Source organism: Chamaea fasciata, unplaced genomic scaffold (genome assembly GCF_029207755.1).
Source record: "Chamaea fasciata isolate MVZ Bird 193981 ecotype frontalis unplaced genomic scaffold, bChaFas1.0.hap1 SCAF_1, whole genome shotgun sequence".
In the NCBI taxonomy this organism is placed as follows: domain Eukaryota; kingdom Metazoa; phylum Chordata; class Aves; order Passeriformes; family Sylviidae; genus Chamaea; species Chamaea fasciata.
Window position 1 is genome coordinate 143690629 of NW_027094086.1, and position 1153433 is coordinate 144844061.

At 38.9% G+C, this 1153433-nt stretch overlaps 7 protein-coding genes across 15 annotated transcripts; 4 read left to right on the top strand and 3 right to left on the bottom strand.

The window, feature by feature from the left end:
* Positions 1-2615: 2615 nt before the first annotated feature.
* On the top strand, positions 2616-60579 carry VIPR2 (vasoactive intestinal peptide receptor 2). 2 transcript variants are annotated; one of them, XR_010723468.1, is made up of 14 exons: positions 2616-2833; positions 5695-5797; positions 17297-17404; positions 21095-21192; positions 29914-30011; positions 32971-33112; positions 35857-36007; positions 36807-36867; positions 39197-39266; positions 41840-41931; positions 44578-44707; positions 44795-44836; positions 46478-50313; positions 58326-60579. XR_010723468.1 is itself a non-coding variant. In XM_066200655.1 (13 exons), exons 1-13 carry the CDS (start codon positions 2783-2785, stop codon positions 46646-46648), a joined length of 1317 nt encoding a protein of 438 aa, XP_066056752.1. In that variant the 5' UTR covers positions 2616-2782; the 3' UTR covers positions 46649-52073. The 2 variants fall into 2 exon arrangements, 1 of the variants encoding a protein (XP_066056752.1); XM_066200655.1 differs by lacking the exon at positions 58326-60579 and having other exon boundaries at positions 46478-52073.
* A 34855-nt stretch (positions 60580-95434) lies between these two features.
* Positions 95435-121767, bottom strand: DYNC2I1 (dynein 2 intermediate chain 1). The gene is given in 25 exon segments (XM_066200673.1): positions 95435-95993; positions 96562-96785; positions 97144-97275; positions 97538-97634; positions 97888-97948; positions 99173-99224; positions 100197-100258; positions 101330-101443; positions 102622-102784; positions 103347-103519; positions 104406-104532; positions 104858-104952; positions 105335-105446; positions 106010-106139; positions 108290-108392; positions 109965-110160; positions 111329-111406; positions 112922-112979; positions 114759-114817; positions 116118-116444; positions 117062-117114; positions 117631-118051; positions 118880-118933; positions 121484-121656; positions 121659-121767. Coding segments are annotated over 25 exon segments (3330 nt in total). The 5' UTR covers positions 121753-121767; the 3' UTR covers positions 95435-95821.
* A 7277-nt stretch (positions 121768-129044) lies between these two features.
* ESYT2 (extended synaptotagmin 2) lies at positions 129045-210690 on the top strand. Its single transcript, XM_066200686.1, is given in 24 exon segments — positions 129045-129306; positions 129309-129709; positions 160232-160273; positions 160857-160991; positions 162765-162841; positions 168552-168624; positions 169452-169541; positions 180709-180764; positions 185522-185642; positions 186267-186443; positions 186881-186963; positions 188189-188237; positions 188919-189008; positions 189543-189638; positions 197061-197123; positions 199063-199137; positions 199797-199883; positions 200616-200765; positions 201766-202154; positions 204276-204374; positions 204907-205038; positions 206387-206492; positions 207383-207432; positions 207542-210690. Coding segments are annotated over 24 exon segments (2949 nt in total). The 3' UTR covers positions 207588-210690.
* A 9089-nt stretch (positions 210691-219779) lies between these two features.
* Positions 219780-265862, top strand: NCAPG2 (non-SMC condensin II complex subunit G2). 3 transcript variants are annotated; one of them, XM_066200700.1, is made up of 28 exons: positions 219780-220007; positions 220693-220787; positions 223899-224090; positions 225067-225181; positions 225649-225806; positions 226506-226640; positions 231670-231764; positions 233343-233412; positions 234074-234160; positions 236306-236401; positions 240671-240796; positions 241651-241830; positions 242845-242997; positions 244724-244946; positions 246172-246293; positions 246757-246930; positions 249185-249255; positions 249532-249685; positions 249852-250025; positions 250518-250628; positions 250743-250886; positions 251652-251751; positions 252034-252218; positions 253041-253184; positions 255030-255133; positions 258131-258228; positions 258447-258549; positions 262466-265862. In XM_066200700.1, exons 2-28 carry the CDS (start codon positions 220698-220700, stop codon positions 262515-262517), a joined length of 3456 nt encoding a protein of 1151 aa, XP_066056797.1. In that variant the 5' UTR covers positions 219780-220007; positions 220693-220697; the 3' UTR covers positions 262518-265862. The 3 variants fall into 3 exon arrangements, with proteins under 3 accessions (XP_066056797.1, XP_066056805.1, XP_066056812.1); XM_066200708.1 differs by having other exon boundaries at positions 220696-220787; XM_066200715.1 differs by lacking the exon at positions 242845-242997.
* Positions 265863-278678: 12816 nt separating this feature from the next.
* Positions 278679-913510, top strand: PTPRN2 (protein tyrosine phosphatase receptor type N2). The gene is made up of 23 exons (XM_066200727.1): positions 278679-278905; positions 344183-344233; positions 438328-438441; positions 500507-500624; positions 505397-505559; positions 518306-518774; positions 525065-525319; positions 526697-526737; positions 528275-528648; positions 547757-547843; positions 563469-563548; positions 677462-677526; positions 807289-807501; positions 827972-828166; positions 851075-851222; positions 858734-858807; positions 866979-867056; positions 878900-879019; positions 880177-880343; positions 885995-886048; positions 888048-888112; positions 904109-904182; positions 908815-913510. The coding sequence occupies exons 1-23, from the start codon at positions 278764-278766 to the stop codon at positions 908884-908886; spliced, it is 3219 nt and encodes a 1072-aa protein (XP_066056824.1). The 5' UTR covers positions 278679-278763; the 3' UTR covers positions 908887-913510.
* Positions 913511-996184: 82674 nt separating this feature from the next.
* On the bottom strand, positions 996185-1061693 carry DNAJB6 (DnaJ heat shock protein family (Hsp40) member B6). 6 transcript variants are annotated; one of them, XR_010723477.1, is made up of 11 exons: positions 1061619-1061693; positions 1052771-1052879; positions 1051946-1052055; positions 1049228-1049287; positions 1048759-1048869; positions 1037508-1037642; positions 1036603-1036747; positions 1035071-1035141; positions 1013369-1013578; positions 1000787-1001058; positions 996185-996385 (listed from the first exon to the last, which is right to left on the bottom strand). XR_010723477.1 is itself a non-coding variant. In XM_066200768.1 (11 exons), the coding sequence occupies exons 2-11, from the start codon at positions 1052833-1052835 to the stop codon at positions 1001014-1001016; spliced, it is 978 nt and encodes a 325-aa protein (XP_066056865.1). In that variant the 5' UTR covers positions 1052836-1052879; positions 1061619-1061693; the 3' UTR covers positions 996403-1001013. The 6 variants fall into 6 exon arrangements, 5 of the variants coding, with proteins under 5 accessions (XP_066056865.1, XP_066056845.1, XP_066056857.1 ...); XM_066200768.1 differs by lacking the exon at positions 996185-996385 and adding an exon at positions 1001862-1001887 and having other exon boundaries at positions 996403-1001058; XM_066200774.1 differs by lacking the exons at positions 996185-996385; positions 1000787-1001058 and adding exons at positions 1005542-1005631; positions 1011914-1011953.
* A 10617-nt stretch (positions 1061694-1072310) lies between these two features.
* On the bottom strand, positions 1072311-1141985 carry UBE3C (ubiquitin protein ligase E3C). The gene is made up of 23 exons (XM_066200786.1): positions 1141639-1141985; positions 1131027-1131080; positions 1128237-1128311; positions 1127450-1127596; positions 1126667-1126782; positions 1125048-1125205; positions 1122871-1123024; positions 1121867-1122087; positions 1121439-1121593; positions 1119432-1119619; positions 1112261-1112347; positions 1111481-1111638; positions 1110696-1110928; positions 1107154-1107258; positions 1106256-1106343; positions 1102835-1102932; positions 1099513-1099645; positions 1098493-1098740; positions 1085842-1086054; positions 1078446-1078634; positions 1078282-1078348; positions 1077289-1077419; positions 1072311-1074177 (listed from the first exon to the last, which is right to left on the bottom strand). The coding sequence occupies exons 1-23, from the start codon at positions 1141702-1141704 to the stop codon at positions 1074007-1074009; spliced, it is 3255 nt and encodes a 1084-aa protein (XP_066056883.1). The 5' UTR covers positions 1141705-1141985; the 3' UTR covers positions 1072311-1074006.
* Between the last annotated feature and the right edge of the window lie 11448 nt (positions 1141986-1153433).

Sequence of the window (1153433 nt, forward strand, 5' to 3'; positions counted from 1 at the left end):
TACCTTGGCACTGCCTGCCACTGTGTCCATCGCCTGGCAACTTTCTATTTCCACTTTTACTGCCCTCTGAGGAACACTCAGGCTCTGCTGATCCAAAATAATATTTATTTCAGTCAAAATGCATTTACTTCCCTACCACCTCTATTGTGATGAGTTTCTGTCCATGTTTGGACTCCATTCTCTTTGTGTGTTTGCAGTCCTGTGCCTCATGGATATCTCCCATAAATTTTTCCTTTTAATTTGACAACCCCTTTTTTGAAATGTTATCAAATCAACTCTGTCTAAATTTATGTGACTCCTTTGTTTTTTCATAAACCTATCTGTTCTTTGCTGATTGAGAGTATCAGTCTCATTTGTATTTAGCTCTATATATCAACAGCTGTTCTAGCTTCATTCTTGTTCTTTTTCTCCCTTCTACATCCGCTGTAACAGAGCACTGAACTGTGATATGTTTAAGTGAAAAGAACTTGAACCATGATTTCTGGACTTCATCCATCAAGAATTTGTTTTCTTCTTAGAAAAAAAAAGCACCTAGCTATATGTAAACAAAAATATTAGTATTTGATTCATCTCCTTCACCTGCTGTCTCTTTTATGTCAGAGTCACTGGGAACAGCAACAGAGGAAAGGGTTGAGAAATAACTGATGATATTTCTTTCGACCTAAAAATGCTGATTCATTGAAAACAAAAAAAAAAAGCACGAAAATCTGACTGTGTACAATCTTCTGATAGAACAGATGCAAGTTTCAAAACTTTGCTAGTTCTACGATATGGGGACTACTAATACTTGAGATATTAGTTTCTGTCATTCCACAGAAGGAATAATGATGACAGTTCCCAAGACTGTTTCTACACAGAACGTTAACAGTAATTTGTTAATTGGTTTCCCAGGCTACTCAGCTTCAACAGCCTAATGAACCATTTGCACGAAGAATTTAAACACTGGGGTCTGGTGTCTGGCAACTCTTGTGTCCTCAGCTGCTGGGGCAGCCGAGATAGGGGACAGCCTGCCTGGTGGCTCCTCTGCCCAGGGACTGCTCTGGGGTTTATTGCGGATGAACCTGATGAGCCTTGGCATGTACTAATTCCACTCATGAGAACGACTGCTCTCTTAGCGGGAAGAAAAGGGCAAGAAAGGACTTCTAAAGAGAGAAGACAGGAAGGGTTTTCCAAAGCCTTGCAGTAATGATGAAACGTCAGAATCTTGTGAATGATAAAAGAAATGGGTTTGAGATTGTTATTTTGAAAACGTGGATAGCTCTCAAGAAGTTTTGAGGAGCACATCCAGACTGCCTGTGTCTCAACCAAGAGCCTGAGGAGGAATCCTGGAATCAGAGGGGTTGCACTGTGCAATTCTCCGTTTTTTTTTAATTCCGGAGTTTTGACCTGAGAGCTTGCCTGGGAATCTCAGAGCTAACGGCATAACTAGTCTCCTCTGCAAGCCAGCTGTGTCAGGAGTAGGTGCAATCTGACTTTTCAGTTCACCTCTCATATACAGATCAAAGTCAATCCAAAGAGGTACTCCTTTCTGCTACAATGACAATAATTTCTTTACCTGACAATATGCCATCCTACAAGTTTTTCCTTCTACATTAATGTTTCCCTCTGCTCTCAGCACGCAGGTTATAATTTTATTAGTTTTTAGTATTTCTTTTCATATCAAAGATGTTATAATCAGGTATTTCTTCTTAATATATGAAAAAAAATTCAAATGCAATAAAAAATTAAAATTCTCTTTAGCTTTTCTCATAGAAGTGCCCTTGCTTTGCTTGTAGCAGGTTATTTTGGGGGGCTAATTAGGAGAGTTTTATGCTGCCTCCCCAGTTCCTTATAATACATAGTACTTACATTACAACACACATTAAGTCAGTGGAAAGGCAACTCTAATATATTCCCATTCTCAGCTAAAAGCCAATATATAAACGCTTCTTTTTCTATAACATAAGGAATGTGCTAACATGTCACTTAACTGCGTACTTTCTATGCCTTGTGAGGCAAAGCCCAGATCCATGCCTGATGTAAAATGCCAGGCAATAACTTGGAGTTGCCTTAAGCTCTTGGTTGTTCTTTACTGAGACCGCGAAAAAAACCCAGTCGTGGGGAAGAAAGATATAGTAATACAGCTGTTGCTTTGCAAAGTGGTAAGACTGACGCTGCCAGGGATCTCTTCACTCACCCCTCAACGTTTTTCGTGCGTGCCTGGCTTGAGGGGATTTCTCCGGCCAAAAGCACCCCAGTGCGGGCACCGATGCGCTGCCGGGACGGGCACCCAGGCTCCCTGGGCGTGTATCATGGGAAGACGGGGATCTCCGGCACCTGGGAGCGGGCAGCGAGGGGTAAGAGGCATCCAGTGCCCGGCAGCAGCCCGGGGGTGGCGGGGGGCTCCTGCGGGGCGCAGCGATGGGCGGGGGGCGTCCCGGCTCAGGGCAGCGGCTCGCACCTCTTGTGGGGGGAGCGCCGGCGGCAGCGAGAGGGGGGAGGAGAAAACGAAGGAGAGGAGAGGGGCTGGGGAGACACGGGCGGGCGGGCAAGAGCCGGGGGCTAGAGGAGGAGCTCCGCGCAGAGCGGCGGCGGGCACGGCCGCGGTCGGGCCGGGAGCCGAGGCGCCGGAGCGGGGCAGGTGCGGGAGGTCCCACCGCCGCTGCCCGCGGGGCGGGGGAGCCGGCAGCGGCCCCGGGCCCTATGGTGCCGGGCGGGACCCGGAGCCCGCTCCCCGCCTTCGAACGGGGCCCGCGGAGCGCCGCGGGGCAGCGCAGCCCGGCGGGCCCGGCACTCGGCGGGCATGAGGACCCTGCCGATCCTCCTGCTCTCGCTCTGCTGGAGCCTGGGGCCGGTAAGTGTCCGGCGCGCAGCCCGCCCGAGGGAACGCTCGCTCCACTCCAGACCGCGGGCGGGGTGACCCCGCGGCTCTTCCCTGAGGAGCCTGTGCGGAGCCCCCCGGGCTGTTCCGCAGCTCCGCGGGGCGGGGGCGCGGCAGGTGCGGGGCTCGGGCCCCGCCGCACACGCTCCGGGACAGCGCTGCCTCCCGCCGCCGCCCCCCGGCTGTCCCCGGGCGGGGAAGGCGAGGGGAGCGGGCTCGCGTCCGCCGCCGGGACCCCCGGGCGCTCCCTGCCGCGTGCCCGGGCGCTCCGCAGCGCCGGGACGGCTCCGCTCCTGCTCCGCTCCGCCGGGCACGGTCCCATCCCTGCGGAGCCGCCGCTTCATCCCCGCAGGTTTCCCCGTAGCCGGTGGACGCCGCTGGTTTGCGAAGAGTTTTCACGGAGCGCTACCCGGGGCGGTCCACAGACCACTGGCCGTCATCGTGGAGGGAAAAGCCCTACATCCACAACTGCTCTGTAATATGTACAATGGGATTGCGATGTACAAAGTCTTCAGAATATTGAAGTCTTCTTCAGGGCGTCTGCTTTTATTGCCTTTATATTTTCAAGCGTTTCTTAAGTAGTTTGTAAAAGCCAGTTACATTGATGGAAGTATGATACACAAAAACAATTTTTTAAAAGTCTTTTAAATTTTTTGTTAATGTATAACACCAAAAGTCAGGAAACCATACTGAAGGTGAGTGTAAGCTGCTTGTCAGAGGAAGTGTTTATCCATCAAACTGCGGGTCTAGATGCTTTAGAAATTATTAAGCTGCTTATAACGCAGAGAGGCTCCTAAGCTAGATTTCCAGCTCAGTGTGCACCTTTACATGCGACTCTGTATTCATTGGTGACAAAGGATAACCTATCGTTGGTTAAAAAGGGAAAGATGGATGAGCACAAGTCCAAAAAAGTGGTGAGTGCCCTCAAAATCTTGATGTGTTTCGGGAGGTGGTCAGTGCCATGTAGTCTGGAACCCTTAATCTCTTCAGCTTTGTGAAGTACATGTGAATGAACTGGACTATTAGAACAAAGTATAACACAGTTTAGCATGTAGCCCAGGTGTGAAAAGTAATATGCTGCCTTTGGGTAGTAACAGGTGTATGTTTTCAAATTAACCTTTACTATTAATCACTGGTATTTCAGAGGTATCAGAAAGATAAGTTGTTTATTCAGCAGGTTTCTTAATTGCAGTAGCTAATTTGACTTATCCTTCATTTAGTTAACATTTTTATTTACTGAACCTTCCTTTCCAAGACCCAGTAATTGTAATTCTTCTTGATGAGTAGGAAATCCACTGTCAGTTACTGAATGTTTCCACTTGGAAATGAAAAATAGCCAAAAATAGGTTTTATGAAAGGAAAGTGCTATTAAAAACATTATGTATACATGGGACTTTTATTTTACATGGCTGCTATCTGCAAAAAAGATTATACATACCAAAATGTAGGTATTTTCAGTATAATGCTGAAGTTTAAATTATAAGCTCTAGAAATCCTAATTTGTGTTAAACACGTGTCTTTGAAAGGAAAAGAATTCTGCACTCAAAACGTCTAATTTCAATACTCAACATAGAGAAAAGGCATGAAAAAGGAAGTCAGGTTTTGATGTTGTAGATGGTGAAATGAGACATTTGGAGAAGAGACAGGTTTTTGTGAGTTTTCATAACAGCCCCTGCTGTTATGGCTCTTGCGCTGTATTTTTAAAAGCTGTGCAAGTGGTTTGTTCACAAAGAGACTGCAGCATCACCAGGTTCTCAGTCCTAACTCTGGACCTGAGGTTCTGGACCCAGAATCACAACTTAATTAATTATTATATTTTAAAAAAAAAATTTGCTGTGTCATTCATCAGTGATCATTACCAGATTCTGTTATTAAGTGTCTCCTGAAAGTTGGGAAAGAAAAGACAGAAACTTGGAGAGAGACCACTTTTTTCTTGGTAATTACAAGTCTGAGGTGTGAGGATAACTGAAGTACTGCATATTGCCATTTTATTATTTAAGGTGTGATTTCATTTGAGCTGATCAAACTGTCCCATCAGCTCCACTGACGTTTCCAGCTTTTCCATTTGCCACCTCCTGCAGTAATTCCTCCTGTCTGTCTCTTATGGACTCCATGTGTTTCTCTGGGAGGCTCTGACTGCCTCTCTGAATTCAGCTGACCCCAGTACAACTTTCCAGGATATCGTTTCTCTCCCTAGTACTGTTGCATTCCTGTCTCTTCCCATGGACATAACATGCATAAACTTTTCTGAAAACCAAAGAACTGAGGGCAGGGCTTTGAACCGGTAGAGGTATTAATGCTTTAATTTTTAAGAAGTGGGGTTTTCTTCCTGTGTAGCATTTGCTTGAATCAAATAATCATGCACTGGGGCCTTCAGAAGATAAAATATACATGGTGGAAAAGGGAAGAAGAGCAGAATTAACCAAGTCAAACAGAATGAAGTTTGATCAATTTTCATGTTCTGTGATTTGTATTAAACTTTCAGCTCCCTAACTTACTACAAAAGGGGAAAAAAGCAAATGTATCATTCTCCTGTTTCAGTTACAGTTCAGTGTTTTTCTGGAGAAACAGATCTGATGGCACAATATTGAGGAATGCACTAGAAAGCTAAATGAATGCTACAGGAAGAAGCCAGTAGATAATTTCAACATTTTGTTCTGAAAAGTCCATGTGTGAGAAGCTAAAATGGACATGGAGTGTGAAAAATGCCGAGCACACGCTTGGGTGAAACCTGTGCCAGTTAAAGTTGTGGCTTTCGTTATTGGTAGTTGCATTCTTCGTGAGGCATTTTAATTCTAGTTTCAAGACTTAACCTGTTTGTTAATTTGGCACAGGTGAGCGGTGTCCATCCAGAATGCAGATTTCAGCTGGAGATTCACAAGGAGGAAACCAGGTGCATGGAACTTCTAAAGAATGCGAAGCCAGTGGACTACAAAGGTAAGGAAACTGTAATGTAGAGATTAACTGGAGTATTGAAGATTTTCTCTCTTTCCCTTCGTTACTGTTGTGATTGCAGTTTCCATAGTTGTCTGAACTGTGCTTGGGATTTTATGGTTTTCAGAATTTATGCAGTTTTGCATTAAATATACTGCTGCAGCAAGCATGTGAGAGGTGTGCAGGTGCTAAGAATGCCCTGGCTGGGACACCAGCTGGGAGCAAACACGTTCTCATGTGCTGAGATGTTGTTGTAGTATTTTCTGACTGGCAGAGCAGCTGCAGGCTGGTAATGACAAGACCAGCAGAAAAGCAAGTCTGAGGGAAAGCTGAAAGCCTTGGATCCAAGCATCTCTCCCTCCCTAGCTATGGTTGAGAGTAAAGTACCAGTGGCAGGAAGGATCTCTGGGTTTCCCAAGCGGACAAAGTTTCAGACTGAAGATCAGATTTACACCTAGAGGACCATGAAGTCCCTTTTCCCTTTCAAAGGGAAAAGTGGACAGTTGTGTTGCACCCAAAACCCAAACTCTCTCTGTCACTGTATTGTTTTCATTTTCTTTCTGCACAAACAGATAAATATACAGCTAGTGCTACTGCAAAGTGTAATTTAATGGAAGTAAGAAGAATAGTAGATGTAGGGATTTTTGTTAGGTTTTTGGGTTTGAGGTTTGGTTGGTTTGGGGATTTTTTGGTTTGGTTTTGTTTTTTTGGGTTTGTTTTTTTGTTTGTTTGGTGGATTGGTTTTTGTTTTTTAGATTTTATGAGATTTCCTTCCTACATTTTCATGTGAGGAGAAAAGAAGTTTATGAAAAAATGACATTTTTCTTGGAAATTGAAGCTTCTGGTAAAAGCCATTTGTTCAGCAAGTAGAATAAAAAGGTGGCAGATAAATTCAGATTGTCAATATGTGGTTTATTTGGGCTTTTTGTGTTCATTTCGTTTTAACTGCACTCTGAAGATGATTATGGGACCTCAGAGACCTGCCATCTGCAGTGCTCTTTGAACATAAACATGAGTCTCAACTTATGATGCTTTTTCCACCTCTCCTCAATTTAAATGTATCTCTATCAGTGCATATTCTAATATTAATTTGTATAAAATAAAAAAAATCGAAGGTTCATCAACGGTTTGTATTTTATTATAATTTGTCCATTTTATTAATCAAGATCAGTAATTTAAAAAATGCAAAATCTTACTGGAATAATTAATCTAGAGTTATGGCTTTTATTTATATATGAGAGGTGAAGAGAGATGGCTGTTACATAAATAATACTAGTGCGAAGCCAGATGGAGAAATAATTAGTAGCCCAGCTTAATGAATTAAATCATGAACCAATAAATTCACTGTTAGCTGTTACATGGCTTTGAAAGTCAAGCTTTCCTCAAGATATACTTTTGTGATCCAGATGCTGGACTGCTCCAAGGGTATCTTTATGATGCACACCAGTTTTATTCTGGGCTCCCTAGGGGAAGAAAGAAGTTTGCTGTCAGTATTTTATCCCCAGCCTCTTTTCACTGGAAGAGTGGTGCCTCCTGAAGGCAAACGGCTGTGAAAGAAAACTCATGTCATGGAAGGACACGGGATGTCTGATGGTGTTGATTCCACCCTGCAGTGGCAAAACAGCAGTGAAAGGATTTAGACATTTTATTGAATGTCCATCTGAAACTAATGAAATATTCCATTTTGTTGGAGACTGGAATAAATCCCCTGTGGTGATGAAAACTGGATGTTTAATATTACAGGAGAATTTGTTCTATGCTTCCTGTTACAGATACCCTCACCAAGACCCTCCAGAGAGTAGCCTATGTTAAATATATGCATTTACATTTACAAAACATTAAATAGACATTCTCTGTATGTCCTTATTTTCCCAGTAAGCTCTCTGTAATCATACAAAGAAGTAAGGACTATTTTGAACAGTAATACTCTGATTGCTGACAAAGAAGAATTACTAATGAAATTGGCAAGCTGGAGCTAGTTAGTCCAAGTTGTAGCTTCGTAGCTTCACGTGTAACTTGTAGTTCATTTAAAACATAACTCTTTACAATAAATTCCCAAATGCTATTCCACTTTCTCCTGAATGGGAAAGATGGTCATAAAGCCTTTGCCATTCTTCTCCAGCTTTAGTATGTGCTACCTGACTTCAAAAGCTGTTAATGAAATCTTTTGAAGGTCCTGTCTTGAATTTGGAAATAAGGGTTCCCCAAGATTTTCCACGGAAGGCTTGGACCTCCATTATCAAAATCAGTGGGAACATTTTCATTATTTATTGGGCACCTGGGAAACCTTTGCACCTCTATGTAACATGCTCCAGAATTTGGCTAACATGCACAGCTTCTGAATTTTGAAGGATCAAAATTATATGGGACAAGTGGTTTCGTCTTTGAACTAGATGGCAATTATGTATTGAATATCTTATCTAATCTTCTCAACTCCCAGTTAGGGAGATAAAACGGAAACATTTACAGGCTATTGGGGTTTCTTGGACATGATAAAATTGTCTTACTCCTGAGATGCCACAAGACATGGGCTGAAGAATTTTGCTGAGTAATTTTTGCATTGCACCTAAAATCACTGACTGTGAAGTCTATGAAGCACTTGTTTACTTCATGGCTTAATAAAGCAGTAGCATGTTTTGCAAACAAAACACTGCATAAAGACGCTGTAAGCATCCTTTGAACAATGCTAAGGATATGCTAAAACAAAAGGACCCAGTTGGTCTAAATTCTGCTCATTTGCCACTGTCAAACTGTGAGGCACCCAAACCTCTTGCTTTGCACCCTTTGGGGGATTTTCAGGCATTAGCAAATACTTTTCCATTAGTGGACAATATGACACTCCATTTAGGGAAGAAGTTGCTCTCCAAAGACCTGTGGCAGTGCTTTCCTCTCTGTCGTGCTCTTTAGAGCATCTGGTTGTTTATTTTATGAAGACTGTGTTAGCTTCCATCCACATTTGTTGTCTTCTTTCCTCCTATAATTTGGGCCCTGGGGTATGGACGCACCTTAGCTGGAAGCCTAGGAGAGGTTCTTCTATCTTTGTGCACATTTCTTCATTTTTGAAGGGCAGATGAATTGCATTCTAACTAGCTCATAATAACTACAGATTTTGAGGTCTGTATGGAAAGAAAAAATCGTTTTTATCAGCTACCCATGGCTTGTCTTCTTACAAAAATATAGAAAGCTCCCAAGAAAAGCAATTGAACATACATAAAAATTGTCCTTCTGCAAATTTCTGCCTTTATTCAGTATTTAGATTTTTTTGTTATAAAGTAACTGGCTCATTTCTCTTCACCTTCAAGTGCAAAATAAAATCTTATTGTAAACAATGTTAAAACTCAGGAGATTTTTTAAACAGGTTTCTACAACTAAACGTTCTAAAAAAGATTTCATTATGACAGTAATGAAGTTAAGGGATTTTTGATTCATCTTGGACTGAGTGGCTGCACAGTTAAATGTGTCTTTTCGGATTTTGATTTCCAAAATACATTTTTGTGAGACCCATATGTCAGACAACATTTTTAATTTTAGATACAGCATTTTAACTTTGAGGAAGGGATGTAGATGAAAAGAAAAATGGCTTTGGAAAGAATTTCATAAACCTCTCAAAGAGAAGCTTCATAATGCAGCTTGTAATAGGAAATTAAAAGAGACAAGACACCAAAATGATGCTCTTAGGTTTTGGTAAGTTTAAAGCAAGAGGGACCAATATTGCTGTGCAATCCAGTCTCCTAAATTGCACCATCAATAGAATTTTCCTCAGTGATTCGAGCACTGAGCTCATGATCTTGTGGATGGAACAGAGCTGTTCAGAGCAGTGGGATGAACATTCAAATGTTGGACTTGTGGCAAGTTGTCTAGAAGGTAAATTTATCTGACTAGCTTACCTGTTAAAGTTGTTTTTCCAGGAAGAAAGGTGCATATTTTGCATTTACCCACACCCTCATCATGCCTTTGTGTACAATACACACACCTCTCTCTATAACTACGCCAACGTGATCACTCTGTCCCCCATGTTAGTAAATAGAAGACTGACACAAAGCCAGATGAGGCCTTTCTTTTGCTGCATAAAGGAATCTCCTCAAAGTTCCCCCTTTCTTAATGCTCCCTGTCTCGTTGAGGTCTTGCATCAGGTTTTGTTTAGTTTTGAAGCTATTTTCTCTGTAAAATGAGTCAGTAGCCCAGACTGCAGTCCTGCTGACAGTCCTCTGAGGTAGCATTCAAAGTAAAATTAAATGAGGTGGTGGGGTCATGGAACTTACTTCATGCACCACCAGCAACTCTTGGAAGAACAACTTTTAGCTTTCTTGAATCTCTGTGCTGCTGCTTTTCCAGCTGTAGTACAGATATGTTGCTGCTTTTTAGTTCACACTTTCTTGTTTTGGTTTGGTTTTTTGTTGTTTTTTTAATGAGGGAAGCCAAAGGGGCTGCTTTGGATATTTTTATGTTTTGGCTTTCACTGATTGAAGTGCAATCATTAATGACACCACATAAAACTGACCCTTATGGTATTGGCAGTGTCTGGGCTTTGTGGAAGCTGTACTTAAACATTTGAGGGCAGAAGAGAGTTCCATCTTTTAAGGAGGCTGGATGAGAAAGGTGAGAAAGAGATTTGAATGAAAGGAGTTGCCTGCTGAAAACTAAGTGTAAATAAAATGGTGAAGACCAAGAAAACACCCTGATCATCCTCATTCAAAAATCTCACATAATAAAGTTTACGAAGAGTGACAATAACAAACCCTTTTGGAAACAATAGGAGCACCAGGTGTCCACAATGATTTTGGAGACATGAAATTTCTTCTCTACCCAAAATATAAATAAAACGTTAGCAGTAGACATTAATATATGGCATTTGTAGCCCCGAAGAAGAAAAATTCACAGCCATAAGTGTATTTATTGTGTTTTCCAGAAGATTCTGAAGGAAATTCTGCCCAGCATAGTCTTGCACTTCTGTCTTGATAAAGACCTCTGTGGCCGTGGCAGTCTATTCTCCATGGCATCCAAAGTTGAAATACCACAAGGAAGATTTTTGAGTATCAAAACATTGAAAAAACTTCAGCTAATAGAAAAAATAGCACATGGGTTAGACATAATACATACTAGCAGAAATACATGGTCCTACTTCTTAATAGAGACTTTTAATATTTTGTGGTGGGGTTTATATGAACAGGAGATTGATTTTAATGGTCATTTTCAAGAATGTACAGCCTGTCAGAATTGGGGCAACATAAAGATGAAGTCACCTCTTACAGCTTTGTCTATGTGTACATGGATACATTTGCGTAAGAATAGAAAATAGTGTTCTTAAGGTAAGATTAACATGCTGGGGTTTTTTGAGCTATCATACAAAAATAAATGCTCTTGTCTCCAAAGGACATTTTGAGTAATCGGAAAGCAGGTTTTATCTGGAAAACTTGGGGGAAAACTCGTTTTCTTTTTGAGAGGGTTTTTTTTTTTCAAAGTTTTAGCTGGCAACTTCCATATTTCCCCACAGAACCTTAAAAATATGTAAATTACATTAAGTGTAAAACTTAGATTTTTTTATTCTCTAAAGGGAAACTGTTCTTCAAAAGGGAAAGAAGACATTTCTTCTGAATTGCTTAAGTTTGCGAAAATACAGAAATCCCTTAGAAATCTCGGAAACAGTATTTTTTGCCATTTCTGGTAATAGAACTAGGAACCTATGAACTGCAAATATTTTAGGCTAATACGCGATAAACTCTATTGGTTTCATCATTCTGTTTAAACTAGTTAAATCTGACGTATACTGTAGAATTTCAAATTTCTCTTTGCCGTCTATGAGTAGTGTTTGTTGACTGGAAATGAAAAGCATTTCTTCAGTGTTTCTGAGTAATTGGGGCTGCGTCTTGACCACCTTGTAGCCAGTGGGGCTGGGCACGCTGGGGGTGGGCAGCTCCACACAGAGGGGCTTGGAGTGGGCAGGGTCTGGCAGGGTCCTTCCCCCCAAGTCAAGGCAGCTCCAGGGCAGGGCAGCTGTCACCTCCCGGGGACAGGGACATCATCCTGCGGGGGTGAGTCAGGGCTCAGCCCGGCACAGGGCGCCAGGGTTGGGCAGAGCCCTGGGATGATGCTGGGCAGAGCCACAGCGCAGGGCAGGGGAGAGGCAGGCACGGGCTCTGAGGAGGATGAAGGCAGGTGCAGCCCCAGGGCCAGCACAGCCTGTTTGTGCTCTCAGGACCCTGACAAAAGCAGGTGGGCAATACCCTCAGCGAGGCAGCGTGGAGCAACAGCCTTTTTTGGGACTGTCTCATTCCTGCTCCCTCTCTAAGCAGTTCTGTTTTGCTCCCAGTTTGCTAGCTTGCTACTTGTGCAGCACCCGCTTTCCATTTCTTTCTATCATTTGTGTGAAAATGCAGAAGGAATGTCAGGCCATATATGTTCATAATTCCCATGCGACCCGAGTTCCCTGCTGTGGCACACAGACCTGCACTCTAGAAATCATTGCCCATAAGACGTGATATAGCTCCTGCTCTGCCAAGTTAAATACAAAAATCAAAACATTGAAAAATAAACCCTAGGCTAGCTGTCGACTTTCTGACTCATTTTCAAAGCACTCTGTTGTTTTTTCATGTTTTATGCACTCCTAGGCAGTTTTTAAAAAATGCTAAACCTCTCTTGGAAGTGACAATTTTTAAATCCAAATACAAAGTGCCACCTAGTGGTTATATATTTATAAAATGTGTCTATAAACAAAATTTTCCAGCACAAGGCTCAGTGTTTCACGTTTTTATAAATGAAGAAGCACACGTAGGTAAGTGAAGTGTTGCTTAAGGACTGGATCTCAAAAAGCAGGATGATGAACGGGGTGGCGGGACTTATGTAGGCTGAAGAAAATGGGAAACTAAATGTAGTTTACAGTCTGTTACGTTTCCTTTTACTATGAAATATCTGCAAATGCATGACAAGCATTAAAGACCAAACATTCAAATAAAGTAAGTGATCTCATTGAAACAAGCTAACAATAGCATCTGCAGTATCCTCTGGAGGAACAGGAGAGGGGATCAGTAGAAGAGACTTTTGGGCAGTCGCTGAGCAAAGGTTTTCAGGGAAGTTTGATTGTTTCCTTGGATATACTGTGAATGACCATCACCCCGCTGGTGGGGCAAATGCAGAGATTGAAAAGGGATCGTTCTAGACACTACAGAATCAGGGATGAAGAACCTTTTTTCTTTCTGCCTTTGCTAGTTTTATTAACAGTTGTTAATGGCTTAACCCCAGAGATCAACCCAGCCAGGCACAGTTGCTTACTGCCCCACCAGCAGGATCAGGGAGAGAATTGGGAAGGTAAAAGCTGGAAAACTCCTGCGTGGAGATAAGGACATTTTAATAGGGAAAGCAAAAACCCACTGTTCAGCACAAATCCAAAACACAGCCCCATATCAGCAACTCTGAAGAAAATTAACTCCGTCCTGGTACCCTGCCAGAACCAGCCCAATAGTTAAAGAGAAGGTAAAGAATATAGCAGTAGATGTGCAGAAAAATTTGAGGAGCTAACACAGATCTAAGCTGGTCTGACTTTTTATGTGTACATATCAAAGTGAAAGGACAAATGCACTCAATGCTTGAGAAGTTATTGAAGTACAATGCAAACATAGAGGCTAAATTCAATAATGTACATTAAAAAAATATGTACACTAAAATACATCTGGGTACTTCCAATATTTTAAAAATATTCTAAATAAAAATTACAGAGATTTTAAAAAATTAACATTGCAGCAATTGTTTAAGGCAAAATTTTGCCTTAAAAGTGAGCTATAAAAAGAAATAGAAAGCTAGCATTAGGAAGTATAATTTTACTGGTAAAATTGTTACCAGAACTAAATTATAAAACTTTATTTAAACCTAAAAACATGAATATATTTTATCTTGATTAATATCCTCCAGAGCAGTAGGAAGCAGGCCTATATATGTGGGAGATGGGTAAAATTTCCAGAAAATGAGACTTCAGATAATGATCTTATAAGTGCTGCACTGATGGATGACCGTTCAGAAATCCTAACACTGAATGAAATAATGGCTGGACAAAGAGTTGTAGAGAGTGAGGAGAAGACTAAATTTGATCAAGTTAGATATTCTATGCAGAGAAACAGAAACATTTAACGTAGCATTTACCACACCTTCACTTCCCAACAGTGTGGTATTTAAAGCACCATAGACTGCTTTATAGTCGCTGGAAAGAAACAGGCAATCGTTGGGAGCAATTAACCTGGCCTAATTTCATGTGTTTTAGGATGAAGTCAAGTTAATTGCATCCCACCTCTGCATAAGGTTATGTTTTCCTAAGAGAAAAAGAAGAAATATGAATGCAATATTGTTAAAAAGTAGTAAATGGAAGAAGGAGGCAATGAGGAAGGGTGTGGTTTGAAAGCCCAGAAGGTGCGCTGTTGTTTAACAGTTGTAATTCTAGCAGTAATTACACCAGTAATGCTGTTTCAGCATTCAGACTGGTCCAGTTTTCAGATGCCCACTGGAGTCATTCAGTGACTATAAATACCTCCAGGATATTTTGGCAGTTTTCTCACATGTCCTGTACCATTATCAATAAGCCTGTAGATATACATAAATTGAAGCCTAATATTCTTGGAGTTCTGGTGGCAGCCACTTCAGCTTCACTCACATGATTTGTGATGCATTTGAATGTAATCTACATGTAGAACATGTCTTTGGTGTTACTTCATCCATTTGATTTAAGGAATCCGAAACAGTATCACTCTTTCCTGGGCCATATATGCCTGTCAAGTCCTAAAATACCGGGGAAAAATAAAGGAAAAAGCATTTTCCCCAGAAACGTTAGTGACGTGTGATATTTTGAACATCAAAAACTTGTATATCAAATTCCTTTGAGCAAACTTTGAGATTTGATACAAATTGTATTGCTTAATTTTGGTAGGAATAGGACTTGAACCTCAATTTTTTTCTATATAGTATTCCATGCAATTGAGGCTTGAATAAGATTTTTTGAAGTCTTTTCTGTGGAAGACATAGCAATGGAGCTCTGAAAGCCATGCTGTCCAGGTGCTTGCTTGGCAAAACCTTAGTCCAGTCAATATACAGCAGCATAGGAAAAATTTATAAAGGCCTCTGAGCTGTTTGCAGATTACTGTAACAAACCCACCATTTTACAGAGTAGATTAAACAAAAAGGAAAATTTGAAAAAGTCATCAGCTTCCATGGGTGTTCATGAACAGTTTCATGACTCATCTCAGCTCTCACTGTTAGTGGAAATGGTGTTGAAATAAAACTGTCTGAGGTCTTACAAGATGATAATTACTCTTGTGTACTCCAGGGCTTGTTTATGCTGGCTCAGGCAGTCCATCAATCAAAGCCAAAAGAGTTTCATTTTGTTACTGTAGTTCTGAGTGCTGACAGATGACGGCAATAGTTTCTTTGTCTTTCTGATTACTTGTATGTTGTGTTGTTGATGTTGTTTTTGGCTTAAAATCAACTGGGGAGGAAGCATGACCTGAACTAGTTCAGGTAAACATTCTTTCACTTTGTGTAAGCCCTGGTCCTGCATCATAGAGATTTGGACTTGATTTTGACTCAGAACTGCAGCTCAGGAAGCACCTAAGCATGTTGAAATTCCATTTCAAAGCCTATGAAGGTGACCTGCTCAGTGTAAACCTGTGAAATTGTGTACAGATGGCCAAGCCACCATCAGAGATCTCTCAGGGATACTGTTGGTAATGCCAGAAGAGGCTGGTGCAGCATACAGGGCAGTGGAAGATAAGGCATTACATTATCTACAGAGAGAGAGAAACTTTCTGAAGTGTTCCCTTTAGTAATCCCTTATTTTTGGCATCATCTTTCTGAATATAGAACAGATGCTGCATTTAGAACTGTACAATCCTAAGAAGAGTGAAGAAAGACCCAATCCCCACAAGCAAGTGAATCCTCTGGAGAGTTGCACTTCCTTGGGAAACTGTATAAAGAGGAGTCTGTGGAATTGGTGATCAAATGCAGAATTTCCCCCATAATCCTCCTCTCATCTTTGTTTTATCGTCTCCAGACCTGTTCTTGGTATCACACAGAGGCTCCCTCACAGCTATCACACTTGGATGGGTGTTTCCAAAGGAAAGCGAGGCCCATGGGACACTGCCACTGGCTTTTCTTTGTGCTGCAGCTAGGACATGGCCCTGGGACAAATCCAGCTGCTGGTCCTGTAACACATTCTTTGGTTCCCTAGTTTAAGTGTGCTTTGAAAGTAACTTAAACTTTGAAAGCAGGATGCTGCATATTTTACGTCAACACAAGCTGTCCAAGTTTAATTGCACTAAAAAGTTTTTTATACAAATATAGAACTTCTAAATATTCCTTTTCGAGTTTCATTTAACTCATGTGGCTTGATTTTGGGCATGACCTCACTAGTACAGAATAAATTAATAATGAATTGTTAATACTATAAATATTCTAAAGAATAATATGGCTGTGAGCAGTTCCCAATCCAAGTTTTATGTTCTCTACTGAAAGGAACAAACTGTCCCTTTTATGATAATAATCTTATGGAGATAACACCAGTGGGATAATAGTTTGATTTCTGTCTTTACCATTAACTACAAATTTAAAATTTTAATTGCCTTATCTGAAGACATAAATGCCTAGAATTTTTGCCTGATTTCTTTTTTGTTAAGGATCTTGAACTGAGATAACACGAGTAACATTTCCTCACTTCTTTGTCCTCACAAAGCTTGTGTTGACAAACTTTCATAGCTCTTTGCTTAGCTTAGAAGGTATGCATTATAAACAGACAACTTTAAACAGGGCATGATTGAGCCAAGTGCCTATAGCAGCTACAAGAATATTTACAGTCATTCACAAGATACAGCCTTTGAGCCACCTTAGTATGGATATCAGCATGGGCAAAGCTGTAGCAAGTTACTCTTTACTTGTAACAAGCATTTACTGCCACTACAAAATATATCTGTGAAATAATTTGTAGGCCTCCTACCCTTCCTGAAACCAATATATAGAAGCAATTTTGTTCAAATGTCTGTTATTTAGTTTGAGAGACTATTCTGTAAGTCCATGCCTATTGTTCCAAACTCCAATCATAATGCATCCCTATCATATGCGATGCTGAGTCCAATGACCTACTTAGGTATTTCTTTGTGATGTTCAATCTGCTTGGCAGAAAACTCCATTTTAACTGTGATTAGAAAAATCTCGAAATTTTGCAATTCTTAATAATTGAAATATATCAATGCTCAGGAGTTATTTTTTTAATTTTTTAAATATTTCTTACTTTTTCTTAGCCTCCTCACATCACAATCACGTTGTTTTAATGAGACATTTTGCAAACAATGTATTAACTGACCTAAAAATTGGCTGGTTAGCAGCCTTGAGCAGGTTTTCATAGAAAATATCATCTTTGCAGCTTTTTGAAGGAATCTAATATTTTTTGAGTCACTTGTCCAAAGCTTTCAGCAGGTCTTTATAAGGTAAACCCAGCTTTCAAGTCTGTTAATGCAGGTTTTGTTTCAGGATGTGTTGGAGTTTGGGATAACATCACCTGCTGGCGTCCTGCGAAGATTGGAGAGACTGTCACTGTCCCTTGTCCAAAAGTATTTAGCCTTTTTTCTGGCAAACCAGGTATTTTATTTTAAGGTGTATTTTTACTGGCTTCTCTCTGGTATTGTGTAACATGATGTGCTAAAAATGGTTTATTTGGGGGTTTAATTTTCTTCATGGATTAAAAATTCTTGTCAGAGCTGTTCAGGACACGCCATGAAAAGACCAAATTATTTGTGTTCTGTTAGAGTTAGATACTAAATATATTTCCTGACACAGTGACACTCACCAAAGCTGCCAACATTGCTTGCTCTTTTTTGTCCTATTTTGTTAATTATTAAGACAGCTGAGCCTGACTGACATCTCTAACAGTTGCCAGCAGGTCACATGTAGCTTGTTCCTTCTGTGCCTCAGGAGGGGGAGCTCTGCCTTGCCATCATGAGAATAAAGAGCCCACATTAACAGATAATACTTAAAAATTACTGCTATTGCAATTTAAGGCAGTTATTATGAAACCTTTTATTCTATTTTTTAATGGAAATTGAAAAGAGCTCATCAGTGTCTTAGACTGCTGAAACAATTAACTGGTTTAAGTCTACCGTCTTCTGCACCATCTTGTCAATATATCATATTTTGCCCTGTGGCATTTAAGTGGGGTTTTGAAAATAGGTGATGCACACAGAGTATTTCACATGTATCTTGAAATGCTGCAGGAAAAATCTTATCCCCATTGCTCAGGTGGGAATCCATTGTCATGAAGAGCTGGTGGAAGATGAAAAACTTGCCACAGTTATGTAATTCCTCTTTTGGGAGGGGAGGGGAGGGAGGGGCTGGTGTCTCTGTGGAGAGCTTCAACAATATTACTTTTAACTTAGGGCTAATTTGGGGTATGACTAAATACCTTTAGACTCAAAACTGTTGAATAAGTCATGTTCCAGTAAAAAATAGATAACTAAAACAATCTACAGATGAGCAAAGATTTTTCATTCCTGGAACTGGTGAATCTTGGTTAGTTTATCATGGATAGTCTAAACAATTTGTAAAGGGGAAAGTATGTGTAATCATCGCTAAATGTTGTGAAATCTATAAAAGTTTTCAAATTACTCAAACAAAGATAATAAAGTATTGTCATGAGACAAGGCAAACTAATAAATATCAAAAATTCAAAATCTGAATTAAATCACGCTGCTTCTATTTGCCAAAAGCTAGAGCATGCACACTCTCTCTGGAGTTTATTTCACAAACTTTAGTTATATTAAAACAACATTTTAATTTTACTATAAAACAAGTGCAGTAAATATTTCAGTCTGAAACTTTCGCAGTACAGCCCTATCTCACTTCACCATGGTGCCAGCAAGACTGAGAGATTACTTCATTTTATACTTTGCTATAATTTTACCAGATCCAGCTTTTTTTTCCTAGCTACCGGTTTGCTTCCTGCTTGTGGAACTAACAAGGCTGATTTTTAGAGGTTCCTGTTCAATTACGAGTGGTTTTTAAACCTTGTCTTTCTATAATTTCAGAGAAGGAAGACAACAAACATTTTGCATGGCTGATTCAATTAAGAGCTAACTAAGCATCTTGGTACTTTCATAAGTTGATTATGCTCAGGAATATGGAATTTATTTAATTCTTATACAGCACATTACAAATTAACTTCAATCTTATAGCGGAAAATTATGAAAAAACCTTCAAACAAGAAATTTAACTCTTTTTATTTAGACAAATTCGTGAGATGTATATTTTAGCTTTTAGTGTTTGAGAGGAGTTAAAATTCTACAAGATGATCTAGACTACCTTATTTTATGCAAATATTCCAAACCATAAGTAGGCTTTTAAATACCATCAATTCCTTAAAGGATTTCCCAGTTTAAATCGTGAATTTAAAAAAGTAGTTGTCTTCTCATCTTTAGAACTTCTGGAGAGCTGGGTCTAAGTTTATTCTGTGGTGCTCTGTGTTACAGTTTAAGGTTTCCACATGATCAATTCTGTATTGAATATTAGTAACTTTTGATTAAAAGAATTTTTACTGTAAAAACAAATCATATTATCCCATAATGTTTTTCCTGTATTGTACAAGTTTGAGTCTCAGAAAGTTATTCCGTTAAGTTTTTATTCAAATGTATGTGTCAGGTTATAGGTTTTAAATAAGATTACCATCTGAAATACTTAATTGCATGAAAAGATGGTGTAGAAATAAACATTGCCTTCCATAGAACATTGCCCAGCTCTCTTTAGGTTAGTAGGTATTGCAGTATTTAAAGTAGAAAATACTTCAGCATCTTGAGTACATTGAGTTTTTTCTTGCAAAACTGGCTTTGACGCAATCTGTGGTTCTGTTAGCACATTCCCCTGCTCTGCCTAGTCAGAGAATCTTGATGTACTTTTAAAGTGAAGACTCTTCATAGTGTATAAATAGGTTACATTTTCTTTTAAAAATGTCATTTCTATGCCAAACAGCAAAAGTGGTCCCGTTGTTTGAGACTGTGGGTTTAGGTCAAGGCCCTTTTATTAGCTGGAAAGTTTTGGTTGTTGGCTGGTGAACCATTTATGGGATATTTACAACTTTCTACTGAACACTTTATACAAAGAAGAAATTCCAGTAACCAATCAACAAAGTAAAGATCACAAAAGCTTTAGTTTGGAGTGTATATAAACAAGTTTGGATACTCTTGACCAACACGGATCTATGACACATAAATTTATTTTTCTATGGTGAAAAATAGGCATCTTTTAACCAATTATAAGCCAGTGGTTAACTCCAAACCGTATTATTATATGGTTATTATAAAAGTATATTATTATAGATTTCAAGTATCATAGATGTAAAAATTACTCTATGAAAATGTGAGGGGAAGTTGGCTATGAATTAACATTGTAAGAGTAAATTATAATAAATGTGATGAGTTTTCTTTCATCTGACATCAGGCTTATCCCTTTTCCCCTCTTGAAGTTGCTCCCTATTGCATGAAAATTAATTCATTTTAATTAGATTAAGAAGTGGAATCATGGGTTGCCCCCGTCTCATCTGTGTGACTTTGTCTCTGGAAAGAGTCAATATTTTCTGTTAGTTCCAAACAGAAACTTTCGGAAATAATAAATGTTCAAATTCCTTTCCTTGCCATACTTCCACACGTCCTGTGCATTCCCTGTCTTACACTGTTTCAGTATTGGTTCAAAGAGTGAAATTCAGCATGCATCTTTATTCCTCATTCTTCAGCCTATGACATAATTTGGCCTTTAAACTTCATTGCCAAACTTACCAATATTTGCTGTAGCAGTAAGTCATCACCTCAATGTCTAAGAGCTTTTGTAACTCTTCAGTAGATCCCTTGGTACTGGCTGTTCAGAAAGCTTAAATAGGAGGTTAGAACAACTCTCACTGAAATGACTTTTCCTTCAAATTACTTTACCTACAAATAGCCCCTTTAAAGAGTGAAGTGTATGGCTCCCTTCTGAGTATTTTAGATAAAACAGCAGAACAGTTTGGGGTTTAGTAGATCTGTTACAGTGATAGCTGTTATACTGAAGGAAAAGTGTTGGGTTTACTTCTGTTTTTCTGCAGTGCAACGGCAACTCCAAGCAAGAGCAAAAGCCAAAGTAATATGAATGAAAAGCACACGAAAGGAAATGTCTGGGTTGAGTCCTAGGAAATAAAGGAAAAAGAGCTAGGTTGTGACCAGCTAATGACACACTTAGATTGTTTAGGGAGTCATTGATGAGGAGAGTTTTGAATCTTTGTGATTTAAACTCTCTAATTTTGCTTTACAGGAAACATTAGCAAAAATTGTACGAGTAATGGATGGTCGGATATATTTCCTGACATCTTAAGTACTTGTGGATATAATGACTACGAAGACGATTATAAGGTAGGAAAAATACTTCTTCTATTCATTGAGATGATGATGTTCAGCACAGCTATCAGATGTATTCTGCTTCTAAATAAATCCCATTTTACTCAGACTGAATAAAAATGAGATTTAATGAAAATCTGTAGTAATTTTTCATAGCATTGGTTACAATATGCTTGGATTGCAGTTGTCTGATGAGATAAAATCAGGACTATAGAACTCAGTAACTGTTTGAAACTCAGGGCTATAAACACTTGGTAGTTGCAGTAATGCATCTGTATATCTAATATTGCAGTGCTACTCAGCTGGTGCACCATATGTTTTGCATTGTGTTATTTCTAGAAGTTTTTTATTTCAAAAGAGTATTTTTAAAAAGTTTTCTCAAAACCTCACACTAATAACCTGTTAATAATCCATGCACCACTTGGTTGATGCTATATGTTAAAGTTATAAGTGAAATAGAATTGGTTCAGGTCGTTGGAGTTCTTTGCAGATTTATATTGGACTTGAAATTCTTCTAGCAGTTGTAAGCCATTCAGAAAGTTATTGAGGTATCCTAAATGCACAATGCATGGAAAACTGAATTTGTTCACTTTGCAGATCCTGTCTTTGTTGAGGGAAGGATTTTTACCATCATGCTTTATGTATTTTCTGTCTGTTTTCCTGCTGAGGCTAAGATCAAGAGGTTGTTTACAAGGATGAGCTCATAGTGTCAGTAAAACTCCTGTTACCCAAAACAGATAAAGTCCGCTCATGAACAAAGATACTTGGCCAGTTGGGTTTTTTCCTGGATTTTAAGTATGTGTGGAATAGCTGTAGCAGATGTGTTCTGTCTGGCTTGCAGAGATGTATTCCAGCTAAGGCAGGAAGGTTTTGGCATTTTTTCTGTATTTAAAAGCTCAACCATTCCTGTAGTTGAAAATACATAATAGAGAAAATTGAGAGAATATTTTGTTTTCCCAACTTTTCTGAAGACAAATTCTAAAACATCTGTGTCATCTGACAGCTTGGGAACACACATATATTACTGCTAAAACAGCCACTTTAAATGTTGCCACTCAACCCAGGAATTGCCATGTGGTGTGAAAACTGGTCAAAACATAAAAATTCAAATTAACAAAATACAATATTTCAAGTACTGTGAAACAGTTAGAAGATGAACTGGTACAATAGAAAAGCAGTTCCTGTTTGACATATTCATTAGTAATTTAAAGGAGGTGAATGAAAGGCAAATTGAATATACTTGCAGGAATTAACCTAGACAACTTGAAATAGGACATAGCAGCAACATTGCAGAAGTCTTGAAAAAAGTGTGAGGATGAAAGTCAAGAGAGGGATGTGGAAAGCAGGTACTGGAAAATTATTGGCAAACATTCAGTCAATATAATATCATACAGATAAGTCATAGAGACAATAGAAAAATGCAACTATCACGCAGCAGTGAGATTTCAGGAGGCATTTAAGGTTCTGCACCAGATACTTTTTTATACAAAAGATGATTTCTTGAATTCAAATCTTAGTGCTCACTAGTAGCCCCTCAAACCAAAATCTTTACTCACCATAAATCAGTATAGTTCTTGTTTTGTTTTGTTTAATCTAATATTTCAACTATGAGAGCTAAAAATAAAGTCCTAATATTTGGATACTGAGTATTCTGGGCATAAAAATGTCACAAAACATGCTCTGCAGTATGGGGTATGAAGTATATGAGGTTGTCCTCAAAGTTACATTAACTAATGTTTTAGGGAAGGTGGCAAAATAGCTTTCCTAGTGTAAGTCCTAAGTTTTAAGTTTTCTTTTTTTCTTTTTTTTTTCCTTTGAAGATGATGTTAGAGGTGTAGGTAGAAATTGACTTTGGTGCAAGTTTGGTGCCTGCATCTTCACTGCTGAATGAATTTCCATTATAGATTCAACTAAGTATTTGTTCCTGTGGGGTTTTGTTGGTTGTTTGGTTTTTTTTCTTTGTTTTGTTTTGGTTTTTTTGTCTTTTAAGATACAGACTTTTATCTTTAATGCAATGAGTACTTACTTCTATACATATTCTACATACTGTGTATATATATGCATATGCACAGCCACATATCTCTCTGCAGATATGCACTTATTTTGGGCAGCTTTGAGTATTCTAGAGAAGGTTTAAATGATATAGGTCCTTGAGCAAATACTGAATAATTTGTTAACAGGTATCAAACTTCTATGCTTAAAAATGCACTGAAATGAGGAAGCTTATTTAAAATAGCGTAAACATGTCACCTCTTATTTCCTTACTGAAAGATCTTGCATGCTTCCACAGTTTGTATTGATTTTATGTTCAAACTTAAATGTTCAATTTTTATTCCATGATAATGATATATTAGCAGGTTCTATTAAAAAGAAACAATTTGCTTAACATTTTGAAATTAACTGTAAGTGCCTGATACAAAACTCTTGGTTTATTCTATGTTAGATCTTGGTGTTCTTTACTGGTCTTGCTATTATTTATGGGGGACCAGTTTCATAAATATGACTGTCCTGGTTTCAGCTGGGATAGAGTTAATTTGCTTCCTAGTATCTGGTACAGGGCTGTGTTTTGATTTTAGTGTGAGAATAATGTTGGTAACACACTGGTGTTTTAGCTGTTGCTAAGCAGTGCTTACCCAAAGTCAAGGACTTTTCAGCTTCCCATACTCTGCCAGGGAGCAGGAGCAGAAGGATCTGGGAGTGAGCATGGCCAGGACAGCTGACCCCACCTGGCCAGAGGGATATTCCCCACCACAGAATGTCATGTCCAGTAAATGAACTGGGAGGATTTGGCTGGGAGCTGTCGTCTGCTGCTCAGGGACGGGCTGGGCATCAGTCAGAGGAGGCTGCTCCATTGAGTTGAGCATCACTTGTCTTCTTATCCAAACCCAGGTTTTATCTTCTTCCCAGTTCTCCTCCCCACCCCATGGCAGGGGGAGGAGGGAGGGAGGGGTTGTGTGGTGTTCCGTTGTCACTGGGGTTAAAGAATGACAATGATAATACCTGAACAAAATATTTGTATGTTGTTACAGCATCGAAGTGTAGATCTAAACGTTTATTACACACTTCCAGGCCTTGTCTGTAAGTAAACTAGTTACTGCTAACCTTCAAGTTTTAGGTTCATCTTAGGTATTCAGATAAGTATCTTTTTTTCCCTTTTATGTTTCTGTGGAGCTCATGGCAGTATGACATGCAAACAGCAAAAAAAAGCAAGCTTGATTTGACCATGCTAGAAACACACATCAAGGTGTGTTAACCAAACTCAAGCCTCACTGCAGTCTTTCCTTGACGTATTTTGACATCTTCTATCTAGACTGAACGAGCTGGAGATACTTCCTAGCTGTTGTCAGAAGGTATTAAACTCTGTGTCAGCATTATTAATATACAGCAAGATGTCTGGTGAATGTAAAGCACTGAAATGTGTCCACTTTATTTAAAATAATGACTGAATCAGTTAATACAGCTTTGTCTGATCTTAGCGTGAATATTAGCTCACACAAAAGCCCCACTATATACAAGTTACAGGCTGTGTGATTTGAATGTCTAGTGTCACACCAAGAGAAATTCATGGGGAGAAAGATCCTCAGGGCTGTTAAGTGTGGTGATACTGTTGCAGCTTGTGCCTTTAGCAGAAGTATCATCCATGGAAGAAGCATTCCCCATTTGCCCGGATTCCTGCAGTGTTCACATCACCCTGGATGTGCAGCAGAAACACCACTCCAGACAAGTGGAGTGGAGGCAGTGAGGGCAGAGCGACTCCAGCAGTGCCTTGGCTGTAGCTGCCTGTAGAAAACAGATGCATTGCTGCTGTCTGGGGAGTGGGTCAGTGCTCTGGAATAATGGAGGGCTTGTAGTGGGTCTAAATTGAATCCTTGCCTCTCACCAAAATCTGACACAAGGCACGCATCCACCAATGTGTTTTCTTGTGCCTGTAAATCATGCTGAATTTATTTATGTTATGCTGCACTTTTCATTAATATTTTTCCATGAGGTGTGATTAAGGGACCAGAGTTGTTAAAATAAGTGCAAAATCTTCCACTGACTAGAGTTGTTAAAATAAGCGCAAAATCTTCCACTGACTTCAAGTGAGGACTAGGGCTGAGCATTAGCTGATATTCTCTCTTGTAGAGGAAAGAGGGAATTTGCTTTAATTGCAGAATATTCAGTAAACTGCTAAATTCCAGTACACAATGACTGTTCACATTCACAGATACATCTGCTGACACATGTTTACACAGGAAAATGTGGAAGTTTGTGCATTTACAAAGTTGTCACCTCTCCCACTCTGATTAGGGAACTTTGAATAGGAAGACATTCTGAATGGCATAATTAAAATTAATGATGCCACTATTACTAAGAGATACTTATGGCAACGCTGATCTCATTTTTTTTTTCTTTTTTTGGGTGGTGTTTAGGCTCAAAGTGAATTGAAGGAAGAATGTGAGAAAAAGGATATTATTTATTACTTGTATAAAGCTTATTAAATACTTTGAGGAATACAAATTTTATTAAATGTCTTTTTAGTAAATTCTGTTCTTCTCTACATACATAATTTAAAAATGTGTAGAAGTGTCCTATATAAGAAATTTTCCACAACACGTAATCCATCTCTTTATCTCAGATATCTTTATATTTATTCTAGTATACTAGTACAAGATTTAAAAAATGGCTACTGCCTTGTTGAAGTTAATTTTGCAGAAGGAAAGAACTAGGGTTCCTTACTCCATTTCTATTTGCATTTGCTCATTCCAGTGTTTCAGAGGCACTGAACTAATTTGCTAGGCCCAGTTCTTATTTTACATTGTACAGTTAAGATTTTCTGATATGTTCCTTGAGTATGAATATTCAACTATTATGAAATATTCAAATATTAACAGATGGATCATGAAAATTTAAGATCACAAATTTTACAGTTGTAAGTAAATAGATGTGTAGAGAGGAAATTCTTACATGCAGTATTACAGGATTATATTTGCCCGCAGAATAAACAAAATGAAGAGTCAGTTGGGATGATAATGGTCATACATTCCTTAGAAATGATAAATTATATTTCTGAGTTAATTAATAAAAAGCTGAGGGATTTTCTTTTACATTATGATTTCTGGTCAACAGCAAAACTCCTTTGGACAAAGAGTCAAGCCCTTAATTTTCTGCAGTTTCCTCCTTCAGCACTGAGGTACCTTCTCACCCCTAGAGGTCCTTCCAAACCAAGGCTGAGGTGGAGAGATCTACGGGGTGACTGTCAGCTTTGCCGAGGAAGTGTCTCTACTCTTCTGTGCTATTTTGTAAATAAATAGAAGAATTCTGTCTCCTGAACTTAGTAAAAATAACATGAAACTAAATTTAAAGAAAACATTAACAAAACCAGGTGTCTTTTCTAACAAAACAAAACAAAAGTGTGCCTAAAAATAGATTTTACAAAAAATTTATTGAAGTTAAGACAAATTAGGCAAACTGGTATTAATCCAATTTCATTTTATGTGTGGGGCTTTGTGCCCTTTAAAAACCTAATCATATTAAGTAGCCATAAAAAAGAGGAAACATTTTAGGATTAGCTCTTTAGAAAACATTTATACTTCCTGCAGCCATTTCCATGATCTTTTTCTGAAAATCATAAGCCACTGATTATTTTCTGTGCCTAGCCATGTATTGACTTTGGTTTAGTGGTTGTAATTTTAATATTTTCCTCAGAGGTTTAAAAACAAATAGTTGGATTTCAGTTTTGGAATCAGCATTGCTTAAATAATCCTGTGAATATTTTGCAGAAGCCAGCTGTTCTTACTATGCTGCAAAACTACAGATTTTGTTAGACTTGCAGAAAAGTTTGTGTCATTTCAATTTCATAATGGCATTTCGATTTCACATGTACGGCTTGAATTAGTTTTTCCTTTGAAAAGAGCTGTAAAATCTGAAATGGTTATTGTATTTCTTCTGTTAAAATATGTTGAAAATATAATTTCTGAAATTCTATTTTGGTCAATCCATGCCTTTGTTGGAGTCATTTTATTCCTGCCAATCTTCCACATTTATATATTAGGTTTAGAGGTTAAAGTTAAATGTTACTTGAGACCTGGGTAATTATCATTCACACAGAGTAGTAAGAAATAAATAAAATATACCATTTTGTATAAAATACATTGGGTTTTTGTGCTGTCAGATTTGGCATTGCTTTGCCTGTTTCTTTTGCACTAATACAGTACAAAGAGTTTGTTTCTAAAGAGTACTAGCTAAAATCCAGATGAGTGACAAATACTTAATAGCTGTGACTAAGTCAAGATTAGTCTAATGAATTCCTGGGTTTCAATTGCCACAGCACAACGTGGAATTTAATTCTTTGTCTTTATGGAGTTTGTGTGTATATTTAACTGACATATGATTTGAGAACACCATTTACTAATTTTTTTGTTGTTGTTGAGTCACTAGGAGTTACAGAGGTCTTACAGGCAAATAAAGACACATCTGTTTCACGTTCACACAGGAAATGTAAGGAGCAGTGTGATTGCATCATCTTTGGTGCTGAGTCTGATAAAGTGCTTCATGCTAATAATCTAAAGCTTTTTAATCATCTAAATACTTTTAGGAAAGTCAAAACACATAAATTTGAATAATTGTAATTTTTGATGTAATGGATTTAAAATGGGTATTTACTTACCTTTGCAACAGTTAGAGGAGCAGGGTTAATTTTTGATCAGTAGAAAATTTTGTAGCATCTAAGATTTCTGTCCATTATAAAACTAAACCACTAAAATGTCTGAGAAAATGGGAAAGGTGTTCTTTTCTACCGTTTCAAGTGTAAAATACAGGATAATTATTATCACATGATAAAATAATTTCAGCTGTGTAACTATTTCCTATTTTCTCGTGCTTAGCTTGAACAAAATCACTGGTCATTATTAAGGTAATGTCCAAGCACTCTTGGCTGATTAACTTCAATTATGAAATACTTCCATGCAGCTAATTTCACATCCATCTGTTTGGCAAAGGAATGGCCAGCGGAGAGATTCAGTCCTGCTGATATCGGCAGCTGGAAAAGTACACAGGGTTCTTCTTTTGATTTTAGTCAGACTCTTTGTTGTAGGGGTCATGTGTGTGTACAAAATGCCAGAAACATTACTTGAAAGAGTGTGTTTTTTTCTGGCAGAAGACAACCTCTTGTGTTCTCCCTGGCGGGGCGAAGTGACAGAGTCACTTCATATGCAGCAGCCTGACAGTTTCTGTCAAGCTCAGAGTACATGGCCAGAGGATGAATTCAAGGCACTGTAACAGCAGTGTGGCTGGACAACTGATGCTTTGTTAGTGAGTTCATGCAGGGTTTCAACCTTTTTTTTCCTTCATTTAGGAATTCTGAAACCAGGTAGGTCCAATTTCAAGAGTCTCAGTCAGTGGAGTTTTCCTGAAATCAAATCTGGACAGAATTTTCAAAATGGTGTGGAATGATGAAAAATTAAACCAATCCAGCTTTCTTGTTGGGCATGTCTCAATCATCACAGTGCAGTTTGAACAGCTACTTTCTTTATACAAGATACAAAAGACTCTCTTATTCCACAATCTAATGGTCGAAATATATAACAACATAACAGTTGCTATGAATGCACTTAAGATCCATGGCAATGACTTCCCATATTTTTCCACTTCAACCATATCTACAACGGTGCAGTTGCAAGAGTCTTCATTTCATTTTGCCTTTTCCATATCTGTATAACATTTGCAAAGGGAATGTTCAGCTAATTTCATCATGAATTGGGATTATTAAAATAACCTACTTAGCCTTTTGAATGCTATAAAAATAAATACACCAAGTGAATTGAGATTTCTTTGGCTATGTTCATTTACTTAAAAGTGTTGCTCCCTTGTTACTTTTAACAAGCATCCTTTGGGAAGGCAAATGATAACCACATGCACTAAATATTGAAATGCTGTCTCTTACCTGTAGCATGTTGTATGTTGCTTTTAAAATCTTTAATTTCATAATGTAATAAAACTTTACTATTTTAATATTTTATCTAGCTTGATTGGAAAGTAATGTCAGTCTAATGACTGTTGTAGGCATAAATGGAGAAGTAGTTCAATTCTGAAAATATTTAGCCCTTTTTTCCTTGATGTTGTTATTCAGAATAGAGCTTAATGTAGTGCGTAGCGGGTAAGTTTATATGCAGTTAATTAGCAGACTGTGCATTTCAGCCTCCTTTTCCTCTGTTGAAAAGTTTCCTTTCCAAGTTTTAGCAAGTAACTTTACTAAAGAAAGGGTTGTTTGCGTCACCATTTATAGAGTATTTGAACATTTAGAATAGGAAATTAATGAGACTTAAACATGTCTTTAAAATCAAATTCATGTATAACTGCATTACAAAGTACACTAGAGCAGAAGGAGTGAGGGAAATTATCTCTTTTAGAGATAATCCGTTCTTTCAAACTGACTTGCTCTTACCAGTTTGTGTTCATGGAAATTGATGAATCAGATACTTTATTTGACCTCATTGACATAGTATAATCAACTGGAATGGTACCAGACTAAGTTTTGAGTTCCTGAGGCTGAATTTTCTACTGAAGTCAATTGTCTTGAAATGTTGCCTTGCAAACTGTGTTGGAATAGAGATACGATATTCTCATCATGTACTGTAGAGCAAAGAATGAAAGTCATGCTATAGCTTTCGAAGCTATTTAATGGAAAATTACATCGTTTCACAGACAATTTGACATATCAGTAAGGAGTTTGTGAATATATATTTTTCTGTGCAGGTCAACTTCTATGTGAGGGTGAAAGCAATTTATACCCTTGGACACAGCGTATCTCTGATTGCTCTTACAACAGGAAGTATAATTCTCTGCCTTTTCAGGTATGTGTTTCTCATGAGTAAATATTAACAATGAGAAGACATCTTTAACTGTTGTCTGATTGCTCAGCTATTTAGAAAATGCATTGAATTTACACTTTTCGCAGTTAGATAGCTGACAGTAATGTAATGCTGACTAGATTTTTGCTACCACTGATCATATTAGCAGTTTTCAAAGCATTTTACAAATTTACAGGCATTACAGTCCATGTAAGAAAGAACAGTAATTTAGGAGTGATTATATAAAGCATTTTCTATTTGGTTATTAACATGGACACCTTGAATTGCTCTTGAGACTTAGTTGGATGCTGGGCAAGAGTGCAGCCATATTTTGCAGAAGCTTCTGAGTGGTTTCCAGGGGTACTGTAATCAAAGGCAATCACTAATTTGTCCAGCTGGGGATGTAAATCACAGAATCACCAAATCACTGAATCACCAAGGTTGAAAGAGACCTTCAAGATCATCTACTCCCACCATCAACCCAGCACGGCCATAATCACCCCTAAACCATATCCCCAAGTGCTGCATCCTTGAACCTCTTGAATACTTCCAAAAACAGTTGATTCCACTATCTCCCTGGGCAACTCATTCCAATGCCTTACCACTCTTTCAATGAAAATTTTTGGTCTAGTATGTAATCTGAACCTCCCCTGATGCACCTGAAGGCCATTTCCTCTCATCCTTTTACTTGAATCATGGCAGAAGGGACCAACCCCCATCTTGCCTCACCCTCCTTCCAGGTGGTTGTAGAGAACAATGGAATCTCCCCTGACCCTTCTTCAGGCAAGACAGCCCCAGTTCCCTCAGCTGATCTGCACAACAGGTTTTCTAGACCCTTCACCATCTTCATGGCCCTTGTCTGGACACCCTCCAGCACCACAATATCCTTTTTGAAAGGAGGGGCCCAGAACTGAACATGGTGCTCGAGGTAAAAACCTCACCAGTTCCAAGCACAGTGGTAAAGTTGTGGATAATTCTGCTGGGTCTGCAATGTTTTTGTTAGGCGGTGTTAGGAAAGTCAGTACAGCCTGCTGCTTTTCCCTAATTTCTGTGACTTTTTAAGACTGAAGGCAATCTCCAACTAGTAAAATAACTTTATATTTTCCATTATGAACTTCACACAGCTTTTCTGCTCCACTTAGGACCAAGACAGCCCAGAAAATGCATCTCACAGTTTTGGTAGAAAGGAATTAAAAATATTATGTAGATGCATGTTGTTTGTCAGAGCCTCATTCCTCTCTTGAAATGTTCCTGTGACAAGTTCAGTAAGCCTTTCAGTCTGCCATCGATTTTTTTCAATATCTAAATATTCAGAGACCATTCAGAGCAGATACATAACCCATAATTATGTTTGGAATACCTTTTAAAGAAATTATTTGAGCCAGTCATAGTTATATTGTTTCTATTAGCAAATGCTCCAGGCTGATCCCAATACAGTTTCAAAACTGCTAAAACCTAAAACCACATTTAATACAGAGAATTACAGACATCTGAATGTCGCTCATCCCCAGAAGTCAGATGTAACAGGTCAAGCATTTAAGAGGTGCACTCAAAACTTTCAACTTCAATTTAAATATCCAGCTACAGATTTTTTTTTTCTAGTCTTCCAGTTGAGTCAGGGAGAAGACAGACTTTTTTCAGGAGGCTACATATGTTCTTCTAAGCCCTCCTTCAAGAAGAATCTTTCTCTGTTATTTGCAGTGAGTGTTAGGGCCTCCCAACATAGTGAGTTGAATCAGGAATTGACTTCTTGACCACTAACTCTGAAATACTGGTTTGATAGCCTTGAATATATCCAACATTTATTTTTTGAGCTACTGAATGGGATGAATAACTAATCATCTATATGAGTTATTCCAGAAAAATAGTTTCCTCATATTTTCAGCTTGCATGTGTCTCTGAATTTCACAGGAACATCTGATGCAGTCCAACATAATAGTGGTATTTCAGCAAAGGATGTGCATGGCCACAGCAATCACTGCTTTTTTGACAACTGTTTAAAATTCAGCCTGGTATTATGTCCTTTCCCAAATTCAGGGCTGGAAAGGCAGGTCTGTTCTTTATTTCCTTACACTCACTGTAACTATCCTTGCTTCAGTAGTTTCTGAATGGATCATATATGTTTGGTAAAAATCACAACTGGAAGAATACTTGGAAGTTGCCACTGCATACTGCCCTTAGACCTACTGCATATTTCACTGCTCATGCTTGCTAAAATGCCTTGGCTTTGGGTCTATTTCCAGATGCAGCTCAAGGTGCTGGTTGTGACCACAAAAACCTGTTAGCAGTTTGGTTTCTAGGGATTTTCTATTAAAAAAAATCTTTTAAATAGGAAAATCTTGAAGGGACTGTATTTTAAGGGAAAAGACCTCAACTTAAAGCTTACTTCCCCTGAGTACTCACTCACTTACTTGGAATATTTATTCTGTCATTTGTTTGTAAGGCTTTCACATGGCTGGCAGACTAAAGAAAAGAAGTTCTGCATTCCTTGGATAGGAAGGATAGGTGATCAGATGTTCTGAATGCATTTTTAATTGCTCCTGCATACACCGATATCATAGGATCAAAAGTCACGATACAAATACAGGAGTTAAATTAAAGAATGAAACCAGAAAATAATAGGTGAGAGCACATCTGAAATATATCCAAGATAATCAAAGCTGAATTTGCAAGAAAAACACTGGAATGAGTGCACACACAGAAGGATACAATAACTTACGTTTATTGTCAACTTATGTTAAAATGTGAGAGAAATACCACTGGGATCTTTTAGTCTGAGATACTGAACAGAAGTAAAAGATGAAAGAAAACAGCAAGGCAGCACTGACAAAATGACAGAATAGGAAAGGGTATGCTCTTACTCAAGGTTCATGCTGCTAAGATATGTCCACGGAGTCATAGAAGTCTGTTCAACAGTTTCTGCATCATAATCTAAAATTCCTGTTTTTAAATCTCTTTTTAGAAAACTTCATTGTACTCGGAACTACATCCATCTGAACCTGTTCCTCTCTTTCATTCTAAGAGCAATCTCTGTTTTAGTCAAGGATGATATTCTGTATTCCAGCTCCAACACAGCTCACTGTCCAGAGGATCAAACCTCATGGGTAATAGACCTCATTTGCTACCTGGTGTAACACTATTTTGTCACTGAATTTTCCTCCCTGATCCTTTTAAATATTTAGGAGTACCAAGACTTCAGCGTAGACTATTCCGAAGAGAATATAATGACTAGGAGAATGGTGTGTTAGACATATCCAGAAAAAGAAGGTTGCAGCACAAGTAGGAGACCTTAATATTGTTTGCATGTCCATGAAGGACAACTTGTCATCAGCCAAGACAAATCATAACCAGATACAGCCCAGAATAAATATGGCCACTGCATTAATCAACTGGGAGAGTTGAAGACAAACAGGAGTGCCATCAGCTGGGAGTGATTAAAGGCAGCTGCTCTGGAAGTGTTCCAGCAGTGTTATCAGGGGTCCAGGAATTGGACAGGTATCAGTGGAGGGAGGGAAATAACTCAGGAAATTAAATATTTGCAGGCATTGTCTTCATTAACTCCTCTGTACTTCTGGGCTATGACAGAAATGTTATCATCTGCATTTGTGGCAAGCTAATATGTTAACTGCATTATCATGTACAGCATTTAAAAAAATCTCAAGTTTTGCTGTTAAAAGATTGACCTCTATATGATATGCCCCATTCTCTGCTGTGTTTCAGTCGAAAATCCCTTCTAATTTTAATTAACTACAGTTTAAGCTTGTGAGAAAAAACAGAAGAAGATATTTTTGTCTTGATGAAGCCATATTGTCCCAAAACATGAAGTTCTTAGCAATGACTACCAAGATGTAGATACAGGAATGAATAATCTGGGATATTCCTAATGGTGAAAAATAGGAACTGAGTTAGTAGACAGCAGTTAGGCAAAGTAGATGATATTAACTGCGAAGATTGCCAGGGCTAATCAGAAGTTCTCAGGTCCTTGAAAGACTGTTCAGTGGACTCTCAAAATACTACTTAGTTTCTGCAATTTCATTTATTCTCCAGTTTTTCTTGGCTACAAAGCATTATATTTTCCTATTTAAATATGTCAGATTTTGTGGAGTGCTGGCCAATTTCTGTTGCATTGTATGTGGGATGATCTGGCACCAGCCTGACAAGGCTTGTATTGGCTTGGTGCTGCCTTTCACACGTAACAGCACGCGGGGTTTGCCCCTTTTTTCACATGTCTGTGATGTTCCACAGTTCTGCTGCACTCACAGAGGTCTAAAACACTCAGTTCATAAGGCTCTGTAAGCAGGTCCTGGCTCTGGATTACATGGAGAATTAATTTTGTCTGATTTTACTGATAGATACCTTCACTGTTCAGCATCTGCAAATACAACTCATACCGAATTACCTGCAGGAGGAAGGGAAAATACTTTGATGCAGGGTTCTGGTATGTAAACTGAGAATGTAATACAAGGGAATATTGGAATTTATAAAGGACTACAAAATTCTCACTGCTGATCTGATTGTAAGGAGTCCTAAGGATAAAAGCAAATTTCAACTTGCCTGAAAATTTCAACTTTTCACACTTTTTGAAATGCTTACTTTTATCCATCTTACATTTTCTGACCTACTGCTAATCTGCAGTGGATATCCCAAAGTCCAGAGGTAAGATCAGTCTTACCAGAGTTAGCTAGCTTTCGAGCTTTGCTTGTAGGCAGCTAAAATCAGGTGAAACGAATTCAGGCCTTTGGACTCTTCTTAGTTTTCTGTATATGCATGTACACAGGCATGAATGCTACTTGGGATGCACTGAGGTATCTGAGACATCACAGGGGGCTGATAAATACAAAGAAGTATCCCTGCGGAGGTCTGTGCCCTTTTGTCTTAGCAGCTGGTGACTGCATCTCATTTCTTAGTAAACATCTATGTTTAAAGAGAGGAATCAATCACTGAAAGTGAGTAAGTTACCTGCTTAGGTATCTGGTGTACTTGGAATTTTAACAGAAAAATGCAGGTATGAAGGGTATTTAAAATGGAGAAGTAAGTAAAGCGGACAGAAACTAGAGATTTTATTTGGTCCACTTTGTTTGGTCTGTTACATTCACTGTGTCATCACATTTCTCAGCACATTCTCAGTCCATATGAACATTTTCTTATTCAATTCTCACATCCCAGATTCCTGCTGGGAAGAACCAAAGTAGCAGCAGCCAGCACCGTGGAACATCAGCAGCACAGACATCTGAAAATTAATTCTGAAGAGCAGCACACAGACTATAAGTATCATTTTTTGATACATGTCTGTGTGTTTTGTTAACTAAGAAACTCTAATATATTTTCTGAAGGGAAAACATTGTTTTCAAAAGTCCAGCCAACTTTTCCTTCCAGTCCACTTAGTCATCGCATAAAGTTATATTTTCACTCAGTTTCACATTTAGCTTTGAAAAAAAAAATAGTTTCTTTGTTGATTTTTACTGTGTTAGGAAGTCACATGAGGTTTTAATACATTTATTAGACTCCTAGTAGATGATAATTTAATTTTATAGCCATTCATTAATAAACTATTTCAGAAGTGTGCATTTTTTTTATAACCACCACGTTTTTCTGTATTTATCCTATGAAGTTTTCAAAATTTCTGAGTGAATTTGCAATGAGAGCCATCTAAATAACTTTAATAATTCACTTTCTTTTCATATATACAGTAACATTTACAATGTCACAATTTTATTGATTGAAGATAAAAATTTCTACTGGACCTGGTCTGTTGATATTACAAAGACAGCTAAGATTTTTGGCTGAAATAATAAAACAATGTGCCATCTTTCCTGTGACAAATTTAATCCTTCTCCTCGTGTTTCAGGTGGGCTGCAAGGCAATTCTGGTGTTTTTCCAGTATGGTGTTATGGCAAACTTTTACTGGCTCTTGGTAGAAGGACTTTACCTCCACATCCTCCTTGTGCTAATATTCTCCCCCAACAGACACTTCACGATCTACCTGCTGATAGGATGGGGTAAGAACTTACACATCTTCCAGGAATGTTCTTTTTTCTGTGTGGGTGTGTTGGTCAGGTTCAGTATTTCATACCAAGGTATGAAATGTCTCTGTTGGTGACCCCTCAGACTCACAGGTTCCCCAGCTCAGCTCCAGCACAGGTTACAGCTGCTGTAGCTCGGGAAAGTGCAGGCACAAAACTGTTGGAGCATCACTGCTGCCTTGATCCCTGGAACAGCTTCCACCTGTGCCACCTGCATCACACCCAGGGATTGCTCTGATGCAAGGACTGCCACTGCAAAACATATGATTGAGGTGTCCTAATTTGTGAGGAAAATTAAAGTTTAGCTGCATGGCCATGAGCTATACTATGCAATTTTCCTTTTTGAAAAGCCCAATAATACTGTCCGTCTGGTTGTAAATAAATATATTCCTTTCATTTACAGAAAGTGCAGTGATATTTATATGGAACACTTTAATACTTTCAGTAATAGGTGGTCGTAAAACATTTGGGTATTGCTGGGAAATGGGAATAAACCAGCGTGTGGACAAGGTTCCTTATGAAATGATTTATACTTCTGTTTTATATTGCAGTCCTAGGAGGTGCATTGGGAATGCATAACTTGTATCTATTTCCCTGTAAGTCACTCTGACACCTTCCAAGAAACAGAAGAAAGGCTTTTATTTTATTTTTTTTTGTGTGTATTAGTAATTATGGCTGCATTTTTATGAGAAATAAACTTACTTTTTCTTTTTTTTTTTTTTTTTTGGACTTGCATTTTTGTGGTCATTCTCTCAAACTCTTTCGCATTTTTCAGGAATTCCTACGATATTCATTATTACGTGGACAGTGACTCGGATCATTCTAGAGGACACTGGGTGAGTGTGTGTGGGAGAGCAGCTTAACGTCTCCCCATGCTTGTACAGTCCTTGCCTTGGATGGTGTTCTCACACAAAGGTGGTTTGCTCCTCTGGAGGGGATGAGCACAGAAATTTTAGAGATGGCAACACAAGGACAGGTGTTTGGGAGCTCTTCAGCTGTGGTTTATGCTTTATGTTTATTTGAAAAACTCAGAGAGCAGGTTGTGAATATTGTTACTCCGTGGCACTGACATCTAGAGCCATCTGCTTGGGAAGCCAAAGTAATGTTTAAAACAGCAATGGGGTCCTTGGGTTCAGTGCTGCAACCTGTGCAGGAAGGCTCTGGGCATTCTAATTTGCTAACTAGCAGCTCAGAAGATTGAAGTGTAGATAACTTTGGGTACATATAAATTACATTCTCAAAAGTGAAGAGATGTAAGAGTATGTCAGATGCACATAAGCTAAAGCTAACTAGAGCTAAGCCTGGCTCCCGGCTCCTGGCTCCTGGCATGCGACGGGGAAGTGAGACAAGAATTTTGTAGGAAGATCTGACTTGATCCTGCCGCTCCCGAGGAATGGGAGAACATTCCTAACTAGTGGACAAACAGTTTGCACAGTCCTGTTTTGTCCGACTAACTATTATTTTTCAATTTATTCTGTAATTAAACTGAAAAGTCATGTCCTACATAATTTCAAGGCTTTCTTCGCAAGACCTCTAACATGTAAACCAAAGGCAAACTCCTTTCTCCTTTGTCATTATGATTACAGAGGAATTCTGAAAGGTAATTAATCTTTAATCTGAATAACCTTTCTGAGCACTTAGATATTTGGATCAAAAGTGCTGAGCCCAGGGTGAAAATTAAATATTCAATTTTTCAGACAGAGCTTCAGGTTCAGTCTCATTTTCACAAACAAGTTCCAGGCATCTATAACCTAACTATCTCACAAGAAACTGTAATTTCAATTACACCTGTCAGTTGCTTTAGATCTTCCTGCCACCCAGAGGTCCGCATTAAGTGCACTTCAGAGAAGTGTCCTTACACAAAGCAAAACTAAGCTTGGTTCCCACAAAGGTCAACATCCTGCATAATTTCTAATGGTACAGCCCAGTGTGCCTGATGTTTTAGCTGATTTCATAGAATCACAGCATGGATTGGGTTGGGAGGCACCTTGAAGACCAGTTGGCTCCAACCCTCCTTGCCATGGTCAGTGATGCCACACTCAAGTTACTCAGAACCCCATCCAGTTTGGCCATGAGCACTTCCAGGGATGGGGCATCCCCAGCTTCTCTGGGCAGCCTGTGCCAGGGTCTCCTTACCCTCAGAGTAATGCACTGGTGAGGCCACATCCTGACACCTGTCACCTGTGTCCAGTTCTGGGCCACTCACTACAGGAAAAACATTGAGGTGCAGGAGTGTGTCCAGAGAAGGGCAACGGAGCATGTGAAGGGTCTGGAGCACAAGTCTGGGGTTGTGTAACCTGGAGAAAAGGAGACTGAGGGGAGAGCTTATCACTGCCTACAGCTGCCTGCACAGAGGCTGTGGCCAGGTGGGGGTTGGTCTCTTCTCCCAGGCAACCAGTGACAGAGCAAGAGGAAATGGCCTCAAGCTGTGCCAGGGCAGGTTCAGTTTGGACATCGGGAAGAATTTCTTCACTGAAGGGTTTGTAAAGCATTGGAATGGGCTGCCCCAGAGGTGGTGGAGTCAGCTTTCCTGGAGGTGTTCAAGAAAAGACTGAATGTGGCACTCAGTGCCATGGTCTAATGGTGCTTGGTCAAAGGTTGGACTCGATCTCAGAGGTCTTTTCCAACCTAAATGATTCTACAACTTCATGAGTAAAGATTTTTTTTTCTAACATCTAAATCTCTCCTCTTTCATTTTCAAACCATACTCCCTTGTCCTATTGCTACATGCCCTGGCAAAACATCGTTTTCTCTCTTTTTTATAACCCCCCTTAAGTGCTGAAAGGTCACAATGATTTCTCCATGGAGCCTGGTATTCTCCAGGCTGAACCCCCCCGACTCTCTCAGCCTGTCTCTGTAGGAGAGGTACTTCAGCCCTGTGATCACCTTTGGGGTCCTTTCTGGACTTGCTCTAGCAGGTCCACGTCTTTCTTACACTGAGGACTCCACACCTGGACACAGTGCTCCTGGTGGGAAAATCAAGTATGTATATTAAAACAAAGGAAACAAAATTAATAGCAGGAAATGATTGAATGCCAAATTTTCGGCTAGAGCAGGCATTATTTTAGTATGCTTTGACTTGTTTATAAGAAATACTTCTCCTCATAGGTCTTGCTTGCCAGATGATATTAATGTCAACATGATTTTCCCTCTTTTTTTTTATAGTTGCTGGGATACAAATGAGCATGGTGGTCCCTGGTGGGTTATACGAATACCAATTTTAATTTCTATTATAGTAAGTAAAATTTGATGCATGAATTATAGATCTGTTCAGCATTGTGCAGTGCATGTAGTCATTATTCTTTACTGCTAGTTACAGATAGGCAAGAATTCTGTTTAGTTGAAAAGAAATTGTACTGCAGGAGAAATATTAAACAGATGCCAGGGCCATTAAAATTTGTTGCCTTCAAAATTTATCTGCCTCCTATTAAATGAGCAGTTGCTTTTATTTGTGTGTTGTTCTTTCTTTAACATCTCTCCTGTTCATGAGCCTGGAGGAAGGAAAAATCTAATTATACTTTTCAATGAATTGCAGATTTGATTTTGTGTGTAAATAGATAGTCCTGCAATTGAGAATCTGATAGTCATAAAAAAGTATGGCTGTGTATATCTTTCTTTAATTGGTAGCCTACTGAAATATATATTGAACATGAAGTATTTGCAAAATAATACCATTTGAGAATGTTTCACGGAGCTTTTCCTGTTTGGAACTCATTAGAATTACTGGAATAGTGTAATAATATTCCTGTTCACTGTAATGATTGTGTAATTAACTTTGGGCATAATATACTATGGTTATATGTCCATCTCTGAAAATAGTTGGAGAGCAAATTAATGTATTATAGATATACTTGCTTCATTTTTAAAATTGTAGACAGAAAATCTAGGGCATTATTAGATTACACAAGATTTCAGAAATTTGCATTATGCTTGGGCTTGCTTTATAATCTGTGCCTGCTGAAAATCATTTTGGGAGATATTCCCGTTATTGCCATCAGAGTGAATTCTGCAGTTTGAAGAGAAAGAAGAGTAGGCCATATGTGGGAAATTATATAAGGTAAGGCCTGAAAGATGCTTTATGTTATGAACAAATGAGCATGCAACAGAACTACAGCGTGACGGGAATATTTGGACCTCAAAGGAGCTGGAGAATGGGGAACAATCCAGAGTGAAGAAACTATGTTGGAAGATAAAAGCAAAACAAACCACCTGGTGTTTACAGGAGAGTCTGTTCCCTGAATGCTCAGTTTGAACAGCTATCTGAGCCTTCATGTGCCAGAAGGCAGTGCTCCTCCAAAGCAGTCCTAGACCTGGAAGTGGAAGTTATCCTAGGGCACACCGGCTGACCTGAGCTGCAGCTGGATCTTAGTGAAGACTGAGAAGAGAGTTGTGATTTAAACAAATGGAGGACTGGTCAGGCAGCAACGTTTGTTCTGTCCAACAGTATCGTGAGAGCAACTTCTGCACATTGGGAATGGCTTCATTTAATTTGGTGTGGCAGAACCCTCCCTGGCATTTCCTCCTGAGAATTTTGGCTTGAGAGAAGTCATTTGGCAGGCGTTCACACTTCTTGCTGTACACACTTCAGAGTTACTCAGTTGGATGTGACTGTTCCAAATCACAGAATCACTAGGTTGGAAGAGACCTTCAAGATCATCTTCCACCATGAAGACAGAGATTTACAGCAGTGAGACAGACTCTGCCTGGTTAGGTACCCCACCTCCTGATTTTGTGCTTTGGGATAGGGTTAGTTTAAAACAACAAAAATATCACTTTCACAGTGATATAAATTTTTCTCTAGATTAATTTATGCTATGATTGTGTGCATTAGATGCAGCTGTTTATGTCGCTGGAGCTGCAGTTTTTAGCACACATTGCTCTGAAGGTGTGGATTCCAGCTGTTCCCTTGTTTCAGGATGGATGTGCTGTAGTTACTGTGCAGTTTTCTAGGCCACACAAAAGAATCCAACACCAGAAAGGATGGTGACCAGAGGAAGCTGGAAGTCATAGGCTGAAGAAAAAATGGGAGTGAGACTTAGCATATACTGACTTTTATACTTCAGTTTGCTAGACTGATTATGTTCTGATCATAAGGATTTTTTATGCAAGTGCCCTCCTGTAAAGTAAAATATGAAATAAAATACAAAATAAAATAATGCTTCTGTTCTGTCTTAGAGGGCTGTCATGAGAATTAGGCTGCAGGGATTCAGATGGACTAGATGATCTCCAGAGGACCCTTTCAACCCCAGCTATTCTGTGATTTCTTCATTCATAATGTCAGCATCAATAGCCAAGACACTCAGATACTTGTGAGAGGCCCTTTTTGTGCTTGATTGGAGTAGGCAGATCAACTGTGCAGCAATCTTCTCTAACCCTAATTGAAACAGAAAATACTGAAAGTTGAGTTGAGGAGCAAGGGAGGGTCAAAACTGCCTCTGGGCTTCTGGTTGTGAATCCCTGTGACAATTTAGGGCAGTGCTTGATTGCAGAAAACCACATGCAGTGTCCCATCCTGCTGGGAAACCCGTCCTCAGCTGAAGTAGTGGAAGGAGGTTATTTCTGAAAGCTGCGGCTTTCAAAGATTTTGCCAGCCAGAGCAGCACTGGTGGGCATTCAGTGGTTGCTGGACATGGCAAAACTGGTGCTGCAGAACACAATGGGTTTGGCACTGCAGAGCTGAGGGGTTCTGGAGGGAGGTGCTCAATTCCCATGCTGACTTTACTCCATGTCTAACTTGATAAGCATTGCTTTGTGCTGCATATTGAGCAGAGAATTCAGAAATCACCATTGTATTTGTTTTCTTTTTAGGTGAATTTTATACTTTTCATTAGTATTATAAGAATCTTGCTGCAGAAGTTAAGATCTCCAGATGTCGGAGGAAATGACCAGTCACAGTACAAGTGAGTCATATTTTTAGATATTATAGACAGAACCAAAATAATCTCTTTAAGGTTTCATCTGCTGAAAACCAGTAACTGCTGTGTTAATACAATTACATTTAATTTAGAACTACTTTTAGATATATTTTAATAAATACAACTATGATGAAATGGGGATAAATATATTTTTATCAAACACTAAATTAAATAAAAATATTTAATTTCAGAAAGACCAACAAGCTATTCTTGAATCTGAGTTTAATCCATGAATGAATATGTTGATACAAAATACATAGAGAGTAATATCTTTCTTTCGATATATAAATGTTTCATTTTGACTTAGAAAAGTTTCAAAATCAAAATATTTCCTTCAGCCTCCTAAAAACATTAAATATATGGTTAGTGCTGTAAAGAAGTTACGTTGTTACCAAAAATTTTTAGATTATTTGTAAAGTTTTATATTGATTTAAAATACCATCTTTACTTTTCTAGAGGAAAACAATTGTTTCTGGCTTAGATTAACTTCATTTTTGTTCAGACTTTCTTTTTTTGTGCTTTGGTTTGAACATCAAATCCTAAAATGTCTCTTTGTTTCCAAAGCTCTAAAAACAAGGGTTGCTGGGACACAATTCAAATGCATTGCAAAAATAGGTTTTGTTCTTTATTCCCATATCTGTTATTGTTGTTTATTTTAAGAGGTCCTGGATATGTACTAATCTGCAATCAAGAGTCTGTTGTAGTAAGTCTTATTTTAAAGCCCAGACACAGACTCTGACAGCTCAGGGTGTCAATATCATACTTCAGTGACAAAACTGAACACGTACACTGAAAATCCAAAGCCATGTGAGTGACCTTTGAAAATGTGCTCCTGGAAAGGAAAGGATAACACCTTTCCTTCCTTTAAAAAATACTGAATTCCTGTTCTAAAAGCTGATAAAACATGGTATGCAGAAATAAAAAATATTAACGGCAAGAGAAGCAGGATCCTATGTGTTTTGCAGAAAACGTGACATGTTTGATGCAAAAAGTGAAAAAAAAAAAGTGAAAAATTTTGACAGAAAAGTCAGCACAACTGGACTGACAAGCACGTTTGTTTTGCAGAGCTACAAGGGTCTTGTTTTGTGTTTGGTGATTCAATTAGCTAAACACGTGGGAGAGCTTATTGAATCTCGATGAAATTGTGCAGTTGCCACATTATTATGTAGCACAGTGGCCAACTTATGGGCAGGAAATCTCCTCAGGTTTACTTCTTGTGATATAAAGTTTTCTTTGCTTCCATGTGGTATTTATTTACTTTTTGAAAATTAGGCTTCCCCTTAATTTCAGTCCCACCATTTTCCACAGTTTACTGTAGCACTTTATAATATTAAATATTCACATTAATAGCAACCTTGTACTTCATTATTCAGCCCTGTAAATTCTTTGTTTTTAGCATTTGATTGTCTGATTAAGGTTGCATTTCTGGTCTTTAGCCGATACCCATGGGAAAGTAGATTAACTTCCTCAAGAAACTGCATCTACAGAGCAAATTAAAAGATCTGAGAGGCTCATTTATAAAATTGCAAATGCATTTTCTAAAATGCAGAGAAGAATAAGGATGTTTTGTTTGTCCCTTTATTTTACTAAAATGTAAGTGCAGTATAGAAAAAGCAGCATCAACTAGACAAAAAATTACTAAGCCAAGCATGGAGTGAAAGTGAAATATGAATCTAAAATGAATACTACTCATGCAAGTCACCATTTTTCTTTCCTTCCTCTGAACCTGCTTGTAGCTGGTTCCATCCTTTTTGTTGTTCATTTTGCTTTTGTAGTGAATAAGGCTAGGTTCAAATAAAATCAGTTTTCCATTTCACTTGGGAAACCAGGAAATTTACTGCCAGTGTCATCTCCTCCAGTTGTAAATTAATTTCTTCTGCTAAGGAATCTCTATTTTTCCTGCTTCTGGTATCATCTTTAGATGTGAGGGGTTCACTATTCTTGAGAAGCTTTGCTGTCAGAAATTATTGTTTCCACATAAACAGATGCAGCCCTGGGACATTATGAACAAAGCAAAGCCATGAAGAATGACACTGAAAAAATAAAACTGGTTGAAATACCTTAACTTTTCTGTTAAAATACATGAATTCACAACAGCATCCTTTCATTGTTGAATCAAGTTATATTCATCAAGACATTGATGAATTATGGAACTCAACATTATAACTTCTTAAATTTTATCTGATACCAGACATCCAAAACTGTGCATGACTGGCCCTGTAGAATATATAAAACTCGTGTTATTAGAGTAAAATAAATGACAGATAAGGTAAAAGTGGCAATTTATCATTCCAGTAGTTTCACAAGCTGTTTGTCAGAGCAGTTCGGCTTAGAAGTTTTAAGTTCTCTTTCCTTAACTTCAGTAGTATCTTCTGCTAAATTGTGTTCTGTAATTGACAATGCTGAAAATTATTTAATGGCGTATGCTTAATACCCTCAGTAAAGCTATGAAGTTTTAGTATTTGGAGCTCATGAAAATCTCACAGTTGAGATGATCAGGATTACATTTCCTAGGTACTGCTTGCATACTCTGCATGTGCAATGTACAGACTAACCATACAGTTACACATTCATCTCAGTAAAACAAGAGCTCATCATTAAATTTCAGCCTTTTCTCTTTCCTTTACCCAGGAGACTTGCAAAATCCACGTTGTTGCTTATTCCATTATTTGGAGTTCACTACACTGTGTTTGCTCTATTTCCTGACCGCAGTTCCAACAATTATAAAATAATCTTTGAGTTGTGTTTGGGATCTTTTCAGGTAAATTTTAAGGTTTTTTATTCAAAAGAAGTTTTATTGACCTAGGTGAGTGCTGCCTACTAACTAAGGAATGTTGTCTCTTTCCAGGGCTTGATTGTTGCAGTCCTGTATTGTTTTTTGAACAGTGAAGTAAGTCTCACCTTTCCTACAGAGAATTTTAAACATTTTAGTAAATTTATAAGGTTATAAATATTTAGTAAATTTATAAGTTTATAAATTTATAAGGTTTTAGTAAATGTATAAGTGCCCCTATAATTCTGCTCTGATACACTAAACTGTTTTACAAGATATCTGCATTCCTATTAGTGCAATGTATTTGTGACAGTTTTTATACAAGAGGAGACATCAGTGCAGTTGGGTGAAGAGCTTTAAGAGCTGTTTAAAATTTAACTCCTTGCAAACTTGAGTTGCCAGTGTCTTCTGCTATTTAGCGTGATCTAATCTAGCTCTGTTAGAAGCAATGTGCAAGTGAGGTGCAACAAGCTTGAAAATTTTTCTGGAACTTGAAATACCATTTAGTAAGTATTTAGGGGTAATGTTCTGTCAGTATCTAAATCTCAGAACAGCAACAATTTCAGAAGTGCTCAGCATGTCAGAGCTTTCATAGTCTCAGCTGAGAAAGATGCAAGGAATTCCTTTTGATTTCAGCCACCATGCAGTGTCTGACAGAGGGAATCTGTCTGAAGACACCTGCCTGCACAGACAGTTAACATTCAGCTCTCCTGAGTGCTGTTCTGGTTTTTGATATACATGAGATGCCTGATTTGAGGCTAATCATTCGATTCTATGCCTTAAGTAATGAGATAAATAGCTCGATACCCCGAAACCTAATGTTGCAGCACAAGTGATACAAAATTGAATTTTGAAAGTGACCTTAGGGCATCTCTTCACAGACAGTGTCAGCAGTCTGCCTCAGTTACGTGCCCGTTGGTTGGATACTCTAGAGGGAAAGGATGCCATCCAGAGGGGCCATGGCAGGCTTTTGGAGAGGGGGGAGGGAACCTCAAGAGGTTCAACAGGGCCAAGGTCAAGGTCCTGCGCCTGGGTCTGTGCAGTGCTGACTGAGGGACAGAGGGCTTGAGAGCCATCCAACAGAGAAGGATGTGGGGGTGAAGAGTGGACCGTGAGCTGTCAGTGTGCACTTGTAGCCCAAAAACCCAACTCTATTCAGCATTAAAAGAAGCATGGCCAGCAGGCCAAGAGAGGTGAATTGTCACCAGTACAAGAAAGACATGGACGTGTTAAAGCAGGTCCAGAGGAGGCCACAAAAATTCTCAGACGGGTGGAACACCTCTCCTATGAAGACAGGCTGAGGGAGTAGGGATTGCTCAGCCTGGAAAGGAGAGGGATCTGGGGACACTTGACACTACCTTAGAGTATATAAAGAAGGGATCGTGAGGAAGATGGCAAAAAACTTCTTGGCAGGGCCTGTAGTGTCAGGACACTTTCAATCTGATATGTGGTAGGTTTAGGAAGGAAAAAAATCTTTTCTGTGGGGGTGGTGGAGACCCTGTAACAGGTTGCCCAGAGAAGTGTGGAAGCCCCATCCCAAGGCCAGGCTGGATGGGGCTCTGAGCAATCTGGTCTGGTGGAATTGTCCCTACCCACAGAAAGGGGTAGAACTACATAATCTTTAAAAGTCTGTACCAATCCAAACCATTCTGTAATTCTGTTCCTAGAGATCCCCACGTGACCGCCAATAGACGCGGAACAGTTCCTCACATAAAAGAAAATTTTCAGCTCTTATTGTGCATTTTCTTTTTAACGCAGGTGCAGGGGGAGCTGAAAAGGAAGTGGCGGAGTTTGTGCTGGAAGCAGACAGCAGGCAGAGATTACAGACTCCACAGCTCCATTTCCCGAAATGGATCAGAAAGTGTTTCCCAGCTCCACCGGAATTCCAGAGCTCACTCATTTATGCAGACAGAGACCACCATGATATAAATGAGCTAGATCCCCCTAAACATGAAAAACTGTGGGATATATCATTCATCATGCAGCTTGATGTGATATTTTATAACATGTACAGTTTAGTGCTTTGCTTTTCTACATATTGGTATTTGGGGAATTGGTTTGCACAGCCAAGCTGTTAATAACGGAGAAGCCTGCCACATGGATGCTTTCTGTTTTGTTCAAATGGTATTCATATTAATTCTGATGTTCTCTTGCAGCTTACTAGCCGTAACAATTCAAAAATTCATTTTCCATAAAGGTCCCTTTACCTTCTAAAATGGCTTCAAGATCCATGCAGGGTATCCTGCTCAGTGCAGACTTCTTTGGCACATGTAAGGGTTAAGATTGGAAGAAAGACAATTTCTTACACTTTATTTATACTAAGGAAACATTGCCTTAAGGATTAGGAAATTCTTTTCTAATTATGGAAAATAAAAATAATAAAAAAAATAAATCTAAGACCATAATTAACCGCACTGGGAGTTCAGCGTGCTAATCCAGGAAATCATGAACATGATTTACACAGAGGGGAAAAAGGTAGTACTTCTAGGCTAATGGTATAAATTTCAGAAATTACTTTCTACAGAGTTTGATTCCAATTCTGTTGTTACTTTCAAAAGTGCCTAGTTTAATGTTTGGGTGCAGAGTGTAGGGCCACCTTTACAGTCCATACAGAAAAAACTACTATATTACTTTTGAATGTCGTGGTTCTCAGTTGTTCTCTTCTGTTTAAAGTCACAGATTTGTGTTGATCTTTCATGAAGGAATTTTCTGAAGAGGTATGTTTTATTGCTAAAGCAGCCTCAGATAGGATAAACAGCCTTGGATAGCACATTACACATGGAAAATACCATTTTTTACAGTATTATCATTGAAATCTGTCTCTAGGAGCAACATATTTGACTGCAAACCACAAGGAATATTGCAGTGAAGTTACAACTCACATTTAATGAAAAATGTACATTCTTTTAGGTTTATTCAGTTCTATATCTATCTGAAATGATTTAAAATTTAGTCCTGACCATGACTTCAGAAAAAATAGACATAATCCCTAAAAATTACCATAAAAGGCATAAAGAAGGATTTTCAACAATGCCAAGACTCTTATTTAGCCATGTTTTAAAACAAAAGGCAGAGAACTGACAGACTTATAAAAATATACATAGCATTTCCACTCTTTAAAAGAAATAAACCCAGTGATGCTCTCTTCCCATGTCAGCGTTAACCATGTCCACCCTACATTACAAGTGGGAATAATATGTATTTGCATGAGTACCTCCATAAAAACCATTGCCCTTTCATACAAACCATTTCAGACAACAGATTTTATGGAGCCAGCAGAATCCAAGATTCCTACTCTTTCCAGGTAAAGGGAAAACCAGCAGCAAGGGCATCTCTTGGCAGGCATATTTGTACATCCTTGAAAATATTACCAGTACTGGGAATATTGTCAGCAGCTGTCAAAGTGTCGCTACAGTTCTTGGTCTGATTTAGTCCAGCTACTTATCAGTCAAACACAATTTGTTTTAATGGGATTGCCATGGAGTCACACAAAGTTCTGTCAGACCAAAGATAGAAAAGGCTCCATGGTTCCCATGACGACTGCAGAACGTGCTGAATGTTACATGACACCAGTAGGTATCATTTGAGTTAAACAACAATCATTCAAAGAATTGTCACTTAACAAAATTGAGTTTTAAGAAGCTATTGATCACTTCCAGATCATTCATAATGTTTTCTGCTTGGCAAAGTAACTATGAGATTCTGGATGGAAGTAGGCTGCCCAAGGACATTCCTATGGGGTCTAAAGAGGTGCCCCTACACATTATTTAAATGAAATATATTCCCAAAGACTTTCAAATGAGGAAACACTGCTAAACTTTAGCATGTTTCCTGGATCTCTGGAAAAACTTATCACAAGCTCTTAACTACAAATATATGAAGACCCACTGGAGCTTTGGGAGCTGCTTTTACACCTAAAACACATCTGTGCACATTAGGATTCCTTGTCTGCAGTGGCAGTGGGACTGCTCAGTTCCCTGAGATGTGACATGCAGGATGTTCTTTTTTTTCCCTTAATTTCCAGGGTAGAAAGGCACATGTGACAAGCATTCAAGTGTGCTCATCTTTTTGCTCAAATGAGGTTATGTGAGCGAGTTGACACACAGACAGAATTATAGCACAGAAATAGATGTTTCAGGCAGTCATTTCCATCAGTCTGTTCTGCATGATGCATCACCAATTATATGTGTTTATAACACATTTTGTCTTAGAGAAAGCTGTCTTTGTTCTAATTAGGTGAGCATGGAAAAAAAAATCTGCATTTTAATTATTTCTGGGTTATAAAAATGAAAAGCCTTAATAAGAAAATACATTTTATATTGCAACAAACCAGCATTGTTTCCTTTAACAAGGTGCGGATGCATTTGGCCTTGATTCTACCTTTCATGTAAGGTGAAATTCCACATGAGAAATTTGTGGTGGGAGACCATAGAGGTATCACTAAGTTTGTAAAGTACAATGTGGACATGCAAAGAATGGCACACAGGAGAGAGAAGTGCTGTATATTTATTTCTTTCAAACCATTGAAAAGTACAGTACTTTGGAGAACCTAATCTCTCTATTGATAATATAAATGCAGATAATCTAAACACCGTTCTGTGAGACTGCTTAACTGCATAATGCTTTGTGCAACCATTATCATGGCAGTAAAGACACAGAGGGCACTGCACTCACTTGTTTTTTCTCCCGGAAAATTTCTGATTTCGAAATAATTTTATGCAAAGTTACAGGATCAACCCTATTATCACCAGTTTGGCTTTCAGCTGCCTTTTTATGGACAGATACACATGATATAAAAAGGTCTGTAAAACATGCAGAACAAAGAACTTGGTCAATGTTTTTCATCTTTACAACACCCAGAACAAGACAGCTTCTCATTGCTTTGTCTTTCATTGCATTTTGCTGAGGAGTATGGGATTAAATGCTCTTGCTCTGTGCTGTGGTGACTCTAAAGAACAATGCAATGCAACATCACTTGGCCTTCTGTCATGGCTAATCCTAGTTCTCACTCAGTCCTAGCAGCATCAGGGGAGGAAGTTGAGGCTGCAAGACAAGTGTAACCTTTCCCTGCACCTCCCTTTCTTTATTCCTTTACTGCCTTTTTCCCTTTTGTTGCATCAGGGTCCAAACTGAGTTGTAAATTCTTCAAGGCAGGAAACCTGGGTTGTTTTGTCCATCCCCACTGAAAAGCACAGCTTGTACTTACTGAACAAGAGTGGTAATACAGTTCACTCCCAGTACCATGGTTAATTGTGCTTTACCTCCCCTGGAGGCACCATGAATTCTGAGTGATTTCTGTCAGCATTACCTGCTGCTGATGCCTGAGGAACGTAGTGACAGCTTGCTCTCCACTTACTAATCACAATTAAAAGTATATATATGGACAGTGACTTAAATTTTCCTCTGCAAAGTTGATTTCAGCTGGGTGCTCGATGAACTCAGGTGAAATTCATCTGCCCTGGTTTTGGTGTCTAAAAGCTGCATGTTTGTCACTGAGCTAAAGACACTTTTAAAGTGCCTTCCACAGTCATCATAGAGAAATAGGCACTAGTTGAAGATGACTCCTTCCATGTTCAGCTGGGCATCTGAGGCAGGTAAGCTGCTCTAGTTTCCTCTGTACTTACTATAAATTGAGCCTGGGGTAGCTGGCTAGTACTTAGATTCCTCACTCCATAGATAAAATCAGACACAATGTGTCCCTCCAAAAGAGATCATTAAGCTGTCTGGGTAATATTACACAGATATTCTTTTTTTAAACCAATTACCTTGGGTTGGCCAAACTCGTCCTCCAAGAAATGTGCAGTGTAATTCAAAAGGTCAGGCAGTGGAGGATCCTACAGTTCATTTGGTCAGGTGTCCCTGCCTTCCATGACAAAGCCAACAACCTTATGTCCCATTTTGATTTGCCTGGCCTCAACTTCCAACAAATGTTTGTTGTTTTGGGTTAGGTGTTTGGCTTTTTGCCTTTTGTAGGAGGGGCTATATGCTAAAAGAAAGTTTTACTTTACAGTACCCAAAATTTTCTTTATGTTGTACTGCAGGCAGCCAGCTGAGGAATACCCAATCTAAGCTTGTAATGAGACTGTACTGTAGCAGCAATAGATAATTGGTGGCAAATAGCATTACAAAAAACCTTCTATAGTCAAGCTGGAGCCATTCTACCCCAGTCTGTAGCATCTGCTTCACATCCTCATTCAACCTAGGTTTCCCTTTGCTTTTAACATGCCAAAGGGGAAAGCAAAAGGCATAGACCCTCAGCAAACCAGAGACCGTGTCTAGGGCAGATTGATGAAATAAGGCATTTCCAGGTGCATGTGTCACACAGTCCATGTGCAAAGACTAAGATGAATCATCTGCATCATTTGTCCTCTATTTTTCTAAAAATAATCTTCTGTTAACTGTGAATTTGCCCTGTTCAGCAAAGTGATTTGGGATGAAGTCCAAATTCAGTCTATACAGATTTTTTTCAGACATCCTTAAGGAAAAATCAAGCCCTAAATGTGTCTGACAAAAAGAAAGAACTAGCAAGTAACCTGCAGACAAAGCTGCTACATGTACAGGGGTCATTGCCTGAACAATTACTGTCTGTGCATAGTGATACAGGAAATACCTTTACCAATAGAAGTACCTTTGTGTTGCCATGAGTGCCTATATCAGCTGTGGGCTGTCAGTACTACCCTGACATGACCAAATACAGAAGTTAGGATGCAGTGCTATTCTGTTGCTGAAAAAAAAGTAAAATTAAAAAGCGTTCTAACATGTATGTTACAACAATACATCAGGATAACATTTAAAAGGAGCATTCTGTGATACGGTTTAACCACACTGTTGAATCTGGTTCTGCCCAATGATAGCAACTTGTAGTTAAATCTATGTCAGGAATCCATTGTCAGCTAAAAAAAGTGACTGAAATGTCCCAAACTCCTCTATTTCCCAAAGCACTGTAAAAAGTTTATGATTACCTGCAGCTTTTTTTGTCCTGGTATATTAGTATGAGTATTACTTCAAATCTATCCTTTGTCATCTTTGTTATACCTGTCAAGTATCGTAAAAATTAAAGATGATGTAAATGAATGTGATTATTTTTTACAAAGTGTACAGATTATGATGTTGTATAGATTAATGTGTGTAAATAGATTTCATACTGTAATTCACTATAGTTTTCTTCTGGTTTTGATCTTTTGTTTTTTTCTGGTTTCAGTTTTTAATGTCACAAACCTAACAGCCTCCTCTGAGATGTTTTATATAAAGCTGTGAACAAATAAGTGTTTACATCTTTATGCCATTACAGATAGTAATAGTCAATAGCACCATAATGGACTGAAGAGGAATCAGAGAATAAAAATTTTAAAAGTTTTGCACAAAAATTCTGTTATTTATGGTTTTTAAAAACTATGTACAATGATGCATTTTCTTACTGATTCAGTAGGTCAAGGCCATGCTGAAGGATGTGGCTACGTTAATATTTCAGTTTTTAATTCAGCAGCTGTTAGACACACATGTTAAAGAAAAACAGCCTCTAGCTTTACTGAGGAATATGTAGCTTTCTGTAACCTACATGTGCTTACAGGGGCATGAGAATGGCACACAGCTAGAGCAGAACCAAGTCACCCCATATGTTGTGTATGGCACCATCTCCATGGCCAGCAGCTATTTTTGATTTATCACAGCTTGCTCAAAACTTGATTGCCCAGTTATCTGTCAGAAGTACAGGTGTCTGTCAGGAGTACAGTATAATGCAGTGAGAACAAAGGAAAGCTGTGAAGTCTCTCCTGTAGAGGCAACACCATATATCATGGTTTGCTGTTGTTTTTTTTTTTCCCCTAAAAGATATATATTTATTTCTATACCTGTAATGGGAATGGGCACATGGAAGAGGCTGGCAGTGGTGTGTTGCTGATGGGGGCAGAGAGGAGAGAGTACATGTGAGGGAGAAGGTGGCATCATGTGGGGCAATCCCTGCCCTGGCAGTGACACCAAGCAGGCACAGAGGATGGAGCCTTTTTTGCTGTCATACACCAGAGAGTCCATCTCCTTCTGTGTGTCTCTGTGAATCACAGAAGCCACACCACCCAGAGGGCTCTTCTGAGCCTTTGGGAGACCTGAGCTCTCATCCTGCCCACCTTGTGTGAATTCTTGTAGGAGCTGTGTCTGCCTGGGCCCTTTGGCAGCCAACAGCACGTCTGCAAAGCACATCAGTGTCCTCTCCCACATGCATGCCCTCTCTCCCTCAGAGCTGAAGGGGCAGATCCACAACCAGATCACCCTGATGTCTGCAGTGAGCTGCTTTGGAGCTGATGAGCCTGAACATGCAGGACAGCCAGGGTGCAGATGAACAGGGACACTGGACTGGTTCCCATCAGTTCTGGCAGCAGCACCTGCAGGTTTCCATGGCAAATGCAGAAGTGGATCCCTTAAGAAAGTTCTGGGTAATTAGAGGAATGGCTATCCCCAGAATACAAGAAGTGTACTGTGGAGGGAAAGAATAAGGGAGTCTGCACTTCAGAAGGAGCTTAAAGAAGGAAACTCTTCTCTGACCACTCCTGCATGGTCACACTGGGCAGTATCAGCTGCAGCAATCTCAGCTCTACACTCAATACCCACTGGCCCACAGGCAGCTGTGAATATAGCACAAAATATATGTGAATATACACACTGCCTTTCCTCTGATTGCACCAAGGGGCTTCTAACTGGGACACTTGAAAAGGTAAAGATCAGTGGATGGGAGGGTGGAAGAGTCAGAAAGACCATTAGTCTTCCCTTCATCTCTGTAAGAGAGCTGAACCAAAAACTTCAGCAGACAGTTAGAGAAACAGTATTGCAAACTGTGTGTGCGTGTGTTTCAGTTTGCCATGGATTGTAGAAAGAGGTTACTTTTAGAGAACACCTTGTTTTCCCCCGGCACTGCATAAGCCAAATCCCCACTTATCTCCCAGTTCCAGTGCTATAACCAACACTGCTCCCAGTTCTGCTTGTACCAAGGCAGAGGTCAGCCCTTAGGTGGCAGAGTGTTGACACGGACCTTGAGGAGGAACAGGGAGCTCATGAGAGCCCATGCTCAGGAAAAGCAGCATCTCCCCCACAAAGGCCGAGTCTCTGTGTGGCCCCCCTGCAACACTGCCCTGTCTGTGGAGTTTGGGGGTGACTTTTCTAAAGCAGTCACTCTGGAGAGGTACAGGTCATTCCAGTTTGCAAATGGGTTCCCTGCACAATGTTTAAAAAAAGTCCTAAATAATCAAATTGTATGTGTCCAACTGAATAAAATAAAATGCTACCTATTAGTTAAGTTCTATTATTTACAATCAACTATATTTTAATATCCTTATCTTAACATAGACTGGGATGTATTATGAGCTGACTGACATGCAATTTAGGTTGAATTACTGTATCAAACCATTAAATAATAAGCATATGTTGCATTGAGCCATTAAATAACTATGTGTTGGATCAAAATAGTTACAGATTTTTCACACAGGACAAATAAATATTTTTCATGTCATATCCTAAAAATTACCCCAGGATATTCCATTAAATATGGATATTAGATTTGGAAGACAACAGAAATCGAAATTAAGAACTGCGATTTATGTTGAAATCCTTCTGGATTTCTCAGTTGGTGCCTTTGTAATTGAGACTGCTTCTCAACACAATCCCATCAAGCTGTGAAATTCTCTGTTCAAGGAAGGCTTTATTTAGTAATAGCCCTTGGCCGCTGCTTATCCCTGGTTTCCTGCTTATATTCTTCACCTGCTCTTAATTAGAGCCTTGGGCTTTGCCTGCCTGTCTCTGTAGGATATGAAAAAATACTGAGGGAAATAATGAGGGAATCAGTAAGCAAGTTTATAACATTATAATTAATAATGGATCCTGACTACAAGGGGACATTTTGTTATACAGAACTGCATTCACGCGGACCAATTTGAAAATTAAGACATAATCTGAGTAATACACAAAATTGTTCTATGGAGGATGTTGATGCCTTAGCCAGGTGATGAATTTGGACAATTTAATCATTTCTGCAGATTATAGCTTCTGTTATTCAGATAAATACCAAAATCATATGGCCTGTTTCAAAAACACTTAACTTGACCTTATTACTCAACAACAAAAACATGAAGAAAAACACTGTTTCCCTCAAATACACAACATCTTTAAAAAACCCTTTTCATTTTGCCTTTGAAGGCCATAACATCCTGTTCCTTGGATTAGGATAATAAATTCTCAATTTAGACACTCTAAAGTACCTTTTTGTCATGAAACATATGGAATTCATATTTTTAATAAGTAGGGCTTGTTTTTTTCAACTCTTTTAAAAGCCCGGTGTATACCTTGATCAAGGTAGAGCTCTGGTTGCTTGTCCTGATGCCCCAAACATGAGCTGAGAGCAGTTTGAAAGACACAAGCAATATTGGAGTTTTTTTGTCATTGAGGCCTAGTCCATTTCTGTCTAATTGGAAACACCTCAATTAAGGTTTCTATTTATAATTCCCCTTTTTGACTGAATGCAAAGATAAAAATCCAGCCCAAGCACTGCTCCTGTCCCTTGGACATTTCATGCCCTGCCCCAGAGGAGGCCCTGCCTGGTTCCTACGACGGGCTGCCGTGGGGAGTCCCATGTCCCCACACAGGGTCCAGCAAGTCTGCTGCTGTCCCTCAAACACAATTCCCCTCCCCTTGCTAGTCTGACAGGGTTTTGCCTTAGATATGTTGAGGTTGTCCCACTCTTTCAGCAGCTTACAGAATCTGAATCTTAATTTAAACCGTGAGATCCCTGATTTTATTGTCCCACTCCCATGATATCCAGTAGGAAGATACTTTACAGCCCTTTCTGGTTTCACTGCAATGAAAAATTGAATTTAAAGCAATGCTTTTAAACATAATAATGGATTTAAAGGATTAAAGTTGAGTTACAACTGTTCTTGGATGCACAAAAATCAGCCGCAGGTGTTTTTTATGGTTCTGGTACCTATGCAAATTTACATATAAGAATAAGTCAAATATTGACTGGCACAACATAAACTGAGGCCGGACGATAGAAAGTTATTTGCAATAAACAGAGGAGTGAGGTTTTGAAAGAGCTTCATGGCATCTCAGAAAAATCCCACTTTTAGATTCCTGTTTATATGGCTTAGGGCAGGGGATTAGACCTCGTGACCTGTGCACTTATACTTCCTACACTCCCATCAGATACGGGATCTTAACTGCATTAATAAGTCCAAAGTTTTGGAAGGAAACAGAAAAAGTTAGAAAAAAAATTATAAACTTATACAAATCAGAGAGTTTAGACAGATGAATTAGTCACAAAAATCATTAGGTTTTGATCTGTTGTCAACTGCCATTACAAAACTGGCTATTAATGCCATTTCAGTCACTTATTTCAGCTGTAGATTTAGTCTGGTGCTGCTCCATTGTGCCTGGATGAATGGAAACTGCTGTGACGTAGATACTTTGGAAGAAATGTGAGCACTATAAAGAGACTTTTAGTCTCAGTTCATCTTCTCCCTCTATTGTGCTCTGTATTCATCACAAGCCTAGAAAAGTTCTTCCAATTTCCTATTCATATAATGCTCCATGAATAGCACAACTGTACTGCTATATATGTTCTCCAAATGTCTGGGCTGAATAGTTTATTTCCTCTGAGTTGTAATTATTCATCTCAGCATTTGGAAATGTTTTCAAGTGGTTTTAACCTTCTTTATGCAATGTGTCATCGGGTTTCAAAAATAGTAGTTTCTTTGGACAATCTGGATACTGGAGTATTTGGCCGGTTTGTGGGGTGGAAAACAACTTCTGACCTTCGCAACTAACTTGTGGTTGACTGGTTTTCCACTGCTTTAGCACATTTGAAAAATTCACATTAATGCAAAATGGTAAATTAGAAGAAAAACATCAAGAAAAAGGAAGTTGTGAAATTGGGGAATAAACTGAGGTAAAAGCTAAGATCTAACTTTGAGAAAATACAGTTATGCTCTAGAACAATGGAAGTGGAAAGGGAGGGTTGGTTTGGGGAAGCTACATGTAGAACAAAGTGGGTGGGAAAATGGTGTGATAGGAAGAGAGGAGCTGTGCTGAAGTTCCCATTTGAGTCAATCACTACTTGAGGACCATTTTCATGAGGAACTGTGAATGATCATGCTAAATATTTTTCATTGTGTATGTGTGAAGCTAAACTAGAACCTAAATTTTCAGAAACATGTACTGCATGTTAAACCTTTCCAGTTTTGCTCCAGTTTGCAGCTAAGGTACACAGCCTGAAAAAATCAGATGTTCAGGTACAATTCACCTCTCAACTGGTAGTCTACATTCCTGTCCTTTTATGTAGAAATTTTACACATTTTAGATTACATGAAGACCATTTTTTGGCTCTGTGCATATGAAAAAATGAAAACTTTTCTGAGTAAATAAGATAATTTGAAAGCACTTATTTATCTTCCAAGACAGAAAAGGCAAAAGCCTTTCACACCACCAGACCAAGAAAACATTTTTACACCAATAAGCTAATAAGGTAGTACATTTTGGGGGCATTAAACATAAATAATGAATCTTGATCTCATTTCCAAACTGGAACACTCTGGCACTGTGTCAGCTGATGGATTATGCGTGCTGTGATTTCCACAGCCAAAGTCACTAATGAGAAAATAGTATTCTCTATACTTTCATATGTCTTGAATATTTATTGTATGATTCTCCCAAACCAAAACACAATAATTTTGGCTTTCACTCTTCCACTAGTGTCCAGTTTGTACCTATTTAATTGCAAATGCTTCATTAAAGCTCTAATCCCAGTAGCCAATGGGCTGCCAAATATCAAAGCATAGCTCAACACCAGCTAAGTAGGAAGCCAATTTTTGAGCTCGACTGATTAATTTGCCCTTCCATTTTCAACTTGAAAATAGTTAGTATTTGGTTTTGTTATTAATACAGCTTAAAGTTTGCCATCTGGCTTTGTAAAACCATGAATTTTGGACATGCTGAGTCAAATTCCTGCAAGACGACCTGTGACCTATCCCAGCCTTAACTATGTCCCTGCTATTCCTGACATATTTATTCAATCTGTACTTCATGTCCCTCAGCAACAGGCAATGAATGGATATCTGCTGCCATAAATTTTTATTGCTTCTAAACATTCAGATACTGTATTATTGTATCTGTTGGGGGTACAAGTGACAGATTGGTGCCAGCTAGGAATATGTGCCCATTTCCTACAAAAGAACCACATTTTCTCAGGCCCATTCAACTATGTGCACATCTCAAGCTTTAAGCATATACTTAAGTCCTGAAATATCATTTGAACTCAGGATGTTGATCTGGTGTTTTGCTGATCATAAACACAGTTTAGAGCAACTGTGCTTGCTCATCCCTGCTTATGCTTTATGGTTTCCATTGTTTAAATTATATATGATCTTGAGAATCCCTTATCAATAGTTACTCATCTTACAGCATGTTTGTAGCTCATGTTTTCCACTTCACCAAGGATACAGTTTCTTCTTTTGCAATATTGTGAATATTTTATGATGCTGTACATATTTCCCATTCATTTATATGGACATGTTTGCTGACATTGGTCTCTGGATACAATATTTATGGTCTCTGGATATATTTTCAGAATTTTTATGGCAGGAGGAAAACAAGATCACAGCTACATCTGAGACAAGACATGACACCCTTCAGGGGAAAAAACAGATTGGAACACTGAGCCAAGAGTGCAAGTGCCGGGGCAGGGAGCTGGAAGACCAAAGTGTGTCAACATGCAGCAGGAGTGAGCCTTGAGCATCCATCCTGCCACGGGCAGAGCCAAGGAGATACGACATGCCTCCCACAGAGGGGTCTGAAACCTTTTCCTATGTGATCCTGGTGTTGACATAAATTGACAGCCCACTAGAAAGCATAAGGGGAGAGTTTGGATCAGCTGCACCAGTGCTAAGTGAGCTCTTCTGAAGGTTTTGGCTGACTTTTTTCAGTGAGTGATTAAATCACCCTGATCTTGTCTGGGGCCATTGGACAGCAGTGCAGACAGCTCCAGGCTTGCAGTGTGACCTCCCAGCTGTGGGTTCCAGCAGGATCTCTGGCTTATACATCAGAAAGTCTCACTGCCATTGCTCAATTTTTCTGTTTATTCTTTCAGATATCGCCTTGCAAATGTTTGTTTTACTTTCATGGCAGTTATTTAAATCAAGATGGCTTTTATCATAGTTAATTACTAAGAACTTGAACTTAAGAGATACTTTGAATACTCCTACGAAGACTATGACTTTGTTACAGTGGAAGAAGAGATATTGAGTAAATTAAGAGCAGTCTCAGAGTTTGAGGATACAGAACCAGCCAAGATACAGACAGCCATTAGGCTCAATTTTGTTTCTTCTTTTCTTGGTGAATAATAACTTGAAGCAAGCTTCTAGCTGAATTTCAAATGACAGTAAACAAGTAAACACTTAGACAAGTCCATCTAGGTCCCAGTATCAGACATTGTAATGTAGATGAGGAATTCAAACAAGTGGAGAGAGAAGACCACTAGATTTTCCTCACAACCTTCAATGCAAACCTATTTGTAAAATAGTTTTAAGCTATGGATGGACAACAAGAACAGTAGTCTGTAGCACTGTTTCTACAGAATAGTATGAATGTCCTGAATGATATTTTCATTAATTCCTGCTTTTTTCTAAGCATTATTTTCCATATATAATATTTCTTTTGTCTCTTCCTGTGTCCTTCCACTACAGCAGCAATATTTTTTGTGATTTTTGACATGATGTTTTAGTACCAAATTAACAAACCCCAGAGATGATGCTTGGACACTAAAAAATAGTATGTAAATCACTGACACAAGACACTGAATTAGTGCAGAAGTTTCTGAGCAGTTAATGAGCACACTTGAGAATGGTTCAGTGTACTTAAAGTACTTAAAGATCTCCATTAAGTCACATAATCCAAATGCAATAATTGTTACTAAAGCCATGTCTTGGATGGAGGAAATTAAGAAAGCTTGGAATTTCTCAAGTCAGCAGTGATGGAAAGACACAGATTTGCTTACAGATAAAATTAGTGCTCCAGAAATAGTCAACTATATGGGCTTAAAAGTAAGGGCTTTCTATTTATCTCTACACTGTTCAGATCCTCATTGATTTACTTCAAATACCATTTTACTCTGAGAATCGTTCACCTGGGTTCTATGAGATGTCCCTACAACGAGATATAATTGGCGTAAAATAAAGACTGCAACTGGCTGTTACAAACTGAGTACAAACTGTGATTATATCTGCTAGTTTTCAAGAGGGTTTTTCTGTTTATTTATCCATTTGGAAACATTTCTGAAAGCATTGCTATATCATAGACAGTACAGCGTGCTATACTGGATCAAATCAATGACCACACATAGCAAAAGCTTCAGGAAAAACCTATCAACATTTTTACTGTACAACCTTTGCTTGGTCTCTTTCGAACCCAGAGTTCCTGACTCATACCCAGACACATGTGACACCCAGCTCCCTGTGCTACCTTTTAACTCTTCCCTAACACTCCTGAGACTGATTCTCTGTTTGCCAGTCCTACCCACTGTAGGCTGTCCTTTCTAAAGAGCAACTTTCTTTTCAGCTGTTTGTGGAACTGATCAGTGAATTTTCTAAGTTCTATACTTCCTTGCTGTATAATCCAGTAGTTGCATTAGTTTGAAGTCTCCAAATTAGGGTATTGCATTTCTTTACTAAATTCTGGACTGAAACATTTCCCTGTGCAGCTCCATGCTGCTTTCCTGCACACCAAGATACTTTCTTGCTATTGCTGAAGGCTGGAAGGTGCTCTTTGCCCTTCCCCAGCCCTTAGGATAGCAGTTCCCAGGCTGCTGATGAAATCAATCCCATGTACTGATGATTTTGTTCAGGATTTCCACTCCCAGAAGAATAAAAAGCTCCATCACACATCAAAGGCCTCAGATTCTACTGTTTCAGAAACCTTACACATTTGCAAGAACAAATAAAATCGCAAAATATCAATTGAATGTATTTAATTATAAAAATTTTCTTTGGCTCCTTCATCCCAATTTCAATGAAGGTGGAATTAACTTTGTGAAGTTAAGATGAAGTTTTAAGATTCCTGCCTTCTCTTGCTTTTTGCTCTCTATACAAAAAGGACAAAAGGCCAGAATTTTCATATGTTCATGCAAGCTAGAGCGCCTTGTTGTACCCATTTGTCTGTAACAAAACCTTGCTTGTTTGTTTCTTGCTGATATCTTATGATACTTATTATTCCAATAAGGAAAATTTTCTCTTTGAAAGTGTGTAGTAGTTCCTATTTTATACTTCATCTTTTTTTTTTTTTGCTTTCATATATCATGTCCTTTTGAAAATAGTTAGTAAAACCTTTTGTAGCATCACACAAAAAATTTTCAAAGCACATTTTTTGCCAGATTCAAAGCTGTTTTCTGCCTGTGAGGCTGTGAAAAGATCTAAAGATATCACAGGTGGTGAAGTTGAAACAAAGGTACTTAATTTGACTAATATCCCTTTCCCTAATACATGGTGTTTAGGATGCATTGCACTCATCTCCTATTCCATTCATGAATAAATCATGGGCATGTTGGCTGTGTCTGCGGGTTTCAGATCACAGTACTTATTTCTGAGGGTGACATCCAGAATTCAAATAATGTGGCATACCCCAGGTATGGCCAGCTCTGAGTGATTTTGTGGAAAGGCCAGCTCACTTCTGTGTGGATGGAGCTGGCAGGGACAATTGAACTGCTTTTGTTGGAAAGGAGCAAGAGAGATCAGGCAGTTAATTAAGCAATCAAAATGTTTGGTTAATGATCCTGCAGGGGCTGTCAATTCTCATTACATGTTAGATTAGTGTCACTGAAGTGGAGCTGAAAGCTGAGGGTTGGTTTCTCTCTCTCTCCTTAAAAGCAGGAAGGTGGTGCAGAGCAATCTTCACAAGATCCTGGGCCAGCAGGCAAGGAAAGGGAATGGCAGTGGTTTAGCACAGACAGGAGAGGTGCTGCTGATCAATCTCATCTTCTCCCTTTGCCTTGGCAAAGGCACCATTCTGTCTGTGATGTCTACCCCAAAAGAAAATCACCCTGCAAAATATGGATATTTTTATCTTAGAGCAGTTCTGTGCTCTGTTTCATCATGTTGCCCTGCAAATGGTTAATTTGTCACACTGAGAGTTGTTGACAAAGGAAAGGGGATGGAAAAAGGGGGCCAGAAGCTGCTTAAGCCAAAAAGAAAGACTTGTCACTGTGCCCATGTGTGGGGACAATATAAAGTCCTTCCTGTGGCCTTTCAGAGGAGCTGCAAGTTGAATCTCCATGGAATAGGATCAATTGGTAAAGCATGAATTAGGAAGAAGATTTAGTAGCTTCAAGAGAAAGGGCTGGAAAATGAATGATTAGGAGACAAACCAAAGAAAATTAATTTTACCAAGTGAGAGATAAGAATATACTAATATTTAATGGTAAAAATGTGCAGTGCATGAATAATTTAGAGTTCTACCAAGACAGAGAATAAGTTCCAGGTGTAGACACCCTGTTATGCACAGTGATGAAATAGAATTTATATCCATTTTTTTGTGGCTCTATGCTGTCTCAAACAAACATATCAGAGCACTTGAAAAATATCAGTTAATAAATTCTCCCGGTTTATTACCTTGATAGAACTAATCACATTTTTCCTAGGAGAAAACTGAGTACTTCTCATATGCTTGGATCATACAGGAAGTCTGTGGCAGTCCAGGATATAATCCAGATCTTCTGAATATCAGCCCTGTATTTAGCTATAAATTCAGCTTTCCTTAGACTTGAGTTTTTTTGAGTCATTTTTTTTTAATCCAAAAGAGCCTCCTTCTCCTGTCTCCTTCCCACCACTGAAAAAAACAAAACAAAAAAAACAAACTAAACAAACAAACAAAAAACCAACAACAACAGCAAAACCACCCTTAATTCAAAAGATTAATGGTATGGTATGGTATGGTATGGTATGGTATGGTATGGTATGGTATGGTATGGTATGGTATGGTATGGTATGGTATGGTATGGTATGGTATGGTATGAATTTTTGGAGCTATTGGTGAAAATTTCCATGGAGATGACCCCAAATCTACCAGCAGACTGGCTGGCTTGATACTGAAAAAGAAGAGATAATGCAGAAACTTCAAGAACCTTACAGATGTTTTTGAAAGTTTTAAACGATATGTTGCAGGGTTGCACGCAAATTGTACATGATGAGACATCATCTATTCCCTTTCTGGAGGACAAGGTCAAATCAGCCATTTGTCTACTGGTTTTCACCTGTTCATGAAATATGTGCTAGTTTACTAAAACTTTTGTTGACTGAGTTGGACTATTCTTGTGAAATCATTCTGGAGAAGAGAGATAGTCTATGTAACCTGCTTTTTTGAAAGATGAAAAATTTTACTCTCTATTCCTTCCTTACTTGCCATCAGTTCATCAGCGTGCTGGGCTCTCTCAAAGCTGACATTACTCAGAGCTTTGGAAGAAAAGTAAAAACATAACATTGCAACTCATCCTACAGTCCAGACTGCAGCCACCCCAGAACCCCTTCTAAATTGGGTTTCTTGATATTTCACTTCTATCTTAGTTTTTTAAAAAATATTATTTGGTTAGAATTATTTTCCACTGAATCTTGAATTTTTGTTGAAAAACCCCCCAAACAGTTTGTGTTTTATGACACTTTGTACAATTCAAATATCTAGGCAGGTACATCCCAAATCCTGGCTGATTTATCCTGCTCTTTTAGCACATTTTTAAGTTAAAGTTCCTAAGCACATCACTGCAGCAGCATAAAATGTCTCACTTGGAAACCCACGTTCTCTGAAATCGCTGCTCAAGTGTTTGAACAGTGCTGTCAGGCACATGGTTTGCCTCTTGGGGATGGTTCTGTGCAGGGCCAGGAGTTGGACTCAACGATCCTTGTGGGCCCTTTCACCTCAGCTGATTCTGTGATTCTGTGACCAGCTGCTGTCTGAGCTCATCAGGGTACCCTCACTCATCTCCCAGAACCTCCTTTGACTTTCTGGTCCCACTGCCTTTTCTCTGCTGATCACAGCTGGCCTTCCCAGTTGTGCTGGACTGGAACTGCAGTGCAGAGGCCTTGGCAAGCTGTCTGTGAAAGGGATGCATTCCAGCCTAAGGAAAGCAGGAGTTTATCATTAAAGGCTTCATAAATAATGATTTGCTCATAAAGAACAGAAATGGAAGCAGAATAGCTTGGAAACTCACGAACGTTTGAAATGGCAGGAGCCATGTTACCAGCATCTGAAATATATTTAAATTGCTGTAAATGTTGTGGATCAAGGATCACTAAATTGCATACTGGAAGAAAGCTAGTGATATAAAAAGTAAATGAAAAGAGCCAGAACTGAACATTAGTAATTTTCTTCATAAAAAGCAAGTTTCCATGACTCATCCATATACTATCAATTACATGTGTTTAGAGGCTGAATTTTAAGATTAAAATAGTCTACTAAATTTAACTGAGCCATTATCTTTATATTTTTGCAGAAATATTTTTCCCTGGCAATTGCAGAGAATAGCAAGGTGGTTGTGAGCTTGGGTTATGATAACATCCGCCCATAACCTGCATTTACTGATTATATAAATGTGTGGATGACATTGAGGATTTTTCCATTGTTCTAAATATTTGCTTGCCAAGGTGACACTGTTTAATTCCCATCTCCAAAGAGCTTTAGTTTTACAGATGCATCTTCAGACTTTTCATAGAGCTGTTATTTATGTTCAGTGTGAACTGAGCTTCCTAATGTCCTGCAGTGTGATGTTTCAAGGTGGTTGCAGCCACACTGGCACATGCAGGACATGATGATTTTCCCTCCCTCAGTCTTGGTTTGTGCTCACCTGTTTAAAACTTTGTGGAGAATAAGAACATAAATACCATATTGTATTGACCCAGAGATCAGCCCAGGTGATTAGTTGGCCTCTGGCAGGAACTTGTGGTGGGTGCAGGAGGAAAAGGAATGGGAAGAAAACTATGGGGAAATGTATTCTTTCCTGTGTCTGTTCTCTCAATTTCCAGCTTATTATAAGCCTGGAAGCATCTTGAGTCAAAGTTGCATCCAGTGTTAGTGCTCAGTGTTAGACTTGTCCCCCATTACCTGAACTGGACACAATTACATCTTTTTGACTGCCACAGCATCCTCAAAATCTGAGTACTCCAATTTTGCTATGCATTGTCAGAAAAGGGAATTATTTTTATTTTAACACCATAACTTAATAATCTAACTGTGTGTCCCTTAAGTTTTCTGTAATGGGAAGTCATGAACAACACTCCCCTTGTTGCCCCACTCATGACTTGGCTCCAGAGTGATGACTGCCTCTCTGCAGTCTTCTAAACCAGGTAGTGCATGGAAACTGTCCTGGCTTTGGCTAAGACTGAATTAATTCTCTTCATAGCAGTCTCTAGGGTGCTGTTTTGGATTTGTTACCAAAGAAGTGTTGATAACACAGGAATGTTTCAGCTGTTGCTGAGCAGCCCATACACAGCATCAGGGCCTTCTCCACTTCTCACGCTGCCTCACCTGCAAGGGCTGGGAGTGCACAACAGGTTGGGATGGGACACAGCCAGGACAGCTGACCCCAGCTGACCAAAGGGATGTCCCACACCACCTGATATCTTAGTAATAAAAGCTGAGGGGAGAAGGAGGAAGGTGGTACATTTGGAATAATTGTCTTGCCAAGTCACTGTTACGTGTGATGAACTTCTCTTTCTTGGGTATGGCTGAACACTTGCTGCCCATGGGAAGTGGGGAATGAATTCCTTGTTTTACTTTGCTTGTGTGTGTATGGCTTTTATTCTGTCTGTTGAACAGCCTTTATCTGAACCCATGATGTTTCTCCCTTTCACCCTTCTGTTTCTGCCCCTTTCCCACTGAGGGAGGTTCAGTGCCTGGGGCTGAGTCCTGTGTGGGGCTGAGCTGCCCCTTGGGGTCAATCCACATCAACTCTTTAATACATTCCAGTGCAGTAGATGCTCTGTCCCTCTGATCCTGCCCTTCTGCCCTCTTTGTATCATCTCTAGTTTTGCTGCATCTCCTACCCAGAGGGAACCAGAGCTGCACATAGTGATAAAGAAATGGCTCCACCATTGATTTCTGCCTTAGTTTTGATTTCTGTTTGTTAAGAAATACATACTAAGGGATCTTAATCGAAGATCCTTATTTAATATTCTCTTTGACTTTTGACAATTACTAAGCAGCAAGACAGCATTTTCACAAAATTGTCTTAAGGCGCTTTTCTGAGTAAACACATTTCCTATATTTGTGGCTAATTTTATACCAAATAGACCTACAGCTGGGGGTTTTACTGCTCATCTTTTGACAGGCATACCTTCCAGAACAAAACTGACTTAAAGCAAAATGAACCTCTGCAAAGAATGCATCAGGACTCTCTGAATGTTGTTCATAATGTGTTCAATTTCTTCTTTTCAGAACATGCTGCCTTGAAAGCTTTACAGCATAGAGGTCCTGTGAATTTACATGAAATATCAGAGAAAAAAATTACTGAACATGAATCTGCATCTTTCCGTCAGCAGAATACTCTTTTCTGTAACATTTGGTTTCTCTTTTCATTACATGACATAGCAGAAGAATTTTGAGTTGATTGAAAAGTAATTTATAATTAGTGGAAAACAGAATGCAAAAAAGTTGTGTATAATATTTATTTCTTTTCACATCCATCTTCCTATGAGCCTCTCATTTTTTTTTTTCTTATGTGGTTTTTCCCCTGTCTAAGGAAATACTGCAATTACAGTCAAGTAAAATCAACACAGCCCTTAATTAGAGTAATTTTGATTCCTAAGGAAATTAAAAAAAAACCCCACAACCCACAACCCACAACCTAAGGCAAAACAAAACCAATACCAACAAAACCAAAAAAAAAAAAAAAAAAAAAAACCAAAAAAAAAAAAAAAAACAAAAAAAAACAAAAAAAAAAAAAAAAACCAAAAAAAAAAAAAAAACCCAGACCAAACCCAATTACTGAAAACAGTTACTCCAGCTACAGAGTTTTGGTGTGGTTGTATTTGCAGAGCTTGTAACAGAAAGCCTTTTCTTTTAATAGAACTGGTTTTATTTAAATAAATAAAAACTGAAATTCTAATTCTCAAATACTAGCCATAACTCCTTTTCACTAGTCTTTTCACCATGATCAGAAATGTTTAAGAGACCATGAGAGGAATTTCAGTCAAAAGCAATTCATGCTTATTAGTTTATCAAGGATTATCAGAAGAGTTAAATCAAATTAATAAAAATATCTAATGAAGGACTTTTCTAGAGAGACACATGGTAAATGGTTGCTAAGTGTTTTAAACCCAACAGAAATCCCACTATTTTCTCTTTGCAAATACATAATTATTAATAATAATAAAAAGATATGGCAGTGCCTTTTATTTGGGAACATCTGAGAGCCTAAAGCAAGGCTTCCCAAGCTCAGTTTAACTGAGTGCCATTATCAGTTTGAGTGATACTGTGGCAAATGAGTGTCTGTGGTTGCTTACCCTCTACCCAGTCCCGAAGTCTCGAGCCACAGCTCCCTGTGAAGCCACTGATGTGGTGAGGAGGTACCTCTTTAATCACAGTTATTTTGACTAGCCTGTATCCATCTTGACAAGTCCTCCTGAAGTCTTCCTTAATCATGAAAACAGTGGGGTTTTCCAGTCTGTTTTTGTCTTCACTTTTACTTCAATACTACAGATTCTCTCCTTGCTATTTGGGTTTGGTTTTGGGTTTTTTTGGTTTTTTTTGTTCGGTTTTTTTTTTTCCTTATATCTAAGATTGGTTTGATGGTCTTTCCAACATGCACATCTCTAACTATTCTGATTTTGGCTTTCTCATAATTGCAGTTCAGGTACAGTTATGATACTTCATAATTTCAGAACTTGCAAGAAACCAATCAACCTTGCAATAATGGAAAGATCATTTTCTGCGGGAACATTGAGACAAAGGAATACAGACTTTAATATCCCCTCTTTCTATAATTGGCTTAAAAATTTACATTATTTTATTTGGGGACACTTCAGTCATTTGTTGCTGATGTTTAACTGGTTGTTGTATATTTTGCCATTGCACTTACAATGGTTCAACTCTTAAGAGATTTTGGTACCATACACTCAAGTGTATTTAAATACTCTGACACAAAAAAATTTATTTCTCCTTCTGTACTTTTGTGCTTTTGCAATAAATATTTCTTACAAAACCTTCATTTATGGAAATAATGGGCTACTTTTCTCTGTTTCCCAGTACAGGAAGCATGACATTCAGATCAATGTTTCTCAGAAGAAGTATACCACACTATTGCCATGGAAGTGTCCGGCATCAGGCTCATGTCAGTGAGAAATGTTTTTTATTTTTGATGAAGCAAGGTTGTGATTTTCCCACCTTCATCTTTCTAATGAAAATCCTCAAATCAACCTTAACTTTGTAGTTTTAATTAGTATCTTTTAGCTATCTGACTATCTAAGGTATTTCTGTCTTTTCTGCAGGGTTTAGCAGTCATTATTTGTGAAAAAAATCTTAATGCTATATTAATATCTCGAATAAAATATGGTGATCTGGATTTCCTCTGGCACTCTTAGTCTTTTTCATAGAATCATGGGATCATAGAATGTTGTGAGTTGGAGGGACCCACAAGGATCATCAAAGCCAACTCTGCCCTGCTCGGGACGATCCCCAAGAGTCACACCATGTTCCTGAGAGCATTGACCGAAGGCTTCTTGACCTCTGTCAGGCCTGGAGCTGTGACCACCTCCCTGGGCAGCCTGCTCCAGTGCCCAACCAGCCTCTGGGGGAAGAACCTTTTTCTAATATCCAACCTAAACCTCCCCTGACACAACTTCAGGCCATCCCTCGGGTCCTGTCACTGTCACCACAGAGCAGAGATCAGTGCCTGCCCCTCCTCTTCCCCCACAGGAAACTGTCACTGCACTGAGGGCTCCCCTCAGCCTCCTCTTCTCCAGCATGAACAGAGCAAGTGACCTCAGCCACTTCTTGTTTCTCCCCCAAGGCCCTCACCACCTCCACGTCCCTCTTTTGGACAATTTCCAATAGCTTTTCCTTCTTATATCGTGCTGCCCAAAACTGCACACAGTCCTTGAGGTTAGGCCACACCAGGGCAGAGAAAAGCAGGACCAGCCCCTCCTTGGACCAGCTAGGGATTTTGTGCCCATTCTACCCCCAGGGTTCGTTTGGTCCTTTCGGCCAATTTGTACCTAATTCGTAAATAAAGTCTTTCAATCTTCACTGATTGTTTCTATCTGCCAGTGCAGGCTCTGTTTGTAGGCAGAGGGTCAGCGCCCTGTGGTCTGGCTCTCAGAGCCATGACAGCCTGTTTTTTCTGGATTTAGTAAGGATTATTCTTGAACAATGCAGATAATAAATTTCCTTCCTAATATAATTTTTGTAGCCTTTTTCATTAAGAGCCCCTCACAGCAATCATGACCCATCCTCGGTTTCCCATTAATCATGTGTTATGCCATAGCAACAGCTCCCACAAGTGGGATTGCTTCGAGAAGGTTTCCATCAAAATGCAACCTGGACATGTTTTCAGCAGACATTTTTCTATAAATATTAGCACATGGTTACTCCAAAAGTAATCTATGAAATATCTCATCTGCTGAGTACATCAGTGGAGTAAGTCAAGACATAAATTTTCAAAGTAAATAAATCTGTTCAGATAAATCAAAGTCTGGCTGCTCTGACAGTTTTTAAACAAAACCGGTAATTGTGCAATGTCTTGTGGTCTGCAGTTGTGTTTGCTCTGTGCAATGTGTAGAGCAGGTAATTAAATTGCTTCTTGGACAGTGTCAAAATTTGCTCAATGAGTTTAAACCAAATCTTGGTTTTATAATCATTTCATATCTCAGCATTAAGGAGATTATTGTGAGATCAAGCACCAAGAGAAGAAAAAACATAATTGATTTTTCGAAATGATTTCATTTGCTGCCCAAAGAAAATGAGTAGAACATTTGTACTGTTAATCTCTCATTCAGTAGCTCATATGTAAACTAATGCATCCCACCAATGAAAAATGAATAAAAGACATCACTTTGTAGGGACACCAGGGAAAATCAATGAAGGATGGTAAAGATACTTGCGATATCAGCCGAATTGCTGCTAGTAACCAAAAAGATATTTAAGTTAATTTCATGGCACAATATCCATGGTTTAGTGTATTCAATGAGTTAGTATTGAATTAGTTCAAGTTATAAGGAAGTGCCTCAGAAGCCAAGCAGCACAAAATAATTATCATTATGTGCTGACAGGATAATCTCTTTTTTTCACAGACCTTGTCTGAGCAAGTCACTCATGTGCTTGCTTTGCTGGGAAGACACATTTGATTAAGAATCCCATGAACATGAAGCATGTGCCCAAGATACAGTATGACCAGTCATCACCTGATTTTTCAAGAGATTTCAATAGACTTTGGATCAAGTCCCAGACTGCAGTGGTCTACTTCCTTACAACAAACACTGTCTTAACTAGCAAGAACTTGAAAAGGCCCTGACATTTTATTTTATAAAAGCTACATAACTCAACAAGATAAAGAGAAGGAACACAACACTCCATATGTTTAGTTATTAGAGGTCCTGAAAATAATATTATATACTGTTAAAATGTTACCTTCTGTTGGTTTTATCTTCCAATTATTTGAGCTTGTGGTTTGGCACTCTAAGTAATACTCAAGAACAGGCTGAGGTGTTCATTGGGTGCAAATGTTCAGTGTACTTGTCTCTCCAGCTGGAATTTTTTCAAGCAAACTGAAAAAAATCTTATAATTCACACTTCTGCGTGTGTTAGAGCACAGATCGCTTATGCAAACAGTAAATTGCATCATTTACACGACTCAGTGGTGAAGGCTCTTGAAAACATCACCTAGATGGAGCCTAAAATGAAAAGTATCAGAGAGACTTACAGAATGGCATCAGTAATTTTTTGTTGTATTACTACCACAGCCAAATAACAGATGCAAGAACTGTTTCCTTTGTTATCCTTCATGTGAAATTTTCTGTGAACACAACATTGAATGGACACATGAAACAAATCAAGTCATTTCACACAGAGCAGTCATTTAAGTCTTCATTTATTTAATCTTATTGAGAAGTACAACCCATACCCTTCCAGTGCTGAATTAAATTGATCTCTTTTGCCTGTTTATCTTGCTGCTTTTATGTTTGAGCTTTCTGACATCAAAGAGATGGATGTCTCTAGGCAAGATATGCTGTTTGGTGTTCTGCAGCTAAATAGCTGTGACCTACAAATATGTCAGCACTAGCATAAGGATCACTGTACAAACAATAGCAGAAGTTAATTTCATCCAAATTTTGTTTAAAGAGTTATTTTTAAATGTTTGATATATGGGTGGTATAGGCTTGTATGTATGGTAAATTCTTCTTTAGTCAATGCTGGTCTTTTTTATGCACCCCATGAGGCTGTCAGCTCTTATTAACATCAACACTAAACCTTGGTATGTCTCAGTTTTGAAGTTTAACAGTTTATGGGGAAAACAAACCTTTGACATTTGCTTCTACAGAATAGACTATAACAAAATAAGATGGGCAGTAGACTTTAATATAATACAGCTATAGTCAGCATTGAATGCCTTTTGGCTAATATGCTAACAAGCACTCCATGGAGTCTCAGAACCCTGAGAGAGGGAAGATCCTTGTATCCATGGCAGCAATTCACAGTAACCAGTCTCTATTTCTCCTTTACTATCTATTGTGAGGAAACTGCATAAAATGATCTGCTCAGCAGGGAGGAAGGAAACTAGCATCCCATTTGCGGCTTTGTTAATAGGAAAGTGGAGTGATTAATCATTTAAGAACAAAATGTAATATATTTTGTGGGAACAGTGATTGTATCAGTAAGAACAAGACAAAGGGCACCCTACATGAGTAACAAACCCACGTTAAACAGTGTTGGGGATTATGGCATTTGAGATAAAAGTCAAGACTGAATTCCTAGTAGTTTTCAAAACTATTAGCATATTTCAAATTTCTAAGTGTCTTGAGGTACAAAAAACCTCTTCTACAATCTCTGCAATCAAACTCTTAAATATTTTTTGTAATATTTATTCCCTCATTAGAAAAGTTCTTTTACCTGCTAAGTCTCAATGTTCAAATATCCCAGCCTCCATCAAAAGAAATGTGACCTTTTGGGTCATGAGGGATGAAGCAGCCCTCCCATGGACACACGCTGAGAGAGTTGGGGTCGTTCAACCCAAAGAAGAGGCCTCCAGAGAGATCTTAAAACACCTTACAGTACCTGAGGGGCTGCTTGAGAGAACTGGAAAGGGACTTTTTACATGGGCATGGAAGCATAGGGCAAGAGGCAATAGTTTTAAATGGAAAGGGAGTACATTCAGATTAAATATTAGTAAGAAATTCTTCCGTGAGGGTTGTGAGGCCCTATCCCAGACTGGCCAGAGAAGCTGTGGCTGCCCCATCCCTGGAAGTGTTCAAGGCCGGGTTGGATGGGGCTTTGACAAGCTTGGTCTACTGGAAGATGTTTCTGGCAGGGGGGTTGAAATGAGGTGGTTTCCAAGGTGCCTTCCATCCCAACCCATTCTATGTTCAGTCCTAGAAGAGTATTTCAATAGCCCACTGTTAATGCATCTTTCAGGTTTCCTTTCATGAGTGGTTTCCATCAGGTGCTCTGTGTTTACTGCTACAAAGGCAGACCAAACACACAAAGCCAACAGGCACTCAGAGAAGAAGCAGATGATATGGCAAGATGGTAACTTTTAGATCAAGAACCCAGGTTGTTTAGTTCAGTACTTCAGGGTGGAATCATGTTGATAGGCCAATGCTCCCTTATCCTTTAAACTGAACTGGAGACTGGTATGTGATTGAAAAGCTGCTGAAAAAGTTCCTGAAAAGCTGCTTTCAAAAAACCATGTAAAGAGAAGGAGATGCTTCTTTTCTCATTCTCTGCAAGAGAATTTTCTCATTTTCTTTTGTAAGGCACAAATATAGAAATGGAGGTAATAAAATGGACACCAGTGTTGGAATGACAGGAATACTGTGACTCTGGGATTATGGCCTTTCTGCGCTCATGAGTACAGGAATCCCTGGACCTCTCTTTTTCTTCATGGAGTATTTTAGATCTTCAAATAAATTCTGAGTTTATAATATCCACAGATTAAATATTAGTAAGAAATTCTTCCCTGTGGGGGTGGTGAGGCCTTGTCCCAGGCTTGCCAGAAGACCTGTGACTGGCCTGTCCCTGGAAGTTTTCAAGGTCAGGTTAGATGGGGCTTCTTCTCTACAAAAAAAAAAAAAAAAAAAAAAATATATATATATATATATATATATATATAAAAAACAACAAAAAAAAAAAAAAAAAAAAAAAAAAAAAAAAAAAAAAAACCACCAAACCCAAAAAAAACCACCCACACCCAGCGGTTTCTTTTTTCCAGGCTGAACAATCCTAATTCTGAGTTTATAGTATCCAACCCCAAATCCATCCTCCAATTTTACACTGAGGAGCACCATGTCTTTGAGTACCAACATCTGAAGTTGGATTAGACAAGTCACAGGATTTAGACCAGGTACAAGTTTGGCGGGGATTCTTTCTTTCCTAGGAACCATTGGCTCTGGAGTCTCCAAAGCATGGAAAGACATCAGGGATATCTATTCACTATGCTGCTCTGGTGCATGCTTTAGAGATAAGTTTAAATTATAACAGCCTGGGAAATGCTTGTGTTATCTATCTGAAATGACAGAGTAGTATCAGTAAGTTAACAAAGGAACAGACATAGCTGTAATATTCTCTGGAAAAGCGCTTCAAAGAGAGAATTCCTGGAAGAAGATCATGAAGTCACAGGCGATAAATTCAACTAATATTTTTAAAATATGTTGAGTTTTGAAACTACTGAATAAAATATGCTCACAGAAAATCAAACACAAAGAAGACCTTTTGTTCTTGGCCTTAGGATTGTTTGGCAGTCCAAATGAAGTGTGGGGTGAGGGACACTCCCTCTGTACCAAGGGCAGGAGGTAAACATGTCGTTAGTGTAGGAATGGGATGTCCAGCTTCATGGCTAGGCCAGGAAACAAGAAGAAGATGAGGCAGTGAATAATTTGGTTTCTTTGCTAGGCTCATAGCATTTCTCACCAGTCCCGAGTAACTCATTATGCACCAGATCCTTTCGGAAGATGCAGATAGTCCTAAGGGTTTTCTGTTCAAAGCAAAAGCGCATTGGGTCTAGCTGAGAACTGAGACATCACTCTCTGCCCATGTGCAATTGCAGACTGAGACATGAAAGGTCCAAAAGGTGCTGCCCAGATAAAAAAGACTTGCTACAGATGAGAGGAGTGCTAAAACAGTTTTTTCTCAATTTTGTCTAAAAAACCCTATATTGGATTTATGGGACATAGGGGACTGGGGACATAAGTGTAAGATACTGGCCAGGGGAAATGCTTTTCATTGCAACCTCTTGTGGGGACCTTCTTCCTGGAGATCTTTTTATCTGCTGTTGACTCTGGGCTTGTTAAGAAGTGGTCAGCTTTCAAAATCACTGTTGTTTATTGGGTTGCTTGGGTTTTAACTCTAAAAAGCTTTATGGTTGTTAATGACCTGAAAATAAAACTTGAGTTTGGTCCCTACCAGGCAAATCACATCTCCTTGGTGTGAAGCTATGCTTTCTAAGCAACACTAAACTGCACCACTCCAATCCCTGCCACTTCTTTTTCCCACAACACCCAAGAGGTAACTCACATGCCCTGCCTGAATCAGGAATCCCACACTTAGCAAGGATGTTCTAGTGCATTCCCGTTAATGATGGGATAAAATCCCTTTTCAATTAAGCCCATGCAGATTTCTGTGTATTGAAAAAAGTATTAATATATAAAATATAATTTCCATAATCAGCTACAGAAATCTCAGTTTTTAAGCTGCTGATACAGAATGTTTTTCTACTTTCATTTATATACCTGGATATTGCATATTCAAAATCCACACTATACGCTACCTTAACAATGGAAAAAACACTGCCTACATGCAACAGACGGTTTCTTAATTATATTAGGTTTTGTTAGCAAAATATCTATTTAAGCAAATAGTTAAGCCATAATTTCTTCAAGATAAAAAAAAAAATTTGCATAATAGTCTCTACAGAGTAATGGAAATATTAATAAAATAAGGCAGCCTCTCTATTGGCAGAAAAAGAATTTACCATAACAATCAGTTGCAACTGAATGGAGGGCCACACAGGAGGTTCTGTCTTGGAAATAACTTTTACATGATAAACAGAATAAGTCAAGAAATCAGAAGAAAGAGAAACACTACATAGCTCACAATTCAAGAATATTTTCTGCAGGAATCAGTGATAAATGTTTCTTCAGAGTTATTTCTGTCTGCAGGAGGGAAAAATAACTAATGAAATACAAGCTGCTGCATAGAAAATTAATGAGTGAATTCATTGAGTAGAGAACATGACATATATAAAAATGAACCAGATACAGATAGATCAGCACTATGATATTTGCATTACTGTTTATATACAAGAAAAGAAAGAGAACTTCTCAGTGATATATGCACAAAACCTAAAAAAAAAAAAAATCACAGAAAGAGTATTAGAAAATCTGTTCTAGTTCTACAGACATCTGCCTTGCCATTTTTTTATCTTCATTTGACTGGGTTTTTCAAAAAGATCAGAGAATCAAGGAACCCCCAATCCTCTGTAAAAGACCTCAAGAAAATATCTAACTTGCAACTTCTATCCTCAAGGATCAGCTCAACCTATGCTATTAGTTCATCATTTTTGTGGAGTAAAGACTGAAGGAACTCTCATGATAAACAATTTCTGAAACATATAGCTTCACCTGTATTAAAAATCTTCCATTAACAGAAATTCATAGGATCACTGGGCAACATTCTTACCAGCCTATTTTTTTTTCTTTTGAAACATTCAATAACTTTCCAGTGAGTAGTCCCCTGATAAACTATTTTCTGCTCTAATGGATATAGCAGTTTACACTCAGAAGTGAATGTATGCCATTAAATTACTTTAGAGATCCAGTGTAAAGTTCATTTCTACTTCATTCTGAATTTTTTACAGAAATACCATGTGGCAACTGCAATGGAGTTGGAAAACCTTCCTTAAATCATGCCATATTATTATCCCATAATATTTCCCAGGACATTTTAGTTCTGCTCATTTTTAAAATCTCCACAGAAGAGGGGAAAATGGAAGAAATTATACCTTCTTAAATTTCTCACTGCTTAATTACTTTCACTGACATTTACATGGCAATACTTTTCATATATTTCAGTTTCCTCAGTGCAGGACTGTTTGAGAAAATCACTTAAATAATCATTAGATCATTATCCCTATTCAGAGAGAAAGCATTTAAAATGTCATCACACCACTTATCCCATAAATAAAGCACTCAAAAACTGAGTACAGTTTTATGAGGGCCAAGCAGTATTTTGGAGTTAGTAACTTTTATGACAACGAAATATAAAGGGGCAGCTCTGTTAGGGTCAGAGATAGGTTTGTGTTTTACGGGAATATGATCTGTATCACTGCCATAGCTTGACCATTCTCTAATTTAGACTAAACTAGTCAGTGCCTTCTTAATGACTGCTTTCTATTTCTTACACTTCACAGCTTGCTCTTGGCTGTAACATACATATCATACATCTCCCATGACGCCTGAAGGTGTGCTTCACTTCCTGGGCAGTTTTCCAGAGGACACAGTTCTGTAGCCAGGAGCCAAGGACAGACACATTTTGTCTTTTTGTTTGCTTCTCTTAGTTTTGAGGGTTTCCCTACAGAGACAGAGCTCAGCCAGTCAGGACAACCAACTCATCCACTGGCTTCTCCTGTGCCCTGAAGTCACTTCATGCCATTGCTGTCCCTTGCTCTTTATAATTGCATTTCACAGTAATTGTGAAGTCAGCAGGTTATGCAGTGAAAAATTGCTCCCTTGGGTAGCATTTACTATCATTTCAAGTAATATTAAGTACTAATTTCTACATTGTGAATGTCAAAGGGGACTGGGCTTTAGACCAGGTCTGGATACACATTTAACCAGTGGTGTATTTCTGTGGGAGAGGAAGAGGAGCAGAGCGTCTGGTCTGAGCGAATTTGACCATAATGTCGATAAAATGGTACAGTTTGGAAAGCATTAAAGATTTTTTTTTTCAGATAATGAGTTATCCTCAAATGTTTTGACTTTTGTTTCCCTTTCATCTTCCAAGGTGATAATTACTTGGGATGGCTGTCAGAAGTGCAGCAGTGATTGCTCTTAGATAGTGCTCCTTTCTCAGCAAAGTAGCTGCATCCATCCCCACAGCATACTCCACGTCATTGAGGATGAGGCTCAGTGAGAAATGACTGCTCTGCCTAGTAGAAAATCTTCCATTTCCTCTGTTATCTGTAGCCAAGGACTGTGTGTTCAGCCATGGACACACAGTGCAGGCCTGCAGGAAGGGGAAGATTCATCATTTATGCTGCAAGCCAGGACAGTGTCTCGCACACTTTAAAACAAGCACTTCCTATTTCATGACTTTGTCCAGTTCCACAGCTGGAGATGGCTTCTGTCCTAGTGCACACAAGCCTCCTGTACATATTTCAAAGTCTCAGCACTAGAGCAGAATTTCTATACTTAAATGGAATAAAAAAAAAAATCCTTCATACTATCATCCATCTCAAGCTAAATGTTTTTTTTCTCTTTCAGGCAGCTGCAGAGATTAATTGCTAGCACAGAAAAGGAAGGATATACCTCTTGGTCCAGGTACAAATGCTAATTATTGGAGAGATTCTGTTCTCATCTTCAACAGCAATCAGTCTTTGGGAGGACATAAGCACTTGATTGTCCTCGTTGCTCTGTTAGACCAGGTATCACTCCAGCCCCAGCTGTGGCATGTATAACCCTTCCTTGCCACCCAGTGAAGTTATTCAGGACATGAACCTGATCACTCAGTGGAAGACATGCAGGTATTAACATGCAGACCTGTTGCATTTCAGTCTGTCTTTGCAAGGCCACAAACCCTGAAAGATGCTGTCAGGACTTAAGGTAGAAAATAAATCAGGATTAAATGGTAGCCAGCATAACAGAAAAACTGGTCCTTTTTTTCCTCTGCAGGAGCCAAATGGCACCACCCAAACCGATGCCATGAAAGTGTCTTGCTGGATGGGAACAGTAAGAAAACAGAGAAAAAGGACAAATATTTTTTGAATTGTCTTTTAAATAGTAATATATTAAATAGTGCTGTATTACTGGCAGTGGGTGAATCAATGCCAGATTTGCTTTGCTCAGTGAGAATTGTGATGGAAATAGTTAATGGCATTTTGAAATAATTTTATTTTTAGTGCAAGTCATTCTGCATTTACATTCCCTTTAAACAGCTCAATTTATTTCACAGTGTTGTTGCTGTAGTACAGCAATTTGCCCTGGCCATTTCACTTAATATTCTAGAAAAATGAGAAGTGCTAGAGAAAAGAAATAACAAACCAAAAACTTTAAGAATCCTCAACCTCTCAAAAAATTTGTAAGATTTATCTTTATTCATTCTAGAATAAAGAAGTGTTGCAGCAACATGATAATATTTTTCATATACATGCAAGGATTATTAAAGAATAGGATAATCCAGATTTTTCCATTTTTGCTAATGTGAACCAAGATGAAATCAACTTCATTTGCAGTCAGAGGAATCTAGGAAGGCATGTGTGCTGTAGGAACTGATAAATCCTACAGCAGATCACCAAGGGAGATGAAAGAATCTCCAACATGTAAATATACCTATAAATTAAGCTTTATGTCTGGCATTATACACAATGTGTGCATGTCTTAGACATACACCTGCTAAAGGTGCTTTGATTTTAACAGATGCTGAATGGGACAATGAATCAGCAGGCCTTTACAAGGTCCTTTCCACAATTTATTTGAGTTTATAACAGAGAATCTCAAAACAGAATCTGGCCACTCTGCAGTTAGAAAGGTGCATAAATTGTAATAAATCTTCTAGAGGAGATTTCCAGCTTTCACTCTCTAACAGCATCAATGTCTACACAGCTGCTGAGTGACTGAGAAATCAGTTTGCCATGTTTATAAGCACCATAAAGGCATGCAAGTATTGTCTATGCTGAACCTCCAATAGCATTTACTCTAATCTAGCTACTCTAATTAGAGCTGATGGAAAGGTCACAAAGGATGAGTTGATTTTCCCAAGATGGAAAGGCTGACTCTTCTCATGGTTTCCCAGCCAACAACTGGGACAGCAATGGGCATATTATACGGTAGAAAACAACCCCTCAAGTAACACCCACTCTCTAAATTTTTCCGGGTTATCTCATAAAGTTCAAACCGAAACCCTGCCACCATTGAATTTGATGGGAACTTTTTCCATTAGCTTCAGCAGAATGAAGGTCTTCCTCTCCCATCAGGGTTGAGTAACTTCCAGAATGGAGGACGTTTAGCTGCAAACTGTCTGCAACAATTCCATCATTTTCGGCTGTGGGAACACAACCTTGCATTAAACTAAATGAATAATCTGACTCTCTGTAGTCTGTAAAAGATCTTCTGACTAGACATGACAGCTGTGAACTATTTTCACTGCTTGAGCTAAGGAATGCTGGGTTTGTGCACCATACCTTCAGGTCCTTGTTTGGAATCTAACCAAGCTGCCAATCTTTGTCAGCAGTGGCTCCATTTGGAATAACTTCAGAAAGTCAGTGAGAGCTAAAAGTCCCTGGAGATCCCTTACTGGCCCTTAATATGCTCATCAAAATGGCACAGCATTAATTATGGCACAACAGCCCTGTGCAGGTTTGTACCCTTCTCTCACCCCCTCTCGTTTCCAAGTTCCTGCAGCTCTCCACTGCAGAGTCACCAGTGTCAAATGGCCCAGCCTGGATCTCATCCACCCCACACACTGCAAACACTGAAGGAGTGACACAAGGTGCCACCCCTGCCACCACCACACCCTTGCCACCACCACACCCCTGTCAACACCACATCCCTGCCACAACCACACACCTGTCACCACCACACACCTGCCTTCCTTTCATATGTGAGCTGGTGACACAGCTCAAGACAAAGGCAGTTTCCATCACTGGATATGCATTTTTTTTGGTCAGTCTTCAATACAAAACATGCTGCCTGGAGCTAATTATGCCACTGGCCTTTAATTCTCTACCTGGCAGTCTTTTCAGGATTTTACCCACCGTTTTCCTTTCTCACCAATTCCAGATGTCCCAGAGTTTGCAAACAAGTGGGATTTCCAAAATGTGCAGCTTGGTCAAACTGGTTTTAAGACTAAAGATACACTGTGGTTTTTGCCTCACTGACCTTCTGACTCTCTTAAGCCCTCCTAAGGATCTGGCATCACAAGCCATTTATTTCCTTCAGTTGCACTCAGTCAGTCAGGAGTACCTACAAACTTTTCTTCATCCTCCCCAGCATGGTATAAAAAGGAATATTTGAAAAGCCTATTCTCTTCTTTAAGGCTCCTCAAGATGCTGTGAGGTACTCAAAAAATGAACGTTTTCTTTCAGCATTCTTGAGTATGTTTTACTGACTCCTTTTCACTTTTAAACCTTCTATTGTCTTTCCTTCATGCTTTTATGCTTTGTTTGAGCTCTTGACTTTTGCCTAAACTGGTTTGTCTGCATGCAGTGATGTAAACCTCAATTTTTCTAACTTTCCATTACTTACTGTTGTGTATTATTACATTCATAGCCACTGCATATAACTCTTGAATAACTCCACTATTATTACTACAGATAATTTAACTAGAGTTATATTGAAGGGTTTCCCATACGTTATTTATGAATTTCTGTTCTAATAATTTGAGGTACAGACTGTTTACAAGGTAGGAGATGCTATTTTTATAATTAGCTATAATAGATATGCAAAGGTCAGCTTGGCTAAATAGTGTCTTGATGATGGAAATTACTAAATAGAAATACATTAAATCAAACATAGCAAGTTAAGATAAAATTGTAAACAGCAGTTTGGCATATAAAAATAACCATCCAGGCCTGTAGAAGATACGTCAATAGTAGAAAAAATAAGATGAACAGAAACTGAGCCAAGATAGTAGGAAAATGTCGATGGTGTTTTTAAAATAGCTAAACAAAAAAGAATAGCGTAGAAAGGATTTTTCATTTTAGAAGTGGTTACTGCCCTTTTGAATTATAAAATACTGAAAAAAAAAATCCTAGAGAAAGATATTGCAGGACACATAGGAGTTATGAGGTCACCTGTTTCTTAATCAAAACCTGTGAATTTCAGAAAATATGCAAACTCATACAGTGAAATTTGAACTTGCCTTCCCATCTCTTTGCTGTGACAACAACTGAATCAGTAGGAGGAAAGGTTGTCGAATTTGGACACCCAACTGTTTCATATTTCTCTGCTTGATCTTCCTTCACTATCCTCTAGGATATTCTGGAACCATCAGAAACTGGGTTACTGCTGCTTTGCTCTGCATCCATCTCCACAGAGCTGCTAAGCCAACACTTGCCTTTTTCTTACCTTAACTGAAAAGTGAAATGAGTTCACTGATACCTGACTTGCCCCAGCACCTTTGGGACAGTCCCAAATTCAGTAATCAATCAACTCCAGAAGCCAAAATCTGCTTTGCTGCCTGCACATGTGATGTGACTTGTTCTGATGCAAGGACTGTCCACATCCTCAGCATTTACATCTTCTCATACTCATTTGACAAGAAGCAGATGCTTAGACTAATTTTTTATCTGAGCTCCTTCGCTTTGAACTCTCTGGCCCATCTGTGAGAGATGTACAGTATTGTTTCTCCTGGTAACACTCCACACAAACTGCCACCATGGCTACAAACAGTAAGATAAACAGAGAAAGCTTATCAGCAGACTTTAGCATGTGCAAAATTATACAGAGAAAGCTGGTCTGTTCTGTCATGGTGAGGCACAGCCTGTTTTGCACCAAGACTCTGCCCTCCTCACTGTCCATGCAAAGTATGAGCTGGTTCACATTCAGGCTCCTCTCTGAAAGACGTCAGATAGCTCCAGAAATGCAGTTGGAACTGGAGGTTGGATCATTCAGAGATTTCTGTTCTACAAGTAGGATGTGTGTGAGTGGTGGCCAATGTACAAGAGCAGCTATTCTCTCTTGAGCAGAGAAAAGGCCTAAAGCCAATTAGAAGAGACTCAGAGATCTGGTCAAGATTTGGTTCTTCAATTGAGACCAAGCAGTAATTCAGCCAGGCACTGCAGCTCATACTTGCTTTCAAGGGAATTCTGAAATTCACCCTTAACCAACAAAGCCTGAGTTCACCAAGGGTTTGCTGATCCTAACCTAAATTAATGTCAAAGGGACCTAACTTGCCTCTGAGGACTCAGAAGGAGCTCGAGAAAAATGTGTTCTCCCTTGCTTTTACCCAAACCAATTTTTGTGTACTCTAATCCACTGCACTTTCAAAAGACAATTGAAGGATTGTACAAAGCAATCCCTGCCAGGAACTGATGGTGGAAACAAACACTGATGTACAGACATTCAGGGTTCAGTTTATATTTCAACTTTCAACAATGATCAGTGATGTTACCCAGCACAACAAAACACACCTGAAATGATCTGTGTGCAAACTGTACAGAGAGCAGCCACACAGAACAAAGGCAGCTTAACTTCACTCTCTGAGTCTGCAGTGAGATCATCCTTAATAATTCATGTTGAGCTTGTCCCGTTTTTCTTTCTCATACCATATCACCAGTCTCCAAAGGTAGGTGATGGGATCTGGAACTTTGCTCCTGTGTTTGGGCTATTCTGTTCTGCCACAGGAGCACACAGCATCCAGGCCAGTTCCCTGCTCCTTGGAGTCTGTGGGCTGGAGGAAGACAATTTACGGAACTTCAAACACCAGCAAGAAGCAGAGGCACCATGCTGTCCTCTTAATAGCAAGTGTCAAAAGACATTTAAATGATACTTCATTACAGCTTGTACTGCAGGGTGGTGAAAAGCACTGAGCGGAAAACAAGTGGGCTGACCTGCGTGTGTTATTTTTGCAGAGGGAAGAATTTCAGCACTCAGCAGTGCATCATGCAGCAGCTCTGTGTGATAGGTGGGTGCAGCGCTATCATGGCCTAGAGGGGTGGTGATGACATGCAAAATAATTGCATTCATGACTTCAGGCTATCAGCAAGTGCTATTCCCAGAGAAAAGCAAAGGCCACACTCACTGGCAGCAAATCGTGTACGTGCTAGCAGGGGTCATTCACTCCACTTAACACCACTTCCCCAAAGGAAAAAACATTCCTGAGTTTCAATGGACCTGAATTAGGAGCCATGATTATCCTAGCTGACAAGGATTTGGGTGTGAGAAGTCAGATTAGCTGAGTTTAGCCACCACACTCTAAAAGTGAGCTCCTCTCCTGTGCTCACCTCCAGAGCTGCTTCCTCCTGAGCAGTCACCAGGTCACGTCCTGCCTCTCACGGTCCTCTGTCCCTCGGGCAGAAGTTTCAGAGAAGCAAATGAAATCACAATATCACTGATGGAAATCTCACATGATGCTGATGGAAATATCTGGAATTTACTTTATATTGTACCCATGCATTTCAGAGGTCTTTCCAACACTACTTACCATCACCTGTTTTGCTGTGTTTGTATGAAAACTGGGAAAAAAAGGTCCTTTCTCTAGTTTCTCCCTTTATATTGACGTTCACTTAATAAGACTCTTATCAGCTCAATTTCCAGCCTCTCTGAAGATGTTAATTAGCATTTTGTCAATTTAGGGACACATTCTCATTCTTCTTTGTATTATCTTGGCATTTTGGTTTCCATGAGGGCATTGAAAAATGAAACAAATGTAATTGTGCTGTTGTACACCACAACATAAAGACTCCGACTTCAGAAGGCTGAAAATAACTCCTTTATTCTTGGGGTGTGTCTCCCTAATAAACTATTCTACACAGACCAATTTGATTGGTGAAACAAAGACAAACCTCTTCAATCACATTGGTCAGACCAGAGGGACATCAAGAAGAAGTCCCTCCTAGGGAAAAAATGTAAACCAAGTTTACAGTTACAAAAACATGTCTCTTGTTTACAGAAAATTCCCTGGGAAAGGAATTTCAGAAAACCAGAACATCTCAGGTACGAACCAGGGCTACAATTTGTCATTAAAAAGTTACCCATACTTATTAGATTTTCACAGATGCAACATGGCCTCTAGAGGAGACACTCTGATTTCACCCATCTGAGCCAGAAGGCACGAGAACTTTGGATAGCCATCGTGGGGACATGATAGAACATTTTATCCTCCCTTAAAAGAGATGTTGAAGGATAGCTCCTTCCTTCCTTGCTTGACTTAATAGGATCAGCATTTATCTGCTGTAAAAGTTTTTTTTCTTTGTTCCACCTGACAGTGGATCTGCTCTAGGTGTATATTTCAGAATATTGTGGTTTATTTAAGATAATTACTGCTTTTGCAGGCATTTCCCCATCCTTATTTATAGTGATATCTTCAGGCACAGCCCATATAATAGGCACCAGTCTCTGAGATTTGGTTCACCTTGGCATGGAATGTTTCCCCTCTGGTTATGATGCTCAGAGGAAAGTCCTGTACCCCTCAGTCTTGGACACGTGAGTACAAAATGCTGGTGCAGGGATGATGTGTGTAAAGGACAGCAAATCTCAGAATTCTCCAAAGTGACACCAGAAATCAGTTACTGGGCTTTTTTTTTTTTTTTTTCCTTCATGTTTTAGCACTACCTGGCTTTGCAGAAGGCTGAGGGATGCAGGATTTCTCCCCACTAAGACAAGACATCACACAGCAACATTTGATGTGCAAAAGTAAGTTTAAATAAAAGCTTTGAAAGTGAAACATGAAGGGAAACCAGGAAGAGTGATTTGTGCAGGTCCAGTAGAAAACATTGTCAGGTGACTGTTGGCAACTTGACATGTCTGCACGCCTCTCACGAGCTAAGTATTGGTGGCACCTTTAAAATGGCACAAAATTCACTGAAATGCTTTTGAAATTCCTACCCCCGTTGACCTGCCCACCTCTTCTGCTTACCCATACTCAAGGAAAATGCTTTTTTCTGTCTCTCTCCAATTTATCACTTTTTTTTTTTTTTTCCCCCCAGTCTCAAGGTCATTAAATGAAAGACAGTTGTCTTAAATATTGAATGGCAAACATGTTCTGCTGGCTCTGTTGTCAGCGGCTGCTCCAGAGTTGTACTCAGTGCTCCTGCTAAAACTGCAAGAGATGGCAAAAATCCAAGCAAAGTCACTGCGGGAGGCACCACAGGGAGCTGGCATCCACCCATTCCCAGGGAATGGCTCCTCTGCCAGCAGGCATCATGCTGGTCCCTCCGCCCGCTTGAAACACCTCCATTCTGCAGCAAAATCACATAATAAACATTAATGCTTGCTGTCAACCAGCTTCCTTCCTCCTCAAGATCAACTTGCACAGTATTGAAAATATTTTGAGGTAATTTCATCAGAACAACACGTTTAATTACTTCAGACATTTTGGAGTGTGGGTTTCAGCACAATTAATTGCTTTACATTATTCCACTTATTCGTGACAATGACACAATTTTTGGTGATAAAAGGTTCTTAATCACAGTTTACTTGGTAGGCAAGTGCAAAGGAAGAGCAGCTGTCATCAGAAAAAAAAAAAAAAAAGCAGAACAAATCCTGCCTGTCTGTGATTGCAGATGAAGGAAGTCACATGTATGAAACCAGACCATGAAGTAGCCCCTCTTGACCTGCACGTGCGGCTTCTTCCCCCGTGCTCCACTTGCAGAGGCTAGAGGAAGAAAACGCCCATCAAGGAGAGTTTTCCTGCATGCAGCTCCTTCCCTGTGTGTTCTCTGATGGTTGAATCAGTGCTGACCCCAGGAGCTAAAGACAGTTGTGCTGTGAGAGCAGATAAGGGATCAAAGCATTTTTTAGCAGTGTTGAAGTTAAAGCAGGTTATGAGTACCAGGGTAAGGCAGGTCTAGTGCATCGAATAGATGTTGTCCATTTCTCTGCAGAGCTCTTCATCCTGACCCTGGGAACTGCTCCTCAACTCCCCCTGAGCTGCCTCCGTGGTCCCTTCTCTCCTGGCCCTCACTGGGCACAGACTCTGTCTTTCACACAACAGTAGCTGAGCCTGAGATACTGCCCTCAATCCATAGTGTGCACTTTTCCCACAACTCCAGGTTTCCCCATCCTGCATGCTAACAATTCATCTTTCCAGGAACCTTATTAGCTAGAACATAGAAGCACAAACCATTTTAATGAAGGATTGATGGTTAGACTTTCTTGACTCTTGATATATCAAGTAACAAATTGGATCCAAACAGACAGACATGTGCCAGTTTTGATTTTAGTTTAGTTAGTGCCTGTCAGGATGCAGGTGTTCCTAGTAAGTTTCATGTTCCTCCCAGTTGGATTTATTCCTTATGGTCTTTACTGGAACATTGACCTCCATCTGTTCACATCAGTATTCTTTGACTGCTTCAATTACCAGTAAGTGTCCATCTCCTGGTCAAGACTGTGCATTTGCTCTTTGATTATGGATTTTCCTGCTTCTTACAGGATAGAAAGCTGAAGTGATCACTTTAGCCCCATCAAAACTGACCAAGGAATATGAAATTAAATCCCTGTGACTGTCTCTTGTCCCTGAAAGTCCTGCAGGGATACAGAAGAAATGATGGCCATAGGATTGGGGTCAAGTTAGTACAACAGGTATTTCTATCCCCTCCTGGAAAGGGCACTGCACCCCCAAAACCTCATATCCTTTGCAGCAGCCCAGATATGCAGCCAAAGCTGCCATGGTCCTCCATCCAAAGATGTCTGCATGAGTAATGGAGTACCAGTGGGTTCTTCTATGCAAGTTGAGTGGAAAAAGTTCCAGGAGAGTTGCACTACTGATAAGCCATTGGATGGTGGCACTTTTACAGCTATTCCAATGCTTTTGATCCTTTATTAGCATTTTATAAATGGAAATAATGATAACTCGGAAAAACTCAGAGGTGGCAGGCAGGGCTTTTTTATCTGTGCTCTTTTATGGAACCAGCCCTTAATACTGAAGATATCTGTGTGCTATCCATAATGTTTTTACATCCTGAGGCTGCAGCACTGAACTGGCAACAGCCAGCATCCTAACACAGTAATATTTGGAAAATTCTGGATTTTCTGATGATGGAAAAGCAATGAATATCCATTATGAAATTCAGCAGCAGGCTGAAACATCAGCTTTTCATTGAGGTAAAAAGACCATAAATTTTGGATGTGCCATTTGCAAATCAGAATGGCAAATTCTGATTTACCTCACAAATGGTGCATCATCCAAATTCTCAGGAGCACTTATTATCTCTTTGGGCAACTTAATTTATCCATCTACTTACTTTCATTGATTTCAAAGTAAAGAGAAGTGAAATAAGCAAGATCCAAAATGGTGAGAGGATAGATTTTTGTCATTGCAGCTGTATGGAAGGAGAGGACAGATGATATCTTCGAGGGTTGTTGGCCTCAGACTGACTGTGAGGATGGTTGGAAGATGCTGTGGAAAGGCAACTGACAGGTTTGGGACCAGCCTGACAGGCAGGATGGTGGTACACAATGTGCTGCTGCAAGAGGGTGGACAAGGGAATGAAAGGTGAAATGAAGACAAAAGAAGGAGGCAAAACTATGAGTGTGAACAAAGAAAACTGCTGGCCAGATGAGAGAATAATAGAAGCCAGCATACTGACATGCTGAGGAAATAGACAAAAAACTGAATCCTGCCAAGCCCATAGGCCCTGATCTGTCAGTGCCCACCTTTTCTTGGCCTTTGCACTCCTGCAGAACTAGAGGAAGGTAGACTGGTAGAATTCTATGCTTACTTTCTACTTATTTGTAGGTATTTTATTCTTATTTTTCACAGGTGTGTACACCGTTATAAGCAGCACATTCATACTGCTCAAACACCTGCGCTTAATTATTTTCACAGGCTCACAACTGGGTGGTAGGGAAAATAGATTCAATCAGCAGGGATGACTGTGCTGCCCTGGATGAGTCTTTTGAAGCAGCTGTTTCCATGGTGTTTAAGCATTAAATACAGTGAGTGACATTCCTAAAGCTCCTTGCAAGGCAGCTGGGCAGTCACTGCAGTTAGCAGTTGAAAACATAAGAACTTTTATTCAGGTGATGGTCAGAAGTTTATCAGGCAGATGGAAGACTAGCAATTCCATGATATCCTTATGCACTGCAGTATTTTAGTTATCTATCAACACACATGTCACTGAACTCTAAAACTCTCTGTGGGCAACTTTTTATATTTGGATATATCCAAATATATTGTTGAAGCAACTTGGATAAAATATTTTCCCTTTCTTTCATTCCTGCTGTCCATGATCTTTTTCTGTTTTGCAAGCATTTTTTAACAAAATGTTAAGCAATGCTATTGCTACTATTGCAAATTGATAATTTTTTAGTGCTGTAATGCAAACAGGTTGTGAGACAATCCCTGTGCCTTTGACAACATTTTGAAGGCGTCACAGTGATTGTTAACTAGTCCATTAGGGATGTTCTGGTTTTTAAAATGTATTGATTTAAATTATGTATGTTAATGTACCTATCAACATTACAAATGTAGTTTGCAGCAAACAGCTTATAATATATGAATGATAAGCCATAAATAATAACTGCAGCTGTAAATTAAATTACCTGATTAAGCTGCAAAGATGCACTCTAATTTGGAAGAGAAAATTACTTTGCAGTGATTTCAGCAGCTGATAATTCTTTTAGAGTAGCAGGGTTTTATGAGCCATAGTCTTCCTAAAGTCAGACATCAAACTTTCTGATGGATTTTGCCCACTAACACGGTTGGTTAAGTATTGCTATGCCTTGGATGCAATGGATGCAGCAGACTGACAAAATAATGAGTGACAACTATTTCAGTAAAAATAGAAAAGTCCTTGAAATCAAATACATTAATTCTTTTCTGATAGAATGTGAATAACCTTGGGTTGAGTGTCAGCAAGAGCAAAGCCCCTAGAAGAGCCTTAATTTTGACAGACAGCAGAGACAGCATATAAAGGAGTTACAGGCACTTAGGAATTTTTTAATAGGCACAAATAAATAATGGTATTGTAAAAGCCCCAAAACCTTCAGCAGAATTTAGTATGAGGCTCTGAAATACAAGCTGAACAGAAATGCAATGCTTAACCTCTTCTCACATGTCTTACATTGCTGGTACAGTAGATTAGATTCTGGATGAGTTTCAATAGATAGAATAACTAAAAATAATTTACCAAACAAGGACTTCTGTACCCCAAAGCTGCTTCAATAATTTGCACGTATCTAAGTGGAAAGGGATGAAGTCGTGGGAAAGTACTGGAGAGCTTGTGCTCCAGGAGCAGCAAGCCTTTTCCATATATCCCAAGTGATGTCCTGAGCCTGCCTTAGAACCACAGAGCAAAACCTGGGACTGTTAAGGCACATGTCACTGCTCAAGGCTCACTTAGAGCTCAGGGCAGTGGCAGCACTGCCACTGCCATAAGGATCCACAACCATAAGGAGGTTTCTTCTCAAACCTTCTCAGCATAAGGACACCCTAGACACTTGTTGGGGCATGTAGACTCCTTGGGGATTGTTACACAGTGTAATAGTGGGGTTTGTAGTTTGTGGGCATCTCCTTTCAGGTCACCATTAGCACACCCAAGGCAAGGGCACACCAGCAGAGGTCCATCTGGGCTGGATGAGCAATCAGATTTCTCATTACAAAGTGACAACAAAAAGACAATGATAAATGAAATATAAAACCAATCGGACTTTAAGATTGGTGGGTACTTCCCGTTGTCTGGGTGCATTTTTTTTTTTAAATCCAGTATTTCTAAATGTCCCAGCTGTCTGGGGCTTGGGGTCCACCTCCTTCTTCTGAGGTCTTCCAGTAGATCTCAGCTCATACATTTGTTGCTCTGAAAGCAAATTTCTAGGTTTGGTTGAGGTTTTTCTCCCGTTTAAGAAATGCAAATGATGGGAGATGGTGTGATCATGCATCACAGGATGATGAAGGATTCAAATTGTTTCAAGTAAATGGGACTTGTTTGATCACTCAACCTGATATTACAAATCATTCAACAGCAAGATTTGTTTTTTTAATTATAGTTTGATTTCTCCTCTGCTAGGTCTGCTTGGACGGAGGTGTCTAAGACGTAGATACAGAGAAATATATATATATAATATATGTTTATATAATTCAATTAACATTTATATTTAAAACTTCCATTGATTGATATAATTAGCTCAAGGCTAATTTCAACACACATCTACTTTCCTTATCTAAACAAGTGTCTTTGGAGCTGATGCAATTTACTGGTATTCCCAGGCATGACTGTCACAGAAAAAACCTTTGTAGCTGAAAGTGAGACATTTAAGCTTAAATCATGTTCTAAATGCAACTAACTTCAACACAGAGGTGAACATTTGGAAAAGTTTCTCTGTCTATAAGAAAATCAGAATAGGCTTTTTAAAATCAGATAAATAGACAAAGATACTACAAGAAAAAACAATATTCCTACTTATTTCCTGGTTAAAATTTTCCTTTTCAGACATGACAAGATGTGGGACGTAGTTAGTGAACTGATCAGCCAGCAGGCTTAAAACAGAAGTATTTATTTACACAGTCTAATTATTTGGTGGAATATATTGCCCCAAAATATTTTGGAGACAAAATAAAATTAGTTTTTAAAAGCTATTGGATGAATCACCAGGAAAAAAAAAATTCTCCCTTTCTTTTAAGCACTGTGATCTGCTACCATCTGAGTCAGAAAATTCCTTTGCCACCAAAGAATTGCCTTCCAGATTTCCACAAGCTTGGAAGGCACACCATACTTGGGAAAAAAAAGTGTCATTGCATGCTCCTCTTGCTTTCCCTGTTACTCTGTTTTTTTCCTGCAGCATTTGCTGTTGTCTCCTGTGGGTGGGGTAAGATCAACCTGTTGTCTGAATATGGCTATTTTCATGTATGGATAGATTTTTCAGAAAGACCTTAAACTTCAGAGATCAGTAATGGCATTAAAGATATGAAGTTTTTTGGTTTTAAAGACATGGACACAGTGATATGAAGAAATGCAGTGAATTGTGAAATCCTTATCTTTGTAAAATATGAAAAGAATGCAAATCAGAACTTAAACAAATGCAAAATTCACTGAATGTCTTTGACGATTGTGGATAGGTAGTTTTCGATTGGACCCCGTGCAACACCCACATAATTAGTAATGAATTTGCTTAATGAATCGACCTTACAGAACTGCCAAAATGCTAAATATTGAGCAAGTAAAGCAAAAGCCTCAGGGAATTAAGGGAATCTATAGTAATGTACTGTCTAACCTATGTCCTGCATTCCACAGCACCAATGAAGGAATTTCCTTCTACTCAATGTGAATTTCATCATTTTGGGTGACTTAATCTTTAAATGAGGCCCTTTGACACTGTCTCATAACATGAAAAATAGCTGGATATCTAAAGTAACCTAAGTAATCGTTAATTTTCTAAGTGAAGGTTAGAAGGGCAGTTTCACTGCCCTTTCACATCCACTTTTTCCTTTATCCTGTTTTTCTGGTATTAATCAGCCTGTCCTTTGGCTCAACTGCATGGGCATTAAGAGTATCCTATCACCATTGCAAACAAATGGAGCAATCAAAAAAAAAAATCTTTTCCACCTACCTCATATAAGCTCTACGAGACAAAGACTTTTTGTGATCACTTATTTCAACAGTGCAATAGAACTTGACTCCTAAATGATTGACAAAATTTATTCTAGATGAGGAAAGTTGATTATTTTTTTCTCTTAATTCTTTGCCTTTAATATATGGCATTAGAAATCTGGAGATCTGAATGCAGTCAGGGTAATGCACAACTCCATGTAACTCACTGTAAGGGTTCACTGTTTGATATCTAGAAATTACAGCAAATGTCTGATTGTGGACTTAGGAATTGTTCTCTAAGCCTCTGGCGGAATTCTTCTATCTCCCTAAACAACACTTTTTTACCCAGCTCTCTTGTCTTTTCTCTCCCAAGAAGTACCAAGTAGATTAAAAATGTGGCTTTTAAAATATGCGCCTAATGAATTGCTGTGTTATGCCTCTCTTTTTTCTATTACAGAGAGAGAAAACAGTTGGAGTAGGAGGAAAGTTATGAAATCCCTGATGTGCAACAATTGTGGGGTGGATGAGTTGAATGGTTTTGCCTGGTCACAAGACAGACAACGTAAAACAGGAACAGCAGTGAAATTATCAGCTGGTGGGGCAGAGACCTCTTAAGAACACTGTAGCACTTCAAGCCCTGACTAAAAAGACTAATAATATAGTCTACCTGCTTTTTATTTACTGTATTGAACCTATTCAGCAACAACAGATTGTCTGACCTGTGCATGGGATTAGTTTCCAGTGGAGCTGTTATATTTCAGACTCCTGAAAGTAAAACCCACTTGACATCCGGGAGAAAAGGGCAGCAAATATATCACAAAATTTAATGAATCCAAGGGAAGAAGGGTTCAACTAAAGGTGAAAAATAATAATGTTTTAAATGTCAATGGGTAGTATAGGCTATTACTGTATTGCTTTACTCCTGCTTCTAATAGGGTATCATTGCAATTTTCAATTGGGTTGCATCAGTGTAAAACTGGGAAACAGGGCCCTGAGGCTGCTTTAATTTATAATAGGATATAAATTATTTGGAGCTGAAATTCCATCAGTTTACTGGCACTGTGTTAAAAAGTTTAAGCTACATCCACAAAAAATACAGATTTTTCTAACTATGTGCAAATGTTAGTGCTTTTGAGTCTGTATTGGACACTATGTCAGTAACCAATGTGAAGAAAAAAGCAGAGATTTCCTTGTGCTCAGAATCAAGCTCATCAATGCTATCAAACAATTTAACCTGTCTGCCTCTTTCCTCACAGCTGAGGAGGCTCAGAAAGACAGACAAACAAGCAATTATCTGTAAATAAAATATAACAGAAGCTAATAATGGAAATATGGATCATTAGCCATTTCCCTGTCCTGGTATCTTCACAACTTTTCCTGGTTTGCATTTCAGGACTGATGGCCACACTCTGGTTACATCCTAAGTAAATTCTACATGAGCCTATTCCAACAGTCTCTGCTATTTAATGACACTTCAGTATTTGCTTTAGTCCTGCCAACTTCTACACCTAGAACAGACCCAGATGGACCTTCCAACTCCTCAGAAAAAAGCTTCTATTTTTACAATTTAAATGTGTACTGGTAAAAATATTCCAAGTTGCAGAATATTCCCTTCTTTTGGAGGATAAAAAGCAACTGTATCCTTCAAAATTACTTAATTAAATGACAGCTATACTTAATAAAGGCAAAATTGCATTGGGTAGGATGGTCACCTTCAGTAAAACTAAAGAGCAATGTTCTGGGACTAAAGAAGAGTCATTCTATTTCTTTTCTCCCAAGCTCTGCTGCAAATATAGGCTGACAGGTTAATAGAAGCATTTCTTAACAGTTGTAAGAAATCAGCCGTCTGATTCAAGAATTCTGTTCCTTGGTTAACTTACTATTCAGCTACTGAAAACTTGATTTTCCCATCTGTGAGATGACAAAATTGAATGAAAGCCGTATTAATATTTATGCTCCAAATAGAAAAGGCTTTCAAAGCATGTTCATAAAGTGGAAAATAAAAGCAGAAGAAAACTTTCTGGCCTTTTGCAAATTTGAAATTTATCAAGATTTGTTGGTTTAAGAGCAATCATATTTTATAGAAGTTATAGAAGTTATTAATATAGGTGAACTTCTGTGTCATTTGAATGGTCTCTATTATGTGGATCAGTTAATTTCAACTACAGTTCATACTCTTATGAATATGTATTCCAAAACTGCTCACAGGTGGTAAAAATATGTTTACTGGGTCTGGTTGAATTGTTTTGTGACAGCAATGTTTATATCCTATGTAAAGATCATTCAACAGAAGGTGCATGCATATGAACTCATACCAGAGGTACCAGTAAAAATTGTATTGATACAAAAATGCGGTGAACTTTTTTTTCTGTTATAAGAGTCTCGTTTCCAATTAATCATGTTGTCTTCTTATGAATAAAACCCAGTATCTTATATAACTTGACAATCATTAGAAGTAGCTGATGGAAAATGTTTTGTTTGAAACAATTTCTTAAATCCTTATGCATGGAATTGCTTTCCTTGTACTGTGGCCTGCCAATACTTCCCACTTGGCTGATACACGCTCCAAAATGGTTGTATCAAAATGTCCAACTGCTAAGACTGCATGGCCTGCACTCTAATGATCTGCATTTACCCACTGAGAGCAGGCAAAAAAGGACAATTTTTTCCCCTCACATTCTCTTAACAGCAACTGTCAGCCCGGGATACTTTTATTATTACTGATATTCTTACATTAGTTTCCAGTTCAAGAGAGAAAAATCCTTTAGGCAAGAAGCATAGGCCAGTGCAGGAACTGACTCTCCAGGCAGCACAAGCATAAGATAATAAAATATTTGGACATTTGAATTCAAGCATACCTAACAACAGCTGCTCAAAAGCAGTGACAGGTACTTCTGTGCAAAGCCTGATACTGTTTTTTTTCCTTTTGGCATATTGAAAAAGCCCACCATGACTGCACACAGCACAAGGCAGAAAATCCCAACCCTTTGCTTACAGGTTCCATGGACAGGATTGGGTACAGTAGAGAAAATTCAGGATGGGAAGTCCTGAAAGTGATGAAATTATATTGGATTTCTTTCAGAAGATTGATCTGGGAGGAAGGAGTGGTGGAGTGTGTATCTCTCACTTTGGGATGGAATGAGTAAGAGATTTGGGGTTGATTTGTTTTTATGATGGGTGTCAGTAGAGATGATCTGATATCTTACTGGGAAAACTAACTGCCCTTTCTTTATCTGGATTACTAAAGTTTTTCTTATTTAACTTGTATATTATTGGCAGCAACGAAGACAAGAAGGGTCACTTGTGTTTATGGGTATTAAAAAAGAAGTCCATGGCTAATCAAGGAACTAAGATTTTCAAAAATGGTCTCTGAAATATTAATTTCTCCAGCAGTTCTCTGGGGTCTCTCGATTTGTGCAATGGACAATAACAGACTCACTGCCGAAGTGGTGGATGTTGTTTTCGTAAGGAACTCATTTTTTACTGCTGTGACTTGGCACCATCATGTGGCCACTTAGCGTTTTCTCAACTTTAGTAAAAAATCTACATAGAAAAATGTTTGCAATTAATAAATTTAAACACAGAAATATTTCAAACTATTTTAGAAGGAGAATGTACATACCTTAAATATATCTATCTGTTCACTAAACACTGTATACATTGCCAAATCTCGGCTTGTTTAATGAAGGTTTTACTCATGTTCTTTAAGCCAGGTTTTCTCGAGTTACAAAAGGCATTTTCAGTGCTTTATCTTGGTCCAACCCTTACCAGTAGTGTACAAAAATTAGTATCATATTATAGACAGCTGTCCTCTTCCTCACCAAAAGAGCTTTGGAAAATAAAACAGTATTTTCTGTTTTATGTGAGAAATCCCAACGGATTTAGAATTTCAGTAAATCTCCCAGGCATATTGTTCACCTAGTTCAATCCAAACAGGGAGTATCCATCTCAGAACCTGAGTTAGTCAGGTGTTCCTTTAGCATAGTTTCAGGGTGAAATTCAGAAATAAATATGTGTGATGCAATTTGTATTTTGAAATGTTTGCATACGGTCTGTAGGTAGACACAAGAAAGTTTTACCAAGCTTTAATGTTTAAGAGGCCCAGAGGTAGAAATCTCCTCACATTCACGTTGTACATAAACACAATTTCATGTTTGCCAAAGAACTGCTGTAATTTCTTTCTGAGTGAAATAAGGAGAAACAGTAGTGCAATTTACAGAAATACATTTTTGCTATTTTTTAAAAATATATGTACATCTAGAGTACTTTCAGTAATGAAACACAGCCATCATGTTTTTGAGTACAATAATGGTAAATTTGATTCTGCCATTTTTATGATAAAATATATTGTTTCAGGTGAAATATTGCATTGATATTCTTTAAAATATATACAATTTATATACAAATTGCATTATATTTTTTTAAATTGAAGTAAAAAATAAACTACATATTTTGCTATAAATTGTACAACCCTGTTTCTAAAAAGACTGCAATAAAATAGAATACAGTTTGTCAGATTCCTCAGGCTGAGGTAATGCCCACTTCTTCTTTACATACTGAATGTCAATCTGTCCAGATTCCTTGGCCAGCACGATGCCTAACAATCCATTTGCTTTTTCTGGCTCTCCCAGCAGAGCCATAGTTACAACTCTGAAATCAAAAGAACAGGGGAGTCTTTTTTAATTGAGGCAAAATAAATAGAAATTGGTGTTTCAAACATGTTTGTATCAGGTTACTTACAGTCAACTAAATTATTCTTCTTTTCTGCTCAAGTCCCAGCATGTTCTTTAGCTTTCCACCAGTTGCAACCATTTAATGTAAATCCAACACGCAATTCTTCCCCCATGCATTTCATCATCAATTTCTAATCATGGTTGTAAATTATTTCAAGCTTATAAAATGAACAATGTTTGATGGCATTTTCCAGTACAATGTAACAAATTTAAAAATGGTAACATTTTCTACAAAAACTAGCAGTGTGTTGTGACAGTTTACAAGGATACAAGGAAAACTTTTAGTTAGAGGGATATCCAGCAAGGCTAATTTCAGCCTAGGGAAGACAGTCAAAATTTAGCTCACTGTAGTTTAATTCCACACCTCCAGTAGTTTACAAAATAGAGTTAGAAAAGCAAATTCTAATCACCATTTAAAGTCAAGCAAAAAAAAAACCCAAAACCATGCAACAATATTAATGTTTTGTTAAAAAGAGAGCACTTACTTCTCTGATGGGATAGTCTGCTTTGCCACAGGCAGCAAATCATTCTCCAGAAGATCCCAAATGTAAACATTGGATGATGCATCCAGGGCAAAGAACACAGCAGGTCTGGTCAAAGCCCACTGCAAGGCAATAATTGGCTGGCCCTTTGTGCTGTCATTCCACTGCATGAGGGGATACTCTGATGTCATCTGGTGTAATCTAATACTTCCATCTGAACAGCCAACCTACACCACAGATAAAAAGAAAATACCTTCTGGAACAAAACAAACTGAGCAAGATGTAAAAAGTGGTGTTTAGGGACATGGCTTACAGGTGGACTTGGCAGTGATGGGTTAAGGGCTGGACTTGATGATCTTGGGGTCTTTTCCAACCTAAATGATCCTATTCATAGATATGATTTCCTTTCTATGGATTTTCTATCCATAGAAATCATATTCTATGATTTTTTTTGTCATCCTTCGTGGCAGATTTGAATTACTGAGGCAAATCAACTATCATCTAGTTAAATACATCAAATTAGGAATACTCCCTCAGCAAGTAATTAAAAAAAAATTTAATTTTTCTATTAAAACGTTTTCATACCAAAAACAGTGGCTTTCCAAAAGGGAAGAAATCAATTGCAGTGATGCTTATTGATCTCAGTCTGCTCTCCTGGGGCCTGAATAGTTTTGGAACAACTTTTAAATCATGTCTTGTACCATGGCCTACCAGACCCTACGAAAAATATAAAGAAAATTAATTAAACAGAACAAAATAAAAGTTGCATTATTGGTATTACAGGAAAAAAGTTAAATAATTAATGAGCTGATACTTTAAAAGATCCTTACTAGCTAAAAAATTTTAACAGCTAACAGATTTTAATAATATAGGCTCAAATTATAAATTTTATATACAGTCTATTGGTAAAATCCCAACTGAATGAGACAGCTTCCAAACCAGAAAACTAACAATGAGATGAATTCTAGAATGTACTCACAATGTTTGTTCCAACAATGAAGTGATTGGGATTAGAAGACAGAAATTTAATAGTCAGTGTCTGTGGCATCCTCTGGCTAATATCCTTTGGGAAAAGGCTGAGGAAAATGGCAAAGGTAAAAGATGACATTAACACAGGAAATTGTCCCCTAAAAAGCTGTGCAAGTACATACAGAAGCTCTTGATCTAAAATGTCTATGAATAGATCTAGGAAAAAATGTGTATTAAAAAAAACCCCACAAATTGAAAATAATGTTGAATATATCTTATGTAACAGCAAATTAATAAAGTACAGGAAAAATTAGTTTTGTAAAATAACATATGAAAAATTGAAATGCCCAGTTTTCTTACCTGTTATTCAATTCCATTGTAGAGCTATGTACTAACTTCACTTTCCCTCCAGGAACTAAACCTAAAATTATAAAAATTTATTATTTGAACTGATTTAAGCACTTTGCATTTTAAAAAGTGCAATCAATAAATTAAATTTTCAGGTAATAAGTAAAAGGATACTTCATAATTAGTTAACCCCAGATACAGCCTTTGACATGCAACAATCTTACACCATTTAGAACTATTTGCTTCAGAATTCAAATCTGAAGAGTTACAAACTTTGACAGAAATAGAAACATAGTTACACATTTCTTTTTCAGAACTCTTTAAGATCCAATTCTAGAAGTGGTCAAAATGCACATTTACCTTACTTGGATCTTTGACAATGAATTATAGTGATGAGATAGTGCAATAATGCATCCAGAAAGTTGGTCGATGTTACTTGTTAGCAGAGAACAACATAAATAATTCAAATCCTTCCAAGACAAGAATTTTTTGAGGAGGAAAAAAATTTTACGGCTGGTTGCAATAAAAATGTGTCAGCATATGACCACAGCTTTAAAATGTACCTCTCCACAGACATAATACCCAGCTTTAGCAGCTTAATATAGCCTGAGATTGCACATGAGCTTACAGAAACTGATCAAAAACTCTAGTTTGCTGGCATTACTTCATTGTTTATTTATGTATTTCAGATGTAAAAGGATTTTAGTCACAGCCTTTTCCAGTTAGGTAAGCATGTAAGTGTACATTTGTTTAAAGAACAAAGAATGTAATTTTCTCCATTTACATAACTCAAAAAGGGCTGAAGGGACGTGGTTCTTCAGTGCTTTCACCGAATTTTTTTTTCACACTAAATTAAGTATCTTACCTAAAAAAGTGCTTACCTAAAAAAGAACAACTCCCAAAATGGAGACACAGGTGACAACAAAAGCACTATAACAGGTTTGGTTAAAACTAAATTACAAAGATGAGGACCAAAGACATAGAATTGCACATTCATTGAAAAAAAGAAGCTGTTAACAACACAGAAAACTACTCTGACATTGTAAGAAATGTGGCTGTCTAGTGGCTATTACCAATACAGAATTAGCAGATGAGATTTAGATACCACTGAAAATGATTCTCATACCTAACCAATAACCCCAAACATCAGCTATGAACTACTCAGAATGATTCTTTTCCTCAGTAATTTTGCCTTCTGCTAAACTACTTCTTGGCATCACTGAGTCTTCCTCACTCTTTTAACTTCACAGTCTCAAAACTGGAGTATTTTATTCCACCGCTAATGTACAGTACTCACCTAAGTCAGTTTGTGAACCAGCCAGATCCACTTTTTGCAATTCAACAACTACCTGAAAAGTCAATATTTAACATTAATAAACAATCAATATTTACCAGACTTCTAAGTTTTTTAACAAGCTGTAACAGTAAGCAGTAACTCCAAAGGACTGTTTGGAGAGGCAGGTCTAACATTGCAATGATTACAGGTAGATTCTCTATTCCCTGTCAATGTCTGCAATTCTAAAAATAGCTTCACATGCCTGCTGGAGGTTCCCTGATGGAAAGCTACAATAAATTGCTAGTTGGCAGCTTGTTGGTCAGTCACAAAAAACCACATTACCTGTGCTTTCCTATACATGAATAAAATGAACTATACATGAAATAAAAAGGGTAGATCATTTGGTCTGAATCTGTTGCTACTAAAGTAACTAAAGTTAAGGCTTTAAGGAACTTAATTACTGACACAGAGGTGAAATGCTTTTATTCCTTATTATTCACAGGTACAGCAGCTGGGCCAAAGCTGCATCAGGTAAAAAACCACTGAAAACATGTGATAGAAGAGTTGTCAGGACAGTAATTAAGAGAAGTAGACCCGGTTCGTTCCCAACCATCATATTTTAGGCAAGGAAATCTTATCCTCTGATTTTCACTTTTTATCTCTTTAACATTAGTTTTATATAAAATAGGAATTTAATTTCTCCCCTACATTCAGTATCATCTCTGACACCACTGTGATTTTTAAAATAAAGTAGGTGGGTGAGAGATGACTGAGGACTATTAATTGACTACTGGAAATATGTGAACATGTTTTTATGAAGTAAAACAACTGATTGCCTTTTTTCATGAATTCATGTACCTGTTAATACCTTTGCCTCAAGATAACATTAGGGAGTCAGATCAAAACTTTTAAGGAAAATTCCAACGGATTGGTTAGTGTTGCTGTACTTTTTCAGGAAGGCAATTCTCATGAGAAATTCTGAATTTGAGTTTTTGTATTTGAAGTTTTTTATTACACGTTATACTCTCTTTTCATACATACTCACCCACATATTGAGGATTCCATTTTCATCCATTGAAGCTATCTGAAATGGAGGGCCTGACATTTCTACGGAAGGAATGACAACAATTTGTATTCACACACTGACCCTCCTCCTGAACAACAGCAAAGGGTTTGAAACATTTCCTACATTAATATGTCCTCTGAAATTTCAAGAATCTTCTCAGCTGCATAAAAAGGGAAAGCACCCTAATTCTACCAAAGGGGAAAAAAGGGCATGAAACTTTCTTTACTGACAGGGTGGTCAAATATTTGAGCAGGCTTCCTAGGGAGGTGGTCAATGCCCCAGTCCTGTCAGGGTCGAGGAGGCATTAGCACAATGCCCTGAACAAGTTTTAATTTGGTCAGCCCCAAATTATCAGGTAGTTGGGACTGGATGATCCTTGTAGGTCCCTTCCAGTTCCAACAGTCTGGTCTATATCTCTGTCTATTCCAGTAAGTGCAGCTTGTCCTACCAGAAAGGCAGATGATCTCAGTCTGCATCTTTTTTAAAATGTCTGGATTCTGTGTGGACTTTGGAAGGGAACATTAAGTGAAACAGATGGAATCTTGTAAAACCTGCAATACACAGCACATTTCTTCAAACCACTGTGGATTTCAAAGTACAAATCTGCAATGGAAGTGATAATATCTTCCCTAGCACACTGTCTGAGAATTTGAGGATTGAGGATTAGAGTTTCTTTGCAAAGGTTCATCATAAAAAGAACAGGCAAAAGGCACAGGAAAAACCACCAATTACAGCCACACATTTTAAGTGCTTTCAGATAAAAACAAGTTGCTCCACTGACTCAGGGATTTTTCTGGACATTAGAGAAGCACTAAGACTCTTCCAAAGGCAATTTTTGAGTGATAACTTGTTCTATCATGGAAATATGATAAAAACATACACTAGAAAACAGACACTATAATAAGCACACAACCACATCTGATGTGAAGCTACACTGAATGAACATTACATAAAAATCAGAGCAGAAAACAAATATGAATGTTGCATGCAATTATACTACAAACAACTGAAGAGGCAGACTGGGATTATAAACTGGATTTTGGCTATGATATATTTGTTTCACTAGATGCCTAAGGAAAGACTCAGATGTATCAGAAGAGCAGTTTACATACCCTCCTGATAAGGGAGGCTTGAGAGCCCGTAACTGTGGTCACTGTTGAGGGAGGTTGAGACAGGTTCCACTGCCAGTATAGGAGAGGTGTGGTTTACTGAGTTCAGAATGCCATCTGTAAATAAGGATGATGAAAGTTAAACCTAGTACCTTCCACAAAAAGCAACAACAAAATCTTAATCACTTTTCAGCTGGGAGAATGATTATTACAAAAAAAGAATGGTAAATAATGAACTTTGCACAAGTCTCAAATACAATACTGCAAACTGTTTGCTAAATTAACAAAATACATAGACAAATCAATGTTTCAATATTTCTATTCACTTCTGATTTTCCAAATGACTGATGCCCCATTTATGCCACTGTACCAGACATTTCATTAAAATCTGCCATTTCAGGGTTAGCATAGAAATAATTATTTCAAGCTCCATAAACAACAGGGATAGAAATAAATCACTGTTTACTATAAAGGAAGACAAAATCGAAGAAAAATTACTCTTAGTAGAAAATATCCTGAAAAATTCTGAAACTAAGTATTCACCACAAGGAAATATGTATTTACCCTTTAATAACATTTTAAGACAAATGTGTATTTAATTTCAATGTGTGTTCTTTGTCAGATACTCATGTCAGATTTCTCTGTGCACTGAACTTAATCTCATTTAAGACTGAAGGCATTAAAGCTTCCTAAGCAACCAGCATTAGAACTACATGAAACTGTACACATCCATTTGACTACCAGTGTGCAACACGAGACCAAGCATCATTGACCTCCTAAAAAAATTAAAAGTCTATCTATAACCAAACCCTATTTACTTTTACATGGCTGCTGCAATTAGAAACACCTGTGAAGAAAAGAAGATTTTTGTGAATGTGTGTAGTGGGGTGTTTTAGAAAAATAATAGTATCACAGCCAAAGTTAACTCAGAAAATCACAGCATGGTTTTGGACTGGAAAGGATATTAAAAATCATCTTGTTCCAACCCCAAGCCATGAGCAGGGACACCTTCTGCTGGACCAGAGCCCCATCCAGCCTGGCGTAAACACTTCCAGGGACGGAGCATCTACAACTTCTGTAGGCAACCTGTGCCAGTGGCTCACCATTCCCACAGGAAAAAATGTCTTCCTAATAACTAACCTAAACCTACACTTCTAATAACATCATTTACAAAACTATTGCTATATGTTGTTCTTCATTCTAGGATATCTTGCATGAACATTACAGAAACATCAAGACTGAGGTGTCAATTTCATTGTGCACAAAGTGACTGACCAGGACAAACAGACGCTCACCCGTGGAAAATGTGGGAACTCTAAATGTCCACTCAGTTTCAGTGATCATCATACAAGGGTGCATTCTTGAGTCCTCTCGAAGATCCCACACCAACAATGAACCATCTACTGTTCCAGCAAAAACTAATGTTGCTTTACTAGGACTAAAGCAGCAACACATCACCTGTAAAAAAGTGAAAATATGCAGGGTTGATATTATGATAAAGATCAATGATTTGATGAACCTGAAATAGGTTTGTGAGCAAGGAAACCCAGCAAATACAGATTACATGTGTTTATGACAGAAGGGAAATCTATTTTACAAGGGAAGTAGGATACAAGACCTTCAGTAGGCCTTCCCTTTTCAAAACAATCTGTGTGTAATCTGCATCTACCGTCACAAAGCTGAAAGAGGCAACTCAGCTGTATGGGAATGATGAGTAGAGAGAAGCCCTAACAACATCTGAACCAGATGTTTTACTTCCATTCACTCTTCAACCATGAAATAGAGTCAAAATTAAACAATCAAAACAATCAATAAAACACCATGCCCATCACTTCCAGTCTGGTCCCGGAGCACAGAATAGAACAAGGACAGTTTTCGTTCATGAGGCTCAAATATGTTTCTCAGAAGACAGAAGATGGCATATTTTGCAGCAAGACAACGAAAGACCCCAAGTAAAAATAAAATCTTTATTTAAAGTCTTGTAATTGATGGACAAATATACAATGTTATTAAAACATACCTCTGAATCACATATTAAAACTTTCTGAGGACTGGAGGGCTGCCAGATGTTCCAAACACATATAAGGCTCTTTCTGCTCAGCAAACCAACACCTGCCTTTTCAGGTAATCCATGAACAGAAAGTAATGTCTGCCTCTGAACTTGAGAGACACACAGGCAGGGTATTTTTCGGCCTAAACCATGAAAAAAAAAGCCAAGAAAGAAAAGCAATAAATGAAAGGCAAACTCACTGCAGATGAAAAAGCATATTCAGCTGCTATAGCAACAAACAAACTAAGATGTAATTGTGAAGAATATTTCTATTTACACTGTGTTGCTTTGGAAGATATACAATAAAAAAAGAAGGGACTAGAGAAGGAATTCAACATACTAGAAGTAGAAAGCAAAAAGGAAGAGAGTCAGGAAATTAATAGAATAATTATTCTTGGCATAAGCAAGCCAATCTGATCTGATGTCAGTATATATACTGAGAATAGTAAACTGAGTCTCAAACAGGAAACAGCACAGGCCAGGTTTTTTTGGCTTCATCTCATGTGTTCGTTTTAGATGATGTAGGGTTCTGTGTTATAATAGGCCTTCCTAACATAATTACAGATGCTCTATTTTTCACTTATCATCTGAACAGCTACTGTTTATATGGAGAAGATGTAATTGCTTTTCAAGTAATCATGGTACAGTGTCCCTGTTGAATAAGCTGCCTTTATTTGTAACTTTGGCCCTACTGTCAGCATAAAGAGCCCAAACAAATATTACACCCCTTGGGATGGCCCTTCAACAACCGGGACAAGAAATTACACACATCATGTTAATTGCTGGCTTTACTTCTGGTAGGAATAAGTGGAATGTATTTCTTGTAAGATGCTCTGATGTTCCTGATGTGAAACCAATCTGCACAAAAGTTCCAGCAAGATTAGTGCAATTAAAAGGAAAGTGGGATTTACATCATCTGTGTATCCTGATATGTGCTGTTTGCACAGTAATGACAAAGAACATGGAATTTTGCATAAGAAAGAAGAGATCACTCTATACACTAAAAGGTGTAGAATAAAGTTCCCTTACCATGGAGGAATGGCTGGTTAGTATTTAACTGGAAACAGCTATCACTAATAGACAGACTGGTTTGTCGAGATCTTAGTTTCCTGGGTTGTGCTGCAACTTGATCTTCCTCTAGCAAAACAGCAATCACCTTTCAAACATAATTACATTTATAGAAATAAAAGGGTCATCTTATCTTCCAGCTTTGCTATTTGTAGCTTTCTAAAGTTATGTGGACTAATTTCATAAAACTTTATCAACTGTCTTGTTAATTTTATAACTTTGTAAATACAGCTTTAGAGACATAAAAGTCGCACAGCTCTGATTCTATTCCTTTGCAGAGAGATTATTCTCTTTGAAAACAAGAATTATTTAAGTAATTTATTTAAATTAGTCAGAACAAGAACTGTAAGTGATCTATCACACTGTATACTTATGCACACAGCTTATAAGGGGTATTAAGGATATAAGTGTACCTGGCAAGCAGACCAGAGAAAATTTGCTAATCTTTGTGAATCAATTTTAGGTTTTGGAGATCCACTCACTGATGTATCCTGGCTGTTTATGGGACCTATGAAAAACAGAAAAACAAAAACTAAACTTGAGGCTTCAAAAGGGAATCAGTTAAGAAAAGTGTAAGGACAATTTAATTTTTAAGCAAGAGGAGAGTGGCAGGAATCAACTCATCTTCAGCAGAAATAACAACATTGAAGAACAAGATCTGCTGGAGACTCATTTTTGCTGCCAATAGAAACATCAAGCCAGAAGGAAAAACTATTTCTGCCACTTATTCGTCATACCTTCCACATGAGGATTCAGAGTGCCTATGTCAGCTTGCTATCAATGCAGCCTGCCACTCTATAGATTCTCACCAGTATTGGATACCAAACAGAAAGTTTACATGACATGTGAACTCATCCATGAGTGAATAATAAGATTAAAATGTTCTTCACCTCCAGATACAAGAGCACTTTCTCCTGGATGCTGTGTCCATTTCTCCACTGTCTCAACTTCTTCAGTCTGAATGTCTCTATCAAGATTGTCCTCATTACACTGAACATATGCCTAAAGTAGAAAGATAAAATTATCAATATATGGGGTGACACTGCTAAGAATGACAGCACATAACTGAGTAGAACTTAGTCATTTCAAAACTGAAACTTAAAGCTCAACCTCTTCTGTTTGTGAATTCAGATCTGAGCATACTGACACACTGCCACTATTTCCTGCATGCACATTTTACCACATTTCACACCAGTGCACAAAATAAATAATATTGCAAAAATACAGAACGTCTTCCATGATGTGTGAACACCAAACACAGCACATTTGAGGACACTGAGCAACAGACAGGCAAAAAGCCCTTTAGAAAATAGGGAAGGAAAATGAGAGAGTCCTCTTCTAATACAGAAAGGAAATCCTCTACTAATACAGAAATCTTTTGGTTTGTGTGGCCAAAAGTTTCAAGATTATTGCTTTATAGTAACTGAGGCTTAGAGATGAATATGATTAATTTATTACTTTATGTCCTGGTATCTTTAGAAACTTTATTTTTTAAGGAAAATTGTTTTCCAGAAGGAAAATCAGCCCTTTGAGGATTTAAATATTACCATGTACTTGTTACGCACCTGTTTAGTGTTCATTTTACCAAAATTCCTGATATACATGTCGTACTCATTGACAGGAGGCAAATCCAGTAATGAAAAACTAACTGAGAAATCCAGGTCAATCAGTGGGAGAAGTTCTGAACTTCGTTTTCTTCAGGATGAATTACAATAGAGAAACACAAAAATTGTTAAGACCAAATATTTGGTATTCCTAAAGAAAAACAACCTGATTTTGTATCTAACAATCCCTGAATCTATGGGAATTGAAGTTGTACTGAAACTAATTAGCAAATAAAAATGTATCAATAGAAATACAGAGACTATTGTTAAGAGTTTTCATTTAATGTTACATTGAGATAATGATCGTATTTGAAAATGCAATACTAATTGCAAATGGTTTATTACTAAAGCTAAACCGTCAAAAGCTCAGCAGATCCTCTTGCCTAAGTATTCTAAAGCTGTTCTGTGAGGTAACAGATTAATGTCTCTTTCTTCTATAGTTCAGAGAGTGGCTAATTCTCCTAAACTCATTTCATTAACTCACATCACTCATATGTGTATATGCTTTGCAAAGATCTGCTCTGATGTCCTAGCTTTGTTACACACATGCAGGAAAAGACTGACAGTCTTTGTCACAATTCACACAACTATTAATCTGCTTTAATGCCATAAAGCTGTTAAGATATTTCATTTTAAGAGTGAACTGCTTGAATTACACAAAGATGTCTGCTTATAAGTCAAATCCAGGCTCTTGCTGTAGTACAGTCTTTGACAATTAGACAATCTTTCTAGTCTCTCTCTCTTGCACTTGCAGGGTTTTTTTTAACATACTTAAAAGTGATACATAAATACAAACCAGATACAATTACCGATCTATAGCAATTCCATATCTAAACACTCTTGCAGATGCATATTCTAGTTACAGCTTCTTGCTGAGGCAAGATGGTATTTCAAAAAGGAAAAGACTAGAGCAACAAGAGCTAGAATTTCATCAGTATTTTAAAGTGAATTTTTCTTCATGCATAAGGACAATTTTCACATCTCCTTTTTGCTACTTGATGACATCTATTGCATATTCTTACCCACATTTTACTTTAACTTGTGCTTCCTAATGTATCATCTCTTCACAAACATGGGTATAGATTGCTGAGATCTAACTCAGACACACAAAAGTCACTTACTAGTAACAAATCTTAATGATGCATGCAGACAAATCCTTAAAATAAACTAATAAGTATTTATAATTTACAACTCCCAAGTGCCACAATTTATTTATGGGATGCTTTCAGTCTATTTACTGGTAGTAATGTATTATCACAGCATTAAATTCCACAACCCCTTCCTCTTCACATGAAAATGCTCATTATCTTCACAGGCTGTGTATGCTGTTAGAATGCACACAGAGTTATAAACATAGTCATAATCAGTCATGGCACATAATCAGCAGAGGCTGACAAACATTCCAGAAGGCAATTCTCCAGAGATGCCTTTGTGAGTTTCTTAAACTGTCTCTACAGTCTAGAGAGGAAACCTAGACAATGAACTTGTATAAAATTTGAGCATATAATTTTAGGCAATGTGAATTAAATAACTTAGACAATAAAATCTCCCTTATGTCAAAATTAGCCACTGACGTGCAGCCACGAAACAGTGGAATCTGGTATTAACAGTAACATTTAATAATCTTGCTTAATGCATCCAAACGCTGTAACCAGAAATTGGAGATATATACAGTGCTTCAGAAAAATCTGGAGCCCCTGGCAAGTTCCACAAAAAGCAGGCATCAAATTGTATCTTTAAAATACAGAGATGTCTCAGCTATCTCAAATCCAGATCAATTTTAGATCAGTAATAACATGTTTTTACAGCAATCGATGTTATCCCTGAAAGGGAATGTGCTACTTCAGCAACTATAAGCACCATATATTCTTGATTATTTCAAGAACTTCCAGCTCTGCAGAGACCTGATGGTAACTAAAAGGCTTGCTCTTCAGTACTTTAAGTCAGTATCTAATTAAATGACTGAAGCATTACACAAAGAAATTACAATCCTGGCAACATGTTCTGTAATAAAATGATGCACATAAACTGATATATAGATATATTTCTCTTATAAAATGGCATGTATATTGTAAATAATACACCTGTAAATTATATATACTTAATAACTAACTACTGGTAGTTAATAAAATATTTGATTCCGTAAGCCTCAAGTTTATAAAGTTCACATATTTCAAATACAATAAAAAAATGTGTCACACTGAGTTACCATTTTGTGTGGATTATTTAAAATACACTTACTTCTGCTTACTGGCCATACTTCGGCTGCTTTGTCTTTGGTTTGCCATTTGGAAATCCATGAATATTCCATAAAAAGAGCTTCTGACAGAAGAATCTTGCCTTTCTGTGATATTGTTAAACAGTGTTACAGTTCACACTTAAAAGTGCATGACAATGTTAAGCAGTAAGTCTAAAAAGCAGCAGATTTGTTACAACACAGCTACTAAAAGTTCCTGGTTCACATCACACAAAGTGCTCTATCACCATTTTCAGTACGAGTGTGACAGCAGTAATGGGCCAGCATATGGCCCTTACAATGGTTCTTTATCAATCTATTCAAAATGACTGACCATTTTAATTCTTACTTTAGAAGACTGATGCAGGAAGTGTCTCTTTCTATCTCCTGCTATCAGGAGGTGCCTTGTTCCTCTCGGAACAGTAGATCAATTCTAAAAATTGCATTGAAGTCACACAGACTTCACCACATGCACACTACATCTCTGAGTAAGAACTCAGGTAGAGGAGAACCTCATCAACACAGGCTTAACTAATGATGAATAAGGAAATCATTGAAAAATGTTCCTTGAAAAGCCACAGTTAACAGACCAACTACAACAACTGATGTCACCTCTATCTCAGTCCCTTTCCTGGCTAGGTTGTAGCTAATTGACCTTAAGATCCAACTTCCAGTCATGACTAATGGTGCTTCACTTCCCCAAGAATGACTGCCTTTTTAGGCAATACTTGTACAATGCTTTTAAGTTTATAAAAATAAGTGCCAGACTGATAAACCACCATTTTAAGCAAACAAAATCGAAAGTTCACAAAAAAAAGAATGCGTTGTGTAATTAAGAATAAACCAAGTGCTACAATTCTGAAATTTAAACATCTTTATCTATTCTGTACTGTTCATTAGAAAAATAATAATTGCATAAATCCTCTGCAAGAAGAAATTCACATCACAGTATGCTGGTTCTGGCTGCAACAACCATTAAGTGAAAATCTATTTACAGAATCAGAGACTCTTCTAGGCTGGAAAAGACCTTTAAGAGATACTGTAAAGACTTACAGAAATTCCATGCTATTCTTTCATTACTACTAACTTTGAACCAGACTAAAAGCTATTAAGTATTCTTTTACACAATGATTCTATGTGGTTGTTCACTTCAGTGCAGACTGCAATGGAGAGCAACTGTACTTTAATAAGCAGCTCTAGCACTCACAGGTGTCAGATCAACTGAATGCCAGGCATTTCAGAAAGAGCTTGCATTTAAAAGTGATAAAGTGCTATATATTTGAGTAGTATTGATATTTTTCTTGCCTTCCCTCCAAAACAGTTGCATCAACTTTGCTTAAAAGAAAAAGGTGAATTTAATGCCAGCGGAAGCCCCAGACTGCTCCAGCACTACTCAAGTTTTCAAAATCCAGACTCTCATATGCTCCTCTTGCCCAAAATAAGATGTATTAAATGTCAGTCTGTACTTTTTATATTTCACAATTTAAATGATTAGTAATGCCTATGAATCATTTAGTAATGTGGACGCTACAGTGCTTACCACAAATCTACATGATTCATCCAGAGGACCAGATTTTGGTCTTTTAGGCAGACTTTTAGAAAAAGTGGCCAGCTGACTTGTAAGTTGTATGTGTTACTCACACATTTAATAAAAAAAAAGGCTGCTATCTAGTCACATACCCATGACTGGTTCCTTTTTTTCATTTTCCAGTTTCTTTGGCAATGGAGTAAAAATTCTATCATTTTCTGCAGTAATTGCTCTTTGAATTTCTTCAATTTCTGATGTTCTGGAAAATGGAACCTCTCTTAGGTTTTCTTCTGCATCTCCTACTTCACCACTTTTGTCTTCATCATCTTCAAAATCATCTTCATAGTCCTTTGAAAGTAACAGAACTTCCAATACTTGGTTAACACAAACTACAGATGCATTTTCAAGATCTTTTACAGAAATTATCAAATGGTGTCAAAAATAAAAACCTCATACAGATGGCTATAAATCCTCTGATTGAACGGCATTCTAAAATAACTGATGGAAAAAAAATGGCATCTCTTGATTGTGCAGTAATTTTAATCAAGAGAAGATAATCTCAGTGTTGTTCTACAGTGCCCAAATTAGTCTTTTTATTTAGTATCTTAAAGCAGATACTATATGTTTAAGTGAATTATGTGTTCTTTAAAGAAATAAAATAACAGTGTTCAGTAGCATTAATGCTTCAGGGATGTATGAAGTTGTTTAGTTGACAAGTTTAATTCAAGCTGTCCTTTAATGGCAGGCTCACATTTACTAAACTGCCACACTCCCTGTCTATGCCTATGGGTCACCCTTTAATAAATTCCCTTCACTAAGACAATTCACGTCATGCTAAAATAATCACCAAACACATATGGACAAATCTTAAATGTGCTTATTTCTCTTCACTGAATGGTGAAGGGCTACTGCAGTGACCAGCTCAGCAGTGGAAATCATCACTCCTGACATGAGTGGAGATGAATTCTACTCTCACTGAACAAAGATGATTCCAGTTCAGCTCACAATGAAAGCACATCCCACACACTCTTGTACCTTCAGAATTTTAAAGTAGACAAAAGAGAGATAAAAATAAGGAATTCAATTAAATCAGTAAAGTGAATGCTGTGTGTCAATACCTTTTTCCTATGATACTTTTTTCAGTGATAAACAAACAGGCTTTTTTATTTTTTACCTGAAATTATTAGCTCTGATTATTTAAACAATTCAGCATTCTTCACAAAAAGTCATTTAAATAATTGAAATCCACAAAGGCAGAGAAAACATTTTGTGAACACTTCAACTAAAAAAACTAAAGTTGGTTCCCAACCTCTGATGAAAACTAACTAAATATATAGCAGAGAGTTTCTACATAACATTTTAATTACTCATTATCTACTGTTAGCCAAATTAAGGTCACTGTCACCAAAAAACTAACTAAAAACCATGCAACATCCTGTTTACTTCTGTGAACAAAATTATTCTCTATTTTGATACTGAAGAATTACTTCAGACACAGCTCTATACTTTTACTTACTTCAAAATCATCTTCATAATTTGATGAAAAATCCTCAAGTCCTGCATCTGGATTAGAAATGTGTGTATCTTTCATTTCCTAAATGAGAAAAATAAATGAAACCCTTAAATAATCTCACAAAAACCAGCCCCTCTTATCTGCCAAATCTTAGCATACAATAATAGATTAATAGTTGCTGTTCTCAGATATTTCTACATTTTCAAGCAAACATACAGCACATAATTTTTACAGATAAATAAAATTATATTATCAAGTGATAATTACTGAATTAAACTAATAGTACAGGAAGAAAAACAGAACTTGACCTTATCTTAGGAAGACCAACTGTTTTTCTACCAGTATTTTTACTAGAAAAACATAAAAACTGCTGTGTTGCGTACAGTATCATTGATGGTGCTAACAACAAAATAAGATTGCCCTGCCCTTTTGAGGACTAGACAAAATTACCCCTAAGTGATACTGGGGGACACAATCTGTTAATAAAATAGTGCAAATGTTGAAACCAGGAAAGCAGAGACATGGATATAACAAGAGAATAAGATAATTTTTATACTCAAATATATTTTGCTAACGTTGAATCCTCTACTTTATTTCCATGGAATAAGATTTATGGTATCCCTGCAATAACTTCAAATACATTTCCTTGCTCAAGATTATTAACTTGATTAAAAGAATGCCATTTATTTATGGTAACTTTCCTGGTTTCAACCTTTGCAGTGTTTTATTAACAGACTGAAACCTCCAGTATAACTAAGGTTGTGAGAAATTTCTCCAATTTCTTCTGCCTGCAAGGTTGCAGGTACTCAGCAGTAACTAATTCATATAATTTTAAAAAGAATCCTTTTTCCATTTAGTCAGAAACCTTTAGCAACACACTCAACAAAGGTGAGTCTTTATTAGCTCTTAGGCTACTTTGTAGTTTTTACTACCTATGATCATTTCAGAAAATGCCTACAGAGCTGTCAGCTTCATTCACAACACAGATGCATCTGGTACACATATGGTTTTTACACATTAAAAACCTCCACCTGTCAGTAGTTGTCTGAGTTCCTACTTAAAAGAATTTAAAGAGAAAATCTCTATGTTGTCAATACAAAGCAGGATTAGGAAGACATGCTGGAATACCTGGAAGGCTGTGGCATTTAGAGCAACAAATATACAAAAAAAAAATCAACACCACAAAATCCAAACCCCTGGAATTTAAGTCTCCCTGTTGAGTCAGGTCTTAAGTAGGAATTTTGCCCTCCTGGGCTGCCTCCTATTGCCAGTGAAGACAGAGAAGATAATGGAAAAGGAGACCAAACATAAGGGGACTGAACTGCCTATTTCTCTCCACAAACTACAAATGAAATTTGGGTCCTCAATACAGAAATTCACACTTAGAGATGAATCAATCAGTTGAAAGTACTCAAAACCTGTTAAAAATTTTTATGGTAGAGCTAGGCTGTATCCACACAGACTATCCCAAGTAACCCCAAGTCTATACAGCTTCAGACTTGTTGAAAATTCAGTTCTGTCTGCACCTGTCCATTTAAAAATATTAAAATAAATAATTTCAAAATATAAAAGTCATTTCCTCTTCCTTAGTTTTACCTCTTGTCTTGTGTCCATGTCCTCTTTTTCAATGAGTTTTCCTTTATCTTTTACAGTCCTATTCAAAAAGAGAACAATTTTATTGGTTAACTCGTAAGAAAGCAGTTCTGTTTCAGTTTTTTTTTCTGAGGATTTTGTTTGCTTTAGTAAAAAAAAAAAAAAAAAGGTTTTTTCCCTGAAAAGGAAAAAACAGTTGGAAATTTCCTGAAATACTTCTACAAGTATTTTTATAGATCTCTATGGATACAAAAGGATAATGAAACAACTAAGTGATCAACCAGCAAAGAATTCAGAAACTCTGTCCAAATTTAACAACTATAATTGCATCACAAGGCAAGAAAAAGTAGTGAGGAAAAAAAAATTCATAACCCCACACATTCACTACTTGTATTAATATCTGCAGCAAACCAGAGATCAAGATCGGGTTGGTGCAACATGCTCAAAAGTTATAAATCAAAGACTGATTTCAAACCTGTTTTTTTCATTCAGGAGTCTTATTTATGAGGACAACACAATCAGGGTCAGAGAGCAGAAGCAAATCAACAACAAGCTTTGCCCCTCAATAATTTATTTGATTATTTTATAAGTAGAGAGTAAGCAGAGAGTATCCGACTTCAAGAAGAGAATATTTTTACTTCTTATGTGAGTATTTGTATATACTGCTGTTGGGATTGACAAACAGGAAAAGGCAACAATAAAAATTAAAATTTTGCTGGTTCCTGTTATAAAAAACCTGAAGTGATTCAACATTACAGTGCTTGAAGCTGAAGCACTGTTTCATGACATCTCACTAAACCACACTGCCTTCCCTGCCATTCAGGAATGGCTAAACTCTTTTTTCCCAGCCATGCACAAACAATGACTCAGCCACAACCCCAGCAGCAACAGCTTCAAAACATTTTCTGAATATTCAGCACTGTTGACACAGCTGAGTGCTGCTGCCAGGTAGCATCCCAATGTGTGTACTCTGAAATATTTCAACAGGAACACACTTCCACAAACTCACTTCAGCCAAAGTGGTCTGTCCATGCTTAACATTAGTAATACTTCACTGCCAGCGTCCCCAGAAGCAAACAACCCAGACTTGGAATGAGCCAGGAAGCTAAAACTAGAGTTTAAGAGTAAACCTTAAACGAGGGTTTAAGAGTGAGAATTGCAACCAACAATGCACCCAGAGAATTAAACTTCAGAAAGCTGTGTAAGAATTTCACAAGGCTCAAGAATTAAAGAATTCAGAGTACTAGAATATACAGGAAACATCTCTAAGATTTGTATTTCCTAATAATAAAACTTAGAAATGTAATCCTGAAATTTAACTCATCCTACTGAGGGTATCTGGAACTTTTCCCTTCATATTTGACTGCAAACTTGCTATATATATAAATGTAGTGTTTCAGATGCCATCTAGGATAGGAACTGAGTATTGATACTCCAGTTAAACTAAACAACATAATAGAGTCCTATGCTGTTGATCATGAACCTTACATGTGTCCACATGACTACATGGCGAGTTTCCAGGTGGCAAAATACAGCATTTCTGTCTCCAAAACTAAGTGCCCAGATTAATATATATGTAGTTTACAAGGATTCAAAAATATCTCTTGCTACCCTGCTGAAGAAAAATAATAAAAGGAATACAAATAAATACAGTATTATCTGAATCATCTTAGACGCAACATACAGATTTCTTTTGTAATTGCTGTACTATTGGGCCTATGAAAAAAATTATATTATCCCCAGATACGTGAGATTAAGAATTTATGCTTATTGGTTTGGTGGTGACTCAATCTTAGTAGACACCATCTAGTACATAAGTATTTTAAATCTCTGAATTTACCTTACATGCTGATGGCTCATTTCTTCTTGAATCCTCTCCTCCTTTTTGTATTCACTGTGCTGTAAAAGAGTCAAATATTCATGAGTCCGAAATTCTGGGAGGGAATATATATGAATATATGAACCTGTATTAGTAGTACTCTCATCGAACTGTAAAAAAGGTTGCTAATTAATTGTTTCAATTAAAGACTATTTTTTATTTCAGTCATTGCTTGTAAGATGCTCTGAAAAGCTGGCAGGGACTAAGAGCTGACCTTGGAAGGCTGTGGCCAGCCTGCTCCAAAAAATGAGATTTTAACAGTATGTACAACAATTCACACAAACTGGACAGAGGGACAGAGAACAGTCTCAGGCACTTTTAATCCCCAGTAGAGGGACTTGAATCTTAAATTCTGTATTATGAAGGTTTGGTTAACTTTGAAAATGTATTCAATAGGTTGTTTAAGATAAAGGTCTTTGTCTCTATGCAGAAACAGAAAACAAAATGCAACTCTGGGACAGAAGCATCAGTGTGTGTGTACTCTGACAGATACCTGAGTAAATCTCCTAGGAAGTCAAACACTGTGCAAGCCCCGATACTTTTGTTGTCTGCTGCTGTCAGTCAGTTACAGGAATCACTCATGGAGGGCCCCTACACTGACAATTACTCATATTGTCTCTAGAAAATATATTTCTGAACTTCTATTTCCCAAGCTTGTACATCTTTACTCTTTAGACAGCAGAAGAAACTACCCTAGACTATCTCAACTGCTGTATGTCTCATAAAATTTATTTGATTTTAAGAGTTACAAATTACTAGAGATTCCTTCTCTCAGTTCTGTTGAATAAATACTTATAAAAATCAGTAAAAAAATGACAAATTATTGATGAAGTCTCTAAGATGTAAGATCATGCTCCATATTAGAAACATGAAAGATATTCTATGGCTTCAGAAGTAGAGGCAAACCCCACAAATATAAAGGGTCTATACTCACATGCCTGTGCTCCCTTCAGGAAAACATAAAAGTAGCTTCTATTAAAATCACACTTTCTGCTATAAAGGCAGCCAAAAACTTGAATGGACCTCAACCCTTAGGACATCTCCACCTTGAAGTGTTTGCAATAATTTCAAAAGTCATAGCAAAAAAAGAATTTTATGAAGATATTTCTAACATATAGGCCAATTTTTTTGTTTAATTTTTATGGAAGGAATAAATTCTGAATTAGCCTACTTAAATGCAGATGTAGTGTTTTCATCTATCACTTGAGCCTCAAATTTCAGACAACGTTGACTTAAAATCCTAGCATTTTTATCATTCCCCTATTGAAAATATGCTAATAATTAAAGTAAGTGATAAGGTAATGTTTTAACAAAACCTACCCTTAGATCATATTTCTTTCTTTCATTTTCTCTGCTTTTTACTCTCTCATTAGCTTCTGCTGCTGGCCCTTCTCTGTCTCCATGGGAAGATTTTTCTTTAGATCTCTTTGATTTATGTTTTTCTTTCTCTTCCTTTCCATGATGTTTATGACTTTTCTCTTTAGACAGCCTCTCTTTTTCTGTCCCAACAGAATGTTCTTTTTTTTCTCTGTGTTTTCTTTCTCTCTCTTTATCCAACTCTTGATGTTTCTCTAACTTGTGCGCACGTTCATCTTCTTCAACTTTGTAAGCTGAAACTTTCTCAATTTTCTTTCTTAAATCATTATCCTGCAAAGAGGAAAATAGTATTAAATGGTTAAAAAGTTCTCCAACACTGTTCTATCTTCACAAATCTATCCATATTTGGATTAAAATGATTGAATTGTATATACCTAATCTTTCTGTCACATGGATCTTCCAGCCAATTTTTTCTTTATTTCCTATGATATCAAGTTTCAAATTATGACCGCACTTCAGATTCTGGTGTTTCTTCTAGGACCCTGCACACTTTGCCATAGAAAATTCTTTGAATTACATGTTCTTCACACAAAAAAATAATTATTGTCTACTAGGTGGTCTAAAATAGGATGTACACTCATCGATTACCCTTGTAATGAAGGCATAAATAGAAGATGAAAACTTTTGATGTAGCTGTAAAAAAAATGAAGCATTGTTTGCTATGAAAATTTTATTTCATGTTTACTTAAAAAAAAAAAAGAACAAAATACGTCCTTAAAATCAGATAGCTGAGATATATTTTGTTTGTGTTTTGTACGCTTGTTTTGTACACCTTACTATCTATGCATCTCTTGGATTTCTTGGGAGTTACAGTCTCAGCCAGTTTCTTCATTATTCTACAATTTTATCTTATTCTGTTACAGAAACACTTCACTAACTTCCTTTACCTTCTGTGCTTTATGTCTTCTTTCTCGCTCTTCAGTTCTTGCTTTCTCCTCCTCTAGAAAACAGAAGTGTAAATTAGGGAACAGATTTTATAAAATTCAAACTCTGTACATAATTAACTCTAGCATGTAGAAAATAGAATTTTAGCAATGCGTTTTCTCTAATATAAGAGCTTTCTAAAAAGGAATTCTGTTGAAATTCCCTGTCCAAAGCTGGTTACCTCTTCTCTCCTAATGAATTCCTCCAGTCTTGTGTAATGGAAAGAGTAATGACACATGCTGCTGATTTCAGCAATCACCCTTCAAGTGAATGGATCACTCAGTAGAGAGTGTCTAGGCACTGACCAACAAAACATGACATCCATCCTCTCTTCAGAGAAAGGGCAAAAAGCATCCATTTTTTTTAAAGCATCAAAATAAAACTAGGTTACCAAAACATTCCATAAAATACACATGCCAATAGGTACTCACACCTGCCTGTTTTATCCTCTCTGCACAGATGGGTATGGTTTCAGTATTCCTATCTAAAGATGAAACATTTTCAAGTACAACACGAATCCAAAGTTACTTACCCAAATGATGCCTGATTTCTCTTCTTCTGTGATGTTCTGTATCTTTTCCTTCAAATGATTTCAGATAATTTTGTGGATCTATTTGCTTTATCTCATGTGTCTTGTGCTTTTTGTCTCGTTCTCTATCAGTCTCCCTGTCTTTGTGTTTTAGTACACTGTGTCTCTCCTCCAAACATGATTCTTGAACTTTATCTTTGTGTCTCTCTCGGTCTTCTCTCTGGTGTTCTTTTTCCCTTTCTCTCTCTCTCCTTTTATCCCTGTCCCTTTCACTGGATTTAAACCTCTCTCTCTCTCTTGTTCTCTCCTTGCTCTTCTCTCTGTCCCTATGCCTGTTAGGGTCTGTGTCTTGAACAGTCCTCTCTCTCCGGAGTTTCTTTTCTCTGTGTTTTTGGTCTTCATTTTTACTATCCGGTAGTAATGCCTGAAATAAAATAAAAGATCTATCATTATAATTCAGCAATCTATTTTGATAAGAGTACATTAATGTGAAAAAAAATTGCTGGGTTACGAAATGTGTATTTAATTTCCCAAACCATATTAAAATGCAGATACAGTTCTAGGTTTACTTTGTAAATACTAACATTATGTGTGTGCTTATGGAAAAAAAACTAATAAATGCAATAATAATAACACATATTGGAAAACAGCTTTTAAAAAATACAACACAAACCTAATATGAATATCAGTGATGTAACTGACTTCAGCCTGAATACCTATTTGATCAGTGGATAATGTAATTAACCAGTTTACAAACACAGGATAAACATGATAGGTGATGACAATAAATACAAGAGATAATACGCATTATAGGAAAGTGAATAATATATATAAAGCAGAGCTGTCACTTGGATTTGGGTGACCAGCAAATCAGACCCCACGGACTCCTGTGTGATTACTGTAATGATGCATTATCTCCATATACCTAACTTAGAAATTTGTAGGGTACTCTTCCATGACTCATGTAGCTAGAAAGAGCTGAGTGGGGGCAGCCTCTGGGTAACCCTGGACCGAAGGGATTCCAAAACAGTCAGTGGTGACAAGTAACTCAGCAGCAACACATTAAAACCCTGTATCATTTATATTCAGTGAGGCAGACTGAAAGTGTCTGGGGCACCAGGAAGTGTTAAAGAGCTACTGCAGATCCCACAAGGCAGAGTAGAACAAAGAGTCAACTCTTTATGTTCAGACCACCAATAAATTCTAGTGCTGTAAGGCAGCTCAACATCAAGACTAGCAGAAATAAATCAACCTTTAGATGTTTCCTAAGTTCTTCTGCTTTCCAAGTATCTTCTTTGGTTCTTTTCTAGAACAGAAAATGCAGAAAAGACTGAGTAACCAATTTGCAGAGAAGTAAATCATTTAACAATTAATCATATTTCTAAGGAAAGGATCAAGGTACACATGGCAAATACCACTGAAAGGATCACGCAAACAGTAATTTGATTTACCTCCAACATCTATTTACAGTAAATCTCAACTGACTGGACCTGGAAGAAGCCTGAAGCTCAGACCATATGTGTAAGTTGACTGCACATGAAATATTTGTATGTAGCACTGAAGGTAAAAAGCAAAAAGATAATGAACCTAATCAAAGTACACGATTGCTTCATCAGAGTGCTCCCTAGTAAAATAGGTTTTATTTCTTCTATCTGCATTTGCAGAGCTCCTGCTCTTGGTTGCTTGACTGCCATTAAAAAGACTAAATAAAAAAATCATATTGTTTGACAGCCCTAAGGGAAAGGAGGAATTTTAGTCTATTGAATATTTTAACCAGTTCATTGTAAGATGATGACCATATCCAAAGTGACATGATCAGGCTATCCTTATTCTCACATTTAGACTTGGCAAAAGCTACTGAAGATTAACAAAATAATCACTGACAAATATTGTAATGATGAGCTGCACTGGTGGAAGAAAATTATCATATGGTACCCATTTTCTTTTTGTTAATTCATTATATGGAGGCAGAATTTTAACAGTATATAATTTTTAAATTATTCTACATGAAAAGAATCTTGTCTTTTCAAACTTGGATTTTATAGAAGATTGCAGTGGACTGGTAAACCTCTGAAGTCAAGAAGTCCCAGAAAGGCATTATTTGTAACAAAGAGAAAGTGCCCTTTCAGTTCTATTTTCTTCTGATACTTAAACAAGGCAAAAACCCAAAGAATGCAGAAAGTCAGATGAGAAAGTAAAAACAAAGGTGATAATTTTCTTAAGTCAAGCTTCAACAAAGCCTAAGAAACTCAACAAAACTTGTGTGAATGTAACCTGGAAGGAAGGATATGCATGGGAAGAGAGCAGAATGCTGTATTATAGTCTCAAGCAGTAACCTATTTAAAACCACTTTTTAGTTTTAGACAATATTTAGGTATGTATCAGCAAAGAAAGCAAGAATGCTAATGATGTTAATAGCATAAAATCAGCTTAACCAACAGACAACATCAGGTAAGGCAGCTTCAGGTTTATTTCAAAGCTGAGGCAAAAAGCACACAGCAAATATTCACACGTGGCTCCCTGGCACACAATAATAAGCATCTGTCAGTTTTCTGGGGTCTGCAGTTTTCACCTCCCCATCACAACCAGAAACTGTTTCTTTTGGGTCTGATGATTTTCCCCTTAAATCTCTGCTTTTGCGGAAGTATAATAAACAGGGAAAAGGAAATATTTTATAAAGGGTTGAGACCTCTGTCCCACTGTAAGTAAATGTCCAGACAACAATTTTTCACACAAACTTTCAAAGGATTTATTGAACTGTCTCATCTATCTGCTTATTTAGAAGCAATTATATACTCATTTTAATCCAGATTAAGATTAGTTACTTAAATGACACTGGAGTTTATCTTAATTCATCCACCTGAGAGCATTCAGTTCACATGAAATGCCACAGATTTACTGAACTCATAAATTGCTATGAATGTTTTTGCCAGTTAAGAATCTGTCCTTTAATCTAAAGTCAGTGAAAAAAGAAACCTTGTTGCTTTAGATAAATTTTGAAAGAGATTAACAGAGGTTTTTTTCACTCACAACTAGAAAGATAAGAGGTTTTCAGAACATACTGTTTTTATCTAATTTAAGAACTCAATTAAATATGATTCTAAAGAACAAGAAACGGAAGAACAGTAAGACAAATTCTGTCTTTAATTTTTTTTAAACCAGAGAAAAGTACTTTATTATTTTGCATGTAGAAGTTTATCTTTCCTATTTCCAGCATGAGTTGCCAATTTGAGAGGCCTCAAATAGGTAAGAGCAGGAGCGACAGAAGCAGCAGAAGGAGGGCTCCTCACTCAGTGTGGCTCTTCCTGCCTCTGGCTCTTTGGCACTCACAGCGACACACCTGAAATATTTTAGATCAAAGCTTAACTTTTCCATCACAGCTCGCTACCTCACTGCTTTGGCACTTCTGCTTTCTCAAGTGAAGATGTCACACAGTAACTGATGTCAGCACGCGCATGTGGTTTTGTTTCCTTTATTCCGGAGCTCTACAAACGTTCAATAATTTAACACCTTAATGCAAAAGTTACGCGTGTTCCCGAAGAACTAAAGCCCGACAATTAGCAGTTACAGGAGCATCAATTATTAAACGCACTTTTATCTAGGACGTGAAACAACGAGTATTTCCGTAACCACCTATCCCCCTTCTGCAGGAGGATGTGCGCTTGGCACAACCTCACCCCTCTGCCAGGGGGATAAGGATTTCCTCGCCACGGCAGTTGCGGGGGGGATTCACCGCCGCGCCGACAACACAAGGCGGCCGGCCCCAGCAGGGCCGTGGGATGTCTCGGGGGCAGCAGACGAGCCCCCGGCGCTGCTCCCCCGCCCCTGCCCCGCTGGCCCGGCCGCCGCCCCTCACCTTGTCCCCCTCCATGGGGCCGGGAGGCCGCGTCCGCCGCCGCGGGCCGGGATCGGGCGCTGCGGGCCGGCCTGCCCCGGCAACCAGGGCCGGCAGCCGCTCGCCGAGCGATGGATGCGCCGGCGCCGCCTGCGGGGCGGCACGGCCGGGAAGGGTTTCCCGCCCCCCGGGATCAGCGTGGCCGGGGACAAGCGCCTGCAGCGGGGAGAGCAGTGCCAGCAGGTCACGGGGGTGATCGTGCTCCTCTCGCCAGCCCTGCTGAGGGACATCTGGGGTCTGTGTGCAGTTCTGGGCTCCTCAGAGCTCCTGGAGCATCCGTGGTCCAGCGGACGGCAGTGAAGGAGATGAAGGAACATCTCTCCTTTGAGAAAAGGCTGAGGGAGCTGGCTCTGTTCGGCCTCAAGAAGAGACAAGTGACAGGGGACCTCGTCAATGTGTATAGTTACCTATGGGAGGGTGCCAAGAGCATGGAGCAGGCTCTGCTTGGTGATGCTGAGCAACAGGACAAGAGGCAATGGGCAGAGACTGATGCACAGAAATTTCCACGTGAACATGAGGAAGAACTTCTTTACTGTGCAGGTCACCGTGCACTGGAACAGTTTGCCCAGAGAGGTTGTGGAATCTCCCTCTGGTGATATTCTGGAACAATCTGGACACAATCCTGTGCTGTGTGCTCTGGGATGACCATCCTTGAGCAGGGAGGTTGGACCGGGTGCCCACCGGTCATATTCTGATTTCAATAACTGTAGTACATCCATCACCTCTTTGCTGAAAAAAAAGAACAGTTAATGAACTGTGATAGAAAGACCAGATGATACACTGTGCTCCCTACCAGCCTGACCCATTCTGTGATTCTGAGTTGGTGCCCAGCTGGGTTTCCGCAGGTGAGAGCTCGAACCCTGCAAGCTGGGAACGGGGCACCCTCAAAGCCCTAAAGCACTGCTGTCCTCTGCAGCACTGACCTGTTCCAGGTGAAGTGCATCATGAAACCATCCCTCATCGTGGCTGACTCACTTTTAATAAAGTTGTGCACAATTACTGCAGGGCAAAAAAAAAACCCTGTAAAATGGTGCTATGCTTAATCTGCCACTTATCCAGATGCTGGGTAGAGGCAGGTATGAAGAACACTTGTATAAATAAATTAAAATGCTAATAATCTTCCCCCAGTGACAAGTACCTGAGCTGATTTCTGCAACAAAGCACAAGTGGCAGCTCACCAAACACACCTGGAATGAGCCCGATGGTTGCCTGCAGGGAAGGTGTGTGCTATTTCACAGCAAATATTTACAACCCATTAACACGTGCAATTTAAAAGACCAAGTGAAAATTCCTCTGGATTCTTTTAACTTTGTTCCCGATTTTCAGGGTGAAAAAAAAAAAAAAATTAATATGTGGGGGGGAAAAAGCAAAGGAAGAGGCATTTTTGCATTTGAGAAACATTCTTGCCATAGTTCAATGGGAGTTTGTGACTACCTTCAAAGAGATGAAATTTAACCCCTTATACCTGGCCTTAAATAGTCTGCTGACAAGTACATACAAACCTGTGATACCTTGCATCGTATTCATATTTCCAGAATAAATTAAGAAAGTTGTAAAAATTTTCACTTGTCCAAACTGTGAAATAGTTTCCTTTTTCATGTAGCAGAAAAGTAAATCAAACATGCAATTATGAGCAAAAACCCCTCATCTTGATATTTTCTTGGAAAAAAAGCAAAACACACAAACAAAACTCACATACACACACAAAAAAAACCCCAAAACACCACCACTCCCCCCCAAAAAAACCCCAACCCCCCCCCAAAAAAAAAAAAAACAACAAAAAAACCCAAGTGCCCAAACACGTCATTAAATGTAAGTATGACTTTTAAGGGCTAAATTACATCCACTAAATATAAACATCTATGGATACTAAAATATTTATAAGCCTTTTATGGATTATTTATCTGGTTTTGGCAGAACAATAATACTCTATGAGCACCTGGTTTGGAGAAACCCCCAATATCAACACAGGCTGGGGGGTGAAGGGATTGAGAGCAGCCCTGCTCAGAAGGACTTGGGGGTGCGGGTGGGTGAGAGGCTGGACATGAGCCAGCCATGGCACTCACAGCCCAGAAATCCAAATGTGTCCTGGGCTGCATCCAGAGCCCCGTCGGCTGGAATATTGCATCCAACTCTGGGGTGCCCAGAAGAAAAGAAGTCATGGACCTCTTGTAGTGGCCCAAAGGAAGGCACCAAGATGATCAGAGGGATGGAACGCCTCTCCTACAAGGAAAAGCTGAGAGAATTGGAATTGTTCAGCCTGGAGAACAGAAGGCTTTGGGGTAATTTAATTGTGGCCTTCCAGATGTCCATGCCCGAGTTGGAACTAGATGATCTTAAAGGTCCCTTCCAACCCAAACTTTCCTATAATTCTATTATTTTATATTTTCTTCCCCAAACAAATAACATTAGGCATAAAAGTGGTCTTAGATTTACTCAAAGATCTCTTTAGCCATAGTGGTGACAGTGTTATAAACACATGGAACTAGGCATCTGCTTCGGAAGGGATCTCTACAGAAATGCTGTCCTATGTATAGAGACTGAAGGACAAAACAACCTTTAGACTAAATTTATTTTTAACAACAATACAGCAAACACAAGTAACTAAATAGCAAATGTGACAGTGATACCAAAAACTGGATAGAAGAAGCAGCTTTTTTTCAAGTTCTGTTTCTCTTGTCTACCCTTTAGCACATGCAAAAAAAAAAAAAAATATCAGCTTTGGCTGCTAATAGCTTTTCCTCTTAGCCCTATGATAGTATACGAGTCAGGCATCTCTAAGACAAGAGGAAAAATACAGATGTGAGAAAACGCCACTAGAGGGTTTGGAAAGAGCTTTTCAAACCTTAAACCTAGGGCTCAAACCGAAATTTAACTGCTGCATGAGAATGCAAGAGCAGCACCTTTGGAATAACAATACTAAAATTTGTGCATGCTTAAATGTAGCAGCCATGTGTTAAAATAAACTACATGTGTCACCAATGTAGTGGAGAAAATGAATACACCAGTGGTTTGACTGCTTTTATAGAGTGAGTGTTAGACTCAAGTGTATACAGGCAATAAAATGGCACGTACCTGTTGTGTAAAGACAGCATAAAAGGATGCCCTAGATTTTCTTCCCAAGAAAAGTGTTGTAAACAAAGGGTTTGGTAGCCATGAGAATTTTACTACAGTTTTAGCATCTACAGGTTTTTCTCTTGTCTGGCTTGGTACATGTATCTCCTTCTCCACCTGCACTGTTATCTGAAAAAACAGAAAGATGTAATAGCACAGCTTTTTATATTCTGTAGTAATAAACTTTTTTTGTTTATTTGTTTTTATCTTCTGACTTTCCTCTAAGCCTGTGAACTAATATTGCATTTTTCTTCACCTCGGTGGGATGACACACCACAGTATTATATCAAAAAGTTACTGAAAATATTACCCTCAGAGAGACAACAGGACAACATGGCAACTTTCCACCAGGCTTAAAAATCATGACTCTTCTATTATTAAGAAAAACCCCCTTTTTTTCTTTTTCTTTTTTTTCTTCTTTTTTTTTCTTTTTTTTTTTTCTTTTTTAAAATTTTGTATGAAGAAAGGAACTTGTTAGAATTTAGGCTTTTAGGTTCCCCCTTCCTTTTTTTTTTTTTTAACCACTTTTTGCTGAGGCCTTTTGAAGATGAGAAAAAAATTTAAATATTTCTATCAGCAGACAAACACAAATAAACTTCCGCAAAGTGTCAAAATGCTTTTAGACATAAGTCCTCCAGATTCATAAATAGAAACAGCAAAAATGTGGATCTCTGAGGTAAAGTTTGTGTCTTTAGTTTTGAACTTGTAAGAATTCAACAAGGGGAAAAAAAGGAGACTATAATTATTCTGAAAACTTGTCAAGAAACACATTTTAGTGGAAACTATTTCTGTCTTCAGGAACAATAAATATTTGAGGATCTTGTCATGAGAGTACAATTTATGCATTCAGTGAAACTGAAGCCAGCCTGGGTGATAGCAGGGATCAGACATACATGGTTTTTCTCCAAACAACAGAAGCTCAGGTATGTTAGAGTCTTTTGACTATTCTTTGTGTTATATATTAGATAATTTGAAGCAGGCAAAAAATATTTGTGGTCTATACTAGATAATCTGGAGCAGATTGAGGCAGCTACATAAAATCAAACACAGAAGTAGAGAGTATTTCATCATGAGAATCTACTAGGATAAAATTTCATGTAAATTATATTTTCATTAATAATTCAGTTTTTTAAAGGATAAAGTTTCTCAGCAAAAATTCTCAGATTTCTATTCAATAAAGGTTTCTCTTCAATAGCTCAAAAGTCTAGAGGGAACCATTAGATTGCAATAATGCTGTTGGGTAAAATAAGGTGTAATACCATATATTGTCCTTCAGGGAAATAAACTGTTACTGAAAGTGGTCACGAAGTAACAATTAAAATTGCTTCCAAAACAGGTTTTCATGTGTGAAATCCAAAGAAGTCGGGGAAATTTAGGTTTTCTTTTTTACCACATAAACTGAGTTTTCCAATTTTTCTCATTGTCAAAAAAGATGTACAAACAAGATCTGGGAAGATTTAGGAAGTCATTCTGGAGAGTAGTGCTGGTATTTGCTGGGAAAAAAATCTTCATGGCAAACTGCTGGTGATGCGATGTAAAGGGAAACACAGGATGACAGTACCTTGCAATGAAAGCTATGACATTTGAAAGTGCAAAAAGGAGAAGCAAACACATATGGCTAAGAATGGGTATAAAAGAATGTTGCAAAAAAAAAAGATTAATTAAAATTCTAATAATGAAACAGGCCTAAAAAAGCCAGGACGTGAAAAGAATAAATGTTATTAAATGAAATAAATATAATCAGCTGTGTAGCTGATACAATTGATTATAGGATACTTAGGAGAAGCCAGAGCAACCTCTGGCCATAAGTGATTATCTTCAGGAGATCCTGATGCACAAAAGACTACGTTCTAAAATACTAAAATAAAGGATCAGGAAATATGTGAATGAACATTCCCAAGATTAGGATAAATAAATAACTAGTGTTTATCTAGAACATTTTATTAAAAAATTTATAATGGAGTAACTAACCCTAATTTATCCTCTAGCAGCAGCCTTTATATCTTGATTTTAACAAGACTCTTTTGTGTCTATTACAACAATGGCTACGCTAATTTCATACCACCCAGTTTCTTCATCAAAATATTGTGTGGGCCCAAGTCAGTTATCTACAAAAGTTCTTAGAAGTCAGCGGTAACCTCTTTATCAGAACTCCTTCTTGATGTTACAGATAAACGTTATCAAATTCATGCTACAAGATCTTACTTCTGGTTTCCTATTTGATTGGCACACAGTCACCCACTTTTAGTTCTGATTAATCAAACTTCCACATCGATTAATGATTAATGAATTACTCTGCACAGGATCAGCGCTAGGCTGCCTGGTCTACAATTATATTGCATTTCTCATCCTAAATGCTCCTACAAGATTAATTTTTATTTCCTGTTGTGTTTCTCCATTGTATTAAATTTGACTGTGTGGGGTACTCCTCTAAATCGTATATTCAGCTAATTTTCAAAATACACGTTGGACATACATGAGAGCAGAATAATATGTAGCTTATGGTAAAGTGTTACTTGCCAAATATCACATTATTCAATCACTTTTTTTCCTCTCATTTCGAATTTTCACTTTAATTTGTGGTACAGTTGTATTTTGACTCAGACACTGTGAGGCCGGATAGAGAAATAAAATGGACAATGGACTCCAAAGCTGAGAACAAAAGACTTGAAAAAATGAGAGACTATTAATAGTGTTGGTTGTAATGGAGGGAGCCAACATACAGTGTGGCCATTTGTACTTGGTGTTACTGAAACTCAGGAGTGAGTGCCATTAAAGTCACATTGTAAGCAGAGTAAGTTATTAGAAGAGGAATTCAAAAAATGCAAAAAATCACTCAGATTTACTGCAGTTAATTTCACTGGTGTCCAAAGGGGTCACAGATCATACTTGATACTCTCAGTTTAAGGTCACAAGCTTTCTTAGGGTCTTATGGTGCTCTTCAGTTCCTTCATGGTTACAGCCTGTAAGTGTTTTGAGTTCTCTAGAAGACCCAAAGTAAATTATAATTTCAAAACTTGGATTACCACCTAGTTGAAAATCACTGATTTTGTTACATCTTTTTGTATCATTTGGTTGTTCTGAATGTTCATCCTGAGTAATCTAAATACACAGACAGGGAACATACAGCGTCAGCGGTAAAGAGGCAGTGAAGAAGAGCAGGAGTCTATGGCCAGAAATTATTTTAGCTTAGAATGGTCAGTTGAGTCTGATGGCAGGCATGCAGGGATTTTGGAAAGATAAGAAAACATTCAGTTGTCAAAAAACGGATTATTTTTCCAATTCTGCTGTGCCACACTAAACAAACAAATTTTCCTTTGATGCCACTGCCTTTTTGACTTTCCCTTTCTCTGGATAATTCAGATGAGGTTACTTTCACTTCCTAAGAAAATGAAGCTTATACAGCTTTCCTATTTGTCCATTTTTGTGTGTTTTCATAACTTTTCAGCCTATTGGCTAAAAGTCATTCTCCTCTCTTCACTGCCTGCAAATATTGAGTCTCAAAGTCCTACACATTTTGTGAAAATTGGCATCTGAAGAGAGGAGAAAGGACCCTCATTCCCACTAAGTGAAAGGTTAGCTATTTAAAAATAAATTAAAAATTAAAAAAGAAAAAACAAAGTCCCAAAACAGCCCAACAAACAAATCAACCCTCTCCCATCCCGTCCCCCCCAACAACAAAATAAAGCAAACTCCTGTTAAATGCGGAGTTTAATCTCTGTGTACCAGCAAACCGATTAGGACACAGCTACGGACGAGCAACAGCTGCCTCTTACGAAACTGGTGGGTACACTAAAGTTATTTGAAAAGGTAAAGGAATGATAAGAGGGATGGTGCGGGGACCAGGTGTTAAAGGGACACAGGACACAAGCCTGTTATAAAATCAGCTTTTTCGGTTTAACAAATCCCAAGACAGCGGGTGCCACCCTCGGCACTCGTGTGTGTTAACAAGATGACACAGGAGGCAGCTTTATGTGAGGATTGTGTGAGCAAAGCTTCAGGAAACACCTGTTGTAACTAAGGCGCGGAGTGACCAGCGTCTGGTTCCTTTGAGACATTGACCAGTCTCTCCTTTAATGATATCCATCAACAGGGAACAAAGCGAGACACGAAGGCTGTTATCGAAGGGCGTAACAGGTAGAAACAGCCGCGTACGTGACTGAATAGATTGGGAGACGGTGTGGTTTGCCCATGAGGAAGTGCACACACGCCTTGGCACGCTCGTCCTGCTCCTGCCACCCACCAAGAGCCCCTCTACCGGCGCTGGCCCCAGAGCCGCGCTCCTCTTCCCGCATTCCCGGAGGCCGCGCAGCGACGGCCCCGAGGGCAGCCGGGCAGGGGCCCGGGCGGACGCGGCTCCCGGCGGCAGCGCGAACCCGCGCTTCCCGGGCAGGCCTGCGAGGGAGGGATGAGCGAGCGGCGGAGGGGAGGGCAGGAGGCTGCCCGGGGCGGGGGAGGAGGCGAGCAGAGGCGTTCGTGCGGCGGCCGGGCGCCAATAGCGGCGGCCGGGGCCGAGCCGCCTCCTCCCGGCGGCAGCGGCGCTCGGAGCTGGGCCGGCCGAGCCCGGAAGCGGCGGCGGGTGGTGCCGGAGCGCGGTGAGCGGGATGCGAGGAGGGGCAGCCGCCGCCGCCCTGCCCCCTGCCCGCTCTCAGCCAGCGCCCGAGGAGGAGGAGCAGCGGGAGGAGCGGCAGCAGCAGTAGGAGCCGCCGCTGCGGTAGCATGAGCGGGGCAGCCGCTAAGCAGCCCCCCGGCGCGGGGTCCGCCGCGGATCCCGCCGCGGAGAACGCGGCGGCTGCGGACCCTGCGCCGGAGTCGCCTCCACCGCTACTGAGCGTGGACGTGACGGGATTGGTGTCGCAGTTTGCGAGGAGCTTCGTGCTGATCTTCCCCGTGTATGTGCTGGGCTACCTGGGGCTGAGCTTCAGCTGGGTGCTCATCGCCCTGTGCGGGCTCTTCTGGATCCGCAGGCACCGCGGCGGCAAGAGCTCCCGCCTGGGCCGGGCGCTCGCCTTCCTGGAGGACGAGGAGGAGGCGGTGCGGCTCAGCGTCTCCTCCGCGGATCTGCCTGCGTGGGTGAGTGGCCAACACCCTTCGGCGCTGCCGCGAGCACCCGCGCCCGGCGGGCCGGGGCCTGTTACCTCCCCGGGACCTGCGTGACACCCAGCCCCGCCGCGGTCCCCCCCGCCCCGGCACGCCGGGCTGCGCCACAGGCCGGAGGCCGGAGCCCCAGAGCCGGCCTGCCGGGAGGGGTGAGGGCATTGCATCTCCCGCGCCCCACGGCTGCTTGTCCCGGCTCGCCAGCCTCTTCCGAGACGCTGCAGCGGCGGCAGCGGGTCCCTTCCCTCCCGTTCTCCCTTCGCCGGGGTGGCCTGTCCGTGTCCCCGCCGCCCGCTCCGCGGCGCTGACGGCGGTGACAGCCTGAGCCTGCCGTGGCCGCTGTTCCCCTCGCAGATACAAACTTTACTGCGGGGTTTGGGTTTCTTTGCCCTCAGGTGCCAGTGACGCGCACGGCTTGGTCCTAGCGCGGTCTTTCGGCGGAACGCGGATGTCGCGGCTTGGGCCGTCCCTTACAAAGTTGAGATGGGAGGGAAATAGAATCGCCTCTTTGGTGCGGTTAGGTCTTTCCAGCAGAGTGTTACCAAATGAGGTGTGAGCCAGGAGCGAGGTGATGTTTCTAAGTGGTTTCAGGGCTGTGACATGAGGACTAAGGTACAGGGGCTGTGGTGGCTTTATTTGTGCATTGATGTGGTGGGTTTTTCAAAAGGCTTTATCCGAATCTTCCGAATCTTCCGTTGAAAGTTTTAGGCTTTCTACTAGGTCTTCAGAACTAACGTTACTTACCTTTTTTTTTTTTTTTTAAATTTTTTTTAGCTTAAATCCAGCTTCAAAGTTGAATACTTTTGTTTGTAGTTTCTCCTTTGGAGGATTAATGATGTTTTTGATGCGGCTGCCAGCTGCCAGTGCGCATCCAAGGCCTCCCAGTGCCCCCGCGATGCGCTGTGCAGGGCTTGCTGCTCTCTTAGTGCCCGTACTCGAAGTCTGAGGGTTTCTGCCGAGTCTTTCCCTGCGATTCCTTTATTGACTGCTCTCTGCTCCTGACCTTTAGTCACCCACATCTCACGTAGGGACTCACTGCAGTGACTGTGCATCCCGCAGTATTGAGATGATAAGAGTCCAGGTAGCTGTTTTCGTGTGATCAGATTGCAATACCTGATGTGACCTGTTCTAGCTCTACTGAGGAAGTTATGGGAGAGAATAGAGTGGGTAGATGTGAGACTGGAGTCTCTTACTCCTCTTTCATCGTGTCTTTTGCCAAAGTTCTGGTGGAAGAGCATGATAAAAACGAGTACAGTGTACAGGAGATTCTACATCTTGAAGCAGAGATGTGAGTCTCAAATAATGGAGTTAATAGCTCTTACGTCACCTGTGGTTTTTCCTGTAATCACACGGCAACATAATGGAAATGTTCTGGTGATGCATTTAAAATGAATTAATTGAAGCTAGATTTGTAGTGAAGGCTTGTATATAGCAACAATCTGCTGGTAACTAAGCCATAGATATTCAAGCCTAGTGCTGTGTGTAAGTTTTATTTTAAGTCGCAGTTCGTTACCTTTGATAAAATGGCAATTAATTTCTGTGTGGAGTTGTCCAAATAACTAAAGATTTAGAAAGGGGCCTCCTGATTGAAGTCAGAAGCAAAAAAAAAATTTGAGTGCTGGCTACAAGCACCTGCATATATCCTATGGCATTGTGAGAAAGCAGCTGATCAGTATGCCGGGTTTCCCAGAAGTGTGACCTTCTCACACACCAGTTGGCAAATGGTGTAGATTTTTTATTTGCTGTAGATTTTTTTTTTTTTTTTTGTTATTTTTTTCCTCCCTCTTTATCCATGTTCATAAATTTTAAAGGTCTGGGTTCTTTTCTTTCTGCTGATGTATTTGCTATGTTCTGGAAGCATCCTTCTTTCAAATAAAAGTAGCTTCCAGAATAAATGTAATCTGAATGTAAAACTGAGGACCTGTGTAAATCAGAAGTGGTCTTCAGTGTCTGCTGTCATAGTCCTTAAGGTTTACGTGAGTCTTATGCTGCTTCTGTAATGCATTTTGAAAAACTGCTGTTGTTCTTTCTTCTGCATTATGCGTATTTTCCTGGGGATTTATGAATTTCAGTCATATTTGAAATAAGAGCTGCTGGATGGAACCTGACATCTCTAATAGGGATCAGCTTGAGCCATCTCAGTGCGAACTCTAAACTGTTGTATTTTCTGTTGGTTTCTGATTATGGAAGTAAATTTCAAATTGCATGAGTAGGACAATGCTGTGTTTTAAATATAGGAAACTTTGTACTCTTCTGGGACTGATACTAAGGTGTAATAAACCATTTTTCAACTAAAATTATGTGGTATCTCAAAGATTTATTTGCTCTGTGGTATCTTCCTGTGCACTTGATTGGAGAAGAGCTTTAGCTTTGTGAGGTATGATTCCCTTTCCCCACACACCTTGGTATTTTCTGTTGCTTTAGTGGTTGATATTAAGTACTCAGTAATGCTGCATTGAATTATTTATTTTTTTAAAAGTAATTATTTCAGGAGAATGTTTTTCTCCTGGCAATATGCTCAGTTGCAGTTTGAAGATGATACTGTTGTGCCACCACACTAGATAGAGTTTGCAATGTTAATTATTAGTTTCCTAAATTAGATTTACTTATTCTACATGAGCATGAGGTTATATATCAGGAATATTCTGTACTGTTCATGTAAAATGAACTAATTCAACAAGTTCTGTTACTTAAAATGTCAACACAGAATTAACAACAAATAAGTATGCGCTGAAAAATACTGCATTTACTGTTAAAAAAAAATCTGTACTCATAGACTTGCTAACATGTAGTTCTAGCTGTGCTGGGTGTTTGAAAGGTGTCATGGATTAGATGGGGTAGGAGGGAGCAGAGGTGGGTGCTTTTCCAAGTAATTTAGAACTAGGCAGCCGAACTTACAGTGAGAAAGAAGTGGAGACCAAAATTGTCTTTAAAAAAAGACATTTTAAAAAATGAAAAGGTCTTTAGAGAAAGACATTTCCCCTTTATCTGCAGCATTTTTATGCACCAGATGTATTTTATACTGGAATGAATGTAATGTAGACACAAACGTGTATAAGGAAAGTGGCAACTTAAGTGTCACTACACAGAGGAGCAAAAGTAGGAAACCAGGACTCTTAAGTTGTTATAGGCCAGGTATCATGTTACCTTTTATTTTAAAAATGATAATGGAATTTAATAATATAAGGAGTATAACAAATTTACTTTGTTCTTTCTCAGATCAGCGGAAAAAGTTATTCTAATTTTTTCATTTTAGCAGTGGTTCTTGTTGCTCAGTGCCACTTTCATAACATGCCAACATATTATATTCAACATGTTTTCAGATTAGTGAAACTTCGGCTCCTGTTTTCTTCAATATACAGATAAAAAGCCATGCTGAATTTTTTTTCCCCAGATAAAATGTAAATTTGGCCTGGTACCAGGAGCTGTATCTCTGTGCAGTCTGTCAGCAATCAGCAGGTGACCAAAATGGGAGCAAATCTTAGCATTTTTGAAGAATTGATTCTGAAAGCAGATTTAGACAATCTTTTTGTAATCTTATGTATGTATTATACAGAAACTGCAATACTGTATGTGATTGTAGTAAAAGTAGTGACATGCTAGAACGTTAATCACAAGTCTGCTGCGCTGTTTTGGGTTCTACACTCTTGCTCTAGTTTGGAGTGATTTTTATGTTTTTTTTTTTTTTTTTTTTTTTTTTTTTAAATTATTATTTTCTCATCTACTTAAGAAAGAGGAAAAAGCCTGCCTAAATCTAAATAGGTGTAATCACCTTTTTAATTAAACTTATTTGGAGTGCTATTGTAAAGAAATCTGGTAGGTCTTCTTTCTCATGGGAAGCTCTATGAAGTTTTTGCAGATTGTGAGTATTGTGGGTCACCACTGAAGTGCTGTACCACTGCTACACTTCGAGAAAGGAGATAATGTCCAATTCTATGATTAGAGCAACAAAGACTTTGTTTTTTTACTGGTATTGGAAAGGCAGAGCCAGCATTTGTGGAAGAAAAGTGGTTTGATATCTCTAACTGCAGAACACACCTGTGCTGAGTGACATTTGCAGAGAGGGTTAAGGTGGTTATGCTCTCATGTATTTGATTTGAAGATTTCTTGAGGACACAGAATCAAACTTGCTTACTAGATCTTAGATAAATGGTTCAGTGCAAGAATCTCCAAAGAATCCCTGCTGATGTACTCAGTAAAGCTGATAAATTGGTGGACTTCTGCAATACCGTGTGTGTTATTTGCTACAGAAGAAAAAGGTTTTCCTCTTCTTGTTACACCTTTAGTTACTGCTGTTACTGCTGCAGCTGTAGGAACTGTAGGAGGGTTTTTCTACAGCATATGAAATTTGAAGACACTGAGACATTGTGACACGTTGTTCTGATCCATTCGCCAAACTAGCTGAGCATGTTAGTTTAGATGGAATTTGCAAAGGAGTGATTTATAAGAGAAATGACTCCCATGTGAAGAAACTTAGTGTCAAGCAGCATCTGATCAGTTTGGGTGGTGAGTACGGCAGGTGGCCGCTGCTCCAGGCTGCCAGCCTGTGTCTGGAAAGGGTGAAGGGGTGTGAGTAAGAATAGAGTAGTAACGTGTGAGTACTTAACATCTGAACTCTGTGTCCTTCTTCTGCCTGAGTATTTTTCATTTTAAACTGTGTTCTGTTCTAGCTGATTCATAGTATATGAATATGCAAATATGTGTATTGTGGGTTGTGTGTGTTTTTGTGGTTGGGCTTTCTTCTTAAAAGGAGGAGTTTAATTTGGTTCAGTATAACTTCTTGAAATTGTGGTAACCTGAGTGACATCCAAAGAGTACTCCGTAGTTAGCAGAAATATTAATAATAGATTTGGGAATGGAGAGCCAAAAGGGAAAAAAAAAAAGAAATTGGACAATTGATTGTATCTTCCTGTTTCTCAGAGTTTTCAAGCTGAGTGTGTTGAAGCTATGCTGAGATGATGTCTGTCCCAAACCTCTTTCTCTCACCCAGTAATGTGGTGAGCCTCACTATATGATTGATATATAAAGATCCCTTTCCAAAATGTTTATGGTAGAAGCTCACATGTTGAGTTGATGTTTATGAACATGATATCAAACTACTAAAGAAAAACGTTAGCCTGAAAGTGTTGGTACACCTCTTGAACTCTTTGTAGGTCATACAGGCTTTCTAAATACATATGTCTAATACATTCTTTTTTCATCTAACAAATTATTATTTCATAAAAATGAATACTGAGTTTTGGGACTACTGTAAATATTCTTTAAATATGTTAGTCTGTTTGTCTGAATAACTAAGGGAGATGTGTACAGGTCTCTTTAGGGTTTTTTTGTTTGCTTGTTTGGTATTGTTTAATTTTGCATTTTGGTCTGCTAGTGTTGCTTCCATGTCTTAAGTGGCTGTGCATATAAGGACTGGCCCATATTTGAAAATGCAGGAATCAGAAAGATCTTGTCTGTAGAGATTGAGGTTTTGTGGAAGAAAAAGAAATCTAGGGTAACAGTCAACCTTTTCTGCCTCTTGTACAAGATTCTTCTCACTTTAAATTACAACTGCTTTTTGAGATTATTGGCATATCAAAGTGTGGTGGGATATGCAATCTGAGATTTTTTAATTTATTTTTAACATGAGAGCTTTCTGGGAAGTAAAGTTGAGTCAGGATTTTTGTCAAAACATTTTCAGTTCAGTTTATAGTAATGAAAGCCTGTTTTATACATTTGAAGTGTTCAAAACAATTCCTTGGCGTCCTGTTCTTTTTCTTTAAAATTAAAGAAGTGGTGGCATGTTGTTTCTAGTAAGATAAAGTTCTTGGACTTAAACTTCAATATAAACCAAATTATTTATCTCCCATTTATCAATTCATCACTAGTTCTCTAGTTGCTGAAATTGCCTTTGGCATGACTTCGTTTGACCTTTGCTGGCCATATATCCATATTGAATCTTTTTTTTTTAAAAAAAACCAAAACCAAAACACTTTCTTTCAAATAATATCAAGTTTCAAAAGAATGCTAATATCTAATATCCACTGTAGTGTCTGAAATGAGTTTGTCAGAGTCTTATAACGGTACATAAGGTTCTGAAAGCAAAAGTTAATGATTATGAATTAATCTGTAATTAGACTGATTTGGTATGTTCTGATATGTAGATAAAAGGAAATCTGTAAAAAATTATGATTCTTCTGGACGTACTACAGAAATAATAGATTTGGTATGAGACATTGCTAATTTAGATACAGAGTTGTTTGACCTGTGGTATCTTACCTTTGTCTTTGCTTTTCTTTACTCTTGGACAATATAAATTAAATCTGATGCCACCCTTTCCTAAGGAAGTGGAGAATGGACACCCTCCAGCAGCTTTGGAGCTTTCCTGTGGCCTGGCAGGGGCCACCTTCTAAGGGTTATGTACCAAACTTGAAAGGGCAGCAGAATTTAAAACGTGTAGGGCTGCTTTTGCACATTCAGGGTAAATACTGTACCACTTCAAAGAGGAAAATTTAATCCTTATCTTTGGTTGCTGTTTGTGAACACTTAATGAAAATAAAGGATATACAGAGTTGGTGTGTTCAACATAGAAATCAGATGTGAATAACACTGAGGAAACAGTGTTTTGATAAGAATAGGGGGAGAGTGCTTTTATTTGAAGCAACTGTTTGAAATTCAGTAAATTCTGAAGCTGAACTGTTTAGAGAAGTCTGAGACTATCAATTGTATAGTTTTTAGATCATATGGCACTTTGATTCTGGATAAGACTTTTTTTCAGTTGAATGAGGAGGGAGTTCTGTGAAGTTGAGAAAGAAAATGTTTGATAAGAACCAAGAGGGAGGAATTAAACCAAGAATTTGCTAAAAGTGTGTGAAATGGTGTGACCCAATTGCCAGATTTATGTGTTTGACAGACTTTGTAGTTATCCAAGATAGCATGAACTGATCCAGGACCCTTTTTTGGTTCCATCAGCCATGCACTAAATGCTTTTCGTGTTTTGCAGGGAAAAAAAAAAAGGATCTTCACTTTTGTTTCTTAGGCAGTCTAAACTATACTGAGGTGGCCTTGACCTCTCGAAGTTCTGTTGGGGCAGGTAGGAAAAGATGATAGTGTAATTAAAAATATTAGTTTCCTTTTTGAACATAACTAATTTGAATTTGTTGGGTTTCTTTTCTGGCATGTGCCACATTTTCTCTGTTTCTTAGCTGGCATAATTGATGCATTATCAGAACTGGAAAGAGAGGTTGTACAAACTTTCCTCATCAGCTAGGGACATATCTGGTAGTAGGCTTCTACTCCATTGACTGGAATTAGTGCAGATTTAAGTTGCTTTGTAAAGACCTCATTTCAAAAGCGAGGTTCAAGAATTAGGAATCATTTTCTGGCTTTAAGGGCCTGTGTTAAACCAGGACACTAGCCTTAGGAAGTCCCTTCCATTTACCTCAGCTTTTCAAGATACTTTTTGATCCCTTTTTCCTGTATAAAGGCCTTATAATTTCCATCCTAACGTCAGGGTTCAGGTAAGAAGCTGTGTCCCATGTCTTCTTGAATCCCATTAATAGTGTGCCTGGGAGAGGGGGGAAAAGAGTGTTTCTAAGCCTTCTTGCACATCATTTGTTCCCCATCCCCAACCTACTTCTAGTGTTTTATTCCCAACAGCTCCACCAAGCTTCACGTACCAGTCTTTCAGTCTTTGTTACATTGGTGGAGTTTTTATTTCCTTTCATTTTAAATGGCACAGGTTTTTTTGCTTGGTTGGTTGGCTTTGTTTTGTTCTCTCTATGTGCTTCCTGTGATACAGTTAAAAATTTGGGCAGCAGCGAGAATTTTAAAGCCTCTTTCTACTTGGTCCTTATTTAGGATAATTTAAATTTTATTTGTAGGCTCTGCTCTGCATTCCTGCATTCATGCTTGTGGCAGAGAGGATCAGGGGGGTTAGTAAAGGGACTGATTCTGCAGTTTCAAAATGAAGTAAATGTGCACTCCTGACATAAAGGGTGTTCTGCATCCAACTGCACTTTCCCGGTGCCATCTCGTGCCAACATTAGAATTTGCTTGGCCAACTAATTGTGAGTTTTCTGCCAAGTTGGGTGTTCAGCTGGATGAGTTTCATGAGTTTACTGTGAGACCACACAAGTGCCAGTGCCTTCAAGAGGGAGGTGGCGAAAGCCTGTGCTCAGGTTTAAAGTGAGATGGAGCAATGGCCTGCACAAAGAGGCTGTTCTTGGGAAAAGGGCGGCAAATAATGCTGCTGAGGTGTCTTTGTGGGGAAGCAAAGTTTGAGTGGGAGCTATTTATAATATCAATTTGCATATCTAACTTAGAACGTTTTAACAGATGTGTTAACATATCATCAAGCATGTTAACTCTCAGTATTTTGATTCAGTGTAAAAGTTGACCGTGTTTTTAGTGTGTGGTTGGATTGGATGAACTCCAGAAGTTTCTTACCTGAATTATTCTATCATTTTCCTTTTTGTCTTAAGCTGTCCTTTAAATTAGCTTTCAGTCTCCATTTATGGCTTACAAATGGTAAGAAATCTTCTCTGCATAGAATGCAAGTATTTGCTTAAATAGTAAGTGTACTAGCAAGAAAAACAAAAAGAGTATCTTTAGAGAGGTGTTTTGTTGGAGGTAGTAACACCTTTTAAATTATTTGGATGCTTGTCAGCTAAATAGATAGTATTAAAAGTTCTGTGCAGCAAACGTTAAAACACACTATTTTTCAAATGAAACTCCTGTTATATAAAAAACTGTTGTAAGACCAACGTTCCCTTATAGTGAGTCATTGCACAAAGTTTTGTCTGCTACACCCTGATGTGACTACAAAATTCTCCTGAAGTGCTGAAAATCTGAACCAGGACTAACGGTTTTCAGCTGAAGCTGTCTGGATTTATGTACCATGAAGTTGTTGCTATCCTAGAAACACGAAACTAGTTTTACTTGGCTGAAAATAACTGTCATATGACAGACAAGAATTGCATTGTCATTTGGCTGTCCTTATCGTATAGCAGCATGGGTCGAGTTTACATTAGTTCAGTTGCAGCATTTTTACTGAGAGATTTATATTTGCAATGTAAATTGCATAACTTTTGGCATCTGTTTATGTGAAAACTTCAGTTGAGTCTGGTACAGACTACACTATTGTTTTCATAACCTTTGTTTGCATTCCTTTGGTTAGATACTGGCTCAGTCAATTATCCAAGCAGACTTGAAATAGTTTCCTCTGAGAAAATTTTGAAAGATGCAACAGAGAATGTAAAATTAAATGTATTGACTATCCATTGTCTTGCATTCTGTTGTTGTCAGTCCTTGGCAGGAAGGTGGGAAGAAGGTGAATGTCTAAGAATGCAGTGTCTTCCTGTTTCAGTTTTAAAAGTAATCGCAGGATTTGCTGAAGCATAAAGGTAGCTGTAAAACCTTGATTGCTCTGATTTGAGTTAATTATGCAGTGTTATGATCCACAATTCTGCTCTTAAAGGTTGTAGGTGATTTTTTAAAAACAGCTTACTGAAAACAAATGAATTGTGTGGAGGAAAACTTTGCGGGGAGAACTGAAATGGAACTTCACAGCTCAGGGAACTCACAGTTTGCTTTATATTTAAGCATCATTACTGCTTCTTTGTACCGCGTGGTTCTTCGTGCCTTATTTCAGCTCTGCATAGCTTGATAGAGAAAAAAAACCCTGTGTCTGTGATTTCTCAGATGCCCTTCTTCACACAGCATACTCTGTAGACTAGTGAGTAAGTTTACAGCTTCATATCCAAAAGCTCTACAAGAACTCCTGTGGGGTTTTGTTTTGGTGGTTTTTTTTTTTTTTTTTTTTTTTTTTTTTTTTTTTTTTCCCCCTGTAGGGAAAAATATTAGAAGACATGCTCTGAGCTGTGAGTTTTTGTGCAGACTTATAGGGCAAACTCTCAGTACTTTTTGGTATTTAGCGTGTTTGAGCTCTTTGTATGTTTCAAGCTGACTGTTAATGTAATTAATGTAATGATACATCAAATGAGGAAATGTCTTCTCTTCATTTGTTAGTATTTCCTAATGCAGTAAGCTTGCTGGTCCAGAATTTTGAAGAAATTGTAGTTTGTTTTGAGGCAAGTCTTCCCTCCTCCCACAGGCTGTTGATTCATCTTGCTAATTGTTGAACTGGAATGCTAAATTCTCTCTTGTGTGTGGCTAGGAAGTTGCCTTAGTCTAGTAATAAATTTTATGATGCAGACTAAATTTATATCTTAAAATGTGGTGTTCCTCACTCAATGACTTTCTCCTAAAATACTTGAACTAGAAAAAGAACGCTTTTCCACCCACCCACCCTCTGCCAGTTAAATATCAAATGACAGCCAGGAAATGATAAGAGTGTTTCACGGGGGGGGGGGGGAACAGAAGACCAGTGTTCAGTCATCTGACTTGTATGTGTTAAAAGAATATTCAGTAGAGATTGATAGATCAGATTAAATCGTAGTAATTTCTTGTTTTCTGTTTGTTCATGCTAATCTTTATACTGGTTTATATTTTAGGGAAGATATTTGGGTTTTTGAAAGTGTTTGGATTTCTTTTTTGTCTTGGGGGTGTGCTAGGTATGAGTACAGTGTTGATGTGAATGTGCCTAAACTGTCCATGTTCATTTGATAAAATCATTTATTTCTGTCATGTTCATGTAAGTGTTTATAACAGGAATAAATTTTCTGCTACATTTGGCTGTGTATAGAGCTTTTTAGAAAGTTACATATAGTATATGCTTGTGTTGTTTTCAGGTCTTACATAGATGTCTAATAACAAAACATATTTGCCAGCAATTGTTTTTCAAGTCTTTTGTGTTGGAAAGTTTTGCAATTATAGGTGACATTTCTTTCCCTTGTGTCTTATCTTGGGTGTATTCAAGTGAATAACCAAAATTTTACCAATCTGTTAATTTTGTTACTTTTGATTTACCAAAAGGAAAGCCCCAATGAAGTTTTTCTTGTTAGTTCATTAAGGTAATCCATTACACACAGAACCATGGGTGACAGATCAGTAGATCTGATCTGGAGGTTGCTTAATTTACAAAGAAAGTTTTCATATAATAATGTGTACTTTAATATTGCTATTTTCTTTTTAAATGCTTTTAAATATTTTAGTGTTCAGTGATTTGCTTCCAGTGCACACAAGTTGTTACTGGTTTACCTGCTGCCTTTATGCTGAACTCTTTGGTTTTCTGGCACAGCCAGTGAGGAAGTGTGTTGTACTTACACCATGACAGTAAATCTGACAAAGTGCTTGAACCTCTGTTTGGTTTGGAGAGAGGGCCTGCACAGTGGTGTTCTGGATATGATGCAGGAGTAGCGCAAAATTGTAGGTGGCAGTTCTTGTTTGGGAATAAGTGTAGACAGGACCATTGAGGATTACTGGAAAATTTTAGATGATATTAAAACATTTACTGAGGGAAATGGGCAATAGGAACCGTTGTAGGGGTACTGGCAGACAGTCTGTTGGCTCTGGTGGGAAACACCCAAACTTTCATCTTCATTCATTTTGAGTGAGTTTGGTATTTGGGAAATAGAATATTTAGTAGGTATTTTGTAAAACTTTTTTTAGTGTAAGAAGTGGATATATTTATGCTTGAAGTGAACTCTGCTAAAGAAATGGAAGTGATTGCAGCTTTAAAGCATTTATCCTTGCCTGAAATAAGCTGGATTCACATCTCGGTCCTCGGGGAACAAGCTGATAAACTGTAGGTTCAATTTATTGGAGAGCTGTAGAATGTATCCACTTGCCAGAAAGAGAAGGTTAGTTCATCAGTGTTCCTAAAATTAATGGGTTTTAAGCTCTGACAAATCACTCTGGAATTTCCTTTGCTATTAAGTTCTGATTCTTGAGTCCCATATAACACATAAGATTCTAGTTTAGTTTTAACATGTTAGAACTTACAAGGTCATTTGCTTTCTTGCTGGAGACTTGCCGTGCTTGGGGAAATGGTTTTTCTTTTTGTCAGCCCCAGTTGTCTTGAGGGTTTTCATTTGTTCTAGTTTTCCTTTCCAGCAAAGTTACGAACTCCAGCTCTGCTTTCTGCTACTGTGGTTGTTTGCATTGTCAGCCACATGGAAATAACATTCCTGTCTTTCATGTTCCAGTGGAGAAGGCAATGTATATTGTGATCTCCCACTGAGGAAGTAAAATAGAAAAAAACTCTCGACTTGACTTGAAGCAATCCAGATGAGTTGATGACAAGGGATTTGAGATGTCTCCATTTTAAAAGAGAGTAACTATACGAACTTGTGACAATTTAAATAAATACATTTAAAACCTTTTCTCCCCCCAGCATAGTTTACAAGTTAATTTCAATTGTTGTGGTTTGACCCTGTCTGGATGCCAAATGCCCACCAAAGTTCTATCACTCCCCTCCTCAGCTGGATCGGGGAAAAAATGGAAGGGAAAAGTTTGAGGGTTCAAATAAGGACAGGGAGAGACATCACTCACCAGCTACCAACATGGGCAGAACAGACTCGAATTGGAGAAATCAACTGAGATTTTTGCCAATCAAATCAGAGCATGATAATGAAAAGTAAAACAAATACGATAAACACCTTCCCCCTAGCCCTCCCTCCTTCCTGAGCTTCACTTTGTTCCTGATTCACTGCATCCTCCTCCACGGACTGCAGAGGAATCTCAGCTCTGGCACCTGGAGCACCTCTTCCCCTCCTTCTTCACTGACCTTGGTGTCTGCAGAGTTGTTTCCCTCACATTCTCACGTTTCCCTAGACGGAATTACTTCTGTGCAATGATTTTTTTTTTCTTCTGAAGTAAATTATTCCAGAGGTGGTGCCATCGTTGCTGCTGGGCTCAGCCTTGTCGAGCTGTGAGTCTGTCTTGGAGCTGGCTGGCATTGGCTCTGTTGGGAGGGAAATAGGGAAATAACTCTATAGCAAAAGGTTCTGGCAATTTCCCACAGAACCCAACCCTGTGGCCCTAACCCTCTGTCTGCTCCCAAATCCTTGCCACACGCACCCAATACAAACTTAAACTGTTCAGTTAAAAGGGATGTCTTTAATGTATTTTTTTAAAAAATGAAAAGTTTGGCTGCTTAGCACTCATGTCCTAATGATTTCTGAAATACGTTGAGCAGTCAGGACTGTATCAGATAAGGCAAATCATATATGGCAACAAGGGCAGTGGACTTGACTTCAGCCCCTTGATGTTTAAAAGAAATCAAATACTTGGGGTTTTTTTCTTCTCAGAGCCTAGTTGTACATGGAAAAGACTTTATCAAATTCTTGAAAATACTTTTTTGAGCTGGGAAGATATAGTTGCAAATTAGCTGCTATTTATGCAGATCTCTGAAAATAACTGTGGTATTTTACTCAAGGGGGTTGATTTCATTTTAACTGTCATCACTGCATTCTTCTAACTCAAGTGATATCTTTTGCAAGACAGTTATTACATGTGATTAAAAGCTGAGTACAGATCTAAGACTGCTGAAAATATCTGGTAGCTGTACAGGGCTGGGATTCAGGCCTGGAACAGCACAATAAACAGTAAAACCTGTAAGAGAATCTGTTTCTAATTAGCACAAACAGTCGCATTTCCTGCAGCAAACTGAAATTTAGATGCCAGACTTGGGCACCTCATTCCGGAGATGTAAGTCTCTCCCTGGGACCTGCCTTTGGTAAATGGGAAGGGGTGAACAGAACTCTTTGCAGGAGGTCCCTTTTCTCTGTATAATAAGAACCTACAGTAACGAGGTCATAACTACGCTGCCACTTTTTACATGCTTAAATTTATCAAGGAGTAATTTGGGCCACAGCTGTTAGATTTTAATTAATACACATAGTAAATATTCCGTGGTAGAACTTCTAAAAAAATTACTAGCATCTGTTATAAAATCTGCTGAGAGTTTCAGCTGACAGTGACTTGGCTGCGTATATTATTCCCTGCATGGGCACAAAGATTAACCTCTCCAGGAGAAATTCAGCTTAAGGAAGGTTCTGCTTAGGAGCCGTCAAATAAATTGGAATTGCCAAGGGCAAGATTTCATGGAGCTAGATTTTAGACTGCTGACTCGCTGTTTGTTGGCAATTCAGGCAGTTGTCTTAGAATATACAGAATTTTCATTTACAGAGTTATTACTAACTTGGGGTTTAGGCACTAGGTGTTTGGTTTCTCCTGAGAACTAGAATCTGCTGAACTTAAATTTAAACATATAGGTGCAAGTTAGTTGGAGTTTATCTTTATGGTCAGTGTACGCATCTCCAGAGGACCGTATTTGTTTATAAGAAAATTTTCAAGATGTCAGGTAGATCTCTCCAAAGGCCTTTATTTCTCTTTTATCAATGATAAGGAGGTGTAGAGTGACTTTTTTATTTTTAGACATATAAAAGACAGAATTTTGAGAATTAGAGAAAAGTAATTAATCAGTTGTAATTGCCTACTGATTAGCAATATTTGAGTCTTTAAAACAGGAAATCTTTGAAAGTGCTGTGAAACTGGATGTAGGTAAAAAGGGGTTGCTGAGATGTAAAAAGGTTTTTTTGTCTTTCCTTTGTCATAAACTACAACCAAGATCTAGTGGGTATGATCTGATTATCCCAGTTCCAGCTATGGACTGTACAAATACACAAAGTGGGACAGTAGATGCAGGTTAAAATGCAGAAATGGTGAGGTTAAGTTTAAGTTATAAACTGCTCAGTCTTAAAAGGCTCTTACATGTATAATATTATGATTAATTGTAGGCAGTATCTCTACAAGGTGACACTGCCTACTGCTGTCATTAATTAAAATGGTATTGATTTATGATGGCTATTTTTGCTGCTAAATGGCAAAGTGAAAGAACAAAGTGTGTTTGTAATAGTTGAGCTAGGGGTAAAGAATATTCAAGAGATCACCAAATGCTTGGGTTATCTTCAACAGTGATGATAATCAGTAATAGGAGAGGTGACAGTTCTGTTTTGCATTTATAAGAGGGAAAATGTATCCAACTCCTCTTTATTCACTCTTTCTACCTCTGCATCCTGTCTATCAAACATCCAACAATTCTAATGCTGGAACATTTCTCCTCCAAGGCCAAGAAGATACTGAATCTTAATCACTCAGCTACCCATTGTTAATGTAAAGGGCTGGTTTCAGGTGTGGGTAAGACATCCTCATGCAGGTGGTGCTGAATGAGAGCAGTGGTTGTGCTTAGAACAAGGTTATGCCATTCAGGTCAGCACTGCACACTTGATTGCCATTCTAGAGGGGAACTGATGGTATTATTGAAAATCTTTGGTATAGACTCAAGATAGTAGTTTGTTCACAGTCTGTGCTTCCATTGAAGGGATGGTTTTGTAACTGCTTCTGTGAAAAATAGAGCATATTCTCTCAAAAAACACAGAAACTCCTCTCCAAACATATGCAAATAAAATAAGTTCACTTATATTAGAAGCAGAGAAATTGAAATGGAGTATCATTTAAGGCATATATGGCCAAATGTTAAACTTGGCAAAACATGGGAAAAGCAGAATCTTTAGTTTCCAGTATTGTTTCAAAAAGAGCTTCATTTAGAAAGAGGATTTACATTTTTTAGAATTTATGATCACTTACTTTGCTTGCTTTTTTAAGATGGAAAAAAACTTTTTAACAGAGTCTGAAGAGTGTTTTGATGCAGAGCATTTCAAGAAAGCTATTTCAAAAGACTGTATCCAGTCTTTTGAAACCAGGGATGGTTTGCAGTCATGACTTTGAGAGAAAGTGTCTCTGTCTGCAGAAAGCTGGAATCTTAGGAGGCGGTTTCTGGAAGCAGGGCCTGGAGGAATTTTGATAAGGTGTAGGGGAGCACTGCAAACTGACTGGACTTTTAATTTCTGTTCAGTGTTTTGTACTTACTACTGATGTCTTAAAAGATGTCAACATCTTGAAACCTCATCACTGTTTTTCTTTTATTTTCCCCAAAAGATGAAATGTTAGTTTTAAACTCCAGATTTCCTATATATTAGCAGTATTTCTTTTCCCTTGGCTTTGTTGACTTGTAAAAATTTGTGTGGTGGGACAAGTGACTGAACACATATTGCTGTGTACACAAATCAAAGGATCAACAGGACTGTCAAATATCCAGGTGTGTTTTGACTAAAATATTAGAATATGTAATACTGTGTTGTTGGAAAAAAGGTGCAGGCCAGCTTTGGGTGCTCATTTACTCATTGGCTGCAATTCCACTCGAGGGGCTTCATCTTCCATTTTGCTATGTGTGGACTTCAATATGTTGCAAACTGTGATGTGTCTGCCAGGCAGTGTCCATCTCTTTGTGGATGAACAGAAATCTACTGTGGATGGTGTATTTTGGTATTAGATTCACTTTCTGATGAAAATTGTAGTACAGTTCTAGAGAGGCACTGCAAGCCCAGGAGATTTGAAACTTGCTGGATGTTCCAGTGTGCACATGCTGTGTGTGCCAACCCAGTAACATAAGCACATGAATTTTCCTCAGAGGCTGCAGTTTCAGTAGCAGCCTGTTCTTCTGCAGGTTTGATTTAAGTACACTTACTCTGCTTTTTCTAAAATAGCTTCTTGGATAAGAGGTGCTAAGCTCAGTCATGGGATAGATACTCCAGCTGGAAGATAGGCTGTCCAAACGTGATTTGTGTGAATACAAGCATTAAAAGCTGTGAGTGCAAATATAAAATTTTTCTTACGTGTTTATATAATCTTTTCAATAAATAATGAAAATACTTCTTGTGTTTTAAAATAAAGTGATATTACTCGGTGGGGATTTTGTTGAACATTACCTTCTGTCATTTTTGTGGACTTTTTTCTCTAAAGTACCTTTTTTGTTAACATAGAGAGTCAAAATAGTAAGACTGATATTTAAGGATGAGGATAATAGTTAATTTAGCTGGGGAGGCAGTCTGGATTTTGATTCCACCTTGTAGCTCAGACATATGATGTAGCATTCCTAAGTTTAGAAACTTAATTTAGTAGAGAGTGCTTTCAGTGGCTTTCCTTAGCAACCCAGCCTACCAAAACACACCAGAGCTGCCCTTCCTGCTCTGTACTGAGGAACAGTAGCAGACTCCATGATTTTAAGGTGGAGTTCATAGACTAAAATAGAATAATGCGTCCTGCAGTTGTAGGGGATTGGAACTCAGTGGTCAGAGTATTTTCTGATTACATATTTTGTTGGTCTTGCATTTTCAGTAAGATCCTATATGAGGTTAAGGGCTGCACTGAAACTCTAGAGCATCATTTTTGTTTTAAGTAAACTTACCTGAAGAGTATTCATGAAATAGAATTGCCTGTGGGCTTTTTTTCTTGTGTTCTTTGGTAGGGGCTGAGCATGCCTCAAGATAGAAGGGGTGCTGGAGGATGCCAGCAGCTGCTGAGGGTTACAGCCATCCTTTGCAGAAGCTGAGAGGGCATTCAGGGAAGGATAACTCCACAGTACTGTTTTAGTTTTGATTTTTCCTTAGGCATCACTTCTGTTTGCTGTGTTGGCTGGACCTTTGATCTTGCTTAGTGCAGAAGTTGCTATGTTATGTGTTGCCAGTGAAATCTGTGACATACTTTGCATATCTTTTTCTAACAAATGACACTGATGTATATTTGGTGCTGTGTACACAGCCCATTGAGGGAGACGGAATTGTTCTGGAGAGAAGAGAGAACAAGTCTTATAAACCCTAAAAATTTTAGTGTCTACCTAATTATTAGAAATACTGAGTTTTGTATAAGTACCTGGTATAATGTGCTAGGGTGACTTTATGATGATTGTATCTGCTTTCTAGAGGGACCACTTTGGAAGTTTCCTTCCAAATTTGCCCTAAACCGGGACATACAAGAATTTGGCTAAATGCTTGAATGAAAGAACCAGAAGGAGTTACACATACAAGCTTGTCAGCCTAACCTGATGCTGTCAGGTTAACTGGGGCTTTCATCCCCACCATTTGTCACTGCATTAACTGAGACCTGATTTAAACATTTTGGCTTTTTTTTGCTTTCACTTTATTAGAATGCTCTGCTTTCTGTTACTTTGTCAGCAAAGTTTTATCATTTCAGAGAGGGCTAATCACTGATTATTTACAGGTTCCACAAAACTCCCAGACTGTTTGTCTGCATTCTTTATACTCTCTGGATTTTACGTAGTTAGTTTCTAGTGTTTCAGCTAGAAATGAGATTTTAAAACGCCTGTTATATCTTGCATGATTTCTGATTATATTTCAAAAGTGTTTTAATATTAAGAATAAGCTCTGGGTGGATAGTACTGGATGCAGTACAGTATGTACGAGTTAAACACCTTTGCTGATGTTGGGTCAGAGTCAGTCAAAACAGGCATTAAGTTTTAACTACTCAGTGTATTCTACAGACTTGTTTGACTTCTTAGGGTGCAGGTTAACCTAGCTTGAATTTTGATGTCGTGATGTTGCATTTTTTTGGATACCACCAAAGAAAATCCAAGATCTCCATTTTGCTCGTTTGTATTTTCAAATACAAATTTACAGTTTGCTCATTCCCAACCTGTGCAAAGTGAATGATACTTGTCATAGCTCACATAGATGTGTTTCAAATGTATTGTGAATTATAGTTTACATTAAAAAAGAATAGAAGGTTGGGCTTCAGTACATGGAGATGTTTCAGGCTAAAGACAGGGAAGAAGATTTAATCTGCCTGACAGAGAGGAGTCTTGCAGAAGGTGATCACTGCTTCTTAACATTTGTCTTTTCTGAAAGCTGATGCCCATTTTAGGCCTCACAGAACACCTGCATGGGTCCCTTAGAGAGATGAACTGTGTAATCTTGTGAGTGCTGAAGGAGCGAGCTCTCCGTGCTGCAGGAAGCTCAGTCTCACAGTCTCAGTGGAGGGGAGCTGACTGCGGGGTTAGGGCAGCGGGTCAGTGGAGTAACAGGCAAAGAAACCTTCAATGTTTTATTGTAGACACCAGCCAGAAGAGTGGCTGACAATTTGGTGCAGAGCCCAGCACTTCTTTTCACAGCTGTAGACCGTTCAAAGGATAGTAAGCTGTACTGTGACAGTGGTTGTATAAGCTGTTTTGAAAGCTAATGTTTAGCAGTCCAGAGAGAAAAATTTGTCTTCTGTTGACTGTCAAGAGAATAAGACACTCTGGCATGCAGTGGGGTGGGAACATGCCTGGATTCTCAAGGGAACTGAAAAGGAATTTGTTATAGAGACTTGAAACTACAAAAGAGGTCATGTTTTTGAAATGTGACAAATTAAAAATATTGTGCTAATGCTTTTATAATTTTATTTAAAAAAAAACAAAAGCTGGAATTTCAAGGTATTAAGACTTTGTTTATAGAAGGAGAAGAAGAAATTAAGTTACTCCTCGGAATTAAAGGGTAAAGTCAATAATGTCAAAAAAGGTAAAGTCAATAATGTCAAAAAAGAGTACTGTGCAAGATTTTTTAAGTGGTAAAATTTCCTGAGAGCTATGGTTCATCCTGTGCCTTTTAGCAGTTAAACATCTAAAATCTGGGTCTCTGCTTTCAGTAATTGCAGTGCTTGTGGGAATTTGGAGATGTGCTAATGCAGGCTGTCATTAAATGTTTCATTTTGTAAACCTTGGTTGCACTACTCTGTAACATGGTGTGAGAGCAAGACTTTGATCAGTATAAATCCAGTTTGTGATATTTTGCTTGTATAGAGTCTTATGCTACTGATTTTTATTTTCTTTTTTAACTGTGCTTGTCCTGGTCCTCAGTTGGACATCAGCATTTATAAAATACAATTGTTATTGCTATAAATGCCTGTAGAGGTGAGATTGGAAAAGGGCATCCTGTTGTCCTAAGAGTTAATGTTGAGTTCTGGTCTTCTGAATGAGTAAGTGGTATAGACAAAGATACTGTTGTAAATGTGGATAGTGAACAGTCAAAATGTTAAATCTAAATTCTTATGTTTCCTCACTTTAAGATGTGCTCAACAGGTGTGCTACATGTGCAAAATATCTCTTCCTGTGTCAGAGTATCAGTCTTCTCTCAGAGGTTCTGGATGTCAGTCCCTCAGAAGTGGAAACCATTAAAAGGTTCCTGCAACCTAATGGCCCCATATGCCTTCTACTTCTTTTTTTTTTAATTTATTTTTACTGTCCTGTCTCACTCCAAACTCAGCACTGAAAACTCGCCTTTGTCCTTTCTGAGATGGAAAGTGAAAAAAGAAATGTGAACATGGCAATCCAGGAAATTTACAAGATATTAAACTGCTGTGAAAATAAAGCAGTTTGCCTACAGAGCTGATGTCATCTCTATATTGGAGCCTGAGTTATGATATATATTACTGATATATGATTACTTGTAGATAATTCTGAAATTAGGCTGTACTAGAATATGAATCTGTGATAGTAGACTAAAAGCTTCAAACTTTCTGTTCAGAAAGAGGTAACAGCTGAGCCAGGCAACCCCATGTGGTTCCCTCTGGCATACCTCCTGTGTTTAGGGTTGATTCTGCACCCAGATTCTAGAGAACCATGCCAATATTATAATTCCACGTATTTGGAAGGGAACTATAACCTTTCCTGGTAGAGCATGGGATTTTTGTTTCATGTTTTTTGTCAGGTGATTAAGCCTGGATGCTTCCAGAAGTTAATGATGATCGGTTTTTAATTTCTAGGCTGAACCTCTTTCCTCCAGTTGGGGCTGCAGAGGCTGAGTGTCTGGCTAGAAGCAAGATTTCCCAGATCCCTTACTAGCAGACTACTGTTCTGTCATTCCTCCAGAGCAGCTGCTTATAATGCCTGTCCCTGAGGATTTTGTTAAAGCAAGCTGCTGCTAAGTAGGAGGTCTCTGGGTGACTTTCTATTGTGACATGCTTGCTCCATCTCTGCAAAAATAGCAGCACTTAGACAAATTTTATCTAGTTTTGTTGTTGGTGAGTTAGGTTACTGCAAAGTAATGCAGCTTTTGACAAGTCACACTGCCACTGTGAGTGAAGCATATTTAATGGATGTTGAAGTGAAAGATGTGCATGAAAAAATGAAGCAGCTGTGCTTTGAAATGGCTCAGCATCCTTCACTTCTGGATTGCAGGACTTGGTTCTGGGCTGCTTTTTCAGTCATATCAGAGCTCTGGAGCCTCTTTTTAGGCAGGGTTTATCTTTTGCAAATACAGCATTGTTTTGCCTTGCCAGAGACATTGTTTGCCATAGAAACTGGGGAGAATATCCAGGTGAGAATATTCTGGTGGTGTTGCGAGGCTGCATAAGGGTGTATTCTGAATCCTCAGCTGCCAAAACTATAAGCTGATCAGGCTTTTGCTGGGTTGCAAGCAAAAAATGGAGGATTGGTAATTTTCTAAATGCTGTTCCAATGAATTCTGCAATGAGTAAGAAAACGGAGGGACAACTTTCTTAATTACAGTTCTCTATATGTATGAAATATGTAATATATTTTTAAAAATAATCTTAACAAAGTAACATGTTTGTATTATTTGAATGAGAAATATAGATACATTTATGGTTACTGGTAAAATGTAAAAAAGGCATTTTATAGTTTGAATTAATGGTAGGGTTTAATTTTAGCACAGCAGAAAGGTTGGATATGGCATCCCTCCATGGAATTTGGGCTCTAGTGAGGTTCAAAGGGTGCGTGTATGAGCAGTGGTGGCTTTTGGCAGCATTTTAGGAAGGTCTGGTTTATGCTAATTTAGCCTGACTTTACAGGACACAGCCACTGTGCTGCTGGTTGGTTTCCTTGTCTCCCAGATATGGTACTTATGAATATATATTAGGAAATAATGTCCTTTGGGCCATACCAGGATGCTGAAATGTCCTGTGTATGTGAACTGCTGTTTATTCCAGGTTTGAACTGCTCAGAATGTTAGCCTTTTCTTTAGACCTTTGAGAAAGGGAAGAGGAACAAAGGTAACTGAAGGTTGCAAGGAAATTAAACTTTCCATACCTTATAAAGAATGTCAGTTTTATTACTTGAGGTGTATGAATTCTATTGTGGTTGCTTTCCTGTGTTAGCATTCAACCCTGGAGGTGTTGAAAAGCTGTTCGTTTCAATTTCTCCAAGCACCAGCTCGTTTTGTCTTTAATTGCTGTGTGTTTGAAGAAATTGCTTTTCACCCTAATGCTCACAGTGAAGCAGATAGCTCAGGATAGTGGGGAATACAGAGATCACCCTGGAAAACTCGTGCTGAACAGCTGTCTGGAATTTGTTGTGGCACCTCACAGGACTTGAACTGATAGAGGCAGCTCACGTGGGATAGCAGTTTGTACTGGTGGAATGTTTTGGGAACATTTGGTGGGGAACCAAGTACGTGTTTCTGAAGCCACTCTTGTCTTATAGGTGCAAATCTGACTCAAAGGGCATGTAATTGCTTCTTTCATAAAGGTTTATTTTGTTTTCCAGTGTGTTGTCCAAGCACTTAAATGGCTTATGTTCCAGTTTATAAATAAATACAGTCCTTAACCTTGCTTGGTATTACAGCTGTTTCTTTCATTTAAGTATGTTTCCACTTTTTCCAGTATTTCCATTTTGCTTTAAGGATTTGTCATGATCATAGAGTCATGGCAAAAGTTCTAGGGCCCTTCCCCGCCTGCTTTATCTCTGTATCTTACTCTGTGTGTGTGTACTCTCTGTGTGGAGGGGCGTAGTTTTATTTTTTTCCCTACCCCTAATTCTCTGATTTTTAAAAACATTGTTAGTTTGTTTGTTTATGGGCAATTATTGTCAAAACCTGTACTGCTTGTTTTGTAACAGTTTTAGATTAGTTGATACTGATTTATATGGATCTTTCTAACTTTTATTCTGTGAAGTATCCTATGGATATAAATAGTGTGTTTGACAGAACTTATTTTCCATATTCAGTTCTGCTGGACCTTCCAGATGTTTCTGTTGAAAAACATGGCACATGCAGCTGTAATGATTCTTCGGGAAACTGTTTCAAGAGTCTTGGCTTAATTCTCGTCCTGCAGACACACTTTGCATGTGTAGTCCTGAGCATGAACTCTGCTGTGTAAAGGCTAATCATTTTAATATATTTTAAACTGCAGACACAAAATCCATCCCAAGGCATGCTAAACAGAAGCTGACTCAGATTACCAGAAGTAATGGAAATAGCAGTTGATTGTTAGTTTAGTAACAAGGGCCTGCAGAAGTTTTAAGGCGCCCTCACTATTAGCATTTAACCTTTTCTTTCAGAAATCCTGAATCTTCCAGTTCTGCAACAGTAAATGTTTAGTGAGATTTTCTTGTTATTCAGAAGTGGAGAGAGCCAGGGTATTTCTGGTATTGATAGAAGTTAGGAAAATTGCTTGTTAACTCTGGAGGTGAATTATTGAAGTGACAGAGCCTGGCTGCTCTGCTTTCCCTCACAGTCCCCCTTCTTTAGCTCCTGTCAGAAAGGAGTGGCTGTCCCTTCAGTCTGTGTGTGAGGAGAAGCTTCTTCAGGTTGTGTCTGGGTCAGCTCCTTCATGGAAAGGAACAAATAGTTCACCTGCTGTTGCTCCTTGTTGCTTTGGAGAGTGAGAGGGGATTGCTGGCTGGAATATATGGGATTAAGCTCTTAGCCCTGCTCAGCTTGGTTTTACCTAAAATGTCCTTAGGCCAGCCTGCTTTACCAACTGGAAAACACTGGAGTGAATAGCTGTTAAATGGAGCTTGAATATCACTATATGACACAATTTATTCTATCCATGCTGGGCTGCTTCTTTTAGTAACTTTCTCTGGCCTTTTTGAATTACGAGTGCAGTGAGTTTAGACAAACTGTCAGCTATAACTCAAAGGATAATTTAATTTAATGTGTTTTGGTTTTTTGCCACACCACTGGCTTTAGGCTTAATGGTTAAATAACTGCTTATGCTGTACATTCAGAAGGTATTAGAGCACCTAATTTGGGCTTCTGTCCTAAATTTCCTTCTGGGGTGTGGTCTCCCTATCCACTGATTATGCATGAAGAGACTATGAAAACTTACTGTGGTACCCTTATATATTTTTACATTTAACCTAGACAAATGTACTTTTGATAGAAAGGAGGATTTTTATATGTAGCTTTAGCTTTCCAAAATAAGCAGAAGAGATATTTGTGAAGAAGAGATATATCTCTTCTAACAGAAGAGATATTTGTGAAATATGTGGTGATATTTGTGGAATAGCTGGAAAACGTCTTAAGAATACTTTGCTGCAGAGATATTTATGAAATATGTGGTGTTATTTGTGGAATAGCTGGAAAATGTCTTAAGAATACTTTGCTGCATTGTTCATCAAGAAACTTGATTATATTGTGTGACCTAAAAGTGACTGGTATAGTTTCTTTAAGATTAACATCTGGAGCAACCAATAATCAATGCAAATGGAAGGAACTAAGCATAGGTTAAGTAATGCTGATTCAGATAACTATCTGTTAAACATAGCTATGATAATACATTGTTTTTAATGTAGAATATTCAGAGTTGGAAGTGACTTATCAGGATTGTTGAGTCTAACTCCTGGCCCTATGCAGGACATCCCTAGAATCACACCAAATGTTTGAGAGCTTTGGAATTCTTAACTTTAGTCTTTGAAAGTAAAAAGGAAGTAACCCAAAATTTTGGGGGGTTTTGTTTGGGGCTTTTAATTTATTGCTGGGTTGGTGGTTTGGGTGGGTTTTTTGGGGTTTTTTTTGTTTTTTTTTTAAATCTAATCTGGTTTTATTGCTTCCATTTCTCATTTCTTCTGTTCCTGTAACATGCAATTCATGAGAGAGTGATTGGTTTGCAGCAAATTAAGTTTTTGGAAGTTTTCAGCTCTGGTCAATACCTGTAGTTTTGTACTTTCAGTGTAGGTGTTTGGTTTTTTGTTTGAGTTATGTAGATAATACTTAGGGCCTACGTGTTAATCATAATCATTAAATAAATGTTGAATTTAACAAGGGTTGTTTGATAAATATCTTCAAGGATGGAGAAAACTTTCAAAGAAAATTTTTAAAAGAAAAATACTTTACAGTGAGGGCATCAGTAAATAGTAACAGCTGTTATGCAGTTTATATTTTAAAGTAGATTATTAGTACCTGTGACTTGTGTTGAGAGCAATTCAACATTGCTTAGAGAAGGGTATTGTGATGTCTTTCCTTCTGAGTTTCTTGTCAATGCTTGCTTTTAGAGACATTTATGTAGAAACTTCCTTTATTGGAATGAAGAATTATATTTAAGACATTAATGTTAATATTTGCACTTTGAACCTCATTTCATGTTGTTTGCTGATTGCTATTTGACTTTTCAAAATTTCCCACCAATCTTTAGTCTGTGGCATTTGAGTGTAATAGTTACTGTTCTGTGTCTAGCCTTGTTTCCTTGGAAAGATGCAGATGATAGTCTGGCCAGAAAACTGAGTCAATTTAGCCAATATGAAGAGTGTATGTTGAGAGTTTGAAAAATAAAATAATTGTGGGTAAGAAACGTTTCTACTGTTATTGTAAGTGGTTTTCTTTTGTCCTTTTTTTCTTTTATTGTCTTCCAGGACGGAACAAGGAACTGCATTCCTTGGGCTCTTTCTGGTATTTTATTGATCATTACCAAAAATACAGTGTTCTGAATTGAGTTTTTGAAAGTGCAGGATCAGAAATAGAAAGTAAACATCAAAGTTGTTTAGAGCTGAGCACAAGCAATTTTATGAGAAAGCCAAATAGTGTCTTTTTAATGTGCAGAAACGCATATTTTGAGCACTTCCAAGTATTTTGCAAGGTAACATTTAATAATAGAACTTTCTGGAACATGTAATATTATTATGTTTTTGGTGTTGAACATGGTCGTTAGGGAATTTCTTGCAACAGTTCTCTCTTGTTATACTTTGCTTTGAATAATAAATTACTACACCAAGTGGTGGAAATGACACTGTACTTGCCAAGCCTGCATGAGCAATTGACTAACAGAAGCCAAGAGGAAAATGCTTTAAGTTGTTAACTGTCTTAGCTGAAATCTTGACTTCTGTCTCTTTCCGTCATGCTTGTCAATAGATTTTTATACAAGAATTAACAGATTTTGCACATCAGTTAGTCTGATTCTTGCTTCTAGCCATAAAAATGTTTGTGCAGTTGCTTCAGTGTTCTTGTGTCAGTCCTGAGTGATCCAGTGTACCAACTTCCATCCCTCAGGCTTTCTCCTGTTATCTCTGCATTAGATTGTATTTGAATTCAAAAACTCGTAAAGCAAAACATAATTTTGCCACTAGTATTGGGGTCTCCCTATAGCAGGCTAAAAATAAATGAGATTAGTAGATGGATAAATATTTTATTCTTTGTTGTCAGCCAACATGGGTTTGGTGCATTAAAGATTAAGGAAAGCCCATCTTTTGATTTAAGGTTGGCTTGACTTAAAATTTCAGTCTTGAAAATATAAGGTTCTCTGCTCTCTGTTTTGGGTGTCAGAATAGGCACCAAACTGAATTATATTAAAATTGGAGTGAGCAAGCAGAAAAGCAAGAATGGCAAAACGATGAGAAACAGCAATGGAAGATACTGTGTTATTTGTTGCCTATTATCACAGGCAACTGCAGGAGTAAACTAGGCTTGCATAATTGAGGAGCTGGCTTAGTGCCAACTCATGTAACTGTAGGAGCATGATAGGTGTGAAATGCTGAAGGACAGTTGTTAAATCTGTGGAAAAATTAAGTCGTGTCCTGTTAAGCAAGGTCTTACTATTAAGACTGTACAGTAAATAAAATCAAAAATTAATAAATTAGCATATATGGGTAGATTTGAGTATCTGTGGCCTCTTGTTTGTTTCCCAACCTATCCCAAGTGTTTCTGCATAATTTGGGACTGAACGTGAAGAGTGCTTGATAGGTGCAAGAGCGATGCTTCCTCTTTTCCTCATTCCACAGAGGTGTACTAGATGTCATCTGAGTGCATGGTGCAGGGAATGTGGCCTGTGCCTTCAGAAGTTTATACTCTGAGTCTGGGGGGTTGGATCACCCTTTGGAGGAAGGTGAATTTCATCTGGGTTGTGGGTTATATTTAGAGCGGGAAGCCTCTCTCAAGTCTAGTGTGTCTCTTCTGTTGAATGTCAACTGGATACTTGTACAGAAGACTAAAAATGAGTTGTGAACATGACAACTGTTATCTCTTGCATTACTCACAGACAGGTTTGCTTTTGGTATTTTCATGAATTTTGCATTCCTCATCTGTGTGTTTAATTTGTTGTTTCTATTTTATTTTGTTGCTGTTCGTTGCAATGGCTGTAGAATTGTAGAATTTAGGAAAAGATCTCTAACATCATCAAGTCCAACTATTAATCTGACACTGCCAGATCCACCACTAAAATATGTCCCTAAATGCCACAGCTGCAAGGTTTTTAAAATACATCCAGCACTGATGACTCTACCACTTCCTTCGGCAGCCTGTTCCAATGCTTAACAATTCTTTCTTTCCATGAAAAACTTTTTCTTGTATCCATTCTAAACCTCCCTGATGCAACTTGAGGCCATTTCCTCTTATCCTCTTTTTCACATGGGAGAATAGAGCAACTCTCATCTGGCTACAACCTCCTTTCAGGTAATTGTAGGATATAATAACATCTCCTCTGAGTTTCCTTTACTCCAGGGTAAACAGCCCCAGCTCCATCAAGTGCTCCAGCTAAGACTTGGGCTTCAGACCCTTTTCCTGCTCCACTGCCCTTCTCTGGACACTCTCCAACATGTCAATGTCTTTCTTGTATTGAGGGTCCCAAAACTGGCCTCAAGATTCCAGATGCAGCCTCACCAGTGCCCAGTACAGTGGGACAATCACTGCTCTGGTTCTGCTGGCCACACCATTTCTGATACTGGCCGGGATGTCTTTGGCTTTCTTGGCCACCTAGGCACACCTGGCTCATGTTCAGCTGCTGTTGACCAGCACCCCCAGGTCCTTTCCTGCAGGGCCACTTTACAGCCACTCTGTCCCCAGCCTGTAGCACTGCCTGGGGTTGTTGTGATACAAGTGCAGGGCCCAGCACTTGACCTTGTTGAACCTCATACCACTGGCCTTGGTCCATCAGTCCAGCCTGTCCAGATCCCTCTGCAGACTCTTCCTGCCCTCCAGCAGATCAACACTCCCACCCAACTTGGTGTCACCTTCAAACTGACTGAGGGTGCCGTTGATCCCTTCATACAGGTCTTTGATAATGATAGTAAACAGGAGCGTCCTCAGCACTGAGCCCTGTGGAACACACTTGTGACTGCCCAGAGTTACAAGCATGGATGTAACTCCATTCCCCACCACTCTCTAGGCCTGGCCATCCAGCCAGTTTTTTGCCCAGCTAATTGTACACCTGTCCAAACCATGAGCAGCCACTTTCTGCAGGAGAATGCTGTGGGAAAACGTGGCAAAAGCTTCACTAAAGTCTGGGTCAGCACATTGACAGCCTGTCCACTGAGTAGGTCACACTGTCATAACAGGAGATACAGCTCCATGACCTTTGCTGGCACCAAGGCCTGTAGTTCCCCAGGCCCTTGTGGATGGGGTCACATTTGCTGACTTCCAGTCACCTGAGACCTCCCCAGTTAGCCAGGAGCGCTGGTAAATGATGGGGAAGTGGCTCTGTGAGCACTTCTGCCAGCTGCCCCGGAACCCTTGGGTGGATCCTTCCAGCCACAGAAGCTTGTGCTTGTCTAAGTGGTGTAGCAGGTTGCTGACCATATCTTCTTGGATTATGTTGGTTCCCCTATGTGGAACAGCTCTGCAGCTCTCACCCTGTGAAACTGAACATCACTGATTGCTCTCCTAAGCAAATCAGAATGAAATGTTGATCCAGCATCATGCATAAGTCATTACTGAGAATTGGCACTTCTTCTGTTTGCAGATTCAGAGGGCAAATATTTTAGAGGAAAGATCAAAATGTTATTTATTAGTGTTGGGGTTAACAATGTTCATTCTTCCTGTTCCTTCGACTTTTTGACCATTAGGAGCAGCTTAAGAACCCTGCAAGACAAAAACTGAGTGTAAGCCCTGTTCAGCTCTAAGTTTATGTACTTACTTGTAACTGCTTGTGTTGCAAAAATAAAAACAAATTAAGTGTTTTTTGTTTTCAAAAAGTTGTCACCACCCCAACCCTCTAAGTACAGAGTTCTGACATTCTACCCACCATAATTTTCTGGGCAATTAATTCTAAATAAATAAGATAACATGGCTCCCAAATAGTTCAATCTGTTATTAATAATTCTGTTCTTTTAACTTATTTAGTAAAATAAACTACGTTGAATGTTTTTTCCTCACAGTCAAACAGATTACTGGACATTTTTGTACCACTTTTAATGCTTTTGAGAGATTTGTAATTTACTTGAAACAAGATGCTAAGAGCCTTTCTTGACAGTTGAAGACAGCAGCATTTGTAATTCTTTAACAATCTGTAGAAACATGAGGCTTACCTTTATTATTGACCTGGGATTATTGGAAAAGAAACAGACTGGAGAGATAACTGTGGCACTATTGATTATGCTGCTGGAGGGCAGCATAGCAAAAACTAAATAGCAAAAATTTGGGGGTTTAGATGAAATCAAGGACTGCTCTGAGGGTAGATTGAGGATATGAAGAATATACTAGTGCTGATTGTTAATGCAAGAAGTGAATAAAACCAGAAAAAAATAATTAATGTGGCTTGCTTTCAAACAGTTCTTGTTGAAATTACAGTTTAAAGAGTAGGTCTTTCACTGACTGTTAACATCTGGGATATGCATAGTAAAAATAACTGCTGTTGAAGGCAGTGGTACAGTCTGTTATGCTATGAAGAGATAAAGACTTTGCAATTTGGTAGAGACATTGCTTCACGAAAGTCACTATATGTAGGTCATGGTTTTTTAGTGTGTTCAAAGGCGCTTTGTGTTTGGGAAGTGTGATCTGCATCTTGTTCTACAGCCTGTGAGTTTCTAAAGAAATTGTTAGCTCTGCTTCTTCAGGGCTTTATTTTTGTTTAGTGGTGATGTTTGGTTATTTTGGGGTTTTTTTTTGTGTGTGTGCATGTGTTTGTAAAAGGTAAAGCTACTAACTGTGCTCTCCTATGTCTGGAGAGCTGTGTCTGTTCTTCCAGCATTTAACTGATGTTTTCCTGTTGCCATGGGCACTTTCTGCCCTTTGTATAAACTGTCACACTGTCTCTGACTGGTTTCTGCTATTGTTTAAGAAAAGAAATCATTAGAAATACCTTTCAAAGGGCTTTTTGCTGAACTTAAATCTATATTCCTGAGCTTCAACTTAACTGATTAAATATTTATAGCCATGATTTATTGACATTGAAAAAGACTGGGCATGAATGAAAGGGAGTAGAAGTGCAGTTGGGACCTCTGGCAGTCACGTGTTGTGTTAATATTGGGTGACACAAGCTGTGTTGGCTATGCTTGTTTTTTAGGTTGTCCATGGTGTATAGCAGTACTTTATTCCAGATGGTACTATTAGAAACAAGTCCAATCATATTTCATGTAGTTCAGAAATGAGTTTGTATTTTATTTTGCTTGCATTTTAATTCTCTTTAATGCCAAGAGTGTTAACTGCTCAATATGTTGTCCACTCACTAGGGAGATCCCTATACTTTCTGGTATTATAAATGACTGGACACAGTTAACTAAAAAGTGTTTTGTATTTGTATTAATTTTTGGTTTGTGTTTGTTTTGGTTTTTAGGTGCATTTTCCAGACACAGAGAGAGCAGAATGGCTCAACAAGGTAAGGAGAAGTATTGCTCCCAAATGGGAAGGGGCAGGAGGGAAAGCTGAGATTAAAATGAAAGGTGAAGCAAGAATCTGAGAACAGAGTAGTTTTAATTTTATATGATTATAGTCTTTGGTTGGTGATCCATTTAATCACAAGAAAGATTAAATTTAGTTTCATGGTCCTGAAATGATGAGTTTTATGAATGATTTTAAATGGCATTACAGTAATGACAGCTATAATTGTGTGGAAGTCATAGCAGCAGTAAACACAATCTTTAATTTTCTACTTGACTGGGATACTTTCCCAGTTACTGTAGGTTCCTGACCTACAATCTAAAAATAAATGAAATTTGCAGTTTGGATTTGTGTGTGATGATCTAAGATATAAATCTATGTAGCTTACTTTTTAAAAAATATCCTTCAATCAAAGAACATAGAAGAACATGGTTTAATTGGAAAATAGTAAGAAAAAAAAAAGCAGTATAGAATTTTCAAATAGGAAGTTCAGATGCAGTGAAGTTCTGATTTTTTTACATTTATAACTTACTCATGTATTTAAGAACTGTATTTCCATGTATATTTTTTTTTCTCTTTAGACTGTAAAACAGATGTGGCCTTTTATTTGTCAATTTATTGAGAAACTCTTCCGAGAAACCATAGAACCAGCAGTAAGAGGAGCAAACAACCACCTCAGTACCTTCAGTTTTACAAAGATTGATATTGGTCATCAGGTCAGTGTCTGGTGAAGTCTTTTAAGAGACCATGTTTCACATAACATTTTCGTGTAGCCTCTTCAAATCTACACAAAAATATTTCTCTGTGACACTTGGTTGTAAGCCTGTTTCTGATTTCAATTTTAACATCAAAATAAAAATATCTGAGTTTTTTTAGCAGAGGCTTTACTGCATTTCCTGGGATCTATGCTTTAGAAACTTGACTGAGAATTTGGAGACGACTCAGTGTAGTAATGCCTGGTCACATGAGGAGCTCACAGCAATGCGATTTTAATATTGTTCATGCAATGCTTTACATTAAGTGAGCAGCGACCTTTTTGCCTGATGATCCAAGTGCAGTTCTCTTGTAACAGATGCACTTCTAATCATGTTATGTGTGGAGTCAATGACAAGGCTGTTGGCTTGGCTTTTCAAGGGCTGCACACAACGCAGTATCAAGGGGCATACAGATGTTTGTCTTCTGTTCCAGCCCATGAAAGAAGGGGTCTTATCCCTGAAGGAAAGCCTGTTTGACCACTGCAAGCTGAGAATGATTCCCTCTGCTTGCAGCAAGTTCAGCACTACTTAATCTTCTCTGCATTAACCAGAACTTTGGTGCTTTGAGATGCAGTTTAACAGCTTTTGTTTGAAGTTGTCTTTTGTGTTTCTATTGCTTGTCGTAAGTGGAATTTCAAGTAAGGATTTAAAAATCAACACCCCCACACACCCTCAAATGTTAGGAAACCTGAAATTAATTTTCATGTGTGATGGAGGGGAATTGATTTCCTCTCTTTGTGACTCTTACTTCATGTAGGTTACAGTTCATTATGCTTTACTGCACTTTTTGTGTGTTGAGTTTATTGTTTTTTTTAAATTGTAAATCCTTTTACACAGGGCCTCTGTCCTGCCCTAGATATATTTGTATTACAGACTGTAGCATTCCTTTTATGCTATACTAATTTTAAGTAGTTTTCAGATTAGCTCTCAGTCCTCTGTATGGTTCTGCAGCTGGATTGAGTAACCTTGGACATGACAAACAGCTATTCTTACTTTATATTGCAGCCTTGATTGAGTTGTTTGAGCTGCACAGCCCCAACACAGCAGTGATATTTTGATTTTACAAAAATGATCAAAAAGGTGCAAATAGAAATGTGAAAATTTTTCAGGAAAAGAAAAACTCAAAAGTGAGGTTGTAAGTCATCCTCTCCTGCCTGCTGTTTGATGACTGTTTGAGGCCTGAGTGTGTGGTTGATACGTGTTACTTCTGTGTGAGGAAGGGAGAGAGGGGACAGTGTGAACACAATGATTTAGAGAGACAGCACAGAGTGGTTGACCCAACTTTTTATGGGAATTGCAGATTCTTTTCCATCTATTCCCACTAAATTCCACTTAAGGCAACTGTGTTTTTGTGAACTAAATTTGGCTTGTTGTAGTTACACGGAGAAGAATGCTTTAGGAGTGTTAGACATACAGCTCTACAGAGAAATCAGATGTTTATGCAGGGGGGAGGGAAAGCTTGATTATTAAATATTTTTTAAATCTTGAAGTTTAGTGATCTATACTCAGGGTAATTGCTGGAAGGATTGTGGTTAATTGGATCCCAGCAATGTAATTTTTACCCTTGAAATAAGAATTTGAACTACATCGATAGCCTTACTTCACACCTTTTAGTGTTTATAGTAGGTTCTTAATTTCAGGCATGAACATGCCTATATTCACCTTTATTTCAAAGTTAAGAGTTTAATATTCTTCTGTAGAAGAATCCAACTTTTTTCTGCTTCATTGTTCCAGCCTCTGAGGATAAATGGTGTAAAAGTGTACACTGAAAATGTGGACAAAAGGCAGATCATTTTGGATCTTCAAATCAGGTAAACTTTATTACTGTATTGCAATGGGGTCCATGCTTTATAATCTGCACATTGTTTGATTTGACAGTTATGTTGGCCTGAAATGAGAATTGCTTCATTATGCAAATGTAGTTAGTTCTAATTGTGTATGAATGGAGGAAGAAACTGCATGCTGTAAATAGCATTTATCTGAGGGAAATGAATTATCAACTGTGTGTTTTCATCATTGAAGTCATGTTTGTTAATAAAAAAAATACTTTCCAAAGATAAAGCACTATCTTTGACTTTTTTTCCTCAGTGTATTAGTACTTTGCCATTAAATGTAGTCTGAAGTCTTAAGATATAAGATTTTTTGGGTTCTTTGCTTTTCTCAGTTACTTAGATTCCTTTAAATAATATAGTATTAGAAAAAAAAAATGATAGCTACAGAAGAATTAGTGTTCACTTTACCAGAGTACATCTGTGTATTATAAAATGCCAGAATGACTGTGCTCCATTGCTTCAGGTATCTTTGCTATTTCATCATGACCCCTTTTATATAGGCTTCTCAGTAGGTCTACCCTACATTTATCCAAGTCATTCTCAACACAGTGTGCAGTTGCAGAGTTTCTTGAAAGTTCAGTCAGTGAACCCAGCAATGTTTTTATAACTGACCATCATAGGTCTGTGTTACCTTGGCTACTTTTGCCTGTTTGTGGGGTATGGAAAGGCCAAATTTGTCAGTCATTGATGGTCCAGCAAGGAGCAGCATTTGTGTTTCTCACTGCTTCCCTGGCAGCAGCCAGGAGGGTCATCAGGCATCTCAGCTTCAGAGGCACTTCCAAAATGTGAATGTGGTTATTCTTAAATTTGAATTATTTGTCTAAAGCTCAGCTATGCTGAAGCCTTTGATACTTTGGCAGAGCTGGGCAGGCCCCAGTGTGATAGGAGAAAAGGCTGCTGTCTCCTTCCCTGGGTTCCAGAGCAGGTGGGGGCTACATCTGTGAGCAGAGCCCATTCTTTACAGAATTGAATCACTTTATTCCTGTAGGAAAAACACAGCTGTCCAAATCAGGGATTGGTGGAGCTGGACAAAATACAGCAGGATTGACTCTTGAGAACTTATTTCACTGGATGAATGTGTTAGCCCCAATGTAGCAACTTCCTTCAGTTTTTCTCTTTGTTGCCACTTTGGACAGCAGCTGGGAGAGCAGCCTCGCCTCTTCAGAGATAAGCCCTCAGGAAAACAATCTTGTCTTACCAAACAGTCCATAGAAATTGTTTTTTGGGAAGTTGTTTCTCTTCCAAGACTGCTTCTTCCCTTTATGGCAGAACTATTCATAGGAAGACAGAGTAAATCTAGTATTTATTTATTTTTTTAAATTTCTGCTCATCCTCATGAAGTAGATAGAAGTAAAGAGGCCAGTAGATTTGTACAGAAATTTCAGGAATAATGTCCTGTTACAAAGACCTGAAGGAAATCTTTACCCATATGTCTCATTGTATTACCTTTCAGCCTCCTTAGAGAAGTGGTAGATTGCTGCAATAGAATCCAGTCTAAAAGGCTGAAATAAATTCCTTGAAGTGGTTTAAGTTAACAGTGACAGTGCTGGGTCAGCTGGATGTCTGTTGAGCCCAACAGCCTGTCCGTACTGCTGGTGGCACAGACTTCCAGGAAGAAAATGGAAACGAGAGCTCTGGAGTGACTATCACAGCTTCTAGGAATTAAGGCTTAGACAAAACCATCATCAAAGGAAGTCCTGTTTCATATTTAAGACTTGTCCTTGGCACCTCATTCAGAAAGGGCTCTTTTTCAAAGGCTTTTAGTATGCAAGTTTAAGACAGAGAGCCCCCCCCCCCCGGCCCCCTGTACCAGTTGTTACTGTTTGATGTTGTTGTTTGCTTTTTAATAGTTTGATTTATATATCCTCAGAGAGTCTTATCACTGGGATTGTCTTAGTCCTAACAGGAAGAATAAGTGTCCCTTGGTACATTTGGATACAGAGTTAAATACAGATACCCACCCTAAATTATGTCTTTATTGCATTTTTGCAAGATTATAAGGAGCAGTCTCACTGCTGGAGAGAAGTCCATCCTTTGGAGTATTTATTCCTGTAGATTTTAATGTCCGGTTAGGTAGTCGTAATTTTAATTTATTTCTAGGTTTAAAGTTAGGAGCTTTCTATAAACCCTTCATTCTCTAAATACAGTTGAGAGGGCCCTCTCAAACAATCTCTCTAAACATTCATAAGAATAGTTGTAGGAAGCCAAGCCCTGTGGGGTGTGTGGTGAGGGAAGGAAGGAAAGATTTTATTTATATTTTTTTCAGTTTGAAGTACATTAATTCTTTTAAGAATCCCCTTTTATCTTGTGGTTTCACTGTTGTGGCTTCTTTTAGCCCTTTCTGCTGTCAGTTGTATGTGGTGGGATGTGTACATTTGCTTTGGATCTTCCTTAGTGCATTTAAGTCATTTCAATGTGTCTCCAAAACTCTAGAGTTTTGAGTTTGGGGTGGTTTTTTGTCTGCTTTTAATTTTAATTGCAAAAGGAGTGTGTTTTGGTTTAGTTTCCATTGTTTCTGCAAGGATATTGAGCGCATTATGATCATTGCTGCAGAGTATTTTTTAGAACTCTTCGGAACAGGTTTTGTGCCTCACTCAGGATCCAAATAAGAACTTCACTCTAAGTACCTTGAATAGCTAATCCATAATGCACTCACTGGAGAATGTATTTAAAGGTTCGGTTTGAGGACCGTATTTGTGAAGGGAATGCTATACTTTTCTCTTACTGTGGAGTTTATGTTAAAGAAATATCAAAACTCATTACAGTTTAAAAGTCTAGTTCTTGTTGACAAATACAGGCAAGGGAAAAATTTCAACCAGTTGAGCAAATAAAGATAAAATCTAAATAAATTGTTAATAAAAAGTAATCTTATATTTGCTAAAGTGAATGTAGTAAATACTTGGGTAAAGGATATGGATCAACAGAAAACAAGATAAACTCAGTCAATTTAAACATGAACTGTAGCAAAGAAAGCAAAAAAAGATTGAGAAGTTGAAGAAGTAGTTGTTAATAGCCTGAGTTTTTTCAGCTTCTCATGACACAAAATAATTGAAAGAGTTTTAGGCTGCAGATTGAAACACATGGCAGATTTTTGCAAATGTGCAATACTTGAATGGGGAGACTCACTACGTTATAGTGGCAGAAGACAGATGTAAGAATAGGGCCTAAAGACTTTCTAAAAACAATTAAGATAGTCCAGTGTATAGAACCACATATCACTGTAATGTAGGAAATATTTTTGCCATAACCTTTTTACTTTTTCTTCTGGGTATATTCCATGGCCTACAACAACCACACCATGTTTCTCTTTTGATTCAGTACAGCTGCTGTTAATATTCTGACAAGAGTGTCCTCATTAACCTGTAATCTGTCTCGGTGTTCTGTACCTTAAAGGGATCATAAATATTTCTGGGATATTATGATCTGAATGTATAGAATTTGAGTACTAAATGAGCTTTCAAGTTGTATGGTATATTACAGTGGAATTGTGTAGGCATTGACTGTTAATGGACCCAGCCAAATATCTTAGGGGATAAAACCATATTTAGCTTTATTATAAAGTTAAATGTTGTTGACTTAGTCCCCTCAAATGCAGTTTGTTACTATTTTTATTTCAGTTTGTCATCATGTTGTTATGGATTTTCAAACAAGCATATTGCTTCCCAGCCTTCATAACACAAATAGTTCTGATGCTGCTGAGTGCTGAGATTGAGGTTTCAGTTGCAGGTTTTAATTGACCTTGCTTCTCTGTCTCATGTTGTTATGCAATTATATATATATATATATGTGGGAGTGTATTTATATATATCTCTACTATCTCTATATATAGTTAGATAGGTTAAAAATAGAAATTACTTAGCTTTAAATTGTGTATTAAAAGTTACATACCTATTTTTAAACTGTACAGTCACACTACATTCTTTCCAAGGAAAGCAACTGTCACCTTCCTTTGACATAGACCCCATCATGTTGTTGTCTTCCAGTTCCCCAAACTGGCCATTGAACAAAGAAGATTCTGCATAGTGTTATCTTTTGAATAGTCAAAAATAGATTCCAGTGATGGATGTTTACAGGAAAGCCTTGGTACTATTGTTTATTTCTCTTTAAGGGATTGATTAGATTTGCATTTGTTGAAATCCCAAAGACAGCACACAGAGCAGAGGAGGATATGGATGATTTGGATAATGGATATGTGGAATGCAGCAGCTCTCACCTTTTTTTTCTTTTGGTAGTGCTTTGTGGCCGTCAGGCTCAGGGGTGGGAACAGCAATCCTGCTGGTCTGCTCTTACTGTAAGAGTAATTTATTTTATAGTGACTTGAGCCTACAATGGCCAGTGAAAAGAGCAGTTCCATTTTGTTCACAATTCCCCGAACATTTTTGCAATAAGATTGTTTCATACTTCCAAACACAACTAACAGTGTTCCACTGTAAGGCCAGGTCCGAGGAACTGATGTGCAGAAAGCTGGGCTCTGCTGCAGAACCTGAAACAGGATGCCCTGAAGAGGAAACGATTTCCCGCTCCTTTCAGCAGTATCTGGCTCATCTCCAACCCACTTGGTTACTTCTTCCATTTTCTTTACCTGCATAGTCTGTTAAGAAAGCTCTTCAGATTTCATTTGTCCTTCTGTTACAGCCTCTGTCTTAGGCAGTGTCCTCATCAGTTCATCTCTCCCTACCTGGAGCATGGTGTTCAACCTATTGGGTTTTGCTTTTAGCTCTAATTCTCTAGAATCATTCACCAATTCTGTGCTAAATCAGAGTCTTAAGCTTGCATTCTGAATTCTTTGTTGAGTCTCAAAATTAGTTTGTTTTCAGAACCAATGTGTCTCACAGCAGTACCAGCTCTTGAGACAAAAAGGTTGCTCAGTTCTGCTGGTACGTGCTTGACCTGCATGAAACTTCAGGGAAAGCAGCTAAATGTTCAAGCCTGAGTTGTGTGTGAATAATACTGTAGCCTTGTAGCATGGACAAAACAGATGGGACTTCTTTTTACCAACTTTGACAAATCTGAAATACAGGGCAGCATCTGGAAAATTTCAATCGCTTGACCTTGCATCCCCAAAAATGGGATGCAAGAACTGTTCAGGGAAAAATTTGCATAGTTTTTAATATGTTCTCTAATTTGCTTCCTGCCTTCTCTCCCTTCAGAAAGGGCTCAACTGTGTTTGGCTTAAAACTTGCTTAGAAGATCATTCAGCTCTGCATGCCCTGCTTATTGAAATTCTAAATACGACTGGCTTTGCAAGTCTATGAATATTTCAGACAAGTTTCATTTTTAGCATAACCACCATCTCTGTCTAGTGCTTCTCATGATTATGTTAGATGAGAGTGGATTTGGGTACATTTACAATCAATGAGATCTGTGGAGAGCTTTCCTGAAATGGAGTATGAATTCTGTGTCCATTATTTCCCCAAAGTAGGGCCTCATGCTTGTTTCCTATTATGCATCCTTCTGGAGATGGTAGCAGACCTAGGTATTAATTTGAGTGAATTTGATGACAGTGACAATGTTTTGAAGGGGATGTTTTAGCAAACTGACATTGTTTTATGTTCTAATATTTCAGCGTGCATTTTTTGTGTGTACACTGAAACACAAAATATGTTGTCATGACAGTGCAAAACAGAACTAACAGTTTATTGCAATTGAGTCCATAAAAATGAAATGTATACTTTCTTTCTTGGTTTAGTTTTGTTGGAAACTGTGAAATTGATTTGGAGATCAAGAGATACTTCTGCAGAGCTGGTGTGAAAAGTATACAGGTGAAAATCAGCTTTTTTCTTTTGATTTTCATATCACTAAATCACTATTTTCTGATGAAATAATCTATCAGCAAACAACAGTAATCGTGTAGTTTTTTAGCTTACTATTTTTTCTCATTCGAATAGTACTGATACTGCATTAAAGTTTCAGTAAATGACTTTTAAAAAATCCTTTAAGTTGTAGAACAAATATACAACATTTACTATGGGAAAAGCTGGAGATAATTTCACATCAAGCCAATGGGATGTGTCATGTGTTCAAGTGATGTGTCAGTTTATAAAGGCACCACGGAGCTTAAAATTTTATTTCATGTAATATCTGTCACATAGAATTACTGGTTTAGATGCAATTACTATTAGAAGCCTTGCCTTCTTATATTGTTTCTGAGGATTCCTTAACTTTCTGATAACAGATCTCTGGCTAAGGAGCAGAATTTGCTCTTTTGCTTGTGTGTCTTGACACACCTATAAGCATTTACCTGCTCTTGCTCTGGTACCTGTGGATGCCACTGTGCTTCTTGTGTCACACTTGCTTACATGGAGCTGTAGAAATAATCTACTTCACACTTTTAAGAAATTACCACCAGCATGGCACTGCATGATAAATGTAATGAATTTTTTAAGCACAGCTGTTAAGTGCATGTATGAATGTTGTTGGGTTTGGATGACATATAAAGAAAGAATTTATATAAATATATATAAATAATCCGTAAACAAGGATTTAATGAATTAAAGGTGTGAGTGAGCATTTACAGCAAATAAATTTTATTTAAAACTTGAATCAATTTCAGTCAATTTCATTGTCTTTTTTTCTTCCCCTTTCACAGATCCATGGCACCATGAGGGTTATCCTGGAACCACTAATTGGAGACATGCCCCTAATTGGAGCATTATCTCTTTTTTTCCTTAGGAAACCAGTAAGCACTTTTATCTCCCTTTCGACTTTTTTTAGAGTGTTATTGACGGCAGTTAGAAAATGATGGAGCAAGAAAAAGAGTTTGGGAAATCACTGCTGTTTGGCTGAACTTTGATAGATAAGCACTGGAAAAATTTTATGAATGCTAGCAGGAACCAAGATGGCTAATAATTGCCTTGGAATTTGGAAGTGTGTTTTGTCAAAGCTGTCAAACTTTTCTTACAAGTCTTCTGAGTAAGGAAAGATCAGTAGATACCATCTAGACTGATTGTAAAAAACCTTTTGTTGCTGTTCTCATGGCATTCTGTAGGTAAGCATGATCTAACTTAAAATTTCACAAAATCTGTGCAAAATTGTTAAGAAAACTAGTGCTGGTGTTAGCGCAAATTAAAATTAGAATGGGAAATTACCCACCTACTGTGAGGTTGTTGTCCTAGATAGGAAGTGGGCAATTTCCATTGCATTTACCAGTGACCCAAGTGTGAGGGTGGATGCAGCACATGTGAGATGGAGTTGGAATTCAAAATGATCATGATGCTAGCAAAAGAGGAAAGCAGAGAGAAGGTCAGAGAATTCAGCTGGAAAATGTGTTAAGCCAAAGCGCATGTTTGGGCAGGAATAACAGTTAAACAAAGGTGAGATAACAAGGTCTTTCTGGTATGAAAATGATACCGCCAAACTGGAATGTGTAAACAAGAGGACAGCCCTCAAAGGCCTTCAGTTTTAGGCACGGCACTTCAACAGATCTTTTTTAATAAAAGCATAAAGGATAACGTAATACACATTGCACTTGGCTGGTGGAAAATTCTTTGATGTTGTGTATGTGTGTGTGAGGCAGTCTCAGCAATTCGAAGTTTGGTACTGCTTTTAATAAGTATCTGTAAGAGCTTAGCAGAAAATGTGAACAGCGTGGAAATTCTTACGCTCCACAGACTTCTTTAAAGAAATTAATTGTTTCCATCTCTTACTTGAAAGTATATTTTCCACTGCAAGCTTTCCTTGAATATGTGCTAATTAAACATTGAAACTTACTATGTCAAGGTTCAACAATTTCAGACTGGCAGGTCACAAATTACAAGTGTATGGGTTTAGGCACTTTGAAGCATCTCAAATTGGTCCTCTTGGTTTCATCAGCAGTCTGAAACTCTGAAAAAGTTTGAAAAGTTGATATAGGCTTGGGGGGTGAGAGTGAATTCTTCAACAGCTTTAGGAGGTATGTTGTTGCTTTCTTCAAAGAACCTACATTCTTGTGATACAGTTCCTTTGAAGAAATGTCCGATAATAAATTTTTGCAATCATGTTGAAAAGGTAGGTTTGGTTTTAGGTGTTAGTGTATGGCCTAGGAAAAAACTTCAGATACTTGAGTTATTTGTGTGGCTTGCTTCATCTGTCTAGAGAAACCATGTGTGCTTGGGTAGAAGGAATGGAGACATAAATCTTAGTAAAATATACAAGAATTTGGAAGTATTTTGTGCCCAGTTTAGTCAGTGTTTTTGTAAAAGTGATTTAGTTCATGCAAAACTGATAAAACATCGTTGCTCTTATTTGGAAAGAGTTGAGGAAGTACATTAGGATGAACCAAGTTTGGATTTCCACAGATTCTGAAGTGAGCCTGAACGTTAGGAGATGTCTGCCTAAATTTCACCTCATTTTTGATCTCTGGCTGAGCAGTGAGTGTAGGACAACTGTTAATCTTCATGTTTATCCTAACAAAGTAAGCATGGCCCTGAAAAGGATTGAATGCTGTCTTCTGCCGGTTTGCACTATGTAATTGTTAGCATACTCTCTGATATCGTTTTGCTGTTTAATTCTCTCGTAAACAATTTCCATACTCAGTACAGTCCCCAGCTCATTCCAGGGACCATCCAATAAACAAGTTAAATGCAAACATTCTGGTTTAGAGGAGCAGGGAGAAAAGCGTTGCCTTTTTTTTTTCCTTCAGGAATAATGTTTGTCCATTGTCTAGATGTGGTTTGGATTGTCTGTTTCAGTTCTGTTTTTGTACAGTCCTTCTGCAGGAGCCAGTCTGACACACACTGTGCTAGAGCCATGACCTGATCCAGTATGTCTGGATTGCTGCCCTGGGGTACCTCCTGCAGATGCTTCTGTTTGGTGCCTTGTAGGGGAGAGGAAGGAAAGCTGGCAGTGGTAGGGAGGGAGAGATCAGCAGCAGGAATCCTTAGAAGCAGTTCCTGGCTCTGCTCTGCTTGCCAGTGTCTTGCTCTGGAAGGAGGTATCCAAACCTTCCACTTCTGGTACTCCCAGAGCCTTCTGCAGTAGATTTTAACTCTGGTACCTGTGCCCACTCTTTTCTAAGTGTGGTGCATTTGCAAAGTGCTTAACTAGGACAACTAGCACCTGAGAGAAGAAACTGAAAACATAGCAAGTGAAACACTTCTCATTTGGGGTCAGTTTCTGAACTGGTCAGAGTTTCTGAACTTTGGGAAATACTTTGCCCATAGTAATTTTGTCTTTTGTCCTACCCCCTGACACTCTATTAGTGGGACAAAAAAAGGATGAGAAGTAGAGTGGAGTATCATCTTGGACTAAAAAGTCAAGCCGTCGCCGGAAGTATTCAGTTACAAAAATATTAGAAGTGTTTTTCACCCTCCTTTCATTTAAAAAGTAAAGTAGTGGTCAAGGTCCAAGCAAACCTAAGGGTGAATTGGTTCAAAAAATAACCTGAGATAGCCCATAACTTTGACAGTTATCCATGGCTGTTTGGCTTTTTCCAAGCAGGCTTCTCTCCCCACCACAGTGTGTTTTCTCAGTGTTTATTTTTCTAACTTGTGTAGAAAAATGTAAAATAATGCTTTTTATAGCAAGAACCAAATTCTGTTCTCTTACTAGAGAGCAAGTGGCTGGAGCCAAAGAAAGCTTTTTTAAAATGTTTTTGTTAGAAGAGAAGAGGAATTAGCTGGCAGCTAACGTTAGATTTTGTTCTCATATTTTCCAGTCTAAAGTAACTGGCAACAATTCCTCTTGCCCTGTATCATCTGTTTGCTGGATTTAATGACTATAAAAGGCAACATGGCCTATGAATTTACCACTCTCATATTTCTGAGTAATGCATTAAGTTCTTGATCTTTCAAGAGTTCTTACATCTTGTGCAACTTCCTATATACTGTATTTTGTTGTTATTATTGTGAAGTAGGTGCTAAAAAGTTTCATCAGCTTACAAAATAAGCCGGAATAGGTAGGACATTTCAAGGGAGGGAGATATATGCATTCTAATGTTTGAAGTAGTCTTTTAAATCTGAGTGTTAATGCTAGAGAAAAGGTAGCACTGGATTAACAGTCAGGATTTGTGAGGTTCTTTGCGTATTTCTCACTGTATTAAGGTTATGTGTATTTACCAGATAATTGATTCTCAAAGTTTTAGTTCTTGTTTTACTTTTAGCAGAAATCAGTGCATAGTTATTTTGATTTCTGGTTCAGTTATAGAAGTTTATGTGGCTAGTAGTTGTACTGTAAAAGGGTAATTTTCAAAAGCTTGTTCAGTGGCACACTCAGAATTGAGGGTGTGTCCTAACCCAACTGTTTTCTCTTAATAAAAGCCAAAACCCTCCCAATAAGACAAACACATAAAAATACTATTGTTCTAAAAAGAACAATGGCTTGAAAACAGGATATCTTCCAGGAAAAATGGGCAGCTCTTCCAAAGCTCTCATTTTCAGATTCACAGTTTTGCCTTCCACTTGCTGACTTGAGTACTACTCTCCTTCTACTCACTTTTCAGATTAGTTCTTTCCTGTAATTTTGATTAATTTTTATATAGATTTAATTTCATTTAATATTGTCTGCCTTTGGAAAACTGACTGGATTGAACTTTCAAAATTATAAGTCCTTATGAAAATTAGACTCAAAAAGGAGTGCCTGCAGCCATAATGAGTCCCAGTGAAATGGGCTGGAAATAAACAAAGTGGTTTTGTAGAATGTATAGAATGCCTCTAGAACATATGGGACTGTCAGGTTTGTGGAACACCTGGATAAATGCTGATGCACAGCTACTGTCAGAATAATATTTGTTAAGAATTAATCTTGTTGCTTAGGAAGTGAATGATTTACTTATAATTTGCTATAACTTACATTTTTTCCTCCGTGACTTTAGATTTTCGTAGCTTATGGGATGTTTTAAGGGCCGTAACAGTTGATTTTTCCACAGTACCTTATTCTTTTCTCCCTGTGCCCTCCCACACCAGTGCTGAAACTTCTGCTGCTGGAGGAAGCTGGCTAAGGGACGTGAGCTGGCAGGATATTAAACACCATAAGAAGTGCCCAGTACAAATGTGTTTTAGTTGCCTGAGCCAGCTCACTAAAGTCAGGAGAGTGTCAAGACTGGTGTGAGGGTGTGAGCCAAAATGCAGACTGGTAGAAGGGTAGGAAGGAGTAGAGAATGTGGAGAGAATTGGCTTGAATGAAGCTGTGAGTAGCTGACACTATGGAGAACAGCAGGTGCACTGGATTTGTGCAAAGTCAACTGTAATCCTTCTGGTCACTGGCCTGCTGTGTCTTCTACCCCCTCAAGTATACATCTTAGCTCAATAGCAATTGTCTCATTTAAATTTTCAGAGAGTTACAACTGAGAAACTTTTAAACACCATTTCTGTGCAGAGATATGCAATGTTTCCTATAGCAACCAGTGGGAAAACTACAGCACCTACTCTCTGTAGTATTGTTTGAAAGGTTGAGTTTATTATATATTTCCTGGGAGGTACACTGGATAATGTTACATGTTAGATTATTACAACAATGCCAGCACTTCAGTACTGTAGGTGGCGATGGGCTTTGCTCTACTAACAAACAAATTGTACCATGTCTCTGTATGGCCATTCATGAGGCCAGGGGGGGCATGTTAGTCCCCTCCTTGTAACACATTCCTGAGAAGAATCACACCTTATCCCATGGAATTGTATCCTCGTGGCCGGTAGTAGAGCCTAAGTTTTCCTACAAAAGTCTTACACTTCCATAACTTGTTTAGCAGGAAGTTGTTAATCAGCATTTTAAAATACTCTGTGGCTTCTCTTCTGAGATTTAGTATTGCTTATGGCAGCCAAATCAAGCCACAAGGTTGGCAGTGTTTAGAGGGCGCCTTTTGTATTCTGTGAGCTTTGTTTATGGCCCTGCGTGTTCTACATTCCAGTATGTATTTTTCACTTTGTAAAGGTTTCTAGGGTCTTGAGAGCACCCAATGTGTATGGAGATGCTCATTAGTTTTTAGCCTGCCTTTTTGTATTGGCTTGAGAGGCTTTTAAAATAATTTTTTTAATTCTATTTTTTCACCTCTTCCAATGTATGTGTTGCATTAGTTCTCAGTATGGAGCTTTGGTAAGATATGAATTTCTTGGTTTTCAGGGAGATAACAAAATTTGTTTTCACTTCTCTGAGCAGAGGAAGAACTGTAAGAGGTTTGAGTAACTAGACACACAGACTACTTCATTGGAAAGTGTAACTGGTGTCTGGAATCTTGCCTTTGTCCAGTGAGCTGGTTGGTAGATCTGCAAGGCACATCATCTTTCTCAGTTGCAGTGTTGTGGAAAGACACCATCGTTTCTGGCTTCTGGCAGAATTTCATTTAGTGACAAATCCTGCATGTAGTTTTTCCAGTGCCCTGTTAGCTCTGCTGCAGAGAACCAGCTGGCATTCCCAGAATTTAGCTAAACTAAGAGAATTATGCATTGCTTGAAGTCGTGAAAGGAAATGAAATTGTTAAGCTAATTTTTAAATACGGAAAGTTTTTAGATTTGGTGCGTCATAAAAGATTCATCAGCTGGCAGACCTTTGCTTGCTCCCTTGTTCTCCATAGGACTCTTCTGTTAGTTGTGATGGCATCATTGCTGTAACTTCTGTCAGAACCACATCTTAGGGGGTCCTCTTCTACTCCAGCAAGTCGTGATGGCATGGCAGTGGCCAAAATAGAGAATGAAAACCCCTTGTTGTTTTGCTGGACTGTGGCTGGGGGGCTCCCTCCTGCCTGTGAAGAAATACTTTGCCTCCTTTCTTCTCACTGCTGTGTGTGTCTCTGCTGTCAGTGTTATTTCTGTACTTCTGCAGGTATAAGGATTTTTTTGTGAGTTGCCTTCTGGAAAGTTCTTAAGTTGCTAGGAGTGTACCTACTGCTGGTTAGATTATGTTTGGAAACCAAGTGTGGACTTGAAACAACTTTATTGAAAGGAGTGTTGGGGTGATGGCAGGGGGAGACAGAACACTAAAAAAAAAACATGATAGAAGAAAACAAAAACCACATTTCTCCCTGATACCTGCAGACTAAGATTAGAGTGTGTGTGTCACTGCTGGGTGCTGCTGGTAGAACAGGAAACGAAGCTCTGTGGTGGGCAAACGGAACAAACTTAATCTGGAAAGAGAACTTACCTTCAAGTCCCCGACAGTAAAAGCTTAATTTTGCCAGGAGTTTGAAGGCTTGTATTCCTTCTAAAACATTTAATGGCGTAAGATTTATTTGCAAAGCTTTTCTAATAATCCTGTAAAGTTCTTAGCTGTAGTAATGGTTTTTAATTTCTGAGCTTCAGCTTCAAATGGAAGAGGATTTGTCTTTAACTTTTCTGAAATTGGTCTTTGTCTTTATTCCTGTACATTAAGTGGATGAAGAGAATTTCTGATATTATATGGGCTAATTGTATTTCTTGTCTAAATGACCACTTTTAGTAGCACAAATCTCGGGGTTTTTGTGTAATTGTTCTTCCACGCTTCATGCTGTAAGGACTGATGATGGAATGAATGGGTAGGCTTGTTTTTTAGCAAAGGTATTTAATAATCAAAATATTGACAGTGAGGTTGTACCATAGGCCCTGTTTGTGTTTCATATGCTGTGTTGCAACCTTTTGAAATGCTTTTTAGTCACATCAATGCAAAGTGTCTCTTCTCAGTGGCATCTCTTGGGTTGTTCTTGGTTTTCTTTTGGGCTGTGGCAGTTAATACAGAAACAACTGTGATAAACGTTTCAGTCCCGTACAGGAGATGTTTCTCAATGTTGAATTTCAACATGCATTGTGTTGCTCAATGCATTTATTCAGTGAAGTCTATTTAGGAGACAGCACAGGACTTGCTGTGTTAATTGCTGTATGCAATACACTAAACAAAAAATGAAAGCAAAAGGAAATGCAAATATTTTGTCATTTGCTATTTAATCTGAAAACATTATGTAAAAATGTTAAGCAGGTATGAACACCCCAGGATAGGGACCACTTTTGGAATGTATTTATGATGTCCATTTGCTTCTATTTTGCCTATGAATCAAGAAAAAATAAATAATAAACTAGGTTCTTTGTCTTAAAAACAGTATAAAATTACTTCTTCCAAAAGCTTGGTAGACTGCATAGATTCTTAAAGTGTCTCATAATGTACAGACAAAACTTGTGATTAGAACAAGAGAATTAGTCTGAATACTCAGATTGTGGTTAGTCTTATCAGCTCCTACCAAGCTACTTGTTTGCTATATTACTTGAACATCTGTGGGTTTGCATGATTGAGGAAGTAGTATCAAACTGAAATTATTTACACAAAGTTAGAATTTTCATCCTAGTTCAATTAGTTATTTCTTAACTTTTTTTTTCAGATTTAAGATGAGGAGATTTGAGAACATACACTAATAGTTTGCACAATTAATTTTCAAAGAAGAATGTACTGAAATTATCTTAGTTTTCCTGAATGTAAATGTTTTGTGCTCTAGCTCATAGTTTGTTTTTGTAGAACTTTACAACTAAAGCTTACATACCGATGTAAAAAAACCCATTTTATAACAAATTATTTTCAACAAGGTTTTTTTTTTTACATTTGGAAATTAAAATCCTCATAACTTTAAGTTGATAATCATGTAGAAAATAAAATTACAGCACCTCAAAAAAAAAATATTAAAAGACTGTTCCATATACAGTATGGGTTGTAGCTAAGAACTTACTCTCTTCCGAAAGGTATTACTGCCATTTAGCCTTGGTAGTATTCCATAAATACATGAGCATTAACCTTTTCTCACTAAAATAATCCTGCTAGTGTTCTATTAGAAAGTGGGCAAAACTAGTTGTAAATGAGGTACTTTAAAAAAGGCATTCAATACAAAGTGGTCCTGCAGCCAGTGATAGATTTGTGCTTTCACCTAAAGAAGGAATCAATCAATAAAATCAGCATTCTCTGTAGAACTGCTGAAGAGTTTTTTCACTCTAGATTCTTACGGTCTGCTTTCGTGCATAAGAAATGTATATGAGCAGGTAAATGGCTTAGTCTGAATTTAGTTTCCCTCACACAGCGTGGCTCTGTAGGGAGGGGACGTCTGGAACAGGAACTCTGACTTTCTAGAGAAACTACTGGGTCGATTTATTCCATGGTGGGGAAAGATGGAAATTTTCTGCCACAAAGAAGATGACTCCTACCCCATCTGCAAATTTGCAGCTGTGGAACAGATTTGGGGCCATTGTAGCAGAGGAGGGTCTGGGAGCATCCAAGCCAGCAGAGCCTGGACTGCACTGAAGCACCAGGAGAAAGGGGGAAGTGGTCACTACTGAGAGACTCCTGGCCCCATGTGCCATCCTGACCTGTTTTCTCATGAGATTTATGATTGCCTGGACCTCAGTTTCAGCATATTATCAACTGTTAAAGCTTATCTGACCTCAGACTATACCCACTTCTGCTCTTCTGTGTGGGGATCAACACCACCTCCAGAGGAACCTGGAAAGCATGAAATGTGACTCCAGCATGCCTCTGGAGTCAGTTCAGGGGCACAGGGGCTCAAGTGGTGATCTCGGTCCTGCTGGTAAGGGTGAAGAGAAAAGAAAGTGATTGGGAGTAGCCAGGAGGGAGTCATGAACAGGAAATCATGGTTAACCAAGCCAATAACCTTCTGTGATCAGAAGGCTGGCTTGGATGAGGGAAGAATGGATATGAACTAAGAACTATGGATACAGCTTAGCTTGTCTTCAGTAAAGCTTTTGACACTCTTCTGCAACATCCTCGTAGGTAAACTAAGTACAGAGCAGATAAATGGACAGCTTGGTTGAAAAGTGGCTAAACTCTTCAGGCTCAATGAGTTGTGGTCAGCAACATGAAGTTTAGCCGGAGGACAGTCAGTAGTGGCTTATCCTGGGGGAAATACTGGAACCGAACCAAATTCATGGCTGTCCTGGATGGTGGGGCAGAGTGTGCTCTCAGCAAGTTTGCTTGCTTAAAACTGGAAGGAGTGCTTGATACCCCTGATGGGTGTACTGCTATTTAGAGGAGCTTTGACAAGCTGGAGAAATGTGCCAGCAGGAATCTCATAAAGTTCAACAAACAGAAATGTAAAGTCTTGCGCCTAGAAAGCAGTAACCCTGTCTCTCAGGATGGGTTGGGGGCTGACTGGCTGGAAAGCAGCTTTGCTGAAGAAGATACAGGCTGTTCAGCTGGACAGAAAGAGGAAGAGAAGTCAGAAATGTGCTCTTGTGGCAAAGGAGGCCAACAGCATCCTGGGCTGCATTAGGAGAAGTGTTGCCAGCTGGCTGAGGGAGATTTTTCCTTTCTCCACAGCACTGGTGAGACACATCTGGAGTGCAGTGTGGGGCTCCCCAGTACAACAGAGACAGGGACGTGCTGGAATAAGTCCAGTGAAGGGGCACAAAAATAATGAAGGTATTGGGTATCTCTCATGACATCATGCCCCAGTCCCTTAATCATCTTCATGACTCCCAGGACAGTCTGAGCCCTGTTTGTAGCACAGGCACGGTGCTAGCTGCTGTAGCTTGTTGCTGTATGTCCCATGATATGTCTTGCCTTTTGTTCTGGAATATCTGGTTATTACATCTTACTTTTTTTCATTGAAAGGATAATGAATTTCTTTTTTCTGCTTAATTGTTTTTTACAGTTAGGCCTGGTAATATTGTTCATAGGTAATGTTGTTAAAATGTTTGCCACCATTGCAAAAGTATATTAAGTAACAGTGTTCCCTATATGAGTAAATCTGTTATGAGTTACCTTTACTGGAATTATTCACAAAGGAAACCACTAATTAAACTATTAATAGATATTAATATTTTACTTCTTTGTAAAAGAATGGCATGTGCTATTTTTAAAAAAGAAAGTGAAGGTAGGGTAATGATTCCTGTCTGTGAAAATATACAACATTGTTCTTGTAGAGATTTGTTGGTTTGTTTTAGCATTTAGCTGAAGCACCACAAATAGTTTCTTAGCTGAGGAATATCAAAATCCTTTTCTCGTGTACTTATACTTAGATTGGATGAGTTGGATTTGGAAACATGGTCGTAACTGGGTGGGTTTGGATTTGTTTGTTGCTTAAATATTTTGTTAACTTCTGTGAAGTTAATAGAAATCATTCAATGAAGAGAGAACTAAGGGAAGTCTGTTGGTTTTGTTAACTAGATTAGAATATTATAGGATCAAAAAGGATGTTTTAAATTAAGTTTTTAATGCCAGCAACCCTGAAACAGAATAAGTACCTTTATATGGCATAATATTCTGCAGAGATTTTCAGTGAAGAAAGTATGCATGATCTAGCAATTACTTATCCCTTTTAATTATTTCTGAGGATTTTTCTCACTTTGATACTTAATCCTTTTGATACCTTTCTTCTTTATCAGTGATAGAATGAGCTTGTGCCTTGAAAACAGCCTCTTAGGTTTGCAAGCTTTTACCGTGTCTCCCTGCCACCTTGTTAATCCCAATTCTTCATTCTTTCCGTTGGTTATGTCTTCTAGACCTCTTATTTTCCTGGTCTCGCTTGGGATTCTTTGTCAGTTTATTATAATTTGCGAATTCATGTTAATGACTGTTCATCTATATATAACAGGTGTATCGTGACTCCAGGAATATTTCTCCAGAAAATAGGACCATGTTTCATTATTCTATATGGGTTGTACAGAGTAGCTCCTGTATTTGTGTATATTGGGGGGTGTGTATTTATATGAATGGCGGAAGAGTGGATAAGAGAATGGTGAAACTTTTTATAACTTTTAAAAAATGTGTCTAAAAATTCTTAAGAATGGAAGAGGGTTGTTTCTTTGTTGTTTGTTTAAGAAAATCCTGGAAACTGGTTAATTCTCCACTGATCAGAATCTATAACAATTGTGTTTATTTCTTCAATGATATGGATTCTAACCTGCTTCTCTTTTTTTTTTTTCCCATCCTTTTCCCACCCCCTTCCCTCTTTTCTCTGTAATTCACAGCTTTTGGAAATTAACTGGACTGGACTGACCAATCTTCTGGATGTTCCAGGACTGAAGTGAGTAAACCAAAAGCAGTGTTTAATATATCTGCACCCCAGTAAAGCCCAGAAAATCTCAAGACCATCAGCTGAATAGTTTCTAGGTTAGATGACTGAGCAGTTCTCTTTTAATGTAGAATTATATGGAGTTGCTCAATTTGCAGAAGGTAGTGATTTCACCACAAGTCAAAGTTATGCCAAAAGTATATCCAGTAGGTCTTGTTAAATACTTGGAAAATATAATTTGTAATGTACTTCTTCTAGTGTTCTCAGCATTTCCAGATTTCCAGAATCTTATGAATTTCCTATCTGTCATCTCCTATGACTGCCAGTGGGTTCATGACATCTTGGTTCTTGACTTTGTATGGCAATCCATCTCTATTTGCTTGTGTAAAGGTAGTTAGAAATACCTTAAGACTATTAAAATTAACTAAAGTTTCTAATATCTTCAAGTGTTTACTTTTAAAGCTTTCAGTTTATTATGTGAAGATCAAGTGGAGTAGAAAAATATTGACCGTATATAGCTATAAAATAGCTTAGCTTACTCAGAGCTTTTCCTAATACCACATGATAAAATCCCAAATTAAAAAGCATTAATAGAGGTGCAAATCAGGCTGCTTTGAATCATTACAAACCTGATAAAGTTAAATCCGTGAATATATTAATATTTATCAGGTTTTACTAGTTACCCAGGGGCTTTTTAATACGGAGACAATGGCCAAGGAGATAATGGAGGATCTGATACACACTTGGATTTTGTGACTACCCATTTTATTAGATTCCTACTCTCAAGAGTTGGATGACTTCAGGATTATTTTTTATTGTTTCAAAACAGGAGTTTGAATTTAGGTATTAAATTAATCCCTTAGTAATCAATTGCATGATTGAAGTGAATTTTGCTTTCCTTAGACACGTGAAGCCATTGCATGGAATCCCAGCTGAACAGTTTGAAATTAGAACTTGCTTTAAGTAGGTTAATAGCTGCAAGAACTGCTTATGTTTCAAACCTGCTTAAGACTGTCTCTGAGGAAAGAGGTTTTCTTGTTGAGTGAGAGAAAATGGCTTCCAAAATACAGCTTCTGAGTAATAATTTACTCTTTTGATATAACATGACTAAATTTACATTTAGTACTTAACTTTACTAGGCTCCTGAGACTCACATCCTGCTACACATTTGCCTGACTGCAAACACAAAACCTCAGATGTAAACAAAGTCTCGCCAAATATCTCAAGTTTATGGTTTCCAGAGCAACCAAACTTGGCCACATATGCACAAACCAGTGCCATCTAGAGTGGTATAGTTTCTATAGTAACTGAGGTGACTCATGCTCTGCCTTGCCAAGAGGTTTCTTCAGTGCTGTATTTGTTTTTCTTATCTGTATAGATAAGTTGTGTATTTTGGTCTGACAACTTGACATATTGTAGTTGTTAGAAACAATGATGAACAAGAGATCGCTGCCACCACAGGTACCTTTTTAGTCCTATGGCTGTTGGCTGCACACTATTTGCTTATTTGTACTGTTTGCAAATGTCCTCTACTAATTGAATTTCAGCATTAACTGCTGGAAGCCTCCCTGTCAGCTGTTAACAATTTTTATTGCTTTTCCTATATGACTTCACAAGAAGAACACACAAGTGATTCATAATCCGTCATTAGTGTAGCTTGCGGAGAAGAGGAATTAAATTCTCCATGTGGGGAGGAGCCAGGCTGTGAGAATACTCAAGTGCTTTCAGGAGGGGATGTGGATGATGGGATGATGTTGGGGTTGCTTCAGATACAGTCAGGAATATGCTGTCTCTGCAGTATGAATAAAGACAGCACAGGAAAAATATAAAGCTGATAAAAACTGGTAAAAATTAAGTAGAGCTAAGTAGAGAGCAATACAAAAGAGTAAGCAACTAACAATTATTTTTCGGTAATGAAATTGAGCTTTTGAAGACAGTCTAATAAACTATATGAAACATTGCACACTTCTTTCATTTCTTTGAAGTGAAAAAATAATTGTACGCAGAACCATTGACTCTAAAGTTTTATGATCTTAGGAAGCTGTTTTTTAATGATGCATCAACATAAGGGTTTATATTAATGCACCTTTCTCTGTCGCTTGCAGTGTTTTCTCTCTGTTTTCCATAGATCAGACCACTTAATTTAGATAACAAAAAATGCAAAAGGTTGTAATTTTTGCCTTGTATTCATGAAGAATACTTTACATCGTAGAGCACCCCAGCTGGCTAATACTAGATGAGATTTCAACAGCTTGAAAGCATCATGTTGTTTTAGAATTCATTTAATTCATTAGTTGCATACAATCTTCAGTGTTCTTTTTCAGCTCCCTATATTTAAAGTTACGGTATTTGCTACCTTCTAGAGTCTAGTTTCTCTGTGTAAAACTTGGTGAATCTTCATTTATGCTGCCTCATTTTTCTCAGGCGTTTAAGTGAAATTCAAGGAATAATGTTGGGATAAAATTGTGAGACTTACCTTTGGAATCAGAGTTGGGATTTGGTTCTGGCATAAAGGATTGTGAGTCCTTCCAGTGCTTGAGTTGTGTTTTTCTCTTATTTAAGCAGATTTGCTACAGCTCCTTTTGAACATTAGTCAGTCTCTGAGCCTTATGCTAGTCTAGAGTAGGTCTGTTCATGCCTGTGATCACCTAAGGTCTGTGATCCTAAGGAAATAGTAGAGAAGAGCAGGGCAGCCTTTCTTTCAAGGCAGCTCTGGTGCCATTGCTTTCCTTGCACTGCTCCTTTGCTTTCTGCGACCTAGGTCGCTTGGTTTTCTCCATTAGTCATCTGTTCTTAAGGGACTGAGCATAAAGGCAGAGCTTTCTCTTCTTGCCATGTAGGGACACTAACAAAAGCAGGAACAAAAAAGCTTACCTGATCTCTATACTAGAGTTTTGTCGTTAGACTTGTATTTTGAAAAGTGTGATTATTGCTTCCGTAGTTACATCACCTCAGCTTGGGTTTGGTTTTTCTTTTCCTTTTAATTTTAAAACTGGTTGAGATGTTTATCTTAAATTTTTTTGTCAGCTCTTAACAAAATAAATAATTCTATTTTCTTGGCTCATTTCAGAGAGTTTAGAATCCATAAATTGAAGATTAGACGTCTGGCAAAATGAAACTTAAAAGTTTGTAAAGCAGTATGTTAAAATAATGGCTAAATGAAGCTACTCTTCAGATAACATGAATATCTTATATTTGTCTTAAAAGTTATTGAAACTGTGAATTTCTAGGGTTCACGTAGAAGGAAAATCTCTATAAGTGTGTTTGGATAAGCTTTGCATGAGGGGAGGGAAGAGTCCCTAGGGCGGATGTGCATTAGCTCACAGAAGCGGAGAGAAAACTCTTTTCCTTTGAGCAGTATCTTAACATTATCCACTGTTTTTTTCTTTCTAACCAGAGGCCTGCACAGACCCATCCATTGATTTAAATGTAGCCTTGATATCTTTCTGTTCCTGTTGTTCTGAGTACCATTAAAAAGTCAGCCATGTTCCATCATGCATTCTAGTTATCTGGATTTACAGTGGAAGTGGGCAGCCAAGAGGATGCAGGCTGTTCAGGTTGCAGATCTCTGGCATGAAAATCAGTGTGCATTGCTAGATTGTATTTAATGGGTTCATTCTGTTGCCCATCTCTAGCATAATGTTAATTGCTCACCACTGCATTTTCTTTCCAAATGAAACTGTAACACGGATCACATTTCACTGCAGCTTTGGTGTTTTTATATTCTAGCTCCTGAGTCAGAGTTGTTCCCAGCTTCACATTCAGTCTTAGAAAAACTTTACGAGGTGCTCACACTCAAGTGCTTCATCTAAAAAAATGTTCAAAGTAATCAAACATTATCTGCATCTTGACTTAGTCTTTACAAAGACTGTAAAAGACTTTTTACAGTCTTTATAAAAAGACTTTAAAAAGGGAATCATTGAGTGTATTTCAGAGGAGAAATTGCAGCTCCACCAGCTTTAGTGAGAATGCACCTCTGCAGTTCAGAGTATCTGAAATACAGTTGTAATTACCTCACTGAACCTTTGTCCATCCTCCTGAGACATCCTGGGTGCTTGTGTTCCGTGTTCTGCCTTTTTCCTCTGGAGGCAATGTGTGTAACCAGTGCTGTTGTTTTGACAATGATTTGTTGTCAGTTCAGACCTGAGCTGGGTGACCTTGTAGCTTAGGAAATCATTCTCTTCTCTGTGGAGGGGTGTGGAGTTGGGTTTTTATGTGATTCATTACCAGTGTGGTTGCACTGCCACTCCCTTTTCAGTGAACAAAACCTGTTTTGCTTCCCTAGGCTACATTTTACTCAGCCATGAGCTTGTGTTCTCTGTGTCTGTGGTTTAAGTGATGGTCCTCCCAGCTCAAGAGGACAGCTGTTTTCGTAACAATACAGGAATGGGTAGCCAAACTTCCAAGGACAGAGAAATGATTACTGAAATACAAAAGTAAATAAACAGTTAACATCTACTTGATTTTATGCGTTAGAGGCAAAAGAACTTATGCAATAGCCTTTTACCCAGGCTGGTTTTAAAAGGCAAGGGGGAGGGGGAAATTGGGCTGTGGCAGGGAAATGGGAACTTTATACTCATCCCTGCGGTTTCTGCTGTTCAGCTGTTCAGCGTCAGCTGCTTCCACCTGGTGGCCGTTTGGGCAAGAATCGTTTAAGTTTACAAACCAGATGTGTCTTCTGCTCCCCCAGAAATATTTTCTCCATTTAGGTTGTTAAGCAGAAAAAGGAATATTTTTTTGAAGTAACTGAGGATTCTTTTCTCCAACAGTGGCTTATCAGATACAATAATATTGGATATAATATCCAACTACTTGGTCCTTCCAAATAGAATTACAGTCCCCCTTGTCAGTGAGGTGCAGATCGCTCAGTTGCGGTTTCCTATACCAAAGGTAAGTAAGTTTCTGTTCACAGTAATCGTTGGGCATTTCATTTCTTCTGCAGTAACTGTTCAAAATAATCTGTGTGAATTTCAAAATACAGTTACTGCACTGGTACAAGGTGCTGTGAATTCAATCACTGATAATAACTCATTTAATTTATAAACAATTTCTGTGAAGTTGATGTTTCAAAAGAGCACCAAGAAAGATTTATTTATTTATTCTGTTTTGTTGGAATCTTAAACATCTTACTTTTACAGATTGCTACAACCTAGTTTAACTGTAGAGCTTAAAAATAAAGTAGCATGTTTTTTATATTATCATGGAAAATAACTATTAGCGTGCTTCACTAAACATTTGTTGCTGTTTTTTGTTACTCATTTCCAGAAACCTGATATTTCTTGATGTAACTGGAATGTTTCTGATGGTTGATGACAGTTTTTCTTTTCAGGAGTCTCTTGAGTGCTAGGTCTGTTAAGTGTGTGGCTCATCACTGACATCTTCTATTTACAGTATGTTCAAAATAAGTTTCATGTTAAGGAAATGACAATGGAAATTATAAAATATCTGTTGTGTAAATTGTGATGACGTGGAAGCTTTCAGATTACTAAACAAACTCATCTTTTCTTTTTTCAGGGTGTTCTAAGGATACACTTTATTGAAGCTCAGGACCTGGAGGGGAAAGATACTTACCTAAAAGGGCTTGTCAAAGGAAAGTCAGATCCTTATGGAATCATCCGTGTAGGCAACCAAATTTTCCAAAGCAAGGTCATCAAAGAAAATCTCAATCCAAAATGGAATGAAGTTTATGAGGTATAACCAACAAAAACACCTTGTTGTATGTTCTTCTGTACAGAAGAAACAAAAGAAGAAATATCCTCTTTCTTTTGTAAAAGAGGTTATTTTGGGGGTGGCCTTAAGCAGCTTCTTGATGTCTCCCTCTAGAAGCCCAAAGTTCTGTAGCAAAACAGAAATTCTCCCTTGATTTATAGCCTTTTTTTTTTTCGTCTATCTAGACTGAGCATCAGTAATTCTGAAAAACTAGTTTGGGCTTTTAGAGCAAACCCTGACATATTTTATCTGAAAAGCTCTTAAAATTGCTCTACTCATTAAATTGCAGTTTTTAAAATCATTTGCTTACTGATGTATTTTGTTATACAAAGGTACTGCAGCTCAGAGTTTCACTGTTATTATGCCATTTAACCAAGCTGGTCAGTTTTACTGATAATGCCCTCTCTCTGAACTTGCAGGCCTTAGTGTATGAACATCCAGGACAGGAGCTAGAGATTGAGCTCTTTGATGAAGACCCAGATAAAGATGACTTCCTGGGAAGGTAAATGTTATGGAGAATGTGTTTGTAGGTATTGGAAAGAGATGAAATATTGTAATTTTTTCTTCAATTATTATTTTTATTTTATTGCAGTTTTCTGCTATATAATTTTATTTATAAATCAATTATCTTGGTAGTAAGTAATTCCCTAACTACTTCATGTATTTAAATACATTTATATGAAAATGTTCTTGGGTGTGTATATGCACATCTGTATGTTTACATCTTTTTTGAAAAAAACAGGTAAGTTTGGTGGGTACCCAGAATTGTGCCCTAGCTTCTTTAATGAGCTAGCACTAAGTCTTAATCTTTTCTTCAGGCAAAGTTAATGTAGTTTTATAACTCTGTATCTTCATCTTCATAGCTTCTAAATGACTGTCTTGAGTTTATTTTCCTCTTAAGAGCTGATCTTAACTGTTTGATTAAAGAAAGCATTTTGCTGTAATGCTTTGGCAAACATGACTCACTCTTTGACTCCATGGGCCATAGGTGTTTTCCCATAAACATTTCAGAGTTTTAACCAGCTTCTTTCTCTGGTAATTTGTCACCTTTATTTCTTGCAGAGTTTTGGAACTTCCTATTGTTGCTTTCCATACAGAGTAGAGCTCCCTTAGCTTTTCAGCTCCTCTCCTGTCAGGAGCAACAGTACCTACTTCTCATGAAAATGAAGAAGTAGGTAGTACTAAGGCTTCCTTCTCTTTGCACTTCCCTAATTTTGCAAAGTGATGGTGGGAGGAAGTGACATAATGTGTACATCAGTAGTAATTAAATAAAAAGTCAGACAAATGTTCATGCAGTGGCATGCAGTTGTTTGCTCTGTTTAATTTTTTATCAGATTCATTCCCTGCTACATTTTTAGCTTGTGTGAACTAGAACTCTCCCAGACACTGCCAAAGCATGAATTTGGTCGTAGCAGATGTCCAGGTGCCGTTTGCAGTGGGTAGTTTGGATGTGCTCTGTTTTGGCTCATACACGTGTGAGTTATGTTGTGCCAGTTGCCCTCATAGCTACACTATGAGCTCTAGTGTAGGCATTTTCCTGGTATCCTGCACTCATCTTTGCTCAGCCATTTCAGTCCCTACTTCTTCTTTTCTTAGGTGCTAAAAGAACAGTATTTTGCTCTTTTGATCTCAGTGGATACTCGGCAAGCATTGGGTAGTGCTTGAGTTCTGTGCTAGATCTTTTGTTTCTTGGCTAAAATACTACTTCTTTTTCTCCGTTTTTCTAGTTTGATGATTGATTTAATTGAAGTTGAAAAGGAGCGTCTTCTAGATGAGGTAAACAAGTTCAGTAAGTTTTGGTTTAAACAGGCCCATGTGTTGTACAAGTAGTTGTTGCATTATTTTTTTCCTGGGAAAGTTTCGTTCCTGTATGTGCAAGAATAAGCTTAGTGCTGTAGAAATAGATGCCCTGATGATCAGTACAGTGGTTTAAGAGAAATCTAAACTGGTGAAATCTGAAAAATGATAACGTTCTTTATCGGTCTTAGGGTTTTAAGGTTACTCCTATGCAAATGAAAGAACCAGTAACTTAGATATTTAGTGAGAAGGTATATTTGCAAGAGCAGAGTAATTGCAGTTAATTGCTGGGCAGAGTAATTTTTGTCCTATATGTAAGAGAGATTTTATAGGAACATTGTGCAGAGTTAGATTTTATAGGAACATTGTGCAGGGTTTGTTTTCCCAGAACATTTTTACAGAACTTTAAGAATTTTCTTGGTATTTTAAAGGTGCTTTTATTGTATACCAAGATGTTTGTTGGGGTGGTTTTATCATTTTGCGTTGTAATATTTCATGTAAAATATGACACTTTAATGGATCAGATCTTTTCAGGTTATGTGGACTTCAGCTCTGAGAGATTCTTAGTAGACTTTAGTGCTTCCTAAATGTCCTGAAGAACCAATTGCAATCTTACATTTGTTTGCCAGATTATTTCACATTACTTCGCTTAATTTTCAGTGGTTTACTTTGGATGAAGTGTCCAAAGGAAAGTTGCACTTAAAACTGGAATGGCTCACATTGATGCCAACTGCTGACAATCTAGACAAGGTATTAAAGGAACACATTACTTTCATTCTAATCTTAATTGTTTTGTGGGGTTTTTTTTTGTTTAATTGTTAAGCATGTAACCAGTTCTCTAGCTGCTGTGAATTTGCAGAAACCTGTAACTTTATTCCAAGCTGTCTGTCTTTAGAAATCTCGAACTGGTGATAAACCAGTCACTGGTTTAAATGAGGTTTTCAAATGCTTTTGTGGTTCTCTCCTTTTCTCCTAATGTTACTGTTTGAGAATATCTGCTAACATCTTATTAATCTGGGAGATAAAGCTGGATATGATACTACAGTCTGTCCAATCTAAAAAAAAAAAAAAAAGTAGCAAACAGGATGCAAATTTCCATGCAAATGGTTTTGAAATGTTTGTATGAGTCTTGAAAACTTACTTTTTATGCTTCATGCTGTGAATTTGTGAATGTTTGCTTTCTGGGAGATGGTTTTTTGGTTTGGGTTTTTTTTTTTCCAGAAATGGGACATATTTGGTAATACTTGGTTTCCAGAAAGGCTTACAAGTGTGTTTTTGGTTTAGGTGCTAACAAGCATTAGAGCTGATAAAGACCAAGCTAATGATGGGCTTTCATCTGCATTGCTTATACTGTATTTGGACTCAGCAAGAAATCTGCCTGTAAGTTATGTTCTCATGGATACCCTTTTGTCACAGAGTTTCTTGGGTACTCCCAGCATGTCTTGCTTGGTAGTGTGACACACTGCTTTACTAACACACATTGTGCCATCTTCTCTATAATTCCTCTTCTTTCAAGAGTGTGATGTAAGGTCCACTTTTTTAGTAGCATAGCATCATAGCTACATATTTAATAAAACATTACTCTTTATTCAGTGTGGTTTTTCTTTAAAGAATGCTCCTTTCCTGGACTTGAAAGGCTGCATGTTATTATTACACAGCGTTTTCCAAAAATCGTTTGGGATTAGCATGAGGATTTTTAAAGAACTAACTGGGGAAAAAACCCACTTCCATGAGTTCAGGTAAAGTTGCTTGCTTTGGCTTAGGGTATTGCTGGAGATTTGAAAGTATTGAAGTCCTCATCATGAAATTAGTACTATGCAGTTGATGTTACAGTGCCAGAATACTTGTGTGAGATTTCTATCAGATTTTTTTGTGCAGTATGGTTTATTTGCTTGTGCAAAACATAGAAATAAATCAAGTTCTCTCAGTCTATGTATTTATCCTATGGGACTGTGAAATAACTTGTTTTGGAGTTTATTTCAGGTTAGTAAAGTACTGTTCCTGGTTGTAATTGACAGCAGTAATAAAGTTTACCCTACCATAAAGAGATAGGTGAAGCTTAACCGAGTTTTGCTGGTTTTCAGCATTGTTTTACATGGGAGGCTCTGGAAGTGATGACTAAAATATTAATCAGACAATACAGTTTTCAAGCTTTGGGGTTTTTTTGCATGCATTTTGCAGATTTGTCTGCAGAAATTTAAGTTAAATTAAGTTAAATCAGAGTGGTAACAAATGAAACCTTAGTTGCCCAAAGAATCCACATTACTGACTAGTGATTTCATGTCTGTTCCAGGGTGTATAGAGCAGAGTTTGGAAGTAGTATTTCTAGGCTGTTTTAAAAGCTAAAAAGACTCATTTGGGACAGATCCTCATGTCACCTTTTTAACCTCACTGCATATTGAATTCAGGCAAAATCTGTAACTCAGCAGAAAAAGATATAGAATTACTGCAGTACAGAGTAAGCAGTAGCAGAGCAGAATAGAATAGAATTATGGTGTGCTTAGCATGAGTTTCAGAGTACTGCAACAGACAGAAAAATTGTCTGCCATCTGTTTTGTGTATTAGATTCAATTGAACCAATTTATGTATTTTCTTGTTCAGCTACTGAATTTTACTGAAACAGGTACAGATTTAATATATTTGGTAAAATACACTAAAGTCTCTTATTTAAAAACATGGTGTAAAGTTCTCTCATATACCAGTTCCAGTCTTTTTCATACTGCTCTGATTCTCTGTTATGTTCTCCATCAAATACTCTGAGGCTTTGTCATAAACTAATTTTTTTGTTTTAAACAAACTTTCTCTAACATTTTCTCCCTCCTTTGGAAAGATTAGGTTGCAAGTCTCAAGTTCTACCTTATTTTGCAGACAGTATTTTAATTTCAGTGCATTTAATCAGTAGATCTCTAAACTCTAGGGCACAGAAAAAGGGAGTTCATTGCACAAAGATGACCAGTTAGGAAATTTGGGAGCAGCATCCCGAATTTCCTATTGCTGCATTTGATATTCTGTCTACAGTACAAGAATTGCCTGGGTGAGTTGAGAATGATGGTCATAGTGTGGGACCTGTTTAATCCTCTTACTTCTTTCTTCCTCTACCAGCCCAGAAAAGCAGTTGCAACAAATGACTCAATATTTAACTTCAAGGCATTTTCTTTCCAGTGTTGTAAAGAATAGAATGTAGTAATAGAAAGTAATGTGGAACAATTGAAAATTCCATGTACAAGTTTACTACAATAGAATAATATGATACTGTGTTAAATCAAATTTCCCAAAACCAGAGACCAAAAGGCTTCACAGTTGTGTCAAATAGAGGGGAAATACCATGGGAAGATGTTTTATGGAGGAGAACTGAAAAGGTTCCTGTACATTCTAGAAAGACAATGTTATGGAGCTTCTACATGAACTGCAGTTAGTTGTACTAAATAGACCTTTAGGATTCTAATAAGGAGCAACATTTACAAAACTAAACATGAGATTTGCTGGTTTCTCATGTTTTACTCAAATTCAGTGTTAGGGGTTGTGTAGAGCAATAGGAAATGAATCTCTTGAATTGCTTGTATTTACGGAGAAGAGAGAATTCAAAGAGAATGAAGGATTAAGATTACGCTGACCCTTATTAATCGTTTGAAGACTTTTGTGCACAACTTACGTTACAGTGAAATGTTTTCTACATAAGTAATTACTTTTTATTACCTTGAAAATTGCCTTAAGTGAATGCTTACCACTGGTATATTTTAAATCATGCCTTCAGCCTTGTTTTGTTCAAGTTAGTGTTGGGCTACCCCAGCACAGGCCTTTCTTTTGCACAGGTGCATCATAGTTGTGAGTTTCTGGCACACTGGGATGATTTATCTGGAAAAGAAATAGAAATGGTGTAGAAGGCTTTTCTCTAAGTTAGTAAACATTAGTTGGATCTGCCATATAAATCTGAACTACCAAGAGTGAGCTTGGAAAGTCAGTTAATATATTTGAATAATTAATTAAAAAATAAGATTCAAAAAACATTCCACCTTGCTGTGCTACAGAAAGTCATTTAATGGATGAAAACTATTTGTAATGACAAATATTTACTTTTTGTTTACCTACTGTTTTCTCTGGAATCCTTTGACTATTTTCCTTAACTTTTCTGTGTAGTAAAGCTGCTTATGCATTCATTCTGCCACAATCCCATCACTCTGCTTTCTCCTTCCATTTCCATCTTCCTAAGAGTATCTACGAGGGAAACTTTGGGTGTGGATACTTAAAAGAGAGGAGAGCATCGGGACTAGTCTTTTGTGAAAACACTACCTCACTCTATAGAGCACTATTTGTGAGTTCTCTGGTGTTGTTTGTATTGTACCTTTTCTCTGCCAGAGTGTGGATTAGTGCTACTAAAGCCACTCACTCTAGTGGAATGAGAGCATGCAATTTGTTTTCCTGCATGGTTTCAACAAGTGTGCATTGTTTTTGTGCTATTTTTATTGCATTTTAAAGGCTACTTAAATTTCATTGATCAGCATATCATTGGGTAAGTAATTAACCTTTTATGATAAAAACCCAAGAAAAGTTTATTGTGAAAGCTCTTTACATTTAACTTAAATTGCTGATTCATGGAGAAATAAAATGCATACTGTACTAGTACACTGTGTGCTGGTTAACTGTTGGCTTCTATTACAAAGAAATTTAAATAATAAATATTGCAACCAACATTCCTATAATTTCTTTAAAAGGTGACACACTCAATGTTTATAAGAACTTGGAACCTCTCCACCCTGGTTCAAGTTGCATTAAAAATGGGTGCAGTTCATTGTGCTTCCCAAACTATAAATTCCCTTGTAAATTCTATCTCACTCCATGATGCTCCTTGTTTTTCAAATACCCAAGCTCTTTTTCTTTTTTTCAAATTAGTCTGTAGTTGGGAGAATCCAGGCTAGGGTGAACTACCAAGTAGTATTTTTTGCTTGAATTTAATGTTACAAAAATTATTAGAAACTGATGAGCCTCTGAATATCTTATACTTAAATTTGGAAGTACAAACTTGGTATCTTCAAAATGACTGAGAATCGGTTCAGAATAAGAATTGTTTTGCCAGAGAGAGGTGAGTTTGTCTTTGGAGACCGTGCAGATATGTTTGTTACAGCATAATCCTTGATTTTAAAACACCTTTACAAAGCCCAGCAAAACCCTTTCTCTTAGTTTCTCTATAGAGGTTAAAGTATCTAAAAAGTTATAACCATTTAAAAATCTTGTTAAAAATTAATGAGTGAGAAAGGCAATTTGTAACCTATGGTTGTATAATCTTGGTGTTAAAATTGTTAAGAAGTTGCTGTTTCTTTTAGTTACACAAATACCAGATACATCCTTAAAGTAATTATTATTTTTAAAAAAGATCAAAATGCTGGATTAAGGGTGTAGCACCGATTTTTTTGTGGATCTTGGGATCTTTGCATTAGGACAGGTTGTCTATATAGAACAACATCTGTTTAGAAATTGGACAAAACTTTCCAAATCCCTGAATCGATTTGTGAGTCAGAGTGGAACAGCAACCATTCCAAGAAAGCCAGGTCTGGATTCCTTTCTGCAGCACTCTGAGCTGCCTGGCTCTGCAGTTTTCCTGGATGCTGATCTTGCTGCAAGCAAGAGGAGGAGGAGGGTTGTGGCTGGAGGCCAGGAGAGAGGAGAGGTCTGTAGTAAAAAGGATAAAAACAGCTTCAGCAGCCCTAGAACTGCACTTGTTCCCAGGGCATCCTTAACCACGGGCTGTTATACAAACATTCACACCTGCAAGCTCAGTCTCTAACTAGCATATAACACGAGTCACTGGGGAAGTGTTAGAAAGGGAGCTAACTTGTTGTGGGGAGAGGAAAATCCTGAGTGCTCTCTGTTGCTTTCTAGATAGTTTATTGACAGCTGTAAATCTAGATTTGTGACACCAAGACATTTACCCTTCTCAATCTGGTTTAGCTGAAGTTAAGGTGTAAGAATAGTGTTAGTTTTATTTCCAAAAGTAAAACTAGTTTTATGATAATCAATAGTTCATATCAATTTTGGTGTCTCTATAATATATAAATTATCCATATTTAAAATTAGCTCTTAGAAGTAGTGACTGTCTTCTGGTTATCAGGTGAGGATGCACTCACAGATACCCCAAGCAACACTTGGTGAATCTAAAGAAGTAATGAGTCATACACCAAAGCATATGGAATCAGGAGCTGGCTGAATAACAAACCGGTTTGTTACTTGTATAATTTATGGGTTTGTTATTAGGATTTACTGCAAATGTCACTGGCTGTTAGAGAATTCCACTGTGTCATTATCAGTACATTTCTTGGGTAACCCATCCTCTTTTCCTGTAACTGCAGAGACACTCAGAACCATACCAAGACTATTTTGTCACCCAAAGCAAGACCTTCCCTTTTTACATTGGACACCCACTTTTCTCCTCTGAGTCTCCTTCCCAGCCTTTCAGCCACCATCTTCATGGACATGCAGCTTCTTTCCTTGAAACCTGAAGCCTGGCTTAAACATTTGCCCCAGCTGATGTCCCTCTTGGCCTATCCTGCTATGATTCCAGAGGAATTGAGATATGTTCAATATCCAGGAGTCAGTGGTTGCCTGCCTTTATGTATGATCACATAGGTTTGGTTTTGACTTCTAAAATTTTTTGAAATAATTATATAGAAGGGGAAGGATTTGTATTGAATATGCAGGTGCAAATGGGAAGGAAAAAAAGTCCAGTAAGTTGAGTGGCAGTTTTAAGATTCAAAATTGTCTTGGTGAGATAGATGCCACCTGACAAAATCAGGTACTTCTCTGTAGAGGGCAGTCATTGCATCTTTATAAATGTGAGATGGAGATAGAAGGAAAGAGATTTGAAAAGATATCTTTCTATAGAAAGAGGTGTCGTGCTGTGTCATATTGTTATGAAAGAAAACACTGTACTCTCTGTAGAAAAGAGGAATACAGCCTGTGAGATGTATGGCCTAATCCTTCTGTTCCACTTAGTCATTGCCAAGGCCCTGATCTCAGTTGTAGCAATAGAAGGTCTGGAGCACAGCACTGATGATGATGAGACAGGAACCATGGCTAGCAGAGGAAGGGAGTTCAGCCTTAGGAAATAAATCGTGGAACCACAGAAAGCTTTGGGTTGGAAGGGACCTTAAAGATCATCTCCTTCCAACTCCTCTGCCATGGACAGGGATGCCCTGCACTAGATCAGGTTACTCAAAAGCCCCATTCAACCCGGCCTTGAACATTTCCAGGGATGGGGAATCCACAGCTGCTGCAAGCCGTGACACTTCTATCTTTGTCAAAAACCAGGGAACAGTGCTTCAGCACTGAAGCAAAGAACATACCTGTGGAGCATTTAAAGACTTCCTAATGGAAAACAGTTAAGCCTTAGTTTCAATGAGGGATAGTTAGTTTCAATTAGTTTCAGCTAGGGATAGTGTGCAGTCTCCATCTTTGAAGGTCTGTAAATACAATGCTAAGTTCTTAATGTATCAGATAAATAACTGTGGACAATTCCTTGATTTTAAGAAAGATAATGTTCAAGAAAAATACCCCACAAAAGCAGTCAAATCTTATTTCTGGTTCTCTCAAGTTTAAGAGTTGGACTTAATGTTTCTTGTGGGTTGCTTCCACCTCAAAATATTCTGTGATTTTGTGCTGGATATTGTATGTTCATTCTGAAACAGAAATTTTCAAGCAGGATGCCAGGAATCTTTGGAATATTTTAGCCAGCTGGAGTATATGACATCCTAAAAGAAACTGCAAAATAATATTTCTGCATAAAGGTTAAATCTCTTCAAATTTTAGTGACTTAGATTTTCAGTTCAGACAGGCATTTCTTTTGGCAAAGCATTAATATCCGTTCCTGTTCATAAACCAGAATATTTTAAAAGGCCACTATACACTTATTTTATTGCCACAATATATAGCTTCTAAAACAGAATTCTGCCATGAAACAAAAATGTGTCCCTGAAGAAAACACCAGCCATAACTAGTACACTAACTTGAAGTCTGTTTTACTTACAGATCTTATTTCCTGTAGTTATTTCTTATTAATGGAATGCAAATTTTCCTAGACATTATTGTGTCACTTAAAGAACAATATATTAATCTTAAAATAAAATTCTAAAATTACCATATTTAATGGAAAGCAGTCAGAGGTTTTGTTCTGCAAAGCCAGTTTCAATTCCTGGTTTTAGTCATGCTGTGTTTTAGGGTATTTGCATGTCTTCATTCAACTGAGTAAAGTAGCAGACTTTCATTCTAGTTAGCATGCAGTGTTGCATCATTTTTCTGAAGAGGCTTAAAGAACTGTGAGTTTTATAATGATATAAGTCCCTATCAATTAGATAGTGTAATTTCTTCCATAAAAGGACTCCTTTGCATAATTACTTATCCTCAGAGAAGCTTCTGAGTTGTGAAAATACACTCAACCAAATTCTAAAAAGTTTCATTCAGAAGGCAGTTCATAGGGCATGCGGCATTAAAAAACAGTATTTTGTGAATTACCTTTATTAGGATAAAAAAACATATCAGAGAAATAAAAGCAGACTGAAATTGGGTATATTAATTTTAAAGCAGAATTAAAATATCCAGAGGAGAAGAGGAAAAAAAAAATTGTCTTTTTTTTTTTGTTGTTGTGGTGGTCCTTCATTGTTTTGTTTGAAAGATGTTGGGTTTTTTTCTTTAAGTTGATTTTTTCCCCTGCTTTGTCCTATGTTGTCGTGTCATAATTAATTAACCTAGTGAAATTGCTTCATTGCATGTCTTATTAACCCTTCCTATGTTCATTCTCTCCTGACTTAAAAGAATAATCCATTAGAATTTAACCCTGATGGCTTGAAGAAGGCTGCTGTTCAGAAAGCCCTAAAGGTAACATTAATATAGTTGTCCATTTAAGGTCACAAAAGTAATTGGAAATGCACGAATGCCTGCAACACTCCGCTTCCAACACTGGATGGGATTTCTATTGCCAGATACATATTTAGTGTAATTCTATTCTACTTGAATTTGATTTCAAGAAGCCAATGTCAAGATATTGTTAAAATACTGTGGTCTGTGGTAATTTGAGCTCTAGATCAGATTAATGGAGTACAGGCTGCTTGAGAAGACTGGGGCAAAGTGCTGAGAACTAATTTGTAGTAGTAACTAAAGAATGAAGCTGACATGAAAGCTAAGACATCTTTTACATACTGAGTGATACCTTACCGCTCAACTCTGAATGATGGTTTGGAATAATCTTGTTCCTGCTAGATGTTTTTAGAAGGTTTTACATCTTTTTTGTGACTGCTAAAGGAATTTAGGCCAGCTTTTTGGGAGGCAAACTTGGAAAGGGCAAAGTCACATGCTCAACAGGAGAAACTTGAACACTTCATTGGGACAGACTTTATTGACTGTCAACAGTGAGTCTGTCAGTGCCTGGTGTTAGAGGTGCATTATATGTGCGTATGCACATTGCTACCTGCTTAAATTGAATTAAAACTATTCCTATTTACATATCAGCATAAGTGACAAGGTTTTTTTGTCAGCTCCTGTAGTTTCATAATTTTATGAACAAAGTTTCAAGGCACCATTTTGTGCACAAAGAAAAAATGAACATAATGTCACCTACCATTTTGAAACATCAGCAGCTGCAGTGTAATATGGCTTTCTTTCTGTTCTGTAAAGCTTTGTATTTGGTTTTATTTGAGAGCTAAATGTTTTTTTATTAGAAATCACAAAAAAAAGAAAGGCAGCATTCATCCAAGAAAGATGCGCTTTCTTAACAGCTTTATTTCTAAAGTATGGTTCTAAGCAGCATGCCACATTAAAGTTGAGAGTTATTAGTGGAAGTATGATGTCCAAAATGTAAGTTCAGATCAAAAAATATATCTAAGTCATGCACTTCCTTAATGTAAAAAAATATAAAAAATTTGGATGACTTGGTTGTAATTGTGACCTTACATGCATTAAGAAGATTTTAACTAATTCTTTGTTGTTATACCTGATTTTCCTACAGGGTAGAACTCAAAGTAACCATGTATCCTACATTTTCTAGGCTTTTTAAACTGCATTAACACCCACTTGAGACGATTAACTTTCATGTCTAAATTTTCTTTCTGCATTGAATTTTTGTTAGATTAAATTGAAATTCTTGAAAGAAACATATTGTTGGAATGTTCCTTTGCATATATAATTTGTTTCTAAACTGATGTTTGTTTTCACAGTTTGATGTAATGCTATACAGCTGGTGAGCAAGGCTCAGATATGGCAGATGGTTGATTCTCTATTAAAGAGTATTTGGTAAACTGTAGAAATATCCCTCACATACATTATGGTGCATATTCTTTCTCCCCAACCTGAAAAGTAGGGAACATCAGTGTTGGATACCACATCCAACGTAATAGTTCTACAGCACTGTATATAAATTTCCTGAGTTTGTGCTTTCTTCATATCTCCCATCTGCATGCAGTATTCATTTTGCAGTTTTAACTATGCTTCATTAGCTTTGGGGATTGTAATTCTCATTAAAAGATAAGAATTTGCATCTTACCAGTTTCATTTAAAGAAAATGGAAGTGAGTATAAAACTCCTGCTTATTAGTAGCATTTTGCTTCAGCATATTCAGGTAGTTGGATGCCTTCGTGTTGATGCGTTCACCAGCTACTCGCCAGTCTGCCATTCCAGCTGCCTGAACAAAATACTGAGAATAATAGAGAAGCATGTAGTAGAATGCATATGATTTGTATTTTTAAGATGCAAACATTAAGTTTCAGAGGGGAGAGGTTTTGCGTTATTCTGAAGGCAAAGTTTTTTGCTTTTTCTTTACCAGTCAGGAAAGAAAATAAACAGCAATCCCAACCCACTTGTTTTGCTGTCAGTTGGACACAAGGCCCAGGAAAGTAAGGTAAGTTCCTACTCTTTAGACTTGGCTCTGTCTTCACATATGTGGTTGGTCTGTGAACTTGGCATTTGGCTACCTAACCATGGGGCATATGCACAACACTGAGTTGCCACCAAAACTGAAACTGGCAACAAGCAGCCAAAGATTACAACCCATGACCTAAAACCACCTTATCAACTAAACCGTGACCCCAAGTGCCACATCCAGTCTTTTCTTAAACACCTCTAGGGACAGTGACTCCACCATCTTCCTGGGCAGCTCATTCCAGTGCCCAGTCACTATTTCTGTGAAGAATTTTTTTCTGATGTCTGGCCTAAACGTGCCCTGCCACAGTTTTAAGACTGTGTCCTTTTGTCCTGTCACTTGTTGCCTGGGAGAAGAGGCTGACCCACACCTGGCTACAGCCTTCTTTCAGGCAGCTTCCTGTCAGGGAGCTGTAGAGAGCAAAAAGATTTCCCCTGAGCCTCCTGGAGAGTAAACAACCCCAGCTCCCTCAGCTGTTCCTCGTCAGACTTGTTTTCTAGACCCTTCCTGAGCCTTTCTGCCCTTCTCTGCACACCCCAAATAAAACGCCAAAATGAAAAATGTGCTCATGTCTTCACATCATCTCTGTGAGACAGACTGTTTTATAATCTGTGTACTTCCTTTTTTCTCAACTTCAGATTAGATACAAGACCAATGAACCAGTATGGGAGGAAAACTTTACTTTCTTTGTACACAATCCCAAAAGACAAGATCTTGAAGTTGAGGTATGTGTCTCGCTCTCTTTTCGATACCTTTCTTTTCAAAAATGTTGCAGTAGTAACACTCACACATTTTCTGTTATGAAATGAGACTGAATATAATGTGAACACCATTAAAATTATCCTTAAAATGTTTTTTTTAAACCTGGAAAGGAAATACTTATTTCCATTTACTGCTAAAAGGAAGGAAGACTATAACCAGGCTCTCACATATAGTTAATGGTTGTCTTTTCTAATTAAAAACCAAAAGTAAATTTGGTGTACCGGTTTGGAACTAGGAATCTTTCCTCTCTCATAACAAGGGAAGTGTTCACTTTATCCAAATACTGTACCCCTTGCACTGCTGACATGTTCTTTACATAGTTCTAAGAGACTGAAGTGTAAATGAGAACTGTCTTAGTCACTCTTGATCTATTAGCTGTGAGAATTCATTTTCACACAGACAGTTTGGAAACCATGTAGTTATTTTGATCAAGGGTCTGGTAGATGTAGATGTGGTGGTTACTCTTCTGTCTTACTTTTGCTGTTGAACTTAAGGTTGAAGAAACGACACTTTGAGTATATCAGGTTTTACCTCCTTCAGTGTAAAGTAATCTTAAAATCAAGGAAACATGGTTTAAGAACAAACTACTGTCAATATTGTTTGTATTTTTTGTTTTTAAATAAAAATTTAATTTCCTTCTTTGAATTCTTATAAAGCAGATGACACAAGTCGACTTAATTTCTGTGTTCCTTCAGGTGAGGGATGAACAACACCAGTGTTCTTTGGGGAACTTCAAGCTGCCTCTAAGCCAGTTGCTAGAGAGTGAAGATTTAACTATGCATCAGCGGTTTCACCTGAGCAACTCTGGTCCCAACAGCACTATAAACATGAAGATTGCTCTCAGGGTACTCAAAACTTTTCCCATTGTAAATATCTGAAAGCATCTTTAGGGCTGTGGTGGCTCCTGGTCCGCCAGGTTTCAAGAAACCAGTACGTTTCCTTTGATGTCACCTGCCAAGTGTCCTTGGTTGTGCAGAGCTATCAGTACACAGAGACAGCCTCTAATTTAAATACAGTCCATTTGGAAACTGTACAATGCTCAAAATGAAACAATAGTCACATGCATTAATTAAAACCAAAGTCCCCTGTGGTTTAGGTTTGGAGATCATCTTTGGAATCTGAATTCCTTCAAATCTCTTTTGAACCCACTGGGCTACAGATCAGTGAAATAGCCTCTATCTAGAAATGGAACTGAGTTTCTGATGGTTTTGAAAAATAAAGTGTATAAGGAAAGGAAGTACCTGCCTAGTACTGGAAAAATTCAAACCAGCTTTCAAGCATATTGGAATTTTGAAAACAAAACTTGCATACCTGAAAGTTGGTTTGTCTTTTTGCCCACCTAAATGACTTGGTTTAATTGGTTATTATATCTCTTGGCAAACACTGTCAAACTTCTGTTGTTTGTCTTTAAAGCACTTTGTTGCTTATGTGTCATTTATAAATTAAAGCAACCTATAAAAGAGAAAGTAAGGAATATTAATGAGAAAAAATTGATATAGAAGAAAAAATTACAGAATATCCTCCCAGATGGCTAGAGCTGCAAAGTAAATAGCACTTACACCAGAAGAGCTTAGCATATGGGAAGGGAATAATGAGAATAATTCTTAATGAATGGAGAATTTCACATTGTTTTATAGTTACTGCAGTTGCCATGAAGAAGGTGGAGATGTGTTTTGTCATGCAAAGCATTTCATATTGTAGAGTTAGTAAACATGAATTGTTTTGGTTCTGCTTTGGTGTCTTAAAATTTGCAACTTGTGACCAATCAGACTCTTGTAGAAACAAATTTGTTCCTGTTTCTTATACTGCAAAATAGTAATATTACGTGTATTTTCCTGTATCTAGGTCCTTTCTCTTGAAAAGCAGGAAAGATCTCCAGATCATCAACACTCAGCCCAAGTAAAAAGGCCATCTGTTTCCAAAGATGGAAGAAAATCATCTTTTAAGCCTCAGGTTCCTGTCTCGCCAACATCTGATCCAAACAAGCCTGTTCCAGCCTCCCCAGTGACTGACAGTGATAAAAAGACTGACACAGCTGATAAAAGTCAGCCTGCCAACGCCAGCCCGCAGTGGCCAACAGATCTGAGCCGCAGCTCCTCCAGCCTCCCGGCCTCCAACGTGTCCTACTCCCCCAGCCACCTGTCGGTGAAGGAGCCCACGCCCAGCATCGCCTCCGACATCTCGCTGCCCATCGCCACGCAGGAGCTGCGCCAGCGCCTGCGGCAGCTCGAGAAGTACGGCCCTCGCTGCTCACTCCTGCAGCTCGTTCACACAGAATGGCATCAAACCTGCAGTGCTTAGTTCACGTTTCAGAAAGGCTTTTTACTGTTCAATCATTGGGATTTTCTGCTTCCTGGTATCTCAGACAGAAGCTGCAGTTAGAAGTTTCTTACCATTGTGATTGTCTGCAAGATAAAGTCCCACTTCTTCTCATAGCTGCACTTTGTAGTTTCATGGCAGTAGTTGCCTGTTTCACCACTGAATCCATTAGCATTAATTAAGTCAATTAGGCTGGAAATAGTCGGTCTTTTTAAATAACTCAGAGAGATATTTGACTATAAAGAATGTTAAATGTGTAGTCAGCTGCTATGCAGTCACTGAAGATTGCTGCAGCCATACTTTCCTAAATTCTTGATTTTTTTTTTACTTGCCTCAGTGGGCAGCTGTACTTAGCAAGTACGGACAGCTGAGCAAGCATCCTGCTCTGAATAGGAGACTGGAAACTATTCATTCTCTATTCATGACCTTCTCTGTGAATCTGAGTAGAAAGATTTTATTTTTTTATTTGCAAGGGATTGAACCAATTCATCTTTTTCTCTGTCAGAGTTCATAGAATGAACTGAGTCATAGAGGTTGGACAGAATCTCTGGTTGGTCATCCCTCTGCTCAAAGCAAATCCCTCTTCAAAGTTAGATCAGGTTTCCTGGGCCTTGTCCAAAAAACTTCTGGTTATCTCCAAGGATAGAGATGCTGTAAACCTGTTCAGCAACTCCAGTGCTTAACCACTCCACTGTTAAAACATTCTTCCTTATTTCTATTGAAATTTATCTTGCTGCAGCTTCACTATGGCCTCTTATTATTTTGCTGTGTACAGCCATGAGGAGTCTGACTTGGTCTTCTCTAAAATGTCTGTTTTAAGTAGTGGAAGGGCTGCAATTGAGTCTGCTGTTGGCTGTCTATTCAATTGGTACAAATACACCACCTTCTTATGTGCTCCAGACCACCATTTATCGTCATAGTCAAGTGGTAACTTGCCTTGACTCTGTCAGTCTCTCTCCTGGTCCAAAACTTGAGTTAGAGTTTGTTAATTTTGTTAAAGATTGAAATACTATCCCTCATGTAATGCACAAATATCATACTTCGTCATTTGGTAAGAGTGGTAAAGCTACAGGTAATGAGGTCCTTTATTGCAGACCACATTTTTTAGGTGCTCTGATTATTTTTAATTTTTAAAAAAAATTTAAATAAGAAAATACTGAAATTAAATCTTCATTGTTTTTTTTTAAAGTGAATGACTTGGGAATTTTAATGGAGCAATCACTTTGTTGTAGGTATTCACAATACAGGCACTCTTCTCCCTTGAAGATAAGATATCCTTCAGGTGGCTGAGAAATGTCAAATATGGTCCATACTGTCCTGTGTGATAAGGAAAATACTTGTAGTCAGTTCACACAAACTAAAGTGAGCATTTCATGGAGATGAGGGAACTGCGCACGTTGGCCATTCTGTAAAACACAAATTCTTAAGCATGGTGCTTGCTTTTTATTTAAACATGACCTGTAAGTGTAAATTTATTCTAATTTTATTGTCGTGATGCTACAAGCTATAGAAAAGTAAAATGGTTGTGTTTATACTGTGATTTCAGCTTTTATGACAGCAAGTGGATTTAAATTATCACTGTTTTAATCCCAAGAATATCTATATTTTTGTGATAAGGGAATTTAGAAAAGAATGAGCTGGTCCTCTAATTGGCTTGTGGCCTTAGGTGAGAGTGGCCCATGGCTGGGGTTTTCATTGCAGTCAGCATTATTATTCTTTCCAATTTCCTAGATGCTGCTTTGATATTTATTTTAGGACAGGCAAATTTTTTACTCATAATGATTTTTGAAGTACTAAGGAGCAGCTGACTGACAAGCATACCTAGCCTATTTTGGAGAGTAGAGTTGTTGGCCAAAGAACTGAACTACAAGAATCTGATGAGGATATGTTCACATGCTTACATGTGTTCTCTTGTTTCACATTGGTCTAGAGAAGTTAAATGGATAATACATGATTTCTGGGAAAACTGCTCAGTTAAGTCTTACTTCTAATGTGTATTTTAAAAACTAAGCATAATGTTCTGCATTTTCCTGCAGTGGAACAACTCTGGGGCAGTCTCCATTAGGACAGATTCAGCTAACAATTCGTCATAGTTCACAAAGAAACAAACTGATTGTGGTGGTGCATTCTTGCAGGTGAGCATAAAATACACAATGTCACATCTGGGCATATTTCTTAGTAAAGTTTGTCGTATCCTGACTTAAGTGGATTGGTTCATCTTCATTATTTTTAAAAAAACACATGCATAAATACAAAAATATACAGAGCTGTACTCAGAATCAGTAAAAACTTTGTGGAAGATTTTGCTGTGATTTTATGTTTGTCTATTATGCCTCTGTCAAATTTTAAATGAAAATGGCATTTAGATTTTTATCAGCAGTATGTGAAAGCTGTTTCTAAGACACTGAATTTTTTATGGAATGACCAAAACACGTGATTTTTAAAAAGCCACATCTAAACTTCAAATTGGAATTTAGGAAACACATTGCATTCCCACCTCCGCTCTCTGCTTACTGGTCATCTGGTCTTCTACAAGTCACTCCACATCATATTTTGTGCAGGGGAACTGCTTCATCTACTAAATTAAGTGATGGTAGTGTAGACAGTTATATTCAGCAATGTGTCATTGATTTTCTAAGTGCTTTTCCTTGTTTTTCACTTCCACAGAAATCTAATCGCGTTTTCTGAAGAGGGATCCGATCCCTACGTCCGAATGTATTTATTGCCAGATAAGAGACGATCAGGAAGAAGAAAAACACATGTATCAAAGAAGACATTAAACCCAGTGTTTGATCAAATGTAGGTTCTAAACTATGTGTAGTATTTTTGTATCATGTAATTACAAAGCTGTCAAATCAAGATTTCTGTGCTTACTGAAGGGTGAGCTGTTGAAGTTCCTGGTTGTCACCATTAGACTTGATCATAGCGTTCTCTTCTGCTGTAATAGCTCTTCTGTCCTTCTATTCCCTGTTACCACCACAGCCCTTTTTGCTGTTAGCAGCCACTTCTGTCTTTCCTGCCTTCCTGCACCAATTCCATGCCCCTTGTGCTGGTAGCTCAGCTGCAGGATTCGCTCTGCTGGCAGGTGGTGAGAACACGAATGCCTTTAGCTGGCCAGTGCTGCTGATCTCCCTTCCTGCCAGAAAGCTTGGCTGGCTGAGTGCCTGGCTGATGCTGCCAGCCAGCGCCTGTGCATGGTCACATTGCTCAGTCACTTGGTGGCACTTCTCAGCACCCAGGGAGTCAGGAAATTCTTTGTAGATTATATCCTGTCCCATATGTTGGAAGTCGTACCAGCTTGTGCAGTATTATATTGCATAAAAATCCTTATCCTTGCACTCATCTTTTTGATTGCAGTTTCCCTCACATGTCTGCCCCTTGCTCTCCCACCCATCAATTTTCAATAAAGACCTTTTTCTACAGATGGCAGATTAACTCAGGGAAAACACCATCTCAGTAGTCCCTTCTGTCCAGGGCAAATCTGTAAATCATTAGTTAGAGGCTCCAGCAGATTTTCTTGGTAGTGCAGCTCTCTCCTTTTCATTCCAGGTAATAGATTTATTTCATGTGCCTTTCCAAGGAAAATGTATTGCAAAGCAATAAAGCTGCTTAAGAACTGTAGTGACAAATAGATTTAGGTTGTGGCATAACCTTGTCCTGACTTTGTCGAAGTTTCATCTCTAGCAGAGACCTGTCTTTGATAGTTTTCTTTAGCCGGCCAGGAAAGAAAAGGAGCTCTGGTTATCAGTTCTCAAGGTTCAGTAAGACTGGCCAATCTTTCCCTTTTGGAAAATATTAATACTGAGCTGTCAGTACAGTAGAATTCCACATTCTCTTTTCTCTAGAATCAGTGCTTGACCTTTGCTTCCTTTTGTCTTGTTCATGTGTTTGTTTTGTTTTGTTTTAGCAATGGCCTCTAGAGGCCAAAGGTAACAGAAGTCTCAAACATTTGATGTTGATATTGATCAGTTTTCAAGAAAAATTTTAGGTAAAAAACTGGGATTTTTTTCTTCATTTGTCTTAGACTTCTTTTTTTAATTTGGGGAGGGAGATGGTTCGGTTTTGATTTGAGTGGCCGTTTAGCTGTAGGAACTGAACTTGCATCTCTGGTACAGAATTCCCTCTAAAGCATCTCTTTGCCTGTCAGGTTTGATTTTAGTGTTTCCCTGCCTGAAGTACAGAGAAGAACACTAGATGTAGCAGTGAAGAACAGTGGTGGATTCTTGTCCAAAGATAAAGGGCTGCTTGGCAAAGTAAGTTGACAATAAGCAAGTTCTGTTAATACAAAACAAAATTCCTCTTGACACACAAGTTGGTGTTGATTGAAGCACGTGATTCAGGTATGAAGCTTTCAGAAATTGCAGGTGCCGTAGCTGTCAGGTTTCAGTAGGGGAAGGAACAAACTGCAGAGCCAGACTTAGAAAGATGAGGCAGTAATCTCTTCTAGAGAGTGGTAAGTTCCCAGTAACAAAAGAAATGTGTGTGTCAGGCTGTGAGATAAAAAGGAAAGAAGCACTAGAAACTAGGCAGTATTTCAGAAAATGTTCAGACAAAACTGGAAAGACAAGCGAGTACTTAGGGAAACACACAAGTAATTAAATTCCCAGTTTGTAAAATCCATGAGGAAGAGCTGCTACTGGAGACATTCCCAATGCCAACACCAGCTGTTGTGTTTGTAACTTCAGTGTTCTACAGGCACACATGAAATCACCCGATTTGCTACACACGTGATTTGGAGCATGAAAAAGGAGTAGTAAATTCCTACACCCTTTCAGATTGCCATATTTGAGCTCTGTGAAGAGGATGAGAGATACAGAATCATGGTTAGTTGATGGTGAGCAGTGTCCGCAGTTTTCCTGTTCACCTGGAAGGCTGTTAGTAGGAACACATCTGCTGATTGCCACTGCCATGCTGTGATGTGCTCTGGGACTGTACACTGAAGGGTGTGGATTTTAAGGTCAAAACCAGCAACTTGAACCTTTAGGCAGATAGCAGAGAGCTGTGAATGACAAGGATATAAAATACATTATTTACCAATGGCGTTGCTTACATGGTAGTTTACAGGATTGTCTGATTTGATCTTTAATAGAAATAAAATGAAAGGCACACACAATGCATTGATTGATAATTTCACTTTCCACAGGTATTAATACCTCTGGCATCTGAAGAACTTGCTAAAGGCTGGACCCAGTGGTAAGTATAACATTTCCTTTATTAATAATAATACTGCTACATACTGAAAACTACTGTGTTAATAACATACTAAATGTTAAAAACAATCCTTTGCTTTTTTCTTTTTCAGGTATGATTTGACAGAAGATGGTACAAGGCCACATGGTGCAAGTTAGGCCCACGGACACCAGGAATTCCTCACGCATAATTTTGCCAACCTTTATATATTTTTAATGTGTTGTTTTCAGAGATGTACCAATATTATTTTTATAGCTTTACTGATTTAGTTCTTAGACACATCCCCAGTAATTTTATAACACTTGGTCATTTTATGTAGACATAGCCTTCCTCATTGTTAAACTTTGTATTTTATTTTGCTAAACAGTTCTATGTGTTACTGTAATGTGCAATAGTACAGTAAAGTAACCTTTTGTGTTTAAATTGATCTTTATGACAGCTGTACCTATTAGAAAGTGAAAAGAACATGTTCTGCTGTTTTCCTGCCTTGTTTTATATCTCACCAAGGTATACTGTACCATGTAAATATATACTATTTTTTTATAATTCTTTCATGCTGGTTTGAATTCAGAAGAAAAATTAGATAAAGGATACAGATATTTTCTTCTAAATGCATGTTTATTTCTTCAGATGAATCTCTTTTGTCTTTGCAGCACAATGGTCTTAATCATTTTGTGATAATCTGCAAAAAGAAACTGCAGAAAAACATTTTTACTTTATTGTGTTTCTGGCCCAATGGGGCTAGCTTAAAATGTATAAAACATTAACATTTTAATATTTATATATAAATGTATTATTGGGAAATCATGCTATAGAATATTATAAATAAAAATGAGAATTCTATAAATATTGTATAAATAGAGGATGAGGTCCACAAATCACAGTTTCTAAATCTGAGTTTTCATTTAATGGAGTAAACATAACAAACAGTTTTATTATACAGGTTCAGTTGGATTTTGTTATTTATTCCGGTACTCTGGAGTACTAGACGTGAACTTTTGAAGGTATGAGGACATGGATTTTTCTGTATTATAAAGAAGATCTCTAACCACTTTAAACTGTCCTTACCACCATGTTTCACTGATTTATAAGTAGACAAATCAGCTTGCAAGTTAAGTTCATATAGCAGGCATATGTACAAGACATATGTTATTTTTATTATACAGTACTGTGCTAAAATAGTATGTTATGTGATACCTTCTGTGATCCCCAAATGAACACCAGTAGGTAAGAAAGTGGGGAATTGAGATGAGACTGACTGTCTTTGACAGTTGCTTCCTTGCTACTTAGTATGTTTGGTGCATGAACAAAATGCACTTCACGGTCCACACAGGTTTCTGAGCAGTGCTGTCCTTTTCCTGAAGCATTGCCTGGACTGGGCAGCAGGGACACCATCAGCACAAACTGATCCAGGCAGGCAGGATCTGAAGGGAGAGTATCAGCCCCAACAGCTGAGCTCGTAACTCTCTTTTTATGAATTATGGGAAAATTTTTTTGTATTCAGAACTGATTTTTCTTTTTCTGGTAAGTTTTTTCAGACTGTTAGAAAAATGTGCATTAAGAATCCAAGAGAACAGCTTGGCTTTTGCAGAGCCAGTGTCCTCATCCTTGGAGAAGTATGCAATTAGACAAAGTATATTGTTTAGCTAAGAGTCTAGAATGATGTCTCAGCCAAGAAAGAATTTTAAAGCAGAATGATAAACTCCTGAAATTAGCTTTATTTTAAGACTACTGACAGAACCTTAACTCTAGATGTAGAATTTGCCTACATTACTAGATGTACCAAAGTGCCTACCATAGATGTAGCTTTTTGTCTTTTTCAAGTCTAAAACTTCAAGTTTGTCTAAATTCAATTTAACATGAACATTTGTTATGGATATGTGTGACCTGCACCATACACCTCTATAGAGTGATGGCCTTCTCATTGCCACGTTTTATACAAGACAATTTTATCAAACAATCTTACATTGTAAATTGTACTGTAACTGCTGTTACTGGGCTGGGCAATAGAGATTCTTTGTCAGAAAACATTTCCATTTGAAGGCTTCACTGTATATTGGAATGTATGAGTAGCTATATATTCACTCATCTATTAATATAAAATATGTTACGAAATACATATTTTCTTTGCTAATTCTCCATTAAGATGTTAAGAATGGAAAGACAGAGAATTGTTCTTAATGCAACGAAAATGCAGAAACCAAATGCTAATCTGAGTAAATGAGGTCTAGGAGTAGCAGTTCTACATAATTGTCTTTTGCCTTGGTTCAGTCTGACGTGAAAGGATTTTTGCTCTGCATCTTGGCCAGTGACTGCGCAGAGTTTAATCCAAAGCCAGCAAATAGGGTGTTGAACAGATTCAGTGTTTCAAGTCTTAAGTGAAGTCTGGGAACAGAAAACTGCACTTGAACAAATAAAAATGTCTGTCTTTTAAAGTTTCAAGGTGGAAAATAATAAATACTGTGCTCAGGCAAATGTGAAACGATAGCACAAAGTAATTGCATAAAAAATATAGAGCAGGTTTTCAAAATATCTCACTACCTAAAATTAGGAATCGGTTCTTAGAGATCCCATTTTCCATTTAGGAATCTGAAATGAAGAGATTGAACTGTCATTGCAATTCAGCAACTAGAATTCCCATAGTCTGTAATCAGTTCTGAATGCCAGATCTTCAGAAACATTCTCCTGAGTGAATTTGGATCAGACTGCGAGTGCCTAGATGAGATTGATTCTTTGGATAGTGGATGCAACTTTTGTATTACCAAATTCCAGTTGTTCCATTTATATGGAAGTAGGAAGGACAGTTTTGCCTCTGGGCAAAAATTGCACCTCATTATCAAGTCATTTACTCAATATCAACTGACAGCTTTTCATGTAGTTCTTGTTTATCCTGTGCCTTAAAATATGAACGTATGAAGATGTTTCAGAAATGGTTAAAAATAAGCTTTGTTACCTGTATGTACCAACACATGTTCTGTACTATTGAAACTGTTTTTAGAATTACTCTGCTTCACTGACAAGAAAACCAGCTTTCTTAACTATAGCAGTGGTATAACTCGAACTCAAATCAGCATGCATATCACTTGGAGGTGGACTAAAAGAGTTTTAATTTTCTGTCTTGAATCCTTTATCAGAGCTGCAGCAAATGGTGAGAGTTAAAATGAGAACAAAGGGTAATCAATTTTGTACAGATTGCCTTTTTTGCTCATGTAATTCTACATTATGATGCATGTATTTATTCAATAAATGGTTCGTATGGAACTTGGTGTGTTGCTTCCCTCTACACACACACACACACCCCCCTTCTCCTCTCTTGCATATCCCTGTTCTAACTGGTAATACAATGAAGTGAATTGTTTAAATAATCCTGTATCCAGACTCCTGTAACCTAGGCAGCCTTGCTGTAAGGTCTGTAGGCAGATTTTTGGGTCTTACACGAGAGAAAGTGGAGTGAGAAGTTCAGGATACTTCCTGGGGATTTCTATGCTTGTTGTTCTGGAACAGATTGACACATAAGAAATTAGTAGGTCCTTTGTTCAACCTGAGTGTCTAAATTTTTTTTCCTCTTAAATTGATCAATTGAACAAATTGTCATAATTCTAGCACTTAGTAATTAACTGTCATTAATTATGCTTTCAAAAGGACCTAGAACTGTATTTAATTGCCTTAGATTTAGAACTGGGAGATTTCTACCTGTGGCATTCTTTCCTATTATTTCATTTGCTTGGTAAGACAAATATTGATGGAAAATACAATGATGTACTGCATAAATAAGAAAAGGGGTGTTGTATCCTCTATTCTTTCCAGAAAAACTGCCGTAGAAATTATCCTCTTTGCACTAAACATTAATTTATATTTAGTTATAATTCTGTAATTAATTGTGATACCTCTTCTCATAAACAGCTACAGCTTGTCTTAACTCATAATATTCAGTCAGTTTTCATCAGCCATAAATAAAAGCTGCAAAACTTCATCAACCAGTCACTATTCCATTTAGAATGGGCTCCACGGGATAATCTTTAATGTTACTAACTACAAAATTATGTTCCATTTTGGTTTGGGTTTGTTTTTTTTTTTTTTCCCTTTGAGGAGATACATACGTCCCTTTTTTAGCAGAATAAAAACCATCTGCTAATCAATGGGAAGGCACCTAAAGCCAAGGAAAAACATGGCTGTCTCCACAGCTTCCTCATGGCATGGCAAGGTGGGCCTGGATTGCAACACTCCCTGGCAGTGCCAGCACTGATCAGGTGTCGGCATTTTTCTGACTTGGGTCAAGATCAAACCTTCCATTCCTGCAACGCAGGTGGTACCTGGATCAGCACTGCTTGTGTGTTCACAGGTCTTAGTAGAGAGCAGAAATAACTGTGCAAGACACTCCTGCAGATGGCTTTGGGATTAATTTGATGGGCTCACCCCAGCCTAGGATTCTTCTTTGTATTTGCTGTACGGTTTAAATTGGTTTGGGCTTTCAGTTCATCCAGTCTCCACGTAGGATCAGTTTTTGCCAATAAAGTTACCAATGTGGCTATTTTCTAGTATTTTTCTCAGCTAAGAGCTGAATACAAAATGTTTCCTATGAAGTACCTGTTTTAACCAATTTAATTGTTTTATGTTCTCCCCCAAACAAACTCTTGACTGTTGGATGGTACCTTTGGTAGAAAGAATCAAAACTTGCGGATTGTCCTGGACCCATTTGTGGTTGTAGCTGGCTGCTGAAGCAGTCAGATTATTTAATCCCAAATGGTAGTTTTGTATATTCTAAAGTGTCCAACTGTTGTGTGCTTTCCTACTGATTTCTAAGGCAGTCAGGCTCTCAACAGTATTCTCAGGCACCTTCTGAAATATGTTTTATGAGAAATGCAAAAATTCCGTTGTATTTCCTTCAGTGTTATGCAGTAAATTTAGCTGCCAGAGTAGATGGCAGCTCTGGGAGAAAAGTTCTCTAATCTATATTCATGTGATAGAGGTGGTACTCTCTGTTCTCACTGTGTGCAGGAATATTGCTTGCCAGTCATCTACAGTGGAATCCAATTTGAGCAGGCTCCTGCATCTCTGTTTCCTCAGACACCACCAAAGTGAAGCCAACCTGTTTTTCATGTTAATTTTTTAGTCCTCAGTAACTGTAGACTTTATAGCAAGGGAATTAAGGCCTAATAATGATCATTCTTCCCTCTAAGATCCATACAGAAACATGTCCAAGGACAGCCCAAAGCGAGGCAAGGTTCCAGCCTTTCACAGCCAGGCAGGGGAAGGGCTGGTTCCAGCCCGGGATGGTTTGTGGCCTGGAGACTGTGGGCCATTCCTGCAGGACTTGATAACCCAACCCTCTGAGCTGGGCACCAGGCACCTCAGCCTCTGTGCAAGAAGTGACAGAAGAAAGTTGTGATGTCCCTGCACCCAGCTGTGTCCTGTGAATTCATTCAGCTGTGTGGTAAGGATCTAATTGATGATCAATTTTATTTATGATTTATTTAAGCAAAGTAGCTCCTTTCTGCAGGATGTTGCAGTAGATGACCTGGTGAGGTCCCTTCCAACCTCAGTTCTGTGACTCTCAAGATTTTTAAACATTAAGGTAAGCTCAGTAAATGTGCTGGAGCCCTGTGCACTCCTGGCCTGTGCTGTCGGTCTTCCTGGGCATTCTTCTTCCTGAGCCCAAGCTCTCAGGGATGGGCATGTAGCTACTCCAGCTGGACAGAACAAGGAGTCACACAGCTGGCAGCTGCAAGCTTTGCTAAGTCAGGATGTAGAAATTTGATAGGAGTTAAAAATACATGAATCTGTGCACAGAACTTGAGCTGTAGATAATGCTAGCAAAATGGTAATTGTAGGTGGTGAATGAAGGTCAGCGATTTTACTTGATAACTGGAATAAGATCCCTAAACCCAGAAAGGGTGCATGCATTTAACAGACCTTGTTTGTGGCATGAAATTTCGAACAAGTTGTTTTGTTCTTTTATTCTAGTTGAATTTGCAAGCTATTGTGTTATTCTACAGATTTTCAGAGCCTGACAACTAGAGCTTACTAAGCATGTCACGATGATTAATAATTTATTACAGAATATTTTGCAAGACAGTTTCATGCAGACTTCCACGGGAGAAATACTTCAACTGATAGGCTGAAATCCCTGTATTTTGCATGATTGTTGCTATCTCTTGGGTTAAGTTGAAGTTGCTCTGTTGCAATGTTTTGCACCTACAATTTATAGGAAAGTTCGTCTAGTTTTGCACAAATCATGAAATTCTCTGAGCTCAAGTAACTCTTATAGCCACGGAATGGGTGCTCTGCTGTAACTTTCAGCTCAGAGTCCCACTGGATACATTTGATGAATTGACAACAGTATCCAAACAAAGGATTTAGATTGTCTCTAGACGTGTCATTTATCCAGGTGATGACAATGAAATAAAGAGTAAAAATGGGTTCATGGAAATGGATATTTATGACTCATGAATGGTATTGGTAGCAAGGCTGGTTCTTTGTTTTCTTTGGTAAAAGTTAATTTGCATGTAAAATAAGTTGTAATCAAAAGTTTAAAGTACTAAGATTAGCTTTCTGACAAGTTTCAATCTTAGTTTTAGGCAACTTTGTTCTATGCCATTTTTTTTATTCAATATGCTTTTTCAAGTTCAGATTATTTGAGACATAAAAAATGCTTCATTTCTAATTTATTTTGATAAAAACATTTTAGCTTTGCTTATCTTTTCACATTGAGACATTAAAGTTTTTCCATGTACAGCCAGTGCCCGGGGAATTCTGAAGGTACTGTTACATTCCACTAGATGGTAGTGCAGACCCTGTTCTCAGAATCCTTTTTTGCTGCCTGTGCACTTGGTTTCTTGTACGATAAGGAAGTGGTCTGGATCAGAGGCATGTTTGGGAGTGCAGCCTCAAGTCACCCTGTCTTAAAAGCAGTGAACAACAGCTTCGATCCTCACCATGCTCTGCTCTACCCTTTTCCTCTGAGGCACCAGAGATCCTAAAAGAACTGAGTTTCATAATGGAGGATTCAATTTGCCAAAATGGTTTTGTAGAGGTATTTAGTCATGAGGCACAGGAAAATTTAAAAAATGGTCCATGATGTGAGGAAACATGAAACTTCTGGAAGATGAAGGATTGCAGTTCACCAGAAATTCTGCATGCTTCTGTCAGCAATTCACCATAGGTGTTTCATGCCTTAGATACCAAATTAGATTTGATTCTAGAACTCCCTCGAGATGCTGACAGAACTTTAATGAGATTAAGTGCAAAACGTTGAAATTAATCAGAAGCAGGCAGAAATGAAATTACAGTTTAGGACATGGAAAACAGCCTTGACCAGCACATTTGAAACATCACTATGCTTTAAGTATTTATTGTTGATTCAAGCATGTGGCTAGAAACTCGGGATAGCTAACAATGAAATCCATCATGGAGCAGTACAGTAAACACAGGAGTAAATGGAAGACAGATAAAATTCTACTAGAAAAATAAGTTAAGAATCAATTTTCCTTTGTTTAAGGACATGATCAGAAAGTTTGCTAAAACACAGGTCTTGTGATGATAAAACTGTTTGATGCCCAGAACAGGAATAAATGATAAGTATGTCTAAACTTAGTGGATATGGAAGCCGTCACAGGTGCCTGGCTCCACATTTCTCCCCAGGCTCTCTACACTACTGTCAGTTTTGCATGAAGGCAGCAGGACATGCAGCCTGTAAAAAAACCCAGTGAGCTTTGGTCAGGCTCCTGGTCTGGATCAAGGACATGGGGAACACCCTTGCTGACAGAGCCAACACAGATATGAGAGACAAGTGAATGCTGGTATAATGTCCAAGCAATGTAAAGCAGTTTGTTGTGTGTATTTCCATATGTATAAACTAATATGGATGAGCAAATCATGTCCATTCTGATATTTGTACAGTATTTTCATGTTTTGTGCTAGACAGATGCAACAGAGATGGTGTCATATCTAAATGATGCATGTCTATCACAATGAAACCTCTAAGAACACTTGTAAAATTAATAATAACAGTGATTTTGTACCTTAGAGGCAATTTTTCTCTTAAAGGCTAAAATAGAATGAGAGCTGCAAGGAGACAGGACTCTTAAAAGAGCAGTAAATCTCTATCAGAATGTAATTTAATAGGGTTAAAGTAATACAGACATGGCATTTGTTATTGGAGTGTTTTATATCTGAAACAAATTAAATGACAAACTAGTATTATAAATCTACTCAATGATACATAGTATTCTGAAAGATAACAATGACTTTATACTAGAAAATGTTTGCTGTAGTTGTAATGAAAAATTACACTCCCTTTTTCTTTTTCTACAGTGGGATGGATTCAGCTATGCAAATACTGTTATTGTAATTTCTTTTTGTGAGCATCTTAGAACATTTCAGAAATCTTTCCATTTTCATGGTACTAATAGTGAAGAGAGAAAAACTACAATCAGTCACTTGTAACACTGCTCATAAGGAACAAGTGATAACAGTAAGGGCATAATAATACAGCAAATAATAATTACAGGACCATGGAACAATTTGGGGTGGAAGAGACCCTAAACATCATCTTGTTCCAACCACCCTGCCACAGGCAGGGACACCTTCCACTGTCCCAGGTTGCTCAAAGCCCCAACCAACCTGGCCTTGAACACTTCCAGGGATGGGGCATCCAGAGCTTCTCCGAACAACCTATGCCAGGGCCTCACCACCCTCGCAATAAATAATTTCTTCCCAGTATTTAATCTAAACCTGCCGTCTGTCAGTTTAAAGCCATTCCCCCTTGTCCTGTCTCTCCAGGCTCTCACAAAAATTCCCCCTCTTCGCTTGTAAACCCTTTAGGCACTGAAAGGTGCTCTGAAGTTTTCTCCAGAGCCTTCAGTTCTCTGTGCTGAACACTCCCAGCTCTCTCAGCCTGTCTCCGTGGGAGAGGTGCTCCAGCCTTCTTCATGCTATAATAATTAATTATTTTGTCATAAAGCATCATAACAAAGCAAAGAAGATGCAGTTGCTGTGTTTTCCCAGCTTAAACGGAGCTGGGTGTGGATCCCTGCAGACAGAGCCGGCAGTAGCGGGCAGCTCCCGCGGGGCGGCACTTCAGGACTTCGGTACCGTCGGCAGCGACTCCAGGGAGTGGCTCTCCCGAACAGCTTTTGCATTTTCCGTCTGCGCGTTTTATTTCCTTATTTTTGTGTGAGTTAACACAGATAATTTTTTTCTTCTGCAGTGATTTTTTTTTCCTACTTAATCTCTTAAACTCTAAAATTGATTCATGTTAATATTAATAATTTAAGGGAAATAAGCCTTTTCACGGTCTAATCACACCAGCATTGAGAAGTGACAGTTGCCTCTGAATAAAGGATGGCATGATTGGCAGGATTACCTTCAGGCAAGGGGAGATCTGGAGAACTGGAATAGTGTGAAACTTCATCTCTCTCCCATGCTGTTCGGATTATTTATCAAAGTATGTGAAGATCAAAAAAAAAAAAATCAAGGGAAATGCATGCATGTAAATTATTAACAGCCTGCCTCAGAGGACGAGCAGATTTTGTTCATACTGTATTAACTATAACAAATTTTATTACATATTCAAAGAAAAAGAAATAGGAGTTACAACTCCAACATGGTGGTAGATAAACGCGTGAAATAGTCTCATAAGAAACTATTATCTACAAAATAACGTTGTAAATATAACAAAACATTGTCAAGAAAGCGTCTGACGTTCAGGGAACTACTTGTTTATTTTTTATTTATATTGTTGACTCTTAGAGGTTGAAATGGAATGCTTGCTCCAGCCCAAACAACAATATTCTGGGGTGAGCCATCTGTAACCTATATCTCTCATGCAGGCCACCAACAAGAATAAAGACTGGCTCATGAAGCAGGAGCACAAAAGCAAATCTTTATTTGCTGTTGCTCAGCAACCATGTGCAAAAGGCCCATTTTTCATTTTTGCTGTAACTTGACAGGAAAATGATAATAAATATTAGATTATTATCACACGGTATAGATTATTTTGAACAGATGAACAGATATGTCAAAGAGAGGCATGTAATTTGGTACTCTTGAAAAGGAGAATATTAGAGGAACTGAAAATAGAGTTGTAGGTTTATTACTGGCTTTGCAGTTCATGCACAGTTCTTGAAAAAACCTAGAAAACATTATTCTGCCTCTCTGGTTTCTCTGTGATCCTTTAAAATGAATCACTTGGTGTTATTCAGCCTGTTGTTATCTGTGTCAACTTCTAGTTTCAATACTATGAAAAAAATCATTCTGTGGTTGCTATGCAACAGAAATTAAAAGCTAAAATATGTTTTAGTTTGTTTGCTAAATGGATACATGCCCAACTAAATAAACAGTAACCAGGTGACTACTGTAGCATCTAATTAAAAGATTAATCAAGGTATTAATGAAGTATTCAGTCTACATGTCATGATAAAAAAATCCATCAGTTTAGATCTAAAATGGCAAAGATTTTTAACATATGCAGATTTTTTTAAATACAGGCAAAGATTAGCACAACGTATAAATGTAAGGTGTTATACTTTTTTATTTGTTTTTACAATTCTACAGGTATGCTGATTGCTCATGCAACTTACTCCAAGCAAACTGTTTCACAGGCTCCTTGCACTTGGCTGAATACCCAACTTGGGAAATAAAGTCATGTACATAGGATCTGAAACAAGCTGGATTCTTATATCAAATACATGTGGCAGAAAATGTGAAAAAAATTAATTTTTAATATAAACTAAAACTGTGAAAGGCAGGGTTATTAAGGAAGATTCTATGTTAAAATTCAAACAGCAGAAGATATAAATGCTAGTTTTAAAGGAGTGAATTTCTACATTTAATACTGGAAAAAATCTGAATTACATCATGTTTTTTAAAATTACAATTCTGAAAAGTCCAACCAGATATGAGAACTTCTACACAAGTTATAGTTGGCTTTCTGTTTGTTTGCACAGTAAAGCAGGACATGCTGTACTGCTCCTACAGACTGAAACTAAATTACTTCAGTTCTGCACCTCTGTCTTCTGAACAGCCAAGACTGAGAAATGCTACCGAAAATGCCAAATGGAGAGATATAAAATAACCCTTAAGAAGACACTTTGACTGGCTTTGGTTTGCACAAGAGCTCAAACAAATGGAATGTGGAATATTACAGAATTCAAGATCTGACTATTCGCAATCACTGCAAAGAAGAAACAGAAGATATAATTTCCTGATACATTAAAAAAAAAAAAATCCTTAGTTACCAAACTCTGAATATCATCTGGCTTACATAGTTTCCTGTATATTTTGGCATATAGGCTTTGGACGAAGAGTGCAAAGTACTCACATTGTTCACCAGGACTGAGTAAAAGCCTAGCTGTCAGCAACAGCAACAACATTATTACTGGAGCAAAAAGCCACCAGTGAAATCAAATGCGTGGTGTTTTCGTAAAAGAAGTTATGCCCACGTTACCGGAGATCCATGGAAGAAGGAGTACTGTTTCTTAAGCATGAACATGAATTTAACTGAGCACGTCCTACCCCCATTTGCAAGCACTGACACTTTGCAGGTAGGTACAGGAAGGGAACACTGAGCGGGGCGCTGCGTTTGAACCATGGCAGCTCTGGGTAGCTGATGGGATGTTCCCCCGGGACAAGCCGTGTCTCCAGCCAGCCTGCGTTAGAAAGCAGCGGAGGAAGGAGCCTTTCAGCGCGGCCGAAGCTGCCGGGAGCAGCGCAGCCCCGCTGCCCGCGGGGCGCTGCGGCGCCGGGCAGGGGCTGGGGCACAAACCCGCGCCGAGGCTCCGCCTGGAGGAGGCTCGGGAGGGACCTGGCGGCTCTCTCCGGCTCCCTGAAAGGAGGGTGTAGCCAGCTGGGGGTCGGGCTCTTCCCCCAGGTAACAAGGGATAGGACGAGGGCGCAGAGCCTCGAGCTGCGCTAGGCGAGGTTCAGATCCATCATTAGGAGAAATTCTTCACGGAAAGGGTGATTGGAAAGGGAGGTGGTGGAGTCACGATCCCTGGAGGTGTTTAGGAAAGACTGGACGTGGCACTCAGTGCCATGGTCTAGTTGACCTGGTGATGTTCGGTCATAGGTTGGACCCGATCACCTCAGGAGCCTTTTCCAGCCTCGCTGACTCTGTGGTTCCCTGAGTTTTGAACGCGGTCCCGGCTCCCGGCCGGGCTTCCATGGCCGCCTCCTCCCACCCCGCCCTCAGCGGTACCCGGCGCGGGAAAGGGCGGGGGCGGTAGCCGAGCTCTCGCGAGATGGGACGAGAGTTCCGCGGCGCGCGCTCAACGTCGGACGCGGGAGGATTCGAAAAGTGGCGGTGAGGGAGGGGCGGGCGGGGGCTGGGGCTGTCCGCGGGTGTCCCGGGCCGTTCCCGGGTGTCCCGGACCGTTCCCGGGTGTCCCGGGCTGTCCCCACGTGTCCCCTCCGAGCGGATCTCCCGAGTGTCTCCTCCGGCGGTGCTGCTGTGCTCCGCGGGCTCTTCTCCGCGCGTGTCCGCCGGCTTCGTTCCGCTCTGCTCCGCTGAGGCGGCGTCGCGGTGTTGGAAGCGCATCCCGCGGATCCATGAGGGTTCGGCCGCTCTGAGGGAGCCCGAGGTAAGCGGCCCGTCCGGCCTCCGCTGTCTGCTCGGGGGGGGCTGGCGGGAGCCCCCGGGTGCCTCGGGACGGGGCCCAGGAGCGGCCCTCGCCGCGTCCTGTGATGTGGCTTCACACACACTAAATGCTGTGTAAGCCATTTTCCCAACTGGAAAAGCACGTCAGGAGACACCCTGGAAGGTGGGAATGGAATGTTTACGTGAATGATTAAGCTCTTGGTGGCCTTGCCTATTTCCCGTGGTTTCCACTTCCACAGTCGAGAAAAGAGACCATTTTTCTGCGCCTCTGTGATTCTGATGCAAATAAATACTGTTGTTGGGAACGATGACCAGCTTAAATAATGGGTGTGTGCTGGAGAATGCATTGTACTTTTTAAAAATCAAACTATCCATTAAAAATTTATTCTGCTTCAAGGCGTACTCAAAAAACAGAACAGCAAAGTAAGAAGAAAGCAAGCCCTGCAGCCTCGTGATGTTGGGAATCTAAATGCTGATTCAGATAACTGAAGTATGTCGGAGGGGAAAAGTACTTTTAACTGTGTAGCACATGTATAACTACTGTAATATATAACATAGATATATATATAAATGCTATGTATGTAACTGATACATGACTACAACTGAGGCCAAAACGATCTTGTTTTGATATACAGTACCTTCTCAAATGTTACATTTTGTTTATAAAGTAGGGATGACCAATTCCAGGATGAAACGTGAAGCATTTTTGCAAGTTGTGTCTAAAGAGTCAATTGAAGACTTCCTTCGCTACACTCACAATCCTGTAAGTGAGCCATTGTGTACATTTATCACTGCTGGAGTCGTAAGTCTGTTACAGGTGTGACAGACTTACAAAAATTTTGTGACAAAGGGACAGAAACTGTCTGGTACTTACAGATGCGGGAATAATTGCTGTAGAAAATGACTTCAAATGGCCCTTGAAGGAATATAGGCTGGAAAAGTTGTGGAGTCTGAAATATGAACATTTATAAACCAACTTATTTTTTGATATTTTGTTGTTGCACATACCATTTTTTAAAAATAAATTATTAGTACTGTGATAATGCTAAAAAAAACCCCAATTTGATGTTACTGAAGTATTAAATTTTTAAATTTCAACCTATGAAAGAGTTTATTGGTATATAATGAATATGAGTTAATGTGCAAATGTAGCAGAATTGCGTTTCACTGGTATTTTTTCATTCATTTGATAGTTTAGGCTCTCCACTTGTTCTTTGGTCCATGTTTAATTTTACTTGAATTGTTCTATCACTGAATTCTTTAGAGAAGGGGTAGATTACTCTCTCTAAATGAAGTGTGGGGAGAACAGGGAGGAACAACAAAACAAATTCCCTTGAAATCTGCTATTAAAAGCTCATTCTCACATTGTGTATATATTGCCTAATAATGAGAAATAATAATTTGCATTGAGGTGTTCTCCACTCAGCTTCAATTTCTCTGGTGTTAGGACACGCATGAGTTCTGCTAAACATCTTTTGCTTGCTGCCATAAATGATATTGTTAAGTTAGTTTCTTAAGCTTTCTAATGGGTATTTTCCTAGTAGTACCTGTACCAGGATCAGGTGGATCAGTTGATCTCTATGTACACAGAGGCATGAACTGATTTAATGTAGCAACTGTATTAAACCCACAGCCATGTTCTGTATAATAAACTTACAGAGTTTGTCTGCCAAACATCCTTGAATCCTTCCTCAAGAAATTTACTATTTATTTCATTTGTGTGCCTGTATGTAGTTATAGATGACAACTTTATTACCTGGTTGCCTCTGCTTAAATTCTCCTTCCCATTTCTCCCTAAATCTAAACACTTTAACAAAAAACTATTTGCTTTAGTTTTCTCTTGCAGTGTTTCCTTTTCAATTGATTTGGTTGTGTTGATTCTGCCATCTACATTCAGTAATTTATTTTAGTATCCCATGGACTATTTGGATTAAAAATGGTTGGGTTTTTTTTCATCCTTTTATTGTTCATCACCAAAGGAGTTTTCTTGCAACAGTTGAAAACTGTTGCCAATATCTCTGGAAGCTTTATGTCACCAGCTACAATAAGTATATTGATTAAAATTGTCTTCATGCCTCTGGAGCATAAGGGAAGACAAATATCCACATGACTTTTTGACTGTCCGAGAGTTATTTTAATTTCCTTTTGAAGCCTTCAGCAGTGGAGGATGTGTGACCATGTCTTACCTTAGTATGAGGTCTTCCTTTTTGATTTTCCCTTGAAAAATTCCTGACTGTTTTCTGGCAGAGGCTGTGGTTAAATAAATCATTATTAAAGCTTCACTACTTTCCTTAGTTTTTGTATTATATTTGCTACTTAGTTGGAGCTCTAGCCTTAGAATTTGCCTTTTAAACTCTCATGAAAGTTCTGGTTTTAGCATCACTGCTACTTTCAGTGTCTGTTTTCTACATACACCCCAACCTCCTTGATTTTTTTTCTTTTCCACACCCTCAATGTTTTGATTCATCTGTGTCTTTTAAAATTCCAGGGCTTTGCTAATTTTCCTTCAGGGTTTCTTGTGGGCTTTTCATTTTTTCCTTTGTAATATTTTAAAAATGTCATATTGTGGTGCTGTTCACTGAGATCTTCAACAGGTGCTGTTAATTGTTTCCACTAAATCCCATTCCAGTTCAAGAAAATATGTAACTTCTTAGACACAAAAATAGGAATCACAGATGTGATTATCATTCACTGTCATCTTTTCCCTTCATAGATTTTGGAATAATTCTATCTCATATCATCCCAAAGAAAAATCCAAAAGCTCTGGTCTTATTATGAATTCATTCTTTCTGTTCAAAATGGTACAATCTTAATATCCTGTCTTTTGGATTTGTTTTGAAGCACAGGGCTGCAGAACTCCCTGTGAGGCCTTTGGTTTATTGTATTTGTTTTCAGTTGTAGAATAGAATAGAAATTCTCTTATAAATATGTAACAGGGTCTTTCTTCTCATACCCTTCCGGGAACTTTCTAATACTTATTGCTGCTTCTTTCATTCTTTTCTGTTTTTACCTTCGACTTTTTCTTTTTGATGCCTTGCAGTGTATTGGCAAACTAAAAATACATTTATTTCAAGATCAAGGAGATTCTCCCGCTATCCTCTGAAGTGTTTTTGATCCAGTAGACCTTCACTTCGGTATTGCAAATTATATCTCAGAAATTATCTGTTCTCTCTCTTAGTTGTGCCTCGTTTTCCTTCTTATCTTCTCTCTGCATATTCCCTTTCCTAGCAGGTTGCCTACCCTTCTTTGATGCTCACAGACTCCTTGTGTCTCTGAGGTAAATTCTTCCAGCCAACTTCTTACTACGAAATAGTTCAGATCAGCCTCATGGTGCAGCCTCTGTTGGAGACTGATGGTGATTTCCCTGTCAGCAGGCTCAGGAGCTGAGTTTGATGTGGGGCCCTAAAACAGTGTAGTTGTGTGCAGAGCTCTGGTGTGTGCAGGTCATATCCCAAATGAGTGCTGTCCCTATGGCTCTACTGACTGCTACGTCTCCAGTCCTTGCCTAAGGGTTTTCTTTCAACAGCCATCATCAATTGATATTTAAGAGGGCAAAGATATAATCAGGGACTTAAATTCTGTGCAGTTTTGAGCTGCTTAGCTCAGAGTATAAAATTGTCTTCATTGCTATCAAGGGCTAAAGACTTTTGTCTTAAAGGCAGCACTTTTGCCTCATGATAGAGTTAACTAGGAGGAATTTCTTATGCTATTTTAAAAAAATATAACTTCTGGAAGATATTTTAGCTCCATAACTGCAGAGGAATGTAAATTAATCATTAATGTAAGAACCCACATTAAATGTAGAAAATACAGTGTTGAAGTACAAGCCACTGTGCTGATGTGGGATTGAGTGGTACCATCTGACTATTTATAGAAAAATACATTGGATCATTTTGACTTGGATGAGCTACTTCAAGAATTGCCAAGAAAGCAAAAAGAAGTGCTATGGCAGAGACTGACACAGCTGCTGACAGAGAGCTTGATGGAGAACCCTGTGGAAACATGGGACAGGTCTGGAGATGATAAAAATGATGATGACATGGAAGTTGAGACAGTTCCAGAAATGGTAAGAATCTTGTAAAATTAAAATATGATGACTGTTACATGTTTTTGGGAAATAAAATGGAATATTTCCACAACATCTGAAAACATGCAAGGGTTATCAAATAAGATCAGTTACAAATATCACCTTCCTGCCCATTATTTAGATGACTTAATTTATGCTTGGGTTAAGCTGAACTTATGATTGGTCTATACTGTAGAAGACTAGATCTGCTGATAATTTTTAATATGAAAGATGTGACTTAGTTTTCTCAGTAGAGTTGAATGGGCTTTTTCTCTGTCTCATTTCAGTAAACAAATGTTAATGTTGCAGATGTTAAGTTTAAGTTGCTAGCGTATAAGAAATTCACTACTTGATTTGTGATGTCATTTTATTTAATGAAGATCATGAAATCCAGATTTGACTGCCCCTTCCACAAATTTGGAATATATAGAATTTTCCTGACTCAGACCCTTATATACTGCTTCCTGTGCTGTAGTCTGTGTAGCCTTAAGAATACTGGGGGAAAAGGTTATTTAATTTTGGGGCAAGAAAAGAAATGCAGTGGGGAAATCATTAGAGGAACCCAGAGGCTTATAGAAAAATCAGTGATCCATTCGGAGGCCTGTAGAATCACACACCAGATGTACACATCTCTGAGTGACACCAGACCCTGCTGGTTAGGGGCTTTGCAGCTCTAGGATGGATGTGTGATTGAGTAGGTTTGTTGCAGGAACAGATACACATGTACAGTCACAAAGTTATCTGCCAGCTGGAGCTGAAAACCCTTTTCAAACTTTTTGAAAAGATGTAGTTTAAAAATCTGTTCTTCTGCCTCTTATCTGATAGGCTTTGGCTGCCAGCATGCTCATTCTTTAAAATGGAAGCATAATAACAATTCAGATTTGCTCTTTGTTGTTAAGGTTTATTTCTTGTTTGAGTTATTTTCTGAGTCCAAAACAAACTGCAGAAGTGTTTCCTCAGCATTGCTTTTTTTCAGAAACAAACCGTAGCAGTGATCCAAGGAGTGGCAGCTGTTGTTACTGCTTCCATACCTGCAGTGGATGACAATGTAAACTACAAAGCTCTTGTAGAATGTGTTTTTATACTAAATGGTGAGTACTTCTCTGCATGCAGCATTTTTCAGAGGCTGTTTGATCTGACTGAAATCCAGCTGGCCTGTGAAACAGAATTCACAGGAGAAAAGTTGGTACGGGCTTGAGTTCATATTTATGAGACAAAATTAAGGGAGTGTTTACTTAAAAATCAGCTGCACAATTTAGAAGTTGGAATGTAAATAGTTTTCTTTCTCCCAGCTGTTCACCCAGTGGAAGGTAACTTTGATTATCCTTTGACTTATATTACTTTAAATGGAAACTCAGTATTCCATTGTTACTGATTCAAAAACTTGGACCAAACCTTAGAGTTGCTTAAATCCTGCAGTGAACATAAGCCTTGAAGGTGTGTAAATGTGGCAGGAGCTGGCTGACACTGTGAGGTGAAGTTAGTGTGCTAGCAGCCTACTGTTTTACAGGAATGACTTGATTCATTGCAGTAAATAATTATTTCATTACTCTTGTAGGGATTCTTCCTGCATTACCTGCATCTGAAAACACCCTCCAGGATGCTATCCAACGTGTGTGTCAGATGTGGTGGGAGAAGGGACTGGAAGGGAAGGAGCAGCTGGGGAAGACTCTGTTTGTCATTCTGCTGAGAAAAAGCCTGAGTAAAGCTGCCACGGTATGCTGAGGCTGTATTCACTTTCAGGGTATTATTGAATAGTTCAAGGAAGATAATCCCTCCAATAAAACACTGCCTTCTCTAGAAAAAAAATTAAAGATTTTTGGCATCAGTTTCACAAGTGAACTGGATTTTGTTTTTTTTTTTTCTTTTTCATCTTTTCACTCTTTTGTCCAGTCCAATGACCAAGGTTTTTATTGCATTGACTCTTTTTGTCAAGTCAGATTTTAACTACTATGTTCAGCTAAGCTTAGAGACAGCTTTTGTGGGAAGCTTCGTCTTCTCTTTATCTTTCCACAAATAATTTTCCTTCCATTTTTCAAAATGTGTGTGTTACTTCGAGTATTGAAATACACATCTTTTGCACTAACCCAGTGGATGTATCCTTATTTCTTTCCTCTATTTTTCCTGTTTACTGTATGTATTGTATGAAGTTTAGAAGGTGGAATGATGTGGCTTTTACATATTTTGCATGGAATGGCAACTTTTTTCCTGAACTTTAACATGTCTTCATTTGTTGGAAGTCAGAATTTCTGCAGTTACGTGTATTTTTTCCCAGTAATGTGATGAAATGAGTGTTCATAATTTCACAATCTGTAGCAATACATTTCAGGTTCATTATTTAAAATCCTTTCAGTGCTGCTTTGCATTAAAGCCATGCCTGCTCCACTCTGATGTGGACTTCTTCTCTCCTGTCAGGGTGCAGATCTCGTTCGTGTTTGGAACCTACATCAGACATTACTTTGTTTTGATTATGAGTCTGATGAGAGTAATGAAGTCAAGGACTTGTTGCTTCAGTGTTTTTTGAGTGTAAAACACATTAAGAAAGAAGAGGTAAGCCAACTTTTATCTACTGTGGTTTTGTGCCAGTGAGGTTTGGTTGCTTTTAATAGTTCTGCAGTTTGTCTTTTTTTACCGTATAGTTGGTAGCAACATGAGACAAATCAGCTCTGACTCCAAGCTAGATATGGTTGATTCTCTGTTTTATTTGGAAAACTCGTTCTTATTCCAGACTAAAGTGTGAAAGTTGATGTCTAAATATTCAGTCCACTTCTTTTATCCTGAGGCAAGAAGAATCAAGTGCTTTGCTTCCAGTGCATTTCCCTCAATACTTGAAATCATTCCCTGGTGTAATTCTTTTCTTTTATAGCAGTTTTTCTTTTTTTGAAAGCAAGTAATTGTAGCAAAATAATTTTCCTTCTAAATTACTCCATCTAGAAGATTGTGTTGCCATACTTTGTTCTAAAAGTTGCATAAAAAGAGCCCAACTTTACAGAAAAATGAGAATGACTTAATTTAACTACATACATTTCTCTCAGTGCGGAGCTGCTGTTTTGTTGTTTTTAGATTGTGCCTGTGCACCAGAATAGTGGTGTCCAAGCCTTTTTTCTGATCAGGTGACCAGACCACCTGACTTTGTCTCTGAAGTTCTAACTCCTGCCTGCATGTGTAAAATAGATATATTCTTTTTCCTGTGGAATAAATGAACTTCTGTCATAAAATGAGCTCTGAGATTGCAGCATGATTGTGGCAGTATAAGGCTATGGCATTTTAAAAATGGAGATAGCAAAGAAGTTGGGTGAAGTGTTTGCTAGAGCAGGGTTTGGATACCTGCCATGAAGTTGGTGCTGTTTTTGTTACTTATGTATCATATTTTATGGTATCTTAGTTTTGACTAAAATTATGATGCACTAAGGTGATATAAGAAGTGGGAATGGAAAAAGAGAAAAATGTGGGTGGCAAGAGAAAAGACAAGTAAGACTTCATTGACAGAGTTTTCAATTAATTTTGGGTTCTTGGTGTATTTCATTTTAAGCCATTTTTTGCCATCTGGAAAAAGTGTGTACTTGTGTGTGTTTTTTGTCACAGTACATAAAATGCATTAGCTATATTTGATTCTGTATGGTTTTTTTCTTCTGTTATATTTGAATCCACTGTATTATTTTAATATTTCTTATTTATATAGGCATAGCAAATAATTGGTAATTATATATTTAAAATACAACTGCTATCTAGACTTCAGAAGCAAATACTTTTAGTTCTTTTTTCTTCCATGTCGTGTGAGACTTTTAATATAACTTACAAGTTACTACACAGCTTTTCTAAAGGAAGTTTTCACCTTGAATCTTTGAGTGAAACAGCTTTCAGTATAAAAGTTGTGGTTTTGCTGTGTTTTTTTTTTTTTTTAAATAATGGGAAAAAAGCAATGGTAATCAGACTTGGTAATGAGTATTTTTCCTGGCATATTAAAACTCATCCACTTTGCTCCACAAGAACTACAGATTTGGCTACGTGTTGCACATTTGCTTCTCTGCCCAAGATTTTTCTCTTTGCTGTCCCAGGGATTTCTGGTTCTATTCATTCTGTCATGTTTGCATTTTCATAGGCCTGTCTCTTTCTAGGTAGATACAGAGAGCACCTAACTGCACTCTCTGCTCTGTCATCTGATCATTAGTGGTTTAAATCCTTAATTCTGGATTCTTTGCTTTCTGGCTGGAAGGACTGACTGAAAGCAGCAGCTCCAGCTGTATCCTGAGGGCTCAGCCTTGGCCAGTGGTGGGTCTGCCTTGGAGCCTGCTGGCTTTGGCTGTATTCACACGGGGACAGCTTCTGGCAGCTTCTCACAGAAACCACCTCTGCAGGCCTCCACTACCAAAACCTTGCCATGCCAGCCCAATACACAAGTCACTTTACATCCTGTTCAGAATAAAAGGAGAACCATAACCCATTCTGGAAAGATCCCAGGACAGGGTTCAGTTAAATTAATTGTCTGAAATAAATTTAGACATCTGTGCAGGAGCATAATCAGTACAGGTCCTGGGAAGGATTTGATTGCTTATGTGAATGACCCCTTGCTACGTTAAATGACCTGAGTTGCCTCAGACATCCTAGTGGGGCTGGCATGTAAAACACTGTCATAGATCTCTGCCTTCTGGAAAACCATCTGGGCATGTGGAATTGCTCTGTGTTTAGGGTGTGCCACATTAACCCTAGTCAGCAGAGTCAACAGAAGTATTCAGCTCCATAAAATGGTAACTAAACTGCTGATCATGTGAATCACTCTTTAGACATTTCAGGCACTTAAACATCTAAATTCACACGTCTCTGTGAGCAGAAATCCAACTTCACTATATAAACTTCCAGTACTTATCCAGACTGGTAATCAACCTGGATTTTCCTAGCTCGGCAGACAGGAGGTTCAAAGTGTTCAGAGCATTTTCCTGTTGCTATGAAGCCATTGCACTTCAGTTGCAAGTCCTTCTGTTTGGGATTTGCGTGCTGTGGGACTTCAATTGCAGTGATAACACTCCTCATGTGTGTTCTCTAATTTCCCTTTCTGGCTCATTTCACTAATGATAGATTTCTTGTAGCAACAAGAAACCAACCAACACTCCCCCAGTATCTCTGCCGAACCTTTTTTTAGCATCCTGTATTGCTTCTAAAATGCTCGTAGTAATACCAAATATCAACATGATGTATGAACTGCTTTGAGATGAAACTGAGCTTCTGTGTAGCAGGCCTAATACTCCCTTTAATGCCTGCAGACTTGTCCTACAGTTCCTAAGAAAAGTAATCCTGGTTTTTACAGTACATATCCCAGAGTGCAGCACCATAGCAGTGTAAGCTGCTGTAACTCCTGGTTGCAATGATCCTGTGCTGCCATGGGCTAGCATTCCTCTTTTCCTTTCCACAGTGTAATGTTCAAGCAGCAATGTCATGGGTTGATTGAAGGAGGTAGCTGTTTTCTCCTAGTAAGATTATTTTTCAGACAGATTAACTGTCTGGAATGGTTCATCATATGCAAGAGTGAAGGAAGGGAAGGGTCAGGAATGCAGTGTATCAGTTCTAAATCAGATTAAACCGATAGAGAATTGCACATCTATATCTCATTGCAAGATCAGGGAGTTCAGTGTTTCTGCCTTCCCAGGCTGTGCTATTCAACACAGAGGAATGTTTCTGAGAGGCTTATTATTAGGCTGCATTAGTGGAGTGATCCTCTGAATTTTTATCTTTGTGATTTATGGAAACATTCTGGTTCAGATAGGGCTTCCAGTCAAACAGCTGCAGAGCATGTTACTGTGTTATAGAGGTGGGTCTGTTGTACTCTTTCCTTGCTAACCTTCTCTCTGTGCGTAGGACAAAATCAGGTGCTCTGTGTCCACAAGCACAGCAGTACAAGACACCCAACACTCTGATACTGCATGGATCCCAAAGATGACAAGTTCACAGTCTTATTCACCCATCACTGGGTTACTTCTCATGATAAATGAGAATGTTGATACCAAAAATTGTTTCAGATCCATTAATCACAAGCAGCAGATTAAGTTAGAGACATCATCATTTTCAGGAGCAGGCTCAATCTTTTGAAACCTAAGGCTAAAAAGAAGTGGTTGAAAGCCATCTTTTGGCTTTTTATTATCTGTCTTGATGCTGGGGCTGTAGAAGATGAGATGAGTTTGAGTTTGTCCTCATCCTTGCCTTGAGGAAAGAACTGTAGATCAAAACTCCCTTGACCTTTTGTTTTGTCAGGGATGTTGATGTGTCACATGCCAGGTGGGGCTCCTCTACGTTTATATTAGGCCACCAAAGTTGGAGATAGAGACAAGTCTCATTGACAGGAAGGATTCCATCAGACCTACCTGTAGACAAGAATCTTGGCATTGTATTTAGCCTTTAGGTCTTGATTTTATGAGCTTCTGAGTTACTTCACCCAAAGGCATTTCACCTAGCAATTGCACTACAGGGCAATTTCTGACTATGTGTTTCCATCTCCTGCCCCTACTCTGTGACATTCCAGCTCCAAGTGTGACTGGCATTCTATTTTCTGTGTTTGGTCTTAGGTGTGAACACAGCTCTTGGTCCAGCTCTCAATGGAAGTGCCTCTGAACCTCTGCTGTTTGTTCAGGGACCCTTTTGCACTTCTGCCAATGTGCCCTTTACTATTGTACTTCCTCTATTAATATTCCAAGGAATTAATATTCCAAATTTATTTTGGCTAGAAAACTGACATATACAAAGGACTCTTACAAATGGCTGACTTTCCCTTATGTGTGATCAAACATTTTCAAGTCTCACCTTCATCTGTAACCTAAGTCAGAGTGAGGCTGCCTGTACAGATACTGCAAAAGGCTCCAATTCCTTGGGCAAATCTTGCTGATTCTGGAAGAGTGTTGGCTTATTTCCTTCATCCACAGCCTTCACTGCCTTTTATTGCAAAATTCTATTGCTCATCAGATTTGTCATCATTGTTCCTGATTTGTTAAAGTGGAAGAAAACTAATTTGAGAAAAATAGTTTCTGTTTTCATGAATGAAAGCAGCTCCAGGAGGTTTACAATATTACCTTTCATGTGGCTAGAGGAAAGGAATTGTCCTTGCAGATCGGAACATTTGATTTCCTCAGTGACCCGGCTGTTCTCTGTGGCTTTGTTAAAAATGCTTCTGTGTCCAGTGCTGGTGGAGTTGTTGTGGTGTTTTATTTTGCCTTCATCATCATTCCAGTTACCCTGGGATGACACTGCCCTTGGCAGAGCTCAACCTTGAGGGTGCTGAGTGCACAGTCTGTTATCACTCTGGAATGCTGCTTGAAGGCACACCAAAACAGAAAGGACATTGAAAGAGTGGAGGCAGATATGTGATCCACAGATGTGTTCATTTGTTCTGTGTTTTTTCTACAGTATGACTAAAAGTAGTGCTTGAATTCTGTTTAATAATTAAGGATCTTAAATAGTTTTTTTTTTCCATTTTCCCTATTCATTTTAAAATTAAGTATGTAATTTCCTTTGCATTTACTGATTTTTGAGGTAGCTCTTAAATTGGATATTCTTCTGAGCTTTGTTTTTTCCTCTTTTCCCCTCCCCACAGGGAAGAAGACTCTTGAGTTTTTTGTTCAGCTGGAATGTTAACTTCATTAAAATGATACATGGAACTGTTAAAAACCAATTACAGTTGCTTCCAAGGTATGCACCCCAGTTAGAGTTCTTAATTAGTAAGAGCTTGACTAAAACCTTGTCACATTCTAAAAATACCTAGTGTATTGAAAAAATATTTCAGGATCCAGAAACCCACAACTCTTCTGAGGATAACTGCTATATTGTTTCAGCAGCTTCATTAAATAGTACCTCTGAAGTGTCTGGGTGTACAGTTATGGGAGTAGTAAATGTTTATTTGCCATTAGCTAAAGCAAATGACTTTGATAGAAATTGGAGTGCATTATTTGCAGTGCTTGTGTGAGGGTTGCAGGTCCATCTCTCCTGTTGTGGGGTGTTTCTGGTTTTTCCTATGAGCAATCTCTAATATAATTTGCTAGGTTTCTATATAAGAAATTCTAATGAGAAGTGACTTGCAGGATAAATCATAGCCTGAGAACTTGGCTGATGGATGAAAAAGATGGAGTTTCTTTCTTTGATCATTCAGTGAAATAATGCAGAAGTAATTGTATTAAAATCAGAAGCTTTCTAAATCTTTTAGGTAGAATAATGTATTCCTGTACATCTCTATAAATAATTTAAGGCATTCTTCATGACATAAATGGTGAAGTACCCCTGTGAATGTTTTGACTCTCCCACCATAAGAGATATTTCAAGTATCATGTAATAGTGCTTGGGTTCATTAATTAAGAGTTAACTTGGTAGTTAGGGGTGTAGACTTGAAAAAGAGAATTTCTTGTAAAAATCAGTTTGATGCACAGAATTAAGAACAATATTGGTTCTTATACAAAACTTCATGCTTCACCTTTTTGAATTGTACATAGTGTCTTGGTTTAGATAGACAGGTATCTGCCAGGGAAGATTGGAGTCTCCTTTGGAATGTAAGACCCCCCCTCCCCCTTTCAAAATAATTATACATTTGCAATTAAAAGGCTGTCAGGCAAAGATTTTGGGAATAGGTATAGCAGTTCTTTACTAGGGATATTAAAAACTATACAAATGTTGTAGTACAAAAGAATAAGAAAACAAACAATCAAGAAATCCTAGAAAACCCTGACACAGTCAGAAATTCAACCTGACACCTGTTGGTCAGGGTGTTGGAAACAGTCCAAAAGTAAGCCCTCCTGGAGTGGTAGATGTGGTTCTCTTGGAAGCAGGGTCCTGTGGAGCCAAGGGTCCAGAGATGAGTCCAGTGTTCCTTTGGGAGTCCCATGGGAACACTGAATGTCTGGTGACACTTGTGGCTCCTTTTATCTAGGTGGAAATGGTTTGGCTCCTCCTCCCTGGGTGGAGCATCTCACAATGGGATGATGTAATGTGTCGTGTCATTGGTGAGCTTTAATGGCCCATTAACAGAAGAGATCCCCATGGGGGTAGTGGAACAATGAACAGAGATAAGAAACAATGCCCCATCCGGTTTTAACAGTGCCTTTTTACCAGGGAAGGCAGTTACCCTCTCCCTTCTGGAGTTACTACAGATAAAGAAAATCTCCCCAACCGGGTTTCAACAGATGGAATAGAATAAACTCTTTTTTTGGTTACAAAACCCAAGACACATAGCTATAGTTAGTATGCTTTCTTGACAGTGTTTCCAATATGTTAATACAGGTCCTTGACGGAATACATTTCAGAAGTTTACTTCAGGGCCTGGAAGAAGGTGTCAGGAGACTTCATAGAGGTAACACCGTGCTTGAAATTTCATTTGGATAGTTTTGAACTTCACGGTGGGAAAGACTCGTGACTTTGTACCTCAGAGAGGTTCCTTTAACAAGCCTTAAAAAATTATTTCCCTAAGGAAGGGGCCTTGTCAAGGAGGAACTATATGTCATGCTTTGAATGTTTTCCCACTGAGATCAGCTTGGCTGCAGTTAAACACCTTTAATTCTGCTGTTCACACAAATATGCATTTACACAATGTTTTTCATAAACATACCCATTAGCTGAATTATTGAACCTTTTACTCAGTATATGCAAGTCTGTATAGTTGATAGCTCAAGTATTTATCTAGTTTTTGTGGATTTCTGTGGAAAAAATTAAAGGCATAATTACAGATCACAACAATGCTAGAGCAAAATTTCAGATACCAAAATATTCTTATTTACCCTTCTTTTAGCTCCTGACAATTGGATAAATTATATATTCTGAAATTTTTAAAATCAGTTGAGGCAGACTGAGGCCCCCAGCATGCAAAAATTTGGGCCAAGCAGAAGCCAAGTAAGAAATAATAGCAGACACTATTTTCTGTTGCTAGTTTAGGGAAAAATATAGTTGCTGCACAGCTACAGTCCTTATTACTGTTTTATTCTGTTAACAGGAGCATGTGTGTGTTTTTACTGTAGGTACTTGAATATAACTGCATTCAGGATTTCATGCATCATGGAATTCATCTTCCCAGAAGTTCTCCTGTTCATTCTAAAGTTAGAGAGGTAAGTTCCAGGAAAGCATTGCATGAACTAGTGACACCAAAATGAGATCAGTTGTTACAAAGTGGAAAATTTCCATTTCATACTAAAATACCATACCGTGTATGGCTGGAATGGAAATACTTTCCTTCACAGCAGCCTGTCTGGGGCTGTGTTTGGGGTGTGCTGGTGGCACAGCAATGCTCTGGCTGCTGCTGAGTGGTCTCAAGGCTTTCTCCTCCCCATGTTTTCCCTTGGGAATGGGCTGAAGTTGGGAGGTCACAGCTGAGGCAGAAGGATACTGCATGCCATACAAGCATCATTCCCTCAGCAAACTGAGGGGAAGTGGATTTTGGGGAGGCAGCCACTGCTGGAGCCTGGCTGAGTATTGGTTTGCTTGTGGCAGGTGGTGGGTGGTTGCATTTGCATCACCCCTTTGCGGTTTTTTTTTTTTTGTCCTCTTTGCTTCATTTGTTAGCCTGTCCTTATCTTGACCCATGAACTTGCTTTTCTCTTTCAAGTCTTTTTCTCCCCCACTGAGCAGGGAGTGTGTGAATGACTGTGGGTGTTTAGCTGGTGACTAGGGCCAACCCACCACAAATATTTTAAAAAATAGCATATTCTACTAAGCAATGTTAGAACAAATCTTAGGAGGAGCCTGCTTATAGTTCTGTACCAGATTTGTCTTTGCTGCTCAAAGCTAGAAATAGAAGGGGATTTTCCAGAGTGCCAGAAATAATTTTTGCTGTCTGTTGTCCAAGCTTTCTTTACCCATAGAATTGACCTTTCCATAGATGATCACAGGGAAAAAAAGTCACAACCTTCTTGAGGCAAACTTAGTAGATGGGTCTGAAATGAAACTTGGCTTTTTTCTTTTTATTTTATGTAGGGGATTTATATATGTTTATAGGGACAAGCTTTGATTCTAGTTGTCTCTGTGGCATTTAGTCACGAGCAGAACATTTGAAGCAGAAAGAGACATGCACAAGGCTTTTAAAGACATTTTGATTTGATCAATGCCCCTTTCCCTCCCATGCTTTCACCCAAAGCCTTTTACCCAGGCTCCAGAGTCTACACTGTGTGCAGTATACAGCTCAACATACCAGTGTACAATACTGTAGTGAGTTTTTTATTTGTTTTGGTTTGGATTTTTTGGGGTTGTTTTTTTAGGGGCTTTATTCTGCTTTGTTTTCTCATAGCTGTAGGATTTCCTTGTCCTGTGATTCCTGATCGATGGAACAGGCTTTTGACAGGTCATTTCATGTTTTTCAGACTCTGAGGCTTACGGTCTTGAAAGAGGACAGTGAATAAATATGTCTTTGGGCTGCAAGTGGAGCAGGTCTTGGAATAAATTTGAACTGATCACTAGAGGGTCAGCTTCTTTTCAAATTTCATGTATTCTGTTTTCCAAGATCTTCAGGGAGTTATCAGTGCTGTATTGATCAAGGCCAGAAATGTTCAGAGGATGATCTTGTCTCCCCTTCTGATTAATTACCAGGCCTAGAACACAGCTCAAACTGCTCTGTGGTTCAAATGGAGGAATTCTTCATATCGAGTTACATGATGTCCTTTCTCGTATTCTGCTCTGGTCTTCCACTTTCTCTTTCTTTTCTGCATAATTCAGATACAAAAATGACAGGATTTTTAGCTAATTAAGCACAGTTTTGAGTCCTGAACAGTGCTGTGCTGATACTAGCTTTTCATCAATGCATAAAGAATGTATTAGGTCTGTACATGTGTATTTGGATAACTCCACTTAACAGATAAGTTCCTTTGTTCTTAACAGACAAAAGGCTTATTTATCTGTAGTCCATAATTTCATGGTTTCAAAGTATTTCTGCCAATTACTTTAAAAATAATTTTTTTACAGTAACAAAAATGAGGTGTTGCTGTGAAATTCTCTAGCCACATTTTTTTCTTAGTTGTACATCTTTATATAAACTTATTGACTCCATAAATTTATAAAATAAAATATTTATTAGATTGTTTTAATTTTACTATTTTTGAGACCTCATAAGATAAAGGGCCAATTAATATGTTTAGTTTTATCATTTCCATGGTATGAAAACTCTGGTCTTACATAATTATGAAATGAGACAACCCCTTACCACTTTCCGAATGTAGAATGTTAAAATGGCTTTGGGGCCTGTTTTATTTGTTTTTTCTTAGATGCTGTGTTATTTTCATAAACAAAGTAAAGTTCGTCAAGGAGTTGAAGAAATGCTTTACAGATTGTATCAGCCCATCCTCTGGAGAGCACTGAAGGTAATTATCCTTTTCAGAAAATACAACTGTCTTTCTCCAGCTATTAAATTTTGGGCCCCTTCCACATCTTCTGGTTTTATTATTTGCTTTTAAAATGAAATGGCCACGAAAACCAAAATGAGTATTTAACATCACATCACAGATGTAGCTGAGTAACATTACAAGTTGTAATTCGGTGTAGTATGCACAATATTCTGATTTGTTAATGTAATTTACTTGTAAAATTCACTTTTATTTACAGTATCTAGAGTGCTTTTGAGGGTTGCAGTTGGTATTCTTATCTTCTCAATCTGAAAATTCTGTGTAATCTTGTATTATCTTTTTCCAAGATCTTTAGGGAGTTGTCAGTATTTCATTGATCAAAGCCAGAAACATTCAGAGGATGGTTTAGTTTCACCTGTTGATTAATTACCAGCCTTAAAATACAGCTCAATGAATTTATTAGAGTATTAATTTAGGAAAACTTTTATTCTAGTTGCATTGTATAGACAGACATTCATGGTATGGATGTGCTCTCAGAATGGGGTTTCTAACTGGTAGTTCTTTTATGGTGTGTGTATGTCCTTCTGTGGGTTGCATGCATGGACTAAAGGGGACCCACTTCAGTTTGTCTACCCTGTTACCCTCTGTGATTAAGAGGAGTCGAGCTTCTTTCTTTGGTGACAGCTTTTATTTTGTCTGAAGTTATGAAATCCCTGTTTGTGAGAGCATACACATTCAGCCAAGTTAATTTCTGTAAACATTGACAATTTCATTTACCTGTTGGTCATAAGCATCTTCTCTAGACATGAGAAAGGTATTTGAAATTGTCAAAGTTGGAAGTATTTACTATTAACTTCAAAAGTTGTTTAGAATGGGCTTAATGAGTTACAGGTAGGAGTTGAGAATTGTTTGGTTTCAACAGGGCTCTGTGGTAGAGGTGGGAATATGAACTGAGTCGTTGCTGGCTCAGTGGCTGGTTTGGTCTTACATTAAAGGATGCATCCCACCCTTTTAGAATTAAAATAAACAAGGAGCCTCCTGGGTGCACCATTTGTGCCCTAGTGCCAGAGACAGCTACAAAGCATGGCTTCCTTTATGTTCTATATTTCTGTCTCTGAAAAGAACAGGGGTTTTACGTGATTTTTGGTAAGTTAACAAAATACACTGTTCCATTCTTAAGGGAGTTTCTGCCTGTCAGTGGAGGGTCGTAGTCACTTTCCAAAGCCCAGGACTCAAATGTGAGACTAGACTGCTTTTTGGAGGAGGATTCTGTCATACCTAAGGAAATTTGCATACATTTATTTGGAGATATGTAACAGAAGGTGTGTCATATGGGAAAAAAGGTTAATGATTGACTTGCAGCAAGACAGCTGAAGAATTCCTGATTCCAGAAGTGATTGAAATTTTTAACAGCTGCTATTCATGATTTTCACATCACTAATGGTTCTATTACTAGAACAAATCATACAGTACTGCATGAAGTCTTTGGCATTTTGAATTGTTTTTGTGACTCAGAATCACCAGTCGTTTAAGATACAGAACTAAGAAGGGAAGCTTATAACTGTTCTTACTGTTACGGATTCTACTCCAAAGATTGAAATGTCAGTTTAATTTTAGATAACCAGTTTGATGCTCCTATTTTAGCCAAATCCCTAATTTCATATAGTGAAGAACAAATTCCGTTCTAGAACAGTGGTTATGAAACAGAAAGGACACACAGGGCCTCTTTACTCCTCCTCCTTGCAGAAAGCAAACATACTAGAGTTGTAAGAATACAATGTATTCCAGAACTGTTGATGCTGAACTACTTGATTTCATCTCTTAAATCTTTAAACTGAGAATGCACATTTGTAATGCAGTTCTCTGGTTTTTCTTCAACTGCTTGTTTTGCAAGTACTTAGATTGCACAAGCTTCTGTTGGGGCTTTTACCAACACATCTTTTATAAGCCTTTATGCAACTTTAGGTTTTTCTAATATAAGCCCCTATGTAACTTCTTCATCTTTTTTCATGTTCTTATTATGAAAAGCAAGTGTTATACAAGCATAAAAGAGATGTGCAGTGATTGATTGTTAGTATGAGAAGAAATATGGATATAAAAAATATGGATATTTAGTGTGAGGTAAGTAGTGATTAAGCTATTTCTTATCAAGCTGAAAAAGTCAAGAACCACTCCTCCAGGAATTCAAGCTGTTGAAGGAAGTGACTCCTTTAAAGTGCTTGGTTGTCTTTTTTATTTTTTTAACATCCCACTCATTTAAACTAACATGTCCTGAGGAAGCAGTGTTTTAAATAATTGGAAGTGAATTTCAGAACATGTAAGACCAGATAAAATTTAAAGGAAACCTATGAAGATTAACTGAAGAAAAAATTAAAATACTGTTTCAAAAGGTTCTGAAAGTTCCTCAGAATAGGACAAGCATAATGGTAAAGAAATATTAGTCATTTAAATAAGTGCTGGCTCTGGCATGGAGCAGTCTGTGGATTAAAACAGGCCATGAATTTAAAGTCTTAGGTTCTACCTCACTGAAGACATTGTATGTGCCTGAATATGCAAATACATTTGGCATAAATTCCAGTTAATTAAAGACAGGAATTTGACCTGTGGGTACTCAGTTCAGAATTAAAAGTGAGCTTGATGGAATTCAGTGTAATGCAATTTAAAAGTTTATGGAAATTAGCTTTCTGGAATGGCTGTGGTAGACAAGGTCTAGGTTATTGCACAAAACCACATTTGAATTAATTTTCACATGCAATGTTAGTGCAGAAGAGCTATTTCACCCTGAATTCACATATTATCTTATTATGTGTTAATTCTTAAATATAGACAAGTTCAGAGTTAAAGGATTTTCTACAAATTTTTAGGATAGAATTAAGAGTGATGACCTTTTCACCTTTAAACTGTTTGCATTATCCATAATAAATAAAGGATAACACAAGTCTCTAACTAAAGAATGTATGTATTTGCTTTATTTGCTTTGTAGTATTCCATTTAGAATTCCTAGTAATTTTCTTGACTTGAAGAATTTGAAATGTTATGGTTCTACTCCACCATATCAGGATTAGTCAAAAAGAGAAATCCAGAACAGATTGTAAATGAAGTAATTGTTACTCATTTCTTTTGTGTTTTTCTGGTTTCATTTGTCATTATTTTATTTAAGTCTAAGTATTACATGGTTATTGCCGTCTTTCTTTTCCCTGCCTTTGATCTCAATGTGCTTTATGACAAGGGAAGAAGAAAATGGGATGATTAGAATAGTCAAGAATTTCCCTGAACTGTTTCATCTTGCTGTTGAAATTAGGCCTACTTTGCCTGTTTTATTGAGAGATTTTGTTTTTTTTAATTGGACCAAAAATCTGGACAAAATTCTTCCTTCTCTCTTCTTTCCAAGCAAAGTCAGCAGAGGTTTTAATCATTGCACTGCTATCTTTGAAAAATAAAATGCAGTTTGGTGGTTAGATTTCAGCTTTCTCCTTGAGATGCCTTGAATTTCTTTATGGTTTTGTTGTCTGCTCTCTTTTTCTGTGCTTTAAGGTTCCACAGGATCAATTATATTTCACTGAATGTCTAAATATGCACCTTTTTCTTCTTCATTTTTTGCATTTGTGGCTCTACAACCAGTAAAATATATGGTGGAGTACACTGCAAATTGTTAAATATGGTAAAACGTTGTAATGCTTCCCACAGATTTTTGATGAGCTGCCTGGGGCTCAGAACACGGTCCTAATACTTATCTTACTGTTACGTTCTGTTCTTCAGAGATGCAGAACTGAATATGTTTTTGCTGGATAAGTTACTCTCCATGCTTTCTGGTACTTGGTTACTCAATATTATTTTCTTGAAGAAATAGGCTTGAGCTTTTCAATAAAATCACCCGTCTCTTGACAAGCAAGTTAATTAATCCAATCTGATTGAATTCAAGACTCTCCTGTCCTGAATAGGAGCTTTAGGGCCACCAAGAGAAATCCCAACTGCTTTTAATTTATTCAGTATTACAGAAAGCAGGAGGGCTCTGACTTATTCCTCTGGGTCACTGGAGCTGATAGGCTTTGAAAGCTGATTGTAACCATAACTCAGGTTTTACTGCATGGGCTGAAATGTGAGATAAAATATTCAAACTCATATGTGACTTTAAGTTCTTCCATCCATTTATAAATTCATCTCTTCCATCTACTTAATTAAAAACACTTGTTAAAATGTTTGGAGAACAGTATTTGACAGGATACACCTTTGAATATTAACAGTTCATCCTTATGAAAAAAAAAATCTTTTCCTCCTTTGTTACAGGCCAGAAACTCAGAAGTTCGAGCAAATGCAGCATTTTTGTTTGTTGATGTTTTTCCTCTTCGTGATCCCAGTTTTACTTCTGAAGAGATGGACAGTGAAATTCAGAAACAGTTTGAAGAACTTTTTGTAAGTTTTAATGAAACTTTTATCAAAGCTAACTCAAAAAAATTGTTGATGCAATTAAAATTTATGGAATTTCTAGATAATTGTAGGGAAATAGAGATCTGTGGTGCAGAAAATACAAAAGTAAATGAGTATTTTAAATTTCTGTAATATATGTTTTCTGCAGATGCTCTATACCACTTTAAACCCTAAAAAGGAAGTACTTCGGTTTTTTATTCATTAATCTGTGAATGGGAGATGCTTTTGAAAGATGAAATGCATGAGTAATGATCCTTGATCCTTACTTAACCTAGGATTGGGGGGATATTCACAGTTACTATGGAAGCACTCATTGGAAGTTCAGTACTGTATTAATAAATATTTCTGAAATGAAATATAATGGAGACCTAAAAATCTCTTTGCCAGTCCATATGGGTGAGAATTGGCATAGTATTTTCATTAAGAAAATTTTTGGGGATTCCTGAGTAAACATCAGATGATTGAATGAATTTCAAAGTTTTTATGTTGTTCCATAGGAACAGTCATCAGTGTAGACTCATATAAATTGAAGTCCAAATATTCTTAATTAAGTCACAAATGCAAGACTTGATTTATTAAAAAAAAAATAAATTCAAAAGTCCGATGAAAAAGGTTGGCCAGTAGTTATCTTAGTTTTGCTTCTGGTTTAAATTTCCGTGTTTTCTGCAAAATAAAATGCCTTGAGGGACTATTAATACTACAGTTCTTCTATTGTATGACAATTTTCATAGTGATTATAAGGTAGTGGAATGCATTTTGTTTATGATAGGCTCAGGTCAAACAGCAGTAGAGTCACAGTAATCCATATGCTCACAGTATTATTCTCCTGTTTGTTTTAGAGTCTCTTAGAGGATCCTCATCCAGTTGTCCGCTCTACAGGGATACTTGGAGTTACTCAGATCACATCCAAGTACTGGGAGATGATTCCTCCAACAATTCTTGCTGATCTTTTAAAGAAGATAACTGGAGAGCTGGCATGTGATGTAACATCTGCTGATGTTCGATGCTCTGTTTTTAAAGTAAATGTTTTTATCATGATTGTAGTTTTTCTATTCTACTTGATGTACAGGTTTCTAGTATAGGCCACTTTAAATCAAGGAAATTACTTGTTCTTCAAAATGTCTTGGGCAATAGAGTTCCTAATACATGGAGGTTTTGCCCATTTCATAAAAGCTACACGTTTGGAAAACACAAATGTCTTTTTGAATAGTAACTGATTGGCTTTCTGACCCTCTAAGGTTTTTCAATTCCAGTTGTACACACGCTGTTTGGACCAAATAATTTATTTTTTTAGCTATTGGAAATTATGCTTAGACTTGAAAATATATGTAGGCAAGTTCCAGGATGTTCTTACATCAGTGGCTTTAATGCATCCGAAGACATGCACAATTAGGATTTTGTACCCCACTTGGTGTGTGTGAGGTTTGGATGGATATAATTCCAGTTTATCTGGTGATGCCTTCCCCCGTGCATTGCTCACTGTGTTAGAAATAGTTCATCTACATCTTTCTGGCATGTGAGAAATAACTGATAGCTTGGTCAGAAAAATGAACTCCCAAAGCAGCATTTTCACTTGAAGATTTTGTGTCTGTGTCAGTTCAGCCTTAAATTGAAGCTGTCATCCTGTTAATCCTCACTTGTTCCACTATTGCTTCATGGGAGAGCTATCGTGGAAAAGCAGAAAGTGCTGATTTAAAAATGAATTGGAAAAGAGAAATACATTTTTAATTTGAAATCAGCATATTGTAGAGAGCTGGTGTGCTCTCAGGCAAAGGGCAAGGTCATGGTCTTAGTGTAGGTCTGAAGCTGATTAGCCTAAGTGAGTTCACTGAACGCGGTTCACTGTAAATTTGAAGTAATCAAAGCAGTTTTTACCTAAGAATACTGCAAGAAAAATAAGCATGCATAGTGTCTACCCCTATTTTATTTGACATGAGAAGTGTCATGGTCCTCTTCAACAATTTTTAGCTATAGATTTTTCAGCTCTACTTTCTGGATTTGTTTTTTTTTTATTTTATTTTATTTTATTTTAGTGCCTGCCAATAATTTTAGACAACAAACTAAGTCACCCACTCCTGGAACAGCTCCTGCCTGCAACCAAACACAGTCTTCATGACAATTCTGAGAAAGTGCGAGTGGCTTTTGTGGATATGCTGCTCAAAGTGAAGGCTACCAAGGCTGCTAAGGTAGGATAATGACACTTGATAAGTAATAAGGAGACAAAATCAAGGCATCTATTAAAAAAAAAAAAAAGTGCATTTTGAGACTGCTGCAGTGTTCCTAAAAAAAGAAAGAAAGAACCTGCTTTGCTCTGGTAATACTCTTAATATTTGTGGTATCCTGAGTGCTGTGTGGGCCCTTGTTCTCTCCAGGGATGGGCAGGGGAGAGCAGTGGGTCCCAGCCACACTTCCATCAGCTGCCCAACTCTTCTAAATGCCTAACACCTTAACCCAGTAGCTTTTTTGCTTTAGTTCTCCTATTTTTATAATGTCTGTTTCTATTTTGTGCGCACATCCTTCAGGAATTTGGTGTCTTTTTATTGCAAATTTTAATGTATTTTGTGTTCTGCTGTGGGCTCTTACTTAGGGTGATACTGTCCAGCCACAGGCATTATAGCATCTTTGAGCTCTTATTCCACTCTCTAATGTTAATAGTTTCTTAATTTCAATTTTATATTTTAATTTAACAAGGGTTTTGTCTCTTGCTAAGCCTAATAAAGATATAAAACTATTAGAAGGCATCCAGAGGAGTGCTCTGAAGTTGGTGAAGTGTGTAGAGGAGAAGCCAGACAGGGAGTGGCTGATGTCACTTGGTTTGTGAATTATTCTGAGTTTGTTGCCATTAAAGACAGAGAAAAAAGATAAATCTCAATGTCAGGGATTTTCTAGGGGAAGGAAAGATCAGGTTTTTTCTTCATAAAGAAAAAAAAATCTTAATGAGTGTTAGATGTTTTTCAATAACTTCCTATTGATTTAAAAACTGTAATGTGTATCTCTGGTAAGTCCTGGGATCACTTTAAACTTGCTTTTTATGGCAGTTCTAACAGGGACATCCCTAGTTCGAATTCACAGGGTAATTAGCTGCTGCAAATATTCTACTCAAGAGTAAAATAGGTTCCTTGGCATTGGAAAATACTTTGGTTTTTTGAGTTTGTTTTTTTGGGGTTTTTTTGTGTTTTGTTTTTTTTTGTTTGTTTGTTTTTTTTTTGTTGTTGTTGTTGTTGTGTTTTTTTTTTTTTTTTTCTTTTTGGGTTTAATTTGAAATTGTCCAGCATAATTAATTCAGAATCTTCTCACAAAAATTACAAATGTAGTGTTTATAGCTGGCATAACAGCTGTGCAGTCTTTTTGGATTTCATAGCCTATTTCATAACCTACATTATAAATAAACTAGAGCGCTGCTAAGAATGGGATACATTCAGTATTTAGTAATGTAGAATTTGGGATGGTTTTGGAAAGGGTGTTCATCCATACAGGTTTTTAAGGTTTACACAATACTTGTAAGTAGTTTGGTCCTACTTTGTCCTGTGAGGAGAATATGAAACATTGCACACAATGACAAATAATTTTATTTTATGGTGATATCCTTGTAGAGTAAATAGTTCTTCCCTGTATCTCTGGAATTGCATTAGTATTGCAGGTGTATGCAACTGGAATTGAACCACAGTTTTACCAGTGAGTCAGAGATACCAGGAGATTTAAAACATCAGCACAGCAAAATAACATTTTTGCTGCAGAATTTGACCTCCAGTACACATTGCTGTAAAAATAAAAAATGCTTGTATTTTTCAGGTTAATATTCCTTCTCTTTGTTTAGACTATTAACATGGAAATCCCTTAATGAAGGTGATGCTTTTTTCCTCCATTATTTTGATTTAACTCTTTTGACTATCTTTTTTTCACTTCACAAAGTTCTGGAATATCTGTCCCATGGAGCATCTCCTGTCTCGCCTTGAAGCCGACTCTCGGCCGGTGTCGCGGCGCATCGTGAACCTCCTGCTGAACTCCTTTCTCCCCAGCAGCCAGCCCGAGGCCGTGTGGTGTGAGCGCTGTGTCACTCTGATCCAGATGAATCCAGCAGCAGCCAGGAAGTTCTATCAATATGCTTATGAATTTACTGCCCCCACCAGTATAGGTAAAGTACAGAACATTGTGAGCTTTTGGAATTACTGATATCACACCATGGAAAGGCTTTTTTTCTCATTATTTCTGTAACAGTGGCATATTGTTGCTAGATTTTTTTGGTGGTTAGTATAATATTAGTTTGTAGGTTTTGAAGTTCTTGACACCAGCAATAAGCACAGCAGGCAAAGTCATCAACTTTTTCAACACTGAGGAGATCAAAGATTTTCATCTCTGCTCTTAGATGCTGCACTGTACACTCCAGCCCATGGTGGTACCTGGTCCTTCTGTTCCCCTTTCTCCTCAAATATACCTTAAAACTATCTCAGTTGATGCCCTTTCTCATGTAGAAATAGGGTAGCAAATACCCTGGTGCCTTAAGTGATTTGAGATCTTCATGTGAAAGATTATATAGAAACTGAAAAAATGTTTACGTCTGATAATCTGGTTGTCTGGGATTTGTGGATCAGTATTTTCAAGTTGCTCAGAGAAAATCATGAGAAGTCCTCCTTCAGACTGTTTCAGTGAAGAGGGCATGTACTGGCCAGAATGTCACTGCGTTTTGGAAAAGTCCTACTGAACCAAGTTAAATCAGGAAAATTTTGTTTCACAGGAGTTCTGATAAAACACAAGTAATCAGGTTGGAGTGACTTGGGTGAAATGCCCAAACCATTGCCTCTGAACTTATCATCCTGATTAGGTTATGAAATCACAATTATGAAATCAGCTTGTTGTACTTCCACCAGAGTGGGCATAACCCTTTCACTTTTTCTAGAGCTGAGCTCCTCGTTCAGGAGTGCAGTGGTTGGGCTATGACATCTTTTCCAAAGAAAGGGAATTGACATAGGAATGAACATTGACACATTGAATGTATTCTTGAATGTGGGTCGTTAGGTTAACAGCTATGCCAAATTAAATGTAGGAGTTGTGGGAGCTTCCTCTGATTCTGATTTGATAAAGTGGTGGTTGTTTGGGGGTTTTTTAGTATACTGTTTTAACAATAAAATTACAGAGCCTGATGACAATGTTGTCATTTCTTCTTCATACTTGTGGATATAAAATTTGTTCACATTTTTTCCATGTGAAAGGAAATTTCTCCGTTTTTTCCTAGCTGTTTCTTGTTCTGTTGCCTACTTTTTTGTACTGACTTTCCAGTGAATTATAATTAGAAGCATTTATTACCAACATTCTTAGCAAATACCAAATGTCTAATTTATTCTTACACACTTGAAATGTAGCTAAATTGATGCTCAGTATTCGGCGCTGCTTGAATGCCTGCATCCAAAAAGCAATGAAAGAGAGTCTTCATGATAGTGGGGACGATGATGATGAAGATGGAAGTCAAAGGGAGAACAGCAGTGTAAGAACATCCACTTTATGCTAAGTTCTGGTAACTTCTGTTCAGTGGTGCTTAATGTGAGACAGAATATGACAGAAAGTCTAAAGGAAAGCCCTTGGGCATCTCTGGAATTGGAAGGGGGGAACTGCCGTTATTGGATTTTCATGTCCTGCAGTAGCAGAAATTCGGTCAATAATAATAGAATAAGATAGAAGGAATATGAAGCGTGTTTTAAATTAATAGTTGCCTAATTCCAGTGCTGATTATTAATTGGTTCGGTTTTGTAGTTAAATTATTTTTAAAATTACCATTGCAAGGTAGGTGAAGTTAGAAAGATTAAGGCTGAATTGTGGAGTTCCTGTTCTAAAACAATCACAATGCCTTTGTAAAGGGACTAGAAGGATTTTCAGTGTCTTTTAAGCCTTACTTTAAATTTCTTTTTGAAAATACAATTGGTAATATCATCTAAGTGTTTTTATTTCAGGTGTTGGATAATGTGTTGTCAGTAAATGATGTAGCCAGCATGGCAAGTTTGCTGGAGATCACTGTAATACTCTGGAGAAGTATCCACAAAGCACTAGATCACAATGAAGATGCCAAAGATTATGCTATCAAGAAGTTTGCTTCTGTACTTCCTGAATATTTCAAAGTATTTCAGGTAAAAAAACCCTAGATTTTCCTGTATTTTCTCAGTATTTTGTTCAGGTGCTTTCATGTTTTATGTCTTTTCTCTATTTTTATGGCATTAAGTATTCTTTTTCATTGTTGCTGTAAACAGCAGCAAGTTTCTTGGAATCCCGCAAATGGGAAGAAACTGTTCTCCAGCTGCAGTGTCTGACTGATAAACCATTATCTAAATAGTCAGCTCAGAAATACTTATGCAATAAATTGCTCTCCTTGTAAGGTTTTTCTAGGGTTTTATTCTTTTGAATGTTTTAGAACTTTTGGGAATTAGTAAATATAAATGTGCCATTGCAGAATAATTACTTGGTGTACATTAGAATCCACATGTTTCTCTACCCACTGTCCCCCAGACTCTTCCACCGGCACCACTTCTTATGATTCAGCTGCAACTGAAGCAGCTGTGGCTTTTTTTTCACTGAATATGAGCTGGCAGGGTGCACTCACAGCCCAGAAAGACAAACATGTCCTGCTGACCTGCTGGAGTGAGTCCAAAGGAGGGCCACCCAAATGATGAGAGGGATGGAGCACCTCTCCTGAATGGAGAGGCTGAAAGAATAGGGATTGTTAAGCCTGGAAAAGAGAAGGCCTTGGGGTGACCTAATTGCAGCCCTCCAGTACCTGAAGGGAGCCTGCAAGAAGGACAGAGAGGAACTTTTTACAAGGGAGTGTAGTGACAGGACAAGGGAGAATGGATTCAAACTAGAAGAAAGTAGGTTTAGATTAAGTATTAGGAAGAAATTCTGTCTTGTGAGGCTGGTGAGACACTGGCACAGGTTGTCCAGAGAAGCTGTGGATGCCCCATCCCTGGAAGTGTTCAAGGCCAGGTTGGATGGGGCTTGGAACAACCTGGCTAAGTGGAGGGTGTCCTGTGGCAGGGTGGTTGGAACAAGATGGTCTCTAAGGTCCCTTCCAACCGAAACCATTCTGTGATTTTGAGGTTTCTGCTAGTTTGAACACTAATATCTGTTGATGCATTTATTTATTGCTTTGGTTTTGATATAGTCAGTTAATTAAAATCAGTCATTTTCCAATTGTCAGTCTCCTTGCTTTAATTGTTTTAGTGTTATTCTTGAAGAGGATGCTGTCCTGAGAGTGGCCAACAGTGGCTGCTGCTCCCAGAGTGAATTTGGAAGGATTACATACTGGATATGTTTTTCTTAGTTGATGACTTTAATGCTGAAGCACCCTGAAATATGGTGGCTGTTCCACTGCAACTTTGCTTTAGATAATCAGGGAGTGAAAAGCAGTTTTTCATTGCTACATATTATTCTGCAGCACAGACATACAAGTGCTCTCTACCCTGAAAGCATTTGGAAGTTGTCAAAGACATTCCAAATCTTTTTGGTAGGGAATGTAGCATCCTTTCTGAAAGGGTCTGGTGAACAGACAAGATATCCAGCTTTAGCAAGCAACCTCTTTGACTTTGATATTTTTATGGTGAGTAAGCAGCTTGGATCTAAAAGGACCTGTCATCAGAGGCCTAGTTCCTGAAAGGCTACAAACATACTGAAGCAGCCTGTCTTCTTCCTGAAAAAGCTACAAGTATATTTTAAGGGTTCTTGTAAAAATATGAGCTTTAAAAGGTTTTAGATCTTGGAATGGCTAAGTAAGTGATAATTTCTTTTGGCTGTTTCCATGAAGCTTGGACATAGAGATAAACCGTTTTTGAAGAGTTCTTAACATAGATTGGTTTCTATATAACCTGAGTGACATTATGTTGTGGCCTAGACCATGTATTATAACACATTGTGATGAATAATAGTGCATTAAACATTACCATTGTTTTATAAGAACCCTTTTCTTTAGAGTGTTTTAAATAAGTTTGTGATGTGAATGAATATTCATTTAAAGCACTGGTTACTTGAGATAGATGGTGGCATGGTTGTGCAATTAAACCTTATTCACTACTGGGAAAAAAAGTAAAGGAGAGCTGCTATTTCTTTTCCAACGAGTATTAATCTAATGGAGTCATGACTATTCATGGTGGCTATTCTGGCAGTTTGTCAGAAAGCTGAAGGATACAAAAATTGACCTCCAACAACAGTAATCAGACATTTCAGATTGCAAGCCACATATTGTTTTGAGCTTCTGTCAGCTCCATTTGTAGTGAAAACGGGAAATCTTTAATCTGAGAAAATGTAATCATACTTTTTCAGTACTCTCTTTAGTTTTGCCTGCATGTGTGTACCTTTACATTTGCGTCATACGGTGTAATTCTTTTATCCTAGGACGAGCGGTGCATGACTCCACTGATTATTCTGGCATCCTTTATGCCCCCTGCTGCTATTCCTACATTCAGGTACTGTTTGGAAATCCAAAATGCAAATGACAAGAAATTTCTTGATGGCTGTATTTGTTAATTTTTCACAATCTGATATATTAAATGCCCATTCTGTTAAATTAAGACACCAAAAAACTGTGATGAGTCAGTAAAATTTGTGATGTTCAAGTCTGTCTAAGTTGTTGGTGAATCCTTTGTTTGTATTATTTTTGTAAAGACTAATTTAGAAAACCAACTTTTTTCTGCACTTATGGGTGTAAAGGTAATGTATGTTTTTGTCTGTTTTCTTTTAAGCTGTGGTGTGGTTTCCAGACTCAGAAATATTGACAGTGGAGCTGACCAAAGCAAATATTCCATCCTGATTGACTGCCTGTGCCGCTGGGGCCAAGTGGGGCACATTATGGAATTAGCCTGTGATTGGCTGTGTGATCCACTCACCCCAACAAAGGTGTGCAGATACCTATGACAGGGAATACTGGAATTGCCAGACTGCTTTAAGGCATCATGCTTTTTTAAAATAGAATAAGTTATGCTATATTACTCTTGCTTTGAAATCAGTTCTAAAGTCAGACACTGACAGAGCTGTACTGGTTTTGTGCTTCCTTCCTATTCAGAATGCTAACACATCTAAGCGTCGAGTACGAATCCACGTAACACATGAATCAAAGCCAGACTTAGCAGTTGATTACATTGAGTATTTATTGACTCATCCTGTCAATCGTGATTGCCTCCTTTCTGTTCCTAAAAACAAACTGAAGAAGCTTTTGAAAATCCTCGGTGCTGCGAAGGTAGTTTTCTCCTTATCATAAATAGTGCTTATAAAATCAGTGCTTAACATCATATATTGCCTGAGTCAAACAAAAGGCCTGCAAGAACAAATAAATGAGGTTCATGATCCCCTCTTCCTTTGTAAAAAGATTTTCCTTTTGATTTGTACTTCCAACAAATACTCTAAACTGAAAGGATAGTAGTTCAGAATTGTTCATAGGTGGCAGATTCTAACCAGCTTCTCAGTTTTAGGTGTCCCAAAATTTTTTGTGATCTAGTGTTGAGTGTTTTTAAGGGACCTGACTTTTAGAACATGTGAATAAGGAAAATCAGTTATGGCATTGCAAAATAGAAGTAATTAAAGTATGCTTGTTGCTTTTTTGGGGTTGGTGCTTTGCTGTTTTTCTGAGTTTGGGGTGTTGTTTTTTTTTACCTTTTGTTTGAAGCTGTTGAGGAAAGAAACATTTGAAAGGGTTTTCTGAAAAATATAAATGTAAACCTTGATATTTCAGAGGATTCTTGGCTCAATTCTGAAAGGAACAGATTCTGGTGGCTGGAATCAAGCAACCAGCCTAAGAGCCTTCAGCCTGTTCTGCAGATTGAGTATTCATCTTCAGCACAAGGTATGAATATAGCTTTCCAAAATAAGCTGGAGTTACAGTTGACAGTATAAGGAAATTCTAGAACAACTGGAGAGACAATAGGTAAACTTCCCTGTGGTTTCTTTTTTTTTTCAGTTTTCTGAAGAAGGAGAAGATTACCTTTCACTTCTGAAGGAGACAGGTGCTTGGATAGAAAGTCAAGTTGTACCTTTTATACTAGCAAGTGATCAAGAGGATGGTATTTCAAAACACAGTGATGTTTCTGAACTAATTATCGAGGTTAGAGGATTCTTATAGTATAAATCAAGCTGCTTTCAATTTGAAAAGCTGTAGGTGTAGCAATTTGTATGCAGACAAACTTCACTGGCATTTGTGTCATCACTTACAGTGTCCCTTACCCTGATCTTGATTTGCCCTTCAAAGAAAGCATTTGATGATATAATGTGGGTGAGGTTTTAGCTAGTTCTGAATTGTTTTCTGTTGCATTCCTCTGACATTTAACCCAAGGTGGATTTTAGCACTGAGCTTTTGCCAGATTTTGGTGATAGGAAAGATTTGGCTAATTTTGGTCCTAGTCAGTGTCCTTGAAAAGGCCAGCTCACATATACACAGATTGATTAAAAGTTCTCACTCTGTCTATACTTCTGTCTTATCATCTGTTTAGTGCATAACAACTGTGTGTTTGCAGGGTAAAGCTCTTTTTGTCTGGCGGTTTTAATTTTGCTATTAAAGGCAGGTAGAGATGTCATATTTTGCCTCAGTAATTGCTAAGTATCAATGCCTTTAATCTGAGCCTGAGTAAAAAAGAGAGGATTTACTGCCCTTTGAGAAACCATTTACTGTTGGGAAAGGGCAATGGAAGCATTTGAAGGACGGGTTGGGATTTGTGCTTTTCAATAGGTGTGAACTGAGCGACTCCAGTTAGATACACCAGCTCTCAGGACACCTTGGCTAAGAGCTTGTGGTTTTATTATTTTTGAGTTTTACCAGATGGTTACTTTACAAAAAGTTTGGGTTTCCTATAATTTTGCACCTCTCTTCTAGGGCTACCTGACAGTGTGTAAAGATCTCATAATGGTGGGCCTGGGTAATCTCACATTTCAAACACACCTTTTAGAAATGGCTCTACTGATTATGCAAACAGGTAAACCCTATTTTGTACTTATAGCAACATCTGCATTTATACTTAGCTGACTTTTATTAGCAATTCAGTTAATCCCTAACTTTTGAGGGTTGGAGGGAACACTGGATTCATACTTAAAATATTAATTGGATTATATGAAAATTTCAGCTAAGGGTGATCAGAAACTAAATGTATTGTCCACACTTGTAAACTATTACTGTTTGTTGTATCTGAGTTTCATTCTATGCTTGTATCTGATGAATATTACAACTTTCATATTGTGAAATTTATCTCTTTCTCTAGAGAGAGGTGGCTTTTGTGCTCCATTGTTGCTGTGTGCTCTAAAAGAAATCATTGAAGCTTCTTTAAATCAGAATACTGAGACAGAGGAAGTGACAAATCTTTTCCACACTCTGCAGAATGTCTTTCAGAAGATTTTAGAATGTGTGGCATATAGACTTAAGAAAGAACAGGAAAAAGGGATTCAGGTATCATCTTACAGTTCAAATTGCTACATAATTGCTATTGTGTAGATGAATCCATATTTTTTCTGCAAAGGGGTATACTTGGACACTTTGAGGTTGTTACCACACTATTACCTACTCTTTGGGTAGACACATGATTATATTTTCAGTTAAATTTTCTAAGTTTTTTTGTTACCTTTTTTTTGTTTGTTTGTTTGTTTGTTTGTTTTGTTCATTTTGGTCTCATCATGACAGAAGAACCAGTAAATTGCAGAGCAAATGCATTCTGTTGCCAGTGATCCTGGACCGTGCTGATACTTCTAGGTTGTTAATCTTAACCTGCAATTAGATGAACTTCCTCAATCCAGAGCAAAGGATTTGTTTATATATATATATATATATATATATATATAATGATCTTGGAGGGAGAAGAAATTTTCTTTATTATTCATTTCTTTTAGCCTGAATGATACCAACTTCAAAATATATATGATGTTCTAAAATTCTTGAAAATCTCACATCTTCACAGAAAAGTTGACTCCTTGTATTTTAAAGTAGTTACTAAATAGTAGTGAAATGGGTGGATCACTGGGAAATTTGATGATCTACTTTTCCTACTTCTGAAAAGCATTCACTTTTTTTTTGTAAGAGCCACTGCTTTGTTCTTTTCTCTCAAATTTATGAGGTTGTTTTGTTGGGTTTTTTGTTGTTGTTGCTGATTCCGCCTCTGATCCCAAGTGACTAGAATACCTTAAAAGCTTTCCAGGTGTGGTCTGCACTTCACAGAGAGGCTTGCTGGTGTGTTTCAGTTATACTCAAAAAATGTGTTTTTCTTTTTGGTCTTAGTTGATTCACTCTATTCAGATGCCTCTTGGAGAATTCATCCATGCACTGCAGTGCTGGCATTCCTTGTTCCCAGCAGTTCACCAGGGTGTACTCTCCACTCTCTTGGCTGCAATAGTTGCAGAGATAAATTGTGTGCTACAGGAGGTAAAGTTAATCCTGATTTTCTTTTTTCTGTTTAACACTTTCTGCTTTTTAAATGTTATGTTGGAATGACAGAACTTTATTCAGAAAATTGATCTTTGTACTGCATTTTGTGTGTGTTGGCATGGAACAAACAGGAAATTTTATTAGCTGTAATTTCATATTAGAGTTCATCTCTCAGTTTTCTGACTACAGCCTGTGTAGGAACAGACTTGTCCTGATACCTATTTCAGTATCTGCCTTTGACAGGAGAACTTAGCAGTTCGGCAGTGTTGGAGACTAACAACACGGGTTCTGGAATACTCCCTCTGTGCTTTTGTACAGGGTCTGGCTGGGAAGGAGTCAGCTTTCCTCCCTGCAGTCCCTGTGCTGCTGTGGTTGGCATTGGTGGCCAAGACACTGTTGAGGACACAGCAGTTTGTTTTGGCTGTTGCTGAGCAGTGCTTGCAGAGTGTCAGTGTTTCCCTGGTTCCTTCACATTCACTCTAAAAAAAAGTAAGGCTGTGGCTGGGCAGGAGGCTGAGAGAGGGGGCACAGCTGAGGCCATGGACCCAAACTGATCAAAGGCTTGTGCCACACCAGACAATGTTGTGTTCAGCAATTAGAGCTCGGGGAAAGGAGGAGGAGAGGGGCTTGTTCTAAACCTACCTCACTTCATCTCACCCAGCATTAGGGAACTTTGGAAGTGAACCATTGATGTGTGACACATTCCTATTCCCTATTCTTGGAATGGTCCCATAGAGTTCTGTAGTCCTGTTTCAAAGCAGGCTGATGCCCTGCTTGGCACTGATCACTTGTGCATTCTCTGCTTCCATACAGAGACATGCCACGTGTTGCATCTCTTTTTTGGTTCCTTTGGATTCTGTGCAGAGGATTTCCAAATATCTGATCTGCATTGCTTTGGAAAGTAAAGAAAGAATCTCTAATACTGAAAAGAATGTAAACACAAAAGTTATTTCATGTTCTGAAAGTCCAAGGAGCCACAACTGTCCTTGAAGGAGAAGGGCAACATTCCAAGCCCATTTTTCTAAGGCAGGGAGTGTTAGGAGCAAAACGATTAGTAAGATTGAGAACTAAAAAGGAAGAGCAGGGGCTCTTTAGTAGAGGCTGTACTTTTGCTGTGGGTTCTGGATGTGTCAGAGCAAGAAACAGTTGCCAGAAAGTACCACAGAGCAGCTTCCAAGGTTCTGTTCCAGAAGACAGTGAAGGAGGACCAGCTGTTGCCTGCAGATATTGATCTGTCCGCTGAGAGGCTGTGAGGGGACAGGTGCTCTTTACAGATGATGCAGAGGAAACATTTCTGGGCTTGAATATACTGGAGAATCATACTCAGATTGAGCGTTCATTCCAGTCACTCATCTGAGCTGGGGTTTTCCCTGCCCCCAGGTTGTTGTAAATCAAAATTCAGTTCTAACTAAATATTTGTCATACTATTCAGAACTTTATATCAACAAGAGCAGGTATCCAGAAAATCACTGTCACTGAAGTTGCATTTAGAAATCATGGATGCACACTTCATCTTGGAGCCACAGAGTGGATTCATTTGTGTTTAATAGGCTGTGCCTTTATAAAAAGTGACCACCAGTGTAGTTAAATGAAACTTCTGGTGAAAGCAACTGCGGAGAATATTTGCCTTGGTACAAATACCGTTTCGTTTCAGCCTTTCTAATTTAAATTAGTTTTGTTTATTTGGACACAACACAGTTGGATTACAGCTATTCAAAGAACACTTGTGAATGTTCTAATTATTTAAGGATAGGTCCTGGTTAGTGTAATTACTGAAATGCAGTATTCTCCATACCTGTCTTTCTTGAGCTACAATGGTTGTTGACTTTTTTTCTTTTTCAGGCTTCCAGTGAAAAAGACCTGACTATGCCAAAGACTATTTCAGACCTTCCCCCTCTTTCAAGCAGTTTAATGGCTGTAATTTTGAAGTCAGTTAATGTTGTCAGGTAAATAGTTCTATATTAGTTTTTCTAAGGTTTTTACTAATATAGAACAGTTTATATGCTGTCAAAAAATTTTAATTTCTAAATATAAATAAATTTTGAAGAACCTAATTGCTTCCTAAATTTATCTGGATTATTTAATAATCCCTTTTTCTTGACATGTTGCCTGTAGGAATTGATTGCTGGGGTTTAGTCCATTTTTCTAACCAAGAGTGCTTCTTATTTACAAGACTGTTAATCATTATGAGTTTTTTAATCATACATCTTGGCTTGCTTCTTTCATAAGATACTTATAAAGCTGAGTCCCCTCAACACAGAGATATTAAGATGAGATAAAATATTTGCCAGAAATAGAATTAATCTTTTAGCTGAACATCTGCAACGAGGTGTCATGTACCTATGGCTGGATAAAAGTCACAACATTCAAAATAGAAAGTATCTGAGTGCTAAAAGCTTCCACAAGTGAGCTGATGTTATTTATTTTTAAAGACTTAAACTAGGTGGGAGGGGAAGGGTATTGCTGTACTTTGGGGGAGCCCTGAATATCTTCTAAAATTGTCACAACTGAATTAATTTCATTTTGCATGGTTTTTTCATATTCAATTTTGCTTAACATGACTGTACACGCTAGACTTGTTTTAAATTATACAGGGGCTTGGAAGTCTTATTTTTCTCCCTGACTTACCACAACTACTTCCTCTTCTAAACTTTTACATCTGACAGGCACTGAATATCCCTGTCTCTGCTGTCATGAGGTGGTTTTTTTTCTTCTCAATCCTTCTCTAATTCTAGTTGAACTTGCAAAACAAAAGACTCCAGAGACTCCAGCAAATCCAAGTCTTGCTCTTCCATGAGGCAGCAGCTCTCCATCAAGGTGTTCTCTTCTAGTGCTAGTGAAGCAATTATTTTACACAGCTCTTCTTGAAAGAGATGCAGAACATCAGTTAATTCTTCTGAAACTTTCTTGTAGTAATCAAGGTGAATCTTGTCCATTCTTGGTGGAGAAAACTGCAAGTTTGGGCCAAACTCCTTCTGAGTACTTGGGAAAAAATTATCTTCTAGTAGTTATCCTTTTGGGGCAAAGATTTGGAGATAATTTCCATCTGATTCTACTGGTGCCTCAGAACTGAGACTACTTTTAAGGCTCTTTTATAAATCTGTATTGATAGGCCATAATCAGAGTCCAGTAGTAAGTCATTCATATTTCAGAAATCTTTACGTCAGCATGGAGGCCATTGATATTACAAAATCTGACGTGAGCTTCTGCGCTGTGAGCTCACAGTCATCTTGCTCTGAGCTCTGCAGAATCTGTTTTATTTTCTGAAGTAACAAGTCAGTCTCTAGCACTGAATTTCAATCCCCAAAGCAGTGATAGTACTGGGAGGCTTGGCCATATCTGTCCAATTGTGTGAGTATCCTTCATTTTAGTAGGGAACTACCTGTATGGGAACCAATTACTCTACCTCTGAACCTTATATGTATTTTTAAATAGCTTATTGTTCTGTTCTGTTTTATCTTTGCCTGCAGGCTCATGTGACCCTTTTTCAGAGGGAGGTGGGGAAAGGCAGCTGCAGTGAGTCTTGTTACAGGTTAATGAAATTCCAGTGTTCCTTCATAGAGGTTAAGAATGTGCTTAGTGACCCAAACAATGATAACAACGAAGTCAGGACTCTGATCCCAGTTCTGTCCATTAGCAATTTAAGAGCAAGGTGAAATGGAATCAATGTCTGGTCACATTAGTCCACAGTGAGACAATGAAACTGATGCAATGCACGAGCAACTTCATAATGCTTATTTCTGAACCTAAAGATTTTTCATCTTTCTCAGCTCTTAGAAGCAATATTTGAATTTCTGCAGAACATTTTTACTGAATCGGTTCTTAACTGCATATTTCATTTTGATATCTTAGCACAATAAAAGCCTGAAGAACAATTGAAGTCAGAACTGGTGATGTATGATGTTCAGTTTTCATAACATATAATAATAGTGCTAAAGGTATTTTGAAATATTTTAGGGAAAGTTACTGTAACTGCTGCTCTCAGTTTCCCCTTTACTTTTTCACAGAGCATTTAGCTTTGTGCTCTGAGGAGTATCAGGATTACGGATCTCTTCCATCTCCTGTTTTATCCCTCTTGTTCTTTTATTTTTCTCTGATACTGAGAATTGCTTCTGAGTTAAATTTGGGTTTTTTTACCACAAACACTAATGACCAGTTACTGTTTCCATTCTGTGGTATTGACTTGTTCCCTACTGCAGTTTAGTTTGGTTGTTAGAGCCCATCTGTGACTCTCATTTCATTGCTCTTACCTTGACATATATCCCAAAACACCACTAGGGTTTGGTGGTAATACTTTCATCTCTTGCTAGGTGTGACAAAATCTCATAAGATACATATTGATTTAGTATTTTACAAGGAGCTGCTGTCATGGTTCTGTTATTCTGTCCATAGTTTCAGTAACTAAAATGTTTCTTGAAAGTGTTTCAGGACATTGTTTAGTTAAAAATTATCTTCATTGGGTTGTAATTAGAAATCCATCTATTTTAATATTTATGAGAAACATATTTAAGGTCAAAATGTTAATTAAGCATGAGTAGTTGCTAGCAAACCAGTGGAGTCATAGAATGTACTTTTTCAAACTTCAGTAGAATTTTGAGTTAGAAATTTCAGTACAAATTCTGTGAATTAAATTCCAGTAGAACCAGTAATTTTTGCATTGATTGACTTTCCTAAAATATACTACAAGCTCTTCACTTCTCTTAACAGCCACTTTCTTCTGTTTGCAGACTTTATTTTCTTCCCAAGCAATTTACCATGCTTTCATATTCTCAGTTCCAGAGGAAGCACAGAGTTTTTAGTTACCCACTCACACTGCTTTGTCCTTGTGTGGTATCTTTGAAGCTGTGGTGGCAGGGTAGCATTATTACAAACATATTCTGTTCAGTTCTATTTTGAAAGAAATATGGTTTATAACGTATTTTTTCTTTATTTTTTTTCTTTAGGTCAATTTTAAATGAATTAATGGAGCGCATTCTTTCTGAAAAAAGTGAAGGGATTTTTAGTCTAACAGCTACTGTCTGCATTGTGGTTATAATTAAAGGTCAGTTAAAACATTTTTGTCCTTTTTCCATCTTTCTTTTTATGTACTACATTGAAATACAGAGTAGTTAATCCAGGACAGTGAAAATCCAATTAAATATCTGATCTTCCATTAAGCAATCTTTTATGTTTAAAGTTATGCTATGATAATATGGAAGAGTGGGGCTGTTTTTTGATAAATTAATATTTTTGTCCAACATTTCAACTCATTTCAAATAGGTAAGCACAAAACTTCACTTCTAAAGGATATTGCACCTGCCATTCAAAGGAAACTGATAACATGCAAGGATGCTGCCACAGGAGAATCCAGCAGCACTGAAAGGTAGGTGTGCTGTGGGAAAGGAGCACTGAGCTCTCCTATCCCCTCTCTGCAATAATTGGCTCTGTTCTGTACTTACATAACACTGTTAGAGCATTCTGAGTGATTGACTGCAAGGTTTAAAATACTGGGAGGGGGGGAAAGTGGGAGGTATTGAGCCCAGCACAGTATTAAATTTCCTGCCCTTGTATCTGCTGTGATTGCAGTCTTTGCATATTTAGCTTTGGCCTTTTTTCATTTAATATGAATGTGTTATCACTTGATCCTGTATATTGCAGGATTCACCTCTGAAATCCAGGTCTGTTTGCAGCAGGGGTAGGACAAAGCAAATAGTCCAGTTACTATTTGTTATTGCTAGATTTTTCTCCCACACTTTGGCATTGGGCATATGAATCCAAACCTATGCAGGCAGTAAAAATTTAACTGACTATAACGATAACTTTGAGACCTTTCCACATGTGATTTTATTTTGCTTTTTGTTGGAGGGGATTTCAAGTGTCATATCTGGTGTATCTTTTGTGCAGAGTTTTTTGAAAGTGCTTGGCTGCATTGTATTTGCAATCTGTTATCTCAGACCTGTCTAGAGAGTCATGATGAATGGTTTAGCCTTTAGTGTCTCAAACTTGCTTAAGTCTTAAAATTTGTGAACATCTGATTTCTGCCTAGTTATTGAACTGCCCGTGGAATCCAGAAGGGTGCAAAGGAGACACTATAAGCACAAACACAGAATGTGAAGAAACCAGATTGAGGTTATGGACATTAATCCAAAATTACTGAGAAAGTTTGCAATGCACCACTCTGCATACCTAAACATGCAGAGGCTCTTGCAGTCTTTCAGTCTTCAAGCTAGTGATCCTTCCTATTCAGTCAAACAATGGATGTAGAGTAGACAGGCTTTTAAAAAAAAACAAAAAAAAACAAAACAAAAAAAAAAACAACCCAAAATAAAAAAAACCCAAAACAACCAAATCCCAAAAATTCCCAAACAAGCCGAAAAGCCCATTGTGTAGGAACCTCACTGTATAGGAGCTTCCTCTACTCAATGGTTCCTTGCACAGCTCTCCCAGCCTGAGCCACACTCTTCCTCAGTGTGCTTTTTGTGGATCCCTGGCCTGAGGCACGTTGTTCTCTGGCATTTTATTGCCTTGACATAGACATGGGTGGCTGAGCTGTGCCTCCATCCAGAGGATGGTGCTCTGGGATCTCTTCCACTACCTGGAAGAGGCCTGCAGGAAAGCTGGAGGGTTGCTTGGCTGTGAACAAAATGTCTTTTGGTCAGGACCTAGCCTAGAAACAAAATCAAACACAAATAAACAAAACCCCATTCTTTTTCCCATGAAATTATTTTATGATGGGTTGCCAAGTGTTCTACTAGAATATTTTTAACAATAATAATAATAATTATCTGCAAAAGAAGGAGAGTGGCAGGGTATCGTGTTTCAGTTTGCACTTCTAATCAAGACAGTAGAAAAAGCTGTGAAATTAAAGTGAATCTTAACATGATTAAATAAATAGGCACATTAAAGTGAGTAATTGCTGCTACTTGAGAGCACTACTGACTATAAATTTCAGTGAGAACACAGATAATTGCTTTATGAATCTATATGATCGTCTCTGCCCACTGAACTGGGACAAATCAACCTGCATGTTGGGGCAGATGAAGAGTATAAGATGCTACACAGTGTTTTAATTTTGTTATATATGAGTGGCTACATTTGTATAATACCAGCCCAAGAGACACTTGGAGATGAAATTCAAGGCTTAGGGATACAAATATGATAATGGGAAGATTTTTTTCTATGAATTGGAATTGTACTGTGACAAAACTCAGAAGCTATTAGACTGCATTGCAGAATTTGGAGGGGATTCATATTTGTACAGTAATGTTGGGGAATTTTTTCTCTCCAGAAGGGTAAAATAATTGATGCTGGAAAAAGTTTTGGAGGAAGTTCTGCAGTGATTAGGTTTTGCACAATGAATTAAAGTGTTTATCGTCTCACAGCTAAGACAGAATGTCAGACTAGGCTGGGCCTCTGGTGGCTTCTGATGTGCCATTTGTAGTGCTCTGCTGCTTGTATGCTAATGTACAGCTAAAATGTGATTATACATGGTCTAAAGCATACCCTATTGTTTGTAAACTATTTTATCATCCTACTTTGGCCTACCAAACACCAAGTTTTAGTTATGGTGTGCTCCAAGCTAGATCACTGGTCATAAATTTGAAGACAATCCTCTAACACACAGTACTGTGCTGCTGCTTGCTAAAATACATTACTGGGTTTTAACTCATTTTTAATAATATTACTATTTTTTGCTTCTGAATGCATTATCTCCTAATAACTCCTTGAGGGATTATTTTATTCAATACCCAGGTATACCAGGAAATGGTGACATTCTTTAATTTCCCAGGAGAACTGGTGTTCTGTGCTAGCATCTTAACTTCAGACTTAGGAATAATCTCTTACATATTAGCAATGAAAGAAAAAAGTAAAAAAGCTGTCTGGTATGGTAATTAAGGTGCTGCCCTTATACAAGGAATTGTTGCACTAATTCAGAAGCAAAACTTTTCACTGCAATTTACTTTTCCCTCTTCAGCTGAGTTAGTGGTTTCAGATGGTCCTGTGGGTCTGTAATTTAAAAATGCTGTTCAGTGCATTTAAAAATTCTGGACAACATACAGTATATTGAGAGAATTTCCTCAAGAGTAATGGCACACACATTAGTTTAGCTTATAAAATGCAAATATTTATGCCTAACAAAAAAATGCAGATAAAGCTGTCAATGCAGTCATTTGGAGGCTAGAGAAAAATGTCTCACATTCTGTAAAACCTAATGTGCTATAGGATAATAACTTTTACTTAATACTGTGTATTTACTTTATTTGTCATTTTGATATATGAGTATTAGAATTTAAATTTAGCTAATGGCTGTGCTCAAAGATAGTTCTTTAGTATTATGATTTAGGTAGCTCCCAAATTCTTAATTGCACTTTGATTGCATCTGTAAATTATGCCTCTTGCATTGTTTTGGTGTATAACTCTGGGTATGATTTCTCTGCCTCCCATCTTTAAGTTCCCTAGAAAGGTACTTGGTAAAACTGACTTCAGCTTGTTTGTTTGGGAGAAGCACAGTTATTTCAATTGATGGTTTTTGGCTAGTGCGCCAATGGTCCTACATTACAAATCCATTGGTTTTTTAGCCTTAAACTGTAACAAAATAAATTTCATACAAAGCTGCATCGTGGCTAAATCCACAGAACTTAACTAATTATCCTAATTCTGTAGTACCTTGTAACGCTACCTTATTTTGACATTGGAGTTTCATCCTGGCTTAAAGGCTGTGGCACCGTAGAGAGACTTGTGTAATTGGAGATTGGAGGCAGAGTGGGACTAAGAGGAGTGTGAGGGCAGCTGGAGGATGCAGCTTCTAACAAGGATAAGATAGAAAGCTCAGGCTTGGAAAAAAGTTGCCACGAGTGAAAAGAAAAATAATAAAGACTGAAGAGTGAGGGAGCTATGAAGAAAGGAAAAGAATGAAAAGTGGTCTTAGAATGAATTATCTGTAAAGGATTTCACTGTTTTGTTTCAACAAACGAGTAACAATGCTGTGCAGAAAACAAATGGGTTCTTTAACTAGATGATGAAATATTAGAAAATGTGCTTGAATTGACATGGTAATTTAAACTGGTTTGCTGTTGGTTATTCTAGAGACAGAAATGATCAGCAGAAAAATGGAAAAGTTGAAAGAAAAAGAATCCAGCTATTTCCAAAGTAATTTGTAAAGGCATTTTAATAAACTAATATGGACTAACTGGTCAGTGAAATCATGTGGCAGCTGTACTCTGAGAATCAAATAGTTGAGGATTGATTTGGCATTTAGCATTTCTAATTCTGTTACGCATTGTTTTATGGCATTTCAGATTCCTGTATGAATCATCTCTGAAAATTTTGGATGAGTTTTTGAATCCTTGACCACGCAGAAGCTTTTGTCATGAAAATTGAGGGAAGATGTATTGCTTTTTACAAAACTTATCTTGTAAACTTGTAAATTGTTTAAGATTGCTTTCTGTTATTCTGTACATTTAAAGCAAGCAAAATGTATAAAAGTTTGTATAGAAATTATGTAATAGTAAAGATTTTTCAACAGCTGCAAAGGGGTTATTCTGTATAAAAATGACTTTTTGGGGGGAGTGTAAAATCAGCATTTTTGTATCTTTGTTTTTGTAAAACAAATAATAATTGTATAACAGATATGTCCCACATAACCTCAGTCCCTGGGAGAACTAGAGCATGTTCCTAGAGGTTACAGAAATGAATCTTATTTTGATATATGTGAGGGTCAAAATGGTGATTGGGAATAGCCATCATGGCTTTACCAGGGGCAAGCTCTGCCTAACCAGCCTGATTTCCCTCCCTTTTATAGAAGAGAACACAGCATGTCCTGTTCCTTTTCTTGGCAAGGACTTACACAGTCTTATACAGTATCCTTACAGCCAGACTGGAGAGAGATGGGATGGATGGGTAGACTTGGAAGATGAATGGGAAACTGGCTGGACCATCAGAGTGGAAGAATAATCTGCGAAGGGGTGAGATTGGCAGCTCTGGTTGTGGCACTGCTGAGGGCAGGCCCAGCTGCCAGGGCTGGTTGGTGTCAGGGTGAGCAGCAGCCTTAGGCTGATGGCAGATGACAGCAGCTGGAGTTGTAGCTGACCCTGAGGGGCATCTCCTGATGTTCAGCAAAGACCTGGACCTGATGGACAAATCCTGCACCATCCACACAGGCACCTGCATGACGGTGGCTCCTTGCTGCCTGCAGAAGGATAAAGGAAAGACTTCCCCCAGAGATGAGTGGAGGAGATGAGGCTACAGAAACAACATGGAGCAAGAGAATGTTTTGTTGGACATGAAAAACAATCATTGTAAGAGTGAATTGGAACTGGAAGAGGTTGTTCAGAAAACCTATGCAATACCCATCCCTGGAGATGCGCAGAACTTGGCTGACAAGGAGGGCTCTGACCTTCCATGGTGTCACAGCTTTGGAGTCAGCCCTGCTGAGCTGGGGATTGGACCAGATTCTCCCCTGAGCTTGCTCATAACTTGAATATTCAGGTGATTGAGTACCCAGTGCACAGGGGAGATATGTCTTAGCTATTTAACAGACTTGAGTAATATATAAATTGTTTTATATTTAGGTATTTTTAAAAATTAGAGCTATTTTGATAAGTTAGTACTAACGATGCAGATAATGCAGGTTTCTAAGCTACTTACTTAATTATCATCATGCAACCAGATCTGTCCCAAGACTAACAGAATGCTGATTGCACGATGTTATTTTACCTTAATGGAGATACCTGTAACTGACCTGTCTGGGCTCATGGGATGGTTCACGCCCAGCCAGCATCCAGGCACCACCCAGCTGCTCCCTCATTGCCTCCACCCCTTTGGACATGGGGGCAGGACTGAAAGGGTACAAGTCAAAAAGAAACAGCTGAATCATTAAGAAAAAAAATAATAGTACTTTTTCAAATTGTGAGCAAAAGAGATAAAAAAAAAAGAGAGAGAAATTAAACCACCTAGCCAGTCCCTGGGCAGTGCCCTCCCCACAGCCTGCCCCCCAGTTTACTGATGAGCATGGTGCCATAAGGTGTGAGACATCCCTTTGGTCACTTGGGGTCCCCTGTCCCAACTGTGTCCCCTCCACCCTCCTGGTGCACTCCCGGCCTCCTTAGGGGTGCAGTGAGAAGCAGAGAGGCCATGATGCTGTGTAAACCCTGCTGAAACATCCCTGTATTATCAGAACTGTCTCCAGCACAAATCCAAAATACAGCCCTTCCTAGTGTGAAGGAATTTATCTCAGCCAGAACCACAGCTCCTGATGCTTTAGTTTTGTCTGGTTTAGGAGATTTAATGGGAATTTCCAGAAGACGATTCAACCACAGACCAAGATTGCATCCTCCAGCTTAGGCTTGGAGACATGAACAGGTAGCACTTGGTTATCTACAATTAAGTGAAGTGATTCTCAGGGTGGGCCTGTGCAAATAGCTATTGAGTCTCCCATGTTACTGAGTGGCACTGATGCTGAAGTTAACCAATTTGGCCAAATTAAGACAGGCTCTTCATTCTTGATTAAGATTTGTGCAAAGCTGTAATACCTCCCATCTGTTTAAACAAACATCTACTCTGCTGGTTTTCTTTCTGTGCTAAGAGACTGTAGGATTTTTTTTCAATATCTGCTGTCAGTGCGAACATCAGACCCATACTTGACCTGGTACATAAAACTTCCCTACTGGATAAAAGCTGTTTTAGCTGGAATGTTGATATTTAAAAGCAGTGCAGTTCTTAATAAACAACTGGCAGGCTTTGCAGCAGGATAAGACAGTGTGTGCATGGATTCCTGGGTTCCAGGTTTACCTCATCCAAACAGTGGCCTGACCACAGAAACTAATGCTGGCCCAGCAGGTAGCTGCAGATCTGCCAACTGTTTATCAGCATCTTTATAAAAACTGTGTTCTTTGGCCTTCATTTTTCTACATCTGTTAACAGGCAGGTGTTCCGGTAATGACCTTTTAAATCTTCTGATTAAACAAATTACTCCATGAATATGTAAATAAGTTTCTTTTTTCTGCTTCTCAGTCTCAGTATTTGCTCATATCATTAGATTAAAAAAGAATCCAAATTTACTGCCTTGTTTTTCCTCAGTGTATAATTTTGCTTTTTTCATTGAATTGATGGTATAGATGCAGTAGCCCTGTGCCAGAAGGAAATAAAGGTTGTTCCATCAACATCAAAATATGTGGATTTCCTTTGAAGAACTCAGAGGTGATACTGCTAGGAAGGGTAAAAAATTTAAAGATAAACCTTTGTCTTCCTGGTGGCTGGTTCTCAAGTGGTTCTTAAGAGGGTTGAAATAATTTTTTGTTAGTCCTGCAGCTGGTGAACATCTTTCAGCTCAATTTCTAGTCCGGCTCCACTAAACTGCTCTGTCATGAAAAAGCATTAGCTTTCTGCAACACAAATAATGGTGTTGGGATTCCTTGAGCCAAGGTCTATTAGGGCTTTCTTCTTAGGCCTTTGTGGCAAATTTCACAAGAATATCAGAGGAGTTCTCTGTTTCACTTTCTTTCTCATTGCAAACTTTAATCTTGCAAAAATTTAAATTTACATTTTCCTTCAGTTTGGAAGATACAAATAAATAGGACATTTCTTAAGCTGTTATCTCTTGTAAACCTGCAAAACAGATTTGTTTCATCTTATTAATCAAAAGTGCTGTTGGGGAAGAGGTGTTGTTCTTTGGGTATGTTTGAAAACTTCCTTAATCTTGAGGCCGACCCTTTTAGATCTGTTCAGCTTTTTGAAGAAGTTGAGCCTGACTTTGATTAATAAAATTGCTTGAAAAATGAGCAAGAAAACACATCTATAACACTCCTTTGGACAACTGGCAGGTGCTGGTGATGAAGATCTGCCTGCAGAAGAAACGTTCTGGTCACAGTTGTACCTGTGAGTGCCACGTCTGGAGCTCTTCCCTTTATGCATATGCATTCAGGATCCATGAGACTGAAGAAAGCAATAACTTAAAAGTACTTTCAGAAATCAATGTTGTTTGTAGGGACTTGGGCTCTTTTTGTAATGACAACGTTCATTTGCTTTGTTGTCTGGATGGGAAACAAAGCCCAGCATCTGCCACCTATCACAGCTTCAACTTGGGAGCTAAGGAGAAACCAGGAGAAATTCTCAAGCTTCTGCTTTAGCAAATAAATGTCTTCAGGTATGGATCCAAGCACACAAACCTTCAGAATAGCCAGGGAAGTTAAAAAATGCGCCTGTTGTTTACCCCATCATGAGAGCTGCAACTCACTTCATATTTAAACTCAAATGTGCTGCTGCTCTCGAGTGTTCTGAGGTCTTCTGACTTTCAGAAGGAAAGCAGACTAATTTTGACAAAATCTTTCACCTTACTTGAAAGATGCTTAGTGAAGGACAGTCCTGATAATGACTGTGATGTGAAACCATGACAGCAATGAACTTCCACATTCTTTGCTGATCTGCTCCAGTGCCTTGCAAACCAAGACCATTGCAAAGTCCAGCTGTGCCTATGCCAGGAGCCCCTGTTGTGGCAGCTGCTCATGTCCAGGAGAAGAGCATGGCTTAGTGCTGGCACCTTGACAAGCAGCTGGCCAAGGGCTCTGCAGCTTTCAGGAGCAGCTGCAGAGCTTTCCACAGGAGGCCAGCAGTTCTTCAGGTTCATTGAGCCCTTGCAAATCGGCACAGGTCTTGCCTCATCTGTTCTGGATACAAATTCTTGGTCCTGGGCTCTGTGTGGCTGCTTGTCTGAGCATGACCTGAGGCACGGCCCCAGGCTTCCAGCAGTGCTGTAGCTTTGGCTTTCATTTACTGGGCACTCACTGGGGGTTTTTCACTTGGTTAGGGTGTTCAGCATAGATGTGTTCTGGGTCTCCTCTAATCAGAGTCCTTTGTCTCTCTCCAGTTCCATACCATGCTTCTAGCAAAGTCGCAGAAATTACATGCTGTGGCACTGAGGAAATTTCATTCTCTGTTGTATCTGTCACCACTGTTTGAAAACAGTGTGGCAGTAGGAGTTCTGTTACTTTTATTTTGTTACTGCTGGTGACACTAGTAAGCAGAAGACCTTCCCAATATTTTTCTCTCTGTCATTCTTTTCAACCAGAGGACCACCTTTTTTTAGCAAAATAACTTGGTTCTCAATCACATGACTTGACAATTGTTTATATCATGGTGCTTAGATTACTTAAGACATCACTTTACTAGACTCTTCCTATGTAAAATTCTAGTATTTTGTTTTATACTCTCTTGTCCCAGTTTCAAATATATGTTCAAACTTCATTAGTTTATGCATATTTTTTGTGCTGTCATTAATGAAAATATTAAATTAGATGCTGTTCCAAAACATCATTAGTAATTACTTTTCAGCCTAATCTAGTTCCCTCTTCCGTTCAGTCAGTTCCTTACCCATCTTACTATTCCTACAATAAATCCTTGTCTTGGGTTAATACATTTTTATTATGCTGCAGTAGCAGATGCTCTGCTGTCAAGCCTTACATTTTAAGCAGGTACATTTTAGCAGCTCTTGCTGGAGAGGTACGTGAATCCTGTGTGACCCCATGCCCACATCAAAGGACATAGAGCCACCCCAGCCTCCTTCAGGGCTCATTGCAATGTGCAATGGCGTGTGCTTCCTGCCTTTTGGGGTAATTATTAAACACTTAGATAAACTGTTTGTGTTAGCTCAGCTCCCATCCGAATAAAGAATATTGATTTAGCTTTTTTTTTTTTCCCATTGTTTCCTACTGTTGACATCCTTATTACCCACTGCCTAAAATGGTACCTGAGCACAAGCTTCTTAGTGAGAAATTCAGGCTGCATGCACAGCCCTTTCTGAAATCTTGCCATGATTATTAAAAATAGGTGCTTGCAACTTTATTTTCTCAGAACAGCATCTAAAGTAAAAATACAGCATCTGTAAGAGCCTACAAATTCAATTAGACCAATCTAGGATGGTACTTGGAAACAAAGCAAAACAAAACAAAAAAACCAAAGTAAACTCTACTTCCTGCTCTAGTTATGGCTATTTAAGGACAATCCTTTGACTGGATAGGCTCCTTTTACTGATCACACTGCCAAAACCTGAGTCCTTTCTTACACCATCCTCTATGGTGGACACTACCAATACACAGGATAAAGAAAAGGCTTTTACTCTCAGTGTTTTCTCAGTTCTGCACAAAGAGAAGTTCTAAGGCTTGTTCTGTATTTAAAAGTGGTCCTTTATTAAAGAAGATTGTCGTTCCTGACAAAAATTGTTACCTTTCTCTTCTGTCCCCAGTTTCCCTCTCATGGGCTGCTCTCTTGGTCTGCAGGACGGTGGTTTTCATGGGTCTGTGCCCCCTTGATGTGTAAAACACTTGTTTGCCAGTGCCTGAGCTGGTCACTGGGCACAGGAGATGAGTTTGCCTTGTGTACAAGAGCTGCTAGGTAATGTGAAATGACCACTACAACCTATATTCAAACCCAAGGACAGTAGCAAAAATGTCTGAGATGGACACTGCATGGTGCACTCTGTGTCCCAAGAATCTGATTTTTAAATGAAAGAAGTTAAAGGTGGGTTTACCATATTCCAGATTAGATTTTTTTTCCTTTTGTAGGTGTCTCCTATTGTCAGAATTTTAAAAGTTAATGTTATGCTAGGGCTCAAAAAGGATATAAACCCAATCTATTTACAATGAAATTGAGAACTATTTGATGCAAGAAGAGATCAAGGGATCTGATTACAGCCTCCTGGTTCCCTGATTTGATCTACACTGGAATTGACAGCAAACTTTGACTCCTAAGCCATCCATCACAGGTCAGCCAGCCTCTGGGGGATTCTTATCTTCCCAGTTGAGATCACAGAGCCTTAAACTGCCTGAATAGCACATAGAGATCAGGGAACCTAGCCTGCAGTTTTTAATTTATTGGTGGATCATGATGCATTGATTGAATGCTTAAAAGCAAGCCGGTTTCAGTGTGATCTAATATTAGAAAGCACTCTGTGCTATCTGATGAGAGACTCTCCTGGGCAATTAGCACATCTGAACAGGTGTGATGCTTTTGACTCTGGAAATAAACTGACTTTGTGGAAAAAAACACATGGAAGCATTTTTTTGTGGTTAGTTGGTTGGTTGCAGGGTTTGTTGGTTTGTTTATCTGTTTTTTAATTATAGTGAGAGGGAAGCAAAGAATTTTTCATTCATAAACCTTTTTGTGAAGACCATATTTGACCTCTTGGTTCTCGAGCTTCCTGTTGCAGCTTCCTGTTTCAGCTTCCTGTTCCTTCTAGTTTAGGACAGCTCTTCTATCTCTAATTTTATTCATCTGCTAATAAAAGAAAATACCAGTTACAAGTTTATTTTTGTCTTGGTATTTTTTCTAATTGTATTTAATGTAATTCTTGCCAGTAGAATTTTGTGCCTTCAGCATTTTTTCACCATGATTTTCCTTTTTTCACTGGCATTCTAGGAGATGAAGTGATAGAATATTAAGTATCCATCACACCTTAGAGCAAGAACCTTGTTCATCTGTGTACCTCTTCGTCACACACAGTAGAAGCTGTTACACAGAGCAGAAAAGTTCATGGGAAATGCCCAGCCTAGGAGGGAGATTCCATTGAGAAGCAAAGCAGGTGTTTTTGTTTGGTTTTTGATACTCCATTGGAACACACTGGAGAACAACAGGGAGCAACAGGAAGGCTTTTGAAGTAGTGATTCAGAACAGAAAATCTGTTATTCAACTTTTAATACTTTTTCCGAAACCCATGATTGTTCTCCACATAATCTTGTACTTGCAGAGACATATAACGTAATTTCAGTGTAGTCCAGACAATGTTCATCTCCCCAGCTGTCATTACCATGAACTTTCCCTTTTTTTCCCTGATCACAGCATACCCTCAAAAAGTGACCTTCCTTTAAAAGAAACATATCATAGGCAATGGCCCAAGCAGTCTTGTACTCTGAGAAATCAGAATGCTTTCAGCAAGACTTTCTAATTTTTTAAACTGGAAATTATGTCCTTTATTTTTTATTCATTTTTGCCATTGAAAATAACCCATGTTAATAAGCATTGTTGTACAACTGCAGTGAAAAGGATCTGAGCTCAGTTGGTCCTGCGCCATTCTAAGTTGCTATCAAACATAATGGTCAATTCTACATTTCCTTTACAGTCTACCAGGAGGAAAATATCCTCAAGGGCACTCCAAGCTTATAGAAACACAGCAGATATAGCAAGTATTCTAAACTCTGGGCAACCACCAGATTTGCTTCTGTGTTTTGCAGTAAGCAGGACAACGTTTCCTGGATAGAACATGGGGGATGAAACCTCAAGCTGTGCCAGGTGAGGTTTAGATTGGATATTAGGATCAATTTCTTCACTGAAAGGGTACTCAAGCATTAGAATAGGCTGCTCAGAGAAGGGATAAAATCACCATTCTTGAAAGTGTCCAAAGATGTGTGGATATGTCACTTGGGGATATGGTTTTGTGGCAAACACAGGGTTGCTGGGTTAACAGTTGGATTCAATCTTGGAGGTCTTTTCCAACGTTAAAGACACTGATTCTTTGAAACACATAAAGACATGGTTTAAGAGTGTCATTGGAGCTGAAAAGTCAGGCACTCAAAAGTCAAGTGATGTCAAAATGAAGATGTGCACAGCTTTAATCTCTCCTGTGATTATGCGTCAAATGACACATCTTCAATCACATTAGGAGAAGTTACTCATTCCACGCAAACTGTTCCCTGTACCTGCTCTGTGGATCATGCAAACCCCGTGCCTTGATGACACAGCAAATGGTCAGTGCTTTTATCCCCTCGTGGTTCAGCACAGAGCTCCACACTGAGCATGCTGCCTGCTGTTCATACCCAGCTCCTGCAATGGCGTTACTATGGCACTACTCACTGCAGTCTCAGAATCTCACAGTGATTCATGTCTCTTTCCAGTTCCCTGTAGGTTTACTTATCACCATCTTAAAAATGCACAGTGACACTAAGGTAAAAAATTTCCATGGATTTTTTTCTCATGTTTGTCAGATTATAACAGTTGTTGCCTCACGGCACCCATCTCCAGCTGTGGGTGCTCAGCACTGGAACCAGGCTGCAGGTTCTGAGCCAGGTAGAGCAAGTGGGGGACACATAACCAGAGCCTCCCCAGCAGCTTCAAGCAACTACAGGCCAATTCTTTTAGAATGAGAAAGTGCAGTAATGTCATTCATCCTTTAATTGAGCACAAGAGGAGTGGGTATCCCAGGGGATTAGTTACTCGTTGTAAAATCCATTCACCAAGTATCAAGTCTTATAGATTAGCAAAGCTGGATGAAAATAGAATTTTTAAACTGTTTTTGAACTCTCTCCCATTAAAAGAACCTAATTAATTAAAAAAAATGTCTCCCTATTGACATTTCAAATCAATTTTGATCAATGGTAACCAAATCTAATTATTCATTGCACACCTAAGGGTTTCACGATGGTTTTGAAGAACAAGAACCTATTATCAGAAAACATTACAATTGTCTAATCCTTTCACCTGGATATCCCATTGTGGTGTGCTCAGACAGCAAGTTTTTAAGCTGTGCTGAGCCTTCTAAATGCCCATGAAAATCAGCAGAAATTCAGGTGGTTTTGTTTTGAAATCTGTCTCCAGTGACTACAAAACAGGCAAGTCACATTTCAGCCTGTGTTGAACTGAGGTGACAGTGGGTATTAGCAGGAAATACAGCCTTTCTCAGTCCGAAGAGACCAGCTCTGGAGCACCTCAGTTACCTGTGCTTGTTCTCACAGAGGCCACTCCTCTCCCAGGGAAGCTCAAATTCCCTTTTATAGCCTGACACGGGATATAAAGATGTCAGAATGGCCTTAGAGTTGGATTCATCAGTTACTGTAGCCCTGCCTTGAGACACAGGGGGTCTGTTCTTCACAGGTTCTGGACAGCCACACATTGTTACTTGCTTCACTCCTCCTTTGCCTTCTCTTCCAACATCTTCACACCAAACACAGCTTCAGCAACCTGTTTCCTGTAGGTATCACCATAAGTGGTATTTGAACAAGTCAGCTAGAATTTTAGATGAGTCTTAAACGAATTGGGTTCAATCCAGACCTGCAAATGCCTACATTAAGAGAAGCTGCTCTCTCCAGCATGCCTAACAAACCAGCAGGAGAGATTATGGAAATTTTCCTCACACATGCACACTGAAGTGGCTGGTCTGGTACCAAGGCTTCTTAGAGCCTTGGAAGTCAGCCCTGAGCACTCATATACAAAGATGTTTAGGTCTTCAGTTAATGTGAGTCACATCTCCTATTCTCACTGGTAATTTTCTCTAGCTGCATTTCATCTCTTAGGCCTTGAACATTCCACTTTAGGCTCCTTTCCAGAAACACATAAAAACCATTATCATTCTGCTACAGCACAGGGAATAAAAGACTGGCTCACATCTTAGCAGTCATAACTAAAATCAACCTACTTTTTTTTTTTTTTTTTTTTCCCTTTTTAAACTTCATCAGTTGTGCACTTGCATGGTTCTCTAGGATTTTTCCTTCTAGCTCTGTATTGAACTCCTGTTCCTCAGTGATGCTGAAATAGCTAGAGTAAAACTTTTACTGTGCACCACAGCAAAGACATTTTCTAATACGATTTTGTAAACAAGAAAAAAAGCTTTAAAATAGCTGAAGACAGCCAGACAACATCATTCTTAGATATAATAGAATTGCTATGATATTCATAAAGTTGATCATACCACTATCTTCCATTAAACACTCTGATATCTTCTAGACCCTGCAAATATTTATTTTCGTGCTAAACTGTATTCATTATGAATTCATTAAAATTTTTCTAAGGCTCTGCTAGTTTTATAGACATTAAATAAAAATACTGAAAATCAGTAATTTCTGTACCAAATGCTAAAATCCCTTCAAGTACTTTTAGTTGCACTATGAAATATTCAACAATTGAAAAAGAAAGACCACAATCACTGTTGGTATGACCTTGGACTATACATTTTCACAACAGTTAAAGACTTTTTCCCTTTAGGAACTTTGTATTCCTTTGTCCTAAAACTTTGTCCCTGAATTCAGAATACAACCAGCAAACTGAAATTCAAGTGAGTATTTGTACTGCTGTGGAGAGGGTGGAGAGATTGGTATGAATTTAGGTCTCAGTTGTCCAGGCTACTGTAGAGCTTCTCATGCTTTAAACATTCTTATTGTCTCAGGCTTTTTAGATACATTGTTTATAACTATTGCAGAATAAAGTCTTTCCTTCTTAATTGCTTTAAAATATTAACTATTTAAATTCTATATTTTTTAAAAAATTGTACATAAGTTATACATTTTCTCTTCTTGAAAGGATCAAATACACAAAGCTATATAACCACACCTGTACTTTTTCAATACACATGAGTAAAAGAAGCTACTGGTTAAGTACGTAGTACAAAATTTCTATGAAACTTTCTTGATAGTTTTTAATACCAAGGGCTATTACAGCCTCTGCAGTACAGTTGCAATATCCCCCTCACATAATTTGAATATAAATCTTGTGACTTTAAACTTTCCATCAACAATAGTAAATAAATGTAACTAAGATATGCCAGGATATGAACGTGTGAACAGTTCTGCAGTCACTGTCTGAGTGTCTCTGCAAGATCACCCTGAAGAGTGTCCAGTGCATGTCAGCTGCCAGGGCAGAGTTTGACTGCTCACACCAACCACCTGCAGAGTGGCAATTGGTGCTGCTCCTCTTGTAACCATGGCACTCCAGGATGTGGCTCTAGAGATGGGTTTTGTGGCCTCATTTTTAGCAGTCTTGTGAAAGAAGTCCTCAAATCACACAAGTGCTGGAGGCTCACTGCTGCTCAAGCAGCTCCTTCTGCCCTCAGAAAGGTGTGGTGAAGGTTACATGTGCATCAGAGCCTTCAAAATCTCCCTCGGTGTCTGTAGATACATCCACAGGCTTTGAATATTTTACCCACATCCTCTCAAGCTGGAAATAATAAAACAGTACAAATTCTGTCTTTCCTGGACACAGATATAGCACAAGCCTCTCTATCTCCTTCTCTCTTCTTTCACCCTTAACCCTCCAATTCATCTTAAAGCTCTGCCAAGATATCTAGGTTACTGAATCTGAGATAAACTGCCTGATAGGTATTGTTCCCTGTGGACTTTGGGCCCATTAGCAGGACAAATGATCAGCAATTAATGTGCTCAGAAGTCTTGATTTGGGAAGGGGGGACTGAAGGGGACAGGGGGATGAGAGGAAGAAAGAAAAGACGGTAATTTTAATGCTTCTTTTTTCTCTAAGGGCTTGTTTGTGCAGGTAGAATGTATTTAGCATAGCTGGAACTGACCTTTTGTTCAGGCTCTTCTTTATACTTGGATAAACTGACAAATAGCTCTGTGAGACTTATATGAAACATGCAGTTCTATCCAGTAAAAATGTACAATTTCTACAATCACACAGGTGTACCTATGCTTATAATTCCCATTTGTAATTAAGAAATAGACCTGCAAAGCGTTTCAAACATGACCTCAGTAACTAAGTACACAGTAAAACTCAGATGTTACCTTTGTGTTGTAAGTTCTAATTCTTAGCCTCTGACTATCCTGTATTATTTAAATTCTGTTTACAACATTTTATTCATATCGCAATTATTTACAAATTGATAAGTATTAAGAGGATTTTCCCTTTGTGTGTCTTTATGCCTAACTTATTCTCTGGCAATGTTCTACTTTAACTGAATCCTGTGTTTCCTTTTTACACCCAATCAATGTCTGGTTTGTGTAATTTTGGCACTTTCGGTTCTTACAACTCTAAAAATTTCTCAATTAACTCAATTCTCAGCCAATTCATTAACTACTCCTAATATTTCATTCTAAACAATAATAAATCAACAAAATAAATCCTATAATGATCTTCTTTCCTCTCCCATGCTAAACTACTACTTATGAGGCCTTTTCTAGCAGGGTCATTTGCTTTTAATATAATCGTGAATGGCCCAGTGAAATTGAGAGAGGCTGACCTAAATATCCAGAGGTTAGTTCATGTCTTTGAATCAACCAGAACAAAAATTTGAACCTTTACAATACCAGGCTACACAGGTGTCCTGGCTACTGGGCTAATTAACCATCCTGGGATGATTTCTGGCCCCTTCTGGATCATTTTTTCTAGCCCTTACTAGTGAATTTTTGATTAAAACATGTATATTTCTCATGAAAAGCCTTAGTCAGACAACACAGCATTTTCAAACAGAAAAGTGTTCCCTTGAAAAACTCCTGTTCAGCTGTGGTTGCCATGGATAAGGATGTAAATCTTTCACATGCATAAAATCATATAGATTATCCAGCTTTCCTTCTACTTTGCCTAGCATGTTTTTCACATCTAAATGGGCATCATAAAAAGACTTAGCTCCAGCAATTAAGGACATGCTAAACCTCAGTGTGTTATATACTGGGCTGAATTTTTCCATTCTGTAATTTCCAGTGTCATTCTTTCATGAAGCCTCACACTCACCTCACTCTCAGACACATTAGCAAGGGAGAGTTGATATTCCACCCTCTCAGCCACCATTCAATATCTTTAGAATCCCTTACCAAAAAGATTTAAATATGCCCTTACAGAAATAATTTGCTGATACTGTGTTTTCAAAACTATCAAATCCTACAGTTCTGTTTGAGCCCCACAACATCCCTGACTTCATGAATGGAGTAATTTCTTTAGTCTTTCTAGAAATTCCCACGAATGACTTGCACACTTTAGGATTTCTTTTTCCACAGTTCAGAAACTTATTGAAAACATGGTAACAAAAACCACAGTCAAAACAACCTCACAAGGTTGGTAGACCTAAACGTGGATGCTTAATTTATTATACAAACTATTGAAAACCTTGGCACTGATAATTGTCTTGATAAAATGCCTGTGAACCAGCAAGGAGGCTGCATGTGACATGTTATTTACACGGTGATACTGTTTTTCATCCAATTTGCACACAGACTCAAGCCTTGCAGTTTTTACACTTCATTAACAAAAATTCATTATACCTAGTACACATTACTTCAATCTGTCTGCTCCTGGGGCTTTAAGACAGATCTGTGTATCTTTGTTAGGTGAAGCCTACTACAAAACTGTAAAGTACAGGCAGGCAGGGAATGCCTTGCACTTCCCAGTCCTGAGAATCACTACTTGAGTTATCTCCAAATGGCTTATTCACCTACTGATTGACTCTTTACTCTTTCCTTAACACCTGACTCCTGTCTTTACTGAATTTGTATATTCAAGGATTTCTTCCTGTCCTCGATGAATGCCTTTTCTTGGCCTGATTTTTCACATTGCTTGAAATGCTGTTGAACAAATGTCATTATTTTGCTAATCCTCTGCACGGAGTGGCTATGAGAATTTGAATTTCCTTTTAAAATCTGCATAGTATTTGATCATAAATTCACAGGAAATATGCAAATCATTCCTTGCAGAGCTGCACTGATTCCCAGTAATATCACTGCTATTTTGTATTTTGACGTACAACTTGTTCTCTTGCTGTGCCTGCCATTTGCTGCTTTCTTACCTTCAGTTGTTTTGCAGTTCTCTGCTAATTCTGATGACCTTTTTCCTTGTTCCCACTACTAGCTTTTAAAGCCAGATGGTTTGCATAACCCATGAGAATATACTAATTTATGTTTCAGCACTTTCATTTCTCATCTTGTCCTTTCCACAGAATGCTTTTCCCTCCTTTTTTGTTTCTCCCCTTTTAGTGCTCAGATTTCTCTCAGTGTCGTCAAAATTGATCTTTTCTGAGGTAAAGGGACCTTTTGGCTTAGTGAAACCATTCTCCTGCAAGACATAAGCAGTCATGTAACAGACCTCAAGAGCAGAAATATACAAAAAAACCATCCAGTATCAATACATTTTTTTGAAATTTTCTGTTTTCTGAATCAAGTATTTTTTGAGTCTGAGTCACCAACCCTAACCACAAAAGAAAGGAGGTGACTTTGCACCAGTTCTAGAAGCAATGATTTTTTTTCCAGCACAGAGGTTCATGCTTTTCCCACAGGGCAAAACTGAGAGGTTAAGAGTTGTCTGCAGATGCCTGTAAGTGCTGTAAGTGCCCCTTGTTCTCCCCATGAGCTCCCATCCAGCCCCCCTGCCCCAAGTCTTGGAAATGAGCTAGGAGAAAGGTCTCTGCTCTTCCAGAGTTAGTCTGTCCTGTGGACTTTTGTTGTTTGCTTTTCTGCTCCATGCCAAAGCCACTTCATATACTACAATTTTTACTCTTTTTAAATACCTTGAGTGTGTCTCAGTCTGGTTAAAGCCAGAGATGAAGCATGTCAGGTATAGTTAGAGCTGTTTACCTGAAGTAAGAAGAAGGTTGTGGGAATCTGAAACTTCAGGGAGGAATAAGTAGGTGTTTAGGTGACAGAGGGGAGTGGGACCAGCATCACTTGGTGTGGCATGGAGCTGGCTGTCCTGGCCAAAACCACATCCCCCTGTATGAAGACATGGCACCTGTGCTGTGTCACCTTGGTGGCTGTGACAGCTGCGTTAAAGTCTGAGCCTTGCTACAGCGAATTTGTGAGTAAAGGAGAGCCTGTGAACCAGGAGGGATTCCGTGAGCTTGAGACTCCTCATCCCTCCTTGGCAGCCTGGACTGATGCTCTCACTTTGTGTGGAGTGATCTGGGGACAGGAGGGGGAGGATTAACATGTCACACATGTGGATGTCTCCCAGGCAAACTCACAGAGGTATTTACCTGAAGGCTCATTAAATCCTTTGGAATAGCCGCTAATTATCCGTGGAGAAAGCATTGGTACAGAAACAGCTGCTGAGGAGGCCACAGGGAGGATCTACTCAGCTGGCACATGTTTCAGGACAAAACTTTGATAGGGTGAACTGGTTTCACAGAATCCCAGAATTTTTAGGGTTGGAAGGGACGTCTGGAGATGAGCTTGTCCAACCTCCCTGCCAAAGCGGGGTCACCCGGAGCAGGTGACAAAGGAACATGTCCTGGAGGGTTTGAAATGTCTCCAGAGAGGGAGACTCCATGACCTCCGTGGGCAGCCTGTTCCAGTGCTCTGACACCCTCAGCGTAAGGAAGTTCTCCCTCTTGCCGAGGTGAAACTTCTTGAGTTTCATTTTATGGCCATTGCCCCTGTACGGCTCCATTGTTTCCCTGTGCAGGTGTGTGAAACAAGCACGTTAACTCCCTTCCCGTGCCCAGCCATCTTTACGGGGGCTGCCGGCGGAGGCAGGCGGGATCCCGGCCTCCGCCAGGGCCGGTGAGGGTCAGGGCGCAGGGGGAGCCCCGGCGCTGCCGCTGCCCGGCGGAGCCGCTGCCCGGGGGAGCCGCTGTCGCTGCCCGGGGGAGCCGCTGTCCCTGCCCGGCGGAGCCGCTGTCGCTGCCCGGGGGAGCCGCTGTCGCTGCCCGGCGGAGCCGCTGCCCCGCGGCCCCGGCGGGGCGGGCAGGGCGGAGCGGGCGGCGGGGAGCGCTCCCCCCTCCGGCTGCCGGGCGGGCCGGGGCGGGGCCGGGGGCGGGCGGCGCTGGTCGCTGTCCTGGGTGTTGAATCTGCTGCGGCTGCCGGAGCCGGGGAGCGGCCGCGGGAGGCACAGGGCGGGCGGGCGGCATGGAGTGAGGGCTGGCGGCGGCGGGCAGGGGAGCGGGGCATGCGATGGGCCAGGCATGATGGGCGCGCTCGGCTCCGTCCTCCCGCTGCTGCTGCTGCTGCTGCTGCTGCTGCCGCCGCCGCCGCTGCCGCAGGTGCTCGCCGCCGCCCCGCGCATCCAGCCGCCGTCCGCGGGGGCCGCCGCCGAGGCGCGGATCGGTGAGTGGGGCGAGGGGCGGGGGGCGCGGGGCTGCGGGGAGCGCTCCCCGCGCTGCTGCCCGCAGCTTCCCCGCGGGCAGCTCGGCAGGGCCCCGGCGGCCGCGCCCGCACGGCGGACGCCGAGGGGCCCGTCCGCCCGTCCCTCTCCGCCGGCCCCGGATAAGCGGCCCCGTCCGCCGGTCCCTCACCGCCGGCTCGGGATACGGAGCTCCGTCCTCCGGTCCCTCACCGCCGGCTCCGGATAAGCGGCCCCGTCCGCCGGTGCCTCAGCACCGCCTCCCGCTGCCTGTCGCCGTCCCCCGGTCTTTCACGACCCGCTCCCGGCCCCTCGCACCTCCTGCCCCCGGCCCTGCCCCAGCGGCGTGTCCCGTCTCGGGGGCTCCCCTGCGGGGCCGCTCTCACCCGCTGTCCCCGCATGCTGAAAACTTCCGCTCACGAGGCCCCCAAAACCGAGGTGCGCCAGTGGCGAGTCCCCGAAAATGCTTCCAGCCTCCGAATATTTAACCCTTCTCCCGGTTTGCTGGATTCAGCCCGCTGAAGCGCCTTTATGTTTGAAGGAGACAGGAAATCTCCGGGCCACAATCCCACAGATGCATCTGTGGTGGAGTCCTCCCTCTAACTCATGCTGCTGGAGGTGGAAGTCAGCACTGGCTCCGGGTTAAGGCTCTTTCAGAGCTGTCAGAAAATCCCCAGCGCTGCCCAGTGCGAACCATTAAGCAGCCGCTTTCTGTTGAGACGTTCTCGACCGACCCCATCTTCGTTTAGAAGGTCCCATCTGCATTAAACATCCCCACCTCCGAAGTGACCCACGCCTGAAAACAAACTCTGTGTGTTTCAAATCGATCCAATTCTCCTGTGACTCTCTCCCTGGCAGTCCTTTCCTTGCACTGAGACACTCAGCACTCTATGCTCACCTGAATTGTCTATTAATGTTAATATCTATTAACAGAGTCAATTTAATTTCACTTACACTCTCTTCTCAAAGCTGAATGTAAGTCAAGGAGGTCATCACTAAGAGAATTTTGTGCTTTTCCCCATTTTAATATCTACCTGGGGCGGTTTTGGGCGGTTTTGGAGATCAGAATGAAAGCTAAACAAACTAAATCTTAGAAATCTATTTCCAAGACAAAAAAAAATTAAATTCCTTTAAGAAACAAAGGAAGCCTTTCAGAGGAATATTGTTGAAGTTTTCCTCATGTACATTCTGTTTATTAAGAAGGAATTAAAATCAGCTGACCGTGTTTTTAATGAGGCTTCAGTCAAGTGGCAATAAAAATGAGCTATTATGCTTGCTGTAGTGAAGGTAGTGATGCAAGGTTTTAAGGAGAAATGGTTTGGACAGGATTTATCCATTCCTCCTCTCTCCTGGTTGCTATAGATATAGGCTGTTTTTCCTAATCTGCTGAAGAGAAAGCTTGCATAAAAATATTGCAAGTAATAGCTGTAATTTTTACCTTTAATAATGCAGCAGCCTGCACTGTGCTTTTGAAGTAGTCAGATTTTGACTCTCTCTCCCCAAACACAAACTGCAAATCAGTTTGGGTCACAGAGTATTTTTTTCATTTGTTGTAGCTGAAACATTAAAACAATGTGTGAGTGTTTGTTACTTCCCTCCAGCTTCCCTGTGCTCCTGCCTCGGCAAGGATGCCTGCCTGCTAAGGCTGTCCTTGCGTGGAAGGGTCTGGGGGAAGAGCAGCCTTGATTTTACACGGCGAATCCACTGGTCTGGGGGTATAATCTGGAGGCATTTCAAGGGCAGCAGAACAATCTGAACCTTCCTACTTCTTGCTGGGATAGGGACCTCACTGATACCTCAGGGCTCTCTGTGAAAGATGGGAAGAGATTGATTGTGTTTGACAAGATGCAGGAAAATGTTTGCATTGCTCGAAGTGAAGCAGTTTTAGCTGTCTCTTCCATTAGAGTTCCTTTATTTCTTTTATTGACCAGTGTCTCAGATCTCATTAATCTTGAGTTCAAACTATTTATTATTGTAGATTCTGTTCAATTTTGGAGTACAATTTTTAGACACAATCAGAAGACATTACTGTAATTGTACAAGGTATCCAAGTTTTGGAATTATTTGTTGTTATATGTGAAAGATACTAATTTGGTTTCTTCTTGTGCACAGTCCCATCTTCTTTAATTGAAAACTGAAGACAGATAGATGCATCATGAGACCTCTAGAATGTGTGCTGAAAACTGCCTTAAAAGCAAAGTAATTGTAGAAACATATTTTTATTGGGTCCCCCCCCCCCCCCCCCCCCCCTTATTTTAGGAACTCTTCCTGAAAGTTGTTTCAGAAGCAGAAGTTCATGACCTTTACCATTTCATGGGATGGATTAATCCAATTTCATTCCTTATGGTCAACTTTTGTCTGCACTTTCCACTATAGTGAGCATCTTTAAATGTTGACCTTTAATTTGCAACATAATTAAAACTTGTTTAAGAAATTCGGAGATTTAAAGTTGGAGTTAACTAAGATACAAGATTTCTACTTCTTCTTCTTCTGCCTCTATAATTCTTGAAACTTTGTAGATTGTTCCTGTGGGGAGGTGTTTTGTTAAGGTGGTAATTACCCACAGAAGCACATATTCTTCCATTTCTTGACATTTACCTTTCATCATTCATCATTCTGTGATGATTTATAGTAACATTTTAAATGTGAACAAATAAGGAAAACTACAGTCTTTTTCCTCTCTCATTTTCTTGCCTAGGTCTAGGCCAGGAGAGATATTCTTATCTTTTCCACAGGAAAAAATCAACAAAATACATAGTAGTATTCATTAGTCTTTAATGAAACACTGGGGTTGGGAGTTTAATATTCTAAAGAAATCTTTATTCATTTGTAAGACACAGTTCATTTAAGATTATGGAACTTCTTTTTAAGTGTTTTACAAAGTAATCATCTATGGAAAAATACATTCTGATCATGTTTGCTCAATTCCAAAGGTTTGGGTTATTCCATTCTTCTGTTGATGGTCATAACACTAAGCAGTACCTTCAGTAAAAAACTGCAGCTCCCAAATACTGAAATATTTTCATTGTACAGCTTTTAAAGTAGACTAATTGATTCAGAAAGTTGCAATGGTACTTTATTTTCATTTTAGGTAGGCTGGGTGAGATAGAGAACTCAATAACAAAGTGAGCTGTGAACATTCTTAATCATGTTCTTTCATTAGTACTAAAACAGCAATACTTTATAGCAGAAGTTGTCCTCATATGTTTCAGAAGAGAGTAAATGTGCTTGCTGCAGTGCCTTCACATTGACCTCTAATGTGTAAAATGATGCTTATAACCTTCAGCCAATATGATTTTGCAATATAATTTGATCTTTTGTGCTGTGTGCAAACCCATTTTTCAGTTTGCATTTTCCTCTTAAATGAGGACATTGATATGCTGTGGAGATTTCCCGAAACATTTGTTCCACACTCATTGTAAATTGGTTCCATACACTGTGCAAAAGTTCCTTCAGAGTTGTATTGAAGTAATCACAGGAAGAAATTTTGTCTGTCAAATGAGTGTGAGTTTAGTTTTTGACTTGCTAACAAAAAGACAAGTCACATTTCAGCTTATAAATATGAAATATACTCCTAAACCTTTAGCTGTGATTTTCTGACACATACAGTGAGCAAAGACAGCGTCTTACATTTCTCTAGGATTTAAATGTAATTGAGGATAGAAACTTTACTCAAAGGCTTAAAAAATGTCGCATGTTAAGTTTAGTACTTTCACAAAGTACTGTGTGCATATTTAACCACTGAAAAAATATTTTACAAGTGGGTTAGGAGTTCCAAGTGGCTAAAGTTGATCAGAATTAAGAAACTGCAAGAGCAGGGACTTCAGTTACTGTTGGTGAAAAGCATTTCTCCAGTATTGATTCTTAAATAGCAAGAGAGTGAAATAAAGAGTAGGACAGGTGAAAAAAATTCTTTATTTAGATTTTTTACATCTCATTCAATGTTTCAAATGCTATCCAAAAGAGGCAATGACAGAGAGCTTTTGTCGATGGTTGTTTCATGGGGAAAAGCAAATAAGTTTAGCTTGGGTTAGTTCTTGTTGGATGGATGTTACCTGAACAGAACTACCATAGCGGTTGTTCTTAGCCATCACTCTTAATGGCTTTGAAGATGCATGAGGACAGAAGTTTTGCTTCTTGCAGCAATTGAGTTGAAGCTCACTGAAGTCAATGTCAACCTTCCCATTGACTTCAGTAGCATTTGGATCAAAGTTCTGGTGAGAGGCTTGTAGCAGACTGGCTGAGAAAGTAGGAGAATTGGAGTGTTACCATCTGTTCAGTGCAAAAAAATTGCCTGACTTTCCAGTTGCATTAATTTATAACTTCTCATAGGCACTCTAGTTTTTTAATAACGCCTTTATTTGATGTAATTATTGATGGTGGAGTGTAATTTATGATATAATACTAGAAAATAAAAATAACAGCAAAATAATTTAATTAATACAAGGCTGTGTGCTCAGAATGTGAAGGTTTAAGTGTAGGGAAATGGATTCTTCCCTTCATCAAAATATTTTTGCGTATTTTACGTTATCAGTTACATTAAAAAGCAGCTTTAAGGTAGATTGATATTAAGCCATGTCTATCTGTCAGTTCCACAGAATTACAGGTAAGAACATGCATTAATATTATTTGTGTTGTGCCATGACTGTTCTACAACAGCTTTTTTTGCTATAACTTGTTTGTGTTCAAAGTTGCAAGTGGACGGGAAGTGAATTATTTCTTTATCAGTCAAAGGAAGCAGTTGCAGGGTGCTCTTAAGGTTGGTCATAGGATGGGATTTCTTGGGAGTTTTTCTGTGTTCTTGTTTGTCTTACTGACTAAGAGAAAACAGAGAAGCTTTTTGCAAGATAAGCTTGTCTCTGCGTCCTACCTGAGTGCACCCCAGCAGTTCTAAGCCTCAGCACGGCGCACCATCGCAGTGCCATGACGTCAGTCAGCCTGCTGAGAGGGAATTGCGTTCCTGCTGGTGGTTAGATCCCGGAACATTTGGGCAGTTCCTCTAAAACAGCCCAGGGCAGGTCGTGTTGACACACTGCTGATAGACAGGCAGTGGCCTGTGTACTTTGTGACTGTCAACAGTGTGGGTTCTAGACAGCACTGTGCTGAGACTGCCACGGACAGGAAGGTGCAGCTGCAGTCCCTCGGGGTGCTGAGCTCATTGAGAAGCAGGAGCTGAGGTCCCCTGTGGCAGTCAGATTTCCACTGCCTGGAAAGAGAGCATAAGAACATGAGCTCAGATGTAGGTGGTTGCCATCATTCATATGTATCCAAATCCATAAGAAGACTTGTGCAAGTCAAAAGGCAGTGTATATTCCAGCTGCCTGAGAATGATACATATTTTGGTCTCATCCCACTGACAGTGCAGCCGAAAATTTAGGTAAAATCTCTGCAGTTATTCATACAAAATCAATGTACCTACTGTCTTTCTAAAACCTGTGTTGTTGTTTGCAGGCAGATTTGGAAGGAAATTCAGTGACTGGAGGAAAGACTGATTTGGTTTTGGTCATAAATTGGACAGAGGATGGAAAGTCTCCAAGAGACAAAATTCACTGCTAGCTTCCGTCACAGGAGTGCTGAGCTGGATGTGTATTTGATTGGGTTCAGCATGGTCATTATTAATTAATCTAGGAAGGCAGTGAGCAATATTATTGTTGGTCAAACCATTTTATATTTGCAAATGAGGAGAAAGCAGGTGAAGAAGTAGATGAAGAAGGGAAGCAAGCAGAAGAGAAGCCAAGGAATAGAGAGAGGCATTTTGAAATGTGGATGTTTGAAGGATGGAATGAGAAATTAAATCTTTAGAATAGAAGATCAGAAATGGAGATTAGTGAGTTATATATGATCTGTAAAGATATAAATTTAAGATTAAATGGAGTTACTTTTTCTCTTGGAAGAAAAAGTCAATTGCAGCAGCAAACCTGAGATGTTCAGTTGATCAGTTTGAGGCATGAGAAAATGAAGGAAGGTGACTAAAAGGATAAGGGATTTGCAAAATAAAACTACTAACTCATTCTTTCAGGCCAAAACTGTGGAAAAAATAAATGGAGTCAAGAAATGCATATACACTATGAGAAACTGCTCTGGGAATAGAAAGGATTTATTTCTCTCAATGTAACAGTTGGGAATCATCTTACTAAATGTAATTAATTGAGCTAATCACTCTAGGCTCCTTTTTAACCTGTTTCTAGTATATGAATTTCAATTAATTCTACCCAACTGTACATATCTAACACAGGTCAGATAAATGTCTCCCTGAGTGCAGCTATTGCTTTCCACTTAGTATTATCTTAATACATTTCCCAGGCTAGGGCAAGTATCTGTAAATACCTACAATACCTGGTAGGTGCTGCACTTCAGCTCTTCAAAAACCAGGTTAAACTTGGGGAGAGCTAAACACATTTGGAGAGTGATTCATCTGTCTTTCCCCACTAGGGGAGACTAATGAAGTAGCTTAAACTGGAGTTAGGTTGCTTGAGGATCACCAGCTACATTTCTTCAAAAGCTTTCTGAGATCTATCGGTCTTGCCTAGTGAGCTGTTTAGGGAGGTTCTGTGAGTATCAAGCAGGTTTGTCACATGAGGAACTGAAGTGAGGTGGCTGATGGATATTTGAAATACTTGAAATAAATTTCTCTGAGAAAATCAACCTCTAGTAATTGCAAACAAGTGAAGGTGACCTCCAAATGAGACAGGGGAGAAATGGGCATAACAGAATGAGCAAGCAAAGGAAAAAAAACAGGTAAATGTGCAGGAGGTCTGCAGGCAAGACAGAGTAAAATGCAGGGGAGTCTGGTACTGGAGAACTGAAGGAAGGGGACCACGAAGATATGAGTTATGGACAGTCAAGTGAAAGCATGAAGGGAATGGATGTTAACGTGTACATATATTAATGAGCTTTCTTATGTGAGTTTTAGGGCCTTTATTTGTGAGGTGGTGGAAGGGTTCTAGATCTACCTCAGCCATTTGACAGAGTCAATACATTACTGCATTCCAAGTAAGAGTTTGCCATTCAGAACAGCTGTACTCATCCAACATTTAGGGAGTTTCTGAAAAGATTAGAGGAACTTAACTTTATAGATTTTATTCCTTTTGAGAAGGAATTTCTTGAGAATTAGCTTAGTAAATTACTGCATCTTACTGTAGTTTTTTTCCCCTGTAGTTTATTTCAGCAAATGGTACTTAAATACCAAACATAGTTTGTTGATACACAGTCTATCTGGACAGAGAGTTAGTGCTTACAATGCCTACCTATTTTGCTTCCAAGTAACACATTGATTAAACAAGCTGTTTTTACATGTATATGAGTAACTAGAAGTTTTATGGGAAGTACAGCTGGTTATAGTGGGTGTAAGGTCTCTTCTTTCAGTCATAGCTTAGCAGCATGTTACATAAGCTTGAAGTCGCAGCCAGCAAGCACAAGGTAATGTGCAGAGATAGATGTGCCTCCCAAAATGTCACAGACTTCCAGATGTCCTCAAAGAAGACAATGCAGCAGGGACCAATCACACACTAAGCATTGCAATGAACTTACCAAGTTCAACTAAGCTCAGGAAATATCCAGATACAAGTAGCCTCCTTTTTTTACTCCCTCTTCCCCAATTAATCTTTGACCTGTCAAGTTTGAACCTCAACATGTTCTACAGAGTACCTTATGAAAATCAGTCGTGGATGCTGAATGAGATGTTTTGAATTTCTGGTGTACAGAAATCTTCTGCTCACATTTTTCTGCAGGACATTATTACCTGTCTGTCTGTTGCTGCCCTAAAATGGGTAAAGATGTTATAGCCTCTTCTCTTACTATTCTGCTCTGCACCAAGAGCAGAAGTTGTCTTTTCTCTACAACTTTTTTAGTTGGTTGATACAATTCAGTTAAATTCAGAGCAGTTGTTTCAGGCAACAACTTTGCTTCACTTCATGCCTCATCTTCAGGCCTGAGGAAGAGTTTGTGTGTTAAGCAATTGTCTGTGTTTTTTTCAATGACTACCAGCCTGCAGCTTTGCAGTACAGAATGGCAGTAACAAAATTTTACACTATTCCTGACAGTGACTGTCGATCTTTCTTTTTTAAAGAGTATTGGTTTGGACGAAATATAAAAAAATGGACCTAAACCACAGCCTTGTTTACAAGGTTGTTATTAGTGCTGGTGTCAATGACGTGCAACAGGGAGATGCGTTTTGGGGGTAGGATTAGTTTATGCCACTATTTATCTTAAGGTCTCAAAGGCATGAAGTCTTGGCTTGTGTCTGTGTAAAAGATAGTGTCCTATTAATCTGGCCTCTCTTACAGGGTAGATTTACAAGTCAGACATTACATTGTGTTTGCACTTTAGTGCTGAATTAACAAAATAACATCAAAGGTTATAGGCCTTGATTAATGTGGATAAATCACCACCAAATAATGTGAATGTCTATTCTTTTTTTTTGAAGAATGTATGCATTGTTGTTTATTTCTCTTGGAAAAATGGTTTGTTATAATTTAAATTTGTAGTGTAGAATACTTTATATATAAAATACTTATGTTTCAGCTTTATTTGATATCTGATGTGGTACATGTCAACTATCAAATAGCTTCAGTGAGAAATATCGCAAATACCTCATGAAGTCTTCCTTCCTGTTCTAGATTTCAGCAAAACTCAGAAGTCTCAGTGTATAGTCAGTCAATGCCTTACTCAAACCAGCAAAACCTTCCACCAAGCCTCTTCTGAGACCTGGCCACACCTCCCAGCCCAACTTCTTAGCTAAACACTGGCTTTTGTCTCCATGACATCAATCTGTGGATTATGCAACTCCTTCCATTTGGTGGAGAAGGCTGTACTCACTGGTGACTATCCAAATGCTTACCTTAATGTCCTAAAGGAAGGAAACATACATCAAGAAGTATCTGTTTGGCTGTGTTTGTTTTGTTTTGCTCCTTTTTTTTTCTTTTTGCTCTTAAAAACTGGGGTCAGGTTCTGCAAATTTGTCTTGCCTCAATTTTAAAGTTAAAATATTCTTGTTAGTACTACCTACCTGGAAATTTATTTTAGTTAACTAGGTCAGCTCATAATTACAGTTTACCAACATATGTTCGATGCAGGGGATAAATTCCAAGGACAAAAAGCAGCTATAAAAATTGCATATTCAGAATAAATATGATAAGAATTAAAACTGAAATTTTGCAGGAAAACCCAAAGTTAACTGATGCTGTCTGGTGAATTTCCATCGTAAGAACTGCAGAAAAATAAAACAATCATGTTCTTTGGAAGCAATCACTCACACTTTCAGACAATATAAAATTTATAATGCTATAATCATGTGGCATTTGAAGAGCAGAATGGGAAGGTTGTTTTAGTACTACATGTCCTGGGTTTTCTGCTGCCCAACAAAGATCTAGGGATGAGGGTGGGTTATTTTCTGTCCATTTGCTTTTGTTTCTCTGAGTAACACCTGCTCTAATGAGTTTGTAATCTGAAAGTAAATAACTGAGCAGGGAGGAGGAAATGGACACAACACACAGGCTTGAGAATAAACAGCTGTCAAATGGCTGCTGTTTCAGAAAGTGGAACACACAGCTTTGATGGAGGATCTGATTCAGCTTCAGTGAAGGAACTGATCACACCCAATTGTCAAACTTTCCTAATTGAAGAATTACTTGGGAGAATTCTAGAAAAATATGTTATCCTCTTCAGATTATGGAACTATTTTCACAGTTTAGCAGGTAGGGAAGAGCTCTGAAAGGATCAGCTACCCACTATGCAGGTTGTAAAAGGAGCGGGGTTGTGCTTCTTTCTCTTAACTTGCAGTTTAAGGAAGCTGATGCCAGAGAGTCTTAATTAAATAGTAGTGCATTAAAAGGGGATGAGCTTCACCTAAGTCTGCATGAAACTGCCAGAATCTGAATTTATCTTACGTATGTTTGGCCACCTAACACTTGTCATTCAGTGTCTTTCTTTTCATCCATCTGGAATTAGAATAATATCAATTTCCTTTCAGATGAAAGTTCATCCCTGCACAAGGAGACTCTGCTCTCAAGAGAAGCATATAAGATAGAACCTTTAATGAGAATCTTTACCAGTTTTCTTGAATTTGTTTCTGTGTTTGGTGTAAATTAGAGGGGTTACAGGTTCAGTTCTTTTTGATGCCACTGGTATTAGTCCAGGGTACCTGGATTTAAGGGGATTTAAGACACCAAATATTTAAACAGGGCTCGCCTGATTTTATAGAATATTTTTAGCTCTATTTAAGACAAAGCATTACCAAATAAATATTTTAAAGTTTTCTTTCTAGTCAGTTTTCCATTGTGTCTGCTGCAGTCTGGAAGATAGACTTGGTTCAGGAGCTCCCATGTTTTCCTTCTATTTGACAAAGATGCTCTGCTTAATTCTTCTCAGCGTGGGGAATTCTTCTTGCCAGATGATGGGCTTTGGTGGTTTAATGGAGTTCCATTTTACAACCCTGATCCCCTAGAATGGGGTGTGAATGTTACCTTGTGTGGGAATATCACTCTGGGAAACAGAGGGCAGTGTTCTGCTGGCCACACCTGAGTCACTCCCCAAGTTTAGACAACGTTCATGTTCAAATGAAAAGCAAGTATTCTACTCTATGCAGAGTTCAGTAAAACAACTATTATGTAAAAGAATAGGTGCACAGAAAGATCACATGACCTTCCATAACCTGTAATCTTTACCAGAGTGTCGGAGTAAAGTAATTATCAGAATGCTTAATTACCTTTCCCAGAGACAGATTACTTTTGGTCAAGTCTCATCCCCCAAAATGCATACTAACTTTGTGTGAAGAACCTGCTTTTCTGCTGCAGTTTCTTTTGAGAGAAGGCTCATTCATACCTGGGATTTCTACCCACCTTCCAGCCCTTCAGCTCCTCTCAGCTGTGCTAACAGAACTCTGTTTGACCAGCTTCATCATTGCCATGAAACTTATGGAAAGCCCTCCCCAGTTGTACAGATGTCAACTAAACACCAGCTTGAGAAAAAACAAAACAAAACAACAAAACCAAAAAAAGAATCCCCCAAACCATTTACAGACTGCCAGTTCAACTCTTCCTGAACACACATTATTAAGCTGGGAGTCAGAGTACTCTAATATTAACTGTTATGTTGGAGTCAGTATGCAACAGCTCTTCTTCCTAGTCTTTGTAAATAAAAGTTGAACTGGCAGCTGTGTTGGAAAAAGATGAATTTCAGTAATTTCTTACCTCTTCTTCATTCCACAGTATTTTCCATTATATTTATTCATAATTCATTTTTAGTCACATTTCATTTGTGAATAATGTGTGTCAGGTATTATGATGATTTTTTTTCACTTCATAAATCAAAGGAGAGCTGTTTCTGTAATAGTTTATTACCTGAAAGCTGTGATTAAGTCTGTCTGTTTAATTTTGGTACTGATTGCCAATGCAAAGAGTTAAGCATGTCCCCAACTATAAGTAAATGCTGTTGTACTTAGTAAACGTGAGTGTTCACCCTTTATGCTTTCAGCATGGAAAAATATAGGTCACAGCAGTTTTGGTTATTCTTTGAATTTTTGTAGAATTCAGACCTTTATTTCACTCATTTAGTTGGTAATTGAGCACTTTGATGACATCAGAATTTTACACACTAGAAAAACTTGTAATTCAAACTTCATAGTGGTGTGACTTGCGTACACGTTCAAGGTTACTCAAAGAATTCATGGCATTTCCAAGTAAGATAGTTAGAACAGGGTTTCTAAAATGAGACTAGATAGAAATTCCTAAAATCGCCTTGAATCTGCTGTTTGGAGTGCCTTGTGCAATAAAAATACTTTGTCTTATTCACTTACTTTTTAAAATTTGATATGGCACAAATCTAGATGAGCTAGAGGGTTTGGTTTTCATTCTTCTCCAATGAGTAGGTGTCTGCTGACATCCAGGAAGGACTGTAAAACCTATGTTTGGGAAGATGCAAATGAACTGAATATTTCTCTGAAACCAGGTTGGTGCCAAAAATCCACTAACTGATGCTCTACAACTGCATGAAAACTGAAAGAGGTTATTCCTCCTTTTCCAGAGATGGTCCTCAGTATGAATATTGCCAATGCTTCCCCAAAAGAATGACTTAAGCTCTGGACCTTACCTTACAGACCAGTGAGATAATTGCATAGTTACAGAAAAAATAAATATAAATTCCTGTCAGAGTCCCCAGGTACCTCATGAATGAATTTTGTATTCACTCTGCAATTTCTCAGTTCATATGTTATCTGTGTGTAGTTATTCTCCATATGTGACAAATTAGAATTAGCTTTTTATTCTTGGTTTCATCTCAGGAGGTGAAAACTTATTTGTGCAAATATATCTTTTTGCAAATGTAAGCTTTTTTTTTTTAATGAAGATGATAAGTTGCTCTAGGATAAAAAAATTATTAGGGAATTTTCCTTAGAGACCATTGAGAATTCTCTCCCTACAAGAGAGACTACTGGGTGGCTAAGGGGAAAGAAAGTAGGACAGACCACAGCAAGTGAGAAGTCATTATGGAAATAGATAAAAATTTTAGTTCACCTTTTCTGTTCCATCCTTACCCATGCTTAATATGAACTGGATTCCTCTGAAGAGCTTGACTGTGCTTTTTAAGTTGACCTAGAACTCTCTTAAGACAGTGTTTAAATTTAAAGGGCTTGTTAGGAAGATGTTACTGTAGCATCAGAAAAAGTAATACTTCTCAGATTTGCAAAAAAAGCTTTAGTGTCCTTCTGGACTGTATCTTCCAGATTTCACAGTATGAATTTTTTTCAAAGTCACATATGGTATTTGTTGGATGAATTACCAAAAAATAGTCAAGTGATGCAAAGACAAAAAGGATGATTTCAGATGGTGATTTTTTTTTTAAAATAATCTTACCTACAGTAATATGTTGCCATTCCATTATATAAGGCTTTAAAATATTAATAAAGTGATGATTCCTGTTTTTTCATGGATCTGCTGAGGGACACTGTTGGTGGGTCAGCTCTCCAGGCTGGTATGAGGCCTGGCAGATGTGAGGATATTCCACAGTAATGGATGGCTGGCAGCTGGGAAGGTCACACCAATGTGAGTGTTATGATCTATGGCCCCATTTTTACGTTCTTTCCCTCAGCAAATGCTGCTGGTTTCTGTCAGAGAATGGTTTTGGTTTAATCTGAATTGATTCTTTGTATGGTCTGCCCCTTTTGACAAGAGCAAACTGAGTAAGTCCAAACAGCAGCCCGGAATAATGCTTGGGTTCCCTTACAGACTGATGGGGCCAGGAGACTGCAGTGCTGAGGGTATTCTGAAGGATGATAGAACAATTCTGATGTGGACAAAGATTCTAGGTGTAGGTATTCAAAAACTTTCCTTAGACGAAAAAGAAATAGATATATTCACAGTAATCGTGAACCAAAAATTATGCTAGTATTTGCTTATCAGGTCCTGAATAAGAAATTTTTCAAGAGAAACAAGATTCCATGGGGTTTTGCCACTGAGTGCTAAGCCAGTGCTAAGTGTGGGCAGAAAATACTGTAGTTAAATGTGTTTTCCAGAACTGTGTTCTGGCCAGAAGCTTCTGTATTAAAGTGCTCCCACTGGATCCCCGTAGCCATGGAAAGTATGTTACTAACTTTGGTGAGAGAAAAAGCCATGTATTTGCATTGTAGGTTGGATTTTAGTCCAGGTAAGGAAGTGTGAATGGTAAAATGTTACATCAAGGCAGAACACACGGAGTATTATGGTCTGCTGAGCTGGGTCATTCTACCCAGCTAAGCCAGGCCTCCCCTGCATCCTTCTGCCTCTGCTCTCAGACATTTTGGAGTTCTGCATTCACCAGTGTGTGAGAGCTGCTGAAAACATGGACTTTGGAGTAGGCAAGTGCAAGTGGGATTTCAAAGTGGCCTTCAGCTGATGTCTGTGCTCTAGGTGATAGGAAGGAACAGAACTAAGATTTGTTTTACTTCTTGGGTGTGAAATAATAGAAGTACATCTTTGTGCGTGACATCTGTGTGAGAGGGAAGATTAAATTGCAAGCGTGCTGAATTTTAAGAGAAAATAGCCCAACAGGGCACTCAGAAAACAGATAATTGAATAAAGTAGAAAGAGGTACAGTAACTGTGCTGATTTATCATGATCTTACATCAAAGTGGTGGATATTATAAGCACAGCTGAACCAATTTTTTTTCATTACCTTGGTTTACTTTCACAGGTGAACAAAGTCTTAAAAAATAAGTCTGGAGACAAACAAACCAAGGATCATAATATTAACAAAAAAACCCAGTTCAGATTCAAGATCTGTTACTATTTTGTAACCTCGAAGTCACAGAGTTTAAAGAAGCATAACTTCTGAAGGCTTCTATAAAGGAGGAAGGTTAAAGATTAAAAAAAAAAAATAGACTTCTTTGCTCCTTTTAATAGCATTTCTAGTTATTTGAATATGCAGTTCCTTGAATCTTCCAGCAATCAGAACAGGTTTGTCCTAAAAGAATCCTATAGGAATGTTTTCATCACTTTTTTAAAAATTAAAATAATGAAGGAAACATTTAACTCTTCCCCAAAAATTACTACAGTGTCAGAAAATGGCAGTTCTTCTAATCTCTGGCTGTTGTATATAGGTTCTTTGAGGAATGATTGTGAGTTTTTGCCTGAAGAGCAAGGGATCTCAAATTGCTCCCAAGTGCAGTGTGGCTGCATAGAGCTGCTGTATTTAACTTCTTGAGCCACTGGTTTTGTGTGGTCATTTGATTGAAACTCTTAAGTGTAGAACAGATACTAAAGTTATGTTTTATAAAATCCACCTGAACAAGGAAATACATTAGATTATGGAATGTTTTTGCCTGTATAGTTTTTGTGGTTTTTTTGATTTCATTCCTTAATTGCAGCAGAGAGTATTCCTTGAAGAGGTTTTAATTTTATCTGCTCAACATGTGGAATTTTTTCTTTATTGTAACATTTGTTTTTGCTCCATCTCAGGGCAAAAATAAAATAGTAAATTAAAATGTATTGATGGAATAAACCACTTAAAATATTATTTTTGCAGAAGGTAAAATATTGAAATATTTAAAAATCTGGGGTTTTTATGATAACACTGAACTTTTTCAGCCTGAGCTGCAAGGTTTTTCAGCCTGAGGGCAGAGTGATTTGCCAGCCCTCATCCTAGAAATTGTGTCCTCAGATCTTGTGCGCTCATGATGGGCAGGAGAACCCAATCTTGTCACTGGGCCAGGCTTCCCTGTTCACCTGATCCAGGAGGCCACACTCTGGAAGGAGCATTTGAAATACCCAAAAGTCACAAAATCAGAATAGAATCACAGAATAGTTGGGTTGATAGAGACCTTTTAAATGTCACTTGTCCCTGCAATGAGCAGGGACATTTTTAACCATATCAGGTTGCTCAAGGTCCCATCCAACTTCTTGCTTTTATCTCAAGTGCCACCGTTCATATCTGGCTCAGATGCATTGTAATGTTAAATAAACCTCAAATTAAATATTTTGATTCTATTATTTGTTTCATTAGAACTGTATTGTAGAACCTCCATTTTTTTGAAAACTACATTTTTCTTTCGAACATCTGTTGACAGTCCCCATCAACTTTAGTTTATATAAGGATTAGAAGGTTCAGAGAAGTCAGTTGGTTTTGTTAAAAATCCCAAACAAACACAAAATAAAGCAATCTTTTAGTTTTTCTTACACAAGAGCAGAATGTGAGTGAAATTTTAATGAAAATAGTTTTTTGTTTGTTTGTTTTGGTTTTTTTTCTTTTTTTTTTTAACTTCTGTTTCTTGATGTGTCTGCCACCTGGTCTGCTTTTTTTTTAATACCAGGAAAAGAAATCCTGTTTCTCAGCTGTCTTCAAAGAATATGTTGATTTCACTTAAAAAATGCATGTTTTTATGTGCTTTCAAAAGCTCCAGGTTTCACAAAATATCACAAAATATATAGATATCTGTCCTCTAGTGAGAATTACAGCAAAATGGGTTCTGCACAATTTTTCAATTATTTTCTAATCCCAGACAGACTGGAAGCTACACCTACTGACAAGCCTCATGGGGAATAGCAACACGTACCAAATTCCTTTTCAATTCTAGCAATTTAGTACTCTCTCAGAAATAAGACTGTGTCAGATTAGGTATTTAAAAATCTGATTTTTTCCCCCTCAAATTGCTTTTGATAAGAAATACTTCAACATTTTTTTTTTCTTTGAGAAAAGTTGCTGGATTGTTGGTTGTGTGGTGTGGGATTCATCTTACTTCAAATCTCTGCAGCTGAGTCAGTCACTGTGTCCCATTTATAGTCACTGAAGGGGAAGAGGTACTCATGGGACACATTTGATCTGACCTATTTTACGTGTCTGCATCAGGAGGAGATGAGTGGTACTCCAGGAACTTTTGGCAAACTGACTAAATTTCCTTCAACTGCAGAAGCAGCAAAGTGTGAGCAAAGGCTGTATTAGAGAAATGTAGGGGAGTATGAGCTCCCATCCAAACTTGCTGAAATATCTCCATGAACTTTTTTAAACTTCAGAACTGCATCTTAACTTCAAATGGGATAGTTTCCAAATCCTCTGTTTTAAGAGTACTTTGTAGTGCTAAAGTTTATAATCTTTAGTGGTGCCTTTGTTACACCTAAAATCATAGAATGTGGAAGGTAAATATATTCTCATGCAAAGCCTTTGAAACTAAGAGAACCACACGAAGTGGAACTCTGTGGAAGGACAGCACTATCTTCCTTCTCTTGAAGCCCATTTTGGCTCTGCAGTAATGTAGTATCTTATGATTTGGGACTAAATGATATTTTTGAGAAGTCATTTATTTTGACTTTTTAAAAAAGTAATCTTCTTGTTTGTAAATAAATTCTTAGTTTGAAATAAGCAATGAAAATATAATAAGCAATAAGCAACCACCAACTTTAAACTGAAAAGGTGCAGTTAAATTCCAGTTTGTTCCTAAGCTCAAAAAATTTTTGGCCATGGTATATTATCATGCAAATGTACCAGCACAGACACACTTGGCTGCAAATACAGTCATTCCTTCTTCTTCTACAGTATAACAAGTTTCATAATTGTTGATGATTATTTACTTTATCATGCTTTGCTCATGTTCAGCATAATTTTTTTTTTTGCCCCAGCACTAATTATTTGGATTACTGTAAAAAGTTCAGAGATACATTTTAGGGATTTTTCTTTCACCTGTGCTTATTAGAAAACAAACCTGTCTTTAATCTTATGTAGACTGCTTTGTATATAGAAACTCTCTAATTTTTAAAAATATCTATATAGTGCTCATTTATTTTATGTTGCCACCTAACATATTGAAAATTTTAAGTCTCTTTGAACAGATGCACTTCCAGCCTGAAGGAGTTGATAAATTAGGTAGGATGTGTAATTAATGCAAGGATTTAGAGGTTGCATAAATTAATAGTAGTGTAAAAATGGTTAACAATATGCTGGTTACATCAACTTATTTTGACAGTTAATTCTTTTCTGTAATGTAGTAAGAAGAAAAAAAATATTTAAGTCATTGAAGAAAGAGCAATATTGTAGTCACTGTGGGCTGAAAACCCACTTGCAGCAGGCCTGAGGGGCTGAAAAGTCCATGGATATGGGTAAGGAAGGATTGAGAACTGGTCACACACAGGGACATCTGTGCTGGCCCATGACAATCCTGAGGGGCTGAATTTTAAGATGAGCATTAATAAACAGAAGAGAAGCTGTAACCTGGTTCAGAAAGAGAGCTCCAAATATATTAACAGGAAGGCAACAGCAGATGAGAGTTGGAGGACTCCAGTCAACAAACTCAAGTTGTTTCACTGGAGAGGTGGGGGCGATGAGAGAAGGGAGAAATATGAGGAAGCAGATTGTGAAGGGCTTTGAATGTCAAGTGGCCATACAACAGGATTTGATTCCTGTTTCCTGCTATGTGACATTAGGCAAATCATGACATTTCTCTGGTTTTTATGAGTCAAAAATGTGGATAATACTTGCATACTAAGTAGCAAACTGTGGTGACAGCTCTGATCTTGGTGCAATGTAAATGAGATATTTAATTTACTAATTTTTAAAAATTCCTAAATGAACATGGTGATGTAAGAGCATTAGATTCACACTTTCCTTGAACTTACTTTTTGTAGTACTCATTAACATATTTTTCTGTAATCAAGATTTCTGCAGAGCTTGATTTCTGTATACAAAGCTTTTTATTTATGGAAAGCAAGTTTCTACAAGGTGATTTTCTTTCTAATCTGTAGCCATATTGAATAGCTAATGAGGAAATGTCCTTATCTTTGTACTTCATGATCCTTAGCTTTTTTTAAAAATACATCGGTAGGAGATTATACGGTGTCACTAACTGTTTAGTGTCCCCATTCATTACATAAGAGAAACATGCAATACCATTGCCAGCTGCAGAAGCAATCCCTGCATGTATTGATTTTATTTTCCAATTAAGAATTTGCCACGTAAGATATGCTCAGACTGGTACAGTTTATAAAAGCAAAATACAGTACTGCAGAGAAACTACAGTATCCAGGAGTAAACACTTGGTTTTGCACAGGCATTCCTTATCTTGAAGGTTAAAAAATACTGAGAATTGAATCTGTTTGAAGTTCAAGAATTGTTATATCCATTATGATCTCACACAATATTATCTCTAAGAATTCCTGTCTTCCATGTCCAGCTGGCTATAGTACCATGTCTCTTACGCTGGTCTCTTATGATGACCAAAGCTGGATTTTACATCTTTTCACTGCCTCTCATCTGGATTTCAGTAGGATAATACACTGTGGTTTAAAGTTAATGTTCTTTAATAAAGGTTGCTAATCCAGAAAAAGGCACTGGATGAATCCAGCAACACAGGCAGAGGTGAGTTGGATTCTGTTTTGAGCACTGGTTTCCTGCAGAATAAGCTCAAAGCCTACACCCTTGTTTGTAAGAATACCACTGGAACTGAATGGGCAAAACTGAGAGAAATTCAGGCAGAAAGAGAGCAATAGAGAGAAAACTTCAAAAAGTTACATATTAGTCATGTCATTTGTACATGTCAATGCACTGGAAAGCAGTTGGATATGACAGCAATCCAAAACCACATAATGACAAAAAGTTCTTTATAAAAATACCGTGGAGCTCATGTTTGAAGATGGTAATAATTTTATTGACATTTGAGAAAACTTATCTTTTCTGAAGTTAACATTTTATGCAAAATGATTGAGAGATCTGGAGAAAACCTATATCTGAATGAGTCAGTTTGTGGGTTGTTGAGTCAGTTGGTGGCTTAGATAAATTAAAATGAAAATAGTTTTTCTTTCTGTTGGTATTTGGATATTTCTCTCATCTGCAGTAAGTAAACAATTTGCTGCTAATATTACTTGTATTTTTATTGAAATTATACTTACTATTGATTATGACTGGGGAAGCAAAGTGCTTCCCACTGTAGGTTAAGACCAAGTTCGTGACCACCTAATGAATCTGAATATACGTAAGTTCATTGGACCTGACTAGATGTGTCCCAGGGTCCTGAGGGTGATGTAGTTGCCAAGCCACTCTCCATGATATTTAAAAAGTCATGGCAGTCAGGTGAAGTCCCAGGTGAATGGAAAAAGGGAAATGTTATACCCATGTTAAAAAGGGGTAGAAAGCAGGACCCTGGGAACTCTCAGCCTGGCCTGGGAAGATCATGGAACAGAACCTCCCAGCAGATGTGCTAAGGCACGTGGGTTACAAGGAGGTGATTTGGGATAACCAGCATGGCTTTGCCAAGAACAAGTCCTGCCTGACCAGTCTAGTGGCCTTCTATGATGGGCTGACTCCCTCAGTGGGCAAGGGAAGGGCTGCGGATGTCATTTATTTGGACTTACATAAAGCCTTTAACACAGTCCCTCACAACACCCTTCCCTCTAAATTGGACAGAAAAGGGTTTCTCTCTCCAGTGATGTGTGGACTGTCGAGGGAGTAGGGAGTTGGTTGGATGGTTGCATCCGGAGGGTAGTGGTCAGTGGTTGAGATCCTGATGGAGATCAGTAATAAGCGGTGCCCTCGGGGGTCTGTGCTGGGGCCAGTGTTATTTGATGTCTTCACCAATGACACTGGCAGTGAGACTGAATGCACCTCAGCACGTGTACAGATGGTACCAAGCTGAGTGGTGTGCTTGACTTCCCTGAGGGATTGGATCCATCCAGAGGGACCTGGACAAGCTCGAGAAGTGGCCCATGGGAAGTTCATGAGGTTTAATAAGATCAAGTGCAAGGTGCTGCACGTGGTTTGGGGCAACCCCTGTTATCAACATAGGCTGTGGGATGAGCAGATGGAGAGCAGCCCTGCTCAGAAGGACGTGGGGGTGCAGGTGGGTGAGAGGCTGGACATGAGCCAGCCATGGCACTCACAGCCCAGAAATCCAAATGTGTCCTGGGTTGCATCCAAAGCACCATGGGCAGCAGGGAAGGGAGGGGATTCTGTCCCTCTTCTCCACTCTGGTGAGACCCCACCTGCAGTGCTGCATCCAGCTTTGGGGTCCCCAAAATAAGAAGGGCATGGAACTGTTGGAGGGAGTCCAGAGAACCAGAAAGATCATCAGAGGGCTGGAACAGCTTTCCTATGAGGAAAGGCCGAGAAAGTTGGGAGTGTTCAGCTTTGGGGTGACTTTATAGCAGCCTTTCAGTATGATTTTGTGGTTTTATTATTAAAAAAAAGCAATTTTTAATTATACTAAATAATAAGGTCTAAGAAAATTTTACCCATCTTACCAGCGTACAAAAACAAAAATGCTTTTCAGCTAAAGTTAAAATTTCATTTGATTGCAAAATGTTGCTTTATTGAACGTATTTTGTAGTGGGTTGACTGTAGACGTTGGAATGGATTAGTATCAAATCAAGCCCAGAGTTCTCATGCTTTCATGTTCTGTTTCAACAGGGCTCACTGCTACTCAGTGAGCACTACTACTGCCCTTAGGTACTTACTGCATTACAGACACCTCAACACTGAATTCTTCTTCAGAGTTCTGGTTGCAATTTGCCACCAGCATTACAAAGCATCAGAGCTACCTCTGGATTCTTCTGCACTTGTCTGTTAAGTTCCCTCTGCAGTGTTTGAGGTCAAAGAATCCAAATCAGCCCAGCTGATTTTATGGTGACTGAGAAGGAGGTTACACAGAGAAAAATCTGACTAATCTGAATTTCAAATATAGCAATAATAGCTTTTGACCCCAAAGCACTGTATGAATTTTTATTCTTTTGATGGAAAAGGGATCGTTATTGGTTTTGGCCTGATATTTTGCTGCACTGCAGCTTTCTATGCCTTCTTCAGCTTTTTCTGCGGCGTTTCTCACTGAAGAAAGAGAATGAGAGAGTGAGTCCTGTGACTTCAGGTCAGTCCAGGATCATGCCCCAATGGGCACTGTATCGCTGGCTCATGTAGAGCTTTAGTCTTCTTACTCACTGCCAAACTCCACATCAAAGAAAAGAAAGGCAGCAGGTGTTCCCTAAATTGCATGGGGAAAAACGTATCTGAGCCTCTATCTGCTCACATTCTGCAACTGCTGCAGAGATTTTTAGGGAGAAAGAAGGGGCTGAAATACAGTCGTCTTTCAGAAATGAACAGAAAGTTTTTCAGCCAATACTTTGTGCTTTGATGATTTTTTTTTATGATTAGGCAATAAAATTTTCTTATTTTTAAAAATTACTCCTAATGACTCACCCCCTACTGTTGTCTTTAAGTTTCATACAAATGATGTGAAAAATAACTGGTAGTCAATACAATAATAGCAAAAAAAAAAGGCCACGACCACAGAAGTGTGAAAGGATTACCTGCCCTTGGCTTGTTTGAAATGGAATCTTATATGTAACAACAAAAGCATACCTAGAAAAAAATGAAGTGTGTTATTAAAAACATTTTCCTTGAAAATATAGATGTTGTAGAGACAAATGGAATGGAAGTCCTTAGGAGGTGTGGTCTGATTGACACTCAGCTCATGTTATGTTTTGCAAAAATAGATTACACCCTTTTCAGTAACACTAAACTTAAACTTTTCTTGTTGAAAGCAGGAGCAGTTGTGGCTTGGATAATAAAACTGAAGATATAAAATAATTTCATTGTATTTTGCTTTCATTTTATGGTGTAGAAATTTGTGTAACTTCAAATGTCAAAAAGGAGATAAATTGCTGGCTTTCACTGTGAAAAAATAATAGGATGATTTTCTTATGCCAAAAGATACAGCAGGTATCTGTTAAAAAGTAAGACAAGAAAAGCTATTTTTGAAGCAGCAGAGGTTTCTCTTATTCTATATTCTTGCACATATTTTTTCTACTTACTAAAATTTTTATGTCATAGCTGTTGAAGTAATGAAGCTACTGAAATATTTCTGTCCTTTAAAAATTATTAAGAGGTAAGAGTCATAGGTAGGAGGTGCTTCCAAATAGTGTGCTGTGCTAGCACATTGTCTTACAGAAAGTCATGTCCTTATAGACCCGGTCTTAATTTTTTTTGTATGGGCAGCTTCAGCTGGGCTGAGCTCATGGTGCAAAAGTGTCACAGCTGCTTTGCCAAATGACAGGAAACAAAAGAGAGCCAGAAAATGCTTGGGCAGTGAAGACAGCAAAGAGAGAATACACTCAATGTTCACTAAGGAGGGCTGTTGCTGGTATCTGTAACTGGAGCTGCAGAGAATGCTGCTGTGTGCCTGGTGACATAGAGGACAGCTCTTGGTGATGGCCCCATGTCACCCAAATACTGACCTACCTCTGCTACTCTTGGTCAGACAATTTGCTGGTTGTTTTCTGGGGGATGTTTTTTATCTCACCTAGTAAGACCAAATCTTTATTTTATAATATTTATTTTTGTATTTTTTTCTAGCAACATTTGTAATACCAATATTTAGGAATGATTGCATGCCTTTTAGAGGGTCTTATGTTTTGGAAACTATCACACATCTCAGAGTACTAGGTGCAACACAGGCTTATGAAGCCAGATTCACTGGCAATGTATGTTGATTCTGGATCTGAGAGTTATTTGAAAGAGTAAAGGATTTGCCTTGCTAGGAGTGAGATGATTTAGGAGTTGGGAGATTTCCCCTCAGAATCAAGGGGTAGTTTTACTAAAATTTGTGCTGTGATGTAGCACACTCTCACAGCTCACCAGATGAAGGCTAAAAACATCATGGAGGGCAGTTTGGTGTAGGAAAAGAGAGATAAGGTGAATTCTAAAAAAAATATGAATTATGGAAAACCTAAAATTTAAAGCACATATGTGTGGTTCTATCTATATAATTATAGACATTTGAAAACTTTCCATTGTCTATTGGTTTAGTTAACCTTATTGAATTAAATCCAAATTCTTACAAGATTTGCCCACCTACTTCCAGAATAGAATGACCCTTGTGGTGCAACTACTTGTGATGGAAAGCCTACGTTCTTGACAGAGGTGCCACTTATTTCTAGAGGAGACATTTCTCCTTCAGGTAGTCAAAATTTGAGTGACTTAACACCATTGAAAGTTATATCACTTTATTTAGAACATGACATCATTGGAGATACAAAGTAAGATGTGAGGGTGGGACATTGTTGGAGTAGAATCAATAAATTGGAGTTGTAAAATTGCTTTAGTTGAAGCATAGTAAAAGGTGGTGTGGCCAGAACAGCATAGGTTTTTGGGGAGTGAAATGTGACAAATTTATGTCATCCTGAAAAATGCAAACGTTTTACAAGTAAGAACAAAAAGAAATGAAGATCTGGATTATCAAGAGGCTTTAGACATAATTTCCAAAATAGTAAAGATGTTACAGGTAGTGCTTTCTGCTTCTCTCACCAGACTCTTCAGCTAATCTATTTCATTCTGAGGTTTAAAGATATTCAAAGCTGAGCTGGCCCTCTTGAATCTGTTCCTATAATCTGCATGAACCAACCAGGTGTTAACCAGTGGAACTGCTGGTTGTCAGTGGAAACTGGGGTGCAGTTCTTTTGTCTCAATGAGGCTGCAAGGACATTTTTTCTCAAAATCCTCACATTTTCTTGATAGACCTCACTGCTAAGGTGCAGCATAGCAGAGAACCCAAATCACGTTGTGATTTCTCCATCAGGACTGTTTGCAATGCTCTGAAATTACTGAACTAGAGCTGGTCCCATGGAGCTGAGATTGGCTTGAAGTAATATCTTTGGTGAATCAATCTTCAGTGAAGCGATTTTTTAGATCTAGTGTTTAAAAACAAGGTGAAGATTGTTGGTTTGTTTTTATTTTTTTTTATAATTTTTTTTTTTTACTTTTTAATTGAGGAATAAATCCATGCTTTTCATACAGGTAGTAATTCTGCCATGCAGCACTATGATGAGATTCTAGACGATGGCATAGGAGTACTACTCAGGTAAGACAGGAGCAGCTCATTTTTTCCAGGGAAGAGAACTACAAGCAGCTATCATTACTAGAAGCAGATATTTCCATTTTTTCACAGTAGTAGCAGTACCTATTTTTAATTGCTGATAGTTAACAACTCCATGGGAAATGGAAAAAACCTATAGCTAGTAATTACAGCCTCTTCTCACCCTTCAGCCCTGGAGGATTCTGTCCTCTGCTAACAATTATGAAATCTGGCACTCCTGGATCTACTTAGGTTAAACCTAAGTAGCTGTCAAGGAGGGGAGATATCATACCCAGGACAGGCTACCAAAGGAGGGCTGCATTTCCAAAAAGTTTGAGAATTGCTGCTTTATGCAGTCCTAGAGGCACAGATTGGAATGTGCTGTCAAATACAATTTTTCACAGACTATTGTTGAGTTTTATATAATGAGGAGAAACCTACCTGCAGAACAGGATGAAGAAGGAAAAGATTAGAAGAGACATTGAGCTGCACTGGCTGGTCTCTAAGACAGTAAGAAAAAATCTGAATGAGATTTTTATACTTAGATGAAAACTCTGTATCTAGTTATTTTACAGGTTGGAATAGTAAATGTCTCAAGCTTTGGTTTGGGTTTTTTTTTTTTTTTTACTCCCTTTTTATGATAAAGGGAGTAACTCAATAAAGGGTTGTTTTAGGTGGTCTTACAGAACAAATTCCACTTTCTGCAGATACATACAATTTTTTTTGTGAGCTGGTAATGTGGACATATCAATTTGAGTGTGATGTCCAAGACTAAGTAGATATATTTGGTTTATAATAGATATAATATAGAGCAAGAATTTAACTGTAATAAAGTGGTATATATGTTTTTTCCCCAATAAACAGAGCTCTTTTAGCTTCCAAGCAAGATTTTCCTACTTTTAGAAATCCACACTCATGCTTAGCTACAACGTTAATAGTGATTTACCATCCCTGGCTCCAACAGATGTCAATTTTCCAAGTGTAAGAAACTCAGAAGGAGACACATATGAAGGAGACAAATAGATGCACAGAGCCTGGCTGGAGCAGTTATATCAGGTTGACTGATTCATTAATGTACACTGAAAGAATTTAATATGTGGCAGTCTGAATCAGTGATTTGTAAGAGATGACAGATGTAGCCAGAAACACCTTACTGGCTGAGGACTGAACGTGGTGTTTCTGACTATCTGAAAGTGTTGTTAAAAATGTCAACAACAAGCTATGTTTTATTTCTGCTGCATATTTTTGTGTGTACTTGTCAATTGTTCTGATTTGTATAATATTGCAAGTGGCCATGTACAATGTGGTTTCCTCTTCCTTTCTACAGGAAATACACTCTTAATTCAAGTATTTCCTTTGATCTTGGAGTGAGGGACACAGATAAAATGTGGAAAGCCAGGACTGGCAGTTTGGACTATTTGTTCTCTTTTGCTTAAGGAAAGAAATCTTTAGATGGATTTTGATACAGCTTTACAGTGTTGATTTTTTCTTTTAAGAATAGCAAAAAAGTGCAAAATACAGCTTGTTGAGGTGTGAGACCTAATACAAAAGCAACGTGAGACAGACTTCTTTGCATAGAATTTAGATTCCCACTTGAAAGGCTGAAATACCCAGAAAGTCTCCTGTGATTTAGTTTTAACTAGTTGGCAGATGTTGAATGATCTCAGCAACTGTCTTTGTTGCTATGCCATAGTAAATATGTAGCAGACTGACTGTTTATAATCTCTGTAATACGGGATTTGTCAGTCCTCCTTTATTACCTGTAAAATGGATTAGGAGAACAGTAAGATTGGACTGGTTCTCTAAGGAATGGAAGAGAGTTAAATGTCCATCCTTATTGGGGATTTTAATGAAAAATATGTCTTTTATGATTATATTAAAAATAGCAAGACTACTGGCTCTGCTTCAGCCTTCTCTATTTCTCCTCATCCAGCTAGATCTTAGTACTCTCACAATACCCACCCTTTCTAAAATTACTGGGAAATTAGATTTATCTTTGGACAGAAAGTGCTGAGCATCTTACTAGAGCCAGTTTATGATTTAATGTCTGTTCTCAGTGATGCAGTAGTAATGAAGATGCAGATCTGGCTGGGCAGATAGAAAAGGTTTATTTTTCCACAGATGTAGGTTTTTCCGTCTCTTATCTTTACATGTTTTTTCATTTCAGGGTTTGTTAGGAAGTGAGTGGAAAAGATCAACATTGACATACGTGACGTGTCTGTGATTCCAGGCTGGAAACCATTTCTAACTCCTTTGCTGGGGAAGCACAGCACTATTCAGCTGAAAAAGCTCTTCAAATATGTCCACTCAAATATGATGCAGCAGTTGCATGAGAAAAGTGTGCATTTTAATGAATTGATTTTCAAACATCACATAGCAACTGGGAAAAAAACACACAGTTTGAAAGGAAAAAGAAAAGCTAAACTACAAAGAGCCATTAGGCTTGTCTGATCCTTTAAAATGTACATATTGTGTTGGACCTAAAGTGTATGCGAGTGAAAAAAATGAATGCAGTAAAAACAACCCAATAGACCAGTCTGGATAAATCACATAGCTAATTATAAAAGATACTCAAGATTCAGGGTTTAATTTAATCAGTGTGAATAAATCATCCCGTGGTTCTTCTTTGGAATCCAAAACAGTTTGTCTTTCTTACCCACTACTGTTAATATAAAAAATGCTGTTCACGAGTTAATTTGTACTAACTCATGAAGTTAATATATGGCTTAGTAAGAGAACAAAAGATAATAAAATCATTTATTAGAATTAATATAATCTATTTTGCTCTGGAAATAGAGAGTTCACAGTGAAACACCAGAGTAAAACCAGTGTTAAGACTGCCATACAAGTGAGGACACCCTGATGAACTTTTTTTCTGAAGAGATATTCACAGATCCATTTCCTCCAAGGTAGCAGCTAAATCCTACAGCTGGCCCATTGCTGCAGCAGTGTCTGGGAACACAGGGATGGCTGACAGCCATGGGAGGTAGAACGTAAAACTCGTTTATTTACTGAGGTATTAAGCAAACTTTGGCAATCACTGTTAATACTTTGGATGATATCCAAGGCAGAAGACAGGAGTCCTGTTGGCTCGGGAGTATAAGGAAGCTTTCTGGAAAATTGGAGCATTAATGAAAAGCTTATCTTACATACCAGGACTTCAGCAAAAGGCCAGAGCATCTGATAGAAGTACAGCAACCCTTCTCTGGGAGGTTCTTTTTTCCGAGAGGGTCTGACTTCTTCTGGAATAAGACAGCAGAGGACTGGCCCATGTCTGTATCTTTACGCTTTAAAATCAGGTGGAAGCTTTTAGGTATGTTAGCATGGCTGTATAAAAATCAATTACAAATACACCTAAAAGAGAAATATACCACAGACATATCCACAGTTTGGTCAACATTTTTCTTATAGTTCAAGGTAAATAGGATTTGAGGATAAGGCAGGTAAATGTTGTATCCGTAATGAAGTGTGAGTGGCTGGAGGTTTTGTCAGTAATTTTCCACTTAAAAAACAAAAAACAAACAACTGCAAAACTCATGTGAAAATCTTGGGAATCCCATACCTTTTCCAAACAGCCTGGAATGCTTAGAGACTTTGAGTAAAAGATGAGATTCACAGCTTTATATGCTGTAAAGTTGCACAAGTCATGGAGATGATTTGTGCAAAATGATTATGTGTGAATGCTGGATGGAAGGCAGCTCATAAACACAATTTTGTTGCTGCTTGTGTTGATGAATATTTCTCTGAAGTGCTTCTGCACCACAGGGAGATCATATTCTGCTGATCTAACTTATACATGGTTGAAGATGGGTAAAATGAGCCTCATCTCCCCAGTAAAACTGGACTGGTTTAGAGTTTCATTTGGTTTTTCCCAGCTGCCATAGAAAGCTATGGGATATATTTATATCCTATTTAAATTAGTTGCAATGCACTTCAGTGAACAAAGCTTTACAAAATCCCTTTACTTTACAGAGGTTCAAAATCAGTAAATGCTACATGGTAAATTCCAAGATCTTCACAGAAAATGTGCATGAGGATTATGCTGGTAGAAGCATGGAAATACCTTAACTGTGTGCCCAGAGGAATTTTCATCATATCCCTTTATTATTTTAAGAAGATTTTTGCTTGCTTTTTTCATGCTTTCATTCTGTTTTTTTGATTATACTACATCTGTCTTTCTGTTCAGGATTTTGGCACCACTATCAGGTACAGGTTTCTTGAAGGGATGAAGGAATCTATACCTGCTGGTAAATCCAGCCCCTTTCATGTCATACGCAGCCAGGCGTGCAGCTTCCTCATTCAGATAGGCTGCATTTGTTCCTGAATCTGAAAAGAATATGGTTCTCTTCTGTTGCTCTATTTCCATTAAAAGTTTAATTTACAGTGAAGGAAAAAGGAAGTTTTTACTTGCAGTTGATTATGTGGATATTGACTGTGATTTAATTTCTGTATTTTGAGATTTTAGAAGGTTAACTGGCAACTTTCTGCATATCATCCAGTTGGACTAGATGATTTTTGTTGGTTCCTACTAGCTGAAATACTCTATTCTGTTCTATTGTATTCTAAATGACTGCTGAGTGTGTATTTTGAGAATGTTATAATCAACGTTAAGTAAAGCAAGTTTTGTAAGGATCGATGAGGAAATCATGAGAGAGGGCAAGCCCAGATCACCAATAGTAAGAAGAGAAGTGTGAGGATAGAGGGAAAATAGAAAGATTGATAATAATCTACTAAAAATATTAAGATTATGTCAGTATTGGAAAACACAGGAAAATCTACAAGCATCTAAGAAGAGAAATGTTGATGTGTATTGTCAGATCTCATGAAAATTGATAAGAAATATTTTTGCCTATGTGTTGCCTCATGAAAAAAGTTTTTCTTGTTTTAGCAGTAATGTATTACTGACACATTTCCTTCAGATACATGAGATACCATCTATTCTAAGCTGGAAGGCACAGTAATTTATTTTCTTTGACTATACTTCGCTGTAGCCAAGGTACCTCCTCAGCAAAATATACTATTCCTAATCCACTGAAAATTAGTAAAATTTTCATATTAAAATAGCTGTGGAAGTCAAGCAGGTGTCAAATGAAGCACCTTTCTATGACTACAGTGAGAACAGGAGAGCAATGTGGCAGAAAGTGTTAATGGTAATTATCTGCTAATGATGAAATCCTGTGCAAAACCTGCAAGCCAGGGGAGTTATAGAACCACCAATACACATGAAAGGTCTCTTCTGTATCTCATTAAATGAAAAACCAGAAGTGAACTGAGAAACTCGTTGTCGACTATGCGGCAAAACACAGTGATCAGAGTCTGCACTAATAAACCAAATGTCTGACCCATTGTCTGACCCACAGTGACACACTATAGACAATTAAAACAGGATTTATTAACTTCTGTATTTCACAGAAACTGCCATTCTCATTTCTGAAAGTAGCCCAGATTGATCACTGCATTGTGGAACAAATCCAATATAAAATCAAACTCTGAATAATTTATGACAGTGCTTGTAAGCCTATATTAAAAAACTTCTCAATGCATAAGTTCTCCAAAGGCCACAAAAGAGTAATGAGTTTATATTTGTCTTCTTTCTGCAGTGTAGACAGATTCTTCAGTGTATAGTGAGAGAGTATTCATGACTTGAAATGGTAGAAATTACTTTTTTAAATAAAAAACTGCCAACCCCCCCTTTTTTTTTACAACGTTCTTATGATTTTTTTCCTGATTTTATCACAATCTTTGACTAAGACTGATGGCATTCCAGATGTTTTCCTATTGGCATATGTGGGTTGAAAAGGACTGTTTCAATGGAAACTTCACCAATATGTCCAACCCCCCCCCAATATAGGCAGAAGGCCCTGCTCCTCCCAATACATCTAGGATATTTAGATCTCTTTCTAGAATGGGAAGTCTAGCATTATAATAAGTTTCTATTTTTCTTACTGCCCAAAGACAAAAAGTACAATGAAAATAGGACATAATACTAATTATACTGGTCAGATTGGCAGTACTGTTCTGGTTCAGAATATATTTCACCATTTCTGTTGCCAGAAACATGCATTTACCATTATACTAATAAAATAAAATGCTGTGAAGTTGGCAGCCAGAGCCATGACTCTCTTCATGATTGTTACCATGTGATTTTCAGGTGAGGTCCATGGCTACTTATTTAAGACTTATTAAGAGGATTAATATTTTGCAAATAGGTTTTATAGTTTTCTTCACCCTTGGGGAAAAAATTACTTACTGTTTTGTTTTCCACTCTGGTTCCCCCCAGCCCCCAGCCATCCTGATGTCAGTACAATTCTCCCATATTAAAACATTTGAGAGGCTGATTCATCATTGTGGTGAGGCCACTAATTCTCATGATGAACGTTTCTCTGTGCTTTGCTGTAAATTATTGACAGAGTTAAGTAAATTTAGGAGTGCTGCCTACTACTGCCCGGCTGCATTCTGAACTCCAAAAGCAATGAGAACATTAACAGTAACCCTGTTCCACTCCCCCAGGGCTGCTTCTGCACATGAGTCCCTCAACATTTTGCTGCTGGTCTCTCAAAATTTCTCCCAGTTCCTTCTCCCCTTCTCGAACTCAGAAAACAATAAATATATGTCCTTCTTGGAGCTCAGAAAGGTGAGGAAGTCTGTTGGGTTTTATTGAGGGTTATCCTCCTTTTCCCTCCTTTGGCTTTTATTTAATTTGCAGAACGTAGAAGGTTTCAATATCAGAATATCAAGGCAGAAGAAGGGTAGAAAATGGAAAGAAGGTACTGCATCTTCTGTTACTTTTGCTCATCAAGAAAACCTGAAATTTGTCACCAGGTTTATTCATTGCGCTGAAAAGTAGATGAAAGCTTCAAATAACATCCCCTTTTAAAGCAATAATAATTCTGGTATTAAAGATTGGTTGTCTCTGATCATAAGACTAACTTTTCTTAAACTGGATCCCAACTGACTTCTGAAACTCAAACCCTTAAATTTCTCATGTCATTTGTCACCCTATTGATAAGTTTCGGGAGCTTGCTGTGCTGCACGCATGTATTTAATGTCTCTTTTATGGTAATACAGCTTATGAGCCAAAATGTAATATAGGCTTCTTAAATCCATTATTCAAAACTTATATTTCTGTCACTGCAGTAGATTTGTGGTGAGTAATTTCAGCATTTTGGAAAGTAGCCATCAGCTGAATGACTCAGAGCAAAGGGTTTTACACAAATGCAGATCATGACGGTATAAATTCTTTCATAAAAAGATTGAATCATTGACAGTAAATGTTCTTAATAAAGATGTATTCCAAGGGCCCAATTGAAACAGTCTTTTTTTTAATGCAACCTTTGTGTTGCAAAACAAAGAACTTGTTTTAAAGAAACTAAAATCACATGTTCTTTCTAATTTAGTCTCATGTTATGCATAAGTATCCTGCCTTCTCCATAATAAACTTATGAAGGAGCACAGTGTGTTCCTGGACTTGAAAGAACAGGGGAGACATTAGAGAACCATTGAGGCTTTCAGGTGGAGTAAACACTGAGGTGCTTGTACCTGATTCCCAACCACATCCTGGGCTGTCACCAGCACCGTGGGCAGTAGGTGAGGGAGGGGATTCTGCCCCTCTGCTCTGCTCTGCTCTGGTGAGACCCCACCTGGAACTTTGCATCCAGCTCTGGGGCCCCCAGCATAAGAGAGAGACATGGACCTGTTGGAGTCAGTCCAGATGAGGCCACAAAGGTGCTCAGAGGGCTGGAGCACCTCTGCTGTGAAGACAGGCTGAGAGGGTTGGGGCTGTTCAGCCTGGAGGATGCTCTGGGGTGACTTTATAGCACCTTGCAGTACCTGAAGGGGCTAAAAGGAGCTGGAGAGGGACTTTTTCAAGGGTATGGAGTGACAGGACAAGGGGGAATGGCGTCAAGATGAAGGAGGACAGGTTTAGATTAGATAGTAGGAGGAGATCCCTTACTGTGAGGGTGGTGGGCCCTGGCACAAATTTCCCAGAGAAGCTGTGGATGCTCCATCTCTGGAAGTTTTCAAAGTAAGATTGGATGGGGGTTTGAGCAACCTGGTCTAGTGGAAGGTGTCCCTGCCCATGGCAGGGGGATTGGAAGCAGATGATCTTTAAGGCCCCTTCCAACCCAAACCATTCTGTGATTGTATGATTCTGTGATCTGATATTTCATGTTTTAAATTAAAAAATTAGGTAAGAACAATAGCAGGGTGTGACAGTGAAATAGCTCTTGCAACAAAGTAAGTTGGTGAACATACAGTCTTTTGCATGGATATTAAAAGGAATAGAGGTTGATGAAATAGAATCAAAATGGTAAAAATATAAAAAAAAAAGAAAGAAAAAACCAAGAGACGGAAAAGTATCTATAACACTATTAAATAACTGAACAGTTCATAGCAAGACCAGGTCTTATAGTATACCTTCACATTTGAATTGTAAGGGTGTAGGTGTATACAAAGTAACTTTTAGTAGTTGTAAATACTGGTGACAACTGAAGAAAACTAGCCTTTCCTAGTTTATGCTTGTGTTCAACTATTTCTCTCCAGGGAGTCAATACCAGAAAGCAAGGAAGTGGTAGTAAAGATGGTATAGAAAGACTGGAAAGGCATGTCTGTGATTTAAGAATAGAAACTGTAACTTTGGAGAGGAAAGGCACTTAGGGACAGGCATGTGAAAGAAGGAAAGCACTAGAAAGTGCTAAAAAGGAAATTACTAGACTCGGGGGAGATGCCTATTAATAAAGGAGAGATTATAATCTCCATATTTCCTGAAGGATTACTAAAAGAGAAAAACCAAACCTTCTATCATCCATGCACGTTATCCAAATAAAGTATTTAAATCAAGATTAATGAAAGAAGCAAGAGCTTTTTGAATGTATTTATCTCTCACCGTGTAGAAGCCAAGTGCTATTTCAGCAGAAGTAAAAGTCTGAATGAAAAATGGCCCAGAAAGAATCTGCCAGGGAGCAGCAGAGGCAGTTTGCTCCCTGAAGGAAAGTGAGCAGGCAGCTGAGGGTGGGAACACAGCTGGCACAGGCAGGAGCCTCACGGACAAGGAGCCAGTCCCACCACACCTGAGCAAGGCAAGCAGGGCAGATTGATGACCCCACGCAGGTTTAGCTGAGAGTCTGGGCCACAGCAAGCCCGTGGGTGATGAAGAAGGCCTGAGATCAGGCTGAGATGTTAAATCTGAAGGTCTGGGTCAATAGAGGCCATGCCGAGGCACTGATATAGTGACAACAGAGCTGCAGTGCAGTTCACACCAGGGGACATGGTCTTAGCTTAATAACAGCTCCCAAGAGGTGGAGTGGGGAGTCCCCAGTTCCGGCTTTTGTGTCATAACAGCTGGAAGCAGTGAACTAGTCTCAAGCTGCTTCTAGGAGGGGAGAGAATTCAGAGACCTGAGGACATCACAGAAAAATGGTGGTTTGCATAAGGAAGAACTCACATATAAAAGATGATTTGGATATCTAGAAGAAGATTGAAAGAGGATAAAATCAGAATATAATAAGGCAACAGTTTAATTTTTTTAATATAGGGCAGGAAAGACAGATAACAGACCTGAGACAAGGAACACCTTTTCCCCAGAAAAGTTGCAGAAAAAAGAGGGGAAATGAAGGATGTGGGATAACACAGCATGTTGTTTAAGGAATGACTGGTGGTTTCAAAATGGGAGACCTGAAACCAGAGAATTAAGAAGGGGCTGAGAATAAGAATAGCACAGGAAAAGTGATATCTGGATAAGAAAAGAAAAAGCAGGAAAAATGTTGAGCTCCAGGTCCAAAGAATTTGGTCACTGTTAGGGCCACCTGTGCCAGATATGCATATAAATTGTTTGGCTAAGCAATTTGAGTTTAGGCAACAGAGTTTTCCAAACAAGGAACATGAAGTTAAGCACCTGATAGAAACAGGGTTCTTAAGAATGGAAATACACATCAGTAACTGGGGGCTGAGAAGACGCAGCACTCTAAACCATCATCTGGATTAGGCACATGTCTCAAAGTTGTGGTTAAAGTTCCGTGTTGAGGCTGCAAGCCTTCACCTTTCAACTCTGACACACTGTGATGGTGAATGAAACAGACATCTCTCAAAATATTTTTGTTAAGGGGTTTGTTAAAGCTATTTTATAGAACTCACCCAACACCTGGCAGAGAGAGCCCACCACACTGGAGAGACAACTAAGCAATTTTTGAGTAATTTTTCCATTTTCAGAGAATCTCATTACATCTTCAGGCTAAGAAATGACAGAGAAATCTACTTCCCCAGGGAAGAATGTAAATGCTTTATGAAAAAAAAAATAGTCTTCAGTGAAATGTACTCGTCAAGAAGTCTACTTTTCCTTACAATTCCAGGCAAAAAACCCCAACTGTTACTCAAACTGCATCATCCTCTAGGAACATGAGGTCGGGTCTTTGTTAATAAACTAATCCTGGACACAGTTTGTGCCTGAGAACAGATATAAGATCATCCAAACTCCTGAACTACGAGCATGGTCATTGTCCGTGGTGCGGTTTGGAGTGTTAAATAAGCCCTTTTGCAGACAATACCCAGGCAAAGACGGGGGATATATTATGGGCCAAGGATCCAGGGAGGTAGGAGGCAGCTGTTTTACTTTGGAGAAAAAGGAGATAGAGTGGCAGAAGTCAGCCAAATGCATGTGAACCATGCTTGATAATAAATACCAGGGTCAGAGAATTGTTGCTGGACCATTCCATTTATTTTTAGGAGCAATCTAAAAGGACAGGTAGCAGCATCCCAGAGTTATCTTGACATTTGAAGTAATGTATTGAGGAATCATAAGACTTGATGGCAAGATTGCAATGGTACAGGCATCAGCTTTGGTTGTGGTCAGGTGAATAGCTCTTTGATTTAAAACCTGTCCTTTAAACCTTACTTTGTGTCAGTGATTATCTGCTGTCTGTGTTGACTCAAAGCTGCAGAATGCGAAAGCTTACCAGAGCAAGATAAGAAGTTTCAAAAAGTTAAAAGCCCAGTTCCCAGGGACTTCTAATAAGACCTGAGAATCCCTTAGGTCTCTTAGAAAATCGTATCTGAAAATAAAAATGTATAAAGTGTAGGATTTATTGGTTCTGACCAAAAAAAAAAAAAAAAAAAAAAGAATAGAAGTGAGAAGCGGCAAGTTTTCAGACAAGCTGCAGGCTGGAATAACAGAAGAGAAGTGATATGAATTTTCTAACAAGTCTTGTCAGTTTCCCTGTCCTTATTAAGGAGAGCAGAACATCTGCAAATGGGGAAGACATGATGTTGAAAATGAGTCCTGAATCAATCAATTCAGCAAAGAACAATCTGTACACATGATTTTGGTTTTGGCGAATCATCAAGCAGCTATTAACTGGAAAGCTAAATGGGGTCAGCAATTCAAGCCTGGCTGGAAGATAATAAAATCATAAAAGCATCATAATATGAATTACTTAAATGTGAATAGGCAAGGCACATTTGAATTAAGTGTGGCTGGTTTCAGGTTCAGATTATGACACCCATGTTTAGATGTGTCCACGTAGGTGCCTGAAATGAATTAGTTACCTAAGCTCCCATTTTAGTCAATATGATCTGTCAAGGCCAGAGGCCTTTGCAGCTGTTCACATGTGGGGAGTTCCCTTAGAGTGAGCTGGATAGCTACTGGACTTTTTTGACTACTGTGTCTGCTGGTCACCCGTCACATCTGCTCCATTCTTTGGGAGAATATGTCTTTTTTGGTCAAATTCATCACAAGAAACTTCTGCAACATTTGCGTTTTAAGCAAGGGGTTTAGAATGATCTCTAGCATACCTTGGTTGCCCTCTTGGCTATTTCTTCTAATTAAAATATAAATCCCTTCACTACAAGATCTGTAGCCAGCTGATCATCTATACCCATATGCTGTATAGAAATAGAACTTGGAACTGAATATCCCATGGAACTCCTAAATCTATTTTTGGCTTGTATTTTCTTCAGTTTAACCTTGGTCCTATTTTTAACTGTGGAACATCAGTACTTACCAGTGAAGCTGATAAGAGCAGTTCTAGGCCACACTCAGGACCGACACAGCCCAAACAGTCTCTCTTGCATTTAGCATTTACCTGTAGCACCGATGGCCTACAGCATTTACCTAAAAGAGTACAAAATAGGGCAAGCACATATTCACTTTTCTCTAGTTTACTTTTCCAGCCTTCAGGAAGTTTCTGCTCAGAAAGTGCTAAATCAAAAATTACATCACATTCTTGCTTATTAATTTCTAGAATGTTATGAGTCCTTCTTTAAAAAACTGTTCTTGTGTGTTGACAGGATGGTGAACTTACTTCTTCATGTTTATGTTTTCCATGCTACTTAGGAATTTTTAATCCTTCTGTTCTACGCACTCCCTCCTCCAGCTGGAGAAAAAGCTGAATCCTTTCACTCTTTTTTCTGGATTTACTTATTTGAACCTAGCAGCATAAGTCTTAAGTTTTGTTCTCTAGTAATTATTCTAAAAGGAGAGGTGAATTTCTGTTCATCTACCCTCTATGTTGGCAAATACAATTTACATCCTAAATTTTGTTATTCTAATCTTAGTTTGCACTAATGTCAAATAAACTTCTTAATAAGAAACATGTTAATAAAACCAATTTTTCACAATAGTGGTAATTCTACCTTTTGGACTTCACTAATATTGAGAAATATTTTGTAATTCTACCTTTTTGGAGGAGAAGAATATTAAGGGTAACAAAGGTTTCCTAAATCAATAGGAATCAGATGTGATTCCCATGAAAACTCCTGCATTGAGGCTTCTTTATTATCTTGTTTATAATGTTTAAGTAAATCAGTTCTAAAATAAATAGTGCTGTGGGGCAGAGGACACGGATTAACTGCCTGAGTTTCGAGGGCAGTTTTACCCAAATCCAATTTCATAGGCATCAAGACAAGTGGAAAATTTAACCTCATTTCAACACTAGGAAGACTTTTTAAGACCATTTATACAAATTGAGCAGTCTATTTTTTTTTTTTTTACTGCATTATAGTAATAACAAAAGATCAGTTTTTCATGAGATTACACATGGATACTAATGGTACCTAAAGAGTGATGAATGGGACAGATTTAGAAAAAGTAAATTATAAATTAATGAGATGATGCTCTGCCCTGAATTAGTGTGGTTCTAAATCTCCAAATTTGCTGATAACTGCAAAAAGTACAAAGCAGTAGGTGTGTGCTATGTGAGTAGAATTATATTAATTGCTGTAGTTCGGAAAAGTCTGATACAGACGAAATGGTGGAGGTAAAAAAGGCTCTTATAATCTGTGAGGCTTTTGAACGGAAGTGAGTTGGAATATAGCTCTGGCAAAAGTTTGAACATAAGAATCCTGGAGTTCTAAGTGTAAAGAAATGCTGTCATCTTGAAGGGGAATTTTCTTTTGAAGATGATAATTTTTTGTCATACTTATGATTAGATCTATTCATATTAATAATAAATTTTAATTAATATTAAGTGAAACTCAATTATAATTTTATTTTTATACTTAAAATTGTACAAAAATCTAGAAATGTTTTAGACCAAAAATGTAAATTCTTTTTGATTACTTTACTAGGATATTTTACTTCTCTTTTCATGATGGTATGTTAGGTTTAATTCATGTTATTTTTTCTTTTTGGTTTTTTTTCCCCCTAAGTAGCTCATTTTTGCATATAGCCTGGAGCAGAGCTGCCAGCTTTGAAAACAGAGGTTTTAACTAAGATGATAGATACCAGTTGCTTCTGAAGTGAGGTCATCTGGGATTTCTCACCTCTCGTTTTGAGCTCTGGATGAAGCTCAGGATACCAGATGCTCTCAGTCCTCCTTACCTGTTCCATCCCAAAGGATTCAGTTTTCTGGTTTGCACTGTTCCCTTTCATCATCACAGGGCCTGAGTGACTTCTTTGATGTGCATTCTTCATAAAGTATGTTGGGATAGAATTTGGCCAATTATATTTTTTTCCACTGAGCTACAATAGTAACTCTGCATTAGAGCTTAAGGAATAAATGGCACTAATTACAAACTATTATAAATTTTGTATTCAGAAACTTTTTCTTAAAGTGGAGATACATCACAGTGACAAGTAAGAGCAGCTGAGATGTAGTAGCATGGAATAACTGATTACTTCTTGGCAGAAAGAGCAGTGATTTACTGGTGAGAAAATTTCCTTCTCTGTTCCTCTGACAATCACCAATAAATTACTGTGTCTTTCCCCTAACTTTAAATATTTACAAGCATCCCAGGAGAAAAATGTATTCTTCATTCTCTGAACATACTGTCTGTGTCTTGTGTCATCATTTACTGAAGTATTATGACACAGTGCTATTTAATATCTCTCAGAATCACAGCTTTTAGCCATCTCTTTCTTCGGTTTGGCTATATCTCGAATCAGTTGACATGTTTCTCATTCCTTTAAATTTGTGCCATGGATGTGTGATATTTAGTTGTTGAATTTAATGGAAATACAGGGATGAGTTAAACCACTGACCTCCTGCAAGAAGCAGCTCCCATTCATCTTGCATTTGGTTACTGAACAGCTTTTACAGCAAACTGCTCCAGACTAGTAGGTCAATCAGAGGGGACAAAAAGTAATTTCTTCTGTCTGCACCCTGGATTTTTGAGGTTTATAAATGTGCTAGTATTGCCACTCTCACTTGTTTACTTAGGTTTTTAGAATTGAAATAGTGTTTAATTTTGAAAGAAATAGTGGGACAATTTTAAAATTTGATTTAGCATTTTAGTAAAAACTAAGTCCTAGGCTGTAATTCATTCTGTCATTCCATTTCATTCAATGCTTGTCCCTCTAATCTTGAGTTCTTTTTATGTTACTGTAGTTATTCAGTCTAGATACTTTTCCCATTGCTCATACAATTTTTAGTTCTTGCATTTTAGAATGCCATTCAAATAATTCTTTCCATTGTAACCTACTTTTTCATGAAATAATTTTTAATCATAAATTTCAAACAGAAATGGGATAGAGACATGATATGTTAGGAATTTAGAAATTTCATTCTAATAAATACAGATGTAAAATGAGGTAACATCTTGGAATATTTAAACAGGATTGCAAATAATATAGAGTCAGTATTGCAAAAATTGGAAATATTATGAGATGCTTCCTAAGTCAAGATCAATTTTGTAATCTAATCTAAATTACGTTTTATGGATTCCTTCCTTAATTTTGAGCAGTGGAAGCTTATTGTTGGAAACTGATACTGTGTTATGTTATGTTATGTCATATTTCATTGGTGACAATGAAGTTTGATGGGTTGGCTGCACTAGTTATTGTCCTAGAGTTGTGGAATGGTTTGTATTGGAGGGGACTTTAAGGATCATGTAATTCAAACCCCCCTGCCATGGGGAGGAACATTTTTAACTTGTTCAGCTTGCTCAAAGCCCCATCCAGCCTGACCTTGAACACTTGTGGATACACCCCAGAGATGGGGCATCCACAGCTCCTTTGGGCAACCCGATCCTGTATCTCGCCACCCTCCCAGTACAGAATTTCTTTGTAATATCTAATCTAAACCTGCCAATTCAGTTTGAAACCATTCTCCCTTGTCTTGTCACTACCTGTCCTGTTTGTCCCAAAGCCTCCTTGGATAATTGTGATTTTCGCCTGTGTAGTGTAGCTTAAAAGATTTTTCTCTCTCTAAAAGTTCCCAATTGTGAAACTTTTGACAAATTACTGTTTGAAGGGTTTGCAGGGAGTGTTAGACAAACTTTTTGAAGAATCTGGAAGCCAGATTTGTCCTCAGTTATTTGAAACAGGAAAATTCATATAACTTTACAGAGTATACGTATGCTTCCTTTAACATGAAAGCTTGAATTCTTTATATGCAGTAGCAAACGACAAAACTACAGAGAGTAATGAAAATGTAAAGCATCAGGAAGGCACAGGGCTTTCAGTAGAGATGGTAATTTTCAAGGAATACAGCTGGGCTTCACAGAATTCAGATTTAGTTTGGCCACCACCTGCAGTCAGATACTTGGAATAATACGTCTGAGTACTCATCCTGTGGAATTCCAAGGTGTTGTAGAAAATGGACTACAGAACAAAATAGTGCAACACATAAGTATTAACAGTGTGGTTTCATGCACATTTTAAGGTAGCACAAATTTCCCTGAGACTGAAAAAGCTGCCTGATGGATCGGCCTTCTCCTGAGCTGGCAATCAGTTCTGCTCCTGTGCTGTCCTTGTGATGCCCTGTCCTCTGCAGGCTGGGAGAACTAAACCCAGCTCAAACTAACCAGAGGTGAAACAGGCAGGAATGAACAGTCAGGGCTGTGGTCATGCCACTCTATGACAGTATTAAATGCTCATGAAGTTGTTATTTTCCTGTGTTTTTTCCATCTCTCTGTCTCTGCAGATACTTATGTCTTCTTTCTTCCTGAGACAGACCTACAATATAAGCTCCTCAAGGCTACTCATCATCAAGGAGATGTTATATTCTCGTGTCACAGAAAGATTTGATCTAGAAAAGGTATTTTTTCTTAGAAAATGAAAGTAGCTGGAGCTGGTAAAGGGGCACGAATGACTCAATTAACTTGTCACGTGTCAGGAGTTTAGGAGATCATCGGATCTAGTCACAATTTCCACTGGCTCTGAACATTTTCAGCCAACAGTGTGTTTTAAAAATCCGTAATTATGGATTGTTACTGTCTCAAACTATTAGGATTATTTTATTTTGCCCTCTGTCCTTTTATCTCTTGTTGCCTCATTATTGTGGTTAGATTGCTCTGGTTTCTTCCACCTAGAAGGTTGTTTTCAGTTATTTGTTCAATGCTCTCAGGCACACAGTGTGATTTGTGGGGCTATCCTGTGCTGGGCTAGGAACTGGACTTCAGTGATCCTGGTGGGTCCCTTCCAACTCAGGGTATTTGAAGGCAGAATGAAGGGAACAATCCAGCATTCATTATCTCAGCCCACCGCCCACAGCTCTTTAAGAACACAGTCCTTGAGTGCAGAGCAGGGATGCAGGGAAAGTGGCCTGAGAAAGCCAAGAAAACAATTGTTAAAATGGCCTCCTAGTGAGAAACACGGAGTCAATGAACTTGGGCATCTCCTAAAAACATTTTTTGTGCTGCAAGTGGAGCCATATACTCCTGATGAATCATGCTGCATCTGTAGTATATCCACGTCCAAATGTGTCCCATCAATAGGGGATTCAAAGGGAATGACAAGTAAAAGCAAGGAGTAACAGTGTGATGGAATGTAAGTAACATTAGTGTCTCTTTTTTTTTCCCATCTTGCTACTTAAGAGGTCTGTGCTTTGATGTATAATACAAAAGGGCAGTAGTGGAGGGAAATGTGAAGGATGGGTGGGTGTTAGTGATGTGCAAAATAGCAAGCTTGCCTTTAAATGCCTTGCCAAGGACCTAGCTGTGAAACAAAGGCACTGCTGACAACTTGGAATCCCCTTAAGTGCGATGTCCCTTCTCTTTGAGCAATCTTAAAACTGAAATAGTGACAGGCTTTTAGTTATGTGCATCTGCCTCCTCATTATTGAAAGGAAGTTAGGAAAAATTATATTAATTGATATAAGGAAAAGCTGAAGAACTGCTTTCAACTGGAAAATGATGTTTCCATTTATAAATAATGAAGGTAATTTATTGACATTTAAAATAAAATAGATTAGGAAATAATGAGTATTTGTTGTGATTTCATTTTAGTCTTGTTGCAACATTTACCTGGTTAATGTCTTTGCAGATGATCTCTTGCATTTGCTGGCACGTGGCTTTCATTTTGCTTAAGTTAAATTCTTGTAGCTTATAGCTTCAGGTAGAAGCTGTTTTTAAGGAATGCATGCAATCATGTGCTACTTGATGTTTTTAAAATAAAAGTACAGAACTTCTCTGGTCCCCCAATTTGTGGAATAATTATTCCGATGTAGTTAGAAATCTAACTAAACTTTTAGACAGATGTTTTGTTTAGAAAGTGTTCTTTGCACTTTTATCTCCAATATGACATAACACAATGAAGCAGCCTAGTGTAACTGCACACCAGCCTTGCAATAACAATCCTTGAAAAAGGAAAGCCTAAAATTTGTTAAAGCACAACGAGGAGAAAGAAGGGACTCTTAAAAATGATTTCCCAGCTCAAGGTCAGCTTGAAGCAGTGCCAGGCTCTCAATTTTCTACTGCTCTTAGCAAAGGGTATAGTCCTGTAGGTTAAATGGTGAGGGTCTCTTTCAGCTGCTGATGCACAGGATCTGCAGCAGTTGCAGATATTTTGATTTATTTTCCTTAAAAAAAATAAAAGAGTAAAGAAAACACATCCCCCAAATATGAAAATATGGCTGCTTAGGGTTTTTTTTCTGCATGTGCCTACATAAACAAGATAACCTGAATTATTAAAAGTGTGAATTTAAAGAGGATTTTGTTGTGCCACATTTGTTAAACACCCACACTCTGTGTGGGCACTCAGAAGTAAAGTGATGTTCTTTGAGTTCAGCTTAACTGGTGACTTAGTCTTTTCTTCACAGTGTGGTTGATGTTGGCAGGGAGCTCTGGAGGTTCCCATCTCCAACCCAGGAGCTCAGGCAGGGCCTCCTCAAGCCCAGGATTGTATCCAGTTGGCTTTTGAGTCCCTTTGACAGGGGAGATGCCCCAATCTCTCTGGGCCACCGGTGCTGCTGTCCTTATGGTGAAAGTGTTTCCTGATGTTCAGAGGGAACCTCCTGTGTTTCAGTTTGTCCCCTTTGGTCCCATCACTGGGCACCACTGAGAAGAGTCTGGCTCCATCTTTGCACTCTCCTTTCAGATATTTATGCTTAAGATCTCTCCCAAGCCTTCTCCAGGCTTATCAGTCTCAGCTGTCTTGGTTTTCCTCACAGGAAATTCTGGAGATTCTCCAGTCCTTTAATCATCCTTGAGGCCGTTCCTTGGGCTCTGTCCCATATGTCCATGTGCAGGAGTCCAGGTGTGTCTCACCAGTGCTGAGCAGAGGGGAAGGACCTCTTGGATCTTGACCCCTTGGATCACCGGCAACACTCCTCAAATGTAGCTCAGGACGGCATTAGCCTCCGTTGTGATATGGACCAAGTCTCTTGTGGCAGCCTTTGGCACTTAAGGATGGAAAACATTTATTTTTAAATTGCTCCCTTTGACACATGCAGAAGGATAGTTTTTTAATTACATACTTTAAGACCATTTTCCTCACAGATCTGTCTCTCAGCATCTCTTCGGTGAGTAAGATTTTATTTAAGATTACATGGTCACATCTACCACTCTAGCTTTTAGAAGTTTGGTTTAATGAATACCTGGAATTAAATTTACAGAAATACTAATGTATAATTAATATATATATCCTCTGAAACATGCTAGGAAAGCATGATAGGCGCTGTTACTGTGCCCTTCTCTGTATTGGAACTTCTACACATCAATGGAAATTATGACATGTTTTTCAAAATACTGCATCTTTTCTGGCTTTTGGGGGTAGCCATATGGTCTTCGGTCCAGGGCTGACTTCAGCCAGGCTGTGAGAACAGTAGGAGAACTGAAGCTATTGCAGTTACCTGCACTGCTGATAGTTCAGTGCAGTTTACCCCTCTGGCTTTCCCAGATTGGTACTCTGTAATATGGTCGCCATGGACCCAGAAGGCTTCTCAGTCTTGGATACCCTGTTATGTCTTTCAGATGACATGTTGACCCCCCTCCTTATGGATAAAAAGTGTTATAATCAAATGCAGATATTACTGCCCAGCTTGGGATTTGGGAACAGTACACCTACATACTAACAAAGTGCACAAGTTGGGGTAGTTTATCAGAATTCCAGTACACAATCTAGCATCAAAGAACCCACAAAAACATTCCTAACAAATTATGATGGTGGTGTTAAATGACGCATGGCAAACATGCCCCTACATCCTTTTTTTCTAGAGGAAAAGACGTGTGCAGCCAGAGGCATGGCCACTTGGCAATTTAGGAACTCGCTATGGTGGCTGGTGAAATTTTACTTAGGGTGTAAATATTTTAAATAGCCTTGAATTCATTAAGCATATCTTTCTCTGGCAGAGAACTTATCTCTTAATTTATTTATATAGTAATTTTTCCTCTTGGCATGGAAAAGTAGTTGAATTTATGGTACCTAACTTCTTTCACACTAGAAAACTATATGGATTAATTAAACCAAAATGAGCTTTAAACATGTTGTTTAAAATGAAGTTTACACTGCAATTTTTTTCTGTCAAAAGTCTCCTTTCATGGCAGGATGACTGGAAAATGTATAGTGCACATTCAGTTTCAGACGGAAGCCTATGGCAGGACTCTTTTTGACTTGTGCGCATACTATGTGTATTATTTATCATCCTCAGTGTTCTGTTTCTGCTATTCTTAGCACGTGGCTTTGTTTCATTCAAGCAGTATATTGACTGAGGACTAGTTAGGAGCAAACTGTACAAGGCAATGAAAATATTTTAATTTTTATTTTAGAAGTTCATGAGGAAAATTATAAGGTGCAAGCAATACCAATACAAAATTGCTTGCATTTTGGTTATGTATTAATGAAGAAAAGAATTACAAGAAATAAGAGTTCAGGTAAAAATCTTCCATTTTTCTGTTGTGTGTTTATCTCAGTTTGCACAGATGATGTGTGCCATGAAATGCATCCAGTGTGCAGGAAAGTCTGGGATAATACAGCTGCAAGATGGAGACAAGATCTTCAGTGAATTTTTTTTACCTAATAGTAAAACGATTTTTTTTTTAATATGAAAATAAGTTTTGAATATTTTTTTTCATTCAGAAAGAAGTAAAAGCAAAGTAACTTTTTAAGCATTTCTTAAAGATCATAAAAATCTGCTATAGCACTTAGGCTTCTTACAGATTGACAATTTGATTCTTGGTTTCCAATTCCTGGGTGCTTATCCTCTCTCCAAAGCAGTGAATAATACTCCTGCTTTAATTTAGCACTCCTCCAGACTACTCTTTTTGGATTGGCTAATTTTCACTTTTGTACAAACTTTTCTGCTTTGGCTTCTGGTCGCTTGTGCACAATTATTACAGGGAGGTAAACGTGAAGGGTTTGAGTCCTGCTCGTTCTGTAGAGCAGGGTTCTCTCATGGTCTGTTTTGTTTCCTGTATTATGGCTGTCACCTTCACTTTGCTCATGCTGTGCTTTCTGTTCCATTTCTTGTTTGGCCGTGTCAGAAGCTTGGGCTTGTCACCCTGGTGGGGATCCATGCTGCTGATTAATAGCATAAGTGGCTAAAAATAGGTGAAGCTCAAGCAGGAGACATTTGCTGATAATAAAATATTATGCCTTTTATCCAGGATTCTCAAATGTGATTCTAATCAGGTGACAGAATGACCACTACTGCTCACAAAATGAAGGAACTGATGTATAATTTTCTTAAGGCATCCTCTGCAGAATGGAAAGTTCTTTTGAGCCAAACAGAAGGCACAAGCATTTTAATCGGTTTAAATGTTATCTACAGTTATTTTTTTGCCATGGGTGAGAGGCTTCTGCTGAGGGAGGCTGTTGAGAGTGTTGTGAAGAGCATGTGACAAACATCTTTTATCGCTTTTCAAAGTGGGAGTCTTGCTTCCTTGTTTAACTGAATATAATAGGTTTTGCTTGAATTTGAAATTCTGAAATCTATATAGCAAACATAGGTGTAATAAAGATGCCAGTCACTATTTTATTGCTTAGCTGGAAATATGCATTCAGATACTAATTTATTTTTTCTCAATTCATATGTAAGTTGCAATTATTCTTCCAATGAAGTTTAATGATGGTTGTTATTAATTGTCATATGGAAAGCTGAATACAAGCAACTTCAGGCAACTCTCATACCCCTTGACATTTTTCATCAGTACTGCTACAGTTGGGTGCTCTGTGCTCTTTGACAGGATCAATTGTCTTTCCACAAAGTACACAATTATAAACACTAGAAATTATGCTTTATGTTATAAACGTCAGAAGTTATACTATAGTGGCAGTATTAATCCTCAGGTGTATTGAAAAGATTCTACTCACCTAAAACTTGTGGAGCAATGCAGAAGAAAAGTGGGTACTTTTATGGGAGAGCTGATGACACAGGTTATGTGGAGAGTAGAAAAGGTATATTCTTCATCTCTTTTATCACATGCTAATACATTTCCAAAAGCTTCGTCTCTAGAGCTTAAACCAAAAGTTTTGTTCTTTCAAGATGATTCATCTGCTTGGAAAAACTGTAGCAAGTTCTTTCAAATACTTAAATTAGAAGTATGTTATATTTGCGCACTGGAAAGGGAAAGCCAGAATTTTGCAATCATCAAAGAAAAGTAAAACTTTGTGATTATTTTAAAAATTTACTCAGCTTGAAAATATTGTTTGGGCATAAAGTAAGAAAATATCATTAGCATGAAAAATGCTGTTGGTTGGAATAACCTATACATGTTTACATCACTTTCCTCATTTGAGCACAAAATACCCTACCCTACCTAAATCTCTTTGGCATTTAGATCCCAGAGGTCTGCCTTTGAATTAACTGAAAGTAAAAATTGCTGTTCAAAGTTGGAAAGATAAATACACTGAAACCTGATTTCCACCCTAGCCAAAATTCTACTATTTGGCTCTTATATTACTTAGAACTTATGACTGAAGAATAAGAAAATAATATATTCACTTTCCTGATGAAGTAATTGGACTGTAGTGATGATGGCCATGGTTTCTGGTCTGAAAAATAGTTCATCCCCTGCTCATGGCTTAAAAATTATCTGACTGTTTTATGGCAGAAAGGAAATGTACTGAGAAAGTAAGAGGAAAACAGGGAAGCATTTTGATCTAATAGGGTTGTATCAGATATTGGGAACCAGAAGGCCTAGTGCAATAAAACAGAAGAAAAAAGCACTCAGTACTCCTGCATTAAAAACAAACAACCAAACAACAAAAAATCCCACCAAAACAAACAACCAACCAACAAAAACCAAACCAAACAAAACTTTTCCAAGTGTCAGGCTAGACACTTTTCTGTTCTGCTGGAGTATTTTATGCCATCTGTCTAGACTGTAGGATCTTTAAGGCAAAATGAGATACACAAGTGGCGCATAGACCACTGCTAGGACTGTTAATTGCTTAGTTTTCACAACATCTGGCACACATTATATAACACATTTTCTTCTGCCTGTTAAAAGCAGATAATATTTATTTACCTGCTTGTCACTAGGGCTTTGAAGAGTCTCATGGAAACCAAAGGAATAAATGAGCCCTGGAGGGGAATTGATACATTTCAAACACCACAGTCCAGACACAGCCTTTAAGTTTTTAAAGAGTCTTGCCTCTCACTGGAACAGTTATCTGATGCTCTCTCCCTGAACATCTGCTGATGGCCACTTTCATAGCCAGAATCTAGGTCCAGACACAACTCCCCTGTTGCAAATGGCCAGTCTGATGTTCTTAAAATGTGCACGCTACTGTGGGACCCGTTAAGTTTCACTCTGGTGGTTTTATGGTGCCATCAGTGCCACCTCAGTTGACCGAATGGCAACAGTCATAAAAAGGGAAGAAAAACATTTTATCTTCTGTTGCCTGTGTTTCCTTCTGCTGAGCTGAGGAGATATAAAAGAGCCCTTGGAGTAGCAGAATTGAAAAGGTCTCAGCTGGAAATGGTTGACAGCATTACCTCCAACAGAACAGGAGATAAAATGGGACCAAAAAGTTCACTGTACAGGGATAGCATATACAGAGTTAAGCCTGAACTGGGTCACATAACAGGAATTTATTCCTTTTTTTTTTTTTTTTTCCCTTTCTTGTTATTTCTTCTGGCTTTGAACCATTTCTTTTAAAAATGAGACCACTTCAGTTAGTCATCATAAATTAGTCATCCTCCAGTGTTTGAGGTATTGGCCCCAAGTGAACTAGCCTGCTGTAAAATATAATTCAGCTCCAGTGTAGCCTTTCTTTGTGAGCAGGGCAAATGAGCTTGGATGTGGTCTCTGTTTCTTTGTGTTTGGATTCCAGCTGCTGTGACTGGTTATGGAGGGCTCCTGTGTGGCTGTTCTCTATTAGGACCTCACTGCAGAAAGGAACCTGCTGGTGCTGTGCTTACATCTCTCTGACTGCAGGAAACATCCAAATCCTATCTAGCCATATTTATCTGCATGAAGCTGCAGAAGCTAAAAGTCATCCCACGGTGTTTTAGCATATGTTGAAAAATGAAATACTGTCAAACTCCTACAGGACTTGAAATAGACTTGAAATAGCCTTACAGTTTTGCTCCTTTACACTTTTTCTGTAGGGATCATTCAGGGATTCAGATGCAGTGGGGCACAGAAATAGAGAATGAATCTCTCACTTGTCGAAATGAAAATTAACCTCCTGAACTAAGATGGCTTTAGATAACTAGAATCCCCAGTTTCGTGCCTACTTTCTGTGTCACACAGAAAGTGCAGAATGAATAATTCAATAAGTGATATCCAAGTTTATAATTTGAAAAGAGAAATGTCTGGAAATTTTCTATGAATGAGATCTTTGTCATTTTTTAAGCCTGATGGCTACCAGCACAGATGATGGTCTAAAAATATGCTAACTGTTGTTCATACCTATTCAGTGTAGCCAGCAAGGAAATTTCATGCTCTGAACAGCAGTATAAATCTGCAAAATAACATTCTTGGTGCCAGTTGCAACAAGTAGGAATTTGCCGTTAATTTTAAGGTGGCTGAATTTCATTGCTCTGCATATGGTTAAAACAACTTTATAGATGGGAGAAGTACTGAACATCACTGCCTTATCATACACAATTATGAAGCCATCCATCCTGATTTGAGGGTGGTAGGTGCTGTCCTGCTTGAATTTTGAAGTTTAATTACTTTTCCTTTTGTGTGTGTGTGTGTGCGTGTGTGTGCTTGATGACAGTCTTCTCCACAGACTGGTTTATTACCCCATGATTTTACAATGACTAAGTAGTGAATCAAGGAAGATTGAAATGTTAGTTTCCTTTGTTCTTCTGTTCTTTAAGAGGCCAGGTAGGTAGGGTAAATGCCATTAAAATAATCTTAGTTCTAATGTTGACTGCACAAGTACAGAATGAGATTCTACATTCTCATTGTGTTGAAAGGAGAAAAACCCCCAAGCTAAGGTTTATAAATCATCACCTTTCTTCCACAGGGGATCATTTTCAAGTGGCAGATGAATATTTCTGGAATCAGGAATCTTACTGCTTCCTGATGTGGTTTTTTTAAATTTTTTTTTATTTTATTTTTCTAAACTGCCTTTAAATACTGTTTAGGTATAGATATCACACATAACAAAAGAAATATAATCCCAAATGCCTAGGCTAGAGGTAAACCTGTGAGGAATGTTCTGAATTTTTTCATGTGTGCAATAATTATTTGAAACCATTCTTGTCTGTATCCAGGATGATTTTTAGACTGCAGCTGTCTCACTGAATATTCATTATGAAATGCTTGTATTTAAAAATAAACCTATTAGTTTTGTTTTTATCACACAAACTTGTCTTTCAATATGTGCCAGTGACCTGGCATGGTGACTACATCTCTGAGCCCTAGGTCTCAATGGAAAATCTTAATATTTTCAATTTCTTTTTTTTTGTAAAAATATCCAATAAAATGCAGATAATGTCAAGTATTTTTAGGAATGGATCCTAAAAATATAATGCAAAGTTATTTAGCTCTTTTCTACCTCCTCTTTTAAAAGCCCATGTGGGGCTACTCTTTCTTGTCCTAGGCCCCCATCTCTACCATCACACTTCCAGGATAAACTGTGTGCTTTCCAGCCTGGAGTTATTTCCAAATCAGAGAGAGCTGCTCATTTACAGGAGGCATTCTGTATGACTAGAGCAAAATATAGGAAAGGGGAAGCATATTTCTCTTTTTTCAAGTAGAAAGAAAGGTTAATTCACTTTTATATTTCTAATTTAGTTGAGGAACAGCATCTCTTCTATAGTGCAGCAGAAGCATTTTCCCAGATTGCTTTAATTCCTCTTCCTGTCCTGAACATTTAGGATCCAAACTTCTTGTTTCAAAAATCAGTGAAGGCCTGTCAGTGCCTGTACCAGGAACAAGATACTCCCTTGGTGACTGTTCCACTCTGTATTGTGGAAATATGACCACCTGCAACACTGAAAATGAGGCACAGAGGAGCAGGCAAGTCAAGGTTACAATGCTGACAGAACTAGGTTCAAGCAGAGACATTCAGCAAACCTTGAAACCTCATGAAGCAGTTCAATACAATGTACAGGGCCTCCTTTTTTTAGTTCTTCCTCCCTCTTTAGTCCTTATGTCATCTGAATCTGTATTTTTCAAAGGTATTCAAATGATTGAGTCTTGGAAAAATTACCAGTTTTGAAGATGTAGACTTTTGATTTTCGGAAATTTTAAGGAACACAGTAGAGTGAGGTCTCATCTCAGGTAACTGTAGTCCTTAGGCAGTTGATTTATTCTTAAAATCACTAAAAGAAACCTGAAAGACCAGTTGAAAAAAATATGAATTTTATGGCATGGCTCACTTAGATTATTTTGGAAAAGAAGTCTGGGTTCAGTTGCCTGACAAAGGGCACCTTGAGTTGTTTCAGGTGCTGTGGGTATTTTGCCTGATGTCCCTGACACTCCAGAAAGGCCTGAATCTCCTGCAGGATCTCTCAGGGCTGTGTGGGTACCTGGGTCTCTGGTATCTCAGATGGCAGTAGAAGACAAAGTTTCGGCAACAAATTTCAGCCCTGTTTTATTACAATAACAGCAATAATGCAGTAATAAGGAATGTGTTTCTAATGCATGTATCATATAGACATGCTTAATATACTTGTATCCATGCAGGAATAATGCACATATATATACCTGCAGTTTGCAAAGACAAACGCTGCTAGTGAGTTTTGCAGAGTGCTTGGCACTGACTGAAGGTGGGAGAACTGAGGTGCAGCAGTTAGTGAGATTAGCAATCCTCTTTGATCTGTAATTGCAGATGTGTGGTTCGTGCTTTTGTGCGCCGTGCCTCCTGCTGGGGCAGGCGCTGCACACTCAGGAGCTTTGCAAGTGAAAACATAATGTACTTTATTATTCTCACAGAAAGGGGAGGGAGAAACCAAGCAAAAAATAACAAGAAACAAAAGCAAAGTACTTTTAGCTTCCCTTCATCTTAGAGGAAAAAGAACACAGGAGGAAAATAGCTTCCATATTTTTAGGCATTTGTGAGTCACCCTAAATCTCTTAGGATATTTTAGTAAAAATTATATTAAAAAAGGTTCTATAAAGTAATGAACTTGTAAGTTTTTCTGTGTGACATATTTTAGTTGCTTTTTTTAATGTTTCTTTTTAACTTCTTCAGGGTAAAGAATCAGTTATGCATCTGGGAATGCAAATGTTGTGAAGTGAGCTATGTGGATTGTAAGAGGAAAAAAGACTGGGTAATCTTTTCTGAGGTTGGCTGTAGCATTCTGTAGTTCTACACTATCAGTAGTAGAAATAAAGGTGTTTACAGATCTGGGAAAGTAATGGCTGGTGGGATAATCCATGGCCTAAGGTGACAGTCCTGCCCATAAGGACCTTATTGGTAACTGTAGGGTCTGGGCTTAGGCAGGTGTGGTAGAAAATGAGTTAGAACAGAGTCATAGTGTTGTCAAAAAATGACAACAAGGGAATTGCATCCTTGCAGAAGGTTTTACCAACAGTGCAGGCAAAGGCTTAGAAGATCTGGAACAATAAAAGGCTCCAGTATCCAGCTGTCACTGGAAAGCTTGTGGACACTTTTATATCCATTATGGAATTAAAGTATTACAACTAAAAGCAGCACTAACTGAGCAGTAATTACCTTTTATATATATTCTAACTTTAACCCAGAATTACATAAATTGAGTGTTATTACATCATCAGATGTCAATGGGCAGAGCTGCTGAGTGTGAGGAAAGTGAGGATTTTCTGCGAGGTAGGGAGGATACAGGGATGTCTACATACTCTCAGCCATGAGCAGCTCTCTCCCCCTTCCTCACAGTTGCTCCCTGTACTCATATTTTGTTTAAATTGGGAAGGTGAATAGATGAGTTACTCTGATGTAAGACTCGAGCAGACTTGGGCCACTTGAGGACTGTTTTTTCATTGAGCCTACTTGTTAATTTAATGTTTTTAGTTATGTAAAATTGCTAAAAATTGTTGTGGCAATTACTCAAGAAATGGCACAAAAGGTTTTTTTGATTTTGTTGTTCTGCCATCACATGAATAGCTAAAGGCAAGTTGAATTGATAGCTAAAACGTCTTAGCTGTAAAATTCCTGAGTCTCTCCTAAATCAAATTTTAGCCAAGAGTCTGCCAATGCATGATTTTCAACAGCAGAATAACAATACAGCTCTTATTCCATGAGCACCATTTCCCCCCCAGTTACCCCTCTGTAAAAATGTTCTAGGAAGTTATACAAAAGGAAGAGAACTGTAGATGCAGAGATTCTTGTTCTGGTCCTTGACCTGATACTTTCCAACTGCCTGCAGGAAACTGAAGCCAGCTTCTCTAAACAGGCCAGTGCTTATGTGAATCTGAAAGTTAAGTTTTATTTTGAACAAAGCTAAATGAAGAGAATTGTTTTCTTGTACAGAGTAGTGTGTAATAACACATCACATTTTGCTTTTTTTGACGTGCCATTAATGAAACAATTTCAGATCTTTCAGGCATTCTTGTCAAAGCCCCACGTTGGTTTGAAAGAATACTTCAAATGAGGTTGCACAGTAAAAAAAAATTCATTTACTTATCTGGGCATAGTTTTAATATTCTTGTGCTTTTACTTCTGCAGCATGATATATAGGTTGTGGAATAAAGGTCAGAGAGCTTTGGATTTTTAGGGTAATTTATTTGTTGCTTCTTTTGGTGTGTGTTTTTATAAAGTCTTATAATTAGGATTTTTTGTACCACTGCATTGATGTAGAAAGCATTGCATACACATCGTTCCTTGCTTTCTGCAGAGTATTGGATTCAGAAACAACACAAAATTAGATTTGTAATATATTCATCAAATAGAAAGTCTCTAAGTATAGTTTTAAGCATTATGTTTTAATGTTTTGGCTGAAGTTCAAATCCTGAAGGAAAAAAAAATATTTTTTGAATAATGCTGGTTCATTAGAATAATTTAAACATTTTTAGGAGGCCTCCCATATGAGGTGGCAGACTGATTCAAAACCTTGCTGAATATCATGTCTCACAGAATTATGCAAATGCTGGTCAACTGCAGACTGAAGACTCATGTGTGGAACTTCATGAAATATTAACATCAAGCATTTTTGGAGGACAAAAATAAAATCCAGTCTTTAATTAATGAATCTTTGGAATCAACTTGCAAAACTATCAATGGGATTATTGTGAAACAACTTCTGTTCCCAGGATGTCTCCAAGAAATGAGAGAGTCTCCTTCTTCTAAATTCTCAGAAATCCCAAGACAGCATCTTGTAAAGTCAGTGCAAGATGCTAGCAGGGAAATGCAGGGCTGTTCTTATCTCTGCCACTGGCTTATCTCTGTACCTTGGACTTTTTATCACTTTTAACACATCATGCATTACAGGCATTTCTGTGGAGGTTATTCTCCTGCTCTTCCTTTCTCTAACCCTCTTGTTTTCTCCCATTTCCTCTTTTCTTCTATATTTTTCTTCTTCAGGTGTTGCACAGTGAAGTGTTCACTATTACCTCTGTTCTCCCTCCTATTTTCTTCTGAATTTGTATCTTTTACTGTTTCCAATTTTCTGTTTCCTCAACCCCCTTGATTTTCTGTATTTCCATACAGGAAGAAAACTCAATAAAACAAAACAGAACTAAAATCAAAACAAACAAAACCCAAACAAAACAAAAACTCTGCAGTAAATGTTGGTAATTCCTTTATGAATTAATAGATCTTGTTCTTTTTTCATTGTGTATGCTCTAGGATAATTATTGTTACTAGGGAGAGGCTGGATTCAGCAGACAGAACCAGCTCTGGAGTTCAGAGCAGCTTGGTGGAGCAGTGGAGGGAGCTGAGAGGAAGTTTCTGATTGGTGAATAGTGATGTGAAAATCCCCGTTCCTTTCTCTTTTCCATTATGTGCCTCCTGCTTGGTAACTCTCAGTAGCAAAGGAGAGGATAGGGAATGAGCACAGAGGAGTCTGTAATATGGAAATAAAGTTTATAAAAGAAAAACAGCAAAGACAAAGAGATTTAAACAGAAAAAAAAATAATAGGCATTTGGACCCTAATTCCCTGTTCACATACTTCAATTCCATCAAAATCAACAGGTGTTGGAGGCTAAATTATTGAGAGCTGGTGTCTCTATGGCTACAGGGTAGCAAAGTCTTTTGTCTACTCTTAATGGGGAAAAGCACCTATATAAACTCCTGACAGCATCCAGCCTTCAGATTTTTTTTCTTTCATAAATCGATTTGCTTAAATGCAGTTTCTCCGTGGTGTTTAAAGGAGAATCAGAGAGGTTTAGTCTTCTAATGATCTTTTCCTTTTTTTCCAGACAGAGAAGAATAGTCTTTTGTGTACTTTTTAGGAAGGAAACAGAAGATGAATTCTGGTGCTACTCAGCATGCACAGTAATTGTCATATTTCAGAATCATCTCTAATTTTCTTGGCTTCCTCCCCAAATTGCTTTAATCATTAGGCTTTTTCTTAACTACATCTCTGATGTGTGTCATTATTGTGGCTGCCTCTCAAAAAGTAGCCTAGGGAAATAAACATCTCACTGGTCTCACAGAGTAGGCAGAGTTGCTTCACAGACACAACAGCAGGATGTATTCTAGGACAGCTGGCTCTACTGCCAGCCTCAGAAACATCAGGGTGAGTCAGGAGTAATTAGAGCTCAATTACTGGTCAAAATCAAGACCATTCACTCCGTTCTTTCAAATAGGTGTAATTTCACAAAAGTAAGTAGAACCAGATCATTTTACTCTGTGATAAACTTAAACATCTGCCTGAAATGAGGTTTGAATCAATACATAATAGATTAGTTCTTTATCAGCAGAGCAAAGCATTGTCCTAATTCTGTCCCTTGTCATTGTGATGTCCATGTAGGTGGTTACAAACACTACAGCCCAACAGGACTTGAACAAACCCAGAAGGTGCTGCACATAGATTGTTTGTCAAGAGATAATTTGTATTGATAGGGGCAGCTGAGTTCTTGGTAGATTTTAAAAATATCTGCTAGACAAACTCTAATGTATTTGTGGGTTTGGGTGGTTTTTTTTTTTTTTTTTTTTTTTTTTTTTTTTTTTTTTTTTTTTTTTTTTTCTTTTTTCTTTTTCTTTTTTTTTTTTTTTTTTTCCCCTTCCTGTTGAAAGGGAAAAGTTTTGGGCATCTTAGTAAGAACTGTTAACTTTGATGTGCTACCTGTATCCTTGTGTGACCTGTTTCTCATAACTCTTTCCCATCCTAGAGGATGCTGCAGCTTCATTCGCAATTCAGACTCCCAGGGTAAATTGTAGAGATAAATCTTGATATCACAGTCCATTGAATTTTACCTATTATTGTTATTTTTCCCTCAAGAACTCCAAGAGACTATGACTTTCCTCATTGACTTTCATTATGTTTCTCCAGTACATGAATAATTAATGTGGATAACTCTGGACTGTTTAAACTCTTTATTAAAGAAATTACCAAGTGTATATAAGTGTCTTTTCCATTAGATGAACACAGGTGATTTCAACACTCTAAATTAACATTATAATGTGACTCAGAAATGCATGATAAGGGCATGAAGCTGTTTTTCCAAACAGCAATTTTTACTGTTTCCTACATTTATCAGACATTTATCATATGGATACAGAGAAATAGACAGATTTAGACCAGTGTTTGGATCCTGCCTGCCTTTTTGGAACCCTTCTGTAAGTGTAGCTCCCACAGCTGTGGGTGCTGTTGTCCAGGTTAGAATTTCTTCCCTGCAACAAATGACTCTGAACTAGCCCCTTGCACTTCAGAGTTCTTGGAGTTATGTGATACAATTTAACACATGGTCAGAGTCTTGTAAACCAGGTGTAAATGTATCAATCTCTGAGGGTCTAGTCCTTGCAGATTGGCTCAAAATAATTTTAGTGAGACTACTCTTCAGGGGTGTTTTGTAAAGCAAAAGGTTTTATAAGGAAAAATATCAAAATAACAAATGTTACAGAAAAAAAAAGGCATGCACAGGTGTCCGAGAAAACATCTGACACCCTGCTAAAAAGACTCTAAGAAGTCCTTTACTTCCTTTGTGCTCCTTCCTAAATCCTGAAAGTTTTAGGAGGGAGAACTTGGCTTGCTGCCAATAGGGAGAGATCGAGGATTGGAAGAACAGCAAAAACGTTCAATAGATGCTTCTCTCTTGGCACTGAGCCAATCCCTGTCAGAACCGCAAAGAAGTTTCTGGGTTCTCTGCCGTATAAGAAATGCAAGGGGTGAGTCTTAAACTTTTCCCTAGATGGAAAACACTTGCTGGGTGTGGGAAATGCATTCCTACATTTACGTGTTTCTTTTTTCCTTCCAAGTTGTTTTTGCCAAGTCCACATGGTAATTTACCCAGCTCAGATTAACAATGAAGTAGAGATGAAGCAGAAACGGGAGGGATTTTGTAAAAAGTCTGAGGAAGGAAAACAGAGGGGATCCTGTATGACAGGCACTTGGACATACTGCAGCTCTTGGTACAGGCATCATTTGTTGAAAGATGGTATAATGTTTTCTACATAAAACAGAACAGAAAAGGCAATAGTAGCAGAGAGGTCCTCTGCGAAGAATGGTTTCTGCCTTTGAAGTCTGATGAAGATATTGCTGGGAGAGGAATATTACCCAGAAATATTGGGTAACTGCTTAGTTTCAGAGGCAATATAAGTGGATGAGAATTGCTGAAAATTCCAGTTATGTTATTTTAAGCACCAAGGAAATACTCATTAAGAATGTCTGCCAAATAATGAAAAGAAAAATTTGGTACTTGTTAGAGGGAAGTGATAAAAATGTCTCTTTCCTTTGCTTTGATTATGGAAATAATAGGAGTTTTCCCAAAACAGGAGGCAAAACTTTGATGAACCTTTTAGAAAAATCTCCTCTGTCACTGAATCTAGCTCTTGAAGACTGGGTAGCTTCAGAGAATAGGACATAAATTTCTTAACCATGTAAGTGTTTTGGATATTTTACCTAAAAGAGTTATCTTCCAAAGCACATAACCCCCAGACAGAGTTCCTGTTTCCTCTAGCTAATGGTTCATGACTTTGACCCAGCTTGTCTTAACCCTCACTGTGGAAGACATCTAGAATTATGTCATCATTAGGATTTAGAATTCATTGCTGTACCGCAATTTTGTAAAACAGCTATGCTGGAATAGACTTGCAGTGATGGGCAAAATGAGGTTGACAGATATAATGATGGCAGCAGTTCTTTCACAGAATAAATATCACAGAGGCAATGTGATATTTATTGCACTGCAGTGCAATGCTTGCTGGCTTGTGTGCAACGGTACTGAGGAAGGCATTGCTGTTAATGTCATACTCTGCTGTATGGAAGCTTCAGTGTTTTATCTTTTGGCTATGGATGATACCAGAACGTTTTGCTGCCAACAGATTTTGTGGGCAAGGATATTGTACAGGCAAAGGCAGGTAAAAAAAATCAGGCTGCTTTGTTTAAACAGTGAAGTGGAATTTAGACCCAATGGTGTTCAGCCCTCAAAATCTCTGCCAGGCAAAAAAGTAAGTTTTGCTTAGTTGCAGTTGGAATTTCAGTGGCTGTTGGGTGATTTCAGTTCCTGCTCAGTAAGGAATTTAATTGTAGCAGCTGGTGACTGTTTTGTCTACAAATTAACAATTAGGAATTTTGAAGGAGCAGATCCTACATTTCCTATTGTAAAGATGCTACTTTTTTCCCCAATATGGGACACCAAAATGGCAAAAATCTTTTGTTTGTGGCTGGGTTACTTGAGTAAATCACATTCGACTTCTTCTGCCACAGAAGAAGAGGTCTTCTGTGGCAGAAGACCACAGGTCTTCTGTGGCAGAAGGTGAAAGATTTTACTCGTGATCCTAAGAGATAATATTTGCAATGTTTTAAAATTATCTTCTATTTATTTTCCAATAATGGATTCCTCTCCTATTTTTTAAATATAAATAGAGGGCATGTTAGTGTTCAGTATAACTGAGTATTAGTGGAGCTACTTGTTTGGCAGATTATATCTGTGCTCCCTATTTTTCTTTGAGTGAATGGTGGTCTTGCTAAAGAAACAAAGTTAGACAATGTAGCAGTGAGAGAATTGTAATTTTTCAGAGGAGATAATGCAAGTTCTTTTAATGTTTACTGTGAAAAAAAAGTCAAAATGGCACATCAAATGGTGTATGAGCCACTTTCTGAGCCCTGGGCAGATGCAAATGCTGTTCTAAAGCTTTCTTAGTGATGGACTTGCAGTGTCTCTTCTCTTCATGACCTGTTATTACTGCTCACATCTTCAATTATTCTTAGTAGTGACCTTTTCTCAGTGCTCCCCAGAAGAAAAGCCCTGCATCATTGCAATCATGGCATTAGTAATCAGATAAGCTAATAATATTCTCACCACAAACCAATTCCTTTCTTTAGTGGTGAACATGCTCAGACTACTTACATGCAAAGGAAAAGATCTGTATTTTCCCCCTATGCAGAAAGGACAAAGTACAGATATGCATAGTGAGAAATAATAATATGCACCATAGCATTTCTGTACTATGTTGCCTATTTCATGCACTATTCCATACATGTTGAAGGGCAAAGTGATGCAAAGTTATACAAAGTAGGTAACTGAACTACTGCTTTGTAATGTCATTGAGGCTTCAGGGGCAAATCTTGGCTGTAATTTTAGAACTGAAATTTTTCCTAAATGAATGAAAACTCTATTCTGTGATGAATTATGCTGGCTAGAGTAAAATGCAAATCAGTGTGTATGAAAAATGATTGAAGGAAGGGGTAAATCTGAGATGAGGAAGTGTTAGCACCATATGGTAACACTTATGGGAAATCTTTCCTTACTTTACTTTGGAAACTTTTCATGTAAAAGATTGCACAGTCCTGCAGTTAACCACTGCAGGGATTTCTTTTGTCATCTTTATGACTGTTAATTTGGATTAGAGTAAAGTCTGGATTCTTCACCAGGGATGAGTGCTCCTTTGTATGAAGCTTTGTACATGCACATAATGAAAAAAAGAAAGGAAAAAACTCTTCTCTCAAGAGTTTGCAGTATTACAAAAACATCAGGCACATATTACATTCAAAAACATAAAAGGTGGAGTGAAGAAAGAAGATCAAAGCTCAGTACATTTTATGCTGTCATATGTTTTTCTCACTTTCCCTCTTGGGAGAAGGACCCCCTTTAGTATTATGTGCCACTTTAATATCATTCTTGACCACATTGATTTACTCTTCTTATCTATTATACAAGCAGTTATTGACAAACCACCACAGGTACTGAGGGCTTGATAAAATACCATTTTCAGTGTAGAACATTCTGGATATCCTAAGAAGCTGAGGAGACAAACCAGAATGTAACTGAGCATACTCCTGCTCTGAAGAGCTCTGAGTTGAGGTAGAAAGAGAGAGCAAATTCTGCCCTTCTTTTACCTCCTGTCTCTTTCGCTCTCTCCCAGTCCCACACCTGAAGGGAAGTAGATGAGGAATGGCTGAATGTGCTAGAAGGGAAGTGGAGGCCACCTCATGGGTGCATTGGACTGCCAGAAATTTCCAGCAATCAACAATACTGATCAGGTGACAGAGCTGCTCACCTGCAGCAGTGACAGGATAGGACAGGCCACCCTGTGGGACAGGCAGTGCCTGGGGATGGCATGCATGTGTTTGGGAGGGTCAGGAAGGGGCATTCCAGTGGTGGGACAATGTTTTTTTGGACAGTGGGAGTTCAAAAAACACTTCTGAGGAAGAGAATGGAGGATTTTGGAATAGAAAAAAAAAAAAAGAGCAAGGGAGAAAGGGGCTAAGTATGAAAAGTTAAAAGGGAATATCCAGGGTTTTTTTATCAAAGTGAATGCCAAAATGAAACTAAAATAAGGAAGGCAGTTGATCAGTTGATTTTTCACAGGGAATTGATAAGTTTTGAGTAATGAGTATATACTTATATTGCATGTGCACACACCTATGTAACCCCAGGGTTTGAGAAAATGGGATGAACTTTGCTTAAAGCCTGTAATCAGCTTAAAGTACATTTTCCCCAGACATTCTTGCAATTTTGGGTAATTCTAGACTTGTTAAGCACACATGTATAGCAGACAGATGAGGATGTGTTGAATAGATCACAGCTTTAGCAGACTGAGCAAATTTATCTCTCACCTCTATTAGTGAGCAGAATATTTCTCTCTCAAAGAGATGACTTCTCCCATCAGTTTTCTGCAAGAAACCTTGTTTGATTTTTCCTACCAATGTGTTCAGATTATCATTCATTATTGTTGGGCATCATCTTGGTTTTTTCAGTTAAAGCTATAGCAGCTGTGTGAGTTGAGCACTTCTAAAATGTAATTATTGGGCCATATTTATTAATCCTACTCTAGGAAAATAAACATGTGACTCACTATTTAGAGGCTTCCACAGCTGGGGCTAAAGGAGGCATGATCTGCCCAGGTGTTTCCTTGTTTCTTGCCCTCACCAGCAGTGATGAACTCACCCTTCAAGGTCTCCTGACCTTATCTTGCAGCCAAATGTGAAATAAACAGGTAAATGTGGGGTGCACTTTCATTCTGGACTGTTAAAATGTTAAAGATTGTTGGCATATTTTGAGTAAGGGAACACGTACTGGCTAAAAGGTTGTGATGGGGAGGGGTTGTTAAGGTCTGCGAACGTGAGGAGACATTAAGTGCATCCATGGAAGTTGTAGTAAGAGAGTGAAAGGAAAAGGTAGAGAACCCTCCACAACACAAAAGATTTAAAAGGTTTGTATTTTCCCCATTTCAGAAGAAATGTGGCTGTTCTTGCCTGCTTTTTGGTTTTTTGTTTTGATGATTAGAAGACAATTTTTGATAAACAGGGTCTATGACTTACTTTTTAATTTAAATTTAGAAACATGCTTACAAGATTTATGGCATTCTTGGGAGAGATGCTTAGTTTAGGATCATCATGAGTTGGTTAACAGGGGGAGAGGACAGAGAAATAAACATAACATAATTCTTTGAGTCATCAGTCAATGTCAATTTTTTTTTAAAAAAATTCCTGATAAGTGAATTTTTACAGGTTTTTCTAGATGAAGTTCAAGTGATTTCATCTGCTGCCTTGACTGTCCTAACCTTCACAGGCTCCTCATATAAATTGAAACAAACAATATGTTCCAGTGCAGTTTAAATGTTCCTATTTTTCTCTTTAGGAAAGCAGAACTGCTGTATGATGAAGAGAAGGAAATAGTTTTATTAGTGTCGCATGACAAGAATAAGTTGAGAAAAAAGAAATTTAAGCTTTTAGGTCCTGTACTTGCAGCAGTGGTTTGTGGTTGTTTTGCTGCCTTTCTGAGAAACAGCACTGGTGATATAGAGGGGGAGGAAAGGGAGGCAGGAGAATTTGCAAGGCCCAATGGAATCTCTTTTTGTGGCTATTCAATAATGCACCATGTACCTGTACTGTGGTTTACATTATATACAGTATATTGCACTGTTTTCTCACTACTGAGATGTGGAGACCATGCAAATGTTAGCAAAGAGTTCAATTTCAATGCAAATAAGGTAAGAGTAACTTTAAATTCCAAGTTTAGCAAGAAGAGGTATTCTGGATAATCGTATGGAGACTTTGTTATTTCAGGGGTGCTGTGAGAAGTGAAATTGGGGCTTTAGGTTTGGTGTTTGTATTGTATTGTATCAACAGTTTATGTGTACTGGGAGATTATTTTTGGTAGAGAGGGTTTTTTTTTTGTTTGTTTGTTTAGTTTTTTTTTTTTTTTTGATAGAAAATGAAATGTGATTTTGTTCCCATTAGGCATGAACTGAATTAAATATATGTTGGAGATGATACCACTTCACTCTTCAGAGTTTACTTATTACCACCATTACTAATAGTAGGTAGATGATACTTAAAATGAAATATGATGCTTCTTAATGTTCCAGTAAACAGCAGGAGATAAATTAGTATCTAAATTAGCATACTGACTGGTTGAGTGAAATATCCATAACAATCATCTCTAGCAATGAATAACTTGAAACAAAATATTTTTCAGGGCATTTTGGAGGTCCTTGTCTATTTTAGAGTAATCCTACACGGATATATTTTACTACGCATTGACTTTATTAATTTGTTCTCCAAGACGTGGCTTTACAAGTCTAATTGCATCAGATTCCTTGCTGCACTGAGCATCAAATAAACAACAGTTATTAAAAGAGAAACTAAAACTTGATAATGCCAGTTTTCTTTTGTGTTTTTCATGGAAAATATGTTAGTCAATAAAGCAAAATCAGAGTTCTGTATAGAGGTAGCTTAACTGTTGATCTCTTTGTACCTAAGCAGGCTCATTTTGTTCATTTTGTATCTGTAGTTCTCTGCCTCTAAGAGTATCAGTATATTATTATAGGATGGACTACCTCTGTCAGGTGCTACAGACAGCAGGTGCTTGTAATCCCAGCTCCCAGGTGCTTCAAAATCAGTAGAGTCTGGGTGAACCAGTCACTGTTTTAACGTGCCACTGCACTAGAAATATTTCTGGCTGAAACTTCTCATCTGACTTTTGGATCCACAGCACTGCAGGATGGGAAATAACTACAAAATTGCCTGTCTTCCCTTCATCACAGGACAAATTCAGCAGCATTTTGCCTGAAACAGATATCTCAGGCTTCTGGTTTTAATTCTTTTATAGTCTGTCGGAAAAAAAAGGGACTCCGATTTTTCCTAGGCATAAAGCCTTTTTTTAGAAAAGATAACTTCAGATTTCTGGCAACAGGAACACTGAAGTATACCTTTCCGTGCCTAGTTTATGTTGGTGCTTGAAGTTTTTATTATTTTTTTTTATCTGCAAGAATGCCTTTCTAAAGTGATCACTGGTACTCTTTTAATTAGACTCTTCTTGTGCTGTGAGCTCTGTGCAGATGTGTTTTGGTCACTGCCTGACATCATTCTTGTCTGATGTTTTTGTGAGTCAATGTACAGTTCAGGCATCCTCCTGCTTGGCTGGGTCAGTAGCAGGGCTGCAGTCAGATATCTCCAGTGAGTTTCCAGACATTGTTTCAGGTCAAATGGTTCTTGCAGCAGACTTGCCTGGAGCAAAATCATCCACATCTCAAGAATATGTTACTAACCAGTTTGTGTACTGTGTAGGCAAGTGCCATTCTGCCATACTCTGTGTGAAGAAGCTTTCCTGGTCTGAAACTTCCCTTTCAAAAGGTACCAAATGTATATCCACAGTTTACTGGGGCTTGGGTGAAAGGATGAGAGGACTCTCCTATTCATGTGCACATTGTAAATCTGCCTAAGATGTGTCAGTATTGTAAATCTGCGTAAGGTTACGTGTATGTGGTCTTTGCAGGGGTAGATGTAAAGGACTCTGCTGGTTCTCCAATATGTCTTGAATTCACAATTCAATTGGGCTTGCCTAGCTTGAATCTAGCATGTGCTTCTAAATCCTGCTGAGAGACCCAGCATATTAGTTCAGGCTTAATAATGTGCTAATACAGTTATCTGCTAAAAGGCTTTGCAGAAATTCCTAAGTCACTCTATCTCACCAAAACTTTTCTTTTAGCAGGATTAGGAGCCAGGTAATTCATGGTCAAAGGGTTTTGAGCCTTGCAGTTCTTTTTCTGAGGACATCTTACATAATCCACTGGACTCCCTGGTGGATGGAGGTGTTGTACTCTGTGCTTTCATGGAGCTGGGCATGGCTGGGGAGAGGGGATTTGCTCATTTGTTTGGATCTGGAATAGTTCCTGGCTGGTTTCTTGATGCAAAGTGTGGAAAAATTCAATATTGTTTAATATCTGTAACTCCGTGTGTCCATTTATAAACAAGATATTTTCCAGGAAAATTAAAAGGCTTAATTGTGAAAATGTGTTCTTAAGGGCCGTGTTTGTGTCCAACATACAGCTTCATTCCTCAGATTTTCTCCAATCCTAGCTCTTTAGCTTTGTCAGAAAATAAAGAAACTACACGTTGGGTTAACAAAGTCAGTGCCCTTACCAGTAGCAGGATATTTCACAGTGCTTTTGAACCTGATCCTTGTCCCTGTGCCCCAGCGTGGAGTGGCCAGAGCAGAGGCAGACCTTGTTCACTTCCCTGCTGCCTTCACAAATATCAGCAGGGACTCATTTTGGTTGAGGATAAAGGCAATAATTACTATTGTCTCAATACCTGGTTGGGTGACACCAAGGGAACAGAACAGTTTGGTGACAAGGGAGCAGAATACGTTATCCATGAAGATGTGTACACGTGAAAAAGCTGGGATTACCAACCTGGGTGAAGTTTCTAGGGTGAAGAGTGGAGCTTGTGCAGCAGGGGCTCATCAAGCAGCAAGTTTGGGAGCAAATTTCCAATTTTAAATGGAAAAAATCCAAGGATATTTTTCATGGACCTATACTGATTTGTCTGCTGTCTGTGAGGTATCAGGGTGTTGGTAGGGCTGGCTTAATTTGGAAACCTTTCTCCAAGGAGTTAGTACTCCTGAAGTCTTAGGCATGGTCAGTGCTTGCAGTTATTAAATCCAAGCTTAATCTGAGCAATATATAGGCTGATTTGTAGGCTGGTCTCATCACAGTAGCAATATTGTCGGGATGCCATTGGTTTCTCAGTGTATATTCTTGTATTGTATTGCAGCATTACTGTACTGTGGTATAATCGCGTACTCAAAATTAAGAGAACATAAAGTCCCTCAACTTACTAAATGGGAGAGACATGCATGGAAAAACTGAACCTTCAGTAGAGGAATGAGGGGAGGAAAAACATCAAAGGTTATTGTGGACGTAGCCAGTTAGTAAGAGGTGCTGTCTAATCAGACCTGTTCTGGACTTTCTCTAATGCCCAGTTTGAATTCCCAAGGCCAACCAACTGTCTGACTCTTGCAGAAAATTTAACAGGTTTTCAATATGCAGTAATTGTCCACAGTTTGAAACCTGTATTAATTTTTACCTTTCTTTTGTGATTTTAGGCTGCCTGTTTGAGGATGACCTTTGCAAATCTTTTGAAGTCTGTGTAAATGGTAAGTCTTCCATGTTTTGTTTGCTGATTGGTGTGTCCTCCACTCTCTAATTGCTATATGCTTGATTTAATAAACCAAATACATATGTGAGTGAGAAGGAGGGGAAAAGGGAAAGTACCAGGTATGACTAATCTGGTCAGCAGTTAGGAAAAATTTAATAGATTTAAAAAGAAATAAGTATTCTCTCAACCCTGAGCAAAACCATTTACTTTTATGTGGAAGAGATTTTTATTTTATTAAACACACTGAAATATGCTAACATTTAATTTGTCTCAAAATGGGTGAAAATAACAGTTTTGTTACCTTCAGTTTGTTCTTCTTTGTAGAGGATGATGTTGAGTAATTATCAGTCTTCTCTTCAAAAGATTACTATTTTTTATAATAAGAAAGAAGGTCTCTAAGGAGCAGTTGTTGATTATACTGCTTCCTTTTTCTGTGATTTTACTTGAATTATGTGGAAACAGCTTTCTTCTGCTGTCCTGCATAATTTATTTTCAGTAAGTCTAAAAAGCCAACACAACATATGAATGAGGTTAATGGAATAGTAGGAAAGATGTTTTCTAATAATATTAGAAATTAATGAAGATTTAAAATGTGCTATATGAAATAATTTAATTCCCAATGAAGGACAGGGGATGTTTTGAGAGAGATCTTTGAAACAGTAACTATTATGAAATATGTTTATACATGATGAAAGGAGGAAGGGAGTAGTTTCAATAGTGTCTTTTGGCATGCAAATATATGGCAATGTGTAGATCTGTAATAAGGGGGGTTAATTTTTAAAATTAGGTATTTTATATGAAATTTTTGTTTGTGGCTTCATATTGTAAAGGAGAAGTTTTGTTTTCCATCAAACACAGAAATAATAAGATGGATCTATTAATAAATTAAGATATTAATAAGGTTTAGCTAATGAACATTTAAGATGAAATTATATTAAATTTCCAGTACTGTTTAACATCAGACAAATGCAAATTTGTAAGAATTCTGTATTGACAGTTCCCATGATTGCACCAGGAAGGGCAGTGACAGATTTCTACAGGGTGAGTTTTGCTATCAGTATTTTCCAGTGCCTAGGCTGGAGTCTTCCTCACTGCAAGCAGATTTAATCACATTTAATCATAGGCAGCTGTTATATGTGGCAGACAATGCATAATGGGGAATTTATGCAGCAGATGATAGTCATTTCTCTACTTCAAGGGATCTTTCTATTGAAGGCTTTGCTGTTCCTGTACATGTAACTTCCCAACATCTTGCTCTACCTGTTTTCTTAAATGAAGATACAGTTTGTAAAATCTCCATGTGATGCTCGTTAGCATGCAGAATTAAATTCTGAAAGTTGTACCTTTGAATTTGAATGGACCTTTTCTGCAGATCTACTCATATTTTGGCACAACTAAGTTAAAGAAATGTCAGTAATGAATAAGACAGTTGATCAACAACATTTCCTAAGGTCTGATCTTGTTTTAAAAAATACTTGCAGGGATTCTGTCAGTGTGTTTAACGTAACTGTAAAATATTTCATTCTTTTTAGTTCCTCTGGGCAAATGTTGTCTAGAATGTATTTTAAATACTGTCCTTGATGCAAGTGAACCAACCATTTTTGAGAAAATAAACAGGATCATTGGAAGATCATACATTGAAGCACTAAGAAACTATCAGAATTTACTTTTTTGTATATGTAGCAGAAAGGAAGTGGGCCTCTTGCTTCTGAGCAATCCTTTACATTTTTGCTGCCCAAACTGCTGCTGGTTCACCTGCATCTCTGAAAATTTTCAGAAATTCTGATATATTACAATGTGAGCGCTTTGCTGGGTTGAGAGCTCAAGAACTGAACTTTGTGGAGGTCACTGTGCTCAGAAGCAGAGCTTACTTTGTGTATTTCAAGGTCATGAAAAGGTTTGCCTCCTTTCTTGTCACACGAGTGGGAATTTCTGAAGTACAGTGTGAAAGGGGGTAAGAAACAGCAGCTGCTTTTCTATGGCACCTTTGATGCATCTGTGATCTGCAGATCTGCTCCTGACTCCTTCAGGAAGGCTGGTAATTTTGGTCTTTTTCTCTGCTTCCAGCAGAGGCAACTGAACTGACCATGTTTTCAGAAATAAAGCTAGGTTTGCCTACTGAAGACATAAGTCACAGTATTTTCTGTCTCACATCTCAAGATTTCAAGTGCATTTCATGCATCAGACTTGTAAAAGCATAACTAAAGCATCAATAGCTGTGCTATTTCATAGCTTAAAAAAATCCCTACTCTTCTTCCCTTCTCATTTCTTCTGAAGAGAGATTTTCAGATTTTTGATAAATTTTCCTTTCCATGAAGAAAATATTGGTGTTAAAAGAATGGATCTTGTATTGTTAAAAGCAAAGTAATAGGGTTGTGAGATAAGCACTGCTTACATCTGTTTAGGTCACATGTCATTTTTGCAGGCAAAGGACCTGCTGTAATAATGATTGTTGACTTTTCTGCCACTTTACCTCATCATACAAAGGTCTCTTTTGGCTTCAGTGATGGGTTCTTGCTTATGTTTGTTTAATAGCTCCAGCAGCATTCATGCAATATTAATTTATTTCCACAAACCTTTTATCAGTTTTCTGAGCTGCACTGACTCATCAAGTGGTTAAAAAGGAACAGATTGTTTCATGTTAATTTTAATAGCATAAGGATGAGGCAGGCAAAAAGACTGAGTTAGTTTTCATAGACTCTTCCTTTGCAAAGCCAGGACTTTGAGAGGTAAAGTGACTTAGATGTCATTTAATTATCATGGCTTCTTTCTTAGGGTTGGAGGAACTGACATTTCCACCCATCTAAAATGCTTGAGGCTTGAAAGCCTGCCGTTAAAAAGACTTGATGGGAAAGGTGAATATGCCTGTGAGCTGCAGACTCTGATAGAAAGTAACCTGGCATGATATAAGCTTGGAAATGCTTGCCCCCCCAGTAAATGCTCAGAAGCTGATACAGATAGAACAGGAAGCAAATAAAATCTTAATTAAAGAAGATATATAGAAGGAAAATATTAATATGAGGAGTAGTATTTGCAGGGATGGTATGTGCAGTGACACAGCTGGGTGGGTAAAGAGGGATACAGCTTTCACATGTTCACATACATTTTGCTGTCTGGGTTAGAAGTTAAAGCAAAAAAGTTTGCCTGTGTGTGTAATTTTGCCTTAACAGTTCTGCCTAGAGTGTGTTTGTGTGAAAAGGAATGAAAAAAGCATCAAGAAGGAATTTTTAGAGGATCTCTGAGACAGAAATCCTTTGCTTACCCTTGAACAGTCCTTGTATTTATATACTAAATTTAGTACAGTTGGATAAGTAGGAATATGTCATGTTTTGTTTTGCATTTTAAGTGATAGATAAAGCAGTTCATGTAAAACATCAGCTCGTGTTTCTTCCTTGTTGGAAGGTTTAAACAAACTGGCTCCTGAAAACAGCAAAACAAAGACAAGTTCTTATTCTTTCTCATGAAATCATGCTGTTGAATTCTAGCAGTGCCACTGCGAAAGACACCATGTGGCACAGATAAAAGTGTTCATTTCAAAACAACCATCCCTTATTGACCTCTTCCTTCACTTTATTAAACTGTTTGAGCTGCTCATTTAGAAGGGTGGCATTCTTTCCTTTACCTTTAATCTCCAGATATTTTGCTTCAGAAAGCAGCTTTGTGCTGTGTTTATGCGGGTGTGGATACCGTGATATCTTTGCTCCTATCAACAGATCCTTTATAAATCAGGGCAGTTTTATGTATGAAAGAGGCTGTGGCTGCAAGCCTTCTTCCTGCCTGAAATCATAACGGGGTTCGTGCAGACAAGATCAGACAGTAGAAAACAACTCTGTGAGGCCAACCAAGAAAAGTTAATTAAATGCAGTTGTTGGTGCAGAGTGCATCATTAAGTGAAGCCTGGCTGACAAACACCAACCTTCTCCTCGGCAGATACGGTCTGATGTCTGCAGCAGTGTTTGAGGAAGCTGTGCTTTGGAAAGGCTGGGCAAACAGCCCTGCACAGCTGAATCAATATTGCTTTATGTATGCAAGCTGCACTTGTTAGGAGGGACTTAGGTTAGCACGGTGTGTCAGAGGCACCCAGGCATTGCAGTACAAAGTTATGAACCTTTCCAAGCCCGAATCTCTGCAGGTAGTTCAGAATATTAACACATTTTCTTCCTCGGCTACTGAGCTCCTTGAACATTTGGAATGTAAGTGATTGCGTGTGCTGGTGATGAGCCATAAACGGTAAACATGTGCTACAGATGATAAGGGAGAGAAGTCAGGATCCCTGAAATGGTTTCTTGAACTTAATGTGTTCTGCTTTGAGTTTTTCCAGACCATTGCCTGGCAGGGTGGGATTGCAGTAGGAGATGCACCTCGGCATTGTTTAGCTAACAGATGTCTGCAGCAACGTCTGCGTTCGCAAGGCACTGCTCTCCAAAAGCTATTGAATTTTTGTCAAATGGCACTATAAATCTGGGCCTAAGCTTTCCAAGCCCTTTCAGTGAGCATCAGCGCTTGTTGTAACTAAATTCAGACTTCTGAGGAATAACACTAAGTGGTACCTCTGCATGCGCTTGCTATATTGTTTGTAGAGGATTTTTGTGCTTCTCAAGGAAGTGGGGATTCTTCACAAATAACTGAAGTTCAAATACCACCTGATGTAATTTCTTACCTGAATTCTGAAGTAAATGAGAGTTCATGGATATTTCCATTAAAAACCTGACCAATTATTTAAATATTAGGATTTACTTCCAGTGGTTCTTCCATACCAGTTCAAAGAAATAATGGGACATTTTTGTCCGACACTTAATTTTTTAAAACATGCTTTGAATAAGTAATGTCAGAAGAAGTCACAATCTTTTGTGCTTCTCAAGAAGGAGTAAAGCTTGAAACCTGCCATTGTAAAACGGTATTCTGAAAATCCACTGAAATCAAGGGTGAGTTAACACCTAAATGTTGCTGAGAATCTGTGACTATGAAGATGGTGTCTCAGCTATTGGGAATATTTTATAATTTTTAAGGAACTGCACACACCTTTTGAAACAAGTCTGTGGAAATAAACACCAGGATTAAAATTGGCTCAATTTTTTTTGTTCTCCATACTTGTTCTTCTTTAGGTTATGTGACAATTGTGTTACAGGAGCAACTATATGAAATGCAGTTGGTTTGGGAGGAAGACTCCAATTTCCCATTAGCCTGTGTTCTCCCGTGTGTTAGCTCTCACTTCCCCTGAGCTATTTGAGGTATTGGAGGTGAAAAATTAACATTTTAAGTCTTAAGGTTAAAAATGTCAGTGCAGTGATGACTTCATCTCCTTTGAAACAGTGTGGTGGGGTTTTTTTCCTCCTTGCAAAAAGCCCCATCTATTTCCCAAACTGTATATTTGTGTCTTGTGTTTGTCTCAATGTGGTGTTAAAACAGCTGCTTGTGTGATGGTGGGATGGAAATGCCCAGCACAACTGGCATTAGAAATGGGTAGTGATCAAAGATGAAGTTACACTCCTCTTAGGAAAAGAAGTTTAGCATGACAATGCAACTGTGGTTATCCACTGCCCCAGCTGTCAGTAAAACCTTTTTGTGGGGGGTTCTTTTTGTGGAAAATCTCAAGGTGCAGCTCCTGCAGGGCGGGAAAACACCACTCAGACTTCACTGACAGTGTGCTGTTCAGCACCAGGTGTGAGAGGCAGCCAAAAATCTCCCACCAGCCATAGGTAATCCTTTATATTCCCATGTCCTGTGCTAGTAAATAAGCTTTGGAGCTGCTGAGTGCTGCACACTGTTATTTCATGTGGACAGACCTGCTTTTGCTCAGAGCTCAGGCACGAACTCTGCTGTGCTGTCACAAGGAAGCTTTAGTTCTTAGTGTTGTAACTTGTGGTAATGTATTTTCTTGGCTTTCAGAGAACCAGGGCAAGCACTGTAAGAAAATGTCTTAACCAGTGTGGTTTTGAGTGATTTTGGGGGCATTTTTGTGCTTGTTTTCAAGAATTGTGTTTGATTCAAGAATTTCAATTGCAAGATTCCTCCTCTCCACCAGAAGGCTGGGGGGATGTGGGGCGTGTGGTGGAAAGTTTGACATCATTGGAGAATAACCATAGTTATCTGGTATCTCTCTATTCAAAATTATGCATTTGTGGTGGATGAATCTCTAAAATCTAATGTAATGATCTGATGCTAGGTATGATTAACATTCTGAAATTTTTGGAATTCCCTTTTCTTTTTTTTTAGATTCAGTATTTCTCCCTGAGATATTTGAGGTGATAGGAAGTCTTCAGCCTTACAAGATGTGTTAATTAAAAATATCCAACCAAATCTCATTTTTCTGCTGTTTTTTATTGGACATGTACATTATATATACAATTTAGAGTAACTCTGAGCATGTATGTTAAACTAGCATGCTAAATATTCCATGAAAACATATTTGTGTTTTAGAGATATTATTTTTATCATGTGTCTTATCAGTGTGTGGTGGACCTTTTTATTAACTCCTTTTGGGTAAGCGACGTTGCAGCACATTCATTGGGCATGTTCAGAGACATTCCCTATTTCACTATTGTATTACACACACACACAAAAAAATCTTTTAACGTTTGAGAGGCCATGGAAAAGTACAGCCTGTTTGATAAAGGCATTAGGGATTCTCAGAAAGGTTTAAGCCTGATGAATGATGAAATATGAGAGCCTGAAAAGGACAGTGTGGTCTGGAGAGAAGGAGAGAACACCAAGGGATAATGTTCTGGCAATGAGGTGGAAAGCAAATGAATCCCGGTTTGGAGTGACACTGCAGCAGTGTGCCTCTGCTCTAAATCCATCATAGTTTGTGCTCTTCTTGTGTCAAGGGACATTCACGAGTGTGGTTCACTTCACGATGATTAAGATGTTTGGGTTACGACTTTTGGAAAAATAGAATAATAGGCAGTTTTTTTCTTTAACTGTTCACTTTTACTAAGAAAAAAACAAACCAGAACACCACCAACAAAGAAAAAGCATAAATTTTTTTATGAACAAAAGGTAGTAATAAAAATTGTCAAAAGAGATGTGAAATGCATTGGCAGTGAGGGCTACACAACCATCTTGTGATTATTGAGCAGCCCCATATTTGAGTGAGATAGGACCTTTTCTCCTGGTGTTAAAGGAGATCTTCTACTTAGCATTTCAATTGGTTAAAAATGTGTAATTCCAAAAATGAAGCACTTAAAAACTACTTACCTATTTTGGGCTTCATCTGTTCTCTGTCAGAAGGGAAACTGGTGTTTGCCTTTGTCCCACTAAATATCTGTGACTATGGTCTCAGTGTAGCAGTGGTTAGTTGGGTCAATCAGATTAATTACTGAGGTACTTTGGTAATTAACTGAGGCATTGATGGAAACGTCTAAAAGAAGAGAGACTAGAAAACTTTGAACGTATCCCCTGCTTGGGAAAATTGTGCTTAAAATATTCATGCTGCTTGTGTCTTTTTGAAAACTTCAGTGATCCTGTCTAACAGTACATAAGCTTAAGACACGTGGTCATGAATCAAATATATTTTCAAAATGTACCAATTTTGCAAGGACATTAATGAATGACTCAACTATTCACTCTGCATTTTCTTGAGTGTGTAGGAGGCAAAGCTGTAGATTTCTTAAGTATATTCTGAAAAACATTCTTTTGGATGATTCTTCACAGTTACAACTTTTTCTGTGCAGAAGTTGCCATTTTTTTCCTGTTTTTCTGTCTTTTTTTTCTTCAAGTGATCTTTTAAAATCCTTCCCCGTTTGCTGCACAAACTGTGCATCACCTGACTGCTGTTGCAATACAATAATCATTTAGTGAACATCATTTCGTTTCTGACTTCATAGCATTTGACAAGCACTATTAGTCTTTTGACTCTTAGTTTGCCTTCAAAAAGTAAACATAATAGGAGAAAAATATTTATGGTTTTCAGGGGGAGGATGTTGTGGTCCTGGCTAAGCAGCTTCTCAGACGCCATAGGAGAAATGAGAAGAAAACCTTATAACATGGTTCGCCTGAAAGTGTATCTGTTGCAGCACAGCAAAAGTGATGAGTCTGCATGAAATAGGGATTTGTTTTGTCTCAAGACAGCTTGTGTGTGAAAAATATATGCTGTAATTGTTGACATCCATTTTGTCAAGTAAGAAGCCGAGGAGGAAGGTATTTTACAATATTCTAAAGGAGATGCAAGTTTATATGCACATGAAAAATATAAATATTTAATATACAAAAATAAATTTTAATTACCACGATTGTTTTGAATAGATGTACTAAAGGGGTTCAACATTTGCTTAAAAAAAAAAAAATTAAACAAAGAACGTAGATGTTTTTTCCCAGGTTGTGTACCTACTACTCAGAATCCTTGATTTGGATTGATTGTCCCAAAGTGATCGAGAAAATATATCCTCTCTTTATTCTAGTGCTTAGAACAAATGCTTTGTAATAAAGAACTGTGAGAGGCTTTTATTGTTATATGTCCTCATTTAATAAACAAGAACAATCTGAAAGTGAACTAATTATGGTGCTGTTGATTAACAGGTGAAAGACCTGTTAATGAAAAGTCATCCTGCATTATATGACATTCCGGCCCTCTAATTTAAACAGAGTTTTCCTTCATTCCCTCTAACCCCATGGCAACAGCAACAAAAGTTGCTCTAGAGGTAGACAGAACAATAAATATATTTTATGGTCCCAAACTATTTATTGTAATTTGGTCTTTACTGAAAGAGCTTTGGCTGCTGCTCTGCATAAGCTGAGAATATTTGGTGTCTTTTGCTGCTGTGTCAGTGTGTTCCTCTGGTGCCCTGGGCTGGGATCAGTGTGATTTAAGGCTGGTAACAGCAGTGGATGTTGAGGCCAAGTAAGGGAATACAACATTTAATGTTTGGACTCGTAACTCTTCAAGGTACAATGCAAAATGCTTTTAATGTAATGCAGTAAACATTTGTGTTAGCAATGAATTTGCAATATTATGATAAGGTTTAAAATGTGTACCTAATTTATTCTATTTAATGTTAACCCTCTAAAGATTGTATTTAGACTTTCAACTGCATTATCTCACTGAGTCTTCCAGAGAAGAAGTATCATCTTACTTTTTTTCCTGGAAGTAACAGGACAGGTATAATTGTGAACAGCTGCACACTGTGTGATTCTTTCAATGGCAAAAAATGTCTATTTTTGGTTCTCTCTCTCTCTGTTATTGAGCTGCAATTGATGTTGCCTCTATCATAAACTCTATAGTAGATGAGAAAGAAGTGTATTACCCAACCAGAAACTATAATGTCCTGGTGGGGAAAAATAACTTGAGGGGAGTTGAAAACTACTGAGACCTTCCTTCAGCTTTTTGTCTTTGTTCTGTAGCCCTTTCTCTTTGCTCCACATTATGCTGCTGCATCTCTATTTCTGTGAGGTAAAGATGGGAAAGGTATTGGGGGACAATTTGATGAATGGATTTTTGGATGGCAAGACTGCTAATAGTTTCATAGTTTATTGAACGCTTAAAGCAATCTGCAATACCCAGTCACCGTGGAAGCAATTTAAATGGCTTCTGTACTTTCAAAATTAAATTGATTTGTTTTCTTTGGAGGAGGAGTGGTTTTCAAAGTGGTTGTTTTTAAATTTTAATTAATTTTCCAGCTTTAAGTAGTAAACTTGACTGCTCCTTGTTTACTGACTTAAAGAAAACCCCAATCCTTTCCAAATTACAGTAGTCTCCTGCTAGTCTTCTGATTTAATCTCTCTTTCTAGGATGTTGTTTCACTTCCAAGTTAGAGATGTGTAGATTTACTAGATTTCTACAATAATTAAGACTTCCTACTTTGCTGACAGCTTGCCTTCATATTAGTGGAATTTTGGTGACGGCTTATGCTGAGTAATTTAATGGAACAAACTGTTCTTTCACTGACAGTACCTGTTAGAAAAGTGTCCTCTCAATTTTTACCTGTAATTTTGATTGATGTGTTTGGTGAACAATTGCTTTTGAAATATATGACTTTTAAACTCTTTCACTTATTTTTGTCCTTACTTAAAAATTTCTGTGAATAATAGTTGGATAAAAATGGATCAATATACAGTTAAGAAATACCAGTCCTATTCCAGGTCTCAAATTCTTTTTTATTAATTTCAATTTTGTTATGGTAAATCTAACTTTTGATGTCAAACTTCCACACAGTGTTTTTGTTACAAATGTTTGAAGGTGTCTAATACTAAGATTTCTCCATTGTCTTTCTGCTCCTCCAGTTAGAGCTCCCCCACCCAAACACTTGAGGTAGAAATTATTATAACTGAAGAAATGGAGAGCTCTGAAAGAAGTTTGGGCAGAAAATGATCCCTCTTTAAGCACTGTTTTTTCTCAACGGCAAAGGGTTGATGGACGTGCTTAATGTTGCAGTACAAATTATAAATCCATGTTCACTAAAAAGGTAATCAGGCAGTTAGTGCCCATTTCGTGTCTCTAGATCTGCTGCATACCCAATTAGAAGTCAAGTCTTCTCTCTGGGCTTTATTTCTAATAACTCAAAAGATTTATACTAGCCCCCAAATTGTGGTTGTTCCCCTCCCAGGAATAAGGTCATTGGTAAAAATGATTTTCTTATTCTGTGAAATATTACCCTTCACATATGATGCCAAAAAAGATTTGCTTGTCTCAATGTATTTTGTTGGCATGGTAATTGAAAATAAGTTACGACTAGCGTAGAGGTTAATGGCATATTTTAGAAGGCAAGAAAGCTGGAGCTTCAAAAACACTATCTCATCTCAAAGATCTGTGGAAAGAATCAGCCTAACAGAAAACATTCTTCTTCTACCCCCAGGCATCTGTTTGCCAACACATTAACTGATTTTTGAATTCTGAAGAGGCCAGGCTGTGTTGGCTTGGGCTGGGCAGGGGTTAAATTTCATCACAGTAGCTGGTATGGGGGTATTATGGATCTGTGCTGGAATCGGTGTTGGTAATTCAGGGGTGTTCTCAGTGCTGGCGAGCAGGGCTTGCATGGTATCAAGGCCTCTTCTGCTCTCATATGACCCCACAGGGAGGAGTCTGGGGAGCAAAAGAGTCTGGGAGAGGACCTGGCTGGTGGGGCTGGCCCCAGCTGGCCACAGGCATGTCCCAAACCCCTCAGTGTCATAACGTGGGGGCTGCTGCTCAGGGACTGGCTGCACTTCACCTGGTTGGTGGTGAGAGAGCGTTTCCATTCACATCATTTATCTTTCTTGGGTTTAATTCTCTTGGTTTTGTTCTTTTTCTTTTCATTACAATTTATTATTTATTTTATTTCAATTATTTAGATGTTCTTATCTCAACCCAGGAGTCTTCTTGCTTTTACCTTCCTGATTCTCTTCTCCCCCATCTTTCTGGGGGGCAGTGAAAAGCAGCTGTTTGGTGCTTAAATTCTGGCTGGGTTAAAACATGACATGGTTTCACAGGGCTGCAATGGCTTGTGAAGTTAATGTTATGATTCCTTCCTGCTTTGCTTAGACAAGATTTCCACAAATTATGCAGATCAGCTGGCTCAAATAATACCGTATGATTTCTCCCCAGTTATGGGGAGAACGACTTCATTAGTTCATCATAGACCAAAGGAAATGATAGTTCAAAATACTACGGCTAAGGGGCTTTCATCATGCATTTCACTCATGTACAGTAGTACAGGAATAAATATTTCCCTTTTTTAAACTTGAATGTCTCCAAAGTAGATGTAAACGGGAAATGGGCATTTGTTAATTAAGCTGCAGTAATTGCAAATTTCAGTGCCACTGCAAGCTGCTTTCTTAGGAACCATGACAATGACATTAAGCATTTGCTAAACAAAATCCACTCCTATGTGTCATGCAGTTCACATCCTGTTTGCTATTTAAAAGTCATTGGCACAGGTAGAAGATGTTTTGTTAAAAACAATGAATAAACAGAATTTTCTTCATCTGAAACAGGATATTTTCAGAAGTATAGTTTTTAGATGAAAAAACAAGTGGAGACATATATAGATTTATTTTCACTTTTTCTTGCCTATTTTTTTTTTAATCTGAACCTGCCTCTTTAAGCAGAGAAATACTTTCTCATCACACAAAAATAAAATCTGGTCCCTGGCCACAAAGAAATATTACAAGGAACAATTTATAGAGATCTCCTGCAGGACTTTGTGGGACTGTAGTTTTGTCTCTGCCTCACAGAGGTGGAAGTGTCAGCTCTTGCTCCTGGAACAGTGATCTAGAATAGTCTCTGCTCTCCCCATGGCAGCTGGTCATCTTGCAGGGGCATGGGGAGGAATTATGCAGCCAGGAAAAGAGCAGGAGGGTCTTTAACCAAAGTGAGTATCCTAAAGTTTATGCAACAGTGTGTTTATGTTTGATTTAAGTTAATGTAACCGTGCAGCACACACTACAGAGAAAGCTTCTGGATTAAAAAAACCCCCAAAACTACATGTAATACCAAATCCTCTGAGGTTAAAAGTTGTACTTCAGTAATCAGCTATGAAATACCTCTTGTTTTCAAAGTTCTTCAAAACTTACTCTCATCTCAATTCTTGTCCCCTGGACTGTTCTTTATGTTGTTTGAACTATGTGGGAATTGCTCTGCAGTCTGTGAGCCCCAAGCTGACTCTGTGCTGGAAAAAATTGCATGTTACAGCTATATAATCAATGACATAGTCTGAAATCACCCTATTAAAGGAGGAAAAAAAAGTGCAAACAATGTGAAAAACTCATATATCTGTATAGATAGACAATTATGATGATATGTGAGGTTTTCTTGGTGGAAAATACAAATTAATGCAGGTAATTTATTTTACAAAGCATTATCCTTTGCTAGACAAGGAGATTTTGTAAGCAGTCTAACATACTTGCAAAGGAGCAGAGCCATATGTCACTGCAGAGGGTTTGTCCTTTGGCTTCAGTAAAATGAGAATGTGAAAGATTTTATTACTTTGGATGTTAATACAGGTCGTAATCAAGATGAAACTGAATTATCTACAGTATCAGTGTGTGAGATACTGCAGTTCAAGTGGCAGCAATTTTATGAGGGAACAGACTGATTTATTTCTACTTGTTTACTGCCTGTGCCTGTGAGCCGTGCTGTCTGGCAGGGCTGGGTCTGTGCTCTGCACAGGTCTAAGCTTTGTGTGCCCACAGCTGATTCTCCCCCTCTTTCACTACTGCACTTGAAGTAACTCTGAAAATATTGATTAGTGGCTGTTTTTATGGAAGGTGAAAAAGAATCTGAGTGAGACTTAAACAAGTCATAATTTCATCTTTTGCTGTTGACAACATCTGAATCAACTTTAGACTCTACTGAGGAATGCAGCTCATTCTCTCAAGGGTGAGAAGGGGATGATGAGGTGTTCTGACTTCAGTTGTGCTTGCAACAGATTTGGCAGTGGGGACTGGGGCAGCAGAAGTTGTGGTTTGCTCCTCTTTCACCTGGGTCACAGTGAGCTCTGTCCCCCAAAGCTCCCCAGAGCGTTGTTCTGTATCTGAGCGTGCTGTCCTTGCCTTATCAGAGCAGAGTCTGACTGCGACCTGACACCTTTTCTCCTTGCCAGAGCCTGGCATCCTCTCTATGAGCAGCACTTGCTACTTGAGGGAAGAGAAGACAATTTATTTTGCAAATCGAGTGTGGGAATGCTGAGAAGATCCTGAATTGGGAAAAAGAGGCTCTTTGGGATTGTGGAGGGAGCCTGGAGGCATGCACAGGATGGAGAAAGAGATGAGGGAATCCCAAAGGTCATAAAAGGCTGGGGAAACCTTGGCTTCCTCCAAGCCTCCTTCCCATGTGCATCCTCAACCTTCCTTCCCAGGGTGTCACCAACAGTGAAATTTAGTTTTGCCTCCAGAGCTGAGGAGCTCTGAAGCACTGAAAGGAGCCTCAGAGTTGGGTGAGACGACATGAAAAGGATACTTATGGAGAAAGCCTGATGATGGAGCAGGGGTGAAACTTTTATTTTTGCTTCATCAAGACTGGCATAAAGAAGCTTTTTCTCTTGGGTTCTCAGATAAATTTACCTGATGTCTTTTGCAGCAGGCAGGTGGGTCAAAAGCACAGAAATTGTTTAGCATTTAGATTTACCAGATCTCTACAGGTAAACTTTGGACATTGTTTCCATTGACACTCCCTTATACTCTGCTTCCATCTCCAAATCTGTGGGGGTCAATTGCTAACCCAAACTGATATTAGTTTCAGATATTTGTTCTTTAAGTTCAAAAGAGCCCTTCTCACATATTACTGTATTAGGTCTTGACTTCTGAGTCAACTGCCAGGGTATATGAGTAGCTTAGGCATTTCTAAAAGCTTATATGGACCTGAAAGATAAATAATATTTGGTACAACTACACCTCACCAGCAATTCTCAAGAAAAAAACTGTAAAAAATGAAACCTAATAAGGGTTTTTGTATATATTCAGAAACAAGAGCTACAAACTTTCTTCTGTAAACAGCCTTTAACTCTTATTTTATGTTTAAATCAATCCATAATTTATTACAATTTTAAAGTACACCGAGTATTTTATTTTCATCTTTTTACAAGAATGTTTGCTATTAAATAGGAAACTTGCATTTTATGGGGGAAAAGTAAAAGACACTTGGGACAAATAATTTATAGAGTTGGTCCTTAAATTTATGCCATGAGCCACTGATGGCTGTAACACCCAGCACTTGTTTGGACATCCCTCTTGTCCTGTAGGTGTTGTGGGAGGTCAGTTAGGTTATTTTTGCTTGTTTGTTTTCCTAGTCAGTCAACAAAGGAAAAATTATGTGATGAGCTCAAGCGGTTGTTTGTATTTTTATGATTTTCACCTGATCTGTGGGCAGTTGAGAATCTGTTTGTCACCAGTGCTGGGTAAAGGCAGTAGCAGGCACAGCAGGTTCATTTTCTGTCTGCCTCTGTCTATCACCACTCCTGTTTAGACAGATTTAGTCTGTTCTCCTTGCCTTGCCCTAACCAGCAGTGGTTCAACAGCAACTGGATGAATTAGGCAATCTCTCAATCCCATTAGCATCCCTTTGCCTGATGCCCTTGTTAGGTTGCTAGGTTAGGCTGAAGGGTGCAAGCAGGGTACAGCTGGTAGCAGGAGAGGCTCGAGCGACAGCCCCACAATGTTTGGGTCAGGACAGAAATTACTGCAAAGAGAAGCGTAAATGGAGCAGCATGACCTGTGAGTCTGCAGAAAAACCCCATTACTTAAGCAGCAATGTATTCTGTCAGGGGTTGGTGCCAATGTGGAGTGGTGGATGAGTGCCATAAAGGCAGCTCCATTGATATTGTGGGAAATTCTGGATGAATGGATGCAGCCAGATGCCAAGTTCTACTCCAGAACTACCTAATGGCCTTCTTGGCATGTCCATCATTATTACAGTGGCAGACAATGTGAAACTGGTAAGAAAGAAAGTTGCAAAGGTGAATTCACTACTCAAACAAGTTTTAGTCTCTTAGAAGTACTTGCTTTAAGGTGATCTTGCGTAACAATAATATGGGTTCAAAAGTATCTTTTAGTACTGAATTTCTAAAACTTGATGATGTGTGTTCTCTTTTTGTTCCTGTGACATAATTGAATTAACAGATGTAGTGTCATTATGTGTGATAGAAAGGAAATCCAAAGAAATTTTACTGCTTAAGATTAGCCTGAAAGAGCTAGAAATGCTGGTTAATGTCATGTATCCAGCCATGTACCTTTCCCATTGAAATTAGGTGTCAGAGAGTGGAAGTGAATTGATGAAATTGGTGTGCAATAGCTAGGGGTGGAATGTGGAAATCTGATGGATTCAGGTGTGGTTTTGGTAATAGGCAGTAGAGGTACCAAAGAATTTAATAACTGCAGAATATTCTGAGAATTTGATGGAGCTAGCAGATAACAAAGAAAAGAAAGAACAAAATTGCCAATACTTAGGCAATTCCAAGAAGGCAAAGTTTTACAGTATTTGTGTGAACCTTGGTAACTCTGCAAATCTTTGCTGTTTAGAATGGTTCAGCACCAGCTGCAAGGGGCAGTCGATACTTTATAGTTTGTTCAAAAGTATTTGGAATCTCTTTGTACAGTGTAGGGTCACTGGTGCATCAGGAAAAATTTATAAGTTCTCTAATGTCTTAGAAATAACTGGTTGAAATGCGATTTTTAATTTTTTGTGTGCGTCACGCTACCAGTATTACAATAATGTTTATGTGTACCTGTAAGCAAAATAAAAATGGACAAATTTGATGTGCAAAAAAGTCAAAGAATTGAGATGTTCTCTGACTACACAAAAGAGAAGTTACTGTTATGTTTGTGTTATCCATGTCTGTGATACAGTTATGACAGATTTTGAAAAGCCATATTTAAAAGAAGTTGTTACCTGGGCAAGATATTGTGGTCTTGGGCATGGCCTGAGAAGATACGATTCTTTCACATCCACCTTATTTGTGTTGTCGTGGCCAGGATGTCCCTTCTAAATCCTAAGCTTTGTTTGAGACTCCTGGCTGCTCTCTCCAACCTCCAGATGGTCCTTCCTCATCCTCCCTGGCATCTTCATGAACAAAAGCAGGCAGCCTGGCTGTTCTCATGAGTCTCTGCCTTTTATTTTTCCCCTCCTCTGGTCAGAAATATTGCTAATGTGAAAGCAGCACTTGTTTTTTTCTGTTCCCTGACAGTTGTGGCTGGATCGTCCATTTCAGTATCCCTGACTGATGCTGACAGGCAAGATGTGGGGTCACCTTTTCACATTGTGCCCTGCAAGGGTCATGTCTTGTGTGGGATGTGCAGTCCAGAGGACATTAGGATGAAGAGGGTTGCCTGTTGGGCTGGACACAACTTATGAAAACACCTTACGTCTGGCCATTGGTGTGTGCCTCTTGCTTTCATCCCAGGAACACCCCAAGTTTTCAGACTTTGGTTTTCATTGAAAAAGAGTGGAATAGGATTGATTATTAAACTGGGTTGTGTTTTCTGCTTGACCAGAGGCAGCTTAACGTGTCCATATGTAGCTTGCATGTGATCTTTGTGCCAGTCTGAAGAGGTCTGGTGTTGTGGAGTCCTGTGTGCTGACCTCAGAGACCCCTGAGCATAGAGCTAAGCCAATACTGGGATTTAAGCCCAGCTTAAAGAGCGTGTCCTGCCCTTCACACAGCTCCATAGCCCATGATGATCAGAAAATCCATGAGTAGAAGCACAAATCCTGATTTTGCCCTGGAGAATCTCCTCCTCCTCTCCTGATCCAACAAAGACCCAGAATTGCAGTCCATCTCTGGCTATGGGAGTATGATTGCCAGAATTTGTGTAGGGGGTCATGGAGGCATGGAACTGGCTCGTGAAGTTCCTCTGGATTGTGCCTGTTTCTGTGCTGCTGGTGGGAGGCACCTCCCTGCTGAAGGTGATCCTTGCCAGGCTGGTGATGTGGCTTTGGGAAATCCTCCGGTGGCTGGAGATGTGCCCACAGCACGAGGTCATTGTAGCTGTGTTAAGAACAGAGCAGGGGTGGTAGTTTTCATATATATTTTGTTTTCCAACACCAAACTAAAAACCATCAAAAAGACTTTTGCTGAAGGTACTTTAGGAGCATAATTTGAAGCATAACTTTACCTTGTTGACAGTCAGTCAATATTTCTGTACCTTTTGGGGGACAGTTCTGACCCTTATTTCCCTCTCCCATACGCACACAGGTTTATTCTGCTGTAATAATCACAGATGCAGAATTAACGACCTGGTTTCAGAGAGTCCAGGGAGATGCAGTGCTCATGTCCAAGAGTATGGCTTTACTAAACTAATTGATTTCTAAAGAAGAAAATACATCAGTGTTCAGTATCCAGAAAATGTACATCTTAAATGACTTATTTTCTAATAATTGTGTATGTAGTATAATGGTTATCTTGTATGAGATGGGAGTATTGTCTGGGGAGCAGTAGCAGCAGCCCTGTTTGCTTTGCAGTTCTCTGACCTGCTTATTAGAGGACATTCTTATTAAACAGATGAATTTATATGAGAGGTGTTTAGGGGGGCTGTTGTTGTTAAGTTTCTGTCAGCACTTTTCAAGGTGTTACGAATATACACAAACTGTATTTTAAATAGCTGCTCATCCTTGGTCAGTAATAGGCAGAATAAAGCCTTAAATGATCAAAATTGTATGTTTTATTTGGTATTTTATATGAGAAATAGTTGCAAATAAAAGTAGGGAAAGCTGAAAACTGCTGAAATTCATCAATAATTTTACAGTTATTAACGTTTTTCTGAGTAGTAGTAGAGGGGAAATGAAATGTTTCAGCAAAATGTGATGTTTTGCATTATAGTTATTTAGTGGGGTTTTATTTCATAGTTTTTCATTATAAGAAGACTGCTTTTACTGAAAAGGAATTTGTGTAGCAGTACTGTCATCTTGAAAAAAACTCCAATAATTTATTTTAAGAGAAAATTCTTCACATGAAATTTAAAATAGCAAACAGTATGTTCTCCCCAGAATGAACTGTTCTCTCCTCCCGTTCCCTTTCATTAGTCCCTCCTTGAGTACTGACCTTTTACTTTCTGCATTAATGCAGCTCTGTCTCTTGGCTCCTCATCAGCCTCTCCCTCTTGTGCCCTGCTGAGGCAGGCATCCCTCAGGAGCAAGTGCAAGGCTGGAGAACACAGGAGCCACAGATCAGGATCCAAATATGCCCCGTCAATGTCATTGAAGGGTGTCATGGGCAGGGCTGATTCAGTGGCAGTATTCGTAGTCCAGGCCATTGTGGTAAATCCTGAAATTAGGCAAGGAAAGGTGATACTTACTGGTGGCCAGCGTGTAATGGGCCCATGAAGATGTGTCAAGTCTGAGGGTTGACCTGTAACCTCCCAGAGTGGCTTAATAATATTGCAAGAGGGCTGCTTGGGTGTGTTTTGTAAAGCAAAGGTTTTAATAAATGGAAAAATAACAAACAATACAGAAACAAAAGAACAAAGTCATGCAAAGGTGCCCGAGAAGCATCTGACACCTGACTAAGATACCTCAAAAAGCACTTGAGCCCCTTTGTGTTCCTTCTTAAGTATACAACGATCAAGGATGGACAATTTGGCTTGCTGCCTATAGGAACGGCTACAGGTTTTGAGACACATTTCCAAAGCCCAACCAGTGCCCATATGCTGGCACTGAGCCAATGCCGATGAGAAGGGCATGAAAGATTCTAGCTTAGCTTCCTTACTTGTTCAGAGGTAAACTGAAACATTTTTCCTTAAATAGAATAATTTGCTTGGGTGTGGAAATGCCCTGCTACAGAAAGTGAATTTTGTAACTCAAGTTTTAAAAACACAACAAACCAGCCACCTCTCCCCATAACCCATCTTTGTTCAGTTGTTTAAGAAAGACTTGATGACTTCTGTTGTTTGGGGGGAGGAGGGAGGGGGTAGGGTTTGGTGTTTTTTCATTTGTATGTTTGGGGTTTAGTTTAGTTTTTAATAGAAAAGCAACCTATTAGAAGGCTGCAGAGCTGAGTTCTTAAAATTAGGATTGTTGCAGCGTAAGAGCAGTGTAACTGGCCTTTAAATGTTCAAAGGCAGCTGGAGCAAATGATACCTGGAAAATCTTTTTATCTCCTGTGGTTGGCAGCTACATGTGCAGCAAGGGGAACCTCTCAGAAAGGCTTGTCCACCTGAGGAAGGCTGTAGATAGCTTCATCTTAGTACTGATGTGTTACTTATTGGTAATTCAGCACCAATAGGTGTAAGTTATTTTGATGTAACATTTTGCTGACCCTGCTTATATCATAGATGAGCAGATGGTATGGAAAACATTTTGTACCTGTGCCAGAGAAAGGCAACAAGACTGAAAAGTAAATCTTAGGCTGAGAGGCTTGGGCACGATGAGCTCACTGTGCGCATCTCTGGATGAGCTGACTGGAGAGCAGCCCAGGCATCGTGGCTGTGCAGCACCTTTCCTCAGGAGCCGCAAATCCTGCAGAAGGCACCGGCTTACAGGCAAGGAACTGCCTTGCCAAAAAGAGTTGGAAAACTGACAGTGAGCTCTGACTGATTTGTAATGGTGTGAGGAGGCTGTTAATTAACTGCCCATCAGTCACCACTGCCAAAGGAGGAGTGGATTCAAAAGGGTAGCGGGTCATTTTGGGCTTGTCCTTCCTTACCACTACTTTCCTTTTCTCTTTATGTAGCTGTGTTTGAGAGAGCCAGGGGTGTGAGTGGGGGAGGCTTGGTTCTTCTTGATGCCCTGATGTGGTAACTGGGTTTTCAGGTTTTGAGGTGAGGATTCAAGTTGGTTTTTTCTGTTGGCAGTGCACAATGCTAGAGATCAAATGCAGCTCTCTAACTAGCAGTCAGGCGCTAGGAGAGCCCAAACAGAATGCAGAAATGAGTTGTTTAATTCGTACTAGCACAAGTGTGTAATTGGACAGGTTTCTGCAGTGCCAGTATGTGTTTCTCAAAAACTTGTTCAGGTGTGTGTCAGCACAAAGTTATACCAAGCATGTGTCATATAAATCAGCAGAAATGGAGAGTGTGTAATAACCATTAGAGACTCAACTCAAACCACACGGGGGAATATTTCCTGCTAAGGCTGTTGGAATTGCTTATACAAGTTCATTTATGGCTGTATCTTGCACTCTATCTTAGATGCTATAGTGGAAATCCACAAGGAAATACTGCTTTTGAATTCACAAAAGTTTTATTCAGGAAGAAACCAGTTCACACTCTCTACAGCTACATTGAGATGAATGGGGAAAAAAACCCCATAAATGAGGAAACAGTTTTAGAGGGATAAAATAGTGTTTCCTAACACGTAGGTACAAAGGACTGGCTTAAGGAATATAACCTATATAAGTTTAATTCTTTTCTCAGTGTTGGACATAGCATGTAGACTCCTTAGGTGCAATATTGTGTTTCTGAGAGATACTTTGAAGAGCAACAGCAGTCATATTACCATCTATATGGTAAATGCTTTAATTTTCAATGCTTGCTCTGTTAGTAAGACACTTGAACTAAATGTAAATGCCTCCCAGGGGTTGTTTCCACCTTCCAGGTTCTCATGCATGGGATTATTGTATTGCATATGAAGAAGAAAACTGTATAGCAGAAGTGGAGGTGGGCTGTACTTTTCAGATGCATAATGTACCTTTATGAACTTTGGTAAATACCTTCAATGGAAAAATATCTTGGATCAATCCATCTGAAACCATTCATCTTAATTTAAAATGAGAAAATCAATTGGACCAAACATGCAGCTACTTATGTGACAAATTCGGATATTCTTTTGTTCTGTTTTGTGTTTTTTTTCTCAACAGGGAAGTTAGAGTAATGATTTCAACATAAGCATGTAAATTATTAATTCCCTGTCCATTTTACTTTGTAAATGGCACAAAAATTGAGCTGAGGAAACAGTGCACAGTGCAGTCTGCGGGGGAAAGTCTCCTGTGAAAGAAATTTCACAAAATTAAGCACTTTGACAGAATTCTGTGAATAATGTGCTACATTCACTAATTTCAGACTTTCCTTTAAATTTACTAGTTACCTTTGCAAAGCACGCCAGATCATGTTTGCAACACACAAAAACTTATGGTTTCATTTGTTTTCTAGCAAAATGAAGGTGACCATACAGGTCTTGAAACTGGATCCTGCGCAGCTGCATGGTGTCCTTGTGTCGTACTTGACATAAGCAACTCTCCTCAGAGGTGAATTTTAGGGTGCAATTCACCCCTGGGGTGATTCCTGTCTCATCTTCCTCCCCAACCATGAGGTCTCCTTGGGTCAGACCTTTCTTCTCTGGTTTTAGGGTCCTTTGGGATTCAGTAAGTTTGCCCGATGGATAAGGACCATGCCTGCACAGTTAGGTGAGGGAGGGTGACAGGCATCCCCAAAAGACTGTCTGGGGAACAGGGAACTCTGTGTTTGCTGCCTTCAATTTTGCCTCACCTGTGAGGCTGAGCAGCTTCCTTATAAGCTCAGCTCCAGAACTAGAATTATTTTTCCATGCTTTGTGGGCATTTCACTTTCACTCTCACTGCAGAGGTCTGAGCCATGGCCTCTGCTCCTACTATTCTGCAACCTCATTTGAAATAATGGAGTTTAATGAACTTGTCTTCTGCATTGTGGTTCACATGCTGCTATGGGAAGTGTGGGGTTTGAAATGCTCAATTTTTCCACATTAGAAACTAAACAGTATAAATGAGTAGAAGGTCGAAATCAAATTAATTCTGGTTTTTTTCTTCTTTTTTTTTTTTTCAGAGGAGGTAATTAAGAGAGACTTGAGCAATAAATCAAGTCTTTACTATCTTTTATTAAATGTGTTTGAGTCAGCAACCTAACACACAGTTGGGGACATGGAAAAGCTCACCATTGTCTGTAATAATAACATATTTTGGCTGGACTGCATTCTTCACAGAGTAAATGTGTCCTTTTAATGATATCATTAGGAAATAAATAGTTGTGCTATTAAAAATGTAGTCATTCCCCAAAAGAGGAACCTTTTTGTAAAATGGAAACAGCCTGCATAAAAATAAACTGGAACTTCTATGCAAGAGTTGAGCTTTTCTTTTTTTACAAATAAGGCACTGTATTAAACTTCTTCTGCTTTCAGAATACGTGGGTTTAATATTTGCTAGAAATAGATTTTGTTGTTGTTGTTTAAATTTGGAGTTAAGTATGCAAAATGGGGGAGAACTGAAATTCTTTTGAAATTCTCCACCTGACAGGTCCGTTTGCTCCTAGCAGAAGACAGAATCAATGTGTGCTGTCTGTGCAATGAGGGTTGGACTTGTGGTACTTCTATGAAGGCATTATGTGGCTTTCAATCTCTGAAAGTGCAACCTGCTTTTAAAGAGATTATTCAAGGGTGCAATTAAATTACATAACCATTTTGGTGTGCTTGACTCACTGTAAGGTGTGTGGTGTAGGAGGAGGCAGCTACTTAACTGGCTACTTTTATCTTGCAGTGAATAAGGCTTATAAAGGTGTAAGTCTAGTGCATAATTGGAACTCCTGTGGGTCAGAGTTTGGGAAATGAAATGGGCCTGAAACTTTGGCCAAGCTTCAATGAAATTTCAGTAGTATTGGAATAGCTAAATACATATTTTTAAATTGGATTTTATGGTTTCATTTGAATTTTGAAGAAAGTTTTGGAAGAGCTTTTCAGAGAGGGTTCAGGCTACTTAGGGTTGGGTTCAGCTGAGTGCCCTATTTTGGGAATGAAAAGATAAATCACTCTGTCCAGGCATCTGCTGATCTCACTGCTGCCCAGAACTCTAACTGGGATTGTTTCATGTCATATGTAGGGGAGATTGTTTCTGTCCCCTAAAGGTTGGACACGACTCATCAGATCATCTTTCTATAAACCTGTAGTCTTAAAATGAAAGGTTGTTAAGCCCCAGTACAATGTTACAATGAAAAACCCCAAATCCAGGTGTCCCAGTGTGGGAAGTACCAACTGTGCAATGCCTTTAACTCCTGATACATTTGGTAGGCCCTGGATTGCTTCATTATAGTGCCAAAAATTAAATCTTAAATCTTTACAAGTATTTAAAAGCTGGTTATCATTAGTCTTCTTTGGAATTACTTGAATTTTTCTGAAATTAAACCTGTAATATTTTAATAAATGAAAAAAATCTTGCTGGTAATGCAAGGGGCAGCCATGCCAAAGCAAAAATCTTCTGAAGCGAAGGGTCAGCTTTATTTTATTATTTTGTTTTATTATTTTACTTTAATTTATTTTTATTTTATTTTTTTTCAGGGAGGGATGCCTTCTGGCAACAGAAAGAAGTGCAGGTGTAGAGTATCATAATTAAATTTAGCAAGGTTTGCATATTGAATGACCAGGTGTTGCAAGTGAAAAAAAAAGCCCAAACACCTAAAAATCTCCCAACAAATACACGTATAAACACATAAAGTTTATATAAAAATTAAGAAAATGTTATTAAGGTATAGAAGCTTAAATTTTTTAAAAAAAATCTCCTCAACTTCTGAAATTTTTCTTTCATTTTCAATAAACTAAGCTCCCTTATTGCAGCTGTTTTTCTTCCCAAGGAGACAAAAAGCTCAGCTTCATGCATAACTCAAGAAGGCAGGGATGACACTGAGCCAGAACTTAGTTCTGCTTTATTGATAATAGAGCTGACAGTTAAGAACAAATCTACAGAATGTAACTGCAAATCCTTTAACCAAGCAGAAAAGCTGAACATCTGCATTGAAACTGGCACCTAAATTTAAGTTAAGCAGTAGTTTAAGGTCTCAGAAAGCAAATTAGGAAGCTAACCAGATCTGTAATTGCAACAGAGATTGTAGTGAAAACAGAGCTGGACTTGGGGATTTGTGGTTTGTTTGGTTTTTTTTTTTTAAAACACTCAGTAGTAAGCAATTGTAAATGTGAATTTGCAGGTGTGGTATGTGTTTACATAAATGAATAATCCACATTTTCACCTCTTGCATGCTTCCGTGTTTTCACCATTTGTACTGCTCCAGAAGCAGGGAGCTGCAGTCATGCAGTAAATGCAACACAGGCAGAAGGGAAAGGAGCTTCCTTGCCTCCTTCCAATGGACATAGAGAACAAAAGGAGACAGGCAGGGATTCTGAGGATGTGGGAAGTATAAACAAAAAAAACCCCAGTAATAAATAATCTAATATACTTTGAGAATACAGTTGTGTAAGCCAGAATGTGGGTCTATGAAGCTTTTGTTGATTTTTCTTAAATTCTACTTCTTTAATACTTTAAAATATATTAATCAAATTAACTTAAAATATTAATTATATTATTTAAATCTATTAATAAAGGTAAATGTATTTTTTCAGTTATGCAGGATGTGATTATCTTTTCATGTTCTATGCTCTTTCTTGCCTTCCAAGATCTCTTGTGAAGTAAAGAAAACTCACCTGCAGTGTCACTGTTATTATTAAGGGAATAAAAATTCCTGAAGAGCTTTAGGGACATGAATCCAGTATAACTATTGGGGGAAAAAAATCTAACCATGGTGTAAGTTCATGTAACATGTAGATATCTGTTTTTTAAATTACACCACAAAAATATTTTGAAATAGGAGCTAGTAAAAAAAATAGTAGGAATATGGCTTGGTTGGTTTGGCCTTGTTCTGAGCAAGAGTTTACCAATGTCAAATTAATCATGAACTGGATTTTAATGTAGGATTCAGCTTTATTCTGTTTAGGAAATGATTAAAATACATATATACATATAAAATTATTTTCCTAAAACCAAATAATTGTGAATGACCCAGGTAATGGTCAAGAATGGGTTTTGGTGAGGGCATGGCTGGTTTTGTGCTTCCAAGCACCCAAATGGGAAGAGATGCTTCTCAAAGGGGAAAGGACACACTGCAGAGCAGGTGAGGACAGTCTGCAGGCAGGTCCATGGTAATGGATACAGGTGGCAAAGAGCTTGATGCAGGTTTTACTCTGGCATTGTGGAAAAAAAAAGGTTAACATAATTCATGATGTGAGAACAGAGAGTAACTTGGGGTTTGGCTTTAATTTAACTTTCGCCCAGTCTAATGATAAGGCCGCTATGAGAATGCCGCATAAAACCGTCATGCCAACATTTTAAATTGCTGTCAGAAATTGGAATGGAGACAGACAAGAGCAGCTGAAATGATTTTAAGCTAGAGAAAATGCTGAAGTCCATAAAATTCAGTTTGTTCATTTTTTCAAATAATATTGTGGGATTGCATGACTATTGTGAGATAGTGTTTTAATGCTCAGCAGATACCACATATTAGTATCTCTTCAAAGAAAGACAAGTCTAAATATCAATTGGTGGGCAGAAATAGGTAAATAGATTATTTATCATTTGTCTTCAAATAAGCCTCGTTGTTTTGTTTGTTTTTTTGTTTGTTTTTAAATATATTTGAGTTGAATGTGTGTTTTCTGCAATTTTGGGCAGTTGATAAGAAGAGATGAGTGAAGCTGGAGTATGAGAGGCATGAGCAGCTTGGTTAAATGGCCAAATCATCTCTTCTGGCCTGAACTCTGGTCGTTCAATTTTTACAAAGCAAAGGAGCAGTTTAGGTCACTTGCTATGTCAGTGCATAGGTGCACACAGACTGCAATTCAGGAATAAAGGTTTTTGTAACTGTACTAAAGGGCATTTGGAATATAATTTTGGAACAGGACAAATCATGTTCTGCACTGTTTCTGGCCTGTTTCTGAACTGGGTACTACTGTGGTGACATGGCTTGTTATGATGGAGTTTGAGCCCTCACTACCATATTTAATGTGGCCCTAATTAGATCTGACCACCTCAGATCTAAATAACCCAATTCCTGGAGCAGGGCTGTTGCATTAATCATAGCCTTGCCATTAACAGCAGAGCTGCACTTTACAATAACGAGGATGGAGGAGGATTTTCATTAAAATACTCTGAGCAGAGGAGGTTTGGGAAAGACTAGGAGACTTCTGTCCTTGGTCACTTTCTAAATTAATCCTCTGTTCACTGCTTTCTTTGGAGTGAACACTTTTTTCCTGGCCAAGTCTTAGTGCCTCACTTTTGGAAGCATTCTAGTCAGGTTTCTTAATTAATCTTTTCTGCATAAATTTTGTCTCAGAAGAATTTATGGGTTTATTTCAGCTTTCTTACCATGATAAAAAGTTTGGGTTATGTATGATAGCCATTCCTAGCCTAATCTATTCAATTGTACTTTGTTGAAAAGAAATTGCCACTGATGAGAAAGTTATTCCAGAACGCTGATGTCATAGGCAAGTTGCAATCTGACATTCCATTTTGAAAAAAAACAAAATTAACAGGTAAGAAAGTAGGTAGATATGTTTAATTTCCTTTGAAAAACTAGTAGCGGGCTTTTGAAATTTTTCATTAAATCTAATGGGCAAACTGTGCTCTCTGTTTTCCTTTGGGTACAACATACAGATTTAAGTTTATGGTTGAACTGCAAATTTGTGATGGGTACTTGGACTTTCTTATGATGAGAGTTACTTCAATTTGCTATTTAAATGAGTGAGGGCTGAGTAGGGAGTGAGATACTGGAAGAGAACCTCTAAGTTTATCAGATTTGATCCAGTGCTTATTGAAGCTGAAATCTACCCAAAGCGCTACAAAATAACCCAGTGTATTTCAGGGACTGCTTTGTCTTCTGCTTTGGCCCAAAGAAGAATTGTCGTTTAGTATGTTCATGTCAGCATACAGGAGGAGAAAGGATGAAGTCAGAGAAAGATACATGGGGAGGGGGATTAATCAGCCTTAACCCTGGATATTTGAAGTTTGGATGTCAACTTCTGAGCTGATTGCCCAGATGTTGCCATACAGTTGAGAGTAAAACAGGCAGTTTTTAGGTGATAGCTGATCTAACATGCTTTAGATCTTTTCAGTAAGAGAAGATAATTTGTTCCCTTGACTGCATCTCTGCAAGCACAGTGGATAGGATGACTGGGTCTGCTGTTGAGACCTGTTTTTAACCTTGTGAATCCCATCCATGCTGTCTTGGATAATGGCCAGTTCCTGGTACTGGCAGGCAAAACAAAAGATCTGGCAGCTACGAAGTACCTAAAGCAGTCAGCACTCCCCAGGATAACTCCTGTCTCCTTCCTTTGATTGTCTGAAAGGGAAATGGAAAACCTACCTCCTGTGAGGGAAACTTGCTCTAATTAGGTAAAGCAAGTACCAGTCATGTTGGGCAAGTGAATAGCAAAACTCGGTGTAACCTTGGCCATGGAGTCTGGCACCACAAGCAAACAGGGAGAACAGACCTTTGCTGGCACTGGGAGCTGTTGCCTTGCACCCTTCCCCTCTCAAACCATGTTTGATTAGAAATGTCAACAGTTAAAAAAGTGTCAGCAGGAACACCCACAAGTACAGCCTAAGATCTTATTAACTCCTTGGGGCAGCACAATAATTACTAAGCTACAGACTGCACAGAGCAAAGACAGATTTTGCCTTTTCCTAAAGCCATTGTATAGAAAAGACGAGGTTTTCAGAGCTGGAAAAAGAAGACAAGGGAACAGGATTGTACCCTAGTGGTTATGCAGTGATTGAGTCCCATTCCCAAGATTATCAAATTTTCACTGAATAGCTACTCAATGTACAATACATTAACAATCCTGGGGGAAGAAGTTGGAAATTATAATTGCATTCTCTCCAGCTGAATATCCCATTAGGGTGCAGAGTCATGCTTTTCCTTTTGCTCCCTTTCTGGCTCTACACAGCTTTTCTGTTCATTCTCCTTCAGCAAAAAGCAGTTGTCCCAATCCCTCTTAAAATCTAATAGCCTGGGACTGCCTGATATGGCAGATCAGGGAGTGAGCCACCTTCAGACTGAAGAATGTAGATTTCTTTTTTCCTGAGTACAAGTGTTAGTCAGTTGTCTCACTCTCTCTATATGAAAATATATTTATTAATGAATAATAAAAAAAAATATGTGCCTAAGTTTAACTTCCTCATAGTTCCTATCAGCCAAGAGCCGCTTTTCATAAAGATGCTGAGAGTACCCTCCCTCTGTGCATTTGGATCCAGTGGCTCTCAGCATATTCAGTGAACTGGACTCTTGGCTTTTTCAGAGGCAGTTCCAGTTTGCCACCAAGAATGATGGCAGCAGGGATCATATTTTTCAAAGCAGAAAGATATAGGGCTTTGATCTTTTCTGGGCATGGGATGAATTTTCAGTTGCACTCTGGCTCCCAGTGACTTCATACCAGGGATTTGCACTGGCACAAAGCACTGGTAGTCTTCAGGTAAATGAGGGTGATACTTGTGCTTCATCTGTGTAAAAACGCGTGTTGTGGTTTTAATTCTCTGCTTATGCCCACTGGGGGATGCTGCAATTCCTGCCCTGACAAGATACAGAGAAGGAATTTGATGCCTTTTTCTGAGTATGCCCATGGGATGTGACTGGCTGGGGCATTGCTGGTATACTGCAAGTCACTGTGGTATTTTTGGATGTCAGGCATTCCTCAGTCTTTCAAAAGGTTTGATTTTATATCACGGATTTGGACTGGAGGGCATGATTTCATATCTATGATGAGAATATTGTGAATAAAGTGATTTGTCTGATTTGTAATACTTCTTTTTGTAGTGAATGCAGGTTGGAACAATTAAAAAAGTAAATAGTCTGTTTAAGAATGAATGGCTTGGACTGTGTGGTTTTGGGCTTTTGTGCTGAAGTAATCAATATCTTTTGCAGTGCATTTTATGTTTGAATATAAATACAACTAGATTTTTTTCCTGCTATTTTTTGTCCTGCCTCACACACCGGTATTCAGTGCAGAAGGTGATATTCTTTACATAACTATGTAAAGCTGCAAAAAGAAATGTATTTTCCTTTTAGTGACAAAACACAATGAGTTTTATGTTTGACTCATCTCCAGGTGATTTTTAAAGTGAATAAATCTCAGGATATTTGAGGATAGTGCAAGGAGCTGTGTTCCACATAACATGTTGAAATTCCTTGGTAAAGCTGTACTTATTTTGGGATTGCACAACAGACTGATTTGGCTTTTGGTGAATGTTCGTATCTGATTCAAAAGTCTTTTATTAGTTTTAGTTAAAGGGCAGCAATTAAGACACCTAGTAGCACATTTGTTTATGAATCATTGGGCTTTATACTAAATAAATACATGGACATCAGTATTGTGGGAATTGCACCTACTTGTAAGTGGGTTTGTTGAAAATTTGTTGTGCAAATACTGAAGTATTTTGTGGAAAGCTGTTTGATATTTCTGACTAGCCTGAATCATTTTATATTTTGAAGGTGGCTGGATTTAACCTTAAATACGGCAGCAATTATCTGTGGAACTTGCTGTCATAACTCTCCATTGGTGTTTGCAACAACAATGACCAAAGTTTCTGTTTTTTTTTTTTCAATATTTTCCTTCCTTCAACTACATTCTCACACCCTTTTTCAAAGCCTGTAAAATTCTATTTATTTACATATAACAAGTACTGTTGCTGTGGTTCAAAGGATGTTGCTTTATAAAACATTTCCCTTTGTCCTACCACCACTAATTAATAGAATGTCAGACTGTTGTTAAATTCATGGTTTATTGATTTAAGTGGATGAGGTCTACTTTGAATTTTAAGGTATGACTTTAGTTTTAGTTTGGTTTTTTTTTTGAACAGTACTTTGTAAATTAGCAGTGGTCATCCCCCAGTGGTCAGAAAGCACCTGACAGAGAAACTGTGTTACAAGAAGGTCCAAATCCCTGTAGCCACTCCCCTAGAAGTCCTGAAAAATTTCTGGGTTAAGTCCAAGCAGAAGAAATGTGAGCTCTGCCACTTGTCTTCTAGAAAATCTGCTTCTCTGACACATAAATGCAAGAATTATCTTGCCTCTGAAACAGAGAAGTAAAGCAGAAATAGCCCTCACAATGAGAAAACTCGAACTGTTCTATTAAAACTTGGCTGGCACTGTACCAGGATCTGCTCGGAAACCTCTGCCACCTCATGTTTTTAAAACGTTACCTCAAGGCTATATTTAGGCACTGCATTTCTTCTTTCATTTGCTGTAGTTGATAATTGTTTGGCTTGTAAACCACCTAAAGATGGGGCTTCTTTGAAGCCACTGAACACAAAACCACAGTCACAGCTGGGACTTGAGCTATGAGGACAGGTGGAGCCACAAAAGCTGGGATTGTGCCTGGATAAGATAGGACCAGCTCTTGTATCTCAGGGCTTACAGGTGATCATATCCCTTTGCCCCTTAGTAAGCTGAGTGTAAGTAATCTGAGGTGATATTCACCTGGTAATGGGGGATCAATGGACACTGACCACCTGCAGTTTGGTGACATGGTCCTCTCAGCCAACCCTGGAACTGGGAGCTGGTTCTGTGACACCCTGCAGCTGGGAGAGACAAGCCAGTGTGTGTGGCTGGCTGTAGTACATTTGCATCCTTTTGCAGATATCTTACACAAGGAAAAAGGGAAAAGTTTACTAAATTATAGAAAGGAATTGAATATGTGCTCAAGAGCAGGTGACACACAAGGCTCTGTTTCTGCACGCCATGGGAGTGTCTCCCTGATCTTGAATTATATTTATGTATTAATTCAGTTTCTTGCTCTTTGAATTTTACATGAGCTTAATGTACTTACCTGTTAATTGAAAATGTATTGCCAAGTTATATTAAGTTAAACTGGGGGCAGTTAAATTACAAATTGAGTTCCTCTTGTTAAAGGTGATCAGAACCTATTTTCTGGCACTCCCTCCATATTTTTAACTAGATAATTATATTATAAAGAACCTATTTTCTATAGAAGGGTGCTTCATTAAAACAACCTTCTAGCTTGGTTTTCAGACAGCAGGAAAAAAGGAAGCCAGAAGTGGCTGCTAGTGTTGATTGATATGCTTGTATTTTTTATTCTACATAGGAATATAATACTTCGGATAGAAAAAATATTTTTAGAAGGTGGTTCAGTATGGCCTTTTTACATTTTTGAGATCTTTTATCCAGATAGCTAAAAGAAAGGAAAATTCATAAAAAAGAACAAAAACCTTCAAGGCCAACTGATGTTTTCCTTCAAATATGAGGCACTTCTAGAAAATACTTAATTTGACATCATTTGAATTTTGCATCTCACAGTTAGGTTTAATCTGGTTGTCATCAGAACGGTAATGGACCACCTCAATTTGCAATTTTTTATTTTATTTTTTTTTCACTTAGCTGGTATATCAATAAATGGACAAATGAGTTCTTACCTTACTTAAGAGCTTACTTAAGCAAGCATGTATCTTTTGTGATATTATCAACTTGTCAAATGTGCAAAGACTGCCTGCTATGATCACTGTTATTAACAAAGACCATGACATGATATATTATGGATAAACACACTCAGTTTCCAAGGGGAAACAATTTTAATTGACGTTCAACATCCAGTACTTCAATTACATGACGCATTTGCCGATAGCCAGCTTTTACATATTGACATACATTTTTATTTAACTTTACCTGGAAATGTCAGGAGGAGAGTTCAGGGAAAACAGAAGAAAGATGTTAATTAATATTGCTCACGGTGGGATGCAAGCATTGTTTCAGTTTCAAATTAGAGCAGTGCTCACTCAGGCATAACTGCTAATATGTTATAATTAAGGACTTGTAGAGCAAGGAAAAGTTAATGGACAGCATCTCTAATAAGGATGCTGTACTTCACTCCTGACTTGCACTGCAGCAGAGGGAATCAATATGGCCTCACAGCTCATCTATCATTTGCCTTTGCTTCAAGTTGCTCTGTGTATTTGTACTAACATATCTGTGTGTGGGATTAAAACTCAGCAAAGGCCAGAAATTAGAATAGGTTTAGAGATGTTATGTAGATGTATGATCATTAAATAATCAAAAGGAGTTTTTAAAATTCTAGATATAAGCTTGCATTATTTATTTTAGTGTGATAAAAAAAATTAAGCTCATTTACAAAGATTTTGTCATCTTTTATCGCCAGGACTAAATATTTTCTCTGCAGAAACCTTTCTTTCCTAAAGAATCCTGGGAGCTGTAATCTTACCTATAAGCAGCTGGAAGGTATACTGGCTGTAGAAACTAAAGATATGAGAAGGACTAGTTTTTCCACTTTTGCCATTCCCCTTTATCTAAGTAAAAACCAAACTGTTAATTCACAGGTATCTGAAAATTGTAATAATTAAGTATTTTACAGAATAAAAATTCACTGTAGAGAAAATAAATTAGGTAAGGGGCATTTTGTGGAAGCCACAGATATGTATTTATAAGCATGATAATGGTAACAACAGGAGGGATCCACTTTGCTTCATTTGTTATGAGGAAGGTTATTTAAATCTTTGGTCTCTTGAGTTTTGCTCAAATTTTTAAAGCTACAGCTATCCAACTGGTAGCATTTCTTGTGATAAGGAAGTGTGCTTATGCTCTGTTGGTAATATGGATCTGAGGATGGCATTGATGCTCCCAAGGTGGGAAAGTAAGTCTTGTACTTGATTTGAGTTATCAAGTGAGCATCTGAAATTGCTGCTTCCAGATGGCTACTAGCTGCTCCTCCATCTACTTGTGAAAAGAGATTGTCAGACCTTGTTTTGGTGATGATTCATCCCTGACTGGTAGTTTTACATAATTATATGATTCTCTGCCTCACATGAACCTGATATTTTTGTGTTGTGGAAGAAAAAAGCCTTTCACAAAAAGTATATAGAATTATTATGGACTTGAGTTTTATTTTTCATACAAGGATTTCTAAATATTTTGAAAATTTAAATACATTAGGACTCGTAACAATGTCTCTTTTAAGAAAAGACAAGTACTATTTTATTAAATTTTATGTTTTGTAAAGGTGTGATAATGATGTCTCATGCAGGTAGTCCATTAAAATTCCTAAAGTTCTCATCAGGAAGATTCAAGATGACTATTCTGTGTCTTGTACAGCTCATTATGTCTACCTAGGTAGAAGCATAGCATCTCAAATTTCTCCCTACTGAACCATGTCCTTTTTATTATGCTGTTTTTCCAATTTGAAAAGATTATTTTGATCCTAATCTTGTTTTCTTGGGGCTTGAAAGAAGCTGCAGGCCCTGTGTTGTGTGCAGAGAAACATCACACTTGATAAGCATTCACTAGGTTCTATCATCAAAATGATTAATGAAATTACTCAATTAGTACTACTGGACCCAGGGCAGACCAACCTCACAATCTTCCTTGATACTGCCTTTCCTGCCATCCTGTTTTGACATTTATTCATTTCTAGATCTAAATATGTTTTTCAAAATAGTTTAATCAGTTTCAGAGGATTCATTTAGACTTGCTAATGAGAGTGTCATGTGAGATGGTACCAAAAGCCCTGCTAAGGTGAAAATAAGACATCTACTGACTTGTTCCTTTGCACAAGGGCTCTTATCTGTCATGGAGAAAATCAACTTGATTCAGCAATCTGTTATTTAAAAATTCATGTCGACAATACTTATGTAACTTGTCCTATCTTCTGGGTGCTTTTTATTTGCTCCAGTGTTTTTCTGAGACTTCAGCTTAAACTGAGTAGTTCGTATTTCCCAAAACTTTCCATTTTCTCTCATTCTGAAGCGAAGTATTTTGATTTGTTTTTTCCAACCTCCTTGAGCTACATTTCTTTCCCACAAGTCCTCTTTAGTATTAAGTGCTCTAAATTTCCTTTAGTGTGCTTTCTAAAAATTAATTTCATCAGGCCTGTGATTTGAAAATGTAGAATATGGTTAAATGCTCATTTCATTTTAGCTTTCCATTTCTTCTTTGTCCTAGTGCATAGTGATTAATTATCTGATCACTATTCTCTTTCTAATGAAAAATGAAATTGAAGCAGTTTGAGTGTTTTCTTATGGTCATCTATTTGTAATTTTCCTGAGTAATGTGCAATTCTTATTTTCAATGCACTTATTTTTATAAAAAAAGTTCCAGAGAAATCCATCCATCTAATCATTTAAAAACAATCCATGTATTTTTCCTGCAGTATGATAGCTCTTATTTGTGAACCAACTGCAGGATTTTTTCCCCCCATTTTTTCTACCCAGAAAACAGTACAAATATTTTCAAAGTCTACATGGGTAATTTTCATCATGTAATGGTTTGGGTTGGAAAGGACCTTTAAAACTTATCTTTTCTAAACCCCCTGCAATGAGCAGGGACATCTTCAACCAGATTAGATTGCTCAGAGCTCCATCCAACCTGACCTTGAAGTTTTCCAGGGTGATTCCATCCACCACCACTCTGGGCAATCTGTGCCAGTGTTTCACCACCTTCACTGTAAAAGAAATTCTCTTACACCTAGTCTAAATCTACCCTCTTTTAGTTTAGAACCATTACCCCTTGTCACTTTTCACCACTGTAATATATGGACTGTCTTCTGAGGGAACTCTAGGTGATCTAGCAACCACAGAAAGAGAAACTGGAAAGGATTGAACCACCTGTTTCAAGACTGTTTTCATACTATTTCTGTGTCTTTATAGCATGTCCCTTTTATCTGTTCCTTTATGTCATATGCTGCACTTTCATCTCTCTGAATTTTGTGCCATTGTATTCTTGCTATTTTTATATTTCTACTTACTAACTTGGCTTCTAAAGTGGTTTATTTTGAAGACCTTGTGATTTATCTACCCGCCACATCTCTAGGCACAGTGAAATTAGACTTTCCAGAATCCAGCCTTTATTGGATTTCTCTTAGGAAGAAGCAAGGACCTTGGCCATTTTGCCATCTTTTGCACCCATATCTCCTTTGACAGGTCTTGAAAAGCCCTTATTTTTTGCCAGAACAAGCTGCTGAGTCTATTTCTCTATTGCTGTCACATGCTTTTATATAAATAACCAACCCAAAGTGTCCTGCTGCATTCTGCTTCCAGCGAGCATTTGGTAGTTCTCTTTTACTTTGTGCTTGGTGTTCGCGACGTTTTCCTTTCTTTAGTGTAATTGATTATAAAACATTAGAAATCTGTAAAATGCTGTTGAGTACTGTACGCATACATAGAAATATATGCCTAGAGAATTGTGTATGCCTACACAGTGAAAACAAACTGCAAGGAGAATGTTGATTTTGCTTTGCTTTGCACTCAGAATTGGCAAAGGTTAGTACCTGCTTTGGAATCTAATGGTGTTGCTTGAGGACTGTATTTTCATTATATCTAGTCAAGTTTTATCCTTTGCAGTGAACTTAAACACTAAGGCAATGTCTTTTAATACAGTTTTTGTGGTAGAAAAGATTGTATGCTGATGCTTTGCCTTCCTCTGAGCATTTTCGCTTTCCATATAATTTCTGAGCAGCTGAGTAAGGTATGGACTTCTTTGACAGTAAAAACTGAGATTCTCATCTTGAAATGTTACAGGACTTGGGTTTGAGAGCAGCAAATATTTTGGTATGTCAGATAAAAATTGCAAGTATCAAACAGCTTCCTAATCTGGGTGAACTCACATAACAAAGAGTATTCTTTTATTAAAATCAGTAACTAATCTAGATTACATTATACAGATTTTATCTTTATCTCCATAATCGCCCTGTACTACTTCATAATTTATGCCCCAACCACCAGGTAGAGTAGCACTACTCTGTTTCTGCCATTTTGACATCTGTTACTGGTTTTTTTGTTGTTGTTGTTGTTGTTTTTTTTTTTTTTTTTTTTTTTTGTGTTTTGTTTTTTGTTTTTGTTGCAAGAATCAGAACTTCTGTTGTTGACTAGTGCAGATGACATCTGAAAAAAAATTCAAAGCCATTTGTATTTCAAAATCATTAATTTAGGGAAGTTGGATAATTATAGCTCCCTTGCAGCTACCATGAAACTTGTGGCTTCATATCAAACACAGCTTGGTGCATTTTTCTCCCATGCATCCTTCAGGGGGCAGAAAAGAGAGAGCTTCAGAGAAGTTCAGGAGTTAGTTGAAATCTGTAAAGGGCCTTCTCCTATCTCAGTTCTTTCTGTGATGCAATCACCACCTTTCTGTACAGATAAACACATTGATCTGTGCCTGACTTGATTATCCGTACCTGACTTATGGCTTTTGGTCCAAGTAGAATGTCTCCCTCTCTCTTCAGCACTGCAGTCATGAGGAATTTCACCTACTCTCTCTGTTTCTCTGAGACATCCACCAAATGCTGAGGATGCTGAAGCTGCTAAGCATTACTGCATTTCTTGTATTTTCTTCCCTAGGTGAAGGGAAAAACACCTTAAGGACTCTGTTTTCTTGCCTCTCTTCCAGTGACACACAGAAGAGAAAATTGGGGGAAAAAAAGTCATTTAGATAGGGATGGAATGGACAGAGACTTCATTCTAGTTTCCATTGCTGTTGCTTACCTATGGCATTTCTATTCATACAACCCCTGTGCATTAGCAATTGGATTTATGTATGTATCCTCTGCATCAGCTGCCAATTGCCGTTTATATAAATAAATGCATTTTTGCTTCATCAAAGCCTCTTTCAGCTCCCTCATTTTATTTTCTTGCTGTTTTGAAGTTGAACACGTTTCTGAGGTACCAGATGGCCAGGTATTAAACACACAAAATGCATTATTTCCTCCTTCCCCCCTCTGCAGCAGTCTGTTTCTATTTAGCTATGCAAATAGGAGTGGTTGAGATTAAAAGCAGGAGTTTCAGCTGATATAGACCCCAATAAAATCAGGTGGCATTGAATATGTCTGAAAAGTAAGCAACTTTTAGCATTCTTAAGCTGCTTAGAATAGTGGAAAATAAAACTGTTGGCCCAAGAGAGAATATTATCCATTGTGTGTTTCATGCTGACTGCTGGGAGAGGGCAGTTTGGAGGTAGAGCTCTTCTTTAGCTGGAAATAACATCTGTTACAAACAAGCTGGAGTGGTTCAGAGCTGATGTGACAGAAATCATTCTCAGCTGTTAATGAATTGAGGTGAATTTTAGCACGAGAGTGAAGAATGTGTAGGGAGTTCAAATAGTTAACCATGCTGCTGTGGACTTGCTAAAGCTACAGTATGAAATTGGTATTCCCTTATGGGGATTTAACCTTGTGAAATGCAGATAAAACTAAAAACTCCTCACTGCTCATCTCACCTAATGTCCAGAGTTAAGTCTTGTGTAAGTGGGGTTTGCCTGAGTGGCAGGAAGGTACAAGTAACAAATGGATTTCTGGTGTTTTATAATTTACTTTTCAAATTAAGAGTAGTAGAGAGTTTTTGCAGACACATTTTAATTAAGCTTGTCTCAGCAGGCGAAGTAACATAATGGTCTAGTTTTGCCAGGTAGTCCCTGTCCTCAGACTTTTGCTCCACTGGTTTAAAGCTGAACATTTCATTTTAGTCCCTAAATTTTTAAAGTAAAACAATGTACTGTAGAAAGAAAAACGAGTTTAATAACTTGGAGACTTTTAAGATTTCTTGATATTTCGTATGAAAATATGAGGTATGATTTCTTATGACTTTATATAACCAAATATCTGAGGTAAATGCCACAGCTTTATAGATACTATTGATTTCTGAAGTATTTTAGTAGATCTCAGGGAAAAGCTCCTGGAAGGTATGGGACTTGCTTTAAACAGAGGTTGTAGTATACAGGACTACTGAAATTACTTGTGCCCTTGCCTGTCATTCATTAGTGAATGCAGCAGCAGCAACATTAATCAAAACGTACTCATTGGAGAATTTTCATCTGTGGCATATTGCTCCCATAACTCTTCCTGTACTTTTCCTAGTGTCAGCAAGATCTGACACTTTTAGAGCAGATGTGTAATTTCTGCAAATATTTGTAATTCACTTTACAAGGCGTATATATGACACAGGAGATGCTATGATATTCAGCTTTTAGCATGTACAACATTTTATGGTTTGTAGGGGCTTGACCTCAATTTATTTGCAAAATATGCTTTTGAATACTAGCACAGAAGCTTTATAATACAAAGTATTTCAGTCTCCCATACCAAGCTGGGTTGGTGATCTGTCATAAGAATAGCAAACAATACATTTTAGTCCATGAGATTTACTCTCTGGAAATGCTGAAGCACAACACCTTGAATCAGATTGATGCATAAATCCTACTGATTTCAGCAAACTCAAAATATCACCTGCTGTCTCTCTCACTCTGTCATGCCTGCCTGTGACACCTCAAGCATAATTGTCTTTTTGAATCCTGGTTCTGATGATGATGTTACCAGGCTTATGCCTTATTGCTTCTCATCCTACATGTCTGCTCCAGCACCTCATCTCTGTACAGCAAAGTACGTGACAGAATTCCATTCTTATTTTCTGACAAAAGTAGGTCAAGAGTAGTTCCACTGCTGTTGTCATCCACGGTTTGCACTGATGGAAGGAAATCTCTTAGCATCTCTTAGCATCTCTCTTGAATACCTTGTTATTCTCACTTTCACCTCTTGCTCTCTGTTTCTTTACAAAGAACAAAGCCTTACGTTTGTAATGTAGGGCCATGTTTAGCAGGAATATAAAAAAATGTTTGCTTGGGAGTTTATTCAGGAAAATAGGTTCATTTGTTACTTGGCAATAAATCCTTTTAAGGATAGCCATGTGATGAGAACAGCAGGAAATGTGAATGGAAAGCCATCTGGTCCGTGCCACAACCCCTGAGGATACGTCTGCGCAGGCTGGAGTGACTGTTGTGGCAACAGTGTGTTTGTAAGAGTCCTGCTGGGCTGTTCTTCCATTTATCCTTACCTGTGCCTTGGCCTTGGCCTGGGGCCCTGGTGTGGGACAGAGCCGTGTGTGTTACAGCTTGGTGCTCACACTGCTGAGAGCTGCTGTGCTGAAATGGGAACAAATAGGATTACGGCACTCCAACCACATAGTGGGAAAAGGTTCAAATATTGTCCTGCACTCTCCTGTATAACCTCAGTCCTTCTCCCACAAGAGGGAGACAGATGAATCTAAGGAAGAAAGTATTTGGTATGAGGAGACCCTAATTAGCAAGGAACTTCACCCTTCTGGAGAGAGCAAAACTCACAGAATGAGTAAATATCAATAGTGTGGGAACATTTGGTATGACAGAATGTTTTCTTGAAAAAGAAAGAGAAAGAGACTGTGTAAATGTGATTATAGATTTTGAAAGAAGACAAAATGTTTCTCAGCTAGGTTCTGGCTGTGTTTATGTTTGCACATAATGTGGTACAATTGGAGCAGACCTACCAAACAAAACACTTGATTTGCAAACCTGACATCCAGCCTTACACAGAACTCAGGAGGTGCTTTCCCTTGGAAGACCTCTGGTCCAATGCCAGGGCTTGAAAGCCACTAGTGCTCATTTCCAAGAAAAAGACAAATGTGTGCACTCCTCTGTGGAAACCAAAAAGTGTTCAGGGAGGGTGAAGCAGAAATTTGCTGCAAAAACATATGTCTTGTGAAATAAAACAGTACTGTAAATACACCTTCTTCCCATTTTTCTTTGTGCCAAAAGATTGTGTTTGAAATGTGAAATTTCTTATGGAAACCCTATCCAAACTTAAGTTTTGTCTGAAATATGTTTCCTAGTATGAAATCAAAGGAATTTCTTGGACAGAAAAGCAATGAGGGTGGCAGTGCTCTACTGACACCATCTTCTGTTACTGAAAAGCTTACCAAACCCTGAAATATATGAACTATTATATGGCCATTTTGTAGAAAAGGAGGGCAGAAGAGGTGAAGTCTAGTTTGTTTGTTTGGATATTTTGTTTTAATCATGCTGACATATTGTCAGCATTTTTTAATTCATGCTGACAATATCCTCTAAAAGAGAGCAAATGCAGAGGTGCTTTCAAAACCAGGTTATTATTGACAGTCACTGCTGCACTCCTCAGTTCCTGAGGTGCTTTGCTGTTGTTGTTGTTGTTACTGTTATATTTTTCAGCAGTATTCCTCCTTCTCAGGATTATTGATTGTTTCCCACAATCAGAGCTGAGCTGCTTCCCACAACAGTGTCTTCAGCTTCTGTTTCTGCCTGTTTTCTTTGTGCAGGTTTGTACATCAATCTGATTTCACTTTAACCTTTATCTTCTGTGGACCTGAGATTCTGGCAGATCATCCAGAGCTTTTCTATCTATTTTTTTCTAACCCATTTAAGGGTACACTTTCTCATTAGGAATAAAAGCAAAGCCAAACAAACAAATAAAACCTGTCAATGCGATAAAATTGTGAATATTGAGAAAAAATGAGATCAAATGAGAATGTTTATTACTTCTTTTTTCGTACATTGTTGCATGGATTAACGCGAAGTTGTTTTGCTACCCAGTGTAGAGATAAAAATGGAAGTTTATTGTGAAAACAAAAATGGTTTGCTCTCCCTCCTTCAATGCAATGTCTGTAAAAAAGATTAGCTCTGCATAGTTGACACAAGCAGCAGAGGAGCAACAATGCTGCTGGAACTGGGTAGCAGCAAAAGCCAGAAACTATTTAAGTGAGATAACATGAGATTTGCCTCACTTTATTTCCAGGTGCTTTGCAGTGAAATTTATTCAATACTGTCTTAGAGCAGCAATTTTTGAGAAGTCATAGAAAGGCTCCAGAAAAAAAATAACCTTAATTTCTGGGAAAAGGATAAAGTATATGTACTTCATCTGTCTGCTTAGGAGTCTCTACCTGATTAAAGAACAAAAGAAAAAAGGTAGGATAGTAGCAAATAGAGAAGATGGATATTTAAAAAAACCTCCCCAAACCCAAAAGAATTTCATATAACCTAATTTTATCCTTTGACTGGTCTAAGCCTATACAGTAAACATGATTAAATCATGAGTTTGAGGTTTTTGAGACTTGGCTTCTCAAAAGGAAGTTGTACAGATTCTGTCTGTGTGGAAGTCCTTAACTTGGTGCATGCGTCATTAACCTGGTGCAGCAAAAACACTCCAGGAGGAGACCTGCTACTTCTGGAGACCCCATGGGCAGCAGGATCCCCTGTTTTTGCTGGCACTGAGTCCTTTCGCGCTGTGACTTCAGCAAATGTCTTCCTGGGGGCATTCACTGACCAGCAAATTCTGCTTGGTTGGAGATGCTTACCTGGTGCTTGTCAACATTTTGTAATGATTTGCACTTTGGAATGTGATTATGGAATCTGCTGGTGAGGTACAGGTGGGCCTGCCAACATGTGAAAGGAGGCACTTGAAATCCAAAATGACTTAGAAAATATTTGGAGAAATGGCCCAAAGGAGGACGCAAGACTAACGAAGAATGAAGAAACACTCTGGGATATAAAATGTATTGCTAGCTGTGCTGGAGTCAGTCCTGTCATCTTTTTGCACAAATATTAAGAATCCCAATGGTATGTTTAGCAGGGAATTTTATGGTGAATATATGGGAGATAATGCTTCCACTTCAGTCAGCACTTTAGGGAGGCTTATTCTGGAGCAGTGCTGTTTTGGTGCTGGAAGGGATCTGCTTCAGCAATGAAGAAATGATTGAAGAAATACCAGTGAAAGAATCAGTGATACGAAAAAGAAAAGCCTGATAGGAAAGAAAAAGGGTCTCCCCTATAGGGAGAACAAAATCTTGTAGTTTAAGCTACAACATGAGATATCGAGAGAAGGCACCAGGATAAATGTCCAGAGTTTGAGACAATGAGTATGTAAATAGATTCCTGGTGAGAAATAGCCTATAGGAATAGATTAGGGATTTTTGCATCTGCCTGGAGGTGGGTGATGGGCTGTCTGCTCTCACTAGCTCTGAATGTACATCCTATTTTTCTTGAGCTGCCAGCTGGCCTGGGTGGAGACCTCGGAGAATCGAGAGCCAGAGGAACTGTGTGGAGGAGACAAAAAATGGAAGCAAAATATGTTCAGCTTCCCAGGACTTTAATCTTTGAGTAGAGAAAGACACAGGTGCAACCAAATGATAGGCAGTGCCTGCAGTGTGCCAGAACACGAGCGTGCTCTGTGCTCTGCCATCTGTCACATTGGTGATGAGCCTCACTTCAGCATCTCGCAGGCCTTACTCTTGCAAAGGGTTTGCCTGCCTACACACTCCTCTTGTATCCCAGCCTCGAGCTTTAAATTGTCTTTAAACTTAATGAGAAAGTTTTCTCTTGCTTTGGTCTTTTACACTGCAATTCATCTGAGGTGTCATATGGCTTGTGGGGGAAGTATAGAAATCTTCCAGATAAAGTGACTCTTGTAGGGTTCCTGTTGTTGTTCTCATTCCTTCCTTGTGTATCCTAAATTGATGTCTTAAGTACAGTAAATCTAATTTTCTAGTCACTGACATTGGTATTCTGTTTTTTCACCACAGGACCTATCCAGTTGGATGCTCCAGCTTTGAATATGGGAGCATTCACATATTTTATGGGAATAATTTCAGCAACCCAGAGGCTTAGGTATTTAGCCTGCACAACTTTAGGTTTCTCCTTCAGGCAGTGGATGGCCACAAGTGCCTTTGGATGAGGATTTAGTGGTTAATTTTGAAGGAAAGGACTTTGTGTCTGGAAAGAAAGGAGAGAGTAAAAGCTTTGGTTCCAAAAGAATGGGAAAGGGTCTATTCTTTATTAATTAGTCATTAGGGCAATTAATATTGTGCTGTATAGGTTTGTTTGTTGGAATATGCATTGCTTAAGAAGATGAAAAACAGCTGAGTAGCTTTTATAATATAATTTTGGTATGACTTAATCATGTAAAATACATGTATTTTAAAGATATTTTGGCTCATTAGGACATAATTAAATGCTTATTATTACTGTGATATGATTGCAATGGAATAGCATTAGTAGTTACTTGTGCTTTGTTGTGGGATCATATATACAACCCATGACCGGGACAGAACTGTGCAAATAAACTGATTGGAGGTTAAAGAAGGTAAAAAAATAGCTTTTTAGGTTCTCTTTCTCCCAGGTTTCCTTAGAACACCTGTAATTTAATCTTCTTCTCTGGTGCGTGAGGGTGTGAAAGAACTTGTCTGACTTTGGTAGGTAGAAGTTACAGAAGATAAAGCCCGTGGAGTTTGCACACAAGTATTTTGCATATTGTTTAAGGAGGAAACTAAACTGTGCTGGTTTATAGCATACTTACCATAGTCTCAGCTAATCAGCAATGTCAATGAAGTTTATTGAGGATTTGTTTTATCCAGCTTTGTAACTGAAATCTGGCTTTTAGCTGCTTCCCTGTAAATCATGATATAGTCATACACATATAAAATTTGACTGTTTATGGGAAGTAGCATTTATATTTTTACATGGCAATTCTGGGAACCATTCCTGGATGATCTTACACGTATTATGTATTAGCAAATTTTACCTGTCAGTTTTGCTTGTGGAATATGCATTTTATGCCTTTGGAAGCAAAGCCTCTTGAGAAGTCATAGATGGGAATGTGCAAAATATTTCTCATAAATTACTTTTAATATGCATTTCTCTTAATGAATATATATTAGCTTCATATTTACCTGCTGGCTTTTAATAATGATATTAGTGATGAATGCATATGAAGGGGATGATAAAGCTTGGACTCTTGCAGTCACTGTGGTCCATTATTATTGGAAGTGATTTGGGATGACTTCCTATTCCCTTTTGGAGGCTGCCATCTTGTGTTCTGAAGTCAAAATTTCCATTACCATTATTGCTCTCTCTTAACCATCGTAGTTATGAAAATGGGTATTAAACTGTCAACACAGTGAGGATAAATGCAGCAGTATTTACTGTAACCAGTAGATAGTAGATAAACTTATATATAGTAATTGCTTTGCTTTAAACAATGTGATCCCAATAATCTTTGAAGGATGTTTATTTTGAAAACCCATTGCTGGTCATTGAAAAGACAACTGATGTGAAGAACTTTGCAGCAGACTGTCAGATTTAATACTGAAAGATCATTTTCTTGTAGATGTATGTGAGATCACTACCAATATTTTTCTTTCTTAAAGTTCTTATTTAGAGATAATCGAAGTGAGAGGTATGCAGAATATGATATTAAAGAACATGGTTTTGGAGTACCTCTTCCAACTTGCTCCATGAAATTGTCTTCAAAAATTTTAAAATTAAAAGTGAAATTCAAATGCAGATTCAAATTTCTTGAAAATGGGTGTATTTCATTCTGTTTTATTGTTCTTGACATGCTTCTAGCCTTAGGCTTAGTTTGTCTTCTGGGATATTTTCTTGTGGAAAAGTTGTACGACCAAATGCAAAGGTTATTTCATGTTTACTGGTAGATTGTCAGATTAGGATATTTCAGAGCTTTGAGGGTCAGGGGGGGACCCATAATGAGGCCTCAAGTATAAGAATTCAGCAGATTTGTTTCTGCTACCTTTTGGTGGTAAAGGTGCTGAGCATTATCTTTAATTTATGGCATGAAGTGAGTTACATTCTGAAAAGTGCTAACATCACAGAAAATGCTTAGAAAAGTTTTCGATGTCTCATACAGATGAAAAGCTGGAGCAAGACTTTTGAAAGTTGATGGGAACAGAAAGGTTTTGGGTATTTTTCAAACATCAGAATTGATTTGCCTTGTGCTTCTTTACAACAGTCCCAGCCTCTTGACAGAGTGAGTTGCGCAGAACCTTGCTGAAATATCTACCACCTATCTTTCTGAAATGAAACTCAAAGTGATACTTGGGAATTCACTTCAAAGTGATATTCTTCCCCACCTGTCATGATGTAAGGACTGAATTATTCCTGATTCATGTATGAGGAGAGAAAGAAAGTGTATGTGACATGCTCAGTGGAGAGGTGTTACAATTGTTCTTGATTCATCAATGCTCGCAATGCAGTTATTATTTTAACAGAGCTGCTCCAGTGGATGATGTACTGTTGTGATGCTTTTCCTTTCATGTTTATTTTTAGCATAAATTCATGTTGGGCTGAACATGAAAACTTATTTAATGTTATGGGCTGTCTTCGTAGTCATTAAATAAATTAAACCCCCTTGAAGCAATCAATGGCAGGTAACAGAAAAGCAAGACATTTTGATTGTGAAACCATTAGGAAGCATGTGAGACTGCTCAAACACAAATCTAAACCCTCACTGAATTATGAATAAAATATGGTTAAAAAGCAGTTAGCAAAGATACTCTTTCCAGAGCTAGTGTATAGACTCTACTGCTGCTTTTAGGGCAATCTGGGAAATTTCAAAGATTTGCTGAAGGAAAAAAGGAAAAAGCAATTCATAGTGCCCATTTGAGTACTTCCCTGATCTAGCAAATCAGAAAAGAATTCTTTGAGAATGTCAAGTGAAATGCACTCTCTTTTATTGGAAAAAAAAAAAAAAGAGGGAGAAATGAATATCCCATATGGTTCATGTTCTAGTAATGGCTGTACTCTCACAGGTCTGCATGTCAATGTGTAGCTACAGATCCCAAAGGGCCAGCTGGAATCCAGGATGTGTTTGTTTAACCAAACATAGCAAGTTTCAAGCCTAATTACATAAAAAACCCTAGGGCTTGAGATGACGAAAAAATCAGTAGTTTTGCCAGTGGTGCAGCCTAAAATGAAGACACAGTTCTAGACAAAATTGCAGAACAGGTTTCAGTCGGGTACTTTCCTATCAAACTGTCCCATATTACCATAAGTGTTAAAGGTATATATCTGTCATCATAAAAACTGCCAGCAAACCCAAAAAGTCCCCAGGCTTGCTGTTGTGCTGGCAGTCCAAGAAAACGGAAAGAGATTGCAATCATGCGTCACTCTTAAAAGACATTGCTAAAGGAGAACCTGCCACGAGGTGTCATCTTCCGATGTCAGGGGAGGGGATGGATGACACTGGAATTAATTTCAGACCGCTCTTGGGTTGTTTCACATTGGTTAAGCCAGTGCCTTATTAAAGCAGAGGGCAGAGTGCAGTACTTTCCAAGGAAGAAGCAAGAGGAAACAAGTAGAGTCTGGAGAAATAAAAGCTGCTCTAGAGGCTTTCATTAATTCCCTTTGCTGAAATCCAGAAATGGATTTTCTGCTGGGGAAAAATATTTTTAGAATGAGCTGAGCATATCTAGCAAGTCTGTTGCAAAACAACTGGAGATACGTCACACTCCAAATACTGCAGGAAGGACTGGGCTGGGGCTATGGTTAACATTTTTCTCAAGTTCAGTTGTAGAAACAGCACTTTGAGTCCTTTGGATTAGCGAAAATGCAAGAATTGTTCGTTTGACTGGAATTGCTGAATCCTTGTCCAAAACCTAGGAAAAAGCTATTCTTTGTTCTTATCAGTATTCTGAAGCTAATATAATTTCTTTCTTTCAGCAAGCAGCAGTTTTCTTCTCAGCCAAAGGAGAGATCTTGTCTGCAATATCAGTTACTTCCTTGTCTTTTTCTTTCAGAAGGAAAGAGATATAGCAATTTAAATGTGAAAAGTCTTCGATTTTGTAGGTAGAGAACAAGTGGAAAAGATAGAAATTAAATTAAAATCAGGCTATTTCTTGATGCAGCAAGGAAGAAGTGAGTCTCAACTGTTGTTACAACAAACTTTATCCACCCTAAAAAACAAATCCCTTCATAATTTCAGTGAGGATCAAAAGCACTGAGATGAAATCTTGTAATATTCCTTTCCAAGAGGGAAAATCTCTGCCTAAAATCTCCCACGGGGTCTGGGATGAAATTTTTCTCTCCTTGGCTTGCTACATTGGAAAGATAAAAGTAAGATCCAATAATCCATGCTTAAAAAACCAAAGCTGTGATTCCTTTTTCTGAACTTTAGAAGTTTCCCACAGGTTTTTTCCCCCAAACTTTCCCTCGTAGAGGATCAGGTTGCTGTGGATGGAGACACATTGCAGCATCCTGGAGGCGCACTATCCCAGTGCTGTAACTAAAGGGCAGGGTAAAGAGCCACTTCTGCTCATCCTGAGGCTGTTGCTAGTTTTGTGAGCACAGGGAGAAGATACAAACTCTGGGAGCAATGATGTCCCATGCAAGCCAGCTCTTTTCAGGGCACATGGCCCCTTAGTTCCGGCTCTTATCCAAGTGACTGTCTCCAAGTTGCTCTACATCTCTTAAATACCTGTTAGTGGTAGTAAACTGCTTGAAAAGGAAAAATAAAATGCCTCCTGAGATGGCTTTCTGCCTGAGGGCAAGAAGCAATCGTGCTTCTTGTACATGTGAGTGTGCTGCTGGTTTGTTCTCCATAGCATCCTGCTTTTCCTTTGTGTTGTGTACACACAACACATCCCTTGAACAGGAGGCCTGAAGATTCACCTGACAGAGTTTTTCCATCTGTGGGACTGTGTGCTCAGAGGTTACAGGGTAATTTTGCTGCAAGACTGGCACAAAGGGATGTCCCATTTGACACCAACCGATAATATTTGAAAATTCAGCTGATTCCTCTTTCCTAACAAGCTATAAACTGCAACTAGGTTTTTGTAGCTCTGAAGTGATTATACGATGGAAATGAGTAGCGCTAAAACCACTCGTAATTTTTACAAGGTTTCAGGCTTTTCACACTGTTGTGTGTGAGATTCTGCCGGTGACACCCTGCATGGAACTGGGCGCTCGTTCTGCAGTGCAACCGATCATGGGCGGCAGAGGATTCAGCTGGTTGTAGGTTTTCAGCAGCATCTTGGGAATTCACAGGAGCAGTGAATTATCAGGTGTTCCTTCTGCCATCCCGTGGCAATCCTGATACACTGCAAAGCGCCTGTCCCGGCTGGTTTAAACAGGGACTAAGGAGTGCTTCCGTAATGAATCACACCCTGGTCCTTCTTTTGAATGGAGTTGTTTTTCCTGGTGTATATCCATATGACACAAGTACTCAAACTTGTGGTATCAGCCACAGAGATTTTTTTTCTCCCTTGTATATGCAATTTAGCACACACTGCAGCTAGCTGCAGTTGTTTCTTGTTCGTGAGAAAATGATGGTGTTTACTGTGCTTCCTGTGAGGAAAATGTGAATTTCTTCTGACTACAGCTCTTTGGATAATTCTATATACTCGATGAATTTCTGAAATAAAAAGTAGTTATATTAACTATTAATGTTAAATTAAAAGAAACAAAAGCTCACACAGTTTAGTTCTATTTAATGCGCTTAAAAGTATTATTTCTTTAGCTTTTACTTCAAAAAGAATCCTTTGAATGGAATTTCTGGAAAGAAATTCTCTTTGGTTTTATATTTCCAGATAAGCCAGTATTCTTTTTATTGCAGTGTATTAATCTTTCTACTCTGGAATGGTTAATTTCTTTAAGTTGTCTTCATGACAGATAAAAATTTGAATCTTTAATGACAATATGCCTTAAGATAGACCTCAGAACTTAAATTTCTTAACACCTCTGTGGAATAAGCCCAAAACATACATAATGAAAACACGAGATGGAGATGGTTTTGTTCCCCAGTTACTCTTTTCTTAAATACCTTTCTAGGAGTTGAAATTGTAATGAGTGGAAGAGCCTGGAGCAGAAAGTGTTTGTAGGCACTACTATTATAAATTGAAAAAGACTAGTGGACTTTCTGAATGCAAAAACCCCCTAATCTCTAGCCTTAAAAACTAATTTTAACTTATTTAAAAGCTGAAAATTATACCTCTGTTTATGGGTAATGATGCTCTACTCTGTGGCTACGTACGTACTGGGGTGCTCTTCTAGAAATTTTCAGCTCCTGAGGAAGAGGAGAGATTTTCTCTGTTAAATATTAAAACAGATTTGCAATATAAACTTGGAGAGGTCATTCCATGCTTTTTTGGCGCAGAGACTCCATGACATGGATGGCATGTGGGTTCCACTCCAGGAATTCTGTAGGCTGGTCTTTCCATGACACAAACAGGTCTTCACTGGGGTGCCCTTGACACAGCTGATTCAGTTTGTTCCAGGTCCTGAAAGCCTTGGGTTTTCCAAGTTTTCTTGTGCCACATCATTTCTGAATGGAAAACTTGTCTCAAAAGGTTTGTTAAGCTTTCCAGTCTTGTTGGCCACCTTACTCTTTCATATAGAAGCACAATGAAACTGTAGGCACAGAGCAGTTTTGAATCAGGGCAAATTCTGGATATATAATATAAGCAGTAAAATACAAAGAAAGGAAAACAAAACTGTGGCTGAATTAATTCCTTCATTCTGCAATCCTTATATTAAATATTTGTATTTGGACTTACATATGTCTTAACAAGGCATCTGACTTTCTATTTTCTGACATTCGTAACAAAATTAAGTAACTTAAGGGTGTTACAGTCTTTAAGGCCCAGGCACCCATATCATTTATGCTGTAGTAGATTCATCCTGTCTGTTTGCTAAGCCACAAATAAATTTCCATTTCTATGGATACAAATGTTATTTCTATTTTCAACAAGATCATTCTGGAAGAGTAAATTGTTTCTCTGGTTTATGAATCCTATCTATACTCATGACCTGCTCATAGTTTAAATATGTATAGCTGTGCATTGGGCTTTATGTAACAGTGTGCATTGTACAGCAGAGGGAGTATTTTGTCAGGAATAGAGAAGGCAATTTGTCACTGTGTCACTGAGTATTTGGCACATCACCAGCTCTTGCAAGCTATAGGATATCTTTCTATCAGGAACAATCAGGCACTAGCATGTTAAACAGTGTATGAGTGCAGAGGTTGGATGGGATAAGCTTTGAGTTACTAAACCCTTGCATTTTGTCGACTGATACAGAATAGATATCAACATTGCTGAAAATGTGGTGGAAAATGGACATGCATGTTAAAAATTAAATGTTCTGTTGTTATCAGTATTTGCCTTTCTATAGGCTGGGATTTTAAAATGTTCTTTATGAGTTAATCATTTTCGAACAAGTTTTCTCCTCTTTCTGTTCCGTAAATCAGTGATTCCTAATGTCTAAGATTTTATGCTCTTCTGTCTTTCATACCTGTCTGTGTGTTAATTTTCAATAGTCCAATCCCTACGGGTCTTAATGGCATTTGCCACTCTTCTACTGGAATTGAAATGCTTGTTGGGCATTGGTAGGGGGCTAAACTATGTCGTGAGAATGTGATGCATGGTCTTCCATTCATGGGTAAAAGAAAAAAAAAGATAAAAAAAGATTTACAATGAACAGGTAGAATAGAGGGAGGGGGTGGGACCAAATTAATTGTGATATTCTGTGACTTATTTTATTACATATCGGCCAAGATTTTGAATTTCTGCCTCCTATCTTTTATAAAAAGCAGGTATTAAGTAAAAACCCCAAATGAATTCTTTGCTTATGCTATTAGAGGTGGTCATTTACAGCCCAATAACCACAGAGGTAAATTGACTTTAAATTGATGGTGCCTTTCTGCCTTGTCCCTGTGCTCCCCTCATCAAAACTGATTGTTTAATCCTATTGGAATGCTGGAGACCAAACTGGATTTTCAGCTCTGTTCCTTTTTTTTTTTTTTTTTTTTCCTTTCACATTTTCATATTAGAGTTTCTTTTGAAGACTAGATTTGCTGCTACCTGGCATCACAACAAGAACTGAACAAAACCGCTGTCTTTAACAGAAGGTTCTTGGCAATTCAGTCTTATCACAAAAGTGTGTGTCAGAAACACAGGGCTCAAATCCTGGAGGACTTTAAGTCTTCATTCTTGTTCCTGAGCCTGCTTCTTAGAAATGTGTGAGAACAACATGTGTGCAGTTCTGTGGTGATGTGACAGACCTCACCTTGCCTTTTGATTTCAAAGATTTTTTTTTTTTTTTAATAAGAAGATAGCTGAATTAAGGTACAAAGAGAACTTCTCTGCTGAATAAATACAAAACTTCCAAGTTATGCACAAAAAATGTGTTGACTCCTCTATGTGTTTTTTATGTAAAAGCCTGGAATTTCCTTTTATACACTATGTCAGATGGTTCCTTCTTCCCTGTTTGGTGCAGATCACTCTGTTCTCTGTTGAATCCACCTGATGCAAAAAGTCCCATCTGCAACTGCATCCGGACTTGGGACCTGGCATGTTTCCAGGGCAGCTGGCTCTGCTCCCAGGTCTCGTTGTTTTTTACTTTGGGCTCTGTGAGGTCTCATGCTGACATAGATTTGCTCTCAGCTTTAGCATCTGAAGCAGCAAAGGCGAACTCTCCTAAGCCTTGAAATTTGTGATGAGACGTCCTGAGGTCCCTCAGGTTAACTGTGCTCAATGCTTCAGCACAGCACAGGAGCTCTGTTTGCACTGTTGGAGTTTTGAGACCTGCCTTGCCAGCAGAATAAGAAACCTTTTGTTTTGCACCAGCTTTTACTCAAAGCTGGTCTTCTAACACTGGACTTCTCTCCAGCCTTGCTTACCAATTTTTGTTTCTTAGGGCCTACTGAGCGTGGCATGTGCCTATGAGATGATTGAATCCACTCTGGATTCTGGTCCTGGGATATTTGTTCCCAAATTTTCTCAGTGCTACAGTTGTTGGTCTAGTGCTGGAATTTCCTACATAAGTGAAGATCTCGGTGCACAAACATGTTAATCCTTCATTTTGATGTCCTTGACAGATGAATTGAGACAGTGCAGTGCATCATGCTGCTATCTCAGAAGGATACATCCATTTCTCATGATTTTGTTTATAATTTTGAATACAGTGTGGGGTGTAGATCCCTGAGCTACAGCTGAAAAATTGAGCTCCAGAACCCAGAAGCAGCAGAGCAGTATCAGTATGGTGCTGTACTGGGAATAATTAGCTTTGCTTGAGAGGCAGGCCTAATTAGCCCATGCACAATGTTACTCTAACGAGGTTATATTCTCTCTGAGACCTCAGCTAATATCCCTGCGTGGTGCTGTATAAATGTACGGGTTTGGCTGAGCTTGGCTCTGACATGATGTGAGTAAATAAGGCATTTGAAGAGAAAAATAAGGGTCCAGAAAGATTTTTTCTTTTTCTTTTTCTTTTTTTTTTTTTTTTTTTTTTTTTTTTTTTTTTTTGGTTAGTTTTGTTTTTGAGGTTTGTTGTTTGTTTGTTTATCATATGCAGGAATATTGGTTTATATCTGTGGGATACTATTCTGTTACCCCAGCTCACTAGGAGCATCCTGGCGAAATCAATCAGTGGAGCAGTTGCTGATAATTCACTCAGGAAAGAGCTGTGTCATTCAAGATCTTAGAGTTTTAGACTTATGAAAATCCTACTTCTCAGAGAAACATATATAAAAATGACTGTCTTATACTCATGCAAGTTTTCTGATTTCTATTAACATGCCACAGTGGCAGCAACAGACTTCTTTTTAATTCTGTCAAAATGTTAGACAGATGTGGTTTAGCCAATTAAGAAACTTTCACTAATTTTTCTTGTGCCAAGTTGAAAAACGTTGTTGATGACTTAGTCTGGGTGCAGCCTGTCTTTCATCATTTTTCCCAGTTTTTAGTCCTGTAGAGTCCTCCTCTTCTCCATAACTTTCTGGCAGAGGCTGGTAGAAAAATGCCTGCTCCAGTGCCTGTTGATTATTGGATTAATTTGTGCTTCTGTTTCAAAAGGCTGATTGTCGAGAATGATTTAGCTTCAACTTGGATTTTGTACTTTTTCCCACTGTTGCTAGAACGTTTTCCTAAAATATTTAAAACTAGTCCCAAAGCGTGTAAAATGAAGTGACCTGAGAGGTGGGATGATTCAAGTAATCCCCAGATATTTGCTTTGTGAATTAATTTCTAAAGCTTTATTCAGACAAAGGGAAACATTTGGTGTTGGCGCACTGCTCTGCCCTAAGGCCAGACTCTTCCTGAACAGGGAACAGCACAGGCAGGGCACCAGCTTAGGTGCTGGGCATTGTCCAGGCTGTGGGTTCTCAGCTTCCCAGCAAGCTGTCCAGCAATTCCCACTTGGATAATTGACTCTGAGAGTAATGCCAACAAAGTTATTTCAGAAGGGGAGGGAAGAAGGTAATACTTTTCCATACCTTTGCCAGGGTCTGAATCCAATTCATGGGCAAAATCATAACACTTGTCATTTCCTCTGAAGTGCTGATTTCACTGGGCCAGTCCAATCCTTGTCTCTCATCAGTGTGGAAATGACTTTGCTACTGGTACCAGCCCTAAGAGAACCAAGGGATTTTTTTGACATCTGTAAAACAATCTCGCCTATTGCACATGCACTGAGCAGAAGTTGGTCTTGTGTTGAACTTGGGTTTTATGTGAGAAGGGCAGTTAAGGTCACTAAGAAAAGATTGTGATAGTGCCTTAACATGGCAGAGTCTGTGATGTGGGGCTGATTTTTTGTTATATATAACTTCAAGTTCAGCATCCAAATTGTTTAGGAAGGTGTTGAAGAGCACTGGCCCTAAAAGGAACCCTGCTGAACCCCAATGGTGATGGAGAAGAATTTTATAAACTAAATTTTTAGCAGTAAAATGGTATCTCACTGTGGCTGCATATTCCATGGCTGAGATACAAGTACTGAAGGGGTTTTTATACTGTGCCAAAGTTTTTTAAAGAATATAGTAGTATAGTAATGCTCCAATACCTAGTATGAATAATGAATGTTAGGATTCCTTTGGTGGTTTATGTGAATGTTTACCTATTGGTAAGAAAAATTGATTCAGTGTTCTCCACTGTAATTCTTGCTTTACTGTTGACAGAATTTTATGAAACACCAGTAGAAATTATAATCTTTAATGAAATACCTTATCGCATAGTGAACGCACTTGCAATCTTTGGGTTTCTCCTGTTATATTTATTGCATATTTTATTGTTGCTCTTCCAGCACATGTTTGTATAAATTCTTACTGGTTTCATTGGGATCACTGAAAGGAAGAAGGAGACTCTGAAGCACAAAAGTATTGCTCCTGTTCATATTTCTCTCAATTCTTATTCAAGTGGGTTTTTCTTTCCCACTACATGCAAACTTGCTTTATAAGTCTTTTATCTCAAATACTTAAACCCTTCTGAGATTTTCTTTCATTCTTTTCTTGGTCTATTTGATTATGTTTTATGTCTGTTTTCAAGGATAATTTTCATCTAAAAAATAGCCATGGTGTCTTAGTATGAAACATGATTTATTTATTTTATTTTTGATAACATCATTTGTAAATTTAGTCACACTCTGAGTACACTTAGCTAGAATATTAATTTCCTAAAAACATGAGAGCAAATAGTGAGATGTTCTGTTCATTTAGATCATGAGTTTAAGTGAATTCAGCTACTGAGGAATGGAATATAGCTGCACAATTCTAATTTTGTTTCTTCCTGTTGATGACCATATTTAGATCTGGAAGTAATGTTTTTACAGAAAAAAACAAGCTAAAGAGAGAGGAAAGAGTGAAACAGCACAGTAATTTTCTTATGTGAGAGCTAAGCATGTTAAATATTTCAAGATTCACTTTTAAAGCAAATTAGATCAAACAAATCACTGTACTTTTGATCTGTTTCAAAGACTTCAGACATTTTTGTCATAGCATTTTGGCTGTTTTGAGTGTTGTTGATGCCTTGACTTTTAACAGAAACAAAACAACTCTGCTAATATTTCTATTTCTAAGCAGAATACAGAACTGAAGACTATGGCTTTACTGACACCTTTGCTATGGAACAAACGCATTTGCTTTTTAAATAAAAGGAACCTAATTGATCACTAAAAGCAACCTTAGGTATCAGTACAACAGCATTGCAAGGTTAATATGACCCTGCATTCACTGAGTGCCCCAGCATGTCCATTGTCCAAGTCTGAAAACCTCTATATTGAGTTGGAAGGCTTTTTAAAATGTAACAGTTAATGTTGTTGGGGTGATGCAGGTCAGTGTTCTCAGGGCTGGTAAATGGATTAGATTGCAGCACACAACATGTTGTGAGTCTGCTCGTAACTGTGTCCCCACTGTGTCTTCCAGCACCTCAGCAGAAATGTTATGTTGCAAGTATTTTGGTAACCTACCAGATGATGAAAGGTTTGGTGCTGGGTTTCCTTGAGAGCTCAATGAGGACAGTAATTGGGAGTGCTGTGGGTGTGCATCACTGAATTGGGAGAAGAAATTTATCCAGCAGAAAGCCATGCAAAGAATTGTCTGCTTACACAAGGATCTGTTGAGCTGTAGAAATCTGAGGTTAACAAGTTACAGATGGAAATATAAAACCAAATTATTTTAAATGATGATGGATGACATGCTTGTGCTAATCTGTAATTCTGTCACCAAGAAGCAGGGACAGGCTCCTCATACAAACACTTATGGGTCCCTTTGATTGCACAAAAGTTCTCTATCCACTGCAGACACTGGGCATTTCTGGTCATTCTCCAAAACTTTCAGGCTATTCTTCTACAGGTCCAATTCACCAAAGGCCCATGGGTTATCCTTAGCAAGACACACTATTTCATACCCAGAGAGGGAATGGGTGTGTTATTGCCACATGCTCCTTGTGTCCAGCCCTAGAGCAGCATCTCCCCAAAGGGATGCTTGTGCTAATATCCAGCTCTGCAAAAGATCATAATTCTCAGTGAAAAGCTAAAAATCAGCTTGGAGAAGCAGAGTTTCTAGAATATTTTAAGGTCGAAATAATTAACTGAATTGATGGGGAAAATTGGAATTGTAGGGAAGAAGATGAAACAAGATTTGCAGTAGCTGACTGAGTTATGCAGCTGGTGCCACTAGTCTTGGAAAAATACATGGAATCCTTTGCATATTGGCCAGCTGGGACAGAACTGCAGTGGATATGAGCTGAATGTGGTGTGTGCTGTGGACACTTGGATCGAGCCAAGACTGAATTCGATGTAGCTCTGAGGTTAGCCCTAGAATGAAAGCTCTACTTAAAAGATCACACATGAATTTGGGAGTTGGAATTGTTATAATTTGATCTCCCCTTCCGTAGCCTTTGTCTTTTCCCATTTCACTTGTGCCTTTTTCTTTTAGAGCAGACTCAAAGGTAATGTGTCAAATTCATGGAATGTAGGTATCCCAACCAGCTGAAGGGAAGCAGTTAACCAGAACTTGCATCTTGCTAAATATTGTCCATGTGTTCTGGTCTGGACATAGTAACAAAACTTCAGAAAGCTAGGAAAAAAACCTACTAGCCACATCTTTTGAGTCTTACCTTTTGGTTTTTGAATGGAGCTAATGATTCTTATTTTTACACAGGAAATGTTTGTAAATAGGTAGTAAACCCAAAAGAGTGATCATATGGAGAAAGCCTGTTCTTCATGTCAGTCAGTGCCAGTTGCAGTATTTTTAGTAATGAAATTCCAAATGATAAGCCAAGTCAGTCTTTCAGATCCTCAGTAGCTTCGGTATTTGGTCTTAAGCCTCAGCTAAAGAAATGGAAGGAAACTAAGACAGATTCTTGCAGGAATAATTCAGTGTTGTACATTGATTTGATCTACAGGAATAATTTCATAGATAGTATATGTATTACATAGATATAAAAATAGATAATTTAATAAAATATATAGCCAGAAGGGTGGTCTAATGGTGGGATCAAGGAATGTCTCATAAGTCAATTCAAGTTTGTGATCTGTCACATTACTTAATATCTTAAAAAAATTAAAAAGTTCCAGTCTGGTGTTCTCCATTTCTCAGCCAAGGAATTAATTGAACTGACAAGGTATGAGGAAAGCATTATAAATCATTTTCTAATGAACTTATATGTCTGAAATTTAGACCGAAATCTGTAGGCACTTTTAATACAAGTTAGGTTTGACGTTATCCTGGCAGTGAATTCACTAATATTCTGCTGCAGCCAGTTCTTTTGAAGTCAATATTTTTCCTATAGCTTCTTCTATATGTGTAGATCACAAGGGTACCTTTGCCATGCCAAACTTTGCTCCTTGTACAGCACATAAAAAATTCAAGGCAGGAGAGAAAATCTTTAGCAGAATGGTTGGCTGGTAAAATTTCAACAAGAATCAATTTCCTTCTTTCTGCTAATGTTATTTAATACATATTCACAACAAAGATGCAGACTTGGGAGGTTTATTTCATCCTTTTTTTCTCTCTCTCTCAGGAGATTCTTTTACCTTAAAGCTTAGACATATGTGGCAGTAAAGCATCCCAGGCAGACATGATCAGTAGTGTGTTGGTTTGGGTTTTTTCTCTTCTCTGAGTAGCAGGTGTCACAAATTGCTGGCCATGCTTGAGTCAGTTGTTGTCAGTTTGACTAACACTGCGTAGTTGTGTAGAAATGTTTGCAGCTACTGAGTGAAACCAGCTTATTTTCTTACCATGATGGTTTTGAAGAAAATTTAGAGAGAGCTGTATCACTAGTGAGCTGTTGGCTTTGTGTGGAATTAATTACTGCTTTTTGAATATAAAACATGGTGCTTTTGTGCCAAAGCCCTTTTAATGCCAACAATCAAAAAATTCCATTTATGATTCAAAAACTATGTTGTTCCACTGCTGATGCCTTCATATCTGCCTGAAGATATGTCCCTGCTTGAATTTAAGTTGTGGAATGGCAAATTTAAATTCTACAAGAAAGAAGATTTTGTGCTTGTGTCCTTAAACTAGAATGTTTTTATGACATTATGTGAAATAAAGTTATGCTGAGTGTAGTATTTTATTTGGGATAGAGGAGAATGGAAGGGAAATAATGAAAATCTATTAAATATTCAGCAACAGTATTTAGGTGTATGCTAAATTCTTCATGATTACTTAATGGTGGAATTCCATGGCTTTACAGCTGTATTTGTTTTCAAAAAAAAAGGATTTTTCCTGAACATTTTTTTTGTGTCTATAGAAGAATGAGTTACAGCATCCTGAATATCAATACAGATTTAGAGTTTTAGGAGCATATCCTGCCCAGTTTTTCCCATGATTCGTCTATTTTCCCTCTGTGGAATTGCTCTGCTAGTAAAAGGCTGCATGGGGTTGCCTTCCCCATTTTGTCTGCCCTGAGTGGCTGAAGAAACACAAGATGAGCCATCCCAGCTGCTCCATGAAACCATTAATACCTTAGAAGCCCCCAATCTGAATACAGTCTCCAAAAAGCAATTTAAAGAATTGTCAGAGGGCATCAGGAGAATTAATTCAGGTGACCGTTCATATCTATGACTGCAGAAAATACAGGGTTATTTTCAGGTATGTGCAGGGAAATAAAATCTCAGTAGTCAGACATCAGTTTACTATCAGTAAAGTCAAAAGCATGATGTAAATTCATGGGTAAGAAAAGTCAAGGTCAAAGTACAAAATTTACACTCAGAGCTTTTCTCTTAGCACTTTAATTTTCTTTCCTCTCTTAGAAAAGTTTTTAGATCACGAAAACCTATGTTTTCCACCCTTTTTGAAATTCCTGAGTTGGCCTTTTCCCAGCTGCTTATGATGGTGTGAAGAGAAGTTCTGCTTCTTGTTGGAAATATTTGATGTTTTTTGTGCATATTAATCTTACAATATCTGTGTATACCATTTCTTACTCTTTAATTTTTTGTTCTGTTACTCCTATTGTTCCTTATTCTGGCCCTCTCTGCTCATTGGGGAAAAAGAGCAATTACAAAACCCTCTGCACTTTTTTGTTTTCTAGTTATGAAATTATTTGATTATTAGAAATGAACAGTTGTCCAACATTGCCTGGTGGAAAGTGAAGTGGTTCATTCACTGACAATATAGTAAACACTTCCTGAGTGAGATGAAAAATATACAGGAAAAAAAAGAGTTCCAGTAGTGTTTTAATTTGTTTCTGTTGAGTTACAATACTGACTAGCTACCAGGCCTTTCTTTAGGAGGGCTTTGAATTTAGGAGAATTATTATTCATCAGAGAGGTCTCCCAATTACCAGAGCTTTATTCTGATAATTAAGGTCAAACTCATTAAAAAACCAAAACAAAATAGAGAAAAGAAAAAAAAAAAAAAAAAGGCAACTGAATACTCTATTGATGAAAGTACAAAATTTAGATTTACCAGAAATTATTCTGTGTCAAACCCATATACAATGTCATGAAAGTCAACTACGTCACATGATACAGTTTGGGATGATCGGAACTATTTCTTTATTAAACACACTGAAAAGTCAGTCTCTATCAAAGAGATTTCTGTGTGCCGTGCTGGAGTGACTGCTGAGTGCCAAGACCAAAACCCAGAAGCATTTCAGGACTGAGTATTGTAAGACTCACTGGGATCCCACAGTCACACCCAATGTGGACACTGCACTTTTGCGAGGGACTTTGGTTTGAGGGCTGGTGCGGTGGCTTCAGTTGTCAAGGTCTAAAACTCTCAGGAGAGGAAATTGCAATAAACAATCAAAGTCAAATAGATGCCCTGGGTGATTTGCTGTAATGCATATTGAGAAGAAATGTAGTTAAACAGTTCCCAAATCTACTTTATGCACTGGTGACCTGCTTTCTTTCCTTGGAGATGTTTACTTACCAGCATATGCCATGGTCCGAATCCATTTCCCTGCCAACATGAATAAACCTGCAAAGTCTATTTAAATAGGTAACAACAATGATATTTCTTTGTTTCAAAACCACAGAGAATTTTAGAAATTGAATTTTTATATTGCTGGCTTCCAAACCGGTTTAGTAGATCTATAATCTTAAATGTAATTTCTTTTTCTTTCAAGTATTTGTATATCGTTGATGAAACCAAGGCATTTGCCCTTTCGAAAGATGATCAGGTGTGTGAATCTAGTTACTCAACACAAATGTTAGCAGATGTGTATATTGATATTGGTTGGGATGCAAAAAGATATCTTTCAGAGAGACAATTTTTCTGTTAATATTAGAGTTCTGGTTTTCACATGAAGACATTTAATATATTCCCATAGGTCATATTTGTCCTCCACGTCTATTCGTATAAATATAAATCGCTTCTTACCCTTTGGGATGATGTCACAAGTGATATTTATTATCTAACATTCTGAATTGACTTATTTTGGGCCTAAGTGGGAGACAGAATTGCAGTTTTCTGTCCTGTGGCTTCATATTTGGAAGAGGCTGAGAATCAGTGAACCAAGTCCCCAAAAGTACTCGTGCATGGTACCCAACCTCTGCTTATGCAAGTCCACATTTAAGCAGCTACTTGAATTTAAGCATCTGAGGGTGCCTCTCTGTGCTCAATAAATAGTGTCTATTCTGTATTTCATAGCTATATTTATTTTATTTTCATCAGCCTGCGTATGCTTCACAGCATATCCAAACACTGTGCTAAGTCCGTAATTATTATTTTACTGTCACGTGTTGCAGTATCAATCACTACAGTACTATTTACATTTTTCAACATGATTAATTAGTTTGCTCAGTGGGGAAAAGTGATATGTCACCAGTTGGGAAAGGAGGACTGGGGAGAATAAGGCTGAAACTGCCAGTACTGAGGATGTACAAACTTTTTTTTTTTTTCTGCTGGAGCATTATGGGTACATTACATGAGAGGGGGTTTCCACAAAAACATCACTTGGAATTGAGAATTAAAGAAATCATATAATAGGATGGAAGACACCTTAAAAATCATCTTCCAAGGCCCATCCAACCTGGCCTCTAACACTGCCAGGGCTGGGCAACCTGTGCCAGTGCCTCACGACCCTCACAATAAAGAATTTCTTCCTAACATCTAATCTAAACCTGCCCTCTGCCAGTTTGAAGCCATTTCCCTTGTTCTTTCACTACATGACATGCAAAATGTCCCTCTCCAGCTTTCCTCTAAGCCCGTTTTACATACTGGAAAGTGTCACAAGGTTTTTCCAGAGCGTCCTGGTCTTCTCCAGACACAACAACCTCAGCCCCTCAACCTGTCTCCATAGGAGAGGTGCTCCAAGTCTCTGACTGTCTTTGTGGCCTCTGGACTCACGCCAGCATATCCACGGTTTTTTATGTTGGAGGGCCCAGAGCTGGGCCCAGCACAGGAGGTGGGGTCTCCTGAAAGCAGAGCAGAGGAGCAGAATCCCTTTTCTCCCCTTCTGGCCACGCTGCTGTTGATGAAGCCCAGCAGACATTTGGCTTTCTGGGCTGTGAGTACACATTGCCAGATCATGTTGAGCTTCTCATCCACACGCATCCTTCTGTTCAGGGCAAAACTCATATTAATTCTTACTTGTTTTTGAGGGCTAACAGGTCTAGCCATAAACATTGCTGCAGTCTGGCTGAACTCAACCATTGAACTCTGTCTCATTTATCACGTCTCCTATGCCCAACAAAAATAGTTTTAATAATTATAATCACCTATTGGTAATACAGAATCAGTCAGTGTGGCTCCTTCTCTTAGTAACATGGCCTGCAGAACTGCAAAGAGGAATGCAAGAGTAAACAGCTTGTGTGAATGGTAGTACTAAATGGTAGTACTAAAGCAGAGATTAAAAAAGAAAAAAAGTTTGCTTAACAGGAATATTAGCTGGTTGAAATGGTAGCTAGGGAGTTACCTAGAGACTTTTGGGAGCTTCAAATCAAACAGAAAAGAGGGGTAGCTTGAAAAGAAGTGTAAAAGAAGCATGGAAACCTGCTACAGCAGCGAGACGGGAGTGGGAAGAGAGCAGTATCAAAATGGTGTTTGCAGTGCTGGAGGTTGCCCCACTACCAGGAGAGTGCCCCCACACCACCCTGTGCTGTCCTGGATGGTGCTGCCTCCCTGCTGGAGCTGTGGGTATCTGGCACTGCTGGGACATACCCTGGACATTCCCACCTGGCTCTGGGGGGTTCTGTTCACTGCCTGCAAGTTATGCAGCTGAAGAAAGCAGGACAGGTTTGTGCCAAGCTGTAGCCCCCACATCTCCTGAAGGAGGTGCCTGTAAATAGGAATCTGTACCCCAGAAGAGGGAGATCCTTGTTTACTGCCTGTGAGTAGGCTGTGTGTGTGTGCAGGGAACTGTGAATGTGGCCATGGGCATTAGAAATTTTGGGGGTCCGCCAGTAGAAGACTGTTTAGAAAATTGTGAGCATTTGCTATCCCTTGGTAAGTGCCTAGTATTGTGGTTTATCTGTTCTTTTGTTGATATTGATCCTGAAAGTATAGCTCACTGATTGCCAGTTAATTACGTCCCATTAATAAATCAATAAACCCCTTCAACCCTGATTTCATTTAAACCATGTGACTTGGCCGATTTTTTCTTGTGACAGCACTGTATGTAAAATTGAGGTAAAGGAAGATAATATATCTAAAAAGTATATAATGAATGCCTGCTTTATTTAGCACATCTGTTTAGATCATGTGTTTTTCAGCATGATGGCTTGGGCTAGCATGTTTTGACAGCAACATGGGGTTTGTTCCTCAACTGATAATGTTGTTATGGGATGTGTGGCTGGCTCCAGTAACTCCTTCACTCTGGCTATTTTCATAAACTCAATGTAAAATAACTGTAGTCTTTATTTTTGTTCATCAATTTTGATCTTTAATCAACATGGTAATCTTTTGTAGCATTTTATCATTTGTTACCTTGGGCTTCAACCAAACTTCCATGAAAAGTTCAAGTGCCTCTTTGAATTGGAAAGCACATCTGGGAACGTGCTATTCTGCTCACTCTGTGCTTATAGCCATAATCACTTTCTGCCACATGTCAGTCTAAGCCACAGCCCTGGCAACCACTATCTACGCTTTTTCTGACAGTGGCTAATTAAAAAAATTCAAATGATCCTATAGGTGTTTATAGTAACTGGTGATAGATGTTGCACTTTTATCAGATGAGTTATTGTGCTCCACACCCATGGTATCTATCTCTGTATCTAGTTTGCATGCTGTATGTTAATAAAATGAAGAAGTGTTTTGTCAGTCAAGGTTATATATAAAGGCCAAAGAAGGCATTCAGAAAGCATTCACTCTCGAGTATATGTGCTATTTTCAGATACTCAGGCTTACAATTACAGAATTAATGGCTATTTTGAACTTTTAACTTGCTGTTAGTGGAATTGTGCTTTGTGTTTCAGCTATGTAACACTTATTCATGCTGTGAGCTTTGTTTTTGTGGTGAGGTGGTGTTCAGAGATCCCTCTGAGAGAGCATTGCGTAGAGAACTGCTTCATTATATTTGTCAGTCTGGGCTCTAAATGAGTGCCTTGAAAATGATTTCCACTCTACAGTAAGAAAAGGCTTTTAGAGATGTAGTTTATAAGGGCTGTTCCTGCAGGTGAGCAAAGCTAAAGGATTGGCACATGTGTGTTGCTATCTCTAGCCAATAACTTCTAAAGGATGAGAATATGGAAATTCATTTATCACTGCTAGTGATAAATGATACCCATTAAATAATTTCAATAAAATGTTTCAACTTTGTAAAACATCTCTCAGAAAATACCAGAGTTATATTTGGTTGATGAGAGACTCATGTTGCTCATCTGCAGGCTGTCACTTTAAACTAAATTAATAAACTAGGGGGGGAAAGATTTAGAAGAAGAATTCAATGCTTATTAGAAATATATGTGGGAAAAAAAATTCAGGCCTTGGGATGGTTCTTGAGACAGTTTTATAGAACAGAACGTTTAAAGTTGAAATATTACTCACTCAGAGGTAAGCTGGAATTGTACCAACGTAGATGCTGTCATTTTGCTTAATGTTTGCATTTTTGCTCATGTTCGCTATCTGCGGGTGATTTTTAAAATTGATAACAATACATGCAGGTGAAATTCTTGTCACCAGGGTGCTTTTGTTGCAGAAAACCTTCAGACTAGATTTAATAGCAGTCTCCCCAGTAAATCATCTTCACTCTGGACAGTGCAACATTGGCATGTACTGTGTAAAAGTCTGCTGTGTGAAATTTCTTGACCTCAATAATCTATCGCTTGTGCATCAGCAGATTAATCTGTAATTAGGAGTTCTTAGAAGTTCTTTCTGTTTTTGGATGTTTTTTGACCACTGTGACTGTGATGACTACTCTTTTCTGATACCCTACATCACAAATTCAGCACAACCTTTTATCCTAATAGGCAAAATGATTCAGAGCTTCAGTTTATGGAAGCAGAACTGCCCTTCAGTGACACTTGGAATAATTCAGGCTTGAGGCAGGCAGGTGGATAGCTGTACAAAAAGGGCTTTCTTCAGCTTGGTAGAAAGCTGGAAGTTTGACGTCAGGCCTGCCCAGTAATTTCTGAAACATTTCACAAAGGTGGAGTCAGTGAACACTTCCATATGGACTTGGAAGACAGTTCCTGGGGACTGCACAGAGAAGTCTGTGTGTTGATAGATGTTGTATTCATCTTGGCAGGAGCCATTCAAACTGAGTTATTTGAATAAACTGTGAGCATTTTCTGTAAAGGGAGTAAATGATTGTTATAGCTCAATGCAGATGGCATCAGTACCTGGCTTTGGGCTTATGAAATGCATATATGTATTTCCATAGATAACATTTCTCAGAGTTTACCAAACTATTAGAAAGAGCATTAGGGAAGATTTGTATGCTGTGTACATATTTCCGAGACCTGAATTCTGCCCTTGGGGAATTGACACTGCTACTGCTCAAAGGAGAAGCTATCAAGGGAAAAAAATATTGAAAATCCAAACATGAGTGAATAAGAGATGTTTTATTTCCCCTTCCCCCTTCTCCATTTGCAGAAGATTGGAAAATAACTGATATTGCAACTGTAGTGGCATAAGCCACTGAGAAGAAAAAAGGATCTGAGAAAAACCAAATAATATTAGTGCTTTGCTTTGTATTATATCTTCATCCTAACCTGCTCGAATTACAGTTGTATCATGGCTCTGACAATGGCAGGGTTGGGGTTTTTTTCCTAGATTAATGTTATTTTTCTCTCAGTTGTCATTATAGGCTATAAAGTGCATATCTTCGCAAATTTTCTATAAGGTGCTTTCAGAACAACTGAAAATATATTTTTGAAGTGCATGTAATTGCTGCTATTTTGGATTTCCTTACCCTATAACTTGAGTACATTCTAGATCCCATAAATGACTATTATATTTAGAGATTTGTTCTCATCTTCTTAGAAGATAGAAAAAGAATATGCAAGAGAAGGATAATTTACTCTGCATTTCATTAGGTGAGAACTTTGAATTTTCATGAGAATATTTCTCCCCATTTCAAATATAATATCAAAAGGCCTCGGTCCTGCACCTTTGTCATTTGGACAATACAGATAATTTCTCATTCTAAATCTTTGTGTGCTGAGAACTCATACATTTGTGTAATGAAATGCACAGGTTGTTTTGATGGTAATTACTTGGTGGTTTGCAGAGTGCGGTCAGAGGCGGTGACTTCCTGAGGTGCAGCTCTTGCTGCGAGAGGTGTACAATAAATGGATTTTGTGGCAGGACCTTGGCATTTCCTACCCCACGCAGGAATATTCCTTATTGTCAGCCCTTGGTTACGGTTTGCTGCTCGCCGATTTGGAATTAGTCAGGGCCTCACTGAAAGCCTCAGTTCAGCCCTTGCAAGAGGGAATCTCTGTGATGCTTTGTTGCTTTTAAAGGGCCTTTGCAGAATTGCAGGATTTTATCTGCACAATCTGACCCAAAGATTTCTGGTGTAAGAAGAAAAGTTAGGTGTCTGACATGGAAAGGAAATACCCAAGAGAAGGAAGTGTGTTTGGGGTAATTTTAAGCACACTTCTTACTGATTTAGTTACTGAATAGGAAACTTTTTTTTTCCGTGGAAGCCTTGCAAGCTGCCACATTAAAAAACCCTCCAGTACTGTGCTCCTGCTGCACCTGGTAGATTGAAACCCAGTGCGAATAAATAAATGGCAAGTCAGACAGTATCAGCTTTAATCCAGGACACCAGAAATAGAGACATGACTTTTAATGCAGGCGCAGGCACAGCCCTGGCTATAAATGCTGTATCAACTCCTGCTGCTTTTTTTTTTCTCCTCCTGCCCCTCTTTCACATGAATAAAGTCATGATGGAAATTGCACCACAGCTACATCTTCACTTGGGTGATTTGTCCTCTTTTGGTTGCTACTGAGTAATTCTGGGATGCAGACAGAAAGATGATCACAAATGGATGATGCTAACCTATTCGTAACACCATAAACTCAGAAAAATGTGTGTTGTAAAATATTACTGAAGAATTCACTATTGTGGGCATGAAAGTTATTAGAAGTTAATAATAAATATGTAGTTACTATACTTTCTACAGTCACAGACTCAGAATCTTTAAAATCTTAAAAGGACCTCAAATCTATGTTTAAAAAGAAACAACACGAAGATCTGACGTCTGTCATCTATATATGTCAAAATTTCCTTTGGATGGTAGATATCTGCAGTGTCCAGCTTAGCAGACACACCAAGAAGCTGATTTTTGAAAGCTTTTGATTTTTACATATAGTTGCTGATGCTGAACTGATATTTCCAAAACTGATGTCATTTGAGTGTTAGCCTGCATTTATGGTAAAGGTACATAGTATTTCTAGCTATGCTATTATGCAATACATAATATATGTTTGTACAGACAATATCATATCACATTAACACGTACCTGAGGTATAGCATGTGAACTTTACTGTGGCTGATGTGTTGGAAAGGCCAAGCCTGCTTACAAGGTTTGCAGAGAAGTATTTTTATTCTGAATATATTGCAGTGTTATAGGGAGAGCATACAGGCTCCAGTGAGTGTGTGGAACATGGCAGTATCTTTGCTAAAGTATAAAAGTTTTCTGGAACAGAAATAACCAGGCAGTATTTCTGAATTCCAAACAGCTATACAAGAAACATTCAGAAGACCAGGCATTAGAAAATCCCTTTTATCTGAGAAAGCAACCTTCACTTCTTGTAAGTCTTAGCTCACTGATGTTATTGCTAGTGGAAGCAGAGACAGAGCCAGGCCACTGTTGAAAAACAGCTTTAAAGGGCTCTAACTGGAAGAAAATAAAATGCTTATCCTCCAGAGGGCTGAGGGAGATTTTTTCTTTTTCTTGTTGCCCCTTGCCTTTTTTTTTTTTTTTTTTGTATGGAAATTGGGAATAGATGGTAGTTGAGGGGAGTGTGTGTGTTGCTTTGCAAGACACCATATCGTTTGCTTGACTGTACTTGTGATTTGACCTTGAGTCATGACTGATTTTCCAAGATCTTTCCAAGGGGAATGGCATCAAAATTCTCCACAGTGCTGCCGTTCCACTTTTGCTATCCCTGTGTCAGCAATACTGTGCACATAATGAATTTAGGGTCAAATTGGAAACTTCTTATTAAACTAGACTACACTGGTGGCATTGCATTGTGAGTGGTTAGCTGGTGAATAAAGTTTTTATGAGCTTCTGCATTAACATTTTTCTTTTTTGTTATGAGGTCCCAATCCTCACCCTGACTGTCAGTTTTCAGGTCCTGGTCCTTTTCTGCATTTTGGGATCTAAATCTGAGGAGCACACAGAGAAGCACATAAAGTATATTCAATATCTCATGAAAATAGATTTTTAAGTTAATTAGCAGATGGCTTTTCAATTCCTCTGGAGTGCCTGGTTTAGCAACTTTGCATTCATGTGAGTGATCCCATTGACTTCAGTGGGAGCCTGTATGAAAGGCTGTATGCTCTGGAGCCTTTTGCCAGCAGCTGGCAGGACTTAGAAGGATATTTCCTTTTCTGCAGATACAAGAATAAAAAGATATCTTTATCCAAGAGGCAACGTGCTAGAAACCTGCCTAAGCTCAGTGTCAGCCTATTGTTCTGCTGTTAAGAATGGGGCTGCTGACATTAGAGAAGCACAAAAAAAGCAGCATAACACTTGTGAGCTCTACCAGCAGTAGACCTGTGAATTAGGGCAGGATGTTGACTCTGATATCTTTTTTTTTTTTCCCTCCTTAGAAGCCTCAGCCCCCACCATCTTTGGAAGGGCTGTCTATATGCTATTAAGCAGTTAAAGCACATGTTAATAGCATTGATTACTTTTTGATTCTCAGTAAAGTAAGGAGGGGGTCGGCAGAATGGCTGCCTTTTGGACTTTCACAGGGCTGACTTTGTCCTGTTTGATAAAGGAGTTGATAAAGGAGCTGACATTTTCCCTTGGAAGGCTGTCCTGAAATGAGAAGGGGTCCAGGAAGGAAATCTTAAAGTTGCAGGAGCGGGCCATCGTAGTGTGCCATAAGATGATCTTTGCTGTTGGTAAGGAAGACCAGCCTGGCTGAACAGAAAGTTTTTTCTGGAACTCAGAAAAAAGAAAAAGGAGAGTTTATGACCTCTGGGAGAAGGGGCAAGCTGCTCACATGAGTTTGTGAAAGGCAGGTCCTGCTTGACCAACCTGATCTCCTTCCATGACAGTGTGACACATTTAGTGGATGAGGGAAAGGCTGTGGGTGTGTCCACCAGACTTTAGTAAAACCTTTGACAGTTTGTCACAGCATTCTCCTGCAGAAACTGGCCGCTCTGCACTGGGTGTACTCTTTTCTGGGTAAAAAACTGGCTGGATGGGCATGGCAAGAGAGTGGTGGGGAATGGAGTTACATCCAGCTGGTGGGCAGTCAAGTGTGTGCCCCAGGGTCAGTACTCTTTACTATCGGTATTAGTGATCTGGACAGGGGGATTGAGTACACCCTCAGTCAGTTTGCAAATGACACCCTGTTGAGTAGATGTGTTATCTTCTGGAGGGCAGGAAGGTTCTGCAGAGGGATCTGGACAGGCTGGATTGATGGACTGAAGACAATTTTATGAAATTCAACTAACTGAAGTGCTGGGCCCCGCACATGTATCACAACAACCCCAGGCAGTTCGACAGGCTGAGGGCAGAGTGGTTGGAAAGTGGCCCTGTGGATAAGGACCTGGGGGTGCTGGTCAACAGCAGCTGAACATGAGCCAGGTGTGCCCAGGTGGCCAAGAAGGCCAGTGTTATCCTGGTTTGTACCAGAAATGGTGTGGTCAGCATGATCAGGGCAGAGGTTGTTCCCCTGTACTCAGCACTGGTGAGGCCATACCTTGGTCTTGGCAGTGCTGGGTCACTGAATGGGCTCAGTGATCATAGAGGTTTTTCCAACCTAAACAATTCCTATGATCCCACCTTACTTTTTGATCCTTAGAGATTAGCAAGCTCTGTCTGGCGCGCATAGAAGTGCTATAGTGTGCAAGAGACTGGAAGTAGAAAAGCAGACAGAAGGGAACAACTTCTTTAGAGTCACAATCCTTTAGAGTATCCCAACGCCTGCCAAAGTGGCCGTCTCATTCTTCCTGCACTCCAGTGGAGACATGTCTGCCCAAACTTACAGAATCTCTCCTCTCTTTCAACATCACAGGCACAATGCTGTCTGTGTCAGAGCCGGAGGCAAACTTAAATAGCTGTAGATATATAAAGGAACAAAGCGAAAGAGTCTTTTGAAGCCCAGAAACCACTTTGAATAATTTAGAGATCTTCCTTATCATCTTACTGTTTACCTTGCCAGTTTAGATGTACAGAGTCGTTGCCTTAGTTTGGCAGAAAGAAGTCAGAGGTTGGGTGACTGGAACAGCTCGAGTTTGACTTTGTAGTTCATTATGCAGTGTTCTTCTCCCCTCATTAGAAATAACTGGGGTTTTCTGTAGATTTTCGGTATTTATGAATTATGAGGGGCACTTAAAATAAAGGGGTTTTTTTCTGTTTTTATTTAAACAGTGCTCAGCTCTCAGCAAGTAAGTTTATGACAACAGATTTGCATTTTGCGGTTTCATGCAAATGTCTTATTTCTTGCAATATACCTTTACTTCCAGGGTGTATTATTTAACTTAAAGTTGATAATCTGTCTTTTACTGAACAAAGTGAGAAAGCTTTTGGAGAAGAGGTGCACAGAGGTTTGAAATATTCATGGAAGTCTAAAAATGACTTACTGAGTTTTGTTTACTATAGATTGCATTGGCTTTCACAGAGATGAGAATTGGCTTTTAAAGAGAAACCCAAATCCCTCTGAATGCTTCATTTTGGGAAGGAGGGGGAGAACCGACACTCTCTGATGATTTGTTTTCATGAGATGTCTGCATTAGCTCTCAAATTACAGAGCTGATTTGATGGAAAATTGCAAGAGGCTGCTCATTTGTGACTGACCCTGCCATCTAACAAGAAGATAGACCTTAGGCATAATTGGGTTGATGCTGATTTGATCGCACACAAAAAAAAAGCTTAAAATAAGTCTTAGATCTGCAGAAGCAAGGCAATGCTCCATCCTTAAATTGCCCCTTTTGTTGGTTGTCACAGGATTTTGCTACACTGGATGACTGCTTATTGGAAATCATATGCCTTCTTCAGTGGATTGAGGATAAAGGGATTTTTATTGATGCTTTGTACTTCTATATTTTGTACGTATATTCGGAGAAAGAAGCATTTACCCAACATACACAAAGAAATGCCACACACCTTACGCTACGTAACTTGAGTGGAAGCAATAAATCTAGTGAGATTAGATTCCCTGAAAACTTCTCACCCACATGTTTTACATATCCTTGCATTAGGAACAGGTGAAATATTAGATTTGGCTAATGAAGGTAACATGAGTCTCGAATAGTTTATGGGGAATTGATATTATGAATTTCTTTCATTTTCACTGGAAATCGTAGAAATGAGACCACGAACAGGGAGTTTTTCTGGGAAGGAAGCACAGCACTTATTTCATGGTGTATCTGCACACACCACGGAAGATAGATCCAGATATTCTGTGCTACTGCACATACACAGAGGCAGCCTGCATAATCTGGGGTGTCTGGGAGACTTGTGGTGGCAGGGCTGGTTTTATAGAGCAGTGAATGAGGACTGGGAAATCTGTGAGATGTGTTAATTCGGCACCTCTCCAAGGCAGTCCCCACTGCTCCTGTGGAGCACGGCCAGCCAATTAAGCTGCCTCCACTCAGCCACCCCGTCTTGCTCGGGTGCCCATGTGGATGCAGAGGATTGTAATTTGCAACTGCCTATACAGGTGAAAATTTTATCCAAACATCCTGCTGCTTAAGGACATAGGTTTTTTGCATCCAGAGTGGTTGAGAAGCTTGCTGCTTGTGCTTATAATGGGCTTGCAGAAAGAAACATTTTGCATAAGGCTGAGAGAATTCTGCTCAGAGATTTGATTAGATGCGTCTACAAACCAAACTTCCGTCTCAACACCAACTGGTATTTTAAGCAGGTATTATTCTGAGGCCCTATAGATTGCAATGGAAAGGATTTTTAAGGCTTGTTCTTACGACATCCCAAATGATGCTGCAAATAAGTTTCAATTCTGTTTTAGCATAGTCTCAGCAAGTATTGCTGTGTTTGTGACAGACTCCTCCCTTTGATAAGGGAGTAAATTTGCATGGCTGAGTTAAGCCCTCTGAAAATAAAGGCTTACAATGAATAAAACACCAATGTACTGTACCCCTTTAATTACCGTAGTTCTAAGACAGCATAGTTATAACATGTAATTAAATTTCATTGTATAAATGGAACATGGGCTGTGGTAGGCACATCTTTCATCTTTTGATGTATAATGACATTCAAAATATTCTCTAGTACTCAGTTGATAAACAACTTGAAGAGTCAGGGTCTACAGAGTAGCTTGTTTGATTTTAAATTTGTAAGATTGGCACGTGGTCTCTTTTGACGATACTGCATTCTGATGTGATCCATTTATCTAATGTCATTAACAGTACATGCTGAATGTACAATTAAGCTTGAAACTGTCAATGTCAGTGGCTGTTAAAAAAGGGTTGATAAAAATGAGAAGAGGAACCGCTGTTTTGTAATAAGCATCTGTGTTGCTTTTAAGTCAAGAAAAAAAAATCAATGAATTTCAATATATTGCTGTCTTCATTGCCAATGTAATTCAATAAATATGTTAATTCACTTTTCTGAACACTGAAGAGTGAGAGCTTTTTGTCATTTATTTTTGTCAGTTCTGTTTTTCTTTTTTTTTTTTTTCATTTTAGTTAGACTTCCCGCTTAAGTCTAGTAATAAAAATACTATTACATTGAAGTAGAAAGGAAATTTCTATATCTCAGACTTTTAACAAACTGCAGGATTTTTTTAAAATTTGTTTGTTATCTTTGAACTTGCAAGCCAGCAAAAAAAATGAATGTATTCTTTTATCTTTAACAATCCTTCTCCTGATAGAATAAAATGGGAGCACTTTGAGGTTCAGCAAATACAATTGTCAGTCCACATGCTAATTTCAGTGCAGACATTTCTTCCTAACCACATTGCTGGTCTTTATCATGAAACATGATAGATCGACTTCATATACTTTAATCCTATTTAGAAATTTGCATGTTCTGCAGTTTCATGAATCAAAACTGAAGTGTTTCTTTAAGAACTCTTCAACATAATGCCATTATCTGGGAGTGAATTACATAAACTGATATGACAAATACCTGTATTTATATCTCTCTACAAGCACGCCCTTGTTTTGTAATAGTTACATCTGTTTTCTAAAGAAATTATTAATGTATTGCTAAGTGCAGCCATATAGGAGAGGCTCAGAAATAATGTTCTTTATTATAATATCCTTTGCTGTTGTGGTTTCCTGAAAAACTAATAGGTGTGCAAGTATTGGAAAGGAGATGTCAACTTGGGAGCGTGCAGAGCTGTGAGCTCCTCTTGCCATCAGCTCAGTTGCTGTATTTTGAGAAAGACTGAGAGGTTTCTGCTGATTGACTAAGGGAGACCCTGTGTTTGATGCATAAAATCTCCTCAGGGCGTTGATGTATTAGGCTTTTCTTTTAGCATGTGAAATCTGCTGAAAGACACCATTGGTAGCATATCAGACCTCTTCTGATTCTTCTCTCTTAGTGCTTTCCAGTTTTATCCTAATATATATAAATAGTATTTAGTACTATTCAAGAGATGTATTACCAGAATGAAGATGTATAAACTACTATATATATTTTCTGTTGTCTACTTAATGGCTGAGGTTGTGTGGACTATGTGTCAATAAAATATCCATCTATAAATACTTATTCCAAACAAGGCCTTGTAAGTGGACAGGAGATGTACAAAACTGCAGTTAATATTCTGGGTGATAAGACAGCAACAGATTTGCCAGCTGAACTGCTTTCATGCCTCTGAAGATTTTAAAAGGAGACAATACTCTGGCTCTATTAATGCTTTACCTTTTTTTTAAATAAGATTGATGTTAACTGAGATGACTAAACACTGGCAAAACCAGAAATTACTCCAACTAAAGGAAAACCTTTTTAAGGAATTTGATGCTGTATAATCTCCATTCCACTTTCCAGGATGGTCGTTCTGGCAGCAGGTACTGTAAACACAGCAGCACAGGTGGAGCAGAGTTAGTAGTTCTTATGTTTGAGGAGACACAAGCTGGGAAATCAGATCTGAGCTAAAGGGGAAGACAGAAATGTAAATCTACCAAAGATGAATCATACCAATGACCTGGAAAGCTTTGCCTTGTCCTCTTATTTTTGAAGGAAAACTAAGTTTCTAGACAGGAAATGGATGTAATGGCATTGACTGGAAGTCAGTAGATTGGTTGGTCTATATAAGAAACTTTTATTTAAATTTCAGAGTACAAAGTCTATTGAAGGAATTGTAAAGTGAATACAGTGTCTTAATAGAATGTCAATGGGAAGTATTAATGAGAGAAGTATTTGGACTGAGCTTTGTAAAAGAATTTCTGAAGAATTGATTTTCTAAAAGATCTCTCTTTATATTCTTACTATTTACTTTAGGGTAAATAGATAGTAGTGTCTGGAAAGAGTGTTTTTTCTTGATAGAAAAGCAGAATACTACAATGAAAAGAATGTGCTCCTGTGAGAAATAAAATGATAAACTCATATGAATAGTACAGAATGAAAGTTGATACAGCCAGAGACTAAAAATTTGACTATTATAAGAACATTCCTGGTTGGAAATGGTGGAGGAGAGGGGTTTGTATGTAATTTTCATTTACTTACCACAGTGTTACTATGGAAGACCACGTCAACAATTTTAGAATTGTCCTCTCCAGGACATAGAGGAAGAGAGAAACAAGCAGCAATGTGCATAACATTAACAAAACATTGCCTGTAATACCCATAAGGGCATTTTATTTTAAATGTATTGAAGAAGGTTTAGTCGGAGCAGGAGGATGGGAAAACAAAGGCTGATGATAAGGTTAGAGAGTGAAGTCTCTAATCAACGATGAAGCTAGAGGAGGGTATCCTAGTTAGCCTTGCACATTACAGCTTGAGAGATGATACCAGATAGGCAGATGATACAGGATGATGTAGCTGATATCTGTCAGTTTGTGGTTGATAAAAGTCCAGGGAGATAAAAGGTTCATTTAAGGCCAGCATTAGCATGAGAGCTAATGACTCATGAGTAGGTTCAGAGCCGGGCTTAGAGGATTCTTCCAAGACTTTGGGCTCTGGAGTCACCTTCCAGATAGCAGCTTTGAGCAAAACAGTGAGACAGTGAAGCTTGGTATATTTATATCAGAGGAAACGTTTTTTATGCAACACAGAGGAAATTTCTTTCATTTTTCTTATCCTACACGTGGCTTTAAACTTAGTTATTATACTGCCTGTTACACAAAATTGCACTTCTGTTAATGGTGTCAGGTACTTGTGCGATGCTTATATGTTTCAAGGAAAACTTTCTGGAGAGAATCAATATCCACCGCTGTTTATGCTGTCTTGATAAAAATACGTGGCCAGAGGGCCCAGAAAAATGACTGGGACCCACTGTGTGGTCTGGCCTCTGAGCAGCACAGAGCGATCCATCTCCAGCCAAAGCCAAGCAGAGGTGCGCTGGCATACAGGTGCACCTTGGAATGCTGTAGCCCATGAACCATCCAGTTATCTTTGCTGTAAAACAGTAGATCAAATATTATTCTGCTGTGTAATGAAACAAGAAGAAAATATTTTTAAGAGAGTTTGGTAAGCTGCTACTGGATGCTGTTGTCCTGGAAATCATGGCTTTCTGAAAGGTTTGCACTGTTTGCGCTTGATTCCACTTTAATGGAATAATACTGAATAGCAAGATCTCATAAGAGGTTGCTAATTTGATAAGTATGTGGGGTTTTTTTAAAAATTTGAGATTTGGTGAAATACTAACAAATTTAAATTCCTTGTGTTTAGACATATAATTTGTGAATTTTTTCTTATATTGATTACAGACTCTGAATATATTAGGTCTATTTTTTAAAATATGTAATACAGATTTTAATTCCTTTTTCTGTTTTACCATTTACTTCAGAATTTCTCTTCTTTGTATTCATTTTCAAATCAGCACCTTTGCCCTTCTCCCTCATACCCACCATGTTTGACAGATGCTGTTTGCAACCATTCATGAGCTGACTTAAAGATGTTCTTCAGGTTCGTTCTTGAAATTCTCCTCCATGGAGCATACAAATTATGCTCTGGGAACTGGACAGTGTTTAGTATTTCCTGCTATTCTGCCTGGTATTTCCAAGCTCTTACTTCAGGTATCTGTGTCTGAACGCCATAAATACTCCTTGGGGAAGATTATTTTAAATTGTTATTTTATTTTATATGGGTATGTAATATGTAAATTACATACATATGTTACAAATTTACTCTCTCTATATATAGAGAGAAACATACACGGTTATATGTCAATATATAGAGATGGCAGGGTTTTGTTGTTGTATTTTTGTATTTTGGCTGTGTTATCTGAACAATTATTGAGGATGCTGGGCACTACAGTGATACCAATAATTAAAACTGATGTAAAAGGCACACTTTAAGACTTGTGGATCTTACAGCAATGTTCCTCTCCTTTGTGATTCTTGGTGGTAGTTAATATATGCCTGCTACCTTAAAGTACGTACAAACAGTACTTTATGAAAATTTTTGACTTTGAACGCAATATTATCCTCCTGTAACTTCTGCTTTGTTTTGAATTATTTCAGTTCTGGGCTTCAGCCACCATATTGTGATATTTTCCCATTCCCTGAAACGAGGTGCCCAAAATCTAAATTCTCATGTTAAACAAAGCTATCAAGCTCATATTTTCAGCTGTTGTTGTCTTCTATAACAGATTATAATTTTTTACCATTATTTGAAAGTGAGGTGATTATTTGAAGGAATATCCTCATGTTCTGTATTTCATGTTCACTTATGTATCATGTGTCCTGTAAAGACCAATGTATCCTGTTAAGAATAAACACTTGATACTTTAGTGCATCCAACTGATTCAACCGTAGCACACATTTCTCCCCGAAGTGATTTAAAAATTAACTGCTAGAAATTGACTATGGTAGAAATCACAGAAAACCAGTTCAACTTTTCTAAGAATAAGACTTGAAAATATATTTCAGAACCCTTAAATAACTATATTTAAGAATATCCTGCTTAATGCTAGCAAATTAACAGTCATTTTATTCATTTGAAATAGAAATGCCTTCAACCTTTTAGGGAAAGCAAGAGCAAATTACAGCCAAATTTTCATTTCACAAGTCATCTTCATCCAGGATAAGCCAGGGCCCCAAGGTCAATTCTTCAATTTGGTATCCTATTTCCATAATGTTATTCTGCAGTGTACTTTCATTATTACTGGAGCACCGCTCGCTTTCCTATTAGTTTTATAAATGGCTATGTTAATGCCTTTTTGCAGACAAAACCATCTTTTGTTAATATCCCAGTGGATTTCCTAAGGATTAAAATATAGTTTTAAGCAGCCATTGGTTCTATTTATATATTTTCATTGATGATTAGCCCTTGTCACCTACCCAAAAGTGGCATTGTTCGAACAGAGATTGAGGCAGTTTTTAAGAAGATATGAGTGATTGGCTTGACTGACAGAAAAGAAATAATTAGGAAAAAAAATAATTCTAGGAATCTTTGTAAAATTTAGTAATATCTAAGGCAATGCAAAAGTAGAGAAAGAGGAAAAAAAGGTGTGGGGGAAAATCTATTCGGCCAGGGAGTAGCCTTTTGTTAATACAAGGAGTTCTGCAGATAAAACTGTTTTCTTTGTCTTTTCTGTGCTGTTAGTTGTGAGAAGATATCAGTGCAGCTCAGCTGGGCTACAGCTCTTACCCCTAAAATCTTGCCAGTTCTGTTTTAGATAACTAAATATATACTTCAGCAGTTGTAATAAATACATACATTATGTAATATCCAGGTCAAAAATGGGTGGAATATATCTGCAGCATTTAATAGCATACCTATTTAATATCTAATCCTTGGTAGGAGGGTTTGTGTTTACTGTGCATAAGTTCTCCTCATACCTTAGAGAGAGTGGAAAACAGCATTTCTTGAGAGCCATATTGATGAAATTTGGTTTTATTCTGGTGTGTCTTTTGTTAGGGGAATAAATGATTTATGTACATAAAATATAATCTTATTCAAGAAAGAGGATAATGAAAGAAGCTATTGACTGATTACCTTGATTTTCCATAGTCTACATACCTTGTGAACACTGTACAAGCATTTCAGTGTATATAACAAAATGCTGTTCATAGTAGCAGAGTACTCTGTGCTGCTGTGGTGATTAGAATAGGATATTTGAGTTGGAAGGGACCTACAAGTCCAGCTCTCTGACCACTTCAGGGCTGTTGAGAAGTAAAACCATATTGTTAAGGGCATTGTCCAAATGTCCCTTAAACTGACAGGCCTGGAGCATGAATCATCTCTCTAGGGAGCCTGTTTCAGTGCTTGGCCACCCTCTCAGCAAAGAAATGCTTCCTAATGTCTGCTCTAACCCTCCCTGGCACAGTTTTGAACCATTCCCATGCATCCCATCACTGGATCCCTGGGAAACAAACTCAGCACTATCCCTTTCCAATTCATCCTCTCAGGAAGCCGTAGAGAGCAAGAGTCACCTTTTGGGGTGACACAAAGCCCTTCCCTGCTCCTCATAAGAAACACCTCCTTTGGAGGTGTCCTCCTTTGGATGCATTCAAGGACCTTCACATCCTTTGTAAGTTGTGGGGCCCAGAGCTACACACAGCACTCCAGATATAATCGTCTGTTTTGAGCAGCTGTTTGTGCTCTGTCAGGTCCAGGTTAACACATTTATGAAGTGGATTTTTGTAACAGAAGGTGTGTCTTAGCAGGAGCTTGATCCTCCTGAGAACAGTTATCCAAACAACTATGTTTAATTTTTGAAATTGGACTGAAAAATGTTTCTTACCGGCCTTGCTGCATCTGGAGCAAAACCAGTGGGCTCAGTACCCTCAAGATGAAGCAGTCCTTTGGCTTTGTTCAGCAGAGCTCCAACTTGTCTTTTATCAGATATTTTTAAAAAGAGAAACCATTCTGAATGAGTTTTTCCATGCATCCTGATATATTTGTAGGTCTTGGAGACATACAGTCTAGTACTTGGTCACGGAACTCAAGCCCGTCTGACATATTGTCTCTGGAGAAGTTGTTTTAGTTTAAATTTACAAACTTGAATGCTTAAATATGAGTATATGTGACAACTTAATAGCAGTCTTCTGAGTGTGGTTCACTGTTGTGTCAGTGTCAACTTTGAGGTAGGCACATACTTCAAAAAATAAAAGAACATTTTCACTTTAATACATAATAATAATAATTCATGCTTTCAAGGTATTTTATATTTGGATTTGGAGAAAAGTTCAGAGGTCCATGAAGTGATGGACACTTGAACTAGCATTCCACACCATGCAGATGGAACCAATTTAGATGCGGAACATATATGCACAGTCTCAGAAAGGCTTTTTAACACACGTGAAGGAGAAAAGTATTGTGGTCAAATTGCTCCTAGACCTCCTCTGCATGCATTTAGCTAAGTCAGTGCATCTGCTTTTAGGGCTTACCCCTGCCCTGTTCCTGTTTAGGTGCGGATGTGAGCACCTGCTTTGGACATCTGCTCCAAATTCACCTGACCTCACTTCAGGCACCCTGCTGGAGTGTGAGCTAAGAACTGACAGGCTCTCCACAGCCAATGCAGAGAGACACTTGCAGAGTGTAATTCATCCTTCCTAAAACTGGAAATTGCTTCCAAATGTATTCCTCTCTCTTTCTCTCTTGGAGAGTCTCCTCTTGGAGACTTTCCCTGTGCTGTTCTTAATTTCTTCTAAAAATCTCCATAGGTCTTGTAGCTTCCAGGGTATATGTGCTGCCTATTAGTTAAGATACTTTATATTAAAAACTGTCAAAGAAATGAAAGCAATTTCGTATGGTTCCCAAATTAATGACAGTCTGCTTGCACATTGGTTGCTTTCTGTTGGCATCTGGGTCCTAGAACAGACTGCCATTCTTAATCATATTTTAATTTTCAAATAAATTGCTTTCATTATCCTTTCATTTACAATACCATGTGTGCATTACTGCTCATTAATGTTTGTCATCTACTTTGCTGAGACTGGGTTTTTAAATAGCCATGGTTGCAATGCAGTAATTAAAGATGATCCATGTTGGTTTTGTTGAAATTATTCTGAAGCCTTCTTACACAAAAAAAAAAAAAAAAAAAAAAGAAAAAAAAGAAAAAAAAAAAGAAATACAAACCTGGAGTGCAGCTAAAATCAATTCCTTAAATGTAGGGAGGCAGCTTAGCATAAGGCGTTGCCTGTGGGTAAGAAGAGGGCACTTCTAATGCTTCTGCTTGAATGGTGTCTAATGATGGGTCCGTGTGAAAACTGTACATCTCTGTAATTACTGTTGGGTTTGAGTATAATATTTTACACTCAAGTCGAAGTAAGATTTTTTCCAAATTATTTTGCAAAATTTTTGTTCCACTCTCTGTTTAGTACTATTAGTTTCTATACAGCCAATTCCTTCCCCCTTTTTTTCTACTTCAAATACCAAAACTGGGAAGGGACAGAAACCACACAACAGGGATTTTAAAATCACAGTTTTAGAACAGAATGTCTACCATATAGAAGTCAAAACAATCGCAGTAACCTCTGCCCTGATTTTGGTCTACCCATCTTCCATGGGTAGAATATGGAAATGCTTCCCATATCTGCATTTGCAGTTAATATTTACCTGCACACAACCTGATTTTATGCTCAAACAAAATTGTGAATCTCCATGTCTGTGCTTATCTGATGTTTTTTATTCCTTTGCTCCTTAAGTGTCTGTGCTCGGCTTTCAAGACCTGGCCTTTAGGGATCCTGATGTGAACGTTCAAATGGAATGTCACTACTGATATGGCACAGGAGTAAGGGAACAATTATACATTACTCAAAGAAATTGAAGTGGATTTTTGAGATATGATACTCTTTATGAACTACCCGAGAATTAGTTGTTTTTCTGGTAGTAATATTTTACAAAACAACTTCAGGATGTATTAATGCTTACATGACAGCTCATGGGACCCCTTCTTGGTGGGGCTTGAAACTTGAGTCTTGCAATCATCTGCAGAGCTTTTGTGTGGCACTGTGTGGTCATGGCTGAAGAGGCCTTTCCTCTCCCAGGCTGCATTTGCTTCTGAGCTGAAGAGATGAGACACTCCCTGCTTCTTTCAGTCTGTTCCATCATTTGCTTCCAATAACACTTGTCAGCTCTCCACAACCAAGACCTTCACGGTCACTCCCTGCCTCAGTGCAAAAAGAAAAAGTCTGAAGAACCAAAATTAATGATGTGCCCAGTTTTTTTTCTGTGTGTTATGTATCTTCATGGAAGTGCTGTGAAGCGAAAATGTTTGGAAACATATTTTGGTGTTTCACATCAGAAAATAAACATAAATAAACCAAATTTATTTATATAGTAATAATTTCAAATATATTCAATTAATGATAAAGCAATAGAGTCAAATTTATGATTTTGCTTATTTGACTGATAGAAGAAACCCCAGTATCTCTCTACTTGAATCTTCTTTTACTTTATGATTGCTGTCAAGCAAATTGAAATAGGTGTAACACCTTTTCTTAGTGCTGATTAGTTGAAAAGCCAAAATGGATGCAAACTGATAGAAGCGCCTCAGCTAAGGCTGAATCCATGAATTTTTTTTTGAGTTCTTTTTTTATGGTTAATCCAGTCATCTCAGCCTCGTGCTTTTTATTCATATCAAGGCATGTATCTCTTCAATTTATTGACTTGGATTTTAATTTAGCCAGATCACCTACAGCACATGCCTCTTTGGTATCTGTGGAGTGAATCTGTCACAAATACACCCTTAAATTACTTGTCGAATCTCGTATGCAAGGTTTGGTAAGATGTGTCAGACTTAAAAGCAGTTCTTCATAAAAATCAGGCCATTTACTATGAAAAGAAAGGCTGCCTTTTTTTTTGTCATTGGAAAGAATACTTTCTCTTATTTGAAAATTTTCTGTTCTCATTAATAGTAAAAAAATGGAAGAAAACGAAGCAGAGAAGTTGATAAGTTTGCACCAGATAATCTAAGGACATTGTCTAGATAAAACTGCACGTTTACTAGTACAAGTGTGATGAGCTTTGGCAGGATATTTCAGAAGATATTTTTCACTGAAAGGATAACAATTATGCCTTTGTGAAATGAATTCATCTATCCCAGCCTGAATGTAAGAGCCCAGAGTCCTATCCCACTGTACCATAGCCACACAAAACACTTCAACCAAGCATGGTCAGTACCTTGAAATCACACCTGCAGGGGAAGCTTCAGTGCCAAAAAAAGTGTGTTTCTACCTCAGTACGTCTTCATCCCACAGGCTCTGTGTTACAGCAAAGCTTTAACATTTCCTGAAGGGTGTGGTATGATCCTTGAAGCATTTTGCAGTACTTGTTATTTTTTTTATATTTTTTCCTAAAACTGTGGAAAAATCAGAGAGCCATGCTAGTCTGAGGCTTCAGTAAAGGCAATTTCTTAAGCAAGTAGTTATGTTTAAGCATAAAAATCTTCCCAGTAGCCCCTGGGAGGCTTGCAATAAATGGAAATTTAGGCATATGTTTAATAGTAACTGAATGCATTGGAGCTTGTACAGAAAGAGACTGAGTAACTTGACATCCTTCAGAAGTACTTGCAGCCTTAAATGCATATGAATATTTGTCTCAAGTCCATAAATCCTAAACTTTGTGTGAAAAGCAGAGAATTCTGTGACTGTAAAACTTGTTCCAGGATATTCTTTTCAGTTTCTGGACATCTATAAATAGGAGGGTTCAACCTGCCTTGAGCATGGTTAGTCATTCATTGGGATAGAAACAAGGTAAACACATTTATTTTCTAATTTTGGATGTACTTCATTAGGTGATTCATTCTGATGCAGTGAATATGTCTAAGCATCTTTTACTTATTTACCACTTTTTCCTGTGGTGGATAATGATACAATTTTGTATATGCTGATTATAAGATGCAAATACAATGACAGTTACAATTCATCATGAATCTGGATGGCCCCAGACTTAAATTTTAGTTACCAGATACTCAGGAAAGGTTATTATACTAAAAATCTGTAATGAGAAGAGATGCAATAAAGCCTTTTTCATCCTGTTCAAGTACATGAAGAGTATCAATATTCAGCCTGAAAATCAAAATCTGTGCAGAGATGAAGAGAGCAGAGAAGATCAGTGGTGCTGTAAAAGAGATTATTCTTGGTTTTGCAGGGATTTTCTTATTCTGGTTGTGGTTATGCAGGTTTGAGGAACATCCCTGCTCCTATGAGAAGAAATCTCTCAAAACATTGAAGCTGCTACAATAGCTTTAGAATAAGCAACCAACACTTGCTTTTCAGTAATGTAATAGGGGTTCTACAGAACCCTTGTCTTTCTGTGCAAGAGGTATCAGTGATGTCAGTGAATTGCTGAGGACCTGCCAACAATGCTAAAAGAGTAATCTTATTTATGTAGGTATATATTTGTTTGTTTTGCAATATTAAAATAAGCAGAGCAGAAAATGATAGGTGATTTTTTAAATTTTTTTTTTCCTGAGTAACAGTCACTGTCCAGATAAGGTGAGGGCTAAAAGACTTCTCTTCTTCATACCACATAATATGCCATTTTCATTTTGTGCTGCTTATAACCCTGAGTGTCACAGCTTTCTATTCTAGTCTGAATAGTCAATGAAACATTATGAAGCCGATAAGAAAAGCTGGTCCCCGTTCCTTGGCAACGGCTGTTAAGCAGAGCTGAGTGCTGTTGATTGAGGAGATTAGCTGCCAGAGATAAACCTCCTCTTTTTGCTGCCCTGCTGCTTATCTTTCCACCCATAACAAGTTGCACCAAATATGACAGCAGTCAGTGGTTTAGGCAGAATATGAACTTTGCGGCAAACGAAATTTGTGCAAAACACTTTGGGTGCTGATGTTAAAATCTTGAATTTATTAAAATTTTGCAGATTGTTTTATGGACTGTAGTTCCTTAACTTAGGGATGAACATTTTTTATTTGAAAGGGTGGTGCTCCAGATGTGAGAGAAAAGGGATGTCCTGTTGCTACACTGAAAACAGTAGCAAATATTCGCAACTGTTGTCTCTTGCTGCTGTTCTCTCTATTGAAAGAATACATGAGCTACAAAGTAAAATTACTGCAGCTACTAGGCATGCAGAAGTTGGATTAAAAAATAAAAATTTACTATTTTGCTTGATGTCTATAGGAGAAAATGCTATTGTTTATTAAACAAAAATATTTGGATACATCTAAATCTGCTTCACTCTGTACATGGCTTGGAAATCTTTCTGGTTTCATTATATCAACATTTAATGACAGAACCATTGTTGCTGACTTGAAAATTAGTGCTGAAGTATGACTAGGGAGAGAAGTTGGTGACTTTTTCTTTCCTCAAGATTTGCATTTCTGTTTCCTTTCCCATTTTAAAAATACTGGCTTATCCCTTTGCTTTCATGAGTGAGTCTGCAGTTCTGTTTGTGTTTTTGACCTTGGGGAGGTCTCTGGTGATGTCCACACCACCACACCGCATCTGCTGGCCCATTGCAAACCTCTCTGTTGGCCAGAACAGGAGCATAGACAGGGCTGGTTGTTGGATAAGTGGGGAGTGGCAAAGCACTGACAAAAGAGTGGAATTCTGAGTTTACATGCTTAGGAAAAGTCTTCTGTGTGCAGAGATCTGGGTGAATCATTATCCATCTAATAAATGTCCTAAGTTCAGTAGTATTATTTAAATGTGTCTGATTATTTTCAATAATGCAGAAGAAGCTTCAGAATAGTAGATTTTGGGTAGAGGCATTTCCCTTCACATAGGATTGCAGCATCTGTTAGATCTATCAAAAAAATACTAAAAAATTGTGATGGCTTCTGCTGGAAGAGCATTCTTCTGGAATGCAGGAAGCAACAGCAGAGTTAATCAAGAATCTGGCACCTCATAAGCAATATAGTATCAGGAAGATATTTAGAAAGATGCAGTTTGATGCTCATTAGTAAAATATTATTTCAGTGGGTTATTTTGCTGATTCTAAAGTCCTGTCTTCCATGTTTTTTATTTTGTATCTTTGATGAATTTTTTTAAGCCTTTTGTAGTACAAATATTTTGTTCAAAAATATTTTTATTTCTATTTTCTTTTAAGTACATGTGCTGAATGTACAACTTCTGTACTTAACCACTCCAATTGCAGGATATTCGAAGGGTGTGAGCAGTTTAAATCCAGCCCCCAAAGTCCAGTCAAAGAATGGATTCTAACTATACAGCACTTTAAAAAGCCCATTACAACTTTTAAGTATACACAATGTTAAGTATTTTATGTGAGTTGTATGTGTTCTGTGAGTAAAATAGGAAGCAATTTGGGGTTGCACATATCACATCTATTGAGGGGATCTCTTTACCCATTGCAAAAGCAAAAGAAGTCCTGCTTTTCAGACCACTTCTTATCATAATTTCAGATATTGCTGGTCTTAAAAGTTGTTTTGAATAGTGGCACACAAAACTGAGGAGAATAAATACTTCTGAAACTGCTGTTCCTGGTCCCTGTTCCCGTGTCATTCCATCTGTCCGCAAGCTTACTTAGAGAGACAAAAGATCATCTGCTGTGCTGGAGACTTCTGTGCTGGAAAAGGCATTTCACCATAGGGCTTTTTCCAGCCCATAAATAATCTCCTTTACTTCTCTCAATGCCCTTTCCAAAATTTATCATTCATCTTCAGATTCTTTTTCTCAAGAACTCTGCATTCCCATACTGACTTTACTGATGCTGCAAATTGAATGATGTCACCTCCTTGTTCCCACTTATCGCTGTTAGGTTCATATATCCCCAAATCTTCTTTGTGCTTTTGCTCTCACATTGTGTCAGGCTGAACACTGAGGGTTGAATCAGGCAAGGAAGACTGTAACATGTGCTGTCCTTCACCTGTTGCCATTAGCAACACTGCCATTAGCACTGCAGGCAGTGCTCTGGGTCTGGCCAATGTTGGGGGAAAGCTGTGTCAGGACCTTCAGAACCTCTAATTAGTTGTAACAGAAATAAATTTTCTGGACGCAGGTTCTGATAGGTGATCTGAGGTATGCAGCATCATATTTAGCTATTTCAAAGCACAGTTTTCTTGAAAACTGTCAGATTTTTCATGGCCTTCAAACTGTCCAGTTGAAACTGTTGGCATCCTGATGTCAAAGTTTGAGTGAAGTGCTTGGCTGTTCCAGTGCCCAAGCCTAAGCTCCAGAGGCAGCTCGTTGTGCTGTGGCTTCTGTAGGTGTAGTTCAGGCTTGAGCAAGGTGTAAAGCTTTCTGAGAGAGCTCCAAACAGTTTTAATCAGGCCACAGGGTGCAGCATTCTGAAGTTATCCTTGTTTATAAAGATTTCCCCTCCCTAAAGGATTGCATTTACTCTTTCTGCTGATGTTCCCAGGTTCACATAACATAATTTTTTTTTAATATATTATAGCTAGGGAACAAGATGAAGATCTTCATTGCTATAATTCCATGCATATCTGAAGTCAGTTCCATTTAAGAATAAATCCAGTAATTCAGCTTACAAAAGCAATCCGCTGTCTCAATAAATATTGTCCTGCAAAGATCTAGAAAGCTTCTAGTTTGGCAAAGTACAGAAATAAACCCACTTTGCTCTATTAGACGCTGCAGCTGGTGAATATGAATGGAATGGTCATTAGTCATATTTTCATGAGAACAGTGTCTCCTGCAAACACATAATAACTAACTCTCAAAATATAAGCTCTTTGCACTTAGGACAAGTTAAAACTTTCACTACTTTGTTTTTAATACAAAATTAAAATTAATGCAGAAATATATTTTGCTGAACATGTTTCCTTGCAGAGTTATTTTTGCCTTGGGAATACAGATGCAAGAGCAGCTACAGTCTGATCACACAGTGAAGACATTGCCAGCACCAAAGTGGTTCTTGGCACCAACCGAAAATGTAATGGGGATCCTTGAAGTGACTGAAGTACATCTCAGTGATACTTGGAAAATTAGTATACATAAATAAGCATTAGTATATTTGCATCTCATTGATTCCATAAATAAATTCTTAGTCCCTCCAGTAACCTCTGTTTGTAAATGCATATTGTGTAAAAAAAAAAAAGAAAAGATTTGTTCATGTTTCACCATTCCTTGTTGCTCTGGCTTAATTTTAAACAGTGGAAGCAATAGGAGCTCCATTACTCTTCCAGGAGGGAGCTGAACAGCTCCAGAATAGTTTCTCTGTGCTTGAAACTTGTTCTGATTCAGAATGTTCGTTTTTGTCTTTTCACTCTATTTCTCCCAATAATGTCATAAATAATTAATCAACCAGGTTGCATAAATGTTTAGTGTGTCTTGTAAAGAATCAGGTAGTTCAATGCTTAAGGCTCTATGTGACCGCCTCCTTTCTTTCATTTTTCTCTGAACTTCTCTACTTTATTCATATCTTTCAGATAATGATATGGTCAGAATTTGATGCAGCATTCTGTCTTTTTTTTCTAGGAAATAAAGGCTTTTTCTAAATAGGCGAGGGCACATGCCTTAGATTTCTCAGTATTGAGATAGCAATGTATGGTAAAACCTACATGTTAATCTTGCAGTCCAGTGGCTAAACATATTAAAGGAAGAGATAGCTTTATTGTAAGCCTACTAATACTTGATTTATACTTGAATTTAAAGTATTTATCCTCTTGGAGGAGGATTTATATGTTTAAATCTTTCCTCCCTTTTCTCTTTACTACCGGTATCGAGCAGAAAGGGAGTTGCTGCTCAGAGGATTTTGATTGCAAGCTCTTTTCTCTTAAAAGCATCACAGCTAGTACTGTAGGCATAGTTTTGCTTAGAAAAGCCCTCTCAACAAATTACAATTAGAAGTTCTTGGGCTTTTTTTCTTCAGAGGTTTTCTGGATTTGCCTCTGATCAGAATTAGAGGCAGATGGTTCCTCTGGCTCACAGACTGTAGTGGTTATCCGGATGTGGAAGATGTTGATTCAGTCACCGTTTTCTGATCCTTTATTATCCTCATCGCAGAGCCAAAAACATAACCCTCATGCCACGTAGTTACCTAAGCTGTGGAAAGTTCAAATTTTCTTCTTTAAGAAGTACCAAGTTATTGAAGCATTATTCAACTTGAACATTAGCTCTAGCAGCAAAATGTTAAGACATGCTTTCTTTTTATCTCTACTTTTTCCTTTCCTTAAAGTCCCTTCTGCCCTCTCCTCCCAAGGCATGGCCATTATTTCAATGTTTGCAAGGCATAAGTACGACCTGTTAAGGCTGAGCTTCATTTCTGTGCTCTGAATCACATAAAGTAGCCATTGAAATCTGGACCTCTCATTCTCTTAGCTGAATAACTTAGGGGCTTTTTGGAAGCAGGCAGCACTTCCTTCATGGCAAGCCTGCTCTCCACTTGCTTTGTTAGCCTGTAAATCAGTTTTTCCCAGGCCTTTCCTTCCCTCCTTTTGCCGTACTGGGGATTTTTTAGTTACTTTCTCTACAATTTACATGTTTCTGTTGTAACTTAAAAAAAATAAAATCTCTAAGTGTGCATAATGCTTTAGGACTGTACAATCCACCACTTAAATTAACAGGTTAACACAGAAATAGTTACTGAAATGATATTTCTGTTCTGTAGAAGATTTTTTTTTTTTTTTTTTTTTTTTTTGTAAAGAAAGACTGAGTCCTCCAGAACTTGCAGTCAGAATTACTCCTTGAGACAAGGGGACCGTAATGCCCAGAGGAACAATTCATGCCTCAGAATGATTTGGAGCTTTGCAAATCCCAGCCCTATCACAGTATTTGCACAACAGCTAACTAATGCTGCTGTTAATGTTGGCTTTTATCTTTTAATATCAGCATATATTATGACTTTCATAATCACTAACATCCTACCCGATTCTTTCAAGCAGCAGAAATATTTGGGTGTTTTAGGTTTGAGTAATTTTTCAAAGTAGACCAGATATCCACCTTTTTCCTTAAATATCTGGGTCCTGAGAGTTGAGAAGAGGCATTAAATCTTGTTAGAGTTCTTTTACAGGACTGTTAGGTGATCTAGATTGCAGCAGAATTTTATTAAAGTTACCTTTGCCTTCCAGGCAGCAGTTTATTCAGTAGCTGAGGACAAGTGGATTTACTGGACTCTTAGTTATCCACTGCATAGCAATGCATTTTTGTTGGATAAGAAAATTTTCATATTTAGAGTGTCCTACTTCATTGTTTTCTGCTTTTATGGCGCCTCTATTGTATTTAGAAAATAAATTTACAAAAATAGGCTGTGTTTTACTTGAAGTTGTGGATTTACTTTTATTGCATAATGTTTTGTGCCTCACACAGCAGCAAAAGCAGAATGCCATCACATACTCTTGTTAAACAGTCTCAATGCGCTTTCCTTACTTGTCTTTGTAATGCTTTACTTCTAGAAACAAATATCATAGCCTTTAATTTTAAAATCATATCTCCTAATTTTAAATAGCTGCCTTAAAGTCTTCCACCTACCTGTCAGCCATTAGGATAAGGAAGGACAACGTGGGCTGAGGGTGGCTGGAAGCGCTTTGCTCTGTGTTGGGATGGAGCCAAGTGGATCTGGAGGCAGTGAATTCAGGAGGTGAGCAGCGTGTGCTCCAGGGCTGATCCCTGTCCACTAGATGCCACTCTTACTGCTCCGAAACGGGGATAACCAAGGACCACTGAGGAAAACAATCGAGGACTACGGAGATAAGCAAAATAAAATGACAAAAAGGTTTTAAAAGTCGAGCAGGGGGAGGTTGCCCCTCGGAAGGCCGCTCGCTGCAGGGCACCACAAGGCTGCAGGGCAGCTGCCCCTGATTGCAAACAGCAGCTTTGCTGCTCAACCACTGCAGGATTTGCTGTTGGAAGCACTGGACTCACATTTTCAAAGCATTGTATGAGAAATGACTCTGTAGAAGCCACTACTGCTCTATCTGCATTATCACAACCTTACTTGTAAAGTAAATGTAAAAGTAGAGATACAAATTCTGAACAAATCTTTTTTAATAGATAGAATATTAAAAATATGTTGTTTGCTGAAGACCTTAACTTGTAAATGTTGAATGTAGATTTGTAGACTATATCTTTTGCAATAAGCCTCCTGGCATACAACTCAACATCCTCTTCAAGGAACAGTAGCATTTAATTTTTTTCTTTTAATTTTTGAAAAGGGATTTTGAAAACAAACTCCATCCTATGGGAAATAGCAGGGAGAGAAGGTTAAAATACTGTAACAATCTCCTTCATACTTCCAAAACATTTGACATCTGTGACCTTGAAGTTCAGTGTCTTAAGACTTTTCAGATGCAAATATGCTTCCCATTGGAAAGGGATTTAATTTCTCCAGTGAGCAATTCAGGCTCTAACTGTGAGTTATAACACTGACCTTTTTATTAGTCCCGGACCTTATAGCACCTTAAACCACTAGCCAGGGAAAGTAGTGTGATGTCCATATTCAGTGAGAAGAAAGGATTTTTTTCTTCTTGCAGAAGGTTAAGTTACTGGAGAATGATGCCCATTGAAAACACTATAGCTGGTTCTCTCATTAACTGCAAGAGCACAAACGATGCAATCCAAGGTGGCAGAAGTTGCCATTTGACACACCACTGAGTCTGTGGACTTTCTTTTTGACGTAACTCAGGAACAAAGCCCAGTGACTGCAGTATGGAGCGAAACTTGAGTTTTATGCAAAGCTTTACTTTAATTTGTTAACAATTGTCAGGTAATTAGCACAAGGAAGCTGAAGTGTTGGTTGGCCCACATATGTGAGTACTGACACTGTCTGGAGACTAGCTCCTTTCTGGCTGCTGCAGGAAGTTTGAAGAGCAGAAGAACCGGGTGCTTCAAAGCATCTGCTGAAAGGCTCCTTTGCAAAGGTCACTTGTCAGTGCCATGTGAAAGTTTCACTGCATGCAGATCAAAATAATTAATTACTGCACAGCACAATCTTCTAATTTACATATACCAAACTTTCAGCTGCCTGCAGATGAACTCCAGTATCTCTACCAGTCTTCATGCCTTTGCTCAGTTGCAAAAGACACTCAACAAGAACTCATTCTCTTCTTGCTGGTATTATTCAACACTGTGCCATGTCTTGGATACATCTTAATTTCAGTCACCAGATTAGCCATACTTCCAGGATGGGATATGTTGCTCTTGCCAAGGACAGCTTTCTTATTAAAAACACAGGGGGTTTCTTGGGTTTTTTTGAGGAAAGACTGCCTAAAAAGAATTTCATGAATAAGCTGCCCATAAATAGTGTTGCCTTCAAGGCGAAGGTTGTCACTCAGCAAAAGTTTCCAAAGATTTTTTAGTACCTCTTAAGCACTTGATGCCTGTCTCCTTTACAAAGTGAACAAACTGGTGCAATCAACTCTTAAAAACTGTTTCAAGCTACAGGTTTTTGTGGTCTCCTTTTACATAATTCAGTACCTGGATGTCAATCATGAATGTAATGTGGTACTTCCTCAGTAGGTAATGGAGGTCATAAATATGCACTAATTCATGGCAAATGGGCAATAATAATGAATAATGATGGGTGTTTTCCATGTTCTTTTAAACCTCTCTCAAGAATCAGCCTTCCAGAACTTATGTTTTGACTTGCTCATGGTTTAATCTATCTGTTGTATTTTTTCTTACTAGAAGTTGATAAATTTTCAGTGTAAATATGTATACTATGCTCCAGGGTGTTGTCTCTAATAAAAGACATCCGACACTATTTGACATCTTATTGGGCACCTGAGTTACAGTAAATTTGTGTCTTTTAATCTTATTTAAAGATTAAAAGACACAAATTTAACTCTTACTATATAAATATTTGTCAAAATTTAAGATTTTAAATAAAAGCTTGTAAAAATTTATGTTTGTGTTTCTTCTCAAATATTAAGTCTATCAGCTAATGAGCCAAATGGATAAAGAAGTATTTCACTATTTCCTTGGGTGTATGGGTGTATTATTCTTCTGATTTATTCTCTTCTTTGAAAACAAATCTAGCAACTCTCTAAGAGCCAATATGAGCTTGCTGTTAATGCAGAGTTTTCCAGGTCTAAGTGTGACTTTTAAGGTATTATTATGGAAATTTCTAATTTTTGCTGACAGCAAATGATAACAGCTTAATAGCAAACATATGTCCCTATTGATCAGTCTCAACCTTCCCTCATTCTGTGCTTGTGTAAAGTGCAGGTGTCCTTTGCATGTTACGTTCCCTCTCCTAACCCAACTTTAATGGAAGTTCAGTATGAACACACTCTCAGCAGCTATGGGCATACAGAGCATGGTGTTATTAAAACATCACTCACTCTTTGAACTTCCTCTGCCCTGATACATCTACTGTAAAATCTGGGAGCTTTTCCACTTTCTTTTTTGCTTTATGTCCAGTGGGCATTTCTCTCGCTGTTTGAGGCCAGCTGGGTGCACATCAGGGTGCAGAAAGATCCACCATGTACTGACTTGCTGTAAATACCACATTGACTGGGATAGTTCATGGCAGACTAAGCTGGGCATTTTAAATATTAGCTGTAATTTAATTTAATCTGGTTTTTTAAGTAAAAATGAGCTTTGTGCTAGGCCTAAGCCATTTCCGACCCCACATCTGCCATTTAGGTTTCTTGAAAGTAAAATAGGGGCACCTTTGACAATTTTCTTGGTAAAATTTTCTTGCCTTTTCTTCCCCTGCAATCTGTGTAATTGAAAGCAAGTTTATTTAAAAGATGCCCTGAAAATAGAATGCCCAACTTCAATTTCATTTTTTAGGTCTTATATCTGGCCACAGAAATCTTATTAATTAAAAAAAAAATAAAATTAAAAAGTCAAAGCACAACCAAACTAACCCTAACCAAAAAAAGAGAAAGCTCCAAGCAAACAGAAAAATCTTGGAAAATTCCAACTTTTTTAGAAAAAGCAGCTGAACTATGAAATGTATTATTTGCACGACTCCAGTCCAACTGTAATCCCCGGCACAAAGATCCTCTGTATTTTAGAGCTGGTATTTGCCAACCTCTCCTTGGGGCATTCTGCTCTCGCTCCACTCTCCCCGTGCTGCATTTAGCAGAGCCCAGTGCTATTTGTGGTTGCAGCCCCTCCAAAGCTTATTATGCCCATATTTCAAGTACAAAAGCCAAAGTAACTTGCAGTTTCTCCCTAAGCAGTCCCAGTGTTTTTGGATAGATTGTATAATGAAGCTAAGGCTCATGTGCTAATTGTTAATTTTAGAATTTAAATGGGTTTTGTTCTATTCAAACGAAGTAGGCTGAAGGTTTCTGAAAACTGAGTTTAGGATAATGGTTTGGTCTCTTTTAGAGTTTGTGAGTGAATTAGCTTTTGCATCCATGGAGATATCCTTGAACGATACTTAATGCAAAAATTTTTAATTTTTATTGAATGTGTATGCTTTTCTAGACTATAAAATAAGATTAGAATTATTATTAAGGTACATTATCTCTAAAAGATGCATGGAATATTTGTCTATGTAAACATAGATTTTGTCCCAGTTGTTTGTAGCCAGTAATGGTGGCATTCCAAAATAGAACCGACTGTTTCAGGTTATGTTTCATTTTGAACAGTCTTGTTCCTAAACACTGAGATGTTCTTCTGTTCCTTTCTGTATCAAAAACTTATTCTTGTTATCCATCCATTTACAAGTTGACTAATATTTATATACTTTTCTTATTTTCAGCTGCAGCAGGTTTTTAAACAGAGATGAATATTTTAATCTACTGTTAGGCTACTTTTCACATTGCGTGTCAGAAAACCAAACTATATCTGTCTATGTGGTTTCCAAATTAAACCTAGTTTCCAATAGCAAAATTAGATTCAGATGTAGGGTTTTAATTTGAATTAACTTAATTTGGCGGTTGTAAGTGACAGGAGGATTGGAAAGGCGAAGAAAGAAAAAGTTGGCTAATTTCAATGAGGTATTTGTGTTTAACAGTGAGGGCTAATAATGCCCTTTTTCTGCATCCTGGTTTGGTTTATTTTCTTTTATGCCATTATTTGTGTTTAGTGAACAGCTGGGCCAGTAGTTCCCATTTGTAGTCTTTTAGCTCTGTGAAGTAGCACAGAAAGTAATGGACGTTTGCAAATTAATGCTTATCCTTATTTTCTGCTCATCTAATGTAGTTCTCCTTTTGGGGCATAGATGTAGTATCAGAGCAGAAGTAATTACTGTGTTAAAACTAGGATTGCAGTAGAATATTTTGCTAATTAAACTTGTTGCATTTAAATTGCTTCCTTTGGATCACTATATAGAAGAGAACTATTTTGAACAATAAATGAAACCACTTTCTTTCTCTGAGACCCAGAATTGCAGATGGTCAGATTGTATGTGGAGCACCTAGACTCTGAATTAGGCTTTTGTATGAAAGGGAGAAAGGTAATTTGAATGTTTGAACTCCCTGTTCCTCCCACACATACACAGGAAGCTTGCCTCAAAATGAACAATTCTCTAAATAAAGACTAATAAGAAGCTAAATTAATTAGAAGGTGTGATTTGAAAAGACATTGATGAGAAGAGTCTGTCATTTCAGACAAATGGAATGGAGCTAAATAAATTAGGCCACATTAATATCTCATTGTTCTGTGAGGAGCTTTCTTTTATTGCATTCATTAGAGAGTACTTCTTGAAATGAGCCTTTACTAGCCATTACGGATTCAGTTCTCATTTACCAATGCCTAACACACAGCTCCTGCATTAAATATGTTTCAGCAAATCCACATAGTTTCTGTGAATTAATATTTATATTTCTGGATGCTGCACTTTTCATCTGCAACATAGGCACTGAACATTAAGGTTTTCTCTCACTGAATTGTCAGTAAAGAAGTCTTACATCTAAAGATTTGGGAGGCAGAAGTCTGAAAATACTTTATAAAATAAACTGTATGCCTCTCTCATACAATACTCTTCCAACTAATATTCTTTTCAGTATTTATTTATTTTGATAGAAAATATTCTGTCTCATGACTTTAGTGGTCCTTTGATAACTTTTTAAAGTGTCTTTTAAAAGGTTCCTTCAGTATATAATTAGGATACATTGGAAATGCGCATCTCATCACTCCCTTCTTCCTCTCAGAAAACGAAATGTGTATTTTTCCTTTTCTTTTTTCTCTGTCCTGCAGATGGAATATTTGGGAGATGTCAGCGAGTGCCAGTAATAGACATCTATAAATATGACATTTCAGCCCCTGTTCTGCAGCACCTGAGGATCATCCTGGAGCAGCTCTCACACAGAGGTACAGTCAAAACTCTAGACTGGGTTTAGATGCACTGGGTGTTACAATCCTTTGTGCTCCCTCTGAGGTGATGTCTCCAGAAGTTTTTGAGCACATTTGTGTTTCAGCCCTGCTGGTGCAGACTTTACAAAAGTAAAAAGCCTTTGGATTCACTGAATCTGCCAGGAGGACCTGGGGAAGCAATTCCAGGAGAAATATTTCCTCCCTGTGTAGCAGATGTCTGTGACTGACACTGTACTAGAAAATGTTAGCATCTATGAGTGCTGGTGTCACATAAATAAATCAGCAGGAAAGAAAAAAAGTTTGCCTTTTGCACTACAGCATATTTTAGGGTGCATGGGCAGAAAACACAAAACTTCCAGTTAGCGGTAAACAGTTCTGTACTTTCTAATGAATTCAGATTAAAAAAGTGCTCTGATTTCATTACCAGCTGCAGCTGGTCTGTTGCTTTTAATTTTTGTTCACCTTTTCAATGTTAATCTCTCTGCTCTTTCCAAAGCCAGAAAGGATTTTCTAGCTTTTAAATGGCATAACTTGAACTAACAAAACAAAACTTGAGTAAAGTGAAAGCCAGCAAGGTGAACAAACCTTTCAGATACTAATCCATGAAATAAACATCTCTTGTAGACAGTCACTGGACCAAGATATTTTTGTGATCCAAATTGTTCCAAGAATATTGTTGGAATGTTTAACTCAACTTTTAGTGATGCGCTTGCATCATCTGTGTGGGTGTTTGTACCTAAATCTTTTCCAGTCACAATCTTGATGACAAAATAGTAATATCGTATTAGCATGATGCTAGTTTAATCATGAGAAAAAAATGGTTTCTCAGAATTCTGGAACTCTGCTTAGAGACTGAGCTTCTAGTTTGGACACTTATTTAGAACATTTAAAAATTTTCCAGGGATTTATTTGCTGTCCAGCAGCCCATCCAAATGAGACAAACTCAGCAAAACTTGATTGTAGTAGCTCCTGCCTGATTAACAGTTACATGTGAATAGTACTTGTGGCTTTCACTTGTCATTTTCTAAAGGCTAAGTAATGCAAGTAAAGTTGTGAAAATACTCTTGTCAGGGCAAAGCTATATGAGTGAAAAAAACTTGTGTCTGGGCTCTGTTTGAAGATAGTGAGGAAGGAGGAGAGGACACATTCATCTCATTAAGTCACCTAAATTAATACCTAAAGTGATCATGCACACGCATCAACAGGCACCCGACCTATTTACATGAATATAGGTCAGGTGTCCTATGTAAAACTTCTCCTATGAGAATGTCAGAGGTAAGAGACCTGCAGGAGACTGATGTCCTTGGGAAGGGAACATTCAGAGGGGAATGGGATACCCAAGGCCATCTCAAAGGATGCTTTGAGATGCACCTGCCTCCATCTCCCTGCTTACCATAAGATTGTGGTTAGTTCAATGGAATTGATGTGGCCTCCCCTTCGAGGTGCTCCTCTGATCAATAAAACAACCCATCCTAGGACCTTTGTTATCCACAGCCCACCTCCCTGGATTTAACTTTTTTTTGTTGCAAGAAACTGTAGTATGCTTCTTTTAAGGAAAATTGAACCTTGAAATTTGATCTTATCTCATACTTTTTTTTAACAAGGAAATGACAAGGAAAACACAGGTTGAAACCATGCTGGAAATAAAGGGGTTTTGCTTTTATCTGCTTTACTTGTGACATTCAGAGGTGCACACACAAATGGGTGTATTTGAACTGATACAAAACTTTTGCAAGCTCTTTTTGTGGTCTCGAGGTATCCCAATGGAGGGAATCTTAAATATATTTATGAAACATAAGAGAATGCTGGAATGCTCTTGCTCAGATCATTGATGTGATACAATCACTTTTTCTTTTTACATTTAGTGTCTGTATATTTTGTTTAGTGGGGGCAGAAACATGGAAGGAGTAGAATCAATACTATCAAACTGATGGATTAAGGTTGCTCAGACAAGACTCTGCTGATTTCTGGTGCTATCAAATCAAAACATCCAGCCCTCAGGTCATGTTTTCTGCCTGTGATGGTCACTCACACAGTTAATGCTGTTCTCCTGCACATGGTGTGCAAAATGGAATAACCATTTCTGTGGTAAAGATGGACAAAACATTGTCAAAACGGCATAAATATTTCAGGCAACCACCAGAAAGGGCTTAATTTTTTCAAAGGTCGTATTTCCTTTATTTTTCTGACACCCCATTCTTGTCATCTCCAAAAGACTTCTGTCTAGCTCAGCTTGGTGGTGCCCACATTCCCTGGAAAGGATGGGGGACAGCACCTATTCTCTACTTCCTGTAAGCAGCAGGACAATGTTCCCTTGAAAGACTGTACAGTAGGTCTCATGATTAATAAAAATTTTAGTAATGCCTATGTTAAACCCTTTCTATTTTTCTTAGATGTATATACAGTTAAGAATGAGATATTCTGAGGGTAATAAACTTGAGAGGTCTTCTAGATTCTTATTTATTTAATTTTCTAATGTGACTCAGTTTGCCTGTTTTGTTTCCTTCCTGATGTATTCTTGTAGAATTACTAAGATCTTCCTTTCCCTCCCCAACCCTGACAATAGTCTGTTGACATCTATTTCCATAGGATTTAAAAAAAAAAAACAAACAAAAAAACGAAAGCCTTGTAAAATGAACATCCTTTTTCATCCCTCTTTGCTGATTGTGCTGCCTATGTTGGAATCATGGCCCAAATGGAAGAGTATGTGGTGAGGTGTATAAAACAGAGAACAATGTGATGTGAATAGCAAATAGAATTTGTGACTCTTCCAACTCGAAATGTTTACTGCAATGGGGAAGGATAAGACAGAGGCTTAGCTGAGTGACACACCTGATGATAATCTGTTTAATAAAGGACTTTGACTAAAATTGAATACAGATTTCATAATGATACAGTTTTTATGTCTTCTTTACACATTGACTCTATCTTTGTCTATCTATACTATCTCCTGGGTAGATTAATGATAGAAATGAATGCCTTGGAATATTAGATAGTTCCCTACACAGAAATGATGTGTTAGCATTCAAATACCCTTGCTCATGTCATTCTCACTCCCACTGTCCTTGAGTCAGTCAAACCCTTATGAAGATTTTCTGAAGGTTCAGTGTTTATTAATGGGACTGTCTATATGGGAAAAACCCTTCTCATTGTTGCTGAAACATGACAAATCACTTTCTGAAGCTGATGGTACTTTATACTATAATTCATAATAAATTATGAGGAATTGAAACATTTTTCATTGTCTGATAAACAGGACAGTCAAAAGGATGCCATGTAGATGGGCCTGAATCATTTGGAAAGGGATGTGAAGGAAGTATCAGCATAGAGGGATGAATGAGTTGTGCCTGAAGGAAAGGGAGATACTTATCCCTGTGGCTGGACTTCTGCATCCTCATGTCTAGCTTGGAAGAAGACACTTTTTGGAGTATACAAGAATGATAAATCATGTGTGCATTTCCTGGTTTGGGCTAAAACGCACAAAATAGTTTTCCCTATTTTTTTAACCAAAAGTGCCTTAAACGTGTTAAATTTTGGGGTTTTTTTTCTTGTCTGTGCAATAGTCACATTTACATTGTAAAGGCAAAGTATTCACTAAGATAAGATTTATAACAAGGTGGTAGAAACAATTCCACATTGATCATTGGCCTGTAAATCAGAGCCATGAAAGATGAGATAGGAGTGCAAAGCATGGGACGTCTTAACTCTAACATGAAGCATAAATAGTACTTGAAATATCACCATAAGCAATAATAAATGAGAACAGTGTCATTTTTCAACTTGCATACTCCAGGAGGCATTTATGTGTGGTTCATGGGATTAGAAATAGTACCTGGTTAGAAATAGTACTATGATGACTCTGTGAATGTGCAGCTGCCACAGCAGTGAGCATTCCCTGACGGAGGAGCTCAGAGGTGGAGGCTGAAGGACACACTTCCTTAAAAACTTCAGGACAAGAGGATTTGCTCAGGGTCACAACAAGTGCCCATCTGACTTGGGATTCTGCCTCTGAGAGAGGGCACTTCATGTTTAAGGAAAAAAATATAATAAGGTTCCAAGCCCAGAGAAGTATTTTGTAGTGTTTGTAATTTCTCAGCAATGTGTCTTTGGTGTCATGTGGTTCTCCAGAGCTGGAAGCTGTGTTTTTGTGTTTGCTCCATGCTCTGTGGACACAGTTTTATAGCACAGCTTGACAGGTTGCTGTGTTATTAGAAACAAAGTATGTTAGACTAAATCAGTATTTCAGCTTCTGTTTTCTGTTCTACTCAAAATGTAACTGAATTATCTCTCTTTTGGCTTTTCTGCAGGAGATATGCAGAGTGACTGAAAAACAGATCAGTTATATTTTTTTTTTTATTTTGATGTGAGCTGGAGTAATTCCTAAATAATTACTCAATATGCTTGCTGCTACTTAATTTTTGCAATAACACCTTGTTCAAAATGATAGTTTCAAAGAAAGCAGTTTATTTCACTCTGTTATGAAGTAGGTCCTACTTAAGATATTCAGATATCAACAGTAATATTAAGAGAACACAAAAAGAGTAGGATGTGTTTCTAAATTCCTGTATCTTAAGTAAGCAAAAAATTCTGGAGAGATTAATAGGCTGTGGAAATAGGCAACATATTTACAGACTATTTGAAAAAAAATCGTACTTTTTCCCTCTTATTTGCTTTCTTTGCAACGCAGGAAGCTCTTGACAGGGAGAAAAAATTATCTGTCTTAAATTAATTCTAACCAGTTAAGTATAAGGTGATTAATATAACTTTGCTAGAAATAATTTTATACTCTTAGAGCAAACTTGTTTAAAAAACTGAAATGATTTACAATCAGTTAACTTGAAAATTGAAATGAATGTTACTTGCCACCTATAGCTCGTGAATTGCAAAAGGGTTGCTAAATATTTCTTTCAGTCAGGACTATTTTTCAAGAAAAAAGTGTAATTTTTTACTCCAAGAAAGGTAAGAGTTGAAAGTAAGCCTTTATAAGCTCAGTTTTGAAATAAACTTAAAAGGAATAATGCAGTTCTTGCACATATTTGTGAGGTGATTATCACATCATTATGGAATAATACAGAAAGCTGAAACCCTGAGAGGTAGAAGAAAGGAAGTTTTCCTTCAAATTGAAATATTGATATAAATGAAGGCAAACTCTACTTTGGCCGGGAATAGTGTGTTTACATGAAACTTCCTGGGCATCAGCCTGCTCCAGACATCTGTGTACGGAGCAAATTCTTCTCCTAGATGGCTGCTGAAGCCAGGAATTGAAGCATGAGTCCCATGAAGAGCTACCCCAGAGGAACTCAGCTGCGGCTGGACATATTTACCTTCTCCTGGTATCACTGTCACGCTGCCTTAACTTTTTGGCTCAATGGACAAAAACGTGCTGAGAAGGTTGAAAAAATTTCCTGCCTTTGTTAAGTGCTGAAGCATCACTGACATTTTTCAGTCCTCACAGACATAAATGGAAGTTCAGAAAAGAACGTGTTTCAGAAGAAGCAAAAAGATTTATTTATAGAGCAGGAGATCCTGTTTTGAACACCCATGTGTTATACAGCACAGAACCAAAACCCACAGATTTTATTTTTTTTTTCTGTTTGATTCTTTGTATAGCTGTTTTGCTTACCAGATATAATCTGGCATGGCATTGACTTGTCAGATACCATATATAATATATTTGTGGAAAACGTTCTTTTCAGGAAATTGGTATTTATGAAGAGTGCATTGGAATTACAAAAAATTATTATACGAGTGAAGCAGATTCCATGTATCCTGGGAAAGATATTAGTAAGTACAGAGGAGAGCTGTTTGCAATATATATGGTATTTTATCTGCATCCACAACAGCATTGTGTAAAGCTTTTAAATTTTGCATAATGTGAATTTTTCTTTTTTTGGAAGACATATATGGCATCACGATAGCACCACGTCCTCTTGTTTAAAAAGAATGACCAATCAGAGCTTTTACTTGTGTTTTTGATAAAATAATACATTAACTGATCTGCTTGGTACAAAGGAGAAAAGGTCTGCATGTCTCCCTTGTGTCATGTTTCTATCAACTAGGAGTGACGATTATATCAAAGTCTTTGTGACCAGATAACTTTCCTGCTCTTCTTCCAAAAGAAACTTAGAAATTAGTGACAATATAATGTAAATATCTAGCGCTAATGATCAACTCCTGCCTTGTTTACTTTGTTTAGCAGATCTGTGTGCCACCTCGTGGATTTTAACCTCTGCATTAATGTTTTGTCTTTTCCATATCTGTGCTGGCTCTTTTGCAATTTGTTCTCTTTCTGGTCTTTGAAAATTGAGGACTGTCTTTGTTTCTTCTTTCTGTGGAAGAAGGTGCAGATGCCCCTTCTTTTTCCTTTTGGACTTCCCTGAGCAAGCTCAACAGGCATCCTCTGGATGGTCCTCAGCATTGGATTCAGCACCAGCTCAACTGCTGAAAGTCTTTGTATTTGTTCATTAATGTGCTCCCCTGTTAATAATGTCACAGGGAGCTCTGAACTTCATTCTCACCCTCTTAGGTAATTTTAAAAAGTTAACCCCTTTCACGGGACCATTAGGCTGGGAAAACACCAGGCTGAAGTGATATAGGTTCATAATACGGTTTTAAAAACACACTTGAAAATGCATCAATCAAACTGCAGTTCATTATCAGTTGTTCCCACACTTGGAATGTCAGCAAGTCTCAATCCAAGCATGAGATTACTTCTTTAGCTGCTATATTCTCTAATAACACCACTTTTGGAAACTGTGACTAACAATATAGCATATCCAGACTAATTATGCCATTTTGTACCATTAATCTGTAATTATAGCCGATTTACATATTCGACATAAGGCTGTTTTTTTATCATTGCACTACCAGTGCTTTCTTCTTGACTTGTTTATTACTAGGGAATATTTTCCTTTTCTATTTCTATATTCATTGCATATCTTTATCTACAGTTCTAATCTCTATCTACATGGCCTTATGTTCTTTTAAGATACCAGCTCTTAATGATACCCTGTGTTTGACTTATTTTTTTAGTTTTTTAATATGTACTCTAAATTCTAAAACTTTTAGGCTTATTTCTCAAAATCATTATCTCATTTTATTAATACAAAACTTCAGTGGGTAGATTTTGCATGGATTTTGTCCCTCACACAATCATAACATTAAAGATAAGATTGAAGCTTTACTTTGTTTTAGTATCAAGTGTGAATTCCCACAAAAGTTCTTTTTCCCCTTCTCTGCAGAAAAAGTAAATATATATATATATACACACACACACATATATATATATATATATGTATATACACACACATTAAATATGTTGCTGGCTTTTTATTTCTCACTTAAAGTGTTTTCATTCTTTACCTCATGGCTGTGGCAGAGTGTTTCTGACAAATGTAGCAGTTTCCTGAAAAGGCTGAGTAATGTTAAATTTCTGTTTAAATTTCCTTTTTCTCTTTAAATTTTGCTTTTTCTTATGCTGATTCTTAGGATATACTCACTACATTTCAAGCTTCCCTTTTTGTTTTGTTTTGGCTATACATGGATAGACAAAACAGTTCATGATAATAAAATTGTAGTATCTGTCCAGTATTCCATCGCTCAGTTTTTCTTTTACAGCTTCTCCCAGCCTTAAAATGGCAAAAAAGGAGTTTTGTCCCATTTTTAGTCTTTATTCATATTGTTGTCTGGTTTCTAATTAAACATTGCATAGACCTGCGCTGCATTTTTAGCTAAATGATTTTCAGTCTTTTAGGAAAGCATTGAATGTTCTTCCTGCTTGACTTAGCATATGTCATCCATATAGCTGTTAAATTACGTTTTGTTCTTTATCCCATTTTGAGGTTTGTGAGGTTTTCCTCACATGCTGTATTCTCACATTTCTTTAATATGGTAAGATAATTGATTTTCTTTTCCTTTTTTTTAATCTGTGAGCTACTCAACTATGCAAAACCTCTGACTGGGAGAGAAAGTGTAAGGCTCCTGAGTCTGTGATGTTTCAGAAACTTAACTTTTTTGTTCCTTTTATTTTTATGTGGCTCTTTTGAAGAGCTAAAATTCCTGCCTGAGCATCCTCTAGTTCTTTGATACATTCCTAGAAAGCTGTGTTGAGTCTTTAGATGTCCCTTCTTCCCTTCTTCAGTAGAGAGAGTAATGAAAATACTTCAGCATCCCAGCTCAGCTTTTTCTAATTGCTGATGATATTCAAGTCTTTCCAGTAAATTCTAACTGATCTGTGTTCACTTCTGATAATGTTTTAGTTACTGACATTCATTATTGTGTTAAACATTGAGCTTTTCATTGCTTTTATAGTTATTAGGTTTTAGCAGGCATCCAGTTCATAGTCACATTCAAGATTTAATACCAGCCAGTACTGCAATATAGTGTAAAACCTGATTCAAAATTATATGTGGTCAAAAAGTCAGTTATTTTGTTCACTCACATACCTTTTCTATTTAAACTCTCCATGACAAATGTCTGTTCTCTGTAAAATTCCAGGATTCCCATTTGATCTGCGGTATAAAAAGCAAGTTCTAAAGGTTTGGGCAATTGCTCTTTAAATGATACAATTTAGAGACTTCAAATGTATTTGGTACTCATCACCCATTCATTTCTAACTTGATAAACTGATTATATTTATCCTCATTTCAGAAAAAGCTCTCTATATATCCTAACTGTAATGAGCACCATCGTGCACTGAAAGTATTTGGTAAGGTCAGTTCTATGTGGCTTAGGCCAGGCTGCTCTTTTCTAGAAAAAGCAATAGAGATTAAAAATTACATTAAGTTAAAAATCATTCATCTTAATCTTTCATAAAATATTTATGGGTAATAAATACTTCTACAGAAGTTAGAAATGAATTTCAAACAGTTTCTAAAGAGAAGAAGGGTTAAACTCTCCACCCAATTACATCATAACAATTAAGCCAATCAGCCCTACATAGGAAGGAAAATGCATTATTTCATGTTTTGGGTTATGATGGCTCTGACATCACCAACAATCTTCATTGAAAATTGCAAGACCGGGCATTAGCACTTATGTGGCAGAGACAATGATACAATATTCTTCTCTTTTCTTTCATCAAAGTGAACTTCGTTCTGACATTGCCTGCAGGCTTGAGCAGAGGACAGTCAATGCTCAGAAATCAAGACACTAAATTTAAGTTTAAAATTAAAATGTTCATCAAGATGGAAAACTTCTTACTACCCATCTTATTAGCCTGTGAGATAATTCCACCAGTCAATAAATGAAAATCGAATGTGATCCTCAGTGGTAGTTACTTAGACTGAGAGAATTTTCTTTTAGCTAAGAATAACCTTAGGAAGAGTGGATACCAAATTCAATTCAGAAATGAGAAAAATACTCTTGAACCCATCTTGTCGTAACTCTACTTTTTCTCCCTTGTGGGCAGTGCAAAACCTGTCTGCTTTTAAATTTTAATTAAAACTTAGATTAGTTGTGATCATCTAATCTTCCCTTTGCTCTGCAGTGTCTGATCACTGTGTATAAGTATCCAAAGTTTAATCTGCTTCTGGTCCTCTCAGATTTGACAGTCTAATTAAGTGCTCAACTTTAGCACTTAGTATATAAGCAATCCCACTTCATGTTTTGATATGATTTTAGATGAAATTGGTCACTTACCTGTTCTTCTGAAATATTCCTGAATAATTTTATTGTTTCATCTTTACTACTGCATTCATCTCCTGTAGGAAATAACAGATTTCCTTCCTGCATTATGATAAAGAAACTATTTAAAAGTTCAGCCTACCACTGACAGTAAAGCATTACTGGCATTGTTCTGGGGTGTATTAAAGACATTTCTTCAGTGTGAAAATTAATATATAAAAATGTGTCAACATACAAACATTGGTTCTAAGGGTGGTGGTTCATTGTTTTTAAAATCCACTCTATTTTTCTCCCCAGGTTATGGTGACTTAACAGGATGTGCAGGTATCTCTTTGTTATTTCTTGCACATGACTTTGCCCTTCTCTCTGTTGGCCTGGTCTTTACTTTTTTTCTGTAATCCTTCACCTCATCCCAGGTTCCTTGTGACTAATTGTTTTCCTTTGAACTTTGGGAAGACATGACATTCATGTCTTGATCTTAGGCCAGCAGTTAAGTGTCACAGAAAGCTGTAGCACAAAGCCTATTTCCAGTTAAGGAAGTGGATCTTCCTTATGCCGGCTTGCTCATTGTGTAGACAGGTGACCCACATTCTGGTAATTCCAGCAGATGTTAAATGGATGGAGATGTTATTTTAATTGCTCTTCGCAATTCTGTTGAAAGCAGGCTTGCATTTGCTCTATGGGAGCCAGCTTGACTCAATACGAATAGCTAAGGGGTTGTAAATTTACAAAACTGTTAATCTTCCACCTCTTCACTTCCCATCCCACTCCTCCCATCACATCCCATTCCATTTTCCCAGGCACATCCCACCCAATTCTTAATGACAGTGACTTCCAAAGATGGCTCTTGAAGCACTTTGCCACCCTGGCTTGACTCTGCAGCTGCTGAACCCACACTCCACATGGGAGCTCCCTGGGGGTGGACGGCCCCAGCTCACGCACACACACCTGTGACAGAGGCGTCTGCAGCCTCTCTCTCCTGGAGCTCTTTATAAACAGTAGAGAAATAAGCACTTTTAGGGTGCCTAAAAGGTTGTAAGTTCAGAAAATTGTAGGATGAAGTGAATCATATCTTTGATTTCACTGACAGCATGCTTTAGGTGTCCATTAACTGGGGTATCCCTGGCTGATTACCTCTGTCTTTCATTTAGTCACATGAATTTGGTCCTTTGTGTCTCACTGGGTGCAGTATTTAAGTTCATCCATGTTCCAGACCCTATGGAGAGGTGTTTAGAGGAATTCCCTTGTGCTCTAAGGAGAAGTAGCTTCTGGACACAGCTTCAGTAGTCCTATTCAGACTGAACAGAACCTGAAAAATTATTTCAAATTCCCAGTGCCAGGGTCATTGAAAAAAAAAAATCTACTTTGCTACAGTTTGCTTTGGTCCTTGCTCTTGCAACCTTTTAATTATTTTTCTGGAATCCTCTGGGCACTCATCAGTTGTCCGTGTAGCAGCATAAACTAATCAGTGCTCAAATTGTGACCTTTGTTGAATAGCAGGGGCTCAGGCAATTTCTAATCCTGCTGTGCTATTTTGGCATGAACTTCTTTGTTCAACTTATGCTAGAATAGATCCTGGGTTTTTCTTGAACTTCAGTTGGACAGATCATGGTACAGGTCCTTGGCTGACAACTGATGGTATGGACTCATCTTCACTGGAAGAAGTTCTGCGTTTAGCCTTGAGAACATTCCTGTGATCTTATAATTTCACTTATTTTTCTACTTCACTACTTTCTTTGGAACTAGGGACAGGATATACCTGTTTGCATGTCTTTCATACTTTAGTGACTACATTGTGTAATATTATTTTTGTGGGGAGAAAAAGTTATTTTATCTTTATAATTTTCACATCAATGCTGTATCAGCAGATCTGTTGAAATAGTCAAGCTGCTGTATTTTCCCTCTTAAAAAGAAAGAGGGTCTGGAATGTTTTTATTTAGTATTTATTTCATTAATTTAAAAATATGGCACCTTTCCCTGTTTCTATATTAGTCATTCTTTGCTAAGGCTATGGAAAGCATCAATTTTTATAATAAAACCTGCCATTTTAGGCACTTTCACCTCCATGCGGTTTCACTGAGCAAGATGCAGCTGAGGGTGGGTGATGCTAAGAAGGAAATGACATTGATTTTCTACTTTTGTCATGCGGGAGTATTTTAAGACGTTCCTCTTTATTTTCATTTTCTTTTCCAAGGATTCAAGAAAAATAGGAGAAAAATACTCAGAAGTTCAAGCTGAGAATGCTGGAATCAAAACATGCCTGAAAAAAGTCCTTGTTTTCTGGAGGTGTGCTAGGACATTGGAAGGGTTGGGTGAACTCCCTGTTCCCAACTCAGTTTTGCAATGGTGTGACCACCTAGGGCTTGAGAGATCCAAGGGCCAGAATTAAGAGTCTCTTTGTTTTCTTCCTGGATGGCTGAGCCATAGGCCAAAAAGCTCTTCAATTAACATCTAATTTCTTGGAGAAGTGTAACAATGTTTTTTTTCTGGAAAGCAGAGTATTACTAACTCCGTGTGCCTTTTTGCTATTATGCTTTCAATGACTAGTGGCATAGACACTGTTTGCATCAAGAACAAGGCAGAAGTGCAGTGGCTTCTCTTTATCTATTTTGCAAAGGTATTATTTTATCCATTTTTACAGGTTGTGGTTTTTGTTTTTCTTTTAAATTTCTCTTTCAATTTTTTTTTCTGCATAAATAATTTCCCAAATGTATCTACTTAAAGGTCTGGCTACCTGACTCTGTGTCCTATGAAAATGTAGCTAGGTAAGTTGATAAGATGCTTGTACAGGTAATTCCGAATATGAAAATCAGGTATGACATCAGAAACCTGGTGAAAACTTTCATTTGAGTCAGAGCATTTATAACCTTTTATAGGAGTTTCCAAAACATCCATCACTCTGCACAGATGCTACAACTTCAGTGGTGCAATGAAGAGTGGGCAGCAGGTGGAGCATGCATATTGATTTTGTCACTGCAGGACTTGGAATGCCACTAAGCAGAATTTAAACAAAATGCAGGAGCCCTGAGAGTAGTGCCACCAGTTCTGAGATGGAGAAAAAAATATCCTGAGGCTATTATCCCTGTTATGAATTGTAGTGTGGACTTAGCATTTCCTTCCTGGTGGTGCTTGCTGTGTTACTCTGTACTCTGAATAATGAATCTTATACTTTATGTGTGCTCTTTCAAGTCGTGGAGGATTCATCAGGTGTCTGTGTCCATTTTTGAGAGAAAAAATTACTCATCTGGGGTTGAATCACAGATATACAGAGAATAATCAACAATCAGTCTCCTTACCTGCTTTACTGTGCTGCTGATTAATGGACTTAAGTTCGGTATTTCTAGATTTAGTTGTCATATTAAGCGTGGTCTGTTGTTGCACAAGTGATTATGACAATCTTTACAACTCATGAAATGCCTACTGCAGCTCCTATAAATATGAGATTTAAGGAACTTTATGTCCAATTACAGTACATCCTTCATTTCCAGGCTGCAGAATTGCTCAGCTTTGTTTTATTGAGTTAGTTAGGCAGTAAAAAGTCAATCATTGCAGAGTGCATGTACTTTTGTAGGCTGCTGTGTGTTGGGAGGAAGCTTCACTTTATCAGTAGGTTTGCTGTAGCTGGGCCATGCACAGTGAGAGATCTGCATTGTATTCATTCCAGTCAGGAATGGTCTCACACAACACCAGTTATGGTTACATGGCTCTTTGTGCCAGGAATCAGCTTGCAAGTTGTAGCTTTAAGACTGTGAAAATTACATTCTCAACCTCAGTAATCATTTTCATTAACCTCTGTGTCCATTTGCATTGTTTACAATTTAAAGATGAAGGGTCCTTGAACCTTTGTCAGTTTCCTTCAGTTGTCCAGCATTGTGTCCAGCATTTCTGAAACTGAGCATTGTGAACTTGACCTGCAGTAGGGTTCTTCAAAGGGTTCTTTGAGTTCCTCAAGTGACTCATTTCTGTTTGGCCTCCCTATGGGTTTCAGAACATAATCCAATTTGTTTTTATGTCTTGGCAAAGCGGGGGAAAGACTTTGTCAGTTGATACCTGGAAGATGCAAAGAGCACAGTCCCACCATGTAGATGGCTTTTTTTTTGGTTGCAGATGAGTCTGAAATAAGCTTTTACTGACATTACTCCATGGCAACAAAACACCATTAGGGTTTTATAAACAAATGTAAACATGTAAGCAAATATTTACATTTGTCCTACCCTTCCCTGTTAAGCCATTAGGTCTGCTAACATATTTCTGCAGACTGAAATAAAAGGTCCAGAAATAATTGTCTGGTTTAGCCAGCTAACAAGTCCGGATAAGTGGAAAAACCCATTGCTCTGGGCTGGTAAATGATGAAGTGCAGTGTTAGCTCACTCAGGTGATTCATCCGGCTGAACATCCTCTTCTGACATTGATTGGTAGAAGATACTTTGGGGTAGAGTGAACAAGTGTAAGACACCAAACAAGTATAGAATAAGATTTTCCCTTGTATCACTTCTTAAACTCAGATTTTTTTGGGACTTCATAATTCTTGTATTTTACTAAGGAAAAACTACTTGTAATACACAGAAGCAACTAAAAGCTGCTGTTAAAGCAAAGAAGCCATGATGTGATGAAATAGGAGGAAAGATGAGCAATAATTATATCTTGTCAGCACAGGGTTCCCTTAAAAGTGCTCTATAGAGCAGTGATAGTCTCTGAAACTCAGTCTCTGAATATTAGTGACATTTTTTTGGATACTGTCTTTTCTCAAGCAAAAAGTCTTTATTATTCATATTGAGTCCTCTCAAGAAAATGATACAGTACATTTTTGGGATGGCTGTTATGTTTTTCATTAAAATAACTTCTAAAATAGTTAATAGTTTCCTCTTTTCGCCAGAGCCTCCAAAGTTCCTTGTGAACAACCTCTCAGCATCCCTCAAAGTAGCCTAAATTATTTTAAAGTAGCGTCACAGCTGGAAAAGGTTCTACATTTCCAAGGACAAGCTGCACTGGTGCCAAAGCCCAGGGAGAGCCACTCCTCCACTTTCTACACCAGAGGACACTTTCTCCTTGATTGTAATTACTGCAGTATGACGTAAATGAAACCTGGATCTAGTATTTTTATCCTTATGTGAGTTTTTTATGCCTATCAGGAGTAAAGATCGGTTTTCTTAATAAATTAAACCTAACTAATTTCTGGAAGGTTTGTAAGTGGTGATATGCACAGTAGGAACATATTTCATGGGAGACTTGCTTTAGTTTTCACAGTAATAGACCACTGGGCTACTGTCCCAACATCACTTTTTGGGATATCACATAGCTACATCCACTGTATCTTCTGGATCCTTCCTTTGGCTGTATCACCACTGATTCTCGTTGTGATTTTTTCATACGTCATATGTTTATGCTTTCAATGGAAAAAGAAAACACCAGCACCTTTTGGATTGGGCAGGGAAAGAGATGAACTGATTTCACTGAAATGATGATGATCTCGAAAAGTACAGGAAAGTTAAGAGGAAAACCGTGTCTGCCATGGACCCATTCCAAATCCTGTTTTGGCAGCCCAAGATTAACTATGATCCAGCTGTGGAAAGGACCCAATTATTTGCCCCTTAATCTTTTGCAAACTAAGTTCCTGGAAGCTGCGTTCCATCTGCCTTGAAATCTGTGTCTTGGCTTATTTTTCACTAAGAAACTCTACAGCCTCTAAGGATGGACAGCTTTGGGATTCAGAGCGACTGTGCCATATGATACATCATTTGAATGTTAGAAAAGCTGTTTCTTTATGAACGGTATACTTAGTAGATAATCCAGTAGGTCCATTTACCCTTTAATTTCTTACATTGCTGTTAATTAGTATCAAATTCTGGCTGAATTGAAACACTGTTGTTGGCCCCATTTTCCATTGCTGTCTTTGGGACTGTGATTCATTTTTAATGTTCTGTAGTGAATTTTCATTACTCTAGGAAAAAAAAAGAAGGGTTTTTTACTACATCAAAAATTGGGATTTTTTTTGTTTTCTGTATTTTTTTTCTTTTTTTTATGAAATCAGTGACAAGTTTAGGATGAATTTTTTTGGAAGCACTAGAGTAGCAGAAAAGCAGTGTTGTGAACCTGCCAGAAAAAGCGTGCCAGCGTACTCCAGATGCTGTCCCACAATGGTTCGGCAGGATCTGGGCTAACTGTGTCTCCCTTACCTAAATTCTCTTTGTGGTCATTGATAGGGGGTGTTATTTTGACAAGATGCCTTTTTAGAACACTCTTTTTGGTTGCCCACTAACTCTCTATAAAGCTGACTGCCTGTAGGAAGCATAAATCGGTCATAGGTGCTCTTCTCAAAGTGTTTTCATCAGTTTTTTGCCCAATGAATTTTTGAAGAAGAGCCCACATATGAGCAAGTTTTGCTGGGGGTGTGCTCTGCCTCGCTTCTGCTTGGAGAAGTGATAGAGAAGGTGACATCAATTCATTTGATGCTGTCCACAGCAGAGCAGGCACATCTGGATGGGAGAGTAGGAGTGTTAAGGGCCTCTTTGTGCTGAGGAGGAGTGTTAAGGGTCTCTCTCCCTTATTCTCAGAGATGTCAGAAATGTTCCAGGATCTCATAAAAACATGTTGCCAGGCAAATAATGCAGGACTGAATTAGTTTGACTATTTTGCTTCTGTGTTCCTGTTGGAGAAGCAGGTTCATCTAAATGAGGCAGCATAAACATGAAGCAGAGTGTTTGGGCTTAATGTAACAATTTATGAAAAAAACCTTAACTGTCAAAGACTTAAAAGGTTCAGCATCTGCTGTATCATATACTGCCAGCCTCTGCGGGGGAATCAGGGCAGCATATTCCAGAAATGCAGCAATAAGATAAAAGCACAAGAAAGTTAGAATCTTTCCTTTGTGTTCAGAGAGTTTGCATTGAAGGATAACAGATCATTGAGCATATTTATCCCCACTCTTCCCAATTTTAAAGCTTTCCCCCATTTAAAACATTTTTTTTAATTTTTTTTTTTTTTTTTTAATATTGCAATAGAATCTGAGCACCTTTTTAATTTCCAGTATTTGTGTTCTCTATCTCTGGTAGATAAAGAATTAATGTTATCCTCATTTCACAGATGGGACATGGAAGGACTAAAGGGTCAGGTTCACAGAGATATGTAAATATTTATATTTCCATTGATTTCAGTAGCAAGTCTCCTACCTACATAAGATGCTTAAATATGTTTTTGGTCACGGACCTTGGTGATTAGCTGACATTTTACAGGAAATCAGTAGTGACACAGGGATCTGAACCCTTTAGTGTTCTTTGAGTTCATCTTTTTTTGCTGTGTGCTTGCTGAGATTATGTGAAGTCTAAGCCTTCCATTCTCACCAAGCTGGTTTTAGCATAATGGGACAGACGTAGAGAAAGCTGCTTTGATAGCTGTTTGCCTTGGGCATTATAAAACAGAATTGACTTTAAAAAGGCATTTACAAGTGACCTAGTGCTTTCTGGGAGATGGGCACTGCTGTTGGATCAAAAGCTAGAGGAGATACAGCTTTGGGACAGAGCTAAAATCTCTCTGTACTGCTAAAAGAATCAGTATCAGAAGAATTGCAGTGGGGGGGGGGTGGGTGAGGGGAAAGCAGAGTAGGTAAAAGTGATAATTTCTGAATATTTATAACCTCTTTTGTGCTGTCACACAGTTGAAAGCAAAGGAGGTGGAGCCTGTGTTCATAATTAAACTCTAATTCTCCAGGTCAGAGGGTAAGGTGACCTTCCTGCACTATCCGCTTTCCAGGCCAGCATATGGTGTTATTGATATTGGCTCTAGAGGGGTCCTCATACAGCTGGAATGCTGGGGATGTGAATGTGATATCAGTTCTCTAGGGAGAGCTGTAAATTTAACATTGGGGGATAAAGTGAATACAGTATCAATAAAAAGATATTGCTGCTATTTTTGTCGCCTGTGGACTGACACTCGCAGCATTGGCAATAACGTGCAGGTCAAAACACCTTCCAAAATGTGATGAAGAACTTACTCTGTTCTTCAGTTTCACCACTGGGGAACACAGATCTGATTTGAAAATAAATAAGTAAGGTCTCTTTCTTCCACTTTGATGTAAGAGCTATTGATATGGCAACAAAGGTTACTTGAATTAATTCTGGAGAGGAATGTAAATAACAAAGTGTAGGATAGCGAGATAATTATATTGATTGTTACAGTAAGGGTATTTTCTTCTCCTGCATGAAAAAAAAAGTCTTTTCTGTGTTAAATGTAAAAAGGAAGAGTAAACAAAAGACTGTTTAAAAAACAGTGGAGGAAAAATTATAGAAAAATCTGCCTGCCATCAAATGTAAGACCTCTGAGTTCAATAAGGTAGTACAGGATGCAGGCTTACTGATTTAAATTGAGGTTGGATTGGTCTTAAGAACAGCTTTTTTGTAGTCCTTTTTATCTTGAAGGATAAGGTTACAATTACTTATTTAGCATCTATATCTTTATAGGTCTTTGATTCCTGAGGCGAACACAATTGTGAAAAGCAAAGCAAACTTCTTTTGGTTTCAATTAGGCAGATTTTTTTTTTAATCAAAAGTAGTGAGTGAAAAATTAAACTAATAAATTCCAAATAATAGAATTTTAATCATTTTAACCGAACTCTGCAGTATTGTCATAGTGTTAGAAGCTCCTCTGGCAGACTTTATGTTTGCTACAGGATAGGCTCAGTACAGGAAGATTCTGGAGAACCTACAACTTCAGAGAAAACAGCCAGACCCTAAAGAGCATCAGTGCAGCACATGGAAACTCTGGTACAACGTGGACATGGACAGTAATTTTGCTCTGGCAGGAGCCCTACAGGGATGAGGAAAGGGTGATATGTCTTTGCATGCACAATTCATTCTGTCATGACTTGAACATGCCGGTTTAGGCAAGAATATTAGACACCTCAAGTCTGCTACGTACAAAGGCATTTTTCTCCATTCAATCCTTCTGTACTTTTCAAGTGATTGGTGATAGGAAATCAGTAGGTTGTACCCGGGGTTTCTGGCTGATTTTTCCTTCCATCAAAAGTCCAGAAAACTGAGAACTTATCTGGGGATTTTAATGGTGGAAATTCAATACTGCAGCCTCATTACCATTCTGTTATGGATTCCCTTCATCCGATATCTTGATATTACCACTTAGAGCAGTAAAATGGTTTCAATTTATTAAACTAAGTGTTTAGTTGGAGAAAATCAAAAGTGCATGCTAATGTCACTGTATTGACAACCCTTCATCCTCACTGTGGTGCTGCCTGTATTTATGTTAGCATTCCACGTGAGGTTCTCGAAACGTTGGAGGCTGAAGCCATAGTGAAGACATTTCTGTCAGATCACTGCTGCTTAATTAGACAATGTTGCTTTCAACAGTCCTGCTTGATAGTTGTACTCGTAAAATATCAAGCTTTTCCAGGGACCTGTGTACACTGTGACTTGTGTAACATGGTCTCCAGCCTGAGTATTTATGAAAATTCAGTGTATAGATATTCAGAATGATTTTAAAATTCTTCCTTTCAGTTAGAAAACTGGCAGCACAGAGAGCTTTGATTTGCCTGGTTTTGAAACATGTTTGCACATGTTTTCTAGAAATAAAATATATATGTTGCTAACTAATTGGCTGAGGCTTGATTGACAGACCAAAATATTTTTAATTGCAAATCCTAAATCTAATTTAAATCTCATTTCATCTGTTCTAAAGAAGCTTGACTGATTAAAGACATTTAATTTCACTATCATGCAATGGATATAATTTTAGTGCCACCTTTTTTTTTTTTAAACTGGCTTTTCAATGCCAGCAGTGCAAGCGACGCCTATAGACCTGACGGGAGACAGGGTTATATAGTCTGAGTACAAAACTTCAGCGTATTACTCACAAATAGAAAAGAGAAAAGTTAAAGAATAAAACAGATTGGTGCTTGTCTCCTTTAAAATTACACCTTGAAACTAACTCAAAAGAAGTTATCATCATAAAACGTGAATGTCAACATCTATCAGAAGAACAAATGTGTTAGGGTGGTGCTTGGTATGAATGCAACTCTTTTATTTCTGGGTTTACAGGCTTAGATTTACTGCAGGTGATCTGGATTTCCTTATTATTGTATAATTTGGGCAGTATGAAGGAAGTTATAGTTAAGATCTCTGAGTGAGATATACTTTGGAGAAAGGGATAATATGATTATTGTAGTAGATGAGATACTTGATAAAGCACAGCCAAGTTTCTGACATGTCAGCCTTTCTTCTAAAATAAATAGGGAAGGGGAACAGGCACAGGAGTTGAAGTGATGTGCCCCTAGGTGGGGACATACTGTCAAGGCATTGAAGGAACTATGCTTTCTTATTTTCCCTGCACTGATTGTTTTGTGGGTGAGGTTTTAGCCTCTAATGTTGACAGTCTGGCAGAAGTCATAGGAATCTTTCTGGGGTAGGACTGTCTCTGTTAAAGTGTTAGGAAAAAAAACCCCAAAAAACCCAACAACTTTCTGTACATGGAATTCTGTACATGGAATAAAACTGCAAGTTACAAATTGATCAGATAAATGCACTGGTTCACCTAAATCTGTGTACTTTGCTTGTCCAGGGAGGTGGGAAAACTCTTATTCCTCATTGTTTTGTCTAAGTCTGTATCTCATTTCTGACATTGTGAGGACCAGATATGTGAAGAAGACTTTGGAGGTTGTGTAAGTTCTATAATTTGTGCATTTCCCCCTCCAGCTGTAACTGGCTTTGAAAAAGTGCTGCAGGGCAGGTGTCTCCTATGGTACAAAGGAAGTCTCTTGTTCCTATTTGATAGAACTTTGAATACCTTTGTATTTACTCAAATAAATGCCCTATGTCAGTCCCCTACCAGAGTCATTGAGCCAGGTTTCAGTGAATTCCTCTCAATTATTTATACCTGATATGACTTTGCTGTTTGTTTTATTTTTTTTTTAACATGGCATTGCAAGGATGACCATTGCCTGCCCATTGCATTAATTCAGCTCAGTCGTTCATTAAGTTTTGAATTTGAACAGAAAGCCAAGGTCTAAAATACCTTCAGTGACCGAAGGTATACATTTGGTGGCTGGCTCAGGGAGACCTCCCAAGTGAATACTTCCTTGATGTGTTTGGCTGAGTGATACAGATATTTTGAAACCAGCCACAAGATGCAGGGGAGAAAGACAAGATGCAGGGAAAGACAGAACATTTTAGAAGAATGAGGAGGGTAAATAAAGGTGACAAATACAGATTCTGGTGTAGGACCTGTGGTGACTTAAGGAGAACGGGATAGAATTGCAGGAGAAAGCAACAGAGAATACTTGGAGTGAGTTGGTATTTCTGTTGAGGTGGGATATGAACCTTAAGGAATAAAGGCTTCGGCTTTTTTCAATTTCCTTAGCCATTCTCATTGTCTGGTGTCAAATCTGTTCCTTGCTTGGTTTTAGATAAGCAGACCAGTACTGCTGAGAGTATTTTAGTGGGGCCATTCAGATGTTTCAATATTCTAGGACAACTAACAGCCTTTCTGCGCTCCTGTGTCCATAGCTGTGCGTAGTGAAGCTTTCCATTTATTTCTCCCTAAAAGAAGATAATTAAATTTGTTCCCAGCTAAGTATAGCTATAGGTTATTTCGCCTAATGTATGCAAAGTTCCATTTTTCGGGAGTTAACTTTGTTTTTGCAGATTCCCACAGGTTATCAAGCAGCTGATCTTTCACAATGTTGTCAGATTTTCCTTGATTTCAGGGTATATACTAACCTGTGAAGATGGCCATATCACCTGTCACAGCTTCTTTATAGACCATTAGTAAATAATCCAAAGATTCTAAAGGACCTTATATGTAAGCAAGAGAACTGAAATGGAATCAAAATGTATATAACTGTAAATGCAGGATAAAACCAGAATTCTTCTGATTGCTATTTTTAAGTTAATTATCAACATTTTCCATAACACAAGTGTTTATTGGTAGCAAGTGAAAAATTTATTGATGGAAATATTTAAAATAAATAGTAAGGAGGAAACGCTTTTGCATTTGACTAAATGTGGTTAGAATACTTTTGGCCAATCATTTCTTGAATCTACTCTCTTAAAATCAGTGTTGCCCAAGGAAAAAGAGAGGCAACAAGTGTGTGGCAGTCACAACTGAGAGGGACACCCCTCCCTAGCCAGAGCTGCCCTGTTCACCATTTACTGCCTCTGCTAAAATTATCCTGCACATGGAGACTCCTGGAAATGGGTATTGGAAGGAGTTTCCCGACCTGTATCACTGCAGCAGAGATCCAGTGCAGCAGCAGGAGAGGCGAATTTAACCCCTATTCATGTAGCTCCTTTCTCACTAAATGAAGATGTTCTGTGAGAAATATAATGCATTTGACACTGTATTTACCATTCATGTCTACTATGAACAGAATTATTTTATAGACAGACACATTGTTCTCTCACATATTAATTTTTTTAAATGCATTTCACTTCTGTTGACAAGCTATTAAAATTCAACATTTAAATGTCACACTATGGCATGTAATTTGCTGTCATGAAAACAACTATGGATTTATTTTCTGGTGAGATTCTTGTTAGGTATTGAGCAATATGTCAAAACCAAAAAGTGTCATGATTTCAGAAAGGGGGGGAAGGAGAAATCCCCAAATGGTATGGAATATTAAAAATTGCCTCTACTTATAGGAAGAGATTCAATGGTTCTGGTTTTTTTTTTTTTTTTTTTTTTTTTTTTTTTTTTTTTTTGTTTTTTTTTTTTTTGGAAAAGGAAATATAATTGTTCTGGTGGGTTGGAGTTTTGATATAATTCTAAATATGTCAGACCATTCAAAATGTAAGAGGTAATTATTGAAGCTCAGTTCAGTCAACTCTTGAGTGAAGACTACCCGTGATAAACTGAAGATGATATACAAAGCAGTTGTCTTGCTGCTGTTTTGCTTTATCTTTTTTTCTTCTAAGTCTATTTAACATTAAACTGATAATCCAGCATAGCTCTAAAGAGGAGTGTGCTGTTTCAGACACAGATGCCACTGCAGAGTATAATGCCTTGATCCCCTCTGGATTTTAAAGATGATAGGCACTTTTTGCATGAAGCAGCACATAAATTTCAATGACTGACACAAACTTAATTTGGACAATTTTCTTTACCGAATTCCTCCCACACCCGTATAAAATCCATTACATTTATTTAATCGTTGCCCTTATCAGCTGTTCAGGTTTGTTTTATGCTATCAGACAGGCACTGTATTCCAGCCCTCAGAGGGCAACTTATTAATCTCAGCTGAAAAAAAAGAAGTGCTATAATTTTCCAGTGCTTTCATACTAAAAGTTGTTGGTAACAGTAATAAAAATTATTTTATGCTTAATGCTGTTTGATTTAGTAATATTTTGAAGGTCCATCTAAAAGCTTATTTTTCATTTCCACATTATCCATAGAAATTGCTTTATTCCTTTCATTTTAGTAACACTAAAATATATCTAAAGTGAAACCAAATGGCATATTTGTTATTTCAAAATATTTTCACTGAAAACTATTTTACATTATGTACGATAACATTCAATCGCAAAGAATGAGATTGCTTTCTTAGATAAATGTTATATTATCCTCCAGGCTTCTGTAAACTTCCCCCCAAGTGGCTTTTCTTTTTTTTCTCTTCTTCTTTTCGTTTTTACTGAAGCTCAACAGTATGCATAGCTTCGATGTGACTACACAACAGATTTTCATGTGAAAAGTACTGTGAAAGATTTTTAGTAATTTTTTTTTTTTTCACTGTCAGGTTACCCTGTCTTTCAAACGGCCCTTTTAGAAATACTGTTAAAATGTGTGTGTCTGGTGTCAAGAGCATCAGATCCAGGCAGGGATGGGCAAGCGTTCAAAATGACCTGTCATTGCCAAAGGGAAGTGGTAAAGAACACAGTGCTGCTATAAAAGAAACCTACCCATGCTAAAGTCTGTAAAAGTCCCTGTATGGAAAAACTGGGGGGAAAACCATGTCTATAAAAATTTTTTAAATGAAACTGTGAATTTTATTTTGAATATAGAATAATTTTTTGAAATGTTTTTAGAAATAAAATTAATACTACTGCCATGGTTGTTACAGAACAGTCCCAACATGGATTTTGCTTTTAAAGTCCTTTAACACTGTGTTACAGAAACCAAATATCTAACAGAAAACAAAACCTGTCTTGTCTAAGGAGAGATGCCTGCATTATACATGCTGCTGGTTTGAGTTGGGGCCCAGGGATTTGGCAGTGAGGGCACTAACCTGGTTATTGCAGGCAAAGAGGCAATCGTGGAGCTCTACAAAGAAGTTGTAATTGTTAGTGGAGTTAATGAACAAAGCTTCTTCCCAAGGCCTCATTGGTTGCTTTCGTAACAAAATCCTGCTGCAGTTCTAGCAAAGGTTTTGTTCTGTGAAAAAAAAAAGTCCAAGTCTGGTACTGGCAGAATAGATACAAAGGGAAGAGATTGCCATACTCTGCTTTTAACCAGGAAAGGGAAATATGATAAAATGAGAGCCACAAAGCATCTGATCCCCTTTTCAATTAAACCTTAGTTTAGGTTTAATTGGCAGGCTCACCTACACAAGATTTGGAAGTTGTGTTGAGAAGCAACACAGGCAGTTGAGCCTGTTGAGCCAGTTGAGAAGCAGCAGGCAGTGTATGAAATCTCACTGTGATTGCAATAGGGCTGCAACGTTCATGGGATGAGCTCAGAACACTCTAAATGAAGTCTTTATTCTCCTCCTCCATCTCATCCCTGATTTTCCTTCCCTTTACTGCCACAGAGAGGAGTACACCAATGTTTTTATTACCAGGTCATCAGGTTCATCTTTCAACATGCTCAGCCACTTCAAGTGAGTGAATCCAGGTAGAAATTGTAATGTTAAAAAACTACTTATAACATCCAAGATGTTTTTGTCTTCGTTAGAGAAGAAGAGTATGCTTTTATGTCTTTGCATCCTGGTTAGCCACTGAACAATATATGGGGTTGGATGGAATTCAGTATAACCGTGTCAGCATAGTGCTGTTCCTGGGTTAATTAGCCCTGCTAAGATCTGCAGTGCTTTGTTTTGTACGCATTATAGCTTTGACAGTGCCAGCTTAAGTATTTCTTCATGGTAGGGCATTTGAGTAGATTGAGTAGATATGCTGTTTATGGTCAATTTTAGACTGTCTTGGTGTTGTAAATGCAAAGTGCTTACCTTAAATTTCTATCTGACTTTTCAGGTTATCAGCTTTCTGCTTACCTTTTTTTTTTTTTTTTTTTTTTTTTTTTTTTTTTTTTTTTTTAATTTACTGGAGATTTGCTTACTTCTAGTGATTTCATCCTATCGATCATTAGAAGTAGAATGGGTTGAGTATTATTGCTTAAATAGATTTCTAAAGAAGGCCTACATGTATTGACTTCCTGTTCTAAACTACCTTAAAATGTGAAAGCCTTATCCAGTTTGCTGCTTTTCTTCTCTTTTCACAGAGGAAATATTTTGAGTTTATTGCTAATTTACCATGGGAATCTAACCTCTTATGATAAAATTTAATCTGTATACAATGAACCTGGACCAGTGTCTTCAAATGCACCATATGCATATTTTCTCTGGTACTTCTCTGAGGAATTTTTTTGTTTAGTGTGATAGTGAGTTTACACACGAGATTTATTTGCCTTTTATTTACTAGCAGTTTTGTAGGCTTTAAAATTTGTCATCCAGTTCCATATGGACTGTCCAAGTTACAAAAACCTCCCAACCTAAATCTTTGCAATGGGTTTTGGTGGAGAAGCTGGTGCATGAACAAGCCCAGGACTGAATGACAAAGAGTTGAATTGAGTGTTTTCAAAGTTAGTGAATCAGTGCTTTGGTTGAAGTAATCCTCTTCTTCCATCTCTAGTGAGTAGATAATTCAAGGTTTAGATGACCTCTAAAACTACTTTTATGCCATTTCAGCTATAAATACTTGGCGTATCATTGCATGCTTCCCCATGGATGCCCTTTAAATGGGAAATGAGGGGAAAATTATTCTTGTATCACCCTGTGCACAAACAGGAATTTTGCCCAGTAGACTTAGGAGAAATTAAATGAGAGAAAAAGATGAGTTTGGTTTTGGTTGGGGTTTTTTTTGCTTGTTTTTTGTTTTTAAGAGTGATGAAAAAGAAGTTTTGTCAGTGATAAGTGTTCATCTGTTCAGGTCTCCAAGGATTACAATGTTATTGCTGTCTAATTGATCCAAGCCTTTGCACTGCCCATGGTGGCTGGGAAGTGCTCACCAGGGAGAGGCTGTGATTAGAGCCACAGCCCTTTTACTTTTCACAGAGCATTCTGCATCCCAAAACACAACCTTTTTCCTCCCATTTACATGGCATAGACTAATAGTGCTGTCTAAATGCTCCAAATGAGCTCCTTGCTACACTAACATTCCTTAGGAGTCATAGATTATATTCCCAGGCCTAAAGCTGTTTCCTGCATCCATCATCAATACCACTAAATGGTAGTTCATCTAATCTGCTTTAAGGGACACAAGTGATTTTTGTCGAAGTAGTCTCAGATAAATGATTGTGCAATATACATTATTTCTCTACAGTTATTTATAAATACATTCTAAGGAAAAAAAATATACTGTGGGAAAAATGATTGGCCTCACAAAAAGAGTAACAAATGAACATTGTCATGGATGCAGTGACACACTTCACTTGTAGGAGAAGTAGCAGAAGGTTTATTGATACAAACCAGCGATTTAATACAGTTTGATAGTAAATGCTACAGTGGTTTAACAAGATTCAGTGGTAGAGCACACTTGATTATTTACTGCATAGAGGACAGGGTCAGACAAAACTGCCAGGAAGACCCTACCATTGAGTAATAAGGCTTAGAAAGGACACCCTTGTGTTCTAAACTCCTCTTTCTGAGGGGAGTTTAGGTGTGGCTGGTTCAAGACTTAGTCCCAAGCTTGGTTAGTGGTTTATTTGAAAGGATTATATGTGCACATTAATCCTTTATATCACTTAGCTGAGACTCCAAAGTCTCAGCACTCTTATTTCCAATTTATTTCACTTACTGAGTGATTTATTTCACAATTTATTAAGAAACATTTATTTCACTTACTGAGTACCTGGTGTGATAAGCATTCTCTCAGTTTTGATGTGTAGCCTTGAGAGGTGTCCCTACTCAAGGGCAAATCCTGGCATGGAGGCCACTGCTGTGCAGAGCTCAGTGTGCCCTGGGCTGTCCCTTTTTGTGGAGTAAGATGATTGATTTATAGTCATATTCCCATTCTGGATGTATTTCAGCTGGCGCGTGCTCAACTAGCCATCAGCTGTCAAGTAAGATGTTTGGCCTTCAGCTATTTTGGTTTTTTCTGTCTTCCCAGAGTCCAGCTCAAGCCAGATGCAGCCAGCTAACCACCACTGGTCATTCTTTAAGCAGGAAAGGATGGGTAGGGGAAGGACCACACCACCACAACATTGCATTAGCTGTGAAACATCCCATGCATTTAATCAGGAACTGCCAGCATGGATGTCATGTCCATTTGCTTGCATAATAATGTTTTTAACTGCATGAACTCGTAAAATTTTACTATTTTACAGTCTTAGTTCAGAACTAGACATTTATTTCCACAACTGAAAAGTTACAGGCGATGAAGATGACTGGGAGTGAGCAAGACCTTGTTTCTGAAAGGCACGGGATAATTCCAGTCTGAGCAGAGAACATCAAATCCAAGCAGAAACTGCTTGTCATTTTGCAGGAGGGAGCCTCTGTGCCTTAAACTGAATTATAGAAATCTGTGTCAGGGAAAAAAGCTCTTCTCTCATGGGCATGGCAATAAAGTAAATACATCTAAACAAGTTCATTGAAACATTCCACAGACTTTTTTGCAAGATGATGCATTGTTAGATGAAAGAACTTCTCAGTGCCAGCTTTTTTCCCAAAGAATTACTAGCAAGATCAAATCTAAAACCAAATTGCTTTCAGTACAAGATAGCATGATGGATCATTTTTTGGTTTTTTTTCTATTTTCAGACCTCGTTCTTTCAGTTTTAGTGCCATTCCAAAGAGTGAAGTATGCATTTAAAAGGAATGGTGAAATTTTGCTTTTCTCTTGAAATGCCAGTTAGGGTACTGAAATTCTTTTTAAGAAAGAAAAAAGGAGTAATCTTAGAACCCCAAAGCTAGAAAATCTTATTCCAAAAGGAGTTGATATTCTGTGTAATGGGGATAGGGTAAAAAGCTCAGAATAGAAATTGTTATCTAAGACAAATGAGTGTATGTGGTTCTGTTTCCTGCTGACTTGTTAAAATGAGACAAATTTTTGAGGGCTATGGGAAGGATGGGTAGAAATCCAGAGAAATGTGAGAGTCTGATAGAGGTTTAAGCTTTATATTGGTCATTGTTTAAAATGGTCTTTGAAAGTATTTTCCCCTCAAATGAATTGTGCAACTGTCCTGTTTAGGTAACCTGTGCATTTACAATGAGATGCACCAGAAAGGAAGTCATAATTCTATTGTTTTGTCTGTTTTCTTAAATTTTGAGTGACGTGGAAAAAATGTGCCACTTTTTTATCCTAACTTGAAATAAATGAAATCAGGAATGTCATTGTAGTAGTATTGAGCCAGAGCAAATTGCAGGGCAATGGATTTAGAGTAGAACTAATCAAATATTGGAAATTTTCATCTGTGAGAAATCCTCACATCTTGAAGACATTGTCTTGGGGCATATGGATTGATGCTTGGGGGGAAGCTTTGATAATTCTGAAATAAATTGCATATAAGTCATTGTATTAGACCTCCCAGAGGCTTGAGAAGCACCACCAACTTCGAAGTCCTTGGAGTTTCAGCTCCTGTGAATTGAAGAATTGCCAGGATTTCCTGTCTTTCAGCTGACAGGCTGGAGCTTCCATAACTCCGTGTACAGCTTTTCTTCCTAGGTGAAAGGGTAGGAAAGCAGATTGCAGTGAGGTATTTTCCAGAATGTTTTCTAAACAGAACCTCTGTCTCTGTAAACTTCCAAGCTAATACAACATTCAAATCATGCTTCCTTTTGAGTAGTCACTGTTACCTGTTCAAAACCAACAGCAATACAATAAAGGTCTGTGCTTTGCTTTTCCAACATTTTGTCTCATGTACATGGAATTTTCTCATTAGGCATATTACAGACCTAAAGCTGAAATATCCTTCAGCAGAGCTGAGGAATCACCCCAGGTATGTGTACCTCTCTGATAGAAAATTACTGCTTCAAATGAGATGGAAAGAAGAGATTGTTGATTGTTGGAGTGGGGAGAGAAAGCATTTGCGTGAGGGAGCATTAAACTCTAAATTGCATTAATATTGGTTAAACTATTTTGTCTGGCAATTGACCAAAACAGATAACATCCTGTATGGCTTGGGGTTGTCATTAGAAAGAATGATCGTGCTCTAGTAATGGCCAGTGATCATCTGGTGATTGCCCTTGTGATTTTCTGGTAAATTTGATGCAGTGCAGTTAAATTTTCAGTGACCTGAGTGTGGGCCATGTCCCTGGGGCTATTTGCATAATCTGAGTTACTCTTACTGGCAGTATCTGACAGCAGTAATGTTGGTGCTGTGAACCACTGTGGCTCATCTCAGCTGTCGATTAGCAGGAGGAATGTCTTCCTGTGACGATTTTCAGGTATCTCCCTGCAATTTAGCACTTTGGCCTCATCTCTGGCAGTGTTAGATGGGGCTTTGAGCAACCTGGTCTAGTGGAAGGTGTCCCTGCTTAGAGCAGGGGTTTGGGACTAGAACATGTTTAAGGTCCCTTCCAGATCAAACCATTCTATGACCTTATGGTGGTATTTTTCACCAGTAAGAAGATTTCACAATTCCCATTGAAACAACAGTGATTCCAGAGTGTAATTTCAAAATTTAAGATGCTTTAAAGGAAACTAATTGAAAAATCAGCTGCTGTTTTACAGTGAACCTTACCAGACTGATCAATTTTCCTTCTGAGATGGAGAAGATAAGATAATCATGACTTAGCAAAAATTAAGGTGTGTTTACTAGGTGATGAAGGAAGCAGTAGCCCCTTTTCTGTCAGTGGTTTAGCAGCTGATGTACACAGTGTTAATTTTAGCATGAAGATGGGACCCCCTTGTGTCAAGTGTGGTACAAATACATAATGAGAGATTGTTTCTCCCCCATTGACTGCATCTAAGAAGATTCTATAACAACTCATGGTAGGCATCATAATAGTGATATTCCAAAAGCCCAAATACTCAGTGGTGCTGTCAGACCCACTGAGCAGGTCGCCAGCACTTGTTCAGTGAACAGCAGTGTCTGTCCTGTTAGTTCCTATTTGAGATCTCAGTCAGATGTTTTGTAAAAAAAACCCCCCAACATTGGTGACAATCCTGGTTTTGTACTTCTGCAAGGTGATGTCCCCAGCTAATGATACGATGTCCTTTTGATTCCCCAAAGGGTATTTGTCATGGAGTTCAAGTTGTCAAAACATGTGTCTTGGTTTAGGAAGACAGGTATCTGCTAGGTAAAATTACAATCAGAGGCTCTTTGGCAAAGATTTGGGAAATAGGAATAGCAGTTCTTTACTAGTATGTAATACAAAGCAAACAAACACAAAAAAAAACTCCCCCCCCCCACCAACAACTACAGCATTAATGACAAACGACAACAGTACCAAGAACCTTGAGGGCTTTGTTTCACAAAACCCAGGGCAGTTTGGTTTCGGTGTCCCTGCAGGATCCTCAGAGCACCAAGCTGGAACAGTGGAAAAGTCCCGGGCTGGTCGCTGGGATGGCAGGGTGTCCCGGCAGGCAGGGGCAGGATGTCCCGGCAGCGCAGGGAGTGCAGGGTCACGCTGCAGCAAGAGGAGCAGCGCCGAAGAAGCTGAAGACGAGGCAGAAAAGCGGCCCAGCTTCTGCTCGGCGTGCTTTGCAGCGGCTGAGATCCTCGAGGAGCGGCCGACACGCGTCTCCTGAACGCCGGAAGCAGAAAAGCACGCAGCTGCCTCAAGCTGTGTCTTTTACCTGCGTTATCTCCCCCTTCCACCTTTTGTCCATCTCTTTGTTTCAGCCAAGCACTCTCAAGTATCCAACACCCGGTCCCCTTGGCAACCCGTGGGGAAAAAATTCCCCAGAGAAAGAAGGAACAAACCCAACCCCCAACAACATGTTAGATTGTTGGAGGAAGAATCCAAATCTTTAAATAATCATTAGGCGATGCTGGCAATGACACAGCCCTAAAGACACCCGTTTTAGTGCAGCAGGGAGAAGTGATGAAGGCTAAAAGTGAGAGGACGCTCGAGTAAAGGTGTTTGCTATATTCTCCTCTCTAAGGATTCTTGGAATCATCTTAACACAGAGTAATCTCTGATCTTGTAACTCCCCTCAGCTGTTGCAGTGTGCTAATGGTGACTTCAGTGCAGTGGAGAGCCAGGCTGGATTTCTGAGACTGAGTTATGAAGGAGATGACTGGGTTTGGGTCAGTATTAAGGAACAAATAGCAGGATAAAGCTTCTTACCTTCAAATGGGACTTGGAGAGGAATGCTGCTTTTAAATTGTTCAGTGGAAAAAATTAGGCTTATGGTGGGTTGAATCACTGTGAGTTTATAATTTCTGTGAATAATGTGGATTACTTTTTTACTGTGAGTGTGCAGCAGAGGTTGGACAGTTTACCTTTTTACAATCACCCTGGAATCAGTGGATTCTTCAAGTATTGCTACATTCTTGAGTCTCAATCAAATGTTGGTAATTATTACAGCTTCGCTTGTGATTGTCAGCAGTTTTCTTCCGTTTTCATTCAAGTGTCATTTCTGAATGAACTTCTTTGTAGCCATTTTACCAATCAATACTTCAGGGCCTGGAAAAAAGGAAGAGAAACTGAACATAGTGCCAGCACCCAGAAGGTTTTTTTGTATGCAGAGGGCATGAACACCAGGTCTTGCTCCATGATCCATGTGATAGAATCTTCCTCAGTGTTCCCCAGCTCTGATTTACTACAAACTGGAGAGCTGGAGGTGAGAAGTTAGTGACAAGCATGCTGAGCTACCACATGCTTCCCAGCATCTCATTGAAGGAAAAGAAAGCCAAAAAGGCTTTGACCCCAAACTACAAGATACATTTTCAGACCTAACACATTTTTCTGTTTTGTATTGTTGGGATCATTTCCTACTGAGGTAGATACAGCCAGAGAAAAGAACGAATGTTTTTAAGTAGTTTACACTGCCCTTACTGTTTCTTCTGTGCACTGGGGTGGCTGCTTAGAGGAAATTGTAGATAAGTTGAAAAACTTTCACTGGTCTCTTGCTGGGACACAAAAGTTTCAGTTCCCCTGATCTCTGGTTCAAGGCAGTCAGGAAAATAATGCAAAAATAAAGGACTATTCAAAGGCACAGAGGGTGACAACTTCAGGAAAGTAACTGAAGTGAACAAGACTATACAGTAGATTTCCTTAGTGATAAATCCTTATAGTATGTTCAGTTTACTGTGTTACATTCTTGACAATTACAAAAAGGCCATATGATTCCCTCTGCAGGATAAGCATTTCTTATCAAGAGAAAATCTGAGCTGCTTAGCGTAGAAATGTCATTGAGAATCAGGGAAATAAAGAAGTACACCCGGATCTAACACCATGATTTGGAGCCAGATGGCTCTTCTGAACAGAATCATGCCATGAGCAGAGGATTGAGGTCTGAGAACAGCACCCACTCCCTTGAACATCTGTGGGAAGGAACCTGCAAGATGGGATGAGAAGAAGACAATAAATTTCCTTTTACATGAGAACTGGTTGGGCATTTTGGGCTGGAAGCGTTGGAAAGAAAAAGGAACAGAAGGTTATTTCTTGAGATATGCTCATTTAACTAGAATTTAAATGAGAGCCTCATACAGAATTGACATCCCAACTAACCAAATTAAAAGCAATCTGTATGTTAAAGAAGTCAAGAATATAAACAGGGAGGAGGGAGAGATAAGATATTTCAAACATTTTAACAATTACCCTGAAACTAGATTAGAGTGGAATCCAAAGAGAGATCTTCTATCCTCTGTGGAACAGTATGAGTAATTCTTGTTTTCATTAAAAGTTTTCATTTTTTTAATGATGTTACATTTGCATTTTTTACCCCTAAAAGATAAGAGTTGATTAACAGTGCAGTGAGTTTTCCTTCTGCTTTTCCAAAGTTTCTTTGAGAAGTTTTGTGGACTTGTCTCTTCTCTTCAGCCTCATTTGGCTGTTTCAAAGACCAGATGCCATGGTCAGATTGAACAACAGGGAGAGGGATGAAGTGCTGAAGGTAATTCTGTGTCCTTATGTTTGTGCCAGCTGATTATATACATCTTCCCTTCTCTGTGGGGTAGCTTAGAAAAGCCTCTGAGCTGTCCCTATTTGTGTTCAGGAGATAACATTTCCTGAAGAGTCGTACACAGAAGAGAAATTGTCAGAGTCTCTTGAGTAATTTTGCATCAGATTAAATGAACTGTCCAGTCTGTGCTTTTATTATGTTTTTAACCCAACATTAATTTACTGTGGGGGAAATAAGAAGAAACCAAGCAGTTTCAATCTTCACCTTGCTTTCTTTTTGACCCAATAGAAACTATTTGGAGCTTAAGAAAGGACTGAATAACCTTGCTTGCAGCATCAGAAAATATATCAGCAAGTTGGTGTAACATTATGTACTTTACTGTCCCTTTAGAATTTAGGTTCAAGTGAAAAAAAATGTTGGAAAAAGACATATGGCTTATGGGGACAGGTTTACTCTCTAGTGAAAAGTAAAGTTATTAAATGAGCAGTGCCTGCCAATTGCAGAAAAGTTGGCAGGGATGCCTTGGCACTGTAGTTTTTATTTATTATTTAAAAGGCCTCATGCAGGGCCTCTAAATATGGCCTTAAAATTCGAGGCAGTATATGAACATACAGGGTCGATGCACAAATCTTGTGCTGTGTTACAAGCAGGAAGAGATTACAAAACGGAACATTATGTATGATATTATGAAAATTACTCTCAGGAAAAACCAGTAGATACAGCAATGACAAGATCTCACATTAATAGATTAGAAAACCCTTTCCTAAAGATTAAAATTATGTAAAAGGATATTTTGTCTGAATATTTGTGTTGAGAATTCCTTGTCTGAGATCCCTGCCTGAACTCAAAGCAAGGAAGATTCTGTAATATTTCCTGGTAGTTACTATACAAAGTTGGTCGATTAGCAGAAAAAAAAAACCCGAACAAAAGTAACCAAAATGGATTTTTTTTTTTTAAATTTTGTTAGGAACAATTGTTTAAAATCCATAATAATGAATTTTGGCACAGTTTGAAGAATTGTAGATTGGTAAAGAAATTAATCACATTTTCAAAATAGAACCTAGCTGTTAGTGCAAAGGAATCCCACCATACACAGCAGCAGGTACTTGAGTTAAGAATTTGGCTTATTATTAATAAGAGTGGGATGTAGGTATTCATCCCAGGGAGCTCTTACTTCCTAAGATTCAAAAAAATTTCACACTGATACACTTAAGTAATAATTGAATTTTTGCATCTCTGGATAAGCTAATGGAACAAAACCAAACATTCTTTCAAAAAAGTAAATGATTTTTATAGAGATATACCCTCTACAAAATGCATTGCAAGAGATGTTTGATATTCTTAACATAACGATTCATTGAAACTACCATGGAAACTTCCTGGAAAGCAATTTCCAAGCAGGCAATAGCCACAAGTAAATCCATGTGAGGGCAACTTTGTCTGAGAAGGTTGCAACTGGTGATGCATGCAGAATCTCTCGGGGAGGTGGGGGGGGGTTGATCTGCAGGACTGCACTGCACGTTGAGTACTGCTGATCCAAAGCCAGGCCTGGAGTCTCCTGCAGCTGGAATTACCCTGTTGACAGCAGGCCCCAGTAGCAGAGGTGATTAAGTACAGCAATCTGAATATGGCCCCCACACTCTGAACATGCTGCACTTTGTCTTTTTCTTCGGTTTTTTTGCAAAATGCTCTGCCCTGTATTTTTTTCCCTCATATTCATTTGACTTTTTTTTTTTTTTTTTTTTTTTTTTTTTTTTTTACCTGAGAGGAGCTATTTCCTGATGGTTTTGCTTGTGAGATATTTATTTTATCACATTTTTAGGCTAAAAGTTTTCTAGGAAAGAAAAAAGATTTTCAGCACTGAGCATCTGTGCGAAAATAGGATGATCTTATGGTTTCTAATTTGCTTTTAAAACACTGGAAAGGATTGCCTTTGTACAAGGGAAGCTTCAGCTCCTTTGCAAATCCAGAGCCTTCACTTTCAGTGCAACGAAATATATCAACAGTGGAAGAAACCAAGTCCTATTTAAAGCTGAAAGCCTACTAGATGGGACAAAACCCCTGCATTTTTAAAGGGAGAAAGAGGAGGGAGAAAACCATTCATGAGAAGTATAAAATGTAATTTTGTTTTAAAGCTCACTAAAAGCTATATAGGTCATGAAGACAATCAGTCCTTTATTCTTTGAAATAATTCACATTACAGCCCTATGTATTACCACCCTTATCACAGAAAAGCCTTTAGATATGTGTTGGCAGATAATTACAAATTGATTTCTCGACCCTCATTTTGACAATGGTTTTGAAAACCTTTTCTTTTTTTTTTTCCTTTTTTTTTTCCCTCTCTTTTTTCTTTCTTTTTAAAAGCCTTTTATGATTTCTCCTGCATCACAGTGGAGAAGTACTGTCATGATGAGCTGGCCAACTGTAGTAACCATTTATAAAAAAGAGCCACAGAGTACAAGACCCAAAATATTCTGGAAATGAACTGTGAAATGCTGCAGGTAACTGCAGTGTACTTAATTTATGTCTATCTTCATCTTTCATCCCACTCAGACGTGAAATAATTTTAAAAATAGATGGTAATTTAACAAATGATTAACCTAAAATTTTACAACCTGCAGGTTGCTCCTTTCACTGCATACCAAATCCGGTTTACTTGTTTTTTCAGCACTTATGACTGTCAAAAAGTCTTCAGAAATTAAAATGCTTAACTCTTTACTGCTCTATTTACCCCTAAGGGTCAGTCTGTCTCTGAAGATGCCATGGAGTGATTACCAATGTCATAGGCTGAAAGTTTAGTTTACAGTCTAAGACCCGTTCTAGGGGTAGCAGCCAAGTTTAGCATGATAATCCCTGCCTTGAGGAGGCTACAGTTTAAAACTCAGCATATTACAGCTGAAAAACACATTTAGGTAAAGTTGATGAGTAGGAATGGAGAAGATGAGTAACAAAAATAACTGGATATCTTGGTATAGATGTGCTGTGTGCACAATCTGCAGTCAGTCGGTGACAGCTAGTGCAGTAATCACTACTCACCACCTGCTTAGCTGTGCTATTTTTAAAGTATCACTGAATGACAGCAGTAGTGGGGGTTTTTTTAATTGTTTATTATTCCACAGATTTAAATAGCGTTATCTTAGCATTTGGGATACATCTAAAGGATTTGCAGCACTAAGAATATCCTAGGCATGCAGGTACGTGAAGTAGACTGTACAACGTGCAGTAAACACTGACATAGTGTAACTGCAGGCTAAATTGAAATTTTTTAGTTTTGCAGACTTTATTGATTTGGTTTTGAGTTGTTTTCCTTTCTAACTCAGACTTATGTATTATTAAAATGTTTGCAGAACATCAAGCATGATACCATTTTTCTTTGGTTTATTTTTCTTTCAGGGGGAAAAAGAATCTTTCAGATATGTGGGAATGGTGGCCATTAACTTTAGCTAATAACCCACTTGCATGCCTTTGAAGTATAATTTTTTTTCCTACAACTCCCAGAAGGCTGTAATTTGTAAACAGCATTAAGAAAAGCATATGAAGTGCCACTGTCTTCAGTAATCTGTAACTGTCAAGGGAGGATACATTTTGATCACACTCCTTGTTGAGCTTCAACCTGAATCTGAATACTATAAAATTTAATTTTCTTTTCCTGTTTTTTACTTTTTCCTATGTATTTATAAGTCATGTACTCTATTAACAATTTTACCATCCTTTTACCTTTCAACATTCTTGTTCTTATTTGGGTGAAGAAAACTTCTCACTTTAAAACAAAATAGAAACCCAAAATACTTTAAAATTACCTTTGCAATACATGAAGTTATGTGAAATAAAAATAATAATCCCCCTAAATTTTTATATATATAATTAAATATATATATATATATATATATATATATATATATATATATATATATATATATATATATATATAATTAAAATAACTCAGGAAAGTAGGATGTGAGCAGGTTGAGAGGTGGTTTTTATTTCTCAGGAGCAGATCTTTAGCTGAAATTAATTACCAGAATTCCTTTATTTCAAAGAGCGTTTAACAATTTGCACAGCTTGGACTCTGTCTCATGATTTCCTCTGTTTTTTAAGAATATCTCTCACTTCTGTCCGTGCTATGTACACTTGTGTTTGTATGAATGACACTTGCCATAAGCTGTCTTTATTTTTTCTAGACAAGACACCTTAGGATTCTTTTGGAGTATCACTAATTTGTCTCCATGAGGATGCTGCTGTCCTGTTGATGACATAAACTGCTGCCGTAGACATGCTTGGAAGAGGCAGGAATTTATGTATGCCTTTTAAGTATTTAAAATAAGAGGGGAAAGAATAAGAGAATAATTTAGGAATGAGGGACAAGGAATAGGAATGTATTTATTCCTTATCCTTCAAATGAGATCAGGAAAGACATGTAAGCGACATGGTGTTATGTGTAATAAAAGAATACCATTTGAAGTGGAAAGGATTCCTGTTTTCCGAATTCAACTGTGTGTGTTCTGCTGTGGACATGCATCAATAGGAGGGGTTGCATGTGCTGCCTAACCCTGCTCAAGCCTCCCCAGCCCTCAGAGAGAGGGAAGGGAGCAACACAGCTCAGGCCGTGCACAGTCATATTCTTTTGGACCAGTTCCTATGCTCTGCTAATGCAAATGCAAAGACTCATTTCTTCCCCTGTAAGGCCAATGCTCAGACAATATTGGAGAACAAACCTTTCCTTACACAAAGGTTATTTTCTCTCTGGAGCATTCTCTTTTTTACTGAAAGGAATTGTAGACTAGAAATTCTCTGAGAGTTCATGACACCCTGAGAGCCTTCTTTTCAGAGACAAGCTGTATAATAATAATGTGGTGACAGAAAAATCGAGGAGAGGTGGCTTTCTCTGATAGAGAATTTGCCTTTAATTCTACCCTGAAGAGATTGCAATGGAGCACCAACCTTTGTTCTTACTGTAGTGCTTCACTGCTACACCAACCATTTGTTAAATGGGAAGTAATTGAGGTTGAAAAAGGATTGAATGAATAAAGCTTTTGGCAGGGAAGGGGAGGAGGCAAAGTACGGGTTAAAGGTTATTCCTTGCAGAAATTTCATAAAATGAGAGGTAATGCAGCTTTTGAGCTAAAATTGTTTGTGCCTCTGGAGGGGGAAGAGAGGGAAGAGAGCTGTCTGGGGGGAGGGGGACTCAACCTGCAGAAGCACAATGGGAATAATAAGCCAGCATCAAATATTCAGCTTTGTGGCATCTTACTGATTGTATTACAAATTTTACCCATAGATGTGCTGCCTTGGCCACCTCTCTAGGTTAGCAGAGAGTGAAGGAGGAGGAACAGAGGAGGAATCAGGAGAGTAACATGAATACCCCTTAGAAGCTTTTCTCTCCATGCAATATTTTAGTATTGCTGTAAATTGCATTTGTTCCATCCAGCAGAATGAATGGGCTTCATGTTTCAGTGCTTTCCTGAATCCTGCAGTTCTAGAATCTGAGAAATAGTAAATATTTTGATTTTTTTTATGTTATGAACTCATATTTGTTTTCAGACTTCCTCTGTCACAGTGACACAGCATTTTTTCCTTCTGCCTGTTTCCCCTCCTCAAAATAAAAAGTCTGTTATGAAAGTTATTCTTATACTATTTTGGGCCTGGGGTCCCCAGAGACAGGCAGAAAGAATTTATATCCCTGACAGAGCCCATGTTAAATAAAATGTCACTATTATGGAGCAGTAATATATTACTATCTACGATGCCTACCATACTGTATTGCAGTTATTTGAAATTTTTTGTTGATTCTTGTCTTTGTAGTCCAAATTAATATAAACCTGTTTGGGTTTTTTTTTTGTTTGGTTTTTGGTTTTGCTTTTTTTATTTTTGGTTCTTTTTTTGTACAGAATTATTTTGTGTTCTCATGCACATTGAATTGTGGGAAGCACAAGATTTTTGCTGGAAACCTCCTGATTTTAAGGACAGTTTTTGATTCAGAAATGGCATTCTCATACACAGCCTTCCTATTTCTACATAATTGAGCCAGTTGTTAGCTAGGCCTTGAAAAGACTGGCTTTGCATATACATTTTACTATTTTTTAGTTTTTTTACTCTTTATTTGGAGAGAACGATGGTTTCCACTCCCAAAATAATAATGAGACCTAAGTAGGATTGTTTTAGTGAAATTCCTTAGGGATAGATGCTGGCTCAATTGTCATCCACAATTTTGTCAACAAATCGGAGATATGCACATTCTGGCTGCCAGTAAAGAAACTTCCAGATGACAAATAGACTATTGGAATGGTGAATAGTAATTGAGAATTCTACCAGAGAATTTAGAATTGTTGCCAACTTGGGCCATTAAAAAAATTTAAAAAAAAAAAGAAGAAGAAGAAAAAAAAAAAGAATCAAGGCTGGCAGTTGCAATGAGGATGTCTGTTCTGTTGAGAAAGGTGTCAAACCAGGCCAGCAGCTCACTGGGGCTTTCTATGAGAGCTGGGGCAAAGAAAGCTAATGTGGATACACAGATCAAAACAGTGATTTAGGGAGAGGGAAGTGATTTTGTCTGTGTATGTTGTGTTAGGTAACTACTGGAATATCTTCTTCAGTGTTGTGTCCACATTTGTTTAAATTATGTTGACAAACTGAAGAAGGTAAAAAAGATGGGCAAGAAAAATATTTTTGAGAGAATTCTTGTAGTGAGGAATTTTGAGCTCCATCTGTTCTGCTCTTCTCAAGGAAAGAGAGACAATTTGTTTACAGCTCAGAAGGGCCTTAATGTGTTGAAAATATTGGTTGCCTCTATAATCTAGTAGAGAAAGACAGGATTTGGCTGAAGTAGGCTGGAAGCTGAATCCAGACGAATTCAAATGGGAAAGTAGAAACAAATAAACAAAAAGCAAAAGTAGTCTTAATCACAGAATAATACTTCATGAAAAATGAAAGTCAAGATGCTATTTTTTTTTTTAAATGAGGCAGTATCATTATTGCCAAACTTGGGAAATAAACAGTGCAAAAGATTATTCTACGTTGACAGAATATCATCACCAGTAAATTTTGAGACGATATAGGCTCTAATTTTGAATCTCACAGTAATAAATTGTAATACCAGGCTAGCAGCCACCAGCATTGATAAATATGATAATTTATTGTTTTGTACAAGCAGTGTGGCAACAAGCATGAGCAGCTTACTCCCTACAATTGAAGCTTTGCTGGTCTCTTAAGCAGGATATGGCCTTCAAATGAGACCCCTTGGGAGAGTTTGGAAAGGCTTTTATTGTCCTGGAAAGGTGCCTGTGTCCTTACAACAGGGCCAGTGCTCCAGCAGGTGTCCAACACTGCAGCTTCACCCAGGCAAACTGGACAGCCATGGTCACTGCAGCACCTGCAGAATGCTGAGCCGGATTACACTGGTGTCACTTTGGCTGCCCCTTAAATAGGCACATCGCTTTATTGTGTGGTGTTCAGGAGTGCCTGCATCACCTCACAGTCCAAGGTCTGAACATGAACCTTTGCACAAGTCCAGACAGCCAGTTCTGTGCACACTTGAAAATGCTCTGTGCAGGGGCTCGAGCAGCCAGAGCCTCTCACGGCTTCCTGCTGCTTCTGGAAGGCTGGACTCAGAGAAATGAGTGTTATCATTCACAGCTGAAATAACTTTAAAAAATGGGGTTAACAGAGAGATACAAAAAGTGTTAATTCTGTAAATAATGTGTTACAATTAGAAACTGTCATTAATTAAAGACATTCACTTACAGAATGAGGTATTTTCTCTGTGGCACGTCCAGGCATTCTCTTTACTTACGTTTTTATTGCTTGCAATTACAATTTATTACTTTCCATAAAAATGATATTTTTCAGGCATACTAAGTTAAATGAATGATTCAGTAATTTAAAACTGAGTATTTGTTATCTTTGAAGACTATGAAATAAATCGCATATTGTTGAATTTAAAATGCCAGTCTTGTGGATAAATCAGTCCCTGGGGGAGCCATGAGCAGCACTGTCACAAAGAGAGAAGAGGAGAGTTTGCAGGGTACAGATATTTACTTCTCTTATATTTATGGCTTCATAGTCAAAGAGGCTGAGCATTTGAAGATTCAGCTGAAGTGAATCGAGTTGAAGGTGCTTCCCAAAAATCTAATCTTCATATATATGTTCACAGTTGACTGGAGGGAAAGAAAAGTTAAAGCAGAGAAATATAGGCAGGAAAAAGACTCAGGCATGAGAGGAATCTGAGTGGTATGAAATTATTATTGGGCTGCTCTTTCATGTCTTGAGAGATCACAGAGATTCCTTTTTTGTCTGAGTGGAAAATTTCATGCAGGTTTTTGAGAGAAATGGTCTGCTGTCCTGGACCAAAGTCAGTGCTAGGGGCATGACTGGACATCACTGTTTGTGTGACTTTTACTCCTTTTCAGGAGGGATAAGGAGGGGATCTAGATATTCCAGCGTCCTTGGGGGTGACAGGCACTATATAAAAGTAAGTCACTGTGTTCTTAACAGCACTGTCACTTAAATTACTCATTTGCAAAGAATGCCCTGCATTCTCAACCACTTTGCTGATGATTCTGGGAGGTAGGTTAAATAGAGTGTGTGTAGCACATGGAGTAGTTTTGCTACATTCAGTGGAAAATGGATCAGTTTCTGTGTAATTCCTGCAAATTAATTTTGCCATCATTGTTTTTTTCCTCAGACTCTTGTACTAACCCAGAACAATACAAAGCAGATAGTTTATTGTTTTGCTTCATGTAAAACCCAGCAATCATGTATCATGTAGGCGAACATGAAGATGTTTTAGCACAATTGTACACAAGCTATTAATTTCTGGTGATCTAAACATTTGTGCAAGCACACACATATTGCCAATCTCTGCGTGGTTTCTCAGTTCAGAATCACACATTAAGGATTTTTACATTGATTTTTAAGGAAAAGGGGAAAGCTGAGGCTTTTGACAAGAGCTGGGAATGTAGCAAAACTAATAAGCGATGGGCCTGAATATGAAAACCAGCCTTGTGTCTCTACCTTTGTCTAGAAGAGGAAGAGAGAAGATTTTTATCATGTGTGGATACTGTCATCTCCTTTGTTGAAAGAGAATAAATATCCTGGGTAAATTATTTTTTTAAAAAATTACTTCAGCTTTATCTAAAAAATGTACATTATTCCCTTTTCCAATTAGTCATTTCTGTTACGCATGGTGTCTCCTGCCATTCAATACCTTAATTGAAACTGTAATAATTGATGCCACCTTTACAGATTTATTTCCTGTAGAAATAGTTTACATAGAGTCACAGATTCAGAGGATAAGAAAAGCATTCTGGTCATGGGCTTCTCTCCTCGAGTTGCTGTGATGATAAAAGTGATTTCCTGTTGAACAGGCAGCCCGGGACCGCAATTGCACGTGCACAAAGCTGCTGATTTACAGGGGTGCTTAGCACCCTGAACTCCAGTTTAATTCAGTGGGAGCTTTAGCACCAATAAATTAAAGTCAACTATGCGTTTGCACATATTTTATATACTGTGTGGCAGGTTCTGATTACTTTCATTGTCAGCTAAACTCAAGCCTGCGTTCCCCCTCTCCCCCCACTTACTAAGTTTGTGGTGTTTCTTGTGCTTGTATAAATTTTTAGAAAAACCCCACAACACCAATTCCCTTTCCCCCGAAGCTCCTGCTCTTCTTATTGTATAGATGTTTTAGCCTTTGCCTTAATGCAAACTGTATCATAGGGCACAGAACATTGCTGGCAGTGGTTCGGCAGTGTTTATCAAGGATGCATCTGGCTTAGCCAAGTGGCACAGGTTTACTGTGTTGTGACCAAGCTCAGAAATTGCTTATAGAGTAATGCCTGCTTGCCACAGTGCACATCTTGAAGGCACAGAAAATTCTTGAGATGTCAGTGTTCACGATAATTAGGTTAAACAGTGTATGTGAGGCAATCAAGTGGTCATATGCATGAGTGAGCTGATATACGGAAGATATTATATTATTAACCACTGGAATATCCATGTCCAAATAATAAAAATACTGGGACAGTTAACAAGCAGGAGCTGCACACCAGCAGTGTCATTATTACGCAGTACTGTATCATATTTCGTGTGTGTTATGCACAATAGTTGTGAATATTAAAAATAATATTTAAAAAACCCTCCTGAGACTGCAAATCAAGCGTTCAGAAGGTAGACAAATGTAATTCAGGCCTTTCCTACCCTGCCTTAATTAGCATCTTTCTGCTTATGTGTTACAGTGTATTGTCTGATTACAGGATCACATACAATTCTTTTTCCAAATAATCCCTGCATCGTTTAGTGCAGGAGGAGACCTATTCTTTGGATCACCTGGGATCTGAAATAGCTCCATTTGCAAGCTGATAGTTTAAACTCCTAGCAACCCAGACATGCCTACATAACCAGCAAGCTTATCTAAGGTCTTCTGTCTCAGGGAATAAATTAACTCCTTCAATGCCAATAGCTAACTGTGAAAAAAAGAAGAGAAATCAAGTTGGACATGATTTTTATTTAAAACCACCGCGGTCTTTTATTGTTTTTCTATAATTTGAAGTGCAATTGATCTCTTAAATATTTAATGGCAGAAGGGTGTGAGCGAGAAGGAGCAAGATGTCATAAATATATTGCTGCCTGTTTGTTTCTTCCTTTGAAAACAGTCATTTTTATTTTTTGTCATGAAAAGAAACAATTCCATATTGAACTTGGACTGCTGCATGGAATACAGGAGCACAACTGCCTTTCTAGGAATGTGTTAAATCGAGGTGGAGTATATTCCTGAATTGAGATTTTTAATAGGAAATTTAAGTGGTTTTGAAGCCCTACTTACTGAGAACGCTGGAGGGAAGGAATGTGTTACTGTATCTACTTCTGAGCTGTATTTTGAGAGTCTGCATGAGTCGTCAAAGGTGCCTGTGTGAGATGTGACCTTTTCAGATCGTATTTATTATGTCTTCCCAAATACACACTGTAGCTGTACAGTGCCTGTCAACATTACATTTAGTGAAACTGGTTCTCTGAAGGAAAGAGTTCTTTTTTGATACTTAAATACTCCCTGTCTGAGGCTGGTCCTGAAAAAGGTAAAACCACCATGAAGAAAATTGTGAAAAGGAGAGAAAGCAATATGTTCTAATAATTTTTCCCCTCTCTCTATTTCAAAATCCTTCCTCTATTATCTCCCTCTTCCCTTTGTGATCTATTCTTAATATTTTACTTTGTTCTTCTGAAGACTTTTCAAATAAATGAAGTGCAAGTATCTGATCGCCAATAAAACACAGTGCATTTATTTTATATTATGTTGTATATAGACCATGTTGGGCACCCTTCTCTTTCCCAGAAGTGTCTCAGCTACAGCACCTGGCTGTTGCCAACTGTGTTGGTCATGGAAGAAGGTATTGAAACATATTCAGCCTTTCCAACACTTTTGGTGTCTCTTTCTAACTTGCAAAGCTCAAATTAAAGCCCCTAAGCTCTCACTGGAGCTGATGTCTACAGAAGGGATCAGAGCCACAGGCAAAAAATAATGAAATATATATTAAATCTATTGGAAACATGGAAAATATTCTGTTGTCTAACCCAAGCCACCTGTTCAATATGCCACTGTCTTTCTGCCTCATGGGTGGAGACCCTTGTGACCTACACGGGTTTGGTGAAACTTGTCTCAAAGCTGAAGTGGCATACTCACCCACTCTCTCTGCAATTTAAAAAATAACCATTGAGTGTAAATACAGGATATGGCATTCTGGGAAGTGAATAGTTAGTATTGAATTGGTTTTGATTCTGAACAGGAACATTTTGGAAACCAGCTTTTAACAAATGTTGGTCAGTAGAGTGAAAACTTAATTCATTTATCTGAATGCTTGAAAGGGTCCTATCAGACAGTCTGATTTGTGTCATTGCACTTCCTCAAATCTTGTAGTTAGGTCAGGCTTTCAAAATCTTCAACAAGTGTGCGGTTGGTCTTTACATTATATGCTCTTCCTGAATCCCAGTGTGAAAAGACTTGTTCTCAGTGGATCCACGGCTTGTCTCAAGCAACCTCATCCATCTTCCCGCTTTGCACTGCTGCAGACAGGCTGGAACAGCTCTGAGCACAACTGGACTCTGACCAAGGCCTTTGGGCAATCCCATAATGTTTCCAATAAATCATAATAAACTGGCCAGCTGCTCTTTCATGTCCCCTCAGTGCACTGTATGTCTTGTTTGAAATGGGAGAAAGTCTTTTATGGATTGAGTATTTTGGCTGGGAAACAGAAAAAGTCTCCAGAGCCCTCAGGTAGCAAGCCTGGGTGATGGGAAAGCAGCTGGCAGGGATAAAGCTTGTGGATGGCTGGGGGAGCTACACAAGTGCTGGGGGAGGAAGGAGTGATAGAAGACCACAAAGTCTTGTTCCTGTGATTGCAGAGCACATCCTGTCAGTATGGGGCCAACATGAGGACCAGAGCTAACTTTCGTTTTAAGGAATCCTTTTTTGCTCCCCACCAACAGTGCTGGTGAATGGGGAAACCAGTTTACTGGCTAAGATGTACCACTTATTTGACTTTGGTCTTTTTATTTATTTTCTATTCTTCCATGTAAGAGTGATAATTGAGCACCTGGAACATCCTTCATAGCCCTCATGGGTGTTCTTCAAGTGGGATGTTGGTGTAGATAAGTAAACAGGAGCAGCTGTATCTTAAATGCTCTATGGGCCCCACTGTTCTTTCCTTTGCATGGGCTTCACGCTTTTGTGGCTCTGTAGGATGGAAACTACATTACTCTTATTTTCTCAAGTGTGAATCAGCAGATAGTCCTATTCTTTGTCTCTCATCGAGCAACTGAAATAAGCCAAAATACAGAAGGTTGAAGGTAAACATTCCCAAACTTTTTTTTTTTGTATGTGTTCTGAATTTCTACAAAAATTTCTGCAGCTATATAATGTATAAATCATTATAAACAAGGCATGAAAGGAACTTCACTGTTTATACTATAACTTGCCTGCCCTTTAGCAGTGATGAAAACTGAAAATACCAGTGCATCTTGAATTCAAAGGAGGAAAAAAAAATTGATGAGAGATCATAAAGGGGCAACACAGTTCAGCTAGACTCAGCGTTTGGAATATTAAGCAGATTTGACCCATGCTGAGAAGAGTCTGAAGAGCAAATTCTTCTCAGCACCATCTCTTATGTCAGGACCCTGATTAACAAAGACATTTAAATAATGTCACTGCACTTCATACAATTTGAGCCTATTTTCTCTTTTGTATAGCTTGTGAATGTAATCTTTTTTTTACTTGCCATATTTGACCTCCGTGTCCTAATAGTGGCAGGCAATGATACTTTGAATTATTATGCTGAATATAAATGTAAGCTTCAAAACTAACAAAGCTTTTGTTCCTTCCCTGATGAAAGCACAATTTTGCAGTTGCTTTAAATATTATAGCTCAAAGTCTGCCGTTGCTACTTCTACTGAGGATTTCTCAGTGAATTCATTAGAGGTGTCTGTTTTCATAGCCTGGCTTGTACAAATAAGAAGAAGGGATTTGCAAGTTCAGGGTGGATCTTGCTGTGCTTAAGCTGCAGCAGTGTTACATGTGTTGAATCTGGTTTAAGTTTCTAGTGAGGAGCAATGCAAGCTGAACTCAGAATTCCGTCATTAGGGGTTTGAGGTCTCTATGACTAAAACAAAGGCCAAGTTTTGATATTCGTTAATTCACGTGTGTGAATTAGTATTTTCTAGGGGCCACGCTAAATTTTGAAGGAACAGTTCTGAAAACATAAAGGTAAGGAAAAGCCGCGTGTTTTCCAGGCATGTGAAAATCATTTCAAGGGTCACTGGCTTCGCAGTTGGAATTAACAACATGGTAACAGAAGTAGGAAGAGGAAAAGGAAACTGCAGTTCCATTTTTTTGTGTATAATGCAGAGAACAGTGATGTTCAGAGAATGCCGCTAATGAAATAATGTTTCTAGAAATAAGGGCTTTTTCTCTTCATTACACAGATTTCTTAGTTTCGTTTGTTCAATGCTCCTAATAAAATCTGTTTCTAGATGAAGAAAGGATAGAGGAGAAATGAATGCACAAAACCTGTCTATTTCAAATTGTATCTAGAGATTTAGGACACAAAAAACTTCCGATGATGATAATTTCAGCTTTCAAGTGGTTTTCTACATTTTTGTTTTGGAATAATAGAACTGAAATTACTGTTCATTTGATTAAAATATCTGAAAATAGAAGTGATTTTAGGGAGGAAAATCTTCCTTTACTGAGTATCTAACTCAGAGTTTGCCCAAAGTCTCTGTGCTGTGTTTTGAGGTAGCCTGAACTGTAAGGAATGACTGCCAACTGCCCAGATGGAAACTCTAAATCAGGCAGCAGGCAAATGTGGGATTGCCTCTGTAAAAAATATCATTTTTCAGTTGTTTTGCAGATTAGGAACCTGTCACACTTTATTGCTGTCATACAACCCTAAACATTTTTTAGGGACATACAGGGACTAGTGTGAAAAACATGAGATGAGTAAACACATTCTTATGTAATAGGAAATTGTATCAGATTTAGATTTCATAGCGACCCATACAATGAACAGGTTGTGTTTCTTCCCTCCTGTTTCATTCTAACCCTTTATTTCATTGCACTTAGGGAACATTAAATATTTCCCCAAATTCTTTCAAGTCAAGGCTGTCAGTTACAGTTGTATGGAGTCAATGCCACAGACTGGGAAGGAACTTCTAGAGAATCATTTCCTTCTTCCAACAGGTCCTCACTTCACTGTCACATAGCTAAGGAGAGCTGATGAAAGGGCAGCTTTCCAGCATCTTGACACCTGGCTTTCAGTAATTTTCAAACAGGGAGCTGGAATATTTCTTTTTATCAGTTGAGATATCTTGAGAGTTGGCGGATGAAATGAAAGACTCTTTTCATTACAGATTTGAAAACTTTGCACAATGTGTGATGCTTTTGCCAATATTTAGTGGCTGCCATGTAATCCATCTCTCCTGTTAAGATCCAAAATATCCTGCTGTTGTTGCATTAAGACAGCTATTTAACAAAGCATACAGGAATTAGAGAAAAAGAAGTGGTGTGTACTCTAAGCATTTTTATAAGCATTACAAATCACTGCGTGAAGATATCAAATGCAAATCGAAATTGTAAAAGCAATGGGTTTATCTTTTATTTAGAATAAAACAATGTATTGCTGTAATAATCACATTTTCTAAAGTCTCATGGAGACCAAGAAACCTTTTCATACCTACTACAACATAACCATCCCCAGGGATGTTACTGAATAGGGTAAAATTGCCGACAGGTTATCTATCCTTTTTTGGGGGTGTGGAGGGGGAATGTGCTTTGTTTACCTTGGAAATAAAAAGTGGCAAAGTATCTCATAATCTTTTTGTCCTTCATTTTCCTGGCTGTGTGCTGGAGAAGTCATTTTTGCTCATCATCACCATCTAGGCTGTGGGTCATTTCCTTTTGAACTACTGCCATTTCAAAGCCAGTTTTCCATTCTGAAGCAATTAGAAGCCTGACAGCCCCAAAAGATGGAGACTATTTTTTTTTTTTAAACTCTGATGACTTCTACCAATAAGCAGAAAGGCTTGATTGGAACCAATCTTTTTTCCCATTTCATTTTGTATTTTATCAATTAATATTGCCCCAAGACCTCACGTATCATTGCCGTGTCATTTCTATGACAAGCTCTGCCAATTATTTTCTGTTTAATTAACACATTCAGCATCGTTTGGGAGTGAAACAAATGTAGGTTTTGCTAAAAAGAAAAGAGATACTGGTTCTGGCTAGTGAGGGAGGTGCCCTGAAGATAGCTGTGGTTCAAGTCAGGAGAATCACATATCCAGTCTCTCCCCAGAAGAAAAGATTCTTATGAAAGGAGGGAGACTCTGTGTGGCTGGAGGGTATAAGGTGCTGTGGGGATTATAGCTCCGAAGGAGAGAGACTTTTCTCTGCTGGATCTCCATGGATTCTCTTTATCTGGTCTCTTTCCTTGCCCTGTGCTGACAGCATTCCTCCTCAGGGAAATTCCCCTAACTCTGAGAAATCCACCGTGGGCAAAAAGATGATAGAGTTGCAGCTCTGCCACAGAAACATGTCATTAGCCTAAGCCAGCTGACATGCTCTTGAAGAATGCTATTTGCTGTATAATTTAGAGCCCTGACTAGACTACCCCGTGCCCTTTTAAACCATTGCTGTTACAGAACCAGATGGAAAACGAGGACGCTGCAGTGCTTTCCTTGGAAAAGCATTTGGGTTGTGCCATGTCAGGCATGACAGCAAATCTGGACTGTGCTGCTAACAGAGCAGCTCCACTCTTTGGAGATGGGCATCCCACTGACACTGAGCAGACTGTTCCACAATTCACTGGCAGCATGCAAGGAGTTAGAGGACATAGAACATTTTTTTTACTGCATTGCTCAGTTTTTGCATTTTCTTTCTCTTGGAAGATGGAGATATAGTTCAAAAAATATCAGAATTATCATTCAAAAATGAAGGATACATGCTTATGGAAACACAAATATGCAGCACATAGCATTGCCTAATGTTATGCCAGGATAATTTCTACATTTTATTTAGCATTAGATATTATATTTGGATTCTTAGTTTATATATAATTATTTCAAGAGGTGTCTAATGAGGTGCTAAAGCCACACCAAAATGAGCTGATTGCTTTTGGGTAGTGTATGGATGACCATTGCAAAATATTCCAATGCAGAATGGAAAGAAGGTAATGGGGTTTAAGCAGTGTATTTCACAGAGCTTGCAATGAAAATCTTAAAAAGCCACAGACGGGCTTTCCTGTTCATATTGAACTTTCGCATTTAGAGTAACTTCTCCTTTCTTTCCTCAGTGCCTCTGGTCATTGCAAGTGTGTTTATGTATGTTGCGTGTGTTTCTGAACTGGTTTTTAGAATTTGGACTCAGATCCAAACACATGAATTCTTCAAGGGCAAAGGCAGCATCACTTGTCATTGACTCTGCCAAGCTTTTAAGAAGAAGTGACATTTACCAGGGCTTGTTTTGAAGATTTATAAATGCAATATAGATTTGGCAAGAATATCTGCTTCAATAAATGTTGTGCTGTAGCATGTAAGCATGGACTTTACCATCAGCGGATTCACAAGCACTGTGTCATCCAAGTAAAAATAAATATTCAATAAACAATTTATTAGGGATGTGAGCTCACTTCTGCTTCATTCCACTTGGAAAGGCTTGAAATCTGGTGCCTATATAGTGTTACTAAGGACACAATGAAATGAAGACAAATTAATTGTCAGACTGTCAAAACTATGCCAGGGAAACTTTCCCTGGCCAACAAAAATGATGCTGAGTATAGTAGGAGAAGGGATATATCCAGGCTGTATACATGGGGGTGATTTGTATAATAGCTAGGGATAACTGAATCCTAAACACCTGCCTAGAAGCTATTCTTTCCTGCACCTGCCTTCTGTTTTATGAAAAATGCCCTGCATTCTTGAAGGCCGTTTGAAGAGCTTGCACTAAAAGTAAATTTTACAAAGTGAATTTTACTAAATTTTACAGGATTTACAACCATTATGATCACAATTTGGACTACCAGATCTGTTGATATGGCATTAATGTGGATGATAACAAGAATAATAAAAAAATCACTTTCAGCTTCCTATTACTGTTATCAGTGTAAGGCCATAATGTGGAAAGAGTGGGAAAGAGTCTAGTTGAGATTTTCAGGACATTATTTACACAACTTCCCATACAGGAGTGTTTCCTTGCACTCTTTCATCCAACCACTTCCGGCAAATCCCCACACTATCCAAGGCTACACCAAAACTGGGGCAGGACCTGTCCTGGGCAACACTTCCAGCTAAACTTCTGTACTGATGGAGACAAAGGTTTTTTGGAGCATGTTTATCCACACAGCATAACCTGCTCGGTCTCTGGGAGAGCCATGGGAAATAAATTCTGTGTCAGGTTCTGCTGGGAGAAGCCCGGGTGTCATCTGAATGTGCAGGAGAGGAGCTCTAGGAACAGGGACACCAGGGGAGTACATCATGCCTTGCAATGCTGGTGCCTGCGCAGTTGTAATCTGGTGTGGTTGCACAATCTTATTTAGCCTCGGTTGTAATGGGGATCACAAAAAACCAAAAACCACCAAAAAACAAAAACCACCAAAAAACCCCAATAAACCAAACCCAAACCATTACATCCACAAAGTATAAAAGCATTACAGGTCAGCTAAACAGATATTTTTACTAAATGCAGAATAGATGTGAAAAAGACTTAATTGTCTTTTTTCTGACCTGTCAACATGAATAGGAATATCTTTGCTGTAATCTTGGAAATCTTGACCAATTCTAATGTACTTTTGAGCAAACAGGTTGATCAGAATTATCCTTCTGAGTAACATTGGGTATATTTGACTTCTAAAAATGTCATAGATTTAAGGGCATAGCTGTGTACTGCATAGAGCAAAATGAACCAGACCTGACTCACTGCTAAATATAATGTAAAGTACAAAAGCTTAGTCTTATCCGGATGTCAAGACAGACATGTTCAGTTTATATATTTGAACCTCTGGCATTTGTCTGAGAAGTAATTGAGAGAAAGAAATATTTTCTTTAATGTCATATAATGCATGTAAAGTAAAATCTATAAATAAAGTTCATCTTTATATATAGATATAGAAAAAAACGGTAAGAATAGCAAATTAGCAATAAGTCATTGAATTTGCAATGCCCCATGTTTCTCTTTTATTTGTCATAGTAAATAAAACAAGTTAATCCTAGTTTCCTCCTTTCAAAAAATAATCTTGAAGTGTAAAATAAACTGATTTTTTTTTCTAGAGAAAGTATTTTTTTGTGTTTGAAACTGTGAACACTGTGTGCAATTCACTCATTGCTCTTTCTTCTCTAAGATTTGTGCCATTTGGGGCCATGATAGCAAGCATTTTGTTGTTGGATTGCTTTACTGAGCTACAGATTTGGACAACTGAACCACAAGCATTCTGGAGTTAGAAGAGGGCAGTTCTTTGTCAATTTATTCTGATATTTGGAACAGCCATGGTGGAGTGTATGGAATTTTTGGACACCTCAGCTCTTGCTTACATTTACAGAGAGAGTTGCTTATAATTTCTCTACTAAGAAACCTGGTCAGTGGCACAGAGATCTTAATTTAAATAACAAAGTACTTGTAAAAATTGTGCGAGATTCTGGCTTTTGAACTTTATGTCTTTTGTTGTGAATTAGCTTAAACTGCTCTCAGAGCAACCAGATTGATTGCTGCAGGTTCCATCTATCAAGACTTATAACATGGGGGGAGCTCTGCTGTTAATTAAAGCTACATTACATTTTTCAGTATTATTTATATGTCTGTTGGAGTAGTTTATAGAGGAATAGAATAATCAATGCTCCCTTCTTATTGCATTTTATGCCTCCCTTAAAAAAGTATTAATATGCTGGTTTTGTTTTCTTAACATGGGAGAAAAATGCATGTGACATTTAACCAGGATACCCTGAGGATGTGGAAAATAAGGCACATGACTGTTCCGCCACATCAAAAGTATGGTAATAGGTAGCAGTCGATTATCTAGAAGTATATCATTATTTCTTAAAGCTGGGAGCCACTGATCAGAAGACTTATCCTCTGTAACAATGCTAACAGTGAGACATAAGGGCTACACCACCCGTGTTTTTGTAATGCTCTAACATCATTGCTGCTTCACTTCAGTATTGCTTTAAAGCAGGTTTGCTGCTTTTTACAGCATTCAGAGCTGCTGATGAACAAATTTCTAAAATAAATGGTGGTTTTGAAAATACATTGAATTCCTTGATATTAGTTACTAGTCCTTAAATAGTAAAAATACACTGAAGTTAAGAAAAAATCCAAGTACCTGCGACTTAGTTCGTGCCGCATTGCAGTAACTTCTGGTGAATTTTGTGTTTGCCACTGTTCCTTGTTCATGCCAGCCCAGTTCTATGATATTCAAATGCCTCCTGAAATGCAGTACAACTTTAACCCTGAAATGATGTTTTCTTATGTCTGTGATGCAGCAAGAGAAATGAGCCATGGAGCTGGTGTTGCACTACAAGTGGAAGGGCAGATCCAAGAGGAGGCATCAGTCCTTCTGGTCCCCCCTCCTGGGGCTCCCCACTCTGTGGCTCAACCTGCCGGTCCAGGCTACACCTCGAACCATGGTCTGTGTCCAGAGAAAGTTTTCTGAGTCCCAGTGAGCACACTGGCAATAGCAGGTCTCTGCAATTAGTGTTAGACCTTAGTGGCGCAAAATTAGTGGAGCTTTTATTTTAGAATAATAGGATTTTAGCTGAGCATAGAACTCACAAAGATAAAATTTCTCCCAGGACTGGTAGGAATTTTATGTCCCCTCTCTATGTTTTATTTCAGTGTTATGTCACTGTTTCATTTTTGGAGGCATTTTGTTAATGTCAGAGTAAATTACATCTAAACCTAGTTGCTCTTTAGAGTTATGAGCTAAAAACTAATGAAGTTTTTTGAATGAAGTGATGTTCTATCACTAGAAGCCAACAGAAAGTGTCCTCATAAAGACTCAGGTTTTAGGGGTTTTAAGTTCGTATCTGATGAACTTGCTCCAGCTCTTCTAGTGCAAGTATTGTAATTCATTGACAATCTTTTCAAAAACTAATTTTGAGATTAAAAAAACCCTTTTTTAGTAGCCTTGTGGTATGCTGTGGTAAAACTGAGTCACAGCTTTATCATGGCACATTTTGAGTGTTCAGAGAGAATAACCCCAGAAAGCAGTAAAGAAACAATAGTGTGTGCAGCTGACAAAGCATCCATGTGAATCCATGAATCAGCACTATATGAATTGTCTAAAATGTTATTAAAGCTTACTGAGGCATTAAGTGCATGAAAAAAAGGGAGGGAAAGTGAATTCCATGTTGGAAATCGTGTCACTCAGAGATTCCCTCATGAAATCCTTTTCATTCTTGGCTAAAATAAGTCAAATGATAGAAATTTTACCCATGGACACCAGCTTAATACATGGGCAGACACTGTACCTTGGCTTACAAGTGGTACAGTAATTTTTTTATTGGAATTGAGTTGTAAATTAGAGCCCCTAGATGCAAAGACTAAAAAGACTTTTTAATTAAAAGCTTATCTGTCATTCAATATACAGTAACTGCACCCTCCATTGCAATTGGTTAGAGGGTCAAAACCCAAAAATGTTACGTGCACAAGAAAAAAAATAAAAGAAGATAATTCAAGTACTCCTCCAGCTGAAAATGCCTTTCAGGGTCGCACAAATTCAGTATGTGTATTTTCTCTACACAGGATGAATTCAAAATGAAACCTGAGGAGCTCTAATCAGATTTTGGGGGAGCAGCATGACCTGCAGATTGTTCATCTTTGCTGCAAACAAACTGACTTGGCTAATGCAGTTCCCTGGAAAACTCTGAGCTTTCAGCCACCAAGATCCCCACAAGGTTCCTAAGGGAACCCTCTCTTCTGCAGCTGCTGGGCTTTTATTAATAATAATAGCAGCAATAACAATTATTGTTATTGCTGTAGAAAGAGACTCTGCAAATGCATCCAATATATGTTCTCTCCCAGGAGAATTTTGAAGTCCCAGAGAAATGGCTTAAAAGTGGAAAAGGGAAGATATGGTTCTGCACAAACTGTGTGTAGAGTTTCTTCCAATCCTTTAGAATAAACAAACTACCTTTTACATGCTTTAATTTGTATTTGTCATAGTGCAGCACAGAGTGTGATGAGTAGCAGGCCTAAGGCCTTTCGTGGGGCGAGGGTTTCAGGAATATTGAGTTTCCTGATGGAATAGACTGGGAGTGTCCTGGAGAAGCGTTTGCCCTGGCTCGTTGTAGCCCTTCCTCCACGCTGCTGGTGCATTGTCTGTGCTTTGGTCAGAGGGAATTTTGTTCAGAACCAAAGGTGGAGGTGGCCTTACAGCTGCAGCTCTCACTGTCCAGCCTGGTGTGGTACCCCTGGATATTGGCTTTGCCTGTGCAGCTGAGAGCTCTGCTCTGACAGCCGAAAATTGATTTTTCACAAACATCACTGAGAGTCCAACAGTTACATAAAACGGGGGTGAGAGGCACTATGTGGAGCTGAAAGAACAGTTCTGCTCATAATCATTTAAAAATACATGAAGAACTCTAGGTCTGAGATGAATTTGCCAGAGTAAGTGTAACCTGTATATCCACCTAATTTTCTGTAGAGATTTAAGTGCTGGTACATTTTCAAACAATTCTGTCTTGTTACAGGTGATGTTTTAATTTCCAGACTGAAAATATTTCAAAAGTCCTTTCCCAGGAACTATATTTTTTGTGACAATAAGGCTGTCATCTTACTGATAGCATGAAATGAATTGGGAAAAAATAAAATGAGAAGGAAAACCTGCTGATTTTAAATGCATTGATAACTACAATTTGGACAAAATCTCCATTCTTACCATTGTACAGTCTAACATTACAACCAATTTCTGGATACTTAAAGAGATCCTGAGTTAAAAACTTTGAGTTTAAATGAAAGTGTGGAGTGGTGTAAGACATCTTGGGAGAAAATAATAAGAAAAGGAAAGGGAAAGGAACAGAAAAATGAAAGTAATCTTGACAGAAAGAAAAAGATCATCACTTTGTGCTCTAAAAGGAGATTAAAGAGGATGAATGTATTAAAGAGCTGTGTTTGCAGCATGGAACTAACATCAGACCTTTTTGGGTTAAATTTGGAGTAGTTAGATGCATCTTGGTGTGATTGCCAGCTACTGAATTTAGGTTCAAAGCTCAGTGAAACAAGCAAAAGTAGTCTCATCTTTATTTCAGTGTCACTATTTTGAGTGCATGTGAATATTTCTGCATGTTCATGAAAACTCCTTGGGCTGACAGCACAGAGGAAATGTCTGTGCATAGTCCAAGGATGGAAGGAGATGCACCTTTACTCACCATGTATGAGAGTTGATTATTTCTTTAATAAATATGTCACAGCCTAGACAGGGCAGAAAGATATTGAAGTTAAAGATGGGATTGGGCACAAGTTAAATTAAAGTTGAACATTAATATAAACTTGTAATGACTCAAGACAACCTGTCTTCCTACAAAACATTTCTGTGAATGGAATGATACTCTTTTGGGTAGAGGGTCAACAGTTTGTGGGAAGGTTTACATGACATGGTGAATAGCACGGGATTCATCTCAAGGCTTTGGGAGTCACGTATCCATTCTGCTACAGTCTTTGGAAAGTAACCTGCTCTGTGTGAAAGTCTGGAGATATATTTTGCATTATCATATTATTCTTTTATTACTATCAGCTCCAGTGACAGAAAAATCTTATGAAACACTTAGAAACTTTCTCCTGTAGAAACCCAATTATTTGTAGCTCTCTGCAGAAACTGAAATAAAGGTAAGGAAACATTACATACTGAGTCCTGTGAGAGCATTTATAATCTCCTTGGCAAATGAAGCACTCATTTGGCTTTTTTCAAATAATAGAAAAATTTGAAAAACTGAAGAGAAAAGCCTTCCCTCTACCTACTGGGATAGTTACTTAGAGTAAATTAAAATCAGGACTGTAAGCAGATCATGGTTGTAATTTAATTCTGTGGAGATTATCACTTTTATGTATAATAAAACAATATATGAGAAATTGAAGCCGTAATCCTTAGGCAGCCCTTTCATCTGTTCAATAAAACAGAAACTCTTTGCCTGTGAGTGAATTGCTGCTGCATGCAGCAAATGAATTTCTTCCATATTAGAAAGGTCTCACTAGAAACTCCAAAAAGAAGGCAACAAAGTCACCAATGCATACCTGGTACCTGGCAGTAGAAAAGGGAATGAAACAAAAAAGCTCCAGAAGACTTTCAGGAGAAGACCACAGCTTCACCTGAAATTGATTGGACAAGAATGGTGATAACTGCTTATAACCCCCAGTCATCTCTTCAAATAAATTCTGAACCAGATTTTCTTGTCATCTAGAAGGCAAACACAAAGTTAGATCAGAGCAAAAAAATTCAATTAAAGTAAGTTTTTGTGAAAGTGTAATACAAAGTGTTTTGGCAGACTTTCTTCCAATTTTGTAGAAAACATCTTAGTCAAAATTTTCACTAAAAATGAATATTCCAATACAAAGAAATGGGGAAATTAAAAGGTTGTGGTTTAAGAGCGGGTTTTAACTTGTCTATTTCTATTTTTGCCATTAACTTGTCATTTCAAGTTGTATTGCAAAATTGCTTTTGGATGAACTTTTATTTTAAGAGAAAACACTAGGATTTTATCTTTTGTCTGCAATCTTAGGTAGGAAATACAGCAATAGCAATTGAAAGGCTTAATTTTGTTGTACACAGCAACCTCAGCATTAAAGCTGCAATTTTGACTTAGCCAGAGCTGAAATATGTGAACATTATTGGGTACGTCCTTGAGCTCTGAAAAGGGAGGTCTGGAATGAGAACAAGAGCAGCTCCTCTGGAGAATGTGGAAAGGCAGCCTGCAGAAAGGCATGTCTATACCTTACATTGACCTGTCTGTTGTGAAAATAGCAAAGAAAGCAAATCATCCCCAATTCTGCAGACATTCTGACAGCTAAAGTAGGCATTAACAATTTGCAGCACATGGCATGGGGGATGAAAGTCTCTGAGCTCTACAGATGAGAGTTTCCTGGCTGAAATGAAGTACCAGTTGAAGGTAGCTCAGAGAAAAAAAATATTTTTAATCTACCATATATGGACAAAATGCCTAACTTTACCAAAAACTGGAGAAAAAATAATGTCACAGTTCAGAAATTGTGCCTATCCTGGCTTTAATTCTGAGTAATTCTGAGGGGTTTGGGTCTTTATAAAGTGGATTTTCCTGACATACAAGGATCAAGTTTTAGTATGCTGGTTTCTACAAATTTAGAATAATCTCCTGTCATTTTCAGTGAACTTGGTATGTAAAAATAATTTTGTTGATAATATATTGATGCAGAACTAATAATTTTAGATTTTGATTGGCACAAGAACTGGAAATCAGACAAAGGTTCTGCTGGACTTTCCTGCAGAGCCCAATTCAGCCTCAGGCATCCTGGTCTGGGAAAGGGTTGGAAACAGCAGCAGGAAGATTTGTACAGCCAAATCTCTGGGCAGTGAGAACTGTTGCTTCTTTAAAGGACTTATATTGAGCTCTTCTGATTTACACCAGAACTCCTCCAAACTGTTAAAAAGCTTCTGTTTTTCTTGCTTAGGCCTTCAGAGGGAGGGAAATTAATTTGTATGGGTAAGTGTGAACTAGAATAAGTTTAGACTTAGAAATAGCAGATAAATGTTTTCAAAAGCTGCTGTTATAATTTTCATGTATTAAAGGTATGGTCAGGTATATTTGGAGAGACATCAAGTTTCTGTAAGATGGAAAACAGAGTCAAAACCACACAAAAGAATGCAATTGCTTAGAAAAATTCATCAGCTGAGAGAAGAAAATACATATTTGAATTTTGAGTATTTTTCAGTAATCCTCTGTAATTGCTGTAACAGGAAAGGCAATTAAGCAGGCTAAGTGACATTTTATGTTGAATTTGAAAATAATTTTTATTTTAATTCTGTAGGCAGTAGTTAACATCTTCACTACTGCGAAACTGCTTTTTATACTATTTAAACTGCTTGCTTTTGATTAGATTTCAACTAATAATTCTTAGAATTCTTATGTCTGTTGACACAGCCATTTCTAAGTGTTGAATGTAATGAGGACCTAAACAATTTTATTATTTTTGTAGTTGTGGGTAATAATAATAGACTGTGATGTGGGGAGATACCTGTTGATACGAAAGACTGTGTCATATCCAGACGACCTCCATTGGATTTGACCTTCCAGTTGGGTTTGATAAAGGCATTAATGTCTTGTCTTCACTGTCTTTATACTGGCATTCCCTTTTCGCATACATTTAGGTTACAGAGTTTTGATTAAATTTTTGAAAAAATTAAAAATTGGGCTGATACCAATGAAAAGTTCTACTTCTATTGGGAAAACTTTACCAATGACTGTTTTTTGTGGGGTCTCACTACTATCAATGACCTTCAACTGAGAGCAGTCTTGTGTCTGCTGCTGTTGTTGTCACAGCGTTTGCGTCATTTCAGTGTCCGCCAGACTCCTTCTCTTCCCGTGTCATTGTCCCTCTGTGGGAATTTGGGCTGGGAGAGCCCCGGGGGGGATGGTTAATCAGGGGCTGGGCGTCCCCCACGCCGCTCCCCGTTAGTGACATGGAAGTAATGTGAGCACAGGAGCTCTGCTGTGATCCTGCTCAGCCGCTGGACACAAATCGTAATAATTGGGTGGCCAGGCCGGGGCTGGCGCGAGGTGTGACGGCATGGACAAAGGGGGCAGGAAATCGCCACACGGCGTCACATGCTCCTGCTCAGCCTCAACTTTGATTGCAGCTGTCAGCGTGGCATTATGGCTCTTGAATGTGCTGTTTTATTCAGCTCAGCGTGTGGGAGATATTTTTTTTTTTGAAACTGAAACAATGCTGGGAAATGATTGGCATGAGGTTAACTTTAGGCAAGCTGCAGCTCCTGAGATTGTTGCATAAGAGACCGCAATATTAAATTACTGACAAGGAGATTTTTGAATTAGTTAAAATTTGTGTTTCTCCTCCATGTCTTGTTCTCACACTGAAGTGACTTAGAGGAACTGGAGACACAGCTGAGAGGGCATATTCCCTTAACTCTAGTTCTTTCTAGCTCTGTAACAAGTTTTTCTTTCATCTATTTACTTTTTTTTTATTGCCACAGTTACATTTTTTACAGTATTAAGGATGATAGGGCATCTTTACTGCTTTGAAATGCATTAGGAAAACATGTTAAAGTAGTGCAGCAGGAGAAAAAAATACATTGAAGGTAACAACAGACATACCATTCTCTTGACCAGTGAGAACAGGCATCACAGGTTTCATTTGCTCTTTTACTGAAAACACTGGGGTTTGTAGGCACAAAACTCTGTACTGCTCAGGATTCAAAGAGATTAATTTCTCATCTGCATGCGTGGATGAACTCTTCTTGCTTTAATTTAAAAAAAAGCTCTTCAGAATATTTCTGAAGTTATTTATTTATTTTTATAAAGTTTATGTTATTTATTGTGTATTCTTACCCTGGGCTTTAATAGGGTTGGTATTGGTTTGGAACTAGAGAGTGAAACTGTAGTAATTTTGGACTCATAGTTCATAAATTAATAGTTTTAAGGGTATGCTAATGATTATACTATAGATTTTAGCTGAACCTTTTATGTTGTACATTCTCCTAAATTGAAAGTTGTCTTAGTTTTTTCTCCTTCATGAGATTATAAAAGAAACAGAAATATGTAGTGCTAGACAACAGAAAAGTAAAGTTGAACATATATACATACATAAATATATAAATAAATAGGTATGAAATATATCTCGACTTTGTTTTAAAAATCTTTTTAATTGCACTACATCAAAGTAATCATAGGTGCATGGTGACTCATTTCTGTGTGTTCACATAAAAACATGTTCTGAGCAGCCTTAGATTTAGATTTTTAAAACTATTTGAATCCATCTTCTTACATGGCATCTTTCAAAAGGTGATATTTGCATTTGAAAAGGATGAATCAGAAATAAAACCAGATTAAATAGAGACAGATATTCTTTCCCCTCCTAAGTGTCTGGAGTCATTTACAGTAGCCATTAATATCTAATATGGCTTCAGGTGAAGTGTTTCCTCAATAAACTTGAGTAACATTTTTATTTAAAGAAAGGAGAAAGAAGGATCACAAGTGGAACGTTAGAAAGCTTTTTTTGTTTGTTGAAGGCTTCATGCATACTTCCACTGGTAGCGATTTTTATTATTTTAATTTTCACTAATGAAAAAAAATGTTTGGGATGCAGTCCACCTAAATCTTGCCCAAATGAGGCCCTTCTTTTTCCCCCACTAAATCTTGTCTAAGCCAAGACAACAGCATAGTTTTAATTCTTCCTAGCTCTGTCTAAATGTGTACTGAACATATTTAAGTATCACCCCTCTAGGATGAAAATTTGATAAATATTAAAGTAATTTTTACTTCTACGTGCTCAGAATTGTCGCCTTTGGCAAAACAGAGAAATGTCCTATTTAGGCTTCTTTTTTAATTCTAGAATTTAGTAAACAGATAAATAATTCCACTTCAATACAGTGGAAAAATCTGAAGAGCCCAATCCAGGTAATGAAGTAGCCAAGTTCTGAGTTCTGCTGAGGCTGAGGATGCTTCATCTTCATCCTGAGGGTCTGCCTACACCAAAACACCTCATGTTGACTCCAGATGGTGATGAAATTTATAATTTGTATATAGAATAGGGACTGAACCAGAAATCCTCCTTCCAAGTTCTAGCGATTTCCCTTCCTAGTTCTAACAACCAGATCTGACTGCCTGCATCTGGTGCTGGAGAGGAGTTTTCCTTAGGTGGTTCTTACAGGAAGATATCATCAGGACAGCCATATCTGGAACTTCTATCAGTGTTCATTGAGAGATTTGCCCTGCACGGGGCATAACAGCAGAAATTCTCTTCCATTGTGTGATATTTAGTTATTAGACATTTACAGATAATTGCATTGGCAAATTCTATGATCTGAAGTGTTACTGTAACATGGAAATGTACAAATCAGGTAACAATTATGTTTGGGATTATACCATTATTTCAAGTATAATTACCATGAGATTGGACGTGCATGTACCTAACCAGCAGTCACTGTAATTTGCCTACGTAGTTGCGCTCCCCCCTTGTTTAAATGTTTTCTGTCACAGCATTTAAATATAACTTAAATTGACCTCCACGTGTGTTAAACTAAAACTTGCAGTACTAGCTCCTCTGTTCTAAACCTTAATCTTTCATGGGGAAAACAGAGAGGGGGCAGTGTGCTGTGAATGGGGAGGAAACGAAGCAACCTTTCAAAAGACACCAGCTAGTAGGATAATTTCCACAGCTGTCCAAAATAACCCTTTTTCATCTATTAAAACTGGCTTGCACCTGGCTAAGATTCTGCTAAGACCAAAGGCTTCCCAAATGTCTTTGTGTGATTTACTGTCTTCCTTCCATTGCCAGGAAGTTTCATTACCGAAATTTCGTTAACAGAATTTCATACAGAGGAGAAGAATCTGTAGTTCACTCTCAGGTTCCAACCAAAAGAGTGAGGCTTTTGTCTTTTTTAATGATGTTTATATAAAACACATTTTTGCCAAACTTCCAAGTTATTAAATAGTGAATCTTTTTCATTCTGTTTTTGTTTGTTTGTTTCATTGTTTATCAGGTTTTACCTGGCGAGACGATTACACACAACATGTTATTGGTCAGGAGCTCTCAACCGTTCACAAAATCCACAGCAGACGCCCTGATGTATTTGCACCTGAAGGATCTGACACAGGAAGGTAAGTCTTCTGTAGTGTTTTTGCTTGGGTCTTGGAAAGGTTTGAAAATGTTAAGAAAGAGGTTGGCCCAGAAGCGGAATTTAAAAAATCACAAAAGCCATTATGTGGTTTTTGCCATCTACGAGATAAAGGTGTCCACCAGCGTTCAGGGGACAGAATGAGTTAAAACCCTGGACCTTGTTCTTCTGTTTATCATCAAGTTGACAAAATACACTTTCTATTGTTAATTAAGGTGTCAGAATTCAAAACATCAGGCCTTTCATTCTGTTTCTGCACTGTCTAGTGTCAGTTCACACATCCTTACCCATGACTGGTTTAAAAAGGCGAACTTATAGTAGCGCATCTACAGGAGGTATTTTATTCTCGACTAAGCATTGAATGGCATTCTGAGTGACTAATTATATTTTAAAAGTGAAATTCTTCCAAAACCTACCAATAATTGATTTGAAGGCCATAGATTCCTAGTGGTAGTTGCAAAATTTGTTCAGGAAGGGGAGATTCCTGCAAGTTCCCATGACAGAAAATGATGCTGGGACATGGCTTGAAAGGTATTGAGCGGTGACTTTGCAGTTACTGTTTGCAAGAGACACATCAGTAATTCTGTAGACTGATATGGTTGTAGAACCTGCAATTGTATCCTCTTCGTATAAAGGGACTCTTTTACTTGGTTTGTTCTGTCCTACACGTTTTTCAGTGCAACCCAATCACATGAACCCCAGTACGAAATTTTAGGAGCAATTAAAAATGACAAATTTTGCTTTGTCTTACATGATTTTAAGAAATACATTCTCAAAAGTAGTGAAATTAAAAGAAATGTCTTTTTGTTAAAAAAAAAAAACCTTTCATCATAGTGGAATAAATTTGAGCTTCTAGCCTCGATGGGCAAAATATTGAATATTGGAATTCAGATCTTCATATACTGCAGTATGTGGTTTTCATATACTTCAGAACTATTTCTTTTCTAGATTGTTTTTTTCTGGAAAAAAAGTACTGTGTAATTGATACTTCCCTGTGTCCTCAACTGTGTTTGCCTCTCTTTGTTTTGAATAATTCAGAGACTCTGTACTTCACAAGTTTGCTGATTCAAAAAGCATTTCTTAAAATCACAGCACCATTTCAGAAGTGCAGTAAGGTAGAAATTTACCTTCTAAAGAAGATAGTGATCTAAAGATTACCATAAAGGTGATAACAACATGTGGTTGAGTCCATAAACATGTTTTCACTGCTTAGATACACAAAATGTCAGTATTGAATGGATTACTCTCAGTAAATGGTATCAGAAATGATCTTCAATATCTTTTGGGGATTTTTTTTTAAGAGAGTACCTAAAGTTTGTATTCATGAGAGTAAGACAAAATAGACCAAATTTCCATGAGATCAAGGCCATATCCTGCAGTGTTCCAGATTTGTAGTTATATAAAAATAAAAAAATATAAGAAGATATAAGAAGTTATTTAAGGTTTAGATTGAAAACAAATACTCACTTTTAGGAATTCCTGTTTTTAACAAGTTTGAGATGGTTTATATTTTTAACTATAAGTTTGTGTTAGAAAAAAACTGCAACATTTTGTATATTGATACTTCAGAAACATCAGAATTTCAAATGTGTTCACGTAAAACACTTCCTATTGTGAAGAGATTTTCTGGAGTCATCAAGCTGTGCTTCTGAAAGCATTATCTTATGTGCCAACAGTTTAAAGCATTAATTGATTTTTCTGGTTGTCCATTTGCAATGTGTTTTGTAGGTCAGAGAACAGTAGGAAATCTGGTGTCTTGTAGATTCTGATCAAGTGTGTTATATGTTCAGTGTGCTCAGTGTGCTTGCTAAAATCTTATCAGATAATAATTAAATAATTTAAAAAGCAACTTAGAGTAGGTATCTAATTATCAAAGAAACATTATGTCAGGAGGACCTTTTATTAAGGGTAACGTGTGTAATAAGACAATATGAAGTCATACTAATGAGTCATTAATCCCCACGGAGCTGGTGAGAGCAAGAAAATAGACTCAGACACTTGAAAGGTAAATTGACTTAGGCTAAATTAGTGCATATGAAATCTGATGAAACAGAAGACATGGATTTCATCTCAAAAAAAAAAAAAGCTGAAACTGGGAGTTTGATTTCAAGATGAAAGTTCTTTCTTTTTTGGCTAACTGGAGTGTACGTGGTATTTCCTGGGTCCTTATTAAATTTCAAAAAACCCTCTCTTGAAAGAAGACTCAAGATGAAGGAAAAAGGTCTATTCTGCACAGAGGAAATAAATGTCAGTTGTGTTCATTGGTGCAATTAGGCAAAACCACAAATGTTTCCAGCAAACTTCAATGCATGAAACGGGGTATAGTATTATTTCTATAATAAAACCATCATTAAGTCAGTGATAAGATACTCTCAGCATTTAAAAGGGAGAAATTTATTCTAAAATGTGTAGTATCTATTAACTGGGAACATTCCAGAAATAGCAGAGGTGCAGTGATTTAGATATTTCCACAAAAAAAGCTTCTGAAATGCTAGATTTTATAGGAAATACATAATTATTTCTGTAGATAAATAATTATATGTGGTATTGTATTTATACTCTTAAGTTCATTGTATGCAAAGTTGTTTTTCAGAGCACATTTAAACTGAAAATACTTCCAAATAAGTGCATAAAAAGAGCTCATCTGATTGTGATTTCTTCTACTCACCAAGTGCTTTTATATATCTTTCATTCATTTGGCAGTATGACTTTGTCATAATAAAAAAAAATATTTTCATTTAGTTGCAATACTTGGTCAGTTAATACATTTTTATTCCTGAGTTAAGGTGCTATAGTGGTGAGCTACAAAATTTTTTAAAAATCTTTCAGATGTATTCATAATATCTTAGCAAAGTTGTCATCAAATGAAACATAAAGCTTTGTAGTCTTTTACGTTTTAGTTGTTTAAATGTTTATAGCATAAAATATTAAATCTAATGTGGAAAGTAGATATGAGTGCAATTATTGTTTCCATATGAAAAAAGAGAAATATTAGATCCCAGATTTTACTTCTCCCACTAGTGACAGTGACTATATATTGTAAATAATGGTTTGAAAAACCAACCTAAATACTGTCCTTTTTCTGTGTATGCAGTTTGCTTCAGTGGAAATCCTTGGGGCAGAATTTGGTCTGGTTTTTTTTCCTTTCCTTCTAAAATTAGTGAAGAAAGCAGAAGATAGGTGTTGGAATTAATCAGTGAATGAAAGATGAGTGTTAGCAACTGGGATCCTTCCTATGAAGAGAGCCTGTTTGGATTAGTTCATCTCTACTGAAGCAGAAAGCACAGTTCCCAGGTTTTTCTAAAACTGCAGAATAGTTTTGGTCTGGCTTTAAGCTGAAAAGAAGGTGGATAATGTTACCTGCATGTCCACGCTCCATCAGAAGGCAGAATTTAGAGCTCTTGAATAAGAGAAAAAGGCAAACAGCATGAGAAGGAATCTAGGCTGATGGTAAATTATATCAAGTTTGCTACAGTGCTCTGTGAAGTAACCCTTCTTTTTCCTAGAGTTTGTGTCCCTGCTGTTATAGGCTGGGGAGAAGCAGAGGATTTTTCTGGTGTTCCAAAGTGAGCAAACCTGTGAGCGCTGTTGGTTGCAATGCCACCACAGTAAATAAGATTATTAATTACATCTATTACTATTAAATTAGTAGGGACACACATTTGGTACAACTATGAGCATGGAAGGAAGTCTGTTAATTTTTGATGTAATTAAACCCCAGCTTTGGAAAATGATATAATGGTGCTCTCTCGGGCTGTGCTCCTACATTAGTGCCAAGATGTGGGCTGGTAGAATAAAATTTTATTTACAGTGGCACAGAGATGTTGGAAGTCAAATTCATTCACTGAGCTGTAAAGCTCTTCCACCTGGAATTCTTCTTCTCTGGAGAAGCGTGTGGGTATGTGAGTAGGAAATGGTGACACCAAAAGGTGATTTCCCTCAAACAGCTTCACTCACAGGGAAGGGAGAGGGCTGGGAACTTTCTCTCTGCTTTCTTGCACAAGGAGTGAAATAGTTACCGATGCTGACATTTAAATTATCATCACCATTTACGTGTTGTTGAGATAGATGAGGACAGCTGGTAATAATTCAGGTTCATTGCACACAGCACTCTGAATCCCATATAAACACCTCCACACTGCTGTCGTTTAATCACATTTCTAGCTTTTCTTTGCAAATGTCACCAAAATCTGTCTAAACCACTCAGGAAACACCACGATTCTGTGAATCCCAGGCACATGAGAAGATCAGAAGAGATACTTGTTCCATCTCATTATTCCCCTTTCAAGCCTTTCTCTGGAGTTTACTTGCTCCATTATTTCTGCATATGCAGTAGTCTTTCTTCTATTCTTTACATTGGTGCAGGGCCAAATTGGTATTGAATCTCATCATCATCCAGCAAGATTTTAAATCTTAGAACCATCTCATATTTCTTTGGGGTGCAATTTAATCATGTGCATTTTCTTTTTACAAGCATTTTCTTTTCTTTTGAACATGGCTTTGCCTTGATGTGGCATTTTATTTGATTTACTCTAGAATCATTAATTTTGATTCATGAAATAGATTGTTAATACTGCAAAATTTTTTGACTGATTTTGCTGAAACATTGAATTTTCTGTACTTTTGTGTTTGTGAAGCTTTTGAGTGACTTTTCTGTTATGTATTGAATTACAGTGGCTTGCAGTGCCTTCTTAGTTGGCAGCTTTGTATGTGGAACGGGCTGGTAACTTTCTTTCCCTTGCTTTTGCTCTGCAGGACTTTGGGACAGAATGAAGATAATGAAAGAAATTACGATGTGGAAAACGATGCGAACTTGGCCAAGTCTCTTCAGCAATACCTTAAATATCTCAGAATTCTCTCCCAAAGTGCATCGAAAAACTTGTATCCAAGGAAGACAAGTGACAAAGCTTCTGTCAAGGTAGTATTTTTAATGTGGTTCTTACATTCTGTGATTTTGGCTTCCTTTTTCTCTGAGTGCTCATTTTTGAAATTTCCACTCTCTCTGAAGACCAGACATTGTTTTTTACTGCCTACTCCAATTGATTACCATAATGCACTAAGTTTTCTCAAAATTATTCACCTTCAAGCATTGTAAATGCTTCAGCTTGTCAAATCAGGAGCATTTTGCCCTAACTAGGGATGGATTGCATGTGATGAAGAAGGAAGAGTGGGATAAAGCTGGTAACATCTTGACTGGCTGATCTGAAATTCTGCATCTGAGCTAGTCCTCTCCAAAAACCTGGCTGAACTACTGTGTGAATTCTTGATGGTGTTTATGCTGCTTAGGGTACAATTCACGTAATCTTTAAGCAGATTTTAATAATGGGTCTAATAAATGATGCTTTAACATTTCATGCTTCTTACTGATCATAAAGAAAGCCTACTGTGACCAGTTAAGGTTCATATGTATACTTTATAAATGTACAGATAGCTGGGAAGATAAATCGCAACCATTAAATCTTGAGTACTGACTATGCCAAAAACTACAAACATACCTATTTGAGAATGAAAGCATTTTTTCCTCTTCCTAGAGAAAATGTCTCGCTCTAAGATGCAACTTGATAAATTTATTTAAATCACTGGATGAAGGGGTTCCATACAACAGGCCCTTATGGGCCTGCATCTTTTGCTCAAAAGATGTGCACTCTTTGATTTTAAAGAACTAGGCTGCTGTTACGTCAATCCTTTACCAGAAATTGTCTCTGCTATTCCAATGCATACGGGATAAATGTGAAATTTGCCAAAAAATATACTGAAGGTTTGGGAAAAGTATCAGGTGAAGAGACTAAAGCGCCAAAGCCGGACTGCTTTAGTTCAGTTCAGGGACTAACTCAGAGACACCAAACCACTCTGGTATCTGCAACAACAACTCCTGGCGACAGCAGCAGCTGTAGCAACCATTCTGTCAAGTTTGTTATTCATGTCAGAAGCGCATCTTCCCAGTTTCTGACTGACTTATACCCAGCACTTATGATTCATGGCACATGTCATCAGGTGCTCGTCTGGGGCAAGAGGAGCTTTCATGCAGAGGCAAGGCAGCTCTGAGGAGGGATCAGGGACCACCTTGGTGGTGCTTTTCCTCCACTCTCTCCTCATGGGTGCTGGCTGCAGTGAGGATGCTCTGTTTTGAATCACTGGCTTTCAACAAAAACTTGCTCAAGAACTATTTCAGTGGGTCTGGTGTTGTCATGCAAGTTCATAAATAATCCATATGGCTGAGACCTTCTGTGGGGAAGCCTGCTGTGATAACACCACCCACCAACCTTATCGAGTGTTGCCATGGAGATGGGTACTCTGAAGCCTGGGGGGGTGGGATAAAGAGGAGAAAATCTGGAAATGAAGCACGTATAGGAGCAAACTGTACACTTCTATTTACTAAGGGGCATTTTTAAACAACAGACATTGAGTCAGATGTGTTACCTACAATTTAAAATCAAAAAAGAAGAGAAGAAAGGGAAAATTATTGTAAAAACTAGTGATCAGCCATGATTTTAAACGATCCTTGAGATATTTTCCTATCCTCAGTAAATAAAATGCAACACCTCTTCTTGAAAAAGCAAGATGGACATGGTATTTTATCCTGATTCATTGTTTTATTAGTGAAATAGCATTTAAACAAGAGAGAAACCAGGATTTTTGCTGCTCCAAGAAGCAGGAAAAAAACCTTATAAAATTTAACAATTTGAAAAGAGAAGGTGGAAGAATAACTGAATGATCTACCTCTAATATAGTTGTATCACTTGAAACTGGAGTAAGCTACCCTAATTGCACTTTAATTGTAAGCTTCAACAAAATATTGGTACCTTATTTTTGTACTTAATATATAGATAAATTACAAACCCACATTAAATAGTTGTCGCAAGATCTGATCTTTTAAACTTCTTGTTCTTTTCTGATTAAAATAAACACAAGACAAAGGTACTTTACTCTGCTTAGAACTGCAGCTCTTGGGCTTTTCCCTTTTTAAAAATAATTTTCTTTCAAGTATATATTTACCTATGTCACTTCATTCCTGCTGTTGGGGAGTAGGAGATGTAACACTGCTCTGGGTGCTTTGATACCTTACGTGCTGTGAAGTGTGGTTGAATCTTGCAGAAATTTAATGCTTCTTGACTGACCTCCTGTGTGGATTCAGGTTCCAAGCCTGACATCAGAGGTCTCTGGCCAAATGTAAAACAAAGGAAGATAAAAGATAAAGAGGTTTAAAAAAAATCCTCATACTCTGAAAGGGTTATTTTGTATTTTAACATTGCTATATTTTAAAAACTTTCAGTCTTCAGTTGCCCTACTGTCTTCCACTTGTATTATTAAAATAAAACTTCAGAGCTTCAAAATTACTGAATAGACATCACACATATAGTTATGGAGAAAGTTGTAAAATAAAACATCACAAAACTTAAAGCAAGAAACTCTTCCTATTTCCCCTTGTTCAAACAACTGTCAGCTTGAGGTTTGATACAGCAGTGACAAAAAAAACTCCAGTAAACTTAAATCATGTGATTGACCAAAATCCATGTGGTGTCTGCCATTTACTGCAAGAGCTTCTTTGGGTGATTTTTGAAGCACTTGAAGTTCATCACTAACTTAGAATTATTTTTCAGTATTTAGGCAGTATCTACTGCAGGCTGTAATCTAGCCAGCTGATAATGACTCTGCCAGGGAATAAATAGCAGCAAATCAGAGGTTTGGTGGGTCTGTTTCCCGAAGTTTACAGCTGTAGAGAACATTGCATTTTAGTTCAGCTGAAAAGAGTTGTTCAGGAAATGGGCACTTGGTGGCATTTGTTACTTAAGCATTAGCTAGTGGGATTTTGTGTTTGGTTTTCTTGGTCTTCCCAAGAAAACACACACTTGGGCTTTATGAACGTTTTACTGTTCACAAGATGCTGAGTTATCATTCTTTGTGATTCCGTTGTACCAAACCTGGATGCAGTATGGAAAATAACAAATATCCAGACACATATTTTAATGAGAATTGGATTATCTTAGCTACAGAGGCAAGAACTGCAGAAGCTCCAAATCATGTGTGTATTGCCCTGCCCTTCTCCCCTCCATCTGGAACAAACCCCTCTCATAGCGAAACATCCAAACTGTTGAAAAACCCACTGCACTGTTGACATTACTACAGAAACTGAGGCTCAGGGTTTTGATGGATTTGAAAGATAGCATGTAGCTGGTATTGCTAAAGCTCAGAGGTTGTAAAGAGAACCTGCTGGCTTTGCTGGTCTGTATGCCTGTATTTGAATAGTTAAGGGAGATTTCAGTTGTGCTGCTTTCATCTGACCAAAAAAAAAATTTAATCATCACAGAAAGGGAACTTATTTGAAACCTGACCCAAATATACTTCCTACTGGACAGGCTGTAGGAATATGGAAGTTGCCATCATACTTGTGCTGTGGCTATGTTTCTTCTTGCAGGAATCTGTGTTCTGTGGTTTGGGTTTTGTGGATTGAAGTTTCATGGAATTGCTTCTTCTTCCCCCTGACTTGGCCTCTGAAGGCTTCAGTCAGGGTTGGTCCTACTTGTTGCTGAAGTCTTTGCCAATGTGCCATTCCCTCGTGGGTAGGATGAGGGGAAAGAGAAAATTATGTCAGATACATTAGGGAATTAAATGAATTTTCTGTTGTTAGTGTTTCTTTGTCTTTTTGTTGCATTCATTCTAATGGTGGACTTCTTGTGTAGATATTGTGATTACAGAAATCTCCACATCTTAGGTATTCTTATAAAATTTAAAGCAAATATTTCTGGGGAAAAAACTCCCAGAATCTTTACATCACAGAAGGGGCTAATAAAGTTAAAGGCCTTTTCAGAGTCATGAGTGGGAAAAGAAACAGGTAAAGTGACTGGTTAGTGCCAGAGAGTTGTAGCTCAGCAGTGTGGTGGTGCTGAAAGGAGAGAAGCTGCAAGTCAAAATCATATAAATGATGTAAAATAAAAAAATCATATATTTGCTGGCCTAAAAAATCAATTGTTTGAATCTTTTTAATTGATCACCAAAAGAACTAGGATGTATGATAATTATTTAAAAGGATTATTATTTATTTTAAAAAATGTGAGTGCATGAGTGCTCAAAAATGTACTCTGAACTTATCTGCAAATAATAATTAATGTGATTAACTGGAAAGAAATTACTTAGTCATTGCACATTTTAACCTGAAACTTTAATTCAAAAAAGGTGCACCCTTATTTATCTAATACTGATTCAAATACAGGACTGAATGAAATTCATCAGAATTTTGACAAAAAGTAAAAAAACTTCCTGCATTGTATACATTTAAACTCTATATTAAAGTAAAATTTATTATTTCATGTATAAGGGATTATGTATGAAAATGTGTTTGAACATTCAGCTATGCTTGAACACTTTCATTAAAATATTTCTGAAATAATTGATAAAGGAATGTCTCCTTTGAGCTACAGAATTTCCTCTCTGTTGGCACATGTATGCAATGATATCTGACCATTTCCCAAGCATTGGTGTATTCATTTACCTACAGCCATTACAAAGTAGGAAAGAGCTAATGTCCCTACTTCACAGACAGATTAGACTGATTTCCTGAGGTCATGCAATAATTTTTTGTAAAGCGTGGACTAAAACCTAAGCTTCAAATCCCAGGAAAGTCTTTTATCTTTCAGATCACTCTCATCTTCATGGCCCTTTATAGCAAAATAGAACCATCAAATCCTCTTTAAAAAAGTCAACAAGCACACATACACAAAAACCCCCAAACTAACCAATGAAAAACCCCACAAAATCCAAAACCAAACCAAAACAACCCCAAAACCCAACAAACAAACCCCCATAAGCACTGGACCAGAAATTATTTGAGCATGTAAAGGTGTCTGTATTGCTGCACATCAGCCTAAACTCATTCCATGATCAACTGAGGGAAGAAGACAGTTTTCAAGTTGTGATCCATCTGTTTTAATTTAAGTATATAAAATAAGATACTGTAATTTCCATCCTTTCGGTCATTCTGCAGGAATCTGGTGTAGATTGCAACTTTTTTTCTGGAAGGACTGGTACCCACACATTTAAAGCTTTAATAGAATCATGGCTACAAAGCCTAGAAAGATTAAAATCGTGTTGTGTGTGGCATTAATACACAGTCTGGTGATCTAATGTGACTTGTCATTTATTTTTTGAACTAATAATTTAGCAAGGGAGCATTCTAGTGCTAGTATCATGCTCAAGTCATAGGTCCAACCTGTACTTTTACCCACAACCCATTGGTTTATGCAGGATATAATAACAGAGTTTCAACATCTAACATAGAAACCATAATTTCCCTTATCACACAGGTATCTTGTAAAGATTAATTATTTTTTCAATTATTAGAAGATACAAGTGCCATAGAAATGTTATTATAAATGATCTGTGTCAACTCTGGAGTCTTATTTAAAAGGGCACTTAATTAATTTCTAGAAATTCCCAGATTGATATTTTTAAAATCTCAAATATTTACTGGATAGTTCTTTTTCAAACCCTTCCCTTCAAAATCAACTATTTTTTTTCCAAGTACCATATGTTTGGAGTTAGTTTCTGTAATTTTTCCTGCAAGTTTGCTGTTTGCCTTGCAAATATTTACTCCCAGTACTTCGGTATATTGCAATCAGTAAATAGAAGATGATGGAGCTGATACAAAGTGCATTCCATTTTTATTTTCCGTTTTACTGATCAAATGAGAGGGTAGAGCTCACAGAAATTTAAACTTACTTTATCTATCTCTGTGTGAGTATGTTGGTGTGTGTAGACATTTCAGGACAGTGGAACAACAATTTCTTTACTTTTATTGGAGGGAACGACCTCAGCTGACCTCAAGCAGTTGTCAGCAAATGGATGGTTGCTTTCAGTGGGGTTGTAAAGCAGTGTTGTGGACATCAATCCTGCAGATCTCTATTCACTTGCATTTCTTAGGATAAAAGTATTTTCTAGATTCATGTGTTGGAGTTATAAATATATTGATTGGTGTTAATGCACTCAACTTTTGGCAGATGAAGATCATCATGTTTCTATGAAAATCATCTTTAGATAATGAGATAGTTCAATATACCAGCATGTGCCTACAGAAAATCATTCTAAACATCATTCACTGAAACCTTGAGGAACAGACTTATTGGCATGTGAGCAAAATGTTCTCAGGCAAGGGAAGCTGATACACCCTGGTAGATCTATCAGGGCTGATCACCAGGCTGCACAATTTCTACCATCACTGTGGGCTGACTGTCGCTCTTTGGTTCCTGCTGGTGGTGTCAGGGAGCTCCTGAATGCAGGGGCCTGGCAGAGGCAAAGATGTCCCAAGTCTTGTGTCCCCATGTCCAGGCAGTGGCCAAGGGGAGCCGGTACTGCCAGGAGGCACAAGGTACAGAACAGAGCTTCCCACCCAGGAGAATTGTTAGAAATTGGGTTTGTTGAGAAGATGGGACAGACACAAGACTTGGTCAGACAGGTGTATTGGTCAGCCTGCTTGCATGCTACCATTCCAGACTATTCCTTTTTCCTGAACATCCCATAGTATGTCTCAGACAATAACAAGATGGCACCCATAAGGGGTTCTGCATATCTTAAGGGGCCCCACTCCCCTGCAGACATTAACCCCTTTCAGTCTGCAGGGTGACCCAGAGAGCTTTTCCCACACCTCTGCAGACATGAACCCCTTTCAGTCTGCAGGGGGACCCAGAGAGCTTTTCCCATCACCCACCTGGTGGGTGGCACTCCTGGCCATGATGGCTGGTGACTCACTGTGATGGCCCTGGATGGAGCCAGGGCAGGGCCCCTTCACCATCGATCAGGTTATTTGGGGTCATCCACCCTTCATTTTTCTCCATGTGTTTTTATCCTTTATGTGTGGAGACAAGCCAGGTTATCATGTATCCCAATGTGTAAAACTGACCTTTTTTGTTTATGACGAGCCAGTCATGAATGCTGCGGAAAGACCACCCATCCTTCTCCACGGAAGGAAATGTTTTGCCCATAGGATGGAGATGGGTCAGAAGGAAAGAGAAAAAGCAGCAGTTATGAAAACTAAAAACAAGTTACATCAACTGACAGCAAAAATAATGCGTACAGGAGGGTCTGTTGTAGATAGTTGAAGGGTAGGCAAGTGGATGTGGTCCTTCCAAAGGAGATCAAGAATGGCTGGGAACATCTGAGAACTAAAAGTGATTTTATTAAATAGTAACTTATGCATGAAAGAAGCAAGAAGCCAGTGTATTATCCTTTCTTTTTTCTCTTTTTTTCTTTTTTTTTTCTTTTTTCTTTTTTTCTTTTTTTCTTTTTTTTCTTTTGTTCTTTTTTTCTTTTTTTTTTTTCTTTTTTGAGGGTTGTTTTGTTTAAGACTGGAAGCCAATTCTCTGAAATCAACTGAAATTACAGCAGTAGAGTTTATTGAATGCTGTTGAGTCAGAGCCTGGACATTCCTGTTGCACTGCGGTTTCACAAGGATTAGGAAAAAAAGTCATGAATAGTTTTGATCAAAGTAGACTCTGAAGGATCCTTTTGCTTGATCGAGTTTTTGACACTCCAAACTACCGGATGTTAATTAACAATCTCTGCCACCTTCTCTGATGTAGTTATTAAATTGTTTCAAAGCTACTGTATTTCCAGAAAGAAAATAGAGGCTAATTACAGAAAATTAATAATGAACTAGTAGGTCAGGTGAGATGACTTTAATGTTGCCTGTTGCCTTAAAACCATGAATCTGTGGAAAGGCCATGGTCTGATGCTGTTCCATCACTGCAGGAAGCACTGATTTGGTCTCTTTTCCAGTTTCTGGATTCTGAATTAGTTTTCCAAATTCTTCCAAATTGGGCTTTGTGCATAGTATAATTATAGTGTCATCATGATATCATTATGGTATCATTATAGTTAGTGAAAAGGTCATTAGCAAAGCTCTTTGCTTCATTATTACTCAGAAAATTGAAAACTTTCATTGGCTGTAGTTATTATTTTCAGATAAAGCTAACACTGAATTTGGTGCAGAGTATGTAAGGCCATGTCTATAGCACGCAGAGCTTGTCAAGGGAGCTCCCCTCTTTCAGCTCGAACCTGGCTGGAAGCCTGCTGGGATATCCTGACACGACAGCACTGTGTGGGCACAGCAGCTCCCCAGCTGAAAGAATTAAGGCTTTGTTGTCATAGGACTTGCTACTTTAGCGGACAGAGCTGTTGCTGCTTGCCCAGCCCCAGCCTCATCCAAGGACTTTCATGCTATCATCCATTCCATGAGACCCGTTTGGTCTTCAGGTTTCATTGTTGGGTGGATTTCTATCAATTTAAAGGTAAATTGAGCAGTACAAATTCACAGTCTACCCTTTAATTCAGGAATCAGGCAGCGCCACTCGTGCTGGTGTTTATTTTGGGGGTTCACGAGTACTTGCATCTCCCGTGTAGTAAGTTTGCATAAGGCAAGTGCGTGTGAGTCACAGAGCATCTAGACTGCGTCTGGTACAAAAAGCTAAACTTCTTTCATTCCACGCAGTGAGTTAAGGTATGAGGTAATTTCATTTCTGGTAGTCTTTGGAAAATGTTATTTTATCCCACCATGTGTAAAGATGGGCCTTCCAGTGCTTATTGTGGTTTTTATCTTCTAATTTCAGAGACCATAATGTCAATATCTCAAACAAGCACAGTGAATTAAGAGTTGTAGGTGGAATCATGCTTCAACCAAATTTAGGTGGTAGCAAACATGGGTTAATATCTGCAAATGCATCAAACAGAAAAACATAAATGAAATTGAGGGCAGAAGATTTCTTTTTTATGCGTTTCTAAGGGATTTTTGTTAGCTCTAAATGCCTTCAGGATTTAGCAAATGTATGTGCAAGAAAGGAAGTATTTTTTCATAAACTTGATTCCATTCTTTCTGCACTTGAGCACAACATTCAAGTCAATCTAGCCTTTAGTGGATAAATTGAGCAGCATTATGTTTTATATATCTAATCCTGCACCCCTCTTTTTTTTCTTTTATTTTTTTTAATAAAACATGTAGTCTATAGACTTTTGCATAGTGTGTCTGCAGACTGTAATTTAATGTGCCCTTCTGTGAACTTTCATGCAGAAAATGTCAGTTAGTTACATACCTAAACCATACAAGACATTGCCCTAACAATTCCATCTTCAGAAAGGTTAGTGTGTGTGGATTTTTTGTAATGTGTGAATTATAGAGATAGCTTATTTGAAAGGTGGTGAAGGTGAGGGAAATCCTGTGCAGATGGAGAAATAAGATTTTTTTTTTTTAACTGAGGAATTTGGAGTACTTTTCAAAGGCTTTGTATGAGTGACATGAGATAATTGAACAGTATTTTACCTATTAAAAAATGAAATGTTCCTGATAGTAACAGGGGCTTGTATTTCAACCCTACTCAGTATAAACCATCTGTATGGTAGCTAGTGCATTCTTTATTTTTGCACATTTCACTTAATGTCAGTTTGGAGTGGGATTTTTGTTCTATTACTGGCTGTACTTCATTTGAGTCCTGTGTAATCAATCCAGAAATGTATCTTCTTTCAAAAATTCCCCCTCTGTGTTTCCCTCTGCTTCTCCACAATGTTGGAAGATTCTCCAAAGGCACCAATGTGGGAAATTACATTCTTTTCACCAACCATGGACCATGCCATTTAACTTTGACATTAATCAAACTAGCAATGTCCATGTTCAGGAGTGGGTTTTGCAAAACCCACTTCAAATAAGGTAATCACAGTGCTCTGAAATTGTTGTTAATAACTTGAGATGTAAATTGTCTCTGGATTCTAAATTACATATTACTGTAGTTTTGTCCTATATTTTTCTGTAAAAATTAATTTTTTTTCCCATACCACTTAGGCAAACCCATAGTTCAGGATTATATTTATCTGTGCTGCAATTTTACTTGGAGTTCATCTTGCATATGTCAGGTGGCACATATACTTCTGGTGTTTTGTTTGAAATGCAGGCAGCAAGGAAGGGGATTTTTTTCTCCTGCAAGTGGAGGATTGCCATACAGCTGAGAGACCCCTTTAATTAAAGTCAGAGTAAACTACATTAGAAGGGCTGCCATCTCAGTGAAGACAGCTGAGCTGTCAGTGCTCTGCTTTAATTAGAACTTTTAATATTTCATCCCTTACTGCCCAAAGTGTGACCTGTCAAGCTGCTGAGAGGCTGCCCCTTCCTGATAGAGGTGCAGCTCTGAGCCCAGGACTGGCACACACTTATATCCAATTTATGTATGATCACTTGGTGGGTTGTTGGTCTTTTCTTTGTTGATGTGCTTCTTGTCTGCAGGAACAGAAAATCCCTGATCTGTTAATGCTAAAGGGTATTTGGGCTTGTTAAATAGCTCATCAAAAGCCAACCCACATCTCCCAACCCTAATCTTTCACATGGTTTGAATGTCCAGCACTTTCTTCCCCTCTAACGCTTACTAGTAAAGCTGAAGAGGCAAAAGAGAGAGCTGGACATGGGACACAGATCCAAATTACCAAGTTGGATCGAGTGATTTCTTGTCTTTCCATGGCTGAATGGGGAATGTCTTCTTCTCCCTGTTGCATTTCTCCCTTTCCCAGCTCCCTGTTCTTCCTTCCCTTGAGCCCAGGAGGTCCTCTGGAAGGCTGCAAGGCAGAGAGAACGGGAGTGGGGAAGGCAGATGGCAGCTTATGTGAATTCTCAGTGAACTGCTCAGGGTGTCCTAGGCTGCTTTGTGTCATCCTCTGCAGTTCCTCCTCACTCTGGAGTGAGTATCATTAGAGAGTTAATTACCCCAGGCAAAGACCCGTTCAAATAGGGAGATAAATGCATCTGACTGTAAGTTTTTCACATTTAGGCTTTGCTATTAAACATGTAAACAGCGTTCAACTTGCATTTTGACAACTGGCTCCCCCTTGGAGCTGATCAGAGCAATGCCTAGCCTGCAGCTGGAGTACTGAACCAGAGCTGCACTGCTGCTGTTTGATACAGTTCCCAGGGGACACTGAAATATTTCATACACAAAGCTGCTTGATCTCTAGCTCTGTATTTTTTGTCACTGCTTCACTGCAGCCCAGTTTCTTGGCTTTCACAAAGCACATTTCTATGTCAAAGACCAACTGCAGAAATCCAAAGCCTTGCATTGGTAGGTCACAAACCAAAGTGCCCAAAGTGCCTTTTGTCTCTATAATAAAATTGCCTATGCCATAATTCTATTCAAACCATGATATGGAACCATGGAATGAACCTCTTCAGTCATTTCTTAAGGGGAAGAAAACTGTCTTGGGAAGAAATGGATATGAATATGTATTGTAAAATCCACTGGCTGTCATCAGAAGAAATATAATTGTTCAGATGAAAAGCAAAATTATTGTCCAGAAATTAAGACCTAGATTAAATCCGAAAGTAATTCTTCATCTCTGGAGGAGTTTATCAATCTTACTTATTTTGTTTTTACAAAGTACATTAGCAAATACATAAAAAATGATTTTTCTGTCTGAATTCTTCTAATTGCTCTCCTCTGGAGTGTAGAATCTCTTCACTCCCTCTGTATTTTGCAGCTCTGTCTGTCCTAAATCAGTGCGTCATCAGTGCACAAGGACACCAGTGATTCACTATAATTTATAGCAGTGAGAGCTGAAATAGTCCCTGTCCTAAGGCTGCCACATTGTGATGTAGTTTGTGTGACAGTTTAACCAAGAAAGTGCTGCTGAGAAGCAGGACCCATCCTACAACACACATACAGCATGGGATGGAACTTCAGTGAGGTGTCCTGAGGGAGTTATAAACAAAGAATTTAATCAGAATGATTAAGGATAGAAGTAAACCTCTCAGTTCAAAGCTGCACTTAGCAAGAACTGAAGGAAACTGATTTTTGAAATTATTTAGGAGGATGGAACTGGTTTGCTAAAAAAATGAAAAGGCCTACCTTCAGGTTGTGATCATAGCAAAAATGTGCCTAGGATTAAATTATAGTAAAAAGAATGTCCATGTGGTGTGTCCATGAAAATACAAACTGAAAATGGAAAACTGTTCTGCAAACCCTCCTTTCCACTTTTTATTCTCCACACTTTTTCAGTAAAAATGTGGTTTGAGCTTGATTGACATGTTTTTAATGTTTTTGTTTAATTTGCTGCAGTATTTTTCTGAAAATAATAATTTAATTAAAAAACAATTTAAACATAATTTATACTTTTTTCATAGTATCAGATGATATATTTATTAGAGATTTAATTTAGCGGAGAAATATTTCATTTAAAATAGAGCAAATTATTAACTATATGCACAAAAATTTGCTTTACTTACTTGGTGTTCCTTTAAAAATGATTTGTAATTTGACATGCTCATTTTTTGGAAGTAATCTGAAAAATAGTTATTCTCAAAGGTTAAGTAAAAACCAAAGGAAAGGTGCATTTATTAAATTTCCTTTGTTTGATTGAATACAAATTGCACACACATAGTTAACGTTGAGTTGTGTTATTGTCTCTCTAATCTCTTTCTCTTGCTTTTTAATAATTTGATAATCTGGATTTTTGCAGATTAGTAGTGCCTCTTTGAAGCACACCTAGCAGTTTGAGGTTTGAAGTTTAACTTTTGCATTGAAGGTTGCAATTACTGTTTTCCTGGTTGGTAAAGCACTAAGGGTTATGCCTCTGATTCCGGCACAACAATATTTACCAAGCAGTTCTGACCCTTTCGTTTTGTCTGCATTCTGCTCTCTCTAGAGCTACATCTACAATGACCCTATGAAGTACTACACGAGGCAGAACCCCAAAGAGTCATCGCCTCCTTTGGCCCATGCATCCAAATCCCACCAGGAATTCCCTGGGAATCCCCATGGGAGGACACTCAGCCAGCTCCAGGCAGACAAGCTCTCGCTGGAGCCAGGAATGGGGCTCGACCAGAAGAGCCTGATGGCCGCGTTGCACTCCTACATCACCCAGAACCTGTCTGTACAGAGCAGTGATAAAAGCCCTCACAGCAGGACTAAAGGGTCCCAGGGTTATGCTGAGAGGTTGTACTCAACACAAGTCAGTCCTTTTGATGGAACTCGTGCCAAAGGAAAAGCAGAGGATTTCAGCATGAGGAAGCTGTTCCAGCCAAGGCCTGGAGTGCTGAGGCCGACCCCTGAGATGTTGAGTCATAAATATGCTTCCCAGGATGATCCAAAGGACCCTCTGAGCATTGTGGATGGTAAAGATGATATTTACTTATTTTTGCTTACCTGATGTTTCCCTCCTGTTTACTGAGCATTTTCGAGAAAAAGAAAATAAAATTAGACATTTGATATATCTCCTGGTATTGGCATATTTATATCTGCCATAACTCAGTAATAATGTTCACCATTCCAGCTACTCTTTCCCTGCAAACATCTACCCACATTCTTCAGCCCACTTTCCATATGCGTGCAGAAATATATGGCACTTAGTAAGACATAGCATTTATGTAATTTATTATATTTTCAAAGCATTTTACAAACAACGCATAATTATGGGTATATCTTTGCTATCAAATCTGTTTTTATGCAGTCATCCCACACTATATATATAGATAATACAGAAATGCCTGGTTTTGTACCACATCTCTTTATTTAACTAGAAATTCAAGGACCATGGGTAAAATTCAAAGTTAAGCACAGAAATTAACAGCGAGATGAATTCTGGTGTGGAACACAGAGAAGGGAGGAGTCTGTCAGTTCCATGGATGGGTGGACAAGACGGTGGGCTTGCATCTAGTTTTCCTGGATTTTTAGCTTTTTTTTTGATAGTGCTGTTTAACAATGATTGGATCGCAGTTTCTTCTGTACATGATAGTTGAAGAAATATTTAAATGAAAATGGAGGGTAGCATCCCCATCCTGTGATGCACTTCAAGTGCTGCTTTGTAAGATGCACTTTGGGGATTCTTGGGGAATCATGTAGACTTTATAACTCTGATTCATTTTGTTGTTTCTCTAAACTAATCTATCAATGTTATTCCAGTAGTTCAGAATGGTTTTCAGTGGTTTCTGAAAAATGAGAGTGGATCCCCAGACATTGTCAAGAGCTTCTGTCCATTGCACTGCAGTCACCACTATCCCAATGGATTTTGGTGATATGTAAGAGGGTGTCCCTTTGAATCCCCCTGTATCATCCATAAAGTGTAGTGTTCTTTGATTTGTTTTGTTGGGTTTTTTTAAAAATATCCTCCAAAACCAGAACACACACACACACAGAAATGTCAGAGTTTCAGCAGAGGAAAGATAATGCTTGCAGTCTAAAGGATGCTCAGAAGTGAAAGCATTCTTGGTATGGTGCCCAGAGATAATAGGTTTCAAGGAATGAACTATAATGTAAAATCAAATCCAGGTGGCACTGTAAGTCTCTTGCACAGGTTAGACAATTTTGTTGCTAGACTCAAAACAAACTAGGCACATGCTGGTTTCATTATCCTCCAGCTGTTCCACTTCACCTTTCCTGGTAGGAGCCAACTGGGAAAAAAAATGCTTAACACTTACAGGGAATAGCATGTTTCACAATTCATTGGGTTGTACTACTTTGACTTCTCATACATAATATGCCCTGTAGGAACTTCTGCCATTACATTTGCTTTTAAATGTTGCATAGACAAGGTATTATGAATTGCTTGAGTAGGAAATAATGTGATTTCCTTTGTATTTTTGAGCCACTAAATAATCTCACAAGAAAGTAGTGAGGACACACCCCAGCATAGCTAAAAATGTTGTCCATTGGAATGAAAGTGGTTTAGATTCAGATTTCCCATGCTGCCCACACAACCTCTTTCTGCTTTTAACCTTTCTCCAATCTCTACTTGTGCTTATGGGTTATTGTAGCCTTGTTGGTTGTTTTTCTCTTGCACTCTGTGAACTACAGAACTGTAAAAAACTGGAAGGCATGGGGTGCTCAGTTCTCTGATCCATCTGATAGAGGATTAGACAAAGGCACTGGACTGGGAGAACAATCCAGAAGGTACTGAGCAGATTAGTACTGAGAATTGCTGCAAAACAGTGGCAGGTAAATTTGCTAACAAGGCACCCTGAGGGAGAAATACAAAAGAAGGAAATGCAGAGTTATTTTTCTATCAGATTTGGAAGTTGTTACCTCTAGGAGTAGCATGATGTGCGTGGGTACTGCCTTTGTAGTCACTGTGCAACACTGGAATTGTTAATCTCTCCTCTCACCAGCCGTATTTAGAATTTGGCTCAGTTTGATGTGGCTTGTTCTAGTCTACTGATTTTTTCTGTGTTAAATATTACAGAATATGTCTCTCTGTTCCTTTGAAAAGGTCACAGAATTAGTAATTCAGATGTCTTAAAAAAATAGCAAACTTCCATGTTTATGGAACAAAAATATTTTTTTAGGCTTCCGTTCTCTGGCAAAGCTGGGATCACCATTCCATATGGTGCTCAGCTGCAGAGGCAGCTCACATGTGGTCAGTAGGGTGATGGGGTTGAAGAAAACAGACCATGGTGTGGAATTTCTAACAAAGTTACTGCTCCCATGCCATGTGGTTGTCAGGCAAGCTGGCTTTGGCTCTTGTGCCAGCAGAGTATCAGGCATCATTTATATGCTATACAATAAAAAGCTTTTTTTCTCCCTGGATGAGGTGCTATTGTTGCCTACTAGGAAATTCTACTGGTGGAGCTTGTATTAAAAATTACATCTTCTTGGACATATATGCTTTTACTGCCATAATGGTTCCAGGGTAGCTATAGAAGGCAGTTTGCATTCATCAGTTGGAAAGCTGGAGCTAAGGGAGAAATCTGGTTTGCAGTATAAGCCCTGTGAAACATGACTGAGCATTGCTGAGTCTACTTAGAAGGGAGTCAGTGGGAGACTATAAACGCTGTGCACAGGTAAATGCATGTTCAAGTACATGTGCTGCTTAAGTGCTGTGCCATTGCCATGCAGCTTTTTGGTCTTTCTCCAACAATATTTCCTGATTTTAATAAATTCATCATATTACCCAAAGGTGTTTGTAAACAGATGCAGTGATATTTATCTGTTTATCAGTGTTATCCAGTAATTTACAAATTATTGCAAACATGGACAAGTGCCATAACAAGAAGTGTAAATATCCATATTTACCATGGACGAGGATTAATATCATATCAGTAGCCACGTGAAGTTAGCAAGACTCTTTATGTAGACCTGCATTTCACCAAACTGTTACAGACCCTTTGGTGGCTGTCCCTCCTAGAGTACTAAAAACATGCCATTCCTCAAACTTACTGGCTTTGGTTTATGCCTTTGGTCCTTCACATTTTAAGTCACGTTGTAGTTGTTGAGTAAAACTAGATATAATGCCAAAGTTTTACTCATGTCAATGCAGTATGTAGGAGTCTGTTTGATGGACTGTGCCTGGGTGGCAATGGCCAGGGCAGGAATGCCAGTGTTAGAGGAGCAGGAGGCTCCTCTACATAATATTGAGGTTTTAGTGAACCAGAAGGACTTGCAGTGAGCCTGTCAATGTTATCTGGAATAGGGCCTGTGGCCATTCTTTTTTTTGTGTTATTCCTTGCCCTGTTCCCCTATTCCCATTTGTTTGAGATTAAGACTGCTTTTTTGTTGACAGCAGATATTAACCAAGAGTCTGAAGATGGACTGGAGAGATAGGAGTGGGCTAAGAATATAGGTAAAGAGAAAAAAGTTAGTTTGGAAAAAATGGGATGGAAATGACAAGGTTACATTGCCTGCATGTTGTTGAGTAGTTCAGTAGTTGGTCTTGACAGCTGGCTGTGAATCAAATGAAATAAACAAAAATCTAGTTGTGTTGCATTAATATAACTCTTTTAATTATACATACCTTGAAATAATTCTCTTTTAAGAATTTGTCTTCAAATGATATTTCATTTGTAAAGTTTTAGTTTTGATTTGGATCTGACATGTATTCTGTCTTTTCATTGCTGACTTTATTAGCACTGCTTCAATAATTTAGGCTTTTCTGTCAAGATATTGTCCAACAGTTCTATAAAAGATAAGATCAGAAATGATACCTAAGCAGACACAAGGCTCCTGTGCCAATGCAGCAGTACTGTTTTCTTCCTATAGCTTAGTTTTCTGCATTGCTGCTACGTGAGACATCCTCTCCACCTCTCTACCAGGTAGCTTTTGTGCTTCTTGAAAAAGTGTCTTGAGCTCAGGTTGGTCAAGTATATTGAAAAATTTTGTTGCAGTTTGGATTAATTTGCTCTCCTAAATTACCTTCCTAAATGAAAGCATTTGGTCACTATGCTTTTACTATATTATTAAATTCATAACAGGGGGTGGATATAATAAAATGAAAGGAAACTTTTCAAAGGTTTCTCTGAAATGTTGCTAAGCTTCCATCAAACTTCAGTTTATTAATTTTGCTGCCTCCACATATCTTGGCCCGGAGAGTTTGGCACAGATTGAGTTTACATCTTTGATTCACATTTCTGAACACTTGCTTTCCTGTACAAAGCACTCTGCTATTCTAGTATGGTACCAAAATCTTTGTGGGCTGTCAGTTTGAAGTAACATCACAGAGACAACCTGTCTTTTTTTATTGATAGTCCCAATTAAGTGTACTTAAAACTATGGTTTTTTAAAGGAAATTTCAAAAGTTCACATTTTACAAGATTAGCTTGTATTTTATATTACTGAATTTTATAATAAATTAGTAGAATTTTATAATAACATCATTGTGGATTATTGGAAAGATGTTTCTTTTTTACCTGGGAAAGAAAGTTCATCAAAGAACCACCTTCCTCATATGTCAGCACCCTCTCAGACTCACAGTAAACCCATTATTTAAGCAATTTAAGTTACTTTGCTTTTTATGGACTAATTAGTTAAGGGAAAATGGCATTATTTTGGTTGCTGAATTTTGGGCCAGGTCAGGGGAAATTAGTCTTTGCCTTGAGATGGAACAGGGAAGCTGATGGTGAGATGCTGATGATGAGCTCTTCAGTTAAAACTGAGGGGACCAAAAAATGGCAGATGTGTCCAAGGTCTTGGCCTCTTATTTCCAATGAAAAATATTCCTTAATGCTTGTCCCCATGCAAAATCACTGCCTCTTCCCTGAAGCAGAAGTCTGTTGACTATTTTTACTTATTTCATAGTCTCTGTGTAGCTCTTCCTCCTTTGTTGTGAGGAAAAAGAAAAATCCTTATTTTTAGCCCTTCTTGTGGCATTGTTTTCCCCTGTTTTCCTACTTTTTAATTCACTTTTATGTGAGCCTGAAAGCTGACAGCATGGTCCCAAAATCTTGCCCACAGGTGATGAATTTGTCCAACCACTGGGCTTAATATGTTAGTACTGAGAAAAAGGTTGGATGGTGCCTTCAAACTGCTTATATGTAAATTCATACATTGAACAGAGATTTAAAAGCAGCCCTTATTATCCTCTTCCTACACAACACTATGTGAAAGAGTTTTCTTGCTTGCATGCATATGCATAAATATGTTAAATTTCTTATTATCATGAATAAGCAGAACAGAGGCATGATTGGAAATGGTTTTGGTATGCAACAGTAAGCACTACATTTAGTGTCTTATACTCCAAGGGACATTAGGCTGAGTTTTGCAGAGTTCTACAGACTGATAGAGAATTAGAGATGCAATATATGCAGTCAGAAAAGTGCCTTCCCTGGGGAGATGTTATGCTCCATCTTCTGACTCACCTTTAATATCCATTGTCCTTGAATTTCCTTATCTTCAAAACTTTTATCACATCAAAGGTGTTTTGCTGTTTTGTTTTGTTGTTTTTTCGCAATGTGACTGGTAAAACATTCATAGCTGGCAAACCAAAACAAGTTCTGTATCTGTAAGTTTATATCTATATGTACATATAGATATATCTCTATATCATCTATGTTTATATCTATCATCTATATCTGTAAATTTATATTTGAAAAATCATATATGTTCCAAGAGAAATTAATCCAATTTAGAGATTTTTTCCTTTACATATCCACGTATATAATGGACATATATTTATATCCCCTTCTAATTGATGAGGGGCTTTTTGATTGAATGACAAAATACCTGACTCCCATTTTTTTTCCCCCAGAACTCTATAGCTACTTACCTTGTGAAAGCAAATCACCAAAGATAACTGATCTCCAGGAAACAGTAATGTTGTTTGTACTGTTTTGCACCTAAAAAAAAATTTAGGCTACTTTAACACTTGTCTTCTGTATTTTAAGTCAATTTAGACTAGGAAAGAATGTTCTTGTAAAGAAAAAGTGATAATTTCATGCCCTCTCTCTAGGAGACCTTGCTGGGTTATGATAGCATATATCCCCCTGTCCTGGCACAGATTGGCCTCATCATAAACTTTAACATCCATTAAGAATATTGTGTTTCCTGTAAGGAATACAGCATAAATGAGTGTGCCTTCCTTTAAAAAGCAGAAAATCTCCATGAAGGGGAAGCTATCTTTTAGGAAAACTTAAAGATATAAGCACATGTGTTTCATGTATGCAGCTAAATCATGTACTTATGTTGTTTTGTGATCCAGAGGCACTGATTAAAAATGTATTGAAGGACCTAGAGAAACACCAAGTGAACGTGGAGAATCTCAGCTCAACTGAACTGGATGAAATCGCTGATACTATCGCCACTGCCATTCAAAATGTTGACATTCAGGAAGAAACAGGAAAAAATGCTGGAAAAACTAAAGAAGATAAAACGGAAGCACAAATGAAGAATGGAGATGCTCAAGGAAGGGCAGACCTTCAGACTGGATTCATGGAAAACAGTGTTAATATACCAGGTATTAATTTTAGAAGTTAAGTACAGCAAAAGACAGCTGGCCTAATTTTCCTCTACTGCTTCACCTCAATGCTAGACTTCTGAAAATCTGTTTTAGAAGATGGTAGGGAAAGTTTCTGTATTTCCTGAAAGGCTGTGGAATTTTAGATTGCTGTTTTCTTCTTACAGCAGGTTCTTAAAAAAAAAAAATCTGTTTATGGTCTTCAAGCTTCACGAAGATAAACCTGCACACCCAATCATATTGAAATAAGAATTGCTTTAGGCTGTGTGGTTTAATTTCCTATTCTTGACATTGAGATATTTAAGCAAAATGATAATGGAAATTATTATATTACAAGATGTATTTCAAAGTATGCAGAGAAAAAAATATTGTTTACAGATAATAATTTTTTAACATGTGACAGTTACTTGGAGAAGAAAATCTGTGACAAGTACAGGTACAAACCCACTCGTTCCTTTTCCTTCTGAGGGAATAAAACGAGTTATTATGGTTATTTGTTTCTGTCTGCACACATATTTTCGTGGTGATGCAGATTCAGGAGCTGCAGTAATTGCCCTTAATGAGTGGATACCACAGTGGAACATAAGTTACTCCTCATCCATTTTCTATTTTAGGAATGTTACAATATCTAGTATGCCAGAAATGTATATTGTAAGTCACAAAAAAATGATTTTAACTGTCTGTTTTCATGGTGATATACTGAAATCCTTACTAGTTAGGGATATTCTGGTTATTCTGATTGCCAGATTTTGTTATAGATTAAAAGGAGCAAACTTGAGGATTTGTCTTGTATCATGCTGAGAAAGATGAATGACATTCAGTTCATAAAGCTAAAAGCCAGTGTTATTTGACTGAGGTTAAGGATGTGACTGAATATTATCACTATAGTCAAACTGTAACATGATTTTGGTGAGTGATATCTATTGAAATATGTCATTTTCTTCTACCAAAATATGTATGAGGGAAATATGTTTCTTTTTCCTTTACTGTAAATGTCCATTCTACGAGCTAGAGCCATTTTCTTCTGGGTTTTTTTGTTTGTTTGTTTGTTTGTTTGTTTTGGTTTTTTTTCCCTCAGATATTGGTAAACTGATATGATGATTTGACACTTAATTAGCAAAATAACTCTATTACATTGACTCTTGAAGTACTGTCTACTGATCTCACATTAATTTGCTATCAAAGTGGGGTTAGAATAACGAAAAAAAAAATTATACAGTGCTCCTTACTCTGCCCTTTCAGCTTTGATGTCTCAGTGTTCAAATCACACAAAAAGGCCACTGCTAAAAAGAAGCCTATGAGAAATCTTTGTATCTTTGTTTTGTATATGGTGTTTGCCCTTCATAACTATATATTTGTGCTTTTCATATCCTACAGACAATGGAGTGCATGAAGCCAGTGTGAGAACTGATAAAGAGGTAGAGTACCAGTATTTTAACAAAACAATATCTCAGAATATCAGGTTTCTGTGCAGTGAAAGACAAACTCATGCTTCTGAAATATAAGACTTGTTCTATGTTTTGTGTGGCTATGATTCAATACCACACAGAGATACGTTGCTGATGCACTGAAATGTTAAATGAGCATTTATTTAAACTATAACCAAAAAGAGTTTTGGTGTTCAAAAAGCAAAATTAAGTCATTTCCCCCCCTTTCTCTACTTTCTAAATAGACAGAATTCATAATAGATTCACAAAGTTCAGACAAATTCAGGCGTTTCCTCCAATCAGTAAATTTTGAACATTGAGGTGTTCCTGAAAATTTTTTTCTCCCTGTCCTTTGGCTCTTAGTTCTGGGGAGCATCAGAGGTATTACAAAAGCTCTAGGCATTACCTCTCGTACCTTAGCTAGTAACATCAAAATTAGCATTTTTAACCAGATTACTTTTACAATATTCCTCCCGAGCTTTGAATCATATCCTATGGACTGCTGTCCAATATTTAGCCATTTTTGAGGTATATTCATTTTTCTTTTTCTCAGTTTCATGGAGCAGAAAAATGTCAAAGGAATATTTCAAAAAAATGTGTGGAACTTCTCCTACTATGTACTCTATCAAAAGCTAATACTGCAAGACTCATAAACAGGCAAATCCTCTTGTGTTTGCAGTAAAATCTCTTCAGCCTTTCTACCAAGCAAGGAAAGCACACATGGACAGTGTGGCAGGAGCTTTAAACACCCCCATGAAAATCTTAAAGGAGTGAAGTGCTGTAGTCACAACAGACTTACAGGGGATCCCATGTGTAAATTTCTTAGTGACAGTTTGAATAGGGAATGTTTGAATAGAATTATTGTGACACAGAGCACAAAAGTGCCCATCAGCCAACTTTTCCTCCCAAATGCTTGGCTGCAATAAAGTTATGTAATGAAACTAGCTAATGAATTTTTTCAGGCACCTGTTCTGACTTTGGCTCATTTGCTTATTGTTGATTTATTAGACAGATTTTGGTTTTCTGTGATCATATATTTAGCTTGTTGGATCACTCACATGCAATTTGTCACCATTTCTAGAGATGAAGCAGGGAAACAGAATTGAGCATATAATATCTGTTCCTTTTCTGGTGTTATGACTTGGGAGATCCAAGAGGTATGAAAGTTTCTAGGCCCAGCCCAGGCATATTGATGGATATTTCTATTTTTATTCCTTTTCATTAACTTATCTGATAACAAAGTTTCGTTTTCATCAATACTTGGACACACAGACACATGGAAACAACTGGAAAATAATTTAATAAGTAATAATAAAAGAGCATAATTTAATGCTCTTTTATTATTACTGAAAAAACAGCATGTTCTTAACATAGTCTAGAAGCTTTAAGAAATTAAGAAAATGACCATGCAGCAGTTGTATGAGTAGGCTCTACCACGTCAATAAGAGTTTGAAAAATTATTTCCAGGTTTAGTGAGTATAACCTTCCTGTGTTTAGTTTTAAAAATAATATTTTTCTTTTAATGCAGGAGAACACTGCAAAGCTAATTAGATTCTTGAATGAGAATGCATTAGCTGAAAATATGCATAAAGACCTTATTCCTGAAGAACCTACAAAGACAGAAACTAAGAAATCTGAAGAAACTGACCTTTCTTCCTCAGAAGAAACAAATGCTGGTGTGGAAAACGTAAAAAGTGAGACTTTCTCAAGGGAGCTGACGACTGAAAAGAACAGTGAATTTGACTCCAAGGACCCGAGCCAGACCAGCTACTGGATTAAGAATGCTTTAATGCAGGAAGGAAACTCCTATGAAAATCCTCAGAAAAACACAGGACAAGGCTTAAAACTTGAAGTGAAATCTTCTGAGGAGAAAGACTATGGCTATATTGTGACAGTGAAAGAGTAAGTACAACAGCCAATTTGAATGGCATTTTTAACTGGGGAAAAGAGAAAGTCATTGCACCTAATGAAATATGAATGTACAGGAGGAAAATGCCACGGGCCTGATTTTTAATACATCTGAAACTGTTTGGAATCTGTTCAGTACTTTGATGAAAATACGAGCAAACGGTTCCATTTTGTTACAGTTGCCTTTCCTCCTTTGCGGAAGACATTAAATTTGTAGGTCTTTTGCTTAGACCTCTCTCTATCTTCTCATGTTCTAGTGACCTTCCAATATGTCAGTAAGTGTGCTTATGGTTGGGATGCGAGCTTTAAATATTTGACTTGAAAGTAGTCTAAATATCAATGCCTGAGTCATTCTTTCAAAAAAACGACTCACAATGATAAAGTGCAGTATTTTCTCTGTGGTTTCATTTTGATCTGAAAATAACACCTATAGGAATCCAAACATCACATATGCAGCTAGTTGAGAAAGAAAGACCTAATGATTTCAGGTCATGCCACTAATGAATTTGACATTTAATACTATACTTTCAAAAAGGCAACTTTAGCCCCCTAATGATACACAGTTCATTACGGGATTTGGGATTTTAGAACCATGTAGGACTTTTACATCCTTTTCTCCTCTGTGGAACTACGTTATGTATGATTAGTGATCCTGACTCCTCTTCTGTGAGAAATTGGGAATTTCTAGGATAAGCTTATAAATCACTGTCCAGCATCATAGAGAAACTGAGGCAGAAATTTCTTTAGCATGTATTGATTCCTTTGGCTGTCTTAACTTATTAGTGGGATTGAAGGCAATAGGACTGTGGAGGATTCTTGTTTTTACTATACTGCGATGCTTCAAAATGCATGCAGCTGCACATTAGAAACAGACCAGAAATTGGTGGAATACCCTTTAACTGCACCTCTTTGTTCTTGCCTAGGAATGCTATGTGAAGCATTCTTGTGAAGTTGAAGACAGTTTTTCCCCAGCTCAGCACTACTTCCCTCAGCTATTTTAGCTCATATCAGTCTGTAAGACCCCTTTATTCCAAAGAGTATCTTAATGACACCATCTCCTTTGACTATCCAGACTTATTTGGCAAATAAATGCAGTAAAGTTTAGAACTGTCAGAGCTCTGTGAAATGGGAGACATTCTGTATTTCAGTGTTCACAACCTGGAGATTCTTCACTCTATCATCTTAGCTGGTTTTCTTCTTAGCTAGTCTCCCACTCATGGGTTTTCCCTGAATTATGTCTGTTATTATTCAATGAAACTTGCTGAAGAAGGTAATTTGTACAGAGATTCTTGGTTCTAGAGGAGTCCATAGACACAAATATACTTTACCTTCTTTATAATTTTTAATGGTTTTTAACTGGCTGGATGGCCGGGCCCAGAGAGTGGTGGGGAATGGAATTACAGCCATGATTGTAACTCTGGGAGGTCACAAGTATGTTCCACAGGGCTCATTACTGAAGCCAGTTCTGTTTAATATCTTTATCGATGATCTGGATGAAGGGATCAAGTGTGTCTTCAGTCAGTTTTCAGGTTGAAACCAAGTTAGGAGGGAGTGTTGATCTTCTGGGGGGCAGGAAGGCTCTGCAGAGAGAAAAGCCTCAACTTGCACCAGGGGATATTCAAATTGCATATTGGGAAAAACTTCACAGAAAGGATTGTCTTTGAAACAGGCTGCCCTGGGAAATCACCATCCCTGGAGGTATTTAAAAGCATGTACGTGTCACTTAGGGACATGATTTAGTGGTGGACTTGGGTTAACAGTGGGACTCAATGATCTTACAAGTCTTTTCCGACCTAAATAATTCTATGATCATATGATTCTGTTCAGTGCTATGGCTGACATTTATGGGGAGAACAGTTCCCTGTTAGACTCTGAGGTTTTTGCAAGTATGATCCAAGGAGGTAATAGCACTGCTGCACTGAACTCCATGAAATGCTAAGATGCCAGCATTTAATCGTGCCACAAACCAAAGATAAACATTTCCATCTAATACTTGAAGTAAAGATTTTTGATAAAGACTTGTCAAAATGGCAGTCTGATTGTCAATGGCAGAACAGTAGGTCACTCCTGCTGTGTTTGTCAAGTGACCTTTCAGATGGTTACAGCACTGCAATCCATACCAATCCATATTATCCATCAGTGCTAAGCTTTGGAATGAATTGACACTTTCAGTGTAGAAAATTGTCCAGCAAATCCTCCACTGTGCTGCTGCAGTACTTTATTATTTTGTGAAACCAATCAAATTGGTGATTTACTTTGTTTACTCTCTTCTCTTTCAAAAAATTGCTATTCTACCACTGGAGTATTTGTGTAAGATTTTTTTTCTTTCTCAGTGTAATTGCTTTGAAGTGTTATATTAATTTTAACCCTAAAACTCTAAAGTAATCTTATTCTTTTAAAAGTAATCTATGGGATGTTATTATCATTTGTATTCTGCTTTTCCCTAGTCATAAGGTACTTCTGTTATAATTGGGATACATGAGTGTTAGCTCTCTAATCAGAGAAGTCTTGCCTTTGGACTCTTTCTATTTTCTGAAATTCTAGTTCTGCACATTTGGAAAACTTTTTTTTGTTGTTGTTGTTTAAAAGCATGCCAATTCTCCCATTTGCTTGGCAGTATTTGCTCTAAAATGAGGGCCTAGATCCCACAATCAAAACATTTACACAGTGTTTAGTCTCCTGAGTGTCTCATGAGGAAACCCAAAGCCTGACTTTCCAGAACATGTAGTTCTTACCACCTCCAGTAAATCTAAATGGAAGCTGCTGCATGCTCAGCAGTTTAAATAGCCAAGCTGGCGTGCAATTTCTCAAATATGAGATTGAGTAGCTAGACTTAAATGCACTAAGAAAAATCCTAGTTTGAAAGTTCATCTCTTTCCACTGCTTATCTCAGTCTTTCAAGCTTCAAAATCAAGTCATGCTTGTCTGAAGCCATGCTGAGACATCTAATGCAGAGCAACCCATCCTGTTTTGTGATTTATCAGAAGGCTTGTGCTTGAAGTTTTTCATACAAATGCTAGATCACAGACAGCTCATGGCAGCTCTCTTAGCTTGTGAGCCAACTTCTGGCATTGTTGTATCATGCATTTCCAGGATAGTTCATGTTTTGTCATATGTTAGCTCTCAATTCCAGACTGTCTATGTAAAATTGTATAGGCTGTAAATCTGTTCACAACACGTTAACCAAGTTGGATCCTGCGTGCATGGCTCTGCATTTCATTGGAGGTAGCTGCTATTCTACTCAGGTGCTGGGAAAAAAATGGGTCTTGTGTTCATAGTGTAAAATTGCTAGGGAATGTGATTAGTCTGACCCATTTAACGTGCTGAAGGGTTGGGTTAATTGCAAATGCTTGATATTATTTCTCCACCTTTACAAATGTGATAAATGATACTGCTTTGCATATAATTATTACTTTCCTCAGGATGGCATTTGGGCTAAGACCCTGAAGCTGGGTTGTGCAGAAGTCTTGGTTTATTCCTCAAGTTTTCTGTTTTCCTAAGCAGGTCATTAAAGAATTGTATTTTTATGATCTTTATTATTTTTCCCCTACCAGGTGGAAACATTTTAATTGCATTTAAAAATTAAATTTAAAATAAATAGGAAAAATGAATCACAATGTCTACAGCAATGAAACAGGGCTGATAGGTTTTATCATTCTCAGTTACTAGAAGATCTTGGTGTTTCTTAGAATCTAAACATTTATATTTCATGAGGCTTTGCAACTCTTTTGAGAAAATAATAACAGAATATTCTTGTCTTTTAATACTTATATTCAAAAAGAAAGTCTGATTTGACCCTCTCTCTCTGTCTCACTGTCCTTTTTGAAATCATTGTTCTACTTACAAGTGCACTTTATCACGAGAAAGAGATTTGTGCATATTCCTCACTTAATTTCTACAATTAGCTTTAAAAACTTAGTGAAATTATTAAGACACATAAACCAGAAAATCTGTTGCTACTGAAGTCTGTTAAAATCCCCAAAGGACAGCATTGCTGACATTAGAAAAGAAGTTAAATGTAAAAGTTTTCATCTCTGTTTTTTACTTCCCTTGTATAACTCTTCCCGTGTATGAATAAGTTCCATAAATGTCCATCATTGATCTTAAAGCCAAAGGTTTTGTTTCTGACAACATAGCTTGACCCCCAATCTGAATAATACACATGGAAAATCCTTTCCTGTGAGATTATCCAGCAGCCCCAATTTGGTGTTTGTGTCTCAGCACCAGAACTTGTAGAGAGACATAATTCTAGGATTTTCTGTTGCAAATTCTTCATGCATAATTATTTATGGCCCTTAGAGTTTTCTAGATATAAAATCTTCTTTCCATCTATAATTCTCCAGTTTTCTTGTGATTCTTAGAAAGTAACAGATCATATCCCCCATATTACTGCTTCACCACCTCAATTTTGATATTATATATTCCCATAGGAAAATGACACTTCATGCTTCTTATTCATCCACAAGAAAATAACAGAAAAGCAGCAGTTAATATGGCTTTGTCACAGAGAGCAATAAATACTGCCTTTTTTTTGTGAGGTGTGTATTCATGCGTGTGTTTTATTATCTGTTATATGTGCAGATGTAATATGATAATGTGTTCTACTTCAGCAGCCCTTAGCTTTTGTGCTTTCAGAATCTGTTGAAACATATTGTGACAGAACGTGATTCTCACCTGCTGATGTAGATCACTTCACAAGAGAAGAGTCCTTCCCAGTGTCCATCATTCCCTCCTCGAAGGGCTTTGCTTTCCCACATGTTTCCCTCTCATTTCTTTTGAGACCTCTAGAGGAGCACAGAGGGAAAATTCTCTAATTGATGTAGCTGACCAGCAAATGTGCTGCACTAACAACAGTAATGGCAAGGCTTCACTCTGGTCCTGATGCGATGGGCAGTTTTGGAGTCCCCAGCAGCACCACAAGGACTCCCTCAGATCTGTGTTACTCCACTTAGCTGAACAGAAGTGGCTGCTGGCCTAAACTTCCCAGACACCCTCATTCCTCTTTCCATGCCTCTGCACTGCTTTAGCATCCTGAGTTTGGGTCTTACATGCCAGGTCTTTGGAAGAGCAGCTGCTGGTTCAGGTACTCCACAAGCTCTCAGTGAGCAGGTTCGGGTCACTCTGCTGGCTCCAGGCTATAGAACTGGGCACCCTAAATATGCCCAAACTAAGGATGGGGCTGGGGGCTGTGCTTTGTTTTTATAAACAGTGGGAGTCGTTAAAACCCTGAGATACTGCAATATCTCACAATAACATATGGTCAGTTCTTCTAGGATATCACAGTGCTTTTTGGGCAATTACCATTCAGGTCAGTATGAAACAGTAATGAATTTTAAACTTTTGAAATGAGTGATAACAAGAAAGCCAAAGATCAGGATTCCTGGGAATGCAGCATACTGAATCATAGTGCAGTCTATTATCTGACAGTACTTTTTCATCAGTGCAGTTCTGCCCAGTCCTGGGAAGCTCAGATATAAAAATGTCATCTTTTAATTTTCATGCCTTATTTTTTTTTTAATTTCTTACCTCACATTATGTGTAAAAAATGTAAATACTTGACCACTAAAAAATTAGAATGAAGTAATTTCATAAGTAAAAAATCAGTGAATAAATTTGAACAGAGGTTCTCTGGACAACCTGTGCCAGTGTCTTAGTAAAGAATCACCTCCTAACATCTAACCTAAAACTATTCTCTTTCAGTTGGGAGCCATATGCCCTTGTCCTGGCACTACACTTCCTGATGAAGACCCCCCTCTGAATTCCCTGTAGGCACCCTTCAGGCTCTGGAAAGCTGCTTTGAGGTCCCCACACAACCTTCCATTCTCTAGGCTGAGCAACCCCAACCTCCTCAGCCTGTCTTCATAGGGGAGGTGCTTTAGTCCCTTTATTAACTAGTATTTGTGTTCCTTCAACTCCTTTTTTGAACGCTGTATTGTTGGATATTCTTTGTCATTTTACATTATAAATTGGTCTGGGCTTTATGCTGCTTGAAGGAAGATGGAAGATATGAAGGAAGGGAAAGAACAGAAAGTCAAAAGTGCATTAAAATGTGTATCATCATTCGTCCTCAATCTCATTTAATAATTACTTGTATGAAGAAGCAACTTGATATGAAAGAACAGGTTTGCATTTTCAGGGCTTTATTCATCAGAGATTGAGGGTGCATGACAAGCAAACCCTGTAGCTGTTTCCAGCATTCAGCTTAAAATGCATTAGGGAGTACTCTGGTGGGGTCCATTTCAGCCTCAGAAGGCAGGGCAACACAATCATGGCACAGATTATTGCCATTATTTCTGTGCTTCTGCAGGCGACAAAGCATCTCTATGAATTTGTTACTATTAACACAGCTGGAGGTACTGAATGTTTGAAGTAATGCAAGCACAGGCTGGCACAGTGTCACACTTTGATTATAACTCCAGAGAGTTGATCCTTCTCAACTTCTCTCTCACTCTCCAGTTTCCAGGATGCTGTTATCTCCCCTGACCTTCATAGCCCAACCACTGCCATTGATTTTTAGCAAGTGTCATTTGTGTTACAAATTGGTCTGGACTTGAATCTGTCTGCATTAAGAGGTTTAGATTCACACTTACTGATGGTGGAGAAAGAGAGAAAAAATTACAGAAAGTGGGAATTTGCTGAGCTGTCAAAACAGAAGTAAGCTTAAAAAGGTTTTATGGCTAATAAAGCCTTTGAGGAAACAAGCATGAAAAAATGAAAGTGCAGCCCAATGCAGTAAAATTGCCGTGTCCTTAAAATGATTACAATGACAGTGCTGTGAGGTCAGGTAGCTCTCAAACAATCCAGTGAATAACTGTGCTTCGAAGTTATTTGGTTGCTATCATGAATTCTCGATAAATGGGAACCATTTACAAAATTAATCATTATTTAACTTAATGTAAGGCACAGACCATGTTCAAACAAAAAGAAATCCATGAAATGCATTCCTTCCCAAAGTCTTTACTGGAGATGTGTGCTTCAAGATGTATGAAGTTACACTGAAGCATGGACAAAAAGTCAGACTCAGACAGAAAAGGCAGGCTGTTCTAACACCTTGGACTTAAAGCATCAGTGCCTAGGACTTCCATTAGAGATTATCAGATGAGTTGCTCTCAGGGGCACTTCCAGACAAGAGAAATAAATACAATTTAAATGTCTAAATGTGGGGTTTTTTTAAAGCTTGGTAGGCTCAGAAAGAGTTTAATGGCAACACTGTAAATTTGGTAAAAATGTTCCCAGTAGTCCTTGCCATGGCACTTACCTCCTCTATGACCTGCAGCAAACCCCTCTAATGTCTTCATTTCTTCTCCATTGTATGGATAATATTCATTGTTCTTGTGATGACTGAGACTTCCTTTGTGTCTAGAAAAAGAGGAGTAAGATTTGGAGAAGGCTGGATTTGATAGCTTTATACTGGTGGTTGCCAGCCCGATGAGAATGGCAGAGTCATGTCACTGGGCTGCCCTGACTTTTCCAACAGGCTGTGTGCTACCTGAGGTGGCAGGAGCACTCTCTCCATCCTTGGGGCAGGAATAGATGACATTCTTCTCCATTTGTTCTCTCCTCAGGCATATGTGACATCCTTCCTTAGATTGTGAGGTGTGTGGCTCAGATTTTGGCAGTAGCAGCTACATGAGCCAGGCTTGGTAAATGAGCTTTCATATCAGAGAAGAGTGGAGCTGGTGTGCTAAAAAGTGCCATGAAGACAACTCCCAGGAGACAGGAGTCAGTGGGAAAAGGGGAGTGAAAATCTCTGGTGGAACCTTGGTAAAGCTATATCTGCTTGTTGCAGTACCATCAGCTGCCCTCCCATGCCTCAGTTATTACTGAAATTTGCACACAAGGAGTTTCACATCAGTGTTTCATACCTCAGTGGTTGAGTTTCCCATAATGTTGCTTGTTATAATGTTTACTAATCTTGGCAGAAAAAAAAAAAAAAAAAGAAGAAAGAAAAAAAGAGAGAGGGAAATCCAAAAGAATTAAAGAGCATCCTTAGAATAAAACTTTCCCTAGTGTTTACAACTTCTGTTGGATGGAGGAGTGCTGTGATCACAGACTCTAAGACCTCATTGATGATAAGCTACTATTTTAAGCTACACAATTTAAGTCCTGGCTATTTATATCTGAAGGCCACTGAGCCTGGGCCTCCAGGAGGCAGTGCCAGGCACCCTCTCTTCTGCTTTGTGGCAGCACCACACATGGAAGACCCTCAGGTCCACAGCACCTTCTGCTGAGATACATCAGACTCTCCCGGGAGAAAAGCTGCTACCACAGCAAAATGACGACTTGTACCTACCCTTGAAATCAACAGGAGATAAATGGGATGCTCTTCATACTGACTTTAAGGAGAGTGAGTCCCAGAGCAAAGGGGCAGGGTGTCACTGCGGATTAAGAGTTGATGATGAGATAGGAGAGAAAGATTTGTCATGAGCTGCTGCTCCTCAGCGTGTACGGAGATTAGTGGTACCCCATCGGCAAATTGTCTCTGTTAGGAAGAACCATGGAGGATTTAGAAAAGTTCCAGATGGATTTAAATACATTGAGGGATTTAGGAGTACAGTGGTAGATTAAATTCAGCTGGAATAAGTGTCACAGAATAATAGACATTAACAAAAATAATACTTCGGGGAAAATAGAAAAGAAAAAGCAAAGGTATTCTTTGAACTCCTCATAGTCTGTGCTCTGAGGCATTGGAAAATTTGAAGAAAAGATTTGCTATATCTATGTACATGAGTCCTGCTCTTCATATGGTGGCACATATTTTTGGAGTTGAAAAATTAAAAAAAACCCATGCACGTCCTGAAGGCAGTGGCCCATTTCCCAACATTTCTAAACCAGAAACTAGTCTAATACATATCACTGAGGTCAAGAGTTCAGGAGGAGATTTTTTTTAAAAGAGAGATTTTTCTAATTGTTAAGCAGGTACATAATCACATTAACTATTTTTTTGTAGAATTATAACCATAATCTTATTTATTTTCAGAAGAAATACTCCTGCTGCATGGTATAAGGCAAGAGGAATTCACTTCTGATAATCTGTGTTATTGGCCTAGGCTGCAGTGCACATGTGACACATGGGAAGTGCTTGGCTGATATTGTTTTTAAACACAAGGTTCATGTGTCTCATGAGGATCATGTAAGGAAAATGGGGCACCATTCCTGACCTCTGGAGTAGAGAATGAATCATTTAGACTGAATTTTTAATGTATAATATTCTCATCTATTTGGTCTGGTGTTCCTAGTACTCCTGGGATGGAATATCTGTTTTGCTACTTTTTGTCTGGGTTTTGGACAAGTGCCTGAATAATGGCACTTTCATAGACACCCTTTCACTGTTGAAGTTTTCCCTCAGGGAACTTAGGAAATACTATTTTTTGAATACTGTTACTGAAAAACTCTTCTAATGGTTTTTCATCTTTCTTGATTATTAACAGTGTAAACACAACAGTGTCCAAGCCAAAAAAAAAAAAAATTAAAAAACGAATTGTTTTTGTTTGTCAAAGCACTATTTTTCCCAGGATAGATGGATCCTTAGGTGGTCCTTAGAGAGGCAGATCCCAGCTGACCACTTCTCTTGCCCTCCCTCAGAATTTTTCCAGAATTATCTTGGACTTTATTTCTTAGCGCTTACTTTTGGGCTATCCTGTATCTAGTGCTAGTTTTAGAAAATCAGGCAGTAGCATGTCCGAGGTGGCCTAAAATAACCTCCAGTCCTGTGCTGGTGGCTGCTGCTGAGAACTGCCTCAGGGTCTGGGGTTAGTATGCACTGCTGGGAATGTGTTTCCTTCAGCACAGCTCTTCTCACTCCTTCTTGATCCCAGCAGCAGGAACTGGAAATTGCTTTCCCTCTCTTTATCCTTTTCCCTTGACTGCTTTTAGCAAGCAAAGCTGTCATGGCTGGTGTGCAGCAGCCCCTTGCCCGTGGAGAGGCAGTGCCCAAGTCCTGGCATTCCGTCTCGTCCGCTTCTCCTTGCCAAGCAGTGCACGGACAGGGGAGATAGGATGGGAAACAAACCAAGCCTGATGATGGGCCATGAAGGTGGGTGGCTGAAAATGCTCAAGTCACCTGTTCCAACAGCCCCCCCCTCTACTGGATTTAATATTTTGTAATCATTAGAGCAAGTAATAAGCAAATAGACAGTTCCTAGCACATCTGTATGTCATTTTACAGGAGCTCTGGAATACCTCCACACACCTCAGAGTCTCGTCACGCAGCCTCAGCCTGTGACAGACATTCCTGCTCTTTTCCAGGCATGGAGGAAGGATGGCAGCTTGGCTGGAGCTGGCCAGGCTGCTCCTCCCGGCTTCCCACCATCAGGGATTTTGCCTGCAATAGTCAATGTCCATACTGCTGCCAAGTGGTGTTAGCAGCCAGAGAAAACTAGTCCTCAACATTATTCCTCCTAAAGACAGACTCCTTATTTGACTCTCTAATGCATTCCATATGGTATTCCAGACTCATATTCTGAACTTTGATTTTTCTTTTTTTAGGTTTTAGCTTTTTATCTTCAGTACTAAGGAGACTGTGCTGCATATTGAGAAAGAGATACTGTTATAGGCTGTTGCTCTGTCAGTGACAGGAAGCTGATTTGATGTCAATCAAAACAAAGATATTACTGAGAAATGGCCAGGTGGAACTTCCTTAAATAATTATTTTAAACTATGGAATTCATCTTTCTTAAAATCCCGTATTTAAAAAGACCTGAGGAAAAAAATGACTCTCAATTCTCAGATCAGTACTAAAAAAAAATCTTCAGTGTAAAAGAAGTTTCTATTCAAGTTCACTAAGAGAATCACTGTTAAAAAATCTTAAATACAAACACTCAGAATAAATATAGTGGTAGGCAGGACCAACAAAATTTTGTTTTTCAGATCAAAACTCAGATTAGCTCCTACAGTAAAGTACCACCACAAGAAGCCATGGATATTTGGTGAACCCATGTAGGCAGATCTTCTGGTAGACTCTTTTTTGCTAACATGTGAATCTGTGGGATGAAGAACCAAATGGGAAAGAATCTTACAATTCTAACTCAGCACTTTGGGCTGCAGGGCATAATCTGTGTGTAGCTCACATTGTTTAATAAAAGTTGATTACTGAAATTAAATTCTTCAATAGATTTCATCCATTCAGCTTCTGTTTTCAAGAGCTTTGGATATGTGTCTTGTAACCCATGTGTTTAATATCTTTTCCCTTTAAGGCACATTGCTGGGTGTAAAGCTGAAATGTGGTTATTTCAGAATTTAGAGTGAAAGCCAGACTGCCTCATTTAGGTACCAAACTGCTGGACACTGCCCATATTCCCCAAGGATGTCATCCACTTCATTTCACATCATTGAGCCTCTTGAGAGACAGGTGTAGACATACCCACACAGGGAGGTTAGACACCTTCTTTCCTCCACTGATTAGAAGGGACCTTTTAAGACTCCAGAAGACAGCCCAGACTGCAAAGTATGTCCCTGAGTCACTGAGACATGCCAAACAAGTAGGATGTTCAGGGATACAGCATGTCTAGTGCTGCTCTGCTGACAGGCACTGTGTCCAGGGTCTTCTGTCCATCTTCTGCTTATTACTGTGGGGCTTGGAAAGTGAAGCAGGAGATGGAAGGGACCTTCCATAGAGTGCTCTATTTACTAGAAATGAGAGATAACACTGTCCATTATCCTCTTGATGGCTCAGTGGTTCATCTTCAGGCCTAAAAGCAACAGAGAAAGATAAATAATGCACAGATGAGAACCTGATACTTAACTTGCAGCATTTAGGAGTAAGAAAGACGCTGGTCCAAACTTAGCTTTTTGAGCTTGTGTGCCTTTAAAGTGATGTTGAAGTCAACATAAGTCTGAATAAAATGTCTTCTTCCAAAACGTCCTAGATGCTGGCTCCAAGCTCTGCTTTGTTCTCTGATTTAGATGTGTATTAAATACTATTCAAGCTGAGCTCCAGTGTAGCCAAACTTTTGAACATTCTCCCAGGGAGATAAATGGAGTGGCCATACCACTGTGCTCAAATTTGGACAGTGAAAGAGTCTGGGTGTGAGTGTCATTTACCTGCCCAGAAAATACACTTACTGATACTGCTGGGGGGATACTGTAGTGAAGCATTCAGGCAACTTTCAGTCTAAAGAGAAATGCCTTGCAATTTTCTTGTAGTGCTCATCACTCTTGAAAATGGGCAAACTGGCCATCATTGACTGTGTTCTGATCTAAGCAAATTTTAGGTGGATTGAACCCTACCTTACTTAAGATTTTTCTGGGGATTAGACTGAAATTTAGGTTTAAAGAGTGCAATTCCCAGTGTCAGGTCCATTTCTGTACTGTATATTATTCTTCATTTTTGCAGAAAATGACTCAATTGAACTAATCTGACAGGGCTGACTGGATGTCCATTACAGTGCTGCATTACAATTGCTAAACAGAGTATTGGGAGGGCACTAGGTACAGTCTGGTAAAGACAATACATAATTTAAATGACAGCGCTAAGGGGGCATTTCAGAGTTCAGTAAGTGGGTTTCCAAGGGCACCTGGCAACTGGGAGGAGGAAAAAGCAAGTGAGAGCAACTGCTTGTGAGACTGACATAACCTCAGCATAACACTGAACTGCAGGTTGCTCTCCTTGGGCTGAGAGCAGGCTTGGCAAACTCCAGCAATCAAGCCATCTGTATAACTGCATCAGATTTCTTGCTACCAAAACGGTTCAATTTATGCGATTGTTTTGACAGGCATGTTGGGGAATACAGAACATATAGTTTTCATCATTGTTTACTTCTGTTTTTCCTCTTGTTCCCTTTGACATTGCCCACGTGCTCATATTAGAGTTTGAACTCCATTTAGCTCAGCATGCAGAGCTGGCCATGCTGCCAGTGTCACTCCCCAAAGAACTCCTCCTGTGCCTTCATTTACATGTTTCCTTTTAGTTCTTTAACCAGAAGGGGAAACTTTGAGCCTTGAATGCATAAATCATTAGGTCCAGGTCAAAAATGGGCCATTATTCAAAATGTTTGTTCTCGTTCATCAGATCTCTAGTTAATCTTGGGAATTTCTTGAAAACGTGGACTCCATTTGTAAAATTGTTCAGAGGATTGGAGTGTGAAGCTGAACTGGCCTTGAGATCAGCATCCAATATTCAGTACTACTCTTCTGTTACACTGGTCTAACTGGCCCTTCATGAAACATCTGGTCCATAAGACTCTGGTCTCCTACTCTATTTTGCCCACAGCAGGTCTTTAGCAAGACCTCCAACTCACCAGGGAGGCAGAAGTTAACCTCACCAGGATCAGGGTTCTCCAAATATGCTCCAAAATCAGCGAGATATGCCCTGAAACCAGTCAGAACCCTGTGCTAAAAAAATTTGGAACAAAATTTTTGATAGGTGAATGAGTGAAGTTTTTAAGTTAATTTTCAGGTTGCATAGTGTTTGCTACTACATCTCCTCCTTATTTGGTAGGGTGTAGTATATAGAGCCAATAGTGTTGGTCTTTCTATTCTTAGATCCAGAATGGATGCAAGTCCAATAATGACATTCTTGTCTTTTATATAACAATATCAGGCGCCTGACAAGGAAAGTTGGTATTTTTGCCTTCATTTTATGGACAGTGGAATTGTGGGTCAGGAAGATATCTTGAACGAGGTAACTTGATAGACCTCTCCCAGATGAAGACATATTCTGCTCCTCATTAATTATTTGTTTAGCTACAGATATTCTCTCATTTATGTGTAAAACCACTGAAGATAGTAGGATAGTATAGACAGATTAAAAAAAAATGCCATGCTAGCGAACTATACATTTTGAAGCAGGAACTAAGGAGAAGCTCACGTAATGGGATTGTTCTCAGTTGTGCCAACTTCCTGGGAGAAGATTTTAAAAATTACTTCTCATCACAGCATTTTTCTTGTAAATTGAAAAGTTAAATCTTAATAGTCAATAGCAGAGGAAGATTATCATTCAGTGTTCTATTATTTAAATTACCTCTGTAAGTGGATTGTTCCTTAAAATATTTCTGTTTTCAGCTTCCTCACTGTGAGGAACCTAGACACTGGAAGAAACAAAATCTTATTTTCACCAGACAATCTAATTTTCTTGTATTCAATGTCCAGTACACTTTGTGGAAACACTTTGACAATTACATAAAGTTGGGCTTCCAAATCTACTCCTGAGGATTTAAATGGATTGCACTAATTTTCAGAAGTGCTCAGCAGCTCACATTAAAGTTAAAAGATATTTATTCCTGTGCTTTCATTACAGATTCATCTCTAAATAAAATGGCTCTATAGCCTGTTTGTTGTTTTTGTATTGGTTGTTTATGGTTGGTTTTTGTTTTTGTTTTTGTTTTTGTTTTTGCAGTTTGTTTTGGGTTTGTTTGTTTGTGTTTGGGGTTTTTTTTTTTTGGTTTGGAGTTGTTTTTGGTTTTTTTTAGTTGGTTGGTTGGTTTGGTTTGGTTTTTTTTGGAGGTGAGCTTTTTGTGTGTGTTAGATAAAACTCCTGATGAACTTAGAGGGAGCTGATTGGCTCAGGATTATTTTAGGTAAACCAGGTAAATCTGAATTGGATTAGTTATTTATGACATGATTAAACTGGATACAGAATTTTTTGTGCCTATGTCATGATGTTAAATCATACATCAGAGTCTTGAACTGAGCTGGGGAGTCATTTCATCTGAAGGTATAATGCAGTACTAACATATAATATTGGCTATTTTTAGCAGAGATATGAGCCATATTCTCCAGGAGGTATAATAGTGTAAGAGCCATGCCCTGAAAAGTGAGATCAAACAAAAGCAGTTGTGAAATATTTTGCAGATGACATTCTGAAAGACTTTAAAGATATATCTATCAATCTATCTATCTTTATAAACCCCGAAGGAGATATTTATATTTCCCCACTTATTTATTCATTGTCATTAGTGTGTCAAAGTATATTCTACCAATAACATGAGATAGAGATTGGCATCTGAGTGAGACAGAGTTCTGCTACTGGTTCAGTAGGGTCTGAATCTGTCAAGTTAAAAAAAAATCAATTAGTGTAGCACTCAGAGATCGTATTAGAAGATAAAGCAATTGAAGGAAGTATATTATACATGAATTTTATATACTTTCTGACTCTCTTTTCATCTTCCAAGAGAACTGGAGATGGAAACCTGAAAACGACCTCAAAAGAATTATTTTAAACAGTGAGATGTATCACATTTTCTTTTAGCTGCTGTTATTACAGTTACCTTGAAAGAAGGCGCAAAAGAGAAATCTACAGCAAATGCAATGAGAGCAAAGGTAGGAAACCCGAAATACGCGCTGTCTCAAGATCATCTGGCAACATCTGTATCATCTGTAAAAAGGTGCTCTGCCATCCAGCAGTTGACTCTTCCTAAGGCCAAAATCTAAACCAAAGGTGACCAGAAACTTTCAAGGCAATCAAAAAAATAGTTGTAAAATCAAATCATAGAATATCCTGAGAGGGAAGGGTTCCATGAGGATCACTGAAGTCCAATTCCTGCTCCTGCTCAGGACACCCCCAAAACCACACCATGTGCCTAAGAATATTGTCCAAATACTTCTTGAACTCTGCCAAGGGTGCTGTGACCTGGGGAGCCTGTTCCAGTGGCTATCAAGCAGGGTGTTGAAGGCACTGCAGAAACCATTAGTTTTCTTGGACATAGAACGGGTTGGCCAGCCTCAAGAGAACTTGGAAAACATAAACAGCATCCATGAGAGGTCCTTTTTCTGCCTTTTTTTTTTTTTTTTTCCAGCTCATGCTTTGTATCTCTAGGGCCTAAGTAAATTGTGATTTCATTTTTAAGGGTTCACTGTTACTGGTGTACTGAAATGCCTTATCACAGACTCCTGGAAGAAAATGCGTATGAGCTGGACCTTTCTTGGCCCTGGAATGTGAGGGGCTACAGCCCAGGGACTCACTCTGTGCTGTACTGCTTGGAGTGCCAGCAAGGCCCAGCGCCAAAGGAGTTCCCAGTTCCTCCACTGGGAACTGAAATGACCATCTTGACAGTTCAGATGAAGCAGTGTGAACCCTACCCATAATTTTTCTCCAAGTCCTTGGCCTTGATAAAATAATTCAGTAGTCAGGGTTGTCTAAACAGTCTTCTTTCTACTGTTACAACTTCAGTCTGGAGTGTCTCACTATTGTTCCATTTCTGAACACTTATTTTTTGTCTTCCTTTCTTGGTTTGTCTAACATTTCCTATTGAATTAATTCCACAGCTGTTGAACCCTCACAATCAATAGATGAAACGTATTTCTAAGAAAATCTGCACTCCCTAATACAGAAACTGAATCAAGCAGGCTGAAAACTAAGCATAGGGTGTGAAAGATCACAAATGTCATCTGTTCTACAAGTATTGAGTGCTTGCACTGAGGATGTGTGGGAGGCCCACAGGCAAGAGAATAGATGGTGTTTGAAAGATTGTCCTTGTGAAAGCCTGGAATCAGATGGGTGATGTGAGTGAACGGTGCTGTTGCAAGGTAGGCTAGTTTGCTTAGCTGGAAATGGTGTGATTCTCTCCATGTAAACAAAGTTAAAGGCAATCACCGTACAAACCATGCAACAATGAGCAAAATGAAGCACTAAACAAAAGCAAAGCATTAATTGAGTCTGGAAAATCATGGCTTGGCATTTTTAGAGAAAGATTTTGTATATTCTACTGTCCTATGGCACTGCTGTCATAGAACTGTAATAAACAGTACTAGATTGTATCAGTGTTGGGAAGTTGGAAAGATTGAATTGGAAAATACCGTGTCTGTAATCATTCTTAATGGGGACCCTCAGATATGACTGTGGGATCAGTAATAATATTGGTACCACAGAATACTCATCCTGCAGCTTTCCTGTGCTATAATGAATGATAATTTCTTAGCCTATCAAACTGCATCTGAGTTTGTGAACCTTTATGTTTGAGTTTGATATTGCGTGATATTTACCAAAGCTGCTCTTGGATGCTCAGACTTGCTAAACAATGGCCTTCCTACACCATTTTCTCACCTATTTCCCCTTCAGCATTATTGCTGGTTTGTAGCATTCAAATGCTCTGATTACACCCCCCATTTACTGCTGCTGCAATGGCTTGTTGCAGCATATCTTGTTTTTGAAGCTGGGGAATGCTTTTTCAGGGGAGTAGGGAGGGGTAAGCCAGGAGTAGGGGGTTGCGCTTTGCAAGTGAGGCTCCCTTGGTTAAAAAGCAGCACCAATGTACACAGCAGCCTTTGCCTGCATCAGACTTGCTATTACAGTAAAAGTCCACTTGCTGACACCAATCATTTCCATAAAATTCAAGCCAACCTCTTTGGGAGAAAAGATTTAATTAACACATAAACCCCAGAGTAACTTTGACAATCTGCTTTCATAGTGATGGGAATAATCACGTTTCTATCCTCTGACAGTCCTTGAAATACATAACAGTTTTATGAATAATCTATGGTACTTTTTTTTTCCTTAAACAATCAATCAGATTCTTTTGTTATTTTCACACAAGAACATTTCTGTCTTAGACATCTAGAAAAACTCTATATTTATCTGGTGCCTTGAGGGGCTACCTCTGGTTGTGTGACAGGAGGTCTCTGGAGCATTTTGAGCTAGTGGCATGAAGGGAGGCTGAGCAATTCCATCCTAACCAAGATCCACATGAGATATCCCATTATTTAAATAAAGGTGCCCTTAGGGTAGTGTATGCAGAAACCAGTGCAAAAAACCAAAATCCCCACCCAACCCCCCCCCCCCCCGCCAAAAAAAAACCCCACAAGAAACAAATCAAAACAACTAAAACAACCAACCAAACAAAAAAACCCCACAAACAACAACAAAAAAACACCACAAAAAAAACCCCCAACTAACCCCTAGTGTGCATTGCAGACAATAAATAATAGTTGCAATGAATTACTATAATGTAAAATTAGATTAAGAGACTTCAACTCAGAGGTGTAAATAGTGACCTTTGAAAAAAGCTTTGAAAAAAATCTTTTTCCCTTAGTCCAGTTCGAAGGATTGTTTCTAATACTACATGCTTTCTTTGACACCTTCTTCTCCTACTTATTATAAATCCTTGAAGGAAAAAATACAGAACCTTATTTCCTGTGGGTTAATCTCAGAAAAGTTGTTTCTGGTTTACCATGACATAAGTTAGATAAGCTAGTAAAGTATTAACTTATGGTCTTTGGGGCTTTAACAATGTTAAGAATAAATCTATGATCATGATTTAGATGGAAAATGTTGTCTCTGTTATTTTCATTGGACATTGTTATTTCATTTCCACATCTTTTTACTTTCTTAATACTTTTTTTATTTGATTCAGAAGTACTGAACAACAACTAAGCAAGGTATGATCTGTATATTAGGGATGGAATGTTCTTAATAAATCGTTAAAGTTGTATCAACTAATAATTTGAAATTTTTGAAAATATAAATTTCGCCTCTAGATAAGTGTTTTTTAAAATGATAGCAGTCATCTTGTGTTAGGCTTGATTGCAACCTGTTTTCTAAATTAAAAAATGTAAATGTGGCATTGACAAAGGTTAAAAAGATTTAAAGGGAGCTCTGTCAGCAGTGGATGCGCACACCAAGCTAAATCCTACGTATCTAATCAGTGTCCTCTGGACTGTGTGTCTTGCTCCATTGTTTACTTTCAAATCTATAATAATTTTGTATCCTTTCACTGGGCAAAGATTCATTTTAAAATCTAATGAATTTAAAAATATGCTTTTCACCTGTCCATTTGATACCGAGCCTGCAATTTGACTTTCATTGTTTGTTTCCCTCCTTGTCTCGTCAATCCTTTCCTTTCTTTCTGTCCTTTTACTTTATTACATTTTTTATTGAGGACTGAGATGAACTGGTTGCTGCATCATGGGCCCATTACACTTCCTAACAATTCCATTTGCACCTTATTGTTTGTCTTATTGCTGGAAAATTCAGGTGATTCATCATGCCTGAAGAAGCACCTGATCCCAATTCCCTTGATATCACGATTACTATGTGACAGGAATACAGTTAGTGGTGGCTTTCAGACTCAAAGAGGCCAAGGTGATAACTCTTTTGGGACCTTTAGCCTCTCAAGTATTGATGAGTTCCATTTTTTTAATGCTCTGTTTTCTTGCTCCCTTTCAACAGCCCCCTGAGTGTGGAAAAGGGCTTGGAGTTAATAAAGGAAGTGGCAGATCTCCTGAAGCTGCAGATGAGTGTCTTCGATGATGTCAAGTATGTACATGGGATTTTCTCCTTTTTTATTTTATTGGATGTCTCATTATTTTTTGTATACTTTGTCTTACAAGGAAATATCTGCTCTTTACTGTCAAAATTAAGGAAAGTGGGCAAGAGGGGAGAAAAGAATATTGATGATCTTTGTAACATTCCCTACACACCGGAACAAATTATTTTGAGAAAATTATAAAGAATTAAATTTCTTTCTGCTTTCATAGGGAAAAGTAATCTGTTCCAATTGCTATACAAGTATTGCTAACTTTATTTAAGAGTTCCTAGGTAAGGAAAGTCTTCTGAAGGGATCATTATACCCAGCATTGCTGGGGGAAAAAAGACATCAGAGATGGATAAAAACTTGGGTGCCTGGCTTTGAGTCTGGCACGTGGCACACTAGGTCATGTTTTGGTCAGCTACTTATTTAACAAGTCACAGGGAGTTCAGCTATGCTGAGCACTGGTTTTCCTCCTGTGATTCATACTGATGAATGCTCTGCATGTTAATCTCATGAACTAGAGGTTATGATCTGCCATGTCCAGTAAAGGGTTTTAGATTGAGGATTTTCTGAAGGCGTTTTGGAAGAAACATGTACTTCATCTAACTTCATCCTCTCTATATGAAACAGAAGTAGTTTGATGTAAAGGTAATTGAAAAGAAGGGTCAGCTGTGGGAGGGTTTTGAGAAAAGAAGCCCCATCTTAGGCACACAGGAAATCACTGATGTCTGGGTTGCATCCAGCTCCTGCCTGTGCTTCAGAAGGTTTGGGATTACTTGCCTTGGCCCATAAGTTGGGTTTCTGAAGTGCAGCATCTTTCTCAGCCTCACCTGTGCTGCCATCAGATACTGTTTGATCTTCATTTGAAGAATGGAATTCATTGTTTAATACTCTGTTTTAAATCACAGTGAGATGATGTTTCATCTTTAGTGGAAGTGTTTATTTTTGATTGTAAGAAAAAAAGAATTGTACCCCTTCTATTACTGTATTTGTATGCAGAAATGGACTCCTGGTGAGAAAATCTTTTCAGAAACCTGGAAAATACCAGGCCATATTGGCTTAGTTATTAAGAAGGAAAATATTCCCATATTTTATTTGTTTTGATTAATGTCTTTTGGTTGTGTTTCTTGAAATACATTTTTTTATGAATACCAAGTTCTTAAATTGAAAAAAATATGATATTCTATTATCTTGTAAAGAGAATTTGTACCCTTGACTTTGAACACTAGCAGAGAAAGTCTCCTGCACGTTTAAAGGAGAAATCCCACTGAACAATTTCTCTGCTGGAATCAGTGGGTTCAGCTTCATTAACTTCATTCATTTACAGTACAAGAGCACTTTCACCTACCTTTCTAATTGTTAGTATAAAGCCTTTTGGTTATTTTTTTATAATTTGATAAATCGCAACACATTGCAGTTGATAGGCTGTAGATTCCTTCTGTAATGAAAAATATCCTTCCAGTGGTATAGCCAGCTGTGATGGACCTTTCTTTTAATGTGCAGAATTAGCTGCTTAGTTTTCATATATTAATATGCAGTCACATGACTGTACTGAAAATATTTGTATTATCAGTACCTTAAAAGTCCTGAATTACAGGAAATCTAAACAGGACTGAGCATTCTTTCTATCCATACAATGTTTTTATCAGTCTTTGCCTTTTTAAAAATCTATAAATCGGTGAAGGGTTATCCTAAATCTCAAATCAGTGAAGAATTCATCCATAATAAATTTTCTTTGTTCAAGAGAATGAGATGCTTTGACTCAGGTTAAACCCATAAAGTACTAAAGGAAAGTGGAGCTGACCAGTAGATAAAGCTGTAATAGAAGATTTGGGCAAAGCGTAGCCAAAAAAGTTCACATTTTTTGCGTTTGTTGTTTTCCTGCCATCGCACCATTATCAGTGGAAAACAGTACAAATTTGAATATTCTGGTTAGCTTCTCAGTGTCCTCATGGAGAGGGGTTTCAGGAAAAACCTGATGTCATGTCATAGTCACCACTGATATGTCAGGAAATATTTCTCAGGAAATATGTTTCTTACTTGGGTTAAGGCATCATGGGTGATTTATTTCACTGGCAGCTAAAAGTATCCTTTTTCTTAAAGGTTCATTTTTTTGTAAAAATTGAGAGGTTATGTAGGAAAAACTATTAGTCATCCTGGAGAAAGAGTTATAAAAGGGATGAGAATTTGTCATACTATCCTACTTTAAGTCTGACCTAAGTTCTGGAACTCTGGTTCTGAGTTCTTGGTCTGGAATTCTCAAGTCTCTTTTCCCTCCAAGAATTTCCAATGGTTAGAAAGTGGAGTGTAGACTTGGATTTTTTAGATCATTGCAAAGATTTCAGAGTACTGATATGTTAATGAGAATCACAGGGTTAATTTGAGAGTGTAGACAGAGTCATCATATCGAATAGGAATAGTGCAAGAACGGAGTAGAGAGGGTAAGTGGTGAACTCTTTCAAAGTTCTTTAAATTCTCAGTTACCAGTTTGTTGTCCTTTTCTCTGAAAATAAAAAGAAGATTTAAAGGAACTGCTTCACTAATGAATTACTGCCTTTAGTTAGTTTTGTCTGCAAATATCTTTCACTCTTCCCTATATTTTTAGTTTTTCCCTGTGCTTTGGAGTTAGGTAAGGGGACAATTGCTTTTGCCATGCATTCCTACCAACACCCTGTGTTAGCTTTTGATTAGCTGGTGCTTGGTAGTAATCAGATGATTTTATCTTCTGTTTTTCACAATCCTGCCAACTTTAACTGATGGGCTTCAGTTCACAGGATATCCCCAGGCTTGACTGCCAGAGCATCAGTCCATTTCTATAGCTGATTTGTTGTCAAGTTTACATTGACATAAACTTTGCTCACCCTGTGAAGCAGATGAGTGGGAATAGATTTAGGGAATTTAGAATTAGAAATATTTCAACATTGAAAGAAAGATCCAACTTGTTAGTTGTCACTTCTGGATACAGCCTGGATCTTTGTGGAAGTAATAGTTATGCTTAATATGTTTTGTTAATGGTTATGTAGCTGTCAAATAAATTCCATTATTTCTTATTACATCATTAGAGACCATTAAAAGGATATTAGCATGCTGATGTAATTATGCAAGCAGACGTAAAATTACTATAGTTATGATTTTATAATCTAATTATGGGTGTCCAATGCCCCTGGTGATTGATTGTTGGACTGGTATCAGGGATTGAAGGCAGATGAGTATTAATGTTTAGGAGAATTTTTATCTATTTTCTTTAAAAAAATGTGAGTTAACAATCTCCAACATTGGCCTTCTTCATGTAATTGACTTATTCGCAACATGACACTTTATCAAGAAACATCCAAAGATGGTAAAAATACCAAAGTCTGCCAGCTCAACTTTGAAAGTAATGGAAAGGACACAGAATTATTAGTCAAAGTCATGTATGACTTAACTGGTTTCTGGTGAGAATACAAATAATTTTTGAATTTGTATTTATTGTTCTCACGTTTGGGCTATTTACTGCCAACATTGTAAAGGGGAAGTTTCAGCTCTGACCTTAGGTGAATACCTCTGTATGGAAAGAAAACAGATTATTGTGATTTCATAGGATTTCAGGCCTTATATCCTACCATTCTCTGCCTCCAGTTAAGAGTGAGATTTTCAGCTGAATATTACATTCTCTCTAGATTGATATGATTTTCCCTATTGCAATTGAAGATACTTCACTCTAGGTGTCTCTTTTTTCTCCATTTTGCTCTGCTTTAGCTTCCTCCCCCCATTTATCTTAACGGCAGTTTCGTCATTTTTACTTTCTAATATACCAAAACTCAGTACTCAAAGAACTGAATTTTCAGGAGACGTGCTAACTTGACCAGCATTTCCATTTTCATATATAACTTTTCAGGGGAAAACCTCTAGCAGAGCACTCTATATTCATTCCAAAAAATTACATTAATCTCAATCTGCTGCTGTTGTTTTGAAGTGTAACAATTCACTATATAACCATATTAGATATATATATATATATATATACACATTTATATTTATATATTTATATATATTTATATATATTTATATATATTTATATATATATATATATATATATATATATATATATATATATATATATATATATATATATATATAAAATGTTGAGAGTGAACAGGACACTTAGGCCAAATTTGAAATGCTAATATAAATTGGTTCTTTTTAAGTTGAAAAGACTGATTCTGATTATCTAATATAACGTCCAAGATTGCAAAGCCATTTCATTTACCCAGTACTCCTCTCTCTTGAATTGATGCATCTATACTGTGCATCCAAAGCTAAGTTAAAAGATCAAATCCCTCATCTTTCAGAGTCTAAATCTCCAACAGCCAGGATTCAGGCTGGTTGTTCAGCTCTCACCTCACACTGCTCCCTACCCACACTAGGACTACGGGTGAATTCAATGTTTACTTAAATAGTTTATTATATGAAAAATGAAAAATCCAGGTTAACTGAAGGTATACAAAGGAACCATATGACGACTTCAGGTGAAGAATACCTTTCAAATTTTGTAGCAGACACAGCAATGTGATTTGACATTTTGAAAAGAAAATGCTATAAATTCATAGTAATAACTAGTTTCAAAATTTAACTAAGCTTGACTTATAAGTAAAATGCTTTTATTTAGGTGATGAGAATAAACAAACAATTGACTTTGGACTGAACTCCATCCATTTTTTTTTTTTTTTGTTCAGGTGACCAATCTTTTGAATAATAGTAATTATGATAGACTGCTGAAATATTGAATCACATCTATGTATTTTTCTACAGCCAACTGTTTTATTTCATAATCAGAAAAGAAATTCTCAGTTAATGAGTAGCTCTTCAATGTTTCATTTTATTTTTATTGTTCAATGTGTGATTTCAGGTTTTATTTATTGCACTTTATTCAAGTTCTGCTTTGAGGTCAGAAACCCTATTTCCTTCTGTTTTGGTTTGGATTTTTTTTCCTATAGCTTTCTTCACTACACTATCAAAATGTTTGGCAAACATGAATTGATACATTTAAGTCATAGGAGATGCGGGGTTTTATGAGGATCATCCAGAGCTGAAGTTGTGAATGAAAAGATTACTGTCAAAGCATTTGCCACTACGAGATGTCCAGTGTGATGTCTCACTGTATGGCTTACTCAGCCTCCTCTGACACACACTTCCCTGACTGAGGCAGAGATCCCATTGGCTTCAATCTGCTGAGCATTCAATTACCTGAGCATTCAGCAGTCCCAGAAGTCAGCTCTCCATTCAGACACTGGTATTTGGCCTTTAAGATAAATAAATAAATAAATACATAAATAAATACATAAATTCCTGAAATTATTTTTCCTCAAATGTCTGAAGTTGATGATTCCAGCAGAATTTATAGTAATGATAGGACCTTTCAATCTATGTTATTCCATACTTCATTTGAAACATACTTCCTGACGTCTGATAAAATTGAAATTAAGGCCGCTGAAAATATCTTCTCTACTACTTGACCACCATTCATCTTTGACTTTCAAGGACCCTACTGAAAAAACACTTTAAAAAGAAAGACTGCATTTCTGAATTTGAAGTAAGATTGATTTTTCCTGATTTACAGTAGCATTTCCATAGTTTTAATCATGGGTTTTTTTAACAGTTTTGTGTAAAGAGTGATTTTTAACAAAAACTCGAATTTAGAAGGCTTATCATGAGGACAGTTACAAGCACATTCATTTTGTGCTTCAGATCTCTTGTTTCCAAGTACTGGAGTTAGAGACATTTTGCACCTCCCTTTGAAAGAGTCCTTACACAACCAAACACTGCTGATCATTATCTCTGCTTTTAGGAACTGGAACGGTTGGGCTGGAATAAATACAATTTGAAAAGCCAGCCAACCATCCCAGTGAAAAGGACTTGAACTGAGGAAGATATCTGAAAATCAAACCAAGTGGTGAAAGTTTGGAGAAGCTTAAAACACTTTCAAATTGGAAGTGTTGGGCAGGCAGAGTGGTGAGTGGATCACCCAGCCTCACCTATTATAAACATGTGCATTGGCTGTAGTGTCCTGATCATGCACTATAGGTTTTGTTCATTGTTTGTCGTGTTATTTTTATAACACCTGAAAAATTCAATCAACCAGTTAATCATCTTCAGTCATGCAGAACCTAAACACTGGAACAATACTTGGTATTTTCACTCCATTGTGCTGATGGGTTATGACATGTGGTGTACGTATGTTCTAAATGTAAACAACTCAGAGAATTATTGAGAGGCAGGATAGTGTGAGGGAGGATTATTTAACCACTGAACAGTGGTAGGACAGGTAGCACAGGGTCTTGTTAGGTTTGCATTTGAAAAGTTCCTTCCATTGTGCAGATTCTCTATGATTCCATTCTCCTTGATTTGCTGTGATTAATCTTCTCTTGTGTTGCATGTTGAACATCTGTGGATTAATAGTCTTGCAAAGTTGGGGGTTTTTTTTTCAGATTTGTCAGATTCTGGATTTTGCTGTCTATGTAATTTAGGTTTACTGAGAGGAATGTTCTATAGCTCATCCTGCTCTCCTTAAGATGCTGTAATATTTGCTAGAAAAAAATATTTTTTTATTTCCACTCTGTTTATTGTCCAGAAATTATCAAAATTTGTATTTCAATTTGAACTCTACCATGTTTAGTCTCAATAAAAAGATAGACCTTTCAAGAAAGTTGAGCAGTATTTCTCATCTGCTCTCTGATTTTAAATAGCAAACAAATAACCGTGGTTATTTGACATATTCTTGTTTAAAGTGTTATAAAAGCATAACTCAAAAATAATGGAACCCCTTTTATTCAAACTTGACTTCTCCCACAGATTTAATGAGTCTGGGAAACAAATTATGTGAAAATGTATTGCTGAAACTCATCGCATGCAAGCATTTGTAAGAAATTACATTGTGTTTTCTGGTACATATTGTCCTATTTGACAACTAATTTATAATATAAAGATTCATCACTTTTTAGAGGAATGATGATAAGGGAAAAAAGGTGAAAATTTAAACTATGCATTTCCTTTCTTAAAAATGAGTGATTCCATAACCTTAGCATTGCATTAGTCTTGTGGCTTTTTCCCCTGAGGTAAAATACATTTTGTGTTCCTTTCTTAAATGAATGTGCATATAACCAAGATAATTTTGCCTTCTCTACTGTAACTTTCCTGCTAGAAGAATACAAAAATCTTTAAGATAACAGGGAAGATTTTGGCCTGCAGCATCTTATGACTTCTATGTTGCAGAAGAGAAAGGCTATAAAAATCTAAGGAGATTCTTACAAATATGTATGGTGCTTGGCTTTTTATTGCAACATTTTTTCTCATTAAAACAGAGGATTTGCACCCTCATAATCAAAATCAGAATGAATCCACTCTTATTGATGCATTTCCATGAACTCCTAGGTCCCTGCTCAGGAGAAGGTTTTTATAGATATGTGAACTTCTGAAGTCTATCTTTTTTTAAGTTCTTATTTCTCTACTACTCATCTCTGTGTGACTGAGAATGCCATCATATTCTCTTTTTAATAAAATCAAAGTTCATAACATTGTGGGGTAGGTCGGATATACTCCTTTCTTTCAAGTAAGTCGTTGATTGTGTGCCATTGCATTTAATTTATATAAATCTTCACGTATTATTAACAGGTAATAATTTCCATTCTGCAGATGGGTAGATTGAAACGCAAGGCAGTTTGCTTCATTTTCCCTAAAATGGTACAAGACTTGATGATGACAGATATGAGAATAGAAACAGAGAACTGTGATTCTCACTCTTGAATTAAAGCTTCATCCACAAATAGAATTTCTAATATTAGAAATTAAAAAAGGTTTTCATGTAGGGATTTGTTTAAAAGAATAACCTCTTAGAAGAAATGTAAAAATTATTTTATGTCTATTTCTGTCTTGATCGTCTTGCCCTTTGCTACCTAATTTTCCTAGAAGTACAAACACACATTTTTTTTTTCTCTCATTTTGTGACCCCGATGGTTGGATTTCATGAGCATTACAGACCTGCTGGCCCAACCGAAAAAGATAAAGAACTATTTTGCTGTTTTGTTACAGCCTAGCCAGTAAATATTGCATAAACAGGTCAATGAGTTGAATTACAACCTGCATGTAGAAGGGTTTGTATTCCTTGAGAGCCATAAAGACAGAGCAAATATACATGCGTATGTGCCACTGAAACAGCCCAATAAATTTCACTTGCAGTGCCTTCTTTGCCAAGGAAATATCGCTACCTGACAGATGGCAAGGGAGCCTCAAGAAAAAATCTTGTCATTGGTGTTTTCAGAGCTAAAGGAGAAGCCCAAAGGTCCTTATGAGGACAAGCAGGAGAGCTCTGCGTGTTACACTCAGAATTTGGTAGCCCTTTGAACTAAGACTGTAGCAAAGTTTGGGGTTTTTCGTCTTTCATTGTGCTGCCTAATAGTGACGTGAGAAATTTGTGTCCTACATGGATCCTATCAAAGCTCTGAGCATTCCGAACCTGTACCTCTGTAACAACCCTAACATGTGAGTCATGCTCCTCATTAAGGATTAAAAGTCACTTGTGAGAGTAGAGCAAAAGGTGACTGTCATCCCAGCAGACAAATTTTATACGTGCTTTCAGCCAGTTCCATTAACAACACAGGTGTGTAGAGGGTGAGTAGGGCTGAAGCCAGTAAAATGCATTGAAGGCTTCCTGGGTGAAAAATTAAAAATGTCTGCTGTTTGTAGATATAAAGGTATAAAAAAGGAGAATGGAAAGATGAATAGAATGGGGTTTTTCCCTTTTTTATTTCATAAATTTTATCCTTTAGCTTAATCCTTGGGAAGTGGAAGAAAAATTACTGTACATTTAGGAAGCTTTTTGAGACCATTTTCCCACCCTCACAGGGTCCAAACACTTTATTTTTTTTACCATAAGAAATTATAGCACTTGTATGGTTTGTTCTTTTAAATACTGTAATTAAGAACCTCATTTGCATGGCAGGCAAAGCTGGCAACTTTCATGTACTCGGTGTGGTGAAAATGTCAAGTTTCATGGCTTGTGACAGATTAATAGAAAAATTATTTTAAAACTCTGCAAATTATTCATAGATATTGAGTAATCATCAAAAGTTACGTTTTGTGAAGAATAAAAATAGGGCAAACTGAGTGTAGCATCAATCTCTAAATTAAGCGTTGTCTCTTTTTAAAATCATCTAAATTGTAGGCTTAGCAAAATAATCTTCACCTCAGATTAAGCAAGTTGTAAAATCTTTAAAATACTCTTTCATCATCTTTTGCAATGTAAATTAGGATCAGTGTACTTAGCACAATTTTGATGCATATAGATTAAATGATTAATACAAAATTAATGATTAATGTACAATAATTAAAGCTCCATCTTTTAGTATCTGTATCAGGGATCCACCAGACATGGACTGCTGTTATTGAAAAGCATCCCTTGCTGGACCAGTCATCTCTTTCCTGTGACTTCAGTCTGGAAATTATTCTAATGACAGTAGTGTGTCAGGCATTTCATTATTTGAACGCCTTGTCGTGGCCTCTTCTCTGCCCCTGAAATGCTGCTCTGTGCAGTCACTCCTCAGCACTTATCATGTCAGGGGGAGAGAAGAGGGCACGACAAGGTGTCCAAGGCCTCACCTGATTTATGAAGAATGTAACTTGCAGAAGTAAATCTGGGCTGCAACCGTCAAATCCAGACATAAGTTTTGTTTCCATGTAGCTACATTTGCAAGACGTGATTGCTCTGAAACTGTCAATCTTTCTATTCTTTGTGGTCTACCTGTTATGCCTCCCAGCTGCCTGGTGAAAACCCCTCTAATGAAATTCAAGTGGTGATAGGAAATCAGCCACTACCTGGTGGGCACTGCAATTAATGTCCTTCCCTTAGCAGGGATTTTGCTTTTCCATCTTTAGTACCTGGTCACTGTCAAACACCAGGTGTAATGGCAGTACAACAAGTCTTTAACTTTCTCTCTCTATGCTGTGTTTAGTGCAGGAACACTTCAGAGAATGGTGCAAACGGTTCATGCTTAGTGTATATGAAGGATATGGATATTAATAGATAATTTGTTACTTGCTGTGTGTTCTGGAACACTGTGCATCATTCTTCATTTTGGGGAGCTTGTTGAGTGTTTCCTGAGAAGGGCTCAAAAAACTCATTTTGCTAAAACAGAAAATGATTTTTTTTAATTGATCGCTGGCTGTGCATACATACCTGTCGATAGGAATGTGAGAATACATACAGCTCCACATTGATATTTCTGCAGTCCAGGTGCAAAGTGAAGCAAATCTTTGAACAGTGACGATATTAAAGAGTGAGAGATGTGTGCCTTTTTAGTATTAAGTCTGAGTGATGATCAATAATTCTCTACTCAACAGTTCAGGGATGTTATTTTGTAGCAGGTCAACACAACACATCTTTTGCAAGCTTTCTTGAATCTTTGAAGCTCAGTCAGGTACCTGCCTGTGTAATGTAAATGCAGTATGATGCAATGCTTCACAAAATAATTTCCGGTCAACAGTTCTGGTCAAAAATATTGGTCAAACTTGAATCAAGTGGTCAACTGATTTACAGCTACTCTGAGTATTGGAAAGAGAACAAAATAGCCAGTGTATACTTCTTAATCTATCCATGTGTTATGTGTCAATGTCCAGCTGCAATTTTCTGTCTTTGCTTTTCTCTGTAAACCATATTGTAGAAACATACTGCAGTACAAAAGCGCCTCTGCTAATTATGTACTTTTCCCCATTGATTTGATTTGACGTAAGTATGTTTACATACCTCTAAATATAATATATAAAACATTTACAGCAGCATGAACATCTTAATTTTTCCAAAATTGAGAAGGTGAAAAGGCGGCTTCAGTGAAATATAAACAATGGATATAAGCTTCAAATTCCTAAACACAGAAGGCACAGAAATGTGTACACATTGCAAGTCATTAGTTCAAGCCTACCAAACGTTTCCTGAGACAATTACCTTCACTGCTATAAAATTTGCTTTGCACAGTCCTCTGGAGCGTTACTAATTGCTTTTCTTAACCTCCAGAGATTAAAGGATTTTGAAATGAACGTATAGACAAGTAGTGACTTTAATTTCAAATCTAAGCTTTATTAAGACAAGCCCTGTTTTATAAAATAGGGTCATTAAGAGAATGTTTCATGTTCGAAATAGCCAATCCTAATCCTCTCATCTTCCACCAGTCTTGAGAAATTGCACTCTGCCTGTATCTTAAAAATGAAATGCCACCTCAAATCATTTCCATCTGGCATCAGCTCTGTGTCTCATCTTCAGGAGTACACAGACCCATGTTGGCACTTGTTTCTCAAATCCTTTTCCACTAGGGGGTATGATAGACTGTGACTGCATCTCTCAGTGAACATGCAGTGTGATACTGAAATATGCACACACGAGGGAGAGGAACAGGCATGAAAAGCTTGGTGCATAATTTATGGAGATTTAAATCCTGTCATTCATAAATATAATTATAACCTACGGCTTGAAAGTGATATGGACTTTGCCATATTGATCACGCTCCAGCTCTGTTTATTCAGATCATTCATTTGTTGACAGGGAAAATATAAGAATGCTGTTAGTCGTAAAACAATTAACAAAAGGAAATACTTCTATTTTACACAAAGAATATTCTTTGTTTCTGTGTGTGTTGTGCACCCTCCCACCTTCAGATGGGAAATATAAACCCAAGGGGAGGGGATATTATTAAATCAGCAATCAACCTTCAAGTCATTTTGGTATAAACACTGTAATTATTTCATCTCTAGTAAACAGAATAAAAGACAACAGCACATAAGGGTGACAATTTGCAATATGCTTTGAATGTCTTTGTTAAAAAAACCCTTATTATGACTGAAGGCAACATTATTGTAAGAAAAAAAAAAAGGCAAAAGTTGTGACAGCCAACAGGGGGGGTAATTAGTTGATAAAGTTTGAATAATAAATTTAGCAGGTTTTATAGACATTATATTTTGTGTAGGGAGAAGTCACTATTTATTAGCCTTGTAGCCAGAACTGTTTACCTTTATTAAAAAAAAAAAAAAATTGTAAGACATTTTGTAAAAAAATTGTATCAAAAAGTGATAAGTGCAGTTACATTGTATAGTCCAGATACCTTCTGCAATTCACAATCATCACTTACTTAAGTGAGTATGAGTTGATTTGCGTCAGAAAAAAATTACTACAGATTTACCTGGGGCTAATTCTAGCACCGTGCAGCTCAGGGGAGGGATAGACAAAAAATAGTGTCTTACATTTTTAACCTCAGTTGCAGCAGGTGTCAGAGGTGGGTGAGGTTTCAGCCTGGCCGTTGTGGTTTTCTCCTGCCCAGCTGCGGTAAGGTACCAGCTAGGAGTGATGCCTCTGCTCCCCCAGCACCTCCCTCATCTGTGGGAATGGTTTGCTTGCAATTCATCAGTTTATAAAGAAATGTGGGCACTTCAGCAAGCCCCTGTATTTAGAGCAGTTTGAAGACAATTGCCATTAAATGTTAGCCAGGTTTCAGGAGGTATGACACGGCAAAGCAGTCTCATCTCCCCAACTTAAGGTTCCTTTCAGGGGTGCATTTTATACATCTTGGAACCTTTTTACAGGCTAGTTGACCTCTGGTTGAAAAGCCTTTAAAAATATTTTGCAATCAAATAATTACTGGTTTTGTTTAAATGTTCTCATCCAACACATAATGAACAGTGAGGAATTCCCTAAAGGGCATCTTTTGTTATTGAAATGTTTATTTATTGAGTGCTTTTGCCAGAAGCCCCCCATGAGAAAAATCTCATTTTATGAGCTCCTGAAGCAGTCAGTTCCCAAAACATCAAGCAGAAATGCAATTTTGACCAAGTAATCTCAAGGTCTTTTGTTTGCTTTTAAATAAACAGAATGCCAATGTGCAAAAAGTTGTGATAAAAGCCACTTTATTTTCCGTATTTTTGCAAATGTTCCTAGTGAAGCCATGCAGATGTGGTGCTCAGGTGATTTCTTACATGCAAGAATTCAGTTGCTACAGTAGAGGAAAACAATGTCCTGCAGAACATATGAGTGGGTGTTTGAAATGATTCTGAGCTTTATTCTTTTTTCTGCAAAAGGATGGTCTTAACTCAGTGTCATCCCACTTGCTTACAGAATTGTTTTCCTCGCCCTGTTTTTTGTTCTTGTTTTCCCTGAGCTGTGAGGAGAAATGACAATACTTGTGACAACACTGATGTAGGCATGACTTGGATCTTCCCGTGTTCCTGGATTATCCAGGTGGAGTCAGTAGAGAATAGTGAGATGGTTGCTGACAGGCTTCACTCCTTGGAAATCCCTGTCCCTCACTGCCACAGCTGGGTCACTGAAATGATCCAGTTTTATTCTATGTGATTTTACTGATGCCAGGAAGGGCCAAGCTGCAGGGAGCGGGGCAGGCAGGACAAGTGGGAGGAAGTAGGGAGTGGCTGAGAGAGAAAAGTAAAGCATTCAGGTAAGGGAAGGAGGGCAGGAAACATTTTGTCTTTGCTGATAGAGCCAAAGTATAACTACATTGTGGCTGAAATTTAGTGTTGGTTCCTAGTTATGAGCTATAATGGACTATGCAGTGAAGATTTTGGGGGCATATCTGAAATATCCTATCTTGGTCATGCAAGAGCTGCATATTTGGGTGATGCTGCTTTTATTTAAAGGAGACTGCTAATGGCACTTTAAATATCTGAGCACCTGGAGAGGAATCACCATTTCTCTTTGGCTGGCAACACAGAAAGAAGGACAATGCAAGATTAGTTAGTCAGTCTTTGGTATCCTGAAAGGTGCATTTTATGGTTGATTATCTCAGGGTTAGTGACAGAATAGTCTGGGTTTTTGCAAAGTAGTTATGTCAAGTACTTTGCAATTGTTGAGTATTTTAATCTATGATATTAATATGACATTGAAAAATGTTTTATAATTGCCTGGTATTATTAAAAGTGTTTCTTGATCATTAGTGACCAGGCTTTTAGAGTGTCCTTTAACAATTAAATCTGTTTTCTTTTTCTCCCCTCCTCCTAAGAGTACTTCAAGAAAAATGATTGATTAATGGCAGTCCCTGTTAACTCCGGAATAAAATGTGTGCAGTGCATGCTTTGCTAGTAAAAGATGAAAGGATATTTCTTATTCTTATTCTTACTCTGATTCCCTCTGTGATCTCAAAGCAAAGTCTTATAGTTAAGAAAAGGTTTTTTCTGCCTGAATTGGAAAATGTTTAAAGGTATTTCTGTCTAGGATATATGTGATGCAATTAAGCACACTTCATTAAGTGCTCTCCATTCTATGATTGTAAGAGATGAAAATGTTACTAAAAGAATAACTTAATACTTCATTTCAAGCCAGCCCTGCAACAAAATATTTTTCAAGTTCTTTCTTTAATGCAACAGTTTTTCAGATTTCATTTTCTCCTAAGCCATGGCTATAGGAAGTCAAAAGCTGTTACATGTACAGTTCCAGCCCATGCACTTCACCTTTTAAGCAGGATTGCTCTTCATAGCATAAATGTAATTCTTTTCACTGATGAGTAAAAAAAACCTTAGGAACTTGCATGATACATATAATGTAAGTAAAATTTTATAAAATAGTGCCAATTTTTGTTTTTCTTGAGACCCTTCTATCTTCTCCTCTGTAAATTCTTGCATTTTAATTTTTATAGTCTCTTGTTCCCCAGAAAATTTTCTTCAAAAATACATTCACCTTTTTTTTTATGTGTATTTTTCTTATGTAAATAAGTATTTAAGTATAGTTTTAAGGACATAAGACCTGAATTTTCTTCTTTCCTTTCATCAGATGTGTATGTAGGATGTTTATTGGTATGGATGGAGAATGAGTGCAACATTGCTAATACGAATTTATTTTTCCTTAAAATTGCCCAATGGTATTTTTTGGTGAAACCCTGGGTACATTGCCACTCTACATCTGGCTAATTAGTACCTTCCTCTGTAAATAGGAAGTGCAAATAGGAAGTGTAAATAAATTTTAGTGCCATAAAGGACCGTCAGGCTACACACAGAAAGGTCTCTACAGAGTCAAATAATTTCCTCTCAAAATTTTTTCCAAGAAGTGATCACCTGTGCTGTTAAATGATAGATACTTTGTGGTACTTTTCTTGTCAAAGCCAGCTAGTGGATCAGATATGTCCAGAATCTCTTCTCCACACATATTCTTGCAGAATATGATTAAGATAAATATTCTGAGTTTCTATATTGTCCCTCTGACTTGCAGTTCTTACAACAGGAACTGAAGTAGTGTTGATATTAGGAATATGAAATGTGAAAATACATGTAATCTTCTTTGGATGCTGAATTCCAGTGATGATCTATGCTGTATTTGTGTGAATAGCAATTTCAGTGCCTCCATTTTGCCATCTTCATAATAAGAACAGTATTTACAGGAGTGTTCTGAAGTTTAGTTAATGTCATTGAAATTCTTTCAGACGGGCACAAAATATACACAGGAAACCACAAGAGGTATAAAAATGTATGCAAATGTAGCTAATGAAGCAAAAGGAAGAGGGCTAAATGGTGTCTTAATAGGTTCTCTTTAAAAACCTATTTTGATAAGGAATATTATACCATGTCTCTTGATTATGAGTCTTACATTTTTTAAATAATCTCTTTCAGCGTGCTGGGACCAGCTGTGACCTTCCGAGTGCACTCAAACCTCCAAAATATTTCAACTGCAGATGTTGCCAAAGAAGCAGGTAAGTCCTTGTCCTCCTTTCCCAAACTGTGACCACCCACATCTGTTTAGCAGTCAGTAGCACTGCAGACAGCACAGACACATCCTGTTCTCCCAGAAGACTGACTTTTAAAGGGAGAGAGTTGAGAGGTGAGTGGCGCATTAAAAATTGAAGTTTAACATCTTTGAGTCCATTAAAACTTTTTGAGACTTCCTTGTTTGTCAAGACAAATAAGTAGATGCTGGCTGTAGTCAAGTTCCAGCATGGTGAAAAACTCTTCAGTGTTGTCAAAAACTCATAAAAACACATTGGTCACTTGTTAAAGAGGGTGTAATGCTTTCACTTTTCTGATAGTTTTTTTCAGGGAACAAAAATGTTATTAAACCTTAGCCTTAATTTCTGAAACAAAAAAATGGTAGAAATATGCCTTTGTTGGTGTGCTGTTTAAGCAGTTTCAACTACAAGCTAATCTTGAAAGTAAAGGTTGTATTCTAGAATTAAGCTGCTTCTGAATAAGTACCACTGTTCTAAGGATTCCCATTGGCTCCTTTGTAGCTTGGCTATTAACTGTATTATGGAGTTGTTGACTGCAAGAAATAATTTCTGCAAGGTATCTGATTTGCTAACTGATTTGCTTCCAAATTACTCGATTGATAGGCTTTAAAAATCAGAAGTAAACAAGATGCAATATTACTTGAAAAAGGAAACAAGAAATGTTCATGTAAATAAGCACTGGGGGCCCCAAACTGTTCATTAACTTCACCTTTTGCTTTACCATGGATGAATTTAGTCAGAGAAAGAACTGGGGTTGTTCCTGTGCCAGAACCTTTGCATTGGAGAAGGGTCTTAATAACCGGTGATGAGCAAGTAGTAAGGGTTTCATCATGTCAAAAACACTGGATGTGTACTGTCAGAACTCAGAATTTAAAATAAACACTGAATTATGTGACTCATGATTGGGTATGACTTTTTCCCTAGGAAAAATTAATACGGCTTTTTTGTAACAATTACCTCTCCAGTCTTGTAAATTCATTGAATCCCTCTGAAAGAATCAACAAATATGATTCCGTTGGTAGAGCCTGTCTGGATTGCCAGAGACTTTTGACAAGGTCTTCCCAGAAGTTTCTAATGAAACTCGTAATTTCTTGGAATGTGGAATACGGAACAGAAAAATGGTGAATCACTAACTGGTTAGGAGGCAAGAAGCAGAGATTAGGAATAAATTATTAGTTTTATAAAAGGCTAAGACAGCAAAAAAGGTGGAAGGATCTCTGCTGGGACTGTAATATCCAACATAGTCAGAAGTGAATTAGAAAAGAGAGTGAGCTGGATGGTGAGAAGTCCTGCTAATACTGAATTATTCACAGTATTAAAGGTGAAAGTTGATTTTAGAAATGTATAAAGCTGAGTGAATGGGCTCAAAATGGCAGATGAATTTCATTTTAAATTACCGTAAAAATTTTCATATGGAGAAAAAATAGCTTTGCATACAAGGTCTACATAGTAATGTAGTTAGTGTAGTAATAGGTAATTTGATGAAAATGACAGTGCAGTCTCCATTATCAGTTGAACAAGGAAAGTGTTTTTAAAAATTATTTGGAAAGGAATAAGACAGAATAATATAATTTGTTCTTTCATAAATATGTCCTTTTCCTGTGTTTAAATACCACATGTAATACTACCTCTCATACCTCAGAGAGATTTGAAATTCTGGTTGAAATGGAAAGATTCAGGGAAAGGCAGAAGGCATGACTGTAAGTATGGAATATCTTTCACATAACAAGTGGTGCAGTAAGACAGGAAAGTATTTTGGAAAAAAAATTTTAAAACATGAGTACCTTGTGAGAAAGGTCTGTCAGCTTATGAGTTCCACAGTGGATGTGGACAGAACTGTATAATTGCTTTTGCAATGCAAGAACAGATGAAACTGACAGAAGGCAGGTTTAAAATAAATCTGACTGCAGTTTGTAGTTTTTCCAGTTGTGGATTATGAGGAATACATGTGTTCAGAAATTTACACATAGGGAAATTAATGGAATTGACATCCACTGAAATTTAGCAAGACTGTGGAAACATTGTCAAGTCCAGGAGATTCCTGATGTGCCTTGGCCTATTCCTAACAAGCTACTCTGAAAAGTAAAAATGCTGACTCGTTTATTTCAGTAAAACTTCTTAAGATATAATATTTTGATTTTTCTAACTGCTGGAATCAAAGTAGTTGATTTCAACTTCCTTAACTTAAATGCTGCTGACAAAGCAGGGAGATTCTGGGGACAAAATAGTGCCACCCCAGAGAAAGGGCAACAAAGTGGTGAAAGATCTGGAACATAAACCCTGTGAGGAGTGGCTGAGAGAGCTGGGGTAGTTTAGCCTGAAGAAAAGGAGGCTTAGGGGAGGCCTTATCACTCTCTACAACTGCCTGGAAGGAAGGTGCAGCCAGGTGAGGATTGAGCTCTTCTCCAAGACAAATGACAGGACAAGGGGAAATGGCATCAAGCTGTGCCAAAGGAGGTTCAGTTTGGACATTAGGGAAAAATGTCACTGAAAGGGTGGTTAAAGCACTGGGACAGGCTGTCCAGGGAAGTGATGGAGTCACCATCCCTGGAAGTGTTCAAAACCAAACAGACGTGGCACTTCGGGATATGGTTCAGTGGGCGTGGTGGTGTTTGGTTAAGGTTAGACTTGATGATCTTGGAGGTCTTTTCCAACCATAATGTTCTATGATTCTATGAATTTCTGCAGGTTAACCAATTTAAATTCGTATTTTATACAGTAATTTTTGTCTACTCTTTATTACATTTAAATCCCAGGCATTTTCTAACTTCTGTTTGCTTAGTGAATTAAAAGTTTCAGGTTTTGATGGCTGCAGAAAGAGCTTAAGAGCTTTATAGGAGTTTTACATAAGCTCCTCTTGGTATTTCATTGTGGCCATAGCATTGTTATAACTAAACCTTGTGTTTGCCCTTTACAAAAAAAAAAAAAAAACCAACAAAAAAAACCCCACCAAAAACAAGAAAGAAAAAGAGCTCACAATTCTATCCACCCATCAAATATTTTAAATTTTAAAAGTATCTTATTTTTCCTTTCTAACTCATGAAGTTGCAATGCTTGTCAATGCACTCACTAATCAGTTCATTTATTTTAAGCAAACTTCTTACTTCCAGATCTCTAAGCCAAAAATAAATTCTCTTAAAAAAATCAACAGCAATATATACTTACATAAGAAGTTTTTTCAGGCTCTAGTTGTAATTACAAATTTTTAAAGTCAATGGTGTCTTGAAGAAAAGTATTCCAAGTACTTAATTTCCCAAGGAAAGCCAGAGGAGAATAAATCAATGCATATTTCCAAGGTCGGCACAGGTAAATGCATAATTCCATGCTGTACTGCTATTAGGTAACTTGACATCCTTCCAGGAGCTCAGAAAGCAGATCTTGTTTACAGAAAATGAATAGACCAAATGGACAGAAGAATTTCACAGTCTGTCACATCCTTAGAAATGAAAATAATTTGGAAATTGAGGTAATCAGATGCCATAATAATTATAGGAATGTAAATTATTCAGATTTTCAAAAAGGAATCTATTTGTGCAGATGTTATGTACGTGCAAGTCTCACTGATAGCCACAGGAACAGTTTCTGTGCAGCAATTTGGTCTTATTATTCATGTAGCATGTATTTTTGTAATCAAAATGGATACACTTCATTTTTTCCTTGCACTATTTAAAGTTTAAATATTGGAAACTTTATTTAAATTTTCCATCCTCCTCTGTGGAGTTTGAAAAATGTGCAGGTTAGAGAAGACACGGGACGATTTAGCATCTATGCAAGGAGGTGGATGACTTAAAATATCCACTAAAAACCAGAGATATGGTAGTATTATAATAAAACTGGTTTCCTCTGTTCTCTTGGTGTTTGAGGTTCATTCTTCTTGGAGCGCCCATGACCTATTTGAAGGCAAAAGAAGCTCTCTAAAATCCTTTAGAGACATTCTTGCTAATAAAACTTTTTTTTTTTTTTTTTTCCCAGTAATTCACAGTTCAAATTCTGTGTAAATGCTTTGATTACTTTTGGTTGTGGTTTTTTTTTTTTTCCAGTTTCTAGGGCTACATAATTATATGGAGAAGCTGACAACAGAGTAATTTAAAATTGTGAATAGCTTGCTTTCTCACACTAACAATACCTTTATTTGTTCTAGAGCAGGATACCCAACATTTTGCCAGCTTCACACACTTTGACATTCAAATGATAGAATACATCTTTCATCAAGTAGCTGTCCTCTGGCCTATTTCTATTTAATAAGTCAGGTTCAGTGGTGCAGTGTAATTTCATCCCAATGTTTTGAAGAAATAAACTTTCTCAAGACGGGGTTGACCTGCTCTAAGAGTAATTACAGTTGGCATGACATAATTTAGACAAACAGAGGTTGTATTTCTTTTCAGTTTAAAGGTCAGGAGAAACCTAGCAGGGAAAAATTATCAGTGAGATAACTCTATATAAAATTGTAAAATATTTGATATAGAAATGAGGAAAGAAATTACTTTATACGTAGTCCAGAATCCTAACATTTAGGCAAGGACAGTGATAATTAGAAAAGCGGAAACTTCTGAAGTCTCCAAGCAAAGATTTTGGCACCAGGTGCCTGTAATGGTCATATATATACTGAACACATGAAAAACAGGTGTAGGAGAGAAGTTTTGGGCACAGACACTCAGCATTGCTGAAATGCCTTTTTGTGTTAGAGTCATGCTTACATATATTTTTGTATTGTATTGAAGGGCAACATTTTAGGTGTTTAGGTGAAGGCTGAAAAGCAAAGGGCTGTGTGCATAGTGTAGGCATGGTAGTGATAGGGACAGACAACATAACGAAAGGTAGTGCATAACCAGATATTGGGGAATTAACAGGTCTTGTTTGCAAGTTCTTGTGCCTTGTGATGCACACTAGTATGGAAAGTCAGAAATTTCAATTTATTTAATGTATATGTAGGAACAAAATGAAAACTTTTCTATTTTTTTTTTATTTCTGTGACTTGTCACTAAACTTTTGGTACGGATGGTTTTGGGGTTAGCTTTTCTTTGTTGGGCCTTTTTTTTACTTTTCTATTGCCCTGTTGGTGAAAATTCATGTTTTCACACTGTGTATGATCTGAAAGGGACTATTATCCTGACTTAGAGAGTAGGTTGTTGAATCATACAAACTTCTTGTCTGAAAATCATTTCTCTGTGAGTGATTTGATTCTGAAAATAAAGCATTGCAAAATTAATTCTACTGAAACACGAAAAAGCAAAAATAATATATTGTTATTCAAATTTTAATATATTATGCAATATAACAAGCTAATATGAATAAAGACACTGCCCCAAAGTTACTGGAATAGATTAAAAACATATAGAATTTCCCAGCAGTTTTCAATGACTTCAAATTATTAAATCTGTGATCTGACTGATTTTGAGATTTAACATCTACAAATTTTGGTCATATCCCAGCTGAGCTGAAATATCCATGACAAAAAATGTGCAATGGAAGCTTTTGACTTGGAACATGAATATTTTTGTTGATGTTGGCAGCTCTTAACAGACAGAACACCATCCTTAGCATTGAACAGTCGTTTTGTATGAAGTGAATACTTCAAACCCCTTACAGTTAACTTGCCCTGGGTAGTGTTTTCAGCTGGTGGTGTCTTACTGGTTTGGAATGGTCCAAGTTTTCATAGTTCTGCTCTTAATTATGATGACTAAATGGCCAAGCTCTTCATGAGCCTGGATCCAGTTGGTGAAGAAAGTATTTATGCCTTATTCTGCCTCCAGTGTACTGCTTCTCTTGCTGACATCATGAAATTTGACAATATTTTTTGTGCTGGTTTTCATAACATCCACCTTGTTTTTCATGGTGACTGTCAGTGCAGGAGATATGAATTCTGTGTACACAAAAGGAGAAAACTTCAATTTCAAAAAGCAAAATCTCATTATAGCCAGCCTTGATTTACTTGTTGACTTTCAGCGTGAGCTTTGCAAGTCTTGTGAGAAGTCTCAGCAAGATGAACTCTGTCGCTTCAGGCACCAACATGTCCACTCTGGCAGAGTGTCTAGATTCCTTTTTCTACCCCACCGCTGTGAGCAATGATGGTTGTTTTGAAAGTATTCATTGGTCAGTCACTGTCAGATCATAATTCAGCTGTGATGAAGTAAACAGAACTGGTTTGAAGTCTTCAGGTAAAGTCCTTCCCTCTATCTAGATTTTTGTAGACCTTGCAATTAGATATCTTGCTCTCTGAGACGGTAACAAAGAATGTGTCTGTGAATAATTTGAAGTTCATCTTTGAAAAGAACAGACAGCTTCTGTGTCAGAAACTTTGAACAACATAGCCAGGAGGCTGTGAGGTTCATCTGCTTTCACTTGCCATGTCCCTGGTTTAAGTAGGATTACAATTCTTCGGTCTATAATGTGAAATGTAAAGATTTGACAGGTCTTTTTCTGTTCCTACCTCTCTTAAGTCTTTTGGTGCAAATCTTGATTTCTTTTACTCAAGCCTCCTTAGTTCACATTGTCCTTTTTCACCTCCTGAGCCCTCTGTAGTGGATCGATTTCCTTTCACCTACTGTATTATCAAATCTATCTGAATTATTTTCCACAAATCCTTCTGTTGCTGAATAAAGGATGTCATTATGGTTTTGAAGATTATTCAGAAACTGAACCATCTCCTACAGTACCAAATGTCTGATACAATTATTAATGAGTTTTCAAGATGGCATTTCTTTCCCACCTTGCTCTTCTGTTGAAAAACAGAACAAGTGAGAAGTACTACCATTCAGAAAATGTGTCTCAATCCTGAAGAATAACAAGTACCTTTGGTTATGATTCTTCTCCATGGGCTTTCTTCTAATTATGCTATTCATTGCTGTGATTAGCAAGGATGGAATTTATTTTAACATACACCCCTCTCCTCTAAGAATAATTGTGAGGTATCTAATTTTAGAGAGAAGTATTTCTTGTCTTTAAAACCACTTTCTTTTTTAATAGAAAATTGCAGAACTTTCTTCTGTTCAATTTATAAAGCGATGTCATCTATTCCAGCATAAACCCATAAATCCAGCTGCTTCACTATTGGGAATTTTAAAGCTGCTTAATAATTTTGTAGAATTGGGGAGGAAAACAAAAAGACCTAAGTAGCATTATGTAGTTAATAGTCTTTAATTTAAAGCAATGATAGTTTATGTCATTGCATTCTTATAGCTCTTACTTACAGCCACTCATAGAAAACAGTCAATTAAAGTGAAATAAGCAGAAACACACCATTAGTGTAGAATAGATATCAGAATATTGTGGAATACAATAATTAATACCTGAACAACACAGTTATACCAAAGGTTCAATGGAAATAGCTGAATTGAAGCTTAGATTGAAATTCATGTATTTCTGTTTGGTGGGGTTTTTTCTGAAATCTTTAAGCAGGCCTATAGAGATTGGTAAAAAAGTCTCTATTTAAGTAATATTTAATTAAGTCGTGGTTTAGAGGTTAATAGAGGTTTTAAAGCTGAATTTTTTAAAGAGCCCTCTGGTAATATATCTAAATGCATTTTAATAGTGAGGGTAGAATTCATCTAAATGGGTTGCAGCTGTCTAAAAGTTAGGCATTTATTCAAAAATAGTTGCCTAGATTGCCTCTACATTCAAAGAGAAAAGACAGATTATATGAAGTAACATTTATCATAGGTGGCTAAAATTTTGAGAGAGAAATCATCGCTAGTGTCTACAGAATCACTGAGACATTGTCGATGATAGAGCTGCCATACATAGATTCTGCATGTAAATCTGGGGAGATTGGTGGAAGTCAGAATGGTAGAATTTAGTACAATGGAAAGCTTCTTCTTGTAGTTGCTTCTTGGTAACATATTGAAAAATATTTTTTTCTCTATGCTAAATCTTCTGGTGCGAATGATGATTTCTTCTACATAAGTATCCTTTATTCACATTGTCCTTTGCTAACGTATTTAAAGCTATTTAAGAATTCAAAATTATTTAAAGATCAAGTAAAAATACAAAAATTCAAATTTTGATAAATGTGACCATGTGTGATACTATTAAATAACCAAATTCCTGCAGCTGGCTTCCTCACACCTAGAGAGCTGAAAATCCAGGATGAAACTGCCCCTGTACTTGGAGTCCAAAGTGGTTTTCTTTCAAGGCCAAGAAATCTCCCAATACATTTTTGACTACGGAAGCGAAAAGTCTTTTTCCATTTAAGCTTGCTACAGAATTCCATGTACAGATGTTTGAAACTGACCCATACACTTTATGTGTACGATGGTTTTCAGTTGTTGCAGATCAATAAATAGCTGCTCTAAAATCCATGGCACTGAGAATGTGTGACTGAAACAAAACACTTTTATTTTTTTGTATAGCAGCAGTGTTTGGGGGCCCACTGTTGTACACAATGTTGTACTTCACTATATTATTTAGCCAAGTTTCTTCTATTTTGCATTTTTATGAGAAGCAGCACGTTTTCCAGAAAAATTGAAATACATATGTAATATGACATATACAGCAATAATAATTACAATTCCAGACATCTCTAAGTGTTACAGTCCTTTAATAAAGTTTTATGCAGTTTTGTTCAGTACACTTAAGATGCTATCTCTGTTTACAGCAGATCCCAAGCATATTAAAACAAATAATTTAAGAATGCAACAGTTAGAAGAAATCTGGTAATACAAGTACATACCAGGCAGTTTTTATATGAAAAATAGTTTGGCTATGTAATATTTTTTATGATTATGTAACTTTCTAGGTAAGCATGAAGAAGGGAATTGAAGAAACCCTGATTTAGATCAGATAGCATCGTAACCTCATCTTTACCTTGAAAAGGATAGTCAGTGCCTTTTTTTTCCACCTATTAGACAGATTGATTGTAACTTCTCAAAATGTGGAACAAGATTAAGCTAACGATTTTAAACTATGCATGCAAATAAACACTAGGCACCATGTGGAACAGGGATAATGTGGAACAGATAGTGTTCTATTTTAGTTGGTACAAACAGGAAAATAATCTTTATCTGATGTAACTAAATATCCTATTTTTAATACATGAAATTGGATGATTAGCAGTCTTGTGATTTTAGCTGATAGCTTTCATTTCAGCCAAAGAATAAAAATTGTGCGTGAGAGCGGTGTTACTTCAGGAGTCTATGAAAAATAGTTGTTATTTAAAGCACAAGAGAAAAACCAGAAAATCAATATACTCCTCTTAGAATCAGGCTGTTGTTCCTTTTACCTGAAGAAAAGTAATAACAGGAAAAGGCCCTTCTCCAGAAGTGTGGTGTTTTGGTCACAGTGTGTATGGACTGCTGCACTGAACCTGGGAACAATTTATTCTCTCGGTAGAACACGATTTACAGGTTGACATCTTGGGAAGGAGGCACAAATGTGACCCTGGATGAAAGGGCAGGGGGGGGTTTCTGGCTGAAAAAGGCTTAGTTAGAAGGTCCAGGGGATTCACGTATCATCTGTCTTGAAAATAGGCTCTTGCGTGACCTTCTATTGCTGATAGCTCGTGGAGGGATGTATCTGAGAGGGAAAGTAATGAGCTCTTGATGGTGAAACTAGGAATTATTTGAGAGCTTTGGGAGAGTTTTTGAAGATAAGAGAAGTTTTTTGGCAGTGCTCACAAGGACACACTTGTCAGCAGTGTTCAGACCTGTGTGTTAACATTGCCTTCATTTTAAGCAGTCTCTCTCCTGTGGATTGAAGGGTACTTCAGCAGCTGCTGCTCCTGCCTGATACTGCGCGCAATTGTTAAGTAATGTTGGGATTACAAGGCAAGGGACTTGATTTGCATGCATTGTTTGTTTTCCGGACAGACTATCTATGGCCAAAGAAGGTGGTTTTTTCCCCCCCGAGTTTTTCAGAATGCCACATATCCATTCTGGAAGATACGATCGAATCAGATTTATCACATTTGATCTTGCTCTGATTTGGGGATGATGTTTTCCATTGTCTGACAAAAGTTTGCAGGATTTAGAGATTATTGACCATTGTAATAATCTGCAAATGCTTAAATCTTTCTAGAATTACCTAGTCCTCAAGAAAATTTTAAATCCCTTTGTTATGTTTAAAAGATATTTTCCATACATTTGTACCTTCCAGATAAAGAGAAACTGTATGACTTTATGCTGGCTGAAGTCAAAAGACATCTCTAGATTAAATCTAGCCATAGATTTTTCAAGTAGTACCTGTAAATTCTCTGTAGCTCAGTTTTCTTAATTGTAAATCTGAATTATGAACAGTAAAAGGCTTTTTATGAAAAAAAAAGTTATAATGTGTAAGTTAATTCAGAGGATAGACAGTACCATCACCACAGTGTAATTACGATCATTTGTCTCTGTGCGGCTTCTACTGCTGTTAAATGTATTTTTCCTTGTTGCAACAGTGCAACAAAATCAGGATGACAGCAGTCATAAAATGGTTTTGGTTGAAAGATCCATCTAGTGGGTTATTTAGACTGTCCCCCAGAATTGTGATGGGATTGGCTGGCAGGAGATCATACAGCAAATATTTGATAGTCTGCTGAAAAAAAAAAAAAAAAAGACAAAAAAGACAGATGAGAAAAAAATGTATATGCCAAAATCCAGAGGGTGCCTCTTGGCAAAGTTTTATAGACACTTTAGATCAGTAACAAGAAAAGGTAGGTAGCTACACCCCATTACTCCTTCCTAAACAGCCAGGTAATTACTTTTGGCATTTTGACAAGTGTTTGCTGGAGTGAAGGTCAAAGCTGTCAGCAGAGAAGATCTATGCTAATCTGCTCAGCTGGAGAAGTCTCAGGTAGCTAATGTTTTGTAATTAGAAGTTGTGGAAACCAGTTTTCAGTGTAGTTTTGCACTGAGCATAAGTGAACTAATAATATAGAGCAATTTAATTTATCATAGTTCACAAAAATTAGCTAAATGGGTGCTTAGGAGTAAACATCCAATATGAAATGGGAGAAATATGGGAAATAATAATAGAGTAAATGTTTATTTGTATGCATGTATATGTATGTGTGTTATTATATATACACACACATATACATCATACATGTTTATTATGTATGTGTGTATTTGGCTACACACGTTCACAGTAATAAATTATGATAATATATTTATTTTATGTTGAAAAAAACTATTGAAAAGAAAAAGGAGAGGAGAGGAGAGGAGAGGAGAGGAGAGGAGAGGAGAGGAGAGGAGAGGAGAGGAGAGGAGAGGAGAGGAGAGGAGAGGAGAGGAGAGGAGAGGAGAGGAGAGGAGAGGAGAGGAGAGGAGAGGAGAGGAGAGGAGAGGAGAGGAGAGGAGAGGAGAGGAGAGGAGAGGAGAGGAGAGGAGAGGAGAGGAGAGGAGAGGAGAGGAGAGGAGAGGAGAGGAGAGGAGAGGAGAGGCTTATTGTACTTAAGATAGGTGCTGGAAATAAAAAAAAATGCTGGAAATTTCAAATACAAAAATTTAATGCATGCAAATTATTCCCATTTTTCTTATGGGCATTTTCACTTTATCCATCACTACTCCATGAATGGATTTGTTTTTTCGAGAGGGCTTTTAAACTACTAAAATACTTTAGCAAGATATGAGAAAATAAGAAAGAAAAAAACCCCAAACAAATAATTGTATGAATACAATTATTAGAACAATGAAGATTATTATATGTAATTTGTTTAATAATATTGATTGTGTTCTCCTTGTGTTATAATCATGTCTTTATCAGACTAAACTAAAAATTATTGTTCTCGCTTATCGTGGTGTTCTTTGTGCTATTGAAAGTCTTTGTATGTATATATATATATATATTTATTTATCTTTATCTTTATATATATATATATATATATATATATATAAAAGACAGAAACAGGGAATATTTCAGAGGAGTTCAAGGTGTTCAGCTGTGCTCCTAAACTCCAGACAGCCCCTCAGGTCTGCAGTGATTTCACACACAATTAAGTGTTCGTTCCCTCTGATTTTCCTTCATGAACTAAAATACCCAATATAGGTATTTGGTGACCATGAAATTCTTACTGTATGTGGAGAAAGAATGCAGACCATCAAAAAGTAATGGTTTGAGACTGATTGGTGTTTACTGTGGAAATGGAGGTCAAGATTTGATGGCCAAATCTGAGACCTAAACCTAATGAGAGAAGGTTGCAATATTTCAGTGGTTGCAGTTGGAGCTGGAGTAGAACTTCATTGGTAGCATTGTTTGTTCGTTTTTTTGGTTTTTTTTGCTGAGTGGTTTTTAACCTTGATCAGCTCTGCCACACAAACTGTTGAACTGTTGCCAATCAAGAGCCATGGGGCTGCGGCACCGGGGAAAATATTCCTCTGACAATTTTTGACTTTCTATATAATCCAGAGTAAAAAGAGATAAAGCTTTAAATCTAGGTCTAAAGAATGGCAGGTTAATCTGAAACACAGACCTAATTAAAAAAGAATTACTTTTTTCTTCTGGATTTCATGACTGAGTTTTTATGGTTGAGTCTTTTTCAACTGTTATATCATTGCAGGCGACCCACAACACAACTGATTTTGGAAAGATATGAGAAAATGTTTCCTTTTTTCCACTCCCCATCCTTCCTTCTCTGAAAGGATTTTGTGAATTATATTATTCTTTCTGACATTTCTTTCCTTGACATTTTTCCTCTTCATGGGAATCACTATGTATTCATTCTCTTCATTCATTTAACAACTTGAGGGTATATCCTGCACCCATGTGCAGCAATATAGCTGTGAAACTCACATTAACATTAATGGGAAATGTGCAGCTAAAATCAACCTTACTGGGTGTAGTTACTACCCTTGGCTGTAAAATTGATTTGCACATTCAAACAGGAATTATTTCCCCTTGAGAACTGGGAAGTCAGGGAGGTTATTAAGTTATTTTTTATTAAATTAAGATTATTTAAACTTTTTTTTAAAATGTGTTTCAAATTGAGAAGTCCACCTGCTATAGAACCTGTTATTTTATGTTGCAACTTAATGTTTTCAAAATTAGGTCACATTTTAGGCAAGTAAGATGTTTTCACTTGGCAGCTCCCAAGCTCCAACTCTGCATTCTTTAAGGCTTAGTGAAACATGCTAATGACTATTATTTGTTGGGAAGTTAATATCTTTTAGCTTTATTTTGAAGAATCAGATGCCTCTCTCAGGTTTTCTCATGTAAACATGGATGGATCTAAATATTTGCAATGGTTTTCTCAGTCCTGCAATTCTGCTTTTTTGTATGGTCCCTTTTCCCCTCATTCTATTTAAGGCTTTTTTTTTTCCTGCTGGCGGCAAAACTCCCATAGAATAACTAGATATCTGAAATCAGCAGCGGGGACAAAAAGTGCTGGAAGCTGGGAGGTGTGGTAAGGCTGGAAAAGCAGGTGTGGGTAGATGTTTGCCTAAAGTGACAGTATGGACAAGGAAGCTGATTCTCTTCTCTGGTTATTAAAGTGGTGATGAGGCAGTGTTTGGATAGTTATTACATATTTTTCTACATATTGCTTCTGCTTCTCTGATACTCTTTGACAGTGTGTATAAGTGCCAGTTTATATTGGTTTCTTGCAGTGTTAGATGTAGGTAAGGAGCATCAGAGAGTTTAAGAGCTCTAATTTGGTTAAACTGTTGAACTGATATCCATTATATACTGATATCTGTTATGCAGCAAACAACCATAAATGTTACACTTGGCAGATATTTATGTGTAGAGGCGTATGTACCAAAATGAATTATAGCTTGCCCTTAAGAGTTTTAAACAAACTTAGTAGAATATTGCCATACAGTTAAATAAATCTTTGCTTTAGACAGAATGCAGTAAGCATATAAGAATCCTCATTCCAAATGATGTTTACATCTCAGATTTCTTCACTGAGAAAAAGCAGAAATGGAAGCTATCACAACAGAATAGTCAGTAACACAGCAGACAGTCCATCCCATGTTTTCACTATCACACGGGTACCTTCAAGTTCAAGTTCACCCCTAGAATAAGTTTCACTGTGGCTTTTAGTGTGTATCTAGTAATTGCTCTTAGGTTATCACTGGTGCCACTGATGAGCATCCTTCATGCTCCTAGTCCCTATTCTGGATAAACACTTGCAGTTCTCACATGTTTGTTAAGCCACTGTTATTGGTTTAATGAACAGTGGTATTGTAAGAGGTAAAACTGAGTTTGGGGTAGATCCCTGCAGGAATATGAAATCTTTTGCTGGTCAAGCCCTACCCTTGCCCAGGTACTTATGTGAGAGAGACTGTCTTTGTTGATGCTTACACGTGTTAGTTAGATAGTACATTCATACCCTTCATATTTAAAGATACTCTGCATTACTTTGACACCTTTATTGCATTAAAGAGAAAATTCTGAGAAGTGAGTGTGCATATTTTTTGCAAAAGGTGAAACCAGTTGTATTTGATTTCCATACTCTTCCTTCCAAGCACTGCTGGAGATATGATGTATGGCTAAAAGAACCAGATACAGACATTCATATAGAAACCAACTCCAGGACAAAATCACTTTTTACAGATTTTAAATATACTGTGTCTTTTTCTGTGCTGAGACACACAATTCTTTCTTGAATTCTTTTTTTTTTTTTTGTTTCACATCTGAAACTTTAGTTATAGGAGTAATTTCCATTCTGTTCAGGAACTGTTGCACCTGATAGAAATGCACTTGAGTGCATCTTCTATTTCTGGAGATCTTAAGGAATTGTTGAACATGTTCCAGAACTGCAGACAGGTTCTGCTTTTGTGCCAAGGGAGGTGGAAGTCACAGGTCTCCAGGAGAGTGCCAGGGAGCCCAAGCTACTGCAGTGACTTTGTCAGAATCACCTTTTAGAGGCTGGTATTTATCATGATAAATCAAAATGTTTATGATTAATGGTGAAATAATTATTTTTAATTCTGAAAGTTGTCCAGATTAATGAAATATTGTCACACAGAACCTCTAACCCTAAATATGGTAGGACACAGAGGAAGGTAGCGCCCCCTTAAAATATCTTCCATCTTTTATTTCCAAGAGTCTTTAAACTTTCAAAATGCTATTTATCTGTGGAGCTGGCAATTATTTTTTCTCCAGAAGACTTCTGGAAAGATTATAAGTACAAAAATTCCCTTCAATGTTTTAGATTTCTGATAAATCCTGAGTGAGGATTACCAAATTTAGACATGACACTTATTTTGATTGTTAGCTAAATTTTTCTGACAGGATTTATTGTATATAGAAATTAGACAGTTCCTTTAAGTTTACATATCATAAACCTGTCAAAATTTTGTAAGTATGCTCGGCTAGTTCATCTTTTATCCTAACCCTGGCATATTTCTTTTGAAAATATTACAAGTAAAAACATGACATTCTAATTTCCTTTTTCATTAATATTATTATTTTAGTTTATGAATATTCTTTGCAGCTTTCCAAAATCTGCTCCATTCTTAATTTTTTAGGGCATGATGTCCCACATTTTAATAGAAGATATTTCTTTTTATCTGTAATTAAATCCATAACTTGTTATTCTCAGAAGGTTATTATGGATTGTGACTTGACTGTTACAAATAATGACTTAAAGAGGCTCCTAATATCAATTTAGTGTGAGGATTTTATTTATTATTCATTAATTTTGTATTCATTGTAACAGCAGTAATCATTATTAACTCATTGGGTAGGTATGAGAATGTCAGGCACACTATATTGCCACAGAAATTCAGTTCATTAGTAATCTTTAGCAAAACGTAAAATATCATTCATGCATTATTGCTGTCACTTGTTTCTCTTTATAATAAAATACCTGTTATTTTACATAAATATCTTCATATGTGTAAGTGGTACTGGAATTTAAAAGTTTCAATACATGCAGAAACTCCCTTGCAACATAAATTCTGGTGGTTTAAATCAAGATAGCTTCACTGAACTTATGAAAGTATACAGGCCAATTTCACATTTTATTTTAAAGAAAACACTTTCAAATCTTATAGGTTTACATTGGCAGAATGTGTTGATTTTTTTCATTTATATTCTTCTGCTTTTTTAAAAAAGTTTTCAGCTTAGCAATGCAGAATTATAACTTTTATTTCAAACTAATTCATAGATTCATCAGAACATACGTCATTTCCTATTTTAAAATAGGAACAAGTATTTTCTCTTCATTGCCATTGTCTATTTTCAAGTGTTCAGAATAGAATTATTTTTTGTTTCCATAAATACCTCAGATGCATCATTCTTAAGTGTCCAGTATTTCTGAGTCTGCATCCTTTGATTGGTAAATGATTCTGCACACATTAAAAATGAGTTGACTGAATGCATTGGAAAAAAACAAGTGTGTTTAGCACCGTACCAACTAATTACAGTGGCTACCTTGCAGCTCAGTGTTGAATTGGACTTGTCCTTCTGAGCACGGACCCAATCAGTCATGGTCAGTATTGTGTCAGCTAACTCAATTCTTAGTAATCAAATTTAAATGTGAGAGTGGATTTTGGCTCCTCTAACTCAGGTGTCTTTCGTTTTAGCTGCTTTAAGTATAAGCAAGTCAACCTTGGCTCCTGTTACAATCAGTGCAGTGTAATAAGTGCTTCCAGAGGGTAATGCATTTCATCCCATGAGAGGTGTCTGTCTCATCTGGATCTCCTCTGTCTCATCTATCTCATACATGTCTATCACACTTATGATTGGTGTCTAAGACAGGTCAAGTATATATCATCCCCCTGAGGATCCTGTTATTCTCCATTAACTACAACAGGAGTCTTGCTTAGATTTTGCTCTAAACAGCATCTCCCAGTGAAAGCAAATCCCTCAGATCTCTTTCAAGCACCCTTAGAGCACATTTCAGAATTAATGTGGCCATGGAAATCTTTTGCTAAGGGAAGGGCAGCATTTTTTGGAGCCAGGTATTTCCACCTTCTCTTATGCAGACGATGGGTTGTACCTCACTAAGCCCAGCATAGTCTGGTAGCAGTTTGGGCACTGAGAAATACTTTGGCTGCCAGAAGCTCTTTCAGGAAAGTAGTGTTTTCTCATGGCCCTCAGTCACCTCTGGCCACCCCATACTGATATCTTAGGTGCTTGGGTCACCTCAAAGGGCATGTACTGCTGTGTTTAGTCAACAGAATAAATAAGTGGGGGAAAAGAGCAAAGGGAGATATTTTGTTGCCGGTGGCTTTTAAAAGTAATTTTCAAATGGTTTATTCTACTTCAGTGCACATCTAGCTTCTGCTAAGAGCAAACTCCATTCGCATTAAAAAAATTAAGTAGTGCACTTAATAGCCCTCTTACAGAAATGACTGTAGCAGTTTCAGTTTTGCAGCAGTCGTTGCCTTTGACTCCTCTCCAAGCGGGCTGCCATTTTTTGGCAAGTGAAGTTTGTGATGGAAGTAATATCACCAGTTTGCACATCAGTGTGTGGGAACAGCAGGTCTTTCTGAGAAATGTTTTCTGGTAGGTTGCAACTGATATTTACATTGATTTATTTTAAAGGCTACCTTGGTTTTGATATAAACTGTCACTTATTCTTACCTTTCTCCCCCAACCTGTTTTCCTTCCACCTCTGCAGAAGTGCTTTGCATTATTGTGGCCTGGAGCATCTCTGAGTGTTCTTCTAGGAGCATCTGATTCTACAAAATTATCTAATATAAATAAATAATGCTGTTAGCTGCACAAACTGCATATGTATAAGCAAATCTCCGTCTAAACTGCTGACAAGAACAGCAAAACACAACAGTGAAACTTGAAATCCGAAATGCATATCTTCTAAAATTCTCTCGATTTGCTCCTGATTCTTGACAAAGGCTCTTGTGACTTTAAAAGATAAATAATCCTTATTTTGTTATTTCTTGACAATATTTATAACAATAAAGGCAAGGAAATCCCTTCAGGGATTAACTAGACTGTAATTGGAGTCTCTGCTCATCATCACACCATAGCATTCCCATTTTGTTTGTCCTTGTAGGAGAAACTTTGGTTTGTCTGTCCCCTTTCCTGGTTATTGAAGAAAAGTTGGGCACAAAGCAGGCTGCCAAGGAAAACTATTCTTTCATCATTACAAACCTGTTGGAGGGGTGTGTCTAGCACAGCCTCTGTTAGGGAGACGTTTGGAGGTTAGCAGACCTTCTGTGAGACCTTCTGGTTTCTGCTTTGTTAAAAAAAAACCCAAAACCCACAAAACACAAGAGCATTAAATTTGGAGAGTGAGGGAAAGTAATATTCTACTTGAAGAGAACATTTCAGTGAATGTAATTCTATCAGCAGTTAAACTTAGACCATTAGCCTCATCGAGTATGCAGCATCTTTTTATTTGTGCCACTTCCTAAAATATCCACTGTGTTATTAAACAGTCTTTTTCAGTATTTTAAGAATAATTTCAATTTTAGTTGTGTTGTGAATAAGAAATTCAAGGAATGCCATTTTGGACATATCTTAATTAGCAGCTTTAAATGTCATTGCCTTTAAAAAATAAGGGGAAAAGCCATATGCTACTAAATCACAGATGTGATATTTATCACTTTTAGTCAATGTGATTTTCAATTTTTCAGTATTTTCATGTGATTTTTCTCAGCTTTAATAGAGACAATATTACATGCATTGTTGGTTGAACTGTGACTGAATCATCTCCCTATTACAGGCAAATGGAGTCTGAAAATCACCAGCTGAAAAATTTATACATTCTTTGAAATGTACACAGTATGACTCTTATGAAACAGAGAGTTAAAACTCATACAACTTATACAGCTTTATTAACATGTGAAAAATTTCTTTTCTCCAATTAAGCTGTTTGTTTGTTTGTTTTTTAATTTCTCTTTTACATGCAGTAAGGTAAATCATGATTGTAGATAGACTGAAATGGCATATTTTTTATCCATGCGATATGCAATTGCACAATGCTGTGAAAGAGAAAACTCCTCTAGAAGATTGTCTATGTACATTTCTTTTTCACAGTATATATGGATAGTAGTGGAATCTTTCTCTCACTAAACAAAAGCAAAATCTCTTTTCATTAAGGATATTTACTGATATATTCCACCATTTTTCTTCCCTTTATTAACTTCATTGGGAGCTTATGCAACCAACTGTTATGCCAGAATGTCTCTGCAGACACTTAGGTTTAGATGTCTTAATTTGAGAACTTTGAATTCCACACATACCTTCATCTGAATTTGATGTCCTGGCACTTTAATGCTTCTCAGTTATAAGCACCAAAAAAGCTGGCTATATTTACTGAGTGTAGGTTTGCCTTGACTTTTCTGCATAAAATGTGAGAGATACATTTCAGATTGCTAGTTAGTCTTAAACGAGGCTTAGGGAATGAAAATAGTTATCAAAATAAGAGCTAATTTACAGCTTTCTGTCAATAATTAAAACAGTGATAGGTGCTTGATATTAGTACTAAAGCTTCATAAAGGGATATCCTTAAATTTTAGGAAGGTAAAAGAAGCAAAAAGATTTCTTCAGGTGATTTATTTTTTCCCCTGTTGTTTTCCAGTAACAATCGTTTGTACTTTTATTAAGCATCTATACCATGTTTCCAGCAAAGATAAAATAAATGGATAGGTAGTTGATTTGAATCTCGTAAAATAACAGTTTCTTCTTGCCATAGTATTTGAACATTTTACATCACTTATTACTACTAATTTTATAATGTTATTGCTTCAACAGCAGTCAGAGCTAAACAACAAGTTCCTGTTTTCAACTTATTTTAGTACATTCACAATTCAGAATCCTATTAATATAGACTGAAGCTTGTGATGTAGATTGAAACTTGTTAAAAACATTTTTTCACATTTGGGTTTAAAAATAATCTGAATTTAATTCTGTTAATATTAAATCTGTCTCAGAAACATTCTAAATTGATGATTTTAGATACTGGAAAATGCAGAAATCTGTTCTAATTTTTTAATATATATTAAATGAAGTAACAGAAACAGTATATGGAATCAATAACAACCACAGGCACACATCAGTTATTTTATACTATATGAGACCTGTGCTTTTTGTAATTTTAATATCAAGATATCTTTTCATTGTCCAGATATTTCTATTATTTCACAATTTCAACATCCTACATTTACTCTGAAATTCTTCTCAATTGCATTTCTTATTTCAGACTCTTAAGTGATTGATGTGGTTCATCTCTCTGTGCTACAATACTCATAAAATGGAGTAATGAGCACATGCAATTGGATAGATTGTCTCTCTGGTAGAGGCACACCAATGCTGTGCAGAAAATATCTCCATGCTATGTTTTGATCTTCTCTCCCTCTTCTGGTTTGTGTGAAATCAGAAGGACATTATATGGTTCAAATTAACCACATTTTATTTACATGTGAGACATCATTAAAGTCAGGGCTAAGGTGGGCTTTTATTCCTGCCATGCTCAGTGGTACCCTAATCCAATTTCCATCGAAAACACTGGACTTCATCTTGAATTGTTTGATGAATATATCTAGTCATATACACAAACTTCTGCTCTACAACTACTTGATACCCTTCCCGGTGTGTTTATTCCCTCTGGCCTGTACTACAAACCACATTGCAAATCTATATAATCAGTTCTTCCTGATTCATTTCTATGGATGAAGTCTCAGTCTCAGTCTGTTACCAGAAATTCACTTGGTCAGGATGAATATATGACTTCACTCTTTTCCTGTGCCTTAGCAAGTTTGAACCTATACCTTTAAACACAATTCTAATGAAGTCCTGGGAGGGGATTCTCAGCCTTTCCTCCAGAAGCTTTGCATGGAATAATTGAACAGTCACTGACCTGGAGTGCAGGAGAGCAAAGGGAACACTGCGCTGTAGGAGTTTGATGGGTCATCTCCAAGTCCTTCCTTTTGTTGCATACTTAATGTAAATTAGTGAACTATTCACTGAAAAAAGAATTGAAACTGAATTCTTCTCTTTGCTGGTTGAGGAGAGTAGCTACAACATCCACTTTTGCGCTCAGACCTAACTGATTGACCCCAAGAATTTTTCCACTTTTGGGGGCTCATTTTGATCTACCTGACAACAGTGTAGTTTCTTCTACTGTTTCATAATCTGTGCTAACATGAATGATCTTTAGACGTCTTGACTCCATGCTTCAGAGGGGGTCCACTTGTTTGTTTTTCAGTTGCAAGGAAGGTCAACAAGTAATGAATAAATGCCAAGAAAGATCACTTATGAGAAGTGGATGCTCTGCATAATAAACATTAGCACATGTTTAACAAAAAATTTCCTCCAGTAGAAGTCATTCCCATATTAATTTAATCCTGCTGTCTAAGATAATACAATCTCTTTGAAACAGTCTTGATTCTTAGTGCATAGGGACCTTTTCTGGATCAGAGGCCAAATTTCCATTACCTGATGAGCTAATCTGACGTGACAGCCTCATATGCAGATGGGGAATCTCTTGTCAATAGTTTTCTTCAGAGACAAAGAGAAACAAATGTCTATATTCATTCTCTCACTTCATGCATGAGTAACATTACCTTTCTATCTTCCTTTCACTCTATTCAGGTAGTCATTGAGAATTTAAATATAAGCTTTTGTGTTCCTGAGTTAGCTTATGAATGCAAAGCTGTTTACAGAAGACTGGCATCCTTGACTGTTTGTTTAAGTACAGTATGTATTTTGACATGTAAATTTACATGAGGCATATTTAATCAGTCACAATGATATGCTAATTGGATTCCTGTATGAACTGCATAAAAACAGCATTTGAAAAAAAAAATTATGAAGGGAACTTATTGCCAGCTGAGACACTTCCTAATCAGTTTTATGCATCATCAAAATGCACAAGGATAAAAGTGGTAGATATCCAGGACTTTTGTAACCAATTAAAAAAAAAAATGAACTAAAGAAAAAACTGTCCTTTTCTGAGCAGTCTGAAAGTTAGAAAACAGCAACTGAAATCCATAAATTAGAATGCCAAAAATCTTTCAAATGCCTCTGCAGGTTTTGGATGTTTTTCACTGACATAATTTGTGTTCTGATAAGGTTATAGGTTGATCTTGTCTCCAAAAGAGCACTGACATTTAGACTTCAGCTCTGTCTGCCCTAGGGATTTGCTCAAGCATTTTGAATATAGTTTTTTAAAATATATATTTTTACAAGCAGCTCTGACTTTTTCAGGTGCCAGTGGTTCACTTTCAAGTAAGAGCAATCCATGCCAGTGTAAACCAGCTACTATGTATCCACATAAGTGAGCCTACAATACTCTCCCATTCCTCTTCTCTTTATGTACCTGAATTTCCCCGGTAATTAAAATATTAAAGCTCATAATCTTCATCAGATTTTTTTTTAAAAATGTACCCCTGGATCTATTTTTTTCATTATCGTGTCAGACTCGTTCTAATTTCTCTCTTGGGGATCACTATACATACATAATTTCTGGCATAACACAACATAAGCATAAGTTTAGCACACTTAGATTCCCAGACTGATTCAACTACTCATTTCTGGCCTTTACTGAAAATAATCTTAGTTTCTAATATTTTACTAAGATTTGACTGCACAAGAAACAGGCAATTACAGACATAGGTAAGGCCACAGGATCTCTAAATTAAGGATTTACCTTGGAAAGAAAAGGAAGCCTTTTACCTGAATTTAGTCCAAGAGTGGGGAAGCAGTTGAAATAATGCAAAACTTTTAAATAATGAGCTGGAAGGCACCAGCACTAGCCGGATAAATAGATTATCTCCGTTTTCTTACCTCAGTAGAGTTTACCTACCTGGATAGAGCTGAAAATAATGTTTACTGAGAATCCTGGGACCAGAGCTCTTTCTGAGAGTAAACATAATGATCCTTCCCCAAGAACTGGGCTCCTCAAGAGTCCACAGATATCACACCTCGGGGAGAATGGAAACCACAGTTTCCATTGAAGTTGGCTCTGGAGAGCAGAATGCTGGGAATTTACAGGGGGAAAAGGGGGAGAGAAAACATCTTTTCTGTCCTTGCTGGAAAACCTGCCCCACTCATCTGGGAGCTGAGCAGTACTGGCACTCCAGAGGTGCCCAGCCTGACACAGCCAAACACTGGCCTGGGGGGCTGGGGCTGTCAAAGTGGAATAGGAAAGAACTCAGAAATTTGATTCTTGTGTGTACTGGTTTTGTACCTCTCAGTGATGGAGTATGACAACATAGAGAGACTCTTGGAGAAAGGAATGCTTTTTCTGTACTGTTGGGTGTCCTAACTACCAAATATTTGAATGTATTTATAGTCCCTCCCACATTCAGTCTTGCATTCATATTGTGAGTAATTTATCTATGTGTATGTTGGATCAGACTGTAATATTTAAACAGTTCAGGTGAATACATATGTAGCCTTTGTTTTAATGACCCTAATTTTAGTTAGAGGAGCATTAGGAAGAACTCTCCCTTATATACTACTGAGATAGAAGGAGTAAGAGAGTTGCTACATTTATACTTTTTTTGGTTTGGAGAACTCCAGTGGTAATAACACTAATACGCTGTGCTGATCATATATAATTTTGATTTTCTTGTTGTTGCCTTAATTTACTCTTTACCAATACATGTGTCAGGAAAGTAAAAGACTGTGTAAAATATAGGGAAGTAATTGGTTTAAATTTTTAAGATGAAGTATTTTTAAAGTTACTTATTTAGGCTGATGTGGATTTTGCTGTAGTCTGTTATTTTGTTTACAGTAGCTCTCTTTGCTTTTTGGCTGAAGACAGAGAAGTTGAGAAGACTGTAAATGTTTGGTTGTCATCACAGTCTTCCACATATTAAACTCAATCAGTTTGTCACAAATACCTTTAATTTAACCAGTGTCATTTGTGGGGCCTTAGAAAAGTCCCCTATACCTTCTCTGGAGTGGGAAAAATAACAGCACGCCTAACACAGAAAATTTTATGAGTCTTAATAAAGTTTGTGAAGAGCTGTGCAGTCCACAGAGGAGAGGAGTTCTGGAGCAAAAACTGTAACATGGGGTGATGAAAAAATCTCTGGTTTCCCAGATGCTTAATATCCAGCAGTAACTGGCTTTTATTTCCTATTCCGCACCCTCTCTGAACAGGGTTAGTAAATAGTTACATTTCTTTACTCACACCAGTCGATGTGTCAGAATTCTTAGGTGGTAGCAAGGTAAGCACTTCCTCTGCATGCCGTGAAGTGTGGGGAAGGTTTTCTGCACGATTTAATATTTTGCAGTGAACAGTCTGGATCTCCTTCAACATAGGTAAAGCCAGAACATGAATTCATGTTTTTTCCCTTGAAAAGTGAGGATGCTCAAGTTATGGAAAATTGCACATTGTGTATGCATGTATAATGTATGAAAAATATATTTTACCATTTGGATCTTACTGAGATTTCCACAGTGTAGTAATAGCACAAAATTGCTCAGGCTTCTTTGTATTCAACACCCCTGCTTCAGCTTCTGCATATTTGTTGCCTGACTGCAATCTTATTAAAATCTCTATGTGTCATGCTACAGTTTTCTGAACTGTAAGTAGTATTTTAAATGTTTCTATTGGTCGTTTGTGTCTAGATAAATGGCATTGATCATTGGCATGATCAGAGGGTTGGAGCACATCTCCTAGGGAGACGAGTTGAGAGAGCTGGGGTTATTCAGCCTGGAGAAAAGGTTTTGGGGACACCTCATTGCAGCCTTTCAGTACCTTAAGGAAACTAAGGGAGAGGAACTTTTTCTACAGGCAGATAGTGATAGAACAAGGGTTTTACCCTTGTTGAGAGGGCAGGTTTAGATTAAATATTAGGAAGCAATTCCTTACTTTGTGGTTGGTGAGACACTGGTGCAGGTTGCTCAGAGAAGTTGTGGATGCCCCTTGTCTGGAAGTTTTCCGGGCCAAGCTGGATGGGGCTCTGAGCAGCCTGATTTGGTGAAAAGAATCCTATGATCCCAAGACTCTAGGATACCAAATATGCAAAGGACAGTTCAACCCCTGTTGAGTTTCGTGGAGTTCTAGTTTCAAGTTTTTACATTAAATGAAGCTCAGAAGCAAATCAGATTAGCACATCTGAAAAGCCATGCCAGTGAGTTATGACTGAAATGCCATTCTACATATGAAAATCAATATAGAAGGCAGAATAAAAATAAAAATTAAAAATACATAAACAAGCAATAAAATAAGAAAGGTGGTAGGGGGAATATGATAGAATTACAAAGGATACAGTGACGTGCTGAATAAGATTATAAATGCTCAGTCCTGTCTGGAGTAATTGCCATATCTGTGGTTTTTGACCCCATTAATGACTGTTTGATGGAAGTAGGCAGTCAGGGAATCTGTGAACAGTTCAGCTTGGTCATGAGCACTGGTGAAAAGACTTGATTGATAATGTTTCTCTCAATAATTGCTCTGCAAGAGAAACCATGTTTTACTCAGATTCAACATGCCAGCAAATGCAAATGCAAATTTAAAAAAAAAAATCTGCTATTCCTGTGCCTAATTTCAGAAACAGAAAACCCATTAAATGGAAATAATATATATATATATATATATATATATATATATATAAATATAGCTAAAAATATACAAAAGAAGCTGTGAAAAATATTAGATGAGTTCCGGTTCTATGGAGATTATTTAAAGACATCATATTAGGAACTCCAGCAAAATCCTTACTATGTAGTAAAAAATACTCCAAGAAGAGTGAAATCCAGACAACATGGTAAAACAGAATGAAAATGGAAGTTACCTGAAGATATGTCAAGAAATGTGAGGCAAGAGGACAAATGAGAAAGGATGGTAATGACAAAAGAACTACAAAAATGTAGTAAAGTAGGCAAAAAAGATCAAACAAGCAACTTGCAGATTCTTAAAAACCAATAGTAAATCATTTTGAAACTCACTGGGGACAGGAAGCCTTTTACAGATTCCATAGGATCAAAGGTTGCTCTAAGAAAAGGACACCATAAATAGAAAAAAACGAAAGTTAGTTTCATAAGACTATGCTCACTATTTAAGTACTTAGGAATGTTTTTAGGAATGAGTCTTTCTTTATGAGAAATTGCTCAGACAATATCTGAGAGTGAATCTATGGAACAAATAGACAAAATTAAAAATAATAGGTCATCATTGCCAGATTAGATTTGCTCAAAATAATTCCAACTCCCTGAAATGAAATAGCTGAGTATTAGTAGTAGGTGACATGGGGAAGCCTCATCGTTACAGACTGGAACACAGTAAATATTGCAATAGTTTGTAGAAAAGGTCACAGAGAAGATTGACAGAAATGACAAATCACTTAACCAAATATCTGTATTTTTATAAATTAGTATAAATTTTTCCAAGTACTAAATCAGTGGACACGTGGGTGTGTATGGCACATTAGGAATGGCTCAACTTTTAAAAAGGCAAGTCCTGCCTCCCAGCTTCAGGCCTTTGAATTCAGTAACAATTGTGTGTTAGAGGCAGATACTATTGATAATGGGTCCCATGGAATTCCAAAGGCTTTCAGCAATATCTCTCAACAAAGCAGCTAAGTTGCTGTGGGATAATAGGCAGGTCTTCACATGGATAAATAGTCAGTAAAAAGAGAAGCAGATGAGGGTAAGAATAAATTGTTCCATTTTCACAATGCAGAGGTGTCTCCAGCTGAATTCCACAGAGGTTTCTGCTCTTCAACAGATTCATAAGTGATCTGTGAAAAGGACAGAATAACTTGTGGAGGATGTTGAGATATTCAAGATATTCAAGACAAGGGCTGACTGTTTAACATTGAAGAAGGACATGTGAGTGACTGGGTAATAAATTAGCCAATGAAATTCAATTTCTATAAACATTATAGGATACTTAGGGGTGAAAAAACCCTCAGTTCTAACTTTCCATATACAGTGATGGACAGTGAGCTAACTATAAGTACTTGGGAATGATATTTCTGCTTTTAATGTATAGTTCTATGAAAATACCAGTGCAGTGCTCAATAGCAGCAATAATAGCAAATTCATTGTTAGGGAAGGGAAGAGAGGAAAAAAGGAGAACAGATCATACAAAACCATGCTGTGCCTGAGTTCCTAAATGCATGAAGCTCTGTTCCACTCCCCTCCAAAAAGTATATTATTATGGGCAAAGATAGAGAGAGGCGTGACAAGGAAGATCAAAGGTGTAGAACATCTGGTGTGCAGGGAAAGATTTAATAGAATAGGAGCCTGCTAAAAGTGATATGACTGATGGAAAGATATGCTAGAGGCCTGTGAAATCGTGACTGACACGCAGTCATTGTGTAGGCTTTGAATATTTCTTCTGTCTTCAGAACAGGAACCAAGGACTTTCAATTTTGTTATGTTTTATATAGTAAACAGTCCTAACATTGTATATCCAGTGTCCTCATTGATAACTGTGTGAAACCAAGCTGTCAACAAGCAGAAAGAAGGGGCTTTGCAAACAGTGCACTATCAAGCAAAGACCTTGCCAAAGTTGTTTGGTTTTTTTAACACTAAAGTTTGTGTTGATTAAAAATCCCTGATGTACAAGTTGGTGTAAAGAAAAAGACATCAATTGCTAAAAGGCAAAACACCACCTCTGACTTAGAAATTTCCTGGTTTATTTTTCAGCACTGTTCTGAAAATCATTTCTACTAGGCCCCATTTTTGCATAGGCTTTCCTCAGTATTTAGGATTAGTCACTGTTCAGGATGGGGTTTTAAGCAAATTGTTTATGACATCAGATGTTTTATCAGGTAGAAGGTTTACTGTATTCTTCCTGCTTTTGGCTTTTTAGCACTGTATTATTACATTTGGGTCTCTTTATTTAAGGGATGTTTGCATTTGCAGCTTGATATCATAATAACAATTTAGACTAATTAGTACATTCTTAACTGCTCCTAACAGAATAATGCTGTCTTGGATGCTTGGTCCAGATTTATTTCTACTTGAATTTATCTGAAATCAATGAAGCAACGATGGTAATAAAGTCTCCTTTAGGATATTTTTTCCTCCATTGATTTCAAAGACTAAGATGTTACAGAGATGCGAATGTCAAAGCTACTTCAAACAAAGTAGCCATGAGGCAGTTACATATTTCCGAATCATCAGACCAGCACAATTTGCAGAGAAAGAGTAGGTGCAGAGAAAACATAGGGGGATGAACATCAGTGAGAAATGGAGAGGAAGGGACTCTGGAGCCTTTCAGTTTATGCTGGCAGATGGGGCAGAACATTTTTCTTAGGAGACTTAATACGAAAATAGACATTAAAATTATGCTGCTTTTCCTACTTAAGACAAATCATATGCTCCTTTTATTTTTTTATTTTTTTTTTCCCAGGGAAAGTATCATATGTCAAAGTAAAAGTAGAATAAATTAGTATTTGCATGGATAGGTTTTATATGTGTGCTTCCTGGGTGTGAAAAATTCATTAACTCTTCTTTAAAAGTATGATGAAGCTTCTTGAGTGCACCAGGCCCCGCCTCCATAAATCAGAATTTCTTCTGGGCCCCATGAAGTGTTCGGTTTATTCTGACTGTCAACAAAGGTATTTACTGAGGAGAGAGAGATGACAACTGAAAGCAACTGGATACTAGTCAAAGAGAGTGATAAAAAGCCCAGGGTGTAGGTGGGCTTCTGTTATTTCATAGCCATGAATATTAATTGCTGCAATTTTATTTAAAAATAATAATTATATTTTAATAGAGTTATGATTTTCCGAGCTATAGATTATGTTATGTTATAGATTTTTTTTATGAATATCACATGATATAGGTTGTTTTTAAAGTGTCAAAATTCTTGAGGCATATAGCTACCTGTGAATGAGAGAGTGGGGCTGGAAAACCATTTTTTTCTAGTATCTTTCCTAATTTTAATTCCTAATTTTAAAACTATAGAAAGACTATTGGAGGCCTTCTTACACTGGAAGCAAATGGTTTGTCCTGAAATAATTGGTGGAATACCCACTTCTGGACTATGCTCTCTGGTCTTAGTGGTGAACAAAGAGGTCACGTTTCTCTAAAAGTCACAAAATGGAACAACAGCAAACATTCTCTGGCACTGATACGAGGATGCCCCAGCCAGTGGAAAGGTTTCCTTAAAGCTACTGTAGATAAGCTACAGAGACTTCAAGGTGGTGTGAAGTTACGTTCCATTTTAACTTACTGAAAGAAGTCACAAACACACAGGAAGCTTCCATAAAATCTGGAATGCCAGAGCTCGTGTCTTGGGACTTCCCATCATAAAAACTGACTGCCTTTCTAGACTCTAGAGATGTGTGACTTGTGTTTGCATGAGTCAGTGTACTAGCCATAGTTATTAATAATATTTAGTATTCAGGCTTGGAGTATACATGGATGTAAAAGAGAGTTTAATTAAGCATAATAAATATTAATTTTGGGGAGAGAAGGTAACAGTGAGCATTCTTGTGTGGCAAATACTTTAAATCTTAGTTTAGTTTCTGTTTTTAAATGTAGAATATTTGGGTTTTATTGACTTTCACCTGGATGATATTATTTTTCCTTATCTTGGGTGAAATACAAACAAACAACAACTCCTACACTTTAGGAGTGTGAGGCTCACACCTGTAGAAAACACAGCTCTGGGAGAGGCAGCAGGTACGAGGCACCATCCTTCCACAGAAGCATCCATGAGAGTAACAATAGCTCCTTCATGCTCACTAAAGCAGAGTATCAAGGCCAGGCTCCCTTATTCTAAGGGGACAACCAGGGCTCCCAGGTTTCATTCTTGAAGCTTACCACAAGCAGGATTTTCTTGTCTGACCCAGCCTTCATATTCTATTTCTCTGTTGGCTGGTTCTGTATGTTGGTTCCTGTCCAGACAGCTGTAAGTGAGCTTTTGGGAAGGGGTTTATGATCCCATAATTCAGGCCAAACAGTTCATATGGCTCAATTAGAAGCACAATCACTTATACAGATCTTGGGCTGAGGGAAGATTCCCCAGAGGACAATTCAGAGCATCTAAGTTAAGATGCAGCTCTGAGTCACCCTGTGTAGGAGGTTCTTTCTCTCCATTCTGTTCCAGAGGTCCTTGGAAATTTAACCTTCTCATAAACACACCACAAAACAGATTAATGAATTAATCTAATTAATCAATAATGAATCGTCCAGCAGTGAAACGCGGGTTGCTGAGATATGAGACAGCAGTTACTTTCTTCTTTTGAACCTGTTTTTTGCTAATAGACACTCAAAACTTTAGCAGCTGTTGGGTAATTTTATACAGGAAAATTTGAGGTCTTCACATTGTTTCCAACAGATGTGTTCACATCTCTCCTGCCATTCATACAGGGCTGGCACAAGTTAGAGCAGTGAACCTCAGAATGCTGTTTCTGGCTCATACAGGAGCACCTCAAGCAGGACGATACAGAATTTTGTGCTTCCCCTCCTTGGACTTCACCTCTTCTGTGGTATTTCATTCCTAAGCCTTTGCAAAAGCAATCAATGAGTAGACTTGTAAAACTTTGTTTTTAATTTCCTTTTTAACGTAAATCTGCTCTGACCACATTAATGCAGTATTTTCTGAGCACTAAAACTGGAAGGCTGCACATTCCCAATGGTATTGTGTTGTGGCTGGGAACCTGACGTTCATTCCTTTCATTTAGTTTTAAATTAGAGGCAATGTGAGCCAGTTTATGTAAAAATGTTTTAATTAACTGGACCCAGATGCAGCATCAGAAGTTCTAGAGGAATTAAAAAAAATATACCTAGGATTTAGTCCTGTAAATAGTAGGTGGGTTAGAGCTATCTGAATTCCTCTGGTGTAATGCAGCCTGGGCCTGTAGATGCTGCCTTGCTGCCTTTTTTTTTTACAGTAAGTTATGCTGGGCCATGATAAAAGGATGCCAGCGTTTCAATTTAAAACCATGGCAACTAGAAGGGGTGATTTGCATGTTTGCATGACAATATGATCATGTTATCTCAGGAGATAATGCAAGTAATATACACAGTGGAACCTAGATCTATAAAGTGTAATGGAGGAAGGGGAGGGGGAATCACCTCTGTTGCTTGCAGGAATCATGAGCAAGAAATTAAGTTATTTTTTCGTCTTGGAAGGTCAAGAAACCTATAGATGTGTGTAAAGCATCCTTTTGATTCAATATATTCAAATATTGGACTCAAGGACAGTTTCCAGGAGCATCAAGTGAAAAACTCCTCTAACTCTTCCTTTGATTTCTATATCCTCATTCATGAATAAGGTAGTAGTAGAAAATTTGTCCTACTATTGATCTAACTTTCTGCTAAAATGGCAGTCAGAGAAAACATTTTGGAAAGGAATAGAGAGAAAATCAAGTAGTAGAATATGAAACTAAAACTTTTAGATTCAGTTTTAAGAGCAGGTTTGCAGCTGTGGCTCCGCTGCCTCTGCCATGTAAGGGAAGTTGTACCAAGTGACTGCTTTGATTAATTTGTGCTAAAGCCTGGCACAGATTTGGCACAACTGACGGCAGTGTAACCTTCAGCAGATTAAATCAGCCTTCCCAAACAGGAACCAGAAACTCTCACACCAGCAGTGGATAGCTCTGCCATGAATTCTAAAGACAGCTAGCAAGAGGAGGGTATGATTCTTTTTTTTTTCTCATTAATGGTGGAACAAACAGAAAAAGGTCCCTTGAAAGTTAAAGCTTAGCTACTGCAGAGTGTCCTCATGTATTATGAGTGAGAAACAAAGGAAACTGAGAAACTTCAAAGCTTTCTGTGGCATTCAGAGCTTTCCATCTTCAAAGCACCTCTCCCTTTTGTAGTTCTGCTCTGGGTTTAATTAATACATTTTAAATATTGTTACTGTAAACAGCGTCATCTTTGTTTTCTACCCAGTTCTTTTTCAGAGTAATTCAAATTATTTTATGAAGCTATCTGTCATCTTTATTTAGTGCCTCTTAACCTCTTTTCTTTTACAAATGAGTAGTCACCTCCAGTTGAGATTAAAACAACACTGAAAAGGGGTGTATGTGCATGTGAAGCAGTCCAGAAAAAAAAATGCTCTGCCTGCCTTTTATCTATGTTCTCTAAAGTAAAAATAGACATAACCCTCTCAGTTCATGTAGTAGCAATATTTTAATATTTTAAGATGGAAAAGAGAGATTTAAAAGGTTTTTTTTCCTTTAGAAAGCTAATTTTAGAAAACTACATGAGAAAAACAAGTGTGGAAATTACACATCTGCATACTTATAGTCATGCTATTTTGTTCATGCTGTCACTATTTTTTTTTTTCACTTGTATTCTGGGGATATGGACATGGGGAGAAAAAGAAGAGAGGCAGATTAGAAGCAGTATAACATTTTGCATCGTCTTATTAAGCCATTTTTTTCTGTGGTGACTTCAGGAGTTTTATCTATTAAAATCATATATTTATTTTGCAATATTGAGGTGAAAAGAAAGAATGTAATATTGAGGAAATATCATTTTGCCAATTAGTCAAAATACTGCCTTGTAGTTAACATTACTTAACTGTAAGACTCTACATGGAGTGATTATTTTATAGACATATCAGAATACTAGGCATTTTAGTATTTTTTTTTCTCAGTGCTTAATCCCTAAAATGAAAAAAAAAGGGAAAATAAGTGGCAAGATAATTTGAGGAAAAATATAATAATGTTTTTCAACTCTAGTAAATGATATGAGTGTGATTGTGCACTTGTAACTGTGAGTTGCCAGTCTTATTTCAGCCCCCATCACACAATTTTTACTGTGCCACACTTGAGGCAGAGAAGAGGCATTTTTAATGCTTATGTATGATTTCAATCTTGTATCCTTCCAAAACATAATCCTTCCTTCCCTCTAGAATGTAAAAGGACTTGAGTCAGAGGGCACTGAAGCTAATGAAAGCATTGCTTTTGACATCTCTGGCCCTTGGTCAGGCTTAAAGCACACAATGATTGCTGCTACCTTTAATTCCTTTTTAAGTCCTCTTTTCAAATCATGACTCATCTCTTCCCTCTCCTATCTGAATATCTACCATTATGGTCACTGCACACGTAAATGGCAGAGTCCCCAGTGCCTGGAAAGGAGGAGAATCAAATTTAAATGCAGTCTCATTGGAGAAACAGGCTCCCATGGGCATCATTTATATAATAAGAATATTTTTAGTTGTGCAGAAAAGCAAACACTTTTGCATCTTGACTTTCTGTGTTTGTATGTGCATTTAGAGAGTGATTTTTAGCTCGATGTCAACATTATTGCAAAGGGAAGAAGCACATACCAAAAATACAACATGCGAGTACAGAAAAATCAATCATTGTTTGCCAGACTTGTGGCAGGCAAGTTCTTATTAGTCCTACCTACTCCTGCAAGGTTTTAGTGAAGTTATAAACAGATCCTACAAACTCTATACATGTTTCTATTACTAATGGAAAATAAAATAACACATGCATTCTAAGCTGGGTTTGCTTTGTAAACGCCATTTACTCATGATTTGTCTGTTCTGTCTTCCTAGTTACGCAGCATCTGGGTTCTATTCATTTCTGGCCTCTTACTGCAAGTTGAAGGCAGGCCTTACTCAAATAATCCATTTTAATTCCTCTGTGTTAAGGTCCTTCCTTCCTTCCTTCCTTCCTTCCTTCCTTCCTTCCTTCCTTCCTTCCTTCCTTCCTTCCTTCCTTCCTTCCTTCCTTCCTTCCTTCCTTCCTTCCATCCTTCCATCCTTCCATCCTTCCATCCTTCCATCCTTCCATCCTTCCATCCTATCCTATCCTATCCTATCCTATCCTATCCTATCCTATCCTATCCTATCCTATCCTATCCTATCCTATCCTATCCTATCCTATCCTATCCTAAAAACTTCTTTACTGTAAATCATTTCACTTAATTTCTATTTTCTATTTTTCCTCACTCTTTCCTCTATTTGGATCTTGTTCTTGTTGGTTTTGCTGTCTGCTGTCTGTTCAAAGAACTATAGTAACATAACAAGAAGGTCTCCTGAGATTCTATGAAAAATCCTGTGAAAGCAACTGTCCTTGTGAGGTTTTCAGCAGGAAATTGTGCAGAAAAGACCAGCAGGACCTGGGCCCCAAGTTATGATGCTGCTGAATTATCCCTTGTAGTTGTTTCTCCAAGGCCTAAAGATGGAAGGAGTGTTCTTCCACTCCTGACTTGTGCATCTCCTTAGTTTTTATTTAGAGAGCTACTTTCAGAACTTTGGCTTGCTATCAGAAATATTCTCTCAATAAATTTTTGCTAAGATCTGGTGTGTGGTTATTTGTGTGTAGCACACAGCAGGTTTGTTTGGTGGTATCGTTTTAGACAAAATGGGATTTAACCCACATGTAAATTAAAAAAATACTACTTATTTGATATTTTAAATACCATTTTGAAGCTTTGCTTGATATCAATTCATGAATTAACCATGTCTTCAAGGATTTTTTAAATAAAACAATGGAAAATAGAAAAGAAACCACTTTAGCAATGCACGTAATTCCATAACAAAATGTAATCTTTCTGTCTATTTGTGCACTTCTGTGTCAGAACCACCTCTAGTAAATATAGTATAGTAACTTTAAAGATAAAACTTCAAATGTGCCCAGAACAATGTCGTGTTTCATCTACATGTAGGTAGATCATCTGCATTAGATGTAGGTATCATCTACCATCTACATAATAAAATATAATGACCAGTATCAATTATAATTGGAAACTTTTCTTTTTTTTTTATTAAATTAGGCTTATCCTTATGCCATGTGCAATTGGGAGTTTTTGTGTTCAGAAAATTATACTAATTCCTGTTGTTATCATGTTTACAAATAAATCATTATCAGTGAAAAAAATCACCTACCGTTACATTCATTTTTGGTGGAATTACTGTGTTGGGGTTTTTAACCTTCTGCTAAATATATATGTGCAATACAGTTGGTGATGATGCTTGTGACAGGTGTAGCTGGTTATTTTTCCTTAAAAGAAAAACTTATTTGTCAAGTGAAGCATAAGCTAATCTTTAAAATCAACTAAATATCTAATGTTTTCGTAGAAAAATATGACAGAAAACATTAAATCTGTTTATCAGAAAATGGCCCATGGTTGTTAGAAGATTTCAGCTCTCAGAGGTTCCTTGTAAGAATCCTCTGCTTGTGTGTGTTTGACTGGAAGTAGATGTTTCTGCACTGCTAAGTCAAATAAGCGATTCCATGTGAATATATTTATTTTTCAGCTTGTTATCAGAGACTGTGCATGTTTCAGTTTGGTCTGCAAGTGCTTATTCACACAATAATCCTTTTGATACTAATACTGCTAATTAGGGATGTTCCTGTGCAAATCGCTGGTAGGTCAGAATCAGAATGAGCAGATGAATATAAGGAAAAAGGCCGTCTTCTGAAACTTTAGAATTTGCCAGTCATTTCCTCATGGCCCTATTATAGTACACAAGTATGGAAAGAATTGCAAAATATGAATCTCTAAACAGCAAACTCTATTTTAAATATTTCTCAGTGGCATATGTGGGTCTCAGCTTTTTCTTGTGATTATTTCTGCATGTGGAAAATGTTGCACAAATTATTGTAATTTCATTTTCAAGTACAAGATCTGGCCCCCCAAAATTATGATTTATGGTGATTTGAGTCAACTCTTTTTTTGTCCCAGTTTAAGACATGTGGAAGTATGGAAGTAAAATAAAACATTGGGACTATAATATAAGCTACTAATGTAAATGTTATGATCTCTTGTGACCTCTTCATTCTTTTCTACATTAGTGGAATACATCTTCCTTGCATTCTTCTTTTGCCTTTATCTTCCTTGCTCTGTAAAAATTAGCATGTTTCAATATTGGAGAATTTCCCAACTGGTCTTAAATCAATCATTTGACATTCATAGGTATTAGAATCAGTGGAATTTGTGTGATAGGTTTCTCTGGTGTAACTCTCTGGGAACCAAGCAAGTAAGATGCTATTTTTCTTTGTTTGTCACAACATGGTACTTTTTTCAGGTGTATTTTTCAAGCTGAAAAAAATGGATCATCACTAAAAGCCATTTTTGTAGTAGCTCCAAGGAGAAATAAGCCATATCATCTGTATCTCTTTGGTTCAGAGGTAATTTGATGTACCTGTATTGAACGCAGTGATACCGATTCTATAATTTTATCTAAATAGGCACTAACTTCAGATGAAACTATGAAAGCTAAATAATGCATACACATCGGAAAGCACACTGTGCCCTTTCTATCTTCCCCAGCTCTCTAGTCTCTATCTAAATCAATATCTGTGTACTGCTGTGATGGCTCACAGCACGACCTGCATTTGGCATACTGAAACTGTTACATGCTTTAAAGCAACATAGGATCTTTTGGAAAGGCACTTTTTCCCTCAAAATGCTACTGCCAATGAAACCCCATACAAATGGTCAATAACAACCAATTGCCTCTGTTACAGAAGTCACTGAAATGGAAAAGTAACCTATACAACAGAAAATAAACTGAAAGGAAATTTTTATTCTAGATCTGTAGGGGGGTTTCTGTTTCACTAATCCAGAAAGCTTAACTTTGGTAATATATGCTTCTCTATTTATTTACATTTCTTTTTGGTCTTTGCCTTTGTTGCTTTATAAAGTAATATATACTGCAGCCCTTCTAGAAATAAGTGGATTTGATCTCTGAAATTATTTTAGTCCCAGGCTTTGGTTTGCCTTTTTTTCCCTCCTCCCCTTTTCAGCAATATATTGAGGAAATATCCATATCTTCAGCAACAATTTGATTTTGAGCCAATCATTAAAAGTATAGTTACAGATCCATTGCTTTACTTCACTGCATTCCTGGAAATATGAGGAAATTTGAATTATTGTATGCAGTACAAGAAATGGAAACAGGGAAATAAAATGTAATGGCTAGCGACATGTCTTACAAGATGCTGCAATAAAAATATTAACTCTGTCTGAAATTCAAGGATTGATGAGGATTTCCTAACTTATATGTGGTTTTGCTTATTTCATCCAGGGCTGAAAATGTATGGGGGACAGAATGAGCCTGAAAATGTTCCCTCTGGCAAAAATACAATGGTTATATTACTGGGGGGGGGGGCGGGGAAATGTTCCTGGGTAGGAGCTTTGTAAAAGGTGAAATTGGTCTGCTTCCTCCTTTTTAAGACATCGTGGTGTGGCTGAACACGTAGCTATTAAATCTCAGGGTATTCCTTAAAGAACCACTCAACAGTTACGAGTGGCGAGACACTGGCACAGGTTGCCCAGAGAAGCTGTGGATGCCCCATCACTGGAAGGTGTTCAAAGCCAGGCTGGATGGGGCTTTGGGCAGCCTGGACTAGTGGGAGGTTTCCCAGCCCATTGCATTAGGTGACACTAGATTGTCTTTAAGGCCTCTTCCAACCCAACCACCCTATGATTTTCTGATCCTATTTTGTATATAACTTCATGTCCCAGCTACAAACTTGTGAATTAGAACAACTTGTTTTCTGTCATCCAGATTTCAAAAAACCTGCCCTGCCTACTCAGAAAGTGTCCACTTCTGTCTTGAAGGGGGTGAGTTTCATCTTTCAACCTTGGCCACAGCCAATGTACAGCTCCAGTGCCCTGGGAACATACAATTTTCTTCTGCTCTTATTTCCCTGAGGAGGGCTGTGATCCCCACTTCTGCTTGGGCTGGGATATAGTGGAACATGTGGGAGGTGATAACACTTTTTTCAGTATGCATTTCTTCCCAAAATCTGGCAAGCCCTAGGAAATGTCAAACTTCATCCAGTTTGTGCTTACACTAGGGTAGTGGAACTGCAGGTTGGACTTTATTATAGTCTTGAAAAGAAAATTGAGGTCTGTGAGTACAAAGGTAAAAATGTTGCCTTAAACTTTCTTCTTGTAATTTGTGCTCACAAAGTGAAGGTACTTTTCTGTCATATACAAAGGTCAATCAATACATGAAATGCACTGTACATCTCTTCTTGTTTTTACTTTCTAAATCTCATGACCATTGGCGGAAAATACTTTTGCAACTTTTGAGCAACCACTCTAGAAATCATGACTGTGCACTCTGCTGTTATTTGAGAAGATATTTTTTTAAAGAATTAGAAAAAGGAAAGAAAATAGAAAAAGGGAATTTTTTGCCCTTTTGGCTTTTTTTTTGTTTCTATGTCCATTTTCAGTTTGCTATTTAAACATTTGCATTTCATTCTTTTCATTGGTAGCTTTGGAAAGACTAAAATTAAGAAGTATTGTTTATTTGTATAATTAACGTTACAGATTGCTAACAAGAGAAATTTGCACCAAAAATTCCATATTTTTAGGTCATACATTTTGCTACGTCTTAAAGGTGTTACATGATGTTATCTAAGTTATGTGCAGGTTCGATAGCTACAATTCTATTTAACCAATGTATTTTAACTGAATCTATTGTAGAATGTATTAAAGTATCTATAGACTCTAAACTTAGGTCAAAGCTTTTCAATGCAAATTTAAATCTTCAATATGAACACCTGAACAAATGTATTTCCAACTTGATTACTGAGTTTTCCTGTGTTCCCTGTTGTAAAGCCTGGTTTGTCTTTGTCATCTCACCTGATGGTCTCAATTCCATGAATTCATTTGTTCACAGTGAGCCCACGCAACCAAATCACCAGGCTCATCACATGCGCTGGCAGATCCCTGTAGTGACCCTCCAGTTGGGCTTGGTTTGTCCTCTTCTGCTCAGAGCTGGTCTGCTCCTAAATCTTCACATTCATGGGGGTGTCTGAGCCGGCTGCCCCTCTCCCCTCAATCACTCTAAAACTGCAAGTCAGCACTGCATCACTTTGTATGGAGTTTTTTATACCTAGGATGGGAAATGATCACTCTGAAAAGTTTCTGCATTTCAGACTCTTGATAAATGTTATGGTCTCTAGGTATCATGCACACTGGCTTGTTTTTGACATGGCACCCATATCATTTGAAGGAATGAAAGGCATAATGTTAATCCAGGTCTAGGAACACAGACTAAAGGATGCTCTTGCATCCTTTATTTTCATTTACTTTTAACCCAGAAGGGAATCTTTTTCTATTTTGTGAGAGAAATAAAGATATTCTATCCGCTGGGGATGTATGTGGTAAACTCTACTTGTGGAAACCTTGCAAGGTAAAACCAGGGCTTTATTTTCCACTGTTACCTTACATTGGTATAGAAGATTATTTTGTAAATCTAAGAAATACTTTACTGCTTTTTTGTTGTAAATTATACTATTCAGACTTACCCTGGACTTCGATTTTGCTCTCTTTGGAGTCTCAATGATCCACAGAGGAAAAACTGTTCCTTTTCACATTAAGATTATGAAAACTTTTTAAAAGAAACAAGTAGTAAACACACAATAACATTGGTCAGATTAAAAAACCAAATACTTCCTGATTAAAATGTTTCTCAAGATATGCAGTCTTCAGCTTTTCTTTCCACTTGGACATCTAGTAGTTGTTTGGAGTTACGTAATTCATCAGATGAATTGCTCTAACACATATTGGACATAACATTGTAGTTCAGAAAATGTAGATTTTTCTTCAAGTCAATCAGAATTCAGGAGAAGCAGATGTGTCATGGCAGTGGGGTTCACCTTGGGTCAGTGGTGTGTCTGGGTGTTTTCCTTATCAGGTTTATCACGATTATTGTGCTAAATCTTGTAACCTTGGGATACTACAACCCCTAGGGCCACCACAGCATTTGGACTTTGAGTCAAGCGCGATTATGTCAACTGTGTGTAGAAGTCTGTTGGAACTGTCCCAGTTGGTCAAGGATGGGTAGGATACTCCTGACTCATGTTGCTGTGGCTCCAGCGCTGTGATACTTGCATATCAAATGCTTGTTGAAAAAATGACAGTGAGTATTCTTTCCACATAATTTTAATCCAACTTTCAATGATGTTATTGGCTGTGGCTTGCAGGATGCCACGTTCAGATTTTCATTCATGTCTCTTTAGACAGTGCTTATTTTTAGTGCTGCAGTCTCCATGGTGCCTGGGAGGGAGAAAACATTTCTGTATGATAAAAACTTGGAGAAGTTCCCTGTTGACATAGTAAAGATTGTCATCTCTGATATCACATCTTAAAAGTAGCAATATTGAGAAGAAAATAATAAAAAATCAGATTGCCAGTATACTCAGAATGCATACCTGTTGTTTATATACCTACTTTATTATGATGGGATTGCAAACCTCGAGCGACATTAAGAAGCATAAGAGTTCCATCAATAGAAAATATTACTGTTATTTGATTTATCCATGTCATAGATGTTATTGTAGCCACACCTTTCTCAGACTTCTTTAAGAGGATGAACATCTCTTCCTAATTTAGATCACTAATGTGAATTATTTTCTGATTTTGAATCCTTTCTATAAAAATCCCCACTAACTCATAGCAAGAACTAGGAGAAGGATATCCCCAGGCAGGTAGATAAGCTGAGTATGTTCAAGGGTAAGCAACAGTATGACAAAACCTTGTCCAGTTACCATTTTAGTAACTTTCGTGTTTCATTCTCACCCTTTCCTTCCTCTATTGTCTTTACAGTATCAGTCTTCAAGGAAGAGAATATTTTTTGAGCACATGTATTCTGAATGTGGTAGCAATTGTTTATTTTTACACTGTAACTTTAAAAGACAGGATTTTAAATGTGAAAAGCAGAATTTTTCTATTTGCAAAATTTTTTTTAAAAAAGCAAAAAAACAAACAAAAAGCATGTCTGAAAAAAGGATCATTTTGAAAGATTCCAGTTTTAATCTCTGCGATCTTCTGCTCTAAATTGTTTCCTTGAGTTTATTAGCCTGAGCAAATAAAATATTCCCAGTTGGTCAATTAAGCTTTCAGAATTGTCCTACATCTCACTTATTATAACTCTAAAACCATAACTTGAAATACTTGCTCTGTGCTCCTAACCCTCACAGTTGCCTTCTGTGACCAGGTAGATTTATTCAAAAATGATGAGTTTCCTTATACTGTGATACTGAACTGCTGTTCATGCAGTAATTTTAAAGTAATGTTTCTTTCTCAGGAATCAGAGGATTTGTTGCTCATCTATCTGCAACTTCAGGGATACAAGGCAGATCCTAATTTTGTCATTCACTGCAAAGCTATCTTTTTTTCCTAATAGCCTCCAAACTTCCAACAATTTTCAGCAATCTGATGGCTTGTTTGCAGAGATCATCAGTCAGATTTTTCAGCACTTCATAATCTTCAGTAACAACTGTGTTTTGTTATCCTTTGATCATTATCTCAATTACTTTATTTTTCTTCTTTCACTTTAATCCCAAGATCCAATGTCTTTGAATTTATACATTGCAACAATTGAAATCAAAATGATTTCTGGCCACATTTGAATAGCTGCTAAATTCTTGCAAAACAGATTTTATAAATCTGCGTCATTTAACATTATGGCCTGTGGAAGTGAACAGACGTGCAGTAAATTCCTGGTTAGAAGAAACTTCTGAAGAGAATTCAGATGTTCAGCTATCAGATGTGTAGATGCCAGTGGTATTGGATGTCTTTAGCATCCTGTGAATCAACCCATGAATATGAGAAGCTCAGGTAAATAAATACACAAAGGAATGGAGGGAAGCATGTCATTTAGATGCGGTTCGTTTCTGACATGACCCATCTGTCTTCTGGAGCTCATGAAAACTCGTCCCTTCTAATAACCATTTTATCATGTCTGACAGAGTTTCTCTTGCTGTCTTAATGCTGGACTGATGTGGGCTAAGCACACCCTGGCAGCAGTTGCGATTCAAATTTCTATTTTGTCTTTTGCTGGAAAACAGATGATTGATTGCCAGTGCAGTTCAGAAACACATGGGCCATTCATTCCTGGCTAGTTTTCTTCATGCACTTTCTGCAATTGTCACTGTTTCCCTCAGTTCTTATTACAGAGCAAATCATTCCCTTGCCCCTCATCCTGCTGTGCATTCAGGGTTCCCAGCTGTCCTCATTTTCTCTATTCTTTTAGGAAAATCTCTTCAAGAATCTGCTCTTCAATGCCTTTTTCCTAATTTTCTGTGGTTTTAGGATCTCTTGTGCAAACCCACATGGGATATGGTCATTTGCATTATTCAACCCCATTATCTTACTTTAAGCCATGCCACTTTCAATTGAAGTTGTCTAGTGTATTACTCTAGTTGTGGTTATTCTTTGCAGCGTTTACTTTGATCCTCTTCTTCAAATGCAACATTTGAAAACCCTCTCTGCCTCATGCTTTTCTGCTCTATCTAAGTGCCATGTACACGTGATTGCTGGCCACAAAATACATTAGTTTAGCAAATATTTGTGCTCTCTAAATGTTTGCTGTGCTGCATGCTTTGTCTTCTAAGAGACAAAGGTACAGGCATAGAGATAATTTTATGACAAACTAATTGATGACAGGAGGTTTTGTGTCTCTAACTGTGTGACTGACAGAAATTATCTAAGTAACGAGAAAGATCGTACTATTTTTTATTTTTCTCATAAGGATTTAGTGAAGAACTGATTACATTTTCCAGAGCATTGTGCGAATCTGGATCCCAAAATTATTGTGGTTTTTGTCCTACCTAAAGACAACTGAACGTACTTATTCAGATGTTGTTAGGACCTTGTTTTATTTCTCATTGCTGTTTCATTTAATTTGTCACAGGTAAAAATTAACCAAGGATGCTCAAACTACCTTGTACTTCCAATTGGATGAGGTAATGGTAGTAGCAGTGTTTGTGGTTTAGTGTTCAATTAGTGGCAATATTTTCTGTCTAAATATTCACCAGGTGGATATCAGAAATATAATCTCATAATTTTATCTAATGATAAAACTTCAGCATCTCATTTACAGGAGAAAATGATAGAAAATTGGTTAGGTTTTTTTTTTTTCCATACTGAGAAATCCTTGAGGATAAAATCAAATTTCACTGTTTCCAGGCACTGCTGTATCATCAAAAATCTTATTGAAGGATTTCATTTAACTACTTTTTCTAAGTATTCTACGTTGAGGATTCCCATAACTAGGGTGAGTTTTACCCTTGGAGAAATAAGGTTTAACCTATTGGGACGTCTGATGAAAAAAATTAATTTGCCTGCCCTCTCCTGTACTGAATTAAACTTGGACCAGTTAAGCATGATGTCCTCTTCATAAGTCCCTGTTCAGACTAGAGCATTTCCAAATCCTGTCAGCAATCTGGAGTCTTACATATTGAACTCTCCTGCTGTTTATAACGTATCTAATAAACCTTTCCGTAAGCATACTCTATCCATTTTTGTTTAGGACTTTTGATTCAAGCATTTTCCATCCTCATCCCCAATTTTCTGTTGGACTGATTCCCTCAGAAAACTTCATATTCATTGACATCTTTACCAGTCTCTTTTACCAGGAGGACTTTCATTCGAGCTGATTAAATTATACTTCTCTTTGTTTTGTAACAAATGTATATTTTCTTAAAAATAATAATTTTTTTAAAAGTTGCTATTTCATTTGTTAGCAATAATTTGTTTGATTTCCTTGTTACCTATATCTAATTTCCCTGATTCCTTATGTCCCCCAAAATTCAGGAGGGTATACTAAGGCCTGCTTTTTCTTTTGCTGTAAAAATTTATGGGCTATTTTAATACAGATTAGTGCAAGTGCAATACCAAAGCACTGTAGGTGGTAAAACCCAGTTATCATTTGTATGATTAGTTTCACCTTGTAGCCGTGTCTCTGAAAAATGCAATTAACAGTTTCATATTCAGCATAGCTGGCTTTTATTCCTGCTGCATGGTGTGCAACATTTGCATCATAAAAAAACCCCTAATTGGTAAACACAGCCTTGCCAGATTCTCTGCAATTCACCCAATTCTCGTCCTGTTAATTGGCTCAGCTTCAACACCCGTTGGATGGGTTTTCAAAGGCAGCCGCAGATTAGAGAGCTTGCAAGCACTTGTGTTTCACAGGACTGACTCCGAGGAGACTGAGGGAGGAAAAAAAAATATTTTAAATGAATGCTGAATGCAGGCAAGCTCTCTGGTCCAAGGGTTGCCATGGAAACTGTTTTGTCTGCTAATCTGATAGCAGAGTGTATGTTTATTGGTACACATCTCTAATGACCTTCAGAGCCTAAACTCAGCTGGAAAGTAGTATTCTACCACTGTGGTCAGAGACAGCAGCTAAGTGATTACATCCTAAACTCTATTATTGTAGCTTATACTGTTGTCAGGTGGGTTGGGGTTTTTTTTTTCCCCCTTCGTTATTGTTGTTCCCTGCTATGCATTGCCCCAAAAATGACAATTTGCAGTGCTTAGATGCATAGCTTTGGTACTAGATACCGTGTGTCAGATACAGGATGTAAAGTTTCTAGGGTGAGGTCTTTAAGCCAGAAATTCTTGTACTGCTGAGCTGAGGGAATTTGTCATTTTTCTGTCTCTAATAATGGGTTACTTCAAAACAGCAGTGATTCTAAAAAAGAAAAGTTTACAAAAGATAAATTTAATAGGATGTATTATCCTGGCAGAATAGGGGGAAATGTGATATTCATCTTCCTGATAAACAAACAGATTTAAACCCAATCTTTTAAACCTAAGCAATATTTTTCCTCCTACTATTAGAAAAGGTAATTCTCAAAATTCAAGAGTTATACCTTTAAGTCAGAGACATTAATTATAGCAGCTTTGCTGGCAGTTTTTAATTTTGTAATAATAGTACACAAACTTATTACTGGAGCAATTTCTAGAGGCACACAAAAACAAATTGTATCCTAATTAACCAAGCAATCTTTCTTTAAATCTGGGGGTGTTGGCTCTGCCTTAATTACCAGCACTGCATGCATGAGTGCTGTACAATAGCCAATTAATATAGGAGCTGTCATACAGAGAAGGATTGTGGGTTTGTTTTCAAATCCTGCAGACCAAATGACACCTCAGCCTTGTGCACGTTGTTCATCTCAACCTCCATCAGGTATCATTTCGACCTTTAGGGCTTAAGCATTAACCTAGTAAAAATCCTCAGCTTTGAGGTGAATGGGAAGGTGCCAGAGGAGCATTGTCAAGGCTGTGCATCTCCTGCCTCCTGGATGTGGGGGATGGCATGGAGCTTGTGGGAGAGCTGGGGGTACAGGAGATGGGCTGGCTGCTGCCCTGGGCTACAGCCAGCCTTTGAAGTTTTTGATTTTCACCCAGACAAGAAGAGATAAATCTATTGCCATGCTTGTCCTCCTTCTCTGTCTGCAGGCCGATCCCAGACTTCCCTAGGGGAAGATGGAGGCTCCAAATGTAGAGAGATCCAACAGAGTGACATCTGACGATTTAAGACATAAAAAGGAAAGTTAAGGGACATAGTAGATGAAAACAGTCAAGAAATGTAAAAAAAATTCAGAAGTGATAAGTCTACCTACATCCATCTACATTCAGTGAGTGTGAATGGTGAAGACCACCAAAAAGAATGAAGGGAAGATCTTGGAGAAGAGGAAAATTTATAGAAGAGGCTCAAAGATAACTGCTATTAAATGAGGGAACCATCTGAATTGTTTTGCCTACCAGGATGTTTGATTTCCTCACTTTAAAATCTTTGATTCCAAAGTTTGGATCCTTGTCATTAATGAGGAAATAAGATAATGAGCATACTGGGGCTACATCTCTTATTGTGATCTCCTCTGTCTTTTTGTTATTACTGTCAGAGGTTAGGACAGTGGAAACACAACAGACCTGCAAACCTTCCTAGTGGTGAGGTCTTGACATCTGCAAATCTCACCAAGCAGCACCAGCCTTAAATCTATAGTCCTGCAGTCACTGGTCTCCTGCTGCACCTCTCCCACAGGGCTACAACACCACCTTCTTGGGAAGAAATTAAACCAATCTCCATGCTAGGATATCAGGGTTTCTTTGCCTGAGCTGCAGTCATTTAAGTCAGTTCTTCAAACTGAGTCAGTGCAGAGAATTTCTTTTTAAATATTTTCAGAAAGGAGCTTTCCATCCTGCTTGTTCCCCTCCTATTCGTCCTTGCCAAAATTTGGTCGTTGAGTGTGGCATCAAATTTCCTTGTCCTCAGAATGCTTCATTTCTAGGCTTGACCCTCTCCCCGTTCCAAGCTTTGATCTTTAAAAATTAAATAACTTGGAGATTAATATCAAGCCTTCTTTTATTTTCATCTATATTAGCTGTTATTTTCTTTTGAAAATATCAGTCCCTGCATTTTATGAATTTGATTTAAGCCATTGGCTGCAGCTGCTCCAGTTGAGCAGAGCCGTGAGCTAACTTATCCATGGAGGCAATTCCGAGCTGTTTGTCTGTACAAGGGCTTCAGGAAGGGACCTGCTATATGTTGTTGGAACAAACCAGTTATTTCCATGCAGGAGTTTGATTCTTCTCTTGATGAGATAGAAAAATACATAAAGTAAAGGCTAGACTGGTTTGGGGTTTTTTATCTCTTTGAAGTTTTGCTGAATTTCTTTACAAGAGCTGACTTATGTTCAAAAAACCAAAAATCTTCAAATCACCATCCTGTGCTTCTCTTTCACCAATTAAGGCATTTATCTTCGTATATGTTTAAAAAAATAATGACAATGCTTTCTGTTCTGCTGTGTGAAGAGTATCCAAGACCCTGGGCTTATCCAGAAATTGATTTTCTTTTTTTATTTTTTTTTTTAAGTGGAAGAAAGACAGTTGCAATTTTATTCTTTAATTTCTGTCATTATTCCTTGAATGCAGTCCTCCAGTCTGCTTCTGAAAGGTGCTTGAGAACCCTGATTTTTTCCCCTAAATTACCAAGTTATTAATGATCAGCTTTGTATCTCGGTAAGGAGTGCAGTTAAGGCTACTTAGTAAGCTGTTCAAAGCTAATTTCTACATCTCCTTTAGAGCCCCAATCCCAATGCAAGTGAAGTCAATTGAAAATTTTCAGTGCAGAAGGACAAAGTTCTAAATTGTCCCATTTCTTTTAGTTAGGGTTGGCTCTGAAAAAGCTTCTTTTTTAAAAAAACAATCCATTGGCTGTTTTCTGCTTGAAAAGCATGGTTACAGGAAATGTATTTGCACTTTAAAAGCGATCAGGGAGCAGAAATGGAAAGCTGAGTTTTGTCCCCTGAATGAGAAAAGGATTTATGTGAGTACTATTGCTTTTTACAGTTTGCAAAAGGGTATATTATATTTCAGTAAAAAAAAAAATCTTTCCTATCTATCTGATTCTAAAATGCGTGTGTACCATGTCTCTATTGCTGTAAATATTTCTGCTGATATTAATTGAACCGACCACAGCTGAACCATTTTTCAAATATAAGGATACATGCATCAAGATGCACTGGAAGTTCCAGTCTTGTGTTTTAATGTAAAATTAATAGTTTTGATCAGAACGAAAATATAATTAACTCTTTCATTTGATATAAAATATTTTATTAAGGTCATTTTCACAAAGAATTCCAAGGATTTTCAGTTTTCTGGCTCATGAGAAAAATAGTGCCATTTTTCAAAATTCAGAGTCCTTTTTTCCCCTTTTTTAGTATCTAATGTAAAAAATAAAGAAACATTTCTGTGGAAGAGGTTGTGTCGAGTTTGTCATGTGTTCTTATTCTTGAGCATGTAGTTATTGACACAACTGATTTCACTCTTCCAGTAGTTCAGGTTTTTTATAGAATTCTCTGATATCTGGGAAGGGAAAAAAAAAATCTGTTTCTAGTCCACCTGCATAGTCTGTTCTGGAAATTGCCTCTCCTATTTAAAGTGTGGAAAAAATTTGAAAATTTTTTTGTTTATCTTAACTATCGTTGAAATGGACTCATCTGTTTGATTTGTTATTCACTTTGGCTGGTGATAATTTCTAGCAATCTCATTAGTTAAACCTTTCTAAATAAGCTTTCAATCCAGTTTACCTATAGAGACAAAAACAATCTGTAAAAGAGGATTAGGAATTTTTCTATATTTTATACACTGTTTTTTGGGGGTTTTTTTTAGAGAAGATCAAAAATAACTTTTTTTTTTTTAAATTTTGTTTTACCTATATTGGGTGAAAAGACATGAAATTCAGGAGTACTGGAGTAGTTTGTTAATTCCTTGCTACCTTGAAAGCTGCTGTGGCAGTGAGTCACTTCTGAGTCATTACCATCATCAGTTATGCAGTGCTTCAGTGATTTTGTCCAGCTAATGCGCAGGTGTTCTGCCTTTCTGTGCAAGGCTGAGTTGGCCAATCATTACAGCACCCTTGGAGTAACCACAACCACAGGTATCAACCTCAAGTTTGTTTCAGGAAAGAGTGAGATGACCTCTTGTAATTTCAGAGAGATGAAGAAGTTATACTGAAGAGAATCTGTCTTCAGAATGTGTCTGGCCTTCAGCTAGTGTTCTTACATATTTGTCTTCTACTAACCTACCCAAATTTTTTAAAACACCTTTTATTTGGATTAAAAAAAAAAAAAAAGCCTTGTGAATTATTAAATAAATTATTCCCATATTTTTGGATGCTATTTAATGATATGCAGGGCTAGCTTTCTCCAAAATCTCATTCTTAATTGTGTGCTTAACTTTCTAACAGTTAAACTGTCTTTTCAGGACATTAGTCTTGAATTGACAGCAGTAGAGAATTTCGAAAAGAACTAATTTCCAAATCATTCCACCCACATCTTCCTTGTTTTACAGGATCTCTTAGGATAAAAAGAAAGTCTTTGTGTTTTCTTGACCTTTATTTAAAGAAGGCAAAGCATTTGTCATATATACTGAAATGAAAATGCAGATGAAATCTGAAATTCTTTTCCCTCTGCATTCCATCTGGACATAACATCATATGTGGTTGCAATGTAAAATTGACTTGAGAAGCAAATTCAGACTCAAAGCTTTGCCTATATATGTACCCACACAAAAGAATTTTCTCACATGAGAAAATGGCCTTTTGGTTTTAAAACTCTATTTGAATTTCCTTTTGTTAAAGATGTCATTCTCTATAACAGAAAATGGATAAATTTGTTGTGCTTCTTTCCTCTGCAACATGTGTAATTATGTCCCTTAATTCCGTAATCTCTGTTTTTATAAAAGTAACAACAAATGATCACAATAAGTCCAGCAGCCCCATCCATTACATAGGAGACATCCATTGCTTTGTGACTTCAAAATTTCTAAAATAGATTAACCTATCCCCTATCAGTGAAAGGACTGTTTCATGAAAATACTTCTTACATGTTCTGGTTCATTCAAAACTTACTCTACCAAACAGCTCAAAGTGACAATGTCACTGTTTGCACAGTTATCTTCAAAGCTGATCCTCCTCTCAAACAAGAAACCTATTTTGAATTTAAAGTATAAAATAGTCCCATTAAAATTCATAGAATTTGGCTTATCTATATTGTTCTGAGCATTTGGCATTTTAAATAATATAGTAACCTCCACAAAAGGCAAGATAGATGAAGAGTAATGCCAAAATGTCAAGATTATGCTGCTTCTTCCACTCTGTCATCACACTGCACAAACACTGTAGACAAGTTACTGCCAAGCTAAAGGGCCACACAACATGAGAAAACCACAGAAATACAAATTTGTGCAATAATTCAGAATCTACGATGTGTGTATCCTGTTGACAGATATATTGGAAAATCCATATAGAAACACCATTAATTTCTTACTTATTTTTCTTAGAAAAAAATTACTTTTTATTCATGCTGTTTCAAATGTGCATCTCAGAGTGCACTTCTGGTTCTCTATCCCTAGCTTCGTGTATTGAGATCAAATTACAAGTGTATCCTTCTCTCAGGTAATCTCCCGACCCTACAGCTCCTGGTCATCACCAGTGGTTTCCACAGTGGATCTGTCATGCAAACCTTCCACTTGGAGACACTGGTGGTGACCAAATAATGACTTTAAACCCATTTATAATTTGTTTAGAACCAAAGCATGTCAGAGGACAGAGATATTGTTTTATATTAATGTTACGTCTAAGTTTCCCCAGACTGGACCCAAGACTAAGCAGTGCCTTTGGACATATTTTGCAGAGTCCTGATTCCTATATCCCTTTGCCAATTCAGACTGCCTTTGACAGGGCTTCTCCTCTCATCTCTGAGCTCCCTTAATTCAAACGCTTCACTGTCCAAGCTCGAAAATGCAGGTTTGTATCCCCCCTGGATATCTCACAATTTGGTAATTCAGTACACCATGCTGGGGTCTCTTCTCGCCATTGCACTGTCACCCTGTTTGCTTTTTCAATCACTTCCAGTACAGGCCTGGCTGCAAAACTCAATCACAGTAATTTCTGTCACTGGTCTGGACAAGCACAGTTCTCATAGAACTGTTGCATCTAGCACTCATTACAGTGATAGATGTCAGCTCTGCTGTCACAGATGTTTTCCTCAATGACGTGTTATGCTGCTCCAGCATTATATTTTAAAAAGCTTCATTCAGTTTGTAAATATTTATTTAGTGATCAAAGCCTAAAAGTAGCTTTCCTTTCTGATTTTGGGGTTATTTTTTCTCTGTCTAAAGATGGTTTCACAGTTAAATGCCACTTCTAATCTGCTTTTCTGTGTCTAGAGTATATTTTATTAACCCTTTTTTTTTTACTTTCTTCAGTGATAGATTAGTAAATTCCAAAGTAGCTTAGAAACATTGCTTAGTGACCTTTTTGTTCTTTGCATTTTTTGAGGAGAAATCAACAAAAGACAACAATAGTAACCTTTCCATATTCATTACCATAAGCTGCATTGACCTTAAGAAGCAGTCTTATGATTCCACACTTGTATACAGGGTATGGCTGCTGTGCGGATTTCAGGACCTTGACAATTTTTCTCTTCTTAGGGCTGTGAGGGAAAAAGAAATTAGGTATACTTGAGTACCAGTGCATTTGCCCAAAATGGAATGATGGCAAATCTCTCGGGACTTATATTGTAAAAATAATTTTGTGTGAATATTTCTTTAAAAAATCAACTTCTAGGTGTTATTAAGCATAAAAGCTTCATTTTTGTGTTTCATTTAATGAAAAATAGGATTATTGCTTTTTAATTTATTTTTAAAGAATAAAAATTAATTTTAAAAGTATGTTATTTTCTTTCCCTTCCATTTAGAGAAGGATAGGCCGGATGAGGAGTACTGGTATATAAAAAATAAGTCCAAGCTCAGCATTGATGAATTTACATTATTGGATTAAGCTTGATTTCTGGAGTTTCTTGGTATTTTACTAGTCTTACTGCTAAAGTCCACATTCTTTTCTGGGAGATTTTTTAAAAGACAAAAAAGAGAACAAGAAAAAAAAAAAGTGTAACTTGCGGACTTATCTGGTAAAATGAAAATAACATCTAAATCATAAAGCATAAAGTGATGATAAAACTGTTGTATTCTATATGGAGGACACCTGTGGTTTAAATACTGTATTAGTTGGTGATAACTTAAAACAGAATTGTCAAAAAAAGGCAAGTCTATATTCTGGCAAAGCTCTGAACTCACTTCTCAGTCCTCTCTGTCCTGATAACCTGAAAAATTACATTGTGCCTGTTTTTCTGCCTACATACACACCATCCCTTCCTAGGTTATTAATGAATCTATTAAATAGCCAGTGACCTAGAAAGTAACCACAGGATGCCCTGTCATTAGCCTTTCACCATGATAAAAATGCACCATTTAATCATATCTTTTGGGGTTTTTTTCTTCTCTGGTCATTTGTTCTCTGGGGCAGAATTTTCCTCTTTATTTTCTTGTTCCTTACCTGTACTCATCGGTTTTAACAGATCTTGAGAAATAATTTTGGCAATCCAAATAAGGTTTGTCGAAAGGCTTTTCTTTCTTCATTATTTTATCAACGTATCACAAGGCTTCTAAGATTGTAACTCCAAGGCATGTTTTCTTCAACACTAAACTAAACTTGAAGATCTTTTTTTTTCTCTTGTGCCCCTATTGCTGCCTCCTCCATAGTAAACCTTATGGGAGTAGGGCTATAGAGTCTTTGTTATTAAATACAAATACAGTTTTTAAGGAAATTTATTGTACTTGTAATCTAATTGAGGTTCTCCAGCAATTACAGCAGCACAATTGTTGGTGAGGATATTACAATATATATGAGGGGAATGGAAATGGTGGTTAGGGGACATTTCAGATGGCTTTTCTAGAAAATAACTCACAGAGAGATAGTGTTGAGAAAAGATATGGTGTTTCTTCAGAAAACCAGCACTGATTAGTCCCTTTATTATCATCATCTTCCAAGTGTTTTGTTTTTCTGATTTGAGCTGCCATTTACATTCACTGGTCAGTAATCCCCCAAAGTGATTCTGTATATCTGTGCTGATTTTAAATACAGCTGCACTGTGCTGCACACATCAGAGAAGCACAGAGAGTGTTTTTTATACACTTCAGATGAATTGTAGATGCTTCTTCAGAAGGTTGATATTTGTTCCAGAATTCCTGGCACCTCTCTTTTGATAGAATTTATTCTTAATTAGTGGAAAGGAACAAGGGTCTCCTGTTTCACTGAGGCAAAGGATCATTTGCCTTCTTGGATGGACCTTTCTCTTCCTTAACTGATTCATTAACCTGTGAAAATCTTCAGCAAATTGTTCTCATTCTCCTTATTCCAGTGTCCTCTGAGTGTCTCTTATTTGGTTTTCACTGTAAGATAGTTGTAGACTCTCAGATTTTCCTCTTGTAGAGTGTTGGCCATGGCTCTTGACCTGCTGGGGCTCTACACTTTTGTTCCAGAGTTTAATTAACTTCCATTTAACTTAACTGGCATCTTGAATCTTGCCATTACAAAACTATTATTTTCTTCCTGATTTCCAATGCACTTGATTCCTTCCTGGAGATTTCATTTAATTTCTGTTTTTCCAGTTCTGATTAGCCTTTGGGCTATCATTCCTCCAAAACTTCTCCTTTGAAAGTTCACTAACATGGCATTTTGCTAAAAAATACCCTACAGACTGTATCAGGAATGGGATTGACTGTTGTAGAACCATAAGAGCAGCAAAACATTGTCATCAGCAGTGCTATATCTTCAATTTCTCAGTCTTAATAGAAACAACTCTTTGCCTTTTATGTTGGTTTATTTTCATGTGAGAAAAACAAAAGTCTGTCAGAGAAGTAATTCCAAGATTATTTTCCATTAAGAAGCAAAAGCGCAGCGCAGTGGTGTTAAGCTTTGGCTTCTGTTTGAAAGAGGAAATCCTGTATCCTGAACTAATTCCACTAAAATGTGATCTTTTCTGTGTGCTGGAGTCACAGAAGCAGTCCCTTGTCATCTCCTGAGGTGCCATTCATCCAAGTGAACTCTCATTAGTAATTAGTAGTCCCTTTGTAGTCAAAGCAATGGAAGCATCCCCAAAGAAGAATTAATAAAATATGTTTTAGAATTCCTCTATTCTGCATGAGACATTTGTTTTAAAACCCCACTTCTGGAACTGCCTGCCTGCCCTCCAGCAACTATAGGGAGAGCCAAAATAACAGGCACATAGGTGGCAAAGTTCAGTGTAATCAGTGCCACCATTACTGTCATCTCAGGGCTCAGTGAAACCTGCAGCTCCCAATGCCACCACTGGCCTTGGGCAGCTCCTGCTGTGTCCGTGGCTTCGGTGGAAGAAGGGAAGAGGGGCTGGACTTTCCCTTAGATCTTTCATGCTATGTATCTAAAAAGGTCATGATGTTATATCTGTTTCTTAAATGTTTTTTTGCTAGATATCTATAAAGGTCATGTTTTACCACAGCCTGAGGTGTCTGTCCTAACCAGGGAACTGTGTTAGCCTGTTTCTATTCCCAATCTGTCATAAAAGACATCCTGCAGGATAAGTTGAGTACTTAGTTACAGTAAACTCTGTTCTTCTGAAAACAACATCCAGCATCCAGTTGTTTCCAAGATGTTGATAGGTATTCTGCCTTCATGAGGTACGGATGGTGTCTTTTACTCGTTGGGGTTCTCTCAAAGTCTTGTTACTATGTGATAATTTTGTGGCATTTTTTTATTTAGTTTGTTGGGTTTTTTTGAATTGCATAGATTTTAGATGCTGATCCATCAACTATGCCAGGGGCTTTTTAAGCTTGTGTGTCTAAAAAAAAAAAAAACGCAAAGGAATTTGAGCTTGGGACTGCGCCTAATTTTACTGCCCCTCATAGAAATGTTTAATGGATCCATGTTATTTGCTCTTTTGAAAGGGCATCTATAAGGCCTCATTTCTGCTCCCATTCTGGTTCTGGAGAAGTTGCCTCATGATACACCTACAGGAGATGTGAAAAATCTGCTATTTCGTAGTTATTGCCATGGCAGAGGGTGTTAACTTCTGCTACTTTGAATTTCAAACTTCCCTTGCTTTTGGGCTGTATGCATGTAGGAATGGGAATTTAACTGTAACTTCCCAGTTATACAACCTACCTTTAACCTGAAAGGAAAAAAAAAATCAATATAATTACCTTCTAGTAATAATTCTATCACCTTTTGTGGCATTGAGAATATATCTATAAAGCCTGGTGAACTGTCACTGTAAATGTCCAGTGCTGTAGTTCCACTACCTGAATTTTATCGAATGCAGGAAGGAGCAGCAGCAAGCTCTTAGGGAGTAATTGCAAACAAGAGATCTTTCCCCTGATTTGATAGTATGGATTGGATAATTTTCCAAATCACTAATTCCTCAGTACAGCGTATGGCACAGGTGGCTGCTGATAACTCAGGCTTGCAAAGAGTCACAAACCTGACTCATTTGTGTCATTGCTGCTGCTGCTGCATATGTTGGTATAAAATACACAATGATGCTCCTAAGGAGGAGAACTGATGAGAAATGATAACAATAAATCAATAATCTTTATTTGACTTCTTTTATCTTTGTTCAGCTCAGTAGCACAAGAAAATGAAAGCAATGTTTTTTAGTGAGAAATTTGGATAGCAGAGAGCACTCAGCCACCGTGAAAGTAATTTCGTATCTGGAGATGAGCTGTGAAAGCAGCTTTTCTGTTTATTTGAGGGATAGAGCAGAGGCCCAATGTGACCAGGAGCAGTTGGAAAAAAGCAGAAAGGAGAAGCTGCGTGTTTCTAAGTGTCTTAAATCTCTTTCAGATTAGGAGGGCAATCTCATGAGGAAGCATTAAATATGGCACACTTCTTCACCCTGCTAAATGATGGTAGCATTGCCATCATTAGCTATGAGTTTATTTTGGTAGCATGCAGGGATCAGATTGTGTAATTACTGCACTGGCTCTTGCAATATGTTATTGGCTCAAACCTTGGCAGACACACAGGAGCTGAGCAGACTGACCAGGTTCATCCCCAAATAGTCTGATTTTTCAGGATATGCAAGCCATCTGACACACAAAACCCAAGGGTTTTAAAACTTTTTGCAAATATCAGGTGTGAAAGGAAAAAAAATGCTTTTACTTTCTCCAGTGCCACAGCAGCCTCCTTTAATTTTTTATTGTAGACCCAATACCTGAGTATTAACACTCCCAGAACAAGCATATTTCTTAACAGAAATGGGAGTTCACAGTCCAGCCATATTATTATGGTCAACTGTATGGTCATCATTAAATGCATGACAGCAGTTTATAGGCTGGATGGGGAAATATTTGCATGTGGATAAGGAATATCTGTTGCACTTTTTGACCACCCCCTAAAATCTTCCTGTCGCAATATGGTCGCGTGTTAGTCTAAAGGGAGCAAAAGCAAAAGCAAAAGCAAAAATTCCTTCCAGCTGAGACTATTTAACCTGCCATCTGTTTCTGAGCTGCCAACCAGCCCCTAGTTACCAAAAAAGCTGCCATCCTGTTAACTCCAGCGAGCAGCACGTTCCTGGACTTCGACTGATGGAGGCAAAGCAGGAAGAAATGCACAGATTTTAACTTCTGTGCTTCTTCTCATCGAGGGCACCCTTATGAAAGTAAAATGGCAGCAGTAACATTTCTGAGGTTTTCTTGTGTATTATGGATTCTGTGCTAGGATTAAATGAGCCGTATTAGGATGTCAAACACGTGGGAAGTGTACATTCAAAGCAGGCGTGTTCTGAGCTGGCAAGATCTTATAGCTACAGTATTAGCAAATTTTTCAAACATCTCTTTTGTTTAGCAGCTTTGCTCTTATGTTGCTTCACTTTTTGGTTAATTTATTGGTTTTGAGAGGACTGCAGCTTGGACTTAATCTCACCAGACGTGCTAACTAAACATCATCATAGATAGTCTGCAAACGGAAGGGGGACCTAATACATTGTAGTGACTGCTCCCAGCAGTTCTGTAGGTGGCACTCTTTGCTCTGCATCTGTCTGAACCCAGGCCTTTACACAGAGCAAGTGGTTTTCTATACAGATATCAGGACCGGTATCTTTGTTTACACTCAATTTCAGTAGGCAGCCTCTATGCAAATGATACTTTTAGACTCAGCTGTTTAATCTCTACATGCTGTCCTAGATTACTACACTGTAGTGCTGTGTTCTCCTGAACTCTTAATGGCTTGTAGTGATGGTGATATTCATTACTGCATTATTTCTTTTGTGATAATGGGTGCACACACGGTTTTATGAACATAAAAGTTGGTGAGTTTATTATTACTGCTGTAATGATTACTAATGGAAGCTCTGGGTGAGTTCTGCAGTTTGGGCTCACACCGAGTGCTGCCTGTAGCTGAAATCATCCCATTCAGCCTAGGTATGGTTCAGCTTGGTGGGAATTGAGAATGGCTGACTCCACACAGTGCTAGGAGGCTGTCAGATCTGAGAAGTTAAACCTTGAGCTTTTTCCCCAGGCTTGAGCAGTTTCCTGGGCTGAACAAGGAGTGGAATATCTCTGCTCACAGCTGAACTTTGTCAGACCATACGTGACAAAGTTACAGCTGCATCGTGTTTGGTGGTTCCAAGAAAGAATGATCTTTCAAGAAGCCTTATCTTTTCATCAACATCCTGCTCAGGTTATAGGTAGAACATGGGCTAAAGATGGCATTCCCTTTATTAAAAATAATAATAATAAATAGGTGAGTTGGAAATGAGACAGTTTCTCCACCTGTTAACAGCTCAGTCCTCCTTGTAACACAAAATACCTTGTTTGTGAAGTTCCTGAGGAGTGAATTCTGGCATTTCAGCCCACTTACCACATCTGACATTAAAACCTTAACTATCTAGCCTTGGTTGAAAGGATTGACTGAAAGGAGAAACCCCATATGGGTGCATGCCTTCTTGAACTAGTAACAATTTTATCAACTCACTGTCATCAAGGGATGTGAGACACTGACACCACCTCAAAGGCTTCCAGCTTGTTAGCCTTTCACACACCTATTAGGATGTTCCTAGTCTGGCTCATTGGGTAAATTCAGTAATTGTCTTTACAAGACGTACAGAAATCTGAAAGGTGGCTGTCAGCGGTGCATTAGAAGCTGCAGGCTGGTTAGTAAAAAGGGCAGTGGAAAGCTGCACGAAACAAAACCTTTACCTGCAGCTACAAACCTTTAAAAACTCCTCCTCATTTTGGGCAGCTTTTAAAATATTTTCAGAAATAATTATGTGTAAATACTGTTTAAAAGAACTTTCAGAATATGTACTTCAACACAGATGCAATATAAGTCTTTTGGTAAATATCATAACTTACATTACATTGTATATTTCAAAAGAGACGTATGGGAAAACACATAAGGGTATGATGGGCTGGCCCAAATTATGCCTTAAAGACATTGCATTGTGGAATGAAATAGTCTTATCAAGGACGTCTCATTGCTGAGGTGAATTAGATCAATAAAAATGAAGAGGATAAAAAAGTATTTTTTTTTCTTTTAACTAAGCACTCAAATGATTAACAAAGATAGAAGTTCAGAATGGAGATCTAGAAGACACTTGTACAGCTGTAACTGGGGAAAATCTCCCTGTTTTTTAGATTTTAGAAGGCAGGGATTTCCACTTTATCTTGACCTGAACAGGCTTTTCCTTCTCATGTTGTCTGCAAAGATCTTTAGGTCCACTTTTTTAATGCAAATTTGACCTCAGTGATCCTGAGAAAGAGCTACTAAATGCAGGCTCCTGAAGAACAAGTCCTGAGACCTCTGACTGTCCCACACCTCATAAATGTGTGGCCACTTCTTGCCTGGTGTGGTCTTGCTTTTAACAGACCATGATATAGCTGGTGGTACCTGCAGTGCTGAGAAAATGCCACATGAGTTTAATGCTCACTGCCTCCACTTAGTGCGAGACAATTCTAGCAAACTTCTCCTAAAGGACCCGAGTCTAGCTGTCTTTTAATCACAGGATTAAAGAACAAAAATATCATAGTGAGACCAAATAAGAGCCAAAGCCAAAATTTGGGCTTGATATTGCTGGGTGATGGTCTCAGTGCCTCTTCCTTCTGGAACCCTTCAGGAAGAGTTTGTAAGTGGAATGTTGATGGCCTTGTCCTCATCTGTCCTGGGTCTCCCTTAAGCTGGGCATTGGAGGGGAGGTGGTCAGGATGCTTTTTTTTCAGAGGCAGTTTTACTCCTTGGAGTGGCTCTCTTTTTCTCTCCCAAGTGTTTGGGACCACAGCTGTATGCGAGCCGAGACCCACCTGCATGGGATTTTGGCTTCACTGCAACACAGCTAAACTTGTCAAAATTAAAACTCAGCACAAAACTTCATTCATTCCTCTTCATGTTGACTTCTTGCCACGACCAGGCATAAAACTCCCTTGGGTCTGTAAGCTGATTCTGGATATCACATCATCTTTCTGTCTTCTCAGTAACTTCACAATGCAATTGCAAAAAGTATTTTGGGATGAGTTGAGAGGCAAAAGTTTTCTGGACTGTTGTACCCTGGTTAAACAAGGAAAAGATGCAACAGATGAAATTTGTTATCAGGAGGAGTCTGATAAACACTTCTGCACCAAAAAAAGGACCTATTACAGTTTGGCTGTCAAGAGTCATATCCTTACAGTATTTAAATCAGTTTCTTCATCTGGAACAAGACAAATGTTGGGGCTTGTGCACTGAAAAAATCTGAGCCCACCCGACATGAAAAATAAAATACAATTGGATGGGGAACCAGATTTGTGAGGTTGATAGGTTTTGTTTACCAAACTACTGTATGATATACAAAGAATTTTTTAAACTTAGATCAGCATGCTATGTAATATAACATGACATTTCTGTATATGACAGCAGAAGATTCAGCACTCAAACTTCTCACAGCATGACTCAACACCTCCTGACAACTCAGCAAATAACAACAAAAAACCTTATCTTTAATCAATTCCTTTACCCAGTAATCTCAGTTGTGATCATAAAGAATTACCTATTAGTCTCAACTGGGATCACACAAAATCACTCCAAGTCTTTCATGACTTCATAATCAGCTTTTTCCACCAGAAAAAAAAATAAAATATATATATGCTGCTAATGAAAAGGTAAACTCCCTGTGCACACATTGACATAAATGTCAAGTTTTAATGATTGCCCTCTTTGAACTTCGGACAACTCATACATACTGTGGGGATCCTGCATAGGAAACAGTAAATGTCATCAAGACAGTGCATGGGATGTAATATATTATAATAAAAGGCCAAATGACTTGAAAGTCAGGTTTTCTTGCATTTTTTATGAAAGAAAAATCGATCTGTTTTTGTGAAAGATGTCACTAAGTCATAGTATAATTTTTGTAGCAAAATTGAAGTCAGTGACCGAGACTTGTGTTCCTAGAGACAACTAGACACTTTTGGAAATGCTTCTTCTAATTAAAAGATACCAACTGATTCAACCAAAAATGCTTTCATCTTTCATCCTGTAGAAATTGGTACATGGCCATGAAAACTGATTTTTTTTCCCCCTCTTTTCTCTGAGCTTTTGCACACTTCATCTGCAGTATGGAAACAGACTATATTTTTGGCTGAGCAGAGATCCTTCTGTTGAAAATAGCTTTGATATCTAGGAGAGGATAGTGGATGCATCTGACATTTTTCTTGAAATGAAATCAAAGACATTCTTTATTTCACTGCCTCTGAATTTTATATACATATACATATATATATATATATATATATATATAAAGGTATGTGTGCATTTGGCAAAGAATGAGGGACTTAAAGAGGGAGAGATTCCTTTGAATTTTAACTTTTTCCTACCTTTAATGATTGTCATTAGTGTTTCTTTCAGAACACTTCCTTATAAGAAAATACATGGTAATACTTAGTGCAAGCCAAGAACCTCATCTAACACATCATTTATTTTACATTACCCAAATGACTGAAGAGTAAAAATGGGAATGTAACATAAATAATCTGAATTCTTTGTTAGAACCATCTCTGGACATGACTAAATACATTAATTGGTGTTTCCATTGTAGTGCTATCAGTTATATCCTAATTGTAATTTTTTTTTTCCTTGAAGTGAGCATTTTCAAGAAGTCAGGGTTAATCTAATTTATGTAAAAATTAGTAAGTAGGAAGATTTTGGAATTTGGAGATCCCCCTCTCTTTGTTTCACATACTGAGAATACACAAGCATCAGTGGATACAAGGGAAAAAAGAGGAAGAATCAAATGCAATATTAATAGTTTCTGAATTCCTTGTCATGAAATTCACAGCAGAATGCAGCAAATTGGCCATGAACGTTGGAAAATTGCGTGCAGGATGCTCGTTTCTGGAGTTTGCCCTCTGTTTTAGAATGTAATATATATGAAATTGCTGTGGAAGGAGAAGAAAGAATGTGACACGGAACAGCAGGGAGCCTGTTTAAAAACACAGTTCAAGCCTCCCACGGTGGTACAGTTTAGCTGTGCAGGGAGAGGAAGCAGTTCCTCGTGAATCCAAGCAACAAAAAGGGCATGACAGAACCACAGGCTTGATTTCAGTGCCAAGGGCTCAGCAGAAGCAGATCTCTTGGCTTGGCACCCCTTTCCTTGACAGCAGCAAATCGAGTTATCCTGACTTCCCTGCGGGGGAGACAAGCTCCAGAAGTGCAGGGCTGGTCTTGCAGCAGCAGCTGAACACTTGGAGCAAATTGGGATGTCGAGTTCTACCAGTGATTTCCATGGTGTCTCCAGTGCTGCTGGGGCCAGTGCCCAAAGGCTGGATGCTGGAAGAGGGTAGTTGAGGATGGAGCTCTTGAGGACCAAGCAGGCATGAAAACAAGGTTGGGAAACCAATAACTCCTCAAGGATGTCCTGATGTGTTCTGATTTTCTTCACTCTTTTACCTTGCTCCCTAAACATAAGTATTCTTCATCTGCCACTCTTTGATTGTTATTTGCTGTTGTTGGTAGCATTTGTGGAAGCAGCAGCATATGTGGGACTGGACAGGCAGCTCACCAGAGATGCTGGGCAGCACACGCAATCCTCACAGGCGTGTACTGATAGCCTGTATTGGAGGCACTGCTCGTGTAGAAGCCAAACTTCACACTAAATAAAGGTAAATGGTTTTGACAGGAGTAGGAAAACAGATGCTGGTTTCAGAACCAGCCCCGACGACTCGTTTCTTTATAATTTGGAACTGCTGAAAACTATGCCACAGAACAAACTCCTGTGGAAAGTAATGCTTGCAAAATTAAAATAATTCTTCTCAATTTTTTTTTTTTTTCACTAGAGTTTTCTGGTAATAATTTCCTGTCCGTATTTTCTGGAAGTAAATTAGCTATCCTTGAGCTTAACAAAGTGCTGTGGATTATCTGTGGGTTCATTCTGTTCATGTTCCTGTTCAGGGTCCGTTCAGTTCAGATGGTCTGTACAGATGGTACCGTTTACTTTTTAAGAAACAGCCAACACAAAAGGAGAATGTTAAACAAATTCTTGAATTAAAAGTCCTTGCACACATATTGTGCTATGAGACTCTTCTTTGTATTTAGTTTGAAAGTCTCACAGTTCTTTTCTTAAAAGCTTACATTTTGGAAAATGATTGTTTCAAAAGACACCCCCCCCCCCCCCGGTAAGAAATATACTTAATGAAACCCAGAAATACAGGCAGAGAATTTCAAAAATACCTAGAGTGGAGGGTAACAGGTATTTGGAAAGGAAAAGTTAGCACTCCAGAATAGTTTAGAAGTTTGTGGGAGGAATTAGTTGTGCGGAATGCAATTAAATCAAATTAGTTCAGCTCAAATTCAGGGGCCAAGGTCTCCAGCATTAGCAAAAAATACCCAGGGTCATTTATGTCTACACAATGATTGGAAGATTTTATTTCTTCTATAAAAAATGACACTTCCATGTATGTACTCTTCATTAGTATTTTCCTGAGGCATTGACTTCAGGGACAGTTATTTGTTATTTTTGGCAACATTTTATGGTTTAAAGTTATACCACTCAAGTCCCACTTCAGCACCTCCTTATCTGAAGAAATATATTTTCAGTTTCTACTTAGAGGGAAGTAAACTGCTCACCTTGGTGTTAATTTTGTAGTTCTAGAAGTAACTGCACATTTAAGATAAATTGCAAATAAAATAATTCTGCAGTTAAAGTTCGATAGTAGGAATTGCTATCTTTTTTCCTAATATTTTACCACTTTAACTGTAGGTAAAAGGCTTGGTCTAATACATCTCAGGGAAGTGCAGCCCTATTTGTAAACAGTTTGATTAAATATAAATGATAAAAAGTACGCAGAAGTTACTTCAAACAGTGAATAAAACTTTTCCTTTCAATTCCACTTTGCAATAATGAGCATTTAGAAATATTTCCGTACATCCACACCATCCACCACGTTATGAATTGCTGCTAAATGTTCCAATGTAAACTTCGCATGAAAAAGGAAAACTGCTGTCATTTTGTACTAAGTATCAGCATTAGTATTAAAAGCAGTGAAGAGCTGAACTTCCTTGTTGTCATGCAGGCTTAATTCATGCATGAAATAACTGTGCTTGCTCCTGTTGTAGGACTATATGCATATTGAGGTTCCTCATGATGCTGTGTGCCCCTGCACACCAATACAAAGCACTGCTTTTTGTATTCCAGCCGTCCAAGGCTGCAGCATGATGGGGCTGAGAGCTGCAGGTACATGGGATGATGATAATCCTTGAATTCAGGAGCTTTTGTGTCTTAATTAGAAAAGAAAGACAAAAAGTTGGCAGGCAAACAACAAAAAATGTCCCCACTCTGCTCCTGGAAAGCATCGTTATACAGAGGCTTGGTCTAGACTTCAAAGTAGGCAGTGCAGGTTGCTCCTATCCCCAGATTTTTAGCTCTGAGTTGTAGCTTGAATGTATGATAGCTGTTTTCTGAAACAATTTTAAGAGTATCCCACCCTAGCCATGAAGGTGTCCTTGTGAACTGGTGAATATCATGGCTTTATCAAATGAAGTTAAGGGTCCCCAGGGCAGTGTTTTCACGTGGATCCAAAACAACGCGACAGTTTGTGTTAAGGAGCTTGGACATTTGCACATCAGGACTTTCTATTTATCACTCCAGACATTTATCACAGTATAGCACTATTCTAAAAGCATATTTTAAGAAATTTCTTTGATGAAACAAAAATTAATTGCTTTACTGAAGTGGGGTGATGGTTTGCTGTGTCTGCAAGCCCCTCTGCAGTATTTCACAAGGTGCTGCCTAAAAGAGTGGGTCACAGTATGTCTTTCTTCAGACTGATGTGCACATGCTGGAATGTTACATTTAATTATTCCAAATACCACCTCCTACTTTGTTGACTGGAATGTGAGCTTCCCCAAAGTTCTTTGTCCTGCTGTTGGTAAAATAAAAGTCAGAGGTAGGTGTGAGGTTCTTCTGCCATCTCACCTATGGGGGAAGCATAATTTTCCCTCCTTACTCCCCAAGAGTAAGTAGTTCCTGTGGAAACAGCTCATGTTGCAGTGGTGCACAGAGGCCAGGGTTCTGCAGTGCTGTGCCACATTTATCTGCCACATAAACACCTGTGTACCACTCCAGTGGCTCTCTGGAGTTGTATGGAAATGCTCTCTCCTTTTCAGAATAAATGCAGCACAGGAATGTGGGTCTTTCCTGCATCACATTCTAGTCTTGGTCCCCAAAGCATTTTGTGGTAGAAGACAATGTTTTTTTGCTTCACTATTTTTGAGTTGGATCCATACAAAACTATTAATTTGCATTAAGGCTGCTCTTGCTCTGCATTTACTGCCATATGTAATTGTACAGTTTTCTCAGATTGTCCTCTAGTTCTTTTAATTTTCTCATTTTCTTAAAGTTTTCTTGTTGTGATCTTGTGTTTTGTAAGATGTTTGCCATATCATCATTAACATCATCATCATCGTCATTATCATAACCAGCATGTCTTGGTTTAGGAAGACAGGTATCTGCTAGGTAAAATTACAATCAGAGGCTCTTTGGCAAAGATTTGGGAAATAGGAATAGCAGTTCTTTACTAGTATGTAATACAAAGCAAACAAACACAAAAAAAAAACTCCCCCCCCCACCAAACAACTACAGCATTAATGACAAACGACAACAGTACCAAGAACCTTGAGGGCTTTGTTTCACAAAACCCAGGGCAGTTTGGTTTCGGTGTCCCTGCAGGATCCTCAGAGCACCAAGCTGGAACAGTGGAAAAAAGTCCCGGGCTGGTCGCTGGGATGGCAGGGTGTCCCGGCAGGCAGGGGCAGGATGTCCCGGCAGCGCAGGGAGTGCAGGGTCACGCTGCAGCAAGAGGAGCAGCGCCGAAGCAGCTCGAAGGCGAGGCAGAAAAGCGGCGCAGCTTCTGCTCGGCGGGCTTTGCGGCGGCTGAGATCCTCGAGGAGCGGCCGACACGCGTCTCCCCAACGCCGGAAGCAGAAAAGCACGCAGCTGCCTCAAGCTGTGTCTTTTACCTGCGTTATCTCCCCCTTCCACCTTTTGTCCATCTCTTTGTTTCAGCCAAGCACTCTCAAGTATCCAACACCCGGTCCCCTTGGCAACCCGTGGGGAAAAAATTCCCCAGAGAAAGAAGGAACAAACCCAACCCCCAACACAGCATCATTCCTCTTCTGCTGTATGAGGTGCATCAGGAAGAGTCCTGACAGTATTGTGCAGAGAAATCTTGAAGTTTTCTATATTCCTACAACAGATACCAGAATGTAATCATGATGCTCATTGGGGACTGTAGTCACAAACAGGTAATAGAAAATGAAAAGGGGGTTAATAAAAGAAAGGGGGTCTTTTTGGTCCTCTTGAAAGATTATTTTTTGTGTTATTGAAATAAAAACTAAAACAACCCAGATATTAGGAGTTTATATCTGAATAAGTTTATATTCTGTCCAGGAGCTTGAAATTGGTTTGTTCTATCCTCAGACAATTTTTGTTGGATGAAAGAATATCAAGAATCAAAGAAATCTATTTATCCGGATCTGCCTCTGTCAGTTGAAAAATAGCTAGTTTGAATCCTTGAAGGAATTATACCTCTTGTTCATGGATCATTCATTGCTTGCAAGGTGATCAGCCAAATTAGCAAAAATAGCCTATGTACTTCTGATTTCCTGATACTCAAGTGGCAATGAGACACCAGGCTCTTTTAAGTCTGTGTGAGTCAAAGTATTTTTAACTATGTCGTTCCTTTAGGAAAGATCCTATTGAACATCTAAAAATACTTGTTTCAAAAATATCTCACTAGGGCTCTTAGATAGGAGGTGCTTAGTTGCTGTTGCTCAGTTCCCTCACCGGGTTCTGCTGTATTCAGAGTTCTCATGTAGTTTGTACTTTGAAAACACCCAGAGGGTACTGGGCACTGATCAGGCTGCTCAGGGCAGCAGTCACAGCACCAAACCTGACAAGAGTTCAAGAAGCATTTGGACGCTGCTCTCAGGCACATGGTGTAATTTTTGGGGTGTCATGTGCAGGACCAGGAGTTGGACTCAATGATCCTTGTGGGTCCCCTCCAACTCAGGATATTCTATGATTCTAAGATCTACTTTTAAAGTGGGAATTGTGTTTTCTTCATAGTGTCCATAAGATACCAGGTGAGAAACCTACATTGTATGTGGAGATACGTATTTGCGTATGGATTGAACTGAAGGATTTCAGTTGAATGTTACACTGACCACCTCAGGGTGTTCTCCTACGGCCTGGGTGTTGAAATGCTGTTCTGATTGAGGCATGAACACCAAAGGACTTCACTGGCTTGGATACAGGGAATAGATCTGCTAAACACTTTCCCCCCCACTTCAATATTGAATTGCTATGTGCAATGTCTTCCTGGTAATTAAGGAATATCATGGCTATGTTTACTCACTGTTTTTTAAACTCATTGGTTTGGTAAGATCCAAAATAAGCACTCATAAACTACTTTATAGAGGCAATTAATGTGGAGCTGAATCTTAACACAGTGGAAATTAGCAGAACTGAAACAACTTCAATGAGTCCATGAAAATTTATGCCATCTGAAGTTTGGAATGGGTAAATTTCATCCCTGCTTTGTCCTAAGGCCCAGGTCATAACTTCTATTCTTCTCTGATCAGGAAAGCTTAGAATGAAGATATGAAAGATTAGGAATGTTTAATTTATTCAGAATGTGGATTTAGGGTTGGTAATATTTATGAATAAATTCTTAAATATTTTCTACTCTTCTGGCTAATCTTCTCTAGGCCAAACAATGGAATTCATCAAGAGATGATACTTTTAATCTCTTGTTTGCTTTTCTTTTCTTCTCATGCTCTAAGTAAAAGTTACTTTTATTTCCCTTAGTGATTGAAATAATTTTCTTTGCTGTACTAAATTGGTTTTGTATTTCATAATTTGCATGCAAATCTAGTGAAAATACTTTGACAAATTATAAACCTCATGAATGAAACTGCTTTAAGCTTTAAAAAGCAGGCATGTTGTCGTGAAATTTTGAAGATGCATATTTTCTTTCTCACAGGCAATCAAATTTAAAATGCACCTTAAAGCCTATCTTCTCTCCCAGTGTAACACCTGAACATAATGCTGAAATGGGCTGGCTCAGCTCATTATAGGAAACTTGCATTTTAACTTGATTCCATTATTTGCAGATATATGATCTTCCATGTGGCCTGTAATATATTTTGGTGAAGTGAGTGTCAGCTGTAGCAGGTATCAGAAAATGGGAGACTGCAAGAGAGGGTGAACAGTAAAACAAGGCATTTGGCAGTAATCTTTTCCACCACTTAATATGCAGGTTTTATAAGCAAAGTCATGACCCTGTCACAATATTCATTTCTTTCATGCCTTTAATATAATAGGGATGGTGGTAACAAGATAGGAGTTCCCTGCACTGTGATTTCCTTATCATAACTGCAAGTTTTAGTGAATTGCCAAAGTATCTCTGGTTTCTTTCTTCCTCCAGCAGAATCTGGGTGTTTTTTTTAATAGGAAAGAACAACTCTCCCCATGTTCTCAGTCTGTACAAGTACAGCCTCAGTGCATGTAGAGAGGTCAGCCAGGTCACACCTCCGGGTCACCTGGCCACATGTCCTGTCCAGACTGGGCAGACACAGTGGTGGAGTTGCCCAGCTCAGACGAGCAGTGAGGTAAAAGCCAAGCTCCAGGGCACACGTCAGCCTGCCCAGCCCATCTCCATCTCCCATGGCCCTGCTGAGGTTTAACATCCTCTGGGTCATGAACTGAGCAGGGAATGTCCGCTGGTGGTGTTGGGCACTGCTGCTCAGGCTGAGTGCTCTTCCTGAATGAAAGGGCTGAGACAGTGGGTCCTGTCCAGATAACTGGGGGTTGTTCTCTCCCTGCAGGAACATCTCATTTTTGCAGTCAGGCCTGTTTCTGAGTCCAAGCTTGGACACAGCCTTTTCAGACAGTGGGAACACAACCATCTGCATGTTCAGTTCAAGCCATGTCAATCTGGAGGTTCATTCCCAAATCATTAATCTTTATGACATTTGTCTACACCTCTTTGAGCTATGGATTTAGATTCAAGCTGCCATTCGTCTGTGGCCTAGGTTAGAAATGGGAGAGGGGGCAGGTGCCTGGATTCTTCTCACATAAGACCTATAATATATATTTGACAACACAACTCTATATCTACATGAAAAGAACAGCATCAAGTCCATGCAGAAACTAAGTGCTACCAGGCCTAAGGTTGCTCTTGTGAAGCTGAACTTGGCCCCTTGGAGTGCAGGAACTCTGACATACTTTTAAAAATTAATACCTTTTGTTTCCACATGACCCTGCTTCATCAGCAGTTAGCTTGTGTTTCTTTCCATCCTCTTCATGTAGGATGTGGCCCCAGGGCTTTCCTTACCACCACATCATTCAAAACCTGTTCTGAATATAAAATTATTGGTTGCTTCATTGTTCTCACTGCTATCATACCTGAATGCTTCACATACAGTAATGAAATTACCTGCATAATACCCTGCCATTCATGGGTTTGTTATCCCTATAGCTGGCAGAGGAAAATAGTTGACAATGTATCAGCTAATTTCTAAAGAGCATTTCTTTCACAGTCTCTATAATTTTAATCAAGCTTTATATGTATGTGAATACAGTTTTAATCTACATCAGTTGCAGCTATAAGTGTTCAATAGCTCAGCTCAGTTGCCTTGTATAGAGACCAGAAAACAAGGAACATCAAATTAATGGTCATCTCTGGGAAATGTGAAGTAATTTGTCCAACATCACATAGGAGCTCTGTGGCAGATCCAGAAATGGAATTCACTTCTTCGGTGGCAGCTGCCTTAACCATTAAATCATATTTTCTCATTCTGTAGTCCCTTGCTGGTTCATTATATACCTTCCAGTTCCTGAAACAAATGAGGCAGAGAGAAATGAAAGCCTCATTCACTAGATAAACCTGATTCATTCCCCAAATACCATTTCTCAGAATACCATGCACAGTGCACACAAAAAGCACTGCAGCTATGCCATGGAAAAGTAATCTGTAATCACATAATAGAAGATGGTTTCATAGCAGATGTATTCAAGAGGTCCAAACTGTGTTCCATAAGCAGTTTTAATCTGGCATTTCCCACCTCTGGAATACTTGAATTTGAATGGGGTCTTCAGTAATTATTTCTCAGACTTTGAAAAGAAACAGTAAAACAGAATTTCAACAGTGGTGAATAATACTAACCTTGAGCTTAGATGATCAGAATTTATATCTTCATCTTTATAGTGGAGACAACTAGCACCTGAGGTCTTAAAGTAAACATTATTCATAGATGGCTACTTAACTTTTATAAGAATCAATCACTAGAGTAAAAACAAAGTTCACCTTATTTTCACAAAAAACCCCCATAAAGTACTAAATCTCTACCATCAAATACATGTCTAGGGAGGATCTTTGTGTATGCATACAGAACAGACCTATCAATTCTATTATGTCTAGTCTCTCTTCCTCTCTTTTTCTATATGTTTGTCCCTTCGTCCTGCACATGTTCTGCCCCTTATTCACTGGTTTTTGCAATCACACACTTCAGAACAGAACATTTTTCTGTGGCTGTGTGTATTTATTTGTTTGCAAATTAAAGGAGCTAGTAAAGAGAGAGGGTACAAAGATGTTACAAGTAATTTAGTGTCAAGTTACAAGTAATTTAGTGTCCATATTTGGACACTAGGAAGAGCACTGAATGGAGCTGAAGAGCTTTACGGCTGTTCAGGACCTTCAGGAGGCTGGAACGTAGAGGAGTGTAAATGGAATCGGACAACCAGGTGAGGATTCCCGCTATTCTTCTTGACAAAGGGAGCCTAGGTCTCTATTTCTTGACCAGAAAATCAGAGCTATTCCTTGGACGCATTCAAGGCTGTGTCAGGGTATTTTGTTCAACTCGAGGCAACAGTTCCAGGTGAAATCTTCTGCAGCCCACAGCAAGCCTGTACTCCCAGTGGTACAGGATTTCCTTCTGGGCTTTGGCTCTTGGCTTTCTGGGCCATGTCACATATACATTGACAGTTTTTTTTGCCGGTGGGACAGAGTATACTGATGGATCAAATGTCCCTGTGCATTTGCTGTTTTTCGGTGAGTCGTGGCTGGGTGATGAAGCATACCCTGTTAGACCCAGATTTGTTTGCCATTTTCATAAGTCCTCTGTGAGCAGTTCTAATGCTGCAGTGCAGAGGCTAAATGTCAATGAGGACTCAGGGCTGGACAGAGATAAATCTATTACTTTCCTAAAGAATTTTTGCTTAGCTGTCTCATTTAACTTGTTAGGACATTTTTCAATTTCTGGCCTCTTGGTCAGGAGCCAAAATTTCCTTTCCTGTTATATCCTGGAGGGGTAATCCCTGTGGCTTTAGCAGGTGCCGATAACTTCTGAAGGGAAGTAGCTTTTGCAAAGGGATATTGTGACAGGGAGTGTTGCTCTTTAATTCATTCCTATCCCATTTGCCTATCATAATTCAGCTATGCAGGACCAGCTCATTTGAAAGAGCCTCTCATTTGTTAGCTATTAGTGCATGTCCGATCGCAAAAGAAGCTATGGCTTGTTTGCATATTGTGTATTTTCCCTCAAACTTACCCAGGTTTTTCCATTTGACTGCTGCATCTGTAGCTCACATGCAAAGGGGATTTCTTTTACATTTTCTAGTAACTCTTAATAACCTTACTGGCTTTTTAAAACAGAGTTTCTCCTGATTTATGCTCAGGGATTAAAGTCACATTGATCTTGATTTCTTCTGTGCTTTCTTTGTTTGCAATCCAGTTACATAATTTTTAGAAAATTAGCAAAAATTTATTGTAAACTTTAAAAAATATCATAGCTTCAAACCTCTTTTATTTTGGATTTATTTGGATATATTCTGGCCCAATAAGATAGAGATAGATAGATAGATAGATAGATAGATAGATAGATAGATAGATAGATGATATAAAATTTCACTTTAGGACACATACTATAAAATTCTTGGTGAATCATGAGGAAAATGAATGGTTTGCATAGAAATTAATTCTGTCCCCCAAAGACGTAGTTTACACAGATATGAGAATAAGCTGCTGGCACAGCCCCCAGCACTTGTGTCCACTCAAGTCCTATTTTGAAGATGCTGTGAAAACAGGAAGATGATGTTCTGATTGATTCTGCAGGAATAAAATTAGTCTTATCTAGGAGTAGAGTTTAGCCATTTGAAGTCCACAGATAGCAAAAAAGAAAAGAAAAAAAAAACTATTTTTCTAGTGTAGATAAATGAAAGTTAGAATAACTATAGATTCAAAGTTTTCTCTATTATTGGTTTATATTCAAATGAAAACTATTGCTATGATTCTGCACAGGGTGATGCAAGCTCCTTTGTTTAGAAATTATTTAAATTATTTCTAAAGATGTTTAATTGTATTTTAATTTCAAGAGATTATAAAGTACAATACTAGGGATAGCAGCTGGCCAGATAGGTCATGGGGGGCATGTTATCATTAGATCTCCATGAGCCCATGCAGCTGATAACACCCAGCCTATTCCCTCAAGGACTGAATCTGGCCTTGAAAGGTCAATCACAGAAATCACATTCATCAGCTTCAAAATAATGAGTCTTCCCCTGTTTTTTATATTCTACCTTAGGCTGGCTGGTATCCATGGCAAAACCTTTCCAACTTCACAGTAATGGTCACCTCAGAGCCTGATTCTTTCACAGACTTTGTGCGAGTTTGTCATGTTATTATTTATAACGCCTGTAACCCTTCCCGTTGGATTATTGCAGGTTCTAGTCCTTGGCTCTCTGGTGGTTTGGTTACTTTAGTCTGTCAGCATGTTCAAAACTGTGGGGAGCACACTGTTGTGCAGTAGGTGTATTGCTCAAGGCCAAATGCAAATGTTCTGGTTTGCATACGGTCCCAGAGGTTTTAATTGCTGGAGCAAGGCCTCACACTTAATAAACAAGTATTGGGGCAGCTCACATCTGGAATAGCTAGTTGTGTTCCTCTTTGTGGGGGAAACAAAGAAACAAACAAGCCCAACAAGAACCCCCAAACTGAAATTAAAAACAATATTTTATTTTCAAACCTTGGAAGAATTCCTTTGGTTGTTTGGAGCTATATTCCTGTTTATTCAGTCCCAAAAGTAATCACAGCTTATTTCTGTTGTATGTCATGTCTTGAAAGGTTAAAAAAATGTGGGAAACAATTCTCATGGACAAACTTTTTGAATTAGTTCGCTCTTTATAGTGAGGGTGAAAGTAAGGAATGGTTTAGTAAAATTAGTGATATGCTGGGGTGTCCAGAGCTTTGTGCAAATCCAGGCTTGATGCCACCACCGCAACTTTTCTTGAGCTTTCAGTGTCAAGAGACTAAGGATGGAAACACTTCTTGCAGGTAGAGATACTGAGCTGTTAGCTCAAGATTATGTGGTTCAGCCTGGGGCATAGCAGGAAAGGAGACTCCTGAGAACTTCTGAATATAGGTCCACATTTTAACCATCACAGCTCCTTGATATGATCTCATGATTGTCTGATCTATTTTGTGCTGCAATCAAAATGAAAGATTAATTACTTATTTAGAGACTGTTTCCTACAATGACAAACTGAATGAAATCAAAGAGGAGACATGCAAAAATCCTTAATCCAAGTCTTGTGTTTGAGCAACTCTTTATTCAAGCTATGATGATTTATGAAAATTAATCAGAAAGCTAATGATAATGATTATTTTTATTTGAGATGAAAAGTCAGAAGTAAATTTTGAGTGTTGCTTAGATGTCATGTTCCCTTTATAGCCCTGGAAATTTCTTACCAATTAAAGGCAAGCCCAGAAGTGCACAGAGAAGCAAGACCTTCATTCTCAGCGTTCCATTAGGTTGTTAATTAACCATAATGTTTATGACTTTCTAAAACAAGTTGCTGGAACTGGCTTACAGTAACATTCATGTTCTTTCGCATCCTGGCAATTTATAAACTGCAGCTCACTCTAAGGTATATCGAAGTGTTGGACTTAACAGAAGAATGTAATGGATATGACTTAGAGGAAAATTCAGAATATAATGCATGTATTTCCTCCATTAAGTATAATGCGCCAAATGAATGTTTCTGCTTTCAACTGACTGGGAAAGTACAAGTTTTTGGTTAAATCTAGTCAGGGACAGCTTCAGCGTCTTGCTGGAATTTATGAGAGTATTTTGGTTTTTTTCCCTCTTCTAACTCTGCATTTTGGGGTGTTTAAATTTTTATTTCTTTTGCAACCTCTCCATATTTCTTAAAAAACCCTTTTTCTAGTTGAAGAAATATATGTAGGGAGGAGGGAGAGTGTGTGACATTTTTTATGACAAGTAAAGCAATTCTTAGGCCTGATGTATTTTAAATTTGAAAAGTAATTTTATTTTTTAAAATATTGTAGTAGAATGAATTTCTTATTTGGACAGATTACTCAAAAATGCTAACTTGTAATCATTTTTTTTTAAACTGGCTTTGTTTTTTGCAGTGTAAGGCCTGGGAAAAAAAACCTAATAGCCCAAATTTTATTTAATAAATAAAGTAAGAGCTCCTGGAACAGCTATGTAGCTATTTTTGGTGATGTTTAGTGAAAGGGTGACAGCACTGACCTTTAGAGTGTTTGTCGAGTACGAGTGAAGTGCTCAAACCACTCACTCTGGTGATGTAAAGCTGCCAAAAATATAACCTATGAGAATCAGTGCAAGTACAGTAATAATTTTTTATAGACCTAAGGTTTTGTTCTAGCATTTTTAATACTGTGTGTGTTTATCCTTTCTGTTCCTATCACATGTCCACTGACGGCAGAGTTCATGTGTGAGTTGCATTGTAGTATGCCAAAATAAAAGCTGAACTGCATGACAGTACACTAATCTACATCATGGAGTTGGGCTCATGTAATTTAAATTATGGCCAGAGGTAATAAAAATTCCTATTTCTGGTTTATAAGGGAGCAACATGAACCCTAACAGCTGTAGAACAGTTCACAAGAGACAATTTACCCACAGATGTGCTGAGGCTGGTTTATAATGTATGATGAGCTGTCACAGGCTGGACTTCTCATTTTTAGATTGCCCTATTTCTTTTACCGATAAAGCTAATAGTAGAATTGGACTGCCACTATTCCAGAAAGGACTAATAAATGTAGTACGCAACAATCTGAAAGTATATGGGTAAAAAGTATACATCTTGAGAGAAAAATTAACCTATCAACATTGTGATTGAATGCAATTATATGTTTTCACACTCAGCAGTAAGTACTGTTAGCACTGAAAGGAATTTTAGTGAAAGGGGGAAATTCTACAATATGAAAAGCTTAAGAGAGATTGTATTTATATTTGATGAAAAATCTAGTTGTGGTCCTTCTGAAGACAGTGATGAAAACTTCAGTTTTAAGTGATTAAACAGTTATGATTAAACAGTAATTAAAATGTTAGACTTCAGAGAGAAAAGGTTAACCATAAATCCATTTGTTTCAAGAAAACATGCACCTGTGGCAGATGTCTGAATGGTAAAAGATATATTTTCAAGAGAGAATGAAGAAGCAAATATTTTAATTTCTGTAAGGAAAGTAGGCTCAGCATTCCTCTTCACTATAGATTTAACAAAGTGCAAAGTGCATTGGAAAGAAATTAAGAATTTAACAGGACATAAATGGGAAGCATTATACAAAATAATTAAATATATATTTAGGCCATGGAAGATCAAACTTTTTAAACTGAGCTTTATGTTTGACTAACTGAGGTGGAAGTTTGGGGGTTTTTTTCCTCTAATTGGCTAAACTTCAGTATGTGGCACTAATCTCATCCAAACTATTGTGCTTCAGGAGGTGTATCCTGAAACTCCCATGGGATGTTGTCCCTGTGGGGACTCACAGCAGTAGAGTATTTATCCAGGGCGGAAGTGCATCTTTTGGGCAGGAGGGCCCGAAAACCAGACTGACCAAAATCATTGGTCACCAAGTGGGAAAGCTGTAAGTCAGAACTTTGTAGGAGCAGTAGGCTCTTTGCCAACCATACTTGGCTTCTGTCCAGGGAGATATCATCTTCTGCGTCGCTGGTGTCATCCCTTGTAGCTTATCAATTTACAGAGGATCATGGTAAAACTTGGCTTGATATAACTTGCAACTGTGAGGAATGAGGTTAGGCAGGGACAGGAGTCTGCACTGATGAACACACAAAGGAGATGTCCAAGTTGTCCTGCTGCAACTTCAGCAAATATCTGTACACAACATGAGGGTGTCAATACCTAAAATTCAGCAATATTTTATGCAAGGTTTCCAGCCAGTGAACACTGGCCTCTGAAATATCCTTCAAGAAAAGGTGGTGTCCCTTGTGAAGGAGAACTAACAAATAGAAAAAGAATAAAGCCATGAAGGTAGTAGTGACAGATCGGGGGGGCTGAATGAATCTTAAACACTGTACATATTTCTTTTCCACCAAGGGATTCTTATGGTGTAACAGTATTTTTCATCTCTAATCACTGGTGCTGCGTGTCAGTATCTCTTATTCCTTTCCCGATTTGAGTGACACAGTGTGATATGTCTAATGACAACTAGAACAAATTTCAGTAATGAGGTCACCTTGGGCCTGTATTACTGTCTGACTGCTGTTTTCCATAGAAATTATTTTTGAAAGCAGACCACATGCTCTGCATAACTTCCTCTGTTTTACTCAGAGTGACGAAAAGGAGATATGCTAAAACTTGCAAGGTGCAGATGGTTTGCATTGATCTCTTCCTGATTTTGAGCTGTAAATTGATATGTAATGGGAAAGCTGCCACTTTGCTCTCTAGGAAAAATAATAAAAAAAAAAAGTTTATGGGTTTGGTTGACTTGTTTAGCTGTTCTTTATAAATGTAAAAACATGGAGACTCTAACTGACAATAGGCAAACACATGCCTGCAAAGAAATAATAAGTGTTCGAAAGATGAGGCCAAATGAAAATCTTTGCCTCCAGCTCAAGTTGAACTGAGATTTTGGAAAACAGTGCCGGAAGTTCAACGTTCTCTCGTTATGGTGAATTCCAATGTTTGTTATAATACATATGAAGTTTATTAAAAAAACCTGGAAAGTATTTCTGCTTTTGGTGTGTGACAGAAAACTGCAAATTTTGTAAATTTTGTTCAGTGTTCCCAAGAGAGGAAAAAGCTAGTATCAGATCACTGTGGTGTTCTCAGGACATCATTTAGTTGTCCACCATGCAGGAATAAATCAGGAACACTGATCAGGACAGCAGGACAGCAATATCATCTAATTTAAATCTGAACAGCCATATTATCTAATTTAAATTGGATTCATTCCAGAGACTGTGAGGGATTTGAATTATAGTGATGTAAGAGATGAGAATACATCCACAGGAAATCCATTAGTTTTTATCCTTTAAATATCAGCTGAGTAACTTTATTCATTCTAAGGACAGGATTTCTGTGGCACATCTTACAAAGATACTGTCCTGTGCAGAAGATCAGGCTTTAAGATTTTGAACTGGATTCACAGGCAATCATGTGTAGGCAATCATGAGTGGGTCAAAATATAGAGTCATGGCTTCAGAACAACATTTTTATGATGATAGGTCCAGTGAAGAGAGAATGTATATTTAGAAATAGAGTATTTTGGTGAGTGCTTAGATTTCAGTACAAAAGAACAAATTCAGCTCTCCTTTTGGTTTTGACAGGAATCGCCTGCTACTGTATTTTCCTCAAAAAGTAGTGATAAATATCAAATTCATGTCCTTTACAACATCACCATTCTCTCATAACTAAACAAGACAATTCTGTAGCAACAAATTATGCAACATCTGTGTAAAACTGGCCATTTGTCTTAGAAATCTGCACCATTTCTCATGAATTGACTGATCATTCTTTTATTAGTTAATGGATTTCATTACATATTTGTGTCCATTTCAAATTCAAAATACACTTCCAGAGCTACATAAAGATGATCGCCAGGCTAAGAATCAAATTATAACTAAATCAATAAATTGATCAGAGAGAACATTTCTAAATTAGCTCAATTAAGGTGTTTTATAAGACTATACTACATGCTCTTATAAAAATCCATGCAAAGATTACACTGACTGCTTGGTGACTCCCACAGAGACACATGAAATATTCCCTAGATTGAAAGCTCTTCCCTTACAAGTAGTCCTGAGAGTTTTGCTGGCTCCTTGCAATACTTGTTCTCATTGAGGATAATTGGTCCTGATTCTGGTCTCTGATTTATAGTTAGCCAGAAAGTTAAATTAATTGAAATCAATGGAGCTGTAACAGTATGAGCTGTTCTGATCTCATATTAAATGCTATAAAGGTAAAATAAAATCCAATGTTTTCTCATCTGTAATTTCATTAATTCAGAAAATCAGTGTCCTTTGGAATTTATTACTGTTTTTACTAGTAATAAGACATTGAAGAGAAAATAGCTGCCTTTTTTAACATGCCATATATTGTCACTGGACTCTTTCATTTTCTGTTTTCTGATTCTTGTATTTTAACATCAATTACTGCTTTGGTTTGGAAAGAACTATCAGATTTGCTAACACAGAGCCTTGTCTAGTGTAATCAGACTGTGTCCTGCTGACAAGTGGTGCACTCTTAGATTTCACTTGAACTATTAAATATACATTTCCCATGGAATGACTACTCAGTATTTGCTGGAAATCTTCTGGCTTTAATTTATGCACATTGTGCCCCTGAGCTGAATTAAAAAACTGAACAGCAAAATTAAAATGCATTGAACCTCTTCTCTTGGATGATGGCCTGTGACTTCCAGGGAATTGATTTGTGTAGGTAACTAAGGCATACTGCTGGTGACAACATCATCTTCCCCATAGACTTGGGTGTCATTTTCCTTTATTTTGCCTTGATCTTTTTTTTATCTATAGGCTGTGCAAAAGTTTTTCTAACTCTCAAATATTTTCTCTTTGCATCTGCTCTCAGACCTAACCCCATAACTCCAATGTTTACCAAGCGTATCTGTCAGGTTTGTTTTTGCAGCTTGTGATTTGACCATTTCACTCTTCGCTTAATACCTATTCAGACTTCCTGTCTTCCATTACACAATTATAATTCTTCATTTTGCCTTTCCTGTTTACCTGATTATATTTTTTTTTCTCTATGTAAGTTATATCCCTTACAACTTTCCTGACAATGGTTCTTTCTGTTTTTACTTTTGTAATCTTCCAAGAATTTTAGTCTTCCTGCTGTAAAGCTAAATGTCTGAAATGAAGCTACCAAATCCATATTTAGATCCACATCATAAAAAATCCTTCTCTTCTCTTAAATCCTTATGATGCCCAAGGAAATCAATACTACACAGGACAGGCAAACAATTTTCTCTCGCTTCTTGTGAACTAGAAGTAAAATATTTCATTGTGCTAAAATTTACTTGCTTGAGAATTAATTTTGCAGCATAATACTAGATTAAGAATAGTTGGCAGTATGTGTCGTAACCAGTGACTTGAATGCAGCATTCTCAGAATCCCGAACAGTAGATGCCATCTAATCTACATAATGATGGTGTAATCATTCTTTCCAGGGTCTAGTTAGTGTGAGAGAGTTCCTGGCAACTAAGATATTTCAGCTAAAGCTCTGGTGAGCTACCACACAGTCCTTTTTTCAGATATCTTAAATCCCACCCTACAAATAATAAATAGTTACATGTTGTGGTCACAGGACAGTGCAATGGCCAAAAGAAGGTCCATGGCCAAGTGTGCAGGCTGAAGTTGAGTCATTGGCCATGTTTTACTTAGTACTGTTGGAACAGCCATACTTATGAGAAAGGAAGTATAAGGATTCTTAGAATTTGCAAGAGTATTATTATTTGCAATGAGGTTTGATGGCCAAGAGGTAGTAAATAGTCAGTTTGAGCCAAAACCAGAACATAGATGTTTAAATGCTAGGTGATACTGGGTGGGGATTTGGTGAAGTGATTCACCTAATGTAAAAGCCTGATGAAGTATACACAGCAGAACAAAATAAAACAGGCAAGGGAGATTTTATTAACTATAGAAAATACGGATGGAAACTTTACTTTGTGAAGAAAAGGGTGGGAAGTTTTCTCTGTTTTCCTGGTACAGTGAGGGAGGTCAGAACAGTGGCAAATGTTGTCTGTTTTAACATTATGATCATGATGGAAGTGAAAGAGTTGGAGCCCCAGGAGGTCCACATTAGTGCTGAATAGTCATGTTAAAAATCAGAAAGCTCAAGAACATTGCTGATTCACTAAATCCCCAAAGTAGACTTCCCTTAGTAAAGTTAGTGTTGCACAGCTGAAGTACTGAGGAGTGATTCTCGTATTTTCCTCTAATCAGCGAATACATACAACCAGGGAACATATGTGGGGTAATTATCTCTGGTTCTTCTTCTAAGGCTGTAAAAAACCCCCACCTCTTTATCATATATATATATTAAGAAAGAAAGCAGGCAAACATAGATCACTATATTGGAACACAGTTCTTATTTTGAATTGCTAATGAAAATTCATCTTCATTAGGCTATTCCTAAAAAGAAAATTATACAATACATTTGTTGAAAAATTTTCTCATCAATACCAAATCATTAAATTTAAAAACAAATCTGAACTAGAGGGAACAAACAAGATAATTTCATTTTATCCCTTAACAAGAAATAGTGTTATGGACATTTTGAATGGCCATGAAGTTTAAGAAATTATTTAAATATAAAGAGGAATTACAAACACTAACCTATAATACTGTACTGTAGTCTTAATAATCTTAAAACATATTTATTGCTCTTGGGCTCAACAGAAACAGGGGGTTTACTTGCTGCTGTGTTCACAGGGGATTATGTTCTTAAATGACTGAATAATCTTTACTTGAAATTCAGGAATGGTTTGAACTCCTTTTATTTTTCAGTGTGGTTCAAAACATTTCTTGAGTGCCTGACTGTTCCTGAATGGAGGGAATAACTGAGGCTACAATATCTGAACCAACAGCACCCACAGTGTATTTTGTTGGTTGTTTTACAATTCACTAATCAACAGTGAAAGTCTAAGCTCCTTAGCACACTGATCAGGAGCTGGGTCTGCATGACATGTCCACATCTCATATCCTTCAAACCTAGAAAGGAATGGTCAGGGAGATCTAATTATAAATGTGTCATTCTGTATTTACTTTAAAAGAAAAGCTCATTGAAGGACTCTTAATGTAGATGACAAGTGAACAAACTGAAATGTACCCCAAGCTGATTGCTACCAGAGAGATTACAGGATTAAAGGAGCTGTGTTGCTTTTCTCATTGTCTCATAGAGAAATATTCTTTTAAAAAATCCGCCATCTATTTCTTTAGCCTTTCACAATGTATTTCTAATCATAGAAAGGTATTTAATATTTAAGAGAAGCATTATAGTTTAGGTTAATGAACACAGATAATGCAAATCTTCCTTCTTCCCTTATTTTCTATTGTTATATTGCTAGTATTATTCTTTTCAAGGGAAGCAAAACTAGACACAAATGCAGAGTACACATTCTCATATGTGGTGCATCTCCTCCAAATAGTTCAGTCTAGTGGGAGAAATTTTTGTCCAGCTACTCTGCAATGCAGCTCTCTTTTTATTTTCTCAGTGCAGGTCGTGTCTTTATCCCACTGGGAGAAGTCTGATTTTTTTTTCCATCCATGTAAAGTCAAAAAAATTATTCCTCATTTTCCCCTCTGATTTAACCCTTACACAAATATTGTGTTTCATCAGAGACACCATCTTCTTTTCAGCTGCAGGCACTGGCTGGGGTTCTCTCTGGAGCCAGGATACACAATTTCTGAACAGGCTGAAGGATGCCCTGTGGAGGAAGGTGTGCCAGTTGCCCCCTGCTCTGGGGGTTTGCTGCTGTTTGTGCATCACACCCCTTCTGGGGATTTAAACAGCCTGTGAAGGCCTGAGTTCTTTCGCCATGGTTTCCTTCTTTCCATGCTGCCCCTCAGCTGCACCTTCCCCGTGGGAATAGCAAGCCCTCTCTATTTGCATTTTCATGTCCTTGAATACCGGTCAGCAATGCCGGCTATCGCACATTGATTCCAGCTTTCATTTTTTTGGAGTGTGGATATTATTTGTTATATTTCAGGTGCCAGAATGAGTGATTGTCATCCACAGACAGATGTGCTTTTGAAGTAGCAAAAAAAAAAAAAGATTGACATGACTTTTGACATGATTTTTGTTAAGACTTTAGCATGCCATTTGCTGGCATACCTAGTCTAATGAATACCTTTTACTCCTCCGAGATGTGCAATCTAATGTTATGCTATCTTTTTTCCTCTTTGATATCTAAATGTCAATCATCAGCGGGAAAATTATGTTAGTGAATAGGTAGCATGCAATTTATCCCACAGAAATTAAATATCTATCTGGGTTAGTGAAAAGAGTCTTTTCCATGCCCAAATGTAATTTCTGCATATAATTTTGTGCTTGCCAAAATCTCATTTGCACATATGGAACATTGTTTTTATAAGTCATCTTGGAGTGAGTGTTTAATACATGTGGTGTTATTTTAAAAATAATTTTGTACATGTGCCACTAACAAAGGGGAAGTTACTGCCAGCAATAGAATTAAGGCTTTTTGTTCTCCAGGGAGTGCTCTGACCATTGAGTTAAACTAGTAGCTATTGTAGCCTGAGGCAAGAAAAGCCTTGCTGTTTTACCATAGGCTTTCTTACAACGATGAAACAACTACTTCTTTTCTTGTAATCCATGTGTCTTAATGCAGATGTGAAATGTACTGTCTCAGCTGATGCTAAAAATTCTGACACCTTACAGTCACTTAATGCTGAAATACTGTGGAAATGATGGAAATACCATGAAGGTATTCATAAGGAACTCCTTGTTTGCTATAAATGATTTCATCCTGACCAGTGCTATAAGAAATACCAGGTAGTAGAAATTATTTTCATCGTTTCAAAGCACCTTTAAAAATATAAAAGAAAAGCTCATTACTCCTTTCTATATATGCTCAAAAATGTCAAGAAACATTTTTTCTGTGTGCTACAGTATTTTGTCTTTTATGCAAAAGAAACAGTAAAGCTTTTCAAATCAAATTTCTACTCAGTTTGGAGACTGTGAGTGCTCACCAGCACTATCTAGAATATGAAAAAAGGTGACTTTTTAAATTCATGGCCAGACACATATTTGGACTGACCCATCCTTTATTTTTCTTTTTTCTTTTTTCTTTTTTCTTTTTTTCTTTTTTCTTTTTTCTTTTTTCTTTTTTCTTTTTTCTTTTTTCTTTTTTTCTTTTTTCTTTTTTCTTTTTTCTTTTTTCTTTTTTCTTTTTTCTTTTTTCTTTTTTCTTTTTTCTTTTTTCTTTTTTTCTCTTTTTTCCTTTTTCTTTTTTTTTTCTTAATTTTTTTCAATTTTTTAATTTTTTTTTTTTATTTTTCATTTCTAAGGGTAAGGAACATGAATTTTGGCACGATAAGGGCAGAAAAACAAATCTTTCCTCTGAAGAATGGGAAGATTTGGCTTTCTATGTGTAGAGCTTAATGTTTCAAAGGCAAAGTAAAGGAGGCGACAGAACTGTCTTTGTTTACATTGTACCAACTCAGAGACTGGGCCACAGCACCATCAGTGGGTGTCTGGAACTTGGCAAAATCATTCCTTAAATTCATGGCCTTCTCCAAATGTTATCACCATTTGCTACCTAGGATAAAACAGGAGTCTGCTTAGGGATTTAGTATTTTCAGGCACATGGTGAGCTCTCATCCCTTCATCATCTTGCCTGCTCAACATCTTTTTCACCTCTTCTGACCAGGGAATCAATCACGTTATGATTAGGCTATTTGACACCGTTATTGCAATATAAGCAGTGTCTTACACTACCATAAAATTGCATATTAATGCAGAAATCACATGAGACAAACTACCTCTGTGATCCTGTAGGTGCAGCTACTTTGGCTCCTGTAGATCAATAATACTGCAAGAAATTTGGCTTCAGCTTCTGAAATATCATTTAGAGAGTCAAACTGCAAGACTTTTTACACGTGATTTGCCTAATTTTTTCCTAAGTCATCACAGTTCTCAAGTCATTACATGATGTATAAAACTGTGAGGGAAATATTTACTGAAGTAAATAACTGTATAATGAAAACTCCTAACTATAAGGGTTTGAGTGAGTATGAATACATATACAGAGAGGCACACACAAATGCAAATATATGTACTATAGGTTTAAACCATTTACTACAACCAGTACAAATAGATTCGCTTTGAAATTCTTCTTTAAGCAAGAAAACCAGTAATGTGTGTAGCCTTCAGGTAATTCATATCTGAACATATTAAAGTTTTCCACGTGTTATATGTATTTCAGAAGACACTGAAATGCCCTGTGCCAAGAGAGAGAAAAAAAACCCCACCATGTATAAAACTGTCTGCATGCATTTACCTACTTACATAGTTATTAGACATTTGATCAAAAAATAAATTCCTTCTTCAGTGAAATATCAATATTTTAACGCTGAATAAAACCACTGCAACTGAAGAACCAAGAAGAAACTTTGGTGTAAACATATTTCTAGACATCTATATAACTGTTACTAAAACTTCCATTTCAGCAGTGTCAAAAAACAGTTCAACCTGGCAATCTCAGAACATTAGAATATAATATTGAATTATAGGAAACAATATTGCATTATTTAGAAATTAAGTTCTAAAACAAGTGCAAGTAAAAATAGAACAAGACTGTACCATCACAACAAAATCAAGAAAGCTCAATGTTCCAGTTTTATTTGAAGTATTAAAATTTTTCTGTCAAATGCTATAAAAATCAACATGTTCATGTAAGACTTTCAATTTCAATGAAAAAGTGTTTCCTGATGGAGGATGGCTCTTGGAAAATGTTGCCAGTTCTATCAGATAAATACTTTGCGATAGGCACTCCTCTCTGAAAAGGACCATTAATTTTGAAGGTGACAATTTCTGCAGTAAAGAAATAAGTTAGACGAGGATTGACATTACTTCATCAAGAGGGAACCCAGAAAACTTGTTCTGTTTAAAAGAGAAAGAGACCATGCATTTGTTTGCTTCAATAAGTTGGCTGCAGCTTCGTTTCAGGCTGGAGAGAAGAGAAAATTGGATGGAGTGGATGCATGTGAGAGACGGTGCGGGGGTGTGAGTCTGTGTGTGTCTCCCTGATATTGCTGGGCAAGAGGGGGGTAGTGTGTTTTTCCACTCTCCTGCTATTGTCTTAATATTGTAACAAAACAGGAAGAGAAGGTTCTGAATGACTCAAGCTCCATGACAGAGCTGCCTGGCAAAGCCAGACACCCAGTGACTGCCAACTCTGTCCCGCTCTGAATGAAACTCATTTCTTGCATACAAATTTCCCATTTTCTATTGATGTAATTTCCATAACTTTTCCCTGAGAGTATGAAAGAAAAGACCCTTGACATCGGTGTTGTTTCCCCCCGTTACAAAAGGCAAAAGCCCCACTGTTCCTTCATTCATAAAACCCCATACCCCTGTAGGTGGACAGAACTTCTCATTCATGCACACATGGAAGAGGGGAAAGTACTTTGAAGAGAAAAACTAATATGCATAAAAGCAGTCTCCAGAGTATATTTTCGAAGTGCTCAAATTCACGCACAACTTTGGTTAATGGAATTTCTGCACCTATCCCCCTGGAGGGCTTTCGAAATGTATTCTGTTTATGAGCAGCTAATTAAATGTGCTTTCTGGTATGCAGGTAATTAGTTGTTTTTAACAATTATTCAGGTGCTGTAAGTAAAAGGTAACGATGAATTTTAATTTTAAAACGTTGATTATTTTCCCACACTGAAATACATTTGCTGAACGCTAAAAGGCAACTGACACCATCTTTCCAATCTGGCAATCAAATAACCAAAAAAATTAAAATGAAACCATTTTTATTTTTTGGAAGTGTCGGCCTTCACGCTCTTATCCATAATCCAGTGGTTTAAGCAGACTTGGGTTTAGATTAGGACTTGAGTTGTTATAATTGCAGACACTCAATTCAAAAAATATGCATATATATGTATATGTGTGCACACACACACACACTGAGCTTGAACTTAATTAGGAAAAATGTTCCTTGGTTTATGAGGTCAGATTAGATGCTCATAGTGGTCCCATCTGGCTTTACAATCCATGAGGTTAATTTCTTGATATAACTGAAAAATAATGTATAACTGTGCAAAATTAAATTTGATATATGAAGACTGATAGCTGCTAAATAGAAAAGGTAAATGAAATTTCATTAATAGTGACGGGAAGTCAGAGTTATTTGTTCCTTTAAATTTTATTTTCCTTATCACCAGAAAAAGTGTATTCTCATGCTGATGGTCTGAGACTGTTTTTTTCACTTTCCATTCAGTTAATTTTCACAATGTTGTAGCTCTTGTTACTTCAGCAAAGCAACTCTTCAGAGTTTTCAGTCTTTACAAGGTCAGCATGTGCTTCAATAGCAGTGAGGAATTTTGACAAATGTAGAATAAAAATTGTTTTTCTTAATTTGTGTCCTCTTGCAAGTCTCTAAAAAAGAATACCATCTACACTTGGTAAATTAACATTTATGTAAATTAAACATTTGTGTTACTGTCAGGGGTCCTGCACCATATTGTTCTGCAGAAGACAATGGTTTTTAAATTGTGGATGCTTTGCTTTATCCTCACAGTGTAAAATAATCAGCACTTCTTGGTGATTTAATTCTATTCCTTCAATTACTGCTTTTTTAATCCTATAAATACTCTGTATTTAAAATAATATCATGTAAGCTGATGTGTGGTTGAATACCTTTGTAACTCTCAAAGAGCAGTGTTGTGTTTTCACATTCTGTTTCAGACCCAGGAAATCAAAACAGCCAAGCCAAGAGGTGACTAACACAATAGGCTCATATATATGACTAATACCTTGTCTAGGATGAAATGACAGTCCTTGAAGGCTATAACTGATTGAATAATATGTTTCATACAATCCAAAATTACATTTTGGAGAGTGACGAGGTAACCCCTAAAGTTTTGCACAGCCCAGGGAAAAGGAGTGCCTTAAGTGGAGAATAGAGCCACTCACATTTATAGAATCATTGAATCATAGAATCATTGATTTTGCAAGAGACCTTCAGGATCATCCAGTCCAACCGCCAGAGTTCCCTAATATTAGTGTTCATGAAAGGAAAAATATGAATGGAATGTTGTGTTTCAGAATGAAATGTACTTTTGTGCAATAGCATCATACTGGTGACATATATTAGAGTTTTGGATTGCCACATGGGTGCCATGGAAGCAGAGCTGCTTGCTACAGTATCTCACAGATGCTGGAATCTGAAGGTAAATCCTGCCCAACAATTTGAAGATACCTATTATTTCTAAGTGTGTTCACTTTATTGGTGATGCTGCGCTTAAAAGTGAGAAACACATTTTTGCACGTACACAAATCCATTTTTTGTAGAAGGCAGTGAGGTTGCTCAGGCATGTTTTAATTTTAGTGAATTCCTCTTGACTGATCCATGTCCTTCTTCACATGCCTAAAAACATGTTTCAATAGGACTAAAAAGTTAGAGCATAATACTTTTCATACTGTCAAAAGTAAACATTTGAAGTAATTTTAAATTCTAGTTTGTGTAATCATTTTTACCTTCTACTTACCTGTGAGAAGTAATGTCATAAATGATAGAACATAACACTACAACGTTGCTAATTCTGAACCTTTCTTTCCTATTCTATCCATCTTTCCCAGCCTCATTCTCTTAGATCACAAATACATCTTTTTAACAGATCTGATTGCATAATATTTAAAAAAAACCACCCAAAACAGTGGTTTCCTCAGTTCAGGTTTCAATATTTGTTCTATTCTTCTTTTGCATTGCTGGCTGTTGTTATAATGGTTTTGTGAAAGACTTTGCAGTCAGTCCCCTGATGATCGAATATGCTACAGACACTGGCAAACAGAAGTTCCTCTTCACTCTTCGGTTAGCTAACCCCAAGATTTATGGGGACGAGAGCATCCATGGGAAGGTTTTGCAAGTTATTGTAGAAATGACATATCAGGTTTAATCTGTGAGGTCAGATGAGCCTTGATGCCTCACACATTTTCAAATCGATCCTAAGCACCTGTAAGTAGATCTGTAAACCTATTCCTTTGAAGTATATTGCCATGAAAAAGAGCTATATTACTGTGACTTTGGGAGTGCCTTTACTCCCACTGCAGTGCAAAGGATATCCACATGAATACTTAAGTGGGAGGTTGAAATTGGAATTGTATGGTTCACAGCATTTCACTTTAGAGGGACTAAAAAGCGTCCTTCTCTCTGTGCAGTTTTTTTTTTTTTTTAATTTTCTTCTGCTGAGAATCACTTGGCCTTTAGTTAACTGAAAGCTTTTTAGGCTGCTGGAATTAAAATATCAAATTAGGTTCAAATAGCTGCCTTTTTATCCTGGCAGCCGCAGCTGGCTTCCTCTCACCTGGAACCTCTTTTAACTTGACACTAGTGGAAAAAACTCTTCTCCCAAACCTCACACAGTAACTTTCTTCACATTTATCTGCTTTTGTGTTCTCTGGGGGATGTCATCCCTGGAATGTGAGGTAGGGGGATGAAGCATAAAATTGTATAACCCATTGGAGAGCTCAGAAAGTGCTGTTCCTCAGCACCACTAGTGCAAGTCACTGAACAACAGTACATGGCAGCCAGGTGTTGGTGGTGGAGGTGTCCCATGGGCCACCAACAGCCAGCAGACCACAGCCACCACTGCTGCTTCTGGTCTCTGTAATTCCCACACCATCACTGTCTGCTCTTCCAGGTTTCTGACTTTGCCAGGCACTGACCAAAGCTGCTCTATCACTCCCCTCTGCAGCTGGCAGGGAAGAGATAATATAACAAAGAGTTCATGGGTTGAGAACATGACTGGGACAGGTCATTCACCACGTGCCATCACAGACAAAACAGGCTCAGCTTAGGGATATTAATTGAATTTATTTCTAACAAGATCATGAGGGCAATAATGTGCAAGTAGAAGTAAAATAAATCTTTAAAACACTTTCTCTCCATCCCTCCCTCCTCTGTGGGTTCTCCATTCCCCCCGCAACCCTCAGGAGATGGGGAATGGGAGTTTACAGTCAGTTCATCACAAATTGTTTCTGCTGCTGCTCCAGTGTGGGGTCCCTCCCACAGGAGACAGTTCGCCATGGGCTGCTCCAATATGGGTCACTCTTCCATGGGCTGCAGTTCTTCAGGCACAGCCTGCTCCAACATGAGTCTTCCACAGGGTCACAAGTCCGACCATTTAACCAGCATGGGACGCTCTCTCCACGGGTCTGCAGGTCCCTGCCAAGACCCAGCTGCAGCACAGGCCTCCCACAGGGTCACATCCTCCTCTTCATGGTCTCCTCCATGGGCTGCAGGTGCATCTCTGCATCTCCAGGGACCTCTATGGGCTGCAGGGCACAGCTTCCTCACCATGTTCTTACCACAGGCTGCAGAGGAACCTCAGCTCTGGTACCTTCTCCAGTGACCTTGGCATCTTCAGAATCGTTCCTCTCACATGTTCTCACTCTGCTCTTCCCTGGCTGGAATTACACCTGTGCAGTAATTAATTGTTTCCCTCTTAAATATGTTAGCACAGAGGTATTAACACAATTTCTGATTGATCCAGCCTTTGAAGTGGTGTGTCCATCCTGGAGCTGTCTGGGATTGACTGCTGGATGTGGAGGAAGCTTCCAGCAGGTTCTCAAGAAGCCACTCCTGCAGCTCCCCTCTACCAAAACCTGGCCATGCAAACCCAATACACTCCTTCTCCAGGAAATGCTGAAGGACCTTTTCATTGTCATCTCCATTTTCCACAAACATCTTTCTATTCTAAATCAGATTAATTTATCCTCTTCCTTTCAGTTTACGCTGGGAGCAAAAACCTCACAACCCAGTACCTTCCCCTTTAAAGCAGGTTCAGAGAGTTTTTTCTGAATGTCACTATCTTTGATTTTGTGCTCCAATTTTTTCTTACATATTAGATTTTTTACCAAAGTCCCAGCTGTTTTCTCTTATCCTTTCTCTATGGTTTTACAATAAAGAAGCCAATGATGAAGCACGATTCTATCAGACATGTGGCAATCAGCACACAAGGACTGAAGTGCTGGTTCTCCTGTGTGCTTTACTGGCAAATCCATTGCTTTCACTTTAATCAGTATTTTTATTGGCTTTTTCGTCTGCACTGAAGCTTATTGGACTCTGCAGTTCTAGCAAATGCAGGTTGTTACAAGGGCATGCCGAAGTGCATTTTTTTCACGTGTCCCATAGGAAGGAATACAGAAGGGATTGCTCTGCTGATTGCAGAGATAGGGAAGTGGTGCATGACTATTCAGAGTGGATGTTATGATTTGTCTGGTTAACTCTGATTCCAGCTAAGATTGCCATGATGACTGGAGGTGCAACTCCCAGAAGGTCAGCCTTCGCTTGAGCCGTTTCGGTAATGGACTAACAATGTATTTTTGTGTCAAGGCTTGGCTTGGTTTGAACTCTGCACTGATTGAATACTTGATGAGAACCAGCAAATGCAATGATTCCTCTTAGGAGTTTGTGTTTGATAGCACCCCAATCTCTAATTTACTCTGTGCATGTGCTAGAATGCAAATCATTCTCACAAGGTTATATAATCAGTGGTTATCCTGACCTGTTATTTTGTAATGACTTTGATTTTACAATTTTCTATTTTTTTATAAAAATAACTTTTCCTTAGCTAACTTGAGACTTGGGTCTCCTAGAACTGACCCACTGGCCAGTATTTTTTTCTTCAAATGATTTTTCTGCCATCATACATCTTCTCTGTATGGTAATATTCCTACAGTTCTTATCCTTAAGGGTGTAAGGAAGAAGGATTCAAATGATGAAAATACTTTTCTTGGGCCCACTCTTGTAGCTGCAAAAACCCCAACTATATGATCTATTGAATTAAAGCTGTTGCCTTATTTTACAAATCTTGTCTCATAATATGTGTCAACATAAATCACTTACCAGTGGGCAGGTTGGAGAGAGATGAATATAGATGGTGTTTACAATTCTTCTTATATAGTAATAAAAAATAATGATGCATATATTTGATTGTACTCTGCTCCATTCTTCTAAGTCACTTTTTCTTTCACAGTATGGAGCGCATTTATCTGCCCTAATCTACACATCAAAAGTTAGACATGTAAATCAGAGTTAGTCACTTTATATATTTTTGTAGTTTGTACAGAGAGGTAGATAGCTCTATTTGTTTTCTTTTCTGATAGGTATCCAGGATATTTCAGAGCTTTTCCTTCTAGAGCTACATATGTCTTTACATAGATGATAAAGTGTGGGCTTGAACATCCGTCTTTTGAACTCTAGTTTGTTGTGAATCCATGATCCAGCTTTTAAAGTAAGATTTTTTTTTTTTTGTCTTTGCATAATTTGGCACAACAGGATTCTGGATCTGAGTGCAGTAGAAATAGATGGTGGTGGCAGTATCTTTTCTCTAAGAATGAAACAGTAGAAAACAACTAGATTTAAAATGTCAGCCAGAATTATTAGTTAGGGCCAGTTTTCACATGTGGTCTCTTTATGTCCCACTCCTTGGCAGGAAGCTTGCAATCAGGACAGGTGTGCTTGCTTTGATCACTGTGAGGTTTCTCCTCCTGCCACTCTACACTTCCTCTGCTCAGGGCCAGGGTAGTGCCAAACATAACTCATGCAAAAGCTTGAGTCAAAGGTGATCCGTGAAAAGCCCAAATCTCTGCAGTGCCAAACATTTTTTGGAATTCCCATCTTCTTCTGAGTTTGGAGAGCACAACACTTGGGTATTCATAAGTGTGCATCCATGCTAGTGTTAGTAAGGGAAAGTATGAGACCTTATTGTTTGAGGTATAAAGCCTTGTTTTTGGGGAAGACTTTCGAGAGCCATAGCATTTTTCTTCTCATACAAGAACATTCTTTGACGCAAAGAATTAAAGACTGTGAACAGATTAAATACTGTTCCAAGCAATTTGTTGCATTTTGACTTGAAGCAGCAGCAGTAAAACCATGAAAGCATTTAGGAAGTCTTAGATGATCTGCGCAAGACGTGTTTCATCCACACAACTAAAAAATGTGGACAAATTAGCAGAGTGGTTGGATTTTTAAAACAATGAACAGATACTGAAATAACTAATAAGAAATAATAATTTTGTTGTATGGTGAGTTACCTTGTTCTTCCAAATTGCTGAGTGACCCAGCATTCTAACTTGATATTTTCCGTGACTATGAACCAAACATTAACCTAAACCAAAGAATCTTACAAGTTCCAGCTTTTTTTTTTTTGAAGGAATAAATAGTTATTATGGGAAATGCAGAAGGAAAGCAAAGAACTGCTGGGATAATTTAACATAAGATTGGAGCAGGACAACTTTACCATTTAGAGCAAACTCCAGTTTCATGTTTCTCTCCCAGCAGTATCACATAGGATGCTTGCATCTTATAAAGTACACTTTTAGTGCCTCTTCCCTTCCGTGATTTTAGAACTAGGGTTAGTATTTACAGTACTAACTGTTAGAACTGTTAGTACAGTAAATACGAACTACTAAAAAGCTGTTTTTTAACTTTAAGCAGATAACTTTTCTGTTCTGTGCCCATCATTGACTTCACTGTGACTTCAAAATCATTTATGTCCAGCCTATTCTCTTATAGTAAAATTGAATTCCATTGGTAGAAAGTGAATTAGCTGAAAGAGATTTCTGATTTTTATTCAATTTCTACAATATTTTTTCTCCATTTGCTGGCTAGCTTTCTGTGTGAATTTGAAAAAATGCAGCATTATAAGCCAAGAAAAGCTTAGCAATGGTGCTAAGGCAAGATTCGTGAACCTGAAATATATGACCTGTGGATGTTTTTGAAATAGCTCTAGCGATTTTCTCAGATAAATAATTTACATGACCATGATATGTATTCATAGAACTTCTTGCACAATTTTGCCTTCATATAACCCTAAGATTTGAAAATAGGCTTGTCCTGTCAAGAGGTATCTACTCAAAGAGAATGATATTTTTGAGAGACTAAACACAATAGAATTTGTTTGTTTGTTTGTTTTAACTTCTTTTTGTTTATTCCCATTAGTTCATTTCATTTGCTCCAGCATCTGTGGGCTGATGGCTTTGGATACAGCACTAATATCCCATGATTGCTGCACCCTGAACAGAAGCCTCAGGTAGCATTTCATAGCCAGCTCAGGTTCAAGGAGCAGGCTGGTTGCATTATGGTGCTATGAACTGGCTTGCCCATCTTCTCTGCAGGACTAATTATCCCAGGCAAAGTGCCAGGTTAAGTGGTTAGGCTGCAAACTGTAGCCTGTTAAAAGATACCTCACATATCTCTGCTGCCAAATTTGCTGTGAGAAATCATCTGGGAGACCAGGTACCACAAAGTGCTGCTGGGGCCCTTGAGCGGCCACGGGGAGCCAGGCTGGCAGAGGGAGCTGAGCTACACTTGGTTTTTAGTCTCTGGAGCACTTCTGGTTCACCAAAGGCCTCAGCTGTCATGGGGCTGTTTACTGGCAATGATACATCTCTGCTCAAACAGAGCCAAGCTTTGAAGGGCCTCTTGGTTTTCAGTCCAATTTTATATTAAGCGTGTTTTTTATATACACATCGGTATTTTTCCCTTAGGAATTATGCTACTGAAGTCTAGGCATTGGTATGCAACAATGTTAAATCTCTGTGTTTCCATATGTGTATATTTTGGTGAGTAAAAAGCGTGTTTATGAAATGCCCTGTAGTTAGTAAAAGATATGGAGTGTTTGAAATACCAGCATAGAAAAATGGCCATAGCAGGGCAAGAACCATCATCAGTTTCCTCTGGCAGATGTGTAATTTAAGTTGTCATTAGTGTCCTTCTATCTACCATAAGAGGAGAATAGGTCCTTGAGAAATATATTCCTGGCAATGGAACAGTGCATATTCTTCACCAAATTACACTTTAGCACTTCAGGTGTTCTTCCATTCCGGAAAAAATAAAACATTCAAATTGCTGAAGACAATTTCATTCTGATCTTTACTCTCTGAAGGATGAAAAAAACACCTCCGAAACTCTACATTATGAACACTCTGCATTTTTCTATTCTTCTGTTTGCCACCTGCATAAAAACAAAACAAAACAAACATACAAAAAGCAATACAAGTGTTCCCAATAGTAAGAAAATGATAACAAGAAACAGAACAAGTAAAAAAGTGAGTACTGCCTTTTGCTTTTCTAAATGTAGAGTGCTTGACACACATATAAAGCAGCAATTTTTTTAATGGAAATGCTTTCTGTTGACAGTGTAAATATGATACCATGTGAAGCATTTGAATGATATAACTCAAGCCATTCTGCTCTCACTGCTTTTAGCAGGAGACTGTTCCACAGTCGGATAGATCTCACCTTTAGGAATTTATTTTTTTTTCTTGAACTTAAGTCTTCTTATCTGAATTCCGCCCCAAGACTGTATAGAAATCATTACAGTTTTCTTTGGATAATTTCTCTTCAGACTTACTCGTATCTTTCAGATCACTGGCAAAGGTTCTCCTTTCCCAAACCAACTTAATGGCCCTTCATTTGAAGCTTGAAATTCTGCCTTTTGCTTCTTCCCTTTCTGGCCCATCCTGTCAGGAACAGATCCATCAGTCAGGAGCACTGTGGGATGGAAGCAGGCTCTGAAGGAAATTAGTGTTTATAAAGTAAACTTAAAGCAGAAGATTAACACGGAACAATTCCTGCCTGACCCATAGGGAGGAGTCCATATATTTTTCTTCTTCAATGCTTTATATTCTGGAGACTGGAATTCCCAACTTCTTATTTTACAGGTTTTATTTCTTTAATTGAAAAAAAAAAAACAAAAACAAAAACAACCAAACCCCCCCCCCCCCAAACAAACAAACAAAACCCGAAAAAAAACCCCAACAAAACAAACCATTTAGCTTGTCTTAATGGTCATTTATCTGTCTTTTTTAAGCAGCTCCTTATACAACAGTTCTCAAAGTATTTATTCCTATCTGATGAAAAGGCTACAGGAACTGCTAGAGCATCAAGGGTCACATGCTGATAACTGTAATGATACATTTATTTATTTGAAATGCTTTAATGACTCCTTGACAAGTTTCCTGTAATGAATGACCAAAGGAGTAACACTCCTGCAGTTCCTTGATGTCCTCAGAACCAAAAAATAATAATTAAAAAAGTAATTGCAATAAATAAATAAGCAGATAAAGTCATTCAAAGTGAAAAAAGTCATCTCAGTTTCTGACCCTGCATGTTCTAGTAATAAGGTCCATCAAAAGAGAAGAAGTTGCCAAATCTAAAGCCTTAAGATTAAGGATTTAAAAAGAGTTGAGATGAAAAACCCTAGAGCTTTGGTTCCTGAAAACCAAGTGATTTTTTCTGTTGGACTGAATGCTTGTTTGAAGACTTTGAAATGCTGTGAGATGACACAATGCTGTAAGACCACAAGAGCTCTGAGACCTCAGACATTGTTGCCTTTGCTTTCTTTGGGTTATTTGCCTGGATTAATTTAGAGGATGCTGAACTTAAAAATCTTAAAATCCTCACAAGGGATAACTTTATGTTAGGGAGAATAAAGTCCATGACACCCCAACTACGGTGAACTACAGAAATTTATTTAAAGCTCTTTAGAAAGGCAAGAAGGTATATCACCAAAGCAGTGAAACTGTGAGCAATTCTGGATGGATTCAGCCTCACCAGGAAAAAAGAGACCCTGAAATATAGACACCACCAGTCGTCATAGCATTGTGTTTCATTGATTTGATCCTCTCCTGCCTCTCGGCTAATTAATTTATAGCTGTGCAGCTGGTATGATTTAAAGGCAAATACCTTGCAGAAGCTGTAAATTACACCATGTGGGCCCAAGGTGTGGACTACTGCAATGAATGAGCCCAAACACTGAACATTGAGCCAAGGAGGGAGTGCAGTCAGAGTTAAGGAATATGTTCACAAGCAGGATGTTTTTAAGGCAGCAGGAGGCTATCCCAGACCTGTACCCTTGTACAATGTAAATAAGTTACATGGGGAACCTGATGCCTAAACCTCAGGGTCCTTCCTAGGCACAGGAGTCCCTGAATCCAGTCTAAACACAATTTGAATCAAGAAGTAAAAGTGAAAATCCATATAGAATGTGATAAATCATGTTTCTGCACTCGTCTCAACATATATAATTGTATTAAATTTAGGCTAATTAGTGACCTAGAAAAAAGGGAATTTGAGGCAGAGGGGACTGTGGAAAACATGTATCAGGCCCTAGAATTGAGGAGGTCAGACTTTGGCTTTTCAGGACATTGGTAGCCAAGGTCCTGTGAGAGGGAACTATAAAGAAAAAAGCATCTCAGGAGAGCTGGCAGGTATCTAAGACAGAAAGCTCAAGAATAATCTTTCCTGGTACTCTGGAAAATGAGATGTACCAGGAAACTGGCTTGGGAAGTTGGGACTCAGTTCCAGTGCAAAAAGGCTGTATACGGGAAGGACATGCTAAAAAGAGGAGCTTCTACCACTGCATTAAGAGTAACAGAAATTTAAAAAAAAATAAATAAAAAGGCAGGTGGTACAAATAGGCAACTGCAGAATAGGCAGATACTCAGTGTCACCTTTGTGACCTGCAGTGAAAATAAGGTCTCCCAAGGCAATATATGTAGGTTGAGTTTTTAAGGAGAGAATTTACAATCTGCAATAATGGAAGACAGTTGAGTCAAGGAGTTCTCATGAAATCTTGACACAGGAAAGTTCATGAGTCAAGACAGATGATGCTCAGAAAGGTAGCTGATGTCACTCTGTATTTGAAAATTGTGAAAAGTGGAGTTTAAGGCTGCAGAAAAGCCAGTGTTGCATATATCTTCAGAAAAAGCAAGAAGGAACACTCCAGGAATCAGAGGCTGGTGAGCTTCACTTTGAACCCTGAGAAAATTATGGAGTGTGTTCTCTTGGAAGCTATTACTGAGCACATGAAAGACAGGATGATGACTGGGACTAGATAGCATGAATTAATCACAGGCTAACCATGTCTGCCCAACCTCATTGCCTTCTGCAAGGAAATGACAAGCTCTGTGGATAACCAGTAAAGAGTGGCTGTTCTCTACTTTGACCTAAACAAGGCTTTTGGCATGATCTCCTGTAGCTTCCATGAATTTAAGTTCAGACATTTCAGTGTCAATGAGTATATTAGTACAAAGGTGAAAAAATGCCTGAATTGTTGGAATCAAAGGGATCTAATTAATTGTTTGTAATCTGCCTGGAGGCCTGTTATGAGTGGGATAACATTTGTGCAAGTGGCAATGTTTGTTAGAAAAGCAGAAAATATGACAGCCAGGAGACAGCATTGGAATTAGTGGTTGAGATGTACCACTGTGTCAGTGCTCTGCCTGGCTGTCTAGATGCTTGCTCCTATTTGGGATAATAGATCTGCTTCCTTTAGGAAAGAAATAGAAAATTAAGGTGGTAGTCTTACTGCAATATTGAGTTCTTTGCTGCATGTAAAGAGAGAAGTTAAGGTGTCTTAAATATACACATGTACCTAGAGATTCTTGGCATAGTGACTCCGATGGGAGACTTTCAAGCCTGGCCAGTGACTGTTCCTCGGGGATCATATTAGGGTGAGAGTGATGAGACAGACACATCAGAGATAGGAGCAAAGTATGATGTGATGTGGGTGCTCCTGGTAGAGCTCCAAGACAGAACCATCCTGGAGGAGGCTCTGAGGCATAGGGAAGCCCTCAGACCATGGCAGAATTTCCTAATATATCATGGTTCCTGGAGGAATTAGAGAGGAAAAGATGCTAAACAAATATAGCATCATCCTATTTTTCCTTACAGCAATGTACTGAGGCGCACTTCAGGATGAGTCTTTAAATATGTATCCATTTGCTCTCAGAAATCTGAAAGTTTTCTCTCCTGTCACTAAACTCCATCATAATGACCTATAGTGTTGTCCTGGTTCTGGGCAGGGTTAATTAACCCCAGGACGGGATTAATTTTTGTACACACACACACATCCCCCCACACACACCTCCCCATCCCCCCCACACCCCCACACCCACCACACCCACTCTCTCTCTCGACTTTTCTTATTAGTATTGTTGCTATTACTGCTTGTTTCTTTCTTATGTCATTGCTGTTTTCAGTAAATTGTCCTTACTCAGCCCGTGGTCTTTGCCTTTTGTGCCTCCAATCCTCCTCTCCATCCCACTGCAGGGGGCAGAGGGAGGGCAAGGGAGAGCAAGCAACTGGCAGCACAGTTTCAGTGGGAGCACTAAACCTGGGAGTTCCAAAACCGTGGCAGGTGTACAGGCTTTGAATACATCATTATCATCTTTCCTTGCTCAATAGAGTACAATTTGGAGTTCGTTATAAGAGGCGGTGTTTCAGATGATGAGTAGTCCACAGCATTTACCCAAAAATTGCCACTACTCACAGGAAAGATGTTCCTGAATACACTATTCATGCTGTCCAAGGGCCAGGAGTCATAGTTGTAGGTCACATTCTCAGTCCTTAGCATATCTTCCTCAACTGTAAAAAAAAAAAGAAAACAACAACAACAACAACAACAACAACAACAACAACAACAACAACACACCAAAAAAACCCCACCAAAAACCCCAAAAAAAAACCAAAACAAAAAAACAACCAAACCCTACACAATTAGGATTTCGGTCAAGTCCATGGCAAAATTTCTGCTCTTCACAATGGTGTGAGGATTTTCCCTTCAACTCTAGAAATAAAGGATCCTAAGGATGTCAGTGTTTCAAAGGGTTTGCACTAGTTGGGGTGATGTTCACAGTTTAGCTGTGGCACCTTGGACCTGTGTCTCTCATTGGCCTCCCCATGCTTCTGTGGTGACATGGCAGAGCTGCCAAACTCCCTGGGTTAAAATCTCCATTTTTTAACACTGTCTCTGAAATAACTGCGCTCATACAGGAATGTGAATGAATAATATTGCATTGTTAATGAAGTCTTAGTTTCTCAAAAAAGCATTAATGACAATCTGTAAAGAAAATAAGTAGAAATAAGAAAAGAGACAGAAAAGAGACAGGTGAAGAATGATATGAAGCTATTTCCCTTGCTACATGAGTCTCCTGCCTTGTGCTATGGCAGGGCAAGTTGAAAACCTGTAATTGTGCTCGCTGACAGGCTGTCTCGAGAAACAAGCGTTTGATTGTGATCATCCTTGACAAAGATATAGGGCACAGGCACCCATGGACGCCTAATTTATGGATTTTTATCTTGTTTTATAAACTGTCTGTAGGGTTAAATTGCTGAATAGGAAATGCAAAGTGAGCTGGAGACAAGGTATTTGAAAAGCAGAACTCAAGGAAGACTAATAATAATGACAGACTGAGGAGATCAGAGAGCTAAAGGACTACTTCAGCTAAATAAACAAGGAAGCCTCTGACCTCTCTGAAATCCAATAGGGTGGTTATCAGCCTAAGAAATAATGTTGCTTTATCAGCTCATTTTTAAATGGGCCAAAGTATCAAGTACAATGAATTGTTAGATATATTTATAATAAAGAATCTTTCATGTAATCTGTTATTTTATTATACACTGATTGCTGCTGTTTCCCCAAAGGTGGTTTCTCTTTTTCCCACAGAAAATTTCCTTACCTTTCTTTGGAAGAAAAGCTGAGGGTAAAAAGAGAAAAAATATTTAGCCCAGCTGATTTCTTTAGCTCTATACTTTTATTTTACTTTCATGTATTTATTTTTTTCCTGTACCCCTGGGAACGTTTGATTACAGATTCCATGCTGTAGTGGACATGTTAAACTGGGAGTATTTTTAGAAATATTATATTTTTTCATTGCTGACAGGACATTGAGAGGTTCTGGTTTTGGCAGTAGGCTGCTTGGTGACTTACACAAATCATTTTTATCTCGCTCTTTCACAACTTTCCTGTCTTATATGGAAGACAAAGACTTTTACTGACGCAGGTATTTCTGTACGAAGGGAGTGTGTCTATATTATGCAACCTCTTTCCAATCACAAAGCAGAACCCGCTTGATATGACTTTCATGTCTAGCTGAAATTGATGCCCAGAAGTTATATTTTGAGGGAGTCGAACCAACTGCCCGTGAAAATGTGACCTTATATAATCAACAGGGTTTGGTTCCCCCTTGACAGCACCGATATGGAGCACGGCAGTGAAATCAGTGAGGTGGTTATGAGCTCACTCCAAGTTTCAGCCCTGGGTGAACTTGTGAGTTATGACCTAAGAGATATGCACAGAAAACTGATCTTGAAATTAAGACTGACAAAGCCATAAAATCAAGATGTTGGAAAAAACTTGCAAACACAGACAAGAATTTTGTATGAATACTTATTTATATATTTTATACTATGACTGTTTTATACTATGACTATAACCAAAAAATTGTTCAAAAATGCAAGTTCAGTAGGGAAAATATGCTTTTTTCAGAGTTGAATTCTAAATAAAGTGAGATTAATTGGGCTGTATTGAGATGCAGGGATGTAGAGGGATGGCTTCAGCTACGGGACTGAGGCAGACATGCTCTGATAGCTCTAGCTGCAAAATGGGAAATGTTATGTATGGCCCTTACTCATTCATTTTGCCAAGGGCTATCATTGCCATGGCAGCTCAACAGACTGGGGCATGTGTCCAGCTGTCCTTTGTCACTGCCAGGCACAGAGAGGGCAGAGTGTGCCAAGATGCAGAATTCCACCTTGGCACCCCAGACACAAACACGGATTCTGCTCTAGAGCAGTCATTTCTGTGAGAGGAGTACCAGCTGCAACTTTTATTAGCAACATCTTAGGTTCCCCCAAGTATGTGCTCTAGACTGTGTCAGGGAGCTTGACTGTGGGTCAGGTGCTGATTACATGAGCAGTGGGAAGAATTGTGTTCATTAGAAGCAGGTATTTTAAAACAAATTTGGAGCAAAAGCTAATAACGGAAGTTAAAGACAGTTATCTACTTATTCTGTTTTCACTCTTCATAAAACCACTTTCTCTAGTTCTCAAAAAAAAATGGTTCAACATATGTGCAATGTTTCCTCCCTTACTGAGAGCATCTTCACATGTGGGATTATCTAGCACCCAGGTTTAAAATGGGATCAGCATCTTGAATATGACAAGAATCTCTTGATTCTGCTACAAGTAAAAAAATGATTATGGTCCTTTTGAAAGTCACTATTAATTAACAATTCAACTAAACAGTGTATAAAATTAAAAACTGCAAGTGTGAAAGGGACCTGATGCCAAAGTCAAATCCAAAAGGCAGTTTAATTGCTTTGTGACTTGTTGAAGGCTGAAAACGTGTTGTATAATATTAACTGGTCAGAAAAATTGGATAATAAAGTATTTTAATTTAATTGTTGTTTTAAAAAAAGCAACCTCTGCCTACCTTACAAAAGATACTTCAAAGTAGCTTCTTCTTCTTCACAGCCTACTGACAATTGTAAATGCAAGTAATATTTGTAGGTTTTGTCATCCCTCTGGTCCAAAAGACCAATGTGTCATGTATTGTCTCTGAATTACTACCATGCTTGCTGATAACAAGCCTAATAATAGAATAACTTGTATGTCCTTCTCAAATACTACATTTTAGTTAGAGCAGGATTTAAATTCATTTGGGTCAGTTCAGACTTTCATTGGATCTGGGAAGTATTCAAGGTAAAGGAAGCCTTTCAAAATATGAAATCAATACATGCATTCTGTGGCATCAGATGGTGGGGCCTCCTTTGATGCCTCTCTGCTCTTCTCTCCCAAGTACTTCATGTTCCACACCAAAGGCAACGCTTCACTTTGAACAACTGCAGTTCAAACTGTGCATAGAAAACATATTTAGATACTCTGAGTGCTTTCCCCTTCAGATGTATTAGGCTTTATAAAATTGCTCTTTTCCTTTAGCACGACTGCTGTTAAAATAATTTTAAAGTGTGGCACAGTACATAGTAAATTGCACAAGTAATAGTGTGGCAGTTGAAGAGAATGAGGTAGATGCCATACTATGATCTATGTAATAATGGAATTATATGTTGCAATTATCTAATAGATGGTAAATTCTAACTCCTTTTAATGAATTGTCAGCAGTGCCTGTAATTTGATTTAGATAGGCTTATGTCCTTAAAGTATTTTAACTACTAATATAATTCCCACCAAGTAATACAGTGCTATATTTAAAAGTTAATTTTATATTAATTATTATTTAAGTATTAATATATTTGGATTTAATTTAAAGAATGTAATTGATTCAAGACTATAATGCATTATTAATGTCTATTATTTAATGTAATTTATAATACCAAACATCTTGTTGGTATTTTTAAATAAGAAAATAGATGGGTAGATCATTATACACTGTGAAATTAGGGAAATGAAAGAGATGCATCTTCTCCCTGTTATCTCTGTTTCTCTTTCTTCCTTTATTGCATTTTGTTTCACAAGATATTGAAGATCTCATGAATATTCAAATATATGCAAGTTCTATTGCAGCCCCATACATCATACACACAAAACACATACACCTTACATATAATTCCACCCTACATTTATCTGTATTTACAGGACCTTGGTGTTTTTAGCCATTAAAGATGAGTTTTTGTAGGATTTGCATTTCTAACTTGACCCAAGGAATTATCCGGATACAAAATTACAGAACATCTAATTAAATTAGCCATTAAAAAGAGATGGAGAAATCTGGAAATTATCTTGCCTTCATCTCCTCAGCCATCAAAAACACCTGAAAAACAATCCTCCTTTCTCCTTCCTATCCCCACTTGTAAGGCAGTAGGACATTCAGCTTCTCATTCAACCTTTGGTGCAACTAATTGCCTGAAATTGCTCGATTTTTATATTTGGCACAATGTTACCTGAAGGAGCATCAAGCCTTCCAGTGATGTGACAATGTAATACAGAGAACTGCTCTTTTTATGGGGCCCCCATTTATATGAATTCCCAAAACAACCAAATCCTTTCAGCATAACCCTGGAGGTACTTCTTTCTCCTGATAATTCGTCAACTTTGTCTGTTCAGCAAATTTTATGGGGTATGAAGTTTTTTGTATGTCTTATCAAAACTCATTCCTGTAATACACATAATTCTGCTCCCCCCCCCCAGTGGAAATACAAAAAACTTTAACATTCAATTAGTTTCAAAACAGGCTGCAAGTACTGAATGAAACAGTTCATATATTAAATTATTTTGTAACATAATTTCAGTACAAAAAAGCACTTTAATCATTCAGAAAACAAAAATTAGATGCTGTAATCTGTACTTAGTAAAAAAAAACCTCTTGATATTTTAAAATCAATGAAATATTTTACGATTGTCATTTCAAGTCTTCTATCCTCTCACTATGAATTTTTCAAGGTCAATTTTATCACTCTATGTTACTATTACTCACTACCATGTTATATTCTAGACCATATGTATATGAATGGAGAAAGAATACTGTTGGTTTGGGGGTTTTTTTAAGGAGAAAATCCAAAATTACTTTTGTGTTTGAAATTGCACTTTCAGAATCACAGGAAAACAGCACTCTAAAATGTTACCTTTTTTGTTGTAGTCAGGGTGACTCAGCCTGTAGTTAGGAGAGATTTCCTCTTCTTTGCACGTTGATTTTCTACCCAATAATTTGATATCCCCCTTCCTCAAAAGATCACCTACCTATTTCTGTATTATGAAAGTCAGTTCCTGAAGTCTTTGCATCAATCCCCGACTGCTTTTGGGGTATCATGGCTGCATGTCAAATGGATGGTGACATTGTATTTTTCTGTGGATTACGTCTTTCTCATCAGAGAGGATGATGTGCTCTCTGGAAGTGCCTCCAACAGCTATAAGGGAAGTGGCAAAGAAACTTTAACTAAATGCCTAATTTTCAGATATCTAAAACTACATTTGGAAGCCACCTTTGAATTACAGCTTGTAAAGTGTAGGGAGTAGCCAAACCTAATCTGAAGTCCTGACTGGTTTTTTCCTTAGACAAAGACCCCCATCCCACTGAGTTTGCATGGGTCCATCTCTCTCTCTCTCCTCTCCCTTGGTGTCTGTCTGCCTTCTGCTTTGGCTGAGATAAAATTCACTGTGTCCTTTAACCACCTGCCATTTATGCAGTGACATTACACTGCTTCACGGAGAGACCTTTCTTTTCTCTAAAAAAACTTTCCTTTTTTTTTTTTCACTCTTCACATAACATTCCATTTCTAATCCTTGCAATGACTCCAGTTTTGCTGTCATAACTTAGTTCAGCTCTGCTGTGATGACCATGAAGGTTTGCATGCCCCAGATGTTAGTTGGTTTTGAATTTTCCCAAATTTTTCACTTTCTCTTCTTCTCTCCAGTGCTTGTGGGTTGTGATTCATCAGCTGAACATGCTTGGCTGCATAAGAACAAAATGATCCAGAAATAAAAATGCTTTGCTGATCCTAGGTCTGACAGAGAATGGCATTTTTGAGGACAGCAGCCTTTTCTCAAGAAAGCATGTAGTACCTATTTCAAGGAAGGGTTTGTCAGTGCTGCAGAAATGTTGGGATGAAATCATACAGTTTCCTGTGGCAAATCATTGTCTTTAATGGTGTTTTATACATATGTGTTTATAATCACAGAAAAATTGAAGTCAGAAGGGACCTCTGGATGTCATTGGGTCCAACAACCAGTCTAAAGAAGTAGCAAATCTGAAATCTGTCTTCTTGGGTCCCTGCTCCACTTGAATTGTGAAAATGTCAATGAATTCTACAGCTTCTCATGGCATCCTGTCCCAGTGCTTATTCATCACTTACTAAGAAAATTGTTTTTTCCTTCTGTCCAGCCAGAATTTCCTTGGTAGTAATTTACCTCCAGTCCTTTTGGGGTGAGTCTCTGCAAAATTCTGGCTGCATTTTTTTTATAATTTTGCCCAAGCCGCAGCCAGCAGCAGTTAAATTACCATTAAGGCTTCTCTTCCCCAGACTGAACAAACCCATGAGCCTCAGCCTCTTCTTGCATTCATGTTCCAGTCCCTTTAGTGACCCTTCTCTGGACCATCTCTGTTTTGCTGATGTCTCTATTTTGTTGAAGACACAGAACTGGCCATAACAAACCTGAAATTGTTACATGATTCAGTCTCCAGGTAAAAAGGCAGTAGCTGCAATGCTCTGCATCTGGCTAAATAAAGCAAAATTCTGGTAAAGTTCTGCAAAGATGAAGAACAAGGCAGAAATGCCCTTCATTCCCAGTGTTCAGCAAAGCAACAGAAGGGCACCAATGAAATTCAAATTATCAAACATTCTTGATGAAATATTAATAAAACCATACTATGGTCTTAATTGCTATAATTTAACACCCTGTATGGTATAAATATTTTAGAAATGTGGTAAAATGGAACATTAAGGAGGGGTCAAGGGATAATAATATACATTAATCTTGATGGGTAGAGATGTATACCTCATGCTTAATTTATGTTTATACTACAGCTCTGTGTTCCTTTTTGAAGAGTAGACTGTGGAATCAGCTATATGTATGCATCTTACATTGAGACATGCATGTTATGCATGTATGTGTAGATTATTGTAGGTATTTATAAAGTACAGGGCTTTGGCGTGTCATATAGATATATAGGCATGTAGATATAGATATAGATAATATTGATATTTAAAGAAATTTTAAAATACCTCCACAACTACATGCTCTCCTTTAGAAATCAGCCATGGATCCAGCAATCTACAAAAGCAAGAAGGTCAGGAAACATGCAAACCACTTTCTCACAGAATTATTTCCCAAGGAAGTCTTTATCTATACTGCTCTTGCAATGGCCACCTTTCCTTTTCAGTAGCAAATATTTCTTTTAAAGCTAGTTTCCATGTATTTCCATGAAGGGGAAACCCTGGAAACAAAAAGTCAGAAAATGTTTCACTGAGCTTTTAACTCTCCTATAGATTTTCACCCCATAAGAGTGCTATTGTGCTAATTTTTTTTTTTCCTGAAAATAGCATGCAGAAATTGCTTGAAATTGCTGGCACTGTAATAGTGACCTGTGCACATGTATGCATAAAGTAGATAGGCATTTCATTTACATTTCTCAAAAATTGTATGCAGTAATGATTCCTATGTGATAAATTGCATAATCCATACAAGTCTGACAGTCTTATAAAGGTTGTGAGCCAATGTCTTCTTTTGAATGTATCAGTGCCAATGAAAGAGGTTATCATACCCTTGAGACAGGTTGCTGCTGTCATGTGCCTGCTGGAGGAACTGCTCCTGTGGTCACTCTCTAAACCATGTCAGTCAAAATTTACCAAGTAGACTCAACTAGTTTAAATAGCAGATTTTTTGCTAATGATGCACATTTTGAACATACAAAGCATAAAGGGCTACTCATAAGAGGGTGTAGCTGGCATTCTGATGGACAGTGAACAGTTTTATCAGCAGGGCAGACTCCTGATTCACAGCTTTAGCCCACAGCCTCTCACTGTCAATTCACCTGTCTTCTTTAGTTTAAATATTTCTTCAGTTGCTTAAGATTTCTTTTTAGAAATGCAGCATGATGAAATGCTTTTCTTTTGGAATGTTGTATTCCCACACAAAGCATACAGAGTTCTGGGACACAGAACAGCACTTTGCCCAATGAGAGGTTTGTAATTGGATTTATAACCTGCTCAGATGGAACTGGCCCCATGGGGTGTGGCACAGCCCTGGTAGCTCTTTCTGCACTTTGAAGGGATGTCCTAAAAAATGTTTTCATAGAGTTGTTAGAGGAGAGATGGTGCCAGCAGAAATTCATTCCAGTGAGCACTGGGTTAAACCTACCACAAAGGAGAGACCTCTCCATCACACCATTTACAGAATGGGAAAGCTTTGCCTTTGCTTCCAGCACTTCTGGGAAAGCTGATCAGTGTCCTTTCCTGCCATTTCTCCTTATTTTAAACCCTGCCAATAAGTCTCTTCTGCCCCTAACAGTGAAACAGTGAAAGTGCTGCAGGTTTTAAAGGATTTATAAGGCTTAGCTGAACACATCACTTCCCATGCCAAAAAAATAAGAGAAAGAATGTTGTGTGGATGGAGGCAGCTTTGGCAATCTGCTGTTCTCTTGCCTAATATCCATTCCTTGTTATCTCTACCCCTCTGCCGCCAATTACTGTCTCCACTCATTTGGTAGATGTAAGCTCTTTTGCACAGGAACCACCTTTTAGTAGCATGTTTACACAGTGCCTTTGGCACTGTGATTCTGGCCATGAAAAGCATTGTAGGTGGGGTTGTAATAATCATAATACTTTGAGTACTGCAAAGCAGCTATCCTTCATGCACTCAGATCTTTTCTGTTATATCGTTCTCCTCGTTCCCATCAAATGTGCATACCTGCAGACACAGGCACATTCAAATCCTGTAAATGCATTTAGGATACTGTTATCTCTGTAGGCAAGCATTTGTCTTCCTTATTTTGCACTTCACCCATCCAAGGATAAAAATAATGGCGTTTTTTTACATGATTAAAGTTTTTATTCTTCAAAAAGTGTTTGGCCTGTATTTCTGAAATATAAGGGTTCTTCCATTCTTGCTTATTTTCAAGAATTCCTTTTAAAGGAAGTGAAGTAGCCTCCAGAATTTTCATGAGAGCAGAATTATGAAAAACTGTTCTGAAAAACAATGGCAAGTTAACATTGTCCCTATTCACTCTCATCTGAAAGCTTTATTGTGACTCTTGTTACTAGTGCCATCCTTGGTAATAAATATTTTCATTTTATTCTGAGGCACAGCAAATAGATTTTGTTAGTGAATGACCTTGTGCATTAGCTGTGCTATTCATGATTTAGTGAGCCAGTCAGTTGAAATATTGCTAATGTTTTTGTGACTCAGTCTTGTTACATTTGTGCCACGAGGATGACATTAAGTGTAGTCGTAGATGAATAACAAATAACGTGTCTTGAAGTTGTGTTTTGGATCATTAAAGAAATGAACCTACAGGGTGCTGTTTTATTAACTGAGGAAATGACTGGGAAAAAAACGACAGTTCTTGAATGTGTATTTATTAAAAATAACATTTGACATGCTGAGAATTAGTGGTAGTGTCTGTTAAATTTTTCATAAACCAGTGCAAATACACCACAGTGTCCATCCAAAGATTTTGACAGATTTTAAATAAGTGTAAGAATAATTCATACATTTCTTACTGTTTCAGGCTAAGACTCAAAATCGTGCAAGCAGGAGAATACTAAAAAAGTAGAGCATAACAAAGATGAGGATTAATAATTAGATGCTAATATGGGTATTTTAAAATATTACATATTATAATATGAAAGAGGGTCAGCGTACTTTCCAGGGATACCCTAGGGAGGAGTGGATTGCTTTAAAAGTGCAACAACTATTCTTAGATTTGTTTCCTGAGTCCATCCGTTTCTTTTCTGTTAAAAAATAAAGGAAACTCTAGAAAAAGTATCTTGTAGACTTCTGGAGAGATGATTTACTCCTTTCCTTTGCCCCAGTAACACATCATATATTCTAAAGAAACCACAGGAAGTCAGTTAAGTTCCAGATAACAGGGTTTCCTGAATTTCTGCGAAGCTACAACCATGAGTATCAACCTCTGGATGACTTCAGTGGTTCTTTCTGCTTATTTAAAAATAATTAATCTCAAAGAGGAGATACAATGAGAGATCAAAATGAGTTTTATGGAAGAGATTATTCAAATAGAAGGAAAAAGCAGATACTAAGCTAGAATATTAGCTACTCTTGAAATGCTGAGTTTCTGCTAATATCTGCTTGATTTTTTTTTTTTGTTGTATTTTCAGCCCAAGAAGATTAAAGCAATCTGTTGAATTCTTGACTATAAATAAAACAAGGCAGGACACCTGTTCTTTTATACTGTAATTCCAAAAACTTGTCTATTTAAAAGGAAAAAAGCTGTAGCCTTATGCTTGTCTTACGGACTGTTGCTTTTCACAGTGTGGTGAAGGTGAGGAGGCCAAGAGTGTGCTTCATGGGAAGGGCTAAGAAAGGTCCAGGTGGTCTTTCTTGCCCACCCATCCCCTGGGACCACAAATCTTTCTGGTTTTTAAACGTTAAGCTTGGAGATACAATGATGAACTTTGAGGTTAAGCTAAGTGGGGTTTTAAAAAGGACAATTAATAGTTGATGTAGACATCAGCAATCATCCAGAAGTAACTCTGCAGAGAAGCACTGCCCTGGTAGTCACAGCACTCTGGTCTACCTGAACCTGCTCTGCTCCAGTTTCAGCTCAACATCCTGCAATTTGTTTCATCTGAATTTTCTGTTCAGAGCTGAAACTTGTCAAGGAATATTTATGTGAACAAATTTTGATGTGAAAAGTGGAATGACACTTCTTTTTTTTTTTCATTTTCTGCTAACACTGGCTGAATTGGTACAACTTTTGCTATAAATAATGCATAAATGTTTTAAGTATGCAAGTGAGTTGTTACACATACATGCACTGCACTCTGTCAAGGAATGTGCAGCATTGAATTGTCACTGTTAAAATGGTCAGCAGTGTTAAAAATTGTCACTGATAAGCATGCATTGAAATATATTTTGTGTTTCTAAAGCATATGTAACATATAACAACATATATATATGCATATATATATATACACACATATGTGCATATACACAACATATAACAAAAGATACATATCCAGAGCATGGTTATTTTTGTTATTCCTCCAAACTCTTCTTTTGATGGACACCAATCTGCTTATATTGTTTAAGAGAATATTTTTGATAATGGGTTCTTGAAGCTCTGCCAAAAAGAAGTGTTTAGGATAAAAGTTTTTCATTCCTACAGTTCTAATTCATATAAACTGGGTTTGTTCATACTTCAGAAAGTGAATCATCCTCACTCCACACCTTGAAAATCCCTCTCTAGAGCCGTGGCATTGTGTATTGAAATGTTGTACTGCTGATGTGTTTTGGAGCTTGCCTACACGTGTTTCTTACAAGGAAATGCCTATGGAAAAAAAAAAAAAATAGGGTTAGTTGATACAGCAGACCTTCCCAGGAATATTTATATATATATATATATATATCATAAATAAACTATACGGATCTCAGGATGGGATAAGTAAATCTCTGGTGGTAACTATTTACTTCTCTTGACAAGGCAGAGAATTTGACTGATTTCTTAGTTGATACAGCAACGTTTGCAGAAATGGATCCCATTATGAAGCAAAACAGCTCTAGAGAAATAAAAAAATGTCATTTCATACATCCCAAACTCCTTTACTACAATTTAAGTATCATATTTTGGTATAGCATTGTGCTCATTTTAAAGGAAAGTTAAAGGAAGACATACAATTGAGCAGTTATTTATTGAAGAAGTGGAAATAAGTCAATACAAACAGTCATGCAGAAAGAATCTGTTTAAAATACATCCCTAATCTATTCAAAGACGTAGGTACCTGAGACCCTGCTGTATAAAATCATTGCTGCTCTGTCCTTGAATATTACCTGGGCATGGGTGTTAGAGGTAGATGGTTTAGAGTGGGAAAAATGAAATTTTTTTCAGTGAATAAGTTTAAAAAACATACAGCTCTTGACAGCCACTCAAGTATGGCCCAATTTCTCTCTTAGGGAAACATGCGGTGTTGCTGTTTCCCTGACAAAGGGATTTTGTGTGTATTTTCTGTACAGAATTAAAGACAAACAGAGATGGAAAATTCCTTGATTGTGAGTGTGGAGATTTAGCTGCCTCACACCAAAATCTGTGAGAACTCAAAGGTGCACAGGGAGTGGTGAGCATGGTCTGAATTTCCATCTGCTGGTTTTATTGGCTAGAGTAGGTTGTGAAGGATGTTTGCTCTCAAAATTGCTGGAGATGCAAACAATATTTTAAATTACTCCAAGCAGCAAGGTACTGCATCTGAACAGATTGAAAGCTGAAAAATTGATATCAGAAATTAAATTAATTCACATGAGATTGAAACAATATCTAATTAAAATCACTTGAAAAATGACTTGAAAATTGAATATGACATAGTATTTTAGCAGGCTGTTGCTAGCACAGCGATGTGGTTTTGACTTTTCTGCAACCATTTCCATTCCAGGCCTGGCTGCCAGTTAAATAGAAATTACAGATGAAGCAGCTATCTTGTGCCATCACCCTGTAAAGATTGGGAGACAAAATACCTTCTGCCTGCAGCTTGTGTACTCGTTCCTCGCTAATTGCATTGCAAAGTTTAGTACAGGCACCCTTCTTTTCACTTCATCTGGCCACTTGAGTTGGTCATTCTAGTTCTGAGCTGATGCATTTTGAATATTCCATGTTGTGCTGTGTATGTGCATGACACAGAGCCTGGCCCTGCCAAGGACAAAGGCTCTCCCCCTGAACCATGCTGTGAAGAGGCTTTCCAAATATTCAAGGGCTCCTTGTAGGGGAGGAGAAAGAAAAGTCTTACTTGATGTAAATGATTGTAACATTTTCTTGTCTTAGAGATACTGGTTAACAAGCTAAAGAGTGTAATAGGCACCATCTCTCTGGAATTCCCTTCCTCCTTTTCTCTTTCCTTTTCTCACAGCGGAAAATAAATGAAACTCTTCTAAATGTGGCTCTTTGAAAGGAGCTTTGCAACAGGCTGATGGGAAGAAAAAAGTGGTTGTAGAATTCCTCTGACAGCCTACAGTAAATCTGAATTAGTTGCCCTCAATTTATTGACTGGAGGTCCAGTCAATATAGTTAGCAAGTCTAGAACATGTATTGGCTCATTCTAAAATGGGCAGGTAATAGAGGTCAGGGGAATGATATGCCCATAAATACTTTTTCTCCTACATTCAATTAAATACAACACACACTCAAAGTCAGATACACACCAAAGATCAAGTTTTCCTTGTGAGTGATGCCAATTTCCCAGAAACATTTTTCGTATTTAAGGGTGGTTTCTGCTTTGTGGCAGGTCATTCCTGCAGCAGCCTGGGAGACAAAGTGGGGAGGCTTCCTGCTGACACCCTTTCCCCGGTTCCCTTCCCCTCCGTCGTGCCTGTGTGTGCTCCCAGGAGCCAGCTGGAGGGTGCAGCTGTGCTTGGCAGCCTGCCTGATGGAGAACCTTTTTCCACAAGTGTGGTAATGAGACTGGAGCTCTGCTCAGAGCCCTCCGTAACTTGCTCCTTCTAATAACTGATGGACTCTGGGGTTAAACCTGCCAAACCTACACACTCCAATTCCTGACTGTGCCACTGACAGATAACTTTGCTGGAGGAAATAAACGTTTGCCCTCAGAAAACACATCAGACCTCCCTCAGGTCAGTGAAGACTGAGCAGTGACAATCCCTACCCTTAAACACTCAGTAACACCCTCATCATGCTCTCTAATAGAGCAAAGCCATTAAATTGTCCCCATTGTAATTTAGATCACAGAAGAGACTTCCACAGATTCTTTCAGGTTAAAATAACTGGTATACAGAGAGTAGGCAAAATTATTCCACTGTAGCTACGTGCTTAATTATATGGAATACTGCATAAATTGTCAAGTGCAAAGAATTATTCTGATAAATTAAAATACTAATTAAATAGGCTATTGCAGAATTTTGAGAACATTATAGGCCTCTGCTTCTTCAGGTAATTTGCATATCCTTCATCTAGTGAATTTAATTTAAAGGCCTCCCTTTTTGTGTGTTTGGAAGCTGTTTTTGTTTCAATGGAAGATTAAAAAATGGATTTATATGTTGCTAACTGGTTTGAGGGGGATTTTGTTGCAGTATTTTTTTCTTTTTCTTTTTTTTTTTATTTTGAATAGCTGTTCTTATTATGCCTCTTTACCAATGAGTTTGTCAGTTCTCCATTAGTATTATAGGACTTTAAACTGTGACCATAAAAATAACTGATGAAATGTGCAATATACTGTGTTACCCAGAATTGTAATTTCCCCTTTCATAAAATTTTCAACTGAAACATCAGCTGCTGTATACTGGCATTTGAATAAAAGCTAGCAGTTAGTGCACTAAAATATTTTCAAAAATTTGGGGCAATATTCGGAGAATTAGTAGCTTGTTCTTAATATCTGAATACATTATTCCCACCACTTCTTCCATCTGTCTATACTGACTTTGTCTTCTCATCTTAAATTCTCCATTATAGTTCTGCATAGAAAAGGTTAAGTGGTTGTATTCACCATTCCACAGCTTGAGCCAGCTGCTTGATATGTAGTTGCTGCTTCAGCTTCAGCACCATTTTTGACAGAATTTCTTGACCTTCCTGGGCAGCTTGTGGAGTTCAAGGTTAGCTAAAATTCTCTCCTGTACACGCCTGGAGTGAGCACGCCAGAGACTGTCAGCTGTGTCTCTCTCCACAATCTGACAGAGCCTGGGCTTGACCATTTTCCGGTTATGATTTAATCAATAACACCTTGTGCCTTCATGCCTCCTAATTTTGGCAGCGCTTGTGTTAGCATGGCTGTCAGACCTGTCCTTTGTGTTTCAGCCAGTATCAAGGGGGAAAGCAGAGGTATTAAATAAACCTTTTTGTTGTTGTTTTTTAATATCAAAGCTTCAATAATTAATGTCTGCAGGAAACCTATGAAAAGGAGGTCAAATCTGTAGCAGTAATTATAAAATTCAGCGATTCAGCAGACCCAATATTTTCTATTAACTGTTCATGTGGTAAGAAATTACACAGTGGGATTTGAGCTTTGTTGTTTACTTATAGCCATTTATTTTGCAGCCACTCTGCTGTGCAGCTTTCTTTAGCCTAAGCTGCTAAAGAGTCATTTGTTGGACCATTCAGTTTCTTTGAAGGAGGCTGTGGAACTTTCTCATTTTATAAATCTACATTTTTGCCCTTGGTAGAAATCTGCCTTTAATGTGTTTGCTGGGTGTGAGGTGGTCAGTGTGGTAGCGTGGCATACCTTTGCAAAGATTTACTGGTTTTTTGAAAATTCCTACTGCACAAAATAGACAACACTGCAAAACATGGTCTCAAATTTCATTTTTCAGTCAACTCACCTTCACATGGTCCTTTTGGCTCTGGGTGGAATAAAAGAATGTGTAAAGCATGGCACAGGTGTTAAGCATGTGAGTATTACGTGCAGGTTTTAGGTGGTCATTCAGCAAAACATTCATTTAAGCTTTCTTAGCTTGGGACTTCTCTGCTTCATCAGTAGCATATTAAAAAGATGCAAAAAAAAAAAGTCTCTGGGTCTAAAAGGTGTATAGAGCTTTCTTCTTTGTTTAAGTTTAGGGTAATATTCACCCCTTGTGGAAGGCAGTGAGAAAAGCTTTAGTGTGTTAGAATTGCTAGAGGTGTAAATTCTTGAGTGTTTGCATGTCAAAACTCTTACAAAAATCTTTCCATAAGTGGTGAGATGGAGCCTAATGATCTGACTTACCTCTGGAATAAATGTGAGTCATTTGTGTTACACTTTGGCCAAACTCAAAAAAGTATCAGCTCATAATAATCTTACTTCAAGAAATGCCTGCTGTAATCTGAGCTGTTTTGAATGTTTCAAATGGCAACAATTAAAGAGAATTCTTCACAAATGAAAAAAGAAAAGTTAATTCCCTTAAGTATTTTCATGTAAATTTACATTAAAGTGTGCAGTATGTCCTAGCACTTCTTGACCTTTCTGACTGGAAGGTTTGCTTTAGGCAACCAAAACTGAGAAGCTGCATCTTTCAAATTTTGTTCATAATCAAAGAAAAGAGGTAGGTGCCTGCAGATATGTGTAAGATGTGTGGGATGACTCACCACATTAAATGTGCATCCCTTTCCAAAGACAGCAGACAGAACCCAGATGACTCACTTGGATTACTGGCAACTAAAGGAAGGAGAGGTTAACAAGGCTGCAAGGCTTCATTGCTCCTCATAAATAAATCAAGTCAGGTTTCCTGGGTTTTGGCCACGAGTCCAACTGACGAAGTTTGCATCTAGAAGGTTAAAATCCTCCCGTCCACAATGGGATGGCATTACCCATACATCCAGTGAGAAATAATCTCATCCTTGTCCCAGAATTGTGGTTGAGCACTGTTTTGTTGAGGCTTCCAGCAGTCACAGGCCAAAATCATATCACACCGCAGGTTTAAGAGAATGGGCAATTATACAACAGTGCTCAAACTCATGCCCTGAGAGTGTTTGGGTTGCAAATGTAATTGTAGTCTTAGAGATAATTACCTTTATTTAACTGTTTTATGCTGAGTTGTTTCAATTTAGTTTGTAATGCTTTTAGTGATATAGATGCTGATAAAGAGAAAAAAACTAAATTAAAAAAAAAAAAAAGTGCTCCTTGCATCCTGGTAGTGTGAAATAAACTCTTTATTTTTCCTGTGAGATAAGAGTCTGTATCTGTTGTGAAAAGTCCTACACAGTGACAGCACTGTTCTCATGGTAAAGTACTGCTCTGCTCTTCAATGCAAGGAAGAGGGAAGTATCTCCAGAAAAGAACTTTCCAAACAAATTGTGTATCTGTGTTAAATGTGTGTAATCTTGTGTAAAATAGAATTAGCTTGACTTTCTCTTTCCATAATAAAGAGCAATTAATAACATAAATATGCATTCAAAAAACAGACTTAGCAGAGTAGCTCTCAGGGAAAGATATTCCATAGATGGAATAGGTAGGAACTGTCATGAATATAGTGATGAAGGAAAGAAGGTTGGTGGGAAATGCTGTAAAATCATACATATTCCAGATTTCCTTTAACTCTCTCAACCTTCATTTTTCCTTACAGCCATAAACAAAGAGAAGCTTGAAAAAATAACTGGACTGAAAATTCTGCAGACTGGTGTGGGGGAGGTAAGTGGCTTTCGGGCATTTTACATTCTCAAAAATATTTTAGTTATTGGGATTTTTTTAAGAAATTCTGGAGCTCATGAATGTTTGTGAGCTACCAGTCTCATAGTGCTAAGGGCCTTTTTATGATACAGTTGCATCTGTCAAAATACAATCTGCTGCACAAATAGCACTGTATCCCACAGAGAAAAAAAAATATCATCCTTATGAGAAAAGTGCAGCCAGCTTTAAGAAATGCAGGTTTTGCTTTGTTTTATGACGGGAAAAAAAATCCCGAAAGATGAGCACAGCAACTGAAGTCGTCCTATTATTCCCCTTAGTTTTGATGGAGTGCTATCTCATCTAGATCAGTGGAAGTTTAAATTTGGGGTAAAGAATCTTTAGATATTAGAGAGAATCTGACATCTGAATGTCTCGCTTATTTTGGATGTAACTTGAAACATAAATAAAACATGTGTCTGTTATTATAGTGATATCACTAAGCAAAAACTCCACTAAGCAGTTCATCATTTATTAATAAACATGATGCTATCTGTTAAGAACCTTGTATGAGCTACAGTTGATTGCTAATTCTCGTGCTAATTTTGTGTACACAGTTGTCTCTTTTTTTCCTTTTCATTTAAGTAATTTTGCTAGTGGTGAATGCTCACAGGGCTAGGCAAATGCCTTTTTTCATGATTGCATTATTCTCAGTATTAAAAATAATGAATTACTAACTTCTAATGTTCTGAAGGAATAGGTTGTTTTCTTTCTTCACTGATTTTGGGGGTTTATATTTCTGATTTTTATCAGTTCATGCCTAAGAACTTAACTTGACAAGATTTGTGAGGTTCACTGTGCAGCTTCATTCACATTATTGAAAGACTTGGTCCTGAAGAGGTAATAACACTGAGACCTGCTGTGATGCTGAGGGCCAAAGCTGAGAGAATTAGAACTTAGAAAAAATGATAGGTGAAATCATCAGAAGATGAAAGCCATCATTTCTCCTTAACTGTTTCATCTAGGAATGTTTCTTATGGGTGTATAACCTTAGAAACTGGGAAGTACATCCTGGGGCATAGCTCGGCACCTAAGGCTGTGTTCTGACTTCAGGCCAGGCTTGTGGTTGTGCTGTCTGTAGCCCCTGGTTTCTGTTAAATAACAGGAGAACCAGGTTTGGGATACAGGCTGTGGAAACCAGACTCAGTATAATTTTACCCAGTGGGACTCATCCATGCTAATTAAATACCTCCATGTATTTTGTCCAATTCTAGTCATTGAACGGATCCCAGTCTGCTGAGAAATCAGCTGGAGAATGAAAGTCCACTTCAGATGCTTACTGTTAAATCAGTTTTTGTGGTGTATGTGGTCAATAGAGAAAGAATTCCCTTTTGGAGAGTTGGAATGCAGGAAGTTTTCACCTGCTAAATGTATCATTAATCCCCATTGTAGAAATAGGGTTGCTGTAACCATGGCAGTCTAAGGATGTGCTGGAGCTATAACCTTGAGGACTTCCTAGATGCTAAGACCAGCTAACAGAGTGAGAAAAACTGAAGAGTTCTTAGGCCAGAGACCTCACCAGCCTGATTCTTGTGTTTGGTTTAGAAAAAGTCACTGAAGAACTCACCTCCCATATATTTAGACTGTGGTAACTTTTTATAAAAAACCGCTGGAACAACTTTGTTTAATAAAGACTTTGACAGAATTTTTTGCTTTACACTCTGCCAAATACATATTATTAGAAGGCAAAAAGTGAAAACTGGCTAACCCAAGCGAAGCAGACATTTTGGCCTAAATATATTCCAGGTATATATATACCCTAAAGAGGGTGATCAGCAGAGAAAGAACCAAGTGTTTTGGACCAAGTAAGGTGATGGAAGAATATTTCTTCAGCTGCTTGTGTGTTTTGTTGGATGTGAATTCTCCCAGCTGTGTACATTCGCCTTTCTAAGTCTTATCAGATATGATTGTGTACATAATGAATACATTTCTGTGGTCTCACATAAACAAAAAAAAAAAAAAAAAAAAGAGGAGTTCTGTAACCAGGCTGTCTCTCTGTTTATACAGTATCAGATTCAGGCTATTTCAGGTTAAATTTAACTATGGTAATCCAGTGTTGCAGTTTGTGTTTTATTCACCCTGGTGAATGATTGAAATAATAGAAAGTATGTGTTTAAAGATAATGTAGGAGTTTCTTGTTGATAAGGATTCCTTTTACTTCATACTGGAATTAGGAATGGAATTATATATAATGGTGACAGTACATCAAAGTCAAGATGCTCAAATCAAAACTACTTAGAAAAACTTTAGTAGAGGATGAGAAATGGCCTTTTTGTTTGGACAGCAAGTGAGATGCATGACAAAGTTAATGGATATAGAATCTTCACATGCAGGCCTGTAAAATAAAAAGGATTGATTTTGCAAGGCAATTTTCATATCTGAAATACCTCAAGAGAAATATAGCCCAGAAGGTAGTGGCAAATGGAGCTGCTGTCCAAACAAATGCAGGAACTCTCCTAAGCTCAGCCGTAATTCATGTGTGGCTCTGGACAGTGAAATCTGTTATGGGTGTTGATGTGTGATAACAGGATTTGTGTCTCAGTAAGGAATGTGTGGACACCAGTGACTTCCCATGCCTTGGTTGTGCTAGAAGGAAACTGTCTCTTCCTCTGTGGAGATGAGAAATGCTTCTCAGAGCTCCTCAATCTCTCACTTTCTTTCCCCTATCTCAAGAAAAAAAAACATTTCAATAGCAACAACAGATTATAAAAATGCACACCAAGCTTACTGAGCCATTCAGTCAAGTCCGGGGAGGGCTGATGAATTGCTTTTATGTCGCTGCATAAACATGTGCTATATAGTCATTAACAACATGGGTCTGGAGTCTACCACAGCTGCAATGCAGTTCATCATCTTTATGTCATGTAAAAGATTTCCACAGCCTGTGATTCTTTCTGGGCCTGAGTTAGCTGTGTTGTGTCAGTGTAGGGTAGGCTCTGCTTTAGCAGGATTAAAAATGAGTTCCTAAGCTGCAACTTCAGAAGCTGCTCATGTTTCAGGATGTTGACTTAGAAGTTCTGTACATTTCCTGGGAAGATGTGAATGATAAAATGTAAAGCACTGTCTGGACTGTGGGCAAGCAGATCTTCTTTCAGGCCATTATAGAACAGATTTTACCAGTATTTCCACAGTACATCCACCTCAACGTTGAACATTTGCAACAGAACATTCAGCAGTACAGGGATCCAGAGAGTTAGATTAGAGTTTGATATTATGTGTATCACTTAAAATGATAATTATTTTTACACTTATCTTGTTTTCAAGAAGGCTATTATACCAGAAAACCAGAATAACTCTGCTGTAGAGAAAACTAGTGCTGAGGTTGTAATCGTGAGGATCTGTGCATTGCTGTAGTACTGACTATCGCTGGATATATTTGCCAAGATGTTTATTTTTTATTTGCAGTTTTCCAGCAGCTATAACAGGAGCTGCAAAAAACCCCTAAAACTAAAACACTTGTAGGACTTCTCAACAGTATCCGTGAGAGATTTGTTGGTCTCATTGTCATGCAGGTTTCTGCCACACAAATCCATCATGAGTGCTTCACACCTTCTTGTTTATTCAGATACAATGAAGCTTTGAGGTATTTTCTTTTGATCTCCAACACATGAAATAAATCTCTGAAGTTCTGAGGTCATCTTCAGCTGTTCAAGGACTTCCTATAGCTGAGTCTCCACGAGGGTATGAAGGCATGTGTTGTGTTATTTAGGTGTCTATTTGCATTATACCATGGAAGACACAATGCTGGTAAAAAAACCTGAAGAGCTAAATAGCATTTAAGCCGGACCCATAACTCCGTCCTCCTCTGCCCCAACTTGATGTGAACCACTACTTGAGCTGAACTTGTTGCTCTGCATGGCTGGACACTCCTGCAAGATCTTGGGGACAACATTTTGTCTCATATGAAGGGAAAGCCTCCTTAGCAGCTGCACAGCTCCACCTGACTCCTCCTGAGTTCAGGAATCAGCAGTGGCAGAAGCCCCAGTCCCACACCAACATTATTCTAACTAGACTTGTACCCAGGAGTTTCTCTGCAGCCCAAGGGACCTCAGCAGACACTATGAGCCACAGCCCTGCACAGGGGTCATCATGTCAGGTGTCCCTTCAGCATCCTTTAGGAACTTTACTGCTTCTATCTCTTCACATAAGCACTGTTGAATTATTATAGGAGCACAGGATTTTTAAGTTCAATTCCATGCTCAGGTTGGCTGTGACCAGAATTACTGTGACATGGATAAATATTTATTCAGCTTTTGGCTGAAATTTGTTTTCAACCACAGTTTCAGAATAACAAGTCAGGTTCCCCGGTGGCTCAAGAAAGTTTAATCAGGTTTTGGGGTATAAGAGTCTGTGATTTGAATAATCAATGAATAAGGCCTGAAACGGATGAAAGGAATGGCACTGTTCCTGTCTTGAACTGAAAAAAACAGCACCCAATTCAGAATAAGGTATATTAAATTACTTCTTTCAACTTCCCAGTAAGAATGCACAGAAGAAAATAATCATTGGAATCATAACTTCATTTGTAGGATCTGAATCATGGCTCTCATATGGCAGACATAAAAATTAGAACAGTTTTCCAAAGCAAATGGAAATAACACAAAATATATGCAAAATGAATGCTTCACCATACCTCTAGATGTTCTAAAATAGAGCAGTGATATTTTGACGTTTCAGGATATTCTCATTTATAGATATTTTGATAGGTGTAGAATTATGTTGATGTTGCATAAAGTGATGTTACTACAATAAAGAAATCTGCGTTTAAAAATTCTAGTGAAGCTAGAGGACATGATAAGACAGACTTTCCAGTGATGTGCAAGCTTCTGAGGCAGGAGTCAGGTTTCTAGCTTCTTACCTTCCTTAATGTTGCCAGATTTTGTCACTTATATCCAGATTTTACCTGGAATGATATTGGATTGGAAATCCATAAAAAATTGGAGTGTAGAACTTAACAAATCATTTTCAATTGTTGAAGAATAAGGTGTAAACCTTTTTTCTGATCTTTGACTACTAGGTAAAATGCTAAGTGTTGACTTTTGGCTTGTAAAGACCAAATTAGCCTGGGATCTACTCCAGCTCTTTCTGCCACAGTGACATCTTGGCAAGCCAAATGCTCCTGACCTGGAGCAGGTACTGCCCAGAGGTGCCCAGGGGTGGAAGGGATGCTGTACCCAAGATCATTTAGGTGGGGGAGGTCTGAGACTGACCATGGTTTAGGAGCAGCAGCTGTGCATGTACAAATACTCAAGTTTTATCCCAAGACACAGCTAAGTTTTTCAGCTTCCACTGAAACCCACCCTTCTTTTGCCAGGACTAATTATGCCGAAGCCAGGCACAAGCACGTGTAAGGGCAGACACCTCTGCACTGCAAGGTGAGCATTCTTAGACCAGGGGACACCAGGGAGGGCTTTTTCCCTGTGCCTGCCTTCAGCATTTTTTCTTACAAACCCCATGGCTTAGAGATCAACAAGTTTATTTTTTCCCTGTTATGTGAGATTGGAGTTCCCACAGACAGCTCTTGCTGTTGGCTTTTGCTGATCACTGTGGCTGTGTTGATGAGCAGCCAAACAGAGATTTCCAGGAGGGGCAGAGTTTGGAGGAATATGCATTGTTGTAGGCAAGGCATGGGTTTGGTTCTTTGCCTTTCGGCATGCAACTTTAAGTCTATATATAGAAATAAGAGCAATAAATTAAATAAAAAACTTGTAGGTGTACAGTCCTTGAAATATTCTTGGTGAAGTCATGATGAGAAAGACTTACCTTATCCCACACACACAAGTTACAGATTCTAAAGCTGTGTAACCTTTAAAAATTAGTAGATTATATTTTACATAGAATTCTAGTAGTAATATACTACTTATGTGAAATTTTACTAACAGTGAATAATATCTCACTATTATAGTTTGTAAGTACACATGAATAGTAAAGTTATGCTAATCAGAACTTAGTCACACAGTAGCATTTAGAAGCGACACTTTAAGAAATTTGAGGAATAAAGCTAAACAGAACATTAAATTTCTCCAAAGCAAATGATGAAGATCTATGGCTCATTTATTTAAGACCTTGTATGCTTTTGAAAAATGCATTCTTGCTAATATTTAGAGATAATGTTAATGGTATTTATTAACTATTCATTACAGTACATAGCCCACTAGAGGGCTGCTTTTCAAATAAATTGCATCCAGAGTGTTAATAAAAGTGTTAAATGTTTAAAAACAAAAAAAAAAATGCAGCAGAAATATGTGTATCATTTTACCACATTATTTTGTCAGCTATCTTCTGCTACTGCACGTTATATACAGAGCATACTAAGACAATATAAGTCATGGCCCCAAATCTACAAACATTTAGAATGTGGTTAGCTTTAAGTATATAGTTAGATATTCCTTTTAAGCTGCTGCTAAGCTGAGAGTTAAAGAGATGCCTGGATGCTCCTGAGACTGTCTTCTGTCACATATCACACCGTCTCTGGTTGTGGAGGGGCAAAGTTCCAATGTTTATCCCCTGTATTTGATTTGAATATTGCATAGCAGAGGTATTTTGACATCTGAATGACAGGTCACAGCTTCAGTTTGGAAATCATGTGTCAGTAGTAATTTCTTTTCTTGTGCTCTGGTTGTGACAACGCCCTCCATCTTCTTTACAAATTTTTAAAGAACACGACAAGGAAATGAGGAGATTATAATGTAAAGAAAAATACAGCAAACCTGATTTTCAGAGACAACTATCAGTCTATATTGATTTATGTTTTCCTCCTGAAACAGTATATAAAGCACAAGTATTCAAGTGTCACATTGGTTCATGAATTCCTTTACAGTAGCACTGTGTGATTTAAAGGAGCAGAAGTGCCAAGTGATGTGGCAGTTGCCATGGCAACTACAGCAATTCAATTTTTATTCAGTATCATGTAAAATGAAACAAGATACGGTTTGCCTTGTGGCTTTAGGAACTTATGCATCCTACCAGTGTTGTTCCTTTTTGTCTTATTTAACATTGTGCTGGTTAAAAAGTAGCATGTGTTTGTTTTAAGGATTTATCTTGGGTTTAGGCCGTGTCATGCCATTGTTTTTAAAGCAGAGTTTCCCTTGCAAACCATTATAAATCTGCAGAGAAAAGAGATTTAGATACTAGCACTGGCTACATAGAACAAACTGCAGGGTAATTCTGTTTAAGAATCAATGTTATTATTCACCTTGCTGTGATTTGGCAGGCTGCACTCAATATATTAATAATCTTTAAGTTGGAGAATATGATTGTTTGTAAATAGGAGAACATGATTGTTTGTACTAGATATCTTACTGATTCATGAAATTCAGCAACCTCCTTCTACCAGCAGCCAGGTTATTATGAGTCAAAGGAAAATAAAATCTTGGGTGGTGTAATGGGTCAACTGGGGAAGCTGCAGAATAAATTCTCCTAAACTGTCTGAGTTTGAGGGATAGAGATGGTCAGAAATTGTAAAGAAGGGAGATTCTTCCATTTCCACAAATAGGATCTTGATCCTGGCAGGAACACGTGGATTTCAAGTAATCTCAAACACATATTTAACTATTTAAGGAGAGGAAGAAGTGGCAGATCCCACTCTCTCAGCCCTCTCTCTAGCAGACCCTGGGCAGAAAATGTTCCCATATCAGTCAGTGTGGAAACACACCTGTCAGGACCTCTGCTCTGGGTCTGTAAGCACAGGAGAATAAGGGTCTGGTTCTAAGATTTAAACTTTGAGACATCCAACCTTCCTATAGGAATCCTTGACATCAGGGACCTTATAGCTGCATCAGAGCTGGTAAAATGAACAGGGCCCAGAGACTGTCATGCTCCCACATTTGTCTGTACTATCAAGTTGTTATCAGTCCCTCACATTGTGTCCTGTCCCAATTAGGACTCTTCAGTCTGTTTGCTTCTCCATCTAAGCAAGATCCTGGCCAGGGACTGTTCATAGCAGGCAGTTTCAGTGTAGTCACCTTTAGATCATGGGTGTAAAGGCATGTTAAAATTAAAGAATAATAGAATTAAAACTTCGGCTGTCGATTAAAATAATTGTGTCATTTATTATAGGTTTTTTAGTACTAAGCTTTAAGTACTTAAGTAAACTTAAGGTCTTTACTTTCTGGGAAGGCCTGATAGCACATTCTTAATCATCCTTCTCAGAACCATTTTGCACTTGTACGTCACTGAGTTTCCACCCTCAAAGGCAACATGGCTGTAGTGTCCATCACTTAAAACTCCTTCAGAATGCAAGGCTTTATCTGTTCCACATATCAAAGCAAATTTTTGTCAGAAAACTTTCAACAAGTTTCTAAACTTAAACCTGATGATTCCTATGGAGTTAGTTTGTTGGAGCTCTGTTTTCCTTCTTTTTTGCATTAATCAGCAGACTTACCCCAATGAGATAGTTTTAAGATCTAGCCTTAAAAAACGTTGGAGTTGCTTTGACTAAGCATAGTTTTAGTTCTGTGTGCACTTTGACTGGTAGCAAAGGGAAATGTTGGGGTGGTTTTTTGTAATAAGAATGCAAACATGCTTCACAGACTTCCTAACTCAAAGTTTCTGTAGAAACAACAATGAAGTGGCTCTGAGCTGCAGAATGTCCCCAGCAGGTCACTGTGTTCACTTTGGAACATGTAGGTATCTCTGATTTGTATTGCTGGGCATTATGCACGAGCATCAAGGAGATAACTGATAGATGAGGAGAGAACTGGTAGATGCAGTGCAGCTCCAGCAAAACACCTATTTCAGTGAAGAATTAAATGTGTCTATGTACTGCACACCGAGAGCTGGGGAGGGCGTGAGCACAGCACATGCCTGGAAGCAGCTCTGGGGTCAGTGTGGCTGCTTTTAGTGCTGTGAAGAGCACCGTCATGGAGGGATTTTTCAATGTGATCTTTCAATGTGATTTTTCAACGTGAGCATATAGAGAGTGTGAGTATCAGCACCTGTGACAAGGCAAAGGGACAGTATTCTGTGCCACAGAAAAGTCATCTTGTCCATTAATGCCCAGGGACCAACAGCTCAGCATGCACTCTGCTCTCACCAAGGGATGTCATTGTCTGTCTGCTTCTTTACCTTTAGCAGGTAATGACTTCATTTTACAAATGTCAGTGCTGGTTTTATGATATGGATTTCACTTGATTGTTGAACTGTTAATTTACAGATCTTTACTAAGTGAATGCAAACAAATTCTGGTCCTCAAAGCTCTGCTAATGCACAATGTTTGAATTTTAATTTCCAGTCCATCTTAGATTATGGTGATGAAAAACAATATTTAATCCCTCGTTAACACATGAATAAGCGGAAACTGTCATTTCCCACCAAACAATAACGGGATTATCTCAAGAACTGTCAGTTTATGTGAAAACATTATGTTGCTCAAATTTTCATAAAAATTAGCAGTGGGTAATATTCAAGATCAGAGCAATGGAAAGAGGGAAATCTGCATTCATGGTAATAAATATTCATATTTGTCTGCTCAGGAGATGAAAATCTAATCAAGGGGCTATTGATGCGCTGGCTTTTTTTTTTTCCTTTTTTTTTTTTTCTTTTTTTTTTTCTTTTTTTTTTTTTTTTAACCAAGATGTTTCATCTAAATTGGGTTTGATATGGAAATTAGTCTTACTCCAAGTCCTCCAGGCCATGAGCATGCTGGGATAACACTGGAGGTGTCCGGTACATCAGATGTTGCTGCTGGCATCTGCTTCTACAGACAACACACACAATAAAATAAAATAAAAAATTGACAACATCTCAAGGGTCAAGCTCCCAGTGGCTTAGGGTGTTTTGGGTTTTTTTTTCCCCTCTAAACATTTTAATTTTATCCCAGTTAAATCCTCAGTACTGCAGGGTTAAAATTGTCGGCATTTTTTGCTTTTGTTGACAATTACCATAAATCAGAAGACACTCTGCATGAAGCTTAATGAAATATGTATGATATAAAACTGGGAAGAAGATAAGTGCAGTTTGCTGCTTTAAGATTTTGTGTGTGTATCTCTGTATCTGTGTGTGCACATGCACAGCCGGAACTTGTGTTCTGTGTGCTGTGCTCTGAACAGAAGAGTCAGGCTGTTACTGATTGGACAACAAAAAATATATATAGTGTGAAAATATGTATTAAAATTTATCTAGAAGTGAGATTAGTATGTTTTCTATATCAGGTAATTTGTTCAATTAATACACTTGCATGTTAAAATACTCAGTTTAAAATATTTCTTCATACTTCTTTGTGTCTTTACAAGCATGAAAATCTGGTTTGTCCTAAAAGAAGTGTTTGCCTTAAAATACTTCACTGTTTTTTATTACTATTAGTATTACTGTTGCTGTTACTATTAGGTGCTGTTACTACTGCTACTTCTACTATTATTATTATTGTTATAATTCTCATTATTATCATTATTATTATTGCCAGTAGTTGCCCACAGTATCTTGTTCTTCATTGTGCTTCTCAGGGGTTTTATGACCTTTCGAAAAAAATTAGACACATCATAAATCCTGATCCTACAAATAACCCATATACATACATACATATACACACACATATATACACATATATGAGTGTGTGTATAAAGAAGGACATCCTTTTGTGGAAGGGTCTTGTGTTTTCTGACATTTACCTGACAGACCTGTGGGTGCTACTGGACACTGGGCAGTTCCATTCAGCTCCTGATCGTTGTGCACACACCAGCAATGTGTGACTCAGTCCTTTTAAAACTCAAAGAGCCTTCACTGAGTTTATCGAATTTCTGGTGAAATTTCCATACAAAAAGCATGGTTTTTTTAGATTTGAAACTGGGCAAAAAATGTATCAGCAACATTCAGCTATATTGCCTGTAGCAGGAGAGAAGAGAGGCAGAGGCTGCTCTGAACGAAAGGATATTGCTACCAACCAAGAAAAGAGAATAGTTAGAATACAAATATTGCTTGTTCCAGGGATTGCACCCTTTCTTTATGAAATCTATACTAAATAAGAATATGGAGATATGGCTTGTTTCAGAATTCCAGTAAATTGTGCAATAAATTGCTGTGAGGCAAGTGTAAGTAGCCTGCAGAGTGTGGTGTGCATGTATTGGCAGACCTGATGTCTTTAACTGTACAATCTGTGCTGGCATCTTTGTCCAAAATGTTTTTCAGAGACTTTATCTTCCTAATCAACTCCTTTGCCAAGCTTAAAAAAGAGAAAGGAAATGCATGTAGCATATATAGCAGATGGGTGTTCAGCTGTACAGGTGTCTGGTGTGCAGGTGCCAGATAATGTAAGGTAGTTAGATATTTTCTGGGAAATTCCATTACTTGTTCCTAAAAGAAAGATTTTTCTAGTGCTACCTGCTCCAGCAAGATGCACACCTGGGAGTATTAATGGCCCCTCTTAACTCTTTCCCATTTCATCAGAGTGGTTCTTAGACAGCTGCCTTTTTTCTCTTTGCCTTTTCCTAAGACACTAAATTGACTCTGAAGTTCATCAGTTTCTGCAACAGAACAGCAGCAGACTGTGTTGAGGTTAGGCAACATAATTTGAACCAAGTTCTTCTTTATTCATTTCACCTTCTTACATGTTTTACTTTTAATTTTAGCATAATTCATAATTGTGTTTCATGGAGAAAATTGCTAATCCTTCATATATAATAAGCAACCTTGGCTAAAATAGATGGATATACAGGAAAAGTCACCAAACCAGTTTTAGTAGCCTCTGCTGAAATGCTGATTTGAGTTTAAGTGGAGAGATTATGATTAGAGAAGCATCAGTCATAGAAGCACGGAATCATAGAATGGTTTACGTTGGAAGGAACCTTAAAGATCATCCAGTTCCAAGCCTTCTGCCATGGACAGGGGCACCTTCCACTAGACCAGGTGGCTGAAAGCCCCATCCAGCCTGGTCTTAAACATTTAAGCCACACATATATTAAGCCATAGTACATCTCAAAGCAATATCTGGAGAAAAGCAATGTCGTGCTACCTGTAAGCAATATATCCAACATTGTGTGAGTACTCACACCACTAACCTCTGCAGCCAATTTCAACTTTTTGAGGTGGCTGTGTATGAAGAAATATCCTCAGGTTCTTACCACAAGTGAGAGAGAGGCTTTGGGTGCTCCATGGACCTCAGCTGTGATCCTGGGTGCATTTTCAGTCACCTTCATGCAGGAAGCTGCTACCACACACTGCTGAAGTATCACAGACAGCTCCAGGATGTACACTCTGATTTTCTCCACAAAAGTACCACGTGCACACTGGGCAGTGCTCAGCAGGAGTCAGTTCTGTGTGCTGAAGAGCTTGTTGATATTGTGGAGCATTAATGTTTTCCCATTTGGATGAAGTTTTTTCATGACAGAAACACAACAGAGACCCAGATTTGAGGGGACCCTCATGTAGAAGGAAGGACACCCTGATTTTCTGCATGGCTCCTCTCTGTGGGCTGAGCCTCGTTAGCTACACTGAGCATTAACCTCCTGAAATTGTTTCTCCTTTTTTAGCTATTTTAGTATTCTAGAGAGCTTATGAGACCCTGGGACAGGTATTCGTTCAACATAACTCCTGGTTTATATCAAGATTCTTGTTCTGAGTCAGATGGATGAAGGCTTGGACTTTGGTTTCCTACGGGAGTATTCTGACACTAATCCATAAATGGTGGTAGAGCTTTCTGTCAAGTGAACATTAATTAAAAAAAATCGTGCTTTTGACATGAAAATAAATTCCCTATTCAAAGTTTCCTTAAAACTTATGTGGACCTATTAAAAATAATTCTGCAGCAAATTGATATTTCTTTGCATAAGTCATTTAATTGTAAAAAGGCTGAGTAGTTTTGATTAACAGAAGCATTAAAGTAATGCTTTCTAGACAGGATTGGGATCTCACTGGGTACCTGCCCACACATAAAGTGACAGGAAAGCTGTGTCTTTGAGTGATTAAGATAATCACTGAAAAAGACAAGATTAGGAAAGAAAGGAAATAAAAATTATCACCTTTCTCATTTTAAAAATAAGTATACAAACTCTGAAGTTAAGAAATGAAATTAACCGGATTTAAAAACAAGCCCATGAGAAATTTTTAGGACCCAAAGTCCTATCCAGTGTCAGAATCACTCACCTTTCCTGGCAATTAGTGTGCAATTCCAAAAGCATCAGGATGGAAGCTTCTCTTCAGACTTGACTTAACAAAATGTTTTAATAATCCTAGCTGTGAAATGCTAGGAGCTGATCTTGGATTTTACAAGAGGAGGCAAAGTGGTTGTGATACTGCATGTTATGTAAATTATATGCAAAGTATATTGGCATGCAAATTTGAATGCTAAAAGGAAAATCATTCTTTTTTAAACCAGAGTAGAGAGTTTTTCACCCAGATAAGCCAGAATCTGCAGATAATTTTTTTAACATACTGATGGTGTTTTGTTACATCTTTAAACATATAATAAATATATAAAATAAAAATAATTGTACCTCCTTTCTAAACAAGTTCAAGTTCTTTACTTTGCTGGGACCAAGTAGGTAAAAATGCTAGAAGTCTGTCAGATAGATAAGGTCATATCCGGATGCCATATAAAAATACTATTAATTTGTGAAATTTTAAAGTGCCATTTTAATACTTTATTATTTTGGTTTCAGCAGTCAAAGCTTGGAGTAGATCCAGGTGTTGTTTGTGACCCTGTTGGTCAGTAGCATCCTCAGTGGCTAATACCATGTTGTTATTGCTGGTTTTTATTCATTAGACAATGAAGTGTTCCTCTGTCTATTGACATGTTGAACTTTGGAAACACTAATGGGCAGATACAGAATATTTCAGGAATGTTCACAGGGCATGGCAAGACATACCTGGTTGTCCTTCTGGCTCACCAATAACACAACAGTGCTATTAACCGTATTTCGTTAGGTGTGACAAGACAAAACAGAGCAATAGTGGCTGTGACTGCTGTCTTTTCTCTGTTTTATCTTTTTCATTTTGAGCTTGAGTTTTGTGCCAGACTAATAGCCAGTGGCAATGGGCTGGGGAAATGAAACTTTTGCTAAGATTAGGGAATGTGCAGAAAACAATGTGTGAAATCCTGATTTGACAAGGATGAACAGACTGGTGAGGGCACTGAGACATTTTGTGAAGTGAGACCATGTTTGTACCCAAAGTGCCTTGGAAAAAAAGGTAACAACAGAGGTGCCAAAAGATCCCACCCAGGAGACAATAGAATGATGTCCTCATTGTACCAGTCAGGGAATTAAGGAAGTCAGGAGTTTATTCTGCCCTTTCTAATTACTGTAGCTTATATTAATTGATGGTAGTGGAGCAATGTGTGTGGTGTTGTGCTCTGGGGTGATTATCCTTGTGAGACTGTAAGTTCAACAGTTGTCATGCAATTTGGAGTTGCAGACTGGCAATTTTCGTAATTGAATCTCAGGAAATAAACAAAACATGGCAACTTGATACATTTTGAGCAATTAAATTTCTGCTAAATTTTCTGCTTCTTCCTGGGGACTCCCAGATTCTCAGCCAAATTCTGTCTCTTATTAAGGATGCAAATAACCCAAAGAAACAGAGGAAGGAAGCCATCTTTAATATATGTCACAACAATATATTGAATTGGCACATGCCTTTAATTTGAAAAGATAGTCGAAAAAATCTGCCATCAGACCCCAAATCAGGAGAGCAGAATGAAAAATTGTGTCAACTGTGGCTTTTCTGGCTCAGGAGGACAGAACCACAAAATTCCTCTGTAGTAAAGTGCTTATTTGCAGGGTTTGAATTCAGTACTTCTGCCCAGCCCGTTCAGGATGTACAGCTTTCAAAGCAAGGTCTCTCCCTTGCTTTGTGCCATGTCTCTAATATGCTCATTATTAATTGCTATGGTGTATCAGGTACAGGGAACCACTGGGCTGCATTTCCTTTTGCTAAATACCTGACAGATTAGCAGATGCTCACAGGCTTGCTGGATCATTTCCTGAGAAGGTAAATGGTACAAGCAAGTTATTTCTTGGGTGCAATCCTGCTCATTTACAGAAACTTTACCCCAGCTCTTGTTTCATGGGATACTGGAGGAGTGGGCAGTGGCAGATCTGTGGTTTCCAGGTTCTCAGTCCATAAGACTGGCTCTGGCTTTTCCCAGGGCTTTGAAAGACAGGCTCACAGTTTCCTGCACCCTTACCCTCCAGTGAAATGTGAGCCCACTGATTAGAAAAGTGACATTATCCACCCCAAACTTAGTTGTACAGACACTTAACTGAATCATCTGTGATAGGAGTGTAGTCAGCTGAGCTCTATAATCAGCAGAGTCCAGCTATGATTGGAATTGCCTTTTATTCCTTGTTGCTGATTAGAGGGAAAGCCAAAAGCTGGGGCTGCATAGTTAAATGGAATTCAGTTTAAAATAATATGACTGAATAGATCTCTGTTACATCTAAGGTGTCAAGATGATTGTGTCATATAAATAACTAGGTAAACTAGGATATCACAGTCTTCTGTGTTGGCTGAAGATGCAAATGGTGCAAATAATGTTCACCGAACTCCATGCCAATCTGATAAGCCTGTCCTGGGGATTCCTGTTTGATCTTCAACCATTTGTGGCCATCTTAGAGCACTGGGGCTGTGCCCACAGAGTGGGTGAGCACACTGAGCTCAAATAGCCAGATCTCAAAGTCCAGCAGGTCTCCCCTCCCTTGTGCATTTCTAACAGTCCATACAAGAGCTCTTTAGTTCTGCCTACACTTCACGTAGCCCAGGCCTTGATGGCCCAGTGGGTGATTTACCTTCCAGGGCAACTCTCTGACAACTGCTGGCCTAAGCAGTGAATAGTCTGTAGTCTGCATTAGTTTCATAGATGATCAAGAGTCTTTTCTAGTGGCCTGAAACCCTCTCTTTCCAGGCGAGTTCCCTAACATTAACTTTTGAACATAAATAGAATGAAGAGTTTGTTCTTTCTTGGCTGATGTTGAGAAGTGGTATGGGGCTGGCCACGCTGACAGGGCACTTTGCAAGGGAAGAGGAAGGCATTTGCAGTATCTAACAGATATTTCCTTCTTTTCTTTTCCTTTTTACTTTGTGTTAAAGATGTATGACTTCCCAGTCAGCACAGCTTGCAGTGCGCCTTTGTTTTCGAAATTAGGAAAACCAAACAAGCTGTTTCTCAATATAGTTGTCGGGCAGTTTGTTGCATCAAGCTGTGAGCAGTGTATGCCATGGAAAGAGCCCTGGCTGATGCCAGCACTGGAGATGTGTGATGGGGATACAAAAATAGTGATGCCACTCGAAGTGTGTACAAACAACTATGGTTCTCTTCTAGTAGTGTAGAAGCCCCTGGTGCGTCCTCAAATCCCAAAGCTAACTCAGAAGAAAAAGATAATAATGTTGTCATCTCCTCTTTTTATTCTTTCTTTCCAGTTCTTTTCCTCACCCCTTCCTAGGGGATGGTAAGGAGATCTTACCATGATGAAAATGTCTATATGAGTTCATATACATGAGAGCAGCTGACTCATGTTTGTGCTCACTGCAAACCTTGAAGGCTTCTTGTGTTCAAGCAGCTGCGGTTCCCTCAGGTTGTCTGGATCATCCAAAAGAGGGAGACAACTGTCCCACACCCTAATATTCAGAAGTTTAAGAAGAATGAAATACCTTTGAATTTAGCTTTATTGCTTTTAAATAATTTACTTGAGAGTGTATGATTTTCCAGGTCAAGGAAAGCATTACAGGTCATTGTTAGAAGTCATTAAATCTTTTTGCCAAAATAGTTTGCAGTTTATGGATACGACATTGAATGTTAAGCAGTTGGATAAAATTAAACCTTTTCCTTTCTGCCAGTAGTCTCCATGTAATTCTTGATATTGGGGATGTCTTCTCTGTTTTGATTTTATACTTGTTTTCATTTCTATTCTATTCAGAATAAGTCAGTATAATATTTCCTTAAAAGCTGTTTACTGAATTGACTTAGCATTCATTTTTATTTAATATTAACTTGGTGAATGAAAATAAAGAAAAAAAGTGGTCAAATGGAATTGAATTTCAGGTTTCTATCAAACACATAAATGTGATAGTGTGAAATAGAGAGTAAAACGTATTAAAATATTGTAGAAGGGAAGCGTTGCTCATATATGCCAGTAGGTATCTATTCCTCATTGATTTTCCGAGTCAGCTTCCAGTCATCTGACTCTTTACATCTTATGAAATATAATGCAATATATAAAAATAAATCGGCTGGATTGCAGCATGCAGCATTATGATGTCAAGGGTAAATGAACCCATTGAAAAAGCAACAAATGCACTTCATTGATTGCATTTTTTTTAGATTTTATCAACCAGCGTGCAGATTTGGTCTGTCTAAACACAATGTAGTCACCATTTATCTCCTATAAAATCAGTCAAAACAGAAACTCCTTTGTAATCAGTTTGACTCAATGACGGTTTGGGTGGTGGTGGTGCTGGCAGAGGGAATCTCTTTTCTCCAGCAATTCTCAGCCAGCACATCTTATCAGAGGTTACCTAGCAACTGTGTGCTGCTGTTAGTTGAAGTATGGTGATTAGTTAATAGCCCATGACTTCACAGGTTACTTTCTTTACAATTACATAGAAGTATTTAGCATTTGATTTCTTCTGAAAACCGCTTCTCATACAGAAATTAATATCAGGTCAGATTATGACTGGCGCTTATCTCACCAGTATAGAGTTAGCTGTAAGTGCTTCCTTTCCTCCACCTTCTCCATCATATTTTATGTCTTTCAGATGATTGTTACAACTTAAGTACATTACCGAAGGAAAATTATGAAGTGCCAAAGAGACATCTGTGCAATTTTCTGGAATTTTTTATAATTTAAATTTTACCTGAAAATAGCATGATGAACTGACTGTTTGCATCTCCCATGTCATACTAGGACTGGGCAAGAGGAAAGGTCATTCAGATGCAGCTGTATCATGGGGCACATTCATGACCCACTATTTCAGATATTGCAACATGGTGTAAATGGTACATGACTGCCACACTCTTAGATCAAGCCTTCAGCTGTGCTTGAGTGTTTTGATACAACCCTCACATGTTTTTTTTCCTTGGGGTACTTTTTTACCCTTTTTTTTTAACCTTATAACTTTCTACTAAAGCCATGAAATTTTCTGGGTTTTGGGGGTTTTTTTTGGTTTTTTTGACAGTAAGTTTGGTTTGTTTGTTTGTTTGTTTGTTTTTGCAAAGATCAGTTAGCTCTGAGCGTGATTTTCATCAAATCCTCTAAATCCTCCCTCTTTTCGCTATCATGCATTTATGAAATTTGGAACAGTGTATTCTCTAGATTAGCAGGAAAAGCACATGTTTGTACTGCCCAGGTAAGCCAGCCATCCTTCAGGCATGCAGCATTTTGTTCTGCATGAAGTCCATAGCTCCAAAGAGGGACAGGAGTGAACCTTATTCTTCCTGTGGCCCAAATGACCATGACTGTAATGCCCATCCATGCTGACTTCAAGGTTCTTTCTATTTTTATGGTCAAGTTTCCTCATATTGCTGTCGTATTTCAAAGCCCGTTTGCTTCTACAAGCATCTGGAGAAGCAGAAACAAAGTCTTGACAATATTGTCTGAAGTGACCCTGGATCTCATCTCCTGCCCAAAATGGGGTCGTTGCCAATACTGTATCAGATCTCCTTTCTGTACTGGCACTTTGAGCTCTAGCATTAGAAAATGTGGACAAATTTTTGAAGGCAGAAGGAAAAGGCAGGGATTACCACGTTAGCTGTACGGAAATATCATCCTTTGGATGCTACTAACTTGTTTGTGCAATCTGGTCTCATGCCTTTTCCATGGATTTGTTTTCTGTCCTCTTTTGCTGACTGGTGGTGATGTTGGTGTGTCCCTAGGAGAACCATCCTGGTTCTGGCATTCTTGCCATCTGGCACATAATAGATAATGATGAGTTCTCTTTGTCTTCCTTCACCTGTTCAAAGCCATTCATCAAACGCTCTGCATGTAATAAATGTATCTGCCACAGATGTCTTTGAGGTGACAATCACCCATAATCATATAGAACCTTCTATCCCTGTCCTGTCAGGCATGTGCAGGGTGAGGGATGCCATCATTTTTATGACTTTCTCTATACCTTGTGGACTGGCTGGTTGAACTACCTTGACAAACAAACTTAAAGTTCCCCACAGCTATTTTCCTTCTGTGTGTCACCAGGGGCTTTGCATGAGTGTGCAGTCTTGTTTGGTCCTAGAGACACTTTTAAAATTGGGTAGAAATGTTCTGGACACAGTCAGTGACAGAGCTTATTCCCCTCGTCCTGCTGCCAGCTCTGAAGGAGCTTGAGACCATGTGCCTGCAACAGTTGTGATTGAAAACGCTGAGAAAAAAAATGGAGGAAATGCTTTGATTAGGTCTCAAACAAATGCATTAAAATCATTAGGATGAAAGATAAAGCACCAATAGTAGAAAGTTTACTGCACCCATCTGTTCCTGCTTACAAGGAAAAGACAAGGAAAATTAAGGAGCTTTCCTATAGTCCTCGGGTTCACTTCCTTGGTCTAATTCCATGTCATAAGCACTACTTGGCAGCTATCCCAAAAGGAAGAGCACAACTTTGCTTGCCAATACCCTACTAAGAAGCGCTTTCCCCTTTGAAAGCAGTGTTGTAGCTGCCTGTGGCATTGCCATGGTCTCTTCAGGGATCCCCCTGGGATTTTGTTGGTGTGGACTCCTTGAGTACAACCTTAGTCTGAGTTCCAAACACCCACCACATAGCCTTTGCTAGTATTAAAAGCACAGACCAGGTTTCATGTAACTTGCTTCAAAATCAGGGCTTTCTTAAAGCTTCAACAAATTGCAGTTGGTGTCTCACAGACCTGTGCAGGTTATTCTTACAAGCACAGGGAAAAGCAAGGCAGAGCTTTGTTCTGTTTGTCACTTTTAATGGGACTTAAGTCTGCTACTAATGGTTATAAGGTCTATGAGAATTCACAAAGAGATAAATGTACAAAAATTTATTTCTACTGTGAACTGAAGACAAAAATATACTACAAGTTTATTAGAAATTTTATCCTCCTATTGTAAATCCTATTCCATGGACTACATATATCTGCATCACATAAGCCCAATTCCTATTGACATGTTAGTGTAAGCTAAAACTCAATTCTTTTATAGCTTAATAAAATTTTAAGTGTTTTATGGGGGTGAAAGGGTTGAATTTTATTAATTGTAAGAACAATTATTTCCATCATCCAGTATCTAGTAATTTTAAGCTTTAACTTCATTAATAGGGTCAGATTTTGTTACTGTTGGAAAGGACTCTATTAAAGATAGCTGCTGTGGTTTCTGAATAGAGATCATAGAGGTTGGGTTAGAATATCACAATGATTTATGTGACTTTGGAGATATTTTATCATACAGTACTAAATATAAACTGCAGGTACAACAGATGGCTTTTGCCATACAATCCATTTGTGCTTCATTCTCTAATGTGTGGTTATCACTGCATGTATACAGGATGTTTTGTCTTGCAGAAGTTTTCCTAAGGGATTGCAGCAGGATTTGTGCTGTCATTTATTAAGCAGCAGCCCCAGACCACAAAGTGGTGCTGCACCATGGCAGCTGCCGTTCTCCACAAAAATAGCATTTTTCATGTGTCTGGCTCTTTCTCTCAGTCAGCTCCACAGCAACTTTAAATCGTTCATCTCTTTCTTTGTGTTTTGAGGGGCAAATATAGCTGGAGATTGATTGAAGGACCATTTCAGCATGTTTGGGTCTCTTAAAGAAGCACCATGTTCATTTGTAAAGTGGTTGATCAGGCTAGTGAAAGGAGCTGTTGCTACATCCCTGCCTCATTAGCTTTTTAACTGACTGTGTTGAATGTGAGCCCTGCTTGAAAGTACAGGGAGGTGTTTTGCTTCTGGTTTCATCAAAAGCAGCTTTCAAGCAGCACCATGAAGATATGGGAAATTATTTGTTAAATTAAGCTAATAAGACCAAAACTGGGACCAAAGACCCCTGTCTCTCATTCCCATGTTCAGATATCCGTGGTTATTCTTTTCAAATAAGTGGTGTTCAAATCCTAGCAGGCAGATTTGGAGTTACTAATGACATTTCGAATGGAGCCTCCCTGCCATCCTCAGGAGAGTGCACACAGCCCTGGGCCCTGTGCTGGAGGAGCACTCTCTTGGTAGCTAAGTGACAACGTCACATGCACGGCTCTTCTGGCGCTGGCCACATTGTTTTTCAATTTGATGTGAGCATATTATTTAACACTGACTGCACTAAGGGTTTTTTTAGCTCCCAGAAGAGTATTTTACTGCATGTTTGATCCTCTTTTATTGCCACATTTCACACTCAACAAAAGCTTTGAACTGAAATCTCTGCATCCATTGGCATTGGGTAACAGCAGGTTTCATTCCCTTCTTTTACACACCTGTTTTACAGCACCTAAGTGAATAACTTTAAGAATAGAGCCTATATATCCAAATCCCTCCAAAACCTGAACCATTTTAGATACAAATGTCATCTAAATAGCAAGTGGTTTATCTGAAGTCTGTGTTGTGTGCTCTGACACAAATGCTTGTCTGGCAGGTGTGAGCAGCACCTGCCCCTGACACCTATGCTTCACATGAACTCTTTGTGGTCTCCTTCTGAAAATTGTATTCCCTGTGAAAGGGCTTGTCACAAGTTAAATTATCTGTGAGATCACTAACTCTGCCTCCATCCTAGTGTTAAATTCATAACAATTTCTGTCAAGCCTCAGTATCAACAAGGACATTTAATGAAACTCTTGCAGTAGTAAAACTACATCATCCTGGCACAGGTGATGATGAATCAGAAGACAGCCCTGGACCATACCATTAACTTATCAACTAGAGAATTCCTACTGGGCACATCCCTGCTTGTAGAGCTTTTTACTTTTTCATTCTTTGTATTTTTAGTCTAAAAGAGTAAGCTTCAGCCTGAACTGGTATTTCTGTTGACGTAAAAGATGACTGAGTTTGCATCCAGGTCTGGAGTTTATTACTTACAGGGTCCTTGCAGATCTTAGAGTAAGGCATTTTAAACTACACTTATCTTAATGAATAATCTTGTTTTGCAGGTCACAGTGTAAAGATTTTTCCTCCCATGACATTTATTTTCCTTGGTATTTTCATTTTGTTGTTATGTAACTAAATCCATCATTTAAATGTGCCCAATGTGAAAAAGAGATCTCGATGCAAATACTACCAGTATTTTAAGAAAGGTTTTGTTTGTCTAGTGGTAAGATGAATGAATATCCAAAGGTTTAAAATATACAAGGGGTAATCAGGAAAATTCTATGAGTAAGTGACCATTGTGACAAATTTACCTTCATAATTTATGAAGATGTGACAGTGGATTCTATATACCACCATTTAGGCATCTGCTTTCAGCCTTGCTCTGCAGTATGTATTTAAATGATACAAAGTGCAAAAAACCACTGCAAAATTGGCACACAGTGCAGCAGGATACATTCAGCTCCTTGAATGTATCACAGTGGAACCTACTGGCTCTCAGTGTAGGAAGTATGATGTTACTGTGCAGAAACTACGGGTGAATTCTGGCCTGGGGAGCAGGCAGGAGACAAACTTCTCTGTTTCTGCCTGGAAGGGATGCTGAGCAGCTGTAAACTCTGCACAAGAGCTTTATGGTCATGGTCTGTCAGCATTAAAAGAAAAAAAAAATAAAAAGATTTTTAATGGCCATTGCAAAACAGAGCTAAACAAAACTGCCTGCAGTCCCATCAGTGACCGTTGCTGAACTTCTAATGCTGGGGCACTCAGTGTACACTGACTCTGTTTTCACCCAACCTGCTAATGGAAAGAGCATGTTTGATTACTGATCATAAGGGTGGTACCTTATGATACCTGCCTTGATACCTGCCCTGCTTCCTGCAGTTTGGTCATTAATGTTTAAAAACATGATATTTTAATAATAAAATTAAAAAATAGTATCCACCAGGAATAAATATTATCCCTTAATTTCTAAAAATAATTATAATATGCATGTTAAAATTCAGTAGAATGTGTCTCATGAATGCGAATATAATTTCATGATTTAAATGCTGATGGTACAGCTAGAAAGCAACTGAAGTACATAATACACCAACGTAAGATTCTCAGATTTTTCTGTAATATCAATTCACCATTAGCAACACTAAGCCACCTGCTCTTTCCTTAATAGCCCATGAGTTATTAAGAGCAATGTTTTAAATTATGTTTATGCTCTAATAGAAAGGATCTGGTTTCTTAATTTCAGAGGTGATTTAGTTTACCTGCTTTACTCGGCATATTAATTATTAAGTCACTGTCTGAGTGTCATGTAAGATTAAATAATGCTGAATTGCTTTGTTAAAAAAAATCAAGAAAAATCAGGAAAAATCTTTTCAGCTTCGGTGAAAGAAATTAGCATAAACTAGAGCAGATCATGACTGGGTGTAAAAGCAGTCTTGTGGACGTGGTTGAGTATTTCTAGTAGAAGGCTCAAAAATTCTTCTGCACTCTGCTGAAAACTTTATTTCACTTTTTATCAAGGCTCATACTAGAGTTTCAGAAGTACTTTTTAATTTTGAATTATTTAGATTCAGGGCTCAGTGTTTAGCATGTGTCACTGTCATTTGATTTTCAAAGCTAGTGTGTGCTCAAAGCTACAGTTTGAATCAGATGAGATCAAAAATGCCAGGCAATTTTGAAAATGAGGCTTTATTTTTGGAACTTTACAGCAAAAATTTTTTATACAGTAAACTGTGGGTTTAGAGTAGAAATTCCAGTAATCTATTTTTCTAACTCATGCATTACCTAGTCATATTAATCAAAATATGTATTTTCATGTTTAACTTTTAAGAATGAGTTCACTTAAATTGATCTGAAATTTTTAAGTTACATCAAGATGAAGTGCTGACATTTCTGATAATAAAATATATAGTTAGAAATTTTGAGACTTTAATAACTTTTATGAAAAGGAAAATTAATCAATCTGACTATTTCTGAGTGCTTTGAGGCCTAGAAAAGACTTGTACTGAGAATTTTTCTTGTAGTGCTATACGTAGAATTTTCCTGAGGTTGGATATTTGTCAAGGGAAATTTATCAAGATGAGGGAGTTAATTTTTGTTGACTTTATGGATTGTCAGAGCAAAGCAGAACTCTGTGAAATTTCTTGAATACCCTTGTGTCATATTGCAGGATATGGATAAGAAGACAGACTGTAGAACTGCAGGAGCCATTGATTTGTTGGTTCAGCCTTTCCTTGCCCTGCTTTCTCATCTCATGGAAATGCAAAATTATGCTTGAGGGTTAAATATTGAATTCAAGCTCCCCTTGATAAAGCATAGAAACCAAATTTCCATCAGTAAAAAATTCAGATCTTCCTGGACATTTTATTAGGTGAGATAAAGGCAAATGCATTAAAACTTGCTTTAAATCTTTTAACATCTTAAGCTTGGAAAATGTTGGGATGGTTCTGACTAGTCAAGAGATTCCAAAACTTCAGTACATGAGGACAATTTAAATGGGATGCCTCGACAGTGTGAGATTCAGGAACAACTTTCCTCTCCTCTCTGCTTAGAGGCAGGAATAGAAGCTTTCACATCACGGGATGTCGGACCATGTTTCAGATGAGGTGGTATCCACAGAAGAGCTCAAGATCCGGAAGCCTCCAAATTAAATCTCACCATGTTACACAGTGGAGAGTGGGAGAGAATCATCACATGGCCAGTGTTGAGTGCAAGTGTGCTGACTTGCTTCTCCACCTCTTCTTACTCTTCTCCAACCACCCACCTGTGGTTCAATATCTGCATTTTTGGTCTAACTTGGTTAAATCACTCCTATGTTTTTAAAGGCTCAGAAATCCACATCTCAGGTATTCTTTGGCTAGTAAGAAAATAATAGTTTCTCTTGTTGATCAGATCCTGTTATTGTAGATCGGTGTTTATATTATTGGTGCAAAAATAGAAAAGACAAGGCTTATCTTGCAGAATGCAACAGAGAAAAGTGATGATGATGTATATGATTTAGACTAGGTATTTTTTTGTCTCCAAATATCTCCTCGGTCTGTATCCAGCAGAAAGAGCAACAATACATCTTATTTACACAACACAAACAGTGATTTCAAAGGACAGCAGAAGAAGTCCAGCTCTATGTAAAATCAGCCAAAGGTGTATGTTTGCCCTCAGTAGTGAGGTTTAGTGAAGTCATCACTCTGCCAAACCAAGCTATGATCCTGTCCAGCCCTCCCAGCAGCCTTGTGCCACTAACTTCAGTGGGATGATAGGGTACTCAGTGTCTCACACAGGGGGTCACAGAGCTTCAGCAACAGCAAAATAGAAAATTACTGATCTAGAAATACCAAAACTACTGTAATACTCTCTAGCTTGCACCAAAACAAGTCCCAAACTCACTGAAGGAAGAGAATGCGCTGAAAACAAAAACACACTTCTTTTGGAAAAACTTGGCCATGACACCTAGAAGTGATGATCCTATTCCCTCTGGAATTCCCTTCCTGCAGACACATGAGAATAAGGCTGCATCAAGCAATGGCTGGATCAGTCTGGATTTAGGGACTTCAGAAGTTATTAGATGTGAGTGACTGTTCAATGAGAAGTGTCTACTGCTGTCCAGCAGCACCTCAGTCCTTCAACATACAGACATCATATGTGCAGACACAGTTTTCCCCTGTGATATTTATTCTGCCTGTCTCAAAGCCCCATCACTGCCACTGGGTCACTGCTCCAGCCATTAAAGGAGGGGTGATGGAACCCCTCTGAGGTGCAGCCAAGTATCATAACCACTGCTGCAGCTGGGAGCTGGAATGTAGATATGAACTGTGAGTGTCCATAACCCATGTGGAAAGACAGCAACAGACTTGAGAATTGGTGTGATATCTTCTCAGTCTCATCTCCAAATCTTCTTTGCTTTCTCCTTCCTTTCCTCCTTTCCCCTACTAAGAGCACCTGGAGGTGAAGAGAGGACTGGTGCTGAGACCTGAACTAACCACAGGCAGATCAAGTCCTAGAGCACCACAGACATTGTGGGAACCCAGCCTCTGCCAAGCTTCTCATAGAAAGGGTTTACATTTCTAACAGTGGCACATTTTACAAGGATTCACCCATTTTTTAGTTTAAAATCTGTACCTTATTAGCTGTACAATTTTTAAAGCTTCTACCTGTATTACTCACCTTTCTGTTCTTATTATAGCATCCATCTACCTGGCAGCCTTGAAGGCATTTACTTTCGTAGAAGTTCATGAAGGTAGGGAAGTAATATGTGTCCTTCAATTACAAATGAGGAGTCAAGTCAGGGATGTGCTATTGGCTCTGGAGATGATGCATTTGGTATCCCAAATCTCCTCATTCCTAAGCCAGAATCCTCTTCTCTGGACCATCCTCTCAGCCCTTCCTTGAAGGTTTTTGAATTCTGGGACTCTGTTGTCATAAAAAAAGGAATCCTTTCATCCATCCCTCCATCCGTCATGCATTGCTATCACGTCTAGCAGCAGATGCACACATCTGAACCACATGACAGGGAAAAAAAAAAGGAACAAAGACCAATGTTTACGTACCATGGTTTGAAATCTTTGTAGTTGGCAACTAAATCAAAGGAATGCTTATGTTTTGATGTACAGCAGTCTTAAATCATTTGTAATTTTCTATCACCTCATTTTATCAACAAATTAACATCTTGATATATAAGATCATCAGTAAATTAGCAATCAGCACCAGAACACAAATTTATTTTTAATGTGTGTACAAAACAAAGGACAATTGATAATATGTGGTGTAGCACTTTACATTTTAAAGAGAAAATTAAAATATTTATAGATGTCAAGATATTTTTTAATTTATTCTGGCACCTGCAATTGGTGAATTTCTCTAGGCTTTGTGTCATTGTGATGTATGTGCTGCCCAAACTCTTCTTCTTGCCAAGAGTCCTCAATTTTCCTGAACAAGAGGGGAGGATGGGGAGCTGTATCAAGGAAAAGGGAACACATCTGCATCTTTATCAAGGAAAATGTTTCTGATGTTATATTGAAAAAATACTAATTTCAGAGATAAATTCTCTATGTGTATGGTGACAGCACTTCCTGTAAACAAAGTAAAGTAATAGTTTAAGCATGGATTTAAAGCTAACATCTAAAATTGCAGATCAGATCCTCCTCCCCCCAACAATCATTAATTCATTAATCCTCGAAACCATCACTGCATTGTTTTCTGGTAATTATACACACCTCATATGCTGACTTTTTAAGACATTAATTGCATGATTAGTTTTATGATTTCTTCTGATTACCAATTAAGTTACCTTTTTCTCTCTTTTTTGTATTTCATACATACCATTAGACTTTATAGTGCTTCTTTTTTAATTTCTCACCTAGCAGGGGTTCTCACACATTCGAAGACAGCATTATCCACTCAATAAACAGAGAGAGAGTTTAATTTTCTGTGTAAAGTATTGCTATGGACTTGGAAGGATGATGTTTCAGATATTATGCTATCAAGAGTGACATTTAATTTTACAGGGAAAAAAAAATCTTGTTTTTCCCTGTCATAACAATGTTCACAGAGCATGATTTTAAAGATGTGCAGAGACCAAATCAAGTAATTCTGTCTGTTGGTTTAGCTGAAGTTGTCACATCTTCCTTTTTTGCCCAACATGTATTGCCAGCTGGTCTTCGATTATATTAGTCTAATTTCTTGTATAGAGTTCTCTGGGTCTGTGAATATATTTTTAAAAGTAACCTCCTATACATCTTAAATCAGATACACAGGCACGAGGCTCTCTGAGACTCAGGGGAAAAAAAACTGATCAGTGGGAGTACAAGTTTGAATAGAGCTAAATTTCCAAATCCCAGTTAAACTGCATCCAAATTATCTTGTAGCTTGCACCCTTCAGATGCTGAGAAGTCTCAACTTTTTGACTCAACACACATTTGACTTTCAGCAAACAGGACTCCTGCCAGCTGCAGTGGCAATATACTAATGCCTATACATATCAGGTGAAGATACTGGAGGTGCTTTGAGCAATTTATAGAGGAGAAGATTGCACAAACCACAGAAATACAAAACCAGATGCTAAAAATGGGTTTTACTTTCCATATTGCATATACATGGACAAATGTTCATCTTGGTATGTGGGGGGGGTTTTGTGTATGTATTGGCATGCTTGGTTTATCAAATATTTGTGTGGGATTCATATACATATTCTTCATCATCTTTGTAGTGTAGAATCAATTTCATTTAATAAGCAATACCAGACAAGATGCCTAAATGGAATATAATTGAGAAAGGCCCTCATGTAAAAGAAAACAGGGAACTTCTTGGAGAGAATAATAGAGTCTAGAGCATATTATGTGAGTGGTTTTAAGGCAATCTGGTATTGATTTAAGTAAGTATGCCCTTCCAAATTCCTGACAGCTATGGCAGGTGAGAGAATAGAAAGACTTTGGGAGTTGCAGGGTAATTCTAATTGGACCAACACAGAAAATAAACTCCCAACTTTTCTGTTGATCCTTAAAATGCTTGCTTGCCAGAGCTGTACTGTAGCTCTCTGGTAGGGGGAAAAATTGTCCAGGGTGCACCATATGCTGTTCTACAAGCACCCTGTGGACAGCAAGTCAGCATGGAGAAACATCAAGTGCAAAATTGAAGCTGTTCCTGTAATAACAAGTAAGGGCACCTCCAGCTCTATGAAAAATGCAATTTTAAAATAAATTATAGGGAAAAAATCAAGTTTTCTGATTAATCTTTATTTTTCTGTCATGGTTTCCATTTTTAAGAGATCTTTTAAATATATTTCATTTGGTCCTACTTTGTATTGTGTAATACAGAAGGCAACAGCCAATTCTGCCAGGCCAGAAAACAGAGGACTCCAGGGCACTGATTGTTGCCCGACAAGGTCAGGAACAGAGCTGAAGTGTCCAGAGGATACAATCACCTTAGTTTCAACTGATAGTATACTCAATACTTCACTAACTAGATGCAGTTTTCTTTGATGTCTTTAGAAGTCTTTTTAGACATAAATCTGTCTATTACACTCATGTTTTCTATTTAATAACCAATATAAATTGTTTGAAATATTTTCCATTAGCCAAAAAGATAAATGTGTATTTATTCCACATCTGCTTTCCATGCTGTGTCAAACTCAATAATCAAAGCATAAATATTTCCTTCTAATTCCTGGTTTGTTTTTTTTTAAATTGAACACTTCTGCTTTTAGCCATTCATAAAAAGTGATAGACACAGGAGGCAGTGAGATATGACTAAATGTTGTACCTAACTTGAGAAACAAGAGTTAACAGCAGTGAGATTTCTGGTTCTTTCTCTTTGACAAAAGTTAACTGGCTGCTGTTTTTGAAGCAAGAAAAATTTTGAGAGATTTGGAGTAAAGGCAGAGGAGGAAGTAAAACATAATTTAGGCTATCTCTTGTGTGAAGTTTTTATTGGTGGCAAGGCAAAAAGGATTCTCTTGAAAACATACTCAACATTTTTCCCAAAAGACATTTAGAAATTCTTGTGTTTTTTAAATTTTAATTCTGTTTCTTCTTTCCACAAGTGTCCAAATTGCCATTTGTCTTTCTGAAGACTGAACCCGTGATATATACATGCTTTCTCTGTAGGAAGACGGTGACTGCAGGCTAGCCTTCCTTCTCTTCTGGCACTCTGAGAAGAGCTCTTGCCTCCATTCCTAGATTAAGGAGTTTAGAAGTCAATCGATCTACTTTATTTATAGTATGTCAAGGTTCGAATCAAGTATGATAGGATCAAATGCTGATCCCTCTTAAAAATTTACAGCACTGCATGGAGATATGTTCATGGGTATCATGGACCATCTCCAAATAAAAATTGTGAAAACACCAAAACCCAATAAACAAATCAAATAATACAATAAATATAATACATTTATGTATTGAATATTGTATATTTATATAGTCCTATATTATTATATATATTGTATATATAATTTTATTGTTATGTAGATTTGCAGGTACAATTCCTTGTGACGGGAAGAGGAGGGGCAGGCACTGATCTCTTCTCTGTGGTGACAGGGCTTGGCAGAATGGCCTGAAGTTGTGTCAGGGGAGGTTTAAGTTGGATATTAGGAAAGGGCTTTTCACCCAGAGGGGAACAGGAACAGGCTGCCCAGGGAAGTGGTCACAGTACCAACCTGACACAGCTCAAGAAGTGTGTGGACAATGCTCTCAGGCACATGGTGTGACTCCTAGGATGTCCTGTGCAGGGCCAGGAGTTGGAATCAATGATCCTTGTGGATCCCTTCCAATTCAGAGTATTCTGATTCTGTTATAATAGTGCTTTGCTTAAAGTGTTTAGTGCTGAGAAAATTACTTATTGGCCTCAGAGAATGCTCTGTGTTTCAGAAATTTGGTTGGTATGTCTGTGAAGGTGCTTTCAGAGCAATATAGCACACTCTTGAAACTAGAAAGTACAGCCAAGCGGCATGAAAACACTATCAGCACACTTTCTGGTCACCCCCAGCCTTAACATTTTAATAGAAGTGTGAATAAATGAACCAGTAACAATTCCAGTTTGGGCAGACTGGTGTGGCCCAAAACTTTAACAGAATAGTCATCTAAACTACTTGTTTTCATCCTCTTGCACTTCCTTCCTCTGTGGGTCTAGTTTTCACTGAATACATGAAGTGCTGAAAGTGTCACGAGTGGTTTTTCTCTTCCTGAGGTCATTTGCAGTTATGTATTGTGTAAAGCCAGGAAGTTTGGATAAACAAATATGTCAGTCCTTTTCAAACTGAACTGCAGCTCCAGAATTTCGGTTTGCCCATCACTAATGTTCATTCAAATCCATGTTTAAATTGGGAACAAAACTATCTCCAGTTTACAGAAATGTAGCCATCCATAGCAGCCCAAATGGATTAGGACTGCTGCATCAGAGAAGTCCATTAGTGTAGTGTAAAGTACAGATACAGTATAAGCCATTTCAAAAAGTACAGCTGCCTCTGATCAACCTAAAAAATCCTCTTATTTCTGAAAACACAATGTAAAAATGCACAGCAGGCTACAGGCCAGATATGTCAAGTATGTATTTTTTTAGAAGTTGAGTTTAACCCATATGAGTCATCATTCATTCACTCTTAAGTTTCTATTATTCTGTTATTCTTGATATCATCCCAATTTAAATGGATGCTGAAGGCCACAATGGATGTCTCATCCATTTGTCTTCCTTGAAGCATCCAAGGAACTTGATGTACTTTTTCTGGCTGGCCCTGCATGTCACATACTGACCTCCTGTCCAATCATTGCATATAAGCCTGGCATGCTGGGAGGCAAGCCCAGGCATTAAAAACAGGACACAGAGAGCAGGCAATCCTGGAATACATTATACAATTATTATAAGGGGAACGTCAGAACTAGAACGCCAATATGATATTTCTCATTTCTTCAATCATGAAAAGGGGTAAAACAGACACCTTCCTTGCTCTTGCAACATTCTCCCTTCTCTCTTTGCTGCAATTTTTCTTTGCTGGAGTGGACCTCTGAGGAAGTCATCCCAGCCCAGGCTGTGTGGATTTGCTGAAAAGGGCTCGATGGATTTCCTCGTTTTTCACACTCATCAGAGGGTGAAATCCTAACCAGTGCTGAGGAGCAGAGGGGTGGATGGGCAGGACCTGAAGGCAGGTAGATTTACAGCAACACCTGATTTCTGTCTGTGTTACCATCCAAACCTAAACCCCCTGATTGTTCAAGTGTCAGTAAAGAGAGTTTATTGAGGCTATCAGTCAGAGTGGAAGGACATCATTGCATGGCATAAAGCACTGTATTCTACATCCTCTGTGGAAGCTGTGAACAGGAGAAATACAGTTCTCATCAGGTACTCTGGAGAGGAAAGCAGAGGAATTCAGATTTGGTAAACACAGGGGTAGCTTTCAAAGGAGCAGGACTGAAATGCCACACTAAGCTGCTCTAGCTGGACATCCCATTTGAGATCCTTTGTCCCCTCCTCCTTTTTCAGTAAAATAATCCTGATTTTTTTTTTTCTGAAGACAGGATGTCTATTTATAGGGAAAGTTGTTGCTTTTTTACGTTTTGCAGGAGCAATCTTTGATATCAAAATTTGTTTGATATGGAAATACTGTATACTTGCTATTTTTTAGCCCACCTACATGCACACCAAGTTTCTGAATTACCAGTAAAAATCTTTGTTTGAGCTTTTGTGCACAAACAAGCTCAGCTTTTTAGTATGCACCTCCTTAAGCAATTTCTTTGAAACCAGCATACTTGGGTTTCGTTTTTTTGCCTATAAATAGCCTTGCTTTGTAGAATGTAGTTTATTGCAGTCTCTTTTAAATACATTTCTAAGGGGAAATATGTGGGGAAATTTTAATAAGTTGTCCTTATTAAAAATGAATTATATACATCAAAATTGTAGTTGTTTGCAATAACACAACATTTTTCTTTATCTTGCCCTATCAGCACAATCAGTGGAAAACATAAAAGGAGATATCCCATACACATTTGAAATTACAATTACAATATCAGGGGAGGGGCTCTTTTAAGTCAGAATTTTTTTCCTGAGAACAAGGCTAATTTTCTTAAGGACTTGTATTTCCTACAGACTCCTGGCTCCAGCACATAACTCTGAATCAGCTTTGGAGCAGAAGGCTGCAGGAGGAGGTAGCCCTACCTCACACATTGGGAGATACCAAATGCTCAAATTAAAAGAAATAATAGAAATTAAAAACAAAACAAACAAACTCTGTTAAATAATTATATGATCATATTTGCATCACTTTTGAGACACAAAATACATTTTTCTACTGTCATTAGCTTTTTCAGTTTTCTTTTAAAGTGCTATGCTGATAAAACTGACTCCTGGGACTATTAAAATAACTCTTTGTGAGGATAGTTCACGTTTTGTTGAAGTCAATCAGGAATATGTGTTCCAGGACACTTCAGTAGATCCATTCAACTTGTTTGACTTTCTCACAAAAATTATTTGGAGTTATAGACTGTCGCTTGGATAAGATCTGAAAATGTAAGTGATGTGACAGTTGGGTTGTACCTTCATAATTGACTAACTCTGTAGTGAGCTGGTAATATTGCAGCAAAGATCAAATTTTTGGACTATTTTGGACTATTCAATCCACATGTTTTTCATGATAGCAATGATAGTCAATAACTGACAGACTCTGTAGCAACACTAAAGTTTAAAGCTCATCTCTGTCTTTGCGTGTTTGAGTTGTACATGGACATCTCAGAAGTAGGATTTCATGTAATGTTACCTTCTTGGAGACTTAGTAAGATTTTTTTCTTCAATGTTTTTCTCATTTCTAGATTGTCATTAAAATATTTCAGATTCCCAGCAGTACTGGATGAGTAAGCCTATGATCTAGTGTTGATAGACACATCAAAGTTAATCACAGACTTAATTTAAAAGAGATAACCCAGAAACATAACCAAGAAATAAAAAGCAAGGTATGCACCCATTTTGAATCGAAATCCTAAATCCATTATCATATTTATACTAAAGACCAGGCTGATATGAGAGCCCCACAAAATTCATGAAACTTTCGTTATAATTTTGGGACTGACAGAAGTACAAGTTGGTGTTTACATAAGCTGCAGTCTTCCTTTAGGCTGGCTGTCCCTACCAGTCCTGAGAGCTTAACAGAAAATTATGACAACTGCATTTGCTAGATGAATTCACTTGAATCTGAAACAGTGCAGCACATAAGCTCAAAACTGTGCAATTCTACTGAGTATTTGCTCTTTTTCTAAAATCTGCTTTTTAAGTTTTTCTGCTTTTGGAGGCAGAACAGAGGATACATTTGTATGATGTGTGTTTTCTCTGGAGGATAAAAGGCACTTTTGATGGAGGTACAGACTGTCTCCATTCATGGTTACTTTCAGGATATGGTGAAAAGATGCCACATACAAGCATATTGAAATCTCTTTTTTAGTTATTTTTTAGAGCTTATACCTTGGACAGTATTACCAACCATTAAGGTTTCTTGGCACTTCTTGCTAGAAATTTCAGCTGCAAACTTTAATAATTTGAAAATACACAACGTACTTTCTGCCTCTGGCTGAATTTTCTTTGGAAAATTACAACAAAAACAACTCAGTCATTTCTGAAATTGCACTGTTGAAAACTGAACTTAAGCCAGTATGAAAAAGTTATGGTGCTTTTTTTCTTTTAACTGCCCCCGTGATTCATTCCTTTTACCTTTGTTTGATGCTGATGGGTGGGGGAAGCCATGTTACAAGGACTTTTTTTTGCCCTTTTTTAATGGAAATCCAGGAAACCCTTTCCAAAGTAGTTATAAATCTGTGTATATCTGTGGTTTGCACATGCCCTGAAGAAGTTTGTGGCATTTTAGCAACTGAATTCACCAGGCAATACATCCCATCATTGGTCAGGGTAGACAAAAAGCTTGCTGAGAGCTTGTGGACCATGATCTGGAGAGTTTGTTGTAAAGTGCACGATCAAGGTGAGAAATAGAAGAGATCTCTTATAAATAAATAGAGGAAGTTTTTGTAACACAAGCGTGGTTAGTAGAGGGGACCTTAACCTCCCTACTGCATCATTAGGGACACAGGACACAGCAGTAAAGAAGATTTTGGAAAGGTGTCAGGGATAACATCTTGTAACAAGAAACATACCAAGGCCACCAGGGGTAATACAGACCATGGTCTGGAGGAGTTTGGCCAGGAAAAATGCAACCATGGAGAGAAACTTTCATACTGGAACTGCATAAGTGAAAAACCAAGGGTCTGGAAAAAGATGGGTCCAGATTGGTAAAACGTTACATAGAATAACTACTTCATAGTGTGTTCTGAAGTCACTGGGTTGTTTTTGGTTTTTTTGAGAGACTCCCTGCATCAGCAGAGAGATGTGGAGCCAATGATAATACAGTGACTCTCTTTCAGGGGAGTGCTGGAGTCACCATCTCTGGAGGTATTTAAAAGATGTGTAGAATTGGAACTCAGGGACATGCTTTAGTACTGGATTTGGCAGTGCTGGGCTCAGTGATCGTAGAAGCATTTTCCAACCTAAAAGATCCCATGATTCTTTGATTCTGCACTTTATTAAAGTAGCCGAAATGACTGGATGATGGATCCAGCCTAAGGTCTGGATGATGGATATTAAGCCAAGTGACAAGCTATATTGGTGTCAGTATGAAGGCAAAGATTTAAACTACAAAGGGGAGAGTATTTTTTCTCAGAATCAAAATCTTGTGGATATAATTTTTTATTCTGAAAAGAATATTTTCTTTGAAAAATAATGCAAAGTTAGGCCCTCAAAATTTAATGCCTGACTTACATTTTTTGTACATCCTTAATTTGTCTCATTTTTCCATATATATTAAGCTAGCATGTTTAATTACAGACTCGTGCTTCATTCATATGCAGGAAGAGTCAGGTCTGGCAGTGAGCTAGGACTTTGCAGTAAAGCAAATGATTAAGAGTCCCCCACCTTCTTTGTTAAGTCAGAAGGTATAGAGTGAATGAGACAGGATAGTCTCTTGCTTAAAACAGAAAAATTCATTTTGTTTTCGCCAGAGAGACTTTTATGACAGTAGGCAATTTTCTTACACCAGTTTTCCCAATTCTTTCTCATATTTTGGATGTACAAGACCTTCCAAATAGGGCTTGACCCATGGGTTTGGTGGGCACTCACTCAATAAATGAAAGAACTGAAGTGCATGTGAATATATGAAATACTGAAAAATAAAGAGACAACTCCAACTGTACCCAAAATTAATGAGTACCTTTTGACATAAATCTCTCTGTGCTTCAAATTCACTTTGTACAGAGGGAAAAGTGCCCACATGTCCTAGCAGGATATGAAATTCATTAAAATTATGTAGTGTTTATATACTAGGAAAACTAGTACCGAAGAATGAAATGAAAATATTGAAAATTATTAATCTACCTTTAGAGCTGACATCTGTCATCACAGAGGGCATTGTGTAATGTGAGGTAAATAAGGCAAATGGCCAAATGCAAATATGGACGCAAAAAATACTGTGCCCTGAGCAAAGAGGAGTCCTTATAAAACACCATTTCAAAATACATGTAGAGGGCAAGATAGTATTGACGAGGCAACCATAATCCTGGCTTTTCCTGACACTGAGTGCTTTATTTTTCAAACTTAGTCCAGTAATGAAAGAAAAGTTTCCCAGGATTCTGTGGTCCAAATGAGAGCAGCAGCTAAATCTATAAAAAAACCCCTCATTCCTTGGGCATACAAACTGATTCAACCTGCACCCCAGATCCAGGATGCAAAGCCTTGATTCCCTTTCCCATCATAGCACTTGACCCATGTACTCAGTCCCCCTGGGTGTGCATTTACCTGAATGCAAATTTCCCTGTTTTGGGAAACCCATCATAGAAAATACTTCAACATCCATGTGAGCAGAGATGGGACTCTCTCCCTAGGGGCTGACAAAACTGCTGAGCTACAGTGGGATTCTCATGACTCTCTGGCCCAGTGAATATTTAATTGCGCCATACAAAGTGGAAGAGTTCCATCAGAATGGACCAAGGGGAGCTTCCATGGGACACTCCAGCTGTGCTGGCTCCAGCTGTCGGGTGAGAGGGATCACTGAGTTGTGGGGGAGATGGTTGATCAAGGCAGGGTCCCACATCATATGGTCAGATGCTTTAAATGCTGAGCTACTGGATGAAAAGGGGCACTATCATCTTGCCCTTAGAGAAGACCAGGCCTCTTTTACTTACCTGAAGAGTAAGTTTAGCTACCTGAGCCCTCAATGCAGCTAAGTTCCTCTGTGCACGTGAGGCCCTGAATATGGCAGGCTCAAGTCATATCCATCTTCTACTGGGCAGGCTAGGCAGATCCAGTGATGTAGTATCTGTGAACCCTTCAGTCTGGCCTTTTTCTTACCCCAAATTCCATAATTCAAACTGAGAAAAGTCCTTGGCAGGATGGTATCTAGGAGGCAGTTGTTGGAGTGAAATTACCAAATGCCCTTTGGCCACTTTAGCCTAAGGGGAAAAAAAAAAAAAAAGGATATTTGGGGATGGCAAGGTGTAGTCTACTCATTCTTAGGTAGCATCTGCAGGGAAATATGCATAATCTCAGAGGAAAGCTTTTCATTAATGTAAAATACAAGGTTGCTCCTGAAACACCTTTTCTGAAGTGTGTTCAAACTATGCACTTCAAAGTATGCTGGTGCTTCTGTCAGCCCTGGCTTCACAAGAAACTTTGCCATAGATACAAAGAAAGAGAAAATCTCCAAAGTAATGTTTGGAAATAAGAGGAAAAGCTGTTTGTTCCTTTTGCATGAATGCAACTGATTTTGACACAAGAAAGGAAACAGTAGACAGAAGAAGCTCAAAGATCCCAGTTGCAGCCCTTTTACAGTAATAAAATATGGGGTTTAGCCAAAACTCAACTTTCTCCATTATTTCAGACTGCTGCTTTCTTGCTCATGACCTGCCCAGCTTGTATCCCAGAGCGTCATTTGTGCCTGTGCTTTAAAATGCCATGGTTACACCCCTCTCAAGCTGAGTACTAACAGTAGGTGGAGATACAATCCAATTGTTCTGGTGTGTTTCCAAACACTCTGAAGCCAGTCTGACTTGCTATTAGTTTTAATTAAGTCTTGCAATAAAAACCAACAGAACAGTGAAAACCATGAACAAAAATAAATGTATGGGTCATGCCTTTCGTTCCCTTTATGCAGTAATCAGCTTGTTTTGGCATCACAGGTGGAATACACAGACCTAAGTTTAATCTCTGCTGTTTGTTTTTCTCTCAAAACCCGTGCCTTCTCCTCCTCCCTTCCCTCAGTTAAAGAAAATTATAATAAAAGGGAGATGGTTCTGAGACCAATTCAAGCATCAGAATACAAGCTGATAAAAAAAAATCTATCAGATTATTCAAGATTCCTAGTTGGTATATCTTCTTTTTTAAAGGAAAGGCAATATGAAATGCTGACATTATGTTAATTAAACTTTTACCATAGTTGAATTTGATCTCATCTATGCTTCCACAGAGGTGAAACAAAACGGTGACTATGTTTCTTTGCAGGTTTAAACTTTGGAAAATGAAGGTCACAAGCAGTTTTTGCCCATGCAGCTAAACTCACTTTGCTCAGGCAGTGAATATTGACAGTTCTAGAACTCTTCATCATGTTTTTGAAGTGCTCCCAGACACGCAAATCAGTAGGAAGAGCAGCATGGCACCCCTGGGAATGATACCCCTGAAGAGTGTATATCTGTCCATTTTGATGGTACCTGCTGCCCAGCTTTTCAGATCTTTGCAGGTTTAATATTTAAAAATTCAACTTTATTTTATATCCTTCTCACTCACAATCAGTCCACTTCATGGATATCAACGAACAATAATTTTGGGGATTTTTAAAATCATAATTATGTCATAGTTGTGCTATGGCACTGTGTCTATTTCAGAAGCCTCCAGAAACACAGCACCAGGAAAACCAGCCAGCACTAGGCTGGCAGGATGGCAGAAAGACTGATATTCATCAAGGTGCAGGAAAGTGCTTTTCTGGGAATAATTCTGTTTTCTGAAGGTACCTTCCATTTTGCTTTGTGCTTTCATGCTGTTGGTCGTACACAGCATTTATCCTGTCCTCTTTCTCATTCTCATGAAATATGTGATGATAACAGAGCAGAGCTTGGTTTACCTCCAGATCTTCCGTTTCAGAAGGGAGCTCTAAACAGAAGTAAAGATATAAGGGAAACAAAAGAGTGAAGTCTCTTGGCATACAGCAGACTGGGGAATATCTTATGGAGATACCTGTAGATTCTGAAATTTATTTGCTCCTCTCAGTAGCCTCTCCCAGTTCATGATTTCTTATTCCCATGGCAAATTGGTCAGACATGTTACCAAAGATTATACTGAGATGACAAAATGATAGTTAATGGAAAGCTATTAAATAAAAGGTTCTGTCTTTCATATAGTTAGTTTGATGAAGTCAATTTTCAGAAGAAAACACCAGAACACCAGGAACTACAGTGAACTTTAGAGAAGGTGCAATTACCTCTCATGTGAAAGTCAAGTCACATATGTTTCACCGATGTTTTTTAAATCTCATGCAAGATAATTGCTACTGCTGGGAAATATCTGTCTTTCAGTGCTGCACATCATATTCATCCAACTTATAGGACTTCTTTCATTAATAGTTGCATTAAAATATCACCCCACTCATGTTCTAAAGCACCACTCAAAACTTAGCAATTACTGAATTTTTAATTACGTTATTTTGTTATTTCTTCACTGTCTTTAAGTTCTTTGCTTATGCTCATGAAAACTGGGAGAAAAAAATAAGCTTTGAATGAAAGAGCACATGGATCTTGTGTGTAGATATTTCTGTGTCTGTCTTTCATTTAAAGAAACTGAATTTTAAATGAACAAAAAGAAATTTCAAGTGACAGCCACATCTCACATATAATTATATATATTATATATATATATAATTATATATATATATATATAATTATAATTCATAGGGCTTCTCTCGCATCAATGAAACTTTGTTCACCTTACATTTTGTCTCCATAGGAAAGTACCTTTATAATCACAATCATATTTTATTTATTTTATATCTTATATCTTTGAAACAGCATGAGCCACTCACAAATCCTTGAATTCAGTTTTACAGGGTCTTGAGTTGGTTTCCACTTGCATTCAGGTAAATTCAGCTAAATCAGAAAACATTTAGACGAGTGTTTTGTGTTCAACACAAAGATGTCATTAACTTGATTCCTTCAGCCTAGATCTGTGCAATGAGCCGCAGAGGTTCAACTTTACTTTCTAGGGGATATCTGACAAAGCAGAGGCTGTGATTTTGCCTGGGCTCTGGTCCCACATAGAGGGCACCAAAATTCTGTCACTTTGGCGAGGATTTTTTCCCTCCTACATTTGTTTTGCTGATAATAATTTCAGTGTGTTCTGCCACTGTGTGCCTACCTGTGCCTTGGGCTGTGGACGTGTTCATAAATTGAAATATTTCAGACATGATAAATTGCATTTTAACAGTAATTAGAGCATATGGTGATGTTGAGTCTTAATAGAAACAACTCTATTGCAAAGATTTCAGACTGCTACTGGCCATTGTAGCTGAATTGCTGTGTGGCTTCACTCAGCCATTCTCTTTCACAGAGGTTTTTCTTGACCAAGCAGCCATTTCTTTTCCTTTTTTGTTTGTTTGCTTGTTTGTTGGTTAGTTGGTTGGTTTTTAAAAGGGCTAGTGAGTTATGTAGCTTTCCCTAGGATGGAAAAAGATTTGCAAAGCCCTATTCCTCCCTGACGTTTCAAATCTATGGGGTTGTGGTTAAACATTTAGTTACATGGCAACTTTTCTAACCAACCACCTTGCTTAAAAATGGACTCTAAAATGCCAGTCTGCTTTAGCAGCTATTTTATGATCAAATTCCCTGGTGAAGTATGTGTAACTTGCTGACTTTAGTGGAAGAAACATACATCTGAGGGCAAAATTTGTCTCATGGATTGACTGATTGTCAGCTGTTTGGTGCTACGTGCCAGCTATTCAGAGGCACTTAGCTCCCAGCAACTCTTGCAATGAGACCTCAGGCTGAATTTTCACAGGCTTTTTGTGAATCTCACATACAATGTGTAAATAAAAATGGGCCTGAGTCCTTATGTTCAATGGGAAATAATTTATTCTCAGGAGCAGTCCCAATGTGTGTTCAGATCCTGTTGAGATGATTAATCACTTATTAACATGAGTAAGAGTTATAGATTACAGCATTCTGTTGATTATTTAAAAAATCATGAGGAACTATTCATATTGAAGTCAATGGGCAGAGGCTGGAGGAGGAGAAGGCACTCATTAGAGACATGGACTACACTGGGGTCCCTGGAGCCTGTGTTTGTCGAGCTTGAAGTGTGATTTTTAAATTGCATCTTTGGTTTTGTGGGTGCCACTTTACACTTGCAACTACTCCTGCCCATCATTCTGAACTGAAAAGGTATCTCACTTTCACTGAGCTTTTTCTTGTGGGTGGTTAATCTCACACACAGAGGAAGAGTGCAATTCAGGAGTAAATCTAAGAAAGACTATTGTTTTCCAACCAGGCTGTCTTGTAAAAACTGGAGTTTTTTTTTCTTCGTACTCCCCCACTAGAAGCAAGATATTAATATTTCCTTTCCTCTGCTTTACAGTTTGGGAAATAATCCCAGGGTACTTGGAACTGTTTTACAGCTGCATTTCAGGGCCACAGTTTCTGCCGCATTTCATAAGGGGTCTGAAGAGTAAGAGAACCCATGACTGGCAAGCAAGGTTATGTTCACCCCCACCAAGCACTGGTGATGCTCTTCAAGGCTAATCCCCAGTCCTGAGCTGCCTTCTTCAGTTTTAGACTAAGGACAGTACTCAGGCTCTGAGGTATGAGCACCTTTATGAAATGTTTCTGCGTAGATTGAACATGTTTAACAGTTTTTAGAATAGAACTTTTTAAATTACAGGGATCCCTCTACCAGTTCCGCCACGCAAACAGAATGACAGGGCATCTTTTGACATTCTGGGCTCATAAATTAATTGTCTTGCTTGATGTTAAATTATTTTTATTTTGGGATTGATAGAAAACCAGCACACATTGAGCATTAGTTTCATTTTGAGTCTACTCATCATTCATTTTTCAAAAATGGTGTCACTTTGTGTTGGTTGATGGAGTCACACCGATCTGTAGGCCAGACAGTTTTACTCTGGAAGCAGCTCAGACCAGAGAGGTTTTTTTCCACATAGAAGTCATTCACACACTCTTACGAACAATATCATTGGTAATCTAAGAAAAAAACATACTGTTCCTTCTCTTGAACTAGCAATAATACAAGCAAAGCTGTTGAACATGACATCTGGGAGCTTGAAAGGTTTGGAATTATCTGAAGAATGTGGTTGTTTATGCACACAAAATATAATGACAAAGGTAGATTATATTCCATGACTTCAGGCTAAATACCTTGAACTGAGAAGCCATGTGACATTTGTGTATCTTTTCATCATGTCATATATATATATATGTATATATTCATTGTAAAGAAATCCAGAGATATACAGATCTCATGTCGTACAACCACTGACAATAAATGTCATACCAGTCCCTTGTGAATATGGCTCAGTCTACACTGGAAATAAAAGCCAAAGATTCTGAAAATCAAAAGAGTATCATGTGATTGTTAGAAAACTTAAGTAAGCCCATTCCACACATACAGTGAGGGAGAAAGGTGTATGGATCTGGGCAACAGCTGAGCATATTATTTCAGAGTTTAATCATGACAAAAGAGGCCATCATGAAACCTTAGAGACCTAACGTCAAAACAAAATTATTAATAGCCAAGAGGGTAAAAAGCTCTAGTCAAATTCGGAATCCAGTTCTAAATAGGATCTCCACTTCAAGAATGAATAATAGATGGAGTCCAACTGTTATGTGGTTGAGCACAAATTAGTGATTCATTGATTGTAATCAAAAGCAGCTGCTTGTAATCAAAGCATAGGTTTTGATAGGTCATCAAATGATATGCTAATTTTCTATGTATATAAAGAGCAGAGATTGAGCTTTTCACAAAAGGTCTTGACAATGCAAAATATAGATTTTGTGAGAAGTTTACCTTGGAGTTTTCCTTTTACATGTCCTTTTCATCAGTCAGTACTTTCTGTCTCCATAATTAGTTTGAGTTTTGCAGCAGCTTATTGGTCACCGCTGCTTTGATGCAGCACAGCACAATAATGCATTTATAGGAGGAAAGCAGGTCTTAATTCTTCCATTTATCATTATTCACAGAATGAGTACTCCTTCCCATGGACATAAGTTTGTGAGTCCAAGTTTTGCTAAGTGCTTAGGCAAATATTTTCAAATTCACCTGTTCTAATTTAAAATACTTCAGTAAATGGCAACAGTTGGCTAGCAATAAGTAGTGAATGAGAATTACAGCTATCTAGAAACTGAAAATCGGATAACTACTTCAATTCTTAAATTTATACACACATTTGGAAAGACCTTGCCCTCAGGTCTCATAGTCCTGAAGTTAACTGTGACAAAGCTCCATGCAAAATTAGTTTCCCATATATTAAATCACGAAACATCTTTGAAGTCCAAAATCTCCTTGACTTCCCTTCTTTTTCAAAAGAGGCATTATTTTGCCAGTTCATGGCTAGGAAGGATTGCTAGCATCAAGTAGGTGTGTGGCTATCTCCCTTCTTGCTCTCCAGGACCCTTTTGAGCCAGGAGGTCGATCTCTGGATTTGAGCTCAAGCTGTGGAACTGAAACAGAGGAGGTTGGAAGGCCAAAAAAGACAGTTGCATCTCCCTAGTGTGAATTCAAAACACAATAGCCAATTCGATGGAAATTAGGCCAAGCTCAGTGTTCCTCTAAAGGAGACAGTCCCTTTTTACCGTATGTTTCATTTGCCATTGATCTTGGTGTTTGCAATCTGTAGTTATTGTTCACTCCCTAGCTGCTTTTAGGTGCTCAAGAGGAGTTTTCCATATCAATACAGCAAGATTTTTCCATTTCAATGCAGGCAGAAAATGACTTTTTTAACCCTCAAACCTTGATGCTACAAACCATTCCTTATGTCATTTCCAGACAGTCTTTCTCTGGTTGCTGTTTAAATTGATTTGGAATTTAAAACTACTACACCTCTGTCACAAAACTGTCAATCTCAGCTAGTGACCACTGGATAAGTATTAGATTAATATGAAAATGATGGCAAACAGACAGGTCTCAGATATTCTCTGGCCTTTCAGACAGGTTCATAAAGTATGCTACTTGTAGAAGCACTGACAACCTGGCACAATTTTTTATAACTGCTGTATTTTTGACATTGGGAATTCTTTCATTGAAGTGTCTCTGGTATCAAGACATGGCTGCAACAGGAGGAGTAAGGAGGGAATCTCAGCACTCTTGCACTGGTGGGTGACTACATGGTGCATGTCTGACCTCTGAGACCAGATTTGCAGAATTAGAAGTTGAAACTTCCTTAAGAGGGAGGTTCTGCCCTCCTAATTGTGGGATTTTGCATCCAGGATGTTGAAAGGCCTGTCCTGTAATCGTAAAGGGGATCCGTGACTCAGGCATTGGTACTGTCACGTGAGGATGAGAGCAGCATCCCACATCACCTACAGGGATCCACTGTCCCTTTGCAGCCCCTCTGTGGAGGAATATGAGCGTGTCTTACCTGTGGGTAAACAGCTCTCTGGTTCTGTAGCTAATCCCAATAATATAATGAGCATTTCTAGCTTATCCTCAGTTTTCCCCTGAAATGGTACCAGTCTTGGAACCATTTTCACTCATCAATTTGTGCTTATAAAGCAAACACAGTCCAGATTATGCCATGGTTTCTGAATGAAAATCATAGCAAAACAGAGGATTCTTTTCTCACTAATCATGGGGTTTGTGAGTAAGACAGAAAATGTTGACAAAACCAGAGAAAAATTACCACAGGCTGGACGGGGTGATTTTTTTTTTCATTTTCCCTTTTTAAAACGGGAAATAGTTTTCTTCAATGAGGCAGTTTAAGGTGTCTTGTAACTAAATAGTGAATGTATTAAAATAATCCCCTCACTTATATAATTTCTGAATTTGGTCTAAAATAACTATAAATGTAGATGGACAGAAAACATTAATGTCACAAAAATAAATAAAATATCAAATTACTAATTGTCTTTTTCTTTTTGCTGAGCATAAAGAAACGCTTAGTCTTCATCAGGAATATGGCATGATCTGAAGGACATTTGTTTGTTTACATTGTTTCTAAGACCTTAGAAATATCAGTATACAATTGATAGTTTATTTTTGGAATGGCTGTTGTGTGAGTGTTTTAGTTTTGGACAGTATGAGTGGACACAGTTTTGATTTAATTTAATATTTATTTTCAAAAATAAGCCAGTAGGCACATGAAAATACTTTTTCATTATAGTTTTTCTAAGTAGAAAATGTTCAATGTAGTTCTTTATTCTTAAACTCATCTTCCCAATGTTGCTCACTTTTTACTCTCTCACAGCAAGTTAGGGGCCTGATTGTCTAACTGGGAAAATTAGATGGTCTAGTTCCTTCAATCCTATCCTTCAGAGGTAAATACACAGAAAATGGAGCCACCATTTAGTCAAAAACTTTAAAAGGTTTGGGGTTTTTTTAATAAAAAAAAATTAATTTTGCTAATCCAGAGTCCAGGGGACAGGCCAAGTGTGGCAGAGGGATGGAGAGAGAGGATGAAGCCCTTACTGCTGAGATGTGAGGAACAAATCTGGATGCAGTGGAAATACAAAATGTCCTCCAAACTTCACCTCAGCAGGAGCCACATACTAAATTTTCCCTGGATGGTCAGTGTTGTGCCATGGTCAAAGTGGGCAGAAGAACCGAAGTCCTTTGATTATCTCTGGCAGCGGTTGACTTTGCCTGTAGGACAAAAATGTACTCACAATGAAGGATAAATAAGAAACATGAATTCAATTTTAAAATAATATTACCTTTCTTTCTTTCTTACAAAGGTTTTCTTTGGAAAAAAAAAGAAAGAAAGAAAGAAAAAAATAAGATAAATTATACCATCTCTCTTATTTTTCCATCCTCAGCCTCAAGCCGTTATAATTGCTGGAACAAAGGTAAACAGCAAGCCAAACCAAGCCAGGCATTTGGCTCCCTGTTCTGCTGACTGATGTATTGTTATTTGAAGTGCTGCATACCTCGTTATCTGCAGTTAATAAAGTAGTATTGTGGGCAGATCTGCAGTGCTTTCAGATCTATGGAGCAGGTTAAAAAGTGGACTAGCACTTAAAGGTTGTGAAGCAGAGAAAATGCTCTGCGAAATTCACAGTGAATAACAATGTATGTCTTCCATCATTGTGTTGCCCCGTTTTTTGTTTTTAACCACAGCCAAAACAGCCCATTCTCCTTTTTTTTTCCTCTATACATATTCACCTTGGCATATTTCTTCATCTAGTTGTGGGATTGTATTCAAATACTCACACTGGGACCACAAGGCTGAAGTATCATTTTCGTTTTTTAGGTGAAAATGTCTTTGCAATAAACAGGGAAGGTAAGATTTGCACCTAACTTCAAGGAAGGAGTAAAACATTTTTTTATCAGACTGGAATTTGATAAAAAGTATGCTACAGGACATGGCCTTTCTTTAGTTGTTAGAAAAATCCAAACTTTAATGATTTTCACACAAGATTTCAGGTAAAGGGATTTCATTAAAAGGTTGCAATACGAATTTCAGAGCTTTCCACATCTTAAAATAAAAATGGTTTAAAAGAGTAGAACAAACAAATAAGCCCAAGATAACTTTGGTTCAGAGGATCCCATGTCTACTGCTGCTGTGGCCAACAGTAATCATCAGAAGACCAATAAAATAACATGGTCGAGCGTGCTGGAAGATTTATATCCCCCCTTGGCCACGTCACTTATAAACTTTCCTCTCTGTGTGTTCAATGCTTTTACACCTTCTGCACCCACAGAGGTGTGGAGTGGGACTGGGACAGTCCAACAGCAGGTGTCAGAAGCACTGAGATGCTCACAAGCTGTCCCCAGGCAGCACAGTGACCCTCAGGCTTTGACATCCTCTCTACCAGGCTCATCAGCGCTCATTGGCACAGCAGATGAGGGGAGCTTTGCCTCCATTTTCACTCCAGCCCCTTTGAGCGGGACATTTGCCCATCACACACATCCTGCACACTCACTGAGTGGTAAGCTGCAGCAAGTCTAGACATTTTCAGACTTTGGACCACCAAAATATGTCTAAAAGAAACAAGTTCATCGATGTAATCCAAGTAATGGTTTGTAGCTCACCAAAAATGTTTTAGGCATCCAGGTCATAAAGTTTGAAGCCACCAGCTGGGTATAGAAGCTTTAAATGGACAAAAGGGATACTAGAAGAAAAGAAGAGGATTTGTGAAACAAATTCATAAAAAAGCTCTCAGCCATTTCTTTATTTACAGAGTATGAGCTTTAGCTAGTGCTTGCTTCTTGTTTGTCCTAAAGGCCTCCTTTATGGAGAAAAAAAAATGGGTAAGGCATAGGCAATCAATTAAACAGAACTAAATTAAAGTTGTTGACAAAAAAATCATAATGTGCATTTGATTATTCAGCTTCGATGAAACAAATATTTCAGACAGCATTCAAGCTTCCATTGTTTTTATGGCCAGTATGTTTGCTGTCATGAACTCAATCACAGCACAATAGGAGGTGAGACTAAATGGTTTGACACATAACAAGTAATCATGATAAAAGAATTGACACTCAATGCAGTGCAGAGGCTGTTACATTTTTAAATGCAAAGTTAATTTCGAGATTGATTGAAGTCTTCTGCCTTTCTTCTAGCACTGGAATTAGCGTATTATTGTGAGTCTTCTGCAGCTCTTTGTCTGGTGTGTGGCATCTGCAGTGAGTTCAGTAGTGTTTAAAAATGCATTTAGATTTGAGCTTTAGAATAACCTTTGTGAGTACTTTTCCCCCTTGAAACTTCACAGTGAATTTGATATGGGAGACGGAGGAGGAAAAGGGGGAGGAGTTGGCATTAGAGCTTCACAGGATACTGAAGGATTCTGTTTACCCCGAGCCCAGGTAAATTGCTGGAGATTTAGCACACAGCTCATACCATTTGTCTGAGCATGACCTTGAGAGGACACCTTCTTTCTGGCTTGAGGGGGGTAATTTTGTTTCATGCACTTGTCAATCTTGCAGCTATTTTTCCAAAAGCAAGCAAGCGTACAGAAAGAAATGTGTGACAGCACTGAGAGGTGGCCCTCCAAAGTGTAAGGGTTGATTATTAATTAAGCTGAGACTGCGTCCAAAGCTGCAATGCTAGAGTACAAATTTATTTCTCTTGTTTCTGGGGAGGGTTGAGTGTGCTGGTCTGGCACGGTTCAGATCTTGCACACAGGATTATTTGCAAACAAAAGCAATCATCTGTATGTGACACTCCAAACTGTGTTTGCAAGTCCTCTTGCTAAAGGCAGTGATGAATCCATACTTGTATGAGGGCTCTGCTGGAACAGATCTGTGCTAATCAAGATGATTTTTTTGGCTCTTGGGTAATTCCTATGGTCTTAACTAAATCAGACTTTAGGGCACTTCTAATTGCTTCCCTAGCACTGATTTATAGCTGCAAATGAAAGTAGTCTGCTCTAATTCCTCTGTTGAGTATCAACAGGTTGCAAAGTGTTTGTGTGTGAGAGGGAGGTGGCATTGTCTGGGTGGTTGGTGCTGGCAGGAGATTAGCTGGAGGCTGCAGGGGAACAGCCACAAGGGAAGTCCCGTCATTGTCCTTTGTATGCAGATGCGCTTGTTCATTACCTGAACTCTAGCACTGCAATTAAAAATAAGAAGAAAGAGACTGGCAATAAATAGTGCAATGCCTGAAATTGTGAGTTATGATACACCCTAAATCTGCTAACCCTTATTAATGAAAACTCAGATTAACCAAATTCTGCTAGCGTTTATTCATGCTGGGAGAACAATTTCTCTGCATTTCAATAGTTTTCCCAAACTGAATATATTTTCTTGTGCTTCATTTGGACTATAACAGAGCTACATGCAGAATGAAGATCTTAGCTCTTCAATGATGTGACCAACAGAAGTTATTCTTTAAGATCTGTTCAGCTTAATTTTACCACAAGTCCTGAGAAACAATCACTGGGAAGCTGGGAACTGAGCACTGGGCAGGCTCCTGGCAGATTAGAAAACCACCAGATCTTTTTGCAAGGAGTGCTTCTGCTGGTAACTAAGATTTTTGTTGGAGTGATGCGCAGTCAGATGTTCTTCACTTGACTTCCAGTTTGCCAGGAAGGCAGGACATGCGTATGGACATTTACTGTGGGACAAGTACACGGCAGCCTGGAGTGTTGGGAAGTGACCTGAGGTCCCAGCCAGGCACTTTTTGATGTTTTACCCAAACCAAATGATAATAAAAAAATAAATGCTGTTATAAAACAGTCAGAAATTTACTTTCCAAACTTGGTAAAAAAATGTAGAATTAATACTTTGGTTTATGCACCACATGTGGTACACTTCACAGGAGTAGTCAAACATTTTCCTTTTAAATTGTTTTAAAGAATGATTTTAAAAGTTTTTTAATGGAAGACAAATTCAAAAAAATTATTTGAATTCAAGCTTTTTTAAAAAAAAGCTTTGGAGTTTTGAGATGTACACTTGGGTATATTTGCATAATGAATTAATAATTTCTTATGAAATTTTAAAATAAGTCTAGAACTTAAAAATTGTCAAAACAGCAATGAATCATTGCACCTTATTTAAATGAAGAGTTTACTGTGATTCAAATAATTTATTAAAATTTGCTGTAGGGCAAAATGCAGGTTATTGTGTTTGAATTAATGAATACAATTTGGTTTTTGAAACCCCTTAATTTTTCACCAGTCAAAAAAGACTGTTTCCAGCTCAGTTCTGCTGGTTTGTGTGTCATGAAGTGAAGAATCAAGTACTGAAAAGAGTTAAAGCAATTTAGGGCTCTATCTTCTTTCTCACTAACGGCATCTTCACTGCAAATGAAGCCTGAACACCATGTGAGTCACCACACACCTAAATTTTCTTTAGAAATTCAGTAATGCTGAAGTGAAACCTGTAGCTTTCTAACAACTTTAAAGGGAGTAGTATTTTAACCCAACTAACCAGGCCAGTGAAGCATTGTTGCAATCACTATCTTATGCATAGTCCAGCAGTAATAATCTCAATTACATATAGATAACTCTTTTGTATTCATAAAGACAGCTCTAAGTCTTCAAAAACTGGCAATCTGTAGTTAATAGTTTGAAGCTGTTTTAATTTTATCTTATGCATTTGAATTATTTTTATACAATTATCTCTCCCCATAAAAACTCCTTTCTGTGTTCATTGAACATTGAGCAGCAATATGTTTTCATTTGAAAAGTCTTAGCATTTCAGATTAAAATAGATTCGTTAATTATTCTTTTTCCCTAAATTAATTTAATTTACTTTCCTCTATATAGGCCTCTGTCTTTATTTTATCACTTGGATTTAATTCTAGGGAATAAATAAAACCAAATTATTCAAGACATTTAATGCATAGGGAGAAATGGAAGCACTGTCTACCATTGCAATTGCCTAAAATGCCCAGATTGGAAGGGACCTCAAAAGATCATCTGGTCAATCCTTTGGAAAGGGAACCCAGATGAGATTATCTGACCCCCTGTCCAACCAGCTATTGAAAACCCCCAGTGATGGAGACTCCACCATGTCCCTGGGGAGGTTGTTCCAGTTAATGATTGTTCTTACTGTAAACAATTCCTTTCTTATATTGACATGAAACCTTTCTCCCTGGAACTTGTACCCACATGGCCCTCATGAAGAGAAAGACTCCATCTTCTTTCTTTCTGCCCAATAAGTGCTGGAATACTGGGACAAGGTGCTCCCTGGGCCTTCTCTTCTCCAGGGACAAAGAACTATCTCTTTAAATTTTTCCATGTGGGGCAGGCTCTCCAGCCCTTTGTGACCCTCCTTTGGGCTGTCTCCAGTCTATCTGTGTCTTTCTTGAATTGTGGTTTCAGAAGTGGGCTCCAGGTGCAGCCTGTCAAGCACTGAGCAGTGGGATGATCACAGCTCTTGTCCCTGTTAGTGTTGCCCTGTGGATGCAGCTCAGGTTCTGCTTTGCCTTTGTTGCTGCCGAGGTGCCCTGCTGACTCTGGTTGGGCTGTGACCCACCAGGATCTCCAGCCCCCTTCAGCAAGGCTGCTCCCCAGCCCCAGAACCTGGTGTGTGCTGGGCTCATTGGCTATGTCACCCCAAATGCAAGATTTTGCACTTGCCTTTGTTAAACTTCTTGCTGTTCTCCCTCGTCCACTCTCCCAGCCCTGTCCAGGGCTGTCTGTAAAGGTGGTTCACCCTTCTGCTGTGTTCATCGCACCACCTGGGCTTGTGTCACCAGCAAAATTGGTGCTTTCAATCCCGACAGCCCATTTACTTAGGAAGATGTTGAACAGCATGGGGCCCAGTATCAGACCCAGGAGACCCTTTTGGGACCAGCTGATACTTTCCAAGAATGCAATTAATTGGGTAGGTTACAGAAGAGTTACCACAACTGAGCAAACCAAAAGCATGCTCAGTTACTTCACAGCAGTTATTTCCTCAAGTGTTTTGACTTCATGGGTAATGCAGGCTACCTTCTCTCACTTTATCCCCAAGGCTTAGTGCAAAAATTACATAGTGAAGATAAAATATTCAGCAGTTGCTCATTCAGAGAGCACCAGCTGAGGACAGCTGAAAAAGGGGTCTGTGATCATGTAATTAACGACAGGAGCAAAATACATATTTATGAGCTAGATGGATTTTGGTGTTTCCTAAATTTTGAGCACTTGTCACTGTAATCTTAATATTTAAAACTTTTCTTCTGTGTGTGTAGCATGTCAGTCAGTGTGGGCAACAGAAGGCATTGACTGGCTCCCAAACCTGCTGCTTCCAAGCGCCTACCTGGCTTTTGGGTACCAAGTAACAACCCAAACTGCCTTTTTGTCTCTCCAGCAGAAGAGTCAATCCATGAGGACTATCCTTCCTGACAGAAGGCAGAGGGAAGAATATTATGGATTTTTTTACTCCATGATCCAACTCACAGAAAAAATTTTGTGTTTTCCCACTCTCATGCAAGTTATCTTACAGATGTAGTTGATGTTAAGAATTCAGAAATCAGAATTGAAAGGGACTGCCTAATGCATTTTAAAAGGAAATTTGGGGTGGCTGTCACCAGATATATTTTAGTTACTAAATTGAATGGCTTTAAATATCCCATAAATATCACCTCAGATCTTAATCACTCCAGCTCCCTTTATTTAAGCTTGCACATTCCCTGCACAGTGGTTATTTTGGTTGTAGTAAAGGCAAAGTACTAGAAACAGAAAAAACATGCAAATAAAATTCCTGCACATCCTTCAGAAACTGTCTGTGCAGCCTGTAATTTCTAGGGCAAAGGTTTGATGTCTGATGCTTCAAGTGAAGTTTGAAACCAAAACAAACCCTGGCTCCTGTGGAGAAGAAAATGTGTTGAGGAAGTTTGTTCTTTTTAATCAGAGCACCTAGGAAAAAGTGTTAGATCTCAAATATAAAGGTTTTGTCAGAACAGGCTTCTATAAAAATTCAAGAAAGAGAATTTTTCCTGCATTTTTTTAATAAGATTACATAGAAAAATAAGATTTTCAAGGTCTCTCTCCCAGTGTTACCATCCTGGACAGAGCTGTAAGGAGATTAACTGTTTAACTGAAGAGAAATGCAGAATCACAATACATATCCACATAAATATTTTAAAAGTATTCTTATAAAAATATTTTGTTAATAAATAATTTTATATGCATTTTCACTTAGAAACAGGGCCTGCCTTAGTTTCTGTGGTTGTTATGGCACTTTCAGTATCTCCATTCCCCTGTAAAACTGTAGAAAAGAGATTAGTGAAAAACTGGCAATAATTGCTAGAGGTGGGCCTCCAAACAGAGCACTCAAAATCAACTTCCTCTTATGTCATTGGTTTATTGTGTTGAAATAAACATTGCAAGGGCTTTTTTTCAGAGGATTAAATGTTTTTAAGCAAGGACAGTTTCAAGGTGAAATCTTATAAAATATATTAGAACTTTCCCATGTACATGTGCTTGTGAGTGTGTATACATGAGTGTAAATACATATATAAAGCCTTCTGGGAAGATAACATCTCATTAACACTCCTAAATCCTAGAGAGATGAACACATGCCAGTGCTGAAAATTTATCTAAAGGAAAAAATTTATGTTATTGTGACAACCTCCACCAAAGGAAGGATTCAGGTCAGAGGCAGCAGCCGGTTACAGTGAGCTTTTCCATCAGATTCAGTGTCAGGTATGGCTGTGCCTAAGACAATATTATGTATTTGTAAAATTTGGAACACATATGACATTGTACAGAAACATGGGGGAGGGAGGGGGGAAGAAAAAATAATTATTACCTGTGTATGAACATTTGGTTTCAATCTTTGAGTTTCCTTGAACTCATGGCTGCTGAGAGTTAGTAATTTTGTCAGCAGCTTCATTATTTTATGCCCAAAGGTAGGCAATTATATTTTGTGTTTGAGTTTCAAATATCCTCTGAAAATCAAGTGATTTATTTAAGTGCTTTGCTGTGAATTTAGCCCAGTTCTGTTACTCAGGCTGGAATATATTGGCTAGTACTCTTCAAAAGTTTGTCTCAGAATTAATAGGCGTATGCAAACAGGCATATTTTGATCTGTTCAGTTTTTGTGTTCCTGCTTCTTTTGATAGGTACTCAAACATCACATACAACCTTTTGTCCATCTCCTTCTCCACAGGACTATATTTATAAATGGTTTCACCTTTAATATGGCCCTGCTTTCCCATTTTAGAGAACAGAAATGACTTATCAGCCTGGTAGCAGATCCCTATTTTGTCTGCTTCCCATAATCCATCAGGAGAGGGTTAAGAAAAGGACCAGTTATCTCATAGCAGTCAAATTCTTTGTACATCATTGAGTTCTACATTGAACATCTCTGTGTGCTGTCAGCTGCAGAGAAAGAAGATTACACTGTGTGTCTGCTACATGAATACCCTGTAAATACTGCTTTGGTGGAAAAGGCAGATTTCTAATCAGCTATAAAATAAACAGAAACTGCTGGTCATTTTAGCATTCAAATAGCCAAATTTGGTTGCTTTAATGCACAACAGCAATTTACTGCATGTATTAACAGAAAGCTGATAACACAACTGCCAAAATATCCAAAGGAGTAAAACAAACCCCAAAAACGAGAGAGGTTATGAAAATCTTTAAAAGCAGTCCTTCATACCAGGCTGCTCACCAGCATTTAAAGTGCAAACAGTTCTTTTTTGAATCTGTGAATGGTTTTGAATCACTGACCCTCAAGCTGGGATTCAAACGGTAACCATTCTTGAATGTATGTTGTCACCCAAAGCAAGTTTGTATACAGGAATACATGAGGCTCTAGTACATTCCAGAGGAGAAAAAAAATCCAGTTAGAGTGGTGGAGGTTTCTTGTAGGATGCTCTTGTATCTTTTGAGAAATGACAGGCATCTTTATGAAGTGATGCAACACTCACAGAGTCACAGCAAATGTGCAGATTGCTCATTCTGCTGCTGGTGGGGATTGTAATAGTATAGCCTGCATGGGGCTTTGTTTTCACAGCCAGACACAGAAACAAATTCAAACTTCATAATTAGGGCATAACCCAAATCCCAGGCTCTTAAAAAGCTCTATTTAACTCTGCTGTTTATTATGTTTCCCCAAGGACTCAATACTGATCGATAGCTGAAATTTGGATGCTGGCCATAGGGGGCTTTTACAAGTAATGGCCCTTGTAAAGTCCATAGTGCAACAAACAGCCTTAGTATCACAGATCTTCACCTAAGAGTTTCTTACATTTAGAATGTGCCCTTTTATTGTGGCACTTGTAAGTATTACGATTTAAAAATTGGTGTAGATGCTTAATAAGAGGCTGGACTGTCTTAAATGTCAGAGAGAAAATACCAACTTCTATATAGAGTGATCAGGTTTGGCAAGTGAAATGATATAGCAGAGAGACAGCCATCATGATGGGTTTATGCCATCTCAGTTTAATTCAGAGAAAATTCTGCACATCAGTAGTTATTCTTTGACAGTTTTTTTTATTATTTCTTCAGTTTTCATTTCAATGCAGGGAAAGTCTTCAAATTTTTGAGATATATTGGTTGCCCTCCATTTCTTATGCAACACTGGAAGCATCACAAGGGTCTGCTTACAAATGAGAATGCTGTCCTGCCTAATGAATGCAATGCTCGATTTTGGGGTACAGGATTTTGTTCACTTCCCAGCTCTGTTACTGACCTGCTTGCAACCACATGACAAGGATGCTGCTGCATGTGGCTGCATTCTTGGTAAAAACAGTAAGTCTATGACTTTAAATTAAATGGGTGAAAAATGCAGCTTAGTTATTGTGGTTTAAATTCTGATCCACATTCTTTAAAGAATGAAAATTGCAAAGGCTAGCGACTTGGAAGAAAAATGGTATTTTTCTTAGGTATGCAGTTTCTCCTGCTGCTGCCAATTAGAATTCTACATGTACTTTCAAAATTGTACTTGAAATCTTGGGCATGGCATTATGTTCCAGCTTAGCCTATAAGGAAAAAAAATGGCTTTGAACTCTTAACCAGGACATTTTAAGAGGGAAAGAAAGAAAAAAATACTTTCATTCTTGATATCTGCCGTCCTTTATTTTTTGCCTCAGCTTTGAATTACTGTTGTTGGGTTGGGTTTTTTTATTTCTCTTTTAATGAAAGTGTTGTGGGGGGAAAAAAGAGAGTTCTTTCTAGTACATGACATAAAAGAAATAATAAGTGAAACAGAATATAGCTGGAAGAAGTGAAAATTCTTTTGGTCTTAGATTTCTCTGACTTCAGCTTTCCATCAGGGCAAGTCTCTAGCTTAGCCTGGGCAATGGCACTCACATTAGAATTTGCTTTTCCTAAATCCATTTGTGAAAACACTTGTTTCTTCAACTGGTGTAGAATTAAACTACCCATTTTTCTTCTTTACCTATTATTTTTTTTTTTCTTCTAGAGCTATTTGCTAGAGACTGAGGTCATAGATTTGCCAGTCAAGCCTTCTCTCAGACAAAGATGTACACGACTGGATCCAACCAAGATCAGGGGTTTCATGTGAAAATAATTTACAATTTACACACATTTACAATTGCTAGGGTTTTTTTCAGGTTAATAAAAAGGCATCGCTTTTAAATAATACATTACCTCTGATCCTGGGACTGACTGCAATGTATGCTGGCTGCCAACTGGAGCTTTGTTTTGTGTTTTCAAAACAGTAAGCATCCCATTTTCCACAGCAGCATATAGGAACTCTGGCTCCTTGGCTTTGGTCTGTTCAACCACAGATAAGCAAGTCTTTCCAACTTAAACTAATAAGAACTTGAATTGTTGCCAAAAGATGTGTTAAAAGTACAATAGCGAGTCTAAAAATCAAAATACATCATTCATTCCCACTGGAATGGATTCCTGATGCTCAAAGGCTTCATTTCAATCCCAAAGCAAATATGAGCAACTTTGAATAGCTGTGTACCATCTTTTGAAGTTATTTCTATTTTAAAAAAGGAAGGAAACTTTTCTTACTATGCTGTATCCTCAAATCTTATTAATCAATAAAGCCTTAAAGTGGCAAGTCAGTCACATCCTCCTGCTAGGGTAAATGATGGTTTAAACCCTTTCTAAAAATTGCTTCATTTTTTTCCTCTCTTCTCCATCATAACATTTGTTTTGTTGCAGGCTGCAAATGTGCTTTTCTGACTGCACTTTGTCACCCACAGATTCCAGTTCACAGTGGGTGGAGAGCTGGGGATTTGTGTTCTGTTTTCATGCAGAGCTGTGCATTAAAAAATGTGCTGCTGCTGTTGTATTGTGAGTGGAACATCTTACCCAAACAGATAAATGAAAGTCTTTCCAATCTAAATAAAACTAAATAAACCACCTTGATTATTTTCTATTCAGAAAATGAGAATACAAAGAAAAAGAAGGGAAACAAGGCAAAGAGTAGCAATATCTGGTGATACCTGTGCAAGTATATTTGGTTACAGTTCCATTTATCATAACTAAAGTCTTATGTTTTAATGACGAGGTAAGAGGCATCAATTGTGCCCCTTGTTATTAGTTCAACTTTTCATTATGAGTAATTCTGACCTGTATAATGAAATCAGATTATGTGTGAAAAATGAAGCAGTGCTGTACTGAAATGCAGTGTGAAGGTCAAATGTGGATTTGTAGCTGTGGGAGACAACTCTTTTTCCAATAGACCAGGCAAAACATTTCTGATTCTGAAATGCAATTCAAGAGGGAGATGAAAGGAACAAGGAAAGAGAGGTATGGCTTGAACATCTAAAAACTGAAGGAACTGAAAATTGCCATTTCCTAAGACAACCTATGACAGAGAACTTGATTCCAGTCACTAACTCTTCTTCTGTTTTGTTCTGTGTACACAGGGAATTACAGTACTCATCAAGGGTCTGGGTCAGGCCCCTAGTGTTGTGAATGAAAACACTTCCACTGCCTGTAGTGGTAGCTCATCATTTAGGGCTTCCAGAGGTTCATGCTTATTTATAAGCAGATTGTTCCTGGATTCATTTGTATTATTTAGAGGTGAAAAATGTCACACTGATGCTTTGGAAATGAAATTATATGACAATATTTGCTCTGCATTTAAATGTTTAAATTCTGTGTGATGCACTTTAAGTGCAACACAGACATTCTGAGAATGATTATGGCATTAATCAAATGCCCTCCATATGATTGGTATGGATTTAATACATTTAAAACAAAGTTTTAAGAGTTTGCCTTTTCTTTCTTGTCAAAATTTTAATTTTGCAAAAGGGCAAGAAACATTGAAAAAACCTTTAATTTTAATATCGTTGAATGCAAATGAAAAGAGCAGTCAGTAAAGAACAAAATTTCTAAATAACTATTTAAGGATGAAAGTGTTTAAAATATGCAAGTGTTACCAAGAATTATCTAGCTTGCTGTAGCAAATAGTCACCCTCTGGGAAATTGATGCTTTTATTCAAAAAAATCCCCACATTCTAAATGCACTCTCAACAAAGACTGCAGGTCTGTTCAAATTTGGAGAAAAAAATTCGTAGTTCAGAAATTATTCCAAAAGAGTGGAACAAGCAAGACTTGAACTGAAAGCTCTGGGTCTGGGAGCACGTATCCTGCAGACCACGAGGGACAAGGTCTCAGATACAAACCTAGGACCTGGATTGTCCTTTGTTTGTAAACCCAGGAAAGGTCAATTCCCATTTTGATGTTTGAAAGAGCAAAATAATTCATATCCCTCTGCCGGCCAAGGCTTTGCTTCAGTTCACTTGCTCTGCCCCCAGCTGCCTTCATTTTGGAAAGGTTTGTAGGGTTGCCTCACTTCTTTCAAGTGCAACTTATTACAGGCTTATATTGGGATACCCCAGTTTCAGTGGGAGAATAAATCCCACAAAACATTGAAATTTCATCTATTTTCCATCAAAGTTGGAAAAATATGACTCTGAGAAGGGGGTATAAATTCTGGTAAGTCATCAATGACTGAAGTGGGGGTTTTTTTTGGCGGTGTTGATGTCTCAATTTATTTCATATTTTCAACAGACTATCTTTCCTTGCACTCTAACAAAATCATCTTTTTCCATTAATGAGTGGTTTATTACATTTTCCAGAAGAAAGTATGAGAGTACAAGATGATTTCCTATTTAGTAATGTGTGTTGTTAAACCAATGCTGACTTTCAGTAAGGAATTAGTTTTTGTCTCTCCAGCTGGAATATTAGTTTAAGCTGTGAGGGACTTTGACATCTTTTTAGATGACATGAAATGTATAAGAGTGAGTTTTATTACGCAGATAAGCAGAATAGATCCTCAAAATGCTTTCACACAATCCCCCACAACTTCATGTGTTAATATGAGAAACTTTTAAATTGTCAGCACTAACAAAATAATTTGCTGAGCTGCCTCTTTAGGACAGTTATGCATTACTGAGATAATAATTTTTGGTCTATAAATACAATTCTATGTAAAGAAATATCTATGTCACTAGATATCGCTACAGCAGTGACATCTCTTTATTGAAATTCTTGGTTTAAAAAGTTGTTCCTCTTTTTAATCTGAAATAAGATCAAAATAAAAAAATGCAATAGGGAAGTGATTGCTACTCTTGATCATGTTTCTGTCCCCAGAGTAAATCAAAATACATTTTTCTAGGGAACGATGAATGTCATGGATTTGAGGGTATTGGGAGCTTTGCCAATTTTTTAATTAAGGTATAGGGAGTCACGCTTAAGGCTTCAGGAAACAGTGGGAGAAGAGGATCCATTCCACAGCTTACATTTATTCATGGAGGAATGCTGGTTTCCAGCAAAGACTTTGCTGATGCAAAATCTTGCCTTCCCCTAATCTGAGCTTGTCAGCTTGGTCAGAAATGGAAGACTCTTTATCAGGATATCTGATTATTGTATATCATAATGTCTGAGGCAGCTGTAGACTTCAGTTAGCTGTCACTTATCCAAGTTTACCCAAAACTGAATAGCAACTCCTCTGGCAACCAATCCTCTATTGTATTAGCTCAGAGTGAAACACTGCTGAAGAAAGGATCTGAAATTAGTCTCACTCTGGCAAAGGTATAATTAGCTGATTTATTTGTTTGCAGGCTATCTGTGTTGTGTTTTATGTTTTACTAAAAAAATGAATGACAAGCTGGAGATCTTCATCTTGGCTCTGATCTCTCCAAAAAAGCTGTTTCCCTTTCCACTGGTAGAAACCAGCGCACCAGATCTCAGGGGTCAGGAACTGCAGGTGAAGCAGGGATCAGGAGCTGAAAATAGAGATCTACTGCAAGGGTAGAGGAGAGATACTTGGGAAGAGGAGGAGACCTGCCTGTTACAAGGACACTGAGCATATAGAGACTTGCCCATGTATCCAGAGGTGTGTGTCAGGGCTGGGTTTACCCAGTAAGGTCCTGAAAGTCACCCTTTCCGAAAATCTTACTCTCACCATTGCTGAGTTTTCACTGTATGATGAATAGTTACTGCATTGGGGGTTAGTATTTTGTGCTGTCATAGAAATCAGTCTTGAAGCATTGGAACCTTTTGCTGTCTCTGTTCATCTTGGTGATCAGGTGATCCCTTTTCCTCACAAGGCTCTGGCTGCCAGGCATCCATCACATTCACCTTCAGGGTGAATTTTAAGTCTAAGCCACCTAGCTCAGAGGTGCAACATCTGCCTTTTGCAGCGAGAGGGGATGAGCTACCTCTGGGCAGCTTCCTTCACATATTCCCTTCTGAATTTGATTCTGGTTCCATGTCCCAGGTCATCTGGAGGGAGGCTCCAGCCCAAAAGGGCACAGGGATGTCACAGAATCCCAAGATTCAGTTTGTAACACCAGCAGATACAACAAGTTAGAGGCTGATGATGTGTTTGAGAATGAGGTGGAGCTCCCCACTGGAGCTGACTCTGAACGTAACATCTCACAAGGCTTTCTCAAGTGTAATGGAATGCATTTATGTTAGTACTCATTATTTCTTTTACAAGAACTGACTGAGAACCCCATGAAAATGGGTTCCTTTGCCCAGAATGCAGCCCAGTTGTCTCCATTTTATTGATTCATACTCAACAGTGCAAGGCTGAGAGTCACTGAGTCGTGGCAGTGCTTGCAGAGGCTGACCCATATTGTCCCTGCCATAGCATTGGCAGCCCCAAAAAGTAAAGTTTGCATGGCCACCTAGTCCAGCCTTTTTGGGATTATGTAACTTCAGGTCCACAGCTCTGTGGAAGCTTCTGGGACTGAAAATTGCTAACCCTGTGTGACATGCTGGTGTATAATAGTTCTTTGTGAAGTCCTAATCCAGTGCTACTTGTACAGTGACCACAACAGAGCAGTGTTGGGGAGGCAGAGGATCATAGGGTGAAGGCTGTTTTACTGAATGCAGAGTCCTTATCTCACAGGATTCATCTATTTCCATAAGTTGGCAATCAGCAAAAGGCTTCTCCAATTTTTTTATCAGGCATCAGTTGGTGTTTAAATGATTATAAGCATGTTATGAAAATTGATCTGTGCTCAACTTGCTTTATAGTTGGAACTAAATCAGTATTGATTTTATATTTTTGTATTAAATTATATATCACGGCTTTAAAGTGCCAAATGCATGAATAAATAGAAACCAATTTTAAAGCAGTTTGTTGCACGTGTTTTTCCAGAAGGTGGCAGCTGGGAAACTCATACTGCTACATGGAGCATTCAGACTACTACAGTGTGAACCCTTTGTGTAAGGGAAATAAGATTATGACAGAGCAGAAAGGGGACACGACACCCCTACTCTCTACCACTCACATGTTTGAATTGAGAGTTGCATCAGAATCTTGTTCTGAACTCTACTAATGGTATGAATGTTTTTTCCGCAAGAAAAAAATCAGTATATTTTAGATATCTCTTTTTATTTATTTTATTTTTATTTTCTATGCATATATATATATATATATGTATATATACATCTATACATAAATACAAATATAAATGGAAAAAGCAAAAAGTCTGCAGAGGGAAGAGATGGGAAACCAAGACAAAGCGGAGTGGGGTCAGTCTAAGTGGCTGAAATCTAAAGAGGAGTCTGATGTGGCAGTCAGGTTGGGGTTGGAAAACTCCAGTGTAAGGCTATAGAACTTGTGCCACAGAGCAGAAATATGCCCGGTGATCAAAAATTATCAGAACAAACTGGGAAATAAACAGGGGAAGAGAGAGAGAGACAGACTGTGACGGTGATAGAAGCAAATTCCTGAACAATTTTTAAAATGAGAGGGGTTTTAGACTGATTTTTGAAACTATAGGAGAGTTTGTTTGAAGTGATGACTTGGCATGTGCGAGAAGGTGAGTGGCAGCTCCCAAAAGCTGAAAAGCTGGAGCTTGCTGAGGTCAGAAAGAATTTTGCAGCTGTTCAGACTGCGGGAAACGTGGCGATAATATATTGGGGTAGTCTGGCTTTTCTTTCTCCTGAGCATTATTTTGAGTCAGCCATGAAGCACTTGCAGCTTGACAAGGATGGCTGCTCTTTCCTGGACCAACACCTGGTCACATTTTCTCAAGAATGTAATTCAAAAATTGGAAAATGCAATTTTTTCATTTTGGGGAGGGGAAAAATAAAACCAAAATGGTTGTTACTTCCAAAAGAATGAACTATATGTTTAGGAATTTAGATTAAACTTTCTCTCTTCTAGGTTAGTTTTCTTGAACACTTTAAACTACAAACAATGGAGAATATACCTGTTTCCCAAGTAATTATGAAAGGTCAGGCAGAACAGTCTGTGCTTTGCATCAAAAAGAGAAAAATACATTTAAATGGCCATTTCCTGGGCCTGGCAGCTGGAAATACGAAATACCAAGTTTTGACAGAAAATTCTAGTTAACTATATATGTCGTACATTTATGTGCACTGAAAATCAGAAAATAGCCATGCTTGCGATGAGCAGCTTTGATGTTACTGGACTATTAAAGGCAGTTTTGAGAATAGACTTTACAAACAAAACTTTATTAGCAGACCTGCCAAATCAGCAGCACTAGTTTCAAATTCTGGTTGCATTCGTGCTCCCTCTTTATTAAGAACAATTATAATTAACGGTTTCTGTGGGAGGCCCTTCATTTCAGCTTTAAACCTTCACAGGAATCTCCAGAAGAGCGCAACTGATCTCAGTTCTATGAAATTTAATTGGCTTTAACACGGTTCCTGCTAATAAAATAGAAAAGTAATGTATCAGTAGGTGTCCTCCCTTGTTGCTTTCTCCTATTACAGCGATCCCACATTGGACGGTGAGAGCAATTTGATTCGCAAGTAAATCAGGAACACTTTCTTAAAGGGCGGTTTGTGAGGCGCAGCACTGCTGCAGAAAGTGGCTTTGATTAGTGAGTAGTTGACATCCTTCCCTGAAAAACCTCGTGTTAGAGAGAGCATTTTACAGTATTTCAGGTGGAGAAATTAAAAGGCTATTGATCTCTTGTTCGTTAACGATCTTATTACACTTTTGCTACGCTGGCTGCCTAATACCCTGTCAAAATTCACCCTCGACTGTCTGTCATACAGCTGCGTACTTTCCAGCATCAGCTCTGTAGGATAATATGACACTTTTTTTACTTTCTGTCTTAAACTGTTCTGCAATCCTGTCCTGTGATATTTACACTTATCTAGAAGCAGTTGCATATCAGCACTTAGTGAGAGATTCCCTAGACACACTTGAGTTGTACAAATGTTAAGGCCCCACATTTACAGTAAATATTCCAACACTCATACAGTATTAATAATACAAATTCATAATATTTATAATATATCCCAGGGGAGAGGAAGGGAGGTTCGCTTGAGTGTATTGCACATCATATCAAAAAGATTTGGAAACAGCTGCTTTTTTCCCTAGCTCGTGGCAGCTGATGGATGTTGCTGCTCTTGGAGACAGTGCTGTCTGACATCAGGTAATAGATCTGCTGCTGGAGAGCTACAGCATCCCTCAGGACACAGGGAGCCTCGTGGCACAGCCATTCAGTGTGATCCAACACAAGCACAAGTCATTAACACTGCAGGAATAGCAGCTGTAGGAAAGCCAGTACACCCAGTGCCAAACCTGATGATGATATTGTCACTGAAAGTTCACTGGGAGAAAGCGGTAAGTGAGTCACACCTGTTGGAAAATACTGTGTCACTCTTATTTCCCCAGGATAAATTGCATATTGATCGATGACAAATCAGAAAACATCAGTCACTTTTGAGAGCAAAATCTCGGTGACCTGATGCCGTATTTTTATTCTGAGTTCTGTTAGGTGAGCCCAAACCTCAGGTCTGCTGCCTTTATATTTTAAAAATAGTAAAGATAGGGTATCCAGAGAAAAGTCCCATCAAGCAGTTAGGATTAGGGTTTATGGGAAAGATCCTAAATGGAGTTAGGGATTCAATCTTTTGAAAATCCTGTCTTAAGACTACAGTGAGGTTTCAGCTTCCAAAGGACAATATGTTCATAAACATTCAGAGCATCTGCTAGGTGACCCAGGAGAAGACAGTGATCTGTATAAGCACAAGTAGAGTGCAAATTCATGTGTTTTACCATTTTAAAATACCTGCCCTTTGCACTTTGTAGAAAGGGGTTTTGTTCAAGACAGCAATATTTATTCTGGCTTTCTCTAACTTTTGACTAAAAAAATCTCATTCAAAATGTTTTATTCAAAAAATATTTTAAAATAAAAGTGTTCTGTTAACTACAATCAGGTTGACTCCGTGCTAGTTCTTAGCCTTGACGCAGGCTAAAACTCAAGGATGTCTTATTAAGCCCACCTGCAGGCAGTTTTAGATCTTTTGGTTTTTTGTTGTTGTTGTTGAATGCCTAATCTTCCTTCTAATCTCCCCACAATGCACTAGTATGTGCTTTCTAAACAAATGAGGCCTAAGTTAAGATTTTATTTGAGAATGGTTAGGATGCAGCAGCTGAGGGGCTTGCTTTCAGTGGATTTTAACCAAAGATACGTCCCTGTATCACACAGTCTGTGATGTTTAATTACTTGGAATAATCGTAACCAATAGGACACCTATAAGTAGCTGTAGGTCCTGGGATAGCAATGAAATGGTAACTTTATTAATATATCACTGTATGTAAGCATCAGAGGTAAGAACTGAACCAGTGCCTTCATAATGCCTTGTGACTGTGCTTACATGAGTTGCCCCCATGAGGTGCATAACAGAGATGCAATAGCTCACTCTTCTGTATTAAAATTACATTTGCAGTTTGGTAGAGAGTATATAAAATATATTTCTATATAACTTGATGTTGTGTAACTCCTTTTCAGTTAACTCTGAAGCAGAATAGATTGATTTAGGTATTGCCATTGAGGGGGTGTAGATTTCTTTGGGAGTCACAAAATACAGCAATTTTTCCAAAATATCAGTGAATGTACAGCTGCCCTCTGAACTGATTGAAGCTGACCAGAAGGGTTATGTTTGTTTGAGTTTGGTGCAAAGATCCTGAAAATTTCTGTTTGCCCACCCTCCTAAATGAGCATAAACATGTGTTGATGCTTATAAATCATGTCTAGATTTTTTTAAAAGGGATAAAGGATATAAACATGGTCTTTTTCCATTTCCTGAAGGGGTGAGGGCTGATTCACTTATCCAGTTCATTTTTTAGAGAGAACTTGGATAGGGGGAAGGAAAGGGGGATAATAGTTTCCATTGTCGAAGAGGAGGATGCTGCTGCTGCTTTTGCTGTTTTTACTCTATTGCAGAGTGGGTAAAGCTCCATTCTGCTGTGTTTGAAGGACAGGTTTCAGAGAAAAGGCATGAACATTCTTTTCACCCAGACCATTATTACACAGTGGTCCACGAATGTGGAGGCTGGGAACCTCCCCTGGAAGTCCACTGCCCAAAGCCCATAAGCAGGCATGCAGCAGATCCTACTCCTGCCAGCAGAAACTTGGCCATTCTTTTTGACTGTGCTAGTGGGGGGTGGAAAATAAAGGCGATGGGAACACTAAAAATAAAAATCCAAACTGAACTGTAGGACGATGATGTTTGTAGCACCTACTAAGCATATGTATGTGTGCCATCGCTGGTCATCAAATGATTATTTAAACAGAGAGCTGAAAAGGAAAAACCTATACCTGGATTTTATCATAGTGATGGTCCTGGAAATTCCTTTATATCTCTTCAGATTTATCACTGGAAAAGTCCCTTTGCTCTCATTTTGCGCTAGTCTTGGGGCTCAGCTCTTAATGCAGCCCTGTAAAAACACAAACCTGTAATACATGCCTGATTTCAGCTGTAAAAAGGCTTTTGTTCCTACAGTGGCCTCCCTTTGCTAAAAGTCTGCTCTGCGTGAGCTTTCTCAGTGTGTAATTACTTGAGGATCTATAGGTAAGACTTTTCAGTACTTAAATAACTACTATATGAAAACTCCATGGTGAGGCCTTTCATAAATCAGAGAAGGCTTTGGTGCAATTGATTTGATGGTGCAGTTCACTCTGGGGGCTGTGAATGGTGGAGTCTAATGAAGAATATTGAAAAAGTTACAGAACTTTCTCCTGCTCTGTGTGCTTTTTATTTTGAGGCTGATGCTTGAATGGTAGAAACAGTCAAGTTATTAAACCCCATACCTTTCATTTTTATTTACAGTACTTATATCTTCATTTCAAAACACACATTTGTCCGCATTTTTTCTTTTGGCAGCGCAAAAATTATGATTTTTGACTAACCATTATAGATTTCTCTTTAACTGACTTTTTTTTCTCATGCGCTTATTGCAAAAAACTATGCAAAAAATTCATTGTAGATCCGTGCTGTACTAAGGGTTTTCATAACAGAACATCCTGCTCAGCGATCCTTGGGCTGCTGTTACTTATTTCTTTTCCTTTCCTCTTCCCTCTCTTGCAAGGAGCTCTTGGGGCTTCGCTGAGTTTTGCATTGCACTGTGAGGGTAACATTTAAGCCCTGTCATGGATGCATTGCGGTAGAATGGCAAACAGCAAACCATTTTCTATATGGCATTTTAGTATGAAATTCTCTGAAGGCCTCTGGTTTTTCTCTGTTTAGAGAGAGAAAGCACAGTGTTTTTCAAGGTTGGGCCAGTTTTTCCATAATATATATCACTGAAGCCCTTTCTGTGAAGGACAGGGCTCAGCAAGCCTTCAAGCAGCAAAGCTTTCCTTTAGTGAACATGTTTCTTTTTGATGTCTGTCAGTCTTTTTGGAATTATATGTCTGGATTTTAGTAAAACATATACTAATGTTAACTTGTATTTCTTCCTCTAGTCAAAAGACTCATATTTCTTTCAATCCTTCCTTTGTTGTTTTTGTGGGTTTCTTTTTTTTCAAGACAGAAGAAAAGACTAAGGCAGTCTTATTCTGATTTGGCTGAAGAAATCTTTAGATAGCAGTGTTAAGATTATGGCACAAAGGCAAATGCTATTGCACTCATACTGCTTTTATACAGCAATCACGTTGTACCAGAAATAATAATCTCTTGGTAAGCTAATTTCAAAATGATGATAATGACATTGATCTCCTTTCTAAAGTGCTTTGAGTTTTACTGATGAATGTCTCGATGCAAGAAATAGATATAAATTATCATCAAAAGCATTCATGTACAGAAATTCCAAGGAAAATTATCAGAAAATTTAGGTTCCAAAGTTTAGTACTGCTATGGAAATTCTGTCTTCTGCCATTACCATCAGTAAAGAGTGAAAATGAACATGAAAATATGCAAGGCCAGCAAAGTAACCCTATGTGTGAGCCCCCCCTGCTGCCTCTGGCTGCCATTACCTGGCAAGCCCCTTCCCATGATCACTCCAGAGCTCATTTAGGAGCTTCAAGGAGAAGCAAAGGGGACACAGTGGTTGGAATGAGGATCAAATTCATTCAAGAGAGAAGTCAAACTAGGAAAGGGTACTTTTTTATTCCTTCAACCAAAACTCAAAAATATATTTCCAAGGAAGGAAACATTTGAAAAACTTTATTAAAGCTATTAATATTGGGTTTTTCCAAAGGTGTAACTATTGTTTATAGAATTTCATCAAATGTAAAATGGTATTAAAATTATGCAGGACCCTTTGAATTTTTGAAATGTTGAAATAAAATTTTAATTTCTCTGTCTTTGAAAAAAACCTTGTCTCTGCTAGGACTTCTAAATGCTATGTTTCTGATAGAAACGATTTGGAAATGCAAGTGTAAGGATTTCTGCTGCTGCAGCCTTGCAGCTTCTTTGTTCATTTTCACCTGCTCAGAAGGAGAGTGGAGTGAGTGCTACAGCAGGAAGTGTAGCATATTATACCTTTTGTGCAAAAGTATCAATATTGAGGAGAGGCAACAAAGGGTCAGGTTCCCTGAAAAGAGACTGCACCAAAAGTTGTGCTCCTTCAAGTAGGAGATGGGTTGCCCGCAGAAATTGTCTTTCAGACCAGATTTAAAATTTGGAATCTATGGCTAGAAATAAGACCATGACACATGCTGCAGTTCTTGGATGTGCTGTTTTATAACTGATGCCAGTATGAGCTACAGTACAAGTGTAAATGCTCTGTTCTGGTCATTCTGCAGAATTATTATTTGTTTGTATTTTTGCTTTCCCGGTTTAGTTCCTAATATATACTGGGGAAAAAAAAATAATTTTTCATAAAGGAGATTGGTAGGAATCCCACATATAAAATCATCTATGTGTCTGTCTGCTCTGGTGTCTAACATCTGTCCTCAGATTTGGCATGAACAAACTCCTTAAAATGAACAAACATACTTGGATAGGCAGAGAATAATGGAAAGCCAGTGGAAGGAGAAAAATACGGAGCTAGGTTGCCCACTACTGCGGCTAATGAGCTGCAGTGTTAACAGTGTAGAGATAATGATGCTGATTTGGGGAGGAGGATGAAACTGGGAAGAAGTTACAGGAATTGAAGCAAAGAGCAGTGCTTAATGGCAGCAGCCTGAAGGTGCTGTCTTTTCTGGGAAACCTATTCTGAAGTGCTGTGTCATTCCCTGAAAACTAGAGACTTTATATGGATTTTAGAGACTTTGCGATTTACTGAGAGAGCTGTGAGAAAACAAGGTAAAGCTTTTTCAGGGATTATCTTTAAAATAATTTTTTTAAAAGTTATGTAAGGTTATGTTCCCAGAGGGACTATATACAGATTGAAGGCAAAACATATGCTGTTAAACTGTGAAAGTGATTACATTGTACCCACCTAAAATTACCCTGGAAATGCTGTTTTAGAGTAGACTTCACATTTGCTTTTAAAGAATTGTGTAGGTTTGCTCTAAATTGTGAAATGGTTGCTGTACACTAGCCTGAAAGCTGCTGAACATCACCAGTGTATGAAGGTGTGGGATGCTTACATAGCCTCCAAGAGGAAAAGGACATTATGGGTTTTCTCTGTAATTGGTAATATTGTCAAGAGTTTTGTGGGCTTTGGGTTAGACTTAGATGTTGTTTATAAATAGTCAAAAGAAGAAAATTATAGCCATTGCTTGGCAAAATTTAACATTCCTGTTTTGGGGAAACACCTTCATGGCTTCACTAATATGGCTGCTGAGAATGAGGCCAAGGTTCTATAATCTCCTTCAGATGTATGTGCTGAAAGCCTTGAAATTCTTATGCTGTGAAACATGTGCTAATACAGTGTCAAGCTGTTTTACGTAAAGCTTTCAGCAATTTGGGAATCCATCACAACTGCTTAAGAAAACTCTTTGAAGACTACCGTTGACCTTGGATTTATAACTGTCATTTTTTTGACATTCTCTTTCTTATTAAAGGTGTATATTCACTTTGCACTGTCTTCATCACAAATACAAGATGAGATTGATGAGACCCATCCATTAAATCCAACTTTTTTTCATGACAGGTCTTGCACATCTCCTGTCCCATCTCTAGTCTGTGCTTTTCATATTAAGTAATAATCTGAACTTGCATAAAAGCAGTCAACTTGCAGAGATGCAAGGGGAACTTGGTCTTTCCAGATAATAGAGTTTAACCTTTTGATTTCTAAATGTGATTCCTTTCAGGGATGCAAAGTGGTGATATTTCTATTTGACACACAGAAAGTCCTTGGAACTTGAACTCCTGAACTGGAAAGAACACAAACAAGGGATACAATTTAAAGACCATAAAAAAAAATAATACTGCAGTCAAAAAGGCAGGATATCATCCTTATTTTAGCCAAATCCTGAAATAAAAACCGTAATTTATTGACAGTCTTAATCACACTGCAGAACGTGAAGGACACTTCTGGGGTATGTTTAGCAGAGGATTATGGTGACAGTTGCTCTGGTTTATTCAATCTGCCATTTTTCCTTTCTGACCTGTCAATAAACACTTTATTGCAAAAGCTGATGGAAAGTGACCACTGTGCTGTTAGTGAACTGGATGTTCTAATAGTGGCACAACTAGATAGACTGCTGGGCAAATAAAATGCTGGGTTTAGGAACGTGTTCTTTGTCTTTCTCTTGGGTGAAATAAGGAAATCGTGGCCGAACTGAGCACAAAGAATGTGAGTGTAGGGAAATTGCTTTTATGTCAGCTCAGTTCACCTATTGTTATTTTTCTGCAAAGAGTTAAACAAGGCCTTTAGAGGAGGGAAAGGGGAAATGGAAGAAGGGAAATCAAGTACAGCCTGGAAAATGTCCCTGATCACCCAGGTGATCCCTGGGTGCTCTTAATTAGGGAAAGCCTCTAGCCTGGCTCTATCCAGTCTAGCAAATCATAACCTTTCTGCCTTAATCTATATCCACATAAAATCATATTAATGTCTGTTAAAGAGTCTGGTGTGGCATAAGAGTGGGGAAACTGCCAGAAGTGGCCAGTCCTTAGTGAAAGGGACCCCAAGAGTCTGTTTGCATCTCACAGACAGAAAATTGTATGAAAGGGCAGGCAAGGCCGAACATGCACAGACACCTGTATTGATTTACCCCCTTGGTGAGTAAATACTGTTCTCATAAATGTGGTAGGGTTTTTCTTTCGTTCATCAAAGAAGTTTTTAAAAAGTGCAGAGCTGATAGCTTCTGCTCTGACACCCAGACTAGCCATGGGCTGTGGAAACCCAGATGATCAAGTGAGGACATGTATGTTGCTTTGGGCACTTATGTTATATACCGTTTTAGGGAATCTCACTCAAGAATTTGTAACTTTTTAGAGAAAAAGGGATATTTTTCTCCCTCTGCCTCAACTGACACCTAAACAAAACAAAAATGTTTTATTCTGCAAATTATTTTTATAAAATAAAGGGGAAAGAGAGAAAATATCATCTAAAGAAAGAATATATATATAAATAGAAAATTATATCCTTTAAGGATGTAATACCATAGCACTAATCCTGCCATTGGACACTGGTGCAGAACCCAGAGCCTATGCCTGTTCAGAACCACAGGATAAAAGTTGAAAAGTATTGTGAGTTTTTGTATTTATGGCTTTCACCTAAGACATTTTTTTCCTCCCCCCAATTTGGACTCTTTATCTCAGGGCTTTTGGCTTTGGTGAGCCAGCCAAGCTCTGCCTGAGCTGAATGCTGGGTGTTGCATGTGTGCATAAGCATGCAGCAAAAGCTTAGTTATTGTCTGTATTATCTCTGTGCACTGGGCTGTGATTTTTCATTTCAGAGCTCTGTCACAAATTGGTGTGCTTGAACTGGTGACACAAAGGAAAGGATTTGGACATATATTGGCATGGGTTTCATTAGCCACTGCACTGCCCTGGTCTGAGCTGGTTTTACAGATAAATCCTGTATTCTTGCCCCAGAAGTAAGCAACAGAATAATTCTTTAGGGGTGTATTTTGTGTAATCCCCATATGGGAACAGTCACATCTTATTTCATTTTACAACAGCTGTTTTGTTCTGCTAAATGCTTTCTTTTCCAGAGAGGTGTGAAGGGCGAAAATAGCTTTTCTTTGGTTTTTAACCTATCCTACATGTCTATTTCAAGTTACAGAAACACCAAATACATTTGCAAACCACAACCCATGAACTGGTTTATCTGAAACTTCACTAGCCATTGTTTTGGTGCCTTTCAGTTTCCATAATTTCAGTAAAAGAGAAGGGCTCCTCATATCTTGTAGGATTTTTGGGGATGGGCCAAGTGAAAGATGGATGTCATGAAAGCAGGTTTGCCAACATGGGGCAGGTCAGGCTAGCTGAGCCTCCTGATAGAGGAAGAACAGAAAAGGCATCATGACACTATTGTTCTGTCTGCCTGGATCTGAAGTGTTTTGGATTTTCATCCCTCAGCTATTTTTATTCTCTGGCCATTACAATTCTTTTTTAGCACAAAGGCTGTATTTACTGTGTTTATGCAGATATTAACACACTTCCAGAGACAGCACAAACTGGGAGCTCTGAGGCCGTGTTTCTGCGGACGTCGCTCTTGGCATCAAAGGCAGCGTGAGCTGTTCCTGCTTTTCTCCTCTTCAACTCCATCTGTTTATTCCATTTAGCTCCAACTGTTCACTCCAAGGGTGGCTCCTCAGTTGTGCCGTTGCGACTTTTTGCAGGGCTATAGATGAGCTGGTTGACCTCAGCTGTATTAAAACTGTACTCAGTCCTTTCTTGTAGTTCTTTAACAGGATTAGTTTTAAGTTCAGTTTCTCAATGTAGTTCACCATGAGGTCACACAGACAAACATCTGCAGGACTGAGGGATGAAGGCAGAAAAAGCCACATTGGTCTGTTTTGCCTTCCAGAAATGTGTCCTGAAACTGTGACATAAAGCACAGTGAAGTGTCAGAACCAAGTTTGTCATTGTGATCCTTGTGCCCCAGACCTTTGCTTCCCTTATTAGGATGATTAGGAATAATTATGGGACAAAACTGGGCATTCTTAACACCTCAGAACTGCAGAGAAGGTGAATGGGCATTTAAGGATGGAGCTTGCCTTACTGTTAGCTTTGGTTTTTAAACTATCTTCTACCCCCCTGTGCAATATATTCTAATTCCTCTTTATTTATATCCAGTACTTTGTGAGATTGCCTTTAGCATCTGATTGTTATCCCTTTCCCAGTCATGCAGGAACAAATTTTGGCTTTCTTTGCTGGCTCACCTTTTAACTTCTCTTGTTCCTGTGTTGTTTGCCTTTTTCACACTGAATACTGATGAGGTACTATTTGGTCTGTCTTCAGCAGTCATTTTCTGGGTAATTTCTTTAAGCAGCAAACACTAATTCCTCCCACTCTTTAAAGTGCCATATGGGATCAGATTACCAGATTAAACATGAATCCATTTTTGGATGGCATTTCTGTCCCATGGTAATTCTATTAAAATTATTGACTATCTGGCCAAAAGTACTGCCATCTCAAGACTTGCATGCAGCTATTCTTGGGCCAGAACAAGGGCAAAGGGCCATTTTGAAATGTTGTTTCTAACATCTTTATCTCAAAGTTTGCACTTATGCAAACATTGCTAAGTGGATTCCATTTGTTCATGTTAACAGGAACTGCTACAAATACAAAAATTTATTTTTAGCACTTATCTTCCCATGAAGCATTTTCAATCCCAGCTGACATATAATTTCAAAAAATCATGTGGGGGGCCTCAGCAAGAGAATGTGGCCCTAGAGATTATCATCATCCTTGAGATAGTGAAGTTGCACACATTTTTAGGAGCAGATGATAGTTTACAGGCTGCATTTGATAGCCTTAAGAAAACTAAATGTTTGTTAAAGGAACTGGTATAAGGAACATGTTTAAAGGAATAACACACTTCTCCTGCATGACTATTTCTGATATATTGCTATATAGTGGGTGAGCTGGGCTGGATAATCAGGGAAGAGCAGCCTGGAAGTAATGGGGTACTTTGTGTTATTCTCTCTTGAAAATTTCATGTTTATTTGCTGAGGCTGGATAATGTATGGCTCAACAGCACGGGTTTTACTCCAGAAAGGAAGAGTACACTATGTTTAGTCTGTGGCTGAAAGGTGGCTGCCTGATTTCCATACCCTACTGGTTGTCTCTCCTCTCCCCTGCCCAATAGGTGCTATAGTGCAATGTGTGGGAATTCCTTCACACTGGAGGATTCTCGGGGATAGGGGAGTACTCCATCAGCCAAAAATGGCATGAACAAGATTTAAAATCATTAGCATGGATTCTGCCACTATGCTCTCAGCAGATACTGTAAACTTGCAGGATTTGATTCATCATTTGCATTGGTGCAAAATTGGCCGTGACTGCCAAAAAACAATTGACTGTTCCTTCCCAGCTGTTTTCTAATTACATTAGAATACTGTGGTGTCTAATGCAGCTGCTCAGCCATAGTGTGGACCTGCCTTCTCCCACAGGGACCTTTCCAGAGCAGCAACACTTGCTTTGAGATGATATCTGTAGCAGAGGTGGCTGGTACACAGGTAGCAGTGACACTTCAGTCATGGCCAATTCGTTTCTTTCCTGGGAAGCTGTCCCACAGGACACATGACTGCTGAGAAGTCAGAGTTTAGAAGAGTAACACTAAAACCATCAAGTCATCTCACATCATGCTGGCACGCAGCCCAGGAGCTTGTAAAAATGCAACTTCATCAGACAAAAAGGAGTTACCGGAAAAGGAACAGAACAGAGAAGAAAATACCTTCCAGCTCTAACTTGTGATGTTCCTGTGTTTCATAAGCTATGTGCAGCTTTTGTTGCCCTGTCTCCAGCTGGATGTGATGGAACTGGAGGAGCTGCAGAGAAGGTGTCAGCCTGAACAGGGGAATTGAGCAGTTTCTGTACAGGCAGAGACTGAATGCACCAAATCTCTTCATCCTGTGGAAAAAGGAGTCTCATGATGTGCATAATGGTGTGAACAGCAAAGATATAAAGGGATGTACAAAATTATAAATGATCTAGAGGATGCAGGAAGGCATTGATCATCCCCTGCCACCACAGAATAAGAAGCAGAGGCACCATGAAATTGCTAGGCAGCAAGAAAGAACTCTTAATTCTTAATACAGAATAAATTGAGGATTTCATTGATGCAGGATGCTTTGGATACCGCATGTTTAAAGAGCTTTAAGAAGATATTGGACAAATTCAAGACAGAAAGATGCAGCAAAGGTTGATTAATACAATGGTCTGGTTACAACTTCCAGCTCAGAAAAACACAAAATCTTTAACTGAGAGAAAATGGAAGTTTATGTTAGGGGAATATCATCTGGCAGCTTTGGGCTAAATGGGGACAGATTACTAAAAGGATCCTTTTTTCAACTACCTTCAATTGTCTGGATATTTTACTTGCTTTCTTTCATGAGAATGGACCACTGAGGCTCAAGCCTGGAAAATGGTATTACTACTGTTTTAATACCTTTCCCTTCTTTCTGAAGGGAAGAAGTTCCCATCCCACTTTGCTTTCAGTGTTGCTCTTCTGATCAACTTCAAGGAAGACAAGACAAACTTGTTCATCCCTCTCTCCATCTTTCTGGCTTCCCAGACCGCTGTTTTGGACTTTTTTTTTTTTTTCTCCATCACACTCCCTTGTTTTGTTTGTGTTAAGTTGAGGATTCTTGGAAGAGGACTGCATATCCTCAGGCTAGACTAAAAAGCAGTTAATTGGCTCAAGTAACTACCATGAAGGGATACAACTCCAAAACTGGTCATCGATGAGGGACAATTTACTTGTTCAGTAGCCCAGGTGCCTTTGGCCTAAGGCAAAGGAAAAATGAGAAATATCCTCACAAAGTCATCTGGATTTTTTTTTTCCCATGGTTTTCACAGGCAAAGGCAGAATAAGAGCATCTTAACCAGGAGATTTTTTTTTTTTGTCCGAGGGGAGTGATTTGTTATGTCCAGAGTCTCTATTTATGTAGCAAAGAAGTTATCATCTTTTTATGCTTGAAAAGATAATGAGGCAAATTAAGTGTAAACCAACAAGATGAGAATGTCTGAGTCAGAAGATGGTCTAAAACAAGACAGAAGCAGACTGCCTTCATTGCACTGATGAGTTACTTGATGTCCAGCTAGGATGATATTGCCTCTTTTACTGCTAAAGATTTTAAAGGAGACAAGTAGAGAATATTAACACATAGTATTTTATACATAAAGTATAAAATGTTTGTGACACTGCCTGTTATCATCCACTGCTGTTGTTTTAGCATAGCTGGGAAAGAGCAAATAGAGAAAATAATACAAAAATAATAATTCCTTAATAATACCAAGCTTAATTAAGCTAGTTCTAAATATATCTGTGGAATCAAGTGAAGATACTAAACAGGGAGCCTAAAGATTGCTCATGCACATTTTTTCTTTTTCCTGTTTGCAAGTAACATAAATATGTTTGCAAGTAACATATATAAGAAAAATCAGATCTCTTCTTATTTGAGGAACATGGGTTCAAAGCTTATCAACATTAAAAAAAAAATACAGAGTATGACTTAAAGAACTCTAGACATGCTTAATGGTGTGACGGAAAGAGTAACCTGAGTTAACTTTTCTGAAGGCTTTCATTATCCTCTGGGTTATATTGACAAAGATGACTCATACAACTTATTAAAAATAATTAGAAATGGAAGGTGTGCATTTGGTTTTCTTTGTGTCCTACAGAAATTATTGTAGAGGATGACACTGGCTGTCATGTGAGACAACTAAATAGCAGGGGCAGGTAGAATGGCCTGACTTAGCTCATCATTTCAACTAAAGTAATTAAACAGTTTAGAATTAAGAACGATTTTTCACCCTTTATATAAATAACTACCCTGGGTCCCCTACTCAAAATTGTGCTTCAGTGCCTTCTGAATGGTGTAAGGAGAGAGGGTTCCTGCTCTTTGTCATTCCCGTGGTTCACTGGCTAAACATGGCCATCTGCTAAATGTTGGGGCTGCAGGCTGACAGACTCACCAGGCCATGTAAGTAGAAGTCTTATTCAAACCTTATTTTTGGGACCACACAAATAAGGACAGCTGCAGCTACTGACACCTCGAAACGTGACTCTGTGAATACTAAATATTGCCACAAAAATGGCAGGGAGGCTGCTGGCATCCTTTTCAGGAGCTTCTGTTTGACACAGAAGGGTTAAAAAGGAAAAATGCTGTGCACAGAGGCTTTGGATAATACAAAACAGTTTGCATCTGAGCTTCTTTGTGCCACATTTCCAACTCTGCAAAAGTTTTGAGCATCCATTTAGAACTGCTATCACTGATAATGACAATGACCTTGTTTCTCTCTAGCAATGGAAGGTCCTTTGATGTTTTTCCTTCTCACTGATGAGAAGCAAAGTGAGGTTCTGACTCTGGAATTTCACCTGGTGAGGTTGAACTGGGTAATGGACAGTTACACCCTATAGGATCCCAAGAGAACACACTGCACATACAAATTACATCTAAATTTTCCAGGCCAGACATTTTACCTACTTGAAATAAGGCCTGAACCTGACTGGTAAATTCACACTGTCATTTCTGTTTATTTTTCTGTGCAAGAGAACAGCGAATTGTGGGTGGTGTTATCATACCTTCCAGACAAAGTATTCCATGGAAATAGCAGGTGTGCACCTAACATTTCACCTAACATTTTTCTAAAATTATTTAAACTATTAAACAAGAGAAAACCATAATTCAGTTATGTTGGTGGTGTGGTGTTAGAAATATATTGTAGATTAGTAATTTCATCAGGGTAAGGGAAAAGTCACAAGCAGTCTTTGGTGTTTAATTGTTATTATAGTGTATTATTATTATTAAGGTTTCAAAGATACATCTGGTGAGATTGGGAAAATAGCTGGTCTCTGTCCCAGGCAACTGCATGTGGTCCCACACAGAAACTGAAGCTTATAGATGAAACTGAGCAGGAGATATGTGAGAAGGATATATCTGGGTGGCCCTAACATTTTTAAGCATCTTTTACTTTCTACTGTGTCTTGCAGATGAGGTAGACAGCATCATCCTTTAGAGAAAATTGCTATAATAAGGAAAGTGTCTGGGAGTAGAAGTAGGATCTTATGTGGATACTTTGGAAGGGATTTGTGAGAAAACACAGTGAGTGCAAAGAGTTCAGCAGCAGAGTAGGGAGGATGGAAGCAGCCACAAAGCATCAACGATATGCAACATCCACAATAGCATCAAGCACTGATGAAATGTTTCTCACTGTATTGTGATTCAGAATTATCTTTGAGCAGTAAGATAATGGACGGTAGGAGGATGGTATAATCTGGAAGATTATTTGCTGAAAAACTGTGTTGATGAATTCTCCCCATTATCCTGCATGCTCTTCATAATTTTACAGACAGTGTAAGATATGGTAACAGCATGACCCCTAGGGTACACTGAACAACAGCAAGGAAAAGTTAAGACAATATGGAACCACCTTGCAAAAAAACAAACAAAAAAATCTTTTTAATTTAAAATTCTAGAGTCAAAATGTAGGTGTTAAATTGGAATAGCACATATTTGCAAAATTTAAGTGAAAAATGAATGTTCTCACCTTAAATGTCCATGTGCATTTAAGTAGCAGCTACAATTCCTGCTGATGCCCAGACCTGTTATAGGGATACCTTTCATTTCTCCTTGTCATTTTTGGTTGGTATTATGATGTTTGTCAGTATCATTGAATATGTTTATCTTTCAGGACTGTATCAATAGATATTAAACTCCTGTTCACTGCTAGGAATATGGAAACGTGCAGCTCCCTCGATCACACATCATTGTTTAAAGAGACCCCTGGCTTGGGGTACCTCTGGTTTTACCCCTCAAATGGCACACCATCAAGGACACTTTTTTTAGAAGGTGCCTAGCCCAAATACATGAAAATCAGTACCTTTTGTAGTATCTTTTAATTATTTTTTTTATCATTTTGAGCACACAGGAGGAATTATTCCGAAGAACAATTTTGAAGACTAGGATGAAAGACTAGCCTTTGGATATTAAAAAAATTAAAAGCCAAGAATGAGCTTTCTTTTGTTTGCTGTAGCAAGTGTTAAGTTTGCCAGTGGAACTGTATGAATACAGAACACTTCTCTTTGTGCTCATGACTGCTAAAAGTATATATGGCTCTGCAGAGCAATGTTGGGTATCAATATTGTATGCCTTTTCACTTTCTGTTAGAAAATGGATAATTTAGGTCTAACTTGAAAGAGCACTTGGCTCCAATGATTCTGATAATTGAAATGTATGAGGATTCTGTTTAAATACAAATCTAATCAGGGTATCACTGGTAGCCCAAGTGAAATTCAGAGCTCTCTAATACTTTGATCTATGAAGGTCTTTTCTAACAGGAAGGGGAATTAGTCTTGGTGGCTAAACAAACCAAGTTTGCTCTCTTTTATTTTCTTTTGCCTCTGACGCTTGTTTCTGTTTGAAGATCACTCCAATTTTATTCATTTTCATTTTCTCCCTTTGTGTTCACTTCAAATGCCCCCTCTCCTGACTCTTCTGTGTGATTACTCAGATCCCTTCTTTTCCACAGCAGTGACCTGATACTGCAGTCTCACTTCTGTCTTGCAATGAAAAAACCTCAGCAGTAACATTATTTTAGAATAATAGAAGGCAGTTGCTTTATTGTAAGTTAAAAATTGAGCAGTTCTACCTGTGCAAGAAGTGCAGTCTCAGCAGCTCTGAGTCTGGCCTCTATGGTAGGTTACTATCTGAGCAGTTCCTTTTTGGGGGACAGTACCAGGATACCAGTCCACAGCTGACTAAAACAGATGACCTCCTAATTCACCACATCCGGAAGGAAATCAACTGAGATTTCTTGACAGTCTGTTCTTTGGTTTTCATTGCCTCCATGTGATTAATGTGTCCCTGCATCGTTTTTTAGAAGTCTTTTCTCATCATTGTGTTTCCTTTGTCACGGGGTCCATCACACCACACTTCACTAAAATACCCTACATTTGTTAATGACATCTCTAACTTGATGCTTCTATCACTTTTGTAACAAAAAGGCTTTCCACTTCTGTTAGTAATTCCCATTTATGGGAAGAGAAGGATAATTCAATGGCTGTGGTACTTTCCATTATTCAGAATGACATAAAATTACTTCTTTTCAGTGCAGCTTGCTCTCTTTGACCCAAATTTACAAGGCCTCAATTTTGCCCAAGTCCCTGTGTTTGCTACTTACTCTTCACTGACAACTTCTTATCAACCTAGACCGTCTGAAGGATATTCAATAAAAAAGGACAAACTACAAATAAGAATGCATATTTCCTTGCCTTCAGGGTCAGAGTGGGTATATATGGACAGTCCACTGCTATGTTAGACATAAACAGTTTAGTTCAGAATGAGGTAATAGGGGTGTAAGTGAAATCAGGTTATTTGATTCTCATCTTAGGGTTGTAAATTATTATTATTACTATTGTTATTATTATTATTATTATTATTATTACTGTGATACCTTTCTTCTCTTCTGCCTGTTGTGCTGATAGATTTGGGGAGTTTCTCAATGAACCGAACCAGAGAATTTAGCCTTATATGGAAATGTTAGTTTTATTTACGGGGCTTCAGATCTTTCATGTAGCTGTACAACATCAGTTTGATGGCACCTGATCAAATTCTTGCCATATAGAATCATTCTAAGTGAGAAGTTAAGAGGATTGTAACTCTTTCATACACAGTTTGAATTTTGCTCCTAGCTTTTTAGCTTTTTTTTTTTTTTTAACTTTAAATCAAGGTTTCCCAGTTCCTCGGCCATCTAAGACAGATGAGTATCAAGGAGCAGCTGTACTAAGAGAGACAAGTGATTTGGACCTAGATTTTTCTCCTTCTTTTCCTTTTTACCACTTGTTCTTCATAATTATGCTGTATTATTGTCATTCCAACAGACTTCCAGTTCGGTTTACCTGAGCTGTTGTTGAGAGGTTGGGGGTGTTTTTTTGTATAAGCGTTATGGCAGAGTTTGTCTACTGCCATTTTAATGTCTGTGTCAATAGGGTCTTAATCACACTGAAATCTCTGGATCTCTTAGATTTACCAAGAGTTCTCCAAGGAAATCAGAATTGCAAAGGCTGGAGAAAGCCCTGGAGGCTTTCCAACTTAATTAGGAGTGAACTCCTTCCCTGTAAATGAAGTGGTTCTTTAAAATGACTTAGAGTCTCCATTGGCATTTTCTGACAGTGCTATGATGAAGTACAAAATATTATTAGAATGATGTTCCCCTCTTGTGACACTCTCTTTCTCTCATATATCTTATGGAAATAGCCATATTTTGTGAGTACCCATAGCATTATTTTCCTTGTACTGAGACAGAATGGGAAAAAAAAAAAAAGTGGAAAAAGGAAGTTATATAATTTTTGAAATAATGCAAAATAACAGATCTCTGTAGTATTACAATCTGGACTTTTGTCTTTTTGAATACAACATTGTGAATGTGAAGCAATCATTGATGGAACAGGTTTTTAATGAATGGATGAGATTAAATCATTTATGACGGACTTAATCTTACAAAGGGCCACTGACTTGCAATATTACACATTTAAATGATGCTGCTGTAAAAAGCAAATCATACATCCTAATATTTACTGTTTTATTAAACACCTTTTTCTGCAAGGAAGATGTGATTTTGTGCACTGGTCAGGTATTCCTAGGTGCCACAAAATTGTGAAAAAACTATCTTCCTTCAGGTTAACTGAGCAACACCAAATTTGAAGTAATGGCAGGTAAGCTTGAGACAAGCAGTTCATATTCTTCAAAATTTGCTTTAAACCCTTTTCTTTATGGAGGATTTCTCTATACATCTTCCTCCTATGTCATTCAACCAGCAAAATATTGCCTAACCTTCTATTTATATACCGTATATTACACACAGTTGCACCAAAACACAGCTTTTCTTCTTCATTCCAAAGAATAAAAGTTCCATCCAAATGGGTTCCATACATACGGCTCACCAGAGTAAACATGGAATATCCATATGAAGATGGCTAAAGTAGCCTGGATTTACATTGGTGTTGGGGGTCTTGCTTCTAATAAATGATTTCCTGTTTAGAGAACCATTAAAGACTGAAGGGTTTTGTATGTTAATCAAATCATCACAGTGAAGTTTGGTAAATATTTTAAACTGAAGTTCCACTGAGGAAGAAAAAAAACAAAGGAAAAATTGTGAAGAAATTTCTAACACAGCTGCAAGGTGTAGGTAAAAGCAGATGCAAGAGTCGCCCAATTGTTTTTATTTTCCTATAGTTATTCCAGGTATTTGACAGGCATGATTGACAAAAATCACATCTGAAGATTTTTTCCATGCTTTTCTTCATCTATTTCAGCAACAGGAGAGAAGCTCAAGGAAAGGGAGAATGTGCAAGTTGCTGCGATCGGGTGGTGTTAACTGAAAGTGCAGGTCATTTTGCAGAGTAGATTGTTATCCAATTTTGTAATTAATTTCTGTTACAATAAAGCCCTTTCTGGGGATTTTAGGTTCTCTTTTGCAGTGCCATTATAGATATTTTTATTTGCTGCATAATTCAGTGATGCCCAGCTGCAAAAATCAAGGAGACCTCCATCCAAAATTTGCCCCCAGTGTTCCAGCATGGATGTTCTGCAGTTGAGCTAGTGATCCGCTAATGAGTCTTTTCTAATTACTGATCCTTTTCTTGACTCAAAGCTGCTTGGAAACTAACATTAAGCAGAGGTTTAAGTGCAAAATATAAAGAAATCTAATGATCTGCTTCTGAAATAACACCAAATTGTACATGAAGCTCATATGTTCTTTCACTGCAGTTGCGCAGAAAAAGAGAAATTACTTGCTTATTTCAGGACAGGGGTTTTTTAATAAAAAAAAAAAAAAGAAGAATGAAACAGGGTGAGTTTAGCCATTACTGCTTTGATTGCTGCTGGCTCATTAGCATTGGCCACGCTCCTTCAGATTAGCAGTAATTAAACTGTGAAATCAGACCGATTGCCTTAAGCTGAGACACCATACCAGGCTGTCAAGAGAAATCACAGGGGATAAATCAAGGGCCCTGTGCATCTCAGATCACCCTTGGCATGGGTGAGAGTGTGAGAAGTGGAATAATGAGGACATTCAGTTTTTTGTATCTGCTGAACTCTCGGCAGACAAGCTTTGGAAGCGTTGTCATGACAATGACAACAGCAAGGATAAACTCTTACTCCCACTAGCTGTGGTTAATGAAGATGATAATGAAAAATTATGCCAACATTACTGCAATTTTTTTATTCCGACTGGCACTTGTAACCTTACGCCTAATGACACAACACAATAGTGACAGTAATTGTGCATTGATAAATGGGGTAAAGATGCCGAAAAAATGTCTGACTCGAAGATATACAAGTTTAGTTAGCTGAGTAATTTCTTTCAATAAGCATTTGCTTTGTTCTTTGAACTCTCACTAGGTGGTTTTGGACTGTGCATGCCAAAAAACATCTCTAATCACTTTTCATTGTTTACTAAAGAATAGGCCCAGCAATTAAGGCAAAGAGAGCCTGTGTTTTATTTCTTCTAAGCAGAACAAACGCGATCAAGATAAATAACAGTAATAAAACAACAATACTTTTTACAAATTCTGAATAGGTTTACAAATTCAGTGTTTGTTTAACTGCTGGTTTCTGGGACATCCAGTTTGTCCCACTCCGAGTGTAAAGCTTTGGTGGTAAATCTCCAATTACATTATGTAATGGCTGTCTCACCCCAACATTGCCCCTGCCTAAATGCCACCATTTATTCAGATTGCATTAGCACTTACGTAAGTGTCTCTTTCAGCCACAGCTCCTAAATCCTGGCACATGGGGGAGGATAGATAGATAGATAGATAGATAGATAGATAGATAGATAGATTAGATAGATAGATAGATAGATAGATAGATAGATAGATAGATGATAGACAGAGAGTATGTTTTAAGAATATAGTTAAACCATTGCAAAAACTTTTTTCTGACCTATCCCAGCTATCTGCATCCTTTTTCTTTCTTAGATTAAACCCATGATCAATCATGGTGAACCAATCCAGGATGCCAAATGGACAAAAATCTGCTGACTTTGTATTCTTTATAGTCTCTTGGTTCAGCTCACTGAGTCAGATGGGGGCCGGTGATGGGGCAAGAGAAGCAGCAAGAGCACGTAGGCAAAAATGGCAGTGGCAGCCAGCCTAACCAAAACCTTCCCATCCTATTGTGGAGCATGAGGGCTGTTCATGATGTTGTGGAAGGATCTGCACTACAAACTCTATTTGTCTTTCAGTTAAGCACTATGATACCATAATCCTGAAGAGGTTTATGGAAGCTGTTCAAAAAGTGCTCACAGCAAGAATAGAGGCAGCCACCAGAGCTTTTGCAAGCACATCTCACAGGGATTCCCAAAGGGCCACACAGTTCCTCAGGAATCCCTCCTGCTCTCCAGGCCACCCACTTCCCACTGCTGAAAGGTTGATGCTCTTTCAACAAGCAAGCGTGATATGGACAATACAGAATAGCCAACTCTTTCAATCTATGTAGTGGATTCCAAATCTGCTGCAGTCCAGTATCCACACTCCCGCTTTAGAAGCCACACCACTTGGCTTTAAAGAATAGCCCAATTGACTGTGTGAGTATGCTGCAGCATAATAACCTCTCTGGGATTAGACAAATAAATGCAAATGAATCATTTAATGCAAACAAATCACTTAAAGGAGTAAGTGTTGTTTTATTTACTCCAAAACTACCTAAAAGAATAGCTCTTTTGATAGCTTTAGTAAAGTGTTTGGGGTTTTTTTCTATGTGAAGTTCTACTGTTGCTCACCAGTGGCCTCATTCCATCAAAGCCTTAGAAATCTAGATTGTCGGATGCGGGATTTTTTTGTTCAGTCACTGTTTGTTTTGGGGTTTTTTTGTTTTCGTTTTTGTTTTTAAGAAAAAAGATTAATCACAGAGCATTTGGAGGTGTATCAGATATACGAGGGTTTCTCCTTGACTAAGTGGTATTTGTCTTTTCAGTTCTTGAAAGGCAGTATTAAGACAGCACAGTAGTGTTTGTGATTCATGGTTGCAATTCTCTTTTTATTGCTGAACACCAGCAGTGAATAGGAGCTGCAGAAGGACACGTTTCCAATTACTCTATCTCAGAGTTCTCCATTGCTTCTTAGCAGAGATGTCTCTATCTCTGCAAGTGAGGGTAATACAAAAGTTTATACAAAAATAAATGTGTGTATATATACACACATACACCAAAGAAAGATTTCTTTGCTCTTTCAGCTATGTTCAGTCTCAAAGTTGATTCAATGTCTGCTGCTTTGTTGCCAGTCTTCTTACTAGAAGAATAAAGATGATTTAACCATTAGAAAAAGGTATTACACAAAGCAATGTCCAAAGAAGATTGAATGTCTTTTGGGAAGAGATGGACTGACTCCTGAATCCAAAGTAGTGGTCTCCTTGCGCAGGGTGACAGAAATGGCTTAGCAAGGCAAGATCATATTTCCCTCAGCATGCAGTAGGTTCAAGTAGGAAATTTAGAAACTGAGTACTGCTTCCTGAAGGGAAACTTTTTCCTGGACTGTGGTCTTTGGTCCTTTGTGAGTTTGGGCCCTAATATTGTAGTGGGATGAACCAAAGTTTGTTATCTATGCAGGTACAGAGCTTGATGCATCTCAAATGGAATCTCTGGTCTTTCAACATTTACTTGACTTTTTCTTCAGAAAATGGGGTGCTGATGGGGGAGGGGAGAGAACAAAAGTCTCAATTACATTATCCTTGAGAATCTTTAACCTTTATCAGCACCAGTTTTAAGAGAAGTGAGACAGGAAAAACATCAAAATACTCTGCCTAAACATTAACACAGGGCACAGCTCCCAAATTGACAGAGAAATCAGTGCTAGGGAGAAGTCAGGAATAAAGGATCAAAAGCAGACACAGTCTCTGAAGAAAGGTGGATAACAGTACAGAGCACCATGCACTGAGTGAGTTTGATTTAAAGCATTTTGAAAGAAAACTCCATTTACTTTAGAGACCGACAAAAGTTTATACATTCATGAATGAGCTCTTTATGTATTTAAGAGGGATGACAGCAGACAAAGGGAATATTTGATGAATGTTAAGGCAAGATTCTGAAAGTCAGAGATCATTGAGAAAGGACAGAAGGTTTTGGCTTTTTCTTACCAATAGCTGCATCTGTTTGGCACTTTGTGTTTCTATTCTGTATGCTAAAATTTTGAGAGAGCTAGAAAAGGTATTTGGGAGCTGAGTGAGGAACTTAAAAATATAAAAGGTTTAGGAAAGCTATGCCTCACATCCTTTCATAACTTGCTTTTCATCTTGCCTCATAATGGAGTACCCTGGCTAAAATTAGCAGCTGGCAGAGACAGGACAGTTGTAGAGATACAAGGCTGTGACTTCAATTCATTGACAACAAGTGGGAAAGAAAACTGAGGTAGTTTTTATAAATTGGGGGAGTTATATATTTTGTTATTAAGGCTTTTGATGGAGACATTTACTTGAACTCTCCCTGGTGTCAAGGTCAACAGAAAAAGACTGGGCAACTGTACTTCAAAGACATCCCATTGCAGACTGATATCTCAGCAGTTTGAAGGGGCTGTCTGAGAAATGGGCCCAGGTTTTAGTTTGTCCTTCTGTCCAGGGGCAGTAACTTTGGCAGAAAGATGGGAAAAATAACTGAGAGCAGTAACATCTAAACCACCTCAGCAAAAATTGCTGGAGTTCATCTGTTACAACATATCTTTTCTGTTAAATCAGCAAATCTTGAGGCTTCAAAGTTCTTAATTATTTATGATGAAGCTTAACTTGCGGAAGAGTAGGAGACCATGCAAATACTGCAGGTAGATTTTTAATATGGTAACAAGTAAGGTATGCAGCTCCTCTCTTGCTGGGCAAAGTATTTACTTATTATTTTAAAACATTCATTATGACCTCAGATGTACAGAAGACAGAGTTGCTGGTGAATTATGTTAATAAAGCATCATGGCATTGATGGGAGCATCTTACCAGACTTCAAGTAGCAGGTGTAGGTCTACAGACCTAGAGACCTAGAGGTCTCTAGGTCTGTAGAGTATCCTGAGAACCAAAACTAAAAAGGAACAACCAGATGATATAAATCAGTGCTTACTCTGCTGCACAAGTTCTGAATTGCTAACAGTTAAATAGATAATATTCCTGGCTAGACTGCTGTCAGCAGACCTTGTGCCGGGTTAAGTAACATTTGCCCTGCCCAAGTTTTACTGCCTTTGTTTCTACACAGGTTTTTTTGTCTGACCCACTTTCTGTTCTCACCATGTCACTGAGTCGCTGCACAGGGATGTTCTTGTCCCTCTTGAAATGCAAGTTCAATGCAATCCACTCCACAGAGAAAAGCATCCCCTGGATGTTACATTATCTTTTTCAGTAAACTGAGTTTGTGTTTTTTATACCCAGTGAAGTGCCAGTCTTTCTTTGGTTTCTCCTGTCTTGTTACCTTTGGTTGGCAAAAGGCATGAAAATACAGGATACCTCTGAAATGAGGAAGATATGATTATCACAGCCTTCTGCTTTCTGTGCTGTGGACCCGTGCCTATTACCAGGGTAGGCAGTTCCCTGTCCCTTTGTGCACCCATACAGCAGAGGGCTGGCAGAAGTCACAGAGCAGGAAAGGCACTGAAGTTGTAAGCAGCTTAACACAAGCTACGTGTGGAGGAGGAGCCACATCAGCAAGCTCCTAGCAGTCATCAAACTGGAAATCATGAATACAAAGAATCACAGAATAAACTGAGTTTGAAGGGGCTCGCAAGAATCATCGTGTCCAACTCCTGGCCCTGCACAGGACCATCCCCACGAGTCACACCATGTGCACAAGAGCGCTGTCCAAAGGCTCCTTGAGCTCTGTCAGCCTTGGTGCTGTGACCACTTGCCTAGGGAGCCTGTTCCAGAGCCCAACCACTCCCTGGTTCTAGAGCTTTTTTCAAATACCCAACCTGAACCTCCCCTGACACAACTTCAGGCCTGGGTCCAGCCACTGGCCACCACAGAGATCAGTCTTTGTCCCTCGTCTTCACCTCACAAGGAATTTGGAACTGCAATGAGGTCTCCCTTCAGTCTCCTCCAGGCCACTCTTCATACAGTTTCCCCTCCAGGCCCACACCAACTTAGACCTTAGCTGGGAGCATGAAATAACGCTGTGCTTGTTCATGGTGTGTCAAAGGGAGGGATGGCAGCAGAGGAGGATTGTCCTGTGCATACTGTGCCAGGGCTGGAAATAATACTCTGAGCCTCAGTGTCGCTCCTAGCCGGAGATCACAGGGATGAGGGCTCACCCCCATGGCCGCTGTGTCTCCCCAGGTGTGCACAGCCCCTGTAGCTGTGGCAGTCCCAGCCCTGTGCCCCCGTGGCCGCAGGTGTGGTGGTTCAGGCCTGCCCTGATGGTGCCGAGACGCCGCTGCCAAGGCGGCAGCCCCTGAGCCCAGCCCCAGCTCGTGGCTGGCACACAGCCGCCCATGGAGACGGTGAGCAGTGGCCAAGCTGGCAGCAGCAGAGGATGTCAGCACCGTGCCCGAGGCTCGTGCTGCTGTGTAAAACCTCCTGCAGATTTGCACATTTGGCAATGGCCGTGCGGTGTGGCTGTGGCACCAGGGCACGAGCTGCCTTGGCCTTGTCCCGTGTTGGGCCCCTGCCCGCTGTCTGTGCTGACTTTGGACGCTGGAGAGCAAACAACACAGTAATTTTCAATGAGACTTAGGCCTTGCTTAGGTTTCAAAGTTTTTAGTCATAAAGTAAAAAGGCAGTGCAGTAGGACTTAGAGGCACCTGTTTTGGCAGAAAGTTTTGGACAAGAATTGTGTACTTGTTCCCCTGTGACTCCTGCTTACCCTCCATTTCTTTCATCCATACTACTCACTCCTCATTATGTCTAGCATTTAGAAGCCTAACTCGATGTTTTATGATTTTATAGTAATTCCTGCTATTTAAGGTGTATTTAGTGTTCAAATTTCTTTGTTAATTTAACTTTCCAACACTCTCCATCATGTAACTTGCATGACACTTGTCAACTTTTATATCAAAACTTCTGTATTGGTGGATATAACACTTTGGAAACAAAGAAGAAATCATGATGAAAATTATAGTTTGCTGTTCTTGTATTCATTGACCCCAGTGATAATGCCTTGACCAAAATCATTTATTGTTTTTCTTATCTCAAATTTCTTCCTCCTTCTTCTTGGAGATATATTTGCACAAAGATATTATAGTGACATATTGTTATTTCATATTCTGGAAAAAAATCTTAGATTTTTAATTGTTCTAACCACTGAAGGATTGAAGTTGTGAATCAATTGAAGTCAGTGACAGCTTTGCTGTTAACTTTGCACATCAGGATTTTGTCTAGCTGTTCCTAATGCATTTGATTCAGATTTTCTGTAGTACTATTTACTTTTGCATATTCAGGAATACCACCCACCAAAAAAAAAAAAAAAAGAAAAGGAAACTTAGTTCATAACTTCACCTTGAGAAAGAAATGTGCCAATAAAAAAAACATGTGTTTTCCTCTCTGGTTTTTCTCCCCTACTGGAAATGCCCTTCCATCAAGTAGAATTCAGGTGGTTTAGTGGTGGTTTCCAGCCAGTCCATTGTACTACAGCACACTGAACTCTGCCCACTGGTAGCCAACAATTCATTTAAAAAAATGATTTATATCTGCCCCATGGGACTATTTGTGTAGCTAAAATTAAGAAACTGCATGGAAGGTTAGGTCCTTTGGGACTATTTTCCTCCGTTTTAGCTGTTTTGGCTCCAGTAATGTCTTTCTGCAGTCCTGCCCCAAAGCTAAAGTCTCAGACTGGGAGTTTTTTTGGCAAGGATTTCACTACTTTCTAAAGTGGGCAGCATGTTGCATAAAATAGTCGCTTTCTAACGCTAATAATAATTACCTATCAGATGTCAGTGAAAAAAAAATGTTATTGCAGAATTGGTCAGTTGATCATGTTGGCAGAAAATAATCAAAACTACACATTACCTTGTAGCTTTCTACCTCTGAATTAATCACTGCTGGCTCTCTTAACAGTCATTGGAGAGAAATGGGCATTTTTCAGATGTGATTCTTCTGGCCTATTTTAGATATCTAGTTTAGGACAAGATGAACTACAGCCTAGAAGTGTCTATTTCTCATTGCTGATTATAAAAGGAGTCTAGACATCTCCCAGAGAAGTAGGCAGCCAGATTGCAGATGTTTTTATTTGTCATTGTGTGTCTTCATGTGGCATGGGTGACTAAAAAGGCTTCTAAGCTCTATTTTGTAAGAATTATTCCAGTACAGTAAATTTAAGCCTCACTACTGAAAATGAGAGATCTTTTTATAGATTATTATTTTGTAGATAGCAATTAACCACTCAGAAGAGCTGCTAGCTTTGACACGCACATGCTCAGCCACTTCATGCTTTAATGTTAAATTATATTTGACATTTAATTTAAGCTCATATTGCCTTCATTCAAAAATAAACCCTACTGCATTAGTAGTGAGAAGGTGGAGGGATAATTTTTCTCCCCAAATTCACACTCAGTGAAATCTAAACTGATTTTTCACGCTTAGTTTTTCGAGTATATTATGTGCATTCTTCTGAATAAGTCTGAGCAATTGCTTCTCAGATGTGAGGGAAAGAAATCGATGCATTATTTTTAGTAAGAAATTACAACATAAAAGTGTATTTTTAATAGGTGCTTTGAAGGCTGCACATACTGTGAGGTTTGTTGCCCCCTTGAACCAATTGTAATCAGAAGCGACATACACCATTATTTGCTGGGCAAAGCAGCACTGATTTTGTGGTTGTACCAGTGCATAATGTGAATCTCTTTAGCTCTTATAAATTAAACAGGATGAAGACTTAGCTGACTGGCACAAATGTAATGCCAGGGCACAGGAGGAACTACTGCCTGGTGTCCTGCCAGTGATGTTTATCCTCTCTGAGTTGCAATGGAGAGCTGTCCCACCAGGCTTCTGCTCCAAAGACCTGAAAGGATGCCAAAGGGAAATGGTTTCTTCCTCAGGCTAGTGTGAGCCATAATTTAGGCCTTTCCTTTGCAGACTCTGTGTCAGTCCTTGGGTACATTCCTCTTGCTCTTAAAAGAGTCAAATCACGCTTTACATTGATCCACCTTTTACTTCATAGCTATTGCACTTTACAAAACATGCTGCCATTCCTGGAAAAGAAGCAGAGTCTCTTTCCTCTGGGGCACTGCAGTACCTCTGAATGAAGTTGGTGTCCTGAATGCTGGTGTCTGTGAAAGACCCCATGGGGTGCTTAGGAGCACAGTTTATTGAGCCAAATTAGAACTAGGGCTGCTACATTCTCTTCATCATTTAGCTCTTCACCCCATCTTGGCTGCTTCAAGCTTTCTGTGCACACCATGACCAAGACCTGCTGGGAAATCTTTGGTAATGGTGAAACTCTTCCAGTGAGGTTTGCAGTCGTAGGACATGGATGGTGATTGTTTGAGGGAGCTGGTCATCTCTGAGAATGGCTTTATGCAAATCACAGAGTCACAGAATTTTCTGAGTTGGAAAGGACCAACAAGGATCATCCAGTCCAACTCCTGGCCCTACACAGGACAACCCCAGAGTCACACTGTGTGCCTGAGAGCATTGTCCACATGTTCCTTGAGCTCTGTCAGGCTGGTGCTGTGTCCACTTCCCTGGGGAGCCCGTTCCAGTGCTCAACCACCCTCTGGGTGAAGAACCTTTTTCTAGTATCTGACCTAAATCTCCCGTGACACCACTTCAGGCCATTCCCTCAGATTCTATTACTGCTTGTCACAGAGATCAGTGTCTTCCCCTCTGCTTCTCTTCATGAGGAAGCTGAAGACTGCGGCGAGGTCTCCCCTCAGGCCCCTCTTCTTCAGGCTGAACAAGCCAAGACATCTCAGCTACTCCTCACACAGCTCCCCTGTGGACCCTTCAGCATCTTCATGGCTTTCCTTTGGGAGATCTCAAGCACCCTTATATCTATTTTATGATGAGGTGCCCAAAACTGCCCCCAGGACTGGAGGTGAGGCCATCCCAACCCAGAGTAGAGCAGAACAATCCCCTCCCTTGCCCAGCTGGTGATGCTGGGCCTGGTGTACCTCATTGTTTTCAATGACCAGGAGTCACTGCTACGCAAAAATAAAACAAAACAAACAAAAACCAAAATTAGACCCTCCCAACATCAAATAAACCAGTGCAACTACAGCTCCTCAGCACATTTGTGTTTGCTGTTAAATTGAGTCATTTATCCACCTTACAAAAGACATTAGCATTAAGGGACATAGTCTTTCTCAGATGTAATCCATTATTAATCTTAATGGGATTATGCTTCAAAGACCACTAAATGCACATCTTCAAAGTACTTAAATTATTCCCCATTATTACTTTTGACAATAAAATAAATACACCTTAGTTAAATTCTACATGCTAAACCCAAATTACTTTTTTCACTGTGCCAACCAATGTGAAACACACCAAAAAAATCCAAACAAATCATCATGAAACAAAACCACCAAAACCCAAACCCTCCACTCAGAAGCTAAATGTTTTAATAGATTATGATTGACAAACGATCATAAAACTAGGTTGAAGACATTTGAAATTGCTTTTTTTTCATTTTAAATGTATGCAGCATCAAAACTATGATTACAGAGGGAGAAGAATAAATATTTAACATCAAACAAATTTCTTTATTAATATAATTACATGGTGTAAAATGCATTTCCTAATATTGCTTTAAATAAATTTCAAAAATTCATATTGCAAAGCTAGCACTATCAACAACAGAATCTAGATAATAGGTAAATAGCTCTTTGGGTGGCACTTCCTTTAAAAACAGCAGTGAAAGCCAAAATTTCCATTTGCCTCTGTTTTCTAATGCAAATTCTTCATAAGCTTTGCACAGAATAAACATGTTCAAGCTGTGCCCTGGCTGTATGGAGTTGTGCGGCAGGGAGACGTTTTCTGATGTTCGTGCTAATTGCATTGGAGCTGGACTCTTCCTAGGGGTCCACCAGGTCACTGCACAGAGTCACACAGAGGGAGAGAAGAGAATATCTTGGACAAATGGTGTAGAACATTGCAGCAGATAGACTTGCCAGATGCTCAGGTTATCCCCAGGCAGCTCTGGGCTATGGTACGTGTCAGCCGCCCGCGCTGTGGTGTCTCCGCACCTGCCTCAGGCACCTCCTGCCCACATGTCTGGGCCTGGTGGCAGGCACCCTCCTTTCCTCAGCTCTTGGGGTCTGAGATGAGGAGCAAGCACGTTCAGGGCATAAAAGAAACACATCTGCTTTCTGCTACAACAGTGTAAGGGCCCAGGGTTTGTGCTGCCCTGGCTCAAACACTGCCTTATCGGGTCCTTCTTTGTGTAAACAGGCTCCACTGCTCCATCAGTGCACAGTCTGGCCTTGTATTTTGAAAATTGTTCAAAAATGGAGTGATCTTCTTTAGTCTTTTAGGAAGTTTCCACATGTTATTTAACTCTGCACCCCCTGTTAGGGGGTCTTCAAGGAGTGATATCCCTTGTCAGTAGGGATATATACCCTGCATATAACCTCGATCAGAAGGCTCCTCTCTGTTGGGGCATCTGCCATCCAAACTCACAGCCCAGTTCATTTCTTTCAGGTCTTCTCTGCTAATAGAGGCCTTAAAAGTTCAGCTCTCCCTCTGTGCCTGGGACTTTGCTCTGTGGTGCCTCTAACAAAAGACATGTTCTGTTGGCAGGGATGGAGCTGCTGTTCCAATTTGCCCCCTTTTCTCTCCCCTTCCGTTAATTCAGTGGACCCTGTAGATCCCCTGTTGCCTTCCCTCTGGCAGAGTTCTTGGTGTTACCCCATCTTCCCACCATCACCATCTTCTCTCTGGCTAGGAGGCAGTGGAAAGGCAGTACCTTAAACTGTGTGGGGAGACACCCATTCAGAGATTGTGCTGTTCTGGAAGATGTCTGCTGGTGCCATCAATCAGTTCTTTGGCATTCAGGTACCTGAAGCAGTGGTTTTATGAAGCAGATGGTAGGACTCCCACCTTCAGTCCTCCCAATTTCTTCCCCCACACCCACCCCAACCCCACTCCAACAAAAAATGCGGTTGATTATGTTGATGATGATTTTCTATCTGGCTATGCGAACACATAAATGCATCTTTCTTGGACCATGGAAATCTGTGTCCAACTGCAGGCAACAGCAGGATGGAGTAGGATCAGTGGCACTTTGCTGATGTATTTCCCCATCTTCTGGCAATTTGTGATCCAGGAACTTCCTGCATCATAGATGGTATCTTTGTGTTTAATGGGTTTTAATAATTTTTTTTCTCCCTTAAACTCATCTCCAACATTCCCCTTGAAATTGTGGAGGAGAGTAGATGTGCCATTCCCAAAATTCATCATGTTACATTCAATTAAAAAAAAAAAAAAAGCCACTGAGCAGAGTGTAGATTCTTCCAGTCTCAACAAGTTTCTTTTATTATATATTTACAGTAGTCAGGACTCTCAAACTTGGTGGAAATCAAGCTGTTGTCTGATTCAGTTTATGTTGACTGGGGCGTAAGTGTCCTGCCTGTTGGTTTAACTCAGCTGAATCAAAGTGAAAAAAGACAAATTTTGACAAACAGGACCTAGAAATGTAGAAGTCCTGAAAGACAAGGGCAAAGCAGGAGTGTGGTATGAGGTGAGTAGTTCAGATACCAGCAAGACAGAAGAGGGCCTGGGACCGAATGCTGGCATTGCAGGAAAAACATGTTAGCATTTAAAGCTGGCAGTCAAGGCCTTTTCAGGTTTCGAAGCAGGACACAATTCTTAGGGTGATTGTGACATAGATATTTGTTTTGTGTTTGTCTTAGGGCTGTACTTGGGTGACATGCACCCTACCTAACTTGATAGAGTGGCCACCTGGAAAGGTGGGCCAGCCCCAGCTGGGCTATACAACAACCCAGCTGGGTTGTTGCTCACCGTCCCTACACTCATCCTTTAGGCTTAAGTCAAGTCCCCACTGATCTGGAGTGCAGTTTTTATTTTAGGGCTGTGTCTCAGGCCTGGTCAGTGGGTTTTACAGCTGCAAACCCACATTTGTAACTGTGGCAATTGGGTTGGGCAGCCAGGCTTGTATTTAAGGGTTAAAATAGGCATAATTCTCCAAGTGTCATTACCCCGTGTCTAAAGTTAGATGAGTTGTGTGGTCCCACCAGCTCTTTAAATCAGAAATCAGGCACATTTGAGTGAGTTTTGGTGCTGAGATCAAACTGCTGAGATTGGACAGTTTGAGTATGGCATGAGGCTTCTCTCCATTTACACAGGTTCTATCTGAACCAAGTGACTTAAGATGTTTTAGTAAAGGTATTAGACCATCCAAGTGCATCTAGGAGCTCCTGTGCCAAGGCTGAATGGAAGTATTTAAGATTTTCATAGATGCCTGGTAGAAGGCAGTTGCAGTGGCTGAAGTCAATCTAAAACAGAATATGTCCAAGTGTGCCTGGAATAGAGGACATTTGGGTTTTCTAGAAAAAAGTCTTGTATTTCTACTTTGCAAAATTTAATAAAATGTATTTTTGCTTTACACTTTTTATTTCTTAAATGGTTTAGTTGCAGTAGATAAAGAAAAAATAATTTTGGTCTGATCTACCAGCTTTTGCTTTATACTATAAATGATTTCTGGGAGGGAGGCACGTCACAGTACAAACATCAAAACTGGACTATTTGTCAGAGCAACTAAGAATTTTTCATTTTACAATGTAGAGAAAATGTAACTGAGGTGTCAAAAGCAAAGAGGGAAAAATCGTTGTTAAAGAGCTCCAGTGAAACTTTGCATTTATTTAGGCAAATGGAAATGTGCACAATGACTGCATAGAGCTGAACAGCTCTTGGACACAGGGTTGTTAACAAGTTTGAAAAAAGCTGCATCATTAGGAAGACAAGAAGTAGGAAAGCAGCATCTAGCTTTCTTATTTCTGGATATTCATGGCTTGTATAAATGTCAGAGGCCAAATAACTGACTTTTATTGGTAATAGCCTGAACTGTATTACAATGTGTATACGTAGTTTTTACTGCAATATATCAGCAAGCTGCCACACCGGGTCAGACCTGGTTATATGGATTATAATGGGGTAATGTGCAGGCTCAGGAGTTCTCTTTGGATAGGACCCTTTGTGCCCTTTACTTGTAAAACATATAGATATATGTAGTCAACTGCTGTAACTGCAGAACCATAAAACATCTAATTCAGCAGGAAACGTAGCATCTTCTGTGCTGATACAATCACTGTTCAACAAATAGAAATTGAAAAAGAGGCTTTTCTCCTTGTAAAATTTTCTTTTGTAATATGTGCCTCATCTAGAGCATGTACTGGTGAGTCAACAGTGCAAGAATTTTGCGCAGCTTATCTAAAATCATGCCATACTGTGCTCTGTGCTGTAGTTTTCTGCTATTTCAAAGATCAGGGCAATTAAGATTGCTCACCTGTGATTAAGGATTGTTCCTCTCCACTGTTAAAGACAGCCTACTCCACTATGCTGAGGTTTGTCTGTACTGATTAATATTAATACACACATTAATATTTTCAGTACACACGTTTCTGATGGAGAAGTGCACATATAGTTCTTATTGCTTCAAAACCTATGGTTCCTGTGCAGTTACTAGTATTTTAGAACTGCATTTGATTTGTTGCTTTTAAGATCTTCTACTGTCTGATGCCAGATAGCCTTACCTGCTGGAACTCATGGTCTTTCTTCGAAACACTTGAAACCCAGGCTCTCTCTTTGCCCCTTAGTGTTTCATACTTTTGGAGTATAGGAGCTGAATGCTTTCATTTTGAAGATGCTTTGTTCAAAATGAGGAAGCTTTCAGATGGAATCCATACAGAAAGCTCCATGATCAGAAACACAGTTCCTACAGTCTCCAGGGAAGTGAAAGTCCCCCCACAAATGCACAGGAAGTGTGGGACTGGCAGTGCATTGGAGCTGTGGGCACTGGCCCTTGATGTCCCTTGTCCCTGTGGGCTGAGAGTTCAATATCACACTCTATGCAGAAGAGAAGATGGAAAGAAAATACTACACAGAGGCTAGTAAAGGGTGAGAATTCCTCCATTTCTGTTAGTCTTGATATCTGTAGAATTGAGGTAAGATCCAACAGACCCAGCTGACAGAAGATTATACCTGAAAGAATTTGAGAAGCAAGTAATTTTATGATAAAGAATTTTTTTTTCTTCAATGCTAAACCACACTCAGTGCCTCTACCAGGCTTAAGGAAAATTTTACTGCTCCTGATCTAGAGCAATCTAGACTTCTCCTTTCTAATTATATATGTTCTAAGTACACTGTATCTATACAGTTTAAAATTAAGACAGATTTTAAATCTAAAAATAAAGATGAGGTTTTTGAATAGTCTCAGAAAAGAACAAGTTATTTTCAGAACTCATTCAACTTTTATGATCACTTCCATGTAATAAATTAAAGTTCTCCTAAAAATACTGATGTACCATTACCTAATTAAACTATTTCACGCAGTACTACCTCAGAAGCCTGGATGATTCTAGATTCAATCTCTAGTAAATGTGCCTTCCCACTGACAGAACAGGGAGTTTGGAAAATACCTGATCTCAAAAAGTGCTGCAACTGAAATTATACTGTGTCTCATGCTAATACAAATCAGTCAGTATGGATGGAAATAGAAAAGGTCAACTCAAAAAGAAGAAATTTTTCATCTTGCCACAGGCCTTTATTTGCATTCCAATTGAACCTATTTTGAAGATTTTTTTCTGTGAATCTAATGAACTCTTGTACAGACCTGTGTAGAGGTGTGGATTTCAGAAATGTCCAGAGGGCTCAGTGGAATGAGAACATCTTTCCTGGGGGTAGGATTCAACCTTTCTCAAGGACTAGACAGAGGAGATCTGGTATTTGATTGCATGCCAAAAATCCCCATGTTTAACTAGCACTTGGAATCAGGTTCCTCTTTGATCCCATGGGCTGTTCTCAGAAAGGATGGGTATGGGGCAAAAATTCTCCTAGAAAAGAAATCAGCTGCACCTTGATATAAGCCTTACCTGTCTGATTTCTGCTGAACTTCTCCTTCTTTTGGTCACAGACTCTTTAAAGGAAGTGTGAAGGCATCATAGAAAGGCCTCAGTGGTACCACCAGGCTGACCAGGTCACTTGCAGGGGCCACAGCACAATCCTGTGCTCAGGTGAACTTCCGCAGCCAAGGACACAATGTAGCCCCTCTGGCCTCTTCTGCTCTGACCAGGAGAGATCAGGTCTGGTTCTTGGCACCTGCACACCTCAAAGAGAGGGAGTACCTCCTAATCACCACCTGCAAGGGTAGTGCTACTGCAGTTCTTTTAGTTTTAACATATCTCGTGTTTATACGCAGTCAATGGCATGCAAGGATTAATGCTTAAAGCAGCATATGCTGGCTGATTGTTAGGAGTAGAGCTATTAAAAAGTGATAGTGCTCCAGCTATAAATGGATGCAATTTAATGGATAGTATTAGTAGCAGAGATGTTCAGCTGAAGCCATGGCTAAAGGGACTCTGGTTTAATAACTTTCTAATTACATCTGTATAAGATGGGTCACTTAGCAGCAAACTGACAGGTTTACATTTCCTTATATACTAGGTATTGCTGTGTATATTAGCCCTACACTAGAATTGCAAATAGAGAATAATTGGGTTGCTTTTTTAGCCTCCCCAAATGGTTTAAATTAATGGCAGCGCAGATCAACACAATGCCTTCATGTGTGTGATTTTAACCTTCATTGATTTCTGCAGTTCCAGGGCAGCATGACATTGGCTAGAGAGCCATGCTGATGTGATGGCTGCCGAGCCGAGCGCTGAAAGGGGGTTTATGCAGTATCAGATTAGTTCCTGGTATTCAAGAGCACACATTACGGAAAACCAAAGGCTCTGTTCTCCAATTTTTAATTGTTTGGTGTTGTTCCTCAGGGCAGGGAAATTTAGGGTCATTCTATTTATGAACGGCTGGCAGCAGCTTTGCACAAAGGTTTGAAATCCCTGAAGGAAATCTGATGCCCGGCCAAGATGCATCAGGAAAGTTTTCGGACAGGATAAGCAGGAAGGCTGCAGTAGCTATAAACAAACAGGGCCGTGGAGGTTGTACCTACCATCTTCCACATACAGTGCACTTTAAATTGTATTAATTGCAGTCGTGCCTGTTACCATGACAGCTAGGTGCTGCAATTACCTCACACCTCGGGGAATTTCATGCTTAGTACAGCATTCGGAGTCTACTTCCTGCTATTTTGTTTTTATTTTGCTACTTTTTTTTGTACTTTGGAGAAGTATTGTAGAAAGCAGAGCAGAGATGTGCCTTAAAAGAAAAAGCATCTTTATACTCCCAAGGTACTACGAGCCCTGTTGAGCCATGTCCTGAGGAACCAGTGAGACACAGTCATCTCTGTGGGGATCAAATGCTGTGGCTGAGGCTGAGTTTTCCCTTATAACTGCCCAGGATGGCCAGGACTTGTGAGAACAGCTTCTCAGTGAGAGGGATATGCTGCACTGTAAGATGACTTTGACAAAAAGCTTTGCATGGTGAAAGCCACAACATCCCCTCATCCAGAGGGATTAGGCTGAGGTCTAACTATGAGCTTTCTGCATAATCTAGGCATTTCAGCTTCTGTGTAAGGCCACAGCAAATATATATATATATATTTAGAAAGAATGTCCTTTTCCATTGGGGTGCTTTTGAATTGGAAAGCCAGGTGTGCTGGACACTGGGGTATCAGAGCAGGGCAGGGACCACAGTGCTGCAAACCCAGAGGCAAGAATAGCAGAGGGAAGAAGGCTCACTCACAGTGCTTGAGAAAATACATCTGTTAATCCCTTCTTTAAGGTGTTAATCAGGCTCAGCTGTCATGCAAGCCTTGTGCTGGTGATCCACTACAGCACATTTCGACAAGCAGCCGATTTGAAGCTCACTTACTGTACAATATCACTTTGAAGAGTGTTGTAAACAAAGAGATATAGGCTAGGCAACATCCTCTGGGCAAACGTGAACCCTTTAGACTGAAGCTGTGGATTCAGGCATTCACACCCAACCAGCAATAGTTCATGGATCAGGTTTCCAACCTGACGTAGCAACAGTGCCGTTTTATTTGAGTCTGTCAGCATTTTCACATCATAAACCTCAGTGTTGCAGTGTACCTCAGCTGTTTCTAATCCCTGAGAACTGAGACTTGGCATATAAATTGCTAACCCATATATTAATTTGAGTAGGATAAAGTTATGTCTAAGTTATACAACAAATTATGCTGATTTTCATTTCAGTTACACACACGCTGTCTGCCAAAGTCCTGTAAAACATGTTTTTCACTACAAGGAATTGCATGTTCATTATGTTTTACATGAATTGATGTATTTCATATTGTTCTAAAATGCTTTTGAAATAGGCATTTTGTTTACATCAAATAAGCTTTAACTAATATTCTATTTTGTACATCATTACTCACTAATATTAAAATGGCAGCCATGAACCAAATGTAGATCCTTTGGCTTTGGTCTTGTTCCTAATTTACGTCAAGGTTTGCTAAAACTTTATTTTGAATCGGAAAGCCATGTATCACAGTATTTGCTGACAAAAATGCACATGTCAGTGAGAGCAAAAAGATTATTATTTTTCAAATGTCACAGCATTCAAATATTTGAGAGATTTCTAACAGAAATAATAAAAATACATCTTTTTAATCTTGTATTTACAGAACATTGGTTATGTTTTTGACCTTAATCCGGTTGCTGGTAAATGTTTATTTACCTGTGTGCTGTGAGGGAACTTGATGGATTGATTCTTTAAAAAGGTGGAGGAAAAATCCCTGGCAGACAGAAAAGAACCTCCAGCAAACAGAAATTACATACTTAGGATATGCAAAACATAAGTGTGCTCCATTCTGTTTGTAATACTGCACTCACGTGATAGCTTCACAAAATCAAATTTACTCCACCTGCCTTCTAATGAATTTTTCTGCATTCTAAAGAGATAGTGCTATTGTGGCCAGAGTGAGTAACATTTGGTATATTAGCATATACCAGACCAGAAGCCACTGCATTTTCTCATGACTCGGGAGTTTTTGCAGAGATGTTAATTCAAACTTCATAATTGTGAGGCAAGTCAGATCTAAATCAACTGAGGGCTTTCTCTTTCCCCCCTCAACCTATACTGCCCAAACAGACTACCAAGAAATAGTGGTTGTCAGCCAAAAACCCACATATCAGAGTCTTTGGGATGAGCTGTCAGGTAATGGCTGATCTTGAGCTCCAGGTACTGTTACTTAGCAACTTCTGAGAATGGATTAACCTTCCGTGGGCATCCCTTGCACTGCTTTTTGTAGTCCTTCATATAGCCAGGTGTAAGTCCCCTGCAGATCAATCAGAAATTTCCCTGAAAGAAACCCAAGTCTTGCAGTGCACAGCCTGTGCAGTGAGCTGGGTGCCATTGAGACAAACAGAGCAGCAGCCCCAGCACAGCGCAGGTGATCTGCCCCTGAACAATAATGCAGGTGTACCTCAAACACCTTTTTCATGCATAGATCATCTTACAGGGCACAATCCAGGGCTTCACTACTATAATCATTCTTCGTTAAATGTGTTTTAGTATGTGTGGTAATGTATTTGTTATAGCACATGAACCAGAATAGCCTGACATGTGTGCAGTTACTTTTCTCCCAGATTTCCAGGCTATGCTTTGGTCAATCTCACCAGCTGTTTAAAACTCCTCAGCAATAAGCCAACTTTCCTTTTCTTCTGCTGCACTCCCAAAAGAGTATACTTTGGAAAGTCATGGGGAAACTATGTTAGATAATAGAGTGCAGTGTGGAGACTTCTTTCAAAATGAGACTCACCTGTAGGTGAGTGTTGTCTATTGTTTTGTTATCTGCTTTTCTGATGTAAATATAAAATCCCCATGAATATTAATGGTAGTTTCTTGAGAATTGTCTAAACAGGAAAGAACAGACACTATAAAAACCAATTCATTTGACATGACTGGTAAAATTCCTTATGCTGTAGTAATTTGTCAGAACCATTCTTTATTCCTCAGAACAAAATTGCTGCTTTCACAGTAGTTATACTTTTTATTATCTTTTGTGTAAATAGTTATATTCACCATGTTAACTTCCACTTAACATTATTTGGGGTCACAGAAATGGTGATTGGAAGGGACATGAGCAGTCCTAGTCCAAAGTCCAGTTCAAACTGCAGCTACTGCCAATGCATTCTCATATCAGTCCCGGTTTGGTCTTCCTAAGTCTTGAAAACACCAAGGGTGGAAATACCACAGCCTCTTTTGGGCTATCCTAATCTCCCAGGCCATAGCTGGTGACCGCTATCCTCGTACGTCATCTACCACTGCTGCAAAGAGTTTGGCTTTGCCACTTTTCATTAACCCTTAGGTAGCTGCAGGGTGCTATAGGTTGCCCTTTTAACCCATCTTTATCAAGTGTTCAATTAATTTAGGAGTACAAGCATTTCCCTAATGTTCTTTTTGTTCATGTTGTTGTTTCTGCCCTGACTGTTCAATTGCTTTGTATGCTCTGCTCAAGCCACTAAGGGGAATTTTCTCTTGGTACAGCTTGTTCCCACGGTTTCCTGTACTACATCTTTTCTAGTGCCTGTGGGGAACACAAAGCTAAAAGCATCTGTGCAATCAAAAGGTTCCTCCACCCTCTGATAACTGATTTCAGTAGGTGGAGATAAAGATTTCAGTGACAGCAATAGGAAAGGCCAGGTCCAGGTTGTAAATGAAAGTTAAGGAGAACACCACAGTAATATTTTCCTCATCTGTTTTGGCACAGAAGCAGTCAAGAAAGATTAGGCTCAAAGGCTTTCCTTATTTTTCCCCCTGCCTTTCATTAACCTGGATGGCCAGCAGGTGATAGCATTTTATGCAAATCCTTTTCTCTATACAACATTTTACCTTTTTGACAATAGGCAACCAAGCAGATGACACAGCTACAGACAAGACAGTTTTGAAGACCCAATTTAAATCTGAGATACCATATATTTTTCAAAAGCTTTTCTAAGGATAAGAGTATAATCCCTTAGTTTGGTGCAAATATTTTAGGACTTTGTGTTTCTAAAATCCAATTTGAATTAGCCTTGAAATGTAAAGCTGTTTATGTCTACTGAACCAAAAGGCACTGTGTGATGCATATAGCAAAAAGTATTGTACAGTCGCTCTATTTCTCCTCCCCTTCTGACACTGGTCTATAGTATTTGCCAAGAAATTCATCCAAAGGTAAAATGTCATAACTTCAGGAAAAAAAAATTTAAAAGCTAGTCCCTTTGCAACAATGGACTTCAAAGCTTCCTTTTCCTTGGGCCTCTCTAGTCTTGCAATTTATTAGGAACTCGTGTCATCAAATTTGCTTAGGATAAACCTGACATTTTGGGCGAAGTTATTTCCAATATCATGTTATATAAAATGCATCTTGATGCTCAGAACAGCTTGGACAAGTCTGCTGCACCTCTGAGAATCAACACTTTGGGAATCAGCATGCTGATGTGACTTGTGAGAGGAGGGCCCAGAGCATAATGAGATGCTGACTTGCTCTCACTTCAAATCACACATTATTTGAGAATCGAGAGGAAAAGGTTGGGCAAACTGTCATGGATTCCTTCAGTCCCAGTCAGTCTGCCTATACTTTTGTCTGAAATAGGCTTCTCTGTCAAAGTTTGCCTACTTTCAGGATCAATCAATTGTTCAAAAAACTCCTGATACTTTAGCTGCTAGGGTAAATTACCTTTCTGTGACTTAGATTATTCCTTTAGATGCAATGCAGATTTAATTTTTCACCAATGTGATCAGAAGAATGGTGACACAATTCATATGCACCATTTCTGAAAGTAACTTTCTTCCATGTGTTATTAAACGCATAGTTTTATTAACTATTATTATTTAACTATGTGTTCCTAAACACATAGTTATGGTTTAAAAAAACTCTTAGTAATGACAACTAGTTTATTAACCAAGCCTATATGTGAGAAATTCACCCTGCAGGTTATTCATTCAGTGTGTAGGGTTTGCAGATAGAGTATATGAACCATAAAACTGACCAGGAATTGCCTAAGGAGGCCAGAGAGGATTAAGTCACATATATCTCAGGAAACACAAAAGGTCAGATCAATATGTGAATGAAAACCTTGAAGCTCATTCTACTTGTAAATTTTTATCCACCAGACAGATTTCAAGAAAAAGAAAACAGTAGTAGTTGGGGACATTGTTCATGGACAATGCCTTATCTTCTGACCTGTAGATCACCAAGGACATGGGACAACCAGATTCAGTTTCCATGCTTTGAGAAACATACTGACGAGTCGGGTCTCCTGGAAGCTGTTGTAACTCACCAGCATGTTCTCAGATGCTTTCTTTTCAAGCTGTCCTGTTGAAGTTGTTGCATTGTACATGGAGTAATTAAATGATTGTTGGGCTAGAAGGGGCCAACATCATAAAATCATATATTCATGGACTGATTTTGGTCAGAAGGCACCATTAAAGATTATTTAGTTCCAACCCTCCTGCCATGGGCAGGCAAGAGAGGGGGCACCTTCCACTGGATCAGGTTGCTCAAAGCCCCATCCAGCCTGACCTTGAACATTTCCAGGCATGGGACATCCACAGCTTCTCTGGGCAACCCATTCCAGTGTCTCACCAACTTCATCATAAAGAATTTCTTTCTTATATTGTATCTAAATCTATTCTTTTTAAAAATTAAAACTGTTACACCTTTTCCTATTATTAGAACATTTTTTATCTTTTTTTAAATGCCCCCTTCAAGTACTGAAAGGTCACAGTAAGATCTTCCCAAAGTTTTCTATTCTCCAGGCTAAAAACTTCAACTATCTCAGGCTTTCCTCATAGGAGAGGAACTTCACCCCCCCATCCATATGTATCCATTGCTAAACAAGTATACATATGGCTAAACCAAGATAAGGTAAGAAACTGTGGCAGTGCCTTTGACAGACTTTATAGTGGCATCTCCCTGAGTATTTTTGTTATTTCAAAAAATTCATTTTAGCGTGGATGACAATGTAAACCCTACCCTGGGCGTCACCAAATCCCTTTTAACAGTTGCAAAGATCCTCCTGGCAGAGAACAATGAACACACCTGCCATCTGCTTCCTACATCTGTAGGTGATGCTTATGTTCAAGGGCCAATACCTGTTACAGCTACTTTGGATTAAATGGCAGAGATGACCCAAAAACTGGTGGCTTAACAAAAGAGACAATTAAAGCAAATGGGTAATCAACAAAGCTTTATTTACGGGGTATCAGATCATTATATTAATGTTTTAAATATAAGGCTTTTTGTCTCATTCATCTGTGCCCAAGTGGGAAAAATCTGTAACAAGTGGAGCTTCCTAATGAAAATAATATGAATAAGAAAAAAATCTTCTTAGCTTTAAAAGTAAATGTCACGATCTATGTAAAAGTTAGTCTTTTGATACTGTTTGTGAGACCAACATCTTATTGAATTACCTTTGTGCTACTTTTCCACTCTCTAAACCTGACTCTTCAAAGCTTTGTGGCTGCACATTGCTGTGTGAATAGGCTTATGGATGCTATGAACTCTTAACAAAAAATCCATTATAATGATACTTTGCTGTTTCAGGGATATTCACGGTATAACAATCCTAATGGTTCTGGTGAAGTAATAGGTATGGAAATGCTGGGTAGAAGATAGCTTCTCCCTACTTGAGTTGCTGTATGAAAGGTTCTGGCTTCAGTTATTGATGATCTAACCACCTGCAGCACTTAAACTTGCTTTTTACTTTTGTCCCCAGCAGTAGTCCCATTGCATTCAGTAGGACTGCATACATGATTAATCTGATCAAGGCCTAATTAGTGAAAGAAGTGCAGCCACTGGTGCTGCAGACAGAAGGCTGTGCCCTGAGCCTGTCTTCCAGACACATTTTTAACCCCTGTACCTTTATCCATGCACCCACACAGGCACAAGCAGCATGCAGAATGTTATTATGAACAAGCATTTAAATCCAGATGTTAAATAGTTTCATAGTTTGCATCCTCTGGAGAACCAGACAAAACCTGTCAATTTTGATTGCAGAATATCTCAGCAACCGAATCAGGACCATTTGGTGAATGTAGAGATACCTTTCAAGGGGAAAGTAACGAGTGAATATTTATTTGTTCTGCTTTTGAAACAACAAGACCTTCTTCAGGCAGCAGTTAAGGTCTCAGTTTTTCCATGGAGTGATCAAAGAGCAAAGTTGCTCTGGCCTTGTGGGGAGCCCCTGCAGAAAGAACAAAATATGTGTCCTCAAAACACTTTAGCCCACAGCCAGGGCAGATTCATTATTTTCCATAGCCCAGGTAGCCTACAGAAACTAGTTCCCCAGACAGGGAAGGTACCTCAGGTTGGACAATCTCAATCTTTCAGGTCTTTTGCTGCTAATCTCCGTTGCAAATGCACAGTGATGGTAATGATGATCTGCAATATTTAGCACTGCATGTTTTGCAGAATAAAAAGCAGTGATTGAACTTTGGGGTCCTTTTTTTTTTTTTTTTTGTTAAAACAGTCACAGTCTGATGTGCCAAAGATGCTTTTGTCCCATTTCCTAATGTGACAGGATATAAAAGGCATTTTAGTTCTTGGGGAATTATTAAATAAACGTTTTTAAGGGTTTTTGGGGGATTTTTTGTAAAAACTGTTGCTGCTTTAAAAAAAAATATTGCCACCTAAATTTTGATTCTCAAGCTCTGAATTATCATGCAGATGATAAATAGTTGAAGTAGGTGAGCACTGGGAGTCAACTGGAGAAGTGGCTGATGGAACAACTGGGAAGTAGGAGACTTGACTGATGAAATCTCACAACATAAGTGTAGATTACATGAGTAACTGCACCAAGATGACTCCATAAATCATTCTGTTCATGAAAATTCTGGTGAGTCCTCAAAGCATTGTGAGCTATTGTGGGCATTGAAAAGTCATGCTGAGTGAATATTCATGATTTGGTGTTGACAGTGACTTTCTTTCCACCCTCCAAAAAATTTTACTCATTCAGTCAGGATAAGGAACATAATACTGTGTTAATTAAATGCCCAACTAAATGACACAAATTGTGAGTATGTAATAATTAAAAGGAAAAGTTCATATAATAGTTCAGATAAAAATTTTCAGACTCTGAATATTTGGAAAATATTTATGAATTATAGATGAACAGCTAGAAAATTAATTATTGACTTGTGAATTATTTACTAACCAGAACAGATGTTAAAGTTCTGCATTATTTATTATGATGCATTTATTTCAGTGCTGAGTATAACCTATGAAAATAATAGTGATATTAAAACTGTATTATTTAAACAGGTTGATCAGTTGTAATTATTATCCCTATTTAACAGGGGAGTCAACTAAAAAACACAGGGAGGGAGATTTTCAAAGTACCCAAGGGGTGAGGGTTCCACAAGTCTAATAAAAATTAATGAGAGTTGCACTTCTGAATCCCTCGAGTGCTTATGGAAAATCTTTCATTGGGAGGTTAAATTACATTCCCAGGAGAAGTTAAAAGCTTGAAATAGAGCCTAAGATCCCATCTTAAATTTGCGACTCATTGTATCTGATGTGTCCTCTGTTTTGGGGCTGGGTTTTTTTGTCATGGTATTGGAATATAAGAGTCATTAAATACCAGACTTTCCTAGCTGGACCAAGCAGTTCATCCCTCTGACCCACCTGCAGGTAACGAATCCATTGTTCAGATATTCATATGTTTGGGGTTTTCCGAGCAATCATTATCTCTTTATTTTTTCTTTCTTCCCAAGACTACATTGAAACAGAAGGTTCTTTTTGTCATTTTTTAATTATGCCAACTATTCCTTAGCAGCCATCTCATTAAACTTTAGATTCTTTGTCTTACGGGTGGAGTTGACTGCATATCCATGACATAGAATAAGATCTGAGGAAGATTATGAAATTGCAGTGTTGGCACTGCAATGATACAAATAACTATTCAGCCATCCTGAAGATCTGTTACAATCCTCAGACACAAAGCAAACACCTCCCGCCAAGAAAAATTCATTTCTGTCCCTTAGTGTTTTGGTTTTGGTATATTTCACAATGACACCTTTGTTTATTTATAAATGCCTGCTTTATGGCATTTGTTACAAAAATCTGTCTGAACATCTGTCTATCAGCTGTGATATTTAAATTAACTGCATTGTGTCCCTCTTGCTTATTGTTCATCCAGGATAAAAATACTTGGACATCTTGGTTAATTTAATTTTATTTTTTCTATGCCTGGTCTTATTTTCAAATTTTTGTTAGTAGAATTCTATCAAAGTCTTGCAAGTAGGCTTGGAGAACTGACCCTACATTCAGTGAGTTCATGTTACTTCGGTTTGCTAGAAATCCACACAGCCCAGAAGCAGCTCTCTTTTGGTGATCCCAAAGGGGAGTTACACTTTCTTCAAAAAGGATGTGCCACTTTCAGATACTCACCCATAACTTTTCCCCTTGGGCCTCAAAGAAAAATGCAGAAAATGGCTATGGTAGCACAAGAAAACCTGTGTATGTGATTTTTTTTTTCTTCTGGTTTGTATTCAGCTGTGTAGGGAAACAGATGTTACAATCTTCACAATTTATACAGTAACTTTTGGCTAAAAACTTGAATGCATCTTATAAATTTTTAATGACTTGAACTCTACAACAGCCTTGTGAGGGATTGAAGTTCTGCCATGCCCCTTTTACAAATAAGAAAACTGGGGAACTGATAAATGTAGTAACTTGAGAAAGATTATACCAAGTGTTATGGGCAGACATGGGAAGAAAACTAGAAACTCAGTGCCCACTTATCACTTTACCTTCCCAAGGTCCAAAAACATATGGAAATCTGTAGAACAAAACACTTTGCTGTCACTGCTAGCTCTGAAGGGCTTTTTATGCTGCTCTGATGAGATCTGGCTTGAATCTGAAGATGGAAATCAGCCTGTCCTCTTCCCATTCATCCTTTCATCTCCATCTGACCCACTGTGTGCCAACAAAATACTTTAGCTTGAAAAGGAGAGGATAATGTATGAAATTAAATATTTTAATTTGGGGATGAGCACCTTGGAGGATTCAGAAAGGGCTGATAAACCCTGTAGTTAAGGAAGGTATTGATTTTCCCCCTCATCTGGAGTAGGTGCACTGGTACCAAGCCCAACTGTGGATTTATAGATCCAGCTGTGTGATGGTTTTATGCCAGTGTGATTTGCCTTGTGTGGTCAGGCCACAGGAGGATGAACAGGGCTCTTCATGAAGGTGCCTTGCTCTGACCCCAGGCAGGCATCTTGATTTCCCCTTCTAGTGTCCCAATCAGCCCAGAAAATCCACGGTTCCCCTCCTATCGGCCTAAATCCCCCCAGCTAGCAGTTTTAGCCTATACCTACCAATAAAAGCCTGTGACATCATCCTTTAGGTTTTAAAATAAACCTGTTGGGTTTATGCTGATGATATTATTAAGCACATGTAAGGAAATAAACAAAATGTTTGCATCCTTTATTTTCCCAGAGGTCTCTGTAATCCTCTTTAACTTCAGTTGTTTAAAAAAAAAAAAAAATCTGTCTTTTCTTTAAAATCGAATGGAGGCCTATTCTTATTGAAATGAGGTACATAAATCATTCTGCCAGGACAAGTTGTTCAGATCTGATCATCACAATAAAATAATAATAATCTGCCATATAGAAATTAGTGTGAGCACACATTTTCTGCTGTGAGGGGCAAAAGTGATCTACAGCAAGAAAAAATTCTCTGCTGGGATCCTTTTTAATAAAGAGAAGCAGCAAGTCACTGGAGAGGTGTTAAAAACATAGCACATCTTGGTCACAGGGTTTAAAGCTGACTTCCGACAAAAGAGATATTAAGGAATGGTTTGGTGTTCCTCTAAGTAAAATCTGTTGCACTACACATATTTCATAACCATTTAGAGAGTTTTACTGACAAATAGATTGATATTAATATTTTAAATTAATGTATAATGAAGAGTCCTTGATTTTTCTCAATGATAAATAATCCAGCAGTTCAGTAGATGATGAATGTCCCTACTCTGAGAAGCTTGAGAGCTGACACTCTGAGGAAAATGCATAATGCAGCTGCTGCCCCTGAAACCTGGGGCTGAATTCAGGGCAGGATCTAGGAGCCTACATCCAAAACTGTAGTCCAGCTGCCCTCACTTCTCTCTCCTTCCGTTTTACACATCTCTGTGTGATCATGAAGGTCTTTGCAGCATTTGTGTTTGGTTTCTTCGGTGGTCACATGCAGTCAGTGCCTGGTGAGGGCAGCCCAGTGCCTTTGGGAAAGCTTGTCTGCAGCAGTCGAGAGCACAGCATCCAGTCTGTCTGAATCTGCGCATTTATAAGAAGATACCAACTTTTTAAACTGAATCTGCAATTATTTGTTTAATCCACATCAGGTCTCTCCACAAGTGAGCCTGGCTGGCCAGTTTGCCCCGTGGTAGCCATGCGATGTTTCTCCTCAGAGGTGGTGATGGGCTCCAGCACTCATCTCCGAGTGAGAGATCAGAGATGTGCTAAGGCACGAGTTCTCCCCACTCCACCCTTACACACTTTTCCGATGCTTGAGTCTCAGCGTGTGACAAAATTCACTCCCGGGTCTGAGCATGGGCTGCGAGCAGCTTTTAGAGGCACAGAGGATGGTTCTAAGGTGATCTTTGCTTCTCTGCTCTAAGTGCCTTGATGTGCTGGCAGCAGGATTGGGCTGCAGCTGCAGACCCTGCCTCCTGCCCTGCTGCTCAGCGCCGTGCTGATCTCGGGCGTGCGAGCTCCTGGAAGTCGTGACTCCCCTCCCGCCGAGCAGCATCACGTCTGATCCCAGAAACCTTCCCTCTCTCCTGACAAAGGGCACCGCTCCAGTGCCTACGGAGCCCTTCCCCAAGGAAACACCGTGAGGGAGCGGGAAGGAAGGAATGCCCCCCAGCTCTGAGCAGCAGGAGAGGAGCTGCAGCATCGCTCGGCAGCCCTGCAATTAGCAGTAACCTGCTGATGCAGCCACAGCAGCGGATACACCAACGCTGGCAGTCCAGGTTTCCTCAGCATGAACCTGAGAGACACAAGAGCTCAGCCTGCATTCACCCTTCAGGAAGTACACCCTTGAAAAATATGATTTTTAATTGTAGCTCTAGACCATACAGTGTAACTGTGAGATAGTGCAGTTGTCGGATTTCTTCCCCTTTAAAAAACCCTTTGGATGTATTCCCTTTCTTAGCCACTGGGAAGCAATTTGTAACGTTCTTGTTTTCTAGCTCTTGATTACAGTGAGGTCCAGCTCTCTGGCCAAATGTAGAGTTTATTTTGTTTAACATCCATTTTGATAAATGTGTTAACAAATTGCAATCAAAACTGTATTTTGTTAATACACTCTTCCGAAGTTCTCTTCCCATCCTTAGCACATCATTAGTTAAACATAAAACCAGGACTAACTTTTGGAACTCGTAATTCACTGTTGTGGTAGGGTATAAACATAGTCTTGGATCCATACTCTTCTCCTTAAATTTTGTTCTGCACAACAGAGGGCAGAAGTCAGGGCTCTGTAGGAAACCCACAGAAGGATAGCAGCTTAAAAATAAATAATGACCTTGATGATCTGTTTGTTAGGTTTTCTGCTCGTTTTCCTTCAGGCAGATGAATTGTCTTTTAAAATCTGAAGTGGTATGGAGAGGTTGTTTCAAAGATATAAGGGATGAGACGGAATGGGAACTGCAAAGAGAAATAAGGAACTGGCCTGATATTCTATTAGAACTTGTCTGACAGGGCAAAGAGTCAGAGCTTGTTCCTAAGCATCTCCCCTCTACTGCTCCATCAGCTGAAGTAACCTGGGCTTCAGAATAAAAACTTTGGCAGAACTTAAGTCCTACCAAGGAAACTGGGTAATATGCTGTATTTTAGCCCAGCTCTGCATTTATTGCAAGTTACCAAGTGCAGTGGGAAAATTTCTTGTAAAATAACCCAATTGTAACAAAGAGTCCTATTGAAAGAAGTGCCATATTAAATGGCTGGGGTCAGAAGTAATTTGCAAGCTTATTCCACCTCTTATTTCCATGTGGATGGATGCTCAAACTCATGAAGAGTATGCAGGATTCATAGGATTCATGGATAAAACAGGAGTGTTTTGGTCTTCTTCCTGGGACAGCTCCCATTTTGTGGGACCGCTCAATGTGAGAAGGGGGACCTCTACAAAGAAGCTTGATGTTCATGTCATATTGCTATCCTGAAGGAGTGGCTTTTCTATAAAGCCTGAGAGGAATCAAAACACAGCCACTCTTCTGCCCCTCTGATGCAAGGGAATCCTTGAGGACCTGCCTACGCCAGCCCTGCAGTTGGTTGAAAACCGCAGTGTCCCAAGGCAACTGGAATGGGCCAAGATCCAATACTCATTCATGGATGAGATAAACTGATACAGAAAGATATCATTTTTCTTTGTCGTACATATGATAGTCATGTTTCCAAACCCTGCAATTTCAAAATTGTGTAATTGTCATGTAATGGTAATCATGGTTGTTATGCGTGTTCTGTCTAGGGGGGAAAAAAGGGTAGGAAATTTGGTCTGTGTGAAACTACCAGATTGAGGTATACAGCAGACACATGAGCTTGTGTCTACATTAATTTACCCACTTGACTGCATCCTAAATTTCATATCTGTTCTATCATCCTCTTAATTAAGCCCTAAGTAATTCAAAGCTTTGAGGTGGACTACTGTTTTATTTCTAGCTGTGGTGCATGGAAGTGTGATTCATACGTGTGAATAAAAATAGATGAGGACAGACCTTCCTCAGTGTAAACTGTTACAGCTCCAGAGATTTGTCTCTCAGAGAGGAGACAGGAGAAGTGGCATAGAGATTTTTGTCATGGTTTTAGGGCAAGGTTTGTTATACATGGCAGAGGTACAGGACCACGCAGAAGGAGCTTCAGGGCTGAAGCTTTGAGTTAATCCCATTTTGTATTTGTTCCTATCTAAAGGTAGATGAATGATGAGGTAAACACAGAAAAATTCTCACTATGGAGAAATTAAATACATCCTGCTGAAGAAAAAAGGTGAGGAGGGCTACTGAAGAAACTAGCACCTCCCTTTAGCAAATTTCTCACTTCATGTAAAAATAGCCCATGTTCAGGTGTGTGGTCAGTGGGGAGCTCTCTGCCGGGGCAGCTTCAGCACGTTAATCACCTGTCTTCGATATCCAGATACGAAGTCCAGCTCTCACAGGCACCCCAGAATGTTATGGCACTGAGTCTATAAACCAAAAAATGTGTTTTGCTGATCCAGACAATGTTGAACAACTGCGTTTTGAAACAAACAGATCTATTGCTATGTGAAACTCCTTCTGTGGCACTGAATAGAAGCATAATTACCAAAGATTTGAAATCAACTTCCAGCTGAAAACTTGCCACAATATGCTTGTGTTTCATAACTAAACCTTTCCCTTCAGTCCATGCTGGCAGTGGCAAATTTCTGCCTCTTGCTAATGCCTAATGAGCAAAGCCTATTATCAGCATGGCTGGGCTACAGTTTGGGGTATAATTCAGCATATAACCCTTCATGAGACTGGTGCTGGTGAAATATAATATCCAAGTATATAAATGATATCTAAATATTTCCGAAACCTGTTCTTTCATTTTAGAAATAGTAATAAATTAAATCAAAAGCAAGATACCTAGGATACCTCAGTTACAGCTGTACTATGCACTGCCCTTCCTGGTTTTAGGATGTACTACATTTATCTTTCTGTGTGGCAGGAAATTTATAATCAAAATCTTTAAGTTAATCTAAAGAGTGGGATAACTTTCAGAATATGTTTCTCTGATGGTGTCTTCTACATACATCTGTCCTGATAAAATTCTGCTCCTCACCTTCACATAATCTCACTTAATTCTTTGGCTTCATTCTCTTTTTCCACGTCATACAGTTGAAGTTGAAACACAAAACCCAATTCTGATAGCAGAATTATCTAAAACTATATTTTTACAATCAGAGTATGATGATTATATAAATTAACAAGTACATAGTGGCAAGTTCCCCCTGAACATGAGGAAGAGCTTCACTGTGAGGGTCACTTAGCACTGAAAGAGGTTGCCCAGAGGGGTTATAGAGTCTCCTTCTGTGGAGATATTCAAAAACTGTCTGAACGTAATCCTGAGTAGTATGCTCTAGCATAACCTGTCTGAGCAGGAGGTTGGACTAAATGACCTCTATTGGTCCCTTCCAACCGTCTTCATATCGTGATTCTGTGTAGAAAAAAAAAAAAAAAAAACACAGCAAAAAACCCCAATAAAATAATGTATTTGAAAATCTTCTTTAATATGGAAAAATGTTTGCAGCATTTTTGGCAAATCAAAGTGCTCAGTAGAAGCTAAATATTGAAAGACAGAAAAATAATTTTGTTTGTGCTTTTTTTTAAAAAACTGGGTTTATTATTTTCCTTATACCGGTCTTCTGAAGGGTTTTTTCTCTCTTTTAGTAAGAAAGTAAAAAATAGAGGGAAAAAAAAAAAAAAAGAGGAGGAAATAGGGCTAAGCAAAAATAGGAGGATTTTTACCACTAAAAATTCTGAAGCAAATTTCTAAGACTCCCTGCATTAAAAAAATGAAAGAAATGAAACATTTTTATAAGAGCCTGAAGAACAAAAAATAGTTCAATTTTGTTGTTTTCCCTCATTTTCAGGTTGGCTCTACGACAAAGAAAATGAGAAAACTGTCATTATTATCATTAATCTGGTTCCATTCAGCCATGCTGTTTATCTACAGCAGGCCCAGTAATGCAAAAGGAAGACAAAATGCCTTTATATTATTATCTTCTTTAAATATGCAAGAGTTTATGAATAAACTATTTATCAGCTTTCTTTGTGACCAGCTCTGCATTTTCTTTACATTTACATTATTATTACTTGTAAAGCACCTTCCACTTTGACTACAGCTTATTTTCTTCAGCTTCCTTATGATCAAAGTGTCTAATGCAGAAGGACCTTCTCCTGCTCTGCTAGAATATGTCAGAGTTTTCCAGCTATGCCATAGAGAAGGATGGAGCAGCATCATATGTGAGATCAATGTTATGCTGCAGATTGGTACAAAGAAATGAAAATTAAGTTATAAAGTCCAGTACCATGGCCTGGATTACATTAAATTAGGACATTTTTCAATTTAAGATTTTCTTACTTTAAGATACAATATTAAAATTCTCTCTGTGTGTGGAGAATGTCTGCACTGTGTCTCATTTCAGACAGTATTCTTTCCATTCATCTTGTCTACTACCATGTAAATATGTTTTCAAAGTTATTCTTCCTTTCCAAGTGGCTTTTTCTGGCATTGCTTACATTCTGTGTGTTTTGTCACTCTTCATTTTTGTTCTCTCCTTCCTCAATCAGGTGTTTGAACAAGAGACGGCAGTGTTCAAGTTTTCTCTGGGGATGTAAGGTAGAAGAAGATAAAATCAAAAGTTGGGTCATGTCATGATATACATTTACTAAGACAAAAACATCTCTGTCCTAAAAGAGTGCATGTTTGTAGATGTATTTTTAACCTAATGACTCACTGGATGTGTTGCAGTTTTTAATGGGGCATGAGTAATGCCTGGGAGCCTGTATTTAAATGTGAGGGAAATCTTGACATTTTTAAAGGGAATTCTCTGGTGTTGTTTCTATGGTAACTTTTCTAGGAGGGATGACATTTTTTCATTTGATTTTTAATTGTGATCAACAGTAGAGTAACTAAAATATTGAACATAAAAGAAAAGGTATTATATTTATTATGAGCCCTTTCAGATGAGCAGGAGACCAAGGCAGTGGTTGCACCTCACTTAAGCCTTCAGCTGGGGGCCTGAAGAACTTTCTGTGGTTCGTGGACTTGACCTGGGGTTTTGGAGGCAAGGGGGCAAGGTGAAAGGCACAAGCATGTTTTGAGGAACATAGATAGTGGGGTTACAGCCAAGAAATCCCCAGTAGTGCCAGTGAAGCTTCGTGAAGACAGGATAATCAATCCCAAAGCTTTACATAGCTAGAGAAACAAAACTATTAAAACCAGTGAATTAGAGATAATGACATGGGAACATGAAGGCCCTAAAGAGTATCTTCACACATCCTTTCCTCAAAAGCATCTTCTCAATTTCCTTGAAGAGCTGAACAGCGGAATATTTAATTAATTTTATTAATTAGTAATTAAGCTACAACTCTTAAAACTTCCTGGACATGTATGTTTCAAAACAGTACAATACTCTCAGGCATAGTTTCCTTTTACCTGTGAAGTCAGATTCTAATGTGCTTTTTTCCTACAAGCAGGGCTGGGTAGTAGGAAAAGGTGCAAGCTTTGATTGTGACACACAATTCCTGGCCTTTGAGACACCTCTGGGAGAGTTACACTTTCATACACCAAATAATTGATCCAGGCACCAAGCCTGTAGCTCTTCCCTGAATATATCTAAAAGCTACCCTGAGATCTCCATGGTGCCTTTGGGAGCTCTGACGCCAGGACCAGAGGCAGGCCGGAAAGACTTTCAGATGAAAATTTTCCATAAGTACTGTTTCCCATTAATTTCCTTGATTTTACAAGGAAATGTAACACATAAAACTTAGGAGCAGCTGTGTCGGAGACTGTCTAATTCATTGTGGAAAACTAAATTCTATACATAGTTTTGGATGGTAAACCCCTAAATTTTCCTGAGCTCCATGTCTGAAAGGGCTGCATCATAAGTATTGCTGACAATTTAAACTTTGATACTGAATTAAGAGAAATCTTTAAGATTTATTGAAAAACCTTTTGTACAAAGTTATCATACACAGAGTGATTAAAGGAGGGAAGAGGCAAGAAGGTCTTTCTTTCAAAGGACTGAGAAAATCACAAAAAAAAAAAAAGTGATAAACACGAGATCTGAGAAACTCTGGCTTTCCCTCTGTAATTAGCTTTGCATGAGAGGCTTGTCAGTGCACGTCTTCTCAAGCTTTGACATGACCCCTCCACTCTTTGCCCTTTGGAAACTCTGACAAAGTTATGGGTATACAGTGATGTAGCTCTTGGTGTCACTTATAAGACCACAGTTGAGGATGAAAGCTTCTGTTCATATAAATTGCACCATTGTTCTTTTTCCTCGATATAAAAAAGCGAGACTTCATGATAATTACTTCAAGCACCAAATGTCTGAGTCCAGGTAAAATCTCGGAGACCATACCTACATCTACTGAAGATTGACATACCTGTGTCAGTAAAGCAATGACTCTAAAGCCATACTGGTTTAACTGGAATTTTGAATTTGACATCAATTGAAAAGCTCTGCTGGGAGTGTGTGTGTGTGTGTGTGTGTGTGTGTGTGCCTCATTAAGTGGAAAACATAGGATAGGTGCTTTTTCAACAACCTTTCTGATTTTATGTGTAATCTGAGGCTACATATTTAAAGCACATAATTTCAAAATTACTCTGTGATGCATTCATGCTAGCACACTATCATTAGCATGCTATCACACACATGATTGTTTATCTAGATATTATAGCTTGGGGTTGCATAGACTGATGCAGTCACCTTCTTTTTCTTCTGTAGCCCGAAAAGGCAAAATTTTTCAATGTTCTCAAATGCTTGTATGACTCAGAGAAGAAAGGGACTTTCTGAGAGTTATGTAGTCTCTATCCTCCTTCCTATAAGTGTCAGGATCTTCCTTCTCTTTTTGGTAAGTGTTAATATTTTCAGGATTCTCGTTATATTACAAATGCCACAGACATAGTGCCCACTTGCTTTATTGGCTAAGGGCCTGCTTCCAACGAAGAAGGGACATTTTGTCATTTCTTCAGTAGGAGGAGAAAATGAGGAAAACCCTGGTAAATTGCTTTCTAAAATAGAGAAGTGGGGTGTGAGCGGAGGTGGTGTCTTTATTAGATACAGTGAAAGTACACTTAGGATTTTATTGGGTGTCTGCCATCTTTGCCAAATTATCTGTTGAAGCCCAGCTCCATGACCAGTATTCCTGGTGGTACTTCCAGTGCTGCTCAGGCTTCCACTGTTTTTGTCTGCCACAACATAAAATCAAGACTTTTATCAGGGACCCTAAACCAATGGTAGCAGCAGCTAGAAATCTAAAATAAAGTGGAGTTCTACCAGTACATGAACTTCAGTTGGCCAAACAGTGCTTTGCAATTCTGAATTTTCTCAAAACTTTGTTTACCAGTTTAAATGCTGTCTCCATACATTTTCATGGAAGGCATTGCTGAATATTCCACAGAGATGGTTATTCTCTGCAGTCAGAAATGGAAGGTCAGTGCCAAAAGAAATTCGGTGAGACTTTATGAAGCACATGAGAACTTTGTAAACCCTCTGCTTCAGAACTTTAAACTATTTATAAAAGCATTTTATTATTTTAAATTTATAATGCAAACAATTTAAAGCTAACAAAAATGTTCTAACATCAGATTGAGGTAGGTTGGAAGTGAATTTCGATCAATATAATGAAGGACAATTTTCTAACGTAATCTATGCTTGTCCTGAGGCTACCAGTATTAGGAGATAAGATAGAAAGAGCAATATCTGTGTCAAAGGCAGAAAAAACACATCTTGATTTCAGATCTCCTTCAGATTTGCAGCACTAGCTACTATTCTGAAAATACTTTTTCATAGTTAAACTGTGCTAGTTTGTTTTCATCTAAGTAAAGAAGAAACAAACACCCTTTCCATTATGATATTAAAATAGCACTTTAACAAACTAAGCTGCTGATGTTACAGTAGAGAAAACTAATACCTCATAGTTCTCTGAATTCTTGGCACATCCAGTACTGATGCAAAGGAGTCCAGCATTTCAATAATAGCCACATTTTGTTTTAACAAGATCACAGCGTAAAATCATGCATTTCTCATCATGTTTTGTCATTAGACATTTTTTGAGTTGGCATTTTTATAGAAGCTTCTTTATCAGGCCTTCACAATAATAGTATTTGGTCTCATGTTAAAACTTGGATTAATATTTTTATCTATATTCTATGAATATAAACCTAATCACAATGGAATTAAAGTTTCAATAGTGCAATTTTTTGGGGGTTGAAATACCAATTTACATAAAGACTCACTGTGAAAACTTTTGCTAATGTGTTCCAGGTGCTATTCTGATTGATTCAGTTGATTTATATTTGATTTCTTAGAATAAAGGGGGCAGGACTGGGCCTTACAAAGACACTAAAAATGTTTTGTATAAAGGGCAGGTTTCAAAACACCTGCTATTGCTCCTAAAGTATTTTGAAACTTTGTCTTCAATATTTAGTTTTCCTTCAGCTGATGCTGCTGCTCAAATGTTTGAAAGATAGAATTATTACTGAATTATGTGGAATAACACTTTATATTTTTTGATGTAGCTACTAACAAGACTCCTCTGCCTTGTCCTGTGCTTTATCTCGAGAAAGAGATGCACCTGCAAATCTAGAACATGTCAGCTTTAATTAAATTGAATATTAAAAATGCAATTTATCCACTGGTCTTGTAATATTTTGTCTGTGGATCAGTAAGCATCACAGGCAAGTGGATCAGAGAGATCTAACAGCTTTGGGGTTTTTTAAGTTACCTGAGAAAATGTAATAAAGTAAATTCTTCATTTGTTTAAAGATCTCTATAAATGCATCCAGGTTTATCCCACTGATTACCTTTATAAGCAATACATTTTCAGGATGCCACTTTTACAGGGCTTCATCAGCCTCTTGGAAAACTGAACTGACCTTTTCAGACTGTTGGACCTCACTTCATTAATGGGAACCCCAAAACATTTCTGCATCTCTTTCCTATTTAAAAATAAACAGTCAAGAGGGCCAATGTGAACAGAGAACTAATCAACAGGAAAATTTGCATCCTAGTTTGTTTTGATGAAGCATAGAACTATTTTATTTATTGAAACTGTATTAATGTAATTAAAATAAATGGAAAATGCACTCTTTACTTAATTAATATTTTAAGCTGTCTCTGAAGAATAGGATGCAGCTTGAATTTAGTTATCATTTTTAAACTGCAAGACAGATTAATTAGATTCAAATCTTAGCCAGAATGAAATAATTTTCTTAATAAAGCTAAGAGCTCTAGAATTTACTGGGAAGTAGAATGTGTCTGTTGTTGATCTTCACAGCTGAGCATGAGAAGATAAGACATAAAACTCACTGGAGTCTAGTGGTTAAAATTCTCTTAACTCTACTTTTAAATTACAGTCCTAGGTGTTGGTTTTATTTATAAGGTGTGGTGTTTTCAGGACATGGGAGTTCTGGTTCTTTCTTAATATGTGTATTCCTAAAGTTAAAGTAATTTAAATGGATGTGGTATAGGAAGTTAATATTTAGAAAAGATGTTTTGTTCATCAGAGTGAAGGGAATTCAACTTTGATTTCAAGATCCACATGGACAGAAAATCTACAGAAAATCCTCTACAGCGTATTTGGATCTGTATTTAATGAGAAAGGCTCCAAAGGATAACTTATGAAAAAAACAACAAATGAGATTAAATGGTGTTTTAGCTTTATCATACATGCTTTAAAAGAATTAAAATCTATTTCATGCTGTACATTGTGCATGTATTTGCAGAAAGAAGTAGCTTAACTTAGAAGCGCAGACAGATCTGTTGTCAGATCAAGGCAAAATGGTCAGTGTGGTTTTCAGCACCCAGTTATGAAGAACAGATTTTTAGGGAGTCCTGACAAACATTGGTGGTTCTCAGGCAAGAGTTTTGTTCTGTGCAAAATGGAAATACGTTTCAGCATCATTCTCACTGAAATTGCAAGATTTAGAATATTTTGAGTTTAGGCATAGTTCAAATACAGCTCTTGAATTTGGATGAATGTTAATGTGAATCTTCAAAATACCGGTATTTTTAGATGCGCTAAACCCAAAGAAACTGTCTCAAAGTCATTTATACTTTCAATGTCAACTTTTTTCTGAGAAAAAGACATGAAACTTTCTATAAATTTTATAATGAAATGCTGCTGATGATAGGGGTTTTTTTTGTTTTCCCATTTTTTAAATTAATTAAATCATATGAGAAAATGTATCAGTAAGTCAATTTACAGATATGTAACCAACAGCTCCATATATACTTTAAAAACAGATTTTAAATTTAAAATTAGTAAAAAATTGAAAATTATTTCTTCTATCTCTCAACACCTTCTATATTTTTAATGAATAACACATTAAACAAACTATGTTTAAATAATTTCTCCCTGTGACATAACCCTCTCAAGTATCTGTCATTGCTTCAAAGGTCGTATTTAGAATGGGATAAAAGTAATGAAAATTACATAAACGTGAAAAGTTTTTTTTCAATTTCACCACAAATTTCTCAAAATCTCACTGTTAAAAAAAAAACTATTTGTTTTGACAAGTATTTTGTGGTCTCTTGACATTTGGCCAGTCAAATTCCTGTTCAACCCATTCAGCACCTGAGAGCTCTGAAAAGATAAAAAATTTTCCCAGGAAATGTTAATGAATGTATTTTTAAATACTAAATACAAACTACAAAGCTAATGGAAGTATTTATCAGTTTCAGACAGTTCATTAGAAGGATCAATATGCAAACACACGTGTCCCTTTGATGAAATCACTTGGCGGGTTCATTTATCTTGCAACTTAAGCAATGCAGGTTAGTGAGCAAATTATGTATGCTCTGGCTCTTCCGAGGGCAGGAGAATATCAGACGGAGAGGGTCCTCTCAGGCTAACAGACTGACAGAGCAATGCTTTCAGACCAAGCACTACAAACGTGGCTGAGGAAATGTTTGGAGAAGCCAAATTTGTGTTAATCTGTGGGAACGTGAAGGATTTTGCATGAGCAGAAGCCAGGTGAGGAGTACCTCTCCTGCCTGGAAAGCTGCTTTTCAGAAACGGTGGTGATGTAAAGAGCATCTTCCTCGCCCTGGAAAGGGAAGGCTGGGTGTGGTTGAGATGTTAGTGGAGGTGAGCCTATGGCACAACCACTCTGCCCTTTCTGGACACGGCAGAACGACCCTGTACAGGGGACGGTGGTGACATTTCGGTGCTGTCCTGCAAGATTAAGTGAAGTGTCGCTCTGGGGCGGGGCGGGGATGCTCTGGGAACTCAGGCGGCCCTTGCCCTTCCTTGGCTCCCCGCACAGGTGCATGTCCCTTACCCAGGTGCCGGCTGCCGAGGGGTGCTCGGAAGGGTGAATACTGTCGAGAGGAAAGGGGGGCAAAGGAATTGCTACACGGCGCTGCTGCGGTGTCCCCGGGACAGCCGCGGGGAGCCAGGGCCCCCGGCTCCATCCGGGAAGGCAAAGCCGGCCGGGGCTGGGCAGGCGGCCGTGGCCGAGCCCCAGACGGCTGCCGGGACAGCAGAGGTGTGGGGAAAGGGCGGCCTGTCCCGTCCATCCCGTCCCGCACACTGCCGGGGCTGCTCCGCGGCTGGGGAAGGGGCGGGCGGGGCTGGGGGTCCCTGGCGAGGGGAGGTGTGTGAGGTGTGTGCAGGGAGGCTCAGGACAGCTCTGCCCGGGAGCAGCCGCCGGAGCTGCCGCCGCTCGGGCCGGGGCAGGCCGGGGCACAGCGGCCGCGGCGGCGTGGGGGGCGGGACGGCTGAGGAGGAGAAGGGGAAGGGAAAGGGGAAAGGGGAAAGGGAAGAGGAAGGGGAAAGGGAAACGCCTACACGGACAGAGGAGAGCCGGTTCTGCCCTGCCTGCCATCCCCAGACGCAGTGACAGCGAGAAACAATGGGGACAGGGAAGCGGGAGGGCTGTTCTTCTGCGGGGGAAGGAAGATCGAAGGGACCTGCCACCCACTCCCGGCCGCTCCCCGGCCACCCCTGTCCCGCGCCCGCAGCCGGGGCACTTCGTGGGCAGATGCTGGGGGGACGGCTCGCAGCGTGTTTCTCGGCGGCATGCGGGAATTTGAGGGAGATGGGGAAGCCTGCGGGGTCCGTTTCGTTAGAAGGGTCGATGCTGCCCCGGGCACCTGCGCGGGAGCGTGGCTTTGACTGCTAGTTGCGGGTGCGCAGCGCCGGGCACGGCACGGCCCCGCTCTGAGCCGCGCCGGCTCTGAGCAGTGCCTGCCGCGATTTATCCAACTGGACTTTGTTACTGTCCCGGGGCTGGTCGGAGCACACTCCTCCTTTTTAATTTCGTGTATCACCTGGAGAACGAGGACGAGAGGGGAGAAAGTTTGGATCCCCTTTGCTTGGCAATGTGTGGAATTTTATTTCTTTTTTTAAGGAGGAAAATCTTTTCAGGAAGAAGCATTGTGTGCTCCTTTGCCGTATTGTGATGCAAATGATTTGTAGTTTTTTCTTGCTGTCCTTGTTTGATTTTATTTTTGGCTTTCTGTCATTGTTCTACCCTCCACTTCCATCTTGCAAGAGAGACGCCAAGAAAAAAAAAAAAAAGGAAAATAAAAAGAAAAAGATGGGGGAGGGTGCGTGTAAAAAAATCAACCTAAAGAAATAAAGAAAAAAAAAAAAGAAAAAAACCCAAACAACTAAAAACCAACCAACAAAAAAAACCCCAAAAACCACAAACAAACAAAAAACCAAAAACCTGCACATCCACAACAGGAACCCCAAACAGCTTTTCCAAATGAGTGACACAGCCCGTGTCCATTCATCGCCGCACTCCGGCGAAGGGTTTCTGCACAGCCCAGACCTCCTTAGCCAATTGCTGCCAGCAACATGTGGAGGGGAGGCATCGCTATAGCAACCGGTGGATGGGCCATGTGCGGCAGCCGGCAGGGGCTGCGAGCAGCCCGATATAAGGAGGGCAGCGCCGGGGCGCGCCGGCATCCTCCGCCCGCGCCCCGCGGGGACCGCCGGGCCGCCCGGGGCCGCCGCCTGCCCCCGCCGCACCGCACCGGGAGGCGGCTGCGAGCTGCAAGGGGCGACTGTGCTGGCCGTCGCCTTTGTCTGCGCTGAGGAGGGGCGCGGGGGGTGGAGAGGGGGAAGTCTTGGCACCGGAGGAGGATTGCTGGAGCCCGCCGAGGTGCGCCGAGCCCTCGCAGAGAGGGGCCCGTCCCGGCACGCCGGCAGCAGGTACATGTGGCGGAGGACGGGGTGGGGGGAGCGCCCGCGTCTCTCGAGGCGGCCCGGCCGGGACTCGGGAGAGCCTTGTGCGCGGCGTGGGGTGCGGGGGCGGCCGGGATGGGGCAGCCGCTGCCGCCGTCCGCCGCCGCTCGGGGCCGGGCCGGGTGTCCGCGGAGAAGCGCGGGCGGACGGAGGGGCCGCTTCGGCTCCGCGCGGCCGCCAGAGCCCTGCGCGCCCCCGGCCGAGCGCAGCCCCGGGGATGCCGCCGGCGCGGGGCCGTCGAACAGGCGCGGGGCGCAGGGGGCAGCGGGCCCGGCGCGGCGAGGACGTGTTCCCGGCTCGGAGCCCGAGGACGGGACCCCGCGGTGGATGCGGGCTGCGGCCGCGGAGCCCCGGCCCCGGGCGGGGACGCCCGCGGGGCCCGGCCCGGCTCCCTGCGAGACGGGGCGGCTGCTCCGCCGACGGATCCGCCGGCGCTTGCCAGCATTACCGAGAGCCGGCTCGCTTGCTGGCACTCGGCTGTAAGGGCGCCTTATCTAATCCCTGAATTATGTGCCTTCAGCATCAGCATTAGATCAGCGCTGGCGCTGCGGCTCGTGTTTCTCTTGCTAGCTGAAGATATTTGATTAAGCTCGGCTATCGCTGACCGTCCTCTTGGCTCGGGCTCTGACACTCTGTGACTTAGACCTGCCGAGTCCCTCTCTTTCACGGTTTTACTCTGGCTAACAAAGCCTGAACTGCGGAGGAAAACCTACTTCCTGGTGCACCCACTCAGCTGCTTTGCCCTAACTGCCCCCGAGTCCTTAGAGACGGGGATCGAAGTTTCTTCACCGTGGTTTCTTCACCGTCTCTGCGCCCTCCTCTTCTTGCTGCCACCTCAGAGGAGCACTGTGCGGCTTCGGACAGGATGGGCCGCGCTCCACCATCTCAAACTCGCCTACCTCTTCCAAAGGCATGGATGTGGCTGTCCAGTTTCCTAAGTTGTGTGTTATCCCTACACTGTCTCAGTGATGCTGTAGGCTTTTGTACTTTACTCTTTATCTAACTGCTGACTTAAAAAAATACCCAGATCCTCATGAAAATCTTGAAGCTCACTGAATTTCCTCTTTCACGTCCTTGTTCCTTTCATGCCACAAACTTCTTCGGAGTGCTTGGACATTCTGGCATTTCAGCATCACCTTGTAGTGGGATTCAGAATAATAGCTCTAATTTCTTGTAACTCTAACCAGAAACTTCACTTCTGTTTGCCTTTAGGAAGCCAGAAGAAAATATCTACCATTGATCAAGGGATCTTTGAACTCAGTGAATTCTTGATTGCATTCAGTCATTGTTCATGGTATTAATCCTACTAAAAGGTATAGAGACGCTCCAGAGTGCTTTGTGGTGTTGAAGGTTGTGGAAAGATCATTGTACCCCTACAGATGAATAGATCTGTGGCTTTTGCAGTGACCTTTCTCAGTGATTTGAATAAGCTGCAGTTCCCAGAAATCCATCTGCCTTTTGCGTTTGTCGATTTGTCTAATCTTTCCGACCCCTAAAAGAAGCAAAAAGTACCTTCCCATCCGATTTCATCCTCCCGAGTAAAAGCATTAAATTGACCTCGTTTCAGGTGATGAACTGACATTTGCTGAAAGTGATCCTGGCATCAGGTGAGCTTTCCAGAGAGAGAAGGAGGGGGTGTGAGCAGGGAGGCGGAAGGTAGCAGCCCCAGAAATCTCTCAGTAACTCTGAAGATAGCACCTTAAAACACCAACAAGTAGCCTGGACCAAACAGCTTGGGAGTGCAGTGCTGAACACGAGGAGTGTTCATGCACAAAAGGTGAACTTCCCCAGGCCCTGCTGCCCCAGCCTAACCTGACTGGGAGCACAGTAGGGGAGGAGACAGAGCAACCAAAACTGAGGGAAATGTGGCTTTCCCTTCTGTTTTGTTTTCTTATTTTATGAAAGGTAAAAAAATCTTCTCCCAGCTTTCCTGGGGACTGATTATGGTAGCCAGGCTCTTCCTGACGTAAAGTGTTTCTCTGGTTTTCTAGTAACCTATCAAAACTTAACCAGTAGAGTGGATCAACCTATGTCTCAGATAACCTCTGGGAGAGGGAAATTACTAGAAGTGAATTTAAGTTTAGATTTGTATAAATGAGCAGACATACACAGATGTGTGTATATATACATATATATATATATATATATGTATATATATATGTATATGAACACACACACATACTATATATACACACACCCACACACATCCCTTTCTTCATGCTTTCTATATAAGGAAATAATACACATATCCTTTATATTTTCTTGTAATGTCAGTGGCTGCAACTGTTACCACAGAATAGTCTTTAGAAAACAAACAAACAATGAACCAAAACTTATTTTAGTGAAGTTTATTTTTAAGACTAATGATTTTCTTGTAGAATTCTTTTTTCCTGCCTAGGTACTTTTTCCCCTTCTTGAATGGCATATTTGCAAGTACAATTTCATCTGCACAGAGGAACAATAGCTTTCAGTTGCACAAAGGATTTCTCCCACCCTGAATCCAAACCACAATGCCTCTTGCTCTGATAATAGCTTCTGAAAAGATTTTGTAATGCACAGAATTAATACATGATTATTTCCGCCTCACTTCTCTCATTTATTAGATTCTATAGTGAATTCCAAATTAAAAATAGCACCTCTTGAGTTTCTTAACGTTCTAATATTTTGAAACAAATCATATTCTGAAGTTCCTCTTTTTGCCCATATTTACTAAGAAATTCATTTTTTTATTATTGTTCAGAAACAAAACTGTGTAATAGAAGTGTAAAAATTGAAGCATGCAAAAATTGCAAAAAATTATAACACTGAGTTGTTTAAAAATTAATTGTAGTGATTTTTCCATTGCTAACTGGAAGAGTGGTCAGGTGCAGCAACTGCCAAATTGGGTTTTAAATCTTTTTAAATTTATGAAGCAAAACAAAACCTCAACTTCAGTTAGAGTTTTGCAAGGACCAGAAGCATGCCCTGTGTCCTAAAGTAAATAATGAAGTGTAATTCTGCTGAGGCATCTGAATGATGAGCTTCCACATCACTGCATGGGGAGCTCCTCTCTGCTCTTACAAAGACTTTCTCCCACACTTCCAGCATAGGTGTGAGAACTTATTTACATGAACGCGTACATTAAATATTTACTGACATTTGCCTGGAATTCGTTTGAAATGTCGACTGTTCTGCTGCATCATGGGATGACACCGCGGAACGGGACGCTGCTCTTTGATTAGAACAGTGATTTGTGACTCCCGTGTTATGGCTGCTCTAGTTAATGACTCACTTTTGGGTGTATATAAAATGTGTTCTGTCGGGGGACTGGAAAGCTTACATGAGATCAGACCCTAAGCATTTTCTTTCCTCTTAAAAAACCCACAGACCCTCACAGAAACAGTGTGCTTCAAGTAAACACTCTGTGAATTAGGTGTACTGCTGTTCTTTGCCTTCTAGCATTTAAGCTAGGTCGGGCTGTTTCAAAGCTAGTAAAGACTGGATGAACACCTCCAAAGCCTCTTCATTCAGATTCACTTTCTAAGCCATTCATTTAGGAATTAGTTGTTTTTCCTTCACCGGGACACTGTGATACTGCACACTTTTTGAAAGAGAAAATAATTCAGGGAAATGTCAATATATTCTGTTATGTGAAGTTTAAAAAATGCATAGTTACATGTAGCTGACTTTAATATTTAATTGCGTGTAATTTATGTGGTCTATTTATTTGTTAAGCCTTGGGTGGGGAGGTAATTTGTTTTTCTTGTTATGCAACAGCCATTGTTCCCCTTCCACCCCAGGCACACGCACCATGGCACACGCACCATGGCAGCCCCAACCAGCACAGGGAGAGGTGTTCTGCTTTAAAAGACATCCGACTGTAAATGTCAAATTCATAAATATTTAAACACTTTTCTTTCAATTTCAAGTCAAGGCTGACAGGACGCCTCTAATTAACCCTGGGCTCCGTTTCAGGCTGGGGCCTTACTGCAGGGAAGAATCAGGGGGTTAGGCGAGGTGGGGAAATCTGTGCTCCTGGCTGGAGGCAGCGGGGGCGGCTGGGGGGAGAGGTGGGAGGAGGGAGGGAGCTGGTAACTAACACGTCGGATTAATTTTTACCCGTTTCATAATGTGATGTTTGGTCAGGCATCGAGCACGATGAAAGGGCAGCAAGTTCTTCCAACTGCCTTGAGGACAGTGGGGGCTGTGTCCTAATGGGACGTACCCGGGGGGGCCGGGCCGGGCTACCCTCTGCGGTTCCGGCTGTCCCCAGCCCGGGGACGCCGCCGATGCGCGGCCCGGAGTTGGAGCCGGAGTCGGGCGATGGGACTTTGCTGTCGGCCGCACCCGGCGGTTCCCGCGGGACGGCGCAGGGGGCATCAGCCACTGGTCCCTTGGTGTTTCCCGGGGAAGGCGTAGGGCTGGCCGAGGTGGCCCGAACCACCAGCCTCCGCAGGCAGGCAGGGGAAAGCGGAAGCTTCGGGGCCCCGACGGCAGCGGCTCTGGAGCTGCTCGCCGTGAGGCGGGAGGGAGGAAAGGAGTGGGAGAACGGCCGGCGGCACCGCGGCAGAGCCCCCTCATCTTTCCCCTTCGGCCGTTCCGACGTGGCGGGTGCCGCCGGGCAGCGGGGAGCGCCCGTGCCCCCTGGCCCTTCCCCGCTGCCCTCCCGCCGCGGGGCTTCCATCTCTTCCCAGGGCACGGGGCGTCGGGGCGGGTGTGGGCGCCGCTCCCCCTGGACGTGCAGGAGCTTTGCAAGCCCTCGCCTGCCCGAAGCCTGTCACAAGGGACACGGCTACACTGACTCCCCCAGGGCAGACGCTTGCCGAGGCGTAAGCAATGCCGAACGCCCCACGGAAGGTTTCTAACTCTTCCCCGTGTTTGAGGGTCCCGAGTGCAACTGTACGCGGAGAGTATGTAGGGGGGGACTCTCCGAGCAATTCTTTTGTCAAGGGCAGCCAGCTCCGGGGACGGCAGCTCCGGCTTTGCGGGGAAAAGTGCCTGGTGAAGTTGGAAGCAACATCTAAAATCACTCTAACTCCAGCGAGAGAAAGAGCCTGCCGCCCTTTCTTTTCTAAATGTTTACTCGGAGCTCTTGACAGCACTTTGCTCCCATCATTGTCATCGTTTCTCTCGCACAGCCCTTTCTCCGTCTGCTTGGTGCGGCTCTGTCACACGGCATCCAGAGAAAGAAAATAGTTTAAAACCGTGGTAGAGATAGCAGAGAAGGCTCGGGAGCAGTGCCCGAAACTGTCCGCCAGCCTTTTCCTCCCGTCGGTGCCCCTGAGCCCACCCGGGGGCCGAGGCGGCCCGAGCCGCCCGATGAGCGGGGCCGGCCCGCGGGGGAGTCCGGGGGTGGGGGGCTTGTCCCTGCCTGGCTGATGCGGGGCCAAACACCGCGGCGAGAAGGATTAACGTCCCGGGGCGCAGCGCTCGGGGAGGGGGCGCCGGCACTTCGGCGGGAGCCGCCTATTGAGATGCAGATTGCGACCCTTGGCCCCGGGGGGACGGGGCCTTTCAGGGAGATGCTAATGGCAGAGCGCAGCAGCCCTTTACCCCCTGAGCCTGAGGCGGTGGGAGCAGCGAAACCACCGCGCCTGCCGTCGGTGCCGCCCCTCCCAGTGTCCCCCGCCCGGTGCGGGCCGAGGGCGCGCTCCCCCCGGGGCAGCCGGGGCAGGTGCCCGGCTGGGGCCGCGGGGGCGGTGGCGAGGAGGCGGCCCCGGGGCCCCCCGCGGCCGGGGCGGGGTGGGGTGGGGGTGCAGCCCCCTCCTCCTGGTGGCTGTTGGGATTTGGAGGAGGGGCCGGCCGCCGTGCAGAGGAGGGGAGGTGGCGAGCGCGGCGGTGGCTGCGCGGACGCGGCCGGCACATGGCCGGTGGCCGCGGCGAGCCCTGTGCCCGCCCCCCGCCGCCCCGCCGGGGCGCACGGAGCCGCGATCCTCCTCCGCGCGGCGCATCCAGGCAAGAAAATCCGGGAGTCTGACTGAACCTGCATTTCCATTAACTCAGCCTCAGCCCCGGCTAATCCGCAGCACTGAAGGCAAGGAGGCTAATTAATGACAAGCTTTTACAGTCAAGACCAGCGATAATTGCTTTGGTGGCCTTTATGATTACAAGATAAAAATGGACCGGGCCTGACATAAGAGCCACTGTGTACACTGCAAGACAGGAGGAAATTAAGAGCTGGCTAGCTGAATACGGAGCAGAAAATTACTAATAGAGGAGAGATAATGAATAGGCCGGCTAGGCATTCATGGGGAAAAATCCATTTTGTTACCACGCGAAATTAGGTGGTGGAAAGGAGTTTGCTAATTGTTCTCGTCTTGTAGCAACCAGGACTGAGGCAGGGGCGTGCTTTTCAATTCATTTCCCTGGTAATTGTGAAAGGGGGAATGCAGGCCAAATGAGTCTTGCTGCAATTTGCGCGCCTGGTCTTTTCATTTTCATGTTGCGTTTTTAATTGTTGCTAATATAGCTTATAATGAAGCTAATGAGGGGAAATTATTGTACAACTTTTTAGCACATGGAGACAAGTGAAATGCACTAGAAGGATTCTCTCCTATTGCTGCAAAAATAATAGTAATCTGGAGGAGTTTGGAACTATCGGGGGTTTTTTATAAGCCGCTTCCCTCTACAACAGACAAAAGGAAGGATCGCCACCTACTTTTCTTTTTTTCCCCCGTGTTTTATTTTTCACTAAGGAAAAAAAAAAAGCAATACCGGATTTTCCCGTGCTGCGCCCCTCGCAGCCCCTGGCCATCGATGCGGGGCGCGGAGCCGCGGGGCGCTCCGCGGTGCTTGCGCGCACCCAGCGCCTCCGCCTCTCGGTAGTTAAATACGAGCCGCCGGAGGGGAGGGCACGGAGCGGAGCACGGCAGCGGTTCTGTCCCTGCCCCTCTGTTTGCCTCCCTCCCCGGCCGAAAGTTAGGGCTGCCGGGTGCTCCCCCCGACGGGATCCCCCCTCCGCGCTGCTCTGTGACCGCGCAACTCAGGCGCTGCCTCTCTCTCCTCCCCTGCAGAAAAGCAACGTCCCGCCGCTGGCGCAGCGCGGGGAAGAGGCAGAGTCCGCGAAATTCCTCCTCCTCACCCTCCTGTCCCTCGCCTGCATCGCCGGGGTCCTGGCGGCGTCGGGGGTCGCCTACTGCCTCCGCCACCGCGCCCACCACCGCCTGAAGGAGAAGCTCTCGGCCCTGGGGGCTGACGCCGGCTCCGATGCGCCCGCTGCTTACCAGGTAAGGACCAAGCTCTCCTCCTCCCGCCCTTCCCCACTGCCCGGCAGATCCCCGGGGGGGCCCTTCTCGCCTGGGGAGTCGCGGGGGTGGGTTTGTTTCCGACCCTTCCCCCCCGCCCCCGTTCCGTTCATAGTCCCGCGGATTCCGTGTAGCAGCTTTTTACTACTGGGTATTAATCTTGGCTATTCTGGTAGCTGCTGTAAATTCGTGCCTAATTAGAAACATTAAAAAAAAAAAAAAAAGGAAAAAAAGCAGCCCTTGCCATTGAAATGCTCAGAAAAATAACATTAATATCCATAATCTGTCACCCCTGCCACTATTAATAACAAAAAATCTTTAACATTTATGAGGAATGGATTGCACGCTTATCTGAAGATGTCTCTCTTTTTGAGTAATCGACTTCTTCAGGGTCTGATATGAAAAGAGCCTTTGACCCGATCTGTTGCCATCTTGTGCCATTATTCAGATAAAATGAAATCTAATGCTGATAGATGGGAGGTAAACCAGGACTGGTTCTAGGAGAACAATGATAGCAGATGTGTACCCAGTAATGCTGGAGGACTGCACTCAGCTTCTCGGAAATAAATCAGAAACCTCAAGCTTTCTCTTTCAGTTTCAAAAGTGTTGGGTGGAGAGACACTGCATCTTCCTGAAGTTTGTTTTAGGTCATATGGCTCTTGCTGTGCTATTGGTGTGGTAGTGCATGTGTTATGGTCATATACCAGACAGCCCTGCTCTGCTATCCAAAAATACTTGGAGTGTGACCAGGAAAAAGAATCTGAGAATGTGTAAACATTGTCTCTGTAGTATCTGTCTGTTGTGCACCCATAGGGCCTCGCTAATGGCACTTTTCTGTCAAGTTTTATTTTACTTTCTTGTTCTGCTTAGGATCAGACATTCTGGCCTTTCTGTATCCTGGAGCTGAGATTAGATTCAAATTGGCAGCTGAGAGTCATATGGGAATAAACTCATATTTCCTCACGAAGTTTGGGTCTGTCTGTACCTCTTAGATTTTAAAGATGTAATGTATTAAGTATATCTCCACAGGCTGGGTCTAGGGAGAATTGAGTACAGAATAATAAATATGAATGTTTCTGTAACAATTAGTATCTTCAGGAATGGTTTTGGTTTTCACTTTGAAAGAATGTTTACTTTCTAAAAAAATCATTAAATTACATCTTTGCATTTAATGACTTCCAAAGCAAGACAGAGTGAGAGCAAGAGCATTTCCTTGTAGACAGAAAAAAGGAGTGTTCTTTGGGATAAAGTGTGAACAAAACAGCAGTTTATCAGTTTTGTTGGCCAATGAGACTGTGGCCATAAATATTTTTGTCTGATTTTAATAGGTGACTTGCTGTTGGCTTATTTAAGGCGCAGAAGCAATAGGTAGGCTTTTTCTTCCGTTAATTGTGAATACAGGAATTCTTAATTTTTTTGAAAAGCCCTCCAGGTTCCAAAACCACACTTGAAACTGAATTTGTGATAATTAACAGGACAATCTTCCTACTGACAGCTCTAATTAATAGTATCTGTAATTAAAATCGTGCCCTTCCAGCAGGAAAATTGTTTGAATTTCTTGGAGTGACCTTTTTTGCCATTTCTCCTGGGAGTGTAGTGGTTGATATTGATTTTATAATGAGCTCGGTTTGTTTAATAAGAATCTGTAATCCAGACACTAAATGAAATGTGTGCTTCCTTTTTTCTTCACAGATTTATATATATTTTTAAATCTTCATATTTAGATCTGAGAATGACATTTCCAGTTTTAAAAACAACAACAATGCTTCGAGGTTGCTGCTCAGTTTTTCAATAGCAAGACTGTATTAATATTCTTTGTTCCTGACCTCTAGGCCCCATCCTAACCACCTGACTTCTTGAACAGTTCCATTGGGTTTTCAGGGGAATTGTAGTCGTGAGTGGGAGGAAAAATGTTTTTCCTTAAAAACAAAGGTTTCTAAGAGCTTGGCCCTGCTCCCATGGAAGTAAATGGGAATTCTGCCATTTGTTTCAATGGCAGCAGTAGGAAGCCCTAGTGCAGGCAGACAAAATGCTCAGGCAGTTTTGATGCTGCTAAGTAGCATTTTATCAAAATTAATCACTGAGCCAGGGTCTGTATATAATAAACTATTCACATGAATTTGAAGAGAAATAGGATTGCGCCTACTCGTATTGTCAGAATTGTCTTATGTTGAGCTGTGTTAAATGTAATGGATATCTGGTGTGATGCACGTTTTGGGTAACATCAGTTTGGTCTCAGAAAGGTATCTACTGTCTTTTCCCTCATCTTCTCTTGATACTGTAACCTGTATTAATATGAGAGAAGGAAAGAAGCAGTCAGCTTCCAAAACTGTACCTACTTGTTCTCCTCTATTACATGTTTCCCAAGTAGCCACTCGGTTAACTCAATGTTTTTAAAAAAATATGAAATATTACAGAGGTTGCTGCCACTAGGCTTTAAAGCACAGTACTCCAATGTGTTGCTGCTTACGGCTGACATGACAGTTCCAATTTATTTTTTTTAATTTGAATAGGGAGAAATTGGTCGGTATCAAAGGGCCTTGTGGCCCAATGCGATTCAGAGAGAATACAGAAATATCACTTCGATTCACATGCTTCTCAAAATGTCAGTGGTTTATGTCTTCACATAAAACAAGACTGACCTAAATTTTCAGCATAAGCATTTTTCATCCTAACCCAGTTCAGCCGGGAGAGTTCATTCAGGGTTTTATTCCTTCCTTACTCATCCTGTGAACTTTGAAGAGTTTTTTCCCATGGCTGTTTTCTGGGGGGGGCTTGGGGTTTTTTTCTTTCCTATCTGATTTGTGCAGTGAAATGCCATCTTGGCAAGGGGGAAACAGACAAATCATATTATCAGGGAAGTAGCAGGTTGGCTGCTAAGTCTCCCCCCTGTACTGGAGGTGTAGCACTTGTCATGGAACATCATCCTCCCTCAGGCACGAGCACTCCTCACACTTAGCTACTAACTCAAGTTTTCCTTGTGTAACTGCATGAAGAAGGGACTTGTCTTAGGGAGGACAGCCAATACTGTATAAAAGTTGAAGTAGGCAAATTAAATCACCGCGGTGCTCCTGATAAGCTGCCAAACCTAGTTATTCAGGTGTTGGGTAAGGGAAGCAGCTGACCCTCAAAGTGTTGAAGTAGGGAAACCCTATTGAAAGACTAAGTAAGGGGAGGAAGGACAGATACACAATTGCAACTTCATTTATCTTCGAATCACTAAACAACAAAATTACAGGCTCGTTTAATTAGACAGTAGCTGAGGAGCTTTTCAAAATTAATGGAAATAGTGTGTCTCATAAAATGTTACGTTTATACATAAAGGCGGACAGTTTTTGCATCTCTCCCAAACACATCTCCTGTCCTTTCAAACCACACGTGTAATGATTAGATAAGTCAGCGTTAGCATTCAGGGATGACTAAAAAGAGGCTCTTGGTGCCTCCGTGGAGCCCCCGCGCATGCGCGCACCTGCACCCCTGTTTTTAATTGTCACTGGCATTGCTTTGATCTTCTTTGAAAAGCAAGTTTAGCATTCTGCAAACCCACTCTCTGGTCCAGGAGATTAGGGCAGAAGCGTTTTAGGAATTTTCAGCAGACACTCTTTGATTTATTTCACAGCACTGAGCAGATTTTCTTCATGCACTTTGAAGACTTTAGAACATAACCCAGAGAAAAACGGGCATTCAGGCATCAGGAGCAGGCAGCAAACAGGGCCACTAAGTGCACATCTTACTTGTCACTGCTCCCATTAGCGAGCAATTTATTAATGTAATGAGTGTGTGGTAGTGACTGCTACGATTTAGGGATGCTCTGTTTGATTCAGGGTGATGTATTTGTGAGTCCAGCTGAACCCTGGCTTTTGACCCCTGTGTGGGGAACGCTGGGGTGTGCATGTTAAATCATCAGCTTATTTTATACTTTGCACTGCAGAACTTTCCTATGAGCATGGTCTTCTGCATCACTGATAATGCTCAGCAAAACCTTGCCCATAATGGAATTAAAAGGCAAAAGTTAAAATGCTCTGAAGCTGGCTTCAGCAAGCTTGCCTTTTAATATTTTATGTCAATAACATTCTTTTTAATTTTCCTTCATCTCAGCCAAAAGAACTTCCTTTAAAAAGTGAGGAGGAAAAGACCAAACAGTTTACAATGAAGTTCTTTCTTAAACTGCCTGAAGTATTCACGGTTACATGCAGATGGCTTACATCATCAACTGTTTTAAAAACTTGTCCAATTAACTTGATTTGGCAGGCATATAATTGTAAATTATATGTTAAATTCTATATTATTACATGTATTGTATTATGTATAAATTATATATTCCTTTGTCAAATACAGCCTTATTAATTGCATGATCCTGCTGGATTCAAAGCCCCTAAGAACTTCTCTGTGCTCTTACAAATTTGATCCCACTGGTATTTTTTATTAGGGATGTTAAGAACACACTATTTGCTACAATTACAATAAATATTTTGCTGCAAATATTTTAAAAGGCTCCAACTGAAACAATCTGCTGGAAACAAACCCTCTACTTTAACATCATGCATGATTTGTGTGTTTAAATACAGATAACTCATTACCTCTAATATGGCTTAATATTTTACACTCCACACTGAATTTCAAAAGCAAACTTGTTATTATAATATTAGACCTTAATGTTAGAGTAATACTGTATATCAAGTCCTTAGAAACTGGAATTTTGTGGACTAAGTGAAAGGGAGGGAAGGGAAAGGAAGATTTTGCGCTTTTTATTTATCATGTTCTCAGTAATATTCCAATTAACATCACCCATCCTAGTACCAAGGAAAGCTGGTAAACTGGAGATAATCCATACCATAAAGTATTACCTTTTATATTTATTAAACTTAATTTTCAAGGACCCTCGTACACTTAAGCACAAAAGATATCACTGAGGAGGAGGTTATTCAGTGCATGAGTATTTAGTAAACATTTCAGGAGGAATAAATTTTGTAAGGATTTTGGATAGATGAAAATTTTGCCTTAAGGCAGAATGCTGTGAAGGACTTGCTTGTGTTCTCTTCTGGGAAAACAAAGGGCATAATGCATTTTTAATCTTTTCTTTCCTGTGTCCTTATTTAAAGAGGCAAAAAGAGATCATCTCATGACTATGTAAAGCTACAGGACAAACTGTAATTGTTTGTGATAAAGCATACACGGCGTGGTATATGAATTAGAAGAGCTGTTCTTGTCCATTTAAGTCTGCTTATTTTGTGTTATGTGAGCAATGTTGCCTCTCTTTGATTAGCATTTTGTCTCAGAATGAATTCTCAGGAACCTGCAGATACTTTGTATGTACAGTAGTTACATAAACCACAGTACTTTTAGGTGAGACAGTTTTCACAGTGTACAAAATATGTGTGACTACACAGAATTCACAGTAGTCACGCGTAGGAGTTCTGGGAGAGGAGAAGAAGGGGAGAATGTTTCAAGGCGATTAGAAGAAGAGTTTGCCTTTTGTTTAAACACTTCATTGGAGTCTGACAGTGCATGGCTAAAGCAGAACAAAGCAAAACAGGATGTCTACAAATCTGGATTTGTAAACGTGGATTTAACTTCTAGTCAGTTTTTTATCTGGTTAGTGTTCAGAGCTATCCACAATTCCTGTGGTGCTGTGGTTTCTGTTTTTCCCTAACCTTGCTTCCTGTGGTAGCCATAAAATTGAGTTAAAAGGTAGCAGTGTTCAAAATAGCATTCCAAAATAATGTATGAATTTGTGAATCAGCAAAAATTTATCAAACTTGCTTGGTTAATAAATCAGGTTACAAATAAATAGAGGTGTGTTTGCTAACACAGCATTTAAAATCAACTTCAAAATACTGTTCAATGAGAAATGCACATCTTAAGGGCTTGAGCTTGATGGCAGAGATTTCAGAGGGCACTTCTGGAAGTCTTTATTTGAGCTTCTGCTGTGTGTCTCGAGGAGCAGGGCTCTCCTGTCACCTCCTGTCCCTGCTGTGCCCCTCTGCTCCAGCACACGCAGCCCAGCCAAGGGGCAGCCCTGGGGGAACCCTTGCAGGAAAGGGACCTACTGGGCTGATGGCTCTCCTCCAGCCTTTTCCTATCTACATGAATAACTTCTGTGAATTACACAGTGCTGGAGAAATGGACTAGCCCTTACCGGAGAAGGTTTCACCTTCACAGCCCAGACCCTGGGCTGCTGCACCAGTGGCAGTGCAGCAACACCTAGGAGTAAAACACTCCTTATATTAGAGCGGGCAGGTGAGAGAAAGGTTTTTTACAGGTGTGGAAGGAGAATGAGCATATATGCAAGTCCTGGAGTGCTTGTATGAGAAGGTGCCATGCAGGTCTACATTTTCATTAAAAAGCTCTTTTTCAAGTAGTTGTCCATTTTTCTGCATAAGACTAGTTGAAGGTGGCAGAGAGATGGTGGTGCTGACCTTCTCCTCCTAGCCAACTTTGTTTATTTTTCAAAAGTACTATGTTTGAGCTTGGTGTTTAGTGAAACAAGGACAAACGTGCCCCAAGCATCCTGCAGTATAATTTCTGTGTATCTAGGATGGGAGAAAATGCTAAGTAAAAATAGTAGGAGGCAAAATTAAGTTAGTGACTCATTTTTAATTAATGGGAAATCCAGAGTCCTTACCCAAACAGGCATTTCTTAGAAAATCTGCTGGAGGTGCTCTGGACTTGCAGGCTGCATCTCGCCTGGTAAATTAAACTGGTAAATATTTCGAATGGTTCTGGCACCATTTCAGGTCAGGCCACCCAACTCTTCCCAGTTTCTTAACGGAGTAAGCACAAACAAGGAAAAAGAAATAAATTCACTCAACAGGCAGTTTTATTAATAATTTGGCTATAGCCACCTGGTTTTAGAGGGTGAGAATTCCTGTTGCTTTATCTGGCCTAACTCCTTGTCTTGGACCACCAAGGTCCGGGCCCCTGCTTCCGAGGATCTGGCTCCTGAGCATTCTGCTCCTGCTTCAGAGCTCCTTTCACCCATCCCTGTGGTGCCACAGGCTGTTTGCCAGCTAAGTGTGGGCTGGTTCTGCATAAGTACAATGGATTGTCTCCCCCTGGTAAATTGATTATGTCGCAGTGCCTGTACGTCATAAAGAAGCCAAAGATAACCACAGCCTTGCCTAATGGGCTGGAGAGTATTTGATTTGCAGTCCCAGGCCGTACATCATCTCAAGTTCCTGATCTCTTTCTGGAATAACTATACTGTCTTCAGTGGCTTTTTTTCCCCCCATGTAATGTAGAGGATAATCAGGCCTGTCTTTCCTACACACTTCTACCCTTTTTTCTGTTTTAGGATTTTCCTTTTTCTTTTGCAGCAGCTCTGTTATCATGTTTCAGATTTGACACATTCTTCTATTGTATATTCTCTGAATGCTCAGCAGCTAACACTGCAATCTGGCTTGCTGATCCTTTCATATTCCTCCAGAGTGCTGCACCAGAAGAAAAAAAAATTATTTTTTAAAAGTTTTTAACTGGCAAGTTTTTTGTTTTTTGTTGTTTTTTGTTTTTTTTTCCAGGATAAATCTTATACAAGGGCTCTGTAAGGGAGTAGAAATAATTTTGCGTACATAAAGAACGGTGGTAGGTGATGTTTGTCAGTTCTTGTAGGACCATGTTGCCTGCAAGCAGGAGCAGGTTGCAGTGTATTCTCTGAAGTCTGTAAGGTATATAAAAGCATTCCTCCTACTGCTTTCTTCTTGGTGCACCTGTTCCTCCTGCACCCCAGTCTCACAGGGTGGGCAGAAGGGAAGAGGAACAGGGAATGCTGTGTCGCTTCCTTTCTTCTTCGTGCGTGCAGGGAGGCTGTGCTGTGCTTGGCTGTGTGGGCAGAGCAGGTCTGTGTCCTGCCTAAACCACAACATCTTACCTCCAAGGGTCTTTGACCCCCTCCTGCACTGTGTGTTTGTGCTTCACCTTCGGGAAGGGTTTGAGGCCGACCACAACTACCCAAGGTTTTACCCTGGCACGCCCATATGGACTCAGCAGCTTTGTGGGACAGATGAACTAAAGTCTCAAATCCTCCACTTTCCTCTGCCTGTAGCCCTGTGGGGACTCTCGTAGGGATGTTGCCAAGTGGAATATTCAGAATGGACTGATAGTTTTGCTTGTTCTGTTGTGATATAAGCTATAAGACAAGTTTGGATAGAGGAGGCTGGAGCTCTTCTGGGGCTGTGGTGCTCCAGTCTTAAGGGCACAAATGAGAGGTGTCGTCCCAAAGAGGCTCATGAGTGTGTGTGACATGTGAGGGCAAGGAGATCCATGGAAGGCCTCTGTGCTGAGCTACAAGTCAGACATTGAGGATGTGATTTGTGTTGGCTGGACAAGAGGCCCAATTTCATTTCTCTCGACAGAGAAAAAGCTCCAGCTCCTGGGATGGGGCCTTCTATCCAACATATTTTCTTTTTCTCTTGTAATTTCATGCACAACAGAGATCTAAATTCTTTCTAGCAGTTTATGAACTGTAAAAGACAACCTGAATGATTTAATGCACACCAGTAAGGCATGACAAAGGACTGAGACAGCTCAACTAACTTCTTTGTTCTGTGTTTTTTTTCTGTGACGTGTTCTAAGCTCTAATAGCATCAGTGTCTGTCCCTGTACTTCACTTCAGTTCGGGCATTCCTGCAGCTCTTCCCATTCCAGTTCAGGTTCTCAGCTTTCAGTTTTTATCACTTGTAATCTTAGCAAACAACCAAATCGTGGCTGAAGAAGGGAGACTGCAAAAGGGTGTTCCTAGAAGTTAAATCCTTCAAAGAAACAGAATTAATTCGGGGGGTGAGAGAGAATAGCTTTTGAATAGAAAATCAAATTTAGTGTAAGTGGCTTATCCAGAGGAGAAAATTCATGAGGTTTTCTCTAGCTTTGTTGACCAGTTTCTGTACTTTTTCCTTAAGACAAAGTAGGAACGATGATGTTTTATAAAATAAATAATAAATAATTTTAATAAAATGAGTGATGTTTTATTGATGGTTGTTTGGGATGACTGCATTCTGAACAAGCACAGATTTTGACCAGGGAAATAGTTGTTTGTTTTTTTTTTTTAATTTTAATTTTTCATACTGATAAAACGCTGTTGATTTTCAGTGCAGTTTTTGTTTTTCTGTTTTCCTGTCTAGATGACATAGTTGCAGGCTTCTTGATGATTCCAGCTTTTTCCTTTTACATAGGATGGCTGTTGTTTTGCAGAACCACATTCTGGCAGCCTCTCAAGAGATCTCAGAAATGGCTGATCTTGCTCTCCAAAGTGAGAACAGCTCAACATTATCCTGATAAAACTCACTTTTGGTATTGGGCTCACATGCTTAGCTTGGCTGATTAAAATCACTCTTTTTCCCCTCATCACGTATTGCCTGACTTGGGGAGCCATGCACTCCGTGCAGGTTGGGAGGCTTGTCCTCGGTCACCCTGACAGCAGCAGAGGTTTGAGGTGGGCTGCACTAGAGCCCTAAGGGCCACCACCACCCATTTTCTGGTACTGCTGGTCTCAAGATCCCCCTGCTCTTCAGAAGTGTATTGGGGAGAATATTCACATGTTGGAGACACTGATCTTTCCCACTAACTACTAAGAAAAGAAGGAGGGAAAGATGAAAAGGTAAAATGCACTATGTTGGTGCCTTTCTGACAGCGTGGGGAAAAGAAACTTGGATTTTACCTTTTATCAGCTTCTCAACTAGAGTTCATTCTGGCTTTCTGGGAAAGAAAAATGCCTTGAGTAGAGTGAAATGGTGTGATTTGCTGGAAGAGGTTTTGCTGCAGTGGCTCACAGCACAAGGTGCCAGTGGCTGGCTATTTACATCAGATAGAAGGAGAAATGTGATGGAGCTGAATATATTTTTGTGAGAAAAACAATGTACACATATAAATTTATCTTGTATATAGTGAAATTATGTCGTACATCTCCCTCTGTACTGTGTGGTAACAATGTGTGTAGTAACAGGGGAATTTGAGCATGTAAATTCTGTATATTGCGACCCCCAAGAACAAAATAAAGAGCTTCAGTTCCTAATTAACCTCACTGGAAAGCACTTGGGTGTGAAGTTAAAGCATACATAAGGGTTGCCTAGCAAGCTGTTCCAAATTTCAGCTTCTTTTTGGAGGTCTGGGTCAACTCAATTGCTCTGCAGGCATTGTTAACTAAGAATTTTGTTTGCTTCTTTGAGGGCTTTAGAAGTTAATTAAGTATAAATCAATGCTGGAGGCTTCTGTGAGTGCTGGTCACTCCATCGCCAAAGGGGCAACACAGAAATGGAGGGAGCAAGGAAAAGGTGACAAGAATGATTAAGGGCATGGAAAATTCATATGAAGAGAGATTGAAAGGACAGATTATTTCTTCTAAAACAGTAACAAGTAGTAGCATAGAAAAGAAAAAAAAAAGAGATGTATCAAATGAGAAACTGAAGAAAGAGTAAAACTTTTATTCTGCCTTTGGCCAAGCACCAGGGCAAAGATTTTCAGTTATAGATAGTATGTAAAATAAAAGACTAATAGAAGAAAAGCTATCAGCAGAATACAACTGCAACAAGCAACACTTTCTGCAGAATGTTTTTGATGCACAAATTGTTAGCATGAATCTTAAAAACCAAAGGAGCTACATGAGGAAAAAAATCTGTGATAAAACAGCTAATAATGTTTTAGAAGATGCCTGTAGCTTCATGCCTCAGGTCTTAAAATAATGCAGATATTAAGTTTGACCATTAAAGAAATGGGCCTACTTTGAACTTGTCCTTCTGTGCTCTTCTGTGGTGCACCTTGCAGACAAACTGGTGCTTGGTGGAGAGGTCCAAGGGACAGCAGTGACCCCCTGTGCTTGTATGGGTTGGGAAAAGAAAATGCAGGAGCCTCAGTAAAGGCCAGGGAAGTCCTTTTCTTTGAATGCAAACACACGCATTAACCCCTTGGTGCTGCTGCTGGGTGTTTAGTGGAGCTGGTGCCATGGGACAGCAGAGAGGGCTGCAGCTCTCTTCTGGCCAGGGCACAACCCTGACCCAGCTGAGAGCACAACCGTACAAAGAGACATGGGAGAACCCAAGAGAAAATGTGCATTTTTGCTGTTGTTGCTGTCTTCTCCAAAACACGCAGTCTCTCTGTATCTCTGACCATCAGTACCAAGAATGAAATCCCTGTTAGGTTTTCCAATATCTCCTATGACACCAATGCCATGAAAACGTGGAAATATTGACCATTTTTTAATCCTTGAAGGCTTTTGTGATGTGTGATGGAAAGAGTGTCTGTACTCAGAGACACGAAGAAACTCGTGTATACTATTTTTTCCCATAGTTAAATAGGGTTTCTCTGTATTACTAAAGATTTGGCTCTTAATAACCTACTGTGACTTAGTAGCAACTTTGTTCTTTATTCATCTTTTTTAACGCTTGTGCACTAAATTTGCATTTGGTCTTCATAGCAGAGCTGAAGAGGGATTTAATTTTTTTTCAGTGGAGAATGGGTGAAAAGCAATGAGTTTAGTTTTCAAATCAGGAGGGGGTAATGACTGGCAATTTTGACTGTCATGATAGATGATGTTATAAATAAAATTTTGTCACTGATGACCATCTTTGGTAAGTATTTCTTTTATCCTTGCATCACCTCTGGTGTGTGGCTGCCTTCTGTGGAGAAAAAAAAGAAAGTGTTTGAGGTTTTTAGAAGTTTTTAGGACTTTCCCTCTTTCTCTGACTGCTTTTAGAAACTGTTACCGTGAATGCAGTTACACAGACTTAGGGAGAAGCAATACTAATCTTTGCAGTGGGGTAAAATAACATTTTTAGACATAAACTAGTGGCTACTTTGTTTCTCTCCAGGCTGGAAGTACACACTGAGTCCTGCTGGCTGCTGGGAATTCTTATTTCTAGCAGAAATGATCTCCCGTTTTCAGTCCTGCAGGGCAATAAAACAGTGGACTACACAGCCTTAATGTATAGCTTTCCTGAGAAACTACAGCTGTCTTGGGACTGCATTTTTCGCCTGCTTTGGGCCCCAGGCAACTATAAACGCTGGGAGTGAAAAAGGAAACATTTGTGGCAGTTATCTTTAAGAGCGCTGGCATCTGCTGGAAGCTGGTCGGGCTTTGGGTGGGTTAGACAAAGTCAAAATACATGATGCATTTATACGTGGTTCTGCATGGCCTTTCAAGTTAATTCAATTGTTGCTATGGTTTATTTGTAACCCATACTGTGCTGTGTGGCTCTTGCTGTGCTAGAGGTGAATTTTCTGTGCCAGTTCATATTAAGGAGCAGCTGTGCCCTCATGAGCATGTTTTAGAGTTAGTTAAGATGAACGAAACATGGCAAAGGTGAAGTTCATGTTCCGTGTTCTTCTTTTGTCTCTTTGGTTACTTGTTTAAGAAATCTTTCCTCTTCCAGCTTCATACTTGCCCTGTGCTCATATACCTGTAAACATTACACGCAGGCACAGCTGAAATGTGGGAAATGCAGTTAAGAAACCAGCACTGGTTGCAACCACTTTTTTTTTGTGGCAGGTAGGTCAATCTGATGAACCACCACTTCCAGAACTGCAGTTATCTGAACTGCAAGGCCAGTGGAAGTCTGACATTGTCAGGAACTGCCTGAGAAAAAAAAAAAAATAGTGTGCTTTTACACCAGTAGATCTCAGGTGACTTCAGGTACACAGTTTGTGGATATATCCTATTTGAAACAGACACTAATTTCCTTGGAGTCACCCAGGCTGTCCCTTTAAATTCGTAGGAAAGCCACCATGATGTCATCTTGCAGGGAAGACACTCTTTCAAATCAGTCTAAAGAATCATGACCTTTCTTTGTGTATCTCCTGTTGGTGAAGACCAGGGTGCTGCAGTCCTGTTTAGTCCAGCATCTGTTTCACAAAACTTTTTAGAAATAAAGGCTCTAAACTGTCACACTTCTGCAGTCCCAGTCAGTGGTGGTTTGTGTTTTTGTATAGGAAAACGTTACCCAGCCAAGTGACCTAAACATGGTCTTCATTTTTCACTGACCCTCTGGAAAACAGTATTATCTCCAAAGATACTTGTGCTTTCCTGGCGTGGATTGCAGGGCAACATTATCATTATTTCAGAGAAATATCATTAGACCTATGCTGTCATGTCTTCCTTGGCAATGTTAATCATGTAGGAGATATCTGCCTCCTTCAGGAGCTTCTGGACTATTCAGATTACTTCATCATTGATAAGTGGTTGCTGAAAGAATGAAAGTAAAAATATTTTCTCAAGCTGTATTGCATATACATCACCTTTGGTTCTGTGCAAGCAAGAAATTTTCATGTCAGCTGGACACCTGGAGGTGTGTGTAAGACCATGATGGCTTTTCATTTGATTTGGTAGGATAAGACTGTGCAAATGTTTGACTTGAAAGAGAGGGAATAAAGCAAAGAAATTAAAGAAATTTAAAAAAAAACCAGGAAAAGTAATTTTCCATTTAAAGTTAGCCATGTTTTCTTTGCCTTTCCCTTTCTTCATGGCCTCGACTTTCTTTGTATACATGAGGAAAAGGGAATCGAAATTACGTGAGTCATCACCAGGAAACACACACAGTGCTAAAATAACTGAAATTTTAAGTTTCACAGGCCACAGTCAAAATTGAGGTATTGTCAGGAGAACGATTCTCAAGCCTGTATTTGGCTGTGATGCTCTCAAAAAGAAACAGCAACCCTAGGTTTGAGATCATTTAAAAATCAAGCAAAGCAACCCCCCCACACCCTGTCCCAAGGTTCAGGGTTATTTTCACATATACAGAGTGTGGTACAAGAGGGCAGACAGTGAACTGAACTGGGCACATGAAGGCTGCATTGACAATCAAAGAAATATATTTTACTTTCTTCTTTTTTTCTTTCTTTTTTTTCATCACATACAAGTCTAGATAAAAATGAATTGTCCAGAGTATGGATGTGCAATGATATGTGAATGTTTGATGCTGTGTCTTTCAAAGTATTACTCTCAAACATTTTTCCAATATATTTCTTTATCCCTTTTCTGAAGGGACACAGATATCAGATATTGTTGCTGTTTCTGACAGGGATAGAAAATATATATGCAAATATTCCACATATGTGAACAGCTCTTTTATTCCTGGACAGAAAGTATGCTAAAATTAAGCTAAAGCTTGAAAGTATGTTTCAATAACTCTAAAATAAATGGTAATAAAGCTGTAATTATCCCCAAAGCTACAAATACAGTAAATAAGTTAAAGTTAAATTTATAACACCTGCAAGCTTATCAAGTATGCAAAGGCAAAACAAAGGCAGCCAAATGACTTTAGCTTCGCCCTGTAGTAAAACTAAGCAAATTTAGTTAGAGAATAATGGTGTTTATAGTCCTAGATTCATTTGTTTTAAAAAAAAGACCTTATTTTTTCTTTTTTAAATCTCATTGTCTTATGACTTTATCCATTTCAGAACAGTGAAATCCAGGCTGTGCATGCAGACCCCAGCTCATCCTGTGAATAATACCTCCTGAAAAGGAGAATGAGACTACTGTTAAATTAAATGTATTAAAACTCAGGGGGAAAAAAAGGCATTTTAAAGGTCTTATTCCTCCATACCTAGCATATAGATTACATATATTCTTAATCTTCATCATACATTTTATTAAAAGGTGTAGCCTTGAATCATTTAGAATTAAGTGTCAGCATTTTAATTTAAAATTTCAGCGAAATATGTTGTTTCACATATAAAATTAACACAGTGTTCTTGTGATCATGCCTGTTTAAGCAGATTTGTTTCTTGATTGATAGAATATTAGGCAGGTCAGGTTGGAAGGGCTTGATGTACACTCAGCTATCACTTTTAATAAACAGTAATTTCTTTGTTTAGTGTCTCTACATTTTCCTAATAATTATCCATGGAAAGCTTTATTCTCTCTTATATTTTGCTAATTCTAGAATAATTGTGCCACACTTGTTTTTGGGCTAACTCGAGTGATTTCCTTTTTAATTTGCTAAACAAAAAATATTCTTTAAAGCATGGAAATTATAGTCCTATTTCCTAGACTTAATTTTTGATTTTATGCAAATTTTGGGATCAGTTACAAAATAGATGATTTTCATTAATATATAGTTAGGAAATTATATTTATTTTTCTAAATAAACTGGAAAGTTGACATTTCCCTCAGATCCCAGATCTCCTGTTAGTCAGATCTGGGCTGACAGTGGCTGGGGAAGAAGAGCCGGGTTTTAGATACAAAGCTATTTTCGTTTGCTTTGGACTGAACATTTATCATACACCTGGTAGCAACTAGAATAGAATGATTCATGTGCCGTGGTCACTGGCTGGACTTGGAATACCTGAAAGTGTTGCTTAGAGGATTTTCATTAAGTTTTTGCAACATCCTCTCTGGAGGCAGAGTTGAGGTGGAATGGCTCGTCTTTAGTGACTGCAAAGCTGAGGTGAGCATTGGCCATGTCTTAACTGGGATGCTCCAGTCAGCTCTCCTGCCTGTACTGTGTCACCCTGAGGTTCTCAAATTCCATTTTTCCAAATAAAGCAAGGGGAAAGATTCAGTATTACCCATTAGCCTCAGTTACATCTGGCTTTAGTTCTACAGTTGCCTATACTCATAATGTTTACCAGGGCATATACATATATTTCTCTCTAAAACCAAAAGTTTCAGTAAACTGCATGGCTTTAATGGATTTTCCACTTTCCTTAAGTGTATTTTCCAGTAGATGACAGATGAAAGTTTCTCGGATTTCTCTTTTGCTGTCTTGCCCTTCTGTGACACCAATGGCTGCTGTGCATCACAAAGCCACGTGGCAGAAGATGCAGCTCCTGTCACTGGCTGGTGACGTGGCCTAACACTTCTGCTGGTAACAAGTCACATCTCCAAACCAGCCTGGACAGGTATCTGGGGGCTCCGTTTCTGAGCAGACTTGCTGCCTCCTTGAGAGGACAGTTTCCTACCTCTTCAGGTTCAGAAACCCACTTAACAAATCATGGTGGCAAGACTGGCTCCCGGTTTTGTCCAGGAGGTGCAGCAAGTCTCTTAATACCCTTCTTTCCATGTGGATAAGCTACACTTATGCTGCAGAGTGGTTCATTCACTAGTGGAGTGTATGAATTCAAAAATCTATTTGTTCTACCTGAGGAAATAGTTGCACTTCGTGCTTCTCCCAGTCTCTGTGTGGACAGCCAAGTATTAGGGACATTTTAGAACCTCATTATGAAGAGGATTGGGGGGGTTTCCAAGAATACTGTTTATGGTTTGTTTAAGGTTATCAATTGTGTGTCAAATAAAAAGCTCACTGCAGATGATGATAGTGCAGTACTTCAAACTCATTTAACTCAACATTATTTACAGAATATTTATCTTGGTTATGGCAGTTTTTGTCATGCAGCAATATTACTTCTCCATTATATACTGCATGTGACCACCATATAAGTTTGATAATAAATGCTGGGAAATAAAAAACAGAGTAAGTGCCTCAGTATGATAGCAATTCCCATGTGGTGGGAAATAATGTCATAAACTTCAAATTACCTTTTAAATAAATGTTTATGTCCAACCCATCCATTAGATCATAGCCTGAAGGTCAGGAGGATCGTTTCTTCATCTTTCACTGTATGCATTATGGTTGTGTTTTTAGGTGTAAATGATGTTTTTAAATGAAGAATGGATCTCAAACTATACACAAACAATAGCTAGCCATTACTGAGTCGCAGCATGGCAGAAATAGCCTCAGCCACTCTGCTAAATATAGAAATGCAGCAGTAAATTGAATTCATTCTTAGAAAATATTTTTAATGGCTGAGACAATACAGAAATGCACTTCATATCATTCTCACAGTGTGAAGCTTTGACATTTTAGTCAGGTTTGAATTCTAGTTGTGCTTTGGTAAATGGCTGATTTGCAAAATGCTTGTGAGAGTAAAGATTTTGGAGAGGAAGGCAGAGCATACCTGACCATGCAGAGAAATGCCCAGGTAACAGGTATTGTATTTATGAGGGTCTGAACCGTCTAGGGCTTTGGGCATTTGGGAAGACATGCCAGCTCAGTAAGTGCCATGGGATGGTGTGAAACACCCCACACTCTGAGACCCCACTATTCCCAATGCCTTTCTTAGGAAGGGAACATTGATGATCCATCTCAAGGCCAAATTCCACATAAAGACATTCCCTCACTTTGTGCTGGACGTCCTTTGTCCGTGTGTCCTGGTGGTACACGTGTGGCTCCCCAAAACACCCCATGCATCAAAGCTCTTGTATGTGGCAGTGTTGAACATGTTATCCGTGCTAGAAACCCAAGTGAGAGCTGGAATGGTTGGGCTAACAGAGAGGTGGCTTTGGAGAAGCAGAAGCTGTAGCTATCCTGAGGTGGCTGATGAGTGTTTGGGGATGGGGCCAGGGCTGGGCTGGCTGGGAGAGGAGGAAGGAAGAGCTATCAAGGGCTGTCAGACTGATCTGGAAATAAATTCAAACCAAAAACTTCCGTGTACAGGCAGGGGAAAACCCATTGTCATGGAGATTTAAAACTCCAATCAAGAAACTTCGTGGGTTTTTTGCTTCAGCTATGATTTGACCTTCCTGTTTATATTAAACGTTTTTAACGGCAGAGTGCAGTGACGTGGTTGCTTTGTTTGAGGTGTTTGACAGTTACAGCAGTCCTGGGAATAATTGGTTTGGTTCTATATATGTCAGGAAAGAAATATGTTAATATTTGACATCAGGTACATTTTTTTTAACAGATTTAAATTTGTTACAATTCTTAACTTCACCTTCTTCCATGAGGACCATGAACATGTTAAACTTAATTTTAAAACATTTCTTAGTAACGTATTAAATACTTCATGTCCAAAAAGATCTTTTTGGTTAGAGGTTAATCTATTCCAGAACCAGTTGTCTATAATATTGTTTCTTTTGTCATTATAATTCATGTAAAAATGGTACATTAATTTCTTAGAGATCACTTGATCTCTTTTTTGTTAGCAGAGCTCTATAATCCTTTCCACAGCAACCACTTGTAAAAGCGGAGGATTATGGCTTGAGGCAGGATATGAACAGCAGGAACAGATCAACTTAAAAACAAAGATCCTGTTTGAGTACAAATGCTATTGTTAGCACAGAGTTGGGGTGAGTCAAGTGGCAGGATGTCTATTAGAATATAATAAATTCATATCAACGCCACATGGCATGCTAGCCAGAAGATACATCCTTCTAGCAGTTATGCGATAGACCTCTTATTTTTATACCTTTACTAATTATACTTCTGCTTAGTCCAATAAACCGTTCTCTCTGGGAACGGCTGATATCTAAATATATGAGCAGCTTTTTGGTTTTCTGTAGATTTATTTTTCTGTCTAAAAAGTTTCCGCTCTGTTATACTTTTCCCAAAATCTGCTAAAAGCAGGGATTTGAAATTACACTACTGCAAGGTCATTCTGAGGTTAGTAATAGTCATTGTGGACTCTTGCTATCTTTTCTTATGAAGTGTGTGATCCTCCAGAGAAAAGGAGAAAAAGCGTTTTTTTCTTTGTTCCTGTATTTAAAAATAAGAGATACAATGACATATTTTCCCTTATTAAAAAGTCTTGTGCTTAATACTAATAGTTGAACTGACCTAACACCAATGTCTTCGACTCAGTTTAATGTATTTTTGAAATTTAATTTATTTTTCTAATATTTTTCATGTTAAGGTTAGTAGGAAACAACAAAGGTACCTAGTGACAGAATACATACCACTCTAGTGTGGAAAACCCCTACCTTTAGTAAAAATTAGAAAAACTCTTTCATGGCCTAGACAAAATTAATAAATATACTAAAATGCAGTGATGGAGTCAGGTAGCAGTTTCTCTTGGGACAGTCTGCTCTACAGTTATTCCAAAAACTGACACCATGTAGTAATCTCTGCTTCCCAAGCTTCTGTTGACTGCATTTTTGTAATAGACAGTGAAATACATCCTGTTTATAAATTATACGAGTTTCATCTCAGTGTCTCTTAATTTGTATATGCATACATATATTTATATATATGTAAGCACATACACATGCTGTAGTAAACACCATCAGATAGTAAAATTTGATGATTCTAATGGCAAATAAGACAGAAGCTTTGGGAGAAAATAATATTTGAAGGGGCCTTTAATCATTGTCATGTGGTAACAAGAGGAGTCTCAATATGATGTATCAGGGAGTTTGTTTGAATGCTTGCTGCTGCATGGATTAGGATCCCCCTTCAGTGTCCTAAAGTTTGCAACGTTAAAAAAAGCCCCAAACATAGTCTTAAGTAATATTTTGAACTCCTCTCTGAAAAGAAGATTTTATTGCTGTTGATAAATAATGGTTTTCAGATCCTCCTACTGATGGCTCTTGGGCTGCAACTAAATTATCAATGAATAAGAAAACAGAAGCCATGGCATTCCAATGGTATGAATTTTTCAGCTTGTATTATTTTGTTAGCCTGAGGCAAGAGATTGTGCTCTTTACTCATCTGTGCAGAATGAGTAATCTGAGACAAATGTGTACCCACACCGTGTGTGGAGTATGGCCACATCCTATAGACTCACCAGTCACACTGTGTGGCACAGGCAGCCAAGGACCTCTCATGGACAATAGTCATATGTTTAAAAAAAACAATCATTTTATTACAGTGTCTGAGATCTCACCACCACAGCTGATTCTAACAGCATTACAGATGACAGTGTAACTGTGGGTCTGCTCATCCTGTTAGAATCAGAATTTTATACTATCAGGAATTGGTTTTACCAGCACGATTTGCTATTACCTAACCAGAATTCTTTATATTTGCATGAATTCTATGCATGAGAGCAACTGAAAATACGTATTCCCAGTGCTGTCTATTTTGGTGTTTCAACATGACTTGCATTAGTGTGCGTGTTAGCTTGAATTTTCTTTCTTCGCCAAAGCTGCTTAAACAATACAATGACAGATTTCTGCTTTTATTCTCCGTTAATGTCATTCTTCATCCTCTCTGCCCCACATCAGGGAGGAAGTGTTGCGAGTTTGCTATTTTAATGAAGAGAAATGAGGCATCTATCAACTAGGACTTACACTGGAGAGCACATCAATTCAGCTGCCTTGAGCTTGCTGAGTTTGCATATCCAGGGCCAAGCAGTGCTCTCAATTACTCCCGTGCAACCCCATTAATTTCAGGAGGTTGTGTGGTTCAAAAGTGGCTTTGCAGAACGTGGGGGGATATTAGGGGAAGAAAAAAAATACATCTGTTAGAGGAGTCAAGCTCCAAAATACGATTTTTGGTTATCTACATGAGGATGTGCGTGCAGTCCTAATTGCACTTTTGGAAGGTTAGGGTAGTCATCATGTAGTAATTTCACTGAGCATCCCTTTGTAGCTGTGCTTAACAGAACAGACAGCCGCCCAAAAATCACTGCAGCGAGGGGGAAAACACTTCCAGCCCTGGAAACATATTGTAAATCGTATGTCTTTAGTAGACTCTATCCTGTAATTACTGTTAACTGTAGGTTGTTTCCTCCTCTCCCTCTCTCTCTGTAGGAGCTATGCCGCCAGCGCATGGCAGTGAAAACCTCTGATCGCCCGGAGCCCCTGCACTCTTCCCGAATAAACAGCGTCTCCTCCCAGTTCAGCGATGGGCCCATCCCCAGCCCCTCAGCCCGGAGCAGCACCTCGTCCTGGTGTGAGGAGCCGGCCCAGTCCAATATGGACATCTCCACCGGTCACATGATCCTGGTAAGGCACTTCTGTCTCCACGGCACGGGAAATCGCGGTGGAATTTTAGGCACCCGCTCAGCTTTTGGAAAGAGATAGCTGTGAAAGACAGGGGAGATGTCTTTTCACAGGTGGAAAATACTCCTGAGCTTCATGGGTAATCTTAACTTTGTAAAATTAAAACTAAAGGCATTTTTATTTCCATTTCTTCTTCATTGTGTCTTTGTTTTTCTTCTCTTGGGAACATTCTTTTATCTTGGACACATGAATTGTTTGCATGCATCCTTTTAAGAAAAAAAGGCCTCTGCTGTCCTCTTGTCCTATTTATTTATGTTCACCTCAGTTTGGACAACTGAAGAAAGCTGCCAAATTTCTGATCAGCTCACTGCTTTTTCTCATGTGTCTCCAATGTGTGGAGGTATCTGAGCTGAGAAGGAAACAGAGGATTAGTGATATGGAACAATTTGTTTCTGTCACCCTTAGAAAAGAAAAGGGGTCTGAATTTTGAGCCTTGCCTGGGTTTTTTTTTTTTGGGGGGGGGGGGGGGATTGGGTTTTTTTTGGTTGGTTGGTTGGTTGGTTTGGTTTTGTTTGTTTGTTTGTGGGGGTTTTTGTTTGTTTGGGGTTTTTGTTTGTTTATTGTTTTGTTTGTTTGTTTTTTGTCCTTGTATGAGTATCTTCCAAGCTGGATTTCTCATGTTTGAAGTGATCCAAATATATTCTATTGATGGAGTCTATGTTGGAAGTCTTGGGTTACTTTGGGTTACTTCCAAGCACAGCTTGGGACCAGTATCAGTGTAGGAGATGGACATAGGAAGATTTTTTTTTTTGTGTAAGAGTTAGAGTCCAGTGGCTGGGACTGGTGGAGCTTGTTTCTGTCCTGCTGGGAGAGCTGTAGAGTAATCCTCCATTTTTTGTGCCTTATTTTCATCTTTCTTTAAATATTTACTGTCTCTCTAGAGTGCATTGACATTAGCTGAGTAGAAGTTAGGTGGTGGTGAAGAGCTTGACCAAAGGTTGTGTTATTTTGCTTTATGTATTTGACTTCTGCTTTTACCTAAAGTAAGCACCCTTTCCAGTTGGTAATTGGCCATGCTTTTGGGAAGTTCTCTCCATCATGTCATACTTGTGGGTCATAATTTTAAATTTCTTTCTTTTTCTGGACTTATATTTGAAAGTACTAGCTTCTGAGGTGTTTTTCAAGTTCTTACAAGCCAGCCTCACATAACAGAGCAAGGAATGAAGGTAGGCAAAACCCAAAACCCTAATTTGGCCTTAGTCAAGTTACTGACCTCCTTCAGCCTTGATCAAGTGAGCTGTAAAACTGAGCAAAAGCAGGGCAGGATTTTAAACCAGATGCTTCCTCAGAGTATATCATCCCAAGTAAATACATCTCTGCCATCCCTCCCTCCAAAAGTAATTAATTATTATGTTAATATCTGGTAGACAAATGCAGTTTGGAGGAGTTGTTCCCATGACAGAAAACCATTTGATGCAGTTTTGACTGTTCCACTTTTGTCTAACCATAATTAAAATTCACTTGATTTCCTTTCACAGTTAAGTGAAATACTTGGGGGCTGATGGGGGGAGGATGGGGAACCCCAAACATCTCCAGTTGTCCAACCTCAAAATAAGTACAAATTCTGAGGCAAGGTTCAAAAAGTTCTGAGGCAATATTTGTCTGGAAATAAAAGCAAAAATTCCTATGTAGATGGAAATATGCATTTAACATTTGCAAACAGTTTCAACTACTTCAAATTGAGCAAAATTGTTTTCAGTGATATTATTGGGAAACAAAAAAATCGTCTCAAAATCATGCTTTAAGGAGGGAAAGTTGCATATGGGAACCACTTATTCTGGCTCTGCAAATTTCTGCAAAATTGAAAGAAAGAATTGTCTTCATATGGCAATAAATAAGCTTTAAAAAATAGATTGGTCAAGATCACTGTTACAACATTCACTGTCCATAATTCAGTCAATCCTGTTTAACCCTGGATGAACTCATACATGTGTTAACTATCTAACAGCAGATGTTGCATCTTAGATGGTGAGGGTTCAAAGAAGGGTAAAGAAATGCTGTAGTGTTTTGAGAGCGCAAGCCACCCAGAGAGAGGAAAAACAGTTAACTCGTTAAGTCTAACCTGAACAAACAAAAATCAGTGATTCAGGGGAGTCTGCCTATGTGCCGTGGCATACAGGATGGGGAAAAAATTGTTCTTAATGGACTCAGATGATACAGTTAGGAAGAAAATATGTTTTAGCATAGAAGGGATGCATTTAGCTTTGCTGTCAGGGCAAGCCTAATAGGAGGGTCAGGCAGGCAGGGGGATGTTTACTTACAGAAGCAGTTAAACCATAAATACAAGATTTGCCGAAGGCGAAGCTGGGTTAGGTTTACATGGAAGGATCAGCATCTCCCAGCTACAGCACAGAAGCAGATGATTGGGCTTGATCATGTTTAGTGTCACTGTGGGTCACAATGAAACCGGAGAGCTGACCCAGTTTATGTTCTGCTCAAAAATAAATGCGCATCTGTGTAATACCTTATTTACCTGAATTTCTCTCCTTCGGGGGATGCTGTGGCTTGTTGGACCTCAGCAACAGAAGCAGCTTGCCACAGGTTCCTCCCTTTGCCTTGCAGATACAAGTGGAGGAGAGTGAGGAGACACTTTGCAGCTTTCACACCATTCAATACAAGACATACATTTTTCAGTTCTTCTCATTTCCCTCTGCCACAATCCTCTTACCTTTTAAATTTTGTAGATATTTTCTTTGAAAAATATCTCAGTGCCCAAAAAAGCAATGAGAAATACTAGCAAGGGGCCTAGTAAGAATGGTAAATACCCTCTGCTTTGCAGGGTAAATGCACTTACAGGTCTGTAATGTGTTTGTGAGCTCCACAATGTGCAGTGAAGGGGTAGTTAGCTGAGCTAAGGCTCCTTCGTCCTTATTGCTCATCCTGCTCCTAGGGACCAGGATGTCCCTAGAGAAAATAAAACAATGGATTACTGTGTAAAGTTGCAGCAGGAGATAATTTATTTTGATTCATAAACAGAATAAAACTTTAATGAAAATAGCTTAGAAGTGTGTGACTGCCGAATGACTCCATGTAATCTTTTTCAGAGCTAGCATTGGTCAGAAATATTTCTGTAAAACTGTTTAATTTGCTGGAAAATTCTATCAGTCATACCTGCAGTCTTATCTAAGTCACCTCAGCTTAGGGTTTAGTGTTAGCCCATTGTTTATAGTGCTCGAGGTGTGCAGAAACCAGGAATCTTCCACAGCCTGTGGCTGTGGGGCAGTCTCCTCACTTACTGAAGACTGAAACCAGCCTTCAAAGGGAAAAATCCTGCATTTCTGCCACTTCCCTGTGCAGCGAAGGCGATGCCTCTGCACTGCTGACAGCACTGTGAGGTGGTTTGAGCTGTTGGCAGGAGGAAGCAGGGAGGGCTCAGGAGGCCCAGAAGGACAGCGATAACAACATTCAGAGATTTTTTTTTTTTTTCCTTTTCACTGTCTTTTTCATCACATTTCTAACAGGAGGGTGGCGCATATGGCACATTTTGATTCTGTCTTTCTGAAAAATCCAAGCGCTTTGGAAAGTGTAATTAGAGGAGCATGTTTAATGCAGTCATGTTTGTGGCACTGACTGGCTGGTTTCAGCATGAGCAGCGACTCAGGATGTGTGCCCTCATTTTGGTCACCAGTGGTTTTGCAAGAAAACATCATTTGGAAGGTCACAACAAGGGAAAGAATAGGAACTTGAATTTCCACCCACTTTATTCTCGTGTGAATGTCTACATTGCGGCTGACAAGAGAAGTTCTAATAAAGGGCGACAATTCTGTTCGCAGTCCAGCAAGAAAACCAGAGGGGGTTTAAAAGTGATCAGGAGAGATTTGGTCTCCCTAACTTGGGCTCCTGTATTTTAGGCACTTAATGAAGTGTTGGTACTGACTTGAGTCCATAAATTCCCCCTCTAGTTGATGAAGTGAGTAGGTAGCTATGAAGGCCTCCAGAGAATTAGGCAGAGTGGATTTCTCTTGAGATGCCTCCTTTGTGCCTGCACAATCCAGTTGATGTTTGCAGCTTACATGAAGGAGTCTCTTTTGTTTGTGCTGTAGCGCAAGTTCAGCACCAAGGTGGATTGGATCCTACACCTGCTTCATGTATTACCATGCTTTTTTGTTAAAATAATTAAAATCTTCGGTGAGGTTTTAAATGAAGAACAGTACTGCAAGAAGGGAACGTATGCTTTTGATGAGAGCATTATGAGGATCTTATCTGACTGAATACCATATAAGAGAGGGAATTTGGAGAAGCTGAAGTGATTTTCTGTGTTTTGCAGGATTTTCTGTGTTTTGCAGGTTTTTTTCCTTGTAAAGACAGACGTGCAAGATTTGGAGCATTATACATAAATTAGAATTTCAGAAAGTGTGAATTTACAAAAGGTCTTTTTCAGTATTTTTTAAGCTGAAGTCTGAGGAGTCTTCTCCCAGAGGGTAGGAAACTGCTTTATGTATTGGAAATAATAATAATACGTAGTTGTTTGTGATGATGTAGTTTTCAGAAGGAGAATAAAGTTTCATACTTGGGCTGAATGAGGTGTTGGGAACAGATGAACTAGAGCCTGGAATCTGTGGCCTTTTATCTAGGAGATATAAGTCTGCTTAATCCCCTTGTCTTTGGCAACATGCCTGTAAAACCAGAAGGACATTCACCACAGAGAAGTGAAGGTTGGCCTCATATGAGAACTTTCTGTCAAAATCCTGGGACAGGTTGTGTCCCAGAAGGTGACACAACCTTAGCTGGGGACATGGGGTGGGGGCCTGGTGCTGCTAAAATGGGCAAACCCCAGGTGCTGAATTTTGCATCCACTTTATTTTTGATGCTGACTTACTGGCAGGATTGCTGCAGGACTGGGGAGGGTAATGAGGAGGGAATAGTTTCCAATATTGAACCTGGGGGTTTTTGATAATTTTGGTACTCTCTGATTAGTAACTTTTTGATGGTTTCTTAGCAATCTCCCCCTCACTCTGGTTTTTTGAAAGGAATTCTTTTTTAAATGAGCTCTATGGGGTAGCAGCTGTAGAGTTGTTTTTTTTTTTAATTGAATATGGAAGAGTGTAGAACTGAGTGACTGAAGACACATTGCAACAAGAAAAGGTATTTGCTAGATCCTGTATTACATCTTGCTGAAATTCCTTCTTTTTATCCCTAAAGCTGCAATAAAATTGGGAGCAAAAGGTGTCTAAAGGCACTTCTCTAAATGAAGAGAGAAGCTCCAACATGTAAGGACAAATAACACTGAGCTAGAAGCAGGTCTACTTTCCACCTTGACCTTAATCCATATACACGCTGAATATCTCCTGAGCGAAGCAGCACGCAGGGCATGAGTGCAGTGCACTGCCTGGGGACACAGATGCTGCAGAGGTGATTAATGCTGGCAGGGACAAAGGTGAGGAGTGCAGGTATGGAAAACAAGGTCTTTGTCACAACCATTTGTTAGATTATTAAATGGCTTCTAATTTTTTTTTTCCTTTTCCCTCTCCTTCTGTTAGCATTAATACCTCTTCATGCATCTCAAGAATATAAATACCCTGTTTAAAAAAAGCTTGTGACTGAGAAAATGAAGAAAAAGAAAATCCTCCTTCACATGGGAAGGGGAAAAAGTCAGTGGCAAAGTTTAGCTAAAAACATAAACTCCTTACACATGTGCTAAGTGGATCTAAACCCCAACTTATCTTCCAGCTGTGCCAGTATAAATAATTGTAGAAGTCTCACAAAATTAAGTCCCAAGAAAGGTTTGGCCCTAAAGGCCATTTCATCATGAACAGTTGGACAGGAGGAGTCACAAGGGAAAGGGCTGTTGTGTATTGCATTACTCAGTGACAGGATAGCCAATATCCCAAAAAAGACATAAACACTGTGGATGGGAAAATCTTTACCTGTCTCTCCCTGAGTTGTCATGCTTTTAGGGACAAGCAGAGCTGGCTGCCTCCTGAAAGATCTTCTGCTGATGAAATATTGTTTATCCCTTCATTTTACATCTTTTTTTTCCCTCCCTAAATGTTTAAGTTGTTTTGAAACATTTGCCTGTGTTTGTTTAAAGCTGGGATTTGAAATACAAGAGCAAAGAAAAGCTGCGAAGAAAAGTGCAAAAACCTCGTGGCATATGGAAACAGCTCTACTAATAGAGCCATAAATCTAATAAATGGATGTATGTACTACATAGATTACATCAATAAAACTCAGAAAAAATATTCATGAACACGTTACCCTTTGATTCTTCCAGTTTTATTTGTTTCATAGTAAGTCGCCCCCTATTTTCTGTATTAATTTTGTTGAATGGACCTTAGGAAATAATGACAATTGCAGAGTCAGTATTAAATTGAGAAAAACATTCCTCTGGAACATAGTATGAAATTGATTTCAAAATCTTTTTTCCCCTAAATTCTTCCATGCCAGTTGTTTTCCCCTAATGTATTCCTGATTAGAAATAACTCACCAAATTTCTGTGACTACATCTTGATCTGTCATTCGACTGTAAAGTGTTTATTCCAGCTTTGTTTAAGCTGCTTTGGTTGAACACTTTTATCCAACTTACATCATTCCCTAAGGCTTTTAGTAGAAAGATGAAGAAAACATTTCTCTTAATATTCTAGAGTACAAATTTTAGAAGTGTTACATTGGGAGAAATATGTGACACAAAACTAGGTTATGCAACTATGTGCACCAAGTAAAAAGAAAGGATCATTTTCATGGCTGAAACAAATCTTGGTGGCCATCTGTACTTCTTTCTGTTTCACCCAGTTTTCCTGCATTTCTAGAGGACATCCAAGTAATGTCAAGGCAAGACAAGTATCAGCTGTAGCAAGTAGCAATAGATGGGGATGTCACGAAAAATATGTGAATTTTGATACTTCAGGTTGAAGACAAGGAATGTTATTGGATACTCAGCTGCTTCTCAGAGTCTCATGAACCGTGGAGCCTCCTGGAGATGAACATTTATCTAGGAGATCTTGTCTTTTGGCTCCAAATGCATCCTCAGTGATGAAGTGCTCTTGCTGGATTTTTCCTATCGTGTATGCTCACATCATACATTAAATCCTTGATAATTCATTGTAGCAGATACAGCAGTTAATCGTATTTTGGACTTAAGAGGTGGAAATGCGTGTTTAGAAAGAGAGCCATTTAGGAAGACTTCTCAGGCAGGAGACCCAAGATGGTAATATATGTTACAGAGTATTTCTGAGCTGGTGGCAGAGTTCAGATATGAGAAGGTGGTGAGTTTTGACTCACTGTGGGTAAAAGAAATGATTCACATGGGTTGCTAGGCATGGTGCACTGCTAAGATCCAATTGCATGTGGTAAATGGGACTACAGCTTCAGAGTTTCTCAAAATGTGTAAGACTTCAGGGTGAACCTAGGACTTGCTTCATGATACTTCCAAAGAGACACAATATTGGCACTGTATTTTTGCACTGGTGTGCCAGTTGCAGTTTAGGATGCCCAGGAGAACTCCCATCAGTATTTTGGAGAGACTTTTTTTGTGTGGACCATGCCAGCAAAAGTTACTGAACGTGGCCTGGTTATTTATAGTGAAGACAGTTCAGTCCCTCCACTGATTGAACAAAGTTTGGTTATGCTCCTCTTCAGGGCAAGATTAAAAAAAAATTATACTTTGCTTTCTGCAACTCCTTCTGGGATTAGACCGTAATTTGGCAGTGTTTTCTGAGTAAGGTAACAGAATTTGGGTGGTATTTGGAAAATTTGATGTGTAGGACACAGACAAAATGCTCCTGTGATGATCAAATTTTGCATATGCACCCACGACGCAGCTGTGGAAACATTTTTAAATAAGGAGATAAACATTAAAATAATCTGTGAAGTTTGCTTGGAAGTGGATAACATAGTATTTGCTGTTCAATAAAAGAGGGCTGTTTTACTTCTTGGTCAAAACCAGGTAAAGTATTCCATCCTCAAATATTACGTCCCTACCTCAGTCAGTATGTCTTTATAAAAGACATAATTCTACAGAGTTTGTCTCCTTTATGTAACTGTCCTTTTGTTTCAGACCAGAGTAATATCTTACTTTTTTTCTAGTTGGCAGCTCTCCCTCAATGCTGTCATGTCTCCCTTATCCTCCTCTCCCAAACTCATGAGCTAATGCTGCTTTAGGTTGCCAAGCTGGCCAAGAAAAACCTATTCATAGCATGGGAGAATTATGAGTTGCCTCTTGTTGCTGGCTGTATGTTGGACCTTTGCATTGAGCTAAGAATAGAAGGGAGGGGTGATAAACTGCTCACAAGCATCACCTCCTCCAAACACAACCTGCCATTGCTCTAGGAATTATTCTCTGGCTTTTTTCTTTCTGGAATGATTATGAGGGCTGGTGTCCAGGTCCTAAAATGTTTTTGTCCTCTGTCTGGTCAGTAGTAAATCCATGGGGGTTTGTTGAAGATGGTTGGTTTCTGGATTTGACCCATCTTTAAAAAATATTTCTTTGACTATGTATCACGACTGCGTTATTTTTAAGATGATTTATGTGAAGGTTTGCCACCTTCTGACTGGGCTGTTTGAACCAACTTAAATATTCCCGTGAACATCCAAAAACCCTACTGCACATAGCAACTGAGCTCTAGTAGCTGTCAGACTGCAGTGAATTGAAGCACATTTCTGTACATCTTTTATTAAATATGTGCACATGCAGCACATTTGGTTAAAGAAAATAGAAGATGACAATGTCTCCTTTTTGGATGCATTATATTTGTACTTCACCATTGAAGAGAGTCCAGTAATTGTAAAGCTGTTTAAGCAATTTTATTTTAAAATTATAAAGGTACTGAACTTGAGAAAACAAATGCAGCTAGTTATTTACCACTGACTACTTCTTTCATTCTTTCTGTATTTAATTTAAATGGACTTTAGCTGGCTGCAAATAAAAATACTAAAGGACTAGCAGTGCACGCCATGATTTGTGTTCTTGCTGTCATGCAAATTCACAGAAAGAAGGAAACATATTAAAGAAATTTGATAAGACCAGGTGGTCTGAGTGAATAATTTCCCTTTCATTAACATATTCCCCTTATTAACTCTGTAATTAATTGTACATAGCTAAGGAAAGCTATGGAAATTGCATTTTGAGATGTATCAAAGCTGACTTTATGCTTCAGACTTCCATGCAATTTACTATTAATGAAGCAAGAGATGGAGGCCCCAAATCTATAATTATTACTTACTATTTGAATGACAAGCAAAGAATTTTATCAGCACAGTTTCAAATGAAAGGGGATTAGCAGCTAATGTTGAAATTGTTAATCTTTCTTATTAAAATAATTTTGACGAGAGTGTTTAGCCTGAAAGAGGTTTCTGGAACATCATTTACCATTAAAACAGCTATTTTCTGAGGCTCAGTATGAATTTGTCTAAGTTTGACAGCAGGGTGCAAATATTTTTTAAATGAATGAATATTTTATGGGAGCTAAGGCTGTTCATGTGTGAGCTGATGCCGAGCTGCTTGCTGTGTGCATATTCCTAGAATGTGTAGCAGGATGGTAGTTCAATATCCATCTCAGCAAAGTGAAGATGTCTACTGAGATAACAAGGGGAAAAAAGCTACAGCAGGAAAATCTGAGAGCTGAAATTGCACCCACGGCTGTGTCTGCAGACGAGTGATTAGCAGGTGGGAGCCCAGTCAGAATCAGGCCCTAGATCTTGGTGATATATTTATGACACAGTGTTACTTCATGTTTATTTAGGCTTTCTTATACCTTTAAATACTGGTATATTTTCAGGGTTTGTACATTTTTTTAGTATCATGTGCCTTGAGATGGCTGTTCAGTGGTGGGTGCTTTATACCCACATGCTTGCTTGTGTACAAATACCATGAACTGCAATGTTATGTTTTACAGGTATAGATGAATATTTGGGTGCAGATTGTTGTATGCAATATATACAACTTCTCTGTGTTAATGAAAAACCATTTAGCATTTTAAATTTTAAAACTTTTCCTTGCAATATTTGCAATTGTCATCTCTTTCAGCAGTGTAGAAATGAAGCTGACAAGGCTGTTTGTGCGCCTTGGGATGAGGAAATTGCAAATATATAGTGACATAAATGGTGAAAAGCACAGCAGTGATAATTTATAAAATTTAATTTGCAGTGGTCCCAACTACATCAGTACTGGAGGAGATGTATGTTAAAGAACCCTTTTAATCTGCCTGTGTCACATTACAGAAAAAAGCTAATGGAAAAGACACCACATGTCTTTGAGAGTGACAAATTTTACCAGTAGAATAGATAGAGATCATTTAAATGCTTTAAGACATTATTTGCATGAGTAGATGGACTGTGTATTGAAGTACCATCAGCACAACAAACCCTCATATACCTGCTCTACCATGGGATTACTCTGGGCTTTACCTCTTTGTGGAGCACGTGGGACTTCACTAGGGTCACCCCAAAAACTGCAGGTTACAGAACTAACCTTTTTCCTGTAGTCCTACAATGTTCCTTGGAACAGTCTTGCACAGGGAGTACCATTGCTGCAGGAAGTGTCCTGAAATGTACTTTCCCTTCATTCACCAGACAATACCAAAGGAGTTTTTGCTTAAACGTAGCCGTTGGTAGATAGCATGCCTTAACGATACCCTGAGAAGCACTTTCATCATCAAATCATGTTTTGTATGTATTATAATCATGTATATGTTATAATATTAGGTCAAAGGCATCCAAGGGTCCTTCTTAACCTGTAAGGATCATAACAAACCGTGTGGACCGTGGCAGTAAGAGACAGTCACCGTGCCAATGTGGTTGGCTGTGGTGGACTTAAAAGATGAAGTTTTTCAAGGATGAAGCTCATGCAGGATCCAAACCCAAAGCTTTTCTAAATGCAGGAGTATTTCTAACGCAGCTATTTATCTACTGTTTTATCTGCTTCTGGGGAAGGCACCTGTAAGGGTTGGGTTTATTAACCACAGCAACCTAAGATGCCCAGGGTAGTGCTGGCTCACTGCAGAGGGGTGTCCTGCTGCTTCTCGTGCGTGTGTGTGTAATAACTGCCTGAGAAAAGTGCTTTCTTCATTGCCTCCTTTCACCTTTTGGTGTCTTTGATTGCATTGGACCAGTTTGATTGAAAACATCACGATAGTGTCTAATTGCTGTAGTAAATACACTAATGGTGCCTAATACACTATTTCTTCTGGAAGTCCATTAATGGCTTTTGTGTCATTTGAAGTTCTGTTGAGTCAAGAAAATTCTGTGGTGTCTGAGGGTATCCAGCAGCCTTCAACTTACCATATCTGTGTCCTCATAACTGAATTTTGAGAAACTTTGACCTTCAGCTAGGATTCTGGGGGCTGATAAAAAAATTTTGATTAAAGTCACCCAGATCCTTTCAACTCACTTCAGTAACCAAAATAATAATAAGCTAATGCTTCTATACTGCTTTTGATTAGTAGATTCAAAGCTCTTTTTAAAGGTCGATGTCATTATCCTGTCTTTTTAGTTCAGGAAACTCAGGCACAGACAGGGTAGCATCTTGACCAAGACAAACCTTAAAGTTGGAAACAGAGCCAGGAGTAGACCCCCTTTCCCTGGTGTCCCAGTGCTGTGCTCTCACAACTCATCATATTGACTTTAACAGAAAAAGGGTTGGATCGAAGGATAATATTTTTGCCCTTTTTTTGTTGCTCATCACTCTTTTTTAAGACATGAAAGTATAAAGGAATTCTGGAGATGGGTTTGTCAGATTTCATTCTGTAAGTTTAGTTTTCACTTCATTGTCTAAGAGCAAAATATTCCATCTTTGGAGAGCTGACTGAAAGATATTAAATACATATTGAAAAAGCTTGTGGAAACCAAACTGAGGATGTGCAGTCTATAGTAAATAACTCTGTGTTGGAAAAGGATGCCTTCCACACATTCTTTGAGTCTCTTCTGAATTGATAACAGTTTTCTTCAAGAATATATGCCAAATCTGCTAAATCCTTAGCAATCATGTACATGCACCAAATTTTAGATTCTTTTTCTTTCTGTTTAACAGTCAGCTGTACTTTTACTGTCTACTCAAAACTACTACTGTCACTCCCTCAATATATTCTCCTTGTTCAGCAGTTAAAGGGAAGGATTCCAAGGAAAAGAAGCAGCATGCGGGGAGACGTTGAGAGTTATCAGCCAGGACCAAAATTTTCTTCTTCCCATTGCATTTAGCTATGTTCTGGTTTTTGTTTTTCTGACTTCCTCTGCAGTATAGTGTCTTCTTTCATCATTTCACTTCTTTGTTGACCTCTACAGTCTGTTCTTGGCTTTTTCTTCAGTCCTCTTTCACATTGTTTTTTTCCTTGTTCTTATTTTGCCCTCTGTCACTTCAAATATTTTCATCTGTAGATTAGACCATAGTTCCTCAAACTTCTTTAAAGTATTATCCTTTACTGGCTTCCATGGAAACCCAAGAGTCCCAGGAGTAGACAGGATTCAGCTTGTGCACTTCTAAAGCCTTTCTACCATCACTTCACAATCCCTTTTGAATGCTTTCATGAGAAGAATATTTGAGAACCACTGAGCTAGGCCAGCGTCAGTTGAAAATCCCATGGTGCATAGATAAAAGGTTACCTGAAAAATGGGACACTTCTTCCAGATTTGGTAGCTGGGTAGATGCCAGCTGCATCTTTCTCACAGCTAGCATTGCTTATTCTCCTCCTGCATGTTGTTTCAACATGACTGTGAGTGTGACATGGAAAGGGTGGGGCAGAAGTGTCTTCTCCCACAGTTGTCTCTTTTAAGTCCTGGAAGGGCTTCTGTGAAAAAAGAGTTTCTTCATTTCATAAAGTCATTTAGGTTGGAAGAGACCTCCAATATCAAGTCCAACCATTAAAAAATCAGTATTTCATTCAACCTGCTTTCTGATCTGTCTTTTATAGTCAAGCTCTTTGTTTTAACTATTGCACTGAGTTTGCTGTGCATCCATGGGACTGGCAGTTCACTAATTGTGTTGCTTCTTTGTGTGCAAACCTGGGACTTCCTAGGTAGTGGACATGGTTCTGAAATGGTCCTGGATGTAAGGATGTGATTGTTGAACATGTTTGTGGAGTTTGAGGTGTCTGTTCTCTGTTACAGGAGATTTCTAAGGAAAAGACTGATTATCCAGTCTGTTCTTTCCCTGATTTTTCTCCAAGGTAACCTAATTTTTCTCCCAGGTAAACTAACTTGTGCGTGTATGTATAGCTTGCCTCTGGGCTGTGCGTACAAGCATATAGCATGAATTGCAAGAATTTTTGGATTTTATGTTGCATGTTTTCAATTTTCTACAACCTCTGTGTGTGTTTAGGTACAAACTCTGTCAGTTCTATATCTTACCTTACCCCACCACCCAAAAAAAAACCCCCAAACCCACACTGAAAAGCAGAGGGGTTTTCCTTCATCAGTTATTATTTTTTCCTGGAGAATCACTTTTTGACTTTTATTCTCAAGTTTAAGAGTAGAAGTAAGTAAGTACTTATGCCTTTGCTTTAGCAGGGGTTTTATGTCTGTAAAAGTAATATTTTCCTTTCTGCCCTCAAGATGGTCAGTGTCTAACATAGCGATATTTTTCCATACTATCTATAAATCACATCATGATCTGTATCATTTGGTCATGGTTGCCTGGGTTTTACTGGTCTCATTATCTCTGTAGAACTTGACCATGCTTGAAGAGAGGATTATTTTTAAACATGACACTTTCAGAATTCTTTATTTATCTCTTGGTAATTTGTATATATATAGTAAAGGAAGATGACTATACAAGTGCTCTGAAAAGAAACACAGACTGTAATTCATTAAAATTTAAATTTGAAAATACAGTACCCAACAGGGAACCCAAATTTAGATGCTTAATTGAGTTAGCACGGCTATGAGAAGAAGCCAGGGAATTTGGTTTTGTGTTTTCAGCCAGGTAATTAGTGTGCAGTAATATATTTTTAAAGTTTTCATTTCAGACACATAACAGACGTATAAATGAATCACAAGTATGTCTTGGATTGTGGTATGGTGTTAAAACATTAGTAAAAAAATGAAGTGAGAAGGGATCATCTGAAAAATTGATTTAATGTGTAAGAACTAAATAGCAGTTTTCTGTGAGAATGGTGTTGGGTGTCAATATTTATCACAAAGAGTCAAAGGACTTGATTTGTATATTTTTGTTCAGTTTTCCAGATAGTTTTTATGTGCCTTGTGCTTTTACATTTTAACAAAGCTACCAGAAATGCTTCCCAAAATGTCTCAGTTGATGAATTCAGCTGACACTCTCCTTGGCGCCAGTTCCTGTACTGCAGAGCTGTCTTTAATGGGGAGGTTTGGGCTGAGTTTTTTCTTGTTTTGGATTTATTTTTGGTTTTAAGAAATGTCACAACATATCCCATGCTGTAAAATAGCTGTATTTGGCTAAGGGGTTTAGACCTTAATTTTTTGAAGTATTATTGTTCCTTTTTGTGAAGGCTATTTATTATTTAAGATTTTTGTAGTGAAATCTACTATAAGAAGTGCAGAAATTTTGGAAACTGCTTCTGGATAATTCATCTTTTACATATATATTATTTACCTTGGCATGTCTTTGTATAAACAGCATTCAGCAAGTGCATAAATTTATCTACTCACCAGACACTTAAACCATGTACTTCTTAACAAAATCCCCAACCCCAAATCGGTACTAATTCCATCACAGTCAAAATATTTGGTATACTTGTAATTACAAAAATGGTATCAGATATGGATTCAGTAAGGTGTCCTGACTTTTAGCCATGCCTATAAACATGATCATGGGATGAGAAACAGATGTCAAGAATATTCCTGCAAAAATCAGTGTTTTAGGAGTATATTCTGTGACCCTGGGGAATTCATTTCAATGTTACTTCCCTTTCATTTCCCATCTGTGAAGCTGCATTGATACTTGCCTCCCCTGCAGAAGTAATGTGAGCACTTTCAGACAGTTGGACAAGAAGGACCTATAGAAATACAGGGATTGTAAGGGAGCAAATTATATTCCTTTTATGGCAATCATCTTCTCTTTCTTGTTGAGGTTTATTTAAAGCAAAGTAATTGCAGGGGTGAAACTTCATAGGCATAATTTAGATTTCAAGAAAGGGGGTAAGGAGGAGGAGATGAGGGTGGTTGTATTTTAAGACCTAGATGACACCATTAAGTAGCTGATATTCCTTGAGAAGGGATTCCTTGTAGAGTGAATTTCTTTGTCTTCTGCTATATTTAGAGAGACAGGTAGAGTAAATATTTAATAATTAAGCATTCCGGTTTTTAATGTTTAACTTCTTAGCTGCATTTCTTTTTAGAAGTATACCTGCCTCCACCATTCCAGTTGAAGCAATGCTTAACATCAGGTGTATTTTCCAAGATTTCCTCCAGAGATGACAACCTGTGTCAGTCCAGACCAGGTTGTATCCATCCATTTCACTGGGATTTCTTTGAACCCCTTTGGCAGCTGGGAGCTGTAAGAAAAGGGATTAGTAAGTGTTTGTGTGACACACACTGATCCCAGCACCTGCTGATTGGATTGAAGTAATCCTTTTACAAGTTACGAAACTCTATTATCAGAGCATTGAGAGAGGAAGAGATGGTGATGTATGCTGCATCAATCAATCAATTAATTTAGGCAAACAGAACGTAGGTTGCCATCTAATACACTTGTGAATTACAGCCGTTCTTGCCAAAGCTGCACACTGGTCCAGTCTTGTAGATGATGCCTTACACTGCTTGTGCAAAGGTGATACTTCTCTAGCAAAGCAGGGGCAATAATTTAACATTATTTGAGATGGCATGCTGAAAGCACAACTGCTCTTCTGTGAGCATGCTTAGGTGTCTACAATGAGCTTTACATCTAAAAATATGAAACTGAAACTATGGAATGTCATTTTTATTGTTGGCTGGTATCACCATGGAAGTTAAATTATTTCCGAATAATGCGACCTATTTGAAGCAATCTAGGGATATTATTCTCAACCACACTGAATAGTTGCTTTGTCAGTGAATTGCCTCCCTCTGGCTCTTTTTTTAAGTTTTCCTTCATCACCTACCGTATTATGTATGATATTAGTAGTGTTTCATGCCAAATTACGAGTAGAACTCTATAGTATTTTTCAGTACATAACTGAAAAGCTTCAAAACTGTTTTTTTTCACTGGTGTAATCATGTCCTGAGAAATATGAGAGCCATTAGATCAAAACACATCATGGTAGTAATATGGCTGCAAACAGAGGAGGAAAAATAATTTCTCAGTGTCTTTTGAAAAGAGAAAATACAAATTCCCAAGTTTTTATTTCCCATATTTTTTCATTTGTGATAGCTGTAAGCAGGACATCTGGGACTATAGTTAGAAGGACAAGGTAGAAAAGAGAAAGGAGCCTTCAGCCTGAAATGACTGACTAATCAGGTGATTGTATCCTGATTCCGGTAAAGCAGGGGATGCAGAACACTCCCCAGGATTGAAAGCATGTGAGACTTTATAGTCAGACTGTAATTTACTGATATTTCTTCCAGATACAAGTTTGGTGAGATATTGACAATGAGCTGCCACATCAGAAGTTTTCATTTTATATGTCTATATAAGCCAGATATAACTAGCCCAATAAAGTCACACTTCTTTGCAGTTAATATTGAAAACTTGATATTGAGGATTGAAGCGGGTGTTTCTAACATTTATGGATTGATGCTTCAGAGATGGAGCTGGTCTTGGTACCAGTTACAGGCTCTGCAGTATTGGGGGTTGGTTGGATTGGAGCACCAGAAACAACTGTGGGACTTCCATGGAACAACTAACTATTAAAAAAGTATTTTCTTAACATGCTAGTTGATGGAAAGACTGAAATTGGTTGACATAGTGCCTTTTTTATTTATTTAAATTGTGCTTTGCTAGGAAGAAAAGTAGGGAAGCATGGGCATGGTTTGGCTCTGCTCCCATGTTTCAGGACCACTAGAAGTTTCTTCATGGAAACATGTGATGAGCTCCCAGCCTTTTGTCTGTGTGAGGACACCAGAGCAGCTCAGGGAGAAGGACTGATCTTCTGCAAGCAAGACCCCAAACTTCAGTGTCACTATGAAACCATGCTGGGAAGTAAGAAATGCTTAAAAAGTGTGGAAAAAACAATGCGGTGCTCTGCAGGATCTGAATATGGCTCAGAGTTGTAATAGTGACACTGGTCTCAGGGGGCTTTATTTGGTCAGCTCTGGCCAAGTTTGGGTACACCAAAATGGAAGAATAAAGTAATAAATTTGTAAAAGAGGAGTGGGAACAGGAAAAGAGACGAGAAATGAACCTTTATGTTGCTATTCCCCGAGTCCAGACTCCAGCCCAAGAAGATAATGGAGTACGTATTAAAAAAGGAGTTGCTGATTATTTAGAGAGAGATTTTTCAAGGGCATAAAAGGAAAATAAATGTAAGGGTGTCATTTAAGAGAATGGGGAGGACTGGAGTCTTTCCTTTGTGTGTTTGCTAATCTCCTTCACCCTTTCCATTGGATAGCTGAACAATGAGTAAGAATATGCATAATTTTATAAAGAGCAAATCTTGCCTGATTGCTATTTATTTAAGTAAAACTACAAAACCAGTAGATGAAGTGAAAACAACTGATGTAATACATACAGATTTTAATAAAGTCGTGACACTGTCTCATGAATAGTTAATTGAAAAATTAATGCCAATTTTTTAGAGGACAATTATGTGGATTGAAATGAGGCAAAAGGTTGATATGCATAAAGTAATGATTGAAAGCTGTCTAGGAGCATCTGGCAGAGTATAGGAATTGCTCTTAGATCCAGTTATCTGTAACTTTTTAAATAATGATGTGGAAATGAGTGGAAGTGACAATGACTTTCATCACAGTCTAAAGTTCTGCACAGACATGATGACAGAGGAGTAATTCAAAAGTTTGAAAATGTTAAACCTGAAAACACATACAACAGATAAATTATCTTTGAAGAAAGATAATCGCAAGAAGACATATCTATAATTTGTATAGATCCATTAATTCATGATCTGTGAAGACATTGGAATATGTGCAAGCAAAAATTATGAAGAACAGCAATATTCTGAGCAAGCAGACTAAAGCTGAAATAAATAGCTTGGTGAAAATGAGTAGCAAATTAAGTTTGAAACAGAAAAGCAATATTGTTGTCATCCCTATGAAAAAAAAAACTCAAATGAGAACTAGTGTTCCTCATTGAAAATACCTGTATATTTCCAGGTATACAGTGTATAGTTCAGAACAGTTAGAGTCCCAAGAAGTAGTAATGAACTGTGCTTTAGGCTTCTGCTTTAGATACAGAGCAGCCAAATGTTAGAAAGATTCTAGTGAAGTACAAGAAATTACATTATTTGAAGACCTGGAAGCAAGTAATCAGATAGGCTGCTTCTGTCTCTGAATTCTATAGCACTGTGAGTAATACGAGTGGGAACAGAGAAATTTACTGTGAAGCCACTAATGATAAGGTATTAAGCCAGAAAATGGAAGGAGAAGACCGTATGTGGTGTTGAAAGCAAATTGGATTTAGGCAGAAAAGTATTCCTCTTACATGAAGTCAATTCAATGTGTACTAGAGAACACAAAGAAGTTCAAACAGAGTAGCAAGAATTCTGGGGTGTCCTGGGCAACCCATGAGTTAGCAAGTACAAAGGCAAAAAACTCCATTATTTAAATTAACTGATGAGAATACAAAACAATTTTTTTCAAGTAGAGTCTTGTACTGCACAATTTGCTATCTAACAGCTCAGACAAATTTTCTCCTCTACACATTCCTTCTGAGGAACCTGGGAAGCACAACAGCACTGCCTGGCCCTCTGCATCTCTGGAAAAAGCAGCAGCAGTTTGAAAGCAGTGGCTCCCACACTGTTGGGTGAACAGTGTGGGTTTGAGAGGTCACCTTTTACACGGATTAAGATCATTTCACATCCATGTCTTCAGCTGACATTTGAAATTCGATTAGACCTGTCAGGGTCTGTCAATTTGAGAGCTGCACATATTTTCACTGAAAGATGGATCCTCAGTCATGAAAAGAGTTCCTACTCAAATACCATATTGAAAGTATGGTGTCAAAAATAATTGTGGGAACTGAACATCAGCTAATAAAATAGGCATTTTTAAAACAAATATCTTGACAGATTGACCAGTCAATTAGAATTTAATAGTTACATTTTTAACCTTATTTAGTCACAGAGGATGCATTGGACACCCCTCTTGATAAAAGAGTAAAGAAAAAATAAAGAAAACCAAGGTAGTTTGATACCCTATTATGACATCAACTGAGCACACAGGAAGCTCTAGCAAAGCCGTGTTCTACCAAAGCCAAGCCAGGCCACTGTCCTCTGTGTTTGCCCCTGTGTTCAGGCACATGGAATCTGTCTTAGTGTGTGCCAGCATCTCTTTAGCCCATTCATTGCCCCTGGGACAGCTTTTCATCCTCTAGCTGAAAGCTTCCCTTTAGCCTTACGACTGGCATGTCTCACAGAGTAATAATAGGTTCTATAATACATCCAATCTGTCTGCATGACATCAGCACATCCTCCTTATCTCCACAGCATGTTTGGTAGCAAGAGTACCTCCTCTGTCTAAACAAGAGAAAGTATGGACTGGGCTACCAATTGTCCTCGCAGGTGAGGCCCTGTGGAAGGAAAATTAAGGTTAATGGAATTTAAGGTGCATCAGAAGACCTGTGCAAGCAGATGGTGTTTGTTTAAATAATAGCACATACTTGGGATTACAGGACTTGCCTTGTTGTGCACATATTGGTGAGGCTAGACCTCTGCTTTTTTCAGCAGGCTTGAGGAGCATTACAATAACAGTGGTGACAACCTCTATTTATTTTACCTGCTGCTCTGGGACAAGGACAATCATGTGCATGTTTGACATGTTGGTAATGAATTTCTTTCGTACCAGGCAAACGCTGCAGAATATCTCATCAAAACATCCTAATTAAGGAGTGGATTTGAGTAGACACACAATCTCTAAAATATCAGAAGTTCCACTCAATTTAATGTACATCCAGCAGCTCCCAAGAGAGTGTTTCAAAATCACTAAGCTTCTGTTTAGCAAAGTGGGGATGAGCGAAGGGGCTCTGAAGGACTGTAAATGAAAGATTACTTAACTCTAAGGGAATTGTCTGGCTCCTGAATGTTTTAAAGCAAGCTTCTTTCTCAGTAGCTTTTAAAAATGTGTGTAAAGCAGATGTTCATATGGGGCAGAGCCTTCCGTGGGTCCATTCAAATAATCAAATACCTCTTCAAGGTCTGTCAGGGAGTGCCCGGTGAATCTGATCCCTGTGAGGCAGGAATTGATACCACACAAAAATGGTTGGTTAAAGTAAAGATTTCAGTGTGCATTCATTTGAAAATTCATGTCTCTTTACACTCAAGATTACCTGAAAAATTATGGTAAAAGTAAAAGCTTTTAAAGAGCATTGAGTTATTTAAAAGTTCATGTGCAATAAAAGCAGCCAATTTGCCCTAACTGTAAACTTTACCTTAACTGTGTCAGATTTGGTGATTTAAAAAGGAAATTAAAATTCTGTTTAAAATACAATCCTTGAAATCATCAAAGAGACAAGTTAGAGTCAACAGAAAGCTCCTTACTACATTCAGTCCTGCCTTAGGAATCAAATGTTCATGGCCCTCTTCCTACAGCTTTGTGGACCTACCAGTATTTTGGAGAGATTCAGTGTTGGCAGATCTGCATATCTGCATAAAATGTCCCTGAAGTCTGTGGGACATTGGTGGATGGGCATGTCAAAATGAATCAGATTATAAAGCTGGTTTAAAATGGGAAGATGCTACAGGCTGGTCCTTGACTGCCTGATCTCTGCTGCATGCTCAACAGCTGCTCTGAAGCCAGAAGTCTTGGCTCTGTGGTATTGTAAGATTTTGCTATTTTTTCACTTTGCCTCATAAAAATTCCTCCTGCTCTGGAGGGATTATCTTTTTTTTTTCCCTGTGATTTCAGTATACATATCCAGACACGGTTTGCTAGGAGAAAAGTACAGGATCCTTAGCCTCCCTCCTTTCCCCAGTGGAAACAGCCTTTTGACAAGGACAAAGAAACTATTAGAGTATGGTTTCCTCCTGTTAACTCGCAAGTTAATGCTGGGAACATGTTACCTGACCCACACTCTGACACATGGCACGGCCACGCCACTCTCCCAGCTCCACATCTGTCAGGTCACAGCTCTGTCCACTGCACTGCTTCTCCCTTCATTATAGAAAAGAAGCAATCACACAGTAGGTGTTTTGATTGTATCTAGGCCACCACTATTTTTTACCTCCTTTAGAAACCTTTCTTCTAAATGCAATATCTTTCTGTGTCCTTAAAGACATCCGTTCTGGAAGCGTAGCTTCTTGAATTGGTTTTTCAGAACCAGGTTTGATTTACAAACCTTGTGTAAAGATGCAGGCGCCCGACAAACCCTGCACCAAACAAAGCTGTGTGTCAGGGGCTCTTTTGTGATCAAAAACCTGTTCAAGCTGCAAGAGGGAGCTGTATCCTGCCCTGCCAGCCAGGTGGGAAGCGCAGTGGCACAACAGCTTTGCCGGAGGACAAGCTGCAAGCTTTTTGCACCTTCTGTTAAACCTGTTGAGAGGGCGTGAGAGCCTTTCTTCTTTAAAGCACATTTGGGAAGAACAATTCGACATCACAGGGATTGTCTATGGAAAAGGTTTTCTAGGCAATTAAAGTGCTTTTTATACATTACAGTGAATCCTTTCTGGGAGCTTTTTGTAGACAAGGTTTGCTACAAATTGGGCTGTATTAGTGAACGTTCCGGCAACAACAGCTGTGACTGATGTTTGGGCCAGAAGCTCTGTTATTGACCCCAGCCCTGAGCCTCTCTCCTAAACAGTCTGTCCTTTTTAAATCTGCTTAGGAATGTTAATTTCAACCTAGCTAGTAAAGGCAGTATGGAGTTTAATTTACAAATATGGACGGGGTGCAATGTGAGATGGTTCTCTTGCTTGTAGTAGGAGAAGATGGCAGGCTCTCCAAGGTAGTGCGCCTGTATAAGTAGGCTTAATGTACCAGGTGATTACTTTCTTAATTTTCCTGTTAAAGGGAGGGGAAGATTTCTGGGTTTCTTCACCCTTCCTCCTTTCTGCTGTCCTCCCCTCACATACTTGGATTATTTTCTGATCTATGGGGCGAAGGAAAAGGGTCTTGGTTCACTTTTCTCAAATCTTTGGAACTGAATTCCTATCCACTGCTGGACAGGAGCTCTAGCCTTGGGAGATCTGCAAAAGCTTAAGACCAGCACCAATAGACTTTGATGGCCCATCATTCCTTCCACAGTCAGTTTTCTTTGGTGATGATTTTCCCAACATTGTTAACTGAATGCAATGTACAATCTTTAACAGCATACTAATTAGCAACAGCTCCTCAGTTCAGGATCCTCTCTGTGCCAGTTCATCTGCAAGATGAGTTTCTGATAACCCAGTGCCTGAGCCATGACAGTTCAGCCTGGCAATTTTTAAATTCCTTTCAACATTTCTATCACTGTAGTGACATGCAAACGTGCTTGAACTTTAGTTGTAAAATCCTTTGTTTTGACAGAAGTTGTTGTTTGTAGTAATTTTTGTCAATGGAACTTTGCTTCTTTTCCATTGCCTGATGAAAGAGCCATTTGGGTTTATATTTTCTAGGTACTGAAGAGGAAATAATTTCCTCCTAAAGCTCAGGGACTGGATGTTTCATGCATTTCCTCTGTGTTACCACTGGTACATTTTATAATTCTTATTTTTTATAGCACAAATAAGCTTGAAGTTAACTCTCTTAAGTACATAAATGAACCTTAAAACTGAGCCTCTTTTTCCCCCAAGCTCAGGATTCCCATGCTTTGAGAAACATCCTTTTAGCTTAGCTTTCAGCCTAGCTAAGTCAATGCTTAATGCAGTACTCTTTTAATTTCAGTCTTATATGGAGGATCACCTGAAAAACAAGAATCGCCTGGAGAAGGAGTGGGAAGCTCTGTGTGCTTACCAGGCTGAGCCCAACGACAGCACCGTAGCACAGCAGGAGGAGAATGTCCAGAAGAACCGCTCACGGGCTGTAGTACCATGTATGTACACTTCCCTTTGCATCATGTCATTTTAACTTCTCGATACATTCCCCAGTATCCTTTGCAGAGTGGTGGGAAAGCTGCAGAAGGCAGGTAAACAATGTGGAGTGGTTTCTAAGTGTACTGGAAAGCTGTGGCTGCAGCTATTGGCTGCGTGCATGTCCTGTCGTCATATTCTGTTTATCACCTTGGAAGTCACATATATGTTACAAAAATGGACAGCTGTGCCACATTACACTGCTGCTGCAGCTGTGCTGTCTCACAAAATTCCATAGCCAGAGTGATTTTCAGTGCTGGAATGTACTGTCTGTACAAGAGTGACATCTGTAGCTATTCAACAGAAGTCCCTTCTTCTGACCAAGACAAGTTGGTCTCTTGTCCATCCAGCAGTAATACCAGCAGTCTGTAGGCAGAGCTAGATGATCTGTTTATCAGATACTCGGCTGTACTGAGGGAGCTCCTTTAGGCTTCAGCGGATGAGTCTGCAGACTGGCTTTCCTCTGCAAAGCTTCTCTAAACATACAAAAAAAAAGTAATGATTAAAAAAAAGGAACGGATGCTTATATTCCTACAATTTGCTCTTTCCTGCAAGCAGCACCTTTTGAGCTTGAAATAAAAGTAGCATATTTTTCCTTTGCAAACATATATATATATATATATATATGTATCTCATAGATTACCTTGGTAGTGTATGGACGCATATTTCATTAAGCAACCAATGAAACAAAAATGAAACTGAAAATATATGCACAGTCCACAGCAACCAAAATGCTCTCGATCAGTGTGCCCACAATCCAGCTGGATAGCTTGGCAAACATATATAGCTGCTTTAATTTTTAAAGTACCCTGAAAACATTAATTTTCCCTGAGAGACTCTTGAGTAAGTAGTATTCCGCCTTTAGAAATGGGGAAATTTCTATGGGGACTGGTAACAATTTGAGTAAATGTCATAGCCAGATTTAGAGTGAAGATTCTTTGGAAGGACATGATAATTTAACTGAGCCCATCAGTCCCTGCGTATTTGCTTCAGCAGGGTTTGTCTCTTTTGTTTATGTGGTGGCTCTTTCTGCAATACTTTTCTACTCAGGAGAGGATTACAGCAACTTGGCAGTATTAATTCTCCTGAGTAAATATGGTGCTGGTCAAAAGCCTGTTGGGGCAACAGCAGCAGTTTGTGATTTCCATGTGTTTTGGGATCAGGCTTGTTGAGAAGTTCTAAAGAAGTCACCATGAAAGTTGGAGTAGTGCAAGCCTTCTGTGCCCTTTCACATCCTGAAAAAACCCAGCACTTAACTGGCATGATAGACAGTGAAAATTTTCCATGAAAATATGCATTGATCCAAGTTAATCTTCCTGCTTAAAGCGTTCTATCAATATGGACTTACAGTCAGACCATCTTAAGATTTTTCAAGTTCCTACTCATAAATTAAGCTAAACTAGTTTTGGTTGCTGCCACAGAATCAGCTTGGGAGCTACAGATGTTACCAGAAATTGGTGCTGGTTATTTGACTGATGTAGAAACTGTGTCTTCATGATACAATGAGCTATAAGATACAAACCTTCAGATTAGACTTTTCTACCTCTGAATCCAGAGGTATCATGGCTGTGACAGTGCTGAAGAGCAGAGATTTTCAGCTTGGGTGTCACAGAATCATTTGGGTTGGGAAAGACCTCTAAGATCATCGTGTTCAGTCGTTAACCCAGCACTGCCCAGTCAGCACTATACCACGTTTCTGAATATCACAAGTACATGTCTTTTAAATACGCTCAGGGATGGTGACAGGTAGTCTGTTTCTTTTCATCACATTTTACTGTGTGGATGTATTAGCCAGCACTGACCAGCCTTTGGTTCTCTGCCATTGCTTCTTCCATGGATGTTGTTATGCCTGTTTTTCCCATGTCTGGGTCTAGACTGAATCAGTGCTGCCTGAAGGTGATTTGGTGAATGTATTTGGACATGGATAGGGTGACTGCAATTTATCTGAAGTTTTGAATGAAAGTTTTTAGTACATTTAAAAGGGTAAAATGATACATTTGCTTTGTTTTTTCAGAGTATAAACTTCTATTACCAATATTAGTGCACTGGGAATTTTCCTTTTTGACTGAACTGCACAGAATTACCTGCCTTTACTTTCTGAAGTTGCTGTGCACTGGAAAACAGCTGTCATGTTATATATATTTAAACTACTTACTACTTTGTTGATGGGTGAAAAGTATGGCGTAGAGTTTAAACAATATTAAATTTTGATAAGGTGGTGGTTATTCTAGACTCTAAGATTAGACTAAGATGAGAAGGCCCACTTTGCCCACTTTTTTTTTTAACTGGGTTAGACATTGAAACTATAGCAAAAAAGCCATAAATTTGCTTCATAATGTATGAAGAAACAAACCTGATATGTGTTTGATATTCTACAGAGTTGTTATGCTGCATTCAGTGTATTCTTACAGAGTAATGCCTTGTTAGTGTTTCCTTACGCCTTTCATATTCATAATCACCTTGACAAGGTAGAACACAATTGCTAATTCACATAGATGATTTCCTCTTAGAAAGGCTTCAAATAAGCTTTAATATCATGTTGTATTTGCTTTTTTGATTTTCTTTCTGAACCACTCTTGAAGTAATACAATATTATTTTTACTGATTATATAACTGATTTAATTATTATCACAATTTTATCATAGCTTACTCTTGTACCTAACTTTTCTATTTTCTATTCTATACAAACAGCTTCTAAAATACTTGATAGCAGAACACCATGGCACTGCACTTAACTCATTACTAGTTTAAAAAATACTAACAATTCAAGTTACCTGGACCTTCTAGATTAACAAAACTGTATCCTTTATCCAATCAAGAAGCAGATTGCTATAATTTAGGGCACACGGTGTTTATTTTTAGTGCTATAATTTAGTGATGTCTATTTTGTTTATGAATGCATAAGCAGCTCAAGAAAAGCTTTCCAATTTTTTTTTTTCTCTTTTTGCATCTCTGAAAAATAAACCCATCTCAATAGAGTCAATACTGTATGTTTCTATTTAGGTTCACCATGAATATATGCAGGTATTTTAAACATTTGGCAAACAACTTTTTGTGGTGAACATTATCAAAAACTGTCCACCATAGCCGTGTCCATGGATCATGGTATATATTTAAGCAACCTGCCTATCTCTGTGCTTTGCCTTTCCTCTAAAGGAAAGCAAAGCATTTAGGGGCAGAACGTGCACCCAGATCTGAGGCTTGTTTGCCCAACAGCCTGGGGTTGTGCACCAAAGATGGGAACACCTGAGCAGGGGGTTGTGTGCTTTATCCATGTTACAAGTGCATGTGCAAATACTGCCCTGAAATGAAGGAACTTGAGCAGGTCAGAGCAAAGAAAAGTTCCATTTTCTGCAGATCACCTCTAGACAAAATAATGATAATCAGCAGATTATGATTTTTCATAGTCGTCAGGCTGCACCACTTTCATTCCTCAGTAGTTCTTCACTTTCTTAATTCGGTGGGGTCCTTTGTAGAGCTTTGTATGAAAAAAAATCAGTCTAAATCTAGAAGGAAAAAATTTAGGATCTAAGCGGAATGTGCCAGGTTGATTGCTGTAAGATTTGCCTTATTCTGTGATGCCTGGATTCAGACATCCCAAATTTGCCCATAATCCTACTTTTCAACCTTATGTTTGTTGGTTCTATTCCTTCAGAAGTATCTGATTAAAAGGAAGCAAAAGACTTTTACAAGATTTCAATCTCCATCTGACAACAAAAATAATCTTCATTAAGTTGCAGGGCCACTGTGAGAGAAATAAAAGACTGAGATTACATACTACAGTAGTATTAGTCACTGTTTAATAATTCAGATAGTAATGACATTTTATGCTCGACTAAGTTGTTTAAGCAGAAGAATCCAGTGTTGTTTGAGATGCCTTAAGTACTCCAGGTACACAGGCAGAACTAGTAGGTATAACACCAGCTCTGTGGGAGACTTGTGACCCTCCTGCCTGATAACCCAAGCGTCTTTAGGACTCTCAAATATCGGTAGAAACCTACACTGAGGCATTGAAACCAAGTTTTCTGGGCATGAGTCTGTGAGACTGTAGATCAGGGTTCCTGAATTTCAGTGTCTCCATGTAGCTGCCTCCATATGAGCTAGGTGTCAAAGCTCCTGATAGAGCCAGCGAGGAGCCAGTCACTGCTGTGACACCAGGAGAGCTCTGCAGTGGCCAAAGATGGTGTTTGGTTTAGAGTGAAATGAATAGCTTTAGGATGCCACTGTGTACCCTATGTGAGCTTCAGATGCTGGTCTAATAGGGTAAAATTCTTGGGGTGTTGTGTCTTGTCTGTTTTCCTTGTGCAATGTCTCATTTACCCTACAGTTTCTCAAACAGTCCATGTTCATGTTTAGCTACCTAAATCAAGCTCCATTAACCACTTCACATGAAGATATCTATGTGTAGATACCAAAATGCAGCTTTTTCAGTCTATAAATTGAGATTTATATACTGCAAACTCATGTGTGCTTGTTTATGTCATGTCCTTGGTGCTCTATCCTCTCTGTTTTATAATTTATATTTCACGTGTGTATAAAATGGAACATTGTGCTGTGTTTCTCTGGAGCTACAGGTTAATATTAACCTTATTTAGGAAGCCTCTCTCTGCCACGTGTATCTATCTATACATTTTGTTTTTCTTTCAGCTGCGGCTTGGGTGCAGCAATAGCAAATGCAAAGCAGTTCAGCATTCAGCAGCAGCTATTGTAGATACTTAAAATGATGACGAGTTGTAGCTTGTCCAGATTGCAGTAGCTAGTAACAGTGTTTTTCTTTTTTTACTTCCTCTCCTATTTCTTCATTCATCTTTCTTTCTCATTTTTTAGATCGATCTAATGCATCTTCCTTTTCTGAAATACCTTCTTTACTTGTATTTCCTGCTTCTCCTTCTTCTGACATAATCAATATACAGTTTAACAACAACAACAGCAAAAAAAAGAAAAAGAAAAAAAAAAGAAAAAAGCAGCGCTGTACATTCAGCATTTTCCCCATAGTTGCTCATTGTTAACATAACAATCTGGTGTCCATGGTATTCTCTTGGTTTTTTTTTTCTTTTCTTATTCCCCTGCCTGTTTCAGAAGAGCTATTATGCTACTTCCGAGAAGCTTTGAGGTGATAACAGGCATAGACAAGCACAATCTGTTCATTGTCAATATGAATGTTTGATGCTGAAACTGAAGCACACATGGGTGCAAACTCTTGATATATGCAGAAAAACATGTACAACCTTTTCTGTACACTTCTTTTTTTCTATGAGCAAATACAAAGTCTCAACATCTTTTCACTACCAAAGCCTTAACATGTCTCGCCCTCTGATAAACCCTCCAAGACAGCAAGATAATGACATGACACACTAAATCAGAGTCTGGGTAAAACACTGTGTATTTAAAAAACAAAGATCCTGAAGTTACTGATCTCACGCCTGACTCTTATTGGAGAGTCACCCTGACATCTGTTTGCTAAATACTGATGAATCACTGTCTGCTATCTCTCCTTCATCGATTTGAAAACATTTCACACGTTTCCTTTGGTGATTAGTTCAAACACCTTTGCTATTCAATGGACAGGGCTTATCCTGAGTGCTTGCTTAGCTTAAGGTATGTGAGTGACCACATTTAGTGCATGTAATCTGTGTATCTCCTTCGAAGCCTGGAGGTTTCAGAGCTGCAATTCTTCAAGCACTCTGTGACAACGCTCATTGCAAAACCTCCAATAAAAAATACTGGGTAGCCCAAAATCTCAGGCTTCAAAAGTTCATATTTATGTTTTGGATTTTTTTGTGCAGTGGTGCCAAAATGGGGTAGAAATGAATAATGTTCATGAACATATTCCCTTTCTTGTCTTCTTCATCCTTGGACCTTAGCAGGGAAAGTAATTTTATGTGAATAGTAAAGAATATATCTTCAGTTCTTTGACATGGCTTGTTGATCACTAATCTTATTCCAGGAGAAGATTGCTGTCACTGTTGATTGAGATTGAGTGACAATGAACAACTCTTACAAACATCCCTGTCTTGCTCATCTATTGAACTTCCATGGAATTATTGTTGAATAAACCTAAGCAGAGCCCAAACTCTCTGTCTCTGCCTTCCTGTATGGTCCTTAGAATGTTTGATAATTATTAACATAATGATATGCACTTAACAACCAACTTGGAATACTGGTGTTGAGTGGTGTGACAATGTACTCTTGTTTTGTCTATTTGAAAAAATCAGTGGAAGGATCCTCAGTCCTCTCAAAACATCAGTGTGTCTGTGTTCAGCTGTAGAGGGTAACAGAAAGGGCAGCTCCACAACCTCTTTCTACCATATACTGTGCAGGGTAGCTTTCCTGGGAAGTAGAAATAGTGCTGTTTGTGTATCAGGTACGAGTTGTTTGAGATTCATATGTAGACTTAGACGTCTCTCAAATTATCTGAGTGTGGTCTGGGCTTTCTCTCTTTAGTCAGTGGAAAGAAATGGCATTTCTTGAACACAATTTGACCTGTTTGCGACAGCTAAATCAAGATGAAATGATTCATCACATAGAAACATTTCTCATAAGTGGGTCTGGATGATTGGAAGAGATGCAGACACCTGCATTGTCTTTGCCTAAGTGTAGACAAAACCCATCCATTATACATGTTCTGATGTAGAAATAATAAAAATAAAATAAAAAAAAAAAAAAATTAAAAAAAAAAAAAAAAAAAAAAAAGGACTAGAGTTTGGGGTGTACCAGCTTAAAATATAATAGAGCCAGTGCCAGTAAAATTACAAGTTAAAAAGTTATAAAATAATCTTGATGATGGGCAAACAACATGAGAAAGTCTCCTATGTCCAGAACTGCTGTTTTCTTTACTGGTATCTGAAGTAGCTGTAGTAACAGCAGTGTAAGATGTCTGTGTGTGCTCCAGTTGTACTTTTAAGTGAAATTGTTGGCATTTCCTCTCTCCCATGATCATCTCCAAGTCATATTGTCTCCCCATGTCACTAGTGGAGCACACACAGCACTGGTCTTTGACAAGGACAGATTAACTTACTCTCTAGCTCTCAGCTGTACTTCCATGGTCCCGCTGTTCATATTTTAGAGAAGCCAGGTGGACAAAGTCCCATTACCTTCCCTCTTCCATGACCCTGCCAGCACAGGAATATACTATGTTTGCTATAATACTGGGGGGGTTTAGTCATTTGCCTAGTTTAAATCTTAAACTCCCTGAACAGATTCCCCTTTTTTCTATGAGAGGTTGTAGCACATCACAGTGCATCTCATGAAGACAGGCTTTGTGATGCTGAGCTTCTGGAATATCCCATTGCTTCATTCCTGAGTCAGGCTGAGATGCTGTGGCTGTATGAACTCTATGGCTGGGTTGGGAGTCAGAAGGAAATATCCTTTCTGATATTTACCTGTCTTGAAAAGGCCATTAATCTGATTTCGAATTGTCTAACGTAAAATGGGTAGAATACTGGTATAGAAACTTTTGTTTTCTCCTTTGCAGATGACCATTCCAGGATATGTCTGAAAGGTGAAAGTAGCCATGACAATTCAGACTACATCAACGCCAGTCCAATTGTAAGTATGGTAACCTATGAGAAGTATTCCAAGTAGTTATCTTTGCCATTCCTTGTTGTCAAAATAGGCTCACTCCAGGCACCTCACTGCTAATCTCAGGTTGTGAGCACCTCACAATGCTGGTGATTCAGCCTGTCCTTTCAAATTTAAGAGAAATGTATTTGCATGCAATACCCTTGAAGTTTATTTGCTAAGAAAAAGTCAGTAGATAACCCTCGTTCTACCTTGTAATAATGTCAGTTTTTCTGTACTTGATATTGGATATTATTAACTTACAGATTATAAAATTCAGTGCTTTACTTTAGTGGAGCTTTTCCTTCTCCCAAGAGGTAAAAATAGCTCCTTCTTTTTTTTTGCATTGTCCTACCAGCTACAGTAGGGGAGATGGTTTCTGTAGGCATGGAGAGCTGAGCTCCACAGACTTCTGAGCTTCTTCTGCATTAGGAAGTGACATTTTCTCTTACCTTTCTTCCTCTGTTGACTTAGTGATGCACAGTCTGGTGGTTCTGTAGCTCTCCTGGTTCTTCTCTGGGCTTGCTTTTAGAAAGCAAGAACAGGATCCTCTAGCCCCTGCGTATTCATTCCAACTGCAGAGTACGTCAGTCCAATTTTTGTGTCCAGGTACTCCAGTGTGGCCCAGCTGCCATTTCCCCTGGCTGTATGAGCTGAATATGAATCCTTTTCTTGTCCATGAAAGGTGATATGGAGAAAAGTTCTCTGTTTGTAGACACTGAACAGGTACTGTCAGTGGCATTGCCCTGTCATAGCATCTCAATGGAAGTGTCAGGATATCCATGTGAAGGGGGAAAATGGCACTGTGTCCTTGACCTCTGTGTGACTGCTGGTATTGCAGTCACTTTTTCTCACAGTTGTTGTTCACATTAATTAGGCACCAAAAAGTTATTATAGGGCAGCTCTGAGAAATAACTTAGGAGGGAGAATAAGATCTCACTGCAGTGGGCTGTATTTGCCATTACTGGCTCATTTTCCTGGGGAGTATCACTCCCCCAGTTAAATGACTTTGTGTGGGCAAGGCTGCTGACAATTTGCAACAGCATGAAATTACAGGCTGCTTCCTTCCAATGTTGTTGACAATACTTTTTTTCTTAAAAAAGCCAACAGCTACATAGAAACTGTTCCCTGATCTTTGTTTCAGCAGAGTTCAAAGCTTCATTTCCTTCAACACATGAAAGCGCATTATTCAAAAAGGGAAAAAACACACAGAAGCCAAAAAACACCTTTGGGATATTTTTGTCTTTGGCTTAGGGTAGAGGGGAAACCAGAGCACCTGCATGTTGAGGCATTGCCAGTTTCCATTTCAGAGGACAAGGGTAAATAGGCACAGATTAGAGTTTTCAGGCTGCTTTTAGGTATGTCTCTGACTAGACCAAGCTCTATCTGGCACCAGGATCAGGGGATCACAGAAGGTCATGTTCCAAGGAATATGCATCCTGTTTGTAAAATCATACACAGAGGTCCAGCTCGAGGGCTTCTGTGCTCTGTTTGTGTGTTCAGGACCCAGCTGGTGAGTTATGTTTGGTCAAGCCTGCATCTGGTAGTAGAAACTGAGAGGTTTTGTGGGAAGGACAGGAGTGGGAGGTGATAAGTGGAAGTGAGATATTGTATTCTTGTAAGAGCTTGGTTGTAATTCACATGGCAACAACGTGGTATCAAAGTGGAGTTACAGCATCTGTAGACAGTGCTAAGTCGGGTTCAGTGTTGACAGCAGTACAAATGCTGGGTTTTTACTGAATCACTGGGCTTCTGCAACCTGCCCAAAAGTCTGTGTAGACACAGCTTAACTGGTTTTAGTACACAAATTTGGCTGGAGAAGGGGGTAAATTCTTGCATGTGTGTATATGCCTGTTGCACTTGTAGTTTTGGATTATAGTGTAGCTATTTCTTTAATTACATTGTAGAGTAAAGTTTTAGATTAAGTAGTGTTGGAAGTGAAGAAACAGGACTAAGATGTCCCATTGACAAAACTGGGAAGAGGTTAGCTTTATCAGGATGCCCAAAGGTCATGCAAGCCCAAGATTCCTCCCACAGCTTTAACTCTTGGTGTTTTTACAAAGGGTTGTAATCTTGCCTTTCCATCCAACTCTTAATAAGGGTCCTTCTGCAGGGTTAAAACATACTCTTTTTTTGTGGTTTTCCCAGAGTCAGGAATTCTGTTCAATACAACAAGTCGCACTGATGAACCAAAAATTCTTACGGCTGTTTTTGTATCTCTTACAGGAATACTTCTATGCCCAGAAATAAGTGGGTTCTAAGAAACAAGTGTTTCATTAGATTGGGACAAGTGCCCAGTAACTTGCATAGCCAAGAAAAACTGCCAAGAAAAAATTTCAAGTTCCTCTGTTTCATGGTAGGATAGAGACCCTGCTGTGAGAGGAGAAGTCCCACAGCTTGATGTTTGTGTAGACCTGCTATTCCAAGGAAAGAGATGCTGCAGTTAGTTACCTGAGTTTGCTCCACTAAGCCAGTAGTCATTTTGCTATTTTGAAAGCAGTAGATCAAAATGTGTTTCCTGAAGGTGATGCACTGGGGGGCTGATAGGAGGAAATCCCTGCTTTGCAAGCCCATGGTCTGGAAAGATTCCCTGCAAACTGCTGAATTTCAAGCCAAATTAAATATCCTCAGATTAGTGTAAACATATTTGTTAATCTTGTGTAGTTTTGTATAATGAGGTCGAATATAGAAGTGGCAGAGATATTCAGTCTCTGTTCTCCCCACTTCAAATGCCTACTGCAATATTGAATTGGGCACTTGATTCTGCAATATTTGCTGTGTTTATACAGCTAGTGAAGCCTAAGTTGGACATATGTGCTATTTCTACTGCTGTTTACTTGAGATCTTTTCTGCTAGCGCATTTAGTCAGTGTTTGTGTAAGCACACTGTAGATGTGGAGTATCAGTACAACTGCTTTCACTCTCTCTTGCAAGAATCCTGCCATTTCTTTCCTTCAGACTGTTCTAACTTAAATAACCTCAGTAATTATCCTGTCAATACAGTGATGCTCCTGGTGCATTTGCTCCTTGCAGTGCTGGTGTGAGGAGTGAGCACTGTCGTGAGATGGGCATGGAGAGCACAGGATCAGTACGGGATGAACTGACTGGAAGAAGCTTTTTCCTCCCCATGTGTGGGAGCTGTCTGGTGCAGGAAGAGTGTAAAATAAAGTAATTATATTTGAGCTTCAGAGACGGAGGCTGCCAGTCCTGTACATGTTGCTGGGTATCTCCAGCTTCTGGGTCAGTGGTCCAGTCTCCAGCTGGGGCTCATTCAGCCTTCTCTGAAGTCTAAATGAGTGCAGCAGCACACCGTAAAAAAATCCCCATGCTAGACAATGAGCTGGCCACCTGCCCACGTTTCTTCCTTTTTAAAAAATGCTGACCCCCCTCAATACCTCAATACCTCACAGTAGGATGTGAAAACTGGGGTTATTTTGGTGGCCTCACTACAGCTGGGAATGGGCGAAGAGAATCAGAAAAGATTTAGTACAAGTTCTTCCCATATGTCTTTTATTTCACTCTAGCATGAGGCCAGGCAAAATGAGTCCTTAGGGTAAATTTGCAGGGTAAAAGTGAGGTAGAAATCTGTTTCCCTCTTCTCTGAAATAACATAAAGTACTATGATAATAACTCTGGTATCGGCAGCTGAATGAAAGGCTTGCAATTACAGCACAAGGAGACCCTGACTGTGCAGAATAAAACTGTGATAATTACTTCTGTCATATTTGTACTTAGTCCTCATTAAATTTCAGGAAAATCATCCAGTAGTAAATAATGTGCAATCTTTGCTTTTAAATCAGAGGTCATGAAAGTAAATGGGAAATTCTGTTTTTCCTCATAGGGTGTCTGAGAGAGAAAAAATCCCATCAACTGCATTTAAAAACTCTGTTTGCTTATTATTGAAGACACCAGACTGAGGAATGTCATTAGCATGACAGTTTGTTCAAATACAGCATACAAATTTCATCAGCAAGAATAGACTCTGAAATTCGTAATGGCATAGGCAACCAGATTTGCTCCTTTCATTCCATTAGGGGCTAAAAGGAAGGATTTAAAAAATTGTTTTAAATTTTAATTCAAACATGGAGATGAGGACTAGCCTACCTTTTTAATTTTAATGTTGAGGTGAATGATTACAAAGTTCATCTGCATTTGCTGGATACGCTTTCTTTCACAAAAACAAATACACTTCTTTTAGAGACTGTCTGTACTTTGTGTAATAAATATATGCCTAGAGGTAGATTTTCTTTGTGTTGCAAACACATGAAGTCTGGAATCCACACAGAAGCTTGAATCCATATGAATTTTTAAGGTGTTAATCAGATTTCAACTTTCTTTCTGTTATATTTGGTCTACACTGGATTTTGTTCTGATCTCATGATTCAGGAATATTTCAGATGGACTCCGAGGATTTAGATGAAGGTAAATATGGTGTGACTGAGACCATATCTCACCCAGCATCTTTCTCTGTGGAAAGTAAAGATCTGACAAGCTGAAGGGGAGGATAAAAGGAAGGAATTAATCAGTTTTATTTACATGAAATTTCAAAATGGTCAGTGATGCCTATTGATACTTTTACTTCCGTTTGCAGTTTTACAAGACTGCTTAACAAGAATCTACATGTACCACTCTAAAGTATTTACTCCCACAATGTATTGATTTTTCTGTATTTCATCAGCATTATCAGTGAAATCGTGCAGCAGCGCAATCTCTGTCAAAAACTGAACAAAATTCAGCATTCTTCACAGAATCCTTGCAAAGTCTTAGAATAAGGCAGCTGGATAATAGAATTCTTGAAGGACGAACCAGCTTTTATTCTGTAGTAAAGCAAAGGTGGAACCCTGGTCTGATATTAACAAGATGCAACCAGTTGTGATAATGTTCTTCATATATTTTCCTACTTTAAGGTACTCTAAGTCAGCTTATACAACGAAGCCCTGTAGGAAAACGTAAGTTGTGCCACTAAAGTTTTCTCTAGTTTTTCTTTTCCTAGAAGAAATCTCATTGCTCCTCCTTTTTCTTTTCACTTGCTTTTGATACAGGTAGTGACAGAAATCAGTACAATCAATTGCATGGCTAGTAATAGTAATCCTTGACCCCTAATACAAAAATCATGGAAAAATAGATTGAAACATTATCACCAGACTTGCCTTTGCTGTACTGCAGCAGAAAATGAGAATTCCAGCATAGTAGAACAATTGTAATAATTGTAAGTTTTTCTTTCCAACAATGGCTGTTCGATCCCATCCTGATGTATGCCTTGTGAACTTGATGCTTTGATGTGGAAATAGAGGTAAAAATAATGTTCTTTTTGAACAATTACTATTAGGGTGTTCTCTGAAGGTTGTTCTGATGTAAAATGTTAGCAAACAATCAATTTTTGTTTTAATACTTGATTGTATGGAGTCTGGAGTACTCCATTCTTCTCTGGAGAATACATTTTCCATTTTATTTTCGTGAAGTGAGAAATTTGAGGGATCCTTGAAAGAAGGTAATGACTACTGACATAAAAAACCAAACCTTTTACTTGATCCTTGATTAGTTAGTTTAAAACTCATTACTGACTTTATTTCTTTATTCAAACTTCTGTTAACTTTGATAGATTAAGATGCCCTTGGTGTTCTTGGTGACCTTGAGAGAATAAAAATAAAAAAATAAAAAATTCAAGAACTGTCTCTTGCCATCACCTACTCACATTAAATTGAATGTGACCAGACTAGGGAGTTTTCAGACTTTTCTTGAAATACATGTTCTTTCAAACAGTGCATGTAATACAAAATTGATGAAACCAGGAATTTCATTTAATTAGTTTAAACTTTGCTCTTATTTTTTTTTCAGTTAAAGATCATTTAATAGTGTGATAGCATTTTCTGCCATTTTCTATTTGCTCCAAGCAAGAAGAGTTTCTGCTCATAATTGTTTTTCTGTGCAACACAATGTGCTTGGAATGTAATAATTGTAATTGTCTTTTGAATTATTGTTAAACTGCTGATATACTTCACTCTGTGCTTATTGTAATGTTTGCCACGTTCCAACAAACACCTTTGTGACAGAGGTTGATTAATGCTGAAATGCCAAGATTGGCCTATTCCTGATTTATCAGCTGAATGCTGAGACGTATTTCCTCCGTGACAGCACTATTTGCATCATCCTTGATTTCTTCTGCCTTTGTTTTCTGGCATGTCTACATTAAGACAAAAAAAAAAAAAACCAAAACTGTTTAGGAAGAATTTGATGTAAATTATATTTTTTCTAAAGTTTAGTGTATTTACTGTTGGTTACATTTCTGAGCCAAGCTTTAGCCTGTTGGAGAAGTGATGTCATTTTTTGAGTGGATGCAACCCACAACAGTTTCCACTGGGAGTAGCACATCCTCCTTGGTGTAGGTCAATTTTTCTAAGTTAAGATTTTTAGTTCCAGCATAGGAAATCATTTCACCACAAGTTAAAATCCTGTAGATGTTTGGGATTCAAAACAAAACAACAGCAAATCATTTCGACTGTAATGGAGAATAAAAAAACCCAGCTTTTAAGCTTGACTTTGCTTGATCACATTTGCTGTTGTTTTCAGCTCTGTTTAGTTCAGTGTCTCAGTTCTTACAAAACAAAGCAAAACAAAACAAAGCGAAGTTGCCCCTTTTGAAATGTTTCCTAAGGGCTTTTTTGTTAATACTGATTTCTGAAGAAAGCTAGTTTTCCTTGGTCTCAAAATACCCACAGTAGTAAATGTCCTGCTATCAGAATTGCTTTTGTCAAAAGGCAAGAAAAGCAAGGTTGAAATTTGTTGTGAGCAATTGCTTGGTGGAAAGATTTATTTGCTGATAAGAGAAGCATCCCAGTGAAACTTGGAATAAAATGATGGTACTATAGACATCCTGGTCAAGGTTTTTTATAACTGTGGGTGGTGAATCAGAAGTAAGCTTTTAGTCTAAATGGATTCAGTGACTTTTACCTGTGTTGTGTTGTCATGGAGAATTTTAATATTAAGTCCAGCTTAATTATACATCAGAAAATTAGAAACATAAAAGTGTTCTCTTCCTTTTTGCAACATTCATCATATTGTTGTTCCATTAGAATAACTTACATCTGTTCTTTTATGGTTCTTCCCTCTTTTATGTTGCACATAATTATGAGGTGCCTTCTTTTACGCTGACATGTACCATCACTGAAAATTTTGATAGGCTATGAATAAATTCAGGAGATGCCTGTTAATGCAAATGTGACTCACATTCATTCTTATTCAGATCTTTACTTATAGAACAGAACTGTGTATTGAGACAAGTTCTGCCTTCAGCTACATGGGTATAAGTTAACTCTCACCAACTTCAGTGTCACTGAATCACACCCACACATCTCAGAGCTGAAATGGGTCTCTTTTCTTTATGTTCAAAGTTTTGTCCTGCCCAGTTCAGGGTTAGAAAGAGTTTGTTTGTTTTTTAATCCTATCAGCAGATCTTCTTTTTCAGCAGAATGGGTCCTAAGATTTAGAACCAAGAAAACCACCCATCAGTTCGAAAACATTCATTGTAACACGCTAATCCTATTTACTCCTGATGGCTTTGTTTCTTAGATTCTTTATTTTTTCTGCTCAGTGAATTTTCTGCTCCTTGAATTAAACGTAATAATTAAGGTCTTTAAGCACAACTTCCTCCATTGAGGCCAAATCCATGCATTTAGATAAATCAGCTAACCAGAAAAAGCCAGAAACTGAATTTGTTCCCCATTTTTGCTATTTTTTAGTTACATGTGCCCTTGACTGGCGTGGTGGAAATGGAGAACATATTTAGTTGTGTGGAGCATTCTTAGCATTCAGTGTAGAAAAATGTTTCAAAAGGTTCCTAGGTTGCTATGAAACCCCGAGTACTGATCTCCAATAAATGCCTTTGTCAGGCACCATAAATGATCTTACTCTGCATATTGAGGACATGGGACATTGTTCATCACGTGTGCTGATATTCATCTGGTCATCAGTCTTTTGGGAGAAAGCTTCTCCTCTGAGCTTACAAATAGAAATAAAACACTTTGCTTGCCAATAAAGGATGGAGGGACATGACGATCCTTTAAGAATTCCCTTCTTCTGCCCTCACATACCTTCTGTCTCTAACACTGCAAGGGATTTCCTTTAAATAAATCCAGTTTGTGTTCTTCTTCCTTATTCCAGATGGACCATGACCCCCGAAACCCTGCATATATTGCCACCCAGGGCCCTCTCCCTGCTACTGTCGCTGACTTCTGGCAGGTAAGTTAAACATCTCTTTGAAAACTGAATTTATATCACAAGATTTCCTGTGCTGCTTGAAATATTATTTGTGTTAAAGTATGTTGTGCTTGAGTCGCTCTAGGTGGAATAACCTTAATTCAGACATCTTTTTAAAATTTAGTACATGGATATTCAAGCCATTTATGTATAAGACAAGCCCTGCTAAGGAATAGTTTATCTGAAAATTATACTGAAAACCTCAGGGCAAAGTATTCATATTTTAGTGCCTGGTCTCTGTAATTAAATTACTGCCAAGGATTCAGTGATTTTTCCGAGGGCCTGAAGGGTGTAGCCACAATTCATTGTCATTTTCCAGATCAGAAAGGACCCAACACTGAATGCCATGAACTTTCCATTGAAATCTATTCCGCACGTCCCAGGTCTCGAATATGCTTAAATCCCTGTGCATTTCCCCTAACACAGGCAGTTAGGACCCAGCTGCATAAATTTAAGTAGGGTCAGAATTTTTTGCAGGATTGGGGCCAAAAGGGGTAGTTACTGATGCACAGTTAGGAGCTTACTTTGTGTGCAGGTGTTTTAGAGCTGGTGCAGCTCTCAGATTCAGACCAACACACGTTGTCAGGGTAGATGTGTGTGATGGTGTGATGGGTACGAGTGTTAGATATTCCTTTGGAAGTGCAGAGCTGTTTCTGAAAGTTTACAGAAGCTGCCTGGGGAGAAGGCCAACTGGGGCTTATTATCAACATGAACATATGCTTTTATTTTTTGTTTTGCATTATGAATTTAGAAGTTTTTGTTCTGGAGATACCAGAATGTCTGTGTGACAGTCTCAGAAATGTCATTGTATTTTAGGAGCTTGCATCAGTTGAAATTATCTCTTCATCTGCATCACTTGACCTATCATTAGACAGTATTAACTGATCCCTCTTGAAGACTCTTTTCATGTCACAATTTTTCTGATGAGAAATCAGGGCATTTTCCAAAAAATTACTGACTTTTGGGTGCTTCGATATTGAAGTGCTCAGTCCAGGATATTCTGGGACTGTTTTCTAGAAAGGCAGAGCAAATGTTTTCCTCTTGAAGTCAGGTGAACTTTTGGTCTGGCTTAAATTTTCAAATAACTTGTGATTTTTGTCTTCACTGTTTGGTAATTAGCTAGAATTGAGAAGACTGATTTTTTTTTTGGCACATGGATTCCTTCTTACAGGCATGATACTTGAAAATGTATTTGTTAAGTTACACATGCAAAATCAAATAGTATGTTACCTATTCTTTAATGACATTTTATGATTTCTATGGCCCAGGTTTTTAATGGCTTATTTTTTCATATTTGTACATCTACATTGTGTATACTTTGACCTGTAAATGCCTCTTTACATGTTGAAAATACATGTTCTCATTTTTAAATAAGGCATTTAAAAAGCCCACTTTAAGTAAGCACTTCAGAAATCAGAATCAATCATACAAATATAGTATGAAGGATATAATTTGTTCTTCTCCCACACCAGTTTGAAAAGTTAGGCAACCTGTTTGCATGGTCACAGAGGCTACAACTTTGTTTCTTAGTTCTGTGGCACAATCTTCTTCATTCCACTTCATACTTAAAAGAGCTCTTTCTTTACTTTCTTTCCTCATGCTATTTTGTGTGGAAGAGTGTTTCTTCACTTTCCTTCTGCTCTTTTTGCTATTTCTCATCCAGTAATCCATCAATGAAAGTTCACTCCAGCTCCCCACCAGATTTGCTGTAAGTGTCTCCTCAGAAACAGTTTGGGAGCTGTGGTTCAGCTTTGGTTTGAGTTATGGCTGTGTGCATTGCTGATGTGATGCTCTCTTACTGTTTCTTCTGTTAGGTTCCATACAAAAGGTGTTTTCTAATGTTTATTTTGATGATGTCTGTCACTTCAACATAACAATCTATGCCAGTGTCCTGGTTTGGTCCATTACCCACTTTTCTTAACTTCCTGCAGATCACATTTCAGTGTGCCAGTTCTTGTCCCAGACCTTTCACACAACCCAGGGTATCAACCAGATGTAATAAACAGGCCAAGAGAGATGAGCTCCTTGCAGAACACTGCATCCACAACCACTGAAAGGACAGAGATCCAGCACACAAGTCAAAAGCCACAGCTTCAACATGTTGCAGTTTATGCCCAGTTACAGGAGAAAAGTTAATTTCTATTTTTCACTTAATAGTGCCTATTTTAATGAAAAGCATAGGAAACCTGAACTTGCTGTGGAAAATAGTCTTGACTCCTGTAAGGGCACAATCAGTTGATATTTACTTGAATACAGTTTTATGGTGCTTCCATGATGCTGCCACCAGGGATTGTTTAAAGATTCAATTATTCATTCCTGATACATCTTCCCAGTGGTTCTCCTCCCTCTCCCTCCTCCACTTAATGCCAGCTGTTGCAGAGTTGCGTCGCTTTTTCCCCATTTTGTGCTCAGTGAAGCTCTTTTCTGACTGATAGTGAGAAGAGTGACTGACTCCACAGAGATCTGGGACTATTCTGCTATTCCTTGTCTAAATACACAATGTCATGCTTTAGCAAATCCAACAGAAACTCTTGGAGCTTCACGTCACCTTCCATGGCAGTGTTTACTGGATGTATTGCTTCTTATTTTTCCAGAGATATAGCTGCTGAGATTCCCAAGAGCCAGGGTGCACAGTGGGCATCAGCGACTTTGTTGTGTCTTGGCTGAAAGGTTGCCCCAGCAAGAACCTGTTGTAATTGTTTTCACTCCTGTGGGCATTTCAAGCTGATTTCTAGAAAACTCTTATCTACAGAGCATTTGTTTTACTTGAAAGTGTAAGGCAACTTTCTCAGCATTTACAACACAGCTGATATCCACAATGAAATCCAAACTGCTTCTGATCTGTGCTGACTGTCTACATTTCAGGCTCTCATTCCAGATACAATTTCTAAACCAGCTTTCTCTTAAACTTTCATTATATTCTCCCACCAATCAGTGACTACCTCTACAGTGGCAAGCAGTCTGGCCTGCTATGAATGGATTTGTGGAATGTCACAATACTTTGGAGGTTTTACCAAACAGATAATTTAGTTTTGAGCAATCTTTTTTTCTAGTTTTACTGGCAGGCCTCTCTGAAACCTGCTATGTTGACCCAGTGCCCAGTATTTTAGTGCAAGTACTATTAGACACTTAGCAATCAAATTTCCATTTACTCTATTCGAGTTGCCCAGATCCAAACAAAGGTCATAGTTAGCTCAGTGCCTTTGCTTTCTCAAACTAGGTGGAGCTTTTTCATACAACATTGATGATGCTTGGTCCAGGCTCATGTAGTTTAGCATTCTTAGTACAGGTGAGCAGATCCAAGCCTAGTAACCACTATGAGATTGAAGAGGCACCAGTTCCACTGATCTCACTTGTGACCACTTTTTGGAAGATTATGTCTTTTTGGTGGGGTGGAGAAGAGTGAGTCTCGTTCTTCAGTACCAATTACCTTGAGCCACTGGAGTTGGCCATTAGTCTTAGAATTTTCTGTAAAACTTTCTATTCATTTGGGTTTCCAAACTGACCTGAGAGATCAGCTTGATGGGAGTTTTTCTTTCAAAGGCAAAATTTTTGAGCTGGAGATGGTCCAAATACCTGGATATTAGTTATTTGCCAATGGTGTTCGAATTTGTAGATGTTGTAAGAAAAACAATGATAAAAAAGGTAATCATCTTACACTGACTTTTCTAATGGCAAAAACCATCCATGGTTATTTGTGTCCCTCCAGCTCCTCAGATTCTTGGCATAGCTTCTGTAAGTCAGCAAGTGCCAAGTTAGTTCCAACTTTTCTGGCTCACCTATTTCTTTGAAAACTTTCTAGCCTGCAGGAGTTGTGTTGTCAGTCATCCCATTGATCCGTTTTGCCACAGGGCTTCCTAATCTGTCTGGATGCTCTGTGTTTGTGGCTCAAGCAGAGATTTCATCTCTGCCTGCTTGTCATCTCTTGGACCACTCTGGAAATTTTCCAGCCACTACGTTAATTAATTTTGAAAAGCCTCCAGCTGATTTAAGTATTCTTTTAATTTTATCTGGTCTTGTTTGCGTCTCTTTTTACCAATTACTATTTCTGAGAAATACATCCTTCATTGATTCTATTTTTGTTCAGTGGGAATTCCACCTCATGATTCCCTTTTTCGAAAACTGGATGACTGTCCTCACATGGTATTAATCCATTTTTACCTGAGTGGTTAAACAATTCGTCAGGTCTGTGGGTTGTTTTCTTCTCGGTTGGAAAGAAAATTCATTCTCAGGACAGGGTTTTGCTTTGATAGAGTTCCATTTTATTTACAAAGAAAGAACAGAGTTTTATTTCCTTGAACAAAGACTGAATCAAATAACAGTCAATAACTTCTTTTTTTCCAAAGCTCATTCACCCAGTGTTTTACCCCCAACCTTTCTTTCAGCTTTTCTTCTACCAGGATCACAATTTGTCGAGCTGTGCTGGTGGTTTCTTTATTCCTTTTACGCATTTATGCTGCTTATCGGGATTAATCATCTTGCCTTGATTAATGCTCTCTCTCTGCATTAAGCGTATCAGTTTCTAGAGAAACTCATGGGTCCATATGCTTCATGTTTCTCTTGTTTTTGATGATAACTTCTGTAATTTCAGTTATCAGGCTTCATAAAAGAGTTTGCTTGTTTCTTACATTTATCTTGAATGAAAGGTGATGATTTTGTCCAGCAGTTTCAGTGAGATTTCACTCAGCTCTTTCACATAGCGCTATTAAAATTCAACATCTCTTTGAACATAATTCAAAAGAAAGAGGATGTAGAACATTTCTGATCTATAACAAGTTTTCGCAGCAGGAGTTCCATGTTGTGAATAATTCTGGAGGCATAAAATTTTATTATTTTCAGTATGTGCTGAGTTATAATTCCACAAAATATTTGACATGAAGTACATGTCTTAACTTCCAAAGTATTCTAAGAAGCAAGGGATGATAATATGCAAGAAACTATTTCTAAGAGTTAGGATACTTAAAACCAACTGTCCTTTCACTGAAAAATTGTTCTTAATTATGCTGGTTTTATAAATTGCATGTCTGCTAAGGTTCGTCATCTCCAAATGGAGATTTCTGTAGGAGGCCATAAATTTTTCCTCTGGAAAATACCCCATATCATGTTTCTTTCATTAATCTACCCATTTTTTCCCTTCTTTCCCCTCCTTTTTGGAGGGAAGTGCATTTTCATGTTGGTTTTTTTTTATTTTACCATATTAAATGAAATGGGGGGAGGGGACATGCACTTTCTGCCAATGCTTTAGTTGCCTTAGAAAATGAAATAATATGTGATACAGATACTTCTGTAAGCATTTGTTGTGCTCCTGTGATGTCCTCCCTCCATGAAGAACATAATTAATCATTTTCTGAACATTACAGAAGTTCTGCTGAAGGGGTAGAGAAGTATGATTTTCCTCATTTTGCAAATGCTGAGTAAGGTACAGTACATCTGTAACAGTAAGCAATGAGAGTAAGTTAAATACAGTCCACACTCGTAGTGGACACACAGTTTAGACCAAAAAATCCATGGGTTTTGCCCAAACAGATCTGTAGCACAGGCTACAATAGATAGCCTGAGCCTTTTATTGTATATATCTATTGTATATATCTGTTGTGTATATATAGTGTATATTATATGTATATATGTATATAAATAGATCCCCCAATGCCTTACTCTGACAAGGATGACAGAGCAGGTGCCACTCATGAACAGCACTAACTCAGACAGGAGCAGGAAGGCAGACTTCAAGTGCTGCCCCTTTGTGGTTGGGATGCTCCTCTAGGAAGCAAGGAAAAGCTTCATCATCCTACACATTCTGAATCAAACCCATGCTTTTCCTTACCCCATCTTTCCTCCGCTACTTGTCAGTACATGAAATATTCTTGAAATTGGAAATGCTCTTCAGCCTTCTTGTTAATGCTGCCTGAATCTTGCTGACAAACAGAGACCACACTGCTGTCGAGGTTTGCACTCTTGTGGCCATAGTGATTGGGGAAATCTAATCTCTGTTCCCTTGATTATTTTTTACTTTTATTACAGGACCATTAAATGTGAAGTACAGATGGGGTCCCAAGAATAAAGTCCATAGCCCTAATATGAGCCAGGGAGTTCAGCTGCCACTGGAATTTTGTTGCCCCAGTCCTGCATTTCTTAATCTAAAACTATTTTTAGTTTTCTCTACCTCTGTTCAGGAGTAACTTATCAGCATCAGTCAAAAAAACTGACTGTTGGTTTCCTCCCTGATCACAACAGCATATTAAGAACTGATTCCTGAATCACAGTCTTGAGGACGTGATAAATCTTTGCATGTCTAATCAGCAACACTTGCTTCTCTCTTCCAGTTTTGGAATTCAACAAAAGATATACAAAATACTGTCAATTGACTGTTTCCTCTGGAAAAAGGATTAGTCATCAGTAGTCTCCAAGGGCAAATCCCAGTAGCAGGAGACCACGTCCCTGTAGTTGAATGAGTCTTCCAGCAAAATCAGTGTTCCAAACCCATGGGCTGAGTAAGAACAACTGTACCAAACCTTTCTCTGCTCTAAATGCTGATTTCTGTGCTCCCAGTTCAGCATGTGTTGTGGGTGTTGAAATTAATTTACAGACTAAATTATTCTTCTGCATTTTGTTCTGTGCAGACACAGTGCTTTCAAGCAGTTGTGATTCCCAAGTTTTATTTTCTTTGCCTGGAATGGGACTTCCTGCATGTCTAATCAGTTCTCACCTTCAGAAAAAAGAGCAGATGAAAACAACAGAAAGCAATTCAATGTGTAAAATATGCATATTTTAATTTAATAAAGGAAAAACAGCAAGGGAGACATAGGCACAGAACAGTAGCCCCTAGAGCTCTAGTAACTTGTCAAGCCATGAGAAATAAATATAGCATTAGAAATTCCATAGGCGTTCAGTGAAGGAGCCTGCTTTTACCACGCTCCCTTCTAATTATGGCTCTGGTTGGAGAAGGCACTTAAAAATGGTCCCTTAAAATTTGTACCCCTTTATTGTTCAGTTTCCACATTTTCAATACTGAAGGAAAAGCTAATTTCTGATGATTTTGGTGGACTTTTGCTCGTTAATGTGGTTTTGTCAGCAGTGCAACTCTAAACAGAGCTCATATTTAAATTATTTAATAATAAGGCTTGAGTTAGGAGTCTACTGAGAAGAATAAGAGCAGTTTATGTCTCTAGGAGAAAGCAGAAAGAGAAATTATTGCAACACATACAGTCATCTTGAATTTGCCTTTCCCGATGACTTCCAAACAAGTGTTGCTGCAACAGCAGGGGACATAATGTAACTGTGTATTTATATATGGTCCTCTCTGAAGACATTTTTCTAGCTGTAGTCAGATACTTTTTAAACAAAATACAGATTGTTGACCATTAATCTTTCAACCTACAGATTTGCTTAACTGCCAGGCACAATTATGATTTTGCAAACAGCAATTCTGACCTTGCCAGATTTGACCCGTTTCATAATAAAATTATGTCATTTACAAACAAAATACTTCGCAAAAAATGTTCACATGACTTTTTTACTGGCATGCATTGTGAAGCTCTAGTTGGTAACAAATATTTAAATTCAACCAAATTTTTTCCTTCAGTTATAAGATTTTTTTTTTTTAAAGCCTGAGAGACGTCACAGTGGAGTTAATTATTTTCACAATATGTAATGGGATTAATGTTATCTGATGCAGCAAGGGTTAGTAGCTTTCTTTTTTTTTTTTTTTTTTTTAGAGTCAGGTTTATGCATACTGAGTTTTGATTATCCTTAGAAATTATTTGGGTTCTCTTTGCTGGTTTATCTGCTTTTCGAAGTCTTTGCATTTACCAGTTATACCATTTGTATGGGAAGCCTAAAAGACGGAAAAGGTAAATTCTGTAGTTTGCTGGAGGTGTCTTCCAGAGAGCAGCTGGTGTGATTAGCATGTTATATTTAGTGAACTGGCTGGATTTAACTGATTATCCCATCTATTTTCTACTTTTAAATCGCTGAATTTTAGAAACTTCTCCACTAGTCTCCATTAAATGAAGTGTCTGGACAGAGCTCGTATCTTGTCATTTCCCCATCACGAAAATGACAGAAATGACTGAAAAAGGAGTTTGGGGAGAATCATTTATTATAAAAAGAAGGTTCAAAGTGATGAAGTGTCTGAAAACGGAAAGGAGCTCATATTAACCATTTTATTTACAAGCTGGTAAACAAGGACATTTCTTTCAAAAACGGATGTTTTGTCAGATTTATGGCAGTCTTGCAACACTGTTTCTGCTATTTGTAACTTTGTTTTTCTCATTACATGAAAAACCAATTCTATGCTCCTTTTCAAGTAATTCTTACTAAATATAATTCATCCCAATGTGGAAGCCCTTTATATGAGGCTGGCAGTGCTGGATAACCACAGCATGAGGTCTCTACACTTGGTGGATTTCATCAACAGGGAATTCTGAGAATCTCAAATGCTCTGCTCATCTTTGGGTTGCAGGATTCAGCCTTTAATTTGCAGCAAATGGAATAGGATGGTGTTATTCTTGTCCAAGAAGTGTTCTGAGAATGATGCATACAGCAGAGCCTCATTAAAGATCATTAACATGGTCCTCTCTAGGCCCACAGGCTGGAAGTGGACATGTCACACAAAATCATGCAGTGTCCTCCATTTTCAGCAAAGAATACACTGCAGGCTCTGCAGTGAGCTCCGTTACAGAACTTGGGCTTTACCACTCCCATTCACAGGACTCCATTCAACATTTCTTTCTCTGCTGAAAGTATTACCATGAGTTACAAACATGAGCCTGCCTAAGTCATTTAAATAAATTTAGTTTTATATATTCCATATATATACATGTGTATATTCTATGATGTATGTATATAAATCTATTTAGTTTTTGTAGACGCTTAACAGCTAAGGTTTAATTTTGCTGAGCTTTGCATGAAAAGAAAAGCCTCCGCCTGAGGACCTGTTGTTCTCTTTATTCTTCTATCACATTGTGCAAGCATACAAAGTTCAGAATTATGTGAATTACTGTGTATTTGCAATTGAGCTTTTTTCTCCATTCTCCAAGGCCAGCTGAAATGTCTCTTAGGTAACCACAGAGGCTGTGCTGGGATTGTGCACAGCCGGTCTGGGCTACCTGCTCTTTCTTTACCAAGACACATCCTTAGGGCCACTTTCCAGTTTGTGGGTACGTCTGGACACTGAGCCCAGCCAAGTGTGAAGTGCTGGGAGATGCAGCTTCTGAAAACCCCATAAATTGCTTAAAGATGAGGCGGTGCTGAGATGACAGTGTAAAACTCTGCCTTTGACTCATCCTGCTTCCAGGTTATTTGGAAATATACGGTAACAGATACCAGCCTGATGTTCTAATATTTAAATCAGCGAGGAAACAAAGAAAATGCTGTAGTCCTCCAGTCACAAGCAGTAAGCCTTAGTGAAAATCCCATCTCAATGGTAAGCACAGGAGATGCAGGGACAGTTGCTTGTAACAGGAGTGAAGGCACTAGGTCGTATTGCCTTCTTGATTTAGTGGATTTGACTTCTACTTTTCACACAATGACCTAAAAGAAATATTATACCCCAGAGTAACTTTGAAATTGTTTGTTTAAATTAACTTTCATTTGGATTTATGCTTAATGAAATCTTCAGAGATGCAGACAGCTCCTCTCTAATGAAATGCTCCGTCTTTGAACCAATGAACAGAGTTGCCAAACTGCAAGGATTCCTCTCTAAATGAGTGGGCTTTTATAATGTTACACTTGGGTGGCACAAGCAGAGTGCTCGATGATTAGTTTATGGTCTAGATCATTGTATTTTTATTACACTCATAAAAACTGTGTTTCTCCTCATTTTCGTAATGGCTTCAATGAGCTTCTATACCTTCTAGAGGCACATTAAATCGTTATGTGATGAAAGTACTGATTTAGTGGGGCTAGTTTTAAAGTAAGATGCATGTTTTGAATTCTTATCTTAGTCTGATTGCTGGCTGAAAAAGGTGAAACTACTTTAGAATGAATGCAATCTGTATCATCTTCCTTACATATAAAGAAGGTTTCCAGCTGTGGCCTGAAACAAATGTAGTACAAAAAAGATACAAAGGATAAATATATATTTGTCTGTAAAGTGTCTATAATTTTAATATTTAAATGGTTTTGTGGCAGTGTTAGGTTTTAACATGAGGATGAGGAAATTACAGACATTTTTATTTAAAAGCCTTTCTTAAGGGGTTAAAAGAAAAAAAAAAGATTTTTCTTATATTCCACTTTAATTTTTTTACCCCACTTTTTTTCAAAATGATAAATAACTCTATTCTGTGTAAACCCTAGATTCATTTCTCTAAATAATTCTAAGCTGGTTTTAAAAGTAGTTTTAATTATGTTGTAAAATGAAAAAAGGGAAGAAAAATGTTATTTGTTTCTCTATATGCAAGCTATTCTTAAGAGAGAAGACAACATCATTATCCATGAATGGGAAACCTTTTTATTTGATATGTAATTAAAAAAAATAATCCTTGAATTGAATGTATCATCTCATCTTTGCACAGTTTAGACAAAGGCCTTTTTTGTTGACAAAATTTACATGTCAATACAGTTGCTTATAAATATTTCTGTGAAATAAACATAACCCTTCACAAAAAGAGCAGTTTACTCTTCATTTAGTAATTTTATATGCTAGCAAAAAGACAATGAAAGTTGTATGCAAATATAGCATCAATGTACAGCATAATAATAACAGTTTTTAGTGATTATGCTGCTTGGTATTAATTCATAGGAGCCTTTTTGTTCAGTCGTGGGCTGTGTTTGGAACACAGATATGCCAGACCAGAGCATCTCTGCTTGTTTGCTTGTTTGTGAGAGACATCCACAAATCCTTTACTTTAGGATGTGCTTGATTCTTGTATCCTACTCTGTGGCTGGTGTAAATTATTAAGTGATCATGCTGGCAGTGAAGATACTCTGTTTTTCTCTGCTTCTGCTGTACCTGTGCTCTGTGAGTGCAGTCTGCAGCACAAGTTGGACTTTCATTCTACCTCCAGGGAAAAAAAAAAGGGGAGAAAAGAGGAAAACAGAACTAGAAAAGAGAAAGGAGGAGGGGAGAGGAGAAAAAAGTAACAAAAGAAAAAGTAGAAAAGAGGGAAAGAGAATGGAAAAGAAAATTTTAAAAAAAAAGGAAAAAGGAAGAAAGAAAACAAAGGAAAGCTGGAAGGAAAGAAGGAAGGAAAAAGAAACTATGCACATTTGCAACGAATCTTTTCTAAATGTGCATTTGGAGGGATGACTTCTCCATCCAAAATGTTCCTGGAAAAACAGATTGGCTTTGAATTTTCCCTGCCTTTTCTTCCTTACTGTTGTTCAGATGCAACTTTTATGATTGTTTCAGCAGTGCAGCACTTTAATGGCTTTTGCTACTTGGCAAACTGAAAAAAGACATGGGGTTGAGAACAAAAACAGGTTTCAGTACATGTGACTTTTGTAGGTCTGTGCTGCTTCAGTGTTAAATATCAAATCTTAAATAGATGGGTGTTCTGCAAGCACCATTCAGTGTTCCTTTAGTGGATCTAAAAGTTTGAAAGACAAGCAGTTGAACATGGTACCGGGAGCAAGGAGAGATTTTGTGGGTGACCTGAATTGAAATCACAAGGAATTCTTTAATATTTCATGGACGCCTGCAAAATATGGTGCCAGTTTATTCGGGGATTTGAAAGCAGCTGCAGAGTAAAAGTGTCTAATGAAAATGAAATAAATTTCCTGTGAATGGAATAAATTTTGATTGTGTGTCTGAGTGCAGTAATTATACATGTCACACAGTAATTAGGCAGTCACAATGTGGCCACGGTGTCTTTCTTTGTCTGCAGATGGTCTGGGAGAACGGCTGTGTCGTTATTGTCATGCTGACACCCCTCGTGGAAAACGGAGTCAAACAGTGCTACCACTATTGGCCAGACGAAGGGTCAAACCTCTACCACATCTACGAGGTACCTGCACAAAAAAAATATCTGGTTGCAAACGTGACAGTAAGTGCAGGGGCTGGTTCCACAGGGGGCAGGATGATGTTGGAGACGATCTAACCTGCAGGTCGTGCTGAAACACACTTGGTGTGCCTTCGGGTCGTTTTGCATTAGCAAAAAAAAAATTGGAGTGCAGCTCTCACAGCAAGGTGGTTTCCACCAAGTAAAATACAGTAAATAATGAGTGAAATAGCGCGGTATTAAAGAGGACAATAATTTTTTTTTGCATTTTGAATGATTTTACAAGTGGTTGATGTACGAAAGCATGTACTTATGTTTTATAGGAAAATAGTATTTTTAGAACTAGTGAATTTTTACCTTAGGATTCGTAGCCATATGTAAATCTTTGTAGAAAAACCTCTGTATTGCTGTAGTAATTAACCCTATCTATTTTTATCTCTTGCCTCAGTCACAACAACAAGTATACATTTTTATTTTCTGCTTTGCATTTCTAGCCCAAAATACCATATCACGAGTTATGTTGCAATGCAACATTGACAACGACTGTCAGATTTTTCCAGTGGTCCAGCTGTGTAGAGGAAGAAAATAATACCACAATGCCAAATACAAAGAAATGTGGAGAAATTGTGAAGAAATACTGTTATTTAAACTAAAATGGGAATAAAGTAATTTTCTGAAAAGATGAGCTCTCCAAATAAGCTGCATTTTTTAGTGCCTATTTTTCTTCATAGCAAAAGAAACTGAATTTTCACTTCTCACATGAATTTGACTCAGATTTTTAAGACCTCTGAGAGTGGCCTGTGCATTGCATTTGTGGACATTTCTGAAAAGAAAGGAGCTGACAGTCTAGCACATTTTCAATACAAAATATCTTTTGTATTCGCATAATGTTATAAAGATGAAATTCAGTGAATTTTCCTTTTGCATTAAAATTGTCAAGATTTTTCTTACCTTTTCAATGCAATAGCAATGGCAGCTAACCCCTTTCTGACAGCTATGTTGATTGCTAAATCAATTTTTTTCCCCTCCATACTGGCCAATTTGCTAATAAAAATAAAATTTTCATGCAATTCCTTCATCCCAGAAATCTTACACCTGCAATCCTGAGGACGTGACTTGCAACCCAAATTGCTGATCTCCGTTTGTTCCTCCCTGTGGTGTAGGTAAATCTTGTCTCTGAGCACATCTGGTGCGAGGATTTCCTCGTGAGGAGCTTCTACCTGAAGAACCTGCAGACGAACGAGACCCGCACGGTGACACAGTTCCACTTCCTCAGCTGGAACGACCAGAGGGTTCCTGCTTCCACCAGATCACTTCTGGATTTCCGCAGGTAAAGCACAAAGTATGGCACTTCTTCTAAAACGATATGGGTCTGAGGAACTACTGCTTTTGTCCTTTAAAGATTTTTGGGTCAAAAGGCAGCTCCTCAGCCTGTGATGCCACAATGCTAAACTAAGAGAAATATCTTCAGTAGGTTGATGTTTAGTGTTGCCTCACACAGAGATGTTGCCTGGGTTTAAGCCATATTCATTTCCCATTTAGAGAGCAATACCTTTCCTCCCTTTGTATAATCTCAGTGCTTCTGTATTTCTGTGTTTTTCAAGTGTTTAGCCATTTCTGCAACTTCCAGGCTTTTTGTGTGGCTCCCCCAAGATCCTTATATCAGGACTCTCACGAGTAAATTAGGAAGTTGTGAGCATGCTCAAAAAAAAGAATCGCAGTGGAGTCATATGGCAATAGCGTCATTCTCGTGGGACCATTTGCTCATAAGGTTTCAACAGCGAGGTCTGCAGACCTTTGGCTGCAGGAAGGTGGAAGCTTGAGAAAGCAGATGAAAATGTTGACAAAGCGTACCCTTTGGAACTTAAAAGAAAGTCAGCGTGGCTTTAAAATACAAACATACAAAGGCAAAAGCTGTGAAAGTCCTTGCCACCTTCTCTGATGTTTGCTGTGCCTGTCTAAATTTTAATTTGAAAATTAAAGCCATGCATGATAAATACTGGAGTGAAATAATCTTCATTTGATTGCAAACCGTGCCCAGTGCATCACGTGTAGGTGTTAGCGTGTACCAGCTAATCCACAGCACTGCGCTTATGACTAATGAAAAGAATCTCCAGGAGGTTTGGGGAGTTGGTGCTCAATCCGCCAGCGGCCTGTGGGATCGCGTGTTGTTCTCTCTGCTCTACAATATTATCTACAACCCCCCAAAGTGATTATAAGGGGCTCAGCGCTCAAAAGGTCCAAACTTGTTTCTTTCAAGGAGTGCTGGGAGCTCTGACTGATGCCAGTCAAAGTTGTGCATCTGCACCCGAGGGGAGGAGCTGGCGTGCAGCCAACAGGAGCTGGTTGCACAGTTGTGTGTTGGCAAAATTTTACCCTTAAAAATCTTGGACTAAATGCCACCCTTCATCCACTCTGTATTCTTGTACGTGTTGCAAGGCTTTTGAAAGCAGAGAGACTTCTCACATGGTGCAGGTCAGGTAATGGAGTGCAGCTGCTCTAAGTCACCTGGAGCAATGGCTAGGTGAGGATGTAAGGATATGCTACAGAGTCACAGCACAAAAGCAGTAGTGGAGCAAGGAAGCACAGCCATAGGATGGAGTTAAAATTGTAATTGAATTTTCAAGGTTTTCTTCTCCGGGTTCAACTTTATTATGATTTTTATAGGTTGATTTCCCTTTGCCTGTGGTACCGAGAAGTTGCCTGTAGTGAATTTCTGTAGTGAGAATTGTGGCTCAGTTCCATTAAGCTGTGTGAGGCTACAGCACAGAGCCAGTGCAGCGTCCGGCTTTGCTCTTTTCAAAGTTAGTGGGAAATCTGTTAGCAATTCTAACTAGAGCATAAATGAGCCTGTACAGCCAGGACTTCTGAAGTTCAGAGCACCTCGCCTCTGACTCGTTTCAGTAAGGATTGAGGTCCCTGCGTGAGCTGCAGGATTAGATCTACAGTAAGTCACAGTTCACATCGCCAGGAAAGCGCTTCTTAGAGTGACATTGTGTAAGGGTTAAATAGCCGTGTTGAAGAAGTGTTGTGTAATACTTTGAAAAAGAAAAATGATAACTAGATGAGGAAAGTAGCAGAGCTGCCATTCTTTGTATTTTAAGCCAGTATGGGAATGAACCTGTTAAGATTTAATTGAATTCTGAGTGTTCATTTCACATGTATTCACAGTCCAGTGTAGGGTACTGTAATCATTTGCTACGTGCAGATTTTGTACAATGAACTCATAGTACTGAATGCATAGTAAAATTCCGCCTGAAAAGGAATTTTGGCATGCACAATAGCTGGTCTATGAATCTCAGTTTTCTTGGTCATCTGATCTTTGGGTTGTTTTCCTTTTTTATTTTCGTTCTTTTTTAATGACAAAAAAACTAATGCACTATTGCTAAAATAATGTATTTGGAATTCATTAATACAATACACGTTTTGCACCTGAAGCTTTCTATTTAAAGTACAAACTCTGCTGGATTACGACAGCTGAGTCATAAAGCCCCCAGAAAAATGTCTGACAGTGCTACCATACTCTTTAGTAGGGTAGTGCTAGGAAGGGGCTGCTCTCATTTCTTTTAATCTTATCTATGTTTTTATGTGCATTCAGTGTGTTTGTATATATATATATGGATATGTGTGTATATTTATATATTCACATACATATATGAAATTAAGCATATACATAACCAACCCTCTATTTTTTATAATTCATCACCAAGAAAAATTGGATTCCCAAAATTACCTTGCCCAGAGTCTGTGGAAATATGGACCTAAACATTTTTATTGAAGTAAATTTTGCAAGTCTCTTTGAAAACTGAAAGCTTACATCTCTCTTACTCTGTATCAGACAGTGATTTAGATGATTTTGCATCTATCAGATACATTAAACCTTGCTGAATAATCGATCATACTTTCATAATGTAGGAATAAATTGCCAAAAAGAGATTATTCTATATCCTTTACAAATCTGTACAAAAGACAGTCCCTGAGAGGTGAGGCTACTACGGAAACCACTGGTCAGTTTTAAATGCTTCTGGAGTCCTAATTTCATTTTGAACAATAGACCAATCATTATTGCTCTGGACTAGCTTGTTAGTCATGCACTGATATGTGTCATTAAATATTTCTTGAGCCCAGAGGGAGCACATTTACACTTTAAAGAGGGACTGCTAAGCTAAAAGATAATTAGCATCACATGTGAGGGCTTTGCTTAAAATATATATCTATTATGCTATCACTTCTCGCTGTGTGCAATGGCATTTACTAACACTGCTCACTTTAAAAATGGACAAATTCTTATTTTGCCAGCTAATTAGCGGTTGCCAGTGTCATTTTTGTGATGTTGCAGCTAGTAATATGAGCCCAGTTGCATAGTCACAAAAGTGATCATTGGAAACTGTGACTCTGCTGCAGGGACAATGTGGGAAACCCCTTTTCTGAGCCTCTAACGACCTCTGACCTTTGCTTGCTGATGGTTTGCATGATGATTTCTTTTTCACTCAATGAGCCAAGGGTTGGTTTGTATTACTAATCATTCTTTCTAAGTTAATTCTTCCTGTATATGTGTATATATATATATAATATATATTTTCTTCAACATTCAAGAACTTTGCTTACTGATGAATTTTCAGCTCACTCTCATTAGCCAAAACTAAGAATGAAATGAGATGTTGCTGCACTTCTAAATATTTTCATAAGCTATATATAGACAAAGCTATGAACCAGCTGGATTGAAACCCTTTGTTTTAATGTGTTTTCTGAAATGTGTGATAATGAAAATGTTTGAAACGCCTTCAATAAAACTGACAAACATAAGGTGTCTTTCCCTAACATGTGTCTCTGGCTGTCTGATTTACTGAGAGGTCTGATAGATGTAGATTGAGTTTGTCATTGGAATTATATTAGGACTTTGGTAGATGGCTAGTCACAACATGCAAATGTCATATTAGTGGTGCCACGCAAGGAACAAAGGAACCACACAAGCAGAAAGAGAAAACGGTAAATACCCCTCTGTAGTAGTTAGCTTTTATTTAATACTTGGAAATGTAAAAACAACTCTTTACTAATGCACATGATGGGGGTGGGGGGAGAGTGACCAGCTGCAAGTTGGGGAATGCAGGCTGTGTCAGATGTTGGTACAGACATTTCAAATACAATTTACTGTACAGTAATAACAAAACAAAACAAAAAAACCCAAACAAACAAAAAAAGAACAAAAACAAAACACCAAACCAGGATTTATTTTATATAATATAGAAGGAGCTGATCCTCAAGATATGACCGTCAGGAATTGAATGGTTCACTCATGTGAAAACTTTGCTCTTGCCCAAGTCGTTGAAGTTTTGTTTGGTAGTGCCTGCATATGGATATATTTATGGGCACATAAATGGTCCATTTGACTTCCAAAATCATGTGCTTCTCAATGACTTAGCACTCATTTCATAAGAACATTGTTCTACTGCATTAATTACTTACATCCAGGGAATATAAATAGAGACAGAATGTCTCTGCAAGTATGATTTACATAAGTAAGCAAGAGAGTAAGAATTGTGAAAAGTCCCTGAATTCAAACATTTAAAGGGTATCCCTACAAGCACTTAATATTGTTCTCAAGTTTGGTTAGAATCTGAAGTAACAAAAAGAAGAATTTGAAAACATGGTTTCATGGGGTATCACCAATACCTCCATAGCCAAGCCCATTTGGGTTGAGTTCCAGGTATCCCAACACCCTGTCAGAAGTTTAGGCATCTTCAGGCTATACTGTAAGCAGTGTTTAAAGATATGTGCATGTTTTCACAGCACAGATGTTAGTGAATAGATGAACAGCCAAGAACTAAATGATTCAGTAGGTTAGTTATGCTTTAAAATTCATAATAACATCACACCACTGTTGTCGAATTTCAGCACCTCCCTTTAGGTTAGTTATCAGGATCCTGTGCAGCACTTACACTGAGCTGGGGACTATTAGAGCACCCCTTGGAAGCTGCCCTATGAAATGAATTTGTAGACCTTCTAGCTCCAGTAAAATCAAACATCTCATCAAATAATTTCAGTGAAAGGTTTTGATTTCTTGAAGCAACGCTTTCCCATTTTAGCCTTTATTCATCTTGCCTTGTTAACATATGTGTGCATATTTTATGGGTTTTTGGCCTGTAAAGTACTTGACATGCAAAATATATCCTAGAGCAAAAGAGAGGGCTTGGGATTTTGGTTTTTATAAGGCAATTTAAATAGATTTAAACCAATTTTGTGGGCTCTATTCTTAGACTGAGTATCTTGGTTTGCTTCAGCACTAGTCAGTTCTTTCATTGAGTTTACATATCAGCTGACCTGTTCTGTGGCTGTACTTTTATTGATTGATTTCACATATATTCTCTTGCCACTGTTTAAGCAATGTTTAAGAATGTTTAAGCAGGAAGCTGTCAAAGACAACAATGTGTAAATGTTAAATATATTAGAATTTTGCAATAGAACCAAAGCTTACTGATGGATTTGGTTCTTTTTTACTATGATAAGATTACATTTTAGAATTTTTAAGAAGAGTTTCAGGAGATTTGGCATTTGCCTTTCTGGTGGTGTTACAGATCAGCACACATTATACAAAGTGTAGTGGAAACGCCTTTTTTAATTTTGTATTCAGTTTGATGCCCCTTGATATTTCCTTGAGCAAGCCCATGAACTCAAAGTTTGCCTCCAAATCAAGGCATCTCAAGATAATCCTAATTTTGGAGCTAAGACATGAACCATTTGAGAAAATAGCTCATTTATTTTGCCCAGATAACAGTAATAATGGAATGGTTTTTTCTGGGATTTCTTAGGCAGCAAACCAGAATCAAACTTTAAACAAGATTATCTACCTAACAGCTTTTTATATTAGGAAACTATCAACCTGAGTATTTCTTCATAGTCGGCAATATTTGCGTTTTCTTATTGCTTAAAGAAACAGTATATATTATGCTTAATTAATTTTTTGTGTCTGTTTTATTTCAGAAAAGTAAACAAGTGCTACAGGGGTCGCTCTTGTCCAGTAGTTGTTCATTGCAGGCAAGTACAATTTCTAAAATAGCTTGAGAGAGATCTGTATGTGTAACAATTTAACATAGATATAAACAAAGTGGGCAAATAAAAGTTTTACGCGAGTCACTGAACAGTGAGGTAGGCTAAATGTTTTAAGTATAATTCAACTGATTGTTAATGCTGTTTAATACTTAGGATCTGTTTTCATCATAAAATTATCCTTCCATATGATTTTTTCGATGTTGAGCCGTGACTAGGCCACACTTTCTAGTACAAGTAGCACTTCAGTTTCATACATCTCCTTCAAAATTACAGATGTTCTTTGCATGCCCTCCCAATTTAGTCTGCTTTCTTTTATTAACACTCAGTTATGTTTTATTTCTTCTTCACTTGTTTTTAGCAATCAGGGTAAGAAGAGGGCAATGTCAGGGAGTGGAAACCTGCCCAGAGATTGAGTAATTCTTGATGCACAGAGTATTTTGGGGTCTCACAATGTGGTAGATACACACGGAAGCTGTTGGGCAGTTCAGTGGAAAAGTTTACCATAATAACATTAATGCTGGGTTTTGCCATTGGAGGTTCTGACTTATTTATCGAGAATATCCTTGTAGATAATGACAGAAAAACAGCCCTGCTAAGAAGCAGGATGTTTGACATGTGGCACTTCACATTGGATGGCAGTGAGGAGGGAGGGGACGTGTTTCTCACGTATGGCTCAGCCGAGTGAAGATGCAAGGAGCTGCATGCTCCAGAGGGGGCTTGTCTGCATTGCCTTCAGGAAAAGTGAGAAAAGAATGATTTGATGCACAATGAAGAGCCTTCAAGTTTCTTGCTGTTTCCTTACTGTGGATGGAAATATCTACCATGAGCTCAGCAGTTTTTGTTTTTATGGGGCCCGATTGCTGTCTTGTCTCTCATTATTCAGCTTAACTAATAAGACTGTGTCTTTGTTCCCTTCATGGACAGAGAAAGAAAATTATTACCACTAGCTCCTTTTCTCTAAACAGTGATCTAGTAACTGAAAGAAAAATATCTCTGTCTACAGAAATTAAGTTTCATAGCCTGCCTGTAAACAGAATGCAGTAACATGCTTCATGCTGCTCTGTGATTTTTTTTCCTTCGTTAATTCTTGTACACAAATTGAGCTATCAATAAAAATAATGGCTTAATTAATAAAACTACATACCAGCCTAATGGGTCACACATGCACCTTTGTAAAAATTTTGGGGAAGGAAAGAAAAAAAGCTTTTACTTAAAGTCTTAATTATGTTTGCTAACAGCAGCTCTAAAAGAGCATCACGCTGGCAATTACACGTTGCTCTCTGAAAGGGACACAAGCTGCATTCAGATTAGGGAGATTTCCCCCTCCTGAGGCTGGGTCTCACATCTCTGAGGAAGGGCTATTGATACACAAAAGTTAAAGCTATTTCTTAGGAATTACAGGATAATATTTCTTTCTGGCCATTGCTACTAGGGAAGAATTCAAGGGAAAGGTACAGAGAAAAAACAAACCATTTATATATAGTGAAGAAAGATTGCAGTCCTCAGTAATCAAATATTTGTTGTTGAGGAGATCTCTGCATTCCCTCTCACCACTGCATTCAGATGCAATCTGCAGCATTTTTGACTGTTCTGGATAATGTTCTAGTCAAACTTACTCTGAGTTCTTCATGTCATATATAAGTGACTATAAGGTCACTATATGTATCCTTTTGGAACAGAGATGGTATCCTGGTTTAGGGTTTTCCTCTGTTATTCAAAATGCTTTTCTTGCATAAACACAACTTGGCTTAAAAAATCAAAACAAAGCCCTGTTATCCATGCAGGGTAGTAGTTAATCTTCCACAACCAGCTTGTGTTTATTCAGTGCAAGCTTTCTCTCCTCTCTCAGTACCCTCCTTTAACCCCTCATTCTCTCCTCTCCCACCATGTGTAACGCTATAACATTAAGGGCAGGTACCTTCATGTTGAGTCTAGATGCACATTGATAGGCTTTATTTTTTTCTTTTTCCTTTTCTGTTGGCAGTGATGGTGCGGGAAGAAGTGGAACCTACATTCTAATTGACATGGTTCTCAATAAAATGGCCAAAGGTGAGAATCGAAAGGCTTGTTACTTCCTCAGTACTGAAAGATGTGCTTGTGTTGCCATGACAACAGTGGGGGAGCAATATTCACAGAAAATCTGAGAATAAATTAGAGGCAAATTGTACTCTTTCCTGAATGTTCTGTAATTTTATTTTCATACATAACGGAAATGCTTTGTGAATGAGAGGTGTGTTTGTGCTGTTGAGCAGTGTTTGCATTTTTAAATTCATCATTTAAAATAGTTTATTGCAGCTTTTACTAGAGATGCCTTGGGGCTGTACAACCCTAATTTACTGGTTACAGGAGGTAGATCCCAGGCTGTGTCATGGCTCTTGCCCAGTCCCCTGTCACGTGCCCCACCACGACAGTCAGATGTGATTATTTTCCTTTTTAGAGCTGCCCATTGCCACCAACGCGTGTAGAAGTGGTGGTGCCAGACAGGGCCTCGTGTCTGGCATGGATTTGTTTCTTACAAGGAAAAAGACTGTAGTGAACAGAGGACTGAAAATAAATCTCCATTGCCAGTTCTGGCACTATCTGTTTGATGTTGAACAATGTATTTAACTTTCTTGTTTCTTAGAAGTCTCATCTGCGATATGTAATTTTATGACGTGGGAAATAATCTGTCAACTAAACATAGACTTGTTTGTTAAAATGAACAGTTTATAGATTCTCTAAAGATTGGGATCATTCGTTTTTTTTCTTGGTTGGTAAATTGTTCACAGTGGGAAGTTCTTGAGATACTCTGAAATAATCTTTGTTAGAACTGAACAACTTTTAATACAGATACTGTCTTCAGAAGGAAGGAGGGTGAGAGTGAGCATGTAAACCTGACCAAATAAACAAATTTGCCTTTATTGATTCTTAACCTGAGTTCTTCAGCTGCATCTGGCCTTATGCACACATGCGTATTTAATGAAAAAGGATTAGTTGTAAAAACATACTAATTTATAGAGAGAAACAGTATTTAGTTCTTTGAATTCTAATCACTTCACAGTTTTTGTTTAATATCTTCTAACATAGACATATTTTTATATGTCGATAAAAATACTCTCCATGCTTTGCAGTCATCTGCTTCTGCATCCTGAATATTCCAGTCCTCTGGGACATAGTGGCATCCGGTCCCGTTAGAAAGATTTCAGCTTTTTTTTTTTTCTCTCCAGATTCTGTTAACATGTGTCATCAAACATGGACTGAATTTTTTGCCTGCAAGCATCATGTGGAACTTGCCACTGATGCTAAAAGAAGTTGTATGTTTGCCTTCTCCTTTGCGCTGTACTGAAAATAAATTTTTCAGTGGGATGAGATTAGTTTTTCATGCTCGTTGGAAAATAGGTTTTTGCTCTGTGAAGGAACATGGAGATATTTCCAATGCTCATTACTTGCCACGTGACAACCTAGACTTTAAAAATAGGAGCAATGGTACATCGTAAAATTAACATGGACCTTTGTTAAGTGTTTGTTCACTCATTTCAGCCATCAGCAGGGGGAAGCCATAATGAAAGCTAGATTTAAAGTATATGCAATTTATTGGCATATAGAAGTAAATGAGAAGTATTTTCTAGCTCGGGGCTTTCAGCCACTTAAGGGAGGGTTGACTTTGTTGTAAAAGCACTGAAGAATGCCATTTACTGACTCCATTGTACCATGTAATGTCAAATTCCATTTTAAGTGTGGGCTTAGCGCTTCACAATGCCAGACAAGTCATGTGAAACTGGCCAGAGAAAGGCGTCACAGGGCTTTTTGGAGATCGGTCACCCCCATTTTGTTCTTGACCTGCTCCCCTCTGCCCGTGGGGGTGTGCGACGCAAAATCCCCTGACCTGGTGCTTTGGCTGGAGTTTAAATGAAAGATCAAAGGGCAGAGCGGGCATCTCAGCCCTGCTGAGGTGGGCCTTTCCCAGGCTGTCACACTGTGCGGCCGCCAAAGGTTTTGTTCGGGCGGGAGCCGCGGCCCAGCCTGTGCGGCCGGGGCCCTCTTTGTCTGGCCTGAGAAGCTGGAGGCCCAGGTTGAGGATCCAATGTTCATCAAATGATCAAAGGCCTGAAGCCCTGGACATGAAATCTTTCTTTCCATTTCCTTTTCTTAGAGAATGAATTGCACGAGTGGCAAAGAATGCCCTTTCCAAAGCTTTTATGTGCAGTGCGAGGGCTAACTTCAGAGTCCTTCAGCGCTGAACATAAAAATGTAAGTGCACTTTCAATCTGGGCCCAGCTGCAGGGCCAGCATCGAGGAACCCTTCTTTCAAAAAGGCTTTTAAGGATTAAGGTCTTCAGTCTTTCAAAAAAAAAAAAAAAAACCCAACCAAGAAAACCCCACCATGGACTTCTAAGAATAAACTTAGAATAATTTGAGTTTCTTGTTCCATGGTCTGGTTTATTAGAAAGTAGACAATAATGCATTTTTAAATCAAAGTAAATAGAGGAGTACTTAGTTTCAGCAGTGGGAAAGTAGAAAGCAATCAATAAATGCCATGGCTCTTTAGTGGGGTCTTTAATAGGTTGGGCAAAGGAGCTCCTTTTTCATGTAATGATTTACTTCTCTGCATTCTCTTAGACAGTTAACTGTAAATGCCTTTTTTCTTTTACAATTTCTTCTACTGCTCATTGAGTTAGTGCTAACACTTAGTCTATTAAACACGTTATAAATTCATATCTTCTACCCTGCTGTTGCCAACCCTCATAATATTTTAGATGCTGAAAACCACCACCAAGTGACCTGTTCCTAAAACCTAAAGCAGGGGAAAAGAAATCAAGCTGGGGAGGATTTTGTGTTTGACATCTGCCACATCAGTTTGACGGCCCTAACCCCTTTGAGAAAGGGTATTTTAAAGAATGAAAATTTAAAAGGGCAAAGCATCTCTGCTCAGGGCACCTGCAGGACAGTAAAAGTTGGTACCGAGGGCAGAAATGCTCCCGTGGTGTACTTTGGGGGTGAACTGAGCTGGTGGAGGGATGTGCCGGAGCTCATGGGGGCAGCTGGGATGGATTTGCTGTTGGGGGAGGTTCTTGATGAATTTCACTGTCCTCAGTGCAGTAAATGCAATGACTGCATCTGTGCACTTATTCCTAGCATCCACAATAAATAATCTGAGATACTGGAATAGTCAGAGAGCAGCAGTGTCTATCCAGTGCTACCATTCCTGTGTCGTATCAGCAGGAACTTTCAATGCAGAGAATATCCTTTTGTTTCATTGTTCCAATAATTAATGTAGCTATTTATTGTGTAATTTATTACTATATTTTTTTTTCTTCCTGGCTTCATATGCTGTTGCCTAGAAAGTTTGGATGAGTTGATCCTTGAGGTCCCATTCCAGCCTGGTGTTCTGTGATTCTGTGATATGCAGAGACCCTGATCCTATACCCATCGAGGCAATAGGAAAAATGAAACAGTGCTGAATCTGACCTTACAGTAGCATATTTAAATCCTATTTAACTTGTTTCAACTATGACATCTATTTAACTATGATAACTACTTTTACGTGGGTATTGGAGTTTTAAGACAGTTACCAAATCACCTCTCATTTCCGTGACAGCCATCTTAGGACAAGCTTTGGTTTTGAGTTAGAAGCGAAGGAGTGATTTAGTTCAGCCCATGTGCATTTCCATGATTTAAATATATACAGAAAATGATAATGGATTGTTTTTGTAGATAACAATGCTTGCTGGATTTTTGATAGGGACTGTTTTTCTGAGGCTGATTTCTGCTGAGAATTTCAACATTCTTGATGTATTTACAAGTTTTATCCTTTGTTACTAGGGAAGATGAGATGATTTAGATTTACTCTACTTGATATTTCTTCCTCACTCCAACTCACACTAATGCTGAGCTGATCAGATTTTTTTTTTCTTTTTGTGTGATCTGGAGAAAAGTTGAGAATTTTCTCATTTCATGTCTTTCCCGTAGGCTTATTGTAGTGACTAAAAGTGTGATATATTGCAAGACAATTTTATGGAGTGTTTCTGGCACAAAAAAAAAAAAAAAAAAAAAAAAAAAAAAAAAAAAAAAAAAAAAAAAAAAGATGAGATTATGAGTCTTCCCACTTTCATTTTTCTGAACTGAGAGGCTTGGATAGTGTAGATAATAGTTTGATTTTTAGATATTCATCCAGCCAGCAGCTGCTTGGGGTTTGCTGACCATCCATTTTCTTGTGTTTGAACTAGCTGAAACGAGATGAGTCAAAGGGAAGGCGAATATGAATTTTAAAATCCTTTTAAAGTATTGATTTCCAAATTCTAAAACCCAGCAAAAAAAGATTTGATTTAGCAAAGCCGAACCAACGGTTTATTCTCTTGCATTCAAAAGCTTGGATTATAATTGATGAGCACACACACTCTGGCCGGGGCTGGCTATGGAGGTTATCTCCCCAAGTCCTTTCCTTGCCCCTGCTACTCTATTGTCTGAGGGTCTTGTGAGTCAGCTCCTGAGCAGATGCAGTTTATACCGTGACATTTTAAGGCAAAACAAAAGATTCCTTAATTCGCCTTCTGACTCATCGTGATCAAATGATTTGGGCTAATCTAAACCCTTGCTGAGGTTTTGCTTATCTGCTGTTTGGATTTAACAATCATAATGAAGTTGTGGGGTTAGCTCTTCTCTGAAAGGATTTTATGAAAGGCAATGCTTGGCCATATTCGTGCTAAAATGGATTCAATCTTCTTATTTTTGAGTCCTTATACAAAGTCTGAGAGAATTCTATTGTTCTGTTTTGCTGCTACAATTCTAGAGCTGACTATTTCTGTCATGCTTTTGGTGAATGAGGAAATATTTCCTCAGCCCTGGATCAAGCTTCTCCCATGAAGACAAAAATTTAACATACTACATTTCATTCGGAGGTTGAGAGAGCATATAGTGTAAATGGGAGATTTCTTTTTTTCTTTTTTTTTTTTTAAGGTAATTAATGATTAGAGGATCAAAAAGTGGGATTAGAAATAGGTGGTATTCTGGAAAAAAATCTACAGCAGAAAAATTCAGATCTTAAAATGTAATTGTTTTCATGGTCTAAGTTTGAATTAATTACATGGCTGGTCTTTGAGATTTGGGTGAGACACATTATTATCTCTAGGAACACGGAAAAAAAATACAGAGCCACAAAATTGGGGTTTGTGCTGTTTTTCTCTTTGTTTACTGTTGTGCTGCCCACAAGACTGCCTCAGTTCCCAGCAGCAGTAATGCCAATCATGTAAATCTGAAATGCTGCAATTTCAATTTCCAAAGGAAGTTGCTCGTGTCCATGTAAACATATCGTATGTTATAAGGCCGGTTTTTCGAATGAGCTGCATTTATGTATTGTAACTTTTATGTAATGAGTTACCCTGGAAACACAATTAGGCAAATAGTGCTCGTTCTTGCAGCCTTTCCCAGCAGATAATTAATCACAATGAGAGCTGGGCCCCCAGCTACATGCACAAGTGTATAGGGAATGTATAGGACAGTTTTTCACGGTCCAGCCTGAGATGCTCAGCAGACTCTTACTATTTAGAAAAAGCTGTTTAAAACAGTGTTTATTTCCTCTGATAAACACATTTGGACTTAAAATGCTTTAAAGCTTTTTGCATGTTATTGCCTGTATGGAGTCATTGATTAACAGTTCATAAAAGGAAGATAAACATTTCGCATGTTCTGCAAGCTTCTATTCTGAAATGAATTACTGACCATGGGGAAGGTGTTCTTGGTTGATGTTTCCCACTGTATGTTGAATGGTCTGCATTTTTAGGTGCTTTCCTTTACAGAATATTAAGATTTCAAGCATAAAACCAAACATGTTATTGATACAATTTCTTTTGCCCTTTTTTTTTTTTTTGGTATACAATTTAGTGGTCAGATACTACCCTAAAAGTGCCATATTTCTTGAGTTATTTGCTGTTCTGAGGATTTTATTGGAAACTACTTGGGAGTAGGAAAGTATGGTAGAAAGCAATCCTAATTATCCAGGGTTAGGGTCAAATGAGTTGTGAAGAAAGGCTGATCAGACATGGGCTATTCCTTGGGAGAGGGAGCACGAAGGGGGGTCCCCATAGAGTGCTGGAAGACCCTGAAAGAAATGTATTGATGTCAGTAAGCAGCTTGAGATAGTGACTAATTTGAAAACAAGAGGTCATTGACTGAAACTAAGGAGGAGACAAGCAGATAAGGAATTTGGGCAATGTTTTTTCCCACAGATGGGTAGGTTAGGATATGGAAAAGTGAAAAGGCTGGGTCGTAGAAGTACTGGGCTACTGCTTTGAAAGCAACTGGGCACGTGTTTGGAAAAGGAAGTTTATATACAGAGAGTAAAATAATTTCTTTTCTGGTAGCTAATCTTATGCAGCAGAGAAGTGTTCAGTTGACCAGTGGTGGTCTTCTGGCTGTAAAGGGTACAGTTTGATAGCTAAAGTGTAGTTATTCCACCGTTTCTATAGCTGGACCAGTTTAGTCACTTTTAACAATAAACTCTGTTTAAAGAGTTTAAAGAATGAATCCATAACAGTTGCATCTTTTATTCAGGTCACTCCATGTACTGTCTTGTGAGAGCTTTACCACCTACGTGCAACGTAAAATAAAAGTAATGTAAAATGTAGTTCTTACAATTTAATAGATTTATGTAGGCGAGCTACTTCTGTGTCTCCTGGAAAGCAAGTGCATATTTTCCAAAGGGGACTTGAAGATTTTTTTAAGGCCTAGTGAGACATGTTTTCATAAATGTCATTTTTGCAATAAGCATCTTAACTTTGTTCGTGTTTGATTCATCACCTGGAGATCAACTGCCTTTCAGGTAATGTACCGAGAGTTTCTGGAAGAGATACTAAAAGAAGCAAATTGTGTAAAACTCCATGGGAGCTGATCCTGGGGAACATCTATTACCAGGAAGTAACAGCACATTCACAATGCTTGCTCTATATGTGCTTTGTGTGTGTGTGTGTCTGCACATGCACATGTAAGTTGAATTTAGATGTGTGCACTGATATTTTCTACAGTGACAATAGATGATTATGGGATATTTTACTCCATAAGGAATAAAACTCATTAACATCCATTTCTTTAGCAATTCTTCTGTAGCAATTTAGGCATATTTATTTTGCTTTTAACTTCTGGGGAGGGTGGAGGAAATCTAATTGTAGAAGAGAAACAATTCCTATTGTGTATGGAATACAATGACAATTCTCACACACACTGGAAGTGAGGAAGGATTGGTCCTCAAATTAGCATCCATTTGCATTCAGTTACAGTGAGTGGTTTCTGCATATTTTTTTCTGCATTGACAAAGGATATTAACTTAAAAACTGACATGTCAGCAGTGAATTTCTCTCCCTGCAAGGCTGTTAAAATCAGTGTAAAACTTAGAAGCATTTTTTCCCTGTATTATTTTTTAAAATATTAGATTGTGCCTAGGTCTTCCATCTTCAGTGTCATCTTCCTTTGGACTGTGTACTGACAAAGCCATATGACATTTGTACATTTATTACATGCAGTCTTCAAGTATTAATATAAAATGTGTAAACAGTAACACATTATGTAATGCATATATGTAATGTATACTCTGTGTTTGCATGACTGTCACAATCATTTTAATTACTTCACTTTCATTACTTTAAGCACTTCCTTCTCCACTTACATGCTTGCTTTGCCCATTGGGCACTTTTGTTGAAGTTGGTTTTGTTTGGTTTTCTTTTTAATAAAGGTAATGAAGTTTTAATTTGGGTTGTTGTTAGGTGCATAGAAGCACTTACGTATTTTGTCTGAAATTACAGACAGTTCACTGACTCAGGCATAGGCTGGATCCATCCTTAACTGAACACACATGCACACAGATTTTGTTCATCTCAAAGAGTGAATAAGCTTATAATGAAAATGCCAACCTGAACACATTAATCTTTTTTGTTATCTGGAAAAGTGTAGGCCTCACTAGGATCTTGCTGACACTTTTCTCTTTCCATGAAAAGCATCAAATGATCCTCCTGGCCAAGAGCAGAGCTACAGCAGCAAACATTGAGGGGGGATATTTACACTGGATAACTACAAATGAAAATTGCTTTTTTTTTTTTGTAGTTTCTAGCTGATGATCAGGCCCCTTTTTATCTCTAATACTTACAAGTGTTTTTTATTTAGCGGGCACTTAGACAATGCAAGTTGAAGGAAGATGATACTCTTGTTTCTTTGCAGCACAGCACTATACAAACAGCAGTTACTCATAGGACACATTTTTCACTTCCATGGCCTTCACTACACTGTACTGCTGGTTTTCTTTTCATTGTGTGGTTCCATGTTGCCTTTCCTCTGTCATTTCCCTCAAAATCACCAAATGTGGAAGTAGGGGAAATAGCGAAGGCTACAGACACAAAGCACAGATCTCAAACACTGTAAGCTTTAGCAGATTCTAGCATTTGTGAGCCCAGAAGTGAAGAGCAGAAACTCAGCTCTTCTCAGCCCAGGTTCATTCCTGCTAGCTTACGGCAAATAAAACATCTAGTGTTAAGCATCTCACCTAACCTAGTTGTCTGGGTCTCCTCAGTCATCAGGGAGAACAATCCGCACCTCTGGAGGATAATTCTCAGGCAAATGAATTGCCCATCAGAGCTTACCCTCACTCTCTTGGCTGTTGAGAGAGGAGATGACTAACTCCAATTCGAACTTCAAGGATGGCTGGAGTAGATGAGATGAGGTTGGGCCTTTGAGACTAAGCTAGTTAGTAAATATTACCGGTTTGCTATTAAAACTAATGGTCAGTGAAGAAGTGGTGTTACACTCCCCCTAGTTATGACCCTTTTCTCTTTAATCAGATTGAGTTTGCCCCTCATATGGTGTGATTAAGTGTTTTGCTGCAACATTAAGTACTCAATGGGGCAAACACTTGCTGGGGCAGCTACATGAGCCTTCCTTTAGAAGCTGTCAGTGGGAAGCTGGAGGCATGTAGGGCTTTAGATTTGCAAATCTACAGCATATCTGTGCTATGTCCAGCTACATTAGACATTGGAAACAGCGTGGCTGTGACAGTGTAATAGTCCATGAGTGCTGATTTACCCTCCTAACTCCCCAGAGAGCCCACTCCTGTCTCCATGCACTATGGCAGACAGAAGTGTAGATGGGTATGTTAGTGTATTAGGCTCCTGACAGGCCTGGATCTATTTACTGTCTGTCCTTTGGTCTCCATAGTTCACTATCCCCTTGCTGTGGCAAAGCTGAATGCAGAAAAGGGCCAGAAAATCCAGGACCAAAGAAAGCCTCCTTGTCACTCTTCAGATGGGGAGGGAAGAAAAGCAGCACAAAGCCGCCGCGCGCCAGTTTGCTGTGACCATGACGCACCACTTTTAGACATGAGTCACGCAGCCATCACCCAAACATGACAAACACTTGTATTCTTCCTAAACACAGGCACACTGTGATGAGACAGCTTAGTGTCCTCGCTGGCACTGTATTGTTTCCCCTTATTTCTCAAGTGTATTTTTTGCTGTTTCACATTATTACAAGTGTATCTTGCACAGCACTCCCGGCTGCCTGGGAATACTGAGCCGTGCAGGATCCAAGGCTAAAGTCTGCTGATCAGCAGCATCCTGCAAACACTAATTGGTTCTTTTTCAGCTTCTAGCAACAACAGCATAAAGAACTGTAGTAGGGACTGTTCCTTCAAGATTTTAACAAGCCAGTTTTTAATCTTGGCTAACAAGTCCCTTTGCCCTTCAAGGCCTAGTTCAAAATCTATACAATATAATAAATATAAAAAGATGCATTAGGCAGGTCATATCTGACTAGAATGAAGCTGAATACTTTCTGCTAGGAAAAAAAGGCATTTGATGGGTCATTTCTGTATTGCCCTTAGTACTCAATTTTTTTCTGTTGGGATAAATGCTTATTCCCACACTGATCATCATAATTTCCTTAAGGAGAAATGGTAAAGGTGCTAATAACCCCCCCTTTACAACTGCTCAGCATGACTCCTACCTCATATATTCAGCATTGCAATCACTTTATTATCAAGGAGAACAGCAAGAGGGCTAAGAAAGGTGCAAAGGGTATTGGAAAAAAAAATAAGAGGATCTATCTAGGTCTTCACCTCTCTAGTGTCCAGGTACCTTATAATCATTAATGGATTTGCTTTCGTAACAACTCATTAGGTAGGAAAAAAAAAGGTTTATTTTATAAATGATGATGTGAAACATAGGGTGAATTTAATGATTTAGCCCAAGTAGTGCAGGAAGTCAAAGTCTCAGTCTGGAAGAGAACTGAAATCTATCTAAACATAGCCCCCTAATGACCAAGCCATCCTTTAGGACTCCCAGTAACAAATTTATAGCTGTTCTGCAGAGTTATAATCATATCTTTTTGAGCATATGTGCCGGTAGATCTGGAAGTTTTTCCCAACTAGAAAAATCCTTTTTAATTTAATATTTATGAGCAAAATGTATTTGTGAAACATTCACAAAGAAAACTCTTCAGTTTGGATTATTTAAAAAGAAACCCCCCACAAATAACTGCTTTGATGAAGTATTTAAGCATCATTTTATTTTTATAAATACACAGAAAATTCAGAGCATCTAATCTAAAATATTCCTTTTAAGACAGAGCTTTAATATAAAATTCTATCAGTCTCACAGAATCTACATTCCACTTTTCATTAGTACTGAATGAAACAGAACATTTGACTTTACTTTCAGTGTATGTTCAAGCCTATTACATAAAAATCTCAAAGATTACCTTAATTAAGCTAAAACTTCTCATGCATTTATGTAACAAATGCTGATTGTTCTTATAACTGAAAAAAACCCAACCCAGCATATTTTCAGATGCACAAACTCTGTAGTTTGCTGAACCTGAAAAAAAAACTTTTTAATGATATGTCTTCATTTTTTTCCCAGCTGATACATTTAACAATGTTACTCCTCTTGACAAACACTGTCATGTTCCTGTGCCATCATAGTGGCAGCTGTACTGCTACAATGTGGAAGGGACCATCTTCCACAGAGTATTTCTCATGTGTCTTGTGCTTAGCAAAATAGGACCCCTGCCATGTCTAGGGGAATGAGAAGAGAGGGAAGCTTTCATTATTATAGTCATAAAACTTAATATTAGGTAATTCACAATGATTTTAGATATTGTGAGCTGCTGGTAACCTCATGGAGCCTATCGCAGCCAGAATTAGGCTGGGTCATTATTTATTGCAGGAGAAAAGGGGAATTTACCCGTGTTTTTATGACGTGCTGGTTACTCCACTTGCCCGACTGTCTAAGGGCAAACACTTTAACCCCTTGAGATCTGCTAATCAGGAGCACCAGCTGTTAAGTGCCAGCATGCATCCAGCATTCATGCCTGCGGGGAGAGAGAGGGTAGCAAAGGATATGACCCTAAACTTCAGAAACCGCTTCTCTCCTTGGGGGCAAAATATCATTCAGCTTGCATCTTCTCTTGTTTTCTTTTAGTTTATGCAGTTAATGTTCCTGATGTGGGTTGTTGTGCACTCACTGTGAATGCTTCAAGCCTTTAGGAAGATGATAGTTAATTACTGAAGTTAAAATCTGGCTTGCACTGGTGTGGAAGTGCTTTCAGACATATTTACTCAGACAGCTCACTGAGCTGCTAGGGGCAGGGAAAGACTGGCAGTATCTGGCTCACAGTGAATTACTGCAAATGTATGTTCTGTTTTTAAAAAAATAGCACTTTGCACAGTCATTTCTCACAATACTGCTGGTACAATATTAGCTCAGTCTCACACTAAGTTACATTCATATGTGCATTTAAAACAAGCAATGAAATCCATTGTGAAAAGCCTGTCACAAACACAACCCAAATTTATTCCCTGCTGAGTAAAATACAGTCAAAAGGTGAAAAGGCAGTTCTTTATTGTTTAAATGCTTCTTCTTTTATCCCTCTCTTTAGCTTCTGAAACCAGCAGCAGACAGATATATATTGGTGGGAATAAAGGATAGAAAATACTGCCTTTTTGACATATTTTGTTTTCTTTTCCAAATGTCACTTGCTCTCCAGCCTAGTATTTTTAACCCTTCCTGTGGATTATTTGTTGTATGACAATAAATTGACGTCTTCATCTATTACTGGACTCAATAGGTTAGAAGCCTAAGCCAAACACTTCCAGTAATTGGATATCCTTAGAACCAGTGGATCAAGCTCTTCCAGCTTTTGCTCTAAACCACTGCATCAAATTTAGTTTGTATGTGGGCTTTCCAGATAAGCGATGTGTCAAATGTCTTAGCAGTGTGTGGATATTTTGCAGCCATCTCAGTGAGAGCATGACTTGACCCTAATGTCCTTAGATGCAATATCCATCTCTCCCAATGTCGTGTAGCATATGCTGTAGTTTTTGCCACCTGAAATGGCTCAAAAGCATAAATAAATTGTTATTGGGTACTATAGAATGTAATGCCACATTGTCATACTCCCAGATAAAAGAGAAAGCCTCAGCATGGCAAAGAAAGTGTTGAATTTGTGTCAGACTTCAGAAAAATAATTCCAAAGATAGTTGAAACTTCACACTGCACTTAAGCACTGAGTTCTTCTCACCTGTGAAGGCAGGTTGGGTTCAGACCTCCCTTCGTGCCTTGAAAATTTCTTTATTTGTCTGTGTCTGCCACCAGAAAACTTTTTACAGGTTTACAGGTTTACAGAAAACTATTGCAGATGTCAGAGGTTGCGTGCTGAATTAACAAAAGCCAGCAGCAGAGTATCCTAAGCTTAATTAGAAAAAAGCCCTCATCACAAAATGAGATTTAATAGAAGACTAGCAGTATATATTTAAACACCTTTTTTTTTTACTCACAATAAGGGAATAGATGCAGAACATGTAGATACTGAGGAGGAAGAGAGGCTTACCCATATATAGAGAGAACAAGTCATGCTGGCATTTTCCTATGCCATTGATTTCATCTCCCGTCCTGTGAATTTTCTTGTTCTAAGATGTTTTTCTTCTGAAACAGTGTCCTGTCTTTGCAGCACTAAGTTTCATTGATCAGTCTCTCCAGGCACTTACGTATTTCCCATCACCACAGTATCTAAGGCATTCAGAGGTGGAGAAAAGGGTGTAGCAGACCAATCCATGTCTCTGCTTTGGATTGTCTCTAACCCAATGGCATCTCAATAGACTCTTGATTTGCTCTGCTTTTCCTTAAAATTACCTGTGGCTGAGGACATCAGAAATGCTTCTGGGTGACCTGCTGATCACAACCAATGGGCTGGGGACACTAGTCAGTAAAAACTGTTGTTTTAGGGGCTTTACTGACAAAAGACTTCAGAACAAGCATCCCATTAAACACACCAGCCCACTAGGACTGTTCCTATGTTCCAGTGCATGCATATGCTTTGGTGTTTCACTAAATCAGGATTTTTTTAATCACATGTTGTTCGTACTATTACTCATGTCATTCCTTTAATGATGACAAAAAAGCAAACATCAGTTCACTAGTAAATGCCTGCAATCTGCATCACAGAAATGGAGAAATTAACTCTTTTAAAGGTAAACTCAGAAGTCTGGCCATTAAAGGGTGTAACTATGTCTTGTCATGAACTTTTTTTGTGCTGAGGGTATTTTCAAATAAAGATCATCTCTCAGTGGTGGGGGAACATACATGTTCACAGTCTTGGGTACTTGAGCCTGCCAGCTGCAGTGGGAGGATCTCTGGGCTCATCCTTGCAACATACACCTGGGAATCTCAGAACCATGCTTAACCTTGTTCATGGATGACAGTGTCTTAAATATTTCTAGTATCTTAATTTCTGAAAGGAGAAGTCCTCTTACTTTGAACCAAGATGCTACTGGAATGTTTTGTTTCCTGGTAATCAAACAAGGCTACAAGTGAGACTGTAAAGCATGTGCAGTACTCACATAGCTCTGCTTCCATCCACAGCTGTGGTGGAACAGGAAAATCCCACCTAATTGTACATGTACGTGTGAGAGTAAACACTGAAGAGAGGTACTGTGTTAGAGTTTGTGAAGAGGGTACCTTTAGTGATGCTTTCTAGATGAATTGCCACTGCAAAACCTGCAACAGATTTAAGGTCTAATTACTGTCACTGTTATCAGACTTTACTGTGTATGTAAGTATTGCTTTGCTCTGTTGTAAGGAGATTCGGGGAGTTTTAATTTTAAAATAAAACCTTCTATTTTTTTCCAAAGCTCATCGCTGTAAATCCTGGGGAGGGGTGGGGAGCAAAAGGCATGCAATGCCCTAACCCATGGTAATTAGCAAAACTGTCTGTCAGATACCATTTCTAAATTGTCGCTATTATATTTACTGAATGAATTCATTCCATTTCTGATACAGCTGAAGAACATACTTTCATTGATTTGAAGAACATATTCCAAATCAATTATTCTTGTAGAGTTGATGTTATTTTTAAATATAATTTCATATATTTTATCAAGGAAGCCAAATTAAATCATTCACTATTCATTACTTTTCTGAATTTTTTAAAAGATGGTGCTGAGCTGTAAAGTTGAATTGAGTAAATGAGGAGGTGCGTGATGTTTACATTGATATGAACCTAACTACAGGTAGACAAGCCCTTAAATTAGAAGAGTTGTAGGAAGTGTGGTAAATGTTGGGTCTAATTTGCCAAATCCAGTTCTGGGAACTCAACAAGTATGTGTTCTAGGTGTGTACAAGTTACATTACAGCAGCAATGCTCTAGGTGCATGGCCCACAGATTGATCACTGAGACCCCTGTGAATATTCAGGGATATTTAAATGCCTCCAGAAGAAAGTCCCAAACTGGCAGAGGGTGGCCCAGGAAATCCGTAGGACCAGGCAACGGGAAGGAGTTGACAAATCTTCTTCAGAGCACGCCACTGAGTATCCCTTAAAGTAGAGCCGATTTCAGAATTGTGGCCAATCTCTGCCCTTGATAAACCATCCAATGACAAAAGTGAATGTACGACTGAGGAGAGACCTGAGGTCAACACATTTCCAAGCTCCTGTAGCTATGGGCCCACATCAGCCCTAGGAGGAGGAACAGCCAGCCAGGGCAGTAGAGCATAGTGGAGCAAAGATGGGGTAGTTACACTTGCATTAGGATGACCCTCTGCTCATCTGACTGGTGCTTTGGTACGGTCGGATGTTCTTGGGAGATGCAGAAGGGAGCAGATACAAGAAAGCCAAATTTTTACCTCAAAGGATTTCCAGTCAGGCTTCTGCTCTTCAAGCTCATACAGGAAGAACCAAAATCCTGATTCCCCCTCAATCCCTTCATAAAACATCAGATTAGATAGACACTTAAAGAAAATGAGAAGGGTGGTCTTGAAATATCAGTCATTGGAGGAAATTGAGGAGGAAATCAGCATCTCCCTGTCCCCTTGAGTTCTCTAGTCTTTGTGGATTGTAAGACAGGGAAGAGGCTCAAGGACTTGCTTTGATCTCCACAGTTCATGTATTAAAAGAAAGCTCCTCTGTATGCATGGGGCAGGGAGCCAGACCCACACCAGTCAGGCTGTCTGTGCCTATTTCACGTGCCCTGGTTCTGCTGATGGCTACAGGGCAGCTGTGTCCAGACACCTGGAATAGAGCCTAAAGAAAATGCCATAGATTGGCCAGGTGAAACAGTGACCACAGCAAGGTGGTCTGACAGGTCCTGAACTAGGAAACCACAGACAGGCTTTCTGGATGTCAGCTGCAGGTGAAAAAAGGTCACCTAAATCTTGTTCTTGCAGCATTAATCTTCATGTGGTTCAAGCCCTTATTTCAGTGCCTACTCTTAGAAGTGACAAAGGGATGCTCAGTGGCATTGCCATGACAGACCCTCAGGTTCCACAAAATATATTCTGCTCTAGGTGCAGAGAGATTTTTAAGAATTTGTTTTTCTCTGGCTTCTCTTGAATTAATGTTAGTAAAAGGTCCCCCAACCTCTTATTTTTCTATATGAAGACAAAAATTGCAGCTGCCTGCCAAGTCTGCTGAGAGATGGATGTAATAATTTTCAATTGGACTGTTAGCCCAAAGGGAACCCGATAGCAAGAGATTGACAGATGCAGCATGGATTATCTTGTGCTCTGAACTCAGCCCAATTTGTGGTTTGTTGCAGGTGCTAAAGAGATTGATATTGCTGCTACCCTGGAGCACTTGAGGGACCAGAGACCAGGCATGGTCCAGACAAAGGTACTGTCAATAAATCCACTGGGATTTTAAATACATTAAAGGTCTTTCACAGTAGTTGTTTTGATGACAGAAGAGAGAGGGTATGACCTAATTTAACGCAGGTCGCTTGCTGATTACTCTGTTTGGCTCCCTACCAACTGAGGTTTATTTATGCTGAAGATTTATCTAGGTTACTTTCTTTGGTGTTTACTGTTCTTTCTTGTAACATCTCCAGCATCTATCTTGATTACCATATATGAAGGGCAGTCAAGACAACAATCTATAGCCTGCTAAAGAAAATGTGCATTTGAAAGAATGTTCTTGCTTTTATCCTGAACTATGGGTTATTTTCTTAGAGGATCTGTGCTTAACTGTGCATGTAATATTTTTTTAAAGCTTCTACTCATTAAAGAGAATGTAACTGCTGCATTTGATTTTTTTTTCTGGAAAAAAAGAACCCAAAAGTTTTGAATTAAAGGAAATAAAGTTTTGCAGGGAATCAAGTAATTGTTAGTATCTTTGAATGGAAGAGCTTGCATCATGCTTACAGCCTTTATGGATGTGACATGGTAACTATATTTTTACACTTTGGTGAGATGAATGCTGTACTCTCAAATTCCTGTCAGTTGTAATAGTTTTGACATTTTTCCACAGTGTAAAACTTTTAAACATAGTAGCTGATGGTGCAATTCTAGTCCCTTAAATTAGAATTGAAACTTTCTGTTATTAACAATTCCAGTGATGTATGGAATGATATTCTGGGATATGTGCTGCAAGTTAAGAGCTGCAAATATGACAATAAACTCTTTCATGGTATGGAGACAAAATAAATCTGTTTATGGCCTTACAAAATATCAAATGTTAGTTATAGTCCCAAACTGAGTAACAAGATCAGTGTGACAGCACTGTGTCTTGGCCAGGCTGGAACTGATAGGAAATTCTGCAGTGTTCAGGGAGTTGAAATTGCTGAGGGGCAAAGGTGAAATAAATGTGTGTTGCAGGAATCATTGCTTCATAATTTTTCCTAAATCGCTTCCCAATCATGTTATCTGCCGCTAATACTAGAGGAAAATACTGCTGAAGAACAGCTTGGGGAATGTTGCTTATTATTTACCAATTAAGTGCATGAAAAATAAAGATGAGCCAGTCAAAACTAACTAATCTTGATCTGCAAGGAAGACATACGATGGCACAAGTCTTTCTTCTGCTTTGATTATTCAGACTGGAAAAAAAGGCAAATAGCACACAGTGTCCAATATCATACATATTTACTCTGAGGTAAGATGCAAATCCTGGAGTACTCTGTGGATGCATCCGAAATCTGTAGCAGCTCTGTGGCAACCTAGAGCTCAGATTCCAGTTTCCTTTTCAGGGCAGAAAAATTATGGCTTGTTGCCTTCAACAGAAGAAAAACCATCACTCCAGAACCAAAGAAGGTTATGTGAACAACTTCTCCTGCTTAGCTCAGCAATAGTTACCTGAGTTCCATGAAAATCTCCCTGAAGACAGGGGATTTTTCCCTCCAAACATTTGTCTGCAAGAGCTCCAGAAAACAAATGTATCCTGTGTTTTCATCCAGGATGAAAAATTTTCTCAGGATATTGCTTATCTCTCCTCTTGCTCCTTCTTCCATCATTGTCATTTTCTCAAAACCACCCAAATCACTTATTCAAGCTAATGTCTCGCAAATTATAAATATCTGGTTACATGCTAGCAATGCACAATCCCCAGAGAATTCTTCTGATGGATTTAAACAAACCCCTGTGCTTTCCCAACTGAATACAAATGAAGAATATTAGATTCTTGGAGTAATTTAAAACGATGGATTAAAAGTCAGGTTAGAGATGGCAATTACAGAATATCCCTAGGCAAAATAAACACCAGCTTCCTTCAGCAATGTTATTGTGTTTCCAGCAGGCAGCGCTCCACCTTTCCAATAGGCATGGGAAAGATTTGTTTGCAGCATTTTGTCTTCTGGAAGGGATCTTTAATTCAAAAGCACTACATATAATAAATTGTAATGAAATTATCATAACGACATTCTGCATTTCCGAGAAGCATAATAGAGGGTTTGTGAGTTTGTTGGATTTTTTTGCAGGGGAATCATAAAATAGAATTGATATGTCACATGTGAGAGGAAAAAGTAATGAAGGAGGAAGTGTATTCTCTATGATGGGAAAAATATATATTTTATTTTTTTCCTGTCTCCTATATCCTCTCACAAGCTGTAACAGTAGATAGATTCCTTGCTGTGTTATATATGCTACATGAACTCACTTTGTTTTCCTGGGAATTCTTATCTGTAGACTTAATGAAACATAGCCATAGTCATTTTTTAAGTATATTCTTGTCACCTCTGCATTATAGGTGAACTGACACTACAGAATGTCTGTCCAGCTCTGTTTTCTAGGCAAAGCTAGATGTTAAAATTCATCTCCAGGCAGTCTTGTATCTGCAAATAGAATATGTGAATGGCAGTGTAGCTGTACAAAACAACAAACCGAACTGCTTTAAAAATTACTGGCATAAATTTGCTCTAACTGCAATTGTCCTCATGGAAAAGAGTGGAAGGTGTGGGAAGGCTTTTCCTGGGAGGGTGGTGATGCACATCAATGGGAGCTGTACTCCCTGCCTTTCACCGGGGTGTGTTATGCAGAAGGATGGAGAGGGAAGAGCTCAGCTGCACCACCCCTGACAGGCCACGTCCCCACACATCTCATGTCTGCTCTCCTATCCCCTTTACTACAGTCAGTTTTGAGCTCTGGCTGTGCAGATTATGCTCTGTAAACTGTTTTGCCTCAGTCATTAAGGTCACACCTCCTGTTGCTCAGTCCCTGGGCAAGGCAGACATTCTTCCTCAGGCTTTTTGAACTAGTACAAGCACCCAGTTTGGTTCTGCCCCAGCATGTCCCATATATGGCCTCTCTGACCCCGCTGCTCTCCAGCTTCTCTCACACACTCATGCTCCAGTTAAAATACAGCTGATGGTCCTGGATGGCCCCCAGCATTCCCAGCGTTTCCTTTAATTGTGGAGACCTTAGACAGTGCAGGGAGCCTTAGGCAGTCATGCACACCATTTTCAGTGCCTACTGAGGATGAGTCCTACTCTTTAGGGTGAATTAATGTGTGATTAAAAGCTGTTGGCTGCAGTCCAGCAAGTGTACATGGATGCCACTTTGACAGCACCAAGCAGACAGGAAAATTCTTGAATGGCAGTGTCGCTGAGAAATTATTCTGAGTTTTGTTCTGCTTTTTATGCTCTGGCACTGTGCCCATCATTGCTTCTCTGAAGTATCTCCACATGGGAGCTGACTGCAGTCGGGTAAGACAAGGCAGAGGAGACTGGCACTGGATTGCAGGAATGAAGAGTCAGCTGCCTTTCTGAACTAGGAGTTGTACATCTGTAGTTTGTTCTTTCATCCTTCCTGTCCATTTCTGCAGTAAAATGAAACACTGTGGAAAATTAATGTTATTGGTTCAGTGATCACTTGCGGGGGTGGCTGTGTTCTGTAACCATCCCATAGAGCCCCTGGCAGCCCCAGCTGAGGGGCTGGATGTACAGACCACCGATTTTCTAATGGGGGACACAGACAGTATCCCTGCATGAGATACTTTGAGATGCTTTGCAGGGTGCATCTCAAACCTACATCCTCAGAGTCAATTCTTCAGCAGCTCTTGACTCCAGCTGGCTTAAACCCCTGGAGTGCTTCTAGAAAATCCAGGAATTTCTCCACAGTCCTAATCTGGTGTCTTTGATTTGCCTATATTTTGAGAAAACTTTCCACTGAAAATTCTCAAACTCCAAATCACCCGGTCAGTTATTTCACTAAGCTAAATTACTGAGAAAAAAATTACTTGCTTGTAAAATATAACACCTGTTAACCTTGAGGATTTAAAACTGCTTTGTCCTTCTGTAGGAGTACACAGTTCAGGAGTGTGTTAGGGTTGCACTTAGAAGTAGCCATTCATGGCTATGTCCCTCGCACCTCTGCCATCCCAGCACAGAAGCTTGTAAATAATTTTGGTGTTGAGCTTACAGCAAATTAATAGCAGAGAAAAGCCTTCCCAAGTATTTCTTATATAGGAGTTGTCTTAACAAAACTGAGGAATTTTTGAGTGTGGGAAGGACATTAAAAAGAGAGGCTTATAAAGATCACTGGCAGGTATGCCAAAAAGCAGATATTGTTCTATGTAATAGATATAAGGGAAGGAGATATTTACTTTAAATTCTTTCAACTAGAAACAGTCCTGAGAAAAGCCAAAGTCTCTGCTTTACAGCATCTCACTTACTTCATATTTCAATAAGGTATTGCGTTCCCATCTCTGTGTCAGAAGGAAATGGCTGGTGATCAGCTACTCCCAAACCCTTCTGACCACGCAATGGCAATATATCATTGTGTCCCAATAGCTTGGGTTCTGCTACTAACATTTTTTCCATTGAAATGACTCTGGCTTCAAGATGCTGTCAAACATGTTATATGACATCAATAATCCCAGAACATTTTGTCCCTTTCCATTGCCGTGTACAAGTTCATCCTGCATATTCATATTTTTAACAATGTCCTGAGGACGTTCAGCTGCAGAATAGAGCTCTAGGCTTTCTGGAAAGTGTTTTGTTTTATTATTCAGGGTGTGTGTTTGTTCTCTCCACAGGAGCAGTTTGAGTTTGCTCTGACAGCGGTGGCAGAGGAAGTGAATGCAATACTCAAGGCCCTTCCCCAGTGAGCAGCTCAGTCTCCCGAAGGTTCCCGGAGAATCCATCCCTCGTTTTCCTCATCCTCAGTCCCTGTGAATGTTCTTGGAAACCGTGACCTGACCTTACCTGTGTATCTTCTGTTGTAACCACATAGTGATAGGGTCCTTACAAACTCCTTTAGCTGGTAAAAGTTCAACAGTTAAAATGTGTATTCTGTTTTTTGGGGTTTTAAAACAAATTTTTAAAAGTACATCAAAGCCTCGGATTAAGTGACAGAACAACCCATCTAATTCCTCCCAAATCCTTGAAGCCCTGAATGTCACACTTTGAAAGCACACATTCATGTTCTTAATAGCAAATATACAATATTGTGGGTAATTAGTGCAGTCAATATAGTCTCAGAAAACAGTGTTCTGTTAAATTTTGTAACTTCTCAAAGTTAATAAGAGCGAGGGCCTGAAGAGGATGGTGATTGTTCCCATACAATGCCAAGCTGGAGCATGAAACAGTACTGTGGGTGTGAGCAAACACAGGTCCAGGCTCTGGCAAGGAGAGCTTGCACCTTCTCATGCCAGGCTTTGGCAAGCAAATGTTTTCTTAACTGTTGTTTACTTTTCAGCTTTGTGCCATGAGGGGAAGAAAATCTGAACTATGAGTCAAAGTGGCTTGCATGGTTGTTGCAAATGGGGAGAAAACATGTTGGTCACATTAATAGGAAGCCAGGGCATAACGAGCACAACTCTGACCATGTACCTGGCACTGACAGCACAGGAAAGGAGAGCATAGGCTCTCCTCAGGTGATGGGAAAGGTCCTGTCAGCAGTCAGCTGATCATCCAGAGCTGTTATGGAAAGAGATCGTTGATTTTATGGGATTGCTGAGGGAAGAAAATGGGATTCTCTCCTTCATATCTTTGCATTTCTCTCTGTAAAGCTCAGCTGTGCCATCCTTTTTAGCCAGGAAAATATATTTCTGTAAAAGCCTGGCTGAAGAAGAAATCTCCAATCTGCATTTTATGACTCTCACCGAGTTTGTCTGATCCAGGCATTCGTTGCAGCTCTCTGAGAGGCTCTGCTCACTCCTTGTTCTGCAGGACATCTGTTTGAACTGAACATGAAGGGGTAAAGCAGCACAAAGATGGAATTTCAGAGATTCATGTGTTCTCAAAAGCCTAATGCCTACTGTTGCAAAGTAATGCTAAAATATGTCTGTAAATGGTTTGGATATGCAGTCTTGCTTCTGTGATTTCACAGGTTTAGTTGTGGCACTCTTCTAGAGGAATTTACATTATTGATCGAAAGTACTCTGGTATGTTTGAATGAAGGGTCTCAGAGTAAAATTATTGAAGGTACTTAAGCGATCTAGGCTATTAATTTCATTTTCAAAAGTGAATACTTGGATGCTTTTTCATATGCTATCCCACATCTCCGTGACTTAAGAATCTGGGGTGCTTTTTTCCCAAAATCTTACGAGTGTTGTGTGCTTGAAACCATATTAGGCTAATTGTTTAACTTAAAACTGGAAAATATATCATTGAATTTAATTTGGGAAGGGGAGCTTTTATAAACTTCTGATCAGTGAAATGCTAAAAATAATGGTATCACACAGTTTTGCTGGCACAGAGGTGATGAGCATCAATCAAAATCAGCCATGTTGCAACTTTGTGTTGTAGGTGTGGATATTGGTGATTCCTTCTTTTTCGCAATTAAAGAGTTACTAAAGAAAAAAAAAAAAGCAGAAGGCTTGTTACTTTTTGCCATACATTTTTGTATGCTTTACTTGATATATGCTGTTGCTTAATTTGTGCATCCCATTACTATAGCAGTGCAGAGCAGTTACTGCAGATGCCATCATCCTCTTAAGTACACATACTGTACATTAAGCCACATGTTTATTTTATGGCCTAAGCATTTTAGAGCTTTCCTAGCAATAACTAAAAAAACTAATGGAGTATAAATGAGAAAATTGCCTTTTTCATTTGATAATTTAGGTTTAACAGGATTCTTTTATTGCTTTAGCTAACACAAAATTGCAGATCAGGGCAGATGAAATCAGTTTGAGCTGTATCAGCAAGTGTTTGAAGTAGATTTACTGTGAGCCACGTACTGCAGCTTTCTGAAAACACAGGTAGTTGTATGCAAACAAACTGTCCAAAGAATCAAAACTGGGGCATCCTAAGCCAAGCCCTCTGATTACTGGGTGGAATGATTTCCCAGTGTGAGATGCTGTGCCATCACCCACTGCCAGTGGGCTAATGGGGTTTTACCACAGATTTCTGCCCTGGGATTCATTGGTGTTTGCCTCCTGACTGTCCCTGTGCATACCACAAACATGACTGACGAGCCTTTCATTGCACTTCAGGAATATTTTTTAATTGTTCTTTTGCAAATATTTGCATTTCATAATATCAAGTTCAGGGTGATCCCTATTAATTCACAAGCAGCTGAGTGTGGGACTTCGTGCTTCAGAGTTTACTTAGTGTAGATTAGAGGGCATTAATCTTCCCCAGGGCTAATGGGGCAGGAATGTATTGTTTTATTCATCCTGGTAGAGCAGTTTACACAACAGAAAGACCCAGTCTTACTCAGAGGGTTGGAGTATCTCCCACTGACCATCATCGACAATCCTGTTATTTCAGCCATGTTTTTTAGAGTTCTTCCACAAAGAGGTGCAAGGCTTATTCTGTTGACTGTAAACAACCACACAGAATATTTCATCTGTGCACAGCACACTGTTCACACCTTTCAATAAATGCCCTGCTTCTGGGGGTGATAATCTGCTGCAGGGTCAATTAGTGAAACACAGGTTTCAGTTGCACCAGGGCAATCTAGAGGGGTCTCACTATCCATTTCCCAGGAAGATGCCAAAGCCATGGATGAAGCCACAGAGATGGATTTGCCATGCAGGGCAGGTATTTCTCTTCACTGCAGTTAACTTAATCCTTGTGATCTGGTGAAGGGTGTTATTCAGGCCAGCCCCCAGTCACTTGCACTGGGCATGGGATGCACCCCATGTTCACTCTCAGGTTGAGCTGAGCTTCTGCCTGAAGACCAGGGTCACCTGAGAGCTCAAAGTCAAATGAGCCCCACCATCCTTCTCTGTTCAATTTTCTGCTGATTTTTAGTAAACTCATTGCAATTGAAGCTGGGGCTGGTGCCTGACTCTTGGCCACAAACAGCATGTGTTTAATATTGGACATGCTCACAATCTTGACAAAGACAAATGGAGCGTACAGGTTCTGTTTGTGTGGTTGCATCTTTAAATGATACTTTAGGGGGTGACCTGCAGGAGGGAAATTTAACCCCACTGCTCGCTGGCCAGAGGCAGAAATCCCTGTTTTCCCATAGGCAGCACACACAGCTGCTGTCCCTGAGCAGGGCAGGGACCTGGCCAGGCCTCTGCTGATGCAGTCAGTGTGTCCAGATAGGAGGGACCGAAAGGTGGTTGTCACCAGAGTTGATACTTCACAGGAATAAAAGCACAGTTGCTCTCTCCAGCCTTTGCCTTTCCCATGACATGGGCTGGGACCTAGAGGAATGGAAAGGCAGGACAGCACCATTCCCAAATCCCAGATCCTTGAGGTTCAGCCTGAGGCACAGGGCTGAACAACAGTTGTGGGCTTTGCTGTTGGCTTTAGATGTTCAGGTGTGAGCTGTAACCACTTTTGTTGGCCACTGTCGTGGGACCTGCTGCAGCCCAGGTAACTCCCATCCCAGTGGAAGTCCTTGGCCAGGAATGAATTTCAGCAGAAAATCACAAATCCAAATCTCAATCCAGTAGCAAAATAAGCCAGATTATTTTTATAGAAGCTACTAAATGTTTAACACATTTCAAAATATTTTTAGAATCTATACCCATGACTAAACCTTGTCCCTGTCTCCAGCATGCATGCAGAACCAATCCCCATCCATCCCCAGGGGAGTGACAGCTATAGTACCTGTAAGGAGTTCATGCTTTATTAGTCAAGTGGAACATTAATAAAACCTGGCCCACTTCATAATTTCCAGAATAGTCATTAATTTAAAAAACAGTTTATTGGAAAAGAAAATAAGTATTTGATTAGCTTTGTTACAGAACAATAGCTCTCCTCATTTTTATTCTGCATATTTTATTCTTTCTTTAGAAAATTCTCTTAAGAAGCATTTGAGATAATTCGCTTTTTAAAATTGTACAGTTTCTATGGTTTTGCTTTTTAAATGAGAGTACACTTTGTAGATTTGATTATTATATTTTTCTGTTAATATTACATTGGGCATTACAAAAGCATTCCCCACCACAGTGAAAAGAAAGTGATCCTGTTGGTTTATTGTAAAAGAAAAAAAAATAATTAAAACAAAATTGCAGAGCTGTGGCATACTCAATCCAATTAGAGCATGACTCTTTACTGCTCTTCATTTACCACATGAGAAAAAAAAATAAAGTTACACCAGCAAGATTTCATTTGAAGCTGTTCATGCATGCTGTTTGTACTGTATTTGATGGCATAATATTGTTTTGTTTACAACCTTTTCTTTCTTGTCATTCTATTATATTCTTTCTATGTATATAGTTAAAAAAAAAAAGATTATACAAAGTATTTTGTTCTACCTCTGTAAAAATCATATTTGTGAATAAAGTCACGTTGTCTGTGGAGTATGGTATTGTGAATACAGCATTAACAGCTGGTGCTTTCCTTTTATTTGAGGGGTGGAAGCAGTGCTGATGTCTCTTGCTGGAGGGGTGGGATCAGGAGGCTCACAGGGAGGGGCACAAATGTCCTGCTGGTGGCTTGGATATGCACATTTCATCTGCTCTGAAAAGAGATTTCAGCCAGCTCTGGCTCAGGGGTGTGGCCTGTAATACTGCACCTTACAGGATTTTGATTGAGACATATTCCTGTGTTCAGGCCAAAAGTGAAACAGGCAAAAGAATCACTAAGTTACAGGGACCCTCCTTGTGCTTGCCAGGAAGTGGAAAAAAAATCACCTAGAGCCTGTGTCAGAGTGTATAAGTTAACAAACAGATTGTACCTGCTTTCAGAAAAATTAAGGGCAGGAAAATGTTTTTGGGAAGGAAAGACTGGTGGGTCAGACCATCACAAAATGGCCAAGGATTTATAGTTTTAAAATAGTAGAAATTCATAGGAGTATTTGAACAGGTAGTGGAAACCTCTCACTCTTATATTAAATAAAGTTAAGAGGAATAAAGTATAAGATCACCACACAAAACCAGCATTCAGTAAAGGGTCTTTTTCCTGGGGTAGAGGAAGTCATTTCCATAAGCACTGTCCATTTTATGAAGGTTTGGATCTTCCCATGAAATACCTACTGTTAGCTATCAGAGCAGTCTTTGGGTTTAGACAGCCCTGGCATGGCAGTTTTCATGGTTCTGTGTTATGTGTTATAATTTCACTTGCGTTTTGAAGAAGATTTAAAAATACGTTTGCCACTTACCTGGAAATCACTAGAAAAATGTAAACAGGAATGTAAAGTACTCCTGGTCCAGCTCGCTTCCTTCCCATCAGAAAAATCACATTTTACGTTCTTTAACCTTGCTTATGTAGTTGCGTGTTTTAATATCTGTGCCTTTCTCAGTGTAAGAAGGTGACTTTCATCTTGGAAGCAAAATATATGCACCATTACAGCTATTTTCCTGTTGGTGTAATTTAGGAGGTCTTTCATCTCCAAGACAGCTTTCTGAGAACTCTGGTAACATCAGACGAGGACAAAAAGAGAAATGTATTTAACTGTATAACTACTGGAGCATTGTGAATCTTCTAGGTGAACCCAAAGCCATCAGTTGTGCATCATTCATTCATGCAGACAGTGTTGCTCTGGCCTCACACTGCACAGGTGCACGCAGCTGGAAAAACAAGTGCTGATGATATTCCTGTTTTGGATGCTGAGCAAAGAACTGTGCACCCACAGGGAGGGGTAGTGGGTAGGCTGGGTTTAGTCTTGGCTTACACATAGGAACTTTAAAGCACTGTGTGCTCGAAACAACTGAGTCCTTGGGGAAATTCTTCTTAAGTCAGAAATTAATTTCTCCCCTTGAGAGCACACCAGTTAACCCCCCACATGCAGGTAAATCAGCAATACAGATAAAAGACTCAGTGTGGCTGACTGGTCTGGGAATTCAGACCCAGTAAGCTTTGGGCTCTTTGGTTGATGTACTGCCCCACCCCAGATTTTTCCTGCAGTAGCTTTGATCACACTTCTCAAAAATACACGAATGTGTTGCTCCCATTGTTTTCCAGTACAGGTGGGATTCATCTTAACAAGCCTCTGAGCAGCTTTTCATGGACTTCTACAAAACCACCAACTTGTCATAAACTTCCTTTTTGGTCAATAAAGGAAAACAGAGCATTTTTAGAATGGGAATTACCTGGTTTGGCTTCCACTTCACCCTGAGGTGATTCATCCTATTCACCCCATACCCTGAAACAGGGAACATCAAAATTTTACTATCTGCTAAGTAGAAAAGCGTTTCCTTCCTATATTGTAAGCCTATTCCCTCAAAACTGCATTGGATCACCTGTGAGAAAAAGGGAAGTGATTTCTGATTTTATAGACCTTGAATTTATAGACATCCTTATCCTATTCCTCTTCAGTTTCTCCTGTTCCACACGATGACTCATGTCACCTCTTCCAGAAACTGTCCTGAGTCTTTGATCACCTTTGCTACCCTTCACCTTAACTTGTCCAATTCTGTCTGTACTACACTCCGAGGTACACAGGGCCCCGGCTGTGGTCCAGTGTCACAGTGATGTTTTTAGATATTTTAAATATTTTCCTCTTCCTTGGAATGTCTAACATTTTGTTGCCCTTCTCCACTGCTGACCACTGAGGTTCTGCTCAGACACTCATTTGCAGCAATACCACATGTTTTTCTTTAGGTCATCCTGTTGTCTCTATTGTTAAGATGTATTTCATGATATTAATCACTTTATCACCAGTGATTTAATCTGCCATCCTCACAGTCCTACAGTATCCTATGATGTCTCCATGACACTTCACAGCTACTTTTGTTTTTATAATGGTAGAAAATAATGTGTCATTCACACTCTGCTACTTCAGTATCACCCCCTCCTTTTTCCTATTGTTTAAAGTGAGAAATGACCATCACTACAAAAATTGTCCCTTTCTTCACAACATGTTTCTTAACTTTTAATCCTTCATTAATCCACAAAAAAACTTCCCCATAATGCAATGGCAACTCAGTTTCTGTAAGAACCTTTCATGAGACAGCTTTCACCAAATGCTTTTAGGAAAGCCAAATACAAAATAATCCCGCACATCGTCAAACACTGATTCCTTCAAAGTCTCTTAGGAGGCTTTTGCAACACAGCTTTCCCCTGCAAAAGCCTTGTTGCTTCTCCCTCCTCTTTACACCATCAGTTAGTTAAGCAGGATCTAGACACGGGTGTGGATGCAGCTTATAGAGTAGGACTCAATAAAATAGCTTTGGTATCCTTTTATAGTCAGTGGAGAGCTACTGGGTGGGCTCAAAATGGAGCTGTGGAGCTCAGCTAGTGCAACCTCCACTCAACACAACACTTGGAGCACACAGCTCAGGGTCATTCCCAGACAAGTTTCGAGTATCTCCAGTGATGCAGAGTCCTCTGGGTCATCTTTGTGAAAAATATCTTTTGAAGATCTCTTTGAAATTTCCCTTGATGCTGATTGATTGCCAACCAGCTCCCCAAAAGGAGATGCCTTGTACAGACAAATTCCTTTCCAGGTTCCACCACCGAGGTTGTCATTGTAGAGCATCCTCAGGCAAGTAGGACACATGGAAGGATTTATAAATAAATTCTTAACCCGTGAGCTGAATCCCACCCTCTGGGCAGGATTCAGTGCTTGTTGGTGGTTGATGTCACTGCAGATGCTGTGGATGCCCTGACTGGCCTGCAGCACTCTGGCCAAATGGCTGAGTCTGAGGTCTTGTGGTTTGTTTGCCAGCCCTGTGCTGGTGGCTTAGATCTGCTGAAGTGCCTCAAATGATGTTGGATGCTTACATTCAGGGATCTGAATCCCACACCATGTGTCTAGTAGTTGGATTCTGTGTATCTTCCACCAAAATTGAAGGTATGGGAGGGAATTTGACAGGACAGCAGCTTCCCAGATAACCCACCACTCCAAAACAGGCAGCAGCTTCTGAAAACCCTTGTTTTCCTGTCAGATTCAAGGCAGGGCTGTGACTTCAGCAGCATTACCTGAGTGTGTGCCAAGCCCAGGCATGAGGTGCTGCAATGGCCACAGCAGGGCACAGCTGGAGAGCAGCCCTTGTGCTGGGTAGCACTAAAAGGCTTTGTGTACCTCACAGCCAGTGAGTGTTGTGTGGGATCAGAGGCACTGTTGCTTTCCAGCACAAGAGGGCAAAAGAGGGAAAACTGGCCAAAAGCATGAGTTCACATAAAATAAAATCTAGTGTACAGCAGTGTTCCAGTAGCACTGGTTTCTAAAAGTGGCATCCATTTCCTTCACACAGGAAGTCTGCTCCATTTTCCAACAGGTTTCATTTGTATTATCCAAGTTAGAAACGCTTGTTCCTGAAGGTGGATATTACAATAGAGAGCATCAGCAAGAGCAGTTCTTGAGGTGTTCCTGTTGCTATACCTGAGCTGCTGAGCAGAGGCCAAAGTGGACCAACAGCTTTGTGATGCTGATAAAAGCATTGCCAAGGCTGAAAGGAAGGCAGAGCTCTGGCAAGTGGCTGAAGGGGAAAAACAAACTTCCACTTTTTCCAGAAAAACCTTTTGATTCTTTGGACATTTCGTTCCATAAGCAGGAATACACACTGCTTTTTGAAAAGAGAGATTGATTTAACATCTGGTGTGTCTAGCTGCGCATGGTTGAAGGAGCTGGGTAAGTGGCCTGACTCAGTGAGGTGTTCCTTGCAGAACAGAACGTCTTTAGCATTGACTTTCTCATCTGTTCTACTCCTCATTCTAAGAAGACATGGTATTTTCATCATATTTAAACTTGGCAATATAGAAGCTGAAGTAACAAGCTGGGATCTGTTAGGGTTAATCTGAAATTAATTACCTTTCTGCCAATCCCATATATTTCCATTGCAAAGACTCTTCAAGACAGGCAACCAAGCCAAACATTGTTCCTAAGCAGTTAGGTAAGATTTAGCTTTCCTTACAGTTATGGCACTAAATGCTGAGCTTTTTGCAGAAACACTTCGATTGTGTTTGTTACGTTAAATTACCTTCTTAGTTTTTTCTCAGCAGTTCAGAGAATAAAGACACTATAACAACATCATGAGCTAATGAGATGACTTGGGAAATAAAACATTTCTTGGTGCACTACTGGCTCATAGACATCCAGGTATTTTGTTCTGGGAGGTTTTGTTATGGCTCTGTTTGCTGAACCAGACCCTTGTTGGATTCTCAATTGTGCCAAATTTCTGCCCTGCACAGCTCCCACCTCCTTTATCCTCCATGGCCAAGAGGCCAAATGGAGATGGATCTACTTTGTAGACTGGTCCCCCTCTGTCATGAGGATATGAGGCATAGGAATAGAATCTTGCAGGAAAGATGTGGGTGCTTGCTCTGCAGCAGAGAGCTTACAGCAGAGGTTCCTGTGTCATCACATTCACTGAGGAATGGAATGAATGGACATCTTTGTAGAGATCTGCCAAAGCTGTCATCTCATTGCTGAGCAAGTTCCAGTCTCTAATGATCTTGTTCTTCTCAGAAAAACAAACAAACAAACAAACAAACGAACAAACCAACAAAACAAAACAAAACAAAAAAAACAACACTTTTTTAAATCAGTGTTGTAGGTATTTATCCTGGAAGATCTTCACAGATCCTTTGCTGCATCTAACTTTTTTTCTCTAAGTTGCCAACACAACATCTAACGTGCACAGAAGCACATAAATGTCCACAAAAGTTCTTTTTTTTAGCAGAATGCTGGCTTGAAAAAGCTTTTTTCATTCTCTTTGGTGAACTCCAGTCCTGTAAAAGCAGGACTTATATAAATGGCAGACACAAGCAGCCCTGCAAAACATTACCAATGCTGGTCCCCCCTCCTAAAGCAGACTTCTGTAGCTATATATACATGTCTAGCTGCATCTGACCAGTGTGAGTCACTGAGACCATCCCATTTTAAATATTTCTTCAGAATAGATGGCTGATGCTGCATGAGTTACACCATTTCTAATGTATGTCAATTAATTAACAATTTAGTGCTGGCTGAAAATGCTATTATAGCTTTTACTCTTGGCTTCCATGAAAGCTCATTTAATATTATTAAGTATTTTAAGTCCTGGAAAAGTAATTTAATTACTTGTCTGAGTTTCCTTTTAATGCACAATGAGATATAGAGAGTTGGGCAAGAAGGAAAGGAAGCATAAGGATAAACTTGATAAACTTCTCCTGCCCATATCCAGGGTCAGGGAATGCACTGGCAGGTTCCAGGAGACAAGAGCTAAGAGCACTGCAGTGTACCACTCACAGATATTTTTCTAAACCCTTCAATGTTGCCCTGATTTTCAGCCTTCTGATGACTGTTTACATATTTCTAGTGGAGTTTCTCACAAATGTAACATAAACAAGTAGATTGTTTTCGCATACCAATATGTGACGGACTTCTAAAATGACCATTGGGGTCAGAGAGGTGTCCCCTTTGTCCTCCAATCCTGGACCAAACTCCAAATCCTATTTAAACCCAAAAACGACAATAGACAGCCCTTTTTTCCTTCCTCACTTCAACCTGTCGGGTGAGTGTGGTTCTTTCATGTCCCTACTGGCGACACTTCAATAAGTATTTACTTACACACACACTTTCCTCTCCCCACACCATCTGCTCCCCTACCCTTCAGTAAGTAATGTAGCTATAGAAGGTGGGATTTGCTTCCTCTAATCCAAACAGCTAGAAAAATTAAGTACTAGTCCCAGATAATCCTTTCAGCTTTCTTCCAAATTAGCAGAGAGAAAGAAACAGTGGTAAATTACTTAGCCCAGAACTATCCGTGGGCCAAGAGCAGAAAAATACTATTCCCAGTGGAAAATACAGTCTGGGCATTAGGCAGGCAGGATATTACTGAAATAGCCCCCCCTGCAGAAGGAAAGCATCAAGAGATGTGGAAGGACTCCCGCCTGGCTTTAGGTCTCCCATGGAAGTTGCCATTCCCCAGCATGTTCAGGGCTCTGATCAGGGACGCTGCATCTCTTGTGGGAATGTTGAACTGCCAACAGGCAGCTGCTAGACCCAGCTCCCACAAATCCTCTGGTGTGCCAGGAAGTCTTCAGCACAAAGCTGAGAGTCAAGATTGCCTGCAGGGGCCAGATTTATGTAAGGATTATGAATAACTGGAACTTCGAAGTTAGAGGGAAAAAAAGACATTTGTTTTTTCTTTTTTAGCTAAAGACTCTAAAACCAATACCAGAGGGCGTTCCAGCACTTAGGTCTGCCCCCTGTACTGTGACACCGGTTTGGTCTTCAGCCATTTTCAATTTAAATTCACCAGTTACCCACAATGAGGGTGAAGGTGGTAGGCAGCCGCTCTGGGATCCTGAACCAGAGTGGAGAAGCTGCCCTGGCATGGTGTGAAGTGGCTCAGGAATAAATGGGGATGGAAAGCAATGTTTGAAGCCATGTGGGGAATTTTGTTGCCATATGGGTTAGTACCTTGTCCATGCCAGAGATGCAGAATCACCTCCTGGCCCAGAGTCCAGCCTTCTTTTCACCATGTTTCAGCCAAAAATTCACTCTTATTTGACCTTTTGGTGAAGGATAGGGGAGAATATTGCACTCCTTGCCCAAGTCGAGTCAATAAAGGAGCTTTTGTGCAGTTACAGAATAAACAGCTCCTGATCTGAGAAGGGACAAAGGTGTGAGGTTTTCCACTGCACACTGTGGTGTCTCCTGACCTCAAAGGCTCTGAGGCCAGACAGCAGCCCTTGAGCTCAACAGCATTGGAGCTAAACAATGGTCTGCCCTCTTACAGCACCAAACACAGGAGGAAGGAGAGACCAGCACCAAGGAAGTTGAGCAGAGGTTTCTTTCCCTGCCTCACCTCAGCATGAGATACACTGATAATGGCATCATTTTGTGAATGACAAGATCTTATTCCCCTAGAGAGAGGGGCATAAATTCATTAGCCAAGCAAAGGGCTCAGAGGTGAATCATGACAGGCCTGGTAATATGATAAAAAGAAATGCTTCCTTATTAAAATACAAATGGAAAGCTTTATTATTGTTATTTTAAAATCCTGTCTGCCCCACTGAAAGGCCAGCAAGTAAAGAATATGGTCCAGATAATTTTTGTTGGCTCTGGGAAAAAGTGAGCAATGGACAGAGGGGACAGGACAGGTTTGTACTTTTCACCTGGCTGGTCTGGAGATGTTATTGCTCCTATTCCTTAAGTTCCTTCATGTCTGCCAGGCTACAACAATCCAGTTTACTTTCTTTTCACATTTGACTTAACATCAGAAGCTCTGCCGTCTCTGAATATCTTCTAGCACTTGAAGGGCAACCAAATGCGTTTGTAGTGCCTTGCTAACTTTCTCTTTGATATTCTTTTTCCTAAACTTTGTTTATTTTTGAAAATGCATTATGTTGACCCATTGCAACTAATAGGACTGTGCCTATGACTTTTGACTGCAATTTGGTGTTGGTTTCTCTGTTAACACATTATTTTTTCTCTATGGACCATACCTTGCAACAGATACTTATCTGTGCAACTATCTCTGGAGCTGTTTTAGAGAGAAATGTATCTCTTACAGATCCAGACATAAATAAGCAACAGCAGGGAAAAAAGAAAGATAATAAATAAAAGCACAGCTCTGTGGATGGCCAACAGATGGATAAATGTCCCTCCAGACATTTGTGCTGGATAAAACAGCATCACAGCACTCCTACCAGGCACATGTTCACTTACTCATGGTTGGACTTCTACAATTTTTGGTGTAGGAGACATCATTGGCTCTGTTGGGATCTGGGAGTTATTATGGATCTGCTGGCATCCCTATACCTGGTTGGCAGCAGTGCCTGTCCCACCAGTCCCCTTCAGTGATTCCACCAACACAAGGTGGTTCTAACTGGTAAGAAACTGAAAATCTGATAGAAGGGTAAAAGCTAGAAAAGTCATGGGTTGAGATGAAGACATTTTAACTGGTAAAGCAAAAGCCACACTATGTGCAAAGCAGATCAAAGAATTCATTTACCACTTCCCCTGGGCAGGCAGGTGTTCAGCCATTCCCAGGAAAGCAGGGATCCATCACACATAGCAATGACTTGGGAAAAAACTCCATGGTTCCAAATGTTCTCCACTCCCTCCTTCTTCCCTCTGCTTTATACAATGAGCAAGATGCCATATGGTGTGGGATACCCCTTGCCCAGCTGGGGTCAGCTGTCCTGGCTCTGTTTCCTTCCAGTATCTTGAGCACCTCCAGCCACCTTTGGGGTATGAAAAGCAGAAAAGACCTAAGCTCTGTTCTTGGCCCTGCTCAGCAATGACTGAAACATCTCTACATTATCAAAGCTGTTTTCAGCACAAATCCAAAACACAGCCTCATACTAGAAACTATGAAGAAAATTAACTCTATCCCAGACAAAACCAGGGCAGTGATACCTTACACCGTCCTCCCTTTAATTCATTGCCTGACAGATATGCTTTTACTGGGCATTTGTATTTATTTCCTTCTTTTTCTGAATATTGAAGGGACGATTTGGGTCTCACTACAGTACTCATTGCCTCTGGAGCAGGCAGGACTTTAGCTTTGTTATTCCACATCCAATCCTGACACTGCCAAGTTCCACAGAAGGGTTGTTGAGGGTTCTATCCCTACACAGCCATCCCACATAAGAGGGCAGGTTTGGGACTCTGGACTCTTCTGTCTCCAGCTTCTGCCTGTGCCTACATCCCACATACTTCAGTCACTAGGGCAGTCCTTTCCATGTTTACTGGGACAGCCTTGGGCTTGCATATGCTACTTCCTTTGCAGCCAGCACTTTGAAAATCACCCCTGCTTGCTCCAAGGAGCAAAGTCCTCCCCCTGCACCACAGAGAAGGGAGCACTTTTAATAAGGCTGACAGGACACTGCCCTGACGGTGGGCTGCCCTCTGAGGGCAGTCCACTCTCCTTCACTGGCTGTTCTGTGGGAGCCTCTTCATGGGTCTAAATTAGCAGCCTGAAGTTATTTGCCCATCAGAAGTTAAATGTTGGACCCTGTGACAAAGAAGACCTGCTCCCATGGTGGCAGAGGGAGCCGAGATCTCACCTGCAGTATTTAACACAGACATCAAATTTTGTGGGAACGCTGCTCCTCTCTCAGAGGGAGGTGAGCCTGGGCATGTGCCTGCCAAACCCCTGACCAGGTCACATTGTCTTGGCCAGCCTCAGTCCATCCCCAGGGAGTGGAGGAGTGAGGCAAGTTACACTGCTGGTTATTAGAGTGGGAGAATTAATAATTTTCACAGGTTCAGTTAGGAGCTCTCAGACAAATTTCTGAGACCTATCAAGTGTACGTGATGGAAGACTAAAAGGTGAAACTCCGAAAACATGAAATTATTCTGCCTTTTGGCTCCCCTGGGCCTTATCCAGAATATGCTTGACTTGGCTTTTCCACATAGCACTATTCAGGAACGACGTTCACAGCGTGTTGTATAGAGCTGGGTCTTTATTTTATCCATCTGCATTTCTCCTCTAATTTATTGACTTCTCCAGTTCTGATGATTAGGTCAGGCAGTGTCACATGCTTCAAGTACCCAGGCCAATTAACACTCTTTCTGGGTGACCAGGATTGCTGATCGATTAAGCCGCTCCGTCCCACTGAGATTCCTTGCTGCTGCAAAGGCAGGCACACGGTCACATAAAATACATTGAAATAGAATTAATGAAAAGGCAGGCCTGAATGACAGCTAAGTTTTTTGTTGGTTTTTTTTTTATTATTATTTCTGGAAGGAACCCAAGGAGAGGTTTATTGGACTCCTCAGCAGTTGCAAAGAAATAACAACTGTTATTAAAAGAAGGCTTTCTGGGGAGGGGGGAAGAATTCAGTTCAGAAAGATGGATAGAACCAGCTAAAATAATCTCTGAACAAAATAACCCTCTTCCTTCCAGAAAATGGCGAAAGTGGGAAATCATAGCAATAATAAAATTGAGGCTTTTTCTAAAAGATTCACACATTTAGCATACTCCCATCTACCCAGGAAAGATGTATTTTAAACAATGTTCAAAAGCTCCATAGCTCGTGTTCCTCAATTTTTTTATACACCCAAATGAAAATAAAATTAACTGGGTACAGCAAGGTACATGACCTTCAAGTGCTGTGCTAACAATATTTCTCTTTTTTTGGACAAAAATTCCAGCTTGCATGATGTTAAGAGGGGCAAGAGCCTGCTGGATATCCTTGCGCTAGGTGGTGAGGGTGGGGAAGAAATGGAGAGAGAATTTTGCTGCTGGAGGTGACTCTCTGCCCACATGGTACTGTGTCTTTCTGGCAATGGATCAGACCAGCCATATCTACCACCAGAGACACCCCTTGGACATTGATTCAATTTTTCTAGCTCCCAGACAGAATAGCTAAAAAAGCAATCCACATCATTGCATAAAAAGCAAACTCTCATCCTTTTTTCTGACTGAATACATCAGAAGAGCACTGGGCATTTGCAGAACTGACACATCAATGCAAATGAAACTTGAATGAACGGCAGCACTAACTACCAGCCTGCATCAGAATCACTGACTTGTAGAACAGTCTGGGTTGGAAAGAGCCTTTAAAAGCCCATCCCCACTGCAATAAGCAGGGGTAACTTCAACTAGATCAGGTTGCTCTGAAAGCCTGTACAACCTGACCTTTAATGTTTCCAGGCATGGGGCATCTACCACATCTCTGAGCAACCTGTGCCAGTGTTTCTCCACACTTACCATAAAAAAAAATTCTTTTTTATATTGAGTTAAATCTACCCTTGTTTTTTTAAAATCATTACCTCTTGTCCTGTCACTGCAGACCCTGATAAACCTCTGTCCTCATGTTTCTTATACGCCCCTTTAGGTACTGCAAGGAGTTCTAAAGTCTTCCTGAAGCTTTCTCTTCTCCAGGCTGAACAACCCCAGCTCTCTCAGCCTGTACTTGTAGGAAAGGTGCTCCAACCCTCTGATCATTTTTGTGGTCTCCTCTGGACTCACTCCAACGGGTCCATGTCTTTCCAAGGCTGCGGACCCCCAAACTGGACACAGCACTCCAGGCAGGGTCACGAGAGAGCAGAGTAGATGGGCAGAATCATATTCTTTCACCTGCTGGCCACACAGCTTTTGATGCAGTTCTAGATACAGTTGCCCAGATGGGCTGCAAGTGCACATTGCTGTCTCATGTCCATCTTTTCTTCCACCAAGTCCTTCTGGGCAAAACTGATCTCAATCCCTCTGTCCCCCAAGCCGGATTGATGCTGGGAGTTGCCCTGACCCAGGTGCAGCACTTTACACTCACTCTTGTTCAACATTGCAAAGTTCCCATGGGCCACTTCTTGAGCTTGTCCAGGTCCCTCTGGATGGATCCAATCCCTCAGGGAAGTCAAGCACACCACTCAGCTTGGTGCCATCTGTACACGTGCTGAGGTGCATTCAGTCTCACTGCCAGTGTCATTGGTGAAGACATCAAATAACACTGGCCCCAGCACAGACCCCCGAGGGCACCGCTTATTACTGATCTCCATTTGGACATTGAGCTGTTGACCACTACCCTGTGGGTGTAAGCCTCCAGCCAATTCCTCATGCACCCAAGAGTCCACCCATCAAGTGCATATCTCTCCATGTTAGAGAGAAGGATGTTTTGGGGAACCATGCCTAAAGTTTTATGGAAGTCCAAATAAATGACATCTGCAGCCCTTCCCTTGCCCACTGAGGGAGTCAGCCCATCATAGAAGGCCACTAGACTGGTCAGGCAGGACTTGTTCTTGGCAAAGCCATGCTGGTTATCCCAAATCACCTCCCTGCCCCCCATGCCTTAGCACATCTGCTGGGAGGTTCTGTTCCATGATCTTCCCAGGCCAGGTTGAGAGTTCCCAGGGTCCTCCTTTCTACCTTTTTTTAACATGGGTGCAACCTTTCCCTTTTTCCAGTCACCTGGGACTTCACCTGACTGCCATGACTTTTCAAATATCATGGAGAGTGGCTTGGCAAGTACATCACCCAAATCCCTCAGGACCCTGGGACGCATCTTATCAGGTTCCATAGACTTATGTATGTTTAGGTTCCACAGGAGGTCACAAGCCTGATCTCCTAGTACAGTGGGAGGGACTTTGCTCCACCAGTCCCTATCTTTTGGTCCACTTGGGAGATTTGGGAAGAGAGGGTGCCAGTGAAGACTGAGGCGCAAAAAAAAAAAAAAAAAAAAAAAAAAAAAAAGAAAAAAAAAAAAAAAAGAGAAGTTCCTGTGTGTTGTGAGTTGTCCACACAGAGCAGGCCAGAGCCGCTGTAGAGAGGGGAGCTGAATCACTGTATGACAGCAGCTTTTATCAGCTTTTTCAGGTAACTGGAGCCTCAGGCCTCTCAGAGAAATACAGCATAGGCACTCTAGCACATTTCACATTAAATGATACTCAACTTTCCATTTTTTTCTTTTGTAAATTGCCAAGAAATACTTCTTTAACACTAATGTGAGCTGAGATGGCCCTGTGGTTTGCAGCCTCTGAAAGAAAAACCAGCTGGTGAGAGTGCAGTCAGAAATGGGGCTCGGGAAAGGCAGAGCAAAGCTGGGGTGGACGGCAGGCAGAGGGTCCAATCTCCAGAGCAGGGTTCAGGGAGGACCAAGGTGGGAGAAGACAACAAAAAGGCATTTGGATTTTCCTTTCCATTGAAAACTGGTATTTAGGGGCTGCAGCCATGATGTCCCAGCTCAGGTTAGCACCCTCTGGACCAGGTACAAATCCACTCAAGCTCTGGTCCAAAGATTAAAGCCTCACTGCATGAGAGACATGAAAGTTAACGATGGAAGGAGGCAGATTGTTGCTTTAGTTGAAGGTAATAGAAAACTTGAAGAGGGTCCTGGGCTGATAAAGTGGCTTTTTGTGGCAGAACATCTTTCTGTGGGACAGGGTCCTGTTTCTAGGCTTGACCCCTCATCCTAGAATTTTCATGCGTGGCAAATCCTGTCTCAACCTGGCTGAAGATCTGACAGGCTCTGCATATGCAGAGTGTCCTGTCAGCAACACTAAAGATTTGGATACAACAGACCCACAAAGGACATTGTGAAAATGGGATTGCGCTCTCTCCAAACCTTCTCTTGGGTATGTGGATGATTTCCCCTGTGATCTGTACCTTCTGGATCCTTGGGCTGGATGGTCTCTAATGCCAGTCAATTCATCAGCTTTCTGCAAAAAAAGAGAGTAATTTTGGAAAGCTGAAACATGGTCTTAATTAACATGCTATTGTGGTTAATCTGTTTTACCAATCCCTTAATGCAGAGAATCAATAGTTACAGACATCAAAGTTGATGAGTTTCCTCACAGGAAAAGAAAAATCTATAAAACATAGATGGTTACACTTCTCAAAGCTGCAAATTAAAAACAATGAGTTTCACTAAACCTTACACCAAGGTGAAAGTTGCTGATACTTTAAATAAACCTACAGCTGGCTCCTGGGCCAAAATTATTGCACATCCCTTTGAGCAGCAGGAAGACTGGGACAACTGCCTTCATAACCTTCCTAGCTTGAATGGCACCTCAGTCCATGACTTGGTGGATTTGCAAAAGTAATGTTTTTCCTAGCACAGGCCAACCAAATGGCTGTGGTATTCATCTAAATACAACAAATCTTCCAGACTTGTTGAGAAAATTTACCAGGCACAGTATTAAATGGTCTTACAGGACTACAGTGATTGATGGAGGCCCAATGTGAATAATAAGACACTTAACTGCCAAAAATTTCTATGCCATGGAGTATAATATTGTTTAGTTTCAAAGTATGCAAGAAAGTTGTATCTTTGCAACAATTTGGCATTTTCCTTAATATTCTACAGACTGAAAAAAACCAAAGACCTGGCTAAAATCCACCTGCCCTGGAGGAATGAAAACCCAGCCACTGGGGTAAGAGCTTTGTCCATCTTTGCAGTTGGTTGCTATGGTGTAGCTAAGATAAATAGCTCTCAAATTCATCATCTGTGTAGGGTTTGTTCATTTGCCTCTGGCAGATATGGCCACATTACTTAGTGAAATGTTTTTAAATGTTTTCTCATAGCAGATTTTACAGAAAAAAAAAAAAAAAAAAAAAACCTTCTCCCAACCAACCTTCAGGAAATATGAAGGAATCGAGGTTTACTATCTGTGTTTAATCACATATAATTTTACAAATTTTACAAATTTATTTAAATTTTTTTTACTCTTTAGCTCTTCCACAAAAGGCTAAAACAATATCCATACTCCTCAGACAATCTGAATATTGGAGCATTTACTGTAGGGAGGAGTCATAGTTCTGGATCTGGGGAGGCAAACAGTCATCAAAAAGCAACCTAAAGTTTCAGTGCCAAAGTTTTGCTGCATCCCTTGTAGCCTCCCTGTGCTAAAAGGCATTTCCATTAGGTACTTACAGCTCTAGAAAAGAAGACTTAATCTGGTAGGTTTGTTTATGGTTATTCAATGGGACACAAGGAGTTTTATGGTGCCTTTCCTGGGGCATTTGGCAGTGGCATGGATCCCTTTTGGTGTGAAATCACAAGATCAGAGCACATTTACCACAAATATCTGGACGTAGCAAGCAGAGGTTTTTCTTATGTTAGATACTTCTCACATAGAAATACTGAAATTTTCTAGCCTTTAAAGATTTTATGTTTTCCTTGGAGAATAAATTTTACAGAGCTGCCTAAAAGCTAACCAAGAATTGAGTACAGAGCACTGGGTAAGTGTAGTAGTCAATCCCTGCTCAGAACAGCTTTTGCAAGCTCAAATACCTTGTTTAAGCCCTTTTTTTTCAGCTGTTGCTGTTTGAACATGGCTTTCAGTGAGGAAGCTGAGCAAACAGGTACCTTCTCTGCAAAGGAACAGCAGTTTTGGGGGTCTCAGAACCTGTGGGCAAATAGCAGAGTTCACGGCTGGAATTCTTCCTGCTGCCCCCGGAGCATTCAAGTAACAAAGCTTTCGGTGCCTGACTGCCTGGGGGGGCACTCAGGGTGAGTGAGGTGCAGCACCACAGATCTGGGTATCAAAGCAGACCCTTCACTGCACATATCCTGTTATCGCAGCTTCTCTGTCAGAAACGTTCTCTCCCAACTTTCTAGTAAATCCTGACTGCTCTTGGCCTGAGTTGGTGATTTTTCATCTTTTGAGTAGGACCTCCCCAGTGTGGTCAGTTTCACTGGACTCGTATAAACACTCTGGTTTTGGTGATTCTTCAGCATGGTGCACCTTGATCCACAGTATTATTTCCTGTGCTCCCACCAAGACTGATGTCATCATGACAGCATCTGAACAGGGAGTCCCAATGGTCTAGCTCGAGGGACTGTGTTGTCACTGGGGGAATTACAGATGTTCAAAGTGAAAGAAAAAAAAAAAGAGAGAGAGAAAAAAAAGAGTCAAGTACCGTTCCTTCTGGCACTAAGCAACCAAATTCCCAAAGGACTTTTGTAAAGCATCCCTCATAATATCCATCTCTTCAGCTGATTAAAACCTCTTCTTTGTTTAAAAATAAGTCTCAAATCCTTTCAGTTTTCTAAAAATATTCACACTTTTAGCTGAGATTCTGCTAATTGGTGACAACTTTGTATTCTGAGTCTTACTCATTTCTCATCAAATGTAAGAGTCAGGCTTCACTGATTCTTTATGCTGGCATTAAAAGCTTTACACACTGGATGCGCCTTCCCTGTTTTATGAAAAACAGAGCCTGTTTGGGTTTTTTTCCCTTAATGGGCATGAAATTTTGAAGGTCATCTCCTCCAAAGGCTTCTGACCTGCCTTATTATTACAGTTCTCATATGTTTCTGTTCTCTTTCTCTGGCATCCTCTTTATAACAACTGAGAGAACATGCTGTGTATTTTTAAGGTCTGCTGGTGAAACAAAGTCACGTCCATGAATAATTGAGCCCAAATCCAGTACTATAATCTATTTGGCCAGGATGCAGATCCATTAATTCCATTAGGAGTCTGTGTGTAGGACAATCCTGTGAACAAACCTAGGGAAATCAATGATTTCTGGTGAGTTAAACTCATTGACAGGAAGAGGACTTGCATATGGAATGGAAGTGACAGCACATATAGGATGAGATCCTGGCACTGTCCATATCAGGAATGGGAGTTTTGAGTCAGTAGTTTAGATTCCACACATGGCTTGCTGTTTTCCTCCCTCCAAGTTTTACAGGCATGCAATTATTTGCACAAGTAGGACAGGACTGGCAAATTCAATAAGGCAAGATTTTGATAAAGGTCTTTGGCTAATTTAGTGTCAGACTTGGAAAAAAAATATATAGCCTTAGGTTGTTGAGATTAATGAAGTGCATTTTGGAGGTGTCCTAAACTGGATGCATTAGCAAATAAGCCAAGAAAACACCAGCAGACAAATCAAGCAAAATGCTTGACTTAGGGACTCCAGCAACTAAAGACCTCACTGAGGAGCCAGAAGTAAATAAAGCCACAGTAAAATAGGATGCAATGGGCTTCTAATTGCTCTGGGCTGAGCAGATACAGAGCAACCTACATGGAAAGAGAGAAAATGGGAAATCCCTCTAGAAGATGCCAGGCTGACGTTGCCTCTGTACAGTAGAGCAAGCCATCTCCTATTATCACTTCCATCTCTCATGCTGGGTTTTGTACTGTGATAAAGAATTAGGTTTAGCAAATTAGGTAAGGGAAAGGGAATTTGGAAATTACATCCCCAGTGATTGATGATACTAATAAGTGTTGTGTCAAGGAGATCCCCTTCCCCCATCACACAGGGCACATCCACGCACAGCCTTGCACTCTGCCTGAACATAAACATCACTGCATTCCTCATACATCGAGCTATTTAGAGGGGGGAATAAAAAATGTACACAACAATATTTATGCATGCAAAATCTGTGCAATGCTGCTAAGTACACACACACCATTCATCCAAGTAGAAGAATGCAAAGAGGGACACAATTTATATGCACGGAAATATGTATATTTTAAAAATCCCCCTGCGTACATATCTCCCTTTACAAAAAGATAATGGAACCAAACCATGACAGATGATTGTTAATCTTGCACTGCAGGAAACTCCAGCTCAGTTCCCTGGTTTTGCTTCATTTGAGGCGAAATTTAAACCATTCCCCTGAGGGGAAGGTGTTCTGCAGGGGAAATTTTTTTCCTTGAGCATGTTCATTCAAACAGGGAGAGCTGGCAGTAGGGTTACAGTAGGATGTGGGAGAGGAGTCGTATTTCTCTACATCAAATGATTCAGAGCAAAATTTGAACCCACCTGTCACACAGCAGTTCTTTAACCACCAAGCTGGAGGGGGCTGCCAGGGTGGAAAGACTGGCAGAGGTAAAAATGAATGTAGGGCCATATTTGTCCCTAGGCTGTCCACTGGGTGAACCACACCTCATTTAACCGTCTTCCCAGGGTTTCAAAGGTACTGGATAGTGAAGTGGGGGAAATTCTGCATTTGGATGTCTTTAAGTCCTGTTTCAGTTTGAGCTGGAATTTTTAGCATATTCTCAGCTATGGGCAGCAAGTGTATCCAGGAACTTTGAATAAACACAGGAGTGTGTGGAAGCTTAATAATGTTTTTGTGACTGCAATAGCACCCAGCTGACAGATTTGGGTGCTGAAAGATACCTAAATACTATTTGAAGAGCTGGACCTCTGTTGCTATGGTGATGAGAACTGTATAAAAAGCTACACAGAATGGAATAAAATATTGTATTTAAATAGATCCACGGAGATCTACAAGTTTATTTCTTTTTTAGGTTTCATATTCATGCACACCGCTGTGTGCCTGGCATAGCTGTAATTTCCTTCAGTTTGACACATGGGATTAGGTGACATGAAGTGCACTCTGTGCTCCCTGTGCAGCTGCCAGCCCAGACGGTCAAAGACTTGGAGTACAGCAAAAACTACTTTTGCCCACTCAACAGGAATGTGTTAATCACATAGGAAGTGTGTGGTGAGTGGTGCTAGAGGGTATTTGAAAGATGTAAATGTGTGTGTGTGTGTGCATGTGTGTGTGAACAACAGACTTCTTTGTTGCAAACTAAATTGGGGTCTATCACCACATCTGCAACCCCGAGACTTCAGTCTTGCTTGCTTCAAAACACAGTAACAGTAAAATTAATGCTGATTTCTCTCCCCAAAGTATTTCCTTCTCTCTCCCCAACATTTTAATCCGGAGCACAACCACTGTCAAGAGATAGACGGGGCCCCACACACACACTCTTTGGTCTCTGTGAGAATCATTTTAGAGCATAGAAAGACTTTGTTCTGCTGTCAGCTGAGAGGCAGCTTTTCACCACTCCAGCAAGCAGAGTTTCCTTCCAGCAGGCTCCTTCTGAACTTATCCCTAACTCTTCACACCATGATGAGAAACTCACAGTCAGCCCATTCAGTGTAATGGCAAACACACAGCTCTTCAGCTTACAATAGCATATGGATAAAATTCTTTCAATTTTCTGGTGCATTGGTTTTTAGAGCAAAACTTCTGCTCTCAGTTCTTTGTGTTCTAGTCTCCTGCTCTGACTTAGTCTCACTTGAGAAGTCTGGAACTGCATTTCAGCTACAAAATACGCTAAAAATCTTCTAAATCACAGAATCACAAAAATGCTGGTTGCAAGGGACATCTAGAGATCTCTAGTCTCTATCATTCTACTCATCCCCCACAAAGGACCAGATCTATGGCTTTTTGCAGCTGAGATGTTCAAACTTCAAAACATGGAGACTGAACAACATTTCTGGGGAGCTCTTCCACTGCTACGCCTCCTGCTGAAATCTTTTCTTAATGTTCAGACTGAAACCCCAAATCTCATTTGTGATCTTAGCCCTTCTTGTAGTGCCTGGCACTACCAAGAAGCGTTTGGGTCTTCTGTCTTTGTAGCTGCCCATCAAGTCATTTTAGTTGCAAGTTTGTCCCTTAGCCTTGTCTCCAGGAAGGCAAGACAGACTCAACCCCCTTGGCCTCTTATTGTGAGCCATGAGCTCCCAACCTCATGCCATTTTGATAGTCCTCCATTACACCTGCCACAGTTTATTCCTATCCTTCTTCAGCTGGAGCCCAAAGCAGACACAAAAGCATAGATGGGATTTTGTGGGAGTCCAGCACTCTGTCATGGCCAGCTGCCAGCCAGCCAGGGAGACTGATTTCTCCCTATTTGTTCATGAAATCAAGGGGCATCTCAAAATCTGCAGGCATCACAGCCTCCAGCACTAGTGTTCCTGAGGAAATTCATGTTGTATTTTCAGCTGTGCCCAGAAGTTTCTCAGTTTTAACAGGACTGAGCAGTTCAACATTCATCTTAGACATGACTCCTGTTGGTACCCACAAATGAGGCATCTGTCTTGCATGCAAGGGAGCCTAAGCTTGTGATCAAGGAGCAAAAGACCAGATGATTCACAGAAAGACTGCAAATAACCAGTGAAGTCTACTGTGACAACTTACTGCCAGTCTCCTGTCAGTGACCCTACAGATCTTCCCTTTTCCAGGATGCTGGCTGCCTGTGACATTTTTTCTTCATCCAACATTCAAATTAGAATGATCAGAGGTTGACCCGCAGAGACTAGTTCATCATAAATTTTTTCTTACTGATTGCATAAATAATCACAGGCAGGAAAGTGCCTTTTACATCAATACACAATTGCATAAGGTTTTGTAAGAACATAAGGAGGAGTATGTTGAGTGGTAAAGCCATGCTTGAATTGTCTTATTTATCTTGTAAGTCAAGGGCCTGTCATCTGCAAAGTGACAAAGCTGTCTGTGTAACCTAGACTCATGTCCATTTTCTAACCTATTAATGCATTTGGAGTGCATGGGTAAACAACAGTATTTAACACTGATGTTCTTTGGGATGCCCTTTTCTCTGGGTTCTGAGAGATTTTGTACATTTTGCACATTTTTTTTACTATTGAGGGATTAATGGCAGAATCATGGGCAAAATCAAGGGAATAGGATGGGATTCTTTCTTAAACTAAAGAAATGTGTAAAAGCAAAGGAATAGGCAACCTGCTATGCCAAAAAAAACTATGAGGTTAAGTACAGAATAGACATGAAATTGCCTGGAGGAATACGATGAAAAGAGGCACAGATCTGTGGAAACGTGACAAGGATAAGGTTATCGGCTTCCTGCATTCAACAAAATATGGAGACTTTACTGGGAGGTCAGACTGGTGGGAAATTCTGCCTTTTTTGTGATCCACCTCATCTCTGGTCTTCAAGGAAAGACGGACAAATGCAGCACAAAGGTTGCTTCATCTCGGTTAGTGAAATTTCTGAATAAATCATCTCCATTTCATCCGAGTGACGTGTCTTTCCAACAGATGATTGAAGGTCATAGGAAGGAAGATTGGAGACTCTGTTTGGCTTTGCAGTTGGGGTAGCAAATAGAGAAAATGAGTCACAAACTCTAATATTAAGCATAGATGTCTTTCCATTTCCCAGAAAGTGGTCTTTATACACAGCCTCTCAGCCAGCTGGCACAGGAGCCCGAGACACCTTCTGAGCATTCTTTCATGTCACTGTGGCAGAATTTTCCTCTGTTCCCTTCTTTTCTGGCAGAGCTATGGAGCCTGCTTGTGGCTGGCCAGTCTCTTCAAGCTTCAGATCAGTGTTCAGCATCACAGCTGGGCCCTGCTGCTACCAGAGCTAATTAGAGTCCTGCAGGTCACTGCCTTCATGAAGATGTTTTTGTAGTTTTGTACCAAGTGCCCCATTCCCTGGCTACTGGCACTTATCCTGCTTTCAGCACTAACCCCTAAAGCTCTAAGACACCAGTCAAGACAAACTCTCAGTACAACAATTAGGCTGAAACACAGAAGAAAAGTAATCCATTTTCTCCTGTGACAGCTAGCATCACTTCTTAGGTCCTCTCTCCCCTCTCAGATTGCTGTGTGGTGTGTGTAATGGCAGCATGCTCTAATTAAAGCATTTGGGTCTAGTTTGTTGCATACACGCTAGATAGGGAGCTGCGCTGGAAGGTTTGTGGGGTGGACCTTACAAAGGAATGACACTTGTTCACCTCTAGGGGGGAAGTTTCTACAGGCAGAGAGGGCAAGCTCACAGTTCACTTCTGTGGGGTACAGCCCCTATCCCTGCACATCCCACTGCTGCTGGCAGTGTTGGCCCACCATGGCCCTCACATTGGCTCAGCTAGGACACTGAACATCCATTTCTGCTTTTCTTCCTCGATGTTAATGTTTTTCCTCTGTAGTGATACAGACTGGTAAATGAAAACCGACTCTGGTCTTAACATTTTCTTGGGAATATTTAGCCTTAAAAAATGCATGTACTTAGTAAAGATCAGCCTGAGAGAAGGATGGTGTACCTCTCCATAAAGTATTTGTAGCATTCTCTTAAGGGTGCTACACTTTAATGCCATATCTTATGTCACAAAAATCATAAACTCATCACAGAATCAAAGGTTGGTCTGGATTGGGAAGGACCTTAAACAGCATCTAGTTCTAAATCCCTTCTGTGGGCTGGGAGACGTTTCACTACACCTGGTTGCCCAGAGCTTCATCCAACATGGCCTGAAACACTTCCAGGGATGGGAAATGATCAATGACTTTTGAATCCTGGGCACAGGTAACATCAATAAAAGACTAGAAAGGAAAGAGTAGCTCTTTATTTTTTGTGTAAACTGTGGAGACTTCAGATATGCAGTGAATGTCTAAAGAGAGAATGCTGTGGCAATGGTAAAATAAGAGACACTTTCTTATGCAGGTGTATGGACCAATCGGATGACAACTATCTGGTTAGGTATGGAAAAAATCCCATTCTCAAAGAGGCAAAAGTGAAACGCTGTTTTACTGATCAACTTCAGTGATAGTTGCCAAGGGTTATATCCATGCAACATCCAGAATTAGGTCCTTTGTGCCTAATTTCCAGGCAAGGCAAAAACCTTTTTGAATAATGAAAATATGTGAATATGGATTGCATACTGTGCTGAAGCCTCTGGAGCTTGATTCACTGGGGTGCTGGAGTTGTCTAACTGCTGGTCTATGTGCTAACTTCCAAACCAGCCATCTTCCAGACCTCCTTGGTACCTAAATTATATAGATACCGTGGCCCTCCTCCTGTACAGAAGTCCCTGTGGCACCTGAATTTCAAGTACTGCTGCTCCCTATCTCAGGCTCACAAATCAAACATTTCCCTGCTTGCTGTGCTCATGGGACCTAAGCTGTTCCGTGCTGCAATAAAAACATCCATATTCATTGAGGCACAGGGAACAAGAAGCCATAAAGAGTTGATTCTGCAGCCTTGAGGGCTGGATCCTCACCTGCACTGGAGGAGAGGCAGGGCTGGCTGTCTTAGTCCCTACATAGTGAACTGCAAATGCAAAGGAAAGGGCTTATATTACATTGAGAATAATGGGATTGACCAAGACAGCCGCATCCTATCTGAGTCAGTACCCTACTGGCAGAAAGGTTCCATAAAGAGGGGAGATTTGGCTGTGAGTTTCTGTCCCAAAACACACAAAGCAGGGATTGTTGTCTCAGGGATACTCAAAAAACTGGGGTTTGCATGTGTGGCAGGGAGGAGTGTTTGGCTGTGTTTTGAGAAGATGCAGGGATATGGAGGGAAAGGGTGGTTTCAGGACCTGCTGCTCTGGGAAAGAGAGAAAATTTGTCAGTGAAACAGATGTCAGGCACCTCAGAGTCATCAAATTGCAGGTGAAGGTATATCTGTGCAAGCCCAGTGCCATGACATCTGGCAAAACTGACCAGTGGAAACTTTTGTAATTAGGACATTACACATTTTCTCATTAAATAAATTTAATTAAAGGGAGGAGAAAACAGCTTAAAACATACATTTAGACTTAGAGCATAAAATGGCCGTTAGTATCCTGATCTGTCCTTGTAAATCCAGCCTCAAGGCTTTTACTCACTTTTTTTTTTATTTTAAGTTAGTATTTTTAACAACTTGTTCTTTCTCTACAGAATTTTCTAAAAATAGGAAGGATAATAATATGGGTGGAAAAGCCATGAAATCCAAAGACCTTATGGGGCAGAGCCAACAGCACACAAATGATCACCCTCTCCCATGACTGCATGGCAGGCAGTTATCAATGTCAGTCTAATTCCCTGTCTCCACTCTTGTGATATCAGCAAAACAAAAGGGGCCAAGCAAATCCCTGGTGTCACTCCAGGGAAGTTGCTCAAGCTACCTCAGGCCTGGGTTTGCCCAGCCCATTTAGCAGAGTGATGTATGCTAATGTGCAGGCATCTCCCCGGGTGCATCTGCACCTGGCCTTGGGTCCACACCAAGTATCTGTCTGTCACTGCATTTCTCTACTTGTGTTTTGGATTCCTATGAAATATATTCTTGCCTCTTTTGTTTAACCTTTGTCTTCCAGTTTTTGTCTGCCTTGTGAGTTCTGCCTAATTAGGAACCTTTCAAATTCCCTTGTGGCCTCAAGTTTTCTCATGCAGAATTTGGAATTAGTGTATTATTTTGTGGCTAGTTTTCAGGGCCAGGTTCATGCTTTTAAAGTGCTAAAATAACAATTAACAATACTTTCACTTCCATTCAATTTTTTCCCCTCTGGGGATCTGAAAGCACTTTATAAGCAGCAATTAATTAAGATTCAACAGTATGAGGGGAGGACAGTATAGGGACACATTTCTTTTCTACTGTAGGAATTGAGCCATTTCTGGGGTAGCTAGTAATAACTAGTTTAAGAGAGTTACTACAACATACTCAATATCAGACAGCAGCTTTTAGACCATAAGGTAAAAAACCAACACAACACCCAGCTGAATGTGCAAAAGCGATTTATAGAATGAGAATGAAACTACAGAAATTAATTTTGACTACGATGCTAAAGTCAGGCCCCCTCTCACCCATGGCCGGAAATGCTGCTTCATGTCCTGCACAGAAGCAACGGCCCTGATAAGTGACTCAAACTGGGCCTGAAGGCTCCCACACATGGTGCTGGGACTCAGACTTGGTCCTGAATCCAGAGGAAATAGTGCCACCTACTGAACCAGCACCCCATCAAGGACCAGTGCTCAGGGTGAATTCCTGTAATGAGTGATATCCACACCCAATATGAAAAATCCAGCATGTTTTCTAAGTGATGTATATATAACACATATACAGATAGACAGGCAGACAGCAGAACAGTCAATATGCCAGAAGAGAGGCAAACTTGGGCTTGTGTGATTATACCACTTTTTTATTACAGCAAGGAGAAAAGACTTGAGCATGGACTGAAGCACCAGCTGGGAGCTGTGTTTTTTGAGGCCCCACAGTAACTAGCAGTCATGTCTTGCCTTTTCTTCCACAGCCTTCAGCATATTAATGAAGGAAAGAGTGTTTATTATTTTCAACACTCTTCCTCCCTACAAGGATAGTATTAATGATGTAAGGAAGTAAACAACTCACTGAGCCACAAAGCTCTAACAGTTATTAATTTCCAAGGAACTATCCTCACACCAATCTAGGAACTGGAGCATTGAAGAATGGTGTGAATAAATATGAACACAGACACATGCTGGTTTACAAATATCAGACACTGGTCCAGTTTGTCAAAACTGCTTCTTTTCAACAGTTTCATATTTGGATGATGACAGCTAAATCCACACAGGTTTAGCCTCAGTTTTGCCCACAGTCTTTGTTGCAGTGGCCGGTGAATGTGGCATGGTTGAGGCTACTGATCCTGAAGCAACCCAAGAAGAGACCAACAGGCACCTGCACCCTCTCTCAGCTTCCATATGAGCCAGGACTTCTGATACCACCAGGGTGGTGCAGCCGTTTTCCCTGTTGCTGTTGTGGCTACACCACGCTGGGGCAGATCTGCTGGTGGAGATGCGTGTGACTGGATAAAAACTAGGAGAAAGCCATGACAAAACTTGTGCATGACTGATGACTGACCATGCATGGTTCCCTCCTGTTTGCTGTCTCTTCCGTGTGACTCTTGACAACTTGGCTGTACCCTGGTTTGGCTTGGAAAGGAGACTTGGTGATTGCGGATACAGCAAATCCGGGCTGGAGATCTGGAGATCTGGGAAATGGGAGAATATTTCTTCCTGCATCAGAGGAAAGCTGAGAGCTAGATAATCCCCATCTTAAATCAGTGCTCTAACTCCTGCCACATAGTTCATAACATAACGAATGGCACCATCCAGTACAAGATTCCTGCCTTTACAGAAAGGGGAGATGGAGCAGATTTCAAAGGCATGAATACAACTAACATTTCCCAGTGAGTTGTCTCTTCTTTCCTCACACATCACAAATAAGGGAGACAGGAGCAACCTCTGGAAGCCTTTATCGTTGCTTACGCCTTCGCATAGACTGGCAAAAAGATTTAGGTTGCTGCATCCATCTTTTTTCCTTCTGCCCAGGCCCCTAAAATTTTAACCATACATGCAAGCTAGACCAGATGGATTCAGGCCACTTTCACAGATTCATAGAAGCATAGAATAGTTTGGATTAGAAGGGACTTTTTAAGTTCACCTAGTCCAACCCCCTTGGAATGAAACAGGATATCTCCCACTAAATCAGGTGGCTCAGAGCCCCATCAACCTCCCTATTTCCAGGGATGGGACCTTTACCACCTTTCCAGGCGGTAGTGCTCATTACCCCTTTGTGGTACCTCATCAGGGCTTTTTGTGCAGTGTCAGGAGGTCTAGACCTCAGAGAACTCTGCAAAATCCAGGCAAAATCTGCAATTCAGGATCAGCTCTCAGCAGAGCTTAAGAGTGCAAAGTCAGCTCAAGGCTGATCCTTACAACAGGTAAAATTCAATTCTGCAAAATCAAAAAATATATTTAGAGGAAGACTGTAGCAAAATCTGGGAGATGCCAGTTTGGGGGAAGATTGCTTTTTTAAGTTGTCTCCGAGGTATCTACCTGAAAACTCTGTGAGTGGGAACAGATGCTGGATCAGGTGAGAGGGGGAAGGGACAAGCCTTGGAAGGAGAATTAGACTTGCTTCTTAGCTGTTAATGAGGAGAAAGAAACAGATTAGTAATCATTGTCTCTGACAGTATCTGCCAGCATCTGTGCAATAGGGACTGGCCAGACAGGGACTAGGGACCAGGGACTGGAGAAGGCTTTGCCACATGCATTGTCCAAGCAAGGCAGTCTGCCAGCCACTGCTGCCACAGGGAACCACCAACTCTGCCTGTCTGCAAAGGCAATGCTGTAGGAATGAAGACAGAGATGCAAGTTTCTGTCTTGGAGTAAATTTTTCCCCCAAAGCTCTGTGTGAGTGGAGGGACTCCTCTTGCTGGAGTCTTTCAGAGGTATAGGACCCTCATCAGGAAGCTCGGCTGCACACCATGGCAGCTGTCTCTTCTTTTCAACTACTGCTGTCTGAGGTCACTGATCAACCTGTTGGGAAAGGAATTCAGTTTTTCTGAAAGGGAATAGTTTCATTTTCTTATATATGAATCTACATTTGATTGCAAGCTGTTTGTAACATGGTACTGAGCACAGAGACTCTAATCCACACTAAAGCCCTTGGGTGTGCCTTTGCTACAGGAACCAACAAAAATAGTGATTGCATTAGTTATCCATTCATCAAACCTGGGTGCCATTTAAGGATGCTGCTTCTTTCTGTCCCTCTGCAGAGCACTATCCTCAAAAATTAAAATGATTTCAAATAATCATTTCAGTTACAGGTTACTCAAAGCCAAGCACTTGTAAGGGCAGGCTGTCAACTTTCCTGCACCAATTAATGTATTGATAAAGCTTCTGGAGTAGCGACATTAACAGCATTATCTTACAAAGATACCTGCAGGTAATATCAACACAATTACTATTGAATCCAAAGTAGGGGAACCGGTGAGCCTGCCTTAACAGAATTATCAAGATACATTGAATTATTTCTACCAATATGGAAACTTATATAAGAACAAAGCACTGAGAGAGACGTATTTGTCTTTGTGGAGCAAAGCTGAAGCACATTTGTTCCCCAGGCCATTCTGGCCCATGCTGGTGATATATTCAGCGCTCTGGATGTTTCAAGTAAATACATCTTTAGCCACACTCCCTCTGCTGTCCTTATTGCTTTTGATTAAAGGAACAGACCTTTAAAGCAAAGGGTTATCCAGCTACAGAAAGGTGATTTATATCTGTAGCACCACAGCCAGCAGAGGAGGCTTAGCCCCAAGGTGGGATGTCAGAAGAAGGTGCTCTTTCCAAGGTATGGATTGGCACAAGACACCCATCCACTGTTGCTCCTGTAGCAAAACCTAGTGGCCAAACCGGTGTTTAACAACCTTTGGATTTACTCCAGCCAGTGCAGAGATGTTAGCTTCAGGGTGAGGAGAGTGGGGAATGTGATCAGACAGGAACAGTCACAGGGCATCTCAACGAAAACAGAAGGAAAGAATGCCGGATGAGAGAAAGTTGGGTTGAGTCCATCTTAGCCCTATGTAGCAAATGCCTCTACTCTCAAAATTTGAGCACGCCTTTATAAAATCTTAATGAGCTCTAGCCATGATCTGTCACTTTTTCACTTAACCCATGTATGTAGCCATGTACATATACAAATATATAATTTTGATATATAATAAATGACCTATTGAAGAAACAAAGGAGAAAACACCACACTGGGTAAGCAATCTTACTCAGAGACATTGCTTTCCCTTTTTAATTTGCTTTGGTAGATTGCTATATTGTGCAGATATCTCCTCACTGTTTCCTCTTAATTATCCTTAATTCTATTAAACAGACAAACATCAACTGCAAATAATGCATGCTCAATTATGCAGTGTTGGTGGTTGATACTGTATTATCACCAGCTTTTCTTTTAATATTTTGGCAACACACAAATGAAGCTGCTACAATATGCTTAAATAGCCTCTGTCAGAGTGATGGTCATGAATCCACTGCATGCATAGTAACCTCACCTCTGCCCACAGAAGGCCAGCAGGGATGGTGAAAGGGAGTAGTTCCCATCCCAAATGAGCTTCCAGATGCCCTTGCTCGATACAGATCTGATGGCAGGAGGCTAGCAAATGGTTGCCAGGCGACCCCAGAGAGAGGCAGGAAGCGCCACCATGCAACACAAAACAATCATTTTCAAAATAAAGCAAAAATTCTCTGGGTTTTGTCATCATTATTATTTGTAATCGCTTCTGAGGATGGAGAAGGCTTGTCAGACCAGATGGGACCAGAATATATAATGAAGGACACAGTACATTGCACAGGAACCAGAGGTAGCTGAGAGCAATAGGGCCCCAGGACTGTCACTATTGCATTAGGGACAGACAAAACCACAGGGACACCAGTAAAAGATGCATCTATTTTCACAAGGACATTGCAAAGATGCCATATGACAGACAGCATTTTTAATCACTAAATAATCATCTGGTACAGACACTCTTTGCCTGTCATGGTAGGCTTGGTCTGGGCCTCCAAGGGTCTAGGATCTTCTTGGGTTTGGCTCTATGTGTCGTACTTGCCACAGAATCTGTAATTAAAACAAAAAACATTTGTTTTCTATGTTGAATATTTCCAGGAACAGATCTGGGTGAAAAAGACTTGGTGAAATGGGATTTCTTTTGATAGATGCTTTACTTCGCTTTCTTGTCTTTTCCACCTACGTACTGCCCAAGCAGAAGTGGTACATTTTCCTGCTGTTACACAATAGCTTAAATGGATCCATGAGCCATCTCCCCATTTCAGAGGGCACAAAACACCTGAGGCATGGCCCTGTGCCAGCATCCAGGTCATGAGAAGAGCTGAACCAACTCCAAAGCTGGATGGCAGTGGGCCCAAAGGAGGGTTTGGAAGTATTTAGATAGAACAGCCCTTTTACAGTGAATTGGTGAAACTGTTTCAAATAGATTCATCCTCATGATAATTTATTGGAGTCCTGCTTGAAGAGGCTGCATTTGCTCAGAATGAGACTATAAAGAGGATTTGGCCCTTGACCCATTAAGTACACACCATTTTAAACAAAACAAGCCAGGTGCAGCTCTCCTTCCAACCCCTCCTAAATACTTGAAATGGGTTGGGTGAAATAGGTCTCAAGCCAGTGCTGGCCCTGCTTGAAATGGGAGTTTGGACTGGGTAGTGTCCCAAGGCACTTTTGGGGTGAACAGTACTGGAGCGATGCAGTGATGAGGAGGAAACCTGGGCACTGTGAAGCCCCTTCAGAGCTCTTGAAGCATCCTAAACTCATACTGGCAGAAGTGCAAGGAGTAAAGATTACTTTCTTTGCTGACCAAATCAGTCAAGCACTCGAAACACCTTCAGGGTGCGGAAGCAGCTCCTGCATTCACATGGCTGAGTCACACAGGCCAGAGAAAGCCTTCTGCCAACGTGGGATTGGCACAAAAGCTGAATAATGAAGAGATGTTTACGCTGCTGCTGCTGCTACTGCTGCTGCTGCCTTTACTCAGGGACTCGTTTTATTCTTGCAGGCTCTCAGGCAGTCACCATTCATGCACAGGTGCAACCATAAAGGGGCCAAATGTGGAAGGCAGGGTGTGACTAAGCCCAAAAATGAGCGACACAAATGCATTATTCATGCAGAAAGCTTACAATGCTCCACAATTCCTTTCTTCAGAGCAGATTGCTCCACTATCAACATCAGCTACACGATTCTTCATTTCTGACACCTGCCTTTGTTCCTTTTCTACCTCAGAAGTGAGGTGACCCGGGTGTTTGCCTGAAATGGTTGCTCAGGACAAATTTTCCAGCAATGCTGGGTAACAACCTGGGACATTTAGGGGGTAGAAGTGACACAAGTGGCCACTGCCTTCTTATGTTGTCTGCCCCTCTGAGCACAGGAGTCTGTGTGATGTCAGGAACTTTGCTAGAGAATTGTATTAGAGGAAGAGTATAAAAAAGAGAGAGGAAGAAGGCACCAGAGAAAGCAAAAAGAGAAGGTGAGGATGGGAAGAGAGACAAGTTTCCAATCAACATTGAAAAAAAGATGGTAACTTGACTATGTTGTTGAAAATAATAGGGGCTTTAATAGTTAAAAGGTTTTAAAAGGTCATTATGCATTTAGCAGCAAAAGAGCAATATGAATTTCTAAGCAGCAACATCTGGAAGATCAAAAGAAATCATACTTCAATCAACATGAAAATCTCTGCTCATTACACACAATCATATTTAGTTATTAATAGACACAGGCTAGACACTGACATTTTACACATTTCATCCTATGATGCGCCAGGGACACTTCTGGCATTTAGTTTATCATTTTCATCAGTGTCATGGAAAGAGTGACCGATATGACCCCAAAATATCTCACACTGTCAGTCATCGTAAGTGAATTTATCAACACATATGAAATCGGAATCCACAGGAGAGTTTTAACTGTTTGCATACTAAATTACTTCATTCTTCACGCTTCAAGGAAAAAAAATCAGTTTTGCATAATAAATAATGATAAGGGCCAGTGGACAATTATATAGGTGGAAACAGTATGCAAAACACTTGGAATTCAAATTTGATGTGTGAATATATCCAGAAGTTGCTTAAGTAATCAGCTCAGCAACTGTATTAGCCATTGTTAGAGCTTAATACAAAAGCTCTTCAGCTTTTATTAAAAGCAGCCCAACTTAAACTGCAGTTGGCACATGTCCTATTGGTATTTTTGTTTTGTTAGACAGCTTCCAACGGATTCAGATGTGCAATTAGGTCAATATTAAAATTAAATGGCCTGTTGTATTAAGTCAGAATACAAAGAGGTCTTTGGGAGGAAGGAGTCAGTCCAAAAATAATGTTGACTCCAACATGAGCACAAAAAACAAAGTGCTGGAAGCCAGCAGCCCCAGCCTAAATCTGTACCTTGTGGTGTGAAAGGGAAGGTTCTTAGCTGAGAATTGTTTGTTAAACTGGCATATTGGATTTCATGACTGATTTTTGTGTGTAATAATTGCATTAAAAAAATAATGAGAGTGGGTTTCTTTCTAGTTTTAGCAATCACTACGGCAAACATGCTGAGACGCTTCAGACAGAAATGTGATTTTACTTCTAATGACAATTTTTTTTGGACTGAATTGCAATTTAGTTCGTTAATTAGATCTGTCACTGCATTTTCTAACTCGGTTATTGCATCCTTTGATGATTTTACTAGAATTATACTTCTATTTCTGCCACTTTGCATTCTATGCTTTAATAATTCTTCAGACAAGTATGCTAGGCAGTTGATTACATTTTGTGGCAGCAGTAATGTAAACCCTCTCCTGTGTTACATTGATTCAAAAATCAGGCTGGTCACTGAACCAACACACTAAGCCAATACTGCTCTGAACGAGTGAACTATTCAGAGGAATTCAGCCAGGGACAGATTGTGGACATGCTTTTTTAGTCATTAAATGGATATAAACAGTTACAAGCAATTGTAAATGAAAACAAGATTTTAAAAAAGAAAATATCCTGAATGTTCTAAAACTCATTTATCAGCAAAATGAGATCTTATCTACTAAATTATTTCAGGGCAAGCTAGGGTAGGTTTATTATATATTAATGAACTGACAGATTTTTAAAGATCTTGCCATTTCAACAACTTTAGAAAATTGATTGTTTTTATGCGAGGTCTGGCTTTTTACTCACCCAGAACTGTGGGTGTAGTTAGAAATTCACTTTTGGAATAGAGACAATATGATCAAAATAGTCATGTCCAAAAAAACTCCAGCACTCCCAAGCAGTTACTGATTCCTCCCAGCCTCCCTGTGTACCCAGACATCTGCCTGTCAGGTGCTGTGTGATGTGGATTACAAGACAAAATCCTGCTGCAGAAAACGTCCACCACTAAACATAGCTGGTAGGGCAGTGAGTAGCCCACTGGAATATGCTGGCTGTAATTTCACTGTCTGCCCTGCACAGGAGATAGCTTGGAGCTGCCCTGCAGCCCAGGCAGAACTGGGGATGATCACAGTTCCCCTCTTCTCTTTGCTTGCTCAAAGGAGAAACATTTGCTCTACTTCTTTTCCCAGCAATAAACTGCTTCTGTTATCTCTCTTTCAAGAGAGGGATCACAGAGCCAGAATTCCAGAAATCAGCCGGTTCTGTCTGACAAGTCCTTACAATGTTCTGTCCCACTCCTAAAAGAATGCATTTGATAGAAGATTTTCATTAAACACATTCAGTCATATTTTTAATGCCAGTTTAAGAGCATTTTCATGCTTATTGTACAGCTGGCTTTTTCAAAGTAGCTGTGCATGCCCTAGGAAGACATCCTGTGAATCCAGTATTTGGTTGCTCGGCTTTAGGGGTGCTATGAATTTCCTAGCAGTGACCTACCAGACTTCCAGGACACAGGGATCAGCTAAGCACTTCCCAATATTCTTTTTCCCACATTTTATTTCATTCATCCAAGTGCGCTCAATTTTCAATCCACTAAGCAACAGCACAGGGTAAAAATATTTGTAATTCTAATAGTTGCTTTGTAATTATTTCTTAATCTCCATGGATTTTTTTTCTGTAAGTGGATGCTTTCTTGAAATGTTAGATTGCAGAACAGAAATGGATATTGCTTTAAAAGGCTCTATAAACCTGGAAAATGGAGGAATGCTCATGTACCAGGCTGGTGGTCAGAAAGGCCTGGCTGAGATATGAAGGAAACACAGAATCAACACAGCCCCATGAAGAGGCTGTCCATTATTCCATAGCCCAGCCCTGAAACTGAGCACTAATTTTCCTTCTTTAAATCCTCTCCCATATGGTTTTTGATTATAAAAGTGCTCCTTCAAATAGCTATACTTAACAATAACAGATTTGAGTCTGCATCGTTAGAGTTTCCAAGGATTTTACTAAAAATAACCAATAATTCCTTATGAAGGTGCTTTCCGGTCTGAGAAACACATCCCAAGATGGTGGGAATGAGCTCATGGGCTTGGAAGTAGAGTTGCAAGACAGGATGTCTAGGAAATTCTGCCTTATAATCTCCATGGGTTTTTGTCATGTTGTCATGGTTTAATTTTGGCAATTTACCTCTTCTACTATAAATACAGATAGAAAACATAAGAGGCGGTTCACTCATGGCTTTTCTGAACCAGTTTTTTTTTTTTTTTCCTGGCAAGCAAAATATTGATACTTGAATGTCTGCAGTGCTTTATGAAGAGTCAAGACAAAGATAAACCACATGGCTATGAGGGAGAGGTGGGATATTTGGCCAATTCCTGCAGAATTAGACACTTTGAACAAAACAAAGCTGTTTAAAGTATAAAGCTGTAGGAGCACCATATGAGCAGGGCAGCAGGAGGGTGGATTTGAAGGGCAACAGCAAAAAAAAAAAAAATCACTTATCTTTTAAGGACCACTACTTATAACTATTTTAAAGTTTACAAAATCATGTGCACAACTTTAGGTGGAGGGAGTACCAGGAGAGCATCTTTGTATTGCAGTAAAGCCACACGTGTTCCTTAAATGCAGTCAGGTGCTGGCCCTTGTCCCCACAAGTGCTTTCCTCCTGCATACTGTGCCCCAGACATTGGGAGGTCACAGCAAAGAACACATCCAGTGAGGACTGGACATGCTCTTTTTCTGGGAGAGAAAAAAGCCCTGAGAAATCCTGGGGCATGACATCCACACTGGGTCAGTAATTGAACGGAAGAGGGGAGCAGGGGGGAAAGGAGCAAGAGGGCTGTCAGGCAAGCAAAAAAGCAAAGGAGCAAAAGAGGTTTTCTCTTGGCATGAAAAGTGCCCTGTGACATCTGCTTTTGGAGCAGTAGGATTCATGCAGGTAAAAAAACCTATCCTGATGCAGGCCTGAAGCAAGGCAAGGTGGGCTAGCTGTGGGAGGACTGTCAGAAGGGATGTAGTCACTCTGAAACAGAGATGCCTCTGCACAAAACTTGTACCAGTGCAACTCATTCCAAAACAGTCATGCTGCTTCCAAAGTGGTTTAATTAAGGCAGAATCAAAATGTCAGATTAAAATAAAGGAAAAAAGAAAAAGAAAAGAACTTTTGTATGAAGACTCAAGGCATCTGATGCCAAAAAACCCACAAAAATTACAGGGGAGGGGAAAACAATCTCAACATTTCCATCTTGCCAAAGACCTTTCTCACTGGAGTGAATTTCAGTTGAATAGTTGCCACTGCCAGCAGCTGAAGTTGCAAACTGAGCAGGGGAGCAGCAGGGTTTTCATTCTCTTGCCTTGCTGACCAAGGGCTCTGACAATCCAGCTCATTATTTTCAAAAGCTCAGCTCAAAGCAGCAGTCCCAGTGCTTGCTGGGCCCACATTAGTCCATTTACAGCATTTCTACCATCCAGTGACTGAGATTCTGGCAAGAACTGAGATAAAAAACATCTTGGAAAGGAGGTTTGGCAAATGGCAGCGTTATAAAGCACTTCTGGTTTTGCTATGCAAGAGGAAATTCAATGAGAAATCCAGCACAATGCTGCAGCCAGATGCAATTTTGGGGGAGCAGCGTAAGGGATGGGAAGGAAGAGTTTCATTCTCAGTGGAGAAACCTTGGGTGCCCTTCTTCCACTGAAGGTTTACTGGGGTTTTATGAACCTCCACATGCACTTTGGAAGGGCAACTGAAGAAACTGAAACAGTGATTGCTGCTTTTGCTCCAGACTGGATTGGGCAACTGGACAGTTTCTCAGCTGCAAAGCAGCACCTGCCTTGCCCTTGTGCAAACCACAGACAAAGGTCCAGGCAGCAGCTCCAGAGATGGTTTTGGAAATGGTACCCCAATGTCTGACTGGACCAAGTCAATTCACAACAAGGAGAGACTCAGAACACCTGCAACAAAGGTGGTTATTGTTATTGGATGTTATTTCAGCTTTTCTAATATTAAAAACAAAAAAAAACAAACAAAAAAAAAAAAAAAAAAAAAAAAAAAAAAAAAAACACCAAAAAAACAGTTAATAAAACTTAGCAAAATATTCCCTGAGAAATTTCATCATTGTGCAAATTTTTATGCCTGAGTTATAAAGCCAAGTAATTAACAGCACTCCAATGGAAATGATAGTAAAAACCATACTACAGTAGTGCTATGGGGAATGCTTTTCCTTTGTCTCGTTACAGTTCTTTTTTCCCAAGTTGGAAATAAATATATAAGTTAAACAAAATAAAAATGCCCACCTAACTGTGCAGATGCATAGTTAATTAATCACTTAATTTAATCCACTTAGCTTCAATGGGAAAGAAATGCAATCTGACAGTCAAGGCAATATTTTTCCATTCATTCTAGTGTTTGAAAACATCTACTTTATTTTAATAGCCCCTGAATTGAATGGATTGATGCTAATGTTTTTTGCTTAATTTGGCTTTAGAAAGGTTGTATAACATTTAACAGGTAAAGAACATACCATGGGTAAAAATAACAGTGTCATTATGTTTCTAGTAAACATGAACAAATGTTATTTACAAAAAATATATATATTTGTGAATAGATTGATTAAAGAGGTACTTAGCTAGGAAAATTTGCTTTGGGAGGAAAGTTGATTTAAAAAAAAAAAAAATGTGCTTACGGCTCCAAAGAACACACTGCTAGAAAACATTGAAGTGTGTGGTTCTTTATATTTGAAATCTGAGATTCTTGTGTTAATGGCTCCCCAGTATTCATTACCATAATGCAGCATTAAACAAGCTATGCTACACTGCCTCCACAACACGCTGCTGTCCATCAGCAGGGAGCGGGGCACTGGGGACCTGATCTGCAGCTCTGTGCAACCAAAGGCTGATCTGCTTGTTTTCCCTGGCTTTCCTTTCACCTACAGCACGAGGTGGCACCTGCACCCCGACGGAGCGCTCACGTACGGCATCACTGAGCAGGTTTGCTGCTCCTGCTGCACCTCTTGCTCAATACACTCTGTCCATAGATAAAGGCAAAGGCAGCTCAACCTCACTCAGGAGGCAGGCAAAACAGAGATATGGCCTCAGGGTGAAGGATCAGGGCCAGGTTGCTGGATCCATGCCCACCATAGAAGGCGTGGAACTGAATTCACCTATTCTGATATTGCCAGGGATGGCAGCAAGAACACCTTCTCCACGAGCTGCATAACTACTGCCCTCATTATCTCATATACCACTGCCAGCACACACATGGATTACATCACAATGGTTTCCAAAACAGAAGACAATGAGGGACTTGGGAGACTGTTAAAAGGGTTAGTAACAAAATCTCACACTGTATATTTTGGGAAAGACTTAAGGAAAGCTTTCATGCAAAGCTCGGTGCAAGTATCGATATATACTCAAATGTAACCCTGTGCTTAAGGCTTGGCCTGGCTCCAAAGCTGTAAAGAAATAATATCCACAATAATGCTGACTGCACGCCTCTCCATGAGCTGCTACATGTGAGGGTAAACCCCCGTGGCACAATGTCCTGGTGTATAAATATATGCTCAGGATTTCATATAGATACATATATAAACACACATACACACATATATATATGGTATATATGTACGAGTCTCCACCATCTAAAGATCGTGAGATGCTTTCAACACAACTTTCGTGACTTAGATTCTCTACTGTGAGCTTTACAGAAAATGGATTTTTTATCTCACTAGTGGCTCTGAAAAAATGATGTTGAAATGACTGTCTCATTTCAAACTACTTTGTTACTTACCTGAAAACAGAAAAATATTTTAAAATCATTGTATCAGGTAAAACAAAATGCTTCATGTACCAAAATGTTTTATTTTTCATCTGATGTTAAGAATTTAGAACTTTTTTGGAATAAATTTTCATGTCATTTCTAGCTAAAGTACTTTCCAACAAAAAAATCAAATATACCACCCTGACAGTATTACAAAGAAGCATACTTCCTATGAAAATAGAAAGCAAAACTCACAGTGAGACATTTTTTTTACAAGTTTTACAATATTTTACAAATATTTATTATCATCTAAACCCCTTGGTTCACCAGAAGAACTATTTTTGCATAAAATAGTTCATCTGGTTGTGTATTTGGGCCCAGCATATGGTTCCTGGTTTTGGAGTTTTAGACAGACTGGACAGAAGGGATGTCCTTAGTCCCCCAGCCTTTTTTGTGCAATTATATATTTTTTGCTATTGGGGTAAGAGACATTAGGGAAGGCAATACACATGTTCTTAGTTCTTGAGCTGCATTACTACTAGGAAATGAAATACTTACTTTGGGAATGAATATCTTAACAGTAAAAAGGGAGAGTCATTACTTGTCCATAGTGTATCAAACTCTTTTGCTGAACCTGCTTCTGGTATGCACCGTGGAAAACAAGTCCCTGCACTTTGTCTCATCCAGTTTCATCCTTGTCCAGAAGGAAACAATGCAGGAAACGCAGTGGGTGAGCACATCCTCCTGCCTCTGTCCAAGGCCATGGCAAAGATGCTGCTACCTGCACACTGCCACACGAGTGCAGGCAAGGGGGAGGGATAAACAGATGTGGCCCAGCTCTCCCTGGGATGCTGCCCCTGCATCCAGCTCTTCTCCTCTCTCCTTCACAGAGCAGCCAGGGAAAACGGAAGAGAAGGAAGAAGCTCAAAACTAAGACCCACTGCTGTGACTACAGCAACATACAAAAAGCTGTTTATGACCTGCCTCACACACACTGGTGTCACATTTATCAGGCATCCTTCTCCTAGGACAAAACACGGGACCATGATTAGTTCTGGTACTCCTGGGGGCTCCAGCTGCTTACAGCCAATCGAGTCTGACAGTCCCATGTCCAGGGAGCTGAGAAGGAAACCAATCTTGAGGAGATGGAGGCAGGTGAAGGAAATCAAAGAATGCCTAAAAATTGTTGTTGCCAAAATGCATAGCAATTGAATTTAATGACTATTCAGCTGAAAAGATAAGTACCAGCATGTGGAAGAAATCCTGAGCAGGAAATAACAAAAAAAGAAAGGCCATGTTATGCTATCACTTGTTTAATCATGAATATAATGGATGATGGTGAAGGAAAAGGTCTTGCCAGCAATGCAGTTTAGTTGAATCCTTAGTGAAGCATAAGCTTTGCTCTCAGAAAGTCTTCCTTAGAAAATAAATTCATATTGGCTTGAATACAGGCACTGTCACACAGAGTGACAACTGGCTGAGTGGCTGTAAACAAAAGGTAAAGATAAATGACACTACATCAGGTCGGTGTGTCTGCATGGAAGTGACGGCCAACAAGATACTCTCAAGGAGAGGCTGGAGCTGTCAAGAGAGCTACTCTGGTATTATTTAACATCTTTGCTAATTATCTGGAAAAGGAAGGAGAAATGCACAGCATTTACTTCATTTGATTTTCAAGAAAAGAGGCGAGACTCTCACCTGCTCCTGGGAGACCCCTAATACGAAAGCACTGCTAGCCCAGTGTCGGCAGGGAGATGGATTGCTCCGAGGCTGCGCAGGCGATTGTTTGGAAAACGCCCGATGGTGGAGGTGGTGGCAGCAGTACAAAAGAATATGTAGCAATTATCTGCCTGGCGAGGGGGCTGTACAGGAGCAATCCAGCTCTTGACGTAAGCAAAATGCAGTAAAGCAGATAAATAAATCTCTGTGTGTCGAGGGGGGTGTTTTCAATAAACCTGCAGGGATCTTTCCTCCAAATTATTTTAAGTATCTGTGATATTTCCATGGGGAATTTCTTATCTTCTCCTTCCATTGTAAGGGTGTTAATTCACTTTGCAGGCATATGAGTGAAGAGAAAGAGGTGAGACAGCATTCGTTACTTGGATGTTGAGGTTTTACATCACAAGGAGGGGGAAGAGTAGCAAGAGGAGTGTTTGAGTGGGCAGCCCAAAGGAGGAGCTGAGGCAGAGAAAAAGAATGGTGAGAGAAAGAGAATGGAAAGAGAATGGATTAGGCAGAGATCTCACAAAGTATGTTAAATCAGAAGGAAAAGGACTCTTTCCTTTCTGCCTTTTAGATGAAGGCAGGCCTGGCTCTCTTGTGTCTTGCACTCCCTACTGCCAAAAACAGAGCAGCACTGTTTAAATAAGAGAGGGGAAAACTTCAAGACAGGGAAAATAGAGTAGATGGTAGATGAAAAGAAGACACAAATAACCCTTCATGCTGGAGGAAGGGATAATCCCTCCATAAGACAACAGGCCTAGGGGATAGAGACTGCTTTGGTCTCCTGTAGCTAGAGGAAAGAGGAGAAAAAGAGTAAGCAAGTGTTGATGGATTTCTCCTATACTGCATCTGAATTTTCTCATTCAGAAGATGGTTCTTAGCAGGCTGCTCAAGAGGCAGATCACTTAACCACTCCCCTGACTTCTTGATCATTTCTGCTGTATTGCGTAGGTGGTGCTATTGTCAGATGCTGAAAATAAGAAAGAGACAGAGCAAGGCTAGGAAAACAAAAACAAATTATTAGCAATCTCTTCAAAAATTCAGCAAGCTACTCTAGAAAATAGGTCTGCACTTACGTCCTGGTTTTTGCAAACTAAGTGTACTATTGCCTTTTCTCAATTTTGTCTTCTTTTCCTAAAGGTGTTTTTAACAGACATTTTTCCTGCGCTGTAAACTAGGGAATAATATCCCTCTATAGGGGGGAGTTCTGCCATTTCATCATAATGTGCAGAGGGAAATCTGTCATTGCTCAAGGTCAATCTACTTGCAAAACCTTGAATGTTGAAGCTGAGAGGCAGGGGATGTTCTCAATTGCCTGAGTCTCATCCTCAGGTTGCAAAGGTAGAGCAACAGCTGAAGTGAGCTGATGCTGTTTCATGGAAGTCAGTCCAGTTGCTCCCACACCTGCCATGAAAGGTGGAAATTATGGGCTTTCAAGCAATGTCACTCTGTATGTTTGGACAAGACATGTGCATTAGTAGGTGGTGTTGGAGCACAAATAATTAATAAATATGACCACGAGTGTGTCCAGTAACTGCTTCACTAAAGAACTTCAAGCATCAGTATCCAACAGCCTTTTAAACATATCTTTCTACATTTCTACATAAAGTGAAAGTGGCCCTTGACTCTTTAAAAGGTTTTTTCCCTCAGCTCTGAGTGGTATAAATGCAATATGATTTCATAAGACTTTAGACATTTGATACTGTCCAGAGCAGGCTGCTCTGTATCACTGAGATGCCAACATTTGGCTAACAGAAGTGGAAACACAGCAGGTAACAATCCAGCCGAGGCAGGCTGATGGAACTATTTTATTCTGTTCTGTGCTGTGACCCATATTACAATAGAAAAATATATTGGATTGCTGGTCTCTCCTTGTGACCCAAAAGAAGGAAAAGTTGTCAAGACATAGTCACGACCCCAAGTCAAGAATTACTGACATGATGGTCTAATAAAACTTTTATCTTTCCCTATGGCAATCAGGTCATGCTGGGAAACTTCCACCTCTCTTGTCATAAGAGATTCAACAGTCAGAACTCAATCCTATTCCTATTCAAGGGCAGAGATGCCACTGGCATCAATAGGGGCAGCACTGGTGTGAAATAGTTGAAATGTCAAGTGTGTATTTGCAGAAACTGATTCTGCTGAAGACTATGCAGATATAATTATGCTGCTCTTTTCCCCATTGCTCTCCTTTTATATTATCTAAGGCAAAGTGCCCACAGAGGACACAGATGCACTCTATTAGATGTAGAGTGAGTATTGTTAAAAACATCCTCTCTAAAACCAACTAGATATTTAATCCTTTGTAACCTCATCAACTGTGACACGATGTAATTACAGATTGTTCAAGAGTCTTGTCTGCCCACTCAGTGCCAGACTGAAAAACTACAGAAAACAAAAAACTAAAGAAAACAAAAAGTGAAGCAGACAACTGAGCATGTGCTCTCCACCATGTTCCCAGGAGGCTCAGTAACCAAGTATACACTACACATCTCAGGGAGGAAAGTGCCCATCTACAACAGTCTTCTCCTCCACGAGACGCTTTTAAAACACTGAAGTTGCTAACAGAAGAAAACAGCAACCTGTGGAAAAGTGAAGTTTAGACAGAATCGGTGTGGATGAGTCACTATTTTTTTTCTAATTTCTGCTGCACTAGCTTTCCAAAAAAGTCTATTTTTTTTTCTTTCTGAGTAATGATTTCCTCTCTCATGCTGTGTTGGTGCACCCAGTGCTGTGCCAGGACTCTACCTAAAGGCCCCAAGGTCTGACCCTGTAGCACAAACCTCAGTCCTTGTCCTGTAATCAGCACTGCATGGGCAGAGCATCAGTACATGCAGAGCTCTGCTGAGGTTTGCGAGCTCTGCATGGATGAGACAATCTTCCCATGCAGATCAAGGATTGAGAGTGGGACTTAAAAGAGAAAATAATAAACAAGAGGATAAAACCCACTGCGAAATACCAGGTAATTTTTTAAAACATAATTTAGCAGGTGTTTAGTGATTACCCTGAAAATAAGGCACAAACACTTTCATGACTCATATTTGTGCTTCAGTTGAATTCTCTCTTCCATGCTATAGCTGTAATTTAAAACATTTGCTTCATCCTGAGAGGAAAAATGAAGATGTTTGAAATAAAGCACTTCTGCAGAACTTACACCCGTAGGGTACACACAAAAACTACACAACCAGCAAAGGCTGAATTCTGATCATGGCTCCTCCTTGGGGAAGAGCTGTATTCACCTTCTTATTTTGAATTCCTCTCTCCTTTTACACTAAATGCTTAGATTTGATCAGCTTTAAATATCTAATATTACAGTATAAATAGCTAATATTACAGATCAACATTTTGGTGTTATGGGGACTGCATTACATTTTTGTCCTAATCTAGTGGTGCTCTACAATTGCAGGTCTCTCTTAATGTTTCCATAATGTGAAAGGTAAGTGCTGATTATATAAATTAATAACTGAAGGGGTAGGGTGACAAACGACTTCTTGACAGCAAATTGGTAGTGAAATTGTAACCGTTCCCTTGTGTTTAACATGACTTGCTAAATTAAGTGGTTGGGGTTTTCTGCAATTTCACCTGTGACTCTGCAGAGCACCACACAGTATGCTACAAGTTATCCCTGCTTTAGCCAGCGTTCCTTGACATCCATGTGCTTCTTTGCAAAGCACTTTCTACATCCTCAAATGCTATAAAGAGCAACAGCTCCACTGATAGTAGCTGACCCCACCACTAGAGGTTTGCTGGTTTATGCCAGGTGTGGTCTAGGACATGGCACTGCTTATCAGTATTGCAAAAATGAGTGGAAATCAGGAGAAAATGCCTCTTCCAAGCAATTCCTTTTGAATTTCTCCTCTTTCTTTCTTAGATAATTTCTTCATCTTTCCTCATATCTTATTAGAAGACAGTGTTGGTTTCTCACCATCCAGCATATGGAATGAAGAAATCTCTGGCAGAAAGATGTGAGGAAAGCAAGAGTTCGGAAGTGATTTTTAGAGGGAGAACGTCAGGTAAGTTATACAATGACTCTATCAGTTTATATAGGTATTCCCTGGTGGAAAAGATACCTAATAAAGGGCTTTCAATCTTGTTGACAAAAGCTTGAACAAGATTGAATGGCTGAAAGTTAGACAAATTCAACCTTGAAACAAGATGGAACTTTCTGGCAGACAGGGTAATTAAACACTAAAAGATTATCAGTAAAGGTGAGGATCTCAAGACTGGCTGGAGGTTGCAAGACAATACCACACACCTTCCTAAAAGATGTGGTTTCAATACAACCTCAGAGCAAGTCTGGGCAAGAAGAATCACCTCTCCCTCACATGCTCAGCTGGCCAGAGGAAGATGACTGAGCATTTGGAGATTGGGATTTTTTTATTTATTTGACTGTTTGAGGGCTGGGATTTGTTTTCAAAACTACAGACTTGCTATAACTGACAAAAAGGCACCAAAGATATGGCTTCTAACCAGACAGAGACAAATGTTCCTAGATACTGTGTATGTATTTCTGGCTTAAACACACAGAATCATATTGATTAAAGTTTGGAAAGAATTTCTCAGGTTAAATTGGAAAAAAAAAAAAAGTTTAAAGATGGGACAATGCACTACTTTTGCTAATTGCGATCAATTAGGCATGTCCCATCTTATAAATTCTTCATCATCACTGAGGTCCCACATATACTTGGCTCTACAGCTTGTTCATTCTGTGTTATGCCTGTGGCATGCAACTGCTACCCTTGAAGACTTAAATCCTTTAATCTAACTAAAACCATCATTCAAACCATGAAAATAGTTGTGTATCAACTAAAATTGAATAGACCATATAAACAGGAGATGAAACTAGGGGATCTTATGGCACTTTCCTATCTTAGAAGGAATTACTCTTAAGAAATTAAGGATCAATGTTGTTTTCCTTATCACAATATGAGTTTTGATACCAATGCCAACAAAATTCCTATATATGCACAGGGATATTCACGCCTGCCACCTCTGCCAGTAGCTATGAATTCAAGACCTGCTTGAAAAGCTCAAATAATAGACAATGCAGCAGCCCCACTGCATTACACAGGGATTGCTGAAGGTAAATTGGAGCTTTCGCTTGCAAATAAGCTGAGTAATGCTTTAACTATTACACTCCAATTATCTATGCTGCTTTTATTCACACAACATGTTACCATATCAACATCTCTGCAGCAGAGGCACTTATTCCCTATGAAACATCCATAATTCTGGTACCACAGTCCTTTCTCCAGAAGGAACCTATCCATCATGGTACCTTTTCTTCCCAGGCAATACATAACAGAAGCTTTTTGTAATCTAGTAGAATTATGGCATGTGGGATGCACATCCAAAGTGATGTTACTCCTCTTATCTCACTGTTTTATTTCAGTTTTGGATAAATGGCAACCTCTTGATTGATTCTATTTGATCATAGAGCATGGACAAAACAGTGGGACGTGTCACTATGGTAATCATGGCAAATACACAGTGATTTCTGGAGATATATTAGACATTTCACTGCCGGCTGGCTGCAGCTTCACAACTCAGCTGCCAGCTGTCTTGGAAAGCTGAAACAGCTAGCAAGCTGCTGTTAATGCAGATTCTGTGGCTACACTTGCTGTGATCCTACCAACAGCTGCTGCTCAAAGAGTGGGGAGGCCAGTAACCAGTTGCTTTGGAGTAACTGTTCCTGGCTCATTCAGAAAAAGTCTCTTTCCAGGCTTGTGAACAAGTTTTGTGTGAAAGAAAATTGTGTGACAGACAGCAAAGAGTAGCAGGGCTGAGATGTTTCACAGAATCTTTTCGGCTGGAAAAGACCTTCAAGATCGAGTCCAACCCTTAACCCAGCACTTCCAAGTCCACCACTAAATCAGTCCTTAAGTGCCACATCTACACATCTTTTAAATACCTCTAGGGATGTTGATTCCACCACTTCCCTGGGCAGCCTGTTCCAGTGCTTAACAGCCCTTGAAGAGAAAACATTTCTCATAATATCCAGTCAAATCCTCCCCTGGTGCAAGTTGGGGCTGTGTCCTCTTGTCCTGTTGCTTATTCCTTGGGAGGAGAGACCGACCCCCCACCTGGCTACACCCTTCTTCCAGGCAGTTGTAGGCAGTGATAAGGTCTTCCCTGCGCTTCCTTTTATCCAGGCTAAACAACCTCAGTTCCCTCAGTCACTACTCATAATATTTGTACTTCTGACTCTTCACCAGCTTTGTTGCCCTTCTCTGGACACTCTCCAACACGTCAATGTCATTCTTGTAGTGAGGAGCCCAAAACAGAATCCAGGATTAGAAGTGCAGCCTCACCAGTGCCCAGTACAGGGGGACAATCACTGCTCTGGTTCTGCTGGCCACACCATTTCTGATACAGGCCAGGATGTCTTTGGCTTTCTTGGCCACCTGGGCACACCTGGCTCATGTTCAGCTGCTGTTGACCAGCACCCCCAGGTTCTTTCCTGCAGGACCACTTTACAGCCACTCTGTCCCCAGCCTGTAGCACTGCCTGGGGTTGTTGTGATACAAGTGCAGGGGCCAGCACTTGACCTTGTTGAACCTCATACCACTGGCCTTGGTCCATCAGTCCAGCCTGTCCAGCTCCCTCTGCAGGCCCTTCCCGCCCTCCAGCAGCGATCAACACCCCACCCAATTTGGTGTCATCTGCAAAGCAATTGAAGGCACATTCAATCCCCTCACCTAGATCACTGATAAAGATATTAGGCAAAATTGACCCCAGTACTGAGCCCAGGGGAACACACTTGTGACCAGCCACCAGCTGGATGTAACTCCATCCCCCACCACCTCTGGGCCTGGCCATCCAGCCAGCTTTTATCCAGTAAAGAGAGCACATGTTCAAGCCATGAGCAGCCAGTTTCTGGAGGAGGACGCTATGGGAAATGGTACAAAAGGCTTTACTAGAGTCCAGGTAAACATCTACAGATGTTCCTTCACCCACTTCTTAAGTCATCTTGTCATAGGAGGAGATGAGCTTGGTCAAACAAGGCCTGGATTTCAGAAACCTTTACTGGCTAGGCCTGATCTCCTGGCTGCTCTGTACAGAGATCTTTTGAAGCAGATTGAAAGTGAATTTCCTGAAAAGTTTGGATCATCACAACACACTGACAGAATATTCATTTTTGTCTTGTGATCCCAACACACCTACTTCAGGACATGGGCTAGTCTTGATCTAAGGAAGACAGAACTAAATAGATCAAGCAAATTGTGCCAAATAATGTTTATCTCCAATGCCTGGGCTCACTATATCTGCTGTAAATTTCTCCTCTCTAAATATCTAACATAAGATGAAATAAATGCTGTCTCTGTGGAGAGGAAGGTTTGGATCCATAGCAGACTGCATCATACTGGCTGTTCTTTCTCACAGGACAATTACTCTGCAAACAGAACCAAATCTGAAAGACTGTCTGGCTCTAATAACCGTAAAGTTTTATGGTACCAGCAGCCTCTGAGTCACTGATCTGTTTCTTCCCAATCTATATCTCCCAATATCCACTATTCAAACAATAAAATGTGAGAACATATTTGCATATTATGACAATTTCTAAATGAGTAGGCCTCATCAGTTTCACTAATGCCCTGGCTAAGCTTACATACTTTGTACTGAAGAAGTTTTTCACCTAGTGCTGTATCATAAAGATGCACAAGTCATATCCCACAGCATGTTGGCAGTTTGCAGGTTACGAAACACACTGCAGAGTTTTGTACTAGGATTTTTCCTCTGGTTCAAAACACAGCATTCAAGAACTAAACATGCATTTTAAGGGATCCCTAAAAATTTGAAGAAATTAAAGAACATCAGCAAGAAAAGTCATACTGTGCTGTTAACCTGCACAATTCTGAACAATCATTGCAAAATTCCTTGTATTTTTGGTGCACGTCCATGGGACATCTACAGCAAAGTGCCTGTTTATGGCTCTGAATTCACACAGCCAAGTTGATTTGCTGTTCATTCCAGAGTGGTTGTCAACAGTCTTCTCATTTTGCAGCACCTTGCTGGGGACATTTTGTCAACCAGTATCAGCATATACCATGTTCATTCTCCCAAACCAGCTCCTCTGCTTCCTAGTCACACGAAAGGGTGCCTCATCCTTCATGAAAGGGCTGCCAATAGAGAGGTTCATCCAGTTATTGCCCTGCCCACACTTTGGTCCTATTTCCTCAGATGTTCTGCCTGTCAACTTAGTGTTGTATCAAGAGGTAAAACTCCCTTAAGTGGTGATAAACAAGGTACACAAGGGGTGAAGAAAATCCTTGCTGTCAAGACTTGTGAAAAAAAAGAGCAATTGCCCACAGTTCTGTTCACTTTCAAGGTCTGGCAGTGAGCCCACAGGTCTCCTAGGAGCAGGATTTTCACTGAAATCCTGGCCTTTAGCAAACCTGATGGGGAACATTAGAGAGAGCAAAGAGGGTATGTTTTGAAAAAACTCCCAGCAATCCCACAGAGGTGAGCCCAAATGGGATGAATTCATGTCTGGGAAGCCAGAAGGAGGCCCAGGGATAGATTAAAAAGAACTCACCATATCCTTGTTCATACTAATAACAAGAGCTGCCTGTCTTAGGGTTTGCTAACAGACTGTTCCCAGTGCCCTTGACCTGAAACTCACTTTACTTTTGACATTTCCTGAGCAGCTGGCATTAAACAGAGGGTTTCTTTATCTGGGCTGCAATACTCTACTTTATCCTTTGTTGATTCTCATCAACTTCATCACACTATACAATGTTTGTGGATTAATGTAAACTCTGTGAAGATTACTGATAGCATAAACTGGTTGAAATTACTTCAGAAAAAAATGTTTTAAATTATAGAAGGATCTTTTTGAAGAATATATTTCTGCTAAAGCACTATTTTAAAATTCTTATTGTTAAAAACGCAAAGATTTTTGTTTATACAGTCCTAATAGAAAAGGAGCATTAGAAAGTTCGCATTTTTTTAAAGTAAATTGAAAGAAAGAAACTAAAAGAAAGAAACTTTCCCTGAAACAATAACATTTAAAATCTGGGGGGAAATATAACTTTGTTATTTTCCATGGAAATAGATTTGATTCTTTTTTTCAATCAGATGCCACAGAAATGAAGACAAAAATTAGAGTTTACTATTTTTCCTTTGTTTCTCCTCATTGCACCTGCTTTCTGAAGATTCCCTCCTGCTCCACTCTGGCCACACACCAACCTCCCGCTCATCATGCACCAAAATGTTCCCTTTCCTCATTCAGCTCTTTCCTTAAGAGCTGCTTCTTTTGTGAAAGCTTCCTGCATCATTTTTCTCCCTGTTGGTGACTCCAGACCTTCTCACACTTAAACTATTGTCCAGTATGTATTGTATCCATTTGAGTCAGGTTGTTAGGTCCATACCCCAAAGGCCTCCAGCCCCTCCTTCGCCCTTCAGCGCACAAACACAGCCAAGGGAATTATAAAATCTTAATCAGGAGAACTCAGCAAGGTTCCTCCTGAGGAGCTGCCTACAAAATGTCCTGGGGAAGATGCAAGGCTTGCTGGAGTTGAGGTCTCTCTGCCCTCAAGGTTCAAGCACTATTTTGGTGAAGTTTGGACAAATGCATGAAGACAAAAGCTGTGCTGCAGACATCATTACAAGAGTGTTCCACAACCTGACAGCAGACTTACAGAAAGAGCTTGGCTGATGCTGGTTGAATTTCTTGTGATTCCACAATAGAGAGCATGGGAGAGAAGCTAAGGCCATTTAAAGCACTGGAAATATAGATTTCTTTAAATTGCTTATGTGCTTAAGAAATCATTTGCTGCCTCTCTGCTGACTATTAAAGCTATCCCAAATCTCATGATATGTGCAGCATGTATTTTATAGGTGTGGGAATAAGCATCATCCAATGCCTTAGACATAAAATATCATACACAAAAATGAAGATCAATAGATGAAAAGTGTAAGCCACAATTATTTGGTTCCCAAAAACATGACCTACATTTCCTGCATGTGCAAACTGTTAACATATCTTTTGTTTGAATGAACCATGCAGGGAATCACTGCCACCAAAAAAAAAAAAAAAAAAAAAAAAAAAAAAATCCATATATACAGATTTTAATACCATATTTTCAGCTAAACACATCTCAGATATTTCTCAACTTTAGGCACCGTGGGTTCTCCAATTCCATAACCTGGATTTTTTTTTGAAATTAAATTTGATGATAGGTCTTTAAAAATGGATGGGATAGACAATACAGTTTTGCCTTAATCATTTTCCTCAATAGAAAACATCTTAATAATAGAAAATAATAAAATAGGACTACTGCAGCTGAAGCTCTTAGGGACTGCCTGATGGCCAGAGCTCACCATAAGTGTTTTCTCCTCCTGTATGCAGTGTTTCACAGACTTTCTATTTTTTTAAGTGCTCTTTGGCTTTTACACAACAGAACATTTTGTTTAACAATCCTAGAAACAAGGCATCATTCTACTCTGAATCACAGGAGGGTCGGATATATTTCATCTTCATCTCAGAGCTCTTACTCAAGTATTTACTTCCCCCAGAGGAAGAACCATGAACCAGTTGGGATCTGAGGGGAAAAAGGCGTAAAATTTCACAATACAAAATACGGAAAAATTCATCTAATTGCTTTCCTGAGTAAACTGCTTAGTGTGGAATTCTCTGAAAAACAGGACTTTGAGGAGAAGCAGAGTTATCTCCTCTCTCACATCAGTGATGAACCTTCAAGGTACAAAGAGACCTCTGCCGATGTCAGTATTTGGTGGCTAAGGGTGCCAACTCTCAGCTGAATCTGGCCAATATTACACCATCTGATTCAAAACAAGGATCGGGTTCATTATTTTTGCTAGAATTAAGAACTTTTCAAGTCATATTTGTCCATGGAGGCTTGACATAGAAAGGATTGAAACAATTTGTCACTAGTTTGGGGAAAAAAAAAAAAAAAAAAAAAAACCAACCAAGACTAAAATCTGCATGAGGCCAAGAGAGGTGTCTCTTCTGACATCAGTATTCATCAGGTATAGGAAAATAATACAATTTCTGTAGCATAACATCCACCGTACTTCTTATTCGAAGAAGATTAGAGGAATTAAATGAATTGTAGCAACCTGTGTATTCAGGTATGAAGCACCAGAGGCTTTGTTGAAGCGGTGGGGGGGTTTCCAGCTGGGAAACGATCTGTGGGGAACAAGATCCAGTTTTGCGGGGAAGTGAGGCAGGCGTGTTACAGCTGTGGCACTCGCAGGGAACATCTCCACGGCCAAAGGCTTCTGGCACCATTTCCAGAGGCCTGAGCTACATCAGCCATGCCAAGGGAAGGTCTTGGGTCACGTCTGGGCAAAGATATCTTTTAGGAGGCCAGAACAGCCAGCCTGGCTGCTGCGTTCCTCATGCACCGAGGGCACAGTTTCCTCTCCAACTGTTAGAAAATACCACTTCTGGTGTTTGTATCCTATTTTGTCTCTGAACCAAAGAGGGGGGAAACAATAATACCCCAGCAGGTCACAGAGTTCAGTGAAAAATCCTACAAGCTTTTTCCTGAACAAATAACAGATAGTGACCTCTGGCCCTGCCTTTGCATGAGAATTGCCATCGGCTTCGGGAGCCACTGCTGCGGCGGGGGACGCGCAAACGGCAGATTCTGGTTTAAAACTGATTTTCTTTTTTTTTCCCCCTCCCGGATATTTTTTTTTAAGTTTTTTTTTTTTAAGAACCTAGAAGAAAAGGGGGGGGGGGGGAGGGAGGAGATGGGGTTGGGGGGAGGCCTGGCAGCTCATCTGCATTACAGATCAGGCCCTCTTTGAGCAAACCAAGCATCCATAATTCATTACATGTTTCCTGCAGGGCCTGGAGACGGCAGAGCCACCCTGGCAACAGAGCCATGGCAACAGCGCGCACGGCCTGGCCAATCCGCGCGCGCCTTACAGCCACCGCCGAGCCAATCAGGAGGCGCGACACAAAGGGAGGGCGGGCGGCGGCGGCAGGGCGGGTTCTGAGGGAATTGCGTGGTTTGGGATGTGTGTCCGTAAAATCCTTAACTGGGAGCCGTGTGTAAAACTGAGAGAAACTTGAGGGGGTTGAGCAGTAGGAAGCGGATTATGTATCTGCTCGTTTGTTTAATTTTAGGATTTTTTTAAAATGTATTTTAAAGCACCTTCACCTTGAGGGTTTCTCGGAGAGAAAATGCCGTGTATGCACCCAGCACAAAACCTCTGTGAATTTCTCCCTCTTTTTAGCTAACAAAGATTCTGAAGTGCAAATCGCTGTGTAATTTGGGAAAACAGGATTTTTTTTAATTTAGTCTTCGCGAAGCAGAAATGCTCCTCGAGAGCGTGCTGTACTACTCCATGAATGACACGTCACTTCTAGAGAATCAGCTTAAAAATCAGATTGTTTTTCCCTCCGCTGCACCCTCCAGCAATAATCATTGCGTTGTGGCTTTGCCCTTCCAAGCCCATGTCTTATCACACGACACAGTCATTGCTCTCGGGTGACACACGGGAGAACAAAGCAAAAATCCAAGTGACAGAATTGTGGCGGAAACAACCCAAAAATTTGCTGTAGTAGAAGTTGTACCTGGAAACAAAAAAATGCTGAAAGCATTGAGCCTCACCGCATGCAGTTCCTTTGTGGAGTTTTGTTAACTCTTGCTGTAGTACTGCTACACGTGCAAAAATGTGTAATTTCACTTCTTTGAGGGGGAAGAAAGGCTTTGAGCTTTGTTTAGATAAATAAAAGCAGTGAAGGCAGAAAAGCTCGTTGGTCACTAAAGACCAACTTAGCTTACTGCAACCATCACGTTCTGTAAAGTTGTATCATTTTTCTTAGAATGGCATAAGGAAATAGCTGCTTTTGAAATATTTGTATTTAACATACATTTTAAAAGAAATACTTGATGTCCATGTGTGTACAGAGGTCTGTAAATCCTAGTATAAAACTGTATCTTTTATCTTCGGGGAAAATGAAAAGCAATCATTTATCCAAACCTGAACATTGCACTTGAAGCTAAGATACTGTGGGTTATCTAAGTAAGCTCTTCACCCCTCAACCTAAAGGCTGATCCCAAATTCCACTCTAATGCATATGTTGCTCAGATAGTGAGAGCAGAGATCAGAAGATTTGCTTTGGATGCTTCAAAGTACATTTTGGGACCCAGTGCCCCGTATTGAACTTCAAGAGATGATGCATAAATTGAATAAAGCCATGAAGGCTGCCAGGGGAAGATTGAAAAATACGTTCCAATCTCCCCTCATATATTTTATAAAATGTTGCAAACTACCTGCCTTTTCAAGGCCATGCCTTCTGAGACTCCGCAGATGAAAAAATACTGTATCACTAACTTTTTTGATCTGATAAATGGCTGAGAACTCTTCTTTATCTTTCCTTTCTTTCAATAAATTAGTACGACTAATTACTATGTTTTCTCTTCAGAAGTGGCAGCTTCCCCCTTGTTTGAAGAGAAGCTGTGTTAGAATTTTCACAGCAGTATTTTGCAGCAGACAAATGTGAGATCAAAATATTTATTTTACCTTAAAAACCCCCAACAACTAATAGTCTGAAAACATAATTAATGACCATAATTTTTTTCTCTTGTCAAGAACGATCAATTTAGCAATTTCATATTTTGCTTGCAATTAGAGACAAATGAAGATTTGAACATCAGGCCTGTGACTGTTCATTAAAATCATTTAATGAACCCTGTGGTCTGCATAGTTAAAAATCAGAAATTGCCTTCCAAGATGGTGAAGTTGTCCCATACCTTTATCCTTAACTTTGACAGATTCCACATAGGACTGAAGGCATGCTTACTGTGAAAGGCACAGTGCTCTCTAATGAGCTGTTGCAATCACACAACTTAAGCTAATGAATTTCTTATCCTCTTATGTGGATAAAAGTTTCTGAAGTCAAAAGATCTCTGCCTTTTAAGTGGATTTGTATTTGCATTTGGGGTGGGAGGGGAGGAAAGGATACTGCAGTGAGTGAAATTCATTGTATTCTTCTTAACAAACAGCAGTGTGTGGCAATAACGGAACCATCACAATTAATAAAGAATCTTCACATGCCTCCATTTGAAGTGTGGAATTCTCCAAGGCAAAGACATGGATCCACAGGCACAGGTGGAAACAGGAGCTCACGCTTGAATGAGTCAAGTGAGTCTGTGCAGGAGAAAGAGCCCTGTCCCCCCTGACATCCTTGAATGACTCCGTGTGTGGGGAGGAAGGCTCAGTGCTGGCAGAGGACCCCCACCTGTGTCACTGCAACACAGCGGAATAATCTGTCACTTCATGTGCAAAGACTAAAATCTTCATCTGTAAGGGGGTTTACTGATGCACTGCTGAACAGCATCAGTCCTGAGCTTCACAGTGGTGAGATGCTGTAGAGTAACAATATTGCACACTTAGACAGGGAACTGGAAGCATTCTGTAACCATTTACTGCTCACACCTTGTAGCATCACAGAGATATATTTCACCTAGGCCATAAAAACTGTTGTTCCACATTTAAGTGCTACTGCTCCTATAGAAACTCCGTGTAATCTCAAGAGCTGGAAGGGAAAGTCCTGAATTATCTCAGTGCAGGTTCTGATGTGCAGGCTGCAGTCCCGAGGCTAGGAGTATCTTAAGAGAGGATGGAAGGAAGGCGGGAAGAAAGAAAGGCAGGAAGGAAGGCAGGAAGGAAAGAAGGAAAGAAGGCAGGAAGGAAAGAAGGAAAGAAGGCAGGAAGAAAGGAAGGCAGGAAGGAAGGAAAGAAGGAAAGAAGGCAGGAAGAAAGCAAGGCAGGAAGGAAGGAAGGAAGGAAGAAAGAAAGGCAGGAAGGAAGGCAGGGAGGAAGGAAGGAAGGCAGGCAGGAAGGAAGGCAGGAAGAAATGAAGGCAGGAAGAAAGGAAGGCAGGAAGGAAGGAAGGTCACCTTGACTACAATTTCTTTTCCTGTAAATGGTTTTGGAGTGTTTCAAAAGGAGTTTTGGATCTTGCCAATGAGTTCACGTGGAGGTTCTGGGCATATATTAGCTCATGTTGCTGAATTAGTTTCTCTACTCAGCAAGTGGAGAATTATTTTCTCTTGTCTTAGGACTATGTAGAGAGTCTGCACATCTCTTTTGAGCAGTTTGCCATTTGTGTCATTTAAAATAGTGAAGGCTGAAATTGTAGGATACCTTAACAAGATAAAAGTATTTTCCAGTTACATCTTAGGTCCAAACTCTTGTTCCAAAGTAAGCAGCTAAACAATGCTTATTTCCCTGGGGTCTGCTTTGGAGGTAGCAAATCTTGCTCATTGAGTGGAGTGGGAACTGCAAGGCCTTATCTGAACAGAATTTGACCCAAAGACTGGAAAGAACAGAAGATATCTGTGAAAAGGTAACTCTTGACTCTAAATTCCTCGTTAGCTCCTTAAAGATCTGCCCAGACACCAATGTAAGGACAGAAGCCCAGTCATGGGCTGACCCAAAGCCCATGAAATTCAGCCAGAATACCTGAGTTATTTCAAAAGATTGAGATGAGACTCTAAAGGAGCCACCTACAACAGTTCAAACCCCAAACCCACATCCAAGCAGGATATGTAGTTTTGTTCATTGTTTCCTATCTGACAACACAGAACCTGAATTTTCCAGTGTATTTCACATGATCCTTGCTATCTGAAAGTATTTCATGGAAGTTCAGTGTTTTCCTCAAATTTTGGGCTCTTGTAGGGAGAGGTCAGTGGATTTGCTGTGGATTTGCAACTGCTCTGAGAGTGTCACCAAAACTTCCAAGTGGCTCGAAACCTGTACTTCAGCACTTCACTTTTATTTGGATTTTAAAGCTTTGTTCAGCTAATTCTACTGTGTCCCAGCAGCCTCGAAAATCCCCAGAAAAAAAAAAAAAAAACAAACCCTGGGGACTGCCCTTTTGCTTTTGTCTCTTTCCGAAAGGGGCCCAGGTAGTGACTTGTGAGTTCCTTGTACACAAAGAAGAGAGAGGAAAAAAGAACTAATCTCCCCTGCCCCCCTGTGCGAGAGAAAGCCAGGGCTCAGCAGCGTGTGTGCGTCCCAGCGAGAGCGGGGCTGGGGCACAGGATGACCTCCGGCTGCCTACCCGCCACAAAGGGACCATGGCATTGACACAGCCTGACTGCTCTCCTTCGGAGGGGACAGATTGAGAGGAAGTGACCCTTGGTGCCCCTCTTCTGCAGGGGACCTTGTGAAATAAGTGTTGCTCTTCTCTTCCTTCCTTCCTCAGGCAGCTCAAAGAATTTAACGATGAGAAATTGCTCGCTTTTACTTCATCATTCAAAGAGCGGGCAATGAAGAGACTTTTTCCTTGAAAGGAATGAGGAGGAAGTGTAGAGGAGCTAGCCTGAACTATTTACTTCTGTCTTGGGAAATCCAAAACTGGTCCACAGGGTTCATGGATGACAGGGCAGCAGGCAGCAGCAGCAGGAGCACTGGCTGAGGCTGTGGGAGTCTATTGGGGGTTGTTTTCTAAGGGGACTCATAAAATGATCCCTGCGGCCCCATTCCCAAGAACCAGGAGCATCAGGATGTTCAGAGCTGTTTTAACACAACTCCCCAGTGGTGTCTGGTTAATTCTGAGTGAAACCCAGATCTGGGAGGACAAGAAGGATTCTGGGGACTATGAAAAGAAATATGCTGATTTGGGGGAAAGGAAGCAGAAATGGTTTGGCCCATGTCACAGCTGTGTGATCAATATCTGCCCATCCATGCTGAAGTTCAGTACCAAATTTTGAACCCAAGGCCAGGCCTTGGTTGAACATCAAGGTCCTATGAGGAGCAGCTGGGGGTGTTCAACCTGAGGAAAAGGGGGATCTTCTCACTCTCTAAAACAGGAGAGGTTGTAGCCAGATAGGAGTCAGTCTCTCCTCCCAAGTAAAAAGTGGTAGGACAAGAGGAAATGGCCTCAAGTTGTGCCAGGGAAGGTTTAGATTGAATATTAGGAAAAAGTTTCTTCAATGAAAGGGTTATTAAGAATTGGCACAGGCTGCCCAGGGTTGTGGTGGAGTCATCGTCCCTGTAGGTATTTACAAGACATGTAGATGTGGCACTTAAGGACACAGTTTAGTGGTGGACTTGGCAGTGCTGGGTGGACTTGATGGTGTAAAGGTCTTTTCCAGCCTAAACAGTTCTGGGATTCTATGATAACATTTCATGCGCAGCCCTGGTTCACATCTCCTGGCTGTTGAGGGGCAGTAGGTAAAGCACACGGACTCGGTTCCCCCCCCTCCCCCCTTCAAAGGAGTTTTAAATGTCTCTCAGATGCACTTGGGGTAAGTTGGGGAGGGAGGGAATGACCTTTGGATTCTCCCTCCAGAGGGAACCTGAGAAAATGACCTTTTGGCCCTTAGCTCTGCAGGGGCTCGGGAGAGGTCGGGAGGAATGACTCTTGGTCCAATCTTGCTCACCACAGGGGCTAGGGGAAGGCAAAAGAGAAAGAACTCCAGGAATATGTGATCACGGGAATTTCTGTCGTCTTCTGAAAAAGAGGCATGTTTACTTCATAGCCCCTGTAAGAAAAATAACCTGCCACTGAAAAACAAGCAAGTCCATTTAAAGCAAGAAAAAGCCTCAACTCGGTGACCTAGAAATCAATGCTGAAAGTAAAAGCTGATAAATAAATAAATAAGTAAATAAAATAATCAGAGATGTCGTGCAAAAATCAAGGGGTGCCCTCTGAAGAGGTGTAATCAAGGCTCTGAGCCTTCAGTTATAATGGTTTTGATTAAAGAAAGCTGTGCAGAAGTAATCTATTTTATTTTTAAATGGCCTGATTTTCCCTCGCTACTCTCCTGGAGGCTGAACCTAGAACAATTTGGAGGAGGACATGAAGTGTTCAGTGAAAAAGGCAAGAGAAAAGGTATGCATTTAATAAAAAAGAAAATCGACATGTGCTTAAGTTACTTTTGGAGTTTGATGGCACACATTAGAATTCACTGAAAATAGCAATGCTCTGGTAAAATAAAAACATGAAATCCTGGCTGATCAAGCCACACAGTTCTGCACTTTTTCCACAAAACCTGCAATATAAATTACAAGCATGGTTGTCACCTGGAGCTGGGAATGGGCCTGATCATGTGCTGCAAACCTGGGTGTTTATTTATTCTTTTTACTCTTCCCAGTATAAAAAATTTAAAACTTCCTTCTCGCAAACTTTATATTTATTCATAATTTTGAACTCTTCACTTGTTTCCATCATAGCTGAAAACTTCTTCAAGTGTGAAAATCTTCTGTTCTTATATAGGGTCAAACATATTTTCTTTGCTTGATAAATAAAGACAAATAGTAGAAAAGAACCTAAAAGAATCCCAGCTTGGGTGGGAAGTGAGGGAAGTTTACATTTTCTTCCTCAAGAAGGTCAGATGTTTATTCAAGCCTATCTGAGCCTTTTGAACAGAGCCTGGGCTGTGCTGGAAATCTCCTGAGAGCAGCGTTCCTTAGAGAATGGAAGGGAGGGCTGCCTTCAGAAGGGCCAGCCACAGAGTGGTCTGCTGGCTTCAGAGTCTGGCAGTTCCAAAGGTGCACTGAAACACAAGATGTAGAAACAAAATTTTGAAATACTCAGTGCTCAGCTCTTTCCCACTTTTCTTTCTTTCATTGTAAAAATAAGCTGCATAAACTATTAAAGTTTGGAAAAGCAAAGGGAATCCGAAAGTTCTACAAAGTGTGCAACTTTGGTTGGGTAAGCTCCATGTTTTAGTGGAAACCCAGGCCACATCTTCATTTGCCTGTGGTCAAATTTTTGGGAAGATAAAGCAGCTGATTGCAGTTGGTTTTCTTTTGACACCTTTAATGCTTCAGGCTTACAATGGTGTTATTTTCACATTGCAAGTTTGACATACAAACTAATGTACACAGAAAGAAAAACGTCATTGTGTAACTTGGCCTAAAAAAACTTCAACAGCATGTTTACAGCAGAGCAGAGCTGTTTAAAGCTGAAAATTTTAACACTCCTTCATGGGAGGATGGCTGTGAACATAAGCACAGGCAAGATGCTGATGTTGTCTTACAAAGGTAGGCAAGAGCATTAGACAGTGCCTGCAGCCGCAGCTTCCTCTGCCAGGACAAGGGGCTGGAAGTATCTCTCTCCTAAGAGAATACAAGAGTCCAAACAGACCTGTGAAATATGTTTTTTGTAGAGGCTTGGAAATTGGCCACAATGAATGAGCAAAAGCTTATTGTGTCCTCCTATCCCCAGTCATAATTAACATTTGATTTCTAAAAGTGTGGCAATCTTGTATGTTCTTTGCAGGAACAGCATGTGTTCTCTATTCAGAGGAAATCAAAGTTGTATGATGTTTACATTTCAGCAGCATGCTTCAGAGAATGAATTGAGCCTTTCAAAGCCGAGCTACTTTTAAATAATACTACGATAACAAAGAAGCCATGAAACAGAGGACCAAATGAAGTTACTTTTCTCACCTGTTAAAATTACTTTTCTAATATGCTGTCTTCTGCCTTAGCTTCTGAGTCTGCAGGTAAAATAAGCAATGGTCTAAACCAAAAGTTACTTAACCCATTTGTGAGGAATAACATCATGGCACTTGTGGCCTTGCCTGTATCTGCACCATCGCTTTGCCAAAGTGAGACTCACCCTCTGCAGCCATCTGGGAGCATCCAGCACAGCAGCCATGTGGCACTTTTTCTGCTGGGAGACCATTTTACATCTTTTTGAAAAAACTTTTTACCAGGTACTTATGCATTGGTGTGCTGCCCAGTCTGAGAGACAGTTATGGGAAAGCACGCCAGAAGTCATTTATAAGGCCTGTGGTACCTTAAGGTTGCCTCAGTTATCTCTGCATACTACTGTGTAGGCACATCTTTGTGTAGCTCTTCAGGGGAAAATTTACTCCATAATAATGAGGAAAAGCTGAACAAAATTTAATTTATCCAGAAATAATGTCTTTTATTGTCCTCTTGAAGTCACAGTTTTTTATGTGGTAGCGAGAGACCTCTTTTGCCAGGTGTAGCCAGAAAGAAAAAACCAGTCAGCTCTAAGAAACACAGTCCTTTGAAATAAAGTGGAATTCACCACATAATTTTCCACATCAGTGTGGTGTACAAATGCACTGGACAAATCCCCATGTTTATTAAGGAGGGAGAAGTTGCTTGGGGTGTCACCGACAAAGCTCGGACTTGGCTTCAGCAAATTGTTTTTCTCTTGGTTTGTGTCCCAGGCTTGTTTAGTTCATGTGAACACTACAGGTTATGCAGGCATCCCTGGAGCTCACATTCCATGTAGATGAAATGTAAATCCACTGGGTTTTTGCGACTGATGGTGAAAAATGTGTTTAGTACATTATTATTAAGTGAGAAAAAGCAATGTGTGATGGAAATCCATGTCTTTGACACCATTAAAATTCTTTCTGTTAATATTGATGAGCAGTGGTTGTAAGTCTGTGTGCATTCGTGTGAACAGGATGAAAAATAATAAAATGACTGGAATCACAGAAGTGCAGGGATACTAATACAACCACCATTCTTGTACAGGGATTGGCTGCCATGCCTCTGGCATGTGTTTTTTGCCAAAATACCACTGAGCAGTGCATGTTTGCTGGGTGGGTATTGTAACACATCCTAACACAAAACAGGGAGGGGGGCATTCAGTGACACATTCTGATTAATTGGTTAACAGGAGCCTCCTCATACTCATTACAGCTATTCAGCCATATCACTTTTGAAATCTGAAGGCACAATTTTATCTGAGAGTCCATATGGCTTATCAGGAAACTGTGCATATAGAAAACTACCACTATCCTGAACCAAGATAATATTTATCTAATAGACCATAACAACTCAGAGAGAGTCAATATGGTTCTCATTTGAGCGTGCATTTTGATATGCATTCTACCTATCCAAACACAAGTCATTTACATTGCAAGCTATCTATCTGGTAAATCCATGTTTAGGTAATTCTTATAACGGTGGGCCTTTTTTACAAGAGAGATTATGAAGATGACTTGAATGTATTTTAGCCCATGGACTAATTTGGAAATTACTGAGTATTTGCCTGATAGATTGTAATGAACTCTGATGGAGCTGTTGGCTTTTATCAGCTAAACCCATATTTTGGTATGTAAGCAAATTTGAAGAAGCAAAATATTTGCAGAATAATCAACCAGGCTGCTCTGTTTGACTTGCAGCATCCTGCCTGCTTTGAGCCACCAGGTTGATGGAAGGTGGGACTATCTGCTACCAGGGCACAGACCTGGCAGAAATGAGCCACTGCTGTAAATTCTCTCACGTCCCTTCAACTCTGAGCAACCTGAGAGTGTGGAGAGCAGATTGCTGTGGACTAATGGCTGAGGAGAAAGTGAAGAGGTAACTCTACTCACTTAATCTCACTTAATCCCATACAGCTCTGGAGAGGATACCCTATGGTGAAGCCATGCTTGCCCTGAGAGTCCCGAGCAGATCACTGGCTGTATGTTTAGAAAGCCTTTAACAGGTTCATTAAATAGGCTTAATCATCCTCACACTCACTGTGTTTTCTGTTCTTTTTTCTTCCATTGGAAAAGGAAAGGAAAATAAAGAGAAAAATGGGAGAGAAGGAAGAGAGTATTGGAATATGGAAAAAGAAAACTAGAAAGTAGATATTGTTTAGGTTTTATTTCAGTTTGGATACTGTTCAAAGTGAAGGATCAGAACATTTTCAAAGAGCACGGGGCTTTGTGAAAAATACACTCAAAGAGATTTTTTTCTTTTAAGGCAGCATTTTTGGCAAACCCCAGCCAAGAAAATTAAGTCTTCCTGAGGAAGGATTGTCCAAAATCACAGTGGCCCCTCAGCATAAGCACTGAGAGGCCAGTAAAAAGAGGGATGAAGGTGTCTCTCCTCTTCACTGAATGTAGAGGGACCCCACGTGGCTGGTGTAGACTATGTGCCTGCTTCCTAAATTACTCCAGTTAGGAGGGTTGCAACCTACTCAAATTCTGCTTTTTTACCAGATCACCTCATTGAAGAAAAAAGGAAAAACACTGCCTTTTCCACAATATTCCATAAGTTACCACAGCAGATCTCCTCATATCAGTGTGCGCAATCCTTTTGATGGAATTGATTTCAGTCATGTTTATACCCTTTCCAAATCATTTGGTGGCATTTCCAGAAGAGGCAGGAGGTGCTGACACTGGGTAGGGTAGAGAGGGAGTTATTCTGTATTGGAACCACAGAGAGAATAAGTGATGCTGTGTGCTGCAGTTTCGGTAGGTTTTCATGCAACTGTGCAGAGAGTTGCAGTTATTATCATTGTGAGACACTTATGAAGTCTAAACTGAAATTCTGATAAATAATGTAAACTGAAATGCAAATTTTTATCAGATCTCATTTTTCTGGAGGAGTATCAGTAAAATAGCAGTTGACATGGTGCCAATAAGATAGAATAATGAAAGGTAGTATTTAATTTCCTTGAAAATTAATTTAGATTTGATTATTGAGGGTCTTTTGTCAGCTGTTAAGCTGCTAGAACAGGCTTCAAGACCTACTAGATTGACTACATAACCCAAACCCTTCCTATTAGCTAAATAAATATAATCCATATTCCTTCATAGCTATTAAAGAAACAAGTTGCCATGTGGCAGAAATGAAGATGTCATGAAGAAATGAAGATTCTGAGCATAGAGCTTGCACAAATCTCTGCACAGGTTTGTCTTGGTGTTTAAGAACAGAATTAAAAGGAAGTATACTGAAAAGGAATGTGCTGATTTCTACCCCACCAAGTCTTGCCCATCTTACAAAGTGAATGAGGGGAGATGAACCTTTCCACAGTATCCTCTCACTTCTGCTGATGCAGTACAAGGCTATCTAGGAAGCTCCAGGCTGGTTCCTGTGTACTCTGCGTGCTAAGCACACTACATTTAATTTCTGTTGAAACAGCAACATGGATACAACAGTGCACCTTCCTGAGGCTTCTTACATACTCTTGTATTTCATCTGTCACATCCAGTCTCAGTTCCTGCTCTTCCTCACTTCCTACTGCCATGAAACTCCAGTGATAGTTGTGCCTGATGTTCTCAACAGTATTTCTGTCTCAAGCCCATCTCTGACCCTCTCCTACTCTGGCCTTCAGCCATATATGTAGCTTTTTTCTCACCAAGCTAAACTGATGCTTACTTCTAGCCACAGAATGATTCTAAGCACAGCCATCACATCATCCCTCTTTAAGGAGAAGGGATTTGAGACAAACAATTACTAAGTTCAGGAAAACAGCATTTGCCATCAGTGAGGGTAGCCTATGTTTGAAGCAGATATTTAAGTGCTTTGCAGAATCCGAGTTCCAGCCAGTCACCTACGTGCCTCAGTTTCCCTTCAGTTTCCCCAGGGGAGTTGCCATTTACTCACGTTACTGATGTGTGGTGAGCTCCCACTGACTGTGCTCAATGATGTGCTTGGGAAAATGCCATTTGCTTTTCCAAAGGTCTGAATTGCCTCTCTTTAATTTTAACTGGTTTCGTTCAAAACCTCCAATGTTCTTTCCCTGTAGATTGCATCCGTGTGTGAGTTCTTTATGGGTAAAATTAAAATGCATCAGGAAAGTTCCTGAATAACAAAATGCAGCACTCCAGCCACCTGGAGTTTTACTCTATTTGTGTGCCCACTCCTGCTTCAGTGACTCTTTCAGAGGTTCCCACTCACAGCTGCAGCTAAGTGGGCATGTCTAAAGGTGATAGATTGAGAATATACATTTGAGTACATGTATAAGTGTATATATAGATTTCTGTTCCTCCTTTGTTTCTTCCTTCTGTTCGCTGATGTTAAAATCACACACTTGGAATTTAAACCCCACCATACATTGTTATTTTGTAAAATAATAAAAATATTGCTCACCTTCATCCCTTCCCTTTCACGGAATTTCACAAATATCATTTCCCTGACTCCTGGTTGACAAGGGACTCTCATAAAGCTAGTGATCCTCTTCTTTGACCATATCCTTGTAATCGCAGCAGAAGTATTTCCTGCACCACAGCTTTCCCATGTAGGTCTAAGCTGACAGTTGACTAGGAAAGCTTCAGATCTAAATCAGACTTCCTAACACAACTGATGTGTTCCTCACAAGACTCTGTGGAGTGTCATGGCTTATAGTGCCATTGTATTTACCTGAAAATTTCAGAATCTGGTCAATACTGTAAAGCTCTCAAAGTTGAAGGCACTTGCACTGGCGAGGCAGGGGAAACCATGATTCTGGCCTTACATTTTTACATCTGTTTGCTTCAACCACTCTTGTGCTGCTTTTGTGTTCACTTTCTTTGAATATTCATGTGATTGAATTCTGTGTCCATTAACATTCACAGAAAGTGAACCTCAGAGCTGCACATATATTTGCAGAAGCAGCAGTTTACATTTGCACACTTAGGTATTCATAGCTAAAAGCACTCACTCGAGGAACAAAATCACTACCATTTACTCAGCCAGTCCCATGCAAAACTGTTTATTACCCACAAAGAACTGATTTTTGATCCTGCTATAGAATTTTATTTGCTTGCTTTTAGAAAAAATTGTGTATGTAAATCACTACTTTCTATGCATTTGTGCAAGTAGAAGAAAAGCTTAGACAGATTATGTATTAGGAAGTATTTGTTTAGAATTTGGATACTCCTGCCACAAAAGCATGACCTCCAGTAGATCGTGGTGGTATAGAAACTATGACACACAGCTGAGCAGATACAGGCTTTTCAGCAGAGATGTTACACATCCACCTGACACAGTTAATTAAAATGTCACTTCTATAGGAGTAAAGGGAGATGAATGTGAGCCAAACAGCTGAGCAGAGAATTTTGTTTTGCCTTTGAGCAATTCACTGTAATTTTGTTTAAACACAGGATGGGGGGGGGGGGGGGGGTTCCATTGTATTGATCAACAAAAAGCTACAAAATTTACCCTAAAAAAGCACTGGCATATTCAAATCATTTTCTTCACAACTTAGACTTATTGGTCCCAAACTTTCCAGCCTGTTCTGCACAGTGGTCTGACACACTCTCATCCCTGCCAAGGCCCCTTGTGATTTCAGTGGGAGTTATACAATCTTGCCAGGAGGGTGTTTAGCACCAAAGGCTTCACTAAGTGACAATATGTGGTTAAGCCATGCTCCATCAGGGTGTGTAAAGTACCGTGTGGTTTGTTGAAAACGTAGCCTAAATGCAAACACTGAGTTGGTACAAAGGTCAGGAGCATTTGATGGTGTGTGTTGATGGCACAAAGCTGGGAGGTGTTCCCAACAGAGAGGAACTGATAGGTGGTACAAGAAGGGATTGCATGGTGCTTTGGACTGAAATAATGGAAACAGGGTAAAATTCGTTCAAGGTGCAAAATATTAACTGATACATTTGGAACTGACACCCAAAAAATAGCTCCCATAAGATGGGAGCTCATCACTGGAAATGACTGAAAGGTCATGAGCTGATTGTGTGGCAGCTGTGAGCCACCAGCCCCAGGGCAGTTGTGAGAAGGCTGCCTTCAGCTGTACCAGGAGTGAAATTCCTAGGACAGCTAAGGATATATCAAGGTAAGAGTCGTGATCTTCTGGGCTGGTGTAATGGCTCACTCCTGCCCTAAAAACAGACATGAGTCTTGTGCCCTTTTCCTACACTCAGACACTGTTCCCACTATCTCCTGTGCACCATCTCTATTCTCCTCACTTCCTTCTCATAGTCTTCTACTGCCTGTCAGTCCAGTCTCCTGCAATTTTTGGTAACCAAGGAGCAAAAAAAATGGGGTTTTTCTGAGTGAATGAGCTGCATCCATTTGCAGAGGGATTCAGAGGGCCACATACCTAGCACGAGGTTAATGACAAGAGTGTGTAGCAGAAAGCAGAGATGAGGGAAAGGGAAAGGAGTAGGCACTGATTCTACTGGGAAGTGGCTGTTAGGTCAGTTTATCCCATTTTGGGAAAACTGCTGCTGTAGTGGCTTTGAGTGAGGCTTTTTCTGAGAGGAGTTCGTCTGAAGCATTGCACACATCTGATGGTCACGCCACAATGGATCTTTTCCTGGTGTTTTTGCAGAGCAGCCAGAGAAAGGAGGTTCAGACTGCCTCACTGCCCTCCAGAGATGCTCCTGGGACAGTCAGGGGTTGGGACTTGCTTGCCTGTTGGAAAATGTATTGTGCCAGTTGGCAGCCCCTGTGAGAGGCTTGCTCCCAGATCTCCAGTTTGTAATAGCAACTTGTCAATGAAAAGCAGACTGCAGAGTCTGCCATGCCAGCACACAAGTGCTGCAAACACCATTATATGGACCTTTTTATAAGCCTATTAGGGTTTTTTTTTGCCCTCAGCTGAAATCCTGGTCCAGAATCTGCCTCCTCTACACAGTTGAAATGTAGTGATTTTCTGCTAAGTGTATTTAATACCAGGGTATGCAGGGGTTCAAGTAAACTCAATGGCAAAATGAGAAAAGGCAATTATCAGGATATATGGCCCGGCTCTTAATTACTGCATTGAAAGAAAATGGTCAGGATGATGCAAATACAAAAGAAAAATCTGCTCAGGGGTAGCAACGAGCCTCCATCTCCTAGACACCCCAAGAGCCTTTTCAGCTACCAGACCTGGGACTCAAGAGCTCCTGGAGACACCCTACCTTCCAAATTTCTCCCCCATTTCCATGTATCCTTGTATTGCTATTATTGTTGTACCAGCTTCAGGAGCAGGTGACCTGTTTTTTATCCATTAATCCTTTTCTGGGCATTCCTTCAGCATCAGGTACTTTCACCGTACAGCAACTTATCCCTCTTTGTCACAGAGGCTTTGACACATGTTGCAGAAATTATGTCTGTCTCAGGATCCAGATCTGGAGTAGTGAGTGGGATCCTTTCATCCTTTCCCATGCCATCACTTGGCAGGAGCTGTGCCATGCAGTGCTCTCTCCCCTGCAACATATTTCTTCACTGCTGTGCCCAAGACTGCAGGTCGCAGCATCCTGTAAGTGGTGTCTGAAAGGATCCAACACAGTGATGAGGAGTGCCAGGGAATGTATCCAACCAGTGCAGGAGCATGAGGAAGCTGGGAAAAACATGAAGGATGAGATGTTTTCTGCCTTTCAGAAAGAGAACTGGGAAATAAGTCTGGGAAATAGAGCAGGAGGTGTGAGAACTGGATGATTTATGCGTATGTACACATGAGAAAATGAGAAGCAAAGTTTCAAACTGGCAATTCATTTGGGTTTTTTATTGATTATAAATTGAATCTCCAAGCTATAATTAATAACCTGAGCCTGAACCATACCTGTTATATAGAGTTGCTAACACATCTCTATAAAATGTCTAGCAAGGCAGTAGCTAAACATAAATTCTATGAAGCTTATGATTCCCAGCATGTTACCACCTTCCTATAAAGGCAGTCTGTTGTTATAAAACATGGCAGCAGGCATGGCCATGAAATGCTGCTTGAAAACATCTCTTCTAGAAATTGTTTTCAGTATTGCTACACTTTTTGTGTAGCCTTTTTAAGGTTTCTGTGGCCCATTTTCACCTCTTTCCTCTTCGTTCTTGAATAAAATAAATGCAATAGTCATATGTGAAAGTATGTTCGAAGACCATTAATGTTATCTTGATGTCTCTGTTTATGTCATAATTTATGTTTTTTCCTTTGGGCGGAGCTATTTATAGCCACAGCTGAAAATTGGGCTTGGGGCTATGTGATTTGGGCTGAAGTGGCATTGCAAATTTTGACTTTGTGGATGGGTTTTTTTGTATATACATATATATACAAAATTCTCTTGCCTTGACAGGCCTAAAAAGGGAGCAAAAGCACCCAAATGCTTTTATCTCTTCTCTTACACATGACTCCAACAATAATATAATAATTTTCATTTTAAAGTGCACTAATGCCATTTAATCATTTTTTGAGTAACTAACGTGATACAAAGGAAAGGATGAAATTGAATATTTGTGGCTGCAGAGACAGATATCATTATTCAAGGGTAGAAGCATGTGAAAGGGTAAAGGGGGTTTAAAGAGATACTCTTTTGTTGTACTTAACACTGATAAATGACATACAAGCCAGGATAACAGGGCAGAGCTCCTGTCAGGGAGACAGTGATAAATGTGGAGGCTGGGACAGAAAGGTCCACTAAACAGAAATCTGTATATGACACGTTGTACATTTGATAGACTTGTCTGCATGGTCTAAGCCACAAAGTGTTCCTCTTGGCTCAAATTATGGCCCTCAAGCACATCTTATACAACCACTGAGCTCATGTTTGTTTTCCTATTTCCTTGTGGCAGCAAAGATCAATTCCCCTTAATCAGTGCAACACACAGGGCTAAAACCAGTGAGGTAAAATTGTTCCTATACAAATATATACAAGTATAATTGATATCTCTTTCAGGCAAATCATTGTGTAATATAAAACAAAAAGAAAGCAGACCTTTTTATTATTACTGCTGTCTCCTTTTAAAAAAATACCCATTATCATCCTGTTAATCAGAAGATTTATTTAAGAGAAAACAAAATCTCCCATTACTTCTTTATGAATGAAACAGAAGGTCTGTGATTTGTGCATTAAGCTTCCTACATCCCATGCAACATGACCTGTACTTCTTGAATGTCCTCAGCATCAAAAATTAATATAGAGGAGTGGAGACAGTCAGAAGAGGCATTTATGTCCTCCAGAAGCAACTTTAACTGTTCACAAAGAAAAAAAATCCAAGAATTCACTCATGTAACATTCACTATGCCCTCCTAACAGATGACCACAGCTTGCGCTTTCAATAGGAGGAGCATGCTTGAAGGAGTCCATATGTCCATGAAATCCTTGATGGAGTCCAGGTGATACCAGGTAAGAGCACAAGGAAGATTGAATGAAAGCAATTCTGCAGGACTGGTGGAGGATTGGAGACTGATGATCAGTCACTTTTGGGTTCCTTTAGGGACACAGACATTTTGGCTGCCATGTTCTGCTAGTCTCATTGAGCACAGTGAGTCTGGTGGTGCAGTGGAGAATTGCCAAGTTCTAGATGGGAACACTTTCTCTGTTACAGCAGGTTGTGGGTGTATCATAGCTAAGGTGAAGCTGCCATACATGTCTGTGGGTACCAGTATCATAGGAGCATAGAATGGTTTGGGTTGGGGGGGACTCTAAAGACTACCTTAGATCCTAAGCCCTTGCCATGGGCTCGGCTGCCTTCCATCAGACCAGGGTGCTCAAAGGCCCCATACAACCCAGCCTCAAATACTTCCAGAGATGGAGAATCCACAACTTTCCTGGGCAAGCTGTGCCAGTGCCTCCCCACTATCACAGTAAAAATTTCTTCCTAATACCTCTTTTTAACCTACTCTTTTAGTTTGGAGCTATTCCCCCTTGTTCTATCACTTCATGTTCTTGTCACAAGACCCTCTCCAGCTCTCTTGTAGCCCCTTTAGGAACTGGCAGGTGCTCTAAGGACTCCCTGAAGCCTTCTTTTCTCCAGATGGAACAACCCCAGCTGTCTCAGCCTATCTCCGTGGGAGAGGTGCTCCAGCCCTCTGATCATCTTCATCACCCTCCTCTGGACTTGCTCCAGCAGGTCCATGTGCTGAGTCAGCTTATCAAAGATGAGTTACAAGAGCAGTGTTGAAACCTGAATTTACAAGCTATCCAGCTCCATATCTGCAAGTGTCACTGCTGACTGCTTTTGTCCCTTGCCATCTCCAGCACAGTTCCAGGGAGTGATGTGGAGAGACACATCTCTGCTCCAGGCCACGCTCACCTCTCGCTTATTGAATTTAGGGCTGGGAAGACAGATGGGAAAGAGCTCCCCTCTCCAGCACTGTGCAGAGACAGGGACAGCAGCACAGGTATCTGTGTTCACTTTTCTGCTGAAGACTCCCTTCTTCCAAAGTCTTCTGGGACTGTAGGAGGCATCAGCAACATTGCTGTCAAAAATGTTTTATGGGGAAAAAATATTGGAAGCCTTCCACTTAAGTGGCTTCACTTTCCAAGCACTCATTAAGTTCAGGAACAGGTTCTCCAAACTGTTCTGCAGAGGGGACGGGATAGAGACCATCTCTGCAACCATACAGCTGAGTTGAAATTCCAGGGAATGGTTCCTGTGAGGGTGGCCAATCTCAAGACCCTCTTATCAGCTCTCAGTGTGGGAGGTGTAAGAGCCACAGATTTTAACACAGTGAGGCCAGGCTGATGAGTGCCCACACAGAAGCTATGGATATGGGGGTAATATTAAGAAACAAGACCCTTTAATAAATCCTGCCATATTTCAGACCCCTGCTTTACAGGAGCTATGTGTAAATTTAATATATTACAAGCTGCTCCTTCAAAGCATCCCTTTTGATAACACGCTGCTCTGACACCACAGCTGACACAGTCCAAACAGATTGACTTGGGGAGGGAAGAGGGAGAAGGGAGGAAAATAATGTGTTGTCCCCCACATGCTGTTTTCTGTCTTAATTTGCTACCTCTTGCAATGTGGGTGAGAATTGGCATCCTAATACAGAAATTTCCTGTTAGTCCTTGGAATCAAAGAGTGCATTAGATAACAGACCTCACATCCATGATTTTAAAACTGTATTACAAGAGTTTCTCCATTTAAAATGTATTTCTACTACTAAGTCTAAATACTGATTTTAGGCTAGAAATTTTTACATGTTAGGATAGAAAGAGAAAAATATGCTGCATTCTCCCATTTTTGACTATTACATTACCTTTTTTGTTCTTAAAGTAGTAAAAAAGGCAGAATTTGTCAACTGTTAGCTGTTCTATAGCTTGTTTTTTTTAATTTTAATCCTGTAAATTTTTGAAGGAACTGAAATTAGCTCTACAGGGATTTTTTGAAGAAGAAAAGTCTATTCAATAGTAATGTAAAATGCAAATTAAATATTTGTTCGGTGTTTAGTCATTCCTCAGAGACTAAAAGAAATTCCTCATCATGACCTCTATACTGACCTTCACATCAAATTAGAAAGTTATAGTGTTTATGTGGAACCATATACACTGTCCTATTGTAAAGAAGAAATGAATATTTTACAGCAATTGCAATTTGTTTCAAGGATCATTTTCTGAGATCCCTGCTTGCTGAAGACTACAATTTACCTTTTTACAATTTCATTTAATGATCTGACATTTGAGACACTTCCTAATTAATTCTGTCGCTGCCTAAGCCAGCTGTGATAAATATAACCTGTGCATACAGGATTACATTGTCGCTTTTAGAAAACACATCCAGTGAGAAAAGGTGAAGCTTCCATGATAGGACATCTGTGTCATCCATCCTGGAAACAATGAAACTCTGGAGTAGCCGCTGCACTGAGGAGCTGCTCTGGAAGGCTGCACAAAGTAAGGAGGAGAGCAGAGACTGCTTTGTACTTAACATTTTTCATGGTTTCAGTTGGTCTTTAGCACACAGAACCAGCTGTTTCAGAGTTTAGCATTTGTAGGATGCTTCTTTATCAATAGTTCTGGAGTGGAGCTTATTGGCTCAGCTGTGGTCAGCATGAGGCAATTGAGCAGGAACGTGGGGTGTGTAATCCCCTTGGAAAACCAGAGGGAACGTCCTGAGCATGGCCAGAGCATAGGCTGCAGCTCATGCCTGGGTCAGCTGGGGCATGATGTGGTTAAAGAAATCAAGCTACAAAAATGGTCTTTGCAAGCCAGCAATGGGGTCATTTTTAAAATGGCTTTGCAAGCAGCAGCTGTGACAACTGATGACACAATTTAGAGTGAGCACTGGGCCACCAGGCTGAGCAGATTCTTTGTTCTGTGTACAGTCAGCCATGGACCTTGCTTATCAATCAGAAAATAAAACAGCATTTTTAAATCTGACAAACCCTCCTGGATACTGCCCAATAATTGTGCACTGCACGTGCAAACTTCTTCCTTATATCTTTTCTACCGAATAAATATTTTAAGGATTTTTTTTCTCTTTTTTGATCAGTGAATTAAAGCAGGGATGTGAAAGGGAAGCTTTTCATGCCACAAAAGTTGGATTTTTCCATTAAAGAGAAAAATTATCTAGAATAAGATTATAACAGATCTTGAATTGTTCATTATTTGTAATATAACAGATCCTGCTGTGGAGGAAATAGTAATTGCAACAACTGGAATAAGTCTAATACTTCCAAATTTCTGTTTCTATGGTGACTTTAATAAATATTCTTTTCAAGATAAATTTAGGTACTCAGGAACATAAATGCTTCCTGCCTTCTGTTTCGGACAAAAATAGAATCATGTTTACACAGAGATATGTTTTAGACACATTTGGCATATTTTCCCCAGATTGCCACTTTCTTGATGACTATTATATTTTTCTGGAAAAGTAGCAGATAGCCATAATTACTACTTCATTTTGATTAGAGAAACTGTGGTTGCAATAGCAGGAGTAGACCTGGCGTGGAAAAGGGAAATTCTGCAGCTTCCAGGGACCCAGAATGAGATAATTTCATCTTTGCTGTGGTGATCACCCACAAAACCCTCAGCAGCAGAAGGAGCAGCCTGGCCATCAGAGATTTTTTTGGTTGCCTAAATGTGTCTGGTGGCTGCAGACTCGAGCTATGGCTGTAGCACTCAGTCTTGGATTCCTTTCTTGTGTCAGCACAGGAGCCCTGCAAGCAGGGCTCTGCCAGAGGAGGAATTCCAACATTGTTTCGCCTTTGTTAAAGTAGTGAGCTTTGACACTGGTCCAAAGCGACGCCAACATTTTTCCTTTCTTTCTTTTCCTCCTGTGTCTATAGAACCAATAACTTTATATCATGTTAGTTCTTTGATTTTAAACCAGAAGTAATCTGCAACCGGAAAGATAACAACTGTGTTTGGAGTCTTCCATCCCAGAAGGAGCAGGAGGGACGAGGCTGGAAGTGCTGGAGCAGGTTGCAGCTGGGTTTGGTTTTGTAGTGGAGGTTTCCCTCCAGTGGCTTCTCCAAAAAGTGCAGCGTTGAAGAAGCAGCTGGGTTTTATGCTGAAATAAGGAAGACTGAAATAAGGTGCTCTCACGTCTCCCAAAGCTAACCCATGCTCTGTTACCCTAGAAAAAAAGCCAATGAATGAGGCAAACTGATGTCTACATTCACGGGCCCTAAGGGAGTTCACAATACCCGACTAATGGAATTTAGGCCTGTTGTTCTGTTGAATGAAAAAGTTATTTCCCTCAATTTATCCTAATGATGTACTTTGGTTTTCTCTAATAACAAACTCCTGAATGCAGTTCATACCCCAAGGAGCTCATAATCAAAAATTGAAAATATACAGGAAATAAGTCATGAACAACTACATTTATTCTGTATAATAAAATGTTTGTATGATTTACTATGTAAAAGGTGGGGGTTTTTCTTAAGCCTTATGGCAAAGTATAATTAAAGTAAGAGCTCTGAAGGCAGGTAATGATGTCATTTTTTGGCTGTTTGCAAGATGTCTCTCCCAAGCCCTAGGGCCTATGGAACGACATATACAAATTCTTGTTGGAAAAGTGAACCAGGAATGATGGCACCCTGGCAGGCAGAAGTGCCTTGACAGGCAGTGGAAGCTGAGGCAGGAGGTCAGGAGCTGGCCAGGTTGTGCCCAGAGAGCCAAGGCAAGAGACTGATGTTCAGTATCTGAGAAAAAGGTGTCAGTGTGGAAAAAGAAAGGTGAGAGGCAATCCAGGCTGGAGAATGACCTTTAGTAGCCCGTGGGTAGGAGCAGGGTAGGATTGGATTTCTCAAGGGTAGTGGAAAAAAACCTGCAAGGATCTAAGTGTGAAAATGGGGTGCCCGGAGGAGAGGTTTACCTTTGGGCATTCTGGGAAGGGTTGGCTGCTAGAGAAGTCAGAAATGAAGAATCCTTGAGAGTTCAGTAATCACAGCTCAGCCAAATCTCACCTCATGCAATAGCTGGGCTGGGAGCCTGAGTGACAGCAGAACAGCCTTATCACCTGACATGATTAGGAAAGAATGTGGAAAGGAGAAAACATTGTGAGGAAAGATTAAAAACTGAACAAAAAGAAACTGACCAGTCACAAAGATGTGCCAGGGTTTTAGTCTGGACAGCAAAGGTAGGATCCAGATCCTGCTTAGGACACAGAATCCGAGGGATCTGCCAGGGTGGCTGTGTGTAGGGCCCTGTTACAGTCGCTGTCAGTGTGAACTCTGGAGCCCAGAGGGGGAATTGTGTGGCCAAAGACAGTTCAGAACTTCAGGATGAACTCCAGTATTCTGTGGGTCAATGGATTGCCCTGACCAGATCTCCACTGTCTGCTGTTGGTGCTTCAGCTGCAGCTCCAAGGACACAGCTACCTATGGGTGTTTTCCACCCAAGGAACCCAGTAATCCAGATGTTGTCAGCATTGGGAGGGTACTGGGATCAAAACCAGTGATGCCCCAGAGAAGACTGGAAAGAGAGATGATAAATGAGCAAATGGATATAAAACAGGTGAATCAGTAAGGGACAATGTTTAGTTCTAAAATTTTATGTAGCCTGAGTGAGAAGGTTTTGAGTCCTAGGTGGACTTCTTTGAAAGGCAGCTTTTGTTTGCTTGATTCGTTTATCTGTTTATTAGATTTAACACAGACACTTTAAGCTAGAGACACTGTTTTCACATTACAGCATGACCCATCACTGACCAGGTGAGAGAAATTTTGCCCACAGGTTTGCAAAGCATACTGCATGCAACTTAAAGACTGGTCCCTCTGAAAGCCAGGACACAATTCACACATTTGAATGCATCTAAAGACTTAACTTGTTTTTAATCATAATCACAGAAAATTACTCATTTAAATACTACCAGGGATTGTAAGTCTCTTCCCTACGCTCACTGACTTTTACAGCACTTGATTTTTTAGCATTTAACATTAAAATATAAGTGTTATGATTTTTATTTTTGGATCTGCTTTTACTTTGCTCCAGAGCTGCTTAATTCTCTGCCATATCTGGAATGACATTTGCCATGGATGTCAGCCAGTAAGTTTGGGAAAGTTTTTCTGGTTCCCTGGAAACTTTCCCTAACATCCCACCCTACCCAGAGTTTAGACAATGACACATCTCGGTGTTACATACTTCCCATGCCTCAGTTCTGAAGGGATTTTTCCCCTTTGCATATGAAGAAGAGCTGACATAGCCTAGATCAGCTTTTGAGACATTCTTGGAATAGTCAAGATGCTCCGTGTTTAAGAGAAATATTTATTTTACAGTTCACAGCCAAGGGCAGCTGGCCTGGCTCAGAACGCGTTGACTCCATCAGGAATTGGCTCCAGCTGAAAGAAGCTGCTCCCTGCCTGCCAACAGATACATGGCCAACCAAAAGTGTAAACCTGAGAACTGGAGGAATTGTGCTACCAGTTAATAAAAAAAAATTGGAGTTTATACAGATTACACAAAGAGAGCAGTGTTTGGCCTGCAATTTTAGGAGAATTTACCTTTGCCCAAGACAGACAGTTTAGAGAATCACTGAAATGCAGATCTGGGCCCCAGTCTAGTGCACTCTGGGGACAGAAGAAGAGACACATATCAGTAGCATCAAGTAGCAGACTCCAACCTGAGAGACCCAAGCAAGGGATAAGCAGCCCCTGTGGCAGCATTTCCAGAGGAGAGCACTCAGAATAAAAGGTATTAAAATCAGAATACAAGTTGGTGTACCTCAGGAAAAAAAACCAACCCATAATATAATAACTGATCTATAGTAACATTCTTCAGGCTTTCTCCTTGTAGTCAAGTCTTCCTGCACTTCCTCTGACTGTCAGAGAGATTTCCAGTAGATTTTCCTGATTTCCAGAAGATTTCCCAATTTCTAAGCTTTTTGCTCTGTCTCCTGTTTGCAGAGCATCTGTTTCTTCCAAAATAAGCAGGACTTAGTCCTGCTGGTGCTATCCCTTTTACACATAAAATAACCTGGGTAGAACAATAACAACCAGATGTGATATATGATGTATCATAATCTATAACAGCAACATCTCTCTCCAGCCCAGGAGGGTTATTTCATTCATCAGGTTTAATGAGTGTTCAAGCAGTTTATGACATGTACTGCTCCACACAATCTAAATGCAGCTATGTCATTATATCAGATAAATCTTCCTAAGCAAGAATCTGCGCTATCACACACACACACAAAAAAATGGTGTCTCTGCTACTCCAAGGGCTCATGTTTTGCCAAATGAATTCAATTGGGATTTAGGTTAATGGTTTTAAATGCAATTATTCTACACTAACAGTGAATTTAAGGCTTTCTAATATTAGTTCTGCTCCTGTGCTGGGTCAGTAGGAAGGTTCTGAGGCAGTGCAAAGAGTAACTAGCTCCCATGAGAACCCTGGCAGACAGACTTTGGGGGTGTCCTGCTAACAGCATGATTTTATTCCAAGTTTGTAAAATCTGTAAACTGTATTTAGTAATAAAACCTACACAGATTAGACGTAAAGAGAAGAGACAACATGAGACTTGAATTAGCAATATTGTGGTTTCCAGGCAGGGGTCAAGGTCAAAGAGCATTTTTGTAGTGAAATCAGCAGCCGTCGTTTCCATGTGCCTATTTCTCATCCCCAGCCATACGTGTACATCACGAGCAGACTGATGAGAGCTTCTGGCAATGCTCCAAAAGTAGGCTATAATGAGCAAATGACAGTTGGGAACTGGCAAATTCCTGGCTTCCTTCTAAGATTTTAAAGTATGAATGGGTTTTCCAGGGAGAGAGGGAGTTACCAATAACACATTTTCCTGGCATCAAAATTATTAATCTGAAATTATTCAAAGATGGCAGTACTGGTCTGCAAAATCCCAGTTAGAATAATTTTTAAAACAGGAAAACTAGGAGGAGTAGGGATTAGAATCACTTTTCTAACAATATGGAACAATACACATATGTTTATTTTGAAAGGTTATCATTAGTGACAGTCATAATAAAATGCCTGGAACTAAACATGTAAACTTGTAAAGATAAGGAATCCATTGTAATCACCTATTGAGCAATGAGCAATGGATTCTTTGATACAATTTGCCTTGATACAGCCCTATATACATCCATAGCATCCTCGAAAATTATTCAATAATATTCATATACTGAGGCAGTTGTTTTTAGAAGTCTTGAGGTTAAAAAGAAGTGACGTAAATTCAAACTGGATTGATGGCTTCAGAATAAATTCCTGTTATAACTTGGACGAATTACTTAGATTTATAAGCAGAAGCTTGAGTGCTCCAGTATCTAAAAAGAGAACTGTTGCAAGTCAAACACCTTAAGGAATGGCATCAAGATAAGGTAAACTGACCTCACACCGTGTTATTGGGGTGGAGGCTAAAAACACTTCCATATGAAGCTCTCCTATGGAGAGGACTCCACTGATGCCAGACGTTAAGGTCGAGCTTTCCCACATTTATGAAATCCTGGAATTGCTGTTTGAGATATGCCCAATTCCTCTTCTCCCTGCAGGTGCAGAGCCTTGTGGGCAGCTGATAATGCTGTTGAAGCCTTCAGGCAGCTGAAGGGAGGTGAATTTGCAGCTACTCCACCCCAGCAGGATGTTTTATCACCTGAGCATAAATCAGGAGCCCCTTCAGACATATGGCCTTTTCCAGGCTGGCTCTGAAGGCGAGAATGGGCTCAGAGGACCTTGGTGGTGACCCCCAGCAGGAGCACAGGTTGCTGCACAGACTTGGTGCTGTGTGTCTCTGAATGCAGAACATGTAGGGTGTTGAAGGAAATCTCCAAGGAGAACCTGGTGAGGCCCCAGGCTTAGGACACTGTCAGATTTAGCCAAGGAGGGTTGGTGGCTGAAGGCTAGGCAGGTAGACTTCAAGCTTTGGCTTTGGAATTGCTTTTTTTATCTCTTTCGTGCCCTGCCCGTAGGAAGGAGATAACAGTTTTTTTCTACAGCTGTTGATAAAGTGGCAAAGAAAATTAAAAAAAAGAAAAAAAAGAAAAAAAGGAAAAACAGAAAGAGAAAGGAAGACAGTTATATAAAGCTAGACAGACAGAGACACATTACCTCAACAGCACCAGAATCTGAGGCTGAAAAAGAGAGAGAAGATTGTGTTTGTCCTGGAATTAATAACTTTCAGAAGAGCAAGTTGAAAGCCCAGAAGTAGACTACAAATTAAAACCCTATCTGTTCTCTCTTTGGGGAAAAACTGGTTAAAGATACAAAGCGGATGGTGGGAGCAGGACTGAACCACAGAGGGACAGTGAAGGACCAGTCACTGAACACACAGGTCTGAAGATGGGCAGGTGAAGATGCTCAGTTATGCAGCCCTGGCACAGTTTACAATCAAATCACAGCAGAAGCCACGCAACAAGAAAGACGGGATTGGACCAACTTCTCTGTGTCCCTGGGAGCTGCCACCAACCCAACCTGAGAAGCTGCAGAAATGAAGAAGTGAGGGCTGGAGCTGGGCTGAGCCTAGAGGAGATGGTCCCTGGAAGCACCTTGTAAAGAAGGAGAGGACCAGAGCAAGGAGGGCCAGAGCACAGCAGGACTCCACAGCAGTAATGTCACCAATGCCCTCCCCTCAGTGCTTGGACTCATGGGCACACATGAGCAAAGGCACAGTCTCAAAATTGAGGGCTTAGTGAAAAAGTGTTGAGTTTTAATAAGGAATGATTTCTTCACACTGTGGTGACTATTTGCCCAATTTCTGCTACTTGTAAAAGCAGTAACACTGTCTGTGGGGCAGGGAGGCACACGGGGGTGAGTGTGGGGCTTCTCCTGCCTGGAGCAAACAAGCTGGGACTGTGCTCTCCCGGCACAGCTGTGCTAGAGGGGTCTGCTCGGGCCATGCCTGGTATTTTTGGAAGCCTGAGCAGATTCAAATAGCTGAACGCTGATGTGGGATCAGGAGCCCAGGTCAGAGAGGATTAGGAGGAAGGATTCATGGCTGCCTCCAGCTCTCCTGCAGCAGGCACCATCCGGGACCCTTCATCACCAGTGATGTCCTGTCCTTCTCACGGCCAGGCCAGCCCACTCTCGTATTCAGCAGAGTGGGACATGGCTCCTCAGAGATTTACACAAAGGTAGAAAGGTGTAAAATGTCTTTACAAAGGTGTAGATGTTTCACACTGCCTTTGGTCACTGTGCAAAGCAAAGCACTTTTTAAATGGTTAAAGTTGATGGACCTAGAAGGAGGACACAGGCACTGGTCCTGCTGGAAAGACATACTGTATGGGTAATATTGTGTGTATATTTTTTCTTCCAGTCTTTGCCACAGCTGGAAGTGATAAAAAAATCCAAACCCAAAACTCCACCACTTTCTGTTTAAGTTGCTGTAAAAATCCAGTCCCTGGGTGCTTTGATAGGAGATAGCCTAATCCTCTTTTTGCTTGAGTAGTCTCTCCAATTTCTGCTGTAGAGCTGACAAGTCCCTTTGGGGTTTATGGTGAGAGATTTTTTTTTAGTCCTTTTTTTTTTTTCCTTCTTTTGCTCTACTGATTTCACCTCAAGGGAAATCACTGAGGTTTTGGGGTTTTTGTACAAGCAATGGCTTCTTATTTATTTAGCTAAGATATCTAATTCCATTAAAGATAGCTTCTTTGAGGGTCTTTTTAAACATTCCTCCTTTTGTTCTGGATTCTTGAGATTTTACAGCATCTTTTTGCCACACTACTTGGCTTGGATAGTTAGAGTTCCATTACGTTTGTCTAACAGGCAGGAAAATGTATTTAAACCCTTCAGAGAGAACAGTCCCAGGGTCTGTTCCACTCCAGTGGGACTCACATCCAGTGTGCTGGGGCAGAGCTGAGGGAGAGCCAGACTGTGTACTTTGTCTCTGCACTAACCTGTGCCCCCAAAATGTGTGTGCCTACAAAAGAGCAGGTCACAAATACAGAAGATAAATAACTGAAAGAGTTTAATAACTTAATCTGTAATGGATGTGCTGAAATCTTCCTATCAATCAAGATGGTGTCTTCCTGTAGCACTGCTCCATGTCACATCCCAGACTGGTGGATATCACAGCACAGGGAACAGCTGGACAACGAGTTATAGGCTGAATTATGCCAAAGGGCAGGAATGTGCGGCTCCTCCAAATACCATTTCAGCTGTTGAGTTGCGTTTTCTCTTGACAAACAAGGGATAAATTAATTACATTATATTGCAGATAACTGTGAATAGAAGAGAAATAGAGCCCCTTATCTCTGGGAAAGCCCTCGGATGTGACTGTGGTTGTGCAAATACTTGCACTGCAAATAAAATTACTCAGAATGAGAGGGGATGCAAGGAGAGCCACAGGCCGGGTGTGGAGCAGGGCACTTAACCGACCTCACCCATCTCCCTCTCTGGTGTGTCTAGATTTCAGGAACAGGAAGAAATGTGCTGTCTCAGTGTTGGCTCTAAGGAGAAATACCCTGTAGGGTTTAATTGCATCTTTATAATCTGAAAAAAGGCTGTTTATTCTGTATTATTTCACATTGTTTCCTTGTTTGCCTTGTGAAGCAGCATTTTCGGTTTCCTGCTCTGAAAAATTAATGAGTTAAATGCACGGAATGAAGTCCAAAAGATATTCAGGGGGAACAGAGAGGCGGACTGGTAACCACTCTAAGATTGGCTCAAGAAATCAGGAGCAGAGTCAGGAACTGCATGAAAATCCTCTTGAGTCCCAGTCTCTTAACCCTGAACCCCACCTTGTCAAGGACAGAGTTCTGTTTGTAATGTGCCCGTGCATCACACATCAAGCCACTTTCTGCATCACTTGTGCAAATGCACAGCTTTGATTTTCATGTCTATAAGGGCAAATTCCTCCAGAAAAAAAAAAAAAAAATTGTTCTTCCAGAATAATATGTTCAGCAACCCCAAATCCTCAGGAATTGCAGAAAACAAGAAAGACGATAAAGAAGTAGATACTGGTTTTTTGCAAAGCTGATAAATCAGGCTAATGTGTTGGGAAATTCAGCTGTATCAAAAACGAGGTTGAGGTAGTAGCTTACAAAGCAGAAAGCACTTGGCTGATGCCGAAAAGCTGTTTCAGTATTGGTTTCTGAAAGAGTCAGGAGCACAGCAACCTCTTCCCAGGGGGAAGGCAGACCTCTGCTTTATTTATGAAGTCAGGAACCTGACTGGAGTACGTTAAGCTTTGTAGAGCAAAGCTCCTCATAGGCTCATAAATGGTGTCAGGATTTGGGGGTTGTCTGTGGGTGTTGGAGTTCACTCATCACAGTGAAATGCTCTACGTTTGGAGCGATACAAATCGGTGAAGGCTGCTTTAGGGTAAAGTGCCTTGATGGGATTTCTTCCCCACTGCACTTGGAAGGATGCATCAAGATTTAATTCACTGAATATCAGCATATATTAGTGCAAATAGTGCAGCAGCTGCCAGGACTAAATTAAGGAATGTTAGCTCCATTGTGCACTCCACAAGGTTTAATTTAAATAGAAGACCTTTTGAGGATCTTTTATAGAGGACACATCCTGATAATGTCATCAAATTATGACTGGATTCTGAGGTTGCAACATGGTACTTCTGTTACTTGGCTTCTCTGTTTTCTGATTTAAAAAAAAAATCCTTTTAGAGTGAGATTCAGAGTGATAATGCACATAACAATACTTTGTGTTATACGCATGAAGCCTTAAATAACTCCAGAATCTGTGTTGGCGTAATTAATGTTTAACACCTCTTTAAGTTGACATGTCAGTATTCCAGTAAAGGTATTTATCAGTAGAAATGGAGTGCTAAAACACACAGTGCTGAGTACTGCACCAGGTGAGCACACAAATACACACACAAATACATCCCCTCCAAAAAGGGGCAGCAAAGTGGGAAAAGCTGCACCTGCAGGAAATGCATCCACGTGACAGAAATCCCAGACAGAAGGCAAGGGTCTGATATAAAAAGCATGATATTTATTTTAAATTAATCTTCAAAGTGTAAGAATACAGCTGTGTCCTGGGGCTCTAATTTCAGATAAGGAAACAAAACTGTGCACTCCCTTTGACAGCTCTCTATCTCTTATCCAGCTCTTGCAAGTGGAAGAAATAAAATACACCAAAATCCCCTTAACAACAGTGTAATTATATTTATCAAAGTCTGTGTAATTATAGCTACCCTGGAAGCTGTATTTATGCCATTCCCCTCACTAAAACCCATTCCTTGTAGCTAACTCAGGGCAAACCCTGTGTTTAGTCCTGGCCAGAGATGCTCCTACCTGTGCAAAGACCCTGCAGCCAGACGGGCAGTTGTGTAGAAGAACCTTCTGTTTGACGAACTGAGTAAACTGAAGTGCCTTCTGCATGGATGATGCTGAAAAGAGGTAACATTCCAGTTGTGGATGGGTGTTTCTCTATGAAATACACTCTGGGTTTGCCATGAGATCATAACTTCAATGCAGGCATCATTAAGTGAAATTATATGGTCCCATGTAATGTGGCAGATCAGATTTTCATAACAGTCTCTTCTTGACCATAAAACCACTGAGTTCCACTGAGGAATCCCAAATCAGGCTTAGATCGCTCCAGTGTTTGGCACTGCCTGAACATAGACTCAGAGGCCTGAAAAATAAATGCTCTGCCCAAAGATATTCAGAAAACTGCTGATTCCATTGCTTTAAGATTGATAAAGGCAGTTCCAGTTTGCTTCAGCTGCCTAGCTGCTAGGACAGTATCCACCTTCTTGGCCTAATAAAAGTAGGTTAAAACATTCCAAAAGGCACTTAAGGTCCATATACATGTGGATGTGCATGCTTAAATATTTATTTCTGTGAAGAAAGAGACAACTTTAGGGTATTCATTTCAGCTGGAGCAGAAATTGGCCCCAAAGCAGAGCAAGCAGGCTGGCAGGAAGGAGTAGTAAAACTGATCCAAAATACAACTTTACCTGACAGAAAATTGACTTTTTAAAATTAATGGTCAAACTCTTCCTGTCTGATGTACCTGCTTCCTCTAGGAACATTCATCTTTGTCAAAATACCTTAATGAAAATATCTTGATTAACTGTTTTTCTGAGCAGCTCAGTTCAGTATAGGGAAATAATTTGGTCCCTGTGTCATTGGTCCTTTGTGCAGCAGTAATAGGTGTAAGTTCAGTGTTCAGCCTTTCCTGTGCAAATGTGCAGATGAACCTCTTTGGATGTGGGGTTTTTACCAGTAATTCTGCAAAATAAAAAATTGCACTAATATGCAATGCATTGTAGGACAGAAGTTGTGACTGATTTGTTGATTCCTATAAGGGGAAAATTCCCACCCTCAGGGAGGGTTTCTGTAAGAAGCTGCTGGAAGCTTCCCCTGTGTCCAGCAGAGCCAATGCCAGATGGTTCCAGGATGGACCTGCCACTGGCCAAGGCTGGGCCAGTTAGGAATGATAGTAAGGCCTCTGGGATAGCATATTTTAGGAGGGGATAGAACATTATTGGGCTGATATGTAATTGTGGCCAGAGAAGAGTGGGGTGAGAATATGCAACAACAATTCTGCAGACTCCAAGGTCTGTGGAGAAGGAGGAGCAGGAGGTGTTCCAGGCACCACAGCTGGGGTTCCTCTGCAGCTCGTGGTGAGACCTTGGTGAGGCAGCTGTGCCCCTGCAGCCCATGGATATTCACGGGGGTGCAGAGGTCTAGGAGGAGAGCCATGCCTGAAAAGAAGGTTGTGAACCCATGGAAAGCCCATGCTGGAGCAGGCTCCTGGCAGAGACCTGCAGACCTGTGCAGAGAAGAGCCCACACTGGAGCAGCTTCTTGGTAGGGCTTGTGACCCTGTGGGGGACCCACAGTGGTGCAGGCTGTGCCTCAAGGACTGACCCCATGGAAGACTGACTCAAGACCTGGAGCAGTTTGTGGAAAACTCTCTCTCTTGGGAGAGACCCCACACTGGAGCAGGGGAAGGACCTCTCTCCCTGAGCAGCAGCAGAAATTGTGGGGATGAATTGACTATAACCCCATTCTCCATCTCCTGGGAGCTGGCAAGGGGAAGAGAGAGCCCAGGAAGAAGGAGAGTAGCAGGGGGGACATTAAGAGAGGGAGGGGGCAGGTGTTTTTAAGATTCGTTTTACTTCTCATTATCCTGCTCTGATTCTGATTGGTAAATTCAATTAACATCCTCAAGTCAAGCCTATTTTGCCTGGCTGTTAATCTATGTGTGATGTCTCCCTGGTCATATCTCAACTCATGAATCCTTCCTTATATTTTCTCTCTCCTGTCCAGTTTGGTGGGTGCCTGGCATCCAGCCAGGGTCAACCCACCACACCATGGCTATTTTTAAGTTTAAAAAAAAAAAATCCAAACTGATGCAGGGGATTTCTAAATTCATTTGCCCTATGAAAGGTTAAAAATGTGTTCCTAAATAGGTGAGATCTTTATTTATTTGTCCTTCAAGAAGCACAAGACATTTTCAGCATCAGCATTAGCAAGGAGAGGGCTCACTTCTGTTCTGGCTGGGGGAGAGCTGGCCCAGGACAGCCAAGGCAAACCAGTTGGCAGCAAAGATTGCTGAAAAAGAGCAAGAATGAAAGAAAAAACAGAAATAGCCTCATGGATCTCCCCAGAAATTTCTGGGTAATGTCTTGCACAGCTCTTAGGGGAAGAGGTTCTCCTTCCCTGCAGTTACATTGGTCCATTTTTTGTTATCAGTATTGTGCGATTTTAATAATATATCTTCACTGCTAACCATGATCTCTACCATGAGTGAAGGGAAGTGACAGCAGGTGCTCAGGTCAGCTTTCCCCTTTCCCCTCCTTCTTCCACCATCTCCAGCATCCGCAACTCGTCCTTCCCTGCCAGCCTCCTTAACTTCACACCTACACAACTGCTTCCTGCATAGGCACCAAACCCTTAAAACGACAACAGATCTTTTCCTTATCATATTTTTTAAAAAATTTATTGAAAGCTGAGGTGAAAATACATATATACCTATAATTGTTCTGCAGCAGCACTAGACAAACAGCTTTCACGCTCCAAAGGTAAAAAGCCCTATTTCAGGAAAGCAAGCACGCTGATGGCAAAACACAGACCGCTATCAATTGCTGCTCCCATAAATCACATTTATTTTCCAAATAATGGGAAGATTCATTGTTTTCTGCCAAGCAGTGTCACCTAGTAATAGGAGCCAGTCAAAGCAACAGTAATTTTCACGCCATAAAAACAGTATCAAGACTGTTCACTGAGTAGGATGAATGCTATTGATCAGGGTGGAAAAAAAACCTATAAAAACAGGAGACAAAAGCAAAGAAATTAAGTAATGATGTATCAGGTGTGTAATGAAAGGTCTGTTAACATTTCCATTATTCAGCTTCCCTCCCTGGATGCCTCCTCTGAAGCATTTATGACCCCACTAGGAAACCTTCTCAAACCAGGGCTGTAAGGGGTTAATGGTGTGAGACCAACACTTTGAGAAGGGCAGCTCAAACCATTGTACAAAAATGAAGGGGAAGGTCCTGGCCTGGCCTCTGTTGACACAGCAAAAGTCCCAGAGCATTTGACCGAATTGACTTTTTCTGCTGCAAAAAGACCAGGGCTAAAGCGAGGGGGCTGCAGAAGAGCTGTGGTCAGAAGAAGACTTGTGGGACAGGAGACACCTGTGCTCACCCCAAATCTGTCCTCTGTATGAAGGGCTGGAAACTCCACTGGTAGTCAAAAAAAATAGCACAACAAGAAAAGCTGAACATATACATCCTTATCCTCAACATTCACCTAAACTTCTACAAAAAAAAAAGTACTTTTTTACTATGACCAGATAATTCCAGACTGCCCAGCAGAGAGGCTGTTTGCTTGTGCAGCCTTGGCAAATCCATGAGCATTTCAGCTGGAAGCAAAGCACCTGGCTGAAGGTCTCACCAGACCAGTGGCGGAGAGGGAGCAAGACCCGTTAGTTTCCACCACTTCCATCATCCACATCCCACAGACATTATTTCATGCACAGACTTCTGCAACGTCCTGAAGGAATGTCCTTTGTCCTTGTGAATGACCACCAAGAACACAGCCAGCAGGGGCAGAAATACAAAGCCTACCTTGAACACTTCTGCCTGTGTGCAGGCATCTGTCACTCTCTGGATTAAACTGAGAAGAACAGGGCCTGTTCTGTGACCTCCTGGCTTTCCAAATCATACCTTCATAGTCTCACTTCTCAGCAGCAAGAGGTGGTGGCATCACCACCCCCTTCTAGTCAATGCCAGCAGAAGGTAGTCCTAAAATAAAGGCCATCTCAGAACCTTTCCCCTCTGCCAAGAGCGACAGTCTCATCCTGATCACTGAAGTTTCTGAGCACATATAACACTTTCTAGAAAGAGACCGATGACTTTTCTGGGTGGAAAATAGATTCTGAGGTAGCTCATTTTTAGCAACTTAAAAAAACCACATTGTTAAATGACGGACCAAAACCTATCTGCGAACTAACCTAGGAAAAACTTACTAATTCCTGCATGAACCAGTGGTTGTTTCACAATTGGGCTGGTGGAAACACCTATAGCTCTCAACCTCTCTAAGCTGACACATCACAATAAAACATCATATGAGGTGACTCACTGTCATCGTGTTCTATCACATCCATCTCATAATGCAACCTCAGACTTGCATTACATGAGCTGAATAATATTTTCCTAAGAAATCACGATAGAAAAATCTGTGGTTCCAAGGGAAGTAATTTTGTTGATTAAGGAAAATGCCACCACCAAACCTGAATCCTGCTAAGAAAAACAGGGGTTCAGGCGCACCCAACACCTCCTCCCTGTACACCCCAGCAGGGCTGTCTGCTGGAGCAGAGGCACAGCAGGCAGGGGTCTCCTATCACCTGAGTCTCTGCCTGCACTCAGGGCAAAAACATATTGGGCAAAATTGCATTTACAGTGGAGCTGGATCTGACCCAGAACTGCAGAGCCAGACACACTCTGGGCTTCGACAGGCCCTGACACAACCTTTTTGGGGGCCAGACCAATGAGCTGGTTTTGTCTTTGCACTTTAATTATCACTGTTTGCTGTCCTGCACCCTCCCATCTCTCTGGATGTTCCCAGCACTGACGTTTCCTCTTAACTATTTCCCCAGACATTTAAGATTTCCCAGATGACGTGGATGACCCAAAAACCCAGTAAGTGAACACTTGCATGCAGCTGTCCCTGCACAAAAGATGCTGATGGGAATAGGGAAACTCACAGCCCAGATTGCTACAGATGGGAAATACCTTCTGCATATTGAACAAGAAGGGGTTGGAAAAGCTGTTGCACTGGCACGGGCAGTGCTGGAGAAATCGGGGACACCTGGAGTGACACTGCCCGGGACTCCCAACACCGCCTGCAGGGATGTGTCACACCAGGAGCACGGTGCCTTCCCAAGGCTACTGCACCCATCTCCCTGGCAGGGATCCTTCAGCCAGTGCCAGCTTTCTGTGGGAGCAGCCAGCCTGGCAGCGGCCACAGACCCCCAGCCCGGGTGCTGCCAGCCGAGCAGAGGCACAGACAGCAAACGCGTGGAGGAGCAACAAGTGGCGCAGGAGCTGAGCCTGAGTCAGGAGGAGCACATCCCAAATGCTGCCAAGGAATGTCCCATGACGTGATTTCAGCTGAGGGGGAGGGAAGGTGTGTGGGACCACGCTCTGGAGATACCATCACCGCCATGAGCTCATGCGTTCGCACCCCAGATCCTGTGAGAGCCTGGTGAGACTGAGGGCAGCAGAGCCAGGCCCCACGTCTGCCCTTCCTGTATCCCAGGCTGTGCATGGCCCACTTCTCTTTCTGTCAGTGGAGTATTAGCAAGCTGATGGCATGCCACTCGTGCTTGTCCAGATGGTCAGCACAATTTATGGGGCTGAGCCACTGTTTAACCATCTTTCCCCATTCTGAGAGGGTGATCAGAGGTCGGAAAGGCTTTCTGCAAGGAATGGCTCAATGTGCTGAACCTCTTGAGCCATAAGAGTGTTAACCAAAGGCTGGCATGAGTGAGATGTGTAAAATCACGAGTGCCATGGAAAAGGTGGTGGGCAGCGTCTCTTGCCGTGCTGGGATGGAGGAGGGGAGGAAGACAAAGGAAGATGTAGGAGAGACTTTTAAAACACAACACCTATCTCATTACTCAGTGGAGTCACATGAGGAATGCCTTGTCGTAGGACAATGAGTATTGAGCAGGTTTCTAGGTTAACAAGTCAATGGGAAAAACAATACTGGGTAACAAAAAGGTGATTTCTGGATCCAGGAGCCTCTGACCCCCAAAGTGCCACAGCTGGGAAAACACTTTGGTGAGGTATAACACGCTTATCCTGTTCGTGTGCTTTCCCCTAGGCAGCCACCATTAGTCACTATCAAAGACAGGACAGTGGGGCAGGCAGCTGACAAACCCTTTTCATGGGTACAAAGCTGACTCACAGCCCAGGGAAGGCTCCAGTGCAGAGCCTCCTCCCCTCGCATCCCGCAGCGGTGAAACCCATGTTGTCACAGCTCTACCAGTATGGCAGGTTGTAGCTTGTGTCTGCTGCCAGGATCAAGTCAGCCACCTGTGCTGAATGTCCCTTCCAGGTACTGTGGGAAGTGTTTTTTCTAGTGCTCCAAAACCTCTCCTCAGTGCTCCTTCCCTTCCTTGGCTCTGAGTGTGCAGTCTGTTACAGAGGCTGCAAACCGTCTCCTGGTCTGATGTAGCAATATGCAATAGCACTGCTCATCTAAACATGTTAAACCATCCAGAAATGCCACACATCTGAACTCAAAAAAATCAGGCAGAAACACATATTTTATAGGTGTAACCCCATTACATTTAAGGGGTGTATGTGCAGAAAAGCTTTGGTGTGATCCACGATTTTGCCATCTCAGTTTTCATCTCAGAAGCCTGGAAGTAAGTTTTGGTTTTTAAGTTACAGGAAATTTTCCCAGCTGCAATCTCTTAACATTGAAATAATGTAAAAATAATACCTGCCATGTAAGACTTCATTAAATTTCAACCACCAGCAGCCCTAAGAACAAGCAAATTGCTCAGCATGGACCAGAGGATGAGCACTTCCCAAACAAGGGATGGAAAAAATGACATCTGCTATTTCAGTAGAAAGGTGCATGTGTGTGCCAATGGAAACAGACACTGAAGAGATGCAATTAGACATCCAGCCAGCGCAGTGAGGTCCCATTCCCTCCTTGAAGACATCCTAGAAAATCCGTGATCGCTTCCAGGCAGATATTGAGGCGTTTCCCTGAAATCAAAGCATTCAGACTCATTATCAGCACAAGTGTTTTAATCTCCCTCTCACACTCACTTCTTACTTTTTAGGCTGGTTTTGCAGTGACAATATGAGGCCTTCAGGAAGAGGCAGGATCCTGCCTATCTCAGGTCTGGGGTACTTGAAACTGTAGTTCAAGGTATGCCAAATGACATGGTCAGTCTCTTCTTGTCATGATGAGAGCAGCAAGGTAACCTACCCCAAGCCTGGAACTGTCATCTCACGTCAGCTCAGCCACTTTGTAAGTGCTTCTCCAGCTGTCAGAAGTTAACAGCAGGTGGCTAAGAGGGCACCAGCAAGGTATGTGACAAATCTGACACTTCCTAACACCCCACCTAATCTTTTTTGGCTACAAGGACTTGTGAAGAGACAAAGTGTGCAGACACAGGGCAGGTGAATCAATCATAGTTCCAAATATGAACATTTACTGGCATCTGTATGTGGCTGTAAGTGCTCTCTTTCAATTCTCATCAATGGAGAGGAAAATTGCCTTGCCTAGAGTTTTTAGTGCAGCAGGTATCAACGAGTAAACTTTTGCAAAGCGTAATAAAAAGTCTCTTAAGACCAGCTTCCTACTTGGAAAGAAGTGAATTGAATATAGCTAATTGTGGGCAAATATGTCACCCCCACCCTCCCATCAATGTGTGAGTTGCAGGGCAGCAAGGTGCTCCCCGGGCCAGGAAATGTGAGAGAGCCCTAAAATATGAGCTCAGCTTGGACATAAAATAGCAGAACTGCACAAGATAACCAAGATCTGAAATGCAGGAAGGACTAACCTGTGCATCCAGGGAATCCTGTGCAACTAGCACACAAAACAAAAGGGAAAAAATGGAAATTAATAGAATTCTTTACAGGTAGAATAAAACAGTGACATTTGATATAGTAACAAGCTAATCCCACCACTTGATGGACACCAGTTTGGTGGCACATGGTGGGGGAACATTCCTGAAGAACAAGTGGGTACGAGTCACACGTTTCAGATGTGGCTGGGAAAAAAGGCAGCTTAGTGCTTACCTGATGATTACTGCACATTTTCTAGATATTTGACTCATCATCTTTTCAATGAGTTATTTCAAGGAATACATACAAAGGTTCATGAGATAGTCTGAAATTTGGGGGAAAGGGAAGTCTCTGTAAAGGCGGCCAAGCTGACAGAAGGAAACAGAGCTTTGTGTTACCTCGAGGGGCAGGAAGTACAGGTCTGCAAGCAGCTCATGAAGGTGGCACCAGCACAGAGCAGAGATTGGGCAAAAACTTGAAAAATACTTTTTTATCGTTCTGACACCTACACACTCTGAGATCATTTCTTTTAGATCAAAGTCTTGCCAAATCTTGGTTCAAAGAGTAGACAGTGCACATCTCTGAAAGGTGTGGAAAAACAACTGAGTTTAAACTGTTTTCGTAGTGGCAGCTTCCAAGTGAGGAACAGGAACATTTATCTGTCAGCATTGTGTTTGTTTGCAATTGTGTTCCCTCTATCTCAAAATTGGAGTTTTTTCAGTGTACCTTTTTAAGGGATACCTTTCAGTGTATCCTTCCTGTTACTCAACTGTTATCTACCCTAGTAAATTTATTTTTTTATGGGACACATTTTGGGTCTTGGAGCCTGGGTATCAGCTCCATAAAGAATCATTTTGCAATACATTTTATATATCACATTAGGCCCCATATTTAAACTAGCTCTGTTTCTGTTCTCAGCTCTTCAACAGGAGTACTGTGGGATGGGCAGGAATCATTTCCCAACTTTCACAATGCATTTATTCATAGCTATTCTTGGGCCAGCATCATCTGTTATCAGTTGTGGTGTCTCACACCCACCTGCATTTTTTCCTACCCTGACACATATTTAAGTACCCACATCATCAGGCAGCCTTCACCTGCGGCAGATGGATGCACTGGGATACAGAACCGTGTGCCTGCTCCTACAGACACAGCACCAGCTCCAGGCTCTGGAATCAGCACAGCCACGTGAACACAGTGCTACAGCCATGCTACACTTGAGCAGTTCCCCTTCAGCTAAAATCCAGAAATAATTAGGCTGAGAAAGAAGGAGTTAGGCTCAATGGCCATGGGCCCACATCTCAATTTCTGGGCAAGCTCAGACAGATTCTAGGTAGTTATGGCAGAGATGACGCCCGTGGTTCCCTCCTCTGGGGACTTTGTTTCCCAGGAGTTTCTCCCAGTGGAAGGCGCCGGGTGTAGGAGGCCGCCTGCAAGCACGGCAGCACCCTTCCAGTGGGATAAGGATGCCTTTGTTGAGACAGGCTTTTCCTCACTAATTTAGAGCCTGCCTGCAGGTCTTCTAATTAATGTTCTACTCACCTCCATCAAGCCTAACACAGGGATTGAGTCAAGGAGATATTTATGTACCAAATCCCTGTCTGCTCTAACTCTTCAAGGCACATTCCTGATCTGGAGCCACTCTGTCCCATTACGTGAGGCTGCTCACAGCACAGGAACAGCCCTGGGGAGACCAGCCCTGCACTGGTGTCACCTCTCCCTTCCTCCACCTCTGCTGCTTTTCCAAAGCAAGCACCATGTCCCCAACAAATAATGAGCAGTAACAGCTTTAAACTAACATATGGATGGGAGGCCTCTCTCCTAGAGTATGGAAAACAACCTAACCAGGATGCAGTTCACAGTTGTGCATTATCCAGGATGAATATTGCTTGCATGGTAAATCTGCAAGCTCAGCTTGAAGTAAACTCTCCTCATAGTAATGTTTCCAGCCAGAAAGAACCCTCATTTTCCAGTATCAGCCATTTGACACAGGGGGTGTATTGACTTGCTCATGGATTCAACAAAAGGAATTACCTGGAATGCTTGTGGGCGTTGTGTGAATGAGGACTCTCCTCCCTGCGCTTACAGCCTGAACTTTAATGGAAATGAACCAGACAACTGATGCCAGCCTACAGTTCAGTGCAAGAGGACAAAGTATAAAGGCAGATTTTCTTTATTTTTAAATATTAGTAACACTGCACAAAAAAAAAAGTGGTACTTAAGTGACAGAAAACCAGTATTCAGTCCTTTTTTAATCTTAACCATAATTTACAGACCCTAAGAGAGTTCACAAATGGTTATTGTGTGTTATATGATGCCTGCAGAGGGTTACATTGGGTAATTGAAGCTAAACCATTCAGATACCAGAGACACCAGAATTTGTTACATCAAACCATGCCAGAATGCAGACTGGGCTTTTCTGTTTAGCTCCTCTCTTACACCATTATGTGCATTCCTACATCTTTGAAACGTTAGGATGAGTGAGTTTCTCCAGGAACTGTGGACTTTGAATATTGCCAGGTTTAAAGCTGTTACGTCAACAACTTATTGGCAAGAGGAAGACAAAAGAAACAAAACAAAACCATAAGCTGCTAACTCCTACCTGGAGGTTAAAAAAAGGAGACAACACACTGACAAGAAACATGCAGGTAAATGCTTAAGGCAACAGAGGGGCTCTGTACACACTAAAAGGTTAAGAGAAGCAATGTGTCATGCACATGAGACGAGTATGGGAAGCAAGGAAGCCATCTTGCCAGGAAATACATATTTCTTTTAGATCTAAGACATCTTTTCAAGCTAAAAAAAAAAAATAGTCCTGCAGTAAAACTGATGCTCATACATAAAGGTATAAGTTCTTTGCAGAAACAAGTTGATAAAATCTAAAACGGATGCTGAAAAAATGTTTGTTATCTAAAACCTACTCAGAAGAAACAAAGAGCAGTTTTAAAGTAGCACTTGGATCATTTGTCTCTAGATTCTGAAAATAAACTTTTAAAATAAGGAATGATTTCACTAAATGATTCATCAGGAGTCAACTAAGCCTAAAGAAATCAGTAGGAGTGCTTACAGGAGACTGTCATTACACTACACTTCTTAAAATCAGTGGGTATAACTTCAAGATACAATTTAATATGAGGGAACATTTTAATAGCCGGGGCAGAACTGCCCAGCCTGGGGAAAAAAAAAACCAAAAAACCCAACCATAAAAGTCACTTATTAATCTTGCATAAATTACCCTATAAGAGCTCATGTCTCAGTCCCACTCCCAATGACATGAGTGAACAGAATTCTTCTTTCAACGGGCCTGATGTTGATGCCAGTGACCAAACAAGCAGGCATTTGCCTTTTACATCCCACAAGACAAATAAACACTAGACTAGAGTCATCTTAGTCCCAGGGAAGGAAGAGGTAAGAAATTCTGTAACACTTTCCAATCTTCAAACATAACACACTTCTAACCACGACCAGCCTCGTCTGAATTCCCTAACCTGAACGGGCAAGAAAGCAACTCTGTGAAACTAAAAGGAATAACATAGTGCAATTTTAGTACAGTTTTAAACATGAGTCACTTCCTTGGTAGCAGTGTGAACAATCAAAAAATATACACAAAAGAGGTGTGCTTGAAGGTAACATGAAGTTGTTGTCATTATTATAAAGGTATTGGCATAGCAGAGAAGTCCATTTTAGTAACTCGCTTTGGTTGACTTCTTCTTCTTCAGTTCCTCTCTCTGCTTCTGCTTCCTCCTCTTGCTGCCTTCTTTGTATCCTGAGGAAACATGGCTTGTAAAACACTTTTCACAGCATTCACGGACTTTTCTTTCTAGCAAAAGCACATGTTCTCTGAATGGTTTAAAGAATATTAAAGAAAAGGTCTGGCTTCTTAATGTGTTGTTTGGTTGTTTTTTTTTCAAATTGCCATTTCTGCTATATCCCCCATTCTCCTACATCCCTTACATAGGATAGAAAGAAAATACTACCAATCTTTGAAGTTTGAAAAGATCTGGAGAACTTTCAAAATACTTCAAAGCCATTCAGGAAAAGCTTCAAAATTAGAGCACATGCAAAACCAGAATAATTTTCAAAAAGGAAGCAATAAATAAGACTTATGCAGCAGGAACAATTTAAGTACTGGCATTTCCTGCTCACGGTAGTCAGAGTTACCACTATATTTGCATTTCCATTTTAAGTCTAGGGAATGCCAAGAATCCTGAGTAAATAAGAAGGTGCTCAGTGTTTACCGATATATATTTTATATGCTGGTCATCAGCCTGCTCATGCTTAACTATGCACCACAGGTTATATTTGACTGCAGCCCCAATGGTGCATGAAAGCATTGAGTTCAAGCAACAATTATTTGCTACAGGTTCAGTAGGCACAAGCTTCCAGCCAAGTGATCATCATTCCAATGGTTTATTACCCCCACAGAGATGTGTGAAAAACAGTTCTTGCTCGGCATCACACCTTTTCCTCCAAACTTGCAGTAAAATCCAACTTGCTGGCCGACTTGCACGGGCAGTGAACTGTGTGAACCACCACATCTACCCAGGTGCACTCATAAATCTAAACTGAGAGCCAGTAAACATTTCCCTCAGACAATCATTCTGTGATGTTTTGAGACAGCTGCAGGGATCTTTCAGCTCAGTGGTGCTCTGTCACTGGAAATCAGCACAGTCCAGTGACTGGCACCAGCACAGAGCAGAGCAGAGCAGCCCCTGCAATCCAGCTGAGAGGCAGGGCTGGGAGTCAGAGGAATGGCCCTGGAAAGGCACAGCTCTGCCCCTATGGAAATCTCTTTTTTTCCTCTGTTATGTCAGCAGGCAGGCAGAGATTTCACCAGTGCACCTGGTTCTCCATCAATTTATCAACAGCAAAATTAAGATGGGAAAAAGGAGGCCAGGAAGGACAAAGGCACACTGTGGCTGCAGTTTGCTCCTCACCAAAGCTCCTCCCAAGCCCAGTTAGAGATGTGCCCATGACAGAGCTGAAGTTCTTCAGTTTAAGTTTAAGACTTGGGGAGAACCACTTGGGAAGACTTGAGAAGTCTTTCAGCTAAAACCATTTGAGACATTATCAAAAGCTTAGTGGAAATACACTCACTTATAGCTACGGGAAACTGTTCTAGGTTATCACCCTAGCTCCTGTGCTGTACCCACAGCATGACTTCATCTTTTGCAATCATCTGAGTCAAGAGGCAGGATATTTATTTAGTAATTCTGCCATGAGCTATCAGCATGCACAAAGTTAAAGTGGAAACCAGTTTTCTTGTTTCACGAAGAGAGAAACTGGGAGTGCTTAGCAGAATTGGAGATGATGCTGGGTTTTCTCTGCACTCTGTCACCCCCTGAGCTAAACTCCTGTCCCTAGAGTCACTGTGTGAACATCTCACTAAGAACTCCATCCAGGAAGTTTCCTTCCACATCAGCCCCTTGGTCACCCTTGGTACATCACCAAAAATAGGATCCTTTTGCATTCAATTCACTGAGTAAGGCACCAATCCCTGAAAGGCTGAAGCATGTCCCTGCTTTCCCACAGAGGTCAATGGAGGCAGAAGAGACGTGCTGACTCCCGAGAATCAGTCATCTGGGGGGTGTTATTCAAAAGATTCCTCCCTTTATTGGAGGGAAAAACAGCATCATATCAGCTGATCAGAACTAGCTCATGTAATAACTATGAAAGAATAACACAGATATTTGGGAAAGGATCATTAAACCCTAGCAGGTATTAGCTTCATAATTTTTTTCATTTTTCATTCTCAAAACAGTATCAGTATCAGTATTTCTAAAAGGTTTCCACATCCAGGCATGATAGCATTTGATGCTGCTATTTTATGTCATAATATTTCTTTTCTTTTGCAATAGTCCATTTTCTTCAAATGCTTGAGATTTTGAAAGCAATTCTAGCAACTGTTTCTTAAAAATGCTGTGAGTCAATGTAAATTATGACTTGAAGTGAATGCCACAGAATTTATTTTCTTATAAATGAAACAACTCAAATGTTAAAATATTGTGGTATAAAGATATTTAGGTATTTGACAACATGGTCTCCTACCAGCCTCTAGAATGATAAGGCTGAAAAGTGGAAATCTTTCAAGCGTTATCACTGACACACAGAAAGAGATTGCCCAAAGTGGGAGATAACACACAAACACAGAGTATTCCTCAAGAGAAAACTGCCAGGTCTTTTCTGTTTTGAGCCTGCTGTGATAAATAATTTCACTGTCTGCCATTTCCTTTTCTACCCCCACCTAAGAAGAAAGGATAGGTCAAACTTTGCCAGTCTGTTGCTCCAGCAATGCTATACTGGGTGATAACAGCCAAAAAATCCTGATCCAAACAAGTGAAGCAGCTCCTAACATAAATAAGAATTGCACACTGAAGATGTAACCCTTCGGTGCATATTTCACTCAAATACTTCAACCAGCACTAATTAAAAGCCTATTTAGCTGCCTTGGTTACAAGACTAGCCCCAAAGTCATGAGACAACAAAATCTGAATTAGAAAGCAGCAGCCCCATAACTGATCACTGCAGTGAGCCCGTGTACTGGCAAGTCGCCAGCATCCCAAAGTGTCCATAGAAACTTCCCATAGGAAGTGCCAGGCTGAACAGGCTTCAGCCAAACAGTGCTGGCCTTGGAGAAGGCTGTTCAAATTCCCACCCTTAGCAGCAATCTTCAGCCACCCAAACTCTAGAAATGCCTGAAGGGGCAGAGGGAGAACAGGTTGCCAAGAGCTTCCCCAAGCTGCGACGTTTGGAAAACAGATTCACTCAAATGCAGATAGAAATCTCCCTAAGTTGGTATTTCTTGCTTTTGTCAGCTACCAGGAGCAGAGATGGGTGAAGCAAGAATCCACACCATTTGGAATTACACCTGCTTTCCTACTTGGATAAATCTTATCTAAAACAAACAGCATCAGCTAACCCACTCTTTCCATTTCATCCCCTTCTTTTCTACTTCTAGAAGAGCCATAAGGAGCACAGAAGCTATTCCAGCTTTCATAAAGCTGCTGAAGACTGAAAACAACTTCCAGAAACACTTAGGTGCAACTCCTTTAACCATCACTCAGCAAGGACCAAAACAGGTTGGGAAGCTTCTCTGCTGTGTCCCAGATTGACTTTCCTTTGGCTTTTTACTTCCCTGCCATCTGCACCTCCCAAAGTCACGAGTTTGTGCAGTCACTGACTGTGAAACTCATCACATTCTTGGGTGGCAGCTGCAAGGGAGGTGTGCACATCGGCAGCCCATCCAAAGGCACAAGTGTCCCAGGGACGACACTCCTACCCAACACATTTCTGGTATCTGACTCGTTCCTGCCCTGCCTGACATCTGCCTGCTCTACCAGGATGCCGAGAGCAGCCACGGGTCTGCTCCACCTACCTTCTGCCAGTACAGAGGAGCGTAGGAGTCAGCAGGAGGAAACAAGGTGTTCAGTCACACCGACAGTTATCACACAGCACTGCTGCTGCTTGACCACATCAGTGAGCAATAAAGGCCATGGCATGGTTTTTCCAGAACATCTGCTAAAGTGAAGACTTTGGAGGAGCCTCCTTCCACCTTCAGAGTAAAACACTGAGGGTTCTGTAGTGCTCTTTCTAATTTTCTGCTCTTAGACCCGTGTCTCTAATCAAGACAATAAACTGCTATTTGAAAGGCTGCTGGCTTACTTCTGAGCTGCAGCCACCCTCTGTTATTTCAGACCGAGCACACTCACATATGTCATTGTAAAAATTCATCCCAGATCACAGCTTCAGTCTAATTTCATGCGTGACTCAATTTGCAATTACAGCTTTACACTTTCACATCCCCTCCCCTCAGCCTGAGCCACTGCCCAGCACACAGAACAACCTGACCTACTAATTCCCTCTCCTCATCCACAGCTCCTGCCTGTGCCATGGAGCATCGTGGAGAGGGAGCCTTTAGTCAAGACCTGGGGTGACAAAACATCCCACCCTGTCTAGGTATGCTGTTCCACTATTCAATTATCCACACTGTTAAACCAAGGGGTGAGTTCTCCAGTTTCACTGGCCAACCCGGTGATGTAATCCCAACTTTGATGTTTAAGGGGACTGAAAAGCTTTAGCAACTTTAGCAACTTGCAGGGGCCTTGCTTCATGCTTGCTCACCATGCCATTTTCTTTAGCAGTTCTGCCTAGAATTGCCACAAGAACATACCAAGCCAGATACCACCTGTTTGCCGCCTGTTAATTAGGGTAACACCAGCACTGAATAGATTTCCAAGGTTTTCCTCCCAAATGGCAAGCAAAAGCTTGCAGGGCTGTGCAGCCGTGGGAGCCCTTCCACACACAGCCCAGCTATCTTTGATGGGTAACGGGATGGTTTTGTACCAGCAGCCAAAACACCAAGCGTGAAGGCAGCTCTGGGCTAAGCCTGGGGGCAACCAGCCAGTCTCCAAATCCACCTGCCAGCTTCCCAGCCCCTGCCCCATGGGCTACAGCTGTTACCCCATCCCACCTGCACGGTTACAGCCAGGATGTGGAGCAAAGGGAAGGGGAACTCCATCTCCTCAGCATTCCTCATGTATTAGATTCCCACAAAAACCAGTGGCTTTGCTTTCCTTTCTCTTTCCATTACATGCCCAAAACAAAGTTTGTGATGGAGTTATAAAGTAATTAGTTTGGATAACAAAGCACATCACTGTTACTAGTTAGTAAAGTGTAATTTAGGAAACTGCATGTTGGTAAAAAGAACGGAGACTGAATTAAAGATGAAATGAAGTACAAACAGGTCAACTTTCCAGCAGAAGAATCCATGCCAGGAAAGGATCAAGATTAGTTAAGCTAGTTCTTTTAGAGCGATTTCCTCTTCACAGATGCCAGCAGATGAAAATGCAGCAAAAAATTAATTATAAATGTTGTAAGTTGTAGGTTAATGCAAGCTATTTCTTTGAAAAGGAAGAGCAAACCTTGCAATATTATCTTCCAAATAATGAAATTTGCATCATATTTTTTCACTGTTTTAACAATTAAACATTTCAATCATTCTTGCTGTATAAAGGTCAAAACTCTCAAATCCAAAGCAGTAGTTTTTAAGGGGTAGTTACCACTACCTCTGGCATTAACAGCTGCCGTCCCCAGGTCTCTGCTGGCATTAACACCACTTTGGCACAGCTCAGATCCCACCAGTCAGTGTATCACACTATCAGGGAGCACAGCACTTGCAGTATCTGAATTCTTATTTCAAAAATTCCTTGTTTGGAGCCAGACAACCATTTGAGATATGCAGTGACTTCAGAGCACAAGAGGTGAAGTTTTTATTCTAAAAGGCCATTATGAAACCAGGAATAGTTTCCAGATCAATTTCCACTAAAACACAAAGTGCCCATGGTAGATGGAGAACAAAATTAAACCCTCATTTTTTTGTTAAATACCCACTGTGATGACTGGCAATCCTGACTAAGGAGGGGATTCATCTCACCTCTGGATATTGCCAGTCTAAAGGAGTTGGCCAGCCTTTCCTCTTGGGCACTAGAGAGATGCCACTTCCAGAGGGATTCCCACCACACAGTCAAGATGAAACCTATCCCCTTCTCCTTCATTTAAATTTCCTGTGGACTTTCAAATCAAAATTCAAACAGTCCCATTCTCAGAGCTGGGAAAAGAAAACCACTTCACTGCAGGTGAATCCTTAATGACTGAGAGTTTGCTGGAGATGCTTCAGTTGGGACAACATCTAAAACTGCTGTGTGGTCCCGCTATCAAGGGCCCCATGCTGGTGGTGGCAAAAACAACTGATTCAAGATGGAACTGCACCTGGTTTGAGGCCATTGGACTTAACTATTCCCCAGTGAATTGGGAGGGCTTTGGAGCAAGGCAGAAACGATGCCATTCTCTCCCGACGCCGGCCCGTGTAAGCACGGCAGTGATGGATGAGAAGCCAAGCAAGTAAAGTGGTCTCTGTAATTACAGAGCTGTGCTGGTGAAGCTGCTTGCTGGGCAAGGCAGTCAGCAGAGGTGAACACCCATGAAGGGGAATGGCATTACTGGCCAGGGCTCGTGCACAAACTCCCCAGGGAGGGATTAAGACACTCACGTAGGTTTTTATGACTGACTCGACCAGTCCTTCAGCAGCCCTGTCCATCAGAGGAACAGCAGGCAAAATATTTAAAGCAACAGTAAAATCTTAGTCTTACTGCAATCAAGTTTTCACCCTGAGTATTTTTTGGCAACTCACAATCTACTGCTAGAAGAGAGCATTTTGTGATTGCATTAATACTTCTGGAAATTAATTTTAATTGCAAACTTGTGCGTCTTGGAGCATAAATAAATTCACAGCAAAAAGTCCTAGGCAATCTTAAAAATTGCTCCAAAAATTGCATGGTGCATGTCAAACTCAGCTGCTCCTTTGAATCCATTGCAAAATACTGTGATTGCAGAGACCCTCATGTGTCCAAAGGCAGAGCCAAAGTTTTGTTTTGCCAGAAACAGGAGACCAAACCTGTAGCCCTCGCATGGGAGGCCTCAGGACATCAGCCCAGAGGTTACATTCAGCCTCTGTAACTTTTTTTTCCCTTTTTTTTTTTAATTCTAAAAGAAAAGATTCAACTTGGTCATCTTTAAAGACACAAAGCTTCCAACAACTTATCAGGAAGACGTTAATCTAAATTATTCTATTTTTCAATCTGTCATCCATCTTTAGGTCTTCCATACAGAAGACAGTGTTAGGTTTAAAGGCTCATAAACACAGTGGAAGTTGGTAGAGCACTGGGGATACATGAGCACCTGATTTGGGATACAGTGCATATTTTCATGTGCTGTGTTTACCCTGAGAAGTCTCATAGGCTCACACTTCCCAGCACTTCATCTAATTTCACACTACTGAAAAGGGTCCTTGATTTGGGCATCCAAGTAGAAAGACATCTTTCACGTATCAGAAAAACCTGTCCTCGCAGTCCTGGATTATCTCTGACCACAGGTTCCAATTAAATCAAGTAGTTACGAGGACTTCGTTGTCCAAGATAGCCTCTGGACTACATTGCCAAAAAATTACAGACTGGAAATACAACAAAGGACTAATTACTTCCAAAAATAACCCGGACAATTGCCACGTTTGCCTGAACATCCTCAACCTCCTCTATTAGGATTTAGTTGCCTAAAATTGCAGCTTTCAGAAATAGCATCAACTTGCTGAACTTCTCCTTGGACAAGGAAGCCAAGAACAATTTAAGAAAATGAACGTGCAAAGTATTGTGATAAGTTAACCTCTAAAATGCCTTCACTTTTAACAACAAAGAGCAGAGGAACTTCAGCAGCACAACAGTGTTTGCCCTGAATCCTTAAATATCCCAGGGCGTTAGGGAATCTAGGCTAACTGGAAGATCAGAGCTAAAGCAGGATGAAGGCAAACAAGCTGCTATTTATTATCTACCAGGGAACTAACATTAAGTCAACACACAGCACCAACTCCTTGCTTGGCTTTTTGGGTTTGGCTTTTGACTATGTGATGGGTCCTTTTCTGCACGTTTCTCACCAACATGCTTTTGCACACCTGATAAATAAAAAGGGGCCTCGAAGCTGCTCGTAACCCGGCTTCTGTCTTGTTCTTCCACCTCATCACTGTTGTAGTGGCAGGCAAAGCGTGGGGAGCTGGCAGGCTTGTGAGGAGGCTTCAGCAGGCGAAGGTTGGCGGGCTGGGAGGGCAGCGCGTGTTGTCCTCTCCGTCTGCACTCCTCGGCAAACGCTTCTTCATCTGCCTCCCCTGCAAAAAGCAAAAAAAAAAAAAAACACGCAAGAAAAGTGAGCTGCACCCAGAAAAAAGCAGGCTGCACACAGAAGGCATATTTACAGCTTGGTAAAAAAGCCCTCAGAAATGGGCTGGATGTTAGGGGTCACAAAACTGATGTCTTGGCTGTGGTTGGTCACAGGCAATCCTGTGTATCTGCAGATTGGGGAGTGTCTGGAGCAGAAAGCTCCATCAGTGGCCAGTCACTACACTGAAGCCACCCAAAAACGTCCACTAGATATGATGACTCAGGGGCCACTGTTCCCTTCTTTCCCAAAAGGCAGGGGCAGGGAGCTGAGCACATGGCCCTGGACAGGATTTCTCTCCTGTGCAGAGCGTGTCATCACATCCCACCTCACCTGGACTGTCCTGCTCAAGGAAAAGGTAAAGGGAAAGGAGAGATAAATACCCAAGCTGGCTACAGGGGTGATGGGACAAGAATTAAGCCAACATGGGTTCAGAGGGGCTGGATGTTGGATATCACAGCTGGAAGGATGGTGGAAATGTGTGATGGAACACATGAAGACAACAAATCATGTTGAAGCTGTGAGAGATAAACACAGCCCAGAGGTAAGGCAGGCACACACAGCACAGGCCAATAAATACAATGGAAATAAAAAGCCAATGTTTGCAAGAACTGGTATGAAAGATGAGGTGCTCTCATCATACTCATGCTGTTTTGCAGATGACACTTTCCTTTGCTGCAGAAATTGTAACTGTACCACTGCTGCAAAGCAGAGAAATCAACTACCACAACACACGCAGAACTCGGCAAAACCACACATTGAAAAACAAACAGATCCCAAAAAGTCAACAAAAGATGTTCAACAGGGAAAATAAGTGGGGAGGGGAGGAAAGATGGAATGAAGATGTGTACCAGATTCATCTCTTAAAGGCTTTTTAAAGTTTCATTAGTTCAATTACTTAAGTACTTCTAATAGAGCTGATGAAATAAGGCATCATTTTATTTTCATCAAAAGTGGTGTGTCATATTGTGGAAGTTTTTCCTGGGATGTGCCCGGCATCAGCTGCTCAGGGAGGGGTGTGTGCTCTCAGCTAATGTGTGTGCTCTTAGTTCACGGCTGGAAAATGCTTTGAAGATGAAAAAGGCACCACGTACGCAAAACAGGACAGAGCAGGAATACCCACTTGGTGTGTGCCCCACACCAGCACTTCCAAACACAACGGGCGGCATTGTCTTTACCTTGTAATCCTACACGGGGAGATGCTTCTGAGGGCACGAGGAAAAGGAGGCAAAGGTATGTTTAAAAAGTCATTTCACAGTGCTGTGAGGCACCCGAGGCCCTGCAGCAGAGCAGCACTCCAAGATGTGCCTCACATTGCCTGCGTGAGCATCCAACAGGCTGTGCTTGGCTGTTAGCAGAGGATTCTCCTTCCCAAGAGGTTAAATGCCCATCCCCACCTCAACGCTCCTGCTTTTGTACCCTGGAGTCCCCCACACTTCCAAAGGCACAAGCAAATGCCACGAAAACATGAGTGATGATAAGACAAGGATTTCTGCATTTAATCTCTGCCTGCCTGCATCATGCCAGTGTAAATCCCTGGGCGTATGGTTCTCCTTGCAGTAGGAGAGGGCTGCCAGGATGGCACCAGGACTTCAGCCACAAGAGGCAGAGGGCAAGAAAAAGCTCAGGGAATGCTCGATGAAGAATTGCCATCATCACCCATAAGAGGCTACAGGATTTTACACATTATACAAGCAATACCAGAAGCTGGTATCAGACTGATGATACCAGGTCTAAGAAGGTAAGCCTACAAAATGCCAAGACTAAGAATAAAAAGCTCATGGAACCTATTTACACCAGCTGCACATCCAAAACCAGTCAAGAGAGTTCACTTCCTAAGAAATTACTGTGCACCAAGAGATCCCTCCTCTCCCATGGAAACACAAAGTTCGTGGATTTCTTTTTCATGTGCGAAGTCTTGCTTAATGTATGTTTACAATTTATATTTGCAAATAGATGCAGGAATAGGAAACGTGCTGAGGCCATTCTTGAGGCTTTGGGTGTGTTTGTGCATCGCAGAGACATCCCAACCAGGCACACTCACACAACTCCTCAGTACTGGGCTCAGGGAGCCAGCACATCTTTGGAATCATAGAACACTTCAGCTGGAAGGAACCTTCAAAGCTCATCTGGTCCAACCCTCCTGTAATAAGCAAGGACATCTTCCACTAGATCAAGGTGTCTCAGGGCCCCATCCAACCTGACCTGGAATGTTTCCAGGCATGAGACACCAACCAACTCCCCGGACAACCTGTGCCAGCGTTTCGTCACCCTCATTGTAAACATTTCATCGTTGTATCTAAGTCAATCCTCCTTCAGTTTAAAACCATTACCCCTTGTCCTGTCACTACAGGCCCTACTAAAAGGTCTGTCTCCATTTTTTATTAGCTCTCTTTAAGTATTTGAAAGGATTAAATCCATATTGAGCATGTAACAGAGTCTTTCAGTCTTCCATGTCCCCAAAGCAAAGGCAAATTTTAGTTCAACAAGTAGACCCCAAAAAATTGCCCAAACTTTTACCCCCTTAGGAGTTGTGGGAGAGCAAGATGGCACCACAAGTTACTTAAATGGTAGAACATCACGTCAGCTGTGATTTAAATACTGAATCGACTCCAGTGCTATGCATGGCATGAGCTGTCAGATCTTCCTCTGATCATCCACCTTTAGCACACCTGGCACAGCAAAACTGAAGTGTGATTTGCATCAACTATTCTCTCCTGTTCTACATATTTGAAACATTCGAGCCAGACGGTACCACTGCAAATAGAAAACTTGAATAGAATTTACTCTGGGAGAATTCAGCCACAAAGGATATCACCACCCAAAAGTGTTTAAATCCTGCTAGAGCTTTGTCAGCAGTGATGTTTGTCCTAGAAATGGCTTTTAGGAAGACAGCTGGTATTGGGGGTGGGGGGTGGGTGTGGAATACCTGAGTTCTGTGCAGGAATATCCACCCAAGGCGCCCTTCCAGGAGTGCTCAGGCTTTTAACAGCCCTCAGTTCCCCAACACCTCCTCTGCCTTCCCCTGCACCTCCATGCCAGCACACCCACGTGAGAGCCTGGGCAGCCGCGCCATGACCCCAAGCAGGGACTGACCCAGGTTAAAAATAACTCTTTTTGCCAGCTTATTTTTAACCCAGCTCAGGGCCTGCAGCCAGCTCATCGTGCAGCCACCCCAGCTGGGGTGGGGAAGGGGGAAATTATCGAGGGCAGCTGGAATCAGCACCCAGGTTACGGTGTTAAGCAAAAGATCTTATTCTACTAATGCAAATAATAATTAAAAACCTAGCAGTTATTTCACTTGCAAAACCAGCTTGGAGAGATTGCATTTCTAAGGGTTAGTTCTGAAAATTACGGATTTGGCATTACCAGTAACATTTAAAAACAATAATTAAGATTTGGTTCTCTGGTGCACCAGGTTGTCTGAAATGAACAGCAGCTTCCAGGGAAGAAAAAAAAACCAAACATGAGCTGTAGCGTCCTAAAAAGCTGTGTTAGGGCTAAAAGCTGCCTTCTGCTCCAAACAAGAACGGCTGGAAAATAACTTCTCACAGCCAAGCGGTGCCGCATGGCAGCGGAAAACAGCGATCCCTGGAGTTGCAGAGAACCAGTAGAGGGCAATATTGGCTGCGGCCAGGAATCCCGGCGGAGCGGCCGCGGCCAGCCCGCCTGGGGCGGTCACGCTGCGATTTTACACGGCTGTCTGCCGCAGACCTGGACTGGGTGGGGGCTTAGGGGAGCCACCAGATACAGCAAAGGGTCTGTGCGTGATCCTGGAAAAGGAAGATAACGCACAGGAATAAAAACAGCGGCAGAGACATGCCAGGTGAGTTGGGACAGGGAAGTCTCGGAGCACTTCGCACCAAAGCAGTCCTGTTATTATTTAGGGTTACGTTTAAGTAATATCCATGTATGTCCAGGAATTGACCTGAAATCCTAGCAGGAATCAGCAGTAATTAGTGGCAAGACAGTAATGACAGAACTATGCCGAACAGACCAGGGTAAACATCCTGAAGAGATGGAGCTGCTCATCTGCATTTACCAGCTCACTTCCCGCACGGCTGCCCTACCGCTGCCTGCTGTGTTCTTACACACCTCACCAAAGAAATACACCTGGAATCGGGGTTTCCCCCTGTATTGTGAAATAAAAAGCAGGTGCACCAGTTTGCTCAGTCCAAAGGAACACTTCCCTGAGGCCACCGACACCGGAGAGCCCCTAGTTCCCGTAAGCAGCATCAGGAGCTGCGCCCGGTCAGGGCCACCCCTGACTGTATCTAGTGACACAACAGCTCCGAGCTGGGCTCCTGCCGCCCAGTTACTCAAAGACGGCTTGCAGGAAGCTTCCTCCATTCAAATCTTCCTTGAAGGATGGCCTGCGAAGTGTCCTTCTAGTACTTCAAGACTCTACAGGGGCCGTGTGAACTCAGAGCAAGGCATCATATTGCTGCTTCAGCTGGAAGCCTGAGGTTCACCTGAGCTGTTCATGATGCACGCTTGACATCACAAAGAGTGCAGAAAGCGAGGGGGGAGTGTGAAGTTTTCTTGATTTTTTCCCCCCCCCGCCTCCTAATACGAGGGTTTGGAATTTACCCTGTGCTTACAGAGGACCCTGGAGTTTCTGATGACTCAACTACATCCACTGCTGCCGCTGAGAGCTGAACTGCAACGGAAGGAGCAGTCAAAAGTGAAAGAAAAAAACCCCACATTTAAACACACTCATCTGAAGCCAATTGCACTATGATCTTTGTAATCTGTTGGTAAGATTTTTCTACCAATAAACCTGTCCATTGTTACAGCAGCTCCGATATTAATATTTACCTTGGCAGAAGCTACCAGGGTTTTTCCTAGACTGAAGTCCAACAGTTGCTGGAAAATCTTATGGTTTACAGGAACCAGTTCAATCTGAGAACTCATCTAACAGATCTGTCTACACGTGTGGATTACCCTGGGCTGAAAAAATCCTGGAGACTAACTGAATTTTTTGTTTCTTCACATGAAAGCTTCGTATCTAATGTATGATAGCACAGAGAAGACAGCAGGAGACCAAGTCACTCTACTAAAACACAGAAATGGTCTAACTGGGGGGACCACACCTTGAAAGTTGTTTTCAGAAAGTTGCCAAATCATCGGTTTCTTTTAATTCCTGTTGGAAACGATGGATGCTCATTACAAAACACCCAGCCCAGGGTATTTTCCAAAACCACGTGCACACAACACATCCCTCACCTCTCCTGAAACTGTAGACAAACACGCTCAGCCAAAGAAACACTCCCTCACCATTACTAGAGGCTATGTTGAGCAAGTTCTTCTGATTAATTGTTCTTAAACTTGTTTCTAAATGCCAGGAAACACTAACACTGTGACACTTAGCAGGAGTTATAAAACCCTCTTTCAGCCTGTGCTCGCTTGGGTTTGTCAGACTTGATAGAAACCAAAATTTGTATCAAGCCCTCTTTGGAAAACGTCTCTGAGTTAGGCAGCTCTTAAAAATCTCTCTCTTGCTATTTGATGTGATGCTTACAGGAAAAAGCAGCCATTTTAAAATCCTCACATAGTTTTGAAAGCTGAAAGAGCCTGAAATCACTCAGAAACTATCTGGGGAATGCTGGAGCAGCTGCCCATCTGCACCATCGCTTTCGTAAACTATAAAGGGAGTTTATTTCAACAGTGACGATTATCAGCCAAAGCAGAGGACAAACAAAGAGATTTTGAGTCAGCTCACACAGATCAGTGTCTTTCACCAATTATTGGCAATTATCTTCCTTCCAGAGCAAATGCACTCAGTGTTACAGAGAACACAAGGTGATTCAGGGTTTCCTGGTGTCTGTCTGAGACTCCTGTCCTGCAAAATTCAAGGAAATACTTATCCAAAGAGGTGCCTCGAGTGCTCAGCTGAGTAGAAACTGAAGATGCCAGCAGCTCCCAATCCATGCCCTGCAGAAACCTGCTCCCAGTGTCCCACCCCCTCCCCTCCCTGTCTCACATCCTGCACTGGCTCTGCCAGCTCAGCTCTCTCAGCACCAACGGCACTGCACTTGGATGTGGGTTATGTCTCACTGATTCAACCCAAAAACTCATTTTAAGTTTATAATTACGGGATTTGGGCTGGCCTTTCCCAGGCCAGGACCAGCACTACTATCTCGCCTGCCATGCAAGCCAGGCATTTCCTGCAAGGGGGGGAAGAAAAATCCTGAAGTGGCAGGAGACAGCAGGGGAGGTGGTGGCCAAGTCCTGGGAAGTGATGGAAAAAACAAGGGTGTGGGATTCGGGAAAAGGGACAGATTGATGGAGGGCTATTTCTGTCCCAGGAGAGGCCTGGCCGCAGCACGTCCAGTGCCCAGGAAAGGGCAGGGCTCAATGCTTTCTGCTCACTGCACAGAGCAACCCTCTGCCCTTCTGGCTTTAAAAGCTGGCAATGGACTTGGCTCCTTTTATTTTTGCCCTCATCTTCATCTGCTCCAGTGCCAGCTCACACTGTTCCTGCCCAGCTGTACCCCTGCAGCACAGACCAGAGCAGGGAAAGCCCCACGCTGGGTTTGCTCACCCTCCCTGCCCTGCAGCGGCTCCCTTAGAAAGTTCAAACTTTTGATTTTCTTTTTTTTTTTTTTTCAGGTGGCTTTTACCTACCACCCCTATCCACACCCAAGAACCCCATTATATCCTGCATTCAGCTCAGCATGTACCAACATGAATCCTGCATTCCCAGCACATCACAGGCTACTCAAGGCAACATTTCACCACACAGATTCCCTCATCTGCAACAAACTGGTAAAATAAAATGAGTTTTCAGCACCCACCGACCACAACAGTGCTGCTTTGAAAGGAAATGTGATCATGCTGTTCCCCATGGTGGCTGTCAGGCATCAATGGCTACAGCCACTCCTATTGGACCAGATTGAACTCTGAAGCCTGGCCTAAAGAGAGGGAGGTGCTGGGAGAGCCTGGAGTTACCTCTTCCCTGCCCAAACTTCCTCATCAGAACCTTTTAAAGCCCAATGAATTGGTCCTACATTGTTTCTGAAATAAGAAAGAAGGCACAGGCTGAGCACATCCAGGTTTCTGCAGCTATTTCCCTTCTTTTAAAGCACACCAGGGCATCCGTATGGATAACGCCAGTTGCTCTCATCTTAAAGATCTGGGATGTTGGAATTGCAAGTGGCAGGAGGTAACATGAATCCCCACATTTCCAGCAAGCAGAGAGATGACCCAATTTGCATGCTGCAGCTCAAAGGGAATTTTATTAATTTTAAAAGACTTTATCAAGCAGGGGCCCTTTATTCATTTCAGCATGAATTTTGAAAGGAAGCAAAGAATGAGGAATAAGCTTCACAGCTTGACATATATAAACACAAATTAGCAAGATTTCAAGCTCAGAGCTTGACCAAATGGACCTGATTCTTAAGCAGCAATCAAGATTATTTAAAAGATGGTATTTTCTGCACTTTTCAGGGTCATGTCAGAGGTCTACCCCCAGTGTCCTGCAAGTCTCATTGCACAGCACTACACTGAAGTGACCAGACCCCTTTAACAACCTGTACCAAGGGCTCCTACTCTTGGGACTTCTCTCTCCAACACACCTCACGCAACACGTAGCCGAGATGGAGCTCAGAACACTGTACCTGTCTCTCTCTCTTACACAGCTTCTCTTCCTCCAGAAATTCTATCACTGACATCAAATTATTTGATTTGATACTTACAAGGGCAGATAGTGATAGGACAAGGGGGAATGGCTTTAAACTATTGAAAGGGAGCAGGTTTAGATTAGATATTAGGAAGAAATCTTTACTGTGGGGGTGGTGAGGCCCTGGCACAGGTTACTCAGGGAAGCTGTGAATTTCCCATCCCTGGAAGTGTTCAAGGCCAGGTTGGACAGGGTTCTGAGCAACCTGGGATAGTGGAAGGTGTCCCTGCCCATGGCAGGGAGCCAGAACTGGCTGAACTTCAAGGTCCCTTCCAACTCAAATTGTTCTGCAACAAAGATCCTGAAATACATCTCAACTGTATTTCAACCTCAGACAGAAATCCCCACGAGTTTCATCTCTACAATGAGGAAGCCTCACAGCCCAAGTTTCACTTTGAAATTGTATTTGAAGTGCAAACCAAAATCCTACTGAGAAAAAAAAAAAGAAAACAAAAAACAAATCAACAAAAAAGGGAACTAGCCCTTATAATGAAACTTAATACTCACTACTAGAGGAAAACAAAAAAATAAAAATTCCGCAGTGCAAGTACATGCAACCCTGCCATGTCCTCCATGGTGTAACCTGACACGAGGTGCCTCCCACCAGTGTTTCCTCTGCCCCTGTGCCCAAGCAGAGCTCCATGGACCTTCACACCTCTCACAGTTGTTCTCCAGAACCTCTCAGTTCCAGATGAAACAGCTCCTTCACTGCCCCCAAAGACAAAACTTTGCTTCTTGTCTTCAGCCCTTCTAGGAGTTACCACCACCAGGGTAACCAAAATTGGCTTCTAATTAAAAAGCTCTTCAAACAGCAAAAGCAGAGGAAAAGCGCTCTTCTACTTTTGCAACAGATCTTTATAACTCTTAAAAACTAACGAGTTAAAGTATCAAGACGTCATCTTATATTCCCATTAGTGGCCCTCACTAAAGCCGCAGCTCCAGAACAGCTCTGAGCAAGCCCTAATTTGCAAATTGTACAGCTGTGTTACATATTTTTCCATTGATTAGCAGCTTTAAACCAGTCTTCAAAACCTTAATGCACAGCAAACCCAGATTACCGTAAAAGAAAAAAAGATACATCAAAAAAACCCCATGCAGTTAAATTTAAAAAGAAAAGAATCTCATGTGTGACTTCAGAAAAATGTGATGAATGACTTCCCCAGCTGTTTTGTCAACACTTCCATAGTAATTTGGCAAAAGCACAAAATCACTAAGTTTATACTTTCATCAAATGGCTGTTGGTGCTGTTGAAATACCACAGACACGAGACAGTAAGTGCAAGCTCCACGTTTCCTATTGCACTCACTGTCCACGCTCAGTTCGCGAGGTCTCATCTTTTCAGGTTGATCATTTGAAAAATATTCTCCCTTCTACCCTGAGGCTTAACTATGACACTATGGCTCTGACACTAAGGGTTCCATGTATTAATTACAAAAAAAAGAACAGATACCTGCCCTCTCCAATTATACCCCCCAACATGCAATTTATTCCTCATCCATCTATCCCTGTAATACCAGGACTACAGCAAGCAAATCCCATCTTCCAGTGTGAGCACACATTCCTGACTTACAGAGCTCCAGAGACCATCATCTTTTAAATGACCCTGAAAACATCACATGCTCACAGTAACAGGACATCTCTTCTGACGACTCAGTAGGTTTCAAAGAGTTTCATGAACCTTCAGCACAAAACCCAGTCCTGTTTCTGACATCCTCCCAACGACAGGAACACGAAGTCATTAGCTGCTCTTCAATTTTTGACACAAAAATGACAAGTCTGAATTTTTAAAAAATAGTGTTTCAAGTTGACATTCAATGGTAGTTTTGACTAAATACTGTATTTAATTATGAAGTCTGTACAATTGGCCTTACATGACTCCCAAGCTGCACCACCTTTTGTTGTTTGGCATGTCCAACTTTGGAACTCTCAAGGTTTCCGAACATTCTTCCTTTCCCACCAATAGTCAAGATCTATGCCTTGAAACCCACCACAGTTTAGAAACGCAACTGATTTTTCAAATCCTACCAATAACAATGTTTATGAATGCAAATGGATGTACGCATATACATGCACGTATTTAAAGAGACAAAAATAAATTGTTCCACGTAAGCTTCTCAAACTGAACTTCTGACCCAAACAGCAAGTAAAGGGAACACAGAAATGAAGATTTTTTCAACTGAAAAAACCCCAAACACCAAACCAGGAACATGGCTACCACCCAACACTAACAATACTTACAATTCTCTTTTGAGCCTGGAAACAGTATCATCACTTTATACGCTCCTTCTGCAGAGATCCAGTGGGAGCAGGCAAGATTTTACCAAGAGAGCTTTGTGAGTTTTGGAAAGAGAAGGAGAGTTTGAAGATCAACATTAGTACCTCTTGGTGCACCCAGGAAGGCCATGTATCTCCCAGGAAGGCCACCCCAGGGTTGCCCATGCCCACCTTCTCCTCTCCTCACACACCTTTGAGATCTGCAGGATAAAGCACCAAGGACAGTAACAACCATTTCCATCTACAATCTCTGGGGCCAAAGCAGTAAAGGGGGGCTAGAATTTAAGAATTACCATAAAGGCAGAGAAGCTGGAGTGCTCCACATTCCAGAAGGGTGGAAAGCACACTGGAGTGCCCACTGGTTCTTGGTGGAGAGGTGAATGTGACCTGGGGAGGGCTGCACCCACCAAAACTGCACAACTGCACAACTTGACACCTGAAGTTGCCATAACCAGCTTCTGCTCAAAATCACCCAGCATAAAGATGTACCCTCATCTCCCGTCATTCTGCAACGGCAGTGAAAGCTTTATGGAAGAACATTTAAGTGACTCTCTGTCAGTGGGCTCACTGTATCATGGTATAAATATTTGAAAAACTAAAAACAAATATCAAAACTGCAGAGGTTTGAGCTGCGTAACTACAATTTTGTATTACTGGAAACCCGAAGTGCAGCATCCAGCAGAGCTACTCCACCTCCTCCTTGAACATCATCAAACCCAGAAGCTTCTCAGAAACATTTGCCATGAGTTTTACTAAGTGTGAAGGTGTCAAACTTCATTTACACAAAAGCATTTCTCCTCTTCCTTGCGAATCATCGTGCCTCCCTTTGCAGGGCTGGAATTGTCCTGAGGTCAGCACTGTGACAGGGAAAGGAAATCTGGAACAGATGCACAACAGGTAAGGCTGATGTTCGCCTAACATTTGTTATCATGCAAGTCAGTGACTGATAGAAAGAGTCCCAGATTTTGCACATTTGAGAACATTACAGCACTTTCCAATTAAAATTCTGACCTTGCTTGAACTGCTGGTATTGGATACAGCCTGGCATCTCTACAGAAACAATCTCCTTTTACAGTAATATTTAAAAATACTAAATAAAAGAATCACAAACTGTTTTTCTAAGGAGAAAGTTGCTTAGTCAAGACTGAATAGTGGACTGGAAACAGAACTGAAGCCAGAAGGGCAGCAACATTGCCTTCCAGCAGATGGAATCTGTTTGCAAAAGCCTTCATAGCACTGAATTCAACTGAGAAGATAAATCAATAAATAAAACCACGCTGCTGTAATAGCAATAAGCGGACATTGATGACAGTTCAGCTAGGACCTGAGTGTCCACATCTACCCCAGTTTCAACTGAAAATCTGGAGGACCTATATTTTAAGGAAAGATTAGCCAGAATTGTCGCAAAAATAGAAAACCCAAGAGGCTTTGACCTCTGTCAGCAATCTATCATCTAATCTACACGAAAGCTGCACTCTAAGTTGCCAGCTTGGCTCTGTGCCACTTACAGGCCCAAACTCAACACCAGAGACACTGACAACTTGAGTAATTTTGCTACCACACCCAGAAAACAACAGCGAGCTGAATCTAGAGGCCAGTGTGAACCAGGGGCTGGCTTTTGGTTTCAGGAGGAGCTGTGAGGCACAAGGCAAAATTCTCCCCCACGAACAGCTCTCGTAAAAGAACTTTCCACTATTGGAAACTATTCTGTGCAGGGCAACAAGCACCTCCCCTACAACAGAGCAACACGGGCATGCACTTGGCTTCATCATTTATTCCACGAAATGGGTTACCAGGGATGTAGTCATCACCCTCTATAAACATTTTGAGGGCAAAAGCATACATGTGATGGCAGAGCAAGTGCTGGAGGAGAGGGAAGAGTGGAAACCACGTAAGAGTAATCAATTAATCTTGTGTTCTCAATTTGGTTCATTAAGAAGAGCAGGGAGGTTTAAACACCTGTATCTTCTCAAAAAAATGTTTTATTTCCCTGAGCTGAGCTTCTTGTTTTTTAGGAGTGATTACAAGAAGCATCTTCTCAATTAGTCAGTGCATTAGAAGCCACTTAAAAGTCACTTTCTGTTCTGTGACACTTTTTGAGACAGTTATAGCTACTAATAAATAAATAAATTATTAACGGCTACAAACCTGCTATGAGAAATCTTCCGACAAATTACTCTACTTCCTTTTAACCTTTAACCAAAAGGACTTTCTTCCAATTCTTTCAGGCTAATACTTTCAATATAGATCAAAAGTAGGGCAATAGCAATGTTTCAAAAGTACTTTTGAAATTATTTAGACATGCCCCCCCCCTTGCAATAGATCCTGCAATTTAGATACTATGTAGTAGTAGCTGACATTGATATATAACATCTCTAAAATATAAATATGCATAGCAAAGTACGTATCATTTTCTTTTTACTCAACAGTGGTAAAAATCAATCATCGACTTGTCATTCTCTACCTGCTTCTCAAAAGAAAATGGTGTTTAGTCTACGAACACCTGGCAGTGACTCTGCCAGTGATGTAACAGGGCACTTGAGTTGGACAGCAAACAAAACTGCATTTTCCATCTCTGAAAAAGGTCCCACAAAGAATGCAACCCAAATCTTTTAAGTTCCTTGGAAAATATAGATAAAATTGATAGAATTGTTTTGCTTCGACAAGTTCCAGTTCTGGGATATTTAAAAACAATTCATTTTGAAGCCGTTTACTGCAGATGAACATTCAAGGTGTACCCTGGATACACACTTTGCAAACGACACAAATATTTCTGTCCGAGCCTCCTTTTAGGCCAGAGAAGGGCAGAGCAGTACAGCACGTACCATTGTTTGCTTTTCCATTAACAAGATTCCTTGTGTCACTACAGCTGGCTCTGTCCATGCTGGTGACTGGCAAAAGCCTTACAGTTTTTATTACTTGCTCAGAAAGGAGACTGCACAAAGGCTATTTTCAGGGCTGAATACTTAGATCTCAAAATATGATTCATTTGACCATTGAAGACTAATGTTCTGGAGTTCCAGTACTCTTCAAGCAGGAAAACCTTTCCCCAGGAAATCTGAAAGGACTGCAAGAGATACCAAGATTTTACCACTCAACAGCTTACATTTTAGTTTTGTTATGAATTATGTTTGTTCTTTATATGACCCAAATGCTGCTGAGTTACAATTCTAGAAGTTTGCTTTCCTCAAGTTCCCCTTGGAAATAAACCTAACAAACACAGTATATACCCCAAAAAAAAAAAAAAAAAAAGCATCCAGAGAGAGGATTTGCACACACATAAGCCCTGTAGGATACTTCCCTGGCTATTCTGTAGAACTGTTTTATCTGACACAATGCAGTCTTAGGCATTTAGCACACTACCAAAGGTGATTCCATTAACAAAAAGCCAGCTCTTTTCATCACAGTCACTTAAGAATTCAAAACACATTTATTGCTAGCCACATGAGATTTAACACAAGCTAAAAATAAAAAACTTTAGATCATTAAGACATTGCCCACATTCAAGAAAATTAACAGTTTACTTTGTAATGTGGATCTTTGCTGTATCATTACACTGATTAACAAGAGACCTCCTAATCTTCAACTCAGGCATTGGAATTAGGCTGCCTCAAGGTGTGCAGTCAGTAGCTGGTGAGAAGACAGGCCATACACAAGGGCTCACTGTATTGCAAATTCCTAATCTAATTCTCTGGCATAGTCATCATGGACCTTGCCCTGGTTCCTCCTCCTCCTCCTCCTCCTCCTCCTCCTCACTTAACTTCCAATTCATTCATTACAATAAAGCAACTTACCTGAACAGATCCAGAATGTCTTCTCCCACATGAAGTCCACTCTTGGCACCTACACATCCCAAACTGGATGCTTTAGGGCAATAGTCATCAGGCTGCCCCAGATGCACGTAGTGTTGGCTCCTCTCTTCCCAGCTGCCTGTTTCCTCGGTAGCTCCCGAGAGGCAAAGCATCCCCCAGTCTCAAAACCACAGTAAGGGAACGTGACCCGTGCATTAATGCCAGCACATCAGGAGGGAAGAAGCCAAGATACAGACCATGGAGGAGGGCTGGAACAACACTGTGCTCTATGGTGCATCTCACTCTGCACCCCAGGCTCCCCGAGCTTCAGCTACTTCTCTGTAAAGCCCAAGCACTCCCTTCTCACTAGGAGATATTTTTCAGAAAGCTGGTCTTTAAGACACTGAAAGCCAGAAAAACTACTGCTCTTGGCAGCTTCTTCCAACAGTTAATCATCCATGTGTTAAAAATGTATGTTTATCTTCTCATTTGAATTTGTCTGGCCTGATACAAATATTTATACTCTTCTTCCAAACAAGGCGACCTTTGATATGCACAGTTTTTTCTAACTGGTGTACACATTTTTTAGAATCAAAGTGGAATTTGGCACACCATCCTTAGGCTGCAGAAGCACCTCCCTTGCTTGTGCTGGCAGGGGAACAGCCTCCAGAGCAGCCCTGAGAACAGGCAGGGTTCACTGGAGAAGGAGACACAAACACCCACCACTTCTGCATTCACTGTGATAACTCGTGATCATGTTTTCCTGATGAGAAAGGCAAAAGCCAAATGAGGAGAAAAGTCCTTGATATTTATGTCAACAGCACAAAACAAGCTGCATTGTTTTCCTGCTTCTCCCTTACTGGTTTCAAGGACCTTAAGATTTGATGCTCTTCTCAGGGCTAAACCATCCAATCCCAGAAAAGAACAGAAGTAGCACTAGAGGTCTTTAATAAAATAAACATTTTGGTAGTTGTCCTAACTCTCAAGGTGAATGTCTTCCACCTCTTTGCAATTACTCAGGAGCTCAATCAAAAACTGAGGGCAGGCGGCTTGTGAACACTACTCCTGCTTGCAGGCAGTACCAGATACACCCAAAATAGCTCTCAGTGAATTTCTAGCCCTCTACTGCTCTCCTGAACACCTGGCTCCCACTTTGTGTAGAACAGATGAATAATGCCCTTTCATTATCAAAGTGCAGTACGTTTCGCGATAAGGACCTGACTGTACTTCCATAGGCACCCAGCAGTAAGAAATGAGATTAGCAGAGTAATTCTCAGGGGTGTCTGTGTGACTACTTAAAGAAGATGTCCAAATAAATCAAAGCACCAAAGTGCCTTCTGATGAGAGGCGATTACAGAAAGCCTGGCCAAAGTGCTCTGGAGACACAAGGCCTAGTCCTCTGGCTAAGAAATGCTGCAGGAAAGGCCGAGCCTTGGCCATGTGAGTTTTCTCCATTTTCCTTCAGAAATACTTTCACAGAGAAGTCTGAAACAATTTTAAAACATCCACAGCCTGGCTCCCCCAGGAAGGAGAACGAGAGAGACTGATACTGCAGAAGGCTCTTTCACAAAAGCAAAGTACAGCATTTCCATTGCTGAGCATGACAAATATCACAACAGGATGACAAATGCAGATTTAGTTTCTGTGAAGAGTAAAAGGCAGCCTCCAACTACACGTCTAGGAGAAAACTTTGCCAGGGGTGGCTATGGTGACAGTTATGCAAATCTGTGATAAATTACCAAGTTAATCTTACTCTATATATCAGTTACAAAGATTAACACAGACTTGACACGTATTTCTGAAGGGAAACTGGAAGATGGATGAGGCTGCCCAGCTTCTCTACCAGATGTCTCAAAGCCTCTACAGCCTTATGACTTCTTATTATTGGGAGGTAAACTCCCCTCCTGCACCACAATTCAATCAAGCTTGTGACTGGAACCAAGACAGAAGACTCCAGAGCTACTGCTTTGCATTTTCAGCTGGTTTAGTAACACCTTCATTTAGCAACTCCATTAAAGACATAGCCAAGCAATTCTCTTTTCTGGCCATCAGGAATATGCGTTCCACAACATGAATTCTATGACCAGTCACTCAGGCTGGATTCCTTTCTCATTCTAGTAACCCAAATAAATTTAAAAATAAGAAACAATGCAGGAAATTTCAAATTTGACTTTTAACAGTCAATAAAAAGGAGAAACTGAAGTGTTCTCGATGTACCATATTATCTGTTCTATCACGTAACAGACCAGGAACCGCACACGTTACTATTTAATCTCTCTCTAACATTCAGGTGAATGAAAGGATTCTGCTTTACTTTCACTGCTGGTAAACTAGCAGCTACAGGGTTTTGTTTTTTCTATTTTTATGAAATTCACTTGAAGTTGGTTACATTGCAAAGAAGAGCTAGAAGAGCCCTCATAAGAGATTCAGAGGCAAGGATAAGCTATAGGCCAAAGCCAAATTTTAAGAGTTATTACCAGAAGCCTCTAAAATGTACTTTCTTGACTGTCACTTTTAAGTGAGGTTCAAAAATTACTTATTTTTAGTGAGTTTAAAATTAACTCAATATGCTGCTAAGTTAACTACTGTAAAAGCCAGAGAAACTGAAGAGAATTCTATTTAACAGTGTCATTCTGATTAAATGTTTTACTTATCTTCTCCATTAAACATACTTTAATCGCCACCACATTTTGAAGATGACAACATCTCAAAGTCCTCCACTTCCTTTATTTAGCAGGTAATTAGCAGTCAGGCCATCAGAGCAATCTGCCTCACACCAGGACAGCCCAGCTTTCAGGCCTGGGCACTATCACCTCCAAACTCCTTCGTATCTTTTGGCCACAGCAGCATGACAGAGCATAGAGTACTCATGTGGGGTTTTGATTAACTTGCTACCAGCTGTTGTAAGTGAGATAACACCTAATGCAGCGCTGAGTCGGCCAGAACAGAGTTCTCAGAGAAGTTTCAATGAGTTTAAATCAGGACAGCTTGCAGAGGTTCAGGGTTACGGCTCTGATCATCACAGGATTTTAATTCTTTGGGGTTTTTTTAAATCTGACAGCAGGATCTCAAACATGAGGTTTATTATTTTGTGAATGTATGACCTATATAGCAGAGTATAAACCACTTTCAGCTCTAACCTTTCAGAACTGCACTTCACTCAACAACCAACTCTAGCCAAGGTTTTTTTTCAAAACCAAGCAGGAAACACACGAGAATCATAAATTCAAAGGTACAGTTTGTAACACTAACAACGTCAACATTCTTCATTCCAGCCCTAGTGCAATGTAAGGACCATTTCAGCATTTCAGGTGAAGATAAGAAGTTCTGTACCTATGACAACCACGTGAAGACAAATAACAACAGGAAAACCCAAACTGTGTTGAGTACTAGGCAAAGCAAGTCTGTGGTCACAATTCAGTGCTAAAGTAAACAAGCTCTGAGGGAGCAGACAGTGCAAACAAGCTTTCTTATGTTAAAAAAGGGAAAGTTTCAAAGTTTGGTTACTGCTGACTGCCAGATTACTGATGGCCATATTGCCACTAGCCCATGAGAATATCATTACTTAAAAATAAGCCTCAATACCAGAACATCCAAAAATCACAACCAAAGAGAAAGATTTTCCAAAAATACTAAGAAACACTTCCACAAAAAGGTTAACAAGTATTTTAAGTACTGAGCCCTTTTCAAAGGTTCTCTGACCACAAGCATCAAACAGCTGTAGCATTCATTCTGCAACACAACCACCTTCAGATGCACTATCCTGTTACAACCACAAATTAAACTCAGGCAAAGGAGGTATTAAGCTCACTTCTCAGAACAGAAGCATATTCAGGAACTCACATTTCCAAAAATAAAATTACAAAAATCTAACTTTATCACTGGACCATCCCACAGATGGTCTGAAACACAGCACAGCTAAATGCAAAAGACAAACCTCCGGTAACACCTAATGCCAAAACACTGAAGGAGTCAAGGAAACAGCATAACCAAACACAAATACTGAGAAGAGATACAAACCCTCTGGGCTTACAGATTATGGGTTTTTAAATCTTTCACAATCTTTTTTTCAGCATTCTAACTCAGCTCATCAATTAATCACAAGTTGAAACAGGATCCACCTTACAAATGCTACACACACATTCTCCGCAGAGCAGCTTTGTCACCTACACCACAAACCAACCCCTCTGACTCTCTGCAGAGAAGGCATTGTGAGAACTGAGCACTGCAGGAGTGCAGCCATTTTACAGTGTGAAGCATTCTAACACAAAATCCCAAACTCCTTCAGTAAAGCCAAGTGGAAGGGGTAGGTGCCATGCAATCAACAGAGAACCTGGGGTTAGTGTGCTGCACTGGAATTACTGCCATGCACAAGGGACCAGAAAGAGGTTGCACCAGGAGAAAGCATTACAAAGTTCTTGTATCCACCAATGAACTTTGAAGCAGAGCATGAAAGAGTAAATGACTCAGCAGGTTCAAAAACTCCATCTTGGTTTTTCCAGGAAGCTTAATTTAAATGGGATGGTGTCCCTAACCATTCAAAATTAATCTCTCATGTATGAAAAGATGGCACTTTTAATCCAAAAGCATCTGGTTGTGAAAAGCATCTCACTGTACATTTGTACCCAGCATCTGCTATCAAGAACTTTTTCTGTTATTATTTATTTTGTACTATTTTGGCCAAAATTGAAGTTTAAGGAAATGTGCTGTCCTTGAAGATCCATCACTTCTAATAAACAGGTCTTGTACATCCATGCAAATTACATATTAGAAAGGAACAAAATAAAAATTTTTTCAAAGGAACCTAACAAGTGGGTTTTCAGGAGAAAATAACAAAATTCAGAAGAAATTCTGAATATAACATGGAATGTGGATTTGTGTTTTCAAAAAGGAGCTGGATGCAAGAAGTTGCATCAAAAAAAAAAAAAGTGTTGGATGTGGTGTTATTTCAAAAGACACAATGAAAGAGATGGAGACTGTTAGATTTAGGTCAAGTGAATAATGACAGTTTTTTAAACCTGGAACTGGAATTGCTGGTCCAATGCTATATTTGGACCAAGACCCCATATCCAGTTCAACCACCAGCCTATGGAAACGCTGGTGTGTGGGTATCTCATTCCTGCAGGAATCCACTGCCAAATTCTGCCTTCTGCTGACTCATTCCTTGTGTTTTCCCAGTTTCTCTTTCTACCAAGGAAATGCAGCATTGCCATTTTAATGCTGCATTTTGGTCAGCTCTGACAAGCAGCTTCAGAGACCCAAAGGCAGAGCAGAGACTACCCAAAACACTAGATCTTGAGCACATTTAGTGTTAAAAAATTTCACTATAGAGCCCTGGTGTGACCTGTTTGTGTGTAACACTGTGAGAAGGACCACACTTTCCTAGGTAAGAAGATAAGCATGTGGGTACAGATTTGCCACCCTAACTGTGTTCTTAATTGGTAAAGTAATTTAAATGTTAAAGAAGATGACTTGGAATAAAACTAGAAGGCGAAGTTTGGCACTTTAATATAAAACCTATGGGTATCCAGAGGAAGGCATTCAAACTCAACTCCAGATTGTCCTAATTTTATTTGACTTGGTTAATCAATTTTAAAGCACTTTTTACAATTTACATAATTTAAAGGAGCACACTGCATCCTATAAATATAAATTAACATTTTTAATAACTCAAGACATCACAACAAAGCCAAATTTTGAAATAAATTTCATGTTTAGTTATCTGGATCAAGAAGTAACATACATGGGGAGGGAAAAAACAGCATTAACAAGAAAACACTGTTTAGTTCTAAACTAAGTTTGTGCTTCTACATCAAAAACACAACACGGAAGTAACAGGAACTTTGCAAAGAACTTGAAAAGGTATATAACTGCTTTAGTCCCAAAACCAAAGTACATATTTATTTTTTTCTTCTACATGTTATTTTTTTCAGTTCTATCAAATTAGCATTAATGGTAGAGGGACAAAAGTACAATACACTAACTTTACTGCAAATACGAATTCTGTTGTAGCAGTTTGTTAGCTTGGTTTGGCTTAAGTCGAAATGGTTTTCCTGCATGAGAAACAAGAGCATATCTTTTCAATGTATTTAGTAATCAACACATTTGTTAGTACAAAGCAGATGGTGTTCAGCAAGAAGGCATTAGGTGATCATTTGAAAACACCGTGCTTTTTTTTTTTTTTTTTTTTTTTCTTTTTTAATACTAAGCCACTCTGAAGAGTTTTGTGAAGGCCAGATGTTCAAAGCTGGTACACAGATGAAAAGTGCACATCCATGATCTATGCATGGAACTATCCAGGACCTGGCAGGTGTTAACATACACCATTAGTTACCTGCATGCTTTCTTTGTGACACACCAAAACCAAACCATCTTTCACTAAACTTTGAAAATCTGGTCTTAGCTACAAATGAACACTTTACTTCACTCCATTATTTTAACAAAGGGCATTAATCCATCTTTTGATTTTTGGTTGAGGACTAAAAATAAGAGTGAGATATCATAATCCTAATAATTTTGTCCAAATCTTCAAAGCAATTATTATTTGTTCTCAAAATAGCAAAAAATCTCGTAATTCTCAAAGTCTTTTTGTAATTATTAAATGTTAAATAAATAAATTTATCAAATGTATATTTATATTTATTACAGATTATTTTTTGAAGCAAATCTCAGAATAACTTTAGAAAACATTTTAAAATAGAGCTGCTTTAGGCCTAGACCTAAAATAATTACATATTAGGGCAAAAGATGGAGTTAGAGAGTCAGCTTCTGAATGCTTCTTAAAAATAGGTGCTTCAAATACAGGTTTAGAAATGGAATTAAAAATCATGTTTTCAGTCAAACTGAAGAAAACATCTGCAAAGAAAAAAGGCCCTCATCCTTAAGACTGAAGAAAAAGATGGTAAGGAAAAAAAAAAAGCACCGTTTTCCCAAGTTGCCCAAATCACACACAGACACAGGAAGGTTACAAATGCCATTCATGAAAGAATGCACCACAAACATCAGCATTTATTCATTTTGAATTTTTTTTTTTTAGCAAATGACAAAAGACTCAGCTCACTGGCTTCACTTTTGTTTACCTTTTGCTTACATTACACATTTAAACATTTGTCGAAACTTACTAAAGTTGTCTGCATTCATGCACAACTAGAAAACATCCTTAATTTATTTAAACCAGAAATGCATTACCAGAAATGTATTAACATTGTTCACTACTAAACATTTAAAATAAAAAAAAAAAAAAAAAAGTTGAAATTATTAAAAAGGTTATCCTGGAACTGTTAACTTCACAGCAGACTTGAACTACTAATTGGCTCACATTTCAAATTGGAAAAAGCAAGATTCATGCTAGTGTTAGTGTACATCTCGCCCTAGCACTACTGAAGGATCATGGTTCACCTTGATCACAGATAAGAAAAGAAAAGTGCATACAGAAGTTTACAACAATTTTAAGGACAAAAAATGGTCCAATTGATGTGGTCCCAACAATTAACTCAAAAGTCTATGACAAATATGAGCTTCTGTGAGCTACTTATACTACTTAAGATTGAGTACGGATATACAGAAAGTTGAATTCGTTTGAAATCTTCAAAAAATGTTCCTGTCAATCCTCAAATGGTGGCTGTTAGAGCTTAAAATTTCTGTTAAATGCGTGCGTTGAATTACTTGTTATCCAAGCGTAGCAGCTGCTCCTTACCATTTATTGTTAGCGACCTTAACTGGCCATCTTCTTCAACTTCTACTCTCTCTCGTCCATTCTCAAAAATCCTGCAGGACAAAAACACCATGAGCCATTTTAGAGCACCTCAGGCAGTTTTAAACACGCACCAGACCTCGGGTTTAGGTAACAAACTGTAAGGGAGCACCACCTGCTTAATGCAACTGTACTTGGCAAGCTTTGGTATTTACCAGCGCCAGAGCTGCCACCAGTAACCATCTGCATTTCCCCACTGCTTAGTCAGGAAAATTGCCTTTTGCAAGCTGGAATCCTCCAGCATGTAGAGTTCACAGTTACAGCTGCCACCTCATACATTGTCACAGTTGTGCTCACACTACACACTCTTATCTAGGCCTAAATGCCTTAACAGATCAACTGCACAATCCTGACATTGCATTTAGTCCCTACCCACTCGTTAAATGTATGATATTCTAGATCCAATCACAGTTTTGCACACAGTGCAGTCTTTAATCCACTTAAATTTGATCAGAGCAAGTAATCTGTAGACCTACTACACACCAACTTTATGACCAGCCTGCATGTTACAAAATTCAAGTATTCCTGATTGAAAAGAGAGATTATTAAAGAGCTTTTGAGTTTTCAGATTTTTCTGGAATACACTCACAGAAAAATATCATGACCACACCAGCATGTGATCCAGAGGCTGTTTTTAAGTGGTCAGGATGATAGGAGCTCTCCAGTACAACAGCTCACAGAAGAACCTTGCACTTACAAGTATGGGACACAAGTTAACAAACAAAAAAATTCATCCTCCTTTGCTTTTCCGCAATTTTTTTTAAGTAATGAAATTACATTTAACTACTTGTTCAGTGCTCCTATAGTGATCATAGCATTCCATACAGGTTTTTCTGTAGCTAACTAAGACTTGGATTTCCCAAATGCAATGATTTCCCCATCACAAGCATGAAAGGGAGAGAAAGTACACTGTGTACAGGACTTGAAAATTCACTTTCCAACAAACAGGCACATTTTTATCCAAAGTAGGCTTTGGTTGCTTGTTTCACTTAACAGATAGAAAAAAGTTACTAGAAAGACTTCACTTCACTGCCTAGGAAAGCACATTAAGCAGATGCCAGGGAAAATTCTTTCATACCATCTGCAAAACTAAAATTTTTCCCAATTCCCAGTTAAAAGCTTCAAAATCAGTAGACACCAAGCACACTTTCCTTCCAAGAAGTTCAAGGCAAGGACCATAATAAAAGGTGCAGCACTGAACAGGAGGTTCTGAAGCCTAAAAGAGCTCCAGCTACAGCATTAAGTACCTCAACAATGCCAAGAAGAAACAGATAACCCAATAAAGTATTTCAAAATGTTTTTAAGCATTCAGAGAAATCCAAGTAATACGATGAACATAATAACAAAAGTAAAAAACCATACAAATGTGTATCACTGTATGTGTGCATGCAGAGATACAGTATATTTATATACATGTAACTATAGGTATGTAAGTCTCTACATACAGTTTCATATAAATATATTTATACACTCACCTCTTTGTAGTAATTTTTCTGCCATTAACTATTTTAGTTGAGGTTGATACTGATTTGAAGTTTCCCATTCCACTGCCACCAAATGACGTAGAGGAGAACGATGAAGTAAGGCCTCCATGTCCCAGTGAGCCAAACGAAGTAAAACCTATTGAAAAAGAGGGCACTTGAATAAAATGTAATTTTGCATGACTGTGGGATCCAAATTTACCATCCACTCAGACTACATCCTATTTTCAGGAAGCCCTCAGCTGGTTGCATCACACAGCATCAGTGACTAGATAGCATTAACACCAGCATGAGAATAAAACCACAGCTCCAGCCCCATCCATTTCTCTCATATGGACCCACAGTTCAAGTTCCAAATGCACAGCACCCTCCAAAAACCATTTGTCAACTCCTCCCCTGAAAAGGCATTCAGCCTTTATCCATGCTCTGCACTCAGGGGAAAGCCAGCAACTCTAATGAATCTGATCATCAGCTTTAGTGCAGATGTTGGGATGCCCCGAGCTGGCAGACAGAACAAGTCCTATATCAGTAACATCCCAATCAAAACCCCAAATGGGGTTTAGGCATGTATTTTTCAGGACCTGTAATAAAAGCCATCACACTCCTGAAAGCAAAGAGAACAAAAGAATTCTAAAGCCATAGAGAAACTGTAGCACCAAAATAAAGAAAACAGAAAGTTCTATTTCTTAGAGATCTGTTCACTCTGTATGAACTTTCAGGTAGTCCAAATACTCTAACTAGGGCTTTATTTACATTTACACCTTACAGAGAGCAGCTTAATTAGAAAATATATTTATATTTATCAGTCACAAGACTGGCTGAATGGAGAAGCCAGCTTATTATACTGCAATCCTTTGTGAGCCAAAACTGCATTCTTTCTTGAGTATTATGATATTTACCTGTGTCAAATGGAGAGAAACCACTTCCAAAAGCAGGGAATCCACCAAAGGCAGAGAAAAATGATCCTCCACCACCTCTGTTTCTGCTTCCCCTTGGACCCCGCCTGCCTCCAAAGAAGTCCTCAAAAGGGTCTTCTACAAAACAGAAGACAACATTTAAGAGGTCAGTATTACTGAATGATTCTGTATTTAATCATTAGGGATCCTTTATTTAAAAAAAAAAAAAAAAAACAAACAAAAAAACAAAAACAAAACAAAACAAAAACCCCACATTTTTCGTTAACAGATAATATTCTTCCTTTGAGATATATGAGGCTACTGAACTAAGACTCCCCCCAAAGGTAATTCCTTGCTCCTTCTGGTCTGAACTCTGCTTGCTTCTGGACCTAAAAATAATTTTATATTTAAAAACTAGTTGATTTCCTTATTTTACCTGTTTAGCACTAAAAACTAGTAAACCTAATAGAAAATATTGCATACAGGTACCTGAACTTTCCAGTTTATTTCTATTAAAGATTTATTGAGGATCACCATGATCCAAAAAGCAACTTCCAGATAGGTTGTATTAATTATTGAAATCTAAAAACAGCAGCCAGGGATTGGTGACTCATAATCCTAAAGTGTTCCAAGTGTTTAATTTAGCACTTGCCACATTAGATACTCCAAACACGTATTCTGATGCACATTTAGCAGCAAAGTATGAAGGTTTACACACAGTGTCCCAAAGAGGCATTCAGGCTGTACCAAGCAGGAGGGAGAGGGCAAAAATAGAGAAAGGGGAGCATGGATAAAATGTTATTTCAAATTCAAGTTCCACTGCTATGTCATTCAGAACAGCTATTGTTCCATCCCCACCAGGAAGACAATAGCCTCTTTCCAAAAAGGAAAAAAAAAAAAAAAAGATGGGGGAGGTGTCGGGCCATGGGGTACAACGCCAGCACCTATACAAGCAGTCTTTATTTACTAGAATTATCAGAAAACCGCTTTTTTCTAATTCTCTCTAGACAAAGTACAACGGAAAAAAATTACAATCATAAACCAGAAAGTCAATAAACATAATACTTGCATTAAAATCAGAAAAGTTTAGAAATTAACTACTCCCTTCATCAATCACAACTCTCCCAGAGTGAGTGTTACAGAGAACACCAATGATTTTACCAAGTTTTGCACATAGAGACTCAGTATTGAAAGCTCAGAATAATCTTTTAATGAAAAATGCAGAACCTGGTGATAGCAGCAATAAAGGTATGAAAGGAAGGAAACTGTGACTGACTGACTGACTGCTTGACTGTTCAGAACTACAGCTGACAAAGAGAAGGTCAGAAATGCAGTATTTGTTCCATTTCTGGTACCTCCACAAAAATCCAAGCTGATTTGTGATAAATCACCAAGTTAATGCAATATGCATTATGCATCATTAAGTAATCAATATGATAATAAAAATATATAAGTTACCATCTGATTTACGTGCAATTACTTACATGTGAAACATCACAATGTATTTATGCTGAGTAAGGGCAGCTGCTACAAAATACCTCTACCACTCCCCTAACCTCCATAGTTTTTGAGTAGAACAACACAGGACCAAATTTTCATCTTACATGGGCTGGCAAGCAAGAATTTTTTCTACCTCGGACACTTTTTGTTTTGTAGCTTCTTTTTTTCCCCCCATGTAAAGGAAGTTTTCCTCAATATAAAGATGACCTGTTAGTACCTTTATAGACATTAACCAACACTTGAGTGTGGAAATATGGGAATTATTATAATTTCCAAAACAAGCACAATGTCCATTTTTAAAAAAGGCCAGTTTTGTCAGTCTAGCATATCAAGTACAACCGCTGCAGTTAATTGTTTTGTAGTCCAATTTATTCTCACAGGAATGACTCATAGGTTAGTTATGAAGGTCATTCACTCACGTGTACAAATGATCTATACTATATTACTCCCACTGTTAAGCTTTCTATTTATAATCCAAATTTTCTCGTTACCTGGAGTTTGAATAAAAACAAAACAACCTATCATCTAAGCTTTGAGTTTTTAATCTCCCACAGTGTATCAGCCTATTCTGCAAGTGAATCTCTCCTCCTTGGCACAACCGCTGCAGAAACAAAAGTTATTGCAGGGAAGATCATGGACTCTCCTAGAGATCCCTGAAACCACCCCAGCTTCTCAGTGGAATATTGCCACACCAAAGCCTCATCAAGGCTTGCCATGCCTTATCAGCCTGCCCAGCAAAGGAAGAGGTCAGCACTTGGTATCAGCACGTGCTCAAACGTCAGGTGATGGCTGTCAGCAGCCCTGGGAACAATCCTGCAGAGCTCTTCCTCTAATTCTCTCAAGGCAGAGCAGCCACTCTTCCTGCACTGTGGAATGCTCAGCAAGATGGATTGTGATGAGACAGGAAAGGGGGCAGGATCTGTCAGAGGAACTACTCCTTTATGATTCTGACAGCCAAGCACAGCAAGCAGAAGAAAAAAGAAACCGAAAACATTGAGAGAAGGCAACAGGAGACTGCTGCACTATAATTTGTTGTATCTACCAAAATACACATTAATAGAGCAACCTCGCAGCTACTCAGACCCTGTTTATGCTTTTGCTCCCTAAATCAGGATGATTAATAGCACCACTCAGCAAAATAATAACATTTCAGCTCTGTAAGTCTATTTTAGCAGAACCTTTCCATCCCTGATAACCTTTTCACAAAAAAGGCCTTTTCCAAACAGTTCAAATGCAGGGTGTTGGGGTTTTTTAAATGATTCCGCTTATTATAGTCATTTTTGACACTTCAAGTCCGTTTTTTAATGAATGTGAGCAGCATATCAGATTAAGAAAACTAAGCAGCAAAGAGAAAAGAAAAAAAAATACCAAAAAAAGTCAAGGCCTTTCTAAAAAGGGGGAAATACTATATAAATACAACTTCCAAGCTTCAGAAAATCAAAATGTTAATCCAGTGATACTTAAGAGTATTACTAAGTACTGTTTGGAGATGAATTCAGCATGTTATAATCTCGGTATTACCAGAAGCTTATGGGAGGACAGAGTATTAGATTCAGTTTCAATAAAAATGTTGAATGCAAAATTTGTGGTGCTGTCATAATAGCAAAGATCAAGAGAGAAAAAAAGGTGAGAAACCTCAAGAAAGCCAGTGAGATAGACTTCTTATCTATCAACAACAGCAGATGACGTGAAACATTTTGGAAAAAGGCCAATGCTTCAGCAAAGAACTCATGGTAGCCCATTACCAAAACACCAGGCAAAATGACAGACTTCAGGACTCTTGCTGTTACTAGGTAGGAAGACTGAAGCTACAGAAGCCAAAGAGTTAACGTGGAGATTGCAACACAAAACCCCCAGCCACACAGAAGATTGTACACTAACAAACATGTCTGAAAATAATTGCATTGGAGGTAATGTTTCCAGGAAAATTTACTTTCTTTAGAAAAGTCATTGCTAATTCAAATGCAACAACTGTCTTGTTCCTCTGTTTTCCTTGTAAAACATTAAACCTGCAAACCATGGAATATCACCTTGCTTTTCTGTTGTCACAGGGAAAGAATTTCACTTCTAAACAGGTCAAATAACAACAACTACTGTAATAAATATCTCACTGTAGCTCAAAATAAGGCAGGTCATGATCTCTCCACTCTGAGAAGTCCCCAGCTGTAACACAGAAACAGGATTTTTTCTCTTTCAGCTCACGGCAGAATACTACTTAAAAGATGTGATTGTTTTCCTTTCCTGCCTTGTGATCATGGAACCAAGTAAGTTGCACTAATACACTGATCCAAAAGAAAACACTGAGTTGTTACTTTCTATTGCACCCAAGAGCTAATCTCTTTCAGCACTGAAAGACTGGTGTATGGGAAAAAAAAAATGGGCAGGAAAGCACCATAAAACAGGGAGGATGAAAGGAGGCAAACATCACAATTTGAAGCAGCCCACAATGCAGTTAAAACTCGAAATTCATTATAGCAATCTAAGGCACCAGCTGAAATTACAATACATGATTAACTACAAGTGTCCCATTTCCTATGGCAGTCACCTCCACCAAGACCCTGTATTCTGGCTGCTGCTGGGGGAACTAGATCAGGAATTGATGTGCTGAAAAAAGATCTCCAGCTAAAAGCAAGTTCAGCCACATCAATTCTTTGCTAGAGGTCACAGCGTGGAACTGTGCTGGTTACAAGGTCGGCAGCAGCAGAAGTGCCCAAGGTCAAAGGCAGCACAGGAAGATTCTTTCAGTCACAGAAAGATGCTATTGCTGACCGAGTGTTGAGCACATTCCACTGCAATGGCATCATTCACTTCCAAAAATCAAAGGTGTTGAGATAAATGGTGAGCTGTCAGCAAATGCTCTCCCATGCATGTACTGCCACAGTCAGAGATGTCGATAAAATCTTTTCAGGACAGCGTGCAAAGGGAATTGCCCTGTCCAAGCAGGGCCACTGCTCAGGCCCCACTCACTGAACCACCTCCCCAACCAGTGAACCTTCTTTCCTTTATTCTCTGCCACCAGAGCCCCACCACTGCCTCTGCCAGAACACGACACCTGAGCCGAGTGCTCCTATTGCAGATGCAGGAGGGTGGCATTCACTGCAGCACAGGATAACGAAGGATAAAGGATAGTGTGCAGCCCGTACGGAAGGGCACAGCCACACCCAATGGCATCCAGCATTGCTGCAGTGAGCAAAGGCTGCCTGCTCCATCCTTTTATCTCAGAAGCATCCTGGAATGACTTTGTAAGTCCTCCCAGAAGAGACTCAAAGGCAGGTCTGAACAATGTGTTTATGCAAAGGGCTACAGATACAATACCTACAATACAATGGAATTCTTGGAGTAGTGTTTTCTACCTTGTATCCTATCTGAAAAAAAAAGTTTCAAAGATGCAAGTTTGCAGTAAACACACACAGAACCTCATGCTACAGGTCTGGAGAGCGCTCAGGCACTAAAAAACATACCATCAGAACAGGAGGGGCCACAGAAACCTGTAGGCACCTATGCATGGAAATACTGTCTTCCTTAGAAAGTAAGCAAACTTTTGATGTCTCTTACTCAGGGGAGACACTAAGATGTTGTTGCAAGCACTGTAGTTGCTTCACCTGCCTAATGTTTCAGCATGATCTTTGTAATTGTTCACTTTCATAAATTACATGTCAAACAGATGTTTGCCCCACTCATTTACTAAATTGTCAGAAGAAACATTTGGAAGTCCTTCTAACAATATACAGCAGAGATCTTGGGATTTGTTATTTTCTAGAAAAGGAGACCTATAACATCACCTTTGAATGTCATCTATCTGGTAATTACAGAGGTGCTTGAGTACAGTAATCAGCATTTCATACTTATCAAGTAAATGTTCAAATGTTCAGGCACAACTTAAAAATGGAGGAAACTTCCATTATCTCTGTATGACCTGCTCTCCTTAGGCAGTGCTCAGCATTTGTGCTCTGACCAATTTAACCAGCTACCTGTCCAAGGAAACCAAATCAAACCATCTTTTTGGGGACTAACAACCACAACTGGACTGGGATTACGAAGACAAACTTTGGCTAGTATGCTATCAAACAGTTCCTCAATCTATCTAATGGGACATTAGACAGACTAAAGTTTTAAGATGGACACAAGAATTTGGAGCAAGGCCTCCTCCCTTCAGCAGGGGTAACCATGTATTAGTTTGGCCATGGAGCCACAGCACTACCTACTCCTGTCTGATAATGCTGTCTGGGTGAGACAATTCTGTATTTCAAAAACCCTCTTCAAACCTATCAAGTCATTTCTGAAAAAATCATAGTGAGATTTGGACCGTTCATAGGATAATTATGATCTAAGACTGGTGGTTATGAAATAAAACTGTACATTCATACCAAACCAATGAATACATATGCAAATCTGTGAGCACTGCATAAATTGCACCAAAAGCAGCAAATTTACGTCAACAAAAAGATTAATTACCAAAAAGACACTGCTGTTCAAGACAGCTTTAACTGAAAGCCACCTCCATTTTCACTTTTGATAACCCATTTTACTAACAAATACATTTTGCATTAGAACATTTAAACAATCAATTATCAGAAATGGGACAGCATGTGAATTAAATCCATGATCTGATTCTTATGGGAATCTTTTGCCACAGCAAGACAACTTTCTGTCCTTGAGACAAATAGTTTGATGATGCTGCCCAATCAGGAAAAACATCCTAAAACATGTATCATGTAGAGTTTGCAATGATTACTGCACATAAAATTTCCTCTCTTTTGTCAGGTTAAAACTCTTTTGCCTGGATACTAAAAGTAACTCACTGTACTTTTCCAGAACAGTCCTGCTTCTTATTATGTAATCAGTATTACAGTAGTCAATCTGAAGTAATTCTGACCTTTGATAGAACCAAATTACATACCAGATAACTAGCTAGCTGACATTCTTTGTGAAAAATAATTGTATCTAACTAGCTGTATGAAGGTGTTAAGTTTCATTTTACCTTTCATTTCCAAGAGTATAGATTTTGAAATATATAAACCAGGTAACCAGAATTCTCAAGGGAAAACTCCACAGAATCCCTATGGGGGATGCATCAGATTAAAGCACATTGTGAATGCATTAAAGTACATTGTGAATTCTACCTCACAATCTAAAAAAATATTTAAGACATTTATTACCATCTCCAAATGCACAGTGAGAAAATGAATATGTTTAGGAACCACAGCAAAACTGTCAAGACTACAATCAATGCTTAAAGAGATCCCACAAACAGATTTCTCTTGGGATACCAAAGTGTAGAGGGGGCATCCACCACAAGCAATTTATCATGTCACATTAGTAGCATATTCTACCAGCGAGAGAAGCTGAGTTCCTTTTGGGATTCATTTAACTGCACATACAGGCAACTGGAAGCAGTTTGAAGTGCCCTAAACCACCCTGTCAAGCTTGTAGGCACTGCTGCTAGAGAATACTGGTCTGCTGTAGGCCCTGAGTTGTATTTCCTAGCCCATATACAAATTACTGGGACACCATTGATACATCTGGAGACAGTCGGGATGGTTTAGGGTGTGTATGCAGCTTCAAATCTAGAAAAAAAAACAATTAGCTCCTTAAGGAGTTTCCGTTTGGTAATGTTATGATCTTGTTATACCAACTCCATCTTTCACAGTAACTCCTTCACTGATGACACCTTCCAACACAGAACCCAATCTTGAAGTGAGAATCTGAAAAGCCTCTTAACCAAAACCAAACCAATTCTTTAACAGCCCAGCCTACACCAAAGCACATCAATTTCTGCTCCTCAGCCTGAAGCAGCAGTCTGTTATCAATACACCTCCATTACCAGTGGTAACACCGGGATTCTACCCTCCTGTGAAGTGTTAAAGTACAGAAGAAAAAAGGTTCTTGAAAAATTTACAAGTAAAATACAAGTAAGACACAAGAAGGAACACAAACCACACCAAGGCAAGCACCACATATAAATGGAGTAGGATATAGCTGAAGTATAAAAGTTTAAGTATACTGACAGTGAGTTCCAATGTCAAAGAATGGTCAGAGAGGCAGAGGTGTATGGGACAGACTGAACACCAGATCACCAGACACTGCTTTGCCACAGCAGTACTTTGCCATCACTGCTTTACCAAGGCAGTATTTGCAATGCAAAGTGTAGTGCTGCACAGGAAGCACCAACTTTTCTTCCTGTCACAAGGATCACCACCCATCCGTATGTCAGAGGCTAAAAACTATCCCTAGGAGAGCTCACCAGGAATACACGCTCTGCTGTAACCACATGTCACAAAAAGCAAGCCCGCAAATCTCAGAGTAAGAGTTAAGCATCTGTCATAGGACCAGATCAAGTTTTAAAAAGTACTTGCCTTCATGCACCCCTACAAAGAACTATGAAGAATTTGCCTGAAAAAAAACCAGTGAAAATAAACTGTGACTGTCTCCAGCGCAACACACAGCACATAACATTAACTTTGCTCCATTTGGAGTGCTCAGAGCTGTCTCCAACAGTATTACAGATTTTCGTTTGAAAAGTCTGAAGGGACTCATCATTTTAAAACGGCCACAGAAGCCTTCATACATTTCCCACTTTTCTAGAGATGAATAAAGATACCTCTGTTTATAAAGAAAGTTTTCTGTAACTGCAAGAGCAGTGCAGTATAGCTCAGTAGAGTTGAACAGACTCAATTCATAGCACAATTTCAGAAATTCTTCACATCCATAAATTTACAGGAATTATGCATATGAATGCTGCTCTTTACATACTCAATGACAATCAGGATATAGAGAGTCCCACCTGCATTCTGTGGGCTTCACTACATGCCACTTCAAACTGTATAAAAAGTACGAATGTTTCAAAGTATTTATTCAATTTCATCTTTGATTCCACCAGTGCACATTTTTAGAAAACATTATCTCAGTCCTTATTTAGTAGCTTAGAATATCATTATAACTTGAGTAGCTCCTTAAGTTACTAGCTCCACAGAAAACTCATCAACAAGTTGAAAACTCCTCATTTTTACAAAATAAATTCTCTTATTATTCAGGACAGAGCTGTTCCACTAGTGTTTCAACACAGCAGAACGTACATGGGCTGCAGTTTACCAGTACAAACATTCATGCTATACACACCATTTCTACTGCTTGCTTTTGGAATTATAAAATGCACTACATTCAGCTGAAAGCACATATATTTTTATGTTGTACTATCCTGAAACATTCATGTATGTGCAAAAGCAAATTCAAAAACTTTTTACACAAATTTGTGAAAAAAAAAAAAAAATGCTTGGAGTCACAATTACCCATGTTAGAGAACGTCTTAAACATCTTAAAGGGAAAAAAAAATAAGTGCTCACTTTGAAACCTTCTGACTAGAAAAATTTCAAGAGCTTATGCTCAAAATCCAAAGCTTAACTGAGGGTTTTAGGCCTCTGGTCACTGACACTGCAACTATCCTCATAAAGCACAGAGGCAGCTTAGGATCGATTAGCTTTCATTAATTGGAGTGCACATAACACTGCTGACACTGCCAGAGCCTCGGCAAGAAGCAGAGCCTGTGCTCAGTACTCCTCTCTTCAAGCTGACAAAGACAGCCATTAATACATGAAGTAGATAACCTGCTTTTGAATAAATAAATAAACAAATCCGGGTATTAAGCAGACAGATAATGTCTCTCCAGGTCACTAGAGCAGAGGTGTGTTGTTAAATTAACCAGTGCCCGAAGGCAAGATGAATCACTGCCTCTACAGGAGGGGCTGCTGCAGTATCCCATGGGAACACTGGCAGCAGTGGTACCTCCATTTGATAAGCTGGGTAGCTCTGTGCACTGTGCTGTACAGCCTTCCTTCTAAGGAACCCAAAAGGCAGGGCCTCAGCTTTCTTTAAGCCTATTATTTATTTAACAGCAGAACTACACTTCAAGGCCTTAAGGTTAATCACGAATACTGACATTTTCAGAGACAGCAAGTTAAGTCTTCTGCTAATGTTAATGAAGTAAATACAATCAAAGTCAAACAGAGTCTGTGTCAGTCTCCCACCAGTAGCAAGAACATCTCACCTATACAATTTACTATAAAGATATTTGATTCAGAACCGGCTGTTTTGTTTAACAGATCATCAACCAAAACATAAACAAAAGAACAGAACACTCACTCCCTCCCAGCTCCTCCACACTGGCTTCCTATTCAACATCTTGCTCATATTTTTCCAGGTTTTCTACCACACAATCACAAAGCAACTGAGTTGGACAGGGGCCTCTAGAGCTCATCTAGTCCTGTCCCCTGCTCAAACAGGATCAAGTGGAGTGGGATTTCCAGGACCACTCCAGATGCCTTCTGGCCATCTCCAAACATGGAGATTCCACCACCTCTCTGGACAACCAGCTCCGACACTGCTGCCCTCACAATACACTTGTGCTACCTTAAGTTCAGGCAGAGACTCCTGTGGTTCCATTTGTGATCATTACCTCTGATCTCTCCATTCCCTTCCCAATGCATTCATGAGACTCTCACCCTGAGCCTTCTCTATACTGAACAATTCCAGCAATTCTCTCAACCTGTTCCTCATGTGAGAGAAGCTCCTGTAATTATATTAGTGGCCTTTCACTGGACTCTATCCAGCAGCTCTTTCTTTTACTCTGGAGCCCAGAAGAGGACCCAGTAATCCAGATGTGTCCTAACCAGTGCTGAGATCACTCATTTAAACTGAAATCCTTGTCCAGTACTTCCTAAAATTCTTATTCTACTGCAGACAGTGAAGAAGTTGCATCTACCCAGTTCAGAGCCCATTTCACTCATCAATATTTTGCTGGATGCTTCTTCCAATCTTCCCTTTCCTACTTTCAGCTGATTTCACATTGGATCCAATTGCACAATTCAGGTGCATATCTTCTACCAGATTCTTCCTCTAGCTATTCCTCTAATTCATCAACTAGCATTCTCCTGCATTCAACCCCTAGCCCTTCAGCCCCTTTTCTAATCCTTCATTAGTCATCTAACAGCTGATGATCCTAAAATAGCAAACCAGAGAAAGATATAATTAAAATCTGAACTGAATTACCCCTTAATGCTGCCAAAGATAATAAATTACTTTTAAAAATATTAAAACATTTACAGACTTTAATACAGAGGTAAATCAATACCTACTGAACAGGAAGAAAGCTTGGTGTTTCAAGTACACCTCTTGTAGTTTTCAGTATGTAACTCTCTCACAGTAAATACTGAACACAGGAACTGTCCTGCTTTATAGGTCAGAATTTTGCCGAGTTGAACATTCACAGAGAGATTGCATAAGAATCCCAGCACCTCTGAAAAGACCTTCACTAGAGCAAGCAACATCACAAGGCAGAAGACCTTCAGCATGCGGGTAGTAAGATTACATAGACAACTTTTATCACATATTGCTTCCTAAATGGAGAATTCAGGCCTCAAGAACTATTTTACTTGCATCTCTAGGAGCTCTATACCCCAAACAAACAAGTGACATGAATTTGGGAGTGTGTCTAGATTATGTATGCAACTGTTCCTATTCTCATAGAAGAAAATCAGTCCTGCTAGGACACAAGTTCATGCTGAGAGTTATGGTGTAACCATTATAGTTAAGTTGTCCAAATCAGAAGCTCTACAAGTTTTATTTTCACATTTATTTACAGATCAAAAGAGAGAAATCCAACAGACCGAACTAGCCTGCTCAAATTCTCAAGAGGAAATTCCAGTATGCACTTCTTCTGTTGATAGATACTCATAACTAAAACCAGGGGATCACTTACCGAAGAAGTCAAATGAAAAGGGGTCCCTTCCACCAAAAAACTCCCTGAAGACATCATCTGGGTTGCGGAATGTAAATCCAAAATCAAATGGATTATCATGATGATTTCCACCTGAAAAAAAGAAAAAAGCGACATTTCAGTTACCTTCACATATTCTTACAAATAAGAAAGTTCAGGCCTATAGGGTACTTGAATCATCTAAAACCAGAAATTATTTCCAAAATTTCTCTTTCAGATATCATTCAACTTAAGTATACACATTACTTCATTACTTTTTACAATCATTTCTCTGTTTTCGGATAACACTAATACCATTCATAGTAACTAGAAAAACTGTAAAACAACTGTAATCTCAATTTTCAAGACACTGAATTTTAGGCCTTAGTACAAGCATTTCCAAACTCCTGACTTGAAAAAAAAAAATCTACAGAAAATAGAGAAAGCAAAGAACTGCAGGTTGTCAACATACCTCCACCTCCATTTATTAGGCCTTCTTTTCCGTATCTGTCATAGATGTCACGTTTTTTAGCTACAAGGAGAAGTTGTACATCATGTCAGTAAACAGGTTTGTTAGTTTTGTGAAAAAATAAAAACACTTAACTGATATTCTCAGATAAGCATCTTCTCAAAGCTAGTTTATTTAAGGAAATTCTGGCCTTTAACAAGGACTGCCAAAGCAATTTAGTTCACAAAGAACCGTTACTGAACTTCAAACTTATTACCATTAAGTTGTAGAAGGTCTGGCCCTGATGTATGAGAAAAAGTTTGGTTTAAGGACAAACTTCACACAGAGGTTTGCCTGTAAGAAAAATATGGCAATTTTCTTCCTTGGACAGCTACCATGAAAAGCTTTAAGGCTGTGAAGGACCTCTGGACTTCAACCTGCTCCTCCATGCAAGTCTAATCATGAAATTGGTCACACCCTGCCTGAATAAAGCCGTGATCACATCAATTTCCAAGGTAAGATTCTACAGGCTCTCTGGAAAACAGTTCCAGTGCTCAAGCAGTCCCTTCCTTCTATCCCACCTGCAAACCCTGACCATTGTCTCTTTTCCTTTTATTGCACAAAATTGAGCCCATTGTGGTGGGAGTTATGAGAACGGAAAACCAGTGTTTACATGAGTGACTCCAAAACCCCTAAAATTAATTATAACCACTTCTGCTAGCTTCATAATGGAGAATGAAGTGATGTTCCAAAACGCCATGGAAGGATGTGACTCAAACTGCTCGCTCTCTATTATTTTAGAAGGCATGGAATGACTATTAATTTCACTGCAGACCAGCCTTACAGTATTCATCAGAAAGGAGAGAAAAATGAACTCGACATTACTGCACAAGATCAGATGGCACTTTGGTACTTTTGGAAGGGAATCTGAAGACCTTAAAGAGGCAGACAGCCAGCTCACTTTGCTTGCGCTGGTGTGGAGCTATCAGTCAAAAACCAATCAGGGCATTTGATTTTAGTCTCTTAATATTATCATGCTTTTCCCAGTGGAATCTCTTCAGTGAAAGATGTTTTTAAAATTTAAACAGCATCACTGAAAGAACATGCAGTTACCTCAAACAGATTCTGGAAAGTAAAATACTTCTGACTAACAGGAATTAAAATCTTATATAATGGTTATCATCATCTCAAATAATAGGAGCTTGCAATAGGTTCACAAGCAGACAAATCCCCAAAGCTTGATACATTATCTGTACTGCCTTTCTAGAAAGCAGTTTTTAAAGAAAGGAGATTAACCTACCCATCAAATTATGAAGAAGAAAGCAGGTAGGTAGATAAACTGCCATGGGCAGGAAACATCAAGGATGCCCTGAGGGCTCACAAAGACCAAAATTCATCTTGAAAAATGTTCCATTTTTGAAACCACAAGGTTTCCCACAAGGGAAGTGTGTTCAATGATCACCCAATTTCAGTATTCTTTGCTTATGTAATCCCTTACAAAACTATTCTTCAGCCAAAAATCTGTCATCATTCAAGCCTGTAATAGTGTCAGAAAATTTCATTAAGTTTGCAGAACATTTGACTGCCTCTCAACCACTGGGCTCAGGATTCCGGTATCCCTGCTGAACAAATGATTGTTAAGACACCAGTAACTTAGCATTTGGCCTAAATCCAAAAACTGGTAGCACTTTTAGATGTTCTAAAATTCCAGCAGTGTACTGCTCCCAAAGAACTTAGAGATCTGTATAACAACCAGACCAGTATCCTATTTTTATCCTGCTCAAAAAATTAGCTTAAGAAGGATAAAGTACTCTAAAAGACAAATATACAATGAACTAATGACAAATTAAGTTCTTTTTCTCCCCTGTCAATTAAGTATCAAAACCAAGCAAAGAAACACAGTGTGCAAGACTGCAGCTCACTAAATCAGGCTGAACTCTGAGAGGTAATCTAGATGCTGCTAGTGCTTTAAATATAGCCTTCCCATGCTCACTGTCTCAGGTGAAATCAAGGACAGTTCAGAAATAGCATATAGACAGCTGCAGTCAATTACAGAGGAAAATAATCAAAGTAACTTAAACCACTTTGTTATGATTCAGGCTGCTTTTGTCAGAACATTGGCAAAAGTTAATGATACTCTCCAAGCAAAAAGACACGGGTGAGCTGTAAACTGCATTCATGGGTCAGGCTAAACACCTCTTTCAGAACAATTAAAAATAAACACCATCTTTAGTGTCACAGTTGACTGAATTTACAGAACTCATTCAAATGCAATCCAAATTTTCACCAAAGTTTACAGTATGCTTGGGCTTTGTCAAGACTAGTTTACTGTTACAAAAACTAGGAGCTGTAGGCCCAACAGTGGATACCTCAGAGTTGGTGTAGCCTGACTTTAGAGGAGATACACAATACTCCTACACTGATGGTAACACTGGCCTCACCTGCTAAAATCGATCTTGGGATTCACAGAAGTCTCTACAGAAATTTCTGGCAGACACTGAATTTCAGTTTCTAGTAGTTTGGCTATGTATCTAGAGATATCCTGAAATTTTTGTTTCAAAATTTCTGCTTATTCTGTCTTATCTGCAAGCTTCTTTCTCTCTCCCTTCTTTTGAAAAGGAAGTAGTCAAGTTGGATGGTGAACCAAAATTACACATCCCTTCAAAGCACCATAGACCAACATTTTCAGACTGGTCCCCAGAATAGAGACAGGCAGTTCAAGAATCCTTTTAAAGCACCTACCATCTGACAGGACTTCATAGGCCTCAGCTACTTGCTTAAATTGCCGTTCGGCCTCATCTTTATTTTCTGGGTTTTTATCAGGGTGCCATTTGAGTGCCAGTTTACGGTACCTGAGTGGAAGGAAAACAAAGGACATTTTACTCTGAAATAATGGAATATGCTATACAGATAAACACAATGTTTTCAAGTTAAAGAGGTTGTCAGGGACTGAAGTACGAAATTCCTGCTGCTTTGTATCTTGCATATAGATGCTGGGATCAACAGATCCTGCAGGTACACAAAGAACCACCTACTGAGATATGTTTTAAATTAGAAAGTAGATTTGGGGTTCTTTACTCATTCTGAAATTATTCCTGTGCATTTCTGATGATCAACATCTGCGAGACCTAAGCAAAACATTCCAAAATATTTCTGCTGTGGGTTTCTCCTTAGAGCTCCATAATTACTAAGTGCTACAACCAACCAAGGGAAGCATCAAAAAGGATCTGGTATGTTAGAAGTTAAGAAAGCTCCAAGAATACACTGACTGTGACATCCTAACATAAAGGCCTTCTCTGACAGCTACACCTGCACACAATTCCTATCCTCAAACGAAAAAATTTAGGCAAAGTGTTCAAAACTTCTTACTTAGAGGGGCAAAGCTAAGCTTGCACTTAGGCTGATGTTTTGCAATCATCCAAGATCACAGTTCAAACATTTGAGTTAATAAAGTAGCATGTGCAGGAATTTGCAAAAGAACACGGGAAGACAACAAAGTGTGACTCCAAACCCCACGTGATTATATCTGTCCCTTAAATCCGTAACACCTACAGCAGTGACACTCACGCTTTTTTGATGTCCTCTGCTGAGGCATGCTTCTGCACTCCCAGAACCTCATAGTAATCCACCATGTTTCAGGAGTTGTTGTGGTAACAACAGCTGAATCTTTCAAGTCCTGTAACAACAACAACAACAACTTGTAAATGAAGCTTGTCCAGCTGCTGCAACTTCAAAAAAGTCATGTAAGAGCCTGGTATTGCCTTGTACCAAACCTAAGGAAGACAAAGTTCAAATGTTCCAAATGTCAAAAAATAAAACTGCTTTCCTTTAGGTCAAGCGATCAAAGAATTACTTTAATACAGATTTCTAGGTTCTTTAATCCTACTGAAACACAGTACACAAACACACAGATATACAGCAGTTCCTGAAACAGATTAGACTGATAAGCTAAATTTAATCAGTATTTTAAAAAGGGTATCTGGATCACAGTTTTCATGTAGGTATTAGTAACTCTGAATGCAAAAGTTCACCTGTTACCTGTGACACCAGTCATGACCTAAGCACATATGAGCATAAACAAAGGGACCCATCTTTCACATCTCTTCTTCATAGCATCCACTGAGATGCTCCCTTCAGAAAAGCAATGTATGTGCAGGTCTTGGAAATTTAAAATTCAGCCTTATTGGGCCCAATAAGCTTTCTTGTACTCAGACTTTGACAAAAAATGCACGCGTTGCCAAAGCTACCAAATACCATTTGCCTCCGTTATGTTTTCTAAGAGAAGCACATAACCAGGCAAGATTGCTCCAAGTGCAAGGTAAACCAACCAACTCAAGAGCAGAGGCACCGAGTGTTTGTTAGTATAAAAGAATAGTTACCACAAGAGTCCTGAGAAACCCAGAAGTTAAAAAAGCAATTTTAATTCTGTCAGTTTCCTGTCAATACTAAAGAATAATTACCAGGAACAGTTACACTGACCATTACTCCAACTAAATGACCACTAAGATTGGAGAACCTTTCTAAAATGTTTCAAGCATGTTCTGTGTCTTCATGCAATGCTACCTTTCTCTCCACCACTGTACAAAGTCTCCATCCTGGCAAAACTTCCAATCCCCTTTCCATTCAACCCCTGCTGGTTTGTTTCAGGTTTAATGAACAAGGAAACAGCAACCTTTTCCAGTAGTTATCAACTTGTTGTAGGGCAAGTCACCCAAATACACTCAGAACATAACAATACAGCAATGTATTAGTCACATTTTCTTATCTTGTGCATCAAGAACAAAAATTCTTTGAAATAACATTCCCCCCCTCAAGTCATCCGGCGTTTTTCATTTTAGCCCAGGCAAAGTCTCAGTTTCCTTTTCTTTCCCATAAATGCTGAAAGAACCAAGTATGATGTAGCCTAGTGAAATACTCTGAAAATAATTTACTGTACTACTTTTACATGTATCTTTCAACATCCTGGGACATAAACATTGAAAAAAGACTTCCTTTAAAATAAATTGGTACATCTTCAAAATATGTTCCTGCTGTAGGTTAAAGCTTAATTAACTTTAATTATGGTTTGTGGTTACACACACATTTCCTCAAAACCAGCTTAAGAGATACCCTGCCATGCTTCTTCCCCTCTCCAAACTGCTCACAGAAGCAACTGTACTGGAGGACCCACGTGTTTAAAACTTGGGTGGTTTTAACAACCTACTTGACCACACAGTCCCACAAACACAAAATTAAAGTGTAGCAAGTCAACAGCCCTTTGAAAAAATCTCCACATCAAAAAAGAACATAAGGTTAGAGTTAATACTGTGACCAACACCAAAGGAAGTGGGGGGACGTGCATTAAAATTAAGAATGCCAATAATAATATACTAATGGCAGGGTTCAATATGTAAACATACAGATTACCAAAAATATCCCAGGAGATTTGCCATCAGCTGGCCCCTCTAGTTTTATCGTTTCCCACACAACAATTAGAACAGCTCTGTGAACACAGAGGTGAGGAGCAAAGTCAGAATGGGTTAAGTATGTTTCCAAATCCCACAGCCAGCCTTGTGAGCAATAGCAAATATGGAAGGTAGAGTTTACAAAAAGAAATCAGATGGGGGGAACCCAGTCTGAGCCAAGCTCAAGGCCAGAGGTCAGAGTCCCTCCTAACAAGAGATACCAGCCTACAACTCATAGGCTAACAGCAAGAAGCCACGGGACAGGAGCATAGACAACAACACTGAGTTTTCTTTCATTATCCTCCTTTTCTTACATACAAGACTTTCATTAGCTCTCCTCTCAATTCTGGTACCTTAGAGGGAAAATTTAAGACTCAAACTTCTAACTAGAAAATCATGTAGGAAAAGAAACTCAAGATGTAAAAAATAAATCAGCTCTTTTCCTAGAGAACTCTGTGAACACAGGTAGTCATACTGATTTCAAGACAGCATCTTTTTAAAAACTTTCCTGCTTGTTCAAAAGCAATGCTGCAGAGCTGTTAAGTTCAGACTCAATACAAACACCAGATATCCTAGACAACAGAAGCCTAAAGTTGGGACAAAAAAACCAACCTGAAGCAACGTGACCGCCTCTTAACAGATGACTCTGACCCTAAAAAGCAACTCCTTCAAGAAAGAGAAATTATTTCTTTCAAAGAAATGTATGGGGATTGAATATTCTGTCTTTAGTGAGTGTTTATTGCTCAATTTTTACTTGCCACTAGTATAAAGTCTGGAATTAAAACAAGACATAAACTGTGTAAAGAAACAAATTCTTAATATTTTCCTTCTCCTAATCAAAGTGTCACAAAAGTCAGGTGACAGCAAGAATTCATCTCTGATATACTGTTACTTCTACCTACTAGTTATCATAAAGTATAAACTGTACTGCTGAAATTTTAGTTATTCCGGGAACTTTTTCTTTTATGTAAAAAAGTTTTTAAAATATTTACAAGAAAAAAATTCATCTGCTTTTTTGTCCAGCTTAAGAAAAAAAGTCAGCTAATACTTAGCCCCACAGTAAGACTGACCAAAAAAATGCCACACACATCCACAAAACCCCCTTCCCTCCAGAAAGTCCAACAATATTCACAAACTAGAAAAGACCTCTATCTGCAGTCTTTTCAAGACAGAATTATTTAAAATGCCCACTCAAGGAAACAGCCACCATCAGCTTATAATAAAGCAGAACATGGATGACCAATGACTTTGAAAACAGAAGATGGCAAATTAAAAAAAAAAAAAAATCAAGTACTTTTAAGACTAGTAGGAATGTGCATGCTGAAAATGCCTAGATGTTTCAAAGATGCAAAACCATACACCTCCCTGCAAGAAACCACTCAACTGTCCTAAGCAAAATGACATGACAAAAATCTTCTCCAAACACCCAATCTGTCACACAGTTTGTCTCCAAATATACAAGCAAGGCTCATTAACTAGGCACTTGGGAGTTTTTTCTAAAGCCAGGAAGAAGCCAGCCCACATGAGTTGATTTCCTGCCTCCATCCACAGAAAATCTTCAAAATTTCAGAAGAAAAGACAAGCAAAAAAAAAAAAAAAATCCAGTTTAAAGGCGATGTTTCATGGCCTTCGTGTTTGCTCACAAAAATCTGTAGTTCCTTGAGCTGGGAACGGCACTATGTTTACAGTGTGCTATCAGCTACTCCAACTCCTTTTTTGGGGCATGAAAATCAATCAGGCAAATGTTTATGTGAACCAGAGGTTTCCATAGTTCACAGATTTCTCAGTCATCACAGGAGAAGGAAGCTGTGCTCTGGCAGTGGCCCTGAACTACCGACTCAAGGCAATGACAGGGCCACATGACCAGGCTCAGCCCAGCGCTCAGCCAGAGTTACCCAAAACCTGGCTCACAACCTCTCTTTAGACCACAGTCCTCAGCTACATAAAAACCATGAGAAGCATTACAGAAGACAGATATGTAGAGAGTTCTAAACTTTTATATGATAAGCTGACACGAGAAAAGGAAGTAATCAGGCAACCAACCAGCAAGGATGAGAAGGCAGCACCCCTAACTAAACATGGAACAGAGAAAAACATCCAAACAAGAAATTCTTTAGAGCAGCCAGGAGAGAATTCACACAGCAAGGGGCACACGACCTTTGCAGTCAGCTTAGTCAGAAAAGTTATCTATTTCTGGCCATGGAGCAAGGGGCAGCACAGAGAGCCCTCAAAGACGCCAGAACAGCTCGAGCCTAGTGACTACAGCAGTCACCTGGAGAGAGGGCTGGAGTTCCAAACTCCTGATTCAGGAGGTGTGCAGAGCAGGCAGTCACATCCTCTGCAAACCCCACAGCCACCCAACCCAGGTGTGAGCACCTGCCTGCCACGGGCTCACCTAAAGGATTGCAGCTCTGGAGGAACAAACATCCTGCTCTGAATCCCAGTTCACTTTGACTGAGCTCACAAAAACCCACCGTGCTGACACAAAAACTCCCACAGTTTTACCAGAACTTTTTTACTAAGAGTAAGAACGCTAAGGAACAAATAAAGTTACTTCTGAGTGCAAGAACACAGAGCAAGAAAACCCGAGTAAGTTTTATGATGAATAAACCTGACAAATACATTTAAACAAGGCACCAGCACTATTTTTTTCCTTCTGCTTATACATATACAGTGCAGACTAAAGCATATTAACAGCTTCAATACTTTTAACTTTTACTTACCTAAGCTTAGAAAACCTGTCACAGTTTAACTTCACAAGCCCCTGAAATTTAATGTTTCATGGAAAAATGTCAATTTACCATATAATTAAAGTTAATAAAGTGTACCTAAATAGCCATGTTTATGTTCATTATTTTAATACTGCCTCAGCATCCCCAGGAGATGAATTTAATAAAATGAACATTCCAAAAAGCTTAGTTTAATCTCATGTTTATAGCAAACATCCTGCTTGTATGTCAGACAGCAAAGTGGATTTGGAAGCAGTTATTATTATACCAGTTCATACAGGGAGAAGGCAGCTGGGCTTTACTTGCAGTTCATGTTCCACTGCAGAAAAGGCAGCAATAACACGACTCCAGCACAGCCAAACAAGAGACACCTGCACAGGACACCCTCAGCCCTGAAGGCAGAAGTTACAGAGAACCCTGTCCACTCGTCTCCTCCCCAAGGGCAGCAAGACACAACTCTGGCATGAATTACAGGAACTGGTCTGTACTGCTGCCTGGCACAATGAAAGCCTGTAGAGGGCAACAAGTAAGAAACATTAAAAAAGAGTGAACCAACCAAAAATGGAAACAGAAGAAATCCAAAATCTTCATCTGTAGAAGAAATGTAAACTGGCTAACAAAAAACAGGAAAGGATGTTGATCAGTCAACAGGCCACCCTCACTCCCTTGGCTGAGACTCTCCTGCTTATCCATCTGATCTCTGATAAAGGAGGACTTATTCATGATCTTTCCTTAAAGCAAAGGAGCATTTTTCCAAAACACAACTCAGGTGTCCAAATTTGGACTTGTGTCACAAAAATCTGGAACACTGTCACTCTCCTAAAACTAACCAAAAAAAGGTTATTTTATATGAAGTAAAATTCATATCTTATTTTTAAAAATATATTATCTGTGTATGATTAAGCAATTAAAAACAGTGAAAGCCTCAACTGAAAGATAAGGCCCAGAAAGTTTTAGGCAAGTAATCACATGCAATCAGATGATCCTTTAGCTAAAAGAAAACAGTTTAAAGTTTCTACACATTTCCCCTGAAGTGTTTTTGGAGTCATGATAAGCTTATTTAAGCCAAAAAAAAAAAAAAAAAAAAAAAAAAAGTTCATTAAAGCAAAGAGCAAGTTCTTTTTCAGTGTTGACAGGCTGTCACAGATTCAGACTACATTTTAAGACAGAAAAAAAAATTCTTACCAGAAAAATTAGTTTTAATAAAAACCAGCTGCAATGTAGCTATGAATGGCTTCAAACTTATTTTATGGCCTTTAAGATCCTTGTTAAGTACTGAGTCCTCACTAATATCGGTGTGATTTCTGTATTCAGGACAAATAGAAAATGTAAAACCTACAGCTAGTAACTGTAGGAGTGAAATGCATATGCATGAATTATTTCTTCCCTAGCAGTTAAATAAATAAAGCAGAATGATTTCATTAAGTCTAAAGTAAGGAAAATCTAACATCATTCAAATGTACTTCATTCGAAAGAAAATATAATTTAAACCTACTAATGCTCTCAACTGCAGTTTTATTTTAAATCTATCTTGAAAGAAACAATCATCATATGCAAGATCCAACAAGTTTTGACAAAGCTAAGTAATTTCTCACTAATCCTCCCATTGCTTGACTAAGACAAAGGAAAAGCTTTGACAGAAAACGTTTCCAGGACGCAACTGACGAGGTTCTTTACAAATGCTATTAGAGAAATGGAGCACTTCCTACTTAAGGAGCACAATGCTTAAACATAAACCTCACAGAGCTAAGTTGCAAATTACAGCCAGGAATCCCCTCCAGAGCACCAGTGCCCGGCTGAGAAGCAGTGGATGCTCCTGGCACTGCCCGGCCCGGGCGGCGCCTCCTCCACGGCGGGCGGCGGGAGCGGCTGCGCCCGACCCGCGCTGACATTTCCGTCCATTCCAGGCCACCACTGCGACGCCTCTGGACCGGGCACATCAGCGCCCTCAGCCCAGGCAACCCCAGCTCACAGGGCTCACTGCGCCAATGAGCTCGGCACGGATGCAGAACAAACCAAAAACCCGTGTTTATCTCCTCAGGACACTCCGTGTATTGTTAGGAGCCCCTGCATCCTAGAGATGATGATGGTGATTTAACGTAAGTTGTTCCCTCTCCCCACATACATTCCGAAACTTCTAATGGATGAAAGAAAGAATACAGTCGGTAAAGAAATGTATTTATCTATTAAAAAAAAAAAAAGTAGCAAAATGCATTAGCCTTCTAATAAAACTTCAGTGTTACACAAAAGTAAAGCCCTGTACGCCTTCTTCCCAAGCCCAGCCAAGACAAATAAGTCAACGGCATCGATCTGGGAAGGACAGAGAAAATACCAGAGAGAAAAGCTGTTTGGGTAAGAATCTGCTGTAGTTTGAAAGCGCAAGTACCAAAAAGACAAGTCTGATGGAGAACAAGGGGAACTCCGCAGTTTACAGACAGAGATATTATTAGTAGTATTGCAGTCCAAACAGTGCTGCCGATAAAAGTAGCAATTTAAATTTCTCCTCCAATAGAGATTATTTAAGAAAATTTAATACTAATTTAACTTCCATTTTCAACACACTCTTATTCTCTACTGAGAAGAAAGCACAGGAGCCAAGGCGAGTATACAAAGTTAAACCAGTGTTGGGCAATAGTTAAAATTACAGTTGTTTGCAATAACGAAAAAAAAAGTAATCGCAGAGACAAGATCTGTAAATACATTTACTCATTGGTCCAAACAAATCTTCTTTGACAACATAATCCATCTAACTAAGTGGTATTTTAACTACCAGCCTCTTGATCACCAGCTGAACATAAAATCCCTAACTGGAGTACAAGGATCTCCGAAGAGTAAACAAAAATTAAGGTCAGCAGGCAGCAGTGACTGCAACCTCTGCTGCACGACTGGAGAGACAGAGCCTTGCTTCATCCCAGTTGGTCCCTTTGTGTCAACACCTTGTTCTTATCACTTTTCGACACTTTATACCCTAAAAACTCATGGGTTTGATCACTCACCATGCTACACCACAACCCTGACCACTTGCACATTAACGCTGTTAAAAACTTAGCTTTCATGTTACTGCGTCTAACCAAGTAGCAGTTTATTATTAACACAACTTGAAACAGATTTCAGTAGTTCGAATAATTTCTAACATTTCTATCATTTTCAGCAGCCAGGGAGAAACAAAACGAAGCGCTGGTGCGGACAGGAGCGCGGGTTGTAAACCAGCCCGCTGCCCCCTCTGAAGCGCAGCAAACACTGACGACAAACAGCCCTCCTTACCTGGCAGTGTCAGTTTTCAACTCAGCTCGGAACCTGGCAACAACGAGTTCAAAACACCCGACCCCTGCCGACCTCACCCACAACAAACCCCGAGTACTGAACGCTGAGAGAACGTAACTAAACTGCTTCCATCGAGGAGAACAACAGCGCGTTTGGGCTGGGATCATCAAGGGCGGAAAACGCCTCTGAGATCATCCAGCCCAACCATCCCCCCAACACCGTGACCCTAAACCACGAAACCACAACACGCAGCGCCGCATCCAGGCGCTCCTTAAACACCCCCAAGGATGGGGCGACTTCACCACCTCCCTCGGCGACCTATTCCAACGCCTGGCCACCCTAAATGGGAAATATTTTTTACGCGATCTAATCTGAATCTCCTCTGTCTCATCTTAGGGCCATTTCCTCTGGTCCTCTCACTGAAGGCACGGCAAAGGAGTCCGGCCCGCACCCCATTACAATCTCCTTTCAGGGAGTTGTAGGGAACGGGGAAAAGGAGAACACAATAACGCTCCCAAGGCGCCAAGGCAGTGCCCGGCGACCAAAAGGGTTTAAAGGACAAGGTCTGTTTAACGGACCAACTGTTCTGTTCGCCCTCATCTTCTCGAAACTCACACCGCTGTGAGCAAGGAATGGAAATCCGGATTTTTTTTTTTTTTTCTGCCTTGCGGCGAACGGGCGGCAGAGCGAACCGGGACCGAACGTCCCGGGATTTGTCCCGCTCCGAGCCCGGAGGGAGCCCCGGGCAGTTCCTCCCCCCCCGAGCTCCCCGCGATCCCCGCCGAGGCCGGGCAGAGCCCCCTGGGCACCCGGGGCCGTTCCGGCAGCGCGGGGCCTGCGCCAGCCGCGCCGCGAGGCCCCGCTACCAGGGACGCCGCGGCCGAGCACCGCGACCCGGCCGAGCGCCCGCTCCCCGATGTCCCTGCCTCCCGCACGGCCGCGGCCGGCCGGCCCCGGGCCCGCCCGCCCCGCACTCACCCGCCGGTGTCTCCTCAGCGCGGCCGCGGCTCCCGCCGGGACAAACGGCAGCGGCCGCCAACAGGAAGCGCCGCCAGCGCGCGCCGTCACTTCCGCCCCGCCGCTTCCGGAAGTTTCTCGAACGGCCCAGCCGGGTGTCCCTGTGGGCGGAGAGCGCCCCCTGCCGGCGGCCGGCGGCCCTGCGCCGGAGCGGGGCGGGGCTAATCACGGGGCGGGGCTCTGTAAGGGGGCGTGTCTCTGTGGGGGAGGGGCGGGGTTTGTGAGGGGATGGGCGGGGCTTGGTGAAGGGGATGGTGTTCGGGCGGTGCGGGGTCATTGTGTGTTTGTGCGCCCGCACGTTCCAAACCAGCGACATCTGCTCCCTGCTCCACAGAATCACAGGATGTCTAGTGGGCGTGATGGTGTTCAGTCATAGGCTGGACTCTTAGAGGTTTTTTCCAGCCTAATTGACGATGTGATTTTGTGAAGCAATGCCCAGCTAAGGGGAAAGGAGAAAAGGAGAAAGAAAAAGAATAATGTTGAGAAACATTCTTTGAATAGGTGAGTTTGGCTACTAGAAGTGAGATGACAAAATTTCTTCCCCTTCTGTGTCTTTACTCTAAAAAACTGAGGGTGCCAAGGGACGGACCAGGCTCTGCTCGGTGGTACCCAGCAACAGGACATGAGGCAGTGGGCAAAATCTGATGCACAGAAGTTCTACCTGAACACGAGGAAGAACTTCTTTACTGTACAGGTGGAACAGATTGTCCGGAGAAGCTGTGGAGTCTCCCTGACTGGAGATATCCCAGAACCATCCAAACACAATCCTGTGCCATGTGCTCTGAGATGACCATGCTTGGGCAGGGAGGTTGGACCAGATGATCCACTGACCCTTCCAGCCTGACCCATTCTGGGACTCTGTGAGGGGAAATGCAAAAAGTGATGCCTGGGTGTGGTGCTGTAGGAAAAGGTGAAAAAACAACTAATAACTTTAAGACACACTCTCTGAATGTGAGTTTGGCTCACATTGATGAGTGAGTGGCTGGGTGAGTTTGGCTGCTAGAGGTGAGATGACAAAATTCTATCCCCTTGTGTGTTTAATTTGTAGTCTCAAAAATTGTAACTCTGGCACACAATTCCTTTGAGGTCAGATTCCTCCCCCTGCCTGTAGCACCTGGTTAGAGCTCGGCACTGGGTGAATGTATTGGAGCATCCTTTGTGTTATATTCGAGTCTGTGGTTTTCTGAGTGCCAGGGCTGAGAGCAAAGTATAGGGCAGCAAAGTTAGTATTCTATTTTTAAAATGTGGACTTTATCCATGCTGTAAATTGCTGTAAAATTATATTTCTTCCACCTTATTTAAAAAGTGGGGACATTAATTCATAGATGACCAAAGTGTAGTTAGAGAGTTTCCACACCTAAAATGTATGCTTCCTAAATAAAGTCAACTAAAAGGCTACTCATTATTTAGGAAGTGCTTGTGTGAGAGTGGAGTCAGTTCAAAATGACAAAAGCCAACTTGGAATAAGGCAGAGGAAAACCTAAAACAAATCAGCAGGACAAGTAGTAGGACAACCCTAAGTATAGGCTTGGTGTTTTGGGGAAATGCAAGCTTCAAAAGAAATATTGTTGATTATTGATGCTAAGTTGTGGTTGTGGAAACAATTCTTCAAAATTGAAAGAAAGAGACGCCCCACTCCATTATTAGTTTCTCATCAGCAAGTAGCTGTGAAGTCCAAGTTGTTGCTCCACTTGGAAAGAAAAAAGCCAAAGCATTACTAGGTTAGACTGGCTCTTCCTAATGGGTGAGGTTCAGACCTCAGAGGATTCACAGCCTGCTAAATGCAAAGGCAGGTCGGTACTGTGTGGTGTGGGAGGAGACCGTATAAAATTTTGATTTAATCCTTTAAACATTTCTTGATGTGGAAATAAAGGATTTCCCCCAGCCTTTCATAACTGATTACAGGGGAGAAAAAAAGTGTGAAGAGTCCTAAAATCTGAGTTGCAATAAACAAGACAGAAATTGCACAAGGCAGTTTCTTTGCTTTAATAGAGAGGATTAAAATTAGAGATTTAAAGAGAAGATTTTATATTTACAGTTAAGGTATGATGGATGCCAACCATAAAACTTTCTGTTTATCCAAGCAAACAGAACATGGCAAAGAAGCATGATTCCATATGGAACCAGAGGGTTGGAATCAAAACACTGCCTGCATCAATGCAACCAGGCTTCTGTAACACAACTGTTATCGTTACATTAATCTGCTCTCATGGGTTTTGTAAAGAGCATATTATTCTATTCCATCTGGGTGGAGCAGAATTGCTTATCTTTGCCCAAATGAGTCAGTGTCACTTATCAGATGGTGGAGTGCTACTTATCTCTCTTCATTGTTTCACTACTTCCATGGGAATGTCTTCTGCTAATGGACCATTAAGAGCTTATCAATGACATCACACATTACAGTGCATTATTGTAAGCTGCTCCACACAGGGAGGAGGAGCCAAACCATCTTAACCTACATAAAAAGGAGCCAGAGTCCCACTAGGTGTCCAGTTTTTCCACCGGATCCCTGGAGGAAGACCAGACCCATCTCACCATTATTGGACCCTTTTTTTTTCAACAGGACCATCTCTACTCCAACAGAACCACATCTGCCACTCCAGGAGGGCTTACTGTGGACTGCTTCCAACACGCTGACCAACAGGGTGTCAGGTTGTATTTCTGACTCTGTCAGGGTTTTTCTAGGATTTCTTGTTTGTTTATTTGTTTGCTTATTCTTCCGTACTCCAACATCTGTATTTTTATATCCCTAGTAAAGAACTGCTATACCTATTCCCAAAATCTTTGCTGACAGCCTTTTAATTGCAAATTTATGATAATTTGGAAACGGTGGGGAGTGGCTTACATTTTAAGGGAGACTCCAACCCTCCCTGGCAGATACCTGTCTATCTAAACCAAGATATCTGCCCAGAGATTTTCTAACACTGTTCTGACTCCAGACAGCATAACCCTGCTTTAGCATCCTTCAGATATAGGAATAATATTTGGGATGGCTTAGAGACCAATTTTGCATTTGGAGAAAGGAAGGTATGATAAGGTGAAGTGCCTGCTCATAGCTGAGGGCAGGGCAAGCTGTGTAAGATGCAGTTTCTACAGCAAAACACTGAGAATATAAATAAATGTTTCCTAACAAAGTTATAGATGGAAACAAAAGATTGTTTAATTACTTTAAAAAAAATATTTTAAGTGGTTTATGCTTGTCTTCAAAGAAGATATGAAGACATTTCCCAAGACTTTGCAGAACAGGCAGTTTACAGAGCCACCAATTACAAATATCATTTATTAGGGCAGCTCTTTTAACTTCTGATCTTAAATAGTTAAGATTATCTCTAACACTGAACAATAACAAGAATTATTTACTTTTTAGAAGTTTGCTCATATTGTGAACATGATATTTAATTTTCTGTTCTCTGTTACAGGGAAGACAGGTGATTTCAAACAAAATAGCACGTGGCTAAGCCCACCAGAGGAGGTACTTCAGGGGTTACTGAAGCACATACACCCAGGATTGCCCTGTCCCATGCAGAATCCAGCACTTGGCCTGGTTGAACTTCATATGGTTGGTGATTGCCCAATCCCTCTGATTTGTCTGGGTCTCTGCAGGGCCTCTCTTCCCTCAGGGGGTCAGCAGCTCCTCCCGATTAAGTGTCCTTGGCAAACTTACTCAGTCTCCCTTCCAGTCCTGCATCCAAGTCACTCATAAGGATGTTGAAGAGCACAGGGTTGAGGCTGGAACCCCACCAGTGAGAGGACAGCAGCCTGGTGTAACCCTTTGTGCTGACCCGTGAGCCAATTGCTCACCCATCCCATCATGTGTTTATCCAGCTGTGTGCTGGACATTTTGTCCAGAAGGATCCTGGGAGAGACAGTACCAAAAGTTTTACTGAAATCCAAAAGGCTTACATAACTGACTCATCAACATTTTTAATTAGATCTATTTATAGTACTAATAAAACTGAAAAGATTTTAGATTCAGAAAACCTTCAAAAGTATTTGCAAAAGTATGAAGTCAAAGTGTCCTATGTTTTTATGGCTTGCTTCTTGCAGTAGAAGCCTGGAGTACTGTGTTAAGGGGCATTAAATCTGATGTTGCTGGCAGAGCATCAACATTCCAATAACAAAAGAAGGTCTGGTGGGTCTGTTAAAGCTGGTATCAGAGATCCAGGCTGATATCCAAGTGCTGAGTCATTGAGTCAGAATAAACGCTGCTATCAAAGAATCTTAATTGTTTAAGAACTTTTAACTCTTCTTTGGGAACATGAGGGAAAGGTCTGGTCACTTCACCTAACTTCAGCTGCCTCAGACATCCAGTTTGAGGATATTGACCGTGAAGAGAGAGAGGAGGAGAGGGCACCTGCAGGGCACAGTTTATTCCACCCTCTTTGGAAATATGTTTCAGTAAACAAGAAGCTGCTGGCCAGAGCTCTGTCCCAGGGCTGCCTTTTTTCCCCAAGTGCCTTGACAGCCACCTCAGAGATGCCTGAAGTTAAGTGAGATGAATTCGGGCCTAACTGGTAGCTATAACCTAATGATGGAAATAATGTGGCAGCATTCCAGGAGGTATTAGCAATTCACATAGTTCCCAGATTCTTTTTTTAAACCATCTTTTATGATTTATGGGGGTCAATTATATAAAGCCCATCAGAACACAAGAAATGCTTAAAAATGCTGCATTAGAGAGACATTAATATTAGTTCTCCTGGGGTGGTAATGGCTGCAGCTTTCCCAGCCTGCTGCTCTGCCCTGCTGCTTAATGCATCCAGTTTTTCTATTTACAGATTTACAGATTCTATTTTTGGTGTTAACAAAGAATATGAACATATGTATCAAAGACTGTTCTCATGTCATCTAATTATAGTACTGCTGGCAAAGTGATTCTAGAAAGTGCCACTTAATTAAATATAAGCATTAACTTTTTTGCTGATAGCTTATCAGAAACAATTAGACTTGAAATATGGGCAATACACCTAGAGTTTAAAACTTTCGGTAGAAGCATTAAAAGCACAAAATAACCCATTTTCACTTGCATTCTCCAGTGTTTTCCTGCCAGTTTTCATCAGTGCAGTGTGTCTTAGGTAATCTAGAGGCTGCAAGTTTATCTGGATGCCTCTTTGTGCACAAAAGCCTGAGGTAAGTGGATGCTTTTGAGAGTGGTTAAACCACTTTGGCATAGTTGATGTTTTTGCCAAATCCTCCTGAAATATCAGATGTATTCTGCTGATTATCTGGGGTCTGCACACAACAACCCAGGAACTACTGGGGGCAGATGATCTCACAGATTATGCCAAGTGCTCATTCTTTGCAAGGACCGCTTGATCAGCATTTATGTTCATTAACTTGATCAGGGATATGCTTTTTTGTCCATGTGACAATGCCAAATATTAGTTAATTCTATGTAATTTTTCATAAATAGCCAGATTGATCTACCAGATAATTATACCTAAAATATCTCTGCAGAACTTTGAGCTCTGCTGTTGTTTGCCTGAAAGTGAAGAGGGGGAAAAAAAAAAACAGAGCTGTAATGAAAATAACTATTCTTAAGTAAAGATATAAGGGCAAGAAGGAAACAATTCCTTCAGAAGATTTGTTTGACAACATACAGCAAAACTACATAGCAACTGAGGAGAGACACTTTCCCCAGGTCTAACATTTGGGCAAGCAGCAGTAGCAGGAGCATCTGAAATAACACCATCTGGTGAATGCCTGTTTCTTTCTTCAGCCATCAAGAACTATGCGTAACTATAAACAAATAATAAAATAGAAATAATGCAAAACTACTTTTCAGTTAAATGTTACACAGAATGAACAAACAGCTGCTCTGGGAATGCAGAAAAGAATGATGTTAAATATAGTAGGAAATTTGAGCACACTGCTCCTATAAATACATGAACCAACTTTGCAAACAGAATGTATGATTCTGCAGAGCTGTGGACAAGGAGGCTTAGTCCCAGACTGGAGAGCAACTATTCTGGCAACAAATGTAGCAAGGATTTTACCATCACACAAGAAGAGCTCATCCCTTGGCATCCCCCATCCTTGTGAAATCAAGCTGCAGGATATCTGCGCCTGCCTTTATTTCCCATTTTTTGCCAGTCACAATTCCCACATTTCTCCTGTTTGACTGTCTGATGTGCTTGGCTGAATTCTGGGTCATGGGACCTTCAGGAGACAGTCAAAATACAGGAGTCTGCACAAGAGGCTGCACTTGGGTGTTTGATACTGTTGGTGGCAGAAGCAAATACACATTTAGGTGATTTAACATTAATCCTATGGTTTTTATATCAATCTTTAGCATCCCATCAAAAAAAAAAAAAAAAAAAAGTGAAAATAATTCAGAGCTCAGTTTTTTACCAAGTCTGCTATTTTGCATTGGTAAGAGATTTGCAAAATCCTTGCAAAGTCAAAGCAGCCCTGGAAGTTGAAAAAGCAAAGCCGCAAAATCTTAAATCCAACCCTACCTGGTCGGTGCCACTGATTAACAACCACAGGAATCTGTCAGGGAAGAGATTTACTGTCATTTAACTCAGTCCCCAGTCACATCAAAGCCCTCAAAAGGTATTTTGAAGATGCTGTTGGGTTCACTAACAAGCAAGGCAGAGAGAAAGACGATTTAGGTTTTGGAGGCTGTGTCGCATGAGGAGAGGCTGAGAGAGCTGATGTTGTTCAGCCTGGAGAAGGCTCAGATTCCTTAGTACTGCTCCACAGGACAAAAGGCAATGGGCCCAAACTGGAATACAAGAAATGTGTTTAAACCTGATTTAACAGAGTTTGTTGTGAAGTTAAGTGAACACTGAAAACAGGTTGCCCAGAGAAATTGTGGATTCTCCCCCCAAGGAAACATTCAGAACTCCACAAGTGAAGGTCTTGCACAACCTGCTGTAGGTGAGCCTGCTTTGAGCAGGGGGTTGGAGTAGGTATCTTCAGACATTCTTCCTGACTTCAGCCATTCCGTGTTCTCTGTAATGGATTCAACTTGTGTAACTCCATGATCACCTTTTGCCTTGTTTTGTCTCTCTACACACATGAGAAATTTAATGCCCTTTCTGGACTACCAGATACATACCAAAAAACAGGTCAGATACACGGGCATTCCTGCTTTTATTTATGTTACAAACTAGGAAATTCCCTACAAGAGGAGGTTTTTTGTAGTTTTATGTTCACTGCATTTTTAGTAGCAGGTAAGCTGAAGCATATATGCTGCTATTTCTAAGCATTCAAAAATAAATATGCACAATACTAATTTTATCAATATTAAAGTAGAACTAAAAGTGTATTTAGCAATGAAAACAATAAATAAGCAAATGGAAGCTAGTAAGTCTATTTATCAAAGGAGATAAAAACTAAATTGCACCTTCAAAGAGGCCCAGAAGTGCTAGAATTCCAGAAGCAGCTGAGAAAGAAATCTATGAATTACAGCTTCTCAGACTCCCGTCCATGGAGTTTTCTTCTTCCCAAAGATTCTGAAGAAGTTTTTACAAAGCAGAGCAAGTGCATTGTTTGAAAGACATCCTGAAACAAACATAAACCTCAGAGCTGCAGCTTCTTTGGCAGAGTGGGAAATGACAGCTCAAAAGCTGAAGCTATGAACCATCCCAAAGCAGCAGAACCATAGGAATGTTTAGGGTGGAAAAGACCTCAGTGATGACTGAGTCCAGCCATTAACTCAGTACTGCCAATCCCACCACCAAACCAAGTCCCTCAGTGACACATCTCCAGGAATCTTAAATCCCATGAATGGTGACTCCATCACCCCCATGGGTGGCCAGTTCCAATGGTACTAATTTCAAGACCAACAAGCAGTTAATATTAGATTCTTTATGAACCTATTCAGTACTATTGGTTTTTAACAAGAGAATGCCCAATTTACTGCAAAAAATTAAAGAGTGTTTCTGCAGAGTTTCAAGAAAACTCAAATTATTTTATTCACAAAAGCAGAAGTCAATAAAAATATAGATATCCTGATCAGTTTTACAGACCATGTTAGTTTCTTCTGTCCTTCACTGACAGGCAAAAGCATCATGGAAAAAAAAGTAACAAGCATTTACATCACAGACCATTATTAACACAGATTCATGTATATGAGCAAATATTACAGGTCGAACAAACATTCCTCCTTTTGTTTTTTCCTTTATTTTTCTGTGCCGTTTTTCAGTGGTGGTAAGAATATGTGCTGTCTCACTGGTATTCCACTAATAGTTTTTGGTAGAAACTGAAATGTATGAATTCACTGCACTCAAAGTGTTTTCTCTGAATTCCAAACCCCTTTATAGGATTAAATGAGGATGCTTGTGCTATAATACTCAAGTGCTGCCAAAAAAAGGTCAACATTGCTACTAATAGCATCAGGAAGCTCATTTTTTATTATTTTTTATGGAGCACCTCCCCAAAAAAATACGTGAAGATAATCCTTATTCAAATCAGACTTCTGTCAGCTCAGTGATTACACATGAAACTGGAGGAAAATCTTTCCTCTTTTGAAGATATATAAATGTTCCCTAGAAATCAACTTTGTGACATCTATACAAGTCTAGCTTTCAGGACCATGATGGAAGACAACAGAGATTAGGGACAAGGTCAATTACTCCTGGTTTGGTTTGCTGTGCTTTTTTTTTTTTTAATCCACCTAATAGGACTGAACCCCCATCTGGAAAAACTCATACTGAAATAAAGAGACCAAGTGCTAATTTTATTTCTTTATTCCACTTTTAACGCCTTTGAACTTTGTAAAGATGAAAAATTTGTGAACTCTTCCATCATACAGACCTTGACAAAAATGTTCGTAGAACAGGTTACAAAATCACAAACCCAAACTTACTTGAAAACAAAAACCAATCAGAAACTACTTGCATTTTCAAAAAGCAAGTACTGAATTAGGAGGAAGAAACACCATAGTGCAGAAACTTACTTTAAGGAAGGGTTGTCTTGGACAGAAACCAACCCCAAACTCATCATTTCTGCTATAATTCTGATGATCAAATCTACAATAATATTTCAGGTTGCTTGCATGCAGAGTGCTCCTGCCTCTGCCTACCTAAACTCTGGGAGCATCACCACTGGGGGACAGTTCGCTCTTTTAAAATCCAGAAAATTCAATTTCATATAGAAACAATTCTTGCTACATAAGTGCTACAAGAGATCATTTTGACTCCCCTGCTCCTCAGGACATGACTGTTACCTCTCACACCTTCATCTCCTTTAAAATATCCAGCAATAGATCATTGAAAAGCAGGAACTTGTGCTTCATCCTGCCTCTCTGCAAACAGCAGGCAGAGCTGGAAGCACTGGTTGCCAAAGTAAAGCCCCACTCTCCTCTCACTGCAGCCTGATTCTGAGGGTGGTGAAGCTGCACAGACCTCCAGCCTGTGCACAGGGAACTCAAGGGCTACAACTGCTCTGATGCCCTGTCTGTGCAGTGTCACACTTCATGTACAGCACACACAGACATCACCGAGTCCTGCAGACTGAAGAAATAAAACATCAGAGTAGGGTCAGCAAACTCAAGTTCTCTCCTGAAGGTTCCTGCAGCTCTGTGATTCCTGCAAGTACAGCTCTGTGCAAGTCACACTTCCCCCAGCCTACCCTCCCTGTGGCACCCGCTGCTCTCCTGGCCACAGACAGCAATAGTGGGCACTGGCTCCTTTACAAAAGCACAAAGGGGACGTTACCAGTCACCAGTACTTGGCATGACTCCAACACAATCTTCAAAATACAATTATTTAATAGAAAAATTTAATTTAATTTTACAAAATACAGATACAACACTACCCAATGTAGCAAAATAATGGAATTGAAAAATAATTTCAAAATATTTAAAGCATTAGGTTCTAAAATAAATAATGCTATCTAAAAGGAGTGTTCAGGTTTTGCAATTAGGAGGAGGCAGTTTCACTATTACTGATCTCTTTTTCAACTTCTTTACAAGTTTCATAATTTATGTAGAAAAATATACAAGAAAGGAATTTGGGATAAAGAATAGGTTGAATATGTAACATTTAACATAAATAAAAAGCCTAAAGCAAAACCAAAAAGAAAACCAATCATTTTATTTCTGTACATCAAGACTACAAATAGTATTTTAACACTTCATTTATTACCCCAATTAGGAAATTATACATTTTTATATGGTTACTAGTAAACATCTTAAAACCACTCAGTTTCCCCACATTTAAAAGGATATTGCTGGTTACTGCTTATTAAATAGGAAATCCAGCAGAGTTTCCAGTAACAGCAAAACACTTTTTTGCATAAGAGATGAGTACAAATTTGATTGTAATTTCTGATGATTTAAAATATAAAAGTAAAGTTCAGAGGGATGGACTGATGAATCTTACAGTCTGAACTATAATTCCTTTTTTAAACTCACTGGAGTTTGCATATGAAACCCTATGATGTGCCTACTACTAGAGGATCAGCTCCTTCCATACGAGAGCAATTTTTTCCCCAGATATCAAATTATATTAAGCAGCATATTCCCACTTACTTTTCTCAGCAGAAATACTGCAGGGAAATGGATATAAGATCTGTTTAATCACAAAAAAAGTTAATTTGATTAGTATCTACAGCACAGATATGGCATTTAAGATGGAAAGAAATGATAGGGGAAAGGAATGTGAACACCACAGGCTTCAAATATAAAAGATAAAGCCTGATAACTTTGGTTCAAATAACTTTAATAATTATTACACGTATATTTTTCCAAAGTGGTGATTTCTGTATGTACTGTGTATGCAATAGGAGACTGATTCATTTAAAACCAACCAACCAACCAATCAACAAACCTGTACAGGCACAAGACAGAAACAGGACAGAGAAAACCTGGAAAGTCACATCCATTCAGAACAGTGTCCAAGTGATAATGATGCAGCAAAGCTTGAATTTAAAATAACGCAAATCCATTTTTTTTTCGAAGTGTTTCAGATAGCACAATTGGAATATTACACCTATTTTATCTCAGTGCCTATCATCTTGAGGGAAGGTAGTATGAAACAAAATCAGTTCTGCAACAACTGTCATAGAATCATGGACTATACTGAGTTGAAAGGGTTGATCAGGATCATCCAGTCCAACTCCTGGTCCTGCACAGGACACCCCAAGAGTCAGAACAAGCGTCTGAGAGCATTGTCCAAATGCTTCTTGAACTCTGGCAGACTTGGGGCTGTGACCACTGCCCAGGGGAACCTGTTCCAGAGCCCAACCACTCTCTGGATGAGAAACCATTTCATGATACCCAATCTGAATCTTCCCCAATCCAGTTCCATGCTGTTTCCTCAGGTCTCATCCCTGCTGATCACAGAGATCAGTGCCTGCCTTTCCTCTTCCCCTCATGAGGAGTTGTAACTGCAATGAGGTCTCCCCTCAGTCTCCTCCAGGCTGAACAGACCAAGCGCCCTCAGTTATTCCTCACACGGCTTCCCCTCCAGGCCCTTCACCACCCTCGTGGCCTTCTCTGGATGCTCTCTAATGGCTCAAAGTCTTCTTTACATTGTGGCACTCAGAACAGCCCCCAGCACTCGAGGTGAGGCCACCCCAGCCCAGAGCAGAGCAGGACAATCCCCTCCCTTGCCTGGCTGGTGATGCTGGGCCTGGTGCTCCCACGACAGTGTTGGCCCTCCTGGCTGCCAGGGTACTGCTGGCTCGTGTCCAACTTGCCATCAACGAGGATCCTCCAGATCCCTTTCTGTGGAGCTGCTCTCCAGCCTCTCATTCCCCAGTCTGTCCACGCAGCCCGGGCTTCCCTGTCCCAGGTGCAGAATATCCAGCACTTGCCCTGGTTGAACTTCATAATGTTGGTGATTGCCCATCTCTCTATTATTTGTAAACAACTCTACAATGTAAATTAAGATGTTAGGTTGTCAGTAATAAGCATTTTCATCCTCTCAGTTCTGGGATATCTGCAAACATCTGCTTGCCTTCCTTCTAAAAGATTAATTACAAGATGTTAGCCCTGTCCCATCCCAATGCACTGCACAGTACACAACTTTATTGCCAGTTTGCAAAATTATTTATGTTTGAACAGCACAAAGCCAAAGCTTCATCTTTGGTTAATTTCACTGAGATGTCACTGTTCTTTAAATGTGCTCTTTCTTCACATTAACACAGAAATCAGCCACGCTGCACACAGCATTCATTGTTTTGAGTTATAAAAGCAGTGTCAACGCAATATTCAGTAATGGAAGCTAACTAAGAAACCGTGTTTAGAAACGAAACCTATTTGAGGGCATTTGGTAAGACACAAGAGCTGCAGAAATGAAGACAGAATTCCCTTAAAACTGCTTGGGTATGGGTGCTGCTTATAGAGTAGGCACTGGTTCGTTCTTCTGCAGATCATCCAAATAAGCATCGGTTGGACTCAGCTGAGTTCAAATCCAGCAGCACATTCAATGGCATAGAGGAGCTTGCTTCGCATCAGGTTCTCATCATAAAACTCGGGAAGCTTCAGCAAGTTCATGCAGGTACTGGCAGTAGGCAGCCTGTCTAAATCAGATCCTCCATTGTGAATGCAAAATGCAGGATATAACTCCTGGAAGATTCAACCAAAACAAAAAACAATCACACATCAAGAAAAGGTATACAAGCCAAAACCTACTCTGTAGCAACTGGCACACATTTCTATGAAGTAAATCACTAGATGAAAACCTGTCACATGGACACTCAAATGGCATTTCTTTCAATCCTCATAGCACCAAAACCACTCTTGAATTGTGTAGTGTCTCCCTCTGCCTTATTCCAACAAGATCCACTAATTTGGAATACACAAAGTAATTTATATGATTCTAAGGAAAATACAATGACTTGTTATTGTTCACACAGTCTATGATGGAAATTTACAGTGTAACAAAAACATAATACCAATGTGCATAGTGAGTCTGTAATTTATGAACTTGTCAAACCCTGATTATTCTTCTGATGTGTTAACTACTGATCCGAAGAACACACTTTAAAGACATTTTGTATGTAATATTAATTTATAATAAATTAATATTAATTTATCTTCTTCCAAGAAATAGTATAGTGAAAAATATACATATTTGTTACCTCCAAAGCACTGCTTTTTCTGGTAAGATAGTATTCATTTTATCAAATGCTTGCCTGAGGTAAAAAAGTTCTGATTTTAGAAACTGGGAAAAAAGTTCCAGCTCCAAAGGCAAAAGGTCAATGAGATTCTAAGCTAAATTATTGTTCAAATGGAGGCCTTAAAAGTATTTCATGGCTAAAATGTTGCATTTTTAGTGTTCCTTTCAAAATGCTAATTGAATTCCCCTACTCTAGCTTTAAAAATGGAAAAATGGAGTTCTAAATTGAAATGTCATGCCAAGGGCACCATTTGTTGCATAATTAAATACTGTACAGCGGGAAACTGCAATAGTTTGGAAGGGAAAAGTATCATCAATTTATTATGTGACCTGATTGGAACTTAACAATTTTCAACCACACTTTAATGAATTTTTTTTTTTTGGTCTGTAACAATCACATTTATTAAACTTATTAAACTTTAATTAGCTTTAGTAAATGTTATTCTGAACCTGACTCTGGCAATGAAAGTTTAACATTTTTAAATGATGCAAAGCTAGACTATGTTATCTATAAGCTATGACTGTCAAGATACTTCCTAATCTTAAATCAACGTGCACTAACTTGAAAAAAACATCCTGGTCCCACAATATAATGCATACACAGAAAATTTCAGAGTGAGAACCAGAAATTGTGTTTCTCTCAGAAAAAAATACAGCACACACACTAGAAGTGCAAACAAATTTTTAAGATCGTTTGTGTTCATGTCTCCCATCAACACAAACACATTCTCATGCTTACTTGGCTGGCGATACTCAGCACTCCTGTGGCTTCACACTCTGCACCTTCAAAGCTCCAAACAGTGGCACTGCCATGGGCTACCAAGACACTCCTGCTGATGACACCACCAGTCACCCACTGCCTTTTCTGGCAGACCCTTCCAGGCAAGCCCCTGGTTTGGAGGTCAATCCCTGTTAACAGGTGCTGCTGCAGCCACCCTGCGGTACTGCCCAGCAGAGCAGCCCTAAAGCCCTTTCAGCTGCTTTCCTCTGCCAACACTGCTGCGTGTGCCTGAGCCTGAGAGGCCCTTGGACAGTGAATTCAGCTTTTCACTTACTGCTTTCCTGCAGAAATTTTTGTAATTTGCTTACATTTTTTCCTAGCCATGTATGTTACAGGCATTTTGTGGCCCATCTCCCAAGTGAACACACAAACTGCAGCATTCCACATTTAGCTTCTTTCAAAGTGTGCAACTGTCAGCCTTAGTATTTTGAGACTTTTGATTTGCTTCCTCTATCTCTTCAAATGTCTCCAAATGTCACACTGGCTACCTCAAAGCTGGGTACCCTTCCTCTCCCCTTGTAATTAGAGAGGGTGACAATAAATGGGAACTTCTGCTTACTTGGTTTCTCCAGTTGTTTCCAAATTCTCCCTTCCTCCTGTGACTGATGTGCACTGTTCTATCTTGGTCTCATCCAGCAGGAAAATTGCTTTTCCTGCTGTCCTGTAAAATCCTGTTCATTGCTAGAGTACTGTACAGTGACATCTGCATGGACTTGAGGGCTTGGGAGAAAAGACTGCAGACTTTCAAATAAGAAATCACACAAATCAATCAACAAATACCCGAGACAGGATTCATGTGATTCAACAGCCATGTGCACTGTCTCCATATCCATATCTATGGACACTCTTTACTGTTAAAGGCAATCTGGTTAGCATGTTTTGGTGAGTCTAAGACATGACTCATTTCATCCTGAAGTTGACACACAGAACAGTCACACCAATTACCAACTGAAAGTGCCAGTTCCAATCCTAGATGTCTATAAAAGGAGTATAGCTAAAGTATAGATCACAGACACTGAAGATGGAGGATGTTGCCCATCCACATGGTAACACTACCACACAGTACTGAATGTTCCCACATTTTAGAGGAAATGATGTGATGGCTGGTTCTTAGCCAGAATTTTGCAGTCCACTGAAATTCATGGGTAGAACAACCCCAGAACTTAGTTTCAAAATGTCTTCACCTTGCCTTGGCCTCTCTTTAGTTTTATCAGCAGTACAGCAGATTTTTCTTCATACTTAAGCTTTCATGTAAATAGCAACCTGGAGACTGCAGCTAAATATTTTGCTACTAAGGGTAATGGGCTGTGAGCTATAAGCAGATAAATGGGAATTAGAAGAAAATACATGTCCTGCTTCAAATGGTTAATGTAGGAGGATCAAATTTAATAACTGCTTTTATATCCTAAATTCTCTTTTGCTTGACTTAGAAGACACTAGGCTTAACTCAACCTGTTGCTTCAAACTGGTAGCAACTCTGCTTCTGCCCAACATGAAATGGAAGCAAGGACCCTCCATCACACACAGCAAGTGCTCTAATCAGTAAGGCTTATCATATAATCTGCAGGCTTATCAAATTTCACAATTAAAATAGAAAGCAACGGAACACTCCATTACATATTTTAAAACTGTACTTATTATACATGCAAATGCAAACACTGAAGCTGTTTCTGTAGACATGGATGAATATTCTCGAGCTGTAGATTCCTGGACAAGAAAAACTTGGACCAACATCTGCAGCATTTCTACAGTTTGCCAGTAAGTCAAGAGGACATACCTTAAACCCCAGAAGAGGTGGTCGAGAGCAGCTCGTTACAAATTTGAGTAGTTTGCGTTTCTCTTCATCAGTGAAGCTTTCTACAACCCTCCAAAATATTTTAATTACAGGATGGTCTGCTGTGTAGCCACCTACAAGGAGATTTAAATGCTTTACAGCTAGAATAGTTTTATGTAAGAAATAAATTATTCAGAAAACCTAGCATCAATCTGGAAGGTTTGGGGAAAATATTATAACCAGCAGGCTTGTACTGCTAACTTCCAGTACCTACAGATCTGTCATCACTGCAATTTCAGTTTCATTGCTTACCTACGGCTACTATATCCCTCAGCTTCTTAAATGCAGTTTTCTTCACTGAATCCTATTTTAAATTAATTTTATTTAGATTAGCATTTAGCTAGTAACTTCAGATTATTGCCTTTCACTCCAAGAGCGTGCAAAATCTGCAAGACCCAGTATGTTATTGAATTAATCCGCCTACCCTGAGGTAAGCCCTGATGTGAATTGATGATTTGGTAGCTACTTTTTGATTACATTCATGATAAATGCAAGGGGGAGAAATGAAGTAGATACCTCGCATTTCTCACAAGGAAAATATATGATCTCTCTCTTCAGACTGTCTAAGAAATGCTAAGTATCTAAATGGGGTAGTAGAAACTACTATCCCAAAGTCATTTGCAGACTTATTTTCAGATCAGACAGTCAGTGACTAACTTTAATTTAAGAAAAGAAACACCTTCAAATTATTTGGCTATAAACTTGCATTTAAGCATATGAATAAAAGAAATTGTGGATCTCAATTTCCCACCATTTATAAAATTGGGTTGTAATTTTAGCCAATTTCCTGAAATTTGGGCACATCCACCAAATTTGGCCAAAGGTAACAAGAATGACCCTGTAACTTTTTCTAAAAAAGGTGGGATAAAAAGCAAGTTCAGGTTATTCCCAAGTCAGTCATAACAGATTTTCTGTAATTAAACAAAATATGCTTACCTGAATAATTTGTGAAAGATTTAAGGTCATCCAAACTAATAGGAACTTGTGCACCAGAAGTCAGAACCTAACAGCAAAGGAAATTAGACCATTAGATTACAGGCAGAAATCAGCAATTATTTCTGTTTAGAGCAATTGTTTTGTGCAGCTTTAAGCAGAAGTACCTGTATTTCCTGCTGATCAAACATCCGAAGCCACTCGAGGTTGACCACGTTGGCCAGCCCCTGACGGAAGGCCAGGCAGTGCTGCCGGATCTGTTTGTTCAGCCTGTAGTCGGCCACCAGGTGGATGTACGCGATCCGGTTGGCGCTGGTGACAGGAATGTCCTTTCCACCTGGCTTCAGCTCGACCACCTACAAACACAGCCATTCTCATCACCTGGTGAACTGCACTGCTGTGCTCTAACTGTGAAAGGGGGCTGAAAAACATTCTAGTGAGTGATGTATCTGTTTGAAGTACGCTAGACTTCAGGAATACTCACCTCAAAGGAAGAGAGAAGATTACGAGGAGTTACAAAGGTAGGTGTTTTCTCTGGTTATGTGTAAGAGCACATTCTGTGCACCCAGACCTCCAGCTGCCAATGCAGCTCATCACACAGCCCCCATGGTTTATCACCAGAAAGCAGATAAAGCACAGTCAGAGCCCTTTCATAGGAGCTGTCTGTAACACCAAATTCACCCATACAAGTCAGACAAGAACTGAAGTGAAAATACCCTCCTTGGCAAGCTCCTCCCAGCTTTACTGCTAAGTGCCCTGTAAGGGAGAGCAGCCTGTAACACCACAGAGCTCACACAGAACACTCTCCCTGCAGCTGGATTAGGGAAACTGTGCTTGACTGGCTGGGCTCTTCCCTAACTGCTGCTGGTGAATTCTGCATGGTCACATTATGGTAAAAGCAATGTCCGCTGAGTTAAAAGTCAAGTCTTACAAGCCTGATTTGCAGAACGCTCAGCATTCACAATTCATCCTGTGGAAAATGTACTGTTGTACATACTTAATACATTCAATGAAAGTAAAAAACCAACCAAACAAATCAAGCCTAAGTGTTGTTTTTGTACTGGGAAGCTCTACTTTTGTCCTTCCAAGTACACCAAGGCACCTCGGTATGGGAGAATTTTTAAAGAAAAACCCCAAAACTAAAGACACACATTGCATTAAGATATAAACCAGATTCAAAGAAAACTGTTATTAGAAAACGATAGGCCTTCACATATTCTACTCTTTACTACATGAGGTTAATTTTGTTAAGCAGCAGCCCAATTGGAAGGCATTATTAGAGTACTTAAGAGAAGAATTAAAAAAACCTGAAAAGCCGAGATACTGTCACCTTCTGAACTCTTCCAAAAACTGTTTCTTTTTTTTTTTTTTTCTACACTCTGGAGTCAGTAATTTCTTCATTTAAACCAACTGGGCACTTCAGTATGTGGTAATGATGACATCTTTAAAACACAGAGAATTGAACACAGGAACAGCTTCTTTTCTAACATGCTACCTAATAATGCGAGCTGTTCTTGAACTAAGCAAAATGTGCAAAATGGTATGATTAAAAATTCACAGTGCTTTTGAGCATTCAGATTTTTTCTTGATTCATAGCTCTTTAAGGCAAAAGAAACCATTAGGATCTGTGAATCCTGACCTCCCAGATAACACAGGCCAGAGGATTCTGTCTAGAGGTTCCTGCATTTAATTCCATAAATCCACAGATGAGTTAGAGCACATTTTTGGAGACATGCAATCCTATGATGGAGTATCTACCACTTTCTTTGATAAGCTACCACAACGTGAATTACATTAGGTGTTAAAAGTATGTCTTACTTCCCACTTTAATCCTTCTGTTGCAACCTTCTGGCTTTTGTTAGTGCCTACAGTAAAAAAACTCATCAATACTCCACCATGTCTGTGTGGAGATACTGATTATGATTAAAACCTACTCATGCAAGAATTAAGCAAAAGGAAGGTATCAGCATAAGAGACACCATTTCACACCCTGCACACATTATGTCGCTCCCTTTGACAAGAACCAGGGACACAAGACCCTGGAGGGCTCTCTCTGGGATCACCCATCACAGAACCTGGCATGGGACATAGCCAGGGACCATTTGCAGAGGGTACAGGCCAGTACCTGGGGCCACTGGCTGGCCTGAGGGTATTTTTACTGGTAAAGTCCACATGGAGTATTAATAGAAGCGTGGGACACGTTCCATACCATGGTGGAAACAGCTGATGAGAAGGGGCCCCTGCACTGCTGAGCTCTCGTGTTCCATCCCACTGTAGTAATTTTACTACTGACACTAGAAAGTTATTAATCAGATTAATCCAATTATTGACAAGAAACATTCTAATTTTCACTTCAAATCCAATGGGTAAGGTTTGTTCATACCCATTGTCCTTATTTCAGTGTTGAAGAGCTTAATCAGCTCTTTCCTTCCTCCTCAAATATATCCATGATGTATTGCTTATGGGCAGCAACTTCATTAATCGTCCCAGAGACTTTTACATAAAACTAAAGACAGTTTTTTAATTTCCTCCTGTAAAATACCTTTTACAAAGCCTAACAAGACCAGAAAGCTTTCTCTTACTTCTTAAATTCTTGTCCTCTTTAGCTTTACAAGACCAGAGCAACCAGTGATGCTCCACATGAACAGATCACTGTTGTGACCTCAATATTACTAATACTTCACTTTGTGTCCACTTACAAACTTTCTCTACTTGTTTAGCAGAACTGCAGAATCCCTTGCATTTTTATCACCATTTAATACAACCCCTCTCTCTGAGGTATGGACACACTGAATTAGGCCATATTAAAATGCATTAAAGCATATTTGTATCACCTAACTCATCAAGCATCTCTTAAGAATATGAACACCAATAATACATTAATAGATATCATATTGTGCATACAACAATTTCTCTGAGCTCAGTATTTACACTAAAAGATGCTTGAACTGAACTCCTTCCTAAAATAGCCAAAGGAAACTACTGGCAGAGTGTTTTAGAAAACTTCTGTGTTTTAAGATTCATCTCAGCACTAGGTGAAGTAAAATGTCTGACCTTGCCTGCATGCCAGCAAACAGAAATCAGGACAGAGATTAGTTTACATTTGCATTGTAATAGCACTGGCTCCACAGTGCTCTAGGGATGTAAGGAAAGCTGTATTCATTCTATAATAAAAAGTTATTCTCTCCCCATAAAGTTCTTCCTGCAAAACAACGAACAAAAAGGTGTTGCACTCTTTCTGACTGCTATTTTTAGAAACCAGGACAAAGTTGTTTTGTTTTTTAAAAATCCTACTATTCCTTTTATTTTTATATTTTTAAGTAGCAAATCTTGATTTCTGATCCAGCAACATTTCTGTAGCTCCCCTTCCTCCCCAGAGCCCAGCACTGCCACAAATACAGGTACAGGACTCAGTTAAGTCCATTTCCTGGGGTTTTCCAGAGACCGAACTATCCATTTTCAGAGTTTGTCAGAGTGAGGTTAATTTTACCACTGTTGTGTCCAAGTATCATCCAAGACCAAAACAAAAGGAATGACAGAACATAAATAATAAATACATTATGCCAAAAAGGCTAAGGAGGATGTAAAACACCTAACAGTAACACTTGGTATGCATAAAACTAAAGGTAGATGCACTAAGTGTTTTCATGGCATTAAAGGAACTATTTTAGAATTCCCACTTAATTCTATAAGTCAGGAATGATTGTTGAAGAGTTCCTTTTCCAAAAGGCCATAGCACAACTTTATAGATCTTAAATGCTTTATAAGCTTAGCTTTTACTTTTATCCATCCAGTTCTGGCCACTAGATGGGGCAAGACAATAACCCAGGTTACCCGGGACTGCCGCACGAGGAAACGACAGCCCCGTGTAATCTCTTTCTATCCTGCAGATCTAAGTTTAAACAAACGAACAAAATGTATTTTAACTAAAGGCAATCAAACCATAGATATAATTTAGGTAAGTATTCAGATCATTCAGACAAATGTGATTCGCTACGCACAAAGTGCATCTTCAAAATGAAGGGAAAATACCTAAAGAGGACAGAAAAGTCCCATACGAAGACATAAAACAAGTATTTCTTCACAGAATCACAGAGCCTCCAATGCAACTTCATAAAGCTCTTATAGACATTCAACAGCTTCTACAAGATGAGAACCTTTTATCTTTTCTCTTGCGCTGTGATCACTTTTGTTCACATCACCCCTACAACAGTTTTTCCCCATTTTGAAAAGAAGGCAATTAAGTTTTTTTCTTTTCCCTGTCATCTGCTTTCCAGATGTTCATGCAGGAGTTCCAGGTAGGAGATTGCATATGAATGCCTAAGAATGCATTTTCTGTAAGTGTTACACGTCTGCCTGACAAGTCTCAGCCTCAGCTTAATTACTTTGCTGCTGAAAAACCTCTAAAATCATCCATCAAAGCCACTGTATCCTAGTAAAGAGGTTGTCAAGACAGAAACTTTCAAAACTCATTTTAAGGCTTCAGAATTTTCCCCCTCAGAAATTTAAAGGCAAAGAATTCCCCTTTGGTGAGTCAGCATATTTTCAGTGACAGCGATGGCATGCACACCCGTTTAAAAAGCCCAAGAAGGTCGCAAAACTAAGTCCTGTATGATACGGATTTCATAGAAACTGCTGCCATATGTATCATAGTGCTTCTCTGTGGATTTGTGCTTTTACATCTTTATTTATGGACTCTTCTGATCACACTCAACTTGTGATCCATGTACTCTCAAGTATCAGTGTTTGAGGCTGATAGTCTCAAGCAGAGATTCTGGAGTACAGTATCCAACATTTCTGAAGGAAGAGGAATGAGTATTTACATCTCCCTCTTGCCCTGGACAGCCACAAAACTCACCTTCCTCACTGAAAGAAGGGGAGGGAGGAAGGTCTGAGAAGAGAAGGTATTTTCTTGAAATTGCTAACCTTATTTTTCCAGACCTTTCATAACCATCTCATCTACAGGATAAAAGGAAAAACTAAATCAATATACAGAGCTGTAACCACAGGCTGACCTCCTCTGAGACTTTGTTACTGGCCACCATTTTCTGCGGGAGGCCCAACAGCTGAAATGTAGGCCGGTATCACTGCATTAGATAGATCTTTATCAGAAGCCATTTGGGGTTGGAAGATAAGGTTGATGGCATAGCTCCCCTAATTAGCAGGTCTAATGTGCAAATTATTAAGTACCTTTTTCAACTTCTGGTGAATGCACTTTGACAATAGTTTAATGGGGTCTAAAAGCACATTACAGGATTGGAATCAATACACTGATAATAGAATTTCTACCTTCTACTACTGACAGAGGCAATAGAGCGCCTATTGAATGTGTCTTTCATTGCAGATAATGCTTTTGTGCCACAATTGGTGGACACTGTCATGAGTACAGCTATTTACAACGGTAGATTTATGAGGCATTTATTGGGCACTAATTTATTAAACACTAAAGTGGTTGTTTAGCTGAAAACTACATATAATGTACATTCAACATAAGGAGTGCAAATTAAGCTCTTTTCCCAAAGTGAATTAGCCTTACCTTGGCACAATCAATTAGTATGCAACAGCTACAAGTCAAATAGCAGACAAAATGTATTTATCCATATTTGGTTTATTAAGGTAATGAAATTAAGTATTAAAAGAGACTTGTTGCATCGAAAGGCAGAAGACGGTGGTAAGAACCAATGGGTTCTGTTGAACTACACCTAACATGCCAGGAGCCTCATAAAAAAAGGCTAATACTTTGTGGGTAAAATGTTCTCTCTTAAAGTATAAAAAAGGCAAACCAGCATCAGAATATTTATTCTAATTTATATTCATCTTGTTATTCAGTAACTCACTAATATATTAAATCTTCCTTTTAAAGTTATGCCAAACAACTACAAATCAGAAATCTTGAAAATAGCAGCCATAGCCCAGATTTTACTTTGATACTAGATTGGATTTGTGTTAGCTGTAACCAACAAAGCTATTACTTTAGGCCAAGATAAATAAATGGGTTTAGAATTCAGACTTCCCCCCCCCCCCCCCCCCCGTTAAAAATCCCAAGTAATACTGGGATTGCCATTTTGGGTGCTTTGCACCCCAGAACCCAATGTCTGAGTGCTCCAGACCTCAGCTCAGTACCAGCCATGGAGAGCACACAGTACCGCAGAGCAGCCACTTTAAGAATGTGCTTTTGGGTACATCTGTATCATGCCTTTATCTCAAGTTTTTGTGTGTTTTTCTAAAGGCAGAGCAGGTCAGATGTTTTCATACAGGGAGTGTAATCCAGGGAGGAAAATGACATATGGCATGTGTTTAATATTAAAAATTGCTTGTATCAGGCAACTGTTGCCTCTTCCCTTTAGTATGCTTTAGGAACCTCAAATCTGAGGGTATTATTTTAAAATTTAATGCAATCTAGATTTTAGAATCTTGCAAAATGGCAGGAAATGGATGACAGAAGAGTAAGATAAAACCCAAGCCTGAGACTGTTCAAGAAGAAGTCTTGGCCAGCAAACTTGCTATGACTTAAGCAGCAGCAGAGAATTAAAGGTACCGATGTCCAGGACAGGTTAGTGCATCTCAGCGGTGCTGCTGCACTGGAGACGTGCACAGTCCCGAGCAGCAAACCCCAGAGCACTGCTCAGCCCCTTCTGGAGTCTCTGTTTCTTCCTTACAAGAGGAGGCTGAATTTAGGTGCTGCTGCTCATCACTATGTGGTGAGGTCGACTTTCTTCACCCAATTATATGCCATAATCAAGAGTAAGTCTGAAAACCTCAATTTTAAATCCTCAAAAATTAAAAAGGAAGCATGACAAAAGATCTTACCTAGGAGGTTACCTGCATTAGCAGGCTTTTAGAGCTCTAGTGACGTTTATTTCCTACTATAAGGAATCTTTAGTACACACAGCAGAGCAAATAAAAGCTGTAATCAAATTATATGGTGCAACTGTGTTAGAAACTCAGAGTTAAGGACCTAAGGAATTGCTTTTCAGAAGCACTGAACACCATTTATCCCCTTTGACTAATCTGGTAGCTCAACCCTTAAAAAAAGTGGGGGGGGGGGGGGGTAAAAAAAAAAATGTTGGTCAAACTTCAGGCTCTCTTACCTTGAAAATTACAGATAAAGGAGACAATGCTTATCTCACAATAAAGGGTCTTTAATATAATTATTATTTAAAACCTCTCTGGCTGCAAACTGCAATTCTAAAACCAGGCAGTACTTCTATAGTTTACACATCATCTAAATTTTGCTACTATTACAAGTGCAATTGAAGAAACAACATATTTTTGTTCAAGAACATTCCCAGGCAATAGAATTTTACATGTATGATTGTCAGAAAATAATCACTGCAGTTTACTCCTTAAAAGACTAGACCTATAAGTAATCACCAAAAGTTATTTTTAAGTACACAGTTAGTTACTCTCTACCCCAAATATTGAGTGCAAATCCCAACTGGTGCCTCACACCACCTTTTAACACTTGTTTCTTATCATATTTAAATTAAAAAATTAGTTTGTAGGAAAAGTAAAGATTCACCAGTCATAGATAAAAGAAAAAAAATTCAAAGCCATTCTTACCTGTGCTTCCCCAAGGTCATTATTTACCACGGTGAAGTTTAGCCCAAGTTCTTCCACATCTCCTTCATAGCTCTTGAGAAAAAGCAAATTTTTGTACATTTCTGGGTCTAGTGAAGCTAAATGATGAATGTCAACATCAGCACTTGTCCCTAATAATTTTGAGAGGAAAAAACTAGCAAATGGCAGCTCCACCAGCATATTTTCATAAAGAGCCTGAAAAATAAAGCAGTTAAAAGCACATTAGATTTTATTGTTGCACATGCAAGAATTCCAAAGGTTATTGTCTATTTCTCAACTTTTGTGTAATACTGTCTTAATTCGGTGACTGAGTAGGTTCTTCTGGCATGGAAATAGTTCAAATATTGCATAAATTTAAGAATATTCATCCAAAATTTGAGATCTGAATATTCTTGTGAAATACCAGGTCCTAAATCTCACAAATTAATTATGCTGTGTTTTAAAATGCAAGGTCATTGCTTATCTGTCATTACTCTTCTTATCCAAATTGCATTAATTTGCAGGAAAAGCAAGGTTTGTTAAAGGACAATGCAACTGCATCAAGAATGTCTGACAAAATAAGTTTACATCTCTACTTCCATTAGCACCATCACAAGCAGTATTATTCCATTTGTATCAATCATCGCATGCAGAACTGTCATCCCCCTCATCCCCTTAAAATAACTCCGTAAACCCAGTATATTTAAAACTAATAAAAACTATCTCATGCATGTTACACAGATGCATTGCTGCACATTTGGAGAACTCCACTGCACCAGTGCCACAGTCAAAACATTCTTGTTCCCAAGCCAAGAGTTTACCAGTTCTGACTGTAACACAGGTCCTATCCTTTCTATGCCTGACACTGCTACACATGTCAAAAAAATTACTGAACCAAACGTGTGCCTGACCCAAATTTGCAGCACTCACAAAAGATGTATGTTGACTGCAAACTCAAAGTATCCTCAAGAATTTTCAAACTCCAGCAACACCATTCTAGGTTCATCTACTGTATATGAGCACATTTCCATGTAATGCGAAGTATCTTTGCATTATTTTTTATTAAGTCAGTAACAACTGCTTGATTGGAAGAAAAAAGTACTTATGGTAGCTCTCAGAAGAATGAGAGGTGTACCCTTCACAGCTATTCCGAATAAAGGACCACTGCTTTGGAAAGACCCATTCCTGGCACATGCTGCCTTTCTCATTGTCCAGTCTGTGCCACATCAGCAGCATCTCTACCATTGACAACCAAACCTTTACAGAACATTAATATCACTGCCAGGCTGATCAGAAAAAGCATCACCAACGTAACATCATTGTAACAGAGCTTGCTCCTTTTTAACTCTCCAAGAGCAGAGTTTTGGTGTTACTTAATTCCCCCATAATCTGCTGCATACTTAGAAAAGGAATCTCACCGAGGGGAAAAAAAAAAAAAAAACCAAAACTGAAAAAAGACAAATAGATGTAGCTCTAATCACTCAATGATATTCCAACAAAGACTTTAAATTCCTTAAACTTTTGAAAGAACATTTTTCTATGAGGTGAGTTAGACCTTGCAAAAAAACCTGAGAATAACGAGTTCAAAGCCAAAGGGTGCATTATATTTAGAGCCATATGATTTATTCAAGGTGTAGAAGTCAAAATCCTCATTTGTATAGTTGACTTTAAAAGCAAACTAGAGGGATAAATCATTAATTTGCAATGTCTAAGGTCAGTGTTTGCTGTTTCTGCATTAGTAACAATAAAGCTATTGTAATTCCTTAAATATATCAAAGCTACCCGAATTTAAAATGGAATTCCATCTATGACTCATAAAATGTAAATGCAGAGGTGTAATTTTTTACACAAGGCAGGTTTAAGCCTTTAGAGCATTTAATATACAAGGACTAATAAATGATAGCACTAAAAACTATGATCACATCAGCTAAATGGATTATAAATTAAATTTCCATAATGTATGCAACTGAAATACAAATGTAGACATAAATCAAGGTATTTTCTAAACACAGGTTAATTACACAAATTCAAAACCTGTCTATTTTTTATGCAAAATAATCCACTTAGCATTTTTCAAACTGGTCTTAAGTCTTTACCACTTGCAACACTTGATCCTAGAAGCCTATCAATAATTCCTTGTCAGGAAAAAACAGCAATAGGTATATTGAAGAAACTTGTATGTTATTTCTCAAGTGTCTGTCTTTTATGAGTGTTTATTGCTAGAAATTGTGCCAAAATGATTTGAAATAAAAAGGATTAATTATGGTAGAAGCTTTTTAATATAAGTGAGTGCAGCTGCAATGCAATTAATGCAAATTGTGATGCTATCAGGAAAATAAATGTGAACAACATCACTGGCTATTTCTGTTTGCTGCCAAATAACTTCAGTAATTTACTACATTAAGAATCAATAAAAAAATAATGCATTTCAAATGCATCACTATTAATCTTCAGGTAGTTCCAAAGTGAACATTTATAACTTCATCTAAAAACTATATAAAGCATTTTTAAATAAACTAAATTGTGCAACTTGAGAATAATTACTCCCTCTCTTAGCTAAGTGATTGCAATATTCAAAATAAAGTTTTTTTGGAAAGAAGACAAACAGTAGTGTTTTAATTAGTTTGAAAGTCAAGCTATCCTAATAAAGTTTAATAAAAAAACACAGTAAAACTCTGGTGAATAAAGTCATGATGAACTTTGATTTTGTTTCCAAGAGGTAAATGCCACCATTATAGTCCCAGCGCTGTGCAGAGATGCTGAGAAATGCTGTGTACAATATGAGTAAAAAAACTGGAACTTTATTTTCTGGATTCCATCTAACTTTTCTTTTTCCCCAGTCAGCATAAACTGACCAAACTACCTGTTGTTGCTAAAACGTGATTCCAAACATTGCTGGCAGGGCAATAAAACCAATCAGCTGCTGATTCCCCTGGGTTTGTTTACAAGCAGAGTAGTTGTGCAGTAGAGGCTAAAGGGTCATTACAACCTCAATAAGGTTCAAAACTTGCCAATTATTTGTGCTGCGCTTTGTTTGGGCTGTTGGATTTGGAGTTTGCAGGGTGAGTGGGTATTGGTGGCCACAGCACGGACATTGAAGTTGCTTTTAAATTAGAGCAAGATCTAGCTCACAGCCATGGCTGAAACAAGGTGGGAACTGCAGGACCATTTGTTTCACCCAGGAGCACAACCTTGGAGCTGCCAGCTGCCCATGGAAGCCCATCCTGATGGGGATTTTTCTTACTAAAGCTAATCTAATGGTCAAGAGGGCGACTTCCCTCCTTCCAGTTCTCTACTGAACTGCCTTGGGGAGCTCTAAGTTACCCTACTTTAAGCTTAGTTTTTTGCCTGTCTGAACTCTCTGAACTGGCTTTATGCAACACCAGCGTTAAGGAGGCAGGAGCCCAGCATCTGCAGCAGGCAAGGGAATGGTGACCACCTCTACCAGAGGAAAGCAGCTGCCAGATTCCTCAGCTGCAGTGTGAACCTGCATCACTAGAGTATACCTACATAGTCCTTTAATATAATATATGGTCATGTTCTCCACACAGAACTCATCCTTTTCTTCCTCTCACAGCCACTGAGCAAAAACACTGATGGGAGAAACTGGCTTGCCCCGGACAGAGATGTCTACTTCTGTTTGGCTAAATCAGAGCTTCCTGTTCACACACTGCTTCAGGAGATCAAAGCCAGCAAGCTTAACCAGTGTCTGTTTTAAAACTAATCTCTTCTCAAACTTTGAGTACTCTCACTCACTCTTTTCCAAGCTTCCTTTCACTCTGCGGTAATCACCGATGAGACCGATGCCTTTCTATGAGGAATTCTGACAATTCCCATTCCCAGCTTTCCTATCTGAGCCCCTGACTCCATTGTCTCTACCCTGCAGCCCATAAACCGCAGCAAGCCTACATAAGGCAGAAAGTCCAGATGGGAAGTCATGAACGGAGTGATTGGTGGTCACATACGGCACCAAACTTCCAGTTTCTAAGGTTCTAATGTCGACATGGGGGTCAACACAAACAACCTCAACCAGTCCTTTACAGCTCTGCCTCCTTGGAAGGCTAGGGTATTAACACTCCAGCTGGACAGAAGTGCCATTTGCAGGTACAAGCTTGGGGCAAGGAGATGGTCTGAAGCAGAGACAGTGATGTTCCCATCAAGGGCAATCCCTAAAGCAATGTAATGCTCACAGGGTGACATGTTCCCAAGCAGCTAAAAGGCAATGTCTGCTGAAAAGGCCAACCTGGATTTCCCAGCACTCTTTCAAAGTCATGTAGATTAGGGATGCTTTTCAGTTGAAGTTGACATCACTAGATATCAAAAAAAAGTAACTTAAAAGCTTCTGAAATTACTCAACAAAAAAAAAATTATATTTCAAGTAACAAATTATTTTTAGTATTCCCCAACCCAGTGTTCTCCTAATTATGTCAAGCCTTTTCTATTTTCTGAAGAGATGGTTAAAATAAGGGTTTTTTTCTGGTTAAAAGGCCACGAGCAATTGTTTCACTATGGAAAAAGTAGTATTCAGTAAAAGGAACTTCACCCACCTGTCTCCCCCTTTATGTGAATGCCTGCAGAACACACCAGAATATTAAAACCCACCAAAGTAACAGAAAGCTTACTGTGGTTAATAAGTTTCCACTTCACACGCAGCCTGAAGCCTGTTGTTCCCCTTTTAAATAATCTCAGCTACCTGTGATTACAGTATAGTTCCACAGTAATTGATTGCTACAGGGACTGGCCTTTACTCAGTTCAGTGACACAGATCACAATGTGGGCATTTGAAGTGATAAAAATATGATGTTCAGACATGAATGCACTCACTACACATCTGTGATGTGGAGGAATAAGAAACAGTTTTTAAGTCAAGTACCCTTCAGAATACAGGCAAGCAAGTAGTACCTGAAATGCATCATGGAAGAAGGATCTGGGCTGAAGGACAGCTGTACATAGCAAAAAGAGAAGGATGACAGTTCTCTGGATAAGGAGGACTTTTCTTCTTTCAATAAAATGAGAATAATGCCTAACAGGGACGACAGATGGTAACTACCACAATACCATTTAAGTACTACATAGTTACACAAGGTATTGTTCAGGTATGACCCCAAGGTTTAGGAAACTGATCTTCAGAAAGAAAAGATTTCACATCGTGTTTTAAATTTGGACAAAATGTAAGCTATTAGAGTCATTTCAGCCACATTAGCTATACACAATAGAGGCTACCTGAGCACTACAATGTGCTGAGTAAGCTTCAAACTGTGTAAACAAATTCACAGATGAACTCTCTCCCTGCAAGGCAGCTTTAGTGCCTTTACTTACACTTTCAGGTCTACAACTAATTCTCTCATGTATTATTTCAACTAAAATCTCTTTAAGGAAAAATAATCAGTCACAGCTTCTACTTTCCATTAATCCTTCACAACCCAGAGCTGTATTTTAAAGCATAAACAATGCTAAAGTCATATCGCCAGAAAGATGCATGGCTTTTAGGATAAGGCAGTAAATGACTGGACTTAAATTCAGTTATTTCCATAATCAGCCCCCAAGACCATAACCCTCTCTATTTCAGTAATTTTAAACAGTTACTATTAAATAATACTTAGCACTTACAGAGTGCAATAGATCTTCAAAGCTGTACAGAACCATTAATAAAAAATGATTGAAAAATAGCAAAACCATTAGAACTTCCTTCTACCTTATTATTTATATCCTAGAAATATCACACAAAGCCTTTGGGGGCAGCAGAGACTTTTCAACCCTAACGGAAAAGATTAAACTAAAAATTTAAGTTAAATTAAAATGTACTCGTATTTTTGAAGCTTTTTTAGAGCTAACATTCACTAATCTCTAGATAAAATAATTTCTTAATGATATGCTTAATAATGTGTTTTAAAGAGAGAAAACCCCAAATGATATTGTTTCTAATACCAATATGGTAAAATAAAATTAATTCTCTCAGGTGTGTGTCTCAAAGCAATGTGTGCTGTTACCTGGGAGCTCTAAGTCACTGTTTCCAAGCCTCTGAGCAGTAGCAGATGTCTAGATGCATTTATATCACCATAGTAATGGAAAATCTGGTGCATTATCTTCCCTGCATTACTGTGAAAAATCATAGCTTGCCTTTCTTCTGCCTTTTAAAAGAACAGGAGTCCAAAATTCCACAGCTTGATGCCTGCAATTAGGCTTCGGCGAGTTTTAATAGCCTCTGCAGCAGTGTGAATATCATCAGATATTAAAATTATTTATATTACTTTTTTAGAAAAAGCCTTTTTTAAATTGGTTTTACTTCAGATTTTCCACTCAGTGGGAATTTAAAGGTCAGTAAGTGCAACTTTATAGAAGTTTTAGAGACTTGGGGTGGCAAGACTCAGGCGTGAAGGACCTGCCTGTCACAGCTGCTGCAGTCGGTGCAAATCCCTGAAATGGACAGCAGGGGTGCGGCAGCACAGACCAAACTCCCAACTCATCAACACAGGACCAGGAAATGCAAGGATCCATTCCCGAAGACTTCATAGGATCATATCAACTGAAATGACCTTGAGTTAATTTTTAATTTAAAAATGGCAAGTCTTGCTAGTATTTTTATTGTAGGAATTTAGGATGTCTTTAATTACATTAATGTTTATTACCAAAACAGAGTGCTTCAGAAATGCCAGCACGTGCAGAAAACTACCATTTCATCAGCTTGATACTTGCTTTCTCATTTAATAGGAACAGTTATCTCTGTAACTTATGCCATAAATATGATATAAATTGCTATCAATGTCATTTGGGGGGTTTTGAGGGATGAGAGAGGAAAGCACTATAGATACCTGTGGATGCACTGGAAAACTGATAGTTATCATTCACTACTGAAGTTCCAGTAAAGGCTTAATAGATTTTTCTTGTTTCAAATTTAAACATAATTTAGGAAGAACTTGAATATAAAAAAAACCCTATTCCTCCTTATTTAAGTTTAATCTTCTGACATACTGAAATACTTAATATTATATAACTAACCTCTGGATATGCTTCTAACATAAATCTGTATTATAATAGCAATGGAACTAGTAATTTTTAAAGTTCAAACCAATTTAAGAATTTCAGTAAATATTCCAAACCTAATTGATTGAAATGGATGTAGGTGCTCCCAACTGTGAAAAAAGATCAGGATACCATTACCACACACTCTAACTGTTTATTTATTCCCTGTCTAGGAACCTGATTTAGAGGCAATAAAATGCAATCAGTACACAAACCAGAAGCAGGAATCATCTGCTAATGGAACTTTTAATTGAGGAGTGACCACTGACATGAGGTAATTCTTTCCACGCAGAACTCCTTGCAGAGACCTCTACGCACTTTGTCACGGTAAACAATCACTAACATATGCATTAAAGAAAATTTAAATACATTATGACCCAATAAATATCACAATCCATCAATAAACACTTTTCCTCCCTAAAGATTTAGAGTTAAAATACCACATTTCAGTAGTCCTTTAGCGCTAGACATCTATTTACAAGGTTACTACTAACACAGCTATTTGTAATCAAAAGATAATTGGTTTTGTTAAATGCACCAGTACACAAAGGAACTGTCAAGCTGAAGAACTGTGTCAGAAAATAAATTCAGATTAGTTTACATCTGCATTCATAAATCATGAAGTAACTTCCTTAAGGTATCAATTCTGCTCTCTTAGGATTGTGTTTCCACACTGGAAGTTTATCATTAAAGGACTGTGCCACTTTCCACGGTAAATTCCTGTTTTGATTCCATATCAGATTCAGGAATTTCTGAGACAAATGATCATCACCTAACTTGCTTTTTAAGCAAAATGCTGAATCTACAAAATCATGTGTGAGGTAACTGAAATTAATAAAACAAAGAGTTTATACCAATTACCTCCTCTTTTCATCAGTATCACCAATCCCATACCTACCAGGTACTAGTAGTATCAATTGTGGCTGCAGCGCAAACAAATTAAGGGGGTGCTGACTTAAAACAAGCCAAAGTGGGTCTAATTAAGTGAACAATAAGAAAAAGAAAAGGGCAGCCTAATAATCAGAAGGAAAAAGCCCCCACCCTCTAACAGTCAGAGTGGCAGTGCGATGTTTGACACACTATCCTACCAAATAATCAAGTGTACGAAACTCAGTTCTCATTGTACAGTTTTCTTGCTTTGTTTTCTTTCCACAAGCTTTTGGTGCACAAGCAGCACTTAAATACGTTATTAGAAACATTTCCTTGAATGTTTTAACCCCACACGTGCAGCTAATTTATAATTTAAGAGTTTAGGATCTGATGTAGATCTTGCTGTAAAAAGACTCCCCTGATTCAATACTTCTTAGATAAGGCCCAAGAATTATTAAGAACTATTTTAGCTTTTCTGCAGGATGGATCCTACAGACACTGCTCATCTTACAATTGTACCTTCCAGACAGGCACAATATTCAAAGTTACAAACAGGAACCATAAGGCACACTCTCTAATATACAGAAAAATAATCAATAATTAGGTCCCACATTTACTTATATTGTAATAAAATCTGTATTTGATCTACTATTACTCTTCTAAAGCTTCATTTTACCCAAGGAAGTATTTTATAATTCTTTTCTTAAATTATATATATTTAATAACATTTAGATGTGTGGAAAGAACAATCTGTTAGATCTTAAATCAGTAAACTACAAAAACTCGTAGGAAAATAAACAACTTTGACATTCGTCAATGTAATATCCACAAGTCCATGCAAATTACTGATCTCCTATATACCACTATGTATTAATAATCAAAGAACTAAACCTAGATTGTATCCACCATCAAAATAATGCTAAAATTCAAAATGAACACATTAGTTTTTCTCAATCCTTGATGCTTCTTCTATGAAACTTCATTACTTAGTTCTACAAAGGAAGGACTCAAACAACTCAAAAAACATTTTTTTCTCCATGCTGCTTTCCCAGTCATTTAAGACAGAAGTTGGGTCTTGGCAAAACAAATCTAAATCTTTTCAGAAAACCTGAGTGTCTTCCAAGGACTGCAGGTTCTATTGCTTAGAAAAGGGGACTTAATTTTATATTTCAAAAATAGATGTTCTTCAGCAACATGAATGTGTGACTCACAAGTGCTGTTTAATATTCTGGAATAAGAGAGATGGTAGAATTCAGTAAAATCAAAGACACTGAGTGTATTACACAAAAATCTCTACTGTCAGAGTCACTCCGTTTAACATGCAAAGACAGTCACTGCAAAACAAAGTAAATGCAAGAACTAGCAGGTTTATGTCAAAAGGGAAGAAGAGGAAACCATAGAAATTATCATACTAATCTGGATTTCCTGCCATATTCTTAAACTAATGCTGGTACTTCATGAAATTTAAGTATATTATCCTAAAAATTAGCAGCTTGATGCCAAAGAACTCCAAATGCAAATAATGTCCTTTTCCACAACATCTGTCACAGCAACATCATTGAATAAATGCAAATGTAAACTAGAAATGGGGAAATATGTTGTACACTAGACTGAGTTTAGGTCACAATATGGTGAAGTTCAGATTTTAATTCTCCATCACTGTTTCTGCTGGAATGGTCACCCAATATTTCCCTCTTTTCAGGTGTGCAGCAGACCACTCAAGAATCAGCATGGAGAAAATCCTCCTCTAATGTTCTCAGGTGTTGCTTCCAAATTTCCTTGCTTTGGTGCTTCTTGGCACCCTGACAAAAAACCACCCTTTGTGTTCTCCTGAGCCAATTCCACTTCACAGCAGAGTCTGTACATGGGGAGATTTTTAGTACAGCCAAAACAACAACTACTGCATGTGGAAAGGAAGTGGAACCAAACCAGGAGCCTGCCCACAGCCCAAAACTACCAAGAGAACAAAAGCATCACAGCATGCAGACCCATCCATCCTACTGGGACACCACTTGGGACAAGAAGGCTTTACTTTCCAGAGAGGATTTGGGGTTAGAACTCTGCCTGAACGTTCCTGACAGCCCCCAGGACACCCTTGGCTCTCAAGCAAAGCCTGGGATTCAGACAGTGCCAGCTGTGCTTCCAGTGGGCAACACTGAGAGTTTCTAACCACCCTGGCAGTAGGAGACTCTTACCAAAGGTGTGCATGGCAAACTGAGCTTTAACTTTTAAGGAAGAGAAAGGAAAATGCTTAAAACGCACCCGTGCTAAGGTAATATTTACATTTCAGAGTAAAGTCACTGACAGTTGAGAAATGTAAACTTTGGAAGTGTTTGAGTAGCTGCTGTTTAAGCAAACTCATTTCTGTTGGGTTTTTTTAAAAGATGATTTCAGACAACATATGCAATTACACGATCACACAGTATTATTTCTACAAGACCTTTTGCTCACCAAGTGACTGCAAAAGCTGCATGAACAAGCTACGCATTTTGTACACAGATTTTAGTTTCTTCATTAACTAGAAGAATACACCCAAAAGTCAGTAATTTATTCAAGATTAAAATTATTTACTTTTTCGGATATACCATTTGTCAAGATATGTTTTAAATTTTCAGCTGTTTCTGCTTCTGAACTGACCAATTAACAAAGAAGATGCCAAGTTGTTAGAAACTTCCTGATGAGAAGAAAAACTGAATTAGGTGTAACTTTATGGTGCTGAAAGTTAAACACGTTTGGATATTAGTATGAAGTTGTTACTAAGAGACAGAGAATTTCTATAAATTATTGTATTTTAATGTATTTGTTTTCTGATAACATTGAAGCTTCTTACGTGAGAGTTTTTGGTGGTAGCACTCTTTACATACTGGTTTCTACAAATAAGAAATTGCTGTGGATGCCTGATTGCTTCCTTTGCATTATATCTGTTTTGTTTGCAAAGGAGCTTTTAATAATTCACTATTGCTCTCAAATAACCCTGTGCAAAGCATAAAATGGACACATTTTTGAAAACGGATGAGTGGGTATTCAATAACTTAACTAAGATCACAATACTGGCAGGTTTTGAATAGTATGGTCGTGCCTTATCTTTCTGTTTAATTCATCAGGTCTCTAAACACACTACTAAAAAGGTGTCTGTGCACCTGGGCAAGGGTAATTATTAAGTAGCACTGTCAATTCTTGCCTTATCTAAACACACTGCAAATACAATTTATGCTTTCAAAATGTTAAATAATAGATTCTCTGATTTTAAAAAGACCAAAAAACTCTACTTGTAGCACTTGGTGAGATTAAAACACATTTTGTAACTTCTGCCTCTATGCTAATATTCGAAATTCAATTACAGAAGGCAATGTGCTGATCTGACAGAGGAAACTGAAGACTCAAAATTACAATTTTTTTTTTTTAAATAATGTTTCCAACTCCCCCTGCCAGTTGATCCCTGCCTCCTTCCTAGATATACACAAAGCATTTTTGTGGTAAAGCAACTTCCTTAACAATACCACAAGTATTTGCTTTCCCACTCCAAAAATCTACACATGCAGAAAGAAAATGAAGCTTGGACATGTAGTATCAGATATAATTACCAACTATTGTGATAGTACTGAATCCATCTCCCAAGAGGAGTGGGAACATCACTCAAAGATTATTTACTGAAATGGCCAATTTGTAATTTCCATGCTTTAAGAAGATTGGATATGGCAGTAGCTAGGATGCATTAGCAGGGACTCTGCTTACAAAGAGGCAGTTTTATCTAAATCAGTCGACTGCAACTCCCAAGCACAGCACTGTTTCAACAATGCACAATTTGCCAACAACATCCCTTGAAACCATTTCCAGCTACACTACAAAGAATCCAAGCGCATGTCAAACCTCACTGCGAGGCAGCAGTAGGATTTTAGCCTCCAAAATACTTCAAGCAGTTAAATGAGATTTTTACATCTTAATACCTTCAGTATTAGACAGGTAAGCAGCAGTTAATACTTTTTTTTTTCCTCGAAATGGAATTTGTATTCCAAATTTTGTTTCACAATTACTAGCTTTATAAAAATTATTTCAAATGCTTAGAATGAAATAGCCTCAGTATTAAACCTGACCATAAAAGAAAATTGAATGCAATTAATGTTTGTAATGGCTTTTCTCTTTGTTCCTCCCCCTTCATTTTTCATGTAGCTCAACAAGCATCTATTAGCCTTTGAACATTCATATCACTGAATTATGAAGCACTAAAACTCAAGAAATGTGCAAAATGCACAAAACCCCAAACAGAATATGTGAAAAGTAATTTGCATACGGCTCTTAAGTATGGTAAATGCTGATGGCAAATTTTAAATGCTACCAAGAACTGTATATCTCATACAACTAGTAACTGTTTAAAACATTCATTTCATATATTCCAAATGATGGAAACGTAACTGCAGTCATATTCCTAAAAGCTCCAGGTTGAAAATCACTATATGCAGAGCAGAGCTGGTGACTTCAATCAACCTTAAGCACGAGGATATACACAGAGGTAAATATATGCAAACTTTGCTCAACTGGCAGTCAGGATAATGCAAATTTCCTATACTTCCCAAGTATTTATTAAATTTATTAAAATCAAATTTTAGTAGTAGTAACGTTCATACACAACATCTGAAAGTTACTGTCTCTCAAGTCTGGGAAAATCTTTTGGTTTTCCCATCCACTTCACTTGTTAGAAAAAAACATTACTGAATAATTTCAGTACTGCTGTAGCTTTGTAGTACAGAGCACTGGTTTTACCTTTCCAAGCATTCTCCCAAGGAAGTAGTAATGTCGGGCATATGAGTCTCCAACGAGCATCTGAGCAGCAGGGTTAGGGTAAAGCAGTCCCTCATTGGTGGTTTTAAAAAAACCCTGGTTAGGGTTAAATCCTGATTTGAGGAGTTCATTCAGAAATTCTCTGAAAATTCCACCACCATCAATACCAGCTTCATCAAGACCATGTGCATTAAGCAAGTGAACACGAATGCGCTTTTTTAGGTCAGGTTCTGCAGAGAAAGGAGAGAGACAAACACAAATGCAATTGTCTGCTTCAGTTTTGTATAGATAAAAACACATGTAACTACACACACAAACTATATATGCTAGAATAAAAACTGACCTAGTAAATAGTAGCAAAACTCTTATTACTGGTTTGAATTTTGGAATATTTAGTTTGTGAAACACTCACTTTGTAGAAAAGGTCTTGTTTTAAGAGTTGTAAAAAAACCCCAAGTGGATAAGACCATAGGTAGGGGAAGAAAAAAAATCCTACAAAATATTTAAAACAGACCCAGGAATAACTTGAAAATTGTATATATATAAAATACTGTGAGTGCAAGATTCACACGAACATGTGATTTAATTCAATGTAGTAAAATTTACAGTACTACATCCTATCATTAAAAAGAGCCCTGCACTATTATCAGACATATTGTACCTAGCAAATCCTGTTCAGTCCATATGTATTTGCTGGCAAAGGTTATCAAAGCAGATAATATCTAATGAATTACATAGAAAAATATACAAATTACAATTATTTGGATGAGCAAATGGGAAGAAAAGCACCATAAAAATGGGTTGTAAAGAGGTTATTTAGACTGCAATAATCAGACAGAATATGGGTGAGAATTACTTCTGAAAAAAAAAGGAAATTTAACTTCTGAGAACTTTCACATCTCCGAGCCGATACACCTAGAGCATACCAGTCAAATAAGCAAATATGGATCTACATGGTAAGAACAATAAAGTGTTACAGCAAGCTGATAACTGTAAACCTACCATTCTCAGGAGAAAGTTTATCATAAGCATCTTCATAAATATAATTTCTTCTGATAGTGACATTAATTCCATCCAAAAATGGCCCATCTCCTTGAACTTCTTGTTTATCAGCATAGATCAGTCTTTGAAAAATCTGTTAAAATGAGTGAAAAGAGCAATTGTCAATGTGTAGATCTAAATATTCAATGAGAGATGGTTATTTCATTACTGTTACTGTCCTTAGACCTGCCTAACTCATTTTCAAGTGATTTGTCTTCTCTCTCATTGAGCTGCAGAAACTTAATACAGAGCCACGACCCATGGAAGGGGAGAAGGGGGGACAGAAATGCAAAGAACTTTTCTGTGCTAAGATACCAACCTCAGCACTTTCTACATGAAGTGGCACATCTACAAACATTGTGCCAGTACTTCCAGTTTCCTCTCCCTAACTTTCAGAGTTCTCAAATGCAAAATATTCAAAAACAAAGGAAAAAAAGTCCCATGAGTATTTTACACATACAGAGGTTGTTCTCAATAGTGGTAAATAATTTTTTGTTGCTGTTTGCAGTGGTCAGGGAAACTCTCAGTAATAAAAAAATAGGTACCAGCTCCCCTTGTATAAGCAGTGAACAAATAATTCAGACGAAAATCATGGATATTACTGCCAGACTAAAAAAGAACCGGAGCATCATAAAAATTCAAAATACTTATGCCAGGTGAAGTACAAATTGAACTTCACATTGTCCATTTTAAAGTCTTCACAATAGGAACCTCTTCCCCTGAAGTGTAACTGTAGCTAACTGTGCTTCTATGTCAAGAGGTAGCATGGGAGGAGGTTGCCGAAATTATATTTCCTCTAGCCAGGACATGAATGTTTACTATATTCTCTCTTGACATCATTCCCACATCCAATAAATAGTCTAGTACATTTTCCAAGGGATATAATCTCCCAATAATATGTCAGATCATTTATTTTATGAAAAAGAGTCTGCAGGGATTTTTTTAAAACAGCAAATTTAACATGAAAGAGGAAATCTGACCACAGCAAACAAAGGTAGAGTAAGGTCTCAAATCTACTGTTTTTATGGGCAACTGTTGCTAGTGGAGAACATGCTTTCCAACCAGGAAGATTACAGTACAAAGCAGGAATCTTTCCTAAGGTACACAGCAGGAAAACAAGAGAAAATAGTCCTAAGCTGCAGAAAGAGAAACAAGGGATGGACACAGAAAGAAGTTCGTAACAGGAGTGATTAGGTACTGGAAAAGGTTACATGAGAGTCTGTGAAATCTCCATTTCTAAAGATAGACAAAACTCATCTGGACAAGTCCTTGTGCATGCTGATCCAAGTCTGTAGTTAATCTTGTGTGAAAATGAAACCTAGAGTACCTCCAGAGGTCCCTTCTGGCCTAAATTTTTCTACAGTTTTGTAACATCAAGACATGTAGCCACAGGCACCTTTTTATGTACAGAGCATGAGAATATGCTCATCACCGCTCTCCTTCCCGAAGCAGGACTAGATACAGTGTGTTAATTACTGTTACACAACTCAGGATGGAAAAAAATCATCTGGTATTACATCTCATAGCGGAACTCTTTTTGGTCCTGACTGACTCCTTACATAACCCAATGTTCATGGATATGTTAGCCCTGAAAATGAGAACTCTAATGCACAACTGAAGCATTTGCAGTAACTTCAGACAAGCACAGAAAAACAAACAAAGCTGACTGAAGCACGCACCATGGAAAGTAGCATCACCAATTAGTCAAAGTATGGCCTAAGGAGGTGAGAACCAAGGCACTAAATACAAATTGGATTCGTTACCTCTCGCAGACTGAAAGGTGCACCCCAACGTGCCTTAAGGCTGACGGGGAAAACACTCCCTAGGGCCAGAAAGCTGAAGAGCCTACCATGGAACTGGACCCTGCAATTGCTTGTAAGAGCATCTGTTATCTAGTAAGTCAAGGTAAAAATGGCATAAGGAAGTCCAAAAATGAAAGGGCATATGAAATAACCCACATACACAAGCACCATTGATCTTACAATATTAAATTACAGAGCAATAGACAGCAACTGACCAAAAGGAAAACAACCTTATTATGGTCATGGTATTTTCTTCCCTTATTGCAACTTGCTCTGAAGAGGCAGTGGGAGACTCCAAAGGAACACTGACTCCCACTCTTATACAAAAAGCACCGTACACACTTGTTCCTAAACACAGCGTAACAGAATCTCCTCTTTGAACTTTAGAAGTTCAGTTGTAGTTTTATCCTTATCTCCAAGTGCTCCATGCCATTGTTACTTCAGTTTTTGTGATAAAAGCACTCAAGGTTTTATGAATTCCAAAACCATAACATGTATGCATCTCAACACAGCTTTAAGAAGTACAGAGGCTGGAAGGCAGTGACTAAGTCCTGACATAGAGATCCCTGCTTGAGGTCAGTTCCTATGATTTCTCTGTGATCCTAGTGTGAGATTGCCATACAGTAATAAGATGTTTTGTTGGAACAATTGTTTCAGGGAAGCCTGGTAAAAAATCCACACATTTTCTACCAAGCTGCCTCTGTCTGTTTTGACAAACGAAGACTGACTTTCCCTATGGAATAACTCATCAATCCCTTGACAGTGTCTTGAAATGCAACATTTCGAAGACAACTTAGGGACCAGTTTTTAAATAATTGATACTGTTGAAAACTAAACCAGTTTAAAAAAAATGTCCTTAACAGAAAATAACTTTAAGAATATTTATGATGCAAACTGAAATAGGTAATAGAACTAACAATTACATCTATAAAATCTGAAAAACATTCAAAAGCAAATCCAATCAATCAAGCACAAGAATCTTGCAAGTCTTAAGCTATTTATACACTCTAATAAAGTTCAGCTACTCAGCTACGAATGCAAGAACTTAATCTCTAAGTATTAATTTCCCAAAATGGAGATCCATTATCTCATTTGGAGCACACCCACCCAGTGCTCCCAAGTCTCCAGCTGTGACCCTGCACTCTGGTACAAACACACAACCGGTGCTGTGCCACCACAAGAGGGTGCAATCATGTAGAGCCATCCCTGACCAGGGACTGCAAACTGCTCTCATCTGTCTCGCAAGAAATGTTTCTAACTCTAATGCTAATATTATTAAGGGCAACATAAGTTGGAAAGAAAGAGAGAAGTCATTAACTTCAAATGTTCAGTTGCTGCATGAGTACTGAAGAAAAATTGTGCAGACCATTTCCTGCTGTAGGGAATCGATCCAGTTTCTACTTCACTAAGTGTTCTTTTTACACTTACTCAAAACAAAAAGCTAAAAAAACCAATTGCATATTAAATTAGAAATTAGGTACCTTTACTCTTTCTTCAAAAGGAACTACAAAAGGTAGTTCTGTCAGAATTGCAAGTTGTCGTTCTTCAGATACAGACAGAGGTGCTGGTTCCAAACCCACTTAAAATAGAAATAATAATTTTAAAAGTTTTGGAAAAAACATATTTTCAAACAATTTATTTTGTATCAACTCAATCTGCTTTGTATAAAAATACATACATTGAAAGAGTTTCTTTACTAACCTTCACTCAAAGCCTTACCTTTCTTTAAACATTAGTTGCTACAGGCAAACTGAAATATAAGTAGTGAAAACACATGAAAACAAAACGCATATAAAAATACATACTTCCATACCCCTATTTTAATCAGAAAAAAAAAAACCTTCTTATTGACATTTTAGTTAAGAATAAGGAAAAAAATGCATGATAGAAGACAATTAGTACTGTGATGATTTAGAATTTTCATTGCAGGAAGATACAATATTCCTACTCTCAAAACTGTATGCTCAAAACTGTTTACAAGTCATTGTGCTTTCAACTACATCACTACTTTCAATCAAGTCATTTTAGGTAAAAACCTTAAGAATTAAACCAAATCTAGGGAAACCAACAGAAAGATAACATTTATTTCAATGAGTTTTCTCTCCTAACAGCAAAGTCACAGTGACCATATCAAATACCAATCACTGCAGAAACAGTGAAAACATCATCAAGAACTTGCATAATGTATTTAAGAATAAAGTACTGGAGAAGAATTCAAGAAGCCACAGTAGAGAGGCTAATTCATGTAGTTCCCTAACTACTGTGCAGCTCCTTCGAACCCTCAGAGGGTATTTTTGGGAAACAACTCAACTCTTGGTGATGCACAGCAGAAATTACAATCCTGGTCTAACTTCATGGGAGGAAATTCAGCCAGTGAGCACATATCTGACTGTAAATTAATTAAGGGCAGGCAGTATTGCTCACTCATGAGCCACTGTGGCCAAAGGTCCTCCTCACTTCAGTCTACACAGGTAACAACACCCAGTTACTTGGTTGTTTCATTTTCAAGTTTAATAACCACCTCTCTGAAAAAAGACTCCAGAGTCCAGACTATTCATAGAGTGTATTACAACATAAGTAAATGCTTCCTTTCACTACCCTGTCTGGAAGTTTTTGATTACAGTTTCAAGGTTTTTTCTTTGGCTTCTACCCTTGGTGACAAGCACCTTCTGCAGTCTTCTGGACTGAACACTTCGATGTTCTTTTTTGTTTGTTTTTTAAATCCTCAAAGCACTTTAAGTAGAGATATTTTAAGCACCAATTTAATAGGAGATGACCCTAAACATCACTAATCTTGATATATATTCATTGGGAGCAGGTTTCAACATTGCAAGCCTTTGAAATTTCTGATAAAATGCTTATTTGTGATTACCTTTAGTTTACTTAGTAAACATTTTTAATTAAAGTCAATGTATGAAGCCTATTAAGCTAACAGTTAAAAGCATTTTAAATGAAAAGTGCATGTACAGCAAAGGTAAACTACTACATGACTTCGACAGTTCAATTATTTCAGTCAATTAGTCAATTTTATCTGCATTTCTCCATCACAGCTTCTTTCTTTAAAGAGAAATATGGGATGGAGTCATCAATACAGAGGGCATTTAGAACTCACAAGTCTGCCATTTAAGTAAATGAAAAAGCACAAATAAACATGACCATATGTGATTCGGCAGTACTTTCATGCTAATTGGCTTTAACCCATATGGAGTCAAGAGGGATTAAACAAGTCATGTGCACAAGGTTACCTGCTTGTTTTCACACATTCATGTTGACTGCACTTTCATTGTAGCCTGATTTCATATGAAAACAAGGTTTACATGAACACACTGTCATCCTATCTCACCATATTGCCTCCAACACATCTCTTGAGTTCATCAGCTGAACTTCAACTTTGACAGAGAATAGGAGATTCAAAAATACCAAATACTGTGGAAAATTTTCAATGGGCCAGAGAGAAGAAATTCCTTTAGCGACCTGAATACAGACCCAGCCAGGAGAGCAGAGCTCACTGTGCCAGCTCACCCGAAGCCAGACAGGAAAAGGAGGGCACACAGCTGCTCACACCAGCACAGCACAGGCATTCCTTATTCCCCCAACTGCCCACACCAGGGGAGGCATGAAATGGAGAGAAATGGGGGCATCTGGGGAAGGAAGACCCAGCAGAGAACTCAAGGTACTGTAGGTATGAGGGCAAGGAGTGATAAATGTGGAATAGGTTTGACAGTGGAGAACATCCAGACAGTATAAATAGCTGTGGAAAGTCATGTAGGTCAGTGAAAGAAACAAGGATTGCTGAAGTGGAGGTGACTTCCAAAGAAAGAAACTAAACTGAAAAAATATATAATTAAAAATTCTCAGCAGTACTTAAACTGAGCCAACTAGTTATTTCCTGGCAACTACACTAATAAGGTAATCAAAACAAACTTTTACCATCATAGCTACCCAAAAAAAAAATTATCACTAGAAGTTTTTAGGCTTCAACCCTGGACAAAGCTCTTAATTCTGTACAACCCTATAGCAGCATTCAAAGGGTACAGTCTCTTCATGATCTACTGTACCTGGTTAAACTAACTTAAGCAGATTGCATTATCTTAAAAGACAGAAAGGACTCTTCTAAATGAATCATTTTGCCACTTAAAGGCCCCATTTTTAATTCATTATTAATTCTGCACAAGTGCCAGTGATTTAATGATTATTTTACCTGATCACAGAGAGGTAAAATTCTAGAACTGTGAGGCTGAAAAGGTATGAAAAGCCGGAAGAAACAGACTGTCTATATAAGAAAGCATATTGGCTGAACGAATCCAGTGTAAATTTATCCTGATTGCTAAGTTTGTGCCATTCTCAAATCTTTCTCTGCAAGTTCCATAAAATCCTAATATTTTGAGTAATTCAGAGGTTTAAGTTTCTGCCTTATCTAAGTAGAGACACTATTTATAAACAGGAATTAATGTTTACCATGAAAGCCTGTTTGTTACAGTTTAATACATAATGAAAATATTTCTTTATAGCATACAGTTAAAGCAAAATCTCAATGCTTTTTATCTTCTGCAACTGTATTAATTTTCTATTCTATGCAACTGCCTTTTATATATATTCATACATTATTTTAAAACCACATCATTTCTCCACCTATCATTTCCCCTCATCAATGCCAGCAGAAGCTTGGGCAAAGAAATTAAATTAAATAACATTAGATATTCTAAAGATACATACACATGCATACAAGTACACAATTTTTAAAAATATATTAACCAAAATTATGAAAGATTATCTTGCTTTTGGCTACCGAGATTTTAATACAAAATACTCAACTGAGTTCTAGAAAACACAGATTTCTTTGCATAAGGCAAACTCTTATTTTGACTTAGCAAAGCTGAAATTGCATAGACAGTGTCTTACCATCCAAAGTAGATTGCAGAGGTCCTATTCTCCCCATCCTCCTGACTCTCCAGACATGTCTGGCTGATGGCACATATAGCTGTGTGACCTCACAAATTAACAGGATTTCACAGTTAAACAGGACCTAATTACACATCACAATTTACTATTCCATACTAAATACACAGAGCTGTCACATGCAGGAGTGTGTCTGAATGCCTTAACATCTTCATTTCTGCTCTGCCCTACAGGAGAGCTGCACAATTAATAACAATACAATATAAATCCCATGTATTTAAAAATTCCACACAATGTTACATTCAGTTCTGATATTTATGACACTAGAGAAGCTGACTTTGAATTCTGAGATATCAAATATTCTGTTTGTTTTGTATGGAGCACGTGTCATGACTCAAAGGAATGCAGTCCACAGCAGGTATTAGCTTTTTCTTTTGCATGCACATAACGTGCTTTTTGAGATCTACGTCATTCTTTTCAAAAGATCTTAGAAAAATAAAGGTAATTTCTAGGTGAGTTAAGCACAGAAAATGCTGCTGAATTTTCTCTTATTTTGGAAGAGAATTTTCCCCACTACAGAGCAATTCTCTCATTTAGCATTTTTACTGTGAGAACATGCAACTAAATGCTACCAGATTTCCCAGTCTCCTCTGCTATAAATGCCAATGATTTACACTCTTGCACTGTAGGGCAAGCTCCCCTTTATGGATTGGAAATGTGCTTTAACATACAATTTTCTTAACAGATACAAGACTCTTACATCAGGGAAAAGCAACATTATTCCAGGTTTTAAACCATACAACCTGTGCAACATCAACATCACAAATAGTGTCAGGAATCAAACACTTCACCAGTGAAAATTTGGCACCTGTAAGGCTTTGTGGAAAAAGATGACTCTTACCTTATCTGCTTTAATGTTTTCTTGCTCTGAGAGCCAGTGATTTGGTGGACAGAAATTTCTCCTTGAATCCCTAGATTTCAACATTTTCACCAAGTTTGTGATGACCTAGGTATCAGAAACACATACATTCAGTATACATTTTGCACTGTGAATGAAATTACGTCATTCAAAAAGCAAAAGCTTTTATAAAAAATCAGTAACATATAAAATTGCCACTTATTTTTAACTCACGAAAACTTGCTGTTAAATACTTGAGAATGAAATTAAGTAATCGTGGTTCACTTGCAAGACATCAAAAAAACCTGGCTTAATAAAGTCTCATTCCAAAATCTAGGAACAAGGACCTCATAGGATTTAGCAGTACTGCACACATAAAGTGCTGTATGCCAGTTCAGGGAAGCCCAAACAAATCATTATCAACATTAAACTACTTACTTAAAGAAAGTAACATCTAACCAAGCATACACACAATGTATATTATGTATGTATATAATGTTCTTTTATCTTCCTAGAAAAATTGAGAGGCTGAGAAAAATTATCGTGGTCACTAGGGTATCTTTGCAATTTTAGGGCTTTTCCTCGCAGTTTCTTCCAATCCAGAAAAAAATAAAAGTAGAGAAACCAAGCTAACAAGTTCTCCACCTCAAGCAGAACTACCACACTCAGTTGCATGCCTTCTGTCCAAAGCTGAATCAAGTTCACCCACCACTACATAAAACATAATTAAGTGGAATCAATAGAATAGTAAATTACCAAGCTAAAAAGACGTTATCACTGCTACAATGAACAGCCATCTGTTTGGCAACTTTAAAGTACAGCACTTGAAAAATGAATAAGAAAAAGATGTACAGAGCTTTTCTGAAATGATCTTGCAAAAAGACAGTCTTAATAGACAGGTGTCAAGAGTAACAAAGTTTAATGGGCCTTCTAAAGGATTCTGTGTCTACGTGCTACACAAAAGAGCTTTTAACATCCAGTTTTAAGGTAATGTCTTCATTCAAGACAGAACAAAGAATGCTATTAAAGGAACTGTCTGACTACATGAGAATTTTCATCACCTTTCCCTTATAAAATTCAGGGCAGGTTACATGAGTCACTGAACCTCTCTGGTCCCATTACCACTGCAAGTGAGGCAAACGTTTTTAAAAAGGAAAATAAAATCAGAAAAGACTATCCACAGGAAGACCATGTAAATACAATATTTTACAAGCAGCTAAGGAAACCTTTAAGGAGGCTGAATCAGATTAGGTGAAACTGGAGTTTCTCCTGCAGAATGCATGAACACTGAGAACACTAACCCAGTTGTCACCCCAACTCAGCATTTCTTTGTCTTTGTAAAACTTTTCCTAAGTATGTATTCCATTGAAAGGGAAGATGTACTACAATAAAAATATTAAAATGGGGATTTCTTTCCAATAAAGTGTTCAGTACCAGCAGCATTTAAAACTAAATTTAGCAAAATCAGAAACTTGATTTTACAGGAATGACTCAAGATAGTGAAATAATTCTTTTGTTTAACAAAACAAAAGAAGTGAGGAGTTGAAAGAAAAAAGGAAGAAGAGAAACTGAAAGCACAGACGATATTGAAGGAATGTGCCCTTTTTTGGGCCATCAGCTTGCAAAAGCTTTAGCAAAGACAAATCCCATATATTTGAAAGCTATATTTGACATAATGCAAAAGAAAGAAAAAGCATTTTCTACTTGAATTTATAATTAACTACTTTAGCTTTGTTTCAATGATTTGGAAGAAGGTCCTCCTGCCTGCTTACTGGCAGGAAGCAATTTTGAAGCTGCCCTCAGGAAAGACTCAGTGCTATCACAGGAGTCTTCCTGATGATATTAACTTCAGCCCACATTCAATTTTCATCTGTAACAACAAACATGCATCTGAAGAAGTAGACAAGGGAAGTTTTGCTATTATCTTCTTTTTTGGGTAGAACTGGAGCCTTCCAGATACCCTCAGGACTTGTATTTCCAATTCAGCTCTCAGAAGACAACCCTGGCTCCTGAACATAGTAAGAGTACATGCAGTTTTGACAGTTCCACTACAAGTTTAATTTCTGACTCCCAAAGTGGGATAAAGTAACTCAGAATTTTACAACTTTCTGAATGACAGCAAAACATGATCATATTCACCTGAAATCCACCAACTTACACAAAGATTGATTAAGCATACCCAACTAAAGCAAACAAAAAGCAGGAGCCATAATATGAACTGCATGCATAAAATACCTCTGAACTGACATCTTCCTCAGAAAAAAAATATTGGCGGTTTCATTAGAGACCTCAAAATCAAAAGTTTATTGGCAATTTAAAGACAAGTATGTAAATTACATTGTGCAAACATATATTAGATCAACCTCTGCAAATTACAAATTCAGTGGTGCATTAGGACTGTATTCAATGCAATCAAAACATTATCAGTTATTCTCACTGCTATTAATGCTTATGCTCATAAGTGAAATGTGTTGTAAAACCAGGCAGAATAGGCTGGATAGAAGCTACCTTAGACTTGTAGAATGAATAAGCATTCCTTAATTAGCCCATCAGGTTAAGTGCAAGCCTTAATGGGCCTTTCCTAAAGTCTAGCATGACATCTTTCTCCAAACATGGCCAAGAAGAAAGTTCCATTAGCAATATTAATACAAGCTTAGTTGATCATTTTCATTCAATTAACTTCTTTCAATTAAATAGATAGCTTGACAAAAGCAGTGATAAAAGACCTGAAGGGACAGCTGATGACTCGAACTGAACATTAGTGTGCGAGAGGTCACCAGTATTAAACAGACTGTAAATCTAGCATTCAATTTGGAAAATGCACTTCTTCTGCTCCCACTTCTTTAATGAGCAATTTTAGCTGACTAGATGTGTTTGCTGCAGAATTTTCATGACAAGTCAAGCACTCCTTTTTTTCAGCAACAGTTACATTAGGAGAGTTTTTTTTCTGCCAACGTTTTCAGCTTCTCTTAACTCATGTCTTAGCTAGGATGCCACAGATAAAACCAGCAGAAAAACACTGGTAGATATCCAGAAAGAACATCCATTAAATCCACATCTGCTAAGTCAGATTCACCTTCCCTTTAGTATTTCAGCAAAACCAAAATGAGGAATATCAACAGGTTTTAGGAGAATACCAACAAAACCAATACAGTATGGTACCAATGTAGTGAAGTCTCTAATACAGAAGTGCCTGAGTAATCATTAGATTTTGTTAGAATTTCACACCTATACAAAGTTATGACAACATGCTTAAGCACCTTGCTCAATGGGAGTCCGAGTTAAACCCCATATTTTACACAGTAACTGTTTTATAAACAAGACAAGCAAGAAAATTGAGAATTGACAGAAGGAAAAAAAAATTGTTACAGTTATCAGAATTTAGTTACTTGAAGTTTAGCACATATGCCAAACAGCAATCTGCCCAAATCCACATTCCTTGTTGCAACAGCAATAACACGAGAGAAAAAAATATCTAATTTCATATCTTCAGCAGAATCAGGAAATTTTTATTCAGCTGTGTTCTGAAAATTGATAGAATTTACCTTGAATAACTGAATCCACCTTTTCTGTTCTGTCTGTATACACTGCTGCATTTCGGTGTTTTTTGTTACTCCAACACTTCTAAAGGCTGCAATGTATTCCTCACGAACCTCTGGCTTTGTTTCTGGGTAAGCCAACTTTATGATTCCTAGACAAGCATCTCGAAGGCAGCGGGAGAGTATTACAAGCTCTTCTAGCGTAAAAGGCATCATTGATGATTGTCTTTGACCTACAACTACATGAAACACAAGCTTAAGTTTCCTTAAATGACTTAAAAACCTCACTTGTTTAATTAAATGTTAATATTCACACACATAATCTAAAGGTAGAAAAAAGAAACATCACCCAAAAAGAGGATGAGTGAACATTTAGAAAGGAGATCAGATCTTGGGATTGTGTGCAATCACAATTATTTTAATTACAATATCCCCTTAACTCTCTTGTGATTCCTGCTATGTTTTATTTATACATTAAACTACATGTTCAGTCCAGAAGAAGTTCGCTCTCTTCAGTAACTCATTAAAAATTATCATGATTAAGAACTTCCATATCAGACCCTGTGTAAAGCTAGGGTTCCCAAGGTGCAGACCATTAATTTTTCTCTCTTTTTTCTAAGTGCAATCACCATAAAAGAGCCAGATGACAGCTGAGTGCTCAAGGGACCATCAGCAAGCCAGCCCAGAAGATCCCTCCTCCCAGATGTCAGCAAATCATTGCCCAGGGAGCACTCCAGCCTCACACAAAAACATTTAACAAAGCGATGCTACTTAGTATGTTCAAAACTCACCTTCTATTGGGTCACCAAAGAATTCATTATCATGAATAGAAATAAGTGAGTGACTAAACAAAGAACTGAAAAGGTAGAAGAGAGGGATAATTCGACTGGAGTCCTCTAAAGACATTGGAGAGCCTCTTGAAATCACTTGAAGGAGTGGCACCATAGACCTTAAAATACAAAATGCAGTTTAAAAGAGAGGGTTAATAAAATACTCTGAGAAAGTACCACCTTCAGCATTCTAGTAAAAGAATGTGGTAGTGGCTCCGAGAGCAATGTAACAATAGTGTTTTCAGTTAAATAACTATTATTTCCAATTCTTAGAAAATAATACCCAGGTTCTTGTCACTGGTACCTTAGTGTCTCCAAATACTTGGACATTAACTAATACAGACTGCAGATACTTTGGAGACACGAACAAAGAGAATAATCCCCTGAATGTCAGCACTGAACACATCTGTAGGTCCAGTGACTCAACTCCCAGGGAAGTGGTTCTGTCACCATCTATTTCTGGACTAGTCAGAGCATGTGAGATAAAACTCACACATTGGGATGAACAACCTGGGGCTTCAGTGTTTGTTAGACCGATGCTTGTAAGCACTCCTAGAACTACAAAATGTACAACTCATCTTAAATAAGTATTTTCTTTATTCTGTCTGATTTCCAAGATTTTGCTCAGTTTTATGAAATCATAGAAGGTAAGTAACCATAGCTCTAACTGTCCCATTCCCTTTTGACTAGATATGCCCTACTTTAACAAAGAATAAGTTCCAGAAATGGTACAATACATACCCTGTAATCATTCGTGTAGTCATTGAAGATATCAAATACCAAAGATGCCTCAGGAATCTGGCATTAAAGGCTAAACTATAAAGAAGCCTGCAAGAAGAAGTTCAAATAAATTATGTCTTCCAAAATACAGTATTCACAAAACACAATGTTTCTATAAGAACTTTTCTGTCAAGCATTTCTCAGAAAGTAACAAGCTAAATTTACATTTTCAAGATGAAGAGTCTCATTCTGATCAAATCTGGTGAAAGCCCCAAAAGCAGAAAACCAATCACATAAAACTTTATATCAAAAATAACAGTTTAAATTAAATCAGCAACAAACTATACAATATAAACCCACATTTCCAGTCTTTTGCAGAATTCAACATATATTAATAAAAATAACATAACACTGAATTAATGATCTGTGACTTTTAAAATTCTAATATAGAAAATTACACCAAACTAGTTAACATGTCACGTCTGTGGTTCTTCTGACAGTAAAAAACACTGCAATTTTTTGCAAAAGGTAGATTAAAATACCTTCATTTATGTCAGAACTATAGCACTTTTACTGGTATACTCAGCTTGGCAGAGAGAAACAGAACATCAATGGAACAATGCCAGGACTGCTACATGTACACTAACCCATCTGTAGACTGAAAATTGCTTCTTATTTGAAAATATCTTATTAATTTGTAAAAGTAAATGTGTTATTTCACCAGTCAGTTACACACAGGACTGACTTTAACCACATAACTTCAGACGTGATTACAGAATCAAAAACTTTTTATAGAAAAGAGAAATAAATCGCTTCCTGAAACTAAAAGGCCACCCCTAGTGTATTTTCTTCCCCCTGCAGGAAACAACATATGAGACAAAGTCATTTGAAACAACGTGTTCTAGGAACCAAACTGGATTTCACTGACTAAGCAGTCATTTTTCAGGTATCAAAGAACAGTATTCAGTTAATTTTTCTAGATGCTACTTTCCTAGGTCTCCTAATCCCTATTAGGAACTAAAAAAAAAAAAACAACCAAAAACCACTGAGATTGACATCTCTCAGTGGCCAGTAGTTTTGCAACATCAAAATCCTCTGTGATCAGGCATACAAGAGATAGAAGGCTGGAAAATGGGAGCAGGGAAGTGACACTACCTGCTGCCAGAAAACAAAGTATTTATCGTGGACCACATGGGAATGAAAATTTGGCAGATGGCAAAAGGAAAAGAAGCACACATTTCAGTAAGAGAAAAAAGTTATATATCAATAAAGGCTTAAAAACATTGGAGAATGCTTTAATTCCCACACAAGAACACCTACACACCCCCTGACAAACCAGTGCACAATGCCACACGTCCCTGGGTCCTGGCTGCTCCTCCTGCTGCCTTCCCACAAGCACAGCCTCAATCCTGACCCCACAGCTGGTCCTCTCCTCGGGCTCCCAGTTCACCTGCATCCCCCAGATCCAGCTGCACAGACAAGGATCTGTGTCAGGATAAAGCAGCATGAGGCAGGCAGAGCTCCTCACTGAGCACAAAGGATCATTTCACAAGTACAGGGAATTTGGAAATAGAGTAGGGCCATGCAAAAAAATGGGAAATGAAACAAGCAACCTTGAGTTTGCAGTGTGCCTCTTTGAATTTTAAATGCATAGATCAGTACCGTTAAAAAGAGTTGGGAGCTTCACTCATTTCAAAGAAATTGCACACTGGGGACATTACCAAGGCCAAGTCAAATTTGAAGCAAGTGCAGCTAATGTCAGTTTAAGATAAGCTTTGCTGTTACATGAAGTTCTACTTTACCTATGTGCTTTTTTTGAAAAAACTCAACCTGAACATGAGAATTCTATTCCCTTCTGAAGCCACATTATTCTGACATTTGGTGAAAATTATGCATTAACATGTAAGGACAGCCTTATCACACCTAGCTAATTTAGAAAAAGGATTTGTATTTTAATGTTTAAATATCTGAATGATAGTTCAGATGTCTTGGTTTCCAAAATGAGAAATTTCCCCAGTGACCTTCAGTTTTCGGCCTCATATTTAAAATGAAAAGCAATTTGGCACCTTGCCTTCAGATCTCATGCAGCTTCCAAGTAAAAACTTGTTAATTTCACAATCATCCCTGGAAATTATGTAACAGTTTGAGCAGAAATGAACAAACATTATGGACAATGAACCCATCCTAATGTAATTCATTTTTTCATTCTAGCAATATTCAGCAGTAATGAAGGGGGAAAAAGGACAAACCTTAAGAGCTTATAATAATAACCTTTGCCTAAGTTTTAGCCATTTTTATTCCATATCCGTGATTCAGGCAGTCAGTTGAAGCAACTGCTCTGTTTTCATGGCTCAGGACCAGAAATGCTGAATGCATTCAACTTGCACATTTCCCTTTCCTGAAAATCTGGTTACGTACAAAAATGCACATTTGGAAGAAGATGGTACCAAGAGGCTCTATCATTAATACGAAATAACTATAAATATGAAACAAAAATAATTCATCAGTTGTAAAGCTTCCTTTCTAAAGTTTCTGCACTGTGACCAGAAAACAAACACAAAACTGCAAACAGAACACAGAATGGTGAATTGGACCATGTGCCAGAAGAGATTTGCATCACTAGATTCACCTGAAACTTAATGCATTGCAGAAGTAAAGATGGCAGGAAAAACCAGCCACCTTCCCCACCCCAAGTACAGAAATTGGCTTTCAAAGTTGAAAATCACAAGTGTAACCAAAAAATACAAAAAAAGAAACCCACCACAAAATGCAAGGATGGCTTTGGAAAGTTGTATCTACACAAAACTGGCTGTAATAAAGTCTTGAAACTTTTGATTTCACACAGACCAAAAAAAAAAAAAAAAAAAAAGACTGTGAAAAAGAAAAAAATATTAAGTAAAAAATTAAAACTTTGAGAATTAAAATAGGTCAAAATCTACCTTATTTGGTCTTTTTACTTGTCAGAGAAAGGATGTTCAACCGCTTTAAAACAGCCTTTCAAGGCAGAGCTACACTAAAATGACAGAGTGCAAGAATTCATGATAAACTGTGGAAGAGTACAGGGATGGTTTTGATAACCTGGAGAAAAAGCCTTATGAATCCACAAAGTTTAGAGACCAGCTAATATAAAGTTTAAGTGTCCATACAGTCTTAACCAATTTTTCCTTTAAAGGAAAAAAAAAAATCCACACAAAAAAAACCCCATTAGAAATAAAAAAGATTACAGACATTTAAATTTTTATGTAAACTTGTAAAACCTAACTCAGGAGTTTCATTTTCAGTATTTGCACTATTCCAAAAACAACCCAAGTAGCTAAAGTTTAAATTCCTCATATCTGGAGGTCTTGCATTTTCTTGAAAAACTCACCGAATGCAACAACTTCTTTATTATGAGATCATTATTTATGTTTTATGTAATGGATTCATTAATATATTTTCTGTAAAGTTCAATATTAAGATTTAGCATGGTCATTTGGAATAAAGAAACATTTCTGTGCTACCAGAAAGGAAAAACTTCTTTCAAGTGAAAAAACACACAGTGCCTCAACCTCAGGCTGTGATAGAGTTAAATTCACTTCGGTGATTCCTGTTAAGTATCAATTTTAATCATACCAAATTAAATTATCTGTTCCCAAAAGTAAGTACATAACGATCATTTATTTAGAACCTTGTTTCTCTCTCTAGGTATCTAATTGTCCACAAAGGCCACATGATTTATGTCTACTTGCCAGAATAGCATTTTGGGCACCTCTGGTTTAAAAAAAGTGTCAAATTCCTCCTGTGCAATGGGACAGATTAAATGACCCATTAAGCTTAATTTAGCTAAGGCACCACTACAAGTTAATTAGTTAAAGGCAAGATTTTCAGTCTAGGTCATAAATTGGGCCCAGTTTCCCACTGAGACCATTTAAGTTAATGAAGAGAATACAGCAGAATGAGAGGAGCTCATACAGCCTGCGACAGGTCACTGCTGCCGGGGCAGCGGGTTCTGTCACTGCACAACTGTGAGGCGTCACAGGTATGAGACAGCAGCAGCACAGCCACTGCTAAATGAACTGTCCTGCTCTTTAGGCTGCTTTATGCTTCTGCCTCTGTTTATATTGGACCAAGAACATAAAGCAAAGTTTAAAAAAAGAAGGTTAAAACTGCACATACAATGATTTTGGCTTTAGGAGAAACACAGCAGCGTCAGTACGCAGCCTAAAGCATGACCCCAAGAGCCCCATGTAAAGTCTGTAAATCTCAGCACACATAAGAAGACAAGGCTGCTCAGGTCCCACCAGAGTGGCATTTGCCAAACAATTCTGAACCACAGGCTCAGATGAGCAGTGTTACAGTCTTTAAGTTGTGGTGATGAACATCGACTATGGAGCTGTTAACCCAAGGTGAGCAAACTCAGGGGCACTGATCAGCTGGCTGACGGTGACTGATGTCCCAGCACCAGCACAGCTTCCACTATTTAATACTCAGCTGTAATAAAGATGAAGTCTAAGGTATTAAATTACACCCCAAAATATTTTACAGAAATAGAACTTACTATTTATTCAAAGTATAGTTTTGATGAAGAAAGTCTTGCAAGTCTCTCTATGAGAACTACAGTCCAAGACACAAGTTTTCCCTTTTTTTAAAAAACTGTATTCAATAATATGTATCAACTTCATAGTGAAAATATTAAAGCCCCATCCTTTTTGAAAATAAGCAGAACTCCCAATGGTTCCTTTACAACCAGGATTTTATTTTAAACCTCTAATCCAGGTTACTGAACACAGGCTACAGTTAGGTTTTTCTTGTACTGTGACTTTCTTCTTTAATTTGGCTTGATTTCATATTTCCAGAATTATTCAGAGTTCATCAAAATTCCTAATAACTAACCCAAAGCAATGTGTTTTTTCAGTTATTCACCTCTGGATCCCACCACCCTGTCTAGAGCACCAGAAAATAAATTTACAGGCTTGCTCCTTTCAAAACTACATTATACTTCTGGGTATCTTGTTTTGGTCTTGGTATCTGCTGCAAAACCAAGGAAAATACTGACTTGATTCAGCAACACCAACGTTCCTAATACCACACAGTATCACCATCATCAGTCAAGTTATAAAAGTACTGAGAAGCTTCAAGAAAAAAAATCAGATTTAACAGAGTGACACAAATCTATATTCTGAAATTCTCATCGTTGTCCAAGAAGGAAAAAATACTTCCAGAACTATTAAAATAATACTGAGATATTTGTCATTTGCTCCCTTCTAAAGCTTGCATTGATCTTAGCCCAATTTTCTTGTTATTGAAAAATTATTTTCAATTAATACTCTATTTATCATCCCATTTTTCAGATTTGAAGCTTTTGTGTTTTTATCATTATTTTATATTACAGATGTATGTGCTGTTAAATAAACTAAGTCTTTTTAACAACTCCTTCTATCTTAAACCATTTGATCCAGTATGATTTCAAATACGAAACAAAAGAGCACTATTAAGCTCTTAGAATATATTTAAAATAATTTGAGATACATTATGTTTGTTTAATTATTTCCACACGGTTTTATTAAGTAGATATGCTTCACTCTGGATATTAAGTATTTTAAAAGTTACAAAGCAAGTGTAGCATTTTTCAAAAGACAATCATTAAATTTGATAACATTTTTGCGCACTAAAAAACAATCACCAGACAAATTTAAAAAGTGAAATTTAATGACAAGAAGTCTTTTAATTATCTTTTTAAATGCCACAAATAAGCATCATCTGTCCTTCAAAAAACACTCAAAAATTATATTTAGAATAGCTGCTTGGTAACTTAGGCCAGGTCTAAAATGCACTGAGAACAGGACAAAAGACTGACACCTGCTGAAATGATTAACCCTGGCAAACCCAGCACTTACAGCTGACTTCTAAGTCAGAACTAGTAATTAAATGTCTACTTTAATTTACCGAATACCTGTGTAAATTAAGTCCATTTTGACTACGAAAGTAATTGCACTGGTATCACTGACAGAAATCTTAGTATCTACTAGTTATTTCTAAAATTCAGCTATTCAAAAGTTACAATTTGTCAATTATTTTCAACCAGCAGATGCTGGGTAGAACTTTCATAACTCCTGATTTTATCCAGTGTGTAAATAGCTTGTTATCACAAATAATTGCCAAGACTCAATAGAGCTTCTCAGAGGAAATAGATGCCATACTCATACAATTAAAGTTCGGTGACTTCTTTATTCATTAAACACCCTTTTCCACACAGATCACCAGCAAGCCTCTACTCAAAGCAGTGAAGCATTTAAGCTCAGTAATTACTATCCAAGGCAATGTACTATTGCAACAATAAAGCTGGCACACTAATTCAACTGCTGCTATGATCTTCAGGTCTCACATCCTGCTCTAATGCAATTAGTCTACAAAGAACTAATTACCCTAATCGAGCAATCACAGTTTCACTGACATCTTACTTCCTCTAGCAGCTATAAACACCATTGGGCTAAGACAGCACGTAATTAGTTTTCTGTATCACTGTTTACAATGCAGTTTGAATCATGTTTACAACATTCCCTAAATACTTACTTTACTACCAGCAACTACATAGATACTCAAAACTACTCGCACCAGAACAGTGTTAATACTTATGGGTCTCAGTCTGATAATAAAAAGGTCAATAATCTTCTCCCATTGTTCTGACATCTGTGGTTGCAATGTCTGTAAAAGAATACTGCACAAATGAACATGTCCTTTATTTTCACCTCAGGTGCCAAGCGCTCCCCAAACAATAGCGATTTTCAATAGTCAGGAATTATTTTAGTTTGTAGCAAGAGATTTTGGCATATACTAAAGAAGGGTGTGAACAAGTTGGTTTCAGTGCTCAGCTAGCCAGAGAGACTGGGGAGTTCATAGCACTGAATGTTTTAAAAACGAAGTAGTCCAATTTCTACTAGAATGACACTCAACACTGCCTCTGAGCAAGGGAACAGATAAAATGCTTCCAAGATTCTTGAGAGGGCATAGTGAACAGCAAGAAAAGTAAGAAACAAAGAATCCACTCTTTGGTTTGCCTGGAATTACTGTTTAAATACTGAAATTCTAATTTATTTCAGCTAGTTGTAAAAGAAAACACAGAAAAAACTCCACAAGGAATTTAAAACAAGTCTATCTAAGAAAGGTAATTTTGGATGTACTACAGCTCAAGATGACCATTATCTCTACTTGCCTGACTTTTGGCACCATCATTCGGTGTTGTACCATTAGTGTGTGGCAGATTGATGCCATCAGGGTGAAGACCTCTTCACTGGCAGAATCTCTCCAAACCATGTTCAGTAGAGTGTTTGTCTGCTGCTTTGTGTCCAGTTTCTTCAGGCACTCCTCAGTTATGTACTGGACTGATATTCTCCCATCACCCTACAAACACATCAAAGGAAAGTTTACTTTTCTTTCTAATGATATCCCCTTTTCTATAAAAAATACATCCAAATTTAACTAGAATGAAGTTTTCTTGTACAATAAATAAAACAGAAGCACATATGTATATCCAACTCTTCAAAATATCAGATCCAAAAGCCAACTTAAAGCCCCAGGCAGGTAAGTGCTGTGCTTTGGTATCCTTCCTTCACTGAGGCCAGTGGAAATACTGCCTTTACTGTAAGAATGCTCTGCAACACTTGCACACAATTAGGCAAAATCATTTACTGGCAGGAAACACATGAATTGTCATCTCTTCTCCACTGACATCAGTCAGCATTGCACATGAAACCCAGAAATGCGTGTTGACTCTAAATTCCTTTACAAGGAGTATTTCCACATTCACATTTCTTGGGCTAACAAATGACAACAAAGTTCAGGGTGGTCAGTACATGTCAGGGTAGTACCAGCAGTGTGTGACGAGGAAAGTTTTCTCTTGGCATACAACTGAGTCCACCTCAACCTTTTCTTCTCCTAATTTCCGATCTTTACCTTGCCCTCAACTGAGCAAAGCTGTCAGGCTCACTGAAGGACACAAGTTACTTTGTTATAAATCTTTAAGAAAGAGGGGTTCCCCACTCACTCACATTTTGGGGTTTTCTTGTAAGACAGGCATGAATGAAAATATAGAATGCATACAAAAAAATCACAGCAGAAACACACAAAAAGCCATATTGCAATCAATAGTATTATTCATATAAAGCCTCCTCAGAGCTTTCTAATTTATGAATTAGTGGAAGTTACCTGTGAACAGAAATTACTGCTTTGTTTTTACCTAATCACCTCTTAAGCATCACCCATTTCTAAGCCAGAGGTAGAACTTGCCAGTATTTACACTGCACGCAGTGTGTGCCTGGCAAAATTAACTTTTTATTCACATTACACTGGTAAAGATTTTGGTGTGACAGTAACACACAGCACCTAAAAACACTCAAGTAAAATGCTGTAAGTACTCCCTGGCAGCATGGCTTTGCCTAAGTTTCCTTTAAATGAATTTTAAATATGGTGAAATTTCTCACATTCTAGAAGGAAAGCATGCACACTAAGCCCTTTGAATTGCTGTATCTTCTGAAAGAATATATAAAGGCCAGTAAGAAACTGTTGAATTTACATCTGTCCAACTTTGGTTAGTCAAAGCCTTGATATGAGTAGCAGGAGGCTAAAGTTAGCACAGATTTATTCTAAGTTTAAACTAGAGTAAAGAAGTTCTATTTATAAGAATGTCTCTATGTATTATTACAGAAAGCAGGTGTTTCCCTTTGAGGGCGTTTGAGTTAGTGGGTATATACAGACCTATTCTACAGGATAGAGACTGTAGTTGAATTTGTAATTATTTATGAGAAAAAAAAATGAAAATGCTAAGTTGGAGTAGCTGTGTATTTCATGACATCTCAGCCTCATCGTGGACCTACAGAAAGTAAGAAAATCTCAGCATCATCATGGAATACAAAGAGTAAGAAAATCTCTGTAAAATACAAATGTAAAAAGACAATTTTAAGCCTTTTTTTAAATAAAAGCTCTGTACTTTCACGGTCATGCTATCTGTCATTTAGGATCTATTATTATAGCATTGAGTTTGCTCTAATGCAAACAATGTAAACAACCATTTGCTTGCAGTGAACAGTCATCAATTTTTAAGAAGCAAAGAGGCTCCCTTCTACACCTACAGAAAAATTCTGGACTTGGGGTGATCATGTTTTTGCCTATCTTTGCTGCTGCTGCAGTACAAATCCATTCACAGGAATTCTGCACTGCTTACCGGTGTAGTTGTCATTTTACTGATCTCTTCATCCTCATCTTCAGAATCACTGTTTGCATCTTGACAATTTGTACCAGCAGCAGACACAGGCAGCTGAGAGAGAAAAGTTTGGAGTACCCTCAAATACACAAGAAGTCCTTCCTCTGAAAGGGATCCTAGAGCACATACATTGAAACAAAAGACCATCAGCAGGAACACACTGTGCTGTAATTATCAGAAACATCTGACCAAAACAAGTTATGGCAAATCTTATCAAATTAGTGCATTTTTATAATGAAAAGGGTAAGAATAGGTAACAGAACAGATCTCTCCAACACTTTTATCCACAAACTGTCCTTTTTACTTGGCAATGAACTATGTTGAGGAAATACAAAACATATTAATTGCAACACGAAAAAAACGATTAATTGTCCACTCAGCTTGCTCACCCAAATATGTTTCTCCAACTGTTAACACAAAGTAGAAAAGCCATGGGGCTTGATCACTTCTCCTTGAACATCCACTTTCTGCTAATAATAGTGCATTCAGAAAGAGTTCATAAGGGAAAATGGTCTGCACATCAGCAAGCGCTGGAATGATGAAATGGAATATCTGATCTGTAAAAGGTGCTGCCAGAAACTCCTCTGTGAAGGCTGCAAAAATCTGCTGCCTGAAAGGAAGAAAAATTGTTGCCTTAGAAAATATAGGCAAAATTTCCCACAATTATACCAATGGAATAATAGATCATTTTGCAAGTATGAACACATCCATCAAGAGGACTGCAAGGATGTGCCCCATTAATTTCGTCCTAGTACATCAAATTTCTCAGGTTTCTCAAAAATTAACTTCTTACACTAAATCCTCTTCCTGATGATCTTACAAGCAATTTTATCCTTTAAACTTTTCATGAACTGGAAGAAAACTATTCTGAAGTTAAATAAATTTTTTATAATATTGAAGAAAAAATACATCTAAAAAACCCCTTTTACACAAAATCCTATTTTAACAAAAAACACTACTGCACGTGATACAACCTGAATTTATGTTCCCTCTGTCTACACACCTGACTCTTTCTGCTTGTAAGTTGCCTGAGTAACTTCTCTCCATAAACCTCAGCCCATCTGTCACAAAGTTCTTTTGAACTCTAAAATTCTTTTCATCTACCCTTAGCTGCATCTCTGCTCCCATCTAAATTTTCCACACCCTCATTCCTATGTACTGTGATACCTGCTATTCTCTGTGCTGTTTATTGCAGCATTCAGCATTTTATTGCCTTTCTCTTAAACACACCTGAAACTAATTGTTTCAGTGATGTACAGTGTTACCAAAATCATTACTGTACAAATACATCAACAAACTGCACTGAAAGAATGGCCAGACACTAGACAATAACCAACTGCACCTCTGACTATAGCAAATGAGTACACAAATGTTTAATATTATCTCTATTTACCTTGCACCTTCTGGACAGGAGCTATATGTAAAGTGCAATGGCTTCAGAACATTCTCCAGAAGTATTTTTGCAATAGGGACACGAGAAACATCAGAATATTCAATACTCGAGGGAAGCTTATTGTTAATTAACAAATAAAGCGACTTGTAGTAGCCTGCAAGTGAAAGAAATCACTTTTAAACACAGCATTATTTTTCTTCTTTTCCATATAAAACAATACAAATCAAGTTGAAAAATTCTTTATAATTCATTACATGAAACTTGACTTAGGAAGACATTTTACAGCAGTCCAAGTCACATTCACATAATTAACAGGCTATATCAGCAACCTCTTTGGAAACACCACATTATAAAATCATTCATAGATAACCATATTCAGAGTCAGTTTGATTTTCAAAGATCAATCAACTCTTGCCAATGAAGTGAATAATTCGATTCTTTTAATAATGATTTATGAAAAAGATGTTCTCTTCCTCTTTAAGTGACTGCAGTCATGTTGCCCTTCCACTCTTCCAGAAATGAACAATTCTCCACTCTAGACCAAAACACGACTGCATCATACAGGCAAAAGACCTGCTGGCAGAATGTCCCAGTTCTGTGACCACCTTGCCTTAGCAGGCTGAAGAATACAATCACTATTTCCAGAGCAGGACTCTCTCAGACAGTAATAAAATGCATTACCACCCATGCCATAAAGACATGTAGAGAGTCATTTATTTTTGTCTCACTGAAGTACAAATGGAACCACGTGATTTCATTCTTCTTAAACCAACTTCCTTCATGCTCAATGAACTCCCAAACTAAGACACAAGTTCCACAATGACAGGAACACTGTAAATACATAAACAGTGTCACATCATTGAGAGCCCAGTCTAAGAACCCTTCTCAGGGACCACCTAACTTGTCACAGTGGAAGTCCCCATAAAGGAATGACTTAGCAACGCTGACCAGACACAGATGGAAGGCAAACTATATCTAAAATCATACAGTAATGAAAACCGGTAACAGATTCTTTACAAGTTAAGCATCAGAAATTATTAGGAGACAGAACATCTGCAGTTGCACAAAATCACTTCTTTTTGTTTTCATTGTAGGTAATCAGAAAGCTAAATTTTAGTAAAAAAATTATGATTCTATAATATCAAACTTTCACATACCAGTTGTAAGGACAGAATATTTTACTATAAGAACAAATACATGCATTTTGGAAGATATATTTATTATATAAAATCAATGAGACAAATATATAGTTTTTGTTATGCCAAAGCAAGTAAAATGAATGTGCTACAATAAGAGTAATTTTTTCTCATAGTGACCTCAACATACAGTTCTTAGTAAAAGGATTAGGTAGTCAAGTCCACTAAATGTACTTGAAATATTATATAGAAATACTCCAATAACTAATCAATGGAAGATGCTCTTTCTACATTTTATACCAAAGAGGCTGAAACCAAAAGATTTATTTCAAAATACTTTTGTCTTTCCTCACGATCCACAAGTTTTGCAAACTCAAGCCACCATATCAAAAAGGCAAAATAAATTATTTTGGATATTCCCAGAACAAGAACGTTTCTTTGCAACTAAACATAATTTTGGTGCTAACTATCCAATTCATTAACTTTTGGTATGTTTGCACAGGTGTCACTGACTGCAGTTTAGCAAACAGTTTTGCTGATGATGGTAGGAGAGAAATAAAAGCCAGGCCACCATCTCTGCTAATGTGTCTGAGTGCTGGCAGGGTGAAAAGGTAATGCCAATCTAAAACAATAATGAATATTAACATTCACAGAGAACAGTACTGCAACACAATTACCAACTTTTACACAACTGAAGCTTAGCTCTGCCACAGTGTGTGTTTCCATGTGAGAGTGTTAAACAGGTACTGGAATAAAACTTTTGTTGGGCGATATCCATCTACTCTCAAAATCTGTGCTACAGGTCTGTATAAATACCTTTGTAGAATATTCAGTTTCTAAACAGAATTTCCAAAGAAATCAAACAGTAATTTCTCAAGACATGACCTCATTATAAGGACCACATCCACCTAATGTATAGATTAGTGTACACAGCACTTTATTCATCGTGTCTGTGGTAAAGACAAAAATTTGATTAAACAATTTGGGCTTCAGGTGTTCAATTTTCCATTATTTCCCACAACTTCTGGTCTAGCTACTCACCTTTTTGAACCATGTAGTGCAAAATTTGTTCAATTAATGATGTCACATAGCTGACATCTTGTAAAACAGGCAAATACGTATTCTCAGATGAAAATACCTCAAGCATTCTCATAGGAAGTGCAACATTCAGACTGTCATCATTGCAATTTTGCAGTAGCCTATAAATGAAATTAAAATTATTCAACAAGACATTTCTCGTATTTCACCACACATTTACCTTAAAGTAACTTATTTCTATCTACTTGGTTTCCAGGTGCTCTCAGTGGTTTAGCTACATCATTTTGATGGCATCTTTATATTAATAACTCCTGATTTTAGGGTATCTACAAATATGGCATTCTACCTTTTAATTCTACTAAATTCTTGCTCTGAGTGATTTGAAAATATGGAGGGCTACAGCATAAAACTGGAAAAGAAGCAAAGAATAATGCATGTTTTACAAACATATTACAAATGTAGCCATGTAAGCCCCAGAGCAACACAGGCTGGGAACAGGTGGTAGAGGACATCATGTGCATAACTAACACAACAAACACATCTTTGATTACAGACTGAAATACTAAAAATACAACCATCCCAGCCTTTTAACAAGTTGCTTATGTAACAGCTACCAGTAACCACAGAAATTACGATGATTAAGAGCCTGTTTAGAATTCAAAGTATTTTTTTAGTGTGAGATGTGTACAGGCTGACTTGCCCTAACAATGTGCTTTTCTCCCCCATTCATATTAAGAGCTGCATTTACAAAAACACAATTTCCACCGTAGTGAAAACGTACAATCCAATGCAGTGACACCACAGTTGTGTCCCACTGCAATGGACTTTAAAACCCACCACTCAAGTCTTCTTTAATATCTGGTGTCACTGTTTGTCTTACATACAGTTTACACACTTATATAAGAACACAAGTTTCAGTGACTTCAACGAAACAATTTTCTCAAAAACAAGTATTTTAAACCTCTGCAGAGTGTAACTAGTCCCTATTATTGATAAGAACAAATACATTGTTTTATAATAAGAGAATAACAGTAGCTGCCAGATATTCAAGTGACCTAAACAGATTTACCTTCCTGTGATTCTCCTACCACAAATAATAAATTTAATGCTGAAGCTAATAATGTAACTGTTTAAAATGTCTTCAGTTCAAAATAGTGTGAGGAAAGCCATATTAAATTATATTAGTTTAGAAACAACATCTATCGAAAGCATTTCCTTGGAATATTACATTAGAGTCCTTCTAGTCTTGGAACATAAATTAGTCTACTTCAGATAATAACACCTAAACACTATCAGTTCCCAAGAAAGCCTAGTTTTCACAAATTTGCCAATGATATCACTATACAAAAAGAGTTAAGAACATACTCAGGCCTATCCTAGGAGAGCGTTCCTTAAGCACATATTGAACTTGAAAGTCAACAGAGCTTAAGAACATTTGATAGTTCTACATGGGAACAGGTATCCTATACCAATGCCGACACATATTCAATATAAACGCTCCTCTATATAAAATTAATGTACATTTAATACTTTACTTGCTACAAAAAGAAACAAACAAACAAGTGCCCAACATAATTTCTTAATACTTTTAACACAGTAGCACATAGAAAAAATGAACTTACCTGCAACACAGTCCCAACAGTCTTTTTATTTGGAATAAGCAAGTAAGTCTGTCTGGACCATCCAATTGCTTAACAAACTGAGAACTCTGTTTAATTAAATTCTGACACATCCATACCTGCAATGAGATTTGCACAAGTTTACAGTTTGTAATGACAAGTTCTATCATCTATGGCAACTCACACAGTAATATTTCAATGCTCTTATAAATACTTCTGGAGGACTTACAGAACACAAACTGACCGAATCACATTCAGCTGAAAAAAAAAAGTTGTTATTCATTATTAACTCCACAACTACCAGTACTAAACTTTCAAAGCTGAGACTGAGTTACACCACCTGGAAATTTTTTGTTTTTACACAGCCATAATTCTTTAATGGCCATTAAGAGCCACTGTGAATCTCACTCACCCATACATTTGGGAAGCTGGCAATGACTTTGCAATTGATATCCAGCAATATTGAACAGTGAGAAAAAAGTATCACCCAAACACCTCGGGAATGACCATGGGGCTAAGTAGAAATACTGTCTAAAAATTAAAATCCTAATAGAAGTGTATTATTTTAAAAAACTTACTGTGAATAATACACATAGGATTTTTCAAGGTTGCATTTCACATACCACGTATGTGTGTGGGCACACGCAGTCGTAAAATCTAACTTTAAGTTATCACAACTAAACGAGAAACAGCAGAGTGCAGTGAAAATGCACTTTCAAGTCAAAGACTACTTTGAAAGTGCATGAAATGCAAGTACTACAGATCAAAGTATGTAATAGCACTCACCAAACGCTTTGAGTCCTCATTCTGTCTATAGAAAAAGAGTAACTGGCGAACTAAAAGAGTCAAATTCGCTCCATTAGCAGTGGAAAAGGTTCCTCCAGACTGGGCCAAATTAGCACAACGATCAAATTCACTTCTTTGGATAGAGTACTTAAAAACAAGACATGCAGCAATAGATCAGTAATGGTTATGGTTTAAAACAGAGACACAAAATTTCAGCTTCCCATCCAGAGAGGTTGCAAAGTAGTAAAACAGATACAAGACATATTTGTTAAGAGATCAAATGTATACATGGTACCATAGTTGAAGCCATAACTCCATTCTGTAACTCAGAAAGTACAGTTGCAACAAATCTGCTGCTTATCAAGCATTATCACATCAAACATTTTAGTCTAGTATACTCAAATTAATGAATTTAAACAAAAGAAGAATCTACCCAACAGCAACTTAGAACAACTTTTTGAGTTAAACCACCACTTTTACCATACTGTAAAAAAATCAAAACCTCCACTGGTGTGTGAAAGTTCTTAATACCTAATGCTTTTTACCAATTTAGCAGCTAAAAAAACATGGCAGGATCCCACTTAGGTCCAGTCACATCCATGCTTTGCAGAATATACATCTCTTTACTAAAATACTGAGTTTGAAATGAAAATGTCAAGAAGGAAAAAAGATCTTCCACTTCCTCAACTACTCAAAATGATTTTTCAATAAAATTAATTATTACTAGAAAGCCTAACTTTCAGGAAAACTATTTAGCATCTTTCTAGTTAAATAACCAGGTACTGACTTGATGTTTTCTGTCTCTGTACCCTCTTACAAACGACTGGATTATTATTGCATTTTTCAGCCTCCGCCTTTCTTCCTGTAAAACAAAGCAAGAAAACCGAAATCAACACCATAGGACTAACTCAAATTTCTCCCATTTTATCAATTATATTTGTATTGAATATGGCCTTCTAAAGAAAATTAAGCAGTAATCATTAGTAAAATAAATTATTTTAATGTTTGTATCCAATACACATACATGAGAATGCTTTTTTTGTTTTTAAATGCAAATTTACCACTAAATACTGCAAAAGACTCTTTAATACCCAGTAAGTATGTAATACTACAGAAATCAACATAAATATGTTTTATTACTTCACATCACTTTATTGTTAATGTAAGACATTACAGTTAAGACGAAGTCTTAATACTATGTTGAAAAATGTTGAGGGATTCATCAAATTCAATGACATCATTCCTCTTCCTGCATAGAGCAGCAAACACTGACAATCCACTTATTTGTTTTCATTCAAATAATATAAAAGCATTATGGTGCCGGCACAGTTTAGATGTGAGGAAACAAATAAAAAAAATCAGTTATTTGGAGACAGTACTGCTGTCACAAGGAAAATTATGCTTAAAGCTCATTGCAGCCCAGGAGCAAAATACAGAAATCAATAAAAATTCTCAGTCTCTTTTCCAAACCAGACATATCTCGTGAATCCTTTTATGACATCTTCCTCAGTAGGTGGAAAGAGTAGCACAAGTCACCCCTTTACAATGGCTCTGAGGAACTGAAAGCAGCTTGCTTGAGATGCTACAAAAAAAGCTCTTGGAGGGTTCCCTGATAACATCCTGAGCATATCCCATTACAATAAATGTATGTGGGAAGTGGCTATTATGATTCTATTTCTAACAATGTCCATATGGTTTCTTAGGGAATAAAAGACGGGAAATAAACAGGTGTTTATGAACCTAGAGCTACAAAGCAGTGGCTGAAGGAAAAGTACAAGGATCAAGAAGCCTGCTTTAAAAAGAGAAATTTTAACCTAATCAGTCCTTAAACTATATTGAATCTATGATTCTGAGGGTCACCAGGCAAAACAAAATACTAAAACATTTTCATAAAACTCATTGAAATAATTTTGTAAAGTTCACATAAACTTTCAAGTCCCAAAACCTTGATTTCCAATTTATTGTCCTATAAAGACACATCCAACTTAAAAGCACGACCTGAACTGACCAGAAAGAACACCAGACAAAATTGCTATTCCAGGCCTATTTTACTTTTCTTGGAAAACCCTGGTTCTTAAAGCAACTTAGCTGAATAAACAGATTCTTGAAGACTCTAACCGCCTCTAAATCATGGACCAAAATCAAAATTTTCATAGGCCAAAGGGTATTTCTCTCTCCAAAGTAATGACAGTAAAAATGCAATCAGGAGAGAGTTTCAGAGAGGCAGTGTCTCTTCATAACCATAATGTAAGGCTCAACTAAAGCCCAGATAACTTCTCCTTCTCTCTAGGTACTGGTTTTGTCTCAGAACACATAATTGACAATTAGAGACTCCTAATTGCAAAGGTTTTAAGTCTGAGGTCACTGCTAAGATTCTACTACAGGCAGTTTTTAAAAGCCATAGCTGATCTTACTCCCAGAGGAGTCATTCATTTTGTGAAAATGTGCTCCATGCCACAGCAAATCATTGTGTGCACATGTGTACCTCCACTGGGATGAGAGTATTGGCTTTGCAAAAGGACAGAGCCAAGCAACTGAATGGGTTCATAGACCACAAAGAAGAATTTTTACATGTGTTGTTAAGGACTCATTGATCATAAAGCTGATTCATAACACGGAATTCTGAACTAACAGGAGAAATCCTGGTACTTTCGTACTTGAACTTAGTCCACAACTACACACTCATGGCTAGAGAGAAAATAAAGCAGAAACTGTCCACGGAAACTGAGGAGCCACTGCAGAACTTGTGCTTAATCTAGCATGGGTCAAACACACTTTTAAGGGTCAAAGAGTTGTTTCCTTCATGAGGATGAAATCTGCATAATTATATCTTTTAATCAGTATTTAACATCAAAAAATTTTCTACTTATATGGGAAGGGTGGGGGCAAAATTACAAAATTAACATATTGACTCAAATTCCATAGTACTAAATTTTGGGTTCTTCATTTCAGTGCCTGTTTCTCTTTTGCATTATTCCAGACTGAATTTTCCAGAGCAGTAAGCTTCCATCACAAACCAGTATTAAGGTAGCTTAAAGCCTCACACATCAGCTTCTCACTGCCCTTTAAATATCAGGTGATTTCAAAGCACTTGAGCACTTTTCAGAGCATTGAAGAACCACTGTTCTGATTTTACCTGCACAGAACTGAGGCACACACCGGGGCAGTGAAGTTCTAAAGGTCAGCCAAGAAACCACAGCAGAACCAGGAGCAGAAGAAAGTTTGCTGAGATCAACTCATAGTAGATTATGGACAAGGTAAAATTTGCAATTTACTAGCCAAATCCCTGTCTTTGCTCAACAAAGACTAGATTCAATAAACAACAAAATAAAAGGGAAAGTTCCCTTCACACCCAGTGTATGCTTATCTTCTTCTGAGATGAAAAGCACTTCTAAAAAACATATTAAAGCACTCGAATTGTTTTGCCAATTAAAGCATACTTTAAGACTATACAGAGCTTACAAACTGAAAGAAAACATGCTGAACTAAGTACCACTGCAGCAGAAGCGCTTTGCACTGTAAATGAAACACCAAAGAAAAATCCAGTGGACAGGCAAACGCTTACAGGCTACTTTACCTCTCGTTTTCTCCTTTCTTCCTGAGTACGATGAAGGAGAGAAGCCTTTTCTTCCTACAAGACACAAAGAAAGATACTACTGCATTTTCATTCAAATATGTTCAGAATATTCACTGCAGACTTCGCTTCACACGTAAAACATAGAGAAAAGTAGAAGTTAATAATTTTCTGAACTCACAAATACACGGGCATGCCGCCCTCCCAAAAGACCAGTGACGGAGGGAAGTTATGGAAGGGACCTGCAAAGAGCAGCAAACTGCACTGATCCCTGTCCATGTTTGTGCTCTCAGCATTCCAACCACCCTGACAAACATCACCCATTCACAAACGGCAGAGCTGGAGCACAAGAAGGTTGCAGTCCCACCAGATCATACCAGAAGTCTGAGTGTTTTCCTTGCCTGGAGGGTACAGAAATCCCTAGCCCAGGTGCTCACAGCAAGCTGTGGCGCGTTCAGAGCAATCACATCCTGTTCCAAAGCTCCATGCTTTTGTCTAACTTGCAAAAAAGCATGAAACTCTTACGTTTACTTAACCTTTTTCTCAAAGCTTGTCCAGAAAAGATGTCAAGAGAGCCACAGCATAAATGGCAGGAATTTTCTCGTTTAAAATTTTGAACTCTTCACCCAAGTTAAGGCTACGCATCAAAACTTTCAGGACAACGATCTCCCCAACAGAGAAAAAGACAAGAATACTAAAGTATTCCTGAGGCCTCAAAACTCAGTATTATTAAAACAGAAAAAAACATGCATTAGCTTTTAAACCACAATCTTATAGGAATACTCATAGATTACAATATATAAACAAAGCTATATCTGCAAGCGTCTTACTGGATGGTTATGGGTAATTTCCAAGGAAATACACAAAATAATTCAATTTTGATGCACAGTATTCAGCTTCCACTGCAGGCAACAGGAGATGAAAGCACCCTGGCACCTTCCCAAATCCAGTCTAAAACACACAGCAGATTTAAGGAAACTATTTCCATTTTTTTGACACTACGACACATATGACAACTTCATTTTTCTCTGTATGCTCCTATTAGCCTAGAGAAGTTAAGAAATTAAAAAATACTCAAGCTGAAAATGTACTGTATTTTAATATAGAAAAATCGATCTGAAGCTGGCAAACAGATGTTTATAAAATATTTAACTACAGCTAAAACAACGGTGCTGGAATACTCTCAAAGTCTATCAGCAGATACAAAAAATGAGAGCAAAACTCTTCTGCCTTTATTTTTTGATGATACAGCAAGCAAAGTCATGATTCTCTTAGTTTCTATAGGATAGAAAATACTCTAACACAGACCACCAAGAGAGTGGAAAAAAAAAACAATCCCACAAGAAGGTTAACCATCTTTCCTCTAAGGACAGTATTTATGGCCAAAGACACCACTAACTACAGCCCTCTAAAGACAGGGTTTGCTCCATGTGTTAAACACAGTAAAAGCAAATGTGAGGAAATCCATAAGGATGATGTATCTCCACTCAAGCAGTACAGAAAGGCACACACAAAGACAAAATAAGGTACTAAATTAATAACCAACATATGGTTTAAAGTTTCAGGACTTTTGCAACAACTGATACCTGATGCATTCAAAGTTGGTGAAATGTCCCAGTTTAGAAGTGATCGTTCTGCAAACAGCACCGTGTAAAGTGCATTTCTGCTTAGAAGCAACACTTTGTAATTTGTCCTTACACTTCAGACAGAATTGAAATAAAAAGCAGAACAAAATACAGGAAAGGGAAAACAAATTGCTATGTGTGAATAGAGAAGAGAATGGTATGAAAAAAGAGACGCAAAGACAGAAAATACAAACTATTAGTAGATAAAGGAAAATAAGTGGCCAGAGGGTTTATCAGAAACAAACAATTTTAAGTCATTTCAAGAGGGAGGCCAGGGCATCCTTAGTGTATCACCAGCCCTTCACTGACGGGTCTCTTTGTAGCAATCAGTCTTTAATCCAATTCACTCTTAAACTAACAAAAGTTAAGTTTTTAGTCAGCCACATAATTGCTTTGCGTACTTGTAAAAAAACCCGCCAACTTGTTAAAGTATAAATTAAACAAAATAGAAGAACTGTCCTAAGACAATAAAATATTCAGGTAAGTACATCCCACCTTTAACGAATTATTATGCATAAAATAATAATACTGTTACTCATGTTCACAAGATACACACAGATCGTAACGATGACTAAAGAACACGTTTACATTAAATTAAAGAAAAATATATCCCCTTAAAGAGTTAGTAAACCAAGCCGGAATACATTGTCTCTTCAGAAATTAAAAAGTAACCATGCATGTGCAAAAGAAAACAAACCTGCATAAGGAAACACATAGAAAGAACCATGAAATAATCTTTCTCCAATACAAAGGGCATTCTATCAAAACCATTTCTAAAATAGAGGTAACTGCAGTCACCTCTGAAATCCTCCCTGAACTGGCCCTTGACAACCAGCCCTGTGAAAAGGAGCCAAACTCAAGTAGCTGTTGTTCTGTAGCTGGTTGTGAATGACAACATTGTTACTCAAGTGACACACGTTTGACAACTCCTACCCAAAATCTCCTGCCTGCTACCAGCGACAGCCGCAGTTCAGCACCTCTCCTGCTGCCCACAGCCAGAGCTCCTCACAGCAGGAGATGGCCCGACAGGAACTCCCCAAGATCACACCTGGCTCACTCCCACTCCCCACCTGGCCTTGATCCTGCCACCGTCCTTCTTCACCTGCCAGACAGGCACACGTCAAGTGCTGAGCCCTCCAAGGTAGGCAGGCAGACAAGGTAGGGGGAAGGAAGCATGAGCTTGTCCTGATTCTGTCACCTCTAACTCAAATGGGAGTGAAAAGCCATTCCCTGAATCTCAGCCCTGACTTTTTCCGATGTGGTCCTCTTCCTTCAGGGCTTGTCCTCCCAAGCGCAGAACACGGAACACACCGTCTGTGAGTTTTCAAGCCATGTAGGAGACATCTGGCAGTCCCTTTCCTGCCTGATGCTTTCGCCATCAGAGAAAAGACAACCAGCCTTCTGCTCCAGGATGTGAGCTGCGGCACCACGAAAAACTCAATGTGAGAAGTTTTCTGTGAGGCACAGCCCAAAGACACAAGAAAGCAGAGAAAGCGGAAGTGACAGCAAAACACAGTGCAACATTACAGACGACGACTCCGAGGGTGAGACAGAAGGAGGAAAGAGGTGGAAACAGGGAAGCAGATGGAGGACAGAACACAGAAAGGAAAACGTGTGACTGCCACCAAAGAAATGTTGAGCAACACTTGAAATGTTAATTTGTACACGGGGATAACATAGACTTCCATGCACTGTGCTGTTCCTCACAGCAAAGTTCCTGTAAGGCAGCAGTTGAGCACAGCCCCATCCGACAGTGGAACAATGTCAGTGCTTCAAAAACTGCAGTTCAATTCATAATGAAAAAAAAAATTGAATTCAAGCTGTTTTCTTATCCTTGTTTCGCTGAAGTATGTTTTTTGGTTGCAAACGTATGTTTGCAGAACTCCTAGCTTTCACATATCCTAGACAAAGACTGAATAAGGTACACAAACATAGAAACTATTATTCTTTTCCTTCTGCATTTGAATACTTTGCTCTTGAAATAAATCAACTTTCAGCCCTCTTGGCTCAAAATCTAGATTCAGAAAAACAAAATGTATACATAATTAAATTCTTTTTAACACTTCTAGTATTTGTTGACTCTTAAAATCTGGAATTGTACACTCCTGGACAGCTGTGATAATCAAACTATCTTATAGCAAATAAATTTAAAACCTAAATATGCCCATATGCAAAGATAAAACTGAATAATTCTTTTCAGGTACTAGCTAACCACTGATTTTTTTAAGAAATTAGTAATAGCATACTGAAGCAAAAAAATTCAATTATTTATTAATAATAAATGTTTGATGCTTCTTTATAAACAAAGAAGATTTATTTTGGTTAGTAGCTGAAAATGCTTTGTATTTCACATTACAGGAGGTCATGCAAAGTACAAGGCATGACTTTTTATGAAATTTTCTTTAAAAAACAAACACTTGATCTTTCTAATTTTTGTGGACAATTATAACAACTTTTTTGATTTTCACCTACAAAATCCAGAAATTTGAATCTTTTTTTCTTTCCTTAAAACAAGGAACACGACTTAACAGCTGAACTTAACTTGAACCACATAAAAATCAGCAACAACTACCAAAACAAATGAAGTGACCTAAGTAATTTATAGAATACAAATCCTTTCAACACAAGTATTCAGTAACTCCAGCAAATAAATGGAAAATTTTTAACATTTATTTTTACAGAACAAATGTGGCCACTGGGAGATATCCCCCACCTTCTCAAAAATGTTTCTTTTTCCTGACATTATTTTGGACAAGATCAATTCCAATTGGGTTTTTTGAATCTGAACAGTAAAAGAAATTTGCATTTTAAAAGGCTTACAATGTCTTGAACTGAACCTCGACAATTTAAATTGCATTGAAAATGTCTGAGCATGTTCAGCAGCTTGAAATATTCTGCTTTTAACCAGTTCGTGAATCTTCTTAATAAAGATATAAATGATCTGAGATACGATTATATGTAGAGCAGACAAACTTGCAGAAGAAGAGAGTTTGAACCCTGCCCAGGAGAAGGCATTTGGCCTGGCCTCACTGAAGTCAATGTCACAGAAATTGTCACAATGCTTGCTAGAAAACACCTCAGCACTTTAGCTGAAATTTACTGCGGGATGCTGGGAGGATCTGGAACCTCTTCTATCATGGTACCCACAAAACCACACAAGGTGCAATCAGAATTTGATTGGAGCCTCTAGAGGCCAACTGAAATGCAAGTTGCTTTCACATTTATGCTCAGTTTGTCCCTACTATGATTTTTAAGGTGTGTATTGTACACAGAGCTGTAGGTGAGCAATTTCATGGAAGGTGTCCCTGCCCATGACAGGCAGGTTGGAACTGGGTCATCTTTAAGGTCCCTTCCAACCCCAGCCATTCAATGACTCATCATTTTCTCAAGAACAAGCAGGGGAAATGTATTTATAAATGCAGAATATTTTTGGTTTGAATCTAAAAAAATAGCACGTAACTGAAAAAAACAGCATAATCACTGTTTATGAGATTATGCTAACTACAACTCCATCTTTTGGAGCTTGCTTTCAAATGAGGAGAATATCAAATGTTACAGAGAGAGAAAAACACGCCTAAGAATCAAGGATACATTAACTGCGTAGTTTCCTCCTGACAGGCAGTCATTATTTTACAACATGATGGAAGTCCATGTCACAGATCTGAAATCCCAAGAGTATTTCAAGACTTAGGCTGTGACACTGCAAGATTGTGGATAAAACACAGCTGACTGAGAATAAGGAATGTACCTGCACACAGAGCTAGCCATATGCCTGATGGGACAAAGCATAGCAGTTCTTTCCCACCAGTCAAAAATAAGCACTCAGTTTGTGTCGCCCTGATTTTTTCAGCCTTTTGATGTTTTACTTTTCTGTACTGGAGTTTCTCATACATTGTAACATAAAGAATTATGTTTCGTAAACTGTGCATTCCTTCCTGGGGGAGGGACAAATTGATGGACTCCTAGGTTGACCAGTGGGGTCAAAGAAGTGTCAACCTCGTTCCCCAATCCCTGACCAAAATCCAAAACCTATTTAAACCCTAATCCCAAAATAAACCTCCTTCTTTTTTGCTCGCAAAACTTGACAGTGTGAGTGTGGTTCTTTGTGTCCGTCTGATGACAAGTCTGTAACTCTAATCTAGAATTCCCATACTACAAATCCTTGGCATCATTTCACTTCCACTGTGGCAGAGTGTAGGGTCAAATAAGTTATAATAAAATAAAAATCATTCCTTCTAAAATTACTAACTGTTTTCCTCACTCAATCAGTAAGAGAGAAACAAAACTGGTTTTTAACTGTCCCATCAATGCTTATATCCCACAGACTTCTATCACAACAACCAACCCCAACATGGGCAGATCTCTCCATATACTGACAATTTTACAGCCTGCTGTTTGTAAAGTTTTAATTTTAACTCCACAAGAAGTTATTTCATGTGTAGAATACGCACAACAAAGAGCAAAAACAAGGTGCTTCTGGAGTTCTACCTCTGCACTTCAGCTGAAAGCAGGGGGAAATATAAACAAGAATCTAATGTTTAATGTCATGCTACTAATTTAAGAAAGCAAATCAGTAACTACTAAATTAAAATACAGACTAACTTTCTAAATTAAAGATCTTTGATTAGTTAAAAAGTCCATATTAAAATAAATTATTGAGACCTTTTAAAATATAGATTTGCTTATTACTAAGTTTCTACGTCTTCCACAAAAAAAAGCCAAAGATCAAAAAGAACCTCAAATTCAATGAAGTTTTCACTTTCACTTTCATGACCATGCTAACTCATCTGTATTACAAATTCTGAAAAAGGAGGGTTTTTTAAAATCATCTCATAATGCATTATAATTTTAAAATACTCTATTTTACACGGTCTTGGGATTTGTAAAAGCACGGTTTAGATAGCTCAAGTGATACTGCACATTTGACTTAATATTCTTTTACCCATTTTTCCTGTTAGACTTCCAAGGTGTCATTCATACATTTCACAACACAATCAAACAATGTGGAGCCACAGAGCCTCTTGTACATCTCAGCACTGGCCTGGGGATCCCCTGCATGGATGTACTAAAGCATTGCCACCTCAGATTGTTCTTAACACTACTGAAATTAATGAAGTAACGCTAGACCTGAGTCCCCCAAATCAGGCTGACATGGTTATTCCAATTTTGGGCTGTGTTCAGCCTCGTGCTAAGAACAGTGAAAGCTGCCAGCTGTCCCCAGGTGACACTCCACCTAGCAGAAATATGTTCACTGCACAGGACACAGGGGATGGGCTGGGAAGCAGCCAGATGAACGGACCATCTGCTCCAGTCCTCTGCACAGTTGGGTTGGGTGAGGCCAAGCTGAGGTGCACCCCAAGCCAACTCTTCATGCAGAGCTCTGCATTTCCTGCCTGACACACCACAGACTCTCTGCAGCCACAGTATTCCAGGCAACAATTACTGTCCTGCACAAAACATCCATGAGTAATTCAAGATGTTCCCGTATTGAACTTCAATAACAGCATGCATTTTTGGAGGCTACTTTACTTAAGAAGCACAAAAATATGGTTTGCCAGTTACAGTTAAACTAAATCTGAGAATTTCTTTTGAAGAGCCTCGTAAAGCAAATAACCATGTTTTAAAGGTGATGATAAACTACCCCATAAATAAATAAATAAAACCCTCTAAAATTAGCTTATCATGCTGTCAATAAAATCCTGTATCTTCACCCTCAAACATGTACAACAGGGCAAAGAGTCCAGATGAATCAGCAGATTCTTGAAAGCAGGTATGGAAGAAAAAGTCCAAGCACTGCCAATATCACTGCCATTTTTACACTTTTGTACAGTGCATTTTTATAATGCCACAATAATATTCTGAAAGGATTAGTCACTAAGGCAGTCATTTTGAGAACATGCATTTGCAGCCCGTGACTAGAACAAAAACAAGTGATGCTTGATATGGGTGGACTGAAGCGCCTCTCAAGAGCATACACAATTCAGACCATAACACACATGAATGTAAGATGCAAACAGCACAAAAACAGACCCGAAGCTCTCTGGTTTTAATTCAAAAGTGCCATACAAGCCAGTGATGAGAAGGCACACTAAATTCCTACTAGTACCTAACTGCCACAATTATGCAAGTCTCCAATTTTACTTCTATCATTTTGCTTCTACTGATAGAACTTACTGAAGTCAGCCCCTTTGAGGCCTAAGGGAACACTACAGACACACATGGCAGTGCCAGACAGGTGTCAACACATTGAGCTGTGACCAACACACTGATTGTTTGCAGCTGCAGTTCCATCAGCAAAACCACACTTGTAGCAGTGTTGCTGACCACTATTTTGGTGTGGCTGTACTCACATCAGGCTCCACTGGCCTCTTTAGCACTGACTGGCTCCTCAAACAGGTGTCCCCGTGTCCACACGGGGAGGTTTTGTCATTGCTCTGCAGTGCTGCAACCACGTTTGGGAAACTTCCCCAAAGCGAATACAGACTGATTCTCAGCATGAAGCAGCCTGCATGGCCCCAGTGTTTCTGAATTGTGCCTTCTTCCACCAAAGGAATCACAATAGACAGCACTAAATATGCAGCTAGCAACCAAAAGCATGGCAGAGGTGTAGCATTGGATCTTTCTAAAATTATACACCATTTGGGAGGGCAAGGGCATTTGTCAAAAAAAAAAAAAAAAAAAAGAGGGTTTTTTGTATGTGTACCAAAAGCTGGAAGGAAACCACTTACAATTCAACTTTCTGTAAAAATGAAGCCAATACGTATGAGAACCATGATCCTGAGGAGCCTGTGATGTGAAATAATGAGAAACTCACATGATGCCTAATTCAGGCTTACCTAAAAACAGAGACCAGACAAAGTTAAGAGATAAAAGCAGATATATTTAATGAAGGGCCTTCAGGTACTTTAAGGGCAGACCAAGCCTCCCCAAGGGGCTACACCCAGAATGAACGATGGTCACAAGTTTTTCAGACAGATGTAAGTTGGGTCAATTTACATATCAGGCATTAATCCTCCAATTACAGCTTCAGGTAATGGTATTCCCTCAGTTTGCTCCCCTCCCACAAATCACTTTTGTATATACTTTTCTGGGCCTGAGGCTGTTGGGTATCCTTGGACAACAGGCCCAGAGGGATTGTTTTGTCTAACCAAAATGTGAAGAAAGTTAACTACACTTTATATGGAGTTTACAGCTATGCACTAATGCAGTGTAGGATTTGAAAAATACAAAAGCTAAAATCTTAAAGCATCACATGGAACCCACATAAACACACCCCACAGCAATCTCTGCTGTAGTATGTTTTCACAGAAGTTCAGGTAAACCTCATTTTAGAAATAGTTTTCAGTGCTGTTTAAATAAATGCTTTCCTTAGTACTGTACACAGCTTCTGAAAACAAGCAGCTATTTCAAGAACACTCTAGGATGTCTGTGTAATCACGATGCCCAAAGCTGTGTGTAACTGATTTGCAGTGATGCAGCACAAGCATTTTGGTGACCCAATGTAAAATCATGAAATCTGTGCACCAGTCAGTATCAATCTCATCATAAACCACAACCTCTACTGCACAGAGTGAAGGTTATGCATCAATTTCAGTTTCCAGTCCTTTACACGCCCTTGGAAATTTATGCCTGCATAACATTAATACATTTGTCCCATATAATTAAAATAGACATAATTCTGATACATTTTCATGAATTGCTACGTGTAAAAGAAGATGTTATGACAGTTGTTTACTTCTGTAGGAGGCAACATGTTCAGTAGGAAAGACCATGAGCAAGGGTCAAAAGTTGCAAAGTACCTGAAGTGTACAGCTGAGGACCACGGCATGTTCTGCCAACTCCTACTTAAGCTGGGAGTATTTATGGCATTTTGACTCATGTAATGCCAGTTTACGTGGCCTAACAAACAGAAATGTCTTAAGATAGACAGAAGATGAATCAGAGGAAAAGCTGCATAATCTAAATACAGTTCTCTATACACTCTCTTAATATTAAGTCAATATGCCAAAATGCAAACTTCCCTGTGATGTTAATATCACATACCGCAGTATTTTTGCTCATTTCCTCACTGTACTGCCAAATCTAAAATATTTCCAAGAATCAAACTTGCTTTTAGTGCACATTAATAAAAACTTAGGACTTTTTTTTTTTTTACCCAATTAAAATTCAAAAATACTAATGGAAACAGTCATTAGCTTCCCACACAGTCATCTCCAATGACAACGGGGAGACTCAGTATTTTCACAGCGAATTAAAGTGACCCCTACAGATCAGGCCACCTCTAAAAACACTCTGTCCTTTCTGTCGTTCTTCCGAAGTCCTGTGCCCTCCAGTGCTCGACTAAAACATTTGCTTATCCCGTCTAATCAGCAAGATCTGAATAAATCATTCTGCTTCTTGCCCATCAATAAACACAAGGGCATCAGAGTCTGGTACAGCTGACAATTAACTGCTACTCACTCCGCGCACGACAAATTGACCGAACCTAAACTTGACAGAGACCAAGCCGGCAGCCCCGGCTCACGTGGGATGAACCTCCCCCAACAATTCGGGTTGTGCGAGGCTGTGTGTGTCCCACATCCCTCCGGCGAGGCAGCTCCACGCCAGACATTCCCTCTGGAGGGAAACGACAGCAGGTCTCCGAGTCCTTTCCCCCTGGGAGACGCGGAGAGCGACTGCTCGGGGCCACGACACCCGGGATCGATCGATCGCCTGCGGGGGGAACGAGCCAAGGAGACATTTCCTCGCTTCCCACAATTCTTACTACACTACAAGCCTGGGATGGTGTGGCCTGACTATACAAAAAATAATAATAACAGAGAGGCAGGGAGATCAGAGATAAACACATCATCCGGAGGGGAGGGTTTCCCCCCTCTATTAAACCTTAGTCATCGCTGCTCCCATTTCTGAAGGCCCGACGGTAAAAGCCCCGATAACAGGGCGGGGGGGCGGCGGAACCGACACAGGCACGGGCGGGCGCCGCTCCTTACCTTCCTGCTCGCTCCTCCGAGGGACACCTTGGGCCTTGTTTTGAAATCCCCTTCAAAGCTGAACATGTTTACAGCTTATCCCATGGGGAGCGGGGCCCGGCCGGCCGGCAGGGCGAGCGGAGGGGCCGCACGAACCCCCCGGGCTGGCGCCCCGCGGCCCGCCCGCCCCCGCGGGGCTGTTTCCCCGTCCCCCGCCTTCCCCGCGGCCTTCGCTGTCCCGGTCGCCCCCTTCCCGACCGGCGGCGACGGCGGAGCGTAGTGGGAGGAGGGAGAAGGAGGAGGAGGGAGCGGAGGAGGGGGCAGCGGGAGCGCTCCCGTCCGCCGCGCAGAGAAGATGGCGGCCGCCCGCCGCCCGCCGGGCGCGCTCCCGACACACGGCCGCGCCCGCCGCCCCGCCCCCGGCCCGCCCGGCCCTCAGCGGCGCCGGCCGTCCCGGCTGAGGCTGTTCCACGGGAAGCTTTCCTGCTCCGGGCTCCACGGGAGCTGCCTGCGGGTGTGCAGGGGCGGCTGAGGCTGGACTGCGCTGAGGTGCCGCGTCCTGCCCTGACGGGCCGCGCTGAGGCGAGAAGAGAGCTGAGGGTCCAGCCGGGCTTTGGCATAGGGCTGCCCTCCTCAGCGTCACTTGGCTGTGGGAACACGCTTGTTACACACACGCACATATGTGTATATATGTATACATATATTTATGTATCTATATATATATATATATATAAAATTTGTACTTGTAGTAGCATAAGCATAACACAAAATAAATAAGGTTGAAAAAGACCCCTGAGATCATAGAGACGAACTTTCGACCAAACACCTCCGTCAACTAAGTGCCGCATCCAGTTCTAAACAACTCCAAGGACGGTGACTCCACCTCCCTGGACAGCCCATTCCGATATTTAATCACCCTTTTCTGTGAAAAAAAAATCCTTCTATTGTCCAACCTGAACATCCCCTGGTGTAGGTTGAGGCCAATCCCTCTCCTCCTGTGCTGGGAGAAGAGACCGACCCCTACCTGGCTACTCCTTCCTTTCAGGGAGTTCTGTGGACAGAAAAGCTCATCCTTGAGCCTTCTCTTCTTCACGAAGAGATGGACATGTGATGGACATCGCCCCATTGCATTACTTCGTGATCGGGGTGAAGACACTGAACACACCAGTACAGGCTTCTGTGTAGCCGTGACAATTCACACAGCCATGAAAATACACTCGAGAAAGTCCGTGACAGAGGTGGGCTCAGGAATGGGACTTCAGCTGATGGGGAGTGGAAAGAGAAAAAGGCTGTACTGTAAAAGCAGCATATCCAAATGGTGAAACTACACCTGAGGCTGCTTTGCATTTCTTAGCCCATTCTCCATTTTTTCAGTGATTGCATTCCTCCAGGTACAGAGGTGGCACAGACAACAATAACAAAAAGCAGTTACTCAGTGTGCAGCCCAAGGTGGTAAATAAATATAGGTGGCCAAATCCAGCTTTCATTCCTTTCAGTGGAAATTTGATTTCACGAGCTCTAGCTTGGAAATTCTCACATCGGCATATCACAACAAACAAATGGCAAGCAGCCATGTCAGGAGAGGATGTATGTGCTACGCAGCTGTTCGTACCAAGAGCACAATGCCCTTTAGCTGTTGTCAAGCTGACTGGTAAATGAAAAATTTGTTCAGATTTCATTGGATTTGGATGATTCAGAAGAGTCTGATTTTTAAAATTTCAGGCTTTTCATAATGGAATGAGTGCTTGGCAACAATAAGCATTAGCCTGGCATTTCCCCAGATAACATCGTCTCAGTATAAGCAAGCCTGGCCTCCTTAAATACTGTTTACAAATGCAGATGGGGTTTAGGGTATTGTGAAATACCGCTTCAAATGTTTGTTCATAGTTTCAACACATTGCATTGCTGATGAAATGTCCCACCACTCTGTATTGAAGAAGATAGTAAGTTTTTTTCTGAACATGCCAAGATTCTTTCGAATTTACTTTGGCCTTGATAAACTTTGGAAGTCTCATACAAAAAAGGACTAGTCTAGGTGTCCCTAGCAATTAATTAATTAATTAATTTTCATTAGCACAGAAAAAACCTGTTAGGTCATGAGTTTTTGCCATCTTTATCAGTAGCAAAGACAACTTAGGGATGCAATCCCTCCTCATGCAAGAAGCCAAAGAGACGTGAAACTACAGAGAGTGGAGTTTCTGTGAAGTAGGGTTTTCACTGATATACATTCGACATGTTCCAGCTTGAGTATCAGAAGGACACAAGATGATCTGCTGACCCTGGTTGTTACCTTCTGCAGAAGTGGTTGCTAAATGACACAAGCCCAGCTGATGTGTGTCTGAGAAGTCTTGGTGATTTCTGGCATCCCCAGCACATGAAGGACATCAGCCTGTTGGATTGAGTCCAGAGGAGGCCACCAAGATGATTTGAGGCATGGAGGACCTCTCCTGTGAGGAAAGGTTGGAAGAATTGGGATTGTTCAGCCTGGAGAAGAGAAGGCTTTGGGGTGACCTTATTGTGGTGTTCCAGTACCTGAAGGGAGCCTGCAAGAAAGATGGAAAGAAAGTTTTTACAATGGAATGCAGTGACAGGACAAGGGGGAATGGAGTAGGTTCAGATTAGATATTAGAAAGAATTTTTTTACCGTGAGGGTGGTGAGCACTGGCACAGGTTGCCCAGAGAAGCTGCAGATGTCCCATCCCTGGAAGTGTTCAAATACAGTCTGGATGGGACTCCAAGCAACCTGGTCTAGTGGGAAGTGTTCCTATCCATGGCAGGGAGGTTGGAACTTGATGATTTTTAAGGTCTCTTCCAACCCAAGCCATTCTGTGATTCTATGATTTGGATGTGCCCCTTGAGGCCATGACTGGTTTAATATTCTCAGGGAGCAGCAAAAATGGGTTGTTCCACGAAGGAAGCAAAGTGGATACCCCTGTCAGAGGCCATGCCCTCCCAGGTCAGAACATAATTCCACAGGATTCAGAGAGAGTGAGAGAGCAGAGCCTGGCAGTGGTTACACAGGATTCACTGACAGCCCCAGGCGGGGTGAGTGGACAGGTCCTGAGAGACCAGACAGTGCTTTGGTGTAGGTGCACAGTTCATCCAGGAGGAAGAGCTGGAGACAGGTACACCTGAGCTTAGGTGGACTGATGAGCCGTGGGGTGAGTGAGTGGGGACACCAGATGAACCTGTTCAGGACAATCCAGGGCCCTGACAATCATATATTCAAGGATGTAGGAATACTGTTCTTGTATGTATGCTGTGTTAACCCACCTGCCTCACCTGCTGCAATCTTTCCCATCTTTCTCATCTCTTTATTACACATTCCACAAGACTTTTTATGTTCTCCTGGTCACAGTTCTCTGCCCTGTGATTGTTCCTTTTTGCCTCTGCCTGCATGCATACACACTACTCCCAGGTACAGGTGGCTTGGTCCAGTTGTTTATTCGATACGGTCCATTAAAAAGAGATTACTCCTCGACATTTTCTTCACTCCCTGACATCAAGTTTCCCAAGTGTGTACAAATACCATATTTTTCTTGTAAATGCTTGCCACAGAAATTGAAACAGCACCACAAAGAAAATTACAGTTGTAGAAAATATGTCCATCCACATTACAGAGAAACTTATCTATAGAGTGTCTCCAGGGCCTGCTTCTAGGTACCAAGGGACAGGAAAAATCTGTGGTGCCCATATGGCTGTCGTAAGATCTTCCTTTTTCACTCTGAGTGGCTCGGAGCAAAGCCATCTTCTCAAAGTCTCTTGTTGACACTTCTGAATGTCTCTTGTTGAGAAAAAAAAAAAAAAAAAAAAAAAAAAAAAAAAAAAAAAAAAAAAAAAAGAGGAATTAAGATTTGGTGGGTAGTAACAAGAAAAATCATTCCTTCCCAACAGTGATGAAGGTCTTGAGTTGTTGTGCTGGATGCCAAGGATAACATTACTGAGGTGACTTATGAACTTTTAAAATTATGAGCTTCTGGTGGTACCTTAATGTAAGTAGTAGCACACTCTGTCAGGGAGATTTTTTAATTTTTGTAAATACTCTTTCTACATATTAAAACAAATCAATGGTACTTAAATTTTAGAAGGAAAATAAATATTACAGATGTTTTATCTTTTTAATGAACGCTGTTTTATTTCTACAATCTTTTTTGTATGCTCAGACTATTCTCAAACAATTTAATTTCTGATGTATTGTCCTTCTGGCCTCATTCTGTACACACATTCCTGATTTAGACAGGGTAAACAATCAAAACTGCATTTGGCAGTTGCTCAGTTCTGTAGAGTAGGATGGCCAAATTGTCACCACCTTACCATTACTTTCCTTTCCCTATGCAATTATAATAAAGTGTCCTAAACTTTTTTGCTGACTTGCTGAACTCAGATGAAAATCTAAGATCCACTGACAGCGCCTCATTATGTGCTACATTATTTCCCAAGGTACAGAAAGATTTTTTACAAGAGTGCATAAAAAATGAACAGTAAATAAGTTAGAAATGCTTTAATTTACAGGAGATGAGGCTTGAGATTAGTCCAAGTGCTGTGATAGGCCAATATCTGATTTTTAGTAATGCTTTTAGTAAGGTTTGCTACCATATGGACTGATGGTGGGAGGGAATTTTTTTTTTTTAAATTTATTTACTCTGGGTAAAACACTGAAAATTAAATCTACCCTATCAGAGAAGATACTGGCAAGACCATAATGTAAAAAGCACTTCACTTAAGCACTTCCTTTAGTTAAACCTGAATGCCAATAGACACTGCCAAGGAATGAAGACATTTTATTTAAAATTACACTGGCAAGAAACCATCAAATTATCCTTAACATTTTCATTAAATTGAGATACAGATATAGTTAGGGTAGTAAATCTTTTCAATACAAGGAGTTTATTCCTGAGCCAAGGCCAGATTCAGCAGTAATTGTAGGAACTATTAAGACCTAAAGGCTCATCTACATTACCAAAACAACTGTTCAAGGCTTTGGCCCAGTTCAGAAAAATGGACAGGCTCCATCCTGTACTACAGAGGTAATCACATCAGCAAACTGCAGTGATGCTTTTGGGTTCCAGTCTGGGGCCATCATTCCATGTTTTTTTGGCTTGGTTCAGTGAGATTTTGGGGGTTACCATTAGAAATCTACAAATATCTACTGGTTGCCCTCTTAAGGATGTAAAAAAGTCAAACAAGTGGTACCTTTCTCAGTATTGACACTTTATCGCTCTGGAGGCATGTTGAGCTGAAGAGATGAGGAACCTTATGTCCACACTTTCTAAGATGAAAATGTTGTTAGCCAATGGTCTCAGCTCCTTTATAACATCTACATAGCAAAATTCCACCCCCAGAGGTGCCTACATTTCATTCACATCTTCTGATGGAGCAAGATTGTTTATTTTCAGAATCCAGTCTTCTGAGGAGCACTTGGGGTAAGGGCTTATTATAGTTTTAGAGCTATAGTTGTAAGATATTATTATGTTATTTGGCAAACGTTAGTTAACCATAAATCCTGTTTTGTTTTCTGGGGTTTCAAAATATAGACATATTTAATTCAAATACTATTGCTGCAAAGATGTTCAGCTAAATAATAAAGATTAGGATCATCTATTTCAAGTCTGTCTAAAACCTGAACTACTTATTTTATTAGGAATGGCACATTCAGGATTCTTACATGTCATTGAAAGTCCAATTTTAAAGAATAATTATACTCAAGTGGACACAAGCATAACTTCATATTTACCTTACTATCTTTGGCTCACCTTTGATACACCTGGAAGCTTTCCCTAAACATAAGCATTATAAAAATTGCTATTCCAAGCAATTCCAACATGTTGATATTATCTTGAGAGAAACATGTGTGCTGTGGGTGAGTACACATCTAGTTGTTGTTAAAACATGTTCCATTTAATTTCCTATTGAAATTGGTTGGAGTATTTTCATCCTCCCTTGGTGCCCATTTAAACAAGAACCTTGTTGAAGTCAAATCCTTCATGTTTGAGAAAAAACAGACCAGATTATTTTTTTAAATTAAGTCACCTGAGCTTCCTTGTGATCCAGAAAAGCAGATGCATACTTATATGTGCATGTATTGATACAAGGGTTTATGGATGTATTTTCATGTAGGAATTCACAGAAGAATTTAAAAAGGTCCTTCATAACAAATTACTCATAATTACAAATGTTAACAGTCTCGAATGTTTGAAGAAGATCCCAGCACACCTCAACCTCTGTTCATTAAGTATGGGCACTCAGGTGGGTTGTTTGTTGTACAAGGCCTGGGTGCCCGTAACAGTGAAAAAAAAAATGAAAACACCTGTCAGTACCATGTCCACCCAGAAAGTAAATTTTCTCTGACCAGTTCTTATGAGGGAGAAGTGGCCTTCATCTGGAAGCAGTTTGAAATTAAAGGCAGCCAGTAAATTCATATTCTGAAGACTCATTTAAAAAGTGTTTAAGGGACACAAATTATGATCATGTGAAAAATAATTACGAGAAAGCAAAAATAAAAAAAAAAAAAACCAACCCACAGAAATCAGTTTAGATAGCTAAGGGGAAACAATAATATTCTGATATTTAAAATTATTTCAGAGAATTTACTACAGCTAGCCACGGGATCCTGGAAAATTGTTCTGATTTACATCTGTGTATCATTCAAGTTATTCAGATTAATTTTCTGCATAGGTGTTTTATCTTAGTCCTATATGAGCTGTATAGGTTCTTCTGTAGTTTTAGATTTTGCATGGCTCAGATCCATTCATTTAGGTTTGCCACTGATAAAAATGAGCATGAGTACACATGAATTCAGTAGGAGTCAAGAAAGTTTATGCTGCCTTAGAATAAAGTTCCTGAATTTTACTCCTACCTACTGTTATATTTCTACATAAGTGACATCAGTGCAATCTAATTTTAGCTGTCTAAATATTAGGCATCTGGTCTGACCTCTTCATCTAGACTTCTCCACACAGAGAGTCACTTCCTTCCTCTTCTAAACTCCTTCTTTATAAGGGATTCAGGTCACTGGAAGTGCTGATTGACTGAAAGTTCCTTATGAGATTGAGCACTTGCCATGTGCAAGGCTGAAGTTAACTGGAGTCAGTTCACTTTCCATGTGACTGAAAACAAGCCAGTATAGAAAGAAATAAAGAAAATAAAACAATAAAGAATGTATTTATCCTTTATCCTTAAAGTAGGAGCAATGATGCTTAGGCACTTCTAAACAGATTTTAAGACCTAAATGACAAATGAGCAATAAAATTTTTCAGGATTATTATTGGTGTCAGAGAGGATGTTGAGAAAAGTGTCAGAGACTGCTGAATAATTCCCATTTTACCAATTCTAAAGACTGTAGTTAGCATCTATTCTAGAAAAAGACACAGAAATTATATTTTTCTTTTGATCTCTTCCAGTAAATTTGGATTGTCAAAGTGCCATTAGGAAGAGATGGAAGTGCCACAGGATTCAAGAGATGTAGTTTAAATGCCAGGCACTTCCACTAACCTGCTGAATAATCATGACCAGGTAAGCCAGCTGGAAAGCACCTGTGCACAGAAGAGCCTGGGCTGCACCTAGGCAAGAAGTTGAATAAGTGTGCCCTTGCAGCAGAGAAAACCAGATGTGTAGCGTGTTGTATTAACTAAAGGATAGCCAGCAGCTTGATGGAACTTCCCTCTGCACTCTTTGCACTCTCTTCTTTCTGAGGGTGCATCTGGAGACCTGCATGCAATTCTGGGCTCCTCAGGGCAAGAAAGAATTTGAAATACTGGAGAAAATCATCAGAGGACCAACAACACAGTGAGGGACTGGACTGTGTGATACAAAGAGAGGCTAAATGGATTTGATTTGTTCAGCCTTGAGACCAGAAGCTGAAGGAAAGACCTCCCTGCATTTTATTACCATCTAATCAGAGTGTATAATGAAGGTGGAACCAAAGTCAGTCTTGGGGACACAAGTTGCAATGGACACAAGTTGCAATGGACGTAAGTTGCAACAAGGGAAATTGGATTATTTTCAGCTAGATATTTCATGCTGCTGGTGATGAAACACTCTGGATGGGACCCAGAGAGATACCCTGTGAAACCTGCATCCTTGGGGACATTCAAACCTACACTGCACAGTGTGCTGAGCAATCAGTTGTCCTGCTTTGTCCACAGGTGACACAGGTCACCAAACTAATGGCTATGGTGTGGTTGTTTACATCTCATCTGGTTGCTCTGGCTTCCTTTTGGGATCACTGTTGTGACTCTTCCAGCGCCAACCTCACGATGAGACTCACCAGTCTGTGGTCAGGATGATTGCTCTATTGCTGTGATATTTCTAATGGCAAAGGAGTGTTTCCTCTAAGCCACAACTTGGACACATCGGTCCCACACTCTTCAGCTCTCTTCCACATTTGCAAAGCAGAGAAACTCCTATCCTAATACTTTTCTGGAAGAATACTTTTGTTAATATTTGACTCTCACTCAGAGACTGTGGTGTTGGCTGCTGTGTATGGAAAGAGAAGAAAGAAATAAAGCCTTCCAGATGATGACAGCACAGTGGCTCCCTCCTCCCCTAAGCAATGCCAACATTAATTTTAAATCAGCCTTTTATCTTCAAATGTATTTCAGAGCCTCTTCAGAGTGAGAAGAGCTCCTTAACATATGAACTTTTGGATGGGTGGGTTGAAGAAAATATGGAGCTTTCCTTTAAACAATTAGAGACCATTTTGCTAATCAATTTTTGTCAGGCACCTAGAAACATTTTTCATTATCAGATTCCAAATTGTCTTAAACAGTACAAACTAATGAACTTTTATCAGTCCAGTTTGGGGCACCCTGCTCAGATTAAATAAATCACAAACCTTAATTAACAAAGACTGGCATGGCTGCAAAAGCAATGAATTAGTTTGTACGCTATCAGAGAGATCACAAACGTACAGTAGTTACAATTAATGGATTTAATTTTAAATGCTAGGGCTCCAGCATGGAAGTGCCTGTGAAGTCCATCCTGGCATTCTTATTAGGCTTTAATTATAATTGATGTACCTGGGAAAGATGTCAGCAGTGTACATTTTAGCACAGGTCCTGGTCTCCCTTAAGAACTCATAGTCCTTGCTTGAAACAGTCAATGATATGCAACAAGATTTTGATGAAACCCAAATTTATTAGCGTTATTAAAAGTTATTAATTATTTGGCACTGTAGAGACGTAATCTGGTACTATTTTTAATAGACAGCTTTATATATTTAAGTTTCAGAATTGAGGTTTATTTTTAGTTTAAAACATTTCTGTCCCTCTTGGCCCCCTCCCATCATTCCTGTTTCTTGCAGATTTTTTCCCTTCTTAGACTAAGCTCTTATCTTCCAAGCAAGTATTTCCAGCTATTTTCCACGGGGTTTTTCCAGCCTCAAGAGAGGTCTTCACTGCTCCACTATCACCATTGCTATATAAAGCAGCTTCCAGGAATGAAGTCAGTCAAGTCTAAAAGACAAAGTCAGTGAACATCAGCAGAAGATAGACCCATCTTCTGTACATTGCATCAGTCTGCTGCCATTGTTTGAGGTGTCAAGCTTGAACTGAACGTAAGTGGCCTCAAACGAAACATTTTCCAAGGGTAATCTCAGCTTCCCTCTGTCTCACACACAGCCCAGCAAAGAGGGGTGACACCAGGCACAGACGAAGTCACAATCTGACAGCTCTGCTCCCACTGCACCCCTGCCTGTGCCATCTGCAGAACAGGACCAGCAGCTCCTGCCTCTGCAGGGCAGAAAAGGTGGCAGCAGCAAGAAAGGAGGTGGACAGTCTCAAAAGGAGACATCATTTCTTCCACCCACCTCTCCCCTGAGGCACAATGGTAGGGACAGCTCACCTGTGCTCTGCACCCCACTCTCCCTCCCAGCTTGGTCCCTCCACCTTCTCTGGGTTGTCTGGGCCACAATCCCAGCCCTTAATTCCAGGGCACTCCTGTCCAATTCATCAAATCTCCCTGTGAGACACTATCCTTTTCCAGCAGGATGAGTTTAAAAGAAAAATTTGTTCTCCAGTTGACTGGAGACACTTAATTAGAGCACAAACCGTATGATAACTTGTCCTTCTCTTATTGCCTCAACTCCTGGACTTAGACTATGGGAAAACTCCATCAATCAGTTAAAGTGGAAAATTAATTTTTTGATTACAGAGACTGGAAATGGCAAGTAGGTGAGTCCTGAAGGCTCATAAAAAACAAAAGGCAATTAAAAATAATCCCATATGGATTTCATCATTGACTTTACAAAAGGTTTGTCATTGACTTTACTGTAGTCAGAATTTTCTTGATTCCTTTTGAAAGATATTTTTTAAGGATGTGTCCTGATTATTGGGATCTCATTCACAATTTTTGAGTATTTTGGCTTGGCAATATAGTATTTTGTGGAACTCTGTAACAGAGGTATAGTCATTTGCTAGATCTTGTGTCTTATGCATCTCTGGAACACAAACCTGTAATATGAAAAATAAATTATTTGAATCAAATAATGGATCTGCAAAACTGGATTTTGTATTAATTAAATACTCACTTTCATCAATTCAATTTTCTATGCTTACCTTAGTCTCTACAGCATTTGAAATCAATAACAGCAAAGTGATGGATGGTGGAGAATAAAAATGAAATATTTTTAACTGAGAAATGGAAAACTTGCCTACAAGCTGTGCTTGTTTTGTACTATCTGATACCCTAGTCCTAAGCACGGAAATATTTGGGTCAGATAAGAATGTTCATTTGGTATCTTGTGGAATACAGGACATAGAATTTGGTTCATTTGTCTCTGCAGTGATCCATACACTTTGGATTTATGACTTGAAAAGGCATCTTGCACCATGCACTCTGGTCCCCTGCTACCACACATTCCTTACATATAATCCTTGGCACAAATTTATGGAACTCCATCCCGGGAACACTTAGACTGTTTGAAGCAGAGACTGATGTTTCCCCTTCTGGAGTTAGGCCATTCCCTGTTTGAGCCCATTTATCCTTGTGGCCTCTGTAACACCCTCCAACAGCAGAATCGTGTTGCTGCATGCTTATAAATGCTCTGTGGGTGAAAAAGTAATGTTTTTTACTTGAGTGTTTATTGGGTGTCCCTCAGTGGTGATGATTTTCCCATTTTCTTGACTAATCCCATTAGAAACTGCAGAATCTGGCTGGTATGGAGCCTAAAACTACTCTTCTAACTTGCAGCCCAGCTCTGTTGATGGACAGTATATGTCCATTTATTCTTGCGACAGCACTGGCTTCTGTCGTATCTGGTTGAATACTGGGAGACAAAATCTCCTTTCTGCCCTGTCGAGTTTTTCTAGGCTGAGTAAGCCTTGCTCTGCTGAGTAAGGTGAAGTTGCCAGAAACAGGCTGAGTCAATCCATCAGCTTCTTGCCATTGAAAGAAATGACCCCTGATATTCTTCTCCTCCTCCTCTTCTCTCTCCTATTCATGTGTGTATTTCCTGTGCAACTGGTTCTGACTCTTGTCTGACCATTCAATGTAGGTGATTAAATCAGTATAAATAAGATAGGTGATTAAATCAATAAAATAACCCAGCAGAAAATGTAAAGAGTTTTCTGATGATTTAGGGAGCAGGATCAGTTGGACAGGTGGTCAAAACTGGGCTTGTTCAGCCCACCATTAGGAACCACGTGTCTTCTTGTAAGATCAGCTCCCCACTACCAGCATCATCTCATTAACCCTTCTTCACACCTTTTGTCAGGATGTCTGGCCAGGGCTGGGTGACAAGTTGCAGACCAGGTCTCCCTCAAATTCAAACTTCCCTTGTGGTCTTTGAAGTACTTCTGTGAACGCATTTCCGTTCACTT

Excerpts from the sequence above, each read along its gene's own strand:
- VIPR2 (XM_066200655.1), top strand. The coding sequence starts at position 2,783 with ATGAGGACCCTGCCGATCCTCCTGCTCTCGCTCTGCTGGAGCCTGGGG. Across the intron at positions 5,798-17,296 it reads GAAGCCAGTGGACTACAAAG|GATGTGTTGGAGTTTGGGAT; the intron begins GTAAGGAAACTG and ends GTTTTGTTTCAG. Across the intron at positions 44,837-46,477 it reads ATTGTTTTTTGAACAGTGAA|GTGCAGGGGGAGCTGAAAAG; the intron begins GTAAGTCTCACC and ends TTTTTAACGCAG.
- NCAPG2 (XM_066200700.1), top strand. The coding sequence starts at position 220,698 with ATGACCAATTCCAGGATGAAACGTGAAGCATTTTTGCAAGTTGTGTCT. Across the intron at positions 234,161-236,305 it reads TTCATTCTAAAGTTAGAGAG|ATGCTGTGTTATTTTCATAA; the intron begins GTAAGTTCCAGG and ends GTTTTTTCTTAG. Across the intron at positions 236,402-240,670 it reads TCCTCTGGAGAGCACTGAAG|GCCAGAAACTCAGAAGTTCG; the intron begins GTAATTATCCTT and ends CCTTTGTTACAG.
- PTPRN2 (XM_066200727.1), top strand. The coding sequence starts at position 278,764 with ATGATGGGCGCGCTCGGCTCCGTCCTCCCGCTGCTGCTGCTGCTGCTG. Across the intron at positions 500,625-505,396 it reads GAAGGATCTGACACAGGAAG|GACTTTGGGACAGAATGAAG; the intron begins GTAAGTCTTCTG and ends TTTGCTCTGCAG. Across the intron at positions 828,167-851,074 it reads CCACCGGTCACATGATCCTG|TCTTATATGGAGGATCACCT; the intron begins GTAAGGCACTTC and ends TTTTAATTTCAG.
- DNAJB6 (XM_066200740.1), bottom strand. The coding sequence starts at position 1,052,835 with ATGGTGGATTACTATGAGGTTCTGGGAGTGCAGAAGCATGCCTCAGCA. Across the intron at positions 1,037,643-1,048,758 it reads CTTTTCATTTGACTTCTTCG|AAGACCCTTTTGAGGACTTC; the intron begins GTAAGTGATCCC and ends TCTGTTTTGTAG. Across the intron at positions 1,013,579-1,035,070 it reads AAGGTCGCTAACAATAAATG|GGGAGGCAGATGAAGAAGCG; the intron begins GTAAGGAGCAGC and ends TGCTTTTTGCAG.
- UBE3C (XM_066200786.1), bottom strand. The coding sequence starts at position 1,141,704 with ATGTTCAGCTTTGAAGGGGATTTCAAAACAAGGCCCAAGGTGTCCCTC. Across the intron at positions 1,110,929-1,111,480 it reads CTTTGGTGACCCAATAGAAG|TTGTAGGTCAAAGACAATCA; the intron begins GTGAGTTTTGAA and ends TGTTTCATGTAG. Across the intron at positions 1,102,933-1,106,255 it reads TCTGCAATCTACTTTGGATG|TGGGTTTGGAACCAGCACCT; the intron begins GTAAGACACTGT and ends TTCTATTTTAAG.